The sequence below is a fragment of the Penicillium odoratum genome (genome assembly GCF_028828045.1).
Source record: "Penicillium odoratum strain IBT 22623 chromosome Unknown utg000008l_segment0_segment0, whole genome shotgun sequence".
NCBI classification, from domain to species: Eukaryota; Fungi; Ascomycota; class Eurotiomycetes; order Eurotiales; family Aspergillaceae; genus Penicillium; species Penicillium odoratum.
Genome location: NW_026643150.1, coordinates 3,774,782 through 4,738,203, shown reverse-complemented (window position 1 = coordinate 4,738,203; position 963,422 = coordinate 3,774,782). Strand labels below are relative to the sequence as shown.

Sequence of the window (963,422 nt, the reverse complement as noted above, 5' to 3'; positions counted from 1 at the left end):
GTAGGTATGTCCGACCCTTTGTGGATCTGAGGGCGCTTCACCGCGCCCTGACGATCGGAGATGTATGGGTCCTATTGCATTTGATCTGGGCAGTCAGGTAATTGATCAGCGTATAAGATGTGTGTGAGGTCGTTTGAGGTTGTAATATTGTCTAAGCTCCCCGCATCTAGCGGTGTAGCGGGCCTAAATGAGGATGTCATAGGAATGCCCTGTATTAGCTATGAATTACTAAGGCTTGACCAGAAATGAGAGTAATGGAATCAAAAAGGGGCAATGTAAAGATGAGATGAAAAGAGTGTTGATTCTGCTGAACTAAACTATCGATCTTCACGGGGGTTGAAATACCTATGAGAATACTGTTGTAGTTCAAAGGGAGATTAATTTTCTTATTACTCATAGGGAAACATGAGGCTATATATACAACGGGAAGATCAAGTTGATTTCCAATCAACTTGATTCTTCGTATACATACTTCGGGATTAATTCCGATGGTTCGGCTTGGTTTCTGATCTGCACCAGCCTCATATCACAACAAATACTAGTGACTCGGTGGTTATAAATCCGAGGTAGTAAGTAGTGGTGAAAGTACGCGTAATACGAAGAGGGGCGTCTGATATGATTGCAAATCTTAGGTTACCACAGTGGTACCTGATAAGTTAATATAATGCTAATCTCCATTTTCCTGATAGGATGGCATGGATAGCTAGGTTTCCCACGAGATAGGTGGGCTGGCTCCTGGCGTTTGTTGATACACCATATTAGATATCTCTCTAGTGGAAGGGATACTGGAGTCTATGGGCGGGAGGCAGATTGGTAAAGTTGGTAATGATGTAAGAGATATCCTAGGGCCAGGTATCGAGATTGACTGCTGTTCTATGGAGGTCTGCGCTGAAGGATGCTTTTTTAAGCTGTCGACGATGGCCAGAAGCCGATCTAGGATGATAGATACCACGCGGTGGTAACTTTTATGCTGCATTCGTGCGGTTCGTTCATAGTAGTAAGCGGACACCTTGCGTAGAAGTTCTATTTCTGAAAGGGATGATATTTCCGAATCACCCTGTTGTGCATGGAGCACGCCTTCGAGCAGAATAGTAATGCCGGAATTAAAAAGAAGTTAAGAAAGTGATCGAATGGTAGGCTAATGGCTAAGGTTGTAGGGAAAGCAGTATGTTCCTTTGTATGATTGTTTAAGCTCCAGAAAGCCTCGGTCAGCTCAGGAGAGCGATCACCATGAATTAGTAATAGAAGAAGGCAACTAGCGCATACATCACGTCTCACTTACTAAATATGCCGCAACTATAACGAATGTTGTAGAGCTAGAATTCGAGTAGCCAAGAACTCTAGCTACAGCTGAGCACCATACGCAGACTCGGGTATCTAGCAGTCCGCGATGCCGGAGATACTTACGTACTCATCAAGCTTTTTCTCAATTAATTAAAATACAGTCTAGGCTTTTTTATCAGACCGCCGTCGACGGCTGGTTCCCTTATAGGACATCCGGTAGATGTTATCTAGATAACGGCTAGTCGTAATCTTTGAGAATATAGTGCCTAATGCTCTATAGCTACCAAAATCTCGGAGTATATATTAGAGTCACAGCTGGGGAGCTAGGCGACGGATCCTCGTATTATACATAAAATCTTATCCTATATATATAAAGACTGAAGTACCTTGGCTCGTTCTATCACCCTATCGTCACCAGCCTCGGGAGTAAGAATTCCGGTACGATATAGACCCATGGTTCTCGCCAGCATATATGCATAAGCCATTATCAACTCGGCCCAACCTAGCGGATCGAATTGCTATGCAGCGACACTCTAACACTTATTAGCAGGAGGCACAATATTATATCAGCCGAAAGGGGATAGAGGTTCATACCAAAAGTATTAATATTTATATATTAATAAGCCGGGGTGTAGTTAGAAGACGCGAACTGACCTGCGCCGCGCGACTAGGGAGCAGAGAACGGGCGAAATCTCCGACCAACACAGTGGGCGCTTAAGTGGGAATCTCCATATCGAGCACCAGCAGCGTGATCACATTAAAGCAAACCGCCCATACATCGTCGCCTAGCTAAAATGGTTACGAGTAAACTCTCTCGAGATTTCCCATCAATTTCTGCGGGACGAAGATTTCTGTGGTGCAATTAACGTGTCGAATAAAATAGTCCACTACAGTAGCGGCCTATTTCTGGGACAAGAGCTGGATTAGGGTATAGTCGCTGAAAGGAGGGAAAGGTTCTATCGAGCCAGCAATATCTTATATATTCTATAGCATGTTGTGCAAGGTATTAGAGTCATCTATCGTGCTGGCAGCTAGTACCTATATCTTAACCCGGTTACATAGTACAAATAGAGACAAGCGTCTATGATAGCGGTCGACCATATCCGAATGATTGCGGAAGACCTGCAAGTCAGACATATCAATATCCTGCGAGGAACATAGATTATCTGGCGCCAATTCTTCATCACTATTACCGCTTTCCTCTCTATCATTGCTCTCTATGGCGCGATCGCCAATACTGTTTGAGTCCTAGGAGGATAATAGGGCTGAAAAGGCCAATTCAGACGTTAAGCGAGAATCTAGGCTTCTAGAGAGGTGACTTAAGTAAGACCCGATAGTTTATAAACAGTCCTGGAGTAGCTCGACGCTATCGCATCTTAGGAAAGTCAGCATATTTGTATTGTATAATATGGGAATGATTAGCCCTACAGCAATTTCAGGTGGTTAACTCTCTTAACGGGATTCTGGTAAACACATATCACCCTATCTTCTCGATCGCAATTACTACATTGCGGACGCTCGCGACCATAGCGAATCTTGCGTTCTCGACAGCGAGTGCATGCCAAATCCGGAGTATCTAAACGATTCTGTTATCTAATCAGCGTCAAGGCTTAAAATCAATGGAAGCATAGAGGCCCGAGCATCTATTGCGAAACCATACTTACTTATCAATAGCAGACATTTCCAGGGATCGCATCGAAGGGGCCTGAACTGTTTCAATCTTGATTTCGGCGTTGATCGCTGTTTATGAATAGTAGAGAAGTCTTGGTGGTTGATGATCCGCGCTTTTTGTATCTCCGCAAAAAAGATCTGGATCATTCAAGAATAAAGACGGACAGAGAAAGATCGAGTGGCTACGTGACGCTGATTTCGAAACTTGCTACACAGCTACGGCGTAGATTCTTTACTTATAGTTGAGATTCGCAGCTGGATTCTGATGGATGTGCAGGCAGACCTTAGTCTATTCGATGTATTGGGTAGTGGCAGTATCAACCTGTTGGGAAGCAGGGTCGCCGCCGTTTCCAAAGCGATTCCAAGCCGTATGTTCCAAGCCGTATGTTCCAAGCCGTATGAAGGGAGACTCTACATGAAGCTGTATATGGAGCCATAGTCGTAGATGATGGAAGTCGAATAATGTAGATAATAGCAAAATTGAATAAGTCATGATATGATCAAGTTTATAGCTAAGGAACTCACAAGCCAGTTCAATTCAGGCAAATATCGAGGACTACCTACGAATGTGAAGGCAACACGAGCTCGGTGGTTCTAACAAAGACCTTAGCACTGTAATTTCCGTACTGATCCCAAGGTCCTTCTACTAAGTTTGAATTTCTAGTGGGTGGCCGCTACTCTCCTGCGCATACGCCATACTGTTCGTAAAACATATTAGTATACCCATAGCGCATAGACTAAAAGAAGGCTAGCATGAATCATAAAAGAAATCAGCGGCGAGACTTAATGGCAAATATTTTGTCCAGTCAATATGAGTTTGGCGTAAAAGCTCCCGCGTATGCACTATCCGCATTAGGCCAAAGGTATTTCAGTAGTGAGTGACTCAACTCAACCGACCGACTCTTAGCTCCAATGTGAGACTCGGAGGTTGAGCTGTTGATAGGCGGGGGAACTCTACTTCGCATGTATGACGGTCGAAGAGTTGATGCACCCAAAGAGTCCGAACTGTGGGAAAGTTGCCCCTGCGGGTTAATTCAAAAATGAAAGAAGAATATGCAGGTGGAAGGATATAGGCTCTCCGTATTCAAAGTCGCCTGGGGAGTATGAATTTGGTAAATGTGCGAAAATGTTGACGTCATTTTCTTAGTGGGCAGACCAAACTTGGAAGGAGCATTTTATTTTCCACGCTAGCTATAGTTCCGTCGATTCCCGCACGTACATACTGCTTGAGTCTGGATACTGCGATCCATGGTATTTATTGGCTGTCTTATGTATGGTGGCCGCCTTATGAGCTTTACTAACACCACCAAAATCGCTCAAGCCTTTGATCGAGGGTATAAATAATGGCCATCTGAGTATGGTTTGGTAGGACACTCCAATCGAATCCATTTCTTTGATTGCTTGGGAAATGACCACTATTGTTTGATGTTGACTTCAGTCATGAGCTCATATCCTCAATTGTTGCAAGCCGCGTTATTGGGGTTCTGTATGTGCTCTTATTTCTGTTCCTCACAACTTTTCAACTACTCTTCATTGACTTAAGCAGGTTGTCTTGCCCTAGCTCAATCCACTACCTCTAATCCCAGTGGCCAGAGTAGAGTCTCCGATGGCCCCTTTCTAGAGCATATACCTCCCCTTTCAAATAGACTCACGGTTAGAGATGACGCGCAGAGCAGCCATGATGATTGCTCTGGAGGCAATACAGCCATGCTGATTGCCCATGGCTTCCTCATGTCTTTCCCTTTCGTCATCTTCTTACCTTTCTTTGTGATCATCGTCCCTATCCCGAGTATTCGGATATCCGTAATCAAGGTCCACGCCCCTTTGCAGCTATTCACCCTCGCTATTGTTGTTGCTGGCCTGGGGCTTGGAATCAAGCTAGGAGTCAGCGGCTGTCTGATGAAAAATGCGCACCCTATCATTGGCCTCGTTGTTGTGGGGCTGTTAATCCTGTTTCAGCCTGCATTGGGTCTACTGCAACACCTCCATTTCAAGCGAACGGGAGGCAAAGGCATCTTTGCCCACATACACCGCTGGCTAGGCCGCTTCTTTATAATCCTAGGAATAGTTAACGGTGGCCTCGGCTTCGGTTTATCGGGTGTAGGCCAGCCAGGGACTCCAAGAGGAGCCATGATTGCATACTCAGTCATTGCGGGAGTTCTGGGATCGGTGTATATCGGGGTATTGGTGCTGCTGGCTATACGTGGGAAGCAAGACTTACATCATGAGAGGAATGCTTCAGATGCAATTCTCGGAGATGAAGTCAAAATTGCCACTGATCCAGCGATTACATAAGGTGCTGGGAGATGTTTTGTGGGTTTGAATTGACAGGAAGTGATGCGCCCGGTATTTCTTAGATTTACCTATTTGGTAAAATCTCCATTTGACGCAAGGAAAGCAATAATTTGATGCTTTGGGGGAAAATTAGTTACGCATTAATTTATTTGCATCCTACTCACTCCTCTTGCATACACGTTACTTCAAACTTCCAGATATTTAAGGTTCAGCTCCAGATCTGCGGTTAAAACTCTAGGATGGTTCCAACTCCGACATTCAATGTCCGCCGCAGGGTGCCCGTGGCGACATCCCAAAGCCGGGGCTGTATGATCCCGTTATCAGACGATAGTAGGGGTAGGCTTCTTCAGGATCCAATTTGGGTCCAACTTCTAAAACCCAACTCAACCCAACCCAATACCTAAGTCTGGGTACCCATTGGGTCCCCAAGAAGACCAAATTTGGCATGAATTCCCCCTCAATTTTCATAAATTTATACTCTTGCGTTCTCTGTATTTCACTGCTTCTATAAGGTGTATTCGAATGAAACCGTAGCTATAGATCGAGAAGATTTGAATCAACCTCCGTTCTCAATATGAATCAAATCCGACCGGTGGAAGTAGAGAAAATACGATAAAACTGAATCATATGAATTTGAAAATTTTGAAGTTGAAAATATATATTTGAAATACGCGGCAGCTTTACAATTTTCTTATAATCCTTGATAAATTAATTCTAGCTTTAATTCTGATTTTATCTATGATAATTCAATATATTATGTGTGCGATATAAAGCTAATAGTGTATTAAGAGAGAATCAGTAGCAAAATGATAAAAGTTCATGTATATAGATAGGGTCTCAACACTAGCAAGCAAGATATTGACAGGTTGAAAGAAGTGATAACTTGGCTAATAACAACAAATGGTAAGAAGGGATGACTTTACCCGTGCGGTGTGACGAAATGTGATGTGCAACTTTGGTTTCATGGATATGGGTAAGTTCAACAGCGAATTTCAATTGAAGTCTTGTAGGTTATGATTTACTTCGCCAATATGAACCAAAGAGGCTACTTGCTCTTATCTTCGAGGAAGTAATACTCTTCCCGGGGTCCAGGGTTCGCAGCCAAGGACATTCGTCCTGTTTTGGAGTGCATGCGACACCCATGGATTGGAGGAGGAAATCTTGGAACCGATGATTCGAATACTGTGAGTTCTGCTGTAAAACTGGGTTTGTCGCGGCTCACGAACTCAAGTATGTTTGATGATGTCACACCACGGCAACATCACGATGTCATTAAGACTGACAAGACAATAAAATGTGATAAAGCGAAATAAATCTTTCCGCACTTTCACTCTACCGGACGATATACGCTCAATCTTTCCATTTTTTCCAAACATGGCACCCAAGGACAAATACACCGATCCTGAACTACGAAACGAAGTCAAAGAAGAGATCCATAAAGGCGACAAAGGAGGAAAACCCGGCCAATGGTCTGCACGCAAGGTCGGATGCCAATAAATTCCATTTAATGCGTGTACTAATAATATCAGGCACAAATGATGGCCTCGGAATACAAGAAGCGCGGCGGGAGTTACAACACTTCTAAAGATGGTCAAAGTGAAACACAGAAGGATCTGGATCAATGGACGAAGGAAGATTGGCAGACCAAAGAAGGATCCGGCACTGCAAAAAAGGACGATGGAACACGCAAAAGATATTTGCCCAAGGAAGCATGGGAGCACATGAGCGACAATGAGAAGGAGGAGACCGAGGAAAAAAAGGTCAAGGAGTCGAAGAAAGGCAAGCAACATGTTGAGAACACCATCGATGCAAAATCTGCGAGAAAAAAGGCCAGTCGTGATTCAGAGGGTTCTTCGAACGACGAATCCAAGGCTGGCGAGGAAGAAGGCAAAAACCAGCATCAAAAACGATTGCGAACGCGTAGATCTGGTCGATTGCAAGCTAAGGCGAATGATGAACAAGACGGTGGATCAGAGGTCTCTAGTTCTCCTAAAGCCAAGAAACGCACTGCAAAGCAGACAGAAAGTTCTAACAAAAAGCAAAAGCACGAGACATCTCATGAAGGTAAAAATGGGAAAGACAAAGACTAATGTCCAATACTTGGTGACCACAAATATAATTTGAAGCTTCTCAGATACATAATGGATCGAAGCATGTCTTGATCGAGCGCAGCGGCTGTTCTTCGCTTGAACCCCTCAGAGCTACTGGACTTTCCGTGATAGTAGACCTACCAGGCCCATCCAGTCTTGTCGTACACGTTCCCCCACCACATTGACCTAAGGGGCGGTCGGGCCAATCCATAAGTAACCCAGACAACTTCGCTCGACTCCTGCTTGGCATTAACGCGCTCAGCATCGCGGAAGCCAACAATATGCCCGTTAAACTCATATTCCAAGGTTGTTGTTTTTATTGAAGAGACATCACTTACGTGGTCTTGTAGGGTCAGTGTGGATGTTGTATAGTATTGACAATATTAACTGTGAAAGCTGGTGCGATCGGTTACGTCACGTCACTTCATTTACATACACAAATATTCGTATCTGCACTCGCATACACGTATTGACGTGAGAGTCTGTTAGTTCATGTTCGCTTAAGATTTGTACTTATGAGCTAGGATTACTGAATCTCAGAATATTGCTGAGTTTCCTGATTTGCAACGATTACCGGACGTCTCTAGTGAGATCAAAAATAAAACAAAACCCAAGCATGAAATCGCACTGTTCACGGATTGTGAGACTAACACCTCATACCAAAACCATCATGGCGACCCAGAAGCCTTCTGTACCCTACACAGAAGACGAGCAGATTCCGCTCGAGGCCAGACCCCCCTACCCCACGGCCAAGCCAATGAGGCTGTTATGCGTATATCGTACGTGGAAATAGCGCCCTACATGGCCAAATTTCGTTTGGTCGTCGGAAAACCCTTTGTTTCTACCTATGACGCCAGGGACTAATGCGATTGGCGGATCTACGAGATTGAGCCAAATGATCTACTGTCAACCCCGGGTCAGCTGGTTTTTTTGTGATGTTATTATCCGTGGACAAGGCAATCCATTTCTGACCATTCTGATGGTATCCACATGGGTGGATATCTTGCTGCAAAGGCATTTATGCACAACGAATGGCGAAATGCAAATGCACAGAATTCGCTTGCTTTTATTTGGAAATTTTGGCAATACATTTCTGACGGATGAAGATCAATCGCTCGCCAAATTGGGTCATAGGATTTCCGACACACTTCTTCTTCATTCGTTAATTATCGTATGGCTGTATGACCTTGCGCTACTCGGCCAGACCATTGAAGTAGCACACATTCGAAATACAACCAGCTGAATAAAGTCCCGTGATTGCATTGATATTCGTCAATGATTGCCATTCGATGATATTAGGGATAAATAGTCATCATTACCATCTCTGTTAGCCATTGCCAGGTGATGATGTTCAATCTTTATCCTCACCAATAATAGTCGGCTGATCATTGTCATTGTTTACACCAAATCCAGCCGCTATTTCTCGAAACTCATATTCATCATCCCTTTCTGGTTTCCAGTAACCTGGAAAGGACATCTTTCCTGCGACCACAAGAAGTATTCGTTCAGCCTCGTCTTGATCTGCAGGTGCCTCATTTCCTCTCCAAGCAACATGGGTATCCGGCCTCACCAAAACCAAATCTCGCTCCCATATTCGTCGCACGTGGGTCTCTCCTCTGAGGACAATATGCTCAAGTGGAAATCCAAGTTTCTCGGCCACTGCTGAGAAGATGCCCAGATTGACTTCATCGTCCTTCGGGTCAAACTGCATCAGGGTCCATTCTCTTCCAAATAGATCGTATGTGCTGGTAACCCCGTCCTTCAGAAAGACATGAGGAGCTCGACTGCCAGGCCTGGTGCTTGGCTTGTAAGACTTGACGTCCCAAGGAACCGGTGGGGTCCCGTCAGGATAGATGAATGGCGAGTGATCGTATCTCAAGTCCAATTCAACACCTCGGTCCAAGGTTTCCGGTCCAGAAAACTTTATATAGCTCTCAACTTCTCTCCTCGCCCTATCACCGTCCGGGGTGTTGCGATTGAGCGTGTTCCAAAGCCGATGATAGATGCTGCCCAGTACTACATGCTCCATAACGTGGCGATGCGACCGCTGAAGAGCTCGAATCATCATCGGTCGTCTCTCTGTTCCGTATGCCTTGAGAAGACGATCCCCACCGTAGCCTTTCGCTACGGCAGCAAGTCGCCAGCCGAGATCAACTGCGTCCACAAGGCCGCTATTCATCCCATAACCACCATGAGGAGGGTTACGATGAGCTTAAAGATGAAAAAGTGTGAGTTGAGGTATATATTGATGAGTGTGACAATCGTATCATACCTGCGTCTCCCGCTAGCAGTACATGGCCATTCTTGCTTGAATAAGTCTCGGCCACGCTGAAGCTCGGCTGCCATTCACTGTGGATGAGGACATCGTCAATCAAAATTGGCCATTTTCCTTGAAATCCTCCGAGCATCTTGTAAACGACCTCATGTGGATCCAAAGTACTGCCCTTTTCGTCGTCCGTCAGTGGATAGTGAGCTGTAAAGGTATCTTTGTCATCTTGGTCGATCAAAAAGCCAGTTCCAGCTGGAAAGGCGTGCCAAAACCGCCCAAAATGGAGCTCTCGTGCCAGCTGTGCCGATCGGAAGTGGACCAAGTAGAAGCGAGTGGGACTATCGCGCTTGTCAGTGCTGGGCTTTTTGTAAATCATAACGATTCTGGAAGTCATAGCGCCTTACATTTGGCCACCGGACATCTTGATACCTGCGGACCTTCTAACCCTGCTACTCCCTCCATCACAGCCCACCAGGAATTGGCCACGCAGAGTACGTCTTTGGCCGGTATTGTCTGTGAAACTAGCAATGATCCCTTCCGGGTTTTCAATGTGACCTACATAGGTCCATCCAAACCTGGATACCACCTTTGTTTTGTTCAAAATAAGACGCTTCAGCCATGCCTCGAAAATTATCTGAGAGCATCTTTGACCGGGTTCAGCTGGCTGACTACCATCGTTATTGAGCTTGATATAGTTACGCTGCTGCTGTACAGATGGCAGCCTCTTTTTAAGTGTTCAATATTAGAACAAAGAATTTCAAATAATGAGCGCAAAATAATACATACCCATGAACCAACAAGGTGTCCGCAAGACTCAAGGCTTGTAATAAATATAGAGTCGAAGTTTGCATCGGCACCCACCGCTCCTGGTTGCGCTCGATAATCATCAGCGAGCCCAAGAACCCTTAGGATCTCCATACTACGACAATTAGTCAAGTCCATCTTTGGCCACTGGGTTGTTTGAAGATTCTTGTCCGCAATGAGACATCTGATCCCAAGACGATCTAATTGATATGCAAGTAGCATACCAACAGGTCCGGCACCAACAATAATGACTGGCAAATCGTCATTGGCTTCTCCATCCGTTTCCATTGTGAATTCCCTGGTTGACGGACGTAAAGCGTGAAAGATGTGGGCTGTGGAAAACTTATACATAAAATTACCGCTGATCGAATATAAAGTTTCACGGCTGGTACCACTGTGACCACGGCCAGAAAAGCCTATTTTTGCCGTGAAATGTCTATTGTCGAAAGATTTCTCATCTTCTCGTTTTGTACCAAACAGTGGGGAATTTTAAATGGACATGATTGGTCAAATATGTTCCATTTCGCAGCCGTCTTGATGAGATGCTCTTGGACTCGAATTGTAACAACGATTGGCAACTATTTGCGAGAGGCGACAACCTAACGCCACCTGAAACAAGAGCGGTCATAGCGCCTTATCGGGCTTACCGGGACACTGCAGGTCAGCCGCATCTCGCAAATAGTTGTTCCCCCTGCCACGCCAATTTCATGCCTCGGCAGACATGTCTCCTGTTTTCGTTTACTTCATCCAGAGTACATATTTTGCGGATACAAAGGCACCGGGGGCAGCTTCTCTGAGACGCTTAGGGTTCGGGCACCGGGATGAATGAGGCTGCATCCTGATGGAGAGAGAATGAAATCCTAGTCATTCAACCCTTTGCCTCTTTTGGGCTTTGTGAGAGGCATTGTTACGACATGCCTGATTCATGATGAGACTACATGATAGAACCCTATGCAGTTGTGTTGGGTGCGGGCAGGGTATGGATATGTTACGTCTTTCGTTTGCACGCGTCCGCATCCGCATCCGCACCCGCATCCGCACTCGGATTTATGTAGTTGAGGCACGGGACTTTCGATTCCCCTTCGCCTGGAACGCCGGTATGTCCGAGCGGGAATTGTTGAACATCAAGACAATATTGGCGAAGCTTTCGAGCTTGCAACAGTTACGAGGGGTTCTAAGTGAGGTCACAAAGATGAAATTCCAAGTATGGAATGGTCCTGTTCACAGATTTTGTATTATCATCATCTTACTCCAAACTCACCATAGCCCCCCAGAAATGTGTTGTTCTCTGCGCTGAATGGCCAGCCCAGGGCGCTCGAGACTGGACCCTGTCCCACAGCCAAAGTGTGCAAGATCTAGCGGTGAGGATAGTGCATATCTCCTTTGTCTTTTCTTTTTTTCCTTTCAAAATCAAAATTCTTAATTGATCTTCTGAGCTGGGCTAGGCGTCCACGTGGAAATTCATAGAAACGACGGTTCGCACTTAGGTGCTTGCTATTATGGGTAGGTGTTGGAGTTCGTCACCCGACCAGCAATGATAATTTTCAGCGATTGTCTCATTACGATCAGAAAATGCTTCCAATGTTGCAGCTAAAGACGACTGCGCAGACATTAATCTTGTTTTTATCCTTTTTATCACGGTGTCTAGCAAATGCTGACGTGTTCAAAACCACTGGACATCTACTTTGTATTATCTTATTTTGCACCTGAAATAGAAGTGTATTACAATCTTCCCACCCTTTTCTTACCCTCTTCCCCCTTTCGTCCTCACAAAAGTCTACTGCATCGAAAGGTTGTATATGTGTGCCTATCCTCGTGGCTCAATGAACACTTTTGAGTATTACTGTCTACTGTGGCCTTCTCTCTTCCCATTCTCTCACTCTAAAGCCTAAAACAAGACGGTATCTTATCCAGACCCAAAAACTTTGGTAACCCAGCTTCAGACCCTGTGGGAAAGCCCTGGCTCTTTCCAAGGCCACCATAATGAGATTATTGATCTGGCAAGTCGCGCGATTGCTGCACTTGAGAGTCCTTTTAAGCATTCCAGCGAATAGCATATTCTGTACGTCCATCGTAGAACACATACTATCGTTTCGAATGCCTGGGACTTGTCTAGCCTTCTTCCCTGGTAATTGCACTCATCAGTTAGGAACACAACATTTTCCGAATACTGGTGGAGGATGACAAGAATGGTCATTCTTTGATGACCACTACAGTACTGGCGGAGAGCACGGGCCTTGAGCAGCCTGCGCTTGAGACATTGCTGGATTACATGGCCACGCAGAAATTTGTGGAGAGGGTGTCAGCGCAGGGATTCAAACCGACGTGGCTGTCGTCCGAGCTGCTAACTCCACTATTCATGGATGGGATAATGCATTTGTAAGTTCTGGCCAAAGCTCCCATTTAGTTCTTTTGATGACCAGTGCATTGTAGCTATGACAACTGTCTCCCTGCATTGGGGGGGTCTCAGTTCTTTCCTTCTAATCCAGCCGGAGCACGAACCGCAATTGAACTCGGCCACAGTACATTTGATAGCTTCTATGACTGGGTGGAAACTCGCCCGTCCCAACGGGCTGCGTCTCATCGGTTTATGCAGTTCTGATTTCCGTTTCTCCCAACTTGGCTTGACATCATTGATTTCCAGGCAGAGTTTTCCCAGGATACAGGCACAGAGACGACTATTTTTGTGAACGTCGAAGGTGGTAACGGCAGCAATGCGCGGCTTTATTGCAAAAGAATCCGGATGTAACAGGCCGGGTCATCCTTCAGGATCTCCCTTCGATTGTCGGGAAGGAGATTGCTGATGACCGCGTGGAAATCATGGGCTATGACTAGTTCACGGGACAGCCAGTGAAAAGTACTACCAATCCTACTGAGGAGTTTGCAATGGGCCTTGCTAACCTGATCGCCAACAGATGCACGAGCGTATTACTTTTGGCAGATCTCTCACAATTATGACGATAAAACCTTTCTTCGCATTCTTCGGTCTCTCTATCAAGCTATTGGTCCATAATCAGTGTTAATAATCATGAAAAGGTGCTTGATGACCAGAAGACACACAGTTCCGAATACACCGCTGCACTAAGCGTGATGATGCTGACGATCTTTAAGGCCCGCGAGAGACGGAAAAGCCAGTGGATGGCACTTCTTGGTGGGGCGGGGCGTCAAGTAAAAGAAATCAGGCCTTTCACATCTTTTGGAGACTGCGTCATCATTGCTGTCAAACAATAGGCTATCTGAGCTATTCCTTGGCCAATGTGAAAACTCTGAAAGATTTGTCTAAGCTGCATTGTCAATTAGGATCAAGGTCTGATCCAGATTCCCCTGGATCTGAATCGGTCCAGTAGATGCTCCCTTTTTGAGCGGCCGTCGCCGGAATTAGTTGGTAAATTTGGATTTCTCGGCCTATTGATTTCCTCTTACCGGTCATAGATAAGATCGCCGTTATCGAGTAGAGACGCGGAAGTTATATTATCATATATTCTTCTTAGACACGGAGGTCCCCCCTGTTTTCGTTCCTCTGGGCCTACTTAGACCCGGGTTTGGCATTAGATAACTAAATGTGTTTCTTGAGCCCGCGGCGGAAAGTCAGAAAATTCGCGGATGGTTAGCTAATGCAGCGGCGTGTTAAATATACTGCGAGTTTACGAAACATATGACCGTCTGCTCAGATACGCATATGTATGATGGATGTACGGTTTTTCACTGTGGATGAGGATCATGATAACGATCTCATTCACACAGACAACTTACTGAAAGTTGAACAACCAACTGAGCTACAATATGTATCCGCTCTCAGCCTAGTGGTTGGTGGTTTATAACCAACTCTCCCCCGTGAACCATAAACACGTGGCTGGGGGCGGCGCTTGAAGCTCTGCTACCTGGCTGGGTCACCCATCATAGGCCGCCTAGTGTTGGCTCTGGGTGCTCAAGGACACATACTGCGACAATCGAACCTGTGCGCTCAGAAGTCGTGCAATCAGGGCTCATAGCCTGTTGAATAACCAAATTTATAATACGAATCCACTCTAAGCCTAGTGGTTAGTGACTTCTGATCGACTCCTGCAGCTGAATCACAAAGTCATGCGGTGTATATAGACTATAGGAGTGACTGCTCGTTGGGCCGCCACTCCACTAGGCAGAAGGGAGCTAATTGAGCTACTGCAAATATAAGTCGCTGGACTTTCTCTCGTAAGATAAAATATCATCACACTTGTACCTCAATCCAGGGTCCAATTTGGCGAACGGGCAGGGTAACTGGAGACAAACATACATATGCGCTGTATGAGCTATGGGCTGTCTATTTGCGGCCTGCTCTTCCACGTTCTGGTGAGCAACTTTTATGAACCAGCCTTTTGGCTACGAGTGCCCTCCTATTTTTAGAGATTATTGCTGGCATTTAGAGAAAATCGCGTAAAAGAATAATTATCGTCATGAGGTACAGACCCGGCACGCCAGCACATGATCGCGGAGGACTCATAGAATGTCGAGTGTTATGGGGTTCATCTCCAACCTATACGAGGTAGGGCCAGCAAATGCACCCCACCCCCCCTTCCTAACTTGGATGGGATCGTCATTGGCTGGACGGGTTGGATTAGGAATGTGCGCTGCTTATGGCGTGATCATGGTCTTCTTGACATTCTGAATTGCCTATTGTCACCTTGAGCGCGAACATCCTATTATTCAGTTCCTCAAAGAACCATAATATCTTGGGTAATATATGAAGAAGTGACGATGTCATCCAGCGAGCCAGGATATATGCTTTCTCCTATTGAATGGATGATGCCTCGATCCTACATAACCCAGATTCTCTGCTTTTCTTCTTCAAGTCCACAAGCCCCACAAATCCTCAGGAATGGACTTGCGGATACCTTAGCAGAGGTCCCGTACCTTTTATGTGGAGTCATGGACTCGAGTTTACCAAAAGGTTCTGTGGCGCTCAGCAAACCCTATCAAACTCTGGATGATCTTTTCTCTTTTTCTGACTTATCGGCAACTATGGACTATAATGCATTGAAGGCGGGAAGATTTGATCCATCATCTTTATGCGGTCTCAATGAATTTTCCACCAATGCCAGCGCAGGGAACGAGAATGCACAACCAGTTTTTCGCGCACACCTATATCTGGCGCAAACGGGCTATTTCTTATGCGTCAGAATTCATCACTCGACGACAGATATCACTGGACTAGGCATTCTTCTCAAAACCTGGGCCTCGCATTGTCGATTTGGCCGACCAGGGACCATTCATGCCACAAAAAGCTGGCTAGATCGAAGTGCTTTTGGGGGGGCCTGCACAGAAGCTCCAAATGACCTTCCTGGCCTGCTGCATTATCAAAAAATGCAATGTCCCAATGGGGATCAAGCAAAAGGGAGAGCAACTGGCATGGTCACTTTGATATTCACATTTTCAAACCAACATTTGAATCTTTTGAAGACAGAAGTGACCAAACTTTTCCCCGTCAATGGAATCAGGTGGGTTTCAAAAGGGGACATATTGACGGCCATTCTATGGAGTTCTATCGTGTCTACAGAACTTTCGTTTTATGGGTCTTCTATCTCTACAAACAAACCACCCCAAAGCAACATGCATGCTATTCGCATTCCGGTCAATTTTCGCCGTCGCTATATACCACCTTTGGGAACTAACTTCATGGGAGCTGCCTTTGGTGTGTCATTAGCAACAGCGAAAGAAGAAGATCTTATCAATATTGCATTGTGCGATGACAATGAGCTCTTCCTATCGGCACTAGCAAGAGTCTCCGGGGCTATACGACAAGCCATATCGCGTGTGAATGCACGAAGCATGAAGAGTGTTGTTCAATTCTTGGTGGCGCAGAAAGACATTACAAATCTCAAATTTGGTCCGAGAGATGCAAAAATCTCAATCGTATCTTGGGCAGATGAAGATGTGTACGACTTGAATTGGGGCCATGACATCGGTTTTTGCGATGCAGTGAGATTGCCGAACTTGCGAAAACAAAGATATCCCGTTGTACTTCCGCGGCTTCCAAACGGCAATCTGGAGGTTCTTGTCAGCTTTGAGAAACAGATCATGGATTGCTTCAGGCTTGTGAAGGTTATGAGGTCAACAAGCGTCGATTTTGTTTGAGAATAGTATTTTCGCCCAATAGGTATTGCGCTGCTTTATCCTTTGAGTAGACATGGAATGTTGCAACAGGAAAGTACTGCCCATCTGAGGTACAAACCTTAGTCTTCATCGTTCCCAGTGTGGAAACAATTTCTCAAATTTTTTTAATAGCCCGCATAGAGCCCACAAATCAGAGTGCACCTACACCTAACCCCACCATATCTGCTATGCCTTGAGTTCATTGCGGATCTGCAAAAGACCCCTAACATTCCTCAGAAATATACAGTCACTTGGCCAGGTGATGTTAGCCAATTGGACCCAACGCTGATTGGGCTCGTCATGCATGCCGCAAGTCCCTTCTTTCCCCCGTAATAAGTCAATGGCCGACAACAGTTCCATAGCTTACCGTGTCTCTTTCTGCAGGCATAGAAGAGGCGACGACAGCGAGAAGTGAGAAAATACGAGGTAGAATGATAATTCGTCTGGAATACAGGTCATCTGCCAATGCGTTAGCTGGTCCTGGTCGCAAACCGCAACGGTTGAAAAGCCGTTATTTGATACGTGAAAGACATCATGTCTCAATGAACGAATTCTTGGGCATGGTTTTCAAGGCTTCCCCACCAGCTTTTGCGCGTCTCCTCACCAAAACAAATACTACTAGTGATTCGTGACGAACATACAAGTTTCAATTGTTCCCTCCCTGAGATTTCCGAAGCTGCGACTCGCTGTCGAAATGGCAAGTGCAAAGTGTTCTATTATTAACAATGGTTAAAGGTAACCAGAAGCAATGCCCCGACATAGAAGATTTGGACATGCTGTCCCTAACCTTAACCGAGTGGACCTTAACAGCAAGACATTCACACTGCATCAGTGGATAAAGCCCCGAGGAACAATATCTGCACAAGGCGGATTGCCAGCGCATCTGGCCGCCCTAGCATGTATGTCCGATAGCTACTTTCTATCAGGTCTACCTCACGCTCATAGCGTGTGGGGGTTTGTCAACACGCCAATTACGGAGTTCTACGAAAACAAAGATCGGCTTGGAATGACATCCACTTCCACTACTCACGACAGCATTCCTCGACCACACCTCCAAGGATCAAATGAGGAGTGAAACCCGACTCATAGGGTGGGTATGATGGGTAGCCTTGATCATACGATTATTCTTCACAATCAAAATCACCTACGCGCTGATGAATGGCTCTTAACAGACACTCATTGGGCCGGAGCAGGGCGTGGGTTGCTTTACCAAAAGATCTGGAGCAAATACGGAACCTTGGTCACGAGCTGTACACAAGAGGTATTGGAGATCAGCTTTGAAAATCACCGGAATACGTAGGCTGACCTTTTGTAGGGCGTTTTGCGACTCGAAAATGGTTTACAGCGCCAGGAGAGTCCAACTGATTTTCTAAATGTGAAGTGCGTAATTTAGGGCTTTGAAGAAAAAGAGCAAAATATGGTAGACGTTATTGTAGTGACTGATCATCTTCAGGATGTCTCATCGTTTCAATTAAAAAAACATACATATATGCATTCGTCGTCAACTCAATCATACAGAGGTTGGCAGCCGATACGCAAATACACGAATGCATGATACCTCGATATTTCCGCCAAAGAAAGAGACTAGCGCACGCGAAGCAAGAAGTGCGACAGATGGCTACGGAACCACCATTCCTTGTATTTAAAGACATCGTCTAGGCTTCCACTTGGGTGACAGTGGGAGCAACGCCAGCCTTCTCGTCGGTGAGACCCATCTCGTCGGCGAAGGTGGAGTGCGGCTGCCAGCGAGCGGAGGTACGAGGGTTGGTCTCCTCCATCATCTTATCGACCTGCTCCAGGGACAGGCCCTTGGTCTCGGGAATGAGGAAGTAGGTGTAGACAAAGGCGCAGAAGCATAGGGAACCCCAGAGGAAGAAGACCTTGGGGCCCAAGTTGGCCTTGTCAGCGTCAACCAAGTAAGGAGTGATGACGGCAATGATCTATGAAAATAGTTAGTAGGCGTTGAAAATGTGGTGAAGGACCAGTAGATACGTACGCAGTTCCAGAGCCAATTGGAGGCGGTAGACAGGGCAACACCACGGGAACGGATGGGGAGAGGGAAGATCTCGCCGATCACGACCCAGGCACCGGGACCCCAGGTAATAGCGAAGAAAAAGACGTAGATACAGATGAATGCAATCATGGCGCTAACAGCCGAGTGGTTCTGTCCATCGACTGTACCAACGATAGCGACAATGAACTGACAAATGACCATACCCAGAGCACCCCATAGGAGGATAGTGCGACGACCATACTTCTCGATAATATAAAAAGAAATAGGAGTTGACAGCACATTAACAATAGTTGTGATCATGCTGATCAAGAAGGGATTCGAAATCGTTCCTAATTGGGTGAAGAAGGTGGTTCCGAAGTAGAACACGAAGTTGACACCAGTCCACCTAAAGGCCATATTAGGAATACGAATTCATGCAGAAATAGTAGGGGATTGACTTACTGTTGCATCATCTGCAGAGAAGTACCTAGGATGGTGAGGCGAATGTTGCTGTTAGCTTTGAAAAGGCTTCCAGTAAAGCAGTTCAACCAGCTAGCAAAGTAGCCGCCGTCGGGAATAACCTGCTGCTCGTACTGGAAATTAGCGTCGATCTCCGTTAACTCGAGGCTGATGTATTCAGAATCAATAGGCTGACCGCGAACGCGAGCCAGAACCTCGCGCGCCTTCTCCTTATTGCCCTTGCGAATGAAGTAACGAGGGGACTCAGGCAGGAAGAAGAGACCAGTGGCGAGGATGATAGCCCAAAGGAGTTGGAGGGCAATAGGAATGCGGTATGAGCCAGAGTCGGTGCGCTTCGAGGTGCCATAGTCGATAACGGACGCCAGCATTAGGCCGATAGTGACGCAGAACTGGTAGCCCGAGACGATAGTCCCACGCACTTTACGGGGAGCAATCTCAGACATGTACAGAATAATGATGGCCGAAACGAAGCCGACACCAAATCCAGCAATCAGACGACCAGCCACCAGCAGACCTAAGCTACTAGAGGCGGTTTGGAGAACCACACCGACAATAAAAACACCGCAACCAGAGATAATGGTTGTGCGACGTCCATACCAGTCTGCGATATCACCAGCAATCAGTGCGCCAAAGAATGTACCGGCCGAGAGAATGGAGACGATGAGAGACTTCTTCCACGAGGGAATAACGAATTGGGCGGCAGGGGTAGATGCTTTGTCCTGTTCAAGATATAAGCGTGTGTCTTATAAGATACTCCATAATTCAAAGTGCAGTTACCAGGTGCTCGAATGTCGAGATAAAGTAATCCATACCGAGAACACTGCCAATGTATCCAGAATCGTATCCGAAGAAGATACCACCAAAGGCAGCAAAGGCACACATCAAGTAAGTCTTGAGGGTAACCGGGGCCTCGACGCGCAGGGCGTCGACGCCGCCAGCAGGACCTGCACCACCGGGCATTGGAGTGAGTCTCTTTGGTAGATTGACGACGAGTTTGGTAGGACCAAACAATCAATGGAGAAGTGAGTGAGGAAAGAAATATGCAACCGAGGTATGTAAAGGAGACGAGCAATTGACAAAGAAGGGGAAAGGATGGAGATTTATAACATACGGGCCAAGGCCTGTCAGGTCTCGTCCCCCAGAGTCCAAAAAATAGCAGGCGTAGGGGAAAAAAAGTAGCAACCCGAACTAATGCAACCCTGGACCGAACTCGACTCCATATTTTGGCCACTCTTGTCACGATGGATCACGATCAAGGCCCTCAATGGCTCGAGCTAAATACGATATCCTATATGGCTCCTGGACCCTTCCGATATCGAGAAATACGCTGGGATCGCACCATGGCTGAGTCTATGTTACTTCCAAATAAAGGGGCCATGTCATGTGGGTAGAGGAACCGGGGAAAAATTTGATTGAATTTGCGGAAGGGTGAAACTCCACGGGCTGGTTGGTTGGCTTATGGCTCGGGTCTGACCGATGCCAAGAGGAATAATGGCTTCGCTAAGGGGATTCATCTTGCGACAGAGAAATCACAGCCGCGCTCATCTTCGGAAGGCGTAAACTCCCCAGGATATGCTCACCACTGTGAGTATTTGGGTGTTTTCTACGGACATGGCTGACTTTCACGGTCAGCTCACGCGAATCTGAATGAAACTGAGAGTGAACGGTTTTCGTAAAGATCACGCACTGCCGAACATTGTGGCACCGGCATTAGTATTGGACGCAACGCGATGGAAGATCCAAAGAAGAAAAAGAGAAACATGAGGCCTGTGCTTTTAGCATCTGTTACCCCGCGGACCCAGAACCCGAATCTGGCTGGACCCCGAGACTCTGTATGGCTGGCATCGTGGGGCGCGTTTGGTGGGGGAAAGAATAAGCGGGAATGTCAACTCCCGTGGAACGACTTGGGTCTCGTGGCGCTCTATTGCACAAATGCCCCGCAATTCCCCACCATTTGGCGCATACCCTATGGACGCCTTCCACCGTGAGAATGCGCCGGATACGAGAAGGTTATGCCCACGGACTAATATCGGCACCCAAGGGTCTTTTTTCCGGTGCTTCGTAAATGTTCTACTTTGTCGGGTCACTCAGGTGGAAATTCCACAAGCTGATGTGTCTCAGGGAGAAAAAAGTCATTGGTGAAGATTGTACATTTCTCCCGATAGAGTTCCCCAAATCCCCACTATACAGAAGCTTGGAACAAATGTGAAAATTTTGCGTTTTCATTTTCTTCTTTGATCACATGTTGAAAAGTTCGGATGACTCATCCCAGTCTCCCTTGAACTTAGTTATATTCAACATAGACAGCACGAGCCGATATCCATCATCTGGAGATTATTATTGATCTCTTGTGGCTCGGTCCAGGTCCACTTTTAGAATACTGAAGCAATACGCACGAACCCTTTCCAATATCAATATTGGGCCTTCGAACCAATGACAAAAAGAGAACGACATGCTAGGCAAACGCCACAGCCAAGAATGTAAGATTACGCGAGACAGCTCGCCAAATCCACTCCCCCGTCAGCTTCCATAATTCTTCCCCATGTCTTCTACTCGAGTGGCGGAAATTGAGACGTCGGTGATCACGGTGAGTGAATTGCGTTAGGATCGAACTTTAACAGCTTAGGGTTATAGCTTCGTGGTTTAATAGGGGCTACCTTAGTATGACGAGTCACATTCAGTGTTGGCCAACAAGGGTCTTGGCAACCCTGAAGACTACCAGTTTTGAGGTGACACGGTGGGTGATCATAATGGATTGCCGGGGTCCAGGGGTATAGCTCTAGTCATATAATCTGAAGAACGTAGCACCAGAGTCGAAAGTCCGTAGAAGTAATTTGAGAAACTGGCCGGTTAAGATGATAATAATCCAGCTTGATGCAAACTCGACAGTCCCGCGAAATTGACCATTATTTTTTCTCTTCTACAAAGCATCAACCACTGTTACATTCTGAAGATCCTCAATGCTATTCTCAATACCTCATAGCAATATAGGATGTGACATGGGAAATGTCACAGCAAGATACCTTCCGAAGTAAAGTATGCAATGGTAGCAGCGAATGTATCCAAGTTGTCGCTGACCTTCGCCAGGGCAGCGCCAGCCTTCACGATCATATAAGTCACACCAACAGTATTGAGTCCGTATACCACCAGACCGCTCGTGGTACCCTCAATGCTGAAAATCATACTTTGACAGTTTTCAAGAATGGGGAAAGTGGAACAGGCGGTGCTTTAGTTGTTGAAGAAGCTGTACAATCCAGCTCCATAGATAACGACGCTGTTGGAGTTGAGCACGCGCAGACCAAGAGCGTCACAATTTTCACCGAGACAACTACTGTAGCTGAGGTCATTGAGGTTGGAGTTAGTTGGATATGGACTGTTAGCTGCGCTGGGGTTTGGCTGGTAGTATCTGTATGATCAAATTAGAATGAGAGATCAAATGAATATTGCTTGGGGAATGTCTTACGGCGTTTCCGTTTGAATGTATCCTGCAGTAATAGACTTTGCGCCTGAGAATTGATACTGATATAGAGAGTGGTGCTCTACTGCCATTTCGTACCTATTATCGGGGTTAATTAGAGTGAATGTGGCCAGGGTTCATGGCTTGTTTTACTTACAGCCATATGTTCTGTCCCTCTATCAAGAGGCCGCGGCCAGTGTACACAAAGATCTGGGTGTTAGTTGAGCTTTCGAGGTCATGATCAGCGGTCCAGAGCCAACCGTTCTCGAGGTAGACACCAGTAGCCATACTGGTAACCTGCATGGACATAGAAGCAACCTCACAGTCGGCAGAGACTGCAGCAGTTGTCGGGCATTGAGCGACCTGCTGTTGAGAACCTTGTAAACCGCCAATGCGAGTATGAACATCCCACATTCCAGATCCCGATGCGGCTTTCAAGCTCCACTCGATGAGCACAGCGCCCGGTGTGGAGCCAAACGTGCTCACTATCATGTCAGACCATTAGATCGTCCCATACAAGTCGAACCAGAACGCCTCAAGAGCCACCTAAGTAAAAGATGAGCAGATCTCACCCTTCTGCAATGAAAATTTGAGATATCAGCCCTTGCTTAAATCCTATAACTACAAAATCAAGGAGACGCCTGGCGCTTCATACCGTCTTTGCAATATGGATCTACAAATCAACTCTCGCCTGGCTCCCATTTTGGAGGCCCATGTATTCTATCAGTGAGAAGTGACCGGCAAACCACTTAGTTGGAAACGAGTGGGAAGATGTTTCAGGCCAATGACAAAAGAAGTTATGAGCGACTTAGTTTTCCATCGTGCAAATACGCAATCTGGAGCCAAACAGTACCGAGAACTGAGCGACACTCTGAAAGAACAAGTCAACAAATTGTCACAAAAAAAGCGAGATCTAGAGTCGCATATGGAATGGTCTGCCGCAGCCTGTACCCTTCTCGTGGCCGTAATCTACAGGTTAGGGACTATTTTAGTGTCATCCTACTTGGAAGTCTGAAAGAGACGAAAACATGCGTGAGAACACCAATGGGGAAGCTCGTGGACCTGGGGTCAAATTTCCGTGATCATGAGGTCTGTGATTTGAATGACTTTGATCATGAGGACTTGGAGTCGAATGACTGTGATGATGAGGAGTTGAATGACTGTGATGATGAGGAGGAGGAGTTGAATGATCGTGATGATGAGGAGTTGAGTGAATGTGAATACTAGGACTTATTTAGCTAAAAGGAATGATGGCAACTGAGGCCTGCTGAGGGGATGGGACTGGAAATACTAGTGTTGCTGTTTCAAAGCCCTACGAGTTGTTTTATTTATCTGTGAATACGAGTGAACCTATACCATTTTCATGCCACCCTGATAATTTCTAGCACTTTTTACTCTCTAACAATTTAGTATAAATAAGATTCCATCTTATGGATCAGAGGAGCTAGTTGCTAGATAGATAGCTGCTCCACTTTATAGCGCGGGCGCTGACACTATATACTACTTCCTGCTTCTTATGACTAATACTCTTACTATTATAGGCGACTAGACTATGTCTTTAATTAAAATGTTTTTCCTCTCTATGGCATCGAACGTAGAAGTTCAACAAAGGGCATAAGATGAGATTGACCAGGTAATTAGGCCTAGTCGCCTCCCCATATCAGCAGATCGCAATTGCCTACCTTACATGAATATAGTAGTAAGGGAGGTATTATTAGTAACCTATAGTACTTATAGTGGTTCTATATACACCAACTGCTAGCGATATATACAATAGATATTATATTCCTGAGGGTTCTCTTCTTATGCCCAATATTTAGCAAGACCTAACGCGCGATATATCGAGTTACTTTGTTCTTACTCATAGTGTTTATATTCTATTCCACATAATAGGGGTAAATGCACGATCCTATGGCCTTTAAGCCAGAACGTTTCCTAGAGATCGATAGTTGGGGCCCAGAAATAGATACGCACACCTTCGTGTTCGGCTTTGGGCGTCGCATCTGCCCCGATCGGATTTTGGCAGACAGCACAGTTTAGCTCAGTGTTGCAAATACCCTTATAGTGTTTGAAATCAGCAAACCCGTGGAGAAAAGTGCTGAGGTAGATATAAAACCAGAATTGCAGCCTAGGGTTATCAGCCATCCGATCCCATACAAGCTGCAGGTCACGCCCCGGATCTCTGCACATGCAGAATTGATACTATTAGTGGGAGCAGGGTGACGGGTCCGAGTTGCATAGGGTCCAATGTTAACGATCGTACATGCCGTGAAGTTTCAAGGGTTTATTATGTGAGCACGAGGCTTCAAATTCGCTCTTTTAAATCTAGCTATAGTTGTAATAAAAGACATACTGTGGCTCAAGAAAGCTATTCTATAGCTTGATGGCTCTCTTGAGATTAGAAATTGAAGACGATATCAGGCGATCAAAGTCCTTGGTGTGGATTAAGCCTGTGTGAGCCTGGGATATGTCTGTAATTCCAAATAGCCTCAGCGGGTTTCCATTTCAAGCCCGTCTTGCAGCCATGGGATAAAAGTCAGAAAATTATGCATCAGAAAAGACTGAGGTTTGCATAGAATCTCGAGCATTCATAATGAAAAATCTGACCATAAATCCAGCCTTTGTCCTGGTGAGACCACTTCCTGACTCGACATTCAGGGATGTTGTGTATGTCATAGACATTGAAATAATCGGATCGGGTAGTAAGCAGTCTTAATTATGGAGCGAATAATTTGCCGCTAGAGAAACGAGGTCTGTGGTAGAAAATGAACATGATACTAATGCCATCATCGATGTATTTTGTTACTTACCTTTCTCGCGATCTTAGGCACTGATGAGCTGCGATAGAGAAGGATTTGAACCTTTGGGTTCCAATCCTATAAGAGTGACTGTAGTCTACCAGACTATAAAAGTCTTGGCATTTTCATCCAAATAAAAAAATTGAGCTATAGTAGACTATAAATATTTTCAGCGCTAGACTATATTCTGATCTACTTATAAAATTTCGCGTAAACTTTCAGAAGTTCTAGTTCAGTATCTAAATTTTTTATATGTAAATTTTCATATCTTAAATCCCCGTAGATACGGTACCTCTTACATGACGAAAGCTGGCTTCAGCTGTAGAGGAACTAACCCTCGTAGGCAAATATGGTCCCCGTTTGTATTGCCCATGGATTCTGCTCTTTATTGCCGCTTCTATTCGTTCCTGGCGTCTACTCACAGCCGGTGACGCCCATGTAAGCTGACGCAGACATCCAGGGCTTCGACAATGTGTAGATATGAGCGACAGCCCGTATTACAGTGAAAGTCGAAATTAACCTCCCCTCTGGACACACGTACCGTTTCTCGGCTGGTACCCGAAACCGCCCTAGTCCATATTAGGTCACTCAATGAACAGCCCCTGCCTAGCTGAATCGCGTCTTCCAGCGTGCGGGATTCCAGCGCTCAATGAGTCGTAAAATACCGTAAACACCCATAAGAAATTTTCAAATTCGCGGGGAGAGATCTGGCGACGTGGCCTGATCTACCCCAGTGTCAGAGCTTAAAACGTCCGTATTCATTATTCTGCTCACTACCAATCTGGCAAAGTTTGCTCTTGGCTTTTTACATACTCACATTTTTACCAGATTTATATTTCAGCTCCTACTTTCTAGATGGCAACCTCAAATACCCTAAATCTGGATCTCGTCACTCTCTATAGACATCTGGTTCGCGGCATTTTCAGACTCTGGTTCCCGACGCTTGTTTCCTCATACCGCTGGTGTGCGAAGTTGGCTGGAAGATGCCATCCACGGGGATTTAGGAAGACCTTTCCAGCGCTATCTCAAAGTAGTTGATACCGGATCAAAAGACGCCGATGGCAAATCGCGAATAGCCGCCTATGCAAAATGGGACTTGGCAACTCCCGAGGAACGTGGACCACGCTATCCTCCGTGGTACGGCGATATGCCTAGGGAGCTTTGCGAAGCTCTTGTGACTGTAGGCGAGAGCAATAGAAAGCGTGTTATGGGTGACCAAAAATATATTTGTATGATTTCCCGTTCTGTGTCTGCTTCAGGCATGTGCCTATGCTAACTCTTATTGTTCGAGGTAAAAGATTTAGACATAGTCGCTACGCATCCAGAGTATCAACGGCAAGGGGCTGCTTCCATGCTTGTCAAACGGGGAAGTGATTTGGCCGATGTCGAAGGACTTAAGACGTATGTGAGTGCCAGTAGAAATGGTGCTTCTTTGTACGCAAAGTTTGGATTCGTTGATTATAGTATTACGGGCCAAGACACTATCTCGATAGCTCGGTCATGGCGGAGTCGGACCTAAACGGTGATCAATTACTCTTCCTAGGATCACTGCCTTGAACAATCAAGCTATTCAGGGCACGCGAACTTAACTTTCGTGTCTTGTTCTCAGCGCTAGTTTTGATCATTATAGAGTTTCAAGATATTTTTAACTAATGTTCCACGTAGCTTAGTTTAAAATAAAGTATATAGATAGAGGAATATCACTACCTACTGATATAATACTATACATTAGGGATGTTGTAATTACGAAATTGGCCAACTCATTACGAAATCTTGAAATTTCATTTCATTTTCTCGTTTCAATTACATTTCAAGGGGCTGGCGCCTGCTGAGTCATCAGAAGCGGTAACCTATTATAGCCAATAATGGCCTATACTTCATTTTTCTGCCAGTCTTCATCAAGTATGCTGTAGCTCGTGGCAACAGGTGGAAGAATATATATCTTTGGCTTGTTTAGAATACTCTCAAGGTCTCACCCCTTCCTAGCACCCTCACCTTCGAAATGGCTCCTAATCATCCTTGCGGAAAGGTTTCCTACTCAGAGCTCGAGCTTCAGAGATGCTTCAAAATCATACAGGGTGATAAAAAGGTAAGAACTAATTCATAAACTTATCCTCTACTCCCCTAATTGCAGCTTCTTCAGGTGCCTCAAGCACAATGTCTTGGATGCTTGAAGACTCGCGCCAAAAATACTACACGCCAGAGTGAGCATGTTAATAAATGCACAAAAGCACAGGCTCTGATGGATCCCAAGACCGCCGCAGAGAAGAAACAGAAATTGCTAAGTTTCTCTACATCTCAGCCAGCCAGAAGCATTGATCAGCTAATCGCTCAGGTCTGTTTCACCGGGGCTAGACCATTCAACCTTTTCGAACAGCAAGAAATGCGAGAACTTATCCATGCGTTAAGCCCGACGTATCAAATTCCTTCCCGCCAACGAGTCGCCGATGACCTGCTGGATGAAGCATATAATGAACTACTAGAGAAGGTTATTAAAGAGTTACGGAGAACTGAGTTCTTAAATGTCACAGTGGATGAGACCACTAACATTAGATCTCAACGGGTGATAGTGATGACTATAACAACGCCGATAAAGTCATGGTTTGTCTACTTGAATGATATGGAAGACAAGACTCTTGATGCTCCTGCTATTAGTGGTTGGATCTTGAATAGTCTCAAATGTCTCCTACTACAACTGGATACAACGATTGACTGGAAAAGAATTAATTCTATCTCGACAGACACATGTTCTGTCATGAAATCGGTCTGGGAGAAGCTAGAGAACACACCAGAGCTCAAACACTGCTTTATGATTCCCTGTGACTCTCACGGCCTACAGTTAATCATGAAGGATATTGTTGATGCTAAGGGTTCGAAGGTTCCACGGGCTGCGGAGGTATTTAAGTCGGCCCTTGAAATAGTCGTCTTCTTCCACCACTCACCACTCGAGTACGCAAGGATGCAAGGAAAGCAGATTGAGAAGTGGGGATATAGGAAGGCTCTTATTGCGTCAGTCATTACAAGATGGGGAACGCAATATAATATGCTCTCCTCGCTCCACGACTGCCAAGAAGCTATCTGTGAGTGGACACTTATCACTCCTGCTACCTCGACTGCTAGGGGGAGGGAGATTATTCGGATAGCGAACTCGCATTCGTTCTGGTGGCAACTAAAGGAGTTGATTAAAATCCTTAAGCCTCTACATGTTGCCCAAAAAGAGTCCGAAGCTCGGAACTCGTCGATTATGGAGGTAACGCAGCGATGGCTAGATCTCCATGAAGATCTACGAACATTGGCTTCCCAAACATCTCTTAAGGACGATTTCTTGTCCTATTTGGATGGCATAGGCTGGCAAAGTCGAATACTACGTCAGCTTGAGCCTATCCACTGGGTAGCCTATCATCTTGATCCCGCTAGAGTCCCTGGGAAAGTTGACCAGAGCTCTCGTAATTATATCGAAGGTGTGCTACGGCCTCTACAGAACAACGACAAAAGCTCTTCCGCTTGGCATGAATTTCTGTCATTCAGGCAGAGAACGGGCACTTTTTATAATGCCTCCTGCTGGAAGGCCCAGAGCCCGTCTCTCTTTTGGCTTGAGGCAGTACGTTATACTATCAACGATTAAAACGAAGGACTTACTTACGATATGCTTATACAGGAGGACTTTGCTCCGCTTCTTGCACCCTTTGCTCGTCGACTCTGCAATACTGTGGCAATTTCAGCGGCAGCGGAGAGAGCCTTTTCACAGATGAACCTTCAGCATACAAAAGTCCGAAATAGGCTCGAGCCCCACCGCGTTGAAAAACTGCTCTTCGTGCAGATCAATAAACGACAATTCCGGACAGAACGGCCTCCCGAAGTTGCGCAAGAATCACTCCTTCAAGAAGAGGATAACGAGATAGAGAGGGTTTTGCAGCGAAACCAAGTGCTAGACGATCTATCAGGGGGCTCATATCAACTACTAGAGCAACCACCGGAGCAACCACTAGAGCAACCGCCAGAGCAACCGCCAGAGCAACCGCCAGAGCAACCGCCAGAGCAACCGCCAGAGCAACCGCCAGAGCAACCGCCAGAGCAACCGCCAGAGCAACCGCCAGAGCAACCGCCAGAGCAACCGCCAGAGCAACCACCAGAGCAACCACCAGAGCAACCAACAGAGCAATCACCAACGTCTGCCCTGGTTTTAGCATTGAATTCAGCTTTGACTTCAGCTTCAGAATCAACAAATCCTGCCCTCATTTCTGCGTTGAAGTCGAGGCTTAACTCCTTGTTGAAGCCAACTTCGGAGCCTCCCCTTAGTCCTTCAACGAAACCCACAACAAATTCAGATTCAGCTCATCTTATGCGGACGAGGTCGAAGCGTGTATCTGAATGGCCTCAAGGAGTTCCAGATGATTCCAAGCGGCCAACTCGGCGACGGCGGGGGATAGATGACACATGATGTCTATGTCACGTGCTTTACGTTCGACTGTTTTGATTGGAAGAATGGAAGATAATCATTACCACTTTGGGACTAGCTAGATTTCAAGATTTCAAGCCCCATTTCAAATTACATTTCAAGCAGCCAAATTTCAGGAATTTCGAAATTTTGAAATTTCATTTTGACATCCCTATTACCCAATGGGTCGTCAAACAGGACAAACATAGAAATAGCTCTCTCTGCATAAATTATGTAGTATTTTTGAGTATTTTTGAGTATTCCTAGTACAGCCTAGTACAGCTTTGTAGTTTTCGCAATATAATCTTAATTCATGAAATCTTGATTTATGAATCACTCAAGTAGATAGAATATAAAGTGAATATATTAAATAAACAGCTAATCATATAGGAAATCACTATCTTCACGTCTAACACGCTTACGCACTCTCCCTGATGTGCGTTTTTGAGTATCTACCCCTTCTATCATAGGTAAATCAGGCGAATCATGCTCACTGTGGTCTTCAGGTGACTTAGACCTTTGAGTCTCCTCTTGCCCTTGTGTATCCTCTTCCTCATCATCACTGATTGGATCAATATCAAATTGATCAGTTGAATCATCTCTTTCTTCATTTACTGCTTCAATCTCATCATGAGAGAAGAACTCCTTTAAGAACTTGAACTGCTCTTCTTGCATATCAAACCTTGAAGTGCAGAGGAACATCATTAATTCTTGGATAGTTGTGGCATTTAGTCTCCCTCTGCGGTAGTGGCAAATATCACGAGCAGTATTGAACAGTTGTTCAACACCAGCACCAGATGCTGGAACTGAAAGGACATCCCGAGCGAGATTTGCAAGTGCTGGAAATCGGTACTGATTCTCTCTCCAAAACGTAAGAGGGGTAACTTCAATAATATCTAAAGAGATTAATAATATTTAAGTATAAGACAGATAAAACTTACCACTATCAAGATATTGCGTAACTTCATCACGTGGTATTGCCTGTTGCCTTTTCCCTTTAAGCATCATATCTAGACGTGATCCTACCCTAGTAGATGACTGGGAGGGAATAGAATCATGTTGACTAGTAAGACGGCTTTGGTAGGGGATAAAGTAATCCTTAAAGCTTTGTCGATATCTTTGGCGCCATTCATCAGACCAGTCGTCAGTCATGAAAAACTGGAGCTTATTCTCTGGCGCTAAGATAGTGCCAACTGCATAAAGGTCACCTCGGATATTATCTGTTTCAGAGTAATAGACTCGAAGCTTCTGTAGGCCAGCCTGAAGCGCTTCAAGCATCTTCTTTTTCCAAGTAGCCTTCTTTCTTTGGAGTTGGGAAATCGATAGCTCGAGATGTTCAAACAGTTTGTTATAAATCTTGAAGATATGATGGGCTGTAACGTCTTTTGTCTTCGAAAGTTCATTAGTGAACTCAAAGAATGGCTGTGTGATCCAAAGGAGATATTCAATCTGCCGCCACTCCTCATCATCCAACATCAAGTCTGTCCGATCGCATTCCTCACAAAAAGGGTTAAAGATAGATTGGAGGCGCTTTGCACGGCGAAGCATGAGGAATGTAGAGTTCCAACGTGTTTTGACATCTTGAATAGGCGTAAGTTTGACAGATTCAGGTTGAAGTTTATAGAATGCTTCCCGGCGTTGAGGACTAGCGTTAATATAGATAGCAAGACTGCGAATCTGGAGAATTTTATAAGTAATAGTAATATTTCATAGATTTGATATCACTTACCTTATTTAACGTTCTCACAATTTCTCGTCTATGGTGCTTTGCATTCATGCGAGCTGACTGGGACCGCTGCTCAGTCCACCGTGCTTCGGTTGTCTCATTCATAGGGTCCGCCTTCATAGAACCAAGAAGCTCATTTAGACTGAGTTGAATAACATGCGCGATACAGGGGACCCGAATCAGGGTAATATCATCTGACATAGATTGCTGAAGGGTGTCGACTAAGGTCTTATTGTTTGATGCATTATCAGTGACAACTGCAAGAACTCGATCCTCAATTTTATGTCGCTGAAGGATCTCCAGGAGTACTACACTCAGATTTGCACCAGAGTGTGTTCCATAAAGTGGTTCGAATCCAAGAAGGATCTCACGATACTGCCAGTCCTCATCAATAAAATAGCCACTGATAGCCATGAACGCCTGTGAGAATGGAGATGTCCAGCAATCAAGCGCAATTGATATCTTAGACCCAGCAGGTAGCCTTCGGAGTAAATCTTCTTGTCTCTCTTTCACTGTAGTGTGTAGCCGGTTTCTAATACGTTTCTGTGACGGGATCTCAGGGCATGTTGGGGCAGTTTGGGCCATTCTGATAAGGCTATGAAATTCAGGGTGCTCGACTAGTCGGAATGGAAGCCGTGCGACCGTAAGGAAAGTAAGAAGCTTCTGTTCCCATGCATCTTGTGTAAATCTGTGATTGGTTAAAGGGTTTCTGCTCTATAGCGTTGAAAGTTAAGCGTTGAGCGTGAATATTAATTAAAGATATGTTTTTGTGCACAAAAACACGTCTCTTAATGATCGAAGAGAAAGTTGGAAAAATAGAAGAATAGATGAATATTTATACTTACAGCTGTTTGTATAAACTGGGTAATACCAGATGCTTGCGTCTTATTCTTAGTATAATTGCGACAATTAATACCCTTTAAATGCTTGTTCATTGTCGAAGTTCCATGGCGCATACTCGTTCCAGCGCATGGAGATTGAGGGTGCTCAAGGATTTGCCCGCAACGTCTGCACATTACCTTTGGTGCACCATCAGCGGCATTTGCTACCTGATCGAACTGGGTCCAAACTTCAGAAAAGTGGTTTGAGTCCCATCGTACCCTACTTTGTTTCCCAAAGTCGGTCTGAAGCCACCATTCTACCCAATCACTATGTGTCATGCTTTCATAGAGAATGTAGCCCTTTCGACGATCTGGGCCAACGCGTTTTAGAGAGGAAGGGATCGTGAGAGGGGCGGATGGTCGAATAAACTCTTGATCAAAGGAATTGGTTGTCTGCTGGCTGACTGAGAGTTCGGGTGTATATAAAAGATGTGAGTCCTCTGGTGGAAAATAAGGAAGATTATCTATATCACCATCGTAGATAGATGATGAGAAGCCATCAGCATCAGAGTATTGGAGTTGAGACATATAGAAAGTAAAGAGGGGTAGTAGATGGTTTAGAAGAATATGAGAGCAGTAGGCACTTACGTGGAATTTTCAATGCTGTAAATAAGGGAATTTAATAATAAAGAGGGGGGTTGACCATGCTGTATAGTGAAAAACTGAGTATGTTGATCTATCACAACTTGACTTATAGCGCATGGTTCCTATTGGATAGAATTTATGGGTTATCAGGTAACCCGCAAGAAACCCGCAAGAAACCCGCAAGTAACCCGCAATAACCCGCAGAAACCCATAAGAAACCCATAAAAACCCATAAAAACCCATAAAAACCCATAAAAACCCATAAAAACCCATTGAATTTATGGGTTACTGAAGGCCTTAGGGGTTAATGATTTCTATAGAAATCGTTGATCTCCTGATTTTTCAGGCTATGAAAGTATTACTAATTGCTGTAGAAATGGCTGATAAAGTCTGCCACTGAACGACAGAGTCTAAGATAGAGAGAGTATATAAAAGTACTGCTGATTTCTATAGAAATCAGTCATAGATTTGATATTAAAAAAGTTGAAATTAAGCTGATTTAGGTAGGGGAGAGAAGGTCCACAAATCTCCTAGAAGATACACTTGAAGAGCTCTACATGAAATATATATATTTCCACCCCAAATAACCATTTCCTACCTAAACTCTTTTAAATAACCACAACCTACCTTAAATACATTAAATCCTAAAGGCAATCTTATTACTAGACTTAAAGTTTTGATATATAACCTAAATCCTTTTAAATTCATAATACTAATGATTGAATAACGAGAAATTCAAAAGCGTAACAAAAATATGTGTAAATAACAGTAATTAATTTCATGAATAATCAAATTTATCCATCCTATTTAGGTATAGCGTTAGAAATTTATGCAAAGATGGGCTAGCGTGGGTAACCCGCACCCGAACCCGCAACCCGCCCCATGCGGGTTGCGGGTTGACCTGACCAACCCATGGGTTTTGCGGGTTCGGGTTTCGGGTTGACTTTACCTACCCATTTGCGGGTTATGGCACAGACTACCTGTGGTCGGCACTCTATCAAAAAAACTCCCTGATTTCCAACCCCTGTAATAACAATTTCTACTGCTTTATATGATCTAAATTTTGGTTTGACTATTAAGTAGATAGTGACCAGAAACATATTAAAATCTGAGCTCCGTACGGGCCCAAAATATAAATCCATTGGACTCGAGAAGTTTTATTCCACTGGACCCCGCCCCACTTTTTTTTCTCCCATACTAAAAAATCTCACCCTAATTCCACTGGTGTCCGGTGGAATTACCCCCATGGGTTAGAGAATTCTGTCAGATGGATCGAAAAATCGATATCATCTCTGCCCCAAAGCTCGTCTCCAGTGTCGGAACGCGAGATTCGGACGTCTTTTTGCATTTTGCATGTAGGCCTGTCAGAGCACTTAATTCAATCGTCCACGTAAGAGCCAGGTGGTTGAAGTAATCACGGCCAGGGACTGTATTATAAAGAGGGCGAAGCACAAGTTGGGCGAAGCGTTTTTCATCCTGACATGCGCGTATATGCGTGAAGTATGCCTTAGCCAAACTCTCGTTGATTGAACAGTTTATAATGCAGTCCCGAATAAACCATCTCCGGCAAGAGGCGCGATATTCAACTAGGACGCCCTTTTCAAACTCCGACAACTCACGGGGCGGGACCGGCATCATGTTGGCATCCATCTCAGGTGAGCATTTCAGCGTCAAGTCGAGCTCCTGAAGGGATGGGAACCGGCCCAATGCATTCCAGACATCCGTCCCGAGATCTTGAGATCTTTGTGCGCATATAAATAGCTTCTGCAGAGACGGACACTGGCCTGCGAGCTCTGAAATATCATCAGACGAAAATGCGGGCGCAATTTGTCCTTCGAGTGTGTATGAAAGTGTGTTGATGTCTTGAATGACCCCCGGGCCCGTATATAATCTCAGTTCAAGTAGAGTTAATCCATGTTTGGCCAGGACTCCACGATTGAAAAATGCAGGCTTAAAAGATCCCAGTAACCAAAGATAGGTCAACGGAGGTAGAGAATGAAACGTTGACTCCGCAGCACGCCAAAATTCTAGAGTGTCGTCAACGTCCCCTTTCGGTGCGACAAGAGCAAGGGTGAGTCGTGTCAGTTGCTGGAAAGGGTGGATATCCGCAATAGTCTGGAGCAGTGCTGAGTCTTCAACGCAGCCAATAGTCCATGATTCTAGAAGGCTGAAATCTGTGACCATTTGCCACTCCTTGAACTGCTCGGCTGTCATTTTGCTTTTAAGGGGCCATATTAGTCTTTGGAGCTTGCCAGTGGGTGTTTTATTCAGGCTTCCATCTTCCACTAGAAGGCCTTGGTTGTGTTTTGGGTCATGAGGACGCATACCTCCATAGGGATTAGTAGTGGTTTGCAATGAAGCCTCCTTTATTTGTGGCGACTGTAATATAAGCTTCTTTAGAAGGTAATCAGAATGGGTAAGACCTGGCCTAGACATTTCCTTTGAATAGTCGCTGACATGCACAGCATGTAGCATCGGTGAAAGGGCCCAATGTTTGTTGATGACTTGATATGATCCGCGACTGGGGAACGGCCAAGAGGTGAAGATAGACACTCGACAAGTGGGATGATAGTCTGAAAGGACCTCGAAGAGCTCCACCGGGCCCCCATTCTGAATAAGGAGATTGGCATTCTGCAAAGAAGGGATTTGTCTGATAAAATCCGCAATGAAAGTCCAATCTCCCTTGCCATACCTTCCAACGCGGTGGAAGGCGGGGTTGTCTAGTTCTCCTAGCCTTAATCTTTCCAGAACATGCGGGATATCGTCGGTTCCTCGGACTCCAGGTTTAGGCGGAACAAGCTCCGCCACAAGACTTAATGTTTTCACGTGGGTGAGAACACTTCGGGTGTCCGGCGGAAGGAGCAATTTGCGGGGAATTTCTCCTTGAGAATTGAGGCGGATGACGAGATTTCGGTACAACACCGATGAGGCAATCTTGTTCCATTGCCTATTTACTTTTGACAAGGCTTGGAGGCTTTCCTTGGATTTGTTTTCGTCTGCCTGGAATCTAAATTAGAGCTGCAAATGATCAAGGTGTCATATTAGGAGACTCACCCACTGGGCAATTATATGCTTGATCTCCAATGGTAGTTGATCCATAATTCTTTTCAAATTCCCAAAAAAAAAAAAAAAAAAAAAATTAATCCAAAGGAGAAAAGGTCTTCATGGAACATTAGAAGTGAAAACAAGACTCAAGGATTCCAAGGTTAAATACAATTTGAGGAAATACCCCACATTAATCCGGATCAGCCGGTATTTACTCCGTATAACTAGTGAAATCCCCGTGGACGTGTACTATGGTTGCGAATAGCGATAGTAGCTTATCTCCCCCCAAAGAGAGCGCGAAACTTCGGTCATAACGGGATAAAATGTCGGTAAAAGTGGAGAGAATTCTTACTAGCGTCAGTCAACATCTACCGCTACCTGATCCCCTTGGCATCAACTGCTGAATCAGCTCGAAAGAGCCCTTTTATTTTGCTATCCAGATTATATAGAAATACACATCTCAAGTTCCGTGCAATGGCCTCATTGGCCTTTTCTAGTACTAGTGCATATTACATCTCTCGGAAACAATAAATAATAATAACAATAATAACCGGCCCCACGTAATTTATTACTAAATTACTCGACCCGCGCACACGCGGGTCTGCCACCCAAACGATAAATAACGCCAAACGATAATTTTCCCACGAACCTCACACCAAGCAACTTTGAACCACTGCTGCTCAACCAACATGGCTTCTTTGAATAAGCAAATCGAGGAACGAGTAAAACAAGCGATTGGCTACCTACATGCAGAAGACAAGCCAAATATCGCCAAAGCTTGCCGAGAATTTGACGTTCCATACCAGCGTCTACGTGCGCGTTGGCAGGGACGCCAATCGCTATTTGATCGCCAAACAACCGGTCAAAGACTTGATGAAAGTGCTGAGGCAGGCCTAATGAGGTGGATGGATCTTAATTATCGTATGGGTCTACCCCTAAAACGTCAGCAAATCCTCTCGACCGCTACTGCAATCCTTAGGGAAACGGAACCAGCCGCACCTGCCCTCAACCACCGCTGGCTAAAACGCTGGCTTAAAAGATACCCTAAATATAAGATTCGTCGTCGCAAGAGTCTTGATCGAGAGCGGTTAAAAGCTGAAGATAGAGATCGCACTCTAAAGTGGTTTGAGGGCTACGAAAACGCCGTCAGCTCTTACGGGATCCAACGTGAAGATCTATACAATTTTAACGAGTCTGGCTTTCAGATGGGAATCGGACAAGACCAATGGATCGTGACTCGCGAGCCACGTCGGAAAATCGTTTCTGGAACCGATACAAATCGAGAATATGTGACGGTTGTTGAAGCTATTTCTTCGGATGGATTTGCAATTCCGCCGTTGATTATTTTGACCGCAAAACGACTTTCGCACCAGTGGTTCGACTTTATCGAGGACGAACATATTGGTGTCACTGATTCTGGCTATATCAATGATGCTCTAGCATATCAATGGATCCAGCATTTCGATAGATCGAACTCAAGCACGACGTAAGGGTGCATGGCGGATGCTCCTGATGGACGGGTTTGGATCGCTTTTGACGTATGAATTTACCAATTTCTCCGAGAAGAAGAAGATTCTACCATTCTGTCTACCTCCTCATTCGACTCAAATCCTTCAACCCTTAGATGTAGGGGTGTTCCATGTGTACAAACATTGGCATTCCCAGTCAATCGAGGAGGCTACCGCAACTGGCTGAAAAAAACGCATAATTTATGCAGTAGCAGAATCTTGGCATATTTGCTATGTTTGCGACCCAATTGGGTACCTAAGGGTTGGGTTGGGTCTAAGGGTTGGACCTAATACCCAGGCTTGGGTCTAAGGTTTGGCCCTAAAACCCGACCCATTTGGGTATTGGGTCGGGTTGGGTCCGGGTAGACTTGGGTAATGTTGAAGACTACCCTGGACAACTGGTTTGGCTGAACGCTAAGAACATCAAAACCCTCCATCTATAGAAGAAGCTAGACTGGAAGAATCTAGGTCCCTTCCGGGTCCTCGAGGTCATAAGCCCGCACGCTTACAAACTCGAACTGCCCGCTAGCATAAAGATCCACCCAGTATTCAACGTAAGCCTGCTGCAGCCCGCGGCCGAGAACCCTATATAGGGGCAAGTGCCCGAACCCCCGCCCCTAGTCGAAGTCGAAGGACTAGAGGAGTAGGAAGTAGAAGATATCCTGGATTCCCAATGGGAACAACGCGGCCGTGGAGGCCCGCGCCTAAAATACACCGTTAAGTGGATTGGGTATAACGACCCGACTGAGGAACCTATTAAGTATCTCGCGCACGCCCGCGAGATCATCCGGAACTTCCATAGGAGATACCCCCATAAGCCTCGCCTCAACGGAGTTCGGCCCTTAGGGAGGGGGTACTGTCACGGTGTGTCCTGATAGGGTCCGTAGGGACCCGCTAGGACCGATAAGGGAGATCACGGGCACGTGATCTATATTTTGTTTATCTGCACTTCCGATCTGGATCCTGTTGTAGCTCTTGGAGCTACGTCTTGTATAATAGCTTACGCTAGACCGTCCGCCGACCTGCTGCCGGATCAATTAGAAACCCTCTGAACCCGACCCGATCCCGCCGGTCTTCTCCTATTATAACCCTGCCAGCCTGCACTCTGACACTTGGTAATCTATATACACATGGGATAATCCTTGCCCCATAGTATAAGCTCTACTTCTTTTAAACCCCTGATTGGTTAGATCAAGATTATACTAGTCAATATAAGATAAGCTTAAAAGATCGGATCAAAAACTATCAAAGCAAATCTACTAGTCATACTAGTATACCCTCTATCACCCTTTAGTGGAGTGAGCTTGAAAGCTTACTAACCCTAGAAGTGGAGAGCCCTTTTGTCTAAGATGAGTTATCTCACTATCTTTAATCAGGTAATTTATACTTTTTGGCACTTTTTACTACCTTTTTATACCCTTTTATACTCTCTTTTAGCTAAGAAAGCTTACTAACCCTATCTTTAGGTAAAACCCTACTAAATACTCGACAATTTTGGAGAGAAAATGAGACTAAATACCTAACTCTTGCGCAAATTACGCGTGATATCTTCTCTATCCTAGCTATAGGTACTAGGGTAGAAAGGCTTTTTAACTCAGCACGTGATATCTGCCACTATTGGTGTGGTCGTCTGAAGTCTAGTATAATCAAAGACCTTATACTCTATAGTCGTGCTACCCAATTTGAGATGGAAGAGATAGAGCTTGCTTTCATCCGATCTTTGGAGATCTTTGATAAGGGAGAAAAGGATGATATTCAGGTACAAAAGGGTGATATTGGTGAAATTAGTGCTATTGAAGAGAGTAAGGATAAGAGTAAGAGTATAAGAGAGAGTATGAGAGAGTATATAAGAGAGAGTGTGAGGTTAAAGAGAAAAAGAGGGGATTCATCCGAAGAAAGTTCGGAAGAAAGTGCGGATGATGGGAATTTGCCCGCATCTCGCACTTCTGGTCGCGTACGGAAGCGCCCTGATCAGCCAATTGGATTTCATGTAATTAATTAGGTGTTTTTAGTCATCATTTGTTATTATTTATCAATCAAATTTTATCAGATCAATAAGTGTTACTGATTTCAGCGCAGATGGCTGACTCCTGAAATTTCAGGCAGAAGGGGTTTTGTGCACAAAACCCTATCTCTTAGTAGTGAAAGTATGTATTTTATTTATGGTATTTAACAGATAGAATACTAAAAATACAGCATATTTTTCATAAATTATGTAAAAAAGGTGTCTCCACTTTCGTGGGCCTAATGGGCTTTTCGTGGGCTTTTTGGGCTTGGGCCGGCTGACCAAAGCCCACGTGGGCCGGCCCATTGGGCTTGCAGAAGCCTAGTGGTCATATAGTGATATATTACCCTATTAAAAAACTCTCTATCGGGTTTTTATACACAAAACCCTATCTCTCTCTTACCTAAATATTCTGTTAGGTTTTTGTGCACAAAACCCTATCTCTCAAAATCCTAACCCGTTGAATTTTCATTTTTTAAACCTATATAATCCCCTTACCCTATTAGGTATCGGGTGGTGGTCGTCGTACGGTAATATATCACCCTAACCTACGGTCGGCACCCCATCAAAAAAACTCCCGGATTTTGAACCCCTATAACTACCCCATTTACTGGCTGAAATCTATCAAAAATAAAATGGAGGGTGCTTGAAATATAAATTAAAAACATGTCAAATTTTCAGCTTCGTACGGGCCTAGAAGATAATTGTAATGTACTCGAATACTTTGAATGTAATGCACTATGACCCATTTTTTTTTGCCCATACTAAAGAATCCCGCCTTAATTGTAATGCAGTGCATTACAATTACCCCCATGGGTTAGGCTATTGAAGTCTATACGGCACAGCCTAATCACAACTTCGTAATACTATAGTGAGAAGGTATCACTAAATTTCTACCGTCCTACTTCATACCGTCTTAAATCCCAGTGGCCCACTCTGCTCTCTTAACGTCCTGCCCCAGAACATCAAGCCTATTGGTATGAAAGAAGCCACAGCAATGATACCAGCTTGCACGCTAAAGCTATTCTTGACGCCCATGGAATTTGCCCAATTCACTTGGAAGTAACTCACGATGAAGCCACCAGTAGTACGTGCCATGTTTATCCAAGCAGCAACCTCGCCGCTTCCTTCAGGATAACAGTCCACTCCATAAGCGTTGACAGCAACTGTGGTGATCATTATACCGAACACATACAGACCCCATCCCAAAGACGTGATCATATAGTGGTACCCATACTCTAGGGCAAATCCTAACAAAACGATACCTGCTACCATGAATGGCGTTGATATGATCGCAGCCCGAAGCCTGACTTCCGGTTCGAAGTGGCCATGATGCTTCTTGATGTAGCGATGTGCGATGAGATCGTGGATATAGTGACCGCATAGTTCACCCAAAAGGGCGGCAACGATGGGGGTAAAGTAGAAAAAGCTAGAGGATAAATATTAGATACTACCGCTTGACATAACAATTCAAAACATCTCAAAACATCTGCAACGAATGAAGATCGACAGTCAACATACGAAAGTGAACATACCCAATCTGTTTTGGTCCAAAATTATAGAGCGGGGTCAAGAAAATCGAGAGCGTCGCTAGATAACGGTAAGTTCCCAAGAAAAAGAGAGAGAATGATCAGAACATACTATTGATCCCGACAACCCAGGCAAAGGTAAGAAAGTAAAAAAAAGACATCAAAAGAATTGGTAGTTTTGTAATCACTTTAGCTGGCCGGAGAAGAACATCGATAAAAGTGTTTGGCTTGAGTAGGTTCACACGGCGCTGGTGAATGCCGATAAGCGTCGAGATCCGTGATCCATTAGAAGGGACGTCATGGGAGTTTCTGTTGTAGTACGTCTCGGGAACGAAGAGCACAGACAGTATTAATGCAAGACCGCACATGGCAAAAAACAGCCAAAATGCATCGTTCCACTTTTGTGTCGAGATGATGAATGCTGAGAAAAGGGGACCGAGATATGGACCTAGAGAGGCGAGGTGTGCCAATCAATACGATGCAGTGCCTCAGAGAGGGAGCCATGCTTACTGAGAATGATAAAGGCTGCCCATATATTGATCTTCCTTGCTTGTTCATGAAAGAAGAACATGTCTCTAGTAAACATCAGTCCACCCCCTTGAGCGACCTATTATGCGTTAGCAACGGTATCATCAAATCGGAGAGACATAAAACGGCAAGCCGGTTGGGAAGTGGAGGCTGGGCCTGAATCATGTTGGGGATACCAACGTACCGTAGAAAAAAATCCATTCAGAATGCGCGCGGCCATGAAGCTTTCGAAATTGGTCGCACCGGCACACCAAGCGGCGGTGGCTGTGGCAATGACAAGGAACCAGAAAAGAACGGGAAGGCGGCCGAAATAGGCAGACCCAGCGACAACGAAAATACCACCGACTCCGAGCATGAACACATTCCCTACCTGAGAATGGTTCACAGTATCTGGGCTTATGCCCCATTCTGCCGCTTGCGGGATCAGGGTGACTGCGCCCGTGGCAGAACCATAGTCTGCCAGCATGGCAGTCCACGATATAATGAGAAGGATGAGGTGCTTTTTGAATGAAGACCAGTTCAAAGGATCTTCCGGATCCGAGCTCGGTTGCGGGATGAGGATCGTGTGGCCGTCTTTAGCTAACTTGCTATTGAGACAACCCGAGCCGTTCTCTGCGTCGACAACATGTCCATGATCATTTGCCTTGCTTGAAGTGGCGAGATTGATATGTCTCGCAGTGGGTAGTTCATCTACCTCGTCCTGCTTTTGGGGAATGTCACAACTCATCGTATAAGCTTTGGGGGTAAAGTAGAGGGGAAAAGCGACAATATGAAAGAAAAGGCTAGGATGAGTTGAGTTACTGGTCCGAGAACGACTATTTATGACAGATAGCTGATATGCACGCGCTTCATGTGGCGCATGATCGACGTGGGTAATTAGACTACCCCGCAAATCCCTATGAGAGTCAAGGACGATTAGATTAGCTGAGTAAGGCTTAGCAATATATAAATAATCAAGGGCATCTCTGGACCCAAGACTTGTGGCCAATGAAACATAGTCTATTGAAGAATAACTTCCTTGGTGTTTCTTTCCGTGGATCGAAATCTACCCCTCTTACTACTCGGGTACCCTCATAAAGCGGTGGAAATGGAGGCTTCTGATTGGTCAGAGAATTCTTCCGGATCAAGATTGTTCCTACGATGATTTTGTTATTGTTTTTACAACTCACCGCCTTCCTGAAACCAATCATATTGTGGCTTTCTGTCGGTATGGATTTGACTAGTTTGCGTTTAGGCTTCGGCAAATGGGGCCCCATTTCAAAATTTTAGAACCCAACCCAGTGATAGAAACCCATGTATTAAACGCCCCCAATTCAAACAGGGAAATTGAAAAGCCGAAGGGCTAGCGTGGGTAAAGCACCCAACCCATCGGGTTTGCGGGTTCGGGTTGCGGGTTGGCTTGACCTACCTATTTGCGGGTTTTGGCACAGACTAGATATACCCTATACCATACGCTTATATTTTGAAAATAGCTATTATATTAATAAACATATATATTATCTATCTATAAATAGGGATATTTCATAAAAATATAAGAAATAAGGTAGAAAATAAGTTAAGTGGTACATGTTCTTACCAAAATGCGGGTAAATAACAGAATTAATTTCAGATGACTCAGCAGTTTATATTAAGAAATCAGACAGAATCAGGCAGCAATGGGCCGGCCCATGTAGAAGTCTAAGCCCACACTATTCCCGAACCCGATCTATGAAAACTGAATATAATGACCCAAGAGTAAAAGTGAAAGTATCCTTAGAGTCAGCATCAAATGACAACCCATCCTCCCCATCTGCGAACGCAAAGACAAAATCGTACACGAGCCGGGCGATCACGCATCGAAGCTGCATGAGTGCGAGCTACTTTCCAACGCAGGAGTACCGACCTGAAGTGTCATTAGCACATCAATTCCAATCTCAATGAGAATAACTGATATATCTACCTATTTGAAATGGGAAGTATGCTTCCTCATGCTTAGAAAAATCATTCTTTCCTTCCAGCCAACGCTCCGGAATGAATTCCGAACCGGAGGGAAAATAGCGCTCATCGCGCTGAAGCACATACTGCGGTATCACAACGATCGTATCGCCTGGGATCCAAACTTCCTCAATATGTAGACCATGTGGTGAAGTTAGTATGGGGTTAACGCTAGGCACGGCAGGCTTGAGGCGGAGGGTCTCGTTGATGACGGCTTGGAGGCAAGGAAGGTGGCAGAGCTTCTCGTTAGTGAATTCCGAGGTATCGGCTTTACTTCCAAAGGCGTTGTCAAGTTCTTCTAGTAGACTTTGGTATGCAGAGGGAGTCTTGACCAGATAATATAGTGCGTGGGCGAGGGTTCTGGCCGTGGTGTCACTGGATTTTATGTTGGATTAATTATTTTTAGGGCCTTTAGGATACCTGACGGACCTTCCGGCGATGATTATAAGACGGCCATCGTCGTTGAGAGCCTGGGCGCCTGGTGGAGCAGCTTGGTCTTTCTCCTCGAGGGCTTTCACTAGCCAGGAGATGACGTCTTGCGGGGTCTTGTCGCTTTTCAAGCCCCATTGCTGTGGTCGCGCGTTAGAAATTCAACTTGGTACGTAGGAAAAGTCATGGAGGGATTGTTGCGTAGAAGTTGCATCTCAGGCCCACCTTTTTCTTGTCGAGTGGTTGATTCTGTCTGGAGTGGATCTGAGTGGCAAGAACATTCACTTTGTTTTGAACGCGGGGCTCGTATGATGCTAGTGCTATACAACACGTACATCTATTAGCTACTACGCAATAAGGGGCAAGAAGACCATAGAGGAGAGTTTGGATTGGAGTCTATTACCTTCATGTTGAATGCACGCTCCCAAGCTTTTCGCCTGCGACGGTGGACCATGGGATCTCGCGTTAAGTTCAAATAAATCTGTGCATTATCGTCTGACACATGGCTATACCATGGAGATTTTGTGCAAGGCGATTGTGGCCCATGTAACGCGGGCACGGCTGATAGCCGATCAATTGAGATCTCCCGGGACCTGTACGCACAAAGTCGCCATACTGTTGGTGCAATTTTTGGAGATCCAGGTGGTACTGAGTTTGTTTAATCCCCTGCTGAAGCGGGAACAGCCGGCTCAATTTAGCGTCCCATGGGCCTGAAAACCGACTGAGGCGATGGAAAAAGGCGCGGTAGATCAGGATACTGATCGCGAGTCCGAAATTGAAACAACATGCGGCAAGCAGGGAGCGTCCAATCACACAGAATGTGCCCAGAGAGTATACACAGATATAGGTGCCGCACAGGGCCAACCAAGCTCCCAGGTACAAGGCCAAGAGTGACTTGATACGGTTGTCGATTTCCAAGGTGCGAATGCACTGATGAAATGCGGCCCCGAGCACTGTGAAAGTGGGTGCAATCTGCGAAGGAGCTGGGCTCAGCAGTGTCGCGAGGGTCGTTGGCCAGGCCATCTCTTCAAAAATTGGGGGCTTTACGGCGTGAGACTTTCTCGCCTTTCTCTCGTTCTGGCCAGGGGCAGCAGACACAATGGCACTTGTAATCTAGACACCATTCTCCAATTCCTTGAGGGATTATCGTTCCTTGGAGGATTATCGGATAGAAGTGGGAGCCAGAAAAGGAAACAATCAAGTGATTCGGTACTAGGGGCACTTCCAGTGTGCCGGGAAGCGGCGTAATAGTCGATCCTTCGGGGCACCAAGGATTTAGCGCTGCATTAGCCCCGGCGCTATGTGCCGCGTTCTCGAGCCTTGTCCAATATGAACTCGCAATGTTCCGGGAATTGATATGTTTTCTAAGCTGTCTTCCTGATTAGAAGGGGAAATTATCGCTTTTCCTCTAATATGACAGAGTCCTTGAGTTTTCCTCGATGTTGGAGTGGTTTCCGCGGCTAGCGAAGGATTGAAGGAAAGGCAGATGTTTTGTCGATCGCATGTGTATTCGCGGCCAGCCGCTCATTTAATTCCAACGCCCTGGATCCAAAGTGTTGGTTAGACCAGGTTATATTATTGCGAACTTCGCCCTGTTCTCTGTCTTTTCTAGTCATTCTTTTCGGGCGTTGGCTCTCTCGCTCTTGTCCTCGTGAAAATGTTGGAGTCGCTGCAGCCGGCTGCAAATGCTGTTTCCTTCATTTTCTGGGCGCTCTCCACTTTTTCGACGTGCGTGCGCGTATACTGGCGAGGATGGATCATCAAAGCTTTTGGGATGGATGATTGGTGGATGGTTATAGTGATGGTGAGTTTGGTATTATCGAAATTTTGAAATCTACACGGTCAATCTAATCATCGTGTAGATTTCCAATATAGCACAACAAGGAATATTCTGTGCGTTTCTTCACTATGGAGGCGGACTGTATGTTCTAATATACCCAATGAAGTATTGCTCTGATATGGGGTCTGATACAGATTTCTAGTCATCTTGCCCCCACGCCTAATCCAGCGATTGTAATGACCTTATCCAATGTATGTTCGGAAAGCCACCCCGATATCCAGTTCAGAGGTTCTCAATCTGACTTTTAATCTGCACGCAGCTTCTCCTTTCTGAAGAAATTGCATATATCTGGATGCAATTCTCCATCAAGACGGGATTTTTGCTCTTCTAAGGCTCACAAACCAGACAAGCTTCATCTATTGTGTTTATGCGACATTGTTAATGAACTTCCTCGTTTCCATCTCCCTCTGGCTGCTCTACTGCCTCCAGTGCCATTGGAAGCTTTTTGGGACAGCGCGACATACCCAGAGGCCAAGTGCCTATCAACATCCGTAACCTACTACGTGCCTGCCGCGCTTGTAAGTCCCTAGGCCACTAGCTTTAGAAAAAGACGGTGCAGCTAACCAATCCACCTCAGTCCATCATGATGGACTCTATCATCCTCTTCTCCCCTATCCGCCCCCTATGGAAGATCCAAGCAAGCGTCACCCGCCGACTGGGTATTATTGCCACTATCACCGTTGCCGGTATCGCGGTCATTGTTTCCTGCCTTCGCATCATCGTCCTTCACCAGTTCGCATTCCACCCAGACTTTACGTACGTCCTCGGCGAAATGGTCATTATCTCTGCCGTCGAACTCAACAGCGCCATTGTGGCTTCAAAGCTCCCGACCTTCAAGGCTGTCTGGCGAAAGCACGTTACCGGGACGCTGGCGTCGCGGACAACCTCACACAACCTGTCCTCGCTCGACAAGAGAGGGCACTTAGAGGGTAGTGTTGGGCTGACGGTCATCTACCAGAGGAGCGAGCGGGGGTCAGACCAGGAATTTCCGGATTCTTCGTCGACAAATAACTTGGTTGCGAGGCCGGGAAGTGATAAGTGGGTTGATTGTGAGATGGCTCGGAAGGGGGACCGATAATAGCCAGCGATACTGAAATTATAATTAGAGATACTATAAATACGAATAGTAATTTAAGAATAATATTCATGAGGGATCTATAAGGGGTTTGACGTATGTAGTTTCTGAAAGCCACAATCAACCAGGAAGCGACCACTTGGCCGTGGTAATAACTGTACCGGCCTCTGGGAGGCGTAGCTTCCCGAGGGATATAAGAAGTATCTCTTGGCCTTGCCGGATTGTAGTCAATTCGGGACGTTAGAGTGTTCTAGGGTTAGGCGTGCAACAGAGGCATGAGATCATATCAAGACAGGCGCAGAAACTGAGATATGTGTACCTCCCTGTTATGTGTTTGTTATTGGCGCGCCCTAAACTTTGCCGCGAGACCTGTTAAGGTCAGATAAAAAACTTGATATTCAGCGGCGGCGTGGCGCACCATCCCAGTCAGAGACTGGCAGCGTGACCTAACCGAGGCTGAGCCACCTAATACCGGAGCAATGGCACGTCCCCCCCGGAAGTACCGAAGGTCGAGCTTCGTGAGGACTGTGAGATCATCAAAGTTGGGCCGAACCGGGAATAAATCCGAGGATTGACACCGAAACATTTGGCTGAAAGAGTCGAATGACAGGTTATGATTACCCGGCAAAATTCTGGGGTCCTGGCTGGGTAAGCCTCGTTTGTCGCGACCCGGAAGCTACCTTCGGGTGATTAGGTGACGATAGCCAATAGTATAGCAGGGGCTGAGGCTCTTCGCAAGCATCCTGCGTGGTAGAAGGCCTGTCGTGGGGTGTCTTATAAACTATATCCCCTAGGTCGATGAAACTTATTCAGAAGACGATGTCCGATGTGGCGAACGAATTACTATGTTGGAAATGCCAAAAGCTAAGGCTTATCTAATCACCTAGTTCTAGACCTGCCAATATGGGACATGGACCTATGGGTCCACGTAGGACTCCCACGCTAAGCCATGGGAAATCCCACTTACGTAAGTCCTATGGGATTCTGCTTCTGGGATTTGGACAAGAAGGGTGGTCCCATGGGATCCCATGGGACTCGATCTAGCCAGATTAGGAAAGATCACATGACTGCATAACTTTGTTGAAATTTTCCGCTGTATTGACTATGTATAGAGGATTTAAGATACAGAGGAAAATTACTACTAATAACCCTCTCCCCCCTCTTCTACCTTTGAATTGGATTAATTAAGTTGAACCCCTATTTTAGGGGTTTAACTTTTAGTGAAGTTAATCACGTGATAAGTAGGCTAACATATATCTCTTTAATAATTTCCTGGAAATCTCGTATATTGATATCGAGTTTTAGAAGAAATAAGATAAAAATGACTAGTTCTAATCGAAAATATATTAAAAATCACTATTTTAGCTAATTTTAGGGAAAAAAAGTAGAGATTCATAAGGCTAGGAAAATATAAGTAGTCCCTGGGTGTAGATATATATCTTTATGATATCCCTGACTGTAACTAGTAAAACAAATATAAAACAGCCAAAATTACCTTCGTAATTTACATTAATTTATCCATTTCCTCTTTAGGCAATTATGCAGGAAATAAGGGATATGGGATCTAGCTGGGATTCCCATGGGATCCCATGGGAATCCCATAGGAGTCCCATTGCGCTTAGTAAATCCCATGGGATCTTGGCAAATGGGACTTGGACAAGAATATTTTTTTTCCGGTCCCATATTGGCACGTCTACCTAGTTCCAACGTCTTCAGATGCGGCCACTGCGCTTATGGGCACCCGACCTGGGAGTGTCCGTTAACGAAGAGGCGATTGAGACTAATTAAGCGCGCCAATTGTGGCGAAGGTCATCGGCTGACACGCTGGGAGTGTCTGGTGAAAATGGCGGCTATGGATGAAGCCTAATATGCAGAGTCACAATATCTAATATACTACCGCATCGCGCGATACTTTCGAATGGCAAAGAGTACGGATATCATAATGCTACCGAACAGTCTAGACTGTCCTAGGGTATGGTATAGAAATATCTATCTATGCTCTAGACACTCATAGGGAAAAATAGACTTCTGCATGGGCCGGAAAATTATGTCCAAGGCCCAACCCATGCTAAAGCCTAAGTAATGTATACATATATTACATATATTACCTAGTTAATACTAATGTTTCTGATAGACTACATGGTAATTACATAGAGATTTAAATTTACCGGCCCATGGGCCAGAAAATTATGTCCAAGGCCCAGCCCATGCAGAAGTCTAGGGAAAAAGAAATCTTCTAGAACAGTTACGCAACTATGGTTGATCCAGAGATTGTTATGCTTCGGCAGGACCTAAGTCCGACCTAACCTAACCCAATACCTAATTAGGTCGCAAATATAGTAGATATGCCTAGCTTATAGTATAGTATGTTCATAGCATGTTTTAGGGCCCTCTGCTAATGAAGTTTTATTATTTTATGAGCTAAAATCTCTAAATCTATAAGAAGATTCATATGTTACTAGTAATATATTAGATATCTCTTAATCGATAAAAATAAATAAATTACAAAGGGTTATTAGAAAAGCGGTGGAGCTACCGCTTATTTCAAAGATTCTTGAATATATGAGAATGAGACTTTTTAAATTTCTCTTTTTCTACTGGTCGAATTTAGTTAGATTTCAGAGTATAGATTTATCTATGCTTTCTCTATATATGTGTGTAAATTTATCTAAATCCACCTAGTCGAAATAGCAGAATATAGAGAATATAGAAGCATAATAGGGGTAAATTATGTAAAATTAAGCCCTAATGGGGCCCTAGTTGGTACATAATGGATCGGGCTAGGTAATCAGGACCTAAATTGGGTTCTAAAGAAGCCTACTAGTAATACTACTAGTAATGAATAATCTACCTCAAAAGTTACTCTTGAGTTCGCGGGCACTGCTAAAAACCGGGATCTCGCTACTGTATTTTGTCTTACGCTTTCGGCACGACTTATAAGCCTAAGGAAGTCGGCGAGTATACCTCTGAGCGATGTATTATCCGCGCCTTGGCCTTTCTTAGGATGAGATATATAAAAACGGCGAACTCTTCAGCTCTATGCAACAGCAAACTTAGAGCGTGCTCTTAAAAAGTAAAGTAGCCAAATACCGACCTGCAACGATTTTGGTTAGCTTTTACGAAGCACCTGGAGTACGAAACTTACTATGCCTAGAATACTGAGACCTGCTAAGAGACTTATCCCTTAACTAATTCCGAGATTTTCGAATATTGGCCGAGACTACAAAATAGAGCCAAATGCAAAGGCCGAACGGCAAAAGTCATTGCCGGCAAAAAGAGATATAGTATATTGCGGATACGATATTGGAATATGAATAAAAATGCACTGCAAAATGATGAAAACGTTTAGAGCGTAAATTGTGATTCCGATGGCGCTGGTAATCTAATGAATATGAATAATCGCGGTCTAACCTTCGATTCAATTAGCGCATTCTAATTGATGGTTGAAAATGTGTGTAAATCTGTTTCCTTGTGAAAGTTCTACTTACCGAACAGAAAGAGGCTAATTGGGGGGCCAAAGACGGTAATAAGAGATGGTCTTAATCGCCACTCTGGAGGCTGTAAACCATTCTGCTTGATATCTGGTATTAGTAGAAAGTGCAAATATGCAAAATATATTACTACTGCTAGAATATAGCCGACGACCACATAAATAAACACAACACCAGTTTCTCCTAGGTTGAAACTGTTAGGGTTTATGGATAAGATAGAGGGAGAATAGATGGGTTGTAAAAAAGCAGTAATCAGATTTGTATCAAAACTGATTCTTGAAGGAATCGTAGGTACTAAGAGAGAGATGGGCTTTATACCCCGCACTCTCTCGGCAAGGTCAGCTGAGGTCACATGAGAGAACTTCCAGATACTCCTTGTCAGTTTCGTGACAATTATCCCCCCTCTAAGGGGCAACTGCCCCAGTTGACCAGACCCTTCAAGTAATTGCTAAATACAGAACCAAAGACAGAACCGAGAGTTGACAGGAAAGTGTTTGTAGAAAAGAACACGCATCAGTTTTCACAAAGAAAGCAGGGCGATACGACCATCTGTCGCCTGCAAAACAAAGGGGTTTCGATCACGCAATCTGCGTAAAATTCTCAAATGAGAGATTCTTTGATATTGAGGTTTCAGCCTCAGTTTAACCTTTGTTGACAGTAGGAGCGGTTTGTCTTTGTTCTACTGGGAATATCCGACAGGGCAGAGATAGAAAAGGTAAGGAATTACCCTCGCTCCTCTCCTATTATCCACCATTGTTCCCAGCAGAATCGTCATCTTCTTCATCTTCAGGACTAATGCCCTTGCCAAGTGACAGGACACCTCGGGCATCACCTACCCGGGCGTCGTATACTGCTTGTATCGGCTGCTTTGGCCGGGCTGGTACAGCCTTTGTCGCAGGTGACGGATCCCGGGTGGATATAGAGTGTACTTGGGGTACGGTTGCTTCACAGAATTGCGATGGTTGTAATGGTAAGAACGCGGTTTGCCATGTGGTGAGTATCCTCAATTCAGTACTGATTCGGAGCTAATTCGGGGTTGCTTCACTTCTAGGTCCCAATCGGCATGTTGTACGAATCATGGGTTCTCTTTGAGATCCTCGAGTGGGTCGATAATTCTGTCCCTGGCAGCGCAGCACCGAGTACAGGTCTTACTGCTCCAGTTGGTGTAGTTGGCTCTGGTCCCGCGGCGATCACATGGGGACCCGAATCTTCTGATGAAGCCCACGAAGCGTCGGTGAATCTCCTCGCTGCCCTTCGGAAAACGATTACTGCCCATTGTGTGGAAAATGGCCTTGATTCCGCGAAGAAGTGGGAAGGCGAACCCTGGTGGGAATATCAGCGGATCAGTCGTGATAAAGCTCGGGTTCAGCAGGATCGTATTGCTCGTCCTGTGACCTTTCCGAACACCCTTTGTCGTCTTGAACCTGACGAGGATGGGTATATGGTTTGGAATACTGCTATATGGAGTTACTTCCAGGATGTTGCAAATGCGGGTCTCGCAACTGGCGAGATGACCGCTGCAGTCGCTGATACTATCCGTAATAAGGCTTCCGAGTATTATTGTGAGTATTGATTCGGAAGGGATTCGGCTAGGTTTCGAGGTGATGTAGCAGAAACGGATTCTGTACCTCGCTTTCCTCGAAGAAGATCACAAAATCTTCTTCGTCTTGGTTATTTCTTCGAAGCCCAGGGCCTAGGCACTTTTGGATTTGTGCTAAGGCCCTAGGATTCGGCCTGAATGTCCTTTGTGTTTCGAATCCAGTTTTTTTTTTTTTTTTTAAATTTTTGTTGATTTTCTTTGTTGTCCAACGCATCCCCCCTCGATTGGCGGTCGCCCCGACCGGTATATATAGTCGAGGTTGGATAGTGAAGGATAAGTGGAGAAGTAAGTAAAGGGATAGGTGAAGAAGTGAGTGAAGAAAGAAGTGAAGTTTTACTTCTTCTTCTTAGATGACTTTCTGAATTTGGTGATAAGCTGTTTTGCGTTCATATCGTCTTCGGCGACCCATTGGTTGTATTCCGAGGGCCAGCCTTTCCACTTCACTAGGAAGTGTATATCGTTATCAATGATCTTTTCATCTCGAAGCTCCTCGATTTCCCATTCGTCATCATCGTGTAGATCAGGTAACGAAGGTGATTCGGTGCCGTCTCGGGCATACCAAGGTTCGAGTAGTGTGACCGGGAAGACGTTATGTAAACGTTCGTATTTGACGGGTAATCCAAGGCGGTATGCCTGTTTGCCAACCTTGGCGAGGACCTTAAAGGGCCCGACGAATTTCGGGCTGAGCTTCTTGGAGAGAAGGTTCAATTTGAGGTTTTTGGCGGCCAATTTGACCATATCGCCGACCTTAAACTCCATAGGTTTGTGCTTCTGGTTATAGTGTTTCGTCATTGATTCGTTCGCCTTTCGCCAGCTTTCCTCTGTCGATTTACGGAGGTCTGCGAGCTTTTGGATTCGGTCTCGAGCTGAGGGTGCGTCTTTGTCTTCGACGTCAAGATCAGGGTGAAGACGCATTTCAGGGCTATACCCCATAAGCGCCATGAACGGTGATACTCCGGTAGTCGCGTTAACGGCATTATTACACGCAAACTGGGCGGTTCGAAGTAGATTTGGCCACGTAAGCTGCGAGTGGTCCACAAAACAGCGGAGATAGTATTCGAGCGTTTGATTCATACGCTCGGTTTGACCATCAGTTTGAGGGTGATAAGCGGTTGATAACCGAAGCTTAACGAGGGAATGATAGCACAATCTCGACCAAAATTTGCTGGTAAAGAGGCTTCCTCGATCGGAGACAATACCCTCTGGGGATCCGTACTTCAAATCGACATGTTCGTAGACGAGTTCGGCAAGTTCTCCGGCGGTAATCGTAGTCGTGACGGGTAAGAAAATGCAGTATTTCGTAAACCTATCGACAATGACTAAAATAGCATCAACACGCTCGTTTTTGTAAAGGACAGGGGGAAAACCTGTGATGAAATCCATGGAGATCTCAGCCCATGGCCTTTTTGGCTGTGGTAAGGGTTGAAGTGCTCCATAAGGCTTATGCCTTAGGGCCTTTACACCTTGACACACGGGGCATGACGAGACATAATCGATAACATCTCGATTCATCTTTGACCAATGGAATTTCCGCTTTAAAAGCTCTTCAGTACGATTTCGACCGAAGTGTCCGGAGTGGGGGTCGTCATGATAGAGTTCAAGAACCTTCTGACGAACAACCCCATCAGGGATAAAGAGCCGCTTACGATACCTTAAAAGGCCTTCAGCATCAATCTCCCACCCGATCCGGTTAGGAATCTCTCCTAAAACGGCATCCTTTCGCATCTTGGTCTCAGGATCGTCACCCTGGGCCTTCGCAATAAGGGCCTTCAAATCCGAATTTGGACTTGATGATAGAACATTTTCGTTCTGAGCAGCATAAACACATGCGCTTTGGGAAATAGAATAAGCAGAACTTAACGATTCCCAAACAGACCAATCCACTGTTTCAGCAGCATCTCGCCTGCTAAGCGGGCCCTCTACGTCCACGCTTGATTGGGTTTCGGGAGCGACCCGTTGAAGAAACTGAACCTTAGCGAATTTGCTTCGGATCATAGAAAGAAGGCTAACTGAATCAGGCTTTTCTGAATTCGGCTGCCGAGATAGACCATCTGCCGGGTTGGATTTGCCCGAGCGATGTCGAATCTCAATATCAAAGGGGGTAAGCACCATACACCATCGCGCCTGTCTACCGTTCAACCTGGGTTGCTTCATAAAAGTTTGCAGGTTGTAGTGATCTGTAAGCACCTCGATGGTATACTGGCTACCCTCTAGATAATGTCGCCAGCTTTTAAAAGACTGAACGATGGCGAAAAGCTCCTGATCCGGAGTCGAATAATTCAACTCCGCTCCGGTAAACTTCCGCGACCAAAAGGCCACTGGGTGCCAGACGTCATGATCGTCTGGCTGGGAAAGAATTCCGGACATGCCGAGATTCGAGGCATCCGTCTCCAATCGAATCCTCCTTGAAGGATCAAAATATCGAAGGAGAGGTGCTTCCCTAAAAGATCCGATTAGTGTACGAAACGCACGTAATTCGGGCTCGCTTAGCTGCACGGATCCAGGTTTTTTCCCATTTTTACTCCCCTTGAGGAGATCAGTAAGTGGCAGCGCTATCAAAGAGTAGTTCTTGATAAAGCGTCGGTAAAAGTTGCAAAATCCAAGGAACACTTGGATATCATGGTAGGTCTTAGGGACCTCCCACGATTCGATAGCGGAAATCCGCTGAGGATCCATAGATATACCCCCTTGTCCAATAATGAACCCGAGGAAATCGACTTCTGATTGGTAGAAGGTGCATTTTGACACTTTTGCGTATAATTGTGCATCTCGGAGACGTATAAGCACTTGCTTTATATGCTCCGTGTGCTCATCTCTCGATTTCGAGAAGATGAGAATATCGTCTAAATAGGCGATACAGATGATATCAAGAAGTCCATGCAAAGCAGTATGGATATACGACTGAAAGGTAGCAGGAGCGTTAGTTAGCCCAAAAGGCATAACCGTATACTCGAAGTGGCCGTAACGTGTACGAAAAGCTGTCTTCCATTCGTCGCCTTCCTTGATTCGGATCCGATAGTACGCATCCTGCACATCGACTTTTGAAAAGTGAGTAGCGCCAGATAATCGGTCGAGGATCTCCGAAATCAAGGGTAAAGGGTAACGATTTTTAACCGAAACTCGATTGAGTCCTCGGTAATCAACGCATAACCTTAATCCTCCGTCCTTTTTAGGTACGAAGAGGATTGGAGCGCCAGCGGGGCTCTTTGAGGGTCGGATTCGACCATTTTGGAGATTTTCGTCTAGGTATCGACGTAATTCCGCCAATTCTGTTTGCGAAAGTGGGTAAATTGGTCCAAAAGGAGGTGTTGCTCCAGGTGTTAACTCAATGGAGTGGTCAGAGTTCTTAAAAGGGGGTAACGTCTTCGATTTCACGTTCTCGAAAACGTCCCGAAACTCCTCCAATTCAGGTGGTAACCCTTGCGGATCCACCCCTGAATCGTCCTCGTTTTCGGGTTTATACACCTCTTCGGGTAACTTGACCACAGCGAAGACACATACTTCATTTCTGCACTTTTTGGCGAATCTCCAAGGCGTTTCGATAATAGTGGACGATACTGAGGTTTCGAACCACCACATACGATTCGCAGGTGATAAGTGTATCTTCAGGTCACAGAGAGTGGTCATGGATAATAAAACAGGGCTTCCTTGAGGTCTCGGGTCCCTATCGACAGCGACACATACTCTCTCGAAGGTTTTAGTAGTACCCCTTGAATCTTTAATACTGAGGGGAACCCTCCATACTCCATATGTGGGTACAAGGACGTCCCCGATAGCACGGATCAAGGGTTCTGTTGTCTTGGCTTGCTGCAGATGCTGACTTTTTGCAAATTCGTAGCTAACTAGGTCGACTTCGGCTCCAGTATCGAGATCCGCATGGGTCTCGGTGCCGTTTCGTAGCCGAATCGGGATGAATAATCGAGTTGCTGTGCCAAGTTGGGGTAAGGATTGGGTCGAAGACGGCTGGCCATCCTGCTCGACCCTCACACTTTTCCCGCCTTAGCCGATTGCGCTTTTACAGCGTTTGCGGGATTTTTCTTGCACTCTGGGCTGTTGCCATAGTGGTCAGGACTCGAACAGTTGATGCACTCCTTCTGCTGGGTCTTGGGATTCAGCTTCCAAACCCAGTGAGCGGGGTGTGTGTTTGTAGAGTCCTTAGGTGATTCAGTAGCGTTTCTTCTAGGAATCCCCCTTGGAGCTTGACGGGGTCTTCCTCGGAAGTTACCTCGGCCTCTCTTCACTGGGGTAGGTGCTTCCGTATTTATGGTGGAATTGCTATTCTGTGCCCTTTTTGGGTTTTCTTTTGGTGTATGCCCTTGGGGTTTCACCTTGTTTTGGATGATGGTCCAGTGGCGATTCGCTTCTGCAACCATATCCTTAAGGGTTTCAGGCAACTGGCCTGCCCGGGCAATAATGATTGCATCTTTGAGGTTTCGTTGAAGCTTTGAGTAGTAGATCTGAGCACGACGCTGCTCGGAAGGCTTCTCGAAGAAGCGTTCTAAACTTAGTAGATACTGGTGGAATTCGATAGGTGTCTGGGTTGGGCGCTGCTTTGCTTCTTCGAATCGATCTTGATAATCGATAATGCCAGTGGACATATTGGCAATAAGCTCATCTGTCCATTCCTTGAAATACGTCCACGTATGGGTAGCGTATCGGGCTTCATCCTCATCAAGTTCTTCGATGTGTGTAAACCACCGTTGTCGACAGTCTTCGTCCATATTGAAAGAAGCAGCGATAATCTGGGCATCTTCGGTCTTGAATTGCCGTGGGGCAGCACGGAATATCTGTTCGTGATTTTTGAACCATTCCTGCTGCTGTTGTAGGCTGAAGTGAAGAGTAAAAGGTTTTTTCAAGTTCGGTAGCTTCAGATCCTTTTTATGGACGTGTCCACTTCGGTCCGAGTCCGAATCGGTTCCTTCTCGGGGGCGTTTCGAAGTATGTTTTTGGACTTGTTTCTCTAGCTCTTCAATTCGCTTAAGGAGACGGGCGGTCATGAGCATGTTCTTCTCTTTCTCCCTAAGTTCTCTAATTGTGGGGTCACTCAGGGATTCGCCTATGGAAGCGAGCGGTTCGAGGTCCGAATCGTCATCGTCTCGAGGTGGTTCCGTGGTGGAGTCGATCGGGGTTGGATCCACGGTCGGCGCTAGCTCCACCGGGTCCACCGAAGGTTGTGGGTTACTGCGAGTAGTACGCACCATCTTTTCTTCTCTATCATATCAAAGAAGAATCAGAATTGTTAGGGTTTATGGATAAGATAGAGGGAGAATAGATGGGTTGTAAAAAAGCAGTAATCAGATTTGTATCAAAACTGATTCTTGAAGGAATCGTAGGTACTAAGAGAGAGATGGGCTTTATACCCCGCACTCTCTCGGCAAGGTCAGCTGAGGTCACATGAGAGAACTTCCAGATACTCCTTGTCAGTTTCGTGACAGAAACCATATAGTGGGCTATATACCAATGGAAATACCTCAAAGAAGGGGTAGTATATACGGTATATAAGCGCGGTGTATACGTTGGTGAATATGACGGCGGGGTCTTTGATCATAATTTTATATGGCTTGATGACAGCATCCTAGGCGATATTCCCAAAGCTTAGGTCTCCGCGCGTGATCTTAGTCTGCGATCTGATGTTCTGCTTATCGAGAGCCTTTCGCAGTCGCGTAGCACGACGTAGAAGAATATTGTCTGCTGATGTTTCGGGCAGAAAGAAATACCAAAGAATGAAAATGGGGCTCGCTATCCAAAGTACTTCCTATAAAGACCACCGCTAGCTGTGGAGCCGTCAGATACCTCTCTTGACTCTTAAAGCCGAGTAAAGATTTATAACTGACTCTTCTGCGATAACAGCAAAACCCGACAACATGGGCCCTAATGCAGGAGCAGCGAACATTGCTGAAACCTAGCAAGCCAATGAATAAGGTAAGTAAAGAAGCGAGTACTAAGTTTGGGTTAGCTGGACTAAAGTTGAGTGAAAATCAGGAGAGTATAGATAATCTATATCTTATTTGGTCGCTCCGCCATTTGTAAGATAGGGACTACTAAAGAATCCTTATAGAAAACGCAAGACCAAGAGACTAGGAAGATTATGCGTAAGTACTGTTAGCACGCAGAGATTAGATAGATGGCAAATGTGGCCATGTAGGGTATATTCCGACCGAAAGTTGGAATTTCGCTTATCGGAGCCTATAGTAAAGGACCGAGACCATCTTATACTACATTAGTAAGTTATGAGAATCCGGAAGGAGACACACTAACATCCGATAATATAAAGTGCTAGTCCTAACGATGCGTTGAATTCACTAACCCCGAAGCGCTCTATTATTTGCCTTTCAAGGTAATGAGTTAGTCTAATGCGGACATCATTTTCTAGTTAGTCAGGTGAGGCGAATTTTCAAGCCTTCCAAACACATACTTATATCTTATTGGAAACGTAGATAGCGGAACCGCAATAAACGACAAAATTATATAAACTGGGTGCGGGCTATTTAGCTCTGATCTGCAATCTTGCCACAGAATATAAGGGATGGAGAAACTTACTTAATGTGAAACGCAATAAAGGCTTTCTTTTTCTAAGACCAATTTTGAGGATTTTCGGTATTATTAGACGTATACTGATTAACCAAAATAGTCCCGTCGGAATTTTTCGCTAGGGGCAGCACAATACTTAGAGTCTTATTTAGGGCTAGTTTTTCTTCTTCTTCTAGCCTTTCCGCTGTGAATGCGAGTGTTTGATACTGGATTAGACTTAATGTTGTATCCTGATAATTAAGGGCCAGATCGTCTTTGTCCTGTCCCTGAAAGCCTGCCACATTAATCGCCGCTGCAGCATTACTTAAAAACGGCTCAGCTCTACTTTTAAGCCTGCTCTCTCTATTGAGCTAGCAATTAGCATCAGCTAAGGCTCCCTTGAATTTACTTGCGTTGTATGCAGTATGGGGGCATTCAAAACCAGGGTGCTCTTCTGGATATAGAAAAAACTTATAACGAAAAATAAAACGGACAAGCTGTCTAAACGGTGCATCGCGAACTATTTCCATGTATAATGATTTTTTCTTTGAGGGATAGATATCGTTTTACTATATATACTAGGGCCAAAGTCAGGATGCTATACTACTTTTCGGGGTGCTTAAACCTATATAGTCATGAATTATTGAGGATTGCTGGTAATATAATAAACTGGTCCGTTCTAGTCTGGTCGGAAACTGGTTAAGCGAACATTAGCTATTTTATTGGACTGCGATGAGACTGAGAAGCTGTCTAATCCCAAGGAGGGGCTCTATGGTCCCCTACGTGGACCGGTCTCGGCCAGTATGCGCAAGTTATGTAAGTTGATGAAAACGTTATAATGTTATGCGTATAGGGAAGGACCGCGAATGATCCTGAATTCTGGATTAAATCATCATAGAATAATTCTAAAGCATAAAATAAAAACGCATGAGGCTACATTTTCTCTATTACGCTGTATTCTGCGAGTCGTCTCGGTCTTAATCTATCATCGTTGTGGACTTGCAGACCGTCTTGGTGAGTCTGAGCCCCAGTGAAAATTTCAACGCCCGATTTCATGAGCCCGCCGACCGATCTGGAATCATATATCGTAATCAGCAAGTCTCTAAGAACGCAAATTTTACGTGGCGTTCCAAATTTCCTACCCGCTAACTAAATGGTAGCATCCCATTAACGTAACTGATATTATGTATACGCCATTATAGTATAGGTAAATCTTATCGAATACGGAAGGTTCTTTATTTCGCTTAAAACTTATAATTATTGTTATATAGTAGCGGCTAATTTTAGACGGAGATTTAGCGTAAGAAACTATAAGTTATCCCTTACGGGCCTATATTGGTCTTACACTACGTAGTCCACTATCTATTCGGTAGCTTCTAGTTGCCGCCACTCATAAGGGTATTTCTTACTCACGACTACTAAGCGGGCACCTTACGTCGAACTTATAATATAACCCTCAGACTTCTCTTCTTAAAGCTGCATATTATCTACAATTTATAAAGAAGCCAGTCCATAATAACCACTTATCCTCATAGGTCATCACTCTAATACTGACAGCATCCTTTCTTGTGAAGTGTTGACAAGTCTATGTTGAACGAATTTTCCTAGGCGCCTCTGACGATTTTGAGAATGTGGGCCAAGATTTACATATATATTGAAGAGGGGAACGCTCGTTGGCTGTACGCTCTGACGACGCACGAATCGGATATACTCAGCAAAACCCACCACGACCGAAGGTCGCCCTCGGCGAGCAGTGGATCCCTCGACAAAGGTCAAAAGTGAGAGATGTGTAAGTGCGTCCATTCTGTAACTAGTGCTAAGTTCGTATTAATATACCCTTTTCCTTACGGGACGGAATGTGACCCGTAAGGGTATGGTAATCCGTAGTAGGGACCAGTTCTCCCCACTACAATATGTAAACGCTGAGCGTTGCTGGGACAGCGCACCAATGGAATTCATACGTCGGGGCAGGCTGCTCGTCCCTGTGGCTTAATTACTACGGCTGCGTTGATGCGCCCTCTACTTAACCAATGAGAGACTAAGGCAAGTCGTGATGCATAAATAGGAGACTACGATACAACCTACAGATTCATCCTTATTATGAGCAATTCCGTAGAAAAGATAACTCTATGAACCACTTTCTGTTATACAGAAAAAATGGCAAGACTTTTGCACTCTAGTAGACTCTAGGCACTCTAGTAGACTCTAGTCACTCTAGTAGACTCTAGTCACTCCCACTGGAAAGCGCATTCCCTAGCCCCGCCGGCGCCTCCTCCATCCCCGATGCCCTCGACTCTGACCTTCTCACCAAACTCGCTATCATATCGGAACTTGAAGAGCTATAAGAGGAAATTCTGGCCTCGCTACACCGCGTCGGATAGACCGAAAAAGGTGCCATTCTCGCCACCGAACTTCCCCACGCCAGTCGCTATGAAACATTCGACGACGTGATGGAAGCGCTCGTGGCGTCAGCCGACGGCAGAGATCACTAGAATAGATGTCGCTTTAGGTATTCAGCATCTATATGTATTGAATAAGCCTTGCTTCTCGTCAAAATTTCCTACACAATCTATCAAGTCTTCTATTTTGACCTTTTTGGATTATTGACGGAGAAATTATGACTCTAGCTACTCGCCGTGGATAGAATTTCGATTAATACGCCACTATTTCGGTTCTCTCTATATAAATATCGGAAAATTCGATATTCAGGTCCCACAAACGTTCCTTAAAGCTTGAACTTTTTATTTCATGACATCAATATAGCTTCCAATAAGATTTGACGGCATAAGATCAAAGATCGCAAGGGCTTCTTTCGCAGATCCTTTCAAGAGTTATATGTGTTGGGCCAAAAAGGTTCTGAAAATGCGGTAACCACGTAAATCTCCTTCAAAGGCATGGATATCATTGAAGTCAGCCCTACAAGTTTTGCTTAGTTAGTTGTCTTCCCTTGCTTTCTTTGAAGTTAAATCTTACCTAGAAGTCATCCAGCCATGGACTTGATCAGGAAAAGTTTCCATATAGCTGTTGGGTGAATGCCGATGAAGAGTGGTGATAAACTCTTCCATCAACTAGTTTATATCCCCTTAAAATCAGTTCACGCATCATGGATGAGGGCTCATCTCAAGATCAAGCTTACTTTGGGAACTTCATCTTGGCTAGGCAAAATGCACATCGGAACAGTGATATGCTTTGCATCTTCAACCACAATCGACGTGGGATGTGCACCAGCAGCAGCCTTAAACCTCGTTCCTTTGGTAGTCACCAACGAAGCAATCTTGACACCCCAGCAGAACCCAACGACTGACCAACTCTGAATATGGGAGTTTTCTGCTTGGAAGCTCTCAAGCAGAGGTGAAATCATAGGTAGGATTTTTTTAGGATCCGCTGGTCCATTGAGGAAATCAACGACTGCTTTTTTTTGCTTTGGGGTCTTTGCCGGGAAGTTCCCAAGGTCTTGAGGGTGGTCCCCCCAAAAGTCTGGCATGAAAACCTTGAAATCACCAACACCGTCAGGCATATCAGGATAGTCTGACGCAAGAATGTCAGCGCCCTTAATTGCCTGAACAAATATCCCGAAAACATCATAGCAGAGGAAGATCCCACGAGAGGCGTTAGGATTACCGGTAACGTCTGGCAAAAATTAGTACTCCGATTACAACAAAGATACTACAGCCATTTGATACAAGCCTACATGTTTTCATGCCGCCGAAGTCGACATATTTTCCTTTTTCTTCGTAGGTATATCCTCCACGCAGGACGATAGGAGGGCGTGTACAGCAAGCTGTGGTCTGAACAGGCAAAGACATTGAGCTATTCAGTAATGGAAGCTCTGTATGAATCCTTCGTGTGGCAAGTGACTAACGTCTTAAGTTGGTAACATCAAACCACACACCATATATATTCACACAGTACGCAAAATGCTATAACGGCCGACGTCCCTGGTGTACGAGTCATCATGAAATCATGGTTACTTTTTCTGAGTGTCTTTCGCATGGGATTTCCCGAACATCCATGTACCGTTTCGATAAGCTCCAGCGTGCTCGAGGCGTTGTTGAAGCGAAAATGGTAACACGGGCAAAACAGGGCGTTTTCACTAGAATTGGGGAAGCGGTGAAGGAAGCTGGACCGTGGGCTCAACCCACGGATCCAATCGGCGACCTTTCTTCCCTTCTCATTCCCACTCAATACTACAGTTTTGACCCACCTTGTTTTCGTGTGTCGATTTCGTATTTCGTGTCCGGAACGTTGTCCGTGTGTCAGTGATTACTCGTACGTGACAGCGTGTGTGATAAGATATAGACTTCACCAAAACCTTGACTTCGTACTGCGAAGATTGATTCGACGGCAAATACGGACCATACATCAGGTCTTTAATCTGGTTGCGGCAAACGGTTGATACATGGTTCACCTCCGATACAATACACACCTACCACACTCGCACGGCGGCATTATGGGTTCTGTTAGATAACGGTCCAGGCATATTCTGGCGTTTGCTTAGTTCCGGTCAATGAAGTAAAGGCTCACCGTCCAAATTTTGACTTGAGCTGTTAGTGATGTCAACACCTGACGTTATAATTTGTCAATAGGGAACCTTGAAAGTTACATGCCTAGTTCCTTCACATGTGATCCTCATCAATCAGCCTCAGATTGAATGGTTGAAATTAAGCATGCAAATGGGTCTGTCTTTACTTACAGTGAGTCATATAGTCCCTATCTAGCACAAAGGGACGGCTCCACCAGACACCAGTGGAATTAGGGTGAGCCTCTTAACTATGGGCGAAAAAAATTGGGGCGGAGTCCGGCGGAATTAATCTTCTTGAGTCCAATAGAATTAAATTTCGGGCCCGTGGAGAGCTTAGACTTTTATTTTTTCTTTCAATAAACTCTTCTTTACAATTAAACAACATTTACACTATTTCTGGTAGAAAAGGTAGTCATAGGTCGACTTCCGCAGGACCTAAGTTATTGGACCTAGCCCTAGATATAGGCCGGGTTTAGGTTGAGGCTGGTTAGCGCTATTTTAGCTACTTCCTATATATCCTACTAGACCACTAAAAAGAAGTAACTTTGACCTTTAATAGTAAGAGCTATAGGGGATTAATAGAAAATATAAAAGATATTCTAAAGTCAGTAAATATATGCCTTTTTATTAATATTTATTTCAATTTATTTGAATCTATGGTTACTATGAGTTTGTCCTTATAAATGCCCCTATAGAATACTAGCTAAGTTACTCGGGTTCAGAGGGTTTCTAATTGATCCGGCAGCAGGTCGGCGGACGGTCTAGCGTAAGCTATTATACAAGACGTAGCTCCAAGAGCTACAACAGGATCCAGATCGGAAGTGCAGATTAGACCTCGCCAAAACCCGCCCACCGCCCAAACCCACCTGTTGGTTTATTAAGTGATGCTTCAATGGTCATATCATTGAGGGGAGTTGATTGTGTGTTGTGTCGGATGTTTTTTCTAAGATACAAGTGACTGAGAAGTAAATTATGTGAGTATGCACGTGATCCCAGCCTCATTATTATCCCAGCAACCGGGATATTTCAACACCACCCACGAAAACCCAACCCACGGGCTGGGTTGGGTCTTAGTCAGCATACCCGTGGGCGGGTTGTCATCTGGGAAACCCGACCCAAGACCCAAATGGGTACCCTGTATAACCCGAAAAAGCAAAAATAGTTGACATATCATTTTGCACTAAATTATGCAGTAATTTTAGATTACGTGATGGTTTAGCCACTGTCTGGATATCTTAATCTATAGCGGGGAGATTGGGGAACAAATATTATAGACAAAGGGAATGAGATTGGTGCATGAAGACTAATATAGCTCGTACCCATGCAGTCGACTTGAGGGCATCGTTACCCTACCAGAGGATCTCTTCTGACTTCTATCGCCCAATTGTATTATTGGAGGTGGAAGCAAATCAGCTTCATCGACTTCAATTACTTCCCCCTCTTCCACCTCATTTACGTCTCCATCCTCATGGTTCGTCTGGTTGTACGTTGAAGGCCGGTCAGCCTCTACCAGTATACTTTCAACTTGGTATGAGGCCTCGATTTCCAAATTGCCTTCGATGTCTTCACTTTCTTCGACCTCTTCCTCGTCACTGATCGGCTCAGCATCCTCTTCATTTCCTTTCAATGCTTCATCCTCTTCAATTGTCTCTTGACCCTCAATCTCCGTCGACTTTTCCAGGCGAGCTAACTGCTCTCCCTCCAGTGTAAATTTCTCTGAGCACATATACATCATCAAGTCTTGAATAGTCACTTCATGAAGAGACCCTCGACGATAATGACAGATGTCTCGCGCACTGTTGGAAAGCCTTTCCACCCCCGCGCCGGTGGCCGGAACCGAAAGCAAGTCGCGTGCCAGCCGAGAAAGCACAGGGAACTCACGCTCATGTTCTCTCCAATAGAGCCGTGGTGGCACGGGAACATTTGCTATAGAAATCAGTTAGTGGTCTAAGTGTAGTATGCCAGTTGCCCATACCTTCTCGGAGGTACCGATCACCTCGTCATGCTCTACCCCTTCGAGGAGCATATAGTCATTAACTGGTTCAAGTAGCCGATCAAGTTCTGAACTATGCAGTGCCGACGAACGATGCACTGTACGAAACAATAGCTCAGGATTCTGTTGTTGATACTGCGTGAAACACGCTCTCAAGTATTCACAGTACCTTTTCGAAGTATCCTCGTGGCAAATAGAATACTCCCTGTCATCAAAGGCAGATAGTTTATATTGAGGAGCAAGTAGAGCTCCCGTGCCATAGAGAAAGCCGTGGTCACGGTAGATCTTCTCATAGTACTCTCTCAGTTTCTGCCTCGCAACGAGCAGCGCGCTATACATGTCCTTCTTCCAAGGCGTTGTCTTTTTCTTCAACTTTCGATTTGACCGTTCGATATGCTCCAGAAGTTTCCTATACACAAGGAACACGCTATGAATTGTCACGTCTTTGGTCTTTATTAGAGCCATGGTGAATTGAAAGAACGGTTTGGTCAAGTGGACTAGATAGTCAATTTGCCGCCATTCAATGTCAGTAATCTTAAACTGAGAGTATTCATGATCGTCGCAGTATTTGTCGATGATATTTCTTAGTCGACGCGCACGGCGAAGCATCAAAAAAGTGGAGTTCCAGCGTGTTTGAACATCGTGCAACGGAAACAGCCGGGTTCCGCCTGATTAAAGACATAAAAATGTATCTCGCCGTTGTGGGCTTGCATTGACAAATACCGCAAATGACCGAATCTGCCTTGATCAGTACTCCGCCCATATTTATAGTCATTCGTGGAAGCTCCAGACTCACCTTTGCCAGGGTATGAGCCACATCTCCGTGGCTTGCTGAGTCTCTTAAACCGATGACTTGAGTATCAGACCAAAAGGTCTTTACTTCTTTGTTCTTGGGCGCTGCTCTAATATGCCCTAAAAGCTGCTTTAGGTAAAGCTGGATCATATGGGCCATACAAGGAACCCGGATAATGGATTCCCTGGAGCCAATCGCGCCAGTAGAGATCAATTTTTCTTGCAAAGCGCGGATCAACGTCTTATTGTTGGACGCATTATCTGTCGTGACGCTAAAGATGCGATCTAAGAGTCCACGTTCCTTCAGTAACTGATGGAGAACATCACTGAGGTTGTTCCCTGTGTGGGGACCGTGCAATGGTTCAAAGCCAAGGAGCATTTCTCGGTAATTCCAATCTTTGTTAATGAAATAGACTGTGATTGCCATAAATGCTTGCTGGAATGGACTGGTCCAACAATCTAACGCGAGTGACACCTTAGCGTCTTCAGGCAGATCTTGCAATTGCGACTCCTGTTAAACTGTAACTGCATTCCGGAGTCGCCTTCGCAGGGTTTTTGCTGACGGAAGTTCCAGTACTCCAGTTCCCGAATTTACGAGGTTAAGCAGCCTCTGGAACACAGGGTTCTCCACTGTTTGGAATGGCAACCGAAGACAGGTAATAGTCTTTAACAACTGCTCCTCAAGTTGGAATGTTGTTACCTTGTGCACATTGGCCGACTCCCTCATGGAATGGTTTTGCAACGAATCGGGGATTAGTGTTTGATGAGATCCTCTTTTCTTTCCCTTGCGGCAGGAATTTGACTTTTGGTGTCTACTCATAGCACTTGTCCCATTGCCTTTGTACTGTGGATGATCAAGCAAAGTAAGACAGGCTTTACAAAGGACTCGTGGGCGCCCAGAATCGATATCGGCTACCTGGTCAAAGTGTTTCCAAGCGTCGGCATGACGCGACTCGGTAGACCACTTGATTTGGGACTGACCGTCCCCGTTTAGCTTGTGGCCATATTCGGTTTTCTCCCACCATCCTAAAAATTCTCTCTCCAGGTATAACTCGTACAAAATCCAGTTCTTTCTGCGTTGAGGTCCCACGCGTCTTAGCGTCGCCGGAGGTCTTCGAGTATTTATGTCGTAGCTCTCGCGGGATTCGGTGAAAGGCTGTAGGCTATCTTAGCATACCAGTGGGGAGTCTCGCAATAGTCAATCAAGCACACGAAGGAGGCATTTGTTCTCATACAGAAGACTGAATATCCGAGTCCAACAAAACGTCAGACGATGGCTCAATAGAGAGCAGAGGGCTGAAAGCCTGATACCTTGATTGCGATGACGAGGAAGAAGCCGCCATGTTGATGGTTTGTGCCATCGGAGTTGAAGATAAAAATATCCATCTTGTGTGCTTGAATGTGGATTTTTGTTAGAGTCGCGTCGTGCGTTTGGATCTATCTATTCTTGAGTCGCGTAAGCCCGCGGGTACCCAAAACCCAACCCAACCCAAAACCCGCGCGACTTGAGGACGCTGAGAACATTCCAATGGCTAATTTTAAGTGCGTCAAGTTGAATATAATCGAATGAATACAACGCAGTAAGCTTGGATTCCATTAAACTTTCATAAGCTCATCGATACGGCTTGAGATCTCTTGAAATACAGAAAGACTGTCAAGAGAAACCTCGAGATGAGCAGAATATATATATATTTTCTGACACATGATGAGGGGGCAGTATTTGAGCGTAACACACAGCCAAAAGCGTGACAATTATAAAATACAAAAATTACACACAGTGACTAATCAGTTTTATTCGCGATTTAGCCATATTTTTGGGTATTTTGGGTAACCCACGGGTACCCGCCAAGAACCCACGGGCGGGTTCATGAAGGCCAAAACCCGCGGTGGGCTACCCGTGGGCGGGTAAAGAAAATGAAAACCCAACCCAAACCCACGCTTGGCGAGGTCTAGCTCCTGCCCCCATGCTGCGCAAGAGAAGTCAATTTGGGCTTCCGAAAATCCATGCCCATCTTATTGGCGAATCGAGAAATTCAGAGAATAAGGTACTCGGTGATATCAGTTTGACCCAGGAATTCACTCTGCTAGGTGTGGGATTCTATGAAGAGACAGCCATGACCATTCCGTATCGCTACAGTGTGCCCATTCTCATCTTATATATGGTGCTCTACTGGATGATTTCACAGGCTCTCTACTACCTGTCGTTTATTACATACACCGCAAAAATACAATACAATCCCGTGGGACAGTATATGAGCATGTGCTTGGATACTCTCCAACCTTCGCTCTTCTTGCTATTCTGGTCGGGGCTACAATGTTACTCATATTGGGCGTATTGGCATTGAGACGACTGAAGTCTAACGCACCAGTGGCTGGTTCATGTTCAGCTGCTATAAGTGCCGCTTGCCATCCGCCCACAAGTGAGGACTCTTGGACAACGGTTGACGAATATCCAGGAAATGCTGAGGCCTCCTCCCACCTTACCGGGCTATGTCATGATAGAAGCAACGTGTTTGTGAAAGGGGGTTGCGCGGCAGATAACTTTGCACCGACCTTTCCGGGTCCAGGTCTGGTGCAAACTTTGCCCAAGCAACCCCCGGTTCTTTCGAGCTGTCCGCACCCATCTCGTACTCTGTGGATGGGATGTACTGTCGTTTAGCGTACCACCGTCTGAAAGCACCACCGTCTGAAAGCACCACCGTCTGAAAGCACCACCGTCTACCATCATCTACGTCTGGGAACACTGTCTGTCGTCTAGGATCTACCAATGTGTTGTACATAATGTTGCATTGCACACAAGCTAGGGGGCTACATACGACCTAAGGTCGTGAAAAGCCTGAGGAATAAATAAATAAACAAATTCCGGACGTGTGACGTGCCCCTCTACTGCCACCCCTAAGCCGCCTTCTCATTCAAACCCCTGATGGGGCCTCCATTGTGCGGAATTCACATGCCTGTATGTACAATCATCGAGGCGGCGTCGTTGTAGTTGTTCCTAGAGGACGAATCGTTGTTGCCGGTCCTATTCTTTGGTCGGCCAGGCGTCCTGGCCGACGTGTTCCTGGGAAGCCGATTATTGGCCTGGGGACGTCTGCGCAGCTCAAAGTTGAGCTCGTATCCAGAAGAACTGTCTGAGCCCGTGCAACTGTCTTCCTCTTCTTTCTCCTCTGAAATCTGCATCTGCCTCCTGGTTGTTTGTCTCTCACGGTTTTGTCTCTCATAGTCCTCGCGGGACAAGCCAATTTCCCGATGAGCCCTCAGCCTCACCCGTTCCCGATGATGCTGTTCCCGCTCGAGTTGAATCTTTCTTTCCTTCGCTGCGAGCTCACGTTGCATCCGTTCATTCAACTCACGACTGGTCACTTCTAGCTGCTTTCGCATTCTATCAAGCTCTCGTCGAAACTTTCTGTGCCGCTTCCCGTGCAGCGTCACTCCTTTTCTTGTCCAGTCTGAGCTGCTTCACGTGCTCTAGTTGTTCCTTGTAGTCGCTCTCCATTTGCTTGGCTACGTACATGCCCAGGGACCTTCCAGCGCCGGTCTGAGATAACTTCAGATTCTCATCGACCATTTGTGACTGCACCGCCAGTATTACGCGGGACTGGCGAACGATGGAACGGATTAATTTATCCGCTGATTCTGGCGTATTGTCATGTCTTCCAACCCAGCTTCCCCTTCTGATCATTGAGCCCCAGAACCCTTCGTCTTTGATGAGCTGCTTCTCGTTGTCCTCACACTTGGAACGGGTACTCGGAGCGACAATATCCCAATGAGTAGTTACCAGGGCAACCTTTTGCATCGCATCGGGGCCGCTGAGCTCCTTGAAAGTTTTCAAAGTTTTCAGCGCAGAGCCGAACATTCTACCCTGTGTAATATCATGCAGGTATATTACACCATTCAGGTTGACTTTGTTATTGTATGAAGATGTCAACCAAGATGTGATCTCGACCAGAATCTTTGTGTCATCTCGGTAGGTGTCGTTAAACCCAGGGGTATCAATGAGGTACACTGTTTGGCCCGGAGCGAAAGTATAGGCATACACGTCGGTATTCTTTGTGTCTTTGGGTCTATTAGCTTATGTCCTCAGCCAGCCCCGGAGAGTTATTGCACTTACAAGCTTCCAGCCCTGAGCCGACCTTGGCTTGTCCTCCCGTTAATAACGAAATAAACGAGCTCTTGCCTGAGCCTGTCACTCCCATGATGGCGATGAATTTATCGTTTGGTCTGGCTTTATTTAGCGGCTGTGCAGTAACACGCGTTGTCGTTGTGAGGGTTCATCACATACCTGGGATTATGCCCAGCTCGAAATTGCTGATCAGAGAAGACCATGCGAGTTCCATTGCCGTCATTGTCATTGTCATTATCATTCGAATCAGAAAAATCAGACGATTCGGCCGAGTCAGTGTCCCAGTCACCCTCTCCCTTATTCTTCCTTCCAAAGGACCACCACCTCATTTTGAAGGAAGTGAAAGATGCTTTGAGGACGATAAGTGAATGGAAATTGGTATTGTAAAATAGAAGGTGACAAGAATGGAAGAGAATGTAGAAAACGAATACATTTCTCGACTTACTGCCTGTCCCTCAGATTATAAACCTATCTGTGTGGCAGTGCCATCAGCCCCCGGGGCCATGGAGGCCATGCATATCTAGGTCATGCTGAAGCCCAGGTACCTTTAAACCGCCTCTTAAAACCACGCGGTGGATTGCTTGAAACAATCCGGGTCAGTTCACAATTATTTTTATATGTAGAAACGCCATTCCCGCTACCGTCTGACGGCCTGGTGGCTTATGCCAGCCTGCCTACCAACCAATGAAAACGAAAGAAAAATATGCAAGAAAGGACTAGTGCTTACCACTCACTTGACCTACAATAATTGTTGTGCTTTCGACCTATACTTGCCTCACTAAATCAAGAAATTACTACGCTAACAAGGCCTAGCCCCCAGTCCATGCAGCTAGGCGCCTAGTACGTCATAGAAATGCGCGAACATTATAGTTTACGGTGGCAACGCACACGGGAGTACGGCACATCTGAAAATAAAAAAGGGAGGGGCAGAAATGCGGAGAGGGTTAGTGCTTACCGCTCACCTCAATTAGGATGATACAAGACCTGAAACCGGACTAGGAGGATGCAAGCATTTGGAGTCTACAACAGGCCTATTGAATCAGGCCATTCAGCCCGCCCACAGTGCATACACCTAATATGCACCTGAAATCAAATCGAGACGGGCGGATATGGCGGGCTTGGTTCCCATATTTATGCATCCTCGGTATATCCATTGATATAACCCCAGCATTATCTGAGTATTACATGTAACTCGGGGCTTCTTTTTCGGTTTTAGAGAACTCCAGTGCCAGCGTTTCGTTTGCTCATCATTCTCAAATTATAAGACCATGTCTGAAGCTCAAGTCAATCAACAGATTGCTAACCTCCTGGCGTTTGCTGGAGGGAAGGACACCCCGTCTGATGCGATCTTTATTGCAGTGATGGGGGTCACTGGAGCTGGAAAGAGTACTCTAATATCCCAATGTACCGGGCAAGATGTGCATATTGGCCATGGTCTGTTATCGTGTAAGTCAAGTCTAGTTAAGAGATAAAACCCCAGTTCACCATAATTTTGGAAGGTACATCCGAGATCAAAGTGTTCGACTTCAGATTGGATGGCCGAAAAGTCTACTTAATTGATACCCCCGGGTAGGTACTAAGTCATTGACCGTGTGGAATCCTCTAGAATTGTCTGGCCTTTCATCAATAAACTAATCACAGAACTCTCTATCTAGATTTGACGATAGCAACTTCACCGAGCGTCCTGATTTCGTCATTCTGCAAACCATATCCGCCTACCTTAGCGCCTCCTATGCGCGGGGTGTCTATATCCACGGCGTTATATTTTTACATCCCATCATAGAGAACAGAATGACTGGTTCTGCACGCCGCAACATCGAGTTAATGAAAGCATTGTGTGGCTCTGGCTTCTTCCCCAACGTTGCCCTTGCCACCACACATTGGAGTACCACTACGGAATCACGCTCGACACTGAGAAACAGGGAGCACATGCTGCTAGAGCACGATGCATTCTTCCGGCTATTAGTGAACGGCGGTGCCATCTTATTTCGACAAGACGATGGCGCATCCTCTGCACGTCGCATTGTTAGACACCTGATCAACGTGAACAGGCACCGTGGCCCACCTCCGGCTTTAGCAATCCAGCGTGAACTCGTTGACCAGAATAAGCGACTTGACAATACGGCAGCCGGGAGAGTTGTACTTGATGAAGTGGCTCGCAAATACAATGCGGCAATGGAAGAGATTGCCTTACTTAGACTTGCTATCAGGCAATCTGACTATGAAGGTGCGATGGAATTGCGGGAGATGAAAGAGGAGAAGGAAAGAATGATAAGACAGCTTAGCAAGACCGAAGCCCAGATGGCTATATGCGTACCGGAGGTTACGCGTAGGGAGCAGCAGTTACTGGTTAGTGTGCATGATTCTTTTTACCCCTAAGAATGACTACTAACAAAATTTGCCTTCCCAGATCCAGAAACTGCACGATGCCCACATGAAGACCAAGGCCCAAATAGCGGCCCACGAGCGTCAACTATCGCGACTGGAAGCAGAGAAGCGAGAACTGCAGAGGAGGGCGTCGGCTAATTCCAGACGCGGATCCTCCCACAGATATGACTATGAAGAGTCACCACCGAACTATGAGGAGGCAGTTGAGAAAAAGCAGGCTGAAGTGGTGGAGAAGCAGGCTGAAGTGGCCGTGTCTAAGAAGAGGAAGTTCGCGCAAGACGCGGTAATCGCTGCTATTCCAGCTATTCTCGCTGCTAGTAAGTATCATTCCAAGTCCATTCCTTTGAACCTTGGATGACTAGGCTTGCTGCAACATTGAAGTTATCTAACCTCTATTGTAGTTGTCCCGGCTGTGGTTGCCTGTACTGTCATGTGAATAGTATTCCTTGGATATAGAAGCTGTATGAAAGCAATCTTCGCGACTGAAGAAACAATTTGACATCCTAATCGACTACTCAGGCTGCTGTGTCAAGATCAAGACCTTTACTACTCGGGAATATGGGACTTGTTATAGCCCATAAATCAGGGCAACAGAGGGAAGAAACCGACATAGGGAGGCGCTAGATTAGGACTTAACCGCATGTAGTAATTCACAGATCCGTATATGTATTAAATTTACAGTAGAAAGAATCCACGTGGAAGGGGACAAAATGTCCCACGATGCCGGTAATCCAAACATCGGTGAGACCTATGGGGAAACGGTCAAAGATAAAAAGATATTGAGAAAATCGGTCGCGACAGCGAAACGGTCTCAATTTGACCACTTGACCACTTTGGTAAGCAAATGTAATCACTGCTGGTTCCTGTCTCCTTGGCTCCACTCTCATAGACCTTACGGGATTTTCGTGGCGGGCCTGCCGAAGCCTAGGTGGGTGCCCAATTTGCATCCAGCTGCATAGGGTATCTTTATCCGCCAATAGACAATACTGCAGCGAAATCCCACGTTGGCCCCCAAACAGCTGCTTTCGAGGAAGATTGTCCTACATTAAATTGCATGTTGGTTTCCCCCATGGCGGAGCACAGAGGCCGACATCTGCACCATTGTACAGCCAGCATGTTCGGGTATACCTACACTGTCTTAGGTGTGCTAGTTTTTTCGGTGATTAGCGCTTACCCTCCATGCACAGTTCGCACCCGAACCCCCCGGTAAAGGAAGCTCCTCCTGACAAGAACCGTCTATTGGTTGGGCAATCATGCGGCTGGGGCCAAAATGGGTTGTATCATGTGGTGGTAGGGTGTGGCGCTCTGTTCGTAGCTGCTTTCCTCTTACAAATAGATAATTGGCTTCCTGCTATTCATCAGATGGTCAAAATCGACGAGCAAATCTACTTTGTGCACCATGAGCGGCTTAGATCCCCATCTGGGCAATAGTGATCCATTTCAGGCTTATCATCGCCGAGGCCATGATCTCTATGGCCAACACAAGTACGCCGAAGCGGAGAAAGCATATCGAGAGGCCTTCAAGGGCCGCAGAGAGACTTTTGGTGCAAGTCATCCAAAAACACTAAGCTCTCTTTGTTGGCTAGGCGACACTCTATCCAAACGGCAAAAGTATGACAAAGCGGAGCAAGCATATCGAGAGGCCTTGAAAGTCCAAAGAGAGACCCTTGGAAGAACGCACCAAGAGACGCTTATGTCTTTACACTGCCTAGGAACTGTTCTCTATCGGCAAGGACAGAATCACGAAGCAGAAAGAGCATTTCGGCATGCCTATGAGGGCCGTAGAGACACTCTTGGTGCAAATCATGAAAAAACACTCAAGTCTCTCGGTTACCTTGGCGACGCTCACTTCCAACAACGAAACGACTACAAAGCGGAGAAAGCATATCGAAGGGTCTTTGAGGGTCGCAGAGACACTCTTGGTGAAGATCATCCAAAAACACAGCAGTGTCTACGCAAGCTACGTGATAGATATCCTACTACTTTTCGACAAAGATAGATTGTAGCAGGTGCGCGATGTGGTGAATCGAATAACCACATTTACTCTATTTCTAAACGGAATCGTTCATAAAGAAGGCTTCTGTCTAATTAAGTCCAGTGATGGATGCTGGAGGCTGAGTGTGGAGAGTGCATAGCCAATTAGTTGATAGTATAATTCCCTTGAAGCTTGAAGTAGCGAAGAGCGTCACCCTAGCTCTGCTAATAGCGTGAAAGACAGTGAAAGGGTCAAACCTAGCCAGAAATGAATGGCATTCCCGAATATGGCAGTCCTGTACATGCCAAGCAGACAAAATTCCCTAGGAAGCGGTCGCCGGTCACCCCACTACCTCGACAACCCGTGGCAGGAAGCCAATCCCCCGCAAAATAGAGGCCAGCAAGGTGATTTCGTTTCCATGCCATTGGACCGTTTGCAAACTCATAAAGCTGATGAGGTAGAGAGCAAAGAAAGCGAGACCGGCCGCGACAGAAGTAGACCTGTGCAAAACCCATGGGTTTAAGGAAAAGTGGGGCATGCATAACTTTTGTATTTAAAATATATTATGCAGTATGGAGAGTGTATTATTTAGAGTTGTTCTAGATATGAATTGAAGGTTTATCATAGGTGAATTGTGTATGAAGATTTTTGGAAAGTGAATTGATTATAGAGATAAAGCTATTTAACATGAGGATGGATATACTCTTTGGCAATTAGCAATTCGGTCATACTTTATGGAATTGCAGTAGAAGCTGCATATGAAGCTGGAGCAGTTCAAATAAATTGTGATAACCTTCGTGATAGTGCAAATTACTGGACTAGTGAGATCTGAGGGGAAACATAGTTATTTCATAGGTGATTTAGGAATGATACATATATGCTCCATCATTTTTATTGAGTTTTTTCCTTGATTAAAATATTCAAAGTTGATTATTGTAGTATTTTTTGTAATTGAAACATACAGTAATAAATAAGATTTATGCTTCCTGAATTAGGTTAAGTGTAATAGATTATGCAGCTCATGGGTCCCCATGGGTTAACGTATTTCACCTACGAGCGGATCACCCCCTAAATACATAGTAAATGCGATAACTTCAAATAATGATATCTCAGCAATCATAAGTTGTTCTCAATCCGCTACTTATAGATAGCTATCGATAAGGCTTTTGTACCCTCTATGTAATTTTCAAGGAAAATCAAAAAGTAAATTATGGTGGTTACGGAAATTACGGTGATTAGAGCAATATAAATGTATCTATAGGTATAACTAAGGTATTCTGATTCCTTAGACTTTCAATAATAGTTAGATATTATATTAAAGATATTATACCATAAGGTAAGCCCCCTAAATAACTAGGGTGGTGAGATATTAAGTTGTAATTTATCGCATTTACTATGTGTTTTGGGGGTGATCCGCTCATAGGTGAAATACGTTACCCATAGGCCTTACGTAATAACCTACGGGTTTCGAGTCCCATGGTCTTTTGAACCCATGGGTTTTGGCCCATAGGTCATGGGCCAAAGTCTCCGAGTAATTCAACTGAATGTGAGGAAGCAGGGTGCAGTGCACGAGAGCTTAATGAATGACGAAGACACTCAGAACGCGGTGGCGCTAGCGATTCAGGAACCCCAAGCGAGGAGGATTCAAGGCCGGCTCTTGACCACCCCGATGGGGCATCACAAATGGACAAAGATGGTGCCCTCCATCTGGAGGGAAGGGAGATGGGCGATTCGGAGCATGCTCTGGGTCAACAAAGAAATCGAAGCGGAGCAGGTCCCGGTGGAGTCCCCGGACATCACAGCAGCGATGGTCAGGCTCCCCGAGCGGCTGATATTCATGGCATCAGTCTACGTTGAAGGAGGGAATGCGTCGGCGTTGGACGACGCATGCAATCACGTACGCGACGCGATCACCAAGGTACGGCGGAACGCAGGTACGGTGGTAGAGACTCTGATCGTGGGGGACTTTAACAGACATGATCAGCTCTGGGGTGGAGATGAAGTCTCGTTGGGGAGACAAGGTGAAGCGGACCCAATCATCAACCTCATGAATGAACTTGCCCTCAGCAGCCTGCTCAAACGAGGCACCAAGACATGGCACGGCGGAGGACAGAGTGGGGACTGCGAGTCTACCATCGATCTCGTCCTAGCTTCAGAAAACTTGACGGACTCCATGACTCAGTGTGCAATACTCGGGACTGACCACGGCTCAGATCACTGCGCCATTGAGACCGTCTTCGACGCCCCATGGTCGGGCCCAAAGCCCCCAGAACGACTTTTGCTGAAAAATGCACCATGGAAGAAGATCAATGCCAGGATTGAGAACGCTCTGGCTACCCTTCCGTCAGAGGGCACGGTACAGCAGAAAACCGATCGACTCATGTCGGCGGTGTTGGAAGCGGTGCATGCCTTAACGCCAAGGGCGAAAACATCACCGCACGCGAAGCGATGGTGGACAGCAGACCTGATTCAACTCCGTCACATATACACGTACTGGAGAAACCACGCTCGCTCCGAGCGGCGGGCGGGGCGAAAAATACCTCGGCTCGAAACGATGGCTCAAGATGCGGCAAAACAATACCACGATGCCATTCGACAGCAAAAGAAGAAGCACTGGAACGATTTCCTTGCAGATAACGATAACATCTGGAAAGCCGCCAAGTACCTGAAGTCGGGAGACGACGCGGCGTTCGGGAAGATTCCGCAGCTCCTAAGAGCAGATGGAACTACCACCAATGACTACAGGGAGCAAGCGGAGGAATTGTTATCCAAGTTCTTCCCGCCTTTGCCAGATAATATCGATGAGGAAGGAGTGAGACCACAAAGAGCGCCCGTAGACATGCCAGCAATCACGATGGAGGAGATCGAGCGGCAATTGTCGGCGGCCAAGTCATGGAAAGCACCTGGTGAGGACGGCCTACCCGCGATTGTGTGGAAGATGACGTGGTCCACAGTCAAGCACAGGGTACTCGATCTATTCCAAGCCTCGCTGAAGGAGGGAACGTTACCAAGGCAGTGGAGACACGCAAAGATCATACCGCTCAAAAAGCCGAATAAAGATAATTACACAATTGCAAAGGCATGGAGGCCAACCTCACTCCTTGCGACACTTGGAAAGATACTCGAATCGGTGGTTGCAGAAAGGATCTCACACGCGGTGGAGACGCATGGGCTGCTCCCGACGAGCCATTTTGGGGCCCGAAAACAGCGGTCCGCAGAGCAAGCACTGTTGCTCCTGCAGGAGCAGATCTACGCAGCCTGGCGCGGCCGACGGATATTGAGTTTGATCAGTTTCGATGTGAAAGGAGTCTACAATGGAGTCTGCAAGGAAAGACTGCTTGAGAGGATGGAAGCCCGAGGCATACCAGAGGTCCTGCTCCGATGGATTGAAGCGTTTTGCTCGGAACGAACAGCGAACATCCAGATCAACGGACAGCTATCTGAGGTCCAGGACCTGCCACAGGCTGGACTGCCGCAGGGCTCGCCCCTATCCCCGATCCTATTTCTCTTCTTCAACGCAGACCTCGTGCAAAGACAGATCGATAGCCATGGAGGAGCAGTCGCTTTCGTGGATGATTTTACCGCATGGGTGACCGGAACAACCGCGCAGAGTAACCGGGAAGGAATCGAGGCAATTATCAATGAGGCGCTCGACTGGGAAAGACGAAGCGGAGCGACTTTTAAAGCGAAAAAGACGGCTGTCATACACTTTGCCCCCAAGACGGGTAAATCGGACCATGAGTCGTTCACCATCGAGGGACAGACAGTCGTACCGAAGGACCACGTTAAGATTTTAGGCGTCTTGATGGACACGCGACTCAAGTACAAGGAACATATTGCGAGGGCCGCATCTAAGGGCTTGGAGGCCGTGATGGAGCTTCGACGACTGCGGGGTCTATCTCCAGCAACAGCGCGGCAGCTATTCTCATCGACGGTGGCGCCGGTCGTGGACTACGCCTCCAATGTGTGGATGCACGCGTGTAAGAATAAGGCCATGGGGCCGATTAACCGAGTCCAAAGGGTAGGAGCGCAAGCCATTGTGGGAACGTTCCTCACGGTGGCGACTAGTATAGCAGAGGCGGAGGCCCACATTGCCACGGCACAGCACCGATTCTGGAGACGAGCTGTGAAGATATGGACGGACATACACACGCTACCGGAAACCAATCCTCTCCGCAGAAGCACAGATCGCATCAGGAAGTTCAGAAGATACCACCGCTCGCCGTTGTACCACGTAGCCGATGCGCTTAAGCACATCGACATGGACATACTGGAAACGATAAACCCATTTACGTTAGCCCCATGAGAGGAACGCATGCAAACCGATATTGATGAACAGAAAGAGCCTAAACCCCAAGCGGGCGGGTGCATGCAGGTCGCGGTCCGCAGCTCGGCACGGAACGAGCTGGTGGGGTTTGGAGTAGCTATCGAGAAGAAGCCACCTCGAAATCGAAAATTGAAACAGAAAACCCTTTCCATCACATTGGGTGCAAGAGCAGAGCAAAATCCATTCTCGGCGGAGCTGGCCGGCATGGCACATGGGCTGGGCATGGTCGTGGGACTGAAAGACTACAGGATCACGCTGCTCACAAGCAACAAAGCGGCGGTTCTCACGCTAAGAAACCCCCGACAACAATCTGGCCAAAAATTTATCTGTCGGATGTACAAGTTGATGAGAAGATTGCAGAGAAATGGAAACCGGATCAAATTTGTCTGGATCCCCACTAGCAAAGACAACAAACTCTTAGGTCTGGCTAAAGAACAGGCCAGAGCCGCGACACAAGAAGATGCTCTCCCGCAAGAGCGCATCCCGAGGATGAAGTCGACCACATTGAACAACGCACGGTCCCAAGCAGTCCCTAGAAATGGCCTGCCAGTGGACGTCGGAAAACACGCCAAACGAGTAGATGCAGCACTCCCAGGAAAGCACACTCGACTGCTGTATGATCGCTTGTCGTGGAAAGAAGCGAGCGTGCTGGCCCAGCTCCGGACTGGCATGGCGGGACTGAAAGGATATCTGTATCGGATCAACGCGGCAGAGACAGATCAGTGTGCATGCGGACAAGCCAAAGAGACCGTGGAGCACTTCCTTTTTCGATGTCGGAAGTGGACTGCACACCGGACGGAACTGATACAATGTACCAACACCCACCGAGGAAACCTGTCCTTCTTCCTGGGAGGGAAATCACCTTCTGATGATCAGAAGTTGACGCCAAACCTAGAGGCCGTACGGGCCTCAATACGATTCGCCATCGCGACGGGCCGACTCGAGGCCACTTAACCACGCCGACCAACCTAAACCACCCTTTTTCCGATCTAACTCACCAACCACCTCGTGCTACAGATAGTAGACGTGCTTCAACTGCCGAAGATAGGATGTTGAACACTTGGAGAAGCGCCTTCAAGCCAGCCTACTAACCAAATTACTAACCCACGAGCATCCGCTGCGACACTGCGTGCTGAAAAGACACATATGGCAAGGTTTTATGCATGGGCTCCAATGAGACACAGTACTGTATATATTATGACATGTATAGTAGATTAGCGATAGTTGCCCTTTCGGCTCAGCCGCCGGGCGTTAATGAATTGTGTGTGTGTGTGTGTAGTATCCCAAGACGGGCCACGGTTTTCCCAAGACAGACCACGATTCGCCGTATCCTGAGACCCTGAATTTCCCAAGATAGACCACGATTCACCCAATCCTACGATTTGCCGTATTCTGAGACTCTGGATTTCCCAAGATAGACCACGATTCACCCAATCCTACGATTTGCCGTATCCTGAGACCCTGGACTCCCCAAGACAGGCCACGATTCACCCTATCCTACGATTCACCGTATCCTGAGACCCTAGATTTCCCAAGATAGACGATTCACCGTATCCTGAGATCCTGGATTTCCCAAGACAGACCACGATTCACCCTATCCTACGATTCACTGTACTATTTCTTGACCACTCGAGTTTAGATTTTGATTGCATATTCACCGCCCGTGATTCTCCTTGTGCCGTTGACCTGTTGAGCATAGTTGCCCGATCCTTTCCAATCACCGCTCTGCGTTTCGACTTAGAGGACGCTGTATAAACCGCACTCCACCCTCTTTTTTGTGGGCTCTGTTTTGATTACCCGAGATATAATTATGATTGCATTTTTACCACCCGGTATTCTCCTTGTACAAGTGCGATCAACTGATAGAAATAAACACTGGTTAATTCATTGATTTCAACAGCTATCATGGCGGATATCCATCAATTTGTACCCAGAAAGCCAAAACTGCAATCGATGGACCGCTCAGAGTAGAAGGCGCATTGCTGAAATGTACAGGCGCTCCTGGTAGGCTAGATCGTACCTCTATTACCCGGCCAGTAGTCGGCCGTAGCTGGTCCCCCAGATCTAGCTTCTTGTGTCATCATTATGATGATTGGTCACTTAGAGGTTCTTATTGCTTCTCTCAACTGGCGTTGGATAGTAGGAGCCCTAGCAAAGTTAATATGCTTGATGCTCGGAGCCATGAAGATTATCGACAGCACATACTAGCTGAGAGCTTAGGAATGACCAAAACCCTGATGCGTCGGCTGAGAAAATGAACACCTTGCCTGATTCTCGAATGCGTATCCCCAAGCAAACATCCGCACCGCAAATCTCGCTATATTCTTGCGACTTCTTCTCTAGATTCGTCTTGCGTCGGTCTCTTTTCTGTCGAAGCGATTTTCTCTCCACCCTCAAAGCCTTTGATCGTACGCCGGACGTTGTGGCCATTGTAAAGATAGGAATGAAATACTATAATGATATAAAGCGGGGGATGGGCTTAGCGCTATGTATTCATAGGTAGTGAACTATGAGAAAGTTGAACCTGGGAAAGGGTGGAAATACGCCTTTTGATTTTCAAAGGACCACAGACCATGGTTGTAGCCCTAAAAGACCACGATTTTGGCGTCGCAAATGTCGAAATATCATTTCCCCTGTTGTCATTGAGAGTTTTATGATAATATTTAAGCAGTGTCTTTGAAAAGATACCAGAAAATGTGTCGAAGATACAGGTAGGTGAGTGAAGTAACAGCTCAGGGTGAAGCAAGATAGCCAATCAGTCTTGACTGATGACGTAATAAGCCTGCGACACCTTTTTCATTTTGCCATGAAATTTGGCCATTGCGGCAGGAAACGGTGTCGCGGGCAGAGTGTTGTTGCAAGGTCAAGACCCACTTGCTCCCCAAATCTGATTCAGGTGCTGACCCACGCACTGAGCATAGTTGCCGTTCTACTTTGATTATGGAAAGACAGTGTCGAGAAAATATGTGTAGTCACTTGCCAAAATTCTACGCTTTTTCGCAAATGTCTTTTGCACAATTTGAAGGTCATCTTTGAGTGTCAACCTGCCACGCGGCCGGTTAGTGGAAATCACCCACGTGCTATTGATCTCCTAGATGGCTCTGGCTTATCCAAAAGCGGCCAAAAAATTGAATGGAATTGTTTATAGTCTACACCGCCTAGCTATAGAGTTGCCAGAAAGTCTCCATGTCATTTCTCTACTTTGTGCATTCAATCGCTCTATCGCTAAGTCCGGCTAACACCGAAGCGTTTTAATGTTACAGTATGGATAAAATCAGGAGAACGAAAAATTAGGACATTTAAAAACATGCTGTCTGTTAAAACTAAAGGAGCACAATATCAAGATTGGGTAATATTTTGAGCTCTTCAAAAATATTGATCGTGAAAATTTGAGTCCCAAAATATTCAGGCCGGTCCAAATTTTTTGAAAGTTCAACAAACAAAATTTACTGTTCTGGAATTAATTTTAAATCCATACTTTTTCTAAATGCTCCATTCCAGAGCTATAGTCAGCGCATACTATCGACAAGTACAGGAAACGGTGTTGCGGGCAAAACGTTATTTCAAGCCCTTGATGATCCAGCTGTTTTGGTTTGCGTCAAGTTTTGGACTCAGCACTGCGAGGGAATGGCCGTGGCAATAAAGCGGCGTAGAAAATGGTCAAATCGAGATTACTGATCTAAGTGCTTTGATATGCGTCAAGTTTTGGGCTTAGAGAGGAGTTGTGGCTCTCGCAGGAGCTGTGGCTCTCACAGGAGCTGTGGCTCTCACAGGAGCTGTGGCTCTCGCAGGAGCTGTGGCTCTCACCGGAGTTGTGGCTCTCACGAGTATAGTATTTTTCAAATTTCGTTTTACGTCAACTACGTAGATGATCTTAAAGATTTTGAGTCTTATCGAACATAGGAGTTGGAAATTTCAATATCTTCTGCGGGATGTTGATCACGGGCAAGGCGGGGGAGGGGGCGCCGTATATCTTCTTTAGATATAGGAAAAATGAAGAAAAACGAGCAGAAATTGACAGAATTGGAGGCTATTGATGGATTGCGACCGAAGTGGAAGAAGGTCATGATGGAGCTTCGACGTGAGTGTAGGCGTACAGGAAGACGTCTGAATCGTTAAAAAGCTCTATATATGCTCTCTAGCTATTGGAAATTCATATTCTACAAGAATTATTGAGAAAACACCTTATATATTGCATAATTTAGACAGCTAAAATTGAAGTATGGTGGAAATGTTCGTTGGAGGGGCAATGTTCGTTGAAGTGTCGGACCCTCGCTAGCTCGGGTCGGTAAAAAATGGTAATTTTTGTAAGGGCCGGTTACTATATAATTTTATCCTCCGGGGCTTTAAATAATGTTAAATACAGTAAGAATACGAAACTACAATTCATGGTGATATCATTGGCGCTAGTGGCTTTCGTGTTTCATGTGGCCAGGCAGTGTGGACTGTGTGGGTACAGGTTACATAGCCCATGCATTGCCCACGGTGTTCTAGACCATGGTTGATTGGTAGAAAATGGAAAAATACACGATTTCAAATCAATACCCTCCACTGCCTGGCCACGAAATGTACAAAATATCATATTGAGTGCATTAGCGCGAGGTATTTGATACCCTCCAGGGCTTGGAAAGATAGAAAGCCAATTACCAGAAACGTGTAATCTTACCAAAGAATTGAGGTTGTGAATTTGTATATTTCGTGGCCAGGCAGTGTACAGGGCGATCAAACGGCAAATTGCCCCTAAAAATAGAATACAAAGAGGAATTGACTATTTCAAAGGAGGATAGGAACTGATAATGAAAATTTCTGATGGGGGAGGTCCTCAGCTATCTGGGGAGGATCCGTGGATTGGTGCAGAAACTTGAAAGAGACGATGGCTGTCCAATTGCTTTCAATTTTGATTTCTATTTATTTTCTCCACTTTTCGCAATCTTTTCTTTAGTGGTGTCTTTCATAATAGAATTGCCACGTTCCACCTAGGTACTTGGTCACATTAAGGCAACCTGCATGACATCACTCAAATATGATGGGCAGTGTACGGAGGTCTATAACCGCCAGCGGCTCATAACCCCAAATTCCCATAAACCAAGATTTTTTGCCCAGCGCTACAGAGCCGTATCGACCCACTTTGGAGGGAAAGTGGGGTTTCGCTTCACTCGCAAAACGGCTGGGTCAAATCGCTTCTGAAAGTCTTCATGGAGAGGAGAGACTTGTGGAGCCCCTACATACCCTTCACCACTCCTTAAATGAAGCCTCCGAGGTTCAAGAATGGTTACCTGATGAAGGTAATAGCAGTGTTAAGGCAAAGATGAATGTTAAATAATCGGACATAGTGCGATAAAGTCTTGATAAAGGTAATATTTACTTTCTTCCAAGGAGTTGAGTATTCAGTATCTTCTTTCACTATTTCTGATAGTGTAAATTAAAAAAAAAAAAAAAAAAATAGATTATTTATCTTTATATAGAATAAATCTATTCTATTTGCATTAGCACCATTTTATAACGAAACAATTATTACTTTAATAGGAATTTGTTTATTAATAGGTCTCCAAGCCACCGTTGTCAATATTGCAAGCCATGGTCACGACTTACTTCGATAACGTCAACGATTATTTCCCCATATTTTCACGATCAAATGTTGAAGAAAAGATAAGGCTGTACAACAATACTGCAGACGACCTCCAAGATCCAGCATTATCACTATGCTTCAACAACATGATTCTCCTGGCGTTGTTGGCTACGTCTAGAGCCCGCCTTGCAGAAGAAATCCCAGTTTCAATGGAGCTCAGTCTACTGAGAACGTTCTGGGATAATGCGATGGGCGCGTTCAAATCCCCTCTCTATCCCACATTGGTGAATGTACAGGCACTTCTGTCTTTGGTGAGCAACTGTTCTTTATTTCTCGACATTCATACATATATCTTTTAAGAGCTACTGACCACCAGAGTGATAGTGTCTAGTATGCCAGTCAATGTGCCTTGTGAAGATGGCACGAAGTTGCTTGCAACTCGCGCAGACAGTATGCAAACTGATGGACATGCAAGCGGACCCTCTTCAGAAACAGCAGGAACCTGTTGTCGATGAGGAAAGGATCGACGTGTCCTGGTGCATGAGTATCTTGGAGAATTCGATATCTTTTCCGAGTCCTGGCCAGTCATTTTATACTTTACAGATACCTCTACCAGTGGAGCAGCCAGAAAGCCCCGCGAAGAGTCATTTCATTGCGAACATTCGTCTCGCACAGATACGAGAAAATATGCGCGTGACGTTATTTGGATCTAGTACAAATGGCCCTTTGGGGACAGCCACGCAAACCCTTGCGTTTGGCTATCTTGATGAATTACAGCAAATTCAGGCCAGTCTTGGTGTCGATGTTAGCCTTGCTAATTTGGCATGTCTGTCAATGAATCCCTTCCAGCTCTCCATACAATACTCGATTTTGACTACAAGATTGATAGTTCATGAGTTGGTCACATCTGATTTGAATAGCGCCGAAAGCCTTGCCGATGCACAAAATGCCGTTCGGATATTGATCACGATGGGAAGTAAGACCATCGATGAAGTGAAAAGCCATGCGATTCTACCACGGTATTTTTGCCCTACGTTTTTACTTTTCGTATTCCATGAGTAACTCATCTCTTCAGTCTATTTGTGACGGACTCGCTCGTTGCCCTGTCTGCACTCGCTTCGGGTGTTATACGTGACCCGAGCAGACTCGAAGATGCTGAGTTGCTCCGGTCAATTTACCACCTCCTTCAACGGATGAACAAAGTCTGCGCCGAGTCGACTTTCTCGAGTGCTCTTGAGGCGATCCTTGGCGCTGTGCTGGATTTTGTGACTGCGGTTGGGCGCCCGGCCACGTCCATGGGGTCCGACTGTACTTCCGGTATGTCATTATCCTCATCTTGCCGTTTATTCAAACCCTCATTTTTTGAACAGGGTTTGCGGGTGGATCTGATGAATTTTTCCTTTCGGATACGGGATCTACTAGCTTTATGGATCGTTTGTTTCCTTAGTACAGTCAACGCTCGCTTACGCCACTCCCTCTTATGGCCCAATCGCGGTTAGGGCACCACCTTCGCGTGGATGGACCCACTTTTATTGATTTTTACATACAAATTTTTGATAAGAGCCACATTCACCTTTACCACCACTTTTCATCATAATTTGCTGAGTCATCTCGCGCTTAATAAGCCGTATCGACCAATCAAAATATCTGGATCCGAGGATAATGCCCCACTTCCATCCCTGACCACTGTCCGCCCACCTGTGCAGCAAAAAGTGCAAAAAGTGCCAAAATATGCTAGAAAAGGCGTATCTGACGCACAAAAGCAAGCGCTTAGGGTTTATTACTCTCAAACCACCCCTCGTCCATCACACAAAGTGTGTGCAGATTGGTTTTCGTCTCAATTTAAACGACCAATTAACCGCTCAACTATAACAAGAGTGCTTTCATCCAAATACGCCCACCTTGATAGTAGCCCAGCAGGCTTATCTATGCGTGCTTCTGCGTCTAATTGGCCACTTTTAGACGAAAAGCTTAATCAATGGGTTAATTGGGTTATTGCTCAGAAAGACCACCCACCTCTTACTGGCCATATCCTTCAGATGAAAGCTGCTGAGCTTTGGAGGACAATACCTGAATATCAAGATATGCCAAAACCACAGTTCTCAGATGGATGGTTATACCGTTTTAAGAAGCGGCATAATATCCAATATTACCGATTTCATGGTGAAGCTGCTTCGGTTCCAACCTCTATTCATGAGGATATCAAGCCAATCCGGGCAATTTGTGATCAATATAACCCTGAAGATATCTATAATATGGACGAAACAGGGTTATATTGGAGACGTATGCCTAATGGGAGCCTTGATAAGCAGAAGCAAGCAGGGCAAAAGCTTGATAAAACTCGAATTTCGGTTATTGTTGCGACAAACGCTACCGGAAGTGATCGGGTGCCCCTACGGTTAATTGGGACCGCAAAAACACCTCGCGCACTCCGGGGAGTAGATAGCCGAAAGGTGGGATATGTTTGGAGAAATAACAAGAAGGCGTGGATGCGCGGTGACATCATGGAGCAATGGTTACGCTCCTTTTACCAGCGAATTAGTATGGAAAGACGAGTCGTCCTATTACTTGACAATGCGTCACCATATCTTGTTGGACTCCAAAAAGCACCCCCACCGCCCCGAGTTAAGGTTATTTTCCTCCCAGCAAATTCAACCTCGATTTATCAACCTTTGGACCAAGGGATAATTCAAAATCTGAAGCACCACTATCGCAAATTTTGGGTCCGGTGGATGATTTGTCTATTGGATCAAGGTCGACCAAACCCACAATCGAGGATGACGTTATTATATACTGTCAATTGGCTTACAAAGATGTGGGCTGTGAAGGTATTGGACGAAACCATATTCAACTGCTTTCTTAAAAGCACGTTGATTCGGAGATCTCCAGCTATCACCCCTACAGACGATATCCCTATACCCACAAGCACACCTCTAACAGAGCCCGGTTTAACCGAAAAATTAGGGGTGCTCTTTAACGAAGCTTTAATTAAGCTTGGGGTCAATAGCCGAGAGGGGGGTCCAGAGGCGTTTTATGACTTTTTAAACCCATCAGACGAAAGTGATCCACCCCCTGAAGACCTTGATTTTGGTGGTGGTGGAGATATATATATCACAGATCAACCGTTGGACGAAACCTTGGACCCCCCTACAGATATGGTCCCGTCCGATAGATTGATATTAGACCATCTTGATGATATGCTACTGTGGGCTAGTATAAGAGATGGGACTACTTCAGACCATATACGTACGATTCATGGTCTAATGCGTGATTTCAGCCGAATTCGCATAGATGGAAAACGTCAGGTGACCTTGGAGGACTCTCTGAACACGTAATCAGGGTCGAACAGCATGTACCAATGGTATGGGTCACGTCTGTGTACTTGTCTGGTATTCTCTAGTCTCCACCACAGCAATTTAACATGTGGTACGCTGACTAATAAAGTTGATTACATGATCCATTGTTCCGACACTGCCATCTCATCACGTGACACATGGCTCCGGCCCCGATGCTGCTGAAGAGAAGTCGGTTTGAGCTTCCAAGAATCCATGCCCAGTTTATTGGCGAATCGAGAAATTCAGAGAATTTGGTACTCGGTGATATCAGTTTCACCCAGAGATTCACTCTGCTAGGTGTGGGGATCTATGAAGAGACAGCCATGACCATGTAGGGCTATCGTCGAACTACCATGGCAGAACATAGACGGGGTCTTACGTATTGGTGCTGGATGTCTAGCTCAGGTGCTTGTCATCCAGGTCCAACAGTGAGACTTGCACCACGGTGGTGTGGTGTGAGATGCGAGCTCGGTGTCTCTACGTTGCATCGTGCTGTCAAGTCCCTGTGACATCTGCGCCATTGCGTACATCTCTGCAGGCTGTGTGAAATCATTTTTGCTCGCTCCAGGCTCTTCGCAGCGCGCTTTGTTGCTCCTTTTCCTAACGCAGCAAGCTCTGCTGACTTTGTCCTCGAGAGTGCCATCGTGCTGGATGCGGGTGATGCGTCATGACACAACGCTTGCTGGCCACCTCATCAATCACACATCTCAGCTATCGCAGTCACGTGTCATCAGACACACAGCTGTGCGTCGCTGCGTCGCTGATGTCTCGCAACGCACGATCACCACAAGGCCTTGACTTGCCTTGCTAGGCACATCTTATGTTCCGCGTGAGCTGCTGACTGACGAAGAGTACTTGTGAGGTTCTTTCGTAGTATTTTCAGGTCTTTCATCTAGTCTTAAGAAGAGTGCTCGTCATGCTGTGCAAATTGTAGGCCGATGATGCAGGGCTCATATAGCTTCCTGCTCGATGCTTTTCAATCCGTCTGTGTAAGTGCCTTGATAAACCCTCGATGGTATATCATCCTCGTAGACTGGTGACTGCTATCGGTAACACAAATGTAATACACCTTGCTATTCGATGGGCGTACCACGGCAGCCTCGTCAGGGTATGGGGCAGGGCAGCTTATAAAATGTATATACACACTGTACGTGCATAGTGTCGTTTTGTCGAATCTAAAGCTCACCGCTATATTCAATTTCATAAGGAGCCTCCGTTTGTGGCCGTGGAGTTGCTGAACATTAGCTTCATATTTGTATCATACGTGCTTGACTTCGAACTGACTAAGTCCCAGTTCTTCCATGATGTATCGCTGTCATACTCTAATAAACCGGTGTAAGCTTCATTAGTCATGTGTCTGTGAGGCCATTAGAGATATACAAGCCACGCGCGCGACTCTGATGTTATGGCGTCTGTAGACCAAAAAAAAATGTTTTTCATTGATCTATAGAGGTGCGGCTACAATATATATATTCAGTATATACTAGGAAGCTCTAGCCAACTGGATTCTTGGTGTAGGGCCTCCCAATTTAACGACATGATGTAGCTTTCCTTTTGTACACAACTGCCAGCCCTTTGTTAAGACTCTATTTCCTGTCTAGAAGGACTTGACAACGGCTGTTGGCCCGAGAAAAATACAGTGATGTTGGTGGGGTCTTTTCCCGAGTCGGACGAAGTGTGGGCGAAGGGTGACACACCGCCTGAGCGACACCGTTTGTCAACGCGTCTAGACTCAGTATTGATAGTCTGCTTGTCGACGCGTCGGCACTGTCATCATCGACAAATTGTTATTAGTGCTGGTCACCGATTCCAGGCTGGTGACTGTTTTCCGATCAGGCTCAACTATTTCAGAAAGCTAGTCAACGTTTTATCTGAGCAAACTTAACTATTTACGGAAGCTTAGTCGAATGTTCACGCACGATCATTTTACTGTTCATGAAGTCGTACTCGATTATTTGTTCACAATCATTCAACTGTTTACACAGCAGCTCAACTGTTTATATAGTAGTTCAACTGTTTACACAGCAGTTCAACTGTTTACACAGCAGCTCAACTGTTTACACAGCAGCTCAACTATTTACACAGCAGTTCAACTGTTTATATAGTAGTTCAACTGTTTACACAGCAGCTCAACTGTTTACACAGCAGCTCAACTGTTTACACAGCAGTTCAAGTGTTTACACAGCAGTTCAACTGTTAAAAAGCCGGTAAAATGTTTACGAATGGTCTTTCAACTGATCATGGACGCTCATCCAACTGTTGATGAGAAAAGGCTCAACTGTCTACGCACGCTCATTCACTTTTTTTTTGAAAATATGCTCCATTATTTATCAAAACAGACTCCAATTTTCACCACCACTGGGTCAAACGTTTAAGCACGCTCATTTGAGGTTCACGACGCTCAGTCAACTATCATCATTACAAAATGCTTACCACCAGGGACTATCGATCACCGCATCTACCCCTTCACCACCAACGCCAACCTCAACAGTCATCTCAGTTTTCCTGACCTGTGCGATAGACGTGGATAATGCTTCCTTGCCCAAGTCTGATGGTCTTTGACCGAGCTGACCGGCCTGTACGTGTGTGTATACATCCTCTACGTGTGTATATACATCTTGGGAAATCAGGTTCTGGACGTAATACTACTATGCAGGAAGGAATCAGGAACAGCAATATGCTGGGTTTATTCATTCTCTATTCAATGCTATCTTGAAGTTGAAACAGGCATCGGAATGGGCTCTCATGGCCATGCCAGACTCTTCGCCCGTGGCCCGAGCCTACAAAGGTGAAACATCGACGTTGGCGCAGGTCTTGGCTTCTTCAATTGCAGAGCGAGCATTGAATACTGGTCCCTAGCACCACGTAGAGGTGCCTGCACTTGGCTAGAGTTCCTTGGTTTCGCAGCGTTCCCCTGCGGAGCACGATTTGATGACGCAGAGTCAGTACTGCGGAGCACCTTGGTATCGCAGCGGTCTCCTGCAGAGAACTTGGTAACGCAGCGGTCTCCTGCGAGGAACAGTTGGTTTCGCAGAGCCCATCCTGCGAGGAACAGTTGATAACGCAGAGCCCATCCTGCGAGGAACAGTTGGTATCGCAGAGCCCATCCTCCGAGGAACAGTTGATAACGCAGAGCCCATCCTGCGAGGAACAGTTGATTTCGCAGAGCCCATCCTGCGGGGAACAGTTGGTATCGCTGAGCCCATCCTGCGAGGAACAGTTGATATCGCAGAGCCCATCCTGCGAAGCATGTTTGGTGACGCAGAGCTTGTACTGCGGACCCGTGGCCACGGAGACCCTCAAGCCTGCAGACAAAGCCTGCAGACAAGAGATGGAAACAATGACACACGGGAGTGTGAGGAGGAAAGTCCTGATCTTTTTTGGGCCGGAAATCTCGCGCCTTTTATGTCGGGTCGGCTACGTCTCTTCACAGAAACCCCCTGCGCAAATTCAGAGAAACGGCCACTGATTTGCGAGGGCATTGGAAAGTTACTTGGAACTCTTTGGCCAGAAGACGAACCTTCAATGGATCCGTGGTTGGTCTCATGATGCCAGGGGGACCAGCCATTGGTTCCATCAAATCGATCATCTAGACTGACCATTTCCTGCGGTGGGTTACACTGGCGACTGGGTACCAGAAAAGATGAAATGGAAACCATGGATATGATCGCTGTGGCAATGCAACGCAGTTGCATTGCAAGTTGCGACATATGTATTACAATAGAGCATTCAAAGAGGGCTAAACGCAACGGCTATGCACGTGCAATCATAGGTACCATTGAAATTATTGTCGCGCAACGATGAAAATCCTCTGCAGCGCATGTTGTCCTTGTTTACGTCCTTCTGAGAACCCAGTGAGTAGTATCAAGTAAAATGCTCGAAACGACTGGATCTTAGACCAGGGTTGAAGGAGAGCGGGCGTCACTCCGGAAGAGTGAGGTTTGCGGAACAACCCGTTCGCTGCGATGCGTTGCGAACCGAGTGTCAAGTATTTCTGTGGCAATGACTTGATCAGTTTCATGATCAGAGAAGATATCTGAAGTTTAGTGCATCCTTCTCAGTGAGGTGCACTGCAGGTATCGAGCATTGCGAATGCTACTTAAACTACGAAGGTAGCCGGGTCAAGACCTTCGTGATTATTTGGAAGAGAACTGCGACCGACTGTGAGCTGTGGTATCAGCCATCAAGGGAGTGGTCATAGAAGAGCAATAAAGACCGGATAAGCGCGTCGTAGTAATTCCAACCGGTATCAGACTGGGAACGTGAAATTTACTTCCCTAATAAACTTCTCATAGATATCCCAGCACTGTGCTCTGCCTCTACTACGCGGCCTTTCATAAAAAACGCGACACTTGGGTCAAGAAACAGGATACCAAAAAGTTTCCGGTGTGAAAAATGAGTCGTTCGTCGTGGACCCTGACCCATGGGATAAATACCACGTGTCATTTAGACTTTGTGTTCCCGAGCGATCATTCCGTTCTGGGCCCTCCAATTCTCCACTCTGGATGTGGGACCCAAGCTCTGCTAGACTCGAACCACACTCGTCACACGATTAGGCCATTTACAGCAACAGAGATGGGTCTGTCGAACTTTCCCAGTGGAAGACTTGAAGTAGGAACACTCGGGAATATTATGGCTCTCATCTTCCTGCAAATATGTCCCAATCCCATTGCCATAGATCGTCAAAGAAAGGGGTGGCAAATAGAGCCAAAGCCGAGATTTTCGGGCAGCGTCGATCCCGTTCCAGAACCGCGCGGCCCCACCATGAGTACTGCAGAACCATTCAAAGGAGTACCACGGAACCCTGCCTTTGCTCCATGGTGCTTTTGAACTCAACTTGGGCAGCATCCAAAGATTCTCTGATTGAACGAGCGCTCTCTTTCAGCAGTTGCACTTTATCTTTACGAGCTAGCAAAAAAGGGTGGTCTTGTAGCAGTCGAGAAGCAGTCTTTCTGGACTGTGGCAGAGTCGTCATACTCGTCCGAGAAGTATGTCAATGTCCTGGCTTGATCCTGGCTCGATGCGGGAGGGCAGAATCTCGTTGATCCCAACAATGCCGCCCATGCCGAGTCCAACTCCGAAGAGCCTTCGTTGCTACCATGGCACGTCAGCTGGGTCCGTGTCGATCTCTGGTCGATCTCCTGATATTGCAACGCTACCATCACACCTTGATAGTCAGGGCACGACGGACTCATTTTCAAACCCTGAACGGTCAGGCTTCAGTGGTCCAGGGGTCTTTGCCGCGCCCATCATTTGCAGATCAGTGTTTATTTTTCTCCTCTGCAAAGTCAACACAATCACCAACAACGTATGAGACAAGATATGCCAGGAAGTAAACGCAGCGTACTTGCATCATCTGTGTCAAATCGAGATCATATTCACAGCCCTTTATACAACGCAGCCACATCATCACGTCCTGCGAAGCAACGGTGAGCAGCCACAATAAATTCATTGTGCTTGCTAACTTCTCTCCATCTTCTCCAGTACATCGAAACCAATCACAATGTCTCGCCCAAGAAAGATCGATGCCATCTCGAGTGAGTTCCAAATCTACATCTTTTGCTAATACGAATATTAACTAACGAACTTGAATCACAGTTCTGGAGAGTCTCTCTTCACTCTTGGGAATACGATCAGGAAAAATTCCCTTTCGCGCCCAAAATCGAATCCTCCAAGCCATACAGCAACACCTTGAGTTCCATGCATTTCGGTTTGCTCACAAATGGCTGCCGGAGAAGTCTCTCATGAACGGGTGGACGTGCCCAGAAGAATTAGAGCTACACAGATTCTTCATATTTTTGGCAAGGAACAAGACCCGAGTACAGCACAGTGCCTTCCGCCAAGCCAGTTGTGCTCTACTGAGAATGAAAGGGCCAGTGTCCGCGATTCGTCACGCTGCTGTTCATCGTCTGACTCAGGATCATGAATCTCTCCTGCAGATGAATCGCGTCGCCATTGAATTCGTGATGACTACCGGTGAATCTTCGCCCCCTGCGAAGCTTTGCCGTCTCCTTGACTTCTTGGAGGCTAGACTTCCGAAACCAGACCGGCTTGCGAGATCAGGCCCGCTTCCGGACCAGCCTTTAGAATCCAAAGGCTTTCTGCGCAGACGTCGCTACAGGGAACCGAAGGCTCAACTCACACCACTACCGAAATCTGCCATTGAAGTATTACAATGGGTTGAGGGGTTATTTGTGCTGGAAGTGGAGCGCTTCTTGCATACGGTGTTACAATAAATGCTAGCTTGAAATCTTCGTGATGGAGTCTTCGTGATGGACTCTTCGTGTCGTGTTGAAAGCCATCGTATATACCACACATCTATATGAAGTCAAGAAGCATACTAGTAATAGAACTGATCTGGTCTAAAAGTCTCACATTAAAATCGGAGCTAGACTTCGTAGGTCATGAATAGGAGCATATCTCGCAGTTGCGGCCAAACGCACACCAGGGCGGTACAAAGGCGCCTGACCGTCGTCATGGCGACGAAGATGATGTTCCTCGTGGTGGGGGTAGAAGGTTCGATGATCAGCGGTCCAGGAGTTGGATTCTGGGATCCAGAAGGAGGGCCCCGAAGCCACTACGTCCCAGGCTCGATCCAGTGGTCTAAAAAAACACGTGGAAAACTCTTAGCCTAAGCGCGTACCAGATTGATGATCACATACGCACATTCATGGATACTCGGCAGGTAACTCCTTGTCCAATCGGCTCTGGTCTGTCCAGAAGAGATCTCGATTTCGCAAGTACCCGCGATGCTGTTGCTTGATTCATTTCAACTCATTGGCCTCTCTCTCGACAATATAGAAGAACCCTGCGTCACATTGTCACGGGCTCGATAATTTGGTGACTGGTCCCGCCAATTCTCCGTGGTTGCCTAGTTGTACAGTGTCCTAGAGTGTCGGAAATTGGTGCACGGAGCGGCAGCTCAGCACCAATTCTGAAACGCAGATTGAGGAAAATATTGAGCGTGGTAAGAATTTTCAGCCCTGAAATTGGGCTTAAAAGCCTTCTGATGGTTCTTTCCTCAAAAAGATTGGATACCGTTTATTCAGATACGCCATTACTGAACCTTCTATATTTCAATGAGCTATTGATTCTGGGCCCTTTTGCAATGCGGACCCATCAAATACCCACACCTACGACGGACGTATGTGTTCTCTACACATCAATTGAAAAGGCCGTCTATTGGTGGTTCCGGCTTTTCAGTTGTACATTAGTGTTTGCCAGTGGAGACGCTCAAGAGAAAATTGGGATCTAATTTGATATCTCCAGCTTTTTCGAATCAATGTCAGGTATTCCAAATCTATTCAAGTTTCAACTTCTGGGGCTGACGGACTGTTCATTCGATGCAGACTGCATACAGACTCCTGAAGTTTCTCTTCAAACCGTATTCATTGTTTTGAAAATGATTGTTGAGATTTGCCTATTCTGAAACTTACATGAAGCTTCCTTCCCATCATTAATGCTCGTCTCATTCCTCGTTAGGCTCATGTTCTCTTTTTCGCTTTGTCTCATAAAGGCATGGGTCTCTACCTGGCAGCTGACTGTGCGATCTTCAACAAACATCTGGACGAGACAATTTGCGCGGAACAAATGTTTAAGCTTGTTTATGATCATTGTATTACGTAAGTCGTGCCATTCACCATGGGTCTGTTCTCGGATCCTCGTTCGCTGGAGCGATGCTCAGCGTACAAACAATTCATTAACGCCCGGCGGCTGAGCCGAAAGGGCAACTATCACTGACCTACTGTACATGTCCATCTGTGTATGCTGTGTCTCCTGAAAGCCCATACATAAAACCTTATAACATATAACATTTCCAGAAAGCAGTATCGCAGCGAGTTTATCGTGGGTTAGTAAGTGGGTTAGTAGGCTGGCTTGAAGGTGCTTCTCCAAGTGTTCAACATCCTATCTTCGGCAGTTGAAGCGCGTCTACCATGTGTAGCACGAGGTGGTGGGTAAGTAGGGTCGGAAGAAGGGCTGGGGGCTATGTTGGTCGATATGTTCAAGTGGCCTCGAGTCGGCCCGTCGCAATGGCAAAACGTATGGAGGCCTGTACTGCCTCTAGGTTTGGCGTCCACTTCTGATCATCAGAAGGCTGTTTTCCGCCCAGGAAGAAAGATATGTTTCCTCGGTGAGTCTGCGTGCATTGTAACATTTCCGTCCGGTGCGCCATCCACTTCCGACATCGGAAGAGGAAGTGCTCCACGGTCTCTCTTGCTTGTCCGCAATCGCATTGATCCGTCTCTGCTACATTAATTTGATTGAGATACCCATTGAGCCTAGCCATGCCGGTTCGGAGTTGGGCCAGTACGCTCGCTTCTTTCCACGTTAGGCGATCATACAACTGCCGGGTGTGTTTGCCTGGCAGTGCGGCATCTACTCGTTTTGCGTGTCTTCCTATGTTCCCTGGTAGCTCACTGCTGGGGACTGCTTGGGATCGTGCGATGTTCAATGTTGTCGACTTCATCCTCGAGACGTGTTCTTGTGGGAGAGCATCTTCTTGTGTTGCAGTTCTGGCCTGTTCTTTAGCCAGACCTAGCAGCTTGTTGTCTTCGGTAGTAGGGATCCAGTGGAATTTGATGCGGTTTCCATTCCTCCGCAACCTTCTCATCAACTTGTACATCTGACAAACAAACTCCTGGCCAGACTGTCGTCGGGTGTTCCTTAGCGTGAGCACCGCCGCCTTGTTGCTTGTGAGCAACGTAGTACTGTAGTCCTTGATTCCCACTATCATTTTCAACACATGTGCCATGGCTGCCAGCTCCGCAGAGAACGGGTTCTGCTCTGCCCTCGCGCCCAATGTGATGGAAAACGTTTTGAGCTTCAATTTTCGATTTCGAGGTGGCTGTTTCTCGATTGCGACTCCAAATCCCACCAGCTCGTTCCGTGCCGAGCTGCTGACCGCGATCTGCATCAACCCGCCCGCTTCAGTCTGGGGTTCATGTTGTCCGTCAATATTGGCCTGTACGCGTTCGTCCCATGGGGCCAACGTGAACGGGTCAATTGTTTCCAGTGTCTCCATGTCGATGTGCCTAAGCGCATCTGCCACTTGGTACAGCGGCGAGCGATGATATCGTCTGAACTTTCTGATCCGGTCTGTACCTCTGCGGAGCGGGTTTGTTTCAGGAAGGGTACGCATGTCCGTCCACATTTTCACGGCCCGTCTCCAGAAAAGGTTCCGCGCGGTGGCAATATGGGCCTCCGCCTCCGATACGCTGGTCGCGACGGTGAGGAATGTCCCCACAATGGCTTGTGCTCTAACTCTTTGGACTCGATTGATCGGCCCCATGGCCTTGTCCTTACACGCGTGCATCCAGACATTGGAGGCGTAGTCCACAACTGGCGCCACCGTCGATGTAAATAACTACCGCGCCGTTGCTGGGGAAAGGCCGCGAAGTCGCCGAAGCTCCATCGCTGCCTCCAGGCCCTTGGACGCGGCCCTCGCCATATGTTCCTTGTATTTCAGTCTCGTGTCCATCAAGACACCCAGGATCTTGACGTGCTCATTGGGCACAACCGTCTGTTCCTTGATGATAAACGACTCATGGTCCGATTTACGCATCTTGGGAGCAAAGTATATGATAGCTGTCTTTTCCGCTTCAAAAGTTGCTCCACTTCTCCTTTCCCAATCGAGCGCCTCATTGATAATTGCCTCGATTCCTTGCCGGTTACTCTGCGCGGTTGGCCCGGTCACCCATGCGGTAAAATCATCCACAAAAGCGACCGCTCCTCCTTGGCTGTCAATCTGTCTTTGCACGAGGTCTGCGTTGAAGAAAAGGAATAGGATCGGAGATAGGGGTGAGCCCTGAGGCAGGCCAGCTTGGGGCAATCTTCGGGCCTCAGAAAGCTGCCCGTTGATCTGGATGGTGGCCGTTCGCTCTGAGCAGAATGCCTCGACCCACCGGAGCAAGTCATCTGGTATGCCTCGCGCTTTCATCCTCTGGAGCAGTCGTTCTTTGCACACTCCGTTGTAGGCACCTTTCACATCGAAGCTGATTAAGCTCAACACTCGTCGGCCACGCCATGCTGCGTAGATCTGCTCTTAAAGAAGCACGAGCGCTTGCTCTGCGGATCGCTGCTTTCGGGCGCCGAAGTGGCTGGTCGAGAGCAATCCGTGCGTTTCCACTGCGTGTGAGATTCTTTCAGCAACCACTGATTCGAGTATCTTTCCTAATGTCGCTAGGAGTGAGATCGGCCTCCAGGCCTTTGCAATGGTGTAATTTTCTTTATTCGGCTTCTTGAGCGGTATGATCTTCGCGTGTCTCCATTGTGTCGGTAACGCGCCTTGTCTCAGTGACGCCTGGAATAGATCGAGAACCCTGTGCTTGACAGTCGGCCACGTCATCTTCCAGACTATCGCCGGTAGACCGTCTTCGCCCGGTGCCTTCCATGAATTTGCAGCAAAAAGCAGTCTTTCGATCTCTTCTATGCCAACCGTAGGCATCCTCACCGGTTCTCTCTGTGGTCTCGTCCCCTCGTCTTCAATCACCTCTGGTAGAGGGGGGAAGAACTTAGACAATAGCTCTTCTGCTTGCTCCTTATGGTCAGCAGTAGTAGTATTATCTGCTCTGACGAGCTGCGGTAGTTTCCCAAACGCCGCATCGTCCCTAGACTTCAGGTACTTGGCGGCTTTCCAGATGTTGTCGTTATCTGCGAGAAACTCATTCCAATGCTTCTTCTTTTGCTTGCAGATGGCATCATGATATTGTTTTGCCGCATCCTGGGCCATCTTTTCGAGCTGAGGTACTTTACGCCCCGTCCGTCGTTCCGAGCGAGCGCGATTGCGCCAGTACGTGTATATGTAACGGAGTTGTGTCAGGTCGGTTGTCCACCACCGCTTCGCGTGTGGCGATGGTCTCGCTCTTGGAGTTAACGTATGCACTGCGTCTGAGACTGCGGACATCAGTCGGTCGGTTCTCTGCTGTACTGTGCCTTCCGATGGAGTGGTGGCTAGAGTCCTCGCAATTCTAGCATTAATCTCTTTCCATGGCGCATTCTTCAGAAGAAGTCGTTCCTGATGTTTCGGGGCTGGCCACGGTGCATCGAACACCGTCTCAATCGTCCGGTGATCCGAGCCGTGCTCAGTCCCGTGTATTACGCATTTGGTCATCAGGTCTGCCAAATTGTCGGAGGCCAGGACGAGGTCAATTGTGGACTCGCAGTCCCCATACTGTCCTTCGCCATGCCATGTTTTCGTGCCTCGTTTGAGCAAGCTACTTAGAGCAAATTCACTCATAAGGTCAATGATTGGATCCGCTTCGCCTTGTCTTCCCAAGGACACCTCGTCTCCGCCCCAGAGTTGATCATGGCGGTTGAAATCTCCCATAATCATGATGTTCACCACCGCGCCCGTGTCTCGCCGCACCATCGCAATTGCCCTTCTCAGGTGACCACACGCGTCATCCAGAGCCAAGGAATCTCCCCCTTCGACGTAGACCGATGCTATAAAGATCAGCCGTTCGGGTAGTCGGATAACCGCTGCTGTCAGATCCGGGGACTCAATGGCCACTTGCTCCGCTTCTACATCTTTGTTGACCCAAAGCATGCTCCGGATCGCCCATCTGCCTTCCCTCCAGGTGGAGGGTACCATCTTCGTCCATTTGTGATGTCCCATTGGGGTGGTCAAGAGTCGTCCCTGAATCCTCCTCGCCTGGGGTTCCTAAATCGCTAACGCCACTACGTCCTTAGTTTGTTCGTCGTTCATTAAGCTTTCATGCACGGCACCCTGCTTCCTCACATTCAATTGGATTATTCGAAGTGTTTTATTCATGACGTGGTGGGTAGAGCTTCCGGCAATTCTTGCTAAACGACTTATGTGGCCCACCGCATGGAACACACTTTGGAACCTCTTGATCGCAGCGACTATGGTGATGACCCTCCGAGGCGCACTTTGCGCACTTCTGGGTCTTCCGGCATTGGAATGCCTTGTGACCAATCTCCTGGCAGTTATAACATTGCATCGGTCGTGGCCGATATTCAAAGACGCTGGTTGTCCCGGATTCCCCTCCAACGTGGAAGTATCCATCGGCCAGGAGCCTCCGCGCGTCGGAGCCTTTAGTGAGGTACACGACCATCGAGCCATATGGCTTCGCGGCTTCCTTGCTACTAAGCCACGTCATCTTGGCGACTGTACTTTCGTTTTCTTCACTCAGTGCTACGGTTGCTCCAGCCAGAATGGCATGGTTGTCATCCAGCACCGCAGCCCTCTTGACGCCGTCGACCTTGATCGGGTAGAGCTCGTCCCGGAGCACCCGGGATCCTGTTCCGATCTTGTCTTCCGCCACTTTCTTGACCAGCTGGTGCTCGGCTTCATCACGACACGCAATCCTGATCCGATTGGGGTCTCTTGGACTCACGGTGACCGCGCGGCAGCGCCAGTGGGTGTGATCATCCATCGTTCGGATCTCTTTCTCGATTGCGGCCCTGATTGAGCCCGCGGATATCTTTTTGTCGGTGTCCCTGGGTCATATCATGTGACCTGAGCAGCGCTGGCATCCCGTTTAGGACTAGCTTAGTTTTGGGTCTGGGGGCATATCCTCTAGATCTTCTGCTCCTTCTCTCTTTTCTCCCCCCATACCCAATATCACATACGTTTTGTGTGAAGCTGTCAGCCTACATATTGTAGTCATCTTCCATCTTCCCCGCTTGGGGCCTATTGGCGCCAAGAGGTTATGAGCCCGGAGCACACGGTTTACAACGGAAACGTCAACAACCTACAGCCCACACAAAACAGACCTTTTTCTGACTGAATTCTCGAGTCCAAGGACTCACAAAACCTCCGTTTTGGGCACTGATCACGCCTGATAAAACACCCTTTGTGTCTTTTTGACACCCTTTTTCTTGAGTACACTCCATTTTGCTTTGAAAGCTTATTCCGACTAAGCTTCGGCAGCCCCACATTCCTGTGCCGGATCGCAACCGCTGCACAGCACCAACAATAACAGAAGTTCATCTTCAAACAACAACAACATGGCCACACCTATCCCTCCAGAGGGTGTGCCCCGCGTGAAGAAGGGATGGGATGTTCTCCCTTCTCAAACACGTCAACACCAAGGACAATTCCTGCCACAAGCTGACAAAATTAGTCTCTATCACTTCAAGGAAACACTGTCCGAACCCAGCCAATACAGGAACTGGAGAAACAGCGTTGAAATCGCGCTGAAAGCTCACAAACTTGTTCACCTCATCAACTCTTCTATTGAACGACCTGACAACGATGAAAGCACTATGGCCAACAACTGGCTTGCTATCTCAACCCTGGTAGCCAGTTGGATGCTTGGAACAGTGTCCCAAGATACAAACTCGAAGCTCAGAGCCACGGACAAAAGGTTAGACCTTGCTGACGAGGTTTTTGACGCAATTACCGAGGAGTTTTGCGGCGTCGGCGTTTTTGCCGAATGCAACACCGCCACGGACTGGTACATGCTTAAACCTGATGATTTCCCGCTACCTAGCATTTATGTGCAGGCCGTGAGGGATGGATGGATCAAAATGAAGGAAAACGGAATAGTGTTGCCCCCTTTCGGCGTACTGATGATCATTATCGGCACCATGGGCGATGATACACTTAAAGACATGATTCTCTCTGGCCTACCTTCTGTTGCAACTGAACGACATATCATGAACGCTGATCAAATGCAGCGTATTCTCAACGACGTCGTCGGACGCCTTCAGGCCAAAGAAAAAGGCCCAAATTATCAGGCTACATCTCGACAAGCTGCTGCTAAAACCCCAAAGGCCGAAAAAGAGAAGAAGACTTCAGGTGGACGTGGTGGCAACTACAAAACTGTTCTCGAACTGAAAGACCAAAAGAACCGCCCTGGACCCGGAATCTCTGACGAACTACATGTGAAAGCACAGCTCAATAAGCCACAAAACAAGGATAAAAACTGTGCCCACTGTGGATATCTACACAAAACCAACAAATGCTACTGTCTTCGACCAGATCTTCGACCACCAGGATGGGAGGGTCCAGGGGCTCTTTGGCAGTACAAGAGGGGCACCAGCGGGGGTGCAAATCCGTTGAATCTGTCGAATTCGTCAAATACGACGACGACGCCGTCAACCTTCACGCAAGATAAGGACACTTCAGCTGTTACCACCAGTATGCAGGCGACAAGCGCGGGGTATATGGACGATTACTACGCTGGCCACTTCTCCGCTATGGTCGTACCCCACATCCCCGAAGATTTCGAAGATCAGTTCGATTTTGAAAAAGCTCTCGCAGAGAAGCACAATCACCTGACAAAAGCAGCAGACGACTTTCTCAAACAGGCTTACGATAGGCTTGTGGACAACGAAAATTATCACAATACCCCCCTTCAAGCTGGCAAATTCGCTGATTTTGATGCACTCAATTCACAGGACAACCACCGTGAAGCTACGCAAATTAGTGCAGTGGCACTAAGCGCGACGCCGAACGACTCGAATGCGATTCCTCCTGCGAACGACAATCCACCGATTCTGGCTGAAGACGACCCCGAAAACCCACTACACCCACTTCCGAACCTTAACGACGAAGGCAATAATCTGGCAGGGGATTTGGTCGCTGCCGCTGTGGAAGGAGTGGTGGAAGCGGTATCTGAGGCCGTATTTGATGCTGTTATTGAAAACTGCGTCGCATTGTCGTCCGTGCCGAAATCGATTCAGGAACACGCCGGGATGGATGAGCACAGAATTACAGTTCCTGCCAACCTATGCACTCAGCAGTGGATAATGGATACTGGCAGTTATGCTCATATCTGCACGAATATGGCATTTATGGACGAATTTCATGAATTCAAAAACGGCGAGAAGCATGAGTGGGATTCTGCTACTCCGGGGGTGTCAGGCAAAGCTACAGGCTATGGAAAAGCTCGCATCTCCTTCATCCAAGATGGCGGTCATGTTTATGACGTTATCATCAACTGTCTCTTCTCTCCAGGAATGAAATTCAACCTCTTTTCTGCGTGCAAGGGTCGTCGTGAGCTGAATATCGCTTATAACGACGATACTATGGCGATTCATGACCGAGGACCTGAAAAGGCTATTGTTGGCCGCATTTTCTTCAGCCACGGAGTTCCTCTCATCAGACACACCAATACCGGCCTAAATGAGGTTAATATTGTCATGTTCTCTGCCGAAATCGCCCACAAAAGACTCGGACATGCGGGACAACCAAAAATGAGAGCAAATGAAGATGCCTTTGGACCGATCGACGCAGACAGAGATTTCCACTGTGAGGCCTGCAAACTGGGAAAATCCAAGAAAGTTGTCTCCAGGACCCCACAAACCAGGGCAACTCGGCCTGGCCAGTTTATTCATGTTGACCTACAAGAGGTTAAACCTATGGGGGTGAACGCTGAAAAGCATGCCTTAGTAGTCACGGATGACTACTCTCGCTGTCGATTTGTGGAAGGTCTCAAAAGTAAAGCTGAGGCCTCCGGCCACCTCCAGGATTTCTGTGAAAAGGTCAAAAACAGCTCAGGTTCCTATCCCCATGAAATGCGTTACGACGGCGGCAGAGAATTTTGCAATTTCACCACATGGGCAAGATCTGCAGGCATCAGGATCGAGCTTTCTGCCCCCTACATGCATGAGCAAAACGGCGTCAGTGAGATGTCAGGCCAGTATTTGATGCAGATAGCCCGCACAATGATTATTGATGCCGGCGCACCTGAAACCCTCTGGTTTGAGGCATTATCTACAGCTGCCTACATCACAAATCGCCTACGGACTCGAAAGACCCAAGAATCACCTATGGAAATGTGGCGGAAAGGCATGGACGACAGAGATCAGACAACAAGCCTCGACCATCTCCGAATCTGGTTTTGCAAGGCGTACGTCAACGTACCCCCTGAGAAGAGGGTAAAGAGCCGTAAAATGCTGCCAAGGGCATGGGCAGGGCACCTTGTCGGCTACAGGGGTGAAAATGGTCACCTTTACAGGATCTACGACCCTATTGCCAACAAAATCGCCACTGTGCGAGATGTTGCCTTTTGGGAGGGCAAAGACGACGAAAAATCAAGTGATTTATGGCAAAAACGCGCTGAAATCGCTGCTAAACAGGTCAATATCGCCAAATTTACCCCGGATATCAGATCCGCTTACAGACACACGGTTGTGGAGGTTACACATGAAGCCGAGGATCCGCAGTTCTTCGAGGTTGAGGAGACCCCTCTTATCCCTCTTATTACTGCCCCTCCCGAGGAAGAGCCTTCAAACTCCCAGATTTCTCCCAGAAAAACCTCTTCGGAGTCCCAACTTACTCCCAGATCGCAATCCCCTGAGCCTGCACCTACCACAGTTCGGAAATCGACACGCTCTACGAGGGGAAAACGTCAGACGACACGCTACGGTGATGAGGACTTTGATGCGGAGAAAGCTGCAAATATGGCAATTGACGCAGCTGTTATGGCTGCCACCCTCGTTGAAGATGAGGATATGCCGCCAGCAGGTGAAATCGACGTTCTGCACTCTTTGAAAGCGTGGACGGTCAAGATACCCCTCACCTACAGAAAAGCGTGTGCTTCTCAATATTCAGACTTCTGGATGGAAGCTATGGAGGAGCAGCTGCATAAATTGGCAGTAGCAGGTGCATGGGATGAGGTCCCATACCCCTCTGAAAAAGCTAGGATTCTACCAGGAAAATGGGTCTTCGACCTCAAAAGTGACAACAAAGGATTTGTGACTCAATTCAGGGCACGATGGGTGATTTGTGGAAATCGTCAGGAGCAAGGACTCGATTTTGACGAAAGCTACGCACCTGTGGCCAACGATCAGAGTGTGAAGATCCTCTACGCTGTTGCAGCTAGAGAAGGTTGGTCTATCAGACAATTTGACATGGTAGCCGCCTACCTGAATGCAGCTATTGACGACAGGATCGTGTACATGAGAATGCCGACAGGATTCGACAGAAAAGGCTATGTGAGTCTTATTAAGCGTGCTTTGTACGGACTTCGACAGGCTGCACACCTTTGGTTTCACAAATTCAAGGATATCTTGGAGGGCATGGGATTCCGAGGATTGACCCTCGATCCGTGTGTTTTTGTACGAGACGGATGCTTCATTATCATCTACGTCGACGACGCTTTTGTGATTAGTGAGGACCAAAATGACGCTGTTATCGAGGAAATCGGGCGTGCTGTGGTCATTAAAGACCTTGGTGAACCCACAAAATTCCTTGGATGTGCTGTTACTATTGATAAACCAGGAAACACGAAATCCTCCATCGAATCCTCCTCCGAGACCTCCACAACCCCGAAATCATACACGATCAAAATCAACCAAGCTCAGTACATTCGTGACCTCATCGACACCGAAGGTCTGACGAACATGACCTCGAACAAAATACCCATCCCGTTGGGCACCAAACCACTCGAAAAGGAAAAGGGGGTGGCACAAATGGATTCTGATGTAGAAATGGACAAAACGGACAGGGAGCACCTTGCTACCCGTATTGGGAAGCTAGGGTGGCTGGCACACAAGACCAGGCCAGACATCTCTTTTGCCGTGTCCATGCTGCAACGGGCAGCGTCTACACCTTCAAAAGCATCCATGAAGCTGTCAAAACAGGTTATTCGATACCTGAAGGGGACCCTTGAGAAAGGACTCGAATTTGGGCCCCACAAGTTGAAAAACGCTGCTGGTTACGACATGCGGGGTTTAGTGGGGTATGTGGACGCTTCACATGCCAACGATATCCCTACACGCCGTTCTATTGACGGCTGTGTCTTCTTTTACGACGGTACTCCGATCTTGTGGTCTTCAAAACGCCAACAGCTTGTTGCCCCATCTTCCACATGCGCCGAGTACATTGCCTTGGACCGGGCTACAAAGGACGCCCTTTACTTATCACACCTAATGAAGGAGATGGGGATTCGAGGAAATGAACCCGTGGAGATTCGAATGGACAGCGATAATGCTGCAATTCTGGCAGAAACTGCGAATATCGCCTACAAACCTGCTACAAAATTCCTCGACATTCGTTACCACTTTGTGCGTGACGAAATCACCAAAAGAACAGTCAAATTGACTGTTTTACCCAGCAAGGACAATCCGGCAGATGGATTTACGAAAATCCTCGACATTGCCACCTTTTCTACCTTTGTGGAGTTGTTGGGGCTGCAGTAGTGCAGCGGCGGGCTTCATGACGTAAGCCGCGCTAGGCCCAATGAGGAAACTGAGGTTGATTTGTATCTTATGCGTTTTTTGGAGTTTTTCTGAGACAAAGGGGCCCTTTTTGTGCTTTGTATGGTCAGCTTTCGCGCTGCGGGGGTGTGTCGGTGTCCCTGGGTCATATCATGTGACCTGAGCAGCGCTGGCATCCCGTTTAGGACTAGCTTAGTTTTGGGTCTGGGGGCATATCCTCTAGATCTTCTGCTCCTTCTCTCTTTTCTCCCCCCATACCCAATATCACATACGTTTTGTGTGAAGCTGTCAGCCTACATATTGTAGTCATCTTCCATCTTCCCCGCTTGGGGCCTATTGGCGCCAAGAGCAATTTCGAGCAGATCAATGTCGAGCTCCACGAAAAATATGGTTCGTATTTCCTGAACCTGATTTAATTGTGTTCGAGTGTTCAGGGTCTAATCCTTCCAAGGTCCCGTCGTACGCATCGCTCCCAATCGATACAGTATTTCCAGTCCTACCGCTCTGCAAAAGATCTATGGCCATGGAAGCAAATTTACCAAGGACCGCTGGTATCGTGCATATGGCCATCCCTATCGAGCGTCTTATTGCAGCCCCCACCGTGGCCCCGGGGGCCTTCATTGGCCACGTCAACGGGTGCATATCCGTGCCCTCTGTTGAATCGACGGCGCACCGACACGCGAAAGCGGGTCAGTGCGCCACGGCAATTTGCTCACTTTTTCAATTCTCGCACTTTTGATCAAATTTACCCTCCCAACGCCGCCCAACATGCCAAAAGCATCTAAACGACGTTTCTGCCCTCGATCTGGCCATCCAGAAGGCCCGGTTGATCGAAAAACCTGTTTGGTCCCAAATTGCGCGGGAATTCGGGGTCGATCGGACGACCCTTGCACGACGCGTTAAGTTCGGATTAAAGGAGATAGTCCCTCCAAACAGAGCCCTAGATCCTGATCAAGAAGCAAGTTTAGCACGTTGGGTTGCTAAAATGCGTGATTGGGGCCTTCCAGTTACTCCTAGGGTGCTAGAACGCTGGGCAGAGGAAACCCTTGCTCGTGAGGGATCAGACCGAAAGCTTAGCAAGATGCGGGTGTATTCCTCATCTATCCAGACTACGATAGAAGAATTGAAAAAAAAAACACAATCTAAGTTAGCCCAATCGGGGAGGCGGAGAAACACTCCTCTCTTTCATCCCTGTCTATAGACGCGATAGTTACTCTATGCAAATACGCGGCGTGGACGAGGGTGACGTTTTTGTGCTTATATTAGCTTCTATCATCGATATTTCTAGCTAGCACCTGCTAGATTCAAATTTATTGCATGAGCTGCTCTTTAGAGCCATAACCTCAATCGTCCTCAATCATTGCCAGTCCTTCCCAGTCGTGACAGCCACATGGCAAATATGACAGTTATACATCATGCATGCGATTGTGTTGCGCATCAGACAGACTATCAGCATTGGCCCAAGGAAAATGCAAAGATCAGAATCGCTTCCTGCATGCGAGTATGTGCGAAGAAGCATTCGAACGCTAGCCAACTCCGAAAGCATCTGCGCCAGCGGAAATATCGTGAGCGCAATATTTACGTCGCATCAGAGCGTCCAGGAGCTGTCGACGTAGAGTCCACGAACCAAGAGGTGCTAAGTCTATCTTCTGGAGATACTTCCATGGCTTGGCGCCATTGACAGGAAGCGGTTGGAAATTCTCGGCTCCCTCTCGCGAAACGGCGTAGAGCTCTTGGGCTGGTACGGCCAGCCAAGGTCAGCGAACAACAATCCCTAAACGTGTGTAGCACAAAGTCTCCAACAGCACCCACTCGCAGCAAACCCGAGCCGGATTCAATGCTGCTGTAGCTCCAATGGTCTTGGACGTGAGTAAAGATGAAAATAAACTGAGCTTCTTACAGAAGAACCTTGAGACTGGGTCGAGATGTTAGATGCTGGGCTTTTCTCATCTACCTCATACACGGTGGCCGGATTTTCGAATATGCAGGCGAAAGCTTTGCCCAAGGGAGTGTCCATGTTGCCAGTTTCGACAAGCTTTGAGTGTATGTCCTCGAGGCAATCTTCGAGGAATTTCTTCACATCACCGATTTCGGGATATTGCTGTACTGGCTCCGACATTCCCAAATTGACGGCGGTCTTGTTATAATTACTAGTGGCGCGTGGTGGTGTGGAAATTTTTGGAAGTCGAAGGTGTCGGTATGTAGTGCAGAATTATCACTGGTAATCTCATTCCCTTCATTCTTGTCCATGTCCATGGCTTCAGGATCGTGACCATCAGATTGTATCCGCGGAGTGATATCGTAGGGGAAGTTGAGCCCGGCAGGAGATGATAAATCTTGAGCGAAAGTCAGTGAAAGGTCGGTAAAATTTCACTTTGAATCTCCGTAATGGGGCCAATTTCTGCGGCAGTGTAGTAAAAATGATGCGAAAGGAAAAATTTTCGTTACCGTGGGGGCATTGCTGAGCAGATTTTTTGAGATATAGGTCAGTCGAGCATGCACTTGTCGAGATAGAGGATCTGATCTAGCTGTGTTATCAAACCTGGTGTGTCAACGTTTCAGGAAAGAACATCAGGCGCATTTTCTATGATTTTATCCCTCGCCCGATCATCAAGACTTGCAAAGGCGGCAAGATGTATCGCAAAAGATTGCGCAAACTGGATTTGTCAGTCCGATCCGACATGAGCTAGAAATGTGCTTTTTTTCCCCTCGTCTCCAAAGGTCCTGCGTCGAAGCTCACAGCAAACAATGGTACCCTGACTCGCCCCCAAAATTTGAACGTTCCTTCAAAATGTTTGCAGTATTTTCCAGTGAAGTGATTATTGAAGCAGAAGATAGACAAATAGAAGACGCAGGTTCTCCGCATTCCGAATTTGATGAGCTGCCTTGAGATGTGCTGTATCAATTACATGACGCGTTGCTTCTTGGGCACAATGATGCCTCGCCAACCGTCAACTGATCAACGACGCATATCTCGGGCCCCGAGACTCCGGGCACTTTGCACATCGCGATGGAACCGAGATCTATATGACACTTAGAGCTGAGCGTAAGGATGTATAAATTACTAACGCTAAGACACATGAAACTCAAGACAACAGTAATCTGGACATTAACACGCCATGGCAGACAAAGTTGATCAAGAATATGCGAGCACGCTGAAAATCAACCACTATCGGCCAGACAAAACGCCATGGCGGCGATTGGGCCAATGTAAGAACTATCCTGATGACATGACAGTTCAAATATTTGAAGGGCACTCTAAGTAATTATCTGCGTGTAGACCTTTATCGTATCATGGAAGACGGCTCTAACACACAATTTCGTCTGGCTGCCATCGAAAGCCTACTTCCCCCTAACAGCGACGGACCGGTCTTCCATTTCCATGAGATGCACGATGAGGGATTCTACGTGACGGTATGAAATGCATCAGCTCGGTTGGGCTCGACTTTGAAGCTTATTCAAAACAGAAGGGAAGAGTTCGCTTCCACAGCCCCGGTCGGCCGGACGTTGACGCCAAAGCTGGAGACCTGGTGGTAATTCCAATCAGACTGCCTCATCGATTCAGTAATCCTTTTGATGAGGAGGCTGTTTTCATGAACACCATCACGCCAGGAGCTTTCGTCCGCTATTTTGCACACCTGGAAGAGCTCATCGGGGAAGGGACGGTCTTGACTCCGGAAGTCAACAAGGCTGCCCTGCGACGGTTTGCGACAGTGCCCGTGAGCGAGGATGATATCGCTGACATGGAGAGTAAGCGTGTTGCCATTCCCCCGACCGAGGGAGAGAAGTATGTGGACCAGGTTGCAGCTGATAAGGCTCTCAAGTGGGTATCTCAGTTTAAATAGCCTCCCAGTGAACAAATAATTCAATGTTTACTCTTCCCATCACATCAAATAAATCTCTTTTCATATTTTGAGACTGTATGTAGTCCACACTGGGGAAAAGTTGATAAATTGCCCTGGAGAGCCTTGGAAGTATAAAATAATCGCGGGTAACTTGAACAAGATCCTATACATGCATGTGTGAGTCTGCAGTTCAAATGTTGCGCTGCGACGGACTGGTGGCACTGACCAGTTGACCAGACGGACGCAAAGGTGTTACTACCTAGTACTAATAGATTGAATCTTAAAGTATATTGAGAAAGCAGATATGATCATATCAATTTTGAAAATAACCATGGGAATTCTGTATATCTGTACCCGCACGTATGTGGACTGTGGGTGATTACAACTTCAAGTCTGATAAATATTTTCGCGCGAGGTGCTCCAACTGAGCCTACTCCGAGTCCCCGCCCCTCGGCTTCAGATGAACCAACAATGGCGGCTTAACCCAGAACCCAAAGATTTTCTGATCATCAGCCCATCCCTTGCTTCTTGGATCCAGCTCCATATCAAATTGAAGCAGAAGCTTCGTCGCAATAAGACGTGTCTCGGCCCAAGCTAAGTTCTTTCCCAGGCAGTTCCTTGGACCAAAAGAAAAATGGTTGCACGCAGTTGCGGTTATCCTGGTTGTAGGGGTGTTGATTTTGTGTCTCTGGCAGCCAGCGCCCCATTACTCCCCGTATCTCCGCTAGAAGTCTTTTTAGGATATCTGGATTGGTGAGTGTGTAGTAGAAGAATCCACTGAGTACAGTTGCCGACGATTCGGAGCCTGCGATGCTGAAGCTGAAGGCATTTACATTCATCTCTTCCCGAGACATGCCTTTTTCCGATTCCATGGTAGCCAGAATGTAGTGCAAGAAGTCTTTGCGATCGGTCGCTTTTTCCACCCGTCGGTTGACCACGCCCATCACACGCTTCATGTTCTGTGCACGCGAGCCCTTGATAGATTGTGGAGTGAATATGCCTCGAAGTGCCTGGAGACCGTAGTATTTGAACATTTGGATAAAAATGAGCTCCTTTGAGATATCCCGGATAGAAGAGACAAAGCCGTCATATTGGCCTTCATCTAGACAGTTGAACCTTTCGCCAAACGAAAGGTCTCGGATAAGATCGTATGCTAGTTGAAATTCGTTAACAGCAGTATTAGGATGCGATGAAATGACTCACTCGTGAAGTTAAACCAGTCGACCAAGTTCAACGGGCCCGAGGTCGATTTGGATGAGAGCTGGTCTGCAAGAACCTTCACGTAGCTCTGTATGATTCCCTCCTGCTCGCGCAAGGCCTTTTCGGAAAACGCGTGGGAGAGTAGGCGTCGCTGTCTCATATGAGTAGGCCTGTCGGCAGTAAGAATATCTGGATCAGTCAGCCTGAATGTCACAAAGTATCACGCCAGATCGTCATACTTTGTACCCCGGTCGGGGTATGGAGGGAGAAAACGGGATCTTTTCCCGTTTCATTTGATCTGGGGCCATATATCGTCTTCCAAGCCGCCTCAGAGTTAAAGGAGAGCTCATTCGGCGCCACTCGAACAGTCGGACCATATCTCGAATGAAGCTCCAGCAATTTTCGATTCAAAATTCCCCGTGACTGATACCAGCACCACGGCAATCGGCTGGCGCCCCAGAGTATAGGACCTGGATGTGCTCGGAGTGGATGCATTAATGCATTATAAAGGCATTGCAGAAAAACCCAGGTCAGTGACTAGGCCAAATGTAAAAGTCAGTAGGAACCTGGGAAGTACGAAGGACTAAAAGGCCAAGGGGGTCTTTGAGCGTACACGTGAGACTGAAAGGCCTGCAATGGATGCTAATTTGACGGAAAGCGTGCCAGAAAGGAATAACTCCGAGATATCCATGTTCAGATGTGTATCTTGGAGGATTTCCTAGACTGAGAGAGTATGAAGATGAGGTTCCCGCACGTCCAATGTGAGAGAAGTCGGAGGCCTGAACAACCTTTCCGCCACTCAACTAGATACTTGTAAAACAAGTATTGACACTTTAAGTTTTTTACCTCACCAAGATACTCAATAGTTTCGTCCAATCCACTGAGATTTGGGCCCAATTCACTGCATAGGATAGTGGGGGTATACTTTGAGGGACTCGGAATCCGAGGTCCATCGGCATCAACCGCCCGAAGTGAGTGACACCCCTACACTATGATGGTATGATATTTGGAAGCTGGAAATCCTCAAAGTGTGTGACGGCTGATTTTATAATATTCTGTTTGATAAAATTGCAACCGAACTCTTGCAAGCCCCAAAGTACAACGCTCAGAATTCCCAACAAGGATGGCAGCCCCCCAAACAACGCCGCAGGACATGCACGTCCTCGTCATTGGATCCGGTATCACTGGGCTCGCTCTTGCTCAATCGCTGAAACAAGTAAAAATTTATTGTCTTTATCCATTTTCGTTTCCTCCTTGCTAACTGTCCCAGGCAGGGATCCGGTACTCAATCTTTGAAAGGGAGGTCTCACTGAACTACCGCAGCAATGAATGGACGATGGCAATCCACTAGTCGTTGGACCGTCTGGAGAGATTGCTCCCAGAGGACCGATTTGCAAACATGATAAAAGTGTCTTGCAACCCCGCGGTTCCAATCGATGCCGGTGGTAACTACCCTATCGTCCACGGTTATCTCTCCAATCACTCGAAGGCGTAGTACTGCATCCAACGGTGGATAGCCACGCTCCCGCCACGTGCAGCTCGCTCGGAGAACTGTTTCACGAGCATCATGTTGCAGGTGTTGACAAATGGCTCGTATGCGACCACTGAAGTCATGCTAAACATAGAAGCGACCTTGCGTCGATGGGCGGCGTGGCGCTGCTCATCCATGACTGAGAACATTAAAAGGGATGATCTAGGCCCTCAGCTTGAAGAATACCCCCGGTTGGTAGGCCTGATATGAGCTGTGTAGGGACCGGCGAGCCGCTCCAGTAGCCCGTCATCGCCGCTGTTAAGAGAGCATGGAACTCCACCTCGCGAATGCCTACTGCCTCCCATTTCTTCAAATTGGGTGCCCCACCACGTTCGGCGATTAAACCGATATCAAGCATCAGACCGAGGTCTATACTGACTGCTGGCAACCCTAAGCTGCCGCGGTAGTGTGCCAGTGCATCTTGAACTGTATTGCCAGCTGCATAAATAGCCTGGCTACGGTTGCCGACCACTCCAGCAATGGAGCTGAGCATGACAGAAAATTGCAGCTCATGTGATAGCAGCAACCAATGCAATATGATGGAACCATGGATTTTGGGTCTATTAGAAGCACGCCACTTTCCATGGGTCATATTCTGGTAAATTGAGTCCTCAAGCACGGCTGCGCACTGCACCACGCCTCGGATTGGAGGCATCTCGGCAGTGCATCGCTCCATATTTCAAATTTTGTGGCTATGTATATGCATTCTGAAAATTACAGCAAAATTCGTGCACGTATACAGGCGTCTTGCGGACTGGCCAGGTGTACAACTAAAGACCATTCTAACTTGAGATGCAACCTCCAAGGAAGAACCCGAGAATTGCTCAGATTAATTAATCTCTACTGGGGATTTCTGGCCAATGGACGCATCCACCCCTTTAGCTGTGGCTGGCACTGCCCGAATTATTTTCAAGATGTCAGGTCAGCCCACTGGGGAATCTTTAAATGACGATCACTGCAGGTCCCATATCGCGTACCTATTCCGGTGAGACTTGCCCATTTTCAATATAAATATCAACTCGACACTCATTTGAATCCAATCGAAAGGATCTTATTCGCCAGTTCACATATGAACTGGTGGAGAGACATCCACTGGGCACTCCAGCGCCAATATGTCTTGCTCACATTAACCGTGACGTACTACCACTTTGTACCCAAACATAGTGAGACATAAGTGCACAAGTCTCGAACAGTGGATATGCCTTAGGCATAAAGACGTGCTGCGTTTTTAGAACTTGGGTTGAATCAGTTCGCATTTCAAGGCATTTCAAAACATCGCTTAGTCTTCTTTCGAAGTCATTCCCAGCTATGCATTTCCAAAGGATCGCAATTGCTGTCCTTAGTGGCCTCTACATGGCGCACCCTGGAGCCCACTAGCCCAGCTCGTCCTCTGTTGCGTCCAAGAGAGACTTTTTGAGAAACGTTCGCTCTTCTTTGGATCTCTGCGCCGATCACCTGGAGAGAAGCGTTGTGTCAACGACCGCGCACGTGCCCGTCGTGCTGCCATGATGAAGGCAAATGAGAAACGTGCTGTCTCCTCCCGCGACACCGACAAGATCGTCCACAGCTCGCACCACTCAAGCCTCCAGGTTTCCGCCAACACCGCCGACTTGGAGCTCTTCTCAAAGAACCCTACCTGCATCCTGTCGCCAGAAGGAGAGGTAGGCCCCTTCTAGCTCAAGCGCGAGCTTGTCCGCAACGATGTCCGCAACGCTTAGGCGGGTATATCTCTTATCCTGGATGGGCAGTCTATCGATATCAAAACTTGCGAGCCGATCAAGGATCTCTGGTGGGACGTTTGGAACTGCAACTGCACGTGTGTCTACTCGGGGGTCCAGAGCTCTATGAACGGAGACGGCGACGATGCCTCCAATTTGAATAAGACCTTCCTGCGTGGCATTCAGAAGACAGGCTCTGACGGCGTCGCCCAATTCAATATCTTGTTTCCCGGACACTAATCTGGCCGTGCCACCCACGTCCACGTCATTGCCCACACAAATACCCACAAATTGGCCAACAACACCCTCACTAGCGGTCACATCTCTCACATCGGTCAACTCTTCTTTGATCATGATCTGATCACGAAAATTGAGGCCACTTTCTCTTGCAACACCAACACTGTCGATATCACCGAGAATGTTGATGACCACGTCGTTATTGTCGAGAAAAAGGACTCCCCTTCGGATCTGTTCTTCGAATATGCCCTGCCCTGCTCGGCGACTCAGTCCAGGATGGTATTTTCTGCTGGATCATCATGGGCGTGAATGTGTCCGCTAGCTACGACTAGATGCTTCTTACACCGCATCTCTCACTGTCAATGGTCGTGTTAGCTCTTTGGTTCTCCGTCTATCAACTTTTTCTGCGCGAATAATGTATTGGATAAGATGATTTGAAAGTTATTCCTTGGTTCATTAAAGAATAGCCTTTAAATAATCTGTTGGATATTTCTTTTACCTCAAAGCAACGACTTGTTCTACCACGATCTCCCACATTCAAAACACAAATACCTACTAATACTCAACGAGCAGTGAGGCAGTAATTGACTCTTTAGCATCAAATTCGCTTAGGTGCGAGAACCAGGAACCCACTGGAGATGTCAACGGTCGTGCATAGACCAATATCAAAAGGTAATGACAAGACGAATTTTTTATTTTGGCCCACTGATTAAACAGCATGGATTGTTCTCCATGACTAATACTTGTATACTTATTTCGGCCTTGGACTAACAAGAAGCAATCGTCATCTAGGCCTTGTGCAGAAGACTTATTGTACAATAGTATAGTTGATGACTGCAATCCTAATCTTTGAAGATTAGCTCTTTGGTTACCACCAATAAAGAGATCGATTATTATTTGAATTGAATATTCATCACTGCCTTCCATGGCCATTTGATCTTTCTCTGGTGCCCCTGAGTTTCTATCTACGAGGCGGATCAAGGGGTTTATCTGGATGGTATTAACTTTGGAACTTTACCTCATTTCGCAATATTCACATTGAAACTTCATCAATATGCTCCGTCTTGTTTTCGTTTCCACCCCTATTGAGTTCCCTATTCCTACTTAAGGCTTTATATTTTGGCCTGGATGTCTACTAGTAGCTACCACAATAAACAATAACATGTCTTTTTTTTTCAATGTTTGGATGATTTCGTTTCTCTGTTATTTTTCGATGTGATCATTTATCTTTTACCCCTTTTCAACGAATTGAAATATAGACCAGGTATTTTAATTGTCTTGGCGCTTCCAGAGTTTACAAAATGAGGGCGTTCAGAGCCATGGAACCTTGGAAGAGGGGGGTTATTTCGGAGAATGCCGGTTCGGCGCTTCTACATTGTGCGCGCAAAACCCAGCATTAAGAATTTACCTCCTATTGCAGCCAGAAATCCGTTTTAAGTTCTCAAGAGCCGCGTCGATCTTTTGATTGTGGATCCTCTCAACCAAATGTTAGTGGGTCGGAAAAAAAAACCAATTTTGCTTTCAACCCTCATATACTACTGTTCAGATGTCATACATGAATACCTGCGAGATGTACTATATACATGAAATGCTCAAATGTTTTTTACATATAGACATTTGTTGTGCACGCATCATCTAGGTTTCAGAATAGTACAACTTATTGTTTCAAGAGATCCAGGGGCTGGTGCTAAAAAAAAAACTTTATCAAAATCAAGCGGGGGAAGTAATGGGTCAACCCCTCTGTCTGCCAATCGAACGCTTCAACAGGCGATACTTGCCCACTTTCAGCTGTCATCAGTGGAACATAGCGCATGTTAGCAGCTCGTATTGTCGGCTCGGCTTTCAATAGCGCGGTATTGCGGAAATAATACAATGCACCAGTTACCGCTTTTTGCGGAGCTAATCTGCAGATCTCCGCGAATCGGGAAATTGAATTCTTCACGAAGCACTTGGACCACAACCAGATCTGGTTAGATGCGCCCACTGTCTCGGTAATCAAGCGGGTTTCGCGGACAATAACGTACATCCTGAACAGCTTTTGGATGTTTAAGGCTTAGTATTCAGTACCAGTTTCCCATCTGATGCGCTCGGGCCCTTCCAAGCTTCACCCTTTCAGAGATTTCCCCCCTCAGTAATACTCTTAATTAAGCCATGGACTCTCATCCAGAGGTCATAAATCAAATTCACCGCCATGACCTATCACTGACCCCGGTCCAAAGTTCATAATCCTTACCGATTCAAACCGGAAGACTGAGAGTCGCTCAAAATGAGCACCCCTATGCCCCTCGAAGGCCGAGGCCTTGCTATCTTTACCTTGGCGCTCGTTTTCATGTTTCTCTCCATGGTGACAGTTTCATTAAGATGTTTTGTTCGATCCGTCATTGTGCGGGCCTTTGGCTGGGATGATATCCTGATGATTGTTGCAATGGTATGACAATTTCTCAGAATATCATGTGAGAACAGATTGTCTAATGCTCTTTCAGGTACTCTTTATTATCCTGGCAATATGCTGTATGGTCGGAACGTCCAATGGAGTAGGTCACAAATACGTAGACTTCACGAGTATTGAGGTCTACAAAACAGCGCTTACGGTATGTCATCCACGGGTTGAAAAGAATCATTTTGCTGGTTTGTTGGAAAGTTACTAAATCGGATTTCTTACAAAGTGGTGGTGGCTCAGCCAAGTCTTTTACATCTGGGCATCTGCCTTTGCCAAAGTCTCAATCGCCGTTGCGCTGCTTCGACTGACTGTGAAGAGAATGCACCACATCATTCTCTGGGGTGTCATCGGGCTGACCATTGCCATCGGTCTGATATTCTGGCTAGTTCTCCTTTTGGACTGTCACCCCATCTCCTATTTTTGGAATCAGGTGGATGGTGAACATACCGGAAAGTGTCTATCAGTGGATATATTACTCGATATTGCATATCTCTATAGCGCCTTCACGATCATATGCGATTTCACCCTTGGCATCCTGCCAATTTTCCTGGTTTGGGATTTACAGATGAATCACAGAACAAAGATGGCGGTTGGAAGCATTCTCAGCTTGGGAGCCATGTATGTTCTTTGCAAATTCCAACCCGGAGACTGACGGACAAGCTAACGATCATCAGTGCTAGTGTGGCCGTCATTATTCGGCTTCCATTCCTCCATTACTACGCGGACCCTGATTTCCTATGTGCGCTACTAAAACCTAATCCTGTTCGGGTAGAATGAGCACTAATTTCCTTGTAGACTCCACTTATCAAATCGCGATCTGGACCATCATCGAAACTGGCCTCGGAATCACTGCTGGTAGTCTGATCACTCTTCGCCCTCTTTTCCGCTGGCTCCTCGATGGAAGCATGTCTTACGGCCGGAATGGCCGTACTCCAGAACAAAGTTCAGGGCGATATCGTCTCTCTAGCTTTAAGAGTAATGGTATGAAACATTCCCAGGATCCCAGCAATTGGCGCCCCGACACCGATGCCAATAATAAAACGACTGTGGTTGAAATTGCATCCTCGCCTCGGTCGCAAATTTCCAGCGATGCGAACAGCAGTCAGGAAGCTTTGAACCCTGTAGCAAATCCATCGAACCATCGGAGTGGAGGTGTGACAGTCCAGCATAGCTTCGTGCAAGTAGTGTCCGACCGAGACTCATAGTTCACTTTTTTTAAAAAAAATTACCTAATACATTATTTGCATATGATCATTTTTCAGAGTACAATCTTTGTATGAAAATGAGCTTCTAGCATCATTTTATGTCTATCGACCGTTGAATGGTATAAACAGTTAGGGCAGTGGGATTGGAATGACAGAAGGTTCAAACTTCATATACCTCATCTCATCATATATATATGTGCACTGTGCCCTTGTCCAATGAACTCGACCCTGGCTTTTTGTTCTGAGAACATTCTGCTTTGACAAGCCACGGAAACTATCCAACATGCGGAGCCATTTACAACGGTCGGAAAGATCAGCAAGTCAACCAAGTATATTATTTGTCCAATTGAAACCTTCACATGGCTCGGTCACACACTTTACTTGACCCACGGCAAATCATAATTACCCATAATAATATTCCAAGGTTCTATCATGGAATTATTCCTCGGCACACGTCCTGACTCCTGATATATAGCAAAACATTGAAGTCCGTGATCGCAACGGGAGGAGGCGAAACCCCGTCTTTCCAACTCCCCACAACGTTAAACATCCCGAAGACTTATATCATGGCCAACCCTCATATTGCAGTGGTATTTTCCATGTTCTCTTGGTCATTTGCCAGGCTCATCACCTGCATCATAGTTTGGATCCCGACTTATACATTTGTGATCCAGCCGATGCTGACTACCAATCGTGCGTTTTGCCCTAAATTCATGTTTCGAACGTTCAAATGTTCGCAAGTGGATATGACAACGATCCTCTTACCACTTTTCACCTAGTTGAACTACCTCTATCACATCTTCTGTTTATCGAGGGCTTGTAGAAAATGGCTGTCGGTATCAAAGTATGAGAGAGTCTATACTGATGAGCGGAGGAAACCATGCCGTCCAGCATGGAACTAGGCAGCCGTTAGGAGCCCCGCCGACGAGCTGCAGTTTGAGGGTTCAGAAGCTGGGTGAGTATCTCACCGCCATTCTTAAACGCGCATTTCATCTAACCACGCCAGTCATGCCGTTACCATCGTTCTCGACGCTGACAAACCAAACCCCCTGTTTCAGACACCTATAGGTCAAGATGCACGGGTATCGAACATCCTCATCCTTGAATCAGTGGACCCTAGTACTGACCTCGATCAGCATATCCTGGATATCGGAACTGCCATGGACTATGGGCTATGTGCGTATAATCACCATTCCGTATTGCTATTCAATCCCGCTAATGCTGAGCCCAGTGACGTTGCCGATATGTCTCCCGATGGTGAACATATTCCCAGCCTTTGATTAAGAACCTTCCGTAACTTCTGTGACGTTCTGTTCGACGTGCAGATCTATTTCCTCCGCCTGTATCGTGGATGTCTCAGAACTGCACCTTGGAAGTTGACGACGTGCTACGCGATTGGACCTAGACTGAACTCTTTAGCTTTATCCACATGCGCATCATGCTTGGGTCATTTACCGCAGAGCATTGGGACAGCGTCTAGCAAAGGTGTTACAAGTGCGTTCCCCTCCCTAGAACAATCTCCATTTTCTAAAAGTCAATACTGCTACAGGAATCTCGACCCCGGTGGATGGATTGAACAGCTAGAGTTGGATGCGCATATTGAATCTGATGATAATAGCAATGGGGAGATACCACCTTTGGCGGTGCAGAGCGATCTGGTCGCCGGATCGACACCCAGTACACCGTGCGCGCCTCTATTGAGAAAGCTGGATCTGTTCAGGTTCACGAGAAGGCCTAACAAATGGCCGATCGGACCGTGGGCCAGAGACACAGATCTCAAAGAGGCGGGCAGGTTAAACCACCACATGTGGTCATCTGGACTGGAGGGCTAGGGTTATGTGGCTTCTGACCAAATTCGGTGCCCCTCGTCGGTGGCCCCCGAGAGCAGGTCCTTGCATACGTCAGCAGGATTCGGAATGAATTGAAAATGGGCAAGCGCATAGCTAGTAATGGGCGTAGGTAACAACTTCCCTTGGATTATTTTGATTTTCACTAACTCCTCAATCTTTAATGTTTGTAGCCGGCGGGTTTGGGCCAGGAAACCTTTTGATGACGGAGATCCAATGGTCAAATCCGAACAAAGATATGTATATACTAGTAGTTGACAAATATTCACTGTCCACAGGTCCGGTTCACGTCATTTATAAAATTGTTGTTCGTAGAGTCTACTGGGACTAGATGATCGAACCATAAGTGGTTGATGTTGAGATGAAGCTTCACGTTGCAACGGATGAGTCAGCCCTGGCCTAGACCGTTAGTGGACAAATACCGTTTTGAAACAGGTTCTCTCGCATCTTCAGTTCCTGAGAGTCCTTATCGCTTGGATTTCTCGCCCTCTTCGTTTCTGAATAACGTGGCAGACATTTCATCTCTTCCTGAACTTTTTATTTCTTTCTTGTTCATCGCGTCATTCCTATCGCTCGGCTATCCCGTCCTTGACGTCATCTACAATCCTCATCACGAGAAGAAAAAAACCGAGAGCGAAAAGACCAAACCTGCAGCATCTGCCTCGGCTACTGCGACCCAGGATGATCATCAGTCGCCCCTAGTCAAATTTTCATCTTGGGCAATCGCGGTCACTCGCCAGCATGAGAGATTCGCTCTTCGACCGCCTCTGGCGCCGAGAATGCGGGGGCTTATCTGCCCGTGCCGGACTCCGGGACATTTACGGTTCCAAGGAGTGGGTCAGCGATCTTGACATTGTGAACGAGCTTGGTGGACATACAGGCTGCGTGAACGCCCTCAGGTATGCTTTCACATTGACAGATTATGGCCTGGCTGGCTGAATGCCGCTAATACGGTCGCAGTTGGTCCCGTTCAGGACGTCTCCTGGCCTCGGGCTCGGATGATCAACATTTGAACATCTATTCTTACCAACCTGAATCCTCCGATGCTCCATTTGCCTTGAACACCACCGTGCATACAGGCCATAAGGCCAACATCTTCTCGGTCAAGTTCATGCCCCATTCGAACGACCGAACCTTAGTCACTTGTGCCGGTGATTCGCAGGTGCGTGTTTTCGACATCGAATACTCCAGCAGCAGTGGCAACGTCGCTGCCACTTCCGCTTTCGCAGCCTCGGCGAGGAGCCGTCGTTTCAACAGCTTCTTTGATGGAGCCCGTTATTTGAGCGAAGGGAACACAAATGCGAGGGTCTACCGGAGTCATGCCGACCGTGTGAAGCGAATTGTCGTCGAGTCCTCCCCGTACCTATTTCTAACCTGTTCAGAAGATGGTGAGGTTCGACAGTGGGACTTGCGCCAGCCGACTTCCGCGTATCCCCCGCCCAATGGTGGCCAGGGCTTCATGGCCTACAGGCCTGGCCTGGATCACGATGACTCGAACGTTCCCCCGCCCCTTATCTCCTACAAGAAGTTTAGCCTGGATCTAAACACAATTTCGTGCTCTCCGTCCCAGCCACACTACATTGCCCTTGGCGGTGCACACGTGCATTGCTTCCTCCATGATCGACGTATGCTTGGCCGCGACATGGTAGCGGAAAGAGGAACCCCTAACCGGTCAACTCCGAGCGTTGGGTCTCACGATGATGAAATCATGGGAAAGGCGACTCGATGTGTTCGACGGTTCGCCCCTCGTGGCAAGCATCACATGAGAGACCTCGACGAGGGACACATCACCGCTTGTAAAATAAGTGACGCAAATCCCGACGAAATGGTTGTCAGTTGGTCTGGCGACCACATCTACAGTTTTGATCTCATTCAGAGCCCAGATGCTCGAGACAACTCGCCTAACGAGAATTCCTTATCCAAAAGTGCAAAGAAGCATTCCAAGGCAGCATCGCATGACCGGAAACGTAAGCGCCCAAAGCCTATATCGATGTCCTCCCAAGAAAGTGGCGACCGGCATCATTCTCGACGCCGATCCGCTGATCCCAATACCCTCAGAGTCCGGTATGAGAATGGCGAGTCTTCCGATATTCCCATCCCGGGAGTTTTAGACGAGGAGTCCCCGGAAAACATGCTGGAACGAGCAAGATACTCTGTCTTGAACGAGGCGCAACGGTTAAGCAGGGACATTTCCAAAGGCCTGGTGAAGCTCCGACAGGCTATGTTCTCACTGGAAGAAACTATTCGTGAGGCAGCGGGCGGGGATTCAAATGAAACCGCGCTTTATGCCGAGTCTTTTGCATCGGCATTGGCGATGGCATCCGATATCCTTCCCAAAATGGAATCTATCATTCGGGAGTGGAAGTATCCCATGAACCCATCTCATGATACCGTGATTCTCCAGCAAACGCTTCGTCGCCACCGCCAAGAATCATGGAGATTCATTCAAGCCGCTGGTACACTCGCACGTGTATTGAAGGACCCATCGAACGGAGAAGCGGACGATGTGGATACATATCGGGATTTCCAGAGGATTATGCCCGCGCCCAGTGAAGATGAATCTATTGATCGAGAATCCCAGTTTGGCTACGACTTTCTGAAGGCCATATTGCTTTGGCTGCAGGGCGGTCGACAAGAGCTGTTGGCGGGATTCAAACGTGGATCATGCCATCGCAGACAAAACGCAAGGTTCCCGATTTTGGAAGACGAAGTCGATGATGCGATTGAAAGAGTCCTCATCCCGTATCTTCATGCTTTTTCTGGAGACACACCTATTGTCAATGTCGATGCCTCGCCATATGAGCACGATAGAACCCGCATATTATTCCAAACCCAGCGGGCAGCAGTCGTTGCCTTTGGAAATGCCGTCAAGCTACCACTTGAGAATCTTGGAACAACTGCTGCTCGCATTGACAAACGTCGTGTATCCAATCCTTCGTCGCAGGTCCGGTCTTTGGACCGGGCGTCTGCCTTCAGATTCTGGATCCTGAGGGTTGGAAGGGGTCTCTTAATGACAACTGGAAAATGTGTCAACTATGCCTTTGTCAACCGCGCCTTCGGTGGGCTACAGCCCGAGCTGGACGAATCAGACAGTGATCTTGAGCTGGAACGCTTTCTCGAAGAATCCCAAGAAGATATTGATCTCGATGAGCCAGAAGAGTTGATCCGATCCATCAACCTTGTGAGGAATGCCCGGCCGAACCGTTCTAGCAGAAACGAGATGCTCCCAGGCGGTGATGAGCAAGACGACTCTGGGGAAGCCCTCTCCTCATCGGAATACTCTGGGCAGAGTATCAGCAGTGATAATATTTCAGATGACAGTGACCAGGATGAGATCGACCAAGCAGGTCCAGATGAATTAGAGTTTGGGTTCGATGATGACAGCGAACAAGATTCCGAGGCTGAAATTCCTGTTTCACTACGTTCTGGGGCCCGTAAGGGACGTCGAGGAGATGTTGAGCTGGACACCCCCTGCTCATCTCACACGAAGGTTTATCGGGGACACTGCAATATTAAAACTGTCAAGGACGTGAACTTCTTTGGGCTGAATGATGAATATGTAGTAAGTGGCAGCGACTCGGGCCATGTGTTCATGTGGGATCGCAAGACTGCGAACTTGGTGAATATACTCGAAGGAGACAGTGAGGTCGTCAATGTCGTGCAAGGTGAGTGACGATGATTTAGCGATTCGAGATCCTGACTGACCAATTCAGGTCACCCATATGAGCCAACTATGGCCGTCTCCGGCATTGACAGTACTATCAAGATCTTCAACCCAGACCGAAATGCCCAAGAGCAAGCCAGACAAGGCATCAATATTCTCGACCCAGATAACCCGGCGAATGCACTTGGCTCGAATGTTCACAATGTCGGTGGACTTTCCAGTCGCAAGCGCCTTGAGGATAGTTACCGTATCATAAGCCAGAATGATGTTGATCGTCGAGGTGGTATGAGCGAAGCCTATATAACTGTATGTGATATTCAGCGGACTCTCGGGAGATTACTAACTATTCTCGACAGAGAAGCATGCTTACCCGACTTGCTGCCACCCTTCGAGGCCGCCAAACTTTAGAAGGGGGTATCGAGGGTGTAGGTGGAGGCGAAGGGGCCACCGTTGTCCTGGACGAAAACTGTTTGGTAGGTTTCCGCTTCTTCCGAAATATGGCTGTAAAGCATGCTCATATTAGACAGGTGATGTGACTGGCATCCACTTGCAAGGTAATTATAGTAATGTTTGATTTTATTTTACTGTTCATAATTCACAGAATGATTTAACGGATTGCATGGAATTGGGCGTGAGGGGGGGCTTTATCTTCTTTGGAATGGGAACAATTGAAATCCCAGCATAAGAATGGCAATATTCCTAAGGTTGTTAAAAATGATTACAAATTCCAACTCTTCAGCTCTTGCTTCCGTCACGTAGTATAAAAGTCGTTAACGCCGATCCAGTTGTTCCTATAGGGCTTTCCCCCCCCCGCGCGGATCCACCGAAACCTTGGAACGGATAACCCCCACATAGAAATTCTGCTCCGAGAGAATTTATCAAAGATTCTTACTCTCACAACTACACTGAAGTGTTTACTTGAAGGCTCTACAATGGCTGCATTACTGCAAGCCCGAGCGGAAAAGACCGCTCAGCTTTACGAGGACCCGCATAATCCGCACCTCTACCTCGAACGAGCCTGCCTTCATGAGCAACTTGGCTTCCCCGATCTGGCTGCTGCCGACGCCTACCGCGCACTGTCGTTGCTGGAGTCTGTGGTAGATCCCGATATGTATGAATTTCACGCCAGACGCAAAGTTGACAGTACTCTTCAAAACCAGACCCACCGGGACGAAGACAAGAACACCGCCGAGGATAGCGGAGAGGATGAAGAGGAAGGGGAGCAAGATCAGAGTACCGTCTCAGTGACGGAAGAAGAATATAATACCCTAATTGGAGAGGTCTACACCATTCTTGTGTGTAGTTTGGTCCGCTGTGGCTGCTACCGCGATGCCTATGAGTTTGGGGTTCGTGGCATTGAACTTCTCGGTGACCTGGACACAGGCAAGGTCAATAGTACCACAACTTCTACAATTTTACATGACCAAATGGATCATGTGAAGAAGGTGTATCAGTCTCGTGCCACATTCAACGATGAGGTGGCTTTAGAATCAATCGACCCCGCCGTCCTACCGGCGCAGGGCTTCGCGCGTCGCGTCCTTTATCCCTGGAATGAGCATGAACCAGACCGTTGCGCTCCAGAAGAATTGGATTATCTCAACAAAAGACTGGCAGATGTTGCTCCAAAATGTGAAGTCCGCGCTGTGGCGTTGCCGGCACTTCATGGTGCCACAGCAAATGACGATACTGGAGTCTCGGTGCAACTGGGTCTCTTCGCTAAAGAGGATATCGCAGCGGATGAGGTTATTCTAAGGGAATCATCGCTTTTAACCGCAACAAATCGTCTCCATGATGATCTCTGTGATGCGTGTAATGCGCCTTTGCCTGATCTCTCGGCTGCTGAACCTCCTGTTGCGTGCGAGGAAGGCTGCGCGGATACTATTTTCTGTAGTCAGGCATGTCACGACACTGCGCAAAAGGTTTACCACGGCGCAATCTGTGGCCTGGAAGATGGTCTAGAGTCTATCGGGAAGGACATCCCTGACCCGAAGGATAAAGCAGACTGCTTGTATTTGCTTTTACTTGGTCGGGCGTTGGCTATGTCTGCGACCCAGGACGTGCATCCGTTGGATCTGCCCGAAGTCAAGTACATATGGGGTGATTTCCATGAATATGATATCGAGCAATCCGGCTCTGAAGTGGCCTCTCTGCCCTTCTCATTCCAACTCAATATACTGCAGCCAATGCGCTTCCTCGAGGAAATGGAAATCGATCCCTATGAGTCTCTTCCGCGCTACGACACCTGGGTTTTGAATACCCTTTATGCCAAGTTCCGGGGTACCGCTTCTGGCCGGCTGTCGACATGGGATGGTGGTCCTGAGCTGTGTGCCGTGCATCCGCTATGGTGTTTAGCAAACCATTCCTGTGATCCCAGTGTCCGATGGGAATGGGGTGGAGAGATTACTTTCCGAGCACGGAATGACCAAGAGACGGCTGTCTGGACGAGAACTAGACCTGACGGGTATGTCGAGATGAAGGACGCCAAGGCTGGGGGTATTGCGAAGGATGCAGAGATCTTGAATCACTATTGCGATATCGGGCTGCCAGTGGATAAGCGGAGAGAGTGGGCGTCTGGTGCTTTGGGTGGAAACTGTCGATGTGATCGGTGTGTATGGGAGGCGCATGAGATTTGAGTGGTTTATTCCAAGGCTTTGAAGACGTCTATGTGTATAGACCGGAGGTGGATTATTGAGATACCCAATAGACTTGATTGACCTTATCTATGAACATAGTATGCATGGTATTTCCATAGGATTTCCTTATGTTTCAAATTTCTACGATAGTTCCTATACATCCTATCCCATGTCCTATTTGGCCTTCCATAATATCTCCTGCCTTCTCTCTTACGGTACTTGTTAAATACTTGAAGTAAAGAACCTGAAGTAAAGAACCTGAAAGAAAAGAAAACAAAAGGGAGAAAGGAATGCCGGGCGTTGGGTGTTTCAAGCGCGGGACCCGCAGTTGCCCAACTAATGAAGAGGTAGATTATCGCAGGAAAAGGCCAAGGATAATGTAATGAATAGTTAAATACAGCCGTTTTCCAATTGTTCATGTTCCACCAGACCAGACTTCGTCAACCCAATCACCTAAACAATCAATCACAAGATATCAAAAAATCGAAGTGCGTTCTTCTGCTCGAGTTGAACAAGGATGGATTTCATGCCGCAGGCCACCACTCAACGTCGGCGAGGGGGGGTCTGGGAATAGCGCCGGCGCGAACCATCCCTTCGTGTTGGGTGTGTGTGCGGTGCAAGGCCAGGAGACCGATCGCGTTCTCGGCGAGGGGATACGGATACAGAGGATCGTCTAACACTCTTAGATGCTGGGCCCCGAGGAGGAGTGACTGAGCGGGAGATTGATCGCGAGTAGCTGCGTCCACGTCGTGGCGGTGTAACCGATCGTGTCACGGAGCGCCGAGGTCGGTACGGGCTACGACTGGGAGTACGAGAGCTAGAGCGAGCTCGAGTGTGCCGAGGACGTGTACGTGAGACAGACCGTGCACGATCAGATGGCGTCCTGGATCGACTGTGAGACCCATCGCGACGCCCTTGACGAAGTGGAGACCGGGATCGAGAGGGTGTGTAGCTCCGACCTCGGGAAGACGGCGTGATGGAACGAGAGTAGGAGCGGCCCCGGTCCCTTGAACGAGATCGAGAGTATGAAAGTGAGCGGGAGCGGGTGCGGGAGCGGGTGCGGGAACGGGAACGAGAGGGAGATCGGGATGAGCGAGGGGTGCATGTCGAGCATGATGCTGGGTGAGAGCGAATAGATGGCGAGCGGGATGGGGATCTCGCAGCCGGTAATGCGGGTAATGCGGGCTTCGGGGCGTTCTTGAGATGCTCCCGCATGTCCTCTGTCAAAGCACCCATACCGATACTGGTGAAGTAGTTGATAGAGAAGCGAGTGTGTCGAGGGTTGTCCGTCGGGAACAGGCCCTCGAAACTTAGGCGAAGAATTTCATCGCGGAAACGAGACTGCAGAGTCGGTAAGCCCATGTGCTCGGCCAGATCTTGGAACAAGATCTTGATGAAGATTCGACTGCTTGAGGTGGTCTCCTCCTCATTCATATGGACAACGGAGAGGACATGCCACCCAATAGCGTCGTTGCTGATCATATGTCCAAAGAAGCGTGCGATGTTGCGTAGTCGGTTCGTCTCATAGCGATGAATGGTGTCGTAGTATTTGGCAAATGCCGCCTCGAACAAATCTGACCACAGTCGGTTGATCTTGGCAAATCTTTCGCCGATCAGGCCATAGAATTTGGAGAATGTGCGCTCTTGGGAGCAACACTCAATGATCATTGAGGGCAGTTCCGGTTCCAACCCAGCGGGGAGGTTGATTTTCATTAGCTTATGACAACATTCTTCGAAGTCGATACTAGACATGATCGTCAAATAGATCGTTCGACGTAAATTGACCAGATCCGTATTGCTCTGATCCTTGATGTCCATCTTCTCTTCCTCCGCATCCGATTCTTCTTCCGAGCTCTCGTCTTCATTCTCGTCATCCTCATCCTCATCGCTGTCCTCGCCAAGGATCTCGGCCTTTAGCTTCTTGTAAGCTTCCTCATGCTGCTCCCACTCCGAGTCAAACTTGAAGATGTTAAGCGTGTCTTGTGTTTCGATTTCGTCGTCCAAGCCAAGACGATGTGTGATTTGATCTTCTTCTTCCACCAGATCAAGCTCCTCCTTGACCGCGGGATTGTCCTTGTAGCGGTCTTTGCGGACTTGAAACAGCACCTCAATCATGTACTGCACTCGCTTGTCGATATCAGCTTCATGGAGGATGTTGCGGAACTGGTCGAAGACAGCCAGCGCAATCGGGGGGTTCATCTCCTCCAAGTGCTGACCAACTTCTCGAGTCAACCCCACTGCGATTTCCACACTATCGTCAGTGGGCTTGTGGAGCAGAAGCAGCAGAATCTGAGCTGCAAGCATCTCATGCGCGACCTGGGTGTTGCACAGGTGCGCGATAAAAGTCGTCGATGAAATACAAACCGCTTTGTCATTTCTCTTAAACGCTTTTCGGAATTGAATGATCAACCGGGAGAGCAGTAATTCCCCCACTTGGGGCAGCTTTGTGTTGACGATGGCGGTCATCGCAGCGTAGATGGGAGTGAAAGGCAAACTAGCCGCCTGCGCCTTCATGATGGAACGGCAAAATAGGCCTCGACCTCGGACCAAATTCTCACCAAATAGCTCTGGAACAATATACTTGATATTAGACACATTGATTTTGTTGATCAAACCATTGATCGATTTCTTCAATGCCTCCCATGCCATGCGCTGGTACTCCTTGCTGGTCTTGTCCGTGATCTGAGCCTGCAGTGCACGGAGGCGTGCCGGAGGGATGTAGGTACCACCTGATCGCATGTTGAGAAGTTTTTCGTACTCGGCCTTTGCAGAGGCTTGTTTCTCTTCCTCGGTCAGCGGCTTGCGGGTTTCCTGCCGTTCATGTTCGCGGACTCGATCAGCGAGCTGGCGCTCTCGCTCGATCGCACGGGCCGAGTCAATTCCAGAGGCATCTGCATCATCTCTGGATGAATCTCCTGGTGGGGAGCGACGACGATTCGGAGAGGGTGATCGCGAAGGAGGCGAGCGCTTTCGCGAAGCTGCGGTGGGCGACAACGCGCCCGGAGGAGGAGTGGGCACTCGTACCGCCGACTGGAGGACGGCCGGGTCGTCCATAGTGAGGGCCTCGAGAATTTCCGAAGGGGGGGAGTTCGGATTCGTGAGGTGGGGGAAGAGACGGGTCGAGAGGATGAGGTTTGAATGTTGCAAGTCTTAACTCGGATCCGCGCTACCCAAAACGAAAGCTCTTGAGTCACGTGACCTGGAGGCCAAGTCGCGCGATTGAAACCAAAGACGCGGAGCTCCTTGAAACCCCAAGTGATCGTGATCATCTCCAGGCCTTTCACTCTCTTCCCTTGACCATTCATTTTGATAAAGAAAAATATGGTTTGTTCGGCTGACCTCTATATTTGCATATTTACTGACCATTGATCTGTTAAAGCTGGGCCAACTCGTGGGATCCGCCATGCTTTTGGCTGCTACTGCAATCTTTCTTTACTATACCGCCTGGACGTTGTTGATGGTGTGTCTATCTTTTTTTAAACAAAACCCTACTATTTGGATCCGTCCCATACTAATTGCTCTGCTTGCTTCAACAGCCCTTCGTTGACCCCGGGCACCCTCTCCACGACCTCTTTCCTCCCCGCGTGTGGGCCATCCGTATCCCCGTCATCTTGGCCTTATTGGGCTCCGCTGTGGTGGGAACTTTCATAGGAATTGTGATGATCAACAGCAACAAGAAGAAGGCTGCTAAGGCCAAGGCTGCTGCAAAGAAGAAGACTTGATCAGGGGAATCTCTAAACTACTCTCGGCCCCACATGGGGTCCCTGTATCACCATCACTACCAGGTCTTGACTATGAAAATCTCGTCCAAATCTAATAGAAGAATCAAAACAAATTTTCTCCTTTATGGAAGGTCCTATTCCCTTCCAGTTCCAACTTTGGCGAACAGGCCTGATGCAAGAACGTGGCGCTGGCTATCTTCGGACTAGGCGTGATCGGTAGAACAGGAACCGATTACTTGAATGATCAGCGTCAGCAACTTTCCAAGATTAATACCGCGTCACTGTTTATCCCCGTGACCCTCACATTCCCCACCAGATATTGATTTGGCTTTATTTCCTGGACCTTGAAAGGTAAAACGGCTATGATCGGGGAACAATGACGAAGGTTTCATGGACCATGGGTTCAAAGTGGCCATGCTTAGATAAGAATGTAGTCAATGAATAAAAAGGTTATGGGAGATAACCTTGGATTTCAAGTTATGTGTTTGTTGTAATCAATACATAGTAAAAGGGGGGAAAGTATGGACCACCTGGGTCTCCCGGCTGAACAGCTGAGGGGTCATTTGGTCACGGCTCTTCTGACTCAGGGACCGCGTTTACTTCCCTCGTCCCCCCCTCCGCTTTCATCTTCTTTACACATCCATCTCAGGATTAAATACCTTATATATTTGATTCAAATCTTCATTTAGGCACTGACTGGATTAACATCCCAGTGAGTGCTGTTTTCGTCATACAATACACATTATCACTCTTATCAGCTTCCCCGCGTATCTAGAGTGAACTCCGCTCTTGATACGCCTCGGTTCCTCCAAATCCCTCCAAACTCGACAGAATTCGACCAACTGTTATCTAACCTAACCAACTGAATAGGTGAGTCTGAATAAGATATATGAAGCATATACACTCTCTTCTCCCCTGCCGCTGCAGCCGGAGAGTACAAATGGACGACTGTGAACTGTTCTGATGGTGGCACCTAGAATCGAACCCCTCCTTTTGTACTTCCTAACTGGTCCATCACGCTACGATCAGCAACAGATCGTTCATCCTCCGTTCTCAGACCTCCTCACGGGTCCTGAGAGCGGCTCCATAGTGCTTTGATCTGTCTAGTGTCTCCTCGAGGCACACTCCAGTTGAATGCCCCCGGCCGCACCTGACGATTTGATCCGACAGCAGAGCCGGTCGCTAGAAGACGATACATCTTTCAGCACTGATCAACGCATCATTCCAGAGCATGAGTCAAGTGGAAAGGTCAAAAAGAAGAAAAATAGCAAAAAAGCCAAGGCTGCGGCCAGAGCCGTCACGGAGTCAGAGACTCCAAATGAAGTGTATGAAACTCCTTGGAATTTTCCCTTGAGGGACCCCCCCAACAGTTCTAATGTTCTTTTTTCAGGGTTCAACCATCGGAGCCTCCGCCTCTAGAGCCATCCTCTTATCCAGATCCCCCTCTGGAACATCATGTTCAACCCACCGTGACATCACCCGTCCTCGACGTGCTCGGCTCAATGGGAGATAACACGGACAACGATCTCACCAGTCGTACCGACACATGGGCCCAATCGGTTCCTTTTGGGAAGAGCCCCCCGACGGATCTGATGGATGGCGAGGTTCCTCATGACTCCTCCCTCAATTTCCCCACTATCCAAGAGCGGGGCGGCTTCAGTCAACCTTCTTCGGCATCGCCCCCTACGCGGCTTCGACCATTCAGCTACAGCAGTGGGTACCGAAGCAATATGCATTCCCGGCAGCAGTCTGTAGATCGACGGAAGAGCCACTCCTATGGAAGTCCAATGAGTCATCTTGCACCCCCGCCTCACCTCCCTCAGGCCCATTTCTACGGCGCCCCGGAAATCGACATTCCGTCCCATCCTCGCCCGGTCACGGATGGCGCTTATTCTTTCTGTGGATTTGATACTCTTCCAAATCTGTCAAAGGCGTCACGAGGTGTCTTGAATGTTCTGGTGGTAGGAACAGACAGTGGATTGGAAGTCCAGGCGATCGAAGACCAGCGAACGCGTCTCATCGGGCAGATCACCGGTCTCAATGGCCGTATTCTCGAGGCAAAGATCGTTCCTAGCCACTCCCCCACGGAGTCACCTGCATCCTTTCAGGCCCACGTGGCCGTCATCATTCATGGGCCATTAGCACCGAACGAGGAAGAGGGGCGTGCCTCGTCGGCGGGCTCTGAGATCAATGAAGTGCCCCCGTCCATGACGCGGGGTCATTCGAGTGACAGACGCCCACTTCGAGACGATACCCCGCTCTTCCAGACCCGGGTAGAAGTATATTCCCTTCGGTCTGGGGATCATGTTGCAACCCTATTTTCAAGTAAACCTATACCGTCTCTGGAGAATATTCCTGGTCTGCCATCTCTGGCACCATCTCCTGTGGGTAGTTTGAAGCTCATGGCTAGTGGGAACCATGTTATTGTAGCTTCTGGTATCAGTGGAGAAGTTTATGTTTATCGGCAAACTTCTTCGGGGTCTTATCAGTGCTTGGGGAAAACCTGGACAAATGTACAGACAGGAGAAAGTCGACGGTACTCTGCATCTTCTAGCTCAACCGACCCGGATGGCTCTCACTATGACCTGCCTCGCACGTCGTTGTCGGAGCGTCCTATTTTAGCTTTACAGGGGAGATGGCTTGCTATTGTACCTCCGTCCTCCTCGTACAGGGCATCTATTCAAGGAATAGTCCCTGCAAACCTGGTGCATGGTCGGGCTCAAGGGCTTGAGACTCGGAGCCCCTCTGCTATTCCCTCTGTGAACTGTGCCACGGACGTTGGCGAAGGCGAAAGCTTTCTCGACAAGGTTGCCAGAGGCGTCACACAGGAGCTTGTCAAAGGTGCTCGCTGGATGGGAGATCAGGGAATGCAAGCCTGGAATACCTATTGGAATAGCCAGAATCCTACTAGCACGCCTCCGCAGCGCCCAAGTCGGGGCACAGATTCCCCAGTCTCGGGATACGGGATATTCCCACCAACGCACGCTCAGGAAACGCAGTTGACAAACTCTCTTGCTCCTGATGCGGTATCAATTATTGACCTGCAGCGGTTTGATGACGGCATGGACGTGAAGACGACCTCCCTCAATCCTGTGGCAACCTTTCAGGCGCCCAACGGCTGCAGCTTTCTCTCCCTATCGCCTAATGGGCTGATGCTTTTCACTGCTAGCAAGAAGGGTGACGTTCAATACGTCTGGGATCTCATGCAGATCAAGAATTGCCGAGCAATGGCATTCATGGCTGATGACTTGGTTGATCAGAGCCCCAATGTGCGTCAGGTAGCGAGATACGCTCGGTTGACGACATCGAGTATTGTCGATGTGATTTGGACCTCACCGGTGGGTGATCGGCTGGCCATTATTACTCGTAAGGGGACTGTTCATGTGTTTGACCTTCCTCAAAGTGCGTTTCAATGGCCTCCTTTCCGCCGAGTTCGCTCAGCCCCCAAGAAGTCCCCGACCATCGATCCCATGAGTGACGAGATTTCAGGCCAAGCGACCGGTGGAAATCCGTTGTCAGCGGCTATGAAGTTGGTCGGAGGGAAGACCCAGCCCTTCTTCTCCGCTGTCCGAGGCCGTGTTCCTTCAACAAGTGGCACTGCATTCCCGAACATCAGCGGATTCGCTTTACCCACCGCAGCCGGTATTAAAGGAGGGAAGGTGGTTGCAGCAGGGCTTAGCAAATCCATGGGTGCTGCCGCTACTGGTACCGTTCACACCCTGCGACATGTCGGGGAAAACCGACTCCACTTGGCAGGACTCGCACGAGACCCAGCCCCGTCCCGTGTGGTTTGGATCTGTAACAAAGGTCTAATATACCTAGGCGTGGTGGATGATGGGAATTTCAAGCTGTATCGCCTCAAACGAGCTGCGACGAACCACAAGAACCGTCAATTTCACTCTGTGATTGGCAGCAAGGAGAGACAATACAAGCTACCTGCTACACTGCAAACCCCCTGTGGACCAGCGCTTTTGAAACCCTACGATCCGGACTTATCGGTGAAGGCAACGCTTCTTTTGCCATCGGCCGGCGCGAACCCCTCAAGTACGAGTAGATCCTTGTGTCAGCCCCTCTCCCAGGCGGAGATTGAAACCAACACACCATACCAGCCTTTCCACACTGACCAGCGGGTTGGCTTGCATGTCTATTCTTGTCATGGCAATGACGCTGATCCGACCGTGGCAAAAACTAGCGAACAGTGGGTCTTTGGAGGCAATATTACAACTACGAAGGTACACGTCAAATCGTACAACAATAGTGGCGATGACAATGCGGACGATGAAGACGAAGACGCCGCCGTCCATGGACACTCATTTGGTGCTGGTGGTGAAATAGAGAATCTCATAAGTTTGGCCAACAGTACCGGTCATGTCGAGGAGGTAGTTATTACCACCCGACGAAAGAAGAAAGCGTCACCTCCCCTCAAGACTGATGATGGCTTCTTTGAGGATGACTGTGAGGTTCTGGACTTTGCTCGGGACCGAGTCTGATCTCTTAATTTTTCTCCCTTTTCCCCCTTTTGCATCCTTTTTCTTTTCTTTTGATGATTTAGAACTTTATGCTTACGCGTACGGCGTTGAAGAACTACACGGAGTCGGTGCTTTTTTTTTTCATTTCGGACACCTGTGCTGCTTGTTTCATTCTTATGAAATTACATCAGATGGACCTATGGTCCAGCGTGGACCACCTGGTCTGCTTCTCAGATTTTCAATTGCTCACACAGAAACTCAAATACCCAAACTTGTACTTATTTCCATTGCATTTGATAGACGGGCGGTTTTGTGATCTTTTTGACGTTGGAGTGCTTTTCTGACTTCTAATTCCTGGCTTCTCTGTCATTGCCTGCCACTCCTTCCAGGCCTGGATTAGCTATGCACATCAATATAAACTCGGTCCTTCTCAGGGTCCGTATTCAACATAGAAAAGTCCGTCGTATGCAGGGCGGTTTATGCCTCTTAAATTGACTCCGTCATCTCCTCTTTCCACCACCCCTCAAAGACTTTCAACCTCTCTGTCCGCACACGAGCCATTTTCCTCCCCGTTGCCGTCTTCATCATGCCCTCAAGCTTCTCCAACTTGTCCCCAAAATGCTCAATTGCATTATCCATCACCCAGCCCCCTTGCCCGGCAAATTTTTTTCCCTGGGCACCCAAGAAAGTAAAACATCGTCCAATACCAATGGCTCCTATAGCATCCAGTCGATCGGCATCTTGCACAATGGCAAGCTCCACCAATCCTTCATCAATCAGTCCCCGAATAACGGAGGGGTCCTTGCATTCGGTGGAATATGATACATGGGACACGATGGTTTGGACGCTGGAAGCTAGGTCTGCGGGTGCACCACGCTGCAACAGGGCGTGTTCGACCATTGTCTTTGGATCTAAAGATGCCGCCTCGGTATCCGTTGACATGTTTGGCAGATATTTTCGATCTCCAATATCGTGAAGCAGGGCTGCGAGCTTTACCACGGCACCGGAGTACTCAGCTCCCGGGTTTAGCTGCCGTTCTCCTTCTAGAATTCGGAGGGCTAGTTTGACTACCCGGTGGACATGAGGCGGATTGTGTGAGGGGTCATGGCCTGACATGCAAGTATCCACAAAGCTGGACATTTCGGTGTATAGACTCTCGAATTGCGGGGTGGTTTCTGACATGCTGGGTGTTGGGGCCATGCTTGCTCTCGAGTCTTTGTTTGGTGCTAGAATTTCTGTTTTCTGGCGCTTCCAATGATTGTATTGTCAGGAACTTAAGTCCAATTCAAGCTAAATGATCGAGGTTCTTTTTGCATGGGAGATGCAGAGAAGAAACTCAATTTTCCGTAAACTCTAGGCGTTCGTTCGCGTTGGCGGTGAAGTGGCGCTGGTTTTATCTGCTGCAGCCCGAAGTCTCGGCTCATCGATCCCCTGCTGCCCTGCATAGACCCTGCGGGTGCGGTGCATATTCAAATCCCAAGCCCGGCGTGTAGCTTCATGCGGGGAATCGCAGTGGGGTATGATCTACGCAAATTGAAATCCTGATCGACCCGATGTGGATTTGGTTTGCTCGGTATGTTCACTCTAGAGTCTAGACCAAAGACGCTGTACTAAAATCCAGATTGGAACTCATTGATGTAAGATTTGACGGCCAGGCTTTAGTTAAAATAAGGACGACTATCACGCATATCGTAGTAACAGATAAAAAAGCGCAGTACGGGCAAAAGAAGCTAAATTCCCGTCAAGAACCAGGCCTGATCCGAAAGTCAACATCCCATCAGGTGAAGCTGCTATTAAATTGCTCACAGAGCCAAAGCGGCGAGCACCAGACCGGAGATCCCGACGCTCAAAGCACCCATATTGACATTTGCGACCGCGTTGGAGACGTGGGTAGCCATAGCGTTAGCGTTGGTGCTGGATGATCCGCTGATGGCGCTTCCATCAGCAGTGGAGGTGGCTGTGAGACTATGTATGAGGTTTGAGGACTTTCAACTTGATGATATCCTTCACGTACCTTTGCTGCTGCCTGACTGGGCTGTGGCATCAGTCTGGGTAGTATGGACGCCCGTAACAGTGGTTTCAGGAACCGTGGTGTCATGCACGGTGGTTCCAGAGACAATGACTCCAGGAACGGTCACAGTGGTGCCAGAGGCAGTGGTGCCATGAACCGTGGTGTCATGCTCGGTGGTTCCAGAGACAGTGAATCCAGGAACGGTCATAGTGGTGCCAGAGACAGTGGTGCCAGAAACAGTAGTGCTGTGGACAATGGTGCCAGAGGAAGAGGTGTCAACAGGCACGATCGCAGGAGTAACACCATCAGTACCGATGTAGTAATGGTCGAAGCACTTTTGCAGACAGTCGGCATACTTCTGCGTATCGCCGGTGCTGCCATTGCCTTGGGGGCAAGCGGCGGCACACTTGTTGCTTTCTTCGACCTGAGTAGCATCAGGGCAAGGGACCTTATAACACTTGGCGATGCAGCACACGTCACTGGCGTTGCCTGAAAAAGAGAATGTTATCAGATGCCAATTATCAATTTGATGAACAGGTCACAACATACACAGCTTGGCGCACTGGTCGTTGACAGCATCAGCGGTCACGAGAGGCAGCAAGGCACAAAGTACGATGAGAATGAGATTCATTTTCGAGATGAGAGACGTGTGGGAAGGATGGGCTGTTTGGAAGGCGAGATTTTGAAATGAAGTTGAGGTACTGGGTTGGGAAAGGTAAACAAAGTGAAAGAGGTTAAGGGAAAGAAGAAAATATCAAGAAGACAAGATTCAATACCAAAGGTTTCTGCCTCAATCTACCACGTCCAATTTGTATTGAATTCAAATGAGATGGAAAACTCCATTCCGAAAAAAAAACTGACGTTTCCCATTCCTGTCTTCCATGCGGTCTACGTATTCCATCTACTAGTTTCCTTGCTGAATCAATCACATGGATCAGTAGTTCAAGAGAAACCATTCAGTCTATCATATACTGGATTGTCAAGAGAGTTTAGACTCTTCTTGGATGATCATTAGCTACTTATGTGTTCCCAGACGTCTTCATGTGTGCAATACCATAAGTCAAGGTGATATAAGTATCGCTGCCTTCCGTACCCCTTAATTTTACTCACAGAGTGGTATCGCAAGGGAATTAATCAGATCCAGTGATATAAATATAGCATTAAATCAAGTTTAATCTTGCATGTGATCTTGTCACAGTACTGAGACATCCTAAAACATCATATGCATCACCCGGATGTACACAGATCCATTCGACACCTGCACCAATTTTCTGGGCCTTATAAACCTGTTAATTACTTGGAAACTGACCCCGAGGTCCATTATTGACCAAGGGCATTGGATCGTCTATGTCTCTTTAGCCCTTGTGGGATTCTGCAAACATTGAGCTTGAAGTAGGTAGGAAAGATCAAGATATATATACCAACCCCTCTATTACAAGGGCACACCGTTGAGAGTTTTGTACACAAGTTAAAACCTTCACCTGATTTTTCCTTTCCTCCCGTCTCCTTTCTTCTCTCCAATTGACTCTTATTGTTTTGGAGAGCACTTCAACCTTTTTACTAATACGGTAGAAAAGCGGTAGGAGATATGGTATGATACAGGGTAGGTAGACATGGAAGATTTTCTGTTGTAGTATGAGGAATATGCCGAAGATCTTGCGTATGAGCTTACCTAGCAGTATGGCTTTGCTTATTCACGAAGGAGCTAGGGCCTACATGGTACATATATTTGTTGCTATGATATACCAGTGAAGCTGCTTTGTTGGGCCTAGCACAGCCACACGTGCAAGGCAGAATGCACTACATTGGCTGTGTAAGCATTTTCTATGTTGACTTTTTTCCTGAGTATGTATTATTGTGCTTCAGATCGTATTAGATAATCTGTACTAAGTAACTAGTCACAGAGTGATGTCCTGACTCTGCGGGGATATATAGATCGGAGATACTACGACGGCCGACCCAGTTGGGCCCACGCACCTCCTCTCAGTGCTCATCAACTTCCGCGGGCGAGCATCATCAACAGACAAAATATCCCCCCCATCACCTCATCCACCATGGCTGATGCACAGTTTGACAGCGCTCTGTAAGTACTCTGAAACCTCCCAATGCTTCATCGTCCCTCAAGGTCTCCTTCAACCTCCCGATAATCTACAATCGACTCCGTTGGGCTCCGCAATCTGATCCCCTACAGTAACCCCGCCCGCAAGTGCACGAAGCTGACCACTGTCTCTCTAGCGATCTTCTTCGCCGCCTGAATCCTCGCGACACCAAGGCTAACCTCCAAGCCATTACAACGATTGTGCCCGATCTCACCGAAGATCTTCTCTCCTCTGTTGATCAACCTTTGGAGATCCGCCGATGCAAAAAGACTAACCGGGACTACCTCCTCTGCGACTACAACCGTGACGGGGACAGCTATCGCTCACCATGGAGCAACGAATTCGACCCTCCACTCGAGGATGGCACCGTGCCGAGTGAGCGTGTGCGCAAGCTGGAGGTCGCGGCCAACGATGCCTTTGATGTTTATCGGGAGCTCTACTACGAGGGCGGTGTCGGAAGTGTCTACTTTTGGGATTTGGATGATGGATTTGCGGGAGTTATCCTCTTGAAAAAGGGTAGGTGTTTCCAACGCTACTGGGCACTTGTATGAAAGGGACTGTAACTGACGATTCCATGTACCCAGGGGTGACGCCCGGTTCCCAGAGCTCAGGCGCGTGGGACAGTATCCACGTCTTCGAGGCCACCGATCGGGCTCGCATGTCCCACTACAAACTGACAAGCACCGTCATCCTCCACTTGGCCAGTGAAAGCCCGGCTCTCGGCGAGATGGACCTGAGCGGCAACATGACTCGCCAGGTCGAAGTGGATCTGCCCGTAGAATCGGATGCCAGCCACGTCGCAAATGTGGGCAGGCTAGTGGAGGATATGGAATTGAAGATGCGGAACTTGCTACGTATGTCTGAACCCATCGCTGAAGTGCTAATTTGTTGCTGACATGATTGATTTTCTAGAGGAGGTTTACTTTGGCAAGGCCAAGGACGTCGTTGGCGAGCTTCGGAGTAAGTGAACTGACTCATCATCGGCCAATTGCTGCTAAACATTGCTAATGTGATCTATCAGGTCTCGCACCCCTTTCGGAGACAAATCGGGACCGCGCAACGCAACTGGAGATGATCAAGTCCATGCAAAAATAGAAATGGGTTTGCAATCTTGACTCCTCGAACGGCTCTGGGAGCCCATGGTAGACCTTTTGTCGGTCTCCCCTTCTTTTCTGTCTTTGCATAGTTTTACTCACCAATATCATCCGCTCTGTATTCATGTATAAAACCAAGTCCAATCCAGATTCTTGTAGTCAAAGCTCCGTGGCAATAGATCTGCCATGCCTGTGCATCAATCGATGCCGCACCTGGTAATTTGGGGTATCAAAACAAAGCATAAATCCTTCCCTACTCCGGTTTGCAACTCAACAATGTATACCTGAATCAATCGACCTGCATCTGCTCGGCATCCCCGTTTGGCTTCGGTGAGCTCTGCGAGGCCGAGTGGCCCAATTGCTCGACAAATTGTCTTGCTGATGCCCATAGCTCTGCCTCCTTGTCCTTCCCGACCGTATCCTTCCGACTGTTCAACCAACTGATATCTAGCGGGTTGGCAGCGCCAGATCCTGCGCCAGTACCAGCCGCAGCATTTGCGCCCGAGCCAGTCGCATCGCCTGCGCGTGAACTAGTCTCAGGTCCCAACACCGAAGCTTCCTCTAGAGCGTAGACTTGGCGTCGGAGTCGCACGTCAATGGAAGACAGGAGGGCGAAGTATTGTGCGGTGGCTTCTTTAAACTGGGTCTTGTGAGATTCGAGGGAACCGTATGCGGGAGAAGATGAGTTTGGCTTCGCATTCGTCAAAGCCTGGATTGCAAGACCAGCAGACTGGATCAATTTTGCGACGTCCTGGAGTCATCGTCTGGTTAGTAAGCCATTTTCAAGCTTCAGGAAGCTTGCATGTACCTCGTCAACATCATTGAGTTGTCGGATTCGATCAGCAGAGCTAAAGATATGTTCTGGTGAAGAGTCCTCCATTTCACGGGATCAATACTTTTCACAATAGAAAGTGTTCATCAACAGAATGGAAAGTTGAAGCAATTACATCACGTGGTGAATCTGGGGTTGGAAGGCGGTGACACTAACCGGATCCATTGAGATATCAAAATCGCTTCCCCATCTTGTACCTCCGTTATTCCATCTGATCCCGCTCATCCTCTTACGTCTTTCACTCGTTTTATAGTTATAACGTGCTTGAACCCACATTTCCTTCTGTGCCATCTTTCACTGGTTCTCAAACCCAACTTAATTATCATGTCCGCGCCTGGCGGTGCCCCTAGCCCTGTGCCTCGCAGCGGCAGTATGGGCCCTGGTGCAAATGGGATGCCTATGAATTCTCAACAGCCTCTTTCTGGCCAGCCGGTACATCCACCGCCGACCCCTGGCCCACCACCGCCGCAAAGTGGTGCTATGTCACAGCAGAACCTGAACCAAATCGTGAGTGGCATTTCGTATATGACAATCAGCATTCAGTCTACCCCTGCCTAGCCCTGCAAGTACATTTCATGCTTTCCCCATGATTCTTCCCGTTTCAATGCTTTGTATGGTTTTACCCCCTTCATATGCATTTTAATTTTAGAACACGGGCTTGGATATCAATGATGAGACCCTGGACAGTATGGTGTTTATGGCACCCTGGTGATGTTCTGGTTAATCTCACTTGAAGCGAGGCTTCATTTGTAGAGGAAATGCCGAAGAAAAGCCTTCCCTAATGGTCAAGTCCTTGCCCGATTAGGGAACTGTTGATGTGTTGACACTTGAACAATTCTTTACTTTCCTCCCTTTATCTTGCTCTTAACACCTCCGTTGCCTGCCATTCTCATCTTCTTTCCCATTTCTTCCCAATCCATCCTTTGTTCAGCCTTCCTTTGCCAAGTCATGCCTCGAGCGCCCCCAAAGAAACGTGCCCCGCGCAAGTCCAAGACCAAGCGAGGCTCTGCGGCACCTCTAACCCCCACGGTCAGTGTTGAGACAGAGCCCTCGCAACGCCCGTGGCTCCCTCGGCAGACCCCGCCATCGCAGCGTGAACTGCCTGAGAAAAGGCAGGCTCATACGACCGCGGGGGTTTCAGGACCAGTGCAGAGCACCGCCAAGCGGAATGATCGCCCGTCTCCCCTGACCAATTTCTTGGTTGAGAGCCCCAGTGGAAACGACACTGTCTGTTTCATGTCATTTGTCAGTTCTGAGTTGCCCAGCTAACTGGATGATCTATATAGGTCATCGATTACTTGGCCAAAAAAGGATACAGCCGCACTGAGGCCATGCTGCGGATGGAGTCGGCCAACCAAGAGATTGACGGTCGCCCTCTACCTCCTCTTGGGGAAGATGCTCGCCCGAAGTTCAAGCAGGGGTTTGGTAAGAAGCTACGAGAACTCTTTCACGCCATACCTGAACTCTAACGTGTTATCTAGATCTTTTGAAGACATGGGTGGAAGAAAACCTTGACCTGTACAAGGTCGGTAACACCTTACTCCTCTCACCGCACATTTCACTGACAGCAATTTAGCCGGAACTCCGTCGGGTGCTATGGCCACTCTTTGTCTACTCGTTCCTGAACATGATTACCTCTTTCTACCCTCAGGATGCAAAGGCTTTCTTTGAGGCCAACAAGAACATGTTCCTTCCGGAACATACGGATGATATCCGTGTCTTCGAACCCATCAGTCTACCGGAGCACGTCCAGGGCAACTCAGTGGCCAAGCTCTACCGGACTAACAAGTATCGAATTGTTCTGAGTAACCCCGCATACACTAATCTTCTACAATTCCTAGAAAGCAAGGAAAAAGAAGGAGGATCCGTGATGAACGCCATTCTTAGCAGCTTTTGCGTTGTCAAGACCATGGACCGCGCCGCCGATGATAGGTTCAGTTTTGCTACAATGCTGGGCCAGATCGGAGCAGGCCAGTCGTTCCCTGCTGAGGATGAGGGCATTCCCGGTCACCATCCCGGCTCCGCTTATACTGGAGACAATCCAGCCATGGCGGGTACTCTGCCACGACTTCGCCTTGGAAAAATGCCGATGGAGCCAGCGATGGAAGAGGATGTGCGTGCGGAACTCGCGGAGGAAGATGCCAAGGAACCCCCTGTTGCCGGGCGTAACACTCTTACCCAGGAGTTCGAGCAGATGATCAAGAAGGAGGAAGATGACGAGGCGCCCACCCGCGCTGATATCCCCTTTCCTTCTTCCACCGCTCGCGACGTGCGCATGGAAGTGATGAAGGTTAAGGAAAACCGGGACCGGTATAAGATTGAAGGACGCACTGGTGGCGTGGGCCCTGGTGTCAGTGTGTGCATGTTCACTTTCCACAACACCTATGATGGGTAAGTTCCCTGGCCCTAGTTTGATATATCCGATATGCTAACAGACACACAGCATAAATTGCCTCGACTTCTCCGACGACAATATCCTCGTGGCCGCCGGTTTCGAGCAGTCATACATTCGTGTCTGGACCCTTGATGGGAACAACATTGAAGCAGCCTATCCCGAAATGGATGACCAGCCCCCGGCCAATTCCCGTCGCTTGATTGGGCACTCTGGTCCTGTTTATGCCGTTGCTTTCCAGCCCTCGGCTACACGCGCCGAGAACGTGCATCCTGATGACTACGTGCCTACCAATGCTCGTTTCCTTCTTTCATCTTCCGCGGACAAGACTATTCGACTTTGGTCTCTAGATACATGGCAATGCATGGTTGTCTATAAGGGTCACGATCGACCTGTCTGGGATCTTTGCTGGGGACCATTTGGTCACTACTTTGTTTCGGGCGGATCTGACCGGACGGCTCGCCTCTGGGTTACGGATCATATTCGCCAGCAGCGCATCTTTGTCGGCCACGACCAAGATGTGGACTGTGTCTGCTTCCACCCCAATTCCGCGTATATCTTCACTGCGAGCTGTGACCACACGGTCCGGATGTGGGCCGTCACTACCGGAAATGCGGTACGAATGTTCACCGGTCATACTGGTAATATCACTGCCATGGAGTGCAGCCGTGACGGAAAGATTCTTGCCTCTGCTGATGATCAGGGATCAATTTTCCTGTGGGATCTCGCCCCTGGTCGACTGTTGAAGCGCATGCGGGGACACGGAAAGGGTGGGATCTGGTCCCTTAGCTGGAGTGTTGAATCGACCGTGCTGGTTTCGGGCGGCGCGGATGGAACTGTCCGGATTTGGGACGTGACTGGTCCTCAGGATGCGAACCAAGGTCGGGTGCTTGAAGGCTCTGGCGCTACCAAGATTGATGCCGCCAATGCTCCTGCAGGGGCCGCCGCTCAAAGCAAGAAGAAGAAGGGCAAGGACGTCGTGGTGACTCCTGATCAGATCAGTGCTTTCCCGACGAAGAAGACCGCTGTGTACAAAGTCAAGTTCACAAACATGAACCTTGTTGTTGCTGGAGGTGCTTATCTCCCTTAGAATACGCATCGCAGGCTTTGACAATACGGTTCTGTTGTCCAGCAAACTCATTTCATTCGGCGCAAATACCCCGGTTCTTCATTACGTCTCATCTTCATCTGTCCGATATTTCCTTTAAAGCCAGACATTTCACCGTCTTTTGTGGAATTTTGGTGGCGCCTTGCATTTTACCTTTGGCGTTCATGGTTAATGATGGTGGGAAATCTACCTATATCTTATCTTATTCTTCAAAAGCTGTCTCTTACCATGATGCTCAATGGTTCCTCACCTCCGTATGATGGCACCAGGTCTTCTAAAAATTACAACGTGAAAATGATCATAATGCCCCCTGTTTATGGGATACGGCAGACGTAATTTCTCTTGCCACGGCTGCCTAGAGAAGACACCATTACTATCCATTGTTTCTGCACTGTAGATAGCTCGGATAACATGATTACAGAGCCTACTTTATTGATGCTGGGGCATAGAGACCAATTTGGTCCATCGAGGTACTACCCGACGTAAGATATAATCACGGCATTGCTACCTATTCAAAGTGCCCACCAGTAGAAGCACCAACTCCCTTTTTCATTGCAGCAGCGGCTTGCATATCTGCTACCTTTGGGGGCAGTACCAAGGCACTGCGATCATTGCGTTTATAGAAGTCTACTAATACCTGTGCTGTCTTGGTCGGTTGATCCTCTTGCACAAAGTGGCCGGCTTCAGGGAAGACTTGAAGTTGATATTTTCCTGCTAGTCAATCAGCATGGACTCTAATTCAAGGGGAAAGCGTGGTATATATACCTTGCATCTGGCCGATCATGAGTTCTTTGTCCAGTCTATCTGTCCCTGCCAGGAGTAGGAGCTTTCCTCCCCTCGCCTCGAGGAACTTCTTGCTCAGACCAACAAACCAATTCTCCCAGAAAGGTTTGGTTGCGGATAGGCTGGTGCGCCAGACCCAAGGCCGGGACGGATCAGCAGGTTGAGCTTCTTCGTATATCAATGAAGGGACCGAAGCCCGCGCGGAAGTTGTGTTTCGAATCGTCCGGGACCGGGTGCTAGAAATCGTGGGGTTCAGTAACTCGCCTCCAAAGGACAAGGGTGGAGACAAATGGGTGCATACTGCCATTCAATTCCTGATTCTAATGAGGGAAACCGGGTTGGCCGTGTTAAAAGGTATTTTTCCATGCTTTGGAGCGCATCCATCGCAGACCCTAGAAGATACCGGTTAAGTCCAGGGAATTCGAACCCGGTCAAAAAACTCACCCTCAACAACATCCAAGACCGCATAGGCCAAGACTTTGGGGCCCAGTTTGCCATTCTTGGCGACATCAGTGATGACCGCACCACCCAGGCTGTGACCCACAAGGACAATATCAGGTAATATTTCCCACTTCATACGCTCTTGGGTCTTGCGAATCACATGGACAAGGTCTTTACTTAAGGTTTCAAGCCTCAAATCCAATTGAGTCTGACCATCAGCGTCAGCTAGCGCAGCTGCCGAGACAGAAGGAGTTTCATCGAGAAGGTCCGCAGAATTTGATGTCATCATTGTGCGGCCGTGCCTCCTCGCATCAACAGATAAGACACCGGCCTTCGGAAGGATTTTCCGGATCTCCTCCGCGCACGTTGCGAATGAAAGGCCAGAGGAGCCTGCGCCGTGATGCATCACGAAAAGTGGGCCTGAGTGAGTTGGCGGAGTCAGGTAAACATGATGGATGATATGAAGATTTCCCAATTCCTGAGGTAAGAATAGCTCCTGATCAAAGAAGTCCGTCCATGCCAGTGATTGAGTAGATTGTCTAGAGATGTTGGTTAGCCAGTCCATTCGTTGTTTGCTCTGAACTTGGAAAAACCCCAGGGTCTTTCAACTTTCTCAGGCACATTGCAGAGCAACAGGAGCAAACTCAAAGTTGAAAAGGTAGACCAACGGATTTCTTGTTCGGGCGAATAGATGTCTCGTCGGTGACGGAACCAGTGTGCCTGTGGAGGATAATGAAGATGTCGAAGAGCTATCATCATCTCGTTTTTCATTAAGCATGCCAATTGAATTTGTCATAGGTGCCTCTGGGGAGAATCTGGCCAATTTGGATTTGGCAAAGGATTTCTGGAGCTCGCTCATCGGGTGCGGGGGGTGAAGGACCAAAAAGTCAACAGCCTCGACTTGGGTGTCTGTAGACCGAATCAACCACAGAATACTATTAAGGTCAAGTTTGTGGTTACAAATATCCAGTAGAGTTGTCTGATTCTCAAATATTGAACGCCGAGGATGTAGGTGTGGATTGGACGATTCATTCACGCATTTAGTGCGGACATCTGGACGATGCTGACTAAGGTCCGAATACTTCGACAATGGAATCACATCACTCAGTCACATCACAAGTCACCAATGAAGTTTGATTTGAATGCTGATGATCATATTCTATTTGAATCTTCTCGCGCTCGGGTGAACCCCGTCTCTTTCATCTTGGGGGATCTTCAAGGTTCAGGGTACTAGACGCTTGATAGCTTCAAAGCTATATACAAGGCAGGTCGCACCAATCCGATGCTATAACCAAATCGAGCCAATCTCCTGGATTACTACGTAGTCTGTTATCCTCCCAAGGTCCCAAATGTCCTTGTCCAACCTTTTCCTGCCGAGAACTGGATATCGAATGTATGACGTCAGATGTCATTAAGGTTGTTACACTTGGTCCCCCCCCACTAATATAATATCCTCTCAAGCTTCATTTATCCGATATATTCCAAGGTGACAAGGATTTAAGATGGTATCTCTATGGGGGCATAGAACTGACGAGCAGTCACATCAACGCTCGGAGCACGATGACCAGAATGCAGATGATCGAACACCTCAACCAACAGAACGTACACGATTGCTACCAGAGACTGGCCAGGCGTATCTGAGCCCTGATGATCCAGCGGTATGTTTTTTCATCGAAAAAGGAAGATCCGTGCATCATGAGCTAATCCATACAAGGTATCGCCTTATAATATATGGAGTGTGCGCGCGTTACGTGCCGTTTCTCTACTAGCCTTGGCCATCAGCTTCATATGGTGGACGTTTCTGTTAGTGTCCATATTTGTTAGTCCACCAATGATGCATGCCCGTGGCTCGGGATTTTTCGCATTTTCATATACCACTCTCGCAACCGGATACCTGGTCCTCGGCTTGCTTTTCTTTACAGTACCTTCCAAGGCCACGACCATTTGGGGCAGTATTCTGGCTGGACTACTCCTGGTAGATATGATTGTTATTCTGGCTGTGCCACGAATTCGACTCGAAGAAGGTTGGGTTGGTATCGCGTCCGTTGCCTGGGTGGTTGCTATCTCTTTGTATCAAGTCATCCAAAACCAAGCTGTGACATGGGGCAAACGAGAAGAGGAAGAGAGACTTACCGGACGTGAAGAGACCCGTCGCTCGCTGCAAGAGTGGCTGGCATTGCTAGTAGAAACAGTTGTCTTGGTGGTCATGACCATCGCTACAGTCCTCTTCACGGCAACTTTGATCCTACGTGCTCGTGATGCATCACTTGAGCCTCCTGGTCAGCGTTACTCTGTTCGTGGTGACAGTTATCAAGTCCACCTTGCCTGCGTGGGAAATAATACCACAGATAATGCCCATGAGCCTACTATTTTGCTTGAGGGGGACTATGGTCCTGTTGAATACACATTGCAACCATTCATCGACGAGGCATACCAAAATGGGGTTATAAGTCGATATTGCTATTGGGATCGACCAGGGCTAGGCTGGTCAGACAATGCACCATCGCCACATTCTGCAGGAATGGCTGTCGACGTCCTCTCCGAGGCCTTAGCGTTGGCTGATGAGTCTGGTCCATGGGTTGTTGTCTCCGCTGGGGTCGGCAGTCTATATTCCCGACTCTTTGCAAGCCGCCATTTGCTTGAAGTGCGCGGTATTTTCCTCATCGATCCACTGCACGAGACATACCTGAAAGACATTGGAAAGCCCAGCCGGGGCTTCGTTCTTTGGCTTCGCGGTGTGATCTCCCCACTTGGGCTTGATCGCTTGGCGGGCGCTCTAGTGCGTGGCCGCACTCGCGAGGATCGGGTAGTTGGACGGTCTGCCTATCAATCCGGGAAATTTATCAAAGCAAAATTGCAGGAAAGCCTGGTCGCAGTCTCGATGACAGCGGCCGAAGTACAGTCTGCTCGCCACATCCAAATGGGGGCGACACCATTGGTCGTGGTAAGCTCTGGCCAGGAGATTCGCAGGAACTCAGAGTGGGCAAAATTTCAGGAGGATCTCTCCCATATCACGAACAAGCTACTCTCCTGGGATGTTGTTCATGATGCCCCGCATGAGATCTGGACCAATGCGGAGGGTCGGTCCGTTCTGGAACAACGACTGCGGGATATCGTGAAGGAAAGCAAGATATCGCAACCTCGGTGAGACTATATATGAGAATGTTTGATATTGTTCTGAGCAGTGTTTCCGCTTGGACCGTATTGTATTGATGATTATAATAATAACAGATTGTGAAATATGATGTTTAATGATACACTTCGAAATGCTGGGCCCAGTAGACTGCAGGCCACGGGTAGTATATGCCTGCAAAGGTATAAAGCCGGGTCGATGTTTATGAAATAGGCATTTTACTCGATCGGCAGATGGATCCATGGATTGAAGATTTGGGTGAAGATCCCCGGGTATTATGGACTCTGACCTTGCTATCAACCTACTAAACCATAATAGGGAGCAGTTGACATGGTAAACGAAGAAAATAGAAAAACCACCATGCTGCCACTCATGCTTTGCTTTTCCACCGCTTTCCCTCCACGCCGGCATCGACGGGGCTATCTTGATTTTGGGCGAATGACGAAGGGTATGCAAGATTGGTTCGAGGGGCGCATCTCAATCTGCCTCAATGGCCAGAAGCTCTATGATCAACGGCACGAGCCGGGGTCGAGCAAGTTGGATATGATAAAAGGGACCGAATAGCGAATATAGATAAACCAGTCATTCTAGCCTAGTTCCCTTGAACCTTTTAGCAAGCTGTTCACCGTCGGATTTGGGGGACATGGAGCGAGGGGAATCAACAGCGGAGTGGGGCCACCGTTTGGGGTTGGCCGCCGTGGGCAAGGGGCGCTTAGGGGGGCGCTCACCACTCTCTTGAAGGATTGTCATCAAGGTTGCCCACCCGGGGGTATTCAGCAGTTGTATTCCATCGGCAGTGGAGTGGGTCGTCGCAACTCGGCAAAGAAGGCCTTCTTCATCCTGTTATTCCAAATGCGTTTAGTACTAATTAGGGATGTTGTTCAGGCCACCTGAGTCGAGATATGAAACTGACCTTATTGAATGTCGAAAGCCCGTGCAGGAAGCACAGGAGATGGAAGTCCGATACACCCTGGATCGCCTTGTCGGGGTCCCCATGCGACATAAGCTTCTGAGCCACATGCCGCAACTCCTGGCTCTCTCCAATACTTTCACGGTTCTCAATAGGGAACTGGCTGTTGGTGAAAACTGGCGAGGACTCCGTCGGGAAACCATGCGTGAGTGTCACCAACAGGAACTCCACAGGGAAGCTTGGCTTGGCATTCTCTTGTACACTGGCGCCATACTCGTTGATGCGACGGAAGAAGACTTCAGGGATATATCGTGTCTTACTACCAACATCTTCGTCATCCTCTGACTGTACCAGCATAACAGATGGATCGGCAGAAGGCTCAACAATGTCGGCTCGCACCATCTCCACAGCTGAGACACTGGCCTGGTAGGAGCTCACAGCAATCGCTCCAGTCTCATCGCCACTTAGCACGCAGGTCACAAAGTCAGAGCCAAAGCGTCCCGAGCGACTCCATTTGGTTGCTTTCGGGTTTTGAGCCTGAAGACGCGAGGCAAAAGCGATCTCCAGAGAGGAAAGGTAGTACGAGTCAATGTGTCGTTTACACACCACAGAACCATCCCCTTGTCCCGCATCAAGAAGATCTGTGAAGATGACACCCACTTTCTGCAGGCCACACAGACGCGCCACCTCGTCCACTTCTTTCTCATTATGCCACTCGTGGAGTGTGACACCGTCTACCTCGCCCACCTGTGGGGGCTCATAGATTGCTTGGACAACCGCCTTGACGCCCAGCGGTACTTCTGCATATTCTTCGTATGTACCATAAAGGAATCCTAACCGCTGAGCCCCCGACTTGCGCCAGAAATCCAACAATGAGTTGATCAAGCTGGGGGTCGAGAACTCAACGTGATCAACCATACGGAATTCTTGGGGTTGCAAACTGATGGCGCTGGGTTGGCACTTGCTGCAAATGCCTTCAGGCCATGCAGGATGCCCTGACGGACAGTCACGACGCACTCTGTAAAAGGGCTCGCTGAGTGGGGGCATGAAGGAGCTGCCAGCTTCGGGTTTGTTGGTGGCAGCATTGATTTTGCGCATGTATGAGTGGAAGGAGAGATGTTTGATCTTCTTTTCTGCCATATATTTCGCATCGTATGGTTCCAAGGGCATGCAGTAGTCACACATGCCACGGGGACCATGTTTGCACATGCGGACATCCTGGCTCCGTTTGATCTTGCCATCCTTCTTATCCAGTAAGTTGTCCAACGATGATTGTTTGACGACCTCCCATGGGTTTTTGATATTGAGAGAAGGTGATGCTGGCGCACGAATGGGAATAGTCTGCTCTTGGGGGACTGAAGTTCCATTCAGTCGACGCTCGGTTGGGGTTGAGATGTGTCCGCTGGACGGGCCATTTTGCGATGTGGTGAGGTCTTGGTACCCGACAAAGAGCTTATCGCCGTGTCTACACGCATCCACGCGGATAAGTAGGAGATTTTCAGCTCTTTAAAGAGGAATATCACTCACTTTAGGCCAACTTGTCCGATCGGAACTCCGTCGAGGGTCTGGAGCTGTCTTTCCTCACCACCGGTGCCGATCGGCTTATTGGAGAGGGAGAGGGATGATGGGTCCACTTCTGATGGAAGATGCTCGAGAATCTAAGAGAAAATCAATATTGATAATGTCATACGTATCTTCAGTGAAGGATGGTCATGGGCACCTTTTGTTGGAGCGTAGGAAAGAGGTCATCCGGCTTGACGGTGATTCGAAATTGGCCGTTCCGACTCTCAAAGCGCAAAAGGATTGGCTTGGTAGCCATATCTGATCCGAATGAAGAGCAATAATTGAAAGGGTGAAGACAAGTCGAAGAAGAGTAGGTTGAAGAAAGTTGTGGAACGAAGGTCTAGCTTGGTCTAAGAGCTCCTGCCAGTCACGTCACAGCCTGCGGGCGGTATGGTTATCAATGAACCATACTCCCCGCACAAATATACGGAACAGATTAGTAATATTCGTAATACGATTACAATCTCAAGTGGAATCAATCAGTAGTACTGGCCATTCAATCTACTTTGATGTTATTTACTAATATGATTGATTTAAATGTATGAAGACATGCGGAATCTGAACATCTGGAATTGTGATTCCTCATCCCTCAAGTCAATGAGGAACAGATTTTCTTTCTAAAAGCTAAAGTCCTCCGTTCGGAGAGGGAGAGTCATAGGTTCATGTCATTGAATGTGGAACGCCCTCTAAGACGCCTCTCTAACCCGCAATGAAAAAAAAGAATACAAAAAGGAATCCGGTCTCCAATCATTGAATAGTGCAGTTCTTGGGCAAGCCGCATGGTCCTTCATTACTCTTCTCCCTCACAGCTGGCTGAGTACCCTGCTGTCCCTGGGAGGGCTGCTCGGTCTTCTTCGCAACAGGGGTCGATATCTCGGGCTTCGACTCGCCACTACCACGCAGTCACTGGTTGGCCTTAGCAACAGTCTCGTAGAAGGCCTTGCCCTGAGCCTCGGCAATGGACAGCTCAAGAGCGGTGGGCTGGCGGGAACCGTCGGCACCCTAGAACTCGTTAGCAGGGGTTTAGAGAAGCCAAAAGATGAGGAATGCTTACAGCAAAGGTACCAGCACCCCAGGGGCTACCACCGTGGATCTCATCCAAGTTCGCCAGCTGGGCAAAGGTGGTCTTGTAACCCAAAGGAACGTAGATGAACCCGTGGTGAGTGAGGGTGCTCATGGTAGAGATGGCAGTAGACTCCTGGCCACCACCTTGAGTGCCAGTGGAGATGAAGAGACCGGCGTACTTGCCCCAGTAACCACCAGTGGCCCAGATGGAACCGGTAGCGTCCCAGAAGGTCTTCCACTGAGCAGGGAAGTTACCGTAGCGGGTAGGGATACCAAACAGAACGGCATCGTACTGCAATAGGTCGTTGGGCTCGGCAACGGGGTAGCTGGACTTGGCAGGAGCGTGCATCTTGGTCAGAACCTCCTCAGAGAGGGTCTCGCCGATCCTAGAGGAGAGAAGCGCAATTAGCAGTGCGAAGAGACAATTGTGTGCATCAGAGCATAGCATACTGGTAGATGTCGGCCTGGCCACCAGCGGCCTCAATACCCTTCTTCTCGGCCTCAGCCAGCTTCTGGATGTGGCCATAGAGCGAGTACTGTTGGGGAAGAGGCTTAGTTCGTTTTCTTTTACCAAAAATATTGCGGAATTGAAAGGACGTACGAAGACGATAGCAATCTTGGGAGCCATTTTGAAGGATGGTAAGAGTAATGGAATGAGGAGAGGAATGAATGTGAGATTAAAAAAAAACAATTGGAAGGGAAATAGGAAAGCTTTATATTACCATTGACCCCGCATCGTGAGATCAACTACTAGTACCTCCTACGCCATAGTATATTGTATAGCGCAGAAGGTACCACTTTAACAAAGCTATCAGTCATAGATTACAGAGCAAAGGTGACGATGATTGGTGATTTCAAAAATGATCGGATCCACTCGGCTTTACGGGTTAGTCGAGTCTGACCGATTTCTGACAAATGACACAATAATCACCAGATTATGCATGATTGAATCAGCACGTAATTTAGCAAAGAATCCGTAACACTTGTACTCCGTACGATGATCATATGTCATTTCTGAGGTAAGCCTGCTAACTGAGCTTAATTTGAATGATCTCATGGAACTGAATAATGATCAATTCAATCATAAACATTCTTGAATGCCCAGGCCGCCAAGTAGGACGATCTGGGCGTGAGAACGGTCAGGACTAGCCAATGACGCCTAGTGTTGGGCCCATGCACGCTAATTACGATTTTCAGGGTCAGGAAATCAGATTAAAATTCAAATTTGAGGGACACAAACGTCTATATAACTGGGGTATCTTAGTATCTCGAAACCAGTCCAGAGACTCCAGGGCTGTTAACAGGAAAAGAAATTAAAGGCACAGAAAAAGAGAAATAGAACAACCCTCACACCGTATAAATGCAACTTTGCAAGCCCATAGGTGGCTCTCTATTTGTTGAGACCCCAGGGTCAGCCCCTGCCTCGCCCCCGATACCGCCCTCGCATGAATCCACCGCCACGTCCGCGTTCACTGCGCCATTCACGTTCTCGTTCCTTCTCGCGCTCTTGTTCTTCCCTGATAAGTGTTCGTTCATGTTCCAGTTCTTCCTCCGTCTTTTCTGTTCGAATTGTAGGGCGAGGGAGGTTTTCTGTCCACCTGGGATGCGCATCAGGACAGTTCTTGCCTTCGGGACAAAACCCGGCTAGGTAGAACAGGCATAGACGACGGCGAACATGCCGCTTAGCGCAAAGAGGTCCAAGCTCACAGAATCCTCGATCATAGTGTTCACAGGGTGAGAGTCGAGCCTCCTCCCGAACGTGCTGGTATAGACAATCATCTCCATTGGGGCAGTAGCCGGATCGCGAAAAGGACTGGCATTCGGGCATGCGGCGAAGATTATACTCATGCAAGTACTCGCACTTCACTCCCTTCTTGCAGAGACCCTTGAGAAAATGTTTGCAGACCAGGGACCCGTGTGTTGTAGAAGGGGCCAGACCGGAGGCGGTAGTCGTGGACGTGGTGACGCGAGAGGGAGTCGGGTGTCGGTCTGGGCAGGCTGGGCCCAGTGGGCAATGTCCCTCGCCGTATGCCTTGCAGACAGGCACATCGCTCGCAAGGCCAAATCCGAAGCTTTTTCGGAGGAAGGGTGTGAAGGAAAAGTCATCGTAGCGTGGGTCACGCGTAGGCTCGGCGGACAGAATGCTTGCGGCGGCGCTACGCACGTCGACTGTCATGGTGATATCGAAGGCTGAGCAGACAGCAGCCGTAGGCAAATGGAGCTGGTAGAGAGAGGAACTTGCTGGTAGCGTGTATTGTAGGAATCCGAGTAAGAACGGAAGTTGCTGACAAAAGCTGTAGCTCGGGGAGAGAAGACCACGGACAATTCGAGCTCCATCTTTGATGCGACCAAATTCCGCTTAGTCAGTCACCCGACCAATTGTAAGTTAAGTCTGTGATTACTACTTGACAACTTGATACTTGACTTTGTGTGCTATTTGAACTGGATCGGTCTTCCATGAGACAACACTATCTTTGCTTTTTTACATCGCTAGTATGACTCTTGTCTCATCAATGATTCTGGACTCTTGTCTGTCACATCACCATGCCCAATGCCAACGGTCATTTTTCAAAGCGCCGAGGTCAATCAAGCTATTCAGACTAGATTTTAGAATATCCAATTGGATTCTAAGTATGCCAGTTGAAGCGTCGGAAAATCTCAAGCTGTTAATCTATCACATTTCTCGCCATTTGCTCCATAGAACGCCACTCCATCCCCAACTCGGCTTCGGCTCTGCTGCTGTCTATTGGAACAAAAGACATATACAGTGGTGTCTCACAAGTATTTGACCTCGGATACTTTGGGTAGTAGGACCCACTTTTAATACTGCCGTGCAGAAACCTCGGAAATTCTGTCAAATTCAATAGCTAGTATGCCAACCTTCGTATTTAATAACATCTACCACCCTATGTGGCATAGTATCTGCCAGATGCTTAAATATCTCAATATCTAGGCCTTGCCAAGCCTCTTGAGCGGCATCTACTAATATTTCGAGTGTCTCGTCGTTATTAGGTAGGTGCATAAGCTCAGGGTGTTGCTTCAAAATTGCAGCTTTTAGCAACGCCCAGAGGTTCTCAATTGGGTTTAAATCAGGTTAATAAGGAGGCCACTCCATTATATCATATCCAAGCTCATCTAGCGTATCTCGGACGAGATATGCAGTGTGAACAGGCGCGTTATCTTGTTGAAAAATAGCATCATGATCTAAACTATTCAAAAGTGTTGGAAGAACTCGCCGATAAAGCTCATCGATTGTTCGAGATGAAACACCACCACGACGAGATTCAGGATCTCCGAATAAAGGTATAAGACCAGAGCGTCGAGGAAGACCAGAGAAGGCAGCCCAGAACATCTGTTTAATCTGTTTTCCTCGAGCTGGAATCATTTGAACTTGACGACCTTCTTTTGGATGCTCCCAAAGCTGATTTTTTGGACGAGTAAAGGTCCATTCTTGCCGTTGACCAATACCACGCTCAACAGTACACTCATCTGACCAATAAACTCGAGCCCAAACCTCGGAAGTAAAGTGCTCATATCGTTGAGCCCAGGCAAGACGTTTTGCAGCATGTTGAGGCGTTAAAGTAGGCCGTTGCATCTTCCGCCACTTTCGAAGGCCCATCTCGTGCGTAAGACGCCAAATTGAGTTGCGTTTAACCTTATTATCGACCTCCGAAAGAAGGTCTTGGATCAAAATTGACGGGTTTTGTTGGATAGTCTCATAAATATGGTCACGGTCGTTCTCTGTGAGCTTTCTTGGAGCACCTGGACGCGGTAATGACTCCTGCTTTTGACGCTTTGACTCTTGTGTAAGCGTATATTGAATGGTAGAGCGTGGAATATCCGGGAATCGCTTCTTTTTGATAGTTGTTGCACCCCATCCATTAGTGGCATGGAGTTCACATATTTTAGCTCTGGTAAGACAATCAAGCTCTGGACCTCGCTTGCCACGTATGGGAGGCATAATTACTAGGTAATTATTATATTAAAGGTGCTAATATGGGGCAAGACGCGTCAAATCTACGTTATAATACTGTATATGCGAGCGTGGTGGGACGCGGTGAGAAATTATGCATACTAAAATAGCAGGCGGTCTGAGAAGGCGGTCAGACTTCAAAGTACCCGAGGTCAAATACTTGTGAGACACCACTGTATATCGCTGTAGTTCTATGCCGTGATCCTCGCGTTTGACTCTGGGTAATTCCGATAAACTATATCCGCCATCTCCTTCCATATCGCTTCGAGTCCCGCAAGGAGATATGACGAGCCGTCAAGTATGTTCAAGCTCAAAGCTCTGATATGAGCCTCAGCAGCGTCCTGAATGTGCACACAGGTGCGATTTATAGCTAATTTTCCTTCCATGATAGTCGACCATAGACCCTCGTTAGATGTTGACTAGAATTCCTCATCATTTGTTTACATAAGGTTGTTACCAAAGGTCAAGCTTAGGGGTATGACCACTAAGCTATAGTGTAGACGTTAATATTCCCAAAAATCCCATGTCGCTTTATTAGCGAGCAACTTGGAAGCATGATAAAGCTTCGAGACTGTTGCAGCGGAACTCTCGGAGATAGTGAAGTCTGCAGCCTCGTCCACGTCAAGATTCCCTTCATTATCCTCTAACAATAAGATTAGTTGTTATATCATGAAATTAACGTTGCTTAGCTTGACCAGAACCACAAATTATTGACGATGACACCATGAAGAGGACTCCCGATCGGAAGCAATGATGTAACAAAGGATGTGATAATACCTTATTTTACGCTAGAAACACTAGCGGCCTCTTCAAGCACCGCTATGGTGATAGTCACAGCCGGAATAAAATAAACCTCTTTGTCTGTGCCATGGGGAACGGGTGCGGCAACATACAGGACGTAGTCAACCCCATCAAGCTTCCCTGCAAGTGCCGCATGTGTCAATTCAGGAACAATGTCAGATTCCACATGATTGCTTTATCTCAAAAGCAGAGGTTCCAGTTTCTCACACGATCTTCGAAGACAGACTCGTAATCGATATCCACCCTTTAATGCATCCCCGGCGGTCGCACTACCGACAAACCCCGATGCACCGGTAATGAAGATCAACTCCCCTGCCATGGTGTATGTATGTATGTTGATAAAAACTCGGCAGAGACAGCTTCAGCTTTGTGATCATAGATATGGGATTGGTCCACCACATTGATGGGAAAGGCGGAACCCCAGGCTTCAATGTTCATTTGGCTCGTACCCTCCCGGGTAGATTCCATGACGCTATCATTGTCAATCATAGACTGGTTGAAGACCTTGGACGGATAACTTAATTCGCGAAGCCTGGAGTTGTTTACAGAGTTTCCAAGGTACAGTATGTCGAAAAGAAAATATTCCCAGTTGCCGTGATAACTGCAAATTCTGGGCAGTCCGAGAATTTGACACTATCCATGCTCTCATCTTACAACGTGAGGTCTCGAATGAAAGCTGTTATTTGTATGCTGACAGAGTTGATAAAGGTGATAACGTCCAACGTTGGAGATAAATGGTATCATACTGGAATATATAAATGGACTTGACGACATCTAGATGGACAAGACTCGAGTTTTACGGTGTCATGCGCACAGCTAAGTCAGAATTAAATTCTAAGTTTCAAAGTCTGCAGGTTCAATTTAGTGGTGCACAACCCTCACCGCGAGTCCGACGGTGGCACTCGATCAACCCGCCGCGTGTTGCTTCAGGATTCAGGCAGAAAAAGCCGAGTAGCCTTCGAATATCCTAATATCTGACGTTGTCTCCAGAGCGGCCAAACAAGCCATCTTTATGAAATTGGTCACACTCCGGAAATATTTAAAACACCCATAACTATCTCAATCTCTGATCTCTGATGAACAGCGTTGACTGGGCAAAATCAAGTCGCAGATTCAAGAAAGCCCAAATCCGATCGATATTGGCCGGCAAAAGAGTGGTCGCACATCAAAAGATGGGGGTTTGCCTTGTGTTTGATAAACTATGTGCGTTGACATGAAAATCCGGTAAGTACGCATTGGTTTGTGAAATTTTAGTGGCACTGCAGAGAAAAAGGGGGAACGCCTGATTCCAGGATTAGCCAGAATGGTTATGATTTTTCGCATTCGATTCGCTGCCCGACATGGTCTGCATGAATTTGGCGGGGAAGCAGGGGTTGGCACATTCCCGAATCCCCGGAGCACCGCCTCATGAATATTAACCAATCACCTTCATCCTTGAGGAAAACACGAGAGAGAAAAAAAAAGAGAAGAAAAAGCAAACATTGTTGCAGGTCGCTCCGCGGTCTAGGTTCAATTCACCGGCCCCTGATTACGGAAGATCCACGAAGGGTATCTTCCACGACCTGGACTCTTGATGCAGTTTGTTTGGCTTGCAAGTGCAAATCTAACGTGATCCGTAAAACCTTCATATAAGGAACCACGTGCGCTTCAAATTAGAGGTCGTCTGATCACGGACTGTCAATCTCACCGCACGTCATATGGGAATATGTCACTGGGGTCATCTAGAATGGATCTAGTTAGACCATAGAGGAACTCCATACACCGAATGCAAGATCTCAAGAATGAGCACTTGCCAGGTTGACCCTTGATGCCTGTTCCAGTCGATTGGTTCTTACTATGGAGATCTTTTGAATTGTCAGCAAAATCAAAGATCCTTGGCTGCACTAGTCTCGTCAAACCCCCGCACCATGAGTCTCATCCAGCGTAATGCGGATCGGCCGTTCACAAGAGTGGGGAAAGAAGGGAGCCTCCACTATTGGGGGATCTCTGTACGGAGTGCCTTCGGATGTACATATCGTGTGAATCCAAATTATCCAATCGTACGAGTTTGTATGTAAACTTGAACCAAATGAGAACCTGTATCCACGTGACCCCCTTTCCCGAACAGGAAAGCCACACCAGTCGAGCTTGCCAGGGTTTTTAAGTACTTCAATGGAACCTACTCGACACTCTCTTTCTTGATTTATTCCTTTATCTTCTGCTTGGCTTGGTTTACGGGTTTGGATGACCCAGGTCGTATTTCAAAGGGAGACCATGTTCTCCGCTGCTACCAACTTCTTTCGCCGTCGACCCGTGACTGTGGCTGACCCCGCCATTACTGATTCTTCGAGCACGTATGAAGTGCCCTTGTACACAAATGCTGCTTATTACCCAAACTGGAGAATCTACCGAAAGCAACCGCCGTCGTCCTTGAGACTGGGCTTTATTTCGCACGTGTTCTACGCATTTGCTTGGTAAGAGATCAACCAATCATCAGTGAGAAGACGTAGAGATAAACGATACGCTAATCTCGATCTGGTATCCTTGCAGGGTAAAGGAAGATGGCACGGTCTATGTATGTCATATCATCTGTGGGGGACTGCTTCTGTGTCTCGCTTTGTTTTTGTTTTGGGTGCTAACGTGTGGAGATAGCTGAGTGATGAGTGGGCCGACACCCAGATGCCAGTAGACGGCACCGAGGGCTGCCTACGAGCATTTGTTCAATTGAAACAACAATACTCCCAATTGAGAGTCATTCTGTCTGTTGGTGGTGGTGGAAAAGGTAGTGAGAATTTCGCCGCAGTTGCCCACAGCCGATCCAAGGTGGAAACCTTTGTGCGCAGCGCCCGAGAGTTGGTCGACCAATACGGGCTAGATGGGATTGACGGTAGGTATCTAATTTTTATCCTAAACGCTGTTTGAAGACAAGGGTTCGAACTGAGTTTCTAACGCACGCATTCGTTGTCCAGTGGATTGGGAACACCCTGCCGACTCCCAGCAGGGTAAAGACTATATTCGCCTTCTCGCTCGCCTGCGAGAGGTCTTGCCCGCTCCACGGTATGTCTTGGCCACTTGTCTCCCGGCGGGTCAATGGGCACTCCAGAATATCGATCTGTCCGCGGCCGAAAAGTACCTCGACATGATCAACCTCATGGCTTATGATTTCTCAGGACCTTGGGCCTCCGAGACGGGTCACCAAGCCCAGCTCTATGGCACTCCTACCTCATGTTATCTGGCAGTGTCCTACGTTCTATCGCAGGGAGTTCCTTCACGAAAACTCATCCTTGGGGTTCCCACATACGGGCGCTCGTTCCTCGGAAGCAATGGACCAGGACAAGGGTATACTAGCTGTGGCGGAGATGATGGAGTGTTTGATTATCGCGATCTTCCTCGTCCGGGATCCCAGGAAGTGCTTGACAACCAAGCGGGCGCTGCATACTGTGTGGGTGGTGATGGTGGATTTGTCACGTATGATGTCCCTGCAACAGTCCAGCAAAAGGCACAGTTGGTGACGACGACAAAACTTGGAGGGTTATTCTATTGGAACATATGTTCCGATTCCCGTGGTCCACGAAGTCTGATTGAGACTGGATACAACACTTTGCATGATATGTAGTCATTATCGCCAATTTTGTCAGCACAGAGAGACCAAAAGAACGACACTTATCCAAAAATTCAATACCCATCATGGCTACCCTTAGTTATCATTCTAATATTTATCACCCTTCGACCAATAATTACAGTTAAGATCGGGTATAGATTATTTTACATGGTTAAGTTCCATCAACTTCAAGTTCGGCGGTTTCACGGAGATCGCAGATACATGTACCCATGCCGAGGTCCTTGGTTTGTCACGCGAAATTAACTTCAACAATTCCCCTCATTCCCACTTACCCCGGATTTACTCACTTGGAACATTCAAACCTCCAACAAACATAATGTCGTCCCCATCACAGCCTGCGACAGCAGATAGTGGATACATAACACAGCCAGCGCAATTGGAAAACAGCTATACGTCAGATACCAGTCTTCGGCGGTCATTGGAATGTAAGCTTATCTACCGTCTTTGCTCACGCGTATTCTGACAGTATTACAGGGTATATTCCTTCTGCGCTCCTACAGTCGGTAGAATCACATTTCGCCCAGCTTGGTGGCGAAGCAGTATCGGAGCAAGTTCGAGAGTGGACTGCGGATGCAGAGCGAAATCAACCCTATGTGAAGAGTCACAATGTATGGGGGAAGCGATATGACTATGACCGCCTGATCACGACTGAAGGCTGGAAGAGACTTGGTCACTGGGGAGCTCGTCATAAGGTTGTTGCAGCGGGCTATGATTCTGCTCTGGGATTACATAGAAGAACTGTTCAATACGCACTGTGAGATTTTAAACAATATGATGAGTGGCATCGATAGTCTTCTGACGTTTCATAGGAACTATATCTATGCACCATCATCAGGCCTGTACTCCTGTCCGATTAGCATGACAGACGGGGCTGCTTTTATCCTATCTTCAAAGATCAGTGGTTTGCCATCGACACATCCATTCCACGCCGTATTCAAGGGTCTGGTCTCGGTAAGTGAAGATCACTGGACCTCGGGTCAATGGATGACAGAGAGGGCCGGTGGTAGCGATGTGCAGAATACCGAGACCTGGGCTACATATTCCCCGCTAGCCAATCCGTCGGCTTTGGACCCGCTTGGAGATGGTGAGTACTTGATTACCGGGTTCAAATTCTTCTCCTCTGCCACCGACGCCAACGTGGCTCTGCTACTTGCCAAATCCCCATCAGGAAAATTGAGCACATTTTTGGCTCCTCTGAAACGAACTGTCATCGACAACGATGGGGCCGCTCGGAAGGTATCGAACGGGGTGAGAATTCATCGGCTGAAAAACAAATTAGGTACAAAGGAGTTGCCAACCGCGGAGCTTGAATTGAAAGGCATGCGCGCCCATCTAGTTGGCGAGTTGGACCAGGGAATCGTCACCATTGCGCCTCTTCTAAACGTTACCCGCATTCATACCTTTGTGGGTTCTCTCTCTGGCTGGCGCCGTGCGATCAGTATCGCCAAAAGCTTTGCTAAAGCCAGACATACGGTCGGGGAGCCTTTGTGGTTGATCCCCATGCATCTGCGACTTTTGGCAGACTTAGAAGTCAAACACCGCGGTGGCATGAATCTTGCCTTCTTCACCATTGCAGTCATGGGGCTTGTTGAGAACCAACGGCCCGGAGCTTCTGCGCTTTCCCACTTGCCTCATCCCGGAAAGGAAGCAAATGCTGTTTTCCGTACCCTGACAGCTACTTCTAAGGCGGTAATTAGCAAAATGGCCGTCGCGGGCATTCAAGAATGCCAAGAAGCCATGGGTGGCGTGGGCTACATGGATGAGGCCGATGAGCCTGAGTTCAATATATCGCGGATCCTCCGCAATACTTCGGTGAACTCCATTTGGGAGGGAACCACAAATGTTCTAGCGAGTGAAGTGGCTCGATTCCTACTGAAGGGTGAGAACTTGAATATATTTAGCTCGTGGCTGGATCGTGCTCTAGCTTTGATTCAAGCTGAGAAATTACGAGAAACGTTGAGAACTGCGTGGTCTGCTTTCAGAGCCCGATTCTCTACAATACACCAAGCTCCCACTGCTATTCTGGCAGATGCTCGTCGCTACATGTTTACCCTGGCATGGATTATTTGTGGTACACTTCTTGCCCTGGATGCTGAACGTGACCAAGATCTCGTAAACATGGAGATCGCTCGTCGTTGGATACTCAGTTTGGAAGGTGGCGTTGGCGAAATGGTGTTCCATGACATTGTTGTGCCCCAAGATGTGATTTCGAATGGGAATGAACACCTCGAATGGGATTGCAGAATTGCCTGGGGCGTTGAGCTCCCTGCCAACCGTGCATCTGGCCATCGATCTCTGCAGAAGATAGACTCAAAGCTTTAAGTCTGCTGCCTATCCAGCTAGATGCTTCGATTCTAGTGTACTGTGCCAAGAAATTGGCAGAAGCATATCAAGCAACCTTTCATTCATTTGTACATACAAAGATACCTGCAAGGATCGTTCTGTGGGACCTAGTCAATTCGGTCAAATTGATATGAAATTTGCATATGATTTTGTAGAAACCATTCGTTTGAGGGTTGTATTCAAAGATAATTTAAGCGGGGGCCTGAAGGCGTGTAGAGTAATTGATTCAGGGACACTCTCTAACATGCATCTATTTAATATTAGGTCACCAACTGTGGCAATTGATTCATTCTGGGTTGCCAAACAGCTCGTCAATTACTCGTAGTTCAGACCTTCTCACTTCTAGAATGCTTTCAGAGGTCATTTCATCGGACTCAAAGACATTCTCAAGTCGGCGCTGTGGTGTTATGTCTTCTTGCCACGCAGGGAAAAGATCTTCGAGCGCACTGAGCAATTCCTGGGATTTTGAAGCGGGCGAATCTTCAATAGCTAACCCGTCCTCTGGTGATATTGTCCAAAATTGTTGGTGCTTCTGACCACAAGCAGTATCCAGATGATTGAGGGATGCGAGATTCGCATAATTGAATCTTGATGCAGCTCCATGGGTATCTATGAATAGAGAAGCGAAGGGGTTTGGTGGATTAAGTTGCGGCATGATAATATGGCGGGATTCGTAGGAAGAAGACACTTGTCCAAGATGTTCCATCACTTTCGCAAGTATGGATTCCCACGTATCACGATATTTTTTTAACTGATTGTTGCGCTCCGCAATGGCAAACAAAACCGAGGAACAGGCACCCAGATCATTTGCCACGTCAATGGAGCAAGGCTGTGAAGATCGAAATAAACAATAACTGTAGATCTCATATCAGTAAGCACTTCGACCCAGGGTGTAGACAGAAAACTCACCATAGTGTCAACCCAGCTTTGAATAAAGTGCTGACAAGGAAATATCCAAACCCAATATAGCCTCTTTGATGAAGCGTTTTGAACGCCTGGCAGGTTTGCCCAGATGCCTTCATACAGGTACGAATTAATTCATGATCGGACGGAAGTACTCGGAGAAAAGGTTGAAGAAGACAATGAATTCCGTTATTCCAATGCATGTTGATCCAATCATGGTCGATAGGAGAGAGATCAGATTGTAGTGATCGTTTATATTCTTTCAAGGCAGAGAATAAAGGATTGATCTCGGGGATCAGCAATGAAACTTCTTTGTCAACTCTATGGACTCTGGTGTGAATCTGCGACTTCAAACGGGTTAGTCTGATGACGGGAATGAAAGCCGAGATGCTGGTTCTTAAATCTGTCTCTTCGGGTATCGGTAGCTCATTGGGGTAGCTTTGGTAAGGCTCCTGGTAGTCAAAAGGTAATCCGACATCGATGTCAGTTTCCGCAATGTTGAATGGTCGGTCGAGAAGCCGGGCAATACTGCGATCCATGACGTAGACGCTCCAGAATACGCACCGTCTGCTTTGGGCCTCATCGGGCTTCAAGCCAAGATAATTATCTTCTCTGTGTAACCCAAGATCGATGGCCGTCCGCATGGCTAGCCCAATCATGTACCAAATATTGGAGCTGTTTGGTATTCGCAGGTTGTACATAATCAGTAACATCATCGCTTCAATGCTCTGGAGGGAGCGCAGCTCGGTGATTGAAGGCTTTAAACGCAAGGCTGTGCGGAATAGATCATTTGCGGAAATACTGGGTTGGCTGATGTCTGTAACTCGGGACGTCGCAGCACCAATAGCATAAACCATGAAGAGTTTCGAGAACTTCCACCGAGCTGAGCGTGTGGGTTCAAAGGGGTGAAGCCTTTCTTTGTGTGTTCGATATATCTCCCCACTATCCAAGTACGGCATGTGGTTATGCATCGTCTCCATGTAGATGCGTATATACTTCAAGCCCTCTGTTTCGGTTGGCGCGGGGGGTGGGGTATCATTGCTAGACTCAGATTCATGCTCCATGTCGGTTGTCTCTGCTCTGCCACTTCCCAAGACTGTATCTTCAAATATTTGATCCATTTCTTTGGCGATCAGAGATCCCGTCGGGGAAGATGACCTTAGTGGTGTCTGCCCTGAAATTTGCCCCGTTGTCAGGTACTCCATAACATCGAACAAGTGGCCTACATTAGGCTGGTCGAAAGAGAACTCGTCTGGGCTTTGATATGGGTGACGTGGGGCTTGCGCTTGTGATGGTTTGGAGACTGCGTTTAATTGGGCTTCCAGTTCCTCTATTCTGTCGAACAGGGCATCCTTTGACATTCCATGATATCTCTCGGATGCAGGCTGGAAAGTGGATGTTTTGGACCTCGTGCATGAAGACTTGGCCGCCTCACAGTTCGTGCAGATCGGAGACCCCACACATCTTTGCTTCCGACGATGACAGCGGCTACATGCTTTGGGGTTGCGTTTCCGCACCTTGAAGTGCTCGGTGTCCATTGAGCAAGTATGAAATCGGTGAGGATGTGGGCTAAAATCGCAGGTATATTACTTTGCAAGAATCATGTCACTCTTGAAGACTGAGACCTCGGGATGTCGTGACTCCGGCGGATAATTGCGAAACCCCTCATATGGCCCTAGTCACGTGTATACACATGTGTCCAGTAAGTTGATGTAAACAATTGAATAGAAAGGATTAGTGGGATGATTTTTGAAAATCCGCATCGGATCGGTTGCTGTCCGTGAATCCCAGGATTCGAGCTTTAATCCAAGCATTTGATCTATACACACATTTACATTGATTGTCATAACCTTGGAACTCTTCAAACATTGAGCAACCAAGAACCACTCCAATCAAACCCGGAGCCTTCCCAGGCTGTACCAAAAAGTTCCAGATTCGTTTCCAAGGCTGGGAAACTATCATTATCGATTGTGTCTTCCGGTCGCGCCTCAAACGCCGGAAGTGTGACTTCTGGGCCATGAACCTCGGCCAGGGTACAAGTTGTAGTGACGGCATCAGCGTCCTCTGAATCGCAGGCTTGTCCTATCAATCTCCATTGTTTGCACATCTTGATATCGAATCCTTCGAAAAATGCGGCGGTTTCATAGTCCAGAGTAGGTTGCCCATCGAATGGTGCTAGTTCTCGGACTTTTTCGGTCAATTTGTTCAAGGCTCTCAAGGGGCCGACCGCCGAGAGCCACCTCTCAGATAGCTTCTGGAGAGAGAGCTTCATAACGGTCAATTCATGCTCGGCGGTACCTTTTAACTGTGGGTAACGACAGCACGAAAGAAGGGAGAGGCCTGCACAGAGCGGATAAAATGCAAACACCGGGCCAAGGTAGCGTAGCTCGTCTCGTAGAAGAAAGTCCTCGTAGATACCCGCAATAAATGACGATGCGACCAGTGATGCAGCGGGTGGAACACTGTTGGGAGTTGGGGAACGGTGTAAAATCGTTAGCCCAACAAAGTACATCACCAATAGCTGCTTAACTTCAAGCTGACAGGTCATTGCGTCTTCCTGGATCATTGCAGATGAGTGCAGTCTCGGAATGACCTGTTTGGCCCATCGATATACGGCATTTTCAAGGTCCACTCGGCGTTGTCGAGAAATCTCACGCCGTAGACAGCACTCAACAGTATCACCTAGAAGACATGATATTGTGCAGTATGCCAAAAAGAGCTGTGCCTGGAAATCCTTTTTTGGGAAATCTTTTATCGACGGAGGTAGAACATCGCTGTCGCGTAGATTGATTGTACGTGGTCTTCCCACTCCGACGGAGATGACATTATCTCGAATCTGGCATCATTAGTACAGCTGGCGTGACTCCGACAGACATGCGTACCACTAAAGACCACCATAATCGTCGACGGAGCCCCCGATCTTTAGCATTCGGTGACGGCTCCTTGTGTAATCCAATTTGGAAAGCCATCGCCCCGGCCGTTCGAATCCAGAACCCACTGGTGTCAGTCGAAACGTCTTCAGGTCCAACAGGGTTATACCAATGCAAGAGGCAGGCTGCCACAATAGAGATAAGTGACCCATGGCCTCCACCGAAGAAGAAGAGGAGCTTTGCACGTCGATAAAATACCTCACTAGATCCGTAATCTAGATGCGCTTTGGAAACCCGGCTCCCAGCCAAGAAAATGGACTGCAGGAGGAGCATGGAAGGTGGTGTGGTTTCGTCAAGCCACTTGGGATCAACGACAGGTGTCCATGGAGCACAGTATTTATTGAAGCTGTCCATTAACTGTTTTTGAATGGATATCGGGGGTAGCTCAAATGCTCCTTGCTCGCGCAACATCTGAAGATCCGCTGCAGAGGCCTTTGGGCTGGTATAAGTTGTCTCATGACCAGGTTTGACCATATTTTCGTCAAATGGAACACTACCGCCCAGGTACTCGCCCCGACCGCGGTAGCTCTCTTCTTTAATAAAAGTCTCAGTGCCATTGGTTTCAATGGATGTCAAAGCTTCGTTGACAACGGCAGCATCCCCGTGCGCGACTATCGAAGATACTCTCGGTACATTGCCTTCGAGCGGGTCCGACGGCAATTTCGAGCTGTGTCGACTCACTGAATCCGAAGCCGGTGCATGGCGCCCTGGCGACAGACTGTTGGTAAATCTCTTGCGCTTTCGCGTATATGGTCTATATATTGGATCAGAGATCAATTTGAAAAATGCACAGGTCCGCTCACATGCACTCCACTTGGGATTTGTTGCAATTGGTACAGGGGTTGTGGGTCGCGAAATCGCACCGCACCTGGGAGCTGTCAGTACAGGGATCCGGTAATGAAGGCTACCGAGGCTCTTTACCTTACGCTTATGGCAAATTATGCACGCACTCGACATAGCGTAGATCGTGATTCGTAGGTGGTTGGAGAAGATCAAAGTGTGGGGGGTTTGAACCGAGGTAATGGAGCTTTTCCAACTTCCAAACTTCTTTCATCCCCGCGAGGGAACAGAACAAACATGGAGAAACTTGTGATGATTGATACCACATCTCATACAGGAATTACTATTATTACGATCAATCGCCCACACAGAAAAAATGCAGTTGACCCTTTGACTGCGAAATGTCTCTATCATGCTATTCTGGGCTTTGAGGCCGATGCCACACAGATGGTATGTATCTTGACTGGTATCGGTGATACCTTTTGTGCCGGAGCAGACCTACATCAAGTGGCACAGAATGATGTCCCCGATAACCTGCAACCCGTTAACGGGCGCAACCTGGGTCCCATGGGCCCCTCACGTCTCATTGTGCAGAAGCCAGTCATTTGTGCAGTTGCAGGCTATGCTGTAGCAGGTGGCCTGGAGCTTAGCCTATTGGCAGACCTCCGTGTCGCTGAGGAGGACGCGATATTCGGCGTATTCTGTCGGCGTTGGGGAGTCCCTCTGATAGATGGAGGGACAGTTCGACTTCAAGCAATTGTTGGCCTTGGTCGTGCCATGGATATGATCCTAACTGGTAGGCCGGTCGGAGCCCAGGAGGCATTTAACATGGGCCTTGTAAGCCGTTTAGTGCCTAAGGGAGAGTCACTGAACCAGGCGTTGGAGATTGCACGACAGCTCATTGCCTTCCCTGCGTTGTGCCTCAACACTGATCGTCGGTCCTGCTACTACAGTGCATACGAGGCCAAGTCCTTTGACGATGCTTTATCCAATGAATTTACCGAGGGACGCAAAGTCATTGCCAAAGAAGCGATTCAAGGTGCCGCCAAATTCAGCAAAGGATCTGGCAGACATGGGAGCTTCAACAGCAAGATGTGATTGATGCGCAGCGGAATGCTGAAACATACATTGAATGATTAAATGATTAAATGCGAAGTCTTATATCCAAATAATAATACATGTGATTTTGCAGAACCAGCTTCGTCAAAGTACAACGCGATCCATTTGAGATCACGTTGGGTCGAAGCAATAACCAACATGTCTAGTTGGTCTTCTTCTCGTCTTCCTCCTCCGACTCGGGCGCAAACTGAATGCGCCTACCATATAACAGGGGTGTCCGGGAGATCAATGCTCCAAGCGCATAGCCGATGTATGCGCCAACCAAGATGGTAATGGGAAACGCTTGCCAAGGACGGTCCCAGTCTAGAGGGATGGGGATGGCACCAAACCAGGCACCTAGACCTGTGCCGAGGGCACTCCCCCAGACAGTGTCCGCAGGTCGATCGATACTCCAAATCTCCTTCCATACGGAGCCATCAACACCGTGGACGTATAGCAATGTAGAAGCGGAGAGAAAGGCCATGTGGGCTGCGCAGAGTACAGTTTCGTAGTTGTGGGTGGTGAGTGGGGCGCCGAACATGACGAGTAGCGCAGCGATAACCGGAGTTGCAACCAAGGTGGTCAGACCTAGTGAGAGCAAAGCAGGCTGCCATTTCCTTGTCAGTGTACCATGCCCGAAGACATTGAATTGTAGATTGACGCGCATACCATCAATTTAGCCCAGATCCCTGCCCAGCAGTTTTTCCCAGAGTGCTTTCGGCGATATCCAGGCTTTCCTGCACGCGAGCGTGTTGCCTTGCCATCACTGGCAGAGCTGTCCGCGGCAGTTGTTGATCCTGCAGGTGGAAGACAGAGTATCACGTAGAGAAGTTGAAGGAGAGCCAACCATGGAAGGTCTGTAAGCAGCTCTTGGATTGGGTCGGCGACCAATGCCTGGAATCGTGCAGCACACAGTGCTAAGATCAGTGTAGGGTGCGCATATGAATAGGCAAGTGCTACTTTGGAGGGGAGGGTATTGACGGGCGGCGCTGAGGGTTTTTCGACAGGGGGTTGGGACGGTGCGCTTGCTTGGTTGATTGAAGACACATGGGAGTGTGAGGAAGCCATGGTGTATTCAACCTCACCGTGAGGTAGTCCGTCTTTTTCTTGCTCCTTGTCTACGAAGCTTCCGGGTCGCGCGGATAAAAGGGTCGAGAGGGATTGTTTGTCTTGATTGCACCCATCATTTTCTGCCGGATCGATCATAAGGCGGTATCTTTAATTTCAACTGAATGTCAGGCCAGAAGTTTCTCGGCGTGAACTAGTTTTCTACTTTAACATGAGACTGTGACTTCCATATTGTATACAAAAATATACAGGACAACAATAGCAAGGCGAGCCAAGTCCGTAAGCTTTACTTTTCATCCCGTTCCTACTTAGAATCCCAACGCCAAACACTCATGAGTAAAACAGAGACGGAACAATGGAAAGTTTTAGAAATCACAGCATACATACAGTCATATCGCATAGCAACGTGACTGATGAAAATAATCAAGCCATATTTAAAACAAAGTGGGTGGGAACAAGTGGAATGCAGCAATAGCTATGAGGATTTGGCAAAATCACAGTAAAAATAAAGCGAAGAGCCACTGAGATGGGAGAAACAGCGGTTAAGAATCAGCAAACGCCAGCTAAAAGTCATACACCTTGGCCAGAATTTGACCTACAGCCCTGATGAAGGTACTGTATGAAAAGAGTTAATCGTAAGGTAATTCGTAAGACGGATGATGAAAGCAAGGACAAGATATCAGACGAGAACGACTACTCAAAGTATAGCCAAACTCCTGAAAGATTCAGGAAGCTCAAGATCATGTCTCTTTAGTGATTGCCCCTTGGCTTGATTCCCCGGTTGTCACCGGCTCCGTGGACTCGGGGACTGTCAGTGGGATCTCCTTTGTTGAATTGGCAACAGGGGCAGCTGCTGCCACCTCTGGACTATGCGGTTCTTCAGGAATGGAAGGAGGTAGACCTGCGCCTGGCAACGGCGATGCTGGGGAGCGTAATGGCTCTTCCTTGGGCGGTTCACTGGCCACTTCTATCGGTGGATTGCCATTCGTGTGATTGGCCGTGGGAGAGAGTGGTTGGTTGACAGTAGATGGCTCACTGTCGGAGCGACTAGGGCTCTTGACCCGCTCCCGATCGTGGCCACCATCGCGCACTTGAGCCACCTTGGCTTTGAATTTTCCGAACAAGCTCTTCTTCTCTGGTTCGGCACTTGATACTGAACTTGCTTGAATCCCAGCATCCAAGCTGAGGGGCTGACTAGCAGGGTCGTTACTGTGATGGGCCCCACTGCCGATTGAGCTAGTACTTTGCTGAAATTCAGGATGAGTGGCCACAAGAGGAGGAGATGCAAGACCAAGGCCGACCTGCTCACTACTGCGCTTTGCAGAACGGTTGAAGCGCCAGCTACGGCGATGATCTCGGCGTTCAGCGCGATTACCATCTTCATTCTGTTCAAAGTCTGACGCATCCGTGAATGATGATCGAGAATTCATAGATGGTGTACGTGATTGATGCGGTCGCAATGATGTTTCAGTGTGGTTCGGGTTCGAAGTGCCCTCCCCCAGCATGAGAAAAGAGTCTGGCAGGTAATCAGGGTTGTGGAGAGTTGCTGTGTTGGGAGGCTTTGGGGTGACCTCCCCAAATGTCATGTCGGGTTCTGAGACGGCTTCAGCGGGTGGCTCATAGGACGGCCCATGAAGGGAAGTTGCGGAACTTTGTGCACTGATGCTAGCACTGCCTGGAATCCGTTTCTTCCTCAGACGATTTGGCTGACGCGGCTCTCGTTGATCGCGATCGGGAGGTGGAGATTTGGCAAAAAGATTGGAAAGTTTGCGTTCACGATTTGGGGTAACGACTTGAGGAGCTACGACCTGACGGGGAGGGGAGGTTGGGGTATCGAGGTTCTCATGTGGATGAGGAAGGTCATTGATACTAAGGCGCGCGGCGGCTGCGTGGGGAATAGGGCCATGAGTCGAGGTGTGAACATAAGCCGAACCTATCGATGACGTAGGCGCAGCCTGGTTGTCGTTTCTTTGTTCCGGCTTTTCTTCAGTCTCCTCGCGCACCGATGGTTCTCGACTCGCTGAACGAGAGCTGGCGTGAGAGACTGAGAGGGTGGATGGGTTGGCCGAGCCGCTCTCACCCGCCCGCGCGTATCGTGCAGATGCAACCACGGGGCCCATCTTGGAAGGCAGGGTATTACTTCGGTGAATACTGCCAGACATGGAGGTAGGAGTGCTGGGACTGGGGATTGTGTTAGATACACGCGATGTCCGTGAGTTGCGAGAGGAGACAGATGCATTGCGACGCATGGTATCTAGCTTGCGGTGACCTTCCGTGCTACCGCTGGCACTTGATGCAGATCGCCGGATAGTGGAGTTGGGTGATTTGTTAGCGATGGCAGGCTGGGCAGGAGTGACAACCTTGGGCTGAACGCCGGCCTGGACCTCTTTGATAGTCTGCTCATCAGCTTTCGTGCCATTCATGCCAACCAGGAAGTGATCTTGATTCTCAATCAAGAAGATCAAGACATCCTGACTCAGTTTGTACTCCTCGGGCGACATATCGTGTTGTGGGTGCGACAGCATGCCCGGTTGAAAAATGGCAGACAGGTTGGCCGATGTCATGCGGTTTTGTTCCGACTTGGAGGCAAACACGGCTAGAAGGTCCAAGATGTACAGCAATAGCTGCTTGTTCAATGGTGGCAGTTCGATGATCAAATTCTGGTAGGTTTCAACGGCATTCGCATGGTCGAACTTTTCCGCATCGCTCGTCTGAGTCTGTTCTTGTACCTGCTTCTGGTATGCTCGCAAGGGCTCCCGGAAACGCTCATAGAACTCTAGCGGGACGATAGGCTCTGGCAACTGGTTCAAATACCGACGCAGCACGTTGGCCGCATCATGGACCGTATATCCATCCCAGTCCAGGCCCTTTCCGTATCGTTCTGGGGAATCGAATAGCTCCTGAAGATCCTTGATGCGCTTTGCGGATCCATTGAGACGAAATATTCCTTCCACATCAGTGGCTAGGGTCCAGGCAATCAGTTTAACAGAACAATCACTGGAGGGAGTTTGCCGCACCTTTTTCTTTAAGAAACACACCACACTTGGCAACGACAATCGGGACATATCCGTATATGAAGTTCTCGCCATGTTCGTTGGTAAGGGAGATTGCCACATTGGCATATTTGATGCTTTCGTTGAGCGGTACACCGAAAATGCCTCGCGACGGTTCTATTCCGCAGACCGTTAGCTAATTGGTATCCGCGCCAGATCCACACGAACGCTGAATGCGATTTAATCGGGCACACGGGTCGTTGCCAGCGAAAATATAAGGATTCCTCTTCAAAAAATTCCAGGCGCCCCGGGGCTTGGATGCCTTCGGGATGGAGATTGGCGAGCCGCCGGGAACCGATGACGCAGGATGCGACATGATGCGGGAGTCTTGAAGTCGCCGACAAGCAGAGAAGAATGGGAATATCAAAATGCGAAATTACCGACGTACCTCTCAGCTCATCTTTTCTCGAGTTTCGTTTGAACTGTCTCCACCACGACGCCAGGTCTCGCTTGGACGGTGGAGAGGTAGCACCAACAGGCTCGGGGGATGTCGCGGGCAGTTGGACCGGCTCGACGCCCGGTTGCGATTTGCCGGTCACCATAGTGAGGCCCGGGGGGAGGAGAAAAAAGGTCGCTGGCGGAAAAATACCAGTAGGAGTATTGTTGGGTGGTTCGGATTCGAGGGTTTTCTAACGGTTTGGAGGGGGAATCGCGGGAATATCGAAGTGGACGTCACCGCCTGGGAAATACTGGGGCTGGGCCCAGGAGCGATTTGAGGACAGGAGTGAAGGGCTGAATGGCAGGGGTATGAGGAGGAAATTAGTCCGTACAAGGAAATAATTAATTTAAAAAAGGGGAAGGATGAAGGGATAGGAAAGGCTGGGAAAGGAAGGGTTCGAGTCGAATCACAATGGGGGGGTGGAGGAGCACGAGCCAAGGGCGTTGTGGGCTCCTCGGTTTCAATAGTACACGGCTCTCGAGTTTGGAGATATCAGTAACCTTCAGTAAATCGATGAATCCGAGTTATAAAAAGAGAAGTGAATTCAGAGGAATCGAAGTCGAGTCATCTCATCCAAGGTTCGTGGCCGATGAAACTCGGTTAGACTGGGTCAGGGTCGGCTGTCACTGCGACTAACTATAGATTGGGTTAGATGATTCATAGAGGGCATAAAATCATTTGAAAACTGAGAGATGCTACAGGAAGATCAAAGAATTGAAATTACTATTGAATAGATATGATGTTTTCATCTTACATCTTACATTCCGTAGCATTATCTGGAAGTTGTTCAATGAAGATTTCAATGTTCTAATTTAGGGGTCTGGCTAATGCCCGGATCCAGGTACCTGGACTCTCTCGGTAGGCGGCATACTAGGGAAGGTACCGTTAGTGGAGTCAGGCACAGTTCTTCAAGGATTATGGATGTTACGGAGTACGGAGTGACGATTAGCAATATCATGTATTATTAGCCCAATTTTATACCAGAATATTTTGTTAATCAAATGTCACCTTCCATTTATACTATAAAACTCATAACATCAGTGGGAATCAGATCATTTGACGCAAACGGTGAAACACGTCATGTGACTAGGCCGGCCAGTTCTGGCCCATGTACCTTTATGGATGCATCCCGGTCATGTGACTATAGGATCTCTGTCACGTGCAGATGTAGATGACGGGTCGGATCAACATATTTGCGGTCCGAAAGAAACAGCTTCGGAGCTTGCAGGCGTGTCCGGCACTATCACAATCATCAACTTCCTATCTTCAATTCCATACCTTTACATCCAAATTTCTCCTTTACATTTCACATCACTACATAATGGAAGGGTATGTTATCCGTCACCTCTTTCTTCTTTCACCACGTTAGGAAATGGTTACATTCATGGAGGATTTGAAGCTGATCGGATCTCTTTAGCCTCAACGCACAGGAGCAGCGCGAGTTCCAGAACCGCATGGAGCGCAAGCAGCTGAAGGAGTTTATGACTGTACGTACCAATCCTCAGGAGTCATCATCACTCAATCGATGCCACCGATGGAAGAGCCACCAATCCTTCAATCCACCTGAGAAATTGTCCTACCCTTTGCCAGTTTGTACAATCGTTCCTGACTGACTTGGATTTCCTCGCTTCTCAGATGTACTCCAAGATGGTCCAGCGCTGCTTCGATGACTGTGTCAACGACTTCACCACCAAGTCTCTCATCAACCGTGAGGAGCAGTGTGTCATGCGCTGTGTCGACAAGCACCTGAAGAGCTCGGCCCGCTTGCAGGAGCGCTTCCAGGAGCAAAATGCCGCTATGATGCAGAGTGGCCAGATGGGTCCCCAGTAAATCAACGCGTCGATTGAGACTGGTCAGGCTTGTGGATGAGATATCCCTCACATAGGCAGGGCCGGGAGCCGCCCATGCAAAGGCTCCAGAAGACCTCCCCTTTTCTGATAGAAGCCAGGTTGGATGGATAGTCTCATACCAATGACATCCAGCCAGTTATGGCTCTCTTCATGTACCATAGTGAATTCCGGGACGGGATGGACCGGGAACGACATCGAATTTCCTCATCCCTGATTCCCCAAAATATAAAAATGTGGCGTCGCCGCAGTTGATGTGACTGAAGATTGGATACTACTGAGCAATTCCCATACTGAATTCACGTTTCACCTACTTGCATGATCATCTAATTCCCTAGGTTCAAGGTTCTGATTGGAGGCACCCGGGGGTTCTTGTACATGTATCAATTGCTGGAAAACTTTACCCCTTTTGGTGTCCGATTCTGGGCATAGATAAGCTCTTATGATTCCTGTGTCAAATACTTATCTAATATGTAATCTCTACGGGGTACTCTCTTGCATCATACATCGCACATCTGAAAATAGTTTCAGCCTGTATCGGGGGTTTGACCCGGTTCTCCCGGTCTTCTTGGGAGATCGTAGCTTACCTAAATTAGAAGACAGCTTTTCCTCGGGAACATCGGGTCCGAACACCCGTTGGAGATAGAAGCCCCTCATCCTCCTCATCCAGATTCTTCTTACCCCCACTCCCCTCACACTGTCGGCTCCACCCCTCGCGAACTTTCCCTTCAAAAACTCATCTTTTCCCTTCTCTTCCTCACCATACTTGTGCGTGTTGACCTCCCCCTTACCAATCAATCCACTAACACCAATCAAGTTCCGTGGGATTCAAATACTTGATATCATATACCATGGCTAGCACAGTAGGACAGGTAAGCTTCTCTTCTGGCTAATATCCAAGTTCTTGCGATCATGAAGCTAATTCAAAATGTGGCAGACCATCACCTGCAAGGTAAGAGCTTCATTGCAACCCCGCCAACAATGACGTCAACCCCACGTCAAAATCAAAGACCACGCAACAAAGAGATCGAAGCAAAAAGAAAGAAGAATACTGATTTTATTTGACAGGCTGCCGTTGCCTGGGCTGCTGGCGAGCCCCTGTCCATTGAGGACATCGAGGTCCTTCCTCCCCGCGCCGGCGAGGTCCGCATTCAGATTCACCACACTGGTGTCTGCCACACAGGTAAGCCCCGCTGTACGCCATGCTAGCAAAGGTGACCAGGATTGACACCAATAAGATGCCTACACTCTCTCTGGCAAGGATCCCGAGGGTGCTTTCCCCGTCGTCCTGGGCCACGAGGGTGCCGGTGTTGTCGAGTCCGTTGGTGAGGGTGTGACTTCCGTCAAGGTTGGCGACTATGTCATTGCTCTCTAGTAAGTTCTTCACTTTCTCAATTAGCGGACCCTGGTAGCTGACCCGCCTAGCACCCCGGAATGCCGTGAGTGCAAGTTCTGCAAGTCTGGCAAGACCAACCTGTGCGGTAAGATCCGTGCCACTCAGGGTAAGGGTGTCATGCCCGACGGGACTTCGCGTTTCAAGGCTCGCGGCAAGGACTTGCTGCACTTCATGGGTACCTCCACCTTCTCCCAGTACACTGTCGTTGCCGATATCTCCGTTGTTGCAGTCACTCCCAAGATCTCCACCGACCGCTCTTGTCTGCTTGGCTGTGGTATCACTACCGGTTACGGTGCTGCCGTTGAGACCGCCAAGCTCGAGGAGGGCTCTAACGTGGCTGTCTTCGGTGCTGGCTGTGTCGGTCTCTCCGTCATGCAGGGTGCTGTCAAGAACAAGGCCGGCATGATCATTGCTGTTGATGTCAACGACGGCAAGGAGGCCTGGGCCCGCAAGTTCGGCGCCACCCACTTCGTCAACCCCACCAAGCTTTCCGGCAAGACTATCCAGGAGCACCTGATTGAGATGACTGATGGTGGCTGTGACTACACCTTCGACTGCACCGGCAACGTTGGTGTCATGCGCGCCGCCCTCGAGGCTTGCCACAAGGGTTGGGGTGAGAGCATTATCATCGGTGTTGCCGCCGCTGGCCAGGAAATTTCCACTCGTCGTAAGTCATTACAATAATTCCACCTCCGTAGTGCTTGGACGCTAACATCTCCTCTTTCCAGCATTCCAATTGGTCACTGGTCGTGTGTGGAAGGGATGTGCATTCGGTGGTATCAAGGGTCGCACTCAACTTCCCGGTCTGGTCGACGATTACCTGAACGGCAAGCTGAAGGTTGACGAGTTCATCACCCACCGCGAGCCTCTGGCCAACATCAACACTGCGTTCGAGCAGATGAAGCAGGGTGACTGTGTTCGTTGTGTCGTGGATATGAAATAGATATGAAACATGTCAAATATCGATTGACGATCCCCAAAACACCTGATGTGAAAAATAATTTAATTTGCTGCCAACTTCGTTCCTGATAGGTAGAAACGCTTCCTCTCATTTCATCATTTCTAGGGAGTTTAGTGAGCTTTGTAGGGCTGAGACCAACATCCAAGGTCCTCACCCCGCAGAACCTTGTGGGTGTTAGATACTCCGAATATCAGGTTTCACTACACGTTTCGGTCTCCTGGCTAGGATCGCTTATAATCGGAATTGTAGAGGATACAAATGATACCATCTCCTTGATCCACCTTGATAATCTTGAACAGATATCATATCTCAGGCAGTGGACTATGGGCGGACAGAGTCCGCGTTCTCCACCGTTTCCCCACTGCAACTCGATAAGCTGCCCCATGTCGGTATCACACCGGGAGAGAACATCGCGGTCCTTGATAAGTGTCCCTAAAATGGTGATCTTGCCGGCACAGATCTGCATGATGCCATTGAACAACGGAAGATCTCCGGGACTAAGAGGAGAGCGTAAGAGTATGGCCTTATAAACAGCCTTTCCTCTGCATTTGAATTTTGACTTGCTGAACACTGTTTCTATCCTCATACTCACAAGCCCCTCCATTATAAGACGTGCTTGTTGCATCTCAAGTAGACTCTGGAACGTGCATACCCTATCAGCAAGCCTCCAATCTACAATTATGACCAAAGACCCCCTTTCCCTCCCCGAGCCCTTTGCCTCTATTGCACGGACTCCCCTCCTCCTTGGCCCCTCACCGATCCACGGTCTACCCCGCATCAGTGCCGATCTCGCCCGTACCAGCTCTTACCCCCCAGTGACCATCTATGCCAAGCGCGACGACCTGAACTCTGCATACGCTTATGGAGGCAACAAGACCCGCAAGTTGGAGTACCTTCTAGCGGACGCGCAAGCTCTAGGATGTGACACCCTAGTCTCTATCGGCGGTGTCCAGAGCAACCATACTCGCCAGGTCGCAGCTGTCGCAGCAAGGGCGGGTATGAAAGCCCGTCTGGTTCAGGAACACTGGGTCGACTGGGTGGATAAGGGATATGACTCTGTTGGCAACATCCAGCTATCTCGATTGATGGGGGCGGATGTGCGGTTGGATCCCTCGGGCTTTGGTATTGAACATAAAACGACCGCAAACGCGGTTGTTGAAGAGTGCAAGGCGAAGGGGGAGAAACCTTACTATATCCCGGCTGGAGCGTCGGATCACCCGCTTGGTGGACTGGGATTCGCGCGGTGGGCACTAGAGGTTCGACAGCAGGAACAGGAACAGGGGATCTTTTTTGATACGGTGATTGTCTGTGCCGTGACAGGCTCTACCCTTGCGGGTATGATTGCGGGCTTCAAGCTGCTTGAGCGGCTGCACCCAGAAGACCCCAAGCGCAAGATTATTGGGATTGACGCCTCGGCGACTGTCGATGCTACGCGGGAACAGGTCCTCCGCATCGCTCGGAACACGGCCAGTAAGATAGGTCTGGCCGAGGATGATATCACGGATGCGGACGTCATTCTAGATGACCGCTATCATGCTGGGATCTATGGAATACCTGATCGTCAGACATGGGATGCGATTGAGTATGCCGCCCGGATGGAAGCGTTCATTACTGACCCAGTGTATGAGGGCAAGAGCTTTGCGGGTATGTTGGATATGATCAAACGTGGGGAGATCCAGGGGAGCAATGTGTTGTATGCCCACTTGGGTGGGCAGTTGGCTTTGAACGCGTACTCCGAGCTTGGTGCGGATAAGGAATAGATCAGTAGTTATGAATAAAGTATGGAAGATATGGAGAATAAAATGCAAAAACTTAGTATTACAATGGACTGGAGCGATAATTATGTTGTTCTTGTATTGATCAAGGAGTGACTAAAGTTGGATAACTAACGGATAGTTCAAGAATTTCCGAGGCAGGTCAAAGATCTATTTAGAACAGCTTGTGTTCAAGGGTCATCTCGGACTCGGGCTGGAGACCAACGCAGGCACGGAAGATGTTAATCAGAGCCGAGCGCTGCTTGCCAAGGGCGTTGACCACGGGAGTACCAGGGGGAGTCAGGGGAGCCTTGAGCATGTAGCTGAGAATGCTAAGCACACTGTGGAAGCCCTTGAACTCGGAACCCTCGGCCTCGGTCTTCCAGCTGACACGAGTCATCATCTCTGCCAGGATAACCAAGTCGAGAATCAGAGGCGAAGCCAGCAGCGAGTCCTCACAGATGTTGAACAAGCTGATGGTCTGGTGACCACCCATGAAGATCTCGGCGTAGTACTCATCGAGAGCACGCTTGTTGTCACCGACAGCAGGCATGTATTTGATGACGACGGTGTGATCGGGGTGTTCATCCTTCTCGTAGAGGATGTGGTTAGCAGCGACCATGTCATCGACGACGTTGGACTTGGAGATCTCCTTGGATCGGAACTGCTTCTGCGAGCTCAGGTTCTTGCCATCGTTGTTACCCAGGTGGTTGTAGCTGGCAATGGAGGTGAGCTTGATACCGGCGTTGATCAAGAAGTCGACCAAGGCGGACTTCATCTTGGTCTGGCCAGACTTGAAGTCGTCACCACCAATGAAGGCACCGCGCTGCTCCGCGAGCTGGAGGGCACCGGGGACAAAGGTGTTCTGGGGCGAGCCGTTGATGAACGGGGTGTTGTTCTCCAGGGTGGCAGCCACGGCAAAGACAGTGGACGGGGAAACCTCTGCATGGCCGGCCTTGATGGCGGCGATCAGGTTCTCGGCAGTGTCGTTGACGCCAGGAATGATATCAGCGTAGCGCTCAGTGTTGGCGGTCCACATAATAATAACCTTGTCCAGGCCATTCTGAGCCTTGAAGTCACTGCGGGGGTCAGCAAATGTGGTCTAGAAGCCATGTAAATTCTAGACTTACCGAATGTCCTTCTGGATCTTCTCAACGTGAGCCCAGCAAGCCTTGTCACCCTCGAGGATGTTGTCTGCACGGTCCTCCTGGTTGGCGGCAATGAAATCCGGGTAGTAGATACTGGGCAAGGGGGTCATCTCCGCCATCTCCTTGCGGACCAGAGACTTAAGGCTAGGCTCAAGGACCTGGGCACGGTCCATGGACGCAGCGAGGTTCAGGCTGGAGATATCCCAACCACCAACCACCAGATCGTCGGGGTGGACCATGGGAAGCAAATCCCGGAAAGGGATGTTGATCTCCTCGCCGGTCTTGGCGTCAGAGCCCAGCTTGACGGTCGAGCTCATGACAATGGAGCCATAGTAGTTGGCGGACTGCTGACCTTCGCGAGTCTCCCACGAAAGCTTGCGGCGGTTGGCAATAATACCAGCAGTGACGGTGGAACCGTTGTTTCCACCCCAACCGACCAGCATCATACCGACCTTGCCGACCTTACGGTCCACCTTGAAGTGGTAGTTGATGGCCTTGGGAGTGGCCACCAGCTTGTTGTCGGCAGTACGGGTGACCTCGGTGGTCTGGTAGGCGTACTGACTGTTGATCTCATCGTCCGTGTACTGGACATTGGGCGATTGCACAGTAAACAGAGGTGAGTCTTGACGAGCCGACCCGTTCACGGAGCCATTGGCACCATCGGAATTAGCGTGAGGAGCCATTGTGTTCACAGCGGAATTGAAAGGTGTGAAAATGTAGAGAGACTGTGAAGCTCAGAAGCTTTACTGAGTGTAAAGTGGCTGATCCGGTGCTCCTCCGCGGCTGGAGGTGCGTCGGCCGTTGAACGGGTGGTGGCGCCTGTAGGGAAGAATGTTAATCAATTGTTCCGGAGCTGCAATTTTGCAATTGGAGGCATGGACAAGCTCCATGGTTTCCTGAGGGTAGACTCACGAGTTGAGGTGTGTGGAGAAAATGGTGCCGGTAGTATGTGATCACGTCTCGAGGAGATGTGATCGAACCTATTGATAAGGCTGTATACGAACCGTAAAGGTAAATTGGGGGGGGGAAAGAGGTAAATGGATTGTTAGGGGGAAGGAAGAAGGGAAAGTGTTCTTGGAATTAAATAGTTATGGTTCCGCACGTGAGCCCCGCCGGGCTCCGGGGTTCTCATTAGCCCCGGGGTTCTCCTGATTTCCAAACATTTACAGTATTTTTCCCCCTTTCTTTTTAGTGGATTCGAGCTTTTCACTTTATTGCGTGATCTTACTTTCGCCAGTTTCTAAGCTAGACTATCTTGAGACCAAGGTCCAAGGTTGAGTTGTTGGGCACTAGTGAAAGCTGTCCCGCCTACGGAGTAACAGTCCACACAAAAGAAAAAGTGGGATAAAGTGGGATCCGCGAATGTCCGATAAAAGCTACTCCATAGAGCCAATCCAAGACAAATACCCGAGGATGAAACTGTATTCGGATTGGTGCCAGGCTTGTCCAATTCTAAATGTATAGAATCATAGCTTATCCTATGACATTCCTATCATATTCCTGTCATATTTCCATGGTTTTCATATGGATTTGCAGATACAATAGAAATACCCCTCAATCTCGCACCAACAGGTGATCCGTGCCTCCCAGTTACCGATAAATTGGGGCAAAAAAGGAAAAGCGGTCTGCCCCACTCTCCACACCGCACTTTGACGGAGTACGGAGACGGAGTACGGAGTAGAGAGTGCCGAGTAGTTTATCCTAGGATTCTTGTTCGTTAATCAGTTCAATGATCTATGCTCTACTAGCATCTGGCACGCATGGAGGTTCGTCCAAGCGCATATCAAGGTATTCATATCAAGATAAGCAATTTCCAATTTCCATTGTAATCTCCCTAGGGTTTCTGTCAGTACTTTGCGTTTATGTAATGGTCATCCAACAATCAACTGGAATATATGGCCGAATAGTTGTTGAAGCCACTGGCTTCCATCATCCACCATATGCCGATCCTTCAATTACTATGGATATCGTTCGCCCACAGCGGAATATCTTGCCTAGGTATTATTCTCGAGAGGACGGACCCATATGCTTCCCATGTTCTTCCGCTGTCATTTTATTGACAGCATTAGGCTCTACCAATCGACTTTCGATGCCGAACAGTTGGGACATCTCTTCAAGTGTTCGTCCGCGAATTTTCACCGTGTGAACGAAATATCAGCTCATGCTTATTTCTGACCATGGAAACATTCACCTAGATAGTATCGGACGAACAAGAAAGCAATGACACAGATACCTGAGAATATGATGTATAATCCCCGCCATTGGTATCATATATATCCAGACTTTCCTGTACAACAATATAACAAGCCGCTCAAAGCCACGCCGTGGTGAGTGTTGCCCGCAAAAATCCAGGACAGATTTCAGCCGCATAGGACCATGATTCAACCCCGCAGCTAATGTTGATAAATACATAGAACAGGTTTGGGAACATGATGTTCGTGTATTTGCATTGTCGTCCGGGTAATTTTCAGCGTGCCACTGCAGCACAGTAATCCCAATCATATTCTCCCGCCTTGCACTTTGCCCGCAGTTGAAGCCATCAACTTTCCCTAATTACACAACTGGACGACCTCGATCACCACAACACAGAGGCCCCCACCGTGATCACTACGATTTATCCAGGTAAAGAATGGTGAAGATTGAAGTACTTGAGAATTTCATTTCTGACAGACGAACAAGTCGAGAAGACTGATGGTATGAGCACTTTTTCCCTTTTTGGGCTTTCTTCTATTTACATCGATGGTGTAGCAAAACGAGCAGCGAAAACGTCAAGAAAAGAAGTCACACATAGTTAGCACGGTGGGCTAGCTCTTGCGGCCATCTCTCCTCCATCTTTTTCGTGCGCTCATCGAGTATCTGTAGCGGTGTCTTCCCAGCTGCATTGCGATGACCCATCGCGGCTCCAGCGCCCATCAAAACTTCAATCACCTCATCTCGTGCTCTGGCTGGAAGATCACTTGTCATGGCGTCAAACTCTGTATCTTGTCCGCTCCATTTACCTTTTTCCCCCCTCTCATCACCTCATGGAGGGGTGTTTTTTCCTTCTTGTCGAGCGCGTTGACATTCGCACCCTGACTGAGGAGGCGGCGAATGAAATTGATTCGATTCCAAAACCGAGCCACATAATGGAGTAGTGTCCGAGCGTAAGAATCGGTGTCTTTGACGTTGATAAATTCGAGCAATCTTTCCAAGATCTTTAGTTCCACTGGATCAGCGTCGGCGAATTTCAATGCTAGGGTATGCACCAAATTGTGCCCTTTATTGTTGCATCCGCTTCCATCCGCTCCATTCTTGAGTGAGACTTCAAGTAATTTCATAAGCCGTTTATCAGCAGTACCGCCTCCTTCCGCGTAATTATTTATTGCCTTCTTTTACGCCGTGTCGCCCATATTGTCGCGGGCATTGATGATATAGGGAAGCGGCCTGGCACTCAAAAGTAATTTGATCACCGATATGATACTCTCTGAAGCTACATAGGACATTAGTGCGTAATTGAATACCGTTGACCCAGTATTATCTCGCATGTTGACCGTATCTGGATTGGCGTTGATCAATAAATCTGTAGCACGGATTATATGAGCTATGATCTCGTCTTGGTCATTCTTGTCATCCATACTTCGATCAACCCGTTCGCCACGTAGCGCCCAGTGGAGTGGAGTTTGACCGGCATCATCGACGATGGCGACCATCTTTGCTGCGCCAGGCTCGCCGGGATGATCTATGAGCGCTTGCATCCCCTCGAGATTCCAATAGATACTTGCGATATGCATAGCGGTCACTCGCCCACCTTTACAGATAGGCATACGACCATGCCACCCTTCTGGCCGAGCATAGATATCAGCACCTTCGGCAATGAGACGCGGTACCATCTGGTAGCTTGCGTGGGGAATGGCGGCAGCGAGAACTGTATCATATAGCAATTGGTCGAACTCCTCAGGTCTGTCTATTTCAACGTAGAGATTTGAATCTTGAACCGAACAACCTTGATTCAGAAGCAAGTAAAGGAACTCCTCTATCTGTGCAAGTTTCTTGCAGTTATTACGCCTAATAGCGATTGGTCCGATCCAGCCCTCATTTCCAATTCCCATCGATTTAGCCGCACTTAAAAAGGGTGTTTCGCCAGATTCATCCCGATCGTGCAAATTCCCCAGCGGTGGATCATGTACCACGATTTGCATGTCGACAAGCCATATTCATAAGAGATATGTGAATTTGGGCTAGATACTGCTCGAGGGGCTCGGGAAGCGTCGGATCCCCCACATATATATCAAGCAAGGCGTGAAGCGCGTCGAAACCATTGAGTGCGGCGGCAGTGATGAACGGATGATAGTCCCACCGCCAGCAAGCATCACTGCATAGATCCTGGAAGATCGTTGTATGGGGATTGTCGTTGTACAGATGGAGGGACGCAACATCGTTCTGTACGAGCATCGTAGCCAAAAGGCCGGATTCGCGATCCTCAAACAACGGAGCTCCATCTTGGTCATGGAAGGCGGGCTGGTGACCCTCTTCAGGGTGACCTTCCTCATCCAGAATTCGATATGCAACTCACGAAATCGGCCATATGCCATTTTGGGACGACAGGTTGCGCAGATAGGAGGTCAGAAGTTAGAATAGATTAGGAAAGGGGAAAAAAGAATAATACACATGGGGGGCAGAGGTCTTCAAATGTTTACGAAGTGGAACCTGTGGAGGTGAGTTTCAGACTACCCGACAGCGCTAATCTATACTAACACTTTAGCGCTTTACCGAAGAAACCTGGGGTCCTTTTTCAGATAGAAAATCTCACTTTAGCTCCTTACAAGCTTTACTAGGAGTTTCCAACGGTTCCAATCTACAGCCATATCTTCCGGCCCAATTAATCAAAGCCAAAGATTGAGACCCAGGAGAAGACAAACATGATGATACCCACACCGCCGCTTGTCAGGTTTACGAGTGACTTGGCCGGGCCTCGCGGCTACTGTAAGGAGACTTCGATCGGAGGCGGAGAAAGGGAGTGTGTGCACATGCGTATACAATGGGGCCTCCTAAGGAAGCATTTGAGGTTGGGAGTGGTATGTGGAGAGAGAAGCCTTGGAAGCTATCTAAGTAGAAAGAAATTCCTAGTGTTTGTGAATCTACCGAGCTACATCATGTATGTATAGGTATAACCCTCGAAGAATTATTCATGATCTCAAATGTACATAAGTGGTGATTGCCAAGAGGCACCTTAGCCACCGCACATGGTAACTCTGTGTATGACATCGACCTTATTGAGCTTTCATTCTGTTACGAAAAGAAAATTCAAACTTTGAACACGGAGATATGTATTCAGCTAGTGGTGAGGAATATATAATGGCGCAGGCAACCAAATTTATTCTAAAGTTGGCTTCTCACATGTGAAGGCGAATTCAAATGTTGGAAGGTTTTTTTATTACCAGGTAATTTTCCTAACTGCCAGTATGCCTGTATTAAATAAGTAATGATCCTGCACAGAAAAATAATATATATGGTGTTAACTAAGCTAGTTCCGCCTTAGCAATTGATTAACGGAATGTGATATTAGATCTATATTTGTACCTGATAAAGCTTGAGAAAGCCATCGAGACCCTTGTATGTACACAAACTTGACGCGGCACAACTCAAGAAACTCAACGTCAACCTCTGCCACATGATTCTCGATCAAAACTCAGAGCTGAGGCCCCCTTTTTCCGCGCTAAGACCCAACCTCCCGCAACCCAGCGATGAGATACTCAATAGGTTGAAAATCGGCGTCCTGATCCTTCCAGCTGAGAAGCCGGTTCAAACGGGATTAACTTTATGTGGAAATGTTACGCCTTCGTGGAAATAGATCTTGATACCCTGTGGCGTTCACTGTCGTAGAGTCTACCACTATCCGGAGCTACGTCGCTCTATCAGTCCTGTCTAACGCTATTTGACAGTCCTGGTCTCTATAAGTCTGACAAGAGCCTATATCAGGATGGCGGCATTTCATGGAACATTCCATCATTGGATGCTTTTTACACGGTGCGTGATCGTCCTCACCCGTCATACCCGACATCTCTGACCTGAGTGACATTGTCCGCCCGTCATTTCAGTTGCACTACAGCTTTCGATACATTTTTATCCGATCGCTACTACCAAGCGTGCCTTGAAACTTTTATCCCAGCATTAAATCATCATGGGGTCACAATGGACGATGATCTGCTGGCTACGACCGTGATTCTCTAATTGCTAGAAGAATTCGATGGTGAGTGGAGCCCCCACCGCGACGCTATCACCACCCCGTTAGCGACCGTTAACGACGATCGTACTCCATAGTCCCACTGACCGGGTCTGATCCTCGAGGCCATTGCTTTGGAACCAATGCTGTCAGTCAGGGTCCTCTCTCATCCACAACGACTACCCCAAGCTTACGAAAAGCGATTTATTGAAGTAGCCTTCGCCAAGAAATCTGTAATGCGCTGGGCCTGCAACAGGCCCCGGATATCGACTTCAGCTCTCTTCACTCTCTGTTTACTGCATTGTGGCGGGTGCTGGAGTCTGCGCCTGGGCCAACCAAGCGATCGCCCAATGCGCAGACGTGCTCCTCTTCCCCTTGAGCACAAATTCACGTTCAGCGACTGTGCATGCCAGTCTGCGCAAGCAGAATAATGAATGGAACAACAGTCGACCCGAATCCTTCGATCCCTGCTTTGTAGGGAACGAGGTTGTAGTTGGTGTCAGGTTTCCCAACATCCGTTTTAGTACCCCCTTGGCGCCGTAGGTTTCCCGACGCAATGACCTCTTGGTCCACAAAGTTCTGACGTATCCGTAGCGATTGGAAACCAACATAACGAACTCGCTCGGATTTTAATTTCTGTCCTGGCATCCCGACCGTTGAACCCTTGCCAAGGCGATTTGTGCAAGCTGATGTGGGTGGTTAGGATATAAGGGGAACCTTAATGACTGGGTGACCTAGTACCTAATCCGTAAGGGGGTGTGGACCGTGTGTGGTGTGGCGCTATCTGATTCTTCTGTCCCTCCTGCGCTGGTTGGTGGGTGGGTAAGGGCAGTACATCTTTCATGTCCCGAGAGAGGCAAACGCTAATGGGCGCAGAGATCAACAGGAACAGAACCATTTGCTGGAATTCAAGTTTTGACGAAACCCTTTGATCGGCACAGCTGGCTAACCCGTTTCCTGGAGTGTCAACTTCGCTATGGGGCATGAGATGAATGGCCCTATTGCGGTAAGAATCATCCTTGGCCCCCAGAATGTGTACCGTGTCGGGTCAAAAGAACAGGCTGAGAGGGGAATGCAAGCCGATCGGAGGACATTCTAATTTAGTCGGTAACATCGTCATTTCTTTTTTAGTCTCGATCTTTTTACACATGTGGAAACCCTGTACACATTTTACCCCTGAATTGATAAAAGCATGAATCATTCAATTACAGTTACAGCTCTAAATCTATACGATGCTGTTTGACTGACTTTTACCCCTGAACTTGACTTACGAGTCTTTTCATCCGCACTGGAGCCACTACTTGACTAGCGTGCATGGGGCGCGCAATCAGTGTACGATAGGCGATCGACCAATTTCCCAGTCCAAAGTGATTCTCCACTTTGTCCAACCCCAAAGTTAACAACTTCAAGCCTTTATTACACTTCACCAATTCCCGAATCTATCCTTAATAGTTCCCGAGGGATGAAGAGGCTGGTTGGCCCACTGGAATTCTCATGACCCCAGTGGTCTGAAATAGAAGGCTATGGATATGGATATGGGCTTCTTGCCCACTATTAAATGCTCCAGTTGTGGGAACAATGTTGAGATCTTCTCTATGGGCGACCATGTGTGTGCCCCGGTCTTTCATGGTAAGAAGTCCATATCTAAACGTCTAAACCATTCTTATAGAACACGCTGACACCAGCTTAGCCCCTGTTGCACTTCCATCACCGCCCCCCTCGGCGGGGTTCGAATCCCCAGACCGACTGATGGCCGCGATACCCAAACCCGGTCGGTCTGGGGCTCCTTCACGAATTGACCCGTCCATCGCAAGTATGTTTACTCTTGAGGTATTTTCCATGACAAGTTGCTAACAACCACACCAGACCGTGCGTACCTTCAGCCGAACGTAACAACGCCGGCGAGCAGTATTGGATCGCATGCGCCATCACCTCTTTCTGAATCGGCGCCTCGCTCTCCTTTTCAATCATCGCCCCGCGAGCAGATATCACCGGATGATGACTCCGTAATAAACCTAGACTCGGTGTTTTCCTTCCCTATGCCGGGAAACCGATCACCGGCTCGTATTTCGACCCCGGCATTGCTAGGAGAAGCGTCATCGCGATCCGCGACAACCCCATCCCCACGACCAGTACCCGGGCTGGATTTGGTACCTGAAAATGTAAAACTTCCACCTAGTCCCCTCCCACCAGCACCTGGGATGGAGATGGGTCACCAGCGGGGGGATTCTCAAGCTAGCCATAGCAGCTATCGCACCTCCATGGCGAGCACTCGTTATGGCAGCTCGACGGCAAGATCCTCAACAAACAGCTTCTCCAGGGGACTACGCACTTTTATCGACGAGACGCCGCCGCTGCCACCTGCACCTCTTCGCACCCCTAACAAGGCCTCTTTCCAAGACTCCCACTTGTCGGCGCGTGCGCCAAATCGGAATGACCGTACTGGGGATACTTACAGCGGCTTTGACTTCGATCTCTCGGTAGAGCCGACGACCTTGCACGATCTGCCCGAGAAACTGTCTCCGGATTTTCCCAAGGACAGCGATGAGCTTCATTTTGACATACCTCTGCAAACTCATCTACACCCTGCCGTTGCCGACTCGGGATTTGATGCTCCGAGAAAAAGTTCTGATGCCAGTGAAAGCGCTATGTCTATCACAAGCTTCGCACGGGCCCTAGGGCTAGATGATCACATCACCGAAGCAGAGAGTTCTCTTTCTTCCGACTCGTCGCCGTCGGACACCCGCAGTGGAAGCTCCATGTCCAGTCTTCCGTCCGACGCAAGTCTCAGCCGCCAGAAGGCTACCGATCCCCTCAGCCTTGGTACCTTGGTCGAAGAGTTGCCTGCAAGAACCCGCCAGACAATCTTGGAACTCCCGGGTCGTGTACGTAGCCCGATGGAGGATGTACCTACCATCCCCGCGGCCTTCTTCAGTCCCGATTCACCCACCGATCCTGCAATCAATCAAGGCAGTTTGTCGCTAATCGCAGAGAGACGGGAGATCCAGTTGCCAACACCCCAACCTCAAGCACCTAGCGAACTTGAAGAGCCTAAAAAATCCCAACCTCAGGCGCCTCCTTCGCCGCGGCCAGTGCAGCGGTCGGCAACTGCACCTATTCCCCGACCCTCAACCCGGTCTACCACACGGAGCAAAGGGCAATGCAGAGGTTGTGGCGAGGAAATCACAGGAAAGTCGATCTCTTCCTCAGATGGTCGGTTAACAGGGCGATATCACCGCAGCTGTTTTGTCTGCTTCGAGTGCTCCTCGCCTTTCCCAACAGCTGATTTCTATGTTCTGAACAATCGCCCGTACTGCGCACAGCACTACCACGAGCGCAACGGATCTCTTTGCTCTACCTGCCACTGCGGAATCGAAGGTCAATACCTGGAAACCGTGGAGCAGAACCAGAACCGACCCGATCGCCGCCGATTCCACCCTGACTGCCTGCAGTGCCGTACCTGCCATGTGCTCCTGAAAGGCGATTACTTCGAGTGGAACGGAGGGGTCTATTGTGAACGAGATGCCCGGCGGGCAGCAGCAACCTACTACCCCCCATCACCTGGTCGTCGACGACCTACGATTGGGTCCTCACCCTTGGCTCAGTCTGGGGGATATCCTCCCCCGAACGGTTACCCACGTCACCCTGCGCCAAACCAGGGCCTTCGCCCCGGTCCACGCTACCCTCCTGGGGGTGCCGGTCGATTCCCTGAGCGACGAACGACCAAGCTCATGATGTTTTAACGAGATTCTTATCTCATTTTATGACCTGCCCGGCGCGGCGTCCACTGGGAGATCTTGCCTTCAGCTAGGCTCCTTATCTGCTTTCCGATTCCCCAAGTTTGACGCCATTTCATCCTGTATCTGGCTTGTTTTAGACTGCGCTATACCCTGTCTGACTTTCCTTCCGGCCATTGCCGACTCGGCGTTCGGTCAATCTGCCTTGTACTGTACCAGTTGCTATATACTGGCTCTCGTTATTTGTCCTTCATTTTGAACCATGGACCTTATCCGTGGTTGTCTTGGTATTTCGTCATTTAGCCTCATCGGGTTGGTGTTTGGTTAGTGGCGTGTTATTTTCTATGCTCCATAGGTTTGGGTGGACATAATGCCTTATTCAAAGACCCGAAATGATATAGTAAATGTCTTAATACATAATTCTATTCCCGTCAAGTCATCTTCCGCTCCTCGAATTGTACACGCTCCACAGTTGGTAGATACTTGCGTTTAAGGAACCAGCCAACCGTCAGGACATAAACCGCCACTAAGATAATCTCGACTCGCTGTCCAACGGTCAAACGATCTGCCTTGGGATCAAGGGAAGCCAGAGGCCCCTTTTTCCGATCCAGCTCCCACTGCTCACAGACACTTTGGAATCGCGCCGGGTCGTCAGTGATGATTCCATCGACTTGGTGTCGAATACCCCATCGCATTAAATTTGGCGCGTTCACTGTCCACAAGTATACTTTGCGACGTGCCGCACGAGCTTCCTCCAAAAACCCACGACCCAATGGACCCATCAAGCTCTTCTGATGGATGTTGAAGGAGATTCGAGGTACATCTAGGAATTGGCGAGCGTAGCTCAAATCGACACAGATCAACGCCATTTCGTAGCGAGGTAGGTACTTTGCGCGTGGCGGTAGATATCTGGCTGACCAGCAGCCCAGAACAATACGTCGATGCCAGTCTGGGCCTATCGCCGGGATGGGGACCGATTCGACAGCCTTGGCGATCCCCTGCATAATGGTAGCGGGATCATTATGAAGCTAGCGAGGTCAGTCCATGTCTTGCTCGAGTGAGCTGGGTCTCGAACACACCTTTATGTCCAACAGCATCCAGATATGCTCACGGCCTGGCTGTCGCAAATACTCCAGAACATCAACTAGCCTGGGCATTGGCTCATGCGGAGCTTCCAATGTCCGCAAAGTTTTCAAGTAGTTCCAGTCACATTCGGATACCTTTTTCTTGATACCGAAACAACGACGTAGCATTAAGTCCTGCGAGAATGAGCATGATCCATTAACCGAAGCAGGGTTACTTTGAGTACATGGGACAAAACAACAACCCCGTCGCGGGTGATGTGTAAATCAAGCTCTAGTGCATGGGTGCCTGCTTCGATTGCTTTATCGATCGCACAAATGGTATTTTCAGGGTAATGGCCCTTATATCCTCGATGGGCGATAGTCTGAGGGAGATGCAAGGAATCATTTGAAATTGGTGCATGTAAGAAATGCGCTGCTGCCAGTTAACGCATGACATTGACAAAGTATGATTTATAGGATTGCAGACCTGGAATATCAGCCCGGGGAGATGGTAGGTCCCCCATTTTGCAAGGTTGGTAATACAATGTGTTATGAATGAGAAAAGTGCCAATGACGACGCATTTATCTTATCGGATTTTACGCGGATTTAAGACCTCCGGTGCTCCGCTTGATTCCATGCGCGTCTCTGCTCTGGGATTTGTAGCAATACACGGACTCATCTGTATCCACGTGCAGATGAGTGTCTTGTCAAGATCCAGAATACATGGTAGAGCTGATTGACTCGTGCACGAACCCCCTGACCGCTTTCGGGCCAGGGCGGGGTGAACACCGGTGTAAATTGGGTATATGAATATCTTTACCCAGTATCCTAAGCCGCCCGAATCCTCGTCAATTGCATTAGCTATGAGCGTTCAAAAATGGATCAGTCCTCTCCAAGGCTTGGACAGTCTTCGCCAGATGGAGGATCCGATGCCTTCACCCGGCCCGGGGGAGGTACTGGTCAAGATTCACGCAGTCTCTCTTAACTACCGAGATGTGGAAGGTGAGAACCCTTCAATTACGTAAATCTAACGTATAGTCAACTAACTAATGGATGAGTGGTCAAGGGGGAATATAAGCACCACAAGACCGCCGAACAAGACGCCACCATCGTGCCGTGTTCGGATATGTGCGGCACCATCGTCACTGTCGGACATGATGTATCACAATGGGTCGTAGGCAACCGTGTTTTGTCCACCTTCTTGCCCGAACACCAAACTGGCCAAGTGACGGAAAAGCAACTTGCAGGAAGTCTTGGTCTTCCCTTGGACGGTGTCCTTGCTACTCACCGCATCTTCCCCGCACACGGGTTGGTCCAAGCTCCTGAATACATGTCTGATGAGGAAGCATGTACACTACCTATCGCCGGTGTGACTGCGTGGATGTCTATTAATGGAATGCGCCCAATAGGCCAGAGTGGAGGGGAAAACGACTATATTTTACTCCAAGGTACCGGTGGTGTAGCTATTGCAGGTCTGCAGATTGCCAAGGCTTCCGGGGCCAAAGGTCAGTGACCCTGGAAAATTCTTGAACAGTAGTACTGACTCTTTAGCCATCATCACATCTTCATCCGATGAGAAGTTGGAGATGGCCAAACGGCTAGGTGCCGACTTTACAATCAACTACCGCACCAACCCGAACTGGGAAGAAGAGGTGATGCAATTCACACGAGGTAATGGCGTTAATATTATTCTTGAGACCGGTGGTGCCCAGACTCTTAGGAAGAGCTTCGACTGTATTGCGTTTGGTGGCCTAATCAACTGCATTGGCTACGTATCCGGCAAGGTGGACGAGGCTGATGATCGACTGAACGTGAATCTCTTGGCCCTGAGACGCACAGTGACATTGAAAGGAATTATTAACGGGCCCAAAGATCGGTTTGAGGAGATGCTTCGATTCTACGAGAGGAATCAGATTCACCCGGAAGTTCATCGGGTCTTTTCATTCACCGAGGCCAAGGAAGCGTTCAAATTTTTGGAAAGTGGCAGTCACTTTGGGAAAGTAGTAATTAAGATTGAGTAGATTAGCAATAAACTCATATCTGATCCTGCATTTCACTGGTCATTTCCACTTGGGTTAATGACCCCTTCCATAGGACCCAAATCTTCCTTCAGACGAGTCCCACTGACAGTCAAGGGCATGCAGTCCTGCAGGACAAATGCCATCCGAGTCCATTCGGTCGGACTAGGGTTACGCCAACCATGCATAGTGGCACGTTGAATGGCATGATCCCCTCGCTGCAACAAAACCGGCTCTCCCTCCTCCAGGATCATCTCAATCTGACCTTCCAAAACAATTCCGTAATCCAGACTTTGCGTGCGATGAACTGCACCGGGGCTATTCGGTGCAAAGTCTACAATGCGAAACACCGATCCACCGGGATTGACCAAACCCAACTTTCCAGACTGCATGAGCTTCTCATGTGCCTTCAGATCGGCATCATTGTTCAGATCCGGCGGGAATTGAGAAGTTGTATAGCCCACACTAAAGGACATCCGATGTGACTGACCCGGAGTGACATGACCGTGGTAGGAAGGCGGCACCACTGTTGAAGAGTGCAGGATAGCTTTGCCCTCTGCGTTGTGGCCGGTGATGTGTGTAGTTACAGGCCGAAGGCCAGTACCCGAAGTGGACATTGTGAAGTATGTGATGTAATTGACGAGGAATAGGAAGAAGATTGGAAAGCAAAACCACTTTTTAAAGGGTGAATAGTCACCGCAGCTGCAGGTCTGTTTGACCCCTCTTTACTTGTGCGGTCACACGTACGTTTCAAGTAGCCAATCCACACCACGGCGAGTTTTCTCACATCTTGGTGTTTAATTCGGCGACATCCAATAAATATCATGCATGATGGAGGGATCGTCCCTGTACAATATGTACTTACGTGGCCATCGGGTTCAAGGATCCGATAGTCCGGGCTGCATATACAGAAAATATTGATTCTCCTGCAGACTCATTACAAAAACCAGCGGAACTCAGGTGATGACGGACCATCTCGCATTCGCTCCGTGGGAATATCTCGCGCTCGAATAGTCACTCCATCGCGCCGGTCGCGCCGCTTATTATCCAACCACATATACAAGGCCAGCAAGCCTGCCAGACAGGCACCTGTTGCTCCGAATGCCGACACCGTAATCAGCGCGGGCATATACTTGGGCGCATCTTGCTCTCGGAAGACATTACTGCTCACCAGGCCCATCAGATTGGCCAGTGGGACACCAATACTCGTTAACAGCACACGGCGGCCTTCGTGCGCGATGTTGTTGTTATACCATGTACTCAGCATAACGGACGGGGCTGATGTACCCCAGGTCATCATAAAGGTGGCAAAGTAGGCCAATTGCAACTGACTATGGACGTCGTCAATGGATGCATAGATCATGAATCCGGTAAAAGTGAATAAGAAACCGAGTACGATGAACGGCGATCGCAGTCGAGTCCAATCAGAGAGGAAGGCCAAGACGAGCAGCATGACCGCACCGGTCACGTTAGGAGCCACTGTATAGAGGTTTGTTTTGACGGTCGGGTAGCCCAAGCGCGCGACAATCTGTGGCATGAAGAGGGCGACACCTTGCAGCGGCACGCCCAGACAGATTTCAATGCACAGGAAGACATAGGTTGTGGGATGCTTGAAAATCACCAGAGCATCGCGTAGGTTGAATTTCTCGTTGACCACAGCACTCGAGTCGACCTGGATACGATGGAAAGCCAACGCTTTCTCCTCTTCAGAAAGAAACTTGGCCTCGGCAGCACTCTTGGGTAGATAGAAGAAGGCGAAACTGGCGAAAACCACGGTGACAGCACCCTCGATGATAAAGAGATAGCGCCAATTTGGGATACTCGACCCTTTGATCTGAAACACTCCAAATGCAATCAAGCCGGAGAAGGCGTTGGCGATGTTGGAGGCAGCGTAGAAGATAGCCAGGCGACGAGCGAGCTCACCACGCCGATAGAAAGTGGTCAAGTAGTAGATAACCAATGGGAAGAATGCTGCCTCGGACATGCCCAAGAACCAACGCAAAGCGAATAGGCCACCGAAATTGTGTGCGGCTGAGGATAGCATGGTAAAACATCCAAAGGAAAACATCAAGATTGGTAGCACTCGAGCCGGACTGAACTTCTTGCCGAGCATTGAGAATGGCGGTGCAAATATCACAAACGGTACAAAGAAGATTGACAAGAGAAGATTGTACTGGCCCGGTTTGAAGTGAAGGTCTAGGAGGTCAGTTATGATTAAGCGATATTTTGATTGAGTCTTACCATCTGCCATCCCAGCCGTCTCTGCATTTCCCAGGTTCCCTTTGTCGAGGGCATTGAAGAGGTCTAGCACTTGTTAATGAAGGTCCAATGCTCATCCAATAGAGACCTACACATGACCGCTAGAACAGGGAGCAAACGAAAGTCGAACCGACGGCATAAACGCCGCTCGGCCTTGTGGTCAATGACCCTGGTGACTTCATCAACTATCCCAGAAGCAGATGCATATCCTTGTAAATTGGGGTCGTCAACGGTTTTGATTGACGCCGTCTTGGTGATATCCTCCACCGGCTGGGAATGTGTCGCCATAATCTAGGCGAGTATATGAATAGACTGGAGTGAAGAGCTTTGAAGTTCTGGGATCCCTGGAAGTGCAGGGCATCCCTTGCTCATTAGATAAGAAGAATGTTGCATTGAGATGTCACCCCCACGTTTCTCTGCATGATAACACACGGGAAGAGGAGCCGATCCCTCTCAACTTGAGTGGCTTGGACGGTTGCATCTTAGACTCCAGGTCCAAGCGGTCGGTCCAAGCGTCTGATTCGCGGGGAAGATATCGATTGGTCGTTTACTGAGGCTGGAGGCGTGAAAAGATCGGCATTCCGTCCAAGCAGGGATTAGACAGGGATCATGGAAAATGTATATCCAAGGCTTATATTATTCACCTCTTTCAATAATAAATTTTCGAGTCGAAGTCAAGGAGAAAAGCATTGAGGATCAAGTACCAGATTTGGAAATCCAAATGCGTGATAGATGATAGGGTTGCATTTCTGACCTCATGCACTTAGAGATCCCCACATCCATAGGAAGAGATAACGACTTGCAGCGACCGAGCATCCATTGAAAGGATAGATTGATGTATGAGTCTTGGATCATTGAGATTTTAGCTGTGGAGTCAAAGCTATTTAGATTATTCGCGTCTCTGGTTTGCTTCTTTTTGGATCGCCTCATCAGCACGATGCTTCCAGCTGTCCTCCCACCGGGACAGTGCCGGTCTACCCTCAACAGCGTCTTCAGCACCCCATTTAATCCGAGCTTGGTCCAGAGCACGATCCGTCTCACCATCGGGACAGATAATATAGAAAGACCCCTTTTCCAATCCATTCAATAGTTCGGTCGCTACTTGACTCGGGTACCAGGCGCCAGGCATCTTTTTGACTTCCTCTTCATTGGTGACTCCAACGTTCCCCATCATCCCAGTCCATGTCCAACCAGGAACCAGGAGGTGGACGGAGATATGAGCAGTTGCCGGATCAGATCGCAAGTCGTGGGAGAGGTGCTCGGTTAGACTCTTAATCGCAGCCTTGGACGCATTGTAGGCCGGGTTTTTTCCACCAGGCGGATTCGTCATTCCTTGTTTCGAACCGGTCACGACAATAGACTTGGGTGTTTGGGATTTCGAGAGGAGAAGAGGAAGAAGAGCCTCCACACCGTTTAGCGGGCCGGATACATTGGTCTCAAAGGTCTGGAGAATGGGATATCAGTGTGTGAATAACCTATGTATAAAGCCGACCGACCTTTCGCCAATAGTCTCCATCCAGCCACTGTTTGAGGCCGCTCGGAGAAGCTTCCCGAGGCTTGTAGCCTTTCCCCGCATTGAGCACCACGAGATCAAGATCGGGGAAGGCCTTGCCAACTCCTGCGGCGGTTTGCTTCCAAGCGCCAATGTCGGCGACATCAAAAGCGTAGGCCTCAGTTTTGAGTGACGAGTCAAGTTCATGGAGAACATTCTTTGCCTTCTCGAGATTGTCTTTGTCAATATCCACCAGAGCAAGATGCATTCCCTTGGTGCGACACAGCTTTGCGACAGCAAAACCGACCCCCGAGGCAGCTCCAGTGATGAGGGCGGTATTTTTCGCTTGGATCACAGACATGGTAATTGATGAATCTTGACAAAGGTTGGTGCTGCTATCGTTTCATACTTGTTCCTGCGATTTTATGGTGAGGGGCCGGGACTCACCGGAGTTAGCGGATTTAATGATGAAATGTGATTGTCTGTTAACATAATGATTAATTATGCTTGGATCCACATCCTGATCATAAAAGCTCAAAAATGCATTTGGAAAAGATGTCTTTGGAATATTTAATTTGAACCGATCAATTGATATTTATCTTCTGTGTATCAACAACTTTTTTGTACAACAAAGTTGTCAATGCACATTAATAACACACATGGCATATACAAGCTTAAAACCTCAACACGTCAACTTTTATACATTGCAAGACAATTACTTGCGACGAAGACGGCCATCGAGACTGCGCTTCTTGAAAGCCCCACTGTTCTCCAGAGCCTCAGCACGTCCAGGGCCGAAATCAGGCTGGCCACCCAGGGTGCCGAAAATATCACCAATGTAGTTGGTAGGCTTCACGCCACGTGCAAAGGTGGTTTCCCAGCCATTCAAGATGCCTTCAACGACCTGGATACCGGCACGGTAGATGTTGGTGATGGAGGGCTCGAAACCACCGGCATCGGCGTAAAGAAGATTGTAGGCAGTGGATTCACCGGGGTAGGGACGGTCAAAGTCCGAGGCAGTACGCATGACAATGATGCGAGAGAAGTCTGTGAGCTTGTGGACAGCCGCACGCATGAGGGCCTCGAGGGTGGCGTTGTCTTCCTGGGCAGTGGTGCAGTAATCACCGGTACCGTTGGTGAGCAGCTTGGTAAAGTTGGCAAATGCATCGCCTAGGATGTTGCCACTGTAGTAAACATCCGAGGTTGCGACGTCGCACTCCACGATAGACGGGCCCAGAGTTGCGGCCTTGTATTCTCCGCTGGAGGTCGCGTAGTGAGCACGGTAGGCCTGGGCGGTAGTCGAGTCGGACAAGTTAGCCTGACGGGCGAACTTGACAGCGAGGCTCCGAAGCTCGGTGTTGAGCTCGAAGACCTCAGTGCCGTAGATGCTGGTGGGGTACTGGTCGGGGTAATCAGCTCCCAGAGGGATGTATCCAGTCTTGTAGGTGCTGGGGAGCTCGCGGATGTCGATCTCATACTGCAAAGCAACCTGGACGGCGAATCGTGCAAATGTCGCTGATCCAAGGGTTGCTTTCTGGGGATTGACTCCAGCAATGCCAGCCACGAAGAAGTAGGTGTCTTTATGGAGCTGTTAGTATTGGGTTTGTTAGTGGTCCCAGGGTTGTTACTGACGGGTGAGATCGAACAGAGGTGAAAATGCGACAGAGGTGATGGTGGTTGCGGCATTGATCTCGGATTCACCGGTGATCAATTGGCAGACCTCGTAGTTTTCAGTGCAATGAACATCGGGATAGAGGGGCGAGAGACCGGGGACTGTGATGTTATGCGCCAAGAGGTTGAATTCGGGAATATCCCACCAGGCCGCACCCTCAGGCTCGAACTATGGGCTTATTAATTGTGTTCTCACAGATCTTGATTGCGATCAAATTACCATTGAAACGATGAACACTTTCGGTGTGATCTTCAAGTTCTCCTTGGGCGTGTTCTCGTCATGGTGGACAGCTGGAGCAGCCGCACACAAGGTGCTGGCGAGCAGCAGCGGCGCAAGCAGACTAGGAGCCAGCATCTTGTATATTTTGTCTTCCTCGGTTGACCGACGAACGTGGATGATCAATCTTTTAAGTACTAAAAGTCAATCGAGTGATTTATCTTTCGCGTTTTTCACGATATCTCCACGAGTGGAGCTTCCGCTATCTCTGTAGGGAAAGGATCAACAAGGAACCAAACAGAGATTCGGTCGCCCATGACGATGGATTCTCTGATTGGTGTGGGATCGGTCAAGCTCCATCGACTCGACCGTACCTGATAGTTTATCAGTCGGATTTCCGTGGCTGGTCCGCTGCAAATGGCTTAACCTCTTTCATCATCGTTCCTTATCAGTGTTTGATCAAATATCGGAATTTGCCGGTCTAAGATACGGAATCTTCTAGATTGAGAGACGGTTGAAATTCCTCGGTTAATTAGTAGTTATGACTTTCCCAAATTCCCCAGCTTCTACTAGCACGGAGTCCATTTGCACAAAGATTTGGCCACGTGAACCTAATGCAGGGACCAACCTCGGTTGGCCAAACCTTGGATTTTACTCCTATACTCTATATCTTTTAAATGTCAACTTCAACCTCAAAGGTCCCTGTCCTTCCATTCATTAGTTTAAATAAGATGCAACTTTGCTCACAGACTTTGATCTTGTCTGATCCAAAGCTGCAAGGTACATATCCCTTGCGTAGGTCGGCTTTATGACTGCAATCCCCGGTAACAGTCAATTACAGCCCGATATGTTTAGGCCCAAATTCAGGTACGGAACACTCTTGACTGTCCATACTTTCACAAAACGGGACTAGTGAAACCTCTCCAGGTCTGTATAGAGTTTACTAGAGGGAGGAGAGATTTGGGATGAATGTCAAATTACGCTAACGAAAACGCGCATGTAGAGCAATTGTATTGACCCGTATTGCTTATTATCTGCGGGCCCTGCAGAATCTATCCAGTAATGACCAATTGTTCAGATGTCCCAATAATTAGGCTAGAGAAGGTTAAAGAGACACGTCTTCTCCCCAATAATCCTCCCAAGCCGACAGAACAGTTGGCAGAATGGGTGTCTCAATCAAAAAGCGATCATGGGGCCATGGATGGAGATCTTCAAAAAAGTTCATCCTTGTGGCAGTAGCAACAACTATACTAACAGGTAAACCGCAACAATACCCTATTTGCCCTTGACTAACATAGGCAGACATGTTCTTACATAATTTCCTGGTTTCCATTCTTCCTTCTATGCTGGAAGACCGTGTCCGTCTCGACCCGCAGCTTCAGCAGAACGCCACTCTTGCTCTGCTAGCTGAGGGTGCGCTGGTATCATTCCTAGTCAGCCCATTTGTCCACCACCATGCCCACCGTCTTCAAAATGATAATTGGCTCCTGGGTGGCCTTGTCAGCGAGTTACTAGGTTCTGTCATTATTGCCTATGCTGATTCATGTATGACTGAACCCCGCCCCTGTGACCTGAGCTGAGACGAGATAGTACCCCTCCTCTTCGCCGGTCGGTTTGTGCAGGCCGTCGCAAATACGAGTGTCGGCATTCTTGGGATATCAAGCCTCTCGCGAAAGGTACCGTCAGACCAGCTACACAAGGTATATGGTATTGTCAATCTTTCCCTTGCGGTGGGTACAACATGTGGACCTCTGATTGCGGGGACTTTACTTCAGCTGGCTGGGTATTGGAGAGCTTGGTGCTGCGCATTCATTGCCAGTTTATTTGGCATTGGAGTACAATGTCTGATGGTAGACACGCCACTTCATGTAGATGGTCAGCTGATGCCAACGGACGAATGTGCCGAGGCTGCAGATGAAGAAAGCCCGCTTTTAACAACGCCCCTGACAGAGGGTTCTGCCAAGTCGCAAGGACTTCTTTTACCAAGGAAGAGCGATATTGACTTGTACATTTGTCTTTTCACGAATGGCCGATATATCGGAGGTACCGTCAGTAGTCTTTGCAACGCGGTTGTGTCATCGAGCACCAGCACCACGCTGCCGCTGCATGTCCGTCGCGTATTGAACTGCGGAAGCCTGTCAACTGGGCTTTTGTTCGCGGCACTTCACGGCCCAAATGTGGTTCTCGGAGTTCCGGTCGCGTGGTTGAAGAAACGAATAGGAACCCGACACCCGACATCCATTGGGTTCGCTGCTCTGGCCATCATGCTATGGTTGATGGGTATTCAGAACCGAGACCTGTTCATGTATGTAGCAAGTGTGATGGGTGCTGGAATCGCCATGTCTTTGTTGAATGGAGTTGGCATGATGGAAGCCACCCGTAAGTCAAGACCATTGGTCAGGGGTGGTGTTATCGAAATGCTGATTCTCCAGATGCTGTCTATGAACTCCAAGAAGAACACCCGGAAACATTCGGCTCTGGTATAGGATATACCAGAGCGGTATTTGTCACCCACATGAGCTGCGTTCTGGGCGCCTTTCTCGGGCCGATTGTGTCCGGACTAAGCGAGCGAACCGGGTACTACGCGATGAATTGCGTGTTGGGTGGGTTTCCCATGCCCCCTGTCCAAATTCTTCACGCGCTTGCTAACGTTCACAGCGGGGATGTGCGCGCTGTGTTCCCTTTTCGCGTTCTGGAACCTGAAATCTACACTGCGTCGGCCCGTTCTCGTCAAAAAATAAAGACCGAGTGTAGCAAGGTGGCACTACGAGCCGCGTTAGTTATATTAAAAATAACGAACTGGGAAAATTCTGGTTAGTCCCCACAGCTAGAACGGGTAGAGGGTGTTTCACTTAACACCTTTAACTCCACTGATTTTCACCAAGAAGTGTGGTTCGACCTGTAAGCCCATGGAACTCAGCTGTCAGACAGATGCACGAGGCTTAAACTGGTCAGGGTCTGAGCATGGATTCCAAGTCAGATTCTCGGCCCGTTTATGTTTTCAAAAAGAGTTTGCAGGGATTTTTGTCACTGTTCGACCCACCGCTGCAGTCTTCTACGCGAAAGAAGCGGAGAACATGAAGTGAGCTTGTCCTAAACAATGCTAAGTAAGGTAAAGGTGTGGGAACAGTTAACCAGTGGAGACCAACGGGTGTCGGAAGAGCTACCCGCCCGACTGCGATTGACTGGCTCTCAACATCACAGAAACTTTTTTTTTTCCCTCTTTTTCTTTTTCTTTGTTCGGACTGACCGCAACATTCCCAGTTATCTCGATCCAATCGTCTCCACTTGCTCATAAACCGGCTTGTTTTTAGTGTACCTTGATAGAATTTTTGTGATATATCCAGCTCCACACCGTTTCCATGGATGAATCTTGGATTAAATGCCGAACGATCCCCCTACTCCGGCCGAGGAAACCTTGTTTTACTCTCATTTCTGGTTCGGTTATAAATCGCAAATTACCCTGTGAACGAAGGGGCGTCCAATATCGATCGTTGAGAAATTGATGAGGACGGAGAATCACTATATTCACGACGCACAGCACATTAATTGCGCGTGCAAATTGGAAACCGTATACACCGAGGAAGCCGAAAATCTATTCGAAAGTCGGGCCCGGGATCTACACATCAAAGGACATTCTCGAGCTCACACTGGCTGGGACATAGAAAATGGATTCGACACCACACAACATCATCATTATTGGCGCAGGCATAGCAGGTCTCGCGTCAGGGCTTGCTTTGAGGAGAGAACTCGCCCCATTCGTCCCTGATTTGGTGATTACGATTTACGAGAGACATGATATTCTATCCACATCTGGAGGCGCTATCAACTTGACTCCCGTTGCCCAGCGCCATCTTGCCCAGCTGGGAGTTCTGGATGAACTCGACCGCATGGGGCCCGAGGCAGGGGCCGAAGTGGATGCCATCGAGCTCTACTCTATGCGATCCGGTCGCTCGATTGGCTCAATTGACTTCGTTGACCAGGATGGCAATGGATTTGGAGGTTTCAAGGGAAGAAGAGTCATGCGTATCGCACTTTCCTTAGCCATGCTGACCGTGGTGGAGAAGACACCCAACGTTAATGTTGTTTTTGGGAAAAAGGTGGTTGGCGGAGAGGACCGTGAAAGGAAAGCCGTGGTACATTTCCAAGACGGATCTGAAGCGATTGGAGATCTGGTCATTGGATGTGATGGTGTTTTCTCTGCGGTCCGCCGGTTTTTAGACCCCGAATCTCCTTCCGAGTATACCGGACTCTCATTCTTACAAACCACCGTTCCTTCGAAAACCATTTCCTCGCAAATTCATTTCCGTTCGTCCGCGATGAATCTGTCACGCCATGGATCCATCCTGACAAGTTACTGCGACCAGAACGAGGAGCAGATCTTTGTCTCTGCCATTGTACAGTTCAGCCATGATAACTTAGGCAACCATAAGCTTGAGCCGCACAATCAAGATCGGGCAACTCAAAACCGAATTCGAACTGCTTTGCGGCAAATAATGCAAGAACGCTTCTCAAAGTCTTCAATTCCTTGCCTCCGGGAGATCGTAGCTAGCAAAGCCGACTGGATGCTTTACCCCGTGTATCAGGTCCGTCCCGGTGGACGATGGTACAAGAATCGTGTTATTCTTCTGGGCGATGCAGCTCATGCGGTATGTTTAATTACCACCAATATCTGTGTTGAAGCTTCCCTTTCTAATTATTACATAGATGCCTCCGCGCGATGAATCTGCCGCTTACGCGCTCGATGATGCTATTCTCTTCGCACGATTATTGGCCCGTTATCGATCCGAGCCGCTGTCCGAGGTCTTCGATGCGTATGAGAGTCTTCGTCGCGACAAAATCAATCAGGCATTCAAAGAGTCTGGGCGCATGTGGGATCGAAACCGAGATAAGGGCGTCTTGGAGAGCCGACTTTCCACCCTTTTTATGCCGTTCTACCTGCGGAGTCATCGTGAAGAAAGAGAGGCCGCATGGGTATACGATGCAGCCAAAAGTACCCTCCCGACCCCTGCTCCGAGTGACGATCTAGTTAGCTTGCATTCATTTTTGAAAGAACACACTGTATGAATCGTTAAGTTTGTTCCCTCCGCATTTCTGGGTATGGCGTTCGACTAGGTTGCATGGATGGTGTTTCAAACCTGATTCTGGGTGATACCTTTGGATAATATATCATACATTCTTCTAACTTCCATGTTCTAGAAAATCCTCATAACAAGCATTTTATTTTTCAAGAAGCTACTGCAAATTTGGGCCAACTCGCCTGATCAGTGTTAGCGCGATCATTGTTTTCCAAGTCGCGTTCAAAAGAATATTAACGCTCAAGAGCATCAGGCAATCTTATCAAACTTTCAAACCTCTCCCACTCAAGCGCAAATCCTGGAGCAGACTCATCCAGGCTCTCTTCAATAAATTGAAGAATTGAGACCCGTACCGGAATAAGTAAGCGGTTAAAACTAGATGGCCGTAGTCTATCGTTTTTGAGACTGCCCTTGGAAAGCCTCGTAGCCGCGTGTACATTATCTGTTAAAGAAGCTTCGTAGTCGTACTTCTCGCAGTGAGACGCAAGCATAGCTAGCCACATGGGTAACCTCTCTTTGGAGTCTGTTGGCGGCGCTCGATAGTACGGAGTAGGCAAAAGAACGCCCATCGTATCTTCATACAAATATGTTTCCGGGATAGATCCGCTGCGCTGGCCACGAGCAATCAGCTGAGAAACGGAACGGTGGTTGTGATTTCGCATGTTTCAACTCCGTTCAGCGGCAGGACTAATGTTGGGAAATAGGACCAGGACGTTCTTCGCTTCGCGGCCCTGATCACGCTGTGGAGTGAGATGAATGCTCCACACGGGGAAATCGAGGCTTCGTTCTCCAGTGCGATTACGCCCCCCGAGTGGAGACGTCCGGTCGTTCTGGGATTGGAGGCGTTCGTGGCGGTTGGGAAGAGAGGGGTAGATAGTAATCGTGGTGGTCGTGGTGGCCTCCTGGTCTTGCCCGCCGCTCCTGCACCCCCATGGCGCCCCGATTGGCGCCGGTTCCCACTTGCCCGCCCCCGCGCCCGGCTCCCTGCGCCCGATGGTTGTGTTGCCGCCTGAAGACCAGGAGATGAGCGGGTAGTTGTTATTTAGTTCGTTTTTCTGGCGATGTTCCCTCTTCCTGTTTTATTTATGATCAGTCAGCTAACAAAAAGCCATAGAAAACATTCTCATAACGTCTCAAGTCCTATAAATTCCTCTGAGCTACTTTCGACTCTACATTGGAGATAAGATAGTAAAGGAAGGACACGACACAAAAGGACAGAACAATGCATTTTTCGATTAGACGGAGGGGTAAGATCGAACTGATCAGCGCCTGATAAATCAAGGTAAGTCCCAGGACTCGAAGAATTCCTATGATCCCGTGACCAAAGTCTGTTGAATGGTCTCCGGGTTTATTTTCAAACCTTGTGCGTACCCAAGCCCATAGCCTGTTGGCGCTCAGAGCTGCCAAAAAGAGGAAGAGCACACAGAAAAGTATGGGATATTAGGATATGGAGAAAACAGAAGAGAGAGAGCAAGGTCCACCATGTTACGCTTCATGGACAGCTAATAGAGTTCCACTCAAACAGATTGCATAAACGTGGTGGGCTGTGCCGGGAAATAGTGGAATTATAGGATATTCTCGATTTGGCATACTGTACTGTCTCGATCACTGCTTAAAACAGGTCAATGTATACTTGAGTGCCTACCTAGGTACTAAACTAACTATCTAAGGAGCTATTTCATCTGTTAGAGGTTTTAACTAGGAGGCAGATACCTAGTAAGCTATAGCTATGGAGTAGTAACCCGTGCAGATGGTGGGGACTGAAAAATGGAATTTGACATACATATTAAGTTCGACCAGCTCCACAGATGATCTACTCTCGTAGGGCCTTGAGATAATCAAGATCAAATCTAATGTTTATCTATATACATGCCAGTCTAGTTCCTGGTCTTCCAAAAGCCCCAGCACAATGCCACAGAGAATTTTATTCCCGCTGCCAACCATAGTACGGGTGAGATCTGCGCAGTCGCCTTAGTAACCCAGCCTCCAACGATGGCCCCAACCATGGTCAAAATAAACGCCACGATACGTCGATCCCGTTTCTCATTCCGCAGAAAAAAAAGCTTCGGATCAGACATTAAGTCACAAAGAAGGGACGTTATCACAACCGTAGGAATCTCATTGTATCCCAGAGCTCGACTCGCGACGATCTGACCCGCTGACTGGAAACTGAGAAGAGCAATCGGTATCTCTGAGTCCCATTGGATTGTAGTTTGTACCTGATTTGACACCATGTTACTGGAAACCACACCCACTGAGACCAAAGTGGCGGTGATCACCAGAAGGCTAGCCTGGATGAAAAATGAAAGCATTAAGGAGCCTCGTCTATGTGCTCCAATCCACTGGTTCAGCCGCGCGAAGAAGAAGGCACCCATCACGAAGCATCCAATGGATGTCAGTGATCGGGCCCAACCGTATGGGCGTGAATTTTGGTTCGATGCACCCAGGCCAACAAAAATGGTGTTTCCTATTCAGACGAATTAGTATCATCCCTATGGGAGAAAGAGAATCACGACATCATACCAGTTTGCATCGAGACGAAGGTGGTGTAGGCTGTCCGAGTTAGTTGGTGAATGGCAAGGAAAATACAGGATTCGCACCGTTATAGATTGTACTGTCCACTAGACCCGAAGTCAAGCAGCAGGCAAACAACAGCAAGTCAGCGTGTCGTGACACAATTTCTTGTTTCAAGAATCGTGAAAGCCCTGCTCCGCGACCCTTTTCTTGATTTCCATGATCCATTGCGATAGGTAGTCTGAGTGAGAACTGTCAGGAATAGCAGAAGGATTTGTGGAATCCCTCGTTGCTTTCCCTGGCATTGAGGGGATAATGGATCCGAGCAGATCCTGCTCTTTCAAGGTTCCCCAAGGTTCCCCTCTCGCTTGGTTAAAACCAACATGTTCCAAGATGCAGGCCAAGAAGCAAAGACCTCTTATTGGCTGATCGATGAGATGATTTGCAGGTGAACAGATACTTTCCATCCTTGGGTGTAACATGGCAATCTACTTGTCGCTTACGCCGAGGGCTTCCTTCAACTTTTCTGCGCCGAGAACACCGCCAAGGGGCATTCGGGGTAAAATTTTGTGGTACCGAGAAACTTGGCGTCAATACAATGTTCGGTTTCACGATCCGTTGAGCGTAGACTGTAGCGCTGGGACTGGTGAGAGGGGGAACTCCTGTGTAGGGTTAGTTCTCCTTTGGAAAAAGTTTAATAGAGTGATAAGAACCTGTTGATTTCGTATCATGTCTTTTGAGATGCTTGGAAGTCGCAATTTAGGATGGCTTAAATGATAGGCGTAAAGCGGAGGTTGCTGATCTCCCGAGTGGATGGGTCCCGAGGACTTGGCGAACAGGGCAAGTCAGCCGGATGGAATCATTTAGACCGACCGAGAATATCTTCAAATTATCATTCTGCAGGCCGAGGAGTTAGAACACTTAGCCGGTTCGGCCCAACGCCGCTTTACTGGCGTATATCCATGAACCTCTTGTGGTGAAACTGTGAATGGTGGAATTAATTGGCATGAAAATGGTAAATTATCTGTTGATTAACCTTATCCTGCAGAACACATTGTATACGCATGCAATTCTCCGTTGAGCGATCTATCACGTCTTGCAGGAATGAATTAGGTCTAGACTGGTGAGAGCCTTATCTTATCATCAATTGATCAAGCACTTTTGATCAGTTCTTCACACTCGGCTTATCTGGAATTTCCCTTTGACCGTCGGCATCCGTGTCTAAAACCGGTCAAGCTCAAAGGCATGGTATTGACCATTTGACAGAGATTTCTTTTGTCTCGGACTTTTGTCATTTATTACGGCCTGAAGACCTTGAGGAATCTTCAAACAAGGCGCCGACAATTTTTATAGCTGCATATGAAGCCAAGGGGCGCGATCATTTGCTCCGACGACCATTCAAGCTAGAGGCTTCAATATCGCATTTCGTCCCAACATTTTGACATCACTTTGCATGCAAGTGCTGATTTCAGCTCCAGGTGTTTCATCACTGGCATTGTTTACTACTTGGCGCATCTCGCTCCAGCAGCGAGGAATAATCCCTGTAGCTTTGGATCTCGGCGCTTGAATCGCTCTTGGCAGATCTAATCCTCGGTATATACTATTGCCGTAGATTGAATGTAAAGAAAGAGGGGAATTATCATTGAATTGAACTCTCAGACAGCTTCATACCTGATCTCCTTGCCAGCGATTCTCGACGACAGCGCGTTGAGAAGTGCGTAACAATGTTCGGATGTGGTGAACGAAGAGGTGGACTCCATTTTTAGGATCAGCCAATCAAGGAATGAGTGAAAGGACAATCAAGACATATCAGCTTTGAGTTTTAGAATGCAACTAGTCTATTCAGGACAGGATGGAAACGTAACCAGCAAGCAACATCCATTCATATACAAGCCACCACAGCATATCGCCGAGGAGATATCCTTCTAAAACACTGATAGGATCTAAAAAGAAATGATGATCAACACTATGTCAAGTCACAGGTTATTGAATTGATTAGGTAAATTTCAAGTACAGAGATGGAAGCAACATCTTTTATCCCAATTTATACATCTCTAGCAGACACGTTTCCCAACGCCATCAAACAATATTTGTCAGCTCTAGATCCTGAGAAGTTTCCATATAATATTAAGCCAAAAGCGGCAAGAGAGGGAATGTTGAAAAGGCCAACGTTAGTAGATACTCCGTGGTAATCCATGCAAGTGAGAAGGGCACACATGCATATGCATCAGCGCGTAAAGCGCCAAGCAACAAAAAGTTGACCATGAAGCCGGCTTGAGATTATTCACTGTGGTCAAACTCCGTTCCTTGGCAATCACGCAACGATGCGTTATCAACATCCATGGAATCTGCATAGCCTGCAGGATCGATACATCCGTATTCAGCATCTCCTCCGGTTATCTGTCACAATTAAGAGCGCAAATTACACACTCTGTGAATCATGTGGTCAATAAGGTTATCCGCATTGTCATGTCAAATTGGTACAACCTAAGTATGAGAGATACAGCATGTCGCGTCTTGGCATACGGTGAGATGTTGCATCCCCAAGATACCAAGACATGCTAATGATTCGTGTAATCATGTTGGCCCCATTGATCTGGGCATTATCCGACAAAAGTCCCTTCCCTCGTGGGACAGTCTTCCCCGAGGGGCGAGGTGAAGAGGTATAAATATCCAGGTGCCTCGACTGAGAATCTTTTTTCAATCATTACAACTTGCTCACATTTCAAACTTTACCATGACGATCACAATCACCGTTGAGAAGGATGGCTACTACGAGGTTAATGGCACCAAATATGAACCTTCAGTCTCCCTCCATGTGATTTCGGGAGCTGCCAAGTTACGGAGGATGCTTCAGGATACCAAGGATATGATCGTGTGTCCTGGTGTCTATGATGGCCTTTCTGCTCGCATTGCCATGGAGCTAGGCTTCAAGGGAATGTACATGGTGAGACACCTTTCATCGATTCCGTCGTCCATGACTAACCTTGGCTAGACCGGAGCAGGAACTACCGCATCGCGATTGGGAATGGCCGATCTCGGACTCGCTCAACTTCACGATATGAAGACTAACGCCGAAATGATTGCCAATCTCGATCCATTCGGTCCCCCTCTAATTGCAGACATGGATACAGGCTACGGAGGTATGGAAAAGGCGTCATGCCATTTGATATATCTAATGAAAGTATGCAGGTCCATTGATGGTATCCAAGTCCGTCCAGCAGTATATCCAAGCAGGTGTGGCAGGCTTCCACATTGAGGATCAGATCTCCAACAAGCGCTGTGGTCACCTTGCCGGCAAGCGAGTGGTTTCCCGGGATGAGTACGAGTCAAGAATCAAAGCCGCCAAGCTCACAAAGGATAAGCTGCATTCGGATATTGTTCTCATTGCGCGAACCGACGCCCTCCAACAACACGGATACGACGAGTGTATTGCTCGTCTAAAGGCAGCCCGTGATATCGGCGCTGATGTCGGTCTGCTTGAAGGGTTTACGACGATTGATCAAATGCGGCAAGCAGTTGAGGATCTCGCTCCGTGGCCCCTGCTCCTGAATATGGTGGAAAATGGAGTGTCTCCCGTTATAACGACCAAACAAGCGGAGGAGATCGGCTTCCGCATCATGATCTTCTCTTTTGCGTCGGTTATTCCAGCCTACGTCGGAATCAGGGCTGCAATGTTGCGCCTCAAGACGGAAGGGGTTGTCGGGACCCAAGAAGGGCTTGGACCGCGGAAGCTGTTCGAAGTGTGTGGATTGATGGACTCTATGAAGCTGGATACTGAGGCAGGAGGCGATGGATTTGAAGACGGCGTGTAAGCGGGTATTCAATGTTTTCAACGTTTCAACTTCTGGATGAATTCAAGGCATAGGAGAGCTAGACTTGATTTCTTTACAGCAATCGTATTACGTTATCAAGACACCCTCCATTGTTTGTTTCCTTGCGCACTCTCTCGAACTCCCTTCTATTCCTTGGGTAGTATTGTGTATACATAAGTTCAATATACTCAATATAGACCTATCTTCTGCAAACCATTTCCTTGAATGACATTCAGTGGTGCAACAAAAGACATTTGGGACCAAGATGTCATTTCATTGTGGCCACCATAGACAAACACTTCAAAGCGTCCCTTGAACTGACCATCAATCCAAACCCGACTGCCTTCAAATGAGTTGGTGATTATAGTGATTTGGGATTTTGATTCTTGAGGTACATGCACAATATCATGTGACGACTTGGTAGAATTGGACCAAATCCTACCAGGTTCTGCAGTCTCAAATCCATCAGTCTCGGCAACAGCGCGAAGCGGATATGGCCAGCCATCTGCAGAGAACACCAGTTCACCGCCAGCTGAAAGTGACAGGGTAGCATCATCGGATTGCAGAGAAAAGGGACCAATGACATCTAGCTCTAATGTGTAGTTCATTCCTTTGCTTCCCAGCCCTATCTGGTGCTGTTGCACCTTGGGATCAGGGTTGACCCATGAGAAAAGTGCACTTGACAGCTCCTTGGACCCATCGGGTACAATTCTTCTATCAAGGTTCTGAGACACGGCGTTTGCCGTAAGAATGGAGATCGACTCATCGAGGGTAGACTGATTCAGAAGTGGCCCGCGGCTCCCTGCCCATGCACGAGATGCGACAACCGGAATACCATTTCGAATGGCATAATACGCCTCCAGTTGAGTAGTCGCATCGGGTCCATTATCATTCCATGCAGCCAGGATGCTACCTCGAACGGCGTTCTTGGCGGGTTGCGCAGTTGCGTTGACTGGATTGAACAACTCTGGGGTCCACTGCCATCCTTCAATGTCGCCAAAATTCAATACCCGGCTGTTGTTGAAGAATTGAGGATATGGAGCCGGTGTGATCGGCACATGGTTATTTTTCAGCGAGAGATACGCCCACCAATCCTCAGAATTGATGATTTGATAACCATCTCGTGCTAGCGCGACCGGGTCTGACTGTCCATATTGCCAGTGCTGAATGGTGACGTTGGTATCAATCTTGAGGTTAGATGGCTCGTCAGTCCCCCAGATCCGAATCTTCTTTCCATGTGTCTCGTATATATAGTCGGACATTTCGTTGACAAAGCGGACATAGTCATCTGCCAGGGTCGAATCATACTCATCAGCGCCAATGTGAACCTCTTTCGTGTGAAACCATGGCAAAAAATCCGACCAGATAGATTTAACCAGAGGAACGCTCTCGGGATGTGTAAGATTCAGAAGGTCCTTGCTGGCCAAGGCAAGCTCGGGTTTCCATTTTGTGAGTGACAAGCAGTGGCCTGGAGCCTCGATCTCTGGAATGACAGTCACTCCTCGACGAGCACAATGCCGTTGAAAGTCATCGAACTCCGACCGGGATAGAGTCTCGTTCATCCGTTGCACAAGGGGCTGTAGCTCTGGGTTTTCCGGTCTCAATGAAAACTGCGAATAAACATCTGTCCACGTCACGTTCGGACCTCGACTGAGGGGGAAGTTGTCTGTCGCATGATAATGAAACTCGGAGAGTTTGAAAAATGAGGCGTATGTACAAAGGTCCTTCAAATAGGACAAAGAGTACCACTTCCGTCCTGCATCCAACATCATACCACGGGTGGGAAAAGCCGGTGCATCAGTGAGGCGACCAGGCAATAGTGCGCCGTTGAGAATAATCTGCTGAAGCAACGTCCTCGTTCCCCACCACATCCCTCTGGCACCTGAGCCATATATAGAGGCGCGGCCATCCTCTATGACTACCTCATACCCTTCCTCTGACGGTGTCCCGTCCTCATACGTGAATTTAGAATTCTCTGATTGAAGTCCGAGAAAAATCCCAGATGCACTTGTTGGGAGTTTCTTCACTGTTTTGTAACTCCAGGAGGAGTTAGAAAAGAGTTCGAGGTCGGTTAGGAAAATTCTGGCAAACTCTTCCAAGGAAGGGGGTATCAATGTAAGACCATTGCTGTCTCTCCAGGAGGCAAACTCTTCTTGGACATAGAGAACCCTGTCAACAGCTGCCAATGAGAAGCCTTTATCAGCATGCGAAGTCAGATTGGTGGAGAATTCGACTGGTGGAAGTGCTTGCAAGGCCGCAACAGTCGCCACGAGGGCAAAGTGCCAGATCATCGTTCAGATGGTGCGACATTGCAGATCTTGAGGAGGCGGAGAATCCCGCTTTAAGAGTTGAAGCAAGGGGTTAGTCCCCATTTCCCTGGAGGACAGCGTTACATTCTATTGTTCGCGATAACGGGAAGAAGGCCGATCGATTGTGGGGAAAGTGACTACAATCATTGATCAATCTAACGTGACATCGTGAGAAAACTAAGCGACATTTCAAAAAGGGGTCACCTATCTTTAACTCGGGATTATTTCAGGGCGATCCACAAACTTGAGAACTTGTGGTCCCAATTGGTGCACCCAGCGGGCTGTAACCCGATGTATCATACCACGGGCATGACGTAGAATAGATTGGACAATTTGAAATATATTATGATCATATTTATGAATAGCTAGACGTAAGTAACAGATTCCAGGATAGATTCGTCATTAGAGTGAGAGTAAGGTTAATAGGATAGACAAGGGTATATGTTTTGATGCCTTGGTATGGGGGATGGACTGTATGCTAGGCCTAAAGATGGGCAATCTTCCTTGCATAGAATGGTATTCCGTTTCCAAGGGAGTTTGGTATACCTGTATTAGTAACAAAGTACATCGGGACGAACCTTGATATCAGGCATATAAACTTGAAGGCAGCCAAACAATGGCAAATTCAAGGTAATGTTGTCACGCTGGTTCACGGGGAACCTGTTGTTTTTGTCCTTCATCCTGGAGAAAGGCCATGTGACGTCATAGATCAGCCATGTGGTGAGTTGTAGACAAGTGACACGTAAACAGTGAAAAGGAAACAGCAAATAATATATGATCATCTAGCACAACTCAGGTGTCAGTCCCAATCTGAGTAGGATTTGTTCCATCGAGACTCCACAGTTGAGCGGGGAAGCGTTACTAGCGTCAGATGGAAAATCAGGCAAATCAAGTTCATGGGCCTAAGGGATAAGTAAGATCAAATGGCTGGTCTCAAACATACAAAACGTGCGTAATTCTGTATGCACACATTATCATGTGGTTTGGTCTACAGCGTTGATCCTAGCAGCCCCACAACCGAGTTCCGAGCTACATAATATGAGGGGAACTCGTATTCAATAGAGGCCTTTTTCTCCTGCATTCAAATCTTGACACCCAGACACGAATTCTGGAGACATTAATGTCCATCATGATCTTCGAGCCAGCCGCGCGTACGATTCTTCCAACCAAAGATTTACTCTCCTATATATTTGATTCCCCGCAATATGACCAGGACAAACCGGTGAGTACAACTCCCTCCCTCCCATCACCCGAGACTCATCAGGAATGAGATTAGATCTATATCGATGCGAAGAATCCAAGTCGTTCGATTTCCTGCAATCAGGCTCGCACCACAATCCGAAAGTTAATTGCAGGTCTTCACGCTGCTGGCCTTCGTAAGGGGGATTGCGTTCTGATCCACTCCTTCAACGACGTAAGTCCTATGGGAGTGCATAAAAGAATAAATCGGGACTGACGATGATTAGATCAACTATTCAATCCTTGTCCTAGGAATCATTGCCGCTGGGGGCATATTCACTGGCTCAAATCCATCGTATACACCGCATGAACTTGCGCATCATGTCAGAGCCGCAGATTGCAAATTCCTGATATCTGAGCCCGAGATATTGGATACCCTTCTTGTGGCAGCCAAACAAGTTGGAGTCCCAACGGAAAAGGTGTGGGTATTCGACAACTTGGGGCAAGCTCTTCCACCTCAACAGAAATCGTGGAAACGTTTGATGGACCATGGAGAATCCGACTGGCTACGGTTCGATGATTTGCAAACAGCACAGACGACCACTGCTATGAGACTCTTCAGTAGTGGAACAACAGGTCTGCCAAAGGCTGTCATGATCACTCATTACAATCTTATCGCGCAACACGAACTTGTCATTGGTCTTAACCCTCGTCCGTTCCCAGTGAGTTGGCATCAACTTCGTATGTCCGGACAGATTGACTGACTTTCCGCCAGATTGTGCGAATCAACGCAGTTCCCATTTTCCACGCCTCCGCGGCCCCGGTGACCCACATCTCTACTCTGAAAGCAGGGCAAGTGTGTTACATGATGCGGAGATTTGAGCTGGAAGAGTACTTGGTCAATGCGGAGAAATATAACGTCACAGATCTTGCGATGGTTCCTCCAATTGTCATTACTATTTTAATGTCTCCTATTTCAATGACAAAGCCATTTCTCAAAAAGGCTCGCGCCGCAATTTGCGGAGCCGCACCCTTAGACATGGCGATACAATCTCGATTTCGCTCATCATTGATGGGAGACGATAGCCCATTCACGCAGGTGTGGGGTATGACAGAGACCTCCTGCGTTGCAACCATGTTTCCATATCCGGAGCATGATAATACTGGGTGAGATTCTTTTCGAAGAAGATTCGGCCTAAACTGACACCAATATTAGGTCGGTTGGGAGACTGATCCCAAATCTGGAAGCCAAGTAAGGCTCAAAAATTCTATTTGATGGCCCTAGCTGACATTTGATTCCAGGCTTATTGACGAGGAAGATCGCAACATTTCTGCTTTCGGTGTTCGGGGTGAGCTGTGTGTTCGAGGACCTACGGTGACACCAGGATACTACAAGAATCCTGAAGCGAATGCAAGTTCTTTCGATTCGGAGGGCTGGTACAAGACCGGAGACATCGCATACTGCGATCAAGCCACCCGAAAGTGGTACATCGTCGACCGAAAGAAAGAGCTCATCAAGGTAAGGGGCTTCCAAGTGGCGCCACCTGAGATCGAAGCCGTTCTTCTCTCCCACCCTCAGATTGTGGATGCAGCAGTTATCGGAATCACTTTCCCAGAGGCCGGCACCGAATATCCTCGTGCTTATGTAGTGCGACGTCCGGGAGATGCGGGGCAAAAGCTCACAGAAGAAGCTGTCCAGGAATGGGTTTTACGACGGCTCAGTAAATACAAAGCATTAACTGGGGGTGTTAAGTTCGTTGGATCCATCCCGAAGAACCCGAGCGGGAAGATTCTTAAACGAGTACTACGAGAAGACGCGAAGAAGGAAATCTTGGCCGGAGTCATTAAGCCCAAGCTCTAAAGGTTTTGAGCTCGCATGTATTTCTTCACATTCATGCCCTTGAAGATCTAGCCACCGTTTACAGTCGGTCAATGATACTTTGCGCTGTGTTGTTAAGGCCAGATTGTTCAAAAAGTGTTCATCGTAGGAGAAACTGAGGCCGATCTCAAGATGCCCATCCATTCTTGTGAATAGAACCTGGAAATTTCTCTGTTCATATGTAAATTCTTTTGAACGGCCCGCGGCAAGAGATGCCGTTGGTAGGGATGCTCAGCTTGTCCAAGACAAATCACCTGGCCCGCGCTTCAGGGAAGGCAAAGTCTAGACCGAGATAGTATAAAATGCACCTAAAAGCTTGATAGTTATCATACTTTTGATAGATAAGGATATAGAAAAGACATGATCATTCAAAAAACCAAGGCGTTCCACTCCTGATGTTTACTATTGACACATCATTCTCACATTCCATTCAAGTGCTTTATAAACACCAACCCAAACATGAGCGAGAGACTTGAACTTTCGCTTACCCCCTTGGGTACTCGAGCCCCACAAACCCTTTTAAGCATGCTGAACAAGAAGATCGAGAGTCTCACGGTGGATTCAGACCTTTTGGATTCGCTGGAGCAGCCAGTCAAAATTCAAAGAATAGTACAGGAAGCCATTCTGCTCGCAGGGGGTGCTGCTGCTGTCTTATTGCAGGTAGCTGAGCCGGGCGTTGGAAAAGGGGTGAACTCCCACAGCAAATTCGCAGACAGACCGATGGACCGTCTCCGTACTACCATGACATATATCTACTGCATGGCTTACGGCACCCGAGAGGAGAGGAGATCAGTCATAGAGATGGTTCATCGAGCACACGCACCCGTCAAGGGACCAGGTTACAACGCCAATGACCCTACTCTGCAGTTGTGGGTAGCGGCAACACTCTACGCTGTTGGAACTGATCTTCACCAACGGGTCTTTGGAAAATTGGATGAAGGGCTGTCTGAGGCGATATATCAAGAGTATTCAATTCTGGCTACATCGCTTCGTGTACCTGCAGGAATGTGGCCCGCTAATCGTTTGGCGTTTTGGCAATATTGGGATGTCAAGATTGCGACCTTGGAGAATCTGATCACCGATGAGGCCAAAAATGTGGCAAATGATCTATTGCGCAACAAAAAAGTACCCATTCAAATCCGTGTCATTCTTCCCATAGTGCGTCTCACTACGGCTGAGATGTTACCCCCGAGGATCCGCGAGGCATATGGTCTAAAATCAACAAAGATGCGAAGGGGTTTTAATCGCTTCTTGATGGGATTCACTAAAGCGACATACCCTTGTCTTCCTCGCTGGATAAGAACCTATCCCATGCGGTACTATCTGAAGGATATGCGACGGAGAATCGCTAAGATGGCTTAAAAGACTTGGGACATTTTATCATTTCATTCAGTTAGTGTTTAGGCGTTTGATTTCATTAATATACACCACGCATATGAACAATTCACTAGCTTGGTCTAAAGCTGAACCTTGTTTACATTGCCGTTGCCACGTATGCTTAATACCAAGTGCCGATGAAAGTAAGCGTATTTCAAGTGGCCTATACCCGGTTATATGGTTAACGAAGCTGCATATAACCGAGTTCCGCGGTAATCATTGTGGAGAAACCCCGCATTCTGCGGCGGGGCTGAGATTAGTTTATTTGTCCGGCGACTTAAGTAGCAAAACGGCATTATGCAGTCTAATATGAGAATCTCATGTAGCTTGTGCTATGCAACATGGTCCATGACTCATGGGCGACTCCGTGATGAATTCAATAGAAATCCATTTCCTTGCTCTGAACTCCGTAGTCTTATACCACTTGTAAAATTTTCGCTTCCAAGTCGTTCTTCCTTCCTCAAATTCTTCATCCAAAGCTTGAACGCAATTTACGATACACCTGGGAAACCCGCCCCCGACTCCATGCTTCGTAGGACAAGACGTGCGGCAACAGCTTGCCTCTATTGTCACCACCGCAAGGTATTGGCAGCGTGCGATTCATTCAAGTGGCGCTAACCGCATGACAACATACAGGTACGGTGCGATGCATCGATCTCTGGTTCTCCTTGCACTCGCTGCAGGCAGGATGGTCGAATCGACTGTGTTCTCCGACGAAAACTCTCCAAAACGTCAGTAATCAAGCCTTTTGTCTTGAAGAGATATAATAATCACGAAAGCAGACTAAACACTTCCTCTGGAATCTCTTCTTCCACTGAGGAAGTACCGTCTGTCGAAGATCAATCTATCGATAGTACCACCCACCATTACCCGATTCATTTACCTCAAGATATGCAGCCAGAGTACCTGCAGCGGTATACGGATGTGGCAGACCCAGAGAATGGAACCTCCTCAATACTGGCTGATCTCGATAAGCATGGCTTTTTGTGCACCGACGACTTGAAATCCTTGGCATCGGAAGATATCCAGTACTTATCCCTCAAAAATTCTTTGAGCATACCCGCTTCGACTCAAGTCTTCGTTGAAAGTTATTTCAAGAAAATTCACCCCATGCTCCCGGTGCTAGATGAAATGCAATTCTGGCGTGCGTTTGAAGATCATACGGAGAAGATATCCATATTCGTCTTTCAGGCTCTCATGTTTGCCAGTGCTCCTGTAAGACTCCCCTCGCCTCGAAACAGGGTATTCCAAATCTCATTTGACCGTAGTTTGTATGTCTGGAGACTTTACGTGGATGTGGTTTTGAAGATAAACGTGATGCACGCAAGCAATTGTATATCAGAGCAAAGGTACGTCGGCCTCAACTCTTAGTTGTTCAGGCAGTTGACGAGCCCTAGCTTCTTTTTGATCTCAAAGTTGAACTGAAGCCATCAGCAAAGGCCCAGGGTGCGCTCCTACTTACTCACCATTCTTCCGCCGCTACACCTCTGGCAGGAAGCCTATGGCTGACAAGCTCTATTGAGAACGCCATTCTCATAGATGCACAACCTTCTCTGGTAGAGGACCCTGTGAGCGATTCCATGAAAAAGCGTCTGTGGTGGTCAATATTACTCCGAGATAGAAGCCTCTGCATTGGTCTCCGTCGACGTCCTCAAGTCACTTCAATCAATCTCCACGGCTATCGGGATTGGCTTCAAGAGGAAGACTTTGAGGATGAAATGCATCATTCGAAAGTCTATGACTACCAGACTAAGGCTAGATTCCTTTCAGTTCTGCAAGAGCAATGCACATTGGCAATTCTTTTGACGGACCTCGCTTCATTGATATTTAACCCTCGATTGACCCCTGCGGCATCATATTCCAATGATGAGTTTGAAAGCCACATGGAAACGCTTAAAAATCTCAAAGAATCCTTGGTTCAATGGCATTCCCAGGCTCAATATCACCCGGGAAGGAAAGAAAGATATCCCCATGCATCTACTGCCTTACAGAATCTGACATTTATGATTTACCATACAGCGATGGTGGATCTAGCACAATACGCAGGTCTTTTGATAGAGGAGTATCCATATCTTCCAGCTGAACGGTATCAACGGATGATCAGGGATATTGGAAATGATTTGAAATGTGGAATAGATGGATTGACACCGGTCATGGAGTATTTCAGCTTGACTGGCCATGTGGACAATTTACCTTTGAGCGTGTAAGTCACCCTAGTATTCGCCAAATATCTGACTAACATCATTTATATTAGACTCGCATATGTGGGAATGCCGCTCGTTCTAGCTGCCATAGACCTGAAACTTTCACCCTCGCGTTCAGAGGCGGCAGCCAGGCAAAAACGATTGGATTCTTTAAGTAGAATCATACGACATTCGGAAAGCCTGTACGACGTGACGGATTTTGTTGCAGCAGGAACCAACCACATCCTTCAGCTAGCCTATGTGACTACGCAGAACTGCTTCCTTCCCAAAGAGATTTCGTCGACAAAGCACAGCAGGGGAAGATCTAATTCTTTGCACCATGACAACATCTCTCGTGAGCTTTCCAAGCGCTCACTATCACCTAGTCATTCCAGAGCCAAGAATTGGCTAGACGCCTTCCTTCTCTGTCCTCGTGGTTATCTTCTGATCTCCACATCCGTGGATTATAGCCTTTCAGTAGGCCGCCTACCATATGATAGCTCTCTCCCGGAACTCGTCCGAGAGATTTCCAATAAATTTTCGATGTCTCGTCTCCCATGGTCAGTGGGGAACAAGTCATCCATCTACCAAGCACTCTTGCCGTCGGATGAACGAGCACATGCAGACTCAAGATCGACTTCTCGGGAAGTTTTATCAGACTCCCTACGAGGTAGCTGTTTGAACAACAGCGATGACAGAGTAGCACATCAAGATCGACCAGCTGTCGATTTCCAGTCAGAGCACCAGGAGATCTATGGCAATGAGATCACCGAGAGGGGGCATAATATATCATCTCACAGGATCAACCTCGACTTCTTTGATCTTGGATTTGACCAGATACCTCCCTCGGTGGTCTCACCTTCAGAATGGTCACTATCAAAAGCTGAAGATATTTGCAGTCTCCCATTCGGCCCCTCTCAGCATTATTTAAGTAAAGTGGATGGCGTTGGCCGTGTGATGGATTTCGGAGGTGGAGCAGACGGGTTCGATTCGGCTCGATTCCAATCAATGTTTCATGCTTTGGCGGGGGATGAAAATTTTTTAGCCTGGTCCTGCAAATAAGATGAATTACCAGATCATAAGATGTTAACACTGTGACGTCCCTGTTGAACCAATTCTCTTCCCACTATGGAGTGGCCGCCCATGTATCATTAAAATATGTTCTAGCTCCTTTGCCAGGGCTATGAAATATTTTTATCTTGTAAATCTTTCGGAGGTAGTATGCTAGGCATAAGCGAAGAAAGCACGAAAGGTAAGATGAAGTGGTATGGGGAAGAGAAGGCATCTACGAGTTGCCCACCGCCAGCGCCAAATCGTCACCGGAGCACACATACGCTCCAATAAAATCAATCCAGCTCTCACGACTCAGCAATTACGCATAAAAGCCTCAATGAAGTAATCCTGCGGAATTTACCAGCAGATATTTCCTACCTGTCCATCAAAAGGATGACGCGGCCCTGCTATCAGTATGACATTCATGTTTATACGAGGTAAGAATCCTTCATCAGCGCCAAGATCATGTCTTTCTATTGAACACATCACCGAGGCATGGGTTTAATTTCCCGCTTCGCATTTGATTCGTGCTTCGGTCAGACTCCATGTGGTGATCAGCGCGATGACGGATAAACTTAATAACTACGCTAACCTAGTTCAGGTATAACAGTCGAGGCTAGCCTATTCGGGGGTAGTATTCGCGAATGGCTCAGCAGCCTCAGCCATTGGCGCTTTGATATCAAATATAGGCTATGCCATTGACGCTGGTCAGAATTGCGTTTCAGCTTGGTATCCGAATCCCATTTAAAGAGATTCCATTCCTTCAAGAAGAAGATGTCAAGAGCAAGCTCTCAAGTTTTTTACTAAAATCGATCGCAGCGCAAGCGTCACCAAAATTTTTACCAATACTCGTTCTCAGTCAACTAAAATGGGTATCTTCAGCAATCATGGAGAAAGCAATCACACATGCCCCATGCCAAACTCATTTGCTATTGGTAATCCGCCCCTAATATCCCCACAGGATACCAATTCTGCATAGCGAACAAGTTGGCTAATCATGGGTATAGTTGCTGAACAGAATATCATCGATAACATCACTTTTTACCGTCTGAATATGATAATATCCGGAGCTTGCACAGCATTCGTTTGCATCACAGTATTCGGTTTGATGCTTTTGCATGCCACTCACCTAAGCAAGCCGAGAGAGCAAATCAAGTATGATACCTCTTATGACTCCAGGATTGTGCTGACGTCCGATAGAATACTTAAAATTTGCTTTTTGATTCCTCTTTATACGATAATATCTTTCCTTTGCATCTGTTACCCCCATGCCTATGTGTACCTTACTCCCTGGTTGGAACTTTTTCAAGCTGTGGCGTTAGGCTCGTTCTTTCTTTTGTTGTGCGAATTCATTACGAATGACAGTCACTCTGAACTCGATGTATTTTTTGCAGCCTTCCGACCACCACAAAAGAAGCGGAACAAGACTAATTTAACCGGATTGGCATGGTTTAGAGTGAGTATCCTGACGTGGGAGTTATTGTTTACGCTCCATTCGAGTGCCAGATCTAATGCATTTTTCACAGAAGCAATGGATTGCAATCTTCCAATATCCGGTCGTTGCTCTTCTGACGAGCCTTGCCACCGACTTTACTCAGGTTGCTGGCGTATACTGTCTTGATAGTGACAAGCCGTACTTTGCGCATATCTGGGTAGGTTCGATAACAGACATTGTATCAATGCCGGATTGGGCTTGAAACTAATATTGTTCTACTCTTAGTTGACTGTTATCACCGAGGTGTCGGTTGCATTCGCTGTGATATCAGTTATTACCTTTTATCGAACACTAAAGTCTCAGCTCGCCAGCCATCGCCCCCTTTCAAAGCTACTCGCCTTCAAGTTAATCGTAGGTCTGACATTCCTTGAAAGGGTGCGTAAACATTCCACATGAGTATTGTATCAGTAAACTGACTAAGTTTCCAGATCATTTTCACTGTCCTGCGGTCAACTAATGCTCTCAAATCCACCGCCACATTGAGTTATGCCGATGTTGATATTGGAATTCCCAATTTGGTCGTCTGCCTACAGATGGTACCATTTTCAATATTCTTCCATTGCGCCTACAACGTGGGACCCTACAAGCTCCGAAATCAGAATGAATCATACCACCCTAGTGTCCAGGAAGCTGAACAGGAGTTTCACGGTAAATCTGACCTGGTAGCAATTCCTCTGCACTACAAGGGGGGACCTTTAGGCGTGCGAGCCTGGATTGGACTGTTCAATCCCATGGAGATATGTCGTGCGATTAAATTCGGGTTCTATATGACACAAAAGGCTGGCAGTCGTGATAAAAGGGGGGAAAACCAGATCGAACTTGGATATCTAGGCCGCGAACCCATGATGCCAGAGTCAGATTCTCAGGGCCGAGAACAAGTATCATACGAGAGGCTTTTGAATCCGGGTGCATGAGGAATACGCTAAACATTGAATTGAACATTGCTGCTGAGAATTGGGAACTTCAGACTTCTTCCATTAGAGTTGAAAATTGGAATTCACTCCGGGACATCTTCACCCCATCGAGTCTCTTTCACCCTTTCAGACTGTCTATTACCTGGCTTCTCTGCATCAAAATCCAGCCGATCTGGCACATTCAAACCATTCACAATATGATTTCGTATGAACCATAATGACACGCCATCTCGATATAGCCAAGGGTCCTCGGTTCGACGCTGCCATTTCTCCAATCTAGACCTTAGATCTTCCAATACCCCCTCATACTCTGGTTTGTTAACCAAGTTGTCTACCTCATCTGGGTCATTTTTCAAGTCGTATAACTCTTCAGGTGCGCGAAAGAAATAGTCTTTAAGCCGTCGGCCGCCAATCATGATCTCTTTTTCCGTCGAATTTCGAACATCCTCCCATGAAAGTGACCCGTAAAGGTCGGCCGCGAATGGGAAGTCTAAGCGCCACGCCAGATTCCGATGGTACTTGTATCGCCTGTCGCGAATAAAGCGTGTAGGCCAGTAGTTGGTGACCTCATGGAAGGTATGGGAGCCAAAGACTTGATCAAACCCTGGCAACTTGGATGCAGTTCCAAGTACGGGAAGAAGGGAGCGTCCGATACGCTTGCCTGCTGAATCTTTCACTCCTGGGTGATTGACATAATCCAAGATGGTTGGAAGAATGTCAACATATGAGACCATGTTTGTGCTGACAGCCGGTGAAGATTGAGGATTTCTTATAATCAAGGGCAATCGTACTCCGGCATCGAACAGAGTGGTTTTGGAGTTAATGAATGGGGGGCCGTTATCGCTCACAAAAATCACCAGGGTCGAATTCGCTAGTCCATGCTCTTCCAGTGCATCCAAAACCATCCCCACTCCTTGATCGAGGCGGTGGATTGAGTTGTAGTACTCGGCCAATTCAAGCCGAGCCCCGGGCGAATCGGTAATAAATGTTGGAACCTCGACATTCTCCGCAGTGTACTTCCCTTTGCTAATCCGTGGGTCGTATTCTGTATCGTTTCCAAACCCACCCCGAGTTTGATCGCGATGGGGATCATGAAATCCAATCGTCAAACTAAAAGGCTGTTGACTTTGCTTCACGTCCAGGAAGAACGCCTTTGCTTGGTCGGCAATGATTGCGACATCACGAGTGACGCTTTCCTTTGTCTCTTTCCAAGGATAGACGCTTGATGGTCCAACATGAATTTTGCCCAGAATACCCGTCTGGTGACCACTTTGATTCAATAAATGTGGCATCGTTTCGACGTGATCGAAGGTTACAAAATGATGTCGATGACTTGCGAGTCCATATTGTCCATTTTGATGGGTATGGAGGCCAGTATAGATAACAGAACGACTTCCGCTACATGAGGCAGTACTTGCAAATGCATAATCAAAGCGGGTGCTCTGTTCCGAAAGTCGATCGATATTGGGCGTAAGGATACTCTTTGCACCGTAGCAGCTCAATTGCTTGCCTAGGTCGTCCGCTATAAGCAGAAGCACATTCTTGTTCTCACTCATGGAGAGGGTGTGGTGAAAGAAGTTAAAAGTTTCAGAAAATATCCGAGAAGAATAAATGAAATGAGTGCGAGAGTTCCAAAGCTGAGGGGAATCTTGTAAAGTACATAGTTGACCCCGCTCAAGAACACATGGATGGCGCTATTGTACTCCGTACACAGAGCAACTTCGCATGTGCGGGAAGCTAGTGGGGAAATAATATATTGTATTTGCTTGGCACCCAGTTCAAGCTTCGGAAGGTGATGTTATTTCATGATAAAGAGCGTGATCTTCCGTAGAGATGATGTGCTCGGCCTCGGGTAATTGTCCAGCTTCCAAGGTTGGCAAGGTACCGCAGAATTAGAGCACGTCTACTCCGTAGTTCTAGGTTCCGAGCGCTTAAGATAGTCCTAAGCAGTACTAGTATGTAGGAAACCGACTGAGTCACCCTAAGATAGCCAATATACACGAACTTTCGCGCGAAATATGATATTCGGGGGTTCTAGTGTCCAATGATTTACTCAAGGCTCTTATGAATCACTCCCGGTCGCCTCATAATGATTAAGAGTCAGGGTTTAGCATTGTCTGTTGAAGTTTCTTGGATTTCGGCAGAGGCCGAACCAGCACAGAGCCAGGCCCGCCCGTGGATGCCAGATTGTCATCTGAACTTCGGGCATACTATTAACGTTATTTACACCTGGTCCAATTACCATCAGATATTTAATCTATTGACATACAGCCACAAAATTATATCAAAGAACCGGTGAGAGAAAGTAAAGCTAGAGACGGACTATTAAGCGAGATATCTATCCATCCCTTCAAAGCCAACTGACATCGAGGTTTTTCCACCAATGCCCTTTTTTTTTCCGTTAACAGGGCTGATGGACCCTTTAATTAGGCTAATGGAATTCGAGCGTTGGTCCAATAAAGGAATGGCATCAATGCAACGGAAACTTTGATTGGTGTGTGAGAACTGATGCCATCCAAGTGCGGATGGCGAAGACAGCCAATTCGGATAAAATAGATTGCTAACACATAAGTAAAGAAAATCGATCTCGGTTGTAAAGTGCTTCTGGAATACTATGGACTGTATGACTTGAGCCTAGTATCGTGTTAACTCGATATCGATGTCACCATCATTTCTGATGGTGGTGACAGCTAAAAAGCTGAGACTGATTTGTAACTGTACTTAAACAGAGCTCAAGCTACACGAAAGAATATTTTCCACGGCAAACATTTATTTTCATATTAAATATCACCCGTCAACCTTGGCTCTGTTAAAATGGATCATAGTCCTCATCCACTAAGTCCAGCGCCTGATGAAACCCTCAAGCAAGGGGGCTTTCTGAACCTCGCAGAGACGACTGATCCCACCAGTTCGTCTCCGTCACTCTTCTCATTTTTCCGTCGCCAACCTAAGCACGACCCCGATGCCATCGCTACAACTCGCAGCGTGTTCGATGATCCCTTACTTGCAAAGTTTTATGCACCGCATCCTGGATACGAGAATCTTCACCGTTTCGATCCACAAGCAAGATGGACATATGCCGAAGAAGCCCGGGTCAGACGAAAGTCCGACTGGAGAATCCTCCTCTGGATCCTTGTAATGTTCTTCGCTCTCAATCTCGACAGAGGCAACTTGGGAAATGCCGCCGCCGATAATCTGCTTGACGATCTGCACCTGACGACCAACGATTACAACAACGCGCAAAACATGTACCGAATCGGATTTTTGATTGCCGAAATTCCATCGCAGATGATTGGAAAGCGACTTGGGCCAGATCGGTGGATTCCAGTTCAAATTATACTATGGAGTACAACCCCCTGACCCAAACTCAGCCCAACGCTTCAAAACCAACTAACAATTATCTCAGGTATTCCTAGCGGAGCACAATTCTTTATTAAAGACCGCAGTGGCTTCTTTGCCTGCAGGTTCTTATTAGGCCTGTTCATGGGGGGCTTCATACCGGATTCCATTCTCTACCTCTCCTACTTCTACACCAAAACCGAGATGCCTTTCCGGTTGGCTTTGTTCTGGTTCACAGATTCGATGTCAGGCGTTGTTGCGTCTTTTATTGCGTACGGTGTGTTGCACATGCGTGGCGTAGATGGACGTGCAGGCTGGAGATGGCTATTCTTGATCGAGGCACTCATCAGTATTGTCATTGGATTCCTGAGCTTCCTCTTCTTAGTTCCTGGCCCAACACAGACCCGTACATGGTGGAACCCGAAAGGCATATTCAGTGAACGCGAGGAAACCATCATTGTCAACCGTGTACTCCGCGATGATCCGTCCAAGAGCGATTCACACAATCGAGAAGCACTGAGTCTCAAACAGCTGTGGCTGAGTTTGAAAGACTTCGATCTATGGCCTATTTATATCCTTGGGATTCTTTTTGAAATCCCCACATCACCACCAAAGACATATCTCACCCTCTCCCTCAAGGCCATTGGATTCACTACTTTTCAAACCACCCTCTTGTCCATTCCAGTGACTGTCTTTGCGGCGATAAACCTACTCTTGGTCACAGAGCTGAGTGAACGCGTCAAGCAAATTTCTCTTGTTGGCCTCTTCACCCAGCTATGGTCACTTCCACTACTTATCGTTCTTTACACCTCCTCAGGAACTCTATCCAACTGGGGTCTCTACGCTGTGACATTTGTTCTACTAGGCTGGCCAAATCCACAGGCCGCGCAAGTTGGATGGTGCTCCCGATTGAGTAACTCCGTGAGAACGAGGACCGTGAGTGCAGCTATCTTCAACATCATGATCCAACTGTAAGTGTTTCTCTGCATAGTCCCTTCACTATTGTATCTAACAGCCACTCAGTAGCGGTATTGCATCTTCAAATATCTACAGGACGGATGACAAGCCGCTGTACCGCCGAGGCAACAGACAGCTTATTGCAATCAACGTCGCTACTATTGTAGCGTACGGTCTTGCGAAGGTCTACTATGTCAGCAGGAACCGCTGGAAGAAGGCCCAATGGGAAAATCTTAGTCATGAAGAAAAGGCCCATTACTTGGAGACGACTTCAGATCAAGGCAATAAGCGCCTGGATTTTTATTTTGAGAGTTAAAGTATATGTAGATTTCTTGTCAGCTCATCGTGCCAAGAAGGAAAGAAGATTACAACCCTTGTTGTAGGATGAACAGCACACAGAACAGTAGTAGTAACATTGATATTAATCAAAATTATACAATTATAGCTGCTTTATACTCTTTCTGAGTTTACGACTGTACATAGCACTTTTCTATACAATTATCATACTTCCAGGGCTTAATTATGTGATATTAGACCTTCCATTTACTATTTATATATAAATTTAAGTCCAAATGATAGAATTTCAGCTTCCTTTTACATAAATAAGTGATGGTGGGGGGTAATGTGATTTGTGGTGTATAAGTATCAAGCGATCATGGAGTACGTGCAGGCTATGTCCACTTCCGATAGCAGGGATTCCAACGGAATCTGGCAGAGACAGCATCACCAACAATCGTCACATTCCGAATGGCTTTTATGCTCCTGTGTAGATACTGCGGCGCTGCCTGTCGGTATTTAATAGTCTACTGGACTGGATAAAGATTGCGTTGATTTCTTCTTTGTCATGCCTGATCCACTGGCCCACGTAGCACACGATATTGAAGTGGTTTCAGTCAAGCGCCCCTTCCTATTGCCCAAACTTCATGACCAACTTAAAATAGAGACCTCGAAACGAATACGAAGCGAACGAATCGACCACGGCCATCTAAAAGACTGGTGAAAATATTATGACACTCCAGGGATGGCCTCAATCTTGGGTAGAAGAGACACGGCAATTTTAAGTCACTTCTCGCATGTCACATGATTACAACCTTTACTATTGGAGAAACTAGCGAAATCCCGCAGCCACTAGTGTACAGAAATGTTTTGAACTATTTACGTAGATCATCCGATAGGTGATTGGAGATACATATCCTTGTTGATCATTCTGTAATTTTGGGGTTTTATTTTGCAAATGAAAAATCAAAGGATATAAAAGCGAGGCAAATAATTTTTATTACATCTTACTTCATGCTAGTGTCGCGGTACTTACATGAGATTATTGTTGACGAGTATCTATAGTTATTCTTACTATGTTTTCTATTTAACTAACTTGTTTCTGAGGTAAAATTGACCAAGTATTTGACGAGGTTTTATTCTAGTCTACTAAATACAACCTTGATATTGTGACAGTCCTTGAAACTCTATTCATCCTCAACATTCAGCAGGCACCAACAACAAACATCAAGCATCACGAAATGTGAATCGTCACAAACATTGCGGCTTTTGGCTTAGGATCCCAGTGGGAAAACACTTGCATCGAATTAATAACTACTGACTCGTTATCCAAGATTGAATATAAGAGTTGGCGGCATCGGTGAAGACGTCTGGAAGACCAGGTAGTTCGCATCCGTTCGTCTGCGAGATTATTCCAGCAAATTTACCCCCGCAAGTGAGCGGGCCACCACGGTCTCCTGGACAGGTACCTTTATCAGCTTCCGAGCCAGCACAGATCATACGGTCGGTGATCTGGCCGGCGTAAGTCTGATTGCATTTTTCTCGGTTCACGATAGGGAGTGTAACTGATTGTAATTGTCCTTCCAAGTCACCCCAGCCAGAAGCCACGCATTCAGTCCCATCCTCTGGCTCTTGACCCCGCTGAATAAAATCAATCGGCTTAACAGTCGGGCCGGGTGAGACAGAAGACGATAGTTCAAGCACAGCAACGTCGAAATCATTGGTGACAGGGTCGAATCGAGCATTCCGAGCAATTTTTGACACCACAAATACAGATCCTCCAGAGGATGTCTTGCTTGAGCCTGCCCTGACGGAAAACATCGTTGGTGATGCCTCTAGACCGTATACGCACTGTGCAGAGGTAACAACACGGTCTTTGCTGATAATGACACCATCACAGGTATAGACGCCTGATTTCGAAATGCTGACCAGATAGGGAAGGTCGTTGATCGTAGCAGGTGAGCCACCTATAACTCCTGCAGAGCCAAGGACACCCTGTATGAAAGGTATAAGAGAAATAAGGCAAGTGGATTTCATGCTGATTGACTTTTGTAGAGGTAGATTTTTTGTAACAGAAAAAGAAGGGCGATGACTGGAGCTCGTCTTCAGAGAGAGGAACAATATGATTATCACCGGGGTATTTATACCTGGATCTCCTGTAGCGTTTATTATTAAACTTAGCTTCCCAATTCTGCTATAAGGTTCGACTATTGATAATTTTTGGGTAGTTTTTCCGCTGATCATGCAGGTTGATGAGCTGCAAGCATTCCAACCGACATTCCTACCAGGCAGCCCGTAATCTGGGTTTCATGTTACAGAGATTGAGATGCATGGGCTCATTCTGAAGGGTGATTAGGATCAATGTCCATGCTAGCTTGCGGGATGAGCCGGATTAGATTCGACACTGGAAACGAATGAGATACGCCGCAGATGACACAATCCATGAACATAAAGCAAAAATCCCTCTTTACCAGGATTAGCTCTATATAGCGGTAGCATAGCCTTCTGTTTGATGACTAGCGGGCGTACAGAGATACACAAAGGCTGTGCTGCATATGGGAAGAATGAGACAAAGCGGTAACCCAGGCGGAAAGCGGGCGGACGACCTTGCCAGATCGCCAGATCTACTAAGCGGTTCTAGGAGATTCGATGTATCATAACAGGTTTATTACAATATACAGTGGACACAAGTATTTGACCTCGACTACTTTGGCCCCTAGGGCCCACTTTTAAAATTGCTAGGCAGAAACCTCGGAAATTATTCAAACTCAATAGCTAGTATACCAACCATCATACTTAATAATATCAGTAACTCTTGTTAGCATAGTCTCAAATAGATACTAAAGTATATTGCATATAATTATAATGTCATTGACTGATAAATATGTTTCAAGGAATATAGTATCTATAATTTCATTGATAGTATCATGTATGGTGTATAAGTTTATAGTATTGATAGTAGTATCTGTAGTAGTCATAGTATTAAAGGTATAACTATTATATACATATAGGTAGGAATCTATTGAGTAGGAATAATAAGTGACTTTAAAATAAATGCTTACCAGACTTGACTTGTGTTGAAGTCGGAGCCATATATGTACGTAGTAACGGCATAATTCACTGCGACATCAGACTACGAAATATTCTCTTGGAGGAAACAGTTCCCACGAGGAGATCTCTAGCGACCAAGTGAAAGTACCTTTCAATTAGAATGGACATCAACGATGTTTCTGCTATTCCATGCGGACAGATCATCAAGCAGTGTTGGTTGTCCCAAGTCGATTCAGCCGAGCATTTACAGGCTTCCATGCGAGGTATAATTGCAGCAAACTCAACGCTGACTGTATCCCTCCTGGCAATGGGTCAAACATTGCTCGGGAAACGTTGATTTTCCAAGTCGGAGCCCACTTTGACCTCCTTCGACCTTACTATCAAAATATACGCTAGTTTTTCTGGCCCAGAGTCCACTCAGGGACCTCATATCCTCTCTCAGACCTCCCATTACGCAGTTAATCTGATTCTTTAAATGTTTAACCTGTTTATACTTATTTGAATACGAAAGGAGGTTAGCGTATATCAATCTTGCCAATCCCATGGTTCGCGCTAACCCCCGTTCGTATTCTGTCATATCTCCGGGCCTTAGCTCCGTTCGCCGCAACAAGAATGTAAAGTCCATCTCCGATATCCAAGGTATAAATGAAGACATAATTCCCAGCGATGGTATCAAATTCAGCATTCACTTCTATTCTTCGTACTACAGTATATACTGATCAACTTCACCATGTCCACCCAACCCATCAAGAACGTTGCAATCGTTGGTGTAAGTGAACACTTTCTCATAGTTACTCCAATCATATTAACTTAGTACAGGCCAGCGGTCGCATTGGGGGTGCCTTCGCCAAGGCTCTCGTAGCGACCGGCACTCACAAAGTCACTTGTCTCGTACGAGAGGAAAGCAATGGCTCACTTCCTGAAGGGGTCCACGCTGTCAAGGTCAACTACGACGACGAAGACTCGATCATAAACGCCCTCAAAGGCCAGCAATTCCTCGCAATCACCCTTAGTGTTCGTGCGCCTGATGATCTGCACGCAAAAATCACCACCGCTGCTGGAAAGGCCGGCGTCGCCTATATCATGCCCAACTCCTACGGGTATCCAATGGACTCGCATACCAACGACGTCCACGGGAAAGCGGTCCTTAAAAGAGTAGAGGACTCCAAGAACGGTGTTTCATCACCGATCACTCTTTCTTGTGGATTTTGGTATGAGTGGAGTGTGGCATGTGGTGAACAGTGGTTCGGCTTCACGATCAAGGATCGCAAAGTCACATTCTTCGACGATGGCAAGCGTACCATCACCGTCAGCACGTGGGATCAGTGTGGCCGTGCCCTTGCCTCATTTCTCAGTCTGCCAGAGAGCAGCGTAAAGGAGTTCACCGATCTGCGCATCTACAGCTTCCAGGTTTCGCAGCGCGATATCTTGGATAGTCTGAATCGAGTGCTTGGAACAACGGACAATGACTGGGCTATCACATATGAGCCGGTCTTGCAACGTATCCAGAATGGTTCCGAGGCATTCGCAAAAGGAGAGTTCCTAGGATATCCCAAGATGCTCTATGGGGGTGTGTTTAGAGTGGACAATGATAAGAGTGACTTTGCTTCTACACTCAGTGTGGCTAACGAGGTCCTTGGATTGCCCAAGGAAAATCTCGATGAAGCTACAAAGCGAGCGGTGGAGATGGTCGAAGGAGGATGGAATCCTTTCCCAAATATGGCCTGATTATCTGTGTCAATATTGAGTGAACATTCTCTTCTCCTTCTAATCGTTGTTGAAACAATTGCCTCGCGTCAAGCGAGACGTTTGTGTGCTTCAGCATAGATAATTCTAGCATCCCGCTTCCAAGGTTCAGCTTCCAAGGTTCAATCTACTCGCCTCTGTGTGACCTTCCTCCCAGGATGTAAAAAAGACATATCAATTGATGAGAGCAGCCTAAAAGGAAGATTCCACATGTATCCAGTATCGGAGCGATCAATGTCCTGGGAGATTCATGTATCATTACATATTACATTATATCAATAGGTATTCAACCTTATCAACTCGTACAGCTTACACTAAGCGTTCCAAATACCAACCCGTGATCTCATCTCAGTCCGAATCGTGGTTAACTGGGTCGCGAGTCGACCCACAGTCTCCCGTTCAGAACGAACGATCTCAACTTCAACAGTTCGCATAGCGCGGACTTCTTGCATCATGACCTGGATCAATTCCACAAGACTCTGAGCCACTCGAGTAAGAGCCGACTGCTCCAAGCGCTCAACCTCCCCAAAGCCTAGGATATCCAGCGTCTGAAGCTGTCGTGCAAAAAGCTCCAGCTTAGACTGCAGGCCCTGAACTTCGTCTTTCCAAGCCCGGTCCAATGGGTCGATGAAATCAATCCCATCGAGGGCTCTAGACGTCTCTCGACGGCCCCGGATCTTTTCTGCGCGATCAAACCAGTCCTCAAACGTCGCTACGACGCGAGCGTATCGTCCAGATGCAACAGTGGTATCTGTCACCTCCTGCAAAACTTGAGACAGAATTTGGATCTGATCCGCAAAGTCACGCTGGCCGTGGTCACGACAATTCTGTAGCCAGAAACCCAGAGCTTGCACATTGAGCTTGGATTGGCGCATCTTCTCATCTCTCTGCGTAGATCGGTATTGATCCGCGACGGCCTCATATTTTGTCCGTAATTGTGATTCCGACTCCGCTTTCCATTCTGCATGTCCCTCCAGGGCACCGGAATGAAATAAGCTCAACTGAAGCAACTCGGTTTGCAAAGCTGCAATATCCGGCCAGGATGTCGGAACGAGACCATTCGATGTTGTATCTCCGGGAGTAGGGGTGGGAGGTTTTGTCGGTTTCTTCGGAGAATTTTGTTGCTGATAGGTTGAAAAGCCAGCACGGGGTTTCTGAGCGTCTGGGATTGGCTTTGTGTTTGGAGGGATCATCTGACTCCGGTGCCGTAAATGGCCTTTCGCCGGTAATGTGTCAGTCCTCACTGGTTGTCTTAGTGAGGATGATCGTGTTGGACGAGAGAGCGGTGGCATCTCCTTCTTCGGGGAAGGAGGTCGGGCGGAGGGCTGTGTTGGCGAGCGCATCGGTTTGCGCGGGGATGGCGGCGTGAAGGTGGGCGCTGTCTTTGTTGGTGCTACATTGCTGCGGGTGGAAGATACCTTCAGGGTACCAGGGCGTATGAGACTCTGACGACGGGCAGGTGTGGCCCCAGTCGTCGTGGATGAAGCCTTCCCTTCACTTATCAGTCTCTTGGGTGATGTGTCTCGCCGTGCAGGCGGTGGGAGTCGAGTCGCATCGTCACGCATGGGATGACTGCGTTGAGGCAGAAGCGTTCGAGCCCGATTGGAAGTAACATTATTCCCCTCGGCCAGCGAAGGTGTGCTCCGGGCGGGAGCCTTTGACCCGCCGAGGCGAGCAATGGAGGACTGCGACACTTTAGCCATTGGAATGGAGCGGGGTTTTGAAACCGGGTATTGACCTGGGGCTCTCGCAAGGAGGCCGAACGGGTAGGAATGGGCATGGTGGGTTACAGCCACATTGCGTGTTACATGCCCAAAGAGTCGAGATGCTTTAGCGAAGAAAGTCCGGGTCGCGTCGATCCCAAAAAGCGGAATCAACCGGTGGATCGACGGTATCAATCACATTAAATCATAAGATGTACATACTGCACAGTGATAGCAGATTTAATTAACAAATACCAAATACCAATATTGAAATATCAAATGTTCATAATATACTTGTATATTACAGCTAAGGCCAAGGTCAACTGATTTTAACCAAAGCACAACAAAGACTATTGATAAGATCTGTATCGAAAACAAACAAATACGTTAAATACGTGAAATACAGTATCGTTACTAGATGACGTCGACTACTGAATCGAGGTCTTTGGTTTTTACCCGATACGGCGATGATCTACAAATTTCCACGGGATGAACACACTCTAACGATAGACTAGTTGCCCCTCATCTCCTCTCAATTCGCTAGATGATGGACAAGGTGTTGTGTCCCCAGTTGGGCACCATGCGCTATCTCCGCCATGACAACACCGTGCAGCTAGGATGGGATCAAGGCAAAAGTCGGGTGAAGAAAGTGATCGTAATCCCCGTAATTTATTACGGAATAACAGCCCCAAAGTCTGGGGGAACCAAACAGTAGAGCCAGATAAGCAGGGATCCAGGGATCTTAGATCATAAGATAAGCTGACGACAACGACATGACTTGTGATCATTCTACTAGTTACGATCATGACACTCTCAAAACCGGATTTTCAATACACACAGCATTATGGCAGTGGCTGCTCTAGTGGTATTTGGGGGCTTTTGCCGGGATTAACCTACTGGGGCCCATGTACGGGAAGTACGGAGTATGAGATAAACATAAAAACCCCTTTCTCCCAGGCCTCCAACTTTTCACCTAAATCTCTTCATACACACTGAAATGGACGCTCCTCTTACTATTACGCCAACTGGCGTTCCCAGTCCTCTTACCCTCGACATTGTCCGCTGCTCCCGCTGTCAACAATCTCTCAGTGTGGGGACTCAGTCTAGCGGTGCCGTGCAGTTCGGCATGAACTCCTACTACTGTAATCGATGTGCCTCCAAGGTCGGCTTTGTCCGATGAGCACAACGTGAACATGTACGAACTTGACATGAATCCAATCTCACCAATACAACCAACTGTCCCTTGGACTATGCTATGAAAACATCTCACGGTCGCTTCGACAAACCCTACGACTCTCGCCGACTCGCCGACCGGCTGACCCTCCTAAGAAGGGTCTGTGCGGAACACAGCCATTCCCTCTCACACTCGGTCGCATGTGGATTTATTTCCCGATTAAATACTCAGTTCCATCCTGATATACCTATCACACGATCAAATCGACCACGCACCATACCTTATGGACCTGGGAGGAAAGACGCAAGAGGAAGGAGTAACAAACTGCATTGCTGTATCATATATGAAGCCATCTTGCATGTTGTTTCTGAGCAATCATTTGAACATTTGATATTTGATGAACATTTGACTAGACTAGAACACGGAATGTCTAGGAATATACAGATGTGATTTTCAAACGAATATCCCAGTTATCATAAATCCAGTCAAGTCAGAACAGTAAGTAATCAATAATGGACTAGTTCTTTTCAAGTCCGAATGTGACTCTACAATCCAACCCTACGGTCGCGTGTTCAACATTCTGACCACATCATTCCTGAAAGTTTGACAACAATTTGAAAACTGGGAATCAATATACTTGCAAGTCACACAGTCTACTTAACCCTTTGCCCTACGGGCTCATCAGGTTCAGGATTCAGATCGGATCGGCAGAAGTCGATTAAGTCGGGTCCACACCCAAATTACGCCATCTCACCGAGGAAGAAAGGATATGCAGTGTGACGGGGATTCTCGGTTTATCAGGCTCCGGCAGTTCAAGCTGAGCAATATTAGACCGAGCTCTAATCCGTTGACTAACCACATCACAGCCAGCCACGATCATTTGCCTGCAGGTACTAATATTGGTTTGATCGGCCAAACTCTCCACTTGACGGGATGGCTTGCATTGTTGATTGCTCAGGTTACCTTACGGGATCTCCGTCGATCCTACCTTTTGTTTCCTTCTATAAACAGATCGGAGCTGACAGTAACTCCACAGGTGATTCTGCACGGCAGCACGGCTATGGATTCGGTCTGCAGCCTCGAAAGTCAATGTGATTGATACGGTATGGCCCGCTCCGAACTCCACTTGGACCTTTGCAACTTGATCTTTGATCAGATCTAGCGGTGTAACCCGAGGCGTGCTAAGCGCTGCAAGAAGATCTCGCGAGCTCCGTGCACTCCACATCACACTACGGGTGTGCGACACTTCGCAAGTTCAACAATTAGTCATTCAACCCACCTATAATGGACTGACTATGGAAAAAGCAAGCAGAGGTGACAAGTGGAGGCTCATGCTTTTTGTGAGAGAAACTAGTCCAAGGTGGCACTGAAAGCATGATTTATTGCATTTGACGGACCGGGAGGAGCTGAGCTCGGGGTTTCAACGCGACAGAAGTGACATATCTCAACATCACAAACAGGAGTTCCCCATAACTCTTACCTATCATTGGCTAATGCTATCTGCTGGTCCCTCTGCTGTACTGCAGCTTCTGGGTCTCGCCTCTCGCGGTCCCAGCATTTCTCCAATTTATCCACTAGTTGCTGCTCTGGTTATCCACGAAGATTTGTGAAACATCTAAATACCTTTCTTTTTCTCTCCTATTGCCCATATAATAAACACACCCCTCTAGCTCGTGATTTTTCTTGCATAGCTAACCTGCATTGACTCAAAATCTCGTAAGTTGAGCGCCTTGCTTAATGTCTCGTATGCTTGATGTCGACATTCGGCAGACTTGGTCACCAATCCCTGTCAATGCTCCAAGCTAACTGAAGTAGTTGCTTGCAGCTACTTTACAAACTCATTGTCCTGGTTCCAGTCCCGACTGAACTACCCTGGTCGGACAAGTTGAACTCGGCGGTTTTGCAACAAACTATCGGAATCGAACTCCACAATTTGGAACAACAACCTCGACACACTCAGTCCCCAGCTACGGGCTGTCTACTTAGAGCCAGCAATTCATCAATCAACCATAAAATGCCGTTCCTTGGCCGAGAGAGAGGACGCAGTTCTAGACCGCGCAGCTCGGACGATGAATTTGTCGTTTTTCTTCAAGGTGTAAGTTTTGTACTTCTTTCAGATGATAAATCCTAACTCGGGATCTGTTTAGATCCCCGTGCACTGCCGTTGGCAAGAACTGAAAGACCTGGTGCGCCAAACCGCCCAGCACATCCGACAGGCCGTGGTATACGATGACAACCACGGCTTCCCTACCGGACTGGGACAGATTATAGTCAAGAATGAAGATGAGGCGTGGCGGACTTATCGTATGTAGTCCTTACTCTCTGCGGTACTTGTACTGACCATTTCAGACCGATTATCAACCAACGGCTGGGAAGGGCAGAGCTTGGTTGTTACGCTAGCCCGCACCAGTGCTCCTACGAAACCCATCGCCGGTCCTACCAGAAGTCCACCGGCCATGATCCAGAACTACATGTCTGGTCATTCAACTCCACCTCGGTCGGGCAGCATGGCTATGCCTCCATCGCCGATCTCGCCCGAGTAAGTCTTCCACCCGAACCTCTAACGAGAGAAACTAATACGTACCAGATCCGTCCAGTCCCCTAGTACTACCTACACATACCCATGTGACTATGGAAACATGATGGGCCCCATTCCAATGACCCCTCAATTCGTCCCCATGATGCCAGAACCCCACCAGCCAATGCAATGCTTCCCGCCTTCCCCAATGATGCACTGCACCATGTTCGACTCTCCAGCTTGGAACATGATGCCCATGTACCCCATGTACCCTGTCTCCCCGATCCAGCCATGCTCCGAGTCAACTGAGTACAGCAAATCCTGGAGCTCAGACATTACCCCAGCAACCGACCTCGCCCAACGAGCATTGGACATCCAAAACCTCCACAACACAACCACAGCCTTTGACCTCGAGAGTCTTCTCCAAGGTGCCGGGACAGTGGAACAGTGCAATGTGACCGTCACATCGGACGTCAATTCGAACGAAGCCCAGACGCAGGGATCGGCGATTATGCGCAGCATCGAGCAGGCAAAGCGGGCCGTTACCATGTTGAATAACATGACATTCATGGGTTCGCAGATCAGTGTGAAGATGGATACCCGGCCTACTGTCAAGCGAAGTGGAAGCTGGGATGGATCTCTGGGGAGTTCGGATCCGGATCTACTGGAACTGATCTCGAAGAGAATGGGGTCTAAGTGTGGCAAGTCTGGACAAGGTGCAGGTGATCCTTGTAAGCCGCTTGTCGTTGATGGATCCGGCCAGGGCTCGTCATTAGAGATTTTGTCGACATCGGCGCCTACCTAGGGTTCAATTTTTGTGCATGTGATTGGTTATATGGATGTTGTTATGGATGTAATGTATTATGTCGATTTATTGTATCGAGTGCATGATTATAACTTGGATTATTCTATGCTTCCTATTAGTTTAGGAACTTTTACATATGTAGTTAATTATGGATTGCATGAGCACGAAAGACTAGCTTCAAGGCCATATTGTCTCCGTCCTGCGCTGATCGTTTTTCTCATGGGAGGTTGCACATCACTGGTGCTTAATACCTGGACTTGAATCCAAAATCATCTTTGGTTGCGTCAACCTCCCACTCAGTAATGTTGGAAGCGGATGCTCTACAGCCTCATCGCAAGTTATTGAAAGATAATCTGCGGAACTTGATCCTGGGGGGATTCTAACGGTGTAATCACCTTTTCAAGCACCTCCGGTCCACCCTGTGACAAACAACCAAGGAATACCCCTATAGTATGCTGCGCTTGAAGCACTCAAGTGCTGCAGGTGATTCCTGTATCCTCAATGACTGTTGAAATGAGGACCAGTCGAATGATGGAGGTTTTCTCGCCATTGCTTGGAGCTAAACAAGCATTCTATTTCAAAATTATAGCACCTATATGCTCTGTAGTATACTCCTTACTAACAGGAAGATAAATAAAAACGCTGTGAGGAAATCCTGTTTCCACCTCAAATACCTCAGGAGGTATACTGGCCGGACTGGATATATCGTAGGTAAAAAATTGATCATGTAGAATCATCATCTCATTTAAAGAATATCCTAAGACGTCGTGGTGATACAATTGTCGTATCTCATGCTTAGCGTGAAAACAGTAGCAAATACCCCAGCGCCATCCGAATCATAAAAGCACACAAAAATACAATACAGCACAAAGTTCAAACAATGCAGCGTAAGACAGTCGGTAATCATTTCGCATGGCTAACCATTTCTGCATATAAATCTGAGGGAATTCTCTGCACTAAGAGCACCGTAAGGCCGATGATTTCTTTTGCATTGAGAGGGGGAAGATTTCGAAGGATTTTGTTCGGGCTTGCTACTGTTAGCATCGGTCTTAAATTTCAATGGTAGTACTCACTTATCACTTGCAAGAAGAGCATCTCGCATACGGACTAATTGAGCCACGATGCAAACAATGTTCAAGTGAGACCCGTAGGCGAAGAGGAAATCCCATAAGTGAAGAACCTCAGGAAGGGGTGGTGTACAAGCGCAAAGCGTCAGGACCGATGGAAAAGCGTAAAGCTCTGCATACATTCCCTTGGAAAAGAGGTGAGTAGCAAGCTTGGGTTCTACAATCTCTAGGCATCTATCAACCAGTCTGAGGCCCCGATGAACTCCATCCATGGCACCCCGAATATAGCCAGGGCATTCCTTGGTCACGAAGAAGTGAAACAGAGCAAATGCTTCAACCTCACTGCGGGCTGCATAGAGGAAAGGCGCACAGAGAACATTCATTCCTTGCACGTATATCGCAGGCTCACTGATAGGTGGACTGTGCGCCGACCCTGGTTCAGATTCCTCTTCGATCTTCGGTGGTGTATTGACTAGGAGCTCCATCTCGCGTCTTCTGGAAGAAGGTCTGGATTTCGGTCTCGGCCTCGAATCGTGCAGCTTCCATGCCACAGCATTCAGCAGTCGAATCAAGCTTGCTTCGGTGACACGGCGTTTGAACAGAGGATCCGTGGCTAATGTGCGAAATGTGTCATTGCGGATTTTGGCATAGGCCGGGGAACGGCCGCGGTGGATGAAAGCGAGATATTCGTCGGTGGGGACAGGAGGGATTTTGAGAAGAACAAGCCATAAATAAATTCGATAAGGTGACTGACGACGTTAGAAAAGAATTGGAACAATGGACATGATCTTACCATGCCGTCTCCATCTGCGTCCACCCTGCATTTTAGAATGAGTAATTTCAACTCCTGCAGTCCTTCGTAACCCTTTCCAGTCTGTGGACCATCGCGTAAGAAGCTTTCTAAAGGCGACCTCTTGACCCCTATTCCTGATCCGGTCTTGCGTGGTGGCCGTCGTGTTGGAACTGGTGCAGTCAGAGCTGCCATGCGACTAGCTGCGTCGCTATTCGATCGCGCTCGACGATGTGTGGGCGGTCGCATGGTAGCGCCAGGTGCTATAGCGGTTCCATTCTCGATAGAACGGACCCCTGACTGGGACTGAGTCTGTGCAATCAGGGCGTTGGAGGTCGTCAGGACTTGATGCGATCGGATCTTTCGCAGCGTGCGCATTGTCCGCGGTGATGGCGGAGCTTCGGTGGGGCCATCAAAGGCCCAAGAAGCGTGACTATGGGCCATTTTGAGTCTGCGACTGCATTCGACGGCAGTACACGCACCGAGTGGTGGTTGTAGCGGGCTGGAAGAGAAATCAAGTTGCCGCGGTGGCTGGAGATGATTTTCTGCCGTGGAAATCGGGGCAACGCGTCACACCAATCAGCTAGGCATTTGCTTAGATCTGAGACATTAAGTCTTATTCTTATTGTTACATGCATATTCGATCGATTCCGGATATAGATTCATGAACACGGTATGGGCTTGGCTAGAGTGCCCGCACAACACGAAGTATAGAAACCAACAACGCCAACGCCAACGCCCTTTAAAAATGATACATTCAAACTGGAGTGGTACCTGCCTCTCGTCGCCCATTCCCATTCTCGCCACCAACTACACTACGGACGAAGTCATTGTACTGGAAGACCTCGCCTCTCGAGCCCATTCCACCTGTTTTCGCGCCTCGCCCTCCAAATGCGCGCCGTCCAGTAAATCCACTGAAAACCTCATCAATCTGTCGCTCCGTCAATGGGGCCCCTCCATCCTCGGGTGCTGTATGTAACAAAGCGTCACGTAGTTCTGCCGCGTCAATTTGACCGTTGTCGTCGTCATCGAATGCTGCCAGGGCGCTGAGAAGTTCCTGAGACGAAGACATTGGTGACATCAATTGAGATAAGGTATTCAAAAATGTCGCAAAGTTGATCTGTTGTTCAGCGCCAGGGGGGAAAAATCGCGACAGAGTAGAAGGGTTTGCATCTTGGCCTGAGAACATGGAGTGAGTACTGTACTTTTTTTGGTTGCATGGTCTCTACTTACCCAAGTTTGTTAAAACATCGGCGACGTCATCTTTGTTTACCAGGCCATCGTTGTCTCGATCGAGAACTTGAAATGCCTCCCGGATCTCCCTCAGCTGAGCTGGTGGTAATTTTGAGGATGCATCGGTACCTGCGGCAACTAGTCCACTCGATCTGCTCATTATTGGCGACGCATGGCCGGGTGATCGTGCTCCCTTTGTAGGAGAAGGAGGAAGTTCACGAGTAAACTTTGGTTGCGGGATAGGTTCCGCCCGTGGGGAAACTGAATCTCTATCTTCCACGGTATATGTCTGATTCAACTTGCTTGGTGATACCATCGGGGTGTATCCCCGACTCGGGGAACTCCCTGGTGTGGCCGGACGACCTGAGGCGGAGGGCGGGGAGTTAGGTGTGGACGGTCGCCGAAAGGGTGACGCCCTTTGCCCTCCAAAAGATAGAGGCGATGGTTTGAATGTTGGGTTATTCGCCTGAGTTTCATGTTAGCAAAAATCCAATTCTAGAAGTTTTTGAACCATACCATTGTTGATAGATGAGCTGTTTGGTGCGGGAGATCTTGAGTGACGAAAGTAAACAATGCCCCGGCAACATAGTCGGCCCGGGTAAAAGGCAGATTTAGATCTACTGTACTAAGAGATTCACGTCGTATTCCCTCTCAACTATCTAAGTCATGATTAATAGAATTAGATTGATCAGGAACTATTCTCTTACTCAAATCTCATCGCCTAATTTCAATTCCCATTCCAATTCCTTGTTTAGCTCTCTATGCAATTCGACCGTATGCATCTGTTATCGCCATATCGCCCCCGCTGTGGAGATCCTCCATTTTCTGAGCATCGACCCCTGAAACCTGTCGCTCGGGCCTGCGTGATTGGCTTGCAACACACAATTTTTTTAACTCCTTGATCGATCACTTGTGTATATTCTTCTCACAATTCAGACCTACTCAATTCAGGCATGCCATTCATTCCTATCGCCTAGCCCGGAGCTCCTGTCCCAATCATTTACCCCTCCGAAGATGGCTTCGACACTGCCATATCGACCGTCAAATGACTCCCTCTCTACCTCCAATCCTAAGAACAATGGCCTCCCTCGACTTTCTCCCTCGCCTTCTTTTTTGGGCCGCTCGCCAAGCGTCTCCCAGATGTCCTTTCGACGCACATCGACCGAGAATGCGGCGGGGTACAAGCAGCGCCGATGCAAGTCACAATACCCACTAGACTCGTCGGAGCGCCATGTGGAGTATATTCTAGTGGCGTCTTTCCATATTGATCGGGGTCCGATCATGGAGCACCAGTATCCTGCAGCGATCAGTGGTGACGAGAGCATGTTGGCAGAGCTGATGCTCCCCGACCAAACGCACGTACGAAGTCAGGACTGGACGATTTTCTTCTTGCATAAAGATACGAGCGGTGAAGAAGAGGAAGAGACAGAAGACGGAAAGAAAACGAAGAAGCGCAAATCTAAATATCATGCGAACGAGGAAGCCGCCCATCTGCAAGATCAGCCAGACTCGGATTCGGAGGGGGACAGCAGTGACGATGAGGAGGGCGGAGAAGGTCCACCACTGATGTATGTCCTGAACTTAGTGAATACCAAGCAGGATAATACAGTTCGGAGGTATGTCTATTCCTCTTTGTCAACATGCAGTACTAACAGCAACACAGAGGTGCAGTCGTTAAGGCGATGGCAATTTGTACAAGGCATTCATTTCTGCATATTTACAAGGTGCGCCCCTAAACCAACATTGAAGTTCCAAACTCACAATCCTAGCCGCTCCTTCTCCTCGCCCTTGAAGACTACTTCAAATCGCCCTATCCCGAGACCCTCGCTACCCTCTACGATGCCGTGAACTCCATGGACCTCTCTTTGATGCCCAAAATGACCCTATTGGAACGTCACATTTTACAGTCTAGCAATACCAAGGAAATGTTTATTGAAAAGTTTGAACAAATGGTGCGCCAGCGGGAAGAAGAGGAGGCCGAAAATGAAGATGTCCCCCCATCACCCAAGAAACTGAGTCGATACGTTCTCCCACGGGATACCCACGAGTTTGAGTCGAAGGTGGTCTATAACGACATACCCATTCCTGTCAAGATTCCCACTGTTATTTGGCCCGAGACCGTGGGTGACTTTTCCCTCGTCAAGCTTATTCAAACTTTCGCCGGGCCCCATGCTACTTCTCCCCAACCTTTCCCAATCCACCCTCATTTGACCACCAGTGGCCCACTCACCCATCCAGTGATTGTTCTTGTCAATGCCATTCTCACCCAGAAGAGGGTGGTCTTCCTGGGACACAACCGCCCATCGGGGGAAGTGGCCGAGGCAGTCCTTGCGGCATGTGCACTTGCATCTGGCGGTGTACTGCGTGGATTCACTCGTCATGCCTTCCCTTATACTGATCTCACCAAAATCGATGATCTTCTCAATGTTCCCGGTTTTATTGCTGGTGTCACTAACCCGACTTTTGCGAATCACCCAGAATGGTGGGATGTGTTGTGTGACTTACCGACGGGTCGAATGAAGATCTCCAGCCATGTTGAGCCTGCCCCGGTAACAGAGGGGCTTCTGTTCTTCCAACAACAGAGTTCCCTCTTGCCTAGCCAGCCTTCGAGTACCAATCAGGATCCCACTGGGGACAATTTGTTCATTGAGGATATCTTGCGCAGCATCAGCCAACGCCACGGTGAAAATGCGATCCGGGCGAAATGGCGCGCCTACATTATGAAGTTTGTCCGGGTCGCTGCTGCTTTCGAGGAAGCAGTCTATGGAGCCTCCAATCTCTACGTTCTCGGCCCTGACGAGGAGTTGTCTCCTGACAGTCCTACGGGTCAGCAAACGGATGCCTTGGACCCATCATCCCTTCGGGGCCACGGATACGTTTGGCCGGACGAGTTTGCCAAACAACGTGAGCTTTCTGCGTCTGTTTCCCGGATTGAGGGTTGGCGAAACACACGATCATATTATTCTTACATTCAAGACATTGCGACCATGTACTATCCTACGCGCCCTATTCAGCGACCTGACCTGCATCACCACCACGACCGACTACGATCTTTGAAGCTATCTCATGCGGAGGCGGGTGCCATCTACCTGGCTCTCTCTCATGCCGTGAAGGACTATATTGGCATTTGTCAACTGCTGGCAGTTGCTCCGGAGAACCAGGCTGGCCTGTTCTACCTCAGTATGGGCCTTTTCCATCCGGACCAGGTCGTCCGCGAAGCGACATACGACTTACTCGAACGTATTGGAGCTCACCCGGCTGGCCGACATTTCTGGTCTCATCTTAGCCGATTCGCGAAGCTGGCTTATTTCCGTGTGAAGCGAGATCGTGACGCCGCACAAAGTCCTATCTCCGCCCCTGTCTCCGGTGCTGGCTCCGGTGCGAGCTCTCCTACCAATGGAACTAGCTTTGGTGGTGAACCGCAGAGTCTTGTCGGCGTTGCTCTTGGAGACAGCTTTAAACGCCAGAGCTGAACATACATTTGATCTATTTTACTTGAGCGATTATTTGTTTATCTTTGCGCATACCTTCCTTTTTTTCTGACGACGAGCCATGTCTTTGCTTCCTGGACATGATCCATATTTCCTGTTCAAACTTATTTCTTGGCGCTTAACCGCTTGACATACATTGCTGGTGTTCAATGGATCTTTGCCTTGATCGACAAACAGGTTGAATTCATCATTCTTATTATTGAACCGTAGTACTCGCGAGGGTCATGCTCAGAAATTGGATAGATTGTAACGACGTGGAACGTTCCGCAAGTGTATTCGCACGACTAATTCAAAGATCACCGCTAATCTTCTCGCTATAATTCACTAAATAACGCTCAAGATTGCTCTATCAACGCTGGTATTGGTAGGGGACATATCCTGGGTGTTTGAGCATCGCAAGTATCTCCGTTCTGCCATGCATGGCAGCCAGTGTTAAGGGCGTCCAAGCTCGAATGGATTCTGGGTGGTTTGGATCTGCTCCCCGCTGCAGCAACACCCTCACCACCTCAGGTCTATCCTGATGAACAGCCTTGTAAAGAGGCGTCTGCCTCGGATAGGCAGTATAATCCGGTATAGCCCCATTGTCCAACAAGAACCGAACAATATCCAGATGGCCGTTCATGGCGGCTTGTGAAAGAGCAGTATCACCAGTATGAGAAAGGCCGTTGATATCTGCACCCGCGTTGAACAGCAATCGAACGGTATTCTCGTGCCCCCACTCAGCACCCTGAGACAACGCGGTCTTCCCAATGTTCTTAGACCCATCAACCGCTGTGCCACGCACCAGCAATGTTCGAATAATCCTCTCGGCGCCTCTTGAAGCTGCAATACTCAACGCCGAGTCCCCTGTCGCCGAAATCTTCGCAGTGCTCGCACCATATTCTAACAGCAGATTGACAACATTCTCATGTAAAAACAAAATAGCAATCATCAACGCCGTCTGGCCGTGCGAATCCATCGTATTCACATCAGCACCTTTATCCAGCGCGCTCTGGATGGAATATAGCCCACCCTGCTGTACAAGACGGATAAAATCGTCCTTGCTAGTAGTGAACTTGAATTTCATTTTCCGCATAATACTCGGCTTCTTGCTCCGCACAATATTCGGATACGATGAGCTTCCTCTTGAAGAGCTGGCATCTGAATATGTTTCTGAGAGGGTGGCCGAGCTGCCTGGTTCAGCTTCGAGGGGTATCGGGAAGTTTTCGCAAAATACTTCTTTGTCTGTGTCGCCTGGACTGTACGTTGCTGACATCTTGAGTATTGGTTCTGGGAAGTCTTCTGATATGACTTGTTTATCAAAATCGCCTTGCATTTCTGTGACGAGAGACATGGGTAAGTCTGACAGACCCCGTGGCAGGGCTATTTTGTGTGTGTCGGTCATATCATACTCGGGAGAGCTCGCTAGTAATTGATTTGGTGTCTCGATCTGTGTTTGTTTTCGTAAGAGATTTTCATCCTTGACAGCTTTATCAAGAACACTGATGATAAATTCATGATCTTGACTTGATAGTTCCGGCCCAATACCGACATCGTTTAATTCATGCTGCAGTTTCTGCCAAGCCTCATCCTTTTCAGGGCCGGAAGGGCCGATATTCAGGACGTTAGAAACGATGAATGCATCTCGCTTGCCTGCATGTATATCATTAATAAAGCTTCTCATCGCCTTATTCACATTATTCTGCAACGATCTACACAGATTAGAACCGCCTGACAATTATTGGTGATTACTCACATAGCCATATTCGCATTCATCATACTTAGCTCAAAAATAACCGATCCGAGCCGCGATCGAATCTCCGTAATCTGGTGCTGCGATCCGACCCCACCGGGATGCAGCGAAACAGCCTGCAGATCCAGTAAAGCCTCTTGGCAACGCTTCACAATCCCAGGTAACTCAGTCGGCGAATCCGTAGATATCACGTACGCCCTCGTAGAGCTTAGCACAGTAAGCAGCAGATCCAATTCCCCGGTTGCTTGATTGACGAGGGACGTTGACTGGTGAGTGGAGTTGTAAAGCGAATCAGCCAATGGACAGATAGTAGCCAGCTGAGGGGGTGGTTCGCAGGGCGCCTGAAGTACCATCACGTCCGATGGAAGACGGCCGGAGTTTTCCCGGACCACGGGTATACATGTAGAGTATATGAATGGGCAGACCGTTTTCTCATTTACCTTCGGTGGAGGCAGCGTTGTTATCTTGAGTCTTCACTGCCCAGGTGGAGAATGGCCCCCCGCAGCCCTTAATAGCACGGGTGACAAATTGGGGGCCAAAAATGACTGATAATATAACATGTTTTCGACAGTAGGTCACTCGGAAATTGAAAATTTGAGACCCGCAGTCATAGCTTGCTTAACTATGCTTAAAGGTTAACAGTTGCACTTAGAATCGGCACTGAAGGGAAATGTGTGCGTATGGAGAACCCGACCGCGTTAACTATTTATAGAGCCTGCAGATCTTCATCCAAATGGGGTTTTCCAGTAGATAATCAATTATGTGTGCTATTGATATGTAATTAAAATAAACAGGTGAATGAATATTAACATGGAAATCGCTGTCATCAAGCGTGAGGTATCTCCAAATGGAAAGGAGAGATCCAATATGTAGAATCCAAGATACAGATATCCGACTACAAAATCCAGAGAGTTCCGATCGTGATACTGATTATAGACAAGGCGAGTCGAGAACTCGGTAATGGTACCGTGAGCCCAGCACCGGCCGTGACGGTGACATTGTCGGAACCGATTGTGAGGTTGGTGACCGCAAAGCCAGAGCCGCAGTATTCATTAACGACCTGTGCGGATGATATATAGGTCGTGTCAAGTGCCTGGCCATCAACCGTAGCCCATTGAGCGTATACGTCCATAGTCGCCGAAAGGCACTCGTTGCAAGTGAGTTTGCCTTTGGTAAGGGTATTGCCAATCGGAATAAAGTAGACATTGTAATCATTTGGGGCCGTGGTATTGGTGACTGCATCAACGAAACAATAGTCTTGGGTGGTCGGGTTGGTCAGGCAGGTGGCCCGGTATACGGGCTCGTAGGCCATGAGTTGTTGATAGGTGTCCGTGACGAACGAGTTCCCTGCCTCATAGTCGGGCCCACAGTTATCCTCGTATAGCATCTGGGCGGCTAGAGAGGTCATGATCGATTGGCATTTTTCAACAGGTTCGGAGCAGGTGGTATCCAACACGCGGGAAGTTTCCGTCGCCGAGCTCAAATCATGGAAGAATGCATTGGAGTTTGTGAGAAGGAGTGAAACGGCATGACATTTAGTCACTGTTGAGTTGGCGAGAAACTTATCGAAGAAGCTGACACAGCTCGAATTGGCAAAGTTGTTCGAGCTCGTATCGAAAGGCTCTGGCATCGTTGTTGACGTCTCGGTGCTGGCATTCAGAATTCGCCGTTGTAAGCCATGGTTGACGTCGTGTCTGAGTGACTCTGCCACGGCATCTTGATCCTGTGTGTCCAAGAATGTGTCTCCACGGCGCTCGGGTGAAGCCTGAAGATCTACAATCTCTCCACTTGAATAGGAGGCCGATCGGGGGTCCACTAGATCTGTTGCTAGTGCAGGATGAGCCAACGTCGATGTCGAGAAGCAAACAATAAGAATTAAGATTAATAGGCCATGGTAAAGAGAGCCGAGCCTTGTAGTTTGGCCGGATTGCGACCGGCGAAGTAGCGTAGAATTCATAGAGAGCGTATATTCCTGTGCGAAGCAACGATTGCTTCCAGGCTAGAAACGAGTGACAAGCCACGAAAGGGCGGAAAAAGAGTGTGAAGTACGCGTAAAACGCTATAAGCAAATCGACATGGCCACAGTAGTCGGCCCCCAACACGCACGAGCGAGGTCAAGACATGACCACGAGGGAAAGTCAATGTATAAGTCAGGAAACGGAAAAGCACGGAGCACCATGAATCCTGTTCACTTTTAATCTTAAGAAAAGCCATGGAAAGTCAAGCCAAGACCGAAACGGGCATAACCGTAGGACTAGATCGTTCTGTGGATCCCGCAACCCTCATGCTGGTCTGGTTCAGGGGGCACTTGCATGGGTGCAAGGACCAAGTCTATGAAGACAGGAGAGAATCGAGGATGATCAGTTGACTAGTTAAGTCTTCTTTTTGGTCGAGACCGCTCCATCAGAATACTCTGAAATCAACTCCATTGCTGATCCATTGGCCAATTGCGACCAGGTTGGTCCACTGCGAACTGCGAGGCTGAAATTAAGGACATGGATCATGCAAGGAGCCCAAACACAGAACTCAACAGACATAGATCATGTAAATGTACTTGGAATTGTTTCTATTCAAGAATCAACATCAAGTGAGATTCTGATTTCTTATCGGACGGATTGGAGAATTAGGTAATAGGAATGTCACTGACTTCCCCGTCCAAATCCCCCACAATTTACAACCATCTTCACGCCCCTCAATCTCGCCATGTCCGATTTGCTCGTACCTGAGACCCGGGTACTGGCAGTCGCCAGTCATGTCAGTTCCATCTTATGTTGCATTAATTCCAAACTAACCCAAGTTAGGTCGTCTATGGGTATGTGGACATCCCACTCGGATAAGAGTCATGCGACATTCAAACTGATCTCCCTAGACATGTCGGTAATACAATGGCCGAGTTTGTCATGCAGTCCTTGGGCTGCGATGTTGCAGCGTTGAACACAGTTCATTTTAGTGCGTTCCCATCGAATCGCCTACACTTGCATAACTAACTCTGATAGGCAATCATCTTGGGTATCGGCAATTCAAGGGCACGCGCGCAACCGCACAGGAAATCACAGACCTCTACCAGGGTCTGTGTCAGAGCAACCTCACAGACTTTGATGTCATGCTATCCGGCTATGCGCCGAGTGCAGCGGCCGTGGAAGCCGTTGGCGCAATTGGGATAGATCTGCAGAAGAAAGCGGCTAATAAGCCCGGCTCTTTCTTTTGGGGTGAGTACTACATCTAATGGAATTCTTTAAGCTCAATTCTGACCCTTCAATAGTCCTGGATCCGGTAATGGGAGACCAGGGCCGACTCTACGTGAATGACGATGTCGTTCCAGCCTACAAAAAGACCATTCATCATGCAGACTTGATTCTGCCCAATCAGTTCGAAGCCGAGTTCGTACATTAGCACACTGACTCTCGCAACGCACGTCTAACTCTCATAGGGTCCTTTCGGGTATTAAGATCACCTCTCTCTCCACACTAGCCGAGGCCATCACCGCCATCCACCGCATCTACGCCGTTCCCCATGTCATCATCACTTCCGTACAACTATTCAAGTTGTCCCAGTCAGGCTCCACTCCGAACCCACCAGAAAACTACCTAACAGTCATCGGCTCCACGACCCGATCCGACGGGTCCCCACGTCTCTTCCGCATTGATGTCCCCGCTCTCGATTGCTTCTTCAGCGGTACAGGCGACATGTTTGCCGCATTGACCGTCGCTCGACTCCGAGAGGCCGTCGACGCCGCCAGTCCAACCCTGCGAAACACCGCTTCCTGGGTTTCGCCAGACGACGTGGTTCCCAGCGATCTTCCGTTAGCGAAAGCCACTCTCAAGGTCCTCTCAAGCATGCACAGTGTTCTGGAGCGGACGATGGAAGCCCGCAATGCAGAGCTTGCAATGGATTTCGCTCAGAATGCAGACTTGACAGCAGAGGAGCAACAAAAGCAGGATCACCTGCGCCGTACCAAAGCAGCAGAAGTGCGGCTGGTACGGAACGCACGGTTCTTGCGGGATCCTTTGGTCCAGTTTGGTGTGCAGGAGTGGCGTAAGGAGGACTTGCCCAATCATTTACAATAGAGTAGATAAAATTGGAATAATCATGATGGGATGGTCAGTATATATAGATTCCATTAGACCAGCAAAATTGCAAATTGATGAAATTGTTCGATTGGGTCATTGTAGACATATAAATCATTAAATCTTCAGGGAATCACCATATATACTCCGCCTTCCAAGGTTTTGCCATTTCCCCCTTCCCAAGTTCTATCAAGTACGTAACAATTTAAATGCCAGTGCTGCCGAATCCGCCAGCGCCACGGACACTCTCCTCCAACTCCTCGACAACAGTCACCTCAGGAGTGTAGATCTGGGCAAAGTTAGAAAATCCCACAACTGGAACACACACCATCGACTTACCCTCTCAAGAACCAGCTGAGCAACGCGATCACCCTCCTTGACTAATATCCAAACTGCATCAGCATGACTTTGCAATGACAGCGGCTATGGTAGAAACATACCGGGAAAATCCACATCAGAGTGGTTAAACAGCAACACCTTAACCTCCCCACGGTAATCCGCATCAATAACACCAGCACCAGTATCAATAAAGTGCTTAGAAGCAAGACCGCTACGGGGAGCAACACGGCCATCTAGACAAAAATCAGTCAACTCTGCCCAATTGGTCACAGGCAATGGATTGCATACAAGTTCCCTCGGGCACAGCAATAGCAATCCCAGTATCAACCATTGCCTTGCCCTTAGCAGGAATAACAGTCTCCTTCGCACTGTACATATCGTACCCCGCAGCGAAAGCAGAGCCTCGTGTCGGAGCACGAGCGGAAGGAACTAGCTTCTTCACCAGCAGCGGAGGGAGGGGCTGCTGGATGGAAGTCACGGCGGGGCCATCGGTGGTCATATTGTCGATCTTGGGACGCTTTGCGAGGGGAGAGGTCGGGAGGGATGGAGGTTGGCGGGGGATAGTTTCGATGGGTGGTGTAGTCTCTTTGGTCATGGCAGAGGCAATGGAAAGAATTGAGGGAAAAGAGTGGAGCAATGAGTCGAAGTGGACTTGTAGAAATTGCGGTGTCGTAGTGGGGATGTCCCTTGCGCTTTCAACTTTCACACGGTTCACCGCTGGGACGCGTGCAGAACGCGTATTAGTACCAGCGATAGAGACCACTATGGCAACTGAAGTTCTAGGCGGTGTAAGCTCTCCCCGCTCTGCCGGCCGAGGGTTTGGGGAAGACCCAAGGTTACTGCCGAGGTTCACGGCTGAGCTCAATACTTGAACTTGATCTTGCCACATATATATCCCTTGAATTTAAATCTGCATTCAAAGCCAGCTCATTGGACTGTTTATCTATTTTCTCACCCAAATTTTTGAAACCATATATCTCCAATGGCGGGAGCTGTGCGCCAGCCTATAGACCTGGCCTCGTTGGAGCGCTATATTGACCAGAAAGTACCAGCACTCAAGACTCCACTGGATATTAAACAGGTGAGCTGGTCATTCTAGTGAGACAAAATTAACTCGTACTGAAATACGCAGTTTGGTTTCGGCCAATCAAACCCCACCTATCAGCTTACCACCGCCGATGGTAGGAAAGCCGTGTTGCGAAAGAAGCCCCCAGGCAAGCTGCTCTCGAAGACAGCACACCGCGTTGAGCGAGAATACCAGATTATCAAGGCTTTGGGTGGAACCGATGTCCCCGTGCCGGAGGTATTCTGCTTGTGTGAGGATAACAATGTGATTGGGACACCGTTCTACATTATGGAGTTCCTGGATGGACGGCACTTTACCGACCCATCGATGCCTGGAGTGAGTGCAGAGGAGAGGAAGGAACTGTAAGTCTCAGCTGAACTTCCGTGACCATGAAGCCAGACTGACATGTTGTAGATGGAAGAATGCCGTGCAGACACTCGCCAAGTTTCACTCAGTCGTGCCATCATCCGTAGGCCTTGATGGGTTCGGCAAGCCAACCAATTTCTTCGACCGTCAAATCGCCACATTCAACACCATCTCCAAAGCCCAAGCAGCGGTAGTCGATGTCGACACCAAAGAACCCGTCGGCGAACTCCCCTACTTTGACAACATGGTACAATTCTTCTCCCAAAAGTCCACGCAGCCTCGCGACCGTGGAACCCTCGTGCACGGAGACTACAAGATAGACAACATGATCTTCCACCGGACCGAACCCCGAGTGATAGGGATTCTAGACTGGGAGATGGCGACGGTCGGGCACCCACTGTCGGACTTTTGCAACCTAAGCAGTCCGTGGATCCTCGAAGGCGCCGACTCCCAGCTGGAAAAGTTCCAGACTGGACGTGTGCCAGGGCTGCCGACGCGTGAGGACTGCATGCGTTGGTACAGCGAAGTGGCCGGGTATAATCCGGCGGACGATATCCTTTGGGGAGATGCATTCTTCGCGTTTCGAGGCTCCGTCATCATGCAGGGCATTGCGGCCCGGTTTGCAGGGCGGCAGGCCAGTAGTGCCCGGGCGGGAGACTATGCTAAACAAGCTAAACCTTTTGCGATGGGGGCTTGGGAACGGGTGCAGCGGGTGCAACGACTTACGCAAGGCAAGTTGTAGGGAAACATTTAAAGTTAATCGGGATGGGAAAGATAAGTTTCCTTACCGCTACATCATTGACGCATGGTCAGTCTTCAAATTCCCTTATATATGAAATTGATAGAATTCAAACGAGATGGCGAAGTATTCCGCTCTTCTGAATTAGTCTAGGCGCAATGACGCCAAGTCCGTGCAGGCATGTCAGCACTAACCACCAATTCCGTAAATGCGACACCACTTGGTCAAGAATTGGGGGTAATTTCGGATCTACTTTTTTTTATTGTTAATCCAGAAAGTAAATTAAATCATGGAAAGTATGAGCAAGGTGATTGGTGCAGAAAGCGGGGTAGATAAATGAGGCTGCTGCGGCTCTACGTAAAGGTGAGGCTTTGAAAACCTGACCCGAATAGTCGGTAAACAAAAGGAAATTTTTAAGGAAAACTTAACCTGTCAAAAGTAAAAATTAAATTCCAAAAATAAAAGGGTGAAGAACCCACTTCCCCGACTACACCATCCCCGGTTAGACCTAAGGCTCGCTAGGAAAAAGAACCGTCCAGTTAAAACACTGATCTCGGGGCGGGCCGCGTGCTTTTCCCCTTTTGAATTGCACCGGCACAAGGCTTTGAAACGTGGTGTGTTGGCAGGTTATGACCTTTCTTAAGTAGTAGATGATAAATCCATAGTCCTAGGCTTGCAGAGGGCAGGCTGGCAGGCTGGCAGGCTTGACGAGGCTTGAAAGTCAGAGAGTGAAATCTGACATACCTAACCAGCCCAGCCTGGGTTTCAAGTTAGTAGCCGGGGAAGGAAAGTGGGGATAGTAAAAGAGGGGGATTCGTGGACTTGGGACACCACTTGTTTCTCTCCGGTTATTGACTCCGAGATTAGAACAGAAGACATACGTAACGGGACAAGAAGGAAAAAATTGAAAAAATTCGAAAAATCGTAAAATCGAAAGTTAAGGTCAGAAAGTGATGTACTTGGGCATCTTTTCCCATTTCCCCTCTTTTTCCCTCCTTTTTCCCTCGTTCCCTTCCCCCCTCCCCTAATCCTCCGATCATCTGCCAACATCAGCAGATTATGTTTCCTAATAAAATATATATACTTAACTTAACTGATCAATAAATAAAAACCCAAAGAGTTATCAAAAAAAAACAGGCTCATGCGGGGCCTATTCAACTTTTGGAGCCGCGACCCACTGGGAATTTCAATGCAAGAGCCGCATGCTATTTTCACTTCTCTAATGGATGATTTGTTTAGCTCATAATCTCCTCGTTTTTCCCCTCTTTTTTTCCTTTTCTCTTCTTCCTTTTCTCCCATATTTAACCCCGGAGCCGCTGCTTTAGTTGAGCCTCATCCCGACCCGTTCCTTGTTCCCTTTTGGTTCTTTCGGTAAGTTATTTTTCCCTTTCAGCCTCATTTTTATTCTACCTTACTTTGAAGCTTTCCCTCTGCATCCAGCCCTATTATTACGAGTTTCCTTTCCCTTTTTTGATTTCCCTGCGTCTTTCAGGTTTGTGGTCGGGAATTTCCCCCCCCCCCCCCTCCCTCGTATGACGACACTTGGTTCAACGCTGGTCGGATTCCATCTACGCGCCAGGGTCTTCTCTTTTGAGGTGCTTGGTGTTTCGGATTGGAGCCAACTTCTCTGAAACTCTTATTGGGTATTGTGAGTTAGGCTTCCAAAGCTAATAAACTCCCTCAGCAGTATTCCGGATGGATTTGCTATCGGCTTCCTGACATCTTACACATCACATCGCCCAACGTCTATGCACCCCCACCCGCCTCTATGACGTGCGACATCTTTGTCTCGGACGATGCGAGGAATCACTCCCCACAGCTGGTTCCGCAGAAGATCAATTATGGGGTGGAGGAAGAACCACCGCCGTTCGCCCCCGAGGCCGAGTGCGAGGGAACGTCTGACCGTTCCCGTAAGCACCAGCTGGAGACCCTACCGCAAACAAGTTTAGGCGACGGTGTGCTGATGCGCGTCATGGGACCAGGCCATCCGGAAGTTGCAGAAATCGCTGAGAAGCGTCCGCTGGACTGGTCCCCTAAACAGGGCCGGGTCCAAGATCAGGATCGATTCCCCAAGGACTGTCTGCCACCGAAGTTCCAATCCAAGACACCCGCTCGCCCAACCATCACTTCCCCGGGGTAAAGATTCTAAAGAAGACAACCCTCAATCGCCCCAGCGTACCCTTCCTCTACCCGTACTGTCGCAAGATATCAAACCGGCCTTTTCCAAACCCCCACAACGTCCCCGTCTCCTGTCCCTCACCGCTCCCTCGTCGGGGCCACCAATACATCTCGCACCGCACCGACGAACCTCAACCGCCGAAGGCCTCTCCCCCGACTCCAAGCAGGCAGACCTAAAGTCTCGCATCTCTCTCCCATCACTTCAATCGCTGGCCTCGCCTCCCAATTCGTCTGTCGGGGCTTCTCCAGACACGGGCTCCGGTAACACACAAACCCTACCCTCCATCTCCGCCCTAGGATTGTCTCAATCCGAGTTCTCTTCAACTCGGCTTAATGGCTTTCCACCCTATTCCTATTCACCTTCTGCTACATCGCGTAATGATTCCCCCCACGAGCGTCAATTACCTAGTCTTGTGCCGCAGATCCCTCCCAGTCCTTTCTCTCATTTCTCTCCTATAAGCACCAAAGATCTATCCAACAATGCTTCGCCGGCGTCACAGCCATCTTTCTGGCGCACACCAACCTCCGCTGTGTCCGCAGAACCGCCAATCCTTCCTCCGCCACCTCCACCTCCTCCCCCGGAACCTCATGCCTATGAGAGATCTCCGATGACTGCGAAAAGTCCGATAAGCTATCCCACCCCCACGGAGCCAGTAGCCTCTGTCACCGGAGAACGGACTTCGTTCAGCTCGCATCCTTCACCAGATGAGGCAATCACGAATATAGGTGTCTATAAATGCACACATCACGGTTGTACCGCGGCTCCCTTTCAAACCCAATATTTGCTCAAGTAAGCCTGTCCACCTTGATCTAACGAACCAGTCCTGATCCAATATACATAGTTCCCATGCAAATGTGCACTCTTCAGATCGGCCACATTTCTGCCCAGTAGAAGGCTGTCCTCGTGGTGTAGGGGGGAAAGGGTTTAAACGTAAAAATGAGATGATGCGACATGGCCTAGTACATAACTCACCTGGCTATGTCTGTCCGTTCTGCCCGGATCAGCAACATAAATATCCTCGACCGGACAATCTTCAACGGTATGTAAAATCTAGGAGTTTATATCATCCCTTGTGCCACTTGGCTAATATTGGGGGATTTGCTCAGACATGTCCGAGTTCATCATGTTGATAAAAGCAAAGATGACCCAATCCTTCGGGGCGTTCTCGCACAACGCCCTATTGGCAGTACACGAGGCCGTCGGAGGCGACTGAATGGATGATTTGATTCCGAGTTCTTTGTTAATTTGATTTCTGTGACCTTAGCGTTGCGACCCACATGAGGGGATATCAGATCATCTCACGACAGCCTACGGCACAGCGAATCCTTCACCCTTTACGAGTTGATGACTTCTGCGATACCTTTCTTTTGATTCGTTTTGCGCAGCTATCCTTATTTATTACTCCATTCGATGATACCACATGTCACTTAGAAGCATGATGATACACGGGCCATTCTTTATGTTGGTTATGGGTGATTGACAGTATTGTAAAATGGTCCACTCGTTATTCCTCTCTTCTATCTGTCTCTGTCCCTTACCCTCGGTGGGTGGCAATGAACCTCCACGATCACGACAAGGAGTCGGTCAATCACTTGATTCTAAATATATCTTAGGAATACATAGCAATCTAACCTACTGTGCCCGTGGACACGCTTTCATCTCATTTATCCCTGTTTGCCTTGTTGGCGTGACCCTGCTCAGCCTTGCAGGTAGAGGGGCAAAACGGAATTAATGATCAGCTCCAGTGAAGCCCCTAGTACATGAACCTCTCATCGCCCCTATTTTTCCTTTCCTCTTCATCAACGACATCTCTACCTCATAATCACAATCACAATCTCCAAATTACTATATCAAAATGAGTTGATTCAGCGATAAGTGTTGACTGACGTTGATGGAGGCGCTTTGCCAAGCCTTCCCAGCTTCCCAAGCATTTACTGATATCTGAGCTCCTCCAGACGATTCTTACCGTGAGAGCTACGAGCTGTATGAAGCGCATTATATGATGAAACTACCTTGAGAGGACAAGGCCAGCAGCTTTGACGAGCTTTTCGCCAGTGCCGCCAGCTACGAGGCCGCTAAGGCCTTGGGCGAGCGCGACGGTAAGATCCACCCCACCTTTCCCAGATTACCCCTCATAAACATGAGACGAAATATGATGCTAATAATGCAACAGACAAGCCTAGCCGCGAGAAGGCTAAGGAGTTCATGGCCGCATGGGCGGGTGCCTTCATTGACCGTCAGGTCGAGGTCCAGGGTAATGACTGGGTGGACAAGGAGAAAATTAAGGACCAGGCTCGCCAGAACATTGAGAACGGTGGTGAGGACTGGTAAATGCAAATACATTCTGTACATATAGGCTGTGCTTGAAGTGTTCCTACAAATCTCAATGAACCTATGATACCTGAATCATACAAGTCCATTAAAGGGCAAAAAACTGTAATCCATACGATATTCTCAATTTGATAGGGCTTTATTCTGCGGATCAAATCGAGTTGCCCGATGATATAATGGTGGTCTATCCACGCTACTTACGCACAAGTGGGGTTGGATAACATTACTTTTCCTCGCCACCAACACATCTATGGTTCAACATTTACTAAAATAAGAAACAAACACAGTTTTAACACGTGTTTAAATTCACGTTTACCTATCCTATAGATTTATTTAACCGCTACAGTACTCAATAACTATCTATATTCCAATCTATATCTATAGTGAGTCAAAATTAGTAGTCCCTAGTAATAAATATAATGACATGTGCAGTCGCTAGTCTAGCTCAAATTCGATATCTGGAGAATAGACGCCAACTTCTAGCGTTCCATGAAACTAAGACAACATTTTAAAATTGACTGTGAATCATCGTCATAGAACAAAAGTTTCTGTCCTCATGGCCGCTACTCGCCTCCGTAGTCGGGACAATTGAGCCGCCTACGGTAGCATATACATTCGGAAAGTATTTCAGTATCGCGCCGAAGCAGCCCCCAGGCATGAACAATATTGCTACAGGATTTGAAAACCAGAGCAACCTCAATTTAACGGTGCAATGCTACTCTATATTTCAAGGCCCATCCCAGAACATGAACTTGGAATCTTGCCCGGCGGGGTAGTCTCGGAGATATGTTGTGATACATCACTGCCATACGTCGCGAAATAGCCGCAATGTCCTGCCCAAATGCATTTAGTCCAATGTTTATCAGTGCAAACCAATCACGGTAAAGGACCTAGTTATATGTAGGCAACTTGTCACTAATCTCGCATACATGTATGTATAACATTGAACAACCCGGACAAATGCCTTACTAGACCCTGAACCTGAACGTCACATCTATCAAGGCAGGAACCACATGGCCACGACAACACGTGCCAAGGACGACAAGTAGACCAGGCAAAGTTGGACAGATTCATAACTAGAAACTTGAGCATGAACCATAATCCATGATGATCGTGCGATGTTGCATCTCGCTCTCATATGTAGGTCGCTACTGCTAAGTCCGAAGAGTCCCAAGGTAATGATTCTGAAACAATTCATATCCTGCCTAGATTATCTACCATGATTAAAGGCTATAAACTTTGGTTCACGCACAGACTGTCAAATATGGTCATCGGGAATAATACATTAGGGTGCTCAAGCCACGCGGGAGAAGTTTCTAAGGCTTCCACGGTACTTAAGTTTTAAGACAGACAGGGTTAAGGCTGTCTCGGCGGACTTCGGAATTTATGGATTTGCAAATAGAAGGCAATCCTCGTACGTAGTACGATACAAGCATGACAAATAACTCGTTTCAAACAGAGTTTGCCAGAACGTGGTCGAACGAACTGGCTACACTAAACGTGTTGATGAACCCCGAAGTTTAAGGAAAAAGTACCTCTCAATGGGGGAATGAACTAGCCACATGCTTCCGCCGATCTGCTACCTCCATTCCAACATTCCACGGCATTATTCGGGAAGCATTCGAGTGGGCGGGTCTTCACGAAGAACTTCCGGATTCCACAGATTTTATATGAGAGTAGCTAAGTACATGGCAATAGTCATCACGAATAACGTCATAAATGCCAATATTAGGTCGAGTATGTTCCTTGCCAAGACTTATTTCACTCTCCTGCAAGTTCAAATGATCGGAAACTGACAGAAGGCAGATTGGGTCGCATTCTGCTCGACTCAGCCGACTCGAATGGAATGTAAGGTAGGATTTATCTATTCTGCTGTGGATCGAAATATACGGGGTCAGGGCACAAAACAGGTAACGAAATGAACTGGAGCCTCAGCAGGATTTGATAATTTCGTTTGAAGTGGAAGAGCGTTGATGTAACCTCTTTTAAATCTGCATGTCACTACGCGTGCATATTTGATACCCTACTCGACAGGAGCAGGACCATGTCCACAGCGTGCCAGATTAGCGTGTCCAAGCACAGGAATTGGCGGAATATTATAGAGAAACATTTGAATGAATCAAATAAAGTTTGAACAAATTGATTGGAGATTCAATCTGTAATAAGGAGAACGTAACAGTCCAGCCGTTATACTTCCACCGTGTCTCGATGCCAGCATCATTCCATTTTCCTTAGCCTTTTGATCCCCTTCCAAGCAATATTCTAACCATTCCAAGTCCATCCAGTTCGCCAAGTTCACCATACCCGCTAGCCCATGCGTATACGTACACCGAGAGAATCAAGCGAAAAACAAAAACAAAACAAAAACAAAACAAAACAAAAACCAAACAACGTAGTCAATCATCTACTAGCCCCACGACGGTGAATCCTCCGTAGATGATCCCGCATATTATCAACCCGACTAAACACACGTCCGCATCCTTCCCACTCACAGACAATACCGGGGTTGTGTTTCGCTTCATGCCGTGCGCGATCTTTCTTACTAGAGAACCCACCATGTCTGGATTGTGGACATCCCTCGTGTCGACAGAAGAGGTGCTTTCGATGACGGTTGAAGTGCTTACGCAGATCACAGCCCCGTCGAAACGAAGCCTGAGACGTGCAGCCTGGGTAAGAGCAGCGCCAGGCTCCGTCACCGGTTGGAATACCGTATCTGGTTAGATCGTTTGGGCTGGGTGGCGAGTTGTAGAGGTTTGGAACGAGGATATCGAGGTCGGAGATGGTAGTTGGGGTCGGGGAGGTACTCATTACTGAGTTTGTGTCGAAAGTTGAGACCGAGACAGCGGGGACTGGGGAGAGGTAGTTGTCGGTTGGGATGAGCCATTGGGCATGTGCAGAGGTAGTCATAGTCTCGTTGAGAGAGTAGTCTTGCTGGGACATTTCTGCAGGCTCGGCTGGCAGGTAAGATGAGCTGTTGGCCGGGTAGGAAGTTGTCTGGAAGCCTGTTGAATGGCTATTGATGCACCACTGATTGATATCCTGAGGGGTTAAGCCCATAGGTGGGATGGGCTGACCTATTGACCGTTGGGAGTCGAAGTCGAAGTAGACAGGGTCTACTGAAGCCGGTGGTCGAAGCATCTCTGCTTCAGACGCACTGGACCAAGTGTAAATAGAATCCATGGCGTCGCTGACGGGTGAGGCCCGTTGGTCTGATAAATAGGCTTCGGGCGCCAACAACGCCCCCATGGAGCTAGGGTGGATAGGCTCATAACCCAAAGAAGGCTGCAGGGTAGACGAAAGCCCGGGTGACGATGAGCTGACAGGGGTCTCAGTTAGGCCTACCAGAAATGGAGGCAGAGCACACGGGTTGCTGGGGGCTCTCAACCGGTGAGAAGGAACAGTGCGGTTACGCTTGGACATGCCAGGCAATAAGTTTGCACGTTGATTGAAAATAATGGACTCTGAAAGTGATGACAAGATGCCAACCTCCTGATCGAAGTCTAAAGTAGTTGAAGGGGAATGATTGATACACATAGCAAACATAAGTCGACAATGTTGTCCGTTAAGTCCGAATCCGAGACAGTTGCAGCTGAGCCGTGAGTATCTGGATAATCGCGTGGCGGTCCGATCCAAGCCAGATCTATAAGCTTTTATTGCTTTCCTTCCAGTGAAAAGGAAGGCCCACAAATCTAGTGGCCTGGGCTGTATATAAGAAAGAATGTTCGAGGCAGTGCTTGGTCCAGGCGTGCCCCGTAAAATAGAAAACAAAAATTACTGAGATCTGCATCAAGAATGACGGAAGGGACAACCATGCAGTTGACAAGTTTCAGGAGAAAGGGGAGGGATTTGAGCAATTAGATCGACTTGGCCCGCCCCACGGTACTCCCACAAACATGAATCATATTGATTCAGAGCCAGGCCTCGGGGCCCGGAACATGGCACATATGCACTCGGAAAGCCAAGGTGATCGACGTAAGAGGGTAAATACGTGCTAGAAGAATCTGGTTTGGAAGATACCCCATTGGTCGGGTCGAGTAGGGCTGAGCAAGTCGGCTATCGAATTCAGCAGTAGGTACTGTCTGGGGCTGAAAGTAGCCAAGAAATAAGTGATATTTGGAAGATGATAGGCTGCCGGAAGTACTTGAATGGGAATGCGGCGCGGAGTTAAACCCTTTGTAGATATGCGGCTTATATGCTGCGGGGTCCTTTCAAAGCAGAACGTCGTACCGCTGTGCTGGGACTTTCAGAACGTTTGTTCCCACTGTAGCGGGTTTTGCCATTTGTAAGATTATTTGATTTTTATATAATTCTTAATTTGAGATTCTTGGTACAAGGGTTCAATTTCAGTTCACTGATCTAGATCTAGTATGAATAGTATCAGGATCATATACCTTGGTTCGCAAAACTAGTACTTTTGACTACATATGCTCTTGCTAGAATTTATAATATAATATAAATATGAATAAGAATATAAATATAAATATGAATATAAATAGACAGACAAAATGAGACAAAAAGTAAATGTATTTCCTTTTTGGGCGCCTCGACGCAACGGCACCATGAAGGTAGTATCGAGTTTTAGACCAAACCCGTAATGGTGGCATATTCCGGCTCAGGTGTCGAGGATTTATGACGACTATATTACGGATATCCCTGGAACTAACAAGGATTGGAGCGATGGGATAAGAATATCGGATGGGAGGGGGGTCAGCTGAGGGGTTTCCACCCGACACCGACGGTTAGATCCCGGTGTGGATCTACCTCATCTTCATTAAGCTAAAATGATTGGTTTGCTCGCAAAAACTTGGAGCTTTAGTAAACATTTTGACCACTCATAGGCCACTCCTGGACTGAGTGGGGTAAGGTTCCCCAAACGCGAAAAGCGGTGTCTACGAGCCGCAAAATGTGGCTGCATTGCATTATGAGTGGGGAATTCGGGAAATGACTCGTGGATATTTGGCCACGCGTTCAATTTAGATGCAGATGTAAGTGGGAGTACACTGAATAATTCTTCCTCATTCTCTATTCTTTAACTTTTTGCGAGCTGCCCAAGTTGATAGGGCTGACACGTATCCCCTTTCCAGGACTTTTGAATTCCTGTCAATTCCAAAATTAAAAAGTGTATTGCTAAGCCATTCCCGAATCCATGAGAGGCATCCGTGGATGAAGACGGGAAGGTTCGCGGCCCCCAATGTCTCAACGCACGGAAAAAGAACTGCCGAGAGGCTATCAGACTTGTTTTTTACCGGCAAAAATAGTTTCTCCATGTCTTTAATTCCGCCCCGCGGTTTTATAACTGCATATGATCTGTACAGGTACAGTACGCACATCATCTGTTTTCAGTAGACTCTGCCAGCAAAGGCGAATTCAAGTTGGGGTCCGAATGTGGACTGGGCTTAGACTCCGCCCCCTGATAAAGGATATAGTGCTGAGTTATGAAGATCAGATCGGAAACAATCGTAATGTTCCCTAGGAAAAGCTTAACCGGGTTCCCAGTAATGCCACTCCAGTCATTCTGGAGACTCGAGTCCATGAGCAGCTGTAGTAGCGACAACACACCACCCGCCAAATCCAACAAAATCTGGTTGATATTCCATCCCAAGGTCGATTGGCGCCTATAGTTCAACCACGCCTGAGGCACATACTTGAAAATCGTAATGACAAGCTTGATGTATGAAAATGCATAGATCTGACAAATAAGACGGTTCCTGCGTTAGATAGCCACAGGATGCCACGGGATGCCTTATTGACTCACCACATCGATCCACGCCCAGGTCGAAGGATCATAGCCCCCGTCCGGGCTTTTCGACAGAACGATCCAAATCACGAACAGTGGGGCCGAGACAGATCCCCAAAATAGGATCGCAATGGGCTTGCTGATCCTTTCAAACCGGGGGACCTGTAGGCCCCAGATCATTGGCCAGAATTGCGAATAGACAATGACGCTGAGGATCACCGCGTGAACCGCGAACGCTAAATCGTTAAAGCGGACCGTCGGCTCCTCCGAGAGAGGGTGCCGAGCCGCATACTGCGAGCGAATCACAGGTGAGTACAGAAAAGCACCATTATATATGGTGTAACACAGGAATCCTAAACAGTTGATTGTTGGGAAATCGATCGATGTTCCTGACGTCGTGCCCCGTCGAACATTAGAGATGGGCTGGGGATAGAATGAAGCTGACCAGCAGGCCATACTACCACATGTCAGCCCTAACACAGCCTGAATGATAGATGTAACATACTAGATCCAGCCCAAAAGCCTGCACCTAATCAGTTTCTATTCCAGTATTCTGCCTTTTGAGGTACTTACCGGGACAGAGCCCGAACAAAGATCCCCAGCTGAGATGAAACCATCAGGAATGATTCAGCTAATATCCTGACCGTTCAATTCTTCAAATTTCTCGATTAGCTCTGGCTAACATACTAACATAGGAGTAAAAGAGGGGATGTGGGAGGACCAAGGCATCATCAGGGCTGGAGATCATGTCACCGATAAGGTCATGTGATATTATAGATAAGGGCGATCAACCCCGTGACTTTAATGGTTGTCCCGGTTATGAGTTGTCACACTAAACCCAATTAGGAAGAAAGTTGACATGGATTAGTCGTCGCAGCCCGCTTGTTGTCTGGCCCTGTACGACTCCTTTCTGTCGCTCTCTCCAATTACTGTTATCGTTGCGGCGGATTTTACAATCTCTCCAGGCTGGAACTTGATTGTATTTTCTTGGAACTTTGCGCAACTAATCCCCTTCCTTCGCTTTAAAGACTACGACACCGAACGACTTAACGCTCACCGCTACGACCTTGAACCCTCTAAAACCCAACACCATCTTGGAGATACTTGTTTTGGCTCTATACATTGCCGGGAAGCCTGTCACCCCGCATTCCCCGAGTCGCCGACCCCGTCGCATGGTGCATTCCTCGGAACGGGGGATCTCAATAGATCTCCTTCAATAAACCCCGACATTCCACAGAGATACACGCGGGAAACAAGATGACGGTCTCCGGGCTCACAGCCCCGGGGAGTAGCACGTATTCTTCGAATACGCTGCATGTAGGAGATGGGACATGGGACACTGAACGCGACACATTCTTGCTGCCCAATCTTATGGGTGTAAATTTCGAGACGATGCGATACAATGGTACGTCCAACATGCGAAGGAAGCCATTATAAGCCAGACTGACAATGACGTGGGTAGGCATGGGGAATCGATTTAAAAACATGAGCGGATACCACTCGATGATTATCGCGCATGGTGTGATTGCGGCCATCGTTTTCTTAGGCCTCGTTCCAATGGCATCCCTCATCATCCGATACTACTCCCGATGGAATCCGTATTGGGCATTTAAACTTCACGCTTGGTTCCAGGTTTTGACATTGCTCTTGACGACGGTTGTTTTCGTGTTGGGTTGGTTTGCCGTTGGTCCAGAGAGAAGTTTGACCAACCCGCACCATGGAATTGGTCTGGCAATCTATGTCATGGTCATTTTCCAAGCACTATGGGGCTGGTTCGTACACAAGGTGGAAAGAAACAAGATGCGACATCGCGTTCCATTAAAGCTGGTGGTATGTATAATCTAAACACTTCGATGTTAAAATACTGACTTGAGATTGCAGCTACACCGATGGCTCGGTCGAGCGCTCGCCATTTTAGGAATTGTGCAGATTCCTTTGGGTCTGACATTGTATGGCTCCCCCAAGGTCTTGTTCATTTTGTTCGCACTAGCTGCTTTCGCATACCTGCTAGTGTTTTTCATCCTGTCCTACTTGTATGACGATGAAGGATATCATGTTCCAAGTGAACACGGTGGCAGTCGCTTAAGTCACAGTCAATACACAGGGCCATCTGTTGTCGAAGAGCAACACCATGGTGGCATGGGAGAAGCTCTTGCTGCCGGCGGAATGGCTGCAGCGCTGGCGTCGATGTTCAAACGCCGTCCAAACCGCCAGACAAGCCACGCATATGAAGAATCGCGCACATCTTATTCGGATGAGAAATATTCCGACGTTACCAGGAAAGAAAGTGGTGGCTGGGGTAAAAAGCTTCTGGAAATTGGGGCATTGGCTGGTGCTGGTCTGCTTGCGAAAAAATGGTGGGACCGTCGAAAGGATCGCAGAGATGATGCCGAGTCAGGACGATATAGCCCAGCCCATTCGCGCACTGACAGCTTCTCTGAAGAGTCCCTCAGTCGACTAGAAGATGGTAGACCGGAGCCTAGTCACCGAACACCCCTCAACCGTCCCCCAAGCCGACCACCCAGCAGACCACAAAGCCCTGGCTCTTCGTACTATTACAACAGTACCTATCTTACCGAGACTGAAAGACGCCCATCTCACGGTATCCGAGATGCTCTGCTTGGTGCAGGCGCTTTCGCTGGGCTGAAGAAGTTTTTTGGCGGTCGTCGCAACAAGGATGACGAAGAAAAGAGACGACTAGACGACATCCGTCGCCAAGAGGATGAGGATGAGCGAATCCAGCGAGTCAACAGCAAACGACGACCGAATAATCCCCCAGGGCCCGGCCCTTACCCGTCACGACGCCGTCCAAGCTCATACACCGAGAGTGACCTCACACCAACCGAACTGACTCCCCGACCTCCTCGACAGCCGTCCCACGGGTCTCTCCTTACAGCCGAGCCCATCGCATCTGGGGCTATAAACGACCCTGCTCCCTCAGATTTACCCCCTCCCAGGCCTCCAATTCATCATGAACTCTCCGGTGACTCGAGGTCGGAGCTACCACCCTCTAATGACGGAACCGAGCTCGCAGCTGGATTTTCAGCAGGAGCGGCCGGCGCCGCCGCTGCCGCAAGCCGTCATCGTCATAGCCGGAGCAACAGCCGCAGCCAAAGCCGAAATAGACGTCGTGATGACCATGTCGAGTCTCCACCAGTCTCCGTGAAAGTCAAAATGCACAACGATGGCCGCCATGTCACCCTCCGTCGCCTTACAGAAGAAGAAGCTGCCGCAAGCCGCGAAGCGAGACGCCGAGAGCGACGAAACTCAAGACGTCGTGCAGGCAGCGCCAGTTCCCTCTCTGGTGATGAGCGGAGCCAAGATCGCTGGCGCCGCGTCGAAGAACTGGAGCGACGACAAGAGGAGCAAACACGGCTGCAAATGGCTGCTGCGGGCCCTGTATCCCTAGCACCATCGGGCAGTATGCCAGCATCCTCGTTCCCTCCCCCATCTCAAGTTAGCCAAATGCCACCTCCACCTCCTATCCCAGGCCCAGCACCTTCTGGACTGGCCTATGGCAGTGTAACCTCCCCTGGTACATGGACTGGTACCGAAGCCAGCGGGTCATATGCCAATAATCGCCGACGCCGACGTGCAGAGCGAGCCCGAACACGAGAAAAGCAGCAGCAACATGGAGTGGAGTTTGAGTAATAACGTCGCTAATTCTTGTTTCTTTTTTTGTTCCTCATGGATCTACACGACCTGTACAAAACGTCTTATTTGGAGCCCGTGTTGATATGTCTCATGTCTCATGTCTGATGTTTTCTTATTTTACGCACGAATCAAGGTCATGGATTGAACTAAATAGGTAGGTTATCTCTTTGTCTTTGTTTCATTCCTTTCCAGGGCAAGCGAGTTCTGGGTTTGATTATCTGTCGGTTGTGTTTCGTTCAAGTCGTATCTGGCTTAGTTATTTTCCTCTGATTCCCTGATGCCCTGATTCCCATTTGTATTTAACAATTCAGTCTCATTTGCTGCATAAAATTCAAAGTCTCCATGCAATCAAATTTGTGTTTCCAGCTTTTTAAGTACCTCACTTAAAGAGCAATTCAACTACCTGCACTTTCCAGTATTCACGAAGAAAGCCTGCAAATTCCCAGCACTGTTATCAAGGCTCCAGTGGGACCTTCATGTATCAAACTTGGAAACCCTTGTGCACCAATATTGAATCGTTTTATTTCATTGTTTCTCATAGACAAGCCTTCTTTTATTCGTTCAGGGGTTGAGGCAGGGTCTGGTTATGATCTAACCCAATAGGGATTAAATTTAGTTGTAGCCTGATATGTGAGGCACTTGTGAGAGACCAGTACTCTGTCTTAGTAGGTGCTCAAGCAGGACCTTAAGTAGATACCCTAAGGAGGCACTTTATTAGGTAGTACCGTGGCCATAGGGAAGCCAGGGATCACCTCTATAGTTAGTGGGCTATTGTGTAATAACAAAGATATAGAACGTTGTATCTCATATAGAAACGTCATAAACTTCCATGAGTCTGTTATCAACAAAAGACATTAAGTCATACAAGGATTTCACCGTCATGCAGATACAAGATTGATCATAAGTCAAAACAATGGCCGAGGTAAAATGCTTCGAGCCTTAGAATACCGAAATGGGAAGCGGGCAGGCAGGCTAACAATGGGTATCAAGATACTAATAGACATAAAAGAAAATAGTTTGGTGATCTGTGGCCCGATGCACACGTCGACTTTCAACCGAGGGGCAACATCACCGGGATTGTATTAATGACGGCGGGCTTTGTCTCGGTACTTGGTCTTGACTTTCGCGTGATGGCCAGGTGTCAGGTTCCAAAGATGTTGTACTGTAAATTGGATGAACGCGGCAGTAAAAGACCAGACAATTCGGAATATATCGAGGATAGTAAGACCCGCTTGAGAGTTTGCCAGTCGACCAGCCTTGGCGAGTGCAGTGAGAGGAATGCGCATGAAAAAATAGGGAAGAACGATAATGAAATGTAGAAGCAGGTCCTCGGCGGGTAGGCGGCATATTATTTGCTTCATCTCCTGTGTCTCCTCGAGCAATCCGCTGGCTGGAATAAACGTTGGGCTCATTCGAACTCGCACAAACGCCCATTTTGAATCGCGGGGAAGATGTTCCGGATTTCGAGGTCGATACAGGCCGAAGTTCAGAGCGACAAGATCATGCACTTTTTCCCGTGGCGAAGCTTCTTTCTCATAGTGGACGTCTGCCAGAACAGGACTTGCATCTGGAAATTGTGACCCATTTGTGCCCTGGGTGGGAGTTGCAAGATCATCCTGGCGGAACAGCATCTTTGAAAGGGATGGAAAGGGAATTTCCGGTTGTTGGTTCAAGCTTGTCGATACTTGCACTTTGACAGGGCTGCGACGGGGAGAGACAGGTCGAGCCAAAACACGGGTGGCTTTTTTCCATTTTTCATGTTGCTTTTGCTGCCGGTAAAGGGAGATGTAGTCTTGCTTTCGTTCCACAGAAGGGAGAGGGCGTGAGCCTGGGCGAGGGGACCGATGTCTTGCAGCCTCAGGTGGAGAGAATCGAACACACCTCGAAGCGGTGATTTCGTCAAGGCCTTTGATGGGAGAGAAACTCACTGTCAGGCAGTCAAAATTCCCCGTAGTGGTTGGTGAAGTAGAGCGTGGTTCAGCTGAGACGGAGAGACAATGCTTCTGTGCTCGGTTTTTTCCCTTCCCCTCACTTGGTTGGTAGATCAATTTCCTATCTTCAAGCCAATCGAGCGTCAATACAGGTGCCTGTGGGGCTGAGCGGATACGTAGATTGTCAGCTTTGAGCCCGCGACGCCATTCATTGGGGCTTCCATTTGCCGAGTCGGGGGTGTTGCATGGGATCGATGGTTCTGCAGGCCCATCGAGAGCATGGTACCTGTCCTTGGCAACATCCAACTCAAGTCGAGGGTATTGAGGGCGCTTGACACTGCCCCGTTTGAGTGACGATTCACGGGAGCTATTGAGTCCAGGTTGATCTTGCCAACCCATATTGTGCTGACACAGGTCTTCGTCGAGTGCTATGAGGTCCTGGCATCTAGGTTCATCCGGCTCATCAAAAGCAAGGACCGAAGCAAAGGAAGGAGAAAGTAAGGTATCTATCGGAGGCTCAATCATCGCAACACGAGGGTCGGCGTTGCCCAAGGGTGATCTCATTGAGCGCATAGTTGAAGGTTCAAAGTTGCGGGCAAGTGAGGTTTAAGTGTCAGAACAAGAAACTGCCCAAAGGGGGAGACACAACCAACGTCTACCGAAAGAAGTGAAAAAGGAAGGAGCACAAATTTGAAGTGTCAATCGACAAAAGGAATAATTCCTATAATTCTACAGGTTCAAAATGGTGCGCGAGTGGATATGTACATCTATTTGACATGGGCCTGCAGGGTCTCGAGAACCTGTTTCAATCAATGGTTAGTTGACGTTCACAATTAATCAAGTTAAGAGATGCATACCTCAAGCTCAATCTTGGCCTCAGCAATGTCGACCTCGCTGCCGCTGCCGTTAGCGATCTTCTGGGCCTCAGCAATCTGGGCACGGATGGCCTAAAGTTGGAGTATCGGATTAGTACATCACGCGCTGTCGCGGAAAAACCAACGCGACCTACCTCGGCGCTGAAGTCCTCCAGAGCGAAACCCTCGACGGCGTTGATGCTCAACTGAGAGTCGGGCTGGACAACGGCGAAACCACCGGACACTGTTGTAAAGAAAAAAGGTGTTAGTCGATGTTTTTGTATTTGTCGAAGGCGCTTTTCGATATGGCTCTCGGGAGCAAGGGTCGGACATACGGAAGTACTGCTTGGTGGCACCACCCTCCTCAACAATCTCAACAACACCAGGCTTAAGCTGCTCGATAGCGGGAACGTGGTTGGCGAGGACACCCATCTCACCGGAGGCGGCGGGGATGTTGACCTGGGTCCTGTAGTCGAAGGTTCGTCAGTATTCAGGGCGCGGAGAATAGGAGCGCAAGAGGAGAAGCAACGCACACGCCAGTGGAGCGGTAGATAGTCTATCAAAAGGAAAGGATGTCAGTCCGGGGCCTATAAAGCTAGGGAGGTTTGGCCGGAGTCGGGTTCACATACCTTGTGAGGGAGAGTCAGGGACAGCTTGATCTTGTCGGCGACAGCCTCGGCGTATCCACGGCGCTGGATAGGAGCGCTGAACGCGGAGGGGCGAGCCCGCAGAGCGGAACGAGCAAAGCGGAAGGAGTTCATGGTCGCAATGGGGTGGGAGGATGCAAAGGCTGGAGTGATCCCTCTTGAAGTTGCCGTGCAAAGGTCGAAGTCGGAACGCCGGTTGTTCCCTAGTGCGGGTCACGTGGTGAGCCCACCCGGCATGCCAGTCAAGTCTAGCGTCTATTGATATTGCATAGTAATGTTAGATATTAGGATACCAGGTAAATGAATTGTTAAAAGCGATTGAAATTGGTCTTAAATGTCTTTTTGTTTCTCCCATAATCCAAAGTTGCCCATGCTATGATGCGATATCGGACCGCTCGCTGTCGGGTTTTTCTCAGTCAGCCAATGGCTGGATATTGTGGCGACCAAGTTGATTGTCAGTAGTAGAAGTCTCATCCTATGCACTTAAAGGATATCCGGCCATGAGATGATGCATATATGGAGCATCTTCACTTGACCGCGAAGATCCATACTTCAGGGTCACGTGTCTGTATTGCTTATGTAATTATCACGTGAGTAATGGGTTTGCCCGTTTTCACTATACTGCAAAGGACCCTCAATCCGGAGTCCAAGGAGGTAAAGATGTGGATGGAAACATCAGTCAAGCAGAATAGAATACCTTCATGGATAATTACCCCGAATTCATTAAGCTTATCATGTGGATTGAACTGACGTAGAGTACGGAGTATAGCTAGTATAAAAGGTCCGTGCACTATGGCGGTAAGCGAGATCCCACACAGAAGCAAGCCCTAGCCGAGTCTCATTTGGGTCCAACTCCAGTGCTCTCCTCTACTCTCCTTATCCCGTCCACGTCAATCAGCGACTACATTCGTCAAGATGGCCAGTATGTGACACCCAACCTTATCGCCTGGTCAACGCCATCCATATTGTTTTGAGAAATGCCGATCGCTGACCTAGCCTGCGATCCACAGAGTCCAAGAACGCGTCCCAGCACCACCGCAGCCAGAAGGCTCACCGTAACGGGTGCGTACCCCCCTGAATCACCGATATTGAACATTCCACTCGAAATATTCTGTTGCGAATCGACAAATGTTTTACGACTGAGGAGGGGGGAATTCGAGGCCGATCGGTTGGACTTGAACGGACAAGTTGAGACGATCTGAATATCTTGGCCGTTCAGCCAGCCGAACCGTCTTGGAGTCCTCTACTCTGCGCCATACCACATATTTCAGAGAACCGACCGACTGACATCCCACCTTCCATACAGTATCAAGAAGCCCAAGACCAACCGTTACCCCTCCCTCCGTGGTGTTGACGCTAAGTTCCGCCGCAACCACCGTCACGCCCTGCACGGTACCGCCAAGGCCCTGGTACGTTGAACTCGCCACGGCCAGCCAAAGTACAATACTAACAACCCTACAGAAAGAGCGCAAGGAGGGAAAGCGTGAGAACGCTTAAATGTTCGTCGGAATGGGAAAAAATTGAAAAACTGGAGAGGAAACCAGTGCGCGCAAGGACCCGGGGATTACAATAACGTGCGATGATCAAAGAATATTCGCTGTGTCGGATAGGCCTGGTTTCTGCTTGTTCCTTGCGCGCTAGCACGTCCGGGGTTGTTTGATAAACAGAAATCAACAGGCTTAAATTCGATATCCATGCAGCGGTGCCAATCCCACAGTGGGACAGCAATTCCTCTTCCATCCCGTGCTTTTTCTGGTCGACCGCTGCTGTTTCGTACATCAGCTTCTGGCTGGCTTCCTTTCCTCGAGTCATCTCGATTTTCATTTCCGGCATATGTGTGTACAGCAACGTGCTCTTCTATGCGCGACTGCTGAAGGATTTTTTCAACGTGCCAAGACAAAACCCCACAAGCCCCTATTCTTCAATATCACCCTTTCGAACTTCTCAGTGGTCGAAAGGGTGCATGGATGGACGGCTACAAACTTCGTAATCTGTAGTATTGCAGTAGTACAGTCAATTTGGGTTTTTGAACCATCCATATCTAGGTTTCGACTCATTCTATATAGAATCCAAATATCAAACTTTCCAAACAATCAGCTTCTTATCAAATCCACCACTAATCACCCATTCTTGCTGAGTGAAACAATCATCCTTGCCGGGTATATCAACATATCCAGCCCAGATAGTCCGCACCTTAGAGCCCAGCTCATGGCCATTGTTCAATGTAGCCACCACCTTCCCCGTCTTCGTCTCAATTCCCCGCACCAAACCATCGTCCCCATTGACCCAAATTCCCGACCCATCGGGTCTCCACACAACCTGTGGAGTCGAGTACGCCGTCTGCGGCGCAAAGGTATTCGCCTGAAGCAAGATAGCGGCGTCCTCGCGGTTTTGAAGCGCCAAAGAAGCCATAGCCTGCGAAGCCTGCGTCACTGGATCTGCAGATGCCGAATCACCAAGAGACTCGGTAGACGGAAACAAAAGGCGCACAATCATCACTTTCAGATGCGGTAGCGTCGAAGTTGCAACGGCTAGTAAGCCAGGGTCATGTGGACTGAGCGCCATGTAAGCTGGAGAGAATGCAACCCAGGCATTGGAGTGAGGAGCTAGATTCTGTTTACCAAGGAGGCGGGACTCCGAGTTGGACGAGGCGACTTCGTAGTAGTAGATATAGGTCGAGTCTCGGCGCGAGACGAGGAGTAGTAGCTCGCCAGAATCAATGTTCGGGACGAAAAGCAGCGACTCGGGGTTCGTGGTTAGTTTGATATGTGCCACTGGCTCTCCGATGATGGGCTGAGAGTCCTCCGGGATGTCCATTCGGTACAAGTAGACAGTCGCATCCCAGCCAGCGGTGGCAATCCAGTATCTTCGTGAGCCGGAGAAGCTTTGGTCCTCATGGACGACCACCTTGACCACGTATTTGGCGTGGTCCTTTCTTTTGTCTAGGACGCGAGACCCTTGCTGAAGCAGCAGGTTGCCAGCCATGTTGGCCATTAGAATGTATTGACCGTCCAGAATTGATACATATGAAAGAACCGGGGAATCAGTCACAGGTAGCGAGGCAAGAGAAGCATGAGCCGGTGCCGTCTCGAACAAGTGCGCTTTTCTATCAGCGCTAGTAGCAAGAATCAACGGCTGCACCGAATGAGGTGCGGCTTCATCATGGCCTAATTTCTTCCAGGGCTCTACAGACGCAGAGAGAATATTTGATGAAGTTGATGTCTGAACCACTGTTGGTTTTGACGGTGCTGACGAATATTAGTGACTATCGCAGCACAGGACAGCTCAACTTACCAGGAATACTCCACCCCTCATTATCTTTATCATCTTTCCCATATCGCTCGAAGTTAACGGTATGGTCAAAGGTGATCTTCTCTTCCAGCAAGCGCTGAATGGTCAAGTTGTGGGTGTCGTCACCTGAAGCTTGCCCTACGTCGGGTGGAAGACCTGCCTCACGGACGAAGGCCTCCAGGGTCTCTGTATAGTCATAGGTCCGCAGGAACCGTGCGACTATGGCGCTTGCTAGCGCGTCTATGGATGTGGAGGAGGCCATGGATGTTGACAGATGACAAAGGGAAGTGGGGCACAGATGAATCTTCCAATGCCACAGATTACGAAGCGATAGCACGTTACAATCCAGCAAACTTGATTACAGTTAATATATTTTCTTCGTCTTGTTTGAATTATTTTAGGTTGGAAGATCCTTGAGAGCCTTGGAAAAGGGGAAATCAGGGACATGGGAAATACAGTAACCAACAAAGCCACTCAATTATGTATTTAGCTTAGAAACGTTGAATAGCAAAATTATATACAAATCTATCTATACATATAATCTATACACATTATTTACCCATGAGTAGCCTTCCAGCAATCAGCAATTCTATTCCAATATTGCTCCGGATGCATTCTCATATGCCCAACATGCGGCGAGCCCTCAAACATCTCCAGTTCAACCGGGAAGCCACCAGCCTTGACATTCGCAACATTCTCCTCCAAGTCCTTCCATCCAATAATCTCATCCTCCTTAGAGTAAAGATAAAGCCTAGTAGGCTCGACCGGACAAATATCATGATCCATACAAATCCGCGTAGCCCAGACACCAGACGGCTCCGAACCACGCAGACGCTCCCAGGCCCAATTGCACCACAGGAAGGCATACCAGAGACCCTGAGTGATGATAAACGGCCAGGGGAAATATTTTGACGTCCCCACGGCCATCGCTCGAGACCAGCGGCCAACCTGAGAGGCAAAGTCCAGACTCCCAGGGGTGGAATCACAGACCAGAAGCTGATGCGGGAGTTTCTTATCCTTGCCATGTCGTTCCTGGTACGCGACAAAGGCAGCGGCCAGGAAGATGCCGCCTGTGTTTGACATGGCGTGTAACAAGACGCGCTCTTGCTCGAGTCCGTCGCCAGTGGGAGTTGGGAAGACGGTATCGATAAGGGGCATCATGGCTTCGACCCTGGCATCCAGGGGCTGATTTGAGGCTTGGAAGGTACCTGATAGGATGACCAGTATTCTGGAAGAGGGATACAATTCATGGAATCCGTCGCTGTATTTGGTAACATGCTTAGGCATTCCGTCACCCCAGCCGAAGAGGATGATGGTTGTTGGGTGATCAGCCGGGGCTGGTTTGGCATTTTCAGGGCCATTGCGAAGATACACCCGATCTGATATCGGAGTGAAGCCGGGGAATGGCACTGGCTTTGGAACCATTGTGTTATATTGAAATGTGGAGGTGATCGGATCTGAACGTGGCAGACGTAAGTTTTCCCCAGGGAAAAAAAATTAAGATTGGCGACTTTTTGTGCCTCTTGGTTTCTCATGAAAAGTTTCAATCAGAGGATGCAAGGGAAAACACCCGATCAGGTAATTCATCCGAAGCCGAACATTCCGTTCTTCTTCAATTATTCTTAATTTCCAAGGTTTATTTCCTTTTCTTCTCCTTGTTCTGTTGGGAAACCAATGACTTCTATTAGTGTGGGTCGTTGGGGATTTTAATGGCGAATGAGATTTTTATTATATGGACCTCGGCATCTCTATTGTATCTGACATTGCTGATCTACGTGCTATGAAAGATTCGAGGATAGGATAGCATATGGGATAGGATGGTATATGCAACTCGATGAAAACTGTCAATTCAGATAACCAGTAACGCCACATAAAGTATGCTTTCAAATCGAAAACGCCCAGCAAAACGCCCAGCCCAGGTTTTGTTTTGCGACATGCCTTTAATTCATCATGTCCTCTGCTCTCCGCCGACGTCCTCCACGTCCCTCCAGAGTATCAGAGAAAAGCTCTTTCCCTGCATTGGCTGATTGTCCCACCTGACTGTCGTACTTGGATGGAAACAGTTCACGAACTGATGCGCCTCGTCCTTTGATCGAGATGCCGGCGCTGCCTCGAATCGCAAAGCCTTGATCCTCGTTCGCTATTCCGCGGATCCGGTGGTCGGGACCAGCATGGCCAAGGGGGGCGGTGATTCTCCGTCCCAGAAGATCCGGAGTCTCGTCTGCAGCATCGAACGCATCAGATCGACGGTGACCACTCGCTTTGCTGGGGAAGAGTTCCTTTTTGATATAACTCGATGCAGGCTTGTTGGGAAACAGTTCACGGGTGCCAGATTCGGATGGGAAAAGCTCCTTGCCTTTGTTTTGAGCAAGTTGGGGCGATCGTTCACGGAACCTTCTACGAGTGTCGGGGTTTCGATCGACATGGCTTCCTTCCTCAAGAGTATCTCTGCCAGGGGAGGCACTGCGATTGCGGAGTCGTCCAGATGCTCGGTCGTCTGTTGGGAACAGTTCTCGCGGTCCTCGCTGTCTTCGGTCGGGACGGCCACGCCCTGGCCCCGAGTGGCTCTCAGGTTGATCATCGTACATGTTGGCGCTGAAATTTTCATCGCCGTCGCGATCCCTTCGTCGACGTAATTCCCGATCGTCAAATCGATTGCGCCTGTAATCGCCGTCATTTTGTCTTCTCTCCGCAAGCTCCTCGCGCAGACGTTCGCGGGGGTCGTGTTCGGGGTGCATAAGGTAAAAGCGACTCTTTTCGTACGAACGTGCCTGCTTGCGGTCTGACTTGACGGCGGATCTTACTTGCAAGACAGAGTCCGGGTGACTTGCGATGGGTTTGGCTGACCGAAGACGAAGGGGTGGTAGGGCGGAGGCATCTTCTGCGTCGTTGACCTGAGTCAGGGCCAAGAGGGCTTGAAGGCCCACATCGGTGGAAGAGTATATGAGGTTAGCCGAGGTGTCATCGATCCATTCAACGCGTGTAGGTGCCTCGTGCTCGAAGTGGCTGGTCGCGAATTTCTTGATGTCCTCGGTGGATAATTCGTCCACGCCGCGCACGTGAACTTTTTCATATACTGCTTCATCCGTAGGCGGTTCGATGATAGTGTCCTGAATGGTAGTCTCCTGAAGTCAGGGACAGAATGCATCAGCATTGCTTCTCAAGGCATTCGGAAGCACTGACAGTTTGGATGAGCTCGGGTTCAGGTTCCGGTTCAGGCTCCAGTCCCAGATCGAGATCCATGTCGATATCAATGGTGGCATCAGCCATTGCCTGGTTCGCTGTGTCCGACATGGCTATGAATGAATTGAAGTAGTCAGTAAGACGGAGGTTGATTAGGAGGAAAACCCGGAGTTCGAGCTTCCCGCATTAATTACCCGATCGGGCTTAGTATGTGGGGGACAAATGTGATCCGCTTTTCTTCTTATTCTTCTTGTTCTTCTTCCTACTTCTTCACTTAAGTAAAAATTAATTCAATCAAGGTTACAAACTAGGCGTCTCTAAGGTTTCATTCAAGGAACTTGGCTGAATACTGATATTCATGCAGTAAGACTTGGCTAGGACGATCGTGATTCCATAAATTCATCTACAGAGAGTTGCTAGACTCCCTCTAACCCAGAGGAACTATTAATTTTCAAGTTTCGAGTCAGATATCGCTGTAGCTACCGCTGTGGCTACCTATGCATTACTACTATCACAGTTCTGATATACCAGAGCGTTGGAGTAGAAGTATATAACCATAGAAGAGATACTAAAGTGATAAGACTTAATTCGACATAACTTATAGATTCATTGGGGGAACCAGTAGAAGTCAACCCTTTTTATGATTGGTCTGATGGATCATTGTAAAATATTTGAATGCGGAGATCTGACCGTGCTTATTTGGGAAGGTCTCAACCTCCATCCTACCCTCTTGAAACATCAAACGTTGAGATTATCCTTTCTCACTGACTCATTCCACCATGCTTTTCTCGGAAGGCGATAAGCTGATTTTCAGGTTTGACGACCACCTCCTCTGGATCCAGCCATGGGGCGAGAATTCCCTTCGAGTGCGAGCAACCAAACTTGCATCCATGCCTACAGAAGATTGGGCACTCACTTCTCATCCAACAAGCTCCTCCATCAACATCGCAACTCCCAGGGATGAAGATGCAACAATCACAAACGGTAAAATCAAAGCCACTGTCTCCCAGAGAGGGAAAATGATCATCTACGATTCAAAGGGGACCAAATTACTCGAAGAATATGCCCGCAATCGACAGGACCCCCGCGATGAAAAATGCAGTGCTCTGAGGATCGAAGCACGGGAGCTGCGTCCCATACTTGGTGGAGATTTTCACCTAACAACTCGGTTCGAATCGTTAGATCCCAAGGAAAAAATCTTCGGAATGGGCCAGTATCAACAACCATATTTGAATCTCAAAGGAGCAGACTTGGAGCTGGCGCACCGGAATTCCCAAGCCAGTGTGCCTTTTGCAGTTTCGTCGCGCGGCTACGGGCTGCTGTGGAATAACCCTGGGATCGGACGAGCAGTTTTCGGAACCAATGTGATGAGCTTCGAGGCGTACTCGACACGTTCGCTTGACTACTGGGTTGTAGCTGGAGATACACCTGCAGAGATTGCAGAGGCATATGCAAAGGCCACCGGCTATGTCCCTATGATGCCAGAGTACGGGCTTGGGTTCTGGCAGTGCAAGCTTCGCTACTGGAATCAGGAACAGCTGCTCAATGTTGCTCGGGAATACCGTCGTCGCGGAGTTTCTCTCGATCTGATTGTTGTTGATTTCTTCCATTGGAAGCATCAGGGTGAATGGAGTTTCGATCCAAAGTTCTGGCCCGATGTTGGTGAGTATCGACTCTCTCCTAGGAGATTCACCAGGCTAATACGCGCTCCGTTTAGACGCTATGATTCAAGAACTCAAAGAGCTCAAGGTGGAGCTCATGGTCTCCATCTGGCCCACAGTCGAGCATGCATCCGAGAACTATTCCGAAATGCTGGAGCGTGGCCTTTTAATCCGACACGACCGCGGATTGCCCGTGGCAATGCAATGCGACGGTGATGTCACTTATTTTGACGCTACGAACCCCGAAGCCCGAGAATATGTCTGGGACAAAGCAAAGAAGCACTATTATGAACATGGCATCAAAGTATTCTGGCTCGATGAGGCCGAGCCGGAGTATTCAGTCTACGACTATGATATCTACCGATACCACGCCGGCAGCAATTTGCAGATCGGTAACATCTATCCCAAGGAGTATGCACGTGGATTCTACGAGGGCATGCAGGCGGAAGGACAGACAAACATTGTGAACCTGCTGCGTTGCGCCTGGGCAGGTAGCCAGAAATATGGGGCCCTTGTCTGGAGTGGTGATATTGCTTCCTCATGGACCTCATTCCGGAATCAGCTAGCAGCCGGCTTAAATATGGGCCTCTCTGGAATCCCCTGGTGGACCACTGATATCGGAGGCTTCCATGGAGGGAACCCAGATGACCCTGAGTTCCGAGAGCTATTCACCAGATGGTTTCAATGGGGTACATTCTGTCCTGTGATGCGACTTCATGGAGACCGTGAGCCAAAGCCTGACGGGCCGACTTCGAGTGGAGCCGACAATGAGATCTGGTCATATGGCGATGAGGTTTATGAAATCTGCAAGAAATTCATCGAGATTCGGGAGGAGCTTCGCAACTACACCCGGGACCTGATGAAAGAAGCTCATGAGAAGGGCACGCCTGTTATGCGCACGTTGTTCTATGAGTTTCCGCAGGACAAGCAGGCATGGGATGTTGAAACAGCCTATATGTTTGGGTCGAAGTATTTGATTGCCCCGGTCTTGAAACCGGGACAGCGCAAGATCTCTGTCTATCTTCCTGCTGGTGCTTGCTGGACTCCTTGGGGCAAGGTGAATACCCAGCATGATGAAATCCCCAAGATATTCTCGGGTGGTGTCACAGTGGAGGTGAATTGCCCAATTGACACTATGCCGGTCTTTTACCGCGTCGGCTCTTGAGCGTGCGTGTTCCCCATCTATCATAGTATCAATCATGAGCATGGAAAAAATTATCTTCATTGTTTTCTTCTTTGAACAAACATCCTGGGGGAGCATTCGAATTTCGTTTATTATCCATTGTTACCATAGCAGATTTGCCGGCCCATGCAAATTGAGATAGCATAAATCATAAATACAGTCCAAAAGAGAAACAGGACATTAGTGAACTCAGCAAGCAACAGGAATTCCACATTCCGCTCTATTGAAAACTGCCAAGTATGTCCTGACAGGCGTCTATGACGAGAAAGTATACTCTGGGATATTGATTCGGGGCACAATCCAAGTCTTTCCACCGTCAACGGTGGTCATGTTACCGCTGACACCATCACCCAAAACCAAGGTGTCAATGTAGCCAGGATCCGCGACAGAAAGAGTAATTTTGGTGTTGATCCAATCTAGAAAGTAAGTTATTAGCCATGATCCCAAGCACCAGTGAGTCGCAACTTACAATGGGCATCAACAGTGCCGCAGTCGGTTGTCGCACATTCTACCGCACTACCCCAGCCCTCGGCCTTTCCATCGCTAGTTGATAGCGTCGAGACGCTGTGGCTGTTGACCAAGACGGTCTGTGTGTAGTTTCCAGTAGACTCGTCAATTTTATCTGTAGACCGTCAGATGTGTTGGGAATTAATATGCTTCGCTTCATACAGTGCACAGTCACACGATTTCCAGGTGTAGCAGTCGAGGCAGGTCCCTGAATAACTTCTTGTGAATTTACTAAACAAGGCCAATTAGTATCGTCGTTAGTTCATCATTATAAGCAGGACTGACAGCTGGTCTTCTTCAATGTGTAAGCAAAGACATCCCAGGAGTCAGATTGGTAGTTGTCGACGATGGATTGAATCATATCACCAGCCGAAGTACCCATTCCAACCCAGAGAGCGAGGTCGCCATTATTGGTGCTTGGAGCGCGAGGGACGACAAGTGTGGAAATTGCCTCGGCGATGTAAGAGCCTGACGAAGTAGGCCCTGTGCTGAATGCAGGGCCGAAGGCGGCGTTCACGGATCCAACCGCTGTGATTGCGAGATAAATAATGCTTTGATGCATGGAAGGCATGGTGTAAGTGGTGCAAGTGTGACATAAACAGATTCGGGTTGTACTGGCCCTCATGGTGGTGCTATTTTAAAACATTCACCGCCTGTTCTGGCCCCTGGATCTTCGATTCTTGTGAAAACTTCATGTTGCATGAATATTTGGTCTAGAGTTTGAGACGGAAATTCTTTTCATAAACAGAAGGTTCGCCGTGTGGTTTGTGCAAGTTAGTAGTTGCCCCGGGCTCATTGTGGCTCCTGGTAGCACTTCGAAACAACCGTTGATGCAGCAGGGTAATCAGCAGCCAAGATTAATGTCATTGGATTCATATCTAGGGCTCAATTAAATTATTGGTATATTGAAATATTCCCCCATACCTCTTATCTAGCGTCGTAGACCTCCAACCAACCCCGAAAAACTTCATGATCGACAGGGTGGGAAACCCTCTGCAGATCATATATCCACACTTTCAAATGTTATAAATTCTTTTAATAGACGCTCCTTTTTTATCACGCTCTTGGTATAAAAGATCCACTATTTTGCCTAAAATTTGCTTGAAACGTAGATGAAACGCACTTGAATTCGGATGAACTTGATCCGGATGAGCGTCCCTGGGGCGAAGATATCTGTAAATCCTTGAAATGCTCCGAGCCGACTCAATGACTTGATTGTATAGAAACTCCAATACAGAAATGTGCAGTACATTAGAATGACAAATGCGAGGGATAAACTCTCCAAAATACAGAAAAAATTTACAAATTATGATCTAAACCAGTGCCATCGGCTCGACCGGATTATCATCGACGAGTATCATGCGCTACTAGATGGCCGGCTGAGTTTCGGTCTTATATCGGGCAGACGCCCAAGATCCTGCCATCCAGTAGGGTATGACACTCGTCGAAGATAATCCGGTCGAGCCGCTCGCACTGGTTTAGATCGTTATACTAGTCGTGGAAGTCGCTAGACCGGACCCCTTTAAACGTCACGTATAAAATTCGGGTATCCTTACTAGGCCGTATGCTGGTTGAGGTCTAGGCCAAGGCAGCGATCTCTAATGCCGTACAGCGCCGCACAAGATCGTCGATTAACGAGAGTAGCGGTACCACGATCAGCGTGATGTCCTGGAACTCCAAGAAGGGCATAAGCGAAGCGGGAAGTTGGAAGAGTAGCGTTTTACCCGCATTAGTGGGCATCACCACGATCAAGGGCTGGCGGTTGTCTGTCCAGGCCTGGTCCTAGATGGCGATTAGCGGGGACAGTTGGGAAGGCCGGAGTTCGACCTAAGGGGAAAGCGTGGCCAAGGTGTTAGTGTTCCTGTGTCGTCATGTGACCAGGGGCAGCGCTAACCCTGTTCAGAACTAGCTTAGTTTGGGTCTAGGGGCATATCCTCCAGACCTTCTGCTCTCTCTCTTCTCTTTTCTCCCCATACCCAATATCACACACTGCTTTGTGAGCTTCATTCTACAGTATTGCACTCATCTTCCCATTAGCTGCCATAGGGCACCAAGACAAGGAAACAGTACCACTACTGACTAGCAGCGCGAAAGTAGGTCTGCCGGTGGTTCGTGCTACCCTCCATGGCGTCACGCTTACAGCCGTAGATCGTACCAGCGGTCTAGCCAGAGTGGCCAGTCTTCATCGAGCGGTATCGCTAAAAGGGATCAGGGGCGTAGCTGGGCTCATCATGGTCCCCCCCATCGTCCTCCGGGCCTGGGGCAAAGGCGTACTCGCGCATGTAACGGTACGAGGCCGCCTCGGCGATGTGGCGCCACTGCTGGATATTAATCTTCTGGTAGCCCAGCGTGGCTTTGGACTGTCTCTGCATTTGTTTTCTGAACCGCTCACTACCCCACTCGTGGCCCTGCACATCAGGATCCGGGGAGAAGAGATACGCTGCACAGTCCAGGGCAGCGAGCGGTTCCGGAAGCATATGCAGAAATAGTCCTATGCAGAAATAGTTCAAACCACGCTCGGCTGCCAGCAGATCAACATCCAGCAATGGCGCCACACAGTCGAGGCGGCCTCATACCAGTACATGTGCGAGTACGCCTTTGCTCCGGGCTTCCACAAAGGGAGCACCAGCCAAGACTGGTCGGGTAGAATTACTTCATGAATAATAGCCACTCAGCGAAAGTGTCTGTGTCTGATGATATTTAAAGATGGGCTTAGCTTAGCTGAGCTTCCCAGTATGGAGCTCGTAGGCGAGATTCCTTTCTACTTGTAAACCAGTAGTTGTGGAAAATTGGGAATTATATCCCTTCATCTAATTTAGGTCATGCCTACTCCGTCTCATGGTGTAGTACAACCGAGAACTTAGACAGAAAGAACGGGCATTCGTACACAATACTGTCAGTATTGAGGATACCATTATTAGACCTCCGGCAGGGTTGACGTATATGCACTCGAGATGCGGTATCCAAACCTTCTAACGTCATTGGAGTGTCTACATTCTCCATAACGCGGTACCTCTGCGCCTGCACGAGACAGCATGATTACATACATGAACATGTGTGGTAAGGGGCAGATCTGTTTGAGACATGCCAGCAGCCGAGTCCCGTCCTTGGACCAGCTGCAAGTTCCCAGTATTGGGCCACATGGTGCAACCACGGTATCCGGGGACCATAAAATCGGGAAAGACTTACTCTGAACCCCGTCAAATATTTCCAATTCAGCGTGTGTGTGGAATCAAACGGATATGAGGAGGTGTAATCATCACCCCATATCCATCAAGGATATACCAGGTAGCCGAGGACGGGAAAAAACCAGTAGAGTATCACAAAAACTTGGAAGTGGACATGGTACGTAAAGCAAATAGAAAAAAGCAATAACGTCAAAACGCAAACCTAATGTGCAAGCCTTGCATGGATGTGATCTCCTGATCTCCTGATCTCCCCCCATGCATCCCTTGCATTAATTAACGCCCTCGTTCCTGTCTCGGTTTTCAGCTGTCGGGTTTTCCACGAGCTAAGGGACATTGGGACACCATGTGCGGTGTCATTTCAGTCATGCACGGCATGGCTGAAATCGTGGTGGAGAGTGGCAGATGATTTTCGGCTGTGCTGTGATCTCACTGGTGTGGCGTGCAAGGCTGAACGCCACCAATAGCATCTGGATGAATGGCGCTCGGATTATCGGTCTTTGCATGAATAGTTGCTTCTAAAGAGTTTAGTTATCCGAGGGGCTTTCCAATACTTTTGTTTGTTTCCAAGTTTACTGGACCTGAATGGTCCAAATGTCCAAGGTTGTACGAAGTACTTGGGAGAGAAATTTCAATAAATATACACTGTTCTGGCTCCACGATATATATCCGCAAGACGGGACAACACGAGAATTTAATTAAAATAAATTGAAAGGGAAAACAACGCTACACAGGAAATTGAATCGAGTTCAAAATAGCATTAAAATCAATAAGTAATAAACTCACTATACGGAGTACTCCGCCTACTCCGGAGTAGGTACAACGTGGAATGATACAGCCTCAAACCTGAAACTTGCCCTAAATCCGAGCCCTAACGCCCAACACGCTAATCCACATCACGTGCACCACTAGATCCAATGGAGTAAACATCACAGAGAGCAATCTCTGCCTCGGCTAGTGATTGCATCATATAGCGGCTTGCACCCGAGAAGACGGTACAGAGACGGGTGATGTGGAACCCGTTGAGGGCAACTCTACATTTATCACAGCGACTAATATTGAACTATCGAAACCTGTAACAAGGCTGGGGCCTTGGTCAGAGCGCAACGCCAGTCTCCTCCCCAACTCGGTTAATCGAGGCACGGATCACCTGGCGACATAACGATATCCATATGAGGCATTGCTAAAATCCAGAGCGCCGGAGGGGTGCACCCCTGACTGCGGCTCCAATGTAGTGGATGAGTGCCACTTTACGGACCTACCTAGTGCGGATGAGTGCGAGTACTCCGCTGTATGACACGGTATAAAACCATACGGGAAATAAAATAGAAAATAGAAATGGATTAAAAAAGGATATACACGTATGTCCGTATACTCCGTGCTCATGTACCTATACCAAAAGGGAAAACGGTTTTGAAAGGTGGACCAGCTGGAATTGCCATGACACTTGCCGTGTACCTTCGCATCCACTCCCTTTTGCTGTTCGCCTCGTCCCCCTTTTCAATGTCCATGATCGCTTCTTTTGCCCCCGGTGGAGCGGAGCATACGTCAAAACGCATTGAATAGCTGGAACGAAAAGGAACAATGAAAATAATCAATGGGATTAAACGGTCAATGCTAATAATTCTCTTCCCAGAAAACAGGGCTTGCATACATCACTCCTGGAAAGTTCGTAAGAGCAAGTCCGATTGAGTTTGGACCGGGTAGATAGGGTTGAGCCGGACAGCGCAAAGTCAACGTGGTTGGACAAAACTAATGAATTGAACCCCATTGATAGACATCCCAGTATACCTAGAAGAGCAAGGTGTAGACAAGTTCGTCGGGAATTTTTCTAAATTGTTCTTTTCCTTTTTGTTTGTCTTCTCTAGAAAAGTTCTATTGCGACCCATTTCCCAACAAATAAGACTCCCAAATAGAATGGAAAACAAAGTTCACTAAACCCATCTGTCGAGCGAGATAAAAACCTTGTTTGCAAATAATATCCCGCCACAGGGATCGTTCGAAGCAAACTGGTTCGTGGGACCGCTGTCAAACCCGTCACCATCCCTCAGGGAGGATGATGACTGGTTGGATTATGGTCTTGAAGCGGGGCAAGCTGGCCCGTTCTCCATCGGAAGGTCCAGAACAGGTGAACTTCCCGCTTCTTCCAGTTTTTTTTTTTTCTTTTTTTATAAATGGATTTTCCAGAAGAATGGTCCGTTTTGGGATTTGTTGGCCGTCGTACGGAAACCTGTGTCGAATTTGAATATTGTCACTCCTGTACTCCGTACGAGGGGTATAGTCGATAGGTCGGAATGACGATATATAATTAATGTTTAAAGTCAAAACGGTGTGGATCCTTGCAACATTGAAATCCCAAGGAATTAAAAGCCCGAAGCGCGTGCCAAAACGGTTTCCCACAGATCGGGCACCATATGGTCCCCGAGTTCTAAAGCCCGAGAGGCACGGACCATCGAAGATTGATCCGTTTGTGATTGTAGTTTATCCTGACTTTCGGGATTCATTGACATTTCAAGTAGTGACGGAGTCAATTTGTTTGGGTAAATGGTTAAATGATATGAGCTGGCTTTGATTTTTTTTTATTAGTTTCTTTGCCTACCTGGATATAATACATTTCTAAATATACCTCTTATTCCACTTGCGATCTTGGTTTAATTCATGCTCATGACAAACGCTTATTCTTTGTAAGACTGAACCGGGGTAAAAAAGGGGGGAGTTCCCAGCTTCCTGGTTACATCGTCTGAACTAGTGATATTCTTATGACGGACTTGACAGGGGGACGGCAGGGGAGAATTTGGGTCTGGGCGTGCACGGGCGCGATCAGCGGTGATCCCTGCAGACTGACAGGGATTTATCTCAAATACTTACCATAGACATGATTGGTGGAGAAAGACATGTGGAATGACAGGTCATATCTCGGGTCTACCCTAGTCGATGTTGCATCCCAGGACGGGTTCATCCGGTCGACAACGGCTTTCTTTCCCAGGAGTATGGTATCCGATCGGTCCACACGAGGGATCTATGGCTTCGTATTTAGTTACTGAGGCGTTCTACAGTACGAGTACGTACATATGTAGTACGAGTACTGTATACAATCTGCTATGCTCATACCATCTCTGTCGACTTCTGTAGCTCGTACTGTAGTTCCTGGATAAAGTCAATTTGCCCCAGAAAAGGGGGCGATATTAATATATCCTCCATACCGTGTCAACTTCAGCTCCACCATCCTGATTAAAAGAGCTAATTTGAACGGAATACTATATTTACGTACAGACTCCATCGGAGAGACGTCTGGAATAGATTAAGTATAGTATTTTACTCGAACGTCGATAACCGCCCAGCGCATCCTTGCCCAAAGTAGCAGGACCCGCACAACAATGACAAATACCTGGAGGGACCAATCACAAGGACAGAAAGAGGTTCGTCACAGTGGGCCAGTAGCGTGTGGGTGATACGAGGTCAAAACACCAAACAGAACCAAGCAAAAAAGGTGTGGCGTGCGACGGCATGTTCAACGGTTTCCACTGTGGGGAGAGGCCCCATCTGCAAGATGCCAAACCGGGTAATACCCAGAAAAGGAGGGCGATCTCCACTAGCCCCGATCGCAGGCGAGAGCGAGAGCGAAAGGAAAGATGTGATACCTCATTGACCTAGTATGTTTGGTACACCAAAGCGTTAGGGTGGGAATAGTGGGAAACGACACGGGAAATAGATTGACTTTTAGGGGTATTTATTATTATTATTATCATTATATCATATTTTTTTTTACTGTACCCATTACACGCAGCCTGCAGCCTGATGATCGTCCCCGATCTGCCGCAACGACCAGAATTTCCATCACGTCACGGTCTCCCCGGGATCGCCCCAGTCCATGACCGTGACAGGTGGCAGGTGGTCCATGCGGCAGAATGCATACTGTACTTGATTATTGGAAAGGAAACTTAGAAAAGGAACATTTGCACAGTAATTAATCGTTAAAGTACGGATATACCTGTGGACATAGAATAGAAGTATGTGCCACCTTACGTTCCTTCCATGTTCTATAATGCAAGGTGTTTACTCTGCAAGGTTCAGAGTTGACGATCCACCTCTCACGGACTTATTCGGGGTCGAAGCTCCCCCCTTTTTTAGGAACACGGAGTGGCGGTTGTCAGATCTGACTTCCAATTTTCTTGTGTTTCCCCATATTCCAATGGTCTTCTTCATCTGACCCGGTCCTAGGGAATTTGTCACGATCGAACTCCACTTCATGCTTGGACCCACTGCCAATAGTGGGGATCCCAAGCCGGTCGTAAAGGGCAGAGCCGCCGATTGAGCCAATCAGCAAACATATCCGACCGATCGCACATGGATCGGTTGTGATCGAACAAGTGTCGTGCATGGCTGGCTGAGGATTGGGGGAACCGTGACCCTGGACTTAACAGTTGACATAGATCTGCCCCTGGCCCCTTTCCAGTGGAGAATGCGGGAATACGCTGTCAGGGGTGTCGACCGTTTATTTTTGATTCCAAGGTTGAAGAAATCGTTCCAAGGCAAGGTTCCAAGGTTCCAGGTTCTCCTTTGTTCTAGCTTTGTCAAATCGATTCCATCTGACCTTCTAGCTCACCATATGAAAGAAAAGCAATGTGTATGCTTTCTTTTCAACCAGTGTATCGGGGCCATGCTTCGATTTCAAACATATGAGCGCGCGTAGTGATTTGGAATTCCAGTAACGGGGCTCAGGGTCGATCCCTACGATCATTACTGGTATTTTCCATCAGCCCGGATTCCCGGGTCGTACTGACGATCCCCGGAGCATTTATTAATTAAGTATTAATCTATTAATTTGTTAATTTGTTGACGTGTTGATTTTCATTTTTTTTTTTTTTTCAGCTTTGGGTTTTAATAGTTCTACGGAGTAATTATATTCATTTACGAATTATATCACTCCAATGATACTAGTAGTTGTATACTTATGATGCTTATGGGTATTGTTTACGGTCTATTTTGACCCAAAGTGGAGTAACGCGTATCTGTACCGGAAGAATGGAAAATCCCAAAATCAAAAAATCAAAAAATCAAGTAGAAAATAAATAAAATAACAAATAAAATACCAATACCAATACCGATACCTTGTATTATATTAAACTGTCAGCTCCGAGATCTTGGATCGTGATCTTCCATAGTGTGCGAGTGGAGCTGGCCATTTTTCGTTGGACCCGTCCCCCTGGGTGCAGATATAATTCTCGCTGCTGCTCTTTGTGGCTTGAGTAACTTTCTCCTCCACCATTTATAAAGTACATCCCCCCCCGATACTTTAACATCATACATCAACACTTATATACATACACACCTCTCCCCACATGGCTCCCTCTCACCGTCGTGGACCTTGGGTCCCCGAAGAAGATCAACTGTTATTGCAACTGGTCCGCGAACAAGGGCCTAACAACTGGGTGCGCATCTCTCAACATATGCACTACCGCTCACCAAAACAATGTCGGGAACGCTTCCACCAAAACCTCAAGCCTTCCTTGAACCGTGAACCAATCTCCTCAGATGAGGGGCTTATGATTGAGCGCATGGTTAACGAAATGGGCAAGCGCTGGGCTGAGATCGCCCGCCGACTGGGAAACCGCAGTGACAACGCCGTCAAGAACTGGTGGAATGGAAGCATGAACCGCAAACGCCGTGGTCTCTCATCAACACCAGTCTCTCGCACTTGTAGTGGCCGTGTGGAGGCCCCATATGCTCGGGCATCCGTCGTGAGCCCAATTCGTCCTCGCTTCAGCACTCGCCCATGGGACACCGAATCTACCGCCTCCTCCGACGCATTCCCTTCTCGTCGGGAATCCATGTCCGCCGCTCGTCAACTTTCTCCCATCTACACTCTTCCCTCCATCAACCGTTCCATCGAAACCCCCTTGACTTCACCTGCATTTTCCGACATTTCCAGTGCTACCTCTGTCGAGCCTCCTTCCATGGTCTCGGATCACAACTCTGTCTGCTCCTCTTCTCCGCGCACTCTTCCTTCTCCCCAACTATTACCCTTCCCGGTCGATATGCGCGCTCAGTACGACTCCCGTCGTCCCAGCGTGTCTGTTCAAGTCGTCGAGGATTCTCCCAGCTACCCCGCCCGGTCATTGGATTCACTTTCCGACATCGCATCAAAAAGGCGATGGATGGAACACCAGCCGACTTTGGCATCGTGGCACCAGCCTACAGATCTACCAAAGCCCTTTATGGAGGCTCCCCGTGACACTCGCATGGGAGTCAACAATCTCCTCAACTAAAAGCGCAACGACCGCGAACTTTTGGTTTCCTTTTTTTTTGTTCCCCCCATCATGTTCTCCTTTGTCTCTATCATGATTGTACGACCTTCTTCTTGAATCTGCTTTTTCTCTGTTCTATACTTTATTCCCGTCCTTGTCCGGGCATTTTCAGCCCGCAAGGTTGTACATGTGTTAAAGCCCCCACCCTTCGTTTCGGCGACAACTCTCATTTGTTCTAATGTATTACCATGGCTCGCTTCGGATCTTTAAAAACCTGGGTGTTTTTTTCTCTCTTTCGGGTTACTGTGGGGTGGGCATCCCTCATCCCAATTTTCTGTTTCAGGGACGTTGGAGTCCCCGGGGAGTTTTTATTATGAATCAAGTGACAAAATGAATGGGATTGTGTTAGCATTTTTATTATTTTTATTTTACAATACCCCCCAATAAGGAATTCATACTTTATCCTACAGATCGACAGATCAAAGTAGGTCGCACATCAGCTCCGTCCAATAATCCTAACCATGGTACGGGAGTACATGTACCTCGATCTACTCTTTCAGGTCGTACCATCCTAATCTCATCTGTCAGATTTCCCTTTGGTTAACCACCTGTTTCAGAGATCCACGGGGAATTTTTTTTCCGACGAGGACGCCACTGAATACTCACGAGGACATACGCAAGGGTGTGCAAAAAGTAGTAGAGAGTAAGGCACAGGACCCACCGTATCTGCACGGCGCCTCTTTCATCCAAAGCGGCACAACGACGATCCCGGATAGATCTATCCTATTACAGAGACCTGGAAAAGAAAATAGATTAATACCGGGAGATACATGCATAGTAAGGTAAAATAGATAAGGAACTGGAACTGGGAAATGAAAGAAAACTTTATTAACTGGTTCGTCCGTACGTGCAGGAGATTCACCCCAACGGTCCCGTCGCCAACCACAAGCCCTCGATCGCTGACCGATGTGACACCATATGCACGAAAGTGGCGCCCCTCATCACCCCTCCCGTCATCCCAACCAATAAGCCGATGTGTCGATCGGGCTGGTCATGTCTGACGGAATGAACGGCGGGGCTGGGATCGTGGAGGGTGTTCGTGCATGCAAGCCCGGGGCGAGGGTTCCGGGGGCCCGGAGATGTCTGTATGCATGTACCGTACTCTGTAGCCGATGCGATGCAATGTGAGGGTTTTTTTGTTTCTGGATTTGCATGTGGATCCTACAGGCCAAGAGGAGGCCACTTCAAATCTGTTCGATTCTGTTCAAGTTCGGTTCCCAGGAGTGGAACTGGGTCCAAACGTTGGGGATCTTAATCTATCTGAAATCCGAACCCCTTAACCGGGTTTCAGGGTTGAATTATGGCACCTCGAGTTGATGTCCTGGGGAGCTTGGAATTAATACGGAGTAGTTCGGTTCTACATCAGAGTACGGAGTACAAGAATCAATAATCAGCAACGAAAATCAAATTCAATTCAATGAATCGAGCCCTTCAGCTGACGGCGACAACCGCCACCAAGCAGGTCAGCCATACCCTGAATCGTACACATGTATGCATCTCACTTGGGGCAGAATCAATAGTCCAACCTCCAGAGTGCTGATGGTGTTACTAAAAAGCGTTAGCGAGGGTGATTTGGAATAACGGCGTATCACTGTAAATGCCCGGTATAGAATACATGTCCCAGCATTATGGGTGACCCCCACCTATACACGTCCAACCAAACCACATCAGATAAAATTATGCAACGGTGGACCCAGAAGACGGGACGAGGAAAAGCAATCCTACGAACAAAGAAATTTCCAGTTCCATGGTTAATGGAATCAATAATTCATGAAAGGATAAGACTATTTAAATCAAGTACTCCTGTACTCCATACGGATTAGTTAGAACGGTACTGTAAAACTGTGCGGAATACCGGTATAGGTAATCTCAAGCGCCACCAAAAAGGGGGTGAGAAAACGGTCAGGCAACGGGCTGGTGTGGATACATCAGGCATAAAAAAAACCTTGGAATCAAGAAAGTATTAGGTTCTCCCGTCCCAATCCATCGGATTTCTATCCTATTGCCGGAGTCTTGACGCGAGCCCCCATTTTTGGGTTTTCCATGGATCTTGTCTTGCCTTGTAGGAACAAAAAACACCACTGTGACCCGATCTGGAATATATACATAGAGGAAGAAATATGATTAGAGAGGAATCTACTTCTCTAAAACAAGCTCCTAAGATTAAGATGCAAAGTCAAATCACGCAAAAATGAAAATTCCATCTGATTGGTCGACGGCGGATCTCGGTGCACCAAACGTGGTTTAGCTTGTAGGTTATCCGTTTGTCGGTATTCCGTACTACTCGGTAAATCAATAGCAGATCGGGTCCGATCTGATCGTTCCATCTGAACGTAACAAAAGAAAAAATAGTCTACGGAGTATGCACCTAAATAGTTCGATCTGTACCCACATCAACCATGGTATTGGATTCTTTCTTTGTTGTCATGAACCTTGGCGCTGGGTCGGGTAGTGACTGGGTTATGACGTTTGTATACAATAGTTCGAACTAGATAGACTTGCTTTGCTTTTGCCACTTTGAGAAAGAGATGGGCTTTGTATTGACTTTCAATGAACTTTTCTCTCCACCTTGAAGAACGCACCACTTTCTGGATTGGCGGATTGCCAAGTCCACATGGTCAACTCCACCAAGGTCCAAACTTTGAGTCTCAAGCTTTGAGTTAAAGTAACATATGGTATTAACCTGCTTGAGACTTCTAGAATGGGGATCTAGTCGGGTTGGAGCGATTTTGCCTCGATCTAGAAGTTGCCTGCGAGCTTGATTTTTGAGATGGTCTGTTGGTGAAGCTTTTGGTTCGCCTAACCGACCAAGTGGAACCATGAGCTTCCTGCCCAACTTTATCCCTGGTGCATCCTATCCGGATGGCTTGACTTAAGTCAGGTTCAAGGCAGACAAATGTATTCGGCAAAGCCAGTCATCTACCTGATACACAAAAATCCTTCCAACGTATACGTGTACAGTGCGTCATGCACAAGTAGAAACATGGAAATGGCCAAATGAAAAACAAAGTGAAATGAAATGAAACCCAGGGGCACAGAAAGATCAATGTAGATGTGATGCAAAACCAAGAATCAAGAAAAAAAATCGCTCAAGGGGTATATCGCTGTGCACATCATAACCAGATATCGCCTTCTTCGCCTTTCACCCATTGCGCCCACACAGTCTCATAGGCGTCTTCAAGATCACGCACCCAGCGCGCTGTGTCAAAGAGCCGGTTCGTGTATCGCTGCAAAAACAGCATCTGTCGCATGTTCACCAGCCGTCCAGTAGCACGGCCACCACCACCCGCCACATATTTCAAATCCATGCATAGTCGGATGGCCTTGTTCTCGTAGTCGTCATCAGAAGAGGCAATCAGTTCCTCTCGGGCCCGTTGCCCGGCCTCGTTGCTTGGTAGCGCGCTGCTGAGGATGCTGCTGGCCATCCGCGAGCACATCTTGTACTTGTACCGCGGGAACGTGAGCATTGGTGTGCCACTCCACAGGACATCTGTGGCTGTTGTGTGCGCATTGCACTCGGGAGTGTCGAGGAATAGATCCAGCACCTTTGCCCGGGCAATGTGTGTATTCTTAGGAGCCACATCTGTGAAAATAATCCGTGACGCAGTATCATCACCGGCCCATGCTCTAGCGGTGTCCCGTAAGTTCTCTTCACCTGTTTCGGGGAATCGCAGCAGCCAGAGGACGGCGTTTGGAATGCGCGCCAAAATTCGCAGCCATGTTCGGAATGTTGTGGGTTCAATCTAGATCTGTTAGCAGCAGCTCAAGTCGAATGGTTAAAGAGTCCTACCTTGTACAACTGATTAAAATTTCCAAGGATGATAGTATCATCACTGAGGAAGGGAAACAATTCTTTCCGCATCCGCCAACGCCGCATCTGTTCATCATCCCAAGAGATCTGTTGTTCTCCCGCATCAGGGGCACTCTGTCGGTGGTCACAGCAGAAGAAAGTGTCTCGAGTGAAGACGATCTTCTCGTCATACACCCAATTCTCAAGATCCTCCCCATTATCCTCGTCAAGGGGACGGTCCTCGATGCGTGTGTTGCGCCGCGCAGGACTCAGAGTCTCCGGAGGAATCGAGATCTGATCAGCAAGAATGTAGTCACACCACTCCGCACCAAGAGTTCCCGCAAAGCCCATGAAAGACATGTGGATGGGTGCAGGCCGGGCGGCAAATACCTCGTTCCGAGCACCACGAGTATAGCCATTCAGATTGATCAGGATGTGAATTCCGTCGTCGACGATCTGCTGGACCAAGCGGTCTACCGACCATACGCTGGCATCGTGGAAGACTGGCGCCTCTTTTTCGATTTGCTGGCGGTGGACAGATTTATCACTGCCCGTGGTGGCGTAGCAGTAAGCCTTGACCTTGTTTGGGTTGTGCAAGCCAAACACTGATTGCATGAGATGAGCCAGTGGGTGGTTGTTGAAGTCAGACGACACATAGCCAACTCGAAGAGCAGGATTCGGTGGGGCGGGAGGACGGTATACTGTAGGTGGGAGCCAGGGCAGTCGCAGAGTCGATGTAGAGATCCTGAGACCGTTGCGCTGTGAGATCTGACGGATCTGTTTCGCAGACAGCGGACAGGTGAACGTGTGGAAAGGCAGAACAGTGGGCGCATTCGGCGCACTCAGAGCAGCAGGAAGTTGAGGCCGACGGTACTTTGACGCAGGATAGTCTTTGCCGTAGACATAGCGATCTTGATACCATTGCCATGTAATTGACCGGGTGGCCCGTTCAATCAACCGAACAATACGAGACCCTTCCCATTTCTGCCCTGCCCATGACTTGAGAAGCTTGGCCAGGGTCGATCTCCGATTCCCTGTGAAGCTCGAATCCAATGCAGGGGCCAATTGGAGACATAGCTGCTCGGTCGTGTTTTGAGTCAATAGCCCCCGACCCCAGTATTCGCCTTCACGAAGTTGTCGGTCAACAATGTCCACAACGCGCTTGATCCAACCAGCGCCGGTGTCATTAGCCTGGGCTTCACGAAGCATGCCTTTGTCGTCTACATGCCATCGATCGTGGAATCCACGGCCATTCACAATGCCACCACGACCAACCCAGTTGCATACCGAGTTCAACGCATTGGCCAGACCACAAGCAGCTTCGGCGAAATCGGGATTCACCTTAACAGCGCGCCTGTAGTAGGAAATAGCGTCGTTGACTTTCCCAGAATCCTTCACCGCGTTGGCCAGATTTGCCAATGCGATATCGAAGTTTCCATCGCATTGGACTGCTTGTTCATACATCTTAATTGCAGCATGAAGTTGACCAATATCCTTGAGAAGGCTACCAAGGTTTGTATAGAGGTGTGCGTGGCGGGAGTCCAGATGCAGTCCGTAATTGTAGTACGCTAGCGCGAGGGATATACCGCTACCAGGGAGAACACCTGGAATCTCCGGGTGTTGACTTTCGCCGTTGGGGCGTACAAGACCACGAGCTGGGGGGTTGTTCTGAATGCCGGCAAGTAAGATACCAACATTGTTCGCAGTGGATGGACTGGGCTGTAGAGAAAGTGAAAGGTAGTAGAGAGCCAAGATATCTCTGACGCCAGGCGTGGACCTGGGTGCTCCAGATGACACGGTCGCCATCCCATCCTGATATATCTTTGCCAGTGAAAGCAGGGAGTTGCTGGTAGTCGAAATTGCGGCATTTCGCGAAATTCCTTCGGCAACGCACTTGAGACCAGGCGGGGTCCCATTGGCACCAAACACGAGTTTCGACGTTTGCAGAGCTCTATCCGGATACAAGAGAACACTCTCATTAGCCTCTTCGGGCTGGTAACCGGTGCCTACTCCGTGCGAGAACGCGGTAAAAATTTGCTTGATGAGGCTTTGGATCCCATGCCGCCGCCTGCCAGCGGCGATCAACACGGCATCTTCAAATGCCCCAGCAGCTTCAGCATTGTCACCTAGGGCATAAAGCATGTTGCCCTTGGCATGGACTAGTGCTAGCATCCGCCCATTGTCCGAGCCAGGAATAGCATAGCCACTGGTCGCGAAGCCGACCGGAGTCGCATCGAGAGAGCTCAGGTTCAAATTCTGGACTCTTGCCATGTCATCATCATAGTCAAAGGACACCTTGTCGTACATGCAGACATCGGAGACATTACTCTCTGCATCGCTCTCCGGCTCGCTGGCATGCTCATCTGTCTTGAAGCAATCTCCATCCTTTGGATGACGCAGCGAATTTTGTACAAAATCAATAATATTCACTGCCTCCCGGCCACGGTGGCTGCTGCAGAAAAGACCTATCAAATGCTCAACAGCTTCAAAGAAGCTTGGACGCAGTTTGACAGCACGTAGCCAATGTTCCTGAGCTTCTTCGCGCCGGTCGAGGGCGAACAAAGTTGCCGCTAGGTTAGATATAGCCTCCACATGTCTGTGTACAAATTAGCATCATCTCAGCGATGAGATATAGGTATACTTACGATGAGTCTCGGGCAATAATGCGGGAATACCAGCGCATGGCTTTGTGATAATCTCCCAATCCATATGCCAAACAGCCTCCAAGCAGCATGCCATCAATCCATTCCCAATGACTCTCATGACACAGATGGGAAAGCATTTCCAAAGCTGACTTAGCGTTGGCGACCGGAGAAGCCTCATTGAAGAGAGAGCCCGAAAAACGTGATGGCGCTGCATTGAATCGTCCGGCATCATGCATTTGTGTGTCTGTTCGGTGTTGACCAAATTGATTCAGTGAGGGCCGTCGATTATGATGACTGGATACAGGATGAGAATCATTCATTCTCAGCAGACCAAGTTTCTGCCGTTGTAAGTCATGTTGGCTAGACGGGTAGCTGTTATGGCGAGTAATGTCAGGAGGATTCTGTGAAAAATCAAGCCCCGGCTGGCGAGGAGGCTTGGGATAGATGCTTGGTTTCAAAAAGCGTGCGTTCTGACCATCGGCGTTTGATATACTGTTGCGGCGGGCTTGGTGAATGTTTGCAAGAAGATCGACATAGACCCCATGGGCCCACGACAATATCTTCTCTTTGAACTCGACATTCACCGGGACCGTCGGTGGAGCTGGGATTGGTGTTAGGCGAGTGTTGTTCCATGAAATTTGTTCATTATGTGTAGGATTTGGTGAGAAGGATGACACAGGTCGGCTGACCCGACTGTGATAGGGTAACTGTTCAGAGTGACGGGGAGGGAAATGGGCCTTGATCATCGGATCCTGGGGCATGCCAGGCTGAGATTGGCCCCATGCGAAACCTGTGTCCGTTCGACTTCCAAGAACATGAGGCTGATTGAACCCAGGCTGGCTGAGGTCATAAAAGGGCTGGGCGTTTGGGTCAGTTCCAAAGCGCGGCTCCCGAAAAGCCGCAGGACGATATGGGATATAAGCCCCATCAGGCCAATATGGTCCAAATGGGCCCGTGCCTGCGGACGCGGTCGGCCCCACGCATGGCTGAAGGGTCGCCGGAAGGACAGTGGGAATATAGGAACCATTCTGCAACAAAAACCGCTGGGAGGCCTGTACGGGTAAGCTCTGATTAAGCATCGAGTCGATGCCAGGCGGGTAATTCACTGGGCGGACCCAGCTAGTACCATTCGCATCTTGAACCACCTCTCCAGCTGCAACAGGGTTGCCCGCTTCGTTCTTGAAGACCGGGGGGAAGTTCATGAATTTCACGGATGGATCGATAGTATGATGCCAATTATCGGTCGGCAAACCCTGATGTGAGAGAAATTGTCCCGAATCCATAGGCGAGACCAAGATATGTTTTGTCGCGGGTTGGAGGGTTGATTCACCCAGGGTTCCATCGTAGCCAGCGGCGAGGGTACCATTCGGGGTCTTCCTTCGTAGCGCATGTTCGGAGGTATTCGAGCTAGACCCAGAGGCATCGCGAGCGTCAAGTCTCTGTACGGGATGCGGTAGTTGGAGGCGTGATCGGGAATGATTAAAGAAAGGTTTGGAGGGGTCGTTGCGGGCGGGGAAGGACGAGTCATTCAGGTCGTACGGGGGCTGGTGAAGGGCATCGTGGGCAGGATAGTGGAGGTGATGCGGCTGAGGAGGAAATGGCGCGACGGTCGGAAACATGTTGGATGATTTTTTGAAGTTCTTTTTTCTTCGTAATGTGTCCAATCCTTGTTGGGAGGATCGTCTTTGCGATTCTGATTCACCTCCTCGACCACCACAAGTCCCCCTCTCTCTCCCTTTTTTATCTTTTTTAGTCGAGTTGACGGTCGAAGAAGCGAAAAAAAACAGGGGGGTATATATTGGTTACCAAAGCGAATTCAACAGAGAATCCAAAGGCAATCAACAAGCATCCTCCTTGTATCGTTTCCGACACCGCATTATGGGGCGCAGGGTGTGAGAGAGCAAGGCTGAATGAGAATTCAGCAGGCTCGCAATATCGTCATCGAGTACAATCCACGATAAAAGGCCAAGTGGTTTAAAGATGATCGATCCCGGGCGGACGCAAGGGAGAAGGGGGTTCAGCTGCGGGTGCCAAAGGATAATCTTGGCAGGTATTGTGATAAAGGGTAAGTACGGAGTGCAAAGAGTGAGGTAGATGTAAAAGAAATGAAAAGAAAAGGAAGTTGCGTATAGTAGAGTGGACTCAAAGAGATGAGTGGGGGGATGTGAGCGGATCCTGACCAACTCTCGGTCCCTTTTTACAACTTATGGCCTTGGCCATGACTATAACTACACTCCTACTATTCCTACAACTCCTACTACTCCTATTCTATACTGGATACTGGATACATTCATTAATCAAGCACAACTTATTCTCTTCTCAGTACTAGTAATAGCTCATTGTTACCACTTATATCCTTCCCCTTTCCACTTCTTTCTATCTCTCTCTAAACTCCACTGACCCACTTGATCCAACGGCTGAACTTACCGTCTCCATTCAGCGGCCAACGTCAGTGGACGATTGGTTCCGCTCCGGTAGACTAGTCATGGATCGGTGACGCCCCGCGATGATCGAGTCGAGCCTGGTCCCGTATATAGGCGCTGATATTCATTTGACAACAACACCAGCAATTCAATTCATAAGGGGTGTGTATATTTCCCCCTGTCTTGCCTCGCGCCTGATCTTTTCTATCTAAGCCCCCAATTCTGAGGCTGACTAACCAGGCTATCCCCGATCTGCACCTGATTCTCCCCCAACTGTTTATAGTGAAACCGTGCATTCATGTCTCGGTAACTTCGTATATTGATCAGCCCTGGAGCTTATGCTCCACAATATACACGTCCAGATTCCACTACAGGGAATAATCGAACATACTACGGGAAGTACACATACCATAATCCTTGATATTTTTTTTTGCTGAATTCTCAATGATGGACATCCTCCACTGATAATCCGTTACATCTAACAACTGGCATGCGGGTCGGGTGATACAAAAGCGGAAGCACACCGATTGAAAAAATATACTCCAATCCTGCAATGGTCGAACCGGGGGCCGTCATTTCAGTTGTCCAACGATCAATATTTCCCGATAATCCAGACCTCTACGGGGTTCAAGTCTCATCAAATTCTTCATGTGGGTTCCCGCAGGAAAGCTGGAGAATGAGACCATCAAAATCAAAATCAAAAGACAAGGATACAAGAAATTCATCATTCTTTTTGCTTTTTCTTGGTCTCCACCAAACTCCCCCTAGGTGGACCAACGAACATCACCCGCTATGTGCTAACAAGGCCATCCAGCAATGATCGTCGGGGTGGTGGGGACTGTGGACTCCGTAGTGCCTCAGTCCGTGTGCGCGAGTCCGGTGAAATGCTGACACGTACTGTACTTTCAAGTTTCCGGATTCTCAAGCTATGAGTAGATTGATTTCAAATGAAAATGTTTCGACAGTTTCAAATAATCAAATGTTGAATTGCGATACGAATTTCATTAGCATTACCTAGGTAAAGGGGGCATTATTCCAATTGAAATCGTTTGTTGGTGCGTACTGGATCGCTAGCGACCGTTGGTGTTTCGGAATCCCGGTGTTGAGTACGGAGTACGGAATACATCCATGTCTACCGAGGGGTACATATGCATGTATATTTGGGGGCTGTGCGGTCAGGAATAGAAAAAAAATCGAATGGTGGCCTCATACCAGGCGTTGTCAAGATCAATCCCTACACGTCGTAGTGGTTATATACATTCGTTCCCGTGTTGTCTGCAAGAAAATTGCAAAACACGAAATTTGGTTTAATTTATGCCGTGGAGACCTTGAGCCAGACCAACAGATTCAACACATCTGATCGACAGCATTGATATTGAAATGCAGCATGTGTACTCAGATGCGCAGACCCGGCATCAAAAGCCGACCGGGATTCATGCAGCATGTCCGTGTATCTGATTTGAGATTCTGCGAACTGGCATATCACACGCAACTCGGTAGGTGCATGGATGTGACCAGCCAAAATCAAAAGTTAATCAGTATGCAGTGAAACTTTAAAGAAAAGAGAGCAGGAGTGGAGTCAAAGATTCTTCATTTCAATTCATTTTTTGTTTCGTATTGAGACTCAAAAGATCTACAATCCATGGGACATCCATGAATGAGTTACAAGCTACATCAAGACCAGACAACCTTGGAAGTCTGTATCCTGAGATGTAGGCCCAAGAAATGGACCATGGTATCCACAGGGACCTGACACAAGGCCAAATCCCGAGAATACCGCGGTGAGTAATGGGTCATTTGCTCTCCTCTGCTTAAAATAAGCCTATACCACGCAGTAATATTCAGACCTCGTAAGGAAAGAACGGTAAGGGCCAGAGTGTATCAGAGGGTTCCGGAAAATGGGGCTTGCGCCATAAAAATCTAGAATGCTTCAAGCATCCACCTCGCCATTGGGGTGCAGCGAGAGGAAATGCAAAGAACATGAGAGGGAGATTGGAATAGTACAAACGGAAGGAATCGGGAGGCGAGTAATCCAGTTGTTCATTTGGACACTCGCGCGAGCGCAAAAGAAAATGGTATCAAAGTCATGACTCATGAACATTTTTGTTTTTTGTGTTGAGGCAAATCGTATTCTGCAACTAGGACCGCTGTTACGCAAAAATCCAAACCGTCACAAAAAGGAGCTACCTCTCTCCATTCGAGAGGGCAATTTATTCCTCGGGAACTAGAACAATATTAGTGAATATGATCAAAAGGTGTGATTGACTGGAGAAACATACTGTCGATCTCGCCAGCCTTGACGTCGTCGGAGACATCCTTGGGGCTGCGGCCATCGACCTGGCAGCCGACGGAGAAAGCAGTACCGAGGATCTCGAGGACGGTACCCTGGAGAGACTTGGCCATGGAGCGAGCACGCATCTGGCGAGCGATCTCAATGATGTCGTCAATGGGGATAGACTTGGTGTGCTTGATGTTCTTCTCCTTCTTGCGGTCACGGGGAGGCTCCTTCAGGGCCTTGATAACCAGGGAAGAGGCGGAGGGAACAACGGAGACAGCAGCCTGACGGTTCTGGATGGTGAGACGGACAGTCACACGGAGACCCTTCCAGTCACCAGTGTTCTTGGCAATGTCTTCACCGATCTTCTTGGGAGACAGACCAAGGGGACCGATCTTGGGGGCAAGGGCGGACTGAGCACCGACTTCACCACCAGTCACACGGAGGTGAATGATCTTCACCTCGGAGGGGTCGAACTTGGGAGCTGTAAGTAGAAATTTACATTAGCCGCCATTTAATGGCATACCAAGGTGATGATACTTACGCATGGCTAGTGCGAAAGGTAGTCGATCTGCCTTGGGTTGTCGAAGGGGTGGATGGAGAAGAGGAAAAGAAATTTGGCGGAAGAGACGAGCGAAGTCTATCGCGACGGGGACCCACAAAGCTAGTAAGCGAAAGTCTCAATCGGGGAAGTAGGGCAAGCCCCACAGCTTTTAACTCAGTCACGTGACTAAAATATTAGCCCTGGGGGTGGTTGCCGCTTCGGGTATCATGTTGATCAGCTAATACAATACGTTATTCATGGTTATCTACTTGATGGTTATCTACTTGAGCTGTATTTAGATTGAATACTGGTATCAATTCATTCAATCTACTACTATATCGAGGCAAACAATTGGAAATTTAAATCACCGCTAAAGATACACAAGACCCGAGGGGTCAGAGACCGCCCTTTGCTCTCATGGCTATCATGTATAGATGACTAGCTGGTACCGGATACCGCGAGTCTAATCAGAAGTTAGTATGCTTCTAGCACTATCTTGTCATGGGATCTGAAAACTTACTTCATCAGGTGATCCATGAACGTCTGCAAAGAAACGTCATCGGTGAAGATGGTTTGCGACGACACACCACCGCCGTAGCCTCCAGTTGTGTGGGTAGTCGAGGGGTTCAGCTTGGACAGAAGGAAACGGGCCTGAGACCCACCGGCATCACAGACAATGAATCGGGGAAGTGGGAAACGCTCCGAAATAAGTTCCTAAAAATGGTCAGCATCATTCTTCGAAATGGCAGAAATCGAGGAATAGAAAAACCAACCCTGGCGTCCTCCTTTGGCTGCTGCAAAAGCGCCTTGAGGTTCTCGTATCCCTCCTGCTCCTGGTAACCCGCTTTCCGCCATTCGGCAATAGTCTCGCCGTGGAAGATAAGGATGTGGAAAAAGGTGTCAAGGAGAAGGATGTGCTGGGGTTGAATGGATGCAGAGTCCAGCAACACGGGCTGACTGCCCTCCACCTCCAGGGAATATGAGTCCAGGGTAGGCTGGATCATGACAAGTGAGTCACCGGCATCCTCATGGTTCAAGACGTGACGGTAGAATGCAGTCTCATCGGGGGAGTTGTTAAAGACTTGCAAGAACTGGCTTCGTCGTAAGTGGAACATGAACTGAGGGTAAAGGGTAAAGTTCTTCTCCAACCGGAATGATGTTGGATCATCCTTCCGGTAGTCAGCAAAGCGTGAGCAAAGCCTAATCAGCATACGATCCACCCAGCGGAGCACATCTGGGCCATCATCAACCTCCGCCTTGAAGACAGCGATTCGAGCCATGAGTACCGCAGCAGCCTCCTGGTCAAAGGACTGTGCCAGTGTCGGGTCGCCCGCGGGCCCACTGAGAGGCCGTGCGGTTGTAGTCACACGAAGGTGGTAGTGCCCAGAGGAATGCTGGTAGTATGTCAAGAACTGCATCATACCTCTCTGAGGGCCAGGCTGCACAGCAGCGGGACCGCCTTGGTTAGCGATCTCAAAGTAAATACCGTAACTTGAGGACGGATCGATACCGCACATCTTCCATGCGCAGGTGTTTCCGATACCACACTCAGTTTCACCGACAGCGCTCGACTTCTTGTTCAAAGAGATCGCGTGACCAATAAGACCGGTAACCTTAAGCTCCTTGGTTGTGAGGACCTCCAATGAGGCATTGAAGCCCATGAGAAGGTTGTCGTTGGCGTCCTTGTCGAACACTCGAATAAAGGACTGCTTGAACTGAGATGAGGTGAAGCTGTCCGTCAACAGCATGTGACCACCAGTGTAGTTGGACAGGTTCTTCATCTCCAAAAGACCGACTTGATCAAGACATCCGGCGAAGATATCGACAATGTGGCCGTTGTTGGCAGCGCGCTTCGCGAGGTTATCGTAGAACTGAACTGGTTAGTAGTGGAATAACACATGAAAAACCAACAACACCCACCTTAACAGCCTTCTTGTAGTACTTAATGTTATCGCGATCGATGTCGTGGTGAGAGCGAATAGGCTCCTTCAGCTCGGGTGAAACAACATGACCGGGGCCTTCGGTAGCGGCACCACTGACAAAGCTCATAATACGGGCACCGGCATTTTGGAAAGAGCTCTCCAACAAGCTGGTGGCAACACTCAGAGCCACACCGGTACACCGCAAGGGACGCTTGTCGTTTGCAACAGGCCAAGGGTCATGTTGCAGTTGCTCGAGGACGTTAGTGATCTGGAACTCAGCCTGCTGAACAGGCAGGAGGAAGCGCGCAGCGGGAGGAAGAGGAGGGCGAGCTGGTTGTTGTTGAGGAGGGGCACCCGGGCGAACACCGTGTGCGAGGCCGAGCATCTCCTGTACTTGCTTGGCAGTGTAGTCTTTGTTGCCACGGAAGACGTAAGACTTGGCGCACTCAGTGTAGCCAAGCTCGTGCACTTGAGCCTATTGAATCCCAGTCAATATACACACGTAGCTATTTTAGGAGGGTTGCGCCCTACCATGGTTCCGAAGGTAACCAGACCAACGAGCGCATTTGGCGGCAGCAGTGACAAGCTCATGATGAGCGCATCCTTGAGCGCCTGGAGGCTGTCATCCTCCTGGCAGGTATCGACAACGTAAAGGAAGATCGGGGGGGCCGGGGCCGGGCGTGCCAATTGGTACTCGATCGTGGTGCTCGACGGGTGGAGCTCGGGGGGTATTGTGTTCTCCGTGATATCCTTATAGTGAGCCGGAAGAGGGTTGCGCGAGAGACAGAAGGGACAAATCCAAATGCGTGCGCGGATATCGACAGTACTAGAGATTGGGTGAGTTTCACACAATCCGGGGATCAACAATACGGGCACCTACGCATATGGGTTCAGAACAGCCCGACAGGGCTGCTTGCAAGTGACCGGCTCATATTGAAGGATAGGGGAATCGGGCTTCTCCTTGAGGGGTGTATAGACAGCAGCAATGGGGACGACTAGACGAGAGGCTTCCTAAATCCGGGGTTTAGTGGGAGAGGCGCGATATTGAGGGGCGAGGGTCCAATTCATCACACACCATGCGGGAGCTCGGAAAAGTGTTCCAACTGAGCCGGATACCATCGCGGTCCTCCACATCACTCCATTGATCCTTCAAGGCCTCGAAATCCATGGTGGGGACTGAGGTTGGTGGATTCGGGGGTCCGGTGTTGACCAAGGGGAGGGGGGGTTGTTGTAGATAGAGCAAATCAAGGCGCACAGAATCTCAATACAAAGGAAATTTTAGATCAAAAGACCACACCGGAGCTTAACCCAGATCCCAATAATAAAGACCCCGACGTCAGCTTTCGGGGAGATGATCGAACTGGTGGATGAAGTTGTGTGAGTGAGTGGTTGTTCCCCGACTAAGGCCAGGTTGCAGCGCTACTGGTTTCTATCGTTACCCGTAAAAACAACGAAGGCCGCAATTTCTAACACCTCAGGCAGAAAGATCTAATTTGGCTTAGTCACATCTACCGGCAAAAGCCTTAAATTCCCGTGCGTCCGCACTTCTTGCTTTTTCTTTCTTATAAAATTTCCACGCCGACAAAATATGGCATTTATGTCGACGGCTTCGGTCTTTCAATGACGAAGCTGTCTTCGCGTCGAGCGGAGATCGACTTGACCCGTTGCTGGGCACCTGGTTTTGAAAGGTCATTCTGATCCTTTCGGATTTACTGGGAATCAGCTGTGGTCACAGACCTCCCGTAAAAATATGAAACTGTTTACTATTCCTTATTTTTCTAATGAAAAATCATGAATCATGTGCTATTATACTTCCAATTAAGAACAATCCTACTTAAAATGCTTCACGCAATGACATTGTACAATTCCTGAATCCCGCAACGCCCGTTGAACAGCCTCGGACGATGGGAAGACGACATAACCTCATAGAAAGGGGAAAGGGAAAAAAACAAAAAAAGAAAAAAAAGAGAATGGATAACACATTAGTCTCGACCTGGTGCCTTGGCCAGCTGCTTCAACAAGTAGCTGCGCTTGAAATAAACATTGGGATGCACAATGGTGTCCAGATCGGCTTGACTCCATGTGCCATCCTCCTTGACCTTTTTGATCTCGTTCTTGTGCGAAAATTCGAAGACGCGATTGCAGGCGATGTGATATCGTTGTTTGCCCACGTCCTCTCGTACCTCACGCAAAATACCCTTATCACTAACGCCCGTTGACTGAAGCAGTCCAACCAAGTTATCGACGGAATAATGCCGGTACGGGCACCCGTGCGATTGTCCAATTCCGACGTTGTTATCACCAAGGACTTTTTGGCATGAATAGGGTGGGTATCCACGACCCCGACGGGCATCACCACCAACATCACCGTAGGCGTGGCGGATATTGTACTTATATTGCGAGTTGAACTCGTCATCAGTCTTTCCCCGGAAGGACTGACGCCAGAACAAAATACACTCTTCCAACGAGAGACCAATACCCTTGAGGAAGAGGGTATACTGGAGTCGCCCAAAGTGCTTCAGGTGGTTGTTCTTGCGTAGATTAATATGCAAGCTTCGCATGCACAGTGGGAAATGCTGAGAGAGTTGGTCAATGGAGCTGGCTGTGATTGCTGCCCCGTCGACATGTCCCTCGCCTTCGGTGAACGTCGAGTCGGCACTACCGAAGTTTTTGGAAAGGTGGTTCAAGATGGGGGTCAGACGATCGTCCTCATCGATTTGGGGAAGGGCTCGGTTTGTAAGCTACATATTGTCAGTCCGCTCAGTGGATATCCCGGAGTTCAATAACTCGAAAATACCTCAAGTGACCGTTCCAGGCGAGCAGTAAACTCGGCCATGATCATGGCAAGCTGTTCTCTCCCCGGGACATAAGCTTTACCCTTCTTCAGGAGCACTGCACGTCGTTCCACCAGCTCAGGAACTTTTTCCCAATCTACTTTATACCATGTCTCCTCATCTAGTCGACGCACTCCTGGTGTCGAGCTGAGTAGACTGTCGGCCAACGCGTTACGCTCTTCCTCACTGACGGGTTCCCAGTCCAGATTCAAGCTATCAATGAATGCTCGTCGTTCTCGTGAATCATCCCGCTGGAAGCGGAATCGGAAGAGCATTGTCTCAGCGCGTGCGAATCGTCGGCGAAGGTCTTCAGTACCGGAGAATGCTAACCGAAGGATAAAGTGGGAATAGTGGTCCTTTTGGCGCTCATTTTTCAAACGCTGGTCCACAGTACCATTGGAAGCCGAGGTGTTGGAGGCGAGAGGTAGGTATTTGTTGAGAAGGGGGGTGATGTGCGTCTCGGTTTCCGCGGGGGTTTTGTTGCGGTAGGAGCATGCCTCAATCTCGGCGAGGACTGTAAGTTTATTAGCATAGCAATGGGTACCAGAAAGATAGGGTAGCATTACCCTTCAACCGGTCAATAGCCCATTGCTCAAATTGTTCAAGCGTGATCTCAGCAGTAGGCGGCGTATCGTAAAGGTTCAGACGATGCGGGTAGTCCTGTTGCTTGTAGATTGGCGTGGCAAATTGTCTCTTCTTGGGATCGATAATAGCCCGACGTTTTGAGTCTATCCGATGAGCATCTTGTCGAATCATAGTGCCGACTAAAAACGGGTTTGGTTTATGTCCTGGTGGTCAAGTCGAGACTTGAAGCTTATCATGATCACTAAATTAGTTGCGACGCGACGCGCTCCACGCGAACAATCACGTGATCAAAGTGGTCTGTTTCCGGCCTCGGGATTCAGGCTCACATCAGCCAAAAAGCCATTGCTTTTCATTGGTTTCAAGTGAAAACGCATGTGAGAGTTGGAGCTTATGCCGAAACACCGAAGCAACGTCTTCCCCACCTTTTCTTTATACATCTATTGACTCGAATCAAGGTCATCTGTTCTTCCGAACCTCACCGGCAACCAAAGACAGGAAACCCGTGTGCAGCCGCACCCCCACAGGAGAAACGGAAGTCGGGGAAATTGGGGGGCTTGAGCAATAATTAAGCGCTAGATAATATTTTCTGTGCTCATATATTAGTTGATCTTACATTCTCCTCATGCAGCGATAGCACATCCTGGTTGAATCTGCTGTACTCAACATTCCTCGGCATCCTGTCATCTACGCGGCAGTTCCAGGAACGGTATAAATTTATAGAGAGAAATCACAACACCGACACACTCTACACACATTACGCCCAGGATGTCGCAGGCCACCAAGCAGCTCCGGAAGCCTGCTCGGATCATTCTCATTGGAGCACCTGGCGTGGGAAAAGGCACACAGTCAGAGCGCTTGCTGTCCCGGTTCCCACAGCTGGCCTCCATCAGCTCCGGTGATCTCTTACGAGAGAATGTTCGCCGAAGGACACCACTGGGTGAGTGTGAAGCTGTCCACATATACAAGCACGTGCGATAGGTCAATGGGTACTAACCGCGCTGAAACAGGCATTGAAGCCGAGGCCGCGATGCAGTCCGGCAACCTGGTCCCAGACTCGATGATTCTCAACCTTATCTCCTCCGAACTGAAATCTAAGGGCTGGCTCAATCCTCCATCGCAGCCCAATTCCTCCACACAGCCTTCTAATGGGTCACCCACACTATCGCCCACCGCCTCATTCATCCTCGACGGATTCCCCCGTACCGCTTCACAAGCAATCAGCCTGGATACGCTAGTACCCGTCAACTTCGTTGTGCAACTTATTACACCTCCCTCTGTCATTCTCTCTCGGATCGCCTCTCGCTGGGTGCATGAACCTTCCGGACGTGTATACAACACTGACTTCCACGCACCCAAAGTCCCCGGCAAGGACGATGTCACTGGGGAGCCGTTGACCCAAAGACAAGACGACTCTATCGATACATGGAAACAGCGATTGCGCAAGTTTGAGGAGACCAGTCGCGCTTTGATCGACCACTATGAAGGTCGCGGCTGTGTGTGGCGCGTTGAAGGAAACAGCAGTGATGAGATCTCTCCGCAGCTTTTTGCAGAGATTGAGAGACGGTTCTGCTAAAAGACAGGCCGACGACCGACACCTATCTTATGTTCTTATTGAGCCGCTCCAACCCCAGCGCGTGTTTTGTGGTTTATTTCGGGCTTTGATATACCCTGTTATGCTCCCCAGCCCGACTGGAGCACTTTGTACAGCCATCCATGATTTGTACCATATCCATATATTCAGATTAGGTCCAAGGGTCAATTCGCCCTGGACCATAAGCAGCTGCCTTTACATACACTGTAGTCGTATCTCGTCATGCGTTTACATAGGAACATCACCGACATGGATGGCTCACTTCGATTTGCTCGAGCTATCCACATCCCCCATCCCCATCCGAGTCTTATATTCCCTCGGACTCTCCCAATCCGAGCCAACTCGTTTATAATCCTTCCACAGGCCCTTAGATCTCAACTTGGCCCACCATTCAGCCTTGCGATACTTCTTCTCCATCGCCGCGCCCCCGAACTCCGCTCCAAACTTTGCCTCGTAAACAGTCGCAAGTCCACGTTTCAGCATCTCGTACGAGACATCCCGTCGTCGAAACGGCGGGAAATCCAATGCGCGCCGTACAGACACACTACCAACAACACGGTTATATTGATCCTGCCGGTAGATTGATGCCCGTACACGGCGACCGAGCAGGTACGAGGTAAGCCAGGTGTGGGCGTCGCGAGCGAAAGGTTGTTCAGGACGACCGAAATGGGCAAGTTCGGGAGCATCTATGCCAGCTAGACGGATATGGATCTGGACAGGACAGAGGAATAGCTGTTAGTCAAAGAAAGGTTTGACGTCGCGTGGCGTAAACAAACGCACCGTTTTATCTTTCAGCTCTTTTTTGGTAGTAGGAACTTTCTTCCAAGGTAACCAGCCCCAACCAGCTAGACGGCCACCCGGTGTGTGATAGATTCTGAAATTATCACCATCGCCAACGCTGGTTACCTGTCCGAATACTGTGCGGCGGCGGAGCCAAGAAGGTGAGATGCTAGGTGCATCGGGGACGCGGCGGAGGTAGCGACGGTGTATACGGACGGCGAATAGTATACCACTTGTCAGGAGGATAGTAGGAACGACGGTTCGAGGCTCTATGAAGGCGGACCAATCCAGTAAAGAGCTGGAGGGTTGCGATGTGGGAGTGGAGTGGGAGGATGAGGTTGTTGAGTTGGGGGTTTGTTGTTGGCTGTCATCGGTTGACTTGGAACTCCATGGAGGCCATCGCATATTGGCCCATGTCCCTGCTTGTTGCACAGCGGGGAGTGGATTGAAAAGGTGGTGTTGTTGGGACGAGGTGATCGCCGGGGGAAGCTTGGGGTCTTTGTCGATCGTTGCCAAGGATACGCCTCACTATATATATATTGCGGCGTGATTCTCCCGACCGGGACGTCGCCACTTTGTGGTAGCCATCAAGATCCAACGTGAGAATAGTGCCAGGAAGCTATTCATTTCACAGTCGGAGTATATGGTGACTACAGGGTTTATGGTCACGTATCATGCTTAATAAGCTATTTGACGTGAAAACGGGTCCCAGATTGGCTGGAAACTTACCATTTTTGCCGGTTATTTTGGTTCCACCTCTCTGCACAACGTCTAAACCCCGTAAAAATTCAGTTGTGCTGCAAGAAGCTCAAGTATAACTGTTAACAACATGCCCTAACGGCCCCATCCCGTTGGCTGTCAAATGCCACACAGAATGTTACCCAAAGGACTAGGGACAGCAGACAGAAAACACATATTACAGCTCGTCTGGAAGAATTCTCTGATATCAAGAATATCTTGTCGCCGTTAGAATTGTATCATAACCCCGACATTGAATCTTATCATGCTCATATTTGAAGTTGTAAATCAAAACAAACCGTCAGATTCGCTAGCATGTACCAGCCATCTATGGAGATCAGAGACATTTGGAAGCAGAGACTTGATATCTTTCCCTGCAACGAAGCTGGTTCAATAGTCTCTATCTGGCGTGTCTTGAATTCTCTCTCAACCTTGAAATCAATGTCATGGAGATATGCCCCGTATTGGAGGATAATGATAATTAATTGGACTTGACCCCCACATTGCTCGTGCCCCATGTACCGCCGGGTTTCATGCCGTACTTGAGCACTGCGTGTGCTTACTATAAACCTTCGACATCAGCAAAGTGTAAGTGTTCTGAAGAACAGGGGCAAGCGAAAGTCACACGAGTCATGCAAACGCTTGGCATTTTCTATTTACAGCATGAATCCACCACGTGAAATCCATCTGTCGATCTCAATATAAAAATCTGACAGGACCATCAAAACTTTAATAAACCGGGGGCTTGACCAGACACGTCTACTTTGTGGCGGCTCTTAGCGTCAAACCCCTGGTATGTACGGAGTATACATAGACGGAGTACGGAGTACACGGCGGGGATGTATGTGGGCCCCCACCCCCCCCTTTTTCAGGATTATCCGAGGCCCTATGGCGAACGCTTTTCCTCCCCACTGGCAGTGCCACCAGAAAACCCTAAAAACCTTAGCTTAAGACGAGCGGAAATTAAATTACAAGGATTCATCATGGACGCGAAGTGGCTTTCAAGGTTGCTTGACTAAATTATAGTGGATTCTGATGATCGTGGACTCTTTAATTGATATCAAATGGTACTTCTGTAGATATCTGTGTTGGCAAGGAGACAAGTCGTAAATCCTGCACATGTGTGCGCAAATCTTTTGATCAGTATGAATGGATGCAGCAATAATATGTTTGAGATATTTTCAACAAAATCATGATGCATATGTAACTCCAACCCTATGTGATTAAATTAATTATATACTAAGAACCTCGAAACATCTGCTCAACCCAGAAATCTAGTCATAGGCCACAACAACCTGTCGACTGACGAGAATATCGGCTTGGCCAGGGCGTTGACCATTCTCGAGCATGTCTTTCTGGCTATCTCCATCGCTCATGCTGCCCCGTCGCGTGTGATCAGCGCCAGTAGCGGTGGTGGTGTTCTTCTCGTGGTCGTGGAGCTCGTAATTTCCGGAGAATACAGCCCCAGCCCCCATACTGCGGTGGGAACTCTTGAACCCGGGTGACTGGTGGTAGGGATCCGAGGACTTGCCATCACGAAGGATGCGGAATAGCGGGCGGAGGGTTGCCACATTTCCAACGATCATGCCGATACCGTTCTCTGCGAATCCCCAGATGACCACATTGGCGACCGCGTATAGATAATCATCTTGGTTGGTAAGGGCGACAGTATACTTCAGTCGGACACAGGCTGACAAAGATGCACTGTAGAGGATGTTAGATATGGACGACAGGAGGGAAATGTTTGACGCACAAGATACCGAGACCCATCAAGGCAACGATCGAAATTTTGGTGTTTCGGTTGATTTGGACGTTCCAAAGCAGAGGAATCGGCCTATGACTGGTTAGATTCACATCCGTCGTTGTATAAGAGCATGGTTGCATACAAGCAAGCGGTTATCCAATCGGTAACGATGTTGACAGCGGTACAAGCGTAGTACACATCGGCAAGGACGTAACTCGGCTTGCAGTGGCCTCCATTCGCGAGAGCTTCAGCACTCCATTGAGCCCTGCCGCTAGGTTAGCATCTGATTTGTGTAAAACGTGGTAACTTCGAGACATACGACACGGGAATGCAGTTTGTAAGAATGAAGATCAAAGCGATGATGTTCATGACCACGAATGTGACAATGACAGAATATTGGATATAGAGATACGTCTTGCGTTTCCCTGCCACGCGAATCAACATCCAGCCGATGCTAAGCTTAATCGGAATAATGGCAGAGCAATAGCCGACTTCGAAGACCAGGAAGAACTGGGCAAAATATCAGTGCTATACTTCGAGCAATGTGATGAAAAACACTCACCTTCTTTCCCAGTTCCGTGTATTTTTCATTACCAGGCTCTGCAAGGGTTGAATTACGAATGCCGATTCCATTGAACGCTCCTCCAATGCATCCTGCTACAAGCACGGCGAATGGTACCTTTCAGTGGGGTTAGCTAGGTGTTAAGAATTTTCTGGAATTGTACCAACCAATGCAGCTGTCATGATCCAATCTTCCGTTCCCCATGACTTGCGAGTCACTCTACAATACACCCGCAATCCGTAAGTGAGTAAAGCCAATACTGTCAACATGATCGTGCTGCCCGCCAAAGACGGCGCAGCATCAGTGTAGATCGCCATAGTGTCAGAATTGAGAATGTCGACCGATTTCGATGTCTGAAAACATTGACATGAGCCAACGTGGGGGGCTTGTGGACTTTTTGTTGTTAGTCAGGAGGGTCTTCCCCTGACCCAGCTGCAGCTAGCGTAATGCACTAATTCTGTTTCAGGAAGCTACAGTACTAGACGCGAAAAACATGTCGAAGCGCGGATGGTCGTGGAGAAATGGGAATTGGAAATCCGCAGTCTCCAAACCTAATAAATTTCCGAAGTTTGGGTCGGTAACTTAAGACTTGTTTGGTATAATGCTAGAGTTAATCAGCTTATTGGTACTGTTTGTGATTTGCTAAAGAGGGGTGGGATTCTGCTGTGACGAATCAAACAGATCAATATGGAGATCGACGAAGGATTGTTATACCCGCAGCAGCCCCACCGCCATTTTCCACTAGCCCTACAAGTGGCTTGTCCCTAGCGAAATACAGAAAAAAACGGAGAAAAACCAAGACGCCAAGCATGAAAACCGGGAGATGAAATTAGACTAGAGCACACTAGATTCAGATTACACGTTGTGGCGTCTCGGCAAACCCTTCAGCTTTGGCGCAGAGACTTCTGCCGGCAATATCAGCCGCTTGAGCAAGCACCTATTTTGAACCAATTTTACGCCACATCCTTGACTTTCTTTTGCGATACGAGGTCGGTCACGATCACGTGAATTGACAGGCCCGTGAACCTTGGAAATGTCCCAAAGTGTCCTTGGCGCGTTACAGCTTTCGATTCCACAAAAGATGATGATGTACTAGATCGAGATCTCTAACTCTGATGGCACAGAATATCTTTTACCCAGATCGGATATGCCGATAATCTTAATATTTGATTCAAGATTGAGGCAATTCCATGGCTTAGAATCTTCAAAGTTAGGATCCATTCCGATTTGGCAACCTTGACACCTGAGTGATCGACGCCGGGTAAGGCATACTTGCCTCCTAAGCGACCCATAGCCTTCAGTACACCAATCCAATGGACGGAGTACATTTCAGAACATTCCCGCACGGTCTTTGACCTCCGTGGCGCAATCGGGATTGGCGCTATGCTCTCAAATAAAGTCAAAGTTATGGGTATGAAAAGGCGTTTTCACCTGTTGATGGCGGCAGTTCCTATTGCCGAAAAACCACTGTGGAGACAATTTGTGGATACAGTGAAACACCTAAAAATCAGGCTGTCAGTGAATATTCCTTCAGCGGAAGCCCTGGACCTCAGGCTTGACAGCTGGCTTCATGTTGCCTGGAAATCACTGCGACTCCTGAATTTGTAACACTGGTGGGTGTTTCCAGTCTCGAGGTCATGGCCATCGTACTTGAGAAGTTTGCTTCTAATTTCAAATGGATTTTTAGAAGCCGAAGAGCCGTGCGTTTATATACAATCATGTCTATCATAAGTCCAGTGCGACACAGTCGCCTGGAAAGATAGTTGCCGAGAAATGTCTAGATTATCCATGGACATTGGGAACAAGGGAAACCATCACGCTGTAACCAGAGTAAACAAAAAGGCAAATGGGCGTATAGTAAAGGGAATAAGCAGACAATTTATTTCAGAGTTGCGGCCATGCTTGTCTTAGCCTTCTCTGCGACAGTACCTGCTGCCTTCTTCAACTTGTCCTTCTTAATGTTCTTGAGGTAGGCAAAAAGTACAATGAAGGCCAGTTCCATCCTGGAGCATGTTAGAAGGGTTGATGAAAGACAAACACAATGGTACATACCTCTCCTTAGTCATCATCAGCAAACCTTGCACCAAAAGGCCCTTCGTGATCTGCGGCCCAATGCCCTTGAATAGGGAGAGCATGCCCTCATTATCGATAATGTACTTCATGACCTCTCCGAAAGTCTTGAAAGGCTTGCCCTTACGAGAGGGTGGCGGACGGGATTGCAGGCCAACCTTGGCAACAATTAGAGGCTGAGTAGCAATGGTGGCAAGAGCCTTGGACATGGCACCAAGAACTATATCTGTTAGTGTATAGACAAAGGATAAACAGACATCTATACTCACGGAATGCCTCCCAGGGCTTCAAGTTATTCTTGCCAGGAAAGATCAGCTCCTTCAATCGCTGGTATGCGCCATATGTGATGGCAGGGTTGACGACTAGGATCAAACTAGCCTTCAGACCTCGCCACAGACCAGACCAGCCGTCCTCGCTCTCCACCACCTCCCGACCGGTATCAATCAGACCCTTCTTCTCGCTCTTTGGTTGTGTCTGCTGCCGAGTGGTGATGACAGCTACCGGAATAGTGAAGATCTGGGCCACAGCGCCCGCGACGGCACCGAGGCTCAGCTCGATGGCCGTCCCCGGGGCCTGCGGTGACTTCTTGTAGGTCATGTACAAGGTCCGGACCACGCTGTACCAGTAGAAATAGGCAAAGTTGGTGGACGCGACACCTAAAAGCGCTCCTGCGATTCCAGAGTACAGGCCGCTGATACCCTCCTTCCCCGCAATCTTAGTGATCGCATCCAGAGTCGACTCATAGCGTTCGGTGTCGTCCTCCTCGCCATCTTTCGCCTTGACCTGGACTTGCAATTTCGTCTTGACCCTAATCAGATAATGGTGGGGTCAGCCGATTGAATCACCAAGCTCGGGTTCCTTTTCCTTACAGGTCCAATGGGTATACAATAGAATTCGCCAACACCGCACCCGTTGCACCTGCAACAGCGCTACCCCACGGGGAAAGCTTCGATTGGCCTGCCATGATATGTGGATGATGCGAAATCAAGACCGCAGCTTCGTTGGAGAAGAAAAACCGGTGAAGCTCGAAGCGAATGAAAGGGGAAACCGAGCGGGGCGTATGGACCTAAGGCCACACTTGTTCCGTCCGAGGGCCGGTGAGATCGAATGTAGACGGGTTGACAAGGAAATGGAGGGTCGGTAATTCGCAGAAAGATCTCGGAATTATTCAAAGTTTAGCACATAGTAACCGACTCCCGAATACACGACCCTGGTAACCGGAACACAAGACCAGCGCGCAGCGCCGAGGTGCTTTGGTGACGATACGACCAACAAGCCGAGGTCCACTCGGCTCCTTAGTCAGCAGGCACTAAAATTGTCTTGTGGATGCGGTCCAAATTATCTGATCTTGGGGTTTGGTGGGTTGATTCTAAGTAGCAGCCCTGCATAAATTAATTGCGAGCTTTAAAGCAATCATCTGAGCCATAAGGTTATTATTCAATGATAAATGTCATATAAGGTAAGTGTAAGAGTATCTCCACATAGTAGATACCATATACTTGATGCCGATATTTCTTGCCGACCTTTTATTGATCTCTGCCAGTTGCCACCGCTTCCATGATTTCCATCGAGTCTTTTGTTCTTCTAACATTGAAGTAAAGTAAATACGAGTTGACCCCGAAGGCTATTTATATGCTTGGAAGATGGCCTTGGTGTACCTCGGAAGACAGTTTAGATTCTGGAACATAAAATATATAATGGTGACTTCATAGAGTGGACTTTTTTTTTAAAAAAAAAATTCTTGTTACTATTTTACCTCTACTACCACTTTTCACGCATTTAGTCAAATTTTTTATATTATGGGGAAATATCAGAATTGAATATTTATGACCTCTCACATGCTCATGAGGTTTCACTTTTTCTACAAGATGCGAACCTTATAGATATCAGTGGTTTAGTGAAGTGTTTGGCAAAATAATCAACCACTTTTTTGAAAAGGAAATACTACTTACATTCACTAGTAGCTATTAAAAACAATGGTCCTAGTGAATGTAGATTGTTGGCCTAATATTAATAGGTAAAACCTTGGTAGGAGTTTGTACAGTATCTATATAATCTATAAAATATCCGGGTTTAATGTAATCCGGCCCCTATAGTGTAATGGTATCACGTGTCTCTCGTACCAACGTCAAAAGATATAATCCGCGTTCGATTCGCGGTGGGGGCATATCTTTTTAGCCATTTCTTTTTTTATCAAATCCATGTACAGTATCACCCAAACTTAATTATCTCTATGGATTTAATGTATTGTGAGTCTCCTTAAAAGCTTAGAAATGTAAGAAATGTCAAGTTATGGCTCCTATGACTAGAAATCTCAATTAGATGTTTCTTTACAGTGATAAGAGAATGACCCAATGACCTAAAATTCTATGATGTGAATGATCTTTCCTAGTGGATTGCTGCTAGAAATGTGAGCTGATGCTTGCAAACAGGACCTGATAGTCGCTATACTGGGTGAGTTACTAGAGAAATGAAAACACTTCCAAAAACTCCTTGTTCGTGATGGAACCCCAGAGCTTTCCCTAATCCATCCATCCATAGGCTCCGGGGTCGACCCGTGCGCAACCTTTGGGCACTGGTCCTTAGGATTTCGGCACTTACAAATGTGGATAGTCTGCCAACTTGTAATTTTTCGTTATTTGAACTTCACTTCCATAACCCCCAATTTAATCGGTAGGTGGGGCGTGCAGATGTAGTCATATTGTTTTTGTGGGGTACACGCCCTTCACCTTATCACACTTTTAAACCATCATCACTTCGTTTCGATCCGTTACTCATCCACTACATCGGATCGCCGATTGATTCACCGAACATCTCAAATTTCAGATTACCCATGCCTCGTATGAGCTCTCCCTACAGTTCTTTCAACCTAAAGGCCCGGTATGTCTAGACCTAGCGGCCCGACGCAGGGATCGCATGTTTCGCAAGCGCGGGTAAGGAAATCGTCTACTATTTGTAACCACAGAATGGCTGACAAAATTTAGAGGGCCGAAGGAGCCATAGCTACCGCGACCTCTCAAAAGGCGGCACTGGAGGCTGCTATCGATGCTGCCGAACATTATATGAGAGCTTTGCACTTGGCCTCAGCAGACGATAGAGATATTCTCGATTCTAAATGCAGGGAACTCCTAACACGAGCCGAAAACATTAAAGTCGCCGAGAATTGGCAATTGGTTGCCCGCGCAAGAAGTATTACTGGCCCGAGGGCCCCCGCATCCAAGCGGAAACTCACGACCCGCGAGCAAATCATCATTTTGGAGGGTGCGAAGCTTAACGGCTTTATTTTTCCACCATGGAAGGGCCCACCACCTCCCCAGGAATTTGTGGCTGAAGATGGACCGTTCACGTAGGTACTGAGCATACCCCGTCGCAATCAATTTTAATTAGATACAAGGGACTCGCCCGATCTGCATCTCTCCGAGTGCCAGCATACTATTTTTGCAGGATGGAGGAGACCAGCCGACCTGCTTCGTACAAGAAATGCGGCAGACCATCATTCAGTTGAACCGGTCATAGCAGTGACGAATACGACCGATCTAGTCCAAGATGTTCTGACTGATTGCTCCGTCGTCGCCAGTCTCTGTGCAACAACCTCGCGATCAGAGCGTGGTCTGGGCATGGTATGTGCTGCATTCCAATTTTATAGGACTATTCTGATAGAATCAGCATGCTTCCCCGGTGATGTATCCACGCGAAGGTGACTCAACACCGAAGTTATCGCCCTCCGGAAAATACATTTTTTCCTTCTACTTCAATGGAAGCTTCCGAAAAGTGGTCATCGATGACCGGCTTCCATCCTCCAATACTGCCAGGTCATTGCACGTAATTGACCGCAACAACCCAAATTTCCTGTGGCCAGCTCTGGTAGAGAAAGCCTATCTCAAGATCCGCGGGGGCTATGACTTTCCTGGAAGCAACTCAGGGACAGATCTTTGGGTACTGACGGGATGGATTCCTGAACAGGTTTTCCTACACCATGATGATGCCACCTCTGATGAGATATGGGGGCGCTTGTACCCATCATTTTCTAATGGCGACGTCGTGCTGACGATCGGAACTGGCAAGTTGACCGAGTCAGAACAACAAGGTCTGGGCCTGGTGAGTGAGCACGACTATGCAATTTTAGACATGACAGAGGTACGCGGACGTCGACAATTCTTATTGAAGAACCCGTGGGCGGGCGCAGAGCCGACCGTGCAGAGTAGAGGCCCTGTTTCATTTGACTTGTCAACCCTGCCTTCGCCTCTATCTCCAGGTACGTTCTGGATGGACTGCGAACAAGTCTTGCAAAACTTCGAAAACCTCTACCTGAATTGGAGTCCGGGCCAGTTCAAGTATCGTGAGGACATCCACTTCACTTGGGATCTTTCACAGGGCCGTGTCATTGCCGGATGCTTCGTCAAGAACCCACAATTTTCGGTCTACAGTGAAACTGGCGGTAAAGTTTGGCTTCTCCTAGGAAAACATTTCAAAACCGCCGACCACCATACATTTGATGCGACGGAACTTCCACATGGATTCATCAGTATCTACATATTCCAGGCTGATGGCAAGAGGGTCTCTCTCAGCGATGGAGCGCTTCACCGTGGACCATATGTGGACTCGCCAAATACTCTGATGAGACTGGATATGCCCCCAAAGACTATCTATACAGTGGTTGTTTCGGAACAGTCCCTGCCATCTTCTACTCAAAACTTCACACTCTCTGCGCTATCAGAATGCCCCGTGTCGCTCGCACCGTCGAGAGATAAATATCTTTGTCTCAACAAAGCAAGTGGTTCCTGGACTGCTTTGACCGCTGGCGGCAACGCAGAGTCCGCTCGATATTCGTCAAATCCACAATTCAGCCTTCAGGTCTCAGAGAAGACTGATATATCTATTCTTCTCGAATCCGATAACCCCGAGCTTGCAACCCACGTCCGGATCTTCTGGTCCAATGGCCAGCGTATCTCAAGAGTCCGCAGTCGAGACATGATTGCTGACAGCGGTGACTACCGCCGAGGATGCGCGTTGGCTGAAACAAGATCCCTTGAAAAGGGGGTATACACTCTTGTTTGCTCGACATTTGCCCCCGACCAGCTTGGTCGCTTCACACTCTGGATATCTTCTGATATTCCTTGTGTGGTACAGCCGTTGGCCTCGGAATCTGCTGGTCGTCGGGCTACCTTATCTAGAGTTGGGGTTCTCTTCCCGGGAAAAGATCGGATGCTAGCATCATTACAGGTCTCTCGTCTGACACGAATCAAATTGATTGCCAGGAGCAAACGGTCGACAATCGGCTCTAGATCTGTCGCGCCTTCACCTGTATTGATGACCGTGGAACGCGGACAGGGACCCTATAAAGAAACTCTTGCCGTTTCAGAAGACGGTACACATTCTGATGCGGCATCAGGAGTTCGGATTGATGACTTTGATTTATCTGACGGCCGCACCAGGGTGTGGATAGTAATTGAGAGGATTGGAGGACCCGGTGGGCAGGTGGAAGACCATTTCGAGGTCGAGGCGCTTGCTGAGGAGCGGGTGGAGATCGGTGAATGGATGGTGGAAGATGCGTAAAATAATAGGAGAAAATGAAGACAGAATTTCAAGACTAGAAGACAGGATTCAGTCACATTGAAGGTATATAACCCATGGATCTATAGATCCAATACGGAGTATATAAGCTGTTTATCTCCGCACGAGTAGGCGGTAGGATTCTCCCGAGCTCCAAGCGTCATCCGGTCCAGACTGCTTTCCCCGCTCTCACTTCCCCTTTCCATTTCTGCAAACTCGACAATGGCAAGCAATATTCCAGCAGGCGTGCGATCGACTGATATCGGGCGCTTCGCTCTGCGCGCGGCGCAGATCGAGAAAGTCAAGCCGGTCATTGCCTACTGGTGTGAGTCTTAGTCCCCCGCGACGAACACACCAAGCTAACTCCGTGGCCAATACAGGTAACTATCATATCGTCAACCAAATAATCGAGAGAGGCCTTCACAATTCGAGCGATGAAATCAAGTTGTACACTATGGATCTGATGGACAAGCTGGAACAGGTTCGTCGCACCATCTCCGACCCCGCGCCCAGTGATTCCCGAGCGCTGACCCAGATATCGAAAATAGTTCAAAACCGAGAATCCAGAAAATGAAACTGTTACGGATAGTGTCGCAGCGAATGCATATGTTGAGCAGTTTGGGGTGGAAGTCTTCAATCGTGCCCAGGCTGCTATGACTGCCAATAAAGTCACCAAGTGAGCTTCCTTGCCCTACCTGGCATGTACAACATTCATATTTTCTCAGGCAAACAGGCGATACATTCCTAGCAGCGGCTACATTCCTTGAGCTATGTCAGATGTGGGGAGATATGGACCCCGAGATTGCCGGGCGCATTAAATTCGCAAAGTACCATGCAATCCGCATCACCAAAGCCATCAAAGCAGGAGAAGACCCCAATGATTCGAACCCCTCACCAAAGGAGGAGGAGGAGGAGGAGGAGGAGGAGGAAGCACAGATTGAGAGCTCGGATATACAGGCTTTCGATGAGTCCGTGGCAGAGCAGGCAGCCCGACCGAGACAGGCATCCGTGGAGGAGATCCCTGACGAGTCCGATCGACTTGGGCGGCATATGGCTCATCAATCATCATTAGATGAATCGCTTCACCCTTCTCGAACATCTTCAGTGCCAGCATCCGCCCCAACACCCGACATTCCTTCGGTTCCTCAAAATGCACCTGGTTCACCTCCACAGAGAATGGATCTCGACAACGAATCCAGCGGCCTTGAGCTTCCCTCAACCCCAGCCACAATTGGGAATTCCACTATCCCAAAGTTACCAGACACCCCCGGATCCACCAACACTAATAAAAGCAAGGCTCTACCATTCGATGCATTCCAGTCCTTCCCCCCTCCCACCAGTCCATCTGCCGGACCCGATCCAGCCTCATTCTACGATCCATTGAGTGCGAATGCCCCTAAGCCTGCTCCCGCAGCTTCCTCTAGACCGCCATCATTTACTCCCCCTGTGGTTCCAGCGCCGGCCGCCTCGAGCCAGCCTTCGCACTCGGTGGATGATAACTCCATTACACTAGCTCAAAAGCATGCCAGATGGGCAGTCTCCGCATTAACATTTGACGACGTCGACACTGCGATTAAGGAACTGAGGAACTCTCTCAAATACCTTGGAGCAGAATGATGAACTGGAGAGTCGATAATTGCTTATCATTCTGTTATTCCCAATAGCGTGAATATACCTTTCTACCCACCGAACCTAGCTAGTAGCACCAGCCTCTATATCTTTCTATATCTACAATGCCTCTTTGTAAGACTGCATACTTTGACATAATCAAGGAGGGTTGAGGGTAACTTTATAAGCGACTTCAAATCGAGTCAGCCAAGACCTCATGAATCATAGAAATATGGGGAAAATATGCCGATTCATTTGTGCGTCTCTAGATAATAGGGCAGTGACGGGAGGCCCACGAAGAACTCGGATCAAAGGAAGCCATTTAAGAAAACAAAGATAAAAAATTAAACACAAGGAACCCCAGATCCAAACAATGGGTCTCGGGGCGATCAGTCCCAGTACCATGGTGCTTCCGTGGACCTACTCACGATGTATCATTTTCTTGTATCCACTAGAATTTCATTTGATAAACTATAACTAGATCATCGTCACTAGGGGGGGCGCGATGGCTTGGCAGGGGAGAGAACTGCCTTCGCGAATTTTCTACTGTGGAGAGCGTTCTTCTCCTTCCCCCCTCCTTTTTAAACCTTTCCCTTTTCACTCCCTTCCCACCCTACCTTTACCAATTGGCTTCTCGCTATTTCCCTGGTATTATCATTATGGCCGACGCTAAGCCCGCCGTGCTGATCATTGGTGGTCTTGGTACGTGAGACAATACCCCCCCATCTCAACCGCTCTAACCATCCTAGGCTTCATCGGCCGCCACTTGGCGCTGCACATCCATCAAAATAACCTGGCCTCTCAAGTACGTTTGGTCGACAAAGTCCTTCCCCAGTTGGCCCGCCTGGCTCCCGAATTCGCAGAGGCTTGCTCTCAAGACAAGTTCGTCCAGGCGGATGCTAGTCGTGAACGTAAGTGGCGCTTCCTCCCCCGGAAATCGCAATCCCACAAGATTTCAATAAAACAACCAAAACCGGTTTCTAATATCATCTTCAACAGAACATCTGCCGCGAATCTTCGATCGGCCCAATGGTGAGCAATTCGACTACGTGATCAACTGTGGCGGCGAGACCCGCCATGCCCAACCCGACGACATGTACGAAGCACGTAGCTGTGGCCTCAGCATACTACTCGCCAAAGAGTGCGCCCGACGGAATATCCGCGCTTTCGTTGAAACATCCACCGCCCATGTCTATAAGAGTGGCTCGTCTCCGCGCAAGGAGACTGATAAGATGCAACCGTGGCACAGCCTCGCCAAGTGGAAGTTGAAAGCTGCAGAGGAACTTCTTAAGATTCCGAACCTGCAGTACTGCGCGTTGCGCATGCCCCATGTCTATGGTGAATACAACTCAGGCTACTTCGCCATGGCCATCTGTCTGGCTCGCGTGCATTTGGAACTGGGTCAGGATCTCGAGTTGTTATATTCCAAGGATCTTAAGGTGAACACGCTTCATGTGCGGGATGCTGCCAGCGCGCTGTTCCAGGCGGCGGAATGGCGCGCGTCCGTTGGCAAACTGGATGCAAGCGACCCGAAAGTGCCGGAGCTGTTCAAGCGGGAACCCAGAGTTCCCGTCGCGTTCAACGTGGTGGACCACAACGATACACAACAAGAGCATGTGGCCAATGCGTTGGCCGAGGTGTTCAACCTCAAGGTGAAGTTCATTGGTTCACTCATTTCAACCCTGGCCAAGATGAGCCTCGATGATGCGGTCGACGACATGAATGAAGTTAGTCTACAGGAGTGGGCAGATCTGATCGAAAAGAGCGGGATCGAGCGCCCCGGTCCTATCGGTCCTTTCCTTGAGCTTGATGTTCTTAAGGACCAGGATATGTCGATCGATGGCTCATTATTTGAGAAGACAACGGGGTGGAAGCCTAAGTACGAGAAGTTTGACGCCGACAGCATCCGTGAAATGGTGGACAGCTACAAGCGGATGGGCTGGTGGCCCTGAACCCCGCAAGTTGCATAAAAGGGAAAATTCCCAATCTCTTTTCATTTCTTTCTTCGACTGTCCACGGCCCCCATTCTCGACATCTCATTGCATTACCTCGTCTACTGCGCAGCCCAACGACCCTTGATGATCCCTCAAGTCTCCTATATACCTTTCTCCCATCTCATTTCCCACCCCCCTTGGTTATCTCCGCCCTATCTTGAGGTTTGGCAGACTAGTCCACATGCTGGATCTGCTTCTGTATCGTAATAATCCTCGGGTCGTGGGTTTTTCATTGTTTCTTTTCTCATGCATATATCCCCACCTTTTCCTTCATTCAATTGAGTCTGCATCCTCTCTTGCATCATGAGCCTTTTTTATCTTTTTTCTTTCTACCCATTCGCTGAAATGGTACCAGCATATGGCACATCCCATTTGGGTATGTATCTTAGACTTCAAATCTTGGATTAAATTCTTCTTACTTTGTAGCACCCGGCTTCGACTGGGAATTGCATGCAATTTACTTGGCTGTGCAACCGGCTGGATGCTAGACACGCCAGGTTACGGATTTCGAATACTCATCTCAAACAAGAGAAAACTCAATATCCCAGTCCGATCTAATCCGCCTGGTACAGTGCCGGGCCTGCGACAAAACGAGTGTTGATCATACTTAGGTTTGAATGGAGTAAGGAAATTAACAGTTGTTTTGAATTGTCCAGATTGTTGATTGGATCAAGTGCAGCTTACGACAGATCTGAGCCGACGCACCAACCCAAGCGGCGTATACCCCGCTCGTATATTTTTTTGACCTAACCTCATTATGCTATCGCTATAATGGAGTCCGTGATATTTTTTCCGGGCTTCAATTCTGGAATTCAAACTGGCATCAATAATGGCACAATAAATGCTCAGTTTAGACTTCATGCAGGTGAAATGCGCCTGCGACAGAATTAATGGGACCTGACTGACCCAGTAGACCCTCTGGACCAGCTACCAATTGCGAACGGCGCCGAGTTTGACACCTGGACGGACCAGCATGAAGATGAATGCTTGGAAGGCACCAGAACCGAGCTTCTCAATGAGATTGGAGAATGGGCTGTGTCACCGCAAGGAAAGCTTATTTTCTGGTTAAATGGGATGGCCGGGACAGGAAAATCTACAATCTCTCGCACTGTTGCGAAACGTTTCAAACAACAACGCGCCGAACGAGAGGGGATACTGGGAGCGAGTTTCTTCTTCAAAAGAGGCGAGGGGGATAGAGGCAATGCAACAAAGCTGTTCCCGACGATCACAAGACAGCTAGCGAAAAGCGTCCCTCGGTTGACCTCGAGCGTTCAAGCCGCAATCGACAACAACCCTGATATTGCAACCAAAGGAATGAGGGAGCAGTTTGAAAAAATCCTTTTACAACCACTGTTGGGTTTGGACTCTCCTGCAATCGCGAATGTGGTTATGGTGATCGACGCACTAGATGAATGTGATGGGGACAAGGATATAAGACTCATACTGGAACTGCTATCACAGCTACGAGATTCAAAGACATTGCGTCTCCGAATTTTGTTGACTAGCAGGCCTGAATTACCGATTCGTCTGGGTTTCAAGAAGCTTAACAACTATCATAAAGATCTAGCTCTCCATGAAATCCCCAAGGAAGCTATTGATTATGATTTGTCGTTGTTCTTAAACCATAGACTCTCGGAAATTAGAGAAGATCGAGATCCACCCTTACCTATCGACTGGCCTGGAGCTATGAACATTCAGAAGCTCGTGGCATTGTCCTCTCCATTGTTTATTTTCGCTGCTACAATTTGCCGTTTATTCGAAGATCCTAATTGGGACCCAGTGGAAAGTCTTTCCGACGTTCTCACACATCAAAACGACGAATCAAAATTGGATAGCACATATCTTCCTGTTCTTGATCGGCTTCTCAAAGGACAAACAGAAGGGCAAAAGACAGATCTGATACAAGAATTTCATCAAGTAGTCGGTGCAATTGTGATATTAGAGAGCCCGCTCTCAGTTCTCTCGCTTTCAAAACTCATCGGCCTTCCCGATAGGCGAATTCATATTCGTTTAAGCTCACTGCACTCGGTCTTAAGAGTGCCAAAAGACGATTCATCGCCGGTGCAACTCTTCCACCTCTCGTTTCGGGACTTTCTGCTTGATCCGAAAACCCGCCACAGAAGCCCCTTCTTCGTGAAAAAGTCAGAAGTACACTATAGGCTGACGATCAGTTGCCTCAAAGTGTGTGATAACCTTCAAAAGAATATTTGTCGACTGCAGAGCGAAGGAATCCAACGTATAGAGATTGACCGTCGGACTATTGATCGATACATTCTTCCAGAGGTACAATATGCCTGCCGATACTGGGCTTTTCATCTCGCGCAATGCACATACTCGCAAGATATGATGCATACTGTGCTCTTATTTCTTGAGAAGCATTTTCTACATTGGGTTGAGGCTATGTGTCTTCTAGGTCTTGCATCGGAAGTGGTGGGGATTATTAATCTCCTACAGAATATTGATTCTGTAAGTGGTCGAGCCTAAGGCTCCAGACTACCTTCTACATATATTCCTCCTATATGGCAGAGATCTACGGTACGACTAGCACTAACAGATAATAGGAAGGGGAAAATACCCTCACATTTGACTTCCTACAAGACGCGAACCGCTTTTTCCTGAAGAACCGCCAAATAGCCGATGTCGCACCCCTCCAAATCTACTGCTCAGGACTTATATTTGCACCCAGAAAATCGATCATCCGTGAGAAATTTCAATCAGACTTGCCAAAATGGATATCTTGTTCACCAAAAGTTGAGGAATGCTGGAGTGCAGAGTTACAGATCCTCGAGGGACATTCTGGTACGGTTACATCGGTTGCATCTTCGCCTGACGGCAGACTGCTAGCTTTCGGCTCAGATGATTGCACAGTTCGGCTCTGGGATGCTGTGACAGGCACTCTACTACAGACTCTTAGGGGCTATAAAGGCTCCCCTCTATCGGTGGCATTCTCAGCCGACAGCCGGCGCGTGGCATCTGGTGCCTGGGATGGGACAGTCTGGGTCTGGGATACAGTGACAGGTGCCCTTTTAAAGACTATGTACTGCCACGCATATGAAGTTCTATCAATAGCGTTCTCGCCGGACGGGCGATTCGCATCTGGCTCTCGTGACGGGACAGTCCGGATCTGGGACTCGAGCACGGGCGCCTTACAAGAAACACTAACGGTTCATTCAGGCTCTGTTTACTCAGTGAGTTTCTCACTGGGTGGCCGGCTACTAATATCCGGCTCTGAAGATGGCACGGTCCAGCTTTGGGACACCGCGATAAGCGCCTTACACCAGACCCTTGAGGGCTATATCGATTCATTTTGGTCGGAGGTATTCCTGCTGAATAGCCAGTCAACATCGAATTCAAAAGATAAAATAGTCAGACTTTGGCAAACCTCGAAAAGTGGCCTACAACAGACTCTCGAGGGACATATAGATTCAGTCTTGTCGGTTGCCTTCTCACCCGATAGCCGACAGCTGGCATCCGGTTCAAAGGACATGACAGTCCGGCTCTGGGATACAATGAGGGGTACCCTAGTACATACTCTTAAGGGACATTTGGGTTCTGTTACGTCGATAGCTTTCTCACCCGATAGCCGACAGCTAGCATCTGGCTCAGAAGATAGGACAGTCCGACTCTGGGATCCAGAGAGGGGTACCCTACTGCAGACTCTTGTTCACTTGGATAGTGTTTACTCATTGGCTTTTCTGCCTGGAGGTCATCTCGCATCTGGCATTAAAGATAACACCCTCCGGCTCTGGGACCCAGCGACAGGTGCCCGGCAAAAGACTCTTGACAGAAAGCCGGGTTCAGTCTTTCGGATGACCTTCTCACCCGACGGCCGGCTACTGGCTTCCGTCAGGGACAATACAACAATACAGCTCTGGAACACGGTGACAGGCGACCTGCACCAGACTTTCGAGGGTCACTTGTACTATTCCCGGTCAATAAGGTATTTACACTTCTCGCCCGATGGCCGGCTACTGGCTTCCGTCAAGGACAATATAATACAGCTCTGGGACACGGTGACCGGCGACCTGCACCAGACTCTCGAAAGTCACATGTACCATTGTCAGTCAATAATCTTCTCGCTCGATAGCCGATTACTGGCTTCCACTGTTGAGGGCAATACAGTACAACTCTGGAACACGATAACGGGCGAATTGCACCAGACTATCGATGAATGCTATCCGCGGTTGACAAAATTCTCGCCCGATAGCCGGCTACTGGCCTCCGTCAGGGACAATACAATAAAGCTCTGGGACACTGTGACCGGCGACCTGCACCAGACTCTCGAGAGTCCCTTGCACAATGTTGACTATATAATATTCTCACCCGATAGCCGACTATTGGTCTCTATTTCAAGCTTCGCATTACAGCTCTGGGAAACGGTAACGGGGGTCCCACAAGGTTTATTGAGCATTGAGAGGACTGTCAACGAACTCGAGTTTTCTCAAGATGGTTCATGTCTAATGACCGATTTAGGAAGCTTCGATCTTCAGTCGGGGCTCAGAAGCCAGGCTTCAAAATTAACCCCCAAAAGTCTGATGATTTCCATTGCGAACAAACAGTGGATAGAGCTGAACAACAAAAAATTGCTATGGCTTCCCCCTGATTTCCGGGCTAGCTCTTACGCAGTCAAGGGTGCTTTACTTGCTTTGGGACACACATCGGGGCAGGTGTCTTTCTTAAATTTTCGTTTATAGCAGATGGCAATAATTTTCATTTTATTTCCTTCATCTGTTTCATCTCCTTGTAGAAAGAAGACCGAGAAAAACAGAACTTACATAACACTATGTTAATAGAAAGTGTCACTCAGTCCTACGAGATACCAGATTCCAGATTTTAGATTTCATACAACAGTTGTGTTGAGAGACTAGTAGTTAGTAGATTACAACGGTCACCGATACCTCCATCAAAGAATTCATCCGGGCAAGCGGTTCATTCCTGAGCCCTCTCTTTTCAGGAGGGCAGCCCAATATTCCAATTAAGCTCTGTAGGGCGCTATCGGGACAGTCTTGTCTTCGTTCTCCCACATATCATACCAAACCTCCTCCCAAACATGAAGTTAATGGGGCTCAGGATGGTTGTCGCCCCATTGAGCTCTTTGTTTCGCTTAGTCACGGGCTCCCAGAGGAAGCCACTTAATTGCAGATTGGTTTTTGAATGGACCTGTATCGGCGAAAATAGATCAGAGAATGCATCGGTGGCTGTTTCATATCTTGGCTAATTAAAACTGTCGCATGAGGTTACTTAGGGTCGCGACATAGTGTACGGAGTAGTGTCTAAGCTATCTGCCGATCCGTCGGGGAACAATTAAGCATGGACATGATTTGGAGACCAACGTGTGTGGCTGTTTCATCTTTTGGAGAAGCTGGAGGGTTCCTTTACCGATAAATCCTTCTCATCCTTTGGCCCCCTGAAATGTAAGGGAGCGGCGAATTCCTGAACGCTGATTGGTTCACAAGATACAACCGTGGAAACCCTGTTTTGTTGTATTTTTGGAAGCATTTTCTACAGAGTGTTGAATATGCTGAGATGGGGGCTGGGATGCATTGTTGGGAAGAATATTATTGTCTTCATATCTCTTCTCGTTTCATGATTCACTTGATTCAATCTGCGTTCATTGTACCTGTTCCTGACAGGTAAGCTTAAATTCAGTTGTGTGAGTGTTTGCATGATTATTCAAGATTCAAGTGTAACTCCGCGCAAGAATGGTGTCGCTGACCCGCACTTTTTCGGAAAAGCCCGACCATTTCGGCTTAAGAGCCACTTTGTACCTTAGATCGAATTTGGATGTGGAGACTTGGGGTTCCTGCATTGTAATCCCTGCTAGAATACGGATTATTATAAACCCATTGTTTAGCCTCACTAGTAGTTCTGCCAAGGTCGGCCCAGGCGACAGAATGCTTATACATATCCGGATGTGAACAACAAATAAGATCTCATTGAATGTGTTGCTATTTACGATAACAGAGCCGTGCATATCCTGTGGTAGACAAACTGCGCCTGCTATTTCTGGTTGTTATTTCAAACCAGCCACTGATGCACGAGAGTAGCATTGTGCGGTGGCTTGATTTCGCTTCACTTATCCACAATAGTCTCCCTTGATTGAGGGGCTAAACCAGGCTGACAGGGATCACAAAGTTGACTCTTAAATCATCAGTTCGTTTCAGGATACGGTTTTCTTGATGTCTACCGTATAGAGAGTTTGACATAGGCCTCTGCATCTGCTTGTGGAGTGTAATGTAAGCAAATTTGGTCTCTGCAGTTTGTTAAAGCCGATCCAGCAAGGTAGTGGTGACCCAGAATCGCTTCGGGGGCCGGTTTGTGGGGAGTGATGCATTTCTGGCCCCGAGGATGATCTGTAACGACAGGATTCTTGCCCCACATCCGAGAACCTGAAATTTGCCAAAACTCTGCATAAATGTGAATGGCTGGGCCAAAAAAATGGGGGGAAGCTTCAGACCTAGCCTTAAGGGCCCATGTAACGATGAATCGTTTTACGCATAGGACATAGTTACAATGACTTATTGTTGGATATGAGACTTCAATCAACCTGATATCAACGTCAGCCAAGATTTGTCCAATCCATCCAATGGAAGTATAGATCTATACCAAATCAGCCTGACCGCTAGAAATGGATGGCGCACAGAAGCTCAGCTAAAGTCATATCACTTGCATGAAATTTGCTTAGCATTATCTCTTTTTTAGAAAAAACTCCGACAAATCCAACAGTTGGAATCTTCGTGTGGGGTCTGAGTGGATCTACAGTCGATGGATTCGGCCCCTAAATAGTCGTAGGCCAATGCTGTTAGCCCCATAGGCTTAGAATATACAGACAGGAAGGGGGTTAGCACTGGTGATCTCAGATCCACCTGCTCCCACGCGGCAGATATGAGGTTTGTATCTAATTATTGCACGAATATAAGATCTCCTCATCGACCTGGCCGATCTGCAAAACACGCCGACAAGCCCCTGCACGCAAACACGACAAACGAAGAACGATAAACGATAAACGAATTACGTTCCACCCCTCTTACTGCTATACCAATTAAGCATTCTTCTACTCCACATTCAACGCCATGGCAAGGCAGCAACCGGGGCTGGCCTGTGAGGAATGTCGCCGCCGGAAGGCACGTTGCGATCGTGGACGCCCTCAATGTGGGATCTGCGCTGATGCTGGCCGGGAATGTATCTTTGTGGATAAGAGAGCTCCTAGAGGGCCTAAGAAGGGCCAGTTGAAGGATTTGCGGTCTCGAGTTGGTAAGTCAGGTTATCACCATACGAGAGACATGAGAATACCCGCTGACGTGCAGGGCTGTTACAGCGGAAATCGAACAACGATTGATCAGTCAAGACCGACCTCTCGATGACGGCATGTTAACCCCAGAGCTTGAGGACCCGAGCGAGCTTTCCTACGATGCCGATGCATATCAAATGCCACCGCGCTCGGTTTCGTTTGACAATACAACTGAGTTGAAACGACCAATAGAATGGACGCTGGCGTCTGGTCGTTCAAACTCTTGGACTGCAAATGGGGGCTTTATGCCTAACCCACCAACTATGCAGAACCTCGGACTAGGTGTTATGTCGTCACCATTATCACCTGCTCGGACGCCTATTAATAAGATGACACTCGGAGAAGATTTGAGCATGTCAGATCTCATGCTCGCTGATCTGTGCGGATCCTAAATCTTGAATAGAAAGAAAACCGAAAGCTAACAACCTGCGTTAATAGGGACCTGCTTTATTTTGAGCGAGTTCACCCAATTGTTCCAATTATCCACAAGGAGCGGTATTTCTCATGGGCCCACGATGAAAACGTGTCGCCTTCCCGCATCTGCTTAAGATCAGCCATGCGGACCATTGCTGCGGCGATGTCCTCTCAATTTTGCACATTCACTGACTCCCTGTATGCGCGGACCCGTCGCATGCTTGAAATGCAAGATTTGCCCGACGAGACCGGCTTTCCCTGGATGACGACGAGGCTCAAAAATCCTAACAGCGGGGTGGAGCACGAGCTGATACAAGCATGGCTTCTCCTTGCCCACTGCGAGCTTATTCGCAAGTCAGAGCAGGAAGCTCTTCTTACAGCCGGACTTGCGTTCACACTTCTCCAATTCTCTCACATAATCGAAATCGACATGCCCAATATTGAGGCCTCACCACCCAGCGAGTACGCAGGCACAAATTCTACCACATCGTCATACATTCCTAAGGCCATGTTGGATGAAACTTGGATGGAGACCGAAGAGAAGCGGCGGACGTTGTGGGCCGCGTTCGTTTTCGACCGATTGTCCAGTATGCTCAACGATCGACCATTGATGCTACACGAAGAAATAGTGAGTCCCCCCGAGCCCGAGTACCACTGAAAATATCACTGATTGCCTCTTCCCAGATTCAAACACGTCTCCCCATGCCCGAAACTGATTTTCAGAGTGGTCAATACCCAGTTCCTATGGGATTCCTTTCCGAAACGATGAGTAACACCAGCGAGTACGCATCACTGCCATCCTTCGCCCAGTGCGTCGTCCTGGCCAATCTTTACGGACACTGCTTATCGCACCGACGAATGGAACAATCAATCTCACCTCCAGGCTCCGAGTCCCAATCCCAAGACTTCTGGACAAGACACGAATGGCTCGCGTCAGCCGCCACAGCAGCAACAATGACACCCCTCCAAACACAATCCAAACGCGATGCATCAACGATAAAATGCGACTCAATGGACTTTTTCAACCACATCCTCGCTTACAGCGCATGTATTTCACTAAGCGAAACCGCAGAGGAAAGACTGTGGCAGAACGTCAATGACCAAATGCTAGCGTTGGCCTATAAGCAAGCAGCCTACCAAGCCGCAAATGACGTCGTTCATCTAATCCAGAAGCTACCCCGGGTAGCTTTTTTCAAGATGCACCCATTTCTTCCCAATTCAATATGCCTTGTCGCTAGATTTTTGACTATCGCGACCTCTCAGCTTGCCAATCCGGCAGGTCATAGGCAGGACGGGGTTCGGAATATGATGGTAAGTTTGCGGCAGCTGAGCGATGTCAATAACTTGGCGAGAGAATCTCTGATGAAATTGGAAGCTGGCTTTGGCTGGTCCATAGCGGCAACGGGGGAGTTGTGTTAAAATGAACGGGAAATTGGGTCTGAACGAACAACTGTACATGATTAGACTTTAGAGCTTCATTGAAATACCATTTTTTTGCTCAAGATTCTCTTTTCCGGCTACTAGAAGGCTCTGGTAGACCGTGGGATAAGACCTGGGAGGGTTTATGCCTAGATTCTAGGATGTCAGATGCAAAGCTGGTGAACGAGGGGAAGAATGATCAGAATGATGGAAAGTGATCGAGATGACTGAAGGAGCAGTGACAGGACTGGGATATTCAGAAAGTTGAAGTGAATGCCACTATAACGAAGCGGAAATGAAGTAATGTCGCGCGTTTAAGAATGTTTTCAATCCATGTCAATGAGTTCCCATATCCAAAAGAGGATATTTACAGCTAGTAACTTGCCACGGTATCTTCATCATGTACTCTTTTGGGCTGAAAATCAACGTGACCTTACCTAGATGGGCGATGCCTTCCTAATTAGGAATAAAACTTAGAATAGTGAATTTCCATCACATTAGTTCCGGCGTTGAGATAACCCGCAGTATAGCTATTAGTGTCAAGTGATTTTTATATGGCAAGATATAGCAATCGACAGCCGCTTTGTAGTGAGAACTTAGAAACAAGGTGAATAACAGCTATAGTAAATCAGAAATATATTGACTGTCAACAACGCATCTATCTACATTCCAGGCTCTTAGCTCCCTAAAGATGAAACCCGTATCAAAACGGTCTTAGTTTCCAAGTAATTATCCATACTGACCGTCCAACCTTCCCGGCCAATCCCACTGGCTTTGTATCCTCCAAACGGCATATCGTGAGCACTAGTTGGGCTGGTGCAATTCACCCCAACAGTCCCGGATTCGAACTTCTTCACCATTCTCAGAGCACGGCTGATGTCATTTGTGTATACCGAAGCATATAGCCCAAATTCCGTGTCATTCGCCTTGGCGATAACCTCCTCCTCATCACGGAAGGTGTTAATATGTACCACCGGGCCAAATATCTCCTCCTTCATCACCCTTGTGTTTTCTGGCGTTTCTAAAAACACGGTAGGTTGCACGAAGAACCCAGTCTGATGTCCAGATGGCTCGTCTCCAAGAGTCATCCTCCCCACTGTCTTAGCTTCCTTGATGTAGGCTTGTACTTGCTTGAACTGCATTTCATCCGCCTGCGGACCATGATTCGTGTCTGGAAGTAGAGGATCGCCACTTTGAACATCGGCGAAGCTCTTGTGGAATAGGTCGATGAAAGTTGATGCAATAGACTCCTGCACATAGATACGGGAGTTGGCCATGCAAACCTGACCACTATTCCACTGAATGCTATGCTTGGTTTCTTTGACTGCTTTTTCGATATCGGCGTCTTCGAATATCACTGCCGGGGATTTGCCGCCAAGCTCCAAAATGACATTCTTAAGATTGGATTTGGCGGCCGCAGCTTGAATGAGACGGCCAGTTCTACCGGATCCTGTGAAGCTGATCACACGGACGTCCATATGATGGGATAGAACATTTCCACTGATTTGTCCGTGTCCAGATATGATGTTGAATACACCAGGTGGGAATCCGACCTTTTCAATAAGGGTCGCAATCTTAGCGGACTAAGAAGATGTAAGTAACTATACAAAGTTAGACTAGGAGAAAAATAAACATACCGTAAGGGGGGCCTTCTCACTGCTCTTTACAACCACAGTGTTTCCAGTCATCAGAGCCGGTGCAGCTTTATTAATCAAAAACAAGACTGGGACATTCCAAGGAATGATAGCGGCGACAACACCGTATGGCTGGCGTAGGGTCATATTGACGAATCCGGGAGTGTTCACACTCGATGTTCCCAGAGCTTGATAGCCAGACTCCGCATAGTGATTGAGAGCGTCGGAGGCAGCAAAAGACTCAAAATAACCCGATACGGGACGACCCATGGAAAGTGCTTCTAGTTCGGCTAGCTCACTGTGGGCTTCGAAGCAGAGCGAGGCCAGCTTTTTGAGATAGGACCCTCTCTCTCGTGGAGACAGAGCAGACCAGGCTGGAAAAGCCGCTTTAGCAGCAGCAACGGCTGCATTTGCATCATCCTCCGTTGCCTCGGATACTGGAAAATAATTGTTAGCGGAAGGAAGCCCATGTAGCTTTTCGTGAACAGGTATACCTTCAGCAAATTTCTCATTCGTTGTTGGAGATATTAAAGGGAATGTTCCTCCATCTGATGAATTCACAAACTGATTATAGCTTTAGTATAATTTCAAAAAGTTGCTTCCAGTATAATAAGTACAAATACCTTTCCATTGATGAAAAGGCGCGTCTCGAAAGACTTGACTTTGGGAATCTGCGTCAGAGTCATAGTGTTGGGCTAAAGTATCGCTGCCCTTAAGATTCAAATATATCAACATGCTAGAAAGATACAGTGTCTTATTAATAGACCATGACTGTCACTAGAAACGGCAGTTAGGGTGTGCCGGTGCATCGGGTCCATTAACCCGACATCTGCGGGGTTATAGCTCCGACGCCCTCGGAGGCATGGAGGTACAGCCGCCCCACATCAAGTGAACTAAACACTAATGTAGAAAATTACGGCTTCAAAAAGTGTGAGTATCATGATACTGTATATCTCAAGAGTGGTATAATTACGTCAAGAGTCTCACGACGGCATTTGAATACTTGAAAAATGGGTGCATTTGTAGGGACCTTTGTACGCTACGTCGTGAATACTCCGCTCTCAAAGGCTATGAATTTTGTTTAAGAATGCGTGCAACTCACTGTATTCTCTAAATTGGCCGCGGTGGCGTCCAGATATGGACGTTATAATCAAAGGAGCTCAATGTTAATAGTCGGCCTTCAGGAGAGAAAGCCACCGGACCAAGAAGGCCTTTGAGGGTCTGGTTTAGAGCGCCTGTGGCAGTATACCAAAGCCGGACAGACCCATAGGACCCCGAGGCTACCAGTCGGCCGTCAGGAGAGAAGGCCACCGACACGACCATATTGGAATGACCTTCGAGAATGTGATGAAGAGCGCCCGTGGAGGTGTCCCAAAGCCGGACTGTATGATCTCTGGAGCCCGATGCTAATAGTCTACTGTCGGGAGAGAAGGCTACTGACAGAACCAAATCTGAATGACCTGTGAGGGTCCGTTTGTTGATGGTTGACCAATCAGCCGTGGGAGTATTATCACATAGCAATACCGTGTGATCAGCACAGCCGGAAGCTACTAGTCGGCTGTTGGGAGAGAATCCCACTGATAAAACCCCACCAATATGGCCACTGGTATATCGATACTCTGAGAGCCTATGCCTGATCCTGAAATGCTGAGTTGTAGGGGTAACGGAGTAATCAATATAGCCAGACACCACTAGTAGACCATCAGGAGAGAAGGCTACCGGGCTAGAATGGAGTTTAAGGGTCTGGAGTAAAGCCCCAGTAGCGGTATCCCAGAGCCGGACAGAACTAGCAGGAGCCCCTGAAGCTACTTGTCGGCCACTAGGAGAAAATGCCACCGAGTCAATGAAAAAGGAATGGCCTTCAAGTGTGTGATATAGAGCACCTGTGGCGGTATCCCAGAGCCGTACAGTCCGATCCCTAGAGCCCGAGGCTACTAATCGGCCGTTCGGAGAGAAGGCTACCGATAAAACTCCTTTGGAATGCCCCTCGAGGGTGTTTTGTATAGTTCCTGTGGCAGTATCCCAGAGTCGTACAGTTTGATCCTCTGATCTTGAGCCTACTAGTTGGCCGTTGGGAGAGAAAACTACCGAAGTTATCAAACGAGAATGGCCTTGAAGGGTCTGCAACTTCGCGCAATTCGCATCGGTTTTCAGTAACCCAGATGTAGCGCGGCCTGTGGCCTCGACCACGGAGTCATTTTGCGGCCTCGAGATGTTTGAAAGACTTTCTTGTCTTTCCACCCTTTGAGGGACAATTCGACGAAGTAGATCCCTCGCATAAGCCGCCGCGACCATTGCCGCAAACCCTTGCCATTCTTTACTTTTGTGTGAGTCGGAGTAGTCACAGATTCCACGAATCACAAGGCATGGGAAATGGTTCATCAGCCCGGCCGCTTCCATCTCAAAGCATAAAACACCCTTTTCCGCAGCAAGTCTGTCGCGGATCGAAGCATCCTTCATTAGCTGGTTACTTGAAGCAATCAATCCGTAGTGTATTGCTGGATTGTCTTCATCCTTCGTTCGTGGATTTCGGGAGATGAGGCTTGTCAAATCATTACCACAATCTATTGCGCAAGTTGATGTTTCGGCTGGATGAACGATATGACTTTGATAGAGCCGGTCACTTTCTTGCTCTGGCCGCTGATATTTTTTTTGTAGCCTCGGCTTTTTCTCAAGAGCCTTGTTGACTGTCTCCTCAAGTCTGTTACCCTCACTCTCATATTGTGCTCGAAGTCCGTTGACTGCTGCGAGGAGAATAATAGGCGGCTGATCGAGGAAGCCCGTCAACTGGAAGCTTTGATCTTGTATTGTTTTACCGAAGTCGTACTGGATCGCTCCACCTTGGCCATTAGAAGGAATACTGACCACAACATCACCAAGACGTATATCGTGATTTGGGGTTGGTGCTCCGCCACCGATACCAACCATCAGACCAAGTCGAACATTTGGAAAGCCGTACAATATATCCTCGGCGACTCGTGCTGCTGAAGTGGTGCCGTATGAACCTAAAGGTAGAACAGAAATAACAACATTGTGTCTTCCAACTTTGCCCAGCGTATAGTCGTTTTTGTTATGAGCTGGCAAGTATTTTGGGCCCTCGTGCACTTCATCGAGGAAGGTTTGAGCGGCAACATATTCAGAGGTGATCGCACAAATCCAGCCGATGGTGTATATTTTCGGATCTGACATCCTAGTCAGAACATAGTGTTCAACATTAACCTTGATGGAAGCAGGGTTGCGAAGGATCTGAACTCCTTTGACAGTGATTCAGGCAGGAACGCGGGGCATCCTTTCGCCTCAATAGTCACGTGAATGAATGTTACAGCATCTGATGAGGGCAATCTATGGAGCTCTCAGAAAGAAAACCCATGGAATGAGTAGAAAGAAATTGAGTCAGGGAAAAAATGATATAATATTCCTTCTAACAGGTATGGGAGAGAGGAAAGAAAGGACGAGAGCGAAGCCATCAACTATGAAGACAGAATTAGTCCCAATTAGGACGACAACACACCTTAAGCCAATCAGGAGGCACCAAGCCTGCTGAGTCATAAGGCTTTAACATCATCGTATTGAAACATTGAATACCACATCTTTCCTAATGATCTTCCAAATACTCGAGCTGCCACTCAAGTGGCTTTTGAGCCGGTTGAACTGGACCAACATCACCTTCAGGGGCTCTCCGTTGTTGCCAAGCTAAAATATCCCGGTGATCTACAAAATTCCCGTGCAATCCCAGCTTCAGTTTGAAGGGGAGATGAATTACAGCGACCGGCCCTTTTGCGACATGCTGGGCGTCAACGATCACGATATCATTGCGAAGCACATCGAGGCGATTCACAAAGGCGATAATCCAACCCTCACCTTCCCCACCGTCGGTTTTTGGAATGAATGTTGGCTCCTGGAAAGTCGCTCGTGGACCCGCCCACAAGATATCCTCCTTCTGGCCACCCCAGGTAAAATGGCCGAGGCAATTGAATAGACCTCCTGCAGGAGGGCCACACTTGGCAGCGTCATATTCTCTGTCATCGGGTTAAATTCAGTTTCCACGAGCTAGATTGAGGGAAAGTTACCTTGATCCATCAATACATGCCTGCCAGAAATGGTTGTATTTTTTCGTGACAAAGCGGTCGTCTATGCGGGAGAATTCACCATTGGTGTCCCAAAGGATCTCAGGTTGGACATATGAGCCTGATTCACTTTTTGGGTCAAAGACCCAGCGATGTGTGACGCTCTGCAGCCGGTTTCTTGCCGCCAAATTGCTTGTTTGTTTCTCGTCGGGCGGGAAGAAGAAGAAAACGTTGCCATCTGATACCGTGATGTCAAACACGATATGGCCGTCTTCATTTTCATAGCATCCGGCAACATGACCATGGAAGGCTGTACATCGTCTCAGTATTGGTACTAAATCAACTAGAGAATCACTCACCATTCTCGGCTCGAAGCCAAATCATGTCCTCGGGCTTGCCCCCTCTCCTTGGAACAATCCCATACCATTGACTTTCCTTGGGGTCCCAGGCCCAATGGTTACCACCGTTCTTCAGACGATCAACAGAGCATTTTAAAGGTGTCATTGGAAGAACCAGATAGTTTTTCGAGATACCGCAATCGTGGATCATGCCACAGAATGGAGATTTGTACCAGGCTTCTTCGGTTTTCTTACCGTCGGTATCAATGGTGTAAACGACAATATCACATGAGCCATCAGAGCCATTCCCGCCCGCTTCATAACCAAAACAGATCATCTCACCCGTCTCCGGGTCAAATTTTGGATGTGCTGTAAATGTCGGAGATCGAACTTGCCCCTCGAAATCATAACGGCCGATAGTTTCCAAAGTCACAGGATCCAGCGCATACGGCGGTCCATCTTCCTTCGTCGCTGTCTTGAGATTAGATAAATTCCATATCTGCGTTGGTTGGAGCACAAACCTAACAACATTCCACGCCAAAATATGATGTTTGTATTGGCGACTGTTCGGATCACGCCCTTAACCGCCTCAGAGTCGGTGTGGGGATTGCGATATTTGCCAAAAAGGCTCTTTCTCGCAGCCGTTTCTGCCAGAAACCGGTCTGTCCTGGCATAGCGCTGCTTAAGATCTACATGCCCATCTTGAATGCGAATGGCCGTTATACTCCCATCTCCGCTGAAGTGAATATCCTCTTCATATGAGGGAGGGTAGCGGTGATCTGGCTGAATTCTATAGAATGTGCCATTGATTTCCTTCGGAATTGTACCATCAACCTCCAGGTCCACAACCTCTCCCTCAATTCGACATGCTTGATTGAATCCTTGGAAGGCTGGCGTGTTGGGATATTTGACTTGGTCGCCCTTTTTCCAGCCGTTCTTGTACGGAACGTCGACGAAGTTTGCAAAGTCGTAGAGGTGAGCCATTTCTGCCTTGTGTTATTTGGCAAATGAGCTCGTCATTGATGGAAGAAGGCATAACAAATATTAAGCTTTATTTCGCGGATGTCGGTCATTTACATCCGAGAGGTGAGAGGATTGATGATCATTCGGCGCGTTGTCTCCGGTCACAACCGAATCTCGGGATCATCAAGCCGCAAAGCTGCCGATAACTTGGATTGGAAAATACATTCAAATTTCATTCCCAAATTGAAACCCGAACCTTGGAAAGACGTCTCACATCAAACCTTCGAAATGCATCCCAAAGGCACCATAGCCGTTGAAGAAGCGGTGATCAGCCCTGATACGGCATGGCTTCTAGACGAATGCCAGCGAATCTTGACACCTGGCAATGCAGGAAGACAAGCGATTGAAGCCCACAAGACCCGTTTGATGGACATTCACGGCTCGCGTCTCCAGGCAATGGATGCTGAGGGTGTCGAGTTTATGCTCCTATCCCTCACAAGCCCAGGCTGTCAAGGAATCCACGATCAACAACTGGCTGAGAAATCCGCAACCGACTTCAACGACTGGCTGGCCGCAGAGGTTGCCAAAAATCCTAGTCGCTTCGGTGGATTGGCAGCATTGTCTATGCATGATCCTATCCAGGCTGCTGTGGAACTAGAACGAGCCGTTAAGGATCTGAAATTCTTTGGGGGTATCGTGAATGACTATCAGGGCACTGGAAATGATGGCTTGACAAAGCAGTACTATGATACCTCTTTTTACGACCCTTTTTGGAAGAAGGTTGAAGAGCTTGATGTGCCGATTTACTTCCACCCGAGATATCCAACTGAAAAGGAACTCAACCTAGACGACTACGCTTATGGTTCTCGCATGCATCTTCTGGGAGCTGGTGTCCAGTTTCACTTGGATTTATCTTTCCATGTCTATGCCATGTGCTCTTCGGGTAAATTCCACCCATGATAGCGATGTTTCAAGCTTGTGCTAATTTTACAGGTATTTTCGATCGATTTCCCGGCGTCAAAATCGTGGTCGGACATCTTGGGGAGAAGTAAGGACCCAAACCCCCTGCCCCTAGAATTGAATTAGAACTTAACACTTTTTCCTAGTATTCCATTCAATCTATGGAGAGCTTCACACTGGTACAACAAACCCAGCAAGAAAATTGCACGCCCATCAAAACACGACTACAAATTCTATTTTACCAACAATGTGTTCATCACTACTTCAGGGAACTTTTCAACCCCTGGTCTGAGATTTTGTGTTGAAGAGTTGGGCGTAGAGAAGTGCTTATTCTCCATTGGTAAGTTGCTGAGATATCAAATACTGCGAGCTATGGGCTAAAACCTTTACAGACACGCCGTATGATCAAATCGAAGAGGCCCAGGCATGGTGGAGAACAGTGGATCTTGATGGTAGACAGAAAGAACAAGTTGGCCGTGAGAATGCTATCAGGTTGTTCAAGCTTCCGTTGGAGATCTAGACTGGATACAGCCAGAGGATTGATAGTTTCCAGTTGTCAGATAATTGTGAATAGCAATCTGAGTATCCACATGACAGAAATCTACAAACTATAGAGAGAAGATCCCCAGAAGAACAAGTGAGGCCACGGATTAGTACATTTGAATAGAGCTATTCAGAAAGAGAAACGAAGTAGTCGAATCGATCATAATTTTGAAGGCGATGGAAATAAAGATGAAATAATACAACTTAAATAAAGACAGATGATAGATATTGAAGATGCCGAGACAAGCAAGAAAAAGACAGCCCGCCACACACGTGCAGGCAACTGTTCCGGTTGAGTTGAAATTCTTACTCAGAACTAGCGTCCTCGCAGTGCTGTATGACAACTCCTGTCTCCGTGCCTTTTGTCTCTGGATGAGACACTAGTGAGGTAGATATTTCCTCCAAACTCCTCCCCTTCAAGTTTGGCAACATCGTAAAGGCCCAAAGAGCCAGGATCACATTACTGGCACCCCATATATAGCAATATTTTGGACCCCAATTCAGTGCTCCTGGGTTGATAAAATAAGGGGTGCAGTACGTTGCAACCCAGCCAAAAATATAATTGAAGCCCGTTGCAAGACCAACAGTCTTTGATCTTAGGCGTTGCGACGGAAGCTCCACTGTAAGGGCCCATAGCACAGGACCCTGTCCAATGCCATAAATCCAGGTGAAAAGGGTCCCCATCGCCACCAAAACGCGTGCTGCCGTGTATGACTCAACACTCAGTCTAGTGTAGACTGCAGCGATGACGAACATAACTACCGCATTAATGGCTGAGCATGTTCCAAGAAGGATTCGTCGCTCGACAAATCTCATGACAACAAAAGCGCCCATGTTTCCTGTGAGAGCGATTGCCAAGCTCATCATGACCCAGACAAAATAGTTGGTGACTCCAGCCTCGGCGTAGAAGTAGACAGAGAACCCGGAAAAGAAAATTATACCGCTTGCCGTCTGGCCAACACTAGCACAAATACTAAGGATTGTGCGCTTGAGATCGGGGCCTCTGAACACGTCAATCAGGTGCACAGACTGGCTAGCTTCTCTTTCAAAGATCCATGCTTCTTTGATGCTTGACACCTCAGCTGTAAGTTGATCCCGGTCGGGCACCCCTCTCAGCGCGCGAATCGAATCTTCTGCTTTTTCATCTAAACCGAGACGTACATAATGTCGCGGGCTCTCTGGTAAAAAGAACAATCCTATCGATAGCAGCGCCGGGACCACAAACATGACGCCCAGCGGGATCTGATATGATACACGAGATGTATAGCTCGTTGTGTAGTTATCGACCAGAATCCCAATCAGGGCCCCAAAAGAGGTCTGAAAGGTGACTAACCCCACAGCAGAGCCACGTAGATGTGCTGGTGCAATCTCTCCGAGGTAGGTTGCCGAGTAGGTCAAGTAAAAACCGTTGGAGATACCAAGAAACAGTCGTCCTGCATAGAGTGCCCCAAGGTGGGTACTACTTATCTGTAGGATGATTGCAAGCACAGAAAAGGCGGATCCAGCCCACAAGCCTCGTTTATTGCTGATATAGGCCCCGTATTTGAAGATGACAAGGCATGACACGAGCCCTCCGACTTGCATCAGGCTCTGTACTAAGGTCTGGACGGATGTGCTGATATTGTAACCTAAAGCCGTTCCAGGCTTTGGAAGGAGTTAGTCCATTTCTATACAATTACTTTAGGTCAATTTACTTACGTCGACATAGCCGAAAATCTTGAGGAATCCCGGCATGCTCTGGAAGCCAGAAACAGCGGCAGAGTCATAGCCGTACTGGAATTGAGCCAAAGCAATGAAAATGGATATACAAACCAATCGACTCTCCGTTTTGACTAACGATATAATATTCATCTCAGAGGTTAGGAGCTTGTGGACGGCCATGTTCCTTATTGATGATAAACTTGAGTTGTGGGGGGGGGGGCTTTCGGGTCTCGTTAGGAGTGAATATGGATCCATGCAAGAACGTAAATTGGACTGCAGGACAAGCTAGTCTATGTAAGATTGTTTGTCAAGAGGAGAATATCCAGATGACCTCAACATCGATGCACAAGAGATCACAAAATCGCATATTGCTGCCGATGTGTCATGTGACGCTTCCTCAGATCGGCTTCAATCATCCGAACGGCACTTGTAGTCTTGGTATCCCGGAGAATACCCCTGGAGTATCTGAAGAGGCACATTATAAATTGATGGATTGACTCCATGATCTTCACGTCAATTCAACGGCTTACTGCTTGATCATCATCCCTCATCCGCATCATTGACTGTACAAGCATGTCTGAAATTGATTCAGCAAACCTGGTCGTACAGGTGAAAGGTCTTCTAGATGAGGTCACCGCTTTGAAAGGTTAGTAGCCTTATGCTTCGGAGCTGTCTAAGTTGTTGACGTGGATCCAGCCGAATCCGAGGTCAGAAAGCTACACCACAAGTATGGGTACTACTTAGACAAGTGCCTTTACAAAGAGGTGAGTCTACAATCAATTGAACTCTCAATGCCTGAAATCAAAACTAAGCAGATTGAAATATCCTCTAGGTGAGTGAGCTCTTCGCCGACCATCCCGACACCTACGTCCAGTTTTTGAACGGCCGCTTCACCGGAAAAGAAGGAGTCCAGCGCCTTTATATGGAGCGGTTTGGTGGTCGTTTCGTTGCTGGTCGCAATGGCCCAATTGACGGCTGGCTGCTTGATCACCTTATGGCACAAGATATTGTCACCTATGATGCATCAACAGGTCGAGCAAAGGCCCGAATTCGCGCCTTCATGTGTGCTGGAACCCATGAATCGATGCCTGCCGAATTTCCAGGGGGTCACAGACAATGGTTCGAGGGTGGTCTATACGAAAATGAATACTGTATTCAAGATGGGGTGTGGAAGATCCTTCGTCTGCGATACTATCCATTCTGGCATGGGACTGTGGAGACGGGCTGGAAAAACGCGACCAACTATGTTCCTTTGTACAAGGAGACTTTCCCGGTGGATCCGTTAGGTCCAAATGAGGTGATTTCTGACGAGGCACTTTGGCCTGATACGAGAGTGATTCCTTTCCACTACAAACATCCTGTCACTGGTCGGGATGTGGCGGAAGTGGACATGCAGGCCCCAAAGTGGATGGAAGACCCAAGCACTGCTAAACCTGCAAGAATTTTGACAGATTAGACATCTGAAGTAGAGAGGAGTTCAATGTTTTCATAATTTGCATTAAGTTACACAAATCAGCCATCTCTCCGTTCATATATGTTTCATTTAACCATTGAAACAGCACCAGTCCTTATCTAGTGTAGAATAACCCCAACAACCTTGGAAGTGCCGAAGTGGGGAGACATTGAACCCACCGATCTCCCCGCAAACCCCACATTTTCCCCAGCTTTTGACCACCTTTTGTCTCAACCTGCATAGATCTTCTCGTTATGTCAACCCATGCACCCCATGGCTACCCGAAAACCACGAGCGAGTCGGACTACAATGAGCTGTGACCGATGTCGGAGCCGAAAAACCAAGGTACGTTGCCAATAAGACAGATGTTGACGATGATGAACCTAATCGCTCGGCAATTCACAGTGCAAGAATCCGGGTAATTTTCACTCTCCAATCCTGACTCGAAATGGTGAATATTGTGGAATTTTGCCTCGGAAGACTAACTCTAGCCTCGTCTAGTTCCTGGCCCTTGCGATTACTGCCGCAACACTGGAGTAGAATGTCAAATTGATCCCGCAAAACGACGACAAAGACCATATTACTTTGTATCGGAAGATCAATTTCGAGATATGCAAGACATTTTGAAGCATTTTCTTCCAAATACAGATCTGACGCCTGAAAAGCTCCGGGCTCTTGCATTGGAATACAATAAAACCGACGCATCCCCACTAGCGGTGCCTGCTTCCCCTGCCTCTCTGTCGCCCTTTGTGCCTTACAGCCTGCCGATATCTGGCGAAGAAAACATAGATGATCATCCGGAAGAATTCCATCCCGATCCTCAGGTCGAATCTGAGGATACCATATTACGGGATGTCTTTCAATTGCATCAGCAATTTGGATGTCTACTCGCCGACTCTCAGGGGGAATTTCGTATGTCACCTGTTGCTCATATTCAAAGCAAATATAGTGAGAATGAAGCTGATGACCGAACAGGATACATGGGGGCCGAATCGGGGTTGCCGTTCAATGCTATTATACGCTGTTTCAAAAGCGAAGGCTTCCAGATTCCTACCACGCCAGATGTTATTGCCGGGATGGTGACCGTTAACATGCCACTTCCTGATCAGAAGTCCCATGAGAACTTGTCCTTGCCTCCTCAGGATATCTGTCAAAGACTAGTCATGCGATATTTCGAAGAAGTCCACTGCTTATACTGGCTTTACTCCCCGGAGAGATTCCACATTCAGCTCGAGGAGACCTATCGTGATCCACAGCAGGATACAAAGGCTTCCTGGAGATGTTCACTATATTCAATACTGGCAGTTTCAAGTCTTGAGAGGCCAGAAGAGAATGAGATGGATTCTCATTCACCAACTGAGTTTCTCGAACACGCAAAATCGCTCGTATCCGCTGTATGTGATGAAGGAAGCCTTGACAGTGTGCGAGCCATGATACTTTTGGTAAGTTTTGAGACACTAGTTCAGCTCAACTTTCACTAATGTGCATTCACAGGCAACGGCCACTCAATCGCATGGATTTTCCAACCCTGCGTACCTCTATACCAGTCTCGCCGTACAGATTGCCTGTTCTCTCGGCATACACCGCGACAAATACTGCGCTGCATATGGTTTGGTGGAGAAAGAACATGCGCGTCGCGTATGGTGGTCTCTCGTGGTCTTTGATCAAGACTTGTCCCAGAGGCTGGGAAAACCATCTGCAACCTCTGATTCGTGGGAGACGTGTCTACCCTCTGAACTGGTACGATAGAAGTCCAAACCCTTTCTTTCATGCTGATTCCAATCGGTCCTTAGATTCTCTCGGCCGGAGCATACACCCCATCCGGATACTTAGCTGCATGTGGCAGTCTTAGTCAGTTAGCGAAAGTAGTTCGAAAGGGTCTCTACAGTGGCTCCTTCGTACAGATGAAAACGCTTCAATCCATCATAAAGTCCCTTACAAACTGGGAGGTTTCACTCCCACCTCACCTGAGACTCGCAGTGCCCACTGCACCTTTACTACGTCGGCCCATTTCCATTCTACATCTCAGATATCACGGTATTCAGCTACTGGTGGGCCGACCTGTTATTCTATACCAGCTTTTGTGTCAAAAGAATCAACGGGGGCCTCCTGAGTCCTCATTTCTCAACGAAATCACAGCCCTATCTCTTAGTTCCGCTGAACAGATGTTAGAAATCTTGGAAAGAATGGTCCTTGAAATTTTTGATTCAAAGATCATTGCTTTGGACTTTTACTATGCTCTTGACATTCTCCAGATATTCCTGTCGGTTTTCGCCCTTACGAAGGCAGAAAAGCAATTACAGAATATCTCACAGTGTATGAAAGTGCTACAAGCTATTGGAAGTGCAGGATTTGGAGAGAAGATTATTTCCGAGGTTCTCTTCCAGCTGATGGAATGGGGTATGTTTCCGCATCATCCGGAGCCCTCACATTTTCTTCAAGATTTGGACACTTTCTTAGCACTTGATGCTGTGACCGAGTTTCATGAACGGCAAGTTTTTGAAAAATCTACAAATTTTCACATTCTAACGTTATCAACAGATTATTTGGGAGTTATGACACTGCTATCTATCAGGAAATGAGTTCAACGCTTTTCACTTAGGCCGAGGAAGAGCATCTAACATTCATCTGCTATTGTGTTCTCCACAGCTCTGCATCGAAGCCGCCTGAACACGAGCTCACTAGTTAATGAAATGCTCAAACCAGATAGCCTTACTTTTGTTGTTGATGGGAAATGTAATAAGTATTCATTGTGAAGGAAATGAAACGAATACTGTTTCATGATATCCGTTCAACCTTGAGGCTTGAACCGTAGAAGGTTAAATAGCTACATATAGGCACGTGAAGTCTTTGAAGCTAGAATGCCAGACTAGCTAGATCAGTCCAATTACTACGTTTAAACCTTAGACACCGTCGAATGTATTCAAGAAGTTGTGCTTTTTCCTTCTAAATCTATAGAAACAGTTGCAGTGCAGCGAATAAAACCTTGGAATACAGTGCGATCTTCCCATTTCTGTATCGTTTCTCTATTGACAATGTCAACACTAGACGTGAACAGAACGGATCGGTAATGCAAATCAAAAAAGTACAGATGCTTCTTTCAAGCGTGGTTTTGTTTCTCTTTTTTTTTCTTTTGTGTTGTTGATCTGGCGTACGGTTTTCCTCAAGAGCTATAAGCTATAGGCCGACACCATCTCCTGTTATGTACGGGTTGCCTTGAAGCCCGTGCTAGCAGAAGAAAAAGAGCTTGGAAGAAAAGGTAAAATGATAATGCTAAAAAGCAAAACAGAACAGTTTGTGGGTACTGTTCAAGTAAGTAAAAAAAATTGGATCAAAATGAGGTACGCTGCAGATGTGGGGGAAAATTCAATCAGAACTCCCAATCCTCCTCAACAGACTTGATAGCCCACTCAAACTTCTCACGCAGTGCCTTGGAGAAGAATTTCTCAATTGGGACATTGAACTTCTTGCTGAATACAACAGTGAGGCGAGGATCAATGTAATTCTGTAAATGCTGTTAGCATGCCCATAATTGCGGGTGTCACGAGAAGACTTACGATCTTTGAGGTACCAAGAGCGACCTCCTTGTTATCTTCCTTGTCCTGAGCTTGGAGGGACATCGTTTCGACGCGCTGGTCAAGCTTCGCAATGGCGGCTTCGATCTTCTCCACAGTTGGGCCTCTGCCTTCAGCTTCCACCTTGCCAGATTTGTTCTCCTTGTTGAATTTCTTCTCCATCTCCTTGACAGTCTCAAGGCGCTCGTCAAGCTCAGACGCCTTCATCTCCTTCTCACCATCGGCTGCAAGCTTTTCGTTGTCCTTTTCAAACTTCTTCTTAATCTTCTGAGTTTGTTCCTCTAACAAATAGGCCTGGTGTTCCTTGATCCATTCCATGGTGAGGTCCTCGTCAAGTTCAAAGAACGAGGCTCCCTTCTTCTTCTTCAGGTTGGGTTCCAAGTCGAGCATCTGTTGCTTCAACCGCCATTTTTGATAACGCAGTCCCTTGATCTATAAGGTGAAACAGGTCAGCCTCTGTGTAGCCTCAAGTTGAATGAGATGAAACTTACCCGTTCACCCATCTTCTCCATCTGATTGGCATGGCCAGCAGTGACAGTTCGCTTATGGTTACACAGAATGGCCACCTTGCGGTTGGCATCGTTGTAGGCCTTGATTTTTTCTGGAATTGTACCGGCCGCCTTCATCTCCTTCAGCACCTCGCTCATCGTGAAGGAGGCGTTGTAAGTACGGAACACCTTGGCAGTAAGGCCAGGCATGTAGTTCTGTAGGTGTTTGTTGAGAGCAGAGGTCTGTTCGCTGTTAGCTGAATGATAATCCACATGGACGGGTTCAATCATACGGTCAATCGGTCGAAAATTTCATCGCCATTCTTCTTGGGTGCCTTCTTGAAGATCTTCAGGTTCTTGAAAACCTGTGGATCAACCTTGACTTCGTCGTAGAACCGAATACTATCCTTACCCAAGAAATCAAAGACAACAGTGTTCGGAGGCTTCAAGCTGATGTTCTCGTATTTGAGCGAGCAGCAACCGACAGTCTCGGCCTCATCCTCGCCTTTCTCATTTCCAGCACGAAGGGCGAACTGATCAATGAGATAGACGGCGGTAGCTTTTTGGCGCTCCACCATCAAGTCATGCTTCAGGGCCTTCTGATAATCCTTACGAATCTTCTCGATATACTTCTTGAGTTCACGGGCCTTTTCAAACTTCTTGTAATCACTCTGGCCCTTGACATCAGAATTGGCGGCCAACATGACATACTTGTAGTTGCCATTGATGTTTTCCTGCCACATGGCAAGCCATGTTCCTTCTTGGTCATGCTTCACCTCTTTCCATTTATGGCCGGGTGGAGGTGGCGGCACAGTGGCCTCCTTGCCAATATTGATGATGATTTGTTCGGGCTGTACACGGGTCTTGACGCGACCGGTCTTAGGGTGCTCGCCTCGTCCACGGAAAAGTGAAGGAGGTTCGACACGGAAGTTGCCGACCTTTTGTTTGCGACCATCCCAAATGCAGTACTGGTAAGGAGCTTCTTGCGCATCCTTCTCGGCCTTTAGCTGCTTCTTCTCGGCGGCACTCATGTTCTTCTTTTCCATGCGTTGAGCATCATAGTATTCAAAGATGGGCCTGAAATCGCACTTGCTAAACTCTTTGATCTCAACCTTATTGCCTTGGGCGTCCTTCGCTCCACCGGTCGTCTTCAGGATGTCCTTGAAATCCGCAAAGAAATTCTTCTGGAATACAGGATTTTCCACATTGTGTGTGGAATTCAGCATGCCTCCAAAGAATCCGGCGACTTCTTCGGCATCAGGGTGAAGTGTCACTGGAACTCCGTCGTACACGAGCTTTACGTTCTTCGGCAAGGGCTCATACGGGGGTGGGAAAACAACACCGCTGTGCTCCAGAGTTTGCCACTTCTTGGTACCGTCGCCCTTGGTAGGGTCCTCCCACCACTTGTACTCTTCCTCCTCATCGCCCTTCTCGTCCGCATCTTCACTCTCGGCCTTCACCTTAGCAATCTTCTTCGGGGCGGTCGATTCGGCCTTCACCTTCTTGATGGCAGACTTGCCATCGACTGGCTCCTTCTTCACACCGTTGGCCTGTTTCTTGGTTGCTGCAGCAGGTTTGGTTTCCTTCTTCGGAGCCGCCTGACGGGCGGCTTTTTGTTCGATTCTCTTCTTCTGTGCAGATAGTTTCCTCTCAATTGGGACATCTGAGTCGGACTCCTCTCCGACGGCAGTTTCCGAGGCCTTAGGAAGTTTGCGTCCGTTCAAAGCCAGAGGAACGTCATCATCGGTCTCAGGGTCTTCGTGTTTGACCGATGTTCGCCGGCGTTTGCTCTGTCGAGTGGTCAGTCGCTGAAACCATATGCGACAAAGTCGCGATCCAAACTTGCTCATCAGAGCAGGGTATGGCGTACCAGGGGCTTGTCCTCTTCCTCGCTGCTATCCGGCTCGACATATGACTTTTTCTGGTCAATGCTAGTACGAGACTTCCGCTTGCCCGCGCTGGGCGCATCCGCATCCTCCATCTCAACGTCCTTGCTTTGCACGGCACCAAATCGGACCGAAATCCCCGCGTCAAGATTACCGTTACCGTTTTCTTTCGGGGTAGCTGAGTTGGAGGCTGCTAGTACAATTCCCATGTTAGGTAAGCGCGAGGTAGAGATGACAAGGAGAGAAGCAAACAAGATAAGGCGAGGATGAGAGAATGGGAAGATGAGTTTGAAGGTGAGATGAAGTAGAGAAGGTAAATATTCCCGGGGAAAGCACAGGCTCGTATACTGAGAATAAGATCCGAGGGTGTTGTACATAGAACCGAATTACCCGGTGGCAGACTTACCCTTTGCGCGCCCATTTGCGCGAGCAAGAGGCATGTCATCCTCTGAGGAGCTCATCGTGGGTTGAAGCACTGGAATCGGAGACCGAGGGCGAGAGTGAAACAAACGAGGGATGATCGAAGGCACGTAGCCTCGTGCGCCGAGTCGGGCAAAACGAGCCGCTTGATAGAAGAACGGATTGAAGGCAATTTTGACCAATGAACAGAGGGCAAACAAATGCTAAGTCAAATAATGCATTCAATGATGCGAGAACTGAAGAGAAGTTGAAAAGTGTGGGGGAAATGAAACGCTAAGAAGATTGGGGGCAGGGAATCCGCAGCACCCAAGTTCACAAGCAAAGGTAAAGTTTGGGGGAATGGAGGGAATGGAATGGAAAATGAGATTCGTTACCTCATGGACTGCCTGAGGCCGGGAATGGCTAGCTCACTGGTTGATTGTTGATTGATTTGGTTATGTAATCATGTTACGGAAATTCATGCCCGATATATAAGGCAGTAAGGTCAAAGTGCGCCGGAAGCCGGAATGGTACGCCGTAGATTCTTCCCCATTACGGTTTAGCGCATGGGACGGCCAGGAGTTCAACTTCGCACTTCCCGACCATCGCAACTCCCAGCAACCAGTGAGGTCTTCTGGCATTCCCTGCTCCTTCCTACATCTCTTCCCCCAGTTTCGAACTTTTCCGTTCGTAACCCCCTAATCCTACAAAATGTTCTCCCGTGCCGCCCGCCCGGTCCTCAGGGCTGGCAGTGCTGCTGTCACCCGGTAAGTCTTCTTCCGATGCCCGCTGAAGTGGTTCGGTCCTTTCACCAGCCGAATTCAACATCACCACGACGAATGCCACCCCTGCTACCCAGAGGAAACAAGCTCAATCGCCTCGATAATCAATCAATTCGTCCTCCATTGCTAACTCCCACCCAAGCACTGCCCCGCCCAATGCCGCCAACTTCGCGACTCTGCGTGAGATTGAGGGCCGCCTCAAGTCCATCAAGAACATCCAGAAGATCACCAACACCATGAAGGTCGTTGCCTCTACCCGTCTTACTCGCGCCCAGAGAGCTATGGACGAGTCTCGTGTCTACGGTGAGACCTCCAACACCGTCTTCGAGAAGGCCGAGACCAAGCCCATCGAGGGCAAGAAGACTCTGTACGTCGTCGCTAGCTCCGACAAGGGTCTTTGCGGTGGTATCCACTCCAGTCTGAGCAAGGCTGCTCGCCGTCTGTTGACCGAGGACCCCGAGGCCGATCTCGTTATCCTCGGTGAGAAGGGCAAGGCCCAGCTGTCGCGTTTCGCTCCCGAGAAGATCCTCCTCTCCTTCTCGAACGTCTGCAAGGACATCCCCACCTTCGCCGATGCTCAGGCTGTCGCCGACCAGATCGCCCTGCTGCCTACCGACTACAGCAGCGTCAAGGTCATCTACAACAAGTTCGTCAACGCTCAGACCTACGAGGCCACCGTCTCCGAGGCCTACTCCGAGGAGGCTATCACCCAGTCCGGTACGTTTTTCATCCACCCCTGAGAGAAATTTCAAGCTCGAAAATACTGACAACATGTCCAGCCAACATCTCCGCTTTCGAGATTGACGACGAGGCTCTGGCTGGTCTCCGCGAGTACGCTCTCGCCAACAACATCTTCTGGGCTATGGCTGAGGGTCACGCTTGTGAGATCTCTGTATGTTTATCACTATCCCATGTTGCAAAAAAATATGATTTCCTCTGCTGACACAGCTCCCAGGCTCGTCGCAACGCCATGGAGAACGCCTCCAAGAACGCTGGTGAGATGATCCAGAAGTATGTTTACATTTACCCCCTGTTTCCAACTCTTTCATGCTAACAACTTCAACAGGTTCCAGATTCTGTACAACCGTCAGCGTCAAGCTACCATTACCGGTGAGCTGGTTGAGATTATTACCGGTGCCACCGCCTCCGCCGACATGTAAGAGCCTTAACGGGCTCTTATGGGAAGTCTCCTTTGGCGTAGACTTGTTGATATTTAGATCGACGTTTTTTGTAAAATCAGTGTCAATCCATTCCATTTTCCTATGTGTTTCCGGTATAACCGGCTTCACCCACAATATAACTTTGCTGAAGATTTTGTAGCCAATTCTCATTGAACCTTGAAATGTGGTACATATCAGAAGTTTGCCAACTTCACACCTGGGAACCACCTTTCATCTTCCTCAGTCATTTCTCATCCTGCTTTCAAGTTCGAGGATATCGTGAGCTTCCAGATGTCTCTTCTCCATCTGCATTTCAAGCCTTAAATCCGACGACGTCACAGCGCAGTGAAGTGGTCTGTTCACTTGCACAGTCAATTCTGCTTCAATACCCCAACATTTCAGTGGACGATGGAAGGTCGTAATTCACCTCTAACACCCACTCCAATGCACTTCCTGAACCTATCTATATGTGATCAGCATCATATATTTATCAACTTCCTAAACTCTTCGGCATAACCAAGGCCTTATTCTAAACTACCCATCATCTCGACTACAAATACATCGACTTCTAACCACTAGAATGCCGCTCTCTTCAGACCCAGCCAACCACTACCAGACTCTTGAAGTCCCGCCTGGTTGCACTGAAAAGGAGATCAATGCTTCCTTCAGAAGGTTGGTCCTCTTGCACCATCCCGACAAGACAGGCGGCGATATTGCCTCTCTCGATATCTTCTACCAGGTGCGATCAATATTTATTCCAATTCTAGCTCTGCATATCTATTTTGACGTTTCAATTGAATTGTATCCCCGTACTCATGGCCTTTTCAGATTCAGGAAGCGGGATACATTCTCCGCAACCGTAAGCGCCGCCGCTGCTATGATGAGTCCTTGCAAGTTTACCCTGCCTATCGTGGAAATGGAGAACGATACCATTCCTCTGACAATCCGCAGAATTGGGATGGATGTCCTCCGCAGGAAGACTATCAGCCCTGGAATTCTCCCGACTCCAATGAAGGTCATAAGTACAGCTTCGGCACTGACATTCACATGGACGAAGATTCTGACTGGAACGTGTTTCAATGGCTCAATACGCAGAGGAGATGGACGAGTGGGTAAAGAGGACTGCCGGTATCGATCCCGAGGTCGAAAAGGCAACGGAGGAATTCCGCAGACAGGCCACGGAAACCCACATGGCGGCAGACCAGGAACCGATACTGGGTGAGATTTCAGGTTCAGATACCGATGAAAACGCGATCGGGCATGGCTATATTGACTCCGACGTGCAAGAAGCAGAGGAACGGCTTCACGCACATGCCGCGCAGGGTGGGAAGTCAGCAGGGGATGTGGATTCCATGTTCCAAAATACTGATGACGAATCTTCTGAAGATTCATGCAATACCGGGAAGATAAAGTATGACAAAGACAACATTTGGAACATGGAGTATGAGAAACACTGGCCTGGTGTTGAAACCGAGGCACGTTCAGCTATTGGCTCGGGCCACCTTATCGATCTTACTGGCGATGAACAAGCATATGAACCTCGCTCCTGCTTCCCCCAATGCAACGAAGCCGATGACTCTGGTTATTCCGAGGCCGGCTTAGACATTGACATGGTGACCGACATTCCGAGCCTCCTGATCGATCTGAGCGATGAAGAACAGGAGTATGAAGCTAGGTCCAACCCTCCCAAAGGGAAAAAAGCTCACGTGCCTATCGATTCCGATGCTGCTACCGAGAAAGAAGATCCTCACTTTACAGAGATGTCTGACCATAGTGCAAACGATCAAACTTCAGACGTGCTGGAGCCGTACATTCCTTTCTTCGCCATGAAACTAAGGGAATCTGGCACCTGCTACACTGTCGAGGATATGCATCTAGAGATGCGAGGTGTTTTCCAAGAGTTTTTTGGTCATCAAGTTGAAGATGTCCGACTTCCCGCAAAAATCGTCCAGCCAGACCTAGAGAAAAGTACACTGCACTGCTCACACCGGGGAACCTGGAGCAGATCCTTTGGATATTCCGAGTGTGAAGTTTGTCACCTCTGGATGCAGGTCTCTACCTTGACCTGCCCATCCTGTGGTACAAAAGCATGTGTTCGCTGCAAGTATGCGCATGACGAATGATGAGCTCCTAAATTGATTATGGGACCTGGAAAATGACACCACCAGCTTTGATTTACTTTGTGCTTTCTGCTTTTTGAAATGAAACACTGAGGCCTAGAGAGAACTAGCTAGAAAGATGTTCATTTTGCGTCAAAATCTATTCAGGAAATATGAACCAATCTACTTTTTTACTAGCACGCAGTTTGAGTACTTATATCCAAGTAGGCGCATTTTGCTATGGAGTGAGATTTCATGTCCTCATCGATCAAATCTATAGATAACCAGTTCCCTATTACGATTCTCCCCTACTAGATATCTCTCACAACCACTTATCTTCCCTCGGCCGGCGAAATCTTGATTCTCCTTGATCACCTTAGTATGCATGGTCTGCGTAGACAACTTTATAGTCTGGTCCTTATGTTCATTATCTCTTGCATCTGAATCCCACTGAACAGGATCGAAATGCAAACAGAAACTGAGCCCGGCATTCGGATCTGTCACTTGTGCAAGAATACCATACCAGCTATCGACAAACAAAGCCATAGCGCTCACGGGCGTTGTCTGTAGACTGCAGTTACCGCGGTAGGGTGGCACGAGGATGTTACTTTCTTGTCGCCAATGAGGACCATACCCCTTCAATGGAATGCTGGTTCTTATGGCCAGAGGGAGACCAAGAGGGTCAGGAGATGTTAGCCAGGTGTTGAGGTTTTCTGTTATTATGATTGATTCACCATCGTCGGTGACTTCGAGTCGCTGAATACTTGGGCAACCGCGTTGGCGCACGCCGAAGAATTCGAGGTCCCGGAAACCAAACCGAGCCACGATGGATGGAGACTGGTCGACATCTGGACCTGTTTGGCGTCCCGTAGGGTCTAGTGATGGCTGATATGAAGATGTCTTGGAAATATCCCACACAAACAATGACTCAATAGGAGCATCTTCGTCTGCAGTGTATAGGCTGCGGTTGGGCTGCCAGATATAGATCACGTAATAGGTGTCACTATGCGCAGAGAAGAATCGATCTCTTTCACTGAGCGGATGTCCCAAAAACATGATCTTCCACTGGTTGCGAGGGATGATATTCCAGCCATCATCAGATTTTCGCTTCAGGTCGAATGATGATGCATAATGGCGATGCACACCATCACTGTCGTTCAGCCAGTGGAATGCTTTCGGCTCTGCCCATTCGATAACCAACAGCCGTTTCTGCAATCGAACTCTACGGACTACTCTTCCGCAAATGATGAAAGGAACCATGAAGCTTCGGTCATTGCTTAAGTCCATCAGCACCAGGCATTGGTGATGGGCACTGGGGTAGACTAGTAGTCCATCTTCGTGTGTCCACAGCGCCTCGGAGAACTGGCGGTCCACAGTTTGCCTGATATGACTCGCGTGCGACTCCCATGGCTGCACCTGGTACCATTCCCGGTCCCCTGCACCTCCGAAGTCGTCACACAGGCGGTACTTTTGTATGGAACGGGGCTTCCCGTGTTCCAAATGGTGATATCGCGCAGTGACTTGATCAAAAAGATGGCGAGCCCTGCAGCTTTTTGACTCTAAGCTATCAGGTAGTGTTTTGACTTCATCTGTCCAAGGAAAGTGTCTTTTCATGAGTGGGACCAAGATGGCCGGATTGCCGAATGCTTCGTTCCATGACCGAGAAACACGGCGACAACGGACGAGATCTGTAGGGGCCAAATAGTCGATGATTAACCAGAAGATATCCCGAGGTAAAAAGGCCAGATCATCATTTTGCGAAGTGCAAGGCTGTAGCATAATTGTGCGGCGAAGGAATAAAGGCTTGAGCTTCCAATTGGAGAAGCTTTTCCCTCCGCATGCCAAGAGCTTCAGGACACCTTGCGTAATTATCAACCTGACCAGATTTTCTTATTTAACGCTCTACTGAGCCGGGTGCCTTTGCGGTCGCTTAAATTCAACTTCGTTGTTTTCTCATCATGTTGCCCTCAGGCTCTTTCCTGCTTGTTGCCTCGCTACTGGCAGCTTTGCCTGCTAACGCCGATGGCATTTACACCCAGAAGTCCCCGGTGCTCCAGCTGAACCAAAAGACTTACGGATCGCTCATTGCGAACTCAAATCACACTTCGGTGAGATGATTGTTTCTTATGAAGCTATTTAAAAAATAATCTATCGAATGCGCTAACATTCTTCTAGATCGTCGAGTAAGCAATCCCCGCACTGTCAACAACTCCAAGATCCTCACGCTGACCTTTCACGCTCTCTAGATTCTATGCGCCCTGGTGTGGCCACTGTCAGAACCTCAAACCCGCCTACGAGAAAGCCGCGCAAAATCTGAACGGTCTGGCCAAGGTTGCTGCGATCAACTGCGATGAGGACGAGAACAAGCCTTTCTGCGGGCAAATGGGCGTCAAGGGCTTCCCAACCCTCAAGATCGTGACCCCCTCGAAGAAACCCGGAAAGCCACGTGTGGAGGACTACCAGGGCCCGCGCACCGCGAAGGGCATCGTCGACGCGGTGGTGGACCGCATTCCCAACCACGTGAAGCGCGCAACGGACAAGGACTTGGACAATTGGCTGGGACAGAACGAGGAGCGACCCAAGGCCATTCTTTTCACGGAGAAGGGCACAACCGGCTCACTCATCCGCGCGTTGGCGATTGACTTCCTAGGCGCCATTGACGTCGCCCAGGTCCGCAACAAGGAAACTAGCTCCGTGGAGAAGTTCGGCGTGGAGCAGTTCCCAACCCTGGTCGTGGTACCTGGTGGTGATGCAGAGCCTACGGTGTTTGATGGCGAGCTGAAGAAGCAGCCTATCCTCAAGTTCTTGAGTCAATTTGCCGAGCCTAACCCAGACGCCACTGGAAAGGCCGCGCCCGCAAACTCCAAGGCTAAGCCTAAGCCCAAAACCAAGCCGACGTCTGTCGCCGAAGATGCAGAGGAACCCACCCCGACCCCCGAAACCAAGCCCGTAGAGGTCCCCGTCGCACCCCCAGTACCTGCCCTAGCCACTCCCGAATCTCTCGGTGCTGCCTGTCTAGAACCCAAGTCGAAGACCTGCGTGCTAGCCCTTCTCCCTGCGACAGGCGAAGAAGACGCGCTTTCTTCCACCGCCACCGACGCGCTGTCTAGTCTCGCCGAGATCTCACACAAACACTCCCTGCGCGGCGTTGATATTTTCCCTGTCTACGCCATCCCCGAAACCAACACTGCCTCCAAGACCTTGCGTACCGCATTGGGTCTCGATGGTGTTGATGAAGTGGAGCTAATCGTCATAAACGCCCGTCGTGGCTGGTGGCGTCGGTACAGTGCCGAGGGGGAGTTCGGCATCACCCCCGTTGAGTCTTGGTTTGATGCTATCAGACTCGGCGAGGGTGCCAAGGAGAAACTGCCTGAGGGTATTGTAGTCGGGAATAAGCCTGAGGCTGAGCATGATGAGCTGTAAGATTTCGAGACTATAATTGGAATTAAGTGCGATGTTTCTTCGACAGTCATTGCGTCTTGCAGCTATGTATCTCATATGGACAAATGCTATTGTATACTGTTTATCCGATTGGGAGCCATTTCAAAAATCTCATGTAGGTACATTTCGAACGTTGCACGTACGCGATTTGGATCCTTGATTGCGGCGGCATATCTTCTCTGTCTAAAAGTCTGAAGCTCAGTGGTTCACCGCTTCATGCTGTGTCACAATTCCAATCACAACTACTGGGCATGCTCAGGTGATCTGGCGGCCCAAGCCCCAAGTCTGTATTTAAGCTATTTAAGCTCGCTGACTGGCATGCCAGTTGCAAATCTCATTTTGATCCGTTCACTTCAAGACTCAAGGCGTTAAATCAACAAAATGAAGTACCATTCAATGTCCGAGGGTTGGGATCATGGTGCTGAAATGAAATTCTTATACACAAAAGATCATCTTCCAGGATGGCGACGACTACTTCGCGGCTCAACTACCCGATCGCGTTAGCAACCCGGCAGAAATCGACAGTCCCAATGAATTGACCAAAATCCCAAATGAGCATCTCTGGCCTCTTCATGAGGATGACCTCACAATATGTTCTTTTCCAGACAGCCCGAACGTCTACATCAAGCAACCTGGTATGTCTAGCTACTCCGGTTCACCCGGTCTCAGCAGGAACCTACTCAAAGAAGCGAAAATCTGCGAGGTTCTGATGAAAAACCCACACGAAAATATCGCTCGCTGTCATGGATGTGTGGTGAAAGATGGCAGAATCACCGGACTTTGTTTTGAAAAGTACGCGCAAGAGCTCATGGACCTAGAAACACGGAGCATCAGATCGATATCGACAGCTGTTGTCATCAGATCGAGGCAGGACTCAAACATCTTCATTCCCTCAATCTTGTCCATCACGATATCCGTGATTCCAACGTGATGTTCAAAACCAAAGATGGCGAGGAGGTTGTCATTATCGACTTCGACGCGTGTGCCATACAGGGGCTTCCGATTGAGGGGAAGAGTGGACCAATACCCGAGGGTGCGCATATGATGGAGTTTTCGAATGATGATTACGCTTTGAAGGTCCTTCGTAAAAGACTTCAAGTTGCCAAGGATAAGACGGCTTCCTGCTCTTGTGAAGGTTGCTTACCTCCTGATCAATTGTTGAATTTTTTCTAGTGTCAATACATGCGGTTTTCTTCCTTGTACTCAGTTCATCCGACATGTATTATAGTGGTTTAATATAACTGCATGCAGGAGACTTGACGTGGTATATGCGAGGCACATGCAGTCATCAAATTTCCCGAGGTCCTTATCGGGAACCAATAATGCTGTGGTAAGGCGTGATAGTCAAGATGAAGTTGTGCATAAGACCGAAGCCATAACTGAATTGCGTGAGGTACACAAATAGCACTCCCCATAGGCTCCATTTAGTATGTAGAGGGAGAACTGGGTGCCTGATATATGACTTAGTAAGTAGTATATTAACACGTTTCTTGGACTATCACTGGAAGTATCCACAGCGGTTCATGTATGTGCTAGCGCTGAGCCACTGTGCCCCAGAGAAATGGGGCCATGATTAATGTGGAAGGTGCTACTCCTTATATTATGTAGACTGCATGGAACAATTTAGGTATCCACGTGGCCCTTACATTATTGTTTCGGAGCTACAATTTTTAATTGAATTGTTCGATCCAGTTATATCGTAGCTGCACCCAGACCAATTAGATCCGGTAGACGCGGATACCCGATAAGGAAAGACCAAGGAAGCCGAGGATGTATCATTATGCGAGGCCCCCACACCTCACTGGAATTCTGCACCTAGGCCTAATTGGGCTCATATGAAAGTGTCGGAAGCACCTTCGCGAGGCTACAATAACTGGAAGTGGTTTAGGGTCATTACTAGATGGTGCAATCAGCACTATCGGTTGCGGAGTATCCACAGAAATCCGGAAATTTTCAAAATTTTGATAAAGATATTCCAAATCTCTCAAAGATATGCATGGAGCTAAGTTAACAATGGTATGATAGCCGTGGGTATTGAGAAAATGAGACATCCACGGGGACTCTTTCAGACAAGATCAAGTCACAGTCACAACAATATGGACCCCGTTACCCTCGTATAGGTGGGGTTTTTTGGATTAAAGTAAGCTAGATTTACAGCGAAATTACTGCCAATACTCTACCAGACCTATTTGAGACAACCAGGCGACGAATTGGAAGTGCAAATGACATCTATATGCCGCATGCCCGATGTGTGAGCAGAATTATGGCGTATGTGGACATCAAGTGCAGGACAGAACGTAAGTACATAGTAGCTCAGAAACTAGGTAGCTGCTTGGGTATAAGTAGGTGTATCTACTGTGCAAGTTCTCAAGTACTTCGAAGCACTTTGAGGTTTATACATTATCTAGTTCACCGGCATCATTCGAGCCCAAAGCCTCTATCAATCCACTTCGCAAGCCAAAAAAATGGCTGAGTTTACTTTATTTCCAGTATCTCTGACCTTTTTTGTCTGTGTTTCAACCAACATTCGGGCCTTCATTGTGCTAGCTGTTACAGCTATCTTCCTTCTTACCTTTTCCTGTCCGTCTTCATTCTGGAATGGGCAAGAATTCCCCCCTCACAAAGATGGGAATGCTCCTTCCCTTCTGAACCTACCCAAAGTGCAAACTGTGAAAGGATTTTACAGGAAGCGGTTCGACTTCCTTAGAGAAGGTTTCAAACAGACAGGATCATGGGTGTTTCAGTTTAACTTACTCAAGCACCGTGTGATCGCTGTTTCTGGAGAAGAAGGGCGGCAAATGATTTTGCAGGAGCCTGGTCTTGATATTTATCAAGGTACTCAACTTGTACTGGAGTCTGTAAGTCCCCTGAATAGTTATCTATAGTGCTAAGGTGCACATCTCAAGTTGGCCTTTGGTACTGACTGGCCCTAACATGTTTAGATACCCAAGGGCTATCATGTTAATCAAATCGATTCATTCTATAGACGTCTCTTGATTCTCCAGAAATCCGATAATTTGACCTTCAGTAAGTTCGCAGCCTACCTGTCAAATTATCTACATTCTCTCATATAAGACTAGTGATTCCTTATCTTTTGTCCGATTGTCAGCGCAAAATGGATACATGGGGTAGTCAAGGTCTGTTGGATCCCCGCTCAGCCATCTATGATGTAGGTAATTCAAAAACTGGCACGCATGATTGAGTTCTTACCGCACTATAAAAGATTGACAAAGCTGACTCTATCCAACTTTAGATCACATTTGTTATGATTATGCGAGTTCTCAATACATTCGACATTGCCGATGACTTAGCCCTGGTGTCTCGCTTAAAAGGATGGTTTGACACTCTGGATTCCTCCAGCGAGCCATTATTAATCCATCTCCCTTGGATATATGGTCCTGCCAGGTTCCGAAGAATATGGGCTGCTGCAAATCTATATCTCACTTTTAAAAGAATTGTTCGGAAGAGGATCAACGGTGGACCTTCGAGACCAGATGCGCTACAACAGCTCGTGGACAGCAACCAGACTGAAGAATACACAACTAGAGTAAGGCATTTTCTCTTCTGACTTTACGTTGACTTTGGAAAACCAAACATCAATGCTGACACTCCTTCAAGTTCATGATAGCCCTTCCTTTGGCGGGAGCTCGTTCCACGGGGACAATTGGTACCTGTCAAATATTCATGAATGTTATCGAAGCTCAGGATCTAATGATGTATTACAGGAAAATGGCTCATTATGTTTCTTTCATCTGACCCATTGTGGGCTGCAGCCGTTCGTGAAGAAGTTCAAGGCCTTTTATCAATATACGACATCTCTCTACCGCAATCCCCATCCCATGAAGATCTCACCAACGCACTATCCCAAGTCCCCCTCACGGCCTGGGAAACGAAAATGCCTCATCTTGACCTTTGTATTCGAGAGACCATGCGAATCTCCCAACCGCACACAGCTCTTCGCAAAAACACAGGCCCGGATTTTTCTGTTGGAGGCTATACCATCCCATCCGGGGCCTTTGTTGCATACCCATTTTTGGATACGTGTTTAAATCCATCCTACTATGCGGATCCAACTCGTTGGAATCCTTCCCGATTGATCCAGAAAGACGTACCCTTCATAGGATGGGGCATGGGCAAGCACATGTGCAAGGGGCAGAGACTTGCTATATTGACGATGAAGCTCTTGACTTCTTCGTTTGTCTTGAGGTTTGATTTGTCGATGGTGGATGAGAGGCTTGAAAAGATGGAAGAACCTCCAGTACCTGACTACAATGATCAGCTGACTTGTCAGCCAAAGGATAAGTGCAGCATCAAGTTCACGGAAAGGGTATTCTGATCAAGACATTGTTACGGACTGCGACTATATAGAAAGCCTTTACGAAGACAAGCTTCCACTGCGCACGACGCTTCTCAGCACGGTGACTCGAGCAATGATTTATAGATTGAACTCCCTTGCTCAGTTTCACCTTCACATCCGAATGACTCGATCGAGTATTTCGGGTACGGAGGCAAGTAGCGGCCATGATGACAGAACATTGATAATCGCATAATAAATGGCAGAAATTATAGATACTGCCACGCTAATCTACCCCTCTATTTCTTGGGTATACCATAGACTTTCTTTTTTCACCTTCTCCTTCCACTTCTCTTTTTTTCTCTTTCTTTTCTATTCCGCTATGTATGAATCAGGAGAGCCCTTTGACCATTAGACTAATCTGATAGAAAAAAAGGTAGAATACTACATAAAATACCGAGTGGGAGGTGTGATATAATACTTAGGTAGGCGCCGCGCTTTTTGTGCGGCAGAAAGCCTCTAGTATAATAGTACCCTTACCGTATATACCTACCCTATAGATACAAAGGTTGATACTAGGTGAGTGGACATTAGCGAAAGTGTTTATAGAATTCGTTGATTTTCCAGTATAAGACAGCATAAAAGTGGTAAAGCGGTGAATACTCGTTATAGAATAAAAGGTTCTGTCCTGATGGCCGCTACGCCTCTGAGTCGGCATCCAAGGGTGGTGGGCCAAGTGGGGAGTATCTATGCTACTCGATTAGGATGAATCTCAGGCACGCATCAAGAGAAGTCTTACACATTGTTGATGAACTTGACCGCGCGCCAGACGCAGACGACCGCGAGTCATAACAAGCATAATGCTCCAAAGGATGTCCCGAACACTTGCCAAGGTTTGCTGCCTTTACCAAATGTTGGCAGCTGGTCTGCCGTCCAGGGGAAGAAAGGGCTACATAGTAGCGTGGAAACAAAGAAAAGGGACAAGATCTGTATTCCAAGAGGGATAGAGGAGAGAAAGAGAAGGAGAGAGAGAGAAAGAGAGAGATCTAGCTAAAGATATGCACGCGCTGACAAACCGAGGGGGTCAGCTGACCCCATACTCCAATACTGCTGTTTATTATGGAATGCGCAGTGGAAATGAAGTGGTATTAGGATTACAGGAAAAGAGATTGCAAGTTGCAGGTCACAAGATGGGCTTGCTCGCCCCCGTAGTCGGGTAGAATGTGGGCTACATCCAGGACTACTAGTATGACTGCGGTGAATAGAACACATTAACAGCGGATTCTATGGCTCCATGATATCTCTGCACACAAGACCCAGGCTGGTCATTTTGGTACAACTGAATATATACAAGGGTCAAGCATTGCACATGAATTTTAAACAGAAAAGAACGAGGGAACAGCCGCAGAAACACCGTACAAAATGCAAAGTAACGCCACCAAACATTCAGAGCCTTGGCTCTATTTTTTGCTGCGGCCCTCAGTGCCCTTCTTGATCATCTTTTGTCTCTTTGCGTCGACCTCCTTGTCGAACAGCTCACGAGCGGTCTCGCCCTTCTTTCGCTTCGACGGCTTGGACTTCACACTGACAGTAGCAGCACCGCCGTTGCGGATTTGCTTCTCAGCGTCTTCCCAGGCTGCGGAACCACTATCAATTGCGTATCTGGAGGCTATAAATCAGTTATTGTTCATTCGGACCTCGCAGGTGTGAAAATGAACACGGAGTTGACTTACTTGTCCAAGGGAAGAGAATCGATCAGCGCACGCTGCTTCTCGCGCATCTCGTCGTCAATCTGCTGACCACCCTCCTTGAGCTCCTCGTCCAGACCGATATCCAACGGCTTGAAACGGTCCTCAATGATATCGTCATCATGGGCACCACCTGCAGGTTCGACAGGGGCTTTTTCTGCGGGCATAGACTCGGCCACGGCACCCTCAACGATACCACGGAAGTGAGTGGATACCTTGCGCATGATCTTGAGGAACATGGCAAGGAGCTGGGGAGCGGGGAGGTTTAGCTCCTTCTCGACGTCATCCAGGCTCTTGCGTTGCAAACCAATGGCCAGAAGGATTGACTGCTGAACACCTGACAGGCTCACTTTGCCAGCCAAACGATTGGAAAAGTAGTACTCTGCGATGAGAGGAATCATATCTAGAATGACGTGGTAGTCGAGGAGGTTATTTGCGTAACTGTCAAGACGCTTCAAGTCGAAAGGCGAGAAAGCGGCATCAAGATCAGCCTTCTTCAAGCTGCGCAGCACGGCAGTCGTGTCAAGCTTAGCACCAGCGTTGGCAGATTCACAAATGCTCAAAGAGAGGACCGAGGGGAATTGGCGGAACTGGTAAGAGAGCAGAGCAAGGAATCGGCGGTGGAAGTCACGGGAGAAAGATCCCAACCAACCAGCATCGTTCGTACCAGCAGCCAGAGTGCGAAGCATCACACACGAGTGCTCTCCTGTAAGTTCGTTGGGGGTTTGACGCAGGTAGACCGGGTGGAACGAAGTGCGCTTCCAGAACTTGTGGAGTGAGGGGGTCAAGCCGTAGCTAACACCAACGTAGTCAAGGGCATCAGGACGGCGTTCGGTCAGCTTTCCAAATAGAGGAGGCATAGTGCGAATATCCCGAACGTGCACATTGTCGTCCAGGAGGCTCGAGTTCGCGAGCTCTTCATCTGTAACACGGACCATCTCTTCCTGGGGAGCAGTCATATTCTCATCCAGGCTAGTGAACTTGCCCTCGAAGAAATCAACGAGGAGCTCCATGGCACGTGAACCGTATCCCATGCCTACATACTCGGGGTTTGTGGCAATACGAACAATTCGAGCACCCGAGAGGCTGGCAAAGTCTTCATCCTGGAACTGCTGGCTAACCAACCAGGGGATCAGGTCACCACCGGCTCTCTGACCACGGCTAAGGCTGTTGAGAACGCTCTGTCTGCTGATGCGACCCTCAAGAGCAACCTGGATAACACAGAGTGGCTCTGGCAGCTTCGTAGCTTCCTCGTCAATTGGAGGAACAAGCACGTAGAGCTGGTGTGCGGGTGCATCACTCATGAGCTGAAGATCGTTGGGGGTATTTTTGTAGTGACTGGCAACATAAAGCGCCATCATCTGCTGCAAGAACTTCTCTGAAACAGGGTGGAAAGAGAACAGAGTATCCCGGTTGACCTGGAGCAGCTGGCACTTTGAGGGGTGCGGGCAACCTTGGGTGTTCATACGAGACTTGGGAAGAGTCGCATCAAGGCACAGGACCTTGTTCAACCACTTCTCAACAGAATCTCCCGGGGCGTAACGAATCGGCTCTGCGAGGGTGATCTCTCGAAGAGAACGGCCGCCGAGGTTCTTGTCTGCGTTCTTCGAAGCCTTGCCGGTGCTGCGGTCTGCTACATCTGTGTCGTCATTGCTCTTGAGACCACCTCGGGATTGTTCACGAAGCTGTTGGATCAACTTCAGAGATAGCGAACGACCGGTTCCTTCATAACCGTTGATGGTGGAGGCCATGAAGATGAGGTAGGGACCCATCAGCTTGCGCACCAATGGCAGGGGAATGGCAGCAGCCTCATCAATGACCAAGAGCTCAGCCTGTCCAAGGACATGGGCGTCCTGCGGCTGGATGTATTGAATGGTCTGACGGTGGTTGCGGTGAATGTTGACTCTGACAATCGCCTTGTTGAAATCGGGGTTAGTCGACTGGAGAATGGTGTAGTCGACGTGATCGAGATAACCCAGAGCATCGAAGCCCTTGAACACAAACTCAAACAAGGTCTTCAAGTTCTCGGGGCTCGGTGAAGTGATGAAAATATTGCTGTATCCGTGGGCGATGGCTGCTGCAATTGCAACACCAAGAGCAGCAGACTTTCCTCGTCCACGACCGGCAGTCAGAGTAACAGTGCTCTTCAGTGTCTTCTCGGCGATCGCATCGGCAAATGTCAAGAGCGCCTTTGCTTGATCCACGGTCTTAGCAAGGTTCACCAGGGGGCCAATAGGCTTCGCGTCAGCCAGGCTCTCTTTAATTTCCTTCAATTCCTTCTTTGTGCCGGAGCTCGACTCGTCGGTGGATTCGGGGGGAGGGAGCGGCTTGACGTTTTTACCGCCGGAGATAGGCAGCACGTTCAACTCGTCATCAACAACCAAGCAGGAGTCACAGCTTCCCAGAGACAAGATGAAGCGCTCGTTAAAGCGAGCAACAACATCATCGTGCGCCTCTGTTCGGTAGCGGGAGTGAATATCCATGGACAACGTGTACAATTGCTTCAGACTACTCATGCTCTTGAGCAGCAACAACACCATACCACCACCCTCGACTGTCTCGACTGTGCGGGCCAAAAGGTTCGGGGTCATGGCTTCAAAGTCCTGGAGAATGCACATGCCGTAGGTGTTACCCAGAATCTTCTCTGTTTCCTTGTAGTAGACATAGCGGATTTGGTTGAGGGTGATGAACAACTCAAATGGGTCCTCCTGGTTGGGTTCCCGAATACCGTGCTTGACTTCTCGCTTGATCTTTGCTTCGCGCTTCTTGCGGTGACTGGTAAAGCCCAGCAGATCCTTCTTGTAGGCCCAAAGAACAGACTTGTTCTGCTTCACATCCACGCTGGACATGATATAGTGAAGATGCACGATCACATCTTTGGCGCGGTCACCAACAACCACAAAGAAGCTGCGCTTCTTTTCTTGGACGCCATTTCGGATCAGAGCGGGGATTCGCGAGTCAATCGCCTTGCGCGGCATGATGAGGGTGCGGAGCTGGCCGCGAGGAAATCGAGGGTTTGGGCTTTTTGTCGAATTACCCGAGGAGGAAGAATGGGCAGGTTGTGATTTGATATAGAGACTCAGAATTCTTAGTCCCTCGATGAATGGCCCGATAAGTTGGGACGTTGATCAGAGACAAAAAGAACCCTCTAAGTCGCTATCCTAATTCGGACTGCAAAGAGAAAAAAATCATATTGCTGGGTTATACCGCCTACCTTGTTTTTCTGTCATATTTCACCGCCCTGGAGCTCATTTCCCAAAAATCACATGATCTGCTGACAACTTTCAGTCACATGACCCGGGCCCTGTCGATTCCTTCCTAAAGTGGGACCCAGAAGGGAGAGTCTCGTTTCCGCTTCGAGAAGCCAACGACTCCACTTTTCCAGTATGTATGACGAGCACTTATGCCATTGCCCTGTGATGTCTCCTTTGATTTTGTTCACGGTAATTGGGAAGTACAGAACCAATCGCTAGATTTGGAACTAAATGTTAGCCAAGGACGCGCGGGCTATGACGATAGGCGCTACTTTGCACTAAGTGGAGTGCGCGGGAGCCAAGTCCTGCTTCTGGGTGCCGATCGCCCCGGCATATCTTGATTGTCTTGGAAACATGCCCGGGCAGCAATCAAGGGCGCCATAGGACCAAGGCGGATATTTTTCGGATTGTATCCCACCCCATTGGTCGACAGTGCAGCAATGTTCATCGTACACGAAGGGGCCCATGGTTGCATGCTCAACCAAAAATCCAACTTCCACTATTGACGCAACAAGATCGCCAGTGAGCTCCATTCTAACTGGCCGTGAGCCCGGCGCTTCCTATCTCAGCGTGATTTGACAGACCAGCCACGGGCTGGTCTGGCAGTGGCTGGTCTGTCAATCCCCTGAGGTCTCCACTGGCGGTTCAGGGCCCTGGGATCCTAGGGCGCCTGGGTCTCTTCGATTTGTCTTGGCCGGACCCTCCTTCCTGTACCTGTTTCTGTGCGCGCAAGCTGCTTTCCCCACGATCCGATTTTAATTTTTACAACGGCGCGATGGGCTGTGATACCTTGCGAGGAAGAAACTAACAAATCGGACGCATGATGGTCCAGTTCCCGGCTGATACCGGACTCAAAGTTTCGGTGGGGTACGTAGCGAACGATGCCATCTCATGCCGATTCATCTGGAGGAACCCAAATCTAACGGCAGCATTCTATCTAGGATCTTCTTTCTGTCCTCTTTTTTTCTGCATGCGACCTACAATACGACTTTTGCCTTTGGTAAGTTGCTTTTCCAAGTGGGGTATCTCGCACACTGACTTAAATCTTGAGATCGGCCGGTCAATACCGCTATCTTGGTCTGCCTCCTCACTGGAGCGGTCTTCTTGGTTTTTGGACGCTTCGTTCCGTCGGCAACGCGACCCTCATCGCCCATATCTAAACGATCTAGAGTTCCACTTGCCGACCAATTTGATCAATTCGAGCTTGCGTCACCATCCTCATCGCGCTCCTCTTCTTCATTATCGCCAATATTGGCATTCGATGAACCGGCGGTGCCCGTTCGGCCCGTATATTGGTATAAGCTTTGTCTTTTGCTTATCGTATGCTGTCTGCGAGTGGAATTGTTTCGCCGAGTGAGCCTCAACAGTGAATGTGTGCCTGCAGGGTATTCGGTAAGCCTCGCTCTTCTTCCGACGTCATTCATTATAGCTGACAATTGAACCATTAGTATGCGATTCCGCTCATCCTTTCCGTCTATGAATATTGGCGCTACCGGCGATTACAGCCAGAAGAAAAATATGTCTCTTCTCAACGATTTCAGAGCGTACCTATCCAATTGGCCGAGTCGATATATCGACGATGCTTCTATTACTTAACTAAGAGCCATCTTCGAGGTGTTATCGCCGCTGCCTTGGTTTCTATCGGCGGGTATTCGGCCTCCACTTTTTTGGCTGGGAGTCAATCGACGTACATTTGCTCAATCGTCCATCACACTGCGTTTTGGATGCGAATTATCGGACTTGGGAGCCTGGTTTGCGATTCTCTTATTTTAATGGGACTTGCGGAGCTATTTGAGTTTGGTGCCGAAAGAAGTGAAACGCGAAGGCAACGACGAGCGCTCATGTCTTTAGGAGCTGGTCTTCTTGTAAGTGCCAAATCCCATGATCATTGAAAGCCATTTCTGACAAATTTTTCCTAGGGCATTGCGTTTGTTTGGATGATAATAGGACTCTTTGTTGAACAGAGCCGCCCGGAGCATAGCGGCCAACCCTTCTTGGATGCAGAGTACACACGCAGTGCTTTTAGCCAAGCCTTGCTGGTTCTTTTATTTATTTTATCAGCTTGGCAGATGGTACGTGATACTTTATTATCCTGTCAATGGGTACTGACAGTTACAGTTGCCATCGTACGGGATTTTGGGGATATCTATTCTAGCTGGATTCGTGTTCATCTACTTTCCCGCCGCATCGACTCTACTTTTTCGACAGCTGCCCTTCCCCTTTATCTCTGTGTATCATGCTGTTCTTTCCCTCGCAACATCTACAGCCGGGGTAGTGATCTTCCTCTTGGCACGCATTGTCTCAAAAGAGGAGTTGAAGTCATTGTATCGCGCCAATATTGCCTTGCAGGTCACGTTTATTACTCTTTGCAGCATCGGCCTCATTTTCGCCTCAAGCAAGCACAATGTCTCACACACCCACCCAATTGAACTCCTGATCCACAAGGCGTCGATTCAGTTTGATCGTTTTTCCGAACAAGCTGCCACCAGCAAATCCCTGCAAGATGCTGTTTCTGAGTATCGAACCCGATATCACCAGCATCCACCTCCGTGAGTATTCGCCCACTTACTAGAGTACTATAGTTTGACTTGAGACTATGGCATGGTTCTTGCAACTAACGCGTGTTCAGTGGTTTCGACAAATGGTACGAGTATGCCACACATCGATCGTCGGTGATCATCGATGATTTTGATGAACTTCACAAAAATCTCCTTCCTTTCCGATCCGTTCCACCCCAAGAACTGCGCGAAATGACCAGAAAATTAGCAATCAACCCCTTCAATGACCTTGGTGGCATTATCATTCGCGACGGCAAGCCAAGGGTTCAAGAAGGGATCAAGCCAACGCATGCGTGGATGGTCCAAGGGGCAGCTAAAATGATTGAGAAGTTCTCTGAGCATCTTCCAGACATGGATCTTGTATTCAACCTGAATGATGAGCCCCGGGTAGCGGTGCCTTGGGAAAGGATATGGCCATATAAGCGCAGTTCAAAGGAGATGGAACATGATTTCAATCCTGAATCGAGTGTCATAGACACTTGGTCTGTGACTCGAAAAGATGGCTGGGGACCCATTGAGCCAGCCGATCAAACGAATGAGACCGTTTTTACCGATGGCGCTTGGCGAGGTGTTTTTGACCCATATGTGAGCGCTCTTTGTCCACCTTCATCCAAGGCACGCACTCGCCGAGTCTGGAATCGCCACGATATCTGTTTGAGCTGCACGGACCCCCATAGCATGGGTCAGTTCCCAAAGAACTTTGATGCGGCAACGGACATCTGTCACCAGCCTGATCTGGCTTTCCTTCATGGTCTTTTGATCTCCCCTGCATCTTTCAAGGTATCCCAGGACTTAGTGCCGATTTTCAGCCAAAGCGCACTGAAGGGATTCAACGACATTCTATTCCCCAGTCCCTGGAACTATATGGACAAGGTGAAGTATGAACCGACTCGCGAGAACCCTGATCCGGACTACGCAGACAAAGACAATTCGCTTTACTGGATTGGCGGCACATCCGAAGGTATGAGCCGCTTTGGAGAATGGAAGGGCATGCCACGACAGCGATTCGCACATTTGGTCAACAATAATACTGACAACAAAGTGTCTGTACTTCTGGAAACCGGTTCGAAGTCCTACAAGTATGAAATCATGAATGGAAACGAACCCGCAGAAATGCTTGGTCTTCGTGCCGATGTTCATCTCGCCGACCGGATCACCCGCTGCGGAGACTGTGATGAGCAACAAGAAGAACTGGGCCTCAGTGAGAAGGTTGGGTTTCAAGAACATTGGTCTCATCGATTCCTATTCGACCTTGATGGAGCCGGTTTCAGCGGTCGATTCCTGCCTTTCTTGCAGAGCCACAGTGTGCCATTCAAAACGGGTCTTTTCCGGCAATGGTTCGACTCCCGTATCATCTCGTGGTTCCATTTCGTGCCCATTGATCTCCGGCTACATGGTTTCTGGAGCACGATGGCATTTTTTGCCGGTGTATCAGGCCCTCTTACTGATGATCAAAATCCCAACGCTGGCTTAGTGAGAATGAAGGCGCATGACGATGATGGTTGGTGGATTGGCGAGCAAGGTCGGAATTGGGCTGGAATCGCTCTTCGCAAAGAAGACATGGAGATTTATTTCTTCCGTCTCCTACTCGAATGGGGTCGTTTGACGGACGACCAAAGAGAAGAATTAGGGTTTAAGCCATGATCTAATTATTTGATAATGTTTATAATAAATCTACGATCTATGAATTTCCTTGATACTTGCTGATTTCGATCGGAGACACAATCACAATGCATCGACTAGTGCAACTGACAGTGCGTGCGTGGTTAAAAACACATGACAAGCTAGTGCACTGGAAAAGAAAGATTTATCAAGAATCGATGGTGTGACTTTCCGAAGCCTCTTAAGACCAATATGCTGTTAGCAACAGCATCTGATCTCGGTGGCAGGTGGGAGGAGGCCAGGCATCTTTATGAAGAGTCTTCAAAGACTCGCATGAAGATGTTCGGCGTGGATCATCCTAGCACGCTACTGGCTATAGTCTCTCTAGCGGATATGCATGGGCACCAAGGCCGGTGGAATGAGGCCGAGATGCTTCAAACACATTTTGTGGATCCAGACTTTTTGTGGATCCAGACTTTCAAAGCGAATCTCGGCGAGGGAGATTATTACACGCTCATGGTTACGAATAGGCTGGCTTCAACATATGAGAGCCAAGGTTGATGCGAGCTGGCCGACGAACTTCTGTTCAGGGTGCGGGAGATTTATAGGATGATGCACACGGATAAACTTACGTTGAATGGCCTAGGCTGTCTAGCCTCAACATTCTGAAAACAAGGCCGGTTGAATGAGGCCGAGTAGCTTCAAGGACAGATACTAGAGCCTAGCAGGACGGAGTTCGGCGATAATCATCCTAGAACGCTTGCCGCGATGAGTAATCTGGTTCCATAGTACAACGATCAGGGGTTTATTTCAAGGCTGAGCAGCTCTTCTTGAAGGCGATGGCGGGTCAGAGGATGAAGCTCGACGAGAATCACCTGAATACTTTCAGAAAGATGGGCAACATGGCTTTCTGTTGGAAGTCCATTGATCGACATGCTGATGCTATCAAGGCGCTGAATATTTGAATGAGAAATGCAAATATCTTCTTTATTCTGCGTATCCGTCAACATGGCACGTATGTGGCTCATAGTCTATAAATGAGGGAGAATCATGAATGACGCATTAATATCGTTATAAAGCTAGACCAGTAGTGTAATATGAAAACATGATCAGATAGCAAAGATGGTCCTTTTATATAGCCATATTAGCACAGGTGAAAGCAGGCGTCACACTTCCTGAATAATCAGTAATGATAGCCTCCACTGCAGCATACAGCCCCGGGCCTAACAAGAACAATCCCACAGCCATGACGAACACATTGATCAAAGTCATAGTCGTCTGTTTAATGCCTGCAAACAGTTTACCCCGGTTCAGCTGCCAATAAGCGACAGCGAAAAAGATGAACCCGAAAAATGAATCGAATGCCGCGCCAAGCAGAGAGAGGAAATCACCCATGCTAGGCACAACCTCAGAGAAAACGAACGCGATAAGCCAGATGACAACCATCACGAGAACCCAGACACCCCAGCCGATAACGGTGTTGCTGTGCGCATGTCTGGACTTTCCCATGATGCGGAGGTAGATGAACTTCGCGGTTACATTGGCATAGATCACGCCAATGATAAGTGTCGGGACGATTACGAACCCGAATGAAGCCTTCTTGTATGAGATAACGCCTAGACTTCCAAATGCTGGAGCGGTGGCATATTGACCCAAGTATCGGAATCCGATAGCAGGAGGTACAATAAACAGAATGGCTGAGATCACCCCGAGAACCGCCAGTGCTTTGGGGAAGTCCTGGGGGCGTTCCATTTCGGCGATGAAGGACGGGAAGAGAATTTGCGGGACCCAGAGGAAGGTGATGTTCAACACAGCATTCATGCAGTTGACAAAGGTTGTTCCTGGGAGGGGGAATGCGTATGTTTTCACGGGTCCGTCTGTTGGATAATCGCCAGAGTATCCATAGAGAGGAGCATTCTCGATACCAGCGAAGACGAGGAAGAGGAGGATTGCGATTCCCATGCAGGCGGCTATACCCTATAAGTCAGATCATAGTTATGGTGGAACGATCTGGAGAGTACTCACAGGAAAACATCGACATGAAACTGACGTGGTGCAGAGTCCGTGGGGTCGACATGACAATACCCATCAGGGTCGTAATAACAGAGAAGACAGCAGTGCACAAGGTGTGGCCGGATAAGGTATTCAGGACCTTAGCACCAGTGAGAACATGGAATCCGATGAGGAGAATATTGTTCGCTAGCAGCATGAATGCGGAGAAAACGTAGGCGGCTTTGCTCTGTCCGAAGACGTAGTATCCGAAGTCACCTGTCGAGAATTCAAGAATTAGAATTCAATTTATGTCGTGAGGGAGATTGTAGTTTTCCACATACAGATGTCCTTGATCTGGGGGTTCTTCATGATATACTTATGCATCGTGATCGAGGTAAGCCAGAAAAGAATCCCCGCAAGCACCATGGTGATGATGCCGGGTACCCAACCAAGTACACTGAGAGACCACGACTGCGCCATAATGGCCAAGCAAACCTGATCTCCAGCCAGCAGAACGGCGGTTTTTTGCCAGGACATGGTGCGTAGCTTGATGTCATGTTGATGATCTTATCGCTGTCAGCTCGGTCTGGATAGTACCAAAAGTGAACACTGCATTACCTTCAGCAACTAGTGCATTGATGGTTTCAAACGAGTTCGATTCATTCACCTCCGTCCCCAGGGCATAACCACCCTGTTTCTTCTCATCGATCTCATCAACTCTGGGCGCCATTGTGAGATTGCAATTTGCGGTTAGAACGGGGCGGGGGTAAGATAAGAGTTGTGAACCCTGCAGATTAAAAAGTGCGCCAAAAAAAACGTGAGAGATAGGCTTGGGCCCTCAAGTGCTTTTAGTATATTTTGAAATCAACTTTGACTGGATTGGTTTCGTCTGAAATTTCCATTGTACGGAGTTCGTTGTTATGGCGCCATAATTAAAAGAATCGCGATAGCGCTCGACATCTTACTAGTTCTCTCGGCCAGTCCGTGGGTCTAGACCTATCACGGAAATGAATCTGACTCTCATTGGTCTAATTTAGATAAAGAATAAGCAGGACTGTATCCGTGCGCCGAATCTTTGGGGGGGACCGAGGGACTCGCAACTTGAAATTGCAGTGAGCTAATACCATTGATTTTGATTGGTTTTAATCATCAATAAACCTACTCTCAATAGAGTCCAGGTATCTGGAAGTGAAGAAGGGATAAATAGGTACCAAGCCAATGGATACATGGTATACCCCACAAAAGACCCATGGGTGTTAGTTTCCTCCCGTGGGAGACGGTTCGGTGCTCTCCTAGGTTAATTGACTAAGCATGCGAGTTTGGGTTGGAGTTCGCAAGGTTATAGAGAGTAGGCATTGCAGATGTCGTTCAGACTTTTAAAATGATCATTAACCTTAGGACCAAATGACTGGACAAAGAAAAAAAATTCAAGATTTTACCGTTACGGTAATTTTCGTAAATGACTTCCGTATGTCACGTTGACGGGTATATTACATGAAACTCTTATGTTTCTATACCATGGTATACAACCGCGAGCACCTTCTCATTCAGGCATCGTCGTAAGCGGGTCACGTTTTGTGTGCCTTTTTTCTAAGGCTATGAAATCAAGATATAAGTTAGTTATTGAGCAACTTTCCGACTAAGTTCAATGTTTTCTTTGCCTGAATCTTCAATTATTAATTTCTGGTTATCGTGTTACTTACTATGCCATGTGTTGAGAGAAATAGAAAAGTGGATTGCGATATCTTTTTACTATCCCACTAACGCCTTTATGCCAGCCTTTCCAGGACAGACTGACAGCCAGCTGCTCAAGCTCTCTCAGAATACAGGGCCTCTTCTCATGATTCTGTACCTCTCAAGACTATAAGCTAGTGACCTAGTGCCAAGAGGGTGCATTTTCCGCCACATGGACCAACCAAGGGTTAAAAAAGGAATTCCTGGGGTTACACAGATCATTTATTTGCCAAAAAACATCGGACCATCTCCGTATTGGATATTGTGTGAGTTCAACAAGAGTCTGCACACAGATCGGCAAGGATCGACAACGCCCAGAAGCCTTTAGCTGGACCCTATCCGCTCATAAGCTGAGAAGCCCATGCAGCTAAAGCTGCAGCTCTATGTAGTAGATACTTCTGCGTCTCAGCAAGGTGTTTTGTACGGAGTACAATGCAAAGAAGTGGACCATCTGCACAATGCTGTTGGTCCTAGTCTGCAACAAAAGTGCCTTTAAAATGACAATTCCCCAACCCCTCCCTGCGCCCCAGTGACTACCTAGGTACGGAGTACTCTGGAACAAAGTTATGGGCAATTTAGGGTCCCAGACGAGTCTTTACAATAGACTGGTGGCTATTTTCGTCGCTATTGGATCTCTGGTGAGTTCCACTGGATGTTTTGACAGATATCTGGCTAACACGGCTAGACATATGGGTATTGCGCCTCTATCATCTCCAGCACGATCGGCCAGCCAGGATGGTATACAAACTTCAATCTTCCACAATCCGGTGAACCAGGATACGCGGCGATAACCACCCCCGCGATCTCAACTGCGAACGGCGTATTCAGCGCCGGCGGAGCAGTCGGTACACTCTTCATGATGTGGTCGTGCGAATATCTCGGCCGGAAAGTGAATATCCAAGTGGGCGCTTTCTTCTCCATGTTCGGAGGAGCCCTGCAGGCCGTCTCCAATTCTCTCAGGACGTTCCAGGCTGGTCGGTTCATCTGCGGTCTTGGGATCGGTATTTTGGTGACCGTCTGCCCGATGTACTTGTCTGAGATGTCGAGCGCTTTCCGTCGCGGCTGGCTGGTTGGTCACCATGCCATATTTCTTGTCTTTGGATATATGCTTGCTGGCTGGGTGGGTTTTGCGTGTCATTATGCACAGAATAGCGCGCCGGCTTTTGGGTGGCGGTTTCCATTGGCTCTGCAGTGTCTTCCTCCTTTGGTTCTTTTGCTCGGATCTACCTGGCTTCCTCGGTCGCCTCGGTGGCTGATTTCGAAGGGGAAATTTGAGGAGGCTAGTACTGTCCTGGAACGACTCCGTGCGTCGCCGAATGATCCAGATAACTTGGCCGCTAAGGAGGAGTTTTTTCAGACGAAAGAGCAGATCCGACTGGAAGCGGAGAGACTGGCGACGTACGGAAATGTGTGGATGGCTGTTTGGAAGAAGAAGTCTTACAGAAAGCGAATGATCATCGGCTTTCTTACTCAGTGGGGAGCCGAATTTGGCGGTCCGCTAATCATTGTGAGTCCTTCATCTGAACTGGTTCCAGTGCAATCTCTGACAAGACAGAATAATTACGCAGTTCTTCTATATCAAAACCTAGGCATGAAGGGCGGTATGCCTCTGCTCTTGAGTGCAATCTGGTTGACGACGGCAGGTAGGGCAACAACAGTCCAGTTGATTCTGGGATGCTCATTTACCACGTTGACAGGTCTCATCTACAACCCTCTTGGAGCTTGGCTTCACGATCAAGTCAACTCCCGACGCAAGATGTATCTAACCGGCTTCATCGGTATCATTCTCACCACGTCCTGTCTTGCAGCCATGACAGCTCAGTACGCGGGCACGACCAACCGGGTAGGGAATGGGTTTGGCATCCTTTTTATGTATCTTTACTTGGCATTTCAAGGGTCTGTTTATCTGAACCTCCGACTTTATCTGATACATCGTGACAATCGCTAAAATCTACCTAGAACATTTTGTGACACTACAATGTATCTCTACGTGTCAGAAATATTCCCAACTGAGATCCGCCCAATTGGCATGGGGTTTTCCTTATTTGGTCAATTTGCAGCAACACTCATCCTTCTTGAGACTGCACCCATGGGATTTGATAACGTAGGATGGAAATACTACCTCGTTATCATATGCTGGTCCGCATTCTTCATTCCAGGTATGATATGAAGAGAGTCTCACATGTTGCCCGCTAATAAATCTATAGTCATCTACTTGTTTTTCCCGGAAACTGCTCGCCTAACTCTAGAAGAGATTGCAAAAAACTTCGGTGAAGAAGTCGCGGTGCATCTCACAGATGCCACTGATGAAGAGAAGACTCAGCTTGATCAACGGATTGTCCAATCCAGTGGCCTCCAGGCGATTGACATATCAAGTACTTCAAAGGATGTAAATCATGAAACCCGCTCTAAGATTTAGACAGCTCAATTGATAGTCAATCCTACTCACCGCCGAGATACCTTGATTTAGGATCGACTTTGATCCCGTATATTAATTTGGCAGGTAAACATTTGACTTTCGAGTACCTAAATATCCAAGGCTCATAGTGCATCTTCATGCATGAGTTTTTGACTGCCTGATAATCCCTCCTATCAAAAACAAGTCCATTACCCGCGTTCCCTCACGTCTGATTCTTCCCATTCCACTTTCTTATATTCACCTTGAATCAAGCAAGGGAAGCTATTCTCCGTATATCAGAAAATATCTTGACCTGCTAGATCTTGAAGAGCCGGCGCAGCTATACCTGACCAAACACGGCCTCTGCAGACGAGCTGTCAAGTGACCGTCACTATGTCCAAGTTCTTCTCAAGGGGCCTGCTAGTAAAGAAGATCTCATATGTGCAAGTTCTACCTTGTAATTGATCTTGAGATAAGACGATTTTGCCAGACATTTTCCGCATGATATCTACCACATTAAGCGTCAGGATGAACCCTGTTAGTTCGCGTACATGAGTATTTGACCAATTTTTCAAGGAAACTCGGATCTTCTGGGCATGTGTTGGAAACTTATATACGAAAGATCAGGGTGTACACTGATAACTTTTCTTGGGGCGAAACCGCGTCGGATGGAACCTTGGGCAATATTGGATCTTCGGATGCCCAGGAGGCCAGATCTTGACTTTACTTGAAGTATATTAAAGTACGCATATAAAGGACTTTTCTATGCGAGTGCAATTCAACTGTAATGCAATCCAAACAAGGCTGAACGAGTGACGAGGGGTATTCCAAAAAGCACGAAGCACAAAACATCAAACATCAAACATAACATCGCATCAACATCGTTCCAGATCTTAAAACAAGCTAACCGAGACGTCCACATCCCAGGCGCCATGCAAACCAAAATAACAACCGAATCCAGCGGAAGGAATATAAAACAAGAAGAAGATCTCAGATCTCAAATCTAAATGCAGTCCATCGATCAAGATGATCATGCGCATAGTGATTCAAATCAATTGAATCAAATTCAATCGAATCTAATTCCCAATTTAGAATCCGTGCTTGTGGCCTTCGCGACGGTGCTTCCAGGCGGGACGGGGAGCGGGGCGGATTTGGTTTGATGAGCGGCGGGAGCGGTGACCGTGACCGTGGCCGTGGTTGTTGACGCTGACAACTTCGTCGGAGCTGCTGCTGCTGCTGCTGCTGCTTTGCTGGTAGACCTTCAGAGAGTTGATGCTCCAGTAGGTGTCGTCGAAGGCAGAGGGGTTGTTCTGGACGTAGGAGTCACAAGTGCTAGCGTAGGAGCTGCAGGAGCCGCTGGACCAGACGTCGCCGGCCCAGTCGCCGCAGAAGGTGATGTCAAAAACCTGGATGGGGTTAGCTATTGAATTTGGAGAAATGAAATGGATAGAACGTACGATCTGGAGGTTGCTGAAGTGCGAGCTGATGTCACAGTCTCCGGAGAAACTGGCAGCGGGAGTGCCCCAGCCGCTGGGGTCGGGGCTGCCGCTGCTGATGTCGGAGGGGATGCTGGCGTTGGCGAAGTACCAAATACTGATCGCGTCACTAGTCCATTCGGTCGCGTAGACACCGCCGTCGGCGTTGTTGAATCCGTCACCGTAGGACGAGGTGTCGCCGTTGACGATAGCGCAGCCGGAGTTGGCGGTCTGGCCCGAAGCCTCGACGTAGCAGTTGCTGGTGTCGAGCGTACCGGTGAAACCAGAGTTGGTGACAGAGCAACTGTCACTTGTGTGCAGGGTCATCTGGTTGGTGCTGCCCTGGTTGACACCCTCGATGATATCGATCTCGCCATTGTTGGGCCAGTCGGAGCCGAGCATCCAGAATGCGGGCCAGGTGCCGCAGGTGCTAGCGGGCATGTGTGCCAGATCCAGAATGACCAGTCCCTCGGTGTAGCTGTTGGTGCTAGTCAGGCGCACGCTGTTGCGACCATTACCACTGGCAACATTGCTGTTGTCAACACCAATGTAAACAGAGCTACCGGAGGCACTGATCAGACCGTCGGAAGCGGCGGTGGAGTTATCCACATAGTTGACGTAGCCGTTGGTGGGGTCGGTGTCCTTAAAATATCAAATTAGCGCCCATCCAAAGTATAGAAGGCGGCTAGACATACCGTATAGAAATCGAACATGTCGAAGAAAGACTCGTCAGTTCCATAGTCATCCAGCAGGGTGTAGCCTGCGGTGGCAAAGTGGGCAAAGAGACCCAGAGACGGAATGAGTGTAGAAAGAGCGTGCATATTTGCCGTGATTCCCAAAAATAAAGATTGATAATGTCTGTCAAAGACCGTTCTCGAAATATAATCTGATCGTTTCGGGATGAAATCAATCAAGTTCGAAAAGAATGAAGCGCAGGGAAATAACAATGTTCTAGCCTGTAGAAGGATTGTATTTTGGCCTGCAAAATGAATGTAAGAGAAAGTCACGGCGATTTAACGCACTTCGAAAGAAAAGAAAGACGATGGATGGGGGAAGAAAGAAGGAGGAGAGACATAATGCAAGATTTATATCCCTGGGGGCTTGCAGTGAATCGCAGGTGGCGGACATCCACCGGACCCGATCTTGCGACTTCAGTGGGACATGACATCCCACAAGGCCCACAGACCAAAGTCCATGTGAGAGATTCGAAACGGGCTGGGTTCAAGGGGCCGAACGGCGGGTCCCGTTAGGAGGATGAGACCTTATCCACACGGAATTGATAACCGCAGAAGAAAGACCCAAAACCAAAGAAACAAGTGGAGTCGAGCCGATCAAAGGGACCTTTGTTCTAGACTCATCTTTCACCTTTTTGTACTCCGGACTGCGTACGCTTATAATTGACTTGTCCACGTAATCAGCCGTGAATGAATGAAAATCTTGTATCTGTAGTCTTTAGCATGGAACCACGGTATTCTTTCCATCTACAATTCTTTTCTAATCCTCTCTTTCAAGTTTCAATTCTCGGGAGGTTGAAAACCCCCTGGTTCCAATGGCAAGCGACAAGCCGAGTCGATCACGAATCAAGTCATGTCCAGGCTTCAAGAGTAAACTTTTCCAGGTGTTTCGGATCCAAATGATCAAGAGCTTACTCGTCAGGTTGACGACTCCACGGATGTGCAGGAGTTGGTACCGACGAGATCTCACTGGTTGATAGAAGTCTGGGCAGTGTTTGGTCGCTGCTTCCGTCGAACCAATCATCTTGATTCAATGGTACGTGGCAAAGTGACGAACCAATGGGCGCGTATTACGCGCCCATTCAACCTTTAAGCTTTTCCCTGGAATCCACTTGTCCGGGTGATTCACCAGAAAAATCAAATCGGTTCAGTCGGATGTGATTGCTTAGGCATAGGATTCTAGAAGGAAAGTTTTTCTTCTTTTTTTCGACTTGATTCCATGGTTGATTTCAGGGGTTTGAGTCTGGTGGTAGTGATTTCCGGTACTTGCATAACCCGTGCTTTGATAAAAGTGACAAGGTTCACAGTCAGATCCTTCATTTCTCTACCCCGTACTCCCCCCCTCCGTGATAGTTTGGTTGCGACATTCCTTATTAGGAGAGTCTGATGGCCGATCAGGTGAGCCTTGACGGAAAGAACGCGATGTGAAAATCAAGGTGACCCCACCCCGCAAGTGTTACAGATAAACAATTTCGTGCATTTACCCTCGAGGAACGAGGGTACCTGCAGGACGGCCACGTTGCACAAGGGAACGAACCATGGGACCTGAAACCGGAATTTTCGGTCGAGTTCAGTATAGACATGGACCATTAATATGTAGAGACAAAAGTAGGTTACTACCATAGACGGAGATAGAACTATACATAGACATCTGGATGCAAGGGGGGGAAAGGAATGAACCATATGGGTTGCAAATATCTCAACATAAAGAAATCAAAAAAAAGACTGGGAGAATGGCACTATATACAAGCCAGGCAGAACAAATCCCTAGACCAGTCGGAACGTTCATGGTGGAGTGCACTCTCGATTGGCCCGTGGATAGGAATAGCGTCTAGAACACACTGTCGGTGATAAAGGTGTCGACAGGAAAATACTACAATCGGCTCAGCGGGTCCCTCGGCCCCGTTCCCATTAGCCTCGTGCTCATGCTCGGGGTCGGCAGGTTTGGGGTGGGGGGCATGGGTAGCCCCCGAGTGACCCACCCCCACCGCTGCAGCCTTCCCTTTGCCCCGCTCCGTGACCGCGACATAACTCTCTTCAATACGCTTCGCGATACGACGTTGGTGGTCGTCCGTCTGTTTATTCAGCCAGGATGTCCAGTGTGACGAGCCAACACTGGGGCCCCAGATCCGACGACGACAAATCTCACAGACCTGCCCGCGAGGACGCCACCCGTGCTGCCGGAGGCGGGTGACTTCGTCCACATGCACGAACAGGTCGCGATCCAACATCCCATTTGCCAGCGACAAGAGAGATGTCTCGTACGCATAGGCTGAGAAGACCGAGGCAAGCACCGCACGCAGCTCAAGCAGGGAGGGTGACCAGCGAGCCGCCTGAGTGAGAAATGCGCGGAGGATCCGCAGGAAGGACAGATCCGTCCGTTCAGATCCACCGCTGCTTTTCACCGTGCTGGCCAGCAAGGAACTGAACACCTGCTGGACGAGAGTGCGGATGGATATGGTCAACGGACCGACGTTCCCACCCATGGGGGTAGCGACAAATTGGGATTGTTCCGACTCTTCGATGTGGTGCTCCCTCATCACTGTAAACACATTGCTCGCGATCCGGACTACGGTCTCGATGAGATCAAGCCAGAGAACCTCGTCAAGGGCCAGTGGTTGTTCAAGTGGAGGCACACCGCGCTGGCCGTTGGTGCTTGGTCTAGATTGCAATGCACTTTTGGTTTGGCCTTGGCAGAGCCACGTTCCAACGCCAGAGTACTTGTTTAGCGATTCCAGGAGGTCATCAATGGCCTCGGTCGCACTAGATGAGTCCGGAGCCTCGCCCATACTCTGGAGGATCCCAACCAGGCCCGACTCAAGTGTACTAAGGTGGGCGATAAGGCGACTGAAGGCCTCTCGAAGCTGGCCTTGCCGTGCAAGCAGAATCACCGCGGCATCAATCGCCCCGCTCTCTTCAATAGCCGGAAGCAATTGATCGAGGTGGAAATCGCCGACGCGCAGACCGTCGACAAAATCCGCGATGTGGGACGGGTTGTATTTGCAGAGAAGCTGCACGTACCGTTCAATCATCCAATTCTCAGCGGTGGGCGGAGCTCGGCTTTCCCCGCTTTGGACAGTGGGCTCGATGAGCACCAAAAGATATTGATACTGGCTGTGTGGATCCTGCTCCAGCGCCCGTAAAAATGTAGGGTGTAGTTCGGGAGCCAGGTTTTGTATTGTCTGTGCTGATTGCTTGACATCGATCTCGGCGATCTCGGTAGCATGCTCTTTCACCACTTCCACAACGTCCTTGCGTTGCTTCTTGCCAAGGGCAGAACCTGACCGTAGACAGTCATGTAAGGATGTAAAAATAGCCTCTTTAGCGTTTGGATCGTCGAGGTGCGCCAAAATCCATTCCGGATATTGTTTCTCGGAGCGGTAAGTCGATTTGAGAATGCGGAAGAATCGAGCTTTCTTGAACACCGGCACCAGGCTCTGGACGTCTGGCGGATGATAGAAGGATAACAAATACTCGGCACTCAGCTCACAGTCCTCAGCCATGTCGGGCTCCGGATACTGACACAGCCGGAGGAGAACTTGATGAAGCGTCGTGCCCGAGAGAAGAATATACTGTGGGTATTTGGGAAGATTGCGTGCAACAAACATGTCCAAGAAAATAGTATCGGAAGGAGAAAAGTAAGATGCATCCATAACTTGAAGCAAAATGCTAATCAGGTATTGTCGATTAATCGACACGCCAGAGGTGAGCGCCTCTTCCGACTCTGGCTCGTTCAAAAAGCTATCTTCAAACGCTTCATTAAACATGCTCATGAAGCTTGACGCATCATACTTCAACATAGCCCTGAGTGGGGAGAAAGAGTCACCATCGGAAGCTTCGCCTAGCACTGTGCCAGACAGTTGACCGGAGAAAAGATATTGATACAAGGAGGTTTTGGCACGAAAGGCTTCGGTTTCTTCCATCTCGTCCCCAGTGGGGTAGATGCGACTCGTCAAGGCGAATGACAAATAGGGAAATATTTTCATTGCGTTTGTATGTCGGGCCACCTCCTTGGCGTAATCTCCATTGACAAGAGGTTCGGGTTGGGATGGGATCATACGCAGAAGCTCCTCCAGAGGGCTGATGTAGTCTTGTAAACAGCGGTTCCAAACGTATATATACGCGTCATAAAGATTGTGTTGCTTGCATAGCGTCGTGACTTGGTCAATGTCCATATTCGTGGTTTCAAGGAGGCAAATAATTTCCTCCAGACGACCAGGCGAATGGGTGACCACAAAGTGATTGATCAGAGCTTTGACCGCGGTCGGAGGAAGTGAGCGAGTCGTCCCGTCGACGATTCGTGGCTCGAGAACGTCCATGAAGATTCCTGCTGAGTCGTTCTCCTCGAACCAGGTGAATATTTCCTCCCAGAGGAACTCGTAATCTCCGATGTGGATACAAGCCTTTATAGATACTTCAGCCAACTCCTCCAGCTGCTGGTTCCCCAGTCTCCCACTCTCTGCCTCGGCATTACGACCGAACGCATACTTGAGAGAAGCAGAAATCATCTCGAGCAGCTTTTCCTGGACTATTGGTTGTCTCAGGGAATCCTCTTCGGGCAGGCCGACTGTTAACTTCTCCGCAGCACCCGTATAGAAGGAAGTGGCCAATCGAATGGCACCAATAAAATCACCTGCTTCCATAAGTGCCAGAAGTCGATCAGCCCAGTTCGACAAACTTCCGACCAGCGCCTCATTATACCCAAGTAAAAATAGACGCCCTTTGTACGCACGGAAGCTCATATAGAATGCATCTGCCACTACACCATGCATGGAGGTGTCATCCTCATCCAACTGCTCGACCAAGGCATGAAGCCGGGCTGAAAATAGATCGGCATGGTAAATATGTCGACTCACAAGGTCGATCGAGTCCGTTACATGCATGGAGTAGTCTTCAATGATGAGGAGTCGCTGGGTGATGGTCAAGACTGCAAGGACTGAGCGACTCAGCCATTGCACGGCCACGATTGGCTCATCCGCCTTCCATCTGCTGCGTGCGCTGAAAACCAGATTTGGCGGCTTGTCTCGGTTCACAGGCTCGTCCGTTTCCGCTTCGGTCACTTCCATCACAGTTAAAACATTTGACCAACAATAAACGAGCTTGGTATTGGAGGTTTGGCTGTCTTTTCCTTTCAGTCGGATGGCGGGGAACCAAGCAAGAGCTCCGGTCATGGCGCTATGAGCCGGAACTTCCGTCGGCCTCGGCGCTTTGTGTTGTGTCTGTGCAACGGGCGTTGTAGATACAATAACCAGGAGATAAGGCGTCAACATGGCAACCAGACCTAATGAGTCAGATGGTTGCTCTACATTTCCCAGCGGAAGGGGAGAAAATGCCAAAACTGAGCTGGGCTTCCGTGGCCTTACTTCCTCTAAAGTAGTCGGAGGGTATCGGCCAAGGATTCGGGTTGTTTTCACTATTCTCGCAACCGCTCCCATCCCTCGTGTTGCCAAATGAGAGAATGCCATTCCACTCGTATCCGCGGACACCACCGCAGTTCGCCGTGTTCCTAGAAATCCAATATGAATGACAGCCGAGCCTGAGATATGGCCATCAGATGTCCGAGTTTCCAATTGGTGTGCTGGAATTGGAGGGATATGGAGAAAAGGCCTTGCCGAGCGAGATATCTCCCATGTGAAGATATCGCCAGATCCATGACCACCTGCGACAGTGGAATGGTCTGCAGATAATGCGAGGGCAGTTATTGGACCACATTCCACAGCTAACAACGCATTAGCTTTTATCATAGCGGCTGGTGGAAGTGACTAACCTTTTGTGCCTGTCCCGATAATGGTCTTTAGGCTTTGCTGGTAATCAAACACAAGGATGATACCCTTGGAGGTGCCAACCACAATGCTTGTGGACACCGCCAAACAAGTTGGTCGCCCAAAATTGCGCCTCCCAATCTCTGAAAACGCCTGGCCCGTAATCTTTCGCAGCTTTGTCCATCGCACCACATCCCACGGATTCGGAGGTGATTCTGGTTCGGATTCCGGGGTTGGCGACACCTGACTCGTGATCGATGATTGTCGGGAGTGTATATGGGCCAGGAACGGGGAGCCCGATCGCGATCCACTAAGAGGAGATGAAGATAGACGGGACTGGAAGCGGAGATCGAACGGACGATGGACAGGACTGGGTGTGACTCGCGGGGAGCCTCGAGGCAGCGTTACACTGCTGCTCTGCGACGAGATTATGGAATCCTGCGATCGATCAGAAAACTAGTATATCAATACGCGCTCGCCGCATCACTCACATGTAATGATGGAGAGTCATCGGGGATGGAAGCGGTCTCATCCAGGCTTCCAGGGGTCCCAATGAACTCCGTGCTTCGGTTTGGCGGGGTTTGAGGAAGACTATCCCGGACCGGTTGGACAGTCTTCTCAGATGCATGGTCTTGCGCATGGTCTTCTATTGTGTCTATTGTGTCGAAGTCGTCGAGTGGATCCAGGAAAGGTCCGGGACTTTGAAGAGGCTCATGGTCGGGAACTTGGGAATCTTCATCCTGCGGACCCAGATCGAGCTCATCCTCTTGTTCCCAGTCCTCACTGGCCTCTGCCATCGAGCTCATGAGCGTCCTCGAATGATCATTGCTGGCGGCGGGTCAGGAGGGGGTGTGTCCGGACCAGCGAGGTCTTCCGAATTGGCGGGTCGATTTGAGGTTCCAATGGCGCAGGTTCAGTGTAGGCACCGGAATAATCGGGTGCAAACGAGGTTCTAGGATTGGAGTTGATCTCGATATACATGTGGAGATAACGAGAGTTCCTGAGCTCCGTTGCCTGGATCGGGCCGTTTTGGGGGCTGGAGAACCTCCAGCCACTGTGGCAACACCATTTGCACGGAGTCACGGATTTTCCCATTTCTTTCGAACTTTTCAATTCTCGTGTCGAAATGATTCAATTTCAACAGAATTTGATTGGAAGTCCTTTTATTCTATCATATATCTATAGTCCAGTTAGAGAATCTCCAGATGTCCTTGGTCGCTGGCTCACCCCAGTATGTATGTCGCCTATACCGCCTACCCGATCTAGATATGAAGTTGTAACCACTTTCCCTACTCTCTTCACTACTCTATATTACTGTATCTCTAATTTTCCCTGCTTCTCTAATAATCATCCTCTTCAGAGAGCTAGATCATGATCATCCATTTGTGGTCATCGATGTCAGATTTTGATCGACAGAATATGGTACTGTATACGATATAATCCAGGTGGTGTGGGGCAAACGGACAATCACTGTGTTCTTAGATCCATGGATGAAAAACCTAAACCATGTCAGTTATGGATAATGAGACATTTCTCTGGACCGTAGTCATCTTTCAACACGGTGATCGAAGCGAATCCAAAGAAAATGCCTGCCCGACGGATTCCCGCGTATAGCAAAGCGCATCATTGGGAATTAGCAAGCCCAAATGTGATAACGGAGCAACCGTACAGCAAATAGTATTACCGCCGACGTGGATCCATTTAGCTGCAGAACAAAGATGCCCCTGGTTCCTGGTGATACTGCGCCGCGCTAGTGCGGGGCTGTGGTTACATCAAGTCAATAGTAAGCCATCTTACGCCCTATCAGTGTGGACGATACAGCCATGAGCCCATCATCTGGATCGGTCGGGTGTTCCTTTCTGGATAAAGATCGTCGGTGCGTGGAATGTTGTGGTCCTGAGGGGCATCTCCCCTGCCCTGCATGACTGGTGGCCACACCTGTATGTGCATGTGGCGGGTGAGGGACGAATTACGGGATTAAAAGCTTCTTCTATCCTGAGAAGGCAGGAAAATCTCCGGTGGTCTTCTGCTTATCTTATTACGCTTAAGGAATCGTCTGTGAGCCTGAGCCTGCCTTCCGTCGAGATCAAAAAAATCATGGGTCTCATCAAGCATGGCCTAATGCGAGCCTTGCTCAGCACTATCATGCTAGATTCAGTCCTTGGAACACCAACTCTCTCCCAGATATTCGGACGAGAAGCTGCATCCACAGCCACAGCTGCCGACGCAGCAAGTACCTGTAATGGCCGTACAGAGTATTGCACGCGGTCCTATTCGAATATCACATTCATAGGCTCACACGACTCAGCCTTCGTCGGTTCACTCCCGCAGCAGAATCAGAATATCGACATCACCGCGCAGCTTGATATGGGCATTCGGTATCTGCAAGCGCAAACACACAAGTCACTGCTCGACGACACCGTCCTAGAGCTGTGTCACACATCATGTCTGCTCGAGGACGCAGGAACCCTTAAAGCATACCTTTCCACTATCAAGAGCTGGCTAGATGACAACCCCAACGAAGTGGTAACCCTTCTTCTGACAAACGGCGACTCTTTGGATATCTCCATCTTCGGCAGCACGTTTGTCAGCGCCGGGATCGATAGCTACGCGTTCGTGCCCTCGTCTGAACCCTTGGCTTATGCCGATTGGCCTACGCTGGGCGATCTAATTGACAGCGGCAAGAGACTAATCGCGTTTCTGGGTGAGCCTCCTTCTCAGGCCGCATGAGAGCAAGCTGATGGTGTTCAGATTACGGCGCCAATACCGGCACAGTAAACTATGTCCTTGACGAATTCGCATATTACTTCGAAACACCGTACGATGTAACAGACTCTACTTTCTCAAACTGCAGCATCGATCGACCGGCCGGTGCCTCCGCCTCGGGCCGTATGTACCTTGTCAACCACTACCTAGATGTGGATATCTTTGGCGTTGATATTCCAGACCGCGATAAGGCAAGCACTACGAATGCGGCGACGGGAGATGGTAGTTTGGGTGCGCAGGCAACGGAGTGTGAGGCGCTGTATGGTCACGCGCCTAATGTGATGTTGGCGGATTTTGTGGATAAAGGGGAGGTTATTGAAGCACAGAATGAGCTGAATGGGTTTAGCTCGTAAAGGGCGTATAGTATATCTACCGGATGGATTATTCTAGTTGGGTGGGCTGAGAGATAGTCACGGTTGCAGTGAGAATGATTCCGAACCTGAATATGTGTATTTGGAACGCTCTAATGCATATGCTGGCGGGTATCATGTATGCTAGGTTTTTCTCCGAGCTCAGGCTTCTACTTCCACCTGTATCTCCCGTTCTAAATCCGACCGCATTGTAAGCAACATTTCAAGGCACGTAGATGGTTGTGAAACACATACCCCAGATCTTATTTGCAGATGCAACAATAGTCTCAGCCTTTTTCAACAATTTTGCAGCATATCGTTCCGCTTCAGTCGGATAGAGCTGACTCTTTTGCGTTTTTCGAGCGTTGACCTAAATAATCCCCCGTGAGCAGCATAATCTAACATGAACAGGGATGGACATACCATCATAAGCACAGGCACCAGATCCTTCGGGTTAGCCTCGGCCAAGGCGCGCAAATTCCTAAATCCATTATCCCTTAGTAACCGCGCAGTCCAACTCTGAACAAAAGTCACCTGCGCCATCTCGAGCAGGTCAGCACGAGCACCTGCTTCAAGTCGGTCGCGCATGTGATCCAGCACAGCGGCTAGCATGCCCCAGTTCATGCGCTGGCAGAATTTGACAATTCCAGCCGCAAAACCATGACACTGTTGTGCCAGTGTCTGAACCGTACCACGGGGGGTATGGTAGCGCTGGGCAATGGTTGCTAGGGGGACCTCGTTGCTCAGGTCGCGGAGCTGGAAGGCTGTATACGCGCGTCGGTAAATTCGGGCTTTCTGGATTTGCTCCGGGGTGATCTCTTTTAATGATGCCCCGGATTGAACCCTTCCAGTTTTAATTGGCGCTCGTGTCAAAGGGTAGTGAGACTTACATGGTATTGACGAAGCCTGGCTGAACGCCGACGAATTGCAATGCACGAATACCACTCTCGTCCAGTTGGTCGAGTTTATCACGGAATATCTGCCAATCAATCGGCGTGCTCATGGCTACCTGCAGGGGGGTGAACATGTAGAAGATGTGCATGTCACCATCCATCACGAAGGCCTGGAGGGCTTTCTTAAGCTCCTCGTGTACAAATAGGCCATCTTCGGGGGCGAATGCCGAAGCTACCACGGCTTGGCCTAGAAGAGTTGCGCCGTATGCCTCGTCTTCTTTCAAAACCAAGAGCTCCTCATCAACCAATTCTTTTAGAGCGGAGTCCATAATGGAATACGCAAGTTTCTTGTCCAAGGTACGGTATAGAAGCGTGCATCTGACGTACTCTTTGATCGCCTCACATCCGGATACAAGGCCTGTGGCGATTGCCTCCAGTAAAGCTCTGCAAAATGTGAGTTACTTGAAAACGAAATTTTGACCGAGATAACAATACCTTTTCAGACCTCGTTTTTCAGGAATGAGAGAACTTTCGATGGCAGGCATATCAGCATCCAGTAGGTCACACACGGCTTCCAGATCAGCCTTGACGCAAATCAAGTATGTCTCGCCAGCATCATCTTTCCCTTTGCGTCCAGCCCGTCCGCACATTTGCCGCCTATAATATCAGCTGGGAATTTCTTTGATACAGCAGGGGAACTTACAGCATCGCAGGGCCGACCAAATCCCGGCCCATACGGGCTCCATTGATAATGACCCGCCGGGCGGGAAGATTCACTCCAGCAGCAAGGCTACATGTAGCGATAAGTACCTTGAGCACGCCAGAATCGTATGCAGCTGCGATCAGTTCCCGTTCTTCGGTGGTCATCCCAGCATCTAAGAGCGTCAGTATTTGTTCACCGAGCTCATAATTTAAAAACTAACGATGAAAGCCTGCTCCTTTGATGACTGTACGTTCGAGGACAGGATCTAGTCCACATGTAAGGCTCCTTAGCTCAGCAAGCAGATCAAGTCGCTGGTTTAGCTCTTCCTTATCTTCTGTATAAGGCATGGCTTCTCCGATCGTTGCAGCATTTATCTGGCATGCATTGCGACTTCTACAAAAAACCAAAGCTCCGTATCCTGCCGTCGCGGTTTCAACAGCCAATGCTACCATAGCGTTTGTTGCGGCATTACCGAGTTCTTTGTATGTTGAGGGGTCGATGGTTCTATGCGGTGGAATCGACTCTGGTGCGGTTGTCGAAGCCAATTTAGTGGCAGTTTGAAACAACTGTCTCGATGTTGCGGCTGGATAAATTGAGTTCTCATATACCAGGTATTCATCAATGGGGACCGGTCGGTATGTCGAGATGAAAAACCTGGCATTCATCCATTCAGCCAGCATCTCGGTATTCTGATCATTTTAGCAGCAATCCTCAGACCCAAAGGCCAATGACGAACCGAAAGTGTGGCGCTCATTCCCACAATTTGGATGTCTTGCTGTAGCAGAAGCAACTTGGTAACCATGAGCTCCAAAAGGTATCCACGATGCTCATCATCAAGCATGTGCAATTCATCGAGCACAACCACTCCTAAATCTCCAATGCTGCACTCTTCAATGGCAGTATTGATTAATGAGTTGGCCTGTGACCTATCAGAAAGCCCCGTCAGAGTCCAAAGATGGAGATAATACCTTCTCAATAGTACATATGGCAATATCAGTATCGGCCCAAGTAGTTGTCGTCCTATTTCCACCAAAGAAGCCCGTGACGCGAATCTGTTTCTGTAATTTATTCCATCGCCTGCGAGGGAAAGTCGAATCCTCATGTTCATCCTCACCATCTCGAACATTCTTTTCCACACCTTGAACAACCCGACGCATCCATTTCAGCTTCTCTTGAACCAAAGCCACATACGGCAGGACCAGAATGGCTTTGCGTGCGGGATTCTCAATAATTCGTTTCAACAACAAGACATCTGCCACCATAGACTTCCCTCCACCTGTGGGGGCTGTGTAGACCAAATGCCGCTCTCCGGAGAGTAGCCCCCGAGCTAGCAAACACGATGCCTGCCATGCATAAATAGTACGGACGCCCAAAGCAGCAAAATTAGCCGTAAGCGCCGCAGGAAGCCCGTATTTGGGATTGGCCAACGAAAGCAAAGGGTTCTGGCTCGACCTTGGTGCCGCACTAGTAGCGGATTTCAGCTGCTCCTCTCTTTGGTCTGTTGTTCTTGCGCCCGGACCTCGGTGGATCTTGCTGGCAATAAAGCGGTTTGGAGGGGCCCCCAACGAGGCTCGAGCGGACTCTAACGGAGTGGATTCCAAAATATCCAACTCGCCATGTGGTAGGTACCGAGGCACTGGAAGAACTCTCACTTCAGTCTTCAGTTTAGGCTCGTGGTCAGAGGCCCTTTTATGGCCTGCTAGTTGCACTACATGGTATTGTTGTCGTCGCGCAACGTCCATCGAGGTCTCAAACCCATGAGACTTCAGCGACATGATTTCAACGTCATGGGTTCTGAAGACTGAGAGCCTGTCATGTGTGTAAGAGAGTCCTTTGTTGAGTCAATTTTCATTTTCCATGTCCACATCATTGTTGTTTCTACGCGACCACCGCGTTTGGGTAACACTTGGCGCCTAGAGGCAACAACCCCGTCATTGGTCTTACATAATCAACAAGCCAATCCCTGATCGGATGTAAGGTTCATAATGTACTAGATTTATTGAAATATACGCAGAGGACTCCTTGCCCAAAATCAAAATCAATTACGATATGTTATGAAAATATGTATTTTCAGGGCATGGACTGGAAAAGCTGGCATGATCAAAAAGTCATGTTGAGTAGAGTGTAGTGCGACCCCCGGGTCGTCTGACGATCTCCGAATGGCGGTGCGCAAATACACGCCAGCGCATAGACAACTTGAAAAATGCAAGGTCAACTTTAAGCCAGCCTTGAAGGGTCCCTGTTCTTATTCTGGCTGCTGCCTATATGCAGAATCTGGAACAAATTGTGGTGCATTGGCTTGCGCATGCCTGAATCCCGGTCGGGTGGACCTCATGAAGTGCGTAATTAGGTAGAAAAGATCTGGTGGCGAGTCCGACTTGTTCTCCGGTACAAGCCCACTAATGTAGGTAATTTTTTTCACTCTGGAGGACACATGCACATTTTCATTCATACTAGGACAGAGACCATGTGTAGCTACCCACTTTGCATTACTACTGTATATGTATGTTGAGTACCGAAACCGTTTGGGAACCGAGCAGGGGACCAAATACTAGGTCTCCACTAAACTTGGAACAGAATCTCCTATTGGGAGGTAGAGTTAATATGCAGATCGGCGGAATGGAATTTGTGATTGTGTTTGTCAGGAATGTGAGATATCCATGGACATCCCGCAATCTGGGGCCCGAAGCGCTTGTTACATGTAAAGTTGGAAGGCCACAGATATTAGCTGGAACCACTTGACCAAGTTTGATGTACCAAAGCGCCAAAAATCTGCCAGGGATACTAGGGAACGTGCACGATCGATATGGGGAACTTAGCGTTCTGGTACATGAAAAATGGTTGAAGTTGGTCGCGTGTTCCAAGGTTGGAGTTGGCCATGTTCTCTGGATATATACGGAGTAGGTATCTTTGATTCGATCGTGATCATAAGCCTGGGAGAAAGAAATCCTCGATAGTCTTACTTATAATTTTATATTAAGTAGCTTACATGTATATTTCAATCTTCTGGTCTAGATAGAGACATACTCGGTAAGGAAAGTTCTGATATAGGTTGGTCCAAGGGTTGGGCAGTGCGGCACGTTCTGAGCTTAGACTATGCAAGGTGGCGACGCGCAACAGCCGCCGGGAGCAAATCATCCTCGGCCAAGTGCGGGCAACTCTCGGCGCCTTGGATCGTCATTGGACCGAGTGGGCGGTAGAAGTTTAAATTACCTAGCGTTGAAGATTTACTGTACGCTGAATTTCACGTTTTCAAATGTGTTCTGTGTCTTGGACATCTGCGTGGTTCGGGTCTAACAAACTTTCCCTTGCATTAATTCCCAGATATGCTTTTTTGGGGGACGCAAGATGAATCCTGACGACTCATCTGCCGTGGTATGCAATATTATTAAATAGTCTCTTTTTCGCCCCCCGGATTCTGTATGATGCACGCGCCATGGCCACCTAATTTTCTCCGTTATAACCTTTCCTTTACAAATATCAAACTCCAGGTCATGCTTTTACGGCGTGTATTGTATTTGATTTGTAAGGAAAGTCCTCGCTTAACGGTGGGTGTAATAATGTGACCAACTGAAGTGTACCCAAGCCATCGGTTCCATACAGTAAATACATATTTCCGCAGGGATCGTGGATGGAGCTTGTGGAGTTCCGGCTACTAGTGCCATTTTCCTCAACCACTACGTTTACCACAACTTGACGCTTTCCGATATCATGAACAGTACCACCACGTCTGATCCGAACCAGTCCTAAATTGTAAATCTTTTGAGGTTCCACCCCGATAGGAATCAGTACCCCGGGGGAAGTAACGGGTAGAACTTGCAAGTACCCTCACACAACATGATGTCCAATGTAGGAATCGACAAGATCGGAGAGGCCCTGTCACTGTTTGAAGAGCCGTGCATGTCTTATTCTTTTTCCTTTTTCTTTTCCCCTCATACTGTGCCATAGATAGGCTATTATTTCCCTATTTTATTCCATTCCCCCTTCCCTCCGCCATATATATCTTCTTTGGTACTTTGTATTCGTGACAGCATTCCTAATCGGCATTACATGAGTTTCATAACTCTGGACCGTTGCCGGCCCGTTTTTTTCCCTCCTCTCTTTCTGTTTCCGTAATATATTTAGGCTTCCCACGCCCCTTTACAATCAATCTCAAGAAATAAAGTAGAGCCCAGAAGGCACCTATGTCAATCATCCCAAATCGACTAGTCGGGATGTCCATTAGGACCAATGAGCATGCACATGATTTTTTTTTCTTAAATTTTAGCATGAATTTGGAGGGGGATGACAATCGGATCGAGCATTTTCCCTTGGTTCCAATGGTCCTGAGGATCCGTCATATTAACATATCGGGACTAGGGGCCAGCACGCTCGGGATCCTCGACGCTTTTTTCCTTTCCACTTCATCAAGTTCTCTTCCACTTCTCTTTCGTATTGCTATATTCAGGGATCCTTTCCCTTACTTTTGGGGAGCATAGGTTCTATTCTTTCTACCTGATTTCTTTCCTCCCGGGTGGCTGCGCGCTTGTTTTGTTTCGCACGGTTACTCTTCTATTTTCCCCTTCGCCCATTTCGCGCTTCCAGATCTCTTGCCTTCTCGTCATTCTTCTTCTTTCCCCCCCTTCCATTCACTGTCCTTTTTCATATATCACTAAATAATCTGGATACGGTATGTATCATTCTTTTTGATTTTCCTATTCCCATTCCCATTATCGTGCTCGACTGCTTTTTATACCAGTCTTCCCGACTACCCCCATAAATCCCCTATCATTGAATTTGGGCATTCACTAGGTGGACCAGGACCACCTTGATATCTGCCCCGGTCCGCCCTTCTTCTTTTCCCACCCCTGCAGTGAAATCATCATCAGATCTGACAACTCCACTTCTTTTTCTTCCCTTCCCATCTCTTCTCCATTTCACCCCAAGTCGTGTTCACCGTGTCCACCATTCCTCTCGGGATTGTTCCATATCATTTGTCCACTTTCCCAATTTCCCACTTTACCCGTTCCTGTGAGATTTTCGCCCCCCGCGGGCCCTAGTGTTTCCACACTACCAACCCACACTATCCACGTACATGCATCGCGCCACTTTTCATTCTTGAGGCTTTTCCCCCAAACTGACACCACTCCCCCCCAGCATCTGGCATTTGAACTCACACTGGGTCATCGGCTCTACTCATCAGGGCTCAACATCCCTATCATCATTTGTTGTATGCCTGCCTTGGATGACTAAGGGTCATTCTCGATGACCACCAGCAACTCTCCGGAGGAAGTGGCCGATCCGGCCAGCGCCTCCGCCGCGGCCCCTTATGGCACGCGATCGAGAGGCCGCAACGCCCCTCGGCCTAACTATGCGGAAGATCGTGACATTGAAATGGAGTATGAACCTTCACTTCCAAAAACCGCCAAGCGAACTAGCGGCGTAGGCCTGAATAACCTCAACGGTTCCAAATCAGACAGTGAAAAGGCTTCGCCGACCCAATCACGCAAGAGCCTGACCAATGGTACTGCAGCTAACGGCAATGGAATTGTCAATGTTAATTTGATCCCCAAGGAGTCGATTCCAGGCACTTCGTCATTTTCTTCACGACCAGAGGAGAATGGATCTGCACTGAGGAAGCGGAAACAACCCGCAAGCGCCCCCAATTCAAGTTCCACTGGAACCCCCGCCAAAAAGGTCTTCACCACCGCCCCAGGGGATTTCGACGGCGGTTACTTTACCAATATGGTCAGCTTTGAGACATCTACCCCGTATCTCAAAGACGGTCAAATCAAAGCGGACGATGGCACTACATTCGCTGTGAATGGTTGGTTTCTCCACTCTTTCGCGTATTTTTTGTTTTCTTATATTTTGATCTTGTCGAGATGAGGACCAAATATTAACACCATCCAGATCACGTTTATTTAATTTGCGAGCCTCCGGGCGAACCTTATTACTTGGCTCGAATCATGGAGTTCTTACCATCCAAGACCAAGGGTGATGGTGTCATTGAAGCATTGAGAGTCAACTGGTACTACCGTCCACGAGACATTCAGCGACATAGCCCAGACAATCGATTTGTATACGCGTCTATGCATTCGGACACCTGCCCGCTTTCTTCCTTGCGCGGGAAATGTGAAATTCGTCATGTCTCCGAAATTGACGATCTCAATGCGTACAAGAAGACTCGCGATTCCTTCTGGTATGACAAGATGTTTGACCGATATATTCACCGGCTGTACGATGTAATTCCGACCAAGGATGTGATCAACGTGCCTGCAAACGTGAAAAAGGTCCTCGATGATCGCTGGAAGTTCATCTTGGTCGAAATGGGGAAAGGAAAGGAGTTGACTGGCGCTGTGAAGACGTGCAAGCGATGCCGTCAGTTTGCGGCGAATTCGGAGTCAGTTGATTGTGCTGTCTGCCACTCAACGTATCACATGCACTGTGTACGGCCTGCCTTGACCAAGAAGCCAGCTCGAGGATTTGCCTGGGCCTGTGCTGCTTGCAGCCGTGCTCACGAGTGCAAGCTAGAGGCGCGAAATACCCCGCATGTAATCGGTGCTCGAGTTGATGGCGAAGAGGAAATTGTCGAGGAGGAAGAGGAGGAGCACCATGCCAATGGAGTGGTGAACGGGACTGAAACAAGCACCCCGGGTGCAGCGGAGGACTCCATGCCGAAACCCGAAACAGCAGAACAGATGGCCCAGGCAAAGATGTGGCCTTATCGCTATCTTGGCATTCATTGCCGAGTGGAGGACGCGCTGGACTACGATGATCGAATTTACCCCCGTGCAAGTTCCCGTCTTGGGCCTCGACACCAAGCGATTGTCAACCCCTGGCCCGGGCGCACTGTGGAATATGTGAAACCCCCAGAGTTGAAAAAGAAAGCTGTCAAGGTGGCAGGCGGGCGAAATGTGATGAAGCTTACCAAGGAATCCCAGGCGGCACTGGATGCCGCGAAGATAGACCGCGCCACACGACCTAAGTGGGTTCAGGATGAGCCTCCAGGTTATATCGTGCGTGGTGAAGACGAGCCTGTGATGGTCAATGGAAAGCAGATGCGCACTGCCGAGCTGCTGTTCAAAATGCCGACAGCAGACCAAATTCCCTCTCGCGGCGAAGACGATGCACCAGGTGCCCATCTCAGCGACGACGAACGGGAGAAATTCATCGACGATTATATGCGTCAAGCGAAGGAGCTGGCTCCTGAACTTGGGGTTGAAAAGTTTTCCACCAACTTTTTAGATAAGGCTCTGGAGCTTCTGTACTCCGAGAGCTTCAATGTCGAGGCCGCCCTCGCAAAGCTCAAAAAGGTTAACAAATACAAGGATCTCAAGGAGCCCCATCTCCGACCCGAAGAATTGAAGGCTTTTGAGCAAGGTGTCGCCAAATACGGATCTGAGTGGCGCAACATCGCAAAACATGTGAAAACGGTGCACATTTTCCAAATTGTTCGATTTTACTATATGTGGAAGAAAACCCCCCGTGGGAAGCAGGTCTGGGGTAGTTATGAAGGGAGACGCGGTAAAAAGGAGGTCCGACGACAGAGCGTTATCTCGTCCAAACTGGTTGACGATGTCGCCGATGATCATGATGACTCTGCTTTCGACAACGACAAAGCAGTGGCCCAGAAAAAGGGTTTCCATTGCAAGTTCTGCTCGACACGCCACTCTCGACAATGGCGACGTGCTCCTCTCGTGCCGCCTGGAACTGTTGTTCCTACTGACCCCTCAGCGAAGAAGGACAAAGGACCCATGTTGACTGTCGCTCTTTGTCTTCGATGTGCCCTATTGTGGCGAAAGTACAGCATCCAGTACGAAGATGTCGATGAACTCGGGAAAAGAATTGCGACCAGTGGAAATAAATCGTGGAGACGGCGGATTGACGAGGAGTTGCTAGCTCAGCTAATCCTAGCTACGGAAACCCCATTCACCATCAACAGTACCACCGCCGCCACTGCGACCTCAATGGGCATTGCCGTGGACAGTAATCCGAATCTGCAACATGAAAGCAAGCTGGACCCGTCCAAGAAGAAGCCAATTCGCCCTGATGTTCCGAGCACGGCAACCTCCACAGCAACATCATCAGTGGAGCCAATGCCGCAAAAGAAGAAGCCCGGGATTGAAAAGGTTTCCGAGGGACCTCCAATTGTTCCAGATCCGCCCAGGGCAAAGACTCTCCCATGTGCCATTTGTAATAAGGTTGAACCCTCTGGCGAGGAGCACCTTTCCTGCCGCGATTGTCGCCTGACTGTTCATCGGAACTGTTATGGAGTACAGGGTACCCGAGCTGGTAATAAGTGGCTTTGCGATATGTGTTCAAACGACCGCAGTCCTTCGATCTCGACCACCTATGAATGCGTGTTGTGTCCTGTGTCCTGGACTGAGCACGAACTCATGGAGACTACCAAGAATACCAGCCGCAAGAAGTCTGACCGCGATAAGGAGAAAGAACGACTGGAGAAGGAAGTGGTTCAAGAAGCCATCAAACTCTATCGCCAACGACAAGAGACCGCCGGCAAGCCTACCGGACCTCGGGAGCCCCTAAAGCGTACTGCTGGTAATAACTGGGCTCACGTTTTATGTTCTTTGTGGACCCCAGAGATCAAGTATGGAGATGCGAAGGAGCTGGAACCTGCTGAGGGTTTCGCTTCGATCCCCAAGGACCGATGGCGGCAAGTGTGCAAGATATGCAAGTCCTCCAAGGGCGCATGCATTCCCTGCCACTCTGCTGGATGCAATGCTCATTTTCATGTCGGCTGTGCTTTCCAAGCGCAGTATCGATTTGGCCTGGATATCACGCCAGTGAAGGGTTCACGGAAAGACAGCGTTCAAACTATTCGTCTTGGTACTGAGGTTGGTATGGCTACACCGGCTTTTTACTGTCCTAGCCACACCGTGCCTGCTACGCTCCACGACCTTGGCGAATTGACTGGACAAGATGGTTCCAATGCACTTCAGCTGTTTGCTCAAACATACAAGCAGGCCGATCTTACACTGACAGGCACGTCTAGAAAGGCAGCATATGTACAGCAGTCAGTTGTGGCTCCACAGCACTATGCAATTAACACTGCATACCGCCGAGCTTCCACCAGCAATGGGCAGCCAGCGACCCCCAAGGATGCTAAGCCACAGCCGACGACTAACGAGCATGGACCTGACGAGATGGACATTGACACAGAGGAACGTCCTAACCAGCGTCCAATTTCTGGGATTACGGCTGCAGCAACTGCTCGGAAATGTGTTCGCTGTGCAAGCGATTTCAGTCCCAGATGGTGGCCGAGCGCACGGCGAGGGCCTTTGGCGAATGGCGTGGGATCAAATCCGACCTTCCCATTATTTGCGCATGGTTCTGCCTTCCCGCACGTCAATGGAGCTGTTGGGGAGCCGGCATATGAGTGTCACAAATGCCATTTAAAGAACCCCATTCCCGCAGATCCTGTGCCCGAACCCCGGCCCTCACCTTATCCTCCTGTCCAAGCTCCGGCTTCGGCTCCAGCACCGGGACCATCGCCAGCTCCAATTCAAGGCCAGCCTCAAGGCCAGCCTCAGCGCTCTATGCTTCCGACCCCAAGCCTGGGCGCCCCTCACCAATTTGTGCAGCACAGCCATCCTCCTCCCCCAACTGGTGTTCACGGACGGCCCCACCCCCAGGCTCACCCTCACCCGCACGGTGCTCTTCCAGGATACCCGCCGCGCTACGAGCAGCGACCGCCACCCAATGATCCTAACTTGCGCAATGGCATGTCACCTCGTGCCTATCCTGCCGCGCCCCAGCCCCCACCTCCACACCATATGCCCAATTACCCTCCAGCTCATCCGTCGAGCCATCACCCTCCGGCTCCGTCCCCATCGCATTACCCGCCTGGTCCTCCTGGTCCGCCAACACAAGCGTATACGACTCACCAGAGTCCATATGGCCCGATGCCAGCGCGCTCGCCTCACCTGTCGCAGCCTCCTCCTCGCTCATACGCAGCCTCTGCATCTCCACCCATTGTGCAGGCGACGATCAACCGGTCTCCGCAAACATCGCTGAGCGCGCTGAACGGCGGCCCACCGCCACGCATGTATGCTGTCGATCGTGGCATGGGCGCACCGTCTCACTCACCGCCTGTTGCGCAGGCCCGACTTGATCCGCGCGGACCTACGCCGCCAAATCGGCCTGAGAACACACCCCCATCTCACATGGGAGGACCTACCAGTGCTGCCAGTCGACACTCCGGCGTGAATGGCACAAGTGCTGGATCAGGTGCAAGCGCGAGTCCATCACTGAAAAACCTCCTTTCTTGAACCCGGACCGTATCATGTTTTTCTTTCTCGTTTAATGACTCTTGGGTTGAGGTTCCCTAACTGTATGATATGATAGCTATGCCTTTCTTTTCCTCCTGTTTCATTGCATATGCGGTCTCGAGGAACGAAAATGTATTCGAGCTGTTCCCTCTGCATGTCTTGATAGGCCAAGCCCCGGAATGGGCCATACTCAGGCTATCTCTTTTGACTTTATTTTCGTTGGCCCATTTCATTTATCATTCCCTTTTCCCTATTCTTCTATTTACTTCTGTCATCTCGGCGTCTCGATTACGGAAAAGCTGGAGTCGAATGGTTGCGGACCATGGAAGGAATCGTATCGATTGTATGGAGTAGGCCGGACTTATGATGATTTACATTCCCCCTTTGTTCACGGTTAGAAGAATTGATTGCATTGCTTATCGCCTTTTGAGAATTGTAAGACACCAGTAACAGAGACGGTATATAAAAGCTATTGTAGAACTCACTGCTCCAAACCTTTGAGAGTTCATGATGAGTTGCGTGAGTGAGGTATCCGGCTATCATTTCTCGATGCCGGTTAACCGATCAACCCAAATAGAACACATCTCGAACTACAAAGAACTTCCCAGGATAGATGGGAGAAATGTCGAGTAAATATAACCGAAGCTTCTGCGTGAATAGCTTCAGCTTTGTGGAAAAAATATATCCAAGCAAGACCGATTATAGAGCTATTCATCGATTCTTGGATAGTAGAAAGCTTGTCACGAAAGCAGTTGTGGATCACCTCAGCTGACAAATGCAAGCTTAATCCACCTGCAGACAATCAATTTCTGCTTGACAAAGCTCCACAGTCTTTCGCAGAGACAATTATAAGAAAGGAGCAAGTCCTTTACTCGTTCCATACTCATACTTACTCCTCCCAACGTACCATCTCCCCCAAAATGACTACGATGCGTGCGATCGGTACGTGCCCCACTTCAACCCCTCATCTACATCATACATTTCAGCAAAAATATTGCAATTATCCAAGGGGAAAGACAACGATCATGCCATATATACTGGATCTAAAGCTAAGTCGGGATATAAGCTAACTCCTGAATAGGTGTGAAAGGCGACAAAGGCCCCGCCACCTCTCTCTTTGTAGATGAGATCGCCAAGCCTGTCCCTGCTCCTGGACAGGCACTTGTCAAGGTCAAGGCTTTCGGATTGAACAGGATGGACCTGTTGCAACGCGAGGGATTGTATCCTCTTCCCCCGCAGGCTCCGTCTACTCTTGGAGTCGAGTTTTCAGGAGTTGTGGTGGAGCATGCGAGTGAAGGCTGTGGCTTCAAGGTTGGAGATGAGGTATTTGGACTGGCTTACGGAGGTACATGATAACAAACGAGGATGATTTTATTTCACGATGGTTGCTGATGATGATAGGCGCCTACGCGGAGTACATCGCTGTGGCGACCAAGATGCTGGTTCACAAGCCGGCTCATATGTCGTGGGAAGTGGCTGCTGGTATCCCAGAGGTATGTTTCATTTATTTTCTATGTAATTGGAAAGCCACTTATGCGTGATTAGACTTGGATTACAGCCTCGCAAGCTCTTTTCCTGATTGGTGACTTCAAAGCTGGGCAGTCCGTTCTTTGGCACGCCGGAGCTTCATCGGTTTCCATCTCGGGCATTCAGCTTGCCAAGGCCGAGGGGGCCAAGGCGATTTACGCCACAGCCGGATCCCAGGAGAAGGTCGACTTCCTGGAGAAGGAGTTGGGGGTGACCAAAGCATTCAACTACAGGACGCAGGATTGGGCAGCGGAGATCCAAAAGCTCACAAACGGCGAAGGTGTCAACCTGACCGTGGACTTTATCGGAGCCACTTACTTCCAGGGCAACTTGGATGTGGCAGCACGCGATGGGCGTGTGGTGCTGTTGGGATTGATGGGTGGGGGCAAGTTGCCGGACGGGGTGAATATCGCACCATTGCTGTTCAAGCGAATCCGTGTGGAAGGAAGTACACTTCGCAGTCGTGATGTTGAATATCAGCAGAAGCTGCGGGATACCCTGGTTTCGCATGCGATGCCCCGATTCGAGGATGGAACATTCAAGGTATTTGTGGAGAAGGTGATGCCATTTGAGAAGATTGTGGAGGCGCACCAATTGCTGGAGAGCAACACCACCAAGGGAAAGATCATCTGTGTGATTGAGTAAAGTCGAAGCCAATTTGCCCTCACAAAAGTACGAAAGAACGGGAAAGTTAGCAAGTAGTAGTAGTTGAAAATGAACAAGCATTGTAGGATTTGCCCCATGGATCTTATGATCGACCATGAACGGGGATAACCTTCCCCGCTTTCAAGGCGCAAGGCAAAAAAACCCCTCCCTGTAAAGATCAAAGAAACTTCAAGTCAATGAGATCAATTGGAACCGATCGGATCGTAATGTCCGACGGACTCCCCGGAGCCTCGACCGGGGATGCAGGGAAAATTGACCAATCATATAGTGTAGTGATTATATAAGCCTGTGGACCTTCTAGAAAGAAAAATCATCAGAAAAGAGGCGTCATGGGATCCACAGTGATCGAAGTTCAACGGAAAAGCAAAGGAAATAGAAAAGGAAAAGAAAAAAAAAAAAAAAAAGGCATTCAAATCCAATATGAACGACAGGAATTAAAAAGAGAAAACAAAATTAATCTTTTCCCCTAAAAAGAAGTAAAAGTGGTGTTGCAGGATCATCCCGTGCCGTGGCTTTCAACTCATTTCCCGATTCCTTCTGGAAGGAAAAGAAGCCTGAACGCCCCTCCCAGCCCCAAAGTCCAGAATTCCCCATTTTTCCCTTTCCCTTTCCATCTCCACTTGAAGCATGTCCTAATCACAAACTTTCCTTTTTAACCCCTCCAAAATCAAATTACTTTGAACGGCCCTCATCTGTGGCGTCGAATTTCCTACAAAACCCCCGGCCCTAGACGACGCGCGCAATCTGACGTTGGGGGTTGTCTCGGAACGTGCAGTCCGCCAACGCGACTCGGGATTGCTGCAGGACACAACTGCATTGTTTGCTTTCTAGAGCCCTTCTAGTCGTCTTCTAGTCGTTCTTTCTTTCAACCCGTCGCTTTCTTACTTTCTCGGGCGCTGTACCGATTTCGATTCGACCGACTTCATCCATTTCCCTCTTTACCATCTTTCGCCGCTCGTTCTTTTTCCTATCCTCTCGTCTACCCCCTCATCTGACGTCCTTGAGACCCGACGATCTTGAAACCCCCCGTGATTCTTTATCCAGCCGATTCATCAGTCTATTTCTTTGAACCCATTCATCTGAAACCTTTTCTACTTGCTCCCCCCTCGGTGAGCCATATGCAAACCAGGCCAGGTCGGGTCTCTTCTCTTTCCTTTCTCATTTCCTGGTCACGCTTCTGTGACGCCGGCGGTCTCCCGAATCCTCTATAATATGATGGTGGACCGTGTGGAATGCTCGGGCGTCTACATTGACGACCGGGTTCGGTCGGAGCGATGGGTACGCAGGAACTCCATCGCAACTTCAACTGTGTCCGAGACGTCATCCTATACCGTGCCTGAAGAGCCTGAGGCTCTACAAGCTGATCTAGAAACATTACTAGATGTCTGCAAGAAGAGTATGTCCCCGCGCCCCCGCGCCCCCGCTAGCCACGTTGGAGGAAGTCGGCTAACATCAATCCAGTCTATATATGCCAAAGCGGATCTTCCTTTGCGACAAAACTGGCTGAACTCAGTGAGCGTTCTGGCAGCGATTGCACCCCGATATTTGCCTTTTTCGGTATCGACTTTGGTGGCGACGAATTAAATCTCGCTCGGCGGAAGGCCAGTCGGGCCTCGTGGATGGATAATGGGCCCCCATCGCCCGGATCAATTCAACGCACTTTCACCTTCTCCTCCCATAACGACGAGGCCGCGGGCCTAGGCCTACTCTCCGGTGTTTCCAACGATATTCAAGTCCAAGACGGTCCCAACCTGGTCATTCCAGTCGCCATCTTGCGAGATTCGAGTGCAGAGCCAGATGCTCCTACCGATCCGACGAGCGACCCGCAGACAAAAAGCCCGGTGACTTTGGAACACAAGCAGATCGCTCGGTGCCTTGATGCGGGTGCCATCGACGTCCTGACAACCCCGCTTGACCGGTCTCGGATTCAAGGGCTCGTGGTGCATGCGTATCGCACCCGCCGCGCGGCACTGAAGGATATGTCTCGGTTCCTGGCTCGCAAGAAGCTACGCAAGTTGTCCTGGGTCGGTGTGCATGATGAAGAGCCATATTCTTACTTGCGAGAGGCGATGGTGGCAAAGCTGATGAAGGGAATCTGCAACCCCGAGGAGATTGTTGACGAATCCCAAGAACGGGATCTCGATGTCAAGCCGGAACGGGAAACCTTCATCAAGGAGCAGATAGGCCAGTGGAGCTTCTCCGCCCACGACTTCTCGGAAGACGAGTTGGTAGTTGCTGCTTGCCAAATGCTCGAACATGCCTTTAATCTTCCTGGGCTGGAACAGTGGTATTTGACACCGGGTGAACTTCAGACATTCTTACTCGCATGTCGTGCAGCCTACAACTCCTTTGTCCTCTACCACAACTTCCGCCACGCCATTGATGTCCTACAGTCGGTCTTTACTTTCTTGCTTCAAATTGGAGCCTTGCCTCCGTATGGGCCCACTGGTCTGTCTGTTGAAGAAAAGTCTCCTATTGCCACCCTAATCTCTCCTTTTGATTCTCTTACTCTACTTATCTCCGCTATTGGACACGACGTCGGTCATCCAGGTGTCAACAATTTTTTCCTTGTCAAACTCAATGCTCCCCTGGCACAACTATACAACGACAACTCCGTTCTCGAAGCATTCCATTGTGCAGCCTTCTCCCAGATTCTTCGCCGTCACTGGCCAGCTGCTTTCAAAGACAAGCAGCTCCGGAAGTTGCTGATCAGTTCTATTCTGGCGACCGATATGGGTGTTCACCAAAAGTTCATGCAGCGGATGGGCTCTCTACAGGAGAAGTATTATGAGAGTGACAAGTCCGTCGAACTTTGGAAGCCACAAGATGTCGAGCTGTACAAGACGCTTGTCTGTGGCCTCTTGATCAAGTGCGCCGATATCAGTAACGTCGCTCGGCCATGGGGAGTTGCCGAGAAATGGACTCGAATTCTTCAGGAGGAATTCGCCAACCAGGGCGAGATGGAAAAGGAAGTCGGTATGGAGACTGCGCTGTTTGGTGGACCACCCGAGCTAGGCAACCTTTATAAACTTGCCACGGGTCAGATTGGCTTTATGTCGATTTTTGCACTTCCTCTGTTCGAGGGCGTCTCCGATCTTTTGCCCCAGCTGCAATTTACTGCTGAGCATATCCGCGGCAACCAATCCCAATGGCAGCAACATGCCAATGACGAACTACGGCAACGGGGCCTGTCAGTTGCTGAACCCGCCTCAGAGGCGGTCTCTCCTCGATCTACCAGTCCCGTCCGACCAAGTAACTCCAACGACACCGTGAGGGCTCTGGCTGAATCAGACAGCCGAGACGATCTAGCGACTGGATCCTCGGATGTCACCGTATCACCGGATGCTGCCTATAACGAGAATAACATTGAGCCAGTCACATCCCCTGACACCCCAGGACCGCAGATTGAGATCACTGGAACTTCGATCGGCCCCGATATGTCATCCCGAAAGTCCTCCCACGCCATGCCGGATCTCTCCTACTTTTCTCGTCCTGTCGCAGCCACAATAGCTCAATCAGCGCAGGGTTCCGCTGGGACAGATTACCAAACTCCGCTTGCAGACCCGAGTGATCCCCAAGCAGACCCTGCCGTTTTAGCTGCCGCCTATTATGCCAACTCGTCATCTCGCGGCAGTGTCTCGGCGCCTGACGCTGAGCGGGACAACACAGTTGATTCTGCTGTTGAGAGACCGAGCAGCTCCCGTCAAGGCCCACCAGGCTCCCAGCACCACGCACACCACAGCTCCTCTGTTCGCACTGGACCATCAAACCGCAACAGCTGCACACGGACCCAAAGTATCAGCGCTTACAGCAACAACATGACTCCTATCTCTCCTGTGACCAACGCTACCAGCTTCTTGGCAGTGGACAGTGGCGACGAGGGCAAGCAGCGTATTTCGGACGACAGTGCCCCTCAGAGTGACGCTGGTGGACCAGATGACAGCAGCACCCGGCCGAGTACATCGTATGCTTCGAATGTCGGAGATCACGAAAGTAGCAATTATAGCCCTGACCACAGCTCTGGTATCGCCCGATCCGATGATGGCAAGGACTACCACGCTCTCAATGGCAATTCGATCCAAACCCATTCTACGCTGACCGGCGAGGATACCAAGAACGAAGCACACCAAGAGAACGGTGGTGACCGGAATGGACATGGAATGCGTCGGCTTCCGAAAAAACGTAGTCGGATACGTCTCGCATTCTGGAAGCGCCGCAATCATCATCAACAGGAGGTCCATGGCGAGAGCTGATTCTTGTTTCCATTGTCCTTGCTGGTTATTTTGCTGTGTTATGCGATCATGGTCTCATGAACGGTGCATTTTTGTGATGAGCGCTGATTTTCACGACTTGACCATTGGAGTCCTGGCTTATATCGGACTCCTCGGTCTCTTTTTTCTCTCTCCTTTCTTTATCTCCACGATCCAAATGATATCTATGCTGGAATTTTTCGCCCATGTTAGGCCTCAACTCCGAAGATGGCGAATGCGATGGGCTTGTCTAACATGCACAGTCACAGACAAGCCCAGTGGATGTTTTATACCGCACATTTTCTTCCAAAAACGAAAATGGAACCCGTCCAAAATACGGATCCGGCGCTGGCGGCTTGTTTTCTCTTTCATTCATTTCTATTTTTGCTTTGTGGTACTTTTACTTTGCATCGGGTCCCTGCAACCCGCTTTTCTTTGTGATGATCATTGACATGCTCGACGTTTTGTTTGTTTTGTTTGGAGGCTACATCTGGTTTTTGGGTGGTCATTTTAGAACTTGGATCCGGGGCTGGTGGCGTTGATTGTTCTCCTGGGACTTTTTACGCTTATGGGCCTGAGATAGTAACCTGTATTTCTTGTATCTTTCCCAATACATGTCTATATTGTGCTGAATCTTTCCACGCTAAGTATCCTTGTAAAGACACACCAATAGGTACAGAGGGTCAAGGCTATCACACACAATCCTCACATTTCTCTTTCTTTTCCTCGCTCTGCTCTCCCTTGTCCTCCTTCTTCTCCGCCTGCTGCTTTAAAGCTCGGTCTGTATGTCCCAAGTCCCTATCCGGAGCAATAACATTTCTTACAAGAGACTTAAGAGCCTTGACCTCTACGAACAGTTAGCACTTACACAAACCCTCAAGTACAAGCATATAATAATTAAACATACCAGGAAATCCCCCATCCCTCTTCCGATCCCACAAAATAATCTCTTGCGTATTCACCTCCCCATCCGCACTTTCATCACCGTGCCAAATAGTGACTGTAAAAACCCCACCAGTCATAGGCACAAGGGCGACTTCACCAAGATCAGTGCCAAAGGTTGAGAGGAGTTCTTGCGCGAACTGGAAAAATTGTTAGAGTTCAAAGGTAGCATTCAAATGTTTCGATATGGATAAGGATGTGGATGTGCTACTGTATTGTATCCATATATATATATGCACATACACATGGATATATTTATCCATACATAAGCTACATGGGGGGTAGAATAACATACATAAGCAGCTCGCAGCATCCATCGACACTGGGTACAGAATTTGATAGAGATGCGCGGGAGATGTACCCGTTCCAGAGATGTAGGTCCGAGTCCTGCAGGTTTTGATACCTTCGCTGCCGTATCGACCGACGTGACTTCAGTCATGATGTCGTGAGTTCTGACAGTGAGAATTGGAATCGGAATTTGAGGGGTCGTGCTTGATGAGGAAGGGGTCGGTGTGCAGCTCTGCAAGAAAAGAGTAGGTTTGATATAATGATGCAATTACCTGAAGCAGGCTGACTTTGAGACTGAGATGTTGAATGAATTCTGTAGTGGGATGATGTCAGCGGGGATCCTGATTCGGCCTCGGGTCCTGGCAGCAGACTGGGTAGAAATGGGATGGGATTCTAATCCAATTATATTACGTGATGTGCTTGGGGCTCAAAATGAAATGGTCTAGAGTACACTAAGAACAATGTTTAATGGAGCTTATCTACTGGTTAGATGACCTCAGGAATTCGAGGCTATTTGTATGTGCTGTGATTAGAACGGTATTGTATTGGTCATTGGATGCAAATCGAATCTATGATACACGAATGGCAACCGACTCTTGTCTTTTCGGACAAAGATGATTTTGGAGAACCCAGAAACATAGGAAAATGGCTTTAAACAAAGACGATAAATGGGGAATGGTGCGGTTGAAGAGACGAAGTAGAAGAGAAGTAAAAGTGACAAGGTCAAAGAGAAGTAAAAAAGTAAAAGAGACAGGGCTACACAGGGCGTATCGTCACACACCTCTGCGGCCGGAGTTTGAAGTTGAGCCTAGAGCCCGATGGGTCCGTAGAATCTTGGTGCAGTCGAAGTGGTCGTGCAAGGCCAGCAGACGATTTCTTCAGGGAGCACCACGGGTCGCTGATCCACACCCGGTGAGTGAGCGATCGCGGCTTTGGGTTGTTTTCGAATCCAAAGGGTGTGTTGAGTTGGGAAAAGACGATCATCAGGGGGCGGTAGATCCGGGGATTAAGATGTTGGAGGAAAAACGGAGGGAAAAAACAGAGAAATCGTGTCGTGGCGATTAAGTAGATCGTCATAAGACCATTACATAACGGTGCAGCAACCGTTTCCTTGCTGCTGGGGAGCATAAGGATCTTCACGCTTGTCGACCTGGAGAAGTAACAAGGTTAGCGATTTGCGCGTGCGCCCGGGCAGAAAAAGCACGGTCGCATACCTGACCCCATACGGAGGGAACCATGAAGTCGCGAGTATTGTTGCAGTAAGAGATGAGACTAAAGAACAAAGAATCCGTTAGGGAAAAACTGGTTTTTTTTTGTTTGGGTACTGATGCGACAAAGGGGCACACTCACGAGAGCGCGGCCTCGGAGACCTTAACCCGTGGACGATCCAGGTCCTCCTTCAGACGGGCATTAAGCTCAGTCAATCGACGGTACTTCAAGTCGGCAACACTCTGCTTCTTGTTCTTGACATCGCCCCCAGATCGCAGTTCGTAGGCGGGCATTGTGACGGGTGTGGATGGGGAAGGTCGCGATGGAAGGAGAGAGAAAGGGGGGTTTTCGGACCAGAGGGGGTTGAACTTAGAAACCGGTAACTTGGGTACGGGGGCCAAGTGTCCACACAAGGTCCAGTTGATGTTAAGCGCTTTACTTAACAAAGAAAAATGAAAGAAACGAGGGAATAAGTTAGGAGCCAAAGGAAGGGATTGAGGGTCGTCGGATATGTTCAAGAGGGATTTTCCCCGTTATTTTCGCTCATTCATTGTAGGTCCGTGGGTGGCTTATTCATCTTCCGGGTACATGTACTTCCAACCACTCCTCAATCAATAGTCTTATGGGTCAATATTAAGTACCGATACATTTGAGTAAATCTGACCCATCTACAGAGTAAGGTCCTAATGGAAATGTAACGGGGTGAGATGGGGGACTGAATTGAGATAACCAGCTGACATTGGCATTGACAGTGAGATTGAGATTGAGATGATTTGATATTCAATACACATGAGCTAGTAGTACATAGTCATTGGTTGGTCGATACTCCGAAGGTGTTAAGCTATTCAGGTGCTGGTGTTGGGGTTGTTAAGGTGTCAAGGTGTCGATGTGGATGTCCCCGTAGTGAATATGTCATGTGACTGCCCCATCGCTTAGTCCCAAGTGGGCACAGACACCCGCGAATTTTCGGTTCACGCACAACAGGCCCTTCTTCCCCCTCTAGGTCTATCAGGACTTCGCGTGGCAGCTTCTTAACTCGGTTCTTGGACCCCTGCCCGTGTGCGAGACGCCTATCGTTTTTCACCATTTTCATTTCCGACAAAAAACACCCAAAAACCCGGAAAAACCCTCAAGGGGTGGACTACCCATCATGCCGCCACCACCGCATATCAAACCTGAGAATGTCCTCAAGGTTGGTGATCATCATCGTCCTGATAAGATATCAGACTTGGCTTTTCCATACTTACTTCTCTTCTTACTTCTATAGCGGGCCCAGGAACTCATCGCCGTCGGTCAGGCCCCCGCTGCCCTGACCGTCCTGCACGAACATGTCACCTCCAAGCGTACCCGCAGCAGCCCTATCGCGTCGCTCGAGCCGGTTATGCTCCTCTTCGTCGAGCTGTGTGTTGATCTGCGCAAGGGAAAGGCAGCCAAGGATGGCCTGTACCAGTACAAGAACATCGCCCAGAACACCAACGTTGGCACCATCGAGGTCGTCCTGAAGCGCTTCATCGAGCTCGCCGAGCAGAAGGTCACCGAGGCCCAGGCCAAGGCCGACGAGATCCAGTCCTCCCTCGAGTCCGCCGCCCCCTCCTCCAATATCGACGATCTGGAGGCCATCGAGACCCCCGAGACCATCCTGTTGGCCACCGTCTCTGGCGAGCAGTCCCGGGACCGCACTGACCGCGCCATCGTCACTCCCTGGCTCAAGTTCCTGTGGGAGACCTACCGTACCGTCCTTGAGATCCTGAAGAACAACGCCCGTCTCGAGATTATGTACCAGTCGACCGCTCTGCAGGCCTTCCAGTTCTGCCTCAAGTACGCCCGTAAGACCGAGTTCCGCCGTCTCTGTGAGCTGCTGCGCAACCACGTCCAGAATGCCGCCAAGTACTCGTCCCAGATGCACGCCATCAACCTCAGCGATGCCGACACCCTACAGCGTCACCTGGATACTCGCTTCCAGCAGCTGAACGTCGCCGTCGAGCTGGAGCTGTGGCAGGAGGCTTTCCGCAGCATTGAGGACATTCACACCCTGCTCAACCTGAGCAAACGCCCGGCTAAGAACGTCATGATGGCTAACTACTACGAGAAGTTGGCTCGCATCTTCCTGGTCAGCGAGAACTACCTCTTCCACGCTGCCGCCTGGAACCGTTACTACAACTTGCTCCGCCTCTCCACCGTGGCCCTGGCTACTGGCCAGAGCACCAAGAAGGAGAACCCCTCCGTGACCGAGCCCGAGGTTACCAAGGCTGCTTCTTTCGTGCTCCTTTCTGCTCTGTCTATTCCCGTCATCAGCACCACCCGCTCGCGCGGTGCTCTGGTCGATGTGGATGAGGCTCGCAAGAACAAGAACACTCGCCTCACTAACTTGCTTGGTATGGCTCAGCCCCCTACTCGTTCGGTCCTGTTCCGTGATGCCCTGAACAAGGGTCTCCTCAAGCGTGTTCGCCCTGAGATCCGTGACTTGTACAACATCCTCGAGGTTGACTTCCACCCTCTGTCCATTTGCAAGAAGATCACTCCTATCTTGAAGCAGATTGGTGCCGACCCTGAGATGGAGAAGTACGTTGTCCCTCTCCAGCAGGTCATTCTCACTCGCCTGTTCCAGCAGCTGTCCCAGGTCTACGAGTCCGTTGAGCTCAAGTTCGTCTACGAGCTCGCTCAGTTCCCCGACCCCTTCCAGATTACCCCTGCGATGATTGAGAAGTTCATCATGAACGGTTGCAAGAAGGGTGACCTTGCCATCCGGGTTGATCACATCTCTGGTGTCCTCACCTTCGACTCCGATGTCTTCTCTTCGTCTAAGGCTATGCACGCTGGCAGTGGTGCCGGCTCCGCTGAGTCTGATGTCGGCTCCATTCAGCGCCTCCAGCACACCCCCGCCGAGATTGCCCGCTTCCAGCTTTCCCGTCTGGCCAAGACTCTGCACACCACTTGCATGTACGTTGACCCATCCTACAACGAGGCTCGTCAGCAGGCCAAGCAGGCCGCTCAGGCCCGCGCCTTGGCTGGTACCGCCAAGGAACACGAGGAGACTCTGGCTCGTCGTGTTATCATCGATAAGAAGAAGGAAGCTGCTACTGATGCCCTCAACCGCAAGCAGCGTGAGGAGGAGACCCGCAAGCGTATCCGCACTCAGCAGCTGCAGGATGCCGAGAAGAAGCGTTTGGCCGATGAGCAGCTTGAGCGTGAGCGCAAGCGCATTAAGGATGAGCAGGACCGTATCAAGCAGGAAGAGCTGAAGAAGCAGCTCGAGGAGCTCAAGACCGGTGTTAAGGGTATTGACATTAGCGAATTGGACCTGGACGAGCTGGATGGAAACCGCCTGCGTGCCATTAAGCTTGCTCAGCTGGAGAAGGAGAAGAACGAGCTGAACGACCGTGTTCGCACTACCGCCAAGCGTATCGACCACCTGGAGCGTGCCCTCCGTCGCGAGGAGATTAAGCATGTCCCTGCCGACTATGAGGCCCAAAAGAAGGCCGACCTGGAGCTCTATGAGGCCCAGAAGGCCGAGACTCTCAAGGAGGCCAAGTACAAGCACGCCGAGGCTGTTGCCCTCAAGCACCGTCTCGGTCGCCTTGTCCCGGCTTTCAGCAACTTCCGCAAGGAGGTTTCAGAGAAGCGCCACGAGGAGTTCGAGAAGCGCCGCAAGGCCGCCGAGCGCGAGTTCGAGGCCAAGAAGAAGCAGCGTATCAAGGAGGTCCAGGAACGCCGCCGCCGCGAGAGGCAGGAGCGCGAGGAGGAGGAGGCCCGCCGGGCGGAGGAGGAGGAGCGTGCTCAACGCGAGGAACAGGAGCGCGCTGCTCGCGACGAGGAGCGTCGTCGCGCACTGGCCGAGGAGAAGGCCCGTCGCGAGGAGGAGCGTGGCAAGCTCGACGAGATTGCTGCTCGCCAAAAGCAACGCGAGGAGGAGGCCGAAGCCCGCATGGCTGCTCGCAAGTCCGGTGCCCCATACGAGTCGGCCGAGCGCACAGCTCCCCGTCTCAACCTTGCTCGTCCCACTGGTGGCTCCGGCTGGAGAGATCGTTTGGCTTCCAAGGGAGAGTCTGCGGATGCACCTGCCCCCACTCGGGAGGAGCCCCCCGCCCGCCGGGCTGGTGGTGGATACGTGCCACCTCACCTCCGCGCTGGTGCCTCCGCTGGCTCTGGATCCGCCCCACAACCCCGTGAGCCTCGCGAGCCCCGTGATGCCCCCACTGAGCGCTGGGGTTCCCGTCACACACGCGAGGCCTCTGCTCAAGGCTCTGCTCCCCCGGCTGCCAAGCCTGAGGAGTCCAAGCCCAGCAGTGGCCGCTGGGTGCCGAAGTGGAAGCAGCAGCAGTAAGCGGCTTCATGGGTGGATGACTCTATTTTCTTCTTTTCACCTACAACTCTAGGGAGGGCATCAAAAAGTGGCATCGGATGTTTTTGTTCATTTCTATATCCGGCGCATGTTTTTTCACGAACCCCCTTCTCGCAACGACCCTGTATCATCGGCCATTCGTGGCTCTGTTCGGGCCCTGGTCTTCTCAATTGTTTTTCCGCGTTTCCAGTTAATTTCCCTTATCCCTTCGGATCATCTTGTCATCCGTGATGCCAATATCATGCTCTGCTCCATGCTTTTGGTCCCGAATTGGTCGGGATCCAGTGAATAGGATTGAATCATCTCTAGACTTTGAATTTTGCGTACATATTTGTCATCTCTGAATAATGTCTGAACATATCAAGGACTCGTAGAATCCGTATATCCGACGTTTATTACACCTTAGCGTTCGGACCTAGCGGAATTACCCCTGTTAGGGCTAATCAAGGTTTACGTGCTCCATTAATGGAATCTTGCAAAACCTTATGCTGTATTAGCTGGCGTACAATCTAGATAGATTATGCAAACCTTGGAAACCTAAGAAACACGTCAAGAACGCAGATGAGACATTCCGAGATTCTATACGGAGTGCATGGCCCAACTCTGTAGAACCCCTCCATGCGACTAAGAGACTCTCAATCCCATGGATCAAAATCCAACCCCGTATCCAATCAGCACTTTGAAAATCTATCAACATTTGTATATCATTATGTCCTCAAATTACGCCGCCTGGCAACTACAATGCCACGCCTCCAAATCCAAACAATCCCCTACCAAGAGACCCTCACCCAAACCCAAGTCTTAATACAAGAGCACGCCTGGACCATAACCCCAGCAGTATATACAAGAAACCGAGCTCCCCCTCGTCAAGTATCCCGTCATTTTGAGCGAAGACATCACCTTTTGCCGTTGGGGGTTTCTACTGCTGCTTATGCGCTTGTTCATGCGGAGTATCTTGAGTCGAAGTACACGGGTCTGTGACTGTGAATTTGGATTTGGATCTGGATTTAGATTATTCTTTAGAGAAGAATGCTGTGTTTGTTTCAGGTGGGAGGTCTTCTGTCGGAAGCAATGCTATTCAGTTGGCTGTTGCGGCGGGATTGGAAATTCTGACTACGGCATCGCCGAGGAACTTTGGGAGTTTGAGAAGACTTGGTGCGGATAAAGTCTTTGATTATACTGCTCCAGAAGTTGTTTCTCGGCTCGTTAGGGAGTTGGACGCTCGCTCCCACTGTGTGGGGATATTCCAGGCTGCTATATTTACGGCGTCTTTGAGTCCTATTTTGGAGGTTGCGGGCAGGGTCAATGCGGTGACAATGCATATGGGTGTGGTTCCAGAAGATGCGCGAGCTAAGATGCTCTTTGGGGATAGTCATGAAAGTATGCTGTGGTTGTGGCGGGAAGATACTGTGCTATGTCGCAGCCAATGCTTATGGAGACAAGGAACCTGAAAGGGTTTCAGGAGGGGTATGATGTGTTGAAGAAGAAGAAATTTGTCATTCTGTAAAGGATCAAGTTAACTTCGGTTTAACCAAGTAATAGGGTGGATAGGCTATATGCATATCAATTGATACATCGGGATATAAAAAACCACGAAACAGAAATAAAAGAACCAAGTGGATATCTGACAAGAAACAAAAAGGCGACCTAAAATTAAGGTCCATAACAGTCTAATGGCAGTTTGAACATTCCATGCCCTAAAAATGACAGTCATACTCGGATTATGCGGCAGCCACCTCTGCAGCTCCAAATAACTTCTCACGCCATTCACCACAAACGGCTTCAAAGCCACTGACGACATCTCGACACTCCTTCCCAGCCTCGCGACCTTGAAGTCGGCGATCCCAATCGCCTTTTTCAATCCACCGAAAGCCTTCTTCTCGGCTTTCTTCCTCCCGTCGAATATCGGAGACGAGCTCACGAGCGGAGCGGAGCCGACGCGATGCGGTGGAGGTCAGCTGGCGCGATTCGTAGAGGGTATCGCTTAAACCTCGAAGGGAGTGGGTGATGTCCGCAGTTTGAGATATCAGGGCCTGTAGAGACACAAGCGGGTTGAGGGCTGACCCTTGTGACGGAGTAGCCGGTCTGGAGCCCCGGTGAGTTTGTTCGGGGAAAGGATATGGGAGATTGGGCAAGAGGCCTTCGTCAATCAGAGGCATAAGAGAGTCAATGGCGTCGTCGGAGAGGAGAGGAAACGAAGAAAATAGAAGCGGATGGATGAGGGATTGAAGAATACGGGTTTGGTGGGTGAGATGAGAAGTAATAGAGGAGTGGGCAGTGATTAACCTGGATATAATTAGATTTTTTATTATGAAGCCATTCTCATTCAAGACCACATACCGCATGGCACTGTTCTCGATCCCACTCTGTCCACTTAGATCCCTCAACGACTCTACCGTCCTTTGAATGACACGGTCGTTCTCGCTGCCATTATTCTCGATACCCCGCCGCGCAAGGCTCTCAATATCAGCCATCTGGCTTTCCAATGCGGGGGAGAGATCGGCCGCCTCCTCAAGATCCGAGTCATTCCCATAGTCCGAGCCGTCGTACTGAGATTCCTGCCGCCGGTGTTGTCGAATCTGGTTGGCTCGCAGTCGGTTTCTAGCGGGAGAGTCTGTCGGTGACTGGGAGCGCATGTCGCGAACAGATTGTAGATATGCGTCCTCGCCGTCACTCTGATCTGTTTGTTGGGACCCCGCCGCGTTTTCCTGCCCAGAGGCATATCCATAACCATCTTCGTCTTGTTCCCACGCGTCTGCTAGTTCATCGGCAAGGTTACCCAGACCACCCCCTGCATCGGCGGAGAAATCTACCGACTCTCGATGGGACCCGTTAATGCCGTTGATGTTTTGGCGGGGTATGACCGGGGAGGGCGGTCCCGAGAGTCTGGGGGTTCGAGGCTCCGTAGGACTCTCTGGGGCAAATACATTGACCCCTGGGGCCCCTGGTGAGATTGGAGAGTCGTCCATGTTGGAGGGGTAGCGGTGAACGAGTTTCAGGGGAGACGGAGGGAGGGGCATCGGAAGGACAGGAGCTCTGAGTCTCCAAGTAAAATAGAAGATATGATAGATATGTATTCTTGAATGAATAAAATGGATAAGGAAGTCTCTCTCCTGAGAATCAATCAGAATAAATGAAAGAAGTAGACCAACAACACACAGTATTGAGGTCCCGAGGCGGTGATGAGGCAGTTGTTGTTGCAATGCCTAGGAATGTCTCGCAATGCAAAGTCTATCGCAACATGATCTATGCAAAGTAAAAGCTGACCAGCGCAAAACTTAGAGCAAAGAGCAAGGATCGACGCAGACCAGCTCAGCCCGCGAGTTGTGTCGAAAACAACGAATCATCGAAAAGTCTCACGTTGCTCATGTGGAGCCACCGCCTCGGCAGAAAAAAAGGCGTTTCAATATCACCACAAACCCCACATTCTTTCCCCTCGATAACCAGGTTTGGTGGCTGATTCAAGATGAGCGCTATTACACGCATGTCCCCACTGGACTTGCTGTCCCTGAACCTTACCAACTTGGACCCTTTGACGGAGAATTATGACCTCGGCTTCTATCTCAATTATCTCACTAAATGGCCGTCTCTGTTTAGCGCGGTGAAAGATCGCGATGCAGGCGTCGTTGGCTATAGTGAGTGATTGGGCTATTTGGTGTTGGATGTATGTAGCTGACTAATTGGTTATAGTAATGGGCAAACTTGAAGAGCAACATCCATCCATGCGACAGTCCGAGCACTACACCCCTTGGCACGGTCACATCACAGTGTTGACCGTTGCGCCAGCCTGGCGTCGCATGGGCTACGCAAGCCGGCTGACTGAGCAACTGGAGCGTGGATCAGATATCAACAATGCCTGGTTCGTGGACCTGTATGTCCGCGCAGGTAACAAAGTGGCAGTAGATATGTATAAAGGAATGGGGTAAGTTTGACATTGGACCAGCATGAATATCTCGCTAACGACAATCTACAGCTACTCCGTCTTCAGGCGAGTTGTCAGCTATTATAGTGATGACCCAACCGGTATGTCAGATACCGGGGAAGATGCTTTTGACATGCGGAAGCCATGCAGTCGAGACAAAAAGCTGGCACATGTGCGAGAAAAGGGCGAAGAATTCCTCGTGCATCCCGAGGATGTTTCATAGCGAGAAGATTGAACTGCATGATGCATTATATATCCATGAGCATATAATGGGAAACAGGAACGAGCATCTTCGGTTTTTAGCATGTTTATACCCATATGACTGGATAGAAGGAATGCCATTTGTTTCCATTTCAAGATTCTATTATCTATAATTGTCATATTGAATAACCTTCAAATGTTTGTGTGCAGTGTGGGACATCAAATAAAGACGCTATTAAACCACTGCGCAAATGAAAACGCCCGTATCGTATATGCAGAAACTTCAAAATATGGCAATTCTCAAAGGCATATGATGGCTGCGGCGATGTTCAAAAATGCAAAGCACTCTATGCTCTTTGAGTACCAGCAGTGCTCATTACAAGGCATGGGCGATTTCAGGTACTGGGCCATTGGACTGGGACCCGAACGCCTGAACTAGGCGGTGTATGCGTATCCCTCGGATGAACCTGAATAGAGTCACTAAGACAGTGCCCCGGAGATGAACTCAAGTCTTAGAGATCAGGTGCGGGCCTGACCGCAAAAATCTCAGGGTCGCCATAAGGACCGCCGAGGAAATGAGGCAGCAGCCCGTAAAGAGCTGCACACCGAGGTAACTACCAGTGCTACTAAGAATAGCACCACCAATCGGAGTACCAATGAGCAGGCCAATTGAGGTAACGGCAAAGACCTGACCAAGACGAGTGCCGAGATCACGCACATCAGGAGTCATGTATGCCATGACAACCGGTGGCATCGACACAAATCCACCAGAGAAGAAACCATAGAAAATAGAAAGGATGATAATCCCAGGAACAGTGTGGACAGAGATCCATACAAAGGCCAAGATGGAAGTGATGGTCACCGCCGGGGTGAGCATGTTGATCGGACCAGTATGGTCAGCAATGAAGTTCGGTCCAATACGGCCAAATGTCGAGGCTGCATTGAGCATGGACAGCAAATAGAATCCCAGATTCTCATCCACAATACCCGTGTCAATGGCGTAAGACTGAACGTAGAAGAGGAAGTTGTAGAACCCAAGGAAGCCCAGGAACATGGCAGCGCAGAAGATACAGTAACCAGGCTCTTTGAAAGCAGAAAGCTGGTAGAGCTTGCGCTTTTCTCTGGGCGGGATACGAATGCGCATGATGCTGAACGAGATGAAGATGGTTCCAAATGTGAGGAAGCCAATTGCTCTGGTGGCCCAAGCAAAGCCAACTTTTTTTTCCAATTGATCGAACATGATAGGGTAGACCACACCACCAATACTGCTACCGCTGGCGGCCAGGCCGTTGGCGAAACCCCTCTTTTCACGGAAATACTGGGGCAAGAGGGCCACCGAGGGCACAAACAAGCATCCTGCTGCTATGCCAATGACGACACCCTGTGCGAGAATTAACTGCCAATATTCAGTGGCCAGACTGGTCATCATAAGACCGAAAGGAAGCATGACATTGGCGACACCAATCAATACTCGGAAGTAGCCCGCATCAAACAGTGGGCCAGTGATAACTCCGACAAGCATCAGAAGGAAAGACTGAAGGGAACCAATCCAGGCGATGGTAGACGATGATGTACCAGAAAGTAAATTCGATTCATAGTATGTTTGGTATGCACCCCATGTATTGATCACGCCCCTATTGAAAGATGTAGTATTAGCGCAAGTTTTTGTCGCATTTGGGCGCATTACTTACCATGAGTTAAAGAAGAGAAAGAATGAGCCCAGGACCTGGAGCCATGAAACAAGCCCTTGATCGAATACAAACTCATCTACCGGCTTCTCGGCCGGTGACTCACACGCAGAGGCATTCAAATTTTCCTCGTCTGCGACGACTGGGATATCTGCAAGCACCTTTTGCTCTACTTCCAGATTAGTCGAACCCATATCGGACGTTCGCGCTCGTAGCGAACAGACTGAACAAAGAAGTGCTCGAGGGCCTACAGCACAAGGCACGGTGGAGTATAGAAAAACCGGGGTCAACCTCCATTCAAAAGAGAAGAAAAATTCTGATTATAAACCACGACCAAAGGCCGACCAAGCGGGGCGCTACTAAAAACTAAGGCGGAAGAGACCGAATCTCTAGCCATCTTTTGGCTACAGCGGGGCCCACCGATACCCACTGGCACCCACTGGATCCTTGTAGGAGTGTCATATGTATCGTAGTCCTGTAAATGCGGATATCAAACAGAGGGCGACCAATGATGATCACTGGGAGACGTGCCGATTACCCAGGCGAGCCAAGAATGACCCTGTGCGCTAATGTAGAAGAACAAAACTAAGTGCAACCCAAGTTCCCCGACTCCAATGACCCCAATCAATGTTGGGATTAGGGGGGGGGGGGAAAGTGGGACTTCGGGGAGGAAATTATCCCGGGGATTAACTCACGTGTTGGAGCATTGCCCTATCGAAGTATACGCAAGGGTGCACATAACTGTACTGTACTCCGTACCCCGTAGTTGTTTTTGTTATTATCATCTCATTATAGTACGGAGTACAAAGGTGTCTTGTCTTGGTATTACTGCAGAAACCGTCATTATTTTTTTGGTCTGTCTAGATTCATATACAGTTGGACCGTGTCCTTGGATATTTCCAAGGTTGTTCACGCCTTTTTTTCTTTTGGAGCCGCGGTTTCAATATCCCAAACTCCGAACGCTATGCTGATATCCACCCAAAGCAGAAAGACAAACCCCCCAATTTCCAGTGAAGGACGAATTATGACTTGCCTAGAGGAGCTCCTCGCAAGTCCAATCCTCGTACCTAAATCACGTTAGCCTGGAGCCCAATTGACATAGTTCTGTAAGTAGTTCTTACCATCCATCTGGCAAGTACCGCCGCACGATCAGAGGAATCTTCTTCTGGTTCAATTCCTTCATGGCAATCTGCAGGGGATCGGTTTCACCCTCAAGGTCAACAAGCACAGGAGCGTTCATACTACAAAGTTTGTTAGCCAATTGACTCCATAGACTGCGTTATGCGTGCGCAATTTATTTCCAACTACACACCTAATCTGCAGAGCTCGGGTACCCAGCACACGGGCGCGCTCGTATTTGGTGAGGTACGGGGTGGTGGTGCGCTGATCATTGGGGACCTTCTTCTCGCGTGACTGCTCCATAACCTTGGCAGATTGTCCAGCATTGGGGTCTCCAGAGACGACGACATTCTCGCCGTTCACGGCCGGCTGGTATGATTCTCCATCGACGCCATCGTCACCCTCCAGGCCCTCGTTGTCGAGGAAATCCTCGGGCTCGTGATCATCGAAAACCTCCTCATGGGGCTCGTAGTCGTAGCTGTATAGCAAATTGGATGTTAGAACCGGTCATCACAATAGCAGTATGGTCGGGCGCAAGCTCTAGACCCGCAGGGACGTTCAAGCTCTTCATGCGCCGACCTCAGTATCGCCATTGGGAAGCTTACGTCTCGGGCTCGTGGTCATCGCCGCCGTAGTCAGACATGATGTGATCGCTGTAAATGGAGACCGAGGGAACCAAGGAGAGTGAAACCCAAAGCGCGGGACCGAAGTTGTTGAACTCGTGAATGCAAAAAAAGCGGAAAATCTTCCTCCACGCTAGTCCGTCTTCGTCCTGACCGCCTTTTGGCTGCGGCAAAATATTTTTAATTCACGTCAGCACAACTTTCCTGAATTACAATTTTTTGCTTTTCTGATGCATACCTTCCTTCAGGGGGCATCTGATCATGGCATCTAAGCGGAAAGCTTCCACTGATGTGGATTTGTCGTCCAAAAGGCTCCACATGAGCGATCTACACAATGATGGTGAGCCGTCACAATGCGGTCTCGATTGCCCAAATGCATACTGACCGATTTCAAAGATCCCATTTACGAAGAAACCCATTCTGATGCAGAATACTCTGCTCCAGAGACTCCTAGCCTCGCTAGTTATGACATGAACGACACTCCTCCGACACCAATTTCTACTACCTCCGCTCGATACCCATCGGAACTTAAGACCCATCGCTGTCCATTCGAGGGCTGTGAGAAGGCTTTCAACCGCCCTGCTAGGCTTCAGGAACATATTCGGTCGCATAACAATGAACGTCTTTTTGCGTGTACCTTCGACGGCTGTGACAAGACCTTCCTACGAACCTCCCATCTCAACCATCATGTTAAGAGTGCCCATACTGGAGCTCGAGACTATGTGTGTCCCCGACCAGACTGCGACAAGAGTTTTGTGACAGGCTCTCGACTTCGTCGTCACATTGCTGCACACGATGGAAGAGACAAATACCGTTGTACCGAATATCCACCCTGCGAGGAGACGTTCCGCAAACACTCCACGCTACAGAAACACGTTCTGACAGTGCACCTGCACCAGAAACCGTTCCCGTGCACACATATCGATGAAACTACTGGGCAGAAATGTCAAATGGCATTTGAGACTGCTGGTCATCTCCGAGCCCACCAAAGCAGAATTCATGCCGAGAAGAGATTTAGCTGTGCTGAGTGCACCGAGCATTTGCAGGGCTCGGAGAGTGCTGCTCTTTACTTCCCGACATATGCCATTTTACAAGAACATATTCGAACTGTTCATCCTCCGCAGTGTCCCCAATGCCCTATTGTCTGTTCAACCTCGCGAGAGCTACGACGCCACCTTGAAGTTGCTCATGGAGATGCGAGCTTGGAGGACAGGAAGGTATTCGATTGCACCCATCCCGGCTGTGATCGCAGCTTCACAAAGAAGGGAAACTTGACTGTCCATGTCCGAACGGTACACGAAGGAGAGAAGCGATTTGGTTGTGGTGAGACGGACCTCTCAGCCTCGAAGAAGGTTACCGGCTGGGACGGAATTGGCTGCGGGAAGAGGTATGGAAGCAAACTTGCGCTAGAAGAACACATTCGCACTGCGCATTTGGGCTTCCAAAATGCCAAAGCAGAGCGGCGCCAACGACTTGGTCTTAGCAAGAAGGCCTGTGTTAACAACCAAATGTCCACATTGGCGGCCCTGACTGGCCATGGCTACGTCGAGGAGTCTGGCCGCCATATTGCATGTATCTACGATTCCTGTGAACACCGATTCCACCGTGACTACGACTTGTGGGTGCATATGACTGCCAAGCATGGCTGCTCTGAAGACGAAGTCCAGGGCCTGTTCATGCAGCGTGCTCTATTAGGAGACCAGTCTGGCCCTGGCGGGAACTCACTCGGCATCTACGGGCTCGAGTTTGATGATGCCAACTTGGGCTTTTCGCATGAGTCAAGTTATGGACAGGGAACTGTTCAGTCTCATAATACCTCCGTTCTCCCCTCACAGTCTGGTCCAGATTCTGATATTATGATGCAAGACGCATTTTCTGCGGATGGCAGTCACGCTGACACTATGATACCCAATCACAACGAGATGTCATTGATTGACCCTGTTCTGGCTTACCATTTGATGGAGAGCTAAAGCAAGTCCCCAAATGACAACATTTACGGCGTCACGGTTTCCAGCGTGTTTCTTATATTGTTTCTTATTGAAGGATTTCGGAGTCCCCTTACATGCACTTATCTACGGGTAGTGCCAGTTGAAATAAAATTTCTCTTTCTTTTTAGCAATTTCTCCGCCACCCCTAATTCTCTTGTACACCTCTAACCGAGCAACATACCTATGAATTCGATACAAGTAACTTCTTATAGTCTTTCAATTTCCGCTGGGAATTTTAACCAAAATTCCGTACACTTTTATAGTCTACTGAAGCTAAATTGGTACGTGTAGCAATACCTTTCTATTTCAATTTTCTTTCTTTGTTCGGGTTGTTTTTGGAACCTTATTTGTACTCTCGCCTAACGCTTCTTGGTCACTGCAGAGGCGGTCAACTCTGCATAGGTGGATGCTGACACACTATCTAAACCATCAATTCTTGCCCAACACTGCACAGGTGGCTGCTAACGCAAACTCGGACCCGATTCCTCGGCAAGGCCAACACGGTCAAATAGACGGTCAAGTTCACATTCACGCTCCCACACTTGAGTTCGGCTTTCCAATTAATGGGCTTGGATGGACTACCGGACCAGCCGGTATCTATTAAGAGCTTCCCAGTCCAAAAGAATTGAAAGCTCTTCCTCATTGAAGATAGGGTAGCTGCTTGAACGGAGCGGGCTGCGTGACACAGAAGGGATATTTCCCTCTTCTCTGATTCTAGCCTGCAACTCAAGGCGCTTGTTGTCCTTTGGTTCGTCGATGTCCATTGTGACATCTCGGAAACATGCTCTTCTTCACCAAGTATGGTCCCTGGAAAGAGGGTCGCCATTCCAGAAGTTGGAGAGGGAAAGTCCAAGATATGGCCTCGTTGTGAAGAGGCATGTTGCTCTCTCTTTGATTCTCGCGAAAGTACTTGATGTATTCTCTCAAGTTCCGGAGATAATCCCGATTGGGTTCTTGAGGGTACCACGCATACAGTGACTGGATCCTGTTGCGAACCAGGTAGTCCGCGTCACAGGGTAACCGCATTTTGATCAGGTACTTGCAGAGCTCTACCTGAGGTTCATTGGTAAGATCAACACCTAACACCGTAAACAAACGGGTGATTTCAGTGAACATACTCACTGTAGGATAGCCTCTGGCTAGAGCAAGTCATTCGGCTAGTTGTACTAGCATATTGAGCATTTGGCCGTTTTCTGTGCGAATGACCTCGTTGTCAATGTCGTGGCCAAGGTTTTCAGATACCTGAACTGTGGGTATAGGGATTTTGGGAGGTTCCTGAACACCCATTATGGCACTGAGCAGCGTGGCATGCAAGCCTCCGAGAGAACTTGCCCGTTTGTAATATGGTGGCCCCCACTTCGGATACTTAGATCTATCCATAATGTATTCATCCCACGTCATGGTACATATACAGGCATCAGGACGCGACTCAAGTCTACCTAATCTCTTCTGAAGTTCCCAGTTTTCGTCACACGACTGGGGGTAAGAGTGATAAATCGATGCTAAAGAAATTAATGTTAGAACTGACCTATTCTAGTAGCAAACACTGCAAACGCTCCGAAGGTTTGTCTAAAGACGAACAAAGAACAACAGGGGAAAGCAAACTTACGGTTGTCCACTCGGTACCACTCCGTCTCCACGATTCGTTTCTTGAAGTCGTCAATAACAATAAGATCCTTCGACCACCTCCATTCTTCGAGAACATTGTCAGGCTGATCCTTGCGGTCCTGGATCCAGTAAACAATATGTTTTGGCTCGGTTGGATCTCTCAGTGGAGCAACCAGATCGCGCAGAGTAAAGAGTACGCAGGGCTTCACCAAGACTTGACTCATCTCTCCTGCGACCATTTTCAACATCAATTTCTATTCAATTTCATCAGAGTCTTTCAACTGAAGAGTTGCAGGTTCACGCAGTGGCCATTTATCCCAAGGAGCTCGGAAGTTTCGAGTCTGATCAACACGAGTGACCAGTTCACGTTCAACCTTCAAAAAGTCCCATCCGCTGAATCGACCCATCATCACTTGCAGTTCAACGCATTCCTTCTCGTCGGCGAACATGAGCATCAAGAGATGTCCATATGTTCCAGGAAGCTGGTTGCGATCGAAGTCCGAAAACCATTGCTTGATTGACTGTGGGAAAGCCTTGAGGTCAAAGCCAATGGTGTTATTCGCAATAGGTTCTATGAGCAACTTTTAGTAGTGGAACTCAGGATGAGGTCCATAGTATGGCAAATCATCAGTGGAATTGGGAGAGGTGGGAACGACTGGGGAAGATGCATGGGTTTGGAGAGATTCGAGTGACTTGGACGTTCTGATTGTAACATTGACCCAATCTTCGGGTTCTATCAAATCGGTGATATCATCTGCATTCTGTCGAGCGATCGTGAAGCCCGAAGGCTTTCGAATGGCAGTTGTGCGGGTGATGAAATAGAAGGAAAATTGCAAGAAAGATGAAGAGAAATGAAAGAGGTCCCTGGGAATTAAGAGAGGTTTGCATTTCATCGGAGCTAACGTGAAAATTTGACGAAATAGGCAATTGGAAGATGGGCGCCTGAAATTTCGGGGTTCTTCCAGTATAAGCTGCCCAGGTAAGAGCCCTTGAGGCTGTCTTATGACTCTGTATGTGCCTGGAGTCTTTGGGAGGATCTTTTATGGAATTCTCACGATAGAGATCTGGAAATGTTGAATACCTAAAGCTATTCATGACAATTCTGTCTTTATTATGTGATTATGCTGCTGAGTTTCAGTCTATGTCCTCGGGAATCTCAACCTTCAAATGCTATCGGCAGGAAGGTTGATTGGAACATTGGAAGCCTAGAAAGAATCATACACAGACAGATTGTGAGGACCATGCTCAGCATGGATATCTCCATAGATATGCTGATATGTAGCATTATATCAGCCTAGGAAGGCATGCAAATGTGATGAACTGCTAGTGCTGGTTAAGCACCTGCCAATGGGTTCAAACTCTTGTAAATAATCTCCCAATTGTTAACCTAAGGCGTGGCTAAACAGTGGACGAATACTACAATATGGATTTCAAACGTTATATGTTGGAATGAATGTCACTAGAAAGAATACCAGGAACATGTTTTCAATTTTGTCTAGAACCTTTATTGTACATAATGTTGCTAACATTTAAGAGACAGTATCGGAACATCCAAATATTCATTCCTGTACATGCAAGTTATATATGTAAGGGACATCTGGATGCAGATCTCGGCCACGTGCATATAGAGATACATTTCCTGTCCACGGGTTGAATGATTGCCTCAATTTTATCCTTACATAACCATTCAATATCTATTAGAAAGAACATCCTGCTCCTTTAATACTTACGAAGTTAGCCCTAACTTGGGAGGTAACATTAGAAATCATAGGGCCCCACTTACTCTGCATGGATGTCAGTGTTTCAGCTGATTGGAAGTAAGAATAGTGGCTGTCTTGTCGGCCAAGCTAACTGGAACGGGATGAACGTGGCGCTAGTGTAAGTTGCGGGGGTTGACCCTGAGTGCAGGTTCCCCTGTTTGACCATGCTTAATCCCGGACGCTGATCCGTTGGAACCCGATCTGTTAGATTTCAACAGCACAGCCACCATTTGCCAGCACAAATATATTCCTACAGTCCTTTGGGGATTACTGTGACCCAACATTGAACATTTTAAAGTCGAGATTAACCATGGCTAACAGTGGATCCCTTCCCCGGTATCGGACCTTGCCAAGCAATCGCTTGCGACCAGAAGTAGTTAAAAAGGGTTCAGGTGCCCTGTGGCTGACAACAGTGGAGACCTAAATCTGCCGAGCACGAGAGGGGTACGTATGCTTTTGAACCGCCATTAGGGGTCCAAGACTCCAAGACTCTGGGCAGGACTCTGGGCTCCGGGCAAAGAGGGAGACTGGCCCAATGTTCTGATTTGGATGAACACTGCATAAACAGGATTGGGCACAGAGATCCAGATCAGATTTCCAGTTGTTTCGTTTCTTGGTTTCTTTTTCCTCCCTTAGAGCGGTGTGATGCCACGAACCTCAAGTGCAGTGAGAATGTATAAACGTGGCCCGGCAGAAAAGCTCCCGGCTGACAAAGTCACGTTGAAAGTGGCAAGACCGAGTGGCGTGCTAGTCATAACCTACTTGGAAAATACAAATAAAAAATGAATCATAAACAGAACAAAAATCCATGTAGACCGAGTACTTTGTAGACCTTTTCAAGTGGAACAGAATTTTCTATATAGAGTGCATAGTTCTGTGCTATATTTGGGTGAGACAAAGGACTCCTCCACCTGGGCACCGCCGATCGCACGTACCTAAGAGGGTCCGGGATGACGCAGCCTACATTTAGACCATAAGTTATCTGGACTTGACCTACTTTTCCAGATCAATTATAGCTTGCACGTAATATATGTAGCTTATCTTGTTTCAAAGTCCCACAGGTATGCGACGTGGAGTAAATTGATTTTCTCCATTGAAATCATTATCCAATGGGTGATGCTTCTCCAGGCTTCTTCAAGATGGGACCATATGGTGAAGACCCACGGTCCTAGTTTCGCCTTTCTATTTTAGAACTTTAGAACTTTACAACCTTTGAACTTTCGAACTCTCGAACTCTCGAACTCTCGAACTCTTGTTGAATTCATTGAACTTTTGAATTTTTTGCCATTTTCTCCTTTTCTCTGCATTCCTCCTGATCCAAATCCGACTAAATTGACTAGTAAAATCTCCACTTAAGAGAACCCCGTTACTAACGTCATCCACACCCACTTGGCTTTTGTGCTCCTGCCAACCTTTCCGTCGTGTCCGGTCGTTACCAGAATTTTGTATCTTTTTTTCTTTCGCCTCGTCTTGGTCATACCCTGAATTCCCTTTCTATGGATTGACCGACCCTGCGCCAACATTCCAAGTCTCTGCGGCCTATCCTCTCGTTTTAACCTGCTCCACTGCGGACCAGACCCGTGCACACCACCGTGTTCCTTGTGGTCTTTCCCCCTATCCCCTGGTCTTGCCCAAAGTCTCTCAAGAACTTCAGAGAGACGTTCCACAGCTGCCCCGTCACCACTGCTGTGAGGTGGTTGTTCGCTTTTCAACGTCATGGGTGGTTCACGTGGTAAGTTGATCCCCGGGGGTAACGGAAACAGGCAGAACCCACCGGAGCAGCTGGATTAACCTCTCCCTTGCATCTATTCTAGTTCGCTCGTTTATTTCAACATTCGGAGGCCCCAAAAACAATGAAGGAAAACTGAGTCGCAGATCCCCGAAAAATGCTTCTCCTGTTGAAACCCCACCTCGGTGGCAGACACCGTCACCCGATACACCTTCACCACCCACGGAGTTCTCCCCAATAGGTGGTACAACGCCCAGAATTGGTGGGATTGGGTCACGTCCTGCGTCGATGATCTTCTCAAGCAATCCTCCGTTGATGGCCCAGGTGGATGGTACCCCACCGGAGCTATCGCCGATCTTTTCCTTCCTCAACATACACACCAACAAAGTCTACCACGAAGGCTATTTTTTGAAGCTTAATGACCAAGATAACCGTACGTCTAAGTGAGCTTTGATACGGGACAGAGTTGGGCTAACACGATGTGTACAGACGGGCGACCGTGTCTAGATCGGCAATGGGTAGAATGTTATGCTCAACTTGTAGGAACAGTTCTTTCTCTATGGGATGCCACTGCGCTGGACGAAGCTGGCGGACAAGAGGTCCCGGCGACCTTTATTAATGTGGCAGATGCGTCCATCAAAATGGTAACCGTGTTTGAACCCCCGTTGATTTGGCCCAAGCTAACAAGGGTTACATAGATTGAAACATTGCCCATCAGAAATGGTGCGGCAGCACCTTTGAATAATGTTTTGAGTATCTCCTCCGCAGGGAAAAACCGATACCTCCTCCATTTTCGCACATTTCATTCCATGTGCGAGTGGACTGCTGCAGTCCGTCTTGCCATGTTCGAGCATACTTCCTTATATGAAGCATACACCGGCTCTCTCATCGCGGCCAAAGGGAAACATCTCAATGGAATCCAAGCAATCCTGGCTCCTTCAAGATTCCGACATGAAGATTGGGCACGGGTGCGGTTTGGCGCAGGAACTCCGTGGAGACGATGCTGGTTTGTGATCAACCCTCCGGATGAGAGGGAGGTCGCAAAGGCTAAAAAGGCTTTGAAAAAATCGGCATATGATCGTTTATCCATCCCAGTCACAGGAAACATCCAGTTTTTTGAGACTCGCAAGACCAAAAAGGTCACCCCGATTGCGACAATGACCCACGTTTATTCGGCATATGCTATCTACCCACAGTCCAAGGCTTTGATCGACCAATCGACTCTGGTGAAATTGGAAGGCCGGATCACGGTACACGGGCAGAACCAGGCCACCACGGAGGGCTTTGTATATGTCATGCCAGAGCTGCATGCCGCGGTTTCTGGATTTGAAATGATGCTGCGATTCCTTTTCCCGACCTTCGATACCTTCAATCTTTATGGCCGCCCGACTCGTCTTGTGGCCGACACCAATCATATTAAGAGCATTATGTTTGCATTCCCCCAGGAGCGTCGATTTGGATACCTGGACCTTTTGGACATTTCTACCCTTCTTCAGACCCCGGGGAGCCAAGGATGGAGTGAAGCCGAGTGGAGGCGACAGCTGAAAGAAGCGACCCAGAAGAGGGCATCTACGGGTCGAAGCAGAGCCAACAGCGTCAACAGCACTCGGCCAAGATACCGCTCGAGTGTCTCTATTAACCAGTCTAACCCGACTGAATCCCCTCGTAGACCTTTTCTGGAGGGCAAGCCTGAGTTCAATGGGTCTACCGAAGCGGTGATTCGCGAGGTCCCTAGAGCTGAAACTCCCACCTATCACAATCGCGGAACGTCGGACATCACAGGCCTGCAGACAGAGCCTAGGCTCGGCTATGCATCCCTGAATGAAAGCTCACCTGACTTATCGGCCCAGGATCTGGTGCAACATGACAGACAAGCTGCGCTGGCGGGTCCTATCATGGAGCACTACAGTCCCGAGGGGGGAAGACATCCTGCCCTGGTCAATAGAGAGCAGCTTCCACCGCGCACGCCTCCTTCTCCTGTCGCAAGCCCCCCGGCCTTCGCACACGGTCCTCGGGAGATGCCCATGAACCGCCCTCACGCAACTGCAGCGCAGCGATTGGCCAACAATCGCATGTCCGACGCTACTCTCATGCAGCTAACGTCGGTTGGCCAGATGGGCGGAGACGCGTTCGCGGTACAGGACTACCCCTCCCCAGCCAGCGATGAGCAGTCCCAAAACCAGCGCTCTCGAGTGCCAGCTCCCGCGCCTGCTGTACAGGGAATGGGGCCTACAAGCTCGCCGAACCCACAACTGGCCAATCCCCCCAGCGAGGAAGGAATGCGTCTTGCTGTCGCGATGCAAGCCTCCCTAAACACGGATGATCGGCCTCGAACATCTAGCACTACGGGGTCCTCGTCGCCGCAGCGAAAGATTCCAATTGACTCGGCCAAGTCGGTGAAACGGAAGCCACTTCCCCAAAGACAGCTCTTCAATGACGAGCCCCAGTCTCCCGATGAGCCTAGCCTGGATGACCTTCGCCACACTGTGGACGAAGATGCTCTCGATCGCATTGCTCCTCATCTGCCATCTCCCGTTACTCCGAACGAGAATCAAATTGAGGAAGAAAGTGTTTATGACGATGCTGACTCTACTGTCTCGCCGGACTACGCAAGCACCCATGACTCTATTTACAGTAAGAAGTCTCAGAAATCGACCAAGCCGCGAATGGGTGTCATGAAGATTGTGGGCGAACCCGCGAAAGCCGATCTTGTCATTGGCGATGCTCGTTACTCGACCAACCAGCCTAAAGAAGCCAACCCGGACATCCCATCTGTTGATTTCGGGCCCACGCTGACTTACATGCCCACCACTGGACGCCCAAGTACGGGCGACGCTTTACGCAGAGGATCCCACCAGAGAAGCGATTCTGAAGCCGAGCGATACAGGCTTTCTGTGCCGACAAACACCATGGATATCGGTCATAGCCGGTCCCCTGGCCAGGAGGAACACAGACGGAGCATGCTGTGGCAGCCTGGAATGGCTTCCAACCGTCCTACCACCCCTGGCGGAGGTCTCACACCGGAGCAGTATGTCCAGCAACGCGCAGCACCTAGTCCCCCCGTGCATCTGCACAGCCGATCTTCATCTAATAATACCCCACCCCCACAGCGTCCAGCATCTGGAGATTGGACACAACATGCCCGCTCTAGTTCACGCATGAACAATCAGGATCCCAACTATCGGCCATCTTCGCGGGGCACCGGCCCAATGCTCAACTACGACATTTCGAATCATCTCTCTGCTCGGGAACAAGAACATGTCGCTCGAGTAACCAATTCTCCATTTTTCAACATGTCACAGGACAATCGCCGAGCACAGGCTCCTGTTAACCCCGGGGGCTTGGTGTCAACCATCGATGCCCGCGAACGTGATAGACGTGAGATAAGAGGGCAGGTGTCGAACCAGATGGTCCAGAATGCAATTACCCAACGCCAACAGCAAATGATGCACCAGCAAGCCGATCCTCGTTATTATGGCTCGATGTACCCACCCCAGTCTCAGCCTCAGCCGCAATTTCGCCCACATGCCATGTACAACATGGCTGGTGCGAACCGCACCTGGGATGCTGTCCACCAATTGAATCAACCCGAAGAACCTCGCCGTCAATCCTGGTATGGCCAGCTTGGTCAGGCACCAAATATCCCGCCAAACTACCAACAAAGCCAGAACTATGCTCAACACGGAGTATACCCCGGTACTACCAACACCATGCACCACTAGCATCTCTCCTTTACTCTTTTTTTTTTCTTATCTCCCTCACCTTACCTCGATCCTTTCGTCTCCTGATCATCTCCTTTCGTCACATCTGCATCGTTCCTGTTTAATCTAGAACCCACAGCGGACTACACCGGTCCCCCTCCCTGATTCCTTCGGATTTTTGAATTCTTATTCGCTCATATCTTGCATTGCGCATCAACTGGAGTTACACACTGGCTTGGCGCAATGGGTCTTCACAATCATTTCAAGGCTGCTGTTTTTTGTTTGTGTGTAGATCAATCACGCTTTATTAAAATGCACAGACTGGTTCTCATTTGTCAATTCTGTCAAGAGCAGTCATTTCTGCTGTCTAATAAACCAATCCTCTTCGATGAATCCTCAACCAATAGTCCAGCCTGTCTAATCCTCATCGACGTACTCATGCGGCGCAGCTCAGAAATAGTAAAAAGACATAGCTCTGAAGGATTTACTTCATTGGTCGAGATGATATAGAGCGGTTGAACTATCGAGAAGCCGCCTGCAAGGCATCCCAAGGTCAGCAATATCTAAAATCAGGGTAACAGGATAAAAATACGAGGAGAATACACCAGATATCAACTCGACAAGCATACATCCTCTGAAGACCGACCAATGGCCGAAACCGCAGCAAACAATGAAGCCCGGGCAAGGGGGCGCGGTCGAGGCTGATCTTACTATAATACGCCATCACGACACGGTGGATCGGGAAGGGTTGATGAATAAACCATACTCTTGTTGGCAACGGATTCTCTTGTAATGCCGTTCGGGATTCGGGATTCGCAGTTGTATTATCGCCTCATTTGGGTTTAGCGTTGGTGGATCTGAAGCTTAAACGATGTCTATACTGCATATGTGCACTGGCATCTATAAATATCTCGATTTTCCCATCTTCAGGGTTATTTCATCCTACATTGAGTTCTCCTGATCTTTCTTGCTTGTCGAAATAATGCCCACCATGTCCACCAATGCCCCATTTTCCCAGGAAAAGACATTCAGCACCTACAACCAAGCCCAGGGTGAAGCCTACGCCAACCTCCGCCCCGAATACCATCCCAGCATATACCAAATGATCATAGACCATCACATATCAACCGGTGGGGGTCTCGATATTCTCCTCGATATTGGTTGTGGTCCAGGCATTGCCACCCACGCACTAGCCCCGAGATTCTCCTCCGTCTTCGGCCTCGATCCATCCGAAGGCATGATAGCAACAGCCCGCACACACAGCAAGGGAAAACAGACCACCAACGTGCAATTCAACGTATCAACGGCTGAGGACCTTGGCTCAAACCTATCCCCACCAATCCAAGATGCCACCGTGGACCTCATCATCTCCGCAAACGCAGCCCACTGGTTCAACATGCCAGCCTTCTGGTCCTCGGCCGCCCGCGTCCTTAAACCAGGTGGTACAGTCGCCCTCTGGGCACCCTGCAAACCAGCAATCCACCTCTCCACACCTAACGCAGCTGCCATCCAAGCAGCAATGGAGAAGATCCAGGCGGAGTATCTTGCACCATTCTATGAGCCGGGGAACCTCCTAACTCATAGTCGGTATACCGAGCTCCCTCTCCCATGGAGTCTGGATGCCCCCATCGCGGCGTTTGATAAAGATACCTTCTTTCGTCGAGAGTGGGGTGTTGAGGAGGCGTTTTTCGATAGAGAGCCTGTTCTGAGCATGGATCAGATGGAGAAGATGATGGCGGTTGGAAGTCCGGTTACGCGCTGGCGGGAGGCGAATCCTGATGCTGCAGGGACTGAGGGGGATGTTGCTAGGATTTTTCGAAGGACCATGGAGAAGCTCCTTCATGAAGCGGGGGTGGAGGAGGGGAAGGAGTTTATTCGAGGGGGTTCGATGGGGGTATTGTTGATGGTGAAGAAGGGTAAAGGTGAGTAAAATCATGTATACGTTGGATTCTAGAGCACACTACCTAGGTAGGTGCCTAGTTAGCTACCTGATATATCTACGAGCTCTAATCTTTCACGGTCAGAAGTGTTACTTTCATGCAGTGATCTCAATTCTCAGTCAACATAACTCGCAATAAGACGTACAAAATTGTAAGACCTAACACAGAAATATAGAACAATACTATTACTACGAACAACATTTCATGGAGCTTCCAGGTACTGTAAGTGATACATATCTTGAACTTTTCAAAGGCATCCCACAGAGCGGGCACTGATGTTCTTTTTCTTTTTACATGTTTACTTCATCTCGGGTTTTGTTGTGAACTCCGCTCCGCTCGTTTGCCAATTGGTTGAGAGCTATAGTATTCACCTGGAGACAGTTACAAACTTGAAATATTTATTTTAATTTATTCTTTTTAAATTCCAATTTGGTCTCGCTTTAAATTTCTATACACGGTAGTGAAATGATGGTGTCTATTGCAGGTTGCGTAAAACGCCAAGCTGGCCCGAGTACGGGGAGTAGCGGCCGAGAGATGCGGCCCGCCGACTTCGTCCTGTGAACACCCCTCGAATGCGCCTTGCACCAGATTGCCCCTATTTGGCCGCAGGGTGACCTTGGTGAATTAGTGGGATGACTACAATTACTATTCCCACCGGCCACATGCCGCCTGACGAGCCCCTTGACGCCTTGGATGCAGGTATGGGAATTCCACTCTCTAAACACTCACGGACACTGACTCCGAATCTCTCTAGTGGACTACGACCCGATCGACCACCTGAATGCCATATTCTCGCATCCCTCTACCCTCGCCTCCGTTTCGCAGATTGCCGACGGCCTTCACGCCTACGAATATGAATTGGACCACGATATCAGTGCCCTAGTGGAGGAGCAGGTCACCTCCAATGCGGAGAGCGTGGAACGCATCCAGACCGCCAAGTCCGACCTATCGGAGCTGTTCAAGAAGATCGACGACGTTCGCGAGCGCGCAATGAAGACTGAACAGGCTATCACTGACATGACGGCCGACATCAAGCAATTGGACAACGCGAAGAAGAACCTCACCTTGTCGATGACGGCACTCAAGCGGCTACAGATGCTGACCACCGCCTACGATCAGCTCCAGGCCCTCAGCCGGACACGACAGTATCGCGATTGCGCGCAACTGCTCCAAGCGGTGATCCAGCTCATGGCCCACTTCAAGTCGTACCGATCGATTGACCAGATTGCGATCCTGAGCAGGAATGTGGCGGATATCCAGCGAGACCTTTTGGAACAGGTCTGTGAGGACTTTGAGATCGCCTTTGCGAAGGGCGAGGTCGCCCAGAGGCGCGGAACGTTGTCGGAGGCTTGTCTGGTTATTGATGCATTGGGCGAGCATGCGCGCTCGAGGCTGGTCACATGGTACTGCAACACCCAGCTGAGAGAGTACCGCCAGGTCTTTCGAAACAATGAAGAGGCTGGATCTTTGGACAACATCTCCCGCCGATATTCATGGTTCCGTCGCATCCTGAAGACCTACGATGAAGAGAACGCTGCTATCTTCCCCGCCTCATGGCGTGTGAATGAGATCCTGGCCAATGTGTTCTGTGAAGGCACTCGGGATGACTACAAGGGAATTTTGTCTCGTTCGGTGCGCAGCGGCCAATCAATTGACGTGAACATGCTACTTTCTTGCTTGCAAGAGACCCTGGAATTCGAACATTCCCTCGAGCGTCGCTTTGCGCCTCCGTCGCGCCCATCCACAGATACCTTCGCTTCAACGGAAACCCCCACGTTTGGTCAATCAATCTCCGAGGCCTTTGAGCCATATTTGAGTGTCTGGGTGGAAGCGCAGGACAAGCAGCTAGCTGCCCTGCTACCAAAATACCGCCAACAACCCCTGAGACCCCCGGACGATGAATTCAATTCCCACACTGTGATCTCCTCATCAACTGAACTCTTTACTTTCTATCGCCACGCTCTGCAGCAATGCTCCAAGCTCTCCACGGGAGCCAGCCTTGCAGAATTGGCTAAAGTATTTGCAAAATATCTGGATCAATATGCACAGCAAGTCCTTCTCGCCTATATAAGTGAACGCCCTGCTAGTCAGACTCCGGCTAAAGTACCCTCAATCGAAGACTTGGTATCTGTCCTCAATACTGCCGATTACTGCTATACCACGTGTAATCAGCTGGAAGAAAAGATCAAAGGTAGACTCGATGAGAGCCTCAAGCAGTCGGTAGATCTACAAAGCCAGGCGGATTCTTTCATGGGCATCGCATCTGCGGCTGTGCGAGGTCTCGTCCGCCAGGTGGAGGTCGGCTTGGAACCATCCTGGCGCGAAATGCGCAACACACCATGGAGTAAGATTGAAGCCGTTAGTGATCAGAGTTCCTATGTGGCCGAATTGCTTTCTCGAACGAAAGACAAGGCAGCCGAAATCTTACAGTTGCTGCACAAGCAGCAATATGCGCGGGCTTTCTCCGATCATCTGGTTGAATTGATGTCAAGCTTGTTCATTAGCAATGTCTTCCAATGTAGGCCGATTGCAGAAACTGGCGCCGAGCAGGTAAATTTTGCCATCCGCATCATTCTAGTTTCCTAACTAACATTCATCAGATGCTTCTTGACTCCTTCACCCTCAAGAGTGGCCTCACATCTCTCCTCCCCGCTCCAGCCCCAGCAGGCTTTGTCAAGCGCGTGAACGCCAGCTTCTACAAAATCGAAACACTTCTTAAAACTCTCCAAGTCCGACCATCTCCACCCGAGGCCCTCGTTCAAGCATACCTGATTCATATCGCGGATCGCAACAACAACAATTTCCGCAAAATTCTCGATCTCAAGGGCATCCGCAACCGTCAAGAACAAAACCATCTCGTGGAGCTGTTCCAGATGCATCGCGCTTCAGACCGCTACGCGGCTAACCTCCAACAAAGCAACCCAATGCTTACTGCGCTCCAAGCCCCCGTTGCACCCACAACAACCGGCTCGGTATCCCAAGGCTTAGGTCTAGGTGGTACCTCGTCCATGCCATCCCGCTTCGACGCTTCGATGCTCGGCTCCGCCATCATCTCCGCCGCCAAAGATGGCGTCGACCGCTTCGGAAACCCCAGCTTAACCTCCGGTGTAGCTGGGACGTCATCGGTGGCAGGTGCATCTGGTACCTCATCACCTGCTCCAGCCAACTCGGGACAACAGGTCAACCATCTCAGTCCGTCCGAGACAAGTGCTGCAGCCAATCTCAATGAGAACCTCAAGAATATTGGCAAGTTCTTCCGTCGTGATCTAGGTGGCTTTGGAGGTCGCTTTGGGCGTGGTGCCGATGAGTGATGTTATGTTGGAATATACCTGAGCGCTTGTCCATAATTATTTGATTTCTGAGCACGTATACCACAATAGATCCACTGAGATGTGTACTTAAACCCTTCCTTGTACTATGACTCCGGTAGCATAGAGCCAGGTCTACCGGACTTGCGTAGGTGCCAACTGGTAGACGAATATCCTAATTGGTCACTCGAGTCCCCCTTCGGTAAGAACACCACTTGCTGTACAACAAGCATACACCGACGTGTCCATATAAATCGGGGGATTGTTGGACCGTGCTAAGCCGAATAGATGCATTTTCCCATCGGGCAGAACCTTTACCTGGAGGCGGCGGGCACTACCCAGGAAAGTGAACTCGACTAGCAGCGGTCTTACTGGATCCATCTCAAAATGCGAAGGAAAATTGTATGCTGCTCGACTAGCATGCTATGCAAATGTACCTGTACCTGTCGAGCCAAGAGAATTGCCTTCCACTAATGTTAGTAATGCTGTCATCTGGCTAGGTCAAAGGTTGACCATGCGGCGGATCGGATGACGTCCTTAAGCGCATCAAGCATGAAGCTTCACTAAAGGTCGTACAAAGGAGCTGCACGTCTTGACTATAAGACGGCCTGAGGGCAGGCACAGTGTGCAGCAATCTCAGTCTACGCGATCATCTACGGCGATGACTAGCAAGTCTGGAAGGAGGATCTGTAAACTTTTCAAACGTTAGCAATTGCTTCCAAAACAAGATCAAAAGTGAAGTGAAAGACAAAAGCAGAGTAGGGTGTGGCGTCAGCAAAAAATTAGAGTGTTGTTGTTGCGTTTTAATCGTCAGCGCGGTCAGGAGACCATTGCTCGGGGTTAAAAAGGTATAATCATCCGCCAGGATTGATGGAAAGTGAAAACAAAAGCGAGTGGAACAAAACAAAAAGGGTTCAAACTCACTCTTTGCAGTCAAGACAAGTAATGGATCGTAGGTCTACGTCCATTACGGTCTGAAAACACAAGACAGGTGTCTCGTAGCCATCATAGTCATTTCATTCGCCATCCGTTTCAGGTCTGGGTCAAGTAAATCTAATACATGGCAATCGTAGCCTTCCGAGTTTTAGGCGCTTAGTCGAAGAGACCGAATCCCATGTCGTCATCGGACTCGTCCTCATCGGCGGCGGGGGCCTCCTCAGCGGGAGCGGCACCACCGGAGGTGGCAGCAGCAGCAGAGGCAGCGGGAGCAGCGGAGGCGTAAGCATCGGGGTTAGCGATACGGTCCTTGAGCTCCTCAATACCCTCCCAGGTGTAGTCGGTAGAGATAGCGACGGCAAGCACCTTCTTGTAGGAGTTGATGAGGGAGTGCAGGGTAGCAGGGACAGTGGGGAAGTTGGCAGCCAGAGAGATGGCGGTGACGGTAGCGATGGCCGAGGAGAAGGTCTTCAGGAGAGTCTCGTCATCGATGTCAAGGACATCAGCGCTGAAGCACTGGCCGGCATCGTACACCTGGGCAATGGTCATACCGTAGGTGAAGGGAGAGATGTTCAGCAAGTTCAGCAGGGAGGCCTCGGAGGCACCGACCTTGTTGCCACCCTCAATGAGCTTGAGGTCGGAAACAATCTCGATGGTACCACGAGCAATCTTGGTGGGGACACCAAGAGCCTGGAAGAACGAGGTCTTACCGGGCTCCATACCAGTGTTACCGGCAGGGACCCAGACATCGTTGGGAGCAATGGCACCGGCACGAGCGGGAGCAGCGACACGGTTGGCAAGGATCTTCTCCTTGATAGCCTTCATGTCACCGTTGGTGAAAATGAAACCAACGTTGCCTGAAAATATTCACGTCAGTTGCTTGCTCCTCCGAAGACATCTCTAGGCTGTTTTGAACTTACCGCGGACGAAGGGCAGCAGACGCTCGTACTCGGGGTTCTCAACAACGAAACCCTTGAGGGCACGACGAACCATGGTGTTCTTTCCCATCAGGACGACACCCTCGCCACGGAGGGCGATACGGATCTCGTGCATCTGCTGGGAAGACACATTGTCAATACCGACGATGAAGGCGGTCTTGTAGGTGTCAAGCTAATAAAAGATCGGAAAATTAGCATCATCCCGAACAGCTTCAAAACGAAGAGATACATACCAGGTTCTTGAGCTTATCAAAGTAAGCGGCCTTGGCTTCGGATCTGCCCCCCATTTCTTCTTTTACGTCTCTGAAGAGAGGTTATTTAAGGGCAAAAAGGTTGTTGTGAGGTGGTTAAGGAGAAGAAAGGTTCCGCAATTTGAAGTTATTTTTTCGGTGCGTTCGCTAGTGGGTCACGTGAGTATTAAAGTGGGTCACCGCCTTGGAGCTACAGTGACAGCTGAGGATAGGAATTGGGGACGCAATACATAATTTAGGAGGTATTTTATTAATCTTACTGGCAGGTCTTGTATAAAACATTACAGTTTGCTCTTACTCTTGAAAGTTCCAAGGTTGACATATTGGAGTGGTGAACTTGCTATTCCTAACTAGCAGACCCGTGCATATCTACTATCCGTCCGCCTTGTCAAAATTTTGCCCTGGGATCATACAAGAAATATAGCTCCCCAAATTGCGCCATGGCTGGCCTACAACACCCATTTCAGTGCCTGCAATATGCTAAGCGCAACTCGCAGGGCGTTTTCAATCTGCTGATTGCCGCTGCGGGCTGTCATCTCTACTCCTATGATGCCACCAATGGCCAGCGCCTGGATGTCTGGCCTCAAGATGTAGAGTCGACTGTGGAATCTGCTTCTGATGCAGTGGCCACTGCGGACGGCGATGCACCCCCTGAAAAAAGAAGAAAATTGTCTCCCGCTTCTAGTGATCAGCAGGAGAAGCAGGTCGCAAGCAATAAGTCTTCGGCCGGGACTACCATACCCCTCCTGGTGATCTCTCCCGACGGGAAATATGCAATTGCCACGACTGGTGAGGGCAAGACAATCCGCGTCTTTGAACTGAGTGATAATGGAAAGTTCAAAGAATTGAGCTCCCGGTGAGTACCTTTTCGATTATATCTGGCTTGCAAATACTGATGTACATAGAACGATGCCCAAGCGACCAAGTGCTTTGGCCTTGACTCCTGACGGCCAAACTATCCTTTGTGGTGACAAGTTCGGCGATGTCTACTCGCTGCCATTGATTCCTGGCGAGTATGTGAGGAAGATCGTGGAGCAGCCAAACATCCCGGCTGCCACTCCGCTTACTGTCCACACCAAGGGTAATTTGCGAACCCTAGAGATGCAGAGACTTCAGGCCGAAAAGAAAGCTCAGACTGCAAAGCAAGAAACGGCCACGCTCAATTTTGAACACCACGCAATTATTGGTCATGTTTCTGTGCTGGCTGACCTGATCTCTGTATCTGTATCTGGACGGAACTATATCTTAACCGGAGATCGTGATGAGCATATTCGTGTGTCTCGTGGTATTCCACAGGCACATGTGATTGAGCAATTCTGCCTGGGCCACACTTCTCTCGTTAGCAAGCTCTGTGTTCCTTCCTGGGCGCCTGAACTTCTTGTTTCCGGCGACACTGACGGTAATCTATTACTGTGGGACTGGCGAAATGCACAGATCCATCGGAATATTTCTCTTGAGGAAGTTTTGCAATCGGAGGTTATGGTGCGCGGGATTTGGGACATCTCCCTTGAGCAAGCTGCTTCGAGTCCCGTCAACGTTATCTTGGTCAGCTTGGAAGGGTGAGTGTCATGGCTCACATAATATCACACTTGATCTAACATATGAAACAGGTCTTCCCAGATTCTTTGCTACACAATCGAGAACAATGCCCTCCGCGCTCAAGATACCATCCAGCTTTCTGGAAATGTGCTTGGTCTGGTTGGAATCGATCAGGGTTATATTGTTGTCTCTGTTGACACTGTCCGAGAGCCTGGCTCGACCGAGACCTGGAAGTCGAGTTCTGGGGCACTTCTTGAGTCCTTCCAGATTAACCTCGGTCCAGACGGCCCGAAGTGTGTTTCGGTTGAAGACCCAATGGTGGCCACTATCAACGCAGCCGGAACTCGTGATCTTCCAACTGCTTTGAGCGAGAAGCAGCAAAAGGAGCTTAATGATTCTCTGTACAACTTGGGGAACATGAAGAAGAGATCCAATGACGACTGAACAAGAGTGGATGAAATGTATAGATGAATGCCGAACTTTGAATATTGATGAATGAACTGTCCTGATATAAAAAAGTCATAAGTGGAATGCAATTGATCCAAGACGTTTTTTTGTTGATAAGTAGTCGTATAAAATTTGTGCCAAATCTGCACGATCTCCGAGCGGCGTGATAGCTCGGCCAATCCCTCAAGATTCTCGGCGACCCCGCGGTTCCCGAAGAATCTCATTTCTCATCCTCACCTTGCATTCAACCACCAAAATGCAGGAACAATTTGAGCCGCTCAAGAATGACTTGCTGCTGAGGGCCGCTCGGGGTATTTCAGTCTTCCGTTCCTATTTTTCGAAAAGTTACTGACGATCGCAGGCGAGAAGGTTGAGCGTCCTCCGATATGGGTGATGCGACAGGGTAAGTTCAGAGCCTCCTCACTCTTCGAAATTCCTATAGAAGAACTGTCTTTTGACTCGCATTCTCTTTCATAGCCGGTCGCTACCTCCCCGAGTACCACGAAGCCAAGGGTGGCCGGGATTTCTTCGAGTGCTGCCGCTCGCCTGAAATTGCATCGACCTTGACCCTCCAGCCCATTGACCGATATGATGGCCTCGTCGACGCTGCCATTATCTTCTCCGATATCTTGGTTATCCCACAGGCCATGGGCATGACGGTGGAAATGGTGGATAAGAAGGGCCCGCACTTCCCCGAGCCCCTTCAGTCGCCGGACGACGGACAGTACGAAAAGGTGTTGGCAAAGAAGGTGGACGTCAAGGCGGAGCTGGACTACGTATATAAGGCTATTACTCTCACACGCTTTAAGCTCAAGGGCCGTGTGCCGCTCATCGGTTTCTGCGGTGCCCCGTGGACCCTGCTGTGCTACATGGTCGAGGGCGGTGGCAGCAAGCTCTTCATCCAGTCCAAGAAGTGGGTCTACAAGTACCCGAAGGAGTCGCAGGCACTTCTGCAGAAGATCGCCGAGATCTGTGTGGAGTACTTGGCCCTTCAGGTTGCTGCTGGTGCGCAGTTGGTGCAAGTCTTTGACTCTTGGGCTGGTGAACTCTCGCCTGCTACATTCGCCTCACACTCGCTTCCTTATCTGCGTCACATCTCCGCCAACCTGCCCAAGCGTCTGCAGGAGATGGGCCTGGAGCCCGTCCCGATGACCGTTTTTGCCAAGGGCGCCTGGTACGCCCTGGATGACCTTTGCAACTCTGGCTACAATGTTGTTGGTCTGGATTGGCTGCACGACCCTGCCGAGGCTATGCGCATTGCCAACGGCCGGGTCACTATTCAAGGTAATGCTGACCCGGGTATGCTCTACGGAGGACCCTCCGCTATCACTCCTACTGTGGAGAAGATGGTCGAAGGATTCAAGAAGGGCAAGCAGGGTTGGATCTGCAACCTTGGACACGGTATGTGAAGAGCCCATTGAAATTCTATCCCATAATACTTACCCTTCGAATAGGTGTCACTCCTTTTGTCGACCCGGAGAACCTCAAGTTCTTCTTCGAGGAGATCCACCGTCTCACCAAATAAACAACCATTGCATAAGACCAGTGGCTTCTTACCCACTTCGGGCATTAAAAGTTTCATGATACATCGGGATATCTCCTGTTTGATTACAATATGGGAATGATTTTTTGGATCAATGAGGAAGCTCCAACTCATGGGCTATTTATATGCAACTTCTATAGTCTTAGACGGCGATATCCTCGTTCCTGCACAGCAGACAATCAGCATGACTCATGAAAACAACCTTCGCGTGCAGAAACAATTCATGCACAACTACGAATCCAATCAAATAAGGGTACAGGAACTTACCAGAGCTCCGGCTTCTCCTTCATAAAGGTAGACATCAAATGCTTGCACTCAGCGTTATCCAGCACGACCACCTCCTTGCCACGGCTACGCAGTAGATCCTCACCACCCATGAAGTTAATGTTCTCACCGATAACCACGCGGTTAATCTTGTAGAGAAGGCACGCTCCGGTGCACATGTCACAGGGAGACAGGGTGGTGTACATAGTGGCGCCCTCGTAAGCCGATGCGGGGAGACGGCCGGAGTTTTCAAGCGCGGACATCTCGGCCTAGCGGAGTTTCCCAGTCAGTAAAGTTGTAGATCAGGGATGTCTGATATATAAAAAGGGGTACCAACATGCAGGACGGGACTTCCTTTCTGCACCCGCATATTATGACCACGTCCCAGGATCTTGCCATCCTTGGAGACCAGGCAAGCACCAATAGGAACACCGCCCTCAGCAGCGCCCTTTGTCGCCTCCTCCACAGCAGCAATGAATCCAGGATCTTGTTCCATAATGTGTTTAAGGTGGACGATTTGAATGTAGAGTGTAAACTGGGAACTACTCAATGGCCTTATCTCTATATCTTAAAGGTATTTTTTCTCGGGCGAGTCCCGCTATCATTCCGATTTGATGGGCACAAGTGGATCGCAGAACTTTTCCCCTCCTGCTTATCGATAAGAGTTGTGGCTTTCGAACTGTGGCGGGGAGAATCGTGAGAAATGAAAATTCAGTTTCTTCTCAGCCAGTTAGATTCAACTTGAATCTGTCAAAGTTTATGAAATTCTATGATCTTCTTTTGTTCAGAAAACCCTCGAACCCTGGAACCAGATACAGGATCTTCATCGTTTTTCGCCTTCAAGTACAAAGAACCTTTGAATCACCTTACTCAGCTGTATTTTACAGCCGTGACACAGCGGAAGCCCATAGAAAGCCAGCGAAACGCATCGAAGGCCGCAGAATCCCGTGGAATCGACGCTCGGGCCTAATTTCATTCAGAAAGAAGCATAGAAACTGCCAGAATTGAAATATGACAGGCATGAAAGAGAATAGAAAGTGAGGATTTCTTGTAAAAGAATAAAAGAAAACTCGGGCAGTTGATATAGACCGTGAATCTCCCCCGCCAGTTTCTTCCGCGCGAGACCCATTTTGCCCTGGTAATATATTACCATCTCCGTACAGTACCTGAATTGGAAAAAAAGTTACTCAGCCAAAGTTCGGGCTCCTGATTTCTTATCCCGCGATATTCAATCTTCCTTGATCAATCTCCTAATCCCCCCACATCTGCAACATCTTGTGTTGATTTGTGTTATCTTCGGGTCATCCTTCTGTTCTTCTTGATCCCGGCGTTTCCCTCTACCCCTCTAATATCTTTCGTTTAATCGTTCAACAATGGTTAAAGATACTAAGCTCTACGACACCCTGGGAGTACGTCGAGTTATCGTCTTGCCTCGCTTGATTGAAATGCATACTAATCTGGTGTCTTCTTCTTTAATAGGTTGCTCCCACGGCCAATGAGTCTCAACTGAAGACTGCCTACAAGAAGGGTGCTCTTAAGTTCCACCCTGGTACGTGACTACATCTTGATCCGAAGACTGCAGAATCATCAAAACTGACGGAACATTTTCTTCGCCTCAACAGATAAGAACGCCGACAACCCGGACGCTGCTGAGAAGTTCAAGGAGCTTTCCCACGCCTACGAGATTTTGTCCGATCCTGAGAAGCGTCAGATCTACGACCAATATGGTGAGGAGGGTCTTGAGCACGGAGGTGGCGGCGGTGGTATGAACGCCGAGGATCTGTTCTCTCAGTTCTTCGGTGGCGGCGGTGGTGGTGGTTTCGGCGGCATGTTCGGCGGTGGCATGCGTGAACAGGGCCCCAAGAAGGCTCGCACAATCCACCACGTGCACAAGGTTAACCTGGAGGACATCTACAAGGGCAAGGTCTCCAAGTTGGCTCTGCAGAAGTCGGTCATCTGTGCTGGCTGCGATGGCCGCGGTGGCAAGGAAGGTGCCGTCAAGGAGTGCACTGGCTGCAACGGTTCCGGTATGAAGACCATGATGCGCCAGATGGGCCCCATGATCCAGCGTTTCCAGACCGTCTGCCCCGACTGTAACGGCGAGGGCGAGATTGTCCGCGACAAGGACCGCTGCAAGCGCTGCAGCGGAAAGAAGACCGTTGTTGAGCGCAAGGTGCTCCACGTCCACGTTGACAAGGGTGTCCGTGATGGCCACAAGATCGAGTTCCGTGGTGAGGGTGACCAGATGCCTGGTGTTCTCCCCGGTGATGTTGTTTTCGAGATTGAGCAGAAGCCCCACCCCCGCTTCCAGCGCAAGGGCGACGACCTGTTCTACCAGGCCGAGATTGACCTACTCACCGCGCTTGCCGGTGGCACTATCCACATTGAGCACCTTGACGACCGATGGATGACTGTCAACATCGCCCCTGGCGAGGTCATCGTTCCTGGTATGATTATTCCCTAGTTCCTCGCATTTCTGCGGGATGTTTTACTGACTTTTTCTTTCTCTAGACGCCATCAAGGTTATCCACGGCCAGGGTATGCCCTCTTTCCGTCACCATGACCACGGTAACCTGTACATCAAGTTCGACGTCAAGTTCCCCCAGAAGGATCAGTTGCAGAACCTCGAACTCCTTGAGAAGGTTCTCCCTCCCCGTGTCCACCAGAACCAGCCCCCAGCCGATGCTATGGTTGAGGACTTTGAGCTTGAGAGCATCGACGGCAGCGAGCCTTCCCAGGCTCGTGCCCACGGTGCCGCTATGGATGAGGATGATGACGATGTTCCTGCCGGTGCCGAGCGGGTGCAGTGCGCTTCGCAGTAAGCGTGGGGCCACAAAACGTGATTGGGATAGGACAAAATGCCAGGTCCTCTGATGAAACTTTGCTTATGATACCATGCGAAGGGGTTGAGGACAGGTAATCCTTACCTGGTCATGAATCGGTTCCTTTTCTTCTGATCATGTGAAATTGCTTCAACTCGATTATTTCCCCATTTTGCTTTGCGATGGCGTTTGCTCTGAAGACTTGGAAGATGCCATATGTCCATCCTCTTCTTTATTTTTTATTTGACCCCCTTTCCTCTTTGTTTCGTGTGTAATCCTCACCCCCGTTTACACTCGACTTCATTCCATCTGTTATACTCTTTTCCCTTTTGATTCCATGTTCCGCGCTCCCATATCTGCTTTGGCCACTAGAATCCAGTGGGTGGCGGCAAGAGTCGTGAACAAGGAGAAAGAGGTGTGATGAGACCACGATGCAGCAGCCCCAGATTGTGAAGGGAGCTTCAAAAAGATTGTTGCCTTTCCCACTCTTCCATGCTCGGTCTCGGCTTCGTACGGGATCCTGGGGTGACTCATAATGGGTTCCTTTTTTGTCCTTTTTTTCTAGCCTGCACTGATGATGACCTGAATAGACATTGCGTGGATTTTAACTTGAATGCATTGTTCATTAGCATGGATCTTGCTTTCCAACGTTGTAGGAAGTAAAGTTCTTGAGCTGTAACTCGTAATCGTGGATAATTACCTTGGAAAGTCGCGTAACGCTGGTAGTTACCCAAGTGTACATCTGGTGGATGAGTATATTCCCCTCTAGATGGCAGCCTGCCGTGGATCTACCGGGGTATCATTTTAATGCCCAGCTGATAAAGTAACATAAGAACTGGTAGAGCTGTCGATGATGGGTAGAAACAAGACTTCAAATGTTCAAATATTGCCAGGTGAAATGCACAACATTTTCATGGGTGGAATTGGAGGACCCTCGGGACATGACCTTGGTGGTGAAGCTACCACCTGCAACCTTGAATATTCCATCTCGACAATACTTTGGAAATTTTCAGCTACATTTTCTGGAAACTTTAACCCCTCTTCAATAAAAGAAATATCGATCAGTGGATACACACAAACTCTACATATTTTCAACATTAGAAGTCATTGGAACTGATGTTGCTGTTCACCTTCGGGTCTGCTTTCGGTCTGCCCGAGCGCCATCAGCCGCATTATATATATCTTCTTTTTACGAATGTAGCAAGCTGCCCGAGGCCCAATGATCTTCTCACTGACGAGCAACTATGTGGCTCTATCAGATCCAGATATCTTTACATAGGCCTCTACTACTTAAGCGAACACGGTTTCCTAGGTAAATAATTGACGTTAAAAAGCAGCACTCGAATCCGCAAACCTACAGTTTTAAAATCTACTGCCTCAAGGCCGACTTTTCGATGGTATATATGCAGCTTCTGTTCTTAAATCTTTCAAGGGTTTTCAATTTAGTTCCGCAACGCCGGCCTCGGATTTATTAACAAAACAAGTTGATAACCAGAAGATAAATTCGGACCATCAGCTTGTATGAGTAGTGCCATCTGGCCATGCAGTATTCAGCCTCGTTCCGAGGGGTTGAAGGACCGACATATGGAACTGGTTCAACTACTCTTCCAAGGGCTCAGTATGTGGCCTATACGATGCGAGTTGGCGTAAATCGGCCGTTCATGAGGCGCTCCGACAACTCGAGTGCTATTAAATCCGTCTCATATTTGCGATAGACCCCTGAAATATCATGTGTTTTCCTGATCGTGATTCGTCGGTGGGCACGTAACCCAGATAGATTAAAGTACCCGATACCTACACTCCAGGACTATACCTAATCCAGACAGCACCAGGTCACTAACCAATCAAAGACTGAATACCCCAAAGCTCGCACGAGCCAACGTAAGCCTTGTGCAATGCAACGCTGGAAGGTTATGTGCACATCTGCACTCAAGATGAATTCATTCTACCAACCCCGCAGTGCACTTGACGTGTACCACAGGCGACAAAACCTCAACGAGTATCCAACCCATGCGACTCAGACGATGGAATAAATCGCCGCCAGTACAAGAACGCACCCTTAGGTCTAGGTATTATGACGGTAGTGGAAACCTTAGAAGTTTATTCATCCCTGCAAAGGGAGCTGCCCATCGGGGCCCTGCATATGTATGCGGAACCAAGATCAAACGCCACGGCTGACCTCATGGCGCAGAAAAATGAATCAGTTCGAAGGTAATGGAAAAGGGAGTCGATCGAGGGATACGTGGAGAAGTGCAGATGTGATTTGAATTTCGGGTATAAGATCCTTGATGCGATAGAGAGCACCTGATCAGATTAATCGGTGTGATTTGAAGAAGTAAGAAGAGGAAATTGCAAACCCGCAATCCAGTCGGAAGGCGGAGAATACATCAGACCCCATGGTTTGTCGGACCGGGAAGCAAGTTCGTAGGATATACGCCATGCGGCACGCGGATGGTGTGTTCAGTTCGCTTCGGGCAAGCGAACCGTCTAGGCACCTGATGGCGCCTCGGTTGGCTGAATTATTCGTATGTTCGGGCGAAAGGTGTAATATTGCTGAATATCGAGATCAAGATCTGTGTAATTGGCTGGTTGCGGAAGGTGACCGTGTGCCACTTGACAAGACTCCCAGGATTGGTACCTTCATATGTCGGGTAAAATGGCTTAACTGAAGACTATTGGTTAGATCAAAGTTATTATACTTGAGTACTCCATCGATATTATTGACAATGAACACGAGATAAAAAGCAAATACAAGTGAACCATCAAGGATGCCGTGGCGTGACTTGAGCTGGGCGCAAATTTCGGTGCAGCCGCCACATCAATAACCTCAAGCTCGGCCTAGGCTAGCCTCGTTACTTTTAAGTTATGGGCCGTAGCCGTAATAAGCTAATGACGTGATTCGAATCTATATTGCGAGATTGCTAGTGGGGGGCGTGCTGCATATTGCAGTCAGGATGGGGTAAATGTCTTAGAATCTACATGTGTATGCAGAACCAGGCTGAGCCCCAAGATACCAGGATTTTTGGAAAATCAGGAGGTGACAGAGACAGAGTCTGCCAATAAGGGTTTACATTCGATGATGCGCGATATATGCATAATAAAACACGCGTTTTTGCTGTATTGTACTTGGCAGGTGGAGGCCATATGTGTTCATTAAAGTAATGGCTCAGCCCCTCTTACTCCGGTCCTAAAAAATAGAGTAGTGAGCACCGACAAACAAGCGCGGACCGAGAGGTGGAGACAAGTTGATGACAGAGCTAACGTGGACAGGGACGCGGCTAGGAATTATTGGGTTCCACCGTCTTTCCCTTAGAAAAGGGAACCAGAGAGCGAACCCACACGTAACCCCCGGAGGAAAGCGGTCCTCCGTGGAGAAGGAGGAGGAGAAGGGATTGGGGGGAAGCGTCGGTATAATTCGTCTGTCGAAAACGTGGAACTGAGGAAATTTCCTCTTTGCTTTCACCATCAGCACGGGCGATTTCACCATCATTCGAAGATCTGATTGGTTCATTGGCTCCATGGCCGATCTTGTACGCCCGCGTGGATGCCATGATTCGTCACCGCCGAGACTTGGCGGGAAGCTTATGTCATGATTTTTCTGCACGTAATTTCTACTTTTGTGTTCAATGTAGAGTAAAAGAGTAAAGAGTAGAGTAGAGTAGAGTGAAAAAGAGAGGTTTTTTTCGAGCAAAAAATCAAAGTCGATATACAGCTTTGGTCTAGAGATACGAAGTCCTGTATACTGATCTGAAATAATCAGATTGTATGAATGAGGACGGCTCCACGCTCCTTCGTCATTCAACCATCGCTTCCAGACCCGTCCAAGGTCCCACACTTGTGGGATCAACTTGAGATCATCAGGGAAGCTAAGGACTTCTGTTCTTTTCTTTTAGCTACTTAGGTTTTCCTCTTCCCGTTTAATCCCTGAAGCTGCTCTTTAAAGCGACCTGTGCTTCTTTCAACTGGAATTGATTAAAATCTGGGGAGTTAGATATTACGCCATTGACACCCGAATCACACCTTTTCTAAGACCTCCACATCGGGCTACGCCTAAAAGCCCCTTATCATCTTTGAAACTTTACTTTTGCCTTTTTTTTGTGTGGTTGACATGGGTAGTGCGTGATATCCTGACATATCTGACATTTATATCCTGGGTCCCGTCGCCACGTTTTATCAATATCCCACTCGACATTCCAACTTTCCCTCCCCCCGGTCCACCCGGCTTTCTTTCGTCACCGTTGCTTGCTTCGGTTGATATATACTTCATCCTTACTATACCCCGGCGGTTTCATTATGGGTGAACGAGCCACCAAGATTGGCCATGGCCTGGCCAAGGGCCTCGGTATCAAGGTCGCCTATAGAGATCCCATGGGCGGTCCCAACGACCCTGTCACCAGAGGCGAGTCGACCTTCTCCGTCGGCACTGTCGATACCTGTGCCTACAATGAACCGGAGCCCAGCAGCATTGATTGGATTTGCGAAATTACTCCGTCCGGAAAGCAAGTGGTCGACTATTTCGTCAGCTTGTTCCCATTTCTCAACTGGATTACTCGTTACAATGTGCAATGGCTCATGGGTGATTTGGTAGCTGGTAAGTAATCAATGGTCAATTTCACCTGCAAACGCCATCTGACAAGGTTTATAGGTATCACTGTTGGTGCTGTCGTCGTGCCTCAGGGTATGGCTTACGCCAAGTTGGCTGAAGTGCCCGTCCAATATGGACTGTACTCCTCATTCATGGGTGTCTTGATTTACTGGTTCTTTGCGACTTCCAAGGATATTACTATTGGTCCCGTGGCTGTTATGTCTACCTTGACCGGCACTATCGTGCTTCAGGTCCAGGCCCAATATCCCGATTATCCTGCCCACATGATTGCTTCGACTCTTGCCGTGATCCTGGGTGGTATTGTGTGCTTCTTAGGTTTGATCCGTCTCGGTTTCATCGTGGATTTCATCCCCCTCCCGGCTATCTCGGCTTTCATGACTGGCTCTGCTATCAACATTGCCGTTGGACAGGTCAAGACCATGCTCGGGGAGACTGCAAGCTTTTCCACCCGTGACGCAACCTACCTGGTGATCATTAACACCCTTAAGCACCTTCCAACTGCGGGTATTGACGCCGCTATGGGTGTTAGTGCATGTGCGATGCTGTACCTCATCCGCTCCGGTTGCACTTACGCGGCAAAGAAGTACCCGAACAAGGCGAAGATTTGGTTCTTCGCCTCGACTCTCCGTACCGTGTTTGTCATTCTGTTCTACACCATGATCAGTGCCGCCGTGAACTTGCACCGCAAGAAAAACCCCAGATTCAGTTTGCTCGGCCATGTGCCCCGAGGCTTCCAGGGCGCGGCTGTGCCGGATATGGACCCCAATATCATCAAGGCCTTCACCAGCCAGCTTCCAGCTGCCGTCATCGTCCTTTTGATTGAGCACATTGCTATTTCCAAGTCCTTTGGTCGTGTCAACAACTACACCATTAACCCTTCCCAGGAGTTCATCGGAATTGGTGTCACCAACCTGCTCGGTCCTTTCCTTGGTGGTTATCCCTCCACCGGATCCTTCTCCCGAACTGCTATCAAGTCCAAGGCTGGTGTGCGGACGCCGCTTGCTGGTTTGATTACCGCCATCGTTGTGCTCCTTGCTATCTATGCCCTGACTGAGGTCTTCTACTACATCCCTGAGGCCTCCCTCGCCGGTGTCATTATCCACGCTGTTGGTGATCTGATTACTTCGCCCAACACTGTCTACCAGTTCTGGCGTGTGTCCCCGCTTGACGTCGTGATCTTCTTCATTGGTGTTATTGTTACTGTTTTCTCATCCATTGAAGACGGTATCTACTGCACCATCTGCGTATCTCTCGCTGTGCTGCTTTTCCGTGCCGCCAAGGCCCGCGGTCAATTCCTCGGCCGTGTTACCATTCACTCCGTAGTGGGTGATCACCTGCTGGATGGTGATGGCAAATACGGCTCTCTCGGATCTAACAAAACCCCCACCGACCACGACGAGCACCACCACCGCTCCATCTTTCTCCCCACCAACCATGCCGATGGTTCGAACCCCGATATCGAACTTGAGCAGCCTTACCCGGGTATCTTCATCTACCGCTTCTCCGAGGGCTTCAACTACCCCAACGCCAACCACTACACGGATGCCCTGGTGCGAACAATCTTCCGTAATACTCGCCGCACAAACCCGCATGCCTACGCCCGTCGTGGTGACCGTCCCTGGAACGACCCAGGCCCACGCCCTGGTCGGGAAGCCGCGGAAACCGAAGACACCCGCCCGCTTCTGCAGGCTGTCATTCTGGATTTCTCCTCCGTGAACAACGTGGACACCACCTCCGTCCAGAACCTGATCGATGTGCGCAACCAGCTGGATCTGTACGCTTCCCCTCGCACCGTGCAGTGGCACTTTGCCCATATCAACAACCGCTGGACCAAGCGAGCTCTCTCCGCCGCCGGCTTCGGTTTCCCCTCCCCAACCTCCAGCGACGGCTTCCACCGCTGGAAACCCATCTTCAGTGTTGCCGAGATCGAGGGTAGTGCCTCAGCTGCCGCCCACGCCGAGATGATCAACAACCAGCGCGAACAAGCCTTGCGCGATCAAGATATTGAAGCCAACTTCCAAAAGCACACTTCCACCACCGAGCGCGAGACAGAGACTATTGAGACCACCTCTTCTCAGGACAGTGGTGTCATCGCGGAGGACAAGCAACTCCAGCACGACCTGAAAGACAGCAAGGCGTACCGCGGTCGTCGCAAGGTTGCTCTGGTGCAGGGTATGAACAGACCCTTCTTCCACATCGACCTGACCAGCGCCCTCCACAGCGCCATTGCGAACTCGTCAGATGAGATCCCGGAGATCCACTAAATGATTTCTATGCTTTGGCATTCCATATTTGACATCATTGCATATTGTCTTGCATCGTGGACCATCCCTGGCTTGGAGTCCATATGATATGTCCGGATTTATGACCCGTTAATCTGTTTTTCCTCTCCGCCTCATATCACCTTGTATTTACCTTCTATTCGTCCCGACACGTCTGGTTTTGATTTTCTGGCTTATAATCTGCCCTGGCGTTTGTTTGGTTGGGAACACGGGCGACGGCGGCTCTGCCTAGAGCTCCAAATGTTTACTGGGATACCCTTTCAACTTGAATACATAGATCGCGTTGACTCTTTCAAATCATCCACTCGTAAGCTTGTAGTATTCCGTAAACAATGCCTTGAATTCCTAGTATTCCTTGAATCAAAGCCTTTAAATCTGGATCCGATTCCAGATCTCGTTGATATAGGGAGTACGGAGTACGGAGTACATTGAATACACAAAAGATGATCCTTTCCGCAATATACAAAGATGACCATCCATCTCAACATCCCCCCAACCCTTCAAATCCATAAAATAAAGAAAATAGAAACAAATCACCTCAAAACACCTCCCACACCAGCCCACCCAAGCACAAATCCACTCAAAGCCTCCGAAACAACACCACCCCCAAACCAAAGATCCCTCCAAGCTCCCTTCCTAAGCACGAACTGTCTCCGATCCTTCCTCCCCCCAAGATCCATACTCACAACCCCAGACTTATCCATCTTAACACTGCCCTCGATCTCACCCCCAGCACCGGGGAAGAAAGCGCCTGCCCCTGCGCCACCAGAGCGCTTGAGGATAACAAGGTGGAAGAGGCCGGATACGAGGACGGTACCGGTGAAATAGAAGATGAAGCCTGCCGCGGATTGAAGGGCGAGGATTCCGGCGCTGAGACCGAGAAGGAAGGATGTTAGGCTGTGGAGGGAGGAGAGGACCTATTTCGTGTTAGTTTTCGGGGTTGGGATTGTGAGATGTTGGATTGAATTGAGGGACGGAGATTACGTACGCGATTATTATGCTGAACGGCCTCTGGGACGAGAGGGTTGATTATCAGGGATAGTTCCTGCTTTGTTGGCGCCATTTTTGCGTAGGTGTCTTTCTCTGGGAGGTTGTTCTTGGGGTTCTTTTGTCCGTGTCGTGTTCTGAGGTTTGGTGCTGGGTTGCTTATGCTCGGTAATCGAGACGGATGAGGTAGCTTGGAATAGAAGTATAGCCTCAATAATACCAGCACTGCTGGGAGATGTCTGGAATGGCAATGGGTGTGTCCAAAGCTGGCGGGGAGAGATGGGTGGAGAGACGAGGTCGGGGCGAGTTTCTAGAAGGTGCACGGGCCACTGGCCACTCTATGTAGTAAGGATTCAATCAATTGAAAGTTATATACTGAAAACAATTGGAACAATGGACCAAAATCATGTTCATATCTACGATTACCCCAGCCATTTTCAATGTTCAGTAGCCCGAATTTCCCTCATAAATCCGTTTCTTGACATCACTGCGTTTGATACATGCCGAATCCCACATCCATCATCATATTAGGGTGAACCAAAGATCACAGAACGAATGATAAAAAAATTGAAAAAAAGGAAGAGAAGAAGAAAAAAGCACAATGGAATATAGATGCCAATTCCATGAAATCGCTGGGCAGGGGTTCTATTTGGGTTTCCACAGGAAACTCGAAAATAGTTGCGTTGCCATGCTTCATGCACAAAAGGCTGTCATCACATGACGTTCTCAAGCTTGCCGTCAGTCTGAGCTTCTCTGACCTGCTCGAACACCTAGAAAGAATTGGTTAGTTATGATTTTTTGAAATCGAGAAGAGAGTGTCTTACCTTCAGCATCTTGTTCCGGGCACCCAGTGCATTGACTCCACGCTCCTCTAGAGCCTTTTCATCAAGTTCAACCAGTTCTGTCCACTTGAGATCCTTCAAATTATCCGTGTACTTGTGCAACCGAAGGGATCGCAGCCAGCTGGGGATGTCCTTCAGAAGAGTGGGGTCAGTGGGGTCCTCTGGCGGCTTCGAGCTGCCACGGCGACCACGGGGCGAGCGTCCACGAGTGACTTCGGAATGGTCCGAGAGGTAGCCTTCACCACCCAATCCAAACTGCCCAATGCCTAGAGAGCTTAACCCGTTGCCCATCAGCGGGTTGTTCGGATCATAGGCTGCGAGGAAGCCATTGTTCTGGGGCGAGGTGAAGCTCATGCCACCGAGTGCTCCGACACCCTGCATGGCAATACCAGGAGATGTCGGACGAGACCGCCGACCTGCCATAGCAGCTTGCTGCTGGGCCTGAAGAGCGGCGATTTGCTGGGCATTCAGGAACTGACCAGCCATGTGGTTGGACCCAGGCAGACCGGGGCTTGCCAACCCTTGGGACATGCCCTGGTTAACAGAGTTCCGTCCTTGACCATCATTGGACCGGGATCGCCGATATTTGCGAGCATCATCAAGAGCAATACGGTTATTCACAGTGGACAAAGCAGCCAGCTTCATGGCGGTCGCGTTAGCCACCATATCAGCCTGGGAGTTACCCTGGCTTTGCTGTTGGCCAAAGGTTGCAGTCATCGGCGTGTTGGTCATCGATGCCCAGCTGTGATTTCCAACATTGTATGGCGAGAGCAGAGGAGGCTCAATGTCTGGGGCAGGAATATTGGCGGTCTGAGGAAGAGGAGATCGAAGGCCCGATGCGGACGCCTGGCTGAATTGACCCATGGGCTGGTGACCTGAGGAGGACTTCGGCCGGGCAATCGGGGGCTGAGTGTCCGAGAGACCACCACGCTGAGCCCACGGAGAAGCCGGAGGCTGGCTCAGGCTGTCATTGTTATCAGGCGCGGAGATGGTGGGGGCGACAAACGAGGTACGGTCCCCAAAGACCAGGCTGTTGCGGTTCGAGGGAGGTGCGTTGCCTGTTTGCTGAGTAAACTCCGCCTTCTTCTTCGCAATCGCAGCCGCGGCATCGGGGAACATGGCATTAATAGTAGAGGAATCGAGAGCCGAGTTGCGCTTAGCGCCTGGAGATGGTGGGGGCCGGCCCAAGGAACTTCGTGATGTGTCCATGTTGAGTTTAGACATCGCATCACTTAAGCGACTAGACATGGCATCTAGAAATTGGGTAATAGTTAGTTATTTAGTTGATTTAACCACAATTCCCGAAATGGACGGATCACCGTACCCTTTTCACCAAAGTTGGCCGGAGAAAGGATCCCAGACATTGGGTGACCCTGAGACATCTGCTGCAGAACCTGGATGAAGAACCGAATCTGCACCTGGGTAGTCTGTTGAAGCAAAGCATATAGGGCTGCCGTACGCTCCGCCTCACTTAGAACGCGGAACCACTGCTCAATAGCGCTGAGCTCATCCTTGAAATCCTGATCAAGCGTAGCGGCTGCCATCTCCTCCAATGTGGTCTCATACTGATCGATATCCGCCAACCACTGTTGAGCTGCCCGGTCCAACGCATCTTCCGTCGAATTCTGACCTTGGGATTGTTGGTTGAAGAAGACTTCCGAGGACGGACGCATACTGCGGGAAGACAAAGGTGAGGGGAATCCGGACATGTCTGCCGATGCTCGCAGCTGATGCGATCCGAGAGTTCGAGCAGAGGATGGAGGGCGCAGAGTGGAGTTCGGAGCGGCTTCCGGGGTGCTGTTACGATTTCCAATGATATGGCTGGCCATATCTACTGGGAACTTTTGAGGGTTCGGTTGAAGGTCTGAATAGTAAATACAGTGGGATGGAAAAGATTACTGCAAAACACCTGCAGCACCTGCTGAGTTTGCGTAATGAGATAGAATCAAATATTCTTGACCGAAGGACTCGACGGAGATCCGCGGAGTCCAAATCTCGATTTTTAGGCGACAAGTAATGGGGCACAGACCAGTCCAGTGGGCTGCACCTCAGGAGGAAGCGGAAGCCAGAAAGGCCTGAGGTCGAGATTGGTCGAAATTAGGTCCGAACGAAGGAAAGTCAGGACCAGGAAGGCAATAGTGTGTCAAACACAGCAAGCCCAGTTGGTCCCAGCGCCAAAAGAAAAAGGAAAAAGGGGGATGAAAGAGGAGGAGAAGGTCGAGAAAGAGATGGTGGAGAGGAGAAGAGAAATTGCGGCAGAAAAAGCGAGTTGTGTTCGGGTTTCAAGATCACGGGTTCCCGTTCTGGAATGGAAAAAGGCAAAAAACCAACTTGAATTTGATTTCCTTTATCTTCCTTGATCGATTTCAACTCATTCACTAACTTACTTTCTACTCGCTTTGGGTGGAGCTGTGAAGTATGGATATTCACCCCTGCTTTTGAACAAGGACCTCCATTGCGCGCGCTTCGGGCTTCTATACGCGGTCTGGGCCATGGTCCCAGCGCTAGCCTATCACACCACACCCTACCTCTAACTGGGGGAGAAAGAAATACCTTGATTTCCTTTTCATACGCTGTTCCATGCATTAGTCGATTCCTGTCATTGGTCATGGCAGACTCAGATACCCCGATGGGGCAGTATGCCGCCTACCCAGAAATCAATGAAGAGGTGCAATATCCATGGCAAGGGAGCGAATCCCAGGAATTCGTCCCTGAGGATGTCTTTGCATCGGCAATTGATCCTCGACTGTTTGCAAATGATGAGATTGGCATGCAATCTCAAGTTCGTAGCCAAGATTACGATACCGATACTTCTGAAGATGCCGAAGACATAACCCCGGGGCTGTATGGGTTGGACGACGAGGAAGACGACTCAGACTATGTGGAATTTGAAGATCGAAGCGAGAGGTAAGTTTCTGGCACTATCGAAACATTCAGTGACTGACGGCAATCCTAGCGATGTGGAACCGGAAGATGATGATTCTGATTCCGATGCAAGACGTCGACGGCAACGTCGAGGTGGGGGACGTTTTTCAGGTCGTTGGGGAGCCCGCGGTGGGAAAGGTATCAAAAGAGGCCCCCGTAAACCGCTGGAACCTGGTCCAGAATTCAAGATCTTGCACTCAGCAGCCACTGAAGCATTTATCGATGGCGATTACGATCGAGCGATGGAACATGTGATGCTTGCCATTCAATGCAACCCTGAAATGTTCCCGGCCCATTCCCTGCTGTCGGAGATCTTCCTGGCCCAAGGTCAAAAGGATAAAGCCTTAGCAGCTCTCTTCAACGGCGCTCACACTCGGCCCAAGGACCCCACAGTATGGCTCAAGGTCGCACGGCTCATTTTACAGCGTGCTGGTGAAGATCGCAAAAGGGCATTGAACGATGTCATTTATTGCTACAGTCGTGTACTGGATATCGACCCCCAGAATTTCAATATTCGGTACCAGAGAGCTGCCCTCTACCGTGAACTAATGTACAACGGCAGGGCGGCTGCTGAATATGAGCGTATTTTGCGAGATCGGCCGCACAATGCACGAGCCCTTCGACATCTGGCAGAAATCTACATTGACCTCAATGAAGTCCAGAAAGCCATCGCCCATTGGACAAATAGCATAGAATTCTACCTGTCCATTGATCCGCAAGACACTCGTCTCAGTTGGTCCGATGTCAACATTTACGTCGAGCTTTTCAGCATTACCGGCCAACCTGTCAAAGGACTCCATGCGCTAAAGTCCGTTTCTAGATGGCTATTGGGCCGCGGAGATGACACGCTCTGGGATGATTTTGCGGATGATGATCGAGAATGGGACTCGAGTGATTCTCCTCGTCGTATAAAAACCAACGGTTATGACCCTAACCACTGGCCCCAGGGATCATATGGACTGGGGCTGCCCATCGAACTTCGCATCAAAATGGGGCTTTTTAGGCTTAAAATGGGCTACGAACACCACCAAGAAGCTCTGCATCATTTTGAATGGCTGAACCCGGATGATACTTCGGAAGGTGCCCGCATCTTTGATTTTGGTGATCTCTTCCGCGAAGTCGCAGACGCCTTAAAGGATAGTGGATTGCCAGAGGAAGCCTATCGTTTCTATGAACCGATCCAGGAGACCGCCGAGCATGCAGACATCGGCTATTTCATGGCCATGGCTGATTGCTGCATGGAACTAGGAAAATTAGAAGAGGCCGAAACAGGCTACCTTACTGTTGCCGAGCATGATCCGAAGCACATGGGATCGCGAGTTGCGCTTGGCAAGCTGTACGAAGGCCTTGGGATGAGTGATGAGGCACTTAAGTACATCAACGAGGCTGTCGTGCTGGGGCGACAGGAAGGTAGATCCCGGCGCAGACAAGACGCAAGGCTCGAGCAGCTGGCAGCTGAATTCAGGCAAACTGAGCCGGCTACCAGTGCACCAAAGCCAGCCACGACATTTACAGGACTGGCACCCTTGACTCCTGACGCGGAAACACAGCCCGGAGAGAAAGGTCAACGAATAGAGGATGTTCGATTTTTGTACCAGAAATTGCAGCAGCTGGAGCCTCAACTTAAAGAAGGTGATCTCGAAGCCACCGAAGACTGGCTTGACATTGCGGATGCTCTCCTTCGTGATTTCCGATCAAATACAATCTTTTACCCTATGACCCGGGGGATGGAATTCCAGGGATACCATAAGAGAGGCAAAGACAAGGGTAACCCTTTGCTGAACGAAGCTCAAGAGGTGGCTGGTCGTCTCCAGCAAAATTTAGGTAAGTTTACGCTGCTCCACGAAAATAGCCATCACCCCAATCTGATATTCTTGCATAGGCGATGATCATCCCGATGAGCCCTTGTCGGATAAGATACCTGACGAATACTACGGTATACCCTTTGACGAGTGGCTCGACCTATTTCTTCAGTATGCACTCATCCTGACCGAAAATGGAGAGTCTTATGAAGCATATGAAGCACTCTATTCCGCCTCCATAGCCAGCATCTGGTTTCACTCAAAGCCAAAATCGCGTTTGATTCATGTCTGTTGGTTTACCTGTGCCCTTCGGGCAAACGATGAGGAAGCCCTGGCACATGAAGCCCGTTGGTTCATCAAGGAATACCAATTTGTCACCGACACCTATCGCCTTTTCTCCATGCTAAGCCATATCACCACCGATCCACGCAAACCACACTTCCACAATTCTCCAAACATGAAGTTCATGCTCCGTCAGGTCAAGGCGATGGACTTTACTCTTCCAGACGACCCGTCCAAACCTAATGTTGACCGGCAATCTATCTGGAAAGAGCGTGCTTCTCTTACAACCAAGGACAAGTCCGGCGAGCGAATCCGCGCAGAATCGCTCGACATTGCTCTACTTATTCTCTACGGTCACATCCTTTACTCAGGAGGCAGTTTCTACCCAGCCCTGAACTACTTTTTCCGCGCCTATGCACTCGATGATCAGAACCCTGTTTGTCTTCTTTCTATCGGGCTCTGCTTCATCCACCACTCTTTCAAGCGACAATCTGAGAACCGTCACTACTTAATCATGCAAGGGCTTTCATTCCTCAACGCATACCGCCGGGTGCGAATGAAGCCTGGAACTCTGCTCCAAGAGCGACAAGAGATGGAGTTTAATTTTGCACGAGCATATCATGGTCTTGGATTAGGCCATCTGGCCATTGAGGGATATGAAAATGTGCTCAAGCTTGGCGAAAAGATCCAGGCAAAGACTAAAGAAGCATCGGTTCCAATGGACGGCACTGATGTGGTAATGGGCGAAGCAGATCAACCCCTACAGGGACCAGCTGAGGTCTCTCAAAAGTTTGTGGAGGACTTTACACGGGAAGCTGCCTACGCCTTGCAATGTCTTCACACGCTAGGTGGCAATGCGCAGGCTGCAAAAGCTGTCACTGATACATGGCTTGTCATTTAACTTAGCAATACTAAGTAGTTGCAGGTTCTGATTGCGAATAACTTTATATCTATGATGATATGTCCTTGAAACTTTTATTTCTTCTTGCATCCATGTTCTTGCATAATGCCAAATAGATCCAGATGCCGGTCTAACTTGATGTGATTTTATGTCCAAAGTAAGAGCACTAGGAGCTCAAGTTGGACCTGGATGACGATGTAGTAGAGATGTCTCTCTACCCTTGGGGGTCATGTTTCCTTCGACCGATGATTTCGTTAGTGAAATATAATTGGATTTGATGAGGTTGTCTGGCGGACCAATGAGTCGCTGTATTTTCAATTGGGGTTTATTGCTGCTGCACTTTGAAGTGTTTTGCTTGTGTTGTGGATTGTGGATATACATTTCTTTGCAGCATCGGGAGGAATCTCAGAAGGGTTCATTTCGGATAAAGATGATGTTACTCAGGTGAATTTGCATATGTACATAGGTAGTTATCAAATGAAAAGTGAATCTAGAGCATGAAGAATACGAATACATGTAGCAAGCCGGGGAGATACTCTCACCAAGTACTGCATTCTAACCTTGAAGTTTCAAGATGATTGACGAATAGGATCGATCTACCTACTCACATGTGCAGCACTTGCACATGTGAGTACTTAGATTCGAAGCAAACTTGGAAGCCCTGTATAACATTAGTGAATCCACACCTGGGCATCGACTATAATTGCGCCGGGGATTACGTCAATAGATCAACTTAGCTCGAGGTCAGCAAATTTACCATAATTTATGGCCCGTGCTAGCAAGATATGAACTGCGAGGGGCAAGAGTAATATCGCTGAAGTAACAGACTAAATGACAGCACCGTACTAGCGCCAAAACTACAAATGTGTAGTGTATTTGATTGAATCAAGATGGGTGCTTGCATATACAGGTATGAAAATTTCAAACATTTGAATGGCTATTGAAGAGGATGTCATCATATCAATTGACGTATTATATAAATAGTACTGTATTGACTGGATCTCCACGTCGATCTTGCGTTATCTAGGGATGCATATGCATGATAAATGAATAGCGGGTTAATGTTATTGGGCTGGGGAAGTTTTCCAAAGTGATATATTAATGCACAAAATGTATTGGCTGGAGATACGTCTATTGAATGGTAATTTCCAAGTTCCCTGCACTATCCACGGTAAAAGTCAAAGAGAAGATAGTAGTCGTAACATCATAAGAATAGCCTTGAAAAACAAAATTTAAGTTTAGGGCTGAACGTGTATCCAGGCCGAACCCTTGGCATGAGGTTATGAAAACGCGGGGGCGCAAAAGGATAAAATCACGACAGAGGCCTGGATGATAGGACAGTCCGAGAGTATCCGTAGCGCACAGTGAGATCAGCATGAGCCGCCTGTCATATCTACTGTCACATCGGGTGGAAGTACCATGACGGAAAGCGGGGCTGCATGCGTCCCGAAGTAGCAAGATTTCTCGACGTCATGGGGGCTGCTAGATAATACCCGGCGCATGAGCCGCTAATTAATCTCAGGTGACGGGAGCGTAATCGTCTCCGTAAAGGTCGTCGTCAAAGAAGACCGCTGACTGGCGGCGCATCTCCTCCATTAGGCTACCCCTCCTAGGATTCGAGGTTGGGGTCTGTGGGCGCGAGATGGTAGATTGCGACATAGTCTCATCTGTCGAGTCGCCTTTGTAGGTGTCATGGCGTTCGGGAAAGGTGTCGTCCATTCGCTCGACCAGTGAGTCCTCATTGCCTGGGAAAGGTAGCCGGCGAGATAGAATCGGGGATAAGGAGCGACCGGTGGTAGAGCATTGCTGGAGCCCTCTCATTATAGTGTTTTCAATGTTCAGCCGGTTTTTAATGAATTGGATTTTCGGGAATGCGCTTTGCTGACCAACATGGATCATGCGCGCAAGCCGCTCCGGCGTCGGGTCGGAGAGAATGTGGTAGAAATCGGAGGCAACGGTCTTCGGCCAGATGGTGACTGTGCCACTGAATTTCTGTAGCCAGATCTCGCTCCAGTCTTGACCTAAGGGTCTTGGCAGAAGCTCAAGGTGTCGAAGCACGCGGAGCCACTTATTGAGGTCCAATTTGATGTATTGTTCGATCGCGGTACCAAGGAAACCACCGCGCCAGCCACGACCCTTGCGATGGGTGACTGGCCGACCCACAGTGCCCCGAGAGCTGAAAAAGAACAAATTGACATGCGGGTTAACCTGAAACTGATGTTAGTAGTTGAACTTCAAACAGGTTGGCTGACCGGTCATACCTGCGAGACAATGGTAAAGTTCACATTGAAGTGCAAATTAAGTGCCTTGATTGGGATGTCGGTTCTCAAACTACCATCCTTCCACTTATGGCCAAAGGAGTAAGGTGCAAGAGTACCGTCGCGCTTTTTATACATCAGCACCACCGGGTTCAGAATACCGGGAACCGCAGCAGAAGCGAGAACTGCGCTCCAAATGACGCAATCCGGACAAGTCAGGTAATTCGCCAGAATAGACGGGGAGTGAGGATCAGAGGGAACACAGGATACATTCAAGATGCGGCCCGTTCGTTCATAGGCTTCTCGAAACGTAGTAGAACCTCTACAGAACCAACTGCATTGTTTGGCCCAGTCTAGTGTATCGAACCGAGCGCCCGTTTTCCACCAACGACGAATCCAGGTGGTCCACCCTTCATGACAAGCGCGGATGCGATGAGCTAAGGCGGGAACCAGCAGCTGCTTCAGCTCATCATCGGTCCGAGTGGCCACCAACCCCGCCACTAATGCTCCGCCTGACGTCCCGGTAATAATCTCTGGTAATATGTCGTTATCTAGTAACGCCCTAACAACCCCAAAATGATAGTAAGCAAATGTGGCGCCACCCGACAGACAGAGCGCCGTGCGTCCGAAGTTGGTATCAAGCTGTCGGAAATGTTGTTTCTTGGTATCTCGATCGATCTGCTTGCTATCCAAGACTAGCTGAATACAGGCATGTACTTCGTCAATGTACTCCTGCACCAACTGCTTGGTTCCTGAGTAAGTCTGACTGTAAATCCGAGGGTTCTCCACTCCAGCAAAGTTGTTCTTCACGCAGGCTTCCAACAAAGAGCGAAGGTCCTCGACAGCTGGAGGCTCTGCAGTGCCCGGGCGCCCGTGCCGTAACTCAGCCTCGGCCCTCTTCCTCTCCTTCTGCAGCTCCGATACCACCCTCTTGATAGTCTCAGAGTCATAGTAAGCATAAGCGTCCGCCTGCTTCCACTCCTCATTCCCAAGATGGACATCCAGCGCCTGGGCCGCTTTCCGCCAGTCCGGATAGTTCGTCTTCGAAGATAGATCTCGGCGCAGCCGCTCTCTCTTTCCCCGCCATGTGACCCATTGTTCGTATAGGAAGATGTACACCCGCACTAGCACGTAGCCGCAGCTCAAGAAGGCAATCCACGCGAATACGGTGAACAGGAACGGCCATTTGAGGACTGTGTACAGGACACCTTCCCTTGTTTCATCCTTGCTTCGTTTGGGGGTCTTGCGGCGACCGCGTGTCTTTCGTACGCGTTGGTTGATTGGGCGCCAGTCGTTGATGGCTACCAGTGGAGAAGCTTCCGGGGCATTCAACGCCTTCTCGAAACGGTCAAGGTCATCAGGATCGATAAAATCGTTGTCAAAGTCCGGCAGACCGCTTGGATCATACTGATCAAAAGGTAATGCCTTCTCCGCCGACATGTTCAGGGCATGATGGAACGAGGTATACCACAGCTCCTTAGTTGAAGCCACCAAATCCGGTTGGGGTAGCTTTCAACGGCTATCGACGTCAGCATCACATGACTGTTTACATTCACACGCCACACTTAGTGGGGTCTTCGTTATGAATCCTGTGGCTGGTGATAACGGGATGTGGCTGATCGAAGTGCCCCGCAGAGATAAGGAAAATTGATCCACCGGTTCAGCAACCATGATCAACATTGATGTGGTGGGATTTTGAGAAAATGCAAAATCATGGAAAGTCAATTTTTTCCTTCTTTCCTTTCGACGGAGCAAATCGCACATTCACTGCTCCATCTTCCTCTCGAAGAAATTTTCATCGATCGATCGTACGACGCTAACTCAATTTAGTACACCGGGCTGTGTAACCGGTTTGACTTATCTCATGCTTATGATCCTCCGAATTGCTCCATCTTAATCCCATACAGACAATAGAAAAAGAAGCTATACCGAGACCTACCATGGAAATAGAAAGTTAAAAAGACTGCACACGGCAAGCTTCACCGCTAGATGCGAGGCGTTCAGATCTCGCACAGGGCTGAACAAGGATGATGATAGGCTGAAGGAGGGGGTCTGGGAGGCAATATGGAGACATAGGAAAGCACCCTATGGGTTGGTCAAAGCTCTTTAGCCGCCCATGAGACGGCACATTTTCGGCAGGATCACCTGACCATTCAGTGTCAAGGGTATTAATTAACCTCGACTTTTAAGTAGTAAATTAGCCTTTAGTTGGCTAGTCATGCCCAAAAATAAATTCCCTTGTTGATCATGCCGATCGACTGACGAAAAAAAAAGGAAAGGGAAAGAAGCAAACACCATGGCTTCGCTTTCTTTTTCCCTTCTTGCATGTACATGTTCGGTTGCCCCGATAGTAACCCATATGCCTGCTACAGCCTTTCCCGGTGGCAGGTGGTCATGGGTTTACGCGTCGCATTTGATTAGAATGTGGTGCGCGGTAGCCGCCGGGTTCTTTTAGGTTGCCTTAGCTAACTTACTTATGTTGACAATCAGCACTAAAGAGGGAAGCGAGTGTTACCGTACGTTTAAAGTAAATGTACTGTAGTCCGTGTACTCCGTAGGGATGGTAAAAAACAAAGATATATACCCCACCAACAAGGAGACAAGAAAAAAAAAATTTGGACCCCATCCTCAAGCCCCCATCTGTATTGGGCTATCCGCAGATCGCTACGCTTGAAATTTCTGTGGCGTACTCCCCGATGTCAAAAAGCAAAGATGCAGGTTCAGTTAAGCCACCGAGCTTGGCACTGCAGCAAATGACTCTGCATCTTACCCAATGAGGATTTCGCCCACGATGAATAGATTTTCGTCTCCTCGTGCTGGGATCGACGGGGTGGAGAAAGTCCGGTCCATGTCCGAAAGAGACGTCAATTTTGTTCAGAATTGTACATATTCAAGGGGGCGGGGCAAACTAGCAATCGATGGTCGATCGCATTCTCATGTGGCTAACCCCTCCTTGATTCTGATCAATTCTTGTCTCCCAGATTCCCATGCGGAACATTTTGTTTTTAAGGGGGAAGCTAAAAAGACGCAAACTCTCAGCTGAGGTAGACTGCAAGGATAGCTGCATGCGAACTCCTTGCAACTGCAGGAGAGGCTAGGATCTGACATTGAACGGAGCGCATGTATGCAACGTCTGAGGTCGGGAATGTGTATACATTTATCTCCTAGCTCTAAAAAAACCCCCGCTCCGAGGGGTCGCGCGCCTCTATGATTCTTTCAATTCAACCGAACTATATGTAGATCTTATTTACAAAACGTCCCACGAATACAGGGAAAGTAGTATGATGTACGTACGTGTCCAAATCTACTCCGTCATGTTAATTGATTTCATCCGATCCGAGATAAAGGGGTCACATCGAACCATGGATCGAGTGACGCCCAGCGGGTTGAGTCTGAAGAATGTAGGAAGCGGTGTATAGTCTGATGGTGGGGGTGATGATGATGATGGAATGCTTCACATCCCACCATCTCTGTTGGATTTTCTTGATGACATGGAGATTTGTCCTAATATCGGGGGCTGTCTCCACTTCCTGACCCAGTGGAATGTCAGATGTCAGTGCGAGCTGACGGATGATCCCAGATAGTGCGTGTTGGTCGAGCCCCGCCTCGTCATTGGTTGATGATAGGATGGTTCGTACAGTCGCCATTAACGGCCCGCGTTTCGTTCTTCATTTCTCTGAGACTCGACTCGTGTTCGGGTGACATTTACCCCCTTTCACGCCAAATTGCTGATATGGGGAAGTTTTGTCTTTGACCAATCACATCCCTTAAGAGAGACCAGAGGCTTGATCTGATGCAAAGAAAAGCGACGTACTTGCAGGTGACCAACCGCATGCCGGTATGAACCCGAGAACAAGTAAGAAAAAGTGGGCTTTACAGGTGTGCATAAGAAAGGAAGAAAAAAAATACAACCAAAGCGGGTCTAATGTAAGAGTACGGGGCATCTCAGCCAAACATTTGCGCTCGTTGATTCTCGGCATTTCCACCCGGGCTGCATGGGCGGCTGGAGGTTGTGGCTGCTTCGAGTTTAGATCGATGAGATAGATTTTGTTTTTACGGAGTACAGGCAACTTCCTTTCCACCTCAAAGTTTTTTTTCATGTCGATCGACTAAAAGGAGGGGGTAAAGTCGGGGGACCCACTGATAGACCTTGCTCGGGGATCGACTCAAGAAGTATGATACCAAATCAACGGGAAAGTCCAATGCAGGATTTCATGAGCATTCCCAATGGTATCCTAGAGAGATTCGGACGATCCAACCGAAGGGTCTGATAGACGCGGCCAAGGACAAATCAAACTAAATCCTAGACCCCTCCATAGGTCGCCACTCAACTCCTATCTGGGTTTAGTAGATGCAGGAAATTAGCAACAAATATTGCCCGGGCTTTGAGAGGTATCTTATGGCTGGTGTAATTTCGGTCTTTTGCCTCATAGTAGAATGTATCGTAACTATCGTGTATAGAGAAAGGGTTTTGTGTATAGAAGGGTTTTAACCTCAAGACATTTAAGGAAGACAAGAAGGATCAAGATCAGACCATATGTTATTATAAATGTATAAAGGTATAAATGTATAAACAATTATATTTTTGGTTCCAAGGTTTGAGGGGAATTTGATTTGATTTGATTTTTATGGGTAACGACCCATTACAGTATTAGTATCTTTGCGATCATCAGACAAGTCTTATTTAGCGGTTACCCCGTGTCACCAATTTCCCTTTTCCTCCCTTTCCCATCCCCCAAGGGAATTTCAAAAAAGAATCACTAGACTTGAGATCTTCAATTTGATCTATCGAGTCTGTTCACTCATTACAGGTATCCCTTCCCCCTGAGTCTCTCCACCTTACTGGTCCGCCCGCGCTAACTCCTCACATCGCCTAGGCGACACTCCCTCTCTGGTCGCAACAGCACAATGTCGACCGTCCCTGGTAGCATCTGTTGAATCCTCTGAATTCTTCAGGCGAGGATCTCCTACTGTCCTCATACATATTCCACCATGGAGAAGCTGCACACTGAAGATGGACAAATCTTCATTAAAGTGAGATTTTTTGATGAACTTTTTTTTTTCCCTGACCCACTTCCTCAAAAGATCAATGACTTGCGCGTGGTTACTGAGACATCGTTTTACCTAGAACCTGGCCAGCTTCGTCCGCACACATGAAAAAGCGCTCGCCAACGCGCTACAACTCCGGCGCCAGTCTAATGCCGGAACCCCACAGCCACCCACTGGCGCAACCTCTACAGCCGCCTTCTCTTCCACCTCATTAGCTTCGGCCCTCTCCTTTGGGGCATTGAAATTCGCATCGCAGAATATCAGACCCGCCAAGCTGACTCTCACCCCTCATCACCTCTTCTACCTCCTGTCCCGCTTCGAAGACCTATCCATTGCCGTGGGGCCTATGAACGTCCGGCTGGAGAACATTCATACTGATGTCTCCCAGTCCTATGTTTCCTTCTTGAATAAACCCCAGCGGTCAAAGGGTGGTGATGGAGCCTCCATTCACTCCGTATCCAGCGTGCGTAGCGTTATGTCGGGCATGAGTGGCCTTTGGTCCTCATTCGGTCTCGGATCCAAGGATGCGGCTTCTAAGTCTGAAAAGGCTAAGCTGGCCCTGGAGGCGGACTTGAAGTATCTCTACTCTGCCTTTACTAAGATTCCCTGTCTACGATTGGCCCCTGATCACCGTGCCTGTTTGATCCGTGGCTATGAAGAATTTCCCTTCGACACGGCTGTGCCGCTTCATTCCTTCAAAAACTTGAGCGCTTTAGAGATCATTGATATAGATTATCGTTCTTTCTACGGCTGGGACCGGCTGTCGGAGCAACTGCGCACCCTGTCGATCAAGCGGGCTCATCTGGATGACCCGACGGATCTACTGACACGAATCGTATTGGACGATATGGACAAGCGTCGTCGACGTCCCGCAAAGACCCAACAGTCCCCACCACTTGGATGGAACAACAATTCCACTACTCAGCCTGCCCACGCCCACGGGCATAACTCTCTCTCGGCTCCCGGTTCCCCTATCGCCGACACGGCGCTTGCAACCAGCACCAGCCCCAAGTCTGTCCCGATGATTCGAGCCGGGTCCGAAGGAGCAAAGGTTCACCGTGCAAGGGCCGAGAGCACTTCGCCGCAACGTCCGACGACCAGGCATGGTCACCGTCGAGGTCAGTCAGCTCGTATACGTCGTACCGGCTCGGGAAGTTCCAATTCCAGTGATACATCAGGTGGCGGCCGGGCTGGGAGCTCAGCGACACTGTTGCCGGGTATCCTTCCCCCTACAAAGTGGCGGTTTCTGCGTCATCTTGGCCTGCCAGATAACTCCTTGACCTCGATTTCAGCGGAGAGCTTGGCCCCTGTGGCTAATACTCTAAACTCTCTGGACCTTTCCTCCAATCTTCTCACTGAAATCCCGGACAGCTTGGCAACTCTGATGTCACTTCGTGCTCTTAACCTATCTCACTGTATGATTGACTCGATGCACTCTCTTACTCGAAACCCTCTTCCGGCCATCACTGCTCTGAATCTTCGCGGCAACCGACTTCGTTCGTTGGCTGGTATTGAGCGCCTGCTGTCTCTGGAGAGGTTGGACCTCCGTGACAACAACCTGATGGATCCGACGGAAATGGCACGCCTCACCAGCCTCCCTGAGATACGGGAGATCTGGGTGTCTGGCAACCCGTTCGTTAAGACCCACTCGGGATACCGTGTCGTGATTATGAATCTTTTCCGTCGCACTCCTGGCTATGCTGAGGACATCATCATCGACGGTCGGGGACCCGGCTTTACCGAGCGAAAGCAACTTGTTGACCGAGTCGCAGAGCCGGACGCTGCTCCTGTGGTGCGTTCCAGCGCAGCTGATGAAGTGACCGTAGTACAGAAGCCTGCTGCTACGATCATCCAGGGAAAGCCGCTGCCCAAGACTCCCGACGAAGAGACTGAGCCGGCACCAACCAAGGCACCAGCACAAGAATTGGATGGCACCAATCGACGGAAGAAGATTCAGCGACGCCGGATCATCGATCTGTCGACAGATAACCCATTCACTTCGGACGGCTTGGGTAGTCCAGGCCCCACAGTGCCCCCACTCTCTCCCACCCAGCAAATACATGCCCCAACTCAAATACCTTTTGTGCTTCCACATGATCCATGGAAGCAGGATAGTGCCGCACAGTCCGGATCTTCCAGTCTCCTGGGTCTTGCAAAGCCGGGAAATTCATCCAGTCCTCCTCTGCTGCAGGCGACTACAGCGCAACCGACTACAGCGCAACCTCCCACCCCAGACTGGGTCTTAGACCAAGAGCTCTGCCGCCAGCAGCTTGAAGCTCTCCGTCAAGATGTAGGTCAGACCTGGCTTAACGTCCTAGGGGACCACTCCTGGGACAGTCCTCAAACAGAGCTTGCGGCCCATCTAGCTGGACCCGGCTTGGATCACTCCCCACTCCCAGCCACTTCCATTCGAACTAACAGCCATGCTATTCTGAGCGCCGGCCATACGTTGGGAGGATAGATAGATGTTCTCGCAAATTTCGAGATCCCCATTGTCATTACTTTACAAATTCCGACACTTTTGATATGTCTATACCTCCAGAATTGAGGTTTTAGACTTATCCCCAATACCCGTCACATATCTTTGGATCGATCTTCTCCGAGTATGCCGCTTGAGCTGCTCCCTTGCATTGTTTATGGCGTTCGGATGACTTATGAGATATGTTGGGTTGGATGTATGAACATTTACGGCCTGTTTGATTTTTCTTTCGTTACCCTCTCCCCTTGATTTCCAGCATGTTTTCCATCAAAATGACCCAGCGGTACCTTTTTCCGTTTCGTCCTTTCGGAGGATATTGTGAAAGACTGATTTCTAGAGCGCGTCGTGTACTTTATGTTTTTCTCATTGTTTCTTATTCCGGCAAGTTGGTGTTGGTGGCATGATTCTGCTTGATGTTTCAGTTTTTCTCAATTTCTTATTCCCCTCATGCTCCTGACCCGTGCTTCTGATAGGCATGTTTCTCTGCAAATTCCTCTGTTCATGATTGTGTGGCCTGACGTTACCTATGAGCCAGTTCATAATCTCACTTTTCGTCAGACCTGATTCTTTTCCCGACTAGAGACCTAGGGCTTGTATGTAAAGTAACTCGATTGTAGCCAGGGTTCAGGCAAGCGTCCAATAAGAAGCACGAGTAGGTAGGTATAGTGCCGGGAATAATGACATTATAGTGAGTCTGTTAATATTGCATATGTGATTCATTATCAATTTGAGGGGGTGACGCTAAGGCCTTACATAATTTCAAACGTTGGCTATTTATACGATTGTACGATGGGTCTCGACCGGCGGTAACTCGACCCCTCCAAAGACGAGACCGGAATGGTGGCAATAGAAAATAGGAAAAAAACCAATAGAAAGAAAACATCAAGGCTGAACAGATAAATAAGCCAGAATCATAGTTAAACTATCATTTCAATAAAAGATTCAAGTATAGAAGAGATATACTTACATAGGTATTCTCTATATAAATAGTTTTAGTGATCAAGCCAAACAACTGCAAACACAACTTGACTTTCCCGCTTTCTCTCCCTGCAAGATTCTCCTCCTCCTCCCGTCTTCATCGCGTCCACTTCGCATCTGCTTCTGCTTCTGCTTCGTGAGAGAATTTGATTTTCTGTTCTCAGATTGATCTCTCGTATTTGTTCAGAAAAAACTTCTTCTCCGGAATCCTTTTCCCCTTCCTATCCCGAAAAACCTCAACCCTCGTGGTTTCTTTCCTCGACTCGAGAGGAATCGGATTTACGCCCCTGGCTTTCTTTGTTCGGTGACACATAAAATTTCAGTTGGAGCGCTTTCTCAACATCGTCATCCGGCATAGCCAGACCAAGCTTTCCCAACACGCGGCCGCAAGGGCCTTCAGATCCTTGAGTCATTGTTCTCATTGAGCGTCTCTTGTACGTCTATCATTTTCCTTTCCCTTGGGGTTTCTGCACTGGCCAAGGGGTGGATCGTGTCAAAAAAAAACTTCGGCCTGAAAAAAATCTCGTCATCGGGAGCGCGCCTGTCTCGGTTGGTGCCGATTCGGGATTTTAGCACCGGACTACCTCTATTGTCATTATTCGACTGATCGCTAATCTATCTGTGCTTTGCAGAATCTAATAACCGCGTCACAAAAATTTCACTTGCTCCGCAAGCCATCCCTTCCCCCGCGCGTGCTTTTTCCGGTTCGCTTGGTGTTTTTTTTTTCCATTTCCTTGTTTCTGTTTCCTTTAGGGGCCGCCCGACATGGCCGACCAGGAAGTTGATTTGGATTCCATCATTGACCGGCTGCTGGAGGTGAGAGGCAGCCGGCCAGGCAAGCAGGTTCAGCTGCTTGAGTCTGAGATTCGTTTCCTCTGCACCAAGGCCCGTGAGATTTTCATCTCTCAGCCCATTCTTCTGGAGCTGGAAGCTCCCATCAAGGTTTGTGGCTTCGCCTTCTCCAACAATCCCTCTACACGGAAAACCCGAGTTCTAACGCGTTGGGCTCTTTAGATTTGCGGTGATATTCACGGTCAATACTACGATCTTTTGCGCCTTTTCGAATATGGCGGTTTTCCCCCAGAGGCCAACTACCTTTTCCTTGGTGACTACGTCGACCGTGGCAAGCAGTCGCTCGAGACGATTTGCCTTCTCCTCGCTTACAAGATCAAGTACCCTGAGAACTTCTTCATCCTGCGTGGTAACCACGAGTGCGCCTCCATCAACCGTATCTATGGATTCTACGACGAGTGCAAGCGCCGCTACAACATTAAGCTGTGGAAGACTTTCACCGACTGCTTCAACTGTCTGCCCATTGCCGCTATCATCGATGAGAAGATTTTCACCATGCACGGCGGTCTGAGCCCCGACCTGAACTCGATGGAGCAGATCCGTCGTGTCATGCGCCCAACTGACGTAAGTCTTTTCTTTGCTTTTTTTTTTTTTTTTTTTTCATGCATTGGATTTCATGGTGCGGTTGTGTTGGACTCGAAAAGTGGCAGATCTTGGTGTCAGAGCTCCTCCGACTGAGAGCCAAATTCGCTGACTGAATTAGATTCCTGACTGTGGCCTTCTGTGCGATCTCCTGTGGTCCGATCCTGACAAGGACATCACTGGCTGGAGCGAAAACGACCGCGGTGTCTCGTTCACATTCGGACCCGATGTGGTTTCACGCTTCCTCCAGAAACACGATATGGATTTGATATGCCGTGCGCATCAAGTTGTTGAGGATGGTTACGAGTTCTTCTCCAAGCGCCAGTTGGTTACGCTTTTCAGCGCACCCAACTACTGTGGTGAATTCGACAATGCGGGTGCAATGATGAGCGTCGACGAGAGCTTGCTCTGCTCGTTCCAGGTGAGTTATTTCTTCCCAAATCCTGACACTCATACGGATATTAATATTTCTTCTATTAGATCTTGAAACCAGCCGAGAAAAAACAAAAGTACGTTTACGGTAGCATGAGCTCCGGCGGACCCAACACCCCACAGCGAAAGCAAAAGAAGAAGTAAAGAATTCGATACGAGCTTCCCCGTGTGCAGCAGGTTCGGGCGGAGATAAGCCATTTCAACGCATTGACAGAAAACCCCCTCGCCATATGACCTTCAAACCTACGACCTCCGCAGACCCACGAAGCGATGAACGACCGAGGAACCCCCATTCACCCCGGGGCCCATAACAATACATCCTACTCCTCCTCAACCTCCGTGATAACCCCGTGAATCCCATCTCTCTCGACCCCCGGACGCGCCCGTGCGACATGCGAAAACCTGTCTTCATCAACCCTGGTCGACTCGCGCGACCTTTTCCCTTCCGGAGCGGAAATCTCGACCTCTGTTTTTCCCCATTCTTTGCCCCCAATTTTTCTTATTTTCTTTTCGCTTCTCTGTTTTGTTTCTTACCATCTGGACGGAATGTGTATCTCGGCATCCTGGAAAGGGGGTTGGGAAACTGGTTCATCTCATTCTTATCTCGTTTCTGCTTATTGGTCTTGTGTTTGAATTCAATTGATACATGTTTTCCACCTAGGTGATTCCTGCAACTGCGTACCTAATAGGTCTTAGACTCAGATCTTAGACTCGCTTGATAATAGGAGCTGTATTATCTTTGACCTACCTGCTCTATTCCTATATCCGAAATGGTCCTGCTATATCTCTAGTCGGTTGCATCGTCAGGAACAAAGCACATCATAGTCCTATCTCTCTTATTGGACGCCACATCCGCCTAGTAGTGATTTCTCGCGACCAATTATATTGAGAGGTGGCCATAGGATGCCCTTTTTCGGTTTTAAATTTCACATGAGGACACGCGAACCACTTTGCAAGCTGAGCCATGACCTAGACTGCTTGAACCAATCCGGTTTACAAAAGCCAGAAGCCTCCCGCTTTCTGGTTTCGAATTTTCCATTGAGCCTCTCGAAGAATTATGCTGAGCCATAATCTACAATGCTTGAACCAATCCGATGTACCAAAGCCAGAAGCCTCCCGTTTTCTGGTTTATTTCTTTCAGCCTCCTTTCAGCCTCTTCGAAAACTCATGCTGAGCCGTGATCTACGCTGCTAGTAAGACTTAATCTTAAATATAGAACTTCCAAGATTCTGGCTTGAACATTAGTCATGTCGTGTGTGATAAGTTATATTTGTCTACTGATTTGCATATACTATATCCAAAATTAAAATGGTTACTAAATTTCCATTTTTTCGAAGTTCAGCAGTAGATTTGCAGACTTGAAAACACTACTAGTAGATTTACTTTATACTCCATACAGTACATCGGTTCTATGATATAGAAGAGCCATCCACTATTTTGAACTATCGTATGGAGGAAAAAGCAAAGTCACCGGCTAACTGGCAGCAGTGGAAACACGAAAGTGGTAGCAAAAATAGGCGAAAGGGGACAATATAAAGGCTGAGCTGAGACTGAGCCAAAGGACATGCACTGAGTGGGGGACAAGCAGAGTCGAAGGACATATCAAGACGTCAAGCCGTTGAAGGGTGGTAGGAGGTAGATACCATTGTGGTAGCTATCTAGAGGTATTGTGGGGTGAGGTAATTATTTGAGAAGGGTCGGGATTGTTGTCCTTCTATCCAGGTTCGTGAAGAGGACGGAGAGAAATGGACCAAGAGCGGGATGAGGGAAGGAGGGATTGGGAGACGTATTAAAGCAGGGCGCTTTAAACGTACTGGGAGAGCCAGCGGATACCCTCGCCGTAACCTAATGATATGTCAGCGCATGAAATCTAGATATAGGCATAGCCTGCGATGATACTGACCCTGTCTCATGACAACACTGCACATGAACAGCTCAATAGGACGGATTCCCTCGAGAGGAACCTTGCCCTTGCCGGTGGTCTGGTACAGACCGAGCTGGTGGCGCAGCTCATCCTCGCTGACAGCATCGGGGTGGTCGATCTTGTTTCCGAGGACGAGGAAGGGAACCTTGGCGAGGTCCTCCATAGCGAGGAGAGCATCAAGCTCAGCCTTGGACTCGGGGAAACGCTCGTAGTCCTTGGCATCGACCAGGAAGACAATACCGCTGACCTCAGGGAAGTAGTCCTTCCACAGACGACGAGCTAGATAGTTGGCTTGATTAGCGGAGTTGCTCCACAAGGTGACGAACCCCGGAAATGGTTCCGCAGGTCGGGGTTCTCAACTCACCCTGCTGGTGACCACCCAGATCGAAGGTAGTGAAACGGTTGTTGCCGATGGCCAGCTCCTCAGAAGTCGGGTGCGCAGTCGGTGAGAGGACAGCAACACGGTCGTTCTATCCAACGGAAATTAGCCTGTTAGCCATCATGCCATGTGCCAAGATCCTGCGCCGATGAAATATTCAATATGCAAGCCCTTGTATCCCGATAAATCCTCCAAATATCCTCCGATAACAAATATCAAGTCTTGAAACCACCTTCATTCCGTCCCAATCGGCGCAGGTATTGTGTCACACGACGGACTCACCTTCAACATGTGGAGCAGGGTGGTCTTTCCGGCATTGTCCAAACCGAGGAAAAGAAGCTTAGCGTGCTTGTTTAGCAGGCCAAGAGAGGCGAGCACATCATAGACTATAAGCAAAAGCAAATCAATGTCAGTAAACTCGAAATTCCAAGACCTCAATCACTGGCCGCACAGGGGACCGCGGTATGTCGACTTCAGCAAGCCAGGCTTTTCTTATCCGGTACGAAAGAGAAAAGATCCATTCAGCTCGGTAAAGCTCAACTCATTATCGAGCAAAGCTGGTTCTTCGCTCCTGGTTCTTGCCGATGGCTGCGGAGGTGGTTGGGCCGAGGGTGTTCGGGGGAGCACTTACACCAGTTGATAATCCACATGGCGAAACTGGAAAACCGGGTGTGTGTGACGTTATCGGATCGAGGGAAGCGGATGCACAATATCGCAGAAGAGGAGGCGATTAGGTGGATGGAGGGGGAAGGGAAGAGAAGCCAGGTTGATGTTGTTTTCGGGATCGCCCAAATCTTGGTGCCTGAGGCTGCAAGGCACCAACAGTGGCGGACCTGACAAAAACAAGTTAGAACAAGGTTGTAAAGATAAAGGACACTTCTTTCTAGTCTGTTTTGAAATTTGGAATTACAGTTTCAAGTCCATTGAAGTATTGAATGTTGTTATTTGTTATATATCTATGTTCATTCGATCCAATCCGCTTTATTCACAATGCAGCAAATTCAGATATGGGGTATATGCACCGCAACCATGCAAACTCGAAAGGAAAGAAGCCCCCCAGGAGATAAACATTTGATCGGTAAAAAAAGCATGCAAAGACTGATCCTCCCCAGGATAATTAGAAAAGGCTGAGGTAAAAGAGAAGTGAAAAAAAGCCAAAGAAGAAAAGTTGGTTAAAAGTATGTATAAGCGAAGGACTCGGATCACAGACCAAGCGAAGGGGGTGAAAAGTATTATATACAATTCGAAAAGGGGTATGGGGAGAACACTGAAGTCCTTGGATGTATGGGAAGCCTAAACGGATAGGACGAGCTGGGTGTCCTCAGCGACACCGTAAGCTCTGCACCTCTCAGCAACTTCGAGGCCAAGCTCCTTCATCCGTTTGGCTCCCTTGCCGGGAGTCTTCCGCTGGGTTGTTTGTCCCTTGGCGGCTTGTTTGCGGCAATGTTGGCGCCAGAACTTTTCTTTTCGTTTCTGGCGCTTCTTCTCGAGACCCTCGACAATGTCGATGGGGCCACGTGTGTGCAGAACCTCGCGAGCACGGGAGTTTTCGTCCTCGAGAGATTCAGAGAAGGGTGGGATTCCGTGCCACCGATGTGACTGGTCGGTAGCAAAGAATGGGTTTGGTGTACGAGGCAACGACTTAGTGCGCACCAAAGGCTGACGATGTTGGTTCAAGTGGCTGATGTTGACACCGCAAGGCGACTCCCTAATCGGCACCTCCGTCCATTTCCTAGGCGAGGGAGACTTGGCTCGCGTACGGGGAGGCGGGGACTTGAGACGCTTGGGTGAGGCACGACCAGCACGAGGAGGCGGTGGCGACACCATGCGCTTGGGCGATAGTCGTGGGGATGTGCGTGTCGGGGCTTCTGTCCGGCCGCGGATAGGCTCCTCATCAGATTCATCCTGTTCAGAGAGATCCTCAAGGTCTTCTTCGGCCTCGGGGTCGCTGGTGGGGAAGCTGGGGTCGATGTCTTGCGGGATCGGAACGTGCTTAGAAATGCGACGCTGCTCTAGGCAAGACTTGTAGGCAGCCTCGAGTGGACGATCTTCATCCAGAGTGCCACAGACGAAATCGGTGCTGTCGGGCAGATTAGGAGTTCCCGGTCGCATCTTGATTGGCTTGGTGGCGCCACGGCGTCCGCCATTTTTCCGCACGGGCGCCGGCAGCCACTTTTGATGATCGTCTGTCATAGAGTCGAATGAAGTGTTTGAAGCCCGACGTTCCATGGTCGGAGGGAAGATATCAATAGCAGGAACATTGGTTTCGGATACGTTCGCAGAGGGGGCCCAGAATTCATAGTCTGAGCCATCGTCGTCGCTCTCATCCGATTCCGCAAAGCCCTCCTCGTTGTCTGACTCGTTACCATCATCCGAAGAGAAGTCATGGACAGTTGAATCATCGTCAGCAAGATCCTCGATATCGTCATCCTCCTCATCTTCTTCTTGGTCGGCTTCTTCAGCGAGGCGGCGAATGGCGTTCTCCTTCTTCATACAGTCGTTCAAGGTGATCTTCTCAGTGAAATCGGTCGTCTTCTTCACCCATTCGTCATCATCATCCACAGAGCTAGCAAATTCATGGAACCGAGTTTCTTCGGATTCTTCAAACTTGCCTAGACCACTGGTCGGAACGCCCTTGGGTGAGTTTGATACAGGTGCCTTGGTCTCTTCAGAGGCCTGGGCGGAGGCCTGGGAGGAAGAAGAGGACTTGCGAGAAACAGGAGCCGGAGAACCACGGCATCGATTCCGGAACGCAGATACGCGCGCCGGCGAGCGTTCTCTTTGTTCTCTTTGAACTACAGACTGACGACTTGGGCAGGCAAAGGTAAGAGTGGATTTGCGCTTCGGAGGTTCGGTCTCTGTTTGTGTGGTCGTCTGTGTCTTTTGTGGCGAGGGAGCCCTGGGCTGGATTGGTTGCGTCTTACCACCACAGGCGAAACTAATACAGCGTTTGCGTCCCAAGTTGGCCTCGACGGAGTTCTCATTGGTATCGACGACCTTGACGCGTTGAGCGATCTCCTTCTTGCCGTCCATGGCAGCTTTGCCCATCATCTGCGGCGGGAGTGGTGGACTAGGCGTGTTGGAGAGGGAAGGGCTGGTGAGGCCGCCATCGCTGGTCAACTCGGCGGTAGAGATTCCAGAGATATTGCTGTGGGGGTAGGAGCGATAGGAGTAGATGGATTCGTGCATAGAGTGATGCATAGAGTGATGTTGTTCAATCGGGGACGTTTCCGGGCTGCTCTTCAAGGCGCGAGTAAGCAGGGATTCCTTCCGGTCGACCAGTGTCGACCGGGTAAATATTAGATCTTCGTTCATCGGGGTGGCGTGCAATATATGTTGATCAGGGGGTTCATCCAAGTCTTCAGGCAGGTCAGCCTCATCGTATGACGGCCTGGAAGAACTAGGCGCGAGAAGCATCTTCAATAGGTTGTGAAAAGAGAATCGATCCCGAGACTGAGCCATTTCGTTTCAATCCAAAAACAGACAGAACATTCGAAATAGTGTTGACCGTTTTGCGGTTCGACAAAAAGTTCAAGATTTGTGCAAAGTTAGATGCTCTCTCGATATCGATCACCAAATAGGATCGAACCAGAGGGCGAAGAACACTCAGTCCCACGCAGGACAGCTCGTCATGATATACAGGACATTTTTGAGGGGGATGGCGCAGTAGTTGAAGATCAGAACCGCCAAGAACGATAGTCGTCTTTCACCGATAGCGAATTTCAATGATGTCTTGAGGGTGGCACGAATAGTTGGCTTGCCAAGGAATATTCCGGGGGAGTGTTGGGCTGCGTATAGATGCAGGAAAAGGAGAGTAGAGAAAAATAAGAAAATTAGATATTAGTATAGTAGTGGAGAGGGGGGAATGAAGTAGGGTGGGAGAGTGACGATGGGCGGCACGATCGGCTTAGGCTTAGCGTGGAAACGGAAATTTGGCTTTTGATTTTATTTTAATTAAAAATTCAAGAAAAAATCGAAAAATTCAAAAAAAAATCAAATTTTCCCTTTTCCGCCACCCTTTTCGGTACAGATGATAGACCCACTAATGCATATGCATTACATGTTCCTGCACCTCGAAATAGTATGTAGTACTCCTAGTACGGAGTAGTGATTCATACATCAGTACTATACTGTTAGTAACAGGATAGTTATTATGCAGCACAAGGTGGTTTTGGTTTGGTTTTCTCTGTTTCTAACGTTTCATTTCCTTTTACGGGCCTTTCACTTCCTTTCCGTGGCACAACTGGTTTCATTTTGATTTTCCGTTTAAAGGTGGAGTGATGACTGTCGAGTTGTTTGAATCACTATGAGGGATTTTGTTGCTGGCTAAACCTGATCAGGGCTCACCAAAAAATACCTGCCGCTTACAGTATCATTACGGAGTACTCAACACTACATCATAGAGTTCCTATAGTAAGCCATGATATAGGAGTTCAAATCAACATCTGTTGTCATTCTTGATTATGATCATTAATTCTCTCTCTATGTCACTTGATTCCAAAATCATGAATTAAACTGAGATCAAAACCTGGAATTGATGGTTTCGTGCAGCACATATTACTCGTATCGTTATCCTCCATGTCACTACCGTTCTCGGCGCTGATCCGTATCGACCGGTATCGCTCGTACCTGTGCCTGAACCCTCTCGAAACCCTAGAGTGGCCCTAGTCTACCACTATAACCAACCTGGTAATTGTAACGAACCTGAGCCGAATCCAAATCCCCCTCTCAAACATTTGAACTATAAACGCGCTCTGCGCGCTTTGTCTCCCTTTTCCTCCGCACAACCTTGGCAGCTGCTTTGGTCCATTGGAATGCTTGTTACTTATTATTCAAAAATCTCCGGGGTAGTTGGTCCTTGTGCTCAATGCGGATACACCAAAACTTGACGGGAATATACGTGTTCGGGTTTAGAGTGGATCTATTTCCTGAATGGAGACTAGTCCTCTACAGTACTCCGTAGATGTACTCCGTATGTACAGCACATTTGACCCTCGTAGCACATCCCCCACAGAGCAATCTGTCCCTGTACGTCCGGGTAGATCGGTCTTGGTACATGGCTGTGTTCAAATTCATGACTCAATTCGTTGTCTGCCCAAAGAATGCCAAGTCTGAAAGGCAGCACCGTTCTTTCATGATCTACCGGCCCAACTCAATAGCATTGATAGCTAATGTTGGTTGTTCGTCATGCTGAGAGGCGAAGTACTTCAGGTACTTCAGGTACTTGGGTACTTTGGTACCTAACTCACATGCATAATGAGTCGCGTGGACAGACAAAAAGGAAATCCCTCCTATCCTACACTGTATTCCCGACCTGCGGTGAACCGTGTACCTTGATCCCCACTGTAAGGCGGGAAAAAATTTCTTCAAAGGAAGCACAAAGTGAAACCTTGGAAATCTTGGAAATCCGCTCATAATCTTTGTTCTATGCTTCTACAGTAGACCAATCGCCTGAATAGAAGCTCGGTGACGAGGACGCCCACGTTGGAGTAGAGGAGCGGTCAGTCACGATCGCAATCGGGTCCCCAAAACCGGGTCCAGTAACAATGGCAAAGGAATGGAACAAAGTATCCGCATTTCCTGCAATCCAGTAATACAAGGTCACGGATGAGAACCGGGATCCTGGATCAAAGGAAAGGCTGCAGTTTTGAAACTTCAGCGGTTAGATCGCGACAAGCTTCGCAAATCCTCGGATCGTAACCCCACACTGCAGCACATCGGTCGCGAGCAGGCATGCCCCCTGTAAGCAGCGAGAAAGTTCACTGGGCTGCAGATCTGATCCGTGGACCGGTAGAGAGCAGACAGATTTAAAATGCTGTGTGAAAGCTTGTTGTCAACAGAACGGCGATACCGCTATGATGAACCACGTTGTCAATTCCCAATTCTCCAATGACAATTACAAAGGTTAGTTTCGCGCAGCAATCAGAAGTACTAAAACCCGGTGACTTTGGGACGCTCCGTGCCACACGATGTCGATCGAGCCATTTCCCCTCTGCGCGCGTGTCGCTCAGCTCTTCTCATTGGAGTAGGTCGAGTGGGCTGAAGCCAACTTCTCCAATCCTTGTTCATGTCTCTCAGCTCTCGGTTAGGATGCCGGAATCCAGTACATTAGCCGTATAACCTGTAATGAACCCGCCACATAATTCGGGGTCAATTCGGGTTAAGTGGTTACAAAGCGAAAAGAGAAGCCACCGGGAAAAACAGGGGAGAAGGTCCTATCTGCCCCCACCAAGGATTCACGATGCCCCAGTTGCTCTCGTGGCAGAGCGGGACAGTAAACATTGAACATTGGCCCATGGGGATTCGACGAGTAAGCCGTAGGATCCGCAACATGGACTAAAACCCCCGTAACGCAATAAGGTGTGAACTGTGCAGGTGCAGGTGGCGCTACTGTACACGAGCGGCACGATGTCCGCGATCCTGTAATTTGCTTGGAAGAAAGTCCGTACAGGAAGGCAACTGTTGACCGGCAGCATCAACCGGGGAAGTGGAGACGATAGGATGGGTTAGTCAGACGTTCTCTAATATGAGGCATTTTAACAGCTCTCCGCTAGCATGCGACGAACACCGGATAGGGTTAAGCTAGGTTTCCTTGAACTAACTTGACTTTGCCTTGGTTGCATGTCATCTAATTGACAGCGGTTGTCTCGCTTGGCTTATCTCTCCAATAATCTTTTCCGTTGTCTACGTAGAGCATCGTTCCTGATACTGTCCCGTGAGACGGAATCGCAATTTTCCACTCCTGCATATACCAGTCCACGTTACCAAGACCGGCGTTGTACAATGACTCGGAATAATCAAGATTTATTTAGATATCAGGTATATACATCGCCACAATAATCTGTGGCGAAAGATACCTAGAGAACTGGAGTGTTGTACTCCGCCAAAAGTACATGACTTACCAAGTACAGTCAGCAAAATGACAAACCAAACACAAACAGAAATCTTCCACATCTCAGTCAAAAGGAGATGAACACAAAATACCCCGATCCCCATTTCAGCAATACTTGGCGAATAATAGTCCTAACCGCCAAGCCCGAAACAGACAAATGCGCCCGATACAACTCATACCAAAACAAAGGGGGAAACAATAATCCAGCTCCAGCTTCAGCTCCACACCTATTCTGGGCTTGAATATAGTGGACGAACACCAGTTCTTGGCTTTCCCCCTTGATCCCTCCTATTTCTGGAGAAAGTTTCAGGGGAAATGCCCACTTGGACATACGCAAGGACATCCTCGGCGCCAAGCAATCCCTCAATTCATATCACCATGACTGTCACCGCCTGAGTCTCGATAGTGCAATTGGAAATAATCCTGCGCCAAGGGCGATCATGGCGATCCGACTCAGCATACATACACATGAAGAGAGGGGGCTTGGCGAGCCTTGAAACTAGGAGATCTACTGGATTTGGCGCCAAGATGTCACACGGAGAGAGATGAGAAGGGATGGACTAAGTGATACCTTCCCGGGGCAGTGTGATGATACTATTTCGGCCCCGGGATCGACCGGCCACATGTTACAGGCTTGGCTTGGGGACTCGGTACGGACCGATCGAGTAATGTAATTTTTTCTTCTCTACTTACTGCCCAGGTGCTCATGTTCTACGACAGTTACCCCGTGCTTATCGGGCGATATGGGATGCAGCAGCTGTGTCTTGGTATCTTGGAATTGCGTATTTGGCTGGTCTGCAGTGTTGAGGATCAGGATTAATGATACTGCGCCCGGCGTTTATGTCCCCTGCATTGTTACCGTGCCAATGATGGGATCCTGATGTAGGTGTTAAGGTTGCGATATGAGGCCCCCAAGATTGATATCCAGGACTCTGAAACCACACCGACTCCCAGGCTTGGACCTCAGATTCCATGGTTGGCAATGCCAGTTTTCTTTGCCCAGCCTGACAGCAGCTATACCAGCCATGTACTCAATAGCACTGGATATATTTCCTTTCCAATTAACCCCCTGCATCGTTGATTATCCTAATCTGTACTCCGTACATGTTGAAGTAAAAGTCCCAGATTCAACCTGAAACCTAAATACAACATATTTGAACTCTGAAACTCGAACATCGAGTATATGTAAAATAACCATGTATCAGGAACCAACCGTTCAAATTCATCAGTGCTTTGGCCGAAACATCTCGAAACGCAGATCGCCGATCGACAATGGAGCAAGACATGGTTGGCCCGCAACACTGGTCACCGGGACATAGCAACCAGTCACCAATAACAATCCATCCTCGCTGCACAACAACAAAGTTTATGTACACCCGCAAATAAACCTCGGACAAGACCGGACTTTCCTCAAAGAGATGATCACCATCACCGGTTGGGGGACAGATGTCATCTGTTCTGAATAGTCCAGTCATCTGAATGGATATCCTCTAACTGTGGGACCACGTTTATCGTTTATTGCCTGATTCGATCAAACATGATGAAAGATGTACTGTCTTAGGTGGTGGCGCGTATACGGGCTCGTGATGATATCATTTCCGTTCCGTGGGAGTGCAAGTGGCCACCGTTGGGGCTGAAACCGGACGCCATGCTGGCTTTTACTAAGTCCTCGCTGCAGCTTTATATACTTATTTATCTGATTTAATATTTGGAATATTGAAATTTTGAGATTGAAATGCTGTTGTCAGGCTGAGTAAAAGAATATAGGTAGGTTTGAGCGGGATACTGAATACGGTGTTCAACCGTTGGTCTCTACATCATACCGTCGCTTTCTTATTCGTCTGGTCTACCATCCGTACCCTTGTAAAATGTTGGGGCCTCTTGGAATGACGCTTTTCTGCTGGGAGATGTTCCAGCGGTCTGGGAAAGGGGTTGGGGATTTAGTAACTGTTTGCAGAGAGTGTGGCCAACCAGGGTGATGTCATACTAATATATAGAACTAATATTCATATAACTTCTGCAATGTAATGTGCGGTACATTATGTAGAAATACCTGATCTCACCGCCGCTTTGAGTTCCAGTAATAGGTCCGATATTCTCCCTTGCTCATCAAGGGCCGTATCGACTGGATGGCTTCTACGCCACATGCGTTGGAAACAGTGACGCAGAAGATAGCTGTTTGTCCTAAAAGAATTCTTTAACACAGAACTCTCGGGCTTAACAACCATGGAGTATCTGGACAAGGTCAAATTGTAAAACTCTGACCTTGGGACCTGATATCGAAACATTGAAGAGTCCGATCGCCAATAAAATACTGGGTAGTTGATCTTCTGATAATCTTGTACAGATCTGGGCAATCAGACCATAGGAATGGGATGTTAGTGACCAAAGTAGGTCGGTAATAAGGTCATTGGCACGCATTTAGTGACCAAAGTAGGTCGGTAATAAGGTCATTGGCATATGCGTGCCAACTCCCATGGGCTAGACGATGTCGTCAGGAGCTTGACTCAGGTTGTATAAGAGCTCTTCTGGGTTGGTGCTTCTTGTGGGTGTAGCCTTGCCTGCAAGAGGGCCTGTCTTGCGTGACTTGCTACTAGTAGATGTGCTCGTGGACCACCCGCTTTCGTTTCTTGTCGAGAGCCTCATGATCGCTATCACCAGAACCATTTACACTATCCAAAAATTGGTTAGTGCTGATGGAATGTTGCGGTATTGGAGTCTTATGTTATCGTAGGCCGAGATTTCCCACGTCTTCCTTGGCCATCGCGTCAGTAGTCCTGCTGGGTAAGGTAGTTGGGGAGATAAATGACCTAGTAAAGCTTGCCCGCCATGGCTGCTGTGAACAAGCGCTATATCTCGCATTTTTTACTATGTGTAGTCACTGTGAACTTGAAATGTGGAATAAATCAACCACTGCGACCAATTTAGGGAATTTTTAATACCCAGGCCCGATAATAATGTCTCTAGTCACTAACGTTGATCTATACAGAGAAACTTTCCTTGTATACGTGGGCCTCACTGGACCTGTATCTGAGCCACGGAGTGCCTCGTAGAAGAACAGCCAGCCCCAGCCGCATGGTTTCAAGAGCAGTAAAAACATCCTGAAACCAGTCGTAGCGACTGTGGAATCCGTTCCCGTGGAAGAATTGAGACGACATTGCCATAGGGAAGAGCAGATTATGCCGACCAAGAATGTGCATATGTGGCTGAAAAAAGTACCCGACGCCATGACAGATCTAGTCGGCGTTTAAAAAGCGCAACGTTAACATGTTGGCACCTGTGCTATTGTTCAATTCGTCAGCGCCATGCTCGGGAGCGTTCGAATCAGATGACTCTAATGGAGTGTCCCTTCCCCGCTCAATTTCATATACAATAGAATATATAGTAAGCTGTGCGGCCCAATAAAGATTGAAGAGTTCTGCTATATCAACAGATAAAAGCTCATAACCCTTGGAAAAGATTGAGCTTGTGGCTTAGGACTGGGGCATAGACTGATCGGGGACCAGCGTATAATGGACGTCGGGGTATGTTGTCTTGAGTCGCGTGTGCCATGAATCTGCTTCGATCTTCGGGTCTTAGTATGAGTTGATCACATTATAGGCATCCTGCTCGGATCGTACACTTCCCGCTTCTTCAATGAGAGTAGTGCATTCTATGAGAATATCAGAATATCGATCATCTCATCAAGTGGGTTATCTGTCTTTACCGGTGAAAGAGCTTTCTATGTTGGAAAGAAAGAGAGGACTGATTGAGACTTTCTAATGGCGTGAGAAACTGTACAAGTTAGAAGTCGCATGGTGAATTGCAATCTATGCAAACCTATATTTGATAACATTAATTGCCTGAGTAGCATGCTGGAAAGTTGATCCCTCTTGAGAGATTTCTCATAGCGTGCCCGAACGTCATTGGCACCTTGCATATGTGCCATCCACTCCGCAAACACGTGCGTACAACTTATCACTTGGAAGGATCAGTACAGAATTATCATTTGAAAGAGACTCATACTAATCTCATATGACTGAAATACACTATTAGCACACAGGGCCTCCTGAACCGGAAGTCCGATGCGCGGTATCAAGGCAGCAAGAGCTTGAATAGCATGTTTATAAAGCATCACACCGTGATGTATCAACCGATCATCATTGAACTTCCTACCAATAAAGACCGAAGCAAGCGCCGAAATGACTCGATCAAACAGCTGAGTAATTTTGCCGCCCATTCAAGCAACTATACATAGTAAGACGCTAAGCATGAAAATTGCGTGATTTATTCAAATTGTAATGCATTCACAATTGATATAAACATCCCATTCGTTTAAATGAAGACAAACCACGTCAGTGCTACATTTATCGCTAGCTCAAAGTCATATGCTCAGCGTCATTATGTGAGTATATAGCCAATGTCTTGTAAGTTACAATAAGTTCTGACTGCTCTCTCATTTGGGCGAGCATTTGAAACAGGGATGACTGCTAGATGCCTAAGTACAAAGCTTTAAAATCGCAAAGAATCTGCAAGGAATGGGGAAGATGTAGATCAATGTTCCATGAACTATATCCCTTCATTCCTCTACCTCAAGTTCCTGACCGATTAAACTCAATCTTCAACCTTGATAGCCGACATTCCAAACATCTCAGCATACCTATACTGATGAGTTTTGGTCTTAAAGTTTGGTTGAAGCACACGCTTACGCAAGCCTAAGGTTTCACCGAAGATCTAGCCGATTCTAGCGCCAATCGTGACTACATAATGTCTTGAATGATTGACGGGTTATTTAATTATGAAAACCACTTTACCCACCTTTCAATTTCAACCCCAACACTTTAATCATGCCAGACGACACTTCAATTGATACAAAGCTGGTAATTGGAACTCGCAATTCCAAATTGGCACTAGTCCAAGCCGAACGGGTTTCCAAAGCCTTATCCAGCGCTCACCCCCACATCAGCTTCCCATGGAAAACCATCTCAGTCAGGGGAGACGTGGATAAGACAAGCCCGTTCCTGAAATTTGGCGGTCCCTCCGATGCCGCCAAAAATATTTGGACAGAAGAGATGGAGGCCAAACTTTGCGCTGGCGAGTTGGACCTGCTTGTGCATTGTTTGAAGGATATGCCCACTCGTCTACCGAGCGAATGCATTTTAGGTGCGATAATTCACCGTGAGGATCCTACCGATGCATTTGTAATCAAGGCAAGCCTGCAAGAGCGGTATACCGATCTTGACCAATTGCCCGCGGGATCGGTGATTGGTACCAGTTCCACTCGCCGGAAGGCGCTCCTCGGATACAAGTACCCTCATTTGAAAGTGCAAGAATGTCGTGGGAACATGTGAGACTCTTTGCAGTGTGGGCTCCTTCAAATATGGACCCTGAAGGCTGACCTCATTAGTGATACTCGACTCCGGAAACTCGATGATCCGGAGGGGCCTTTTACAGCTATTATCATTGCAACTGCTGGCTTGAACCGGATCAATATGGCTAGTCGCATCACAAAGCATCTGCCTCCGTCTGAATTTCCCTATGCAATTGGGCAAGGGGCTTTGGGTGTTGAGATTCGCAAGAATGATACTGAGACCTTGCGCATCATACAAGCCATTGAAGATCCTCTCACACGATGGATCTGTATGGCAGAGCGATCACTGCTCCGCAGCCTCCAGGGAGGATGCTCTTCTCCAGTCGCTGTTCACTCCAGAATCGAAAAGCAAGATAGTCAATATTCTCCCGGGGGTCGTATACGAATTGAAGGCACCATCATTCATCCCCATGGCTTGAGCCAGATCTCGCAAAGCGCAGCTGCGGATGTGACGAGTGACAGTGAAGCGGAGGCGCTTGGGAGATTGCTTGCAAAGTGCCTGGAGGATGCTGGTGGACGGGACCTTCTAGATGAAATCCGTCTTGTTCAAGGGAAGGAATTCAATAACGCTCAGAATTAAGCTGTACTTCTATTGGTGTAGAGCATTGATTATAAGTTAAACACTTGGCTTTATTTCCCCTATGAAGTATCTTAACGTAATTGAACAAAGTGCTCAAATACCACCAGAGGTCTCAATCAAAGACATAACAGCCAGAAGATATTACTTGGAAGGTATTAGGGAAATAGATCGCCCTTATATCACAAGTTCACCACAGTCTTAGTGTCACCTGACCACCACACTAGCGTGACGGTCATTGACAAGCCAAGACTCTCACATCCTCAAGCCAATGATGGCAGACGATACAGAGAATTTCGAAATCAGATCCCCCATATTATAGAATTCAAGAGAAAAATCTCTAGTCATGCCAGCTCACAGAACAAAACCCAAGAGCCACATGCAGCGAAAAGGCACAGACACGCCACGTCGAAGTGCACGCCTAAAGAAGATTTCAGGGGCTCTTGATTCAGAAATCCCAAAATCCCACTCAAAAAGCACGGCAAATGTCATTGACGCATGTCCAGAGGATGAAATTGTCATCCCGTGGCAACCTGGGAACATGACAACATCAGCCATCAACAAAGCCCTGGATATTCCTGAGATTCTAGAGATGATCCTGGCCCAGGTAGACATGCGCACGCTTCTCACATCCCAAAGAGTCTGTCGCAACTGGGTGGCTGTGATTAGCAAGTCGCCGTCAATCCAAAAGGCCCTCTTCTTCACTCCGATTCAGGACTCTGAATGGGGAATGGAGAAAAAGATACTCAACCCGCTGTTGATGGAGACTTTTCTTTTCATATTTTCCAATAAGGACAGAAGAAATTGTTGCGGAGTTGAAGTTTCCGTCAATCCCTATGAGGAAAACCCACCATGGGGTCGTATATACGACTATTCTGTCCTTCTCCCCAGGAATAGCAAGACCTGTTGCGGACTCAACTTTTACCACTTGACCATGGCCAAAGATGCTTCGACCATGGCTCGTTTTGTGCACAAGGACGCAACCTGGCGCAAGATGTTAGTCCGGCAGCCTCCTATCTTGGAGATTGGACTTCTCCATTATACTTGCATATTCATGGACGAAAGCCTCAGAAGCTCTAGTATCCCAGTCAGTTTGCAACTCACGCGAGCTAATTGCACGCTCATTCCAATGCTTAAGATGGCTAATATATTGCATTTAGGCGAGTCAAGAGATGCAAAAAGCCGGATACGATGGGATTCGGATGGAAAGACTTTTCGAGCTTTTGCTCTTCAACGAACGGGTTCAATCCTCTGGTAGGGAAGCACAGGTATATTGGTCTGCTGAGGAGTTGACCATATCCGATGAATGGAGCCACAAGAGCTTTAACAATGAGTTTCATCAGATGATGAGCAAGTTTGGCTTGATTGTTTATACGCGCCAAATTATAGCTATTGCTGTTTGTGGTGGTTGTGACTATCCTCTAAAGGTCACGGAGGTCACTAGGAGCGATATTATCGCGGCATATAGAAAAGGCCATTTAGGTATCAAATCTAGAAAAAGGGCTATCAAAAAAGCAGAGGTTGAAATTGGTGTCCTCAAAGAGGATGGAGGGGATTTGTGAAGTTCATAATCAAGGTTTCGTGGGCGAAAATATTCCTTTTTCCTCGGATGAATGCGACGTAGACTGAAAGCTGGACTGAACAGCAATTGAATACTTTCGAAGGCTGATCAGTCGGCCAGGGGAAGGGGAGGCTACATGGGTAGCCGGGAAACAGAAGAAAGGGTGATGATCTGTATTCCAAGAGGGATGGAGGAGAGAGAGGGAGATCTAGCGAAGACATCCAAGCGCTGGAGCAAACGGAGGAGATCACCTGGCCCCACCCTTAATGATGTGCAATCTCCCTTGGAGAAGCTAAAAATCCTATATTGCTGTTTATTGGAGTATGGGGTCAGCTGACCCTCTCCGTTTGCCAGGGCGTGGATGTCGTTAGCTAGATCTCTCTCTCTCTCTCTCTCTCTCTCTCTCTCTCTCTCTCCATCTCTCTCTCTTTCTCTTTCTCTCCTCCATCCCTCTCGGAATACAGATCTTGTCCCTTTCATTTGTTTCCACGCTACTATGTAGCCCTTCCCCTGGACAGCAGATCAGCTGCCGACACTATTAATGGATGTCACTGGACCGATCCCCAGGTGTTCCAGGATTCAAATGCATTTTGAGCTCATGGAACAACTTTGAGCCTGATGGCCTGGATTGCGGTTCTCAATTGGGTAACATTGAGGCTGTGCAAACACCATTGTTGGCTAGATGAATAGGAATCAAGTCGTGGTTCCGCTGTTGCCGAATGGGGGAATGGAGATTCTGGTTGGTGTGGAGTAGGCACTGAATGACCCGGTATTTCACAAAATACGGTGTTGGATATATGGGGACTTGGCTCTCAAGTACTCCTGATTCATCAGGGGCTTCTAGTCTATCCACTTCATGGTATTTGTCTAGCAATTTTTCTAAGATATGACTTGACTATAAATACATCTTTAAGGGTAGTAATTATAAAAGAATGTCCACCAGGTGTTCCACGTCAACTGACACACGTTATACTCATTTCACTCTCAACCAACCACAAGATATCAGTTTCAGCAACAGCACTCGCAACACTCAAAGCAGCAGAGACCAGCACAGCTATACGAATCATCATCAGTACCAGGTCAATTGAGAGGTCAGCATTTCCGATACTCACACTCCACAGCAAAAGTCGCCACCACCCCGCATTTGAACGGCCGCAGATTCAGTACCCTAAGATCGAGTTAGTTCCGATCGTTAATGAATGACATCAGAACAGAGAGTAGTCGTACCGGTTGCTGCGTAATGGTCTGATTCATCGAAGGAGCAGCAGGGCTATTAGGTTGTTGCATGGTGACGGTATTGGCGTCCCACTTATTCTCGTTGATAGGCTGCTCAGCCCCCTGGAACCAGCTCTTGATTGTTTCAAACATTATGGAGACAAATATGATCTGACTTTGGGGTGAAAATGAGCTCTAAAAATAAATGGGAGTTTCCGGGACTTATAAATCGAGGCAACCAGAATCGCATAAAGGGTCGAGCTACCCCTACTCCGTGCACAGCCGGGCCACATGTCGGCTTAACCCCGTATAAAATCAATATTCGAGACAATTCTAGTGGTTATCATGGACGCGTAAGTCAGCGCCACGTTTGATGAAGAGTGGAGTCGTGCCAAGCTAATATTGCGGGTAGGGCTAGGTAGGATTCGCTGCTTATTGAACGCTTGCGTAGACTAGTTCGTTCATTGCTGAATGAATGTTTTTCGAATATGCGACGTACTCGTATTTGAATGAGGAAGCTAATTACCTCAGAATTGTGTACTTTGGCTGGTGTACGGATTGGGGTGTAGAGGTTATGACAATCCCAAAATCGATCGGCAATAGCTACAATGGACAGGCAAAAGATATAGCCCGAGATCCACCCTCCCCCATATCAGAAAGTCAGTCCATACTAGGCACCTTTTTCGACTCTTGGCATCAGAACTATTCTACTAGGTGTGGCTTGGCAGATACCGGTGTGATCAACCACGCCACCTTCGAGGGTAGGTTCTGGAAAAGAGGGCTATGACGATCATCCACATACCCCTCGGAGCTTTGTGACTTGTTGTTATATCTTGGCAGCGACGTATATAAAGGAGCTTCACCCCGCATTCTTGTAGCTATTTCCAAGCTTCATTACAAGTCATATCAACCAAATTCTACATCTACCTACCCACGAATACCTATCCACACATACATACACATACACACATAAAAATGGGTCTTTTCCACCACCATCACGAACATCAGGGTGGCCCTGGCGGTCCGCAGGGAGGTCCTGGAGGTCCTGGTGGCCATGAGGGAGGTCACGGAGGCCCTGGTGGCCCTGGTGGCCCCGGTGGTCCCGGTGGCTTTGGCGGTCCCCAAGGTGGTCACGGAGGCCCCGGAGGCCCTGGTGGCCCCGGTGGTCAGGGAGGCTTTGGTGGTCCCCAAGGTGGCCCTGGAGGCCCTGGCGGCGGTCCTCATGAGGGTGGTCACGGAGGCCCTGGCGGTGGTGGCTTTGGCGGTCCAGGTGGCCCCGGCGGGCATGAGGGAGGTCACGGCGGTCCTGGTGGTCCTGGCGGTGGTGGCTTTGGTGGCCCCGATGGTCACCAAGGCGGTGGTGGCCCTCACGGAGGTGGTCCTGGAGGTCCCGGAGGTCACGTACGTATTCCTGTTAATCTGGCAATGATTGAGACTCGACTGACCCGTTGACAGCAGGGTGGCGGCGGCTGGTGAATTTGACGAACGGAAATATACAAGACGATATCTTATGATTAGAATTGGGATTAGTAGGCTGAACTAGTCCTGCGGGTTAATAAACTTGTTGATTGAGTTGCCATGTGGCTAAGGATGTTGAACCTTATACCATTTAGCAGGAGCCATTCAATTTCAACGGTCAATTCACATTTTTTTACAGTCTTCCTATTGATGATGAAGTATTGTAATGGTAGTTGTTTCATGTTCAGAATAAGCTTCAAGAATTCATGGGATATCAGTAAAAGGACAGGTTCTGCAACGAGGGTATTGTGTCGCAATGAAAAATAATAATAGACAAAACCAAACTCCCCAGGGTGCATCCATAGTAAACTGCAAAAACAGACCAGGGGAAATCAAATGAGTGTTTAAACGCTTGCGTAATATCATGATGTCAATGATTGAATCCAGTGGGATCGTCACCAGGTGGCGAGGTTAATATGTAGGGATGACCTGATATCACAGGCGGCCGGCGGGTCTCCGACCAGGCTTGCATAAGGGTTGAGACCGTGTGGGGCTTTCCTGCCTCTGTGCTTGGATTCGTCTCCACCAGCGAGTGATCACCTCCTTTGCCCACAAAATCTCATTTCCGGTTTGGACAACAGCTGCGCAGTGTGTAGCAAAGTTCTTCGCTATGGCACGGCGGATGTGATCACGGTCTTTTAGGCGGACTCGCCATGCACGCTGCAATACAATTGCGGCACGAGCACGCTTTGAACCTGAAAGCAGTCGCGAGCAGAGGAAGGCGAGTGCACCGAGTGTAAAGTCTCGATTGAGAACGTGTGAAGATGTTGAGCTAGGAGAAACTAGACAAGCAAATTGAGAGCTGCAGCCCAGTAGCGCGAGGCGTTTCTCCAAAGACACCGAAGCAGATCGTCCGCTTTTTCCGAGGTCCACTGGATTTTCTACACTGATAATGTAAGGCTCGTATTCATCGACAATAATTTCGTAGATTCGCCCATTGGCAAAACTGGTCGACATGTTGTTAATCTGAAGACCTCGGAGACCAGCCAAAAGCCCAGCCCAGTATTGGAGAAGGTGTTCATATTGATCGACGTAACTGAAAAGCTCGCCGGTAAACCAGGCCTCGCATTTCACTTGTTCGGGGCCAAACTCCGAGAGAGCTTTGCGTTTCAACCGGGAAATCTCTGTGCTGATATCATCCCAATCAACGAGACCCGAAAAGCCCTTTTTGCTAACAAGGGCCCACAAAAGAGCAATGGTTTTTTCCCGGTAACCATCGACAATGTCCTCAGCCTGCACTTTGCTCACAATCGCACCAGAGCCCTTGATGGATTCTAAGGCTGACAGGGCTAACTGAACGTTGAATACTTTGGCTGCCCGACTGACACATGGATACTTCAGATGCTTTGACAGTGGAACATCTGCGTGGTCACCAAGGAGAGAAAGAGCCTCTCCGGTGTTCAGGGTCACTTCAGTCTGGTCCGCGCTATCATGAGTACGGCTGGATGTGATGAAAAGTACTTCGACAAGTCGAGTAAGCCGAACACCATCTCTCAAATCCACTGCAATGTTGTCCATCCGGTAATTGTACTCCAACAGTGGATGTTGTTTGTAAGATAGGCGGCAACCAAGATGGCTCAATGGCTTCAAAATGTCACCAGAAGAGGGCAATAACACCCGTGTCAATGCTTGAAGTACTTCGATCGAGGATTTCAGGGCAGACGATGGTAGAAAGAGCTGGCGTGGAAGACTAGAGCCCGCAGATAGTCTTGCCCGATCTAGAAGAACAACCAACATGATGCATCGGAGCACTGTGCGACGATACGCCTTGGCCTGAACTTCTGTAGGGATTTCACTCGGTGGAGCTGGATCAAGATCTTCGTTTCGCAACAAGAAAGTGTGTAAAAATTTTTCCAATTTCCGAATGATAGCTTTATTACCCCTTACATTATTCTCGGCTTCCATGCTGTTGGCGAACAGGTCCTGTTCATTGGAAACCTTTCGACCGATAACCGTCTCCGCCGCCGCTGTCAAGACATGGAGGTCGTATGAATGAATCCAGATGTCGAGAAAGTTGCGGCGAAGACCGATGTCTTGTCTGAGACGCCCATTGCGCGCAAGAGCATGCTCAGAAACGCTAAGGGTACCACAAGACAAAGAGGCCTGAAGTCTTTTGTAGAGCTGGATAAAAAAGTCGGTATGGTAAAGCTCGAGAAGTTCCAGCCGAAGGGAATCCTGATCAAAGGAAGCGGAGGCACCATTAGAGTGCTCGAACAAAGCATTGGCCAATTGAGTAATCACAGTCTCCTGGTGTGAGAGCCAGTCGTCCTCATAGAGTGCAGGCTTTTTTAAATCCTCAGTCAGCTTTGGGTGGTCATGGTTCAGCCCTTTCAGCTTGGACGACGCAAGCTGGGCACTCAAAGCCAAATTTGACCCAGAGCGAGCGCGACGACTGCACAACGTTGATGCGCGAGCATTGAGTGATGCACTTGGTAGTGGTCCCTTGGACTCTGCCATTCTGTTACCGCTGATGCCTGCTGAGCACTTAGTGTTCCTCTGCTTTTCGCCAAGTATACCACGCTTGGGCAAAGAAGGTTTAGCAATCACGGGAACAACTTCAACTGTTCGAACAGTCCGAGAGATAGGATTTTGTTTGGAGATTGATATGTTGCTGGTTCGAGATTTAAGGGGCGGTTTAGTTTGGGTACTAGTTTTCTTCTGGAGAAGGGTACCGGGAGGAATGTTTTCCTTCCCACCGTTTTTGCCAGCAACATCAACCATAAATGCGGATTCCTGTGCAATCTTTGCGCTTACTTGCAGCGGGGCTTTTCGCGCAGCTACAGCCAATGACTTTCTTGCCTGGCGAGTTGCTATCCGCGCTTCGAGAGTATTGATTTGTTTGTCTTCCGTGACCTGCGAGGGAGTCACGCCTTGTTGCCTCTTCAGAGGACTGAACAGCCCCATGAAAACGCTGGGCACGGTGGGATCATCCGGCGGAATGTAGACGGTGTTGCGTCGCATATTTTTCTTTAGATCGGGTTGGGAATGGTTTTGAGTTGTCTCTCTTGGTGCAGGGCCCATTCTATGGGACGGCTGCAATTTGGGGTTCGAGTCGACTCGTTCAGGTCTTCGCTGTGGTTCCGTCTCTTGTCTCATGGTTTGTGGTGGATTTGAAGCAAAACTAGTCTTGGGGCGAAATCTCTGCGCGGGCTGGGCAAGCAAAGATGACTTGCGGTCAGAAGATAGTCTTGTTGTTCCATTTGGTCTTTTTCGTTTCTCATCGGGTTCGAGTGGCTTCGCTACCCCCTCGTCATGGATTTGGAAGCCTGACCTTGCGGCGTTGGCACGACGAGGTCGCCCTCCAGTCATAGTCGGTACACATATCTCGGTGGTGAATTCGATCTGCCCAGTAGCATCGCATTGCGTATCGTCGTCAATCAAGCTGTCGAACGTATCGCTACCGCTGTAATTTTCACCGGAGAACCTCGACCTCGATGGACACGGCGTAATTGCGTTACCGATGATTCCAGACATTATGGTATAGAATCCACGGCTGGATGTAGGCTGTTCAACGGTGCATAGGTACGGAGAAGCAGTATGCTGAGGGTGGCAACAATAGTCTTTCTCCCTTGCTTGTTGTCGTCGAGAAGCGGTGTGGTCAAATGGTGAGAATTGACAAGGTAGAGTTGCGATGACGAAAATCAAAGGACAAAGATTGAGAACGCGCTGGATTTAGATTGATTTGCCACGCGCCAGGCTCGCGTCCACGTTCCATCTAAGATATGTACATCTAATTATGGTGGCTATTGACGCGTTGTCTAGGGCAACTGCTGCTTATGTCAACACCGCGGGGTTATATCATGTGATGAGGCTAACCGCATTGAGCATATCAATCTATGCCCTTACCATCCCAACATGTCAAAAATATCACAAGAGAGGCAAATTTACCAAGAGCCGTGAACAGTCACCTACTGGATGACCAAAAATGGGTGGTGAGGCTTGAAGTGAATGAGCCTCACCTAGGTTTCCAGGGCCGGACACCTTCATGCAGTCGTGGCTCAAGTTTCGCTATTATAACGCCAACAGACTCTTGATATTACAAGACTAGCATTTATCTGGAACTGCAATCTGCAGCTGTTTTTCTGTTTTTTTTTTTTCAATTTCTGGTGAGGATGGAATCATACTATTGATGGAATACTAGTAGGGCGTGAGCCAGAGTCAAAGGCCTCTTATCGGGAATTGAAGCTCCTTGCAATAAGTGGAGAACATATTACTGTGAAGAATCTCCGACCACATCTTATAATCAGAACGACATTCAAATGCTTTGTTATCACTAGATACAGCCGTATTAGTAAAGTAGGTCTGTAAATCATGCAAATCAGAAGTCAATATTCCGTCTTTTTCTGCTGATCAAACGACATGTCCAACTGGAGGAAATAGTGTAGATTTGTGCCAATACTATGTACAATATAAAGACAATCACCGACTCAGTGGGGGTCTGCCTATTCCTACTGTTGAGGTCACACGCCTGAATATTAGTATCAGCAGGTGTAATAGTAGGTTAGACCTCCACCTGATCATCGGGGCACAAGCGTTATGTTTTATGTACCTTCAAAATGCGAATCTCCAAAGGCACAATTATAGGGAAACTATAGCATGCATTAATATAGAAACCGCCAATCATAATCACGGAATGCAGGCACTGTGCATGCCGATGTCATAAAAGGAGGCGAGTGGGTCTCGCCTTAAAACACCCGTGACTTCTCCTTTCCCCAGAAAGCATGGATACGTGGCCAGGTTTTGACTTGAAACCTTGTAAATACCCCTTGTATGATCATTCCGATAACTACGACTGAGAGTATTGGTGTTTCTACGATATGACAGGCGCGTGCCTCGCCTTACACCCCTTCCCGCACAACCTCGACCCTCGGCCATTTCGTGAAATCGCCCGTCTCCGCCCCCATTCCTCGCTCCGCGCCGCGGAATGATCTTCGGTCATGGAGTCACTTGTCTATGAGAACTCGCCTTTGGCCGAATACCTTCAAGGTTCTTGCTACACCCCGCAATACACGCTTGCCACAAAACTCACCTTGGTCGCAGGAGAAGGGGAACCGGAGGAAACCTGGCATGTTGCTAAGACACTCACGGACGACGAAGCGGATCAACCCTCCGACGACTTTGCCCCTCGGGGCGCCTCGCGATTCCAGGAACGAGTTCGGAATAAGCTACCCAAGCCCCTCGACCTACAAAATACACGGCACGGAGTGGTTGTTGGGAAATTATACGGTGCTTGCTCGGTATGCTAGTGATTGATTGACCGCCGGTGGAAGGACACTACTGATGAGATCGACCTTACAGTCCGCTTTGAACGCAAGACTTGGTCGAGGAGACAACGAGCGATTTCTGGAACAGTTCGGATACGTTATCGTCGCTTCGCAATTATTAAACGAACACAGCGCGCCGTCCTACACATCCGCCACAGATGTTTTGTCAAGTTCGCAACCGTCCGACCTTCCCTCCCTCTCCACAACATTCGGACTTCAAGGTGCCGTCGTTACAGCCACAACGTCGTTCTCCATCGCCTGGTTGCTCCACTGGGGCCGGTCAAAAACAGGTTCCGGGCTCAATCCTCAGAGGGTGGGTGTACTCTTGATTGTTGTTCCCGTTCTCGGGGTTATATTCTATGCCTTTGCCAAAAGGCAATGGCTCAAGTATCTGCGGCACCAAGCCGTGGAGGCTGCTGGTACATTCATTGGAAACGCCCAGGGCTTCGATTCAGCTGCGTCAGCTTCAGTGGTCTTTATACAGGAGGTGGAGCTCGTTTCCAGAGGATATCGGATGTAGGACTGGATTGCGCCTTGCAATGATGACAGTGGACTGACTTGTTCATAGAAGCACGCCCTTACCTCCGATCAGTCGACTGGAAGACCAGGTACAGACTCGCCGATGCTTGCGTCTTCGGAGAGCAGTGTCAGAATGCTTTTGGTCGATGCTCCAACGATATATCCGATCCCAAAATACGCTGCGTCCTCTAACGGACGATGCCAATCTGGCAAAATACTACGATATTTATGATATTGCGTTGGACGACCTCGAAAACATCGAGTTGACCTTGTCCCGGCGCAACTTGGAAGACCAATATTCACTGCGCTCTTTACGGGATCTATTTGGGAAGCTTTACACTGCAAGGAAAAGTGTCTTGTGCTGCTTATTAGCGCTCAGCGCTGACGGTGGTGGATCTGATATTGCACGATGGAGCTCCGCTGTGGAAGAGATGCGTGAGCTCGCTGCAGTCACTGGTACAAGTATGAGCAAGATGGCGAGCATACTGAATGAGGAAGACAGTGAGTGCCTCATTTTGTTCCGATGTGACCCAAATAATTATACTGATTGTTTACAGGGAATACCCAGATCCCCCCGTCCCCGTTGCCTTCTGCTTCTCCAAGCAAGGATCACCTACGTGCGCAAGTTCGGAGATTGAACTCCCTATCCCAAGGAGTCCGTGCCTTGCATGCCAAGATGCACATCATCGGTGAGGAGACGAACGCCAATCTGGAACGTCACGACACCAGTGAATTTGAATCCAATCTCCTCTCCCAATACGACCTAATCGGAAACGACATTCGGTCCTTGCTGGAAGAATGGGAAGTGGGCAAGGCCGCCATTGTGAACAGCCAGGATCGTCTTCATGCCGCAGATTACACACGGCCCTCAAGCACCGTTCTACCAATGTCCCCGACTCCTAGCCTTGGGGGTACCACTGCGGTTGAGGGTAGCCCCACTGATGCCCTCAAAGCCTTGACTGGAGAGCGGCCTGACTTGACGCACAGCTTCGACGATGAGGAGATCTTCGAAGCAGTCGTCCTTCCTGCTGCTAGGAACAAACGCGCATCACTCACTCGAGATGAGCGCTTGGCACGCGTGCGGGAAGAACGAGTACGACAGGCCTCTGCTCGGGAGAAGGTAGATGCCAATACCAACATGCTGAAGGAGTTGGAGATGGTCATTCAGCAAAGACCGCGAAAAAACCATTCCAAGCGGGTGACCAGTATTTAACAAGCCGATGTTTTGATACCCATATGTATATAAAAGGGACCGGCGACAATGGTGTTCTTGGGTTCTTTTTTTTTCCTTGGTTTAGTCTTTCTGAGGTCAGGTTTTTTCATTTCTACTATTATCATCGCGTGGTGCCGGGTTCGCGCTCGTTTGTTGGCTTTTTCGACTTCCTGTCACTTGAATTTTTTTTTTTTTTACAATACACAATATAGCTAACCATATTCCAATATAAGACAATTTCAAAGAGCAACTTTTAGTCCCGATCCATTAGCTACTATATCCGTAGTTGCTCGAAAGGCATTGTCGCCTGAGGCATCAAGTCTAGCCCAATTAGGGCATATCGCCAAACGCGCTCACGCGTAACTTTCCCCACTCTAAACCCTCGAACGCGATTTCTCTTTATATTCAGACCTGCCTCTTTCGCCTACTTTCATCCTCACAGACTTGCGTCAATTCCATTTCACACAACTTTCCACGTCAATAATTTCGCTCTCTTTACTCGCTTTTCTATAAGCTCCTCTTCTTTTTTTATACCCCCACATACACATACCCCTCGCCAACAGTGAGTCCACAATGTCTCTCCCACCAGAACGCGAATCAGCCAAACTAACCCATTGGATCAGTGCTTGAAGCACGACTTGAGCAGGCTTCCCTCCTGAAGCGGGTATGTCCCTAAAATCGACTTTCTTTTCTCTGGTTTCTAACAATGATGTCGGTAGGTCGTTGACGCCATTAAGGACCTTGTCCAAGACTGCAACTTCGACTGCAATGACTCTGGTATCGCCCTCCAGGCGATGGACAACTCCCACGTTGCCCTTGTCTCCATGCTTCTCCGCGCTGAGGGTTTCTCGCCATACCGTTGCGACCGTAACATCGCGCTTGGAATCAACCTTACCTCCCTGACTAAGGTCCTCCGTGCCGCCCAGAATGAAGATATCCTCACCTTGAAGGCTGAGGACTCCCCCGATGCCGTCAACCTGATGTTCGAGAGCTCCGAGACCGACCGTCTTAGCGAGTATGATATCAAGCTTATGGACATTGACCAGGAGCACCTGGCTATCCCCGAGACCGAATATGCTGCCTCCGTGACCATGCCCTCAGCCGAGTTCCAGCGTATTTGCAGAGACTTGAACGCTCTCTCTGAGTCAGGTAAGTCATACGTCGTGGTTCTTAATCTCAACACTAATTCTCTTCAGTCGTTATTGAGGCCTCCAAGGAGGGTGTCAAGTTCTCTTGCTCTGGTGACATTGGTAACGGCTCTGTTACCATTCGTCAGCACACCAGTGTCGACAAGCCCGAGCTCAACACCACAATCTCTCTGTCCGAACCCGTCGCCCTCACTTTCTCCCTTAAGTACCTTGTCAACTTCTGCAAGGCCTCCAACCTGTCCACCTCGGTAACCCTGAACCTGTCGCAGGAAGTTCCCCTGCTGGTTGAGTACGGTCTGGGAAGCGGCCACTTGCGGTTCTACCTGGCCCCAAAGGTATGTCGATCCCTCGATCTTGTTTACTCTTCCCGATACTGACTGTCCACAGATTGGCGATGAGGAGTAGTGGCCTGATTAGGCAATGCAAAATGAACCCCCCCTACGATAATGGAGAGTACCTGATGCCTGACGGAGGCAATGATTTTTTTTTCTACAATTTTTCCCGCAATAGAAGGGATAGCAAAGTTCCAAATGTTACATGATTATTCTACAACTAAAGTGCCCTAGTAAACATTCATCGAGCTACATTCTACGGACTTCAAAAGTGAAATAGAAATTCAAGTAGAAGGTAATATATCATTTAATGGAAAGGACCCATCTAATTGGCAAACAAACTGCAGCGCTGCAGCATATCATTCCCTCACAACAAGATTTCAACTTCAATTCCGTCTGCTCTAGCATCAAATCCAACAAGATTTATCATGCCCACAAACACACCACCTAAGACCTCGCGAACGAAGCCAGACTCCACAAATTAGCAAAGTCAACAAAAAACCCATCCTTCCCAAACTCCACACCCACACAAAGGGCATAACAGTGGAGCAAAATTCCCAAGAACTCACCTAAGAGAAAAAGAGTGAAGCGCCACCCCCACCAGAATAATCGGAATCGAATGATACCGCCTCAAAGAGAACAGCATGCTGCGTATTGCACTAAAGTGTTATCAGGCACAATCTCCGCACCGACTCTCCCAAGGGGAAAACCAGTGACTGACATTAAATGCCAGGTGGCCCCGATGTTTCTGATGCCGAGTGCAGGTGAGTTCACACCAGGCCCTTACGGGCAGTACCGGCTTCCTTTTCACTGACGCGAATCGGAAGCGGGTTGGTAATTGAAGATTCCTCCGAATTTCTCATTTGCAGGGGGTCTCGGACGGGCCGAGGACAGGTTTTGGCCTGTCGTGTGTAGCAAAGAAACGCAGCATTGGTGGGGGTGGCGCTTGGGGAGGAAGAAGGAAAGGTCGTGGGTGGTGGATTAAATATGTGTCAAGCGAGCTAGTTTTCTGCCGGGGCTTTCCGCTTGGCTGATCAAATAACGCATTCAATGTTTGCTCTACCTATTTCCTAGCACGCGTTATTCCACATGTCAACGGTGAGAATATTTAAAGGTTGCTCAATTGGGCCGATTGGCTTGTCGTGACTTCGTAACATCTATTTCAACGTAAATGCCGTGGTTCAAATCGCTAAGGCGGGGTACCGGGGCTCCTGAGTAGACTCAAGCTTCCCCTTCAGCGATCCCGAGGTCCCAGTCCGGTGAATCTATCCTGATCATGCATAGCCATTTATATTCGTATCCGAGGTATCTTAATTTAGTACAAATCGTGATTTCGTGTCTTCCGTCCAGGCATTCTCCGGATCTGCAGTCGGCTGCTGACTTCGGGCATTTTTGATATGCTCCTTCAACCCCTTCCTGAAATTGCAAATGCACATCACAGAATTGACAAGTGTGCCTGCAAGAAGTAGAATTGCCAACGTGGCAAACAAGGTCAAGGAAACCCTGTAGCTGGTCAACTGGGTACTGTCCTTGCCGGTGAAAACTTGGAGCACCGTGAAGACAAAACTGGCAATGAGCACCACAAAAAGGAGCTATCAATGGCATTAGTAAAAGGTAAACTTCATATGTGGCAGGGCTCCTTGCCATGATGAAGACCAGAGATTTGGTCTTTTCTAAACGACAGAAGCGTGCGGCCAGCATCAAGCTAATAATGGCGACCGGTATCATGACTGCCTGGGTGAGGAACTCTGAGTCGGTGACATCTTTCAGTGCGAGCAACACTTGCAATTGCGTGCCGAAGATGAAAAAGAAATCGAACTTCAGGAGCGCAATATACACCTATGGAGGATTAGCTGAGAGCTCATGGCAAAGTGCATCCTGCAGTGACTAGCCTGGTATGTGGTATATCGCCAACTCATCTGCAAGTCCGCACTGATGCTCTTGTAAATAGTCCAAGAGAATTCCGCGCGCAGCTTCCATGTCACAACGGACATGCACACGGTGCCAACCCCCAAGACGACTGGTACTAGAATCAAAGCGATTCGATAATGCATCCAAAGATGAGCGGCGTTCACCGTGCTTCCACCCAGGTTGGAAAGTGTGTCCTTAACTTCCTTCGTCTGAATAGCACCATATACCAACAGACCCAAGTTACAGATGCAGAGGCCGATCAGTTGAAATGTGTTTTTCCGTCGTAGCGCATCATAACTGAGTGCAAGCTCATAGAACAAGGCGAAGATGTAAAGACCGAGGAACGAACGAAGGCGCAGGGTAGCATCCTCATCACCACTATCATCGAAGTGTTTTGAGATGCTTATGAAGAGCCAACTACAAAAAAAAAGATTTATTAGGGATATATATGTAGAGTTCGCATATCCTACTTACCTCTCAATCCCGACAGTGCCTAGTGTCTCAATGATTCCCGTGATTGCAAAAAGACGTGTCCACAAGGTATGCGGAAAGTAGAATTTTCTCTTCTTGCGCGGTTTCGGAGGCAAGGCATAGCGATCATGATTCACCTCATCATCCCCGATTGGACTGGTCGCGACACCAAAATCTTCGAGCTCGACATATTGGTTATTGTGGGGGGAGAGGGCCGATTTCGCAAAAGCAACACTGGAGCGGGTCCGAGCAGAGAGAGTTCGAATAGGGGTGGAGACAGATGCAGCTCCCACATCAGATCGCATGATGGCTAGAGGCCATGGAGTAGAGCAGGTCGGGGGTTGTTGTTGTAAATGAGCTTACAGCTTTCTTCAGTAAATAGGAAAAAAAGGTTTACGTACGGGCGGATTGTTTCAAGTGGAGTCGAATCCAGACGGGAGATGAGGTACCGACACTATCGGTCTGCTAGCTTTACAGTGGATAAGCAAGTGAAACTAATTATGGAAATTTTCAATTAATCTCAATCAATTCGTCCAGGTCACACGACCTTATTGGTCAATTTCGATCCTGGCGTCGTATGCATACGAATGTACACTTAATTCCACCGCCGGGTCTTTTTGGGCTTTTACCCCGTTTTCTCATTTTCACCATGTCGATACACATTCTAATCCGTATAGTGTATTCCGTACTCCGGACTCCGTAAGCCGTTCGTAGGACATACGTCACGGTTGTTGATCTGTTACGGACCGTCACATGGTGTACTTGGTAGATTAGGGGGCCGGGTCTCGACTGGTCGATCTATTTATAACAGAGCAGATCTTTCCTTCTACATCTCCTCATATGCTCGAACAATAAATGACTTTCCAAGAACAAGAACCCGCTCTCCAGGCATCCACCCCTTTTCTTCACCCACGGTCATCATTGAAGGCAACTGATTCCCAGAACCCCCGACCACATATCGTTCCTCCCACTTAGAATCCATCCATTCTTCCCTTCTTGCACTAACCTCAGCCCCAGTCTTACTGACAATCCATTGACCCGCATCCTTCCGCCGAACAAGAATCTGTTCCTGTTGTAACGCCAAATATGTCCCCCAAATCCGTCCCAGGAATGTCTTCACCACCGTGACCTCTCCATCTTCGCCAAGATCACCATCATCGGATTCAAGAACCCATGAAACACCCTTCTTCGCTCCCTCGGGTCCCTCCCGGAACGGTAATTCCCTCCATACCTCCTCATACTCCGTCTCCGGTGCACCGGGGAGATCAGGACGAGGCATGGAGCCCGTCTCGAGGTCATCGCCATTAGGGAGCGAGACAAAGGTGCCACAGTCCACGCTCTCGAAGGCATTGTGCGAGTCTAGTTCGTGGGTAAAGGATACCCGAACTGCATTGTAAGCATCAATATGTGAGACAGGGCCAGAGCGACATACGTGGTCCTTGACTTTCGACGATTCTTTGGCCGGCGATCGCCCAGTCAATCTCCTGTGTTTGTTTGTCCATTCGTAGATCGAGATACCAGTCTTTCACCGACATGACGATCGTGTCTGTTGTCTCATGGGCTGATTCGGGGAGCCATCGAAGCGAAATGCGTGTGGAAAAGCGACAGGACGAAGCGGCACTGGTATCTGCCATTTTGGTGGTCCGAGGAGGTTTGAATGACTTTCTAGTTGAGAATCGGAAATCACGGTAAACAAGGGGAACCACGGTTATCTCGCTCTTATCGTTCCCCTCACCCCGCATCGGCTAGAGCATCCATTTTGGATCAAGTCTATTCTTCACTTACTTTTCGCGATCAACCCGAAAAACTTACTTGATTCATTGAACGGAGAATAGCCTATCTAAACGGGAGTAAACACCAATTTACACGTCTGACTCTCAGGTCTCGACGCAATAATCTGATCATCCAACTTCATTGACCCCTCCATATCCGACGCAACTGTTGTCCGAAATCGAGAATAAACTTCCCGAAGCAACATCTTCATTTCCACCAGTGCAAGACTACTATCGTTAGCAACAATCTCTTCAAAAGTTTATAAGAACAGAACCTACTTCTTCCCAATACATCCTCTCCCCCCAGTAGCAAATGCAAAGAAATGCCTATTCCTTTCCACAGCCCCCTCCCCAAGCCACCGATCAGGCAAAAACCGATCCGGCTCAGGAAACACATCCCCGTGTACCCGGTGCACCGTATACGGCTGCACACTGACAATAGTCTGTGCAGGAAGAAAGTATCCATCGATCACCCTCCCGCCTTCGGGGACATATCGAGGCAACGACATCGGAATCGGGGAGAACAGCGCAAAGCCTCTTTAATGACAGCGTCGAGGTAGATAAGGCTATCGAGCGGGGCATCGGGTGTGGAGAGAAGTTCTTCGTGTAGTTTCTGTTGAAAAGGTAGGTTCTGGGGCTGTGAGAGTTCCCACATTAAGAAGCAGAGCCCGTCGCCTGTTGTGTCGACGCCCGCGGCCATGTGGTCTTTGCATTCGGCTGCCATCTGCATGGGCTGGAGATTTGAGTCTTTGCGTTGGAGCTTTTCGAGGAGTGTGTGGTTTTCTACGGAGGGTTGGGCAACCATGTCTAGAACGTATTGGTTTGCTCTGGGGGCGCTTCTTGGGTGAAGAAAGTTGGGGAAGTAGGGCTTCAGTGACGGGAGGTAGTATGCAAGTAGACTTTCTGTGTTTGGTTAGATTTGTGAGTTTCCTTCTGTGGGAGGGTTGGCTTTACTCTGGAGACTTTGGTGGTAGGTGAGTTCTTGCATGATCTCAAAATCCTTTTGGATGTTGAGGGACTTCAGTCCACCGGGGCTGAACATGAAGCCAGTCACACAATCGATGGCATAGCAATGAAGCAATATCTATATCTAATTAGCGAGAGCATTGGGCTTGGGGTGGAAAAACCTACATAGACATCGACACTCTTATTGCCAGCGTCGGTGCAATGAGAGACGAATGCCATGGCACGTTCATGGATAGCAGCCAGTGGCCCTGCTTTCATAATGTTGGTCATCGCATACCGGTCTGCATAAATGCGTTTTCTCTTGCTATGCTATACAGACATCAGCAGGATTCAATACACGAGTCCGAGAATACTGTACCTCATCCTTGTTCAAAGTAGAAAACATCGTCCTTTGCTCTTGTCAGTCAAAATCAAATAAATGATAGCTTGCAGTAACTCACTTAATGTTGAACTGCTTGAAGAGACTATAGAACTCGGTCTTTTCGTAGCCACTCCCTCCCGAGGCGTAGATCTCCTTGATGGCATCGAGGCTGGTAAAAGAGATCTCATTGGGACCCAAACGGACAACAGGACCATAAGTTTCGTGGAGCTTGTGAATTGATTCTCTTCTATTGGCAGTAAATTCCTGGTATTTGATCCAGAGGCTGGAGAATCGCGTATACCATGGACCTGGTACCTTGGATGTGGACGATAAGAACCCACTGCCCATATATCCAAGGAATAGTATAGCTGCTACCCAGAGCGACAGCATGATTTATGAAATTCGTATTCTCGAAAATTTGTGGAAGAAAACCTGGAAGAAGGTTCTCTAAACAACTGCGTTTGCGATTCAATTAATCGCTATCTACTAGAGGACTATTTATGCTAAAGATATGATTCAGCCCGCGGACTCCGAGCCTTTAGATAAGCGCAGTACCATAGTTCAATCCGATCTTCTGCGCAAATGGGGTTGGTGCGGGGAAGCGAACGGGCGAGTACTGAGTGGCTTGGGCTAAGCGATAACATTTGGCACTTTGTACCAAAAAGGAAATCCCAGGAGATGACACTGGGGTCGGGATCATCGTTGTGTTCTGAATTCATCCCAGGTTTATCCTTGTTGCTCCGATTATCTGCTATTCACGGATAAGGTTACTATAATGGGAGATAAGGGTATCTGTTCGTTATGACCTACTAAATGATGCAAATAGCTTGATACTTTCAGTAGTCACGTTTTTTCTTAAGTGCGAAAGTTTTCTTTAATTCAACCCCATATCGCTTGGTGGATTTACTGGACTTGCAGACTCGCCTGGCATCCCCGAGGCTGGCCAGGCTCAAGCAGCCTCACTTGGTCGTTCCGAGAATCCATTAATCTCAGCATTCCTAATTCATCTGAATCGTACTAGAGGCTTTCCGCCGCGCATTTCACGCGGTGCCTACCTGAGTAGTAGAATAACCAATGTTTACCTGTACTGCATTACAGTATGTTTCCTACTAGTTGACTATATCTCCCCAGCTTCTACTCAGTCTCTTACCCAGTATTCTACCTTGTTTCCTACCGGAATTTTTAACAGTCACAGGGCTCTTCCATTTCAGATGTAGCGGAATAGAAAGAAAAACAGGCTTGTACTAATACAACAAGAAAAAACCATAACCAAGACCAAAGAAAAGACGAATGCCACTCAAAACACTTCCAATGTAGGTCACTGCATTCGATCCAATGCTTCATCTGTTGTCTGCTCATTAAACCATTCCAAAATCTCGGCATTTCCAATATCCGGGTCCTGCATTCGAGCCACGAGGTGCTGGATGAGGATCCGACGGCGCTCCTTGCTGTTCTCCTTCTCTTCAGCCAATTTCAAATTGATTGACGTGTGGGAAGTAGAAGCAGAAGGTGAAAAGAACATTCGGGCTGCGTGTTTCGAACGTATGTCCAAAAAGTCCGCGGTGTAATCCGTACCCAAGTGATAGAGGGTAAATAGATAGCTTTGCTATGACCTGAATCTTGTTCCTGAGTACTTTGATCCGACCCTTCATTAGCGATCTTAAGGCTAGATAAGTAAAGCTGTCTGGTGGTTTAGATAGTATCTAGGGACTGCATGATGGATTTTATTGAGATCGTGATTCATGAATGTTCTATAATATGACCCGGAAGTTTTCTGGACGACTGTCCATCAGGAGATCCTTGGTGGACAGGAAGACTAGGCCTCCAACGTCGAAGTCTGGTTCTCGTCGGTGCCGATCTGCCTGCGTCTTCTGTCTCCTTTGTGCGGCAGAGATGCCGTGTCTGGCGTCTCTTCCAGGTCCTTGGCCATCTTATCGACTGCCTCAGCTTCTGTGTTTGCCACATCAGTTGACTCTGTCTCCAGTCCACTGAAGTCGTGGCTGGTAAAAATCGACGTAATTGGTGAGCCGTTGTCGGACTAGCCGCATAGTCCGTCATCAGGATTCTGGCGGCCGCAGCAGCTTCCACGGCCCATCTCATTGCATAGGAACGGACCAAGATTCCCACGTACAAACTGCTGACAACAGCATCAATTTGATATCCTCAAGAGCCTCGAGGCCTCCTGTGGGCTAATGAGTTTTCGCAACTTGAAAATTCGAGCGTTTCTTCATAGAGCACGCTTTCGTTTCCTGATTGCTTTCGCCACCAATATTGGACAGGACACATATGCTGCACTTGGCCTGACTCATTGCAGAACTCAACCTGTTCGGACTGTTCATAAATGCCAGCTTATTTCTTGTGAGCTGCCGAAAGAAACATATGACCTAGTGCCCATGCCAGCATTCCTGGTCATACCATAATCTCATGATCTGAGGCATATCCAGCTTGAGATTTACTACATTGTAGCCCTCTCTCAAACAATCGTAATAGCCTCTCTAGCACTCACAATTGGCTTAGAGACGAGCGAATTTGCCAAATAACGAGCACAATTGGGTATAGAGTAGGAGTCTATTGAATGGTGGGCGCAACTGAGGCCGAACCAGGCGCGAGATCTTGGAAGTTCCGTGAATTCCGGAGAGCTGATAGATGCTGGACCCACAACGACCTCACGAGAGTTGGAGTCAGTCGTAGATAGATCTAGTATGATCTAACGTTGGAGACAGTCCCGGAGGGCACAAACCACCTAAAATCGGCCCCGGTGTTTTGCCTTAAGTAGGTCTCTCTGCCAAGGCAGCCATGGCTGAGAAACAGAACCGGTAACACTGAACGAATCGGACCAATTGATGTATCACCTGTGTAAAGTCAAGCGGTCATATTATGTGTTTCAGCTGCTGTTCAGTTGCAAAGCCCATTGAAAGCGTTTATTCGAGCCCCTGTCTTATTAGGATCTAAACGCCTTTGGAAGAGCAGTCCGCTGATCATTTTGGATTCTGCACAATTTCCTTAAACTAGCATTGATTAGTCTTATCCTTGACTTTGGACTGACGTACTCACGCGACAATCCACTGTCTATCAACAGTGCCAGCTTGCCCAGTATGTCCAAAAGGGACAGAGATCCCTAAATCTGATGTTCCACGCGACCAGTGGCCTCGCATCACGCACGTAAGTTGATGTTATGTCGGTCCCCCCCGGCGGGCGAGTCCCCGGCTGCTCGGAAATAGGACGTTCCAGACTCTGGTGAGATCCACAGGTCATCCATTTGAAAATGAACGAATCAAAGCCGCAGCCTTGAACGCAAGTCTGAGGATGTGTTAAGTCGGTTACATCGTTAGAGAACAGAAGACATATTTAACAAGTTGGTTTGCCCTATTGTAGAAGTTCAAATGTCAATATAGTTACATAAACATGCCAATGCAACGTATCAATTCTTCATAACCATAAGATGTGATAAGCTTTGGCAAACTCATTTTCTCAGATTGGGCTCGAAGAGTGAGGTGAGCCTTCTGCAAAAAATGCAGATCGACAAGGTCTTATGTCAACTGTATAATAGCGAGAGGTATGATAAGGGTCGAGAGAGGTGAAGGAAGAACGAATTTGCATTTCGAATCACTGACTTGATTTATTTTTGTTGTCCAAAGGCAGGAGTTTCGGGTGCTGGCATTTGGTGTAATATGAAATTTTCCTCGAGTGAAAGAAGTAAGAGAAAGTTGAAGATAAAATCAGATCCAGATATCAAAGAGGGTGGTTTGAGGAGGGAACCTTGGGAGAGGTAAAGAGAAGCGAGCCCTTTATAGGCCGATCTCAAGCTGTGTCCATCAGACACGGGTATAAGAGTCATCAAGAAACGGTCCCAATCACATGTATACGACACAAAGTTTCATTTTAATTGTCTTGTTATAGAGCTGGAATTTGGTGTATTAAGACATGTGCTTGCCTTGTAATTTGATTTTTATCCAATATTTTTATGCATGAGGACAAAATACAGCGGAATTTTACCAAACATAGTGGGTCAAGCTGTACTTACATTTTGCATAATACTGTATTAGCTTGGAAGTGGATTTGATCTTGCAACTGTTCCAACTTCAAATAATGTTCTATGTAAGGTCTTGAAACTCAAGTCTCGTGTGAAACAACTGCACTGTATCTAGTTTAGCGTATTGATTGGCACTATTGGCTTAGTCATCAAGGTCGCGTGGCTCGTCCCCAGCCACTGCGAAAGTCTGATTTGTAACCCAGCCACCACGTTTATCGAGCCACAGCCCCTTGGGTTGGGGGCGGACTAAGGCCGACTCCAGTGGAAAGTGTAAAAGAGATGTACGGAGTACTCCATATGCGGAAAGGTATACGTATCATGAATCGACAATTCGAGACCATGGCAGAGTTAGGTTTGTGCCTGATGCATTGGATCCCGCCCCACATGAACCAATTCCAATTCAGGGGCGTTGAGTTCTAACATTCGAGAACGAGTCCATTTCTGCCGCTAGAATGTGTCAGCCCCAATTACTGTAGCCGTGGTGAGCCGAGTATGTGGAAGAGAAGTTATGCGTAAAACTAGTGAACCCCGGATAATTTCACCCCTTCCAAAGAGATCTTCCTTCCCACGGGTAGCCTACTCTCTTTTCTTACTTCGCCCCAACTCAGACCCCCGACCTTAGACTCAGCCTCCAGAAATAAAGACTCTGGGGTTCCCGACTTGCTGCCTGTGACGATCCGACACTCCGCCCCGCCAGACCCAAAAGAACCCAAAACACTGAAAAGTTTGAGACCATTCGTTTTCACTTGCATAAACACTCGTTCACCATTCTGGGCTATGTGCTTCACTCTTTCGATGTTACCACGATCTCAAGTCTAGGCCCCTTCCCTCCCCTTCGCTATCTGCAACCCCGGTCACTTGTGCAACCCGCCAAGCCACTCGCGACACACGAGCATTCCGTTGTTTCGAGGCTCCTACGTATCAGGGTCCGGCAGTCCCTTCCTTCCCACCTGCAGCTCCCCTCTTAAATAAGTGAAACCCTCCGTCAGGGGGTCACCGCCGCCACAGTGTCTTCCGCAGAGCACGCCGACCCGAGCACATCGGATTTCGGCAAGGTCTTATCTCATGGGTCGCGCGCCTCTCTCTTAGGTGGAACTTTTGACCCATCCTTTCGCCAGGGTCCTGGGTTCCGCGCCCGAGAAGGTTATAGGAATGTCGCGCCGGTCGCCGTCCCACGCAGCAGCAAGATGTACATCCCCAACACGACGTGGACGTGGTCCTTCGCTGTGGTCACCTTCATTCAAACACTCGTGACGCTCGCTCTGGAGATGTATGGATCCTGAAACCATGACCTTGGCTTGCTTCCCCCTCAACTAACGAGTTTTAGTTACATCTTTGTTAATTTCCAGGTGCAAGAAAAAGCCAACGACAGTCCTTCGTCCAAAACTATCCCGACTTTCCTCGCTCTATACAGTTTCGGTTTCCTCTACGAGCTGGTATTGGTCTACGATGCCCTGCGAGCGAAGAACACTATTCAGATTATCGGTCTTTGTTTGTGCAATGTTGGACTTTTGATTTACGGCGCGGTTCAGGTCCAGCAAATTCGAAATGCGGTCAACGTCTTACATGACAACCACATGATTGATTCCATTGTCTGGGTGCAGTCGGAGCCATTCCTCATTATAATTCCATGCATCGTGGGCCTGGCGACCTTTTTGATGACCTTTGTGGCATACAAGTTATACGACGAATTTGCCTGGACAATCTACAAGCACATCAGTGCTGATCTGCGCATGAAACGCCGGTATTTGACCTATCAGGTAAGTTGTTGGGGAATCGTTGAAGAGCAATGACTAACCCGCTCTAGATCTACATCGCCCTTTTGAAGTTCGATTTCTTCTTCTTCCTCGGTTTCACCGTCCAGTTCCTGGTCGTCGTGTCATCCTCCAGCCATAACGCCGAGTTCTACCTCACTATCGTTGCGATTCCTGTGACCATTATTATCCTTGCCTGCGGTGCCTGGTTTGTTCGCCGAGAATCGACTAGCGGTATGATCATTATCATTGTAAGTCAATCGAACTTGAGATTGCACCATTTCAGGATCTGACTATTCAGCTCCTTTTCTTTGCCGCCATGGCCTACTTCGTTTTCAAGCTCTTCCGTATGTACGCCGCGGCGACCTTTAAGGACTATCTCCCCGCTCGTCCCTCGATGACATTTTTCGCCGTCATCACGATCATCCTGATTGTGATCACGATCATCAACGCTTGCTTGTGCGTGAACAACTTCCACCGTGGCTTGAAACCGCACATCAGCAAGAAGAAGATCAAGCCGGAGGAGAAGACTACCGAGCTCACATCCAACTTGGCCGCTGGCGGGATCCCATCTCGAATGATGATCGACTGATCTTGCATCTATTTCATGTGATCTCTCGGAATTGAATCACGAGCGTTTTCTTTCTTCCTTCCACGATTGTTGGACAAGCGTTTTTTGAAGCCTATGCGTTTTATTTGGGCCTTATGATACCTCACCAGCGACCTTCATTTCTTGTTCTTCCCCAATTGCCTTACCGGCTTTGGTCCAAAAATCCTGTGACTACTACCTCGCTTTACAAGCCTTGACGATTGCCGCGGTACCGTTACGGAGGTGATCTTATTTTCTCAATGTCTTTACGACAGTCCATCCTGGACACTTTTTCCACGACCCCGATTACTCTAGCATATCAACAAATCAATGTGTTCAATATAATGAAACGAGCCTACCTTCATGTCTGATCTAACAAAAACAAAACATATCCGCATAATTGATCTAAGTAAGTAAAATAGACTTTGACCCTTCAACAGCTCACTTTTTCCTTCTCATTGGTGGGTCGATTGTACTGTTTACGGTAAATTACCATGTTTAATGGTTGTTGTAACAATACCATACACAAGCTAGTATCGATCAGGAAACCGTGATCGTGGCCTCAATTCAACTCCGCAAACTCGCTTCCCCGAACCCCTTCTCTCCTTTTCTTTCATTATTTCGTTCTATCATTCACACCTAACTAATCATCATGGTAAGCTCTTCAACTCCATCAATTGCTGAAATAGCAGCTCAATCTCTATCCAATGCCCTCTCTTTACCCACCAAACCTCCTTTCTTCCTTTAACCCCAAGAACCAATTACGACTTGATCCATCTCTAATTAACCCTGAATCCAGGCTTCTCCTCGTCCTGGCTCCCCTCTCACCTCCGGCGCTGAGTCCGGTGCCGAGTCCAAGTCCGCTGGCGCCGCCGGCGCGGTCGCCTCTGGTTCCTCCGTCAGCCGTCCCTCGTCTCCCTCTGCCCCCGGTGGTCCTCGTGCTGCTATGCGCCGCCGCGCTGCTGCCGATCACAAGGAATCTCTCCGCAATGCTCGCCCCAGCTCCACTCGCTCCGCTGGTGCTGGTGGTTCCTCCGGTACCATGCTGAAGCTCTACACTGATGAGAGCCCCGGTCTGCGTGTTGACCCCGTCGTTGTTCTCGTTCTGAGTCTGGGATTCATTTTCTCGGTCGTTGGCCTGCACGGTAAGTTCCGTTTATATCTCCTGAGGAAGGAGACAATTGGTGGTTTTAAACGGGTTCTAATTTGTCTGTGCGCGCTATCCAGTCATCGCCAAGATCACCCGCAAGTTTGCCGCATAAACAACTCCATCGACTATCTTAACGCATTAGATGACATGTCTACTCTTATCCTTGACATAAGCATGTGATTGCGTCCCGCCACTCCAACTCCAACCTTCCTCAACCCTTTCTCCTATACCCCGTGACATTTCGTCCTTTCCGCTGCACTAAAAGCAGCCAGGACCCTCCGTTTTGGCTACGCTGGTGTGACTCCTTTTTTTTTAACTCAAAGCTTTTCTCTCAACATGTGTGGTGTTTTTCGTTTTTGTGGGTGCTGCAAATGAGCATCCTAGACCTATCCGCTGTGTAGGTCGGCTGAACTGTCTATCTCTGTTTTGTGGCGTCTGTACGGCTTCCTGCTTCCTTCCCTGCGATATTATGCGCTGGAGGAAACAAGCGAGCTTGCACAATGGTGTCTCGACAGTGATGGAGTCCGAGGCTGTGTACCATATCCGAGCTAAATGTGTTCACTGTCTTGCATTGGATCATTAATTGACTTGATCCCTGTGATCTTGCATCCGGTTATTTACTTTGCCATCGTAGATGTATAATTCATGTACCTGTCTTTTGCCGCCCAGCATCTATGGATCTGGAGTGGATTCCTTGAATCCACCGCCCTTTATCCAATCAACAGCTGTCAATGTTTGAAGTTTCCGAGAGACTTTCAAAGGTTATTAGATTGCATAACCTTGGTAGATGATAAGATGGGGGAGGCAAAAGCAAACATCCGGTCGGTCAATGTCCGTGGCCTTCAAAAGTTTATATACATTTCTGTCCTTGAAATGGTATGGAGACTACTCCGTACCAGAAATAAAAGATATTTAACCTAAGACCAACTACTAAACTAGCTGCAATCAGTTAGAGGATATGTATTTTGCCGAGCTGTTCTCAATTAGGAAGCTGTATGTCATGATATGTGGGGTGTATCAATTAGGCTCAAGTCTATATCAACAATGACAATAACGGATCGAGTAAGCCTATCACTAATTCCAGAAAAATTCCTTTATCTGCAGTAACGGATTCTCCCGAGGAGAAAGGCAGGAAACGTCTCCATTTCACCCCAGACTCCACCCGAACGCACTCTTATCTCGATAATTTATCAACCAATCATATCACTTCCAGAACTAGCTCACTGATAAGCTACGAGAATCAACCAATTCCCTCGAGTACCATGTGGACTGGTACCTTTGATTTGTTTCTCAATTTTCAATTTTCAATCCGTGGTTCTATTCGATAAAGTGCCGGGTGGCGGGGCTGGACCCCTTCATTCCTTATGCTGTGCCGCCAGGAGCGCCCATCAAATGTCCAATCATTGGTGAGACTGGTTCCTGCGAATGATATTCCGTATGCCTTGCCATTACGAGAGCCAATGTTACTCTTATCTAGACTTCGCTTGCGGGTCGCGGGAGATATCTAAGCCCTACGATCATCTTCCGGGGTTGGAGTGCGAGGTCGGAGAACCTTGATGCGTTTTTGTCTACTTATATCAATGTGCTGCCCTAGTGTCACTGGAAGTGTCTCACTCTAACCCGACTACAAAGCATTCGGCTTGATATAATCCTCTCTATTAGGGATTGATCCCCTTCTATCTCAATTGCGTTCACGGCTACTTCTTCGACGTCATACATTGGTCGCATCGAGCCCTACCTTTTTTCTTGCACATAGCTGCTACTTATCTGATCAGTGCTACTGATCCCACACCATGTCGTCTGGGACGGTTTCGTTCGAGGCACCCTTGTCCCAGGGATTCGGATATGGTATTATCCTGGGACTGGGATTTGCCTTTGCTCTTCTCATGATTTTTATTACCTGGGCTTTAAAACGGTATGTCCGAAAAAATCTTATTATCTCTTTCACACACTAACCATACTATTAAACACCAGATACCAGAATGAAGTCCAAACTTCCGAAATGTTCTCAACAGCAGGCCGCTCCGTCAAGTCCGGTCTTGTCGCCGCCGCGGTAGTGAGTAGCTGGACATGGGCAGCAACACTCCTCCAATCCTCTTCAGTAGCATACAAGTACGGTGTCTCGGGTCCATTCTTCTATGCATCTGGTGCCACAGTCCAGATCCTTCTCTTTGCAACTGTGGCCATCGAGCTAAAAAGACGAGCCCCCAACGCGCACACTTTCCTCGAAGTCATCCGCGCGCGCTACGGCACAACTGTCCACATCGTCTTCATCGTCTTTTGTCTGATGACCAATATTCTCGTCACGGCTATGCTGCTGACTGGTGGATCGGCGGTCATGACATCTTTGACTGGAGTCTCGACTACCGCTGCTTGTTTCCTCCTTCCTATCGGTGTGGTTCTGTACACGCTTTTCGGTGGTATCAAAGCCACCTTTATCACTGATTACATGCACACTGTGGTCATCCTGGTTGTTATCTTCCTATTTGCTTTCTCAGCCTATGCGACCAATGCCGAGCTGGGTTCGCCTAGCAGAGTCTATGATGCTTTGGTTAAGGCTGCTAAGCAACACCCCGTTGAAGGTAATGCTGAGGGCAGCTACCTGACTATGAGGTCAAAGGAAGGTGGAATCTTCTGGGTGATTAACATAATTGGTAAGTTCTATCAATACTGAGAGTCGGAAGTATTTACTAATCGACACAACAGGTAACTTCGGAACTGTATTCCTCGACAACGGTTACTACAACAAAGGTATGTAGCCAAGAACAAACCCAGTATCTATCAAAAGGAGAAAGACTAACTCAAGCAGCCATCGCCGCAAGCCCTGTTCACGCTTTCCCTGGCTATGTTATCGGTGGTCTCTGCTGGTTCGCCATTCCCTGGCTCTGCGCCAGCACACTAGGTCTCTCCGCTCTCGCTCTGGAAGGCAGCCAACGCCTTAGCACCGACGACGTAACAGCCGGTCTAGTCCTGCCCTTCGCCGCCGTCAAGCTCCTCGGCTACAGTGGAGCAGTCGCAACAACACTCATGATCTTCATGGCTGTGACATCCGCGTTCTCAGCACAGCTCATCGCCGTGTCATCCATCTTCACCTACGATATCTACCAAGCCTACATCGACCCCAACGCCAAGGGCAAGCGTCTTGTCTGGATCTCGCACATGACTTGTATCGTCTACGCGATTATCATGGCTGCGTTTGCAACTGGTCTCTACTACGCCGGAATCGGTATGGGATACCTATACCTACTCATGGGCGTGATCATCTCCTCTGCCGTGTTCCCCGGTGCCATGACACTACTCTGGAAGGGCCAGAACTGGATTGCAGCGGCCGTCTCCCCTCCTCTTGGATTGGCGGTTTCCTTGATTGCCTGGCTGGTTACCACGCAGACCCAATACGGTATTCTAACGGTGACCACGACCGGAGAAAAGTGAGTTTTTTCTCGTTCGCCTTACTCGATCGGATTTTTAACTAACATTTCTCCAGTTACCCCATGCTAGCAGGCAATGTCGCTGCCCTACTCAGCCCAGTCGTCATCTCGCCCGTTTTGACACTTATCTTCGGCTCCCAAAATTACGACTACGTATCTATGCGCGAAATCCGCAAAGTAGACGACACAGAAGTCGCCGCGGACGCACATATCGATATTGAACTCGTTCCGGGCGAAATAGGACCCAGCCAAGACGATAACGAAGAAGAAACACGCAAACTTAACAAAGCTGCTTTCTACTCCCGCACACTGACAGTCTTCATGGCCTTCGCCATGCTGATCCTCTGGCCGATTCCAATGTACGGTACCTCGTACGTCTTCAGCAAGAAGTTCTTCACCGGCTGGGTCGTTGTCGGAATCCTGTGGCTGTTCTGTACACTTTTCGGAGTGGTTATCTTCCCACTTTATGAGGGCCGTGAGAGTATTGTTCGGGTTGTTAAGATGATGGCATTTGATGCTGTGGGGACAAGACCGGCTGTTTACCGCGGAAGAAAGGCGGATGAAATGCAGGCTTCTGGGGTTGCGACGCCGACAGAGGCTATTGGGGAAAAGGCTAAGGAGGCGGAATCCTCTGCTTAGATTGATGATTCTGTATGATGGGAAATTTGGGCTGGTACCACTTTGGTTTTTGGGTCGGATGTGTTTTTCTATACCCCGTTATCGATTTATTAATACGATATACAATGAATATTATGGATTATTATGAAATTCTTTCATAACAGAAATTCTGTGCACCTGGGCAGGCAAGTTTCATCAGATGATGCTAGGATAATGCCAACTTGGAAGCATAAAAACGATACAACAATTGAAAAACAAGACCCCAGCGCCAAAACATTCCCCAAAAACAAAATCAGCTCGAAAAGCAGCACTCTAAATCAAACACCGCAGCAGACTATTTGCGCTCACTTATAGTCAACTGGTCCATGCTGCTGCGGTGGCGGTTGACCTTTCTGAGCTTCGACCTGGGGTACTACACCCCCATGAGCTTGAGGAGGGGATTGCGGTCCTGGAGGTCCCCACTGGTAGTTTGGCATTACCGGGGGCCGAGTGTCAGGTGTAATGTCGGTCCGATCGCTTGGGTTTGTTAGTACATTGGTTATGCAACATGTGCTTGGTAGATAGTATCCTACCGAAGATCCTGTGAGAAGCGACAGGTGTAGCACAAGACTTCCTATACAATTCATTAGCACAATAGATCAACCAAGGTACCAAGCTTCATTTCAAAAAATTTCCAACAAAAAGTTGTTGTGGCGCAGAATGACATACCTTATACTTGTGAGTCGAGAGAGGAATCACGGGCTAGATGTAAATATGAGCAATCAATTACCGAGATAAAGTCCAGATCCATAGAAATGACGGATAGAAAACATACAACGAAGCAAACTGTGAAAAAGGGCCTATATTTTCACGTTAGTCAGGCTCTCCACATCAAGGTGCTCAGCCACATACCACCGGGTGATGCAATGGCCATTCCAGTTTCGGCCTAAATACAGGTCATTGATCAGCAAAGCTCACATCATAATCGTCAATGAAGAAACAGGCATACAATTGTAGCAGTAGGCGCGGACATTTTCATATCCCTCGAGCATCGAAGTGAACTCTGTGTAATCCCTGTCAGTGTTCCGCGATCTAGATGGGGCGGGTAGTCCACAGGCTAAACACAGGCCAGCCAAAGGATCTGGTCCCCACTCCGGCGTTGCCGGAGATTAGCAATCGAGTTCAAAGCTTACCATGAGTCCCAAAAGTGATACAGATCGCCATGATGTTGTTGAATGATGAAAGAGCGCACTTGAGGGAGAAAGGGTGTCGACGTCAACAAACCTGAAGGCAGCGGCGTTAAGTGGCTTGGCTCCTTGGCAAGCACGTGAGGTCCATGCACATGTGATTTATCAGGTACGTACAACAACAATATGTATTGTTCATGGTCGGGTAGTTTTTGACAAATTTCAATTTTGAAAACGAGCTCAATGCATGTGGGAATCTTATTCAATATTCAAAAAGCCTGTTTACATAATGTGGCAATAATTTGCATGCATGTTGAAGCAGCCTGGCATCAAAAGCCCAGGAAGATATAACCAAAAAGAGATCGCTGTTCAAAGCATTTTGTAGCTTCCAATCATATAGTACCAGCACTTGATGTAGCACATAGATGCTGCATTCATTGATTACTGGGTCTTAAAGAGGAGGATAGCGCAGTGGCCCAGGTAGAAGTAGATGAAGTGCTTCGTCTCTGCAGAGGCAATGAGTATGAATTTGAGAGGGAGAGGAGTGCAGAAGCTGACCGTGGGTGACGAAGCTACCAAAGTTGCGTCCAACAACACAGTGCCAGGTGGCACCCTTCCGGGAATCGAACTAGACCGCGTTGTTAGTATCGAAAGGAGGAGGGGTACATCGGTTGGGGTGGCGGGTCGGACCTCTTTCTTGATGTACTGTGCGATGTCCTGAAAGTAGTCAGTATGCGATCTAGAAAGCCCAGGGAAGCGTAGAATGCCTTTATACCTTCTCAATATGGTATTTCTCCATGGCCTCAATAGCTGGGAAAGTCAGTCGCATTTCATTCTGTCGGGTGGGTGGAGTCCCATACCGAGATCGATAGCCTCTCGCTGCATGTCTTCAGTCTAGGCGACGGTGTCAGATTCGACTTGCAAATATCAGGCGACAGCTATCCTACCATATCGACCGATTTGACTTGCGCTGTACACGGGTTAGCGAGATAAACAGCATCTGGTGGGGAGCAAGACTGACCTTCCATCTTCTCTTTCTTTTCAGCAGTCATGTTTGTGAGAATAAGATCTGAAAAGGCGGCGGGTTTAAGTGTAGCAGGGTCCTTTGCGTGAACGAAACTTAGGAATTGGGGAGCACAACGGCGCAATTGAAGCGGGCGCGTCAAAGATACGACTGACCGCTTTCCAAGGTTCAGCTGAATTGGGGTTACTGCCGGTACAACAAACAGTACCGCTTTTGTCACCGCTTAACCTGCTATGAAAGACGGGAAAAAAAATTTGCTGCAAGTACTTTTACTTCCACACTTGCTCGAGGCTTTTCCAGCTACACCACTCAAGGATGGAAAATACTCGGGTGTTTGTCAGTGGGCTTCCGCCCACTTGCTCAAATGATCAGCTTCGCAGTCATTTTGCAACGCGCTTTCAAGTGACAGATGCCCATGTCTTGCCTAAACGCCGCATGGGTTTCGTCGGCTTCAAAAGCCATGAGACAGCTCAAGAAGCCGTGAAATATTTTAACCGGACCTTCTTGAAGATGTCTAAGATCACGGTAGATATTGCTCGACCGGTATGTCATTTCTCTTGCACATCTTTGTCTTTCCATTATCCTTTTTGCTTTTTGCTTTTTTGCTTTCGTGCACGCTGACCAGTTCAGTTGGTCTTGAGACTGACAAGGTTTATTGTAGATTGATTCCAAGCCTAGTCATCCGACACGACGTGATGCAGACAACTCTGCGGAGGGTGCACTCAAGCGGAAGAGGGACAATGAAAAGGCACAGGACCCCAAGCTGAAGGAGTATATGTCTTTGATGCAGACGGGCAAGACCCGGACATGGGCAAATGATGATACCATGGCAGCCCCAGCCGCGGATTCCGCCCCGGTCATTAACCAACTTCCCAAAGACACTAGTGTGGCGGAGGAAGTGCCTTCCCAGCCCAAGAAAGCCCGGATCGAAGAGCCCCTGCCTGTTGCTACTCCCGAGGAACCTGAACCGATGGTCATCGACCAGAGTGAAGAGGACGGGACTGAGGAGACACCAGCACAGGAGGAGCAAGGTGAAGAAGAGGCTGCCCCTGCATCCGACATGGACTGGCTGCGGTCGAAGACAAGCCGTCTGTTAGGCCTTCTGGACGAGGATGAGCAGGCCGAGTTTGAAGAGCGAAAGGTCGACAAGCCGGTCGAGTCTCGGAGTTCCCCCAAGGATGAATCTCGTAGTGCAGCCATTGAGAAGATCACCTCTGAGCCTTCGCCCCAGCCCGAGACTAATGTTGATGAGCCAGTCGATGAGCCAGCAGAAGAGGAGGAAGCAACTGAAATTACACCAGAGCAGGCAAGAAATATTGAGCTCATCCGTGATTCTGCTCGGTTGTTCTTGAGAAATCTTTCCTACGACTTGAAGGAGGAGGATCTTCACCCTCTATTTTCGCCGTTTGGCAAAACTGAAGAGGTTAGTACTTTGTTCCCTTGCGTTTGCCTCCATTACCCACCCTTTCCCACCATGCTAGCATGTGCTTTCATAGCATTGCCGGCGGTGTGCTCGTATGATGACTGTCCTGATAGGGACATCTTATGCAAAACGCAAATGATGTCACCAGGCAAGAGATTTTAGTAGATGCTTCTTGATTATCTGAAAGAGCTACACACCACATTCCATGCACAAGACTTCTTATTTTTCATTGCTTCGATTAAGTACTAATGGAATGCAGATTCATGTGGCTTTTGACACTCGTACTGAGACCAGCAAGGGGTTTGCCTACGTGCAGTATCATGATGCTGATGCTGCTGTTGAGGCATATAAGACCCTTGATGGAAAGCATTACCAGGGTCGCCTGCTTCATATTCTTCCGGCTGCCGCCAAGAAGAGTTACAAAATTGACGAGTATGAGTTGTCCAAGCTTCCCTTGAAGAAGCAAAAGCAGATCAAGCGTAAAATGGAGTCCGGTTCCTCATCATTCAGCTGGAATTCCCTTTACATGAATGTGAGTTTTCGCTACGACGATGTAAAAAACTTCATGCTAATTATCATTCAGACTGATGCTGTAATGTCATCCGTGGCTGAAAGACTTGGCGTTTCCAAAGCAGAGCTTTTGGATCCCACCTCCTCTGAAGCCGCTGTCAAGCAAGCACATGCTGAGACGCATGTGATTCAAGAGACCAAGGCTTACTTTGCCTCGAACGGAGTAAACATTGATGCCTTCAAAGAGCGTGAAAGAGGTAACACAGCTATCTTGGTGAAAAACTTTTCGTATGGTGTCAAGTCTAGTGATCTCAGATCGTTGTTCGAGCCTTATGGCACGATCATCCGACTCCTGATGCCCCCTAGTGGTACTATTGCGATTGTCGAGTTTGGAAGGCCTGATGAAGCGCAGAAGGCCTTCAAGGGTCTCGCTTACCGCAAGGTGGGAGAGTCGATCTTGTTCTTGGAAAAGGCTCCAAAGAACTTGTTTGATGGCACTGCTAGTCCCCAAGTTGCCGCTCCAGAGGTGCGTGGAAAGGGTCAGGGATTCTCTACCTCGGACACCTTTGCCGCGGACGAGGTTGAGGGAAATACCGTCACATCAACTCTCTTCATCAAGAACCTGAGCTTCACAACCACCAACGAGGGATTCTTGCAGGTTTTCCGGCCTTTGGAAGGGTTTGTCACTGGACGCATCAAGACCAAGCCAGACCCCAAGAAGCCTGGACAGACACTCAGCATGGGTTTTGGTTTTGCAGAGTTCAGAACCAAGGACCAAGCCCAAGCGGCACTTGTTGCCATGGATGGCTACAAGTTGGATGGACACGAACTTGTCATCCGCGCCTCCCACAAGGGCCACGATGCTGCGGAGGAGCGGAGACGGGAAGACACAGCCAAGAAGATCGCGGCGAGGCGGACCAAGATCATCATCAAGAACTTGCCGTTCCAGGCCACGAAGAAAGAGATTCGTTCTCTCTTTGGTGCGTACGGTCAATTGCGTTCCGTCCGTGTTCCTCAAAAATTCGATCGTTCAGCTCGCGGTTTTGGTTTCGCGGATTTCATCAGTGCTCGCGAGGCGGAAAATGCCATGGATGCTTTGAAAAACACGCATTTGCTGGGCCGCCGCTTGGTGCTGGAATTTGCAAACGCGGAGGCTATCGATGCCGAGGAAGAGATCGCAAAGATAGAGAAGAAGATGGGAGAGCAAGTAGACAGGGTCAAGATCCAACAGCTTACGGGCGCAGGACGAAAAAAGTTCACTGTAGGGGCCCAGGAGAACGACGAAGCATGAAGGTGCCGAGTCTCCTTCTCCCTGCAAGAAGGGCGTTGAGTCCATTGGCCGACGACCATCCCTTGCGTTTAGGGGAAAAACGATGTACGATTACTTGCAGCCTTTTTTTGTTGATTACCTATGAGATAGTAAAAGAGATACCCCGAACACGTTCTGCGGCTGTCAATGCGCCTTTCGTGCAGCTCGTGCATTATGCATTTCATCCATGTTCGTCCCTATTCTAGGTTCCTTAACCCTAACCAACCCTATTACACTACAACCTCCTTTGCAACGGGTGCACATCCCCATTGAACAAAAAGACCTTTTGGCTTGCGAGTTATGTACTGTGTTTATTTGTTGATTACTCTTGAGATCAGCTTGACCTACATTCCAGTGCTGATTGTGGTGGTGGTGGATGGACGAACATTCCTCAAACTGAGCAATCAACGACGTCGCTGGACATCCAACATTCCAACGAACCTAGGATTGCCACTGATTATAGTTGATTATTGTCAACACTAGTCCGACCGATACTGCCCCAAGGTCACTTCGAGCTGCACAAAATCTCCGAGACGCTTGTCACTGGATCGTGCTGCTAGCCATCCCTTGCTTCGGCAGCACTTCCTTCATATCGTGCCCTTTCTTGACTCCTGATTTGTCGCGGCAAGGACGGCTGGCGGCCGTCCTTTGCTCCCCACACAGTGCCTGGACGCGAAGGCCCAGGGACCGGGACCTGCGTAGGAGTATGGAGCTGGCGTTCGAGGGACGTGGTGCAGGCAAAGCACACCTGCCGGAACAATGTTGCTACTGGGACTACAGAACCCCTCTCCCAGGGGAGTTATGGTTCCCTATAAACACCTTCTTGCTCGCTCTCACATTCTCTTTCCCAGGTTCTGACATTCTCTTCAGACATTTGCGTTCTTGGGTCGCTGTGTGCTGCGTTCTTTGCCAGGCAGGAAGCATTTGACGGTGCCTCTCAACTCCCTCCTCGTTGGAATCTGTCATTCTTTTCGAGAAGCCCGTCCTTGGTCCGCTCCATGGCTGCTGACTGGCAATCAGAGTGCCTCGTGCCTCAGAACCAGCCCTCTCTCGATACCGTTGGGGCTCATTCAGATCGGGCTTTGCAGAATACCTCTGGGAATGTCCAGTCATACAATGATGTCTTGACTCATGATGTCGCTGGTCGTGATGACCATCTCCAGCAGATGGGTTACAAGTATCCTCAACCTCCTATGCATCATCAAGTCGCCGCCCCCAACCTGCACCACCACCAGCAAGTCGCAGCTCGGCTTCATGCTCGCAAGCTTCGCCGGCTTCACTCGGTAGGCCCTAATGTAGCCCCTCGACGAGGACGAAGCTACCTCAAGTCTCAAAAGTACTTGGAGTATCGGGCACGTCCTCGACGGGACACTGGTAAGGATGGAGAACCAGTGTGGTCTGATGAACTGGAAGATGCCTTCCAGCAGGGTAAGCAACACGAAGCCATTCTACCAGTATTGAAAGACCTAACAGTCGAGTGCAGCTCTCGAAGCCAACCCTCCGATGGGTCGACGCAAGTGGTCCGAACGGGGCAAGTCATACGGCCGGAATGAGTTGATTGCCGAATACATCTTCAAATTGACTGGAAAGCGACGAACTCGCAAGCAGGTTTCGAGCCACCTTCAAGTACTTGACTCATTTCTGAAAGGAGACCCGGACTGTGAGTACTATTCAAATGGGGATAAGCCAAATTACGGTGATTAATATGGGTTATAGGGGAGCGTCTTGTGCGTGAAGCATCCGCTGAGCGACCAAGTGGACATTCTCAAGCTTCAACACCCAAATGGAGAGCTTCCATGGACCATGGAGTGTCCAGTCACTACGGTGCCCCACAGCAGTACCACGACCCTATGCGCTCGATTCAGCCATACGCAGGAGACCTACCGCCTCCTCACTATACTCTAGGCTCGAACATGCAAGAAACCGGGACCAAAAACATTCATGGCTTCAGCTTTGACATGTGGGTCAGCGCGCCTCAACAGGCTAACCGCGTTGACAAGGCTCTCCATGCATACACCCGTCTCCAAGGCGACCTGCATCACCCTGCTCCTCCTACGCCGCTGGAGAATGTTAATGGTTGGCGAACATCATTCCCTGAATTATCATCGATCATTGACGAAGGGTCTCTTGACTGTGACATTATCATGCTGGAGGTCAACTTGCAGCTCATGACCGACTTCCCTCCCCCAGGATCTCGTCTTGGTATTCAATTAGACCTCGACTTTGCCCACCCTACCGCCGGTGACGTGTTTATGGTAGGCCAGATGGAAGACTGGACCTGCAGTACACGTATATATGAAAGTGGGCGAGCGCAAATGGAGACATACCACCCACTTCCGAAACCTCAATCAACCAAGATCAAGCCTCTCTTCGAATCGCAATGGTGGGCGAAGCTCTTCACTGAGTTAACCCAGGATAAGCGCATTGCGGAAGACTCTGCTCAGCAAGAAAACATTCAGTCTACTGATGAACGTACCCGACGCTACCTGCGTTCCCTGTCAGCAGTACAGGAGATCCGCGCTACTCCACCCAGCTCCCGGCGGCTATCCAACGCATTCCAGGGCCATGGGCAGCAAGATGAGAGTGAGCGAATGGCCATATTGGTCTGGAAATTCCGCCAAACCCGCCCTGGCGAGGTTGGCACAACTACTTGGCGCCGGCTCATTCCGCCACCGGATCGGACTCAAACCAATAGCCCCCGGCCAGGTGCTGGTGTCGGTGTTGATCTTCCCCCTCTCTCCCTGGATTCCATCCTTCTCAACAAACCCTCTCAAAGCGTCTACCAGACGCAGCAGCCTCATGATCTGATTCACCAAGGCCAATCCCACACACAATGGCCCATGTACCCATCATCCCACGACAATGTGGCTAATATGTTTAATGCCTCTGGTCATCTTGACTTTATGGCCTCTATCACGAAAGCCGAAGATGCTCTCGATCATAAGACAGCCGTCACCTCCGTGCTGGACTCCTTCGCGACCAGCCTCGCCCCGGAGACATCCCAACCAACCAGCCTAAGCATTCCCAGCGGGGGGAACGGGGGGCCAGTGATGATGAATATGCACGACATCCCACTTTCCCACCCATCTCTTGGCTACAACATTGGTCACGACACTGGCCATTACTTGCCCCCTCAACAGCACAGCGTTGGTCTTCATGACAGTAACAGCCACAGTGTGCTAAATGGCTTCTTCGGAACGGGATCTCAATCCTTAGAGGATCTTGGCCATGCCCAAGCTTCCTGGGGTGCTCACACCCCCATTCCAGGAGATGTCAGTGCCGGTGGATATCACCACATGCCATTTGCAGAGCACCAAGCTGTATCGCGCGAGCCACAGCAAACACATCATTTCGATGGTATCTCTGAAGACTTGATGGACAAGCTCGTTGGCCGCATGTCAAACGGTCCTAGTATGCACGGGGCAGGCCCCGAACATACAACTTCCTACGCAGATGATGGGACTGTGGATGCAGTGTAATGTCCTAAATCATTGAACAACTTATTGCTAATGATAATCTTATTCTGGAGCGGATCTATGTACTCTTATACCTTTGATTTCTTTTTTCCTTTTTTTTTTCAACTTATCATGTGCAGGTCTGTGGAGGGAAAAGCCCCGTGTCCGATTCTATTCTATTCCATAATTTAATTCATTGTATAACTGGATAAAATCCTTTTAACCGCCTTTTAACCGGAATACTGGTGGGGCCCCGGACTCTGTTACGCCGCCCTCATTTAGCCTGTCCGGACGAAGGGTGTCTTTTCAAGTTTAAATACAAATCCAGTCCGCTGTTCCGGTTCTTTTCTATTGTATCCGCAATTCGGTGTGTGGCAGACTGAAAAACACTGCAGGAAGCTAGAACTAAACCCTTCCCCCCCAGATTTCTCCCAATCCTCAAAATGACTACCCCCACCATTAAGCTGAGCAGTGGCTTTGAAATGCCCCTCGTGGGCTTCGGTCTGTGGAAGGTGAACAATGATACCTGCGCAGACCAAGTCTATAACGCCATCAAGGCGGGCTACCGTCTCTTCGATGGCGCCTGCGGTAATTACCCCCGGAACGCAATCCCTCCAATCACAAAGCTAACTCCATCCCAAAGACTACGGCAACGAAGTCGAGTGTGGCGAAGGTATCACCCGCGCTATCAAAGATGGCCTCGTCAAGCGCGAGGACCTCTTCATCGTCTCCAAGCTCTGGAACAGCTTCCACGATGGCGACAAGGTCGAGCCTATCTGCCGCAAGCAGCTCGCCGACTGGAACATCGACTACTTCGACCTGTACATCGTGCACTTCCCCATTGCCCTGAAATACCTCGACCCCTCCGTCCGCTACCCTCCCAGCTGGACCACCGCCGACGGCAAGGTTGAGCTGAGCACAGCCTCCATCCAGGAAACCTGGACCGCAATGGAGTCTCTCAGTGACAAGAAGCTCGCTCGCAGTATCGGTGTTAGCAACTTCAGCGCCCAGCTGCTGATGGATCTGCTGCGCTATGCCCGCATTCGCCCTGCTACCCTGCAGATCGAGCACCACCCCTATCTTACTCAGACCCGGTTGGTGGACTATGCGCAGAAGCAGGGTCTTGCTGTGACTGCTTACTCGTCGTTCGGACCACTCAGCTTCCTGGAGTTGAACCTGAAGGATGCGCACGGCACCAAGCCGCTGTTTGAGCATGTAATATTAAGAGTATTGCGGATAAGCATGGACGTACTCCGGCGCAGGTCTTGTTGCGCTGGGCTACACAGAGGAAGATTGCTGTTATTCCTAAGAGTAACAGCCCTACTCGCTTGGCGCAGAACTTGGCTGTGAATGACTTTGACTTGGAGGCGAGTGAGATTGAGGCCATCAGTGCTTTGGACAAGGGTCTGCGCTTTAACGACCCCGTTGCTGTGAGTGTCTCTGTCTCTGACGTTTCTTGCTGGATGGGTGCTAACATATTTGATAGTACGGTCTGGATATCCCTATCTTCTAAGAGATTATGCTCGTCCATGAGAATGATTGAGTAGCCGGGACCCTGGCTTTCGTGATGCTATTTATGAAGAATAATGAAACAGATTTGACGAGCAAATTGAGTATTCAGAATTCAGTAGGACTAGTTCTCTCGAGGATACTATTCGTAGATTTCAAGCTAAAGGCGATCGCCATCTACCATACAAATGTCACGCGGAAAACATTACGAGATTAATCCTTTCAGAATCTACTCAGAATCAATCTTCTCAATCATTCTCAAGATCATGCATGAAATCGTTGAAGTTGATAGTTTTCCGGTATAAGTATCAACGCCAAGAGCGGACCGCAACTCACATCTCACATCTCCGCACTCCCGACACATTTTCTCCAACACCCAAAATGAAACCCCCACCTTCCCTATGGCGTCTCCCTACACAAGTCCACATCCAAATGATCCCTAGTCCGCGGAAACTAGCCGATACCCGACAGATCCTATCCGCGCTCCAGAAATTCGGCGAAGTGACCACATTCCGCAATCTCAAGGTGATTGATTCCGCGACAACGCGCAACCCAGAAACCTCCACTAACCTCACTACAGTATGATATATCCAATGATTCACCAAACAAACATCGTCCTATACTGGCGATCTTTGACTCTGCCGATGCTGCTCAACGCGCAATTGCTTCCTCGCCCATGACAATAACGCTCGACACTCCAACACAACCAACCCCAATCTCAATCTCAACCTCAACCTCAACCTCAACCTCAACCTCAACTTCCAAACCCAAATCCGACTCTGACTCTAACTCCTCCTCATCCTCCTCCGAACCTACAAAAGAATACAAAACCCACGACCCGATATTCAATGGTATCGCTCCGGGAACAATAAAATGCATAATCGAACCTTCAAGCCACAACCATGAAAGCGCGTTGTGGCGCAACCCGTATCACGGCATGTTTATCGTGAACGAGAATGACCCGATCTACAAAGACATGAACGATGCGCGGACTGGGACTCCGCTCAAGGTTCTAGGAGATTTGTTGGCGAGTAAGAAGGAGAGAAATGCTATGACTGATGCGCAGAGGAAGCAGGCGAATAGACGAATCTTTAAGAGGCAGAGTCTAACAGATGAATGGAGAGCGGGGCAACCTAGTCGGAATATACCTGTGTCTCGTATAAAGGAGCTTCATGAAGTTTGAGAGCATGGTCATGCAACTGTGATTGCAGCTACTTTTGTCTTCAGGAGTTTTATACATGATTCCTGCGAGTACATAAGGACAAAAATTTTATATTAGCTGATAGTAATTTGAGACCTCCAAGTAAGACGTGTATATGGTGCTTGATATCCGTTAATTACTCTACAAAGGCGCATTACATGAAATCCATTTCAAAGTTTGGTATTAGGCTCCTCTGCTCTACTCGAGCTGATCATGAGACAGAATCGTCAGTCAGATAGCCATTGCAGTGGGCTCAGACCCGCACATAGGCTGAGGAAGAATGTTAGTGTTGGAACAGCCTAGAAGAAGAGGGAAACATACTAGCATCAATTTGGGAAACCTGCGGCAATGCCAACCGCACCTTATTGCGGTACACAGCAGGCCCGTTCAATTGCAAAGGATTGCCCTCAAAGTAGACAGTCTGCAACTTCTCCTTATCCTTCAGTTCACGCTCGACCTCGTCAAAGCTAGCAAGCTTGTTATTAGATCCCCACAGCTCTTCGAGATTTTTCAATGTCGACAGGTGCTCCAGGTGTGAGACTTCGTTGTTGGAGAAGTCCAAGATACGCAAGGTAGTGTTTGACTCAAGGCCGGAAAGGTCGGTGATGGCGTTGTGGGAAAGGTAGATCTCTTCGAGATTAGGGAGGGCAGAGAGGCCAGTAATGCTTGTGAGACGGTTGGATTGGATGGAGATAATGCGAAGGTTGGAGAGAGTATCCAGGTTTTTCATCTCGGTAATCTTGTTCTTTCCTAGCCAGAGTTCTTCCAGCGCAGTAAGAGTCTCGAGGTTTTCGATTTCCTATATCAATCAGAACTTGCTTCACTCCGTCGTGCAGTCCCAAAGATAAGATACTCACCCGAATCCGGTTTGCGCCCAGCTCCAAATTCCGCAGGACAGTCAAGCCCTCTAAACCTTCAATCCGCGAGATCTTATTCTGCACGAAATACAATTCGGTGAGCTTAACAAGATGTGAGATATTCTTGATATGCTTAAGCTTGTTGAAGCTGAAATCCAAGCTAGTCAGGTTATGGAACTCATCCAGACCCTTGAGATGGGAGATAAGGTTGTCATAAAGATCAAGCTCGGTCAAGGTAGCGGCGACATTGGAAGGAAACTCGACGCGGGATATTTGATTTTGGCGCATGCATAGTCTCTGTTCACGTATTAGCCAACTGTTACGAGACTCGGCGGATTTGCAGCCCATGCGGATAGTGATCGCGGAGGCGTATTATACTCGTATGGGACTGGAACATAGATCGATAAGGAGAGCGAAAGTACCTGGAGCTTGTTGAACCGTTCCAAATGCAGCGCGGCGATCGACGATATGCGACAGTGGACAAGATCGATATCCTAGCAGAGGAGCGCGTTAGCATAGTTTCCACGAGCTTTCAGCTTAGGAGATCATACCTCGACATCCACGTCCTCTCCTTCCAATAGATCTGTACCTTATTAGCCCACCAGCTCCACGCCATCCCAAACCCGATCCCGTACCTTCGTCCGCATCAATCTCGTCCACTGGTGGGGCTTCAGGGTCGGAGTAATCCGAGTCCTCCAACGCCTCCGGATTTGTTATAACAGCTTTCGGCTCCATGCGTAATTTTCCGTCCCAGCCTTCTTGGTTCTTCATGATAGGAGTGTGTAAGATGGATAGAGGCGGCAGGCGGTGGAAGTGGGATTGCGATATGATTGCGGGGAGCTTTTTTTTAAATCTCGTGAGTCAGACTCGTGAGGAGGAAGGCTGTGCCCTAAATAGAATAGAATAGTCACCAGGCTATGAAAGTTAATTTAATCGAGAGCAAATGATGAAATTGCGATGATTGGGAGTTCCAAAGCTGGTTCTTGTTGCTGACATCATCCAGTTGTCGCGACTCCAAAGGAAATCGCGTCTTGATAAGAGCTTCATGCCTTGCCGTTCTTTTTTAACTACACAACCGTTGCTAGCCGTGTTCCTTGGAGGACATTACAAAAGAAAAATAGTATCAAATGCACCAAGCTGTATGTATTCCTGTGAAATGTGTCGAAAATGTATGTACTAGAACGCCGCAGCTGACAGATAGTCGTACATTGCATGCGGGGAATTAATACAGCAATGAAACTCAAGCTCGACATGCCGTGGCAGGATCAAAGAACGTATTAACGGCCGGGTGCCATTCAAGTGTATGTGGCTTCAGAATGATCTGGTTCAACTTCACCCGTGGTGATGGCTGGACCCAGTCAACAGGATAGCGAGGCGCAAAAGCAATAGACGACGCATAGGGGGAAAGCGGTAACATAACCAACAGACGCCAGCAGAATGCATCGGAGAATGCGGACTAGTGATATGACGACAAGGGGAGATTGGGGGATCAAAATCGGGGCATAACAGGGAATAATCGACAGGGCTAGGAAACAAGGCTCGCTCGGAGCAAGGGCAAGTAAGGACACAATGCCGAAGGAAAGGAAGCCAAACAAATAAGTTAGATGCCGGGGTTATGAAGGGCTATCGGAACAAGAGAAACGACAAATGTATCAGATGGGCCATGGCCCGGTAGGGAACCAGTTCCCATCTAGGTCCATGGTCGCGTTGAGAAGTGAAGCGGCAATGTAATAGGACAGGGAACTAAGATAATGCGAAGTAATATGGAAATGCTGGAAGGTAAGAGCTTTTCTCGCGACCAAAAACGAAAACAAAAGGAAAGACGCGCTCAAAGGGGAATCTCGGGCGTTAGAAAGATCTCCGGACAAGACATTCACAGAGTGATGTCCAGGACCATGCTGACATCTTGGACTTGAGCTCCAGCAAGATCCTCGAGAACAGGAATAAGGTCAAGCAGTTCGTTGTCGTGTGCGTCAGAGAACCAGCTGCTGATGGGTATCGCGTGTTGAGGGTGGAAAATGTACGAAGTAGGAGAGTTATCGATGATGATTGTTTCGCGGAGGTCACGACCAACTTGAGAGAGATCCTGTGATTCGTTAGTTGCGTGCGTTCGGACGTTGGGAAGTTTGACTCGATGGGGAAACAAACCTTCACGTAATTCCCTTGATGATTATAACAACTCTCTCGGAACAACCGATGATGGATCACATTATGGATATCAAGCTGATCTAGCAACGGATCACCGTACTGCACACTCAATTAGCGATTATCTCAAGTCTCTGAAATTATCAACTCACCTTGGAAACCGATGCAGTGAACACAACCACCTCATACAACTCACCAACCCGCTTCATGAACTGATCCACACCGGGTCGTTTGATGACATAGATGTTGTGGTATTGACCTTCGATCTCGACAGGAATGGTGAAATCGGCACGCTCGAGGACCTGGAGCGAGTAAGATGAGCTGGGATCAAATGAGGCTGGAGTGGGTATCTTACCTTAAAACTGCTGTGGACTAATGTTTCATCAAGATCCAGCACAAGACATTTCCGTCCTTGCAGGTTTGGCGCAAGCGGCGGGAGTAACCACTGCTGGTCCTCTCTTTCAGGCGCCGAGGGCACTTCTGGCACCGGTGGGGGCGGAGGAGGAGGTAATGCGATGGTTGACTGAGGAGCTTGGTGAACAACATCCTCTTGGTGCGAAGAATCTTCGACTTCACCATGGGACGGTTCTCTAGTGGTGGGCTTAACTGAGGGTTCTTCTGTTGTCTGGTCCTCCTCGGGAGAAGAGGTATCTGCCTTCGGTTCGGGGACGGCACCGTTGGTCAAAGCAGGTCCGTGGGATGGGTGAACATCATCAGATTCGTTGACGGTTTCTTCAGGCTGACTGATTCCAGTGGAAGTTCCTTCACCCGGCGCATTAAGTGGAAGCTGGGCGGTAGGTTCTTCTGGTTTCGGCTGGTCGCTGACGGTCAAATTCGCTTTTTCGTTGTCAAAAAACGGATCTCTTGATTCGGCGGTGCTTGAGTCCCCGGTGCGAGCTTCTGCCTTGTCGGGGGTCGGTAATCGGTTGGAAGCAGGCGCTTGCTTGGTCGACTTCTTTGCAGGAACCGCATCATCATCGCCATCCACGCCAGGTGAGGAACAGCAGCTCAGGAACGACAAGAACTTGCTCTTCTTCTGAGACCGCGGAGGGCCATTCAATTCCGGGGTGGTTGGGGTGGCTGACTCTGGGGATTTTTCCACATTTGCCACACCCTGCGCCTGTCGCGACCGTCTGCTGCTTGCGCGACTACGATCCCTATGCACCTTCAGGATGCTGACCTTGGAGCCCCGGCGAGCAGGGGCTTCCTGCGCCGTTTCCTCGGCCTTTTCCGACGCCTGTTTATCTGCCTTTGAGGACCGGCGCGACGGAATTGGGATCAACAGACTACGCTTCTTCGGCGCGTCAGCCCCTTCAGCCTCTGGGTTGGAGGCAGATGCGACCGATGAGGAGACTTGCTGAGAGGACTGCTGGACTTCAGCGGCATCGGAGGCCTTCTGATCGGGGGTCGATTCTGGACCTATAGAAGCAATACATCAGCGACCGCGGGATTTCGAACAAAAGGCGCATTTCAGCGATTCTATGCCATAACTAACCAGAGGCCTCCACATTCTCCGAGGGATCCATGGGCGCCGTGCCCGCAGACTCGGGAGCTTGAGGAGAGGGATCTTGCCCCGTGCTCGCTCCACGCATCGGGGGTTAGCTTTCGGTGTGAGGGTCAACGAGACCCAAAGAGCAGAAAAGGGGGAAAGACGAGTCTTATCACGGATCGAGGGCTTGAAGCTCCTCCAACAGTACAGAGAGCGCGGCAACTAGAAAGATGTCAACACGCCTCCTGGATCAGCAAGCGCCCGGGGCCCTTTGCTGGGGGGGAAAGGAAGCTCAGGTTCGCACGTACCGCCTTTGGCCCCCAAGTCTAACCAACCACGTTCGGGGACTGCGCCAAGACTGACGGATCCCCAGCCCACAGAATATGGGCAAAATGAGGATTGAGTTGGTGAGGATGACTTGAGAAAGGGTCCAAGATTCCGGGATTTTCGTGACGAAAAGGGGGACTAATCAATCGTCAAATTTGGGTGAGAATCGAGGAAAGAGGAGTCGATGTCACGTGAGAGGACTCGGAGATTCAAGTTGTTTTTTTTCCACTTCACACACTACTGAAGCCCTCGGCGGCTACAACTCCAATTTCACTTAGTTGGGTTTAGTGCTATTGTGGACCCCCCTCTTCTCTTTCATGGGTTGTCCACTTGACTAGCACAGCTGGCTCCAGTGCAGGGCCTGGACCAAATCAGGGAATTGCACTCATGGTGATCCGCTTCCCAGGGCAATCAAAATGAAAGTGATCCAGTGAATGGCCACACCCCCTTTTTGGGTATTGCAACTTAATCCAATCCGGGGGAGGAAGCTACTGGCTTGTAAATTATTATTGGTGGAAATCGAAGGGGCAAGAACCAATGAGCCTGAGTGTGCTTGAGGAAACAAGATGTGATAGCAAGTACATATCAGCAGGAACAAAAATAGATTAACCAATACCTTGTGCAGATATACTTCTTTATACTTAATACTCACCTAACACAAGATAGTAATTTCCCTAAATTCCGGTAGTCCCGAAGTACCTCCGGTTGGAGCTTTCCCCATGTGCTCCCCACAAGGTTTTGTTCTACTGCATGTAACGCAACCCGTGAAGAGCCGGCGCTAGAGAATTTACCACGTTCTGGGCAAAAGCAATGTTTCCTTTGAGCAGTAAAAGGCGTAGAAATATTATGTTCGGAGTGTGTTAATAATTATACTACTCTTCCATCCATCCTTTTCTCCCTCCATCCTTTCAAGTGAAATGAAGAATCAAGGTAAACACAATTCCATTTCTGGGGTTCTCACTTCGACCTTTTTCATTTCCACTTCCTTATCGCACGTGACTTATCTTATCGCATCCTCTATTTATGATTCCTCACAGCTACATCTTGACTACTGCCACGTCCAGCTTTCTAAAGGTGATCTAAATTCAAGATTACACATGTGATTTTATCTTGAAAACTACTGATTGATCATCTTACAAACTGGGGCTCCATAGCCCCACTATTCTTTGTCTAACGCTGTTACAAGATGGACAGTGCGGATGATATCGATGATAATTTGGTGGTGATTCCGGTCGACCCAATACTAAGCGATGGAATGAAAGAAACATGGCCAACGTCTGAATCACCATTCAAATACGCTTTGGCAGATGATAGCAAATGGAAATCTTTGCTTGCGCGGATGTGGATTGAAGAGACTGGGGCTCTAGAGGAAGGTAAGCCACATCTATACGTGTTTCTTAGCTTTGAGCCCCCTGTACTCCATGTCAATCTACTGCATTTTAGCCATTATTTATCACCAACCCCTTTCTTGATGAAGGTCTGCTTCGTCACTAAGCTCGACTCGTGTTCCATAACACCTGTGCCATTCACTGACTTGTCTATCTTAGGTGTTGAGTACACGCTCGAATCATTGCCCGAAGGCTATTCGCTTCAAAATCGACCTCGAGCAGGCGATCCCACATTGGTCAGTCGCTATCCGCTCGTATGTGGGTAGCCTTTGTTGACTCTATCACAGCGGGATACCTTCCTGTTTGGACATCCAAGCGGTTTCTACTTTCAGTCTCGGCTGAGCTTCTTCCCACATTTCTACTGGCTGATGAGTGGAAGAAAAAGTCCTTGTGTATGTCACAATTGCACAAGGAAGCAAAAAGGTCCAAACAAGCAAACCGGTCGTCGAGTTGCCACTGGTCCTCGAAAGCGTAAGTTCAAACACTGTCGCCCAACCATATTTGATTCTAACACTCTTCAGGCCGTACCAAGGCTGAAATGGAAGCTGACCGGGCCCGAGAAGCGGCAGAAGCACAGACAAAAGGGAAGGGAAGGGGAAGGGGGAAAGCAAAGGAGATCACAGCCCAAGCTAGCAAAAGCACAGCCACGGGTATCAAGACTACCAGAAGTGCGGCGAAAGCCACAGTGGAAAATACTGGTGGAAATAAGGATGAACCAACGCCACCAAGCGATCTCTACGATATTTTCGACGACGAAGGACCTGATTACTGGAAAATCAAGATCGCAATGCTGAAGAAGAGTGGTTCGCTCGAGATGGGGATAAATCACCCCCTCAACATGGACTGGGTGTCGACACATGAATGGCTGTCTGAATATTTCGTCCGATTGAATCTTCAGGCCTCATTCATCCCACGTCGGGGAGAGACTGTTCTCTGGACTCACGATCTCGAGGGCCCGCTTAAGTGGAACCCTGAAGTTAAATGTTACATGGCTCGCAAAGACAACAAATGGATCACCCCGCAATGGCGTGCCGGTATCATTACTCAAACCCCAGAGGAAGCCACGAGCTTTCTTGACATCATCAAAGCGACCAAAAAAACGAGCATATCCGTAAGCTATTGGGGATTTCGAGTCGAGACTCTCCCGGATCCTCTCAGCGATGACAAGTCATTGTCGCTGCAGTACAGGTATCTCCCATTGCAATGCATCAAACCCTTCAGTTCTTACGAGAAATTCCTGTATGGGGTCCCACGCGAGAGCCTTCATCCTTCAATGGAGTTCGCCATGACTACAATGGCCTCGTGGAGTCTTCTCTCACACACGCGCTTCACGGGGAATTGGCCCAACGCTCGGATCGACAGCCGAGGCATCTTCATCGGGCCCGAACTTCTCGCTATCAAAGATGCCGCGCGCCTGAAGCCTTTCGGAATGCGACAGGAACAGATGGAGAATAGCGGCGCTGTTCTGCACAGCGAATACGACCCCGTTGATGTGATTGTCATTGACGAGATTTGGCTTAATCTTGAAGATTGCCACGATGACCCCAAAGATCCTCTTCTGGCTACCAAATGCCTCCCGCTCATTGCAGGAAAAGTTTACACCCGCGATCCCAACCGTCTAAGCCGCGATATCCCCTTCGACAAGGACCCTCTGCAGAAGATGACCTTTGACGAGACCTCCGCCGCATTCCGCCAGGTTGGAATGAGCAATTACGGCGACTGGTACCGTGTTGCCGGAGGACGCACTTGCATCGTTTCCCCTCCGATGATCCTGGGCCGGTGCTACGAGCCCGAGGCCACACTTCTGCACTTCGGTAGCAAGCGTCTTGACTATGATCTCCACGGAACTTTAAACGGACGTCGTTACTCTAGTGAAGTGGACGTTCGCATTCCCGCGGAAGGCGGTTGGTTCTGGGGTGATAACCGAGCTGAGACTCTCGGCCTCGCCAGAGTAAATGGCGTTGACGTCGGCGATGCAGCTGAACAACGCTCAGACCCGGAGCGCTGGCAAGCTATTCTGCGTATCCTGCATCTGCCATACTCCGACGCGGATATCATAAAGGCGGGTTTGCCCAGAGGAGTTGGTCGACCTTCTGCAAGGAGAAAGTCTGAGCTTATCAAGACAAGCAAGCTTGTCAGTACCGGGCTGGGTTTTCAGTCACGTTCTGGCTCAAGTGAAGCAGTGGAAGAGGTCATGGATGAGGATATGATGGATTTGGACAGTGAGACGGAGCTCACGGCGCAAGAACTGACTGCGCCGGTCCTGTTCCGTGGTGGTACCGAAGAGACCGAAGGAGGAGACTTTGATCCTCGCAAGGGCTGAGCTTAAAGGTCAGGAACATGAAGATCAATATTCTTATCGATATGGTGACCAGGTGGAGGAATTTCCAAAGAGTAGCGGAGCGAGATATCTGGCTGCGTACTAGGACGCAACGTTAGGTTAGGACATGATTCACGACCCCGATGTACACTAATAATCCAATGAAGCGAGCGAGGTCACGAAGACCGTTTTGAATATGTGGCAGATGTCACTAATATCTACAGTAGTCTCGGGAGTATTCTCGACCATACCGCTCAACATTGAGCATAGGACATTTCAGAGACGGATCATGGGACCAGGAGGTCGAAAGGTAAGAGGGATTTCATAGCTGATTGGTAGTGCGCCCTACGAGTTCCCGCGCGCCGATGGGAAGCGTTCTTTAATGGAGGCTGACGGGGAGTACCTCCAGACGTCCGACACGTCATCCGTGCACAGATGGACCAGACCAGGACATGGCCGTTGCATTGGATCCATTTTTGCGTGACCTTGCTCTTGCGCGGTGTCGCGGTGTGTCGCGGTGTGTCGAGGATCGGAGGGTCCTTCACCAAGGCTCGACCAATACGTAGGTGGCTAACGGCTGATTGGAACAGAGAGAAAAGCCACAACTTCTCTATTCCGTGAAAAATCATCATGCCAGGCTATAATTTTCAGGCGAGACTCCTAGATATTCATCGCCTAGTTGGTACTAGTTGGTGCCTTGCCACTATCAGAATATGGTTAGCATATCAAAATATCCCTCTCTGATAGGGCAAGGTCCAGCAGTTCCACTCCACCGTCGAAGCCCAAATTAATGAGATCAAACGCGGATTGGACCAGTATATCGGCAAAGCCAGGTTCCTGGAGGCGCGGGGGGAGTGGGAAGGGGCGGAGTTGCCAGCACATGGTTGCAAAACAACCGTTTGGCCAAACCTAAGGACCTGCAGCAACCAGAAGCCCAATCGGGGTGTAGAACTCTTTTCGGGCCTCCCTCATCCAAAGCTGTGATAGGACAAGAGCCGCATTGGAAATAGCCTAGTCCACCCAGCAGATAGTATAAACCTCAACTTCTCTCTCTCGGATTTGTGTTTTTATTTCCCAGCTGTACTCGAGACCATATAATTTCAGTCATTTTCTTTTCCACTTGCCTAATATGGACTTTTCCGGCCCTTCATACGATTTCTCTGTCGACGACTTGAGCCAGTTGATTGAATGGAACGGGACCTTCTACCACACCGCTGGTCCTTCAATCCAAGATGCACCTGGCCCTCAGCCATCAATGTCCCAGTCTATGAGAACAGCAGAAGTATCTCATCATGTTCTATGGGACTCGTCTATTCAAACTCCGTACGATTTTCTAACTCCTACATCTGCTGTCTGCCACATCCACAATGGTTCTACGGGGACTTCTTCATCTGATGCTCGTCATGGTCTAAGTCGGAGTAACTTGGCCTCGTCGCACTCTGCTGTTCAATTCCCAACACCCGACATTGACCCGCGCGCCACCTATACCACGAATGAGCCGTCGAATACCCACGATCGTCGAAACGATACCAAGTGAGTCGTTGGGACGACTTCATCTATGAACCTAGGCGCCTCTGATATATGGATCTATATCTGACTGCATTTCCAGGGAGACCACCAATCATTTGAAATGCAAATGGGAGAACTGCCTGAAGCCCCCATTCCGATCGAAGGGAAGTTTAATGCGACACATCGACACTCAGCACATAGCTCCGCTTTCATTCAAGTGTTCGGCATGTAACAGGTCCTACAACCGGAAGGACAACCTGAAGGATCATCAGCGTCGCGCTCACTAGGTTTGGGTTTGAGTTTGAGTCTGTATTATCTCGGTAGATATATATGTGTGAATCAACATTGTTAGATGGTCATTTCGCCTTTGACAGGTAAACTGTCAATCTGTGCCAACAAATCCTCAATACTATAAATGACACTAAAGAGACATCAAGAGTAGTGCATCCTCCCTATCCTGACCGTTAATAAGCGTACTTTGTGGACGTGTTACACATAATGCGGTGATTAGCAAAACAATTATGACCTGTTAGAAGAAATAAATCAACCATTGCTACATTAGCACCACTTCTACTTGACCTCACAGCACCCAATTTCTCCTTCATTCCCGTTCACTTCCACGTCGTTGCTATTTTTGAAAAGCAGGAGCTTTCCTCCACCCATTACGCGCCATCTCTCGATGGGTCCCCTTGCTAGTGATAGATTCCAAAAACGCAACGCGAAAGTCCGCCTCTTTCGAAGATTGCACAATCGCCATTGATTCCCCAGCCGGCGATTCCTGCGAGATTGACGCAGTATATGTTTCCTGATCCTTTTTGATGGTGGAGCTCGGTGGTACAGCCAAGTCCTGATAGAGGAGAATAGCGGGAAAACTAGCTGCTTGCTGCAAGGGCATCTTCGAAGCGAGGTCCCAGGTAGTGATACTAAATACGTTAAAATTGTGACTAGGTCTCATATCCCGAACTTACCCTGTGATGTTGTGCTCGGCATCTATGAGGATATTCTCCGCTACAAGTTCGCTGTGATCGATTGCCCAGGATGTATCATCGACTTCGGGTAGAAGGACAGTCGGTAGGAGGCTCAGTTGATCGGAGACATCTTGCTCTGTGAGCTCTGGAAGCGTTCCGTCACGGATTCGGATAATCTTGTTTTGGATTACCCCTGCATAGTGTTCCGTCGCGGTAGTAGCTCCTTCGTAGAGTCAGCAAGTGGACCTAGCAAAGCTTGGATTGCATGTGCATACTCTTCTCCTGTGAACATTCGATCAATGCTGCTTGTATTTTGGCGAGTTGTTGAAGTATCTTATCCCGAATAGGCCGTGCTGGAGTGTCGTCAGACCATGCGAGCTGATTGCCTGGTAACCAGGTCACAGCAATAAAAGGACGTCTGATAGGATTTTCGAATGTGAAATCGTAGCCCTTGAGCTTCGGAGCCCATTGGAATCCCTGTTCCTCGAGCTCGGTGAGCGTACTCACTTCAGCCTCAAGGAGGTGAATTCTGAGTTCTAGTGAGTCTTCAGATATATTTGGTACGCGGATGGCCCAGCTCTCGTCTCCAAAATCTACTTTGAAGATTTTGCATCTGAGGTCTTCAAAGGAATTGCTTAAGACAGGAACTTCTCCATCGGGTCGAAGTTGAGCGGCGGCGAGGGGAATGCCTTCGTCGTGAAGTTGCCTTTCCATATTTCGCATGTGATCTGTTTACTTTCAGGTTGTCGAACAGCTAGTGTTGAATATCGCAGAGTTGAGTTTCTCGATGGCAAGATGCGGAGGATGCTGATTCCAATACGAAAGGTGCGGGGTGAGGCTAATATGTCATCAGGTGAGGGGTTGCAGGGATTATTTGTTACAGTATTACACATTCTTCCGTGAAGCTCTATGCAAAAGACTGAGATGAGATGGTAATAATACCGCTAGTGGCTCTTGATTGCATGGTGGCTCCTATCTCACAGAGAATGAGTATACTCAGAAGCAAGCACCTGGGTGAGATAATGAGACCATTCAGCAACATGAAATGAGTCAAGCAACTGTCGCACATTCGGTAAAAAACATTGACGGCTAGGATTTATTCCACAACAGTCAAAATCTGACAGGCTTGGACTTGACAGGCTTGGACTTGACAGGCTTGGACTTGACAGGCTTGGACTTGACAGGCTTGGATTGACATGCTTGGAAAAGTACGCCTTCGCCATCCTGGAAAGATAGTCTCCAATGGGCGCTTCAAGTGGTCGTTTGAGTTCATCAAAGATCTTATCCCCTTCCTCCAGTGTAAGTTCAAAACCTCGATTTTCCGAACAACATGCACAGTCTATCGTGCAGTGTCCAATACCTCTTTGTGTCTGGGCTGTGAAGTGACGCTTTCCACAACATCCACAGCTCCGACTGCAGCACCCTTCTCTTAGTTTACAATCATCAATAAGCTCTGATTGAAGATATTACGAAGGGTCTTCTCTGACTTCATTGTATGCCTGCCTGAGAGGACAAGAATAAGTTGCAGGGAGATCTTATTCATGAAAATAGAGCGTCGACTTTTGAAACAGAATGCCCTTGTTGATCTTTTCTAATTCCTGTTCCCATTGTTGTACCTTTGATTTATCCTCCTGGGCGAAGACCACGAAGGTCTTGATTCTTTGTTGAATTGCATCACGACGTTGAACAGGCCGTCGAAGAGTCATTTCGGCGACAAGGACTTTCGAGAATAATTGATAGCGATAGCGATCATTTCTCCAACTGAGATGCCATCCCGCTAGTAGGTAGATAGGCTCAAAAGTGTCAGGCATTCTATGGATGTGATAACTCGCCACTCGATGCCAGTAGCAAATTAGTAGTAGAAACATCAGACTTACTTGTGTAAAGTTGAATAAGATTTTATGGTTGCCCGTTGGCCTTGACGAAGCGAAGCCCAAAGTAGCAATCGTCGTCACCGACTTAAAGCCTGGAAAGTTTACATACATGACCAGAACTAACTTGAACTAATGCATCTATGACCAAATTCAACTTATCTAATAATTCTTCTGCACAACCGCCCTCGCAAACTCCGCAAAACTCAAACCCGCCTCAACTTCTTCCCCCAAATTCGGCTGCGTAAACACCGCCAACGTATTCCTCGCAATCCGTCCCTCTGCACACTTCGCCCCCTTCACAAAATGTGGCACAGCTCGGAACTTCCCCCTCGTAATCAACTGAAGTGCCTCCCCAGTCTGGAACGCGAGACAATCCTTAGGAATATTAACTTTAACCACCTCACCCTCCCGGGAGCGAATATACAATCCCGCAGCCGGATCGGGAGAATTGGAAAGTTCAGCCAGAGACGACGGGTCGAGCGTCGGGGGAGTAGCAGCTTCATCGAGGAACATGGCAGATGTAAGACCCGTTAGACAACCGTGATCGATATGGGTAGCGCACCAATCATCGTCACTTTTGTCTTCCTCCTCAAAAGCAGACTGGTTTTCAGCGGGGAAATAGTGCAAGAGTCGAGCTTTGGTGGTGAGGCTTGTCTCCACGACACGCTGTAAATAGCCCGGTTTGTAATCGTCGATATTAGCCTCGGCGTATTGATCACAAGCACGTGCTACCAGTCCCGCGGTCTTGATGATCAATGAGCAGAGATTCTCGATGTTGGATCTGAATGTTGGGAGACATTCTGGTGAAGGCCAGATGTTGGGAGCTGTGTATTGTGGCAGATCGGGGAAACCGTCCGCTGGGGCGCTGTCTAGGCTTGGATCTTGGTAGAATGCGCAGTTGACGTAATATGAACCCTTGAGTGTGTCGAAGTGACCTGATTTGAGGGTTTCCTTACCACAGGACCAGCCTACTAGGTATTTGGATTCGGGGCTTTCGAGCGATTCTGGGGTTGTCAGTATGATTCTGATACTGGGCTGGAAGGTTTTGGCGCGCACCTAGTTCCTTAGGTGGAAGAGCTGCTAGGCAGGATGCGCTTGAAAGGACTTGTTTGCGTAGCTGGACAAAGTTCTCGGGCAGGTCTTTCACGATGATGATTCCAAGAGAGGATGGACCGAAGGCTTCAGTAAGGGTGTCGAACGAGATGGCGCCTGGTCAATTAGTATGTATGCGTATCTACATATGTTCCGAATTCTCACCATTCTCAAGGTCTTTTAGGCTTACGGTAACCGCTTGGGCTATGCGTGCCTGGTTAGCAGCCATGTTGTAAAGTAGCAAAAGGTGACAAGTTTTTCCCCGCTTCGATCATTAGGTTATGGAACCGATAAGGCTAGTGACGGCTTGATAAAGCGGGAGCTCTACATCGGACTTAAGTCCGTTTTTCCAGATGTAGATGTTGATACATGAATTAAATCTATCGTACAATGGGACATAGTAATGATATGCCATGCTAGAGCTATGCATCATTTCCAGGCCGTCTCGTAACAGTCCTCAAGTTTCCAAAGGCCAACACATCGCTAATACGCTTCGCACCCGTGAATAGCATCACCAGGCGATCAATACCACATCCCCATCCTCCCGTCGCTGGGAGCCCCCACTCCAAAGCCTCGAGGTAACTCTCATCAATCTCACCAGTCTCACCAACAGCATGGCTGAAGCGCAACTGGTCCTCGAACTTGCGCCGCTGTTCAAAGGGCGAGTTCTCCTCTTCATATGTATTGACCAGCTCCTTGCCCTGAATGAAAAGTTCACCGCGCGCTGCGACGCATTGGCCGTTTATAGGGTGGGTGAATGATTTCGAGAGTGGGGAGAGACATTCAGGAGGATTGATGATGAAGGTTGGGTCTATGCATTGGGGCTCAACGTAGATGCTGCAGAGTTCGTCGAGGAGACGGGGGAGGGTTGCGTTTTCGGGGAGAGGGAGGGAAAGGTTCTGGAAGATAGTGCGGATTTGGTCGAGGGCATCGGGGGAGTCAAGGTTGGGGAGTTTCTGGTTGATGGCGTCTTCGATGCCAGTGATGAAGTCGATGCGCTTGAATGGCGCGGTGAAATTGATCTGAGCAGGTTGGAGGGTGGTTTTGAGAGTTTGAATGTGGGTGGCCATGCCGGACAGGAGCTCTTCGGTGATGCGCATTAGGTCTTCTAGGTTGGCGTAGGCGTGGTAAAATTCGCAGGTTGTGAATTCGGGGTTATGGGTTTTGTCAATTCCTGGTTCTGTCAGTTTCTGCCTTGCTCGATATCATGGCTGAACATACCTTCGTTGCGGAACGACGGGCCGATCTCGAATACTCGGTCAAACCCACCCACGACGAGCCGCTTCAGCCATAATTCTGGGGCAATGCGCAGAGATAGCTGGCGCTCTGGGAACTCCGTGCCAGAGGTGATGAATGGACGAGCAATAGCACCACCTGCCACAGACCCAATGATAGGTGTGCTGACTTCCATAAAGGAACGATCCACGAAGAATTGACGCAGATACTGGGTCAGAACTGATCTTGTTCGAATGATATCCGCTGCCGCTGGATCCGCCAGGAATTGGACATGGCGGGGATAAGGCGAGGTTTCATGTGAGCTATCATGAACCGGAACATCGTGCAGACAGGGCGCAAGCAGCTGAGGCAGCTGGGTCGCATTGACAGTAAGCTCGCCACGGCCAGTGCGATGCGGGTTGCCAGTCACAGCTGAAAGCAGTTAGTGGGAAGTTCTATATCCAGGCTAGGAGACATACTGAATGCATCACCACGACGGAGCAGTCGATACAATCTTTTAAACTCGGTAGGTTCGATGCCCTCGAGCTGACGTTTGTTGCACATAACTTGAACTTTGTGGCCATCTTGGACGATATCGAAGAAAATCAATTTGCTTCCTGCGAGTCTGTAGGTACGTATTCTACCTAATCTAATCTAAGTACAAGGACAATTGAAAGGCCTAAGCCAAGAACCACAGGCGCAACCTACCAGAGAGGACGACCGTGTCTTCTACAGAATCATTGTTGGCTAACCCGTCGTACCGTGAGCGGAACTCCTTGCAGCTGATCGTGCGGTTGTCCGTCACAAGCCGGGGATATGGGTCTGCACAGGCAGATTTTATTTCCTGTATCCGTTCCTGAAAAGCCTTTTCGGGAGATGAGGCAGAGCTACCATTCCGAAAAGGCTGTGTTAGTTGGGCCCGGATGAGGGGCTGAATTCGTGATTTTTGGAGGCGACCTGCACTTGAAGGGAGTCAGTTATAAATCCCATGACAATTGAATGCGAGAAACAAAGAGGAATAATAGTAAATCAGTTATTTGTCCGTGCGTTCATATACTCGTAAGAGCATCAACTGCAGCGGTTCTGAAGCAGAAGGGTACATATCATCATAAAAAAGGTAGGAAGGAAAAAGGAAATCAAGAGTGATTCTTATCTTACCTGAAGCGTAGTCCCTCCAAGGACCGAGCCCATGGACGAATTGATTGCATTATGAACAGTGAATTGTTCACATTGCGTGGTTGGAGGAAAGAAAGAAAGAAGAAAAAAAAAAGTGCGAAGAAACGGGAAAAGTGGAAAAACTCGGGCGGACAAAGGTGGCCCAAGCTTCCCAACTCGACAACTTCTGGTCCGTAATCGACCCTGACAACCAACCATCATCTAATTTATCCAGGTATGCACATACAATACTCTTGATCTAGACTTCCCATACTAATTGATTACGCTTTTCTCAGCCCAATATCTACCCATCACATTCACAATGTCTTTCCTTTTCGGCGGCCAGCCCAAGATGACCTCGGAGATGAAGCTCGCTCAGGCCGAGACCGAAGTCGAGATGATCTCAGACATGTTCAACCGGTAGGAATCGTCTTCCGTGCTTTACCAAAGACTAGCGCTGATAAAAAGTCATTTTTAGTTTGAGCGAGTCCTGCACCAAGAAGTGTGTCCCCATCGACTACCGCGAGGGTGACCTCAACAAGGGCGAGTCCGTCTGCCTCGACCGCTGTGTCTCCAAGTTCTTCGACGTCAACATCAAGGTTAGCGAGAAGATGCAGGGTGATGCCGCTCAGAAGCAGCAGGCATTCGGCATGTAAAGTGTCGACAACTTTACAACTTGACGCGCTGGAAGAGGAACTAGAGAACAAATGGTACCCTCCCCTCTGAGAACCGATCATCTAGAGAAGACCGGCTACCGAAACAAGTACCGCTCGCTCATCGGAGGTCGATTTGCTTTGTTTCGTGATGGGACACGTTTATATCATCACATTTGGATATGGCGAGGAACGCCGATCTATCTATGTACAATAGTAAAAATGGAAAAACAGGAGAATTTCCAAAAGGAAAAGCAGATTATCATACACGCATGGTCGCATGAGAGAGTATTAAGAGCCTGAATGGCCGAATGATCCTGTCAAGCCAAGGGACTGTCGAACCCACGTCATCCAGGAGATGCTGTGCTTTTCCTCGCCCTGGAGTAAGGCTTTGACGCGGGTCTCCACATTGACAATATGTCGCTCAAAGTCAGTCAGTCCTTCCTCCATGTCGTCGACCTTGGATTCGAGAACATGGAGCTCGTAGTCTAGTTTGGCTCCAAGTAGTTCAACGCGCTTGACACTGTCATTAAGGTAGGAACTTTCGTCGGTCAAAAGATCACTGGATCGGTCTCGTAGCCGTCGATAATCATCAACCCGCTCCAGATAGACCGAATTTAGTTCTTCGTGTTGATCATAGAGTTTTGTGTTGAGCCCATCCACAGTATCCACTTGACGCTCTACCCAAGGAGCCGTATGCTCGCCCAACTCCAATATCCGAGAGCTGAAGATGCGAGCATCCGATGCCAGGATGTCTTCTTGAGCGATTGCTTCTTCCAAGGTAGCCGAAGAACCGACTCTTGGCTGGTCAACCAGCGGTTTGGATGCATGGACCACTTCTTCGACGTTACTAAAAGAAAGATGTCTCGGACATCTCTCGTCACAGCGCTGGGGGCCGATTTCATTGCTTCGAAGCTCTTCACAACTTTGAGCTCGCCGTAGAGACATCAAGGCTAGATTTGGCCGTGTGTCGTCTCGGTCTCCCCCATCACTTGAGGCGGCGGTAGACCGTGTTACCATGCGCTCTAGATCCGATTCTTCTTCCACCCCTGGAAGGGGCGTTGGAATTGGAATATGATCGTGCTGCTGTATCTGGGATTCTAATTCTGTATCTGGCGGTACAGTCTCAACATGAATTTCGGGGAGTTTGACATCGGACAATGACTCCGCTGTTGCGGAAGGTTGAATCTGGTCATCCTCTGGTCGAGATTCCAACTCTCCGTCAACTTTGGAATCGGATGTAAGACCAGTGGCGGTCCTAGGTTTGGTAATCGAGGGGTCAGTATCGCTGTCTATAGATGGACGATACGCGATATCATGCATCAACTCTGGACCATCACGAGATTGTTTGTGGTGATGTGATCGCAAGCCAGGCAGGCCCACTGCATCTTTAAAACGGCCCAGGCCAGCCCGAGCATCCGACACCCTTTCACTAACACCTTTCCTTCGGTGATCTTTTTCTTCGCCGACTGACACTTCAGGAGACTTCCATTGTCGATCAAGGGCGGAGGTAACTCGTTCGGCATGCAAATCCTCTGAAGAGTGCTTCTTCCGACTCGTCCATACATAGCCACCCTGATCATCTGTGGTAAACAGAATGTCTGACGTCGGGGCACGCGTGAACGAATGATCATGACCACTTTTGCGGGCTTTTCCCAGCCATAGCCACTTCGCCCTTGACCCGTAGCAGCACTGGATAAAAGTATCGATATCGAGGGTTTCAATGTCGGCAATTCCACCCTTTTCGCGCCCGCGGACCATTCCCATGACCATCTCTCCACCTTGACCACTGAGCTCAGCCATGGTTGATTTGACAGCATCAGTCCACCCTTCCGCATTGGCGGCCTTGGCCGTAGCACGATGTAATCGCTCCAAGGTCTGCCGATCTAGCCTCCTGGTTCGACTCAGCTTCTGAGATTTTTGGAACCCACTAATACCCCGTTTGAGGTTTTCAATATCAAAGGCATCCTTCCCAACAGGAGCTCCATAGGTGTGCAGTCGATTCCGTGCGCCAAGGAGCGTTCCCAGGAGTGCAGATACCGTAGTTGGTCCCAGTACACCATCACTGGGTTCAATATTATACAGTTCTGAACCAATATCTGCCCACCAGTCGCTGATCGCTGCTTCAGTTACATCGCACAAGAGACCATCCACGTATTCCGGCTTTAACTTATCAAATACCATCAAGGCAATCTGGCACTGCTTCACAACCTCGATTACAGCATAATAAAGAGGAACCCGCTCATTCGTTCGGTAAAGCTGATGAAACTTTGCTTCCGTGGCCGGTAAAGGAGCCTGAAGCTTGAGGCCCGCGCGCCCGGCGCAACCCAAGCGCTTCATGTTCTCGTTGACAATAAAATCCTCTCTGTGTTTCTTAATGTCGCCTTGTGGAACCGGAATGACTGTGAGAGCCGACGGGAAAGTTCCTAAGTCTGTAACCATGACTGTCCCGAGTGGAGTCTCCTTCTGCCGAGCATGGTACTGCTTGACAGCGTCAAAGTACATCCGCAACCGAGGCGACCATGTGGTTTCATCTGTTGGCACGCTGAGTACCCCGACAATAACGGTATGCGATGGGTCTCCAGTATAGGTCGAAATAACAAAGGTCGGGTGCACGCGAGAGCAAGCCCATTGTTCAACAATATAGATTTCGTAACCCTGCAGGGTCGAGCGGCGATGGAGAACATCGGTGGAGGGGTCTTCTTCTAGGTATCGTAGGGCGACGGGGTCAGTGAATACTAGTCTCTGGTGACCCTGGCGCACTACTTGATCATGGCCGGTCGTGGGGGAGGCGGGGCTTCCTCTGAAGCCCTGGCCTTCGGAGGCCTTAGCGGAGTCTCGACGGTCTGGCGCCGACGCACCGGCTGTGTTGGTCGACATGATCGCTGTTGGTCAGTAAGAGACGCAGGCTCTCGAGGAGAAAGCCCAAGAGAACAGAGAGTGAAGATGATGGAGAAGACCATTGATCCACGCCAGCTCAGGCGCCACGCCTCGGCCCAGGAGGCGCCGCCGAATGTTTGGATTTGAGTGGTTAAGAAAATGCCAAGAGACTGGAGGGTGTGGACATCCCTTAAGACAATTTCTAATCAAGAAAAAGAGGGCAAGAATAAGAAAAGGAGGAAACTGTTATTTAGCAAATTGTAGCTTCAAATTCCCTGCAGAATCAGCGACGTCACTGAGTGGGCGGTGAAGATCAGCATCAGGCATCCACCGAACTAGGAATTTTAACTCAAGGGACCAGCGGCAGATGAGCCCTTACACCTGCAAGGAAACAAGCCAATGCGGACGCGACTGCGCATCCAGGGGTATGTGGGACTATCTGTGAGGATAATTCAAGTCTGATCTACAATTTATAAACAATAACGTAAAAAGGCAGGGAAGGATCTCTTCTCTGCAGACCACCAACATGGGTAGCAAGCAGTGAAAAGAAGACCAGCAGTATTCATAACCAGACGTTGCAGAAGTGCGAACAGTCCAGGCAACACTCAAAAGAGGCTGCGAATAAAAAGACTCGATGGACAGACCAAGGAGGTTGAGGTATCTTGTTGTTTTTCAAAAATTCCCTTCCGATCCTAAAGCGGACCAGAAGGAGAGGTCAATTTGGTAGTTTTCAACTAGCAAAAACACGATCTCGGATGTCTCCTCACTGATGCGTGTAAAACCCGTGCACTAGGATGAAGAAGAAAAGAAAAAGAAAGGGAAAGATTAACGGAAGTGAGAGGTATTTATACCCGTTGGTGAGTTACGCTAGTGTAAGCGAGAGTGGGTCCTAAATCTATTAGGTGAATTTGATTGGTCGATATAAGTGGATGGATCTCCCCATGACTCATCCCTTGCGGTGCCCAAATAGGAAAGAACTAGTCCGATTTAATGCTTACTCCCATCATTTACCAACACTTCTAAGCCCAACGCTATCGGTCTATGGTGTAACTGACTGTCCACGGCATTTAGGACAGAGCTGAATTTGAAATCCTACAGCCTTTCATAGTCCCTTCAATCACCCACGAGCATAATCTTACTGTAGACAACGTCAGTTGACCCTTCACCATGGTCACGTGGCTATGGCGTAGGGCGATCACCCGGAAATGATCCAACATCTCCAACGTCCCACTCCCGAGGTTGCTTCTCAACTGGTTATTGCTCTACTTCCCTCAACCTGCACAAGATAGACCCATGCCAGAATACCCCGACATTTGAGGCGCTGAAACTGTGTGAGATAGCTTCTCCGATCTCAGCTTGCCTATGGCCTCCGCTGGGCTCGGGCGGTAATCTCACTCACCTCCGCATTGAGATACCCGCACACCAAACATCATGGATCTTGTGCAGAAGGAACACGATAAGCTGCTCAAGAGGCTCAAGGCTTCTCAGGGCCTCAAAAATGTGGAATCCACGATCGAGTTACTACAGTCGGCCCGAGACACTATAGCTTCTGGTTTGTTCCGCTGCCCGCATGCCCAAGTAGAATCCATGAGTCCAGGGCACATGCTCGCTGCTAATGAGCTAACATCGTTTGCTCCTCTGTAGACCCAAATCAAGCCGCCATCACCCTGGCTAAACTCCAGAATCCTGTCAAGGCATCCTTTGACTCCATCAATGACGTTTTGAAGGAAACCCACAGCGGCTTGAACAAGTATACCAAGTCTCTTGACAAGGTAATGCAAACTCAGATATCAATATCAGTCCCACTTTCTAATCCATCACTTTCGTTCAGCTTTTCAAAGATCGACCTCTTCCAAACACTGAACACGACGCCCTCTCTCAACAAGAGAACCTAATCAACCGTGCGATTGCAATGCATCTCCTCCGTGAGGGACAGTTTTCAGTTGCAGCGACTTTTCTAGCTGAGATCGCAGAACAAAAGGCCATGGATAACCCGGAGAATCGGGAGACTCGTGACTCTACCCTCTCCCCTAAACCTGCTCCCAGTCTACTTGATGTCGATGAGGTCCCCTCCAGCGAAATCAGGAAGCAGTTCGCTTCCATGTACTACATTCTCCACGAGATGAAAGAGAAGAAGAACCTCCTTCCCGCCATTGAATGGTCTCGAGAGAATCGCGAAGCCCTCGAGGCCCGGGGCAGCAATCTAGAGTTTGAGTTGTCTCGCCTACAATTTGTGTGGCTTTTCCACGGCGAGTCGCATGGGCAAAGCACCCGAGACTGGCAAGCAGCTATCCAGTATGCCCGACGGGAATTCCAAGCATTCGTGCCCCGTTACCTGCGCGAGGTCCAACAGCTTATGGGAGCTATGGCCTTCTGTCCAAACCTTCCGGGATCGCCGTACTCGACCATCTTCAACAATACATCTGCATGGGACGATGTGGCCCAGTTCTTCACTCGCGAATTCTGCTCACTATTGGGCTTGTCGGCTGACTCTCCGCTCTATGTGGCCGCCACCGCTGGTGCGATTGCACTCCCCACGCTTCTGAAGTTACAGACCATCATGAAGGCCAAGCGCACCGAGTGGACTAGTGAGAACGAGCTTCCAGTATGCGCCCTCTTCTTATTTTATGGCTATACCTTTGTACTAATCTCTCTCTAGGTCGAAATTTCGTTGCCACCCTCTTATCTCTTCCATTCCATCTTCGTCTGCCCTGTTTCGAAGGAGCAGGCAACTGACGAGAACCCCCCAATGATGATGCCATGCGGGCATGTCATCGCTGAAGAGTCGCTACGCCGACTCAGCAAGGGCAACAGATTCAAGTGCCCATACTGCCCCAACGAGAGCCATCCCAAGGATGCGCGCAAGATATTCCTGTAACCGGTGTTTGTTTTCTATGTTTGCGATCTAATCGGCGCAGGGTGTTTAGGAATCTTCGGATAGGTCACTAGCGGGTCGGACTCGGCGTTAGATCGGGAATAACCTGCTTTTCTTTTTTTCATGTTCCAAATCGTAGCTGTTGACTCAACCACGCCCTGTGCGATGAGTAGTAGGTATCACCAGTCCATAAATTTATCATCAACATCAGCAATTTCCAACAACACTCCTCACGGTTCCACCTTTCTTACAAAGCCACTCAAGCCAAATGCCTCGGAATAGGGGAACAGCATTCGACAAGTCTAATTTCACTAGTTTGCCAGTCCCCACCTTCATCCCTCAAACAGCCTCCTTATTGGTCCTCATCATCCCGTGACCACGCGCCCATTTGGCGACTCCCCACTCCCCCTTTACGCGTTTGAACCCCGTCATGACGCGTCGGAACGTCCTGAAAGCTCCTATTTGGGTAATATTGACCCTGTCAAACCCGTATTTCAGTCACGACTCCCCGTCAAGATCCTGTCATGTACATGCGTGACCAAGTGCAGGGGAATTACCCGGGTAAAGCATTTGGGTATAAATACAGCCTGTAGCCCCTGATTCAAATTCTGAATTTGAATCGACTTTCGTTCTTGACCTATCTTCCTTGACAGCTTTCCCAATTAGAATCAATTCCAGTCACTATGCTCTCCAAGAAAAATCCCCCTCAGACTCCCTCGGGTGCTTTTACTCGTTATCGAGCTGCAAAAGCATCCATGAGCAGGCCGAAGCGCAATGTCAGAGATAGCTCTAGCTCCGGCAGTTCTAGGCGCATAGAGATAGAACCCCGGCGAAGACCGGCGTGTCCTCCAGATGTATCGTAAGTGCTTTCTCATCTCACGCATCCTTCAGTGATCTACAGAATCATGTTGTTGAATTCCCAAAATAGAAAAAACGATAATATCAAACTAACATTGACCAAGCTCTCCAAAACCATCAACATCACCCGTCGTCCTCATCCATGTCGGTAAAGAAAATCGCCTCTTCGCAGCACATGAAAACATCCTCTCCGCATCCCCATTCTTCGCCCAACACTGCCAATCGCAGACCCCCTCCCCACCCTCCCGCGCACACCCACACATCCAATCCCCAGGAAAACGAATCAACCTCCCAAACGAACAACCCGAAGTCCTCTCCTGCGTACTAGAGTACCTCTACAAAGGCGACTACTACCCGCGACTAAGACACAATGCACGACGCAAGGCGTGGGAATTAGAAGACGACAAAGATGACGATGGAACAAGCGCAGGCGCAACGCTCTTCCACACTGAAGTCGGAGAAGTTATCTTGAGAGATACGGCTATATAGTAAATGACCCGACCCAACCCAACCTGGCAAAGCAAATGTGATGGAACTAATGCATTACTCTATGCAGTTGCGCGGCTGAGAAATTCAATCTCCCGGCTCTACAGCGTCTTGCGCTTCGGAAACAGGGTCTTCATACTGGTATCACGGTGAATACTATTCTGGCGAGTGCGCGGTATGCATATGCGCATACACCTGATACGGAGTCGAAGCTGCGGGCGCATTATCTTGCACTGATTATCCGGTGTCGGGGGACATTTAAGCGGAGTGGGACTATGCAGATGGAGATGGAACGGGGTGGGAAGTTGTTTTTTGATTTGTTTGTTGCTATGTGTAATCATATGGTAAGTTTCTTTTTGGCTTCGGTAGATTATCTGTGACTAACTTGTTTTAGGATGATGTGTTTCCGGCTCTGTCGGTTTGTAGTTCTGCTGCAAGGGAGTGATCGGGCTGGTATTGGTGTTGAAAGTTTGTGATTCTAGCGTTGAATTGGAGGGTTTAGTCAAGGTTGGATGGGTTGGGAACAGGGCAAGACTGTATTATTCTTGGACGTAATATCTGTTACATTTCTTGTACTTTTCGGATATGGTTGTTTCTATACCCATGTACTATTAATGCAGTTTCGGGGACAAGGCAGACTGAAGGATATCATATCATATGTTTTGTTCTATCGTGACATCTTATTCATTGTAGCTTGTGAGGATGGTACCTGACCAGCCCAGCCAAGCTTTCCAGCCTCTCTCTGCCCTTGGCTGAGGGCGAGGGCAAGCGCGTGTGTTATTATTGAGACCTATACAGTTAGTTCGCCTACTTAAACCCCAGTCCCCGGAAAAGCGGCATTGTTCTTGCTCAGCACAACAAAGCCTCGCTCACGGGCAATGTAGCCTTTCATAAGACCCTTTTCTAATTGTTAGTGTTTACAAACATTAATATGTTGGGCTAGCACGAACCTTGTAGATAAGGTTGGACAGCAAACACTCCACTTCATCGGTATCGACTTGGGTCCGGCCCGTTGCGTGGGTCCCGATCCGCAGCGCAGCTGCAAATTCGACAACGGGTACACGAGTTCGCCGTATTGGTGGCTGGCCCTCTTTAGGCTCTTCGAAACCACCCGCAATGAAAACCTTTCGGAAGAGATTGCGTAGGGCAATGTCACGCCCTCGCTCCAGGGGCAAGTAGATGCGCCTCTTCACAAACTCCTCTTCACCGGCGGCCATGGCTGTGTCAAAGCCAACAAGATCACCTTTTCGAATGCATTTCGACAGAGGACGGAAAAGCAACTCGAGTTGTGGAAAATTTGCGAGTAATTTTGCACTGGGGAGAGTATGAGTCGTTACCAAATGGCAAGGAATCAAATACATGAGAATTAACCTATTAGGCTGATGAGTAAAGAGCAAATTGGTGCTATTCGGACCGACTTACTCGCGGTTCTTAAGTGCTTGGCGGTGACACATTCTCCAAGCAACAGAGAGATGTTTTTCAGCCTGCGCGAAATTAGTCAATTGAGCGCGTGTCGTTGGAAGTATATCCCACAGACCTCTATGTAGTTTTCATCCAAGAAGTGAATGACGCCGATATAATATTCAAATGTGACAATATGCGACTTTGGAAAAGATTCCAATGGCGGCAATTCATGCGACTGGGCATTGATCGCGCGGAGCAGGTTCTTACTGAGGCCAACAGAGTTGATCTAGAGCCAATTAGAGAACGTCCGGGTATACCAGTGGACAAGTACAAACCTTGAAGTAGGTCTTAAACAGCAGGCTTGTGATATTATAGATCCCCCACTTGCGAGATTCTTCAATGGGAGCACTAGATCTTATCAGTGACTGAGCCCATCACACAGGGACCAATACTCACCGGTCAGTCAAGCACAAGGTAAACATGCGATTGATAATTCGAGCGCCATCCTCTAAGTTAGCGTTCTTCTCGACATCAGCTGCTACGTCATCCAGGACTTCAAAACTCGTCGAACTCTGAGAGGCTGCCTCGTTGTCGGCCTTAATCGCAAAGGTACGCAAGAACTTGCCGACGGTGTACATGCACGGTAATGTCCAGGCAGGGAAACCGGCGTCTGTGTACCCTTTGTTCAGCGCCATAGCCAGCTTCTTCCAAGCTTTGAAAATAGCCGCTGCACTGGCCCCAGGATGCCGATTTTCGAACTTTAACACCTCTCCCACCGCTTCCCAGTATGCGGAAAAGACGCTGACCCAAGCATGTTGTTCAGATTTCGGCAGCTTGAGGACTTTTCTTGGGAACAAGGCTTCAGTGAGGTCCGGGGTGAGGTATTGGGCGTTGGTGGATTCGTAGAACGAGGTCAAGCGAAGTGGGCTATTCGGGGTCGCAATTGGCGTGAATACCGCGGCGAGACCTGGACCAGAGCCATGACTGTAGGCATTTCGAAACTCTGTAACGATGGTCATGGTGAACCTCCTGATATCTGGCGGGGTCAGGCAAGGAGAAGGCCTTCAGAAGTGTAGATTCAAAGTGCCTCGGAAAGCTTCGCGCAAGTCCCACGCTAGTACTGTCGCAACGTGGGGCGGAAGAGGTGTGGCGGTGCAGAAAAAGTGGCGGAAGGAGCAGCCCCCCGTCCCTTCCTATTTAGGACTAGTGCAAACCCGATATGATCCACTCGCTTAACCGAAGGGCGATAGCCCTAAGCACAATGCAACACACTTCCTGATTTCCTCTTCCCCGGCACACTAACGACTCAACCACCACAGCGACAATCACAGTCAGTACACCCCCATATTCACCTCCGACGAAGTCATTGCTAACATTTCATTTTGCAGATGGGTACGTGTCACTTTTTTCGATTTTCCAGCATTCTCCTCGAGACGGTTACGGTGTGTGCGATCGGTCGGACAATGTATCAGGCGGAGCGACAATTTCTTCAATAAGGACATAAGGGTCTCGAAACAACAACAAGAACAACATTCAATTCATTGGCGATATTATTGTGGAGGAATTTCTACGCTGGGGTCGACTTGAAGTCAACAAAGTCCATCTGAAATACCAATCTCGAATTTTTCAACTTCGACCTACGTCCCCCTGGTCGCCTGCAGGGATAATCGACTACCACCATCGCAAATCGCTACACTGTCCGAGGAGAATTGTTGATCGCAAACTATTCTAGGAGTCATGACTGACGGATTCACCACAGGGCGTCTTACTGAGTACCAGGTTATCGGGCGTCACCTGCCCACCGAGGCGAACCCCACGCCCAAGCTGTACCGCATGCGCATCTTTGCGCCCAACACCGTTGTCGCTAAGTCTCGGTTCTGGTACTTCCTTGCTCAGCTCCGCAAGCTGAAGAAGTCCAACGGTGAGATCGTCAGCTTGAACGTGGTACGTACCGAATTTTTCCCTACGGAACCAGAACAACTGCTAATTGCCATTTAGATCACTGAGAAGCGCCCCCTCAAGGTCAAGAACTTCGGTATCTGGCTCCGCTACGACTCGCGCTCCGGTACCCACAACATGTACAAGGAGTTCCGCGAGATGAGCCGCACCGACGCCGTCGATGCTCTCTACCAGGACATGGCTGCCCGTCACCGTGCCCGCTTCGGTTCCATCCACGTACGTCCCGAATCAATTCCCGAATTTCCAGATCATTCTAACAGCCCCACAGGTCCTCAAGGTCGTTGAGATCACCGATAACGACAGCATCCGCCGTCCCTACATCAAGCAGCTCCTCGGCAAGAACGTCTCGTTCCCCCTGCCCCACCGCTCCGCCAACCCCGGCAAGAAGCTGTACGCCTACTCTCGCCCTTCGACCTTTGCTTAAATGTAATGTTTCTGGGTTTTTGGATGGAGTGTGGATGAATAACTGCGTTATGGCCATGGAATGCATGAAAGATTTGGCCGCGCGGATACGGCCTGTTTGTACCCAGTGATGGGGAGATGTCTCTAGTCCCGTATAGTGGCATCTGAGGTTAAATTTCAAAAATATCGGGTTCACGTCTTGCATCTGTCCTTTGTAGATCATTCTGCATTGATCCTAGATCCTCTGCTGGACAATTCACAAAGATGTAACAGATATCCGGCCGCTATGGAGACATGGCAGACATTTCAGATTGTAAAACGGTTCACTATGAATTTCTTGGGGAATAAGGTACGAGTTCACATGGTCCGTGTCCCATGCTTAAAACATTGAGGCGGGCCGCAATTCTAGATTTATTTACGGCCTTGGCCAGGCATAGACACGGTTATTATTCCGGGCGCCACAACAGTAGCAGTAATGCAGTAATGAGGGGCGGGTGTGCCTGAACCGAACCCCCACCGAGCCATTCGCAGCCTGTATCTCGGAGATACGCAACGGATCAAAAGGTACGGAGTAGTGTTAGGATTACTCATAAAATTGGGGACCCTGTTCTCCACGTTACGCAATGTTGCGAAAACCGTATATCCGTCAATCCTAAGATTACAGGAATCCCCAAATTGCGTCATGTGTTGGGGAGCCGAGCAAGCCTGTCCGCTTTCCGCACCCGATTTCTTCCATCTTTTAACCCTCTCTTCCTTCACTCTCCCTTACCCCCATTGACCTATTTAATTTCTCAACTCATCTGCAAATATGTTTGCTCGTCAGGCTTTCCGCTGTGCGCAGCCTCTTAAGCAGGTTTGTCAGAAGTGACTGCTCACATTGTGCAAAATTAACCATTCTGTTTTAGACCATCCGCAACTACTCCGCGGAGGCTGCTCCCAAGAAGTCCAACCTGACTCCCATCTACATTGGTGTCGGTCTCGCTGGTCTCGCTGCAGGTGTTTACCGCTACAACAGCTCTGCTGTTGCTGAGCCCAAGGAGCGCGCCAAGGTCTTCAACGGCCAGGACTGGGTGGACCTGAAGGTTGCAGCCATTGAGACCCTCAGCCACAACACTAAGAAGATCCGCTTTGAGTTCGAGGACAAGGAGGCCGTTAGTGGTCTTCCCGTTGCCTGTAAGCGCTTCCCCTCTTTCTGTGTTGAAAAGAGTTCCGTGCTGACCCAAGATAACAGCTGCTTTGCTGACCCGCTTCAAGCCTGAGGGCAAGGAGAAGTTCACCCTGCGCCCCTACACCCCGACTAGCGATGAGGGTAGGATTCTTTCAGCCTTCTCATTTTGCCATCTCTCTAATCCCTCTTAGACCAACCCGGCTACCTCGATCTCGTTGTCAAGGTCTACCCCGGTGGACCCATGTCTGAGCACATCCACTCGCTTGCCGTCGACCAGCGCCTCGCCTTCAAAGGCCCCATCGTCAAGTACCCCTGGGAGTCCAACAAGCACAACCACATCGCACTGATTGCTGGTGGTACTGGTATCACCCCCATGTACCAGCTGGCCCGCCAGATCTTCAAGAACCCCGATGACCGCACCAAGGTTACCCTGGTCTTTGGCAACGTCAAGGAGGAGGATATCCTGTTGAAGAAGGAGCTCGAAGAGTTGGAGAACACCTACCCCCAGCGCTTCCGTGCCTTCTACGTCCTCGACCAGCCCCCCAAGGAGTGGACCGGTGGTAAGGGCTTCATCAGCAAGGAGCTGCTGAAGACCGTTCTGCCCGAGCCCAAGGAGGAGAACATTAAGCTCTTCGTCTGTGGCCCGCCTGGTCTGTACAAGGCTATCTCTGGCGGTAAGGTCAGCCCCCAGGACCAGGGTGAGCTTGAGGGTATCCTGAAGGACCTTGGCTACAACAAGGACCAGGTGTTCAAGTTCTAGATGACATGTAGAATATTAGAGCCGACACATAATGACATGCGAAAACATGTACATTAATGTGTGTCTGGTTTTCAGCGTTGTTCTTCCAAGCGGCATCCATCCTACAGCTGCATTTGTCTGTATAAATTTTGATTTTTTTTTATCTCGAGATATAACAAACTATTTCCAAGCCTTCTTATTCCAAGTTTCGTAACATTTGAAAGAGATCTGATCAATGCCCTGGGTAGCTGGATACCTACTTGCTGGATACCTACTTGGTAAGAAGATATATTTTGCGACCTTGGTAGTCCGCACCTGGGCGTTGGGGTTTAACCATTGCGACCGCACATGGCCTCTGGACCACTGCCGAAATATATAATGGGAATATGCCTCAAGCGACCGGACTGTTCGAACTTGTACTTATATAATGGAGAAATATTATTCATGTAAATCAAGCCATTGAAATGTTGAGTAGTTTTTTAGATTTAAAAACAAATTATTTAAAAGACAAATTATATAGTGGGTTTAATGCTTAAGGATGTCACAAGCCCAGAGCCAAAGGCCCCCCCCCCCCCCCCCCGGGTTACCGCATGACCGGGTGAGGCAACACCTGAGCCCCGAGCATGAAGAGGCCTAAGCCTAAAGCAGCGACTGGTCAAACATACCGGGGCTTAAGGAAGTTGCAGGCTTGCTCAGGGTGGGTTATTTAGCCTTGACTTCCCCCCCCATCGGCCCCCTATTCCTACCGGCCCTTCCACCCCCCCAGAAATTTCTTCCATTCCCCCTTCCACACACTCGGCATTACCAAAATGGCTCCCACCGATTCTAAGTCCGAACAGGCCACTGTTCAAGTTAATGTTGATGAGTTGCGCGACTCCAAGGATGCGGTATGTTTCTCTTTCTTCATTATTCGCGTTCCCTTTTCCCTTTCATCTTATGTCTTGGGCCTTTTTTTTCTTTCTTTTTTGTTATTTTCCGGTGCGCCCACTTTCACGCGCTGCCTACGCGTCGCATATCAACAAGAGTTTTTTTACCTATACCATCGCCCCTGCTCCTTTCCACCTAAAAGGTCATTGGCGATGCGAACATATTACTTGAGAATTCTCTCAAATATTTATATTTGTCTGATCGAAGTCAACGCTGTCAACGGTCATGACATCATGCGTGTATTATCCTTCAACACTGAAACCGTTCCCCCCCAGCCTGTCGCGCATCTCATATTCTCATAGCATACCCATGCGATATATTCATTTCATTTTCTCTGGTCAATGACCAAGTGAAAGGTCACCGCAATACTCACAATTACATAGATCCTTGTGCGCTTGATGACCCTCCAGGGTTACATTGCCGATCTGAGCAAGGCCTACCTGGAGCACGCCAACAATGTTATCAACGGTGGCCCTGCCACCATTGATCTCCCTGCTGTCCCCACTGGTCTGTCTCTTGGCAACCTCGACCGCCCCAGCAGCCCTGCCAAGTCTGAGGCTGGCACCAAGAAGCGCAAGCGCGCGCCCGTTGACCCCAATGCGCCCAAGCGTGCCCTGACTCCGTACTTCCTGTATATGCAGAGCAACCGCTCTAAGATCGCCGCCGATCTGGGTGAGACTGCGAAGCCCAAGGATGTCGCTGACGAGGGTACCCGCCGCTGGCAAGAGATGCCTGCTTCCGCTAAGGAGGTAAGAAAGCAAATCCATATCAAATATTAGAAAATGATATCTGACAACTTCACAGGTCTGGAAGGAGTTGTATTCTCAGAATTACGAGAAGTACAAGGTCGATATGGCTGCCTATAAGGCCGGCAAGCTTGAAGATGAGCAGGATCCTGCTGCTACCCAGCTCCAGGCGGACTTCGCCGATATCCCCAAAGAAGCTTCTGAGAACGAGTCTTCTTCCTCCGAGGACGAAGAAGAGGATAATGATGAGGAATCTCGCGAGTCTTCCCCATCTCCCGTCCAGCCTCCTCCCAAGGAGAAGACCCCTCGCAGCACCAAGCGTCGTCGCGGCAGTGATGCTAAGAAGGAAGTCCCCGAAGTTCCCGAGTCGGCTGTGAAGCAGACCTCGCCTGTTAAGAGAGGATCCCGCAGCAGAAAGGCGGAGCCCGCGGCTAAAGAGACACCCGCTACTGGAAAGAGCAAGGCCAAGAAGCGCAAGAGCGAGGTTTAAGTGTACTTTTTAATCGAGTTTCCGGTAGCAAAATTATCAATTCCAACATAGCTTTTGATTCAGTCAACCCTTCTATTACTTGTGTAATCATACCGTAGTAATTTTGGATACGTTTTGAACCCACAGCCCCCGACTGTTTTGCAGCCCTTCTATATCCACTTTTTTTTTAAAAAATAGGGTAGGAAAGAAGCTAGGAGACTGGGTAGGAGACTTAGTCAAATGGTATATGTATAGTAAAAACATTGGAAATACTCATGTGAAGCCAAGTATAAGCGAAGAAATTTTAATTTGCGGGGCCGTAAGGGAAAAAAGTGTATCAATTGTGAACCTACCAGAATCCAAGCAAGCCTTAAAAGTAATTAAACATTTCATTCAATACTATTATTCATGAGAATTCCTATGAATGGGTCCTCTGGGTCCTGACAGAAATCTATTAGCAAAACCGTGACTAAAATGGGGAAAATGTAAGGATCCAATCGGCCAGCGAGTTGACTCTTATCAACGTTATCGGAGTTCACCATCGGCTTTCGACTTGAAATATACCGGCGTCCCCCACATTCCCTTTCCCAACCTCCTGGGGATTTGCTATCAGGGCAAGTTCAACCTTTTCAAAATTCTACTCCCTAGCTAGAGGTTCGGGTTCCACCTGCGTCATGCAGCTCATTCCGAAGGAGGTACTTTGCCAAGCATCTTGAAAATGATCAAGATCCCTTCCACTGACATCCGGTTACAGCTTGACAAGCTCACCCTCTCAAACCTCGGGTTCTTAGCCCAACGGCGTCTGGCCCGCGGTGTTCGCCTTAACCACGCAGAGGCAGTGGTATGTTACTATACTTGATCAACAAACAAGCATGAAGATCCGTGGGTGGAAGCACCCGACGCTAATTTGTGTGCTGCAGGCCTTGATCTCATCCGTCCTGCACGAGGTACGCTTTCCCCACTTTTTTTTACTCTTTCCCCTCTATCGGAAGAACGATACAAATACAACAGCCAATGGCAATGCAATTTACCATAGAATATGCGACTAACCGCTCGTTATACTGAAGCTTATTCGCGATGGCCACTATTCTGTCGCCGACCTGATGTCCATCGGAAAGACCATGCTGGGTCGTCGCCATGTCCTCCCTTCCGTCGTTGCTACCCTCGTTGAGCTCCAGGTCGAAGGAACTTTCCCATCTGGTACCTACCTGGTTACCGTACATCACCCCATCAGTAGCGATGAGGGCGATCTCGAGCGTGCACTGTATGGAAGTTTCCTACCTGTGCCCGCCGCCGGGGCCTTCCCGGACCCGGATCCTAGTGATTTCTTGCCAGAGAAGATGCCCGGTGCGGTTATTCCCGTGAAGAACGCACGGGTGCATCTGAATGATGGACGAAAGCGCATCAAGCTAAAGGTTATGAGCAAAGGTGATCGACCAATTCAGGTATGTAATGCGCTGTGGACAGGAACCTTCTTTATGAGTGTATGAGACTGACGTGTTGATGGATAGGTTGGATCGCATTACCACTTTATTGAAACGAACCCGCAATTGCACTTTGATCGCATTCGATCGTACGGATTCCGGTTGGATATCGCCGCGGGAACTTCCATCCGTTTCGAGCCCGGTGATACCAAGACTGTTACTTTGGTGGAAATTGCCGGTAACAAAGTTATTCGGGGAGGTAACTGGCTGGCGAATGGGCCTATTGACTTGAGTCGTGCCGATGATATTGTGACCAAGTTGCAGACTGCTGGGTTTGCGCACGTCCCAGAGCCTCAGGCAGATAGTGCGTTGATCACTGGATTCTCCATGGAGCGTGAAGCGTACTCTCGCATGTTTGGCCCGACGACTGGAGACTTGGTGCGTCTTGGTTTGACCGACTTGTGGGTGCAGGTGGAGAAGGATATGACCAGCCACGGAGACGAGTGCACGTTCGGTGGTGGTAAGACAGTCCGTGATGGGATGGGCCAGGCGTCAGGACGCTCGGCCTCTGAGTGCTTGGACACGGTTATTACAAACGCGCTTATTATCGATTGGACCGGTATCTTCAAGGCCGATATTGGAATCAAGGATGGCCTGATTGCTGGTATTGGCAAGGCAGGTAACCCAGATGTGATGGATGGCGTGCACCCCGACTTGGTGGTGGGTTCTTCCACCGATGTAATTGCCGGTGAGAACAAGATCGTCACCGCTGGTGGTTTCGATACGCACATCCACTTGATCTGCCCGCAGCAGGTGGACGAGGCTTTGGCTTCGGGAATCACCACTTTCCTAGGTGGTGGTACTGGTCCCAGTACTGGATCCAACGCGACAACTTGCACACCGGGTCCGAATCACATGCGCCAGATGATGCAGGCGTGCGATAGCTTGCCCATCAACATTGGTATTACGGGCAAGGGTAACGACTGTGGACGGATCAGTATCGAGGAGCAGATCAAGGCTGGTGCAGCCGGTCTCAAGCTGCACGAGGATTGGGGTTCCACCCCCGCCGCCATCGACAACTGCCTGACACTCTGCGATGAGTTCGACGTGCAGTGCATGATCCACACCGATACACTTAACGAGTCCGGATTCGTCGAGCAGACTGTCGAGGCCTTCAAGGGCCGCACAATCCACACATATCACACTGAGGGAGCCGGCGGTGGTCACGCACCCGACATTATTAGTGTCGTCGAGCACCCCTACGTACTGCCCAGCAGTACAAACCCAACGCGCCCCTTCACTCTGAACACACTCGACGAGCACCTCGACATGCTGATGGTATGCCATCACCTGTCGAAGAACATCCCCGAAGACGTCGCCTTCGCCGAGAGCCGTATCCGCGCTGAGACCATCGCCGCCGAAGACGTCCTTCACGATCTTGGTGCCATCAGCATGATGTCCTCTGATTCCCAGGCTATGGGCCGCTGCGGCGAGGTCATTTTGCGCACCTGGCACACCGCACATAAGAATAAGACCCAGCGTGGTCCCCTCCCCGAAGATGCGGGTACAAACAACGACAACTTCCGCGTGAAACGCTACATCAGCAAATACACGATCAACCCCGCCCTGGCACAGGGTATGGGTCATCTGATCGGTAGTGTGGAGGTAGGTAAGATCGCCGATCTAGTCCTCTGGAAGCCGGCAAACTTTGGCACGAAGCCCGTGCAGGTTCTCAAGAGTGGTATGATTGTCATGGCGGAGATGGGTGATGCGAATGCCTCGATCCCAACCATTGAACCTATGATTATGCGCCCGATGTTCGGTGCCCGTGTTCCTAGCATGTCGATCATGTTCGTTTCTCAAGCTTCTATCGATGAAGGTATTGTGCAGACATACGGTCTTAAGAAACGGATCGAAGCTGTCAAGGGATGCAGAACTGTCGGTAAGAAGGATATGAAGTTTAATGACGCAATGCCTAAGATGAAGGTTGACCCGGAGAGCTACGTAAGTTATCCCAGCATCTCTCCTTCTCACCAATGATACTAACCACATAGTAGACTGTCGAAGCAGACGATATGCTCTGTGACGCAGAGCCTGCAACCGAGCTACCCTTGACGCAGGCGTACTACGTCTTTTAGTCTTGTCTTCTCTTCTTTTCTCATTTTTGGCTGCTTCTTTTATACCTCACACTTTTGATTGGTCTGTCTCCGATTTCACTAGCATTGTCTCGGTTATATACCTCCTTCGAGCGTTGCTATTCTCCCGGGAGTTTGTTGTGTTCCGCTCTCCTATTTTTGTTGTCTGTGTCATAGCGAAGAATGTGTACGCGGGTTATTTATGCATAATGTAGGTAGCTTAGGTATCTACTTGAGCATGCTACCTTAGGTAGCTTGTCTACGAACGACAGTGATGACTTTTCTCTCTCTGCCTTGCACGTTTATTTCATCTACCAATACCTACCTAGTACCTTGGGACGTATAGGATTCCCTGTCCCAGTTATTCAAGTTGGTTTTTCTCTGCCCCCGAACGCTGTATGTACTGAGTCGCGAGCTACGGCAACGTTACGCCCGGCCAACTCGACCCCACTCGGCAGACGTGGCCGCGTCGTACTACGTATTATTTCTCGGGCATATGTGCCCAAAAACCATGAAACTGACGCTAGAAAACCCCCCGGTAAGTTTACAGGTACCTTGCGAGAAACTGATCTAGGAGATTATAATGCCCGAGGAAAAATAGACAATCACCGGATAAATTGGGTATACATAGACTAGACAAAAAAGGTAGACAGCAACCTTTTGGCTTTGAAATAAAGCACGAAGACCCATCCAGAGCTATAAACGCCTTCTTCGTTCGCTTAAAGTTCCTCTTCCTCTTCAGCATGATTGGACGCCGAAACAAGGGAGTGATCCTCCCACGCCGAATACGATCCGTCCTGAGCAGCGAGGTACGCCGAAATACGGGTACGCAGGCGCGACGTAATTAGTTGCCGACCACTTGCTCTCAGGCCGGAGGTTGGAGATTCGGCAAGGAGTGAATCTGCATCTGTGGGGGAAGAGGGGGCGAGCACGGACTCGGAGATTGGCAGTGTGAGTGTATCTGTTTGTTGGCTTTCTAGTTGTGGTGATTGGTTTGGGGATTGCATTCGGTCATTGAAAGAGTCAGGCTGCGAACTTATATGTTCTTGCTCTTCTTGTGAATCTTGGATGGTGCTGAAGCTATTCGCCTCTTCGTTTGTTGGTACTGAGGAAGGGAGGGGGCCAATTTGCATTGCCACCGGGTCGGCGTGGTCTTGCAGGTAGCGGTGTGCTCGTTTAATTTCTTCGCGCTTGGTTCGGGCTCTGCCTGGTATTGTGTGAGGAACCGAGGATTGAGCTTGTTGTTTTTCTTCGCCCATACTCGATTGTGAGGATTGGGTCGAAACATCCTCATACCGGGCTCTTTTTCTTGCATGTTCCTCGTCGTACTGCATGTTGAGTGTCATACGCATGTAAACATCATGGGTAAATTCCTCCCCAGAGCACAAGTGACCGAAAAGTCTCCTGATAGAGACATCCTCGGACCAAGATGAGGTGTCTACTGTACATGGGTGGATATCCTTAGGTCTGAATGCAGCGATGAGTGTGCATAACTCAGAGTAGGACGAATGTCGAGAGTATGGAAATCGCTGACATCGTTAGTATAGTTGAAATATAGTTGAGACTGGGAGTTGACAACTCACAATCGTGTTAGGTAAATTGGGGTTGACCTGATCATTGCCCCGGCTCAGCTTCGTTACCAACTGCTCCAGAGAAATTTCATCATCCTGAACACCGTATTGATCAAGTGACAGAACTTTCTTGCTTGACCGAAATGCCTTTGAAAGCGCCTCTCGGGTTTGTGATAGGACTTTTTGATTAGGAATATGCTGAGCACATAGCTTTTCCAGGCACGCTAGGGCCGACTCATCTGGTAACTCTAGCTCGTGGACCTGATACAAATCGCCACCGCCTCCACCAGCCCCAACTTCGGGGATTTCCGTGCCGTCAATGGTACGGTTTACGATGGGTGTGATGTAGACTGTATCCGGGTCCCGAGTAGCCTTGCATGATAACCCCGGCTCACAGCTGTGAACCCTGCAGGCCTCATTGTCACTCAAGCAACCATCCACGGACATGTTACCCAGCTGAAACCCACAAAGCGCAGGGGCCTCATTAATCCCAGATGAATTCAAGAGAGCCCGATAAACACCAATCTGGTATTGATCCAAGTGAACCTATCGATTGTCAGAATTGATTTTCGGAGTTCAAATAAGCCTTACCTTGGAATTTAATGCGGTTGACAGTGCTACCCATACATCCTCATAACCGAATGTCCAAGCGCGAAAATAAAAGACTGTCTCTTTTGGGTATGCCTCTACTTTTCGAATGAGCTCCGCTAGTCCCTCGGCTTTGGATGGGAATTCCCTGAGCGGGTTGGATGCACCAGCAAAAGTTGTGTCCAGGTATACCTTGTCCAGTCGCTTCTGCCCAAGCGTATATGGGACTAGGACTGGGTGCCGTGCCAGGGCATTGGTCCACCAACTCTCCGCTGTTAAATGTTAATTCGGCAAGAGATCCAATGAAGGAAGTGCTGACCTCGGATATCGCCCGTATAGAGGATGGCCTTCCCGGCTCCTTCTATAAGAAACATGACAGCCCCTGCACAGTGGTTCGCATCAAAGAGAGTGACCCGGACATGTTTCCTAGGGGTGAGTTCAATCTCAGTGGGTGTGTTTAACGGGATCGGACGCTGATTGGAATGAGCTGGGATTTCTACCATATATAACCGAGATTGACTAACCAGTAATTTCCCTAGATGCTTGTAGTGTAGTCGCCTTGACTCTAGGATGCCTTTTTGGAAGTTCATGCGATGTGGGTATTTTTCAATGCGCAGCAGTAGCTATATACCGAAGTTCGTTAGAGTTGGCATGCCAAGACATTGAACAAAGACTGACTTCTCGAGTTGCTGGGGAACAGTAAATGAAAGGAGCCCGGAAGGACTCCAGGCCCTGTAGATGATCACTATGGACATGGCTTAGAAAGCATGCCAGAGGAGCTGATCTTACAGGGCTTTTCCGGAAGTAATCGACTACAGGTTGTGATCAGCTGAAAAAATCCCGCTCAGGCTGTACAGGGATACATACTCTGGATTTCCGGGAACTCTGTAAAGGTTAGTATTGAACATAAGACTCAAAGATCAATGATCAAAGACCGAAGATTTAACAAACCTGGAACAATTCCATCAAAAGTGGACATGCTTCTAAACCAAAGTAGAGAGGAAGTGGAGTTGAGAACCAGCTGTTCGTGCAGGAACAACACATCACATTAACTCACAGTGACACCCTACTATATTAGCTTTCGCCTTTCGCCTTTCTTTCTCTCTCCTTAATCTTCCCTCTCATCTTCCTCTTCTCTACCCTCACTTCATCTTCAGCATTAAACTTGTCAATGAATTGTTTATCCCGCGTTTAGACCTTTCTCCACTGCGGGAGTTTCATCTCTCTTACGGAATCCATTTCGGTGGCTGAAGCGCCTTTCTAAGCGCTCCCCCCCATTTCGTGTTACATACCTTGCGTACTTGCGTATTTGCTTGTTACTTGTTTTTCATCTCCTCCAACCTCTCCTACTTGACCAACATGCGTAAACCATCGGTCGCTCAGGCTGTGTACAACACAACCTTTCCTCGCCCAAGTTCCAATGACCCATCATCATTTGCAGCTCATGTGGCTAAGAACCTAGTGCCTGAGGTTCGGATGGAGACCAGCATTTTCTATGGCCCCCTGGATTGCATCGAAGCTCAATATCCAGGGCTAGACTATTGCTATGCCCCTCATCGCATGCGGCTGGGCCGCTTTACATGGCACAGGAGACTCTTTAGAGCCTTCGATGCGTTAGGACTGACCAGGGAAGAAATTATGGAACTATGTTGCTGGGAAGGCACCAAATCCGCGCGGGCGCGATATGAGCAGGAGGAAGGGGTTACAGTGCGGGACACAACGGGCCATATGATCCGCCCCGCATCACCAACACCATTGCCCTCAATTACGGTACATGATGAATTTTGCGGACCAGAGGAGGACCATGATCAATTCATTGAGACGGGCAGCGACGACACGGTGCGCGCCAGCGATACCCGTAGTTCCAGTGTTATGTCGGACTACCGGGCGCAGGAGCTCATCGACCAAGACTCTGACGAGGAGATGGAGAGTTGTGGCTTCGCATTGAACCATCGACTGCTGGCAGCCATGGCTGCACGAGACCAGGGGGCCGATGTTCCTCTGGATGAGGACTGGGAGCAATGGCTGAAGGAGGCTGGGGAGCGGGGAGGCTACGGCGACATGGTCCATGCTATTCGATCCACACACCCCTGGAGCTTCGTCCCTGAGATTCCAACATCGTCGCTCCGGCATGAGCTCATTGTGGACGAGGCACCACCCTTGGCTAGCACACTTTCGGCAGAATCATTTCTGTACTCGACATCCAATCTTTTCGCCTCCAGCCCCGTCATTCCTCAATCCTCCAGTCACACTTCCGGGACAGCACGCTAAATGCACCTTACCAAAAAGACAAGATGATCACGGCTGCATACTTTGGCGTTTCTTTTTCTTACTTCTTTCGCTTCCTTAGCCAGTACTTCATACACCATTTTCGAAGCGGACTGGTTCCAATTCGAAGACTCTTGCTCGTATCAATATGCGGAAGGATCAAACTCCTACGCATAGATTCACTGCGGGCAATGGCTGCTATTATTTCCAATTAATACCCTCATTTTGCTGTATCCCAGTGCCTGCTCCACCTAAAATAAAAATTATATTTGCTTTTTGTTACTTGGACCAACTGTACTCCGTAAGAGTGGAGCTGGACCCGCCGATAAGAGTAGACTCCGACTCCGACTCCCCTCCATCTCCAACAATCGAACTTCGTCGCAACTCAACCATGTGCGCTTTCCAAGGTTATAGAGAAATTAGGTGCTAGTCTGCGAGACCTGTAATTGTTTTATCTACACTATCAGTCGCGTCATTCCGGGTTTCGCGCCTACAAGCTCCAACATGATCAAGGGAATCTTCTACAGCAAATTCGACACACAAGAGGGTATGCAAGGCGTCCTCTAGACTGCACTGAAATGCTAACAATGCTCTTTCTAAGGCCCTAAAGTCGTCCACCAAGTCCCAGATGGAGCCATCGCTCCCTCCTCCACCGCACCGTCACAACCCCTCTACCTGACCTTCTCCGACATCTCGTTCTTCGTGATTCCCCGCCAGGAGCTCTGCGGAAACCTGCTTCAGGTGTGCACAAATGGATACCGTATCTTAGGCTACCCAATTTGCATGAAGTCCGCTCGCTACGATCGCAATGAGTTCATTTTCAATTTCTGTCTCGTCTTGTCCGAAGAGGATGATTTTAGCACATACAAAAGCGTGGTGCGGAAGCTAGCCGACTTGATGCACGCTCTAGAGGAGCAGAACGGTTTCTTGTCGCGCGACTTTTCCAAAGGCGGCGAGGGGAAGGTACATAGTCTCTGTGAAATGCTGATGGAAGATCTCAACAATTATTGCGAGTGCATGATTCCAATTGGTATGTCTACGATCTCCGACTTGATCATGCTTGTAGCTGATGAAACAGACGAGCTTAACACGTTGAACATAAAGCTCTTTCCAATATATCCTTCCCCACCGGCTGTCAAGGCCTGGTATGTCCCACTCTTCACAGTACGGTACCAGGCCTTTATGGACGAGAACTGGGACTTGACCATGCAACGAGTATGACCAACCCCTCCACAAACCTCCACATACAGACGGACCACCTGCTTACATCTGCCCAGGTCGTTCCGCATATCAACGGTGTCAATAGCATCCGTGTTATCTCAAACCTCGCAGACACCGACTTCTCCCTCACCTGTCGCGCAATCCGCCACCTCCTCTACTATGGCTGTGTCTTCCTACTCGACATCTTCTCTTTCTCAGCCATCTACGCCCCAACAGCCCAATATAACATCACCATCGCCTCAGACGAAGCAATGCAACTCGAATGTGCCCGCTACGTTAATACCCGCTTCGCACCTCATAGCCCAATGGCACCCCCAACCTCCATCCCTCCACCAACAGCCGCCATCGCCGCAAGCAACGGTAGCAACACAACCATCAGCGCAATGCCCCTCGCAAGCCCCCTCACCGACCACGCCCCCAGTCTATCCCGCGACGAATCCCGCTTCGACGCCGAAGAAATCTGGCCTGTAATAGGCGACCCAGAAGACAAACACAGCTCGGAAACAACAAACCCCACCCAACAAGGTCCATCCGTCGTCGACGGCGTAGGCATAGTAGAGCTCTACGCCGCACTAAAACAAGGCCAGAGTATTAAACAATGGTACTCACAACACAGCCGGGAACTTGCAAACATCGACATCAGACGCTTCATTACCTTCGGCGTGATAAAAGGCTTTTTGTACCGTGTGCACAAATACGCTTGTGCGACAGGTCAACCTGCGCCCGCGACGCGGAATCCTTCTCCACTCGTTCCTGGGACTGCTGCGGGGACGAATGTGCCGAATACCCCGGCGTATTTATCGACTGGGCCTTCGTCGCGTGCTACGACGGGGAATAACACGCCGTATGCAACTAGTGTTGGTGAGGAGGCGCCGATCTCGGCTGTAGGGGGTAGGCAAGAGGGTTCGCATGAGCGGGCTTCTAGTTTTCATAGTGGGAGTCGGAGTGGGGTTAGGATTGTTGGGAATGCGCCGCTGACTTTGTTTGAGGAGGATGAGGAGGAGGATGGGATTGATGAGCGGTTGTTTGGACGGTATCTTGATGGGACACATTGTTTTGATCAGATTTGTACGGAGTTGGAGATCAGTGAGCGGGAGTTGACCGGAAGGTTGAAGAGGTTTCCAGGAGAGGTTGTTATTATTCATCGGTGATGTTTTCTAGATACCCTGGTTCTCATATCAAATGTGATGTTATTCGGTGTTGTAGGATCAATGACCTGCGCATTTGGGTCCTAATATTAAAAATGCCTTTGTTTTATCTTATGAAAGATGAATATCAAGAATCATAGAGGATCCAGTCCATAAGTGCTATGAATATAATAGATACACGATATTCCAGGTAAATTAATCAAGAAAGCGCCGCCATAGTGAATCCGCAAATAAGAATAGATTCAGCTCGATGCAATAAGACCTGGATGCAGCACTGCCATCTTCATTGTAGGTTCAATGCTGACAGTCAAACAATCCGATAAACGCCGCGCCAGCCCGTCATTCGAGTCGTGGTGTATCATGTGAGAACAAAAGGGATGTACATGGTAGCAGGAGCCATGTAGGGAAATGAGATCGACCGGCAGATAAAATAGCCACAAGAGGTAAAAAGAGAGGAATAGAGAGAATGGGAAATAATGCAGGAGAACGTCGTAACTATTCCTCATCCCAATTCTCCAGCTCGGCCTTTTCATATTCGGCCATCGTAGTGGGATCGAAGATCGTCTCTCCCGCTGTAGGAATGGTTGTCTTGATGTCTTCGAATATCGGGAGGAAGGCATCATTCCAACGCTTGCGACGATCCATAACAATCTTCGCTGCATCTCCAACAGCAGGGCGTGAGACACCCGCAGCAATGTGGCTGCCACCACCCGCGCCACCAGGGCGGTGCTTGGCTTGAGCGCCCTTCTTGCTCTTGCCCATGGTACGGGTACGCTTGAGGTAAGCCTGTTGGACCTGTGAGTCGAGGTCATCTTGAATAGTCGTGAACTCAAGAAGAGCCATGTGATCTTGGGCAATCTTGAGAATGCGGGCTTTGCGGGCATTGTTGGTGATGATTTGTTTCTTGAGTTCCCCTTGGAGAAGACGAAGACGCTCGGCTACTTCATCGTCGTAGTGGGCGTCGTAGTCTGGATTGTCTTCGGGTCCGAGGAATCCAATGTAGCGCAATTCGGCCTTGGCGCGCTCATCGAGCTGGGCGTGATCGAGTTTCGCAACCGAGGTCTTGAATTCATTGGGATTGGCGTCGCGGAACGCTGTCGCCGGGGGAAGGGTTTTGCTATCAGGTTTTGTTTCCAGGTCTGGCAATCCGTTGGGCGGCTGGTCTATATCCATTGCATCGCCGCCGGGCCCTGTAGCTGTATCGCCGTTTGTAGAGTTCGCATTGTCCTTGTCTTCGGGAAGAGTACGGTGCTCGTATCGCAAGAGAGAACACAGACGGCTAAGCAGCGGTCCGATTGAAACCTCGTTACTCTCAAGTTTGTCATCAGTTAATTGTTCGATACCGCCGCGGCCTTGGTTCAAGGGGAGTTGGTCTTTGTCATCCTGGCTCTGGTCGTAGGGTAGACCGTCCTCCTCTGCCCAGACCTGACGATAGTTTTTCTTTCCCCGGCGCGGATTGATAAAAGGCGTTACTCGATCTCCTCTCTCCCGCAGCCAAGCAATGTCCTCTTCCATGAGAGGCCGTACATAAGGCTCAATATAGGCCTGGAAAGTGTTGGCACTAACTTGGTTGGTGGGCTTCGCATTGCTAAAGTCCTTGTCCGGCGGGACACCTCCTAACATATGGGAGAGATCGCTCTTGGGGAAGTGGGCAACGCTGTAGATTTCCTTCTTCTCATCATCGCTCATGCCTGGCACGATATCTCGGATGTGGTAGATGGTCGGGTCATCATATTTCAGCGGGTTGCTTCCAAACACTTGAACATTTGGCACAGCTGGTTGGGGCTCCGGCTGGTGGGATGAGTCGCTCGAATCGGATTCTGGGGACTCAGGCGCTTCGGCGCCATCATTTCCGGTAGTAGCGCCGTTGGGAGACAGCATGGAGGGAGGGGAAAGGGAGGAACTCCCGTCGGAGGCCGCTGTTTTCGAATGCTTAGACACTGGTGATGCCGCTAAAATTTGTTAATTTGCTGTTTTTGGTGGATGGGGTTTGTAAAAGAAGGATGGGAGGTGGAGTAAGTGGGAAGAAGTGGGTAGAGGCTCACAACAAAAGCATCGGGGCCTTGGAGGGAGTTGTATGTTGACTTACCACCTTCAACTTTTGTTTCTGCACCATCTTGGCGGCTGACTTCATGAGCTCCATGGCTTAATGGTCGCTCCTCCTTGATGCTTCCTCGGTCTTTGCGCTTCTTAATCTTTCCTTTATGGATCGGATCATCATCGTCCTCTGTCTCACGCTTCAGCTTTGCGCGGTCTGCAACCTCATGGCTCAGCTCCTGATCTTCCATGACTTCCTTCCGCTTTTGTGACATCTCTCTCATCCCCGCATTAAAAACCTCTCCGCGGGTATCTGCCATGTCACTGAGGTTGTTGAGATGCTCCACGAGGGTTTCTAGGGTCTTGGAATCGGGGATATTTGGAGCTGCAACTAATTCGAGCAGTTCCGTGTACTGGCCATTGGCCACGTCGATGAGCTTTGTCACGTCATTCTCCAGGTAGCTTGGAAGCGGAGGTGCGCCGATATTGGATGGGGTGGTATTGCGACTACGCGACTGGCGCGCATCGCGGCCTTTGCCCTTGCTCTTGTGTGCTGAGGGCATTCTAGCGTCTTGACTCGAGTCCTTTTTAAGGAGTAAAGGGGTTAGGATCGGTCAGGGAGTCGATTGGGAAGTCTGTTGAGAGTTTCTTAGAGATCGACAATAATCGGGAGCCACATGCTGGCCTGGTCTAATTCAGTAGGATCAGATGAGCTGCAGCTGATCTACCAGAATCAAAACATTTACTGACAGGATGTTTCCGATGATTCAAGATGAAGCCCTTGAAGCTGAAACGCTATGCCTCGATCTGGGGATATCCGCACGTGATCGGGACCTATGGCACGTGAGGCGGTATGTTAAGCGGTGAGAGTAAGTGGAGTCAGCACTTTGCGGTTCGTTCCCATCCCAGTTTGAACGACTTAGCGATCGAACAACCTCGCTGATCCTTTCCTATGACTGAACATCAATTGCCAAAATATACTTCAATAAAATCATTAAACTTTATACTTGGATTTCTGGCTTTTTATCCATAGATACTTCAAATAAATATAATATAATATTATTATACTACGCACATAATTGTTACATTATATTATATGTATCCTGAGCACGTATCGCATGAACTATAATTATGTCACCATAAGTGCAGGTTAGATACGAGTATCATGAGAAAATGTGTCACTTGCAGATTAAATATTGAACTATGAATTAAATTCTTCTAGTATCTAGTTTTAATCCAGTAATTCACTCTTGTAAAGTAAAATATGATGGTGGTGAATGTGCCGATCAATACTGCACGCGGCATCCGCAAACGGCCGGCCAAATCCGGCCTATGTAGGGCTATAATGCGCCAAAACATATGACCATAGCATGTTTTCTTATTTTCTGCATTTGGAATATAGTGCTTATTACATATTGCACGGTAAATTAACTCCCTCGTGGCTAGGAATCATTGACATTCTTGTCCTGGCCCTACTTCGCCTTTGCATTCCTGTCGCCGTTACCGATCCAGAATCGGTTGACAGGGGCCTGAAGTCGCCGGGATCGTTCACAAACATGACATAGAGTAGAATTATCTAAAGTAATAGCCCTTGCCATCTCATTCCCTTTTCTTTCGCTTCATATACCTTCCACCAAGCAAGAGTACACAGGCTGTGATCCAACTGCCCTGTGAATGATGTTCTTCTACTAGACCCCGAGAATCCAACATACCAACCCTGATCTGCCACAATCATGTCTCGCACGGAGACCCCGGAAGCCAAGGGCACTGTTGCCACGCTATTTGCGGGCCCGGGCAGTGCTTCAAACTCTTCCTCGTCAGTCAGTGTAAGTAATTGGACAGCCTCAGCCCTGTTCCTGGAATGTTTCAAGATTTCATACTCACACGACCACATGGATGTAGGAGAATGTCGGATTTCGCTTCGTTCTGGACCGGACTGTTCAGATGCTTTCCCACAATGGGCTTCCTGAAAATGGGCGTTTATCGGGTCTGCTATTTGTCCCAGATCTGGCCCCCCATGATCCATGCAATCAGATCACAAGCCCATTCATTCCAGGAAACGTGACGCGCCTTGAAGATGTTTCAGAGTTCGGCTATCCCGTCATTGGACTGGCGCCATGGATTTCCCCGGAGTGTACTCAATCCTTTCTGGCTGCCTCCCGAAAAGCAGGCACGGATGCCCTTATATTCTTTCAGCCTTCGAGTAATGAGTCTGGAATACCTCCACCACCCAATTCGGATCGATGGAGCTTGCATGATAATAATCAGTGGCTGAGCGATAACAATTATCCTATTTATGCCGTGCCGGGCCCTGCTGGAGTGACTCTGATGAAGGAACTTTCATGGTTTTCAAACGGAACCTCTCATAATCAAACCTACAACGCCTCTAATACTTCTTCATCGGAAGATCCACGACAGTCAGATTCAAGACTCTTCACGATGCTCGACGCAGGTAAGTCATGATTGATCTGAAGTACATGGTCAACGCTGACCAGACACAGATAAAGCCGCCGCATCGTCGCCGAATCTTTGGAGTTTTGTGCTCGCAATTTTGGGCACGATATTTGGCTTGACTTTGATTCTTGTTGTCCTGTATCGCATGATGCAGCGGAGACGACGAGAGGCCCTGCGCCAAAGAATTGAATCAGGCGAAGTGGACATCGAGTACCTGGCGCTAAACCAGATCAAAGTACCTGGAGATGTTGTGAAACGTATGCCGCTTTACACCTACCCAGATATATCACGAGCGGAAACAAAAGATGAAGGGCAAACCGAAGTCGCCGAGGTCGATCCCCGAAGCAAGACGCCTTCACCAATACCCGAAGAACACCAAACTATACCCAAAGGTCCCACCGGGATCCGAAAGCCACAAGCTGTGGTGATCAACCCAAGGACCGATGACCGGTCTGCACCGAATCCTTATCGACTGAGCCATACCCAGACGACCTGTGCAATCTGCCTGGACGATTTTGTTGTTGGATCGTCCACGGTCCGTGAATTACCTTGTGGTCACATATTTGATCCTGAGTGTATCGACCCGTTCCTCATGGAGAATAGTAGCCTATGTCCTCTGTGCAAGAAGAGTGTGTTGCCACCGGGTTGTCTTGAGATTCCGGTGACAAACGATATGGTTCGTCAAGACCATGCCTCTCGACGCAGTGGATGAAAAACAGCTCTCGGCATTTTGAAGTCCGCGAGCATTAGTAAAATCTGATGGAAGTCATGAGCGAGACTCAATTCTTTTCATCCGTCACTCCCGTGAATACGAAGGAGGAAGATCTGTTGCATGTTGGGGGTTCGCGTTGCATTTCAAGTTTTGTACATTTGCATGAGCGAGATGTTACACATAAATATCAATATAGTTTTCATATGAATTTTCATGATTGTCAGCTCTGTACTCTGTACTCTGTACTACATAGAGATGCCAAGAAACCCAAATCGAAACACCTGAGGCACATGACATCCAAGGGTGGCAATAAGTGGGTCCACGCCACATGATTGGCTAATCACCGACACTCGGTTAATCGCTAGCGTCCCACACACAATCCTCTTCTCTCTCCTCTGGAACTTTTCTTGCAGTTGCGACAAACGACAATCGACGACCCTGTGAAGCCGACAAGGTATGTTATACAACACTAACAATTGACACACCTCCCATCCAGTTCTTACCACTGACTTGCAATTGTCTAGATGGGTGCCCTCAAGTACGTCGAAGAGATCCAGAAGAAGAAGCAGTCCGATGTTATTCGGTTCTTGCTCCGCGTTCGCTGCTGGGAGGTGAGATAAATTCCCCCGACCCTCGATTGCCTAACATTCCCGCCGAGCGCTCGTATGCGTACAGCCATAGGAAATGCCTGAATTTGGTATTGGTGGCTCGAAACGAACTTGCGGCGGAAATGGTTGTGGCACGCAAAAGAGACTTTGTCTCGTGTGTCTTGCTATACACTCGTTGAACTTTGCTGAGAGTGCATCAATATAGCTCCGCCAGCTGAACGTTATTCACCGTGCTTCGCGCCCCTCCCGCCCCGACAAGGCTCGCCGCCTGGGTTACAAGGCCAAGCAGGGATACGTCGTCTACCGTGTCCGTGTCCGCCGCGGTGGCCGCAAGCGCCCTGCCCCCAAGGGTGCCACCTACGGCAAGCCCACCAACCACGGTATCAACCAGCTCAAGTACCAGCGTGCTCTCCGTGCCACCGCTGAGGAGCGTGTTGGCCGCCGTTGCGCCAACTTGCGCGTCCTGAACTCCTACTGGATCAACCAGGACTCGACCTACAAGTACTTCGAGGTCATCCTCGTCGACCCCCAGCACAAGGCTATCCGCCGTGATGCTCGCATCAACTGGATCTGCAACCCCGTCCACAAGGTAAGATTTTTACTCGGACAAAATTCTTTCCTGTGGAGCCCTCATACTGATGAAAATTTTTTTCTAGCACCGCGAGGCTCGTGGTCTTACCGCTACCGGCAAGAAGTCCCGTGGTATCAACAAGGGTCACCGCTACAACAACACCAAGTCTGGCCGTCGCCACACCTGGAAGCTCCAGAACACCCAGAGCTACTGGCGCTACCGTTAAGTGCGTTAGTGCACTGTGGTATGGTCTGGAAAATATTGGCTGCATGTGGTTATCTTTTCAAACATTTCTCACCCGAGCAGTGTCATCTGCCACGGGCCCGAGTTTAATGCAGACCGGAAGGCTCTGTTTTTAGCCAAAAAGCCATTTTGTTTTATGTTGAATTCCCCCTTGATTAACGAAGTATGACTGGTTCAACTCCATGCGCTACGGTCTTGTAGAACTGCCATTAGTAGCATGGTAGTTGTAGTTCCACATAGTCTATGTATGCTCTAGGACAGATGGCCGCGTACTTGGGGGCAATCTCGTGGTTACACCAACTGAAGTCGTATCTGTAAGGATCATTGTCACTAGTAAGATTGTACTCCGTACTTTGTGAACTAAAAACGCCTAAAGGTAGATCCTTGGATCAGCCCCATTGGATTGCGTTGCCATAGCCAAAAATCCAAAAATAGAGATTATTTTGCCTCAGGCACCCAACTGCTCGCGCCTTCCCAGTTCACCCTTAGCCCGCTTTCCCAATCCGTCCAAGGACTATGGACATACAACTTTCTCTCCTTCGTTACACTTCTGTTTCTTCTTTTTCGTCTAGATCTTGAAATTGGTACGATATCTATCAGCTGCTGGCAGCCTAGCAATATACCCCGAGAAAAAAGAGTTATCCCTCCGTCCTCGTCCGTCGTTATCGTCAGCTTCCCCACGATCAAGTTGTATGCGTTCAGCACAAGACCCAAGCTCCACTTTGGCTCACTACCTGGCCTGATCCAACCCGAACATTCCACCAAGCACACCTGGAACAGATGTGCCCTTATGCCATCCCGGTCCGGACGCATTTTACCGATCTCGAACTCCGGCTTCTCTGTCTTTCCCTCGAACCCTTCCTCACTCTCTACTTTTGAGAGCACCCTGTACCCATCTCAGCATCAGAATGACCCTACAATGCCGTCAATGAACGGGAACTCGCCCACAAGCCCGTACAACCGCGGGCACCACCGCTCTATCAGTCACCCGTTTAGCTCTCCGTTTACTGGACTTGGGAAGAAGCGCGACAAGGCCGTGGCCAAGAATACCGCTTGGAACTCGGACTCGGACTCTGACGAGGTCACATTTTCTGCTAAATCTCCTGCCACAAGTCCCCGCAAGGATGTACCCAAAGGAGGACCCGGAGGTGATCTTGCGGAAGGGAAGTGCTCGACCTGTAACTCGACTGTGCGATGGCCACAGCATCTGCAGGTCTACCGCTGCACTTCCTGCTTGATGGTCACCGATATTACTGTGAATCTGCCGAAGAAAGCGAATGGTACGGCTGATCCAAGGGGGAAAGATCGGCTACAAAAACCACTCCCTCCAGACCCGCCTGAGTCCCAGCTACCACTGCCGCATGAGTCGAGGCTAGGTAACATCGCAAAGATTGGCTTTGTTTGAATCTTGCTAACTGATTTCAGTTGCTCCATTGTTGGTCAATCATACCAGGCGTATTATTGACGGATGTCTCAATACGTACTTCCAGACTCTCCTTGATGGGCCCCGCTCAGGGGTGGCGCTGGATGACAACCGCGCAGGTACAGTTCGTCCTACAAATGGTCAACCATATACCATGTCCCCTGGACCTGGCCCTGTTTCTGGACAGCTTTCAGCCCCACAAAATCCCCGTAGCAGGAGCACGTCGACATCCACTGAGCGGGAAGGATCTTACGGGGTAGAAAATTCTCTCCTAAAACCACATGTTGTTCCATTGCAAGGAAAGGGCATGCCGATCCGGAATCGTGCAAATTCTGATTTGCAGGATGGCTTGAAAGCAGACCAGCGACCACCGCCGACGACACAGCCTAAAGATTCCGAGGGAAAAGATCGCGAGAACCAGCCAGTAGTGTTCAAGCGACTGGAAAGCTACATCATCGCGGCTTTCAAAGGATGTGATGCGCTCAACGCGTCATTTCCCGTTTACCGGCCGTCCATGCGATCTGCCAGCAGTGGCAATCCCCCAAGAGTCAAGTTTGACCATCAAAGCATACCTGACCTGGCCGCCAACGCTCCTGTGTTTGAGCCCGATGCTAAAACGCTTCTTCTGGGAGATGTTGCAGAGAATTCAACTTGGTGGATGACGGAGTGGGCGGAGGCGGAGGGACAAGTTCCCCCAAATGCCAAGGAAAAAAGTCCAGATAAATCTCGTTCGGTATCATCTCGAAGCCCTCGTATCAACTGGGCCGAAGCCAACCAGTGGTATCAGTTGGTTCTGACTGCGGGGAGCTCTTGGTCGGAAAGGTGGGCAGCCATGAAGCCAGAACTATCACCGCGCCCAGACACGGATCTGGCGAGATATAAAAGATGGGAGTCGGTTGAGCCTTCTACGATTGAGAAGGTTATAGCCGAATCTCAAATGCATCTCCAGCGAACATTGATGAAAGCTACCGAGAATCTTCTCAAACGCCCTCGGAAGATTTTGAAGAAACCAGAAGACTCGAGGTTTCTACTCATCCTGTTGGCGAACCCTCTACTGTCATCTCCGATAGCCTACTCTCCGTCTAAAACTTCTCCATCATCCCATCGAGATGAACGGCGTCCATCTTATCCAGAAGATATTCCTCGATCAACAACGAGGGATGGCAAATTTTCTAGGAAAGACGCCTCTACGCCGGTTGCTCGCTCTGGAAGCTCCAACCATCACTACGGGATATTGAAGCGAATTCTGGGTCTGATGGCTAACATGCCAAATGATTGCCATCACTACTTTATCTCCTGGTTTGCACGTTTCCCGCCGAGTCAATTCGAACGCCTCGTGGAGTTGGTGGGTGGATTTGTTACATATCGATTGATTCGTCAACACGGTCGCAAGCGCAGCGAAAACCCCAAGGATGGAAATGAATTGATCCCAAGTTTTGCCAGTGCCTCCGGAAATACTCCCGCTGAACTGCATGCTGCTATCAATCGACGTCATCCTAGCAAGCCACCTCCCAAGAAAAAGGAGTCTCCTATTATTTATGCCGAAGACTGGCAAATCAGAGCAGCGGCAAGGATCATGTCCTTGCTATTTACGGCAAATATTTCTCAAGTGCCACGCAAGCCCGATGGTCCAATTGCGAGGGCATGTCGTCCCACTGACTCTGCGAATGGGTATATTCACCATTGTATGGTCCCCATTAGCTCGTTCTACAACACATTGCTAGACTACTCGGACCTTGTGACGGACTTTGAGACCTGGGAGGCACGAGGTTCAAAATTTTCGTTTTGCCAATACCCTTTCTTCCTCAGCATCGGAGCGAAAATTCATATTCTCGAGCATGATGCACGTCGTCAGATGGAGGTGAAGGCCCGCGAGGCCTTTTTCAACAGCATTCTTAACCACCGGGCGGTCAGCCAGTATCTTGTATTGAAGGTGCGGCGAGAATGCCTAGTCGAAGACAGTCTTCGCGGTGTAAGTGAAGTCGTGGGCACAGGTCAAGAGGAGATCAAAAAGGGCCTTCGAATCGAATTCCTTGGGGAAGAAGGAGTTGACGCCGGAGGTCTGCGCAAGGAATGGTTTCTTTTACTTGTTCGTGAGGTGTTTGATCCGCATCATGGTAAGCCAGAGTACATTCCGTTTGGTTGACGTATCTAACCCCACAGGACTTTTTGTCTACGATGACGACTCCAAGTATTGCTACTTCAATCCTTTCTGCTTCGAGTCTTCCGAACAATTTTTTCTGGTCGGGGTTTTGCTCGGACTTGCAATCTACAACTCCACCATCCTTGACGTGGACTTGCCTCCATTTGCGTTCAGAAAATTGCTGGCATCAGCACCACAAAATACTCTCCCGCAGACGACAAACTCCCCACGATCGAAATTCAAGTGTACTTTGGATGATCTTGCCGAGTACCGTCCAGCCCTCGCTAAAGGACTTCGCATGCTTTTGGAGTACGAAGGAGATGTCGCTGAAACATTTTGTTACGACTTCGTTGCTCAGGCCGACCGGTATGGAGAGACGGTTAGCGTGCCTCTTTGTACGGGAGGCGAGAAGCGACCCGTCACCAATGCAAATCGGCGCGAGTTTGTGGATGCGTATATCTACTATCTTCTTGACACCGCCGTGGCTCGACAGTACGAACCGTTCAAAAGGGGGTTCTTCACAGTCTGTGGCGGCAATGCCTTGTCGCTATTCCGACCAGAGGAAATTGAGTTACTTGTGCGCGGCTCCGACGAGCCACTCGATGTGGCTTCCCTGCGTGCGGTAGCCACTTACGATAACTGGTCCCATCACCACCCGGAGTCAATCCCTGTGGTCCAGTGGTTCTGGGAATTCTTCGAGACCGCCCCGCCCCCGTCGCAACGCAAAATCCTCTCATTCATTACTGGAAGTGACCGCATACCTGCCATGGGTGCTACGAGTCTGACCATTCGACTGGCTTGTCTAGGCGACGATTCTCCCCGATACCCCACTGCGCGAACCTGCTTCAACACACTGAGCTTATACCGATATGCTACACGCGAAAAACTGCACAGGCTGCTCTGGGATGCAGTCGCGAACAGCGAAGGATTTGGCCTGAAATGATATCCTACTCTGTGAATGCTCTGCGGTTATTCAACCCAGATCATTATAAATGTAGACGCTGGACGTTATGCCCACTGGTGGGTCACTCAGTTCTAAACAGCGGATGATGCTTGCTCTCTGTATTTTTCTTTCTTTTTTGGAATCACATTTCAAAGTGCCCTGGACGCACTTGAAGGTGCTTTGCATGTTTTTTTCTTGCTTAGTATTAAAGACGTATGTCTAGCTTCAATAACATCTCCGGGCTACAGTCCTGGCATTCTTTAAAATTAAACATTGAGAATGACTAGGTGCGCTGCAGCTGAAAAGCTTCTTAGTAGAGCGTAGAAATGAGCTCTTCAAAGTAATAAGACTTCCCAATCAATTCCGGTTATTCCGTTTTTAGCTTAACATCCGCCAGCTACTTTATGTCTACCAGGTATGCAGAAACAGGTAAGCCACATGCAGGAATCCAGGCTGTCTAGTCTGATTTCACACCGATATAATAATACAAAGTGATGAACGGAAACTGGACAGTTTTCTGCCCACTATAAAAGGACCATTTAGAGAGGTCAAGGCCAGGCTGGTCTAGTAGGGCCCGAACTTCCTCTGGAGTGCGGGTTCGGAGGCAGGAGATGAGTCCGTCAAACCAAATCGCCAACGGGGCTACTGGAAAGCCAAATGTAAAGAGAAGATGAATGGGTGAGTTCCAGTACCCGAGAAGGGTTACAAAGAAGGTCCAAAAAAACACCAAAGGGGAATATAAACAGGTCCGAAGATCGCGTGCTGTGATTTCAAATATACTAAAGGGAGTCAGTGGGAGATTCAAGAACGGCGCAAAGAAGAACATACATAAAGGAGTTGGTGGAATCAATCGCATTCTTCAGAATTCCCGCTGCATCCTCATCTCCAAAGTGATGAAAGCAGATATTGAATATCCGGCATTCTTTCTCGATTTCTGAGAATCGAGGAACAGCTCGTGCATCAACCGGAGTATCGATATACCTGATATTCTCCTGCTTCTTTGAAATACGCTCCCATTCTTCAATATAGGGGTAGAGGTCACTCAAGACAAACTGAACGGGCTGCTTGCCGGGCTCGAGCTCCTTATTGAGTTCTGATTCTAGAAGTGGGGTAGGTCCACCGGCACCGGCACATATATCCATAAACGTATATGAAGAAAGGTCCTGTAGATACTCCTTAAGAACTGCGCATGCTTGTGTCGCGAGACTTCCACGGCTCCACCCGGGGACTTTCAGCCTCCATAGTTGACTTAGGGCGAATTGCTCGTGCTGATGCAGCCATGAGGGGCACCAGGTTTGATCACCTATCTCTAGAAGCTGTGATCGAGGCCAGGGCATTGTTTGTGTATGTTGCGGAGGTAGGTGACGTGAGAAAAACGTGACCTCGGGATCCGAAATTAGTAAATAACCAGTATCTATCAAATTTCTAGATTACACAAGTACATGCCACTTGGCTCAAAAGTAGAATATATGTCTGGATTGAGACAGTTGTGATAGTATTGATATGATTAATATCAACCTGGTCACATTAATGGCTTTTCCCTTGCTCAGCTACTATATACGTAAGTGACCCACCCTACTAGTTATGCTCACCAGCAGATGCTGCGTTTGACAAGCTTTATTATGATTTAATTAACTTAGTTATACCTTCGTGTTCCTAGTGAATTGTGGCTTGCTGATCGCCAGTCGTGATTGGTTTACTGGAACAAGGAAGTTGAGACGTTAGAAGTCACAGACGATGCAAAAGCTATAGGTCGGGTTTTTATTGGGGTCATAATACAGCTTTTTGGACTTAGCCAAGTCTTGTTCTTCAGATAATTGCTACGAAAGCGCTGCCGTCCTGCGAACAAGACGCATATGGCCTGAAACGAAGCATTTTATATACATTTGGTGTTACTATCACCAGACTGATTTATCCATTTAGTACCTTTCGTGATTCGGTGGCTTGTACATAGTTTCGGGGGACCAACTCCGGAAAATTCGGAGCGGTATGTTTTCAAAATAGCATTCCCTTTGCTCTCGTAATCTCAATTGACTACTTAGCACTTGAGTTCTCACCGATCATGTATTCAGTTGCTTTACTCAGATAAGCTTTCCCACCTTGTTATCCCTGCAGTCGCTCGTGCAGCCATCCTACTCTTTCAGGCTTTACCTATGTTCATCCCTGAGTATGATGAAAGCAGTGCAACCTTGGAGGAAGATATACGTGTTTATGCACGGCATCGGCTCGGAGAACCCTGTAACCCCGGATTTGCCCCACATTCTCCCCACACGGGATATACTCGGCTAATATCCTCCACAGAGTTCTTTATCTTTCTGCGATTTGAAGCTGAGTGGCTTTGGCGCCCGACAAATGTCCGCCTTTTCCATGCTTCTGCTATACATTGAACTTCAGATGAATGGCAAGTTAGAACTACTTTGTAGATAACTTGGAACAAAATCCGTTGAAGCAAATTGATATCATTCTCAAACAATCAGTTCAAACAATCAGCTCTGATACATATCAATCTTGGGAATAAGCTTCCCCTCATCTACAACACGGCTTATATTCTCCCGAGGTTTACCCACTTTGGCCGAAGTAACGTCACCTAAGCCCCACGCATACTACTTGTTCACCTAGCAGTGGAGTATCCAAACAAACCTGGCCTGTAAAACCTCGTCAAAACAGGAAAATTATCCTGGAGATCGCATGCCCGGATTGGATCTCGCGGAACAAGGCCGCTGGTGAGCAAGCCGAGCTGGTATGTTTTGGCGAGGAAGAAGGGGCAATGCGCACATAAAGAGGTGGGGGGTTTTCCCCTTTGACGCGTCGAAAAGGCTACCCAACACCACTGAATCGGCACCATGCTCTTGGAAAAAACTGGCCTAGCATTGGCCATCTTATCCCTGTGTGGAATTGGTCATGGGAGTGAAATCACTTCCGATACTCACTTTTATGGGGATTCCCCAGCTGTATACCCCTCGCGTATGTTCCCTTTCCTTTCCTCTTCTATGGCGTGGAGTACTGACAGTATCTAGCAAATGGTACGGGGAGCGGTGATTGGGCTGCAGCCTACAAAAAGGCGGCAGATTTGGTAGCTCAGATGACATTGGAGGAGAAGGTAAGCTAGGAGTCTATTATGCGCTGAAAAATCATTAATAATGGCTAGAACAACCTCACCTTCGGAATTGAAACCACCAGTACAAGCTGTGTTGGTGTTATTGGAGCTATTACCAGACTTGGATTCCCGGGCTTGTGCCTTCAGGATGCGGGCAATGGAGTTCGTAGTGCGGATTTCGTTAATAGTTACCCAAGTGGTATTCACGTCGGCGCTAGGTGAGAGAGCAGCATTGTTTAGTATATCATGCATGGCTAATAGAATCCCAGCTGGAACAAGTCCCTTGCTCATGACCGTGGCTGGTACATGGCTGGTGAGTTCCGTACAAAGGGTGTCAATATTGCTCTGGGGCCTGTTGTTGCACCACTAGGAAGAACCACTACCAATGGAAGAAACTGGGAAGGTATGTACAGATAAAGAGAGTCATGTTATGTGGCTAAACTTTACTAGGTGCTGCCAGCGACCCATATCTCAGTGGTGTACTTGCGGCACGAACCGTCGAGGGTATGCAAGGACAAGGTGTGATCTCGAGTGTCAAGGTGAGTACCTAAGCCCATGAGTCTCAAGATAGAGAAGTTTGCTAACGTGGATAATCTTTTATAGCACTTTATCGGCTACGAACAAGAATTGTACCGCAATCCTACCACGAACAGTGATAACCAGACTGTCGAGTCCGTCTCCAGCAACATCGATGACAAGACCATGCACGAAGCATACCTTTGGCCCTTCCAGGATGCATTGAAAGCAGGAGCTGGAAACATCATGTTAGTTCTATGACTTGTATACCGGGACCAAGCTAATATGACCCAGGTGCTCGTACAACCGCGTTAACAATTCCTACGCCTGCCAGAACAGCAAAACACTGAACGGCTTACTCAAAACGGAGCTTGGATTCAATGGATTTGTTGTGACAGATTGGTTTGGCCAGCACTCCGGTGTCGGTGCGGCATTAGCTGGTCTTGACATGGCCATGCCTACGGGTGAAACATTCTGGGGTACGAACTTGACCCAAGCCATTGCCAACGGCAGTGTTCCACTTTCTCGTCTGGACGATATGGCAACGAGGTATGTAACAACTCTTCTCAGCATCAGTGCTTGACTAATAAAGTCAGAATTATTGCAACCTGGTACCAGATGGGCCAGGACTCATCGAGTTACCCTTCACTTGGAGTTGGAATGCCATACAACCTCAGTGCACCGCACAAGATTGTCAGCGCCCTTACTAAAGATGCAAAGCCCGTACTCTTCGAAGGTGCTGTGGAAGGCCATGTTCTTGTGAAAAATGTGAACAACGCACTTCCGCTGAAGTCGCCAAAATTGATCTCTGTTTATGGATGGGACGCCACTGCTCCCTCTCAATACATGCCCAACAATGTCCTTGCTGTGGACCCCTGGCAATATGGCTTCGAACCAGCCCGCTCTGACATTAACGGGTTTGCCGCTAGCTCTGATCTCCTCAACGCGCCTTATATCGACCAGGTTGCCTTCAACGGCACTCTCAGCACTGGAGGTGGTTCCGGTGCCAACGCCGGTCCATACCTCAGTGCCCCTCTCGACGCCCTCCAGCAGCGGGCATACGAAGACAACACCGTTGTCATGTGGGACACCGGCGATGACCCGAATGTCCTGAGTGCAATGGAAGCCTCGGATGCCTGCCTGGTATTTATCAACGCCTTCGCTACCGAATCACTCGACCGTCCCGGAACATACGACAGCTACTCCGACGATCTCGTTACTAAAGTCGCAAAGACATGCCCCAACACCGTCGTTGTCATCCACAACGCCGGAACCCGCCTTGTGGAATCATTCGCTGAAAACCCCAATGTCACTGCTATCGTATTCGCTCATCTCCCCGGCCAGGACTCTGGTCGTGCGATCGCTTCCTTGCTCTACGGCGATAACAACTTCAGTGGAAAGCTTCCGTACACCGTGGCCAAGAATGAAAGCGATTACCCGGCCTACTGGCATGATTATGCGGTTGAGCCCTTCCAATTATTCCCGCAGTCCAACTTCACAGAGGGTGTGTATACGGATTACAAGTGGTTCGACGAGAAGAACATTGTCCCTCGCTACGAATTCGGCTTTGGTCTTTCGTACACCACATTCGCATTCTCGGGTCTCAAGGTTTCCTCTGTGCAGAATGGTATCGCCGCCTACCCCAGCGGTGTCATTGAGCAAGGTGGCCAGATCGACCTATGGGATAATATTGTCGAGGTAACCGCCACTGTCAAGAACACTGGGCACAAATCTGGCTCCGAGGTTGCCCAGCTCTACGTTGGTATTCCCGGCGGTCCCGTGAGACAGCTTCGTGGATTCGACAAGGTCAAGATTGGTGCTGGTGGCTCCGCCAAGGTGTCATTCTCGCTGACTCGTCGTGATCTCAGTACCTGGGATATCACAGCGCAGAAGTGGCATTTGCAGAGTGGAGAGTATAAGATTTATGTCGGATCTTCGAGTCGTGATCTACCTCTGACTTCTACATTGAAGATTACTACCAACTAGATAGATACATAAGTAGAGCCGTAATAATATCATACGATTCATGGATCTTACAAAGTACACCTCAGTACGGAGCTTCGGCCTTACTCGGGCCGATAGTAAGCCCTAGCCCCCAAATCCTGCTGAGCATATAAAGACCCCGCGCCCTCGAAGATAGTACAAATGAAAACTATCCAAAAAGCACCTAAGATGTCCCTCTTAACTACAATCGGCCTCTCCAACCCAGGCCAAAAAGTTACGAACTACGCCCCCCTAATCCTAGGCTTCCAATACATCTACGCCTACGGTATCCTGTCTTCAAGAACCCTTAAACAATACTACGGTCTAGACAACAATGTCTCGCCCCGCGAAGACCTAGCCAAATACGGCGAAGCCGCCGTCCGCGAAGGAAAGATCACACGCCGCCAGCTGGACATGCTGAAGCGCAATGAATCCGCACACTCGAATGCCGTCGAGGGTTTCTCGTTGCTTGTTGCTGGGTTGGGAATAGCTTCTATAGCGGGTGTTTCGGCGAGCAAAATCAATGCGGCGGGCTTGTCGTATACTATTGCTCGAATTGCTTATGGGGCAATTTATATTCTTGTTGATCGGCCGAGGTGGAGTCAATTGAGGGGGGTTACGTGGTGGTGGGGGAATTTCAGCTGCTTTTATTTGTTGTGGGAGGCGCAGAAATTATTCACTTTTCAATAGAGGTATATACCTTGACTTTGAATGAATTTGAGGACATTGCTTGCTTATGATGATGGTGGTGGTGGTGGTGGTGGTGGTGGTGATTGAAGACCCACCAGAGATACTTATGATAAAGATAACGATAGCGATAACGATAAAGCTTGGTCTCTTTCTCCTCCCGAACAACTACCTACCATTCACACCACTCAAAATGGTAAAACCTCTCTCATTCAAAGGCGACAAGCCGAAGAAACGCAAGGTCCGCACCGAAGATCCCGAAGGCAAGATCTCAAAAGCCCGCAAAACCTCCGAAAACGACAACGATGAAAACCCAGACGACACAAGTTGGGTCTCCGCCGACGCGCCAACCGATCTAGGTGGTCCAATCGTCCTAGTCTTACCATCGGATAAACCTACATGCGTGGCTAGCGATCCGAATGGTGTGGTTTTTGCGAGCGAGCTGGAGAATCTGGTAGAGGGGGATGCGGCGACGGCGGAGCCGCATGATGTGCGACAGGTCTGGGTTGTTACCAAGGTTGCAGGGACGGAGGGATTCAGTTTCAAGGGACATCATGGAAAGTATGTTTACCTTCTGATGGGAAATGGGAGAGAGATATTCATTGCTAATGCGCTGTGTTGCTAGATACCTCGGCTGCGACAACCATGGACTCTTCACAGCAACGGCTTCAGCAGTCGGTCACTACGAATCTTTCATCGTCATTCCGTCACCCGATATCCCTGGCACATTCTATCTCCAGACACGCGGCGGGGATGCGGAGACTTTCCTCTGTGTAAAGGAGAATGGGAAAGCATCTGCTGGTGTGGAGATCCGGGGTGATGCGGAGAGTATTTCGTTCGAGACTGGGGTACGGATACGGATGCAGGCGAGGTTTAAGCCTCGGCTTAAGGCGTCAAAGGAGTCTAAGGCTTATGAGAAGATTAGTCAGAAGGAATTGGAGGCGATTGTGGGGAGGAAGTTGGAGGCGGAGGAGGTTAAGAAGTTGAGGAGGGCGAGGAGAGAGGGTGATTTTCATGAAGTTATGTTGGATATCAAGGTTAAAGGGAAGCATGATAAGTTTGCTTAATCGTGTCCACATATTTGGAATGTACAGACTTCATTTCAGAGCAGTGCAGTCGAGTCCAAGAGTCTTCATCCGAGTACTCGTTCTATTCCTGGTGTAATAGAATTGTAAGTTGGAATTACCGAGTACTACTGTATCTGGGTCTTTAAAAGCAAATACTGTGCTCCTAGAAATACTCTATATATCCCAAGTGGGGCCGTTCATGCCGCTGAAAGAGGTGGACCAGGTGCGCGTGGGGTGATTGATAACGCGAAAGGATCCACAGAGTCGTTCGGATTTACTCAAAAGATAAGTATTCCAGGTTCTCTTCCCCAAGCTCTGATCAGTGACCAAAGGATTGATGAAAAGAAGCCCAAAAGTGGGAAGTGCTGGTAACTATGCCCGTCAAGACCCAGAACCTAACCAAACCAGTCCGCCACGAAGTGCAATACAGGAGTAAACTAATCCGTGGCAAAGTGATTCGATGATCACAAAACATCCGAAACTCTGACAAAGCTAGAAAATCCCTGGACAAGGAAAAGGAGAAGAGGAAAGTTGCGTTTAAGGTGACTTTGTACTAAAAGGGAGCTATTCAAGGGACAGATCATGTACAGCCAATGCCAATTTGAGGAAATTTGAATATTAACAACTTTTGGTATGAAATAAGCTACAGTTATTCCCGGTACAGAAAAGGCAGGCCCATGCACATGCTATACACTATAAAAGTCAGTGTTTGAACGCTATTTAAACCCATCTTACATGCAGCTTTGAGTAGAACCTGGTGTCAGAATCATCACAATCTGTATGCACCCATCTCCAGCAAAGTCAAAGATCATACAACCTTAGATAGTGCCAACGTAACATTAGAAGTGAAATGAAGCACTCTCCGTAGATACTTAAAACCTTAGAACTTCACCAGACTTGAAACCCAAGGAAATATCATAATGGAAAAGTTCAATGGAATAAATTTTCAGACTGAAACGACGCGCAGCGCAAACCAGTCTTGACTATCAACATGTTGTTTGGTCGTAAAAGGCGAGTCTATTAGAATAAAGCGAACGAATCGACGAGCAAACAGAAAGGGGAGGAAGAAGAAGAAAAGAAAGAAAGAAAAGGAACAAGGAAAAGTGTGTAACGACTGTGCTGTGCGGTTTTTGACAACCCCGGGGTATGAATTCTAGCAGGAAAAGTAGTACATGGTCAAAGAATGAAAGGTAAATCTCAGAACTGTGGACTGGAAACATTCTTTCGAAGGCAAGCATGGAAGGGAGAAAGCAAGTCATCGAACAGAAAAGGTCTAGCGGGTAAATCTCTTTCGTTACGGAGAGAAGCAGAAAAGCAGGAAAAGAAAGTCGAGCGTATTCAAATTGTACATGGAGGGGTTGGGATCAGGAGTTGAGCGATAGACCTTGGAATCGGCCGACCCATTCACCTTGTGCCGGGTGCATGCGGGTGTTGGGCGTATTACCGGAAGGGTAGTCAGAAAAACCAGTCTCCAGAGGTCCGAAGCTGGTAGGAGAATATGGGGCGAAAGGATCAGGTTGTCCTGCGTCTGCCTGTCGGGATGACTGGACAAATGGTTGGTAGGTATCCGTGAAAGCAGTGCGAAGCATGCCAACAGGGTTTGCCACTTCACGTCCAGCCTCTGCATCTCGGCCGTAGGGTCGTTCATGGTGTCGCCGATCTCCTTGAGGTGCATCTTGGCTGAAGAGTGGGTTGGACATTCCACTGGGGCCGGAACCAGGTAGGCCAGCACTCGGTGGCGTCACGAATGAAGCAGGGTTGATGGCGGACATCCAGATTCGAGTCTTGTAAATTTTGAACAAGTCCGTGACCAGGGAGTTGAAGTTGATGTAAGAATCGGCAAAGTAGTAGAATGTGAGTTTCTTCCAGTCCCTGCATAATGTTAGTCCCGGTCGAAGTACTAGTAGATATGAAAAGACAACTTACATTTGGAACTCAGCGTCCAGAATTTCCATGTTGAGCCGATGCTCAGCAACCTTTTGCAGACAGACACGCTTGGCTTTGGCTTCATTTCCTTCCTTGTCACGTAGCGTCAGGATCTCATGTTGCTGAGCAAGGCGTTTGATAAGCTTGGGTTTGATTTCGGTAGACGTCTCCTGAACGCCATGCGCATGAGGACCCATTCCTTCCGCACCTCGAGCGTTAATGCCTGCATTGGCCACACCGGAGCCCCCCTCAAGGGCCCCCTGGCGGGAGAACATCATGAGCCACTTGTAATGTTCCTCGGCATATTGCTGTTTCAGCTCACGTGCTCTCTGGAGAGACACATTCGCATGCTGTACTGTGCCTAGATCTGTTCCTCGATCCGCCTCCACAATCACAAGATCACCAACCTTTACTTGGAGGCCAGTATCCTCTTGGATATAGAACACATCTGCTCGATGACACTTGAATGTGACAATGTACAAGAGCTGGTTCTGGTGGCCATGAGACATTGCAGGGGGCTGACGGCCATAGGCACCGGTCATGGCGTACTGATTAAGAGCCGCAGGGATTCCAGACGATCCATCACCACGCAGAGTCTGCTCACGAGCGTAGTATTGTTGCTGCAAGGAGCCGGTGAAGTCATTGCCATTACCGTAATCATTGACGTTGCCGTATTCATCACGATCGTCAAGTCCAGCCCGCGGAGTAGCGGTGTTGTGAGAATCGACCGAACCAACAGAGCCATGACGCAGGGAGATGTCGGCAAAGGAATGGCGGCGACTCTGAGGAGGTTCGGGAATGCCCCCAAATCCAAGGGAGGTCTGCCAATGAGCCTTGCGCACATTTTCCAAGGCCCGGTTCTCCAAAGGCGGAGCGGCAAACGAGGAGAACTGTTGCTCTAAGTTGGCCGAGTGCTCAGATAGTCGTCGCCTGCCACTGCCGCGCATTTGGCCGTAACCGGCAAGGTCACGCAAGTCTCCAAGGTCCTCGCCCGCGTGATCTTCCTCGGGAACACCACCTCGAATACGATGAAGTGGGTGAGCACTCGAGGCAGATGAGGATGCACGATCTCGGAACCGGTTGTCCAGCTGGCCAGCGGCTGCGGCTTGACGAAGGAGCGCGTTCTCACGTGCCAGCTGTTGAATCTGTCGGGCTTGAATTGCGGAGTGGCTATCTTCCTCGGAGTTGCTCAGGTCATAACCGTCATCGTCCTCACGAACACGACCAAGCATGGCGGAGTCGTGCCCTAATTCACCCAAGACGCTGGGTCGCTGCCCACGTTGCTGAACCGCCGAATTCTGACCTCGGGTACGGTTGCTCGGATATTGGCTAGCTCCAGCGCCAGCCTGAGCCATCAGTCCGAGATGCTCAGGATCCATTTGTCCCACAGAGTAGGACTGAGAGCGGTAGGTCTTGGGGGTTGGGTGCAGCGGAATGGAGAATGGAATGGCCGATTCGCCGGAGATAGTGCGGGTGATTGGGCTGAGCAGTTCATCACCCATAGAGCCAGGGGGTGCGGGGCTGGTCATAGTTGGGGAAGGGACCATCTCTGCGAGACGTGGCGGTGGCTCCTTGCGGGATTCCGGGTTCCATATACCCGTTCCCCAGGGAAATGAACCGGACTGGTTCCAGTTGAGTGAGCCACTTATGCCCGGGCTGGGGTTCGTGGCCCAAGGCGCCTGATCGGTCGCGGGACTTGTGGGATTAGAGGGAGCAGAAGAGAGGGGGCCACCAGGAAGAGAGTGTTTCCTTTGCACCGAGAGAGGGACTTCGTTGAGCCATGATGTCCGACGTCGAGGTTTAATGGGGGAGATCATATTCTGGGTCAACGCATGCTCTCCGTCGTCGTCGGACGAAGCGAGAGCCTCTGAATCCGGGGTAGATCTGCGCACTCCCGGGTGGCTCTTCTCGAGCCTGGAAGTCGCAGGTGTGTTTGATTGAGACATATTTTGTTTTTGGGATGGCGCGGCCATGGTTTCTGATGGTACTGCACGATGTCAGTCTATCTAATTTCTGGACGTATGCGGTGCCAGAAATAGTATCCGCAGAAAGCAGGGTTTTGTTGCGCAGGTTGGATAGGTTGTGAAAAAGTATATGCTGACCTGTGATATCTTTTGGCAAGGCTAGGTTGCGAGGGACATGCGACAAAGCACCAGTCTTTGTTTCCACTCGCTCGAGATTGGAAGGGAAGGAGGCAATCTCGATCTTTCGGAGATGATGGAACGGCTGGTTGGATGCGCTATGTGTAACACTGAAGAACATGTCAGTAATCCAGGGGGGACAAAAGTCAAATTGTAATTACAACGGTGAGCCGTGCAGAAACAGGCCACGATGCGCGGGGCACATGTGGGTGTGGCATGACTGAGGCTCCTTATGACAAAGGCGGGGAACTTCAAGTGCGATATGTGCAGTGCACAGAATAGAAACTCAATGGCATAGAGAGAATTTGGGGTATGCGCTCAATGAACACATGGGGATGAAATGATAGGTGATAGCGCTGATGGGTAGGGGGTATAAGAGGATGCGACAAGGCAAATCGTGGGCGACATACCTAGCAGAAAATCTAGGATACGTCTAGTGGAACCGTACGAATCCCAGACGCCTTGGGAAGTCGGAAGCGGTAATCAAGTATCAAATTGAAACGAGGAAATGAGGTAATGAAGAAACGGAGAAACGAAGAAACGAAGAAACGAAGAACGTGGGTGTGATCGTAATCGTGCTATAGCGCGACATATTGATAAGTGTAAGATCGCGCGCGCAAGAGCGAGAAGGATTCAAGGAGAGTTAATCGAAACTTACCAACTCTAAGAGATCTTCAATTCTATTCGAAACAGAAGCGCCGTGAAGAAGATCGTGGGTCTCGTAAGAATCACTTGGTCTTCACGAGCGCGACCGGTGAAATGAGTATGGAGCTGCAAGACGGGTAAAGTGAAGTAAGGGATACGCGCAGGTTGACAGAACGGGGGGGGGGGGGGGTCGTATTGATAATGATCGTAATGATCGCCACCCCGGGTTTGAAGGGTGGAAATGCGCTTCGGGAGGTTTGAAGGGGAGCTGGGGTAGCGTGACCACTCTCGGGATGACGTGGAGCAACCAAATCCCCTAAGCACGCATGATTGGATTTATGGAAATAGATTTTTTTTTCTTTTAAAAACTGATTCCCAGAGAAGGAGAAAAGTTCAAAGATCAAAATTCAAAGTTGATTGAAAAGTGAAAGGGGGGAAAAGGTTACAGAAGGTAACACTTCTTTGTTAGTATAAGAGAGGGGGAACCGGAATTGGCAACGTCGCCCCGTTCAGGGGACACGGACCATCTATGATTTTTTTAGTGATACAACTATATCTACTCCGTAACTTTCTCTCAAAACTAACCGATAGGTTATGAGAATTAGGAGGTTGAAGCCGAAAATCATGTATTTTAAGTGGTTTATGAAATGAACAGAAATCTATTAAAGCCCTGTAGGTCCTGTCAGCCTACATTTCCATCTGCATTCTCTCCCCAAAGGAAAAACGCCCTCGCACGGTTTGTTGCACATTTGCGGGGGTTAATGGTTAATGGTTAATGGTCCAGAATCATAGACGACACATGTGGGGAAGAATGGAGTTCCCAGGTCCAGGAGGGGCTGATCATTCTGTTTTGCGGGGAGAGCTTACCTGCATCAAAACCCCGCTATGACTCTATCTCTGATCCTGTTTTCATTCTTTAGATACTATGATTACCTCGGTACTAGTAGTATGTATTTAGGTATCTATGTACTAGTAGTACAGAAACGTGTGATACAAGCAAGGAATCAAAAGTCAAGCAGGGAATGAAAATTGGAAAGGAACACGGTCTAGGGCCTGGGCACGAATCATCGGTCGCTCCGGCCTTCCGGGTTAAGTCCTGCACCTCATTTGACCTCTAGTGGGGTGACAGCCGCAACATGTACCCCACAAACAAGGAAAACGATTACTGAACCAGTCAAATAGGTTATGAAATTATAACACAATCCGAGCTCAATGTTGGGTATGATTTCACATCCAAATACTTACGAGGGGCAATGGTCTTATCCATGGGAATCATGTACCCCGCAATTATGGACGTTAGTCTATGCAGCCATTTAACATAAGTCTCGGCCCACGCCTAACCTTTTCTATCCATCAAATCATTGGGTACCAATCTCCTTCGCTTGGTGTCTGATCTTCAGAGCCTCTACTCAACCTAGGGTCAACTGTCCCAGGATATAGTCTCCCGGATTTCAACTTCGTATGGTAAAAGGTCCCTGTGGTTAATAGGCCTGTCTGGGCAATGGTGATATCAGCTTGCATTTACCCCTCCACATGAAACCTAAATTCCCGCTAACTTGCAGTTCAAATTTGGAGTATATCTAGAGTGCTATGTCGAATATTGTACAGTCGAATGCAATCCCATCTAAGGGGCCGAATCCAAAGAAGAAGAGGCCGTAGCCCCGGCTCCCTTCTGTTGTCTCAACTTCTCCTCAAACTTGGCAAATTCATGCATTGAGATAATCTCCTCGGGATCCTGAACCTGCTCAACACCCTTGACCTCCTCAATCTAGAAACAATTCATCAGTAACCGGCCCAGATACCAAGCCCGGGGAACTCACATAGTGCATCAGCATAGACTCAATGCCATTCTTCAATGTAACCGTGCTCGAATCACAAGTCCGGCACGCTCCACGCAATTTCAGCATAACAATGCCATTCTCGAACGAACGTAGCTCAATATCACCTCCATCCTCTTGGATGGCAGGACGGATTCGGGTCTCTAAAAGCTCCTTGATCATACTGACAACCTCATCATCATCCTCGTTGTAGGCGAGCGAATCCTCCTCGGCTTCATGGCCCGCCTCACCGTTCTCAACGACAGTCACAATGGTCTCACCCGATGTCACGCTCTGAGTGATCAGACTGAAAACCTCAGGCTTGATGTGTGCCCAGTTTACATCCCCGGCCTTAGTGACGGTGATAAAGTCCGATCCGTAGAAAACAGAGGTAACACCGTCGACATCCAAGAGCTTTGCGGCGAGGGGGGACGGGTATGGAGGCGCAAGAGTAGAACGGGGGGTAAGGTATTCAAGGAAGGTAGTAGGGAATTCCTCAGGAAGGACGCGATGGTTGGGAATGAATTTCAAGGCCTGTCTTGGGTTAGAATCAGACTCCTCATTGATCTGGATTGTACATACATCGGGGTTGGGAGTGTTCTCGGTCTGAATGAAGATTGTCCGCTTGCTCGTTGGCGACAATCCATTCGCACCGGTCGCTGCAGGCTGCTGATTCGGTCTTAGTGTTGGCCGGCGGCGAGTCTCTGAGGCTGTGATGGTCGGCAGGCGAGCGGCGGTCGATACGTTTCTGCTAGGACTGAAGACGGCAGGTCTGATGGACTTGGAAATGGAGTTGGAGACCCGGGCGCTGGAAATAGCACGCCGGAACATGTTTGTGGATGTTGAGCTCATTGACATTTTGGGGAACTTCGAGTTACCAAAACAATACTTCGTCGGTGCAAAGGGAATAACGTTCTAAAAAGTGAATCGCCGCGGCCCGGACTCTGACGCAATGAAAGGGTCATGTGATCTGCAGATTACAAATTGATGTCCTCCTGGCCAATGAAAGAGAAGGTGTTGCAACCAAATCTGCCGAACCTCGGAAGCCCAGCTGTTTATACAATTGATGTAAATCCAAGATGTCGTGTCGCATAATATACTGTGACGGAATTCTCATTTACAAAGCAAGAAAGTTATAGAATTCAGGGGGATTTGGGGCTGAGGTGAACTGGTCGGACTGTACTTCGTGGCAGCCTCGTATTCAGGCCAGATGATATCCTTCATAAACGGTGCAATGCCAAAACTTAGCTGAGGCAGAGCCGTGAGAACCTCTCGAGATCGCCGATACTTATCAGTGGCTTCTTGGCTATGGTAGAAATGTGTCATCTGACTGAATGGAGCAAGCACAGTTTATGTTGGGCTGCACGAGGAACTTGGCTAAACGACGAATCCAGTCTACATAATGCTCAGCAACTCCGAGAACATCTTCGAGAAGTCTATGTGTTGTTGTGTAGGATAGAACAGCAGGGCAGGAGGACGTTCGTACTGTATATTAGAATAAATTTCTGTGATGTCGACCAAGGAAGACGAGCATTTGATTAATCAAAGGATGAAAAAAAATATACGTAGTCTACCACAGCAAATGCGATTCTGCAAGCTTATGGAGGGATACTCTATGGCGCCAGGGAATGAATCACTTGGTATGGAATCATCGAGTTCACACCAAAAGGACATTGGGTCGGGAGTAGAAGAGGGAATGCCCCATTTCGCTTGCATCTTACAGAAGCCGGCGTCAAGCTTATCTTTTGACGTTTGACAACCATGAAGTAGCTACTTGCCAGTTCGTCTATTATGCATGCTTGGAGGTCCCCGCTGTATCAAACCGTCGGCTTGTTCCATGAGAGCCGAAGATCGAAGGAGAAAGTCGTGGATTTCATCGACTGGTTCCGATCATGAATTCCTCAGAGATGGATTCCGCCAGAAAGAACTTTATGAATATGCAGACTTGCGCCTGCCGATGGCATCAGAATTTCATCAACCGTATCGGCACTTTGCTTCATGGCTCCTTGCATCAAGCCTACTGTGACGGATTCCAATTGACGCCAAAAGAGTTGATCTATCGCCGAAGGTGGAGCCGAACTGGGATATTGGGCCAGAATCGCATTGCTCCCTTGAACATGGGCTAGTCACGCTTTAAAGCCCAATGGTAAAGAGTTGATCAACTATGCTCGATTCAGTATGTTGTTCCAGGCTGTTTCGCTGGACTGGGAGTCGCATACCTTGTACAACTAGAATAGGACAGTAACAAATAAGGAATCTTCTCCGCCGTTGCATCCGGTCCAAATTTTTCTACACACAATTTGCAAAGCTTCCCCATAGATACGTGTGTTATACATCGACAACCCGTGATCTTGGTTCCATTTAGCCAGGAAGGCGGATCTTGACGTTGTCACAGCTCTATCGAGGACTGGACTTCTGCCAACGAGAAATGGGATGGTATTCTGAATATTCAGGACTGCTTCAGGTTTGCCATCCCGTATCAACGATGATGGTGCAAAAGCATCAATAAAGTTTGCCACGAATTGTGTCCTCACTACCACGTTGGCATCGAAATGAGGAATGTAAGGACCACTTCGACCGGGCTTGATGACACTGCCTTTAATCTGTTTTCTGGAACCTCTCTCGGGGCCGAGCCAGAACTACATGTCGGTTGACTTATGAATGAAACCCCGGTTCCTCTCATACCCGGTACAGACGTGGCCGTTTTTAAAGGCAACACTTGCACCCCGGCTTAGTCTCATCGCACTAGACAGGGGTCAGGATTGGATGCTCTGACGATTGGGCACTAGTTGCATCAGTGTCTTTACACAGTACCTTAAGTTTTCACAGGCGGCATGTATTGCAGCCTTTGGATCTATACGGAACGCCACCCATTTTGTATGTGGGTTGATTCCATCAACTTCACAACGAGCTGTTGCAGGAGATCAGCTTGGATATGTTAATTGGCTTCGATTTCGGAGATGAATCGATCAGACACAAGAGCCGTTAATATTCCAGTCAAATCACTGATTCATCGAAGTTCTCACATTTACTCAGCAAGGATGAAAGCGGGCCGTGAAGCCTGAGGCAGCAATCGGAGCTCTAACTATCTCAATTTTCTTATCCCGATGTTTGCTTCAGGCAGAAACTCTCTCTCCACAAAGCTTGAACCTCGGCGCATCGCCAAGTATGATGGGCGTGTCTCATACAGGATCCTGGTTTGCCCAATAAAATGCCCAGTTCCTGCGAGGTGTGTTCTTCGGAACCCTCCAAATACCGCTGTCCAGCATGTGGACTGATGAGGTACCAGCTATCAAATGCATTATAAGATCCATTTGCTAATTCGCTCCGAGACAGCTGCTCGCTTGCATGTACCCAGTCTCATAAGATCTACTGCGCTCCGAAGCCGCTTCCATCGATCGAGGAACCGACCGAGACTTCAGCCACCAACACCCAAACCCCAGCCAACGGTGAAACCACCCCAGATACGGGGAATACACAAGGCTGCAACACTGCAGATGGTGCTGCATCGGCAGAGATTCAGGCTCTTCTTCAACGATATCCTCAGTTGCGTACGCAGTTGCACGAAATTTACCAAGCGGCGCAGGAGGACGAATGGGTTGAGTGGTATACCCCGCCGACTAGAGGACGTCCTTATGGCCGAGGTGGTAAAGCACCTACTCGTCGTAGTCGGGGACCATGGACCGCCGAGAAAGGGTTCAACCGTGCTCTCGGCAAGGTACGGAAGTTAAGACAGGATTGTGAGGAAGGGACAGAGACAGGTGTCACTGCCGAGGCGTTTATGCAATTCCTGACCCTGGTCAATAATAACCCGAGCACTCAGATGTCAAGCTCGGCATAGTTACAGTCCAAACAAGCACTTGAGACTGTAAGCATGAGCCTCGGAAGCATCTCTGTAGCGGGATCTATAGCGCATCGTTGCGGGACAATGAAATGTGTACGACCAACCCATTAAATTATCTCTATTGTACTCCATACCTAGGTAGTAGAGCATCTTCAAACTAAAATCCCATTCATATGCTGCAAGAACCATAGATTTGGTGCTCGGCCAAGACCGCGTAACCGATGTTCCCGGTCACAGTGGGTTAAACAAGCGCAATTATAGCGCATCCTTAGCGGACCCAACCACGCCTTGCCCCCTCTGAAGCGGAGCCCGAGTTCGGCCAGACCCTAGCAGACCAGTACAGACCCATACAGTGGAGGATAAACACGTATTTTCGGGGAGAAATCCGGCAGTTTCGGGCATGTTGCAGGGCACACGCAAAAGTCGACTTGTCCCCCTGCGTCTCGTCAGCCTTGAAGCAGGGCCGAGCAAGAGCTGATCTCCATGTCATGCACGGTGAGAGGCCAGAGGTGTAGGCCCGAGGCCTGCAGCCTGTAGACTAGTTGTCAAATTGAGCGAATCCCACTACGCATCACTATTTCTGTAGCATTATTGGACTTGGACTTTCACCCAGGAGGAACTACAATATGTAGAACCATTGGATATGATGGTCTTTTGTCTTGGTACTCCTTATACTTCGTACCTCGTAAGCAGGAATTTTATTTTCTATTTTCATGTTCAGTGGCGCCACGAAAGAGAGTTTTGCGTGGATCTTGGTAGCTCCATATAACAGCTGGGGGATAATGGGCATTTGAGGTTTCAGCTCAGCTCCAAATATGAATCAACGAATGGAAATGCTGCCCAAGGTAGGTAGAACTGAACTGTGGATTTTCGATCTGGAGAACGGGGCTAGTGACGGCATTTCAACTCCAATTGAAAAGGAGAAATTGTTTCCCGAGAAAAATAACCAAAGTAATAAAAATAGCCACCAAAACCAAAAAAATATCATTGTACACTCCGTGATCTGTTCATGAACCTTTCGAGCTGTTTATAAAGAACAGAGACCCTTTTCTTTGTTTTTTTTTTCAACTTCTATCAAGGTCGAGCTTACCGTTCCACGGTTCGACTTCAACCATTTTACCGGTTAGTTGTGAAGCTCCCCCCTCTCATACTAATACCAAGTACTTAGCCAGAACATTCAAATGGGTCTAACTAGCGATTGAACACAGTTGGAATCCTTTGCACGGCCGCTCGCTCACCATTGCCTTACGTCGCCTGATGGGTGCCTCCCCCCGCGACCGAATCTGATCTGTTCCACGGCAATAATGGATGCGCTGCAGTGCGGGCTCCTTGAACAAACACAATAAAATTCCACCTCAGAATTGGTCCTTCCTACCCATTATACCCGCCATTGACCGGACGTCATGGCTTCCCAACAGATCCGCCATGAGCGAGCCTCCAGCGACAGAGCACATGCGGTACCGATGTCGGCTTCACAACGTCCGGGCATTGGCCGTACATTGTCGGCCCCAACAGGAGGATTATACAAACTGGATTCGGCTCGAAAACAGGGGTCAGCGACAAGACTTGGTCAGACATTGGAGGAGGATGAGGATATGAGCAATGATACGTCCAGGCGGTCTCGTTCCCGGCAAGGCGATGAGGTGCGTGAGGCCCTGCGGTTTTAAAAGACGCAAAATTACAGTTGCAACCAAGGAGAATCGATCGGTTACTAACGGTAGTCGAATCCCTGCAGGAACCCTCCAAGGCCAATCTCCCTGAGGTGACCATCGCCGTTGTGGGCTCGGACAACGCTGGCAAATCGAACTTTATAAAATGTGCGCTGGATATGAAAAGCACGCCCTCCTCCCTCGTGACAAGGAAAAAGATGTCGTTGGACGGGTCTGTCTACATCGTGCGCTTGCTGGAGATTGATCTGAGCGAGGTTCAGTTCAATCAGAACATTCTCTGGCCACACCTGGGAAAGAATTCTTCCCCTCCGACAATTGACGGTGTGTTGGTGCTGCATGATGCAACTCAACCGGACAAATTCGCCGAAACAATTGAACTCGTAGGTAGGTTGATGGCCTCTGCGCACAAATCTCCCCGATATATCCCTCTATCAAGGTTTCCACAGATCCTCCGGAGAACCTGGGGAAAGCACGAGCCTTTCCATCTTACCGAGTTGCCAGGCTTGAGTTGACCATTTGAGTGTGATTAGACTCGCTTGATGCATCCCCGCTACCATTCCTGTTGGTTGCTTGCAAGTGTGATCTGCGCCCGGAGGACAGTGAACTGGGCGCGATCCATGAGCGACACGAGATCTACCGGACATCGCCCGAGTCGCCCCGATCCCAGCAAATGTGTATTGCTCTTGTTCTCCGGGCTGTAATTTCCACCCGAGCAGGTGAGTCTTTTCTTTTTCTTTCTATGTCAATCTTGTTCTCTCCTATTTGTCCTGTCGGCAACAATGGATCAAAAGGGTTGTTAGTGAGCCATGGCCCCCATGGGTCAATGGTAAGCTAAGTGGGTCACGGTACTAGCATTTCGCTACCCTTTTTTCTCCCTGTCTAGAGTCCACCGATCGACAGAGGAACCCCAAAGGAGGAAAACCCCAAGAAGAGAGACTTTGAAGAGATTTTGGCGCTTGTCTGCTCTTTGGTACACAGCTAATCCATTTCTGCCATTTTTTCCGACTTTGCTCAGACCTCGCTTCGTCTGACCATAATAATAATCCTGCACCTTCCGTTCCTCCCCCGCCGCGAACAACGACCAAGTCTTTCCAACCCACCCCGCCCCAAGATTGGCATACACGAACCAATTCAGATACTCCGACCGCCGTTCTAACGGGAGCCGCTGGCGGCTCAAACCCGTCGGTTTCGATTCCAAGTGTCGATGGGATCGGTGATTGTCCGCCCACCGACCAGGCCCCGCGCTCCAATCTGGCGCAACAGAATGCTCCCAGTTTTGCTCGAAATGCCCGAAGTAACTCCCACCCGGTGCGACCGCAATCTCCTCCAGAGGTGCGGATGAATACCCGCCGACCATCAGCACAAGCAGACATTCCTCTAGAACAGCAGCCCAGCTTCTCACAGCGCATGCAAACCACCTGGCGAAGTAGTGGAGGCTCGGACGCCTTTAATAGTTTTCTGAATATGGAGGACGAGATGGATGAAGCCCCATTGAGCCCGACTAGCGTCGTGCGCCCGAAGCCGAGTAGCGAGAGCAATTCCAGCGCGGAGGCAGGATTGTCGTTTGATGAGCTAGTCGATCGCCTCGTCGCCCAGCCCCTGTCGAAATCGGACGGCAAATTCGGCACCATTTTCCTCTGTCTATACCGGAAATTTGCTGCTCCTGCAACCCTTCTCAACGCCTTGATCGGCCGATTTGAAAAAAACGAATCCAGCAATACAGACCAACTAGCCCGCATGGCCGACCAGTTGCGATTATTGAACGTCATCGCCCAATGGGCTTCAGATTACCCGGGCGACTTTGCATATCCCAAGACCCGCAAACGGGTCAACGACTTTGTCTCTACGCTCGAAAAGAGCCATTTTTACATGTTTGCTGCGAAGGAGATTGGATCTTTCCTTGACGCGAATGCTGAAGACGATGATATTGGCTGGGCATTCCGCGACGGAGATGTGGATGACACAAGCCTCACCGAGACATTCTTTGACAACTCCGGGCGAAGTTCCCCAGCGCCATTCCTGACTGGTACATACGAAGACGAAGACGACGAGGAAGAGGACCCCATTTACAGCATGAGCGCTTTGGATCTCAGTGATGGACCACATGAATCGACCGCTCGGCTCTCGGGAACCCTCTCCATCTCATCTAATACCGACAAACCCTCCAGCACCCTTAACCAATCATTCACCGTTTTGACCCTGGAAGCTGCGCAGAAGGAGGCTCTACGTTTGGAATTGCACCCTCGAAATCCACTCACCAAGATTCAATGGCGGTTTTTCATGGAGACACCTGACGAAGAATTCGCCCGACAGCTTACCCGTATTGATTGGGTCATGTATAACTCATTTCGGCCTCGCGATCTCGTGCGCCATGTGAGTATCTCGGGCGTTGACAAGGAAAAGATCAAGAGCTTGCAAAACGTCAACCGGATGATCAAACACTTCAATCATCTGGCTTTCTTCGTGGCAAGCATGATCATACTCCGTGACAAACCCAAACACCGAGCAAGGTGTCTTGAAAAGTTCATGAGTATCGCAGTGGTGAGTGCCCATGCTCTAGTGCATATGCACCAAATCTAATTGTACCTAGAAACTTCGTCGTCAAAACAACTACAACGCTCTTGGTGCTGTTATTGCTGCCATCAATGGCACCCCTGTTCACCGTTTATCACAGACCCGGGAACTGATCCCAGTCGCGACACAAAAGGATTTCATGCGGCTCGTTATCCTTATGAGCACCCAGCGCAGCCACTTCGCTTACCGGTTAGCATGGGAGAACTCCTTCTCCGAGCGTATTCCTTTCCTGCCATTGCACAGGCGCGATCTTGTCTCTGCAGAGGAAGGAAACAAGACCTTTGTCGGCGAAAACAAATCCCGAATCAACTGGAAGAAGTTTGAGGTAATGGGCGAGGCTGTTCTCGGTATCCAACGAAGCCAAAAAGTACCTCACCCTCAAGCCCAGAAATTCGAGGACATTGAACGCCTGATTCTCGACTGCAAGCTCTCCGGCGATGAAGAGGTAAGTCACTCACCGTGAATCCTAAGACCAGACTAACAAAACTAGGATCTGTATGCCCGCAGTCTACAAATCGAACCATCCACCAGCGGCGAGCCCGTGCGAAAAAAGTTCGGCTGGCTACGTGCCTAATCGCCAATTCCACTCAAACCAAAGCAGGCCACCACTCCCCTGGCCTCGGTCCTTCACATGTCTTACCTTACTTTACCGTTGTCCGCCATACCCTCACGTTATACGCTTCTATGATTGATATATTTTGCCCGATTCTGCTTTTGTTCCTATTCGTCCCTATTTTGGCTTGCATGCTTTGCTGGATTATTCCATGGCATGAATGATTACGCCTGGGCGGGGATTTAATGGAAAGGCTCCACGATACTATGTACATAAGTAGCTTTACGTACCGGATTTCTAACGTGGGGTGCGACCACTTTATGACGCTGCTCACCCCAACATTGACTAGGCTAATGTCAAGCTTGATTTAAGCTACTCCTGCAATGTTTTGATATGCAGTAAATTTGGATACGTTCGAAAACATAGCTAAGTAATCAGCCTTGACAGTAACTATGTTTTATCCAGATGTCCTAGTACAAGACATAGCTCGGCGAAGCAAAGGCAATCGCTGAAGGCACCCTCACCTGGGCATGTTCACTCACTCTCACAATCCGAAGGTTCATCCTCTGCCTCGGATCCATAACTTTCCACGGCCACTTCATAGTCTACCTCATCGTCTTCATTTGGGAGAAAGCTCGATGAGGAATCGTCATTATATTCCTTGTCATCATCAACTGAAGCGGCCTCGGCACATAGTTTCTCCTCCAACTTCCCTTCCACCTCTTGATCAAGACCGAGCTTAATAGTACCACTTTCCCACGATTCTTTCAAGTCAGATTTAGAGATATCTTCATCGGTGTAGGCTTTCAGCGATCGATCCAGCCTAGCAAGGTCTTCCCACGCAGATTCAAAATCAACATCCTCAGAGCCCTAATGTATTCTTAGCATCACGAAACGAAGAGGATATTATAACCAAACTAACATCTTTCATATCTTCGATCGCGTCTTCGACTATTTGCTTGATCTTTTTGTCGTAAGTCTCCTGGGCGATTTTGCCTTGATCAAGATGCTTGTTGTAATAGTCCTGCTTCGCGATAAAATTCTTGGCATTGCCGAGCATGTTCTGGTATACCGAATGCAGAGACTTGACGAGCGGAACAATGAACCTCCGCATACACAGGTCTTTGATTGCGCTAGGCGCTGTCATTACGATGTGCTGGCTAAAGAGAAATTTGCTCACTATTGCAAAGCTGCCTTATTTTCTGCACTAGCGAAAGCAGGGTAGATTCCGAGCCCTGCATCTACCAATAGAGAAAACCTCCAATAGATCTGCCTCCCCCTTTGAGAAGTTTCAGCAATTTCAATCCGGTATGTGATCTGAAAGGCGGGATTGTGATAGATTCTTGAAATATATGAAGAGTCGAATTCCCGTAGCAATATCTAGCAATGAGTAAGTAACGTTAATAAGACGCCTTGGAGGAGACTTACTTTTTTTCGAAAATTCAACAAGTTCCTGGACAACAAGGTTGCACTGTATCATGGCTGTTCCATATTTGAAAATCTCGATAATCTTATCTATTGCAGCAGCGAGGAATCTCAACTGTCAAATCTTTAAACATTAGACATCTTGAATGATGCAGAAACCTACCGGTACGTCCTACTGTCCCAGCAACAGATGCAATGAAAGTAAATAAAGTGGCTTCAGGCACCAGAGCGTCACTTTGGTCTTTGCAAACAAGCAGTGTGTAATTCTCCATCACTTCATCGGCCCAAGTATCGTTGACACTGTCTACAAAATAACCAACATTCTGCTGGCTATCTCTCTTCAGATGCTCTTCAATAGCCTGATTAACATCATAAGTCAAATTCTCAGTGTCTGCTAGGTCATTTTTGACATCTTCAATGGACTTTTTGATCAATGTCATCAACTGATCACAGCGCTGTGCCCTTTTTTGTTATCTTTGAATATTAATCAGATACAAATCCGTCATGAGCAAAACCAGGAGTGCCTACCCAGATCCATAAGACTCTCCATAATTAGATTTGATCGAGTGCGAAGTGCGAGGTGAACGTGTGAAGATAACTTTGCCAGTATCAGTAGATCGCGCTAGCCTTTTATAAGTAGATCCCTGGGCCCGATGGCGCTGTCAATCCACATTTCCGAAAACGCTAGGATTTTCCTGCGGGGCTTTGTTTGTTCTTCGGCTAAGCTGAACAGTGGGTAATAAACGCGTGGGGTTGAGATCGACAGTAGTTGGACTTGAGCATAGGGCATGGAGGTGGGTCTCCTAAGCTCAGCGAATCATGATATCCGATATCGGTAGTTCGTGAACGCTGAAGAGGGTGACATCATTATCCTGTTCGACGAGATGAAAGGCCATCACAAAAAGGGATCAGTTGAGTATACATTGGTATGAGCTTGCAAGGCGAGTTCAGTATTTTATGTATCAGCCGCGATATCCAAGGACTTTGCTATTACGCTTGCAATTATGAGAACTACTATTCATGAAGTTTGTCTAAATCCTTATTTATACTTATGCTAAATGGGTTAAACATAACTTAAATAAATTAACCTTATTGTAGGCATTCAACCCTATTGTTCCTCAGATGATGGGATGTCTGTCCTCTTTTTTGTAAGCAAATTAGCAAATATAGTTAATGGGCAAGCCTTGGAAGTTTGTTCTCAGCTCTAGATATTATTTGTTTTCTTCTTATATCCAAAGTGTACATATCTTATAACTAGTGCCTTTCTCATCACGTAAATTTGATGATTACTAGATATGGTTTAACTCATTTCTTCATCTATGTTTACTCTACTCCATTCTCTATGGTAAAATTTAACTAATTCATTCACCGTCAATAAGATATGCAGATTCAGTAGTCATCTAGTATCTTTAAAATCAATTCCACGAGTGATAAAACCATGGCGTGCAATCACCTTCATACTTCCGGTCCAACAACTCACGTGACCCATACACATCTTAATCCGCCAAAAACTGCAGATAAGATCCCCATCCAACCTCCAACCCCAAACACATCATCCACAAAAATGACACCAAACGCCCACCAAATGCGGTCCGCCTACCGCTCCCTCCTACGCGAAATCCCCTCAACAAGCCGCACCCTCAACGCCCCCTCTCCCCTCCACCACCGCCTCCGCCAGCTCTTCCGCGCCGAAGAACAAACACCCTCCACAGCCGGAAGTCCCAATCCAGCAACAATCCCCTCCTCCACCACATGCACAGAAAGCGGGTCTACATCTGCGCCGATGCCATTCTCTCTCCCGGCGTCGGCGGAGGAGGCTAGTTTGCGCTTCCAGGAAGCTGAGCAGCTGGCTAAGTACGCTCGGGCGCAGAGGACTTATGTTGAGTTGCTTGAGCGGTATAATCCCGGTGTTGGTATGGATGAGGAGGAGAGGGTTCGACTTACTGCCAGAAGGGTTGGGCTCGATGTTCCTGACTTGTATGAGGCTGAGGGGAGTGACAAGGGTTCGGCTTGATCTGAGGCTGGGCTGTTTAGGTTTAGCCTGTGATCGGATCTATTTGCGCTTCCGTTGATAGTGCTGGTGCTTTTTGACTTTGGTTCTCGTTCTTTTCCTGGACTGGATTGCGCTGCACAGTGAACTGGGACGGCTGGACTTCGCGGCTCTGCTCTGGTTTCATGGATATTGCGGAGTCGGTGCTCTGGACTGGTTATGCGGGATTCACTCAGGAATCGTACTTGGAGGATCTCGGATTGAGTGAAAGATTGCGGAAATTTAGGTTGTGATGCCAATTGGCAGGATTGTATACTACTTCAGGTCACTTGTACAAAAGATAGAGCTTGTAACATGGATATCTATTTCTATTTGGAAATGTTCACTGTACTAGTGGTGCCCCTTCTTAAGGTGGCTAGCCTATGAAGCTCATAATGCCTTTTCAAGAGGCTGCTCAGGACCGGAAGTGGCTGGCAAGCTTGAGCAATGTTTCAGCTCGGAAGAGTCAGACCTTATATAGTGCAGGTCTTGTTGTTTCGAAGGCTCAGGATAGCAGCCTGGTTGAGAGTTCTGTTTGGGCTGATACTAGAGGCTTCTCATTGAGAGGACGATAGATGACGGGCTTTATATTGTATGCCTTCGTCAGTCAATCAGCTGTTGGTCAACTGAGCGCGCTCCATCTGCCTCGCCAGGGTCGAACTGCCCTCCTCATCCTCCAAGCCAATTTCAATCGCAGTTTTAGGGCGATTGCGGTTCAATCCATCCAAAAGCGTGCATGCCTTGCAGATGCGCTGACTCGAGATATAGCCACACTGCTCGCAGTGCTGTAATGTCTGAGTCTTGATCTTCTTCGACTCAACCCCCTTCCTCGACATACGGATCTCCGTCTCATGCGACTCCGCACTCTCATTCGAGGCAAGTTGGTGCTCCATGGCAGCCATTTCCCCACCACTAGAGCGACCATTCTGACTTCCACAACCACCCGCCGCCTCATCATCAGCAGAGGACTTACAGCTCTTTCCAGCACCACTGACATGCGAAGGTACAAGCGCAGCCATATCCTCACCACTCTTAACGATATCCAGAATCGAGCTCGGCCGGATCTTCTCCAAGTCTTTAATCAAAGTGCGCGCACTCCCCCGGAAAGCCTCAGGCGAATAAATGCACTCGGTGCTGAAATAGTCCAGCTGACGATGATGCGCGTAGAGAACAATCTCCTTCTCATAAGCGTACTTCAACGGCTTACTGCGCTTGATATCCGACGCCCCAGACGCGGTAACAATACTCGTCCCGCGAGACAACCGAGGCAGATCCCCACGCAGAAGATTCATCATAACCGTCTCCGCAACATCATCAGCATTATGTCCCGTAACAACATGGTTGATTCCCAATCGCGCCGCGCCCCGATCAAGCGCCTGTCGCCGAAATACACCACAATACGTGCAGTTCCCCTTCTTGCCCACCTGCTCCACCACCTGATCCATCGTCCACCCGTATAGCTCGCCGTAGCCGACAATCTCCAGGTCCATCTCGTATTGTACCGCGTTCCGCTTCACGGTCTCCAGGCTATCGTCGCGGTATCCGCGAATACCCTCATCGATAGAGAGGAGACTGAGATCCAGCCCGTAGTCATATCGCTCGTTGAGGGTTTTCATCACGGCAGCGAGGACGGTACTATCTTTTCCGCCACTGGCTCCGATAGCGATCCGCTCGCCGCGAAAGAAGAGTTTTGCGCTTGTGATGGTTTCGTGGACTTCTGTTTCAAAGATCTGGATGAAGCATTCGCGACAGAGCTTATGACGGTTTTTCGGTCGGATGATGACGGCGCGCGCCGCCTTGCAGTTGTTGCATGTTGATGGAGGCATGGTGGTTGGGTATGGTGATAAGGAAGTACGGAGTATTGAGGGGCAAAAAAGAATTTATTTTCCCCGGCGGTGGGACCGTGCCGCGACCAACTGGAGTATTCTCCGACAGCGATCTATATCTTCACTTCGTTGCATAGATTTCAATTGATTATAAACTTTCCAAAGATAAAGAAGCTCAACTTCGGCTTTGAATGGACAGCCAAATCCTCACCTATAAATTGCTTTCCTTCTCATTCAGTTGTTTCATCATAACCGGCGAAGTCCCCTTTCGACAAAGCAACCGCACCGCGCACGCCGGCCACAAAGTCTTCTTCGCCAACACCCTCGCCGCACTATGAATATGATGCCGCCGATGAATCATAGTCTGATGATACGGCTTCGACCGATCCGCATAAAGGATAAGCATCCCCATCTCCTCCGCACTAATCCCTTCAACCAACGCATCAGTCTTCCCATCCAAAAACGCAAACGAAGTCCCAATAATTTTGAAATCCCGAGCAATATGATGCAGATTCGCAGAATGCCAATCCCCCGCATTCCAAATAGCTTTCACCTGCCAAGGAAGTCGACGCTCAGTCTTGAAAGCATGCCACCAATCTTCCATCCGTAGTCTACCCTTCTCTCCACTCACGGCATGGACGCATCCGCTCGAGCCAAGAGCTACATGTACGAGAAGTCGGTCCGCGACGACATCCACCGGGACTTCGTCGATGGTTACCTCTTGATCGGGATTTTCGCAGCGGGTGGAAAGATGGATCTTTCGTCCGGGGTGTAGTGCGTATGCAGCTGCACAAGCAGTCGCGGGTGTTATGTGGGAGGTTGTGAAGCCCGGGTAGGGGAGCTGATCGGCTGGACCGACGACGGAAGGGCGAATGATGAGGATCTTGTCGAGGGCGTTTTTCTGGGCTGCTTTTTCTAGAACTAGACGTTCGGCGAGGTGTTTGGCGTAGGCGTATGGCCACGGGAAGTCATGGGCGTCGTACTCGTCTGATGTACCTGTTTTCTGGACGCATCTCCATATCTCTGGAGCTGTTGTGTAGGGAGGATCTTCGTCTTCGTTTTCCAGGGGGTATATCCGTTCTTCGACTGGGACGTCTGAGGATTTGCTGGTGTTCCACAGATGGGCATTGACATATGCTGTTGAGAGAAAGACGAACCGTTCCAGGTTGGCGAATTTCAGTGCGTACTGGGTCAAGCATACTGTAGGTGCGAGAATAGTGTATGACAGCTCGCGGAGGGAATGGGTGAACTCCATCGTCGCGCCGATGTGGATGATGATATGCACAGTTCTTTTCAACATTTGCAAGTCTTTATCTGATAGATCCATTGTTGCCGTGTCTCCAAGTTCACCATCCATGACGGTGAGACATTTGCTATCGTAGAGAACTTTCGCGACGTGACCTGGCAGCATGCTGGACCATTTTGCCTTTGCTTTTCTATACGGCATTAGTTGTCATTGATAGCTTCTGCTGATTCTGAAACTCACGAGTGACCACCACGGCTCAGCACATATACCTGCTTTGGGGTAGATTGGGTCAAGAGGCGGTATAGAACTGCAGTGCCTATGACTCCAGTCCCGCCAGTGACGAACAAGACTTTGTTGTTATAGTACTCCCATAACATGTTGAAAGATCCGATTGGCCTTGAAGATGAGCTTTTTCGGAGCAGAACTGGGACCCATCTTTATAGAAGCTTCCAGTGGGTCAGCTCTAGGAAGAAATAGGAGCGGAAGCGTCAATGCAGAAAGTCGAGGCCTCGACTGAAAAAGGCAGATGCGGGACATGTGCATAAAAAGTGAGGGGAAAGTTTGCGTGTGTAACCAACTAAGCAGGGGCCTATATCCACGAACCATTCACATCAACGACCCTCTTAGGAACCATGAATTGATGTCACTCTTTCTTTGCCAGAAACCTTCCAATGTTCACTGTGTAAGTTGCTGAACCAAAATCCAACATCTTCTATAATCCACGTGGGGAAGCCATTTGACAATATCGTGCAGATTTGCTCACACCGCTTCATGCTTATCTCATTGCCAAACAGGAGCTTCCTCCGATCGGCTTTGGCTGGAACCAGCCGAAGCCTAAATATTAGAAGATCTTAACTCTTTTCCATTTTGACTCAAGGGAACGTGTCAACTGGTATCTGATCCACTCAGATATCACACTAAGGCGAACTTGACTTCTCATGTTCCACTGATTTGTCAATGGCTGTTGATTTGCTATTTTAAGGAGTCAAAGCACTTGATAACGAATCATGATGTACTGTCACAATGTGATGTGCTAAGATTCATGCAGTCCAATCTGGAGTCAATGAGTGGCTAAGAGAAATTGATCTGCCCTGTTCTTGTCGCTACTTATATCTCACTATCACTATTCGCTCTAGACAATGAAAAGTTTCTTATCCAAGAATACAAGATCCGGCCATACAAGCTACGAAAACATTAGTCTCTTGCATAGTTAGTCAGTCCGTTTTGAAGTAAGCAAATACGCCACGGCGCCAACCACAACACATGTCATAGAATCGCATACCGTTAATGAAAGTACTTTGCAGTAAATCTAGTGATGAATTTTCGCGTGTGATGAAAGGTTCGTAGCTTATTTGGCCAGATACTGTAGGTGAACATCAGTATCACGTCTACCGAGAGCCTCGTCTGACTTTTAACTTTTCTCGATGTGTAAATCGTAGCCATATTGCCCTTTGGCTTCTTCTTCAGTGCGTTTCTGCAGCTTGAGCCCAAGGTCCTTGTCAACACGCGAAAAAAGTCCTATTGGTAGGTTAACATCCGCACTGGGAATCCGTTCACATGCTTATCGGGTAGACGTACCATAAACAGCCTTGCGCAACTCGGGATTCTTAACACCCTTCAGATGGATAACAAGATTTCCAATAAGTCGATCCTGGTGACCCGGGTCCCGACCAATAACCTCCCACAACGCTGTTGGCTGAACAAAGTCCTCATCGGTGACCTGGCTGGCAAAGCTCACCACTTCACCGACCCACTTTTCGTGCTCAGTGTGTAGGCTCAGTGCTGCCGATTGCCCTTTCTCTACGGGGTAGAATTTGGTTGGTTGAAGTGACGAGTTAACATAACTAGGATCAGCACCATAGTTCCCATCGAATCTCATCATTCCATCTCTTTGAAAGGGGCAATAAACTGGGGCATTGGGAGCGTTGGTGGGAAGTTGCTGATAGTTCACGCCAAGTCGATAACGGGCGGCATCTGGATATGCGAATAGACGTGCTTGCAGAACTGCATTTCGTCAGTCTAATACGGGGAATCGGAAGACATATCACTTACCAGGATCAGCGGAAGGCGCAAACCCTGGCACCATTGTAGATGGCGAGAATGCAGCTTGTTCAATATCCGCAAAGTAGTTGTTCGGCTATTCTCAATCAGAATCTTAGGGACAGTCGAAAGGTGAGCATGGCAACTTACGTTGCGGTTCATGGTAAGACGGCCGATTTGCAGCAGAGGGAAATCCTTGTGCGGCCATACCTTGGTCATATCGAAAATATTCCATCGATAGATTTTGGCCTCGTCGGGACTCATCAGTTGGACGTAGACATTCCACACGGGATAGTCACCCCTCTCGATGGCCTCAAACATGTCCTGAATGAGGGAATCTGGATTCACGCCATCCATAGTTATAGCCTCTTCTTTGGTGAGATTTTCTACCCCTTGCTGCGTTTTGATTTGAAATTTGGCGTATTTAAATGAACCATCCTAAAGATATTAGAAAGTATTGTATACCGCTGTATTGGGAATCGAGCTTTACTGTTTTCGTGAACTTGTATGTATGTCCACTGTATGCATTCATGTGACGAATAGACTTCGGAGTACCGCGGTCACTGAATAGATGCAGCAGCTCGTGTATACTTTCTGGGCTGCCGACGTGAAAGCTATTTTCAATGAGAATCGGGATTGAAAAAGAACCAAAGAGAGGACATACTCCCAGAACTGTTCATATATCAGCTGGGTCATCGTGACTTGAATTGTATCGACTCACCATATTTGCATCAGGAAGATGAGACCTCGGATGTCGCTTGTTAGAGCGATTGAGAGACGGGAACCTCATTGGATCCCGAATAAAAAAGACAGGCTGTATTAAGTCAGAAGCTAGTTAAAATCTTGCAGACCGAGCATACGGTGTTGTTGAAAACCCAGTCCAGATTACCCTCTTCCGTATAAAGCTTCATAGCCCACCCGTGAATATCGCGAGAAGTATCGGCAGACCCTGCTTCGCCTCCAACCGTGGAAACCCGCTGGAGCACTGGCGTTGTCTTCCCAACCTTGTTCAGAAAGCTTGCGGATGTAAAGTCGGAGCAATCACGAGTTGCCACGAACTCGCCATAGGCTCTACATGAAGTTAGTTGCAAGAATTGCGAAAACAACGTAGCTGGCTTACCCGGAAGCTTTGGAATGAACGACTCTGTTTTGTATCAGTGTTTGTATAGATATGAAGGGTATATATTGACTGAACTTGCCGTTCAGGAATCCTCTCGCGTGAGAAATGGGCCAGGGTCTCAATGAGTTGAGTATCTTGAAGCAATCCTAGACCACCCCCATCACCGTTTCGGAGCTGGACAGATGTGCTGCTGCTTGCAAAGGGACAGCCTGTGTACAGTTAGAGCCAAGCAACCTGGGATCTCAGTCCTGTGAAGAATTCTAACCCTCGGCCAAAGTGTAGTATTTATCCATGTTGAGTGAAGATTCTGTTAAGTCAAAACAAACAGTCTAGCATGAAGACTGACATGGTCTTCTCCGGCTTATATCGGCTTTTATAGACTTCATATCAAGCGTGTACCCAGTTCTCATATGTTTGGGATACAATCGTCAGCATTACACCCGTAGTCATCAGTAGATCCGCACTGTTCCATCATTGCATCATTGTTGTATAGATGCCCACATGTTACATCTGAAGACCTACTAGTAGGAGTCAGCACCTGCATAGATCATGGAGAAAGTCCTAGTACGGATATAAGGGTCAGAACTGGTAACGGAAAATGGATTTAATAGCCCTGGTCGCCTTCTGGCAGTTGGTTTAGAATGTAAGCTACATAAAGACTATCCGCTGATAGAAAGTATCCTATTACTGGAGGATAAGGTTCTCTAACACTACAATGTCTATGCTATTTGCAGAGTTCCTGGTTTGATCTGACCAAGCATTTCGATAGGACCGACGTTGTCTGGACTTCCATCGAGAAACAGCCCCCGATCTAGATGTCTGTTCTGTCGGCAAGAGAGGGAAAGGGAAGGATCGTGACTCTCTAAATGCTGGAATAAATTCTCTCAATAATAGAGCAGTATTCAAATTAGGGTAAGCTCGTTTCCTTGGGCGTGAACACCCCAAACCAGCCTAAAACACCAGTCTCGATGGGAGACATTGGGGATGAGATACCAAGGCTTTCTAAGGAGCTGACAGCTACCAAGGTACAGTAAATGTAGGTCACTAGCTGTACCATGCCATTTTAGCACCGATGAATCTAGGAACAGACGACCTGGGTTTCATGCTCGCCATATATGTTTTATGATCGGATTCCGCATTTCGAAACATTAAGAAACGACAGGCCACCAGAGCATGCATCGTACCCAGAAGCCACGGAGCGTTTTTGGCAAGGTTGAAAAAGTAGGTGCAAATGAAAGCCAAGGGTGTCAGGGCAAAAGCGAGGATATAACGAGCAATCCTGTCGCCGAAGGAAATTGGAAATGTCTTTCGCCCAATTTTCCTATCACCCTCCTGGTCTCTAAAGTCTTGAGCTTGGGTGATTAAGGCTGCCCAAATAGAGATTGCAATAACATGTCGCGAGGTTGTGTAGTCTGTGAGCCCATGAGTTTGCGGGATGGTGAGAGAAGCGTCCAGCTCCCAACTAACATTCTAACGACGTTTTTCCCTATCCAGTGACCGCCGCTTTTGGTTGCCCCAAGGAAAACCGTAAGAAGAACCCACGTAGTCACTTCTCTAATGATTTGTTTATGAAAGACGGATACGTTGAATATAGCCCAGGTAATTGCACATCGCTTCAAAGCAGCGTTGGCCGAGACTTTCCCAGACGGAATAGGGCGATCGGGTTTATTGATACGGTCTTCGTCCGGACTCATGCTTTGAGTAAAGAGGTTGAATGAATAGATGTAAAGTATTACCCAAAGCAGCACGAGAAGGTAGTTGCGAATTGCCTCACGGCATGATAAGTCCTTGAGAGCTCCGAGTGCGAAAAGACAAGAGGGGATGATACTAGTTGACCAATCACGCCATGAGGAATCCAAAAAAAGATCAAATTCATGACCTAATCTTGATCGTAGGCTATAATGTCGATAGTCGGAGCGCATTCTCATGTCAAGGTGCGATAAGTCGGAAAAAAGCCTAACAGTGCTATCAGTGGGAAGCGTGTGGATGACTACCATTCACAGTGGAGACAGGCAGAACTTGAGAATGCGTAAGTAGACGTTAGAGGTTTGCTGGTCAGGCTAGTCGGTTTATCGATCGGGTGAATGTATAATAGGAAATCTGCGTTCAAATAATCTGTTTAGACCTTCAGCTGGGCCACCGACATGCCACCGGATAAAAGCGCAAAAAGGTCCTTTCGGGCTTTACAAAGGAGATATGGGAGTAGCTTCGTCAGAAATCTTCGTCAACCAGGATAGGTTAATTTTAGCTTTGCCGCCAGTCATCTTTATACCGGTAAGTCGGAGGCCGTTTCCTGGCTTCTTGACCCTTCTTTGGTTATGCGCTTCCAACCTCTGGGAGTTCTTGTGGCCTGGAGTGAATTGTTTCTAGGTTGTGTTCCCGTGGGAGTGCAACATATGGGCGCGGTTATTTTTGGATCGTATCAATACGTTTTGCATTATTACCATTCAAAATCTGAACAGATATTTTAATACGGAGGTAGCCGTATGAGGTTTGAATGAAAGAGTATCTCTGTTTCCCGAAACGGGAAGGCAATAATGGTCGCCAATGTACCACAAGGCGCATGTGCAGCGTTGAATGAGAGTAGCATATGCCCTAGAAGCACTTCGTTCACATGGTTCTCTCAGGCTCCCTCCGTCACTCCCCCCACAGACTCATCAGACAGGCTGCACACTCTAGAATTGAGCCTATCTCAATTCTCGTGTAATTTACTGAAGGTACTGGGGGCAAATAGCAAGCGGTGTGAATACGGGTATGAGCATGTGGTGGAGCAGACTGTGTGTATCGCGATGCGGTATAATAATAAGGCCCCAGTCGAGGCAGCATCGATTGGACTTAAATAGGCACAATCTAGATAGTTCCCGACGCAACTGGCACGGGAGATCCGGGGTAAGAAAGAGCTGCAGACACAAGACTCAGCGGTGTGGCAGCAGCGGCCAGTGCTGGCATATTGCCAAGATTCAATTGCCATGAAGAACTGAGGAGTTGAAAGCCCATCATGGCAGATGTAGGCTTGGTCTCAGTAAAGGACCTGGGATGCGTTTTGGCCATCTCCTTGTAGATGGTTTCATAAACATCATCTGCCAGCCGTTCGACGAGTAGAAGGCGTAGATCGTTGCTTTCCCGCGTCAGACCCCAAACAAAGATGGGCGGGCGTACTTTTACATCTGGCTCGCTCGTTTGGGCCCCTCTCTCGTTACGGCGCCAGCAAATCTCGGCAACCGCTTCGTTTTGATTCGAGTCTTTATCGTGATCACCTGTATAAGGTCGCCTGTATTGAATTTTTATTTGAAAAGTGGAAAGTTCGTCGATGGCAAAGTACTGCTGATATCCCGGCAGTTCGAAACGCAGCTCCTGCAAGCCGCCGTCCTTGAGTAGCTCATCACTGAAAAACCCAAGCATCGTACCCTTATCAATTATTTCATGGCGTAGCAGCATTGGCGCGAATGGAGTTTTCTGCGTCGATTTTGGATGCGCATTTACTTTGAGGTCGGGAAACTGGGAGACCACCTCCGATCGCATGAAAAACCCAAATCGTGGGATAGCCGTACAATCCCCGAGACAAGAGGGTTCATTTAAAAAACGGTTGAAAGCCTTCTTGATTGACCGGCGAGCAGGATCGTGGGCCTGGCCTGGCTTTGGATCTGGATCCGGACCATCATTTTGATCAGTGCCTACGTGATTGCCCAGGCTAAGTGCTCCATCGACGAGAGCATCGATCCAGTTATGGTCGATGAAGAAGAAGCGCAGAATCTCTTGCGGTAAAAAGCTTTGATCTAGCAGGAGGTAATGGGCAGGTATTTTAACGAGGTTGTATAGATCCAGGATGAATCGTAAAACAATCATCCAATCCGGCGAGGATGATTCGTTAAATTCATTGTCCAGGTTGCGCGACGCTGTCACCGCGCCATCCACGAGTTTTTCTGTTTCTTGTGCAAGATCAATTCGAGAATAGTGGGACTTTCTGGTGGCATGAAACATCTCACGGCGAGCCTCAGCAGTGGCCGATTTCATGATCTGGCGGCGCACGCGCATCAAAGACATGGTAAACGCTTGATCAGCCAGCGCTAGGTTCCGACCCAGCGACCACGCGGTGGAGAATGTGAGGTCCATCATACCGAGCTCTGGATCCAGAATTTGCAGATTGCTGCCGCTGTTTGAAAACCAATTCTGACCCAGGTACGGGACGCGATTAGGGGTTAGGGGACCGCGGGCCAGGGCAGCAGTCTGCTCCCCAGTGGGTGTTCGATATTGGATGATCGTATAGCCATTTTCAAGGCGTTGAAACATCGGTTTCACGGCAGGATCTGAATTATCCTTTTTGTCTTGGGAAATTATGGGCTTGAGCATTGCGCTGTTGTCCGCGAGGTTTTGGAACGTAGCCTTGACACTTAACGAGTTTGGAGGCATGTAGGTGAAGGACCAGCTGTACAATGACACAAGAGCAACACGCGCTGGAAGTGCACTAATATCTTTAGACATCGCCAGGGGGAATCGTTTAAACGATTCTAGCCCCTCGAGCGCCACGATATGGGCAATCATTGGACTGGCCTGGTTCCCCTCAAGCGGGCCCACGCGGTTCGCCACGAGAACGCTGAAATCACGACTGAACTGATCATCCGAGCGGTCAGCGTGAGCCATTCCAGTTGTATTCATGCGCATCAAATGGGCTAGAAAGCGATATCGTGAGATATCTGGCCCCCCCATCGGCGAGGGCAGCGGCCCTTTCCCCTCCTCATCGTAGAATCCGAAGAGGCCGTTAAATAGGGCCACTGTGGGTAAGATCACCCCCGTCTCTAGCCCACGCTCGGTTGAATCAATCTCCAAGGAAGGCACCCAAGTGGATCCCTTGCCAAGCTCGGGGAGGTCGCCAACAGGCAACCGGATGGCGAGTGACTCTGTCTGTTTTGCCTTGCTTTTTATGCTAGTTGGCTCAAAAATGGCCTCCATCTCTGCCTTGGGAATTGTCAGCTCGTCGGGGCTGAAAACGAGACAGGCAAGCCATGGAACACGATTCTGGTCGGCATCTTTAGGTAAATATTGCTCACCCTTACGGCTACCGATGGATTCCCAAGGAAGCCTAGGGTCATTGAAAACAATGTGTGGCAACGAGTTGTGCGAGGCGTGGCCCTGTTCGGGATATACTGAGTATACAGCATCGGCTGATATCTCCCATCGCGACGCAAGTGCATCAACTTGTTGGCTAGCCATTTCATACTCTATTGTATACTGAAGGTTGGCATTGGAGTTGAAAAAGTTAAGGAACAATGTCTGAAAATTTTCAAGGAATCAGAATTCTGTGACGGGTGTGTTTGAAAATTTCAATACATAGTCATCACTCCTCAGCTCGGTTCTTTTATCACTATGTACAAGGCGCAGCTGATGTGAATGGTCTAGGCCTCTGGTAGTCCTAACAGAGGGGGTTGGCGGCGGCACGGGACGCTATTTATTCGGCTATTTTAACCGCCCCAAGGTAGCGTATCCAGCAGAACTCGCGTTGATATAGAAGAAAGCAGCTTGGGGAGGATTGAAACTCAACCTCTCAATTCTATGCATCACAGTCGGAAAAGATGGCGTCGTACGTCGACCCCTTTACTGAAGAGCCCAAACAGGTCCTACCAACATTGGGCGAGCTCTACGACATTGACTCGGTACCTGGCCACCCCAATCAAGCCAATATGGTTGATGCGCGGGCCTCTACGCTTGATCACTCTGAGTATTTCCAACTGCCACCATCAATAAACCACGCGGCCCGTCTTAATGCTCACTTTGTTGTTCGCGAGACTGTAAGCGAGACAAACCACAGGTGGCGACCAGCGACCGAGTTTGACGAGCCTGTCTGGGGGTGGGTGGTCGTTAATTATGTTGACCGCGGGCTGCAGTTCTTCCTCCCTGATGGTACTTTCTACCGGGAGGTTCGAACAACGGCCAGCGACGTCAGGTGGCTTCCATTTGGCGACCCCCCCGAATTTGATGCCTCTAGTGAGACGCAGCTCGCCGCACTGATCAAGCGGCTCGTGAACGATGACGACACATACCTAGCGGCATTTATAGACATGATCATGTCGGCGCTTGCCAACACAGTGCCTCCACCTAGTGCTTATAGCCAGTCCTTGAACCCATTGGTTGGGCGGCCTTTGGCGCTTGCCAACATGGGCTGGTCACTGAAGCTGGCGACCAATCCCAACCGAAACGAGTCGGATCTGAAGAAGCAGAATCAGGCGCAGCGCCATCGTCCTTATCTTGAAGGCGAGGGCACTAAGCAATATAGGTTTGCGCTCAAGTTTGGAGACGACGGGCTAGTGGGGTACTTCAAGACGCTTAAGACCGATGAGATATCCAAGGCCGATGTGCCCATAGAGCCAGGACATGATCTTGATCTTGATACATTCTACACGTATTTCCACAGCAAAAAAGTGCGCGAAGATGGCCGACCTCTATCACCCATCGACGCTACCAAAAACCCAGATCTACCGGCATTTTGGCTGGACCCCATGGACTACGACTCCTCCAAGACAACTACCAACTGGGAAGAGGTGTCTCGGCGCTATGAGGCTGACCGTAACCGGCAACTACAAATTTTTGGTGCGCTTTTCGATCCCTTCGCCCCGATAACGGGGTTCTGCAGCATCCTCCCTAAGCGGCGGCTCAGTCTGGCACCCTGGGCTTGGGAGACAGCGCTCAAGCGCATGACAACCTTCTTTCATGCGGGCCGTAAATGGTGACCGACTGTGTACCGTAATGTCTTAAGAAGTACCGGATAAGTGACCCTAAGGGTGCGCACGACGGCTGCAATGTGGGTAAAGTGTAGGTTCTTCTCCATGTCTACGATTTGTTTAAGGTAGTTCAGTCAATATTTATTTACCTCTAAATAGATGAGCGAAAGATGATCCCGCTCAGTTAATTTCGAGCCCTTTTCCCTCCTCAGCGAAGATAAGGAGACAATACAATTCATGAGCCAGAATTGCTTAAATAAATGATAATGACAATAATCTTAAGAAGCTGCCTCTTATTTTGATGTGATCTCTAAACTTAAAAGAATACTGTATCAATGAAGTAGTCCGAAATCAAGACTGCCCGTATCACTTGAAAGATCTAGCTCATGAGGTTCTCCATATCTCTTCGACATCGTATAGTTCAGGCTCGTCAGGAGAACGGGCCTCGAATGTTGGGTCGTGGGTGTCTGTCGCAACAGCTTGGGGTCTCTCCCAGAGGTCGTCGCCTAGAAGAGCTGGTTCCAGGTGTGCGACGCTATGACTGGGTGTATCTTCCAGTCAGGGGGAAGGTCCAGCTTATAAGCCAAACGACCAATGCGCTTCAGGACTTTGAAACGCCCAACATACCGCTGTCCGAGTTTGGTGGGTAGGCGTTGATTGGCTGGGATGTTGTACCATTGCCGAGCTTGAGTAGGACATATTCTCCAACTTTGAAATGAACCGGGCGATGTGATGAATCGAAACAGCGCTTCATTTCCATGGCAGCAAAAGCGATAGAATGTTCTGCATCGAGGCGGGCGGCTTGGGTGGTGTCTTTCTCGGATGCTTTTGCAAGGAGGTCCCATGGCTGGCGTAGCTCAGTGCCGTGGAACAATTGATGGGGCTGTAGCCAGTGCTGGCCTTGATAGAGTCCTGAACATTCTCAATGCTGCCATCAGCTGTCCGCAATCGTGTGCGAAGGTCACCAAGAAACACGTAAAGCAAGAACCTAAAGTAATCTTGCATCCTCTGGGCAAGGCTAGGATGAGTAGGCTCAAGCTTAGCCTCGGGGTTCTGGTTCGCAGCCCCAGCGCATTTGGTCACAATGCCTCGAACTTCGGCTTTCAGCGCTTTCAAGTGCTCCAGAAAAACCCGCATACGGTCGATGAGGTTTTGAGACTCGACGAAAGGCATGGTGATCTTCTTCCGTCGGCGATTTGGTGCCACAATGGCCGAAAAGCTACACCGATGACCGTTCCTCTGGTAGTGATAATTGCCATAGGCTTTCTTTTTGCGGAAAGTGAGTTACGACTCATATATTCGACTCAAGGCTGGTTTCCATCTGGATATGGAAGTGCCCGACGCATCGCAATGACCATCCATAATCTGATCAAGAATGTTGAAAAGTATGAGGACGATTAAACCCCTAGCAGCAGCCTCGGTTGGTGATGAGCGTGCCATATACTTCTGGACTCGTTGGATTGAGGTCACTTTTCAATATTAGTCTTGCAGTCCACAACAGTATCAAGCTATAGAACATAATTGTGAAAGAGGAAGACTTACACCAGTCTACTGTGGCATTTTTTCCAAGTGACAAAAGTAAGCACTTGAAATACTTGGAAGGGGTGGAGTGCGAGGAGCTGAGAAAGATGGAGGTGGAAGAAGATAAGGGTAGAGGAAGGAAAGAGGGGAGTGAAGAAAAGATTCCCTGAAAAATATGAGGCCACAAGTGAATGAGGTGAGGGCGAGGACGCGTGGGATTCGCAACATAAAAATCGTAAACAACCAGCAGTGCTCGCTTCTGCATGTGATTCGTTGAATAGATTGCCTTCAAATTTTTTGAAGGCGGTTAAAGCGAAATTCAGATGTAAGAAAATACAATCTGATCGAAAGTCTAGATCCTAGAGTGATCTCAAATACCCATCGCCCCCAGGCGCCTTGAGTTATAGCATTCGTAAGCCTATTTTTGTAAGATCGTGCGTTATCTACCCCTCTATTACTTCGGTACACTGCAGACTTTGTGGACATTCATTCGAAACCTCCACCAGACTACTTCAGTTATCTTCTGTTCTCTTTTCTCTCACTTTCTTTTCTATTCCGCTAATTATGAATTTGGGGAGAGCTTTGACCACTGGATTTATACGGTACGAAAGTTGGTAGAATACTGGATAGGATACCGAGTAGAAGACTAAGTAGGAGACTGAGTAGGAGGCTCAGTCTAACACCTAAGTAGGCACCGCGCAAAAAGCGCGGCAGAGAGCCTCTATGATAAGGCAACTTTGGAACCTCGCATCCATTACATAAATTGGTTGGTCAAAACAACGATATTTCTCACTTTTTCCTCTGTTTTTACTCATATTCAATCATTTCCTATAACTTTCCTCAATAATCATCTCCCGGCTGACATTAAGCTCGATCTCTTTCATGACTAGATGTCCATATGTACCCAGTCACTGTCAGTTCTTATCTCGACTTGACTTCCCCGCATATCTCGTGCACGGCTCTAACCCCAAATGTCAAGTCCACCCGAGCCTTATCAGACCTTCGCATTATCATCTCAACTGCCGTGGAATGGCCAAAGTACAGATTTGTCGTGATACTCGACTCTCGATACCAGCATGCCGACTAACTGCTCACCTAAACGAGCATGCGACCAATGCCACGCGCTAAAGGAGAAATGCCGGCGCACCAATGCCACTTCACCTTGTCAAAGATGTTCCCGACTGGGCCAGACCTGTGAAATAACACGGGACATAGCGAAGGCAGGCAGAAAGCCAAGAGGTACACGAAAGCTATCATATACACTACCGCAGTTTAGCATTCCAATCGATTCTGATCCTTCGCTTGATGTGACACCATACAACGCCGGACTCGCGAGTAACCCAGTCATCTTCTCTGACCTGGATCAGTGGGAAAGACATTTCTTAAATCTCATGAAAAAAGACTCCGCTACCCCTTCGCCACTCGAGAAATTCCTCGTGAGCCCAAGCTTCCACGAATCCCACCACATTTCGTTTATCCAAAATCTCATCCAGCCCACGCCAGAATTGAAAAATGCGTCTGTAGCGTGCGCCGCCGTTCTGTTTGGTGACCAGTCCCCCGAACGTGCGAAGACGGTCTCCGATATTGGGCATAAACGTGCCGCCCTGGCTGTATCCTCCCTTCGGTCCTTTCAGCTATGCGACAAAAGGGATCTAACGACTATCCTCGTTCTCAGCGTGGCGATGGTTACATTTGCGATGCATGTTGAAAATGGTCAACATTGTCTAATCGCGCGATATACGCTGAGTTTGATCAAATCGCAAGCCCAGAGCTTTCTTGATTTTGAATCTCCGATGATGGATTTCCTGATGTGTCTTGTCTCTACGGAGACTTTTGAGTGTCTGTTGAAATCTAGACCTCCGACTTGGAGGATCGATACCAGTAGACGTGGGAATAGTGTTGATCGCTATCTCGGTCTGAGCTATCCTTTGTTCTGTCACTTTTTCGATATCTGTGAGATGGCTACTTTACTCCGGTGTGGTGAGAAGGAGAAGAGAGAAGTCATGATTCAGCTGCGCAGGATATATGCTGCTATAGAGAAATGGCATCCCCTGACGCCGGTGGACTTTCTTCAGAGGTTTACACAGGCTGAGGTCGTGGCGTTATTGGCACAGGCTAGGATATTGCAATTGGCTGGTCTGCTGATTATTCACCGATTACGTTTTCCCTTCGGGCAATGTGATGGTGAAGCACAGATGCTATCACAGGCTATCATTTACCAGTTTGATTCTGTTATTCAGCTTACAGGGCGATCTGTACCATGTACATTCATCCCCTACCTAGCGGCATGTTTCGAGATTCTTGGCGACGAGCCAAGAAATCGTGCATTAGCACAAAGCTTGGATATCATTACCTTTTCAAAACAAGCGCAGATTAAGTTCAAGGACTCGTTAACGTCAATATGGAAGGCCCGGGATTATGGGGAGCAATTCTATTGGTTTGAGCTGGGTAAGTACCTGTCAGAACATGCAGCTGCAAGCAAATGATTTAAATGTACATTATCATATATTTCATAGTATTAAAAAAATGCTCGAGCTATATCGCACGATGGGTGACTTGCTTCTCGGCCATCTTCTTGTAAGATGTCGCCGTATAAAGCCTTGCTTTCTTCCCCCAGATCAAAAGAGGAATGGGGATCAGATAGATAGCAAAGCCCACGAATGTGCAAACAAGGTGCAGGTTTTGCATACCCATGCCGTTGACCCATGGAGTCAATACAAACAGCACAACAAGGGAAATGATGTTGCGCATGAAGATGACACCCACCAGAGCGTTACCAATGATCTGCGTGGAATTAGCTTCGATCTAGGACAAGAGCTTTATGAGCAGGTACTCACATCCTGGTAGCAATCCATAAGATAGGAGAGTGCAATGCCGCTGATAGCGGAGAAGCCGAAACCGAAGACCCCAAATCCAACTGCAAGCAGTGACCAATGTACACCCTGAAGTTGTTAGCATGTCACAGGTCTCTGAAAATAAGGCAAACATACATAGGCAAGACCGAGCCCAAACATCAGAATCGACCCTGGTATAATAATAGCAACAGGCAATGCAAGCCATAGACGCATCTCCGGCTCATAGATACCACCGTTTCTCTTAGAAAGCCAGAGAATAGACTTGTCGCTCAGCCAGCCACCAACTGGGAAACCGAGCATCGCTCCAACGAACGGCGCTACGTTCATCAAGCCGATGCCGATCGCATCAAAGTTATACGGAGGATAAAGCATGTACGTCGCCTGCAAGGAGGTCATAACAGCAAACCAGGCTAAAGTGGACCCATACGTGATAGCAGCGTATGCCACGGCCGGGAAAGTGAACAATGTCACAAGTGGCTGATAAAAATGAGGCCAGACAGACTCGGGTGTAGGAGTGATCCAAGCCAGGCGCTCCCGATACGATTTCATGCTGATACTAGGATTGACTGCCACCCTGTGAACAAGCCCAGGATTAGATGATAAGGCGTCATCGTCAGCCTGCTTCGTATCTTTGGAGCTTTCAGTCGTCTCGATCTGGACTTGTGAAATCACAGGTTGACCGTGGATGACAGGAATGTACTTTGATTCCTCGAAGAGAAAAAGAACACAGATCAATGTCACTCCGAAGAAGATGACGCACCACCACCACATCCATCGCCACCCCTGGGAGTCAACGATATACCCAGAGGCAACAGGGCCTAGGAATGCTCCTGCAGACTGGAAGATCACGAACCACCCGTTCATGGTAGCGTGCTGGTGGACGAAAAACAGATCGGCAACAGTAATCTGCACGACGATTTCGCTGATTGCACCACCCAGCCCGGAGATGAGGTTAGAGCCGATGAATCCACCGACGGTATTCATTTCCGCTTGCCATATACAAGATGCAAGTTGGAGAGCAACGCTGAAGATGTAGATCGGTCGGCGACCATATTTGTGGACCAACGGGATAAAGAAGATACATCCAATAGCAAGGCCGCCATAATTGACTGCGGCTCCTGCGTTCAATATATCGACCGAAAAGCCCAGCTCCGTCTCCATGGGTCCCCACGCAGTGAAGCCGATGTCTAACTGTACGAATGTCCATAGAACGAAAAAGCTCGTCAATGTGAAGTTCAGCGCTTTGCGAGCGGTGGACCAGTTGAGGGGGTCATTAGGATCGTCCGAAGGAGTCGGGAACAAAACAATTTGGTCTCTGGAGCGATTGACTAAACACGTCAGTCTTCTCCTTGTATACGATGAACTGTAACTCACTATCTTCAAGGGCAACTGTTCCAGGAGCCCAGAAGGACTCATCTCGATCCTGCTCGTACGCCATGCCAGCTCAAGTGGGAGAAAAGCAATACGGTAGTCGCCAGTACCTGTCCACGAGGCGAGCCATGGCTATAAGTATCTCATGGACGTGCGGAGGCGCTGGCGTGTTATCTGGGTCGCAAGTGTGGGGAAATAAAGGCGAGCGATAGTTAGTAGTTGATCGAATCAGAAGCGTCGAAACGTGCCGGCTTGGCACTGTTGACTGGGGATCCCTTCCCCGCTTATCGGACTTATCAGGATTCAGCTGATCATCGTGTAAACCTCAACGGAATAAAGTCCGCCAAGAGAATGTTTGGAGTTTTCGTGATCTCGGGACCGGCAACGCCGTGGTAGAGAGCAGGGACCATCGCGGTGATAAGCTGAAAGTCTTTCAGCTGAGTGGTACACAGAACGCAAGGATAGTTGAAAGGGGGCAAATTGTATCGTACATTTGACCTGTCGATTTTCAAGGATTAAGCGCCACCGGCACCATAGATCCTCAGCTATACTTACAAAGCCTTTGATTCTTTAAGTACGGAGTACATTCAACACCATTTTATAGTAAAGCATAGGTACCTTGGCAACTTGTTCAACTATTTACCGAAACAGGGCTACATCCTACTATTGTCATATTCGTTCTCGCCTGTAAAGATAGCCACATAGGTGGATAGACTCCCTGTTTCGTAGTTTAGAGTCTAGACGCTTGAAGAATAGGAATGCGAGCTAAAATGGTAGGTTATAGAAACGTAATCAAGTCAGAGTTCCTGGATAAGAGCATTTAAGGTGCATTTATGGCCATGAAACCTTGGCTAGTGGCCGGCAAATTTAGGTTGACTCAAATTAGATCTGAAGGCACGGTCATGGGTCTTTATCGCTTCGAGACAACTCGTAGGCCACATCAATTTAGTACTAGTAGCTCCCACGGACCCACGAAGGGAGTGCCTGATTGATTGGATCATTGGTAAGCAATTCTCCACTTTTTCTGCCCAGTGATATAGACCGGTGACCATCGGCAGAGCTAGTATGTAGCTTGTACTCGTGGTCGCTAAGTGGGAGCTAAGTAACCAGGATTATAGTTTCCCGATTGACTTCATCACCAAGAATATAAGCAAGATGCTTAACAGTTTTCTCATTGACCGAAGTAGGAAGAAGTCGCATCCTCTATATTAGTATGATCTAAATATCCTGTCGCCTATAGGCCCCGCTGGAGTCCATAATTTAATTGTGGGGACTATTATTGGCCCCTCATTCACCCCTTCATAACCGGGCGAGAGCCCCTCCGAACTTGGAAGTATTCACATCATGGAGAGAATAGATTTTCACGCACACTGTGTACCTCCAGCCTATCGCGAGTACTGTCTTGAGAATGACTTCGCAGGAAGAGGCCATCCCGATGGAATGCCAGCGATACCCGTAAGCCATCATACACCTAAGGAGGGACTTTTCTAACCGCTCCAGGACTGGGACGCGCTTTCTCACATCGAATTGATGAAAAAGCTGAAAATTCAAAAATCCGTCCTCAGCATGTCGTCACCAGGGACACACCTGACTCCAGGAAATGACGATGAAGCCCGCCGTCTGACCCGTCAAGTCAACGAGGATATGTCGAAGATTTGCGCCGAGCACAGCGAGCACTTTCTCTTTTTCGCATCACTCCCTTTACCAGACGTTGAAGGTTCCCTTGCCGAAATCGACTACGCTCTCGATCATCTTGGCGCTGTGGGATTTCAAATCCTGACCAATTCCCACGGCATCTATCCGGGGGATCCGCGCTTTACCCGAGTCTTTGATAAACTCAGCGAGAGAAACACGACCGTCTTCTTCCACCCTACTACCTGCCACATGCAGCACCCGGATACCGTATCTGTGACTCGCGTAACTCCGAACCCGGGTGTACCCAGCCCCGTGATGGAATTCATGTTCGACACCACCCGGTCCATCGCGAGTCTTATCACCTCTGGTACTCTTAGTAGATGTCCAGGGATTACTTTCCTAATCTGCCACTGTGGGGCATCATTCCCGCCTATTCTCGCGCGGGTTGCGGAGTTTTCGAGTTTTCTGATCGCGGGCGCAGAGGCAATGTCGGTGGAGGATATAAAGCATTTACTGCAGACGCGATTCTATTTCGATCTTGCTGGTGTCCCTTTTCCGGATCAGATTCATGGAATGTTGCGGGTTGTTGACTCGTCTAGACTTTTGTATGGGAGTGACTATCCCTACACGCCGGGACCTCTTGTTGAATCTTTGGCTCGGAGGTTGGATGATGATTTGCAGGAGAGTTTTGGAATGGAGACAACACAGAGAGTACTGCTCAAAAACGCAGAGGAGTTAATGTCTAAACTTAGACCTAGTCTTTAGTTGATAGAATCATAGTCATGGTAGCTCATCAGTAAATGGAATTGACTCCTCACTTATATCCGTATACACCCTAGGACCTGCTTTATAATCTATTCTACCCAGTGCTCATTTCCCCGTATTCGATAGATCCCGCAATTCTACAGCAGATGTAGATCATCTAAGCGGGATCTTCCCCATGAATGGGCTTTTCATGCCAAAATGCGGGGATCTGTTGACTGTGATTTACTATAAACAATCACCCTAAGCCCAATCACCTAGCAGAACATTACACAAACAGAAATACAATAAAATCATTCAAAATGGGAGTTCTATCAGAGACAAACCACCTTTTTCAAGAATACATTTGGCCAGTGTTACTAGCCCCAATTGTCATCCTCCTCATGAGATCCATCATCACAGCGTGGGCACCAGGTTTACGGAATCTCCCAGGGCCAGGCCTTGCCCGATTCACACCATTTTATCGAGCTTGGAAAATCTCCAAAGGAGACGCACCAATATTCTATCGTAATCTGCACGAACAATACGGACCAATCGTCCGCACCGGACCAAATTCAGTCGATATCTCGGATCCCAGCGCACTTCCCATAATATATGGGATAGGTAGCAAGTTTCTAAAGGTATGCACTAATACACATAAATGAATTTGACTAACATGTATAGTCCGCATTCTACGATACATTCAGTCCCTCCTTCGAAGATAAGGTCATGCCAAGCATGTTCTCCGTCCGTGATCCAGTCGCCCATCAGGCTCTTCGGAGACCGGTTGCCCAGAAATTCTCCATGTCATCTATTAAAACACTTGAGCCGTTTGCGGATCAATGTACTCGGATATTTATTGATGCGATGAAAGACTTGGAAGGAGAAAAGGTTGACTTGGGCGTCTGGCTTCAGTGGTATGCGTTTGATGTTATTGGAGCTATCACATTTCAACGCCGATTTGGATTTATGGAGAAGAGGGAAGATGTTCAAAGTATGATCAGTGGCTTGGAGGCTGGGTTACACTATGCTGGTATTGTCAGTCAAGTTCCTTTTCTTCATCCTTGGATGATTGGCAATCTTTGGGTTGGAAAGTTTCTAGCTGCGCAGCCGTTTATTGATGCTCCTGATCCTCTTCGGACGATGGTTCAGGTAAGTCTTCTTCTATTTTTTGAGATTGAGATCTGATCGGGCTGTAGTTCACTCAAAAGTGCATTGACGATTATGATCAGCAGTCGTCTCAGCAGCATAATCGACCAGACTTTCTTGCTTGGCTGAGAGGGGAGGAGGCGAAGGGCAAACCCATGTCGAATCGAGATATTATGAATCATCTTAGTAACAACTTGTTCGTCAGACATTCTCTTGCATTGGAGATTGCTAACACATAGTAGGCTTGCTGGAAGCGATACCACGGCCATAACCCTTCGTGCCATTATCTATTTTCTTGTGCAAAACCAGTCGGTCTATAAGAAACTGCAGAAAGAAATAGATGAAGCCGATGCGGCGGGAAGGCTATCTCACTATATCACTTACGCCGAGTGTCTAGAACTTCCTTATCTGTGGGTGCATCAAGATACCTGTTTGGTCCAAGCTGACAGGAATAGACAAATTGTTATGAAAGAAGCAATGCGGTGCCATCCCGGGGTATCATTCCCACTCGAGCGTGTCGTTCCCCGTGGTGGGACTGTTCTTTGCGAGACCCATTTGAAAGCGGGGACTATCGTCGGAATCAACCCAGCCGTGATACATCATGATAAATCTATCTTTGGCGATGACGCAGCAGCTTTTCGACCAGAGAGATGGATCGAGTCTAGTGAAGAGGAGGTAAAGATTATGGATCGACATCTTATGACAGTAGGTCACACGGCTCTCTTAACAAGTCTGATCATGGTCTTGTACTAACTCTCTTAGTTTGGATATGGGTCTCGAACATGCATTGGGAAGAATATCTCCATTATGGAGATGGGAAAACTGGTACCGCAGCTCATTCGCAATTTCGAGATCGAATGGGCATCTCAAGAAGCCGAATGGCGAGTCGAAACATTCTGGTTTGCAAAACAGCATGGGTTGAAGTGTCGTTTGAAGTCTCGCACTCCAAAGCACAAATGAATTCATCTCAGTCCATAAATTCAATATACTCCTCTCCATCTCACATCATCATAGAATCATGAGTTATCCGAATCTTCACATCATAAATCTCCGGCATCTCAACAAAGTAATGATTCTTTCCAGAAATCAAAATTGCCCGAGAATGCAAATCCTCACCAGAAACGACCATTCCCTTCGAGTCCACCATCTCATTCCCAGACAATACCTCCATCACCACATCAGTAACATCAGGCATGGGAATAACCAGTTCATCTCCATAGAACGATTTAATCTCAGGCGTCAACAAGGGCGTTTCCACCACACCGGGACAAATTGCATTCACCTTCACGCCCTCCTCCCAAAATTTCTTCCCAACAGAGCGTGTAAACCCGACCATCGCATCTAACAACATCAGCTCTTGCCTAAGTAGAATGAAGTAGACTTACGCTTCGTCGCAGAATAAATCGGCGCATTCGCACAGGGATACAAGCCCCCGATACTAGCCGTGAGGACAAGATGTCTCGCGCCGTTGGAAGGAGATCGTCGAAAATAATGCAGCGCAAGATAACTTGTATGAATAATACCATTCAAATTAATCCCGATCGTATCTAGTTTCGGCTCAGGCGGAATCCCATCGTGGGCAGAGTAGAAAGAATCTGGTTTCTCTGCGATGCCGGCATTCGCGAAGACAAAATCCAAACGGCCAGCTTCAGTGAAGATCTTGTCGAATACGGTCGCTTGTTGGTTGTAGTTGCTTACATCTGCTTGGTGGAAGGTTGAATTGTTGAGTTTGGAAGCTGCAGATTCACCATTTCGGATGTTTGTGCCGATTATGTGAACTTTCCAATTGTTGTTGTCGAGTCTCGTAGCGATATCTAGGCCTATGCCGCTTGCTTTCAAATGTTAGTCAAGGTTCTACTTGGAGGGTGCGGGCTCTTACTGCCACCTGTGATAATTGCGATTTGTGTCATTCTATCGTATTTGGTGGAGGTGATCAGTGAAGGACAATTTCTTCGATGAGGGGTTGGTTATCTGTGCAGGTTGCATTTACGCTAATGTAGTTGGATACCGATTCATTGGAAGATATCTACGGATATGCGATATGAGGGGTAACCTTTTCATCCTATGAGATCTTGATATGAATCCCAATAAATCAGAGACTATGCTCTAGTCACCATGGTTCATCATGATCAACTGAATCTTTGGGTCTATCATTTCCAACATCTGAATATGTGTCTGAACCTTTCGGTAACACTCCCGTCCGGGCCGAAATAAATGACCTTGACAGGAAGAGTATCCCGCACCAACATTAGGACTGCGACATTCCAAGGGAACTTACCTTGAACGAGTATTGAAATTTCACATCCATGCAGAAACCCAACCTCTATCCTCTTCGAAATGCTTCCACAGAACACACAATGTCGAATCGCCCCCAACCCACACACTTGACAGCCCCACCAGTCACAAAACAACTCGAGTAACACCATTTGCAGTTCCGACCCCATGAATCCTCAAATTTGCGTCGCAAACCCCAGTAGCAGGTCCGTGTAACCACCCGGAGTCCGATCGGCGTTCAACAGATTCGGAGCCCGAACCTCGACGGCTTATTTCTGTGCCTTCTGGCCCCATAGCCAAGTACTGTTTTAGGGAATTTCTCACACTTTCATATCGCTGAAACGGGCTGGTTCCTTTCTACTCTTTCTCCCTCTCTTTCTATTCGGAGTAGGTGAGTTCGCCTCGGATACAGCAAGCGAATGTGATCATATCTAAACTTGGCTTATAATTTCATCAAGGCCTCTATACCATTTGTTTTATCTATCCTGTTATTTACCCTGCTATACAATACTACACTACTATACCGATATGCACTACGTCGCGCATTCCAATCTACACTCATGATGAACCTCACATCCTCACCCATCACTCGGTGGATGAACACCGTATTAAAAGCAACCAGTGTCGATCCATTACTATCAGTAAGCAGGATTCCAATCCACTTTGAGATTGAGACACTGTCACTTACACCACCAGATGCAGCTATATACCCTTGTTCTAGGCGGATTGTGGCGTGGTGTCCCTTTCGTCTTAATATACCTGCATAAACAATTATGCCGGCTTCATCGAATGAAGATATGATCTGGTTTATTACAAAGCAGTCATGTACATGTCTTGGATACCTCGGATCGCCTAGGCGATAAATTAATGAGTGATGCGCCTTGGCGTTCCGTCGCCTCTGGACCGGTGGTGAATGTAGAGGTATGTGGGGCAAACCCTTGCAGGAGCGTTGAGACAAATCGGTTGCCTCACTGCAACATTGAGTTACGGAGAGTATTTGCGGGCCGATAGGACGGGTGAAGTAAGGATTGTACTTTGCATTACAGGAAATGTAATGCAAACGTGTCTCAGATTGATTTTAGATTGTGTTCAGATTCAGATTGATTTCAGATTCAGATTCAGATTCCATTATGGTAGACATAGTTACGTCTGACGGGACAAGGAAAATTGAAATGAAAGAATAAGTACATCCGTAGATACATCACATATGTCCATGTATCCCAGAGTAAGATGATCCAAGAAAGAAACCCGTAAACCGAACCGACCGACCAAGCCAGACCAAAACCGCAAGCAAAACCAAACTCCAGCCGGATGCAGTATAGCGAGTGAAAGGTGATGATAAAGAGTGAAAGATGTCTATCTAAGGCATGCTCGGAAATTGTCAACGCGTATCGGGGAAATGCTTTTGGGGAAGCAGTAATAAAAATCGTAGTGGGGGAGAGACCAAAGAAACAAAGCATCTAAATGGGAAAAAAAGATGCGGGGTATTAAAGTGCCCGTCGCTATCGAGACCAGCTCGATTAAGCGTGTGGTCGACCGATACGGCCGTATGTTCCTGTAGCCGAAGCAAGGAAACGAGCTACGAAGCCACCCGAGTGTCCGTGAACCTTCATCTTCTTGCTTGATTGACGTGCCGGCTCAAAGTGCTTTGCGTCTGTGATGTTGACGTAGCTGTAAGCCAGGGAAGTGGTTGAAGGACTGATGCTTGAATCGGAGATGGCAAAATCCTCATTGCTGTGCGAGGAGACTGTGCTGATGCTTCCTGGGGTTCCGCGGGAGCTGGGTGCAATGCTGGAGGAACGAGAGCAAAGGGAATTGAATGTCTCAGCGTGGGAGAGGGCTGGTACATCACGGATGGAAGGGGGGGAGATGGAGCGGGTGGGCCTGTGAGGCGATGTGCGGTGTCGGGTGTAGGGATTGTAACGATCGGATTCAGCACTGAACTGGGGAGGTTGAGTGTTGATTGTAGGGCAGGAGACGTGGCTTGGGAGACGACGAAGAGAGTGATCGGGAACTCGGCGACCATCGACTCTGGCCTCTAGCTTTTGGCGACGAAGGCGGCTGGCCAGCAGATCCGCGGAAACGTGCAAACGACGCCTGGAACGAGTGTGAGTAGAGATATTGTGTCTGATGAGCAGGGATGCATACCATTCACGGTGTTGTTGTTGCTTGCGCTGGTGTTCTTCCTGAGCTTGTTGTTCGCGGAGTTGGATCTCGTGGCGCTGACGAATGGGAGCGAGGAAAGGCTCAAGGTATGTAAAGAGATCCTCCTCGGTCACACGGGTGTCCCAATCCAGCAGGAAAAGCAGCTGACGTTCCATTAAGTTCACCTCCGGGAGAGAGAAGCCGAATCCTTCGTAGCCTTTGACTGCTGTGTAGCGAGCCCAGTGCTTGTTCTTGGGGCTGGAGTCGTTAAGATTCTTGGCGGAAAGAATCAATGAGGCTAGGAAGATTCGGTGAACAGTGCAGCGCATGCCCTTGGCGACTGGAGGGAGACGGGCACGCAGGCGGCCGAGGTAGACTAGGGCGCTCATGAGAGTGGGAACTTGGACCTGCGACCGAGCAACAAGAGAGGCGATGAAAACTTCAGTGGATGGCAATGGGGGCAGAGAGGGGTCTGCTGGGTCCATAGGAGGTGTTGCGGGGGGTGTAGGTTGACCATGCTGGTTGACAGTGTTGGTCACATGGGCCTCGCACCGGATAACGTGTGATGCTTGTTGAGCCAAGTAGCTGACCATTTCCCGAGTCACACGTTGAGTGACGAATTCGTCGAGGGCAGCGCGATTGAGAGCCATGGTTGAAAGATTGTTCTGCATGGCGAAGCTACTAGATAGCTTGATGTTGATAGGAAGTTGAAGAACAATCAGATTCAGCTGGAGAAAAGAAAGCCTTTGTCTGAAATCGAGGAAAAGCAAACAACAAAAGGCAGAGGCGATGAGATTGAGATTGACCAGAATTCCTGACCAGCAGGGAAGATATGAGCAAAAGTGCAGATTAAAAGAATGCAGCAAGGATGATGTTGTCGTGTCAACCCTTATCGATAGCCCTAACAGTGAATGAATTTCTCTCAGTGAGACCTGCCGAAGCGGAGATTTTGTAGCGAGACAATTTTTCTTGTGAAAAGCAATAGAACCAAATCAATGAGGATCGGATGAAATGAGAGGAAATATTAAGTATTAAAAAGTAGGCAAAATGAAGGTGACGACGTGGAGCATGTGGATGAATCCCGTGAAGAATCCAGGGAATTTGGCTTAGATATAGCTCCGGTATGTGGGAAAGGGGAAGTCAAGAAAAAAAGGGAAAAGGCGGGACAAGTCTATCTGCAAGGAACCAGTAAGAGGGAACCTGAACCAAGCATGAATCTGTGAACCTATGGAATGTTTCTATCCCTAGATTCATCTTTATTCCTAGAATAGTAATTTTTCTAAGCGGCTAAGTTCCCAGCTGGTTAAACCTCCACTGGGGAGATCAAGGATCCACTAGTGTCAATCCCATCCAGCGATTCCAGCCCACTCCAGCCCACTCCTAGTTAGCCAAGCTAACCTCCAGCCTCCTCATTCGATATACTTTGAAACTCTCGTCTCATCTTACTCCTGTCCACGACGCGGGGGAAAGATTAATGGAAAATGCCAGGTCAGATTCTCTACTCACACGTCCCTAGAGGATAGAATGAGAGGGGCAATAGCCATATCCAGGGAGCTCATAGCCTAACCCTTACCCTGAACAGGTAATCTTTGAACTCGGAAGGTGTAGGCCCAGAGGAGAATACCCTTCCAAAAGGGGCCAACGAATAATTTCTTCCTTCCATATCAAGTATGTGGCAACCTATTTCGCGTTTCAATCTGGCGCGTCCATCCAATCCCATGTCCGTGCGGAGGATTTTCCAAATGATCCCTGTCACACGGCCCGCCACTGATCAGTCACGGCTCGCGACTCGCGACTGGTTTACGTTCTCTAGTTTATCCACCTCGCATGAGAACCATCAATTTCTCTCTCCATTCCCCATTCTCCATTAAGGTTGAAATGTTAGGTGGTTGGGCATTACTCACGGACGCGATCTATTGATTTTAGAATTCGATGCGTTTCCCAGGTTCGTCACTTTCTGCATCCATTAATCAATGCATGCAATATCCCGGTCCTGTGCAGGTACATGGTTGGGGTTTGGGTCTAAAAAAAGATGCTCTGTATATAAGCGCCCTTCCCCCGCGAGCGCTTAGAGACCTCCATTGCAACTTCAGAACGTCATTCATGTTATCGCTACATCTATTGATAGATTTTTTATTCTTAGAGTGCATATGCGCTCGGGTAGGGCCCGCTACAGTTGATGCTACATTAGACGTCGGATCAGCAAGAGAAACACCGACTTTCAGTGGTTGACAATGTTCCCTACGATTTGGAACTTGTAACTTGAGCGACGGCGCCTCGCTGTGTTCCAGCTTCATTGTTAGAGGATCCAGAATGCACTGGGTCAATGATGCGACCGTGGTGAACGCTGAAACAAAGGTCTGTTTCAGACATACGCTGGGTTTCAGGAACTCCCACATCAATTCCAGCGCTTAATGAGGCGGATCCACTGGTTGCGACCGACTGAAACGGCCAGCGCAATGGATTCATGGATGCCAATCCCATGAAAATGAAAACTAGTCGACTACGTGTTATGATACTGGTCCCTCGTCTCCTTGCCATATGCGATAGCAGGACTACGTTTCGAGAATGCTCTTGGCGAATTGGTCAAAACTTGATTTCAATCTTCATACAGATGGCTGATTTAAAAACCTCCCGTTCTTGACTCAATTTACACCACCGCAACGGAGTATGAGGACACAGTCAGCTCTGCGCTACCCGTGAACGGCTCAGTACCGGCCTGCACGTCAACCAGATACAGACTCGAGCTCAACCCCTCGTTGTCAATGAGGTAGGTAAAGAATGACAGCAAATCACCCGAGAAACTCGTGACAGTCGAGGTTGCAACAAAGCTGTACACAGTCGTGCTTCCATTAGGACCGGAGTACAGCTTGAACGAAACACCGTCGATGGTGACAGTCGCGATCGCAGAGCCAGTCGAGGAGATTGGGCCAGCGCCACCCAGCGCCGCAAGCCAGACCATGATCTCGTACTCGTCGGAGCCATCTGCGGTGGCAGCCAAGAACATGTCGTACGAGACATCGGCGACGATGGAGGTGGTGGAGTAGCTATCAATGAGACCAGTTAGCATCATTCTTGCAACTCTGTTTCGTTACTCTTACCTCCACTTCCAGACAGTCTCGATGCTGGTGATAGCGCTCAGCTTCTTAGCGGTGAACTGCAGCGCCGCGTTGGCATAGCTCTTCACGTCCGAGGAACCGCCGGCCCAGGTCCACGACGTGTACCAGGAGATAGTGGTACCGCTCAGCGAGTTAACTCCAACGCACTGCGATCCGCTGGTGGCGGAGCTTTCGCCCCAGAGGTCGTTGTAGACGATGTAACTGCCAGTGGTGATGGTACCCCACTGTTCACAGGTGGAGGAGGCGCGCTTCTCCAGCGACTTAGTGGGGATGGTCGCGGCATTGCTCAGGCCAGCGAGCGCAAGAGAAAGCAGCGACAATGGTGCAAGGAAAGACTTCATGGTGTAAGATGTCTGAGGAGGTTAAGGTTCGTGTCGAACAGCGACAGGATATGCTTAAATAGACTACTTCGGAGACTGGGTCTAGAAATCCGGCCGTGAATGTTCCATATAAAGCACGGAGTATTCCTGTCTCAGCTGGTCATCTACGGAGCTCCACCGGCTATTCTAATGGCGCTTCAAACTTACCCGCAGCCGGGGTCCTTGAAGATGAATATTTCCACGACTGGGCTTTCATCCGGGGTTTGGCAGAGTATTTTGAGTTCAGCATTGCAGTTTGTGGAAGATCTCCGGGCGTAAACTAAATCTGAGACGACTGTGACCCGCTAAGCGGAGTCTCATACTTATCAAGGACCGCGGTCAATCCCTTCTATGGTTAACGTCCGAGGATCCTCCGAAGCTGAAGTATGGATTTCTAGAAACTAAAAATCAGGGGTTCCGTCCTTGCGTGCCCCTTTCCACATGAAGTGACAGGTCTGGAAGAATCACGACAAGGAAATCTACAACCTTGAATTTTCGTCATGCGGCTTTGGCTTTATTTGCCCGCGGATTATGAGTCCACCAATGACGAATTTTCAAGCCACATTTTCATGAAGACTCTCCATATGCACCCCGCATTGTTCCCTCTCAATATCCTGGCTTAGCTTGTAGGTGGCTTTTGTAAAGAATTAGGCTATATACGCGTATACGCGTCCGGACACACGCCCGTTTTCGAGCGGGTGATGATCAGCAATGGATTTTATTGAGCGAACCAACATGCTGTTTCTTCACACATGTGGACAGCCACGACCAATAGTAACTTGATCATTGATAACCTGGCATGTTACAGTAATTTCAAAATTGGCAATGGTCCTTCGGCACTTGGGTGGGTGGATCCATGCGTAGCGTCGATGGGTTATCTGACCTGATCTATACATTCGACTCTTCAGTCCGCTTCCGCTTAACAACCTTCCAAGGTTGAAATATTCAGAAAAGTAATACCTAGACTCTTATTGTCGGTTTCGAATGCCTATTGAATAGGTATTTCAAGACGTACCTACACGTACCAGATAAGGTAGGGGAAAATTTGAGCGTCAACTCTGGAGTGTACAATGCGTAGTGGACTCCTAATATATGTTTCCCTCCAAATGTTACCTAGACCCATTCACATGCTCTATTCGCCTATCGCTGCTATTCCAATTGGTCCGTTCTTTGGAAGCCTTTTACGATGGGGAGAACGGCTTAGACGACGATGAGTCAAATGGTCTTTGCTTAGCTGTTACCTAGGGGAAGGGGCATCCTGATTTTTAGGATATCACTAGAAAGGGGCGGCTTCTGCATCGGTCGTTGTTTACTGTGGTCGTGACAACCGTTATTGGGATGGATTTACATCGATATTTATGGGAATTGTTGAAGCCCTGCGCCATGGAGACTTGGTCAACTTTAAATGTTGGATTGGTGGACTTCGAAGCAAAGCGATGGAGCAGTTCCGTGATAATCATTGAAAATCCTCAACTTGATAAAGCAATTAGCTAAAGCCGGTGCATTCTATACTCCGTGCTATGTTCTTGATCCATGTCCTCAAGTGCTGGCGGCTCTGTATATGACCAACAAGCGTAGACATGATTCGGATTGGGGCGATCCGATATGGCGTGTGGATCGACTCGGGGTCCGCGGATCATGTAAAAGTTATCATCTACTATATTTGAGTATAAAAGAATTAATTATTTGATTTAAGAATCAATCATTCCATCAAATCAAATACTCATATAAATATTCTGTTTCGATTCCATTGCATCGATTTTCCCTTGTTTATTGTGTTGCGGGCTCCACAGTGGAACTCCGGGGTTCGCCAGGGGCTGATAAGTTCTTAAATTTTCGGCTTTTCAACTTCTTCCTCTAACCCCCCCCCCCCCAACAACCCTCCCAATGGCTTCCAAATCCTCCAGCAAGAAGTCTAACAGCTCCGGCTGCGGCTGCCGCTGCTTTTCCGTCCGGAACTTGAGCTTCCTCGCCATCTTCCTGGCCCTTTTCACCGCCGTCTACAGCTACCTCGACGCGCGCCTGGAGCAGTTCTACATCTTCGACCCTGAGCACCTGCACGATCTCTCGCAGCGCGCCATCAAGGCCCATGGCGAAGACACCCGTTCCATCGTCAACTTCATCGTCGCCGAGCTGGAGGAGAAGGTTGGACCTAAGTACCTGAGCACCGAGGAGGAGTGGGTGTTCAACAATGCCGGTGGTGCCATGGGCGCTATGTACATCATCCACGCCAGTACGTGATTCCCTAAATGCGCTACGCTTCAGCCTTCTCCATTCAATTGACCTAACTGACCATTCTCAGGTATCACCGAGTACCTGATCATCTTCGGCACTGCCATCGGTACCGAGGGCCACACTGGTCGCCACACCGCGGACGACTACTTCAACATCCTCTCCGGTACTCAATTGGCCTACGTTCCTGGCGCCTTCGAGCCGGAGACCTACCCCGCCGGTACCGTGCACCACCTGAAGCGCGGTGAGGTCAAGCAGTACAAGATGGACTCTTCCTGCTTCGCGCTCGAGTACGCTCGTGGCTGGATCCCTCCCATGCTGTTCTTCGGCTACGCCGATACCTTCTCCAGCACCCTTGACTTCCCCACTCTGTGGGCTACGTCTCGCATCACTGGTCGGGAGATGATTGCCAACCTGCTGCGCTGGAAGATGTAAGCATAACGAGTTCGAATCGTGAACTGATGTTTTGATAATCATGGTTTGTACATTACAACATGGGTCTGGGACTGGGGTTCGAGTCTGTATCTTGGAATTGCTTCAGATAAGACTGGAAATAGATAAAAGCATATTCTAATTAATGCTTGACATGAGAAAATAATATTTCTCAACCAAGACATTACTCATTCTTAGCCTCAAATAAGCCTCACTAAACGCAACGACCCTAGCCTCATCACCCGATCCATGGATACATTCTATCAAGTAGACTTGTGCCTCCGGGCAACAAGAGACCGCAATAAAATCGGAGTCTGGGATTCAGTACCAAAATATTTGAAACTTTAACACCGAATCTCCCTCCACCCCATTATACATGGTCACTCCTTCCCTCTTTACGTTTTGTTTTGCTTCGTTTCCAACCGCCAATATGTCTTCCTCTGTCCCCTTTTTCTCATTCAACACATGGCTGTGGCTTAGAACAACTCATGCATTTTTGTTGTGTCCCGTCCGGATTGTTTTCTATATCATGGATGACCATGGCCGTGACCTATCCAATGTGTCCACTGAACAATCTATGGCCCCGTCATTCCCGGCATCAACAATCCAACCACCAAACCGCGAAAATCCCCGGAGATGTGAGTGGGCCGGATGCACGACACAAGCCTCGTTTACTAGTACCTCAAACTTCTTGAGACATTTGCAGGAATGATACATTGAGCCCAATTCTTGGCGATGCCATTAAAGTGAATGTTTCGGGACATTCAATCGAAAATCTAGCCTCAAGAATCACCTACGGCGGCTACATCACGACGGCCAGCCCGTTATGCGGTACTAGAGGTTTCTCGCCGCGCAAAAAGCGCGGCGCCTACTTTGGTATTATACCACACCTCCTGCTATATTTCCTAATCAGTCTCCGACTCGGTATCCTACCCAGTATTCTTTCTTCTTTCGTACCAGATTAGTCAAATGATCAAAGGGCTCTCCAAATTCATACATAGTGGAATAGAAAAGAAAGAATGAAAAAGAGAAGAGAAAACAAGTGAAGTGGAGGGAGAAGGTGAAGAAAAGAAAAGTCTGGTGGACGTTTCGAACGTACGTCCAAAAAGTCTGCGGTGTGCCCAAGTAGTAGAGGGGTAGACTGATGGTTCTTTTTGTTATTCCTATTATTTCAGTTTTTCTTTTTGTTTTATTGCTACTACTTTGAATGGATATTGATTTGGTGTCTTTGCTTTGTTTTGGCTTATGGTCCTTATAAAAAGACCGAGGATTGCTGAGACTCTGGGAGATAGGATGCTCGGATGATCAATATGGAAATGAATAGTCAGTATTAGCTAAATAGATAAGAACAAATCTTATCAAAGAATCCAAGGGTATAATACAGCGTCCGCGAAATGCAAATCTCCTTAAAAGTCATCCACTGTAGTTCCCAAGTTGCGCTCCCGCGCTAACCGCACCAGATCACCACCTGTGACGAGATCCATTAATCCTAGTCCAACACTCTTGAAGATAACATTGCCCTTCTCTACCCATTCAACCAGACCCTTCTCCTCGCTTTCGCCGTCATCATTAAGTGAGGCATGACGCACCATCAATAGCTCGCCCAACTCAACAAGTTGCTTCGGCTTGATGCCAGCTTGAACGATCTCACCAGCCTCCTTCATGGCAGCATCAAGACTGTCGACGATGATAACACCGCTCCGGCGAGTGTGCTTGTGATAATGCCGATGAGCGGGTGTCACATTGACTTCATCTCGGAGGATATCGGGGTGTAACTCTGCCATGTGCGCCTTATATGACCCAACAGCCATGATCAACCGACCCTTCTGACGACCTTCACGCGACGTGAGGAACTCAGCCGGGAACAGCGGAGTTGTAGAAGGCGTACAGCAGAAGATTGCATCCGCTTTACGAACATGTTCTTTCAAAATCCGGTGATACTCGCCAAATTCACTGCTCATGGCGGAGAATTTAACATCGCGCCGCCAATCTGAATTCTCAGGCAAGTAGATATCCTGAAGAAGTTTGGCAGCACGTTCAAATGATCGGTTTACGATATATACGCGCCGGATCTCGTCGCCCCGAAGGGTCAACGCGAGCCGAATGTGCCAGTAGGCCTGAGTACCCGCTCCAAAGACCAGAAGGGTGCGTACCTTCTTGCGCTTGTTGAAGATCATCAACGAAGCCAGCGCAGTGCGGAAGGCTGTGAGTTCATGTGCGTTGATTAGGGCAAACGGGAGACTTTCACCATCAAGGAGGGTCAGACTGCCCCGCGGCGAGGTGTCGCGAGTCCCCGCTCCGGGCCAAGCGCCAAGAGTGTTGGAGATGACGGGCTGCTGATTCACACAGCCCGAGAGAAGAGTCGAACTATCAGTGCTATCACCGCCCCCACTGTCTCTGGTGGCCGTAGGGCTCACAGAACCACCGTCTTGGGAAGAGCCGACCGAAAGGTCGCTCATCTCCGAGGAAAGAGAAGAGACCGAGACCACCGAGTTCCGTGTGGAAGGTCTTCGCCGAGAGTTTGAACCGGAGTCACTCTCGTTATCATCAAAGCCACTGCGTTCCACTGCACAGCCCGCCTTGGCTCCGTCCTGGAGAGAGATCATCTTGATTCCTAGAGTCTGGCCAGTAGTGGCGGGCATGAACAATGTGGTACAGCCATTCTGGCGTGTGATTGCCGTCCGCTGAGGCTGGTATGTCGCCGAGCAGCCTTTATCCTGAGATCCAGTAGAGTATTCCCTCAGCGCTTCGGAAAGATTGCTTTGGAGGTTGCGAATCTCATCACGGGTGAGAGAGTGCAAGAGCTCGCGGAGGTTCGATCGAGAGAGAATGGTAAGGGGCATATGGGCGAGATATCGAATAAGAATCAGCGAGGGTTAATATTGGGTTGAGAAAAGCGAAGAGAGAGGAGGAAGAATCATAAATTTGGTGGACTGTTATCTCCGTTAACAAAGCCGCCACCCGGCCGCGCGCACTTGCCAAGATAAGTGAAACATACTGGGTAGTCTAGTCCACTGATTTTTTTTTTTTTGGTCAAAAAGTCTGGTGCCTGTTCACGCCAAGGGATGTCGGGCGCAAGCGTGGAAATTCTCCAATTTAAACAGGCCCAACGGACCGACTAGAACAAATGGAACTGTTCGACGATGACGACAGCCGCGTTTTTAGAGCGGGGAGCGGGGATGATCAGCGCAGACGGGGTGCAATAGGAATCGCAATCCAACCCACAAGAGCTGAAGTGTGTCGAGTGACTGTAGAAGGTCTGTGCCAGAGTAGAAAAGAAAGATAACGAAAGTATTGACTTGGAAAGATGCTGCATGCAGTCTACTAGAAGCGGAATATTGTGTACGCCGATCATTATGGCCTGAGGCATAAATGTATTCAGCCCTATCGCCGCATATAGAACTTCTTTGAACTAATTCAATGTTGCCTATTGATTGATTAAAAGTCCATACGTAAGAAAGAAAATTTGATTGAAGAATAACAATTTAGAAAAAATTGAAAAATTAAAAATTTAAAAAAAGCACATTCAAGGCTAATGGTGCCATTGCGTCCTGTAATCAACACTTCAATTTACTGGGAAAATTTATCCTGGATCAGGTAATTTTTACTTGGATCATTTAACATAAATTGAGAAAATTTACTACGTCTGTCAGTATGGCGGAGTGGTTAACGCGCTAGACTTGAATTACTTAATTCGATATCTAGTTCCTTTGGGAGCCTAGGTTCGAACCCTAGTGCTGACGATTTTTTTCTGTGTTTTTTAAAACACCTCTGAGATGGCTGCACTTGATTAAGTGTACTGCATTGAGATAGATATTATAAATGATGGCGGTGCACACTCGGCACCTGTACCTATGCGATATATAAAATAATCCATCAAGCTGGGAATACACTAACAACAAGGCGGTACCCTTGTCATTGCCCCCTCTTTACTCCAACTTCCACCCTTTCTGAACTTTCATCTCCTCATACCAGTCCTTCAAGTATTTCAAAGCATGATGGGGTCCATACAACTCTTCTCCCATTGAGGAACTAATTGAGGGACTGGTCAGCGGTATCTTGCAAGCATGTCTGCCGCAGAGCCTCGATATCACTACCACGATCATACGTAGGAGACTCAACCTGAGCTCGCAGCTCCTCGGTCGCTCTGCGCAACACCGAGGTTACTTTCCAGAACAAGATAATACCCTTTGTGGGCTCCATTCATTATGACGAGCTTGCAACGAACTCTGACGAGACCTTCTCAGCCGGTCGTGCCAGGGAGTTCCCAAGACCGCGTCCACCCCGGGTACTTCACCCAAGGAGATCACATGGATCAACAAAAATATGATCACATTTGGACGGCAAAATGCTTGTAGACGGACTCTCTGTCGATCGAGAGTAACGGTAAAGGGCTTTGCGAGATCGCTCTACGGGCTTCCTTCCTTTAAGACCCCAGGGCTTGCACAATGAACTGCCCACGAGCTGAAAGGCTATACATTGTTCGGTGAGCATTGTCGCCTCGGAAGAGTCCTGACCCGCCAGTGTCAGCGAAACTTTCATTCGCTTCTATGCGTTCTGAATAATCCGGCTCAATGCTTCAGTGGGAGTGGACTATAGTGACAATCTGGATCGTCACCAGCTTGCGAAGCTGGGACCCCTCCGATCCCGACCTGGTACAGTTGATACCATCCGCCAATAGGCTTGAAGGCGGAATAGAAGAGATAGGTGAGTCACTAAAGCCGGTAGTGGCTTGCTATGTATCGTCCTTTTGGCCGGTCAATGCTTGCACGATAACCAGTGTTCGGCCTATGAGATGGGTGCGACAACAAATTGTTGCTGGTCTAACAGACTAAAGTATACTACCCTGTGGGATGGATACATTGTTCAGATCATGAAAGCTATCACTAATGATAGTACCAGGGCAGCTGCGGCGAGGAGATAGTATCCTATGAACATAGTGAACATCGTCTCCGAGATAAAGAATTTGATACCATGCTGACTCTGGAGATGTGTGCCGTTCCGTTCAAGGCGCAGTCGATCCTCATCGATCTTTCCCATCCAGCAACGTCGTGCTTAGGGACCCGCACCGTGTCCGTCATTGTGGACAAATCAGTGAAGACACTCGTGTTACCGTCAAACTGGTGCTGATTGATGTTTGCGAAGACTGTGCGGTTCCTGTACAGCAGCTTCACACCATCATCAAAGACCAATGTGACATTGACGAACATACTGCCGGAGTCGATGCCACCCGCATCTGTCAAGTGACCAAATTTTGAGGCGTGCCCAATGAGGTGATGATCATGGAAGATGGGTAGAAACAAAACCACATCGCTGAGATGGCTGATGGCATCCTCTGCCTGAAAAGTGTCATTGATGACGAACACATCTCTTTACTCAATTTTGTCTATCCAGATCTTGAGAAAATGGGTAATGAAACTTCCACACTGGCCAACGAACATCTTCCCATCAGCATTAGTGATGATGTTACATTCGTCTTGGTATTCTCGAATTGGTGGCTCAGCGGGACTCGCTCAGATTGCGACGGCCCTTGGGGAGGGTGTATTCGTCACGGTGGAGCAGACGAGGAATGCAGACCTCGCGACTAGAGAGCCGGAATAGGCCTACACTAGCTCTAGCTACTTTTCAAGAGGCTTTTTTGTGTTGGTCATAGCTGGATAGAAAACGACAGACAACGTATCCATGTTTATGAAGGCATCTGTTTGAGGTCTAAGTACTTTTATTAACTGGGAAGAAACTCCGATTGGGCCATTGGTCGTGTTTTGTCTTTTGAGCGTATTCGACTTCCATCTTCGAATGATTGAACGTACGTTACAGTACTGTAAATTTGTGTAGATGTATGCCTAGGGTTGGGCAACGATCTGCCTAATCCGCCCCCAGATTGTCTTCTACCCCTCTTTGATCTCCCAGCGTAAATATCCCAGAGGATTTATTTTCCCTCATTTCAAAGTTTATGTTGAATTTCCTCAGCTCTGAGTCTATCTGAAACCACTATGAATTCGCCGACTCATATTATAGATCCAGACGGTGAAGTACTTCTAATATTGCGCAATGCAGACTGCCCTTTTGCACAACCGCATGAGAATACGATTACTGCCAGTGCTACCGATGTCCATCCGGAGATGCGAGATGATATTCAAAGTCCTGCAGAATTGACGCAAGCTTCAGAATGCTATTTTGAAAACGGACTGACTTCCAAGCAAAAGAGAAAGGAAAGAAAGAAGAAGAAGATGATAAAGACGATACGATCTGGCGTCAAAGAACCTGAGCCTGCCGTCGAAGAGCCTGCCGTCGAAGAGCCTGCCGTCGAAGAACCTACTGCCGAAGAGCCTACTGCCGAAGAGCCTGCCGTTGAAGAGCCTACTGCCGAAGAGCCTGCCGTCGAAGAGTCTGCCGCCGAAGAGCCTACCGTTGAAGAGCCTGCTGCCGAAGAGCCTACCGTTGAAGAGCCTGCTGCCGAAGAGCCTGATGCTGAAGAGCCCGCTGTCAAAGATAATTCTCCCGACTTTTTGGACAGCAGTTGTTTTCGGATTCAAGTCTCTGCAAAGCATATGATGTTTGCCTCCCCGGTTTTTAAAAATATATTGACCGGTGGTTGGAAAGAAAGCATTGATTACATGAAAGAAGGCTCGGTTGAGGTCACTGCAGAAAGCTGGAATCTTGAAGCACTCTTGATTGTACTGCGTGCTATTCATGGTCAACACTACGATATCCCGGAAAAGCTTACCCTTGAGATGCTCGCCCAAGTCGCTGCTATCGCAGACTACTATAAATGTAAGGAGCGTTTGCATATACTCAAGGGTATATGGATCAATAATATGAAAGAGAGTGTCCCCACAACATTTTCTCGGGAGTTGATATTATGGCTATGGATCGCATGGTTTTTCTAGCTTCCTTCCCAATTCAAAGAAGCAACTTCGATTGCGATGTCACAGAGTGATGGTTGGATTGATAGTTGGGGACTCCCTGTGTCCTACCGCGTTATAGGCAAGGATGAACTATCTTTCCCAAGTGCTTTAGAACTAATTGAATGCAGGTTCAATGAATATCCGTAGGCAGGAGGCCTTGGACAGCTTAGTTACCCTTCTTCATGAAACCCGCGATGCCTTCATACACGGCAGTCGGGGATGTTGTTACGAGTGCCGCTCAATTATGTACGGGGCTTTAACGATGCAGATGCAGTCAAATAATCTGCTTTCACCAAAGCCAGAGACTCCCTTTCCGAATTTGAGCTATCATTCTCTCGTACGGAGGGTACTGGCGTTCACATCACCTCAATGGTGTGTTTCATCCAGAGGTTATGCGAGATATCAATCCGATCACGATTGCCCCGACGCTTGCTTTGAATTCGTTTTCACGATGCTGAAGGACTCTCTTGAGGGTTTGGAACTAAGAAATTTCGCTTGATCATGATTATCCGATTTTCTATGATACATAAAATCAAAGTACGAGGAAGTAGGCTTGGTAATTCTATCTTAATGAAATGATGAAATTATTTGGTAAAGCCAGGGATGATAATTTTTTTTTTTTTTTTTTTTGATTTTAGATATTGATGCTTGTGTGGCTTGTTTGCAGGTCAGTAGTTCTAGACGGTCAATAGTAATTGTTAGTGATATGGAGGAACAGAAAGCTATTGATGTTCTACGGTGAGCGTGAGCACTAGGGTTCGGACCACAAGTGGGTCGAACACCAAAGCTGAGAATCCGAGATGCATGAGATGGTATATCAGGTGATCCTATCTGATGTGATATCTCCGGGGCTGCAGACTTAGTGTTGGACACATCACCTAAATGCAAGTCCTGCATTGTGTGCCCCGCAGTCGAATTTGCTTTGTAACGCTTGAACACCGGATTAGACGCCCCCTGGCTTCCAAAAACTAAAACCAAGTTTAAATTTGAGAATGACAATCCGGAGAGGAGATCTAGTAGTTGAATTATCGGGAATATAGTCTCAAATCTATATTTCTGTTCGAAAAAAAGCTGGGCATTGGGCGGCGACTCCGAGTCAGTTCAGCCCCGAAGCAAATCATGCATCGGGGGATCTCGCTTCGGAATATCTCGCCCGAGACCTGGAATCTCACTCCATTTTGAGAAAATAAAACAAGATCTCAACAAAAAGCAATTGTTTAATAATCAATAATCATATGGATATTTGGCCGAGGATTAACCAATCAGAAAGCGCATCACTTTCTGTTGACAAATCAGTTATTCTCGATAAGGAAATCGCCTTTGTATACCACAAACCCTTCTACAATCCACGAATAAGATACGTATGAATTAAACGCAGATTCGCACTTTATCTATTTATCCATGGATGATTGCTTTTTGAATGGTGGTTCGGTGTATCGGCTAATCAATCCTGGGAAACCGTGGAGCATGCATGCTTATGCAGGTGGCGTCGGCGCGTCGCTGTCGTGGTTGACTAGCCACCATGCATTCGTATTGTGCAACGGTAGTCCAAGCGTGTGTGACCTCAAGCAAGGTTAAAGTATTGCGGAGAAGATGGATTATCTTTAAAACCCACCTTTTCCACATTTCTTAAATCGAACCCTGATCCCTGGAGCTGGATATCGCCATCAATCTGAACTTCCTACCAAGCTAAGCTGACTCGGCACCCATGTCAGGCAATGAAAGTCTAAAAGAGATGAATACTGCTTCTAGCAGCTTTTCAATGAGCATGCCATCCCCAGATCTCGAAGGGGGAGAGCAGAAGGATGTCTCAACCCAATCTGAATGGAAGTGGGAGGACGATCCTGAGAACCCGTACAACTGGCCAGCAAATTTGAAATTTCGACAAGCCTTGATGATATCATCTGCAGCATTTACAACGTGAGCCTCATGGGAAATCAACAAGATTGTCGGACTAAAGTCATCCAGGTCTCTTGGAACATCCATCTTGACACCGGCGCACTCACAATTCATGGAGCAATTTAATGTCGGGAGTACACTTGCCATCCTGCCATTATCGCTTTATGTATTTGCCCTGGCATTGGGACCAGTGGTTGGAGGACCGCTTTCAGAAACCATCGGTCGATACCCGGTATACGTCGGCGCGATGGTATTTGGCAGCCTATTCACTCTAGGCGTTGGGTTCAGCAACAATATCGCGGCTGTTTGCATAACACGGTTCTTTGCGGGACTTTGCTTCGGCCCCATATTAGCAATCGCTGCGGGGACTATAAACGAAACATGGAGACCTGCTGAGCGGGCAGTTCCATCGATAACCTTTGTGTTGACACCGTTTTTGGGTCCGGGCATAGCGTTCGTCTTTCGAAACCAATCACTTGAATAGACTTGCTGACTTTCACAGGCCCGTTATTGGTAGCTTTGTTGTAACCCGGAAGGGTTGGCGCTGGACGCAATGGACTTTATTGTTTTTCGCAATCTTCACTATGATCACGACGATATTTGCTCAAGAGACATTCCATCCAATTCTCAAACGGCAGCGCGCCAAACGACTCGGTCTACCCCTACCCCCATCAATACCACTGTCATCAAGAATTCAGTTGTTTGTTACGATCGCTCTCATTCGACCAATTCAAATGCTCTTCACCGAGCCAATCGTGGCCTTCATTTCATTATATGTGGCATGTGAATTTGCCACGCTTTTCTCCTTCTTCGCTGCAGTTCCTCTGGTGTTCCAGGGCGTCTACAGATTCGACCTTGAAAAGTCAGGTCTGGTATTCCTAGCCATCGTGGTTGGGTGTTTCTTAGGCGCTCTTACGGTTTTGCTGTGTGACATATTTTTCTACCGTCCAAAGTCAGCAAATTACCCTCAACATCAAGCGCCCCCGGAGTTGCGGCTATACCCAGCTATGATCGGGAGTTTTGGATTGCCTATTGGTCTGTTCTGGTACGGCTGGACGGCCAGAGTTGATATCTCGTGGGCCAGCCCGACCGTGGCAGTCATGCTTTTCGCATGGGGCAATTTGTGTGTTTTCATCGGTACAACTTTGTATATAGTTGATACTTACCGGGGGAACACGGTCGCCAGTGCTGTGAGTGCAAACAGTCTGGCTAGATATGGACTTGCGGCTGTGTTTCCACTGTTCACTATTCAAAGTAAGTACGGGATCAACTCCGAAATAAATAATTGATGACTGATTGCTCTAGTGTTTACGAAACTCGGCATTGCGTGGGCTTCCAGCTTGCTTGGGTTTATCGCCATCGCGCTTCTGCCGGTGCCTTGGGTATTCTTTATGAGCGGGCCAAAATTGAGAGCGTTAAGTAAGTTTGAAGAGCTTGAGCCTTCGGAGTAGTTACTAGTACTGTTTCAATATTGTTTTATTCTGCATAGCCGTCTCACCAGAATACATGAGGGAATATACGCTTCGGTATACATAGTCTATTATTGATATATTAATATACGTCAATACCAATCTCAATGAAGTACACATTTCGATTGAAACAAAACAAAAATACGCACAAACAAGCATAAATGAGGCTGAAAATAACATAAATTGAGTTTGCGAAATTGGTGAGGAGGGTGGGGACGGACCTTTTCTCGGCTTCTCAACAAAGTTGCCGGAATACAATTTGGATGGTTGGGAGGCTCACAATGAGTCAAGGGGATATTGATGCATAATCAAAAAATACTCATGTCTATAAAGATAAATTTACATCCTTCAAATTTCTAACAATTAAACGGCAGTTCCAAGTTCAACATGGCATCTCCTCAGATCACCCTCTACTTTGACATTGGAAGCCCATTCAGCCAGATTGGGTTCCATGTTCTTAGGGTAACGTCATCCCAGTCTCGACTAGTAGACTAATGAACTTGACTAATTGAGATATATCAGAGCTCCCCCGTCTTCTCAAAATGCCAGATCAACTATGTGCCGGTATCACTTCGGGAACTGTTCCAAAAATGCAATAACACCCCGCCAACTGCAGTGAAAAGTAAGTATGAAATGTACATTTGGTCCTCAACTATCTAACTCGGATAAAGACAAACTCCAATGGATCCAAGGCGAGCGCATATATTGGGGTCGTCGATTCGGAGTTCCAATGACCGACGCTGTGCCCAAGGGATTCCCAACCTCGACGATCGACATCCAGACTGCACTCTGCCTTGTTTCCCAGTATTCACCTGAGAAATTAGTGTCGATCATTGAGAGATTCTACAATATTTTCTGGGCGGAGGCAGATACGGGTATCACTGCACCCGAGAGGTTTTTCGCTGTTATTGAACAGGAACTAGGCGAAGAGGCTACAAAGAAAATTCAGTCCGAGGTATGCATACTAAATTCAGATTTTAATTCTCTTCTAATATTTGATAGCTGGCAACATCAGATGCGAAGGACATCTTGCTTGCAAACACACAGCGAGTCTTTGACTCCGGAGCATTTGGGTTGCCGTGGTTCCAATGTGTCGATACCGAAGGTAAGAGTCAAGGGTTTTGGGGGATTGACCACTTAGGTCGCGTGGTGGACTTTCTACAGTTGGATACTAGTCTTGATCAGTCTTTCAGAGTGTTACTGTGAAATTATAATACTGTTTCACACCATTATTGTCTTCACAAAGACCATAGAAGTGTTGAAGCATGGAGGTTAGATGCCCCACTCGGGCCAATACGTTTAATTCATTGCATATCTCGATAGACGGGTTTTCTTTCTCTCTTCTTTCCTCTTCCATCTCTCCCGGAATCCAAATCTTACTTATTTACTTTGCTTCCATCGAACATCCACAAGATAATGGCCAGAGAGATGGCACCAACAAGTTTTCTGAGTCTCCCAGGTGACATCCCCAATGAGATTTACACTTATCTCTCGGTACGCAGAGACCGAATTGATCCAATTCACCCCGGAAATCAAGAGATAGCGTTTAACATCCTCCGCACGAGTAAAACAACCCCATTTTATTATGATAGATGTTATGGTCATATTTGCTTGACATAAGTAAGTTAGCAGGCGCTCGAATTTTCTTAGTCTTTGAAAGTAAAAATATGAAAGAACTGTAACGCGTTAGCCTGATGAAGACGACATTGTTTGCCTGAGGTCTCACTATGAGCATGTTTTGACACGTGCCCAATCGTGTCACATAATGCAGTCTCTGTTTCTCCTACACGTCTACGTCTCCATTGTGTTTCGTTTTGTATTGCTGCTAACATCACCCATACATCTCACGATGGAGATGACCAACAAAGCTATTAAAGAAGTAGAAGAAAGTGCTGATCCACCCAGAGACAACCATGACAACTTCCTCCCGTTCGGTACAAAGCTGGTACTTATCACTCTCAGTCTGGCGCTGGCTGTGTTCTGCGTCGCATTAGACAACACGGTATACCGTCCTTAGCCTTCAACTCTTTCGCGGGGGTTTACTTACTCACAATGTACAGATTATCGCTGTTGCTATCCCTCGAATCACTGATCAATTCCACAACCTCAATGACGTTGGCTGGTACGCCTCAGCGTACCTTCTGACCACTTGCTGTACGTATCTGAAGCTTGTCGCATCTCATCAATTTGACATGAGTTAACCAGGTTATTAGCGTTTCAACTACTCTACGGCAAACTCTACACTCTTTTCGACATCAAATGGGTCTTTCTCATGGCCTTGTTCATCTTTGAGCTTGGCTCTTTGATATGCGGTGTTGCCCCCAGTTCGACTGTTCTGATAATTGGACGAGCCATTGCTGGGCTGGGGAGTGCTGGGATATTTTCCGGGGCCCTCATCACAATAGGTCATATTGTCGAACTCAAATACAGGCCGATCGCCTTTTCCATGGTCGGTGGGGTGTACGGCATTTCGTCTGTTGCTGGCCCATTGGTATGTTTGATGAATTACCTTTGTCCTGTGCAGAGATACACTAAAAACTTAAATGTTTTAACAGATAGGCGGTGCATTCACTGATCATGCAACATGGCGTGGGTGCTTCTATATCAACCTCCCCATTGGTGGCATTACTGCGGTCGGTATTTTATTCCTACTCAAATTACCTCCACGAGCTACGGCCCAGAAGCGTTCCTGGATGCAAACATTGAAAAGTATGGATCCCCCGGGAACCTTGATCTTTGTACCATCCATAGTCTGTCTCTTGCTTGCGCTGCAATGGGGTGGCGTGCAGTATCCCTGGTCAAATGCGCGGATAATCGTCCTCTTTGTTTTCTTTAGCATTGGAATCCTCCTATTCATCGGGGTCCAGATCGTCTCGGGTGAAAACGCAACAGGTAAGCATGACATGTGAGAATCGAAATCACCAAGCCAATTACCTATCAATCAGGATCTGGCCTACCTACCAACTACCTACCTTTTCAGCTACCTAGTTACCAAGACTGACTTTCAGGTAGTTCCTGCTAGGATTGCTAAGCAGCGCACGATCGCATTCGCCTCGCTCTTTTCTTTCTGCCTCGGCAGCTCATTCTTTATCATGGTCTACTTTTTGCCAATCTGGGTAAGCCACTGGAGACCTTATTGGCGATGTAACCCAGTTCGCTGATCATACCAAGTTCCAAGCCATTCAAGGCACCAACGCAGTAGGTGCAGGCATTCGCTGTCTTCCGATGATACTCGCGCATGTGGTAGCCATCGGTATATCGGGCGCCCTGACAGCACGTCTTGGCTACTACACACCATTCTTCATCGCGTCTGGTATCATCGTGCCAATAGGCTCTGGGCTGATGACTACTTACACCGTGAACATTTCCCAAGCCAAATGGGCAGGTTTTATGTTTCTCTACGGCTTCGGCGCTGGCTGCAGGTTCCAACAAGGTGGAATTGCCGCTCATTCCGTTCTCAGCCTTGAAGATGCAGCCATCGGCACCTCCTTCGTCATGTTCATACTGGTCCTCGGAGGAGCACTCTTCACATCGGCCGCCCAGAGTGTATTTACCACACGGTTGGTTAAAACTCTGATCGCACTGGACATGCCCGGTTTTGATCCGTCTGCGATCGTGCACGCAGGTGCGACTGGCTTACGAAAGATGGTGAAACCAGATCAATTACCCAAGGTCCTTGAGGCTTACAATGATGCTATCGTGCATGTTCTGCAGCTGGCGCTGATACTCGGCTCTATAAGCATTGTTGGTGCATTGGGTGTTGAATGGCGCAGTGTCAAAGGAAAGAAATTCGAGACTGTGGCTGCATGAGTAATCTTTCACATGGCGTTGACGGCGCTTCAGGTATGTATCTTAAAATACTCGAAGCCCAATAAAATCCACTCTTATTCCTTGCATGTACCATCTCAAAGACATTGTTAGTCCGTGCGTGATCCAGGTATCCTAAGTGAATTGACCTGAAGATGCTTTCACGGCTTCATCATATTGTACGCTTGCCAGTGTTCTCCAAAACCCGATATACAAAATACATGTAACATGTCGACGTCACTGTAGCTGGTTATGAGGTCTTCCATAATCTCAGAGCACGCAGAAGTTGCCCATTCTGTGCACCAAAGTAAGTTCAATGTTCAATTCACTTTTTGTGCAGACCAAAAATCCTCGTCAACCTTAAAATAAAGGGCGAGGCAGATCCTATTATATTTCCAGGCAAGGGAAAGGGCTCTCCAATGTATTCACTTCTGACCCATTCCCCCATGTTTTGATCAAAATAAACTTCAGTGCCAGGTGGGGAAGGTTTCAGCCATAAACCTTGTTCTAGATCAAAATACGCCTCTCCTTCTGAGTTCGAATTCATAGAGGGGTTGACGCTCTGCCTGGGTGTATGCGATTGATCACAGCCACGAAGTGGAGGTTGTCCAGATTGAATAGCTTTTCTGATAGCTTTTCTGAACTTTTGGGCTGGCCGTTTCTCGTCTTCCTTGTCTGACGGTCGTAGGTACATCTCAGTCATATCAATCTCAGCTCTGGGGGGTGAATCGACTGAGGTCATGACTCATTTGAGGCACAGGGAGTTCTAAGTTAAGTGCACCCATAATATGAGTTATTAGAACCCTCTGCTTTGCGAGACTCTGGGATTGCACTTCAAACGCGGTTTTCTGTTCTCGAATCTCATCGACGATCATGCTGATGAAAAAGTTAGTAGGCAATGCTAACCTTGCAAGGTTTCCATGAGATTGCACCTGTTTAAGAGGACCTGATATGTCCCGTCGAGTGTAGCTCGAGTTTGCAACATGCCTTCAACAATCTTATCCATGTCTTCCTTCATAAGTAGATAGGAGCTTTTTCCAGCAATCGCATTACGACGCTCCTCGGCCTTGGTCTCCTGCTCCGTGAGTTTATATCCTGGTTTAAGTCGCAGGCCTTCTTTATACTGAAAGTCCCAGTACTTGGCATCGTCTAGTAACAATCCAATCTCTGGGTTCATACTCAAATCAAGCGTGGAGAAATAGGCCTCCAGTCGCTTCTGTGCCTCCACAAGCGAGCCATGCAATCTTTCCGCTCGTATGTAGAATTTCTTGCTTTCGTCCTTTGCTTTCATTAGAATCTTGGAGCGATACAAAAGCGTTATGAAGATCGCGTAGGCAAAGGTTAGGATCCCGATAACGTTGCCGGTTGTTGAAAGGGGACTGTCTGCGCAGTCGAGAATAGGGGATGTTGACTGAGACATGGCAGGAATGGAGTATATGACAGTGAAGAGATGGCAAAACAAAGGAAAAGGAAAAAAAGAAAAGCGGGCAAAAGATAAATCGAGTGACGAGGCTGTGTACTACATCTCGCGCTCCCGCGCTAATGCCGGGTAGTGGAGCCAAAGCAGCATTTTCACATGTCAAACTCTTGGTCTTGACATCTCCAAATATCGAATTTTGGCTTTTTCTATGCATGCGACTCCGTTCACGGTCTGCAAAAATATCAAAAATGGCTCCCAAACCCCCACAACCACAATCGTCAATCAGCCAGACTTACCTCCTATTGTACAATGCCATCTGCGCCGGCCTATGGCTATCCATCCTGATCACCACGGTGTCAACTTGGATGCAGTCCCGCGACATCACAGCTATATACCAATCCGCCGAATCCTTGACGAGATATACCCAAACACTTGCCGTCGTTGAGATTCTACACGCCGCTCTCCGTACCTACCCCTTTCCCGCTTCAACCTCGGTCGCGCAATACTAATCAAATGCACAGAAATTACTCGCTCGCCTGTCTTCACTACCTTCACTCAGGTCTTTGCTCGCTCCGTGCAGGTGTGGGCTATCAACTATGCCTTCCCTGCTGAGACTGCTCCGTCCGTGGCATATCCAGCTATGCTCCTGGCTTGGTCCTCGGCAGACACAATCCGTTATTCGTATTTCGCGATTATGCAAGCTGGATACCCAGTGCCTTCGTTGTTGAAATGGGCTAGGTATTCTATTATGCCATGTTCCATTCGTCTTATGTTGCTGACATGTCGGTTAGATATTCGCTATTTTTGATTTTGTATCCCATTGGAATCAGCAGTGAATGGTGGTTGATGTACAAAGCGACTACAGCTGCCACTAATTGGGCCGTGTTGAGCATTTTTTACTTCTTCTTGGGGCTTTACGTACCCGGTAAGTTTCCCTGTTCTTTCTCCCTGGTTTATGGAAGATTTAATTCGATATAGGGTCGGTGATGATGTACTCCTATATGCTTAAGCAAAGACGCAAGGTTTTGGCTAAGCAATAGTTGCGAGAGAGAAAATAATATCGTCGATCTCTGTGAATCGTCGCTATTGCATTTCTTGCTTTACTTTCCTTCGGCACCGAACAGTGCAGGTTGGGACTCTGAGCGGAATGAGCATACATAGACCACATTTAGGAAAGAATAGATAAATTTAGACTTGACCATTATCTTTTTGGACTATCTTACCGATTTTATGTCAAAGTGAATTGTAGGCGGAATCCCCAGATCCTTTTCTTCTTCCTCAGCGCCGAGATCCTAATCAGGACCGAAGATTACAAACGCTTCATTGCCAGTCTGACGAAAGCAGTATGATAATAGGGGTTCTTCTAGTAAAAGAACGTTTTCTCTAGTCTGTCCGCTTCTTACACTTGCACCATTGACCGGCGTCGACACGAAAGAAAGTACCGAAGGCTTAGCTCTAATCACAGGCTACAGCAATGGCAGCATTGGCTCAGCCCTCGCACTTGCCGCCCCGAAAACAGGCTACCAGGTATTTGTGATAGCTAAGAGTCAGATGACAAACCAGACCTCAAAGATCTTCCCAATATCAAGCGCTTACAGCTGGATGTTCGCAAGTCCAGCGAATTCCAGGCTGCTGTAAGAATATTCAAGCGCCGAGTGGGGACCGGTGGGGCACATAATAAACTATATCAACTGTTTCAATTCATATATTTCAACTAACTACTTCATGCACATGTGGCTTTGTTTAATGTTTACATGGGTGAAGAGATTTCTGTTTGGCCATGCACAAAATACGTCGGTAGTATTGTGTGCATAAGTGACTACAGCAGTGCCTCATCCAAAAAAATGCAAAAGTTTCTTCCATCTCTTTCAAATTCCAACTTCGGGTTCTCAACCTTCAGTCTCCCTAAAATCATCCATGCATTCATCAAACCAAACAACTTTGATATCAATATCTATCAATCTTTCTCCTTGACACATTGATCACAAGCTCGATCAATAAACACTCTCACCTACCTCGTAGAGTTTCAAGGTGTGTTTGCTAGTTGATACTATGACTCCTCATTAACGTTTCAGATTGTGCCAATTCGCTCTCCAGATGATCTCCTACAATCTGGTTGCACACCAATGGAGTCTGCTGAAAAGCCACTCTTCCCTCCTGAAACTTCGAACATCCACGAACACAATCTTCGAGCTCGTCACCGGCATCAAAAAAGTGGTGTGGAGGCACAACTCACTGGGCACATTTGCGGTGAAGAAGCACCTGCCCTTTTTGTGGCAAGGAGGACACAGCCTCAGCCACCGGTCTGTCGACACAGCAGCAATATTGACAACGGCAGCTGTATCGACAATGGCAGTTGTGAAGAAGCACTGGCCACAACAAGGGGATGTGCCATTTGGCTTGTTTAGATATGCAGGATGGTGGAAGGCTTTTATGGAACTTTCTCGTTGATACCATCTTATATACTTTTGTTGCCACTATTGTCAATTAAAAAGTCGTGTTCCATCCTTCTTGGAATACAGATCTTGTCCCTTTCGTCTGTTTACACGCTGCCACGTACCATGTTTTCTTCCCTTGGGCAACAGCAGGATCCAGCTGTCGACACTACATATGCTATTACTGGATGAATATATCGAAGCGGCGAAGACGCCCTTGGATAAAAAATTCTGGGGGGTTTGCTTGCCATCACAAAAGCATTCGCACCACTGTTAAACGAAGCTCTCGGAAAGCTGGTGAACATCACCTTCATCGCTGGGCACAATCCGATGCCATACGCAGGTACAGATTTATATCTAAATCCTGGTGAATTTTCGCTCGCGTATGACACTTGAAATATTGAATGCAGGAGCATGCAATAATCACAGCTCCAAGCATATCATCCTGCCGTCAGCATCGCTGTACAAGGAGATTTGAAGCCACGACCACATCACGTGATGGTGGCGCTTGCGCTCGAATACCAGCGATGGGCTATGCTAGTCAGGAGGTTGATCACATTGAGGTTGGGTCAACGAGAAAAGTATGGGTAGCCATGCAGAAGATGCCAAGAAGGCGTCTTTGAACACTGAGGTGGCCACGTAATGGGTGCGGTAGTTCCGAACTCTGTCTTTCAATATATAGCCCGCTAAATTTATTACGAGGGATTTCTTTTGAGTAATATGAGGTTGATTGATTTGCAGTAGCCTGAGGAGACAGTGCAAGTATCTACGGAGTAAGGTTTTCAAGGATATGTCAACTTGGCGCACATGTGTATTGTAAAGGGGGAACTTTCTAAACGACTAAACAGCGCCAAGAAAGGTTCCGCCAGATAATTATCCGTATAAAACCCCGCAGTCTCGTATAATGAAGTGTAGGTCGACCCATGGATTTGGATGAATATGGCGAATCAGAAATTGTCCACTAATAACCAGAATCGATGCCGAGTAAACTTGATATTCCGATATCTCCACAAATTCAGTTTCTCAGTTTGCATCACTTGGGTACTTAGTGTGGCAGTGCAAAGTCTTGGCCATGCCGGAGCGAATCATGTGAAAGATAGAAATGTCAAAGTGGAGAAACTATGTAAGATCAGCGTCCCCAAGCTCCGTGCCAAGGTATTTCTGTTGCAGACGAGGCTGTGCTTTCCACGGGTCCTCTTTCGTTTCAACTTCCTCCGCTAATTACTGATTACGTCGTTTCAACCACGGATCCTGTGGCTGGAAAACCCCGCCCTCACGTTTTCTCTTTCAAAAACTAGAGTAAATATGTGTACGTGCTCCTTCCGCTCCTTCCCGGCTTCTGGCAATTCACTGTTTGTGTACTGACTCTTGTAGCTTCCGTTCAATTTCGCAGGGAGTTTCGAAGCCATAGCTTTGGCCCTGGAAGAAGAATGTCCGGTAATGGTTCGCTGGAGCCCGGCGAGCAGACTTCGCTTCTGGGTCGTCGGTCTCTCTCAGGCTTGTCTTCCCATGAACATGAAGAACATGGTGGACATCATCATCACCCCAAGGATACTCGCGCCTGGATGCGCTGGCCGCAGCACGTCGTACGTCTGACTTGGTTGACCTTGGTTCGGGATTACGTCAATGTACTTCTCATCTTTGTGCCGCTGGGTATCATCGCCGGAGCTCTCAAGTGGGACTCCACGGCCATCTTTGTCCTCAATTTCTTCGCCATTATTCCTCTTGCGTCCCTTCTGAGCTTTGCCACAGAGGAACTGTCAGCCACCATGGGCCAGGCCCTTGGTGGTCTGATGAACGCTACCTTTGGAAATGCGGTAGAGTTGATTGTAAGAGCCATTGCCTGTTTCTCCTTGATCAAAGCTAATGAAATATCTTGATTGTCTAGGTCAGCATCATCGCGCTCAAGGATAAGCAAATTCGGGTCGTGCAAGCTAGTATGTTGGGAAGTATCCTGTCCAACATCCTGCTCGTCTTGGGATGTTGCTTCTTCGTCGGTGGCCTCCGTTACTCCGAACAATCCTTCAACAGCACCGTGGCCTCCACCATGTCCTCTTTGATGGCCGTTGCTTCCGCCTCGCTGATCATCCCGGCCACGCTCTATGCTGCGCTGTCTCAGTCCTCGCACAATGCCCAAGACAACATTCTCATCTTGTCGCACGGTACAGCGATCATCTTGCTCATCATCTACGTGATGTACCTCTACTTCCAGCTTCGGTCCCACGCCCACCTCTTTGAAGAGACCAACGGCAGTGATACCGAGAACGGTGGCTTGGAGACAGAGGAGGAAGAGGAGCGTCTTCTTAGCCCTTGGGCAGCGACCGTTGCTCTGATTGCCGTGACTATTCTCGTTGCAATCTGCGCGGACTACTTGGTTGGAAGTATTGACAGCATCGTGCAGAAAACCGGCATTAGTAAAACCTTCATTGGCCTGGTGCTTCTTCCGATCGTCGGAAATGCCGCAGAGCACGTCACCGCTGTGGTGGTCGCTTACAAGGACAAGATGGACCTTGCCATCGGTGTTGCGATCGGCAGCAGCTTGCAAATTGCCCTCTTCGTGACACCTTTCTTGGTCATCCTCGGCTGGATCATGGGCATCGAGATGACACTGCACTTCCAGACCTTCGAGACTGTCGCTTTCTTCATTTCTGGTTTGGTGGTTACCTTCCTGATCCAGGATGGCAAATCAAACTATCTCGAGGGTGGAATGTGCTTGGGAATGTATGTTCACGTCCTTTCTTTTCGTTTTCTTTCGCTAATCCAGTTCCAGGTATGTGATTCTCGCCCTTGCTTTCTATGTCTACCCCGACGATGTCAACGAGGGCCCCGGTGTCCTGGCCAAGCTTCTCAACTAATCTTGAAGGCTGATGGTGCGTGCACGGGCGTCCTAAGCGAACGCCCTTGCTTCGCCAGAAGAAACCCTGCTGGTCAGTGGATTATTTGGACTATGGGCTTGTTATCCTCATCCACATAGCAGCTTTTCTTTCATTGTACTTTGTCTGTGCCTTTCCTTTGGCGTCTCTTCTACTCAAAACCCGCGCCTCCATGTATATTGAGCCAATTTGAACCCTTTGAAAACTATCACCGACCTTCAAGACACCTTCAAGCCTCATCTTTTGTATGTGTGTAAATCAGCAACGCGCAATGAAGTCCTCGGAAACTGTGTAGTTCCGAGCTAATCGCCCGTTTTATCATTTCGGTCCTTATCGCACCTTTATCAGCCCGCAAGTAATATCCGCAATCTGGTTGGCCACCATTTAACCCCAGATCAATTTACTTTAGTAACAGTCCCACAGCACCGGCAGAGTATCGTCTACTGCACCAATCCGATCTTATCCGCAAAAGCCTATCCTAATTCCTGCGGGGCTTGGGATTCAATTACCTAAAGCGAGCCCTCGGATAGAGATAAGTGTCCGTGGGTTCCCACCAAAGAACCACCATCGCACAGAGCGTGGTGCAGTTCACTCTTCTTACCAGATGCTCTGAGTCACCATGGCTGCATCGCTCACTTTGCTAGTAGCCGGGCTTCTCGCCGGCTTCTTGTTATACAGGGGAATCATCTACCCAGCTTTTGTGTCGCCACTCGCTAAGATCCCGAATGCGCATTGGAGTGTGCCTATTTCGCCGGTATGGATGCTTTGGAAACGTTTCCGGGCGCAGAATAACCGCACTATTCAGGCTGCGCATGAAAAGCTTGGTCCGATTGTCAGGCTCGGACCGTCTGAGATCTCGATCAACTGTGTTGATGGGGGTATCAAGTCTGTGTATACTGGTGGATATGAGAAGCATGAGTGGTATCCTCGTGTCTTTGGATCACTTGGGTGAGTGTACTTGGTGTTGAAATGATGGCATGCACTGACATAGTTTTACAGGACTGTGAGCATGTTCACGATGGTCGGGACGAAGACTCATTCCACTCGCAAGAGGATGCTATCCAACATCTACTCCAAGTCCACACTACAGTCATCTCCTCACCTGGAAGTAGTTTCGAATGCGGTGATTTTTGATCGTCTCATGCCAATCATTCAAGAATCGGTAGACGCAGACAGAACCCTGGATGTTCATGACCTGAACATGGGACTTACTCTCGATTTCGTCTCGGGATATCTCTTCGGTTTACGGAATGGTACAAACCATTTACAAGACCATGCATTCCGCAAGCAGTGGCTGCATCTATATCTATGCCGTAAGCCATTCGAGTTCTATCACCAAGAAGCTCCTAAGCTTGCTCCATGGATGAAATGCTTGGGTATTCGAATTATTCCCAAGTACTGCGATTCCGCGAATGCAATGCTCGATGCCTGGGCTCTGGATCTGTGCGCCAAAGCCGGTGATTCAATCGACTCAACAGATCCATCTCTTGAACCAATTGTTTACAAGCACCTGAAACAGGGTCTTGACAAGCAGTTGTTGAAAGCAGGCATTTCCAAACAAGATCCCGTCGAGCAGCGCAACGAAATTGCCTGTGAAATGTATGATCAGCTTACAGCAGGCTTTGAAACGAGTGCGGTGGGATTGACATACTTGTTCTGGGAGCTGTCGAAACACCCGGAAGTCCAAGAGAAGCTTCGTGAAGAACTATTGACCCTCGACCCACCGATCTCGTTTCCCAAGTCTAACGAACTGCCTTCGGCACGATCGATCGATTCATTGCCTCTTTTGGACGCTATTGTTACCGAGACGTTACGTCTTCATGCTCCTATTCCGGGTATCCAGCCCCGGGTAACACCTGCACCATCTTGCTCGCTGGCGGGATATGACAATATCCCCGCAAACACGCGGGTGAATGCGCAGGCGTATTCACTGCATCGTAACCCGGCTGTCTTCCCTGATCCAGAATCCTGGGAGCCGAAACGCTGGTTCAAGGAAGAGAACTCCGCCGCCGATCTTGATGAAAGACGTCGCTGGTTCTGGGCATTCGGAAGCGGAGGACGGATGTGCGTAGGAAGCAATCTCGCTTTGCAAGGTAATATCTCAGGCAATACCATCATGAACCAAGGCTGACAAAGATCTCAGAAACGAAACTGGTAGCAGCAGCCATCTACTCCAACTTCAGAACCACAATCGTGGACGACACAGACATCGACGCCATCGATGCCTACACCGTACACCCCAAGGCCGAGAAACTAATCCTCAAGTTCCACGCCATTTAACCCATGAACAAGTGCAACAGAAATCCAGAGTAATGATACAAATCAATTTTCAAAAGCTATGCCATACTCGACGTAGGTTTATACTGTACAAGTGTGATTAAAACGACCCAACTCCCATGCAAGATTCCGAGTCCAGTTTAGATAACACGTTTGGAGTGTATCCGAGACCCCTCGTTCGTCGCAAAAATATCCCAAACTCCATGAACGATTGTTGCAATCTAGCCCAGCACACCGTCCTTCTTCCGGGGTCCGACGACCTTGGGGTACATTCTCATCAGATGGTAGTTGACGGTGTTCTTCTTCTTCTCTTGCGATTTCTGTTGTGGAGGGTACGGTTAGTATGCACGTGGATGCGGATAGGGATGTAGGTTTGAAATGGGATTCGAGAGCAGGGTCGGGTAATTCGTACCGGTTGGTCCATGCATTTGCGTAATTGAGCCTCGAGGGCGGCACAGCCCTCAGCGCTGTATCCCTGTGAAGCCCAGCAGTCTGCAAAGGTTGTTAGCTGAGATTCACAAGTATGGACAGGAGATCGCATCGCGGATGATGGCGATTGACAGAACATTCGAAGTGGGCTATCCACTGAGTCCATAGGGGCGGTTCGACATACTCAGCATTGAGGACATGACAGTCACGCAAGTGTTCTGCTCATTCTGGTTCGGCCGGCGGACACGGAGGTGGTTGATGGTGTTCAAGCGGAGCGGGTTAAGCCGGGTGGTGACATTCTTGGGAGCCATGGTGAATGGTGCGGCAAAAGCACGCGAATGGCAAGAAATCGGGATGTACGAGGGACGTGGTGGACAACAATCGAGAAGCTGACGCCGACGACGGAGGAGCAACAAAATCATGAAGTTTTGGCTCCGCGGAAGTTGATGACATAAGCGGATCTGTAAACTTGATGATGGGGTTGCCACTTCTCATGAACTGATGAACCTTCTCTTTTGTCTTAGCAATTGTACATGCGTTTGATCATCTTCGGTCTCTTTTAGCGATGTCTGGAAAGCAAATTTTGAGGTCCCAGGTTGGATCTTCCTTACGTGCATCGCGAACTACGGTAGCTCCCGCATCCATACGGTTTCCAACACAGCTATGCCGACATAACACGTCTTCGACGAAAACGACAAACGATGACACGAAAGATACAAAGGGTGAAGAGAAAGAGCAGGGTGCTATGGCGCGACGTCTGTCCCAGATGGCGGAGGACGCTCTGCTGGAAGGCGGGAGCTCAGCCCGTCGCAACATCGAGCAGGCGGGATTCTCAGAGGATTTAAAGCGACAACTGGAAGAGCGAGTAAAGGCGGCATCTTTCAAGAGCGACAATGCCGTCGCTCACTCGATCCTCGATATGCCAGTATGGCCATACCTGATCCACCTGCGTGCGCGACTAACCTGCATATTTTCATTTTAGGCTAGTGCAGGCCAAGGCACTCGAGAATCCGCAGCAGCTCCTGCATGGACAGGAACCGAAAGATTTGAAGATACTGCTCTACGGATGCTCGACGATGCCAGTAAACCCATCCGAACCCCCTTCCAAATTCCCCGGCCGGTCAATCTCCAGCCCGCCCCGAAGCCGAAGCTGTCGCCCGGTGTCCGTATCGCCAAAGCAAAGGAGCGCACGTCCAAATATGCAATGACTCAAGGTCCTGGATTAACGGAGGAAGAACGGGAAGTGATTCGCAATGAGATGCGGGAAAAGTTGACACCCGGCGCGATGGCCATGCCCATATCCATCTCAGGCCTTTCATCACTGGCAAACGAACGGATAGAAGATGCAATACGGCGCGGCCAGTTTGAGAAGATTCGTCGAGGCAAAGGTGTCAATACAGAGACAGACCACAATGCTAATAGTGCTTTTATCGATACGACGGAATACTTCATGAACAAGATCATCCAGAAGCAAGAGATTGTTCCGCCATGGATTGAGAAGCAGCAGCAGATTTCTATGGAGCTCAGCCGGTTTCGCGCGCGCATACGTACTGAGTGGAGGAGACACGCCGCCAGACTCATTTCTAGCCAGGGCGGGTCCTTGGAAGCACAAATGCAGCGGGCGAGGGCTTACGCCGCTGCTGAGTTACGATTATCAGAGAAGGCGAAGCTAGAAGCAGCACTTCGCAACAGCGCTAGCAACGCTGATGAGGCTGTTGTTTCTGAAATAGCAAGCGATGGCCGAATCGTGCCAAGGGTCGAAGCTGAATCCAAGCCGGTCGAAAAGGAGGAACTTCCCCATCTACCTCCGTTGCGAGATCCGCAATATATGGATATTGAACGGTCTTATCATGAGCTTGCTGTGAAACAGTTGAATTCTCTCACACGGTCATACAACCTTCAAGCCCCCCGCTCTGCGCAAAAACCGTACACCAACCTCGAGCGCGAGTTGAAATCTTGCTATGCAGATGTCGCTCCACAATTGGCTGAAGAGATACGACGGCGTGCAACTGAACGGGCTCGAGGTTCTAGTTCGTCCATGCGGGCCTCGGCCGATGCATTCGGGTCACTTAGTCCTGGACCGACCGTGCGTATTTACGATGAGGACAAGAGCAAATCATATGGTTGGAAGGAAATGTGGAGGGATCTCTTCACAAAGGAGCAAAGGTGATGGAATATATCCTGAGTAGCTCGATATACGGAAACCTGAACACAAGATTAACAACAACAGAACTTCCATTGACTGGAATAATTAACAATATTGTACTTGTTCTGAGCTTCCTTATCACTGGAAAGTATCGATACAAATTGCCTCAGTCAGGCCTGACCATTCATTCTAAGTAGAGCAATACAGGCACAAATCAACACCTTTCTGAACTCAGAATTGTCGATTGAAGACCTTTGGCCACACCCCGGGATAGTTTCAGGAATCTTCTTTCAGTTCTTCGATGTCGATGAGGTCCGATGGGAGTTTATCGTTTTTCTGGATAAGCATATCCATGAACAGTCCAAGCAAGTTGCAAAATATCTGCATGGCGCAATGAATCGTCAAATTGATTCCAATCCACTTGCAAATAACGTAATAGACCTCTGGGCCCGTCAGATCCTTCAGGGCAATAGCGCCTGGAAGTGCAAGTAGCACACAGACGATACCGAATATAAAGATGGCAAAGATGCGCAAGAGGTACTTCCAGAACCAGGGATTCAAATCCTGCCACTTTCGAATGCCGATGGGAGTCCTGCATACATGGTCAACCATGCCGGGCACATCGGGCTTGAACTTGTGCAGTTGCAAAGAAAAACGGTCGCTTTGAACCAAACGCGCAAGATAAATTAGAGTAGAGTATCCCAACCCCAGTGAGAAAATGGTGAACCACATGACAGACTTTGTGTCCCATCCATTGTACAAGCCGAAGTATCCATCCTCCGGGAATCTCTCTTCACACTGGCACTTGCAAGTCTGGTTTTGGGACATTGTGAAGTAGAGACTGTCGATGTTGCTCTGAAGATCTCGTTTCATTGGGATGATGAATTGATGCCACGGGATTTTGGGCCAGTCTCCTGGAAGCCAACCTGCTTGGCCCAAGTCCGAATCCCCGAACGGTAACCGTGAGATCACCTCGACACCGTCTACCCAGATCTCATTGATGCCGTTTCCTTGCTCGTAGAAATTGGGGGATTTGACGCCCGTGACGGATGTGACGTTACCCATAAGTGTATTGTAGAATGATATGGATGTGAAAGGTTGTAGAGTGGATGATGGAAGAGAGAGCGATTCATGGTGAGATCCAATGTTGACAATAGTGAAAAGGAAGGAGCGACCGCGACCTACCTGAACTTGCCATTTAATCTTCACTTTCTCAACTTTGAAAATACTCTTTCTCTCATCTGTATACTCTTGGTACTTTTGGATACACTGCCAAGACTTCCTTGGGAGACTTGACGATCCACATTTGATCACGTCGAATCATCAATCTTTGGCTTCTGATTGGCCCCCACCGAGTGACTATCGTGCATGACGGCGCGTATTGACGACCAACGACAGGTTGTATTCCAGTGAAGTTTCATCTGCAGCCCAGAAACTCTTCTTCACCCCGTCACACATGATGGCTCATGTTTTATATGGGACCCCTCCCCATGCCGCCTCATCACTTCCTGGAACACGATGTGATCGCTGTCCAGATTCGCTATTCCCACGCGGCGATATGTCGATCAGACAGTGATTACGCCTGCACTTGGATTTGAACCTTTTTCTTTCCCCGCTGCACTCTTGTCACAGGAACTGGCGATGACTCCACCGGTTGCCTCCTCCCCCTTTCTCCTTTTCCTCTTACTACATATGAGTCCAGTGTCTGCAGTTGAAGTACATATCCAGAGCCCGAGAAGTGTGGAATCACGTCCTGCTCTGGATAAGCCTCTACTCGCTATTCAGATTGGAAGCATCGTTGCATCCTACGTGATCTTTGTTGCCTTGCTGCTAGCTTTGGTCTTGTTTGTTGGGCGACGACTGCGTCGGACCGTTCAGTCATCCCAATACGCTCTACAGATGGAGATACTGAAACCGATAAGGCCTCCAGAGAGTATCGACCCAAGCCCTGTTACTCCAAATACACAGAATCTTCCTAGCCCGACCAAGTCAAATCCCTTTAACTCCTGGGGCAGCTTTCCCAAACCAGCCCGACGTTCACAGCCATCTGTCAACGGCAGCATGGTCACTGTGGATGAATCCGTTGTTGCATCCGATCGGCAGAGGGCCGAGGATGAAATGGAAAGATTGTACGCGGCAGTCATGGAGCATGATGCCCAGAAGGCTGCTGGTGTCAATGTTGCCTCTGTCAAGGACTCGGATTCGTTGACCCAATCCCCAGACAGCCAATACAGCAACCCTTTCACCGATCGTGCTGCTTCGCAGGTCTCCATATCGGCACCAGCCGTACCACCGAAATCGCCTAAGCATTCTAATCGACTGTCGAAGTTGTTCAGCTCGAAATCAGCCACCGCTTCCAATCTCGATGCTGGAAAGCTGAAGTCCCCAAAATTTCCCATCCGAAAGTTGGGCATCTCATCTCCTATGGCCTCGCCGAATCTCCAAGCAGGCCAATCGTTCAGCCAGGAGCATCCCCCGATGTCTCCACGATTCTATACCCCGGGCCCCCCTCCGACTGCCCCTCAGACAGTACCTACCATCGGACCGGTCTTGGCTCCAGCGACTCGCGCACGCCCTCCTGCTCCACTTAGCCTGGCTACTTCCGCACAATCCCCTTCATCGTCATCATCGTTGCCATTCCGCCAGGCGTATCCTCAGCAGAGTGCTCCGGCGACGAAGACAACTTTCCTGGAGCGTCCTGCTAAAAAGAACGGGCCCATCACCGGCATGCCTACCCCTTACAGCCCATACATGCCTTTCACTCCCGTAACCCCATTCACACCAGGACGAACCGTGAATAGACGTCAAAGGAAGCGTGAAGAGCGAGGTACCAACCTTCGTGCGCTGAATGAAGATGATTTGGTCAAGGATGAAGGCGACATGTGGGGCTGAGATTTATGCTGAGATTTCTGGGATTTCCTTGTGGTGAAATGGATTCTGTCATTTAAACCGCCCCGGAGGCATCATGATTGATATACACTGGCTGTATTTTCCTTGGTCTATTCAAGTCTCTAAATATTTCTACCGTTGACTATCTACTTGACGCGATCCCAATTATTTCTTCAAATGCTGAGTCCCGTTAATAATTGCATCCGCAAAAACTGCCCTGCTCCCTGCCCTCTCAAGGGCCAAAAGTGCTTGAATCGTACACCCCCGCGGAGAAGAAATACTCTCACGCAAAACAGCAGGATGTATCCCCGCCTCTAATGCAGCCGACAATCCTCGAATACCACGCAAGACCATTTCCATCGCATCAGGACGCTTAATCCCTTCAGCCACGCATCCATCCAGAATCCCTTCAATCGGCACCGTCAGAGTCGCCAATGCTGAGCCCACAAGAACAGAGCCGACATCCATTTGACTCTCAGGAAGATATTTGATCCAGCCAATTTGATTAAAAATCCATTCCAGCATTTCCTTCATCTCAACAGGAAGCGGAGTGTCAGGAGTTCGAATAATAGTCATTGATTGACGGAACTCGGCACCCATATTCGGAATCACTTGAACGACTGTTGGAGATGCATCTGAGCTCAAATCTGATCCTTGAATGATCCGCGTAAGGTTCTTCGGCGTCTGTGCAGCTAGCAGACTGATGACTAGCTTGCCAGCTAGTGCCTCCTTCACACCCTTCATACTGAGAACATCATCTGCCATAAATGGCTTGAATCCTAGAACGACGATGTCGGCTTCTCTCATAGTCTCGACAATCATGTCGGACACCACTTTCACATGAGGGGTTTGCTCCTCTGAGAGAGCTGCTCGGAGACGCTCCGCGGACCCCGCAGTCTTGGTACACGCGATGAACTTGGAAATCGGTCGCGATTGAACTTCTGAGTTGGAAGAGAATGCGGAATCGAGAATTCCGCGCAGAATTGATCCTCCCATGTTTCCTAACAGATTATACCTGTCAGGTAAAAAAGTACATGGGGATCATGGAAGTTAGAACACGCACCGCATCCCACGAACACGACAATCTGACTCTGTACTGAGGCTGCCATGTTTGAAATATGACTGTGTGTATGTACTGGAATGTTGGAGGTAATTAAGAAGTGTGTTATGGACTGGGATTGTGAGTTACGAATTCGAATGTGTTATAGCGTCGGTAGAGACACCCGACTTTTCGGTTGATGTAGCCGCGGGGTAGCTTGAAGTTGAGTCATGCAGGCAGGACTCAGAGAACCTCACTTTTTTGGATGTTGTAACTGGAACATAGTACAATTACCAATATCTAGAAGGAGATCTCTTTAAAAATTACAAATTGCCACTAACATTCCTAGAAAACAAGATTTCCATAAAGCTCAGGGAAATTATCCCCTAATGACAGTAGCGCAAGCTGCTTGGTAATAGTGAAAGGACGTGTTAAACAGGAGTATAGAAGCAGATGCAGATAAGTTTCACCCCAGGTGAAGCCTGCAGCTGAGCGACAGGCCATTATAACAGCGACACATCCTGCGGGCAAATTCCATAACCAGCGAAGCAGGCAGAAGCAGGTCAAAGTGGAGGGAAATTTAGATGAGAGATTCCAAGATCTTGACGATGTCTTAGGATTGGGATATGTTGACTCTCATGAATTATTGAAATGGTGATTTGGATGGTAAGATCACAGGTTGTTGTAATGGAAGGGATATAGACGATCAATATCAATGATATTGATAGGGATGTGGAAGAGTATTGAAAGGAAAAGAGGGTAGAAGAAGCAATCTTGTCTTCATATACTGGCAGCCTCGAAAATATCCGCAGATTGATGTATGACCTGAGATCACCGAAGAAAAAGGCATCACACGCTTGCTTACATACTGAGACTCTAAGGCGTAGGCGTAAAGTAGTGCTGCAGGCCAAAGCGCCACTGTACAAGGAGTAAAGAACTAGCATACACGAACAGAATGGGAGAAGGAAGAGAAAAGCTATCCAAACCTAGGAAGCATTCCAGTTCCCAAAGTATGATAGGATTTATTTGGCACTTTTTTTTCGCTTTGAGATGCTGAAAGTTAGAAGCTGTCGCTAGGGTTTCTGTGATCCGAGTCCATATTTCGTGGAAAGATAACAGTGAGCACCTCGACAGGACGTCACTTCAACATCTCAACTCGCTCCCACGAGTGTATCTTCTTGTCGATTCCAGCGGTTATCAAGTCACCATCATCCCTGAAGGTAGGCGTGGTGGCTGTGTGTGCGTCAGGTTCAACTCTCGCTTTCTCTTTGCCAACGTGCTAGGACATGCCAGGAAGAAACAGTACTAGGATGACTGTGCCCTAAAGCCCGTTCTCGAAGCTTAACACATTGTGTCATCAAATCGGGCTTTGGTTTCACGGCCATTTAATCTCCAAATTTAAGCCAAGTTCTCCATGCATGAAAGGGTGTCAGGATGTTCCTCGCCAAGAACACGCTTGCTCGTATGGAGACATTCCGTTTGTAACGTTTCCGCGACTTGTAATTGGCCTTGTTGCAAGTATGACAATGTCAAATCCGTCATCAGTGTCAAAGTACTTGGGATTTTCTTTCCCAAGAATCCGATGGTTCCTCTGCACTAGCAAGTGCATATGTCCACCCTCCTGCCATCGGCCCTGGCGGTAGTATATCGCGGATAGTTCATCCATGGTTTGGAGCGTGTGAAAATTGTTCTCTCTTCCAAGTTTTCGCATCTCGACCTCAAATACCTTTAGCTGCAGCGCTTCGGCATCTTTCAGCTTCCCTTCCTTCCTGTAGTTTAATGCCAATGCAGCCATGAAAAAGAGGGTGACTGTGTCCTCGGGTCCAAGTTTTTGATTGCAAATGTCGATTATTTTGACGTGCAGCGCTTCTGAATCCCGCCACTGGCCCATGAGAGAATACGCTCTTGCAACAAATTCAGTGCTCCACATGGTTGCAAGATGATCCGCGCCTAGTAGCTCTTCTCTTATTTCCCTCGATTTTGCTGCCATATGTTTGGCATCTGTGCCATTCCACATCTGCAAGTTGTATCTTGCCCCGTGCACAAGCAATTCAGCCAATTCTAGACGGGACTCCCACGAACATAGAGAAGCGATCATTGCAGCCTTGAGGTGTGGATTCAGAGAATGGCATTTTGACCGGTTGCCAATTTGGCTGAGTCTTTTGATGAACTGGGTGCTCCACTTTTCAATCTGTCCGTGGCCCTCGAGCCATTTTCTTGTGGCGAGTTGCACCAGTCTGTGCATTTCGAGAGTGCCTGGATCTTTCTTTGTCGAGATGAAGGAGTAATCTCTTAGCAGCGTAATGTCGTCTTCGAGGTCTTCTTTTGCGTTCCATTGATCGGTGTCATCACTCGCACTATCGGTTTGGTCACTTCCAAGAACCTCAGAGCTTTTTATTCCCTTAATGTCTTCAGGAGTGTCTCGAATTAATTCTTCTGGGATCCCTTGGCGATCAAAGAAGCTCATCAGAGAGAGGAGACTTGCTGCTGACTGCCTGACTTGCTGAATATGATCGAAAGATATTTGCCAGGTGACCAAAATGGAGTTCGCTGCATCCCAGTCTCGCTGGGGATGCCCAGCATCAAGATTGAGGAGTCTTTCTCTCTTGTGGTCATTCTTTCTGAAGTCATCAAGGTATTGTGATACTGAGCAACGAGGCGTTCGTTGTTCAATATAGGCCGCTGCTTGTACGATAGCCAGTGGTATGAACTCAAGTTCCTTGGTGAGGCTTTTTATGTGTTCTTCATTTGCTTCTGATGTGAGCTTCTTCCGCATCAGGCATAAAGCACTGGCCTCGTCCATGGGGTCGATGGAGATGATGTTGCTCGAGCTGGTAATCCTTGTCGCTACAATTTTGCAAAGGGTTGCTAAAAGAATCGAGCATTCGGGCTTGCAAGGTAGATATGCGGAAAGCGGTTGTTTGAGAGTAGCAGAATGACCGTTTCCTTCGTCATTTTGGTACGTTGGCGGGGACTCACGAAGAAACTGATCGTCATCAAGATTGTCGAGAATCATGATCCATTTGCCACTTTTCGCATTTTCCAACCATTGACAAACAGCTTCAAAGATGTTAATCTTTGGATCCTGGTAGCCGGGTATTTTGACTCGGTTCGCAATCTCTCGGTAGCCTTGCTCAAAGCGCGCTGCATTGCTCGCATGGACCCAGAGGACCCATGTCGAAGGTGAATTTTCGCAGACTCGATAGGAGTATTCGATCAGTAATTGCGACTTCCTTTCTAGGTGTCAGCAGGTGACAGCAATAACTCATGCGGGAACCAGGATTTCACCTACCCTGCACCACCAAGGCCCACAAGTGCTACCCTTGCCGCTGGTGCAGAGCACTTGGTATCGATCTGCTCAAGTATTGACCCTCGATCAACAAAGTCTGGATCACGGCTGAATGGAACCGTTGAAAATGGCTCTGGGGGGCTATTGGCTTGCTCTGGCCGAAAATGTTGTTAGTTATCTCGTGAGGGGTTGAATGTACGGTGTCAATATACCGGGAGAGACACGAATCTGTGCGCTGATATGCCCATAATTCGCCCCTACTTGAAGCGCACTGTTGTTTCCGTCGAAAGATATGTTAGATGTCATTTCAAATGAAAATCCCGCTCTTGTGCGGGAATTGGGAGGGCACAGCTGAACGCATCGTTGAATCTATCTATCTTACATCATGAGATTAGCTTCTCTTGCCGCCGTATGATTCAAGATTTCCTGGATATGTATATTCACAGTATTTAAAGGGAAAGTAAGGTTGGGAATCTAGTACGATATTTGCACCAAATTCAAATTCAATGCCTCATGTGTAAGGGTCCATATGTGGTATTATAACCTGGAACTTCGCTGCATTGCAGATCCTTTTTTTCATCAAGGGTGACAAAATATTTGAATTTATTCCAAGATTGCAATGTTTACTTCTGCCATGACTAGTACTATTCTTCCCTGGCATAAATTAGACATGTCTTCCACGTCCTGTACCTCCTTCTTACTCCTCCATTCAGAATTCCCCATGAATCCAAATCCTTCATTTCTCGTCTACTTTTTCCAAAAAGTATGATCTTCTGAAGATCCTAGATGCATTCATTATTCCTACAGGTTTTCCAACCAAGCATCTTCACTTCATCCCGCGAAATGCCAGAACACTATCCAAATTTTTATCTTTCTTTTGCTTCGCCCTGAACGATCGACATTCACTCTGTACCCTATTGACTTACTATCGTCACTGCAAACCATATGATATCATTTTCGCTGCGGCCTCTTATCGCGGTGCTCCACACAGGAGATGCCTGTGGACGCTCATGATGAGCATGAGTCTGCATATTTCTTCGATTCATTCGACCATTTAGCGTTCTGCTTTCCCCACAATTCGCCCTTGAAATAAGCAGCTTTCATTGAAAGTAGAATTCGAAAACATTTTACTCTCTTCAGGGCAATACGGGGGAATATTCACTCTAGGCAGCAAAGTGTACCAGGCACTTTCTGGGCAAAACCCTAGTTTTGATGCTAGAAAAATAGAGACTTCCTACCGTCACTCCTTTTTCTCCAAATTGGGAAACTGACGAAATGTCAAAAGTTCCACCCGGTCATCGTATGAATGCTTTTCTACTACTTTTATTGCAACCCATGACTACTTTGTTAGATATCTCCTACCCAGTCTCCTACTTAGTCTTATACTTAGTATCCTACCAAGAATTTTACCTTCTTTCATATCGTATTGATCTAACAGTCAAATGTCTCCTAAATTTATAAATAGCGATATAGAAAAAAAAAGAAAAAGAAGAAAAGAGAAGAAAAATAAAGTGGAAAGAGAAGGGGAAAAAGCAAAAATCTGGTGGAGGTTTCGAACGTATGTCCAAAAAGTCTGCGGTGTACAGTGCCGACCGTTATTGCCTTCCATATCCGGAAACATAGAGATACCCTTTCAAACCCTAGTCACATGGTATGCTAACATAATATAGATTTCGAGTAAATTACCGACCTTGTATATACATAGTAATATTGACAACCATTGTACATATCTGTATTAATACAAGACTCAAGGGCCAGGCCTGCACGACTAGAAGGCTCCGTGCAACCCAAGCAAACTAGGCGACTGTTGGTAATCTGTCAACTTCCCTCATACCTCAGGTGCTTCACTTCAGAGGGTCTGGTGCTTCCCTGGGTGTCTAAGATTTGTTTCGTGATCACTATCGCTTATCGCCATGTGGCGGCTTCGGGTCCTCATTGGGCATTAGGCATTCCTGGCTAACCCCTCACAGCTCTAGGCTTACCCCTCCCCCAGAGATTATTCGCGATGACCAGAGCTTTGTTGCTGACGATCCCGATCAAACCCGGATAGTCGACTCATGGGAAGACAGCTGGCAGTATGCCCCCACTCCTGGTAACTTCGGTAGCACACCCTGGAAAGTCTGCCAGGTAAGGTTGGAAAATCATCTCGATATCGAACTGATCCTTAAGGACCCAGACGCTGGCTTCTTCGTTCAACGAGGAATTCAAATTGGAACAGCCCGTCATTTCCTACGTGATATAAACGAATAGGCCACTATGATGAAATCAAACATGCGACTTGACCAGGCCATTGGAGAAATTCTTGGAGCCGAATAAGTTTGACAGCTATCTTTCTTACGCCAAATTCTCATTGGCTCCACACTGTGTTTGGAGGCGGAATTTTTGTGCGTTGAGGAGTTATCCATTTTGGCTTGGGTCCATAGTATTTTGGACTTGACTTATGAGGTCATTGAATGTGTACTTGTGACAGTAATTTGAAGTATTTCCGGGAATAGAAGGGCTTTTAAGATATATCACTCAATTTTCAAAATGCAATGTATTCGCAGGTCTTAACATGCGGGAATTGCGGGGCATAGATGGCGCAGGCGTTTAGAAAGATTCAGCTCAAACGGACGTCTTGCTCAATAGGTTTGAAAATAGGAAGACATATACCGCTATAGTGGGGTGTATTCGCTTGTACTTTATTACGTCAAGCACCTTTTTACCCAGTCCTGAAGACGGTACACAGAGAGCTTAACAATCATTTTGAGTGGCCGTATCGGGATGGCACTAAAACTAGCACCCTTCGAAGCACTGTCCCCTGCTGGGTTGAGGGGCGCGAGACCTGGGCTCCTCTAGGATCGCGGGGTTGGGCCACGTCTTACGAAGTTTGCCCAGGACCCGTGGCATCATTTTGCCACCTTGCCTCGGCTCGCCGATGCTATTGGTGGATCATAAGGTCCGACCGTGGTTTGGGCACGGATAAGACCCAGTTGCCCTGATGAGGCTCAGTCAACCACTTGTTCACCTGCTAAAGCTGTAAGCCCTCCAGTTGAGCCGCAAATTACTGTAACATATCGCGTTGAGCCGCAAACATATATGATGCTCAACTCCCCCTTCGTGAACTCCAAGCTACCCTTGAAGAGCCTCATCCTCCCCCCAAGAGCCTCATCCTCTCCCCAAGAGCCTCATCCTCCCCCCAAGACCCTCATGCTCTCCTTCGAGAGCCACGAGCCTCCCCAGAGACAGACCCCCTATATCCGTCACATGATACCCATACGGACGCTATAAAAGGCCACATCTGATTTGAAAATGCTACGACTCCGATCACCGTATCTCTGCTCGAGAATACATCCACAATGGCTTCATCATGCACCAAATCAGCGTTCACGGAACCTGAATTTGATACACAATGCCAGTCTTTCCAACTTTACAATGCCTTGCGGCCCTTCTACTCCACGATAGGAGGAGAAACATTTTTTCTTGATTCCTCCCTAGATCTCGATGTTTCATGGATCCAGCAGCCAAGGGACTCTTCCGGTCCTAGCGCGATGCAATCACAAACGCAGACCCCGATACTCTCTTGTTCAAACGAAAATAATTCCGCCCCGAATGAGACGCTTGATATAAATCAGCCACTCGGTCGATGGCTGCGTGGTGCTCCCTGGATGGAACCCGATGTCCTCCGATCTCACGAACGCGTCGATGACTCTTTACAAAGCCATGACAACCACCCGTGAGTCTAGCATGAGTGTTACTTCCACGCTGGTGTTAACGCAACTCTAGTAAGCAACCTTCAATATCACTTCACTGCGAATGGAAGGGCTGTACATACCCGACTCAGTTTGCAAGCGAAGGAACACTGATGCGCCATATCGAAACCATGCATGTGTCGCGAAATAAATTTGGATGCAGCATTTGCGGAAGGAAGTTTAATCGAAGGGATAGGTATAGAACTCATTATCGAATGGTTCACTCCTCATGAATAGGCATGGGCGTTTTGGTTCGATTGCTGCTAGGATACGGCTAGGATATGATATCTCTTTCTCCTTCTTTCTTTCAATCGCTAGTGTTAGATCATGGGCTGGTGTTGAGTATCGTTCTTTGAAGAGAGAAATTTTACACTCGGTGTTCTTGCAAGACATATCCCTAAAAACGACGATGTAGTCCATAACAAGCACGGATTTTGGCTCCGCCCACCTCCCACAGTGCTAGAGAAGCTGCTCGATAAACGATTCGAGAAATGTGTCATCCGTTGAACCTTTGAAAATACGAGACATAATGATACTGTCTTGGGCGTACGCAGGCAGTATCTGGAAGCGTTGACCGCGATGAAAATTTCGACACCTGGACCGGTGTCACCCCGAGCGGTGACCAGCCAGTTCGCCTATATCCAATTCTTTTATTACATCTAGATTCATCAACAAATACCAGATGATATGGCCGAATCTTAGATAGCTTATGCTGGTAGAAATCACGTAGTTGAGGATTCTGGTCTTTGACTTTCCGTTGTGCTTTAATTTTTGTCCAGCCAGCGTGGGAAAGAGCAGACTTGATGCTAGATGACGATGGTAATATGTTGAACTCATCCCATAGGAAGATAGCCATCTCTTCGACGTATAGCCAGGCTTTTCGGCGAGGTGGTCGCAGAGGGCGTTAAGCATGATAGAAGCGATACTTGGTTGTCGACGGACCGAGACTGGGGGAGATCTGGCACTACCGAATAACCGCAAGTTCTTGCGTATGTTAGCGATAGAGCACTCACTGCGCTGCCTTTGCTATTTGCGATATAGTGAGTCTGGTCTTACTGCCTATCATATGAATAATGATCTTACGCTGCCAAAAATCTATGTTTCTAGTCATTTTGTAAGGGGTTTAGGTGATGCAGTTGCTAGGTTGGGAGAGTTGTGAACGAACGACTCCATGGTGAGTGGGGTGGTTATTTTTGGATATGAATCAGGGGGTTATATTTGGACATGTAGCAGTACATGACTATATAGTTTTATACTTTCGTCATTGTTACTATGCAAAACTGGAACGAATCTTTAAGTACGGACCTATCCATATACGGGTTAGCGTATCATGTGATTAGGGTTTGAAAGAGTATCTCTGTGTTTTAGATATGGAAGGCAATAACGGTCGGCACTGTACCCAAGTGATAGAGAGGTAGATAAAGAGTGGTGGTGATACCCTCCCTTATCTTAAGCCCTATTAGGTTGGGGTTGGGTAGGTGGACTAGAAAATGTAAGGTTGGAAGGCGCCTGCGAAGGTGGTGTGGACTTGATGTATTGGAAAAATGAAAGTCATTTCACTGTTTTTTAAGGGGAGTGACGGTAGAAAGTCTCGAAAAATAGTCATTATGCATTATATTGTATCGATATCATCAAGAAATGAAACGCCCATTCGACAGGGTGTCTTCCCAAGGCTGAGATTCATTTTACTGTGAATCTAACGGTGACTAATATTGAATCCCACACAACGAGGGCATATCGAACCACAACCGGACTTCTCTAATGATATGGTAAGAATTACGGCCATGATGACCTCCTTCGTATTTGAGGATGATTGACCCGCTCCTCTTTCACGAGAAGTCTGAAATCCTCCTTCTTCATGCAGTGGCTTGTTACTCGGACTCGTTGAAGGGCGTGTGTAATTTGTTTGTCGCTATCCTCTCTTCCAACCTCCAAAAACAATCTTCCGTCAGCGCGGTCCATCTGACGCAATTTTGCTCCGAAGTCAACCACTGGAAATGTCGTTGTAGCTGGTATTTGCCTGTGAATTACAAAGCCACAGAGTACCATTGCCCAGCAGAAAGCAAGAGCTGTTGATTGAAGTACAATGTATGCCACAAAATATGTTCTGTCTAAAATGAATCTCGCAAATGGCAGGCAAATGGATGCTGTGGTGTGGAATTCCGCCGGTAGGTCAGGCGTCTGGTCATTTGATTCCGTGTTGGACACGGCTGGATTGCCGTTATTATTGGCGTTAAACTCCCAGAGGATGAATCCAATGATACTCTTGAGCATGGTGTAGGCATTTATCTCCCAGATGTCCAGGTATTCATCTGAGCCTGTTTCCCAGAACTGAAAGTCTAGTGATGATTCCACTGGTAGATTCGCTGCCGTGTAGTTTAAAAGCCATCCGACTGCTAGACTCAAAGCCCGAGCATCAATCGAATACATTGTATTTTGACTTGCTAAGTCAAAAGCTGACAATATTGTATTGTTAGATACGCTGTTGATGCTGGAAGCTGTGTAACTCGATATCGAGAATGCCGTGGTCACATTGGATGTTGACCCTGAGTCTAATGCAACGAGGCATTCTCCATTCAAGGTACCCTTCCCACAGACATAGATACCTAGATCCATCATGAGCGCTTTTGCATCAACAGTGAAGAGAGAAGCAGCGAGCCTCTGTTAATACCTGCTTTAAGTGATCCTTGATGGACATTACTGTCACTCAAGCAAAATTTGACAGCTACAGGACCATCTCCGTACGTTGTGCAGTCGGCTGCCAAGAAGAAATTGTCGTTCGAACTCAATCCTTTCGCGAAGTCTACCCGCATCGCTGGGGCATTCTCGATGCTGATAACTGTGTCAACCGGCATGCTACTGTTAAGTTGGGGCCACATCAGATAGATACCACCAGGAAAAAGGTAGGAGTTGCAAGGCGTCATTTCACCAGCGCAAGACGACGGCTCTATAGATATTGAGAATGCAGGGTCGTTGACAAATGAGTATGAGCCTGCAATTGCGAAGTATGGGATGGTAGTGTTGAACTCCTCCAAAAAAGGGCCGATAAGGGATCCGTTGAACGGCCCCGTCCCAGCAAGGACGTCGAAAGTATTGATGGGATAGTACGAAGTCGTGGCAGAAGTGTTGACTGGTAATATTTCGTCAATACTCGAGGATTTGGAATGGAGGGTCATACTGACTAAATAGTACTATCCCACCGAGGGTATAGATAGCAAGAAGAAAGAGCCTGGCCATCGCATCAGTGCTTGTCACTCAACACAGGATAATACTTAATCAACTTACCTTGCGGACCCCCAAGCGCGGGCTATTCCCGTTGTAGCTTTTGAGCAGATCAACTTTAGGACCCCGGTGACTCCAGTCATTGGTGAGATGGTCAGCAGGGTCAATATACGAGAACCTGCCGCGGAAGTTGTCGAAGCCCACATAGCCGTCTCGAATGACACGGCAACGGCGCTTGAAGTAGCCCATGATGTTACGCCCTGAAGGATCCGCAGGATTATGACGGTGTTTGCAAAGGAGACATGAAATCTCGATTGAATCTCATACCCAGTGTTAAGCACGAAAGTCGTCGACGAAAACCACGCTGTCAAGGCAAAGGTCACGGTGGCGAACACAGTCCAAGCTACCAGCGTGATCATTTTGAACTTCGAAATAGAGGCGCATGCTTTCAACCGCGTGATGTTGAAGGTACAGAGGGCCGTCAAATCCGTTTTACAGCGTTCATCCCTGAGTAGATGGATTTTGGAGAAAGATTTATCCCCTATCCTGATTGTGGCATTACCCTCCTGATCTCGTAAGTAGAGGCGCTCTCAGCTGAAGCCACAGACCCAAAGTTCTCAATTGTTATGGTCAGACTGTTCGAAGATAGGACCGAGATTTCCCCGTAGTGATGTGGCTTGCATTCATACGAGGTATAGCCATTAATACGAGGTATAGCCCCAACCGATCAATCCATCGTGTGACTCCGCGCAAATGTTCCCGGTCTAGACTTAGCCAAGCCCACCAATTTTCGAAGTTTCTGTTGCACGAATCGAAATTAATTGAAGGGATATTTCCTGGGTTGATGTAACTTGCATTAGGATGAGGTATAGCCCCAAAGGCGGTCGAGTCGAAAGTACATATAAGTCAATGCGTTGCCTGAGTCTGCAGAGATGCTCGTGGGCTAACAAACTTGACTAAGGTCACCTAATTTTTGGACTTGCTGCTGCACTGAATTGTGAAAGATGATCCTGTCCGTTTTAATATTCGCTATTATACTCTTCTTGCCGGGAGTCCGATGTTGGAAAGAATTGCCGCCCACATCTTTCTTAACAAATGATGGGACTATGATGAGAACTATGATAACGCCAGCACCGATACCTACGCAGGCCAATTTTCGTAGGAGTGGATCAGCCCCCTGTGCTCAACTATCTGGCGATGCGAGTATGCGACATCGAGTTCCTTCATAGTCATTCGATATTTGGCGTCTAACTCCCATCTTACCTATTAGGTGTATCGAACTACATCTTCAATTGCCCATCTGACCAGACGTGTGCCGTCTTGCTATCAGGGTATCGCGCCGATCGTGCCACCACTAATAACTGGGGCTGCTGCAAATTAGTCCCGGTTCCCGGCTGTGTCTCGCTATATTGTCCGACCTACAGCTCCTGCATCAACTCAACGGCCTTGGGTTCGTGCAACTCAGATTGCATTGCTAATACAGGACTCTTGAAATGGTTAGTTATGGCATTTGCTCACCAGAGCTGTTGTTGTTGTCCTTGAATCGAGATCTGACCAGCTTGTAGCACCGATCCCACCAAACCATTCTGCGCCACAGCCAGTGCGATCATCACAGACTCAGAGAATACGGCAATCAGCCAGTATGCATGCGCGGACTACCCGTATACTCTGACTTTTACGCTCCTTGCAGCGGAAACCGCCGACGGATTCGAGTGCGCACCACCATGGGTCACGAACCCAGCGTCACTGGCCGCTTGGAGCACGTCGGAGGCCTCACAACTCAGCTATGACATGATCCAGAATTTCGGGGACCCTTTTGATCAGATTGTCGTCAGCGCTAACTTCTCAACCCTGACGAACTTGCCCTCAACAATTGCTAGTTCTTCCGCAACCACTTCTCCGCCGATTGTGCAGGTACCTACTACGGCGGCGGCGACTCGGAGCAGCACCACTTCCACAGGTACAAAAGGGATGGTCTTGTCGAGCAGTAGTCTGTGTTTTCCTTTTATGCTCGCTGTTGGACATTTTTTGCTGTCATGAATCGGTGAATTTTGTCAACTTGAGTTCATAGTTGGTCTGAAACAGAAGCCATGCATTGTAACCCTCGATATAAAGGAGAAGTTTTGACGCGTGGGACCCAACACAGTCTGCAACTCCGTATTGACGCCCAATTTTTCCTAGCGCAACAAACTGAAAGGGCGCTTGGCCCATATGGGACCGGTCGGAAATCAATGTACCTCTCCCGTCCAATGGCGCTATCTGCTAGATACAGAGTGATCCTTAAGCCGGCCTTAATGGTCAAACAGATAGCCGTGGGTTTATGTACGGTGCCACAAGCTCACCGCATTTTCCACGGTTCCGAGCTGGACACATACATCCCATAGAAATGTTAGCGCATTTCCCGGTAGACAATTTTCGAGAAGCAGTCTGTCAGTGGTCTCTGCGTTTAGCTTTCAGAGAGCTTCCCTGGAGATCTTCAATTATCCGTAGATGACATGACCGAGTGGCGTCATTATTTCACAAAGCATTATGCGATGCAGGCTCAGCGAGGAAGCCGAGTTTGCTATTGACAGACCAAGGGGGAAATGCGGTAAAATATGGCAGTCTATATGGATACCAGCGATCGGCCTGATCCTGATCCTGTATGATATCAACACCCGGTTTCTGGACAGTGACATCTTCAACATTAATCCTGAACGGGCGTCCGAGAAGGATGCCCAAGTGGCTGCAAATAACATAATTTAGCATTGAATTCTTTTTCGTTCAATGGAGTAACCTACTGATCCAATGTGTAAGCACCCCAGAACACCATACGGCGCACGTCAGCCTCAGCCTCGCTGATGGATTCATTCGCGACGTAAGGCGACATATCGATATGTAATCCTAGATCAAAGACAAGACGCATTGCCATACTTGATTCAATAAATTTGAAACCAGAATAGCACCACCTCACTGTGATACCTACCACTGTATAACTACCCTCGAGCATCACGCTTGCATCCAATATTATGCCCACTCAAAACAACCATGGCCTGCACGGTAGCCACAGTAGGCGAGTCAAGCTCAATATCAAGAAGAGTCTTAGCTCGATCCGCAAAAAATTCCGATAAAGATCTTGGATAAGTAATAAAGTTGAGATGGTATCGGGGCTCGAAAGCTCCGCGAAGGCAGCACCTGGATGTAATCAGACTCGAATCAAATAATTCCTTTTATCAGCAGCCTGATAATTGCATGGCCTCATCTTATGCTGACAATTTGAGCAGGAAGGTCGAATCCCATCACACTATGTAAGTCAGAACTTATGGTGATTGAGAGTGGAAAATGGGATCCGACCTTCACTTTGCTCTCCCCTGCATGTGTCGCAAGCAGTCGTGACATACTTCCGCCCAGTTGGGTTTTTTATCGCCCCCATGGTAAAAGGTCCTTTCGTAGCGATCTTAATGTGAAACGTGGTGAGTAGTGTCGGAATTTTTCAAGCCTATAGCTCGCCAGGTCAAGGTTGGGATGGATGGGTTGATGTTTAACCCAATAAGCACTCGCCACCGGGAAAACAGTCCCGAGGTTCATTGCAGGATACCTGCACGCTTAATTTAGAAGCCTTGGGAATACAGATTAAATCAATAGTCTTAGCATTCAAAGCTGCTGATAGTATACAATCAAAATCCAAAGCTGTATAGACTATGCGGAGATTGGAGTAAAACAAGTGGTATCTATCTCATAACACCAAACTGAAAAATTCTCCCCGGTCCACAGGTGACAAAAAGGTAATAAAAAATGAAAAGAGAAAGAACATGGTAGGTGAGGGTAGTAAATCCAATAGTAAATCACATCAAGAATAGTAAAAGGAGAAGGGTGGGAAAGTATTATTATCACTATGTTAGGAATGCCAATCACTCCTCTGTTAACGTGCCGTTGGATTTGAAGTCCATGCGGCTGCCTTTGCGACCGACGCCCTTGAGGAGACTGAATCGTCGGAAGACGGAATCGCGGACACCGGCGTTGGGCCCGGCTGGTGTTGATGACACGCGCGTGGTGTTTTCGGAGTCGTTGCTGTTGGTGGCGACTGACAATTCGCGTGGAGCATGGCTACTATCGCGCGTCACCGGACGGGAATAGTCGCGTGTAGAGGGGAGCGTGGACCAGCCGCCACTTGCAGCAGGGGCAGGTCGATCAGATGGGCCTACGGTGCCGCTGGAAGTAGGACCACGGTGTTGAGAGCCTGCGCGACTACGGCCGTCGTGGGACTGAGCGGCTGTATCGCGAGAGGCGCTACGTGACGGTCTGGTCTTCAAGATCGTGCCGTTTTCATCCACTGCTCCACCGATTGATGGAGAAGAGCCGTACTTCTTGTCGGCACCAAACCAGCTTCGGCGTTTTTCGCTCTTAGCGCCGCGAGAATGAGTTGTCGTTCGACTGTGGATTGTCGCTGCGTCGTCATCACGGTCATCTTGTTCAGCCGCTGCATTCTGGCCTTTATTTTCCGGTTGCTGGAGGGTGAAGACGGAGTTCGATGCGCCATGACGCTTGAATGGGTTCATGATACTGATCCGGTGGCTGACTGATTGACGCTCTGATCGCTTATGAGTGTGGCCATTGGCCCTGGAGGCCCGAATGAGCTCCTGCTCAGGACTAACAGCTCGCTTTCCAGTATGGCTTCGGCGGCTTCCCAAGTTTGGGGACTGGCGGGCAGTCTGAGTAAGAGTCGGGCTATTCATTTCTGGTGTTGATGAAGCAAGAGAATCCAGTTCAGGTTCAAACACATTCTCGAAGCGCCGGAGAAGCTCTGCCTGAGTCGCTTGCTGGGCAGGACGTTGATATAGTGCCAGTGCCTGTTTGATTCCTAGAGCATGATCTATCAATGCAACAGCAAGCGCATTCTCCATTGGGTCCATGGTCTCTGGTAATTCTTCTTCCTCTTGTTCACCCAGATCGTCTTCATCTGCCTCGTCGAGCTTGTCCTTCGCGCCTTGCGCACCGCGAAGGAAGCTGCGGTACGAGGCAACACAGTTAGACGATGCGGATCGCGAGTCTAACAATTGTTCCAATGCTTCAGTCAGATTCGACAATCCGTGATCCTCGCCCGATGCAGCGCGTTGTTCCAAAAGATGTAACTCCTGGGTCTTGCGACATGTTCGCTCAATGGCAGTCTGCAAAGGAGACAAAGTTATATCCTGAGTAGAAACTACTTCACTCCGTCGGAGAATGTTGGGGAATTGTTCTGCCGTGGTAAATATCATCTTCTCGACGTATTGTTCGCGCACATCTGAGCTGCCGGTGTGTCTCCGTGAAGTGGCAACAAATCGGATTGGGTTCGAGATCAAGAGATGATCCCTAACAGAAAGGGGGATCTTCGATCGCTGGTACACAGGGTGGGCAACTTCCCGGTACGCAGTGACACCACTGATTTGAAGGAACTGCCCCTCGTAATCAGGGATCTCGCCTGAAGACATTATCTGGGCAGTAGGATGTTCACGTTGCATTCGGTCAACGAACGACGCCATGCGCTCTGTCGGCGATCCTTCGAAGATGAATTCCTTGTCACGCAGACTGGGAGGGAAGCCAAGACCCTTGTAAACAACGCGAAAATAGCGCGGGAACTGCTTGATGCCCTTGGCAACAAAATCATAGATCCGAGCCATTGAGCTCTGAGCTCGGGAAAGCTTGTCGAAGTCCATTATCACGGATTCGTAGTGAGTACAAAGTTCCTTGTAGCAAGCCAAAGCAGGTGACCAGGCCATGGCATTCTCAAAGTGTTGGATGATGGCAAAGTACAAAGACTCCTTCCGCTCGAAGGCGGTTTGTGCGGGGAAGGCAGGGGTAATGGTCTCAGGCAGCAGTTTTATGGGATCCCATTCATAAAGATCAGCGTGGAACTGAAGCGCCAGTCCGGCTTCCGTGAAATTGCCAGCACCAGCCTGACCATCAGCCAGCTCATGCACATATCGAATGAAGATATCCTCACGGCCCATATCCTTCATGTATTCCATAAGCTTCAGGGCATGCAGACTCTGAATTGCAACGCTGCTCTGGGAAGCGACCAAAAGGTCAAGGAGCTCATCCACAGTCGAAATAAGGCCCTTGACAGCGTTGAACAAATCCTCGTCAGATTCGGCATCAGCCTCAAAGAGGTCGAGTAGTTCACCAACAAAGATTTTTTGGCTGATACTCTCACTCATGTGCTTGGATTTGAAGATAGAATCCAAGCTTGAGATGATTTCCGTTTCGAGGATAGAGATCTCCTGGTTCAAGTCCCATTCACTCAAGATCATTGTTCTTAGGATATGAACAGCAACGTGGCGCAAACCCTCGTGCACGCTAAGACATAGCCCGATGATTGGAGGCACTAAATTGGGCACGTATTGAACCTGGTAGCCACCCATCCGCTTCAGGTTGTATCGTTCTCTCTCATCGTCGGTGGTCTCCCAACCGATAGCTTCCCAAGTGGAGTGCAGCAAGTCCGCACCCTGCTCACGAACATCGCCGGCGATTTTCCAGACAGCTCTTCGCTTCTGCTCAGGGAAAGTTTCAAGAGCGAGGGCATCGCTAGAAATAACCTTCAGCAGTGTAGTGAAGAATGACTCCCAAAGCTTTGTGTCGAAGGTATCAGCATCATCAGGATTGGGAAGGAACTTTTCGACCAAGAGCAGGGCCAGATGTTCAAGGCCCTTAATAGCGGCACGATGGTTGTACACATGAATACTGAACCAGCTTTCGGGGTATGCCTCACAATCAATGATGGAGTTGTGGGCCTCGAAAGCCTGGGAGATGAAGGTTGCAAGCTCCAATTCCTTCAGGTTGGGAGTCTTGGGTGACACGATCTTCGCCAGAGCAGCCATAATTGCAGAGAGCTCCACCAAAGATTCCTCGAACCTTTGAGGTGTCTTGGCCAATTTGACTTGGAAGGGAAAGGACTTGCTGAAGAGGAGGGAAAGGTATTCGGTATCATCCACCCCTTCCGCGGCTATAGCACAGTAAGAAGCAACAACGCTCGGCATAAAGTCATACAGTTGAGGATCAGGCTGAGTGAGCAGTTGAGCAACAATCGCACTGCTCAGCCGGACCTGATCGCGATATTGGTCGGAGACGGCTACACCAGAGCCCCAATATGGCTTCAACCAGTGTACGCAGCTTGAGATCAGGGTTTGCCTCTCCTCGCCAGATGCGAAGATCTCGAACTGGGTATAGCTCTGGATAAGAACTAGCTTGTACAGCACCAGCATGCCAGTCACTTCTTTGCATGAATCCATAAAACTCAATGCAATCATAATCATTTCGTCACGGCCAAAGACTTTGGAAAGCTCAGGCAACCACGTGTGGAAGTGCTGGACGATCAGTGTCTTGCTGCCAACCAATGCCGGGTTGGTATTCTTCATCAATTTCTCCAATGACTTGAAGATAGTGTGCAGATCTCTGTTAAAAGTCGATTGCACTGAAGTAATGCCAATGCCCTCTTCCTTGGCCTTTTGCTGTTCGCGGGCATTAATGATGAATTTGAGCAGATGACGGCCAACTTTGAAAGCAGCGCGGAGGTTGCGGGACTGCTTAGGGTCTGTAGGGGCATTCAATAGTCGCAGGTAGCTTCGAATAAGACATGGCGTGGCAAAGGGAAAGTCGAATTGTTCATCGGCATACTGGTCAACCAAAGGACCCAGGTTAAATCGTCGATCGTGTACAATGCCTAGTACTGTCACTAGATTATGAAAGATCAAATCCTCGTACTCCTCATTGCTAGCATTTTCGACCAAGATTCCAAACAGTGCATTGAAAACGCCGCGCAGCTGCTTGACAATCTCGATTTCCGGGACGAAGAGCAATCGCTTCAGGGTATCCAAAACCTCATCCACCGGACGCTCCTTCCAGTTTAACAGGCTCAATATCACTTGGTCCTGGGAGTATTCGGTACTACATAGATGAGTTTCGAGACGCAGAGTTGCTAATGGGCCTGTAAGCGCTTCATCCTTGGCCGATTCGTTCTTTCCAAGTGCACTCCAAGGAAGACTCAAGTAAGCGCCCTTTCCATTCTCCATGCTCGAGGTCTGCTTATCATAGGCATGGAGCAATAATGAGTGATTCCCATCCCGAATAAAGGCTTGTTGGTCCCAGAGGGGCATCCATGAAAGGGCAAATGGGAACTCGGGTGCATCTGCAACACTCATAATAATGTGCGATCCAGGGATTTGTTCTTTGGGGATCTTAAGACGAATCGTCTGGTTCCATGGAGATCCCCGTGCCGCAATGGTAGTCCTCCAGGCCGTATGCGACGTGTTTGCTGAAGATGGGAACACACAGCGATCGATGCGAGCTCCATTGACGTCTCGTACCTCCAAGGTGAGTTGGAGATTATGCAGACCAGTGTTCGTTTGGAGGGGAATCTGCCCAGCAGTGGGGTGAGATAGGAGGGCGTCTGTCGGGAATACAGCCTGGGAAAGAGTGATGTAGATGTCGGATCTTGGTTTGGTAGGAGCTTTGGAGAACCCAATTCGTCTTGTCTGGACGACATCGTGCAGGATTGTAGGGTTCTCGCGGACAAGGCTTTCCGGGTCAGTGCTCGCGAAGGGGTGGAGATGAACATGTAGGCGTGCAGCGTAATCAGATCGCACATAACGACCAGTGCGGCTAGGCATAAGAACATGAAGTAGTTTATCAAACCCATCAGCGTTTCCTTCACCTTCATCACTCTCACGAGAGGGCGACCAGATATTAATGACCTGCTCGGCATCTCGTTCTTGTCGAAGAATGGGTGAAACCTCCAAGATACCAACGCCAATGGTCCGGATGGCCGAGGATTCTTTTGTTGTGGGCTGAGAGGCAGTTGGCTCCTTCGCACTCGATGAGCTGCTCGACAATCGTGGCACTCCCTGGGCATTGATCTTTGGCGTTACACTTTCGTTAGGACCCCGAGGCTTGGGAGACCACATCATGCTGCGCCGCGAGCGCAAGCTTCCCTTTGTTGAGGGCTGTATTACTCCAGCTGCATTTGCTTTGGGGCTCGAAGGGCTCTCTCTGGACATGGATGGTCGTGAGGCAGGGGTACTCTCCGTTGTCGAGCGTGATTCTGCGGCTCGAACTGATGTGGCAAGGTAAAGTTGACGACCATTTACTGAGCCGTCTCCAATATCCGTTGCGGCCAATTCTGTGAATAAAGTCTTCAACTTGTTACTCTGGGTCAGACTGACAAACTTTTCAGGCGATGGAATATCCAAGCTGAAGGTCTCAGACAGAGGGCTAAATACCCCGGAATCGGACCGAGAGTACAGCTGAATGGCCAGAGACACCGGACCAGGAATATTTCCAGACACCGCATTGATTTCCAGGAGCATGTGATGTAAAGCAGTGGTGTCGGAGGAGGTGGTAGGTCGACTCTCCAACATACTCATTTCGGATTGTAACGTTGCTAGTTGAATAGCTGAGTCCTCCCCGGTTAATAATCGGCCTCTCTGATCTGGATCGCGAACAATGATATCCCCGCTAAGCATCTTGTTCGCCTTGACAAGTTTCCAGACCGTTTCATCCCGCAGTGTCTCTTTCTCCTGGCCGGTTAAGACATTATGAAGTAATTGGCGTCTTGCAAAATCCAGTTCCTGCACAATTGTGGACATCTCATCCAGTACATCATATTTCTGAGCCAGTAGGAGTTCATGTAGGTTGGTGGAATGCCATTCGCGAAGACAAGAGGCGATTTCATCCACCAAGGGTTCTGTCAGGGATGTTGGCGTCTCATCGCCAATTTTAAGCATAGGCACAGGCGCTGCAGGCTTCGGCGCATCGGGATCCCGGGGCGCAAAAGTCACCGGTGTATGAGGAATGGAACCCATTCCATAGGTCTGAATAGATCGCGGACTGGACAATTCAAGATCATCTGTTCGGTGGATTGTAATCTGTGCGGGCTTGCCCTTCTTCGCAAACACCACGTCCGACACTTCGCCTTGAGAGTCAGCCATCGAATAAGCAACACTATTCCGTGAATGCCCCTCGAACTCTAATCCTGGCAGCGTTAATCGATCCACGCTCTTGCGATCGCCATTTCCATTGAGAAGAGCCTTGTATCCGTCACCATCGCCCAGTACTTCCCGGATCTCAACACAGTTCCGTGGAAAGATGCCAGAAAATACACGCGCTTCGAGGGTCTGACCCTTAGTGCTCGTTAACCCCGCCAATAACGAGGGCGGCGCAACCAAATATCCTCGACACCATTCTCCATCCAAACCCCCCTGTTCAATAATATACAATTCATCGCCCAATTCGAGAGGTAGATCCGCGGGCGAGGAAGGTTGGAAGGGGTATATGGCAACGGCAAAGGCAATGCGAGGCAGCGGCCGCCAGGGCATAGCTGCGGCTATGTGAGCTCAGGCGCGCTGATCTGAAGCTTAACCTCGTTATAGGCGACGATCCGCTCGAAAGAATGTAGAAAATTCGGTTCAGAAAGAATGTTCGGTCTCAATGGCACACGACATGTGGTGGAGCGTTTCCAAATTGTCGGGTCCGCGGGGAAGAAAAGGAGAGGAATGCGTAAAGGAATGCGACAAGCTAAACGGTTTCAAGATTCGAAATTAGATGGGATGTTACACCAGGAGAGTCTGCACAATAGCTGTTCTCTAGGATCAAGATTTCTTTCATTCAAAAAAGAAGAACTAGCGAGGCAGGGACCCAACCACAGAACACGGCTATGCAGATGCAGGCCAACCTCGGAGTCTCGACAGTCGCGATTGGAGTATCCGTGCCCCCCCCCCTTGCGAGCGACTTTCGCGTGGTGGAGTCTGGCGAGAACAGTGGGGAAACAGGGGCTGGGCGGACTCACCTAGAAAAGAGGAAAAAGAAAGAAAATAGAAAGCTGATTAGAAAGGACAGTTAAGAAGTAAAAAAGATTATAAGGATTGTGAGGGAAAGGAAAGAATTAAAGGAGGAAACTCCGGGCAAAGGGACGATCAAAGAGCGAAATTCAACCAAAATCTTAAGCTCTAAACTCCCCACACCGCTGTCTAGCAACAGTCACGTAGTTTCATCTGAACGGTTACCTGCATTTTGACTGAAACAAGTCATGTTTACTTTTTGTATTTACAGTATCCATGCCCCCTCTTTTCTTTTTCCCCCTCTGTATGCCTCGGCGTGAGTCCGTGGTTGAAGCATAAGCCACTGACGAGCTCAGGGACATATCTACCCCAACTCTGAATGGAGCTTCCCAAATAGGAAAGAAACAAGGATTTAAATCAGGAATTTCACCCCCGCGATCATCTACAACTATTTGATGTGCTCAGCTAGCGTATCCATAAAGAATCCAGCCGGTGATCCTCGATCTCGAGAAATCAAGCACAGGCCAGAGCGTGCCCCTGAGTTGCTAAAAGTGTTTAAAATGAACGGCCTCGAACCAGTGGGTCAGGGTATCGCCGCACCAATCAACTGATAGGATCGGCCAAACCATAGGAAATTCAATGCAATGGCCAGAAGATTTACTAGGTACATGACAGGAAACGTGAAACGCCCAAAGCACCTGATTTATGATGCTTGGCGCGTCAGAAGTAAAACAGTCATAAGAAATTAGAATTGACGTTGATATTGATATTGATGTTAATGTTGGCATTCCCTCATTTTCGGAACATGGCCGCCACGTCCTCCTTTCGCCATTCCAGCTCCAATTGTCCTTCGTAAACGGTATCAATGATATGCCGAGTCCGGTCATATGCCTGCTCGTAGCGCTGCTCACATTCCCGCAGCACCTTCAGCACCAAGCTGCGGCTAAGACCGGGGTCATCAGCATCACCAAAGTGTTTCTCTACACGCTTCTTGAGCACTTCCACACCACGTTTCACTTCTTTGGCATCGTAGGAGGACAAAACCTTCTTTGCAACCATACGGGAGTGACTGGCCCGAGTCGCGATGTCGGAGCTGTTACCGGCCGCCTGCAGTGTCTCCAAGGATTGGATGAAATCCATCAGCTTACCAAGGGGTCGGTGGATCACCGCATCCAGGTAAAGTCTCATGTGTTCGTCAAAGTCCTGGTGGGCCCGACCCATCCAGCGTTCAAGCACCGGGGTGTTATGCACATCAACCTCCTCAACATAGTGGTTCATGTTCTCAATGAGCAGAATGTGGTAGTTGAGCACCTCTTTGTCCTCGGGGTCTCCCGCAGTGGCAGATACACCAGGGGGTTGGCCAGGGGCTTCCTTGGCAATGAACTTGAGCGACTCCCACATGGCGCGGTTGATACGGTCATAGGCATCATTGACGCTGATACGAATATCACAGAATTCTCCACCCGGCTGGGACAGCATAGTCTCGACGGCGTTGCAAAAGTGCGGGAACACCCGTATAAAGGAAATTACACCCTTGCGCTTGTTTATCTTCACCTTGGTGTCTTCAATACCTCGAATCTGTTCATCCACGAACCTATTGTAGAGTCCCATTAGACGAGAGTGGAGTTTCTGGAGCGAGTGGATGATGAACTCTTGGTTGGTATCGTCAAGGTCTGACATGGCCGACTCCAAGGCAAAGAGGATACCAATGCCTTGCAGAGGATCAGAGGTAATGGCCCAGTCTACCATGCTTTGCATGTCGTTTGGCCAGAATGAGTAAATCTCATCCATAATATGTTCAACGCGCTTAGCCATGTCACGATCTGGATCATGGGACTGTTTAACAGAGAAGTCGGGGCACTGCCGACCTTCTGGCTCAGCAGAAGCCACCAAGTCGGAGAAATCGACATTGGCCAAGGAATTCAGGTGGAAGAATTCGACCACAAAGTTTTGTTCGTCAGTAATCATATTGAGAGTCTCGCGCAGCGTTCCTGCAAATGCTTCACATGGCTCGACCCTGCCCCGTTTTTTCTCTGCTTTCTCACCAGAGGCTAACCGAAGGCCGACGGCAGCTCGAACGGTCTTGCCTCGGCGCACTGTAAGTTTGCGGGCTGCCATGGTGATGCTCTCAGCTTCCTTCTCTTTTTCTTGGTGGGTGAAGAGAAGTTCTGACTCCTCTCCGGTCGTCTTGCGAGCTGTCTTCTTCCAGTTCGCGTTATTGTCGCGGAACTCACTCTGGTACGATGGCTTGGATTGCTGCTCATAGAGGTTCACCAGAGAATGCCACTCCGACATACTCACTTCCTTGGTGAACAGCATCAACGGATTGTACCTCCAGACTTCAGCACGGAATTGTTGTCGTGCAGCACTGTCCAGCTTCATGGGGTCTCTGGTAGTGGCGGCCATCACATCTACGCGTTTTTGTTCCGCTGTCTTGAAGGCCAGAGCCATGAATTGTTTAAGGCGGTGTTGCAAAAACGTCACGGCGGCCGTGTGGTATTCTTCCTTCTTCTCTTTGATGGCACGCATTTGGCCAATCTCTGTGTTGGCATAGACTCCCACGCTGGCATCGACCAATCGCTTTTTGTTTTGCCCAATTTCGGCATCAATCATAAGCATCGCTTTGTACAAAGTGGAAAGGGCATTTTCAGCATCCTTCAACCCATCGGGATTGCTTAGAGAGGCTTCCCTGAGCGGCAGAAGCTCGGACGTGGAAATTGATAGTGTCTTCAAGAGATTCTGGAGCTCATTCTGCAAAAGCTTCTGGTTCGCCGTTTGAACTTGCAAACCTTGGGATTGAGCTTCAATGTACGAAACATCGTCATGCAGAGTCTGTTGGCCCAATTAGTAACCATGCGGAGCAAATGTAGCTTGTATGACATTAGACGACTTACGTTCAGTTCGTGCGAATACAGGGTGAGAAGACCCTCCAGCTCCTCACACTCTTCAATTGTCTTATCAATGAGGACAGCCAGCTGCTCCACCTTTCCTTCCTGCTGTTCAAGATTACCAAGCCAGCTGGTAGCTTCAACGCGACCAATCTCGCGGCGAACATCTGCTTCCAAGTCCTCGATCTTCTGCTCGTCATTGAGACGTCCATTCCAACCAAGATCAGTTAAGATATCATCAAAGTCAATTCCACGTCCATCGAGCACACGTGGGTCGATACCGAGAGCCTGGCAGTATTTCACGGTGTGGTCTTCTCTTCTCCGACGACGGCCCCGAGCGGCCGGAGATGGTGATCGTGAGCGTTCATCAATGTTTACAATATCGACTAGCGAATCTTGGCTCTTCTCAGGAAGAGGAATCGAATCAGGCAGCGGCGAGGTCACCTCGACCTCCGGCTGGGTGATTTCAACAGTAGGTGTAGTAGCAGTCGGAACCTCGGGGGTTGGTGCCGTCACCATGAGCTCTTTCTCAGTCGGCTCTTCTATCGGGGTCTTCGGGGCCTCACTTGCAGATTTAGTCAGGGATGGGGCCGGGAAAACGCCTGTGATACCATCCGCATCTTGTTCGGCCTGCTGTTTCTTCGCCGCCGCTAGTAGACGCTCGCCAGCACCCCCAGGCCGCGGCTTGAAAGCTCCATATGCAGTTGCGGCTTTTCGGAGAACCCCTGCAAGTTCACTAGGCCCCTTCTTCTTCACCATAGGGCCCAGCCCGGGCCGGTGTGCCTCGCCATCGTCCTCGACTGCCTCCGAGGTACTTGAAGGCTGCTGTTCCTGCGTGTGCTCCTGAGTTGGTTGGGAGAATTGGAGCACAGCTGCTGCTACAGCAGGGTCAACGGATACTGGCGAAGATGGTGTTTCGTCTCTCGCGGATGAGTCCTCAACTGTTGGTATTGGCTGAGGCTCTTCTGATATAGCCTTATCTTGAACAGGCTGCGGCAGTGGTTCGAAGTTTGGATCCCGATACGGTAAATACGGTGATCTCGGTTCCACGCTGCCACCAGGACTTGGAGGAATTCCTCGACCTTCGCTCGAAAAAGATCCCGCGGTACTGGGCCGCAGCCCATCCACACTTCGTTTTGTGTTCAGCGACAGAGTTCCTGGGGTCTGAATGGCAAGCTCGGATGTTGGGGTCTTCAGGGCACGCCCTTCCCCACGACCTGACGGCGTGCGAGAATCATCTTGGAAGGGGAATTTCACCGGTGGATCTCTGGTTTCTGGATCTCTTCGCTGCGGGGGGACGGCAGGTGGTGGATTAGAGGGTGGGCTGAAAGGAGGCGGGGCTGGCTTATTCCCAGTTGATGGACGAGACATCTGTTCACGACTCTTTTGGGACCGGAGCATCGGGTCTTCAGATGCCTTCCGCCGTATTTCACGAGCTCCATCACGACTGGGTTCACGACTTCCATATGAGGGTGTGGGTTGAGGTGTTCCCGCTTCTGGATGGGGCCCTAAACCGGCCCCTCTTGAAGGTGGCGCAGAAGGCCCTGATGGCCCTGGAGTACCTCCTCCGATGAGCGCCTGTCGTTGCTTTTCTTCAAACCCAATCAGATTGGGGATTTTGCCTCCCGTATACTTCTTGTAGATCTTGACCAAGCTGCCAATGAAGAATTCTTTTTCCTTGGAGCTGCGGGCATGCCAGTAGTAAGGCTTCCCTACGGTAACCACAAATCCAACATTGGATGCCCATTCCTTGTGCTGTTGCTCGATTGCTGTCTTTGGGACAAAAGCGACGTACGATTGGATTGCAGATAAATCATCGAGCATCCACGTTTTACCAATGGAAAATGTTCCGTCATTATTTTCACGAGCCTTGTGCATTCGAACTCTACCTGACCTCCGTACTGAAATGATAATGACACGGGGTTTCTTGTTCTCCGGTGCCGAGTTAGGCGGGGAAGGGGAAGAAGGGTGTGATCCATCCTCGGTGATTCGGACGTGTGTAATATAGGACTCGACCACTAAGAGAACGGGAGTCAGTAAGAGTACCTCAAAAGTCACGTTGCTTATCTCCGTTTGGAAACAGCCAAAGGGGTGGTGGAACAAGTCCGGTCCGCCTCATGTTGCCATCCCCTAGCTGCGGGAAAGCTAGGGACTATCTGGCAAGGCGCAAAGAAGCAATTGGAGGGTTTACACACAGGCTCCATCATTATCTTTTTTCGAATAGCAACTTTGAATAATGCGTCTCTTTTCGTCCTCGAATTTCTCTGCCCTGCTCATGCCGTCACCGGAGCCATTGCGGGCGTCGCCCCCGCGCTGAGGATCACCGGAGGGCGGTGGACGTGGACGATCGCGACCATTCATCATCGCGTATTTTATGCGACACCAAGATCACTAGATAGAGTTGGTGAAATCAAGGGATCATGGTTGGTATGCGGCGGGTGAGGACAGACTAGATGAGGACGGGTCCCACACGAGTCTACTGCCGAGATAACTGACGTTTTTTGGGAGCGTGGAGCGACGAATGCACCTCAGGTTAAAAAGAAGAATCGCAACCCAGAGCGAATTAATTTGTGGCAATGTCGAATGGTCGTAGCGGTCAGAATGCATTAGCTCATCGGTCTGTTTGGGGTTGCGGGTAAGGCGGAGAGAGCTCGTGGGAGCGGAGTATTGAGTTGATCCGGGGGCAACGAGATATCTTAGATCATGAAAGCCTACATGTTTCGGATATGACTCCTTCTGTGAAAGGTCTGCCTGGTAACATAGGGATACTTCAAATTTCAACAATACTTACTATTTTACACGAAGAGGTCCAACGACCGATTTGATGCCTGAGATATTAAGGCTTACGCCTTGTGATCACATGACTGTCACCGTCTTTGCTCACGTAAACGGAACGTATTTTAACTAAGTAGTTAGTTATGTAGGATTATGGTAGCACTACAAGATGTTATTACCATCTCATTCGGTAGCCAGTATGTAGTATTACTTCAAGGTAATGCATGAATTGTATTTATTCATTATTTGCTTCGTAACGTATGGATATAGATTACAATCACGTGAACGGCAAGTACTGTCTTTGGGTTGTCCAATCAGTAGTCTTTTAAGCCCCACCGCCTTTGTTATACTTCCAGACTTTTTTTTTTCTGTTCCTGGATGGCGACTTCTATATACAATTGGTTTTTCCCACCTTCCGGCCTTCTCGCCTCTTGATCCCCAGTCATTGCGAGTCTACACTTACCGAATCTTACATACACCGTGACCATGGCTAAGAAATCAGAGCAAAAGGCTACCCCTGTCAAGAAGGTAAAGCTGCAATGCCTGTCCACGCACTGGCAGAACCGCATTAACAATATTTTTTGATTGACAGGTTGACGCTCCTAAGAGCACCACCGCCGCTCCCGCGCAACTTCTCGCATCTATTGCCTCTTTCCTGACCAGCAATGGCTTCACTAGTACCAACGCTGCATTCGAAAAGGAACTAAAGAAGACCAACGGCAAGGCCGACGCGAAAAACGCTCCGTCTTTGTTGGAAATCTTCCAGGCTTGGGAGAAGAAGAATCCTTCCAGCTCTAGCTCCGATAGCGACAGCGATGCCAGCTCCAGCTCCAGCTCTAGCTCCGACTCCAGCTCCGACTCTGACAGCGATGCCAGCGACTCGGACGTTGAGATGGAAGATGCGCCCAAGGCTGTGAAGGACCAGAAGGCTCGCTCCCCATCTCCTTCCTCTTCCTCGTCCTCCAGCTCTGACAGTGACGCCGATGATGAGGAGGAGGAGGAGGAGGCCGCACCCACTCCTGCCCCTGCTGTCCAGAAGTCTGCTGGCGTGAAGCGCAAGGCTGAATCTAGTGACGAGTCATCGTCTGATTCGAGCTCTGATTCGGATTCTGAGAGTGATGCCCCCAAGGCTAAGAAGGCCAAGACCTCTAAGAAAGACGAATCGTCTTCTGGATCTGAGTCGGACTCCTCTTCCTCTAGTTCCAGCTCCGACTCGAGTGAGTCCTCTGACTCTGACTCTGACTCTGACTCCGACTCTGACTCCGACTCCTCCGAGTCAGAGAAGGAGCCTGCTAAGAAGGCAGATGCCAAGGCTCTGAAGAAGGCAAAGAAGACCCCCCTCCCCTCATCCTCTGAGTCGAGCTCGTCCGACTCCTCATCTGAAGAGAGCTCTGACGACAGCTCTGACGACGAGAAGACTGGAGGTGTTGCCGTCTCCTCCACTTCCAGTGCGACTGTCTCCGCTTCACCCGAAGCTGATGTCCTTGATAATAAGCCATTGAACAACGTGCGGAACTCTTCTTCGAGCGCCAGCCCCGTCCCTGGAAATGGATCGGCAAAGAAGCACACTGGAGCCCGTCCCACTCCGCTTGCTGCTCTGAGCGCTCTTCCTTTCGACGGCCCTAGGAATGATTACGTTGCTTATGCTTATGCTGACCGCGCCTACGCGGATTTGTCCGTTACTCGTGGAAAGGGTTTCACCAAGGAGAAGAACAAGAAGAAGCGCGGCTCTTACCGCGGTGGCCCGATCGACATCGCTGGCGGCAAGTCGTTCAAGTTTGACGACTAAATGATCTTTTCGTCATCCTTCGCCACTACTTCCCTGAATGACAACTTTGCTCTTTTTATTTGAACAGCTTCAACAATCTGAGCCTGCATTGATATTATCTTGACTTGCCTCTTGGAAATAGAATTCTTATCCTTTAACGGGACATATGTGGCTTCGACGACTCTCTTATTTTGCTGTCGATGGATCATTGATACCAAGTATCTCTTCCATCTTACACCTTTCACTCAGCATGGCGCATACGGAGCTATGGCGGTTTCACTGTGATTATAATTTGCTTAGACATTTGCTCTTTTAAATACCACAAAAGTTTCAAGTTTATTTTAGTAAAGGCTTTCCGCCACGCATTCCATGCAGCGCCTATAATAACTACTGTCTCTACCATACCTCCTATACCATTTACATAATAGAAAGAGAAGGATACTGGGAGCCTGAAAAATATTCGGCATTAAGGAGTTTCGAATGTGTCCAAAAGCCCGCAATGTAACCATTTAATAGAGCGGCAGACATGATTGCTAGAGGTACACTCTACACTGCTCGACTATTCCATGGCTCTATACTGTACTTCTATCTGCCACCATCCTTCCTTCTCCAAGCACCGGCTTTCTCAAGAGGCTCCCACCGCCGATCCCAACCATCTCCTGCGCCGTGGTTGATATGCTTCTGGTCTGGATACCAGAACCCATGCTGGCTCCTCAGCTTAGAGGTGGTAGTAAAATCGTCTGAGTCCGGACGCTCATATCCAGCCAATTTCAACACACCCTCCGTTTCAATAGGAACTGACGGATGGCCAATCTCGACCCCAATATCTAAATTATGATCGTACCAATCGCGCCCTGGCCCAGTCAAATCATCTGTCGACGCAAAGTCTAGTCGAACCACTCCATCAACGATCCCAGCATAGACAGTCGGTGACGATGGAGAAGGTGTAGACATTGTATAAATCGGACCGCTGTAGGGTCGGCGTTTGTTGGCCCGGGGATTTCGCGGTGCAACAGAAGGAATTTGCGAAGAAAGGAACATTGAGAAATCCTTGTGAGGGTAATGCGCAATGTTTTTTTTCGTTGGCTTGGATGATGTTTTAGCTTGGGTTGGAACATGTGTATTCAAGTAGCTGTAGGTCTTGCTCATGCGAAGATCGAAGATTTTAAGAATTGCGTTACCAGCGGCTCCGGCCAGAAAGCGATCGTGACCGAATGGTTGTACGCTGTAGATGATATTGGCGTCGGTTGAATCTAGGTATGTTGTTTCATACGAATTTGGCGAACGAAGATCGTGAAGTCTGGGAGTAAAAAAATCAGTTGCTTGGTCCGGATCTTCATTCTGTTCATTGCCAACATACCTTATTTTGCGGTCTCCCCATGTCGCTAGGAAGACATCACCTGGTGAACCAGCGATTGGATGTTTATTGAGAGAGGCAATGGCAGTAATAACGGCATTAACAGATCTGCCAACTTGGTCTTCAATATCAAGAGACTTCAAGCCTATTTCTCGATCGAGGCATACACCATTGGGAGACACCGTGCTGATCGATAGGGAATCCTTGATTTGGCCAGTGGCCATTGCGATCCTTGATGATGACAAAAGCTTCGAATAGCGGCCTCGTCTAGATTGGTCTCCTTCCAATCCCACCCATGCAAACGGCTCAACCTTCGTGTTCTCGTTCTCGAGTTGATACAAGGCAACAGACCCATTGTCAAAATGCGCCGCCATGGTATGATCAGCCACATCTGTTCTCTCGAGAAGATTCCCACTAGTCATAAACTTTCGCTTATACTCATGGGTTGCAGTGTCGACAGAAAGGGCAACATGCACAATATCGCCGCGCATTCGGCCAATAATCAAGTGCTCGACATCGGTGTCTTTGTCAGATTCCGGCTGGATTAAATGCACTCCGCAAATATCGTCATAGCTGCTCGCTTCCTCCAAGTCATTGAATGAGACCCATTGCTCTTTTGGACGTGATCCAGACTGCTTGGTTCGCATGACTAGCTGATGGCCTGCGCCCCAAGCGAGCACTTCTCTTCTATCAGCCCATCGTTCACCATTCCAGATCTCATAAGAGTCAATGGAAGGTCTATATCCAAGCGTAGGATTATCGAGACGTCTTGGTTGATTCAACCCAATTCGAATTGTGGTAGCTGGCGGAATGACAAACCGACCAATGATCCCGAGTCTGTCCAGAGCTCGTGACCGAGCAGTGAGGGCACGAGCTGCATCTTTCCAGAAAGGCGGAACAGGGATTGATGGAAACTGTTCTTGAACAAATGACCGAAAAATTGCAGATTCCTCTGCGTTGAAAATTTTATGAAGTCGATGGCATGTCTGTGCAAGGTTTGTTAAATCGCTTATGGTGGTAAGATATATTGCGACATGGACGACGATCTCCGAGGGCATTTGGGAGAGCATGATGTCGGAAAATCACCAAGAATGTTCTGAGACTTATGCAAAAATCTCTAGTCTCTTATACAAAAAATTCGTTTGCTTCGGCAGTCTCCATCTTCTCAAAGGGAAGCGTGAATTTCAACGTTGCAGATTAACAGAATTTCCAACCCCAGTTGTATGTGCTTAGTGAGCTGTGCTTGTAGTCGATGCCACAAAGTCCAATCGCCTACAAAAGACTCCTACTAGATGAATACTAGTAGTTTCGAAAAAGACATCAATCTGGTAAAACAAACCGTAAGCTTTACATAGTCCGTCAATCTTCATGGTGCGGCGAGGGTGACTAATCAGTGAAATTGCAGAATTGCAGACCGCTTTGAGTTCGGCCAAGATTTCATCATTCTCGGTCACCACATTGCCTTGGAACAGGTACTCAATTACTGTAACACACAATGGTTCCTCGATTCAACCTATTTGCAGCCCACAGGGCTGCCACTGCCCTTCGACAGTCGACCGTGTCCTCTGTTGCACCACGCACCGCTGCTTTATCTCTCCGATTCCGTGCCGAGCAGTCGGCTCCCGTTCAGAAAAGATGGAACTCGTCCAAAAAGAACATTCAGCCCGATGAACAGAAATACCCTACACAGGATCCGCTGCCTTCCGTCCCCGAGGAGGCCGCTGAGATCTCGAGGATCATGGAGAAGGAAAAGAGCTGTGACGGAACACCCTCAAGCCCGGAGTTGGAGCAAGGATCTCCCGTCGAGCAGATTCTCTCTCGCGATGAGAAGGCCCGAAAGCACATGCCAAAGGTCATGCAGGATAAATTGAAAAAATCCGGAGGCTCTCGCTCGTTCTCAACATCCGCTCGCACCCGTTTGCCAGAGACACAAGGCTTTGAAACCAGCAATGATGCCTCGGTTGCTATGCTCGCCAGCATGATCGATCAGGTCAATTCACAGGCCGCAGAGCGGATTCCTGGCTTGATCTTTGAGGAGCCCGAGGCCCCAACCGGCAAGACGTTCAACTTCCGCAAACGCTACGATTCTATGCAGGATCAGTTCACCAAGATGCTGATGCAGGACGGCAAGTTGGCTCGGGCACAGAAGGTATGCAATTGAAACCATTCCACATTGATTTGGAAATTCAAGTACTGATATGATGCCTCAGAACATGTCCATCATTCTTGACCACCTCCGCACCGCACCTCCTCCTAACATCAACTCCCGCCACCCCCTTCTTGGCGGTCCTCCTAGCTCTCAGCTCCCTCTCGACCCTGTCCTTTACCTCACTTTGATTGTTGACTCAGTGGCTCCTCTTTTCCGCATTCGTCAATTGAAGGGTATTGCTGGTGGTGGTGCCGCCTTGCAGGTGCCACACCCACTGACCCTCCGTCAGCGTCGCCGCGCCGCGATCAAGTGGATCATCGATGCGTCAGACAAGCGACGTGATGCTCAGCTGGCCCACCGTGTGGCCAATGAGTTGGTGTCTGTTGCGGAGGGTCGCAGTGGTGTATGGGAACGAAGAGATGGACAGCACAAGCTTGGTATTGCTGGTCGGGCAAACCTAGGTCTTGGGCCTCGCCGCCGGTGATCGATTCATCAAGGAATCATTACCACCTTTCTTTTTTTGTTAAATTGGGTTGGCGGAAGGGTTTTCATGGTGCCAGCACTTTGTTTTAAGCATCTGTACAGTAGTAAATCTAGTTTACCCGCACTTGACGTGATTTGTTTTGAACTTTCGACACCAACCCTTTTACTACGTAAAGTATGAGTATGGACCAATTCAAAATTACATAGATACCATATTCTATCATGGGCTCATCCATCTTCTCTAATTGGCCTACGATTTCTCAAACGATATCTCAAAATATTGACTGGACCCTAGACCCTGCTTGTTATCGCCTCCGGCTGATAGGCTACCCGGCGCTTACCTCAGCGCATGACACGCCATTCCCGATTGAGCAAGCAACGGTTCCTGGAGTTCATTGCGAGACACATCAAGATCTCCCTTCAAACTATTTTTACGTGGACAACGGTATCCCAGGTAAAGGCGTTTGGTCGGAGGATTTCAAATTTTGATTTGATCCCAGTTCCATCCTGCCGTGCACAACTTATTGCCGGCCTGCCTATCATTGCTACCCACGCAAGCGGCCCCAGCTGACCAACACCTCGATTTGTCTGGCGCCCCGCAATAACTCCTCATTCAAGCGGGCCCTGTTGCGCAATTGCACTTGTCGAGCATCTTTCAAAATTCGCAGCGACAGTGGCTTCCCCCGCGAACTGTGAATCATTCGAGCTCGTCGATTATAACGTCACGCATCAGTCTGGAGACGGAGTCCAGAATTCTGCATCCGCTGTCCCTCGATCATCCCAGCGCGCCTCGCAGGCATTTGAGCGTACCACTAACGCACGGCCGCTAGCGGGATTTGGGATTGGACAGAAGATTGCGACTGAAAAGACACCATCGTCTGAAAAGCAGCCTAGGGGCATCGGTCCCACCCCACTAAGGTTCTGGTCGGAAGCCCTTCGACGTCGGGCACATATAGCAAGTCAGAGCAACCCTGCTCTTGACTCTGAGACTGCCGCCAAGATGAAGTTCTCGCATAGTATTCAATTCAATGCGGTGCCTGACTGGAGTTCCCATTACATTGCATACAGCAATCTCAAAAAACTGTAAGTTGAACACCCGACTATTCCTCTGCGCTTGGGACTGTCATTTGGCGGGGTGGTTGTTGAGTGGCGTGGACTGCACATCGTGGGCATCGTGGGCGGGTGTCACATCGCACAGTGGTTGGGTGGATGCACGATCGCAATGCATGTGGCCCGGAGAATTTGAGTGGGTTGCTAATTCGGAGATTTACCACTCAGAATCTATACACTCGAAAAACAAGTCAACCGACCCGATGGCCCCGATGGCCCTGATGTCGAGTCCGCACCCTTGCTAGGCCCTCAGATCACCAACCCGGATGGAATCTTTAAGCGTGCCCTGGATGCGGAACTGGAGAAGATAAATACATTCTTTGAGCAAAAGCAGAAGGAGATCTTTGAACTCACCGACCAATTAATGCGGGATGCCACCGTCTACTTGAATGAGACAGATGGCGTCAACATGGATCCTGTGAGTGAGACTGTCATCAAGACTGGTTCTCGTCGCAATCGAAGCCGTGCCTCTCGCAATGGGCTCGGTCAAGGGCGTCGATCTAGTGCTATCAGCGATGATGATGGAGATAGCGATGATGAGCCGTCCGCTTCGTTACGAAACGTGAGACGCAGGCCGCAGTCGACAGACGGAGAGTCCACGATAGATGCACAACCGGGTGACATGGCAGATTCTGCATTCTTCGGGCAAGCAAGCAACCGGGGACTCGCTGGCTCGGAAATGGGTGATCAGGCTTTCCTTGACCTCTACAACAACGGGGTGGAGCTGAAGAAACGTCTTGTCGAGGCCTATGTTGCCCTCTGTGAGCTCAGGTCCTATATCGAGTTGAACAAGACTGGCTTCTCCAAAGCTCTGAAGAAGTACGACAAAACCTTGTTCCGAAATCTACGTCGAGAGTATCTGGACTCAGTCGTCTCCGTGGCGTTGCCCTTCAGTGAAAGCACGATGGCGACAGTGGACGCTCACATCGACAAAGTTGAGGGTGTCTACGCTGAAATTGTCACCAAAGGCAATCGGTCTCTGGCCAGTCGCGAACTCCGTCTACACCTTCGTGAGCAATTGGTGTGGGAGCGAAACACCGTCTGGCGTGAGATGATTGGCATTGAACGCCGTGGCCAGGCCCTGAATGTAGGTATTCGTCAAACCCTGCTTGGTCCTGATGAAGACCCCGAAACTGCGCGGCGGCAAGGTGACAAAGGAGAGATTCTCACAACTGAAATTTCAACCCCGTTTGGGCGACTTCATTTCCCCATGTGGTTCTGCAGCTTGAGCTTCGCAACGCTGATCTTCAGCTTTGCTGTTTTTGGTGCTCTGCTTTCTTTGCAGGTGATGGAAACACCCGAGCAACAAAACTGCCTCGCGATGCTAGTACTCATTAGCATTCTGTGGGCTACCGAGGCCATTCCCTTGTTTGTTACTTCTCTTTTGATTCCATTTTTGGTTGTGGTTCTTGGCATCATGAGATCAGAAGACAAGCCTCACAAGCGATTGGGTCCTAAGGAGGCAACTAGCGTGGTCTTTGGGGCAATGTGGACCCCTGTGATCATGCTCCTTCTGGGTGGCTTTACCATTGCGGCAGCACTGTCCAAGTATGATATTGCTCGACGCATGGCTATGTTTGTGCTTAGCAAGGCCGGTTCGAAACCGCATATCGTCCTATTGACCAATATGTTCGTTAGTATGTTCTTGAGTATGTGGATCAGTAACGTTGCTTCCCCCGTGCTCTGCTATTCGATCATCCAGCCTCTTTTGCGCAACCTGCCTCCGGAGTCGAACTTCGCCAAGTCTCTCGTTCTGGGCATTGCGCTGGCAGCCAATGTCGGCGGAGCGGCTTCCCCAATTGCATCTCCGCAGAACATCATCGCGCTGCAGAACATGTACCCTAGCATCAGTTGGGGTACGTGGTTTTTCATCTCGCTCCCCGTTTGCATCATTTCCATTTTGTTGATCTGGGGTCTTTTACTGGTGACGTTCCACCCTGGTCGCAACCAAAATGTCATCCCCATGCGGCCCGTGAAGGACCGTTTCACTGGTATCCAGTATTTCATCAGTGCAGTGACTCTTGCAACCATTGGACTCTGGTGCGTAAGTCACCAACTCGAACATATTTTTGGCGATATGGGTGTCATCGCCATCATTCCCCTTGTCCTATTCTTCGGTACTGGTATTCTCAATAAGGAAGACTTTAACAACTTCCTCTGGACCATCATCATCCTCGCCGCAGGCGGTCTCTGCCTAGGTAAGGCCGTCACATCATCTGGCCTACTGCACACAATCGCATCCGGCATCACGGCTCGTGTCGAGCATCTCAGCTTGTATAGTGTACTCCTCGTCTTCAGCGCGCTTATCTTGGTGATCGCCACATTCATTTCTCATACTGTTGCCGCATTGATCATCTTGCCCCTCGTTCGCCAAATCGGCGTCAGCATGGAGGATCCCCACCCGAACCTACTCGTCATGGCGAGTGCGCTGATGTGCTCTGTTGCGATGGGATTGCCCACGAGCGGATTCCCTAACATGAGTATGGCCTACACGTCCCACTACGTTAAAAACAATACACTGACTTTTCTCCCCAGCCGCGATTATGACCGAAGTCCCTCAAACGGGCCAGCGCTATCTCCAAGTTCGCCACTTCCTCTCACGTGGTATTCCGGCAAGTCTGATGTCTTTTGTGGTTATCGTCACCATTGGTTACGGCCTGATGGTTGTTGCCGGGCTTTAATGTCGGCTTGGAGCTGTGGGTTGCGTGATTCATAATCATTTTGTGGGCAACATTGCGATAGACATTTCCTGTGATATAGTTTTTGTTTATATGAAGAGGTTTAGAGATCAGTTTTTTGGATATAAGGGAGTTCGACTCTGGCGAATACTCTTATCAGTATCAGGCTGTTTTATTATCAAGGGAGCTAAAGTGGTGGGTTTTGTTTGTTATTTACGAATTCAATAAATTGAAGTGTTATAGTACACCGTACTACAAGTTGATGAAGGGCATTGGGAAAAGATTTTACATTATCTCCGGGAGCAGGAATCCGCAGAATCCAGTATATAGTGTCTCACATGTGCAAGACTGGGTATCACAACCCAACACATGCTGACCCGATCTATGTCAACTCGTACATCCGTTCATTGTTTCTCAATAATGCCAAGAAATTCTACCTAGGTTTAGCGTGAGCCAATAACAATCCCAGTTTCTTGGCGTTGTTCTACCTCTATATTCTCCGAAGCTAGTCTCCATAGAGGAGGTTTTGATTGATGTGATTGCGATAATGAAAACTCTATCACAAACAGTCTCTGTTCATATATCAACTGTCGCTAGAAGTGTACCAAGATGGTATTCTCAAATCTCTAGTATTCAGACATGATATCCACAAGTGCAGGGCAGAGTAAGTATCTATACAGTGTCCGCAACCCGATAAACAAGCTTTTGAGCACTAACCTTATTCTCGCGCAACAACTGCAACCCATTTGCTATACCACTCAAACCACCATCCATAACCCTCGGAACAAGAGGCTTGATCTTCTTCTCAGCCAAGAAATTCTCAGAGAGAACAGCAAGCTTCTTAGCAAAAGCCAGATGATCAGGCATAGCAGGGATTTTGTATTCTCCGATTTGAATTGCCTCCCCAAAGAGCGTAGTTCCAACAGTCATGTTAGACTGCACGTCGTCCCGTGGGCACTTCGATGGTCCAAGAGAGCCGTATCGTCCTCCAGAAGACGATAGAGCTGCCGCACAGATCAATGCACTAGACTCTTCCGAGATAGTATCCCAGGCCAGCGTCATGGAATCTTTCGTGTATTCTCGAATCTTCTTTCCGATTTCCGGGTCCTTGTAGTCGAAGACGGCTGCTGCGCCAAGGGACTTCACGAAATCAAAGTTGTGTTTCGAACAGGTGACTATGGGTGTATAGCCAGCCAGTTTGGCTAGTTGGATTCCCATTGCGCCAGTCACGGATGATCCGCCATAGATAAGAATAGGAATCGGCTCGGTGGATTGTTCGTTCATGAATGGGAGGCCAAGGTTCTGGATTAAGCCTTGGCCGGCAGTGTATAGGGCGACTCCCATGGTGGCGGCTTCTTCGAATGAAAGGTGTTCTGGGATTTGTATTTGTAGATCGCCTTTCACAATAATGTATTCGGCGAATGTTCCATCTTCTAGTCGATCGTTGTTGGCGCCACGGCCGTATCCGAAAACACGATCGCCGGTTTTGAATGGCTTTGTCACCGATTTTCCGATTTTCTCGACGGTGCCGGAGTAATCGAATCCTAGTAGTGCTCCTCCAGGAGGGGAGTGACTGAGAAGTTTCCAGTCCGCCGGGTTTAGTGCGACCGCGACGGTCTTCACAAGGATACAGTCATCTGGAAGAGTAGGTAGAGGGCGGCTTGTCGTCACCTCTGCTGTATTCGGACCAATGATGACTAGAGCTTTCTGTGTTGCCATGGCTTTTCTTGTTCGCTTTGGAGGATGAGGTATTGATTTGTGGGCCAACCTTTGTCACTCTTTGAGTATCATCGATAATAGGTTCAAATACTCGTCTTTACTACTTAGCTACCTCCTATTATAAATATAGAATCCTCTGGACTGATTAGAAATACAGTTTGCCGGATGAAAACCATTTTGTGCGCGTCCGAAGTGGATAAGTTATTAAATTGGATTTTATCCAAGGCTCCGCATGGATTATGCCCAGGTGGATCCTAGCTTATTACTAGATCAATTACAGGTCTAGGTAGCTTAAACAAAGATCTACAATTAACGAAAGACTGTAGATCGTGTAAAGTATTCATTATCCCATTCGCCGAATCCAGTTACTATACTTGGAAGAATAATTATACTGTACATTCAACATGAGACCAAATTTAGGGTATGGAACCCGCGGAAGTACTAGGTCAGAAGTAAAAGCAGAAAGCCAGGTCAGGTCATGCAAACCCTGCATCTTGCGTCACCAGCGTAAGAGTCGTATCGTCGGAATAAATCGAATGAAAAACGGAATTGAACGAAAACAGCGGAGCAAATGGAATTTCGTCTCTAGGAGCTATAATCGACAAATCAATTCCTAAAACGTTAGTCAGTGAAAGCACTTGAAAATAGAAAATTAGAGTATCGTATCCGAGACAATGATGACAGCAACATGTAAACAGAAAAGATGAAAGAAACTGGAATGGAATATAGAAAGGGTAATACTGACAACAATCCGATGGTTAAGTCACCGTGAATCTTTGCCTTGAGCTGGATCTCAATATCCAGATTAAGATCCAATCGCAGACGCAGCTGCTCATCCTTGCCATCTGATTTCTCTTCTTTCTGGCCTCCGCCAAGGATTCCACCAACTGCCTTGCCTGCGGACCCTGTCACGCCATTCAGGGCATTCCCTGCCGTATTCTGGACTAGCTGGCCAGCTTGGTCGACACCTCCTACGCCGGGGAGGCCGCCGAGTGGGCCGCCATCTTGTTGCTGTTGGCGGGGCTGGCGTGTGCGACGAGTGCGCTGGCGCTGCTGCGGTTGGGCGTCCATATCGTTACGTGGGACGGATTCGACGTCGGATTCTTGTTTGCGTGTAGGGCGACGTCGACGACGCTCTGGCTGAGGTTCTGGGGCGGCTTCGGGTTCAGGTTCAGGTGCAGATTTTTCTTCTTGCTGATCGTCCTCTTCTTCTGAATCGGGCTCTTGCTTGTGAGGCTCAGATTCAGGTGCAGGGTCTTCTTTCTGCTCTTCCTGGTTCTCGGTGCTTTCTTCCTTGGAGTCTTTCTCTTGTTCTTGTTCTTGCTCTTGCTCTGATGCAGGCGGGGTTTGTTCTTGCTTGGGTGGAGACTTTTTGCCTAGCTTAGGAGGGGAACGCTTTTGTTTGGTAGGAGTAGATGCGGACTCCGGGTTTTGGGATTGAGGATCTTGATCGGCCATGGTGGAAAGAAAAGAGGGAGAAGAAGAGGGGACGAGGGGTGAATATGAAGAGATCAATCACGGAAGATGTGGGTTTAGGGACAAAGCGTCACTGGTGCGAGGCAAAGAGTGGGCTGCAGGATTTCAAAGTAACTAGGATAAATTGACCACGAGGTATGATGTATGTGGGAGACAACACGGGACAGCACTTGTACGCTTGTCATTTATATTCCGAGCCACCTGGAGCGACAAAACCGGTGCTGATGAGCGTGTTTTCTTCCGCCTCCGACGTCAGAGAGTAATGTCTATGCTGTGACCCGTAAAGACGAGGTATGGCACTGCAATTTCGATACCAGGCAAGCCATGTAAAGGCGGGTTTGGTAACAGCGATAATGTGGGGCGGGGGAAGCGATATGACGTCGCTGACAAGGATCAAGTGGAACGCCTCCGTGAAAAGTCAGCAAAGTAGAGGTCCGGGAGTAATGAGATTATGTTAAAGAAGCCTAACCAAGGGAAGTAATCTAGATCCATCAATTAATGCCCTGAACTGCCAATTGACCGAAAAGAAATTGAACTCCACTGTGGTATAATGAACGAATCACATATAAACTCGGATAAATTTTGACACTTGGCAGCCCCTCGATGTCTCCACTTTTATAAATTAAGTCAGACGTAAGACTGTAAAAGAGAAGTTGGCATATGACGCCACTGGTTCAACCCTGATTTTCAACACGGTATATGGAATATACGTGGCCCAGCCACACTTTTACCCGGTTGACACATTGTATGACTGGTTCAACCCACATGAAAAAAACGTTGTTGCCACGGATCCATCAGGGGCCGTTGGATAACTAAGTATAGTAAAAAGTTAAAAACTTATTCGTTGATCTAGTCTTAACTGGCTATAGGCACGTCCCTAGGTGGGACCGATTCATGACGCCGGTGGTCCTGGCTTCTTACAATTATGACGGAGCAATCATACAGAAGTACAGAGTACAGATTGTGCCGCTAACGTCATAATTCTGACTTGATTTACTCCCATCGCTCATATCGATTCAAACTCATATTACCACTTGTTGATTCCTATTTCCTTCTATTCCTATTTCTTTCAATTTTCTCTGGTCCATCTACTATTTGGGCTTCTACTACATACCCTCGGATCGCATTACCTTCCCCCGAATACCAGGGTCATCGTTTTCACTATGGCCACCGCCGAAAAGACAGAGAAGCAGAAGCAGTTCCAAGTACCAGATGACGAGTCTGGTGAGGACTATGATAGTGCCGATGATTATACGGACGATGATGACCAGAACCCTTCCGCCAAGAACAATCAGCTTCAACGTCGCCGTCGGCCACAACAGGCCAAGCAACAAGATGATCTCGATGAATACTCGGACGAAGACGACTACTCGGATGAATATTCTGACGAGTATTCCGATGACGAGGATGTCATGCAACCCAGAAGAGCCATGCAGCCATATAATGGTAACCAGGGCGACCATATTCCGGATGGTGACTTTAACGTGATTGACGAAAAGGGAAAAGACATTGATGAGGAGGAAGGCATGAAGTTGAAGATCGAGTTGAATTTGGAGATTGAAGTGGAACTCAAGGCCCGCATTCATGGTGACTTGACCCTCGCTCTAATGTAAGTTTGAATGTCCCTGGATCCCTACCCTTCCCCATAATGAACTATGCTCAACCGAGATTAGGAGTTGATCACATTTGCCACAGTGCATAAACGGCATTCCAATGCCTCTCTTTCGGATCTCGATTCCCTCCTGACTTCTTTACTCTGATGAGGGTATTCCCCACTCGAATGCTCATGATTGTCACGAATCTCCGATCAATGTTTCGACCTCTTTACTGCAGTTTTCTTTTCTCCTCTGCTTTTGCTTTCATTTCATAGAACCCCGACCTAGTCATCTAATCTGTGATTTCTTTTTGATTATTCTGGGTCTTGTGGTGATCGTGGCGCAGGATTTCAGCACACCGGACCTGTTACCAATACCAAATGTATATATTCCCTTCCAAGGTTGCCGATCAAACTTGAAAAACATTCAATACATAACCTTTGTCAAATCATAACCATTCCTAGTTCTTCCAGAATTGAATTTTCATCTGGTAGATTTTAAAATATCTAAATGGATCGATTGATGTGACCTTGCATGCACATGAGGAAGTGGCAGTATACTGTATGTGCTCGATGGGGCCGAGGGACGTTCGGGCTTGGCGTTGATCAACGCCCGCCAACCTTCAATCTTCTTTGAGAAAGTCTTACCCATTCAACTCGAAAATTTATCGGAGATACAAATCTCTAGTACGACATTACTCCCATCTACCCCGGGACCTCTGCAACCATGTCTAAAGACTTCATCATCAAGCACATGAATGCCGATCATGGCGACTCCCTACAGCTCTACCTGCAAGCATTCAACAACATCAGCGCTCGCGAAGCCCACGGTGCCCAGATTGAAGATCTCACTCTCTCCAACCTAGTCATCCGTGCCAATGGAACCCGCTACAATGTCCCCATTGATCCCCCCATGAAGGATTTCAATGAATCCCGAGGTCGCCTGGTCGCACTGCACAAGGACAGTCTGCAGCGCCTAGGTCGCTCCGACATCACTTTAACTGAGTACCGAGCTCCACAGGGAGTGGTCCAGAATGTGGTCTTTGCGCTGTGTCTCTTCACCTACGTGAGCTGCTTCCAACGCAGCAATCTGCTACCCGGCTCATTCGTCTACGAAAACCTCGGATACAAGTACGTTCCGGACTTTGCACACTTTGTCTACAATATTCAGCCGCTACTGTTCCCGGTTATGGTCGGCATTCATGTCATCGAGTCAGGTCTTTTGGCAATCCTCAAGTTGAAGCCGCATGGCGTTCCAGTCTTTTCGGGGTTGTGGTGCAAATGGATGGCTTCATGTTTTGTGGAAGGGTTTGGATGTTTCCAGCGGATTGCGGCGTTTGTGAAGGAGGAGCGGGCGAAGAAGGGCGGGAAGAGCCAGTAGAAAGGTATATAGAATGCTGGGAAACGAGCTATAAACTCATTAGAAGCCATTCTAGATCATACCGAATGTTGATCATCGATCATCTGATTTTGGAAACCGTTAAGAGTAAAGATCGAAAGGCCCGGGACCAGATATGATGAGTCAGCAATATCGCCCCTCAGGTCACGGGATCCAGAGAAAGTCGCTTACCTAATTATACGCTAGTCTTTATTAAGCCTAGTGTCAGTTAGGGCAACCGCACAAGCGAGCGACACAGTGCGCCCTGCGAAATTCGACGGACTCCACGACCGCATCTTCCAACGACACCCCATCGACAACCGTTCTGCTTTTGGTGAAGGGCTGCAGAACTAGAGGTGAGTTTCCCTCCCGATCGCATCGCTTTCCCTTTCTCTCCCCTTCTGCTTCGTCCGAGTCGACAATCGGGTACCATTCGAGATAAATCCATCGGGAATTATTCGATTTCGAGATCGCCTTTACTCGTCCTTGACAACCCTTCCAACACATCGCCACACCGTTCCTATTATTCGAATTGGACCTTGCATTATCGCTCGAGACGAACCAGAAGTGTCGGAGAAGAGGATTCCTGGAAGCCCACATCAAAGGACCCGAGTTCTAATTTTTCTATTGTGACAACAGACCCTCACATCAACCGCAAATATGGGTATCTCTCGTGATTCGCGCCACAAGCGCAGCGCCACCGGTGCTAAGCGCTCTTTCTACCGCAAGAAGAGGTACGGTGCACCTGTCAATCCAGTTGGATATTTTTGACCCCATGTGTTGTGGGGATGGGAGTCGAGAGTGGCTGTGGTATATTAGGTGTCTTGTGTGGCACTTGAGGAACACACAAACGCCAGAACGCATTTTTTGAATCCCAAATTCTGACTGAACTTCTTCCTACAGAGCCTTCGAGAAGGGTCGCCAGCCCGCCAACACTCGCATTGGTACCAAGCGCATCCACCTGGTCCGCACCCGTGGTGGTAACCAGAAGTTCCGTGCCCTCCGTCTCGAGTCCGGTAACTTCTCCTGGGGCTCTGAGGGCGTTGCCCGCAAGACCCGTGTCATCGGTGTCTCCTTCCACCCCTCCAACAACGAGCTGGTCCGCACCAACACCTTGACCAAGTCCGCCGTTGTCCAGATTGACGCTGCTCCTTTCCGTCAATGGTACGAGGCCCACTACGGCCAGGGTATCGGCCGTCGCCGCCAGGCTAAGGCTGACGCCACCACTGAGGAGAAGAAGAGCAAGTCTGTCACCAAGAAGCAGGCTGCTCGCTACGCCGAGGAGGGCAAGGTTGAGGGTGCCATCGAGCGCCAGTTCGAGTCCGGTCGCCTGTACGCTGTTGTGGCTTCCCGCCCCGGTCAGTCTGGCCGTGTTGACGGTTACATTCTGGAGGGTGAGGAGCTCGCTTTCTACCAGAAGGCTATCCGCAAGTAAACGAAAAAACAAAAGGGAAAACCATACGGTTGGGCGCCGCGTGGGTTGTCGTTGCACGGGTGGTTATCGGAGTTTGAGCTATGTTTACCAGAAAACTTTCATGATCTGGGCATCCACGGATGTGATGTCTGTAGAACTCTGAGCCGTCCATTCTATAGGAATGATTTCCTGTTTACGTTATTTTTTTTTTCTTCACGTTCCTCTAGTCAATTTCTCCAATTTTCCCTCGTAGACTATTCGCTATCTGATCCGATGGGGCAGAAGGGGGCTGTGAAGCGGAGACTTAACGTCTTTTCCCCGCGGCCCATCCTCAAAGCCATCGGAGTTCCATATGATCTTAGCTTTAATTCAATACTTCTCCCCGTTTAATCCAACCTCCATATTTAGCTCCTCAATTAGTCGAGTCCACTACCCACCATGCCCTCGCCTGCGCGGGTTAAAACTCGCATTTGCATGATCTCCGATACCCACACCAACGTCCCTCTCCCAGCCGACGAAAAGAAGCACGCATACCGAGACCCGCTTCCAAAAGCCGACGTCCTTCTCCATGCCGGCGATCTTACCAAGGTCGGCTACAAAGTCGAGCACGAGGCCATGGTCTCGATGCTCAAGGCCGCAGATGCCGAGCTAAAGCTCGTCATCGCCGGCAACCACGATCTCACCCTCGACGAAGAATACTTTACCGATTTCGGCTACACACGGCACCGCAAGCCCATTCGCCTCGGCGCCGCACAACCAATCCTCGAAGACGACGAGCAGTCCATCACGCAAACAATCCGCAATGGCGCCGTCCCTCCCCTCTCAGACCTGAAAGCCTACGTCCGCCGCATCAAAGACCTCTGGACCAACCAATCCGCCCGGGATGCAGGCATCCGCTACCTCGAAGAAGGCGTACACTCATTCACACTATCCAATGGCGCAAAACTCACCGTCTACGCTTCGCCATACCAACCGGAATTCTGTCGCTGGGCTTTCGGCTACCCCCGCAGTGAAGATCGCTACAATCCTCCCTTTCCAGGCACCAGCTCCAGCTCCGATCCACCTGCCAACCCGGTCCCTGACCACCCAAATATCGATATCATGCTCACACATGGTCCACCAGCTGGTATCCTCGATCAAGTAGGAACGGGCAACATAACCGACCGCACTGGAATATCATCAGAAAACCATGTAGGCTGTACGCATCTTCTCCGCGCTGCTGAACGTGCTCGTCCCCGCATCTACCTTTTCGGACATATTCATGAAGCATGGGGCGCAGTGCGCGGTACTTGGAATACCTTCGCCGACGGCGGGGTCGAGCAAGAGCCTATTATTGTAAAAGAAGAAGAGATGGTCGAGAACCGCGGCGCGTTCTATGATATGAGCGAAAGCGGAGAGAAGCCGCTGGAGTTTGGGAGGGAGACTTTGTTTGTTAATGCTAGTATTTGTACACTCTCTTACAGGCCGGAGAATGCGCCTTGGGTTGTTGATTTGGATCTTCCTCTGGCTGGACTGAGGCCACTCTGAAAGAGATGCATGTTCAAGTGGGTTCATGGATTTATTGGGTAGAGATTTTCTTTGCTTTTTGCTTTGAGGCACATCTTGTGCAATGATTATGAGATATAAATTGAATGAGCGGACTTATGGGCCTAGGTAGATCGACAAAAGAATAAGATTGGTTTCAAGATTAACATTTAAGTGGGCCGTTCAAATATATAAATAATCACATCGAGTAGAGGCGCTCATATTTTCATTTCAACGCCAAGTCAACAATTGATTGGAGTCTTTTGCATATATGATTCAGTCAAACAAATATATATCTACGTATTTCATGACTTCAAACCATTATCTCTGGTGCATGTACCACGGTACTTACACAGTGGTGCCTGCCAATGATGTGCGTTCATAGGGGTGACCGGACCAACCGTGAAAAATGTTGACCAATACCGCCACGATTTCGAAGGCATTTTAGAGAGGTGCTCCAAAAGAAATTAACATATGTATAATATATTAATCGGCAATCAAATCGGAGAGTGTGGTTGTACAGCCAATTTCGAATACTACTGTTATGCGGACGATATGAGCTAGTGACGTATCCGACGAGAGTTGGGAGCAAGCAGGGAAGCGCCTACTAATGTAAATTTAGTATTATCGGACAACAAACAGTGACAGATTCGCAAAAGTAAATCTCCACTATGGTCTGCTAGTGAGCGACGATCCTATTTCAGATAGATAAAACACATCAGACCATGCATACATGATTTATACTCTGTGTTTGTACTACACTATTTGCAGATCATGTTACACTACAGCGCACTATACTCCGCATACTGTAGCACCTTACCTAGAAGGCCGATCCTACGGCTGAGGTATCTGTCACCAGACCAGCGCCGAGATTTCCTTGACTGATGCGTCATCTTGAATAGGGAGAGCTCCGTCGAGCGCTATATATTCCACCGCGCTGCTCCAGTCTTACCAAGTCAAAGGGCCTCCATCCTGGACGAATACTTCCATACTTCATGACCATAACTCCTCGAAGCGTGACTCTTATCTCAAAGGTCTTTTCTTCATAAAATGCTCTTCAAACAATTCTTTACTGCCGCTCTCTTTGCTCTCTGCTCAGTTGCCGCTTTGCAGACAGACCCCAGAGATGTTCTATCGAGGGCCAACGAAGCTAAAGGGCATGGTTGCCCTAAGCATTACTACCGGCATGATGGTGGTTGCTGCAAGTTTCGTCACATACGCCGAAAATATTACGACTGCCACCCATTGTGACGATGATAGCCCTTTGTGAGTGATCGATCATTAGCAACTATGGTCAGGGCTCGAGCTACGGCGTATTTAGGGGTCTGCTGTGCCTGCTTTGTCTTGAGTACGATCGACTTGGGCAAATTTAGTTCCTTTAAGGGCTTGGGAGATTGGAAATTAAACCGCTTACTCAATGGATAAATTCTGTACTGGATTCTTCTGAGGAATGCGTGGTCAACATTGCAAGTATAGGGCAGGACTTCCCTGGATTATTTTTTTAATATCTTGATCAATTTTCCCTACAATTGTCTTAGCTATTAGTTTTAAACAACTGTTTGGCTTACTATTCCATCTGCCCCAGTGTAGGTCTTTTCTGGTTATTTTTTTTGTACAGTATATTATGCGAATGCAAAGGCTCTATTCTAAGTCCTGCTAATCTATTGCCCTCTTTGTTAACATTGTTATATTGATATAATGTATAGTAAATAGTCAGACGCCTAATAGGCCTCTCTAAATCCATCAGACTACCCGAATGAGTACCCAGAAGCCATTTTCTCCTAGGTTTTGGGCCCGCGGCCATACCCAAAACTAAGCCTTTCCAAGTGCAGCTGCTCCCAATTTAGTTTTACTCATTTTTTCGATGCAGTTATACAAAGTTCCTCCGCACATATAGTGACTGTTGCCGAGGCTCAACTAATGCGTCTAGTTTATTAAGCAGCTTCTCCGGTATTATAGAAGATAGCCAGAGCCGTAGTCTATGTTAGTCATGGACAACGCATCCTTTCATCACTCTGCACGAATAGAGCCAATGCGTTCAGAGGCTGATATGACATTGGTGTATTTTCATTCATATTCTCCAGGCCTGGATCCCATCAAATCAATGAAATCTTTTCCTAGGCTAAAAGGCATTGGCAGTCTTACGATGAGAATCCGGATCAAGGATTCGATAAGTAACAGTCCATGCAAACCGAACAAACGAAGAGAAATTACGAAAGATGGCAAGAGTTATCTTGCTCTTCCTCGCGTCCTAAAAGTTCTCGTCACACGCAGGCTTAGCCTGGCTGGTCCTTCCTCTAGTGGATAATAGAAGCTTGGAAAGTTTCGTACAGGAGTGAATATTTACTTTCAATTTGCCAGAAAGCGGGTGGGTGAACCATGCTACAGTATCGAAGTCCTGCATACGTGGAGTAGGGATCTGCATATTGACAAACCATGGAATCTTGCCCAGCACACTTATCTTGACACATCACTTCCTAAAGTTCAATTCTTTATGTAAGGAGAGGAAGTTAGCTGGCGATCGCCAGATCTACAAAACAATTCTAAGTGGTTCCATGAAATTTCGCGGTAATATGACGACAACTAATCATTACGATAACAGTTCTGCCAGAGATTGTAAGACGGTGAGCCAAACCGACCTAGCACGTGTCGGGATTAGTTTCTCCGAATCAAAAAAGAAAGAGTTTGGAGGTACATACAGTATAGCTGAACTCGAAAATTACTGTATACGTACTGCACTTACTTTGACGGGTGGGGACTTCCTATTCTGGTTGCCGTCGCTTTTATGAGCGCGCTCAGACTTAAGGCTCAGTGAGTAATTTTCAGTCTGGGCTCAAGCTCAGTGATATATCACGTGATTCTCATGACTCAGTGAGTAAAAGCGGCGAGAGAGTGAGCACTAATTCGTTAAAGGAAGTCAAGAATCTTCAAAGGAATTCTTTCATGTAGGTATCGGTGAAGTTCCGAGTCCTCAACTTTTGTAAATTGACACAATCTATGTGGTATTTTTGACTGAAAAGAATAGCAATGCAAAATGTCACTCCAAGTCCCGAAGGACATGCAGAAGAATAAAATATACATGAGGCCAAACATGCCGCGTGCTTTCGATCGTGAATCATCACATCATAGGCTTCTCCATGGGCTTGATGATGCCCTGCTTGACTATGACACGAGGCTTGGTTCCACTCTGGTAGGTATCCTTTGTGGACCACTCTGGACCCAAAGGCATACGCAGCGAGCGTTCGTACTGTGCCTTTGTTTCGTACTGGTGAGGCAGTTGGCTTGCCATGTACTTGACATTCTGGGAAATGTTAGTAAATGCCAATGCGTAGTTTGAAATTAAAGAACATACCTTCTTGACCCGCTTCTGGTTGATGATGACGCGCTCGAGTTTGGCATCCTTGCGTTTCTCGGGCTGGACACCTTTCTCTGTGGTTAAGAAGCGGCGCTTATTCTTCTTGCTGACACCATCGCCGGCCCAGCTACCCCAGCCATCGAGAGTATTGTCCACGACCTTATCGCCTTCCTCTCCAATGGTGTCTAACTTTTCTTGCTCGAAGTCTTGGACGACCTCGTCGCCGGCAAACGCTCGCTTAACCAGGTCATGGTTCTTCAGCAGGATAGGGACATTATCCTCATCATCGCTGTCGTTGTCTTCATGAGCGCGCTTCTTGGAGAGAGCTGCCGTTGCGGATTTGCCCTTCTTAGATGAAACACCTGTTTGCGCGGGTTGTGGTTGCTCGTCCTTGAGAGAGATATCCATAGACTCCTGAGCATCTACACCGGTATGGCGACGGTTGGTCCGTTCAGTTTGAACCAACCAGGGATTCTCTTCTTCGACATTCGCCTTTGGCTGTTGGCTGAACATCTTGCCAGAGACCTTGGAGTTGGTCTTCGGGTCAGAGGCGACAGGCTTTGACTTTGCTGGACGATCAACCACAATGTCGACATCTTGGTCCTCGTCATCTGAGCCAGGTCTCTCCTCGAATTCGTTCTTGAGCAAGGGCTTCGTTTGAGACTGAGCGTCGCTGTTTGCTGACTGGCCAAACTTCCGTCGACCAACCTCTGACTCAGCGTCGGACTGTGATTCCTCACCATTCAGCTCACGGTTGAGGCGTCTGAGTTCTGCATCATTCGCTTCCTTGCGAGCCGCATCTGCGTTTTGCATGAACTTCATCTCGAAAAGGGCTGAATGCTGGCCCTTGGGGAGCTCGGCAGGCGTCTCGTTCTTCAGAGCGCGCAGCTTCTTCTCTATCTTGCGCTTCTCAACATCTGAAGCATCTGAAGCCCAGGGATCCTCGTCCTCTGATTCCGAGCTAGATTCCAGGTAGGTATCGTCACCACGAGCCACACTCTTTCCTTCAATTCGTCTGCGGAGCTCTTCTTCACGGAGAGCCAAGTCGGCCGCATTGTTACGGGCATCTTCATCCCAGGCAGTACGGCCAGTCTCTTTCAGGCTCTTAGCCCACTTGCTGTCGCGGTGTTTTGAGCCCATGCGAGCCTCGGCACGCATTCGCTCGTTCTTCTCAATGTCCATTTCATCCATATCCACACCGGCTTCCAAAAGAGCCTGCTTCTCCTGCTGCTCAAGACGCTCACGTTCCTTGCGATGAACACGGCGGTAGGACTTGCTCTTGATTTTCTTAATTCGCTTGGCACGCACCTCCTCACGGAAAAGCAAATCACGTCGTTTCCGTAGCTCAGCACGGCGAGCTTGAATCTCCTCGATAGGCAATGTGCGAGCTTGGATATCCTCGAAGCCTTGGATTTCCTCCTCAACAGACTTGCCGTGTTTCTCGGCCAATCCACTCTCAACGAGAATGCTCTGAATAGTGTTCTCCAGATCGTTTGTTGGCTTCGCTACATCCATGCGGTGGACTTGCTCATTATCCGGATCGGGGAGAGGGAACATAAGGTGGTCGGCTCTGCGGTTGTGCTTGACAGTTTCGATCCAGCGATTCAAGGTCTCTTTACTCTTCTCGTAGGCCGCAGCGCGGTCAAGTTTATCTTGCTGGCGTTTCGCCAAAGGAGCATCGAGCTTGCCCGGGATACCAGCGCTGGTTGTTTGAGGAGTAGCATCGACATGTTTCAAAGAGCTCTTGAGGCGAGAGTCTGTGATCGAGGGAAGGAGATCGGCAACAGTCAATTTCTTCGAGGAAGTCAAGCCATATTCGGTAGGCTTGCTCTGTTCTTGTGATTTTTGTGTGGATTTTGTGCGACGTCCTGTTTCCATAGAATTGACAAAGTCTTGAAGCTTACTCAAGCCGTCGTTCTGACCATCGAATTCGTCATCGTCAGAGAGAGATAAACCGGTATCATCGCTCTGGTCCGACTCGCTGTCTGCCTCAGAGCCTGAATCCTCTTCACTGTCATCGGATACCGCCTTTTTCGATTTGGCGGCAGCTTTCTTTGCTTCAGCCTCTTCCTCTGCAGTGTTCATATCCCAGGCAGTAAGAAGATCCACCGCATCTTCACCAAGGTCATCATCTTCTTCATCATCCTCGGACTCCTCAGACACATCAACGTCCTCGGATAGACTGATCTCTGCCCGCTTCTTTGCAGGCTTTGTAGGCTTGGGTTTGGACTTGTTGCTAGAGCTTCCGCGGAATGTAAAGCCCTCGAATCTTTCCTCGTCACTCTCTCCGAGAGCTTCGTCACTGTTCAGAGATTCATCGTCATCACTGTCCACCTGTCCCAGTTTCCATTCGTGACCCTCGCTGTCACTTCCGCCGTTGATACTGCCTTCTTGTTGAGCGTTGTTGAATCTGCGGCGCTTGTAGTCTGGGACTTCACCATCTTCGTCCTCGTCTTCATCGTCGTTGCGGTTGTGGAATTTGCGTTCCGAGCCATCATCGTAGAATCCTAAACGATTCCGGCGAACACCAAGCTTGGTAGTGATTTGTTTCTCGGCGATAGAGAGCGCATTAATCGCACGGGTGCTCTTGCGCTTCGGTGCTGGTCTGCCTTTGCCTTTGGAGGCATCCCGATCTTTCGGACCCCGCAAATTGGTTTGCTGGCGAGGCATGATTGCGATGTAACGGAATGATCGCAAATAATGAAAATCCAGGAGACTTGGTACCGTACAGTAATGTACAAGAATGACCAAGTTCCCGTGTTAGTTGGGAAAGAGTTTGGTTTGAGTGGTCCGTTCAACTTTTTTTGGCCGCGAAAAAAAAGTTCTCGGCGTGGAGATTGGCGGTCTGACCGCCCGGACCTGGGATTTCTCAACTTCAAACTTGCTCTCTGTTGCCCTCTCCATCTTGCCCACAATTTACTACTCACCAATATGTTTAAAGCTTCACCTTCTATGATGGCGCGTCTGCGCTTCACGACTAAGTCGGTCAATGGCGGCTACTACAAGGGTACGCGGACAGGATCGATGGGTCACTTTGACAAGAAGGGCAACTACGTGATCGACTGGAAGAAAGTCCGAACCTACGTGGTTCCTGATGATCTGGCAGAATTCGATGTTTGTGCAACTCAATTGAATCGAACCTTGAGTAACTGCTAACCCAAAGTCAGCTCACTCCATTTGTCTCGAAGAAGGTGCAACCCAAGCGTGACCAATATGTCAAACAGATCACCACCCGAACTGGCCGCACAGTCACTGTGGTTGACAGCCTGAAGGGCCAGGACTACATTAACCTCTGGGGCGACAAGAATGTCGAGGAGGTTGTTGCTCGCGAGACTGCCGAAGAAGAGAGCAAATCGGGCTCATCTCGGCCCAGCCAATAAACACATCCGAAGCATACCTTTATATCCACCGATTGTTAGTATGCATCTACCACTGGCCACTTACCAAAGTCTTCTAACAACAATTCTTAGGGGCTACCCAGGCAAGAAACGCACCTTATCGCCCACCCATTCCCCTCCGACGGCCTACCTCCTTGATCTACTCCTCAAATGCTCGCTGGCCGATCGCACCCTCTATGTATTATATGTACAGCATACTCAAATGAATATAGGCCTTGACCAGACCTTTCAGCATGAAGTGTCAGTGGATGTCGACCTTATGCATGTTCCAATCATCAGACCTTTGGGACAAAGAGAGTTAGAATGCAAAAATGGAGCATTCTGGACCAGTTTCTATAGAATATCCCTGCAAGACAATTGACTCAACCTTGTTAAATGTGAAGCCAAATAGTCTTGTGTACATGATGTTCATGTCCCTTATGAATAACCAAATCACCCTAACCATACTTTGGCTGGTGCGTGAATTGAATATCACATCATGAAATCTCACCGCCCGTGGGCAATATCGGTGCGTGTGCATAACACCGATAAGGTCTCACGTATCGTATCCATGTCATAGTTCTTCACACTCGCATTTAATGCCCAGCGAGATGGGCTTGCATCTCTTCTTTTTTCTTGCATCGAAAGCGACTTGATTTGATTAGTTCCACCCTCTGAAGCCTTTCACTTGCCTCCGGGTAAGCACGCCTTGACGATGTTCCAGTCCTTTACCGGAAGCTCTCGTCGTCCGCGGCAGGTGAATCTAAGTGGCCGCAACAACAATCCCTTCGGTGCATTCCCCGGAAACTCTCCAGGCCGGCCGGCTCCGCATGCCTCAAACCCACAAAGCGCGGTTGCCATTGCACAGCAGGAGCGGATACAGAGACAGCTGGACAGAAATAAACAGAATGCGGTCCGGAACATCCAGCGAGTGTGGCGGGGTTCCAGAAGCAGGAGGAAGACATACAACGCTTGGAGGTCGGAATGGGACACAAACGAGCGGGCGATGACAGATGCGATGGATGCCGTTGGAACTGAAGTTGGCTCGGCAAATATGGCACTCCCCTCACGTCGATCTGCCCCGTATGCCACCGCAGACCAATGTCTGGGCCAGCTTCGGCTCTTGGTCCAGTTTGTATTGAAAGGCAACGTGGGGGCAGACAGGCGAGATGATGTATTGCGTTTGGTGTACTTTGTGGATGCCTTTGAGCAGACTTTGCAAAGTTTGCCTACGATCGCTACCGAAGGTGAATGGACTCAGCTCCTCAAACGACTGGCCCTTGCTGTGCTGCGTGCACTGAAGTCTGCATGGACCTCCTTTACTCCCACCGCTGCTGTTGAGCCGTTACTTCGAGGAGCAGTTCTTCTAGTCGAACTGATACCCAAGCAAATGGCCACCATTGCTGATAATTATTACGATGCTATGGCTTTCTTGACCACAAATTTTTCAAATACGCAACCAGCCGATCCACGAGTGCTCATGATAGAACCGAAAGCTCTTAAAGAGAGCGTTCTTGCTCTTTTGCGACCCATCACCTCCCAAACTATGTCTGCATACGAATCTTTCGCAACCTCGTATCTCACCATTCCAGATCTTGAGAGACACCTGGGGAAACTAGATGATTTGGCCAATCAAATCAACTATCGTATGCTTGCATTAGCTGTCTCGTCTCGCCTAAGCCCGACTTCCAAGGGTCCTCGCACCTTAGATGACACAGAGGCTCGGATTTGGTTGTTTTCATACTTGGTTTTCTTCCACAGATATGCCTTGGGTGGTAAAGCCAACAATCGACCAGCAGAACTGGAGTTTATAAGCGTCATTTCTGATTTGCTCAAATCCACGGCGACTCATCTTGTGCAAGGCCTAGAGGCGGAAGATCCAAGTGATCCAGACTCCCTACCAGGCGCGCAACCCTTGCACCCGTTCGTCAAGGAGCAACTTACTGGCCTGGTCAACCAAAGTAGCGTCACTGGACTTCTTTCTCCTATCCGATCATCACGTCTGACAAGCCCGGCCTTCACAAGCGCCGAGTCTGACGCATCAAAGGAGGCCAGGATTTTAGCTACATATGCATTGACCCTGTTGAGAATCTTCCCGCGCCGTGGAGATGACATCCGAATGTGGCTGTATCTGGGCTCAGCCCCATCTGGGGACCATGTCTCCGGCCAACCAGATGCAAAAGTACCAGCCATCAAATATTTCTGGCAGGCATCTAGATCCAGTCGAATCTTTCAGATAATCAGCAGTGACTCAACAAAAGTGCTACCACTGCTACAACCGCCCCGGGAAGCCACAGATTCTGCCACCCAGCTATGCCATGGTCAAAGGGATCAGGAGTGGACCACTATCCTCCTCTTCCTTGAGCTCTATACATTTGTTTTGAAAGTCATGGATGATGATGAGTTTTTTTCTAACAATTCTTCTCTCACATCTTCAGATGATGCAAAGGTTTCATGGACAAGGGAGAGCGCCTTGCCTCTGGACGATGTAAAGGAGATGACGATCTTTCTCAAAAACCTGGCATTCACTCTTTACTGGGATGCTGTCGATTTGAGTGAACCAGAGCTTCGACCTACTGCAGTCAGTCTTAGCGCTTATTTCAACAACATTTCCCAACAAAAGTCCGATTCTACTCCTCTCCCAAGCACAAAAGAGCTTGAGGCAAAAAGCGAAACGACCTACCTCCCCGGCGTTACTGGAATTCCACTAGATTACTTCAAAGGGCTCGTAACAGGATTGCTTCGAATGTTACATGAAAGAGAGTAAGTGAAAGTTCCGAATCCGATTGATGCTCATCGTGATATTAATTATGGCTGCCTTCATAGCTCCCGTCGGAAGTTCCTTCCAAATGGCCACTGGCTAATGACCAGTCGATTCGATATGGACGGTTTTATTAACGCTGTTGTCGCGGAAGAAGAGAAGAGGCACGAATTCCAGGCTCAGGCAGACGACCCTGACAACATTAATCCTCTGGATGAGGAGGAGGATCGATATAACGAGATCTCCGGGATAATGGGAACCAGTCGTGCTCAACAGACCATCCACTTTGAAGCCCTAAGACGCCACCAGCGAAAAGCTGCCCGTACGCGGATTTTGGCGGCTATCGCACCCAGATTAGAGATCCTTCGAAATATGCCGTTCTTCATTCCCTTCAAAACCCGAGTTCAAATCTTCCGCCAATTCATATACCATGATCAGCACCGCCGCCGAAACGGGTTTGTGGAGCCTGATCTTTGGCGCGTATCCATCGCCCAGGACACATCAAGACAGACAGCCGATGGACGTTTACTCGCGCATGAGATTCTTGGTCGACACCAGGCTGAGATCCGACGAGAGCATATCTTTGATGATGCGTTGGGCCAGTTCTACCAGCTGGGTGATGGCCTGAAAGAACCGATCCAAATCAGTTTTATTGATCGGTTCGGCACCAGGGAAGCGGGCATCGATGGCGGTGGTGTTACAAAGGAGTTCCTGACAAGCATTACTAGTGAAGCATTCAAGGTCGAAGGTGGCCTCAACATGTTTTCAGAGAACGATCAGCACCTGCTGTATCCTAACCCCACCGCCGTTGAACAATGCAAGGAAGAGATGCGAGAGATCGGGCTGACAGAGAAGAGCACAGATTGGACTGCAAACATTCGAGAGCTGCTCCGCCGATACGAGTTTCTCGGACGCGTCATCGGTAAATGTCTCTATGAAGGAATCCTGGTTGATGTTAACTTTGCGCCTTTCTTCCTTCTAAAATGGGCGTTAACTGGCGGCAGCGGATCTGCCTTGAAAGAGTCCTCCTATCGGGCCAATCTCAACGACTTGAAAGATCTTGATGCAGCTCTGTACCAAGGTCTATTGAAGCTGAAGAATTACCCTGGCGAAGTTGAAGATTTTGCACTCGACTTTACTATCACCGATACCATTCCGATGCCGGGATCTAACGATAAAACGGTCACAAAGGAGCTGAGACCCGATGGCTCCAATATCCCTGTCACAAACCAGAATCGCCTGGTTTACATCTCCTACATCGCACGATACCGACTCCAGGCACAACCAGCGCAGCAAACAAACGCCTTCCTTCAAGGATTAGGACAGATCATTCAACCTTCTTGGCTGTCCATGTTCAATCAGGCTGAATTGCAGACTCTGGTGAGTGGAGAAACAGGTGTCATCGACGTGGAAGATCTGCGACGCAACACGCAATATGGTGGAGTCTACGTAATCGGCGATGATAATCAGGAACACCCTACCATCCAGATATTCTGGAAGGTATTGCACGAGATGACCTCTGAGGAACGACAGAAGGTGTTGCGGTTTGTGACCTCTACCCCTCGGGCCCCACTGCTTGGATTCAGTCATCTTCATCCACGATTCAGTATTCGAGACTCAAGTGATGACCAGGAGCGGTTGCCAAGCACAAGTACGTGTGTGAACTTGTTGAAATTGCCACGGTACTCCAATGCCGAAACCCTCCGAGCGAAGCTGTTATATGCAGTGAGCGCGGGAGCAGGATTTGATTTGAGTTGAGCGATTTAGCCGGGCTTTGATTTTATTCTTATAAATGGTATGATTCTGTCTTCCTCTTCAAAGATCATTTACTTAATATTACCTTTGTTCAACAATACCTGATCGCGCTTCGAATATGCATAGATAAAGTCTGTGGGGCAAATACTGAGCAGCTCATTGGCTGGGGCAAGAGGATCTGCCGAGGGTAAGGAATGTGAATTGTGGACACAACAAAGCCCACGGTATCTCCATTATCTTTCGGTATCTACAGGATATCATGATCTTGAAATCCTGAAGAATTCACTATAAACGATATTCAATTCAATTTAATTTAATATCATTTAATTTAATACGGATTTACATCTACAAATCCTTCAGGATGTGATCATTGCGCCACGTTCTCCTTATCATGTGGCAGATCACGTGATCAAGTGACAAAGAAAAAAGGAAAGTTCAAAGTGTATAAATGTCCACCGCCTTCCTAATGAAAACAAGTGGGGGCACTCACCTTGCGACTGAGTTTTCTGGAAAAAAACCGCCTTCACAATACTTTTCCCTCCCCATCCCTCGTCTGCTTTCCCCCTCTCTTTCCTAGGGAACCCTTTTCTTCCTTTCGAACCTCTTATCGAAAGTTCTAAAAAATTTCAAAAAAAAACCCAGAAAACCTTCGAAAATTCAAATCCCTATCTTATCTCCCCCTCCATTGTGCGGTGTGTTGAACTTCTTTCACCCGTTCTTCCAGGTTGGTCGCGCCTCTCGAAGCATCCCCCTCTTTCTGCCCACGTTGCCTGTTCCACTGCTCTGCCCTGAAAGAGACGTGGTGTCTCTGATTTGAATTGCATCATCTCCTACTGCTCTGCGGCTTTCACCACGATTTTGAATATCCTTCCGAGAACACAAACATACTTCTTTGTTTTGTGAGGACCGGGTGGATTGTACGGCACCTTCCCCTTACAAATTCCTCTCTTTCATCTCGACAGCATGACATTTCCCCAATGAGATAATATGGAGACGCCGTGTAACGTTGAGAAAAGCACCCTCGTTTCTCCATTCACGAGCCCTTTTGGATACCTGCTAACCCAATTCCAGTAAAAAAGAAAATCACTCAAAATGTCTGCCGAAGCCGCCACCACTCCCACTGTCGCTGACAGCAACGCCAACGGCACTCCCGAGGCCGCCGCTGCTCCCGCCGCCGCTGTCGCCGCCGCTGTTGCCGCTGAGACTGCCGAGGGTGCTAACGCTCAGCCTCACTCCGCCTCCCTCTACGTTGGTGAGCTCGACCCCTCCGTGACCGAGGCTATGCTCTACGAGCTGTTCTCCTCCATTGGCCAGGTTGCTTCCATCCGTGTTTGCCGTGACGCCGTTACCCGTCGTTCGCTCGGCTACGCCTACGTCAACTACAACAACACCGCCGATGGTGAGCGTGCTCTTGAGGACCTCAACTACACCCTGATCAAGGGCAAGCCCTGCCGTATCATGTGGTCTCAGCGTGACCCCGCTCTGCGCAAGACTGGCCAGGGCAACGTCTTCATCAAGAACCTGGATAACGCCATTGACAACAAGGCTCTGCACGACACCTTTGCTGCCTTCGGTAACATTCTGTCTTGCAAGGTCGCCCAGGATGAGTTCGCCAACTCCAAGGGTTACGGATTCGTTCACTACGAGACCGCCGAGGCTGCCAACAACGCCATCAAGCACGTCAACGGCATGCTTTTGAACGACAAGAAGGTCTTCGTTGGTCACCACATTTCCAAGAAGGACCGCCAGAGCAAGTTTGAGGAGATGAAGGCCAACTACACCAACATCTACGTTAAGAACCTTGACACCGAGATCTCCGATGAAGAGTTCCGCACCATGTTCGAGAAGTTCGGTGAGATTACTTCTGCCACTCTCAGCCACGACCAGGACGGCAAGAGCCGTGGTTTCGGATTCGTCAACTACTCCTCCCACGAGGCTGCGCAGGCCGCTGTCGAGGAGATGAACGAGAAGGACATCAAGTCCCAGAAGCTCTACGTTGGCCGTGCTCAGAAGAAGCACGAGCGCGAGGAGGAGCTCCGCAAGCAGTACGAGGCTGCTCGTCAAGAGAAGGCCTCTAAGTACCAGGGCGTCAACCTCTACGTTAAGAACCTGACCGATGATGTTGATGATGAGAAGCTCCGCGAGCTCTTTGTTAGCTACGGTACCATCACATCTGCCAAGGTTATGCGTGACAGCCTGACCGACCGCTCCCCCAGCCCCGACTCTGAGGAGAAGGAGGGCGAGGCCAAGGAGGAGAAGTCCGAGGAGAAGACCGAGGAGAAGACCGAGGAGAAGAAGGAGACTGAGGAGAAGACCGAAGAGAAGGCCGAGGAGAAGACTGAGGAGAAGACTGAGGAGAAGACCGAGGAGGGCGAGGAGGCCGAGAAGGGCGAGAAGAAGCTTCTCGGAAAGAGCAAGGGCTTCGGTTTCGTCTGCTTCAGCAGCCCCGAGGAGGCCTCCAAGGCCGTTACTGAGATGAACCAGCGCATGGTCAACGGCAAGCCTCTGTATGTCGCTCTCGCCCAGCGCAAGGATGTCCGCCGCAGCCAGCTCGAGGCTAGCATCCAGGCCCGCAACACCATCCGTCAGCAGCAGGCCGCCGCTGCCGCTGGTATGCCCCAGCCTTACATGCAGCCCGCCGCTGTCTACTACGGCCCCGGCCAGCAGGGTTTCGTCCCCGCCGGTCAGCGTGGTGGTATGCCTTTCCCTCCCAACGGCATGGTCATGGGAATCCCCGGTGGACGTCCCGGCCAGTACCCCGCTGGTTTCCCCCAGGGTGGCCGCGGTATGCCCCCCAACCAGCAGCTCCCTCCTAACTTCCAGGGCATGCCTATGGGTATGCAGGTTCCCGGCGGTGTTCCCAACGGTATGGGCTACCCCATGCAGGGTCAGTTCGGCCGTGGTGCCGGTGGCCGTGGTCAGGTTCCCGGTATGCCCATGGGTAACATGCGTGGTGGTCCTGGCTTTGGCCGTGGTGGTCCTCAGATGGGTCGTGGCCGTGGCCAGCCCGCTCCTGCCGGTCAGCCCGCCCAGGAGGGTGCTTCCTCCAGCGGTATCAACCACCAGACTTTCGCCGCTGCCCCCCCTCAGCAGCAGAAGCAGATGCTTGGTGAGGCTCTCTACCCCAAGATCCAGGTCCAGCAGCCCGAGCTTGCTGGCAAGATTACCGGTATGCTCTTGGAGATGGACAACACTGAGCTTCTTGGACTGTGAGTTTACCCCTACCCTCTGACTTCCATTTGACATGTACTGATATCTTTCTTTTAGGCTCGACGAGGAGGATGCTCTCCGCGCCAAGGTTGACGAAGCCATTAACGTCTATGATGAGTATATGAAGAACAAGGGTACCGAGGGTGAGCCGGCTGGCGAGACCAAGCCCCAGGAGGCCGCCAAGGAGGCTTCCTCGGAGGAGAACCAGTCCTAAGGGACTGCTCTCGCAACGGTCGAGCGCATCAACGACGGTCGTGATTGGATATCCCGCTCACGCATCGCCTCTCGGAAACTTGGATGCACGTTTTCATGACCTTTTTTCTTTCTTGTCTTCTTTCTTTTTTACATTGACACCTTTTTCTGGCTCTTTCCCCCTGTCCCTTCAATCCTGATATCCCTCGATTTGAAAAGTTCTTTTTTTTGTGTTAGGCAGTGTCACCTATTTGGTGTCTAGGAACGCGGCACGACATTGATTCTCTCTTTCCTCCGCTTTTTTTTATCTACCTAGTACACATTTTCGATCCTTGTCTGATCTCGGGTGACAAGCAACGTACAGAGGGAAAAGGCATAGTATTGGGGGGTCGGTAAAAGTTTTCTTAGGCGCTGGATGGGGGTTTTTCTATCTATCTCTTTTTTTTGGGAGGGAGTTGTGACGTTTTTCTCTTCCTATCCCCCAATCTCTTTTCTTTTCCATCTCGTCTCCCAGTATCTGTTTTTCTCCTACACTAGTGTAACATAAGAGTATGCTTTCAAATGTTCCACGTGGATAGGTATATGCTGTCTCCATTTGCTGTACCTGGGCTCGAGGGCACAGTACTCTGATCCGATTGAGATGGCTATGACCCGACTTTGCTTCAGTATTACCTAGCAATTTCCCGCATGCAGTATGAGTTTTAGTCAATTTACGTATTTGCGTTACATCCAAATCAATAGCAACTCGGTGTTTGTTTACCCCTGAATTAGCGTCCACTAGCGCTTACATTAAGCAGAGTCAGCACTAACCTTGGTCAACTTACAAACGCTTGACATGATAAATATCGTGTTGAATCAGACCATGAAATAGGGCCCCGCCATTCTCCACCTGATTTTGACTGTGATAAATCAGGGAAAGCAACTTCCAAATGGGGGATATTGCTGGGCACTTTGATGCAGGCTTGACTCTTCGTCTCAGCCCCCACCTGTAGATCTCCCTCAGATACCCTGAGACTAACTAAAATGGGAGATTGCCCAGATCTTGCTGACCGGGAAATCGATCACGAGCAACGTGCACATGAGGCTTTGCGCTGCATAAATATGTCGATAACTCATCCTCCGGCTTCTGTTTCTGACTTCTATTTGCTATTCTTCTCGGTTTCTTGTACATTTTTGTTTCTTGAACATAGCTTGCATACTCTGAGATTATGCGGAATCTTGATTCGTGGGCCGCTCTGATGAGCATATTAGCCACAGCCTCAGCAGTAGCAGTGCTTTCCTCTTCAGAGAGGTGAGTTATCTCTGACATTACTAACTAGACAATGTGCTGACGTTTTCAATCAGAGCTGAGAGGCGAGACACCTGCACTGGGCCAGTTGCGTCCTCCCCCCAAACATACTGGCTTCTGGAGCAAGACCATACCGGCAACGCCCGCGGCTATGCCCCTGAAGTATCGAATGCAAACTACCCAGTTTGGCGTAATGTGCAGGATTACTCAGCTGTCGCAGATGGCTCTGGAGACCAGACCAGCGCCATTCAGAATGCCATTGATGACGATGGATCAGGCGGTAGTCGACAAGGTCAGGGTGTGACCAAGTACCCGGCTGAGGTCTTTCTTCCTGGAGGAACATACCAGCTGGGTAGTACTTTGGACTTGCGTGTCGGAACCATCATTACGGGAGATCCACTCAACCCGCCTGTGTTGAAGGCATCCTCGAACTTCAATGGAGACACTGTGGTTAATGGATACGATAGTGGGAATGGTGCTCCTGAAACGAGCTTCTTGACTCTTCTCCGCAATGTAGTGATTGATACCACGGCTCTGAGTGCTGATACGACGATCACCGCGCTGCAGTGGGGTGTTGCACAGGGATCTGGGTTGACTAATGTCAAAATCAACATGCCGTCCAGCTCGACTGGACATACTGGTATCGATATCAATGCAGGATCCACTATTGCGGTGACCGACGTCCAGATTACAGGTGGTAAGATTGGAATCAATAATTCCAATCAGCAGGTCAACTTCAAGAATATCTACTTCAAGTATTGCACCACTGGGTTTTATGCATCCGGGGGCCACACTGCGCTTCTCCAGGGTGCTACGTTCGATACCGTTGGCCTAGGCATCGATATGACCAGCAACGGACTCGGAAGTATGGTACTACTGGATTCTAAGTCGACCAATTCAGGCACTGTCGTCAAATTCTACGACTCCTCTAACGATAGCGGAAACCGTAACAGCCAGCTGCTCATCCAGAATCTGGTACACGACACATCTAATTCTATCGTAGTCGACAGCAATAACAATGTGAAACTTGCGGCTACCGATACCGTTGATACTTGGGTCTGGGGAAACGTCACTCCGGGCCAGTACGAAACTGGCACAGCCTTCACAACGTCTCGTCCTGATATGCTCCTATCTGGTGGCAAGTACTTCACGCGCAGCCAACCTACTTACGCCGAGTACGCCTCTGATCAGATCGTCAATGTCAAAGACGTAAGTGGCTACCCTGTCAAGGGCGACGGCTCAACCAACGACGTCGACTCGCTGAATGCTATCTTAGCGGATAATGCTGCCAACTGCAAAATCACATACTTCCCATATGGTGTGTACCACGTTGAAGATACGCTGAAAATCCCCATCGGCTCGCGAATTATGGGAGAAGCCTGGGCCGTGATTTCCGGAGCTGGAGATAATTTCAACGATGCCTCAAACCCCAAAGCTGTTGTGCAGGTTGGACAGAACGGCGATGAAGGTACTATAGAGATCCAAAACATCCGATTCAGCGTCGCTGAGGTCTTACCCGGTGCAATCATCGTCGAGGTCAATGCCGCAGGCACAAACCCCGGTGACGTGGGACTATGGAATACCCTAGTGACAGTCGGCGGAACAGCAGAGACGAGTATCAAGAACGACTGCGACCAGCAAGATACCTCGAAGTGCATGGCAGCGTTTTTGATGATGCACTTGACCACCTCATCATCTGCGTATATCGAAAACTTCTGGGCTTGGACCGCAGACCACAATCTAGATGGTGGATCCTCCTACACCGTCATCTCGACCGGACGCGGAGTCCTCGTCGAAGCCACAAAAGGCACCTGGTTAACCGGCACCGGATCCAGCATAATTGGCTCTACAATTACAATTTCCACTCCGCCCAGAACGTCTACGCGGGTATGTTACAATCAGAGACTCCATACATGCAAGGCAATGGAGCGACACAGACTGTGCCTGCACCCTGGACTGCGGAGTCGGCATATGGTGACCCGGACTTCTCGTGGTGCGCTGGTGATGATCAGAAGTGTCGTTCTTCGCTCGCTACAAATGTTGATGCTGGGAAAGATGTGCTTCTTTACAATAGTGCTGCGTGGGCTTTCTTCAATGGAGAGTGGACTGGTGATTATAGTACCCAGTGTGATGGGTCATGTCAGACGAACATGATGCGTGTGGCTAATAGCCCCGAGAATCTTGTTTGGTACTCCGTTAGCACGCGGAAGACGGATACTATGATTTTTGACGATGAGTCCAATCCAACGGAGTATAATCATCCGGGTGGATGGGAGGCTGTTGTACAGGCCTATAGACAGTTTTCGTCTTAGAGGATAGTAAGAGTGGGCAGAGGATATAGTATTTTCCAGTACATAGAGGTTCTAGAAACTTGGATATTGTTGACCGATCAGGTCGAATAGGGAATCGAAGTCCGCTCCATCTAGCAGATCAACCATGTTCAAGTCAAAGCTAGATCCTCCAGCCAGGTATCCAGCATCCTCGCTTTGGAATCCTATATCCTCGGCGAGGATGGAATCGCTACCCGGTTCATTGTATCTGGAAGGCATTGGGTTGATCTCGGGCCTTGGCTCGGGAATGATGCCTGCATATCCTACCTCTGTGCGATGACCATCATTGGAAGATATTTCGTCTTGTTGGAATCCCTTTCGTTCCCGACTATCAATGGAATCAATAGAGCCTGGGTTTCTGTCTGGCGTCATCACGGTATATGCATGAGGATTCGATATGTTTTGTTGATTATTGTCCATCTTTTTTATTTTTTTAGACAGTAAAGACAACGCACGGTGACATTGTCCAGCTGTTTCCCACTGACTGGACATGCGACGAAGGAATTCTGAGCAGTTATCGATTTCACTTAAGAGTTAGTATAGGCCTGACACAGCCTAGGGTAATAATTGGAACTCACTGTACACCTTTTGTTAGAACATATTGCTTTAACTGACAAGCAAAGGCGAGAACCAAGCCTGACATCCATGCAGCAGACAAAAAGCCAGGCCAGAATAAAGCTTGCCGACTATCCGATTGAGTTTTCAACGCAGCAAGAATGCTTCGCGCGGCTCCAATGCATATTTGTAATCCTGAACAAAACTCTGCGGTCGACGGATCCAAAGATAAAGATGGGCGGTGGATGATTAATATCAAGTGCTGATATAGAACAGTGAAAAAAGGACCAAAATCAAAGGGGTTATCATTCCCCATTTCTTTTCTGTGGCCGGACTCCTTTCCTTGTAACTCCAGAGGTAAGCTATTCCACCATTTATGGACATCAGTCACCAAAAACAGAACCGAGCTGCGGCGAACAGAGCGAACCAAAATAGATTTGTGGAATAGTTCCAGTGCGCGGCCGGTAAGTGTGCCGGAATCAACATAACTGGCTATGACATTTTCTTTCTTTCGGTGATCTGCTGTTTGATCTTGACTCTCCGCAACACAAGGTGATTGAGAAACGTCCGGATGCATACTTAAATTGCGGATAAGACGCGGGGAATGCATTTCAGGCGCCGCTGGCAAACATACATCAATATCTGAGTCTTGAATACCAAGTGGCAAGCCGAGGGCCTGGCTCAGATACCGATCAATTGCATACGCGCACCAGAAAATACGCTTCCTAAGTTGTCGGTCATGCGAGGAAAGCTGGCTGTATCGAAATGGACAGCGATGTAAACCTGCATGGAGCATTGAGCGCAGGACACACCCTCCAAAAGTGGATGCCAGTCGCAGAGACATGGTAGCAACAAGATAAACCTGGACTGCTAGCAATGCCTGCAAGGAGACGAGGTCATGTCGAGATGCCAATGTCGAGAGGAGAGGTGTCATGCTGCCGGGCGACTTGATTTTAGATGCAGTCGAGATTTGTAGATCAGGATGCAAGAGACTCCCTAAGTTGAATACGCATTGCAGAATAACTGTCCAGCAGGTAGTTCTGTGCGCCGAAGTAGAGTCTTCAACCCGTTGATTGGGCGTGGGACTATCAGTGTACAACTTCTCCATAGCCTGCAGGAAGGTAGGACCATGAAGGAACGGAAAAAGCGGGTGCCACACTTTAAAGTACGACATCATAAACTCCTTTGCCTGCTCTGGAGGGGGTGCAGTACCCAAGTAGGCGAGAGCTGGATCATAATTCCACGGAGAAGGTTCGCCTCCTGACGAGGATTGTTCATCTCTGGACTCTGTACGTAGACGCTTGTGCGGTGGCGAATCATGCGCTCCGACAAGGGTGTCTTCTGCAGTGGGAAAATCGGTCTCTCGGGACCCAGATTCTTCAAGTCCATTTGAAAATGCTCGTTTGACCGTGTTGATGAAGTAGACTCCACTGGAGCTGCCTACGAATTGGCTGTCCTCATTAGAGTGAGCGGTCAAGGACCCAATCTCCGATGTCCCGGGTGCATAATCAGGACGCTCCATCCTGTGCTGGACATCACGATATCAGATAAGCATCTGCATGAACGACTGAGGTATAGATTTTGCAGAGAATGGGGTAACTTGGTTGGTGAGTAAAAAGCTGACTAAGCAACATTTGGCCGATACCGGCATTGTACAGTTAGCGATGGAGTCGTTGAAAAAGTAACAAAATAAAAGAAAATACTGAAGTCTTTAGAAAATGATGAAAATCAAGACTCTATGAGTCATTTATCAATGAACAGCTAGTGGCATGAAAATCCCTAAGGAGTTTATATCAAGTCTTAAGTTTCTCAATCTCAGCGCAAACTGCATCGACCACTCCTTGGGTACCGGAGGTACCACCCAAATCAGGCGTCAGAATACCAGCAGCGCAAACATTCTCAACACATTGCATCAATTTAGCCGATGCATCCTTCTCCCCTAGCCAAGTAAGCATCTCTGCCGCTGACCAGAATGTCCCAACAGGATTGGCAACTCCCTTTCCAATAATATCAAAAGCACTCCCGTGAACCGGCTCAAACAGAGACGGATTCTTACGAGTCGGATCCAGGTTGCTGGATGGTGCGATTCCAATAGATCCAGCCAAGGCAGCAGCAAGATCTGAAAGAATATCCATGTGCAAATTAGTGCCGACAATCGTATCGAGAGAATCCGGCTTCGAGACCATCCGCACTGTCATGGCATCCACGAGCATCTTGTCCCAAGTCACGTCGGGGAATTCCTTCGCAACGGACGCCGCAACTTCATCCCAGAGAACCATTCCATTGCGCATGGAGTTACTCTTTGTCACAACAGTCAAATACTTTCGAGGCCGCGACTGAGCAGTTTCGAAGGCAAATCGAATGATGCGTTCGATTCCCACTCGGGTGAATATGGCTACCTCCGTAGCAGCTTCCCATGGTTGACCAAAATGGGAACGTCCTCCATGGCCCGAATATTCGCCCTCCGAGTTCTCGCGTACCAGCATCCAGTCGATTCCTTTGGTTGCAGTATTGAGAGGACATTTCGTTCCTGGGAATGTTCGCACGGGTCGAACATTGGCGTAAAGTTGGAGAGGACCTCGAATGGCAAGTAATAGGCCCCATAGAGAAATGTGATCCGGTACGTCTAAGAAATATTAGTGATCCGCACTTTGATCATGGGTGTCTTTGTTTAGTATCTTCCGTACCTGGATCTCCTACTGCGCCGAAGAGCCCAGCATCATATTTTCGCAGAGTGTCCAAGGCATCAGTTGAGAGATATCGTCCATGCTCTTTATAATAGTTGGTACCCCACGGAATGTGAGTGAAGTTGATCTGAAAAGTTCCGAGTGTCTTTGCCAGCTTCTCAACCACTTGAATCGTTGCACTGACAACTTCGGGACCGATGCCGTCACCGGGAATGGATGCGATTTGGTAAGAGGAAGTCATCTTGGGATATGAAGAGGGATGAGTTTAGAAATGATTCAAAAGCCCGGGCAAACGAGTACTTTAAATAAAACATTGCGCAGTGATTCATGCATGTAGATGGAGCTTTCCCCGGTCGGCAGAACTTTAAGGCGATTCGATTCTCCGGATTGAACAAGAGAGCTTCATCTCATCTCAATCACTTCAATTCATCCACTCTTCTTTCTGGCCTTGAATTGGGAACCAACGATTGACACAGCCTCACATTTCCTACTGGGAACACATACCATTCTGATTTTTTCCTTCCTTCGACCACTCTTTCTTACACAAAATGTCCAATCCTCGGAAAGGACCCTCAAGAGCCGCAACTGCGTGTGCTGCTTGCCGATCGAGGAAACAGAAGGTAAGTTGTATTTCACTTTTAAGGAATTAGCAAGATGCTAACTCGCAATCTAGTGCAGTGGCGAAAAGTAAGGAGTGGAAAGAAGCTCTCCCATATTATCTCTAACTTCATTGGATAGACCGGTCTGTGGGCAGTGTCTGGAGTACAACAGGCCATGCAAATGGCCAGAACATTTGAAACGGTGAGAGAAGAATTTCAAGACTATCACGCTGTTTTGCTAATGTGCGACCAAGAGGTCCCGCAAAGGGTTACGTTGAAGCTTTGGAGCACCGTCTTCAGGTTACTGAGAGCGTCCTTTTCAAATTGCTGTCTGACATTCCAGATAGTCAATTAAAGGCATTATTTCCCGAGAACGCAGGCTCTAGAAGGGATCGTGCAACGTCATACGTACCTCTGGCAAGAATAGAGAAGAAGGGCATTGACCATTGGAGTCTGCATCCCTTGGATACAGCAAAGAACATTCGGAATTGGCAACTGAACTGCACAGGCTATGAAAACGACGATTCTAGCAATTTGACTCCTAGTGAAGTTAATGATTCGCCTATTGACCCACAGCCGACTCAGGGGACAGAAAAAAACGTCGAGAACACCAAGGATCCGGCTATTCATGGACACGAAATTTCCTTTACCGGAAAACACCAATCGCATCAGTTCCCAGATCAACCTCAAGATACAAACTCTCAGAATGTTCCCTGGGAAGCACCTGCTGACCGAGAAGAGGCATCGTTCGAAAGGATCTCTACAAACAGTGCGCCTGTCCACGGGGAGAGTCCCTTACAAACAAGCACCTTCTGGGACGGTGCGCCATCAGTCAACTTTCAGCAGCAGTTTCTTTGGTGATTTTTCAATATAACCTAAAAGAAAAGAAGGAGAAGGACACGAATCATGCAGGGTCTCGGGATTTCTCCCCGCTTTTCTCCCCAGTGCCCCCACTCTGCCCTTCCCCCGCGATCCAACCAGTGACGGAACAACTTAAGGTGATAAACTTGGCATTTTTATTGCAATGAAAGGCAATTCTAGAATGGTCCCACGGCGGGGGTGGGCTGCTCGACCCCTCTATATCCCTGTTGGAATTCTTAAGATCAATTGCATCAGGCACAATAGTCCAACCCCTTCACTCAACAACCTCAAAGAATGGAACTCATGGCGATCAAGAAGGTATCGTATACTTATCCACTTAAATGGCTGTAGCTAACTCATTATAGGTGATCATAGTCGGAGCTGGGCCATCAGGCCTAATCCTCGGCCTCTTGCTTGCGAAACAAGGAATTCAAGTTGAATTGTTTGATGCTGGTTCGAAAGTTGTCGACCAGCCTCGAGCAGCTAATTACGCCAGTCAAGCAGTATACGAACTAGGACGAGCTGGAGTTCTCGAAGACGCCAAGGCACGAGGATTTCAGCCAGCTGGATTTGCATGGCGGCAGTTCGATGGTACTTTTATCGCAGGCATGACCCACGCCGTATTGCCCGACGATTATCCGACTAAGATGGTCGTACTTCCACTCGATCAGTTGGGAGAGTTGCTATACGAACATATTCAGCGGGAACCCACGGCGCAGGTCAAATAGTCTCATCGAATTGTGCGCATTGGTCAGAATGAGGAACAAGCATGGCTCGACGTTGAGACCCCAACTGGTCTTCAGAAGCTCGAGGCAGATTATGTTATTGGATGTGATGGAGCCAGCAGTACTGTGCGACGAGAGCTGTTTGGATCTGAATACCCGGGAGAAACCCTGAATGCGCAGATCATCGCAACTAACGTGAGATCCCTTTTACTTCTTGCCGCGAATTCGACACTGATTACGAGTGCACAGGTCTATCACAACTTTTGGGACAGCAATTTTGTCGTCCACCCAGACTACTGGTATATGGCAGTCCGGGTCACAAAGGATGGTCTCTGGCGCGTCACATACGGTGATAAGCCCGGACTTAGTAGAGAGAAATACATTGCTCGCCAACCCCAGCTCTATGAGAAACTTTTACCTGGCAACCCCAAGCCGGACCAATATCAACTTACCAACATTAGTCCGTACAAACTGCAACAACGATGCGCGCCAAGTTTCCGTGTCGGAAGGGTCCTTCTTGCAGCAGATGCTGAGCATCTTTGTAACGCATTGTGAGTAGTACACTAGTCAGATTAGATCGTGTGCCTCCATACTAAGTCAGCTCTAGTGGTGGACTTGGTCTTACAGGCGGCATTGCCGATGTTGGCAGTCTTTTTGATTCACTAATGGGTATTCATAAGGGTCTCGCAGATGAAACCATCCTCGATAGATACAGTGAGATTCGGAAACGCATCTGGGCCGAGATTATTGATCCCATGTCCCGTGCGAATTTCAAACGGCTATATGATCAGGACCCAACCAAGGCCCGGAAGAATTCTTCCGGTTGTGTGTTATAGGGGAGACAGATGAGGGGATTGCGAACGGTATCATTTTGGTTAGTCTAATCTGTCTTGAAATTTCAGACTGAATGCTAAATTGATCTACAGGGATTGGATATTCTTCGCCATGATATGACACAGCATTACTCGAAACAAGAATCGAAAGATTGATTAAAATAGAGACTGAGTGGCTTGTTGCACATATCTAGACACCGATAATCGAATTAAACAGATAAAGCGGACCATCCCGAGTCCCAGTTCCATGCATGAATCCACCATTCTATCGCGAACTTGTCGTGGGGAGCCCCACTGATTGATCTGCAGGTGGGTTTGACCCCACATAAACTCAAGCCAGAGGCGTACAGCACGGACTTGTAGGGCGTTATGGAGCATTGCTGCCCTCAATTATGTGTGGCGCGCGGGTCTAGTGCCTGGTCAGACAGGGTTCATTTTGATTATATATACGGTGTAGAAATAATTGTAGAAATAAAACTCAATTTTCAATCTACAACTTCATGTTGGAGTATTGACATTCGCAAAATAAAACAAGACACCGGTTCCAGACCCAATTCTATGGTATATATTCAAATGCAAATTTACAGCTGCATGGGCTTCAGGTCAGGGGAGACCTTGAAGGGAGCAGAGGTCTTGCTGGTGATCTCCTCAACAGTGACACCCTCGGCGTGCTCGATCAGAGTCAGGCCCTCGGTGGGGTGGCAGTCGAAGACAGCGAGTTCAGTGATGATGGTGGAAACGCAGCGGGGGCCGGTGAGGGGGAAGGTGCAGTCTAGGAATCGGATTGTTAGTGAGGTTTATACCACGGGATATTGAAAAATAAAACTTACCAGCAAGAATCTTGGGGTTGCCCTTCTTGTCAGTGTGCTCCATGGTGACAACGACCTTGGTCTTCTCGGGGTTGGCGACCAAGTCCATGGCACCACCAATACCCTTGACCTTTCCGGGAAGCATGAAGTTGGCAAGATCACCGTACTGGCTGACCTGGAGGGCACCAAGCATGGTGAGGTCGATCTTACCAGCGCGGATCATACCGAAGGACTCGTGGGAGCCGAAGAGGGAAGCACCGGGGTCAAGAGTGACGGTCTCCTTGCCGGGGTTGATCAGATCAGGGTCCTCCTGGCCGGGAGTGGGGTAGGGACCGAGACCAAGGATACCGTTCTCAGCCTGCAGAATGACCTCGACACCCTCGGGGACGAAGGCAGGAGCCAGGAGAGGAACACCAATACCGAGGTTAACGTACATGCCGTCCTTGAGTTCCTTGGCAGCACGCTTGACGATACGCTCACGGCGGGCCATGGCATCACCGTTACCACCAGCAAGAATCTCGCTGGGGTCCTTGGCGTAAGTGATCTTGTCGAATTGCTTCTCCTCGGTGCTCTGGATGACAGCATCGACGTAGATACCCTGAAGGTGGACATCCTCGGGGGAGATCTCACCAACCTCAACAATGTGGTCAGCCTCAACGATGGTGACCTTGGCGTTCTTGGCCATGGCCTCGTTGAAGTTGTTCATAGACTTGCGGAATTGGCAGTTACCAAGACGATCGGCCTTGTGGACCTTAACCAGAGCGTAGTCACCGTAGATAGATTCTTCCAGAAGGAATTCCTTGCCGTTGAAAACACGAGTCTCCTTAGGCTTGGACATTTCAGCAACAGAGCCATCCTTGTTGTACCGAACGGGGAGTTCACCAGTTTGCACTATTTGAACCAAGTCAGCCTATTTTCAGCGGAACCGGACAATTGATATGAGACTTACCGATAGTGCCGAAAGCAGCGGGAGTGTAAAAAGCAGGGATACCAGCCGCAGCAGCGGCGCACTTTTCAGCGATAGTACCCTGAGGAGTGAGCTCCAGGGACAGTTCGCCACCGAGGTACATCTTTTCGAACAATTTGTTTTCACCAATGAACGAAGCGATCATCTTGCTGATCTGCTTCGACTCGAGCAATTGACCTACAGGAACATAGTGCAGTTAGCCCTCTGCTCGCCGACTCAATTACGGACACAATTGCACTTACCAAGACCAACACCAGGCATACCAGCGTTGTTCGAGACAACGGTCAGGTCCTTAACCTCGGGGCGATCCCGAACGGCGTTGATGAGAGTGAGAGGAACACCAGAGAAACCGAATCCACCGACCAGGACGGTCGATGAACCCTTCATGTCCTTAACGGCTTCATTGGCGGAGGCGCACAACTTGTTGATGCCACAAACGGGGGTGGACGCAGAGAAGTTCCGCCGCCAGATGGGGCGGAACGCCGACATCACAGGGGCAAGAGGCCGCGACATGATGTCTCGACTACCTTGAAATGTCTGGGGAGAAGGTCTTCTGATCCAACAGGAGAAGAGAAGAAGAAGAAACGGACCATCGCGAAGCTATCTACCCCAGTGCCCCCAACCCGCAATATTTTTCGGCTAGACACTGATCCAGAGAAGCCGAAAAAACGCTTACCCGGGCATCTCCGGGGTGGCCACCGCCTTGTTTCCCCACATATCGGAGTACTTCGCTGCGTTGGCCCCTAAGCCCTTTGCCGCCATCGGAAGCCGACCCCACAACACTACCGGATCTTAGTCAGAATGTACCAGATTCATCTTTGCGGAGTGTGAAATGCGGGAGTTTTTAAGATAATGTGGATGTGGAAACGAGTGACTTCTACTGGGTCTTTACTATATAAAAAAAAAACTAGAAGAACAACTCATTGCTGTGTATAATTAATTACTGGGGTGCAATCTAGCATTACAAAGAAGTATTAGGAATGTGAAATTACGGTGTATTTCGGAGTAATATAACATGTATTTTACACCCGGGATTCGCCTTCGGCAGCAAAATGCAATTATCGGGAAGTCGCTCACTTTGAGTAACGGCAATGCTCCATTCCTGGTCTTTCCGACTTCCGTCGGCAACCAAATCCCCATGATGGGACCCCGGAGTACGGAGCATTATTTTAGGATTTTTAACTTTTTCATCAGATTTCAACATCGTCATTTCGTCCCTTAGTCTGGAAGATCGGTGGTCCCCTCACTTCCCCGCTTGGCTTGCATTGGTGTCAACTACAAATCTAGTACCTCCTCACGTGATGAAGAAATGTGGGATCCCTCCGCTTTCTTGCTGCTCATATGCGTGCAGCTGATATACCTCAATCATTTTGACTAGTAGCAGGACAAGTGTTCGATGCCGGAAGTTCCCCGCACTTCATATTACAAAAGAGGGGTATAGACATTTGCATAGACGTAGACCTATAAATTATCAAATCACTCCTAACTTGGGAGTGCTGAGTATATTCAAAATGACCAAGCAGGACATCCCCCCACCTCCCCTCCTCTCTGAGAAACACAACGGAATTCCAGAAAGGCTGCTTGAACAGGCCCATAAGGCGAAAAGCAGTATTTTTGAGATAGCTACAAAGCCCCAAAGCAATCGGACACAGATAGCATTGCCTCAAGGTGTCAGTGAGGCAGCGTTTCACCGGGCAATTGAAAGCCTCCGAGACCAAGTTGGCCAAGCCAATGTTGAACTAGTAAAAAAGCTAGCGGATGGGTGGTATGTATTAACCTAGGGTCAAATCCAGGCAAATCCAACTAATACATTTCTCAGGTATATTGAAAGTAAGCGCAAATACAACGCGCAATAATGTTCGGTCTAGTACTAAGCAACCAATAGATCCAAATACGCACGATGGAATGCACGTGGTGGCAGAAGATGACCTCGTTGCTTCTGCTGCAGTCTACCCTAGCACCACAGAGGTAGTACAGATAATTGTCAGATGGGCCAACGAGTATCGAATCCCCATTTCACCAATCTCCATCGGTCGAAACTGTATGTCTCAAGAATCTTGCCAACACTGTCAAGGACAATACTAACGACAAACTTTAAGATGGCTACGGCGAAGCCGCCCCTTGAATTCGCGGCGCCGTCGTGATAGACCTCGGAAGACGAATGAACCGCATCCTCGACATAAACCCTGATGACTACACATGTCTCGTGGAGCCGGGTGTCACATACTTCGCATTGTATGAAGAGATCCAAGCTCGAGGCTATAAGCATCTTTGGATTGATGTCCCCGATATTGGAGGTGGGTCGGTACTGGGAAATGCTGTTGATCGTGGTGTTGGGTATACGCCGTATGGAAATCATTGGAGTATGCATTCTGGTATGGAAGTGGTTCTTCCGACAGGTGAGGTGATCAGGACTGGTATGGGTGCTTTGCCGGGAAACAATAGCTGGCAACTGTTCGCCCCTGGGTTTGGACCAACTCCCGAGTAAGTCTTCTTTCTGGGCGAGATTCGATGCGTGCTGATATTGGACATCTGGATGAAGTGGGCTATTTTCCCAGTCGAATTTGGGTATTGTGACGAAGATGGGACTTGGCTTAATGCCGAATCCTGGAGGCCATGAAGCTTATGTATGTTTCCACTTTTGATGTTCTTGAGTCGAAAGCTTACTTGATTTCTAGCTCTATACATTCCCCAAGGAGGAAGACCTCGCTCAGCTGGTAAGTCAATCCTCATTCTCGCACGGTACATGAATTAACGAACATAGATTGAAATCATTCGCCCCCTGCGTATCGCAATGATCCTCGAAAACGTTGCTCAGCTTCGCCACGTCAGTATGCAGGTTGCTCTCAAAGGCAAACCCCGAAGCCAATATTACAACGGCAAGGGTTGTGTCCCCGATAAAATCATTCACGATATCGCCAACAGGCTTTCCCACGGCGACTGCGCATGGCTGTATTACGGAATGTCATATGGCCCACCGGAAATCCGCAAGTACAAACTCGACATCATCGAAAAGGAATTCATGAAGATCCCCGGCGCTCGACGAATCGATCCATCGACTCTGTCTTCCGATGACTATTTCTGGGTCCGTGACCGTTTTGCCTCTGGGGTTCCAGAAATCGAAGAGCTTCGATGGGTAAACTGGCATCCGAATGGTGGACATGTGGCGTTCAGCCCCGTCTCGCCTGTCCGAGGTGAAGATGCAACGGCACTATGGGATATCGCACGCAAGCGACGTGAAGAGTTTGACTTGGACTTATTCCCTACTTTCGTTGTGGGGTTGCGTGAGATGCATCTTATTGTTGAGAGTGTTTTCAATCGCGATGATCCAGTTATGCGAAATAATGCACGTGCGAGTGTTCGACCTATGGTTGATGATGCGGCGAAGAGGGGATATGGTGAGTACCGTACGCACTTGACCTTCATGGATCAAATTGCGGGAACCTATAATTGGAATGATGGAGCTCTTATGAAGTTCAATGAGAAGATTAAAGACTGCTTGGATCCGAATGGAATTATGGCTCCTGGGAAATCTGGTGTTTGGCCAGCTCGTTATCGTGGACGAGGCTGGGAGATGAGTGCGAAGGATGAAGCCTCTGAAGGCGATGGCGTGAACCCTAGTGTGGGCTCTGTGAAAATTTGAATAGTATGATTTTAATTTTTAAAAGGAACGCCAATATGTGATGCATGAAGCCAATTCTGCGTCATCGTCGAGTCCATTGCACTTGAATGAGCTCAGGACGCTCTATATGCAAAGTAAGACCTGATTTGCTTTGCATGATCACCTTTAAGGCTTCCACGCGGGCCTGCTCCACGCTAAAGCCTGCCCTTGGTGCAAGCTGCACGTAGTGATTTCGCAGCAATGTGACAAGCACAGCAATTATTTCAAGTTGAGAGAATCTTTTCCCCGGACATCCTCGAGATCCTTCTCCCCATGCTAGTAGCGAGTCAATTTTCTTGCTGTCAATGCTTTCTTGTCTCGTACCACTCTGGTTATTTGCATTCTGGGAGCTGCATAACCATCGACCTGGAATCCACGAGAGAGAATCAGGCCCCCAATCAGCGGTCCTAGCGTGAACAGCAGGCGGGAGGATATTGATCTGGACATTTGCGGGAATTAGAAGTCTGGAATCATCAGACTGAACAACCGTCTGTGGTTGATTTGGTGTCTTCCGTAGAACTTTGACCACTGGTCCATAGAGTCGGAGTGTTTCGTACTAATCAGTTCAATTAATACAGCTCGGTGTGCAATTTTTCCAGAAGTGAGTCATACCATGATCGCCTTGAGTCTGACTGTGCGAGGGAATATCTCTTGAATGGTCGGCACAGTAGTTGGAGTAATGTCGGACATTATTTCATCCAGCTCTTGGGTTACCCAAGCCTGCCATTCTGGGAAAATTGCCAAAAGATAGATTATGTAGACCAAAGTGTTTGCCGTGGTTTCATGACCAGCGAAAACAAACAGAAACAGATTTCCTCTAATCTCCTCATCTGACAGGATTTCCCGATTGCTAGATGTGAGTAATGAAGACAAAAGGTCGTTGCTTGGGAGAGGATGAGATTTGCGGTTGTCGATGAGATTATCCAAAAATGACCCAAGGCTTTGCAGGCTGAGAGCAAACTTGTTCGGTGTTTTTGGTCGAAAAGGTGGTCGAAAGAAACTGAGCATCTTCAATTTTGACGTGTCTGAAATGGTCATGATACGTAAAATAGTTGACAAATGTCTGTTCGCAATTTGGATATTGAGGTCATCTTTGTTGTTGTGATCGACCCCCATACATGCCTTCATCAAAACAGCGAAGCTCAGCTGAGTCATCTCTTTCTGAGTATTCGACACCTTTTCCTGGCATACAAAATGGTGCAGAGAACTGGAGGCTTGATCGCAAGACTGTAGCCAAACTGTTTCATTCACTTTGTCTGAAAAGGCAGCGGCAGTGGATTTCCGATGACGTTTCCAGTCCTCGCCTTCGACCTTGATTATTGTGTAAGTTAGCTGAAATGAGAATTGGTATTCATCAACATACCGAGGCCAGGCTTCTTCCAAATACGTCGATTATCTCTGTGACGAAGATAAGTATGGTATCTTTCGGCAGTTCGGAGATGTAGGGTGCTTCATACTTATTACTTCAATCGGCTTGGGAAAGTCAGTTGATCGCGATAAGATTTGTTTGGCAATCTTTTCCTCCCCGACAAAGAGTTGGATGCCGCTTGGACTGACGAGGGCAAAGACATCGCCGTAGCCCTCGGTAACCATGTATTCCCCAGAGAACAGCCAGTTGATCCGCGCGAAACGGAAAAGAGGGAAAGTCTGTGACACAATTCCAGGCGACCTGTTTCGAATAACTGTCTGCACATACCTCCAAAGTAGCCCATCATGCGCGACTGGGCAAATAACAAGTGGAACTTTCAACTGCTTGGCAAGGGACCAATTTCGAAAAAGAGGTAGAGCCTGGTTACCGCAGATCAGGATGATAATCACTAATAAAAGGGAAATCATAGCTGCCTGTATAATAGTAAGTAAAAATTTGTCCAAAGCCAAAGCCAAATCCGCGAAGAACAGGGGAACTATATGGATCGTGTGTCCTGGGGCCATCTTGAGTGGGGCGGGTATTAACCAATCGGATCAATGAAGTGGGTCTGGCGTCTCGTACTCGTGTTTCTCACCACATTCGGGTCTCAATTGCTAAACTTATCACTGCTTGCCTCCTAGGCTCCCACTGCGTTATATACACACATCATCCTAATACCCTACTCTCAAATCACGATGCATTATCGGCGGGGACACACAAAATCCCGGCATGGCTGCACTACTTGCAAAACTAGACGTGTAAAGGTCTCATTCCCATAATTTCCGTTTTTCGGATCTACCATTTATCTCTTGATAGTATTAATGATTACTACAGTGCGATGAACTACGACCAATTTGCAGCAACTGCGACCAAAGACGTGAAACATGTGTTTATCCCGGTCTAGGGCCTCACTTTTTTGCGGATAATACCCGAAGACCTCAGAAGAAAGCTCGATCACCACCAGAAGATCAACCACAGACGACACCTGATGCCCACATTTTCATACCCGATGCATGGACCTCGCATTCACCGGGCAGCTCAATTCCAACTCCTAGTTTTTCTTCATTGGACATGACCCAGCTAGAACTTGTATTACAATGGATCAAGCACACACACAAATTCGCTGTGCGGAACGAAGAGACAAGAAAAGTCTGGGAGATGCCTGTACTTGAAGAAGCTCTCAAAGCACCATTTCTTATGCACGGAATATTGGCACTTTCTGCTATGCATCTTTCACATTTACGTCAAGATGAAAGACATGTGATGTGGCTTGACATCGCCATAGCGCATAAAAATACCGCTCTGGTGATGTTCTCTGATCAACTACGCAATATCAGCCAGACAAATGCGAAAGCCATGATGATTTTTGCTGGCCTGGCATTTGCGTTTAGTCTAGCAAGTGCTCTCAAAATGGAAAGCAAAGAAGACGGACCAGGCTTGGATGCCCTCACAAATGTCTTTGTTTTGGCTCGAGGTGTCCAGGCAGTGCTAGATGTGGAGGGAGAATTCTTGCGACAAAGCAACTTCGCACCCCTTCTCAATGTCATAACCCCCGAGGTCGATATTCCTGATCATTTTTATGCTGCGATGGATCGACTTGAGGAGTTGAAACTTCAGTACCATCAAATGGATCCTGATGTCGACTATGACTCGTACACCAGGACGATCGATCAATTGCGGCAACTTGCTGTTTTTAGCTACGCCGAGCCTACGTCGATGACTATGGCTGCTGGGTGGGCTATTCGAGCCCCGCAAAAATACCTCGATGATCTCAGAGCTCATAAACCTTTCGCTTTGGTAGTGTTGGCTCACTACTGTGTCTTTCTGCACATGGGCCAAGAAAACTGGTCTATAGGGTGTTGGGGCCGCAAGGTTCTTGAAGAGATCACCCAGATCCTTGATCCTCATTGGAAACCTCATATTGAATGGGCTGTTTTAAATGTTCTCTCGGGAGAAGACCAAATACATCATGACCAAGAGACATGAGATGGTTACTTGAACCCTTTTCGTACAATAGTCTTTTTGGAATCAAGTCTTGATATTAAGGCAATTTGAAAAAAAAACTATCTCACGTACTGATTCATTACGACATAAAAAATCCGCGGATTATCTGACGCCTTTCTATACGCGGTCTTCACCAAGCTCAATTACTGAGGTGGAAACAAACTTCCGAGTCTTGATAATCTTCTCCGAATACGTCTCCCCACGACCCAGCAAGCAATTGATCTCACTCGGGTGTGAGTACTGAAGAACCATCATGACACAAAACATCAGCAGTGCATCAAAGACATAGATGAAAACCTCATGTTTCATCAGATACCCGCTGTATCCCTCAAGATACTCCACCACTCGGACCACCGAACGGATCAGAATTAGAATGCTGGAAACATAGAGGGCGGTCATATGCCGAGGCCAGATTCCTCCCAACTCAACGGAACGAGCGGTGGGGTTTTTGCCGAGGCGAACCTGGAACACGATGGCTGTGATTGTGAAAAAGCCAAAGAAGATGATCTGCACGAAGAGACCACCGATGATAACGTGCTCGCCGGTAGTCGGGCTACTTGTATTGGCAACCATGAGACCCGCTCCTGTCATGTTGTTAGCATTGTCTATGATCATATCTTATATCCGAGTGTGGAGCATACCTGAAGCTTGCATCAAGAAAGACAAAACATCTCCAGTGACGAACATTTTGGTCAACCATTTTATTCCGATCATAGATGATCGCTCTGCATCAGTCATAAGTATAATTCGACCGAGAGTCATATATATGCTCGCAGCGAAAAATGCGGGTGCGATCAAAAGCAAGGCACTTTGAATGATATAGGGACCTTCGGTGAAATTGGGCGACTCGCGCGAGGATAGCAAACGGCCAACGTAACCAATAGTTTCGACTATAGGGAAGCATTAGCACAACGTCAACATGAGGGAATAATCTCAACTTACGAATCCCTCCAATCAAGAATGGAATCATAAACCATGTTCTTGTTCGCACAAGTTGATAGAAGTGCAGAAGGGTACTCAACCCAAACAATACAACGAAAATCGCGGCAGCAGCAGCTGATGGGTCATAGTAGTAAAACGTGAAATTCATTGCAATAGATAACAGACACGGTCGGCTTGGTATTCTCAATGGAAAAGATGTCAACTAACTCAAAGTCAATTGGATCTGCTAATAAAGATAGAAACAAACAATGATGGGGAATAAATCCCTGGACCCTGACAGGGAGAAGGCTTATATAGATAATTCTCACAAGTGGAGTAGATGATTGATTTTTGCCGCCTAGTTCAGGACTCAGGAGTATACGTTAGAGCCATGGTATCACGAATAGATTCGCATTCGTGTTTCTACCCCAGATAGGAAATATAGTGGGTCTCGAGGATCTGACCAATCGTATGTCATTCGTACTCGTACCCTTATCTCTATCAAGTATACAAATAGTAATTTTTTCTCCCGAAAACTCTTCTCTTCGTTCGAAATTTCGTATACTTCTCTAGAAAGGGTCTGGTATTGTTATTTTAAGTTTCTTTGAACATATCGATTAATTTAGCCCACTTTACAGCTAATCGTTGCCTGGTCAGACCTAATATTATCCCACACGCTAGCAGGTTTACGCAACAAACAGATCCATGTCTCCATAAGGCCCAGTAAACATGAAAACATTTATTCTTATTTAACGGATGCCCTTCGCAGGGCCAGTTCTAGTATTTCCTCACGACTCTCCTTCAACCTAGGTTCTCTTCAATTCTTTTTTTGTTATATCACGTTTCTCTTTCTTTTACGATGACCTACAAACTCTACAACTATGACCCATCACCTAGCGCGGCTATCGCATTTGCAGTCATATTTGGCCTTTCAGTAGCGTTTCAAATCTGGCAGGTAATTCGAAAAAGAAGCTGGTTCTTCATCCCCTTCGTCATTGGAGGACTTTGTATGTTTTTCTAATGAACAATTGTCCGCCGACCTTGTTATGCTAAAATACGCGAATAGTCGAGACAATCGGCTATGCAGCAAGATACTACAGCGCTAAACAGTCACCCGACTGGACGACCATGCCCTACGTAATTCAAGAACTATTCCTTCTCCTAGCACCCTCCTTCTTCGCAGCATCCATCTACATGATTCTCGGTCGAATCATTCGCCTATTGAATGGCGAGTCGAATTCAATTATCCGACCAACGTGGCTCACAAAGATCTTCGTCACGGGCGATGTCTTGTCCTTTCTCATGCAGAGCAGCGGTATGGCTCTTTTCATCCCGGTTATTAGACATGAACTGATAGCTGGGATATAGGAGGTGGCATGCTCGCGACCGCCAAAACAACATCTAGTGTGAACCTAGGCGAGAATATCATCGTCGGAGGTCTCTTCGTCCAGGTCGTCTCATTTGGAATTTTTATCATCGTCTCTATTATTTTCCATCGTCGGATGCTGGCTACTCCGATGCATGCTTTGGTTAAGTCGCGGATTCCCTGGACGCGTTATATGAAGGTTCTATATGTTGCGAGTGCACTTATAATGATTCGATCGATTTATCGTGTGGCTGAGTATATTCAAGGGAATACCGGCTACCTGCAGAGAACAGAGGCATTTGTATATGTTTTTGACGCGACTTTGATGGTGATTTGTTGTTTGATTTTCAACGTCTTCCATCCAAGCGATATTTTGTCCAAGACGCGTGATATTGAAGGGGGGGAGGATTTGGAGATGATGAATCAAAGTGGATATAGGACTGTTGGGCTGTGAGGCTCAGCTTGAATAGATGAAGATAGAGTATGAAGATGTTCTCTTCGTCCTCGCAACGTCATCGAAATTAAGTCCACATTCCCAGGTCTTCATAAAGGTAACCCTTAGGAGTCAAACTCTCCCATTGCCATCCACACAACGGTAGTGAATTTCATGTTCATACAATGCAAACAGAGTATTATTGATATCTCCTCGGACATGTAGCCACCCCGCATGAGACCCCAGGTATTGCGGTGTGAGGAAACGATGATCATCGACTCCGAACGCGCCCCACTAGAGCCACGCAGATCCACACCCGCACTCCCGCATTACCCCAGTTTCCCTCAAGGTATCGTGCCCACACAATCCAGCACGAAACACAAATATGCTTCGAAGGACAGCAGGAGAGATTCTGAAAAAGAGCCCAAACGATGTGGTAATTCTCTCCGCAGTGCGAAGTCCCATCGCACGGGCATTCAAGGGAGGTTTCAAAGATGCGTACCCAGAAGAGATTCTGATGCCGGTAAACCACTCCGATTGTTGGTCTGCTATTTCAGCTGAGCTGAAATACTCATAGGTCATGCAAGCAGCCGTTAGGCGTGCAAATATCGAGCCGGGTCAGGTTAATGACGTGCTAATTGGGAATGTTCTTTCGGAGCTGGGTTTTGCAAAGACCGGGCGCATGGCTCTCAATGCTGCGGGGTTCCCGAACTCCACGACTTTCCACACTGTCAATCGGCAGTGTTCCAGTAGTCTGCAAGCGATCACGCATATCTCGCATTCAATTTTAGCGGGACAGATCGACGTCGGAATTGGAGGTGGTGTGGAGAGTATGACGCGGAATTATTCGACACGTGGAATTCCAGTGGATGTTTCGCCTTTACTGAAGGAGTCGCCAAAGAAGGATGCGACAGATTGTTTATTGCCCATGCTGCAGACTTCAGAAAATGTCGCATCGCGGTATGGGATTAGTCGACGTGAGCAGGATGAGTTTGCCGCGGAGAGTCAGCGTCGTGCGACGGAGGCTCAACGATCTGGCAGGTTTGCGAATGAGATCGTGCCCGTTCAAGTTAGATCAATCAGCGCAGGTATTGACGAGGAGACAATTACGGTGGTCGAGCGTGATGAGGGCGTTCGTACAAATGTGACTGCGCAGAAGTTGGCAACGCTGAGTCCTGTGATAGAGGATGGGTCTAGCACTGCTGGGAATTCGTGAGTTGCATATTTGGCCTAATTTTATCACATTCTAACATGGTCTAGTTCTCAAATTTCTGATGGTGCCTCAAGTGCCATACTTGCTCGCCGGTCCTGGGCCGATGCTCACGGCTTGAAGCCCATTGCCCGGTTTGCTGGCACCCAAGTCGCGGGCTGTGCGCCCGACGAAATGGGAATCGGGCCCATTTTTGCGATTCGAAATCTTTACAAATATCTAAGAATCGAAAACAAAGACATCGACATTGTGGAAATGAATGAAGCATTTGCAAGCCAGTCCATTTACTGCATCCGTGAGCTGGGTCTGGACATGAGCAAGATTAATCCGAATGGTGGTGCCATTGCTCTAGGACATCCTATCGCAGCGACCGGTGCCAGACAGGTCGCTACGCTGCTCTCGGAGCTTCAAAGACAAGGTAAAGAGATGGGCATCGTGAGCATGTGTGCCAGGTAAGATCATTTCGGCCTACATGTGAAACATTCGCTAACATTGCATTGCCAGTACCGGTATAGGAGTGGCATCTCTCTTCATTCGCGAATAAACCTAAAGCATGTTACATGAATGCTGCAAGAATACGTAGAAGCATACAAATGCACTGAACATCAATCACACATCATTCGTATAATGTTAGCATTCTTAGTAGAGAAGTGATCATCAAGGGTCAGGGGCCTATGACGAGTGTTCAGCTCGCCACAATTATTACCCCAGTATCGAGATCAGAGATCCGCTACGTATGCTGAGGAGCCTTATCGGAGTTTCGAGTTTCCGTGTAAAAATTACGGTGTAAACCCCGTAGAGGTCCAAATATTTCCGCATTCTCGCCCTAGCATATAACCCATTCCCCCTCCCAGTCCCCTGTGAACATCCTCCCCTTCAAGCATCCCAAATTAATACATTGAACTCATCCGCCTACTAATATACACGATAAAAATCCGTCATATCAACCATATCTGCGCCTAAAATTTTTGTTTCGTAAGTACCCGCCTATAGCTAGCGGGCTCCAAGCTTCAGCTGACTCAATTTGAACGTGAAGAAATCTCTCCCCAAATACCACCGATGACGACCTACATCACATGTTTTCTCAGAATGGTCAGGTTCTTGATGCGGTACGTCAATTCACTGATACCTCTATTCACACCCCCTCTTAATTGAAGCATCTGAGCCGATGGAAAACATGCGATTGCTTATACCATCTAGATAGTTATGCGTGACCGTAGTACTGGCCAGAGCAGAGGGCATGGTTTTGTTACCTTCACCGATGAGGCCGATGCAAATAACAGTATATCAGCAATGGATGGGGTAGATTAAGTTTAGTTCGCTTCTGCGCATATTGTAAACGTTGGCTAACCAAGCGTTATAACATTGCAGTCTGAACGGTCAGGCCATGAAAGTTATATTGCACATGCAGAGCCATTAGAGAAGGGGTCACCGCTAGCCACACAAATACTAGCTCTTCGGAGTATCCCAATAGTCAAGAGAATTTCACGTTCTTGTAAATAAGTAGGGAGATATGTAATAAACATCAGTTACATGGTTCTACTGCGGGTGGCGCACATTATGACTATCCCCTCTATCATTACGTCATTTTGTAAGTCTGTAGAATCGGCGAACTATGGATCCACCAGCATCTTTCGCTATATGTAGGTTTCCAAAAGGAATGCTGTCTAGCAAGTTGGATGAGTATTTCGCGAAGCTTTCGAGATCGCTGAGTACCGGAAACAAATCTGTCCAACTGCGAGATTGATGGCACTGGCCAATCAAAGCTCGTCATTTCTCGTCACGAAATCTGGACATCCATAGATAATGCGAATACGGATAAAAATTGCATTTATTTTCCAACTATTCGCAGGCTTTCAGCATATTCCGAGGTCTCCATTGTTGAGCCTTGTCAACCCCACATACGTGTATGTTATGTGGGGCACAACTTAGACAAGCTTGATCCCAATCGCCACAAAGCCCATCACCACTGGAAAATTGATAACTCTGCGAATATTGAAAAAGCCGAAAGCAACTGCACACCATGTCCATTGCTCTGCGTCTCTCGCGCCCTTTATCACGGGCCACGGCTCGGCCCATCAGTTCCATCACTGCCATCACGGGACAGAAGTCAATTGGCTCAGTCAGTGCGATTGATTCGGGCATTTTCCGTACATTATTTGGAACCGATGAGATTCGCAAGGTGGGCAAATTATCACTATTTAGCACTAGAACCAATCTTATGATAATCACATAGGTCTTCGATGATGAAGCATACATCCGCCGCTGCGTGGATGCCGAAGCCGCATTGGCTCGAGCACAATCCAAATGCGACGTGATCCCTTCTGAAGTTGGAGCTTTGGTAACGCAACGAATACAAGAATCAACCTTGGATTTTGAGCGGCTGCGTCACGAAACTGAAATCGTCGGCTACCCGATTCTCCCGCTCGTCCGTCAGCTGTCGGATATATGTGGTGAAGAAGTCAGCAAATATGTGCACTGGGGTGCTGCGACGCAGGATATCATGGATCTAGCCAGTATTTTACAAATGAAAGAGGGACTGGATATCATTGAGAAAATTCTCAAGGATGTCATCAAGTCTCTGCGCAAACTGTCTGAAAAGTACAAGGACACTCCAATGGCCGGACGAACACACTTGCAGCATGCACTGCCGGTAACCTTTGGATACAAGTGCGCCGTGTGGCTATCTGGGTTCCAGCGACATCTGGAGCGATTGGAGCAGCTCCGAGACCGAACTTTGATGGTACAGTTTGGTGGCGCAGCAGGTTCACTTGCATCCCTGGGAAATAGCGATGATGGCCTCCGGGTGCGTAGGGTATTGGCAAAAGAGCTTGGTCTGACCGATCCTTCGATTACCTGGCACGTCGCACGCGATGGTATAGCCGAGATTACCAATTTCCTCGCATTAATGGGTGGTTCAATGGGGAAGCTAGCGCTGGACATTATTATCATGTCTTCGAATGAGCTGAGTGAAGTGGCTGAGCCTTTCGTGCCTCACCGAGGAGCATCATCGACCATGCCTCAAAAGCGCAACCCCATATCCAGTGAGGTCATCTTGGCCGCGTCTAAGATTCTCCGGTCCAACGCGGGTCTTGTTCTTGATGGGATGGTAGCTGACTTTGAACGGGCCTCGGGTCCCTGGCACTTGGAGTGGGTAGCTGTGCCAGAGAGCTTTGTTATCGCTGTTGGAGCTTTATCTCAAACTCATTTTGCACTTTCAGGCCTTTCTGTCAATAGCAAGCAGATGCTGGAAAATCTTCACTCCACGAAAGGATTGATTGTCGCCGAGGCTGTTATGATGGGCATGGCACCATATGTGGGCCGTCAGCGAGCACATGATATTGTGTACGAAGCCTGCCGGGAAAGTCTTGAGAAAGAACGGACTCTGCTTGAGTCTCTACTAGAGAAGGAGGAGGTTACAAAGAAGATGAACCAGAAGCGTCTAAGTGAACTTTGTGACCCAGTGAATTACTTGGGCGCTGCATCGCGGATGGTGGATGATGTCCTGGCGGTTCAATAAGTCACACCCCCAAGGCTGAAGTACAGAGTATAATGCTACCTTTCTAATATAGTATAGAGAATCAAAAATGGATACAATTGCTGCAAATGGTTAACCCTATTTGAAATACCAGACTTGAAGCGCAAGATCGTTTTATGGACGGCTTTGGCGTTTCACCACAGTGTGTTATATGCCATTGTTGCAAATTCAACCTTATTCACTCCCAACACTTACCATGATGAGGCTGCTCCACATGCACAAATAGCCCCACAAATGATTCAATCAGCGGTCCCGATCAAGCTTAACCCTGACTCGAGATCTCAAGAGGTATCATGTGGGTCTAAGATGTGGGAGAGGTACACTTTGTTACACTCTATATAGGTCTCACAAACTTGAATTATGATATTCTTCTACACAGCTGGGAAGTTTCAAGGTCATCTCACATTTTTAAATGTCGAGACATGACCCCGCCCTGAAAAGATTGGAATTAACCTTGCCTCGGCTTGACGGCTTTACTTGACCCTCATCCTGTCAACTTCCATTCTTACATTCGCAAGATGACTTCTCCGCCCATCCAGGAGACACAGCCGATCAACGATTTGACCAATTTTCCTTCCCAAAATGTGACATTGATCGACCATACCAATCCGTCAGTCAACTGCGTTATGACAACCGCATCTCACGATCCCTTCACCCCGTCGGCTGGTTTCCTGTGGTTTGGCCCACGCTGGGATGTCGCCTCCAACACTTTCCGTCTAACATTACTTCCACCGTATCTCAGCCGCGGAATTTTGGCCTCTCTGTACGGAATTGGAATTGGTCGCTCCGATGACCTCCTACCTGGTGGAGGCAGTGTTGAGATCAGCCACATACCCCACGGAAACTTTGACGAGGCATACGTTTATGAGATGAGGTACCAGGTATATGAGTCTCGATCCTGGAAGGTATGTTGTGACTTAGCACTCATTCTTGTTCACGGAGTAAGTGCGGTACAGCTGTGGCATCTTCAAACACGGCACTAACTCAAGGCCTGGGATGCGTTGCCGGTGAGTTTTGCCAATTGAACCTTCGAGTATTGGCAACTAATTTGTCTCAGGACAAATTTACCGCCTACCTGAAGATTCAGAAGATCCTTAAACGGGTTAAAGAAGGCAAGAAATCTCGCAAGCAGGATATAGAGATATTTGTCGTAAGATGATCGTTTGGCAGAGACGGTCAGTCAATAGGAATGCATCTTCTCCCCACGCTTTCCCGTTTATTATGTGGCTTTCGACTTCAGTCTCGTGATGTCATGAATACAGTTGCCGGTATTTGACTGCTAACAATTGCCGAACTATACTCATCGTACAGCCAATGGGACGGTTAGAAAACCAGATGACTCAGCATCCTATCTGGCGAAGATGCTGAAATTCCCCTATGAAAAGGACAGGTATTTGCTGGATTGTATAATTCCTGTGAATCAATTCAGTTTCCTCTTTGTCCAGCATGGCTAGCCACTCCATGTCCGAAGACCAGCAACGATTTGCGGTTAACCGGCAGCTTTAGGGCTCGGGAACTACCCCCTTCTCACCCCACGGGGAATTTCCATTAGCTTGGACACTAAGGGCCCATGCTGTGCACCTAAGTTCATGCCACCGTCCCTTGATTGGGTAACCATGGCAGATCCTCGGTAGAATAAGCCACTACGTTTTCTAGTCCAATAGAACAGAAACCAAGGAATGTCATTTGTGAAGATGAGATCGGGTTAACCCCCCAAGAGCTGACTAAGGTTCCCCCCTCTTCCGTCTCCCAACCGGTGGGAAAAGAGCTGTTTTTCTTATTTTGCTCACCCTTCAATGAGAGATATCATTTTCTCGGTGATGTGAAAACATTTTCATATATCCGTCATGGTCCTTCGAAAGTGCACCATCTGTGACCGCCGGTTCAAGAAGACAGAGCATTTCAAACGCCACGAGCGGTCACGTCAGTTTCCCCGGACTGCATGAAAATTAATTATATTCTGACGCGTCAATCTAGACACCAAAGAACGTCCCTACGAGTGCAATGTTTGTCATAAAAGCTTTTCCCGAAGGTAGGATTATTTACTGAGACGCGAATTTCTTGATTGAATATCCACATTTTATTATAGCGGTAATCTAATGATTAAAACAGCGATGTCCTGAGTCGCCATGCCAAAGGCCATAATCAAGGCACAGCTACTGGGACCAAGTCGAAAGATTTAGGTGGAAACAATGCATCAAATCGACACCCCTCCACTGTATCCGGAGCATCGCCGATGATGGCTGGCCCTGGTATAGAGAATGGGACGCATTTGTTACCTCCCATTGGTGCAGATGCGCATCAAACCACCAATGTTCCAGTCCCCCGGGATATGTCGCTTTCAACTCCCGGGATTCCACATTCCCCGTTAGACTTTCTCGCGAATATCTCGGCACAGCAAGGCCGAGCTGATTCTGATATCCACCCCATGTTTGAAGACCAGCAGCAGTACTTCAGCTGGAACGAAGTGACTCCTTCAGATCAAACCATGCAGCAAGTTAGTGCAGGGTTCGAGGATGTACCGAACGATATGCTGCAATTGTGGCTTGAGCCTCGCACAGATGGAGGATCCAATCATGGATCGCTGGATATGGGCCATTTGCCGTTAATGGGAGACAATGTCGTGATGACTCCAGATCCCCAGAATCGACGTTCAATTGACAGTGGCCAGTCTGGAGGTGACAATATTCCTAATGAACGATTTTCCAGGGTACAGCGGTGCTGGCTTGCGCCAACGAATCATGGTCGGCTGGTGAATAGCCTTTGGCGAGATATTGTCTACACTAATATTGACAATGTGTTTTCGATCAAACCTTCGAATCTGCCCAGTGATATCAACTTGGTTCAAGGGTCTCGATATGGGGTGGATGATAATTGCAGACGCTCTTTGCAGGCAGCATTTGCCCAGACGCCATTTCCCTTTTCGCAAATGCAGGCTTTAAGAAATGATATTCCATCCCCTGCCATGTCTGGCTCAACTTCTACATCATTCCCTCATTTTCCTCCGGCGGAGGTTTTGGACATGGCATTAGACCTTTTCTTTCGGAAATTCCATCCTCTTGTGCCGTTTGTTCACCTCCCGACCTTTTCTGCAAAGGGAACGCGCCCGTCCCTCCTCTATGTGATGTGTCTCATTGGAATGATGCTTATGGGAACCAAGGGTACGGCGACTTTTGTTCTACGGAATTTTACGGTTAGCACCCCAATCTATCTGTATTGTGAGACATACTGATATTTTCTTCCAAGCATATGCTTGAGAAGATCACATCTGAGCTGGCTAGATACACTGTAGGTGGGGAAAGCCCGGCTAATACTGTGTCTATCTATGCCACTGCTTTTCTCTTCTTGAACTTGGCAGTGTTGACAGGAGTGAGTCCCCCTTGTAATACCTTCATAAGTTATCACCACTGATTGATTTGAAGGAGAAGTCCCATTTAGAGCAATGCCAAATGCTCTATGTCAACCTTATGTCGGTATGTAAAGCTTGCCATGGGATACGCCTCTTGTTGATACTAATTTTTGTAGATTGCCCAGAGGAATGGACTCTTCGCTGCTACTGAGGGCCAAATACTTGATATGACACTTTTCGAAAGTGTACCTGACATTGACATGCGATGGAAAGCCTGGAGTAAAGTCGAATCTACCAAGAGGCAAAGACCCCTTTCCTTGTCCTTGTCGAAACCTACTAATTATCAAATAGAGTTATCATCGGTCTCCTTCTTCTGGATTCTTGGTATTCATCTCTGCTTTCAAACAGTCCAATTATTGCCCCCGACTCAATACAAATCATCATGCCCTGCCACGAAGCTCTCTTCCGCGCACACTCTTCCATGCGATGGACTCAACTCATCCGCGGTGGCAAGAGAATCCTCGCTTCAACGGTGCTGGCACCGTCTGAAAACATCAACATTCCCACCCTAGAAGGCCCTATGGACGACTTCAGCATTCAAGCGGTACTCGCAATGGTCCAATTACGTCAATCAGAAGCTTATCACCGACTTCTCTCCAATCGTGCCAGCTACCCCTTCGCACCCTGTCACACATACGCCATGGACGGTCGAGCCCGGTGTCTCCCATCCCTTCAATCACAAATATCAACATTTTATGGCGAATCACTTCTTCAACTCAGCCCGAACGCCCTCGTCATGTGGCACCACATGTGCATGACTCTCACGGCTGACATTCAGATCTTCGAATTCGCAGCTGGTCGAGCCGGTCCTATTCCCGCGCGAAAAGCCCTCGATGATATCGCTCAGTGGTCGCAGACCCCCGCTGCTAGACGGGCCTGCCTACACGCAGCACATATCTATAAAGCAATGGTCAACCGCAAAGCGTCCGACCATCCAACCTTTCATTCTGTCTTCGCAGTCTTCTCCGCCGCTCTAGTATTAGGTCTATACACATTCATGGTCCCCAATTCCGCAAGCACCCCTTCTGGTGTTGGTTCTATCGACCTGATGGACGATATCGACTGGGGCCAGGTTGGAACTGAAGGATTCACCAGTTTCATGGAACCCAGAGGAAGCCAAACATTCTCGCCGACGGATGACGCGGCGGTCAATTTTATTCGCAATGGTGCTACGATTTATCTTCGTGGAGTTCCGTTTCAAGGGGGGTATCAGTCTGCTCGAAGAACTTTTCTAGATTACGCGAGTCTTCTCAAGGATTCTGGAGAGTGGAGTGTGAAGAAATTTTCGTATGTGCTTCATATTATGAGTGATGTGTTGATGGATGTAGAATGAGCCGGTCTTGGCTGTTGGATGACTAAGGTCTAATATCATGATATTCTGTATATTAATTGTATCCCGGATCTATCTAATTAAATCAGAATAAGGCAGATGAATAAAAAAGAGAAAAAGTCAGTACAGAAAGCCTGGAAGTGCAGGCTAGTGACTTGTATATTTCGTGACCGGAGACTAACAAGGAAAATATCAAACCAGGTCTACACGGATAGTTGCAAAGAGTGCAGGTATGCATCACCTGGACAGCAAGTGTTTTCCGGTTTAAAGCAAGCCAAAATCTGTGATTTGCTCCGATGTGGACGTCAATCCCTAGGGCAGCGTAGCAACTTGGTAACATTAGGATCGGCTAGGTGGAGGGCAATCAGGTCAGTGACCATTAGTAGGCCTTATTACTACTACAATCTTCGTCACTAACATCCGAGATTGGGCATCAAAGTGACATAGAAGGTATCCGCGGCCACTTCCTCTAGTCGACCAATGCGAGGAACAAATTTTGTTCCCATGGTCTCGCCTCCGATAGACCCGAAGTGTTTTAATGAAATCCTACCAATCTCCAGTATAGGATTAAATTGGATAAAGCTGCTAAATGTTCAGTCACTCTGTGGATGTGGGAGATGTTATTCAGTTTCAGGTGTTGGCTTCTTTTCATCTTTTGGATGGGAATTAAAGGATGTTTATCTGAATTAAGGGTGTGATCGTTTATTGGGACAGGTTGATCTGAGAGAGTGTATGATGAAAGTGAGAGTCGAGCTGAACCTGATGTGCGGTTGCTTAATTCAAAATTATTGAGGTTGAAATCTCTTGACTTGACAAACATTTGTGCATACCTTGAAATGAAGTGCCCATGAAGAATGCTGTTTTGAAGTAATAAATTGATATAAAGTCTATACTATTCATTCTATTATATTCTACATTTTCGTTTCCGAGTCTATCAAAGGGTAAAGAACAGAACCACCGTCTAAAACCAGGCCTCTTCGAATGTTCTAACACCCTTGCCCAATTGCAAGAGGTACCGTTAAACAAGCAGATTCTTGTCCGCTGAAGTGGTTCCATCAATTCCTCATGAGCTCAAATGTGAGACTGAATCCTGTCAGACTGGCTTGTCAATGGAACCTTGGCGATATCAACCCGAGCCCACCATTCTCGCTCCTCCTTAATCGACTGAACCTCCATCGCCGGCCCCTCCTCCATCGCCGCATCACGAAGATCATCAAGATGCTTAAGCTTGCCCTTGAAAGTAATACAACTTGATGTAGAATCAGTCTCCCAAACAGGCTGGATCCGTCCATTCTCTCCAACAACAAGCTTTCCCCGGGCTCCACACGTAATACAACCAACATCATTCTCCTGAGTATAATCGATCTCCACTTTGGTCATATGGCAGTACGGACAGCTTGCAGGATCTTTCGGACCAAGATAGTCCGCTTCGTCGAAAGTTTTCCCAATTTGACTTGCCACATTCTCGCCCATCTTTGCCGCTCTTTTGATCGCTTCACCGCGCAATAAAACTGAACCAGGACGGCCGTAGCCTCGGAAGACTTGCTGGTCGACTACCTTTGCATGAAGAGAATAGACAAATTGGTGCAAAGTAGGCAGTGCCATTGTAACTTGCTCGTTAAAGGGCGAGCCACCTACAGCGATGAAGGCAGCTACTCTGGGCTTGGTAATCCGCTTATCAACCTTGATATGCTGGTAGGTCTTTTCGCCAGCTTTTTGAGAATCGAGTACTCGCTGGACAAATGCGGCATCGGTAAATGGACCCAGAATTCGATCGACCAGAGTTTTAAGAGTTCCTGCTGGTTGGTGGCTGTAGATTGGGGTTGCGAAGATTAGAGCATCGGCTGCTAGGATTGCATTGAGGACATCGCTGCGGTCATCCGGGACGGTGTCACCGCCGACTCCGGTCTGGCCAATGGTTCCCATACTGACGTCTTGTGCACCTTCCAGAGGTTTAGGGTTTCTGGGTACAGAGACGGAAGGGACATGGATCCATGATGTTGTAATGGAGGGGTCGGCCTTCTCCGCAGCTTTTAAGGCGGCCTTGAGAAGAATCTCCGAATTTCCATTGATGGTTCCGTTCGCTAGGCCAAGGATTTGCATGTTGCTTGTGTTGAGGGATTATGCAGGGGTGAAAATAATTTGAGAGGATGGATTAGGATGAGATAGTAAGTTAGTAGCTGGTTAGCTACCCCGGTTTTTATGGTCGGAATTCCCGAACCCCATAATTCCACCGGGAAAGACCTTATGCGAATCAAAATGCTATAATTTGTGGTCATATGGTAAAGAGTGATTGCGACTTACATGGTTTCGGAAAAGCCGATCTTCTTCGTGCCTCCACGACTTTAGGAATATGATCAAATAGAATTTGAAGAACTGTACCATGCCGTGTAGCAGCAACACAGCTAATAATAGACTGGTATGCAATTGACCATACGCATGAATAGGACTGTGCATTGTCTAGATACTTGGCATTGGTTGTTTTTTTCACAATGCTCTGCGCTTCTATGTGCAAAAGAAACCCCCATATTTACCGATATAATATCCCATCAACCATCTCTCCAATAGCCAATGAGCTCGTTAATCCAGGACTCTCGATGCCCAACAGATTGACAAAGCCGGGGAATCCCTCCTCTTCCTGGATAACAAAATCCTGGAATGATTTCCCCATATTCACTCCACCACCACGACTCAATTTAGGTCGGATACCACAGTAATCTAATGTAATGGCTGAGGGGTCCACGCCAGGCATATAAGACAGAATCTCCGGGATCGCCTGCTCCAAACGCGCAGGACTAGGCTTCAGATCATTGGGGTCGTCTACCCACTCTACGTCTGGTCCGAAACGAATTCGACCCCCCATATCCAATGTGAGATGGGTGCCCAGGCCACCGTGCCCGGGTAACGTAGCAGGGTATACCAGGACCGAAGTACGTGGACGAGACGCGGCGTAGGAGAAATATGTACCCTTTGCGTAGGCTGGGGTGCGGTGGCGGTCCGGCGGAAGAAGAAGGTTGTTGATAGCGCATGCGCCGTGGCCAGCGCTGTTTATAAGTGTCTCCGCAGTGATGGAAGTGATCGATCCATCTTCATCGGACACAGCGGTGATTTTATATCCTTCGCCGGAGATGTACTCGACGTCCGTCACGCGTGTCTTGAACGCGCAGTCGCCGCCATTGTTCTCGAGGTCTCCGTGTAGATAGGTCATTAGCGCATGACTATCCACTATGCCGGTTGTTGGGCTCTCGACGATGCCTGCATCGGCTTTGACGTCTGGTTCGCGACGGGCCGCTTCCTCCGCGCCGATGAGCCGAGTCGGCGCGTCGCTTAGGGATTGCGCGTGCTTGTGTACCTTGAGACAGGCTTCCCATTGTTCTTCCGTTTGGGCGACGATCCATTTCTTTGTGTTGCGGTGGGGGATGTCGTGTTTCGAGCATAGGTCATACATCATATTGCGGCCTCGGATGCAGAGCTTGGTTTTAAGGGAGTCGGCGGGGTAGTAGAGGCCGGCATGGATGACCTGAAATGCGATGGTTGCGTGTCAGCTATATCATCCGATTGAATAAGGTCAATGGTTCCAGTATTCCATGCTTTTGGGATCGAAATCTGGTAGGTGCTCACCTCAGAGTTGCGACTGCTTGTCTCCGTTCCCGGTGCATCATGGCGCTCCAGGATGATTGTCGAAGTACCTTCATGTGCAGCTAGCTGTCGTGCAACTGCAAGTCCAACAACGCCAGCGCCGATGACCTATACTAAGTTAATTGACGGCCTGAAGCTGTTCGGCCATGCTCGGTCGCATTGCGCCATAAAGAATGGTTGGATGAAACTTACTGCATGGGTAAAGTCAGCACGAGAAGCTTGTGCACTGGAAAAACAGCGACGAAGTACTGGACTGCGCTTTGCAATTGCGCGCGCCAGCATCTTTGCGAGAAAAAACTTGGGGGGCTGCAGGTTGCTAATTGACCGGCAGTTGCAGATAAGGCCCCGCGGAGTGGAGATGCCGATCACTCGGAGTCCACCTGTGCAATTTTTAGTACTTTATCACGCCATACGTTTTATGCTACGAAAACATCAATAAAGGGCGGAAATAGGGATAATTATATGCTTATATTCAGATACATGAGAACGCTCAAACAGATCTAGTGGGAATTTACATTGCAAATACAAGCCGCTATGCAATCAACGCTTGTTGCAGCTTTTAAGCATCTCGTCCAAATGCTGAAGAACCATTAGTCGACCACATAACACCAACAGTGAGGGAAAAAACTTACGAGTCTCTGTTCAGTCGCTAGTTTTCCTTGGGTATCCTGAGATTCAATGAGCATCTGTTCCACAGAGAAATGGGGGGAGAGGGGGACTTACACTAATGATGGTTAAGATCAATGAATAGTTATTGTAGAGAAATCGCTCTCTACACTTTGCGTCTGTGCCGTTTCGACTCAACTTCGCCAGGAGGGAGTCAAATTCGGAGCGTAGACGAGCCAAACTGTTTGACACGGGTTCGTCATCCCCAGCATCACTGCTGAGCACCAAAATTCCATGGAGCAGTTGGCCAAACCGTTGAGTCAGAAAGTGCGGTGCAGACGACTGTTTCAAATCATCTCCTCCTGCGATGGAAAGAGCGGACATTGCACTGCGTCCAGTATTGGATCCCACTCGTTTGAGCGACTCTCCATGGAGATCCATGATAACCTGGAAGCGCGGCCATAGCTGCATGTTGATACCGTTTACATATGAATCTGCAACAGGAACTTTACGCCGTTGGAATTCAAAAGCCGAGTGCTGGTTCAGACGAACACACATTAAAACACCCAGTGAGTCATTGTTATTTTCGATGAGCTTCTTTGTCAGGTTTCGGCCAAGGGTGAAAACCGGTTCAAAGATTTCCCCGGCTTTGCGCGAGATTTCGTGGAATGTCAAGGGCGAGAAAAACTCTGTAAGGAAAGAGTACTCGGCAGATACGTTGTCTACCAAAGCAACATTGAAGTTTCTGAACGGCACTTCGATCCCATGATAGGATTGATCTTCCTCGGCAATGTAGGATGAGATGGCAGGCTGGTTCCCGTTTCGGAGAACGTCAATTCGTCGACCTAAGGAAAAGGGGTCATGTGCAGCAGAGCCAGCTCGGCCGCCTGGAAGGATACCCCCTGTGGATCATTAGTATCGCTTGAGAAGGAAGGTGCTTGCTGGCCCTACCTGTTCTGTGCGTTGAGGATTCACCTCCAAGTACTTCATTGCGATCACTAGGATAGACCTTGATCTTTTCGAGAGCTTGGAGATAGCGAGTGAAATTAGACGTATAGTACCAGCGCATAGTGTTGATGTACGCCTGACAGATCTCTCCACCAAGAGTCGGATGCACTTTTGACAAGTAGGTATATAGATCCTTGAATCTCACCAATTGCTGCTGCTGAATGATTTGCGCGTTGATATTTGGTGATCGCATCGCCCGGATTTGCGACACCAAGTAGTCTCGGATTCGTTCGATTGCCTATGCATGTCAACACAAGGTCTACATGGATCGCAAGACGTTATCTACCTTATTCTTCACATCGATCAAAAGTGGTCGTACATCCTCGATCGCCTTGAAACCAGCCGAGGAGGACGCCTTGGCTTCGATGCCTGTAGTCCGAGCGTCAATCTCGTTCAGGGCACGCACCCAATTTTCATCCATGGGACCTTCAACGATCGCACGAACAGCTCTCGGTGAGATACTAATCTCCTCCACCGCTGGGCCAAGCAAGCGCTCAACATTTCTTCGGTTCTCGAGCATCGCATTCAGCTGGGTAGAGCGAGTTTGCAGTGTTTCGATCTCCGCGGACACCGCTCCCAACTCATTCTGGAAGTCGTTCAGGTACAGCTCCACTGACTTGGAGACATCATCACAGCCACTAATGGCGGTATGGAGATCTTGGAACTTGTCCCGCTCCTGCTCGAACTGTTGAATCGTTTGCGCATCGACGTCGCTGCCAGGAAACTTTCTGGCTGTCGGAGCTGCCTTCGCCACGAATTCCTCCAGACTCAATCCTTCAAAGTCAATTGTCGCCACCAACTCTTTTGGTCGTTGTTCTGGTCTTGTAGATAGTTGCGGGATATCCTTTTCCTGTTGCCCCTTCCGAATGATCCCATTCAAGACCTCTAGCGGGTCGGGAACTACCGCCGGACGCGGTCGCTGAGCATTTGACTGTCTCAATCCCGTGCCATTGGGTGGACGTGCGGTTCCTGGAAGTGAGGTAGTCGAATCACTCGGAGACACGAGTAATGAGGTCGAGGAGGTTCTTGAGGTATTGCCAGGACGAGCGTTGTAGGGGCCTCGGGAGAGTTGCGATGAAGACCGTCGGGGTAAGGAGGGATTACGATTACCTCCCGATGGAGTCGATTGACCCGAAATGCGGTCACGCCACATCTTTCAAAAGACTTGAGAGATGAGCTAAGGAATCTGTTTCAGTAAATAGGAACAAGTAGGTTATAATGAAAAGGCGGAGTAGTTAGTTATGTACATCCAGTAATTGAAGCCAAACAGCGCCCGGTCACGCTAAACCTAAAACGGAGTAGCGACCACGCCCCCCACCACAAAGCCTTTTTCTGTCTTTTCTGTTCGACGAAAACTCCTCTTTCCTCCCTCCCCTTCCACCTCCAAATCTCTTGTCTTTCTATACCCCTTACCCACCTCCCAATCATCCACCATGTCCACCGAAGAGGTATGAGCTGCTGTTTGCGTGTTTTCTCCCTTATTTCCTCCAACCCTGCAATCTTTCAAGCCACTTGATGTGCGCGTGAGCCCCGCATCTAGAGGCTCTCTCCCCTCTTTTTTCACGGGTGCACCATTGCCGCTCTCGAGCCCGGCACGGAGAACAAACCCTCTGTTAAGGAACGACCATGACTAAGACAATGCTATAGCACGACGTTACCTTCGAGTCGGCTGATGCCGGTGCCTCGACCACCTACCCTATGCAGTGTTCCGCTCTGCGCAAGAACGGTCACGTCGTCATTAAGGGTCGCCCTTGCAAGATTATCGACATGTCCACCTCCAAGACTGGCAAGCACGGTCACGCCAAGGTTCACTTGGTCGCTACCGATATCTTCACTGGCAAGAAGCTTGAGGATCTCTCTCCCTCCACCCACAACATGGATGTCCCCCACGTCCAGCGCCGCGAGTACACTGTTGTAAGTACCATCTGCAAGCCACGCAACCGGTTTTGGCTTTTTTACTAATACTTGATATCTAGCTCGACATCGAGGATGGTTTCCTCTCCCTCCTGACCGAGGACGGTGACACCAAGGATGATTGCAAGGTTCCCGAGGGTGATGTTGGCAAGAAGCTGCAGACCCTGTTGGACGAGGGCAAGGACGTCAGTGAGTATAACCTACATAAAGTGATATGATATATAAATCCGCTAACAATCTACCTACAGACGTCATCGTCCAGACTGCCATGGGTGAGGAGATGTGCATTGAGGCCAAGGAGGCCCCCAAGTCCGGTTAAACGCCATATACTCTTGGATCTTCCGCATGTCATGTCAACCTTTACGTTAAAAAAAATTGGGCATTTGCCCTCTCTCGCTCCACCTCAAACTTCCAACTTCAATGTTTTGATGAAGAATACGGTCCGTTGGGCCATTGACCCAAGGTCTATTCTGTTTAGCGCTTTCCGGATTCCTTGCCCTCATAACGGTCTTGGAAATGTAGGCTTCATCGACAAGAAGAATTGCTTTGGTTGGCATAGTACATGTTGGCCGATGATTAGTTCTGAGTCTTAGCATCTCATGATAGTGTGACGAACGAATAATTTAGTATACCTTGCTAGGATCTTGTTCTCTGTAAATGCTCCACTATATGTAATGGAGTTGTAAAATTCAGATCGCTTCATAAGATCTTAGTGCTCATATGCAACTTAAGTCTGGCTAATCTCAACGCAAAAAGGGAGATCGCAGTTGCAAGCCGGCGAATGCAGAACCGGCGGTCGCTGGGAAAGGCAGAAAAAAAATCATGTTCCGAACCGTCAAAACTCAACATCCCCCAACCATCATGAACCCATTGCCTCGGCATGGACTATGTCACCCGAGGGGTTTGTGGCCAAGAGTCATGCCGTGAGCGAAAGTACTATGTCGATAATGGTCTCTGGTTCTGCCGTCGCGGCCATTTGCAAGAGGTATGCACGAGCCCTGTCATACTCAATCACTCAATCCCACGAGCACAAAGGGATATCTGAAACTAAATATATACATTCAGGGCCGGCAAATTGAAGAAGATGCGGATGATTTCGGAAACCTGGGTAAAATCAATCGGGTGAGGAGGGAGAAGGAGGAGAAATCACGAAGGAGTATGTACCACTTCTTTAAAAGCACCAGTTCTTTAATAACGGTTTCACATAGCTGCTCGGGGTCGGAAGGCACAAACCCTTTTCTTGCAGGCTTATCAGTTGATCCTATGGAAACAATGTCATGCTCTGATTCATGACCATGGATTCCCAGAAGAGCTCGAGGTATATCATTCACATATGTGTACTCGTCGAGAAAAATGCTAATAGATACAACAGGGTGTTGTTCGTGACCTCTGGGCTTTAAGACTCCAAGACTACACATTGAGGATCAACGAATCCGCAGATGACGAGGAGCTTGATAGTGAGCCTGAGCTTTTCAGCTCCCAGCCCTCGCAGAAGGAAGATGATCAACCGAACTTCACCATCAGGCCAAAATACCATACATGGCCTCGTATGCCTGAAACCGTGGCTATGTGTTATCTAGCCGCAGTTTTAATGCGGCTTCCAATTTGTGTCTATGACCTTCACAAGTACGTAATTTGCTCATGGGTTGCCTGTATTTGACGGCAGTTTTCCGCTGGAGTACTCTGGTATAGCTCATGATATATGTCATTGGCTTTTACTGACTGTCCGATTTCATCCAACAGATTGATCATGCGCCAGGATATCCCTTATCTCCGAGCATTGAAGGCTGTGCCTCGGGAGATCAAAAATCAGCTTCCTCCGGAGTTTCAGGCAATCCTCACTGTCAGGGTAAGATATTGAATTTGTGTATTTGGCTAATATCTCACTAATTTCTTTTGAAGAAAATGCCAAAAGTGGAAGTTCTACATCGGGCGCTCAGAGATATGGCGCTCCTTTACCAACGCCGGTTTGGAATTGTGCTACCTCCAATGAATTCACCTATCATCTTATACCGGCACATCAAAAGACTGGCAGTCCCAAGTATGTATTAATCGTAACCCGATTACCGCCTCCATGAAACTAACATAAAGGCAGTTGATGTATACGAGATCATCAAAACTCTACAAAAACTTCTGGGCTTCACTTTCGAGTATCCAGATTCTCTCAATGACGACAAGCGTATAGAATCTATCCAGCTGCCTGAGATCCAGATGGTAGTTCTCATTGTCATAGCCACCAAATTATTCTTCCCGTTTGATAATATACCAAGACACCCAGCTACAGCCTTGGAACCCGCCGCCCAGGGCATCGACTGGCAAGAATGGATGCGGGCTCAGCAACAATTTGAATCTCAGAAACACACAGAGGGGAATATTGGAAAAGAAAAAGCCGTTCAAGTACGCGACTCTGATATATTGGGAATGGAACCCCATCAGTTAGATCAGTACATGGACTGGTATGAGAAGAACTGGTTGGATACTTCGAGGGACCCAAATCCGCTCTCCGATTTATTTCCCCTTGAGGAAACAGAAACACAGGACCCCGGTCCAGAACCACCTTCTCATGATGATGGGGAGGAAGCACTTAATGCTATGGTACGGAGAATCACGGAAAGTGTACTCGCAGTGCCCATTGTCCCAGACCATGAGGGAACGATAGCTGCCAGGCCAGGCATCTGGTATCGTCGATACCGATGGGAATCAACACTTCCTGAGGCAGCACGCTTATTTCACGAGATAGCAGCTAAATTGGCCGGCGTCTCGTTGCATACACTGGTCCGGGCTGTGACAGCTGCCGAGTGGCGGATTGCGAATTGGCAAGACCATCAACGTCGCTCGGAGTTTATGGGGTATGGATCGCAATCTGATAGTGAAGATGGATTGGGTAGTGAAGATGGACTCCATGGGAATAGCGGGGACGAGATAGATGAACTAGATGAACAACTAATGGGGTTGGATGTTGGGGATGTATAACACTACTCGTGGCGCTATGACTCCTTCAAGGCTCAATTAATAATATACACCAGTTTTTGGTAACTGTACGAATGCCTTGTACCTTCCGCGACAGATTATATCATGAAGTTCCATTGAACTTATACTTCGTCCAATAAGATGACGCAATACCTAAATTGGGAAGGTCACGTGAGGTGTCTGAAAGCGGCAAGATGCGGGTGGTAATGTTAGGGCTTAGGGTAAGTGTGGTTGGCCCACCTCTTCTAAGCGAGATATCCTCAAATTGTAATCGCCTCCTCCGCCTCGAACACAGCGACCGACCGCCGACACCAACGAAAAATCGCAACCAGTACGTGCCCTGAAACCCGTTGAAACGCATTCCCGACGTCCCTATGAACACGATAAGCTAACATATTCTTTTTCCCCTGCTTTCAGTGCAGATGTAGGTCATCCTGAACTTCCGAGCCCGCGATCCCGTAACCCTTCAACGAATCCACCAACGAAGAAGCAAGCACACGCACAAACTGAGAAAATGCCACTAATACGGCTGGATATAGTTTCGTCAAGACCCTGACGGGTAAGACCATTACCCTCGACGTCGAGTCGAGCGACACCATCGACAACGTCAAGACCAAGATCCAGGACAAGGAGGGCATTCCCCCAGACCAGCAGCGCCTGATCTTCGCTGGCAAGCAGCTCGAGGATGGCCGCACCCTGAGCGACTACAACATCCAGAAGGTATGAGGATATTCGCGATCCGCATCGACAAGTCTTTTGCATTCGTATTCGATATCGGTTTGGGTGGGGGCTGTATTCAAGGTGGAATTGAATTTCGACATTCTTCTACGGGCTACGTCAACGATCTTAAGATAAGAAAGAGGAGGATGACCTGCCGATATTCGATGCTTTTGCGAAATGACTCGTGCGACACGTCTGGAACCGTGACTGACTTGGTTCCAATCTATAGGAGTCCACCCTTCACCTTGTTCTCCGTCTGCGTGGTGGTATCATTGAGCCTTCCCTTAAGGCCCTTGCCTCCAAGTACAACTGCGAGAAGTCCATCTGCCGCAAGTGCTACGTACGTGAATCCCTACCAAGTTGAACATCCTCGATGCGATACCAATTGAATATTGCATATTGCTGTCATTCGTTCGTCGAAAGCAATAACAATTCGAAATACGGATCAACATCCATCATGACTAGGCACTGACATCAAACATAGGCTCGTCTCCCTCCCCGTGCCACCAACTGCCGCAAGAAGAAGTGTGGTCACACCAACCAGCTCCGCCCCAAGAAGAAGCTCAAATAGACGATTCGCTTATCGATCGGTGTTGTGCTCGGGGTGCTGTGGTGCCGATTCCAGGTCTGGGTTTTGGCTGGGATGCGACACGGAGAGGTTTTTACATGGCGTTAGAAATGATGAAACAATCACAGCCGCAGTACTACTGTTAGTTGGCTCCTCTCGAGGTCCAAGTCGCAATCCATGAATTGAAGTAAAAGTTCAAATATTCAAAAAATTTGCAAGCCAAACGCCGTTTCCAATGTTGAGTAAATCGATTAGATTAGGATCCTGCGGGGCTCAGTGAGGTCACCGAGTTAAGCCTAGTCTACGTCCCAAGGCAGTCTTGAGTGGTTCTAGAGTATTTTCGCGCGATCGCCCCGCACTTAGCCAGATACGTGTCTATTCCAATATGTGAAGGTACGGCAGCTACAAGTGAACGGCTCCAAAAAACAATGCGCATTGGTTAATCAGGCAGACAATGCCCGTTACAGTTATACAATACATGCATGGTATATCTCTACCGAAAAGTAAGCAGAGAAACCATGATACGCGAGCCAAGCAGGCATCCTCCATTGCCGCCTGGAGGTCGCACCCTTTTGAGCTCAGAACATCATGCGGCGCATACTATCGTTATTATCATCACTGCCCGTCTCCTTATTCTTCTTAGAAACGGGACTCGCGTGGCTATAGGGCATATTAGCAAATGGAACACCACAAACCAGGCAGAAAGCCCATGGGTAGACAAAACTCACGCAAAGAAGAGAATCTTAATCGCAATAGCCAAGCCAGCATGCAACAAGACAACCAATACCAGTAGAATCTTGCTCGCCTTCGCATCAGTAGCATTGAGCACCGGGTAAAGGTTGCGCAGCAAGAAGAATGCTGTCCAAGCAAAGCCCACGCCCACAAGCGCCCAGTTCAACGCCGTCAGCGGACTCCAGCTAATCAGCGCAACAGCAATCCACACCAGGTTAGAGTACCCGTACAAAGCCCAACACTCGATCAGATCAGCCGTCGAGCTCCCGAACCAGCGCAGAGCTCCCCATAGCGCAATAGGCAAGATGCCCGTGTACCCATAGATCAATCCCGCAGCACCCGACAGCAACGTAAAATCGTACTCGAAGTGCTTATCGTCATTGTTGGATAACCACTGCGAGATAGTACCAGTGAGGAACAGGATTACGACGACAGTCGTCGCGATCCAGATGGGGCCGTAGAGATCCGCGTTCCCTTCAAGGACATCTAGGAAGTTTGAACGAGGGTACAGCGTCGCCACGCAACGACGGAAGACCTCATTTGTATCAACATCAAAGAACCGCTCGTAGTAGTGGATTGACCACCAGCTGTGCTTGGTAGGTGTCCCGCCAGGGGATCGGTCGCGGCGGGAAGAGGAGCCGCCCAGGAACGGAGCCGAGTCAGTGTGGGCTTTTGCGGTGCGTTGGTCGTTTTCGAAGTCTGGTTGTAAAAGGTCAATTGTTAGACATTTTTGATGCTTGCTTTGAGGTTTTGGTGTGGCACTCACTGGACGAATGGAATTCAAGGTCCTCTTGTAGGTCGGTGTGGCCGAGGTCACCCTGTGATTTATGAGATGATGATCATTTTCAGAATAATAGGGTCGGAAATACCTCTGCATCCACATCGACTACAACATCATAACCCCTGTTCGCCATCGTGGATGTGTTGAGTTGGGAAAGGTGATTGTTATCGGGGAGTTGGAAAGTGTACACATCAGCTTTCCCCGGGACAGCGCCACACTTTCAGCCACACGTGAAAGTCATATACAGTAAGATTCGAACGTCACTCACATCTGTACTTTCTTTAAATTTGATACGGTTAGTCATGTTTTATTTGATAATTTGATGTGCTTTCCGGTTTAGTGAAAGAACTCCCGTCCTTGGAGACGACAGAATATAATTGGCAATTCATGGATCAGAGCACTCTATATAAATCTCACGTCTTCCCTCAGGCGGGATCTATAAACTTGGTGGTCAGTTTTTGTCCTACAACAATCCCTGAACATGGATTCGTCATTCAATGAACTGATATGAACTTTGCAATTTTAGAGAGAAATCATAGCTGGCAAAGCACTTGAATGTTTGAAATTAAAGATGCATTCAAAGGGTTCGCCCCGAGTTCAGGGAACCATTCTAATCCGTACTAGTATTATACATTTCAAAATCTAATATCCAACCCAAACGCAAGTGCCAGCCTGGCAGCCATAGAAGACAGAGCTTTTATTATAAACCATAAAAACCAATCAGACAAAAAATGCCTGGACTCGTCCGATGTAGGACCAGATTGAAGTATCCATTCCCTTCCTACGGATGTAGAAGGATGCCATACCAACTAACACAGCCAGTGCGACAGATCCAACCGTCCGCCGATGCTTCCATGTAAACTCAAGGGCTTGCTTTCGAAGCTCCTCATTACGAAGCTGTCGGTTTTGCTTCTCAAATAGCCTCACCGCCTCCTCAACGGAGTATTTTGAAAATGACCCCCTAGAAGTCTTGAGCACGCTGTATTGTGAGATGCTCCTCCATATTCCAGATGGCAAAGTCTCCGGAGGGTGGTCCCTGAAGAGCTGCTCTGCACACAATATGTGGTTATCTAGATCCAGTGGCTGTGGCAGCTTTGAAAGGGTGAAATGAAGCATCTCTGGCTCATCCAGAGGAATATCCAAGATTTCTTTCCTGCGGGACAAAATAATTGCTGCGAACAGGTAGATAGAGACCACCGGCTCTTTTGCCAGTAAAAAGTCATAAAGCCTTGCAATATCGCTGTATTCCTGAATATCATGCGCGTAGAGCGTGAGGGTGGCGGCAAGAGCAAAGAAAGGCTGAATGTGGGCGAGGTGTTGTCGCAATGCAGGATCGGCTGTTTCAATGATTGCAGGTATGAGTTGCAAATGTTTGATAGCCGGAGATAGTGTCCGGAGCATGTAATCTCTGATACGGAAAAGGGAGATGTGGGCCATAACTGATGCGGCGTGTTGATTCCCCAGAACCAAGAAAAAGACTTGAACGATGTCATGATAACCCTGGAAATAACATAGCATAGGGTAGTTTCGAAGGACTTTGGTGATCAAAGCTGATAATTGCTCTTTCTTTGCTGCAATATTCTCTGCAGGAAGGTTATTTGGGTAATACACAAATGACCGATTAACATCCAGTTGAACTTGCTCCTCATCGGTATGCGGTGGGAGTTCCTCTGATGGCTTCAGGTCATCGTGTGGTGTATCTTTGTCGTATTGCAGAAGAATAGGCCCTATTCTAGCACGTAAGCGATTGCTAAGCAGACAATTTCACTTCGTATCTTACACGCTTCCTGTCGGAGCTCATCCTCCAAAAGTCCACCCTCACTTACGGCATAGGAGATGATTGCCTCCATGTCGCGAGAGCGGCATGCTTGGCGGATCGCCTCTGCTTTTTTTGATCGGGCTTCCTCTTTCATCTTTACCTCCAACAGCTGTTCAGATGTCTCACCCGAAGAATCCGAGAGCTTCTCATTATCAAGGGAGAGGGCCACCTCTGCCAAGCTCTCATAGCGATCCTCATCGTTAGGTAGAGCCATTCTCAAAATCTATGTCACCCACAAGCTGAAAGCCGAGAGGGTTCTTCAATGACACGAAGATTGAGCAAACAAGCGAAGTATATCTTGGAATTAGCAAGAGGAGTTCAGGCCATCAGGGCTCGCTCGATACGGATTTACCCTGAGTTTAATCACTTGGCCCGTATGAATCACGTCACAAAAATGTGGCGAGTTTGTGATCTCCCAAAAGACAAAAATACAGCTATGTGTTTGAAATCGATAGTGAGTCTGAATGAGTGTGAAGAGGACAGTCAGCACTCAGGAGGAAGTTGATATGCATATTAAGTGGAATCGATCCCGCCTGGATGCCTTAGGCACCAACACCAAACGTGATTCCCTCAACCTGCTTTGCAGTTGGAGAAAAACATCCACTTCGATCCCATGATCAATCTACAATCTGATTGACGAAACAGAAGCATCAGATAAAAGTAAGCAATATATACAGGGATACGATCTGTTCCTAGCTGCCCTGACCTCTGGGTCCCGCAGCGATCGGAAAATCACCCCGCAGGAGTAGCTCTTGATGACCGAGAGCTACTGTATACCTCAAGCCATCGACTTGGCTTACCAGATTTCGATATACTTGAGCTACACTCAGTGAATATCGTCGATTTGATGTTACTTCTCACCGGTCGCGTCAAGTTGGTTCTCGATCTCCAGGTGCCCAAGCTGTAGGTCTCATCATGCATGCTCCAATTGGACTACTCCCATCTACTTCAACTGCGCATATTAACCCAAGTCACTATAGGGCTCTACAGGGGTATCAATAGATGATTTCTGTATGAAATATATGCTTAATCGCATCTATCTGGTCCATATATATGGCATGGTGAATCGTGATCATTGGATCAATACCCTGACCATCTGCTGTTTACAAGTCAATTCTCAGCCAGTCAGCAAACCCTGGAACTACTCTTTGGCAATCTGTTTTGCTTGAAATTGACGCTCATAACCTTATCGCCTTCTTATCGCCGAATAGGATAAGCGTCTACTAATCTGTCTGCTGCCCTTTGCTCTGTGCTGAAGGCTTTACCCTGCCCTTTTACTTCCATATCTACTTCCCTATCCACCCGCCCCGCAATACTTTGATACCCGTTCAAAAGCTTCCATTTTTGAAACAACATAGTTTCTTTTAGTGATTTTGCGATTCACGCAACATGGTCGACATGTGCAGGACGCGTCTGCCTCCTGCCGATGAGCCGGAGATGCATGGTATTCTCACTCAAACCATGCTCGCCAGTCCGGTCATCAAATGGATTCTACCGGCGCGTCTTCGAAGCAAGGACCACAATGATGTTGTCTTTGTTGGAGAAAAGCGCGTTCATATCAAGGAAGCCACAGGCCCTGGCTGTCTCGAGGATGTAGCTGAAAAGACCGATTTCCCAGGGTCGATCGGTGCAGCCAAAGTCTTGAATGTGAGCACGGAGCTTCCATTGGAGGCACATATCCAACCTGGGGCCCCGCAGTATGGTCCATCACAGATCCTTGTACTTGTCGTGGACATGAAGGAGCTGCAGTTCCTGTATTGTTCTCCATCAAGGCCTAACCAGTTCGTCACTTTTCGTCGCCCATTTCCATACAACGTGAGCCTTGAAATGAGATTTGGCAAGCATCTTGCCGTTGACCCAAAGTACGAATATCCGTCTTTTTTTGCATTACCGGCTAATTATGGGTAGGTCTCGGGCGGTCGCTGTATGTGCGACGAAAGACTTCTTCGGGGTAATGCGCCTCAACTCTCCCGATGAAGCTCAAGTGCAGATGGCTAACGAGAAACTGAATCCTATCGAAGAGGTACTAAACATTCTTGTCCAACTCTGAGCAATCAACCACTGATAACCTTTGTAGGAAAAATTCTACAAAACCGAGGGAACGATCCTGTTTCTAGAATTCTTGTACCCGAAGACTGCCGACGATAAAAACATTATTCTACTTCTGGTCGTACAACGGGATGGTGTTTCTCATGCTATGACTTATACGTGGAAAGACAACGAACGTCTCAGTGCTAGCCAGCCAGAGATAAATGATTTCAAACTGAGCAAGCAGCACAGATTGCCTACTATGATCGTCCCGTTGACTAAGAAGTCGTCATTTTTGGTTGTGACCACTACTTCCATGGCAGTATACTCCTCCGATGGTGGAAATCGCCCTACAAGATACCCCCTCCATGCTCCCAATCCAGACATCAGTGCCGCTTCAATGTGGACTCGTTGGGCGAGACCAGCCCGCAACTGGCTGTACAGTCAAAGCCATGATGGAATTTACCTTTGCCGTGAAGACGGCTGGATTTATCTCCTGGAGTTCGGCAATGAGGGAGATCTTGAAACCCAAACTTCTCTAGGGCAGATCCACTGTGACGTCGATATGGCATTTGATGTACTCGACATGGGCTCCCAAGGTGGTGATTTCATCCTGGCATCTGGTAGCACTGGCGATGGCGGACTTTTTGTGCAAGAAGCTCGAGCTGGCCCGAAGTGTGTACAGAGATTCTTCAATTGGGCTCCAGTCCGCGATGCCACCATGGTCTGCCCAGTGACCCGAATAACACCCCAGGGAGGCATTGCTAGCAATCGCCTTTTTGCTTGTTCTGTTTCCACAGCAGATGGTGGCGCGATCCATGAGTATCGATGGGGTATGGAGGCTCAACAGAGCTTCAACGTGCCCATCGATGAATTATCAAGTATCAGAGACATGTGGACCATGCCCGAAATAGTGAACGGGGGTGTTTACATCCTGCTTTCTGACCCTATTTCGACTCTGCTTCTATACCTGAACCTGGATCTGGATGAACCAATCAGCGCCCTGGATGAGGAACAGACAGGACTGGATAGCAAACAAACCTTGGCCGCGGGATGTACACCTGATGGTTTACTGATTCAAGTCACCGAGGAAGCCACCCATATTTTCGCTTTCCACGACGTTTCTTTGAATACATACGTGCCGCATAAAGAACATGTGGCTATCCTTGCAGTAGCTGTTGACGGTCTAAAGTCAACAGTGATCACGGCTATGCGGCATGAAGACCAGAACCATATCTATATGAGTCACATAGTTGCCACTGGTGATCAGGTCCGTTTAGTTGTTAGTGAGTCTGTCAAGATTGCCAAAGAACCCATTTGCATTTCTCTCCAAACCTTTGGAGATTTGGATTTTATCTTCTTGGGTAACTCCAATGGAACGATTGATGTTTTCTACATTGAGAACAATAGTATCAGCTTCCTGTTTGAGAAAGCTATCGTCATTGAGAATAATGTCGACTGGTCGACAGTCATCGAAAGTTTCGCGACCATTCGGATCACTTCACCAAATGGCTCCTTGCGAGCCTTTCTACTTTGTGGATTGCGAAGTGGGATGCTTATCTCATTTGAAGTGGATTTCAATGCTGACAACTTTATCGGTATGTACTTTTGTTTGATACTCATCTCAAATAGGAAATTACTCACACAAAGCGTATACAGGGCTACAACAAAAGGAGGCAAGTCGTATCGGAACGACATCCGTTCGACTCAAAGGGAAAGGCACATTCGTCCTCTTAACATGCGGAGATGAGCTATGGCATGTATCGTACAATTCGGACTGCATTCCATCTGACTATATTATTCGACGAGTCTGGATCACAGACCAGAGCAACGTAAGTCCAATCCGTCCTTCATCACTAGTCAATACCTTACGTTTGTCTCAGCCTGCATATCTCCCCATTTCTGTCCATGGCTTCGATCTTATCGGAACCCAGAATTCAGAGCCAGAAGCTTCCCTGGGAAATTTATTTTGCTTCGCAGACCATCAGCTCCTCCTATGTTCTCTGAATCGAGAAATTAAGATGGTTCCGCGACGCATCGGTTTACCCGGAAAACCACAAAAAATGGCATATTCAACCATTCTCCAGAGTTTAATTGTGTCCTACAATATTCACAGTATAGAGGACCCTGAAGACCCTCTCACTAAGACGGCCAGATCTTTCATCGAATTTGTGGATCCGGATTCACAGGAACCCGTTGTCCACAGGCCGCGTGAAGACAGTTCAGATCAGCTGTGGAGACCCGAGTCTGCTCGTGGAGAGACAGTCACTTGCATCTTGGATTGGACTTTTGAGAGAGATGGAAAAACCTATTACATGGTTGCCATTGGCACATCCCTCCCGGGTTTGTCTGACCCTGAATCTCACCAGGGCAGACTAATCCTACTCGCCCCTCGACAAGATCCACCCGGTTCACGCAACATCAAGTGCTCGACTCAGTTTACTCGAGTTGTGCAAGGACAGATTAATGCACTGGCAGCCTACGAAGATAGTCTCATCATTGGCGCGGGCAACTGCCTGATCCCTATGTCGTCTAAGGCAGCAACTACAACGTGGCAACGAACCGCTCCAAAACAACTTCCTTCCACAGTAGTTTCCATTTCCATCCATGGGAATTTCATACTTGCATTGACTGCACGACACTCGTGGATGGTGTATGAAATCGATTATCATTCTGATGGGAGCGCTGCACTGGTTCCCCGCTCCTGGGATCACATCGAACGCGATGGATTGACTCATATGGTCTCGCAGGGCGATAAACCCCTCATATACATGAGCCACCGTGGTGGCCGTGTTTGTGCTACCATGCTAAACGATATTGATCACCCAAGCACCGTCTCAGAGGCTCATCTCTCCGAATCAGTATTACGTTTTGTTCCCGGAAACAAGACCGACGGCAGCTTGTACGGATTCACAGTCCTTGGCTCTATCTATCGTTTTATTCTGCCTGATACCAAGGAGCTGAAACTGCTGAGATTCCTGCAGAACATCTGCTACAAGGATCGGACCCTTTGCCCGTTTAGCTCTAAGCACCAGCGACATAAGAAACCACACGATTTGACTGGCCCTCATATTGATGGGGATATTCTTACTCGTCTGGCAGAACATGGTCCAGAGTTTCTTGAGAGGTTGATCACATCCCTAGAATCTCCCCCAGGATCACCTTCAGCAGAGGAGTTGTTCAACCAGCTTGCCATCCAAGCTGTAGAGCATCTGGGGTCCAATCCTACCGAAGAGTTATTTAACCAACTCGCACTCCAAGTTGTGGGGAAGCTATCGACAGAAGCAGTGATTGCCTGGCTGCGAAAAATGCTTGATATATCCATTTGATTCCGATCATCCGAAGAAGCCTTGTCCCACGAAGATTACACAAAGAGCAGCACCATAGCGATAAGACATCCAATTTAAGAACGTTATTGACGCTTCAATGAGAAATAAAGAAACCTAGTGATTCCTGACGAGCGCAATTTAAAGTATTAAAATGAATGACAAAAGTCAAGTGTATATCAAGTCCTATACTTGGAAAGAAATCGAGCCCCAGTGGCGTTAAGACGTGAAGTCAGCTTGCATTGTTTCCCCACCGAAAGTGATTCTTCTCCCGAAATTCTTTTTCTCTCCCCAACTCCCCTTGGTCCACCAAATCCCGCCTTTCTTTTCTGGGGATTCGAGTTTTCAGGAATCGGAACTTTATTTCAACAGTTCCATTCCTAAATTAAGTGGTCGCGAATCCATATTCACCGACTACATCCCGCAAGTGAACGGTTAGCTCCGTTTGTGCGCCCACAGCGTCCCTCCGATCGCCCTCCGATCCGGAACCCCAAGAACGCAAAACACATAAAAATCCTAAAATTACCTTGCAACCGACACTATGGCTCCCAAGAAGAAGGGAAACAAGCGCCAGGACCAGGACTGGGAGGCTGAGCTCGGCGAGGAGGCTCCTGCCGTTGAGACCCCCACCAACGACCAGACTGAGAATGCTGCTGCCGCCGAGGATGATGAGGAGGCCCCTGCCGCTGGTGGTCTGATGGCTGCTCTGCGCAAGAACAAGGAAAAGAAGAAGAAGAAGAACAAGCAGGCCAACGACTTCGTTGAAGGTGAGGATGCTGCCGAGCCTGCGGTCGACCTTGCTAGCAAGGTGCCCGAGGAGGGCAACTTTGATGACGACGACGTATTTGCCGGCAAGCCCAAGAAGGCCGTCAAGCAAGCCGCTCCCGCTCCAGCTGCAGAGCCCGAGGAGGGCGAGTTCCGTGTAAAGTCCAAGAAGGAGAAGGAGAAGGAGAAGAAAGAGCGTGAGAAGCAAAGAAAGAAGGAACAGGTATGTCTTAAATGGATCTTTGTCTGCGACGTACTGGATATTTCTTAACACATCATCTGGTTATAGGCTGCCCTGAAGAAGAAGTCTGCACCCGCCCAAGAAAAGGCCGAGGCTGCTAAGCCCGCCGCCGAAGCTAAGAAAGCCGAAGCCGCCGCGGCTCCTGTCGAGACTGGAGGCAAGAAGAAGAAGCTCCCGCCCCACCTTGCTGCTCTCCAGAAGCAACAGGAGATGCTTCGCCTGCAGCGTGAGGAGGAAGAGCGTATCGCCGCAGAGGAGAAGAAGGCCCTTGAAGAGCTTGAGCGCAAGGAGGCCGAGGCCGAAGCTCAGCGTGAGGCTGCTCGTGCATTGAGAAAAGAGCGCGAACGCGAGAAGAAGGAGCAGCTGCGCAAGGAGGGCAAGCTTCTTACCAAGGCTCAGAAGGAGGCCAAGGATCGCAATGAGAGACACCTGCAGCAGATGCTTGCGGCCGGTATTGGTAAGGTTGCTGGTCTTGAGCAGGGCACTTCCGATAAGAAGCGCCCTGTCTACGAGAATCGCAAGAAGAAGGGTGGCAAGAAGCAGGAGGAGGTCGACCTTGAAGCTGCGGCCGAGCGTGCCCGCCTTCAGCGCGAAGCTGAGGATGAGCGCCGGAAAAAGGAAGCTGAGGAGAAGGCCAAGGCTGAAGCTGCGGCCGCTGCTGCTAAGGCTCCTGTCGAGGATGACGATGCTGTTGATGACTGGGAGAAGGCTGCCGAGGAGGATGACGATGTGAAGGACAGCTGGGACGCTGCTACCGATGACGAGGAGGAGAAGCCCGCTGCTAATGGTGCTGCCGAAGAGAAGAAGAAGGAAGAGAAAGAAGAAGAAGAGGAGGAAGAGGATTCTGATGAAGACTCCGACTCTGACTCCGACTCCGATTCTTCCTCCGAGGATGAGGAGCGCTCTGCTAACCAAAGAGCTATTGCTCTGAGGAAGGCCGAGGCTGCTGATCGGAGACAGAAGCAGCACGAGGAGGCTCTTGCGGCTCGCTCCAAGGACAACTTGCGCTCTCCCATTTGCTGTATTCTTGGTCACGTCGATACTGGTAAGACCAAGCTGCTGGACAAGATTCGTCAGACCAACGTGCAGGAGGGCGAAGCTGGTGGTATTACCCAGCAGATTGGTGCTACTTACTTCCCCGTCGATGCCCTGAAGCAGAAGACCGCCGTTGTAAACAAGGATGGCAAGTTCGAGTTCAAGGTCCCCGGTCTCCTGATCATCGATACCCCTGGTCACGAGTCTTTCTCCAACCTGCGCTCAAGAGGTTCTTCTCTTTGCAACATTGCCATTCTGGTTGTCGATATCATGCACGGCTTGGAGCCCCAGACTCTGGAATCCATGCGCTTGCTGCGTGACCGCAAGACTCCTTTCATTGTGGCCCTGAACAAGATCGATCGTCTGTACGGCTGGAAGAAGATTGACAACAACGGTTTCGAGGACAGTCTGAGAATGCAGAACAAGGGTGTCCAGAACGAGTTCCGCACCCGTCTGGAGGCCACCAAGCTCGCCTTCGCTGAGCAGGGTTTCAACTCCGAACTCTTCTTCGAGAACAAGTCCATGGCCCGCAACGTGTCCCTGGTTCCCACCTCTGCCCACACTGGTGAGGGTATCCCTGACATGCTGAAGCTTCTCACCACCCTGTCCCAGGAGCGTATGACCAACTCCCTCATGTACTTGTCTGAGGTCGAGTGTACCGTTCTGGAAGTCAAGGTCATTGAGGGTCTTGGTACCACCATTGATGTTGTCCTGTCTAACGGTATTCTGCGCGAGGGTGACCGGATCGTTTTGTGTGGTCTGAATGGTGCTATCACAACCAATATCCGAGCACTCTTAACACCGGCACCGCTTAAGGAACTGCGTCTGAAGTCTCAGTACGTGCACAACAAGGAGGTCAAGGCTGCGCTGGGTGTTAAGATCGCTGCCAACGACCTGGAGGATGCTATTGCCGGTTCCCGTCTGTTGGTTGTGGGTCCTGATGATGATGAGGAGGACCTAGAGGACGAGATCATGTCTGATCTTGAGAACCTCCTCAGCCGTGTCTCTACCGATAACCGTGGTGTCACTGTCCAAGCTTCCACTCTGGGTTCCCTGGAGGCCCTTCTGGAGTTCTTGAAGGTCTCCAAGATCCCCGTGGCCAACATCTCTATTGGTCCTGTCTTCAAGCGCGACGTCATGATGGCTGGAACCATGTTGGAGAAGGCCAAGGAGTACGCAGTGATGCTGTGCTTTGATGTTAAGGTTGACAAGGATGCTGCTGCCTACGCTGCTGATGTTGGTGTCAAGATCTTCACTGCTGACATTATCTACCACCTGTTCGATGACTTCACCAAGCACATGGCGGAGCTGACTGAGCAGCGCAAGGAGGAGAGCAAGCTGCTTGCTGTTTTCCCCTGTGTTATCAGCCCTGTTGCTGTCTTCAACAAGAAGGATCCCATTGTCATTGGTATTGATGTCATTGAGGGTAGCTTGCGGATGCACACCCCGCTGGCCGCTGTGCGGACCAATGCTGATGGTAAAAAGGAAATCATCAACATTGGTAGAGTGTAAGTTTCCTCCAATGAACCAATAGCTATTCATATACTAACTAGCCTTACAGAACATCCATCGAGCGCGACCACAAGCCCATCCCTGTCTGCAAGAAGGGTCAGCCCTCAGTTGCTGTCAAGGTTGAGGGTCCCAACCAGCCCATGTACGGCCGTCAGCTCGAGGAGAAGGATCAACTCTATTCCGTTATCTCTCGTGCCAGTATCGACACATTGAAGGAGTTCTACCGCGCTGAGGTTACGATGGAGGAGTGGGGTCTGGTCAAGAAGCTCAAGCCCGTTTTCGACATTCCTTGAGCATGAGACTTCATCCGAACCGGTGATACGCGAATACCCATCACCAGATATTCATATATGCTCCCATCTCGTCTTTCTGGCTGGCCTTTTCTCGCGTGAAGCTCGCTACTTCTTGGCTCTCTCCGCCTCTAGTTGAACGATTGTTGGACCTGATGTGGTATGTGTTATGAGATTCTTGGCACAATGAAGTGCTGAATATGACTATGAACATCCGAAAAGCGAAAAAGTTTTTGTGTTTTGATTGCGATGTGGACATACCATGGAACGACCACGACTAGGCAAAAGAAAAAGTCGCCTGTACATGAACGACATCAAGAGAAGGGATCTCATATACAGTGTTTTCTTTTAGCTTATAGTTGAATTTTAATGAAGTTTTTTAGATTCATATCTTCTATCCTACATCTGTTACCGAAGTCTTCGCCTGCTGCGTTCGAGGCTCAAGTATATACAATTCCTCTACCTTTCTGATTAATCAAAATTCATCCCCCTCCCACGCCACCACTCTCCCGCCCTTATCCTTCCAATCCAACCAACTCCCATCATAAACCCCAAGAGACTCGGGATCGTACCCCGCCTGCACAGCCAACTGCGCCGCAGCCCGAGCCCTCACACCAGCCTTGCAATAAAACACGATCTTCTGATTCTTACCCACAGAAGGCTTGGGGAACCCAAAACGGGTCTCAAACTCGTCGGCGGTAAGGTAGAGCGCATCAGGCTGGGAAGCGAGCGGGATACAGATGGCCGTGGGAATAATACCGGTAGCGGTAAGTTCAGCAGGTTCACGGACGTCGATTAGAATGGGGGTATGTGTTGGCGAAGAAACGTTAGTGCTTGGGAGGGTAGTGTTGATCTATAAATTGTATTAGCACCTGGTATAACGGGTTGACTTGTTCAAGGATCATGATCCATGGGAAGTTGAAACTTGATCACATACATCTTCGAATCCCCACTGTCGTAGGCTTGCGGGTTCATTACTGCTCCACCGGATTTGACCCAATGGACGGGATGAGGTCTGATATTGGGACTTGCAGGTTGATCTCTCTGCAAGCGCGTTTGTTCCTCGTCTTGAAGATAGAGAAGTGATGCCTCGGTTGGTTGCGGCGTGAGATCCTGTTTGGAAAGCCGGGAACAGGGAAGGAATTTGGCGGGCGGGGGCTTTCAGAGTTTTTGAGGAGAGAGTAGCGACTGAGCGCCGCATTGCGGATGGTAATGCTGCCATTGAGCTGGCGTGGAGGTTGGACTTCTGGATGGTTTACGTTTGAGATAGGATGATGTCAGTGCCGGTTGTCACCGCCTGCTTTGTTGGGTACTGTGGACAGCACACTAAAAATGTAATCGAAAGTAGTCGTAGTATAGGACATTCGGTACTCTGAGAGACATGTTGGCTGAAATTGGGTAAAAATGAAAAAAAAGTGCATTAATATTATTCTATGAGGGTGGCTGCAGGTATTCTCCAATCGAAGGAGAGAAACAGAAAAGACCAGGAATGCGCATGGTTCAAGAACGGGATATCGGGTTTCCAGGCGCCCTTTCAACTGGAAATTGAGTCTAAGGACAATCTTGGGCTCTTTTCTTTCGTTCCACCCGTGGTGCTACCTTGCCCGCCAAATTGGAAATGAGAAAATAGGGCGAAGTGAATGGCCCTTCTATCTCCAGGACAGAAAGGCCAAGCTGGATGACCTAGCCCTTCTATCCGGAGGTTGGGGCGAGGTTCTAGCTTCGGGGCTTTTGGTGTTTGGTTTTGAGCCCAGAACTTAAGCGCGAGGGCGGAAAGTGAGAAGGCAGTCATCCTAGGATAATTGTTAGAAACGGGGAAGTCAATTACATAAGAACAAGTACATACCTGGGGGAAAATGGTGGCAAAGACCTTGATGTCCTCAGACAGGGGAGTAGGGGTGTGCTCCCAGTCCATTTCGATACTGGCCTTACCAATCATAGCCATAAGTGACAGTTGGGCGTAGGTCTGACCCAGACAGTAGTGGGGACCTGTGCCAAAGACCAACCAGTTCTTGGTCTGTGCCTCGGCATCACCGGTGATCCAACGGTCAGGGTCAAACGAGTCGGCGTTGGGATAGGCCTCCTCGTCGTGAGTGGCAGGCCAGACTGACGGAATGATCATGGAGCCCTTGGAGACAGTGATCTTGTCGGTGATAGGGAAATCCTTCTTGACTAGGTAGGGAACCATGATAACGGGGGGACGGTAACGCAGAGTTTCCTTAACAACGGCACGAGTGTAGGGCATTTCATCCAGAATCTCCATAGAGATCGGAACAGTGCGGTCACCGTTACGGACACGGAGGTTCTCCTCACGGACCTTGTCCAGAATCTCCGGGCGGTCAGCCATGAGCTGGAAGAGCCAAGTAGCGGCGGCACTGGTAGCATCCTGCGAGGCGAAAAGGAAGGTGAAGATAGTCTGAGCAATCTCGTAGTCGCTGAAGTCACGCAGAACCTGAGGAGGCTTCTCCGAGTCGTCAACCTGGATACCCTTGGCGATTTTCTCACGGTAAGCGGCAGAATCCTGCTGGGCCTTGACCCAAGCATCCATGATACACGAAACCTCACCACCAGCGGCCATGCGAGCACGGCTCTTAGCGGAGCACTTGGCGAATTCACTCATGACCATGTCAGCGGCCTTCTTGCCGTACCAGGTCTTAGTGTAAGGCAGGATAATAGGGAAGTTCACTAGCTCAAGCGCAGCAGTGATCAAGTAGTAGTCATCGGCGACCTTCTGGACGATCTCATCGGACATGTAGTAGCCAACAAAAGTGCGGCAAGAAAGAGCAGTCATAAGTTCACGGAAGTCAGGCATCCAGGGAGTGGGCTCATGCTTCAGGGCCGCGGACTTGTCCAGGAAGCGCTTGAAAGTGACGTCGAGGACCTCCTCGACGCGGGGGAGGTACATGGTCAAAGCCTGGCGAGTGAATAGACCATTGAGACCCTTGCGGTAATCGACGTGCGCCTTGCCATCCAAGAACACCCAGTTGGTCTTTCCGAGAAGCTTGTGTGCGGCATCCACGACGCAGGGCTTCACATATGCGGGAGAGTTGAAGATCTTGCGGGACATGTCACGACTCGACGCAATCACAACGAACCTAAACAGTCAGTTAGTATTTTGGTATCAATGACGGATCTCCCAATCACTCTGCGTAGTATCTGGGTGTTGCACGCTCAAGATAGATCTATGTAGTGCCCCGGGGCTGCTCACTTGTGGAAGACGGAAACACAGCTCAGGTCGCCGCTGTCCCATTTGGCTTTATATTCGGTGAACTTCGGGTTGACAGACTCCAAGAATGGGCCCATGAAGGGAATTTTGTATGCAGGACCGATAATTGAACCCTTGTAGTAGTGGTATTTGACTGGAAAAGGGGTTATTAGTGGTATTCACAAATAAAGAACAGAAGAAATACACTCACATTGATCGTAAATGACGGCTCCAATGAACAAAGTTGCCAAAAGCTTCCAGATACTGAAGCCATCAAGAACAGAGTTCAAGAGTCCTGCCGACGCAATGAATTGCGGAGAGACTGTCGCGTCTGCGGAGGGCGAGACGAAGCTTCCAGTCATGTTGACCATGATGTGTCGCAAGGCCTGGAAATGACCTTTTTTTTTCCTTTTGAGGATTTTCTTCCAAGCAAAAAGAAAGGAGAATCCCGCGAACACGGAGATTGAAGGAGTGGAGAGGGGAAGAAATTGAAATCAGTCAGGGGCCGGAACGCCAATAATGGCGCCAAATTTCCACTCGGGGGCCCGGATGGTTGTTCCCACACTCCATGCTCCGTACACGATTATTGATTAATCTATTAGATTACAAGGTCAATCTTATTGCCTTGGAAGCCTTTCACATTACCATAATAAATTTTAGGATATATTAATCGTCATGAATTACTTGCACACTTCTAGTGTACAAAGAAGATTTTTTTATGCATACCTATCAGTACAGAGTAGATCCCATCACACCCTTCCCTGGCAAAGATCTTACAAAAGATCAGAATTTGCCCACAGGCAGTCTCAATTGCTGCATACGTGTTACATTGAAGCGAGGACAACAGATGCGCTCCAAATTTACTAAGTAAATATGTAATGATTTGGACAATGTATAGCACTGGTCATCAGAATCATCCATCGCATGACTCGGCTAGACAAATCCCGTGATCTCTGATTGGTGGACGCGAAACAGGAACCATATGGCACGTGCACGATAAGGTTATACAGTAAAATCATGTGGAATTTGCAAATCATTGACTATGGGGTAATATGGAATTTATCATGACCGATGTTATTATGACCGACCAAAGCCAAACCAACCCCGACTCGTCTTCTCTTCACCCGCAGGAGCGCTTGCTTGCGCATTTGTGTCTGTCTTTGCAGTCGCGTTCGTGCTGCGTGGGTAATCGATGTAGTTCCATGCAACATCCAAGAACAGGGGCTTCACAGGAACAGGTTGCATCTGCGGTGGGTAAGGCACCAGGTTTTTCAGATCTGTGCCTACTTCAAACTGGTGCAGACGCTCGACCAGAGGTCGCTGTTGGGATGCGCCGGAGTTGGCATCGAATCGTTCTAGGGCAACAAGGCCACGGTACTGGGCTACCAGCCCCTGGAGAACATTCGCCAAGGCGCTAACCTGTGTCCGGGAAACGTCCAGACGTGGCGGCCCATCAGTCTCAACAAAGGATGGGGAAGGCTCGGATCGGACAAGATCAAAGGCGTGCGCAAAGAGTGCCAACGCTTCAGTAGGCTTGCCTAGAACGGCATGAGACCGTCCCAGCGCCATACATCTGGTTCAAAAGCATATTAGTCAAGATGACAAAAAGTAAATTTACATTACAGATGTGAGTCTTACCTGAGAGCACGGAAGTATCCCCTCTTTGCTTCAAGATCCTGAACAAAAGCTGAATCGGCGGCGACACCCGGCAACTCAAGGATGAAATCCAAACTTTGCAGGGTCGAGTCGTATAGAACGACTCGTTCACGGAGTCGGTTCAGCTTTTTGCCATTGCCGCCATTCTGTTTCGAGTCCTTGCTGGTAGAGGCCTGCTCGTCCTCGAACGTCAGACCATCCTGCCCACCGCACAACACCCGATTACGGCCAACCCGCCACCCAACCAGACTGTAATTGACCGATGTGCGAGTAATCTGTAACGCCTGCATTCTTTTATCTCCAGCATCCACACCCTCACTGACCAGGTCGTCAATGGCGGTCTTGGTCGCATCAACTGCATCCTGGCTGGCAATGATCACATTGTCGTACGCAGCAGCCTGATCCTTGGCGCTGGCAGATCGTCCTGCCTCAGTCAACCAGGTGGCGAGCAGAGCTTCCGCAGCAGAGGCCGCAGCCAATGCCTGAGAGATCGACGCATCTTCTAATGGGACAGTACGGGATCTCCAGGTGACAGACTCGGGGAGCTTCTGCACCTCACCTTCGGCGGTTCTCCGGGTGCCTGCTGCTTCCTCCGCCAGGCAAGAGGGGTCAAACTTCTCCACCTCGGACCGGATCTCCGAATTCGATGGGAAGAATTCGATCGCTAGCGAGGAGGTGGGCTTGGAGCGGGGGAGTTTCATTTGATAAGCGGCGTAGCGCAAGCTCGGATCGACAGTTCCAGTGAGAAGGTCCCGGAAAGCATCCTTCTTGACTCTTTGACCAAGGGCCGTGTAGATAATTCTCGCAATGGCATAGTTACGAAGACATTGCTCCCATTTGCGCTTCTCCAGACACAAAGCACCGGAGATTGTGGCAAGGTACGCCCGAGCCTCAAGAATGTCAACGTCAGTCGCGCCGGAGACCGATTGCTCATGGAGCAGAGATACAATCTGCTGTGCGTAGACAGTCGCCTTGTTCAACCGAGAAATAATGTGACGTCGAGCAGCACCAGAAATGCCCTTAGCAGATGGGTCTGCAGAGTGTGTCGATTTCATATGCATGGCTTGCGCCCATGCTCGTTCGGACCCGAGAAGCAAAAGATGAACGTATCTAAATACAAAGAAGAAGGTCAGTTTTATTCACATCAGGATAACAGAATATAATCTCATACGCCGCATTGTCTCCCACATTCTCAGCAGTCACAGCTGGTTTAGCAGTGTACTTCCGGCCCTTGGCTGTGGCCTGACCGAGCTTCTTGCGGAGTTTGTGCAACTTCCGAGTAGCATGGGCCCGATAAGCATTGTAATCTCCAACAAGGAGCACCTCCTCTCGCTCATTGAAGATATAGTCAGTGATCTCCATTTCCTCTTGTTGTGGTGACCTGGTTGGGGGGATTGTTGGCCACCAAATGGAAGACAGATTGGTGGGTTGCGACGAAGGCGGTGGGCAAACGAGATGGGCTAACGTGCCCGGCTTTTTCCAATGCCAAATCTTTTGTTGCGGAAGCTTCAATCGTGCTGTTTTTCCTCCACCCACTTCACTGGTGGATTGGCAATTGAAAAAAAGTGGTATCTACACGGTATTACGCTTGATTACAGTGTGAATATCGATTACTGAAGCGTTCCTCGAGCCGATCGCGCTCTCTTTTCTCCCGGGTAGGTCAATATGCCTTCCGAACAGCTTGTTTGAACGACTGTCTCTATAAAACGCCCCCATAGAATTGACAACTGACTTTGACTTCGAAACTATAGGATCCTCGGACGCGATATGATGCAGACTGTATATCAGTTTCGGTGATTTCATTGCTTGACGCAGCGACGATCGGGGGTAATGCTCGAACGTGCTGCCGGCTGCTTTGAGACCGCCGGTCGGCGTTTCTTTCGAGATCCCAAAGGTGCGATACGAACCAGAAGGTCTTTGTGTCATCACTTTTGGAAACATAATCTCTCTGGTGGAGATGCCGGCCACTGGTTTCTAGCCCTTACTCAGCCACTGAGTCAACATTCGACCGTCTCAACTTTTCCCCATCGAAGTCGAAGCGCACACGATGCCAATTCCCCATTCCTCGACTTCTTATATCCCCAAAAGACACAAGAATTTGTCGCTCTTAGGGTTTCTCGTCTACCCAGAAGGCCTGGATTGCGTCGGAGGAAACGTACACTCGCCAACCTCCGAAGGACTTATGTTTCAGAAGCCACAAGTCTCGAGCGGATCACCCATGTTGACCTCAAGGCCCATGATCTATCTCTACAGCAAGATGTGACGGATGAGGCCATTGAACCTACAACGGCCGCAGAAGTGGATTCCGCTAATTCGAATCCTCAGCAACCCCTTCAAGATAAACAGTCTTTACATAAACTTCGGGAAGTTTTGAGATCAGGTGGGAAAAATCATTCAACCGACGAAGCCTGGGTACTCTACCTCGCAGCTGGGCGTCCTAGGTTTGCTCGGCATGCGCTTTGCCATTTTTTAAGTCGGTCACGGGAACCTGGAGATGCCGAGAGGGCATGGGAACTTTTCCAATCGATTCCGCGGAAACAACGTACTCGTTCCCATTTTTGCCAGATCACCCTTTCTCAGCTTCATTTTGCGAAGACTGAAAATCTGGTTCAAATCTGTGAATGGGCTGCAGGAAGCAGAAATTTCGATTCATGCTTTGCGTTCGTATTTTATCACTTCGTGGAGTGTCACGACTGGGTTAGGGCAGAGAAGATATGGGGCCTTCAATCAAAGTCAATGTCCTCTACCAAGCAGGGAGAACAAAAAGCGGAGATTCTCTCACCCATCTATCCTATCTCGAAACTCCCCGAAGACGCACTGGCATTGGCAGCCTATCTTGAACATGGGGCGATCGAGCTCAGTGCTGGAGGATCCTTCCGACAGATTGCACAGTTACTATTAAAGCGCATCTCCACATCCTCGGAGCTGCTCACGGGTACCTCGATGGATATCCTGGTTCCTCTCATGCAGAAGTATATTAATTTGGAAATGATGACTTTGCAACATTGCATCGACATCATTGAATCCGTTCAGTCAACAACAAAGCGGCTGGATTTTACCCGCTCGATTATCTTTTACCAGACATTGCGGGTCATTCTTGATCGTCAATCAAAAAGTCGTTTGCCAAAAAGGCTTTGGGAACGTCAGTTGGAACTTCTTGTCAAATTCGAGATGACCAACTATATCCGGTATTTTCTTGATGAACTCGCTCATTTCCATGACAAACCATCAGTACGGACCTATAATGATGTTTTGAATTACTTTGCCTATGCCGGGAATGTGTCGGAGGTCAACATTTTGTTCGACAAGCTTGTGGCGGACCATGGCAAGCCGAAGAGCCGCAGACTGGTCACCCCACTCATGCATGTCCATGCAGCTTTTGGTAATGTCTCGCAGACTCTTGAGAACTTTCGAAGGCTATCAGAGGAATTTCATCTCGAGCCAAACACAGTTTGTTGGAACATCGTTCTCACAGCATTCGCAAACAAGGGTGACGCGGAAGGCACTTTCTCTCATTTCTCCCAGATGATTGAAGCGAAAATACCACCTGATTCCCACACATACGGCATTTTGATGGGAATATGTGCAAGGAAAGGAGATGTTGACGGTGTTCGCGCGCTACTCCGAGAAGCTGAAAATCAGTCGGTCACTATCACAATGGCAATGCTAGGTACAGTTGCTCATGCATACCTCAGCAACGGGCGATTTGATTTGGCTGAACAACTTGCTATAAAATGTTTGGACGTCAAGCTCGAAGGTTCTCCAATGCGATTATGGAACATGCTCTTGATGCACTATGCGTACAGGATTGACCACAAATCTTTCTACCGCGTGTGCCGTCTGATGGCGAAGGCTAAACTCCAGCCGGACGGGACCACGTATGCGGCTGACCTACTCCGCCTGGCTTTGGTAGGCAAAACCGACCAAGCGCGTGCCACCCTCAGGCGTCACCATATGCGAGGAATTTATCGTGCAACAGAACTTCACTACGCCATTCTGATCCTTGGGTATATCAAAATGCGACACTTTACCATGGTGAAGATCATATTTCGTGAAATGATTGAGCGATTTCCTAATTCCGGGCTAGAGGCCAGTCTTTCGAACCTGGAGGCAGGAATGCCTTCTGACTACTGGAAGACAGCGTTGAACGAAAAAGAGGTCCCGGCTGCCAAAGCTGATATGCGCATGAAGACTCTAGAGGCGATGCTTATGGACTCACTACACCGGTATAGTATCTATTTGCTGTCAAGGTCAAGAATGTTTCAATCATCGGAAGGTCGCAGTGAATATCTGACGAAGGCTTTCGATTCCTGGCATGATGGATACCTCATAAAAAAATACGGTGCAAGGGGTGCCATGCCTATGGCCCGTGAACTGTTTCAGCGACAACTGTCTAAAGCTTCCTCAACCCAACAACATCCGGGTTCTTCTTCTGCCCCACTCCGTCTTGTCAATGCTATGATGGCTGCACATCTAAAAGCCGGTCAACACGAAGAAGTGGATGAATGTTGGCAACTTGCTCTTTCAAGTGCCATCAAGATGGCCAGCCGAGTGAAAGTTGAAACTATCTTAAAACCTTTGCCGTCGAACACACCGGCTCTACCTGACCTCCCCGCTCATGATCAGAGTAAAATCATGACTGCCGATTCGCTTAGTGATCAGGATAATCAAATCCTTCCATCACGGCGCTTCATCCTTTCTCGGTCCCTTTCTCTATTCATGCGGTCGCTGGCTGGCCAGGACAAGCTAGGAAAAATTCCCAAAGTCATAACCGAGGTTGAGGCAGCCGGCTTTGAAATGTCAACCTTCAATCAGTCTACTCTGGTGCAGCTGCTTGCACTCTCCAAGAAATTTGATTACATCGCCGATGCTTTCCGGGTGTTTGAGACCCTCTTCATGCCCAACTGGCCTGGGTGGAACCAACTTGTCCGAAGCAAATCGCTCAAACCCATCGGGACTCCAGAGGGCGTCGACTTGTTCCGGAGGAAACGTGAGCCCTCGCAAACCGAGCACTTCCCTAACAAGGAAGCGACGAAGTACTGGAAAAACATATCCCCTGGTTTCATGCAGCCCACATATGTTACCATTGTTCACCTCGCTTCTGGCTTAGAACATGTCAGGGGCGCAACCATTATGAAGGGCAGCCACGAACTCGCAGAACTGTATAAGATAGCACCGATGACGCTTGGGGCGATCGCCAAAATGCCCTATAAGCGTGAGAGGTGGCAAGGTGTTCTTCTTCGGCAGCGTGCACGCCAAGCAGATTTAGAGAAGTCGCCCGTTGGTTTTGGCTATGCGCCTGGTGGAGTCTTGGGGGTTGGGAGTCGTGCTCTGCGTGCAAATTTTGCCAGCCGTGACAAGGTGCAAGATGTTGAGTTAGCCGAATGGGTCGACAAAATTGATTCGAATCACAATGGACGGAAGGCTACGAGCAAGGTCAAAGCAACGGCACGCGAATCCATGCAACAAGTAGACGAGCCCAAGCAGACACTGAACGAGCCCAAGCCAACGCCAGATGAACCCACGCAAACCCCAGATCCTGCCAACACATTTTCCAGGGGCCCAGCCCTTGCCAATACAGGATGGGAAAACATTCTCTCCCCGGCAGATCTACAGGATATGCAAGTTCAAGCGCGCAGGAATATTTCTACGGAACGCAAGCGCCCCAGATATCTGAGAACAAGCATTTCTAAACCACTGAACCCAGCGGATCCGCAGGATCCACCGGCTGGCTCTACGAAGGTCAAGCGCCGCAGATCTCCGGCGACAGGCAAAAGCAAACATCCGCAAGATCCACCGAAAAAAGTGGACAACACTGACTCTACGGACGTCAATCCCCCAAATCTCCGTCAGCAAGCATAACCGAACCTCTTTACCCAGCGGCATGATCGACCGGTGTTAACCACCCGAAGAAAAGGTCGATCCTTGTCTCATGTACATATTTATTTGATTTTGAGCCCATTTTTGTATAGTAACCCATCTGTATAGATACAATGTACAACACCACTATTTCAGCATCAGTTGATGACCTATAAAAATGTACGAAATACTTTGGGATCTTACCTTACAGAGAGCACTTGAGTACTATCCGTATTCCATGGACTGGATGCCCCATATCATGTGATGCGAGCGGGGTTAATGTTAATGGGCCACAACCCCGGGTTTCTTGATTCCTCTTGCTAGAAAGACTCATTTTCGCATCAACTCTACTGTAAGGCACATACGTCAACCTGCATAACCGCCTGGTCACATACAGTGACCCATAGGTAGGTTAATGCATGTACATATGGCCTCGGCAATGTAAACACCAGTCGGTGTCATGCATTTATGCATGTGCGAATTATAAAGAGACCTGCAAAACCTTGCACATGTGACTTTTATCTTCCGGCCTGGGAAAAACTTGAACATTTGAAGCTCAAGTTCTATCATGGGCGCTTCTATCTTGTCACTTTTGGCATTGCCGTTGCTATGTCTCATATCAATCCCCCTCATCTTCTCCGCATGGCTGACCCTCTCGGTTGCCTTATTTACCCTTCTCTTGCGAGTCTCCGTGGTCTACCTTGAGTTAGGATATGCCCTGATCGTCAACTTCTTTACACTTCCAACCTCCAAATACACCTCCTCATTCTTGACATTTGCGCCCTCCGAGCCACCAACGCCCGCGGACGGGAGATCCCGACGGAATTCCACACATGGTCCGATACAGCCTCGTCGAAGCCATACTGCTCTTTCATCATGGAGTTTCAGTGGAGTCCAGGATGATCACTTGAAGCGCAAGAGCCAGAGGAGTTATGCTCAGAGTATGATCAAAGCCCATGATCTACCTACTACGCCTCCACCGGCGAATTTTACCGGCCTCCCAGTGAGCGGCGACAAGAGACGAGATTTCGAAGGTGTGGGCGGCTGGCGCTCATACCCAGACGCTTCATCTCAAATCTCGAAGCCACGCAGTGTTCATTCACAAGAAAAGCCTCTAAGCTCGTCATGTTCATCAACACATAGCATGGCCGGCGATGACGTGGGTGCAGATATCGATGCGGACGAGCGCGCCTGGTTATCCTTAAACCACCGACTAGAGCTACCATCCCGAGTAGTCACATACGGAAGGGGTTCCTCGCCTCCTTCAAATGTGACGAGCCCTATGCATGGTGATTCTCGACCCGTCTCTTCCAATGCTCTTGTGCCTGGGTTTCCGTCCGAGTTCTACGATCGCCATGCCAGTCATCCAAGTGGGCATAGACATCACCACCGTTCACATACTACATCTGCACTGTCAACATTCGATCGTCGCACAGGAAGTGGTCTCGCCCTATCTCTATCTACAAGACCGGATCAATCCAGTCGTCCGGTCTCTCCTTCATCAGTGCGGAATCCCACATTCATGACTCCACAGCCATATTCAACTGCAATATCACGATCTTCCATGCGCTCGCGGGCTAGTGGTACGCCCCATACCACAGGACATGTATTAGCAGGCAGTAATCATGGTGCTGGGGGTTACTTTGCCCTACCACGACCTGGTGAGATGCCGATACCCGCTTTCTCAGCGGTGGTTAGTCCTAGTCTGAGTGGACACACGACTCCTGGTGAGGAGAATAGTCCGTCGCAGTTGACTCGCTTTATTGCGCATTATCCGACTAGCGTCAGGCATCGGAGACGGAGTATCTCAGGTCCTCATGCGAGACGGGTTTCTATTGATGAAAGACTAGTGTGATGGTGTCGAATGAAGCATACCCCATCAAGATATTGTTATCTTCTAAAAGAAAAATTTACTCCAGAAACACTTATACCAAATTCAAGAATGTTGGGTTGTGTAGAGCCTAGGATTTCCCCATACCTTTGGCGTCCACGGGTTTAGTACATCGAATCATCTCTTTTCGATATGACCATCAGATGTAGCACCTTTGGATCGGCGAAATTACGTGGACAAATAAGGTCAGAGTTGTATAATATAACAATCGGCATCTCGTAATCTAGATAGCATGGTTCAATTAAGGTACAGAAGTTGGTATAGTCTCTTTATCAATCTCAGTCACAGGGGAGATACCCGAATCGTCAGACGAGAACGATGGCACTCGCGCACCCTCTCGGGCCTGTGCCTGCGTTAGAGGCGATGGACCACGCCGTAATGTCCTAGAACCTTTCCTCTTCCGCTGGGGGGTTTGTTCAGAGCCAGATATAGACGGAGTGCTTCCGCGGCGGGGCCGACCTGACCCAGAGCGGGAAGGTGGTCGGTCCTCAGGAGTGGGGCTGCAAGATGAGGTACGGGAATGAGTAGATTCAGGGCGACGGGAAGAGGCGCGATCCTGGTTGATACGGGAGGAGAGAGACGAATGATGCAGGTGTCGTGGTTTGGGTTCTGCCTCGAGAGACCGGTGCAGTGTGGCTGCGATCAGACGGCGGCGCTGGGAAGCGCGCCAGCCAAGCCCAAGTCGCCAAAACCATCCACCTTCGCTCCGGGCAATTTGACGTTCACGCTCGCGCAACTTATGGCGCAGCTGAGCTCGGCGCTCGTTCTCCTTTTCCCAGAAGTCGGTGCGATAGTTGTCCCAATTCTCCCGGAACTCCGGTGAGAACGACTTAGGCAACAGTAGAAGACGAATATAATCACCACCAACACCTAGGTCCTCCTCCACCAAGCCCGATTCGCTGTCACCACCGTTGTAGTATTGCTGGTAGTGCTGCCGACTGCCACGTTTTTCGGAGGGGTGACGTTCGACGAAATGGAAGTTCCCGGTAGGTGAGGGGAAGAATGGCGCGGAGAGTGGAAATAAGAATGAGATATAGGACAACAGTTCTTGCCACCAGGGTCCACGTATCACGATGATCTTAGTATTCATGTTGCGTAGGCCACGGTTAGCGACAGCAAGCCAGCGTCGTGGCCAGCGAATTCCGCGTTCCCACTGTCCTGTTCCCCATACGAGCAACGCCGTCACCACCCCACCAAGCAAGGCAACCTTTTCTCCCATCTCCACCACCCAATATACTGAGCCACCCACTCCGCGGCCATCCTCTCGAGGGCGGAGGAACAGTGCGTATGAGAAATAGGCAAACCATGCTGCTAGGAGCAGGAGGAAGAAGGTGTTTTGGCGACGGCGTTCGCGCAAGGCCAGGTACTGTGCGCGGAGGGACGCTTCAAGAATTAGGAGGTTCAAGTAGATCTGAGGTGGCGAAGAGGGAAGAGAGGCGAGTGGATCTGGGGTTGAGGGTCGTGGCGGGGACGAAGCAGTAGTCAATGGCTCTGGTGTAGGAGCGCGGGCTTCGGGCGTAGTGCCCTTGACAAGCTTGTCCAAGGAAGTTGTCATGATGGAAACAATCACAGAAGGCTGATGAATTCCCTGGTTTCAACGGCCGATGCGGCCCAGAACTATCGACATGGCAGGTTTCAATGAGGGAAAGAGAAGGCGGAAGTTGGGAAGGGAATCTGTGAATCTGCAGATCGCGACATCCTTTGCGTTCCGCCTTTTCCCCTTGTACCCCACATATACAATGCATTTATAGATTCAATAGATCTATTGATCTTGGCATTTGAATTATTTTATGTTGGTTTAATTTGATCGAAGTATCGGTTTCTGCTACGCATGATCTTTGTTGCCTTGTCGGGGTTAAGCGGCGAAGGCGAAGTCTTGTCTCCGGTTCCATAGGTGGCGCCTTTTCTTTCCTTTTAACTTCTTCTCATTATTTGCCCATGCGCATCTTGACTCGGTTCGTTTTGACAGAAATACACTGTTGGTCTGTCTCTTATACAGCCAACTCTGCACGGATCTACACACACCCTGTACTTTTTGCCAGCTCGATAGGGCGGCGCAAGTCCTCTTCGATGGCGGAATCACTGAACTCGTCGGACACAGACGTCAGTGGTCGTGTCTCGCCTTCACAGAGCCACGAGGGCATCCCACACGCTGCTGGAGCTGCAGCTAGCGGAAAAGCGCCGAGTCCAGCATTCTTCCCGTTGGGGTACAGAGAAGGCTTCAGCCAATGGGTAGGTTATCTATCGAAACAACAACCTCCGGAGGATAATACCCTAAAGTGCTTTTCGATTTTCTAGTGGGCTCGTCTACCTGCTGCTGCGGCCGAACATAAAGTTCTATCCTTCCTCCCTTATTTACATCACCAACCCCCGACCCACCTCCAGACTGGTAACACATCCGACTACCCTAATGGAAATACCCCAGGCAGCCTGCAATCTGCGGACCATAACCAACAAGGCGAGATTTCAGCCCAATCTCACGATGACCCCTATGGGCCCCGCCGGTGGAGCTCTAGCATGGTGGAGCTGAGCGGGAAAGACCGGGCTCTCAACGAGTTCTCGGTAGAAAGGGTTGGGGAAGAGGCTGACCAGCATTTGGTTATGCTGCATGGATATGGCGCTGGCCTTGGATTTTTCTACAAGAACTTTGAGCCGCTGAGCCGGCTGAAGGGATGGCAGCTTCACGCGCTGGATATGCTAGGCATGGGCCGAAGCACACGCCCACCATTTAAGATTAAAGCCAAGGAGCGTGAAGAAGCTATCAGGGAAGCTGAGGCGTGGTTTGTTGATGCGCTGGAGGAATGGCGCATCAAGCGCAAGATTGATCGGTTCACCTTGCTTGGCCATAGTCTGGGTGGTTATATGGCCGTCGCATACGCTCTCAAGTACCCGGGTCACCTCAACAAGCTTATCCTCGCATCCCCTGTGGGAATTCCCGAGGACCCGTTTGCGGTCACCGCAGACGTGACTGAGCCGTCAGAGTCTACGCTACAGAATGAGCTCACCCAGGACCAACGGGATATCACCTCTTCTGCTGCACCAAAGACCAGCGATGGCAGCTTTATCACAGGCCGAAACCCTGAAGCACAGCCTGCAGCCCCGAACCAACCACCTCGCCGAGCCCTTCCCAAGTGGTTCGCCTACCTGTGGGACGCCAACATCTCGCCCTTTAGTATTGTGCGCTGGACAGGTCCTTTCGGGCCACGAATTGTGTCGGGTTGGACTTCTCGTCGCTTTTCACACCTTCCCGCTGAAGAATCCAAGGCATTGCACGATTACTCCTACTCGATTTTCAGTCTTCGGGGAAGTGGAGAATATGCGCTGGCATATATTCTCGCGCCAGGCGCATTTGCACGCAGCCCTCTTATCCACCGTATCCAGGGCGTGGGTCGACAGATGATCAACCCTGGAAACCCCCTACCCATTCCCCCTGCTACGGAGTCATCTTCTTGTTCCATCTTCTCCAAATTTGGAGCTAAAGCATCTACTCCGGCCGAGGAACCCACCCCCCCTGTTCCAGCCACTGCAACACCCGCTCCACGACGCGAGAATGGACTTCCCGTCGTTCTCATGTATGGTGATCATGATTGGATGGACGTATCGGGTGGTCACGCTGCAGCCGCTCGTTTGGACGAAGAGAAGCGCCGCGTCCTGGCTGATGCCACACCGGAAGAGCGACAGAAGGACCAAGGCTCTGCCAAGGTCGTCATCATCAAAAGAGCTGGGCACCATTTATACTTGGATGGATGGAAGGAGTTCAACAAAGTGGTGTTGTCTGAGATGGAGGATGTTAATAAGCGGGAGAGGGAGAGGGTATGAGGGTATCATCATGAGCCCTAAATATTAATCATTGACAACACGTCTTTTGCCGAAAGTTAATGATTCTCGTTGAATTTCGTACTTGGAGCGTGGCTAGGAAATTCCATTCCTTGCTTGGAGTTTATAATCAGGCGTGGGTTTTTGTTTAATAACTTTTCTGTTGATGTCGTTCCATAGTGTACATCTCTTTAGATATAGATCTGAACGGAACATACTCTTACAGGATGTATCAGGCATGTATTTCTGTACTTCATCACAATTTTACATATGACCTTTTCTCTTCTTTCACATTTCCTGTACATGTACACAAAATCAAAGAATCCTTGACAAAGAGGGATGAAATTACAGCACTATAGAGAGTTTGAAATGGCAAGCCGATTGGAGAGGGGCATACACAGCACATCTCTTTGTTTGTACATATTATGATAATGTACTTCAATCAAGTTTTGTCCCATATATCGAAGTCTCAGAATAGAGACAGAGAATTTCAATCCAAGATATACATATGTGGAATTCCCCGACTCTTAAGTACTTATTAAAAACCTTACATGTACAAAAATCTCTGAGACTTGTCATGTCCAACATGGACTGGGTCAGATTGGCCCAGTATCCATTTTTCGATCATCGCAAGTCCCCGTCAGCCACACACTGCGACGATATCGCTCAGTCCATAACTGGTGCCACGAAGATCATCCCAGTTGACAGTCTGAATACCATGACCTATTCTGTCATTTGCAACAACTGTTCATCCCTTCCACTGGACCGTATTGTGATCTTTCGAGAGGAGGCCATAGCTGGGCCTCTTGACTATATCGTCAAACTTGCAAAAGAGACTTTCGGTTCTTTGGCGCCTGAGCCAACATACTATGATAAAGTGGAGGGCGCAGACCCTCCACTTACCCTGTATACCACGCCTTGTCAGCCTGGTATCTCGCTTCTCAGTGCTCTGCGCTGCGAGATTGAGTTATCCGGCCAACAAAAGGCGAAACAGACCAGTTTAATTCGGGATCTTGCAAGGTATGCTGTCTCAATCTCCAGTGTTCTATAAGTACACCAACTAAAGATAGAACAGATACTTTGCTCTCTCGTGGTCCAAATGTCAGTCTATGAATCCTCCCGAACTACTCTATATCCGTCAAGCAGGCATTCGCTACCAACTCCGCCAATTCAAACAACTAGCGCCTACTGTCCTCCCAGCACATACAATCGATGATCTCATTCAGATTCTTCCTACCCTCTTCAGTAATGATTATCCCGCGGTTTTGACAAATGGGAATCTCTCCCTAACCAATATCCGTGTCGACGAAACGACCTACGAAATAACAAATATTGTCGACTGGTCTCTCACCAAAATCCTACCCTTCGGTATGGATTTGGATATCCTGCTCTTGGTAACAGGATATATGGGGCTGAGAAAATGGAGGGATTATGAGTGCAAGAGGTTCATGCTGGATTGCTTTTGGGATGAGTTTTGGGCAAGTGTAGATCCCCATGTTGATCGGGTTAGGGGGAGGTTTCTGGCGGAGAAGGCAGCGAGGATTGGTGCGCTTTTGAGATATGGCTTTACTAGACGGGAGGATGGGAATACGGATAGTGTGGTTTCTGTTTCTGATCGGGATTGTAAACTGCTGAGGGCGTGGTTTGGACTTGCTGCATAAGGCTTCCAACTTTATGGTCGTATCGAGAAGTTTAAGTAGGTTACTAGACATATGGCATGGTGATTATTCGACTGAGCTGGATTTTTTGCCTATGGACAAGGGGAATGGGCAGGTCATGGTTGTATTAGACATTGCAATGAATATATTCTTTAAGAAATTGACTCGCAAACCCAAGTCTGTCGACTCCATACTCCATACCTACAAAGAGGACTATGATATCATCCCAATGCAACAGCTAGAAAACATGCTCGTAAAAGGGCTAGGGTGACCCGGACTTTCCATCTTCCTATAATTTACCCATCCAAGGTCTTAGATTCGGTAAACTTTGTTGCCCTCGTCATCGTCGATGTACCTATTAAGAAGGGTTAGTCAGACTTTCGGCATTACTGATTGGGGAACTTACATCAGCAAGTTCTCATCGTTCATCTTGTTCAGAGCCTGAATGGCCTCAGCCCGAGGGAAAACGAGCGCAGCGCCGTGATTGGGCGATGTGCCAATAGCTGTGTTGACTTCGTTGATCAACTCGTCGACATTGACCTCGTCACTTTCGGCGAAGACACGAGTGCCCATGAGAGAACCCAACGTCTGGCGGAAGACTGCATAGCGGGCAGGCGAGATGGGGTGGTCTGATGAGGTGGACTGGGAGTTGTCGGTCTGAGACTGGACAAGCTGTGATGCAGGCTGGGAGGATGCCATAGACATCTGCGACTCAGTTTGTTGAGAGCGCGTTGTTTGGCTGGTGCGCGTGCGTGAGGCACGGGGGCTAGATGTGTAGAGGTCCTGATCCTCGTCCGCGGCAGTGCTAGCATCACCGCGGGAACGGGTAGTCCGGGCTGGGGTCGCAGATGTCTGACCCCGGTAAGTTGTCTCATCATCATCATCCAGCTCAGGGTCGCTCTCATCGTCGGAATCATCATCAAAGGTCTGCACCTTGCGGCGCTTACGGCGGCCATCATCCTGCAGCTCCTTGAACATGGCAAAGCGCAGGATAGCCTCGGCATGCTTAGCGTCCTTCTCATCAACCCGGTTCGACAAGCGAGCCTTAGCGTGGGCGGTAGCTAGACGGATTAATGTCTCAAGGGTACGGGGTGTGATGGGCGAGGTGCGACGTTGGTTGTTGGAGAGGTCGTCGTTTCGGAGGGCAGAGTATGCGGCGATGATGTGATCGGCAGCACCCTTGGTCAGAACAGGCTTGACTCGGGATTTGGCGTACTGAATGTACTTTTTGATGAAGGGAATGCTGACGATTTTCACATTCTTGTTACGGTTGCGGCCAGTAGGAACCATGCCACCGTGGAGCATGACATTGAACTTCTCGAACACCTCTGTGGGCTGGTTGGCATCTTGACGATCTTCGATTCCCACGCCCAGGGTCTGGTTAAGCTGCTCCCGAACAGGAGCGCCTTCTTCGGTTCCAGGCTGGCGATATCTGTGCATGCGGAGAACGTGCTCTGAAATTGTGCGGTCCTTGGCATCTTCAATGTCATCTGTCACAATGAACAGCAAATCAAAACGAGAGAGAAGAGAGTCTGGCAGAGCAATGTTCTTGTGGGGGTCTTTGTGTACATCATACTGGCCGTAGACCGGGTTGGCAGCGGCCAGAACACTGCATCGCGCGTTAAGACTAGTGTGAATACCGGCTTTGGCAATGGTGACGGTCTGCTGTTCCATGACTTCGTGAATGGCTACGCGGTCGACATCACTCATCTTGTCGAACTCATCAATACAGACCACACCACGGTCACCCAGAACCATGGCACCGGCCTCCAGTCTGCGCTCCCCAGTCTCCTTGTCAGAGGTGACGGCTGCGGTCAGACCAACGCCGGATGAACCCCGACCAGTTGTGGCGATGGCCAATGGGGCAGTGTTCAGCACGAAGCGAAGAAGCTGAGATTTAGCTGTCGAGGGATCACCAACCATCAGAATGTTGATGTCACCACGCAAGTGAGTGCCATTCTCTAAGTTCTTCTCCATACCACCAAGCAACATGAGCAAAATGGCCTTCTTAATGTAATCGTGTCCGTGAATACTGGGTGCCAAAGAGTGTGACAGGAGCTCGAAGACATTCTTCTTCTTGGCAATCTTGTTGATGTTTCGAATGTCGGTGTCCGTAATAGTGGCCTGGGCGATACCTCCACCAGACTTGGATGAGAGTTGAATGATGTTGTTTGCCATCACAACTGTGCGGAATGTCGACGAGCCGGAGCTAGCATTACGGTTTCCAAGAGACCGGTAAGTTCCCACTAGCTGGATTCTGTCTCCTGGTTTAGCCCTGTCGACTAGATCATCGTCCAGAATAACGTCAACGCTGCGGGGAAGTTGGCCCGCTGGGGCTCGTTCGGGCATTTCTTGAATCGAGATCGATTGGTGGTCCATGTAGGTCGAGTAGCCGTATTCGGTGATAAGCTATGCACACTGGTTAGACTGGCCCTTGTGGATTCCAGGTCATACATGTTGTACTCACGGGATTCTTGTCTTCATCCTCCTGGGGGTAGACATTCAAGCTTGTGGCACCGCTGGCAGTCATGGTCTGGTCCCGATACTTTCTGGACAGGAAGCGATCCTTCTTCTCGCTGTAATGGACACTCTGGATGATCTTGGGTCGGACCAGTGAGCATTTTGTCACAATACCTTCCAGAGACACCATGCGGTTCAAGTGCTGGGATCCTAATGTGCGGGGATTGGTAGAAAATTCTCCGAATGCACCGACATATGCGCAGTAGTAGTTCTATGGTAGTCGTTGATCAGCAAGACATCCTGTCTGGCTATCTCAAATACGTACAACTTCATCCGAAGTCTCCTTGGCTGGTCTGCCGGGCAAAGTCTTCACCACTTCTTTCAAGGCCCGGTTAAAGGCTTCCGAGTAGTCAAAAGGAGAGGTGAGAAGCCTGTTGAAAAAAAAGGCAAGTCAGAAGACAAAGTTCCAGTGATTGAGACGGCTGATTAGATTTACCCCTCAGCGAGTTCCCGGTTGTGTGCGCGGAGCTCATCGATGCTGACCTGCGGAATTCATCAGCATCCCATCCCACCCTTGTACGGAGAAAATCAACGCACCGTCAGACGGCGCAGTCCTCGATTCAGCATCACCACAATATCTGCTCGATAGCTAATTGATACGGTTAGAATAGGCACATTCATATGTGTTACCGATTAACGAACCTGCGTGCCCGTGCATCACCTGAATGAAAATACATTGTAAGCTGAAACATCCTAACCTATCGCATTTTTTTAAAGATACTCACTGGGATCAAGGAATTCAATGGCAGATCGCACGCGATCTTGTGCGGCCTCATCTCGTAGTTGAACGCCTTCCATGGTGTGTGGGGGTATCTGGTATGTTTGTGGGAAGCGCCCGAATCGAGGAGGTTGAAAGGGAAGGGATTGCGTGGATCCCAATCGGGTAAAATTGAAACGCGAACAACACACGCGTTCGCGTTTGCTTATGTCATCGACGCGGGGCCGACCTTAACCAGCTACTTAACTACTGAAGATTTAGAACAATTGAGGCTAGGTAAAGGTCATTAAGTAGCAGCTTAGTAGCCCTTCTATTGTTTTTCGAGTATGCATATTAAGGTTCACATGCATAGGTGTGCTGCTTTCAATGGTTCCAATTTGGTGAGACCTAGTCAAGTCAAAACACGGGATGGTGTACAACAGCAATTTGTGTTATACAGCAAGTCCGCTCAAGGTTAACCGGAGTATGCCAGGTCTTTTGATTTGAATACAGGCATCTAAATGTGATTCGCTGTTGGATGAAAATGCAGAGATGTCAACTGGTCGCATGTGACTTCCACTTACGTCATCCGGATCTAACTAACTAGTCTAGTTAGTTATTAACTTAGGCTTGTTGGACCTCTAGGTCCCTCCCTCCTACCTACACCATGTCCACCGACCATGACTTCCCTTGGGATATCGGCATCCACGATGCCCACTGCCACCCCACAGACACCATGGCCTCCATAGACAGTATCCCAAATATGAAGACCCGGTCACTGACCGTAATGGCAACACGAGGAGAAGATCAAGATCTGGTCCAGCAAATAACACAAACCATCAATAACCAACAGGAGCCATCCAAGGTTTCAGACCGGGTAGTTCCCTGCTTTGGTTGGCATCCATGGTTCTCGCACCAGGTTCTAGATGACACCGCTACAACAGCAGATCTGGACTTGCAAGACACATCTATGAAAGAAGCGCATTATATCAATGTCTTGACTCCGTCACCAGGCGAGGACACGGAATTTTTGGAATGTCTTCCGAATCCTAAGCCTCTCTCCCAGCTTATTGCGGAGACAAGAGAAAGACTTGAGTTATTTCCTTATTCTCTCGTCGGAGAGATAGGTCTGGATAAATCATTCCGACTTCCTGGTGCATGGACGAGAGAAGAACTAGAAAATCGTGATGACCAGATCACGCCTGGATCGCGGGAAAATCGACGATTGTCGCCTTACAAGGTGAAATTGGAGCATCAGAAGACGGTACTCAAAGCCCAACTCCAGCTTGCAGGGGAGATGCAGCGTGCGGTATCAATACACAGTGTACAAGCACATGGAGCTGTGTTTGATACATTGAAAGGATTGTGGGTCGGGCATGAGAAGGTCCTTCCGTCGCGAAGGGAAAGAGAGAAACGTCGGGATGCGGTTGGGGCTCTTTCGGAAGATGAGGACGGAGAGGACTGTGCGAGTCCTAATCCCACGAGTGGTGTCTCACTGAAGGGGCCTGCGCTGGCGTTCCCGCCGCGCATTTGCATGCACTCTTACTCTGGTCCTGTAGAGCCGCTTCGGCAGTTCTTGAACAAGACGAATCCTTCTGATGTCTACTTCTCTTTCTCGTACGTGATTAATTTTTCTGGGCCTGGGGCGAGGAAAGTGATTGATGTGGTCAAGATGTTACCGGATGAGCGTATTTTAGTTGAAAGTGATCTTCACACGGCTGGGCCACAAATGGATGATTTACTGGAACAGGTAACTCGTCAGATTTGTGAGATTCGGGGCTGGGAGTTGCGGAAAGGCGCACAGCAGCTTGCAGATAATTGGAAGCGATTTGTGTTTGGATAAGAGCTTATATTATGTTGTACATTGCATATATTCATCTCGGAGGACGAGTCATTTGAGATGTATCATACCTATATACCCGCAGGTCAAACCTCAAAAAGTTAAAGAAATTTCATCAAATGTCAGCTCTGTTGAGCTTCAATTAAGTGACAGTTGTGTATAAATCTATCGAAAAGAATCTGTACGTAATCGTCTACGACATGGTATCGTGGTGAAGCTTTTGCAAATCGTGCGCTATCCGTGCCTTGCGTATCTCATCTCGTCATGAGGTCACGGAGTTGTGGTGATGGAGAGGAAGGAGGAGGAGGAGGAGGAGGAGGAGGAGGAAGAGGAGGAAGAAAGTGAGGAAACGAGGAAGTGAGGAAGTGGGAGCATTATAAGCCTCGATAGTGGTCCCATTCATGAAGGGACAAGCGAAGTCAGCTGTATATTTTCGCAAGAGAATAAGGCTAGCCAGGAAGCCAGCTGCCATCTTGGATGAGATCTGCCATGGGTAGATCCTGCCAGTAGATCTGTCGCCATTCATCTTCCAATTCCAAGAGTCCCTCACCAGCCATGGGCATAGCGAGCTCAGAATCTGTAAAAGAGAACAATTGTCTCCAGTCAGGATAGTCGCGAGTTTGATCCATTTGGTCGACCTGCATGTTGGCCGAGTACGGGTCATTTCTCTCCATGGGACCAACATTAAGTCGGAGAGGAGCGGTTATCCAATTATCGAACTGTGGAGCTGGTTGTGGCGACATTGTGCCTTGCATCGGGGTGTGAGAAGACTCTGGGGTCGGTACGCCAAAGGAGAGGGGCCGTGGGGTATGGACAGCTTGCAAGGCTGCCGCGGCCTCGGATACCGTGATGGGCATCTTATTGATGGGCGGAATGGCGTTAAATGTTTTGGATCGGTCAGTGGTTGCCATACGCAAATCTTCTTGAAGACGCTTGGAATTTTCAAAGAGGCGCAGAATTGTACCTGCGTGGACCCAGTACTGAGCCAGTTCCCGCAATGAATAAGACGCCGAGTCGAAGCGGCGCAATGCATTAATAGCAAGAACCGGATTAGAGAATCGAAGTTCTACACGAACTTGGATCATGGCCGTGAACAAGGTATGGACACCGGTGTACCATAGGAATTTCAAACGATCATTCATCCGGAGCTCCTCGAAGATAGAAGCAATAACTCCAGCCGCAGCACTGCAGATCTCTGCGTCGTGAGGACCATAGTCGTCAGAGTATGCCGATGCTCTTGGATGTGGCCGATGTAGTAGAATGAGGAAGTTGTTATAGGTGAGGTGCAACATAGCTGACCAAGGGTCCATATCCGATGCTCGGAGGCGTAGGTTGTCAGGTAGCTTCAAGGACCAATTTGCCAAAGATTCATCAGCCTCTTGCAAAACGGCTTTTCGTCGCTCATCACTAGCCCGAAGACCGAACCGATCTCGGATAAGATATGAAATCATAGTACAGAGAGCGCTAAAGTGAATAACAAATTCGGCTTGCACCCGAGGTCCACAATTTTCGAAATCGGCAGGGATCAGAGGTGATACATCAGAGTCATCCAGGTTTCTTGTGAATGTCAGCGTCAAGTGCGATCATTATCAGCTCCAATGACTTACATAGCTTGTGGTCGGCCATATGAAAGAGAGATCATCACATCAAACTGGACCAGAATATGCCATACTCTCCTCCACATTCGCCTGTCTCGAGTGACAAAACGGCTCGAGACCGGGTTGCGATGCATTCCCAGGCCAGTGGCAATCCGGGCAGCTACGCCAACCCAGAAGTGGGCATCGGCGGCGACATCATCATCGGCGCTATCAGAATGCCAGGTCAACAGCAACGCTGTCTGAACCAGAATATCTCGATTTCGCTCGATGCGATTGTCAAAGAGGTACTTGGTGCGACGGAAAAAGATCTCTTTCAATGCATCACGTTCTGCCTTTGCGCGAGTGACATGGGCCCCAACTAACAAAATCGCCTGAAGCAACAAGATCGGAGGAGGATCTGCAGGGTCTCGATTCCGGTACTGCGTCATAAACAAGTCCTCGTCGACGATTGGATAACCCGGGTTGACGTAAGTGAAATATGATTGCACCAACTCGTCCGCTAAGGTTGGCTCGGGAAGTGTTAGCGCATCCATAAGGAGCTGGTCGTGACCGGTCTTCATCTGTCGCCGAGGAATTTCATTGCTGGCAAAGTGGTATACATCATCATCCTGATCCCGTTGTTGACGAATCAGGAAGGACATATTCGAATGTTCATGGCCGACGTAGAAAGCGCGCACGCCTCGTTGAATTTCTCTTCGTCCAGATTCTTCCTCATCAATAAGTTTCACAAGATGTTGCTCCATCTCCGTGTGCGCCTCCTGGGCGTGTGACAGATCCGGACCTTGACGAAATGGCTCCGCGGCATTGGACAGGAAGGTTTGCTGCGGAGAATTGCCTGCAAGCGCAGAGCCACCCCCGAATGCAGTTGGAAAGCTTGGCGGCAGCGGTGTGCCGGCCGAAGTTATAGGATTGGCGGCATGATCAGACGTCGGCAGAGGCCGAGATCGGATCGGAACGGGATCGAGAATCGAACGCACAGCGAGACGTTTTTTCTTCTCGTGGATACGGCAGTCGGTCTTGCCAGAGGTGCGACAGTTGGTACAAGGGGTTCCGACGACTCGAGCGTCACATCGGACTTTGCGCCGATGGCAGTGGACACACGCGGCCGAACCTTAAGTATTTTGAGTCACCGGTCAGCGAAATTCAAGATCTACTTGATTGTCCGAGGTCCAATTTCGAAACCAAAAGCATTCCAAAGTCCTGTAGACAATTTGAAACGCGTTCTGTTGTATTCCGCAGACAAATCAAGAGGTCGCGAGATCCTTACCTTGTTTGCGCTTGCTCACCCCATCGCCGCTCCCGGGTGAAGAGGCGTTATCGTTGACGGAGGACATGTTAGAAGGACCATCGGCATCATCCCAGGTGCAGATCGGCCACAACTCCGCATTCTTCTCTAGAGAAAAAATCCCGTCGCAGTTTTCAGGGCATCATGAGAAAAGAATATTGCCGAGGGTAAGGAACCAATCTATGCGCCAGACGACAGAGAAAGCGAAAAAGTTCGGGAGAGCGAGGACTGGGCTCGGGTCCGGTGGAGCTCACGTGGATGCGGAGAACTTTGTGTGGGCGGATTATGTAACAGATAGAAAAAAGTTGGAGAAACCCTAGTAAACCAAAGGGGGCCTTCAAGTGCTCCCAAAATGTGAAAAATATGGGATGTTTGAGGGGGCAAGTATAAGCCTTACGAGGATACATCAAACGTCTACAGTGGCGTGGCATTGGGCCCGTATGCAACCAAATGGCCAATCATGGCACGCAGAGTTTATCGGGGATAGGCGAGTAGTACATATGGCTTCGAGTCAAGTATAACAGGGTGTCTTTTCTATTCGGGTCCTAAGAGACTTGGAAGAAGACATCATAAGTACAAGGTTGCCCAGTTCATATCTCTGCCCATATATTCCCAACATAACTCCAAAAAAAAAATCAAGGCAAAGTATCCTCAACTGGAAGTTTCTCCACGTCGCCAGAGTAAGAAAAAGGAACAAACCATGCCAAAACCATAAACATAAAACAAAAAAATTGATTCCAATACCTTCTCATGTCCAGTTCATGTAAATCAATCATACCCGAAGATTGAGGAAATTCCCTCTGCTTCTTCAAAGAACCCCAGGTAATTCATAGACCAGTTGCAGGGTACTATCAGAAAATGGAGAAAGAACTCAAGGACGCCTACACCACCTAAACGCTGTCGTTTGTTGAATTCAAGGGCAACATGGATCAGAGGCATTTATGAAGGCCGTTAGTACGAGTCGCCGCCCGCGCCATTATGCGGCTGACCCACCATGGGAGGGTACCCATAGGCAGCAGCATCTTCTGAGGGGTCCAAGCCAGGATTCAAGATGCTGTTACCACCCTCGCCAGCTTCAGGAAACCCGGCTGGGCGTCCCTGGGCAGCACCACCAGCGCCATAGCCACTGCTAGTAGGTCGACCTTGGTTCTCACCACGCGCGGATTGGGTCTAGAATATAAATCAATGCGTTGCAAATTGGTGAAATTGTACGCAATAACTTACCTCGCGATATTTGGAAAGATAAATCTTAAGGGCCTCGGCATAGTTCTCAAACCCAAGAGAAGTCATAGCAAACAAAATGTCCTCGCCGTTGACGGTCTTGCGTTTCTCCTGCTGGCATTTCTCGGATGCTATTCCAATCATCAATGTTTGTTTAAAGAAAGGGTAGCGCAAAGGGGGGAAAACACTTACCCTCACTGGTGATAAACGAAATGAACTCGCTCACGCACTCTTGCATGCATTCCTTGGCTTCCTTTGCAATCTTCGCATTTTCAGGTAAGGCCAACTTCATAATGCGGGCAACTAGAATATATGAAGTTAGAATCGATCATCCTCGGCTTTCGGTCGAGATCAAGTCCGCATAAATATAGGACCAAAGGCAGAGGTAACGAGGGGGGCAGTATTGTGCAGTGCAATATGCCAACGTATCATAGTCCAGATAGTCCAAAACAAGAGTAAAGACCCGGAAGGTTAAGACAAGTCGGGTGGGCTGGAGTAGGATAAAAGGCGGGGAAGACCAAAAGTAACCGGCGGCACTGGCCAGCAGTAAGGTACGCGCAAATCAGAAGAACAGGAAAGGATGCACGCAGACGCAACTAACCATTTGCAATCGGAAGCCACCGATCTTGCTCTTTCACTTCAAACTCGTGTCCCTGCATGGCAAGATCGTGCTGGTCTTTGTCCATTTGGTCCTGCTCTTCACCCGATTGAACCTCGGGGTCAACTTCCGGCTCCTTCGATGGCGAGGCCGACGACATGATTATGAGTGGTTTGGAAATCTGTGGGTCTTGGGTTTGGGCGACAAAGATTGGGGTATGTTTCGCTCTGCTGGCAAAACCACGTCAGATCCTAGTGCCTGGCGCTCGACCGATTCCGATGCAGACAGCCCAACGGGAATCGCAAGATCGGAAGGAAGGGAGTGGGTATTGGTTGGATACGAACCGCACAGCAAAGAGCGTCAGCTAAGCGGGGGATTTGGCAATAATGCGCGATGGCTTTCTATACTGACGACGCGCGCAATGACACTCAATTAGCCTCGCGTGCCGAAAAAGGAATGAATTAGGACGAAAATGGTTGGAGCTGTCAAGCGGAGCGCGATCGCGTTGCACCGATCACTGCAGTGCAAATAACAACTATGCGCGCCTCGCGAAAGTCTGAATTGTGACGCGGGATGCAAGACGGGAAGCGTCGAGAGTGGGTCGGGGGTTTGGGGGAGGAGCCCAACTGTCCGACGGTCGCACGTTGCGCAAGGGGGCTAAGACTGGGGGGAGGGGGAGCAGCTACCTTGTTCGGGTAAAGAGAAGATCCAAAGAACTGAATTTCTCTGATTAGTTCCGATTCGTCTGGGGTTATGGTTCAAGGTCAGAGCGCGCGAATGGTATGGAAGAGGGTCTCCCGTCCAGCCTGAGGTCAATTGGCGAACCAGAACTCCTTCCCTGATCGAAGGACGCCTTCGGGTTGGCTACTCCGTACTTACCTAGATGCAAGCTTTGGATCAATATACCGTCCACCCACAGTCAGTGCAAAATATTCTGATAAATCCTGATAGTTCACAAATGCTTCCAGAGGCGAAGGTAGAAAGAGGAGAAGAAGCTCTCAACAGCTCCCGGTCGCAGTCTCGTCCGATCGCGGGAGCTTGGTATTTACCGTTATTTACAATTTTATACCAATATCAGCATGGACGCGGATAAAATACCGTCATATTTGGTAATTATGCTTGACCCATCTACGTAGAACTGTATCAAGGCATCAGAAGATTGGATTTACATAGAGATCCCAGTCTTTAATTGAAATTTTGCTACAACGAAACCTGAAAAAAACGAAAACGGCATGATTGACTCATGCATGTGTTGGTTACTTCATAGCCCAACGCGAAGGATTGTAGTCAGGCACTCAGGCACTCAGGCCCCCCGGCTTGCGTTGGCCTGCAGAAGCAATGAGCTTTGAAACTCTACGTATATACCTCACTCGTATCTGGGCCTAGAGCACTTGGGTGGCAGAAGCTAGAAAATACCGCTGATGCCAGAAAAAGTGCAAGGATCTGTCTCAAATACGACCCGTTATCTGTTTCATCCGCTTTGGCTCGCTCCTCACCCTCATCATAGCCTAGCTCGTTCTATGCTCAATTCATCTATCGTCGGGCCGTAATAGTAAGGTGCTAGAAATTGGTGGGCAGTTTTCAAGATTTCAATATGTCCGCTCATAAGATACTAGGTAGGTTCAACCTCCTTCTCACATGCAACGATATCTGAGTCTCAGTATTTGTACTATCAGGTAGTTTATCTAGCCCTTGAGAGAAACTCGAAAAATAACTGTTTACTAAATCGAATCGGCTTAATTAGAAATTAGGCTTTCTCATATTGTGATATTTGCTTCGGCGCCGTCTATGTGCTACGCGATCAACCAGTACGCTTTAAGGTTTGTTGTGGCCGAGGGTTTTTTTTCTTTTAGGCGAACTAATTGGAGTTCAAATGAAGCTTTATTGTACTTGATGTTATAGAAATTGTCAGTTTGATTTTCATTCCGTCATGATCAAGAGAAATCATGCTAGATTCTAATTTTGTGTCATTCCCATTAATGTCAGTATCTCTTATTCCCACCGACTAGTGGGTGGTTGGTCCAGCCTAGAGAAAGCCGGGAATCAAATCATACATAGACAGCTCCAATTAAGGCTGCACAACCTGGATATTGTTCTTCTTCTGTATATTGGAACAAGAGAAGGTCAGTCATATGCGCATATTCGGGGGCCCGGACCATAAGAAGCAGGCTGCCATATGGTGATAGGAATTGATCGACTCACCTTCCAGCCGTCCAGCTCTGCCTGCTTGGACTTGTATTGCTTCAGCATATCCTCCAGAACCTGTTGCAGTCCTTCCGAGTTGGTCTTGAGCGTTGGGAGGACTTCTTCAACTGTGCGCTCGACTAGAACTCCGTTCACCATGCGAAAGCATTTCCGTTCTTGGGGGAGAGGATTCAGGGTTTCGATCACGAGTCTATGATGATAAGTTGTCAGATTAGCCTCTCCATTATGTCAAAACGCTGACCCAGCTACGAAGCGGACAGCGATCCTTTGTCGCACGATGTGATTCTAGCCTCGGGGATATAACATGTATCAGACAATGACTCACTTGTGCTCCTCGGCCTCCTGCTCAATGTCGCCAATTTTCTGCGCTAATTGTTGGAGGGTGTTTTTGAAATTGGTGTACTGGGCCTGCAACTCTGAGTCGGGAGAAGTAGATTAGCACACAGCTGGAGCAGGGTGGATGGCAGGTAAATCCCTACCCTGCTGTTTCTTAGGGTCAATCTGTTGTTGGCTCGACATGGCGGCGGTGTGGTACTTCAAGCAATGCAGCGCAGGGAGCTCAAAAGTCGAGATGACGATGCGGGGCCGCTCAGTGTTTAGTGGGCGAGAGTAAGATAAATGAAGACTTGCCAACTACTCAACAACAAGGGTTAATGCAAGTTATTGCCGATTTCAATATTTATGCAGATTAAATATTCGAATTCTTAGCCCCAATTCTACTGAAAGATTCAAATTTATTATCTTAACATCAAAATCGGACGCGATTTCGAACTACAGACAATATCACGTGGCTGATAACAGTTTGCACTGTTTGTCTGATATTTCGACCCCGAGTTTCATCACGACCTCGTTCTCGTCTGTCGCGTCTGTCCCCTTCAAGTCGTTTTGACCCGGTAACCGGGCACCTCATCTTGCAATGGCTCGTGATGACATGGGTCCGCCAGCCAAAAGGCGCAAAGACGACTCTCACCTTCCACACCAGATACGAGATGCCAGGCGCAAGGAAAATGACGACTGGGAAACGAACCGCATGCTCACATCGGGTATCGCGCAGAGACGGAACATGGAGAGTGACTTTATGCCAGATGATGAAGAGGCGACCCGAGTGCATCTGCTAGTCCATGATCTTCGACCACCATTCCTCGATGGCCGTACTATTTTCACCCAGCAGCTTGATCCGATCTCCGCGATTCGAGACCCGCAGAGCGACATGGCAGTGTTTAGTCGGAAGGGTAGCAAGGTCGTTCGAGAACGCCGACAACAGCGCGAGCGGCAAAAACAGGCCCAGGAAGCTACGAACATGGCCGGCACAGCCCTGGGAAACTTGATGGGTGTTAAGGAAGACGAGGGTGATAGTGCTGTTGCCATGCCCGTGGAGGATGTGTACAAAAGCGGAGGAAACAAATTCGCGAAACATTTGAAGAAAGAGGAGGGAGGTGCTAGCTCGTTTAGCAGAAGCAAGACCTTGCGCGAACAACGGGAGTTTCTCCCCGCGTTTGCAGTGCGCGAGGACCTCTTGCGAGTCATTCGGGACAACCAAGTTGTGATTGTGGTCGGTGAAACTGGGTCTGGAAAGACGACCCAGTTAACACAATTCCTTCATGAGGACGGTTACTCCAAGTTTGGCATGATCGGGTGTACACAGCCTCGCCGTGTGGCGGCCATGAGTGTCGCAAAGCGTGTCAGCGAGGAAATGGAAGTGGACCTTGGTGGACTCGTTGGATACGCCATTCGCTTCGAGGACTGCACCAGTGATCAAACAAAGATCAAATGTGAGTATCTGAACCATAAATGATTTTGAAACGCCTCTGACATCAATTCCATAGATATGACGGACGGTGTACTTCTACGAGAATCTCTGACACAATCTGATCTTGACAAATACTCGTGCATTATCATGGACGAGGCGCACGAGCGTGCTTTGAACACTGATGTTTTGATGGGACTTTTGAAAAAAGTACTGGCTCGGCGCAGAGACCTTAAATTGATTGTGACATCTGCCACTATGAATGCAGAACGATTTTCACGTTTCTACGGGGGAGCTCCTGAGTTTATTATCCCTGGCCGAACTTTCCCAGTGGATACCCACTTTTCACGCACACCGTGTGAGGATTATGTGGATAGTGCAGTCAAGCAGGTCTTGGCCATCCATGTTTCCCAAGGACAAGGTGATATTTTGGTTTTCATGACCGGACAAGAGGACATTGAAGCCACATGTGAGCTTGTCGATGAGCGGTTGAAGCTATTGAACGATCCTGCGCCGCTCAGTATTCTGCCTATATACAGTCAGATGCCAGCAGAGCAACAAGCAAGAATTTTCGAAAGAGCGGAGGCAGGAGTTCGGAAAGTGATTGTTGCCACAAACATTGCGGAGACTAGTTTAACAGTCGACGGCATCATGTTTGTGGTGGATTCGGGATACTCCAAGCTCAAGGTATACAATCCGCGCATGGGTATGGACACCTTGCAGATCACACCAATTTCTCAGGCCAATGCCAACCAACGATCTGGACGAGCTGGGCGAACAGGCCCAGGAAAGGCTTATCGTCTGTACACTGAAACAGCCTACAAGAACGAGCTCTACATCGCAACGATTCCCGAAATCCAACGCACAAGTCTTTCTAACACTGTGCTGCTGTTGAAATCACTAGGAGTCAAAGACCTCCTAGACTTTAACTTCATGGATCCCCCACCACAAGAAACAATCTCTACTTCCCTGTTCGAGCTCTGGTCGCTTGGAGCTCTGGACAACCTGGGCGACCTGACCCATTTAGGTCGTCGGATGACGCCGTTCCCTATGGACCCTCCTCTTGCCAAGCTTCTCATCATGTCTTCAGAAGAGTACGGTTGCAGTGAAGAAATGCTGACCATCGTCTCCATGCTTTCGGTCCCGAATGTCTTCTATCGTCCAAAAGAGCGACAAGAGGAGTCTGACTCCGCCCGTGAGAAGTTCTTCGTGCCAGAATCAGACCATCTTACTCTGCTTCACGTCTATACACAGTGGAAGTCCAATGGCTTCTCTGATGGATGGTGTACCAGGCACTTCCTCCACGGGAAAACACTCCGACGTGCGAAGGAAGTCCGCGATCAATTGCACGATATCATGACACAGCAAAAGATGGCTCTGGTCAGTTGCGGTACAGATTGGGATGTCATTCGAAAGTGCATCTGTTCAGGCTTCTACCACCAGGCCGCGCGCGTGAAGGGAATTGGCGAGTTTATCAACCTGCGTACTAGCGTGACCATGGCGTTGCACCCGACGAGCGCTCTTTATGGCCTTGGTTACGTGCCAGAATACGTCGTCTACCATGAGTTGATCTTGACCGCCAAAGAGTATATGTCTACCGTTACAGCTGTAGACCCACATGTAAGTTACATTATCATCCCTCTGTGTGCAACTTGACTAACTTGAAACTAGTGGCTTGCCGAACTCGGTGGTGTCTTCTACTCTGTCAAGGAAAAGGGTTACTCTCAGCGTGACCGACGTGTCACGGAACTGGAGTTCAACAAGCGCATGGAAATCGAAGAACAGATGGCCAAGGATCGTGAGCGCGCCGCAACCGAAAAGAAGCGCGAGGAAGAGCGCAATGATCCAACTCGACGCAGGGGAGAGATCGAAGTTGGTGGAAAATCCGCAGTTCGACGTCCCGTCGTCAAGAAGCCTGGAAAGGTCGGAGGTATTACTTCCTCTTCATCGTCTCGGCCTGGCGCCAATGGTGGAGGCTCAGGGGGCAGTGTTGTCAAGAAGCCTCAGATCCCCAGAAGACCAGGGCGGACCTTTTAATTTCCTCTGAACATTGGCGAAAACCTGTACATTGTAATGTACTACAACCATTCTAAAGCTTGTACCTGCATCCAAAATCAAATGAACAAGATACCCTAGATGATGATCAGGTATCTAGAGCTTACCAAGACCATCCACACTAAAAGCACATGCTATGAATGTAACCCGCTGCATTGATATTTTATACAAAGAAACATGCAATTAAACCAAAAGCCAACCGACATGTCAAAATGACAAGATTTTCTCCAGAAGAAGCTCTGTCAAGCTTTGAAAGAAACAAAGCATATCTGTCCGGTTCATAGTTTTATCCAGCCGCCAATCTCCATCAAGGAGCAGCGCAAAAGCATCTCACCCACAACAAGCAAGTCACACTCAGTTAATGAAGTTAATGCAGAAGAAGTGTAGAATGAGCGATCCAAAAATATAATCGGCGAACGCGCGCTCATGCGAAATGCCATCGTCCGCCCCCTCAGAATCCTCATCCGCGAAACGGGCATTCTTTCCCTTCGAGCTGGGCTTGGATGTTTTCCCGGAGTTAGAGTCACTAGTCTGCATGCGAAGGGAGGCTGTGAGAACGAATTGACCGACTGCGGCGCTGAAGCCACTCAGGAAGGCGTTGAAGGGCTGTATTAGGTTAGTATAGGTTCTTGTAGATGTTGTTTTTGTGTGGACATTGAACGGGGAAGAGGGAGGCTTGGAGTGCTTATGGGTGTAAACCATGTGTTGTGTGTAGAGACGTACATAGTTTCCTGCCAGCACGCAGTACACGAATTGGAGTCCACCGACGAGGACTAGGAAGGCCATGAAGGCGTCTAGGAGCAATGTGCGCTGGGCGGTGTTGGCGAGGTACTGTTGCCAGACATGGCTGGTGATGTCTAAGACTGAGGAATTGGTTTTCAGGGTTGCAGGGCCGGACGAGAGCGTTGAGGTTGTAATCGGTGCTGGTGCGGAGGCCGATGAGGCCGCGTGTCGTTTGGCAGGCATCGTGTTGGAATTGAGTGCTATTGAGGTAGGAGGGCGGATTAATTGTCAGATATACCGTTTTGCAGAAACAAGGGGTGACGTTTTGTTTCTGAGGAGATTGACGTTCCTGAAAGAAACAATGGTGTGGGGGATGGAGGATCAACAGGATATCAATGATGCCAGCTTGGAGCTTCGTTGTCGGTCACGTGGTTGATAGGCCCACCAGGGAGTATACGGTATGGCTGTCATTTGAACAGTCTAGCGCAATATAAATTTGGCTTTCAAATCTTGATTGAAACAAATGCTAGCTGGAACTGTGTCTAATCCGATTTGAGGTTTTTTTTTTGAAATGTTCCATATACATATGGTGTCATGTTCAGTATCTCATCAATTTTTGGTTTTTCAATGTACATTTCAAGTAGTTCTACATACTTTGAACATACCCTTAGAGTATATCATCTTGAAATTAGTGTAAATAGTGAAGAGGGGAACGCCCGATGGCAGTATGCTCTGACGATATATGGATTGGATACACTAAGCGAAAACCCACCACGACCAAAGTTGCCGTCGAAGAGTAATGGGCACGCTATTAAGGTCAAAATCAGAAGTGAAGGAGTATATATTCTGTAAACAGTACTAAGCTCATACTAATATATCCGTCTCCGTTACGGAATGGAATATGACCTATAATAGTATAGTGATCCGTAACAGGGACCGTGTCTCCCTTCTATATGCTACCCTACCTAGGAATCGACTGTCCTAGACATCATCAAAAAAATTGAGGGCTAGGACCTCCGACCCTCGACCTGGTGACCCGCAGCTGGTTATGGGTTATTGACTACTAATCTACTACCCCTCACCCGACCCTCAACCCATAGAGGGCCGCCCGCGGGTGACTTTGAGGTCTAAGCTAGAACGTCATAGTACATGCGATAAATTATAACTTGGTACCTCATCAACCACGAGTTTATTTCATTTTTTTACTTATCCATGATCTTTTTTAGGACCTTTTGACACTCGCTACAATGTCTTAATTTCAAGGAAATCCAAATATTAAAATATCATGAATTCGAAGATTACGTTAATTACAACCCGCAATTTGTATATTTTTGGTGATGCAAGGCCACAAGGTATGGTATTTCCTAAATGCTCTAAAATAGCTGGATATGGTATGAAACATATTGGACTCCAAGACAAAGTTCTTCAATAACTTTTTCTTGGACCACGGGTCACCTGAAGGCAATTTTGGTTCGGATATAGTTGAAATTAGAGCTTTCAGGTAGGGCTTGAAGGTGCTAGGGGTAAAAATGAAGATTTTGTGTTCGAAGGTCGTGATGGATAGTTTTGTGTACATAAGGACTGATGAATGGAGAGATGGATCCAGTGCAACTGGTGCTTCAAAACGGGGAAGAACGTGTCCGTATAGATCTTGAAGCCGCTAGTCAGTGTTCATCTAAAGACCCATTCAGATCCACTCACTCTCCAGCACCTAGGGGCGGTACCAGCGGCGCCGCCATGCGTACTGTTCGTGGGCAAGGAAAAAGAAATGATGGAGGATTTTCAGGGGGGATCCTAGCAGATTCTGGCGAGCATTGTAGCTATGCAAAACTTCAGGCCTGGACTTAGGCTGGATTTCTCCCTGGATTTCAACACGTATTTGCTCTCAGTGCTCTGTTTCTGGACAATCTAATGTTAGACGTCCCCTTGCTGGCCACTGTGCTTGGACGAGTTGCCGGCGATTGCTAAATAGAGAGGTAATTCCAGCGCAACAGGTGCCTTCATCTTTGTTGGCAGCTGATCTGCCGTCCTGTGAAGAAAGGGCTACATGGTAGCGTGGAAACAGAAGAAAGGTACAAGAGAGAGAGATCTAGCTCAGACAGGCATGCGCTGGCAAACGGAGGGGTCAGCTGACCCCATACTCCTATAGTCTTCATCATTTTCATGGTGCTGCGGATCTCCACGCAGCCACGGGCAGGGAGTGGTGCTGATTTATTGGGCTGAAAAGGGTCAGGCTCCGCAGAAATTGGTGTAAACCTAGCCACCCTTAAGATTTTGATTGGAGATCCGGGTGAGAGAAAGAGAGAGAAAGAGAGAGAGAGATGCATTATACTCCAACATTAGCCATCGTAAGGGGTTCTTCCCGAGCCGACAGCGGCCGTTACGGCGCCTAACTAGCTAAATTTCTCGTTTCACATGTCAAATAAAGCCACACACGCCCATAAGTTCGCTCAAAGCCCTCCAGACCTAATCGACGTCCCTCGTGAACCCTCACTAAGCCACAGCCCGCGTCCCCACTGTAAAATCCATCGAATTTCACTGTAGATCCCGACGTGTATCCCAAATCCGGGCGGGTCATACTTGGGACCACCTATTTTGACTTACTATGGATATGGATTAGAATATAGATAGTAGGTTGAGTATTATAGCGGTTAGGTATATCTATAGGGTAGGTATACAGTAAGGGTACTATGATACTAGAGACTTTCTGCTGAGCTTTTTACCTAGTTTCTACTTAGTCTTCTACTTAGTCTTCTACTTAGTCTTCTATTTAATCTTCTACTATGCCTCCTACTTGGTCTCCTACTCGGTCTTCTCCTTAGTCTCCTATCCAGTACTCTACCTTCTTTGATACCAGATAAGTCAAATTGGGGCCAAAGGGCTCTTCAAACTTATACATAGTGGAATACAAAAGGAAGAGAAAAGAAGCGAAAAGAAAAAAAAAGTGAAGTGGAAGGAGAAGGTGATGAAAAGAAAAGCTGGTAGAGGTCTCGCACGTATGTAAAAAAAGTCTGCGGTGTATCCAAGTAACAGAGGGGTAGATAAGCTCAGTAGTACTTATGATCTTTTACTATTTATTATGTGAGTTTAAAGGTTCTGCCCTCATGGCCGCTACTCGCCTCCTTAGCCGGGTCACCTCAAGATACATAGTAAATGCGATTTTATAACTCAGCGACTACGGATGTAAACCGCATCGAATCCTCAATACTTTTAATGTAGGGTAGATTTAGTTTGGATGTGAAGCTCGGCATAATTCAATAAGAGATTTCACAACATTATCATAAATTATACACTATTTCGCTCTAGGTGAAGCTTGAAATATATATCCAATATGTATCTTTAACCTTCCACAAAAATTAAGAAACCTTGAGGGTAGACTTTGGATAGTATATAGTACTGAATATCTATTAGATTTCTATAAGGAGAGCCTAAGAGAAGCTATGTTTTTAAAACTTTTGAATAGTAAGTTGTGCTTTATCGCATTTACTACTCCTCCATACATGTTTCGGGGTCTCCCGGCTAACCGGGCGTCCCGCTCGCCAGGGAATCACGTGAGTATACCCCACATATTTGTGACATGTAAAGGAAATCCAGGGCTGGGGTAATTTAAATAACATCATTATCCCCGCAAAGCTTGTATTTTAAGTCCAGATCGGAACAATCTGGAATTGAAACGTGGGCCTCCCTTCTGTATTAACTTTTCCTCTCCTTTAAAACGGGCTGCTTACTTGTCATCGTTAGTGATCGGAGAATTTTCACGCCAGCCATGCCCGTCCAACAACTACGGCAAAAATGTACCAATGCATGCGACTACTGCCGTGACAAGAAAGTGAAATGTAAGATACAGAGATTCGCCCAAACCTTCACCTAATTTACTGTCAGCTTATTTAAAGAATTACTGCCTCTAGGCACAGGAGAGAGACCATGTCACTACTGTTCTGTAATATGGCACCAAAAACTTACGGATTAGATATCGTCATCACTCAGTCCGCTAATTAAATAGGCAGACTCACAACAAAGAGTGTAAATATACACCACAACTAAGGAGGAGACGCCAACATTCTGAAAACCAAAGTATCCTGCAAGACCGGCTCAGGCGAATGGAAGTCACTTTGGATGCTTTAGCCGTGGAAAGCCTTAAATCGCCTCCGACACGCCAATGGAATCGTCAGGCTCTTGTCAACATTGTCAGTTTGTCGGACTGTCCCCATATTTTAGGTTGCACTCTTTTCTTGGCCAGATAGAACTAATACGTTGTTGAATCGCGTTGCTTAGCCTCAACCCCAAAGAAGCTCCGCGATGAGTACTTCTTATGATACAGCATCCGCTATTCCACCGCCAGCGACAATAGTACCAGCCTTTGCTTCCCCAGAAAACACTTCAACATCCGCTGTTTCATCTTCCCACAGGCCTGCCGACGAGGAGGCCATCCTCAATGATAGGGACCAGGTCATTTCAACACCAAAAGGGACTTTGAATGACGAGGAAGAATGTGTAGTGACTCCCCAAAATGTAAGATTCAGCATTCTCCGAGTCTTCGACTTTCATTTTCTTTCATAACGAACACAACATGTGCTAAGACTATAGAAAGGTCAATGAGGAACATCACGGTAAGGCAGTCATGCTTTTTCTTTGCAACAAGTAGGTTAACGAAGTCCAGGTCCTATCTCATGGCTGTCTATTTGTTCCGAACCGGGATTAAAATGGGTAATCCAACGTACAGGTGAATCTGACTTTACCCGGGTTGCCAAAGACCTCACTCTCGGATGGACTAGGCGCTTAAAAGTTGATCGCAAAAGAGCAATCGAACGGGCCCCAGAGCCTGATAGAGAGACTGCATGGAGATTATCTGAAGGTGGCATATAGCTCAATCGTTTATGGTCTTGGAATATGCGCTGATCAATAACTACCTGCAGCGTATTTTCGATACTCATATGATGCGATATTCGGCATAGTATTCCGCCCCGCATTCGAGGAACGTCTACGACAACACCTTGAGAGCAATTTACCGGATGACCCTTCTTGGCTTGCAATGCGTTCAACCATTTATGCCTCTGGGTGCATGGCTCTTCTGTCCAAGGACCCTTCAGTGGCATTTGAAGACGTTCACAGGACGGCATGGCGATACTTCGAAAATGCCATATCAGTGCATACCGAGCTGTTGATCGCCCCTACCGGTCTAGCCGGGGTGCAAGCTCTGGCGCTGATGGTCAGTATAGTAAATCCCGGATCTACGTTCTGGGCTCCCTGGTTTGACTGAAAGACTATAGAGCTATTTTGTGGAGGGGCTCGGAAACCCTGCACTGGAGTATACTTTCTGCTCAAGCGCAGTGCGACTGGCACAAGCGAAAGGCTTACATCGTCAGCCTGCAAAATCTTGGAAACTCCCAGAGGCTGAGATTCTACACCGAAACTGGCTCTGGTGGGCAATATACTGCAGTGATAAAAGTATTGCAAGACGTTCAGGGCGCCCTTCGGTCAGTGGAGTACTTCCCGGCTTGAAAATAAGGGATGAGAGAGTAGCTAATTTATCTTACCAGGCCATTGATGATGAAGAAATTAGCTGTGAGATCCCCTCGAAAAAGGTTGACGGCAGCACTATGGATCTGGACTTTTTCACATACGCGATTCGGCATGCGCAGCTTTCGTCGCAGATTTCTCATCAGTTGTTATCAGCAAAAGCTCTCCGATTTGGACCTACTAGCCTAATCGATAGAGTTAAGAACATGTTGCAAAGGCTAGAAATGCTACAAAGAACACTTCCGGCTCATCTCAAAATCGATTCGGCAAAGGGGAACGCCTTATCACCTTCTGCGATTCGGTATGACCATATCATGTACTTGCACGACGCATATTATGGCAGCCTTATGGCTATTCACTCATTGTTCTCATATCCCTGGATCTGGTTGCTCGATAACATGGAGAATAACGTTGCAGTTCAGTCGCAAATGGCTGCCAGTTCCGTTGCACTTGCTGAGGCCGCAAGGAATATTATTCTAGCCTCAAGGGTATTGGAAATTAATCCTAGCTCTCCACATTGGTAAATTCTCTAACCCATCAACCCTTGTTCAATTGCAGGTATCTAATCTTGGTTTGCAGGCTAGCATTTTCGTACCCTATGTTCGCACTCATCAACCTGTTCATTTGTGTTCTGAAATCCCCAACAGCACCATCTAGCAATTCTAGTTTGGCTTTATTGGATATGGCCGCAGGCCACTTCGGACACATGGAATTTATCACCACCTCTGAACTGTCGTTCCCATTTGCGCGTGAGGCGGCTTCCCTTGCGCGCAAGGTTGTTAAGGCCGCCGCCCAATCGATGTCTGAAAATACTGACGAGTCCTCCGGTACGATCAATCGCGATGTCATCCCGCTAGGGCTTGATTTGGAACCATTTGGCAATGTATGTCACCCCCTTCGAGGAATTAATTTGCCTTTCCCCACATTTTTATTTCACATTCGGGCTGCCTCTTTCTCCTACGGACAGAAGACCCTGCCCAATTATAAAACTGAATTTCAAGAGAGCTGACTTTTGAAAAACCAAGCCGAATGATCTGGACATGATTGATCTGGACATCGAAAGTTGGGGCGTTTTCGGCTTTTCAGGTGAACCCTTTTAAGGAGATTAAAACTTATCTGCGGCCTAGAGAGCAAATTACTCCAGAGCCATATAATCACATGCAATTGGTCTGTATATATATGTCCTTCACGAAGAAACAGCACTTTCCGCGGTCCCTTTAATCGTTGGTGGAGCGACTTCTTCCCCAGTGCCTGAAGCCAAGACTCAGGGTGCGATACTCGGCCAAGATCTCTGATTACAGGGATGAAAGACGTTATTGCACTGAGGAGATCGCTAGTGTGTCCCAGACTACAGCCCTCGCCACTGCCAAAGCAGAAGCGTGGATTGAACCGAATAATGTACGCCGTCAATTCGCGTATCGTAAAGCACTTAATCATCTACTGTACCACACCCTGCCGAAAGACTATTTATTGGAGTATATGGGGTCGGGTCAGCTGACCTCCTCCGTTTGTCAGCGCTTGCATGTCTTTAGCTAGATCTCTCTCTCTCTCTCTCTTTCTCTCCTCCATATCTCTCGGAATACAGATCTTGTCCCTTTCGTCTGTTTCCACGCTACTATGTAGCCCTTTCTTCCCCTGGACAGCAGATCAGCTGTCGACACTATTCTTGCTAGCCTTTTCGAGCAGCAGCACCCATATCGGAGGGAATTTTTTCCTCACATTTTCAAGATACTAGCCAAAATTGCTGTTATTAAACAACATCATTACTTCTACAGACTTTGGCTTGAGGAATGCCCAATATTACAAGAGCCTACTGGACAGCCTTTATTACCATGTAGAGTGGGGGTGCAGGTCAAAAATAATAAAGTGCAACGAAATTTAGACTTGATGAAGTAGAGAAGAGATGATGATCAGACATTGACACTCAAATTACAATAAGATCAAAAATCGGTGGATGTGCATCAGAAAACAAAGAAACGCGCCTATGTCCTGCTAGTTGCCATACCATATTTGCGAATCTAGATATCCCGCCTGACGTAGGCCGTTTCGAGCAATCAGACCCCCTCTGTTTCCCTGAGTAAAGCCACCGTAGTCATGTGCGATCGAAGGATCATCCGAATGTAGCTTCACTATTCTCCCCGTGGATGGAAACCATTTTATCGACAAGGAATTCATCGAGTCCCCAATGAGCATTATTTCGACCCCATCCACTGCCTTTCACTCCGCCTACTGGTGCAGTCACTAAGTTTCCTGTGGTCAGCATCATGCTACAAGGAGATCCCGATATGGTGTCTTTCTGTGATGGAACATTTTCTTACCTTCTTCGAACTCTGTGATGCTGTTGATGTGGACCTGTCCATACTCCAATCTCTTGGCCAACTTCAATGCACGCGGTAGGTTATTGGTATGAATGGCTGCCGTCAAGCCGAAAGAAGAGCAGTTTGCTAGCTCAACGGCTTCATCTTCTGTATCAACGATGTACAGAGTGGCGCTCGGTCCAAATGTCTCCTCGTCCCATATCCGACACTCCTTGGTAACATTTGTTACAATAGTAGGTCGCACAGAAGCTGGACCGACCATCTCTGGTCCACCTACTAGAAATTTTGCACCATTTGCATGCGCATCGACAAGCAGCTCGCATGCGTGCTTTGCACCTGTGACTGTGATGGCATGGCCGGCCTTTTGATGATGTTCTTGAACATAAGCCGCCAGTGCTTCCTTGAATTGCTCTGCGATAGTACGTAGTACAATCACTCTTTCAGTAGAGAAACATATCTGACCGTGATGTAGGAAGGCTAGTATTCACATCTATTAGCGCAAAATCAGAGGAAGAAGGTAGGAATGTATAGGTACCTCCTTCAGCACACATTGCAGCAGCTCTACTAATACTAGCATCTTCAAGAATGATCGCAGGGCTTTTTCCGCCCAATTCCATCAGAACTGGCTTCAGATGTTCAGCCGCTGATTTTCCGATAAACCTTCCCACTGTCGAGCTTCCAATGAACTCGATCTTGCGGATGGCCCAAGAAGAAATTAGAGCCTCAGTCACAGCAGCCGCGTCGTTGCGGTTGGCTTGAATCTGGTTCAATACTCCGGCAGGTAGTCCAGCTTCATAGAATGCCTCTGTGATCGCAAAGTGTGCTCTTGGGCACAGCTCAGAGGCTTTGAACACAACAGAGCAGCCCGCAGCGATAGGGGTCATTACCGATCGGGTAGCGAGAATGATACTCGAATTCCAACTTTATGAACGTCAATAAAAATTTGTCCCATTTGAAGTGGAGTTGTTCTTGATTGGGGCGAGCTGATCCGGAAAAAAACTCACGGAGGTATGGCCAGGACTGGCCCAATAGGTTCTCGGAGGACGAGTGCCCACGCATCCTTGCTTTCCATCTGAGGGACTGAACCAGAGATGGACGATATCCTTGAAGCAGTCTCCCTCAGGGCTTGTTGAGCATATCTAACATTGAAGCGTGCGAACACTTCTGAGCATGATGTTTCTTCCATTTGATACCGCGTCAACTCATCAATACGCTTTTCGTAGATATCTGCAACACGCTGCAAAAGATCACGCCTGGTGAATGCGGTGGCATTTCTCCATTCCTGGAAAGACTTCCAAGATGACTCCGCGGCTTGGATTGCCTCAGTGACATTTGCGCTGTGTGCAAGGCTTATCAGTTCACCAGATATGGAGGAATAAACCTCGATCAAGCGATTGATATCATGGGATAGAGGGCGCCCATCTACCCAGAGAGGAACAATTTCCTTTCCTTCAAATGAACTTTCAAGAATCATGGTTGTAGATAAGCTGAGACAGGAAATTGAGATAGAAGAATTGCCTTCAATTCTTGAAGCCAAGATCAAAGGAATCAGAATCAAAGGTATGAACAACCCTTGACGGATTTTACCTAAATGGAATTATGGACGAGGCGTCATAGTATATATAGGTATTCATGCTACTCAAGATGGTTCTGGTTCTATTTGATACCTCGGAAATGGCCGGCACTCTCGACAGCTCAAATAGATCTCTATGATAATTGCTGTATTACCATCTCCGTCAGATAAGATCTCCTGAATGGAACGCCTTTGACCCGAGACAGTCGGATGCTCGGTGCCGGTTATTGATGTTTGCCTCTGCCATCCACTGGTACCAACTTTCGAGCTCGGAAGTTAAGCACCGAGCGCCGAGCACCGAGCATCCAGAAATCTCTTATCAAGGTGCATCTACATCGACTACACTGAGAAACAATAATCGATCAATGGGCTACATTGAAAACTGGAAAAAGACGTAATTTGTTTTGCTGTAAACACGGAAAAAGTGATCTTCGTAAATCATGAACACCACATCCAGCTCTGCATGTAATACGAAGGTTTCGGAAGCTAGGCTCCGAAATCCGGGACTGTTTCACTCGTTGATCGGATTTACGGGTTCTGCAAGTGATGCCAGAGCGTCGGAGATATGGATTCGGACATCGATTAGAAGTGGAGCTTGTTGAAGAATATAAAGAGACTAGTACTTTTCCGCAATAGCTTGTTGTGAATTGTTCAGAACCTGTGTGAAGATCCTCACTTTAGTATTTTTATTGAGAAACCCTACCCGAGACCAAATTCCATCATGGCACCGCCACAGAACAGTCTGGGGCCAATCTCAACTACAGGCCCTGGGACAACCTACCTACGTCCCGAATTGCGAGATCTCAAAATTATCGGCGTGGAGGAGCACGTTGCTTTCCCTGAATTGACCAAGATCATCCCTCGCGATAGCTTTCCAGCCGGCGTTTTCCAAAAGCTCATCGAACATGAATCTCTTGCGTATGCTAAAGGCCGTTCCTCTGCAGGAGAGCAGAGGATCAAAGATATGGACGAAGGAGGGGTTGCTTTCCAGGTGCTCAGTCTATCTGGAGCGATTGGACCGATGCTCCTGGGCCCGGAAGATGGAACACAGCTTGCGATCAAGATAAACAATGAGTTGAAGAAAGCAGTTGACAAGTATCCACACCGGTTTGCCGCATTCGCAGAGCTACCCATGCATGCACCCGAGGCAGCGGTTAAGGAGCTCCATCGATGCGTGAAAGAACTAGGCTTTGTTGGCGCTATGATGTCGGGTTCAGTTGGCGCTAGTGGAAAGTTCCTCGACGAGCCTGAGTTTAACTGTATCCTTTCCGCGTTCGAGGAGTTGGATGTTCCCTTGTACTTGCATCCCGGCATGGTCCCCCAATCAGTCATGGAGACATACTTCACCTTCACCGACAAACCGCTTCTCTCAGCAACATTCGGTCACATGGGCTGGGGCTGGCACAATGAGGTTGCCATCCATGTGATGCGCTTGGCTGTTTCCGGGGCCCTGGAACGGCATCCACGTTTGAAGATTATCATGGGCCACCAAGGAGAGATGGTGCCGATGATGATGCAACGCTTTGATTCCTTTTTCGACGAAAAAAGCTTTGGCTATAAGAGGAGTATCGGAGAAATGCTGCGAAGCCAGGTCTGGGTCGCTATTTCAGGACTCTTCTCTTTGCCACCAACACAGATTGCGATTGCCACCTGGGGCGTTGATAGGGTTCTCTTCGCAAATGACTATCCTTACATAGAGTCTCAAAGGGTTCCGGAGTTTGTGCGCGCACTCGGGGATATTGTTTCGCCCGCGGATCTGCGAAAGATCTGCCAAACCAACGCAGAGGAACTTTTGAAGATCAAGATGTGAGATAAAGAACTGCGAATCTTGGACATCAATGAAAGGATACAACTTAAATAATGAAATTGCCACTTATTTCTGGTTGTGTGGAAGTAAATCTCATTTTGACGTGAATAAATCTTCCATTTCGTTTACTTTGAACCCATAGCCTTATGCCCAAAATGAATCTGTTTCAAGTCATCATGTTCACCGTTCGATAAAAATCAACTCTCCCTATTTCCAAAGTTGCATTTTCAAATTGAATTGACCTATAAAACAGCATATATAGCTAGGCCAATCCATTACAGCCAGAATTCGTAGTCCATACAAGCACAGGCTTTATTGTTTTGCCAGATTTCATATCCGTCAAAGCCAGGTCAAAGTCGTCGATATCGTAGAATTTCACAATCTCGTTGAGAGGGTATTTTCCCAAAGAGTATTGCTCAATCAAGAAGGGGATCATCTTTAAACGTCAGCAAGTACAAAGCAAAAATACGTACTGTGCATGTGTTACTTACCTGATGAGCAATGCTATCACCCTGATTGCAGCCAACATACTCACGACCACGGGTTAAGTGCTCAAGAACGTTCAAGCTGACAAGCTTATCTGGCGGAGGAGCACCAACCGATGCAGCCCTTCCTCTAGTTCCCAAAGATTTTATCATCCTTTCGATGATTGTTGGTGACCCTGTAGTATCAAGCGCAAACATGACACCATCTGATTGACAAATCATAGCAAGCTGTTCCGCCACGCCAGAGTCTGATCCATGAATAGTGTGCGTAGCTCCCAGCTTTCGCGCCAGTTCCAGACGGGATTCGATTAAATCGATAGCAATAATAACTCTTGCTTCCCGGATCTTGGCCGCCATCATGGCACTCATTCCCACCGACCCGACCCCAAAAATAGCCAAGGTCGCTCCCGGTGGAATATTAAGCGTATTAAATATGGCTCCTGCCCCAGTTTGTAAGCCGCAGCCAAGAGGCGCAAAAAGTTCCAGAGGGGTTTCAGCAGCGACTTTGACCATGCAAGGGCCGCTAACCACGGCAAGACGGGCAAAAGAACTTTGTCCGAAGTGATTGCTGTATAGGGGTTGCTTGTCCTGCGTCATCATTTTGAAGCTTCCATCTGGGCGCCTTCCTTCAAAGTTGAGGGAGAGCATAGAGAGACAATAAGCCGGGTGGCCTTGGCTGCATTGCACACAATGGCCGCAGTAATTGTAACTCAAGAGGACTTTGTCCCCTGGACTGATATGCGTTATGTTTCGGCCTACCTCTTTCACAACCCCCGCACCTATAATCTCTGCTTAGTTGATTGGAATACGACAAGGATCGAAGCTTGCCTTCATGCCCAAACACGTTGGGAAACTTGACAGGTAATATACCGTCCAAGCAGGAAATATCAGCGTGGCATATTCCAACAGCATGAATTTCAACCAATGCCTCATCAGGCCTAATTTCGTTGATGTAGGCAGTCTCGATAATAAGTGGACCGTTGCACTTTCGCGCTATTAGAGCAACTGTACTTCGTGCCATAGTGGAAAATGGTAATAAAACGGGTTTGCTGTGTTTAGCCAGCAATGTCTGCCTGCAAGAGATGGGCTTGAGAAGTAGATATCTAGTTGTGTAATGTTAATATTTTCTAGTCCAACGGGCAATTGGCACCATAAATATCCGCATAAAGTACAGTGGCTGAGGTATTGAAGAATAACAACAACTTAGGGTATTATTCATGCGAAACCGCGGTCAACTGTGCTACCGTGCGACTTGTTTCGGGTGAACCAATATGGGAGCCTTGCTTCCGAAAGTACGCCTGGGTGTCCAGAAATTTACCAAAGTTCTCGTAATACCAAGGTTTTGCGTGGATCCCAAAGTCGGGGCTCGGAAGTAGAATCTCCGTTAAATTACTTCTTTCAGCGACATTTTCAACACACCGGTGCAAAACCGGCATTGAATTTTCAGAAAAATGTTTAATGTAAATCTGTTTCATAGTAGTGTGATTAAAGTAGGTTTCGGTGCGAGATGCATTGACGTAGGTTATGAGCTCCTCCAAGGCCCAGGTCTTACCTCGGCCTCGGGGAATCTTTAGCATAATTTTACACTTAGAACACGGTTCGAAACTGGAATCATTCCTTTTTTTTTTGGAGTAGACTGTTACAAAGTAAGAGTTGCAGGAAAAGGAGCCGAGGAAGTGAAGAAAGAAAATAACCCGATTCTTTATGCCGATGGCTCTCATTGAACCAAGGAGGTTTCGCTCTCTCTCAACTGCTACCTAGATTTCTCGCATCTTATTCCTTAATATTGTAAAGAACAGAACGAGAATTGGCTCTTCAAGAGTAGAGATTAGGGTATGCGCAAGGTTATTATTGATGCTATGTGAGAACTAGCAAATATGCTGACTATGGAAGATCTCAGACTATTGTGAACAACGGGACTGTCACGTTCGCTCAGACGTGTATCCTGCGAAAACTTACAAATTTATTCGCCGGTTTCTCGGTCTTCATTCCAGCGAACAATATCCATCACTCTCCAGCGAAGTGTAGAATGTCGAATCTGTTTCCCCCAGATATACATTGGTATTCCGCCTAGTATTACCGCTCCAAGAATGCCAGCCATAGCTCCCGTTGAAGTCAAAAACCCGTCTTTGGCAATCCAAGGATTCGTATAGAAGAACAGTAAAAATCCAAACGCAGCTAGATCGGCATAATTAGTAACCATGTACAAAATACAATCCCATGAAAGGATCATTGAAGCCTGTACCTTTGAATGCCATCTGAGTGACTATGACCTCGCCAGCTATTGGCCTGTAACTGTCGATTGCGTAGACAAGTGTCACAGTTGTCGCTTGAACAATCACAAAATTCACTCCCAAAAATGTCAGCCAGCATAAAAGGATTGCGAAGTTGATGTGCTCACAAATTCCGAAGCTAAGAGTGGGGACTATCCAGTGAAGTTTCTCCTGGAGCCCAACACCGTATAAAATCAAAGATAATGGTCCGAGTATGATGGTGATAATGAGTGCAGGTAGCCTCATTTCTGGTTCGCGAATGCCCCCATTTCGAGCAGTGAAATAGTTAGCAACCTTGTCGCTGAGAATACCACCGAAGGCGATGCCAATTAATCCACCTATTATAGATGATGTAAAGCACAAGCCAGTTTGATACGTTTGGAAGCCGTAGACTGTTTTGAAAGCCAAAGGAGCATTTGAAGTCAACGCAACATAGAATCCAAGAACAACAGAGAAAACCAAAGTTGTCCAGAGAACTGGCGGCAGCACAAAAAGTACAACAGGCCGAATGAACAATGTCAAGTATGACTCTTTGGTTAACGACCGACTGAAAATTGGATGTCGTTGGGAGTACGTCTTCCTAGGTGGTACATCAGTATCTGGAAGACTCATCTCAATGTGGTCATGGGTCCCTTTCCGCGGGTTCTTGTCGCCTGATTTGAGTATCGCAGACCCAAAGTCCGAGGGTCTTTTTCTCACATAATAGGTTTCCGGCATGGTAAATACAATAAGTAGCAAACAAGACCCAACAAGCGCTATACCAATGTGGTAGATGACTCTCCAGGAATGATGCATCGTCACAAGACCCGATATGACTAGGCCAAATGTTACACCAGCCTGATTGGAGAGCGTATACCAACTAGAGATTATTAGCCACCATTGTGGGAAATAGATTCCCACATAAAATACTCACACCATCATGCTTCCACGCTCGTGTAAGAAGAAGAGGTCTGAAATTGTCAGTGGAGCTAGACAGTCGGCAAAGCCAGCACTAAAACCAAGAAAGATCCTCGCTATCAGCTCATTGGTATAGGACTTTGCAACAGCAGACCAGATAGCAGTGGCAAGGTAGCAAGTAAATGCGACCATATAGATAGTCCGCCTTCCGTACTTGAGTACAAGTGGCATCCAGAAGAGATTACCCACTCCAATAGTCAATGCCGATGTTGTAAACAAGTAAGAGGCCTTCGCAACATGCTTCTCGAGGAGTTTTGGATTAGGACCAAAAAAGGCTTCGGCTGAGATCACCGTAGTAATTGCAGGACCTCCAGAGAGAAACAGTGTCAAAAACACCACATAACACGACAGCCCCGCAACGTAAAATTTGTAGGCTCTGGACCAATTGAGTGGATCATTCGGGTCATTGGAGGGATGAGGAATCAGAATGATTACTTTCGTATCAGGATCTTGCAGTAACACATCACCCAGGTTCTCAGTGGACTTCGATATAGCAGACTGGGGCTTCGACATCCTTTCTTGTCGCATTGGGATTGGCACAATTTTAGCAAGATTTGGATCCGTGTTTGAATGAGAAGAAGGTAAGTGGGCCCGAATTCAGAGGTGGAGGAAAAGAAAGCCATGAGCCTTTATGTCGTACAACTACGACATACTTCCTACTGCGGATTTGTGGGGTACATACTAGGAACCCACATCTGATCCGGTACTGGTTATACCCACTCACTAACGTGGCTTGACAGGTCGTATTCTTCGGGCGTTTCGGAGATTCTCTTCCGAGCCAGGTAAATCCTGGGCAGACAGTGGATTACGGACAGAATTCATGGGGGGTATGGTTCAGAACGGGAATGAAGGCGATTGGCTCATTCTTGTCCGGAAAGTCCAATCCTTATACCTTCACAGCGATCAAACATTCAATGCCGTCCGCCCCGCATATTTGCGGCGCTGCGGGACCATTTACCTTAGCAGGTATAGTCGTGACGCAAAGATGGGATGTTAAATCCGAAACCCGAGGATTTTCAACTTGGCTAACTTTTCCATACCCATCTCAAAAGGGTAGATAAAACAGTCTTCTTTTAAATGAATGTAAGATCACATAGACTTAGTTGCAGCCTACATATTTTGATTACATCTTACCCCAGGTGACAGGAGACTTCCACGTGGATTGCACCATGCCGCAGAACAATATCACTTCTGAATACCGGAAGTCAAAGACTCTTCTCACCAATGTGAGAGTCTTCGACGGCCGACGTGTCCTTGAGCCTAGTACCGTCTCTATCAAAGATGGTCTAATTTGCGCCGACGACACGGTACCCGACGAGATCATCGATTGTGCTGGGGGAGTACTACTCCCCGGAATGATCGATTCTCACGTTCACCTTCTACACGCCGACCATCTGAAGCAGCTTTGCCAGGCGGGTGTCACTACCGCACTAGACATGGGATGCTGGCCCGTTGATCGTATCGACTCCTTACGAGGCCGCTTGGGTTTGACCGATATCCGAAGCGCCGGTACTGGTGCCAGCGCCCCTGGCAGCAGACACAGCAAAGTTTCAGACCGTCCTAAGGAGGCTCTAGTCGGAAACCCAGAGGACGCAGTGAGATACGTGTCCCAATGCATCTCACAGGGATCAGACTACATCAAGATTATTATTGATGTTCCAGGAGGTCCCGACCAAGCTACGATCAATGCCATTGTCGATGCTGCACGCAGAAATGGCAAGCTGTCTATTGCCCACGCCACATCTCCTGTTGCATTTGAAATGGCACAGAAGGCGAAGGTGGATATGATAACTCACGTGCCTCTGGGTCATGCCCTCAGTGACGCAGCTATAAGTTGCATGGCAAACGAGAAGCGTATCGCGATTCCTACATTGACAATGATGAAATGTGAGCAAGACGACCTCGTGTTAAGTTATTATTGCATACTAACTGGCCTGGATGGCAGCTATCGCGGACAGTGGAAGATTACCCCCTGGGATGGTTTACTCATCGGCGCACGATTCTGTCACAGCCATGTATAAGGCTGGCGTAACTATCCTCGCTGGAACAGACGCCAATATAGCCGATCATGCACCAGCCTCCGTCCTCTACGGGGTGAGTCTGCATCAAGAGCTCGAGTTACTCGTCCAAGCAGGGTTATCAACCGTTGATGCATTGAGGGCAGCCACATCGCTACCAGCTGAGGTTTTTGGATTGCACGATCGTGGATTAATCGCACCTGGGTACAGAGCCGATCTGGTACTGATTGCGGAGGACCCAACAGAGGATATTCGCGCAACATCCTCTGTGCAACGCGTATGGTGTGGTGGCATCCAGGTATCCCTGAAGTAGTGTTTATAAGTATCGATAGTTGAAGCGTTAGACCATTGCTGAGATTCTCTGATTCTGTTCTCTGCGCGTGAATCAGCCATTTTTGTGCGCTTCCTCCTGAAGATGTATCAGAGCAGATTCTTCTTTCTCTTATATATGTCCAACACTCATACTTGCCGGATACTAGTGAAGTCGCCGATAAGGGACTTGTAATTCAACTTGCGTAGATCAGGTACGCGTTTATTGTCTGTTTAATGACTTCTATTGGCTTACTGATTGCCTAGGACGGCTTATTTCATATTGTTCAGAATCCTGATGGTCCGTAATTCTCTTTGGTTCTTAGTGATTGAATGTACGGACTGAGGTGTATACGGTAAGGGTAGTATTGGTACCTGTAAATGGGAAAAGACTAACTAATAGATGAACTATTGAAGATTCCAACATGTGTGCAAGTATATATAGAACTAGTTGATAGCTTCTATGAAGGACGAATAGTGCATCCTTATATAGCACTTCATCAACATGGTGGGCGGCTATGTAAGGGAGCTCGTGACCTTTTTGGTGTGGATGATGACCAGTATAGATTATTTCAGCCGCATTAGATTCTTCGCATTACCAAATGCAAGCTTCGCTCTTGTAGAATCATCCATCTCAAGGCCTTCAAACCACTGAGAAGTTTCCACCATATCTTCAAATGGATAATCGACACTGAAGATGACCCGGTCAATTCCAACTTCCTTGATGGTGGCCTCCAATGTGCTCTGTTTCTGCACACCAGCAGTTGTGATCCAGAAATTCTTGGCAAAGTAGTGACACAGGCTATGTTTGTGAGGGCCTGATACACCATCTTTGAAATGCCGCAGTCGGTGATCGGTGCGGGCGATAGAAAATGGAAGGCCCTCCCCACAGTGGCCGAGCACGATTTGAAGGTTGGAATGCCTATCGAAAAGGCCTGAGAGCATCAGACGGAGTGCATGCTCGGCAGTCTCACGGCCAAAGCCCCAAGGACTTCCGGCCAGAAATTCAGAGCCCCTGAACACGCGGACTTGATCAGGTGGAGGGATTCGAGGATGCAAGTAGAGGGGTACGTCAAGTTCAGCTAGCTTCGCCCAGAATGGCTCGCATTGCGGCTCATCAAGATACTGAACATTGTTGGCACTGCCGATATTACAGTAACCATTGATCAGAATTCCACAACATCCCAGATCTTTGACACACCGCTCTGCTTCCTTCGCAGCTTCGTGCGGATCTTGCATCGCAACCGTACCCCAGGTGAGAAAACGATGGGCATGTGGGCCCGTGCGATACAGATGGTAAAGGTCGTCATTGACCTTTCTTGCCATTTCAACAGCCAAAGCGGTATCGAATATACCTTCGATTCCAGGCATAGCCAGAGACACTGCAGAAATGGCAATTCCAGCCTCATCCATATGCTTGATCCGATCATCAATGCTCGTGAGACGGTGGGCGACATCTTTCACGTAGGCTTCTTTATAGTAGCCTAGTTCGCCACTACCCTCGATGAACGGAGTAGTTGTAGTCGCATTGAAGAGAGTAGTACCAACGTGCTCCTCGAGCACGATTTTCCCATTGAGAAACGGATTGGGCTTGAAAAACGTCGGACGTTGCGACTCCGAGTCGATAAAGGGTGGTTGGTTCAACTTTGGCATGATCGGTCAATTATTGCCTCTTAACCACGAGTGAAGTGAATGGTTCTTTACACTTGTCGAGGGAGTAAAGAACCAGAGGGTAAAACCAAATGGTAATTATGTTTCGGTAATTGCTAAATGCTTAGGAAGATTGGTGAAGTTAACAAAATCTCAACTATTGTTGACATCTTATACATCTTCACGTAACCACTCGGCACTAGTGACATGCCTGCGTAGAACACCCTGATCCTCCTGTGTATGCAGACGATCCGCCCCCGGCTCTCGGATCCGGATCTCGGAAACTGTCCCCCGGTGGGACTCCGGTGTTAATCAAGCGCGGAGCTAAGAAACCCCGACCAACGAACAAATGGTTCCGATATGCTTGCCCGCCACACTCACCAACCCCGAAAAGGCGATTTTTGGTGGTGTAACAGTGGAACTGCGCATTGCTGAGCTAATTTATTGATGCGAAATTCCGTTTGCACACTACGGCTGCTTCAAGAATCTCACTACTTTGACATTCTTGTTCACATTCGCACGTCAAACCGTCTGATCAGACTGATTTTACATGGCTACATATTCGCTTGAGCACTGGCACTCTGTACGCAGAACACCAGGGCGATTAGGGACATGTTTCTACCGGACAGCATCGCGGATAAGGTAGTCTACTGCAATTCAAATATATTTCTGGTCCCTACCAAGCAATGCTAGATACGCAGGCAACAGCTTCTCATAGACGCACAAAGCTGAATGGCTCATGTTTAATTGATACTATCAACAGGATGGTGACAAAAGCCAAAGTGAGCGCCAAAGTGAGCTTTGAAACCTCACGTATCTGCCGACGAATGTGAAAGTGAATTGTCTTTTCTTCCGCATAACTATGTTTTCAAATATTCACAATCTCTACGTATACCCTGACTCCATCTGCTTTCTCTACAAGGAGTTGGGCATTTGCTCAAAAAGTGCGCGTAGAATATTTGTTATATAAAAACGCTTTGACAACTATTCATAACGCGCGAAAACTTCGGAGCATTTCTCAACCTCCCCTCGAATGACCTGCACGTGCCGATCGGATCGAGGCAAAAATTTGACAGGGAACTTCTTGGGGGCAACGAGAAATCCATCCGAGAAGGCCGAGCTCATACTTAAGTCTAGTGGAGCAGAGGAATCAGATTCGATGTTGAAAAGCCAAACCATCTTGGCCATGTTGAGCATCTGGTGATATCCATTAGCGTCGGTTCAGCGTATGCACCAAATTTCCTATAACATTACCAGCGAATTTTCAGCTAGTCGTTGGCCAGGGCAAACTCGTCGTCCTGCACCAAAACTATAAGTCACTCGGCGGTGACTATCAGTGACATGAGATTTACAGCCGAATTTGTTATCAATGAAGCGCTCCGGTATAAATTTCTCAGGTTCGTCGTATTCACTTTCGTCCATGTGGATGGCCCATGTATTCGCGAACAAGATGGTGCCCTTGGGTAGAAAGTAACCCTCATAATAGTCATCTTGAATTAGCATGTGAGGAATACCACCAGGCGCGATTGGTCGCCATCGCAGTGTCTGCATATGTTAAAACCTTCCATGTCTGCGTGAAATTCGAATTAAGTGACCGCTTACCTCGTTCATACACGCCTTCAAGTACTTCAGCTCCTCAATGTCATCAAAGGTAGGTGATCGGTCACTGCCGCAGAGATGGTCTATTTCTTCTTGTGCTTTTTTCAAAATCTCTGGGTACTGCGTCATGGCGAGCACAAAGGTAAGTAACGTAGATGATGTGGTATCAGACCCGGCCTCCATCTGGAAAACATTTAATCAGACAGGCTCACGCAAACCTGGTATTCATGAGAAATTTACCAAAATTCCTCCTAGATAGATCACCTGCTCTGTGGTGAAGCCGATCTTCTCCTGATCTTTCAATATTTTCTCCATAAAGCATGAAGTCGAGTTTCCCTTTCGGATGCGGTCTTTGGTTTCATCTAAAAGCTTGGAGTAGAGCGAATTTTGCTCTTGCCGTATTTCTTTTGCCTCTTTTCTCCAGGGACTGAGAAACTCCGGAATGGCTTTCAAGATAGGAAAGGCATCCACAGGCGGAGTTGCCCCAGGTTCGAGAAGCGCAGTGAATCGGTCTTGTGCGTGATACAGAGCCTGGACTTTTGGTGATTGAAAGCTCTCGCCTCGCTGGCCAAATACAGAGGCAAGGATGACGGCGGTGGAATAGCGGCGGATGTGATCGTAATAGCCGGCGGGCTCGTCCAACAACTGGCACATCGTCTGTGTGGCCTCCGCCGTTTGTATTGGATATAGCGAATCCACAGCAGACACATTCAGCAAGCCCTGAACAGACTTGCGGAGAGTCCTCCATCCTTGACCGTACTGCGCCAGGAGGATATGGGTTTCGTTTGGGCATATGAGCTCCCCACCGACATAGTTATTTGGTCGACTGGAGTAGATTGCGCCTCTCTTATCGAAAATCCTATTAATGAATTTTTGGTGAGCAAGTATACATCCCTGACACTCACTTATTGCCATCTGACTTACTCTTGGACATGACGATAGCCGTTCAGCACCACAACATTCTGGGGGCCTAATTTCAGCCCAATGATGCTACCATATTCCTTCGTCCATTGATGTTGGCTACGGGATATCAATTAGATAAAATAAAATGGGATGTGCACATTTCTTGTGTTCATTTTACTCACCGTAAGAACGCTTTCCGAAGGGGTAATTGATGCAGATTCCCAATTACGGGAAGTCCCCGTGGACCAGGAGGAAAGTTGTTGGGCCGACGGCTGGCAACTGCATATTGCGCGACCAGGAGTATCAGTAGAAACGCGATCCCAGCGAGAATTAAGCCCAAGTGGCTCATTATCAAGCTCAAAGCATTCAAGATTGCCATTGTAAGTAGGAGAAGTCGGAGTTGTAGATAATTCACCAAAGAGACTTAGCAGAGCATGGGTTAGAACACAAACGCCGATTCTTTATCTTCGTATAATATGCACGCTACCCCGCGTTTCCCTTCCCCAGATTGGGTAAACGGTGTAGAGGAAGGCGGGCCCGCCAGTGGAGATTTCCAGCGGGACTGATTCGGATTGCGGTACATCAATCCGAAGGCAAAATCAATGGTCCATCCACTTGTCGACTATATCTGAGTATTTTTTGGTAGTAACAGAGAGGTTTGGTGGTCTACATTAGTGTGGAGAGACTGATTACATAGATTGATCCTTTTCTCATAACCGATGATCACATACGCCGGAAAAGACCTATCATCTAGATGTTGTAGATTGCGTCATATCGCCGCTTTGTCCCGAAAAGGGCGCCGAACCCGACATAGCAAGCCCATTTCCAATGAAACCCGCTCCCCAAACAATCATCAGGCCCCGCAAGAAGAATGGTCCATGCAGCGGGACCAACGAGCCTCCGGATCTGCATACCCCCGCATCCCCGCCTTTGACACGCCTGGAGTAATGAGGGACCTGATAATTTTTCACGCCGATAATACAATTGCATGCAGCTTCTAGAAACAAGTAACTTTTAATGCGGCGAATATGAATGATATCTCATTGTGGTCTGTCGAGCAGGTGCGATACGTCTCTGACCATGTCCGGTATGAATCACCTAGGGAACAACGGGAAGTGACATTCCGACTGATGTAACTCTTGATACAGTGATCCTTCTCTCGAGGTGATCCTCGTGATTGTATTAAGGATGTAAATTGATCATACCCGGGAAAGACACGATATTACTTACCCCACAATATGTTTCCATGATACATGCGTATTTGGTCCCACCACCGAACTCAACTTTCAAGTTAATTGAAGTGACAATTGATCTAAAAGGGAAATATTGAAAATAAATTTAAATAGTATATATTTCTTTAAGCTGTCCAGAATATTGGTTTCAACTAATCAAAACAACCATCATGGGCGACAACAAGGAGAATGGAATTATATTATCTCAGACCATGGAGGAGCGGGTAGGTGTTAAAATCCCCTATTACTTATATACTGCCCAGGAGGTTTGTGTTAATCAAAGTCAGATCGCGGAAAGGGGTGGTGCTGTACTATTGACAATCAATAACGACCAGGAGAAACCCAGCACACTACTAAACCTCAAACTCGCGGAAGATGGAAAGGTCAGTAAATATTGTTGTTCATATTTTTAAGGTTCTCACTTGGTTTGACCTCGCGCTGAAAGGTTGGGAGGAATAGACCGTCTTAGTTCCCCAGCCCACCAACAATCCTCAAGATCCGTTGAATTGGTCTTGTTTCAAGAAACATGCCATCCTCATCGTGGTCTCATTTGCAGCCTTCGCGGGCGACTTCGGCTCTGGGGCTGAAATTCCACCGGTTGGTCTCCAGAGTCAGGAGTGGCACATCAGCCGAGTGACCGTCACCAAAGCGAACAATATTAGTATTATTATGGCAGGAGTGTCTGGCCTTGTCTGGTTTCCCCTATTCAGCTTTTGGGGTCGAATTCCCGTCCTTATCTGGAGCAGCCTTATGGGCTTTCTCTTTACTATTGGCTGCGTACTTGCTCCTGACTTTGACACCTTCTACGGCCTCCGAGCTTTGCAGACAGTCACTCAAAGTGTTGGGCAAATTATTGGGTTGGCTGTTATCAAGGACATCTTTTTTTTGCACGAACATGCTCGGAAAGTTGGCATTTGGTACGCAATCTTCATTACCTCTCCAGTGCTCGGTCCTTTGCTAGGCAACTTCATGATTGCTGGGCTAGGAAAATGGCAACCGGTCTTTTGGCTTGTTGCAGCCTGGTCTGCGTTCGTAATCTGCCTCATTCTAGTCTTTGGGGACGAGATATATTATAACCGCACGACACAAGCTGGTCAGCCGGAGAGGCCTAGTGCTCAACTCGCTCGCCTTGAACGCGTACTTGGTATTTGGCAAATCAAGACCCACAAGAACAACTATTACTCAAGCCTTGGGAGCTGCTATGGTCGACTTCTTGAGGTTTTCTTGAAACCGGTTATCCCAATGTGTATGTTCTTCTATGCGATCACCTTTATGTGGAGTGTCGGCATAAATGTTTCGACATCTATTCTTCTCGAAACTCCTCTACATGAGGGTGGCTATGGATTTGATTCTAGATCTACTGGGTTCATTTATTTTGCTCCGGTTGTCGCCATCGTTATTGGCGAGCTTTTCGGGCATCACTTCAACGACTTTCTGGCAGCCCAATACGCTCGCCGACATGGAGGCCTTTTTGTACCGGAGACGAGGCTCTGGGCGACGTATCTCGGCGCTTTTATCATGATTCCTGGTCTGATTCTTGTTGGTCAAACTCTTGATCACCACCTGTCATGGGTTGGGATTATTTTTGGCTGGGGACTGGTGCAGTTCGGCATCTTAGTTATCTCCGTGGCGGTAGTGACCTACGTGCTCGATTGCTATCCAGCTGCTTCGGCAGAAGTCTCGGCCCTGATTAACTTTGCTCGAGTCGCTGCTGGGTTTTCTGTTGGATATTTTCAACAGGCCTGGGGTCAGAAGCAAGGCTTGAATATCTCTTTTGCGCTCCAATCCGTAGTAATCGCGGGAGGACTGTGTATTGTTTTATTACTCCAACTTCGTGGTGCTGATTTACGCAATTGGGCCGGTCCTATCAAGTGCCAGATCTGAACAAATGTTGCAACTGATGATCCAAGTCTAGTTTATCAATAATCACTGGTAATTTTCAAGAGGTTATTGCCGCATCCTGAATGACTGCATTTAAACTGCCACCAGTACGAAGGCGAGTAGCGGCCATGATGACAGAACCTTTAATATCACATGATAAATTTCAGAAAGTCATGAATACTTCATGAATACTACTAAGCTAATGTACCTCTCTATTACTTGGGAACATCGCAGACTTTTTGGGCGTATGTTATTAGGCCAATTGCCATGGCATCTTTGCAGGAGAGAAGAGTCGACTGGAATTATACATTGAGTAGAGGGAATCGTCAAATCATAAACACGCCGAGGGTATGATAGAATTAAAGGCACATTGCATCAATCAAGCACGACGAAGCTCGGATCACGGGCCAGATGAAGAGAGAAAAGGAAGTTCCAATTCACTGGACCTATGCAAACCATCCGGTGACACTGGAGACATTTCCCCCGGCCGTGTTGTCATTCTCGACGTCCATCTGGAAATCCCGCAAGACGTTATCCCATTCTTCCCAGTTTAGAGGAGCTGGTTCAGCGATGTTATCTTGGGTCATGAAGCCATTACTCATGCCTATTGGAGAATTGAATGACACTCCGGTGGGCAGGATATTTGAAGTGACTGGGTCTGGCATTTGTGGGTCAAGAGTAACCGGAGCCAAAATGTTTGTGTCGGGGAAAATGTTTTGTATTGCATCCCATGCTCCATTGCTGAGATTGATACTCCTAGGATCATCAGCTATTGAGAGCTGCGTTGATTGACCAGGGGAAATGGACGGCGATGGTAGTGGCATGTGTATTTGCGGTAGGGTATGGTGGTGTGTAGTGGCAAACTCTGCAGGGTTGAATGGGGCTTGGGGACTTGGTCCAAACTTTTCTCGGAGCTCTGCCTGATGTTTGGCTCGAGTAGCGGTGGCGCGTTTCATCAAAGCATCCAATGGGCGCCAAAGCATGCCCTTTTTGTGTGCACCACGTAGGGTCCAATCCGAATAAAGGGCATGAATGGCATTCCAGGCTCGTTCTGTAATAGGACAGATAGGTCGTACGCATAATTCTGAGAGGACGAATGCGACCCCATGCCATTGCATGTTGGTTCGGAACAGCCATCCCCACTTGGCTGTTTTGGGATCAATTTCGAGGAGACGGCCAAACTCAAGAACCTCGATGGCAGTGAGGAACAAGCTCTCGCGGATTGATTGGGAAACGTTGGTAGAGCGATCTTTCCGAGTCATAGGGTGGTGAACAATCAGCCACAGCTTGGCCAGAATGAGCCGTGCCACGGTTGCAGATGCCCAGTGAAGAGGAATATTCATGTCACAGTGTTTAATATACCTTTCCTCAATCCGGTTGTTGAGGAGCTGGAGCATCCGCTCACAGCGATCAGTGGTCGGAGCAGTGTCACCCATGCGGAATCGGCTGCCAGGACAGGCATAGTTGACTCGTCGTAAAGTACTTGTAATTTCACAGCGAATAAGACAGAAAGTCATATCAGTACAGCACTCCCGCTCCAAGGGCGCCTCTGTCATTTCTGGGTAGATATCCTCGTCGTTGATATTCAATGGTAGTCGAGTGTCGTACATACTCTCATGAATCAGCGGATCAGTCCCATGATCCTCGGAGGACCGGACATCCAACAGGCAGATATGCCACCACAGGCGACGGCGCATTTCCGTCTCAAATGGCTTCAATCCGAAATTTGTTCCGTCGCGGTGGAGGCCTAAACTCTGAGCCAGCCGAAGGACGAGGGCGTCCATAGACCAAACAAATTTGGAGTCATCTTCTCGGCGGATGCATATCATGAACAGAACTGCAGCCTGTAAAAGCATCAGATTTTGCGTGTTGAGGAACCCAGCCTTCGACAGTGCTTGTTCAACAGCAAATCGATACCTTTTTACGGCTGTCTTTCGATCTTCCCCAAGCTGTGCCAAACAGTCTTCCGGCTTTGAGCTGATAATGGCGGACAGATATATGGAAAACACCAAGGCTTCCGAGTTCTTATCCAAGTTTTCAGGGTTCTGTGCCGCTTCAACCAATAGGTTTCTGACAGTCGGTTTGTGAAGAATGGTGATCAAGGGAGCAACGTTCTCCTTATAGATTTCCCAAAATTTTGATACCTTAGGAAGAGGTGGGTGATATTCTCGAAGCGAGTGCGCGACGGAATAGTACCCAAAGAGAAATCCATCGGAGCCAGAACGAGAGAAATCAGGAGATGGAACATCCTCCTCCTCGGACGAGGAATGTTCGAGAATATCTTGAAGTTCCTCCACCTGAAAGCCGTCAGCAAGATGTCACTCAGACGTCGGAAGTAGAAAAAAAAACATACCTCATCTCCAAGACTGGCCCACAGTCGATTGCTCACGTATCGACTCCGACCCTCATCGATAACCAGCCTCCCAAACTCATTCTCGAATTTGTTGGGCGTAATTTTCTTGGGATCGTTATCCTCAAACGGGCAAACCCCATTTTGAAGTTTGGCGTCAACGAATGTTGTGGGGTTTATAGTTGTAGGTGGTGACGTATTGGCAGTCGTGTTGGTGACAGCAGCAGATGAAAGACTAGATGAAGCTGGCTGTGTGGGAGATACACTCGAAACCGAACCAGCCTCACCATTTTTTTCACTCAAATGCTGAATGACACCTTCCAAGCGTCGCAAGCGCGAAAGAAGCTCCGCATCGGGCGGGCGCTTGGATCTGCGAGGGGCTCGACCCGGCGGAGGGAACACACAATCGATATTCGCCTTGACACAATTGGAGCAGGGTGAACGCTTGTTACAGCGGACTTTTCGACGGCGGCAGGTTACACAGCTTCGTGAGCTGGCGGACTCTGTGGGCGGGCGCGGGGCGGTGGCGGAAACTGGGGGTACACCGATCGGAGAATTCTCGCTGGAGGGGTTCCCCCCTTCGGGAGAAGCTGAGTGGAACGACATGATGCAGGAGAGTCGGAGCTCGCCTTCGGTATTTTTCCATCAGATAAGCTTAGAATTTCCAATAGCGCTAAAGGTTTGACCGTAAATACTCTTGGGGGCCGCCATGTGACTGCGTGGTGAGTCAGCCTGGGTCTGGACTTTGTCCCAATTAGGAAAATGGATGTTATCCCCGAGAGTCACTATTGTCTGGGCCAGTAGAATCAAACTTAGTATGGTTTATAAGAAGCTCATCCATGATGGTTATTACAATGATGTTCATCAGAATAATATGTAATATGTACATGTAAGTCGTATCAGTACAAATGGCAAACAGATTATGTCCAGGTACAAAACGGATATTGTCAACGCCAAGTAAATGCAGCAAATATAAGATCGGGAAATGCCGCGTATAATCACAGTTTCAAACAGCATCCATACGGATAAGAGGTTCAGTACCAGACCGCTTGGGTAGATCATCACCGCGCCAGCCTCGTCGAAGGAAGCGCTTCACTTTTCGAGACGCCTTCTCCCACAACTTGCTCGTGTCGCTGAAATGGTGTCCTTGAAAATCGGTTTTGGTCATCGATGCGGCGCCATATTCTTCGGCAAGTAATCTGGTATATGCGTAGGGAATTTTGACGGCGACATCCTCGAAATAGCTCTCTCGGAGTGGGAAGATATCACTTTCATCGTAGTGGTGTCGATCCTTGCACATAAGCGCCTCGGGGTAGCCACGCTTTCGCTTATCGTCATCTGGGCGAACGGCTGTAATGTCGATGAAAAGTCCGGACTCCTTGTCGATCCATCGCCCGTCGATCACGTTCAATCTATCCCTGATGCTTTTGACAACGTAGTTGGGATTGATCTCCAAAAGGTATGTGCGGCCACCTTCGACGCCGGGAATGTCGAAATGGTGATCGGTGAAATTATAATAATCGGCAAGGAAGTGTATTGTCGGTTCCGAAATCTGAACGTCTAGATCGTTGTCCCAGGGGAAAAGCTGAGGATCGTTAGCAGATGCCCAGCTATAGGCCCCATGCCATATCGCATACCTTCTGGTTCCACCACCATGCAAGGAGGGTTCCATGCATGATCCATGTCTCAGCGCCAATGGAGTTCATTGTTTGTAGATAGGTCTGGATCAAGCTCGACAAGTAAGGGGTGACTTTCTCTTCCGGTAAAGTTTGGTTTGCAAATCTGCCATCATAGTGATAATGGAAGCTGAGAACAAGAGACAAGTCAGTATGCGTTCATAGCATTTTCACATAATTGTTTCCACTTTAAGGCATACCTGGATTCCGCTAATTGGCTAGTTAGTTAAAGTTCCATGATAGGACCGCAGCCCCCATTCGGGGAGATCATTGCAATTGCGGGATGAGATTAAACTCACTAAAATATTTCGCTTTGGGGATATTCAGGTCATTGTCGTAAGCCTTGGCAAGACTTGGCCGCACACTCATGAAATTAGGCAGTTGTTCCTGAGTCTCCAGGCCTTGGCCTTCTCCTTCCCCTTCCCCTTGAACCAAGGAGACCGTGGTTGACAGCACTCCATAGAGCGCCAACAGGCTTGGGACTGGGAATCGCATCACTCGGGTATAAATATATCTATCAACAGTTCCCCACAGTCTCCTCCTTCATGCTCCAATATGGACAGAACCGGACGTGGTACAGGGTTCGCGCGTTCGGTGGATTGGGCGGGTTGAGTGGGAATTCGGCGCTTTAAAGGGAGGGGCGTACCCGAAAAGGCCCAGGAAGTCGGGCGAGGGTATATACAACGAACGGATATGTACAGAGGAGAAGAAAGGAGAGAACGCGAAGTCTGAAAAGGCCAAGGGCGGAGAAAGCGGGCCTAATCGCATGTGGCCACTTACCATTCTGGTGGAAAAGCGGGTTTTATCGATCGCTGACTTTTCCGTTCCTCTGTATCAGATACGTGTACGAGCCTCGGATTGGTCGGGGGAAATTGCTCCCCCACTCGCGTTCTTTTCTTATTCGGTTGGTTAATACGACAATCTCACGGAGATTACACGCGAAAAATGGAATTCCTGCAATCTATCGGATCAAAACAATAATCGTGAGGCTTGTCATGGCCCCTAAAATGATGACGACTCCCGGATTCGTATTCGCCCATTTGCTAATGGTGGCTGAGGCGCCGGCGTTTCCGTGGTAGAAAAGGAAGACTCTGCATGGTCCGCCACATCGCTTAGACCCACATGGCAGAGGCTTGTCAGCGTCCACCGATTATGGCAACGTGTACGAGGCTGGCTTGGCATGGCAGTTATTATTTATAGTTATGACGGGATCGTTTCTAGGTTTAAAGCATATTTACTATTTGATCAATTATGTGCGTTGCATTATCAATATGAGAAAATGGAGAAATTACAGCTTGGTCTAATCGGGACGGGATAAAGTGCATACGCGGCCTCTCAACATCTAAGCATCAAAGCGCGCAATCTGTTACTATAGGTACCTCCGTTTGCCAAGACTTTCCAAGGTTTGACCTAACTTGTCCCTGATCTACACACCGCTATCCATGGAATAAGTCATTTCCCCCGCATGAGCACATACTTCAAATGTTACACGTTAATTAGATAGCGGTGAATGTGGGCAGTATGCCCAGTCGAGATTCACTCAAAAGACTATACGCGATACCTCAAGCCTTCCTGATCTCTACATACACACTTCTCTGCATCAGCCAACATCCAGCCACGATGATCAGCGAAGAAGTCAAGTATACCAATTACTAGAAGCTTTCCGCCGCGCAAAAAGCGCGGCACTTAATTAGGTTTTAGACCACACCTCTACTATATTCCCCATTATATTCCTACACAGTCTCCTACTCATTCTCCCACTCGGTATCCTATCCAGTATTCTACCCTCTTTCGCTCCGTATTAGTCAAATGGTCCAAGGGCTCTCCAAATTCATGAATAGCGGAATGGAAAAGAAAGAGAGAAAAAGAGAAGAGACGAAAAGTGAATTAAAAGGAGAAGGTGAAAAAAGGAAAAAGTCTGGTGGAGGTTTCGAACGTATATGTCCAAAAAGTCTGCAGTGTACCCAAGTAATAGAGGGAAAGGGGGATAGATTTTAGATCTCCGTACGTTGTCGGCAGTGGGACCAAAATACATCTAAAGAGACCAGATAATGGGCTGGAGGCAATAACAGATTGGCTATCCCTGAGTGAGCATAACTTTGGCTTCGTCTTCTCAGCACCCGCCTAATGCGGTTTGTAAGGTTTTTTTAAAAAAAAGACGTACTGAGGATAGAAACCTTGGGCATTTATTTGTTAGCATTTGGGATATTTATTACATAGGAGCACAATCCGCGTTTCACATAGAACACATATCAGGCGGTTAGGCATTTATTCGAAACGCAGATGCGAAGAAATCGGGGATATCATTATAATTGTATTCATCCTCATACTCGGCTACCTTGATTAGGTAAGTAAATATATCAATGATTTTGGGCCAGTAGATATAGCTGATAGTGCCCATTTGCAAGATCAAAGAAAGCATTAATTTGTCCGGCTGCTTCGATCTAGGGAAGCATGTAAGTATACTGTGCGCGCAGGATAATGATGAAGTGTTTCATCCGAATTATATGTAGAATGTTCATGAAATTACTCACAATGAATAACGGGTCATCATCTGATTACGAGCGGATAATCTGTATTATATACCCTAGACTTTTTGAACTGGTCTGCTGACAATCTTCTTTTCTCTCCGCGCGAGACTGAATCTTATCTTTATTATCGAGGATATTGTGAACATTGTGTAATTTATACAGTTTCTTTGATGTCGCAATGCTAGTCGGTGGAGTCCCAGTCTGAAAAGGTGACAAATTCCGCTCAACAGGAATCCGAGCCTTTAAAAAGGGAATTCGAGGAACTTGGGATTCAGTTTGAAATTACCCAAGAATGGTACTATAAGAGAGGGATCTATGGTGTTAAGCATATCATATATACCGTTTGAGAACGATGGATCATGATTTATGAAAAAAATCGTCGAATTGGAGTATTTGTAGATCCTGCTTTAGCCAGACGCTTGCACCGTTATCTTTATATCTGCAAACCTAATCTGCTTCAGGGGATTTCTCCAATGCGGATTTCCGGGTTCTGCTCAATCAGATCAACAACTCTCCCCATGCGATCAAGCATATCCTGAACTTGTGAAGTAGCTATCATCTCGTCATCATAAAATGCCCAAATGACAATGCCACCATGTTCAACTTGAGCCACAAAGCAGAGACTCCAGTAGTCAAATCTCGGCTCGTGAAATTGCCATTTGGCGACACGATCAGATCTAGTGCTGCTAAAGTCAGGTTGGAGCATAAGGCTCGTTCGGAATTGACAAGCTGCTCTGGTTTCCGAGCTGAGAGTGCTGATATGACTTAGCTCTGCGCATTGGTATGGGATACTTTCCAGGGCTTGTTTTTGCACCACATTCAATGCCTCCTGCAAAGTCTCCCCTTCATTTAGCTGGATGCGTACAGGTAGTGAAGCCGATGTGGGACCGGATATGTGTGCAATTCCGGGCAGAGGCGCATCACGCCTGGCAATATGGATACCAAAAACAGCGTCCCGGTTACTCGTCGCATCACTAATTGCGACTGCCAAGGCCAATCGAAGCTTACACTCCACGGTTGTCCGATGCACAGAGTGTTTGGGCATTTTGACTTTCTTTTCAAGCATGCTCGAGCCTCTGGGTTCATATTCAGGACAGGGCAGCGGGGGAAATATGTCGCGCGAAGCATCATAGGTTGCAAACATGTTTTTCCAGAAGTCGCAGACACGAGGACCGGTTTCCAAAGTCCATTTAATAAATGAAGTATATGGATAAGTTGAAGGAGAGCGGTTACCCTCGTATGCCGCTTCCAGCTGCTGTAAGAACAGCTCAAGAGAAAAGCCGTCATGAAGGACGTGGTGAAATAAGATCGTAAATCGATCAGAATCAGCTTCTCGAATCAACTGCACCAGTGGCTTCTTCAACCCCCATATATCAGTTCCGTGTGGGGGCCTGGACGGACGAACAATAACGGGTGCTCCGGTCTTCATAACCACTTGGAAATAATGACCATCAATCTCCACAATCTCAGTGCGGAGAATAGGAGTATCCTGCAACATTCTACACCATCCATCGCAAAACTGCTCCGAGTTCGATTCAGTCAATTCAATTTGCATCGTAAGATTACCCATTCTCCTAGCCGAAAGATGAATCGATTGGACTTGATCATCGGTGCAGCGATATATGTCATCAATGGCTGTGATTGGAGTGTCCAGAAGGTCATATTGCCTCAAGACGTTTTGTACAATCTTTTGTTGTTCAATCCGATCATCTCCTAGCAATGCAAAGGGCTCCAGGGCCTCCCATGGAGTGATGACATTGCCAAGCTTCGCGACTTTTGCAAGGGCGGCTAGATTGAGATTTTGGAGGACATCTTGGACGCTTATCAAAAGACCCTCCTGAGAAGCACAGTGAACAAGCTTGATGGCCAACAATGAATCTGCACCAAGGTCAACCCAGTTACTCTGGGAATCAATCATATCCGATGAGATGTTCAGGACTTTAGCCCACAACTTTTGCAAGAGTTTTCCATTGACCGTAGATAGATCTCTCGAGTTCGACGCCCTGGGCTGATCGCGATAGAGGAGACTAAGTTCTCCCAAAAAAGCCATCGCATCCTCTCTGAGAAGCTTGCGATCCGTCTTGATTGACGTCGTCATCGGTACATGAGTGATAGGGATGAAATGATACGGGATCATGTATGCAGGCAGTTGGGTCTGAAGCTTTAGTTTCAACTCTTGAATTTTTTCCTCAAACGAAGGCGTCGAATGACCGCATATTGAATAAGAATGACAGCCATTGTCGTCCCTGATGGCCTCAATACCAGGACAATGCAGGAAAACACATAGTTGCGGGGCTTTATCTTTGATCGCTACCACCTCTGCAACCACGTCTCTTGCTAGTGAGAAGCAGGATTTCACCTTCACCTCAACCTCCCCGAGCTCTACCCGCTGACCGCGAATCTTCACCTGAGTATCCTTTCGACCAAGAAAGTCAAGCGAGCCATCGAATCTGTTGTTATAGCGGACCAGGTCTCCACATTTATACAGTTTCCTCCCAGACTTTGCACGTCTGTCCTGCGCCATCCAAGCAGGGGGGTCGATGAAGGCCGCTGCTGTCTGCTGTGGTTGATTGAAATAGTTTTCTGCAAGTGCATGGCCTTCGAGCAACAGCTCTCCTTCACCACCCACTGGCATGAGCTTGTGGTGGTCCTGAGGGTCCACCACCCAGCAACATAAGGCCGGCGCATGACCAATGTTGTTTGGAACAGGTGCTAGAGTCATATCGGGTACGATGGTCGCATTGCAATGACCTACCTCGCATGGGCCGTATCCGACCTTCAGCTTAACATGCGGACTCCACAGGTCAATTTCACGCTGAGTCACCGTCTCTCCTACCAGATGAAGATATTCGAGAGTTGGCATGCTTGTCGGGTTCAGAATACGTGCTAAAGAGGACGTGAATGAGACCCAGTTTGCTTGCAGACGGTTGAGCGTCTGGGAAAGCTCATTTTTTCGCTGCCACTCGGATGGAACACAGATGCAACCACCGCCGATTAAAGTGAAGAGCATGTCCACGATGCCAACGTCAAATGCATAGGAGGCGAATTGAAACACGCGAGATTTTGGCCCAATCTCGAGTTGCTCTATATTCGGCAATGCTCCGGTCACGAATGCTGAATGCGAGATTATCGCGGCCTTGGGCTTTCCCGTCGAGCCCGATGTGAATACCGCCCAGAACGGGCTACTCGGTGAGATGCTGGGACACAATGACTGCTCACACAGATCTTCACTGCTTTCCTCCTGCAAGAGGTCTTCGCCAACAATCACAGAAGCGGGCGCAAGTGTCGAGGCCATTTTTGACTGATTGGCCAATGTAAGTACCAGATCTGCTTCGATATCCTGGCATATGGACTGCAACCGTTCTGGTGGATGGTTGCAATCGAGAATGGCAAATGCAGCCCCGGCCTTAAGGACGCCCAGAATTGCAATAGGAACCCATCGTGATTTCTCCATACAAATTGGGATAAAATTCCCTGGGCGAATGGTAACTCCATGAGGACCACTGAGTAGCCTAAGAGCTAGCCTCGTAGACAATGTTCCAATCTCGGCGTAGGTAAACTCGCCATCCCAACTGCAAACGGCGGGTGCATTAGGTTGAGTTCGAATGCGATCATGAATGACCTTTGGGACACAAGAATCGACGGCACTTGGAAAGTGAGCATTCCATTGATTCAATAGCCGAATGTCTTCGACAGTCAAATCATCGATTCCAGCTGAGCTGAAGATGTTTTCTTTCATGGCTTCCGTGGGATATCTCATTTTCATGGTGAGACTTTTTGGGGTTGTTTTGGAAAGGGCGAAAATAGGACTTTAAGCAAAACAACAGTATGTTTAGCGACTGACTGTAAAATTGATCTACGTATGGCCTGCTGAGCGGTATATAATACTTTCCGTATTTCCCGAGTTATTTCTCGTATTTTTCTTGTTATTTACAGTGCGGACCTTATGCTTTGGAGCCGTTACTAGACAATACGTAGTTAGTATTTCCGGTGAACTTAGCAGCAACGGTACTTTTTTTTGGAAATTCGAAGCTAAGTCATTTCGACTCTATAACTAAATATGCATGACATCTTTCAGCCTCTAACCATGTCGGTAAGCTTTATGTTCACAGGTCGGTGCTCCCAGAGACCAAACTCCAAAGAGTCATGGGGGTCGATGTTATCAGGTTGCGATTCCAAGTCGAAGTTCCACAACAGGCGGGCAAGGGTCAGGCGCATGTTCGAGCTAGCCAAGCTATGCGAATGTCAATATCGAACATCGGCATGTACATGAGTTGCAAAACTTACTTTTGACCAATACAATTCCTCGTTCCAATCGAAAATGGGTGGAAAACTGCTCGGTTGTCCGAGTCAAACCTGGAATCTCCTAGCCATCGCTCCGGGTGGAAGGATTCGGGGTCCTTGAAGTATTCGGGCCAACGATAAGAAGCCAATTGAGTCACGGAAACCCATGTCTAGGGAGGTTCAGTAAAAATCAAAATAAGGGGGGGGGGGGATTGGAAGAACGAACACCACCAGGAACAAACTGTCCATCAATGAATCGGCCCCCCTTGGGAACAATTCGCGGTAGTCCGACTGGCACACTGGGGTGAATTCGCATTGCCTCGTCAATGACAGCTTTCAAGTACTTCAACTTCATCACTTCGGCAATAGTAATTGAGCTTTCAGTTGGGAAAGCGTCCCGGATCTCCTTCACGAGTGCCTTGTAGCTGTGTGGATTTTGTGTGATATAGTAGACGACCGAGGTCATTGTGGTGGCCGTGGAATCACCGCCCGCTGTAACCAGAATATTCACATTATCCAGCAGTTCCTCGTGCGACATCTTACCAAGTAGGTAAGATAAAATATCGGGACGCTCATTGTCAGGCTTGCTCAAGCGTTCAGTGAGTGCCTTGGTGCAGTTTTCTAGGTGGAAAATATATTGGCTCTCAATATCCGAGGGAATGAGTTTCTCAAGAAGCCAGTGGTAAGGCTTGAGGCGATGAGCTGACTGGATCAAGGTCGAGTGCTTAATAGCACTATAGATGACGGAGATCCATGGGTGATAGTCGCCTTTCGAAAGAGAATCAATGCTGGTACCAAAGCACAGCGAGCTTAGCACGTCAAATACTTCAAAATTGAACCATGCAGCCAGATTCACCACGCCATCTGCGGCAGGAAAACAGGCTTCACCCGTGCGCTTCCGGAGTGAGCTCATCATCTGGTCGATAGATTGTTGGATAAGAACTTCCTGGTCACGAATTGCACGCTCTGAGAATGCCGGAGACATCAGCTTGCGCACTGGGGCATGTTCCTGACTGTGCGCAAAGAAGATGTTGGTGATATCCTGAGACCCCTGCAAGTAGGCGATTCCATTTTTTTCATAGACCTTGCCCACACCTGTAGTGCCGTAAATTTCCTGCCAGGCGGTCGCACTAATGAAGGACAGTTCATTGGAGGCGGTGCGGACTACAGGGCCGTATTTTTCATGCAATTTGGCGATATATTTTGTCGAGTCGCCCTTGGCAAGGTGGTACGACCAGATGAGCTGGGACAGGGCATCCAGCTTCGGTCCGGGGAAGCGGCGGAGAGGGTTTATGAAGAGGTGGTATAGTGCCAGAAGAACGTGAAAACAGAGGAGCTAGTTTATGTTAGATTATGATGATCAATAGTTGGAGGGGCAGCAAATACCAGACCGAAGATGGCCCCAGCAGTGTGGAGCAGGATATTCAACATTCCTGCGACCTGTGACTGTGAACTGTGAGATGTAAATAAGACGAGGAAGGTCAGCAGACAGTGAAGTCTATCGCTACAGCCAAGAATACTTTATGCGGTTGGATAATTATTAATCACTCTTGATTGAATGCTCCACAGCTCTGAACCTGTTTCTTTACAATCATGTATCTGTACCATGTAATGAATGTATAATACTAGGTCACCGTATGCAATCGTACGAGAACTTTACTACGATCTGGAATTCTACTGTTTATAGTTCAGCTGCCCCATAGACCCACCGACCCACACGCCAACACGATCGGTGGAACCATTTCAAGTGCGGGAAGTCACAATACCAATTACCTATGCCGAAACGTATTGACGTATACGTATGCACAATACAGTAATTATTTTTGTTGGTCTACAAGCAAGGTTTCTTAAATTCTAGCTGCTTTTATACAGATACTAGGTACCCATCGGTTGCTTGACGGAAAAATTATCTAGGTTCTGCGCTACACCTACCACTATGGCGAAAAACGCAGCAAGTATGAATCCTCCTATTTTACAGTAATATTATCTTGCTAACTATATCCCGCTAGAGCCGTTTATTATGAGAGAGGTGCGTTCTTGGAAATATTATGCGCAGAAATAAATGATTAACGACGCGCAGGATGAGATGGAGAGGCTAGGTGTGTAATGTGAAGACTCCAGCAAAGAGCTTTTTTCTGACTTCCCAATCTATAGACGATTTGCATGTTATATGCTCGATGTTGGCAAATGGCGATCTGGGATGGGCTCCAGTCAGCGCTCCTGCCACAGTCTTGGACCTAGGGTGTGGAACTGGTGAGACTAACACCCTGGTTGAAAGGTATCAATATAGCTAACAGCTTTCTCAAGGGACATGGATGAAGGAATTCTCAGAGAGAAACCCTTCTGCTCAGGTAAGTCATCGAAATGTTCTCACCATGCATTCAAGCATTTTAACAGACTCAGATTACTGGATTGGATCTTGAAATAGTAGATCAATCAAGGTAAGAGTAACGGATTCAAGATAAATAATAGGAGAAAGCAGCGAGCGACTGATCAATTATATTAGCTTACCTAAAGGCTGCATCACACTGGAAGCCGATTTGGAGCAGGAATGGCCAGTCACTACCACTTTTGACTATATCCACACGCGGTGGCTGGTTGGATGTATCTTTGACTGGCCCAAATTCTTCCAGCAGTGCTACGACCACCTCACGGAAGGCGGATGGTTCGAAGTCCTGGATATAGGTTTCCCAGCGCGCTCATCAGATGGGACTTTACGCCCGGACAGCCACCTTGTGGCCTGGAATGCTCTGCTGACCCAGGCGGCCTTTATATCGGGACGTGAGGTCACCGTCGCGGAGAAATTTGAGCAGATGATGCGGCAAGTTGGCTTTACAAATGTCACCGTTGTTGAGAAGAAGTTGCCGCAAAATGCATGGCCTTCTGACGATCAGGAGAAGGCGCTCGGCAAAATTGCCCTCCCTGTGCATAAGTTTGGACATGAACGATTGGGACACGACTTCTTGGTGCCCCAGTTGAATTTGTCTCCAGAGGAAGTGGATTCAAAGCTTCAAGATGTGTGGAAGGAGATGGATGATGAGGATATCCATGCCTGGTGGCCTATGTAAGTCCTTTTCTAATTCCGCGGGAGTTTGCTGCAGAATGCTGATTTTTAAATAGTTACATTGTGTATGGTCAAAGAACGTGATAGCAGCAGGTTTGATACTGAGAATCAAGATATGCAAAATGATGGGGCACCGGGTTCACCTCGCTGTTTCATCAGAATTGGAATTCCCATTCCATACAATTTGCAATTTCATGAATACTGGAATTTATTTTCGTATAGAGAAGCGTAGGAACCTAGCAAAGGGTGTGGTAAGTTGATGTAGGCTTAGGTTTTGAAGCTAGATGAACTGGAATGGATATCAAGCGAGCAATAAAGGCCCGAGATGATATTGATTTGATGATAGGCAAAAGACAAATGAAAAGAAATTTATCAATGAATCTATGTCCGCATGTGCCTTCTCCCTTGCCGATAGAATGCGTCTTACAAATGATGGCTCATCTAGTTGGACATCTTCAAATGATGCATGTATTTACCCATTAATGTTGCATCCAACGCCGGAAATTGAACAGCAGTCGTTGCCAAAGCCTGCTCAACATTTGTTTGATCATAGATTGGCATGTTCTCATATAGCTCCCACCGAGTCATCCCCTTGTGGACGATTTCGGCAAGCATAGGCTGCAACGGCTGCAGAGGCAGTGGTGGTGCTGCGGCCAGTTTCTCAATCCAATCCTGGTAGCCAACGTTGATTATAGGCCCCGTGTCGGAAGCCTGACCGACAAGTTCCATGGTATCATCCATGTCAATAGATACGTCTGGGCTTGGAGGGACGATATGATACGCATGTCCAAGCAATTGGCTGCCCTTGGAAGGCGAGGAGGACAACTTGGCGACTTGCAGAATGATGCCGTTCACGTAGTCGACGGGAACAAACTCCTTGCGTTGGTTTGGCAGTCGGGGGTAACAGCCCATTTGCTCACAGGCTAGTATCAGTCGACTGAAGAAATCGTCTGGATTGCAGACTCCCGTCTGACTGTGCCCGGTGATAAAGCCAGGGCGGTAAACTGCAATTGGGAATCCCCGTGCAATCAACCGACGCAGCAGTTGCTCCACAACCCATTGGCTCTGTGCATAGCCGTGATCGTAGGGCAAGGCATCCAAATGCTTCATCAAACATTCATCCTCCAATACCCGTCGAGTCCCAACAAACATCCCTGTGGGACCAAAACACGAAATACTAGAGACGTAGTGCATTGCCTTGAGACGACCTGTAATGGCAAACTTCATTATATGGAGCGTTCCCAGGGTATTGGCTGGGCGATGCAACGAGTAGGGCTGGGTGTAGTTCACGCGAGCACCGAGGTGGAAAATCACACTCGCCCAGTTCGCGATTTCTTCAAATCGCTCAGCACCCAGGCCTAGGTCTGGCTCCTCCAGCAGTCCAGGCAGTGCAAGTAGCTTATCTTGGAAGTGATCTTCCCAAAGCCCATATTTTTCCATGCCAGCCTTAAGTCGCTGTAGTCCAATAGCAGGGCTTGATGCGCGAACAAGACAACCAATTTGGTGAACTTCCTTCATCTTTAGCAAATCAACGAGCATGAAAGCGCCGACAAATCCGGTGGCACCGGTGAAGAAAACACGACCCTCAGTGTCTCGGCGCCAGTCAACGACCTGTCTAGACACAGGAGAGGCCACATGATCTGCAATATAGGTATCGGCGACCCATATATCACGCTCATTTCGCACTGCTGTAAGAGCCTTTACCTGCGCACTGTCGATTGTGGAAGCTAGAGCGCTCAGAGTAGAGTTGTCATATAGTGCCAACAAAGACATTTCGCACTTGAATGCGGCACGGATCTGACTGATCAAAAGCGACGCCTGTAAGGAGGTGCCTCCTAGCTCAAAGAAATCGTCGCAATCACGATAAATACTGGTGTCTGGTGAGCCCAGAATGTTATCCCAAAGACCTTCCAGGCGTTTGCGAGTGGTGTTGTTGGCCTTGACATCTTCCTCCGCGGGAAAATTCAAATTGGATACCGCAGTAGGCTGCACGGGCTTCGACTCATTCCACCGTTGGCGATAATACTGAGCCAATTGCTTGCGATCAATCTTGGCATGTGAGTTCAAAGGCATCCTTTCGATAAGCTCGATTCTAGGAACCATGTACTCTGGCAAAAGGCTCCGCAACACTTCAGTTGCCTGTTGAATCGACACGAGTTCCGGTGAGACTGGAACCGCATAAGCAGCAAGCAATGAGCTGGCTCCGTCTTGAGACGCATCGACTTTGAGAGCTGCAACATCAGAGAATTGGCCTGTTTTCCTGAGAGCTTCTTCCACAGCTTCCAGCTCGATTCGATATCCACGAATCTTGACTTGATTGTCCGCTCGGCCGAGGAAATCAATCTGCCCATTCACCGGTGATCGCCGTACGAGGTCACCAGTGCGATACATGTGGACCTGGATTGCCATGCCATCTTTGCCAACCATGTCTACAGATACGAAAGCTTTGGAGTTTTTCTCGGCTTCGTTCAAATACCCACGAGAAACTCCGGGACCGGCAACCCAAAGTTCTCCCGCTTCGCCGTCAGCCACGGCCTCGCCAGTCTCGGGAGAGCAGATATATGCGATCGTTTTCCCAATTGGCTTGCCAATACTGACCTTATCAGCGTTGACATCTTCGATTGTAATTCGATGAGCGAGGCAAAGTACACAGCACTCAGTGGGTCCATAGGCGTTGATGAGGATATCCGGTGGACCATGATCGAAGATTTCCTTTACGGCCTTCATATTTGCCGCCTCGCCACCGATCCAACACATTCGCAGTAATGAAAATGCTTGAGGAAATGTGGCCGCGGCCAGGTTGAGCAACGCAGTAGTTGTAGCCATGACGGTGATTCCCAGTTTGTCGATGCGCTCTGCCATAACAGGCATATCCAGGAGTACTGTCTTCGGAAGTACAGCAATCCGAGCGCCTCGAAGCAATGGAGCCCAGATGTCAAAGAGAGCCACGTCAAAGGTGGTGTTGTTGACATGTGCAACAACATCCGTTGAGCGCAGAGGCTCGAACGGTGCATGATACACCACCTCCAGAATAGAGCGCGTAACTATTTCAACTGCCTTGGGCTCGCTTGTTGTCCCTGATGTATGTATGATATGCGACCGATGCTCGATATCGGTGAGAGTAGGAAGGGGGGACTCGAGTGGTTTTTCTGTTGTTTGCTGCGCCAAGGTTGTCGAAATCTCGGATATGGTCGATAGCTGTTGCTGTGTGTTCACGATAACCTGGTGGAAGGAGGATAGGAGATCCGTGTGATAAGAATTTTCAGTATCCACGAGAATATATTGAGCGTGTACGCGTTGCAGGCGAGCTTTGATCTGACTCGCAGGAAGCGTGGGATCCATAGTTGCACAACTGCCACCTGCATAGATGATCGCCATCTGGGCAACGACGCCCCAAATGCCGTGACGCACAATAATTCCCACCGGCTCTTCGCGGACGAGAATGTGATCTTTTTGGAGCTCATTGGCGATTTCGAGGGATTTGATATGGAGTTCATGGTAGGTTAGGCTCAAGAGGCCGTCAACCACTGCAATGGCGTCGGGGGTTCGCAAGACTTGGTTGTGGAAGAGCTGGCCCAACCCTGAATTCTGGGCCACTATGGAGTCATATTCAACGGAAGGTTCATATATCATGATGGTCAATTGTGTGGGAAGCAATGTTGGGAGGTAATGTTCGCATACTTGAGATGAAAAATGAAGAGTAGAACATGCTATTATACTACTAGTAGGTATTGTACGTACGCCGTTCTTCAATACCGGGTAAACAAGAAATAAATACACAGGTACGCAAGTACGCAAGTACATGAATACATGAAATATATATGTAGCATGTAATAAACGCCACCGATTTTTGTATTGAAGTTTACAAACCCCTCCAGCCGATCATGCAAATTTCAGATCTTCATAGTTCATTCTCCAATAGTCTTCTGAGCTAGTTTAATTGTGTAGCGCCAGGGCGGCAGTGGGTTCTACACCAATACCGAATAAGACCGAGATCCTGAGCAGACACCCGCCTCTTAAGTCCGCCAATGGTCATCCGTCGACTTTCAGTTGTTGCTCCAAATTTTATTTTATTTCAACTTTCCAAACTTTATTTTTTAAAATGAGTCTTATCACAGTTTTTGGGGCGACCGGTAATCAAGGAAGCTCCGTTGTCCGGTCCCTCCTACAAAACCCCTCCTTCCGCGTCCGAGCCATCACCCGCAATCCCTCATCTCCTACAAGCCAAGCACTAGCTGCTGCGGGGGCCGAAATTGTTAAAGCTGATGGCTTCAGAGTGGAAGAAATTCGGGCTGCCTTCGAAGGGAGCTGGGGCGCCTTTATTAACATTAATTCGGACGACAAGGTGTTTACAAACCCGAATGGCCCAACCGAGTTCGATCTGGGGAAGACGATTGTCGATGCGGCTGCTGATGCCGGAGTGAAGCACTTTGTCTTCAGCTCAGGACCCCCATGCACTGAAATGACGGAAGGCAAGGTCCGCATGAAAGCCATGGATAGTAAGACCTTCTCAATCTTTTAGATCATCTATCGAGTGTCAACTCACCCATTTTTTTAGTGAAATACCAGATTGAGAGATACGCCCAGAACCTTGATCGCTTCGAGACTGTCATCCCCATCGGTGCCGCATGGTTTTTTGAAAACTTCCTTGGCAAGGAGGCTGCCCCAGTCTTCGGCGGATTTCCCCATTTCCCTGATGACGAGGGCATTCGAACCTTTCGTGTTCCTTACTGGGGTGGCGAAGAGCGCGTACCTTTCTTAAGTGTTGTAGAGGACTGGGGAGATGTTGTTCAGGGCATATTCTTGGATCCCACTCGCTGGAATGGACATTTTGTCCACGGAATCAGCACTATCTGCAGCTTTGATCAGCTGGTCCAGGACTTCCAGCAAGGTATATGCTGCCCCTCGTCTTCATCGGAGACTCAAATTAATTTCTCAACTAACGACTTCTCGTAGCTACGGGACATCCGTCTCGATTTATTCCAGTTCTCCCTTCGTGGGAGGCGTTCGAGACTCATGGTATTCATGAGCTCCAGGATGTGAAACTTATGTTTGGTTTCACTCAAAATACTGGTGGCTTGTATTTTGCTACCGCAAGCGAAACTGACACTGCGGCCGTGTTGAAGAAATCCACAGCACAGGCATTAGGTCGCCCAGAGGCCGAACACAATCTAGCAACACTACTAGTCTGGTTCAAGCACCATGCGAAGGACTTTGAATAAGTTTTCTAGTCACATAGACAGCCTCCAAAGACTTAATTAATATGACGTTATATTATGCAATTTAGTGTATTTGCAGATTAAACATTCTCTACTTAAATACTTCAAAAATGTTCACTTTGGTGAATCAAACCCTTTGTCATATATTATAAAAGATGCCGACAAATTTTAGAGTTTATATTTTAGGATCCTTTTTATACTCGAAAAATATCCGCTTATTATTGGCTTCCCATAACTACAAGAAAGCCTCGGAAGTCTCAATTAATTCTTAGAATAAAAAATTAGAGCTAGTTCTATAAGAGGACTAAGAGATTGAAAATAATCTTCGATAGATAAATCTTCGAGATCTACTAGGGAAATGGCCTATCTAGAAATAGACAAAAAACGTCATAAAGCGATCTCCAGGTTATATCTATAAAGGCATCACTTATGCGAAATGGTTTCGTTCCATCTAGATTCGTCGTGGATGAGTAAGCCTACATATGATTCTTCTGAGAGAAGAATCATAATGGCCTTTTTATTCCACTTGGAAAATACGTAGCGTAGGTACGAGTTCCCTAATAAAAAAGAATAGAAGACTTACTTATGGGGTAGTAAAGGCGGTATTAATTAGTCTTGATAATATATGAAGATTTTGATACCTAAGCTACTTCCTTTTATGTAAAAGTATATGATTATATCATCTAACATATTAGTTTAGATAACTATCTACTTATAGTTATTACCCTTAGATGAAATATTTGTTATAGTCTAGAATTCACCTATTTTACACGATAGAAACCCTATTGGTTGCAGATAAAGAGATATTCTATAAAAATGGTACACTCAGATCAAAAGCAGAGGTAGTTAAAGCTCAGGAACAAGTATAAAGACCTTCTACAGGAGCATACACCGTAGTGGATAGATCGCATACCAAGGCCTTTTACAGATATCTTTAAGCTAGAAGGTGGTCAGGAATATCAGGAAGGACGGTGGAAAAACAGGGAATTAATAGCTGCTCATTATTTAGATTAGTACAGGAAATGAGAGCGCGAGGGCTTTTGAAAGCGACCTCCGTATTAATAAGTGATTCCTATGCTGAAAATCCGATTGGTCCATCAATTGGCGTCATGTATTCTGCACTACTGATAGGGTACTAATAAATTTAAGGTTTCTTACGCAATAGCGTGATGTGGCATTTACAGCCCATGAATGCCTATCTTGAGAATTTCGGCATTGCCGGTCTTTACTGCTTCTGTGAGTTCCTCCACATTCCACTTCGCCCACGCGAACCGTCCGTGCAGAAAAGCAGCTTTGGGAGAAGCGGCCCAGACAGCAAAGTTGGCGGGGAGATTTTCTAATTCTCTGGTAAGCCCTGATGCAAGTACAAATATCAAAACAATCCGCTGGACTTACCATCGTCCCAGTCCAAGTCTTGAGGGGTGCAACCTATGGACTTCATACCATCACTGTAGATAAACCCAGGATGAAAGCTGATGATCTGGGCTCGCTCTAGAGGCGTCTCAGTAGCGAGATGCTGTAGTGCGCTAGCAAACGCAGATTTCGAGCTTGCATAAGGCTGAAATCCAGCGGCCATTTCCTGGTCGTGGACGAATGGGCTTGAAACGTTCAAAATAAACTAGGAAATCAACCCTCAATTAAGAATATTGCTTCAAAGATGTGTCCAATATTCTGCCTTACCTTTTGTTTCGTGCCTGCTTGGCCCATGGTCTTCTCCACCATAATCATATTTCCTCGAACATTGGTCTCAAACAATTGCCAGGTTTGTTGCCACCCAAGACTGAGCATAGAGCACTCCTTATCCTGTACACGAGCAGCGTTGAGAACGAGCACATCTACGACAATTTGTCGATCATTCAGCTCCGCCCATAGCGTCTCGATATTTGTCGGATCACCTAGATCGCACGCAATAGGGATTACAGTTCCCTGGAACTCTGATGTCAACCTGACCACCGCCGTATCGAGCGCAGCGCCACCACGAGCAACGAGAATTATCCGAGCAGCTCCAGCGATCGCGAAGGCGCGGGCAATGGCAAACCCAATCCCCTTGGAGCCACCAGTGATCAGCACAGTGCGACCAATCTGGGAATGTTCAGCTTGAGCGGCGCTGATGGCGTCGTACGGAGCCGTGTAAATTGTTGGCGTAAAATCCGTCATAGATTTCTCAAATGCTCAGCTTGGTGGGGGGGTATGAGTAGAATCTCAAACCTAGTCGACGAGAAGGCTTGTAATTAATAAAATACTACTACACAATTGTACCGCCACCAATTGACAACGAAGTTGTGAAAGAATCGGTGATAGATCAATGCATCCACTTGTGGACCCAAAAAAAGGGTCAGAGATCAGATCTCCACGTAATCACCCTTGGCAGGTCGAAGTATCTTTTATAAATTTCATATGAAAAGACTAGGTATCGGATATTGTGGAGACGTGAGAATTAGCGCCGGTAGAAGAGATTGAATCGGGGTAAGTCTCAGTCCCTACCAGATCGGCACGGATACTAAAAGGGATATAGATCTGCATCTTGAAATATCCCGAAACTTTTGTGAACTCTACGTCTCGTCAATCGGAAATTGATCCCCGATCCCTCAGGATCGTGGGCACGGCACGCACGGCATGCACTCTCCATTGTAAAAGAAACTAGGTAGCGGTAATTAATTATCTGATCAGTCGTGAACTGTGGATCTCGCACTAAATGAAGGCATAGATTTTGCAGATTTACTAGTGTATACTGAAATACACCGGGCTGTAACAACTACACAGTACCTGGTATGGGTATGCGTCAAAACGGAAAACTGGAGAATCCCGAGATTGTAAACATTGGTACCAAACAAGATGAATTCTCACCCCAGCCCTCTTGTCGAGTATTTTTTATGGCCAACCTTTGCTTTATGTTTTTACTTCTGCCATCGACATTTGCTCATTGATTCAATCTGAAAGTCACCATGCCGTCTACCTTGAAGAAGTCTGCTCCGCAATCGCATCTTGCTGTGACGTGTGCAGCATGGAACAAATTGCAAAAATATATTGCTGGTGAGACTATTGCCATTGATGGTAGTACTTTGGACTTGGCAGCTGTCGTGGCAGCTTCATAGTAAGAAGCACTTGATTCATGAAACCTCTTGATTAACTCACTGACTATCAAACGAAGCCACAACTGCACCCCGGTGCTTACTGATGATCCTTCAGTGCAAGAGCGCATCACGGCCAGCGTGGATGTCTTGATGGACCATCTCACTAAAGGACACAACGTTTACGGTAAGTGACTCAATTCCAATCTGTCTTAAATGTGATTTTTTTCTAATCAAAGTTCTAGGTGTCAACACTGGATTTGGCGGAAGCGCTGACTCTCGAACTGACCAGTGGGCCTCATTGCAAGCAGCACTACTGCAGCTCACTCAAGCGGGTGTTCTGGTTAGTGCCGACAAGAATCCCAGCTCTCTGGATAGCTCAAGCAGCTTTGGAGCCCATGCTATGCCCGGATCATGGGTGCGTGCTACGATGGTTGTCCGATCCAATCATTCAGCACGCGGTCATTCTGCCGTCACGATTCCCGTGATCCAATCTGTCTTGAAGCTATTGGAGAGGCGGATTACGCCCGTGATTCCTCTGCGAGGATCAGTCTCAGCTTCTGGGGATTTGATGCCCCTGGCCTATATTGCGGGCGCGATCCAGGGTAGCCCTGATATCTATGTGCAGACGCCCAATCCTGCGCCAGCGACAGGTGTGAAAGTCATTACCGCGCTGGACGCATTGAAAGCTGTGGGCGTTAGCCCCGCTCAATTGGGACCGAAAGAGGGACTGGGTCTAGTGAACGGCACTGCCTCGTCAACCGCTCTGGCTAGTCTGGTCATGTTCGAAACTCACCAGCTGGCGGTGCTGACACAGGTGTTGGGAACTATGGCAGTAGAGGCTCTCCAGGGCAACTCAGAGAGTTTCCATCCCTTTATTTCTGCCGTTCGGCCTCATGCCGGTCAGATTGAGACCTCAAGAAACATGATGGCCATGCTACAAGGATCTTCTCTCGCCAAGGGCATTTTCAGCAAGAAGAACCACCACGAACAGGGTCTGGAGCAAGATCGGTACGCCCTACGCAGTGCACCACAGTGGATTGGCCCACAGCTGGAAGACCTTCTCCTTGCGCACAAACAGGTTGAAGTGGAATTGAACTCTACAGCAGACAACCCGTTGGTGAATAGTGAGAATGGTGAGATCTACTACGGATGTAACTTCCAGGCGGCTGCTATGACTTCTGCAATGGAGAAGTCGAGACTATCACTACAGATGATGGGAAAGCTGCTGTTTGCACAATCAACAGAGATGATGAACCCAGACTTGAGCAATGGGTTACCCACTAACCTTGTTGCGGATGATCCCAACTGCTCATTCACGATGAAGGGCGTCGATATCAGTATGGCTGCTTATATGGCCGAACTCGGATATCTTGCCAACCCGGTCAGCTCCCATGTGCAGTCTGCCGAGATGCAGAACCAGTCGGTCAACTCGATGGCGTTTGTCTCAGCACGCTATACGTTGCAATCCGCTGAACTTGTATCTCTCATGTCTGCCGCCTTTATCTATATTGCCTGCCAGGCTCTTGATCTCCGAGCCATGCATCTTGGCTTCTTGTCTAAGATATCTTCAGTCATTCCGCCCACGCTCAGTGGCTTTTCTCCAATTCTGTCCTCCGAGGAGCAGAGTATGCTGGCCAAAGCCCTGGAGCGCCACATGGCCAGCAACTGGAAAACAACGTCTAAGCTGGAGGCGACAGCCCGTTGCCAAAATCTGGTTGACTCCTCATTGGCAATCATTATTCAAGCACTCGTAGAAAGCAAGAGCCCTGCCCCTAGAGAGCTTTGTGACACGACTGCCATCCTGGGAGCTTGGAAAACCAATACCTTGACTGCTCTGGTCAATGCCTATCATGACAATAAGGATGCTTTCTTTACTCACCAGCACACAGAAGAGCTCCTGGGTATGGGATCTAAATTGATTTATAATTCTGTTCGGAAAGATCTGCAAGTCCCCTTCCACCAAGGATTTACTGAACATCCCACCGTGGAGAGCGACCAACTCGACGGAAGACCAAAGAGGACAGTGGGTAGCTGGATTTCAATTATCTATGAAGCGCTACGCACTGGTACTCTGCAGAAGCCATTGATGAACTGGTTGTTCGAGAACATCGCAGCGTTTGAGTAACTTGGAATCTCTCAGCCACGATCTAGATAAAACTTCCGAATGATCCAGATACATAGACAAATATAGCTCTCATCTTCGCAATTACTTCTGTAATTTTGCATCTTCCATTCCAATCACCCCGATCCTCAAAAATTGCTGATTTGTCAATTGGTTATCGTCCAATTTCTCTCGCATCTCCTCTACATCCCATCCTGCCCAACAATACCGCCCATGAAGGAAGGCTGCCTGGTTTGTTGCAGCCCATACAGCGAAGTTCCCAGGAAGAGTGTCTGTGGGAGTTTTCATTAGCACAAATATCTTTTATTGGGTTCAGAAGAAGCATCGTACCGCTATCCCACTCATAGCAATCCTGCGGCAGCATTTGGGCAATGGTCTCTGTGAAAACGCCACCAGGATGCATATTGATAATCTGGACGCTTGATACCGGGATCTCCAACGCTATGTGTTGTAAAAGGCAAGTCCAAGATGCTTTTGTAGCGGCATAAGGTCTTTGGCCTTCCATAGCTTCATAGTTGTTGATTGCATCTGAAGTAACATTGACAATAAACTGAAATATATGAAATTAACATGAGTTTCTAGCAGTAATAGTTCACTGTACTAACCTTCTTGCCCCTTCCCTCGACCTGTGTCTGCTGTACAAATTTGTCGACCAGCGTCAGGTTTCCCCGTACGTTCACCTCGTACTGCTCCCAGACCTGGCGCCAGCCATTCTGTAGAGTACCATGGCTTCCGCTCATGTATGCTGCATTGAGAATAAGCACATCGACTTCTGAGGCAATCTCAATGACATTATTCCAGACACGTTCCAGTCTATCAGGATCAACAAGCTCTGCAACCTGAGTTGTGATCTGACCCGAGAATGACGGAACCTCATCTTTCAGGCGTTGTGTCGCTCGTGAAAGGCGAGACTCGTCACGTCCCAACAAAATCAAATGCGAGGCATTTGCAACTGCGAACGCACGGGCAATCGCGAATCCGATCCCTCCCGCGCCACCTGTGATCAAGACCGTGTTACCATGCTGGGATTGCAATGGTAAGGCAGCATCAACACCATCGTAGGCAGTTTTATGGATAGTATTAATCAACGTCATGCTGTCAATTTGTTTTATTCCGAGTTGTTGAACTGGTGCTACGGAGTGGAAAAGGGGGGGCCAATTTGTCAATTTATGAGGGAAGGTAATACTAACTTCAATTCCGGTCACTATACGAAAATTTTACCGTAATTTAAATAATGGAACTAGTAATAATTATTTCGTCAACATGCGACCGGTTTTAGTATTGTTCGTTCTTAATCACCACCACCACCACCACCACCATGGACCTCTCTCCAACGCTTGCCTCATGGGTTGTCACCAACATCCAGCCGATGACAACTATCCTCTTACTCTGCTCCACTAAAAAGGGCCACCCGCTCAGATGGCTGAATGTCTTCATTCTTATAGCCCTGACCGTCATACATGGAAAGTATATACACCTGCTAAGCATGAGTACCCCAGATGATGTTATGCAGCGAATCAGCCCTCTCCCAGTGCTATTACACACCATGGTTCTATTCAAGGGCATCGACTACCAGGATTTGCAAGCACAGCACAAACCTAAGGACCAAGGGTCACGGATGGCGAACATATGGGCCGCTATGCGGGTGACTATGGACTGGTCCGCAGTTGGGACGCGCTGGCAAGTGCGCAATGTGCCAAAGATGCCCGCTTGGCTTGGCTCTAGTCCCACACTCAGTCGCTTTCTTATGCGTCAGGTGGCAGTCGCAAGCTGGCAGTATCTCATGCTGGACTTCCTGCAGCGGATTATTCGCGAGAATGAGATCATTTGGAATGAGATCATTGCGGTCCTGCTTGAACCCACCATTACGGCGAAACACTCATGGCTTTTGGAGGCTGCTATCAACATCGTGACCTGGTTTCTTATCGCTCGTTTATCTTTGGACTTCAAATGGCGCGCCACATCCATTGTCGCGGTTGGATTGGGGATCTCTGAGCCTGCGAACTGGCCCCCAATGTTTGGGAGTAGTTTTGAGGCTTACACAATCCGGAATTTCTGGGGGTAAGTCTCTGTTGGAGATAAAAAGATGTGCTCATGAGCTAACTCCGCGACCTTGTCACAGGAAATACTGGCACCAACAGCTCCGTTGGCCGTTGTCAGCGACCAGTTCAATCCTCACCCGCAACATCCTCCACCTGCCTCGGCCATCCATACTTGAGCGGTACACGAGTACTTTCTTGTCATTTTTGCTTTCTGGCTTGATTCATCTTGCAGCGCAATATAAAGGATCAACTTTTGAAAAGCGGGGTGCTGTTGAATTTTTTACCTCATTTTCGCTGGGTATAATTATTGAAGACGGGGCTCAAGCGCTCTGGTCACGAATTACTGCGAGTGCTAGCGACGAAAATAATACCCCCAACGATTCGAATACTGCTCTCTGGAAAAAGATAATCGGATATCTCTGGGTGACTGGCTGGTTGGTGGGCTTAGGTGCATATTATTCGTACGATATGGCCTACATTGCGCTTATCGAACCCATGCCACTGGCGGTCAATTTCACGGCATTATTGACCGTGCCAATCACCGTCACTGTGCTAGTGGTAGGATCGCTGGTTGGGGTCTTGGGCTTGGGGGCTGAGCCATAAAGGAACTTGACCTCCAGCAGATCATGGCAGTTGAATTAAAAGTCTAGAAGCCAAAGAAAGGCAATTACTTCTGGAATATGGATTTTTATATCTGGAGATGGGAATTTACATATACATGAAACATAGAGTATTAAGGATTCACCTCTCAAACCTCCACCTCATCTCTGGGGGTGAATGATAGAGGTACATCAAGCATCATGTCTAATGCCAGAGCAGCACAAACGCTCTCCTCTAACGCTTTCTTCGCCCTTTCTTGAGCTTTCCCCTTCTGACCCGGTGCAGAAGCAAAATCAACCTTGTATCGAGAGAATATCACAGCTAGGAAGGCAACAAACTCAACTTGGGCGAATTTCTTGCCCAAGCACGCACGCAGGCCGTCGCTGAAGGGAATGTATGACCCACGGATTGGTTTGTGGATTGTTGGATACTCGAGGCCGGCGGCAACGTTTCCAGGCTGATCTTCATTCTGTGCCAAGAAGCTGTTCCGATTTTTTCGGTCCCAACGAGAAGGGTCAAACCTGGAGGCTTCAGGACCCCAGTATTCGGTGGTGTAATGAAGACTGGTAATGTTGAAACAGACGTGGCTCCCCGGAGGAAGCACAACAGTCCCCCCTTCGTGCTGTAGCGGCTCAGCATCCTGCGAAGCCGTTCTGAGAATGACTGGTGCGGGCGGATACATTCGCATCGTCTCGAGCATCACACAGAGGGGTGCAACCAACTTAGGATAAACGGTTGTGTAGTCCCATTCATTTGGGTTGGTAGAGATTTCCTTCACGGCGTCGCAGATAGCTTGATACATCCATTCCTGTATATCTTGGTGCAGAGCCAACAATACCAGGGCGAAACGGATGGTTGCCCCGGTGCTTTCGTGGGCTAGCATCATAACGTGAGTATTGCCTAACACCTCAATCTCACTTAGTGAGCTCCTTTTAGATTCATCTTCGTCTGTCAGGTGCTGCGCACGAACAAGGCCCTGCAGCACGTTCTGTCCTCGTGCACTGAGCCCTTCTTTGGGTATATCTTGATTGGCCTGTGCGATCATGGCATTCATGTACTTTCCCAAATCATTGTGGGCAGCGAAGTCATCCTTGAAGAAAGGAACCAGTGCGCGAGGCAGCCATGTAGGGAGCATTGTATTGGCCATGAAAATCGAATTCCAGTGACCCATCATATACTCCATGACGGCACGCAACGTGAACTGAAACCCTGGAAGTGGTTGTACTGTGTCGCTGAACATGGTTGATACACTGCTGTCATCGGCTTTGGGAGTTGCTTGAAAAGGCAATTGCACACCAAACCCGGCTGCACAGAGCACGTTCAATGTGAGCTTCAGAATATCCTCCTTTGGACTCAACTCAAGACTGATCCCTACAGTATGCTTTTCAGACCAGTGGTCTAACATCTGGGTCGTCTGTCGAACAGTCTCCTGCCAAACAGTCATGATAGTCTTTTCCCCAAAGGCAGCGATCGTATGCCGCCTGTGGCGAGTCCATTCTTTCCCTTCGGTCTGCATATATGCTTAGAATATTTTTCAACACAAGGTCTGCAGTCTGTATTTTGAGAGCATTCAAAATAAAGAACAGAGATTGAATACATACAGCAACCACATTGGGCCCATAAAGCATCATTGATCCTGCATTGCAAGTAGTTAAAAAGATGAACGACAAATCATTCACTTTGGACATATGACACGTACCATAAATTTCCAACGGCTTCGGAAAGCCGGACCGGGAGCTACATATTTGAGAGATCACTGCCGCATCCGCAACATGGCAACATATGTTAGCTGGAGTTGCTACCATATAGAGCTTGCCGAGTTGTTTTGTACGGCGATCCTTGACCCAGAAATGATGAGTCATCACATTGTCGTTGACGATGTCTGCCAACCAAGCAGGAAGCCAGTGGTTGATGATGTGAAGTACAGAATCGAAGGAGCAAAGTGTCAACCAAAAGGTATTCAGCTCAGCATAGGGAAAGATTGTCCACTGCAGGCTGGTCGCAGTGGCCCGGCGAATTTGTCGAGTCCAGCTTGCCCCAGTCCATACTAGATAGAGAACAAAGGTCCCGATGAGCAGTGTGCTATAAATCATTGTTTGTGACAGTCAACTCATCTGTTCAGTGCAATTGCGGGAAGAATGATTCTACTCCGACGTAGCTGGTTATTAAACGATGAAAACAATGCGCTTGGTACTAAGTAAGGTATTTGGCACCTTAGTACGCACAGTGAAAGAATTACCCTGGTTCCACGTATCTATACCAAGTGTACTAGTAAACATTGAATACCTTAGTATCGCATCACAGCGCCATCTTCGCCACGTTCTCTTTACAAATTCGACTTCTCGATTCTGAAAAATCGCGCAGTGGGGGAAATAGGCTGATTGTCGGTCGAATGGTGTATCTTGGTGATCGACAAAACTCTCTTCAGCCACGGAGTTTCGGCGTTCCACCGAGATTCCTTTATTGTGGATACTCATCGAATTTGGTGTCAATACACAGTGGCGTCTATACGTCACTGCGGGTAACCATACGGATAGAGTAATACAAGTAAATGACATGTATTTTCAAATCCACCTAGACCCACACAGGTTCTGCCAATTCGTAACTAAGTTTTGTCAAGTACAGTCAATATTGCGGTAAGTATATGTCATGCACCTTATACATATGATGATTGATATCGGGCCTAAGGTACATGCAGCAAGCAGCAAATTCAATGGCTTTAATTCAACACTATGTCTAGACTACAGCTAAGTTGCCTCGTTTAAACTCGTTCTTTCACTTGAACATAGACGGGGTGATGCTCCCACAGCCCGAATTCCTTCAGTGAATCTGGGTCAATATTACCCGGTTGTGCTGTAAGATCGAAATTCCAGAGCAGTAGAGCCAGTGCCATACGAATGTTAGCATACGCGAAGCTTTCCAGCAAATTAGTAGTCTGTTTCAAGTAAAGCACATTGAGGGGGATAACGAACGTTTTACCAATGCATCCACGCGCCCCAGTTGAAAAAGGTCGAAACACAAAGTGGTTGTCGGTCGCATAAGTCGTGCTGTCCACCCACCTATCAGGGATAAATTTATGGGGCTTGGCGAAGTATTTTGGAGAGCGATAAGCAGCATATTGTGCCACGGATACCCAAGTCTATAGAACCAAGAGGTGAGTAAATGCTGGTCCAATAGATTATATATTTCAAGAGCAACATACACCTTCAGGGACCCAATACCCGTCAATGAAGCGGCCACCTTTGGGAACCAAGCGTGGTAGACCCACAGGCACACTGGGATGCAGGCGCATGGTCTCATCAATCACGGCCTTTAGATACTTCAACCCAGAGACACTCGCAATCGTGATTTCCTCATCACTCTTGAATGCGGTATGGATCTCGTGGACCAATCCTTCATAGCAATCCGCATTTTGGGTGATGTAATGTATGACCGCACTGAGAATGGCAGCTGTGGAGTCGAGCCCAGCCACAACCAACATATTGAGGTTCTCAAACATCTCCTCATCCGTCAAACCATCGGCGACGTAATGGATAAAGTCTTTCTTATCCGAATTTTTCTCGGCGCGTCGAGCAGTCAGCGCGTTTTGAGCCTGAGTGAAGTACTCCAGGAAAGCTGTCCCGAAATCATTCGAAACAAAGCGCTTGATGATGAGATGGTAGGGCTTCAGTCGATGTGCGGCGCGAACCTTCGTAGAATCCTTCAACGTACCATAAAGGTCGGTAATGAATCCCGGATACTCTCCAGATTTCAAAGTGTCCCAACTTTGCCCCAAAGCCAAAAGTGTAAGAACATCTGTCACCTGAAAAATTGACCAGGCAGCCATATTTACGACACCATTCTGGTTGGGGAAGTTTGCTTTCCCCGAGCGATCTCGTAGAGCATCCATGAGTTGGTCCAGAGTTCCGCGCATGAGCGACTCCTGTTCATGCAGTGCGCGACCCGAAAAAGCCGGCATGATATGCTTGCGGATTCGGGCATGCTCCTTGCCCGGGCAGAAGAAAATGTTCGATACAGGCTGGGGACCAAGAACGTAGAGAATGGGATTTTTCTCATACACATTGTCCCAGTCGGTCTTCAGGCCGTAGATTTCTTGCCATGCTGTTGGCGTTGTGAACGAGAGCTCATTTGAAGCGGTGCGAATGGCGTCACCGTATTCCTCATGCAGTTTGGCAATATATTTACACGAGTCACCTTGTACCAGGTGGTATGATCCAATGAGCTGTGAAAGGGCGTCCCATTTGGGGCCAGGGAAATGTCTCAATGGGTTGATAAGCAAGTGATACAAGAAGAGTGCTGCATGGACGGCCACCCACTAGAGACTTGATTAGTAATGTATAGAAGTGAAAAGCACAGAGTATCACTAACACAGCCAATGACGATCCCAATGGATGTCAAAAACATTTTGAGAACGGATTACAAGGGGTGTTTAGGGAATCTGATCAATTAAGTCCTCGATTTTGCATGAGGCGGAAGCAAGCAAAGGTGAACTTAACCGAACCGAAGGTGCCTGTTACTCAGTATTCTGTATTCCGTATTCTGTACCACTCGCCTTCCAGGTACGATGATCTGGCCCAAGTGGTGAAAAGACGTGTCTCAAGCTGACTGGAAGTCGGTGGGGAGATGAAAGTCGTATTCTCCACCCCTAATTGTTGAGTCGCATCGAGATCGTCTTTTTCAAGAATTACCAAAATACGATTTACAATACAACTATACCAACATTACCAACACTCGGTATCCAGATATACAGTGGGTATTTTTTTGATCAGGATGTTTGTTCCTTCCTTCAACTAAGCAGAGACACATCGATTACTCTTCAATCATCATGAATCCCACGGGTACCCCTTCAGCTGCTGATCTGGCTAAAATACAACAATGGAATCAACACGCTATTCCCTCGGTCGATGCGTGTATTCATGACCTGATCAAACAACGATCCCAGAATCGCCTTTTGTCAACAGCAGTATGCGCCTGGGATGGTGATTTCACCTACGAAGATCTGGATATTCAATCTGCAAAGCTTGCAAACTATCTTCAGGCAAAGGGGACTGTTCCCGAAACCAAGATCGCACTCTATCTACGTCGGTCGCGATGGTCACCAGTGCTCATTCTGGCGGTACTCCAGGCGGGCGGCGCATTTGTGCTGCTAGATCCATCGCATCCAGTAGATCGCTTGAAGAGCATGTGCGCGGATACAAATGCCGCCATGGTACTTTGTTTCAAAGACGATACCGAAACTTCAGGACAACTAAACTTGCCTATCTGTGTAATTGATATCGACAATGAGGATGCGACTTGGCGTCGTGAACCTCGCGAGGTCAACGCCACCGCGCAATTTACAAACACTGCGTACGTCGCTTTCACCTCGGGATCCACTGGAAAACCCAAGGGCATTCAGATCGAGCATGGCCAGTATTGCAGCTCAGCTGCCGCTCATGCGAATGCCTGGTCTATTGGTGCAGCGTCACGGGTCTTCCAATTTGCTTCTTATGCCTTCGATGGATCGATTATGGAGATGTTGACCACCTTGATGGAAGGGGGATGTGTGTGTATCCCCAGTGAAGAGGATCGGCAAAACAATCTAGTGCAGGCATTCAATAGCTTTCAGGCCAATTTCCTTTGTTTGACTCCCTCGCTTCTCAAATCCCTCAATCCACGTGATTTGCCAACATTGAAGAACCTTCTTGTCACTGGGGAGCTTACGCCGCAGCAAGAACTAGACCGGTGGGCGGATCAGGTTCACATGACTATCACCTATGGACCAACTGAGTGCTCCGTCGCGTGTTCTGTTCAGGAGCATGTATCCAAAATCTCAGATCCGAGAAACCTAGGGCGATCAATGGGATGTCATCTCTGGCTCGTTGATCCCAGCGATATCAAACAGTTAGCTCCCGTGGGAGAAGTCGGTGAGATCTGCATTGAAGGACCCATAGTTGGTCGCGGGTATATGAACGCGCCCGATCAAACATGTGCCTCTTTTTTCGAAAAATTGCCATGGCTATCAGTGACCCAAAGACTCAACAGTCGGGTCTATAAAACAGGTGATCTTGGACGATACAACGAGGATGGATCTATCCATCTGCTTGGCCGCAAGGATTCACAAGTCAAGATTCGGGGACAACGCATTGAGCTGGGAGAGATCGAAGTTCAGCTCTCTAGTAAGCTTCAACACGCTCTCGAAGTCATTGTTGATGTGGTTCAACACACGGAGGGAGATGCGCTTGTGGTGGCATTTCTCCATACCCCTTCTGGTAGCCAAAGTCAAGGGCTATTACCACCCAGCGATACCTTCTCAAACTCATGTCTTAAACTGAGAGACAGCGTCAAGGCCTCGTTGCCGGGATACATGATCCCTACTCTCTTCCTCCCAGTTGCTAGTCTGCCTCTAACAGCTACGGGAAAGATTAATCGCCATTATCTGCGATCTTTGGTGCACGATTTATCGGTCGATGCGCTAGATAGTTACATTGGCAGCGGGGATAGGCGCAGCCCATCGACTGAGCGTGAGAAGCGCCTACATGAAGCTGTTGCTCAAGCACTAGCGATTTCTCTGCAACGGATTGGGATGAACGACGACTTCTTCGCACTAGGAGGAAATTCACTCACCGCCATGAAGCTCGTCAGCATTGGTCGGGAAAGTGGCCTTTGGTTTACCGTTGTCGATGTATTCGCTCATTCGAACCTACTAAGCTTAGCTTCCGTCGTTCGGCATGAAACCCCCGAAGCTCAGATCCAGCTGGTGGAACCAAGCCCTTTTGCACTTATGTCAGGGATTGAGGACCCTGAATCATTTGTGCGCGACATTATTGCTCCAAAGCTACCGTTTGCTCGACATGACGATATTGTCGACGTTCTTCCTGCCACCGACATGCAGTCATACGTTGCGCGGTTCCCCCCACATTACCCTCTCATACGACTGGATGGGAAGATTGACCCATGGAAAGTCAAGATGGCATGTGATCAGTTGGTCCAACGTCACTCTGTTCTCCGGACAGTGTTTGCTTCTCACAACGACCGATCAGTGCAAGTTGTTTTGCGCAAAGCGGATCTTCTCTTCCAGTACTTTGAGACCGACATGACTATCTCTGCATTCGAAGAGGCATTTTGCAAGTATGACGGGACCGTGAGGGTCCCCACAAGCGTTTCGGGTCTCTCTTTTGTGCTTGTATCTCGCAGTGAGACAGAGCATAGCCTGATTATTCGCCTCCCACTGCCATTATGTGATGGCGAGTCATGGATTCTCCTTCTCCAGGACTGGATGGCACTATACAAGGCCCAAGATCCCATTCCAGAGCCCATTTCCTTTGCTGCGTGGGCATCTCAGTATATCGCCCAGCAAAATGAAAGGACCTACGCATTCTGGCGCCAAATTCTGCATGGTTCTTCCATGACACACCTATGCGATGCGACCATTGATCTTCCCGACGAAGCTTTTGTCTTCTCGGTGCAAAACATCCCTCTTCTGCCTCCTCCCAGAGCGATCACACGCGCAACGCTGGTAAAATTAGCCTGGGCATTAACACTTGCAAAGTATACCGGGAAAACTGATGTGGTTTTCGGACAACTTATCCACGGTCGGGCTCATGCACATGCTGGCGAGGAGCGAATTGCTGGTCACCTGGCTAAGATAATTCCTGTGCGGGTTATTAACTGCCAGGACACTGAGACTGAGCTGCCAGGACTTTTAGAGCAGGTGCAGAGACAACACCTGGACACTATGGCCCACGATCTGGTCGACTTCCAGAACCTCATTGACCACTCCACATCGTGGCCACGGGACACACAATATGGGACATACATCCTGCATCAAGATAATGAATATCTCGGGGAAATGCCCAGTATGGGCGGTGTTCAGGTCAACACTAGTATGGCTTACAATCCTTTGATTTCGAAGGCAGTGCGGGAATTCGTTCTGGTCTCCACTCCAAGGGGGCAAGAACATGAGCTACAGATTTGCACGACGAGTGTTTATGTGGACCAGAAAAGGGCGGATGAGATGCTCACAACGATGGTTGAGAAGATGCACCTTTTAGCTTCTGTGGCCTGAGGGCTGGTGGTGTTGCAGGTTACCTGTTAGGTCATTGCCTGCATAAGTGAGGAGAAACCTTGGAGATATCAAAGCTAGCCTTGAGGGATAAGATTCATATGTTCGCTTTTTGTGGATGTTCAAGCTTGGAATGTGTTCAAAATAGAAATAAGACTGAAAATGCATATCGCATTTCACATCATATACCTATTAAACCCACTTGAAACCAGCCCAGAACCAAAATTCTCAAATGTATAAGCTTTGCCTCAATCAGTGCTCAATATGATTTTACTTATCATCAGTTCTGACAAGTCTGGCTCATCTCTCACGTGGTAGAGTAAATGTTGTTGCGATTTCAAAATTAACATTAGAAAGAATGCCTCCAGCAACCCTGATATCTGACACAATACGAAACCTGTATGGGATACTCAGGAACAAGAAACATACATGAACATACATCAACATGTAATATGTAAAATATACACTGTATTAAAACATTACGATACCCCATGAACCCACTTATGAAATACCCGTGGACTTGATCTAGTGGCAGCCCCACTGCGGGCTCCACCACATGCCAATACAGTACGGTAACATAAATTGTGGCAGGATCAACGTACGTATTATTCCGTTGACACTGTGGCTGGCTATTCAGCTGTCTTTAAGGTTTTCGATAACCCGTACAAGTGGGGAATGCATGCATGAACGACCGGATCCATGATCTCTGACCCGTGCGTGAATGATACGGATTGAACTTTAACGCCACCTCAACTGAAGAGCATCCCGAAAGCGAAACTTTCTTGAATATAGGTAAGATCTACATGTTTTTAGCATATTAGCTTCAAATGATGGGGATCCAAGCTGATCAAGACACTGAGCGGGATCTCATCGGAGATAATGTTCGTCACGATGCACCAATATGTGTTTCTCCTCCCCTCCGATCGCAAGTTCGCATCTCCTATAGTGGAGCTCTTAGATTCCTCTAGACGGAGCTGAGGTATGAGCTAGTCCGGGGAAACTTGCAGTCATATTCCCCGATGAAGCGGTGAGCGACGTCATATTGGTTGCGGATGGAAGATCATCCGCAATGGATTTACAGGGGCGAACAGATGACCCCGGGCTCCTCGGATCATAGATCTCCAAATCTTGGGACCTCGGGAAGCGAACACGGTTCGCATAGTGGAGTCGTAAACAAGCCGAATAGATACTGTCCCGGTACCCAAGACTGATACCAATACCAGTACGATACAGCGAAGTGACACGGAGGATGAAGTGAAGTCAAGCAAGGGATTCTGCCTACTGACCTACTGACCTACTGACTGGTATTGGGGCTGCCCAGTTGAACATGTGTTGATCTCTAACTTATTAAAATATAGTCGAATTGCTATGCAAAAACTTCAAGCTAACGAGGGATGCCAAAGAAGTTCGTACTCCTGAGGTCATATTGAACTAATTATTGACCCCTGATCTCGTCAAATTCAGCCAGTTAGGTGTCATCAATCTCCTTTCGAGATCTGCTGGAAAAACGTCACAATCAGAATGAAATTTTTCATTTCGGAGACCTCGAGATCTGCTGCCAGCTCACGACAAGAAAGTAAAATGCCACAGCTGAAGAGATCGGCATCCTGCATCGAATTTCGTCCAAGTGGGGTTCAGACCGCTGCTCCAGGCTAGGCGTGGTTCTATTGGACCTGTCCTAGCGTCATGAAAGGATTTTCACCATTATCTCTGTCCACTCAATCCATCCCTAGATCCATCGCTCGAAAAGAAATCTACCGAACAAGCTCAGAGAAAAGTGACGTGGAAAAGGTCCCAGGGTGGGGGTCATACATGTTCCTTCATCCTTCTTTCAGGTTCATAATTTAATTCAGAGGTTCAGCATAATATACCTAGTGGTCAGAAAAGATATCAAGTGCTATCTGGCATTCCAAGATGCCAGAAACAATCCCAAAGAGGCCATGGCTTCTTTCGATTCGGTCGTCTGAGCGTTTCATCGTCATGGTTGTCACCATGGCCATGACTACTGTAAGTTAGCAGCACATTCCTTTCTGTGATCAAAGTGAACTAAATTTCCTAATTCTAGGATGTCCTTCTGTACGGTCTGGTGGGTGCATTTTATTTTGAGAGAAATCAAGCCAGAAAAGCTGAACTTCATCCAAGATCATCCCGATCATTCCAAAGTCTTTGGTCGCACGCGCAGGGGTTCCCGAAGAGGATGGTAATCCCCCACCTACCCCTAGTGGAGCTCTTGATTATTCTATCGTGCATCTACTGATGAAAATACGTAGCTCAATATTGGATCTCGATTTTGCTTGCGGTTTACGCCTGCGCCCTTTTGATTGGATCTCGTGAGTGACCTACTATTCTTGACCTTTTCAAAAACCCTCAGTCGACTCGGATTGACATCATTCAAGCCGTGATCGGATATGTATCGGATCATGTTCGATCGCGTCAGCTTCCATTCGTTCTTGGTCTTGCATCTCTAGCCATATCAACTGGCCTGTTTGCTCTCGCGAACTCTCCTGTCACTCTGGTTATCGCGCGAGCGTGTCAAGGTCTATCGGCCGCCACTGTATGGGTAGTCGGTCTGGCCATGCTTGTTGATAACGTTTCTCCGGAACGTATGGGTGAAGCGATGGGCAACACCAGTATTGGCATGACACTAGGCTCCCTCCTTGGCCCGATGCTTGGTGGTGTAACGTATGTTACCACGTTCATTGATGATTATTTGACTCTCTGTGTTCAACTACATGGCTGATACGTCTCCAGATATGAGGAATTTGGATATTATGGCGTTTTCATTCTGCCTACTTTGATGATCGTCCTGGAGATCGTGCTGAGACTAGCTATGATTGAGAAATCTAGTACGTTCAATGAGACTTCTCACATCACAATGTCTGTGCTCTACTGACCTTCGAGACAGCTGCCAAAAAGTGGGATGAAAATGCCATCAGATTCAAGAATACTTCCCAAGAGACTTTTCCCAATGGTTCTCCTTGTACGGATTGCGAAAACGAACAGTCACCTCTCTTGGGCCGGTCATCCTCCAGTAGCACTTCTGCATGCGTCAGGAATGGCAGCAAAGCCCCTATTCTACACTTGCTAGCCTCTCCGCGCTTGCTTACTTCGTTGCTTATCACCGCCATGGTCGGTTTCACACTCGGGGTTGTAGAGACGGTAAGGAACTGGTCCCGTCAAAGTCCCAAGCTATTGATCTATTACGTGCAGTAACGCTAATTCAACTCTGAATACAGACCATTCCATTATATGTCATGGACACCTTCCGGTGGTCTTCTAAAGGGGCAGGCTTGATCTTCCTAGCACTTTCACTCCCCAGTCTTACCGGAGGCTGGGTCGGAAGAACGCTGGATCGCATGGGCACCCGTGGCGCCGGATTTGGCGCCTTGCTTGTCACTGGAATTGCCCTCTTTTTCCTTCGCTTCGTCCAGCATGACGGCGATACGGATAAAGCCCTCTTGGTGGGATTACTCGTCGTTATTGGCTTCACTGTCCTGATCATCCAGATTATTTCAATGACCGAGGTGTTTCAGGTCATTCAAGTGTTTGAGGAGAAAACCCCCGGTATATTTGGTGACAAGAGCCCAATGGCGCAGGCATATGCTCTCTTCAACATGGCTACGGCCACTGGGCAACTCGCTGGTCCTCTTGTTGGGGGACTAATTCGTATTCACGTGGGTTGGGCGGGAATGACTTTGACCAGTGCTATTCTCTGCTTATTGGTCGCAGTTTCCGTTGGACGCTACGCTGGATCTTCTAGGCCAAAAAGAGAAGATAAACAGTCCACTGAATACCATGTTGAGGTTTGATTGGGCCGCATATTTGTCTTCACCTCTGGCTCATATCGCGCGGCTATTGGCTGTGCTAGGTAAACATGTCTTTCGTCATGTTGACTTACCTTTCTTTGTTTACACGTTGGCCCCTCGGTCAAGTCTACTGACCGGAATAATTATAATAGTTTGTTGGATTTTTAATGATAAAAACTTGATCCAAATAGACACGACACAGGTGGTGTCATACAAGAGTGCCTGTAATCAAATAATGATCGAAGGGGCAGCACTGCGAACCGCTGATTCGATTTGCTCCTGTGAGGGTATGTCTTTCCTGAGTAACCATGCAAATTCCTTGAAAGTCTCCAAATTGCACCGGCGGGCTTCACTTATCTCTATCCCGGCAAAGTGAGCATGGGGGCACTGTTTGACACGCATTAGAATCAACAATTTCTTGGCTTTTGGGTGTGCTTTAATAGATAGTGAGTGTATGTATGGTTCATGCTCAAAACTCACCCCTGGATATATGTCTAACTTGGCCTCCACTCCATTTTGGGACAGAATACGCTCGTAGATGAGAGAATCATCACGAGCAAAGCACCGCCCAGCAGCTTGGAGGTACACCCTCACCCCATGCTTTGCTAGCTCTTTATGAGGGTTGGGGCTTGGCGAGTTGATTGGGCTATACCATCGACTCTGAGTATTCCACTGCTGCATCTTGATGACCGAGACGGGTATATCTCCGCTCATGCTGTCCCCCTTGAACTGCTCACGACTGAGAAAGAAATCCTGGTACTCCTTAGGAACGTGCTCCTTGGAAGAGAACAGATATGGGACCGACAGCCACATTCCGGTGAGTTTGGGTCGACTGATATCCTGTTGGCTGTAGTGCTGGTTCGCATACTCATCCACCCACATCTGTCCCACTGTCGCGGCAGCGTTACCTCCAGAGCTCACACCTCCTACTATAAAGCCAGCGTTCATGTCTGCTCCCAGCACACTCTCTGCGTTTTCGGCAAGCCATACTAGCGAATCCCAAACGTCGTGTTGACCGACGGGGAAGGGATGTTCGGGCACCAGCCGATGAGATGTAAGCACAACGGTTGCGCCGTATAACGCACGCAGAGCGAGGGCGTGGGCAGCAAAGTTAGAATTGTCACCACAGCAGAATGCTCCACCGTAAACGAGGACAATAACCGGAGATGGTGGGTGAGGGGCAGAAGAATTTTCAGATGAAGTGGGTTTGAAAATACGCAGGGAGGACTGGTAGCCGTCGCGCATAGGAATATTCATAAGGATACCCTGGTCAGTCAATGACTCCCGTTGCTCGCGGCTCCATTCGTCCACAGCGGCACGAGCATTTTTGATGTCTGACCAATCCATCTCATCATCCTCGGGATTTGCCTTTTGCCATTCTGCGTATTCTGGGCTTCATTTCAAATAGGTTAAATCATGTTTTTCCGTTTCATTGGTACTTGAGTGATTTTCGGACTGACTCTTTATCTCCCAGCTTGAGAATACTGTCTTTTGTCAAATACCCTTTACTCGACATACTGAGTTTGAATGCAAGTTGTGGATATGTTTGAATGCAAGTTGTGAATATCCTTGGACTGATTACTGGCTGGTCGTGGGTATTTATTTTCCTAGGGGCTTCTCGTATTATAACGTGACTTGTACACGACTGGTCTCGGACCTGAAAACATCACGAATAGTACTATGTGGGACCAGGGCTACTCCACAAAATATATTACGTTGTTCTGCCAATAGGAAGGCTTTAATCTGGGCCAGCCGAAAGCAAGTTCCCGCCCTCAAATGGCACGTAATCGGCACATTTGGAAGATAGGACCCAAGTATGTTGGCCTCCATGCAGGAAGATGGGGTTTAAATACCGTAAGAGTACTGTAATATCATGTATCATTATTGTCATTATCTAGGATCTACCAGACCTCTCTAGTATGACTTGGGTACACCCGCAGAGTTTTTGGACATACGTTCGAAACCTTCACCAGACTTTTCCTTCTTTGCCCTTTTCCTTCCTTGCCCTTCTCCTACCACTTCATTTCTCTTCTCTTCTGTTTTTCTCTCTTGCTTTTCATTTCCGCTATTTATGAATTTGGAGAGCCCTTTGACCATTTGATTAATACGGTATGAATGAAGGTAAAATACTGGATGAAATACCGAGTAGGAGACTAAGTAGGAGACTGAGTAGGAGATATAGTAGGAGGTGTCGTCTAACACCTAAATAGGCGCCGCGCAAAAAGCGCGGCGGAAAGCTTCTAGTATGTAATGCATGCCTTACCCGAGATATTTTTGCACCACCCAGCATCAATTTACAGGGGGATAAAAACGAGCCATTAAATTGAATCCTGATTAAGCCAAGCTGAAGGATGCTGTTAGCTCAATTCGCTGTGTTCTCCTAAATGACTTCGGTCTGCGAGAGCTAGCCAGAGCCTGTTGAGTCAGCCGCTATCGGGAATTTCGAAATCTTCAAGCAAATGCGGTTGGTGTATGGTGAATATCTGGAGCAGAATATCCCGGTAGATAACAGCTAAGAATCAAAATAATATCTACAACAACCGCTTTTAGCCTAATCTCATTTTTCCTCCTAGACGTCGGACTGGATGTTCGGTCCGCCGATGTACCGTTGTACGACCGGAACTTCCGTTCCCACCGAGGTTCCGACTTATGGATCTTATACTATATCCGTCTTGCTCTTCGGAGCTGACGTGCTACATTTTGGGTTGATTGGGGTAAATGGTTGGTGTTGGAAATTCTGGGTCGTGGGCCATTTCCTTATAGCCGGAGTGGTTCGCTGCGAGGGTTGGTTTTTTTTCTTTTCTAGTGTTTGCCTTTGTCTTACGCTCAAATCTTTTATTTATGGGTACTTTTTATTGATGCATCAATTGATCAATCAATGCATGGATGAGATACCACTGGTGTTGCAACCAATATGATCTGCGACGCTGACACGAGACGTGATGCCAATGAGGTATAGTACACATTTTGCTGATTATTTTGTTGAGCAAGATCATGTTGATGGATACATATCCATTTGACAAGACGCAAGTCACGCCAACTAACGCTCTAGAAGCCAAAAATATACCCCGGTCAAAATTCAGGCAAAGGAGGCATGCCATATATACTTCCATCTGGAAGCCACCCATCAAGTTCCAGGCTCGCCCCGGCAATTTGTTGAGATGATAATCTCTGTGGATCAAACCCAAACTGCGGCTGAAGCGAAGCAGTGTGTTGCGAATACCTAGGGAGAGACTGGAAAAACTGGTTATGATGACTTCCATCAATAGGCCACATTCCTGCACCGCTCATGGCGACATATCCATTCTCGATACCAGGCACTATGAGCGATACATCTGGTGCCACGGGGAAAGAATCCATAGGTACAACCGGATCCTGTGCCATTTTTGTCGAGCACATCTGCTCAGGGGGGTTTGAAGACACCATACTTGGTGTATCCGAGTATCTTTTTTCTAGGCGTTCATACCAGTCCCGGCTTTTGACTGCTATCACATGGTACCATCGAGTGGGTATCTTATATTTACCGCCTCCGCTTGCTTCGCCGAGTTTATTGGCCATCGCATCAAGGTAGTAGCTGACGTTCACAGTTTCCGGTGAGAGGAATTCTCCGAGTGTGTTGGTCCGCACTGAGAAATGGATCTTCAGCAGGGATGTCATGGCCATTGTGAATCGGGTGTACATCAGGTTCGGGAAGCGACGCATCGTTTCGGCGCTGCAGGCTAGGACAGCATCTAGGAGTTCGTGCGCTGCGTTCATCCATTTCACCGTGACATCGATGCGGGCTACGCTCATTTGGGTGGTTTGTTTTGTGTTGCCATCTTCGTCTAAGTTTGGGAGTGTGAATTCTCGTCGTTTGATCGCATCGGGGTCTCGGTAACCTTCTCCTATGCTGACCTCATACATCGCGAGAACGGCAGATCGATATTCGATGATCATGGGCACTGCAGTAGTCGATGGTGAGTGACTCGTCTCATAAAGGCTTGAAGGGATTATCGACTTACCTGTAAGCATTTCATGGGGGGTATTCTTTCTCCACGTTTCCATTTGCTTATCGAACCATCGCAGCACGGCCTGCAAGCGCGAATCTGTCAATGTCGACATGAAACTAGTGTCTTCAAGGCCAAATGATGATAACGATTCATCGGTGATCCGCTGAAGCTCAAACCATACAGCCAGTCGCCGATCTGTCTGGTGAGGCGATCGTTCAAGCTGGCTTACACACTCCTCCATCCAATCATTATACTGCAGCAAGTTTGGGCGGCGGATTTTCATCGCAACACTGTTTCTGAAGTCAGTTTTCGAAATGATAGCTTGACCTTAGAATCACTTACACCGATCCAACATGGTAGCATCCAAGGATAGCTCTAGCCTGTTCTGCCATAAGCTCATCGTGCGATTCGGGTTTTTTGCGATCGAATTTGCCCTGCGAGATACGCCGTTTCGTTGCAAGTCCGATTTCCAGTGCCATTGTTGATGCGATATGTGCGTACTGATAAAACTGCAGCTTCAAGGGCGAGCTGGGCGGGAAGTAAAATATCATCATCAATAAAAGTGCCTGTACCAGCTCCAGCGATTTTTCACCCTCGATAAAGAATCGGTCTGCATACAAGCGGATCATCTCATGGTTCAGAACACCTGCCAGGTCCACATCTATGGAGATCGCTGCCGCGGAGACCACAGAAAGGAAGAGCACAGGCGCTGCCTCTCGTAGCTGTGCTGCAGTAGTGTTTTGTGGAAGTATGACGAACGGGAAAATGGTTGACAACTCATGAATGAAAAAAGCGACCAATTGCTCTGCATCTTCGAGAGAAATAATGCCACGATCGATAACATCTTCGACGCAGGGTTTGTTGGGCACAGAGAGAAAATTAGCATGCAACCCAGAAAGGGTCGGTGGCGCTGAGTGTGGTCCACTTTCATGCACTCCGTGAAGTGACGTGTCGATGAAGCCAGGAGAATACTTCATTAATCGTGCAGAGTCAGATGTGCCACCGGCGGACTCCGGGATGGACCCCAATGCGCTTTGATAATCCATGTCGCCAGACTCGTCCTGAAAATTATCGCTACCTTCGGAAGAGTCAGGCTCGCTTTCTTCACGAATTTTATCTTTGATGAGTGAGCGCATCATGCGCATTTCCTTCTCTAGTTGCGCCACCCGGGAGTCGGTTCGTTTACGAGGCCGCCGCCTTTGTGGTGCTACAAAGGTGCAGACTTTCTTGCCTTTAGAACATCGTTGACATTGGTTTGGTGTGTTTGGATTTGGAAGACAGCGGACTTTGAGATTTCTGCATGATTCACAGGACCTGTTCAGCGGTTGCTGTGGTGCAGGCTGAGCTTGACTTGTTTCACCATGGGGAGTGGAGGACTCGGACATGTTCACACCGTAGGGTGTGAGGAATGGAGAAAGATAGAAGAAGAAAAAGAGTGTGCCAGAGATTGAAAGGGTCAAATATCTGCAACAAATGGGTAAAAAGTACAATTGCAACCCGTTTTATTAGGCCGGGGGATTTCGACTCATCGTCTCGAATGCAGAGAACAAGTTTATCGACATCAATATGAGTCTGACACCAGCTGCCATGTGAAATACAAAGGGACAGAAAGAATCGATCGACAATAATCTTCAGGGATCATAGATTGTGCAGATCTCAAGAACACGGTTTTTTCCGCACAGAAGACGAAAAACAGAGCCCAGCCAGGCTTGGCCATAAGCATGTGCAAAGTCGCTTGCATTCAAGGGCCGAAGCTTAATGTGAAAAACGTTAGGTAAGTTGATAATATGTAGGTCAACAGGGACAGCTGCCTGTTTCCACTTTTTTCGCTGCGAGCCACTTGGACACTGTTTGGGTTGTGGTAGAGGCTCTGTATGGGGTGTTTTGTGGCAACATTTTAACTCAAAACCCAGGGTCTAACCTTGGAACGGGTCGGCTGCTAGATTAGGGAGGAACAGGCACCAGCCGACATGGCTGCGAATCCATTGGGATGGACTGCTGTTGCGAATGAGAAGTTGACAACGGCGGCGTAGAACCCTAAAGCTAAACCTGACGAATCAAGCCCAGTTTTCTCCACTGACCCCACAGGATACCTGAATATCATTGGTCACGGAATTTGCCTACCGCCGGCTCTGACCGATTACTCCGTTGGGTACTCTCGCCGTTGACTGCCTTATCGCCAGGATGGTCGGGATATTCGGCTTTTACAAAAATGTGTCTGAAAAACTCCGGCATATTCAGAATTATTCGCTTGATATCAAAAGTCACTGTGTATAGGAAATTGAAATGCCCCCGGTGTATTTGGAAATCACCGTGGTTAACAAGAATTCGAACTCTAGTATAAAATGTACGATATTATCTCAAACTAATCATAGCGAATTAGACAGTACAAATCATTCGTCTTATCATTCAGCATTCGCGAAAATGGGCGTGACAGATCTGATAGATAGACTCAATGCCACAGTCGGGACACTCCCAAGCCTTGAAGAGTCGGAACGTCGTCAACTGCTACAAGCATGCGATAAACTCAAGAATCAACTTGAGACGCCTTTTGATATAGCTGCTCGTCTGGTATTTTCGGTATGTTGTGTGAACATAGACCTAGAGACCAAGACCTAACAGTGCAATAGGGCCATCAAGCAATGGCCCTGAGACTAGGTGTTGATCTGAAATTGTTCGACGCGATTGCCGCCAAAGTGGGTCGGCCTGATGGATCAATCAAAACTGATGAGCTTGCAGAGCAAACAGGAGCAGAGCCACTGCTAATCAGTATGCACCGATGTATCAACATTAAAGCCCGTCAGACTCAAGTGCTAATCGGATTTAGTGCGCATAATGCGATTCCTGGCTGCCATGTCCGTGGTCAAAGAAGTATGCCCAGGCTCATTTACCTCAAAGCCATTAGCTGCTGCGCTAGTGTCAAGCTCTCCTTTATCAGCGGCCTTGATCCATGGGTAAGAATTTTTATCTCTTGAAAGGGCTTCAATAAGTTGACATCGGTATATAGCACCCATTTCATGACTGTACTGTCAAATTTGCCCGAGTACTTCCATACCAAAGGATGGAAGAGCCCTAGCGATGCCTTCGATGGACCATTTCAATTCGCCATTGACTCACCCCATTATTTTGAGTTTTTGGGCTCTACACCATACTATCAGCAAGCATTCAACACCACCATGGCCATGTCATTTCGCCGCCACGGGAAAGACTGGTTTGAATTTTTCCCAGTGGCCCATCGACTGCATGTATCTAGTGACGCTGAGCCGCTGCTCGTAGATATCGGCGGTGGCCAAGGTGAGGATCTGAAGAAATTCAAAGCCCAGTTCCCCACCTTACCAGGTAAACTCTTTTTGCAAGATTTGCCAGCAGTGGTGCAGGGGGCTCAAGATCTGCCAGCAGGGATTGAAGTACAAAGTCACGATTTTTTCCAGATGCAACCGGTAAAGAATGCCAAAGTCTATTTCATGCGGACTGTTCTGCATGATTGGCCGGATAAGCAGGCAGTTCAGATCTTGGACCGTGTGCACCATGCGATGGACACTGATTCCATCTTACTGATTAGTGAAACCATGTTACCCGAGTCTGATGTGCTTCTCTCGTCTGTTCTGTCTGATATGCAGATGATGGGCTCTTTTGCGTCGCTGGAGCGAACAGAAATGCAGTGGCGGTCGCTGTTTGAACAAGCAGGGCTGGAACTGGTCAAGACGTGGCTACCGGATGAATGTGATGGGAGTTCAAAGTCTTTAGCGGAGCAACCTGCTCTTTTTGAGACTCGAAAGGTTTTAAAGAACTTAACCATTTGCGTGGATAGACCTATATAGAGCCTAGGTGGTTTTCTGCTCCCCAGACAGATCTCAACTCAGTCGGCCTTCTCAATTCATCATCCAACTTCGCCTTGTGAACGCCTTTGCATGACATGTCAAACAGCGCCCCCTTCTTCCTGATTCGAATTCCATTTGTCCCAGTCATGTTCACCTTTGTAATCTTCACGGAAATTGCATAGTGCAAAATCGTTCATCATTACTTTCAATCCACGCTTTGCGTCCATGTCATGCCGGGATCTTCGTTCTGTACAATTAAGCTCCTTGATTTAACAACCTCGGTCAGGATTCCTAGATCACCAATAATATTGACGATTCGAATGGCCTCTTCGCAAATGGTCTGGCAGCTGTCCTGTGGTACATTAACGGCAACATTGTTCAAAGGGAAACCTTCAATGTGCTCTGACCCGTGCTAGACCGGTTTGACTAGCCGCCTCATGACTCTGGCAGAACTGGTCATCGTCATAGTACCGTAATATTACATGAGCTATAGTAACTTGACAAAAGTATTTGCACTACCTCCCGCAAATCTCGAGACTTTGGATGCACATACTTTTGTTCGGTCACTGTATTTGTCGTGGTGGGGCTTATTCCAGCCACGTCACTCAACATCATCCATCCATCCATCCGTGCACTCGCTTTCTTCTACCTACTACCACCAGATCGTATTCGTACACAATTCATATTGAATCTTTCAATAGGCCGATCTGGGCCCTACTGTGGCAAGGTCTACTCCCGGAACATTCCCATTAATGAAAACGTCATTTTTAATCCGTTAATTTCCCAATATTTTTACTCTTCTATATAGTTTAATCGGTGCCAACAAGCGCCCTGTTAATTCGAAAACTTTTTGAGCAACTTTCCATATGTATTCGTCTATCTGCTACTCATAATGTCAAGTGCTAAATCAACCCCCCACGTCTTGCTGACAGGAGCCAATGGCTTTGTGGCCTCTCACATCCTGGCCATTCTAATAAATGTGGGCATAGCTCCTCTAACTTTCTATTGTCGTCAGATGACTGATCAACACCTGAATAGCGCGAATATGCCGTGACTGCAACGGTGCGCTCCCAAGGTAAAGCGGATGATATTATCAAGACACATCCATCTTGGGAAGGAAAGGTGCAATTTGCCATCGTTTCCGACTTCACATCGGCGAAACCTTTCGACCATCTCTTCGAGAGTCCAAAAATGCCTTTTAATTATGTCATCCATACGGCATCTCCATTGAAGTTCCAGGTGTCTGATATTCAAAAAGAAATGATTGAGCCCGCAGAAAAGGGGTAAGATGGCTGCCAGAAATTAGAAGGTTAATGAGTTACAACTCACAATTTCAGAACTACCGAGATCTTAAAGGCTGCCCATGAGCACGGTGGAGACACTTTGAAGCGTTTTGTACTTTTGGGAAGTGCTGTATCAGTGCTTAACTCCTTTGAAGATATGTCTAGAGAAGGCAAGCCTTACACGGAGAAGAATTGGAACCCGGTAAACATTGTCGGCTATGTCCCCTCTTATAAAGTTATATCTGACCAGGCATAGGTGACGGCTGAGCAAGCCATTGAGAAAAATGATGCCGTATTGGGTTATAACGTGTCCAAGAAAAGAGCCGAGGCTGCTGCATGGGAATTCATGGAGCAGAATCGTACCTCCTTTGACTTGGTTGTAATCAACCCCGATATCATCATTGGTCCAATGATTCACCCAATTTCAGGCCCAAAGTCTATTAATGAGACCAATCAGTTTGCCATCGCGAGCTTTATTGATGGAACTCACAAGAAAATCGAAGGTGTTACCTTCCCTTTCTACCATTTTGTAAGTTTCCAGTTAACCGGGAAGAATCAGAAAGATACCAAGATAAAACTGAAACATTTACCTCGGTTGCTTATTCATGTTTAGGTCGATGTTCGCGATGTAGCGCGGAGCCATGTTGATGCTCTTAAAAACCCCTCCGCGGCCAGCCAGCGCATTCTCCTCATTTCGGGTCTCATTACACCCCAACTTGTGGCCAACAACATCCGCAAAAATTTCCCGGCTCTTGCTCACAAAGTTCCCGAAGGTAACCCTTCCCAGATCTTACCTCCCGGAGTGCATCCCACAGGATGGGATATGCGAGTGAGTTTGGGAATACTAGCCGTGGGTACCAAAGAGGGCAAATGGGAGTACATTGACCTGGAAACTAGTGTCGTTGATACTGTTGACTCAATGATCAAAAACAAAGTCTTACAGTAATTATGCCAATAAAATTGCTTTATAGTTTCGAATGTGATCAAAGATATACTGTATGATCTATCTCCTGAAGCGTGATGCCCGGTCTCAAAGGAAGCCAATGGCTGATCGCATTCTGTCCTTGGACTTTAATGAGATCCGCGCAGACCGTGTACAGTCTATACTTGAACTCACATACCCCATGGCCCCCCGCTGCTGCACCCCGCGCTGGCGTCCATGTTCAACACGAGACCTCTTCCCCGGCGGCCACGGAGTCCTCTGGTGTATCTTCCGCACCCAGCTTCTTGGATCCGGTGGCTAGATTGATTCTCTCCCAAATGAGTGCTTCTAGCGCTTTGGAACGCTTGTGGGCCATGACAACGGCTAGTCAGACTCTGGCTGGAGCTAGCATGCCTGAACTTATGGGTGAAGTTGAATAGCTGGTGGGGGAGCTTCAGAAATTGCGTGAAGTTGATTAGCTCTATCACGGATTAGTTTATGATCGTTTGTATGAAGATATGAAGAAGGGAATTCACAGTAAATGGCGTTGGAAGGCCTAGATTTCCGTATCAACATCACCTGTCTGCATTTCCAGTGCTTTGATTCTTTCTTGTCTTGGACATAGACAGATTGGCAGGAATGGTGGCATCATGGACTTTTTAGAAGTGGTAATTGGATAGGCATTTCTGAACTGACAATTTACATTTGAGTTCAATCGAATAAAAGCTGTTCATAATAGTATAGGTAGTACATATATGGCTGTTTTATTGTAACTAATCCTATGCATAAGCAGGCAGCCCCACTCTGCCACGTCAGTCATTTGGGGCTGAAAGAAGAGAGGGGAAAAGACCCCCCAGAGTATTTATGAAAGCTGGCTACTTATTAAGTAGCTAAAATTTTTGATTTAAATTCTACTAAATGCTTTCCCTATATCTTCAATAAGCGCCTCTCCAAGATGTCTCATTTGAATTCTTCTCAAAGATTGTGTATTTATTGTCGTACTCTTGAGCCGAGCACCGAACCGTGTCCTATGATACAGAGCTCGTCGCTAATCACTGACAGCCTCGTCGGTACCGGCATTCCAACTTATGGTCTTTCAAAGGAAGATGCTGAGCAAATCCGCGTGCTCCAGGCCCAATCAAGTGAGCTATGTGCCCGGTGCTCAAGCCTCGATATCCTGGCCTTATTTTTGAAGTCTCAGCCGTTGGATATACTCCAGCGGAAAGAGTTACGTGACTCGCCAAGTTTTTTCAACGACTTGAATCACAGAATCCATCTTGGCTCTCTGTCCTCGATTTTCCTCAGTCCTTCTTGCCCCTTCTGCCGTCTTCTATATTGCATTTTACCCCGAAAACCCGCATCAGGGCGCACTAGAGGTGGAGCATTAAAGTATGCGCAACGAGTAGGCGAGACTAATCCGGAGATCTATCTCACACCAGCACGTACATACTTGAGATCCTTTGGCTGGGAGACTTTGCCAGACTCTGACAGGAAGCAGTACGCTGTCGTGCTGGCTCTTGAAGAAAGTCGTTATAGCACAAACGAAATTATCCGATCTACCCCGTCGGCTATTGCCGACTCTCCGGATGTGCAATACGCAAGTCTTGACGGACCTCTTATTGCTATGGAAAATCGATTCATGGGGCCTGATCGAGATGTCTCGAATTTCAGACTGGTCGAGAGTAAGCCCGAGACGGCTGAAATTCGCCAGGCTCTTGATGACTGTCTTCAGAATCATACTGGTACATGCCGTGTAGAGAAGTCTGAAGAGCTTGTCACAATTCGAGTCGTGGATGTCATTGAGCGTGTCATCGTTCCGTATCCAGCAGGTTCGGATTATGCTGCCTTGAGCTATGTGTGGGGTGGCATTTCACCGTCTCCTGGGGCGCTGGAAAACGGATGCCTTCCACTGACAGTGGAGGATGCCATTACGGTAACAAAATCATTAGGAATAAGATATCTTTGGGTACTTTTTACCGGCAATGATGGTGAATCGATTCGATGGCTGAGTATTCTATTTCTTAGGTCGATTCGCTGTGCATAGATCAGTCGCCTTGTCTCACCGAATCTCAAATCAAAGAAAGAGAAAGCCAATTAGATATGATGTCAACTATATATGGCTGTGCAACACTGGTCATCACAGCTATGCATGGTAAAAATGCAAATTCTGGCCTTGCGGGTATCTCAGCTCCCAGGGGGACACAAGTGGCGGAGACGATTAACGGTTGCACTTTATTTACCACGCCGGCGAGCGATCAGTGGGAAAAAGAGAGATCTGTATGGTCAACCCGAGCGTGGACAAAGCAAGAAGATTTTCTTTCCCCGAGATCGCTATATTTCACAAGCGGCCAAGTTGTTTTCAGGTGTAACCGAGGTGGCGTCGAAGAAGATCAGGATATTGCGTCTTTGGACAAGAAATATTCCGAGCGACCAGTACATCCTGCCGTATCAGGTTCACTTGAAGGTATTTTTGCAATTGTAAGGATAAAAATCACCTATTACTCCTTTACATGTCGTTTATGCTCACGAGAGTCCCTGACAACTCCATCAAGACAGAGAAGTCCAATACCAATGAGGCCACCACCACCTCCAGAAACTTACTGGTCTTCTTTGGTGTTCTAAATAGTTACACCTATCTTCAAATGACAAACGAGAACGATTCTTTAAACGCTTTTCGCGGCCTTATTGCATCTTTCAGGAAACAATCCTTTCCGCAAGGATTCTTACACGGCCTCCCATTGAAAAGCCACATGATATCCCTGGCGTGGATACACGAGTCTGACGTGGTCCCAAAACGCCGAGCCAATTTTCCGACTTGGAGCTGGACGGGATGGGAGGGAGGAGTAACACTCCCCTGGAAGCTTAGGCTTAGTGCTGAAGATCCTTCTGCCATTGTCAATGACAGCCATCTGGAGCCAACGTTTCTCGCGTGCCATGGGAATGAACTTGAGATTGAGGGCTGGATTACGGAGCTTGACATCCGTACAGAACCATTCAGTGAAGTTTTTATCCCCGGGCGGAAGGAGTCAATTGCCACTGTCAGGGAAGGGGAATCGAGTCACAACAATACTCTGCCGACTGGTCGTTATACCTGCCTGATCATTAGAAGACATATCGAGATCCTTGGATCTAAAAATGCTGAGATCGTTAGAAGCGGTGGGAAGATGAAACAAAGGGACACGTTGTTCGTACTTGCTTTGGATCGAATTGCCCATCGGAGACAGGCTGTTAGAAGGTCGCTTTTGACTGTAATGCTATTTGCTGGGGAGTCATCGGACCAAATTGTGCGGCGGAAAGAGCTTGTGTGGCTCATTTAGTTGAATTCAATAAACATATTGCGATTTACGGTGGAGCCCTGTGTGTTCTCTGTATGATTGAATGGAAGAATAAGTCTCAGTTTCTTTGTTTGCTGGCCGATATGATTCATCACGCAAAGTTGGACTCATTATATGGCCGTACTAAACGCCAAATGGCCTATGACACAGTCGTTTTTAGCGCCGTACTACGCGTATGGGGGAGCCTGTCGCAATAAATAGATACGCAGGTTAAGGTTAGAAGCCTTTGTATCATTGGCAAAGTTTTTTCTAGTTATTGATTGGTACTGTGGATGTTCTAAACTCGGCGCAGATCCCTATGCATGACCCCCTTCACTGCCTTGCAGTGCGTGTTCTCCGTGCGTGTTCTCCATCCCACTGGAACCTTCAATCTGTTCACACATAATATCGACTTTGATTTCTCGTCTGTGCTGCTCAAAGCCTTCACTCTACAAAATGCCACCCATCGCTTCCGACAAAGACCTCCCTAAATTGCTCGAAACACCCACAAAACAAGTCAAATGGGTAAAAAAGCTGGCCCTCAAGCATCTGGGTAGTGTTTTCAAGCACATCGACAGGCCTCCTATGCAGGGAATGTTTAGTCGGACCTTCATGTTGGTATTGGCAGATGGCCGTGAGGTGGTGCAACAATTTCGCACTGAGCCTCTCGACCTAGACGCTTTCAAGATTGCGAAGAAGGATTTCGATCCAGTAGTACCTGATTCCATAGCTTTGGAAGACGAGGACCTTGTCAGCGAGGGAGTTAAGGCGTATTCATTTACTCGTCTCTATGGGAAGATGTGGCTTCACGGAATTGCTGGCAAGGGTGCAAAGGGTCGAATTGCTATAAACAAATCTCTTGGTCGCGCTTTGTCTAAAGGTTGTCTTGACAACAGCAGCGATGAGGCCGTGAAAATCCGTGTCAGATCTCACCTTGAGACCCTCTTAGCGTCGCCACTAGAGGACGTCAATCCGTACCGACATCAGCTTCAAGGTTTTCATGACAAGCTAGAACAGCTGAAACAGCTCCCACTATGGGTCGCTCACTATGACCTGAACGAAGTAAACGTTCTAATCGATGAGGAATGCAGTATCACTGGTTTGATCGACTGGGAGCTTTCTACACCTCTGCCATTTGGGGTCAGCTTCGGTCGCATCCACACCTATGCTGGCGAATATACGGGTGGGGAATTATGGGTGCCTGATGAATTTGTGGATGCAGAACGAGCTTTCTGGAACGAGCTGTTTAAAGGAATGCCGGCAGAAACTCGTGACAAACTGGAAAAACAGCTTGACCTTGTCCAGGATGCCGTTATTCTGGAAACCCTTTTATATTGCCTGTCTTTTGAACAGGGGAAGGTTGTTATTGGCTCGGTTTCTAAGACGGCTCTTCCTAAGCCTCTTACTTATCGAATACCTTTTGTAAGAGGGGACGAGCCCCCGTAAGGAGACTAGAACTAGGAGAAGCCACGCCCCAGGAATTTTTATTTCGAGACGTACTGAATAAAAAGAAACCTCTTGATGGTTTGACTTGGCTGAAGCATCAAGTCGTCATATTATTTGGGTCTTGGTCTGGATAGATATCTATCAATGTAAGCCACGGACCATCCACTCGGACAGGCCCACGGGCCTATCCAAGTCTAGAGATGAGAAGAGAACTAGGAAAGTATAAAATTATCGAGAGAAGGGAGAGGGGGAGTATCTTATAAGCGCCCGGTCAGGCACAGCGAGGAGGGAGGGGGCCTGGATAGGACACCGGCTCCCGTCAAAAATTACGGGTGGAAAGGACGGCCGTTTCTGGAGTCGATTTCACAGGTCCCCATACTCTACATGTGATTTCACAGCATAAGGGGTGACTTGTCGGTCATGAGTCAGAAGTAGTAGCCCACACTCTTTTATTGGGATATAATGTGCTCAAAAATTGTAGTAAACTCTACATACATGAGAGAGAGGTCTTGGGGACATCGTACATTTGGTACTGTACTGTATCTAATGAAGCGCTCTCTCTTTGCATTAGGACTAGCCGCTGGCGTATAGCAAACAAGAAAAAAGTGATTTCGGGAATTACCAAAGAAACCGTGAAGATGAAGACAGCTCAAAGAATCTGGAACGCTTCTAGCGCGTCCATAAACCCGGCAATAGCGCCAATCCCTACTAATCCTCTAGTCGCGCTGCGTTTTAAATCTTTCTTGCGGTCTTTAGTTTCTTCCCGATCTTCCCGGGATGATCGTCGGGAATGAGTCGGGGACCGCTGAGCTGTGGGAGGTAAATGGAAGCTAGACTCGGGGGAGGATGATGAAATTGGGTATGGGGGATGGTGCCGAGGTTTGGATACGTATCCCTGGGACCTGGGCCAGGGTTCGGATGGGCTTGGGGGAGTGCCTCGGGGTGAATGAGCAGGCATAGACGTCGGTTGGTTGGAGCGGTTTGGTACAGGAATAGATCGTGGGGTGCTTCTGTAGAGGTCTTGGTTTGAGGTATATCTTTGTTGTGGAGGTCCTGGGATATTTGAGGTAGGCTGAAGGTATGATGATGCTCGCGAGCGGGGAATGGTTGGATTTGGTGGTGAAAAGCTGACATGTTTCGGATCTGGATTTTGAGGTGCACGGGGTGCGTATCCAGATGTAAAGCTAAGAGAGTGGCCACGTCCTCCGTTCACGAAGCTTGAGCTTGATGGCTGGTGACGATCTTGCTCTCCTTCTTCGCTCGGGGGAGCGGTTCGAGACTTTGCAGTGGAGTTTTGCGGGTGTATACACCCTTCGTCCTCGGGCTCACTTTCCACATGAGCCTGGTAGTCGGAATACTGATCGCGCAATCGGGCAGCCTCATAGCGGGCTTGCTGTGACTGGGGCTTTCGCCAGTCCGTCGTATTTCCTTCTAAATAATAGCCACGAACACCTGAGCCTTCGGAGTTTAGACTTTCACTATCTTCATCGCTGTCGGACGAAATATAGACCTTAAGTCGGCTGGTCTCGATGTCTCGGGGGGTTGCTCCTGCATTTCGCAGCTCTGGAGAGCTCAACGAGGGAATCCATAACGATAAAAGCCGGTTCATTGCTTTTTCCGACAGATGCACCATGTCCTTTGGAGAGCGTTCAATGTCGCTCAGTCCCACATCGATATCTCCAAATATCACGGCAGGAAGCCTGGTAACATCAGGCCCAGAACCAGTCACCGCAGCGACCAGCGGGTTTACTCCTGCAGTTGTATTCGAGTAATTCAAGTTGATCCTTTGGCTCGTCTGGTCATTGGCAGCGTCCAGAGCTTCCTGTTCCACCGAGTCCCACATACGTTCCAAACGTTTGGTGGACCAGTATCGAACAATGATCATGTTCTGAGTTTCTGCTTTCTCTTGGGCGACGGCATCATCTGCCGTGGGCGCATCTGAGCTTGGCAAGCTAGAACATGACTTGATCAAATCTGCTAATTGTAGAATCCGCATCATGACCATAAGACTGAGCTTCAAAGACTCCAGTGAGGCCAACAGGTACGTGACGTGTTGCTTTCTAAAGCACCATTTTAGCCGTTCTTGCATCGGGAGTCTTCTGAGATTGTCATCAGCATCGGTGCGTTGAAGCTTATTCAACATGTGTTCGATTTCGCCAAACATCATCTGGCCTTGGCTTGCAATCTCCCAGGTCTTGTCTGTCACCTCGGGGGACAGGTCCATCTTTGTCGCGTCCAGCGTCTTTGCCACATCTTTCAAAGTGAGGGCAAAAAGTGAAATTCCCTTTGCGATACTGTGAATCTCTAGCCTTGACTGCGCGAGTTGACAGGCTGCAGCATTGAGAAGTAAAGAAAGGCGAAGCCCCGCACCGGCGATCCGAATGAATGATGCCTCGGCACCTACCATCAGAGTTCCGGGGTCAGTAACCTCACAAGGCTGGGAAATATTCAAAAATACGCGTTATCTAGCCTACCTTGGACCATGGTCATGGCGAAAATAGCGATAGCAGATATAGAAAGATGTCTCAGATCAGGGATGAAAATAGATGTAACGACGTTAGCAGAGGGGAGGTTGGAAAGAGTGAAGAACAGAAGCCGAGTTGATGGGTAATTTCAGGTTAAGTTGTCCACAGCCAAGTATGATATGCATCTCCGCACTGAACTTGGACCTATTAGACCATGAGATTGAGCCGCAAGTCTTATGCATATCAAGTGACTCGACGCCCGTCAGCAAGGCAAGGCTCCTTTCCATGACGCCAAGAAAGTTTACATGATCGCCTGGTTGATCTGATTCGTTCTGAAAGGGGGCAAAGTAGCCGATCTTAGGCGTATTAGAGTTAGTGGAGGTGAATTGTTCTTGATAGAGAACCCGGGCGAAATGTCCCCAGATGCACAGCCTCCATACGGACCGAGGATTGTATTCAACTTTTGTCATCCGCCTCGTCTTCATACAATCATATTTATATCGGGCCGGATATCGGCTTCCTCATTCCGTTGTCTGCATAAATGACAAAGATAAGTCATGTACTCCGTAGTCGTGGCTAACATTGTGCAATTTACATTTAGTAGGTCCCTACATTTATAGGGAAATATCAGATATCTCGCACCACCATAGCTCCTCTATTTAAGGCATATATCTATGATATACAAGGTTGACGCAGATACGGCAAAGAAGTTGTCCGTCTGGAATGTTTGGAAAGCACTTGATGATCATGTATCTACTGTTTTCAACTGGTATAGTTGGTTCCAACCTTGGAAGTTCATAGCATTCCTCACTTCCGTTTCCGTATCTCATGAATTCTTCAAACTGTCATGCAAAATCTCGAGACTTAGCAACTTTTATAATTTGGTTGTGGTGAATTTTTTTGAATCAGTGATCACTTTCATCCATTCAAGTGTTAGTTACGGAGTACGTCAGTGTCATTCCCCGCCGCATGCTCTCCGCCCCTCGCGACCTCCTTTTTCCGCGTGGCCACCGTCTGCGGAGATACACCAGTCCGATGACCACCACTGGGTCCAATATCGGGAACAGGGTGATCTGAAGATACCATTGCCCCAGTGCAAGTCTTCAAGCTTCAGTCCGAATGGGTGACCGCTCTTCGTACAAGGAACGGGCGAGAAAGCAACATCACGAATTGGGGTCTTAAGAAGCCTACGTCCCCCACTAAAATTACAAGCTCCCAAGGGCCTTCGGTCTATGTGAAATAATGCCCGCAGCAGATGTCACCGTCAACGGCACCGGCCAGTCTACTCCCCCTGCAATCTCTCCGTCGAATCCGCTGCAGCCCGCCACGGGCGCCCCCGAAGTTATCACAGACGCCGATGCAAAAGAGAACACAAACACCTTGGAGGAAGCGAAGGCAAGAACGGAGGAAATCGCGCCGAGCTCAAGAGAGACTGGAGATTTCGACGATTTTGGTCTTCCCATTCGAAAGCGCTTGATACCTGAACGGTTGCCCGACGGTTCCCCCGAAAATGCCGACGATCGCCCTGAAGCCCAAGCACAGGCCACAATCGATGCCCTCGATATGAAGTCCGAATCAAAACCGAGACAGGATACAGAGGGAGAAAAGCTGGCCGAGGCTGCTCCGGGACCCGACGCTGGAGCTGAAAATGAAACCAACGGCGTGGTGGAACAATCAGCACCGTCGGACACCATAGAACCCCAGCATGACAGTACACCTATAAAGGAGTCTGTTGCGGATGCTTCGGCTGATCCAACTCCATCTCGAACCTCAGTTTCCAAGCCTAGGACTGCAGAGATCTCAGAATGGTCACACATGCGTTTAGCTCAACCCGTGGAGGCAAATGCCGAGAGCGACGAAGAAGAGGAGCCAGAAGATTGGCAAGCAATGCCTGCACTTGGCGAATTCGACTACTATGACGACTACGGAAGGTTGATTGCACGCGGTGCTCAGCAGGAGGACGACGAAGCTGTTTACCAAGGACTTGGTGGGGCTGGGAAAGGTTACACTCGAGTCCAGCTGGACGAAGATGCTCAGTCTGCTACCAGTATGGATGAAGAGACAAGTTATCTCTTCCGAGAGACTGGAGACAACCAAGCCGGCCTTGAAGGCGAGGAACTTCGTGATACCATGAGCCAACTGCAGGCCACAAAGGACCTCCTTAATGAAACACAAAAGATCGCATACGTTGGTGTGGTCAGATTGGCGATACACATCATGAACTTGGCGCTGGCTGAGATGCCCACCACTAGGGGCACACGCAAGGCGTTGCAGAAAGCCCGCGATAACATGAGGAAGTGGGGACAGGCCATGATGGGGAGATTATACGCCCATATGGATATAAATACTGCTGAGCAGATCATGATTGAACAGCTCGCTGGACATGGTGTCGAACCTGGTGATCTAGTCCGGCCTCTCATGCAAAACGCTCGGGTCAAGAACCCCATGGCTGAGAGTGATACGCGACCGTCAACCTCTTCCGTCTCGTCTACCCCCAAATTGGACCCCCGGGACAGGCTATCATCCGAGACAGCAAACCCTTCCGAGCCCGGTTCCCCTCCCCCGTACGAAGCTCATGAAGGCGAGGGACTAGTCCCCGAAGTCCAAACACCATCTCAAATGCCGACCTCCGATCGAATTGACATCGATCTTCGTTGGACGGTTCTATGTGATCTGTTCCTCGTGCTCATTGCAGACTCCGCCTACGATGCTCGGTCACGCACCTTACTGGAAAGAGTCGGGGCAGCCATGGACGTGACGTGGTTACAGATCTCCCGATTTGAGAAGCGCGTGACCGATGCTCTGGAAATGCAAGAGCAAGCAGAAAAAGAGAACTGGGATGAGACGGAGCACATGGAGAACCGCCGGCAGATGTCCCGGAAGCGCAAGTATATGCTTATGGGCTTGGCGACAGTCGGTGGTGGACTGGTCATCGGCCTCTCCGCTGGACTACTGGCTCCAGTGATCGGAGCCGGTCTTGCTGCGGGCTTAACCACCGTGGGTATTTCCGGAACCAGTGCATTCCTGGGAGGTGTTGGCGGTACTGCTCTGATTGCCTCCAGCGCTAGTCTGGGTGGAAGTGTCATCGGTTTGAAAGCCTCGCATCGGCGTACCGGAGCTGTCAAAACCTTTGAATACCGACCTCTTCACAATAATAAGAAGCTTAATCTGATTGTGACAGTCTCTGGCTGGATGACTGGCAAGGTCGATGATGTTCGGCTCCCGTACAGTACTATAGACCCAATTATGGGCGATATTTATTCCGTTCTCTGGGAACCTGAGATGCTTCGCAGCATGGGTGACACGATTAACATTCTTGCGACAGAGGTGAGTGCTTCTAACACTGCCCCTCCTTTCTTATTCGAAGAGTACTGACTGTTTGATAGGCGTTGACTACAGGTCTCCAACAAGTGCTCGGTAATACTGTTCTGATGGCTCTGATGGCCTCTTTACAACTACCACTTGTGCTTACAAAACTCGCCTATCTTATCGATAATCCCTGGAGTGTCTCCCTAGCTCGGGCTCATTATGCAGGTCTGATCATGGCGGATTCCTTGCAGGACCGGAACCTTGGAAACCGGCCCATTACGCTGCTTGGTTTCTCATTGGGTGCGCGGGTCATTTTCTCTTGTCTCAAGGAGCTTTCGGACAAAGGTGCCCATGGACTCATTCAGAACGTATATCTTTTTGGATCTCCAATAGTGGCCAGTAAGGACGATTACTTGAAAGCCCGCAGTGTCGTATCTGGCCGATTTGTGAATGGATACTCCAGAAATGATTGGATCCTCGGGTACCTCTTCCGGGCCACCAGTGGTGGTATCGCACGTGTATCTGGTCTCGCGCCCATCGAAGGCGTCCCTGGGGTCGAAAATTTCAATCTGACCGAGCTTGTGAATGGTCACATGGACTATCGAGCCGCCATGCCTCGTCTTCTGAGGGAGGTTGGCTGGGAGGTTCTGGAGGACGAATTCGCAGAGATTGAGGACCCTGACCCGGATAGTCATGCTGAGCGGCAGAGGGAGCTAATTCGTGAGATTGACGAGGCTCGTCGTGAAGCTGAGCAGAAGCCAGAGAAGAAGCGCTTTGGTCTCTTTAAACGGGGCAAGATGGCAGAGAAAAAAGCATGGGAGACTTACGATGTCGACCGCAATGCCCCTCTACGTGGCTCGACTGACACCAGCAGTGCCCCTGGCACTGTGCTTTTCGATATTGAAGCTATCCGGGCCGAATTGGCTTCTGAGGCTATCGAAGTCAAGCAGTTGGAATCCACCTTGCCTCCAATGAAACTCGATTTGAACCCCCAGCCCCAAACCTTGCAGCCCGAGACTCCAAAGGAAGATGAACCCAAGATCAAAACACCAGAAGCATCCCCTGTCACCCGAACAGCATCGGAGCCTCAGTTAAACACGATGTCTCACCATTATGAATCTGCGTCGCAAGAAGATGAACTCGAAATGACCTTTGATACATCATACCATGAACCACCACCACAGTACTCATTCGATACCCATACTCGCCCAGAATTACGATCTACCGTCAGCATGCCCAACAACAATGTTGGTAGCAGTGCGGTCGGGGCTATGGCACTGGAGCATAATGCCTGGGCCGATGACCATGACGGAGGATTCTCTATGACATTTGAGTAATGATTCTCACACTTTTCCTATTATTATACAGTCACAGTCCATGGACTATTTTTATTGTTTTCAATTGTTCATACAGGTACAAGTGTATAGTCGAAGACTGTGTATAGAAAGTTCCGAATAAAGTGGGGCGATCCTCCAGTCGCGTCACGCGTTTATTGTTCTCTACCATTATTAGCCCAAAACCCCTCCAAATCCGATCCTCAATGCTTGTAATTCTCTCCATTCTCAACTATTGTGAGTGACACGGTTGGGTCAATTGTTTCCAAGTTGTGCATTGGTCGGTGCATAAACCACCTCCGCACCTCATTCTTCCTCCGCACCTCCGCACCTCCGCACTTCCACCTTCGAGCCCTCGATATAATGACGCCCCGACGAGATGCGAGCCAGGCATCAATTAGGTTAACACGAAGGGGCGGACCAGATGGACATCTATTGTCGACTTTCAACAAGAAAGATAACGACAAGACCCCCGATCCAATCAAACGCGAACCCGAACCTGTACCTGAACCCGAACGTGAACGTCAACTTTCAACAGATGCAGAGCCTATGAGCACCCCTGATGCAGAATCAAGTGACTCCGATACGCCCCAGCGCCCCAGAAGGGAGGAGACACAAGCCTTGGGAGAAAAACTCGCAGCTGCCACTGGGTATTCCTCACCTGCCTATACCCTGAATACTCGCAGCTCCACGAGCAGAAATACAAGGAACCCTCTGAAGCGGGCCTCGAGTAATTTTATGGATGATGAAGATGACCCATGGTCGCTTACATCGTCGCAGAAGACCCGGAAGCGATCTAACCAGGCCACATTTGCAAAATCAAAGCCACCATCTTTCTCTTCTGGGCCCAACTCAAGCGCGCGTTCCCCCGCAACAGCGAGGTCAAAAACCAGCTCTGCGAAATCAGCCAAGGGCAGTAAAAAGGGAGATTCCTCGTCCGACTCGGTTTCAGAATTCAGAGTGCCCTTGCATATTGATGCGCCCAGCCCGAGAAAGCCAAAGAGGGACCCAACACCGCAGTTCAAAATGCCCCCCGACTTTCAAGCTAGTTCTTTTCCTACATCGTCGATTGACATTCAAGGCCTTTCATCCGATTCCGATCTCACTCCTCTCAGCAGCCCATCCGCATCCATCGCGGAAGAAATGCGCGAGCACGGCTTCGAGTCCAAAGATAAAAGATCACCATCACCACCACGAAAAGCACTATGTCCCATGTGCAAAGACGAAGTGGACCCGGAACTTCTAAAACAGTTCCAGGCCCAGCCAAAGCAGCGCCTTCGAGAACAACAACAATTCTGTACTTCCCATAAACGAGAAGCCGCCACGAAAGAGTGGGAGGTACAGGGCTACCCGGAGATCAATTGGGATATATTTGAGAAGCGTCTGGTTGGATATTACTCCAACCTGGAAAGACTTCTGGATCTGTCAGGGCAATCCTATTATCGCAATATCCTCGATAGTGCTTACAAGGCCGGGAAAAGCCTTCGTCTTACCATTGAGGGTGATGGTATTGAGACAATATCTTGCGGGTACTACGGGACGAAAGGGTCTCAGAAAATGTAAGCATGTACCAGTGTTCTTTCTGATGTGAAATCTCACAATACATAGGTTGTTTGCGGTCATGGAACGCTTCGCTGTCAGACTACGTCGACTAGCTAATGAGGACTCACTAGTTGCAAAAGTGGGGATAGCAGGATATGCACAATCTGTTCTTGTACCTGAACTCGCCACCTTGCTAATCAAGGAAGATATGGGTGTTGATACTAGTGTTGCACGTGAGATTATGAGAGATAGTATTGAAATCGGACTGAGACTTAATCCTCAGGCGGACGATATTGTGCATGTTGATGAGGATCTTGAAGAGGTCTCAGAGTAGTATATGGTTTTGTTTGGAGTTCTTCACCCATTCATTCCAGCGGTTATATGATAGTTCTTGATACCTATTAATATATGATATTTGATTCTCGGGGATGTAGTAAATGCGAACCCCTTACTTAGCCTTGATGTGGGGGACAGACAGACTCGCTCGAGACTGGATTGTTTATAACGAATTAGTACTCCGTAGTAGCAGCATCAAGACCCACTCATATCAGCTGGACAAGTCCGGTAGCGGGGCCCAGTCAGCAGTAGCGGCTCGGACCTACAAGTTGCAGTCCAATGTCTCGCAGTTGCCGATCGGACTCGGCCTGTCGCTTCTCTCCCTTTTTTTTTTTTTTTTCCTTTGTTTTCTCAGGTTTGGGTAGATTTGATCTTTCTTAGATACCGGGGTATAAAAGATGCAGAAAGCCCGTCTGCCAGTGAAGCAGCTTGTCATTTTGGGTATGTTTTTCGCGGATCTCGGCACGAACCTCTGTTATTGACCGTCTTTTTAGCAATATGTCGATTCGCTGAACCCAGTACGTGCATGAAAATACCAGAGAGCATAAGCCAGCCTGTGAGAAATATCCACTAAGATCATTTGTGTACAGTCGTCTTCACATCTATTCTTCCATACCTTGTAAGTCTGTCCAAACGCCGATCAGCCCCCAACATCCATGGACCAAATAATCTGGTTACTAACATCTCCCAGCCGGAACTAATCCAACATGTTGGCGTCCCCAAACCTGAGGTCGCAAAATGGGCCGGTATCGCTTCAGCGGTCGCATCCGTGAGCCAAGCCATCATGGCCGTCCCCTGGGGCGCGCTATCCGATTATATAGGCCGCAAGCCAGTAATCATTAGTGGGCTGTTCTGCACTATGATCCTATCGCTTGTTCTGGGTATGTCCTCGTCCCTCACCATGGTGCTTGTAACCCGCGCCCTGATCGGGCTGATGAACGGGAACGTGGGTATTATCCGGACCATGGTTGCGGAGATTGTACCTGAGCGGGAACTCCAGCCACGGGCGTTTAGTATCATGCCGCTTGTCTGGACCATTGGTAGCATCTTTGGACCTGCGTTTGGGGGTGCATTAGCGCGGCCGGCGGATAAACATCCTGGACTCTTTGGAGGCTCGGAGTTTTTGAAGAAGTACCCGTTTGCGTTGCCGAATATTGCAGCGGCTTGTTTCTTTGTTGTTGGGATTTTGAATGGGATTTTGTTTTTGCGCGTGAGTTTAAGATCTCATGGGGACGGACAAATTGCTGACGGTTTTAGGAAACACATGTTACTAAGAAGGAACGACGTGATTTGGGTCTTGAGCTTGGAAAGGCACTTACTCGGCCTTGTACTTCGCGGAATAAGCGGGGTACAGAGACGAAGAATTCGGATTCGGATGAAGAGCGGGCTACCTTACTTCCTCGCAAGAAGCAAGAAGCGATACCCATTGCTCGGCCCAGCTGGGGCCAGGTCTTTACGCCGCAGTCTTGTCTGATCTTAACCTCCTATACACTGATTTCCGGACTGGGAATGGCCTTTGATGCTGTATTCCCTGTTTTTCTCAATTACCCAGTTCAAGACTTAAACAGTCCAGATGTCCAGCTGCCTTTCAAATTTGCAGGTGGATTCGGCGTTGGTAAGTAGAGCGCTCTGAGCACACGACACAGCAGAAGCTAATTGGTACAGACTCCCAAACCATCGGCATCTACTACACAATTATTGGAATTGTCGGCATGGTCATCCAATTCCTTGCCTTCCCACCAATCGCCAGGCACCTCGGTATCCTACGCTGCTTCAAAATCTCCGCTATCTGCATGCCAATCATCTTCTTCCTAACACCTTTTACAGCTATCGTCCCAGAGCCCTTCAAACTACCAGCCGTTCTCCTAATCATGCTCGCCAAGCTCGGCACAACGGTCTTTGGTGTTCCATGCTGCACGATCCTGCTTACGAACTCTGCTTCAAGTATGACGGTTCTTGGCACGTTGAATGGAGTCGGAACGAGCGTTAGCGCTCTAGGTCGTGCGGCAGGCCCAGCGCTAATCGGGTCTGCGTTTTCCTATGGTGTGAAGAAGGGGTATGTAATTATCCCATGGTGGTTACTGAGCGCATTGGCGCTGTGGAGTGTTGTTCCTGCTTTCTGGATTGTGGAGCAAGATGGCCCTCACCGGGTTGTGGTAGAGGAAGAGGTAGAGGAGGAGCAGGAGCAGGAGGCCTCTGTTGGTGTGTATGGTGCTCTTGTGTCAAGTGAAAATGGTGTGAAGGGTGCAAGGGACGATTGAGCCCGTGTTATGAGCATGCTGAACTGGGCGACAGATTGAGATGCATTTTCATGTTATACGAGCTACGGGTTAAAAGTTTGACCACGAGGGTAGATCAGCAAGTAATACGTCTCAAGCTGAGTCTACCAAGTCATGATAGAATTTAATGTACAGACTCCACAAAAGAATATGAATGCATGATTTTAACAATCCAACCTAATTCCAACCAAATCAATTACATTTGTAATATAATTACTAAAATTTATGGCTTTCACCAGATTCAAATACAACTTTATACTTCACGGCCCATATCCATCTTATCTCACGTCATCTGACTAATATCACCCGAAAGCTAAACATCTACTTCCCCATCACACCATTACCCTCCACCAAGCTTGGAAACCCCATACATAAAAGCAACCTTGATCCTCAAGATGGTAAATTCCAATCAAATCCCCAATCCAAAATACAAAGCCAAAACCAAATCACTAATTTCTAAACCAAAACCAGTCCACCCAACCCCCCACAACCTCCGCTCTAGCCCTCTCCCTCCTAACCTCCCTCGGCGGCGCAATCGGCTACGCCCGCACAGGCTCCATCCCCTCAATCGCAGCCGGTCTCACCGTTGGCGCGATCTACGGGCTCGCCTTCTACCGTCTGCGCGCAGGTGAGACATACGGTGAGGAGCTGGGTTTGTTGGCTTCGACTGTTTTGGGTGGAAGCTCGATTCCGAGGGCGATTAAGACGGGTGGGAAGGCTGTTCCTGTTGGGCTTTCTTTGTTGGCTACGTATGGGGTTTTTGTTTTTGGGGCTGCTGTGAAGGAGAAGAGGGGTTAGCTTGATTAAGTGCTGGACTAGTGTGCTTGGTATGGTATGATTGAGTGAGCTGTTGTTTCTAGCGATGCAACAATGAATTTTAGTTGGTTTATGGAAGTCATTTCGTAGTTTAAATGATAGGTTACGACATTTTGAATTGGTTCACTCCCTACCTGAAACGCTAATTGAAAAACTTACATCTGAATGTAATGACTTCGTCAAGCCTTGACGGCAAAATTATTGAGCACCCGCTCAGCCATTGGGAAACAAGGGGAGGGAGAAACAGTCAGAGCAGGGACGTACTGTCAAATCCTTCATAGCCAACCCGCTAGCACCGATTGATTAGCGGGGCCTATGAAGCGACAGAACTCACGGGCAAGATCGAGCATATCGCGTGAGGGACATCTTGTTCCCCTTTGGCAGTTGGAAGGGTTCGCCAAAACTACTGATGGATCAGGGCAGGTAAAAGAAGAAAGCCAGCCAGATAGAAATGCTCATGTGTCGCTAGAGTATGTGTCGCACTTAGCTGGAGTCCGTTTCCCGTCCTTAAACATCGTCTCATCGCGGGTTTGAAATTGAGACGTTTAATGAGCCGGATCGACCACTGTATCCTGATCGCGGATCGTTCCTGTAACCGTCGCAGCGGGGAGTTCGCCCAGTGCCGTTTCCGCCGGGAACCGATCGCGCGAGAATGCGTAACGAGGGATCTGGGCCATCTTTTCTTCGGGGCTGGTTGTTTGGTCCGAGTATATCATGCGTGTAGGCTTCGACTTGTCCTTCTTACTGGGTTTCTCCGTTCCGTCAGCCGGCTTATCTGTAGGGTCGTTCGCCACACCCGAGGGGGTATTAACGGATGAGATTGGCGGGGTGGTCTGGAAAGCATCGCCATTGGAATAGCCAGGCACTGGCTGGGGTATCGAGTGGCCCATGTGCATTTGTTGCATTTGCTGTGCGTTGACTGGCGGGGCAGCGAATGCTGGGCGTTGTGGGAGACCGGAGGGACCGGAGGGCAGTGGCAAGCTGCCTGGACGAGGAGGGAGTGAATCGGACGGGGTAGGTTGTTGTGAAGGGTAAGCAGGAGGCCCATAGCCAGGCGGGCCCGTGAATGGTTGAGGTGAGTATCCAGGTTGGCTATAACTCATCGGGCCAGGGCCTGGTTGTACGGCTGGGGGGAAGGGTTGAAATCCTGGACTGGCAATCTGGTGATAGGGGGGAGCAAGAGGTGACCCTCCATGAAGCGAGGTGTAGGGTTCCGCATATGAGTACGGCTGTGCGGCGGTTGGTGTAGGCACAGGCGCTGCGACAGGCACAGGCGCAGAGACAGGCGTAATAGGAGAATGTCCCTGGGATCATATTAGTTCTGGCATCAATCTACTTCACGAAAGCGAGACTCACATAGCCACCCGGTGTTGAAGAAGTCGGGGTCTGTCCAGCACCCACCGGGGTAGCTTCGCCACTGCTACCACCAGCGGCTCCTTCTGCGCGCTTCGCCCGATGCTCTGCCAATCGCTTCTTGAGTTCTGACACATCTTCCAACTTAGGCTTTTTGGCTGCCGGGGCGCCCGAATTAGCCCCTGCAGGAGGGTTACCTGTGGCCACTTGTCGCTCAACTTCGGCCTGCTGGAACTGAGTAGCCACACGCTGGTGGTGGGCCTGCAGAACATCCTCCGGGATTCCCTCCATGCCAAAGATTTCGCAATCAAGACCTGCGCGGTTGGGCAGCGCGTTTTCAATCTCGGTGAGTTGTTCCTTGTGAACTTGGCTCATGTGCACCGACAATCCTGGGTCACATATGTCAATGTCGCATTCAACCAGAATCATCTGTAAGGGTGTAAGCTTACCTCCAGCAGTATTCAGTCGACGATTACATCGATCACACTTGAAGTGCTTGGCTTTTTGATGCAACGTCAGAATCTTCAGGTCGTCAAAGTCACGCTCACAGTAGTAACACCATGGTCGAGCCAGGAGCTCTTCCAAGGAGGGACCGCGTCTCTTCTTTCCCATTTTGACAAGTTAACTAGTAAAAATAAATGTTCGCCGGGAGAAAGCTGAAGTACGAAGTGAAGCAGAGACAATGGGAGATGTGGGGGTCTTTTGACGCAGTTGTTTCGATTGAGATGAAGCAAACTGCTCAAAGGCGGTCACTAGGTCTACGCGTTAAGCTTTGTCGCCTCAGGCAGTTAATTTGTCAATGTGCTCGATGCCTTATCATACATAGAAATTTGGTAGAAATACACGCCTTGCTACTACTGAGATAAGACCAGATCTCAGAGGTAGCTTCCCATTAGAATTTACAGGTCCTTTTTTGGCTTAGACTCCCACCGTGAATCCCGTAAACCCTTCCTGAACGCCAACCCGCAAAACTTCAACATAAAACGACCCAAACAAAGGGTGAAAAAAACTAAATGTTCAGAAACATATGATTTGTTTGAGGCACTCGGGACCTCTAGTGAAACATCATTGCTTTTCGCAATATGATGAGGCAGACACGACTGGGCTGCTACCACAACAGATGGTCGGCACAGTCGTACTTGTATTTGTATTTGTCTGTGTTTTTCGCCACGCAGTTGTGTATGGAGACTGAGCTCCTTCAACATTTGATCATACTCCACGGTGATGGTGGTGGTGATCATGTGGGCCAGGGTGAGGGACAGGATGTGCGCCCGAGTGAGGAGGGAGGGAACCAGGATGAGCAGCAGGATGAGCAGCAGGATGAGCAGCAGGATGAGCAGCAGGATGAGCAGCAGGATGAGCAGCAGGATGAGCAGCAGGATGAGCAGTAGGATGAGCAGTAGGATGAGCAGCAGGATGACTGCCCGGATGATTGCCGGGATGGTTGCCCGGATGGTTGCCCGGATGGGTACTAGGATGAGCGACGGGATGAGCGCCAGGAGGAGGACCCTGCATGTGGCTCATAGGATAGGGGACATAGGGAAACGGCGCATATTGCGGGGGCAATTGCTGCCCGATTGGCACATTGGGAGGGGGTTGACCGTATGGATTGGGAGGCGCGTACTGGGGCATTCCAATCGGCGGCAATGTAGGCCCAGGTCCCAAGTGGCTGGTCATAGGGGCTCCAACCGGGGCCTTCGGGGCCAGGTTGCCATTAGGGATGGGCGCCAGAGATGGAGACTTGCGGCGCCGGCCAGGTGGGCGAGGCAGGACTTCGGCCTTGACAGGGTCGTCTTGTCGGTCTGATTCAATCTGCGCCTTTGAGCGCTTAGGGTTGCGAATCCGACCCTCGCGGTTGAAGCGTTCCCAATGATCCAGCATGGCCTTGGTGCGCTTGGGGTTCTTGGAATTGGCGATCTTCAGTCGACGAGCCTCCTCCATTTCCTCGGCTGTGGCATCCCGCTTCACGGCTGGGCTGGCCTTGGGTGGTGGAGTTGCCTCCGGCATGGGAGAGATATCAGGCAGAGATGCAGTCCTTTCCTCAGACATGTGGGCCTGAGGAGTGGAGCTCACTATGCTCGCGCCCCGACGGCCGCGACCACGATAGGAGGTCGGGGTAGGGAAAGTCGCAGATTGGTTGCCTTCGATGGATGTACGGGCCGATGCAGTCCGGCCAGTGCCACGACCACGGCCACGTCCACGAGCACGGGAACCGCCGCGGCCACGAGGAGTTGAAGTTCGGGGCTCGGGGGGTTGGTAGGTATCTATTGTGGCGCGACCACCACGGCCTCGAGTTCGTCGCTTTACTGGGCGCGTCTCCTCTTCACTTTCCTCTGCAACTTCAGACTCATTCTGTGTATCCTCAGCCTCCTCGGTCTTGCTAGGCTCAACTTCCACAGCTTTGCGCTTGCGTGTGAACTTCAATACGGGTTCTCGTCGTGCCTCCCACAGCTTGGGGACGAATTCCACCCCGTAGCGTACAATTGGCGTCCAGCCATCAGGGTTGGTATCTTCAGGGGCCACCTTTGCGGCCATCTTTCGAGCTTGCGCAGGGGTAGGGACGAACCCGCCTTGAACAAATGGGTTCTGGGGGGTCCAGCTGACCGTAGTGCTCAAGTTACTCGCAAAGAAATTGTGTTTGTATCCGTACAACATTGATTCCTTTCTGTCCTCGAAGTCACGTTCATTCTCAGCGACCCGAGCGAGTGGCTGTCCTGATCGCTTCTTGTGGCCTACAATCTGTTCCCGCTTAGCATCGCTGTGGAGTGGGGCCCGGTAGTGGCGGTGTGTGCGATTGTAGAGTTTATCAAGAGCAATGTATTCATCTTGCCATGTCTTCATCGCGATGGCAGCAGCTTCAGTGGCTGCATACAGTTCATCAGGCGTAAGAGACTCTGGCTTTCGGAGTGTTTCCATGAGCTCATTAAAGGAGCTGATTTCGAGGAATTGGCCCTTGGAAACTTGGGACGTTTTGTAGGGGGATGGTCGCACCATTGGCTCCGATACATCCTTCTTCTTAGGCTTGTCGCCGAAGACACCTTGCCAGGTAGCGTCCACTTTAGCAATGTCCTGATCGTAGTTTTCCGAGAAGTTTGAGGCCTTGTGAACGGTCCAAATTTTGGGCAGGCGGTTTTTGATGTCTGACTCTTGCCATGTAGCCAATCTTCGGCGGAATTCCTCGGGAAATGCACCCCGGGGATTTGTGAGCCATTCAAGCGTATCGAGCTTTGCTTGGGTCTCAGGTGCAGCTTTAATGCCGATGCTGGAAGTTTTGGAAGTGCCAACCTCATCACTGTTATCACCGTTGGTCGCAAATGCGACGGAGGTTCCTTGTTCTTGGTCTTGATCGCCAGACCCGGCTTCGTCGGCTTCTACCATTTCAGTCTGATCAGCCATTTCAGCGTCTTCGGCATCTTCAGCTTCGTCAGCCTCTTCGACTTGGTAGGCCTCATCGTTTTCTTCAAACTGAGATGCATCGTTCAAGGCTTCTTCATCGTCAAGTTCAAGCTCATCAGCATCAACTGCATCTTCGACTTCATCGCCCTCTTCAAGCTCTTCGCCATCATCGTATTCAAATGAATGCGAGCTTGGGTGATCTGAAGTAATGTGATCGTTGAGCAAATCTTCCCTAGAGATTGAGCCATCTTGGGGAAGTTCTAGTAGTTTCCCGCACCAGTCACATTTTATTTTCTTGGCCAGTGGCTCAGGAGACTGCGAAATCTGGGTGGAAGTAGATTGGGGACGGAATGGTTCAGAAAACTGGCGGCGCAGCGGGGAATCTTGATCCTGGCTGTCACCCACGTCAGACGACGGGTTATCCATATCAAAATCGGCCCGCGGGATGGGGGCCATTTTGGGCAGCAGAAAGAGAAATCAAATCAAGAGTCAGGATAAAGAAAAGATACAAGTGCCAGGCAAATCAGACACGGGATTTTCCCGTGAAGATCGAAGAATGTATGGCGCAGGTATCTGTATAGATGGGTTAGCCGGTTTCGCTTGTAGTGCCAAGCCTTCCCCATAGTAATGGCAGAAAAGATCAGGGGAGGTATCGCATCAACGAAACAGGGAAATCGCGTCCAAAAAACAGTATAAGATATGCATGAAACGATCAAAAGTAACTTGAGCAGGGTTTTGAACATGCATAAGTCAAAGAAGGAAGGGCAAAGAGTAGATTCAGACACGGTCGCGGCAAATTGTGTGGATCAGGATCTGACCCGGAAGTGTATTGGCCAGATACTGGGAAGAAAAAAAAGGAAACTCGAAGGAAAAGAACGCGCACAAGCAACAACAACGTACCATATGGCAAATAGTTTAATCAAATGAGTCAAAATGACTTCCTTGATCTCGATCAAATTGGAATTGACCGAACGTGAAGTGCCGTGGTAGACGGCGCTTGGTTGGTGAGAGCGGCTGCCAGGGATGTGTACTTGAAAAGGCTGGGCGGATAACGAGGTTGTTCACCTACGCGGCCACAACCCCCGACAGGAAATAGAAAGTAGGACAATGACAAGAACAAAGGGAAAGGTGAACAGGAATCAATATATTGAAAGCAACAAATGTGTTGATGCAGTAGAGATGGTTGCAGGTGCAGGCGGATGTAAAGAAGAAGAAGAAAAAAAAGATTCTCGTGGGGAGAAGAAGGGGGGAAGGGAAAAGAGAAACCCACGAAGTGAAATATAGAAGGAAAGTTACAGAGTTTGAGCCGCAGACTCGAATTAGTTTAAACTCACGGCTTGATGAAACAGAAGTATGGGAATAGGACGCGATGAAGGCGAAGAAAAGAGATTGAGCGTTTGGTTTAGTTTGTAGTGACCATTACAACTTACCGGATCCACCATCTTTGTCTCCTAACCAATCATATTCTAGTTATCTACTAGGCCAACTTCACTGCAAGCCTCAACGTCAGATGAACTGAAATTAATATTTGATCGACTAGAATAGTTCTATCTGCTGACATCTATATATTCATTACATATTAATCACCTACAATCCATGCTATATAGACCTTTTTGCTTTTATTAAAGACAGTTTACGGTTTTACTACCATGGTAGTCCGGTAACCATACACTCCAAGAGGAACTAGTAGAGACTAGTATTTCTATATTATTTAATGACCAATACACTATTAAGTCCTTCAATAATATCAAGAATCGGAAGAATTTTCTGACGGTTCCGTTATAGTGTGACCTTTCCGCTGCAAGGGTTCTAAGCACTATTATAACGAAGCATACAATGGTATTTGATTAAGAATAAAAGAAAGTGCTAGTATACTAAAAAATACAATACCGAGATAAATAAATCAACAATAAACAGAAAATTGCAAAGCTGGTGCTGAGTCAGTTTCATGTCTGTTTCTTTAGATCCCTTTATTAGCCCCTTAACCCGATCATCGCGTGTCTCAACTGAGCACAGACCTCCAATATAGAATGCCCGCATAACGTATCACATTCAACGAATCACTACTGTGAATTTCGATCAACAGTCGACATCCAGGAAGACTAAAATTAATATCGTGAATATCTAATGAATCCCCAAACAGAGGATTTGCTCGCAAGAGAACGATATATATCCCACATTCAATATTCTGAGGTACACCAGAAATGTAGATCCTCGAACACAAGGTATGATTATATACATCTACCTGTACAGTGCAACATACATACATAAAATGGTAAAGAGAACAATCTTATTTGATGTAGATATTTTCCTTATGAACCTTATACATTTTGCATGTGCTAGATTCGTCGAGTATAGATTAATTCCACGGGCGCCCGATTTCAAGGTACACAGAACGATATGCACATGCATGCGTGACTAAATGGCGATCGACATATGTAAAACTATATAGACTCGATTCAATTCTTCTCCCCAACATCCAACGCAACCAAAAACCGACTGACACAATTATAAGCCGCAACAGTCGCGGTAATCTCAACAACCTCCTGATCACTAAAAAACCCCTTCAACTCCCCAAAAACCGCATCCGAAACCCTAACATTCTTCGTCATAGCGTCCGTATACCTCAAGACCGCCCTCTCCTTCACACTCAACACACCCAACCCGAACGAAGGATCACCCAAAAAGTCCACCTGTGTATCCCCAACAAGTTCTAGCGCATCCTCACTCAATCCGCCCTGTCGCAACAACGGCGCATGTTGCTCCCATTCAAACAATGCGCCATTAACAACCGCAACGCGGCAGATGGCTAATTCCCGGATAACGGCTGATAGACTTGTTCGGGTGCGAATGGCGCCGAGAAAAGTATTCCAGCCTTCTGCTACTGGGAAGGAGTGGAGGAGAGCGAGGTCGAGGGGGAGGAGGGGGTTGGGGGCTCGGCGGGCTTGGACGCTCGCTAGGATTCTGGATTCTTCGGGGGTGTTGGTTTGTGGAGGGTCTGTGACGTAGGGAAGGCGCATGATGTATATGTAAACAGTAATTGGGGGTTCTGTGATATCTTCCTGGTTTAGAATCAAGTTCGGTGTGGAATGTGACCTGGTACTAAGAAGTAGATCGGATATGGGAAGTTGGAACTCACGTATACTTTGGCAAGAAGCATAGGTATTAAGGCTCAAAGCAATATATTAGTCAAGATAACATTCGATCGAATCCGAGATTGAATTGTTAGTATAAAGAAATGTAAAAGCATGGCGCCTATTTATGCTCGATGTTATGACCCCGCGTGGTCCCGCTGCGGGATCGGGCCCGATAAGTCGTACTGCCGCGGGAGTCGGATGCATGGCTGCTGTCCGCTCCCGTCCATGGCGGTCCGTTATATCAAGTCAAAGGTAATATTTTAGGAAGGAATTGGATATATTTGAAGTTCGTCTAGCCATGTAGTAGTCAACACTCAATCGTGATCTATGACCAATGTAAATAGAGTAGCCCTGTTAGTCCCGTCGGCATCATTGTGATGGACCGTGTACGTGGTCGCGAATCGGGGTTCAATCAGGGGAATTCTTGCCTTAAGCACGAAAACATGCTTGATGTAATCATAATTCAATTGCCTTTAGGTTGACACATGGGCAATCAGAGAATATCGTCAATATCACATCTTGCCTCGAAAAGGTAGGTAAGTCCCTTCAGGTTGAAGATCGAGGGGCGAGTATATCCATTAGTCATCATACGTTCGGTCCCACTTTAGATCTATAGAGCTACATAGCTCTGGTGATCTGATCACATTGTTTCAACCTTTCTAATATATTTTCATTCTGTGTATTGATTTGAATTCTGACAGTCTAGTCCAGAAAACTCACCAACAGAACAAATTGCTGTATTTTCAATGCTATTCCCCCAGGGAACGAATTTTTTTATTGATGCAAACCCTTTTTATCCTAAAATGCTGATACGCTAAGCGGCGCATCGACTCCGATTTTCATGTTTCGATCGGGCCAGGCCATGTATAAAAAAAACGCCATGAAAGTTAAGTCAACTCGCTCTCACGGTAGTCTCAGTTTTTGGTTTCTTCCTCCGAAGATGGAAAGAAAGATCTGATAAACTCTCCGCTGAGAGGGTCGTATGGAAAGTAGGAATCATCAGTCATATCAGTGTGTCCATGCAATGAGGACATGAGATCTGGTGTTGTGAAGTTGAAAGAGCTCGGGAAGGTATCTCCATCAGGTATGGGGTGAGAACCGAAGAGGTGGAGATCCTCAGTTGGCAGGGTGAAAAAGTCACCGGAAGGAACATTGTGGCTAGATTCGGGCGGGAAGGAAGGTGCGGGTTCGGCTGTAGTGCGCTCTGGGTCTGGATGGCCGGGGAGATCGTCGGTGTTGTACTTCATGCCGCCTGCTAGGTTGCGGAAGCTGGAGTCACAAATCTGCCAGGCGCGTCGGGATCCGATGCTGTGCTCGGACATGGCGTAGAACCAGCGAATGGACTTCTTGGTCAATGAGACGTACTTGTGTTCCTCTTTTGGATTGTGGACGCAGCCGAATGACAGTTCGAGGAGGAAGACTGTGGCGGATTGCATGAGGTATCGAAGTACGCACCACCAGGGGCAGACCTGGTACAGCTGGACAACATCTGGTTTGTCAGGGATCAAGTCTAGCATCCCGTTGGCCGATTCCAAGGCAATCAGTGCCATTGTATGGCTGAACGTTTGCGGTGCGTTGTGTTGCCGTGCATCACGTCGACAAAGACATGGTCGGCCCAGAGTGATCCTGGCGCTGTAGTAATGGAAGGCCAAAAACAATTTACAGCGAAGGTGGTCTGGACTGTCGTCGGCTTCTTCTTGGGTAAAGTCAAGAGAGGCGGGCAGGCTTGATTTCCATAGATCAATACGGAACCTCAGGTCGTCTAGTCGGCTTTCGATTTCCGACCAGGGAAGCAGAACTGCCGTTGTTGTATAAACTTTGTTGAGTATCTCCTGCGTAACGACTGTCAAATCACTGTAGTAGAGGTAACACAGTCCGAAATTGACGGGCAAGTTCTTAAGCCACGTTTGGTCGCGTAGTCGAGTTTTGTGTAAATCGTCTTTGTCGCCGGTCGGTCGTATCCATGAACTCGCCATCACATTGCCGACCAGCGCGTCCCGTAGGGTGGGGTTGTTCAGAACTTCAGCAGCTGCGGGATTTTCCTGTAGCTGTTCTTCTTCGAATGGGAGCGGTAAGGGAGTAGCATATCCTCCGTCGAGACTATAGATGGACCGGCCAGTCATAATGCCCAACATATGCTCGAAACTGTATAAGCACCACCACACCCGGTACCGGGCCTCTTTGGTGATGCTGGGGGTCTTGGGACTGGTGATCTTGAGGTTGATGCCGAGAGTAATTGCCGACCGTACGGCCAAAGCAGAAATTCTCCATGCTCTATATGGATTATATCGATTAATTCGAGTTTACAGTGGGCTGGTATCAAGAACACAAACCTGTTGATCTGGTCGGACGCTAGTAGGTAGAATGCAATCAGTCCTTCGACTTGGACTTGTTGGAGGTCCGGATGACTGAACAGGACTTCGCTGTTCATGCTGAGAAGCCTGGCCCGAGTGAGATAGACTAAGTGATCATTATCGTCACCCCGCCACGCTGCATTGATTAGGTGGGCATGTTTGGCGCCAATCGCAAATATGATGTTGAGAACCGCGAGCCATTTGTCGCCCGGTCGGGAAGCGGAGTCGAGGAAGGCGTGATATTGTCCGCGGAATAGTTGTTTGCTGAGAATGGGGAAGAATGGATGTGTTTTTTGGAAGTAATCGTTCAAAAGTTGATCGGCTAATTGTCGAGAGGGCATGGCGTACAGCTGAACAGGTTCAGGGACAGAAATATCCAGGTCGTCAAGGTGGTAGTTTAGGGCATGAAGAGAAAATGCTTCCTTTTCTTCGTCATCGGCTGTATTCGATTCCAAGGTCCCTGAGTTCCCTTGAGCTCGTTGCTCTGCCTCTCTCTGGACTCGTTGCATCCACGTAATTTCCGAGCTTTTGCCCAGCACCCCAGTTGTTCGAGTGTCTTCGGATCGATTTGGGTCTTCGTCTAGTCGGTCGATGGCCTCCAGTGACCCAATAGATGAAAGCGGAGATGGTTCGTCGGGTTCCATCTCATTTTGAGGGGTAGGCATCAAGAATTTATTATTTTCTCGATTATCTCCCTTTAAGCCATACTGTAACAAATGTTAGAGGGCTTACTGTCGTAGATTGGATCTCTTACGTACTTTGTCCATAAGCTCGGTGACCCATTCAGCCGTTCGAGATTCAGCGCTCGATCGTAATTCTTCCAGAAAATTCTCATACTCCTGCACTTCCGCAGAGAGTCGGTCAAGTTCCCTATCTTCAATTAGTTCATATAGTTCCCAATTGTAATTGATTAGAGGTGGCGAACTGTTTCATTTTGTCTCGCCATCCCACAGGGTATTGGCAAGAGACCCTTAGTTCACGACATTGTCGACATACTGGGGTATCACCACTGCATTTTGTTTTGCGTTGTCTACACGACTCACAAGCCCGGGGGACTCTTCGGTTGTAACGAGGAGTATAGCCTGTACTTTGACGAGGAATTGCAACTTTAGTACTAGAACGCCCATGAATGTTTTTCAATATTGGAGTTGACTTGAAGCCCCTTGTTGATCTGGAGGTTTCCATAATTGTAGGGACTTTGGGGGTTGCAGGGGTACTATGTCGATCTGGCTGAACTGCATCATCTTTAGCATTTACCCCGTCTGGGTTGTGTTTGGGATTTTTCCCGGTCATGACAGAGTAAATAGATTATAGGACTAAATTCGACTATTTGGATGTTGACCTTTAACATATATAGAATTCCCATCCTAGTGTGGCCCTGTCAACCGGGATCAGTTGCCACCAATGACAAGCCGGTATTTTGCGGACTTGCAGGTGGGGACTTTCTGCCTCAAGAACAAGGTTATGATCGGTCGATGGTTCGGTAGATTCTCCAACCTTCAGGAGCGCAACGGAAAGACAGGGATTCTCTAAATATCCAATTGAACTACAAAAGTTCATGATCATGTGGTATGATGTTTTGGCGTGCAGATCTCTGAAGTAAGCATTCGCAAATCATAGGAAATATAGAAAAAAAGAAACACAAAAATACATACCATGTGAGATAGAGTGATGATTGGTGGTTCGTTATTTCTTTTTTTAAAAAAATTCATTTTGCCCTATGGATCTACATAATGTCATAGATTGATAGTTTTAAGCCTCGCCAGCTACGGATAAGTAATCCGCATAAAAGAAGTTGCATATTTGTTCCCCAACTGTCCGGTCGCACCCGCTTGTACCACGGAACGTCGAATGGGATTTTCAACTTTGAAGAATCAACTAGAAGGTTGTATCCGAATTTTTATATTCACTTCCATCGTCGGCCCTTGTACCCAAGCTTGTGATTGGCGGGATCTACAGTCTTTTGCTTGTCTAAACCTGATTGGCGGGTTATACTTTACAACTCCAGAGCTATCGAGCTGAAACGAAGATTTTTTTGGTTCAAATGGAGATATGATCATCATCCAAATACGGGAACCCATACCGTCGGGTCAACATGAGTAATCCTCATAGTCCTTTGGCGGGCTGGGTTGCCGGTCTCCTCCCCTACTAATTGCTATGGGCGCAATTGACACGCGCCACAATCATCATCCACACCGCCGCTATCATTGGCTGGCATATCACCCGATAGGATGATATTTAATTCTCGACTTGTTAAATGTGGCTTCTGATATAACAAGGGTTATCCCGGGTGTTTGGGCGACAATCTACGCTACCTTTGCTTGTACCTACCGTGGTACCAAACCTAGAACTTCTATATACTATTCAAGGCTGCCTGCATAAACAGCCACCACATTTCACAAGGACATACATGTACCAAACATACATCTACATAAAGTACTAGAAGATTCTCAATTGCATCATGTGGTCAATGGTCTCTACCCTCTCAGCCTCCTATGTCAGGCGGAATGTGAGTGGCGGTCTTGGCATTGCTGACTCCACACTCGGGAGCTCCCACCTGTGTCGTCACCTCTCCTGAACCAACACTGCGCAAACAGACAAAATGCCTCCGAAGGCAAAACCCACCAATGATGAGCTTCTGGCTCAGTTCGACCTCGACAACCTCGGTGTTGATCAGCCTCAATCCTCCAAGCCTGCAGCCACCGATAATGCAAAGTCACAGGAAGACGTCCTTGCTGAACTCGCCCTTTCTGTCCAGCGACCGAGCAGTGGTCCAGGCACCCCTCGTCTCTCTACCGATAAGCCCCGTTCATCGACACGGTCGCCTCGCCCCAGTGCGACCATCGAGCGGGAAGAGAGGCCCCGCCAGTCAGAGGATGGTCGTTCGTCCCGCACTGGAATAAAGCAGGAGCCGAAGGAGGAGACCCCTGCTCAACCGCAACATGAGGAACAGCAGCAGGAACAAAGTGGTGGATGGTGGGGAGGAATTTTCGCAACTGCTAGTGCGGCAATGAAGCAGGCTGAAGCTGCCGTGAAGGAAATTCAAAACAACGAGGAGGCACAGCGCTGGGCCCAGCAAGTGAAAGGCAATGTTGGAGCCCTCCGTGATTTCGGTATATCATTCAACGCAACTAGCTTTCCATTCTTGACTAATCTAGTCCTACAGGCGGCGAGATTCGCAACATGGCCATCCCCACCTTCACAAACCTCATCCACACCCTTGCCCCTCCTATCTCATCGCACGAACGTCTTCAGATCCATGTGACTCACGACTTCTCCGGATACCCGGGCGTCGACCCCCTCGTTTACGCCGTGTTTTCACGAGTGATGGCCCAAGTCGAAGGTGGCGACCTCCTTGTCATTCAGCGAGGTCAAGAGTCTGCTCCGAAGCGCAGTCTCGATGTCGGTGGCTATATCTCCAGTGCTGGTTGGAACGACGGGCCCTGGTGGCGTACCGTGACACCTGGCAATCCACGCACCATCAACGCCGTTCCCGGCACTGTCGAGGCGTCCAAGCTGGCACGCGCTAGCGCCGAGGGCTATGCAACGGAGTACTTTTCCACCCGGGGCGGGATTGAGGGAGCTGCTAAACAGGCCAGTGAAATTCTGAGCGAGTCGAACCCTGTCCGCAGTAGTGATATCTTCCTCGCTATTCAGGCTATTCGTCAGACTGTGTCGGCGGATTTGTTCCAGGCTGGTGCTTCGGGTGAGGAGACCGCTTCTGGTGCTGTGGAAGTCCCGGAGGCGGATGAGGAGATCTCTTTCGCGCTATACCTCCATGACCCCGTGCATGGTATTGCATTCCACACCATTTCTCAATCCATGCCTGCTAAGTGGATTGAGTGGCTTGATGCGCCTGCGCCTGACACCCTGGAGGGTGAGGCCGCGCAGGTGGCGCACGCCGAGGTGCCCGAAGCTATTGCGGAAATTATTGAGAGCGGCGGTGTCGACCCTCGTGAGTGGGTCGCGGAGTGGATTGAGGAGACTATTTCGCTGGCGGTGGGGGTCGTCGCACAGCGCTACGTGGCTCGCCGTATGGGCGTTGGTGAGGGTGGTGTTGGAAAGGGCAAGATGCGCGCAGAACAGGCATCTACAGTTGAGAGCGGCGCTGGTGAAGCTGCTCGCGCACTCTAGGACCATCGATTGATCATTTGAGCTGTTTATGATACACCCTTCTACTTATTTTATTCCCAAGTTCTGTCGCATCCCTGCGTTTGCTTAAACTATCTTGATAGTTCAATGTCAATGATGTTCCATATGGTTCATTCTCGTATATAAAAAGACTAGGGGTATTTGGTCCTCGAAATGATCAACTAAGCTCTCATGCAATTGAAAGGCGCCCGAGGAAGACGACACGCTAACAATGAATCATTATGCATTATGCATTACCGGGCCGACCAGAACGATACAAACTTATCAGTTCAGGTTCAAAGGTCCCTCGAGATCGGGGACATGCCAGAAATTGGCTCGCAAAGCCGTCACACTAGGATAGTCAGTGGCTAGTACACCAAATCGGAACGAGGACATCATACCTAGTAGACCCATTTAACACGGTATGCGCATCCGTCCCTTCTTCACTCTCCTGCAATGTCTTCTTCATATCCGACAAATCAGCCGACCACTTGAAATGGCGCTGTCTGGGCATCTCAGCATGTCCATTAACCCCATTGCAATGCCCATTGGTCAAGCCATTCAACTTCTTCTCCCCCTCAGCATACAAACATCCCCGCGACCAATAATACGGCAAAGTCCGCGTGTACAAAACAGGTCGTTCTTCAACATCCTCTCTCATAGGAATATTGATATTATATAACTCCACCCTCTCATCCCAGACACGATAAAGATGGTCAACCAATTTGACCGCCAATCGCGCCGCAGCAGCAATAACCCCATCAGTCTGCGGATCCTTACTACCAAACGAGATCGCAATCCCGCGCTTCCCGCAGAAAACCGCCTCCAACGCCCCGCCCACGGTCCCCGACGACAAATTGTAAATAGTCGAAGCATTCCGACCATGATTTGGGCCGGAGATCACGAGGTCCACGGGCGGACGATCGGTGAACAAATTGTACAATCCTAACTGGGCGCAGCTGGCCGGTGTGCCATTTTGGATTACCACCCAGTCAGAACTTGTGGGGGGAGTGGCTGTTTCATCCCAGGTTCCGTCTTCGCGGAAGGAGTCCGGGTGGACGTAGCTGGCTGTTAGGGATGCTTCGATTATGTGGGCTTTTCCGATCCAGGAGCGGGAGGCTGCTGGGATGGCGACTGAGACTAGGTGGCCGGAGGATTGGAGGGCGTTCACCAGGGGTTTGACGTAGGGTGATAGGCGGGAGTTTGGGGGGCCATCGTCGTTCACTACCTAATTTTGATATGAGTAACCTTGGAACGTATGTAAATTGCTTATGCGCATTGGCGGAAGTGTAGTAAGCTTGGAATTTCCACGGGTGCAAGTGACTCCGGGACTAGCTAGACTTGTCTTTTTTTGCTTTTGTGGGTGTCTTTTTACACTTCGACCTTTCCCAGATTTTCGGAAGTAGGCAAAGAAGAAAACATGAAAAAAAGAATGAAAAAAGAATGTGTTGTCATTCGAACTTACTAGGATATGCATATTTGACCTTTTTTTTTTTTTCTGCCGGTGGAGTACAGGTCTCAGGTCTCAGGTCTCACTTTCAAATTTGGAGTTTTTGGTATAATTTTGATATTCGAAATATTCGAGATATTCAAAATTCTTGAAATGTGAAATGTAAAATGTAAAATGTAAATGTCCGGGGTAAGAACTTATAATAAAGATACTGGGTAAGTGTTGAGCCATGAGCATTTACCGGTGGTCCACCCAGACCGGTCGCGGTGAAGCTGTTCAGGTGGCGGGGTGCAGTTTTGGTAGAACCGGATAGAGTCTGCGGTGAGCCAAATTCAGTCAGAGATTTATATTCCGTATGCTTGGCGATGAATATTGATTTAATGTATGACTATTCATGAGTATGGACTCGGCGGTACATAGTTGGAGTATAGCAAGCTATGAAAGATATGGCATATGTCTACTGTGTACTTCATACGGATACTACATGTAGTCTACACCATTCTCAATGCTACATAGTATACTGTAGTAGTGGGACTGATGTAATCAATCTTTGTACCTGTTTAGTACCTGTTTAGTCCCTGCTTAGTCCCTGTTTAGTCCCACGGGTCCCTCAACAACGTGGATTCGCCTAGTATCAGCCCACACCTCGATCGGCGTTGCATTGGTTTTTTTTTTTTTTAACATAAGATAATAAATCGGTATGAGTTGGATAGATGTAAATATTATTGAATAACTCTCTAAACCAAAAGTACAATATAAAATATAAAGATATAGAATCGTACAAACTACAACGGGCGGTCTGTGCTGACACACGCTAAAGACGATCGCAGCAAGCAAAACTTTCTAGGTGGGGAAACCCCGTCAGCCCTCCTTCTTCTTTCCCCTCGAATACTTCCATCCTCAACGCTCCATCGACTCTTCGCGCGCATATTGGTCTGTTGCTTTTCGCGACCGACCCTCCCCTTTACTCTATCGCCTTCTACACAAACTCAGCAAGAGTCTCAAGAAGCTTCTTTTTGGGACTTTTGCTCTTCAGACTGGTCGGCTCCGACACCCATCATCCTTCCGGTTGATCCTGTATGGACTCTGGAAGCACTGGAACGGCTGCGGGGATCGACCCCAAAATTCTCGATAATTGGCAAACCGACGGGGCTTATTCAGTCGCGTCGTGGGAACATCTGGGTTACGAACAACCTCCCGAGTGGGATACCAGCCAGGATTCCAGCCAGTGCGACGTCACAGACCTGGGCGCTTTTCATGATCCGCTAACAGGTTCGTTGCTGGATCGCTCGGGCGATCGGCCGCGTTTGGACAATAGGTTTGTACTCCTCATTTCATAGCGAAGAGGCTTGTACTGATCGAGGTGGGATTTTCTAGAAAGCGGGATGTGACGGAGAACTTTCCTTACGATGCCGGCGAGGGAACTGGGAGCGGCACTGTCAGTCCTCGGACTCTGCCCTCTTCGACCGACGACAACTTTCACGCCGACGAAACGTGGCCTCATTTCCAGATTTTCAACTCTGTCGCGGCTGGGATGCCGCTCGAGACGCCTATCATGTACCCATACGGAAAAGCCCCGGCTCCGTCGAATGCCGCCGTGATTGTGGAGGATATAGGTGAAATGCCCCAGGGCCCGGGGTTTCCGGAAGCGCCGGCTGAGGCCATGATGTTCCAGCAGATGCCTCAATCGTTCCCAATCATTCCTGATCACTGGGAGATTCCCCACGGGATCTCAATGGAGAACATCCCAGGGCAGGGTATTCCGCTAGCGATTGATACCCGGAACCATGGCAAGGATCAATCGCTGCGCGAATTCCAGCAGCCGTCAATCCGATCGCTCGAGTCACGCTGGCTCAATAACCTAGAGTCGCAGCTGCCGGTCTCTCACATGACTCCCCCGTCCTTGATGTCGTCGCCGAAACGCGGCCAGATCGGACAAGATGGATTCCATTTCAAGTCAGAGAGTTCCTCGGTTTCGGGCGACGTGTCTGGTGTCTATGAATGCTCATACTCTGCAACGAGTGAGGACCCACCCACTTTTGTGGAGCACCAGCTGGATGATTCCCGGTGGAAGATTGCTACACCAGATATGGGTTCGCCCGAGAACTCCCAGTCTGGGTCTAAGAACACGGCTTTCATAGTCAGCGAGTCTCCATCGGAACTCATGGGCGCCATCCCCTCGCGATCGAGGCACTCCTCGGCTGCGGGTCAACGCTCGTCAGGCCGGCCCATGCCTCTTGCCATGCAATCCGTGGCCACTGTTCGGAAGCGCAAGAACCGTAGTGCGCCAGGCTCCATGGATCAGGGCCTTGCCAAGCCTCTTCAGATTGTCCAGGAAGATGGACAAGGCGGCTCTATTGCATCTGCAGACTTTGTCTCCCCTCCACGGGGAGCTCGTCGCAAGGGCCCTCTGAGTATGGTCGGCCGGGCCAATGCTGGTTTGCGCCGCAAGAACAAGGATACCTGTGTCCAATGCCGACTGAACAAGCGCAAGTGCGACGGAAGCGCGCCTTGTGACGCCTGTCGCCCTACGCTACACGAGCAGCCATGTGCGCGTGCGTGCTTCTCCAGTATTGTTGAATTTGGAACCTGCAATTACATCTCGCAGCGAGCTATCAATCATCCGGCCTTAGATGGAAGTGGCCGAGTCCGTATGGAAATTCCATCAGAGTTTGACATGAGCCAGCTCCTGTCATTCCTCGGCGAGCGCCAGGGGCGGTTCAACATCCGCGCCAGTCAGGCCTGGGGCTCTCTGTATGTCCTCGATCTTGGAGAGACATACAAATTTCTCAAAGGTCTGACCGAGTATAACGGCAACTCGAAGTCCACCTTCCTTGAGTTCATTGACCGCCGAATTGTCGAGTCGAAAGACAAATCCAAAAACTGGCTGTCGTGTGTCAAGGACTGCGACCCAATGAACCAAGCCTACGTAAGTTGACATCACCTCAATTTTCTTGACCACTCTAATCTCTCTCACAGAATTTGCTCTCCCAATGGAACAATATGCCCAGTCGTGCAAAATATACTATTGTTCCGCTCGACGGCAACGGGGAGGAACGGGACATGGATATCAACAACCCCTCTGACCGACGAGACATTCTCCTCGCAGCACAGTTGTCCCGCATTGTATGCCGCATGCTCGAAGTCGAAGGCTTCCGCAAATTAGAGCGCGACTTTTACAACATCAAATGGAAGCAGATCTCCCACGAGACCCACATTCGTTTCCTAGGCGAATTAGGCCACATCCTTCTTTCGCTGCGGTGGCGGTGCTCCTGGTGGAAGCGACTGGGTGATGGTGGTCAAAGCCCTGACCCCAGCCAGCAACACTACGTTGATCGGGTTGAGCTTCTTTGCCGCATCCTGTACGTCTACTACACCTGCGTTCAAGCGAAGCTGCCGTCATGGTGTACAGCCGATATCCCTAAAGGCATTTGGTCTTCGTATGCAGACGCGGAGAACGCAGTGTGGGATGACTTCCCCTCCGATGCGACAGACCAGGGCTTCCTGGACTGGATGAATCATGGCCAGGACTTGATTGAGCAATCTGGTGTTCCTAGCAAGGTCTCCAAGCTTTAATTAGAGACCGCCTGGATTCGCAAGGTGTGACGGAGTTGGACATTATAGATACCCTTTCTTCCTTTTCTTTGTTTAATATTTATTTTCTCTTTAGTTTAGTGTCTTTGATTCAAAATTTTGCTTTGCGCCCGGAGGATGATTGCATATTTGCACCCGATCTACCGGTTTACGATTGATGAATGCCGCTCTAACCTCAAAAATATGTTGATTCCAACATCTGCGGCCACTGCTTGAGTTCTGTACATGAAAATTGGGCTTCTTGTTACATATTTTCGTGTCATCTTACCTCGACTTTGAATGTAAGAATTACTTTTCATATGATCTTGTCTGATCTTCCAGGATTATTAAGAAAGCCACGAACGGGGTATCGATTTCATGAATCATCGCTATGGACACGCGATGTAGAATAAAAGAAGAGAGCCAGATAACTTTTCCACCATTCCACCTTTATTTCTTCGCGGCGGCGGTGGCCTTGTTCTTCTTGTCAAGTCTTTCCTTTTTTCCACCAGCCAACAACTCCAAGTGACCCGCCTTCGACGCAAGACTGCGTTCAGTCTTTCCCACGAGGCCGGAGGTGAGTTTCTATACAGTATGAGTTAGGACTATCGCCTGGACCGCACTAAACAAACCCCACATACCTTGTTCAACTTCGCCGCCTTCACCAGCAAAGCCTTCTTGGGGGCGACCTGCCTGGGACCACGCTTGGTGCGAGAAGCGAGGAGTGAAGACCTAAATACCAGCAATTAGCAAAGAGTCACTTGGTTTGGCAAAGATCCAAAAACTTGAACGTGGACCGATGGAACTGGGAACTTACCGCTTCGCTGTCGCAGCGGCGGGCTTGTTTTTCTTCACTGAACCTTGAGCCATGATGGAAATATATGGAGCACTGCCAGCAGTACAGAGTGGAAATGGGTGAAGTTTTGGATTTTGAGGAGAATTGCATTTGCCGTTGCTACGGAAAAATCCTTATCGACTTATCGGGGTCACGTGGGTCTGGCTTTGGAGGGCCAATCAGGGATGGAGACTGTGGAATTTACATCTACAGCCAGGGAGGAAACTTGCTAACAGAGACAATTTATTCGATGTCCAATCGGTCATTTTAGTTTTGATTCCAGCCTGGCTTGGGATGTTTTTTACTTCTGAAATGACGGTCTGTAAGCGCTATATGACAAGTCCCTGCGCGTGATTCTTTCACCAAGCTACCCCTCACTGCGACCTGCCATATCTCCAGTCCATACTCACATTCCATATTTCAGAAGAGCCATCCTCAACATCATGACAGAGAGACCTCCATATGAGGCAACCAGTCTAATCAGCCCTGGAATTGCTCACCGTATCTCACCTACCCCCTACACATCTAACACTCAATCCTCCGAAAGAGTCTACAACCACCACGAGAATTATTTTAGGGACCGCTCACTCCGACCAGGAGGATACATGATTAAATCCGAGGAGAAAAGAAGATTTCCCGCCTAGGCAAAGAAGAATTCCAAAATGAAGCCGCAACACTCCACTACATCCGCAATGCAACCGATATCCCCGTCCCAACGCTATACGGCGCGTTCGAAATAGACAATGTTCATGATAATAATGGAACACCTAAACAGGATACAAATGGCAAAATTATCAGATGATCAAAAGCTCATCGTCACAAAATATTTCGAGCAGCACCTTGCTACACTCCGCAACCTCAAGTCTGAATCCCTAAGGTGAACCATCAGGAATCATCATCCCGCCGTATCGAGCGATGGAATATTCGAAGAATGATATTTGGGTTCGCAAAATTCCACGTGCGGAGGAAGAGTATGTTTTCTATCATGGGGATCTTTCACAGCATAATGTTCTTGTTGATCCGACCACATTGAGAATAACGGGAATACTGGATTGGGAATATGCGGTTTCTTTCCGGAGAGGTTTGATGGGCTTTTCTATAAGCGACCTGGTCCGTCTGTGGCTCTTGGGAATATGATGATTCGGTGGAATTGGTACAGTATATGGAGACCTTTAGATAGAAATTCAAGCCAGTGGCGTTATAAATTACTCTCGGACATCTATATCCACCGTGTCTGTTACTCTGATTTTCTGCTCGGCTCTTCCATCCCAAAGAGCCTCCCGGCTCACACTCCTCGCACAATCGACCTCGACTGTGTTTTCATAGATATCTGCCCGGAACATTCGTGGCTTAAGGGATCGAGGCACTGAGTCAAGTCCAATACTCTCCGAGCCATTAGAATAGCTCTGGTCTCTCGTTGAACGTCGTTCCTTGACAAATCCAAAGATGGCTCGTAGTGCTGGTAGAGAGAGTGCAATAATGCCTGCGCTGACCTCGGCGCAGGTCCAAGCAATGACAGGTGAGAAATACCATGTTGCATCGTCCTCGTGTTCAACTGACACAATCATGGAGACCATTCGAAGTACCGATGTTCTGTATTCGACATTAGCTGGGATTTTCAAGGTATCTAAATAATCACTTACACGACGGCACTGGAGAAGATGTCAGCAATGATGGACAAATATCGAATGTGGAAAGGAACGAAACACTCACAATATGCCAAAACAAAGGATACCCAATAGAGCAAGCTTTCTTGTCATTGATGCTTGTAACGATAGAACAATATTGATAGGGAGAAGAAGAATCAATGAATCACAGGCGATTGTAAGCGCGCCCGTTGAAATAAAGGTAATCTTTGAGCCCATGCATTTCCCTTCCACAGCTCCCCATAGGGCTGCAAGGGGAACACACTGAAGGGCAATGATGAGCGTCTGTGCAACATAGACAGCAGTCACAAAGGCAAAGGAAAGTCGGAGGTAAAGAATGAATCGTGGCATTTGGTTTAGACGGGCATAAAAAGCCAACCCAGATACACGACAAAGCCACAAATTGAACATGTACACCATCTGTGTTGTGACAAGCCACTTATACATCAAGACCAGCTCCTCGGGGTGGCTGACTAGCGCTGCCAAGTGTCGACCAGATCCATAGCGGAGAATCATCATACATAGACACATTGTGGCCCAACTGACTAACTTGAATGCATTTCAAGGTCAGCTTAAGTGCTGGATGCGAATCAATGAAAAGTAGGCATACCTGAGCAAGCAGAATGAAAAGATCATCCCAACCTAATTCGTGGATCAAGAACCTTCGAGCGTAAAGTCTAACCATAACCACAGTAAAGGAGAGTGCTGTAACAAATGTAATTCCAATCATCGCCGGTTTTCGACGATCCTCTGCCAAATAGGCAGCGGAGTATGTAGAAGCCATGATGATATTTCATCCATTCGACTCGAATTCGATGGGATTTTATAATAAATGGGAGGTGAAGAGAGAATGATCCTCACTAAAGTTATCACTTGTCAATCAACCCCATTCAGGTAAGGTGGGCAGACTAGCTCAAACGTCAAATTTGCTTGGCCAGTAATCCCTCGTGCGGAACTCTTCCCGTTTGGCCCGGACAAGGATTAGGTGCATCCCTGTTCGCTCCACCGTCAAAGATTTTTCAACCAAGATCTAGACGGGCTCAAGGAATATGAAAAACTGGATTGAAGTACTATGATGAAAACAAAATCAAATTTCCCACGGGTCATGGTAGTCACGGTCATGTTGCCACAAGGGAATGATAAGTAAAATCGAACGTGTCATATACAAAAGAACGTGACGAGGCGAAGGATGCAGTAGTGTATGGTCTAGATGGCTTAGAGCTACTTCGCTTAATTGTTTATGGTAATCCTCCCGGTTACACTAACCCTGTAGGTAGACACTAGCTGAACGCCGATACTAACTGCATTCAAAAGAATATTGAGCATTTTTGGTCTTTTATTTAGTCAAATTAGGAGATTCCGAAGAAACAATCCATTAATCAGTTGGGTGAATACTTCCAGTCAGCTTTGTCAATGGGTCAAAGTGGGCTGTCATACCTGTCATGTCGCGGGGCCCCACTAAGTCATTGTCGATCAATTGTCTAGCAGTTTCACCAAAACGCCTCCGGGATTTAGCTCTTTACTTAGCTCCACGGTTTAGACTCCACACCGTTAACACGGGAGGGCCCGCGGGACCACTTTGGTCGGACTGGTGGATGACGAGTCAATCCCCTCTTTTGATCCTTTTTCTTGCTCTGTCTGAACTTTTGTTGAACCTGGAATCCACCAGACATAATGAAGTCCCCGAATGAGATTGATATGATAGTAATGCCTGCATTGATATCGTCTTTTGACAGGTATCATGCGCTATTTTTTCTTGTTGTGGCGCTTGTGACCTATGTACTTCGTCGCAAATATGGGACGTCGATGAGAGACGTTCCAGGTCCCTTTGTGGCCTCGTTTTCCAGTCTATGGAGGGTATACCATCTTTGGAAAGGTCATAGTGAGGAGGAGATTCTTAGACTACACAAGGAGCACGGTATGACTCCACAGATTCGATTTAGATTCGGATACAGAGAAACATCCTAACATCACAGGCCATTTTGTTCGCATCGCCGATAATGAAGTAAGCGTGTCTCACCCGGACGCAGTCAAGCAGGTCCTTCAGGCAAATATCGCAAAGGTAAGTTGATACATCGAATACATCTAGATCGAGACGAACAACTCATTCTCGATAGGGAAAATTCTATGCCATGTTTAGTCTTCCAGACTACCACTATGTCAACCAAATGTCCGAACTAGACCCAACGCGCCATATCCAAAAGACTCGTAGCCTCTCGGCAGGCTTCTCACTCACCAACATTACAAAAACAGAGCCGTACCTTGACTCCGTGCTAAAACTCTTCAAGACCCGCTTCGATGAAATAAGCGACGCAGGTAGCACCGTCGAGTTCCACGATTGGTTTAGCTTCTTTGCATTCGACGTCCTTGGGGAAGTAACATTCTCCAAGTCCTTCGGTTTCGTCGAATCAGGCACTGACATCCGAAACGCAATCGCCAACACTGGCTCATTAGTCAATTGGATTGCCGTAATGGGTAATTATGTCTGGTTCCACCATCTCACATTAGGAAACCCCTTGTTTAGCAGACTGGGTCTGCAACCTAACTCCCACATCTTTGATACATGTCTCATTGCCGTCGACGAGCGCAAGAAGAACCCCGAGATCCGTCATGATATGATGCAGCGCTGGCTTGATGTTCGCGCTACCCATCCAGACCGTCTTAGTGAACAAGACGTTTTCGCAGCGGCTGTCGCGAACATCGGCGCGGGTGCTGAGACGATCAGCGCAACTGCCCAGGCTGTTGTGTATCATTTGCTACGGAACCCCCAATACTTGAAGCGTGTACAAGAAGAAATCGACACCGCGCAGGCCCGTGGGGAACTCTCGTCTGTGATCCAGAATAGCGAAGCTGCCAAACTCCCTTTCTTCCAGGCTTGTGTAAGTCTTTAACACATCTTACCTTGACGCGAATACTAACGACGATAAAGTTGAAAGAGGCATACAGATTCCACCCAGGTGTTGCCCACAACCTTCCCCGAGTGATGCCTAAAGGAGGAATGACAATTGCTGGGAGGCATTTTCCTGAGGGGGTAAGCATCTTCATCCTCTTATCCTGATAGGACTAACGAAGAACAGGTGATTTTGAGTGTGAATCCCTGGGTCATTCATCGCAACAAAGAAATCTTCGGCGAAGACAGCGACTGCTACAATCCCAATCGCTGGCTTCGGGCAGACACCAAGAAGATGGATGCATTTTTGATTCACGTACGTATATTACTACCCTATAATATTCATGCTCGAATTAACCACTCTACAGTGGGGAACCGGGTATAATAAATGTCCTGGGCATAATCTGGCTCAGTTTGAGCTTTCCAAAGTCCTCACTACTATCTTCCGAGACTACGAGATTGAGTTGGTTGATCCAAGCAAAGAATGGAAGTTTGAAACTCGTTTCCTTGCTGTTCCTTATGGATGGCCTTGCAAGATTCAGAAGCGTTAGGTATTTTTGATGAAGAGCCGCTTGGTTTCATAATTAAGGGCTTTATTTTTTCAGAACATCAATAAAAAATTAACTGCTAATGTGACTGTATAGAGATTTCACAGTCAGCGGCAGAGAAGACTGGCCTGTTGCTTCAGTTTACGCATATCTCTGGCGGCTTAAAATCCTGGACTTTGGACCTGAGTGTAGTAGGCCATCTCTCTAAATGATAATACAGATCCAGAAGGGTGATAATGAAACAATGATCCAGTAGATTGCCTTTGAATTTCCTGAAAGGTATCAATTTAGGGAGTGACCTTATCATAACCCTTTGGGTATACAAACGACCAATAGAGGCTAGATATAGACGTTAGTATTTCCTGCTAGATGATAGTAGAGTCAGATAGCCTTACATCAGTGGGAATATTTCCGTGATCCATCTATATAATAGTGGTCAGGAGGTGACTCTTCATGTGGCAGTCAATTGTCAAGTTTCATCAACTTACTCCGGATGGGCAATCACAAATGTCCAGGTACCCGTCATTTCCGTTACTGATTTGTGATATCTAGGTATAGTATAAACATCTTGGTTCAAATAGATTCATATATGAATGTGTATGGGAGTTATCTTCTTGTAATGAAATAATTACCTACCGATCCAAGCCCTGGGCAAAGATCCGCCGTAGCAAGAGGGATCACAGCAAGCAGCAAGGTAAAAGGCAGGGAAAAATGCATTTCTGGTTCGGCGATTGTGATGATAGTTTTAGTGTGAAGTAAGTGAGGTTAAAGAGGGGGACCACAGCTACTTTTATCTTGTCTCATTCCTTCCAAGACCTACAGTCCGATTTGAGTTCGCTAGTGTTAGATACGAAGATCAAGGTTCTAGAATATGGTCTTGGAGTCTAGACTAGATGAAAACGGTGAAATTCACCCAATCTCATAATCTGGGTCGCTCGATTGTCATGCACATATAATTTAACCTTAGAGTTTAGTAGGGTAGGACATGGTTGAGTTTGTTATGCAGATCGTGTAATTATTTAGCGGACAGTATTTTACGACTTCTCAGAGAGTTGGTTGCGGAGGCTCCGGTAAACATGAGAGATACCCTGGTAGGTGAGAGCAGTATTTATTCTAGCAAAAGTGATATCGGTGAATATGGTTAAAGTGAGCCGGAGAACTCCTGTAGAACAATTACTTGGCGGTACTATGATGTGGCATCTGTACCATGAAAAGTTCCCCCATCGCGATGATGATGTCATGAAGAGCTCGCGCTTTGAGGTGGCTAGATGGACGCCATCTTTGATTGGTCACTGATGTTTGATTGTTCATGGTCTTCGTATCAAGGCATTAGTGGCTCGCGCGTAATCGGATTTCTAGAGACCCACTATCCACTATAGGATTTCCGCTGAATTGCACGGACTTGTCGTGACTTGTATGGAAAGTGAAATTTTACATACTGAAGAGGGAACGCTTGATGGCAGTACGCCCTGACGACGTACGAAACGGATATACTAAGCAAAACCCACCACGACCGAAGGTCGCCCTCGAGGAGAAGCGAGTCCCTCGAGACCTCGAGAAAGGTCAAAGTGAGAGAGGTGTAAGAGTGTGTATTCTGTAAATGGTCCTAAATTCGTATTAATATGACCATTTCAAAGGTTTTCGAGTGCATGACAAGCGGGGGTTACATTAGAAATTATCTTTCGGAGACCGATGCCTTCATGTATCAGAAAGCCATCCCATGAATTCTCGTTGAAAATGGGTGGCCAATGCTAGTGGAAGTTATCAGGAATCATTGTCATTCTTATATGGGACTGGTACTCACTAACTAGGGGCTGTGAGCCACCATCCACACGAACATCAGCACAGGGGTGGAACAACTTCCCTGCATTCCGCGCCGATGAAGGGATGCTCACGATATGACATCTGGGAAGCAAACACACCCACTCCGGTGGGTCGGTCATGCAATCAGCTCCGTGGCGAGAAGATAAAATCTGCAAGCTGCTTGGCTGCCAAATCTAGATCATCGTTGACAATGATTTTGTCATGAGCGCCCGTGTGGGCATAATCAAGCTCAGCCTTCGCTTGGGCAAGTCTCTTCTGAATAGCCTCCTCCTTTTCGGTACCGCGTCCTCGAAGACGTTTCGCAAGATGCTCAAAGCTAGGCGGGCTAATGAATATGTAGCGAGCGTCAATACTAGGATCCGACTTCATCTGTTTCACACCATGCATCTCAATATCGAACACAACGTATGACGCTTTGGCTAATTGATCCGAAACTGTTTGTTTGCTCGTGCCATATTGGTTCCCACCGAAGCTTGCATGTTCGAGAAAGGAACCCTTGGAAACAAGGTCGTTAAATGTAGAGGGGGTGACGAAGAAGTAGCTTTCGCCGTGGGTTTCACCGGGTCGTGGCGCACGGGTTGTATGGGATATGGTAAATGCGAATTTTTTAGGATGTGCGTCCATAAGCTTCTGAATGAGGGTTCCTTTGCCGACTCCCGATGGGCCAGAAATGACAATAATTCTGGTGTCTCGCGAGACTTCTGGATTCCACTGTCAGCTACTGTCCAATAAACTTCGGTCAATGAAGCTGAGAGCTCACCAGGCACGGTGACGCGACCGACGGCTGTCCCAAGTGGCCGGAGAGATCGGGTTCCAACCACAGTCGCGTGTTGACCTGTCCTGAAAAGACCTCTCCAGGTTGAAGCCATATGAGGCAGCGTGGAGGCCCCACGGTATCCAATGCAGCGAGAGTACATGTTTCCAATAGTGAATGTCTGCCAAGCGAACGATCTGGTAGGGTACGTCTTATCGCACCCGATAAGGATAACTACGACCCCTTTGATGATAAAATTCCACCGCCCTAGAGACCGCCTAGCTTTGAATTAAATATATTCCTAAGATGAAAAAATTTGTCGTTGATTATGTCATCAGGGGGATCATCTGGACCTTCGTACAACAACGAAGGTCAACGGTCTGACTCGATAATCTTCCAACGTTGTGATCAATCCCTTCCGAACATGGGATCTTAAGTGGGACTAATTAAATAAAGCAAATGTGAATTCGAAGATGCCATCTTACTTTTGTGTTTATGCTACTGTAGTAGCGCGGTGCGACAGTATTATATTTCTGTTTATATGCACTATATAATCCAAGTCAAATGGCAAATGAGTACATACGACCATAGGGTGTGGAGAACAGGGCTTCCCGTCCGCTCAGCCGTACTTAAGCCACACGCCGGTTAGTTAGTAGTATGGTGGGTGACCACATGCGAATCCTGACTGTTGTATGTTTTTGTTTTTGCACTTTGTTATAATATTTTCAGTAGTCGGGAAGCTCTCGTTGCTCTACTCTAGCCTTCAGTCCTTCACCTGAGTACCGCTTGCGCGAATTTCTCGCAAAATAACCTTACTTTCAAAAGTTAAACTTAATATAAGCAGGGGACATGTATTCTTGTATACGTTCAAATGTTGTTATTAGTCTGACGAGAAACGGCAGTACATTAACTACGTATATCTTTATTGTACGTGTGTATTTTGATCGAATAGTTGTATCCGTACGTGCTTAATATATAGTGTGGATTGATCTAACCATCAAATTGATATCATTCATATAAAAGCTTTGTTCCTCGCATTTAATCGATCAAAAAATAATATTCCAGAATAGAATATTGTGTAATAAAGTAAAATAGATCAATGAGGTCCATTTAAACATGTCAAAACGATGCAAAAGATCATTGTTCGTCTAATTCCTGGAAAAGGGGTTGAACCCCCATATGAAGTCTAGCGTTTGACCTATCATTGGTCAATGTTTACTTAATGACCCACAACATACAAAGCACTTGAGGCACATGAACTGTGAATGTTGCACGTCAATATGACAATTAGGTATTCTCACGATCGCTGCGTCATGTGTCTCCAACTGCTCCAGTCAGCGGATATGTCATCTGGAGGCGAAAGGGTGGATGGTGCAGCAGGTAATTGCAGATAAAAGAATCCAGGGCTGATGCTACGTAGCATTTCAGCCCTATCTATTATCTGCAACAGATTTCCAAGACTGGCAACATACTGTCAGCATGGAAAAATTTGACATGGTGAAAGCTTCCGTCATTGCTGATCACGGTTCCTCATCTATTTCACATGCAAGATCCATCCCATTCGAATGTCTCACCTTTATCGGACTCCTTGTAAAACTCCTTGTAGAAAGCCGTCTAGAATCATAAGACCGGGGAATTACCAACATTGCTAAAGAGCGTCGGATCCACATACTTTAGCCTTGCAGCTACAGAATTTAGCCGCTCATGCTGATCCCTTGGAATGCCAAGTATTTTATTCACATGTACTGGGCTGAAGTTTTGATAAGCGGTCCGCGCTCCCAGCTGTCCTCGGCCCAGATGCCCTTGTATAGCTGGACCCAGACCGTAGAAGAGCGATGACCAAGGCGGGAGAATACCAACCTAGCATTCCTTTGGTGAAGAAAAGGGTTCCATGTGGTCATTAGCAGATAGTAGATAATGCCGGGAAAACAGCGAGCTCTCTTGCATGCTGAAAACCCTGTTATGCCGTAAATATTATATGGTTGTGGAAATCCCAGCTCTGGGGTCGGTCACGACAGTGACACCAATCATAAGAGTATGCCGAAACTCTCTGCTCTTTTGCGTTGGAACTCGATTACTCTGCATTATGTCTATTTTATTGTCACATCTGCGATCGGCAGTGTCATAATATATACGGCCACGAGGATCCCGGGGTTTCAATATGCTGACGCGGCATTTATGAGTTTCAGTGCCATGACTGGAACAGGATTGACGGTCGTACGTATACTGTCGATCAATATCCTAAAAAATATTGCTAATCTGGATGCAGATCGATCTGTCTTTAATGGATACTGTACAACAAGCTACCCTATTTGTCCTGTTCATTCTAGGTCATGCTATCCCTATCCTCAGTGTCCTCTCCTTTACACGAGCGTGGGTGCTTTGCTCCGTACTGAAAGAGAAACAAAACAATGGAATGGAGAATAAAGGGATTGATATCGCAGCCCTGGATATACTGGAGATTCCAACGCCAGAAAAACAAGAACATGCATCAGAAAAAGTTAAAGCCTTGCCAGAAGTGAAAATCGCCGTGCTGGAAGCACCGACCGACATCTCGCCCGTCGAGCCAGGACCATACAGGGCCGGTACCTGCATTGTCGTCACCGACCTAACACAACTAGAGCCAGTCCAAAGCTTCGTTCCCATCGATGAAAAAGATAAAGTCCAGAATACGAAAATACGCGTTTCACGCATACTCGCCAGGTTCACAGCCATGGCACAGCGCACAAAAGAACATCTGAGCTGGGAAGCCCCGACCGACGACATGGATCCACAAGGAGTAGAGTGCAGAGCACTCGTATTCCTCTCAATCCTGATATTACTCTATATCATTTCATTTCTCTCATTTGGAATCCTAAGCCTCGGCCTCTGGTTACAAATATACAGCCCAGAACTATCCCTTACTGATGACATTTCTCCGTTCTGGACGGGGGCCTTTCTCGCTACATCATCATTCGCCTCTAATGGCATGTCTCTCATCGATACTAGCATGATTCCTTTCCAGAGAGAGTGAGTTCCTCTTGGAACCCCTTGCCATGCTACCGCTGATCACAGACATGGATAGGGCTTTCCCGCTGCTTATCTGTGGAGCTTTGATTCTTGCTGGGAACACGCTATTTCCTTGCTTGCTCAGATTGTTTATCTGGTCCACAAGGAAGTTACTTCCGAATACCCCGACCTGGAGGACATGGCGACAAGCTTTGGATTTTGCTCTCGTCCAGTCTCAAAATGTAAGTTTTCCTCTTTAGAACAGAACCAAGGGATTGAGATTTACAATACGTACAGGTGTGCTCTTTTCTTTATCCTACTTGGCATACATGGTTCTTGTTTGGTACAGTCTTGGTCTTCAATGCTATTATGTGGGGAGCTTTTGAGCTTGCGTCAATCCAGGATATGGAAATCCGGGCTCTGCCTCCCAAATATCGAGTTTTGGATGGCTTTTTCCAGTCTTTAGGTAAGTTCAACATCACCGATTTCTGTGAATCTGCTGACAGTTTCTAGCCATACGCGGTGGTGGTTTCTCCATTGTAGAATTCGACAAATTACCCCAGGGACTGGTCATGCTATATGGTGAGTCTCCACAAAAGTCCAAGAACAAGAACATCGCTAATACCTTATATAGCCATTATGATGGTAATATCCACCTGAACCCCCCAAAAGTTATTACTCTAACCACTCTCACAGTATATTTCCGCCTTCCCGGTCTCAGCGGCGATTGGGTAAGAATATCCACCTCGAATGCAAAGATCTACTCTAACACATACCCGAAGCACATCTCTTACAGAAAGACTTACAAACACGACCTACATCGACAACTCAGACCTAAACCCTCTCCCGTCAACCAACCCACTGCCCTCCAGACTCGCACGCGGTCGGTTCCTATACCAACAACTGCGCTCCCAATTCAGCCACGACATGTGGTGGCTCTCTTTCGCCATCATCCTAATCACAATCGCCGAATCCGATCACTACAAATCTCACCCGGTGGAATTTTCCACCTTCAACGTGATTTTCGAGGTTATATCTGCTTACAGCAGTGTTGGTGCTAGCATTGGATATCCCGGGAGCAATTTTGCATTTTGCGGTCAGTGGACTACGTTCAGTAAGCTTCTTTTGGTGGCTGTTTCGTTGAAAGGTCGTCTTCGGGGTGTATCTATTGTTAATGCCAAGATTGCATCTTCATCGATCTTTGGGTCTTGCGAGATGGCAAAAGATTCATCGTTTGATGGGAGGTTGCAGAAGACGGATTATATAGAGATGAATCGAAGATCTTGTGTCTGAGTTTGTGCTTCATTATCTCAATGACGTATGCAAAGACATTCGCCGCACAGAATGCAAGGGACCAACTGACCACATTCCACGGGTCAAGCTAGTCGAGGTTGAGAAATAATTCTTTTATGCAGCTTGCTACCTTTACGAAGTATATCCGTGTAGTGACGAGTTATTACTTTGGATCAAAGTTGTTCCGATCAGTATGACAATTTCTTGTTGGTACCAGTGGTAACACAAGATTGGAAGCCCCACTATCTACTCCATCCGCCTTTTAAAGCCTTGATCTACAATCTATCCGTAGAAGATGAGGACATATGAACAAAATCAATTCATTTACAGTGAGTCTACTAACAATAGACATAAGGCATGAGACTCGACATTACAAGCATAGCCGACTTGAAATCCCATGACAAAGAAAAACATGGTACAGCTGCGAAATTAATGGGAATGAAACATTTGAAGTAAAAAGGTGGATATCAAGATATCGATAAGATCAACAATCATTCATCAGGGTATGAAATGAAAGCTTAGAAAGATAAAAAAGACAAAGACCTTCACAGACCCCGGGTATCATGGCATTTAGAAGGCCATGACGGCGAACAGGGCAGCGACGACGGCGCCGAAGCTGATGGTGTTCTGGCCAGCAGCGTTGTAGGCTGGGGTGGCGACGGGGGTGGCGGTGGTGGTACCCGAGGCAGACAAGGCGCTGCTAGCGGGGGAAGCAGAGGGCTTGATGGGGCGGCGGGACAGGGTGCCAGTGGGCAGGGGGATGGTGGCCGGGGCAGTGGGGGCAGCAGTGGTGGTCTCCAAGACGGTGGTGGCCTCGACAGCAGTGGTGGGGTTGGCAGTAGCGGTGGCCTGAGTCTCAGTCTCGGGGCAGATGGTGGTAGTCTTGTCTTCGACGACGGTGACGATGGCGTCAGAGACAGAGGCAGAGGCAGAGGCGGTGGCAGAGGTAGAAGCAGAGCTGGAGCTGGAGCTGGAGCTGGAGCTGGAGTCAGCGGCAGAGATACCGAACTGGGTAGACCACTGGTATGCGCCGGTACCCTCGACAACGAGCAGAAGACCGTAGTGGGTGGTTTGAGGGGTCAGGCTGGTGCTGGGGGTCCAAGTGTAGGAACCGGTGTTCTCGATGTTCTCAACGATGGTTTCGAGGACATGAGTGTTGGTGCTGGGGCCCTGGAGGAGGACGAGAGAGACGACATCACCAAGGGTGGGGTCCCAGGTGATCTCGAAGGGCTTGCCCTCGGGAACCTGCTCGTTCAGAGAAGGGGTGTAAATGGGGTTACCCGAAGGATCCTTGCTGTAGTCGGGCTGGGTGTAGGCAGCAGCAACGGCCGCGAAGGTCGACAAGACGGTAGCAGTGGAGAAACGCATTTTGATTTCAGAAAGAATGACTGAGTTGGAATTAAAAGAGTGACAGGCCACAAAGTAAAGAATGACTTTGGGAAGGGAAAAAGATGAAAGAGAGTGGATGGGGGAAAGAAGAAGAAAAGGAAAGGAGATGTAGGAGTAGATGAAGGGCCCTTAGGGCCAAAGCGTAGTGGAGACAGGGAAACATTTCAGAGCCCCATCAAGAAGGAAAGCCAAGACATGCGGGCCAACCAGATGCCCCTCTGCGGTCATAGTGGAGAGCGTCTCCAAGCGAAGGTCTAGTACAGAGCAATTAGTTAGATCAACAGTATTTTATTTCATTTTATTTTATTTCATTATGATTCCAGTATTACGAAGTAGATGTGTACAAATATACTAAGTTCTCTCAATTAAATCAACCCCGTAAACATGAGTAATTCGGCGAGAAATACGGAGTAGGTGAAAAGGGTATGCATCCTCGTGGGGCATGCGGGCGGCTCGTGGCTTAGCTCGTGTATGTATGGTACCTTAGTGTAAGGCTGCCAATGACCCCGAGTCTTTTTGGTTTTTATTTTCAGGCCTTTCTAGCTCATACTAGTTCATAAGTAATCAAATTGCATCATTCCTTCGAGACCCTGGAATTGGAATGTAAAAAATGTAAAAAAAAAATGTAAAAGTCCCAGAATCCCCTAATCCAAAAATGTTGCCGAGCCACTAGCGACGGCGCACCGCTAACAATCAGGTACCAGGGGACACTGTAGAGTAGTGGAAAGTATATGGGAAAAAAGGAAATAATTACCCTGTCACTTCGTATCCGCGCCACATGTGCAGGACACTGCATATGATTATGGCAGCGTTTAACTCCGAGTCCAATCAAATATGATAAATCAATGTGATGTAAATACTGTACTCCGTAGTATGTAAATAAACAGACCATTCCATTTCCCGGAGAATAACCGCATTTCCAGGAACTAAAATTTAATCTTACCCTGCAGCGCCACCGCTTTGATCCCCACCAATGGCATTGACTCATCACCCCGCTGTAAGACCCTGAACTTGCTCACGCAATTGACAAACGTTGAAAAACAGAGAGGTGATCGACTCCCCGCCCACGAACCGACGAACCCATCACAAAGTCTCAAATCGCCGATCAAACCGGTTCGTCGGGAGCATTGGTAACCATGGAAGGGATCAACGGTTGATCAGGGGGGAGGGGGTTGAGCGAAGTTGGATGACGGCGGCACAGCTCCTCGGTACGGAGGACAGCCACCAAAACAAAGCAAACTTTGGGAAATTTGAATTGTCTCAGTTAGAGAATAGCGTTGATTGGTTAAGATTAAGGCTATTTCCTGTTCCTGAGAATGTGGAGTCGTGAATTGGATTTGAAATGAACAGCTAACAGTTTAACTAGTTAGGGATTGGCTTATGGATTCTGGGAAATGAACTCATTCTGCAAATAGATAGTGTCATGGTATTTTCCTTTGTCAGGTGGATGCTAATCTTACGGAATTGTATCCGGAGGGTCTAGCGGGCCTCGGGTACTCCGGAAGCTTCACCGCTTATGGCTAAATGACATGTTCTTGGAAGCTTTGAGAGGCCTCCATCTCACTTGAGAGCTATCAGAACCTCGTATCGAAGGTATTGAGAAAAGAAGGCAAATGATCTATGTGATGTGAACTGGTTCAGCCTCAGCGGGGAGGCGAAAGCATCTGACTCGGATTCAGGATTCAGGGTCTCGGTCATCATCCGACTGATCCCTGTAGGGGCCAAGTCTAGGTCCAGCTTAGTGTTTTGGAATTGATCCTAGTTCGCAAAAGGATGGCGCGAGGCTGCGCCCGATACCAGGGAGCCCATGGAGGGTCTACCTGCAGCGTCACATTCATGTCACCTAAACTGGCACGGAGTACTCCGTACCCCGTATCTGTACGGAGTAGTAAAAGCAGAAATAGTCGTATCATATCTATTTTCATATCGAAATCCAATTGGGTATCTATTTCCCGTCACTACCCAGGGTGAGCTCAGCGTCAGCAAGTGACAAGCCACCCCTATACAAAGACAGCCAAGCCAGCTCAGCGCCCGCTAATCAAAACAGAACCACCGAATACGCAGCGATGCATCATATCTATCCAGATCACTCATGCCAAGTCACAGTCTTCGTCTGCAGGAACTCATCATAACCCGCAATTCCACCAAAGCGACCGAAGCCGCTGCTCTTCCAGCCACCGTGCGGGAGCACAGGCTCATCGTGAACGGTCAGCGCGTTGATGTGGACGGCACTAAATCATGTTAGTACTTAGTAGGGGGAATTTACAGATCACAGAAATCAAACTAACCCAGACTCGATCTGCTTTGCGACACGTAACCCGCGGAACAGGTTCGATGTGAACACAGCAGATGTCAGACCATATTCGGTATCGTTGGCTAGTGCCACGGCGTCTTCTTCGGTGTCGACGACCATCAGCGATACGGTCGGACCGAATGACTCGGTCGCGTAGATATCCATTTCCTTGTTGACGTCTGCAACGATGATGGGTCGCATGGTGGTGCTGGTCTCGTTGGCGTTGGCATCGCCGAAGAGAAGGGTCGCGCCGCGAGAGACGGCATCCGAGACGAGGCGCTTATTCTTTGTGACGGCTGCGGAATTGACGAGACAGAGGGCGGGCGCCTCTTTACCGAAGAGCTTCTCAGCTGCTGCGGCGAGCTTGGTCTTGAATTCGTCCGCGATACCACGTTGGACTACGATGCGCTCGGTTGACATGCAGATTTGGCCGGACTGATGTTTGTTAGTGGTTGTATCCAAGATAGGGAGGTTTTCAACCTACATGCATGAATGATCCAAGGGCGCAGTTCATCGCTGCCTTGTCCAGATCTGCGTCATCCAGCACGATGGCCGATGCCTTGCCACCTAGCTCAAGGAGTACAGGCTTGATGTACTTGCCCGCGGTGGATGCAATGATCGATCCGACCATCGTGCTACCGGTGAAGTTAACCTTGCGCACGGCAGGGTGGGCAATCAATGCATTTGTCACCGCCGCGGCGTCCGCGACCTGGTGGTAAATGACGTTCAGACATCCTGCGGGCAGACCAGCTTGGCGGAAAACATCGCCCAGAGCCCAGAAGCACTTGGGCGCGAGCTCAGAACCCTTGAGAACGACTGTGTTCCCAGCTGCAAGGGGCAGAGCTACTGCGCGGGTACCGAGGATGAAAGGTGCGTTCCTATGACGCAACTGGTTAGCATGCCACACAACGGAACGTAGCGGCCGAAGTTGCAAACTCAGCCAGACCAAACAGAAATGCAGAAACAAGTAAAGAATAACTCACCAGGGCGCAATTGACAGAACCACACCATATGGCTCCTTGAAGACCATCGCGCCCTCACCAGGCCGAGTGACATTGGGCACGATACCCTCAATAGTCGGAATGCGAGCCGCAAAGTCCTTAATGAAGCTAACACCCAAGTTAAAGGTGTGTTCAGCAAAGGGCCGGCCCGCGCCAGTCTCCTCGCGCTGATACGCAATCAGCTCCTCCTTGCGCGAGACCATAATCTCCGCAGCCCGGAACATAATATCACGGCGATCATACGCCTGCACCTTAGCCCAGGCTGGGAAAGCAGCTTGGGCGGTATCAACAGCGCGTCGGGCATCATCAACCGAGGCACCAGCACAGAAGCCAGACAATTCTCCAGTAGCGGGCGCATGAACCTCGAACTTGATGTCAGTGACGATCGACTCACCGTTGATGATGAGTGGCGTCACTTTGGAACCGAGATCAGACATGGTGAAAGGAATTGTGTGGAATGAATATCAGATCAGATTAGGTCCCCCTATTTTTTGGTGCGGGGGAAGCAGAGTTTAAAAGCTCTGAAAGATGGTGCTGCTAGGCAAGGGCAGATCTTGCCGGATTTAGTGTGGAGGTGGAGGAGATTTGTGGATCAATTGACGATAGAACGATAATTCGGAAATCGAGGTTTATCTCCGACTTCAAATGTTGGATATCCGATAAGGCCGGGTATATGGTATAGAGTGGTTCGCTGAGATTCAAGGAACAAAGAAAATATATGGGGCGTCCCTCACTGAATTACCTTGTAGCCGAGTGGGGGACGACTCCCGAATGAAAAGGTGGACAACTTCTGCTGACAAACGAGCAGGTGAACCCCACTAGTGGAATTAAGCCTTCAATTTATGCGACAAAATAAGTATTGAAGAATGTACAAAAGAGTTAAATTTCGAGGATATATGTACCAGAAAAAGCCAAAACACCGTCAAAAAATGCTGGTCAAACGCCAAGCCAATGTACCAATCCCGCTCCATAATGCCCTCCATAATGCCGATGTTCCCAAAAACCTCATCAATTGGCCCAAATCTTAGTTGAAGTCGAAGAATTATTCTTCGCAAAGTCCGCAAATGGACACGCCGACGGTTTCGCTACTCCCTCCGGTGTCCTCGACGACCCAGTAGTATGAACCGAAGGCGCAGTAGTGTGCGTCGACGGCGCGAGACTACTAACAATACTAACCTGATCATCATCCATGGAGCTGCTTGCGCTACTTCCAACAGGTTTTCCGCAGTAGCCCTCATCGTTCCCGGAGCCGAAGCTGTACATGGAGATCTCATCAGCGAATTCCTCGCCGTTGCGGCAATGCCATTTGGCGAAGAGATCGTTTTGGATCCAGATGATTTTGTTGATTGCGCGGAGGAGGGCGATTTTGCGACGGAGAGAGAGGACGGGGTGGGTCATAATGGCTTCGGTGAAAATGTCTTGGACATAGCCTAGGCAGACGCCTAGGTGGATGTATTCGATGTTGAGGGGGGCTTGGCGGACTTGACCGGAATGCATTTGGCTATGAGGTTCCAAGGTTCCAAGGTTAGTATAGGTATAGGAGATCGGGGTGGGGTTTATTTACCCGACTTTGTTCAGGTATCGCCAGAATTCCATGCTGGTAGGGTCCGAGCACAGTCGGACCAGGTACCAGCGTAGGAACATCTTCCGCCGTTGGATCTGGGGTGTCTCTTCGGTGAGGTAGTCCTCTTCTGGCTCTTCCTCGCTCACCGTGGTGCGGGTGTGGAATGCTCGCGAGGTGATGTCATAGACCAGGAGTTTCTTATACACCATGTTGACGACAGTTGGGATAAGTTGTTTGAGGTGTTTGGCTCCGCTTTGAAGAGCTTCGATATCGTCTGAAGAGTTGGTTTAGTATCTGTGCAAGTATATATGAGATGAACACATACCAGAGCTCCACTCCAGAAAAGAATGAAGATACTTAATGCGCTCTTCCAAGCTGACATATAATGATTTGCGGTCAATATGCTCCGGCTGAAAGCCAGGCCCTAGACCGTAATCACAAGGCATGATTGATAAAGTGATTTAAGTTCTGAAAGATACTTTCAAACTTGGAAGCTCAATGAGAATAGGACTTTCAACTTTGGAAACGAAATGAATGAGAAAAAAAAACTGGGTCGCCTCGTGGCAAACGTATAGGATAAGCAGATCTTTTATACCTCCCCAACGGCAACCGTCCGATCAAACTCTAGCATACATCATGCTCTATTCCCAAAATGGGGGGTTGCAACAAAGAAAAGTGGAACGGAACTCCTGCCTAGAAGAGAGAATGGACCCGATTCTCCCAATCTAAGGCAGCAGCTCATCTCCAAATGGCGGTCACTTAGATGCAGGCATCGTCGAATCAGACCACGCAGAATTCCGTGGTAGTAAAGTCCGGGCTCAGAACAAGGCTTCGGGAGGTATGGCATGATCCCTGTAATTTCCTCCACCCTCCACAGTGGACGTCACGGCTCGGAATCTATGGAATTATGGGTCACTCTGTCACTGTCGAACATGAAACGAACCCCCACGTGGAGAGGGAAATGGGAAAAAAGCAAACGCGGAGAACCAACACAACTCGGATCCGATACAATATCCGCATAGCTGTTGCGCCTCTTGCGCTTGGCGAGATAACGGAAGTCTAGGGAATTGACAATGACCTGTCGCTTCTTCAGACTACAGGGTCAGGGTTGCGTGTCGAGCTATACTAGACATGTCACTAGTTTGATTTCCGAACGAAAAAGTCAAACTCAAATTTGGTAGATCCAGATGCAAACACGCTTTGATTAACGCGCTAGAGCTCCGCTGCGGTCCCAACGGCTAACCGAGAACCAAGTGGAACTTGTAACTCGGAGCCGACGGATCGGGGCGTGATGGGCGTTTTTTTCTATTTCTATTACGAATACGAGATCCAACTGGATGGAACTCAGAGTTAGGAACATGATGTTTTGACCAGTCTGATTTTTGAGATTCATGAAAAGGGGTGAAAGAACAAAGAAAATGTGCCGCCACAAAGCTCGGTTATAGGAACTAACTGCCGATGTCAAAACGCCTTTTGAAACGCCTTTCCCGCTTGGGCCCTCAGCTTCAACCATAGAACGAAAGTAAGATTATTGAAAGTGGCTTCTAGAAAAACCACCGAACATTTCAGCTGTGGGCCCTGACAAATTCATGAAAACTTGCATAAACACTAACCCACTAGTTGTACTAAGTTATGGAAAGACCACTAAGTTCCCCGTTTTTAGCAAATCGATGGAATTTTTTCCATTTGCGTGGCCTGATTCGACCGGGGAGTTACCGAGTGGATTTGTTGCCTGATCAAAGCAAATGGATGATTTCCGGTTGGACGCGCATACGTGAAAATTTTCACCACAAAAGGGGGAAATAGGGGCTGGTAAACCGGCTTACTTTTCTTTGTTTACGTTGTTGATAGATCGACTTCTTGTTTTTTTTTTCCCGTTGATGTCATCCAAAGAAGCTTTGCCCCTGGTAATGAAACTGAGACGCGCCACGGCTGTCGATCAAAAATGCCTGTGTTGATCACTTGGAAAACCGCGGTCTAGACGCTAGACGCTCGGTATGCTACCTATGGGATCCTTGTTTCATCTTTCACCCCGCGTTCTGACCTTGGGCCTTGCCGTGCCAAGTACGGAGTAATCAATTTGACTTTGTGAAGAATATGACAGCTGCAACTATCCGTGTGGCTTTATCATAGACTTTCCGTATATTAAGTAATCTCATGAAGTAAGTATAAAGTATGGATCTGTGGATGTGATCTGTCTATCTATAGGAAATAATCGAAAATCTCAGACTGGACACTACTAGTAGGTAATTTAATCCGCGCTGCCGTGTCACACGGCTGGGAAAAAAATCAAGGGAAATTTAATCGAGAGACTAAACTAAGTTCATCCCGATTTGGACTAACCTGAGTCTTCAAGACCGATTTAGTCATTCTGTACATCTGAGCCGATCCCGATAACGTTTAGTGTATCTAAAGTGTCTACCCCTTTTCACTTATACGTTTTGAAAGTTTGTTAGAATGTACGGGATACTCCGTAGAAAGATACGAAGAAAAAGGAGGCTGACGGTAAACTCGAATCCAATCCATGGTAGCTTTTAAAAATTTCTTCTCTATCGGGTTAGACAAAGAATGTTTACATACGTACTCCGTATTTATTTGTAATTAGTTCCTTGGCTATACTTGGAACTGCCCCTCATAATGCCGTACCATTGCTCCGTGCCGCGGCTGCATCATACAGACCCTGAATATCGGCCTTCCACTGGACCTCGTCAACCCGAGATAAGCGTCGGTCATAGGTCATCAATCCGTTGACTTCACCTTCGACGTCGGTGGTCTGTGTCCAGACGCCACCGCTGCAGGAGAAACGGCGGACCTGGTCCTGCAATTCGCTGAGGAGCAGATGACTACGGTAATTCCAGGCGTCGAGGGTGAGATCCATCTCATAGGTCTGGTTGATGGCGTTGATTGCTTTTTTGTCATTCCAGAGACTAGGGTTGTGAGCAAAGGTTTCAGTTAGAGCTCGGGTAAACTCCGGGATGACTTACTGTTCAATGGAGACGTTGTTGCCGAGTCCTCCGAATTCTCCTTGGAAGCCAATGCGGGTATCGTCGTAAGGGCGGGAGTTGATGGAGTAGAATGGGGTCCCACATTGTGGGTTGGCGTAGTGGTGGTTGTCCTATTAGAATGAGTGAAAGCCACGGAAAAGGCGGGAAAGAGCTCGGAAAAGGTCTTGGAATACTAAGGATTTACTCACACTGAAATCCCCTGCTCCGTGATCATACCAGCCGGTCGTCGAATCCACTAGCCGCGTCGGATCCAATTGTTTGATTCGGTCGGTTAACTCGAATTCAGGATAGTAATCGGTCCGCTGTCCCCAGCCTTCGTTATATATATTCTGTAAAACATCAGCGCTGAAAAATCAAATCCTGCGAGATTGGACTTACCCAAGTTGCAATGCTGGGAAAGCTCTTGTGCTGATTGACCAGGACTTCCAACTGACGCGAGAATTCAGCCTGTTGCGCTGCATTAGGCAGCTCGGAGGGCCGCAATGCAGGCATATCCTGGATGACAAGCAGACCCAGCTCATCACAAGCACGATAGAATAGCTCAGGCTCCACTTTGATCTACGATTTATTAACACCATGCACTCAAACGGCTAGCGTTGTTATACTCACATGCTTGCGGACCATGTTGAAACCCAGATTTTTCAGCATTTGCAGATCGTACACCATAGCATCCTTAGTGGGTGGCGTGTAAATTCCATCGGGCCAGAAGCCTTGGTCAAGAGTACCGAACATGAATACAAACTCGCCATTCAACAATGGCCGAACGACGCCGTTGACGGTTCCCTTGGAAATAGTGCGGAATCCTGTGTAACTTTGGACCTGCTCTTTGCCCAACTTGATAGTGATGTCATAGAGATGAGGTGAGCTCGGGGACCAAAGCTTCGGGGAATCGACATTGAATTGGAAGGGCTGATTAGCCGGACCTCTGTGAGTTGCAACGACCTTGTCACCATCGTGGACAGTGACTAGAACACTGGTGGTGACGTTAACAGAGGAAGTATGCACGGTCATATTGACTAAAGAGTATTAACGATCGAATATCAATTAGAAGGTGGATTACCCACCTTGACCCTTCATATTCCCATCTATGTCTAGTCGCGAGACATGATCCTTTGGTGCAGGCTCAATCCAAACACTTTGCCATATCCCACTGCAGGGAGTGTAGAAGATATGGCTGGGCTTGAGGGTCTGCTTTCCAATGGGAATAACATAATCACTACTATCAGTGGGATCATGCACAAAGACAAGCCTAATTCCAAGTCAGCCCCCTTCCAGTCAAACATAGTGTCGAGGTACTCACAGCTCATTTTTTTGGCCCGGCTTCAGAAATCCTGTAATGTCCAAAGAGAAACGAGAGTATCCACCACGATGAAAACCTGCTTTTCTTCCATTGACAAAGACTGTGGCTTCATAGTCCACGGCTTCAAAATTGAGCAAGATATTCTGACCGTTCCAGTCTGATGGCACCTTGAATGAGGTTGAAAACCATGAATATAACATATACTCACCCTGGACCCCTGCATATGGTCAGATTGATAAATCAAGCCAAGTCCAATCCAAAGGAGACCTACCTGAGAGACCACTCTCCAAACAAGACGGAATAAGAACATTCTGGGCAAGGTTGTGCCCGAATGGCGGATTCTGAACAGCAGCGAGGCTTGATGCGTTCTCATACTGCCATACTCCGTTCAAATTCTGCCATTGAGATCGTTGCATCTGTGGCCGCGGATACTCAGGCCATGGATGGGTGCCCACTTTATCCGTCCAAGGCGTTGTCAGCGGTGGCTCCTTGGGAGCATACCCAGCAGTGGGAGCTTGTTTGACCAGCGACCTTGTATCATGACGCCCTGGATAAGCAAGGCTAGAGCTCACCAAAAGAGAGAAAACGGCACTTCGCAGAAGACGCATCTCTCCAACTAAACCCGCCTGATGTGGACTGGAAAAGCCACAACGAGGTCTACACAGCAACAATCTTTCTAGGCGAACATTCTTGCTTTATACTATGGAACGGCCCTTGAAGGGACTGAAATGACCGAGCTATCTGACCATGCTTGTAATCTAGCGAAAAAGGCAAAAAGTCGGTTCCAAGACCCCTGAGAGCTGGAAGGAGTTTTAACTGGTATGTTTGCTAGGTATTGGCCAGTCTTGCTAGGGTATGATCCCCACATAGGTCGGTAATCCCCGCAGGGAGAGAACACAGGAGGGGATTTCGAACTGAGAACAAGCGAGCCGACAGGGAGCACCCGCCTGGCGGTCACTGCTTGGCGTTTACTGGAGCAGGCACCCTGACTACAGTGAGCAATCAATTAGGTACAACATTTTTAGGATGGTTTCTTGTGAGCACATTTCTTAAGAGACATTTTTTCATATTCACTAGATTGATCAGATTCATGAATTCTAGACTGAACTGACAATGGCCTCCGGACCTGAGTTCATTCTTTCTCGGTCGCGTGCTGTTACAGAGAATCATCGGCGATCGGGGCTGCTCGAGCACTGCTCTTGATGTCATGATCAGGTCTCAATGCTGCAGAGACAACACATTAGTTAATCATAATGAGATGCAACATAGAATGATTGATCATGACTGGCAAGTTGCCGAGCCCAAGGGTCTCGGCTTTCGGCATTCCATGCAGGATGGATCGTGCGTCAAAGACTTAATCCCTTGCAGCCACACGAATCCTGACCCTGAGACCCTGAAATCGATCCCCCGAAACTCCTCAGGCTAACCAAGTCAAGGCATAAATAGACAGTGTACCATGCGTATGTCGCACATTGAGGTATCATCATGTAAGACCGGAGAACCTAGAATAAGAATACGAAAGTTGGCCCTTTACCCTCATTGGGGCTTGGCGTGACGATCGATCGTGTGTAATCGGGTGGTTATACGGTGTGGTTCCGTGGCTCTAGCTCCAGTACGGAGTACCATCAGGCTATTTCTAAATCTCCATGCTTTGTTTCCCCGCATTAGAACTTGAGGATCTAGGGTGGAGGCAGTGTTTTGCTGTGCTGTGCAGTGCAGAGGGGAGAAACTCCGAAGCTTCCCTAAGAAGGACCAATATTCGCTGTCTTTCTGGCCTTTACGCGTAGAATTTGGAATCGGTATTGAGGATTGAAGTCCGCTTGAGAGCTATCCAAACGGGTCAACAAAGTTCATGCCCATACCGCTTTTATGTCAAGAGGCGGTGAACTGCATGTGAGCCGCAGAAAAGATCTTTGATCATGTGATATGTGACTGATGTACGTTCCATTATTTAGTGTTCTCTGATTGGCTGGAACACGCGAGACTTCCACTAGCGCTGTTTGCTTTTTGGTATAAATACCTTCTTCCTCCCTCAAGCATTTCCTCTTTTCTTTTTTCTTTTCCAGCTCTCTTTGCCAATTGGCTTAGATCAAGTGTAGTATCTGTTCTTTTCAGTTTAATCTCTGAAAGTTTCCTAATTGGAAACACTTTGATTATTCTCATTTTTGGATCTCGCGATCAACCTCTGTGCTTGCGCATGTTGATTGCACAGTGTCATCGGGCTTACACTACCCTCGATCGACGCAAACTCCTTTTTCATCAACTGTATCGGCTTGTCTGGTCGCTTGGAGAAGAAGTCTTGCTGTACTGCGTAAATCTTGTATCTCGCTTTCAATTCGCTGATACTCTGTACATCCTTGGTTTACCTCACAATACGCCCTGTCAACACGGCCTAGCCTTGTAGTTTTCCTTCCTCTCCTTTTGGCTTCTCCTAGTTCCCCAATCCACATCCCCAAAGCAAAGTGGAGCGAACTCTCGCTATGGTACCGTGATATTAACGTATTTCACATGCGAATGGGCCACACAAGCGAGTGGGCCACCTCCGAACACCATAGTAAATGCGATATTTCATACTCAAATATCCCAACAACCACGTTCTTCCTCTATCCCATTACTTGCCGATAGATTTTGATAAGCATTTTTAGAAGCATATACCAATTTCGAATATATTCGACTCTACTAGTATCACGGTGTTGAAAATTACATCTCAAATTAAATGAAATATATATTTCCAAGTCACCAAGCTATGAAAATTCACAAAACTCTTCAGAGAGACTAAACATCATATAGAAAGAACTAAACTTCAAGGAGAAGTCCCTACAGACCTTTAATGTTGAGTTAATGAGTTGTAATTTATCGCATTTACTATGGTGTTTGGAGGTGGCCCACTCGCTTGTGTGGCCCATTCGCATGTGAAGTACGTTACCTAGGATAATCCAGAAACGCTTTGTAAGTTCCGCGAAACCGCTATACTCGCAACCTTCGTACCTCTCCTCTTCTCCCTCATCCACTTCCTCCTCTCTCTCCTCCGCGCTACTCAGAATATCTCGGTGCGTTTCTTCCCTGTAGTATTGATCACGTGAATTATCGGAGACCTGCGGTATTCGTTTGTACTCCTCTCAGTGTCATATTCGAACGCATGCTAATGCTAGAGGACGGCTTTTGAAGATGCACCTCCAATCATTTCACTTGTTTTGGATATTCATCTAAGTGCGTGGCATATCTGATTGCCATAAAAGCCTTCTCGCATCCATAAATATACAGCACCATGGATACTGTTGCAGTCAGACTGGCAGAGGCAAGAGACGCGCCGTTCTTACCAGCTGTGGAGCGCTCGGCAGCGCAACTTTTTTCCCAAAACCCGGATCTTGCATGGCTCGCCAATGGAAGTGTACAATCTGTGGAGAAACACCTGGAATTGATCAAGGACGGGGTTGCATGGGTGGCGGTTGATCATGAGAACGTACCGATTGGATTTCTTAATGGCAACCTAATAAACCAAAATCTCCATATATGTGAAGTTTCGGTTCAATCGAATTACCAGGGCAAAGGAATTGGCCGGGGTCTGATGGAAGCGGCGAGGCAATGGGCGGTCCATTGTGGCTGCTCATCTATTACCCTGACCACTTTTCGAAATGTACCATGGAACGAGGGCTTTTATAAGTCTCTGGGGTTCACCACTTTGAAATTATCTGACTTAACGACATCACTAGCTACTATCATGAAGGAAGAGGTTGATGCCGGCCTGCCGATCGAGCAGAGATGTGCAATGTGTTTGCATCTGGGTGAACATATAGCTTAGATCGTGTTCGTTCGCGAGGCTGTGTAACCCAAATAAACTTACATCTTATTCCTAATAAAACTAAAAAGAATAAGATAATAGATATGCTCAGACGTCAAGTATATATTAGTACGATGATATTACAAAATTCTTGATTTTCACAGCGCTTGCAAACGTTTACTACCCAAATTATGCCCACAGTAAGTAATTTAAGGGCCGTAACTACCACAATTCAATAAGAAGGAACCCAGTCACGTGCATCACCCGGTATTCGAGTGGACCCAAATCAAAGCATAATTCAAATATATGCTGTAGTACTATAAATTTGGAACCGTAATTCCGGTTTTAAATACCGGTCAATACCTTAAGTAGTCGAATTTTAATCGATATCTATTGAATATATATTTACACTAGTGCCTTAGTAGTAGGGCCCGAGAAGATAAAAGCTATCTGTAGGGAGGAAGCTGATTTCGCTATCGACTGTACCACTAGTCCGATGCGGAGACTGTATGAATTCCTGAAGGGTACTAAGAGGAGTATCTCGACTGGGTATACGTGACTGGAACCAACTGTATCTCGACTGGGAGGAGCGACTGCCCAGTAATAGCCTTTTTGTGCCACGTGGCGAAAATACCGACCTCCCGTATCGAGTGAGTACTGACGGGACGGGCCGCGATGCGAACCCCTGATTCGCCCGACCGCGATGAACGCGAGGATTCGCCACCGCGACTGTCGAGACCGAAGCGCACCACCAAACCACCGAAAAACTATGCTCGAGAGCAAGAGATCGACAACGAGCAGAGGAAGACGCGACCGCTACCAAAGAAGAGAATCGAACCCGAAAACCAGCCTGACGTGGCAACTTCGGACGACTCCGCAACCGAGAGCGACGACCTCGATGTCAGCAATCTGGTGCAAGAGATCGCCAAACTCAGGAGGGAGATCAGACTCCGCGATGAGATATATAAGGAAGAACTACTAAAAGCCCAAGCAGAGTTTGGTGCCGCTCTCGCCGAGGTCCGACACGAGCTACAGAACCTGACTGATAGACCCTTGACACCGCAATGCCACTCCGAGGCATGCTCTCAGAACAACCATGATGCGATTCTCCGCGAGATTCAATCCTTGCGCGAAGAAATCAGCGTCCCCGCTCCCACGAGTGCCCCATCCTATGCAGATGTCGCGCGCACTCCTCCAACCAGTTACCCAAGCAACATACGGACACTGTCAACGCTGGGCACGACACCGACCACCTTTACCGAAACTTTGTACTGTACGATAGACACCTCGAAGATGACCGAAATTGAAAATGAAAAGATATCCGCGGGCTCAATCAGGGCCGCAATCGAGAAAGAGATCCGAACGATGGATGATCACACCCACTGGCGCTGCCGCGCGGTCACCGTGAGTCCAAGAGACCCCAATCGGATCAGGATTGCGTGTCGTGATGAAGCCGAGCACCAGCTGGTCAAGAAAGTGGCGGAAGACAAGATCGGAACAGGATCCCGGGTGCTCCGGGACGAGCTCTACCCGATCAAGGTCGACGGCGTCAAGAGGGCTGCGGTGCTGGATGACAACCATGCCATTCTGGCTGGAGCAACCGTAGCACTGAGTGAAGAAAACGAAAGTACAGTCGCCAAGATGACGTGGCTTAGCAGCAAGGAAGCCGCGAAGCCATATGGCTCGATGGTCGTGTACCTCACTAAAGGCTCCGACGCGCGGAGGCTCCTGGCCGATGGATACTTCCACGTTGGAGGGGAATCCGGGACAACCAGCGTCTTTGAATATCGGCCACGACCGATGCAATGTTATAACTGCCAGGAGATTGGTCACAAGGCATTCCAATGCCGGAAGACCCAGAAGTGCGCAAAGTGCGCCTCGGAGGGTCATCACCACAGTCGCTGCGATCAAGAGGTTCCAAAGTGTGTTCCATGCGGTGGGCCACATGAGTCGTTTAGCAAGAATTGCCGGAAGCTCTACCCACTACGTCATGAATAAAACACTTCGAATAATCCAATTGAATGTGAGGAAGCAGGGTGCCGTGCATGAAAGCTTAATGAACGACGAACAAACCAAGGACGCAGTGGCGTTAGCGATTCAGGAACCCCAGGCGAGGAGGATTCAGGGACGACTCTTGACCACCCCAATGGGACATCACAAATGGACGAAGATGGTACCCTCCACCTGGAGGGAAGGCAGATGGGCGATCCGGAGCATGCTTTGGGTCAACAAAGATGTAGAAGCGGAGCAAGTGGCCATTGAGTCCCCGGATCTGACAGCAGCGGTCATCCGACTACCCGAACGGCTGATCTTTATAGCATCGGTCTACGTCGAAGGGGGAGATTCCTCGGCTCTGGATGACGCGTGTGGTCACCTGAGAAGGGCAATTGCGATGGTGCGGCGAGACACGGGCGCGGTGGTGAACATCATGATTATGGGAGATTTCAACCGCCATGATCAACTCTGGGGCGGAGACGAGGTGTCCTTGGGAAGACAAGGCGAAGCGGATCCAATCATTGACCTCATGAGTGAATTTGCTCTAAGTAGCTTGCTCAAACGAGGCACGAAAACATGGCATGGCGAAGGACAGTACGGGGACTGCGAGTCCACAATTGACCTCGTCCTTGCCTCCGACAATTTGGCAGACCTGATGACCAAATGCGTAATACACGGGACTGAGCACGGCTCGGATCACCGGACGATTGAGACGGTGTTCGATGCACCGTGGTCAGCCCCGAAACATCAGGAACGACTTCTTCTGAAGAACGCGCCATGGAAAGAGATTAATGCTAGAATCGCGAGCACCCTGGCCACCACTCCGTCGGAAGGCACAGTGCAGCAGAAAACCGACCGACTGATGTCCGCAGTCTCGGATGCAGTGCATACTTTAACTCCAAGAGCGAAACCATCGCCACACGCGAAGCGGTGGTGGACAACCGACCTGACACAACTCCGCTACATATACACACACTGGCGCAATCGCGCTCGCTCGGAGCGACGGGCGGGGCGAAAAATACCTCAGCTCGAAAAGATGGCCCAGGATGCGGCAAAACAATACCATGACGCCATCCGCAAGCAAAAGAAGAAGCACTGGAATGAGTTTCTCGCAGACAACGACAATATCTGGAAAGCCGCTAAGTACCTGGAATCGGGAGAAGACGCGGCATTCGGGAAGCTACCACAACTCGTCAGAGCAGATGGGACTACCACCGCTGACCATAAGGAGCAAGCAGAAGAGCTGTTGTCTAAATTCTTTCCCCCTCTACCGGACGTGATTGAAGACGAAGGGACGAGACCACAGAGAGAGCCGGTGAGGATGCCTACGGTTGGCATAGAAGAGATCGAAAGACAGCTTTTTGCGGCTAAATCATGGAAGGCACCGGGTGAAGACGGTCTACCGGCGATAGTCTGGAAGATGACATGGCCGACTGTCAAGCACAGGGTTCTCGATTTATTCCAGGCGTCACTGAGAGAAGGCGCGTTACCGACACAATGGAGACACGCGAAGATCATACCGCTCAAGAAGCCGAATAAAGAAAATTACACCATTGCAAAGGCGTGGAGGCCGATCTCACTCCTAGCGACACTAGGAAAGATACTCGAATCAGTGGTTGCTGAAAGAATCTCACACGCAGTGGAAACGCACGGATTGCTCCCGACCAGCCACTTCGGCGCCCGAAAGCAGCGATCCGCAGAGCAAGCACTGGTGCTCCTGCAGGAGCAGATCTACGCAGCCTGGCGCGGCCGTCGAGTATTGAGCCTGATCAGTTTCGATGTGAAAGGTGCCTACAACGGAGTGTGCAAAGAACGACTGCTCCAGAGGATGAAAGCGCGAGGCATACCAGATGACTTGCTCCGGTGGGTCGAGGCATTCTGCTCAGAGCGAACGGCCACCATCCAGATCAACGGGCAGCTTTCTGAGGCCCGAAGATTGCCCCAAGCTGGCCTGCCTCAGGGCTCACCCCTATCTCCGATCCTATTCCTTTTCTTCAACGCAGACCTCGTGCAAAGACAGATCGACAGCCAAGGAGGAGCGGTCGCTTTTGTGGATGATTTTACCGCATGGGTGACCGGGCCAACCGCGCAGAGTAACCGGCAAGGAATCGAGGCAATTATCAATGAGGCGCTCGATTGGGAAAGGAGAAGTGGAGCAACTTTTGAAGCGGAAAAGACAGCTATCATACACTTTGCTCCCAAGATGCGTAAATCGGACCATGAGTCGTTTATCATCAAGGGACAGACGGTGGTACCCAAAGAGCACGTCAAGATCCTGGGTGTCTTGATGGACACGAGACTGAAATACAAGGAACATATGGCGAGGGCCGCGTCCAAGGGCCTGGAGGCAGCGATGGAGCTTCGGCGACTTCGCGGCCTTTCCCCAGCAACGGCGCGGCAGTTATTTACATCGACGGTGGCGCCAGTTGTGGACTACGCCTCCAATGTCTGGATGCACGCGTGTAAGGACAAGGCCATGGGGCCGATCAATCGAGTCCAAAGAGTTGGAGCACAAGCCATTGTGGGGACATTCCTCACGGTCGCGACCAGCGTAGCGGAGGCGGAGGCCCACATTGCCACCGCGCGGAACCGATTCTGGAGACGGGCCGTGAAAATGTGGACGGACATGCATACCCTTCCTGAAACAAACCCGCTCCGCAGAGGTACAGACCGGATCAGAAAGTTCAGACGATATCATCGCTCGCCGCTGTACCAAGTGGCAGATGCGCTTAGGCACATCGACATGGAGACACTGGAAACAATTGACCCGTTCACGTTGGCCCCATGGGACGAACGCGTACAGACCAATATTGACGGACAACATGAACCCCAGACTGAAGCGGGCGGGTTGATGCAGATCGCGGTCAGCAGCTCGGCACGGAACGAGCTGGTGGGATTTGGAGTCGCAATCGAGAAACAGCCACCTCGAAATCGAAAATTGAAGCTCAAAACGTTTGCTATCACATTGGGCGCGAGGGCAGAGCAGAACCCGTTCTCTGCGGAGCTGGCAGCCATGGCACACGTGTTGAAAATGATAGTGGGAATCAAGGACTACAGGACTACGTTGCTCACAAGCAACAAGGCGGCGGTGCTCACGCTAAGAAACCCCCGACGACCGTCTGGCCAGGAGTTTGTTTGTCAGATGTACAAGTTGATGAGAAGGTTGCGGAGGAATGGAAACCGCATCGAGTTCCACTGGATCCCTACTACCGACGACAACAAGCTGTTAGGTCTGGCTAAAGAACAGGCCAGAACTGCAACTCAAGAAGATGCTCTCCCACAAGAACACGTCTCGAGGATGAAGTCGACAACATTGAACATCGCACGGTCCCAAGCAGTCCCCAGCAGTGAGCTACCAGAGAACATAGGAAGACACGCAAAACGAGTAGATGCCGCACTGCCAGGCAAACACACCCGGCAGTTGTATGATCGCCTCACGTGGAAAGAAGCGAGCGTACTGGCCCAGCTCCGAACCGGCATGGCTAGGCTCAATGGGTATCTCAATCAAATTAATGTAGCAGAGACGGATCAATGCGATTGCGGACAAGCAAGAGAGACCGTGGAGCACTTCCTCTTCCGATGTCGGAAGTGGATGGCGCACCGGACGGAAATGTTACAATGCACGCAGACTCACCGAGGAAACATATCTTTCTTCCTGGGCGGAAAACAGCCTTCTGATGATCAGAAGTGGACGCCAAACCTAGAGGCAGTACAGGCCTCCATACGTTTCGCCATTGCGACGGGCCGACTCGAGGCCACTTGAACATATCGACTAACATAACCCCCACCCCTTCTTCCGACCCTACTTACCCACCACCTCGTGCTACACATGGTAGACGCGCTTCAACTGCCGAAGATAGGATGTTGAACACTTGGAGAAGCACCTTCAAGCCAGCCTACTAACCCACTTACTAACCCACGAGAAACTCGCTGCGATACTGCGTTCTGGAAATGTTATATGTTATAAGGTTTTATGTATGGGCTTTCAGGAGACACAGCATACACAGATGGACATGTACAGTAGATCAGTGATAGTTGCCCTTTCGGCTCAGCCGCCGGGCGTTAATGAATTGTTTGTTTGTTTGTTTGTACCACTAGTCGGCCCATGAAGTCGGATTTCTCAGCCTGTACGAGGCGTGGGCTACGAACCTGGAGTCTCTGTTACTCCAGAGCCAATGAGAGACGC

At 48.4% G+C, this 963,422-nt stretch overlaps 366 protein-coding genes across 366 annotated transcripts; 182 read left to right on the top strand and 184 right to left on the bottom strand.

Moving 5' to 3' along the window:
* Window positions 1-4,662: 4,662 nt before the first annotated feature.
* N7520_012009 (cytochrome b561 domain-containing protein) lies at window positions 4,663-5,250 on the top strand (the record flags this gene model as incomplete). The annotated part of the gene is made up of 1 exon (XM_057145942.1): window positions 4,663-5,250. The coding sequence occupies one exon, from the start codon at window positions 4,663-4,665 to the stop codon at window positions 5,248-5,250; it is 588 nt and encodes a 195-aa protein (XP_056991696.1).
* Window positions 5,251-6,785: 1,535 nt separating this feature from the next.
* On the top strand, window positions 6,786-7,340 carry N7520_012008 (uncharacterized protein; the record flags this gene model as incomplete). The annotated part of the gene is made up of 1 exon (XM_057145941.1): window positions 6,786-7,340. The coding sequence occupies one exon, from the start codon at window positions 6,786-6,788 to the stop codon at window positions 7,338-7,340; it is 555 nt and encodes a 184-aa protein (XP_056991695.1).
* Window positions 7,341-8,010: 670 nt separating this feature from the next.
* On the top strand, window positions 8,011-8,204 carry N7520_012007 (uncharacterized protein; the record flags this gene model as incomplete). The annotated part of the gene is given in 2 exon segments (XM_057145940.1): window positions 8,011-8,119; window positions 8,134-8,204. The coding sequence occupies 2 exon segments, from the start codon at window positions 8,011-8,013 to the stop codon at window positions 8,202-8,204; spliced, it is 180 nt and encodes a 59-aa protein (XP_056991694.1).
* Window positions 8,205-8,691: 487 nt separating this feature from the next.
* N7520_012006 (uncharacterized protein) lies at window positions 8,692-10,701 on the bottom strand (the record flags this gene model as incomplete). The annotated part of the gene is made up of 4 exons (XM_057145939.1): window positions 8,692-9,551; window positions 9,613-9,947; window positions 10,014-10,333; window positions 10,396-10,701. 4 exons carry the CDS (start codon window positions 10,699-10,701, stop codon window positions 8,692-8,694), a joined length of 1,821 nt encoding a protein of 606 aa, XP_056991693.1.
* Window positions 10,702-15,999: 5,298 nt separating this feature from the next.
* On the top strand, window positions 16,000-16,524 carry N7520_012005 (uncharacterized protein; the record flags this gene model as incomplete). The annotated part of the gene is made up of 1 exon (XM_057145938.1): window positions 16,000-16,524. The coding sequence occupies one exon, from the start codon at window positions 16,000-16,002 to the stop codon at window positions 16,522-16,524; it is 525 nt and encodes a 174-aa protein (XP_056991692.1).
* A 1,673-nt stretch (window positions 16,525-18,197) lies between these two features.
* Window positions 18,198-19,975, bottom strand: N7520_012004 (sugar porter family MFS transporter; the record flags this gene model as incomplete). Its single annotated transcript, XM_057145937.1, has 4 exons — window positions 18,198-18,482; window positions 18,539-18,941; window positions 18,998-19,734; window positions 19,793-19,975. 4 exons carry the CDS (start codon window positions 19,973-19,975, stop codon window positions 18,198-18,200), a joined length of 1,608 nt encoding a protein of 535 aa, XP_056991691.1.
* Window positions 19,976-22,024: 2,049 nt separating this feature from the next.
* N7520_012003 (CAZyme family GH55) lies at window positions 22,025-22,964 on the bottom strand (the record flags this gene model as incomplete). Its single annotated transcript, XM_057145936.1, has 4 exons — window positions 22,025-22,187; window positions 22,266-22,421; window positions 22,479-22,571; window positions 22,630-22,964. 4 exons carry the CDS (start codon window positions 22,962-22,964, stop codon window positions 22,025-22,027), a joined length of 747 nt encoding a protein of 248 aa, XP_056991690.1.
* A 552-nt stretch (window positions 22,965-23,516) lies between these two features.
* Window positions 23,517-23,699, top strand: N7520_012002 (uncharacterized protein; the record flags this gene model as incomplete). The annotated part of the gene is made up of 1 exon (XM_057145935.1): window positions 23,517-23,699. One exon carries the CDS (start codon window positions 23,517-23,519, stop codon window positions 23,697-23,699), a length of 183 nt encoding a protein of 60 aa, XP_056991689.1.
* A 10,464-nt stretch (window positions 23,700-34,163) lies between these two features.
* On the bottom strand, window positions 34,164-35,999 carry N7520_012001 (uncharacterized protein; the record flags this gene model as incomplete). Its single annotated transcript, XM_057145934.1, has 2 exons — window positions 34,164-35,900; window positions 35,955-35,999. The coding sequence occupies 2 exons, from the start codon at window positions 35,997-35,999 to the stop codon at window positions 34,164-34,166; spliced, it is 1,782 nt and encodes a 593-aa protein (XP_056991688.1).
* Window positions 36,000-36,634: 635 nt separating this feature from the next.
* Window positions 36,635-38,299, top strand: N7520_012000 (DNA-binding domain-containing protein; the record flags this gene model as incomplete). Its single annotated transcript, XM_057145933.1, has 2 exons — window positions 36,635-37,349; window positions 38,256-38,299. The coding sequence occupies 2 exons, from the start codon at window positions 36,635-36,637 to the stop codon at window positions 38,297-38,299; spliced, it is 759 nt and encodes a 252-aa protein (XP_056991687.1).
* Window positions 38,300-40,364: 2,065 nt separating this feature from the next.
* On the bottom strand, window positions 40,365-42,242 carry N7520_011999 (MFS transporter; the record flags this gene model as incomplete). The annotated part of the gene is made up of 5 exons (XM_057145932.1): window positions 40,365-40,887; window positions 40,994-41,048; window positions 41,100-41,435; window positions 41,498-41,594; window positions 41,700-42,242. 5 exons carry the CDS (start codon window positions 42,240-42,242, stop codon window positions 40,365-40,367), a joined length of 1,554 nt encoding a protein of 517 aa, XP_056991686.1.
* A 1,129-nt stretch (window positions 42,243-43,371) lies between these two features.
* Window positions 43,372-44,941, bottom strand: N7520_011998 (cytochrome P450; the record flags this gene model as incomplete). Its single annotated transcript, XM_057145931.1, has 4 exons — window positions 43,372-43,397; window positions 43,455-43,864; window positions 43,919-44,058; window positions 44,522-44,941. 4 exons carry the CDS (start codon window positions 44,939-44,941, stop codon window positions 43,372-43,374), a joined length of 996 nt encoding a protein of 331 aa, XP_056991685.1.
* A 634-nt stretch (window positions 44,942-45,575) lies between these two features.
* Window positions 45,576-46,836, top strand: N7520_011997 (uncharacterized protein; the record flags this gene model as incomplete). The annotated part of the gene is made up of 4 exons (XM_057145930.1): window positions 45,576-45,722; window positions 45,794-45,839; window positions 46,188-46,276; window positions 46,336-46,836. 4 exons carry the CDS (start codon window positions 45,576-45,578, stop codon window positions 46,834-46,836), a joined length of 783 nt encoding a protein of 260 aa, XP_056991684.1.
* Window positions 46,837-61,265: 14,429 nt separating this feature from the next.
* On the bottom strand, window positions 61,266-62,240 carry N7520_011996 (uncharacterized protein; the record flags this gene model as incomplete). The annotated part of the gene is made up of 4 exons (XM_057145929.1): window positions 61,266-61,350; window positions 61,408-61,502; window positions 61,571-62,064; window positions 62,126-62,240. The coding sequence occupies 4 exons, from the start codon at window positions 62,238-62,240 to the stop codon at window positions 61,266-61,268; spliced, it is 789 nt and encodes a 262-aa protein (XP_056991683.1).
* Window positions 62,241-64,305: 2,065 nt separating this feature from the next.
* N7520_011995 (uncharacterized protein) lies at window positions 64,306-65,414 on the bottom strand (the record flags this gene model as incomplete). The annotated part of the gene is made up of 3 exons (XM_057145928.1): window positions 64,306-64,329; window positions 64,413-64,882; window positions 64,946-65,414. The coding sequence occupies 3 exons, from the start codon at window positions 65,412-65,414 to the stop codon at window positions 64,306-64,308; spliced, it is 963 nt and encodes a 320-aa protein (XP_056991682.1).
* Window positions 65,415-65,621: 207 nt separating this feature from the next.
* Window positions 65,622-67,084, bottom strand: N7520_011994 (uncharacterized protein; the record flags this gene model as incomplete). The annotated part of the gene is made up of 4 exons (XM_057145927.1): window positions 65,622-65,687; window positions 65,746-66,252; window positions 66,337-66,897; window positions 66,977-67,084. 4 exons carry the CDS (start codon window positions 67,082-67,084, stop codon window positions 65,622-65,624), a joined length of 1,242 nt encoding a protein of 413 aa, XP_056991681.1.
* Window positions 67,085-67,949: 865 nt separating this feature from the next.
* Window positions 67,950-68,521, bottom strand: N7520_011993 (uncharacterized protein; the record flags this gene model as incomplete). Its single annotated transcript, XM_057145926.1, has 2 exons — window positions 67,950-68,229; window positions 68,295-68,521. The coding sequence occupies 2 exons, from the start codon at window positions 68,519-68,521 to the stop codon at window positions 67,950-67,952; spliced, it is 507 nt and encodes a 168-aa protein (XP_056991680.1).
* Window positions 68,522-68,687: 166 nt separating this feature from the next.
* On the bottom strand, window positions 68,688-70,193 carry N7520_011992 (GTPase domain-containing protein; the record flags this gene model as incomplete). Its single annotated transcript, XM_057145925.1, has 4 exons — window positions 68,688-69,195; window positions 69,254-69,797; window positions 69,853-69,962; window positions 70,024-70,193. 4 exons carry the CDS (start codon window positions 70,191-70,193, stop codon window positions 68,688-68,690), a joined length of 1,332 nt encoding a protein of 443 aa, XP_056991679.1.
* Window positions 70,194-71,132: 939 nt separating this feature from the next.
* On the top strand, window positions 71,133-72,688 carry N7520_011991 (uncharacterized protein; the record flags this gene model as incomplete). The annotated part of the gene is made up of 5 exons (XM_057145924.1): window positions 71,133-71,310; window positions 71,364-71,433; window positions 71,520-72,213; window positions 72,275-72,569; window positions 72,654-72,688. The coding sequence occupies 5 exons, from the start codon at window positions 71,133-71,135 to the stop codon at window positions 72,686-72,688; spliced, it is 1,272 nt and encodes a 423-aa protein (XP_056991678.1).
* A 963-nt stretch (window positions 72,689-73,651) lies between these two features.
* N7520_011990 (uncharacterized protein) lies at window positions 73,652-74,251 on the top strand (the record flags this gene model as incomplete). Its single annotated transcript, XM_057145923.1, has 1 exon — window positions 73,652-74,251. The coding sequence occupies one exon, from the start codon at window positions 73,652-73,654 to the stop codon at window positions 74,249-74,251; it is 600 nt and encodes a 199-aa protein (XP_056991677.1).
* A 6,403-nt stretch (window positions 74,252-80,654) lies between these two features.
* On the bottom strand, window positions 80,655-80,984 carry N7520_011989 (uncharacterized protein; the record flags this gene model as incomplete). Its single annotated transcript, XM_057145922.1, has 2 exons — window positions 80,655-80,702; window positions 80,760-80,984. 2 exons carry the CDS (start codon window positions 80,982-80,984, stop codon window positions 80,655-80,657), a joined length of 273 nt encoding a protein of 90 aa, XP_056991676.1.
* A 3,147-nt stretch (window positions 80,985-84,131) lies between these two features.
* N7520_011988 (fungal specific transcription factor domain-containing protein) lies at window positions 84,132-85,512 on the top strand (the record flags this gene model as incomplete). The annotated part of the gene is made up of 5 exons (XM_057145921.1): window positions 84,132-84,434; window positions 84,508-84,949; window positions 85,013-85,142; window positions 85,199-85,423; window positions 85,494-85,512. The coding sequence occupies 5 exons, from the start codon at window positions 84,132-84,134 to the stop codon at window positions 85,510-85,512; spliced, it is 1,119 nt and encodes a 372-aa protein (XP_056991675.1).
* A 6,847-nt stretch (window positions 85,513-92,359) lies between these two features.
* Window positions 92,360-92,653, bottom strand: N7520_011987 (uncharacterized protein; the record flags this gene model as incomplete). Its single annotated transcript, XM_057145920.1, has 1 exon — window positions 92,360-92,653. One exon carries the CDS (start codon window positions 92,651-92,653, stop codon window positions 92,360-92,362), a length of 294 nt encoding a protein of 97 aa, XP_056991674.1.
* A 308-nt stretch (window positions 92,654-92,961) lies between these two features.
* N7520_011986 (uncharacterized protein) lies at window positions 92,962-93,694 on the top strand (the record flags this gene model as incomplete). The annotated part of the gene is made up of 2 exons (XM_057145919.1): window positions 92,962-92,995; window positions 93,057-93,694. 2 exons carry the CDS (start codon window positions 92,962-92,964, stop codon window positions 93,692-93,694), a joined length of 672 nt encoding a protein of 223 aa, XP_056991673.1.
* A 6,733-nt stretch (window positions 93,695-100,427) lies between these two features.
* N7520_011985 (uncharacterized protein) lies at window positions 100,428-105,569 on the top strand (the record flags this gene model as incomplete). The annotated part of the gene is made up of 1 exon (XM_057145918.1): window positions 100,428-105,569. One exon carries the CDS (start codon window positions 100,428-100,430, stop codon window positions 105,567-105,569), a length of 5,142 nt encoding a protein of 1,713 aa, XP_056991672.1.
* A 1,544-nt stretch (window positions 105,570-107,113) lies between these two features.
* On the bottom strand, window positions 107,114-107,706 carry N7520_011984 (uncharacterized protein; the record flags this gene model as incomplete). The annotated part of the gene is made up of 2 exons (XM_057145917.1): window positions 107,114-107,325; window positions 107,496-107,706. 2 exons carry the CDS (start codon window positions 107,704-107,706, stop codon window positions 107,114-107,116), a joined length of 423 nt encoding a protein of 140 aa, XP_056991671.1.
* A 1,175-nt stretch (window positions 107,707-108,881) lies between these two features.
* N7520_011983 (RmlC-like cupin) lies at window positions 108,882-109,432 on the top strand (the record flags this gene model as incomplete). Its single annotated transcript, XM_057145916.1, has 2 exons — window positions 108,882-109,001; window positions 109,055-109,432. 2 exons carry the CDS (start codon window positions 108,882-108,884, stop codon window positions 109,430-109,432), a joined length of 498 nt encoding a protein of 165 aa, XP_056991670.1.
* A 545-nt stretch (window positions 109,433-109,977) lies between these two features.
* On the bottom strand, window positions 109,978-110,792 carry N7520_011982 (benzoate 4-monooxygenase cytochrome P450; the record flags this gene model as incomplete). Its single annotated transcript, XM_057145915.1, has 2 exons — window positions 109,978-110,585; window positions 110,636-110,792. 2 exons carry the CDS (start codon window positions 110,790-110,792, stop codon window positions 109,978-109,980), a joined length of 765 nt encoding a protein of 254 aa, XP_056991669.1.
* A 1,519-nt stretch (window positions 110,793-112,311) lies between these two features.
* Window positions 112,312-112,839, bottom strand: N7520_011981 (uncharacterized protein; the record flags this gene model as incomplete). Its single annotated transcript, XM_057145914.1, has 1 exon — window positions 112,312-112,839. One exon carries the CDS (start codon window positions 112,837-112,839, stop codon window positions 112,312-112,314), a length of 528 nt encoding a protein of 175 aa, XP_056991668.1.
* Window positions 112,840-113,668: 829 nt separating this feature from the next.
* On the top strand, window positions 113,669-114,427 carry N7520_011980 (uncharacterized protein; the record flags this gene model as incomplete). Its single annotated transcript, XM_057145913.1, has 3 exons — window positions 113,669-113,824; window positions 113,882-114,105; window positions 114,196-114,427. 3 exons carry the CDS (start codon window positions 113,669-113,671, stop codon window positions 114,425-114,427), a joined length of 612 nt encoding a protein of 203 aa, XP_056991667.1.
* A 1,957-nt stretch (window positions 114,428-116,384) lies between these two features.
* On the top strand, window positions 116,385-117,763 carry N7520_011979 (uncharacterized protein; the record flags this gene model as incomplete). The annotated part of the gene is made up of 5 exons (XM_057145912.1): window positions 116,385-116,546; window positions 116,602-116,709; window positions 116,785-117,176; window positions 117,233-117,297; window positions 117,354-117,763. 5 exons carry the CDS (start codon window positions 116,385-116,387, stop codon window positions 117,761-117,763), a joined length of 1,137 nt encoding a protein of 378 aa, XP_056991666.1.
* An 826-nt stretch (window positions 117,764-118,589) lies between these two features.
* N7520_011978 (uncharacterized protein) lies at window positions 118,590-119,043 on the top strand (the record flags this gene model as incomplete). The annotated part of the gene is made up of 3 exons (XM_057145911.1): window positions 118,590-118,607; window positions 118,666-118,718; window positions 118,770-119,043. The coding sequence occupies 3 exons, from the start codon at window positions 118,590-118,592 to the stop codon at window positions 119,041-119,043; spliced, it is 345 nt and encodes a 114-aa protein (XP_056991665.1).
* A 1,308-nt stretch (window positions 119,044-120,351) lies between these two features.
* On the top strand, window positions 120,352-123,810 carry N7520_011977 (WD repeat-containing protein; the record flags this gene model as incomplete). Its single annotated transcript, XM_057145910.1, has 4 exons — window positions 120,352-120,509; window positions 120,571-123,275; window positions 123,324-123,580; window positions 123,631-123,810. 4 exons carry the CDS (start codon window positions 120,352-120,354, stop codon window positions 123,808-123,810), a joined length of 3,300 nt encoding a protein of 1,099 aa, XP_056991664.1.
* Window positions 123,811-124,206: 396 nt separating this feature from the next.
* N7520_011976 (putative MYND domain protein) lies at window positions 124,207-125,907 on the top strand (the record flags this gene model as incomplete). Its single annotated transcript, XM_057145909.1, has 1 exon — window positions 124,207-125,907. The coding sequence occupies one exon, from the start codon at window positions 124,207-124,209 to the stop codon at window positions 125,905-125,907; it is 1,701 nt and encodes a 566-aa protein (XP_056991663.1).
* Window positions 125,908-126,450: 543 nt separating this feature from the next.
* N7520_011975 (pre-mRNA-splicing factor CWC22) lies at window positions 126,451-128,961 on the bottom strand (the record flags this gene model as incomplete). Its single annotated transcript, XM_057145908.1, has 1 exon — window positions 126,451-128,961. One exon carries the CDS (start codon window positions 128,959-128,961, stop codon window positions 126,451-126,453), a length of 2,511 nt encoding a protein of 836 aa, XP_056991662.1.
* Window positions 128,962-129,228: 267 nt separating this feature from the next.
* N7520_011974 (dolichol phosphate-mannose biosynthesis regulatory protein) lies at window positions 129,229-129,629 on the top strand (the record flags this gene model as incomplete). The annotated part of the gene is made up of 3 exons (XM_057145907.1): window positions 129,229-129,231; window positions 129,287-129,367; window positions 129,444-129,629. The coding sequence occupies 3 exons, from the start codon at window positions 129,229-129,231 to the stop codon at window positions 129,627-129,629; spliced, it is 270 nt and encodes an 89-aa protein (XP_056991661.1).
* Window positions 129,630-130,763: 1,134 nt separating this feature from the next.
* Window positions 130,764-134,119, top strand: N7520_011973 (uncharacterized protein; the record flags this gene model as incomplete). Its single annotated transcript, XM_057145906.1, has 2 exons — window positions 130,764-130,954; window positions 131,020-134,119. The coding sequence occupies 2 exons, from the start codon at window positions 130,764-130,766 to the stop codon at window positions 134,117-134,119; spliced, it is 3,291 nt and encodes a 1,096-aa protein (XP_056991660.1).
* Window positions 134,120-134,584: 465 nt separating this feature from the next.
* Window positions 134,585-135,280, bottom strand: N7520_011972 (HD domain-containing protein; the record flags this gene model as incomplete). The annotated part of the gene is made up of 1 exon (XM_057145905.1): window positions 134,585-135,280. One exon carries the CDS (start codon window positions 135,278-135,280, stop codon window positions 134,585-134,587), a length of 696 nt encoding a protein of 231 aa, XP_056991659.1.
* A 620-nt stretch (window positions 135,281-135,900) lies between these two features.
* On the bottom strand, window positions 135,901-136,740 carry N7520_011971 (uncharacterized protein; the record flags this gene model as incomplete). The annotated part of the gene is made up of 3 exons (XM_057145904.1): window positions 135,901-136,055; window positions 136,113-136,598; window positions 136,659-136,740. 3 exons carry the CDS (start codon window positions 136,738-136,740, stop codon window positions 135,901-135,903), a joined length of 723 nt encoding a protein of 240 aa, XP_056991658.1.
* Window positions 136,741-138,163: 1,423 nt separating this feature from the next.
* On the top strand, window positions 138,164-139,303 carry cap2 (F-actin-capping protein subunit beta; the record flags this gene model as incomplete). Its single annotated transcript, XM_057145903.1, has 5 exons — window positions 138,164-138,192; window positions 138,345-138,724; window positions 138,793-139,062; window positions 139,121-139,168; window positions 139,230-139,303. 5 exons carry the CDS (start codon window positions 138,164-138,166, stop codon window positions 139,301-139,303), a joined length of 801 nt encoding a protein of 266 aa, XP_056991657.1.
* Window positions 139,304-139,591: 288 nt separating this feature from the next.
* N7520_011969 (mediator of RNA polymerase II transcription subunit 11) lies at window positions 139,592-140,182 on the bottom strand (the record flags this gene model as incomplete). The annotated part of the gene is made up of 2 exons (XM_057145902.1): window positions 139,592-140,053; window positions 140,111-140,182. 2 exons carry the CDS (start codon window positions 140,180-140,182, stop codon window positions 139,592-139,594), a joined length of 534 nt encoding a protein of 177 aa, XP_056991656.1.
* Window positions 140,183-140,458: 276 nt separating this feature from the next.
* Window positions 140,459-140,692, top strand: N7520_011968 (uncharacterized protein; the record flags this gene model as incomplete). The annotated part of the gene is made up of 1 exon (XM_057145901.1): window positions 140,459-140,692. The coding sequence occupies one exon, from the start codon at window positions 140,459-140,461 to the stop codon at window positions 140,690-140,692; it is 234 nt and encodes a 77-aa protein (XP_056991655.1).
* A 390-nt stretch (window positions 140,693-141,082) lies between these two features.
* N7520_011967 (putative transcription initiation factor TFIID subunit) lies at window positions 141,083-143,616 on the top strand (the record flags this gene model as incomplete). The annotated part of the gene is made up of 5 exons (XM_057145900.1): window positions 141,083-141,361; window positions 141,421-141,559; window positions 141,616-141,659; window positions 141,711-142,525; window positions 142,578-143,616. The coding sequence occupies 5 exons, from the start codon at window positions 141,083-141,085 to the stop codon at window positions 143,614-143,616; spliced, it is 2,316 nt and encodes a 771-aa protein (XP_056991654.1).
* Window positions 143,617-144,142: 526 nt separating this feature from the next.
* On the bottom strand, window positions 144,143-145,717 carry ppe1 (putative ribosomal protein/carboxylic ester hydrolase (Ppe1); the record flags this gene model as incomplete). The annotated part of the gene is made up of 5 exons (XM_057145899.1): window positions 144,143-144,345; window positions 144,400-144,653; window positions 144,719-144,809; window positions 144,862-145,397; window positions 145,503-145,717. 5 exons carry the CDS (start codon window positions 145,715-145,717, stop codon window positions 144,143-144,145), a joined length of 1,299 nt encoding a protein of 432 aa, XP_056991653.1.
* Window positions 145,718-145,984: 267 nt separating this feature from the next.
* Window positions 145,985-148,006, top strand: N7520_011965 (DUF2417 domain-containing alpha/beta hydrolase; the record flags this gene model as incomplete). Its single annotated transcript, XM_057145898.1, has 3 exons — window positions 145,985-146,085; window positions 146,384-146,516; window positions 146,573-148,006. The coding sequence occupies 3 exons, from the start codon at window positions 145,985-145,987 to the stop codon at window positions 148,004-148,006; spliced, it is 1,668 nt and encodes a 555-aa protein (XP_056991652.1).
* A 567-nt stretch (window positions 148,007-148,573) lies between these two features.
* npl4 (nuclear protein localization protein 4) lies at window positions 148,574-150,720 on the bottom strand (the record flags this gene model as incomplete). Its single annotated transcript, XM_057145897.1, has 4 exons — window positions 148,574-148,831; window positions 148,905-150,366; window positions 150,429-150,559; window positions 150,622-150,720. 4 exons carry the CDS (start codon window positions 150,718-150,720, stop codon window positions 148,574-148,576), a joined length of 1,950 nt encoding a protein of 649 aa, XP_056991651.1.
* A 491-nt stretch (window positions 150,721-151,211) lies between these two features.
* On the bottom strand, window positions 151,212-152,157 carry pst2 (putative NADH-quinone oxidoreductase Pst2; the record flags this gene model as incomplete). The annotated part of the gene is given in 5 exon segments (XM_057145896.1): window positions 151,212-151,356; window positions 151,372-151,466; window positions 151,519-151,915; window positions 151,980-152,065; window positions 152,131-152,157. 5 exon segments carry the CDS (start codon window positions 152,155-152,157, stop codon window positions 151,212-151,214), a joined length of 750 nt encoding a protein of 249 aa, XP_056991650.1.
* A 783-nt stretch (window positions 152,158-152,940) lies between these two features.
* Window positions 152,941-153,705, bottom strand: yth1 (cleavage polyadenylation factor RNA-binding subunit YTH1; the record flags this gene model as incomplete). The annotated part of the gene is made up of 1 exon (XM_057145895.1): window positions 152,941-153,705. The coding sequence occupies one exon, from the start codon at window positions 153,703-153,705 to the stop codon at window positions 152,941-152,943; it is 765 nt and encodes a 254-aa protein (XP_056991649.1).
* A 684-nt stretch (window positions 153,706-154,389) lies between these two features.
* On the bottom strand, window positions 154,390-155,490 carry N7520_011961 (uncharacterized protein; the record flags this gene model as incomplete). The annotated part of the gene is made up of 2 exons (XM_057145894.1): window positions 154,390-154,494; window positions 154,699-155,490. 2 exons carry the CDS (start codon window positions 155,488-155,490, stop codon window positions 154,390-154,392), a joined length of 897 nt encoding a protein of 298 aa, XP_056991648.1.
* Window positions 155,491-156,005: 515 nt separating this feature from the next.
* N7520_011960 (uncharacterized protein) lies at window positions 156,006-156,622 on the bottom strand (the record flags this gene model as incomplete). Its single annotated transcript, XM_057145893.1, has 3 exons — window positions 156,006-156,143; window positions 156,290-156,476; window positions 156,513-156,622. The coding sequence occupies 3 exons, from the start codon at window positions 156,620-156,622 to the stop codon at window positions 156,006-156,008; spliced, it is 435 nt and encodes a 144-aa protein (XP_056991647.1).
* Window positions 156,623-158,556: 1,934 nt separating this feature from the next.
* N7520_011959 (glycoside hydrolase family 18 protein) lies at window positions 158,557-159,898 on the top strand (the record flags this gene model as incomplete). The annotated part of the gene is made up of 4 exons (XM_057145892.1): window positions 158,557-158,756; window positions 158,833-158,857; window positions 158,935-159,169; window positions 159,252-159,898. The coding sequence occupies 4 exons, from the start codon at window positions 158,557-158,559 to the stop codon at window positions 159,896-159,898; spliced, it is 1,107 nt and encodes a 368-aa protein (XP_056991646.1).
* Window positions 159,899-160,220: 322 nt separating this feature from the next.
* On the top strand, window positions 160,221-162,226 carry N7520_011958 (putative acyl-CoA dehydrogenase; the record flags this gene model as incomplete). Its single annotated transcript, XM_057145891.1, has 3 exons — window positions 160,221-160,329; window positions 160,379-160,658; window positions 160,714-162,226. The coding sequence occupies 3 exons, from the start codon at window positions 160,221-160,223 to the stop codon at window positions 162,224-162,226; spliced, it is 1,902 nt and encodes a 633-aa protein (XP_056991645.1).
* Window positions 162,227-162,533: 307 nt separating this feature from the next.
* Window positions 162,534-164,688, bottom strand: N7520_011957 (uncharacterized protein; the record flags this gene model as incomplete). The annotated part of the gene is made up of 2 exons (XM_057145890.1): window positions 162,534-163,101; window positions 163,157-164,688. 2 exons carry the CDS (start codon window positions 164,686-164,688, stop codon window positions 162,534-162,536), a joined length of 2,100 nt encoding a protein of 699 aa, XP_056991644.1.
* A 323-nt stretch (window positions 164,689-165,011) lies between these two features.
* On the bottom strand, window positions 165,012-167,037 carry N7520_011956 (fungal specific transcription factor domain-containing protein; the record flags this gene model as incomplete). Its single annotated transcript, XM_057145889.1, has 5 exons — window positions 165,012-165,986; window positions 166,033-166,691; window positions 166,762-166,834; window positions 166,884-166,948; window positions 167,031-167,037. The coding sequence occupies 5 exons, from the start codon at window positions 167,035-167,037 to the stop codon at window positions 165,012-165,014; spliced, it is 1,779 nt and encodes a 592-aa protein (XP_056991643.1).
* A 120-nt stretch (window positions 167,038-167,157) lies between these two features.
* On the top strand, window positions 167,158-167,958 carry N7520_011955 (enoyl-CoA hydratase/isomerase family protein; the record flags this gene model as incomplete). The annotated part of the gene is made up of 1 exon (XM_057145888.1): window positions 167,158-167,958. The coding sequence occupies one exon, from the start codon at window positions 167,158-167,160 to the stop codon at window positions 167,956-167,958; it is 801 nt and encodes a 266-aa protein (XP_056991642.1).
* A 163-nt stretch (window positions 167,959-168,121) lies between these two features.
* Window positions 168,122-169,026, bottom strand: N7520_011954 (PIG-F family protein; the record flags this gene model as incomplete). Its single annotated transcript, XM_057145887.1, has 2 exons — window positions 168,122-168,565; window positions 168,628-169,026. 2 exons carry the CDS (start codon window positions 169,024-169,026, stop codon window positions 168,122-168,124), a joined length of 843 nt encoding a protein of 280 aa, XP_056991641.1.
* Window positions 169,027-169,766: 740 nt separating this feature from the next.
* Window positions 169,767-172,621, bottom strand: N7520_011953 (uncharacterized protein; the record flags this gene model as incomplete). The annotated part of the gene is made up of 3 exons (XM_057145886.1): window positions 169,767-171,988; window positions 172,044-172,196; window positions 172,468-172,621. 3 exons carry the CDS (start codon window positions 172,619-172,621, stop codon window positions 169,767-169,769), a joined length of 2,529 nt encoding a protein of 842 aa, XP_056991640.1.
* A 1,218-nt stretch (window positions 172,622-173,839) lies between these two features.
* On the top strand, window positions 173,840-174,348 carry tim9 (protein transporter TIM9; the record flags this gene model as incomplete). The annotated part of the gene is made up of 3 exons (XM_057145885.1): window positions 173,840-173,847; window positions 173,936-174,005; window positions 174,154-174,348. 3 exons carry the CDS (start codon window positions 173,840-173,842, stop codon window positions 174,346-174,348), a joined length of 273 nt encoding a protein of 90 aa, XP_056991639.1.
* An 868-nt stretch (window positions 174,349-175,216) lies between these two features.
* N7520_011951 (bifunctional alcohol dehydrogenase/S-(hydroxymethyl)glutathione dehydrogenase) lies at window positions 175,217-176,704 on the top strand (the record flags this gene model as incomplete). The annotated part of the gene is made up of 6 exons (XM_057145884.1): window positions 175,217-175,237; window positions 175,303-175,317; window positions 175,434-175,548; window positions 175,604-175,739; window positions 175,791-176,428; window positions 176,490-176,704. 6 exons carry the CDS (start codon window positions 175,217-175,219, stop codon window positions 176,702-176,704), a joined length of 1,140 nt encoding a protein of 379 aa, XP_056991638.1.
* A 698-nt stretch (window positions 176,705-177,402) lies between these two features.
* Window positions 177,403-178,482, top strand: N7520_011950 (putative 1-aminocyclopropane-1-carboxylate deaminase; the record flags this gene model as incomplete). The annotated part of the gene is made up of 1 exon (XM_057145883.1): window positions 177,403-178,482. The coding sequence occupies one exon, from the start codon at window positions 177,403-177,405 to the stop codon at window positions 178,480-178,482; it is 1,080 nt and encodes a 359-aa protein (XP_056991637.1).
* Window positions 178,483-178,651: 169 nt separating this feature from the next.
* Window positions 178,652-180,307, bottom strand: N7520_011949 (inositol-3-phosphate synthase INO1; the record flags this gene model as incomplete). The annotated part of the gene is made up of 2 exons (XM_057145882.1): window positions 178,652-179,555; window positions 179,607-180,307. The coding sequence occupies 2 exons, from the start codon at window positions 180,305-180,307 to the stop codon at window positions 178,652-178,654; spliced, it is 1,605 nt and encodes a 534-aa protein (XP_056991636.1).
* A 2,098-nt stretch (window positions 180,308-182,405) lies between these two features.
* On the bottom strand, window positions 182,406-182,588 carry N7520_011948 (ankyrin; the record flags this gene model as incomplete). Its single annotated transcript, XM_057145881.1, has 1 exon — window positions 182,406-182,588. The coding sequence occupies one exon, from the start codon at window positions 182,586-182,588 to the stop codon at window positions 182,406-182,408; it is 183 nt and encodes a 60-aa protein (XP_056991635.1).
* Window positions 182,589-182,995: 407 nt separating this feature from the next.
* N7520_011947 (ankyrin repeat domain-containing protein) lies at window positions 182,996-183,802 on the bottom strand (the record flags this gene model as incomplete). Its single annotated transcript, XM_057145880.1, has 1 exon — window positions 182,996-183,802. One exon carries the CDS (start codon window positions 183,800-183,802, stop codon window positions 182,996-182,998), a length of 807 nt encoding a protein of 268 aa, XP_056991634.1.
* A 1,781-nt stretch (window positions 183,803-185,583) lies between these two features.
* N7520_011946 (Glycoside hydrolase family 71) lies at window positions 185,584-185,834 on the top strand (the record flags this gene model as incomplete). The annotated part of the gene is made up of 2 exons (XM_057145879.1): window positions 185,584-185,630; window positions 185,702-185,834. The coding sequence occupies 2 exons, from the start codon at window positions 185,584-185,586 to the stop codon at window positions 185,832-185,834; spliced, it is 180 nt and encodes a 59-aa protein (XP_056991633.1).
* Window positions 185,835-185,969: 135 nt separating this feature from the next.
* N7520_011945 (uncharacterized protein) lies at window positions 185,970-186,813 on the top strand (the record flags this gene model as incomplete). Its single annotated transcript, XM_057145878.1, has 5 exons — window positions 185,970-186,059; window positions 186,103-186,365; window positions 186,404-186,524; window positions 186,565-186,648; window positions 186,703-186,813. The coding sequence occupies 5 exons, from the start codon at window positions 185,970-185,972 to the stop codon at window positions 186,811-186,813; spliced, it is 669 nt and encodes a 222-aa protein (XP_056991632.1).
* A 536-nt stretch (window positions 186,814-187,349) lies between these two features.
* N7520_011944 (LIM domain-containing protein) lies at window positions 187,350-189,569 on the top strand (the record flags this gene model as incomplete). The annotated part of the gene is made up of 3 exons (XM_057145877.1): window positions 187,350-187,455; window positions 187,517-187,639; window positions 187,693-189,569. 3 exons carry the CDS (start codon window positions 187,350-187,352, stop codon window positions 189,567-189,569), a joined length of 2,106 nt encoding a protein of 701 aa, XP_056991631.1.
* A 425-nt stretch (window positions 189,570-189,994) lies between these two features.
* On the bottom strand, window positions 189,995-191,151 carry N7520_011943 (glycerophosphodiester phosphodiesterase; the record flags this gene model as incomplete). The annotated part of the gene is made up of 4 exons (XM_057145876.1): window positions 189,995-190,591; window positions 190,643-190,822; window positions 190,873-191,060; window positions 191,115-191,151. 4 exons carry the CDS (start codon window positions 191,149-191,151, stop codon window positions 189,995-189,997), a joined length of 1,002 nt encoding a protein of 333 aa, XP_056991630.1.
* Window positions 191,152-191,491: 340 nt separating this feature from the next.
* Window positions 191,492-192,649, top strand: N7520_011942 (zinc-dependent alcohol dehydrogenase family protein; the record flags this gene model as incomplete). The annotated part of the gene is made up of 3 exons (XM_057145875.1): window positions 191,492-191,630; window positions 191,687-192,133; window positions 192,180-192,649. The coding sequence occupies 3 exons, from the start codon at window positions 191,492-191,494 to the stop codon at window positions 192,647-192,649; spliced, it is 1,056 nt and encodes a 351-aa protein (XP_056991629.1).
* A 32-nt stretch (window positions 192,650-192,681) lies between these two features.
* On the bottom strand, window positions 192,682-193,263 carry N7520_011941 (cupin domain-containing protein; the record flags this gene model as incomplete). Its single annotated transcript, XM_057145874.1, has 1 exon — window positions 192,682-193,263. One exon carries the CDS (start codon window positions 193,261-193,263, stop codon window positions 192,682-192,684), a length of 582 nt encoding a protein of 193 aa, XP_056991628.1.
* A 320-nt stretch (window positions 193,264-193,583) lies between these two features.
* Window positions 193,584-195,193, bottom strand: N7520_011940 (putative MFS transporter; the record flags this gene model as incomplete). The annotated part of the gene is made up of 3 exons (XM_057145873.1): window positions 193,584-194,842; window positions 194,888-194,950; window positions 194,998-195,193. 3 exons carry the CDS (start codon window positions 195,191-195,193, stop codon window positions 193,584-193,586), a joined length of 1,518 nt encoding a protein of 505 aa, XP_056991627.1.
* Window positions 195,194-195,794: 601 nt separating this feature from the next.
* Window positions 195,795-196,758, bottom strand: N7520_011939 (SDR family NAD(P)-dependent oxidoreductase; the record flags this gene model as incomplete). Its single annotated transcript, XM_057145872.1, has 2 exons — window positions 195,795-196,349; window positions 196,402-196,758. The coding sequence occupies 2 exons, from the start codon at window positions 196,756-196,758 to the stop codon at window positions 195,795-195,797; spliced, it is 912 nt and encodes a 303-aa protein (XP_056991626.1).
* A 354-nt stretch (window positions 196,759-197,112) lies between these two features.
* N7520_011938 (purine-nucleoside phosphorylase) lies at window positions 197,113-198,423 on the bottom strand (the record flags this gene model as incomplete). Its single annotated transcript, XM_057145871.1, has 3 exons — window positions 197,113-197,975; window positions 198,030-198,237; window positions 198,289-198,423. The coding sequence occupies 3 exons, from the start codon at window positions 198,421-198,423 to the stop codon at window positions 197,113-197,115; spliced, it is 1,206 nt and encodes a 401-aa protein (XP_056991625.1).
* A 1,025-nt stretch (window positions 198,424-199,448) lies between these two features.
* On the top strand, window positions 199,449-201,026 carry N7520_011937 (uncharacterized protein; the record flags this gene model as incomplete). Its single annotated transcript, XM_057145870.1, has 5 exons — window positions 199,449-199,542; window positions 199,588-199,830; window positions 199,876-200,664; window positions 200,718-200,888; window positions 200,944-201,026. 5 exons carry the CDS (start codon window positions 199,449-199,451, stop codon window positions 201,024-201,026), a joined length of 1,380 nt encoding a protein of 459 aa, XP_056991624.1.
* A 927-nt stretch (window positions 201,027-201,953) lies between these two features.
* N7520_011936 (FAD-dependent oxidoreductase) lies at window positions 201,954-203,352 on the top strand (the record flags this gene model as incomplete). Its single annotated transcript, XM_057145869.1, has 2 exons — window positions 201,954-202,934; window positions 202,993-203,352. 2 exons carry the CDS (start codon window positions 201,954-201,956, stop codon window positions 203,350-203,352), a joined length of 1,341 nt encoding a protein of 446 aa, XP_056991623.1.
* Window positions 203,353-203,596: 244 nt separating this feature from the next.
* N7520_011935 (uncharacterized protein) lies at window positions 203,597-204,025 on the bottom strand (the record flags this gene model as incomplete). Its single annotated transcript, XM_057145868.1, has 1 exon — window positions 203,597-204,025. The coding sequence occupies one exon, from the start codon at window positions 204,023-204,025 to the stop codon at window positions 203,597-203,599; it is 429 nt and encodes a 142-aa protein (XP_056991622.1).
* A 90-nt stretch (window positions 204,026-204,115) lies between these two features.
* On the top strand, window positions 204,116-204,376 carry N7520_011934 (uncharacterized protein; the record flags this gene model as incomplete). Its single annotated transcript, XM_057145867.1, has 1 exon — window positions 204,116-204,376. One exon carries the CDS (start codon window positions 204,116-204,118, stop codon window positions 204,374-204,376), a length of 261 nt encoding a protein of 86 aa, XP_056991621.1.
* An 864-nt stretch (window positions 204,377-205,240) lies between these two features.
* Window positions 205,241-206,105, bottom strand: N7520_011933 (YoaK family protein; the record flags this gene model as incomplete). Its single annotated transcript, XM_057145866.1, has 2 exons — window positions 205,241-205,830; window positions 205,964-206,105. The coding sequence occupies 2 exons, from the start codon at window positions 206,103-206,105 to the stop codon at window positions 205,241-205,243; spliced, it is 732 nt and encodes a 243-aa protein (XP_056991620.1).
* A 2,509-nt stretch (window positions 206,106-208,614) lies between these two features.
* Window positions 208,615-209,692, top strand: N7520_011932 (isocitrate lyase/PEP mutase family protein; the record flags this gene model as incomplete). The annotated part of the gene is made up of 3 exons (XM_057145865.1): window positions 208,615-208,824; window positions 208,873-209,020; window positions 209,070-209,692. 3 exons carry the CDS (start codon window positions 208,615-208,617, stop codon window positions 209,690-209,692), a joined length of 981 nt encoding a protein of 326 aa, XP_056991619.1.
* Window positions 209,693-209,880: 188 nt separating this feature from the next.
* N7520_011931 (uncharacterized protein) lies at window positions 209,881-211,983 on the bottom strand (the record flags this gene model as incomplete). The annotated part of the gene is made up of 1 exon (XM_057145864.1): window positions 209,881-211,983. One exon carries the CDS (start codon window positions 211,981-211,983, stop codon window positions 209,881-209,883), a length of 2,103 nt encoding a protein of 700 aa, XP_056991618.1.
* Window positions 211,984-213,121: 1,138 nt separating this feature from the next.
* N7520_011930 (acyl--CoA ligase) lies at window positions 213,122-215,041 on the top strand (the record flags this gene model as incomplete). The annotated part of the gene is made up of 6 exons (XM_057145863.1): window positions 213,122-213,223; window positions 213,278-213,415; window positions 213,468-213,902; window positions 213,956-214,347; window positions 214,397-214,432; window positions 214,483-215,041. 6 exons carry the CDS (start codon window positions 213,122-213,124, stop codon window positions 215,039-215,041), a joined length of 1,662 nt encoding a protein of 553 aa, XP_056991617.1.
* Window positions 215,042-215,518: 477 nt separating this feature from the next.
* Window positions 215,519-216,421, top strand: N7520_011929 (oxygenase MpaB family protein; the record flags this gene model as incomplete). The annotated part of the gene is made up of 1 exon (XM_057145862.1): window positions 215,519-216,421. The coding sequence occupies one exon, from the start codon at window positions 215,519-215,521 to the stop codon at window positions 216,419-216,421; it is 903 nt and encodes a 300-aa protein (XP_056991616.1).
* A 906-nt stretch (window positions 216,422-217,327) lies between these two features.
* On the top strand, window positions 217,328-219,681 carry N7520_011928 (fungal specific transcription factor domain-containing protein; the record flags this gene model as incomplete). Its single annotated transcript, XM_057145861.1, has 4 exons — window positions 217,328-217,651; window positions 217,705-217,785; window positions 217,834-218,639; window positions 218,691-219,681. The coding sequence occupies 4 exons, from the start codon at window positions 217,328-217,330 to the stop codon at window positions 219,679-219,681; spliced, it is 2,202 nt and encodes a 733-aa protein (XP_056991615.1).
* Window positions 219,682-221,183: 1,502 nt separating this feature from the next.
* On the top strand, window positions 221,184-222,081 carry N7520_011927 (OSTA/TMEM184 family protein; the record flags this gene model as incomplete). The annotated part of the gene is made up of 3 exons (XM_057145860.1): window positions 221,184-221,324; window positions 221,393-221,542; window positions 221,596-222,081. 3 exons carry the CDS (start codon window positions 221,184-221,186, stop codon window positions 222,079-222,081), a joined length of 777 nt encoding a protein of 258 aa, XP_056991614.1.
* An 83-nt stretch (window positions 222,082-222,164) lies between these two features.
* N7520_011926 (sulfatase family protein) lies at window positions 222,165-223,637 on the bottom strand (the record flags this gene model as incomplete). The annotated part of the gene is made up of 1 exon (XM_057145859.1): window positions 222,165-223,637. The coding sequence occupies one exon, from the start codon at window positions 223,635-223,637 to the stop codon at window positions 222,165-222,167; it is 1,473 nt and encodes a 490-aa protein (XP_056991613.1).
* Window positions 223,638-224,895: 1,258 nt separating this feature from the next.
* N7520_011925 (putative MFS transporter) lies at window positions 224,896-226,693 on the top strand (the record flags this gene model as incomplete). Its single annotated transcript, XM_057145858.1, has 3 exons — window positions 224,896-225,427; window positions 225,488-226,391; window positions 226,444-226,693. 3 exons carry the CDS (start codon window positions 224,896-224,898, stop codon window positions 226,691-226,693), a joined length of 1,686 nt encoding a protein of 561 aa, XP_056991612.1.
* A 1,274-nt stretch (window positions 226,694-227,967) lies between these two features.
* On the bottom strand, window positions 227,968-228,690 carry N7520_011924 (serine protease; the record flags this gene model as incomplete). The annotated part of the gene is made up of 1 exon (XM_057145857.1): window positions 227,968-228,690. One exon carries the CDS (start codon window positions 228,688-228,690, stop codon window positions 227,968-227,970), a length of 723 nt encoding a protein of 240 aa, XP_056991611.1.
* A 1,744-nt stretch (window positions 228,691-230,434) lies between these two features.
* On the top strand, window positions 230,435-231,432 carry N7520_011923 (uncharacterized protein; the record flags this gene model as incomplete). Its single annotated transcript, XM_057145856.1, has 2 exons — window positions 230,435-230,473; window positions 230,524-231,432. The coding sequence occupies 2 exons, from the start codon at window positions 230,435-230,437 to the stop codon at window positions 231,430-231,432; spliced, it is 948 nt and encodes a 315-aa protein (XP_056991610.1).
* A 332-nt stretch (window positions 231,433-231,764) lies between these two features.
* On the bottom strand, window positions 231,765-233,153 carry N7520_011922 (uncharacterized protein; the record flags this gene model as incomplete). Its single annotated transcript, XM_057145855.1, has 1 exon — window positions 231,765-233,153. The coding sequence occupies one exon, from the start codon at window positions 233,151-233,153 to the stop codon at window positions 231,765-231,767; it is 1,389 nt and encodes a 462-aa protein (XP_056991609.1).
* A 997-nt stretch (window positions 233,154-234,150) lies between these two features.
* Window positions 234,151-234,333, top strand: N7520_011921 (uncharacterized protein; the record flags this gene model as incomplete). The annotated part of the gene is made up of 1 exon (XM_057145854.1): window positions 234,151-234,333. One exon carries the CDS (start codon window positions 234,151-234,153, stop codon window positions 234,331-234,333), a length of 183 nt encoding a protein of 60 aa, XP_056991608.1.
* A 2,008-nt stretch (window positions 234,334-236,341) lies between these two features.
* N7520_011920 (Nucleotide-binding alpha-beta plait) lies at window positions 236,342-237,650 on the top strand (the record flags this gene model as incomplete). The annotated part of the gene is made up of 4 exons (XM_057145853.1): window positions 236,342-236,422; window positions 236,475-236,631; window positions 236,677-236,866; window positions 236,915-237,650. The coding sequence occupies 4 exons, from the start codon at window positions 236,342-236,344 to the stop codon at window positions 237,648-237,650; spliced, it is 1,164 nt and encodes a 387-aa protein (XP_056991607.1).
* A 903-nt stretch (window positions 237,651-238,553) lies between these two features.
* On the bottom strand, window positions 238,554-239,951 carry N7520_011919 (TBC domain-containing protein; the record flags this gene model as incomplete). The annotated part of the gene is made up of 3 exons (XM_057145852.1): window positions 238,554-238,677; window positions 238,724-239,466; window positions 239,511-239,951. 3 exons carry the CDS (start codon window positions 239,949-239,951, stop codon window positions 238,554-238,556), a joined length of 1,308 nt encoding a protein of 435 aa, XP_056991606.1.
* Window positions 239,952-240,264: 313 nt separating this feature from the next.
* Window positions 240,265-241,259, bottom strand: N7520_011918 (uncharacterized protein; the record flags this gene model as incomplete). The annotated part of the gene is made up of 3 exons (XM_057145851.1): window positions 240,265-240,686; window positions 240,741-241,206; window positions 241,257-241,259. 3 exons carry the CDS (start codon window positions 241,257-241,259, stop codon window positions 240,265-240,267), a joined length of 891 nt encoding a protein of 296 aa, XP_056991605.1.
* A 495-nt stretch (window positions 241,260-241,754) lies between these two features.
* Window positions 241,755-244,213, top strand: N7520_011917 (AFI1/MesA family protein; the record flags this gene model as incomplete). The annotated part of the gene is made up of 3 exons (XM_057145850.1): window positions 241,755-242,356; window positions 242,404-242,464; window positions 242,510-244,213. The coding sequence occupies 3 exons, from the start codon at window positions 241,755-241,757 to the stop codon at window positions 244,211-244,213; spliced, it is 2,367 nt and encodes a 788-aa protein (XP_056991604.1).
* Window positions 244,214-244,580: 367 nt separating this feature from the next.
* Window positions 244,581-246,316, bottom strand: N7520_011916 (ankyrin repeat domain-containing protein; the record flags this gene model as incomplete). Its single annotated transcript, XM_057145849.1, has 2 exons — window positions 244,581-245,922; window positions 245,967-246,316. 2 exons carry the CDS (start codon window positions 246,314-246,316, stop codon window positions 244,581-244,583), a joined length of 1,692 nt encoding a protein of 563 aa, XP_056991603.1.
* A 542-nt stretch (window positions 246,317-246,858) lies between these two features.
* On the bottom strand, window positions 246,859-247,920 carry N7520_011915 (uncharacterized protein; the record flags this gene model as incomplete). Its single annotated transcript, XM_057145848.1, has 1 exon — window positions 246,859-247,920. One exon carries the CDS (start codon window positions 247,918-247,920, stop codon window positions 246,859-246,861), a length of 1,062 nt encoding a protein of 353 aa, XP_056991602.1.
* Window positions 247,921-248,666: 746 nt separating this feature from the next.
* On the top strand, window positions 248,667-250,030 carry N7520_011914 (pyridoxal kinase; the record flags this gene model as incomplete). Its single annotated transcript, XM_057145847.1, has 6 exons — window positions 248,667-248,717; window positions 248,765-248,775; window positions 248,833-248,912; window positions 248,960-249,172; window positions 249,226-249,343; window positions 249,394-250,030. The coding sequence occupies 6 exons, from the start codon at window positions 248,667-248,669 to the stop codon at window positions 250,028-250,030; spliced, it is 1,110 nt and encodes a 369-aa protein (XP_056991601.1).
* A 1,321-nt stretch (window positions 250,031-251,351) lies between these two features.
* N7520_011913 (phosphotransferase family protein) lies at window positions 251,352-252,543 on the top strand (the record flags this gene model as incomplete). Its single annotated transcript, XM_057145846.1, has 3 exons — window positions 251,352-251,450; window positions 251,502-251,797; window positions 251,850-252,543. The coding sequence occupies 3 exons, from the start codon at window positions 251,352-251,354 to the stop codon at window positions 252,541-252,543; spliced, it is 1,089 nt and encodes a 362-aa protein (XP_056991600.1).
* A 1,765-nt stretch (window positions 252,544-254,308) lies between these two features.
* N7520_011912 (uncharacterized protein) lies at window positions 254,309-255,940 on the top strand (the record flags this gene model as incomplete). The annotated part of the gene is given in 4 exon segments (XM_057145845.1): window positions 254,309-254,631; window positions 254,645-255,508; window positions 255,561-255,758; window positions 255,826-255,940. 4 exon segments carry the CDS (start codon window positions 254,309-254,311, stop codon window positions 255,938-255,940), a joined length of 1,500 nt encoding a protein of 499 aa, XP_056991599.1.
* A 634-nt stretch (window positions 255,941-256,574) lies between these two features.
* N7520_011911 (DUF3759 domain-containing protein) lies at window positions 256,575-257,050 on the top strand (the record flags this gene model as incomplete). The annotated part of the gene is made up of 3 exons (XM_057145844.1): window positions 256,575-256,578; window positions 256,738-256,818; window positions 256,893-257,050. The coding sequence occupies 3 exons, from the start codon at window positions 256,575-256,577 to the stop codon at window positions 257,048-257,050; spliced, it is 243 nt and encodes an 80-aa protein (XP_056991598.1).
* A 2,400-nt stretch (window positions 257,051-259,450) lies between these two features.
* N7520_011910 (putative C2H2 transcription factor) lies at window positions 259,451-260,470 on the bottom strand (the record flags this gene model as incomplete). The annotated part of the gene is made up of 1 exon (XM_057145843.1): window positions 259,451-260,470. One exon carries the CDS (start codon window positions 260,468-260,470, stop codon window positions 259,451-259,453), a length of 1,020 nt encoding a protein of 339 aa, XP_056991597.1.
* Window positions 260,471-262,379: 1,909 nt separating this feature from the next.
* Window positions 262,380-263,404, bottom strand: N7520_011909 (putative L-cystine transporter; the record flags this gene model as incomplete). Its single annotated transcript, XM_057145842.1, has 4 exons — window positions 262,380-262,739; window positions 262,806-263,244; window positions 263,293-263,310; window positions 263,361-263,404. The coding sequence occupies 4 exons, from the start codon at window positions 263,402-263,404 to the stop codon at window positions 262,380-262,382; spliced, it is 861 nt and encodes a 286-aa protein (XP_056991596.1).
* A 640-nt stretch (window positions 263,405-264,044) lies between these two features.
* On the top strand, window positions 264,045-266,438 carry N7520_011908 (uncharacterized protein; the record flags this gene model as incomplete). Its single annotated transcript, XM_057145841.1, has 3 exons — window positions 264,045-264,192; window positions 264,250-264,617; window positions 264,669-266,438. 3 exons carry the CDS (start codon window positions 264,045-264,047, stop codon window positions 266,436-266,438), a joined length of 2,286 nt encoding a protein of 761 aa, XP_056991595.1.
* Window positions 266,439-267,523: 1,085 nt separating this feature from the next.
* Window positions 267,524-268,945, bottom strand: N7520_011907 (uncharacterized protein; the record flags this gene model as incomplete). Its single annotated transcript, XM_057145840.1, has 1 exon — window positions 267,524-268,945. One exon carries the CDS (start codon window positions 268,943-268,945, stop codon window positions 267,524-267,526), a length of 1,422 nt encoding a protein of 473 aa, XP_056991594.1.
* A 194-nt stretch (window positions 268,946-269,139) lies between these two features.
* N7520_011906 (F1F0 ATP synthase subunit delta) lies at window positions 269,140-270,014 on the bottom strand (the record flags this gene model as incomplete). Its single annotated transcript, XM_057145839.1, has 6 exons — window positions 269,856-270,014; window positions 269,760-269,782; window positions 269,562-269,692; window positions 269,382-269,470; window positions 269,230-269,319; window positions 269,140-269,172 (listed from the first exon to the last, which is right to left on the bottom strand). The coding sequence occupies exons 1-6, from the start codon at window positions 269,985-269,987 to the stop codon at window positions 269,140-269,142; spliced, it is 498 nt and encodes a 165-aa protein (XP_056991593.1). The 5' UTR covers window positions 269,988-270,014.
* A 764-nt stretch (window positions 270,015-270,778) lies between these two features.
* On the top strand, window positions 270,779-271,386 carry N7520_011905 (60S ribosomal protein eL29). The gene is made up of 4 exons (XM_057145838.1): window positions 270,779-270,795; window positions 270,884-270,935; window positions 271,180-271,282; window positions 271,335-271,386. Exons 1-4 carry the CDS (start codon window positions 270,789-270,791, stop codon window positions 271,368-271,370), a joined length of 198 nt encoding a protein of 65 aa, XP_056991592.1. The 5' UTR covers window positions 270,779-270,788; the 3' UTR covers window positions 271,371-271,386.
* A 563-nt stretch (window positions 271,387-271,949) lies between these two features.
* N7520_011904 (uncharacterized protein) lies at window positions 271,950-273,426 on the bottom strand (the record flags this gene model as incomplete). Its single annotated transcript, XM_057145837.1, has 2 exons — window positions 271,950-273,121; window positions 273,168-273,426. 2 exons carry the CDS (start codon window positions 273,424-273,426, stop codon window positions 271,950-271,952), a joined length of 1,431 nt encoding a protein of 476 aa, XP_056991591.1.
* A 293-nt stretch (window positions 273,427-273,719) lies between these two features.
* On the bottom strand, window positions 273,720-274,589 carry N7520_011903 (TMEM53 family protein; the record flags this gene model as incomplete). The annotated part of the gene is made up of 1 exon (XM_057145836.1): window positions 273,720-274,589. One exon carries the CDS (start codon window positions 274,587-274,589, stop codon window positions 273,720-273,722), a length of 870 nt encoding a protein of 289 aa, XP_056991590.1.
* Window positions 274,590-275,104: 515 nt separating this feature from the next.
* On the bottom strand, window positions 275,105-276,458 carry N7520_011902 (NCBP3 domain-containing protein; the record flags this gene model as incomplete). The annotated part of the gene is made up of 2 exons (XM_057145835.1): window positions 275,105-276,289; window positions 276,348-276,458. 2 exons carry the CDS (start codon window positions 276,456-276,458, stop codon window positions 275,105-275,107), a joined length of 1,296 nt encoding a protein of 431 aa, XP_056991589.1.
* Window positions 276,459-277,126: 668 nt separating this feature from the next.
* N7520_011901 (putative glycosyl hydrolase) lies at window positions 277,127-279,173 on the top strand (the record flags this gene model as incomplete). Its single annotated transcript, XM_057145834.1, has 2 exons — window positions 277,127-278,009; window positions 278,065-279,173. 2 exons carry the CDS (start codon window positions 277,127-277,129, stop codon window positions 279,171-279,173), a joined length of 1,992 nt encoding a protein of 663 aa, XP_056991588.1.
* A 273-nt stretch (window positions 279,174-279,446) lies between these two features.
* On the bottom strand, window positions 279,447-280,269 carry N7520_011900 (uncharacterized protein; the record flags this gene model as incomplete). The annotated part of the gene is made up of 4 exons (XM_057145833.1): window positions 279,447-279,607; window positions 279,661-279,813; window positions 279,861-279,929; window positions 279,984-280,269. The coding sequence occupies 4 exons, from the start codon at window positions 280,267-280,269 to the stop codon at window positions 279,447-279,449; spliced, it is 669 nt and encodes a 222-aa protein (XP_056991587.1).
* A 1,627-nt stretch (window positions 280,270-281,896) lies between these two features.
* Window positions 281,897-282,175, bottom strand: N7520_011899 (uncharacterized protein; the record flags this gene model as incomplete). The annotated part of the gene is made up of 1 exon (XM_057145832.1): window positions 281,897-282,175. The coding sequence occupies one exon, from the start codon at window positions 282,173-282,175 to the stop codon at window positions 281,897-281,899; it is 279 nt and encodes a 92-aa protein (XP_056991586.1).
* A 6,050-nt stretch (window positions 282,176-288,225) lies between these two features.
* On the top strand, window positions 288,226-289,152 carry flbD (putative MYB family conidiophore development protein FlbD; the record flags this gene model as incomplete). The annotated part of the gene is made up of 1 exon (XM_057145831.1): window positions 288,226-289,152. The coding sequence occupies one exon, from the start codon at window positions 288,226-288,228 to the stop codon at window positions 289,150-289,152; it is 927 nt and encodes a 308-aa protein (XP_056991585.1).
* Window positions 289,153-292,304: 3,152 nt separating this feature from the next.
* Window positions 292,305-297,245, bottom strand: N7520_011897 (uncharacterized protein; the record flags this gene model as incomplete). The annotated part of the gene is made up of 3 exons (XM_057145830.1): window positions 292,305-292,934; window positions 292,982-295,577; window positions 295,627-297,245. 3 exons carry the CDS (start codon window positions 297,243-297,245, stop codon window positions 292,305-292,307), a joined length of 4,845 nt encoding a protein of 1,614 aa, XP_056991584.1.
* A 3,014-nt stretch (window positions 297,246-300,259) lies between these two features.
* N7520_011896 (60S ribosomal protein uL11) lies at window positions 300,260-300,872 on the bottom strand (the record flags this gene model as incomplete). Its single annotated transcript, XM_057145829.1, has 3 exons — window positions 300,260-300,273; window positions 300,329-300,808; window positions 300,869-300,872. 3 exons carry the CDS (start codon window positions 300,870-300,872, stop codon window positions 300,260-300,262), a joined length of 498 nt encoding a protein of 165 aa, XP_056991583.1.
* A 434-nt stretch (window positions 300,873-301,306) lies between these two features.
* On the bottom strand, window positions 301,307-303,958 carry sec23 (GTPase-activating protein SEC23; the record flags this gene model as incomplete). Its single annotated transcript, XM_057145828.1, has 7 exons — window positions 301,307-301,331; window positions 301,389-301,582; window positions 301,642-302,739; window positions 302,789-303,265; window positions 303,322-303,616; window positions 303,671-303,801; window positions 303,866-303,958. 7 exons carry the CDS (start codon window positions 303,956-303,958, stop codon window positions 301,307-301,309), a joined length of 2,313 nt encoding a protein of 770 aa, XP_056991582.1.
* An 814-nt stretch (window positions 303,959-304,772) lies between these two features.
* Window positions 304,773-306,380, bottom strand: N7520_011894 (DNA primase subunit PRI2; the record flags this gene model as incomplete). The annotated part of the gene is made up of 3 exons (XM_057145827.1): window positions 304,773-305,531; window positions 305,588-306,138; window positions 306,191-306,380. 3 exons carry the CDS (start codon window positions 306,378-306,380, stop codon window positions 304,773-304,775), a joined length of 1,500 nt encoding a protein of 499 aa, XP_056991581.1.
* A 594-nt stretch (window positions 306,381-306,974) lies between these two features.
* On the top strand, window positions 306,975-307,782 carry N7520_011893 (adenylate kinase ADK2; the record flags this gene model as incomplete). The annotated part of the gene is made up of 2 exons (XM_057145826.1): window positions 306,975-307,146; window positions 307,217-307,782. 2 exons carry the CDS (start codon window positions 306,975-306,977, stop codon window positions 307,780-307,782), a joined length of 738 nt encoding a protein of 245 aa, XP_056991580.1.
* Window positions 307,783-308,058: 276 nt separating this feature from the next.
* N7520_011892 (thermonuclease family protein) lies at window positions 308,059-308,985 on the bottom strand (the record flags this gene model as incomplete). The annotated part of the gene is made up of 2 exons (XM_057145825.1): window positions 308,059-308,532; window positions 308,581-308,985. 2 exons carry the CDS (start codon window positions 308,983-308,985, stop codon window positions 308,059-308,061), a joined length of 879 nt encoding a protein of 292 aa, XP_056991579.1.
* Window positions 308,986-310,592: 1,607 nt separating this feature from the next.
* N7520_011891 (uncharacterized protein) lies at window positions 310,593-311,941 on the bottom strand (the record flags this gene model as incomplete). The annotated part of the gene is made up of 6 exons (XM_057145824.1): window positions 310,593-311,022; window positions 311,072-311,152; window positions 311,205-311,327; window positions 311,382-311,572; window positions 311,625-311,741; window positions 311,792-311,941. The coding sequence occupies 6 exons, from the start codon at window positions 311,939-311,941 to the stop codon at window positions 310,593-310,595; spliced, it is 1,092 nt and encodes a 363-aa protein (XP_056991578.1).
* Window positions 311,942-313,503: 1,562 nt separating this feature from the next.
* Window positions 313,504-314,658, bottom strand: N7520_011890 (putative peroxisomal carrier protein; the record flags this gene model as incomplete). The annotated part of the gene is made up of 4 exons (XM_057145823.1): window positions 313,504-313,627; window positions 313,677-313,914; window positions 313,964-314,502; window positions 314,564-314,658. The coding sequence occupies 4 exons, from the start codon at window positions 314,656-314,658 to the stop codon at window positions 313,504-313,506; spliced, it is 996 nt and encodes a 331-aa protein (XP_056991577.1).
* A 1,918-nt stretch (window positions 314,659-316,576) lies between these two features.
* Window positions 316,577-319,250, top strand: N7520_011889 (calpain-like protease PalBory; the record flags this gene model as incomplete). The annotated part of the gene is made up of 4 exons (XM_057145822.1): window positions 316,577-316,627; window positions 316,679-317,040; window positions 317,089-317,314; window positions 317,361-319,250. 4 exons carry the CDS (start codon window positions 316,577-316,579, stop codon window positions 319,248-319,250), a joined length of 2,529 nt encoding a protein of 842 aa, XP_056991576.1.
* A 219-nt stretch (window positions 319,251-319,469) lies between these two features.
* N7520_011888 (uncharacterized protein) lies at window positions 319,470-320,864 on the top strand (the record flags this gene model as incomplete). Its single annotated transcript, XM_057145821.1, has 4 exons — window positions 319,470-319,572; window positions 319,628-319,728; window positions 319,796-319,923; window positions 319,973-320,864. 4 exons carry the CDS (start codon window positions 319,470-319,472, stop codon window positions 320,862-320,864), a joined length of 1,224 nt encoding a protein of 407 aa, XP_056991575.1.
* Window positions 320,865-321,514: 650 nt separating this feature from the next.
* N7520_011887 (NAD-dependent epimerase/dehydratase family protein) lies at window positions 321,515-322,807 on the top strand (the record flags this gene model as incomplete). Its single annotated transcript, XM_057145820.1, has 3 exons — window positions 321,515-321,557; window positions 321,605-321,766; window positions 321,855-322,807. 3 exons carry the CDS (start codon window positions 321,515-321,517, stop codon window positions 322,805-322,807), a joined length of 1,158 nt encoding a protein of 385 aa, XP_056991574.1.
* Window positions 322,808-323,690: 883 nt separating this feature from the next.
* Window positions 323,691-327,370, top strand: N7520_011886 (WD40 repeat domain-containing protein; the record flags this gene model as incomplete). Its single annotated transcript, XM_057145819.1, has 4 exons — window positions 323,691-323,697; window positions 323,763-325,315; window positions 325,411-327,228; window positions 327,323-327,370. 4 exons carry the CDS (start codon window positions 323,691-323,693, stop codon window positions 327,368-327,370), a joined length of 3,426 nt encoding a protein of 1,141 aa, XP_056991573.1.
* A 2,552-nt stretch (window positions 327,371-329,922) lies between these two features.
* Window positions 329,923-331,973, top strand: N7520_011885 (uncharacterized protein; the record flags this gene model as incomplete). The annotated part of the gene is made up of 4 exons (XM_057145818.1): window positions 329,923-330,103; window positions 330,168-330,519; window positions 330,579-331,182; window positions 331,239-331,973. 4 exons carry the CDS (start codon window positions 329,923-329,925, stop codon window positions 331,971-331,973), a joined length of 1,872 nt encoding a protein of 623 aa, XP_056991572.1.
* Window positions 331,974-332,650: 677 nt separating this feature from the next.
* Window positions 332,651-334,293, bottom strand: N7520_011884 (aldehyde dehydrogenase family protein; the record flags this gene model as incomplete). Its single annotated transcript, XM_057145817.1, has 4 exons — window positions 332,651-333,556; window positions 333,611-334,044; window positions 334,102-334,171; window positions 334,231-334,293. 4 exons carry the CDS (start codon window positions 334,291-334,293, stop codon window positions 332,651-332,653), a joined length of 1,473 nt encoding a protein of 490 aa, XP_056991571.1.
* Window positions 334,294-334,717: 424 nt separating this feature from the next.
* Window positions 334,718-336,796, bottom strand: N7520_011883 (uncharacterized protein; the record flags this gene model as incomplete). Its single annotated transcript, XM_057145816.1, has 1 exon — window positions 334,718-336,796. One exon carries the CDS (start codon window positions 336,794-336,796, stop codon window positions 334,718-334,720), a length of 2,079 nt encoding a protein of 692 aa, XP_056991570.1.
* A 406-nt stretch (window positions 336,797-337,202) lies between these two features.
* N7520_011882 (carotenoid oxygenase family protein) lies at window positions 337,203-338,996 on the bottom strand (the record flags this gene model as incomplete). The annotated part of the gene is made up of 4 exons (XM_057145815.1): window positions 337,203-337,626; window positions 337,678-337,984; window positions 338,034-338,483; window positions 338,534-338,996. 4 exons carry the CDS (start codon window positions 338,994-338,996, stop codon window positions 337,203-337,205), a joined length of 1,644 nt encoding a protein of 547 aa, XP_056991569.1.
* Window positions 338,997-339,263: 267 nt separating this feature from the next.
* N7520_011881 (amidohydrolase family protein) lies at window positions 339,264-340,455 on the top strand (the record flags this gene model as incomplete). The annotated part of the gene is made up of 4 exons (XM_057145814.1): window positions 339,264-339,918; window positions 339,969-340,023; window positions 340,082-340,275; window positions 340,328-340,455. 4 exons carry the CDS (start codon window positions 339,264-339,266, stop codon window positions 340,453-340,455), a joined length of 1,032 nt encoding a protein of 343 aa, XP_056991568.1.
* Window positions 340,456-340,784: 329 nt separating this feature from the next.
* N7520_011880 (uncharacterized protein) lies at window positions 340,785-342,359 on the bottom strand (the record flags this gene model as incomplete). The annotated part of the gene is made up of 2 exons (XM_057145813.1): window positions 340,785-342,122; window positions 342,177-342,359. The coding sequence occupies 2 exons, from the start codon at window positions 342,357-342,359 to the stop codon at window positions 340,785-340,787; spliced, it is 1,521 nt and encodes a 506-aa protein (XP_056991567.1).
* A 393-nt stretch (window positions 342,360-342,752) lies between these two features.
* On the top strand, window positions 342,753-343,635 carry N7520_011879 (nuclear transport factor 2 family protein; the record flags this gene model as incomplete). The annotated part of the gene is made up of 3 exons (XM_057145812.1): window positions 342,753-342,825; window positions 342,876-342,943; window positions 343,012-343,635. 3 exons carry the CDS (start codon window positions 342,753-342,755, stop codon window positions 343,633-343,635), a joined length of 765 nt encoding a protein of 254 aa, XP_056991566.1.
* Window positions 343,636-343,955: 320 nt separating this feature from the next.
* Window positions 343,956-346,214, top strand: N7520_011878 (fungal specific transcription factor domain-containing protein; the record flags this gene model as incomplete). Its single annotated transcript, XM_057145811.1, has 5 exons — window positions 343,956-343,977; window positions 344,134-345,074; window positions 345,127-345,372; window positions 345,426-346,032; window positions 346,174-346,214. The coding sequence occupies 5 exons, from the start codon at window positions 343,956-343,958 to the stop codon at window positions 346,212-346,214; spliced, it is 1,857 nt and encodes a 618-aa protein (XP_056991565.1).
* A 788-nt stretch (window positions 346,215-347,002) lies between these two features.
* N7520_011877 (DNA topoisomerase 1) lies at window positions 347,003-350,042 on the bottom strand (the record flags this gene model as incomplete). The annotated part of the gene is made up of 6 exons (XM_057145810.1): window positions 347,003-347,137; window positions 347,190-347,639; window positions 347,699-347,938; window positions 347,989-349,485; window positions 349,566-349,774; window positions 349,988-350,042. The coding sequence occupies 6 exons, from the start codon at window positions 350,040-350,042 to the stop codon at window positions 347,003-347,005; spliced, it is 2,586 nt and encodes an 861-aa protein (XP_056991564.1).
* A 649-nt stretch (window positions 350,043-350,691) lies between these two features.
* N7520_011876 (F1F0 ATP synthase subunit gamma) lies at window positions 350,692-351,922 on the top strand (the record flags this gene model as incomplete). The annotated part of the gene is made up of 5 exons (XM_057145809.1): window positions 350,692-350,747; window positions 350,905-351,479; window positions 351,542-351,654; window positions 351,718-351,773; window positions 351,829-351,922. 5 exons carry the CDS (start codon window positions 350,692-350,694, stop codon window positions 351,920-351,922), a joined length of 894 nt encoding a protein of 297 aa, XP_056991563.1.
* Window positions 351,923-352,502: 580 nt separating this feature from the next.
* N7520_011875 (uncharacterized protein) lies at window positions 352,503-354,045 on the top strand (the record flags this gene model as incomplete). The annotated part of the gene is made up of 3 exons (XM_057145808.1): window positions 352,503-352,661; window positions 352,751-352,993; window positions 353,020-354,045. The coding sequence occupies 3 exons, from the start codon at window positions 352,503-352,505 to the stop codon at window positions 354,043-354,045; spliced, it is 1,428 nt and encodes a 475-aa protein (XP_056991562.1).
* Window positions 354,046-354,282: 237 nt separating this feature from the next.
* Window positions 354,283-355,800, bottom strand: N7520_011874 (F-box protein; the record flags this gene model as incomplete). The annotated part of the gene is made up of 1 exon (XM_057145807.1): window positions 354,283-355,800. The coding sequence occupies one exon, from the start codon at window positions 355,798-355,800 to the stop codon at window positions 354,283-354,285; it is 1,518 nt and encodes a 505-aa protein (XP_056991561.1).
* A 179-nt stretch (window positions 355,801-355,979) lies between these two features.
* On the top strand, window positions 355,980-357,444 carry N7520_011873 (putative disulfide isomerase; the record flags this gene model as incomplete). The annotated part of the gene is made up of 3 exons (XM_057145806.1): window positions 355,980-356,129; window positions 356,197-356,204; window positions 356,268-357,444. The coding sequence occupies 3 exons, from the start codon at window positions 355,980-355,982 to the stop codon at window positions 357,442-357,444; spliced, it is 1,335 nt and encodes a 444-aa protein (XP_056991560.1).
* Window positions 357,445-358,203: 759 nt separating this feature from the next.
* On the bottom strand, window positions 358,204-358,503 carry N7520_011872 (uncharacterized protein; the record flags this gene model as incomplete). Its single annotated transcript, XM_057145805.1, has 1 exon — window positions 358,204-358,503. One exon carries the CDS (start codon window positions 358,501-358,503, stop codon window positions 358,204-358,206), a length of 300 nt encoding a protein of 99 aa, XP_056991559.1.
* Window positions 358,504-359,927: 1,424 nt separating this feature from the next.
* Window positions 359,928-361,798, top strand: N7520_011871 (cytochrome P450; the record flags this gene model as incomplete). The annotated part of the gene is made up of 6 exons (XM_057145804.1): window positions 359,928-360,320; window positions 360,405-360,489; window positions 360,543-360,631; window positions 360,716-361,009; window positions 361,081-361,129; window positions 361,188-361,798. The coding sequence occupies 6 exons, from the start codon at window positions 359,928-359,930 to the stop codon at window positions 361,796-361,798; spliced, it is 1,521 nt and encodes a 506-aa protein (XP_056991558.1).
* Window positions 361,799-363,216: 1,418 nt separating this feature from the next.
* Window positions 363,217-366,482, bottom strand: N7520_011870 (ribosome biosynthesis protein KRE33; the record flags this gene model as incomplete). The annotated part of the gene is made up of 2 exons (XM_057145803.1): window positions 363,217-363,418; window positions 363,490-366,482. 2 exons carry the CDS (start codon window positions 366,480-366,482, stop codon window positions 363,217-363,219), a joined length of 3,195 nt encoding a protein of 1,064 aa, XP_056991557.1.
* A 1,167-nt stretch (window positions 366,483-367,649) lies between these two features.
* Window positions 367,650-370,960, top strand: N7520_011869 (putative capsular associated protein; the record flags this gene model as incomplete). The annotated part of the gene is made up of 6 exons (XM_057145802.1): window positions 367,650-367,758; window positions 367,810-368,150; window positions 368,207-368,623; window positions 368,678-368,830; window positions 368,877-369,307; window positions 369,388-370,960. 6 exons carry the CDS (start codon window positions 367,650-367,652, stop codon window positions 370,958-370,960), a joined length of 3,024 nt encoding a protein of 1,007 aa, XP_056991556.1.
* A 1,089-nt stretch (window positions 370,961-372,049) lies between these two features.
* N7520_011868 (uncharacterized protein) lies at window positions 372,050-373,640 on the bottom strand (the record flags this gene model as incomplete). The annotated part of the gene is made up of 4 exons (XM_057145801.1): window positions 372,050-372,888; window positions 372,944-373,186; window positions 373,252-373,476; window positions 373,529-373,640. 4 exons carry the CDS (start codon window positions 373,638-373,640, stop codon window positions 372,050-372,052), a joined length of 1,419 nt encoding a protein of 472 aa, XP_056991555.1.
* A 1,570-nt stretch (window positions 373,641-375,210) lies between these two features.
* N7520_011867 (putative MFS sugar transporter) lies at window positions 375,211-377,063 on the top strand (the record flags this gene model as incomplete). The annotated part of the gene is made up of 5 exons (XM_057145800.1): window positions 375,211-375,282; window positions 375,330-376,151; window positions 376,200-376,540; window positions 376,604-376,803; window positions 376,852-377,063. 5 exons carry the CDS (start codon window positions 375,211-375,213, stop codon window positions 377,061-377,063), a joined length of 1,647 nt encoding a protein of 548 aa, XP_056991554.1.
* A 1,067-nt stretch (window positions 377,064-378,130) lies between these two features.
* On the bottom strand, window positions 378,131-379,338 carry N7520_011866 (glycoside hydrolase family 16 protein; the record flags this gene model as incomplete). Its single annotated transcript, XM_057145799.1, has 3 exons — window positions 378,131-378,448; window positions 378,500-379,159; window positions 379,213-379,338. The coding sequence occupies 3 exons, from the start codon at window positions 379,336-379,338 to the stop codon at window positions 378,131-378,133; spliced, it is 1,104 nt and encodes a 367-aa protein (XP_056991553.1).
* Window positions 379,339-380,990: 1,652 nt separating this feature from the next.
* Window positions 380,991-385,819, bottom strand: N7520_011865 (CORVET complex membrane-binding subunit VPS8; the record flags this gene model as incomplete). Its single annotated transcript, XM_057145798.1, has 3 exons — window positions 380,991-384,970; window positions 385,019-385,451; window positions 385,505-385,819. 3 exons carry the CDS (start codon window positions 385,817-385,819, stop codon window positions 380,991-380,993), a joined length of 4,728 nt encoding a protein of 1,575 aa, XP_056991552.1.
* A 1,291-nt stretch (window positions 385,820-387,110) lies between these two features.
* Window positions 387,111-388,132, top strand: N7520_011864 (uncharacterized protein; the record flags this gene model as incomplete). The annotated part of the gene is made up of 2 exons (XM_057145797.1): window positions 387,111-387,717; window positions 387,765-388,132. 2 exons carry the CDS (start codon window positions 387,111-387,113, stop codon window positions 388,130-388,132), a joined length of 975 nt encoding a protein of 324 aa, XP_056991551.1.
* Window positions 388,133-388,291: 159 nt separating this feature from the next.
* Window positions 388,292-391,500, bottom strand: N7520_011863 (DEAD/DEAH box helicase; the record flags this gene model as incomplete). The annotated part of the gene is made up of 9 exons (XM_057145796.1): window positions 388,292-388,323; window positions 388,385-388,499; window positions 388,553-388,973; window positions 389,020-389,466; window positions 389,518-389,679; window positions 389,726-389,897; window positions 389,946-390,414; window positions 390,462-390,644; window positions 390,694-391,500. The coding sequence occupies 9 exons, from the start codon at window positions 391,498-391,500 to the stop codon at window positions 388,292-388,294; spliced, it is 2,808 nt and encodes a 935-aa protein (XP_056991550.1).
* Window positions 391,501-394,969: 3,469 nt separating this feature from the next.
* On the top strand, window positions 394,970-399,996 carry N7520_011862 (DNA-binding E3 ubiquitin-protein ligase SNT2; the record flags this gene model as incomplete). The annotated part of the gene is made up of 2 exons (XM_057145795.1): window positions 394,970-395,531; window positions 395,618-399,996. The coding sequence occupies 2 exons, from the start codon at window positions 394,970-394,972 to the stop codon at window positions 399,994-399,996; spliced, it is 4,941 nt and encodes a 1,646-aa protein (XP_056991549.1).
* A 920-nt stretch (window positions 399,997-400,916) lies between these two features.
* N7520_011861 (NAD(P)H-quinone oxidoreductase) lies at window positions 400,917-402,168 on the top strand (the record flags this gene model as incomplete). The annotated part of the gene is made up of 4 exons (XM_057145794.1): window positions 400,917-400,938; window positions 401,078-401,341; window positions 401,398-401,489; window positions 401,542-402,168. The coding sequence occupies 4 exons, from the start codon at window positions 400,917-400,919 to the stop codon at window positions 402,166-402,168; spliced, it is 1,005 nt and encodes a 334-aa protein (XP_056991548.1).
* A 1,233-nt stretch (window positions 402,169-403,401) lies between these two features.
* Window positions 403,402-406,442, top strand: pdeB (3',5'-cyclic-nucleotide phosphodiesterase PDE2; the record flags this gene model as incomplete). Its single annotated transcript, XM_057145793.1, has 2 exons — window positions 403,402-403,585; window positions 403,651-406,442. The coding sequence occupies 2 exons, from the start codon at window positions 403,402-403,404 to the stop codon at window positions 406,440-406,442; spliced, it is 2,976 nt and encodes a 991-aa protein (XP_056991547.1).
* Window positions 406,443-407,131: 689 nt separating this feature from the next.
* Window positions 407,132-407,820, bottom strand: N7520_011859 (Rdx family protein; the record flags this gene model as incomplete). Its single annotated transcript, XM_057145792.1, has 3 exons — window positions 407,132-407,286; window positions 407,347-407,521; window positions 407,677-407,820. 3 exons carry the CDS (start codon window positions 407,818-407,820, stop codon window positions 407,132-407,134), a joined length of 474 nt encoding a protein of 157 aa, XP_056991546.1.
* A 933-nt stretch (window positions 407,821-408,753) lies between these two features.
* N7520_011858 (guanine nucleotide-binding protein subunit gamma) lies at window positions 408,754-409,171 on the bottom strand (the record flags this gene model as incomplete). Its single annotated transcript, XM_057145791.1, has 3 exons — window positions 408,754-408,819; window positions 408,884-408,941; window positions 409,020-409,171. The coding sequence occupies 3 exons, from the start codon at window positions 409,169-409,171 to the stop codon at window positions 408,754-408,756; spliced, it is 276 nt and encodes a 91-aa protein (XP_056991545.1).
* Window positions 409,172-410,028: 857 nt separating this feature from the next.
* On the top strand, window positions 410,029-413,202 carry tif32 (putative eukaryotic translation initiation factor 3 subunit EifCa; the record flags this gene model as incomplete). Its single annotated transcript, XM_057145790.1, has 2 exons — window positions 410,029-410,070; window positions 410,146-413,202. 2 exons carry the CDS (start codon window positions 410,029-410,031, stop codon window positions 413,200-413,202), a joined length of 3,099 nt encoding a protein of 1,032 aa, XP_056991544.1.
* A 1,739-nt stretch (window positions 413,203-414,941) lies between these two features.
* On the bottom strand, window positions 414,942-416,240 carry N7520_011856 (uncharacterized protein; the record flags this gene model as incomplete). Its single annotated transcript, XM_057145789.1, has 2 exons — window positions 414,942-415,506; window positions 415,561-416,240. The coding sequence occupies 2 exons, from the start codon at window positions 416,238-416,240 to the stop codon at window positions 414,942-414,944; spliced, it is 1,245 nt and encodes a 414-aa protein (XP_056991543.1).
* Window positions 416,241-416,686: 446 nt separating this feature from the next.
* N7520_011855 (peptide alpha-N-acetyltransferase complex B subunit NAT3) lies at window positions 416,687-417,365 on the top strand (the record flags this gene model as incomplete). The annotated part of the gene is made up of 3 exons (XM_057145788.1): window positions 416,687-416,855; window positions 416,911-417,142; window positions 417,194-417,365. The coding sequence occupies 3 exons, from the start codon at window positions 416,687-416,689 to the stop codon at window positions 417,363-417,365; spliced, it is 573 nt and encodes a 190-aa protein (XP_056991542.1).
* A 483-nt stretch (window positions 417,366-417,848) lies between these two features.
* Window positions 417,849-419,225, bottom strand: N7520_011854 (MCT family MFS transporter; the record flags this gene model as incomplete). The annotated part of the gene is made up of 2 exons (XM_057145787.1): window positions 417,849-418,977; window positions 419,035-419,225. The coding sequence occupies 2 exons, from the start codon at window positions 419,223-419,225 to the stop codon at window positions 417,849-417,851; spliced, it is 1,320 nt and encodes a 439-aa protein (XP_056991541.1).
* An 839-nt stretch (window positions 419,226-420,064) lies between these two features.
* N7520_011853 (DNA-directed RNA polymerase core subunit RPO26) lies at window positions 420,065-420,793 on the bottom strand (the record flags this gene model as incomplete). Its single annotated transcript, XM_057145786.1, has 4 exons — window positions 420,065-420,098; window positions 420,153-420,272; window positions 420,344-420,628; window positions 420,756-420,793. The coding sequence occupies 4 exons, from the start codon at window positions 420,791-420,793 to the stop codon at window positions 420,065-420,067; spliced, it is 477 nt and encodes a 158-aa protein (XP_056991540.1).
* A 241-nt stretch (window positions 420,794-421,034) lies between these two features.
* Window positions 421,035-422,743, top strand: N7520_011852 (uncharacterized protein; the record flags this gene model as incomplete). Its single annotated transcript, XM_057145785.1, has 2 exons — window positions 421,035-421,113; window positions 421,170-422,743. The coding sequence occupies 2 exons, from the start codon at window positions 421,035-421,037 to the stop codon at window positions 422,741-422,743; spliced, it is 1,653 nt and encodes a 550-aa protein (XP_056991539.1).
* A 596-nt stretch (window positions 422,744-423,339) lies between these two features.
* On the bottom strand, window positions 423,340-423,525 carry N7520_011851 (uncharacterized protein; the record flags this gene model as incomplete). The annotated part of the gene is made up of 1 exon (XM_057145784.1): window positions 423,340-423,525. One exon carries the CDS (start codon window positions 423,523-423,525, stop codon window positions 423,340-423,342), a length of 186 nt encoding a protein of 61 aa, XP_056991538.1.
* Window positions 423,526-423,910: 385 nt separating this feature from the next.
* On the bottom strand, window positions 423,911-425,084 carry N7520_011850 (uncharacterized protein; the record flags this gene model as incomplete). The annotated part of the gene is made up of 4 exons (XM_057145783.1): window positions 423,911-424,263; window positions 424,371-424,598; window positions 424,671-424,940; window positions 425,069-425,084. 4 exons carry the CDS (start codon window positions 425,082-425,084, stop codon window positions 423,911-423,913), a joined length of 867 nt encoding a protein of 288 aa, XP_056991537.1.
* A 2,810-nt stretch (window positions 425,085-427,894) lies between these two features.
* N7520_011849 (uncharacterized protein) lies at window positions 427,895-431,580 on the top strand (the record flags this gene model as incomplete). Its single annotated transcript, XM_057145782.1, has 3 exons — window positions 427,895-428,291; window positions 428,348-428,502; window positions 428,557-431,580. Coding segments are annotated over 3 exons (3,576 nt in total), but the record flags the coding sequence as incomplete, so codon positions are not given.
* A 970-nt stretch (window positions 431,581-432,550) lies between these two features.
* Window positions 432,551-433,489, top strand: N7520_011848 (class I SAM-dependent methyltransferase; the record flags this gene model as incomplete). The annotated part of the gene is made up of 1 exon (XM_057145781.1): window positions 432,551-433,489. One exon carries the CDS (start codon window positions 432,551-432,553, stop codon window positions 433,487-433,489), a length of 939 nt encoding a protein of 312 aa, XP_056991535.1.
* A 672-nt stretch (window positions 433,490-434,161) lies between these two features.
* N7520_011847 (putative GARP complex subunit Vps53) lies at window positions 434,162-436,810 on the top strand (the record flags this gene model as incomplete). The annotated part of the gene is made up of 3 exons (XM_057145780.1): window positions 434,162-434,198; window positions 434,254-436,049; window positions 436,100-436,810. The coding sequence occupies 3 exons, from the start codon at window positions 434,162-434,164 to the stop codon at window positions 436,808-436,810; spliced, it is 2,544 nt and encodes an 847-aa protein (XP_056991534.1).
* Window positions 436,811-437,899: 1,089 nt separating this feature from the next.
* N7520_011846 (60S ribosomal protein uL10) lies at window positions 437,900-438,968 on the bottom strand (the record flags this gene model as incomplete). Its single annotated transcript, XM_057145779.1, has 3 exons — window positions 437,900-438,600; window positions 438,664-438,853; window positions 438,915-438,968. 3 exons carry the CDS (start codon window positions 438,966-438,968, stop codon window positions 437,900-437,902), a joined length of 945 nt encoding a protein of 314 aa, XP_056991533.1.
* A 404-nt stretch (window positions 438,969-439,372) lies between these two features.
* trm82 (putative tRNA methyltransferase) lies at window positions 439,373-440,915 on the top strand (the record flags this gene model as incomplete). The annotated part of the gene is made up of 3 exons (XM_057145778.1): window positions 439,373-439,788; window positions 439,838-440,491; window positions 440,543-440,915. 3 exons carry the CDS (start codon window positions 439,373-439,375, stop codon window positions 440,913-440,915), a joined length of 1,443 nt encoding a protein of 480 aa, XP_056991532.1.
* Window positions 440,916-441,174: 259 nt separating this feature from the next.
* On the top strand, window positions 441,175-442,443 carry N7520_011844 (uroporphyrinogen decarboxylase HEM12; the record flags this gene model as incomplete). The annotated part of the gene is made up of 4 exons (XM_057145777.1): window positions 441,175-441,229; window positions 441,280-441,321; window positions 441,396-442,319; window positions 442,373-442,443. The coding sequence occupies 4 exons, from the start codon at window positions 441,175-441,177 to the stop codon at window positions 442,441-442,443; spliced, it is 1,092 nt and encodes a 363-aa protein (XP_056991531.1).
* Window positions 442,444-442,603: 160 nt separating this feature from the next.
* N7520_011843 (cytosine deaminase) lies at window positions 442,604-443,221 on the bottom strand (the record flags this gene model as incomplete). Its single annotated transcript, XM_057145776.1, has 3 exons — window positions 442,604-442,625; window positions 442,729-442,994; window positions 443,063-443,221. The coding sequence occupies 3 exons, from the start codon at window positions 443,219-443,221 to the stop codon at window positions 442,604-442,606; spliced, it is 447 nt and encodes a 148-aa protein (XP_056991530.1).
* Window positions 443,222-444,098: 877 nt separating this feature from the next.
* On the top strand, window positions 444,099-445,547 carry N7520_011842 (type I HSP40 co-chaperone YDJ1; the record flags this gene model as incomplete). The annotated part of the gene is made up of 4 exons (XM_057145775.1): window positions 444,099-444,134; window positions 444,205-444,274; window positions 444,348-445,172; window positions 445,237-445,547. The coding sequence occupies 4 exons, from the start codon at window positions 444,099-444,101 to the stop codon at window positions 445,545-445,547; spliced, it is 1,242 nt and encodes a 413-aa protein (XP_056991529.1).
* Window positions 445,548-449,840: 4,293 nt separating this feature from the next.
* Window positions 449,841-452,417, top strand: N7520_011841 (SLC26/SulP family anion transporter; the record flags this gene model as incomplete). Its single annotated transcript, XM_057145774.1, has 2 exons — window positions 449,841-450,138; window positions 450,193-452,417. The coding sequence occupies 2 exons, from the start codon at window positions 449,841-449,843 to the stop codon at window positions 452,415-452,417; spliced, it is 2,523 nt and encodes an 840-aa protein (XP_056991528.1).
* Window positions 452,418-452,968: 551 nt separating this feature from the next.
* N7520_011840 (EMC6 family protein) lies at window positions 452,969-453,498 on the bottom strand (the record flags this gene model as incomplete). The annotated part of the gene is made up of 2 exons (XM_057145773.1): window positions 452,969-453,352; window positions 453,424-453,498. 2 exons carry the CDS (start codon window positions 453,496-453,498, stop codon window positions 452,969-452,971), a joined length of 459 nt encoding a protein of 152 aa, XP_056991527.1.
* Window positions 453,499-454,135: 637 nt separating this feature from the next.
* Window positions 454,136-456,093, bottom strand: N7520_011839 (RNA-binding protein VTS1; the record flags this gene model as incomplete). Its single annotated transcript, XM_057145772.1, has 3 exons — window positions 454,136-454,192; window positions 454,247-455,517; window positions 455,589-456,093. 3 exons carry the CDS (start codon window positions 456,091-456,093, stop codon window positions 454,136-454,138), a joined length of 1,833 nt encoding a protein of 610 aa, XP_056991526.1.
* Window positions 456,094-456,872: 779 nt separating this feature from the next.
* N7520_011838 (tetratricopeptide repeat protein) lies at window positions 456,873-460,174 on the top strand (the record flags this gene model as incomplete). Its single annotated transcript, XM_057145771.1, has 3 exons — window positions 456,873-457,171; window positions 457,221-459,013; window positions 459,072-460,174. 3 exons carry the CDS (start codon window positions 456,873-456,875, stop codon window positions 460,172-460,174), a joined length of 3,195 nt encoding a protein of 1,064 aa, XP_056991525.1.
* A 1,518-nt stretch (window positions 460,175-461,692) lies between these two features.
* On the bottom strand, window positions 461,693-463,872 carry N7520_011837 (patatin-like phospholipase domain-containing protein; the record flags this gene model as incomplete). Its single annotated transcript, XM_057145770.1, has 2 exons — window positions 461,693-462,382; window positions 462,436-463,872. The coding sequence occupies 2 exons, from the start codon at window positions 463,870-463,872 to the stop codon at window positions 461,693-461,695; spliced, it is 2,127 nt and encodes a 708-aa protein (XP_056991524.1).
* Window positions 463,873-467,424: 3,552 nt separating this feature from the next.
* On the top strand, window positions 467,425-469,942 carry N7520_011836 (leucine-rich repeat domain-containing protein; the record flags this gene model as incomplete). The annotated part of the gene is made up of 2 exons (XM_057145769.1): window positions 467,425-467,466; window positions 467,561-469,942. The coding sequence occupies 2 exons, from the start codon at window positions 467,425-467,427 to the stop codon at window positions 469,940-469,942; spliced, it is 2,424 nt and encodes an 807-aa protein (XP_056991523.1).
* A 1,761-nt stretch (window positions 469,943-471,703) lies between these two features.
* On the top strand, window positions 471,704-472,948 carry glcA (type 1 serine/threonine-protein phosphatase catalytic subunit GLC7; the record flags this gene model as incomplete). Its single annotated transcript, XM_057145768.1, has 4 exons — window positions 471,704-471,880; window positions 471,953-472,354; window positions 472,494-472,793; window positions 472,853-472,948. 4 exons carry the CDS (start codon window positions 471,704-471,706, stop codon window positions 472,946-472,948), a joined length of 975 nt encoding a protein of 324 aa, XP_056991522.1.
* A 1,656-nt stretch (window positions 472,949-474,604) lies between these two features.
* On the bottom strand, window positions 474,605-475,772 carry sar1 (Arf family GTPase SAR1). The gene is made up of 5 exons (XM_057145767.1): window positions 475,739-475,772; window positions 475,390-475,493; window positions 475,093-475,198; window positions 474,708-475,007; window positions 474,605-474,649 (listed from the first exon to the last, which is right to left on the bottom strand). The coding sequence occupies exons 1-5, from the start codon at window positions 475,755-475,757 to the stop codon at window positions 474,609-474,611; spliced, it is 570 nt and encodes a 189-aa protein (XP_056991521.1). The 5' UTR covers window positions 475,758-475,772; the 3' UTR covers window positions 474,605-474,608.
* A 628-nt stretch (window positions 475,773-476,400) lies between these two features.
* Window positions 476,401-478,524, bottom strand: N7520_011833 (DUF2457 domain-containing protein; the record flags this gene model as incomplete). Its single annotated transcript, XM_057145766.1, has 1 exon — window positions 476,401-478,524. The coding sequence occupies one exon, from the start codon at window positions 478,522-478,524 to the stop codon at window positions 476,401-476,403; it is 2,124 nt and encodes a 707-aa protein (XP_056991520.1).
* Window positions 478,525-486,825: 8,301 nt separating this feature from the next.
* On the top strand, window positions 486,826-487,929 carry N7520_011832 (porphobilinogen deaminase; the record flags this gene model as incomplete). Its single annotated transcript, XM_057145765.1, has 2 exons — window positions 486,826-487,325; window positions 487,386-487,929. 2 exons carry the CDS (start codon window positions 486,826-486,828, stop codon window positions 487,927-487,929), a joined length of 1,044 nt encoding a protein of 347 aa, XP_056991519.1.
* A 376-nt stretch (window positions 487,930-488,305) lies between these two features.
* N7520_011831 (F-box protein) lies at window positions 488,306-489,488 on the top strand (the record flags this gene model as incomplete). Its single annotated transcript, XM_057145764.1, has 2 exons — window positions 488,306-489,013; window positions 489,087-489,488. The coding sequence occupies 2 exons, from the start codon at window positions 488,306-488,308 to the stop codon at window positions 489,486-489,488; spliced, it is 1,110 nt and encodes a 369-aa protein (XP_056991518.1).
* Window positions 489,489-490,495: 1,007 nt separating this feature from the next.
* On the bottom strand, window positions 490,496-490,855 carry N7520_011830 (uncharacterized protein; the record flags this gene model as incomplete). The annotated part of the gene is made up of 3 exons (XM_057145763.1): window positions 490,496-490,541; window positions 490,600-490,655; window positions 490,715-490,855. 3 exons carry the CDS (start codon window positions 490,853-490,855, stop codon window positions 490,496-490,498), a joined length of 243 nt encoding a protein of 80 aa, XP_056991517.1.
* Window positions 490,856-491,677: 822 nt separating this feature from the next.
* On the top strand, window positions 491,678-492,178 carry N7520_011829 (uncharacterized protein; the record flags this gene model as incomplete). The annotated part of the gene is made up of 2 exons (XM_057145762.1): window positions 491,678-492,103; window positions 492,158-492,178. The coding sequence occupies 2 exons, from the start codon at window positions 491,678-491,680 to the stop codon at window positions 492,176-492,178; spliced, it is 447 nt and encodes a 148-aa protein (XP_056991516.1).
* A 477-nt stretch (window positions 492,179-492,655) lies between these two features.
* Window positions 492,656-495,694, bottom strand: sha1 (putative calmodulin-binding protein Sha1; the record flags this gene model as incomplete). The annotated part of the gene is made up of 1 exon (XM_057145761.1): window positions 492,656-495,694. The coding sequence occupies one exon, from the start codon at window positions 495,692-495,694 to the stop codon at window positions 492,656-492,658; it is 3,039 nt and encodes a 1,012-aa protein (XP_056991515.1).
* A 1,463-nt stretch (window positions 495,695-497,157) lies between these two features.
* On the top strand, window positions 497,158-500,769 carry N7520_011827 (uncharacterized protein; the record flags this gene model as incomplete). Its single annotated transcript, XM_057145760.1, has 8 exons — window positions 497,158-497,457; window positions 497,519-498,000; window positions 498,053-498,504; window positions 498,561-499,208; window positions 499,840-499,880; window positions 499,936-500,365; window positions 500,413-500,699; window positions 500,752-500,769. 8 exons carry the CDS (start codon window positions 497,158-497,160, stop codon window positions 500,767-500,769), a joined length of 2,658 nt encoding a protein of 885 aa, XP_056991514.1.
* A 1,237-nt stretch (window positions 500,770-502,006) lies between these two features.
* On the bottom strand, window positions 502,007-503,383 carry N7520_011826 (uncharacterized protein; the record flags this gene model as incomplete). The annotated part of the gene is made up of 4 exons (XM_057145759.1): window positions 502,007-502,288; window positions 502,341-502,535; window positions 502,589-503,024; window positions 503,082-503,383. 4 exons carry the CDS (start codon window positions 503,381-503,383, stop codon window positions 502,007-502,009), a joined length of 1,215 nt encoding a protein of 404 aa, XP_056991513.1.
* Window positions 503,384-503,904: 521 nt separating this feature from the next.
* N7520_011825 (uncharacterized protein) lies at window positions 503,905-504,712 on the bottom strand (the record flags this gene model as incomplete). The annotated part of the gene is made up of 2 exons (XM_057145758.1): window positions 503,905-504,464; window positions 504,511-504,712. The coding sequence occupies 2 exons, from the start codon at window positions 504,710-504,712 to the stop codon at window positions 503,905-503,907; spliced, it is 762 nt and encodes a 253-aa protein (XP_056991512.1).
* Window positions 504,713-504,918: 206 nt separating this feature from the next.
* Window positions 504,919-505,316, bottom strand: N7520_011824 (Cytochrome P450; the record flags this gene model as incomplete). Its single annotated transcript, XM_057145757.1, has 2 exons — window positions 504,919-505,100; window positions 505,130-505,316. The coding sequence occupies 2 exons, from the start codon at window positions 505,314-505,316 to the stop codon at window positions 504,919-504,921; spliced, it is 369 nt and encodes a 122-aa protein (XP_056991511.1).
* A 3-nt stretch (window positions 505,317-505,319) lies between these two features.
* On the bottom strand, window positions 505,320-506,567 carry N7520_011823 (Cytochrome P450; the record flags this gene model as incomplete). Its single annotated transcript, XM_057145756.1, has 5 exons — window positions 505,320-505,753; window positions 505,805-505,934; window positions 505,982-506,125; window positions 506,175-506,205; window positions 506,257-506,567. The coding sequence occupies 5 exons, from the start codon at window positions 506,565-506,567 to the stop codon at window positions 505,320-505,322; spliced, it is 1,050 nt and encodes a 349-aa protein (XP_056991510.1).
* Window positions 506,568-507,993: 1,426 nt separating this feature from the next.
* On the bottom strand, window positions 507,994-508,272 carry N7520_011822 (uncharacterized protein; the record flags this gene model as incomplete). Its single annotated transcript, XM_057145755.1, has 2 exons — window positions 507,994-508,177; window positions 508,217-508,272. 2 exons carry the CDS (start codon window positions 508,270-508,272, stop codon window positions 507,994-507,996), a joined length of 240 nt encoding a protein of 79 aa, XP_056991509.1.
* Window positions 508,273-511,397: 3,125 nt separating this feature from the next.
* N7520_011821 (uncharacterized protein) lies at window positions 511,398-512,556 on the top strand (the record flags this gene model as incomplete). The annotated part of the gene is made up of 4 exons (XM_057145754.1): window positions 511,398-511,480; window positions 511,538-511,970; window positions 512,018-512,215; window positions 512,266-512,556. 4 exons carry the CDS (start codon window positions 511,398-511,400, stop codon window positions 512,554-512,556), a joined length of 1,005 nt encoding a protein of 334 aa, XP_056991508.1.
* A 649-nt stretch (window positions 512,557-513,205) lies between these two features.
* On the top strand, window positions 513,206-513,815 carry N7520_011820 (SEC61-beta family protein; the record flags this gene model as incomplete). The annotated part of the gene is made up of 3 exons (XM_057145753.1): window positions 513,206-513,208; window positions 513,353-513,698; window positions 513,781-513,815. The coding sequence occupies 3 exons, from the start codon at window positions 513,206-513,208 to the stop codon at window positions 513,813-513,815; spliced, it is 384 nt and encodes a 127-aa protein (XP_056991507.1).
* Window positions 513,816-515,496: 1,681 nt separating this feature from the next.
* N7520_011819 (sodium:solute symporter family protein) lies at window positions 515,497-517,770 on the top strand (the record flags this gene model as incomplete). Its single annotated transcript, XM_057145752.1, has 5 exons — window positions 515,497-515,618; window positions 515,678-516,357; window positions 516,410-516,454; window positions 516,513-517,131; window positions 517,188-517,770. 5 exons carry the CDS (start codon window positions 515,497-515,499, stop codon window positions 517,768-517,770), a joined length of 2,049 nt encoding a protein of 682 aa, XP_056991506.1.
* Window positions 517,771-518,093: 323 nt separating this feature from the next.
* On the bottom strand, window positions 518,094-518,952 carry N7520_011818 (rhodopsin family protein; the record flags this gene model as incomplete). Its single annotated transcript, XM_057145751.1, has 4 exons — window positions 518,094-518,265; window positions 518,641-518,674; window positions 518,738-518,791; window positions 518,922-518,952. 4 exons carry the CDS (start codon window positions 518,950-518,952, stop codon window positions 518,094-518,096), a joined length of 291 nt encoding a protein of 96 aa, XP_056991505.1.
* Window positions 518,953-519,356: 404 nt separating this feature from the next.
* Window positions 519,357-519,967, bottom strand: N7520_011817 (dynein light chain DYN2; the record flags this gene model as incomplete). Its single annotated transcript, XM_057145750.1, has 7 exons — window positions 519,357-519,421; window positions 519,474-519,543; window positions 519,582-519,632; window positions 519,691-519,725; window positions 519,776-519,809; window positions 519,863-519,885; window positions 519,937-519,967. The coding sequence occupies 7 exons, from the start codon at window positions 519,965-519,967 to the stop codon at window positions 519,357-519,359; spliced, it is 309 nt and encodes a 102-aa protein (XP_056991504.1).
* Window positions 519,968-520,254: 287 nt separating this feature from the next.
* On the top strand, window positions 520,255-523,163 carry mrd1 (RNA-binding ribosome biosynthesis protein MRD1; the record flags this gene model as incomplete). Its single annotated transcript, XM_057145749.1, has 4 exons — window positions 520,255-520,482; window positions 520,601-521,362; window positions 521,622-521,894; window positions 521,946-523,163. The coding sequence occupies 4 exons, from the start codon at window positions 520,255-520,257 to the stop codon at window positions 523,161-523,163; spliced, it is 2,481 nt and encodes an 826-aa protein (XP_056991503.1).
* Window positions 523,164-524,179: 1,016 nt separating this feature from the next.
* On the top strand, window positions 524,180-526,660 carry abaA (transcription factor AbaA; the record flags this gene model as incomplete). The annotated part of the gene is made up of 3 exons (XM_057145748.1): window positions 524,180-524,609; window positions 524,665-524,841; window positions 524,898-526,660. 3 exons carry the CDS (start codon window positions 524,180-524,182, stop codon window positions 526,658-526,660), a joined length of 2,370 nt encoding a protein of 789 aa, XP_056991502.1.
* Window positions 526,661-527,079: 419 nt separating this feature from the next.
* Window positions 527,080-528,149, top strand: N7520_011814 (uncharacterized protein; the record flags this gene model as incomplete). Its single annotated transcript, XM_057145747.1, is given in 4 exon segments — window positions 527,080-527,224; window positions 527,280-527,851; window positions 527,863-528,066; window positions 528,123-528,149. The coding sequence occupies 4 exon segments, from the start codon at window positions 527,080-527,082 to the stop codon at window positions 528,147-528,149; spliced, it is 948 nt and encodes a 315-aa protein (XP_056991501.1).
* Window positions 528,150-528,526: 377 nt separating this feature from the next.
* N7520_011813 (uncharacterized protein) lies at window positions 528,527-529,328 on the top strand (the record flags this gene model as incomplete). Its single annotated transcript, XM_057145746.1, has 2 exons — window positions 528,527-528,670; window positions 528,726-529,328. The coding sequence occupies 2 exons, from the start codon at window positions 528,527-528,529 to the stop codon at window positions 529,326-529,328; spliced, it is 747 nt and encodes a 248-aa protein (XP_056991500.1).
* A 271-nt stretch (window positions 529,329-529,599) lies between these two features.
* N7520_011812 (putative protein phosphatase PP1 regulatory subunit Sds22) lies at window positions 529,600-530,974 on the bottom strand (the record flags this gene model as incomplete). Its single annotated transcript, XM_057145745.1, has 6 exons — window positions 529,600-529,616; window positions 529,668-530,145; window positions 530,204-530,500; window positions 530,626-530,697; window positions 530,755-530,786; window positions 530,839-530,974. 6 exons carry the CDS (start codon window positions 530,972-530,974, stop codon window positions 529,600-529,602), a joined length of 1,032 nt encoding a protein of 343 aa, XP_056991499.1.
* A 1,102-nt stretch (window positions 530,975-532,076) lies between these two features.
* psrA (putative general stress response phosphoprotein phosphatase Psr1/2) lies at window positions 532,077-533,940 on the bottom strand (the record flags this gene model as incomplete). Its single annotated transcript, XM_057145744.1, has 5 exons — window positions 532,077-532,289; window positions 532,352-532,450; window positions 532,501-532,650; window positions 532,704-533,767; window positions 533,844-533,940. 5 exons carry the CDS (start codon window positions 533,938-533,940, stop codon window positions 532,077-532,079), a joined length of 1,623 nt encoding a protein of 540 aa, XP_056991498.1.
* A 1,410-nt stretch (window positions 533,941-535,350) lies between these two features.
* N7520_011810 (uncharacterized protein) lies at window positions 535,351-537,875 on the top strand (the record flags this gene model as incomplete). The annotated part of the gene is made up of 2 exons (XM_057145743.1): window positions 535,351-535,537; window positions 536,074-537,875. The coding sequence occupies 2 exons, from the start codon at window positions 535,351-535,353 to the stop codon at window positions 537,873-537,875; spliced, it is 1,989 nt and encodes a 662-aa protein (XP_056991497.1).
* A 1,126-nt stretch (window positions 537,876-539,001) lies between these two features.
* N7520_011809 (uncharacterized protein) lies at window positions 539,002-539,668 on the top strand (the record flags this gene model as incomplete). Its single annotated transcript, XM_057145742.1, has 2 exons — window positions 539,002-539,405; window positions 539,482-539,668. The coding sequence occupies 2 exons, from the start codon at window positions 539,002-539,004 to the stop codon at window positions 539,666-539,668; spliced, it is 591 nt and encodes a 196-aa protein (XP_056991496.1).
* A 341-nt stretch (window positions 539,669-540,009) lies between these two features.
* On the bottom strand, window positions 540,010-541,063 carry N7520_011808 (uncharacterized protein; the record flags this gene model as incomplete). Its single annotated transcript, XM_057145741.1, has 3 exons — window positions 540,010-540,304; window positions 540,350-540,572; window positions 540,625-541,063. The coding sequence occupies 3 exons, from the start codon at window positions 541,061-541,063 to the stop codon at window positions 540,010-540,012; spliced, it is 957 nt and encodes a 318-aa protein (XP_056991495.1).
* Window positions 541,064-542,382: 1,319 nt separating this feature from the next.
* On the bottom strand, window positions 542,383-543,544 carry N7520_011807 (uncharacterized protein; the record flags this gene model as incomplete). The annotated part of the gene is made up of 3 exons (XM_057145740.1): window positions 542,383-543,227; window positions 543,280-543,432; window positions 543,481-543,544. 3 exons carry the CDS (start codon window positions 543,542-543,544, stop codon window positions 542,383-542,385), a joined length of 1,062 nt encoding a protein of 353 aa, XP_056991494.1.
* A 193-nt stretch (window positions 543,545-543,737) lies between these two features.
* N7520_011806 (uncharacterized protein) lies at window positions 543,738-545,721 on the bottom strand (the record flags this gene model as incomplete). The annotated part of the gene is made up of 5 exons (XM_057145739.1): window positions 543,738-544,489; window positions 544,537-544,962; window positions 545,010-545,174; window positions 545,239-545,461; window positions 545,689-545,721. 5 exons carry the CDS (start codon window positions 545,719-545,721, stop codon window positions 543,738-543,740), a joined length of 1,599 nt encoding a protein of 532 aa, XP_056991493.1.
* Window positions 545,722-546,007: 286 nt separating this feature from the next.
* N7520_011805 (Tim10/DDP family zinc finger protein) lies at window positions 546,008-546,381 on the top strand (the record flags this gene model as incomplete). The annotated part of the gene is made up of 2 exons (XM_057145738.1): window positions 546,008-546,105; window positions 546,164-546,381. 2 exons carry the CDS (start codon window positions 546,008-546,010, stop codon window positions 546,339-546,341), a joined length of 276 nt encoding a protein of 91 aa, XP_056991492.1. The 3' UTR covers window positions 546,342-546,381.
* Window positions 546,382-546,629: 248 nt separating this feature from the next.
* N7520_011804 (putative Sin3 complex subunit (Stb2)) lies at window positions 546,630-549,218 on the bottom strand (the record flags this gene model as incomplete). The annotated part of the gene is made up of 1 exon (XM_057145737.1): window positions 546,630-549,218. One exon carries the CDS (start codon window positions 549,216-549,218, stop codon window positions 546,630-546,632), a length of 2,589 nt encoding a protein of 862 aa, XP_056991491.1.
* Window positions 549,219-550,631: 1,413 nt separating this feature from the next.
* N7520_011803 (ubiquitin-protein ligase RMD5) lies at window positions 550,632-552,096 on the top strand (the record flags this gene model as incomplete). Its single annotated transcript, XM_057145736.1, has 4 exons — window positions 550,632-550,770; window positions 550,863-550,990; window positions 551,050-551,823; window positions 551,878-552,096. Coding segments are annotated over 4 exons (1,260 nt in total), but the record flags the coding sequence as incomplete, so codon positions are not given.
* A 680-nt stretch (window positions 552,097-552,776) lies between these two features.
* Window positions 552,777-553,817, top strand: N7520_011802 (BTB/POZ domain-containing protein; the record flags this gene model as incomplete). The annotated part of the gene is made up of 3 exons (XM_057145735.1): window positions 552,777-552,952; window positions 553,056-553,439; window positions 553,508-553,817. 3 exons carry the CDS (start codon window positions 552,777-552,779, stop codon window positions 553,815-553,817), a joined length of 870 nt encoding a protein of 289 aa, XP_056991489.1.
* A 431-nt stretch (window positions 553,818-554,248) lies between these two features.
* Window positions 554,249-555,860, bottom strand: csn12 (the record flags this gene model as incomplete). Its single annotated transcript, XM_057145734.1, has 6 exons — window positions 554,249-554,335; window positions 554,388-554,808; window positions 554,860-554,921; window positions 554,975-555,127; window positions 555,177-555,249; window positions 555,298-555,860. 6 exons carry the CDS (start codon window positions 555,858-555,860, stop codon window positions 554,249-554,251), a joined length of 1,359 nt encoding a protein of 452 aa, XP_056991488.1.
* Window positions 555,861-556,578: 718 nt separating this feature from the next.
* On the top strand, window positions 556,579-557,224 carry N7520_011800 (60S ribosomal protein eL20; the record flags this gene model as incomplete). The annotated part of the gene is made up of 3 exons (XM_057145733.1): window positions 556,579-556,785; window positions 556,840-557,016; window positions 557,069-557,224. The coding sequence occupies 3 exons, from the start codon at window positions 556,579-556,581 to the stop codon at window positions 557,222-557,224; spliced, it is 540 nt and encodes a 179-aa protein (XP_056991487.1).
* A 786-nt stretch (window positions 557,225-558,010) lies between these two features.
* On the top strand, window positions 558,011-559,130 carry N7520_011799 (cytochrome b5 reductase family protein; the record flags this gene model as incomplete). The annotated part of the gene is made up of 4 exons (XM_057145732.1): window positions 558,011-558,055; window positions 558,108-558,375; window positions 558,434-558,511; window positions 558,562-559,130. The coding sequence occupies 4 exons, from the start codon at window positions 558,011-558,013 to the stop codon at window positions 559,128-559,130; spliced, it is 960 nt and encodes a 319-aa protein (XP_056991486.1).
* A 788-nt stretch (window positions 559,131-559,918) lies between these two features.
* N7520_011798 (urease Ure) lies at window positions 559,919-564,813 on the top strand (the record flags this gene model as incomplete). Its single annotated transcript, XM_057145731.1, has 8 exons — window positions 559,919-559,996; window positions 560,420-560,785; window positions 560,841-561,266; window positions 562,006-562,092; window positions 562,172-562,198; window positions 562,319-562,696; window positions 562,763-564,679; window positions 564,733-564,813. 8 exons carry the CDS (start codon window positions 559,919-559,921, stop codon window positions 564,811-564,813), a joined length of 3,360 nt encoding a protein of 1,119 aa, XP_056991485.1.
* A 716-nt stretch (window positions 564,814-565,529) lies between these two features.
* N7520_011797 (uncharacterized protein) lies at window positions 565,530-567,948 on the bottom strand (the record flags this gene model as incomplete). Its single annotated transcript, XM_057145730.1, has 8 exons — window positions 565,530-566,339; window positions 566,394-566,927; window positions 566,973-567,241; window positions 567,289-567,442; window positions 567,494-567,592; window positions 567,648-567,781; window positions 567,837-567,854; window positions 567,921-567,948. The coding sequence occupies 8 exons, from the start codon at window positions 567,946-567,948 to the stop codon at window positions 565,530-565,532; spliced, it is 2,046 nt and encodes a 681-aa protein (XP_056991484.1).
* A 380-nt stretch (window positions 567,949-568,328) lies between these two features.
* N7520_011796 (uncharacterized protein) lies at window positions 568,329-569,240 on the top strand (the record flags this gene model as incomplete). The annotated part of the gene is made up of 1 exon (XM_057145729.1): window positions 568,329-569,240. The coding sequence occupies one exon, from the start codon at window positions 568,329-568,331 to the stop codon at window positions 569,238-569,240; it is 912 nt and encodes a 303-aa protein (XP_056991483.1).
* Window positions 569,241-569,741: 501 nt separating this feature from the next.
* Window positions 569,742-571,609, top strand: N7520_011795 (nitrogen permease regulating protein NPR2; the record flags this gene model as incomplete). The annotated part of the gene is made up of 4 exons (XM_057145728.1): window positions 569,742-569,784; window positions 569,839-570,267; window positions 570,316-570,452; window positions 570,515-571,609. The coding sequence occupies 4 exons, from the start codon at window positions 569,742-569,744 to the stop codon at window positions 571,607-571,609; spliced, it is 1,704 nt and encodes a 567-aa protein (XP_056991482.1).
* Window positions 571,610-572,101: 492 nt separating this feature from the next.
* Window positions 572,102-574,206, bottom strand: N7520_011794 (histone acetyltransferase NGG1; the record flags this gene model as incomplete). Its single annotated transcript, XM_057145727.1, has 2 exons — window positions 572,102-573,558; window positions 573,696-574,206. The coding sequence occupies 2 exons, from the start codon at window positions 574,204-574,206 to the stop codon at window positions 572,102-572,104; spliced, it is 1,968 nt and encodes a 655-aa protein (XP_056991481.1).
* A 1,170-nt stretch (window positions 574,207-575,376) lies between these two features.
* N7520_011793 (RING-H2 finger protein) lies at window positions 575,377-576,809 on the top strand (the record flags this gene model as incomplete). Its single annotated transcript, XM_057145726.1, has 3 exons — window positions 575,377-575,469; window positions 575,546-576,095; window positions 576,145-576,809. 3 exons carry the CDS (start codon window positions 575,377-575,379, stop codon window positions 576,807-576,809), a joined length of 1,308 nt encoding a protein of 435 aa, XP_056991480.1.
* A 56-nt stretch (window positions 576,810-576,865) lies between these two features.
* N7520_011792 (60S ribosomal eL15 domain-containing protein) lies at window positions 576,866-578,214 on the top strand (the record flags this gene model as incomplete). Its single annotated transcript, XM_057145725.1, has 5 exons — window positions 576,866-576,944; window positions 577,175-577,263; window positions 577,334-577,420; window positions 577,623-578,006; window positions 578,074-578,214. The coding sequence occupies 5 exons, from the start codon at window positions 576,866-576,868 to the stop codon at window positions 578,212-578,214; spliced, it is 780 nt and encodes a 259-aa protein (XP_056991479.1).
* An 807-nt stretch (window positions 578,215-579,021) lies between these two features.
* N7520_011791 (HECT-type E3 ubiquitin-protein ligase) lies at window positions 579,022-582,740 on the top strand (the record flags this gene model as incomplete). The annotated part of the gene is made up of 3 exons (XM_057145724.1): window positions 579,022-579,607; window positions 579,657-581,771; window positions 581,818-582,740. 3 exons carry the CDS (start codon window positions 579,022-579,024, stop codon window positions 582,738-582,740), a joined length of 3,624 nt encoding a protein of 1,207 aa, XP_056991478.1.
* Window positions 582,741-583,197: 457 nt separating this feature from the next.
* Window positions 583,198-584,077, bottom strand: N7520_011790 (uncharacterized protein; the record flags this gene model as incomplete). Its single annotated transcript, XM_057145723.1, has 2 exons — window positions 583,198-583,519; window positions 583,569-584,077. The coding sequence occupies 2 exons, from the start codon at window positions 584,075-584,077 to the stop codon at window positions 583,198-583,200; spliced, it is 831 nt and encodes a 276-aa protein (XP_056991477.1).
* A 1,506-nt stretch (window positions 584,078-585,583) lies between these two features.
* Window positions 585,584-588,339, top strand: N7520_011789 (beta-glucosidase; the record flags this gene model as incomplete). The annotated part of the gene is made up of 8 exons (XM_057145722.1): window positions 585,584-585,704; window positions 585,758-585,840; window positions 585,889-586,055; window positions 586,107-586,240; window positions 586,288-586,376; window positions 586,441-586,601; window positions 586,648-586,902; window positions 586,950-588,339. The coding sequence occupies 8 exons, from the start codon at window positions 585,584-585,586 to the stop codon at window positions 588,337-588,339; spliced, it is 2,400 nt and encodes a 799-aa protein (XP_056991476.1).
* Window positions 588,340-588,525: 186 nt separating this feature from the next.
* On the top strand, window positions 588,526-589,026 carry N7520_011788 (MAPEG family protein; the record flags this gene model as incomplete). The annotated part of the gene is made up of 1 exon (XM_057145721.1): window positions 588,526-589,026. The coding sequence occupies one exon, from the start codon at window positions 588,526-588,528 to the stop codon at window positions 589,024-589,026; it is 501 nt and encodes a 166-aa protein (XP_056991475.1).
* Window positions 589,027-589,216: 190 nt separating this feature from the next.
* Window positions 589,217-590,090, top strand: N7520_011787 (uncharacterized protein; the record flags this gene model as incomplete). Its single annotated transcript, XM_057145720.1, has 2 exons — window positions 589,217-589,584; window positions 589,649-590,090. The coding sequence occupies 2 exons, from the start codon at window positions 589,217-589,219 to the stop codon at window positions 590,088-590,090; spliced, it is 810 nt and encodes a 269-aa protein (XP_056991474.1).
* A 1,364-nt stretch (window positions 590,091-591,454) lies between these two features.
* Window positions 591,455-593,989, bottom strand: N7520_011786 (PSP1 family protein; the record flags this gene model as incomplete). The annotated part of the gene is made up of 2 exons (XM_057145719.1): window positions 591,455-591,962; window positions 592,017-593,989. The coding sequence occupies 2 exons, from the start codon at window positions 593,987-593,989 to the stop codon at window positions 591,455-591,457; spliced, it is 2,481 nt and encodes an 826-aa protein (XP_056991473.1).
* Window positions 593,990-596,426: 2,437 nt separating this feature from the next.
* N7520_011785 (NifU family protein) lies at window positions 596,427-597,477 on the bottom strand (the record flags this gene model as incomplete). Its single annotated transcript, XM_057145718.1, has 3 exons — window positions 596,427-596,570; window positions 596,623-597,153; window positions 597,202-597,477. The coding sequence occupies 3 exons, from the start codon at window positions 597,475-597,477 to the stop codon at window positions 596,427-596,429; spliced, it is 951 nt and encodes a 316-aa protein (XP_056991472.1).
* Window positions 597,478-599,830: 2,353 nt separating this feature from the next.
* On the top strand, window positions 599,831-600,460 carry N7520_011784 (zinc finger HIT domain-containing protein; the record flags this gene model as incomplete). The annotated part of the gene is made up of 2 exons (XM_057145717.1): window positions 599,831-599,901; window positions 599,956-600,460. The coding sequence occupies 2 exons, from the start codon at window positions 599,831-599,833 to the stop codon at window positions 600,458-600,460; spliced, it is 576 nt and encodes a 191-aa protein (XP_056991471.1).
* Window positions 600,461-601,866: 1,406 nt separating this feature from the next.
* N7520_011783 (putative Ras guanyl-nucleotide exchange factor RasGEF) lies at window positions 601,867-608,699 on the top strand (the record flags this gene model as incomplete). Its single annotated transcript, XM_057145716.1, has 7 exons — window positions 601,867-602,106; window positions 602,199-602,517; window positions 602,664-602,849; window positions 603,149-604,674; window positions 604,724-605,152; window positions 605,198-605,248; window positions 608,208-608,699. The coding sequence occupies 7 exons, from the start codon at window positions 601,867-601,869 to the stop codon at window positions 608,697-608,699; spliced, it is 3,243 nt and encodes a 1,080-aa protein (XP_056991470.1).
* Window positions 608,700-609,325: 626 nt separating this feature from the next.
* N7520_011782 (putative PP-loop ATPase superfamily protein) lies at window positions 609,326-610,540 on the bottom strand (the record flags this gene model as incomplete). The annotated part of the gene is made up of 1 exon (XM_057145715.1): window positions 609,326-610,540. One exon carries the CDS (start codon window positions 610,538-610,540, stop codon window positions 609,326-609,328), a length of 1,215 nt encoding a protein of 404 aa, XP_056991469.1.
* Window positions 610,541-610,751: 211 nt separating this feature from the next.
* Window positions 610,752-612,163, bottom strand: N7520_011781 (uncharacterized protein; the record flags this gene model as incomplete). The annotated part of the gene is made up of 2 exons (XM_057145714.1): window positions 610,752-611,976; window positions 612,027-612,163. The coding sequence occupies 2 exons, from the start codon at window positions 612,161-612,163 to the stop codon at window positions 610,752-610,754; spliced, it is 1,362 nt and encodes a 453-aa protein (XP_056991468.1).
* Window positions 612,164-613,197: 1,034 nt separating this feature from the next.
* On the bottom strand, window positions 613,198-615,239 carry N7520_011780 (catalase; the record flags this gene model as incomplete). Its single annotated transcript, XM_057145713.1, has 11 exons — window positions 613,198-613,304; window positions 613,365-613,790; window positions 613,839-613,923; window positions 613,977-614,264; window positions 614,317-614,440; window positions 614,491-614,498; window positions 614,548-614,640; window positions 614,687-614,897; window positions 614,947-614,970; window positions 615,026-615,155; window positions 615,212-615,239. The coding sequence occupies 11 exons, from the start codon at window positions 615,237-615,239 to the stop codon at window positions 613,198-613,200; spliced, it is 1,524 nt and encodes a 507-aa protein (XP_056991467.1).
* A 2,557-nt stretch (window positions 615,240-617,796) lies between these two features.
* N7520_011779 (uncharacterized protein) lies at window positions 617,797-620,157 on the bottom strand (the record flags this gene model as incomplete). The annotated part of the gene is made up of 1 exon (XM_057145712.1): window positions 617,797-620,157. The coding sequence occupies one exon, from the start codon at window positions 620,155-620,157 to the stop codon at window positions 617,797-617,799; it is 2,361 nt and encodes a 786-aa protein (XP_056991466.1).
* A 359-nt stretch (window positions 620,158-620,516) lies between these two features.
* Window positions 620,517-621,671, top strand: N7520_011778 (uncharacterized protein; the record flags this gene model as incomplete). The annotated part of the gene is made up of 1 exon (XM_057145711.1): window positions 620,517-621,671. One exon carries the CDS (start codon window positions 620,517-620,519, stop codon window positions 621,669-621,671), a length of 1,155 nt encoding a protein of 384 aa, XP_056991465.1.
* A 741-nt stretch (window positions 621,672-622,412) lies between these two features.
* On the bottom strand, window positions 622,413-622,835 carry N7520_011777 (uncharacterized protein; the record flags this gene model as incomplete). The annotated part of the gene is made up of 1 exon (XM_057145710.1): window positions 622,413-622,835. One exon carries the CDS (start codon window positions 622,833-622,835, stop codon window positions 622,413-622,415), a length of 423 nt encoding a protein of 140 aa, XP_056991464.1.
* A 1,424-nt stretch (window positions 622,836-624,259) lies between these two features.
* On the top strand, window positions 624,260-625,669 carry N7520_011776 (Zn(II)2Cys6 transcription factor domain-containing protein; the record flags this gene model as incomplete). Its single annotated transcript, XM_057145709.1, has 1 exon — window positions 624,260-625,669. One exon carries the CDS (start codon window positions 624,260-624,262, stop codon window positions 625,667-625,669), a length of 1,410 nt encoding a protein of 469 aa, XP_056991463.1.
* A 49-nt stretch (window positions 625,670-625,718) lies between these two features.
* N7520_011775 (uncharacterized protein) lies at window positions 625,719-627,476 on the bottom strand (the record flags this gene model as incomplete). Its single annotated transcript, XM_057145708.1, has 4 exons — window positions 625,719-625,967; window positions 626,021-626,125; window positions 626,174-627,366; window positions 627,413-627,476. 4 exons carry the CDS (start codon window positions 627,474-627,476, stop codon window positions 625,719-625,721), a joined length of 1,611 nt encoding a protein of 536 aa, XP_056991462.1.
* Window positions 627,477-628,753: 1,277 nt separating this feature from the next.
* Window positions 628,754-629,809, top strand: N7520_011774 (amidohydrolase family protein; the record flags this gene model as incomplete). Its single annotated transcript, XM_057145707.1, has 2 exons — window positions 628,754-628,864; window positions 628,910-629,809. 2 exons carry the CDS (start codon window positions 628,754-628,756, stop codon window positions 629,807-629,809), a joined length of 1,011 nt encoding a protein of 336 aa, XP_056991461.1.
* Window positions 629,810-630,108: 299 nt separating this feature from the next.
* N7520_011773 (cytochrome P450) lies at window positions 630,109-631,894 on the top strand (the record flags this gene model as incomplete). Its single annotated transcript, XM_057145706.1, has 6 exons — window positions 630,109-630,426; window positions 630,470-630,937; window positions 630,985-631,130; window positions 631,177-631,344; window positions 631,390-631,639; window positions 631,697-631,894. 6 exons carry the CDS (start codon window positions 630,109-630,111, stop codon window positions 631,892-631,894), a joined length of 1,548 nt encoding a protein of 515 aa, XP_056991460.1.
* Window positions 631,895-631,934: 40 nt separating this feature from the next.
* On the bottom strand, window positions 631,935-632,844 carry N7520_011772 (SDR family oxidoreductase; the record flags this gene model as incomplete). Its single annotated transcript, XM_057145705.1, has 3 exons — window positions 631,935-632,275; window positions 632,320-632,766; window positions 632,814-632,844. The coding sequence occupies 3 exons, from the start codon at window positions 632,842-632,844 to the stop codon at window positions 631,935-631,937; spliced, it is 819 nt and encodes a 272-aa protein (XP_056991459.1).
* Window positions 632,845-634,728: 1,884 nt separating this feature from the next.
* On the bottom strand, window positions 634,729-636,024 carry N7520_011771 (cyclin family protein; the record flags this gene model as incomplete). The annotated part of the gene is made up of 1 exon (XM_057145704.1): window positions 634,729-636,024. One exon carries the CDS (start codon window positions 636,022-636,024, stop codon window positions 634,729-634,731), a length of 1,296 nt encoding a protein of 431 aa, XP_056991458.1.
* Window positions 636,025-638,003: 1,979 nt separating this feature from the next.
* Window positions 638,004-638,813, bottom strand: xgeA (putative endoglucanase; the record flags this gene model as incomplete). The annotated part of the gene is made up of 2 exons (XM_057145703.1): window positions 638,004-638,400; window positions 638,455-638,813. 2 exons carry the CDS (start codon window positions 638,811-638,813, stop codon window positions 638,004-638,006), a joined length of 756 nt encoding a protein of 251 aa, XP_056991457.1.
* Window positions 638,814-640,718: 1,905 nt separating this feature from the next.
* On the top strand, window positions 640,719-641,498 carry erg2 (C-8 sterol isomerase ERG2; the record flags this gene model as incomplete). The annotated part of the gene is made up of 2 exons (XM_057145702.1): window positions 640,719-641,064; window positions 641,134-641,498. The coding sequence occupies 2 exons, from the start codon at window positions 640,719-640,721 to the stop codon at window positions 641,496-641,498; spliced, it is 711 nt and encodes a 236-aa protein (XP_056991456.1).
* A 1,403-nt stretch (window positions 641,499-642,901) lies between these two features.
* Window positions 642,902-644,338, bottom strand: N7520_011768 (putative proline utilization protein PrnX-like; the record flags this gene model as incomplete). Its single annotated transcript, XM_057145701.1, has 1 exon — window positions 642,902-644,338. One exon carries the CDS (start codon window positions 644,336-644,338, stop codon window positions 642,902-642,904), a length of 1,437 nt encoding a protein of 478 aa, XP_056991455.1.
* A 2,043-nt stretch (window positions 644,339-646,381) lies between these two features.
* On the bottom strand, window positions 646,382-646,705 carry N7520_011767 (uncharacterized protein; the record flags this gene model as incomplete). The annotated part of the gene is made up of 2 exons (XM_057145700.1): window positions 646,382-646,423; window positions 646,478-646,705. 2 exons carry the CDS (start codon window positions 646,703-646,705, stop codon window positions 646,382-646,384), a joined length of 270 nt encoding a protein of 89 aa, XP_056991454.1.
* A 108-nt stretch (window positions 646,706-646,813) lies between these two features.
* N7520_011766 (uncharacterized protein) lies at window positions 646,814-647,083 on the top strand (the record flags this gene model as incomplete). The annotated part of the gene is made up of 1 exon (XM_057145699.1): window positions 646,814-647,083. One exon carries the CDS (start codon window positions 646,814-646,816, stop codon window positions 647,081-647,083), a length of 270 nt encoding a protein of 89 aa, XP_056991453.1.
* Window positions 647,084-647,488: 405 nt separating this feature from the next.
* N7520_011765 (uncharacterized protein) lies at window positions 647,489-648,902 on the top strand (the record flags this gene model as incomplete). The annotated part of the gene is given in 3 exon segments (XM_057145698.1): window positions 647,489-648,375; window positions 648,386-648,475; window positions 648,551-648,902. 3 exon segments carry the CDS (start codon window positions 647,489-647,491, stop codon window positions 648,900-648,902), a joined length of 1,329 nt encoding a protein of 442 aa, XP_056991452.1.
* Window positions 648,903-650,165: 1,263 nt separating this feature from the next.
* N7520_011764 (MFS transporter) lies at window positions 650,166-651,753 on the top strand (the record flags this gene model as incomplete). The annotated part of the gene is made up of 4 exons (XM_057145697.1): window positions 650,166-650,323; window positions 650,372-650,755; window positions 650,805-651,556; window positions 651,608-651,753. 4 exons carry the CDS (start codon window positions 650,166-650,168, stop codon window positions 651,751-651,753), a joined length of 1,440 nt encoding a protein of 479 aa, XP_056991451.1.
* A 405-nt stretch (window positions 651,754-652,158) lies between these two features.
* On the top strand, window positions 652,159-652,977 carry N7520_011763 (uncharacterized protein; the record flags this gene model as incomplete). The annotated part of the gene is made up of 4 exons (XM_057145696.1): window positions 652,159-652,233; window positions 652,294-652,393; window positions 652,443-652,726; window positions 652,774-652,977. The coding sequence occupies 4 exons, from the start codon at window positions 652,159-652,161 to the stop codon at window positions 652,975-652,977; spliced, it is 663 nt and encodes a 220-aa protein (XP_056991450.1).
* Window positions 652,978-653,536: 559 nt separating this feature from the next.
* On the top strand, window positions 653,537-655,581 carry N7520_011762 (MDR family MFS transporter; the record flags this gene model as incomplete). Its single annotated transcript, XM_057145695.1, has 6 exons — window positions 653,537-653,773; window positions 653,832-653,925; window positions 653,985-654,262; window positions 654,327-654,663; window positions 654,784-654,887; window positions 654,943-655,581. The coding sequence occupies 6 exons, from the start codon at window positions 653,537-653,539 to the stop codon at window positions 655,579-655,581; spliced, it is 1,689 nt and encodes a 562-aa protein (XP_056991449.1).
* Window positions 655,582-656,288: 707 nt separating this feature from the next.
* On the bottom strand, window positions 656,289-656,998 carry N7520_011761 (uncharacterized protein; the record flags this gene model as incomplete). Its single annotated transcript, XM_057145694.1, has 2 exons — window positions 656,289-656,454; window positions 656,511-656,998. 2 exons carry the CDS (start codon window positions 656,996-656,998, stop codon window positions 656,289-656,291), a joined length of 654 nt encoding a protein of 217 aa, XP_056991448.1.
* Window positions 656,999-657,246: 248 nt separating this feature from the next.
* Window positions 657,247-658,038, top strand: N7520_011760 (protein tyrosine phosphatase-like domain-containing protein; the record flags this gene model as incomplete). The annotated part of the gene is made up of 4 exons (XM_057145693.1): window positions 657,247-657,463; window positions 657,520-657,736; window positions 657,790-657,923; window positions 657,977-658,038. The coding sequence occupies 4 exons, from the start codon at window positions 657,247-657,249 to the stop codon at window positions 658,036-658,038; spliced, it is 630 nt and encodes a 209-aa protein (XP_056991447.1).
* A 2,825-nt stretch (window positions 658,039-660,863) lies between these two features.
* Window positions 660,864-662,288, top strand: N7520_011759 (Vacuolar calcium ion transporter; the record flags this gene model as incomplete). Its single annotated transcript, XM_057145692.1, has 3 exons — window positions 660,864-661,262; window positions 661,322-662,154; window positions 662,198-662,288. 3 exons carry the CDS (start codon window positions 660,864-660,866, stop codon window positions 662,286-662,288), a joined length of 1,323 nt encoding a protein of 440 aa, XP_056991446.1.
* Window positions 662,289-662,925: 637 nt separating this feature from the next.
* N7520_011758 (cytochrome P450) lies at window positions 662,926-664,586 on the top strand (the record flags this gene model as incomplete). Its single annotated transcript, XM_057145691.1, has 3 exons — window positions 662,926-663,254; window positions 663,306-664,399; window positions 664,450-664,586. 3 exons carry the CDS (start codon window positions 662,926-662,928, stop codon window positions 664,584-664,586), a joined length of 1,560 nt encoding a protein of 519 aa, XP_056991445.1.
* A 218-nt stretch (window positions 664,587-664,804) lies between these two features.
* Window positions 664,805-665,323, bottom strand: N7520_011757 (mitochondrial 37S ribosomal protein mS37; the record flags this gene model as incomplete). The annotated part of the gene is made up of 3 exons (XM_057145690.1): window positions 664,805-664,903; window positions 664,996-665,075; window positions 665,197-665,323. The coding sequence occupies 3 exons, from the start codon at window positions 665,321-665,323 to the stop codon at window positions 664,805-664,807; spliced, it is 306 nt and encodes a 101-aa protein (XP_056991444.1).
* Window positions 665,324-665,577: 254 nt separating this feature from the next.
* N7520_011756 (DnaJ family domain-containing protein) lies at window positions 665,578-667,182 on the top strand (the record flags this gene model as incomplete). The annotated part of the gene is made up of 2 exons (XM_057145689.1): window positions 665,578-665,937; window positions 665,995-667,182. 2 exons carry the CDS (start codon window positions 665,578-665,580, stop codon window positions 667,180-667,182), a joined length of 1,548 nt encoding a protein of 515 aa, XP_056991443.1.
* Window positions 667,183-667,434: 252 nt separating this feature from the next.
* Window positions 667,435-668,223, bottom strand: N7520_011755 (uncharacterized protein; the record flags this gene model as incomplete). Its single annotated transcript, XM_057145688.1, has 1 exon — window positions 667,435-668,223. The coding sequence occupies one exon, from the start codon at window positions 668,221-668,223 to the stop codon at window positions 667,435-667,437; it is 789 nt and encodes a 262-aa protein (XP_056991442.1).
* A 576-nt stretch (window positions 668,224-668,799) lies between these two features.
* N7520_011754 (uncharacterized protein) lies at window positions 668,800-670,050 on the top strand (the record flags this gene model as incomplete). Its single annotated transcript, XM_057145687.1, has 1 exon — window positions 668,800-670,050. One exon carries the CDS (start codon window positions 668,800-668,802, stop codon window positions 670,048-670,050), a length of 1,251 nt encoding a protein of 416 aa, XP_056991441.1.
* Window positions 670,051-670,212: 162 nt separating this feature from the next.
* On the bottom strand, window positions 670,213-671,156 carry N7520_011753 (pyrroline-5-carboxylate reductase; the record flags this gene model as incomplete). The annotated part of the gene is made up of 2 exons (XM_057145686.1): window positions 670,213-671,048; window positions 671,111-671,156. 2 exons carry the CDS (start codon window positions 671,154-671,156, stop codon window positions 670,213-670,215), a joined length of 882 nt encoding a protein of 293 aa, XP_056991440.1.
* A 1,359-nt stretch (window positions 671,157-672,515) lies between these two features.
* N7520_011752 (uncharacterized protein) lies at window positions 672,516-673,016 on the bottom strand (the record flags this gene model as incomplete). The annotated part of the gene is made up of 1 exon (XM_057145685.1): window positions 672,516-673,016. One exon carries the CDS (start codon window positions 673,014-673,016, stop codon window positions 672,516-672,518), a length of 501 nt encoding a protein of 166 aa, XP_056991439.1.
* Window positions 673,017-679,882: 6,866 nt separating this feature from the next.
* On the bottom strand, window positions 679,883-681,747 carry N7520_011751 (uncharacterized protein; the record flags this gene model as incomplete). Its single annotated transcript, XM_057145684.1, has 3 exons — window positions 679,883-680,767; window positions 680,830-681,283; window positions 681,392-681,747. 3 exons carry the CDS (start codon window positions 681,745-681,747, stop codon window positions 679,883-679,885), a joined length of 1,695 nt encoding a protein of 564 aa, XP_056991438.1.
* Window positions 681,748-683,845: 2,098 nt separating this feature from the next.
* Window positions 683,846-684,233, bottom strand: N7520_011750 (fungal specific transcription factor domain-containing protein; the record flags this gene model as incomplete). The annotated part of the gene is made up of 2 exons (XM_057145683.1): window positions 683,846-684,053; window positions 684,109-684,233. 2 exons carry the CDS (start codon window positions 684,231-684,233, stop codon window positions 683,846-683,848), a joined length of 333 nt encoding a protein of 110 aa, XP_056991437.1.
* A 985-nt stretch (window positions 684,234-685,218) lies between these two features.
* Window positions 685,219-691,656, bottom strand: N7520_011749 (guanine nucleotide exchange factor DCK1; the record flags this gene model as incomplete). Its single annotated transcript, XM_057145682.1, has 1 exon — window positions 685,219-691,656. One exon carries the CDS (start codon window positions 691,654-691,656, stop codon window positions 685,219-685,221), a length of 6,438 nt encoding a protein of 2,145 aa, XP_056991436.1.
* A 1,254-nt stretch (window positions 691,657-692,910) lies between these two features.
* N7520_011748 (GTP-Rho binding exocyst subunit SEC3) lies at window positions 692,911-697,370 on the bottom strand (the record flags this gene model as incomplete). Its single annotated transcript, XM_057145681.1, has 3 exons — window positions 692,911-694,950; window positions 695,013-697,024; window positions 697,202-697,370. The coding sequence occupies 3 exons, from the start codon at window positions 697,368-697,370 to the stop codon at window positions 692,911-692,913; spliced, it is 4,221 nt and encodes a 1,406-aa protein (XP_056991435.1).
* Window positions 697,371-698,267: 897 nt separating this feature from the next.
* N7520_011747 (nucleolar and coiled-body phosphoprotein 1 family protein) lies at window positions 698,268-699,570 on the top strand (the record flags this gene model as incomplete). The annotated part of the gene is made up of 2 exons (XM_057145680.1): window positions 698,268-698,309; window positions 698,374-699,570. The coding sequence occupies 2 exons, from the start codon at window positions 698,268-698,270 to the stop codon at window positions 699,568-699,570; spliced, it is 1,239 nt and encodes a 412-aa protein (XP_056991434.1).
* Window positions 699,571-700,134: 564 nt separating this feature from the next.
* N7520_011746 (F-box protein) lies at window positions 700,135-701,976 on the bottom strand (the record flags this gene model as incomplete). Its single annotated transcript, XM_057145679.1, has 1 exon — window positions 700,135-701,976. One exon carries the CDS (start codon window positions 701,974-701,976, stop codon window positions 700,135-700,137), a length of 1,842 nt encoding a protein of 613 aa, XP_056991433.1.
* Window positions 701,977-702,401: 425 nt separating this feature from the next.
* N7520_011745 (putative plasma membrane phosphate transporter Pho87) lies at window positions 702,402-707,329 on the top strand (the record flags this gene model as incomplete). The annotated part of the gene is made up of 5 exons (XM_057145678.1): window positions 702,402-703,055; window positions 703,117-703,492; window positions 704,207-704,621; window positions 704,817-707,128; window positions 707,184-707,329. The coding sequence occupies 5 exons, from the start codon at window positions 702,402-702,404 to the stop codon at window positions 707,327-707,329; spliced, it is 3,903 nt and encodes a 1,300-aa protein (XP_056991432.1).
* Window positions 707,330-707,998: 669 nt separating this feature from the next.
* N7520_011744 (zinc-binding alcohol dehydrogenase family protein) lies at window positions 707,999-709,045 on the bottom strand (the record flags this gene model as incomplete). The annotated part of the gene is made up of 1 exon (XM_057145677.1): window positions 707,999-709,045. One exon carries the CDS (start codon window positions 709,043-709,045, stop codon window positions 707,999-708,001), a length of 1,047 nt encoding a protein of 348 aa, XP_056991431.1.
* A 585-nt stretch (window positions 709,046-709,630) lies between these two features.
* Window positions 709,631-710,503, bottom strand: N7520_011743 (uncharacterized protein; the record flags this gene model as incomplete). Its single annotated transcript, XM_057145676.1, has 2 exons — window positions 709,631-709,637; window positions 709,791-710,503. The coding sequence occupies 2 exons, from the start codon at window positions 710,501-710,503 to the stop codon at window positions 709,631-709,633; spliced, it is 720 nt and encodes a 239-aa protein (XP_056991430.1).
* A 1,181-nt stretch (window positions 710,504-711,684) lies between these two features.
* On the top strand, window positions 711,685-712,134 carry N7520_011742 (uncharacterized protein; the record flags this gene model as incomplete). Its single annotated transcript, XM_057145675.1, has 1 exon — window positions 711,685-712,134. One exon carries the CDS (start codon window positions 711,685-711,687, stop codon window positions 712,132-712,134), a length of 450 nt encoding a protein of 149 aa, XP_056991429.1.
* A 708-nt stretch (window positions 712,135-712,842) lies between these two features.
* Window positions 712,843-713,496, top strand: N7520_011741 (DUF2470 domain-containing protein; the record flags this gene model as incomplete). The annotated part of the gene is made up of 1 exon (XM_057145674.1): window positions 712,843-713,496. The coding sequence occupies one exon, from the start codon at window positions 712,843-712,845 to the stop codon at window positions 713,494-713,496; it is 654 nt and encodes a 217-aa protein (XP_056991428.1).
* A 657-nt stretch (window positions 713,497-714,153) lies between these two features.
* On the top strand, window positions 714,154-714,928 carry N7520_011740 (40S ribosomal protein eS8; the record flags this gene model as incomplete). Its single annotated transcript, XM_057145673.1, has 2 exons — window positions 714,154-714,227; window positions 714,397-714,928. The coding sequence occupies 2 exons, from the start codon at window positions 714,154-714,156 to the stop codon at window positions 714,926-714,928; spliced, it is 606 nt and encodes a 201-aa protein (XP_056991427.1).
* A 417-nt stretch (window positions 714,929-715,345) lies between these two features.
* On the top strand, window positions 715,346-716,434 carry N7520_011739 (uncharacterized protein; the record flags this gene model as incomplete). Its single annotated transcript, XM_057145672.1, has 1 exon — window positions 715,346-716,434. The coding sequence occupies one exon, from the start codon at window positions 715,346-715,348 to the stop codon at window positions 716,432-716,434; it is 1,089 nt and encodes a 362-aa protein (XP_056991426.1).
* A 3,115-nt stretch (window positions 716,435-719,549) lies between these two features.
* Window positions 719,550-722,456, bottom strand: N7520_011738 (UTP14 family protein; the record flags this gene model as incomplete). The annotated part of the gene is made up of 2 exons (XM_057145671.1): window positions 719,550-719,732; window positions 719,784-722,456. The coding sequence occupies 2 exons, from the start codon at window positions 722,454-722,456 to the stop codon at window positions 719,550-719,552; spliced, it is 2,856 nt and encodes a 951-aa protein (XP_056991425.1).
* Window positions 722,457-722,717: 261 nt separating this feature from the next.
* N7520_011737 (mitochondrial 54S ribosomal protein mL41) lies at window positions 722,718-723,166 on the top strand (the record flags this gene model as incomplete). Its single annotated transcript, XM_057145670.1, has 2 exons — window positions 722,718-722,900; window positions 722,954-723,166. 2 exons carry the CDS (start codon window positions 722,718-722,720, stop codon window positions 723,164-723,166), a joined length of 396 nt encoding a protein of 131 aa, XP_056991424.1.
* Window positions 723,167-723,878: 712 nt separating this feature from the next.
* Window positions 723,879-727,682, top strand: N7520_011736 (HECT-type E3 ubiquitin-protein ligase; the record flags this gene model as incomplete). Its single annotated transcript, XM_057145669.1, has 2 exons — window positions 723,879-725,926; window positions 725,990-727,682. The coding sequence occupies 2 exons, from the start codon at window positions 723,879-723,881 to the stop codon at window positions 727,680-727,682; spliced, it is 3,741 nt and encodes a 1,246-aa protein (XP_056991423.1).
* Window positions 727,683-728,771: 1,089 nt separating this feature from the next.
* On the top strand, window positions 728,772-731,103 carry pab1 (polyadenylate-binding protein; the record flags this gene model as incomplete). The annotated part of the gene is made up of 2 exons (XM_057145668.1): window positions 728,772-730,888; window positions 730,947-731,103. 2 exons carry the CDS (start codon window positions 728,772-728,774, stop codon window positions 731,101-731,103), a joined length of 2,274 nt encoding a protein of 757 aa, XP_056991422.1.
* Window positions 731,104-732,289: 1,186 nt separating this feature from the next.
* Window positions 732,290-734,681, top strand: N7520_011734 (glycoside hydrolase family 55 protein; the record flags this gene model as incomplete). Its single annotated transcript, XM_057145667.1, has 3 exons — window positions 732,290-732,372; window positions 732,426-734,256; window positions 734,307-734,681. 3 exons carry the CDS (start codon window positions 732,290-732,292, stop codon window positions 734,679-734,681), a joined length of 2,289 nt encoding a protein of 762 aa, XP_056991421.1.
* Window positions 734,682-734,732: 51 nt separating this feature from the next.
* N7520_011733 (transcription factor domain-containing protein) lies at window positions 734,733-736,776 on the bottom strand (the record flags this gene model as incomplete). The annotated part of the gene is made up of 2 exons (XM_057145666.1): window positions 734,733-735,225; window positions 735,278-736,776. 2 exons carry the CDS (start codon window positions 736,774-736,776, stop codon window positions 734,733-734,735), a joined length of 1,992 nt encoding a protein of 663 aa, XP_056991420.1.
* Window positions 736,777-737,047: 271 nt separating this feature from the next.
* On the bottom strand, window positions 737,048-738,182 carry N7520_011732 (tartrate dehydrogenase; the record flags this gene model as incomplete). The annotated part of the gene is made up of 2 exons (XM_057145665.1): window positions 737,048-737,880; window positions 737,942-738,182. 2 exons carry the CDS (start codon window positions 738,180-738,182, stop codon window positions 737,048-737,050), a joined length of 1,074 nt encoding a protein of 357 aa, XP_056991419.1.
* A 307-nt stretch (window positions 738,183-738,489) lies between these two features.
* N7520_011731 (Zn(II)2Cys6 transcription factor domain-containing protein) lies at window positions 738,490-739,401 on the top strand (the record flags this gene model as incomplete). The annotated part of the gene is made up of 4 exons (XM_057145664.1): window positions 738,490-738,561; window positions 738,615-738,628; window positions 738,680-738,742; window positions 738,795-739,401. The coding sequence occupies 4 exons, from the start codon at window positions 738,490-738,492 to the stop codon at window positions 739,399-739,401; spliced, it is 756 nt and encodes a 251-aa protein (XP_056991418.1).
* Window positions 739,402-739,695: 294 nt separating this feature from the next.
* N7520_011730 (FAD-dependent oxidoreductase) lies at window positions 739,696-740,962 on the top strand (the record flags this gene model as incomplete). The annotated part of the gene is made up of 4 exons (XM_057145663.1): window positions 739,696-739,719; window positions 739,767-740,054; window positions 740,130-740,677; window positions 740,734-740,962. 4 exons carry the CDS (start codon window positions 739,696-739,698, stop codon window positions 740,960-740,962), a joined length of 1,089 nt encoding a protein of 362 aa, XP_056991417.1.
* Window positions 740,963-741,540: 578 nt separating this feature from the next.
* Window positions 741,541-743,248, bottom strand: N7520_011729 (3-oxoacid CoA-transferase; the record flags this gene model as incomplete). The annotated part of the gene is made up of 4 exons (XM_057145662.1): window positions 741,541-741,731; window positions 741,790-742,659; window positions 742,718-742,912; window positions 742,978-743,248. 4 exons carry the CDS (start codon window positions 743,246-743,248, stop codon window positions 741,541-741,543), a joined length of 1,527 nt encoding a protein of 508 aa, XP_056991416.1.
* A 998-nt stretch (window positions 743,249-744,246) lies between these two features.
* N7520_011728 (FAD-binding oxidoreductase) lies at window positions 744,247-746,378 on the top strand (the record flags this gene model as incomplete). The annotated part of the gene is made up of 7 exons (XM_057145661.1): window positions 744,247-744,500; window positions 744,555-744,565; window positions 744,621-744,776; window positions 744,883-745,219; window positions 745,278-745,362; window positions 745,414-745,452; window positions 745,500-746,378. 7 exons carry the CDS (start codon window positions 744,247-744,249, stop codon window positions 746,376-746,378), a joined length of 1,761 nt encoding a protein of 586 aa, XP_056991415.1.
* A 61-nt stretch (window positions 746,379-746,439) lies between these two features.
* N7520_011727 (cytochrome P450 monooxygenase) lies at window positions 746,440-747,989 on the bottom strand (the record flags this gene model as incomplete). The annotated part of the gene is made up of 4 exons (XM_057145660.1): window positions 746,440-746,952; window positions 747,009-747,707; window positions 747,760-747,794; window positions 747,854-747,989. The coding sequence occupies 4 exons, from the start codon at window positions 747,987-747,989 to the stop codon at window positions 746,440-746,442; spliced, it is 1,383 nt and encodes a 460-aa protein (XP_056991414.1).
* Window positions 747,990-748,499: 510 nt separating this feature from the next.
* N7520_011726 (Zn(II)2Cys6 transcription factor domain-containing protein) lies at window positions 748,500-749,790 on the top strand (the record flags this gene model as incomplete). Its single annotated transcript, XM_057145659.1, has 2 exons — window positions 748,500-748,568; window positions 748,639-749,790. 2 exons carry the CDS (start codon window positions 748,500-748,502, stop codon window positions 749,788-749,790), a joined length of 1,221 nt encoding a protein of 406 aa, XP_056991413.1.
* A 135-nt stretch (window positions 749,791-749,925) lies between these two features.
* On the bottom strand, window positions 749,926-750,898 carry N7520_011725 (RTA1 domain-containing protein; the record flags this gene model as incomplete). Its single annotated transcript, XM_057145658.1, has 3 exons — window positions 749,926-750,392; window positions 750,450-750,698; window positions 750,751-750,898. 3 exons carry the CDS (start codon window positions 750,896-750,898, stop codon window positions 749,926-749,928), a joined length of 864 nt encoding a protein of 287 aa, XP_056991412.1.
* Window positions 750,899-751,588: 690 nt separating this feature from the next.
* Window positions 751,589-752,549, top strand: N7520_011724 (RTA1 domain-containing protein; the record flags this gene model as incomplete). Its single annotated transcript, XM_057145657.1, has 3 exons — window positions 751,589-751,736; window positions 751,796-752,044; window positions 752,098-752,549. 3 exons carry the CDS (start codon window positions 751,589-751,591, stop codon window positions 752,547-752,549), a joined length of 849 nt encoding a protein of 282 aa, XP_056991411.1.
* Window positions 752,550-752,913: 364 nt separating this feature from the next.
* On the top strand, window positions 752,914-754,282 carry N7520_011723 (thiolase family protein; the record flags this gene model as incomplete). The annotated part of the gene is made up of 4 exons (XM_057145656.1): window positions 752,914-753,051; window positions 753,106-753,740; window positions 753,789-754,190; window positions 754,243-754,282. The coding sequence occupies 4 exons, from the start codon at window positions 752,914-752,916 to the stop codon at window positions 754,280-754,282; spliced, it is 1,215 nt and encodes a 404-aa protein (XP_056991410.1).
* A 1,479-nt stretch (window positions 754,283-755,761) lies between these two features.
* N7520_011722 (class-II fumarase/aspartase family protein) lies at window positions 755,762-757,258 on the top strand (the record flags this gene model as incomplete). Its single annotated transcript, XM_057145655.1, has 2 exons — window positions 755,762-755,920; window positions 755,975-757,258. The coding sequence occupies 2 exons, from the start codon at window positions 755,762-755,764 to the stop codon at window positions 757,256-757,258; spliced, it is 1,443 nt and encodes a 480-aa protein (XP_056991409.1).
* A 536-nt stretch (window positions 757,259-757,794) lies between these two features.
* N7520_011721 (uncharacterized protein) lies at window positions 757,795-758,435 on the top strand (the record flags this gene model as incomplete). The annotated part of the gene is made up of 3 exons (XM_057145654.1): window positions 757,795-758,181; window positions 758,266-758,283; window positions 758,334-758,435. The coding sequence occupies 3 exons, from the start codon at window positions 757,795-757,797 to the stop codon at window positions 758,433-758,435; spliced, it is 507 nt and encodes a 168-aa protein (XP_056991408.1).
* A 688-nt stretch (window positions 758,436-759,123) lies between these two features.
* On the top strand, window positions 759,124-762,018 carry N7520_011720 (FTFMHR domain-containing protein; the record flags this gene model as incomplete). Its single annotated transcript, XM_057145653.1, has 7 exons — window positions 759,124-759,199; window positions 759,254-759,308; window positions 759,389-760,469; window positions 760,523-760,645; window positions 760,699-760,749; window positions 760,802-760,926; window positions 760,977-762,018. 7 exons carry the CDS (start codon window positions 759,124-759,126, stop codon window positions 762,016-762,018), a joined length of 2,553 nt encoding a protein of 850 aa, XP_056991407.1.
* Window positions 762,019-763,086: 1,068 nt separating this feature from the next.
* N7520_011719 (flavodoxin family protein) lies at window positions 763,087-764,118 on the bottom strand (the record flags this gene model as incomplete). The annotated part of the gene is made up of 1 exon (XM_057145652.1): window positions 763,087-764,118. One exon carries the CDS (start codon window positions 764,116-764,118, stop codon window positions 763,087-763,089), a length of 1,032 nt encoding a protein of 343 aa, XP_056991406.1.
* Window positions 764,119-764,545: 427 nt separating this feature from the next.
* On the bottom strand, window positions 764,546-765,936 carry N7520_011718 (NAD(P)/FAD-dependent oxidoreductase; the record flags this gene model as incomplete). The annotated part of the gene is made up of 3 exons (XM_057145651.1): window positions 764,546-765,535; window positions 765,637-765,762; window positions 765,847-765,936. The coding sequence occupies 3 exons, from the start codon at window positions 765,934-765,936 to the stop codon at window positions 764,546-764,548; spliced, it is 1,206 nt and encodes a 401-aa protein (XP_056991405.1).
* Window positions 765,937-766,329: 393 nt separating this feature from the next.
* On the bottom strand, window positions 766,330-767,329 carry N7520_011717 (uncharacterized protein; the record flags this gene model as incomplete). The annotated part of the gene is made up of 2 exons (XM_057145650.1): window positions 766,330-767,162; window positions 767,212-767,329. The coding sequence occupies 2 exons, from the start codon at window positions 767,327-767,329 to the stop codon at window positions 766,330-766,332; spliced, it is 951 nt and encodes a 316-aa protein (XP_056991404.1).
* A 198-nt stretch (window positions 767,330-767,527) lies between these two features.
* N7520_011716 (uncharacterized protein) lies at window positions 767,528-768,421 on the bottom strand (the record flags this gene model as incomplete). Its single annotated transcript, XM_057145649.1, has 1 exon — window positions 767,528-768,421. The coding sequence occupies one exon, from the start codon at window positions 768,419-768,421 to the stop codon at window positions 767,528-767,530; it is 894 nt and encodes a 297-aa protein (XP_056991403.1).
* Window positions 768,422-768,701: 280 nt separating this feature from the next.
* Window positions 768,702-769,501, top strand: N7520_011715 (Eukaryotic translation initiation factor eIF-5A; the record flags this gene model as incomplete). The annotated part of the gene is made up of 4 exons (XM_057145648.1): window positions 768,702-768,716; window positions 768,916-769,182; window positions 769,245-769,371; window positions 769,431-769,501. 4 exons carry the CDS (start codon window positions 768,702-768,704, stop codon window positions 769,499-769,501), a joined length of 480 nt encoding a protein of 159 aa, XP_056991402.1.
* Window positions 769,502-770,062: 561 nt separating this feature from the next.
* N7520_011714 (TFIIB-type zinc finger domain-containing protein) lies at window positions 770,063-772,155 on the top strand (the record flags this gene model as incomplete). Its single annotated transcript, XM_057145647.1, has 7 exons — window positions 770,063-770,167; window positions 770,248-770,338; window positions 770,391-770,500; window positions 770,555-770,808; window positions 770,926-771,031; window positions 771,085-771,223; window positions 771,278-772,155. The coding sequence occupies 7 exons, from the start codon at window positions 770,063-770,065 to the stop codon at window positions 772,153-772,155; spliced, it is 1,683 nt and encodes a 560-aa protein (XP_056991401.1).
* A 1,863-nt stretch (window positions 772,156-774,018) lies between these two features.
* On the bottom strand, window positions 774,019-775,086 carry N7520_011713 (Yip1 family protein; the record flags this gene model as incomplete). Its single annotated transcript, XM_057145646.1, has 4 exons — window positions 774,019-774,100; window positions 774,169-774,871; window positions 774,939-774,990; window positions 775,042-775,086. 4 exons carry the CDS (start codon window positions 775,084-775,086, stop codon window positions 774,019-774,021), a joined length of 882 nt encoding a protein of 293 aa, XP_056991400.1.
* A 587-nt stretch (window positions 775,087-775,673) lies between these two features.
* N7520_011712 (TBC domain-containing protein) lies at window positions 775,674-776,986 on the bottom strand (the record flags this gene model as incomplete). The annotated part of the gene is made up of 2 exons (XM_057145645.1): window positions 775,674-776,680; window positions 776,734-776,986. The coding sequence occupies 2 exons, from the start codon at window positions 776,984-776,986 to the stop codon at window positions 775,674-775,676; spliced, it is 1,260 nt and encodes a 419-aa protein (XP_056991399.1).
* A 1,175-nt stretch (window positions 776,987-778,161) lies between these two features.
* thtA lies at window positions 778,162-782,129 on the top strand (the record flags this gene model as incomplete). Its single annotated transcript, XM_057145644.1, has 5 exons — window positions 778,162-778,634; window positions 778,681-778,795; window positions 778,850-780,398; window positions 780,460-780,632; window positions 780,684-782,129. 5 exons carry the CDS (start codon window positions 778,162-778,164, stop codon window positions 782,127-782,129), a joined length of 3,756 nt encoding a protein of 1,251 aa, XP_056991398.1.
* Window positions 782,130-782,667: 538 nt separating this feature from the next.
* Window positions 782,668-785,972, top strand: N7520_011710 (putative mitochondrial translation initiation factor IF-2; the record flags this gene model as incomplete). Its single annotated transcript, XM_057145643.1, has 3 exons — window positions 782,668-783,114; window positions 783,181-785,675; window positions 785,729-785,972. The coding sequence occupies 3 exons, from the start codon at window positions 782,668-782,670 to the stop codon at window positions 785,970-785,972; spliced, it is 3,186 nt and encodes a 1,061-aa protein (XP_056991397.1).
* A 472-nt stretch (window positions 785,973-786,444) lies between these two features.
* On the bottom strand, window positions 786,445-787,191 carry N7520_011709 (rhodanese-like domain-containing protein; the record flags this gene model as incomplete). Its single annotated transcript, XM_057145642.1, has 2 exons — window positions 786,445-786,822; window positions 786,907-787,191. The coding sequence occupies 2 exons, from the start codon at window positions 787,189-787,191 to the stop codon at window positions 786,445-786,447; spliced, it is 663 nt and encodes a 220-aa protein (XP_056991396.1).
* A 535-nt stretch (window positions 787,192-787,726) lies between these two features.
* erg5 (C-22 sterol desaturase erg5) lies at window positions 787,727-789,545 on the bottom strand (the record flags this gene model as incomplete). Its single annotated transcript, XM_057145641.1, has 4 exons — window positions 787,727-787,762; window positions 787,816-789,064; window positions 789,178-789,328; window positions 789,386-789,545. 4 exons carry the CDS (start codon window positions 789,543-789,545, stop codon window positions 787,727-787,729), a joined length of 1,596 nt encoding a protein of 531 aa, XP_056991395.1.
* Window positions 789,546-790,251: 706 nt separating this feature from the next.
* On the bottom strand, window positions 790,252-792,192 carry N7520_011707 (signal recognition particle subunit SRP68; the record flags this gene model as incomplete). Its single annotated transcript, XM_057145640.1, has 3 exons — window positions 790,252-790,747; window positions 790,813-791,940; window positions 792,002-792,192. The coding sequence occupies 3 exons, from the start codon at window positions 792,190-792,192 to the stop codon at window positions 790,252-790,254; spliced, it is 1,815 nt and encodes a 604-aa protein (XP_056991394.1).
* Window positions 792,193-792,660: 468 nt separating this feature from the next.
* Window positions 792,661-796,692, top strand: N7520_011706 (putative translation regulator (Cya5); the record flags this gene model as incomplete). The annotated part of the gene is made up of 1 exon (XM_057145639.1): window positions 792,661-796,692. The coding sequence occupies one exon, from the start codon at window positions 792,661-792,663 to the stop codon at window positions 796,690-796,692; it is 4,032 nt and encodes a 1,343-aa protein (XP_056991393.1).
* Window positions 796,693-797,257: 565 nt separating this feature from the next.
* Window positions 797,258-798,544, top strand: N7520_011705 (uncharacterized protein; the record flags this gene model as incomplete). Its single annotated transcript, XM_057145638.1, has 1 exon — window positions 797,258-798,544. One exon carries the CDS (start codon window positions 797,258-797,260, stop codon window positions 798,542-798,544), a length of 1,287 nt encoding a protein of 428 aa, XP_056991392.1.
* A 277-nt stretch (window positions 798,545-798,821) lies between these two features.
* Window positions 798,822-800,135, bottom strand: N7520_011704 (Spo7-like protein; the record flags this gene model as incomplete). The annotated part of the gene is made up of 1 exon (XM_057145637.1): window positions 798,822-800,135. One exon carries the CDS (start codon window positions 800,133-800,135, stop codon window positions 798,822-798,824), a length of 1,314 nt encoding a protein of 437 aa, XP_056991391.1.
* Window positions 800,136-800,650: 515 nt separating this feature from the next.
* Window positions 800,651-802,399, top strand: N7520_011703 (putative alpha/beta hydrolase; the record flags this gene model as incomplete). Its single annotated transcript, XM_057145636.1, has 2 exons — window positions 800,651-800,812; window positions 800,879-802,399. 2 exons carry the CDS (start codon window positions 800,651-800,653, stop codon window positions 802,397-802,399), a joined length of 1,683 nt encoding a protein of 560 aa, XP_056991390.1.
* A 583-nt stretch (window positions 802,400-802,982) lies between these two features.
* Window positions 802,983-804,057, top strand: N7520_011702 (uncharacterized protein; the record flags this gene model as incomplete). Its single annotated transcript, XM_057145635.1, has 2 exons — window positions 802,983-803,416; window positions 803,472-804,057. 2 exons carry the CDS (start codon window positions 802,983-802,985, stop codon window positions 804,055-804,057), a joined length of 1,020 nt encoding a protein of 339 aa, XP_056991389.1.
* A 309-nt stretch (window positions 804,058-804,366) lies between these two features.
* N7520_011701 (MCM DNA helicase complex subunit MCM3) lies at window positions 804,367-807,372 on the bottom strand (the record flags this gene model as incomplete). Its single annotated transcript, XM_057145634.1, has 8 exons — window positions 804,367-804,409; window positions 804,461-806,463; window positions 806,522-806,785; window positions 806,840-806,945; window positions 807,011-807,057; window positions 807,112-807,163; window positions 807,217-807,235; window positions 807,300-807,372. 8 exons carry the CDS (start codon window positions 807,370-807,372, stop codon window positions 804,367-804,369), a joined length of 2,607 nt encoding a protein of 868 aa, XP_056991388.1.
* A 566-nt stretch (window positions 807,373-807,938) lies between these two features.
* Window positions 807,939-809,114, top strand: N7520_011700 (TatD family hydrolase; the record flags this gene model as incomplete). Its single annotated transcript, XM_057145633.1, has 1 exon — window positions 807,939-809,114. The coding sequence occupies one exon, from the start codon at window positions 807,939-807,941 to the stop codon at window positions 809,112-809,114; it is 1,176 nt and encodes a 391-aa protein (XP_056991387.1).
* Window positions 809,115-809,560: 446 nt separating this feature from the next.
* Window positions 809,561-812,043, bottom strand: N7520_011699 (Zn(II)2Cys6 transcription factor; the record flags this gene model as incomplete). The annotated part of the gene is made up of 3 exons (XM_057145632.1): window positions 809,561-810,668; window positions 810,719-811,820; window positions 811,977-812,043. 3 exons carry the CDS (start codon window positions 812,041-812,043, stop codon window positions 809,561-809,563), a joined length of 2,277 nt encoding a protein of 758 aa, XP_056991386.1.
* Window positions 812,044-812,945: 902 nt separating this feature from the next.
* N7520_011698 (nuclear transcription factor Y subunit beta) lies at window positions 812,946-813,973 on the bottom strand (the record flags this gene model as incomplete). Its single annotated transcript, XM_057145631.1, has 4 exons — window positions 812,946-813,164; window positions 813,219-813,346; window positions 813,408-813,518; window positions 813,817-813,973. The coding sequence occupies 4 exons, from the start codon at window positions 813,971-813,973 to the stop codon at window positions 812,946-812,948; spliced, it is 615 nt and encodes a 204-aa protein (XP_056991385.1).
* A 1,908-nt stretch (window positions 813,974-815,881) lies between these two features.
* On the bottom strand, window positions 815,882-816,537 carry N7520_011697 (putative prefoldin subunit 2; the record flags this gene model as incomplete). The annotated part of the gene is made up of 4 exons (XM_057145630.1): window positions 815,882-815,914; window positions 816,016-816,208; window positions 816,344-816,434; window positions 816,498-816,537. The coding sequence occupies 4 exons, from the start codon at window positions 816,535-816,537 to the stop codon at window positions 815,882-815,884; spliced, it is 357 nt and encodes a 118-aa protein (XP_056991384.1).
* A 397-nt stretch (window positions 816,538-816,934) lies between these two features.
* Window positions 816,935-819,802, top strand: N7520_011696 (putative mRNA splicing factor RNA helicase (Prp16); the record flags this gene model as incomplete). The annotated part of the gene is made up of 3 exons (XM_057145629.1): window positions 816,935-817,790; window positions 817,845-819,385; window positions 819,437-819,802. 3 exons carry the CDS (start codon window positions 816,935-816,937, stop codon window positions 819,800-819,802), a joined length of 2,763 nt encoding a protein of 920 aa, XP_056991383.1.
* Window positions 819,803-820,174: 372 nt separating this feature from the next.
* On the bottom strand, window positions 820,175-820,786 carry N7520_011695 (putative oligosaccharyl transferase subunit Dad1; the record flags this gene model as incomplete). The annotated part of the gene is made up of 2 exons (XM_057145628.1): window positions 820,175-820,426; window positions 820,544-820,786. 2 exons carry the CDS (start codon window positions 820,784-820,786, stop codon window positions 820,175-820,177), a joined length of 495 nt encoding a protein of 164 aa, XP_056991382.1.
* A 4,056-nt stretch (window positions 820,787-824,842) lies between these two features.
* N7520_011694 (fungal specific transcription factor domain-containing protein) lies at window positions 824,843-827,163 on the top strand (the record flags this gene model as incomplete). The annotated part of the gene is made up of 7 exons (XM_057145627.1): window positions 824,843-825,055; window positions 825,135-825,153; window positions 825,460-825,752; window positions 825,814-826,020; window positions 826,084-826,583; window positions 826,643-826,946; window positions 827,089-827,163. The coding sequence occupies 7 exons, from the start codon at window positions 824,843-824,845 to the stop codon at window positions 827,161-827,163; spliced, it is 1,611 nt and encodes a 536-aa protein (XP_056991381.1).
* Window positions 827,164-828,173: 1,010 nt separating this feature from the next.
* Window positions 828,174-829,855, bottom strand: N7520_011693 (uncharacterized protein; the record flags this gene model as incomplete). The annotated part of the gene is made up of 4 exons (XM_057145626.1): window positions 828,174-828,304; window positions 828,382-828,858; window positions 828,917-829,302; window positions 829,386-829,855. The coding sequence occupies 4 exons, from the start codon at window positions 829,853-829,855 to the stop codon at window positions 828,174-828,176; spliced, it is 1,464 nt and encodes a 487-aa protein (XP_056991380.1).
* An 820-nt stretch (window positions 829,856-830,675) lies between these two features.
* N7520_011692 (amidohydrolase family protein) lies at window positions 830,676-831,764 on the top strand (the record flags this gene model as incomplete). Its single annotated transcript, XM_057145625.1, has 1 exon — window positions 830,676-831,764. One exon carries the CDS (start codon window positions 830,676-830,678, stop codon window positions 831,762-831,764), a length of 1,089 nt encoding a protein of 362 aa, XP_056991379.1.
* Window positions 831,765-832,023: 259 nt separating this feature from the next.
* N7520_011691 (NAD(P)-dependent alcohol dehydrogenase) lies at window positions 832,024-833,267 on the bottom strand (the record flags this gene model as incomplete). Its single annotated transcript, XM_057145624.1, has 3 exons — window positions 832,024-832,197; window positions 832,253-833,025; window positions 833,117-833,267. 3 exons carry the CDS (start codon window positions 833,265-833,267, stop codon window positions 832,024-832,026), a joined length of 1,098 nt encoding a protein of 365 aa, XP_056991378.1.
* A 942-nt stretch (window positions 833,268-834,209) lies between these two features.
* On the bottom strand, window positions 834,210-836,004 carry N7520_011690 (major facilitator superfamily domain-containing protein; the record flags this gene model as incomplete). Its single annotated transcript, XM_057145623.1, has 3 exons — window positions 834,210-834,424; window positions 834,492-835,378; window positions 835,433-836,004. 3 exons carry the CDS (start codon window positions 836,002-836,004, stop codon window positions 834,210-834,212), a joined length of 1,674 nt encoding a protein of 557 aa, XP_056991377.1.
* A 641-nt stretch (window positions 836,005-836,645) lies between these two features.
* Window positions 836,646-837,807, top strand: N7520_011689 (amidohydrolase family protein; the record flags this gene model as incomplete). The annotated part of the gene is made up of 2 exons (XM_057145622.1): window positions 836,646-837,363; window positions 837,422-837,807. The coding sequence occupies 2 exons, from the start codon at window positions 836,646-836,648 to the stop codon at window positions 837,805-837,807; spliced, it is 1,104 nt and encodes a 367-aa protein (XP_056991376.1).
* A 563-nt stretch (window positions 837,808-838,370) lies between these two features.
* On the bottom strand, window positions 838,371-839,456 carry N7520_011688 (amidohydrolase family protein; the record flags this gene model as incomplete). The annotated part of the gene is made up of 1 exon (XM_057145621.1): window positions 838,371-839,456. One exon carries the CDS (start codon window positions 839,454-839,456, stop codon window positions 838,371-838,373), a length of 1,086 nt encoding a protein of 361 aa, XP_056991375.1.
* Window positions 839,457-840,437: 981 nt separating this feature from the next.
* N7520_011687 (cytochrome P450) lies at window positions 840,438-842,334 on the bottom strand (the record flags this gene model as incomplete). Its single annotated transcript, XM_057145620.1, has 6 exons — window positions 840,438-840,650; window positions 840,708-840,998; window positions 841,056-841,235; window positions 841,293-841,911; window positions 841,977-842,072; window positions 842,138-842,334. The coding sequence occupies 6 exons, from the start codon at window positions 842,332-842,334 to the stop codon at window positions 840,438-840,440; spliced, it is 1,596 nt and encodes a 531-aa protein (XP_056991374.1).
* Window positions 842,335-843,357: 1,023 nt separating this feature from the next.
* Window positions 843,358-845,071, top strand: N7520_011686 (putative MFS transporter; the record flags this gene model as incomplete). The annotated part of the gene is made up of 3 exons (XM_057145619.1): window positions 843,358-843,411; window positions 843,451-843,570; window positions 843,665-845,071. The coding sequence occupies 3 exons, from the start codon at window positions 843,358-843,360 to the stop codon at window positions 845,069-845,071; spliced, it is 1,581 nt and encodes a 526-aa protein (XP_056991373.1).
* Window positions 845,072-845,514: 443 nt separating this feature from the next.
* N7520_011685 (putative C6 transcription factor) lies at window positions 845,515-848,024 on the bottom strand (the record flags this gene model as incomplete). The annotated part of the gene is made up of 2 exons (XM_057145618.1): window positions 845,515-847,365; window positions 847,422-848,024. 2 exons carry the CDS (start codon window positions 848,022-848,024, stop codon window positions 845,515-845,517), a joined length of 2,454 nt encoding a protein of 817 aa, XP_056991372.1.
* Window positions 848,025-848,424: 400 nt separating this feature from the next.
* On the bottom strand, window positions 848,425-849,463 carry N7520_011684 (uncharacterized protein; the record flags this gene model as incomplete). The annotated part of the gene is made up of 4 exons (XM_057145617.1): window positions 848,425-849,003; window positions 849,056-849,224; window positions 849,295-849,304; window positions 849,394-849,463. The coding sequence occupies 4 exons, from the start codon at window positions 849,461-849,463 to the stop codon at window positions 848,425-848,427; spliced, it is 828 nt and encodes a 275-aa protein (XP_056991371.1).
* A 2,619-nt stretch (window positions 849,464-852,082) lies between these two features.
* Window positions 852,083-855,391, bottom strand: N7520_011683 (non-ribosomal peptide synthetase; the record flags this gene model as incomplete). The annotated part of the gene is made up of 1 exon (XM_057145616.1): window positions 852,083-855,391. One exon carries the CDS (start codon window positions 855,389-855,391, stop codon window positions 852,083-852,085), a length of 3,309 nt encoding a protein of 1,102 aa, XP_056991370.1.
* Window positions 855,392-855,699: 308 nt separating this feature from the next.
* Window positions 855,700-857,340, bottom strand: N7520_011682 (cytochrome P450; the record flags this gene model as incomplete). The annotated part of the gene is made up of 4 exons (XM_057145615.1): window positions 855,700-855,859; window positions 855,913-856,079; window positions 856,136-857,245; window positions 857,296-857,340. The coding sequence occupies 4 exons, from the start codon at window positions 857,338-857,340 to the stop codon at window positions 855,700-855,702; spliced, it is 1,482 nt and encodes a 493-aa protein (XP_056991369.1).
* A 505-nt stretch (window positions 857,341-857,845) lies between these two features.
* On the top strand, window positions 857,846-859,057 carry N7520_011681 (class I SAM-dependent methyltransferase; the record flags this gene model as incomplete). Its single annotated transcript, XM_057145614.1, has 8 exons — window positions 857,846-857,864; window positions 857,919-857,938; window positions 857,990-858,008; window positions 858,064-858,162; window positions 858,217-858,260; window positions 858,313-858,350; window positions 858,416-858,973; window positions 859,030-859,057. 8 exons carry the CDS (start codon window positions 857,846-857,848, stop codon window positions 859,055-859,057), a joined length of 825 nt encoding a protein of 274 aa, XP_056991368.1.
* A 357-nt stretch (window positions 859,058-859,414) lies between these two features.
* Window positions 859,415-862,606, bottom strand: N7520_011680 (non-ribosomal peptide synthetase; the record flags this gene model as incomplete). Its single annotated transcript, XM_057145613.1, has 1 exon — window positions 859,415-862,606. One exon carries the CDS (start codon window positions 862,604-862,606, stop codon window positions 859,415-859,417), a length of 3,192 nt encoding a protein of 1,063 aa, XP_056991367.1.
* A 469-nt stretch (window positions 862,607-863,075) lies between these two features.
* On the top strand, window positions 863,076-864,195 carry N7520_011679 (NmrA/HSCARG family protein; the record flags this gene model as incomplete). The annotated part of the gene is made up of 3 exons (XM_057145612.1): window positions 863,076-863,472; window positions 863,532-863,864; window positions 863,930-864,195. 3 exons carry the CDS (start codon window positions 863,076-863,078, stop codon window positions 864,193-864,195), a joined length of 996 nt encoding a protein of 331 aa, XP_056991366.1.
* A 1,175-nt stretch (window positions 864,196-865,370) lies between these two features.
* On the bottom strand, window positions 865,371-866,349 carry N7520_011678 (uncharacterized protein; the record flags this gene model as incomplete). The annotated part of the gene is made up of 3 exons (XM_057145611.1): window positions 865,371-865,528; window positions 865,588-865,810; window positions 865,873-866,349. 3 exons carry the CDS (start codon window positions 866,347-866,349, stop codon window positions 865,371-865,373), a joined length of 858 nt encoding a protein of 285 aa, XP_056991365.1.
* A 788-nt stretch (window positions 866,350-867,137) lies between these two features.
* Window positions 867,138-869,391, top strand: N7520_011677 (aromatic amino acid ammonia-lyase; the record flags this gene model as incomplete). The annotated part of the gene is made up of 3 exons (XM_057145610.1): window positions 867,138-867,286; window positions 867,344-867,450; window positions 867,509-869,391. 3 exons carry the CDS (start codon window positions 867,138-867,140, stop codon window positions 869,389-869,391), a joined length of 2,139 nt encoding a protein of 712 aa, XP_056991364.1.
* Window positions 869,392-869,472: 81 nt separating this feature from the next.
* On the bottom strand, window positions 869,473-870,482 carry N7520_011676 (Sorbose reductase SOU1; the record flags this gene model as incomplete). The annotated part of the gene is made up of 3 exons (XM_057145609.1): window positions 869,473-869,660; window positions 869,719-869,938; window positions 869,994-870,482. 3 exons carry the CDS (start codon window positions 870,480-870,482, stop codon window positions 869,473-869,475), a joined length of 897 nt encoding a protein of 298 aa, XP_056991363.1.
* A 224-nt stretch (window positions 870,483-870,706) lies between these two features.
* N7520_011675 (wax synthase family protein) lies at window positions 870,707-872,033 on the top strand (the record flags this gene model as incomplete). Its single annotated transcript, XM_057145608.1, has 2 exons — window positions 870,707-871,449; window positions 871,511-872,033. The coding sequence occupies 2 exons, from the start codon at window positions 870,707-870,709 to the stop codon at window positions 872,031-872,033; spliced, it is 1,266 nt and encodes a 421-aa protein (XP_056991362.1).
* Window positions 872,034-872,178: 145 nt separating this feature from the next.
* On the bottom strand, window positions 872,179-874,123 carry N7520_011674 (cytochrome P450; the record flags this gene model as incomplete). The annotated part of the gene is made up of 3 exons (XM_057145607.1): window positions 872,179-873,540; window positions 873,632-873,666; window positions 873,730-874,123. The coding sequence occupies 3 exons, from the start codon at window positions 874,121-874,123 to the stop codon at window positions 872,179-872,181; spliced, it is 1,791 nt and encodes a 596-aa protein (XP_056991361.1).
* A 668-nt stretch (window positions 874,124-874,791) lies between these two features.
* On the bottom strand, window positions 874,792-876,434 carry N7520_011673 (cytochrome P450; the record flags this gene model as incomplete). Its single annotated transcript, XM_057145606.1, has 3 exons — window positions 874,792-875,169; window positions 875,233-876,345; window positions 876,399-876,434. 3 exons carry the CDS (start codon window positions 876,432-876,434, stop codon window positions 874,792-874,794), a joined length of 1,527 nt encoding a protein of 508 aa, XP_056991360.1.
* Window positions 876,435-876,855: 421 nt separating this feature from the next.
* Window positions 876,856-880,077, top strand: N7520_011672 (non-ribosomal peptide synthetase; the record flags this gene model as incomplete). The annotated part of the gene is made up of 1 exon (XM_057145605.1): window positions 876,856-880,077. One exon carries the CDS (start codon window positions 876,856-876,858, stop codon window positions 880,075-880,077), a length of 3,222 nt encoding a protein of 1,073 aa, XP_056991359.1.
* A 1,911-nt stretch (window positions 880,078-881,988) lies between these two features.
* N7520_011671 (MFS transporter) lies at window positions 881,989-883,883 on the top strand (the record flags this gene model as incomplete). Its single annotated transcript, XM_057145604.1, has 8 exons — window positions 881,989-882,081; window positions 882,140-882,160; window positions 882,217-882,274; window positions 882,345-882,404; window positions 882,471-882,756; window positions 882,826-882,920; window positions 882,980-883,233; window positions 883,311-883,883. The coding sequence occupies 8 exons, from the start codon at window positions 881,989-881,991 to the stop codon at window positions 883,881-883,883; spliced, it is 1,440 nt and encodes a 479-aa protein (XP_056991358.1).
* A 225-nt stretch (window positions 883,884-884,108) lies between these two features.
* N7520_011670 (alpha/beta hydrolase) lies at window positions 884,109-885,396 on the bottom strand (the record flags this gene model as incomplete). The annotated part of the gene is made up of 3 exons (XM_057145603.1): window positions 884,109-884,267; window positions 884,361-885,273; window positions 885,341-885,396. 3 exons carry the CDS (start codon window positions 885,394-885,396, stop codon window positions 884,109-884,111), a joined length of 1,128 nt encoding a protein of 375 aa, XP_056991357.1.
* A 1,556-nt stretch (window positions 885,397-886,952) lies between these two features.
* N7520_011669 (uncharacterized protein) lies at window positions 886,953-889,254 on the bottom strand (the record flags this gene model as incomplete). The annotated part of the gene is made up of 2 exons (XM_057145602.1): window positions 886,953-888,165; window positions 888,212-889,254. The coding sequence occupies 2 exons, from the start codon at window positions 889,252-889,254 to the stop codon at window positions 886,953-886,955; spliced, it is 2,256 nt and encodes a 751-aa protein (XP_056991356.1).
* A 1,039-nt stretch (window positions 889,255-890,293) lies between these two features.
* Window positions 890,294-891,690, top strand: N7520_011668 (uncharacterized protein; the record flags this gene model as incomplete). The annotated part of the gene is made up of 4 exons (XM_057145601.1): window positions 890,294-890,449; window positions 890,500-890,638; window positions 890,697-890,823; window positions 890,877-891,690. 4 exons carry the CDS (start codon window positions 890,294-890,296, stop codon window positions 891,688-891,690), a joined length of 1,236 nt encoding a protein of 411 aa, XP_056991355.1.
* An 892-nt stretch (window positions 891,691-892,582) lies between these two features.
* Window positions 892,583-893,919, top strand: N7520_011667 (NAD dependent epimerase/dehydratase; the record flags this gene model as incomplete). The annotated part of the gene is made up of 5 exons (XM_057145600.1): window positions 892,583-892,669; window positions 892,729-892,973; window positions 893,028-893,175; window positions 893,230-893,502; window positions 893,587-893,919. The coding sequence occupies 5 exons, from the start codon at window positions 892,583-892,585 to the stop codon at window positions 893,917-893,919; spliced, it is 1,086 nt and encodes a 361-aa protein (XP_056991354.1).
* Window positions 893,920-894,925: 1,006 nt separating this feature from the next.
* N7520_011666 (heterokaryon incompatibility protein-domain-containing protein) lies at window positions 894,926-895,939 on the top strand (the record flags this gene model as incomplete). The annotated part of the gene is made up of 1 exon (XM_057145599.1): window positions 894,926-895,939. The coding sequence occupies one exon, from the start codon at window positions 894,926-894,928 to the stop codon at window positions 895,937-895,939; it is 1,014 nt and encodes a 337-aa protein (XP_056991353.1).
* Window positions 895,940-897,665: 1,726 nt separating this feature from the next.
* On the top strand, window positions 897,666-898,655 carry N7520_011665 (uncharacterized protein; the record flags this gene model as incomplete). The annotated part of the gene is made up of 1 exon (XM_057145598.1): window positions 897,666-898,655. The coding sequence occupies one exon, from the start codon at window positions 897,666-897,668 to the stop codon at window positions 898,653-898,655; it is 990 nt and encodes a 329-aa protein (XP_056991352.1).
* A 649-nt stretch (window positions 898,656-899,304) lies between these two features.
* Window positions 899,305-901,062, bottom strand: N7520_011664 (uncharacterized protein; the record flags this gene model as incomplete). Its single annotated transcript, XM_057145597.1, has 1 exon — window positions 899,305-901,062. One exon carries the CDS (start codon window positions 901,060-901,062, stop codon window positions 899,305-899,307), a length of 1,758 nt encoding a protein of 585 aa, XP_056991351.1.
* Window positions 901,063-902,362: 1,300 nt separating this feature from the next.
* Window positions 902,363-905,766, top strand: N7520_011663 (TMCO4 family protein; the record flags this gene model as incomplete). The annotated part of the gene is made up of 2 exons (XM_057145596.1): window positions 902,363-904,447; window positions 904,507-905,766. The coding sequence occupies 2 exons, from the start codon at window positions 902,363-902,365 to the stop codon at window positions 905,764-905,766; spliced, it is 3,345 nt and encodes a 1,114-aa protein (XP_056991350.1).
* Window positions 905,767-906,126: 360 nt separating this feature from the next.
* On the top strand, window positions 906,127-907,639 carry N7520_011662 (RTC4 family protein; the record flags this gene model as incomplete). The annotated part of the gene is made up of 2 exons (XM_057145595.1): window positions 906,127-907,322; window positions 907,372-907,639. 2 exons carry the CDS (start codon window positions 906,127-906,129, stop codon window positions 907,637-907,639), a joined length of 1,464 nt encoding a protein of 487 aa, XP_056991349.1.
* A 400-nt stretch (window positions 907,640-908,039) lies between these two features.
* On the top strand, window positions 908,040-909,902 carry N7520_011661 (MFS transporter; the record flags this gene model as incomplete). Its single annotated transcript, XM_057145594.1, has 6 exons — window positions 908,040-908,082; window positions 908,136-908,159; window positions 908,232-908,260; window positions 908,333-908,851; window positions 908,899-909,256; window positions 909,307-909,902. 6 exons carry the CDS (start codon window positions 908,040-908,042, stop codon window positions 909,900-909,902), a joined length of 1,569 nt encoding a protein of 522 aa, XP_056991348.1.
* A 413-nt stretch (window positions 909,903-910,315) lies between these two features.
* Window positions 910,316-910,718, top strand: N7520_011660 (TMEM14 family protein; the record flags this gene model as incomplete). The annotated part of the gene is made up of 2 exons (XM_057145593.1): window positions 910,316-910,318; window positions 910,392-910,718. The coding sequence occupies 2 exons, from the start codon at window positions 910,316-910,318 to the stop codon at window positions 910,716-910,718; spliced, it is 330 nt and encodes a 109-aa protein (XP_056991347.1).
* A 563-nt stretch (window positions 910,719-911,281) lies between these two features.
* N7520_011659 (putative C2H2 finger domain protein) lies at window positions 911,282-912,701 on the bottom strand (the record flags this gene model as incomplete). Its single annotated transcript, XM_057145592.1, has 3 exons — window positions 911,282-912,040; window positions 912,093-912,478; window positions 912,539-912,701. The coding sequence occupies 3 exons, from the start codon at window positions 912,699-912,701 to the stop codon at window positions 911,282-911,284; spliced, it is 1,308 nt and encodes a 435-aa protein (XP_056991346.1).
* A 496-nt stretch (window positions 912,702-913,197) lies between these two features.
* N7520_011658 (uncharacterized protein) lies at window positions 913,198-915,941 on the bottom strand (the record flags this gene model as incomplete). Its single annotated transcript, XM_057145591.1, has 2 exons — window positions 913,198-913,244; window positions 913,562-915,941. 2 exons carry the CDS (start codon window positions 915,939-915,941, stop codon window positions 913,198-913,200), a joined length of 2,427 nt encoding a protein of 808 aa, XP_056991345.1.
* A 2,003-nt stretch (window positions 915,942-917,944) lies between these two features.
* N7520_011657 (carboxymuconolactone decarboxylase family protein) lies at window positions 917,945-918,505 on the bottom strand (the record flags this gene model as incomplete). The annotated part of the gene is made up of 1 exon (XM_057145590.1): window positions 917,945-918,505. One exon carries the CDS (start codon window positions 918,503-918,505, stop codon window positions 917,945-917,947), a length of 561 nt encoding a protein of 186 aa, XP_056991344.1.
* A 1,031-nt stretch (window positions 918,506-919,536) lies between these two features.
* Window positions 919,537-922,269, bottom strand: N7520_011656 (Zn(II)2Cys6 transcription factor; the record flags this gene model as incomplete). The annotated part of the gene is made up of 4 exons (XM_057145589.1): window positions 919,537-920,896; window positions 920,956-921,683; window positions 921,735-921,846; window positions 921,902-922,269. The coding sequence occupies 4 exons, from the start codon at window positions 922,267-922,269 to the stop codon at window positions 919,537-919,539; spliced, it is 2,568 nt and encodes an 855-aa protein (XP_056991343.1).
* Window positions 922,270-923,578: 1,309 nt separating this feature from the next.
* Window positions 923,579-925,110, top strand: N7520_011655 (DUF5427 domain-containing protein MTC1; the record flags this gene model as incomplete). The annotated part of the gene is made up of 2 exons (XM_057145588.1): window positions 923,579-924,089; window positions 924,143-925,110. The coding sequence occupies 2 exons, from the start codon at window positions 923,579-923,581 to the stop codon at window positions 925,108-925,110; spliced, it is 1,479 nt and encodes a 492-aa protein (XP_056991342.1).
* A 282-nt stretch (window positions 925,111-925,392) lies between these two features.
* N7520_011654 (5'/3'-nucleotidase SurE) lies at window positions 925,393-926,584 on the bottom strand (the record flags this gene model as incomplete). Its single annotated transcript, XM_057145587.1, has 3 exons — window positions 925,393-925,459; window positions 925,509-926,335; window positions 926,573-926,584. 3 exons carry the CDS (start codon window positions 926,582-926,584, stop codon window positions 925,393-925,395), a joined length of 906 nt encoding a protein of 301 aa, XP_056991341.1.
* A 1,052-nt stretch (window positions 926,585-927,636) lies between these two features.
* N7520_011653 (uncharacterized protein) lies at window positions 927,637-930,133 on the top strand (the record flags this gene model as incomplete). The annotated part of the gene is made up of 3 exons (XM_057145586.1): window positions 927,637-927,875; window positions 927,935-929,486; window positions 929,537-930,133. 3 exons carry the CDS (start codon window positions 927,637-927,639, stop codon window positions 930,131-930,133), a joined length of 2,388 nt encoding a protein of 795 aa, XP_056991340.1.
* Window positions 930,134-930,580: 447 nt separating this feature from the next.
* Window positions 930,581-931,000, bottom strand: N7520_011652 (DUF2462 domain-containing protein; the record flags this gene model as incomplete). The annotated part of the gene is made up of 3 exons (XM_057145585.1): window positions 930,581-930,715; window positions 930,772-930,862; window positions 930,948-931,000. 3 exons carry the CDS (start codon window positions 930,998-931,000, stop codon window positions 930,581-930,583), a joined length of 279 nt encoding a protein of 92 aa, XP_056991339.1.
* Window positions 931,001-932,170: 1,170 nt separating this feature from the next.
* On the bottom strand, window positions 932,171-933,395 carry N7520_011651 (uncharacterized protein; the record flags this gene model as incomplete). Its single annotated transcript, XM_057145584.1, has 3 exons — window positions 932,171-932,558; window positions 932,679-933,160; window positions 933,222-933,395. The coding sequence occupies 3 exons, from the start codon at window positions 933,393-933,395 to the stop codon at window positions 932,171-932,173; spliced, it is 1,044 nt and encodes a 347-aa protein (XP_056991338.1).
* Window positions 933,396-934,285: 890 nt separating this feature from the next.
* On the top strand, window positions 934,286-936,052 carry N7520_011650 (cytochrome P450; the record flags this gene model as incomplete). The annotated part of the gene is made up of 6 exons (XM_057145583.1): window positions 934,286-934,529; window positions 934,588-934,673; window positions 934,729-935,490; window positions 935,541-935,642; window positions 935,689-935,817; window positions 935,870-936,052. The coding sequence occupies 6 exons, from the start codon at window positions 934,286-934,288 to the stop codon at window positions 936,050-936,052; spliced, it is 1,506 nt and encodes a 501-aa protein (XP_056991337.1).
* Window positions 936,053-937,996: 1,944 nt separating this feature from the next.
* Window positions 937,997-938,742, bottom strand: N7520_011649 (guanylate kinase; the record flags this gene model as incomplete). Its single annotated transcript, XM_057145582.1, has 2 exons — window positions 937,997-938,574; window positions 938,634-938,742. The coding sequence occupies 2 exons, from the start codon at window positions 938,740-938,742 to the stop codon at window positions 937,997-937,999; spliced, it is 687 nt and encodes a 228-aa protein (XP_056991336.1).
* Window positions 938,743-940,664: 1,922 nt separating this feature from the next.
* Window positions 940,665-942,908, top strand: N7520_011648 (uncharacterized protein; the record flags this gene model as incomplete). The annotated part of the gene is made up of 7 exons (XM_057145581.1): window positions 940,665-940,844; window positions 940,897-941,636; window positions 941,692-941,857; window positions 941,913-942,081; window positions 942,129-942,286; window positions 942,312-942,346; window positions 942,374-942,908. 7 exons carry the CDS (start codon window positions 940,665-940,667, stop codon window positions 942,906-942,908), a joined length of 1,983 nt encoding a protein of 660 aa, XP_056991335.1.
* A 570-nt stretch (window positions 942,909-943,478) lies between these two features.
* Window positions 943,479-944,276, bottom strand: N7520_011647 (GPI anchored serine-threonine rich protein; the record flags this gene model as incomplete). The annotated part of the gene is made up of 1 exon (XM_057145580.1): window positions 943,479-944,276. One exon carries the CDS (start codon window positions 944,274-944,276, stop codon window positions 943,479-943,481), a length of 798 nt encoding a protein of 265 aa, XP_056991334.1.
* Window positions 944,277-946,383: 2,107 nt separating this feature from the next.
* Window positions 946,384-948,028, bottom strand: N7520_011646 (aldehyde dehydrogenase; the record flags this gene model as incomplete). The annotated part of the gene is made up of 4 exons (XM_057145579.1): window positions 946,384-946,528; window positions 946,586-947,025; window positions 947,075-947,468; window positions 947,574-948,028. 4 exons carry the CDS (start codon window positions 948,026-948,028, stop codon window positions 946,384-946,386), a joined length of 1,434 nt encoding a protein of 477 aa, XP_056991333.1.
* Window positions 948,029-948,599: 571 nt separating this feature from the next.
* N7520_011645 (protoglobin family protein) lies at window positions 948,600-949,601 on the bottom strand (the record flags this gene model as incomplete). Its single annotated transcript, XM_057145578.1, has 3 exons — window positions 948,600-949,092; window positions 949,156-949,429; window positions 949,481-949,601. The coding sequence occupies 3 exons, from the start codon at window positions 949,599-949,601 to the stop codon at window positions 948,600-948,602; spliced, it is 888 nt and encodes a 295-aa protein (XP_056991332.1).
* A 2,186-nt stretch (window positions 949,602-951,787) lies between these two features.
* On the bottom strand, window positions 951,788-954,068 carry N7520_011644 (putative hydrolase; the record flags this gene model as incomplete). Its single annotated transcript, XM_057145577.1, has 8 exons — window positions 951,788-952,082; window positions 952,140-952,270; window positions 952,349-952,489; window positions 952,539-952,718; window positions 952,770-953,176; window positions 953,225-953,409; window positions 953,461-953,677; window positions 953,732-954,068. The coding sequence occupies 8 exons, from the start codon at window positions 954,066-954,068 to the stop codon at window positions 951,788-951,790; spliced, it is 1,893 nt and encodes a 630-aa protein (XP_056991331.1).
* Window positions 954,069-963,422: the final 9,354 nt, after the last annotated feature.

Coding starts and splice junctions, on each gene's coding strand:
- N7520_011905 (XM_057145838.1), top strand. Junction 270,936..271,179: donor CAGAAGGCTCACCGTAACGG/GTGCGTACCCCC, acceptor CCTTCCATACAG/TATCAAGAAGCCCAAGACCA. Junction 271,283..271,334: donor ACGGTACCGCCAAGGCCCTG/GTACGTTGAACT, acceptor ACAACCCTACAG/AAAGAGCGCAAGGAGGGAAA.
- sar1 (XM_057145767.1), bottom strand. Junction 475,008..475,092: donor TCTGGGTGGTCACCAGCAGG/GTGAGTTGAGAA, acceptor CCAACTATCTAG/CTCGTCGTCTGTGGAAGGAC. Junction 474,650..474,707: donor CAGTGTTGTCATGAGACAGG/GTCAGTATCATC, acceptor ACATATCATTAG/GTTACGGCGAGGGTATCCGC.